Consider the following 948,759-nt stretch of genomic DNA (forward strand, 5'->3'; position numbering starts at 1 on the left):
AGTTTTTGGTTAACATTAGTTTTAGTTCCCATGGAGCTGAATTACCTAGTATACAATGTAAGATTGTAATTCAGAATAAAGAACCAAACATATTCCAAATCTAAACACTAAAACCCAATTGTTAATGTTGAAGGCATTAAATTGTATTCATCTCCTTCAGCCCAGCTAACTAAACACCCTATGTTATAAAGGTTGAGGCCCTGGGATATTTTCCTAATGACTTGAAGGATTAATTGAACATTTTACATTCCATTGAATGCCCAAAGAACTGAAGACTTGATTCCTTCCTATGGCAGTGCTTTGCTTGTGCTGCCTTGTGCAACATGGCCTACCTGTCACGTAGGCATTGCTGTTGGTAGCAGTGAGCGTAGTTCTGGCCAACCTGCCACTAATACACACAGAGCCTGAGGTAAGCGTATTAATGAGGCATCCATCCTACATCTCTAATTATTGACACATTAGACACCAGATTGAAACGGTTAAGTGAAAGATATTCAATCCTCCTACCTTACCAAAATACACTTTCATGAGAATGGGGCCCAGGTCCTTGAGTTTTCTACCTCCTTAGAGCTCTCCACCAAACCCTCGAGCTCACTTGGGGAGACCATGCAACCGGTCCATGATACTGGTTTCAAGTTTTTGTCCTTTACTGTGATGGCCTGGAGCTTACCCATGTAGACCGTCCCCAATGTCTATGTCCCACCCATGCCCAACAGAAGGCCACCCTGGGCCTTGGGGTACACACAGTAGTGTGTTCCCTGACCTCATGAGGACAGACATAGGGTGAGGCTGGTGCAGGCCTGGGACCATTGTGGCAGGACTCCAATTCCTGGGTACCTGGAAAATGGTTGGGGATGGAGCTTGGGCTCTCAGAGAACACATCCCCATGGCACAGTTAGGGGTGCAGTAAAAGGAGGCCAGCGTGGGTCCTGGAGCATGGGCCCCTCTTAACTAGGTCTAAGGATGGTTATGCTCTCAGACTAAAGGCACGTGCCAATCCAGCATCAGAAACTCTGAATCTGGGATCCCTGGGTGGCGCAGCAGCTTAGCACCTGCCTTTGGCCCAGGGTGCGATCCTGGAGACCCGGGATCGAATCCCATGTCTGGCTCCCAGTGCATGGAGCCTGCTTCTCTCTCTGCCTATGTCTCTGCCTCTCTCTCCCTCTCTCTCTCTCTCTGTGACTATCATAAATAAATAAAAATTAAAAAAAAAAAAAAAAAAAAAGAAACTCTGAATCTGGGCAGCCCCGGTGGCTCAGTGGTTTAGCACCGCCTGCAGCTCAGGGCGTGATCCTGGAGACCCTGGATCGAGTCCCACGTCAGGCTCCCTGCATGGAGCCTGCTCCTCCCTCTGCCTGTGTCTCTGCCTCTCTCTCTAGCTGTGTCTCTATGAATAAATAAATAAAATCTTAAAAAAAAAAAAAAAGAAAGAAAGAAACTCTGAATCTTCAGTATATCCACATCAAGACAACTTATTCCCAGTGCTCAGCCAGTCATGTGGCTCTGCCATTCGTCTTCAGCAAGCAAAAATTTCAGGAGTCCTCTAAGCCTTTATAAGTTGCCCAACACATTTCCAATACAAGGGTAATCCGACTTGGATGGCTTTGGGCAGAGAGAGAAAAACTATTGCCTTCTCCACAAAGGTCTGACCTATCCCTCAGGTATCTGATTCTCCATAGACTCCAGTAAATGATGAGGGTACTTGTCCTGGCTGTTCCCATCCACCCCCCGAATTTCCAAATTCCCAGCCACAAACAGGTATGTGTGGTCTGCACACTTCAACCCAGGGACAGAGAGTACTACTATCGGTAGTAAACAGAACAATCCTCTTTCTCCTTAAAATATCCACCTCCTAATTCCCAGAATCTGTGAATGTTACCCTATGCGGCAAAAGAGACCTTAGGCATGTGATAAAATGGTTTCAGCAAGACATCCAGACTCTGGAGAAAAAGAGGTGGCTGAGGGATCCCTGGGTGGCTCAGCGGTTTAGCGCCTGCCTTTGGCCCAGGGCGCGATCCTGGAGTCCTGGGATCGGGTCCTGCATCGGGCTCCCTGCTTGGAGCCTGCTTCTCCCTCTGCCTGTGTCTTTGCCTCTCTCTCTCCTTCTCTCTCTCTCTGTGTCTCTCATGAATAAATAAATAAAAAATCTTTAAAAAAAAAAAAAAGAGGTGGCTGATTTGTGTGATGATTTAATGAGGGAGGTTAGCCTGGATTATCTAGGTGGTCCCTAACTGTAATCACAAGGGTTCTTATAAGAGGGAGGCAAGAAGGTCAAAGAGAGAAAAGTAGTATGATGACAGCAGCAAAGATCAAGGGGAAGCAGCCACTGCCAAGGACACACTCAGCCTCTGGGAGGAACCAGTCCTGTGATACCTTGACCTCAGCCCAGGGAAATGGATTTTGGCTTTTGGCCTCCAGAACTCTAAGAAAAAACTTGTATAAACCACCAAGCTTATGGTCATTTGTTACAGCAGCAATGGAAAACTCACACTCCTGTAAGCAGTCTTTGATGTCTGATAACAATTTCTTTAAAATATTGATGTCGGGATCCCTGGGTGGCGCAGCGGTTTGGCGCCTGCCTTTGGCCCAGGGCGTGATCCTGGAGACCCGGGATCGAATCCCACGTCGGGCTCCTGGTGCATGGAGCCTGCTTCTCCCTCTGCCTGTGTCTCTGCCTCTCTCTCTCTCTCACTGTGTGCCTATCATAAATAAAAAATAAAAAAAAATTTAAAAAAAAATAAAATAAAATAAAATATTGATGTCACACTAACTTGACAAATGAGTAGATACATAGATCTAAACTCCAAACTGTGGCTTCCAGGTTGAACTCAGACACCCAATTTCCGAGCATTATAGAAATAACTTGCAGGGTTGCAGCTAGGGTTCATGGTTGGAGAAAGGAAGGGACCTAGCCCTGGAAGGGATTGCTCTGGTCCTGGTGTGAACAAGTCCTTGACTCCCCTGTGCCACCATGATCACTAAGATCCCTTCTGATTCTAAGATTCGAATCTGGAGCCAAGCAGGTCTTACCTTTAAACTTCACATTCATATGGTCCTATTACAATCTCTCTCCAGTCTTCGCATCCACCAGATGTTCTTCACGCCAACTGCCCACAAGTCCGAGCTTGCACACACGTTACTACTTCTGCTCAGAATTCTCTTCCTGCCTTCATCCTCTGAGCACTCAGGCTCATCCCTCAACACGCAGATGGAGAATCATCACCTTTGAGCAGATCTCCCACCTTCCCAAAGCAGAATGGTCATCTCTGACCTTGGTGCTTTCAGAGAACTATTCAAGCAGTTATTATAGTGTGACTCTTTGTTTCCATTTCTGTCTCCCTAACCAGAATGTGGGCTCCTCACATACAAATACTCTGATCTGTATTTATACCTCTGGCCCCTATTTCTGGGGTTGGCACACAGCCCACACTCCTATTATAACTGTCGACTAGATAAAACAGATGAAAGATTATTCCCTGAATTCTGAAGAGCCTCGTTGGGGCTGGCTCAGGGTGGAAAGTGGGGAGAGATGGAGGTGAAGTATGAGAGGACAGGAAACTCATGTTTCAGCAAGACATCCAGAGCCCTGGGGAAAAAGAGGCGGCTGATTTGTGTGATGATTTAATTCAAGACTATCCTCAGATGCTCATTGCACATGCAATTTGGCATCTCTCTTGACCTTGCTTCAAAGTCAGTTTCTAAGTGGAGTTAACAGTATGAGCTACCTCGCACAGCAATCTGCTGATTAGAAGCTCTTAACTGGGGCGGATGGCAGGCAGCCATACACGATTTGTCAGCTCTGCATCCTTGCATGCCTCTAGGCAGAGGCTACAACTTAAGAATTTTATGGAAGCTAGCTAACAAACTCTGTCCTCATAGACCATTCTGGACAACTCAAAACACTCAGCTTTCCTTCTTAGCCCTTAAAAATGCTCTCACCCCAACTCCTTGAGGGCTGCAGACAGATCTTGCATTTTCTTGACACAAAGTACAAAGGCCGGGGGAACCTGGGTGGCTCAGTGGTTGAGCATATACCTTTGGCTCAGGTCGTGACCCCAGGGTCCTGGGACCATGTCTCACATCAGGGTCCCCGCAGGGAGCCTGCTTCTCCCTCTCTGCCTGTGTCTCTCATGAATAAAATCTTTTAAAAAAATAATAAAAATCATTTCATTTTTATTATTTGTTTTATTTTTAAAAAAGTACAAAGGCCAAACCCACTCAGAAAACCTCCTTGAAGTAGAAATGAGGCTGTCATTTCCATGCACCTAGAAAAACCATGAAATCACACTTTTCACAATATATAGATGTTAATTTATAATGTGTCCTTGATCATGCAGCACTCTTCATTCGTTATGATGGAGTCCTCTCTGTGTATTCCTTTGCCATTTAGACCTATGTTGGTTTAGAGTTTTACATTTCCAGTTTGGCTTTTTCAAGGTCCACTTTTGTACATTTTCCATGTCCCAGACACTATGCTAAGTACTTTACAATTCTCAATCTTCATAATAAACTCAGACACTAGGCATCATTACACTCTCCTTTTAGAGGAGAAAATGGAGATTTAGAGAGACTAATTAGCTTTCCCGAGGGCACAAATCTAGTAAGATGTGGAAGCAAGATTCAGGCCTATTTCTCTTGGAGGGAGGGATCCAATAATTAGACTAATGTGACATTATATTGCTTAATAAATACTACTCAGCAGTTAACAATAGCCTGGGGCGGAATGGGGAGGGGAAATGAAAAAATGTAATCCTTGTTTCCAAAATTCAAGATTTCTACAATTTCCATTGTGGGAAAGCAAAGGCACCGCCATCATGTAGCATATCATTTAGTACTATCATCTAGGTGGGTAGAGCCGCGTACTCCCCGTGCTCAGGGTCTCCCAGCATTAAGGGCTAATGGTTTACCCTCTTAGAAAACAAACTGCTCTGTTTAATTCTTAAAGTTACAGAGAGCAGAGTTAGAGCCCCAAGGATTTTCTACATAGATCTAGGCCAAAAATGAAATACAGGTTTATCATGTAATATAAATGTACATTGAGGGGAACATTAGTGGAAATTATAACACAGTAGAAATTCACAGTAACCTCCAATTTCGGTCAGATTCTGTGCCATCATTAAGACAAAATCCAGGGATCCCTGGGTGGTGCAGCGGTTTGGCGCCTGCCTTTGGCCCAGGGCGTGATTCTGGAGACCCGGGATCGAATCCCACATCGGGCTCCCGGTGCATAGAGCCTGCTTCTCCCTCTGCCTATGTCTCTGCCTCTCTCTCTCTCTCTCTTTCTCTGTGTGACTATCATAAATAAATAAAAATTTTTAAAAAGACGAAATCCACTGTGAATTAGGATTTATTTTTTAAGATTTTATTTGAGAGAGAGGAAAAAAAATACAAATGGAAGGGGGTGGTGAGGAGCAGAGGGAGAGGGAGAAGCAGACTCCCCACTGAGCCAAGAGCCTGACAGAGGACTCGATCCCAGGACCTAAGCCAAAGGCAGACACTCAACCAACTGAACCATCCAGGTGCCCCTGGGATTGACTATTTAGTAAACACAATCTGTATAGTATCCTGCAACCTAGATCTTCCATGGAGGGATAAGGACCGTGAAAGAATTTCTAACACAAGCACAGTGAATTTAGGGTTTGCAGATTATTCCAGATTTGCAAGGACAGCCTAAGATTTACTCTTGGCTTGGTCTTGGCTCCTACAAGAAGCTATTCAATTCCCCAAGAATAAGAATAATAGACCTTAGTGATTTCCCAGAGGTCTAGGAGCAAGCCCAGATGATTGCCTAAAAATCACTCGGAATGTGTGTTTAAAATACAGACAGAGAGGCCTCACCAGCATTAGTCTTGGTAATAGCAAGAAGCAGGACTTTATACAGTAGTGTTTACTATGTTCCAGGCACTCTTCAAAAGAATTCATAAACATCAGCTCACTTAACCTGCTCAACAATCCTTTGAGGGCAATATTGTTATCACCACCTATCGATGAGGAAACTGAGGCACAGGGAGATTAAAGAAGTTGCCTGAGGCCACCCAGCTAGTCAGGGCCTGAGCCAGATTTGCACATAAGTTGCCTGGCTCCAGACTGTGCACTTTCAACCTCTATGCTCTGTTCTCCAGACCCCATACGTGAGCAAGTTTCCCAGGTGATTCCCATGTGTAATAAGGCTCAGAAAGCCCGACAATCCTCCATGGAGTATGAATCTCCTTCTCTAACCACCCTGTACCTGGCAGCCTCTGAGCTAGGATTGGGAGCCAACTACCTCAGGACAACCTGGTTTTTGAATTTCTAGTCATTAGCTATTGCATCCTCTGCTCTGTGAAGACCAGCTCTGATCCTGGAATGAAGCATATAGAAAAGAGTGTAGATGGGGAGTAAATAAAGATATAATGTGGAAGAGCTGTTTGTGTGCATATCTTCCCAACCTTATTTTTTTTTTTTTTTTTTTTTTTAGGATTTTATGTATTTGAGATAGAGAGTGAGCACTAGAGGGAGAGGCACAGAGGGAGAAGGAAAACCAGGCTCCTCACTGAGCAGGGAGCCTGATGTGGGGCCCGATCCCAAGACTCTGAGATCATGACCTGAGCCAAAGGTAGACACTTAACTGACTGAGCCACCAGGCGCCCCCACCAACCCTATGTTTAATAGCATTATGTTGATGGCTTGAACTCCCCCCCCCCCCCATGGGAGTAGTTACACCAGAGAAATCAGCCAACACTACAAACCAGGGTTTCTGTTTTCCCGGAGAGCCAGCAGTTAAACCTCACCAACACACCACTGGATTGGGAGCATAAATCCTAGCTCCACCATCTGTTGGCTACATCACTTTAGGCGCATTTTAAAACACCCCAAGCCTCGGTTTTCTGGTTTGTGAAAATGGAAGGAAAGACTGTGGAAATCAAATGCAGAAGCATTGGACAAAGCTTTGAAGAGATGGATCAAGCGTGGGCACCTTCCCAATATTCTCTGCTTTGCATTTCCCAGTTGCTCCCAAACAATGGAAGGCATCTATTGTATTCCCCCATGCCTGCTTTCCCAGGCTCAATTTCTTTCAACTATTACTCATTTGTCAGCATTTCCAGACTTTTTCATATTTTGAGATCCATCACAGAGATCACAGCTCTAGCTCCCGTGAGAAGCATTTTGGTTATTTCCCCGAGTTCCCAAGTCTCACTTTTGCTCCCAGTCTGGACAGCTGCCCTTCCTGCTCCAGCTCACTCTGCTGGCACCATCTCCACCTGCAGCCCTGCTGCCGGTGCCAGACTCCTCCGTCACTTCTGGGTATCGTTACTGGTGCACCAGAGTCCAGGGAAGTTCATGGTCTTGTGGCAAAGCAGGAAGACTGCCCCCCACACCCAGATGGTTGACTCTCTTCCACAAGCACAGAGAACATGTTGCTTAGCCCCCAAATCTGGAAGTGTTTTGGTCAAATTGCTGTTAACAGTTTTGCTCCTGTGTCCTCTCAATAGGAATCAAGTATGAATTTGAGGAAGAGGGATTGCCTGAATCAGGAGATAAATTTAAGTGATAAACAAAATTTAAGATGATGTAATGCATAGCACGGGGAATAGAGTCCATAATACTTTAACACTGGGTGGCAACAGATGGTAACCAGACTTACCCGACTAACCATTTGGTAACATGTATAAACATCAAATCACTGTCGTACACTTGAAACTGGTACATTGTTGGTCAACTCTTCAATTAGAAAAACCCGTTGGGCCACCTGGGTGGCTCAGTGGTTGAGCATCTGCCTTTGGCTCAGGGTGTGATCCCAGGGTCCTGGGTTCGAGTCCCACATCAGGCCTCCCTGCAGGGAGCCTGCCTCTCCCTCTGCCTTCATCTCTGCCTCTTTCTGTGTCTCTCATGAATAAATAAATAAAATCTTTAAAAAAATAACTTTGAAGGAAGAGGGAGAGGGACATAAACACACTGAGATAGAGAAGAAAAACCATGCTAGAAGGAGCGGGAAGGAAAAGGATGCCCTTGGCACACTCTTACGTTAGGTCTCTATGCAAAGACAAAAGGCATTAGCAAGCTTTTGGACAGTAATTCTAATTATTACCCATGAACACTATTGTCAGAATGACTTTTGAAGACTCTGTTAGTCATACATAGGACACTCTAGCTCTGCTAAAGCTGGGAGTGCAAACATATCCCTTGTTTTCTCAGAGACTTGCATCCTTTTGACCCCTCACTATCATGACACTCATGCTATATATCTGGAGGCCAGGAAGTCCAAGATCAAGGTGCCAGCACCATCACATTCTGGAAAATCATCTTTGGGATCTTATGAGGAACATCTTATGGCGTGTGAAGTCTGGAAGTAAGATCTGCAGTGGTTTTCCTTAAGCACCATGCAAAGACCTGGGGATACTACAGTGTAGAAGTAGACACAATCTCTGGAATGTTTACTTAAGTAAAAAAGAATGACTTACATTAGAAACAAACAGCAACAACAACAAAAAACTCTTAGGATAAAAAAAAAAGAAAAACACCGAAAATCCTCCTGCCAGACCACTCATCCCTTGACACTTAAGGCTTCATGAGTGAGTCGGGGTTAGTTGCCTGACTCTTCCTTTTGCTTCCATTCTCTCCTGAGAGGCTCATTTGTCAACCACCCAGACTCACCGGTGTGGATCTGCATTTCAGCACTAAGTTCTGATAGGTTCACCCCGGGGGGGGGGGGCGGGGCTCCTGTAAAATTTCTCAAGTATATACCCAGAGTGGAACACCTAACATCCTTTTATGGGCAAAAATATGACTAAAGTGATGGGTTTTTACTGAAAGATACAGGAAAAAGGCCTCAAGGCAGACTGGACAAACGTTTAACATTTAGGGTACAGCAGTAGCTCTTGGGCCCAAAACCTCTGGCAACCCAAGGCAATTCAAATGTTAGTGACACCAGTATTTCTGAAGCCCTGCATCTGTCTTTGTTTCCTTGTCTTTCTATGATCATTGCTCTCTTTGATCTACTCCACTTTGTATAAGGATCCATCAGGTAACAACTGATGTTAATTCTCAGGGTTTCCACCGAATTAGTGAAATGGCCCCACGAGAATGTTGAAGCTACTACCAGGTCCTGTCACTCTAAGAGTATTCATGTTTTTTGTTTTGTCTTTAAAGATTTGAGGGATCCCTGGGTGGCTCAGCGGTTGAGCACCTCCCTTCGGCCCAGGGAATGATCCTGGGGTCCTGGGATCAAGTCCCTCGTCGGGCTCCCTGCATGGGGCCTGCTTCTCCCTCTGCCTGTGTCTCTCATGAATAAATGGATAAAATCTTAAAAAAAAAAAAAAAAAGATTTGAGAGAGTGGGAAGGAGAGAGAGAGTGTGCACGCATGCACGCAAAAGTTGGAAGAGAGGGGAGGGAGGAGCAGACTCCCCGTTGAGCAGGGAGCCTGCCGTGGGGCTTGATCCCAGGATCCTGGGATCATGACCTGAACCAAAGGCAGATGCTTAACCAATTGAGACACCCAGGTGCCTCTCCTGTTTTCTTACAGTAATGACCATTTCCTGTTATTTCGATATGGAACTGTATTATTGGATACTACCAGCTTGATGCTTGAGCACACTTCTCCACCATTTGGGGGCACCTGAGTAGCTCAGGCAGTTGCGCATCCAACTCTTGGTTTCTGGCTCAGGTGCTGGTCTCCTGGGCCATGGGAATGAAGCCCACCTTGGGCTCTGCGCTCAGCGGGGAGTCTGCTTGAGCATTCGCTCCCTCTGCTCCTCCCTCCACTCACATTCTCACTCTCTAAAGTAAATCAATTTTTTAAAAAATCACCATTTTAACATGAATCATAGGTTGCTTATATTGATGTTTCCCCAAAGAACAAAGAAATTGGAGCCAATGGTGCTCATTCACATACAGTAAAGAGTGTTGTTCGTGGAGTAGAAAGATTGTCAGCTTGGACTTAGGCAGACTTCAACTTGCCTCTTCTTAACTCTATGAACTTGGGCTATTATGTGTCCTCATTTATATTAAGCCTCCTTATTTATAAATTAGAAATAATTTTTTAAAAAAGAAATAATTGGTACATTTGGGTGGCTCAGCAGTTGAGCATCTGCCTTCGGCTCAGGTCATGATTCCAGGATCCTGGTATCAAGCCCCACATCTGGCTCCCCATTCAGCAGGGAGGCTGCTTCTCCCTTTCCCTCTGTCTGCTACTCTCCCTGCTTGTGCTCTGTCGAATAAATAAAATCTTTTAAAAAATGTTTTAAAAAAGACACAAGTACACCTACCTTGCAGAAGTGTTTTGAGGTCAATGATAATGGCTGCAAAGTCCTAGAGCAGTGTCTGACACATAGTAGGTGCTCAGCACATAGTTTATTATTCAGGTTCTATCTGTCCCCAACTATCTAATCCCTCCTCTGACTCAAGCCTGATGCCACCTCACACCCCCTCCAGGCCCTGCTTCCCACCAAATTGCTAAACTCTGGATTGGTGTTTAGGCCAATCTGAACCTCATAATCAACCCTTTCCAGCTGCTAGTTTTCCTCCCGTGCCCCCCACCCCCCCACACACTGTGCTTTGAGATGTGGACCGCTGCCCTGCTCCTGTAGGCCTGAGCCTTGGTGCTCCATCCAGTATCAGGTCTGTCTCTTTGGAAATCCTCCTGTCACACCTTCCAGACCCACAGTGCTTCCTCCACAGGGAGGATCAAGGCCAAGGCCAGGAGGCCAATCCCATGATGTGGCCCAAACACCTTGTTAGGCCCACCAGCTAACAAGCATCCGAGATCCACTGCCGGGATTTCCAAGTATCACCTGTTCTGGACTACAAGGCCTCATCCCTCACCATCTGGTATATTCCCATTGGTTGGGGCTAGACCCCCTCACTTGGCTTGGATAGCATATCCTTCCAGATCCACCTTTCACCCAGGACATGTTCCCCCAACACATATCCCAACCCAGTTATCAGGCCTAACTCCTGAATGTGGTTCATTCCCCCTGCCTGTTCATATTGTAGATGTCAGAATAGTGAAACTACTCTACCAAAGTCTTTGGGGGTGTGGGGGACGGAGGGTCACATGGGGGTAAGATCTAATTAGCCTCTGACCTTTTGACCTTGTGAATGATAATGAAGCCTGCCAATATTAGGATCCAGGCAAGTCACCACTTGTGGGGAGCTCTAAGTTAATCTCAAAAGTTCATGTAACAAAGAGCTAGAGTTTGGTTTCTCTTCACATTAATGGTTCACTAAAGACAGCTTCAGTTTAGATGGTAGATTAGTGTTGTTCTAGTAGCACAAAATCTTGAAAAAAAAACAACACAGCTGTCGATTGTTGACTATATTTAGGAGCTAAAAAGTAATGTGCAGGCGGGGCTGGTACTGTTTTGCCAACACTGCCTCAGAGTATGCCCAACTCACACCCAGCAAGTCGCTGGACTTGGTCACCCTCTCTTCCTGATGAAGCGTCTGGGCAAATTTCAAGCACTGTATGTTGTTAAAAGACATGTTTTTCTAACTTTTCTATCTGCCGATTGACCCGTAATCTAAGTAACAAAAAAGACAAAGAACATTTAATGATAAAAATAAAGCATGTTTACTTTAGAACCTCAGTACAGTGAAGCACTAAGAAGCACTAAAATCCTCATCATCTCAGCACGAAGAGGTAAGCGCTGCTGACATTTTAAGCTACAGGAATGAAAGCAAACAAGATAACTTCACATGTGTTTATTAGGAAACAGTATTTGGAGGGGAAAAAAGCAATAAACGTGCCAGCCTCTCTACTAAGTGCTTTCATATTTATCATCTTATTTAATTATCCCAAGAGCCCTGTGGGGTAAACAAAAGCAGTTTCAAGCCAGGCAGCCTGCCTGGAGCAGGTGTTCTAACCCAACAGAACATACGAAGACAAAAACAGCGACTACTCCTATTCCTAGGACTCCGAGGACCAATTTCGAATGTTACATTTTAAGAAACTGATTTTGAAATTCATCAGAAGAGACACCTCTGGTGATTTAGGGAACCGCAGCGATGTCAAGTACAAAGCATCAGCGTGGGTAACGGGTAATGGTTCTTGGACACGGTCTCTCGCAGGCAGGATGCTGGCCTAACTCACCTGGTCGGCTCCCTCGCTTCTTCCTGCAGCACCTGTGGGCCCAAGCAGCGACCGGAGGAAGTGTGGAGGAAGGACAGGAACGTAGAGGAGCGCGCCTGACCTGGGGCGCAGGTGAACTCCCCGCCCTAAGGCCACCTCCTCGCCCAGCGCAGCCTTCCCTGCAGGGCCGCAGGGGGCGCAGGGGGCCGCAGAGGGAGCAGGGCCACAGGGGGTGCAGGGGCCGCGGGGGTGCGCAGGGGGCGCAGGGGGCCGCAGAGGGTGCAGGGCCCGCAGGGGGTGCAGGGGGCCGCAGAGGGTGCAGGGCCACAGGGGATGCAGGGGCCGCGGGGAGCACAGGGGACGCAGGGGCCGCAGGGGGCCTCAGGGGCCCCAGAGGGTGCAGGGCCACAGGGGGTGCAGGGGCCGCAGGGGGCCGCAGGGGGTGCAGGGGGCCGCAGAGGGTGCAGGGCCACAGGGGATGCAGGGGCCGCGGGGGGTGCAGGGGCCGCGGGGGGCCGCAGAGGGTGCAGGGCCACAGGGGGTGCAGGGGCCGCGGGGGGCTGCAGAGGGTGCAGGGGGCGCAGGGGCCGCAGGGAGCCGCAGAGGGTGCAGGGCCACAGGGGGTGCAGGGGCCGCAGGGGGTGCAGGGGGCCGCAGAGGGTGCAGGGCCACAGGGGATGCAGGGGCCGCGGGGAGCACAGGGGCCGCAGGGGGCCGCAGGGGGTGCAGGGGCCGCAGATGGTGCAGGGCCACAGGGGGTGCAGGGGCGCAGGGGGCGCAGGGGGCGGCTTGCGGCTCTAGCAGTGCCCACTCAGGCCTCTCTGCAGAACAGACACAGCGGCCTCGTTACACATCCAGCTGGGGTGCCTCTTGGGGTGCCAAGCCCCTTATCTGCCCCCCTGACCCTGTGGGCCTCCTCCCGACTGCACACGCTGGGTCCCCGTGACCCCCCCACCCCGTCCCTCCGGCAGCCGCTCTCGAGCCCTCCGCCTGGTCACGGCCACAAGCTGCTTCTCCTGCCTGCGCTCGGAGGCCCCCCCGGAGGAGGTGGCTTTCCAGACCCGCCGCAGAGACCAGCTCCCTCGGGTGGGTTAGGGCACCGTCCCCCCTCTTTCCCAGCGCAGCCCACAGTTCCAGTTTGACACTGGATATCAGTCTCCTTGTCTAGAGCATGAACCCCGAGAGAACAGGCTCCATGTCAGCAAGAGCTCCCAGGGCTGGCGGAGGCCCCAGTAGGCTCCCCCCAACAGTAGGCTCCCCCAAAAATGAGTGAAGGGGGCCCGCCTGGCTCAATCAGGAGGGCTTACGACTCCTGATTCCCCAGGTTGTAACCTTGACCTCCACACTGGGTATAGAGATTATTTGGAAAAAAAAAATTTTTTTTTACTGGAAAGTTTACTAGCTGTTAGTTTTAAAGTAAGTTGCTTATGTGAATTACTGCGTCATTAACGTGGTAGGAAACTGAGCATTAAGCTGATTTTTAATGTCCAGCAAAGGCTAGAAAGCCAATTCCACAGAGAGGGCTTCAGCTCTATGGGATGGAGCCTTAAGGAACCAGGTGTTCCAGGCTTTAAAGCCACCTCCACAAACAGTCCACAGGCTGAGGGGTCCTAACCGGTGGGACGCAGTGGCAGAGCTAAGTCACAGACTGCTGCTGACATTTCACCGTCAGGGCGCTTCGCTTACTTACAAGTACTTACTTACTTACAAGTATTCCAAGAAAAAAGTATTCTATTTCTTTCTTCTGGAGTCCTGACTGCTACCTTGATGTTTCTCGTGCCTTCCACAGCTCAGACTTCTGCAGATCCTTTTTTTTTTTTTTTTTTTTTACTTCTGCAGATCCTTGCAGGGAGAAGTCCTCAAGGAAGACGGGGACTTCTTTTATCTGGTAGGACATTGGGCTGCGTTCACCTGTAAAACGAGGCCAAGGTTCTCTTCCTCAAAAGTTTCTTCTGCAAGATGAAGAGGACTCAAGGGAGATAGTGGATCATATTCTTAGTAGAGACCACTTAGATTTTATTGAGAATGCTGTCCGTGATTTAAATGATAAAACTGGGGGGATCCCTGGGTGGCTCAGCGGTTTGGCACCTGCCTTCAGCCCAGGGCGTGATCCTGGAGACCCGGGATAGAGTCCCACGTCGGGCTCCCTGCATGGAGCCTGCTTCTCTTTCTCTCCCCCTCTCTCTCTCTGTCTCTGTGTCTCTCATGAATAAATAAATAAAATCTTTAAAAAATAATAAATAAATGATAAAATTAGGGGCAGCCTGGGTGACTCAGCAGTTTAGCGCCGCTTTCAGCCCAGGGCCTGATCCTGGAGACCCGGGATCGAGTCCCATGTCGGGCTCCCTGCATGGAGCCTGCTTCTCACTCTGCCTGTGTCTCTGTCTCTCTGTCTCTCTCATGAGTAAATAAATAAAATCTTTAAAAAATAATTTAAAAAAATGATAAAATTGGTTTTACTTGAAGACTAGCATACCAAGCCCCTCTAAGTGGTGCTATGCTCCTAAAGACTATTCCCATTTCTTTATTGATATTCTAAATTAGGTCTTTTATGGAAAAGCTCCATAAACAAGTTTTTCTTTATTATTTTTAAATGATTTAAATTTTTAAATGAAATGATGCCTTCAGTACCATAAAATTCAAAGCTAAGGTTGTTTGGAGAGATTCCTTAGACATCTCATGAAAGTGAAGACTTAGGGATGGCAGGGGCGTCCATAAAGCAGAGAATTTGGTCAGAGCTCTGGGTTCTTTTCAGCATCACACCATGATTTCTTAGAAGCTAGGTGATCTCAGAGCCTCCTCTGTAAACTGGCTGTGATAGTATCAGCTGCTCACCACCTTATTGCAAAGACCAGCATTTTATGGGAAATGGTCAACTCCCATACATACTGAGTAACTCTTACTTGTTCTATAAAAATAGCACTTTTATAAAAATAGCTAGGCCTAGTTCTCCACAGAAACCCACATTGCCTCCACCATTGTCAGCAAGTAGATCCTGTGGGCCTTATAAAGCTCAATGTACCTAACTGTTAGGGGACCCGAAACACCAATGTAAAAGATGACCACATGACTGTAGGAGGCTGAAAACCATAATACTGGCATATTTTTCCAAGAAGATGTCCAATCTCTAGTCACCCAGGAAGGAGTACATCAGTATTATACATGAATACAGCGTCCCCATCTGATTAAAATTGAAGGCATCATATTGTTGCTAGCCTAAATGAAAACTGTGAGAATATGTATGTAAGATTTGGTGGGAAATAAGCACAAGTTAAGAGTCTAAAAACAGACTTATTAAATTTAATCCCATATGAATACTGGCTTTAAAAGAAAGTCAACATAGACTTGATGAAGCATCTGCATTCTCTGTCTCTGTAGGTACATATGAACATATATGTGCATACAGTCTATATACACATACATACAGATGGACTGTTCTCCCCAAAGCATTTTTCATTTATTTGCACAAATGAATCGTTTTGTCATTCCCTTCATCCATTTTTAGAGTGGGGAAAGGACTTCATGAATCATTCAAAGTATTTTTTTTATGCCTGAGAAAGTTCTAGCTCTCTTAGAAGCAGGCTGATTTGAGACAAAATGACAGGCCTACTTTTTGTGGGTCTCTTAAAATGCTGGGTAGCTGACATCTACCAGTAAAATCTGTGTGTGAAGACTTTGCAGCCTGATCCTCCCTGAAGGAAAATCCTAATCACCAATTTCAAAAGCCTGAGCTTCGCTAACGAGCAACAATGCAATCTGCAGCCATTATGTTTTACTTGAAACCAGATATCCATCCAACTCCAAGTATAAAGAATCAATCTCAATGCCCTGAAGACTCTTCAGGCTATTGCTCAGTGATTAATCATGGGAAAAAACCCTATTTTCGGCTTAATTGGTTGGAGGGCAATCCATAGATATAAAAAATGCAATTCACAGCCCACTAATGAACAGCTATTCAAGAAATTCACATATTGAAAACACTATATACGTTATAGGGAACACATAAAGCCGAATACTGCTTCATTCACTCAATCTTGTTGGTCTTATTTGCTTGTTCTATTTTTTTTTTTTTTTTTTTTTTAGTTCCTATCTGCTGCTTCAGTAAGTGAAAAGAACCTCTAGGCAGGAGCCATTGAAACACTCTTTATGTGCATATTTTTATTAAACACTCCAGGCTGAATCACAAGTGCTGATGCTGGCCAAGTAGTCACAGGAGAACAAGGGGGACTTTGTGTCTGTGTGTACGCGTGTGTGCGCGCATGCGCTTGGTCTTTTCAACACTTCTTTATTATTATGAAGCTTTGGGGGATCAGTGAGGGTTTGACCACCTGTGTAGCCAGCTCATTTTGTTGGATTTCAAAAGCAGCCAGAAAATCCTCCATCAAGACTTACAGTGGTTGAGTCTCAGGGTCGGAAGGGACCCTTTATCAGTGAGGGTTTTGGCAGAAAGGCAGCATTGCAGGCAGAGGGTGTACCTGAAGGTTACTTCACGGCCAGGTGAGATGTAGGGATGTGGGCAGCATTGAGGGATCCAAAAAGTGTTGAGGAAGCACCCAGGGCTCACCGTGGGGCTGTTACCACCCGGGCCTTGAAGGGAGAATGCAGAAGATGGTTCTGAGAACCAGGAGAGCTGGAGCCATGGAGGGATCTGTAGTCCCACCCAGAGGAAGACACCATCGCTGTTGGAACCTTAGCTGCTGAGGCCGGGAAGCAGCAGGAAAGGCCTCCCGCCTTCCCTCTCTCCCAGTCTCCATCCCTTGGCGGTGCCTCGCAGTGGATGAGCCGAGGGAAAGCAGACGCAGGCATGCTGAGAAGGCCCAGCTCCTGCCTGGGGGAACAGACCAGGGTGGAGAAGGCCAGAGGATGGACTAACCCAAGAGACCCCTAAAGATCGGTGAGCCTAGTGGTTCTCAGACGTGTGCAGGTGGCCAAGCACACGGTCGGCTTATTTCCTGTACGATACATTTAGTGCCATCAACTTTAACTGCCTGCCCACCGTGTGCTCAACCCCGCTAAAAGCAGGTAAATTCAGAGCTGCTTAAAGCATCATTCCCGGTCCCAGAGGGACCTCCAGCCTAGGCCAGGACAGACTAGTGAGGAAATCATTCAGGTTTCACAGACATGTGCAAACCGATGCCTCTTTGCATTCATCTACTACAGTGGGGTTTGTAACAGCCAGAATTAGAAATAAATTTCTGCCAGTTGGGGATTGGTTAAATAAATGGGACCTCAATTCGGTGGAATCCTCTGTAGTTGTGTGTTTATTTATTTATTTATTTATTTAAAGATTTTATTTATTTATTCATGAGAGACACAGAGAGAGAGAGAGGCAGAGACACAGGCAGAGGGAGAAGCAGGCTCCACGCAGGGAGCCCGATGGGGGACTCGATCCCAGGTTCCTAGCATATGTGCTACCGAAGTGAGCACAGATCCCAGGTCCCTACGATCATGCCCTGGGCCGAAGGTGGCGATAAACCGCTGAGCCACCTGGGCTGCCCTGTAGTTGTGTATTTAAAACAAAGATCTTAAAAAAATAAAAAATAAAAATAAATAAAACAAAACAAAGATCTTTATATAGTGCTATAGAGAGATCATGGAGTTCTATGGTTTAAAAATCAGGAGCTGAAGGGGCACCGGGCTGTCTTAGTTGGTAAAAGCAGAAGACTCTTGATCTCAGGGTTGTAAGGTCAAGCCTTCCATTGGGTGTAGGGATTACTTAAAAAAATAAAAGCTCAGGGACGCCTGGGTGGCTCAGTGTTTGAACGTCTGCCTTCGGCCCGGAGCATGATCCCGAGAGGTCCTGGGATCGAGTCCTGCATAAGGCTCCCCATAGAGCCAGCCTCTCCCTCCACCTATGCCTCTGCTTCTTGGTCTCTCATGAATAAATAAAATCTTTGAAAAAAAATGAAAGTTCAAATGAAAAAATAAACACAGGAGCTGGAAGTTGTTAATGATATGCCGCCGTTTGTCTAAAAGGAAGGGAGGGGGAAAAAAGAACAGTATGTATGTTGCTTTTGTACACTGGTCAAGGCCTCAAAGGAGTAATGAGAAAGGGGGACATAGGTGGTCTCTGTGGAAGGGAGACGTGGCCAGGACACAGGGTAAAGTGGAGGCACAGTATTTACTTCCTTTTGAATTTTGATCCATGTGCAAGTATTAAAACAATAAATGAATGAAAATTAAAAACTTTAAGTCCGGGCAGCCCAGGTGGCTCAGCGGTTTAGCGTCGCCTTCAGCCCGGGGCTGATCCTGGAGACCCAGGATTGAGTCCCACATCAGGCTCCCTGCATGGAGCCTGCTTCTCCCTCTGCCTGGGTCTCTGCTTCTGTCTCTCATGAATAAATAAATAAATCTTTAAAAAAAAAAACAAACCTGTCATCTTTGCTTGCTGTTGGTTCACGCATTTTGACAGGTTTAAGAAGAGAGTTCCTAGAAATAACTGAAATGGAGAACATTCTACCAAATAGCTTACCAGGATGGGAGAAGACGCTCACGTTGATGCAGGGGCAGAGCACCTGGTCAACACAGCACTACTTTTCTGAGGGACACAGGGCAAGAAGCACAGCTCTCCTCCAACCCACAGCCCAGTGCCACCAAACCTGACCAACTCAGAGGAGCTGCTGGGGGAGGGACCATCGGACCCCAGAACATACCTCCAACCCTCCACCCAGTCCACAGAGGAGTAAAGGATCCCAGCATTTAAAGTTACAGCTTGGGATGCCTGGGTCGCCCAGCGGTTGAGCACCTCCCTTAGGCCCAGGGTGTGATCCTGGGGTGCCAGGATTGAGTCCCACATCGGGCTCCCTGCATGGGGCCTGCTTCTCCCTCTGCCTGTGTCTCTGCCTCTCTCTCTCTCTCATGAATAAATAAATAAAATCTAAAAAAAAAAAGTTACAGCTTTAGTTTCTGGTCACAGATTGCTTCCTCATTTATTATAGGAGTTGGGCAAGCACTTAGAGCTCTGGTTTCCACATCTATAAAACAGGGGTATTTATACCTGCCTTGCCGATTTCACTGATATTGCCAGAAGAAACTAAAAAACGGTTTGTGAATGTGCTCCAAGAAAAATAAATGAGGAGTTAATAAAAATCCACTGATGACCGTCCCAGACACAAAGCAGACTTGTCAAGCTCATCAGCCTGGACTTATTGAGCATTCAATTACAACCAGAAATAAGGAAACAAAATCTACCATTAATTTCCCCGTTAGTCACGGGGAGACCCATGCTCCACACATTATAGACGTTCAGTAAAATAACAGATCGACTAACGGTAGTTCACAGGACTAACCGGATCCCAGGACTTCTATCTAGTTTTGACATTAACTCAAGCAAAGGAGTCTCCTTAAGCCTTTTACTTAGATGTACTTCAAGGTCATTTAATCAGTAGCTTGAAAGGAAATGAGGTAGGAAAGAAAGACAGGTGTGTTAGAGGCCAAAAGCCCTGGAATCCATTGACAAAGCAGACTGTCCCTTGTTCTGTGTCCTGAGCGAGTGGCCTCGTGCCCCCAAACATCAGTTTTCTCAACACTCCCAGAGGAAGAAACAAACACTACCACTTGACTATACTATTTTCTCCTTTTCTTCCTCCTCCTCCTCCCTCTTCACATGAGGCAAGAATCCAAGTTAATGAAGACTGGTTTTCTAAGTGCTTCCACTTATAAACACGTAACTTGCCAGTCATGGTCCAAGACACAACGTGAGCCTTACATCCACTGCCGGTCATGCTCATCTTGAGAGAAAAACCCCAAAGTCACCCCCTCATTCATCCATTCGACTTATTATCTCCCCCAGGATACAGGGGCCAGGTGCCACTGCCGGGGATACAGAGGTGAACGAAACAGGCGGGTCCCCCCACCGGCCACTCATGGGGCTCACGGCTAAAAGGGACACAAAATGAATAAACCCACAAACAAATATAAAGTTACTATTCTTATATAGGGCGATGACGGCAAAGAGGGTCTATGTAGGTGGTCGTGGAGAAGGCCATTTCCATTGGGGGCCTCTTAGAGCAGGTTCTCTAGAAGCAGAGTCAGGGGGTGGGGATGCTTGTGCAAGTCATTCATTGAGGGAGTGCTCTCAGGAGAAGCCTGAGAGTGCAAGGGGGAGAATCAGGGTAATTGGGGGTTTCAGGAGAACTCCAGCCTCAGTCTGGTGTCACTGAGAGCTCTGGGCGATTAACGGCAGGACCAACCCTGTCCCACTCACAGGCAAGGGGGCTGAAGGATTTTACCCCCTATCAATTGATAGTTGGCCCAGGTTGCCCTCTGGGGCCAGAATACCCTCCCAGGCATCTCCCAGGAGGCGGTGCCCTCAGGCCAAGGCTCTGCTCTGGGGCAGGGGCAGGTGTGCCGCGGCTGAGGCCTGGGAGCACCGTGAGGTGCAGGTGAGTTGGGCAGGGCACGGGAGCATCCGCAACAGAGCGTCTGGGGAGGCTCCTCCAAAGTCATTTCTGAGCCAAGACTCGGAAGAGGGGTCGGAGTTAGCCAGCAAGAGACTCCAGGCTGCAGAGACCGCAGGAGCATGAAGGGAAACAGAAGATCTCCAGGGCGGGAGAGTTGTGAGGGGAGAAAAAGTGGATTGTGGTTACTTGAGGGAGAGCCTACATCATTTTGGATTTTCTCCTATTTTATCCTAAGGACCACAGGAAACTACCAAAGGGTTTTAAGAAGTGAAGGGATGGGGCACCTGGGTGGCTCAGTCGGTTGAGCATCCAACTTGGGATTTCGTCTCAGGTCATGATCTCAGGATTGGGAGAAGGAGCCCTGCCTTGAGCTCTGGGCTGGGTGTGGAACCTGTTTAAGATTCTCTCTCTCCCTCTGTCCCGCCCCCACCCTTGCATGTTCTCTCAAAAAACAAGAGACACAATCCTCCCATTTTTTAAGATTTTATTTATTCATGAGAGACACACACAGAGAGAGAGGCAGAGACACAGGCAGAGGGAGAAACAGGCTCCATGAAGGGAGCCCGACGTGGGACTTGATCCCAGGACTCCAGGATCATGACCTGAGCCGAAGGCGGCGCTAAACCACTGAGCCACCAGGTGCCCCCTCCCCCGTATTTTATTATCATTTCAGATTGGCAGACAACATGGTGTGAGAGCAAAGGGAAGATGCTGGGGGCCGTGCAAGAGGCTGGTTTGTGGTTGTCTGGGCTGTGGCTTGGGGGGATGGAAAGGAAAAGAGGGCTCAGGATGATTTCAGAGGTAGAATCAACAGGACTTGGTAGTGAATGGCCTGTGGTGAGGGAAGTTCTATATCTTGATGGGAGATAGAGGTAGAAATTTTTGTTTATAAAATTTTTCCTCTTTTTATCTCTTATATGCAAAACACAGGCCTCTGTTTTGTTTCTGTCTGTTAGCTGGTAAGGCATCCTGAAAAAAACGGACAATGGAAGTAAGGCCACAAAGCAGCCAAGCTCTGGAGATTAAAAGCCACATTTGCTTAATACTGCTGCAGCACACACGCACACGCGCACACACACACACTCAGCAGCTTACTTCACGCATGTGGCCTCCCAGCTTCCTGGGCGCGGAGCTGAGCCAGGCTTAGCTGGGTTTTCCTCTCCAGGGTCTCACAAGGCTGTCACACAGCGTCAGGCAGGGCTGGGGTCTCACGGCAGACTTGGGGGGTTTCTTCCAAGTTCACACGGTTGTCGAAAGACTTCATGTCTTTTGTGGCTTGCTACTCCAGGGCCAGCAGGAGAATCTCTTCTAGACCCTTTGAAAGGGCTCACCTGACTACGTAACCCCAGCCCCCGCCCCCCCAGGACTGTTTGATTAACTTAAACTCAGCTGATTAGGTATTTTTACTCCACATGAAAGATCCCTTTACCGTGGCCCTATGATGAGACCTAATCACAGGAATGAGATTCCATGGGAAGGCATTATATGGGGGTACGGGTCACTGAGGGTTATCTTAGAATTCCAGCTACCACATGCGGAAAATCAAAAGAGATCAATTATAGAAGAACGTTTCATGCGAGCTTAGGGATTTGTAGGAATTTTTTTTTTAAAGATTTTATTTATTTATTCAAGAGAGAGAGAGAGACAGAGGCAGAGACACAGACACAGGCAGAGGGAAAAGCAGGCCCCATGCAGGGAGCCCGATGCAGGACTCGATCCCGGGACTCCAGGATCACGCCCTGGGCTGAAGGCAGGCGCTAAATCGCTGAGCCACCCAGGGATCCCAATTTGTAGGAATTAAAAAAAAAAAAAAAACCTTTATCATTAAATTTCTACTTTAAGATCTCTACCCATATTTGGTGAAATCAGCCAAGGGTAAGAAGCAGGGGTACACACAGGAGATTCGGGTAGGTAGGTAATCAAGCTGACTTGACTATCTTGTGTCCCTGGAAATCTAAGGGTTTTTGTTTTGTTTTAAAGATTTTTATTTATTTATCCATGAGAGACACAGAGACATAGGAAGAGGGAGAAGCAGGGTCCCTGTGGGGAGCCCGGTGTGGGACTCGATCCCAGGGCCCCGGGATCACGACCGGAGTCAAAGGCAGATGGTCAACGGCTGAGCCACCTGGCTGCCCCTGGAGGTCTAGGTCAACTGGTAAGTCATCATCTCTACAGCTTCTGACTCTCGTCTTTTCTCAGATACCAGGAAACCGAGAAGATATAAATAGGTTTGACCTACTTTTGCATGAATCGTATACCCAGATCTGAAGCAGCACATCTTGGGGCCCACGTGCTTTAGATATTTGATATTCTTGCAAATTTGTTTTGAGATCGTCATTGAAGCTCTTCCCACATTAAATTATTATTATTTTAAAAATTTTTTTATTTATTTATGATAGTCATACAGAGAGAAAGAGAGAGAGCCAGAGACACAGGGAGAAGCAGGCTCCATGCACCAGGAGCCCGACGTGGGATTCGATCCCGGGTCTCCAGGATCACGCCCTGGGCCAAAGGCAGGCGCCAAACCGCTGCGCCACCCAGGGATCCCCCCACATTAAATTAGAACCTAGACTGTGTCTTCCTCTTTCCCTCTTTGTCAACCCCCTTGGACTCTTCTCTTGAAGATTTAGTGAGTTTAAGTCTATCCTATGGGTGCCACTGGAGACATCTGGAGCAAAACCTGTGTCCAGAAGGCACTGTCGGTCTCCACTACAGGAAACACAGAGCCCCTAGAAGGTTGTGGAGTGCTTAGAAACCAGGGGCAGAAACATTCAATATACATCAATCTGCTGTGAATCAAGGAGCGCAAAATGAATGAACAAAGAGAAGAACAAAACATGCAGGCAATTCCTGATTTGAATTGATCCCAGGAAGACCCCTGGGTGTGGAAAACCCCTCATAATTTGAGGTCATCTAGGCCAAGAGGAAATGCAAGTGAGAAAGATAGAAAATCAGAGTTTGCTGGCGACCTAACTGCTGGACTCCGTTCATGGGAAGAGAGAAGGTGGCCTGGGTAGGGGTAGGTGGGAGTTCAGATTTTGCAGAAATAACTTTTCTTTTCCTACACTCCAGTAGAATTGATTCCTAGCTAAGAAGCAGTAACCGGTCATTTGAAGGATGTGAAGCTGCTTGTCTAAGGCGCCCTGCGTTACCTCCTGCCTCGTCCTCAAGGACCCACCAGCTGCCCTTGTGCCTTGGTGCACAGGCCCACAAACCCACACTCCATTCAGGAACATTCGGTTCGCAGGGAAGTGCAGGAGCCGAGCCCCACGCTGACAATAGACACGCAGGGGCTGCACTGCGGCCTCAGTTCCCATGGTGATGATGCCTCTCGGGCCTACTGCCCCTCGGCACAGCCTCCTTAGAGACTAGGAACAAGAAGAAACAAAGCCCAAACACCTCCCTGCGTCCAGATGCAGGGGGCTCCCCAAACTGTGCCCCCCCCCCCCCCCCCCCGCAGCTCGCTAATTGCTCGCTCAGCACCAGGGGGCCCCTGCTAGACAGGCCACATCGGGAACCAGCAAAGATGTTTTTGCTCCAATTCATTTGCGGTTCCTTTTATTACTTTGTTAGTTATGGCCGGATGAACAATGTGGAATCTCCCTGCCTATTTCAGTCTGTACAGGAAACCGTGTGACCGTGCGTGTGTGCGTGTGTGCACCTGTGCAAGCCATGACCCTGGCTGCTGCTCAGTCAAAGGCCGCACTCTTCCCACACCGGTCCTCTCTCCTAACAAAAGCATTTCTTTAGAATTGTAACTTCAGGTTTTCTTTTGACCCGACTTTTTTTTTTTTTTTAAGATTTTATTTATTTATTCATGACAGACACACAGAGAGAGGCAGAGACACAGGCAGAGGGAGAAGCAGGCTCTCTAAAGGGAGCCTGAGGTGGGACTCGATCCTGGGACCCCGGGGTCACCACCTGAGCCGAAGGCAGATGTTCAACCACTGAGCCACCCAGGTGCCCCTGATTCAACTTATTTTGAGATCATTGTAGGTTCACATGTGGTTGTTAGAAATAATCCAGACATCTCATGTACCCTCCATCTATTTTGACCCAATGGTACCACCTTGCCTGACTACACCCCAACCAGGAGACTGACATGGACATAACTCCCGTAACTCGCCCTCTCATTTTGCCAGTTTACATGCATTCATTAGTGTGTATCCTGTGAAATTGTATCACGTGTGGAGATTCGTGCCACCATCACCATATTCAAGATAGAGAATAGTTTCAGCACCTCCAAGGTGGCTCACACTACCCTTTAATGGCCATGCTTACCTCACTCTTGTCTCCGCCCTCCTCCCCTCCCTACCTCACACCCTGGCAATCACTAATCTCTTCTCCATCTCTATAATTTTGTCTGTTCAAGAATGTTACATAAATGGAATCAAATAGTATATAACTTTTAAGATTGGCGTAATCCTTTTGAGGTCAGTGCATGTTGTTGCGTTTATCAAGAATTTATTTCTTGGGGCACCTGGGTGGCTCTCAGTCGGTTAAGCCTCTGCCTTCAGCTCAGGGAGCCCCACATTGGGCTCCTTGCTCAGGCGGGGCGGTGGGGGGGGAGTCTGTTTCTCCCCATTCATGTTCTCTCTCAAATAAATAAAATATATTTTTTTAAAAAGTTCATTTCGGGGATCCCTGGGTGGCGCAGCGGTTTGGTGCCTGCCTTTGGCCCAGGGCGCGATCCTGGAGTCCCGGGATCGAATCCCACGTCGGGCTCCTGGTGCATGGAGCCTGCTTCTCTCTCTGCCTGTGTCTCTGCCTCTCTCTCTCTCTCTCTCTGTGTGTGTGTGTCACTATCATAAATAAATAAAAAATTTTTTAAAAAAGTTCATTTCCTTTTAGTGCTGGGTAATATTTCATAGTATGGGTGCACTTTTGTTTAACCATTTAATGATTTAACCATTTACCTGTTGAAGGACATCTGGGTTCTTTCCAGTTTTTGGCTATCGCAATTCAAGCTATTAATAACCACATAGATGTTTTCATCTCTCTGGGATAAATGCCCAAGAGTGCAATTGCTGGGTTGTTGGGTAAACATATATTTAATTTTATTAAAAAAAAAAACCTGCTGAAAAAAAAAAAACCTGCTGAGCTATTTTTCATAATGACTGTACCACTCTGGAATTTTACATTTCCACCAGGATTGTAGGAGAAATCTCGTTTCTCTGCATCCTCACCAACAATATGGTATTAAGGCTATTTTTTACTTGAGCCTTTTGACTGTATGTGTAGTGATCTATTATGATTTTAATTCAGATTTCTCTAATGGCTAATGATATCGATCATTTCATGTGCTTATTTGCCATCTGTATTTCTTTGCCAGTGAATTATCTCTTCATGTCTCTTGCCCATTCTTAATTGGATTGGTTTATTTGTTTAAAAAAAATTTTTTTTTACTATTTTGAGGGTTATTTATATATCATAGACATGAGTCATTTGTTGCATGTATGGCTTGCAATTATTTTCTCTGTCTATAGTTTGTCTTTTCGTCCTCTAGCAGTGTCTTTTGCAGAGCAAAAGTTCTTACTTTTTTTTTTTTAAGATTTTATTTATTTATTCGTGAGAGACACAGAGAGAGAGACAGGGTCAGAGACCCAGGCAGAGGAGATCCCAGGTCTCCAGGATCATGCCCTGGGCCGAAGGCGGTGCTAAACCGCTGAGCCACCCGGGCTGCCCCAAGTTCTTACTTTTGATGAAATTCCGTTTATCAGTTTTTCCTTTTATGGATTATGCTTTTGGTGCCAAGCCTAAAATCTCTTTCTTTAGCCTTCCATCCCAAAGATTTTATCCTATGCATTTTTCTAAAAATTTTATAGTTTTTTTTTTAAATTTTTATTTATTTATGATAGTCACAGAGAGAGAGAGAGAGAGAGGCAGAGACACAGGCAGAGGGAGAAGCAGGCTCCATGCACCGGGAGCCCGACATGGGATTCGATCCCGGGTCTCCATGATAACGCCCTGGGCCAAAGGCAGGCGCCAAACCACTGTACCACCCAGGGATCCCATTTTATAGTTTTATATTTAAGTCTCTGACTCATTTTGAATTAATTTTTATAGAGAGTGTGAAGCTTAGGTTGAGGTTCGTTTTGGAAAGAAGAGGGCCGAGGAATATTCAATTGCTTCAGCACTGTTTGTGGATAGGCTATCCTATAGCCATTGCATTACTTGTGTGTCTTTGCAAAAAATTAGTTGGGCAGATAAATTATTTTTCAGGTATAAAAAAGTTGCATGCTCCACTGACTGGGTGAGCTAGGTGCCCTCATATTTCAATTTAAACAATAGCTTCTGGGATGCCTGGGTGGCTCAATGGTTGAGCATCTGCCTTTGGCTCAGGTCGTGATCCCAGGGTCTGGGATCGAGTCCCACACCTGGCTCCCCACAGGGAGTCTGCTTCTTCCTCTGCCTATGTCTCTGCCTCTCCTCTGTGTCTCTCATGAATAAATGAGTAAAATATTTAAAAAAATAAACAATAGCTCCTGACCTCTAAAGAGGTAGCTTTTGGGGAATAATGTCTCTTGTGGTGAAGAAATCTTTGATGTTCAATGATTCCTTCAATTTCATTTTAGTTTTTGTTTTCTTCTATTAAATTAAAATTAAATACTGACAAATTATAGTGCTATGAAATCAATTGGCATCCTATTACTGCTCATTCACACTAATATTGATTAACACAAATTTAAAACTTTCAACCAGTCTCATTTCCAGCTTATCCAAGTGGGTTTAATTTGAAGAAAGTTTAACAAGGGGGCTTTTTACAAGGTAGGGATGGTGTTTAGAGAAACCAAAAAGGGGAAGTGCAGTATTCCAGAACTAGCCTTAGAAGAGACCTGTCCCCATTTAGCCTCCAAGGTAGAAGAAGAAGAGAAGACTACTAGAGTGCAGAGGATGGCTAGAGAAGAGGCTGTTCCCTTGGCAGACAGATGCGAGTCCCAGGGAGGAACCTGAGGGATGAACCTCACTTCTCCAGGCTTTTGTATCCTGCTGTGACTTTCATTGGCTAACCCCACCTGAAAAACCCACCTGAAAACCCGATGATTCAAGCAGTCTGTAGGCTGGCTCCCTAAAGAATAGAGTTGGAAAGGATGGGGAGTGAGGATGAAAGGAAGATACCCAGATACTAGTAATAAACATAGCATTAACAAATATCTTTTATCCCATTCTTTTAAAGACTATTGATTGAGAATTCCATCACCACAGCTATGTACTCATCCATCCACCCATCCATGCATCCATCAATCTGTCTAACCCTCCTACCTTTCTAGTTACACATACACATAAAAAGTTATCTAGAATGTTATACCCTAATGTTATTGGTGATACTTTTTGAATGGCAGGATTTGGGGTATTTTTTTAAATTGAGATATAATTTATGTACTATAGAATTTACCCTTTGAAAATGAAATAGTCAATGGATTTTAGTATATTCATAAAGTCTCTACAACCATCACCATTAAATATTTCCAGAAAATTTTCATCATCCCTCATGAAACCCATAACCATTAGCAGTCATTCCTCATTCCTCCTTGCCCCTGACCCCTAGTGAACACTAATCTACTTTCTGTTTCTTTGGATTTCCTATTCTGGACATTTCATACAAATGAAACATATAATATGTGGCCTTTTATGGTTAGCTTCCCTCATAGCATGATGTTTTCAAACATCCATATTGTAACATGTGTCAGTACTTCACTCTCTCTTTTTTTTAAAGTAAGCTCTATGCCCAATGTGGGGATTGAACTGATGTCCTTTCTACTGATTGAGCCAGCCAGATGTCCCAATACTTCGTTCCTTTTTGTCACTGCATAATATTCCATTTGTAGAGATATACCACATTGTGTTTATCCGTTCATCAGTTAATGGACATTTGACTTGCTTTCACTTTTAGGCTATTCTGAATAATGCTATATGGACATTTCTGTATGATTTTTTGTGTGGACCCATGTTTTCATTTCTGGGGCATATACCTAGGAGTGGAATTAACTCTATGCTTAACTTTTTGAAGAATGGCCCAACTGTTTTCCATAGTGGTTGTACCATTTCACATTCCATTTCACATTCCTCAACCAGCAATGTTGAGGGCTGCAGTTTCTCCATATCCTCATCAACACTTGTTACTGTCTTTTTCATTATAACCATCTTGGTGTGTATGAAACAGCAGCTTATTAGAGCTTTGATATACATTTTTTGATGGCATCTTCATGCGCTTATTGTCTGTTTGTATATCTTTTTTGGAAAAATATCTGTTCAAATCCTTTGTCCAATATTTGGTAATAGTTTTACTGAGATATAATTTCACACATCATATAATTCACCCACTTAAAGTTTACAGTTCAATGGCTCTCAGTATACTCATAGAGTTGTGCCACTAATTGTAAAGATGTATTTATTTTGAGAGAGAGAGAGCATGAGCATGAGGGACAGGGGTGGGTAGGAAGACCCAGGCAGACTCTGTGCTGAACCCAGAACCAGCATGGGGCTTGATCTCAGGACCCTGAGATCATGACCTGAATTCAAGCCAAGAATCTGACACTTAACTGACTGTGCCATGCAGGTGTCCCTAATTCCATGATATTTTAATCACCTCAAGAAAGAAACCCTATACCCATTAGCTGCCAACCTCCAGTCTTCCCATTAATCCCAACCCTCAACAAACACTAATGTACTTTATTTCTCTATAGATTTGCCTATTCTAGGCATTTCATAGACAATGTGGCCTTTCATATAATCATTGAATATACTGCTTCTTTCACTTAACATAATGTTTTTGAGGTTCATCCATGTGATAGTGTGTATGAGTCCTTGGAGTAGAATTTCTGGGTTAGATGGTAACTCTGTTTAATTTTTTGAGCAACCACCAGATTGTTTTCCAAAGTGGCTGTACCATTTTTCATCCCCAATAACAGTGCTTAGAGATTCCAGATTCCAGATTCCACATCCTCACCAGCACTTTTTATTGTCTTTTTAATTTTAGCCATCCTGGTAGAGGTAAAAGGGTATCTCCTTGGTGTTTTGATGTTGACTTTGATTTTCGAGGGAGAGCAGGGGTAGTGAAGAAAAGAGGTACAGCAAAAGTAACCCTAAGACCCTAAGAATATTGGAAGCACCATGCTCCCAACGATGGCAGTGCCTTTGACATCCTGGCCTTTTTTGGTTCCTGCTCATTTTCCAAGCTTGCTTCTCCAGTTCCTCCATTGATTCTGTGAAGCACAAAAGTTTTTAATTTGTTGAAGTCCAATTTATGATTTTTTTCTTGGCTGCTTGGGTGTTAGATGTCATGTCTAAAAAACTTTCACTGTCCTCTCCTTCTGGGGCTCCTGGTATGTGTATGTTGGTAGGCTTGAGGGTCCTACAGCATTCTGAGACTTTGTTCACTTTGCTCAATTCTTTTTTAATTCTTCAGACTGATAATCTCCGTTGACCTGTCTTTAATTCTCTGATTCTTTCTTCCATCAGTTCACACCTCCTGTTGAATCCCTCTGGTAAATTTTTCATTTCAGTTACTGTATTTTTTAATTCCAGAACTGTGATGTTTTTTGAAGATTTTATTTATTTATTCATGAGAGACAGAGAGAGAGAGAGAGAGAGAGAAGCAGAGACACAGGCAGAGGGAGAAGCAGGCCCCGTGCAGGGAGCCCGATGCAGGACTTGATCCCGGGACTCCAGGATCACGCTCTGGGTGGAAGGCAGGTGCTAAACCTCTGAGTCATCCAGGGATCCCAAGAACTGTGATTAAAAAAAACAAACAATTTCTTTATTAATATTTTATATTTGGTAAGCCGTCATCCTCCTACTTTCCTTTAGTTGTTTTTTTCATTATTTCCTTTAGTTCTGTGAACATTTTTATTTTTATTTATTTATTTTTAAAGATTTTATTATTTATTAATTTATTCATGAGAGACACACAGAGACAGAGGCAGAGACAAAGGCAGAGGGAGAAGCAGGCTCCTTGCAGGGAGCCTGACGTGGGACTCGATCCTGGGACTCCAGGATCACGCCATAGGCCTAAGGCAGGCGCTAAACCACTGAGCCACCCAGGGATCCCCTGAACATTTTTATTTTTATTTTTATTTTTATTTTTTTAATTTTTATTTTTTTTAAAGGAGCAGCATTAGCATTGATTAGTGCTCTAATTGGCACTTTATTTATTATTATTATTATTATTTTTATTATAGTCACACAGAGAGAGGCAGAGGGAGAAGCAGGCTCCATGCACTGGGAACCCGATGTGGGATTCGATCCCAGGTCTCCAGGATCGTGCCCTGGGCCAAAGGCAGGCACTAAACCGCTGTGCCACCCAGGGATCCCCCCCTGAACATTTTTAAATAGCTTTCTTTCTTTCTTTCTTTCTTTCTTTCTTTCTTTCTTTCTTTCTTTCTTTCTTTCTTTTTTCTTTCTTCTTTTCTTCTTTCTTCATCAGAGACACACAGAGAGAGAGAGGTAGAGACATAGGCAGCTAGAGAAGTAGGCTCCCTGCAGGGAGCCTGATGCACAACTTGATCCCAGGACCCTGGGATCATGACCTGAGCTGCAGGCAAACACTCAACCACTGAGCCACCCAGATGTCCCCAAATAGCTTATTTTAAAAGTCTTTGTTGGGGGATCCCTGGGTGGCGCAGTGGTTTAGCGCCTGCCTTTGGCCCAGGGCGCGATCCTGGAGACCCGGGATCGAATCCCACGTCGGGCTCCCGGTGCATGGAGCCTGCTTCTCCCTCTGCCTGTGTCTCTGCCTCTCTCTCTCTCTGTGACTATCATAAATAAATAAAAAAAAAAAAAAAAAAAAAAAAAAAATAAAAGTCTTTGTTAAGTCCAATGTCTAGCCTTCCTTGGGGACACTTTTTTTTAATTTTTTAAAAATTTTTAAAGATTTATTTATTTATTTATCATAGACAGATAGAGAGAGAGAGAGAGAGGCAGAGACACAGGCAGAGGGAGAAGCAGACTCCATGCCGGGAGCCCGACGTGGGACTCAATCCCGAGACTCCAGGACCGGGCACCGCGCCCTGGGCCAAAGGCAGGCGCCAAACCGCTGAGTCACCCAGGGATCCCCCCCTTGTTCATTTCTTGGGGACACTTTATTTTTTTAAAGATTTATTTATTTATTCATGAGAGACACAGAGAGAGAGAGAGAGAGAGAGAGAAAGAGAGAGGCAGAGACACAGGCAGAGGGAGAAGCAGGCTCCATGCAGGGAGCCCAACACGGGACTCGATCCCAGGTCTCCAGGATCACATCCTGGGCTGACAGCGGCACTAAACCGCTGAGCCACCCGGGCTGCCCTTGGGGACACTTTATATTGATTTTCTCCCCCCTGAATATGACCATAGTTTCTTAGTTCTTTGCATATCTTATAATTTTTGGTTAATAACTAGCATAAAATACAGTGTGGCAATCCTAATATCCAACTCCACCCCATCCCAAGCTTTGTCATTGCTGTTTGCTTTTGTATGTTTGCTTAGTGGCTTTTCTGATGAATTCCTTAAAGTCCTGTATGACTGCTGGGGTCTGGTTAGCTTACTGGTAAGGTAATGATTGGACAGATTCCTCCTAAATGCCTGGAAACAATGACTTTCTCAGTCATGGTGTTTGTTTGTTTATGTATATAAGTAATCTCTAAACTCAGTGTGGAACTCAACCTTTTGAGCCCAAGATCAAGAGTTGCATGCTCTACTGACTGAGCCAGCCAGGTGCCCCCCCACCCAGTCTTTGTTGAGGAGCTCTGCCTGCCACATACCATACCATCAATACTTAGCTAGGTAGTTGACAACTATGCCTTAACCTTGACTTCCTGTTTACAGAACCTCAACTTCAGCCAGCGAGGAGAGTGTAGGGCCTTCTCAGGTCTTACCTGGGCAGGCGCACAGCCCTGGCGATGCATATACAGTTATACACATGTGTATGGTCGTGAAGAGTTTCCAGTATGTGTCTGAGTTTTTCAAAGCCTCTATAGGCCCCTCAGGCCTTACCTTTCCGTTTTAGGCTTTTTCTTTTAGGTATTGTTCGCCTCTGCTGTTTTTTTGTTTTGTTTTGTTTTTACCACCTCCAGGTAGCCACAAAGTGAAATACAAATAACTACCTCTACATATTTTCACCCACACCCCCAGAAAAAGACTTTTTGCTTTGAGTCAGGTCAAACAAAGGCAAACTTGCAGTGAGGTCTTCAAAAGAACCACAGGATAGATCAAATAATTTCAGTTCTCTGGGCTTGGGGCTTTGAAGGAGCTTCCACCCAATTCTGCTTTCTCTGGTGGCTGCTGGGTGTAGGACGTGGGTTTTTTCTTTCCTTTTTTTTTTTAAGACAGAGAATGTGAGCACACAATTGTGCGCATGCGCACAAGGGAAGGGGACTGATGGGAAGAGGAGGGGGGAGGGACAGAGGAAGGGCAAGAATCTTAAGCAGGCTCCACGCCCAAGAGTTGGGGGCTTGATGTCTCTGCCTGAGGTCAAGACTTGAGCCAAAATCTGGAGAGTGGCAGGGATGCTAAACTGGCTGAGCCCCTGAGGAGCTCTGAGATGTGGCTTTTTAATAATACCGTGAAATTAGAGGAAGGGGGTTCCAGATAAAATAAAGCACTATGAAGCTACTCTTCTTGAGGTTTAGCTGTTTTTAGTAAATGGAAGCTCCCTAGATTACCAAAAGCTTTTGTTTAATTTCCAGAGTTCTGAAAATGTTGCTTCTGGCCATTTTTTAATTAAAATTTTTATTTAATTTTTTAAAAAATTTTTATTTATTTATGATAGTCACATAGAGAGAGAGAGAGGCCGAGACATAGGCAGAGGGAGAAGCAGGCTCCATACACCGGGAGCCCGACGTGGGATTCGATCCCGGGTCTCCAGGATCGCGCCCTGGGCCAAAGGCAGGCACCAAACCGCTGCGCCACCCAGGGATCCCTAAAATTTTTATTTAAATTCAATTCAAGTAATCTATACTGCATTATTAGTTTCAGAGGTAGAATTTAGTGATTCATCAGTTGTATATAACACCCAGTGCTCATTACATCGAGTTCCCTCCTAAATGCCCATCACCCAGTTACCCCATCCCCCACTCCTTTCTCCTCCAGCAATCCTCAGTTTGTTTCCAGAGTAAAATTTCTGGCCATTTTATTATTATTTTTTTTTAATTTTTTAAAAATTTATTTATGATAGTCACAGAGAGAGAGAGAGAGAGAGAGAGAGGAAGAGACACAGGCAGAGGGAGAAGCAGGCTCCATGCACCGGGAGCCCGACGTGGGATTCGATCCTGGGTCTCCAGGATCGCGCCCTGGACCAAAGGCAGGCGCCAAACCGCTGCGCCACCCAGGGATCCCTCTGGCCATTTTAAAAACCAGTTTTCTCATTTCCTCTATGAGAAAAAGAGGTCATTCTGTCATTTTCCTTGACATTCCAAATTAATTTTAAGTGAAAATGGGCTTAAATTTCCCAGGTGCTTCCTGTGATTATACCTAAATATTTGTGTATATATATTTGTATGTTTGCATTTCTTTTTTTTTTTTTTTTTTTTTTTTAATTTTTATTTATTTATGATAGTCACCAAGAGAGAGGGAGAGAGGCAGAGACACAGGCAGAGGGAGAAGCAGGCTCCATGCACCGGGAGCCCGATGTGGGATTCGATCCCGGGTCTCCAGGATCGCGCCCTGGGCCAAAGGCAGGCACCAAACCGCTGCGCCACCCAGGGATCCCTAAAATTTTTATTTAAATTCAATTCAAGTAATCTATACTGCATTATTAGTTTCAGAGGTAGAATTTAGTGATTCATCAGTTGTATATAACACCCAGTGCTCATTACATCGAGTTCCCTCCTAAATGCCCATCACCCAGTTACCCCATCCCCCACTCCTTTCTCCTCCAGCAATCCTCAGTTTGTTTCCAGAGTAAAATTTCTGGCCATTTTATTATTATTATTTTTTTAATTTTTTAAAAATTTATTTATGATAGTCACAGAGAGAGAGAGAGAGAGAGAGAGAGAGAGGAAGAGACACAGGCAGAGGGAGAAGCAGGCTCCATGCACCGGGAGCCCGACGTGGGATTCGATCCTGGGTCTCCAGGATCGCGCCCTGGACCAAAGGCAGGCGCCAAACCGCTGCGCCACCCAGGGATCCCTCTGGCCATTTTAAAAACCAGTTTTCTCATTTCCTCTATGAGAAAAAGAGGTCATTCTGTCATTTTCCTTGACATTCCAAATTAATTTTAAGTGAAAATGGGCTTAAATTTCCCAGGTGCTTCCTGTGATTATACCTAAATATTTGTGTATATATATTTGTATGTTTGCATTTCTTTATTAACAGTTAACACACATTTGTTTTGGAAACATGAAGGAATAACCTTGGCTGTCCTTATTATGTAATAGAGCCTGTGGGCTGAATCTGTGAATCACAGCACCAAGGGGAGGTGGAGAGAGAGGAGTCCAGAAACATAAGTGGGAATCAGATCATTAAGGGCCCTCTCTGCCCTATACTAAGGAGCCTCCACTTTATCCTGACCACGGAGTTACTGGAGGAATTCTCATAATAGGACTGTCGTGCTAAAAGTTGCATTCTAAAAAGATCCTTTGGACAACAATCTGAAAAACTGTGACCACTGGGCTGGAACAGATTCAAGAGGCAGGAGAGGGTTGTGTCAGTTGGATGCAGAGAGGAGAAAAGAGAGGTGGTAAGGCTCGGATCCAGGTTTTTGGTGTGGATGTCTTCATGATCGCAAGTCTCCTTGGCTGTTTTGCATTGGACATAGAGGAACTGAAGTTTGGACAAATTGATCTTGAGCTGCCAGTAGGGGAGTCAGGTGCAGTTTTCTAGTCATTGAATGCTGAGTCCTGGGCCTGGTGCTCAGGAGAAAGGCCTCCAGATAGACCGGGAAGTCCTGTGGGAATAGAAACTGTTGGGGAGAGTGTGCAGAAGAGGCCCAGGTCCGTCAGGCTGCAGAACACCAACTTTCAGGGCAAAGGGTTCAGAATTTAATAGCACAGGCTTTGCAGCCAGACCGCCTCTTGTTGGCATGGTGACCTCAGGCCATTTACTTTACCTTAATTTCCACATCTGTAAATGCGCATAAGAATAGCAGTTAGGAGAGTGCTTACTTTATTTTTTTAAAGCATTAATTAATTAATTAATTCATTCATTCATAAGAGACACAGAGAGAGGCAGAGACTCAGGCAGAGGGAGAAGGAGGCCCCATGCAGGGAGCCCGACGCGAGACTCGATCCCAGGATCCGGGATCATGACCTGGGCCAAAGGCAGAAGCCACCCAGGTGCCCCAGCGCTTATTACTTTAGTTTCATTAAGTGATCTGTGAGTAAAGAACTGCCTGAGAAAGTAAAGAAGGAACTATGAAAAGGAGGAGGAAAATTTCCGATCTACGACGTTCCGCCTTTAGGGCCGTGAGACACGGTCCGTGAAGCCTCCACGGCGAAGCAAGCAGTGGCCTCAGCAAGAGCAATCTCTGTGGCACGAAGTGAACCAGACTAAAAGGCTGAAGAGGGAGTAGGTCGACGACCCACCCTCCCGCCGCGACCACCGTGTCTCTTCCTTAGGGACAGTCTGGGGTCGCTTGCCCTGGGCTTAACCAAGTCCACGGCCGATGGGACAATGGGTCGCAGCGGCGACCTTGAGCTGCTCCACCCCGGAGCCTCCCGCGCCACAGGGGCTCCCGCATTCCCGCTAACCCGACGGCTCGTGCCGGGAGCCCAGCCGCAGGCCCCGCTCCGCGTCTTCCCGGGCGCTCCAGGGAGCGTCATTTCCGCCGCGGCCGGAAGGCGGGGCGCGGCCTCTGCCACGGGCCTCGGGTCACGACCCCGGAAGCACATCCCCCTCGCGGTCCCGAGCGGAGATGGCGGCGGTGACGGCGGTGACGGCGGTGTCGGCGGCGGCCCGGGGGTGGCTGTTCTCCGCAGCGCGGCGGCGGCCCTGGGCCTTCGCGGAGAGGCGCGCGGTCGGAGGCGCCGCCGGGAGGGCGAGCCGCCCTCCGCGTGTGTGGGTGCCGCCCGCGCGCGGCCTGCCGGTGAGGGGCCCGGTCGGGCGGGAGTCGGCCCTGAAGGCCGGGTGGTGGCACGGAGCCGCCTTTCAGAGCCGGAGCGGGGTTCTGAGCCCGAGGCTGAGCTCCCGCCGCCGCGGGGCCTCCGCTCACTCCCCCAGGGCCGCGGGCGGCCGCCTCGCTTCCCCTCGTGCGTGTCCAGGGCGCCCCGCTTGCCCGGAACCGCGCCCGCGCCGCGCGTAGCGACTCCTCCTCCCCTCCTCCCCTCCCCGCAGCGGCCCCGAAGCCCCGCAGCCCCGCAGCGCCTCCTTGGCTTCCTCTCCGAATAGGAAAGGTTTCTGGGGGAGGCGCTGAAATAAAAAGCGGTTTCTTCCGCGTGAGGGTCCTTTCTGGTTTTCCCCTAAGGGTTGGGCAGGAGGGGCGCCAGGTGCGGGCTGCAGGAGTGCGGAGCGAGGCCCCGAGGCGGCGGGGGTGGAGGAGAGACGAGGGCCCCCGGGGCGGACTTGGCGCTCTGAGCGGCGCGCGGGGTCGGGCCAGTGACGGCCTCGCCTCCTCCCCCCCGACCAGTCGCTGTGTTTAGGAGGGAGTCGCTGGAGAAGTACACAGGCTGCTCCCCAGGTGGTTCTGAATGTTCCTGAGACGCGAGTAACGCGTCTGGACAATGGACTCCGAGTGGCCTCCGAGGACTCTGGGCTCTCGACGTGCACGGTACGTGATGACGGCGACCCCTTCTCTGGGGACAGCAGGTCGATTCCTTTTGTAAGATTTTATTTATTGCTTCATGAGAGACGCAGAGAGAGAGAGGCAGAGATACAGGCAGAGGGGAAAGAGGGCTCCTGCAGGGAGCCCGACGCAGGACTCGATCCCGGGTCTCCAGGATCAGGCCCTGGGCTGAAGGCAGGTGCTCAACCACTGAGCCAGCCAGGCGTCCCAAGAAACACATTATTTTATTATTATTATTTTTTTAAGATTTTATTTATTCATGAAAGAGACAGAGGCAGAGACAAAGGCAGAGGGAGAAGGAGGCTCCTGCAGGGAGCCCGACGCGGGACTCGATCCCGGACCCCGGGATCACGCCCTGGGCTGAAAACGGCAGGGTCCACCCGGGCTGCCCAAGAAGCAGGTTCTTTAGGCTGCTCTGTGCCAGCTGTTCTTACATAGATTGTCCTGTTTGATCTTCAGTCCTTTGTAGTAGGCATAATCACACCCAATTGAGGGGCAAGTTGAGCAAAGTTAAATGTTTTTTTCCAAGGTCACAGAGCTAAGACATGACAGAGCCAGGATTTGAACCTAGATTTCCTGACAGTCTCTGATGTTCTTTATAACTGTAGTTGTCCGTTGGCTGTACTAACAAGTTGGGCTACAAATCTGGGTCCTCAGTAAAATTGGCAAGTGGATAACTTTAGCTTCCAGGAAAAGCCCAAAGACCAACATTTTTAAATCTCATCGTCCACTGGAATGTGTTGTCAATCCACTGAAGTAAAAAAATCTTTAGTGTTAGGACTGGAAAGCATTTGCCAATAAAAGGAAGGAGCCTGCCCTCTCTCTCCACTTCCATTCCCCCCCCCCCCCCCCCATAAAGAAAATGATGTTTTATTTAATTTTTCCTTGACTGCATTAAGGTTGGGCTCTGGATTGACGCCGGAAGTCGATATGAAAATGAGAAGAATAATGGCACTGCTCACTTTTTGGAGCATATGGCTTTCAAGGCAAGTTGTAAGATTTTATGAATTTTCTTTAAGAGGCATCAAGCACAAAATCTCATTCTGAGGCAAAGAGAACTACTTCAGTAGCCTGGTTTGTGTACATATGTATTTTTTTTTAGATTTATTTGAGAGGGAGAATGCATGTGTGCGCCTGGGGTCAGGAGGGGCAAAGGGAGAGAATCTCCAGCAGACTCCTGGCTGAGCGCAGAGCCCCACACAGGGCTTGATCTCATGACCCTGAAATCGTGACCTGAACTGAAATGAAGTCGGATGCTCAATGGACTGAGCCACCCAAGCACCCCTAATAGTATAGTATGTTTTATGTATTTAATCTTTTTTTTTCCAGGATAATTACCTGAAATAATTACTGAAATTTGCTTTGTAGAGTTGAAACAAGGATTTTCTCTTGGCATGTAAGGGTTATCTGAAAGTATACCATTGTTTTTGAGACCCGATGCATTTTAGGAATCAGAGTCGGTCCTTGCATGAAACTGATGATGCTTATGTCCTCAAATTCGTTGTCTGAAGTGCTTAGAATAGGTGAGAAAGAAAGGAAGGTATCATAATTTTCGTCTTCTTCTTTGTTTCAGGGCACTAAAAAGAGATCCCAATTAGATCTGGAACTTGAGATTGAAAACATGGGTGCTCATCTCAATGCCTATACTTCCAGAGAGCAGACTGTGTATTATGCCAAAGCATTCTCTAAGGATTTGCCAAGAGGTATTGTCACTATGTATACTGCAGTTAGGTAATTTCCACAGGTTCAAAAATACTCTAGTACTGTTTTTACTATGTCTGTTGTGAAAGAGTAACCCTTAGAAATGTGAAAAAAAAAAATCAAATTCTGGGTGAGGGGGCACCTATTTTTTATTTTTATTCTCTAAGTATGACAAATGATATCAAATAGTTGTAAGTTGCAAGACTCGTACAAACCAGGCTCTAGCACTTGTTTCAAAAATACTTTTTCCAGATCCTTATGTGTGTAGTGAAACAGTTTTAATGCTTTTGCAGTTTGTTGATGATTTCCTTTGCAGTGCAGAAGTTTTTTAGTGTGATGTAGTCTCACTTGTTTTTTATTTTGTTGTCAGTTTCAAAAATAAAAAATAAAAATAAAAAAAATTGCTAAGACCTCTGTCAAGGTACTTTACTGCCTATGTTTTCTTCTAGCAGTTGTATAGTTTCAGATCTTAATGTTCAAGCCTTTAACCCATTTTTAGTTAGTTTTTGTGTAGTGTGTTAGATAATGATAGTTTCATTCTTTTGGATGTGGCTCTCCAGTTTCCCAACAGCATTTATTGAAGAAACTGTCCTTTTCCTGTGCATATTCTTGATTCCATTGTTGTAAATTAATTGACCATACATGTGTGGGTGTATTTCTGGGTTCTCTGTTCTATTCTTCTGTGTATCTATTTCTATGCCAATATATACTGTTTTGATTACTGTAGCTCTGTAATAGAGTTTGAAGGGAAGGGAGTATGATGTCTCCAGCTTTGTTCTTTCTCAAGATTGCTTTGGCTCTTTGGGACGTTTTGTGGTTTGATACAAATTTTAAGATTCTTTGTTTTAATCCTGTGAAAAGTGCCACTGGAATTTTGGTAGAGATTGCATTGAATCTGTAGATTGCTTGGGTTAGTGATGGGCATTTGAATATTCTCCCAACCCAAGATTGCTTGGGTTAGTGATGGGCATTTGAATATTCTCCCAATCCCAATGGAAGAGCTTTCCATTTACTTGTGTCATCTTCAGTTTCTTTCCTTAATGTCTTGTAATATTCAGAGTTTAGGTCTCTTACCTCCTTCATAAGTTTAATCCTGGATATTTCTTTTGGATGCAGTTGTAAATGAGATTGTTTTCTTAGTTTTTCTTTCTGCTAGTTTGTTATTATTGTATAGAAATGCAACAGGTTTTTATATTTTGATTTTGCATCCTGCAACTTTACTGGATTTATTCATTCTAAAGTTTTTTTTTTTTTTTTTTTTTTTTGATGGAATCTTTAGGGTTTTCAATGTATGTTATGACAGCTTTGCTTGTTTCTAATTTGGATACCTTCTATTTCATTTTCTTGCCTAATTGCTCTGGTTATTAGGAGCATTTTTTTTTTTTTTAATTTCCCTGTTCTATACAAAAACAAACTACCACCTGCAAGTAAATAAAATAAAAATTTTATAACATGGTAGTTTAACTTGCATTATAACCAATTAAAATGACAATAGTGGGGAGCATGTTTTGGTTTGACTTGTAAAAAATTGGTAAGATTCTTAATGATTTCCTCAGAAATGTTTTACTCTAGGACTAGTTAGGGATTAACAACAGAGGGTAGACCAGGCTGCTCTAAAGGGTTGTTTATTCTAGCTCATCCCTCTCTTTTTACACAGGAAACAGCAGGGAAAGCAAAAAAAGAGGGCTAGAGAGAGGACAAGACAAGGGAGAAACCACTTTTTTCCTCCTGGCTTCCGGTTGGGAAGGACAGAGCCCCTGCCAGTGCAGTGGAAAAGCCAGGAACCTTCTTGATCGGAAGTGCTCTCTGAAGTAGCTCTTTCAGGGAGTTTGCTTACGGTTTTTATCCCCTCTGTTGGGTGAAGCCTGGTGTATGAGGTCATAACAAGATATTCAGACTAAGGCTTTCCCAAATGTCCATGATCACCCATCCTTGTCGGTAAGAGATTTGGTTATACATCAGGATAGGTATATTTACAAATTAAATACATGTACTAAACACATAGAATATCAAACATATGTTAAAAAGATTCTGATTAAAACAAATTCCAGGGAATTTGAACTCCCACTTGAACAAATACCAGTCCAGACTACCAATTCTACATAAAATAGAGTCTTCACACAGGATTCCTTGTCCTCCCATGTCTTTGGGCTCTTGGGCACCCACATGGCCTCTGGTTCTCGTCTGGACAGATGGTTTTTATTTGATTTTTGCAGATAATTTTTTCCCTTCCTTTGGTCATGATTTCTGCCCCAACATACTTTGGTGTGGCAGTCTTTTTTCCTCATGGGCAAAATGAGGGCAGTCTAGAGGTAACTAATGATAGTTGGAATGTAACCTAATTGCTTCTGAGACAAGGCCCCTTAAAGTGAACTTAAAAGGAACAAAAGTTTGCAGTAAAGAAATTAAAAAAAAATTTTTTTAAGATTTTATTTAATTATTAATGAGAGACACAGAGAGGGAGAAAGTGAGAGAGGTCGAGACACAGGCAGAGGGAGAAGCAGGCTCCATGCAGGGAGCCCGATGTGGGACTCGATCTCGGGACTCCAGGATCACACCCTGGGCCGAAGGCGGCGCTAAACCGCTGAGCCACCCGGTCTGCCCTATGTTTTATATTTTTAATTTTAATAGTGTCCTTGTAGGTATATTGAATGTATAGAAAAATTTGTTTCTTTGTGGTTTAATTATTTAGTCAGAATCGAAGGATGATCAGTGTCGTGGTTTCTGATGCTAGTTTAATCTTAATATTGAAAATTAAGATTCTTGGTGTTTCTTGCTTTATTTTCAATTAGCTGTAGAAATTCTTGCTGATATAATACAAAACAGCACATTGGGAGAAGCAGAGATTGAACGTGAACGTGGAGTAATCCTTAGAGAGATGCAGGAAGTTGAAACCAATTTACAGGAAGTTGTTTTTGATTATCTTCATGCCACAGCTTATCAAAATACTGCACTTGGACGGACAATTTTGGGACCAACTGAAAATATCAAGTAGGTAAAATTCTCAGGATTTTTTTTTTTTTTTTTTTTGGAGAAAAATTTGAGTTTTGAAAATGAACATTCAGAAACATTCAAAAAGTGTGTTTCAAAATGTACTTTTTTCTTCCCTGATATTCCAGATGAAACTAGTTAGCTATATTTTAGCCCCACCTAACTCTCAGGTATCAGGGGCTCATGGTTACTACTGAAATAACAAGTGATGGTATTGGATTTTTTTTTTTTTTTTGATATAAAAAAGTTGAACTTGTTCTGATACTTGTTACCTTTATCTCATTTCTGACTGCCATTTAACTTAGAGGCTTTAAGGGCCAATTTAATGTGAGGTGTGTATTATGTGAAGATCAGTGCCTTTTAGTTTTCTTTTATATTGCTATTCTTACTCCATTTACAGATCTATAAATCGTAAGGACTTGGTGGATTATATAACCACACATTATAAGGGGCCAAGAATAGTACTTGCTGCTGCTGGAGGTTAGTTGATTTAAATTTCTTTATGTTTTATTTTATTTCTTATTGTTTTAAAGATTTATTTATTTATTCATGAGAGGGGGCGGGGGCAGAGACACAGGCAGAGGGAGAAGCAGGCTCCTTGCAGGGAGCCAACATGGCACTCGATCCCGCAGCCTGGGATCATGACTTGAGCCAAAGGCAGGCACCCAACCGCTGAGCCACCCAGGCGTCCCTCTGTCTGTTTGAAACACATAGAGTGATGTGCTTATTACTTGGATCCTGTTGGGATATGTCTTGGGATTTTTTATTTACCAAGCAAATTATTTGATATGCTGTTTAAAGGAAATGTGGAGCACTGGAAATCAACTTTTCCTGTCTTCTCTTCAGTAGAAGTTTTTTAATAGAAAAATTTACGTAGGTGTACACACATAATGGAATTTACTTGCAAGGAAAGGGGCAAATGAACAAACTGGGAGTTAATGGCATTTGCAAGAAGGTGTGTTAGAGTTTGGGAATCTCTTGAGATTTTAAATTATTGAGAACCAACTTCATCCTTGGTCAGGCATGAAATGGGTATGTTGTTCATCCTTTGATTTGTTCATTCACTCAGTAGATGTAGTTACTGAGAAAGGGAAGTTTATAGGGAACCATGAGAGTGTTTAATGGGAACCCAAACATGCAGACGGCATTAGGACAAGGCTTCCTTGGGGATGGGTTTTGAAGCCAGTGGATGGAAGAAAATTCCTGTTAGATTCTGCTGGATTTCCTGGCAGTCTGAATTTAGGCAAACAGTATATTTTATTGGTTTCCAGTTTATTTACTCTTGGTCTTTTTAGGGCAAGACAAAGATAGACGGTGTTCTTTTGTGTAAATTTAATTTCTCTTTTTAGAAATGATAGTAAATTAAAAATCTAGTTGCCTTGGATAGATTTCTGTGCTAATTACTTGGGAATAATAGAGAAAATGAAAATGATGGTTAAGTATATCTCTAACATGTTATTCATTGGCCTCTGAAACTAAATCATGTGACCTTTGTAATAGTAGGCAGTTCCCTCTATCTCAAGAGAATTTAAGAGAATCTCAGGAGAATTCTAAAATGGCTGGTGCTGAGTGGGGGCGTGGGGGTGGAGCCCACAGTTGAAACTGCCTGAGAAACAGGAAGACAGAGGAAGCCTCAACCACTGTGCTCTTTGGAATGTCTCTGTTATTGTTGGTGGCATATGGACACAGCGGGTTTTATCATAGTTCATGGGTTCATTTTGACATTGCTAGAGTTGGGATATCTTACAGTTAATGGCCTGTCCTATGTGAATTATCGGCAATCTATCTTGGTACATAAATGATGAACCTTATAAACAACTGCGTCTTAAATTCAGTGAAAAAGACCAGAACTAGCTTTGTTAAAAAAAATTACTGGCTCCCTGCGTTATGGATAAGGAAACGCAGAGGTTTTGGAGCAGGAACTGAGCACCTGAAATGTCCAATCAGGAGGACTGTAGGTGAACTTAGTAATAAAACAGTGGAAGTTTGTGTCGTCAGGTGCTGAGAACTGTGTGCACGTCCATGATTTTTCACTCTCTGCTTGTCATTCTTGGGACACCAGGGTCTTCCTGGTGTTTCATCACCCTCTGGATTGATAGCCAGGGTGGCTCTCCTACACAGTGCTTCTGAAAACATGCAATCAATCATACATGGTCTTGTTTTGTACCAGATTTGTTTGGGAAATATGGGTGTAAGTTGTACTTTTACATTCTAAAGGAATGTTTCCTATGAAGAACCCTTGGAGGAATTTTTTTTTTTTTTTAATTTTTATTTACTTATGATAGAGAGAGAGGCAGAGACACAGGCAGAGGGAGAAGCAGGCTCCATGCACTGGGATCCCGATGTGGGATTCGATCCCGGGTCTCCAGGATCGCGCCCTGGGCCAAAGGCAGGCGCCAAACCGCTGTGCCACCCAGGGATCCCCGGAGGAATATTTTTTAAAGCACTTGCTGCATACCTAAATTTGTTTTCTAAATTTGTCTTTGTGTTTAAGAATCCTTCACTGACTGTGTTTGGGTCATGAGTTTGAATAGTCATGTATATAGAACCTATTCTTCTCAAGTTTTGGATGGCCAGCAGTGAATATTTGGATAGCTCTGGATTTATTCAGAAATTTAGATGCAATTATTTTATTCCTGAATTCTGATAGCAGAGCTCAGAGAACACTCATATTTATATTCTTTTCCACTTTAAAAAAATGTACTGAGGGATCCCTGGGTGGCTCGGCAGTTTAGCGCCTACCTTTGGCCCAGGGCGTGATCCTGGAGCCCCGGGATCGAGTCCCGCGTCAGGCTCCCAGCACGGAGCCTGCTTCTCCCTCTGCCTGTGTCTCTGCCTCTCTCTCTCTGTGTGTGTGTGTGTATCTATCATGAATGAATGAATGAATGAATGAATAAGTAAATCTTAAAAAGTACTGAAAAGTGTTTTTGCTAATTTGCATTTTGGGACTTTAAGTAACTTAACATGATTTTGTATGGAATGTCGTATTTACCATCTTCAGCTGTGAATTTATGTTGATGAAAACTGTTAATTATTCTACAGACTAAGAAAGCTGTGCAACCCCTAACCTTATAATAGCAAGGAAAGTGTGCTGTGAGCTTACTCTTTAATGGCTTTAAGCACATTATACCACCTTGAGCTTACTAACAAAGCTTGGCAGTTAGTTGTCTGCTTTAGGTTGTGTTGCTACTAGATATATGAAATATTTTCCTTCAATTTAGGAGTTTCCCATGATGAACTGCTTGAGTTAGCAAAATTTCATTTTGGTGATTCTTTGTCCACACACAAAGGAGAAATACCAGCTCTGCCTCCCTGCAAATTCACAGGAAGTGAGGTAGGGCGAGCCTCCTTAGCTAGTATTTATATTTAGCCCTTTGGGTTTCTTGTGTTGTATTTATGAATGAGTATACAAAATGTGCTTGTTTCTAACAGGAGTAAAATGGAAGAAACCAGAGGCTTAAATTAAAAAGGGAAGAGGTGGGATCCCTGGGTGGCTCAGCGGTTTGGTGCCTGCCTTTGGCCCGGGGTGTGATCCTGGAGTCCCAGGATCGAATCCCATGTCGGGCTCCCTGCATGGAGCCTGTTTCACCTTCTGCCTGTGTCTCTGCCTCTCTCTCCCTCTCTGTGTCTCTCATGAATAAATGAATAAAAAATTTTAAAACATTATAAAAAAAAAAAAAGGGAAGAGGTTGTATTCACGTGCTTATATTCCATATTATTAACCACCTCTCTTTCCTAAGGAAGCACGGTTTTGAGAGAAATGTTGTAATTTGCTTTTTGTGCTTTTTCTTTGACGCTATGCCCATTTATATATTGTGAGGTATAAAAATGTTATTCTTAAAATGCCCCAAATTTTGACTTTCATCTTGGGTTTACTCCTGGTTAAGTTCTGCCCACAGTATATTTCTGTGAGAATTGGCTACTTGTCAGCTGTAGCCTGAAGCTCATCAGAGGCCTCCTTTGCCACATTAGGGATGATACTGAAAGTACATGGAGAGAGGTGTCTGATGTTGGTAGAGGCACAGGGCTGTGTAGCATCAGTGGCACAAAAATAAGCCTGTTATGTCAGTATTAGAATAGTACTGATTTCTACCAGTGAAATAACCTAATACTTTTTGACCACGTCATCAGTCCTCTGGTGGCTGTCTGTAGTATTTCATTTGGAGACCTTTTGGTGAGGTGTTCTTTCCAGAACCCAAGAAATTTTTCCAGATTAGATTGTTCAATGTAACATGGTGGTGGCATGATTAAATCCTCTTTCTTATTAAGCCTATTAAACAGTGGCAGGCTTAACTGGAGTTTTGTTTTGTTTCCTAACTAGATTCGAGTGAGGGACGACAAGATGCCTTTGGCACATCTTGCAGTAGCTGTTGAGGCCGTTGGTTGGGCACATCCAGATACAATCTGTCTCATGGTTGCAAACACACTCATTGGCAACTGGGATCGCTCTTTTGGGGGAGGAATGGTAAGTTATTTTAAAAATGATTTTCCATAATAAATGACAAGGTGGAACTTTACTGTGACTAGACTTGTAAAATATAAACTGATCCTGAATATCAGAAAGGGAGACAGAACATAAAGACTCCTAACTCTGGGAAATGAACTAGGGGTGGTGGAAGGGGAGGGCAGGAAGTGGGGGTGACTGGGTGGCGGGCACTGAGGGGGGCACTTGACGGGATGAGCACTGGGTGTTATTCTGTATGTTGGCAAATTGAACACCAATAAAAAATAAATTTATTATTAAAAAAATAAATAAACTGATCCTGGATTGTGTCCTGGGCCAGAAAAAATTTTTTGTGTGTATATAATAAAGTTTGTAAGTTGGATAAGTAGTAAAATTTGAATAAGGATAGAATGCACTAATAGTATCATATCAATGTTAATATTCTGTATGGAGGCTAATTTCCTTGTTTTTCAGACGTGTACACAAAACATTTAAGGGTAAAAAATCAGATCTCTGTACTCAAACAGCTGAGAAAATTTGTTAATGATAAACATGGTGAAGTAACAGTTCTTAGGGAATTTGGATAAAGGGAATTTCTTGTACTATTTTTGTAACTCTTCTAAAATTCAAAATACAAAGTATGTTTGTACTCAAGATTTCAGCAGAAAATAGTTCATATAAATATCTTAGGATTCACATGTAATAGATTTTCAAATCTTTAAGCATACACAGCCAAGAGCCCTGCAAATTGGGTTGATAACAGCAGTGAATTACGTTAGAGGTGGTGGGGCTACTATGTTAATTAAAAGATTTCACTGCTTTTACATCGTGACTTTCTGAGGACTTAAGTCTCCTTGAATTTTAAGTTCTTGTTGAGATGTTGCTAGATGAAACAAACAGTCTCTGGGGGGCATTCACTATTTGCCATAGGACTCATTTTTCTTTCTGGTAATTTGGGCACATATACCTATAGATGTCTTGGACAAATTTTTTCCTTACAGAATCTGTCTAGCAAGCTGGCCCAACTCACCTGTCATGGCAACCTCTGTCATAGCTTCCAGTCCTTCAACACTTCCTACACAGATACAGGATTATGGGGAATCTATATGGTTTGTGAACCAGCCACCATTGCGGACATGCTACATGTTGTTCAAAAAGAATGGTGAGAACATGAATCTTGCTTAGAATTCACACTTTTAAACTAGTTTCCGCCTCACATGGTTGGTGATTGGTTTTGATGATGTCAGCATTTAATCAAGAGAATAAGACTGAAGAATAGCAGTGTTTGCCATGTTTTTAAAGATCTAAGTCTCATGTGTAGCAGACTTAACTAGAGGAAATTCTTAATCCTTAAACAGATTACTTAAGAAAGGAGATCCTAAAAGTTTGTTTGGAAAGTATGTCTATAAGTTATCTGTCTTGGAAAGGTGGTGTTATGCAAATGAATCCAAAGTTGTCATTGCTAAAAGAAAAATGTATTGTTTTACTCCGAACTAGTGCCTTGAGACAGAGACAGAAAGTCTGATGCTGCTTGGAAAATTTTTTCTTAGCTCTGGTTCCTCTCCTCCACCATTCTGAAATGGCTTACAGGTCTATAAATCTCATCAACTGGGTAATTATTAGATTCAGCTGGATTCTTTTGAGAAACTAGTGGCCTCCAGACCCATCCTCTAGCATGTCAGATCCTAGCATGGGGATTGGGAAGTCTCAAAACGATTGTAACATTTCTCAAAATGTGGTCAGCCTATTTTCATGTTATATTGAAATGCTATCTGTAATCATACTACTTTTGAGAGATTAATGATCCTGGGAAAAGAATCCATGATATTTTAGCTTGTGTGTAGCTACCGAGTTGAAGTCCTAATCACTTCTATGTCTTGGTATAGGATGTGGACTACAGCATCATATCTTTAAGACATTAATTCAAAAAGCACATAACATTTTCAAACTACTTGACATTCTGATTTTTCCAAATGGTTTTAGGATGCGACTCTGTACAAGTATAACTGAAAGTGAAGTTGCACGAGCCAAAAATCTTCTGAAAACAAACATGTTGTTGCAGCTTGACGGTAAGAATAAAGACCTAATTCTGTTCTCATATGGTTGATCTGTATTCCAATATTTAGTTTTTCCTTCTGTTTTTAAACAGGTTCCACTCCAATCTGTGAAGATATTGGTAGGCAAATGTTATGCTATAACAGAAGAATTCCCATCCCTGAGCTTGAAGCAAGAATTGATGTGAGTAGTCTCTAGATACTATAGGGGCTTGTAGAAAAGTTCCTTGTTACAAAAGCTGAAAAGTATGTATCTTAAATCCCTGCTTTAGTTCTAAAAAGTTCCAGGTATAGACTTTGTCTTTACCATAAAAAACTCTGAATGCCGGTATCTTCTCTATTTCAGGCTGTAAATGCTGAGACAATTCAAGAAGTGTGCACCAAATATATTTATGATAAGAGTCCAGCTCTTGCTGCTGTTGGTAAGCCCGGCTCCTGTTCTCTCCGCACAGAGTGCCTAAGTACTGGTCTTTTATTCACTTTCTGTCTTCTTTTAATCCTTAGGTCCCATTGAACAACTGCCAGACTTTAACCAGATTCGCAGGAACATGTGCTGGCTTCGTGATTAAAATGCTCCTATTCTAAATATTTTGGACATGTATATTTATAAAGCTAACTGATCTGCAAGTTTTAAGCTACCAGTCCCTAAAGAAAAAAATAAAAACATGTACTTGGAAATTTGAGTGAACAACTACTGCATCAGACTTTGGAAGGATAAGACCACCACAGTGAATGGTACATCACACTTTCAAATCATCACTATAATCTTAAGAATGAAAATTTGTACAATATTTTCAGTTTTATTATAAAAATGCACACACAACAAAGATTGTCATAAGTCATTTCTTGGCTCTACTTGCATTCAGCACTTGCTCTTGAGCAGCTTTCTTTGCTTTTACCATCTCGACAAGTTCCTAAGAGGGGAGAAAGGTGTTAGTTTAAGATGTTGTCAGAATTTGCATACTTTCCTAATATTTGCTTTGGTACAATTATGTAAAACATTCTCATTGGGTAAATCTATAATTAAGACACCAATGGAAAGGCTTATTTTTACTAACTGCCAGGCTAGAAAGCTTCAAGGTTTGTCATTTCTTTGGAATATAATTTAAATGGTAATGGAATCAAATCCATAAGCTCTGAAAAGTCGATCACCTTATATCGCTTCATGCAGTCCTTCTTTGTCCTGCCAGGCACTGCTTCTGCTATTTTTTCCCATCTTTCAGGTGTATTTACTGGGTATGTTTTTAAAGCCTGTTCCAAAAGCTTCTGTTCTTCCGTTGTCCAAGGGGTGAAATCTGTGCATGGGCCTGTTCAAGAAAAATTTCTATTTGAAACCTCTTATTTTATTTATTTTTTAAAGAAAGTGGTACAGAGAAGCCAGTCCACTTATTTCAAAAAAAAATTTTTTTTAAGATTTATTTATTTATTTATGATAGAGAGAGAGAGAGGCAGAGACACAGGAGGAGGGAGAAGCAGGCTCCATGCCGGGAGCCAGACGCGGGACTCAATCCCGGGACTCTAGGATCGTGCCCTGTGCCAAAGGCAGGCACTGAGCCACTCAGGGATCTCCTGAAACCTCTTATTTTGATAGAAAATTCTGAAAAAAAAAAAAAAAGAAAATTCTGTTGCAGCACCTTCCCGGGGGAGTCTTCTGGTGCACAGGTATCTATTCAAATCTGTGGTAATTTTGAAGAAACTTTTAGGATAGCTCACATTCCCTAAAATATCTCAAATATCTGCCTTATGTTCCTGGTCTCTTACAACCTAATAAATATCCTACCACACTGGTTCAAAAAAGCACAAGTCATATAAGAGCTGCCTCAAACTTTAGGTGGGTGAGACCCTGAAAAACATTCTCTTTGTATACTGGAGGAAAGAACCTAGCAAAATTAAACGCCCAAGGCTTCAGTGCTCCAGGGGCATTAGATTCTGTGTTCCAGTGTGGCATTTTCACATCCATCCATCAAGTTCTTTTGTAGCTACTACTCTACTAAACTAACCTCTTTGTGCTTGACAAGACCTACAGGTATCAGAAAATGTAGGTCTTCCTAAGGATGTAAGTATTACATATCACATTTCTGTAGGAAAATGAAAATGCTAAATTGTTAAAAAGCTGAAGTCAGCTTTTAATTCCAGGAAGCCCTTTGTGGAATTTCTTTTCATTGGTCTCAGGCCCACATTTAACACCACAGATTGAACTCATTTCCTCTCTGGGAACAAAGACACAGGGAGAGGACACAGGGAGAGGAAAACTCCCTTTAGAGTGCCCTCTGCGTGTTCTGGAACTTCCCTTTGTGACTTACCTTAAAACCGCCTAAATAATGCCCAGCCTACACAAAAAAAACCCCAGAAACACTGATTTTTGCAATCACAGTGTGATTTTTTTTTAATACAAAATAAGCCTCTTTAATACTGAAATTTTGGGATAGTACCAGATTAAGAATACAGGAAAAGTGGGACTTAGAGGACAGGGATAGGTTATCACATAGAGTTAGTTAATGCCGAAACATATTTGGAACTGACCTGGAAAGCATATCCCAAGATTAGTTTAGGGGGGAGAAGAGATTGGTGGCTCACAAATGTAGCAAGTGAAATAGAACTTTCTACATTTTTGTTACTACTCACAGAAAAGAGTCACACACCCTAAATGCACATGTAAAACATGGACAAAAGTTTTACAAATAATGCCCACTTTTTAAAATAAGGTATAATGAATGCACTCTGATATTTGCTATTTGTGACCCATCTATGGGCCATAATTTACAGTTTGAAGCACATTAGTCCAAGGTAATCAAATTAGCTATAACACCGAGACGTCAGCACCCTAACAGGTTTTAACTAAGTTTAATTTTGAAATAACCCCTGTACATGTTACTCAGATTCCCCAAATCTGAACATAATCTTTACCATGCTTGCTTTTTTTCTATATTAACAGAGGTAATTTATTCTGAACCATGTTAAGTTGTAGACATGATGCTCTTTACTCCCTCATTTTTCCTTAAGAACATTTCCTTAATTATAGGGTATTTTTCAAAGTCTGGAAATTAAGCTTGATAAAATACTATTATCTAGTCTGTAGACCTCATTCAAATTTCAGCTGGCCCCCTAAATATCCTTTAATACTGATTAGCAAAATTTGTTAAACGAACCCAGCCCCTCCGCTAACGCATCTGAAACGGAAGAACTGCAGTTCACAGTGGTGTTGGGTGAAGTCAATCTGTGAATGTCCTAGATATGCTTGCTTTCCATTATCACAGTGTGAGCACATGGCTAGCATTTTCTTTCTATCTATCTATCTATCTATCTATCTATCTATCTATCTATCTATCATCTATCTATCATCTATCTATTTATTTATTTATTACAGTCACACAGAGAGAGAGAGAGAGGCAGAGACACAGGCAGAGGGAGAAGCAGGCTCCATGCACCGGGAGCCCGATGTGGGATTCGATCCCGGGTCTCCAGGATTGCGCCCTGGGCCAAAGGCAGGCGCCAAACCGCTGCGCCACCCAGGGATCCCCCATGGCTAGCATTTTCTAAAGAAAAACCATTACCTTCAAATCGTTCTGAAGGTGTTGCATTGTCGGCTTGAGGCACCACTCCATGCTCTTTTTTAAATTTATCAAAAGCCTTTTTGTTTATGTCATCTTTTTGATGAGGGTCTGAAACATGAAAATTACAGTTCTCATTTAGTCTTTCATTAAATTGCATAGATTTTAAAAATATTTATTATAGTTAGCAAAGAAATTGATTCGCTCACCAAGTTTTTGAAGACTCTTTGCTTTGCCAATAACATCTTTGGCAGTTCTCTTGACTCCAGAAGAAGAGTGTATGTTCATATAATTAGCGATAACTTCCCATCTAGAGACATCAATATAGTAAGTTAAAGGGTAAAAATGCCCAAATAAAATTTAGAATGACCCAGATATCTAATACAGAATTAGCTTTAAACTGGTGGTCTCATTATTACCATCTGGACTATAATACCTCTTGCTTTTCATATGTTTAAACCAATTGTATATAATCTTGGTTTCAAGTCTATAAAAAAACCTTACTGATACCTGTGTACAAACCAAGAGAAACGAAATCCTACATTTGTGTGTACTGCCATTTGGACACAAATTCTGTGAACAGTCTGTTTCCTCATCTACAGAAAGAGGGAGGCTGGATCTCAAAGGCTTCTTTTGAGGATTCTTTTTTTTAATAAATATTTTATTTATTCATGAGAGAGAGGCAGAGACACAGGCAGAGGGAGAAGCAGGCTCCATGCAGGGAGCTGGATGCAGGACTCGATCCCAGGACCCCAGGATCACACCCTGGGCTGAAGGTAGATGCTCAACTGCTGAGCCACCCAGGCGTCCCTTCTTTTGAGTTCTAAACTCAGACTTTGCAGTAAGTTCCAGTTTGAGGTGGGAAGCAAGAAAGAAGGATTAAGACTGACTAACTTTGGAACACAACCTAGTCCCCAGTACTAGCCATGGTGGAGTAAGCCAGTGTGAGAGTCAAGGTTTATGTCTCATAATCTTTAATTTCCTGAGAAATTGGTGATGTAAACTGCAAAAACCTGCAGGTTCAAAATGTACTCTGCTTTTCACACTTTTTACTGTGGCACTGAACTCAGCGGACCACAGTCTGTCTAGACTCAAGCATAGCCCTGGAAGTTTCTGCTGTAACCAATGTTATTTGGGTGTTGTCTGCATTTCCCCCAGGCTCCAGTTTGTGCTCAAGAGAAGTGTCAACAGGGGCACCTGGGTGGCTCAGCCGGTTAAATATCTGCTTTCGGCTCAGGTCATGTTCCCAGGGTCCCAGGATTGAGCCCTGTGTGGGCTCCCCTGCTGAGGAGGCCGGTGGGAGTCTGCTTCTCCCTCTGCCCCTCCTGTTTGCGCACTCTCTCTCATGAATAAATAAAATCACTTAAGAAAAAGAAGTTTCATTAAGACCAGTACCTTGAATTTGTTCCAGCAGGGAAGAGGTTCACAGCTTTAATTAGTAATTGCAAATCATCTTCTGACCAGTTTTTACTGCCATTTCCACTTCCACCAGTTGATTTCTCTGCATTCTTGGATGCTTGTCGCATTCGAGCCTCAGCTTCCTCTTTCTCTTTTCTAATCTGCTCATTTATTTCTTCTATCTACACAAATACCACAGGTAAGTCAGGGACTTAAAACATCTTGCTACGCTCTGGTTCTCACTTCTCAGTACCCTCCTAACAACGTCCTACAGGCCTCCCAAGCCAACCCCAGGACGGGCCATCAGCTTCTCTCTCGAGCTTTGCCTCACTCGGGCTTCCAGGCTGCATAGCTCTGCTTGAGGAACCAAGGACCACCCTCAACTTGACCTGTCTTGTGTTCGTGTTGTGTGACTTCTACTTGCGTTGGACACTACTTATCAAGTATACAGTCACTGGGTTATTCACCCATAAGGGTCATTTCAAAGCTCTCTTTAAGCTCATATCCATTGTTTCAGAAGATAACCTCATTTATTCTCTACGAAAAGGTAATGACCTAGAAAGTGGCCTGTTTTATCTTGACCTTTCACCTGTTACATTGTTACGTCCAGGCAACCTTTAAACATGTGCACAAGTAATAAAACCTTTAATGGGCCTTGTTGCCTCTGTCCACAGCTCTCTTGGGGTCATCTGTGACTCATTTCCCCCGTCCATTCCTCAGAACTAGTCACCCAGTGCCAGTGGCTCCAGACTCTCCTCACCTCTCACAGCCCAAGTCCTAGTGAGAATCTTTTAACTAGTCCCACTTGTCCAGCACATCTTGCCAGCAAATGCCAGATTCATAGCACATTAACCCTTTGCTACTCAATTTATCTCCAGTAATGGAAAACAGTTATGGTATTAAAAACCTTAACTGGGCGCTACTTTTCCTCACCATTTTTATCTCTCACTTCTTCCTGCTCCGCCCTCTATGGTACGGTTCATGCTTCCCTCTGACCTTCATCTTAGCACTGTCTATCCTTCAAGATGGGATCAATGGGACGCCTGGGTAGCTCAGAGGTTGAGTGTCTGCCTTCAGCTCATGGCATGGTCCCAAGGTCCTGGGATCGAGCCCCACATTGGGCTCCATGTGGGGAGCCTGCTTCTCCCTCTGCCTGTGTCTCTACCTCTCTCTCTGTCTCTCATGAATGAATAAATAAAATCTTAAAAAAAAAAAAAAAAAAAAAAAAAGCCAGGCTCCAGCCCTTCACTGAGCCTTGCCTGACCACTGTGCCCTGCACTGGGCACTTCCTGTCTAGCCTACAGCATTTACTGCAGACCCTCCATCTTCTGGTCCTCAGGCCTTTTCTCTTCAGTGTAACTTCCTAAACTCCTCTGGAGCAGCAACAGCACTAGGCTTTCCTCCAAACAACCTACACATAGTGCTGTATATTGTAGGTACTAATACTTGTTACACTGAATTGAATTTCTGAGCCTGTTTCCTCACCTGTAAAATAAAAGGTGAACACCAGACAGAACAAAGATTTCTTTTGGTCCTAAATGTTACTGTCCTACAAAGATGTTCAAGGAGAAATCAAAACATTAATTTTTCTAACAATGACTGAAAAAACTATAATGTGCTAGATACCACAAATCCAACACCATCCATGGTAACAACAACTAGCTAAATCCAGTTAAAGTAACGAGCACTTACTGGAAGCAAAACATACTGGGGGACACAAAAGATTCTTTGCTGTTACTCGTAATTTATATGTTAGGTGGGGAAATACTAAGTGAAAGCAACACTATGAACAGAATCAAATGCTAAATAAAGGTAGAAGTGATGTGTTCTATTACCTGTTTTTCCAGAGCAGCCTTTCCTACTTCCTTTGTAGATGATGTGAGTGTTTCATTCAAGCACTGTAAGCTAAAGGAAAAAAGGGGATGAAACTGTATCCTAAGCCCACAGCAAGACTTCAGCAGCACTTAGTTATACCTTGCTAGTTCAAGCCGATCACAAAGTTTTTCCACTTCTTCCATCATTTTAACCCGCTCTGCCTCATTATCAGAGAAGTGATTCCAGGCCTAGAGGCACAAACACAAACATTTTCATCTTTTATCTACCAGCACTGAAGCACATGTCCATAAACACAAATGCAGAGCATGACGTTCTCAAAAGATTCCTAGGTGGATGGAATGCGTGGCCTTCTGACCATTACCAACCACACTCCGGGGCTCTCCCGGTCTGCCCGCAACACAGAGCCGTTACCAAGACGGGGGAGGGCAAAACAAAAAAGGTGATGGCGTGGAAGATCTCTGGATGGTATAAGTCAGGATGATTCCTCAGAGAACCACTTAAATTTTGTATGACGACTCAAAATTCTGTTAGGCTGCCTCTTCTATCTTTGTGCTGAACTGTAAAATTTTATTTTATTATTTTATTTTATTTTAATTAATTAATTATAGACACACAGAGAGAGAGAGGCAGAGGGTGAAGCAGGCTCCATGCCGGGAGCCCGATGTGGGACTCGATCCCCGGACTCCAGGATCACGCCCTGGGCCAAAGGCAGGCGCCAAACCGCTGAGCCACCCAGGGATCCTCTGAACTGTAAAATTTTAAATGTGAAATTAAAAAAAATTCTAATCCCTCCTATTCCTTAACACATTACATTATCTTTTTTATCTATTTATTTTTATTTATTTATTCATGAGAGACACAGAGAGAAAGAGAGAGAGGCAGAGACACAGGCAGAGGGAGAAGCAGGCTCCATGCAGGGAGCCCGATGTGGGACTCGATCCTGGATCTCCAGGATCACGCCCTGGGCCGAAGGCAGCACTAAACCACCCGGGGATCCCATATTAGAAAAATTTTAAGATTGTGCTCAATGTCTCCCATTCCTCACTTTTCCATGTTTCCTTAATCCACACAGTCTGGCTCTTATGAGGGTCCCAATGCTGCTTTTACTGTTGACCCGTCTCTAGTGTCCAGAAGCACTACTGATTTTCTTCCTACCTGCCTGGTCACTGCTTCCCTGGCTCCTCTTCGTTTATCAGTATTTTATTATTTTTTAAATATTTTATTTATTTATTCATGAGAGACAGAGAGAAAGAGAGAGGCGGAGACACTGGCAGAGGGAGAAGCAGGCTCCCTGCAGGGAGCCCAATGTGGGACTCGATCCGGGACCCTGGAATCACACCCCAGGCGGAAGGCGGTGCTAAACCACTGGGCCACCAGGGCTGCCTGTTTATCAGTATTTTAAGTAGGGTGTTTGCATCCTCCATCCTCCTCCCTCTTAATCCTTTTCCTTGGTGATCTCACATGGTTCCTAGTGGCATTGAGATAAAGACTGTTCGAGATCCCACTCAAACTCCAGGCTTGTACGCCCAACCACCTACTCATAATTACTACCTGAGCATCTCAATGCGCTCAACATGTTCTAAACTAAAGTCAACTGGTACAGGTGGAAATGGCAGGAGACTGAACTCATTTCCTTTCAGCTTTTTCCTTTGTTTCCTATTTCATTCAATTACACCATCATCCACCTAGTGCTCCACGCAGGAAACCAGGACTATGTAAATCCTCCTTTACTAACCACCTCCAAAATATGATCAATGGCACACAGGCAGCAGCCACGTCTATCTCCTAAATACTCATTCATTTCCTCCTATTCTATTCCGACCCTCTCAGCTGAAGGCACCATACTCGGGATGCCTGGGTTACCTGTTAAATCCTTCAGGACCCGGCTCCTTACCTCTTCAGCTGCCTCTTGTCTGGGTGCTTCCTGAATCTCTGCCTTCTTTCTGTGTTCCCTGACATCCCTTATCTCTGATCTCATACATATACTGCTTTGGTTAAATCCTACCAGATCCAAAAGCCTGCCTTGACTACCATTCTTGTGGTACTTTCTCATCCTAGTGCTCATCATAATGTGTTTGGTTTTAATTCTCATTAACCAGATTTCTAGAAGGCAAAGACCATATCATTATATGTACATAAATTTTAAGTGCTTGGCACATAATAAGTGCTCACCAGCTATCTGATGAATCCATGAACTCCTGCTAGAAAAGAGCAATAAAAGAGTTACCTAATGCCAGAACACTTAACCCTCATTTATGCATCATGTCTAGGTACTATTCACACTTTCTATTTTCTAATTAGCCTTTTTAAGTTTTTACAGATTTCTCATATGCCAAATGTGCTAAATACTGCATGTGAATAATCTCATATAAACTTCACAACTCAGGGGATCCCTGGATGGCGCAGCGGTTTAGCGCCTGCCTTTGGCCCAGGACGCAATCCTGGAGACCCGGGATCGAGTCCCACGTCGGGCTCCCGGTGCATGGAGCCTGCTTCTCCCTTTGCCTGTGTCTCTGCCTCTCTCTCTATCATGAATAAGTAAAAATATTAAAAAAAAATAAACTTCACAACTCTACTACTAGGTACCGTTGAGCTACTGTATAGATGAGGAAATTGAGGCACAAAAGTAACCTCCCGAGGGCCCACAGACAGTTAAGTGTCTGGTGGAGAATGACTTCAAACCCAGGTAGTTTGCTCTCACACATACTTTATCACTATGATCCAATGCATCCTTCTCAAAATAATTTCCTGGGTGAAATCCAAGGAAAATACTTCATTTTTTTTTCTATTTTATTTCCTCTTGCTGACCAAAAGCCTGAAGAGGCCACTTGTGCTTTTATTTTGACTGAACCGTTTTCAAAGCTTACTGATGGGGCAGGTTAATTTCAATTACATTATTAAGTGAAGATTCAGGATGGTATAAATTAAAATATATATCCAATATCTAGGGCCTCTGGACGGTGACATGGAAGAGAATGTTTCCACACACAGTAAGCACTTACACACTCGCTGAAGTTAACTCCGTGGAATAGTACATAATACTGTATGGCAACCTCTCCCTATACCTTGGCGTTCATTAATTTATTCATTTAGTGCTATTTGATAAAAAACAATACCGGTCTCTACCAGTTTAAATTGTAAGAACAGCTCTTGGGCATAACTACATTTGAAAACTTCTGGGATTTTTTGGTCAGTATTTTTTAGTGAAAACTATCTGAATGCAAAATACTAGTATTCTCCCAAACAATATTTTGATAAAAGTGAAATCTTTAAGCTCCTTAAAAAGAACCCAAGATTAACTTCTAAAAGAACTTTTTCTAAGATAAAAATAGACTTAACTCCAATAAGGAAGCAACCAGCCAAAACCAAAGTCTGGGACATTAGCAGAACAAATGATCTGGTTTTTCGACAAATGAACGGCAATGAGAAACAGGAAGAGAGGTGGTGATGGTGGGGGGACCTGTCACAGACACAACTGAAGCCTCTGTAATGATCCTCTTTAGATCCTAATTTGAATAAATCAACCACACAAAGACATTACTGGAATAATCAAAGACATAAATACAGACTATTAGAATAATTGAACAAGATTATTTTTAGGTTTGAAAATAAACACAATGTTTATGTCAAAAAAACCCAATTACCACAGTTGCCTACTGAAATATGCACATGTAAAGTTTTTAAAAAGTGAATTTAAATTATTTAAGAAGTTTAAATAAGATAAAATGTGTCAAACAGCATATGTTTGCACAGTGGAAGAAAAGAAAAATTCTTAAGTCTACTCAGCAATTAGATTTGTTACCTAGTGTTGGTTCAGTCACAATCTGACGTACCTTGCAGGAGTTTCGAAGTTTTTGCCTTTCCTTCTTAATGGCTTTTTTCTGGATATCTTTTTCCTTCTTCGCCAATAATGCCTGTTGTCTAACTTCCTCCTCTTCTTTCTCTTTAGCTAACCGAGCGGCTTCTAACTCAGCTTGTCTTTGCTTTAATAATGGAAAATAAAATCATTTTAATACGAAACTTAGAATTTCTAAATATCTATAATCGTATTTAAAAAAATCAACCTTAAAATAAATTAGGAAAAAAGGGGACATGTCACCTTATGGAAGACTGAAGGTTGAACTGAGAAAAGCAGCTGGTACAGTTCTACATTTATTAGAAATGTAAAATAGGCCCATTAGAAATAAGCATAGTATTTTTAAAAAAATTTAATTTATTTATTCATGAGAGATCCATGTAGGAGCCTGATGCGGGACTCGATCCCGGAACTCCAGGATCATGTCCTGAGCCAAAGGCAGATGCCCAACCGCTGAGCCACCTAGGTGTCCCTAGAAATAAGCATAGTATCAAAGGATATATACGACACCCTTCTGCTTAGTAAGAATTTGCTGGTAAGGAATATCCCTGTAATTATCAATGGTATCAACTTATTAAGATTTATTCACACAACACCTAATTCTCTACTTCAAGATTATAGTAGTTGTTTTTAAAGTAGGCTCCACACCCAGCATGGAGCCCAACACAGGGCTTAACTCATGACTCTGAGATCAAGAGTTGGACACTTAACCGACTGAGCGACCCAGGCACCCCTCAAAATTAAAATTTTTTTTTTTTTAATTTATTTATGAGAGTCACAGAGAGAGAGAGAGAGAGGCAGAGACATAGGCAGAGGGAGAAGCAGGCTCCATGCACCGGGAGCCTGATGTGGGATTCGATCCCGGGTCTCCAGGATCGCGCCCTGGGCCAAAGGCAGGCGCCAAACCGCTGCGCCACCCAGGGATCCCAACACCCCTCAAAATTATAGCTTTTTACATAGATCTGAAGATTGAAGATTTTATGAATGCTTAAAGCCCAACTTCATCATCTTAGTTTCATAAGATGTCCTCTTACTTTTTCTTTAGCTTCTTGCTCCTTCCGTTTTGCTTCTGCTTTTGCTTTCTTTTCTGCTTCTTTCTTGGCTTTTTCTTCTTCCTTAAATTTTTTAATTCTTGGATCACAGCTATATGCATTGTCTACCAGAGAAAAAGGTTAACTTTTTCAATTTCTAGTATCTGATTAAAGAACCTTTTAAAAAATATTAATTATACTTACCAACTAATGTTCTTATTCTGTTCATCTCTTCTTTTTTTCTTTGTGCCCTTGTTGCTCTGTTCTGCTTTTCAATCCATCTCCTCTCATCACGACTAAAAAACAGAAAATATTGCAAACAAATTACTGAGGTTAAAATGCCATGTCACTATTAACATTAGTTAAAGGGTGTTCTACTTAATGTTAATTTTGGTTGATTTTTGGGGGAATATTCATGTTAAAAGTATTTAACTTGTGAGATGGGGTCTCAAAATACTACTAAAAAACTCAAAAACAGATACACAGAGAAAATTATTTAAGAAAATATATGTAGTATATTTATTCATCATCACAACAAAGAACCAAATATCTTCCTTTATTAGTACCTTACATACATACCATTCTGCTTTTTCTTTTTCTTCTTCATCTAAATAAGAAAATTCTCTCCAAGAATCAAAATTATACCTAATATAAAAACAAAATAAAGTTAAGCCAAAACAAACGAAAAAAAAATTCCTTTTAAAATTAAATTAGATGCATGTAATTCTAAGAAACTTTAATAGCGAATGGATGAGTTCGTGTTAGTAGATCCCACCCATCCTTGGCGGAACTAACACTATGCTCAAGTCATCTTCTGTTTCATCTTTCTGAAATGACTCTGTTATTTGGTATCAAAACCTAAAAGTAGGGATCCCTGGGTGGCGCAGCAGTTTGGCGCCTGCCTTTGGCCCAGGGCGCGATCCTGGAGACCCGGGATCGAATCCCACGTCGGGCTCCCGGTGCATGGAGCCTGCTTCTCCCTCTGCCTGTGTCTCTGCCTCTCTCTCTCTCTCTCTCTGTGACTATCATAAATAAATAAAAATTAAACAAAACAAAACAAAACAAAACAAAACAAAAAAAACCTAAAAGTACACTCATCACCCATAAATTAAAATCACAACTCCTTGCCATCTCCATTAGCTTTCTCTCTTGCCTGGGACTTGTTACAGTTCTCCCTATCTCACCTATCCTAATCTGTCAAGTTGTAGGGTAACCCTCAAAGTGGTTACTGTATCTCTGATTTGTAATCCTCTGAAGGGAAAAGCAACTATAACTGTTAGAGCTAAATTTGGTCACTTTTGTTTCACAATAATTTTATGTTTTCATTTTCTGTATGCTTAATGAGAAAATATAGCACATGTATTCTAAATTGGCCATGAATACTATTTATTAAACATTAGTGAATCAGTTACAGAGACAAAGCACTGCCTTCCACATGTATTCAAGTATTTTTTAAAATAAGACAAATGAAAATGTATTTATTTTTATTGAAATCCAGTGGCTCCTTATTTTTCATTTTTTACCACTATAGTATGCTTGATATTAAGGGATCTGATTATTAGAAAACAGATTAAAAAATCATAAAAGCTTAAACGTCACATACGAGATAATATAGCATTTTGTGAAAACCTTTTATGATTATTTCTGCATAAAGTGCTTTTGTTCAGGAAAGGTTCTGTGATCCTCTTATCCTTCAATTAGTTTATGAACCAAATATTTACTGAATACTTAGCCATTTAAATATGACAGCATCATAGAAATAGTGTATTCATTTACCAGAAAGAATAAAACGCATCTACATCTTCAAATGATGAATTCATATCACCAAGTTTAGGGACACTTTTTTTATTTGACCACCTGAAACAATAAAAGAGAAAAATTCAGTTTAAAATTTTGTACAAAGGTCAAGAAACTAATTTATTAAAAAAGCACTTTTGGGACGCCTAGGTGGTTCAGTGGTTGGGCATGTGCCTTCAGCCCAGGGTGTGATCCTGGCGTCCCAGGCTCGAGTCCCACATCGGGCTCCTTGCATGGAGCCTGCTTCTCCTGTCTCTGCCTCTCATGAATAAGTAAATAAAAATATTAAAAAATAAAAGTTTTTACTAATCCCCTATAATCTCCCTCCCCTGTGACTAAGAGATGGAGCTGGAAGATGAGCAGTGGGGTGTTGAACAATGCAGGTGTAATGAGGACAAGGGTACACAGGGTTGGAGAGGAAACAATGAAACCATGTTCTCATCATCAAGTTGTCTTCAGCTCTACAAATTAGCAGCTGTCACACTGCCTACGTAAAACAGGTTTGGAAAAACCCCTTTCCCAAGCATACTTACTCCTGCCTCTAAACAGGCAGTACAAAAGCAAGGTGAAGGCCCAAATTAAAAAAATAATGTTAATAGAGAGATGATTCCCACCTCATCATCACCATGACCATTCCCCTAAGAGTCAGACTTCTCAGTTCAGCACCTCACTCATCATCTCTGAAAGGATCCTGAAGCTGTCACTGACCTATGTTTTCTACTCTATGAAACCATTCCACAACAAAATATATTACACTATTTTGTTTTTACCACCTTCAACACGATTACAAAACAAAAATGAGAAGAGTGGAGAAAATATTAAGCTGCACTAAACCAATAAGGTGGGTCTCAAACCTGACTGCACATTAGAATCACCTGGGAGTATTCAGATACCCAACAGGCATTCCAAACTCATTAAGTCGAAATCACAATTAAATCACAAGCTCTCCAGGCGGAACACAGCCATCAGGAGTTTTTCAAGCTCTTCAGGTGATTCCAATGTGCAGCCACGCTGTGATCTAAGGAAATCTTGCAGCGTAGATGGAATAATAAAAAAAGTAGAATAGTGATATACATCACTAAAAAACTGACTTTAGGGGCACCTGGGTGAATCAGTCGGTCAAGCGCCTGCCTTCGGCTCAGGTCATGATCCTAGGGTCCTGGAATCGAGTCCTGCATCAGCAGGGAACCTGCTCCCTCCACCCCCGCTTATGTGCGCTCTCTCTAATAAGTAAATAAAGTCTTAAACAAACCTGACTTTAATGAAATAAATTATATATACACTAACATTAAAGATCTATCATCCTTTGTTAGAGACCCTTATGATAATGAAATGCTCCAAGAAATAGCTCAGAAAGAACAAAAACTTTATCAAATGATAAGGGGCTAAACTGAGTACATGCACATCAGTAAAGGGCGAGCAAAAGAATGGGAAGTTACTGTCACCTAAGTAATAATATTGCATTACATAAAGTCAGCTATTGCTCTTTCCCACAAAGGAAATCAGAAAGAAAAACATCCCCTGAGGTGTAAGGGAATTTCGCCATGGAGACGCAGAACTTCTGTTTGGAGAGCAAAATAAGAGCAGTCTGGGGATCCCTGGGTGGCGCAGCGGTTTAGCGCCTGCCTTTGGCCCAGGGCGTGATCCTAGTAGACCCGGGATCGAATCCCACGTCGGGCTTCCGGTGCTTGGAGCCTGCTTCTCCCTCTGCCTATGTCTCTGCCTCTCTCTCTCTCTCTCTCTGTGACTATCATAAAAAAATTAAAAAATTTAAAAAAAAAAAAAAAGAGCAGTCTGTTCACCAGCGGGGCTCAATTCTGTTAAGAGGAGGAGGAGGAGGAAGAGAGCAAAACTCTTACCAGAGGAAACAAGCCAATACAGCATTATGGTCACAAGGAGATCCCTTAACTCACCTAGAATTCCTTTCAAACACTGGGGAGAACACTTCGAAGAAATTGTCCTTGGCTTCACTTTTAGAAGGAACTGAGTTATCAAAAGTAGGATCTACACTGTTGAATGCCCGTCTTTTCACTGGATCAGATAACATTTCATAAGCTGAGGAGAAAATGATAAGGTCACATCACCACGACTCTACATTTTTTTTCCTTTGAAACCACTCATAAGTGAGAAAAAAAATTCCCTTCCTTAATAAAAAGTTATTTTTCATATTTAAAAATTTTGTGTGCTTGTGGGAAGGAAAAGATGGACTCTAACTACTGACACCTCCAGCACTTATGGGATCTAATCTCACTTCACAACTTCTTTCAGTACCTCTTCTGGAAGGCACGTAACAAAAACAATGGTTAAATACTCATCCCTTAAGAATGCATGACTCTAAGGAAAAACAAATAGAAAATTAGCTGCTAGATTCCAAGGATGTAAAAAAAAATCAAAGAATCTTTAGCATCTTGAGCACTGTGTAAGAATGGGCCAAAAAGTTAAGTTTGAAACATATGTACACAATTTAAAAAATTTAGCATCTAAATGTACAATCAGGGGCTCCTGGGTGGCTCAGTCAGTTAAGCATCCAATTCTTGATCTCAGCTCAGATCTTGACCTCGGGGTCGTGCGTTCAAGCCCCATATTGGGAGTAAAATCACATTTAAGGACACATTTAGAAATGGCAACAACCTATACTAATTTGCTGAATGAAGATATGGTTATATAAACAGCAATAAACAGTTGTAGGGTCCAAAGGAGGATATAATCAATTTTTGGATTTAAATTAGCAAAACATCCGAGGAATAATTTAGTCCTACTAAGTAGCTGAAATGGAGAAACTAGTATTCTTGTTAGACCTAACACTTAGGATGAATTAACTCTAAGATGAGCTTCTTTAAGAATCACCTGATGATCTTGTTAAAATGCAGTCTGTGTCAGTAGATCTGGGGTGGGGCCCAAGCTTCTGCATTCCTGATAAGCTGTCAGGTACTGCTGATGCTGCTGGTTGGGAGAACCTCACTTTGTTATAGTGAGGCTCTGGGGCAGATTATCAGAAACAACCAGATATAAATGAAAATGTTTTGAAATGTCATGGTGTAGTTAAATTAACTACAGAATATATACTAGGAATCCAATCCCAGCACTTAATAAACATCACCACTATTAGAAATTCCGGACTCTAAAAGTATTTTCTTACCTTTAGTTATGCAAGTGAAGTAGTCATTATCTCCTTCTTTTATTGGTTCACCAGCTGCTTTCCGTTTGTCTGGGTGATGTTTTAAAACCATTGCTTTATCTGCAAAACAGGCCAGATTTAGACAATTTGTCACTTCATGCATCAAAACTAAAAATAAAGATGAAGAGCTTGGGAAGATGGCGGCGTAGGAGGATCCTGAGCTCATCTCCTCCCACGAACCCATCAAGACTGCAACTCACTCTGAAAAGGACCTGAAGACCCAACAGAACAGCTTTTTCATAGCTAAAGATGTAAAGAAAAAGCCACATTGACAGGGGAAGAGATGCTATCCAGAACCAAATCCCCAGTGTGGCAGGAAGGATATTTCAGGTACAGAGGTCCTCCCTGAGGAATGAGGGGATCAAGTGCCCACTGGGCTCCCTTGCCCTGGAGTTTCATACAGAGAAGAGGAGGCCCCATAACATCTAGCTTTAAAATCAGTGGGGCTTAATTCCAGGAGCTAGAAGGCTATACTAAGACTCTGCTTTTACAGGGCCAGTGCACTACATCACTCACCCTGAAACCCAGCACAGAGGCAGCAATCTTTTTTTTTTTTTTTTTTAACAGAGGCAGCAATCTTAATAGTACATGGGTTGTATGTGACAGAGGTTTACTAACTACAGGGCAAATGCCAGACAGACAGGGACCTGGAGGCACTTTCTGCAGAAGGAAAAGTGCTAGCAGTTGCCATTTTCCTTGCCCTTTTCCAGCCTTGCTGTTCTGATGTTGGTGGGAGCTGGTTGTGACATTCTCCATTTACCTTGCTAACACTAGTTGCCCCACTCCATGCTCCCCTCAGAACCACTCCTCCCAAAGGCGCTCATCCTAAATGACTCCTGACCCACCACCACACCTGGTAGGTAGGTAGCCTGGGTCATCCCCATCCACCTTAAACAATTGTAATCTGACCTCCAAACCAGCTGTGCTAGGAGCAAGCCTGGCCTCCACTGCATCCACAGCAGTCTTGGACCAGTCACAGGAGGGGGCATGCAGTCCCCACACTAAACATTTCTGGAGGGCCTAGTTCTGGTGACGAGGGTGGGGAATGCACTACTGGGCACCACAGGACACTTCTAACATAAGGCAACTACTTTCAAGAACAAGAGAGGGAGAGGACTGACCAAACACACAGACACACAGAGTAACAAACCAAGGAGATAGGAATATGATCCAAATGGAAGAGCAAAACAAGAGCCAAGAAAAAAGAGCTATTAAGCAAAATGGAAATAAGCAATCAACCTGATTAAAGGCTCAAAGTAATGGTCATAAAGATATTCATTGGGTTGGAGGGAAGAGTGGATGATTCAGTGAGTACTTTAACAAAGAGACAGAAATACGAAAAACAAACTAGAAAGGATCAATGCCAGATTAGAGAATGCAGAAGAATGATCAGCGATTAGAAGGACAGGGTAATGGAAAACAATGAACAGCAAAAAGAAAAAAAAGAATTTAAAAAATGAGGTTATGTTTAAGGGACCTCTGCAACAACATCAAGTATGATAACATCTGGATAAAGAGGTCACAGAAGGACAGAGATAGGGACAGAAGATTTATTTGAAGAAATAATGGTTGAAAATTTCCCTAACCTGTAAAAGGAAACAGATATCCAGTTTCAGAACACAAAGGAAGCCCATAAAGGAGATGGAAACCCAGAAGGTCTACCCCAACACATAATTAATTGGCAAAAATTAAAGATAAACACAGAATCTTAAAGCAGTAAGAGAAAAGGAAACAGTTAGGAACCCGATAAGGTTGATTTTTCAGCAGAAACTTTGCAGGCCAGAAGAGAGTGCCATGATATATTCAAAGTGCTGGGGGAAAAAAAATCTAAAACCAAGAATATTATACCCAGCAAGGTTACCATTCAGAATTAAAGGAGAAAGAGTTTGCAAGATAAAAGTTGAAGGAGTCCATTACTCTAAACCAGCCTTACAAGAAATGTTAAAGGGAATTCTTTAAGTGAAAAGAATAGGCCATAAACAGAAGAAAATAGTGAAAGGAAAACTTCATTGGTAAAAGCAAACATACAGTGAAGATAGATCACCTATAAAGCTAGGATGAAGGTAAAAAGACAAAAGTCATAAAATCAATTGTATCAACAAAAATCAGTCAAAAAATACACAAAATAAAGAGATGTAAAATATGACAACATATACATAAAAAGCATGTGGGGGAGTAAAAAAGTAGTGTTTTTAATTTTAAAATTTATTTATTCATGAGAGACAGAGAGAGAGAGAGAGAGGCAGAGACACAGGCAGAGGGAAAAGCAGGCTCCATGCAGGGAGCCTGACATGGGACTTGATCCGGGGTCCCCAGGATCACGCCCTGGGCTGAAGGTGGCGCTAAACCACTGCGCCACCAGGGCTGCCCCAAATAAGAATTTTAGTACAAATGGAACACACTGTCCAGTGTCCTAGAACCACTAGCACTTGTTACAATACTAAGTGAAAGAAAAACCAGCACTAAACTGCTGAGCCACCCAGGGATCCCTCCTTCAAAAAATTTTAATCATTATTTAGTAAAGTACTTCAAGTAGATTTATCATAATTTGACTATTCATTTTTGGATAGATTGCTTCCAATTTTCCACTACTATAAATAAATGCCAATTTTAATAATTTTGTAGAGACGTATTTGCACATATTCTGGATTCTTTGTCCTTAGGATATATTTACAGAGGTGAAATTAGTGAGTGAAAATATAGAACAAGTTCCTTTCTAAATAATGGACCACTTCATACTTCTATGTGAACATGTATTTTACACTGCAGCCTCACAAGCACAAGGTATTAATCATTTAAACCTCTATTATTGAGGAGCAACAATTTTTCTTGTTTCTAACTTTCATCCTTCATCTATGGAGGAAGGAAAAGTTCTTTTAGTTTCTCAGTCTATATGACTGGCTAGCTACAATAACATATAGCTAGCTGTCAATATCTATTGAGCATTTAATATGTGCTAGGCACCATTTATTAATCTTCTCAATAACCCTATGAAGAAAGTGTTATTATTTTCTTCATTTTACAGAACAGGAAATTGAGGCAAAATAGTTAAGTAACCATGACCACTGCAACCCATCATCCATAGTCCCTGGCAAATCAAGCTTCAACCCAGGCAGCCTGATTCTTCAGGTTGTGCTTGTATACTGCCTCTCTCAATCCATAATGCTTGACACTAATGCTTTTTCCATCTGCTGTGATTACCTTCTGTATTTTTTCAACATTTAAAATTTTTGCTTATTTATTTATTAGAAAGATCACAAGCGGGCCGGAGAGTGGTGGTGGGGGAGAGAGAGAACCTTAAGCAGGCTCCACCCCCCAGTATGATGCTCAACCTGGGGCTTGATCTCACAGACGCTGAGATCATGACTTGAGTTGAAATCAAGAGTTGGGGCGCCTGGGTGGCTTAGTCGGTTAAGCATCTGTGTTCTGCTCAGGTTATGGTCCCAGGGTCCTGGGATGGAGCCCCATGTGGTGCTCCTTGCTCAGTGGTGAGCCTGATTCTCCTCCCTCTGCCTGTGGCTCTGCCTATTTGCTCCATCAAATAAATAAACAGAAATCTTAAAAAAAAAAAAAAAAAATCAAGAATCAGACACTTAACTGGCTGAGCCACCCAGGTGCCCCTGATGACACTTATGTTTTAAAAAAGCATTTTTTTTCCCTTTGGTTAAGTTTCCTCTCTATATATCCCCCATGAGAATCACAAGCTATTTATGTATTTTATAAAGATTTTATTTATTTACTCATGAGAGAGAGAGAGAGAGAGAGAGACATAGGCAGAGGGAGAAGCAGGCTCCATGCAGGGAGCCCGATGCAGGGTTCAATCACAGGACTCCAGGATTCGCCCTGGGCCAAAGGCAGGTGCTAAACCACTGAGCTACCCAGGGATCCCTTACAAGCTATTTATTACTTACTGTTGTATCAGATAAAGGTTTTAAGTAATACGTGATTTAACATGTATTTTATTTTATTTTTTAAGATTTACTTATTTATTTATGATAGACATAGAGAGGCAGAGACACAGGAGGGAGAAGCAGCTCCATGCCGGGAGCCCGAAGTGGGACTCGATCCCAGGACTCCAGGATGGCGCCCTGGGCCAAAGGCAGGTGCTAAACCGCTGAGCCACCCAGGGATCCCCTAAAACAAAAGTTATTTTAAAACAAGTGATCAAAAAAAGTAAATAAATAAAAAATAAAACAAGTGATCACTTCCTTTAAACTCCTAAGTTCTATTAATAAACTTTTTGGCAAATGTAAAGTGCTCAGTTACTAATTCAGAGAAATATGCTTTAAGAGTAATCAACAGATTCTTTAAAAATATTCCTTGCCTGAACTGTTCACTGTACAAGGACCTTAGCTCAATTATTTTGTCACTGTGCCCTGTTAACTCTTACTCATTTGCTTGGAATTACCTCCTGTCTTCATTCACCTAGACCAAATTCATCCATCTCTCAAAGTCATTTTTTACTTATGTCTTCCATGAACATTTTCCTGAATATGGAAATGACTTCTAGATTTTCTACAGTAATTTGGGCTGTAAAATGGCTTATGAGGAACTAATGTAGAATTTTAGAACTAGAAGGGATGCTTTATCTAGTCACACTTTAAATTTTACAGTGAAAAGGGCAGCCCTGGTAGCCCAGCGGTTTAGCGCCGCCTTCAGTCCAGGGTGTGATCCTGGGGACCTGGGATCAAGTCCCACGCAGGGAACCCGCTTCTCCCTATGCCTGTGTCTTGCCTCTCCGCCCCCCTCTCTGTGTCTGTCATGAATAAATAATGTTTAAAAAAATAAATTTTACAGTGAAAAAACTGAGACCCGCAAACTCCTTACTGTTCTATTCCTGCTCAGTAAAGCTCAATTTTCTTACTACCTCAGCTTTAATTTAAAAAGGGATTATCGGGATCCCTGGGTGGCGCAGCGGTTTAGCGCCTGTCTTTGGCCCAGGGCGCGATCCTGGAGACCCGGGATCGAATCCCACATCGGGCTCCCGGTGCATGGAGCCTGCTTCTCCCTCTGCCTGTGTCTCTGCCTCTCTCTCTCTCTGTGACTATCATAAATAAATAAAACATTAAAAAAAAATAAAAAAAATAAAAAGGGATTATCTACTGTATGTTTCTAAAATGTTTTTTTTTTTTTTAAGATTTTAAAAATTTATTCACTCATGATAGATAGAGAAAGAAAGGCAGAGACACAGGCAGAGGGAGAAGCAGGCTCCTCCCCGGGAGCCCGACGTGGGACTCGATCCTGGGACCCCAGGATCATGCCCTGGGCCAAAGGCAGACGCTGAATCGCTGAGCCACCCAGGGATCCCTAAAATGCTTTTTCTATGAATATTGTAATTTTGTGATATACATCATACATTCTACATATATCATAACATATATACGTTATTTATACGTATGCAAAACTTTGACTTTTTGAGATGGGGGACTTTCACAGCTAAGTAACCTAATGGGAACTCTAAATAATGGCGCAAAATCCTCAAAATAGAAGTTTTACATGTATAATAACATATATGCATATGTCATATGTATGTAAAGTCACACACATTTGTATACCATATATATCATTTTCATTTATGATTACTGATCATTTCCTTTATAATTTTTTTCAGTACTGATAAACTTATAAAGTACTTTATTCTCAACAATTTTAATATTTTGTAGTTTCATTATTTTTTAGGGTTAGAACTGAAAAAATTTTTAAATTTTAGAATTTTAACATATTCAAGTAAATATCTAAAGCTTTCTAAGTTCTAATAACATCTAATAATCCTTCCCTTCTCCAATGACGTATGTCTCCTTTATTATAGTAAATTTAATCATGGTTTGTTTCTAATTCTTGCCCTGGGATCATCTTTAAAATGATTATGCCCTCCTAACAAATTTTTTTTAAATTTTTATTTATTTATGATAGTCACACACAGAAAGAGAGAGAGAGAGGCAGAGACACAGGCAGAGGGAGAAGCAGGCTCCATGCACCGGGAGCCCGACGTGGGATTCGATCCCGGTGCTCCAGGATCGCGCCCCGAGCCAAAGTCAGGCGCTAAACCGCTGCGCCACCCAGGGATCCCCCTCCTAACAAATTTGATGGAAACTTCCAAAAATTATTATTTCTGCGTATTTCTCCTGCATTTAGCTATTTGACTCAACCCCTTTTGGTTTTCTAGATAGATCCCGTATTACCTACAAATAATGTTTTTTCTCTCCTTTCTGATCGTTCTTTTAATATCTTAATTCACTAAACCACACTCCTAAAATAGCATAAACAATAATAGGCAGGTTAGCTTCTCCCATGCATTTATTTTTAAAGATTTATTTGAAAGAGAGCATATGCGCAGAGGGAAGAGGTGGGGTGGGGTAGGGGGAGAAGCAGGCTCCTTGCTCAGCAGGGAACCTAATGTGGGGGCTCAATTACAAAGGCAGATGCCTAATGGACTGAGCGACCCAGGCACCCCCCTCCCATGGATTTTAAAGGTAATTATCATTAACACCACATGATTAAGTTTGTTGGTTGTGGGGCAGCCCAGGTGGCTCAGCGGTTTAGCGCCACCTTCCTCCCAGGGCCTGATCTTGGAGATCTAGGATGGAGTCCCACGTCGGGCTCCCTGCATGGAGCCTGCTTCTCCCTCTGCCTCTCTCTCTCTCTCATGAATAAATAAAATCTTAAAAAAAAAAAAAAAAAGTTTGTTGGTTGGGTGTGACTTACCAAAGTAGGAAATTAACTGTATTTGTTTGCAAAGTTCTATTTATCAAAAAGGAATGTGTATTAAATTACATTCTATATTTTCACTAATTAGGAAATCATGTATTACTAACGTATAAATAAACTTAGGTATATTAATATATTTCCTAAATTAGATTCCTGAGAGAAATCCTACCTGTTCGTGGGTATCATTCCTTTAATGTGCTGTTGAATTGTATTTGCTATTATTTTTAAAAGCTTATTTTAGTAATCTCTACACTTACTGTGAGGCTTGAACTCACAACCTCAAGATCAAGGATTGCATGCTCTGCTGAGCCAGCCAGGCTCCCCTAAAAACTTTTTTTTTTCAGGAGGTTAACACTTTGATGACTTTTCAGATTTCTTCCTACTTACTGATGCCTGAGTGGCTCAGTTGGTTAAACATCTGACTCTTGGTTTGGGCTCAGCTCATGATCTTGGGGTTGTGAGATCAAGCTCCATGTCAGGCTCCAAGCTCAGTGCAGAGTCTGCTGGAGATTCTTTCTCTCCCTATGCACTCCCCATTCATGTATATGCTCTAAAATAAATAAAATCTTTAGAACATCTGCCTTTAAAATTTCTTCCCGATTGTTTTTTTAAAGATTTATTTATTCATGAGAGACACAGAGAGAGAGAGGCAGAGACATAGGCAGAGGGAGAAGCAGGCTCCCTGCAGAGAGCCCGATGTGGGACTCAATCCCGGGACTCCAGGATCAAGCCCCAAGCCGAAGGCAGATGCTCAAACACTGAGCCACCGAGGTGTCCCCCTTCCCCAATTTCAAGAAAGTTAATAAAAAATTTTGAATCTATATTACATTTAATAGTGGTCTCAATCAAAAATATCTTCTGTCATGGTTTTCTTTTTGTATTTCACTATTTTTTTTTCTTCTTGTAAATCCATTTTGGGATATTGTTGTTTTATCTCTTCTATTTTTCTCTCCATGTTCCATAGTGCTATTCTTTTAAACGTATGAATTGGATACCCATTTTATTTTTCCCTCTTTTTAAAAAGTAACCGTAGTTTATTTTTTTTTACTTTTTATTTTTTTTAGTAACAGTAGTTTAAATCAATGAACTTACTTATGGTACAGCTTTAATCACCATTCCTTAAGTTTTGACAGGCAATGACTTTACTCCTACACAAAAGGAATCCCTTAACACAATTTTTGTATATTTCTAGGCTGCAAAGAGTGTAAACGATTTCCCGAGTAATTGTTATTTTGCTTTGTTTAATTACATCTGCTAAATTAAAATTTACATTGAGTTTTGACAATTGTATACACCCCTGTAACTACCACCAAAGAAAATACAGACCATTTCTTTTTTTATTTTTAAAAACATTTTATTTGTTTATTCATGAGATACACACAGAGAGAGAGGCAGAGACACAGGCAGAGGGAGAAGCAGGCTCCATGCAGAGAGCCAGAAGTGGGACTCGATCCCAGGACTCCAGGATCACACCCTGAACCAAAGGCGGACGCTTAACCACTGAGCCACCCATGTATCCCAATACAGACCATTCTATTACCGAGTTTCCCTTTACCCTTTCTAGTCAACTCCCATACGCTACCCACCTGATTTCCTTTACCACAGACAACTTTTTGCATGCTCTTGAACTTCATGTAAATGGAATTAGAGTTTTTTGTATTTGATTTCCGCTCAAGCTAATGTTTTGTTATTCATCACCATTCTTGCATGTCTTAGTTATCTGTTTTTTTTTTTCAAGATTTTATTTATTTATTTATTCATGAGAGACAGAGAGAGAGAGAGGCAGAGACACAGGCAGAGGGAGAAGCAGGCTCCATGCAGGGAGCCCGACGTGGAACTCGATCCCAGGTCTCCAGGATCACGCCCCGGGCCAAAGGCAGAGCTAAACCACTGAGCCACCTGGCGGGGCTGCCCCTGTTTTTCTAACTGTAGGTTCTGCTCTTCTGTTTTCAGTGTCCATGCAATTCTTTTTAATTTCCCCTAGTCTTTTTCTGCAATGTCTACACCACCCCCCAAAGCAGTGTCTTCGTATTTTATTGACAACATGGGAAGATAGTTAAATCTTCTTTTGAACCTTATGATAGAAGTCTGAGCCATGATGTCTCAATTTTTTGTTGGATAGTCTCCTCTTACGCTGCACAGGATTTTTCTTCATTGAATTCTCTGCCTAATCTTTACTCATGCATGTATGCTAGAGTCTGAGACGGTTCTATACCGTCTCTTGGGGAGGGGACAAAAGATATTTCTCAATATTGAAAATAAAGGAGCCAAAGAACAACTGAAAAAGAAACAAGGGTACTTTGGGAACAGCAGTTGATTACTGAAATCTCAAAGATGCCCCCCGCTCCTCCCACTGAATACAGTTTCTAGGATGTTCTGAGAGAACCGTAGCAAAAAGGCTTATTGTACATTCATATTGCTACTATTATAAGATGTCTCTGAACAGGACTTTTAATTTTTAAGAAGCATAATGAACAGCTTCAGTTTAAAATGCCAGAAATATTTTAAACTAAATTATTAAATTTAGAAAATCCAAGTCACCAAAGACTTTATTTCCATGCAAAGAATATCAGACCTACATGCATCATTTGCCAGTGTAGCTATTTTACTTCAAAACAAAATTATGTAAGCAACTGAAATACCACTTTTAGTATTCAAGTACTTTCTCTTAACCCGTCATTCAACTTTTCTAATGACTTATTCTTTTTAGAGAAGGAAAAAAATGACCACTTACTTTATTCACCCTTAACTGGCTAATTTTCATTACAGCAATTCAAATTACATTAAAAAAAAAACTCTTTTATGTGCACAATAGGATGTAAGAATTTGAAAGATTGCAAACGCAGTTAAGACTTTTTAACTGAGCCTACTTCTTTGTGCTAACAGTAACGATTTATAAACACTAACTTTGCATTTTTACTTTTGGACTAAATTTCAGAAAGCAGTAAAGCAGCAACAGCCTATTTTATAACGATAGAGGTAAGAGAATGACTGTTGCCTTTTGAATAAATACTGAAAATACACAGTGGCAGAAAGTGAATTATAATTCTACTTAATGTCAATAATCTGTGTACCAAGGTTGCAAAGCTTCTGGCTATAGAGTATTCAATTAATTTCTATTATGCCAATTTAAGTGATTGGAATTAGAAACAAATGAATGTTTCTTTTAGAGCTTATTGTACGTTTTTTATCTTTAGAGAAAAAAACAATTCCTTCACCTTAAAACATCAACTATTTTCACAGTTCTAAATCACTTCTAATTCTTTCACAAATTTATTTATTTATTTATTTTTATTAATTTAAATTTTTATTTATTTATGATAGTCACACAGAGAGAGAGAGAGAGGCAGAGACACAGGCAGAGGGAGAAGCAGGCTCCATGCACCGGGAGCCCGACGTGGGATTCGATCCCGGGTCTCTAGGATCGCGCCCTGGGCCAAAGGCAGGCGCCAAACCGCTGCGCCACCCAGGGTTCCCTCACAAATTTATATGTTCCAAGACTCATTTGGTATTTGTATGCTGTTCTTTCACATAGCAAGACTTTGCAAGTATTTTCCCATGGCAAATGAATTTCCCTGGCATTCATGTATTTTTCAATGACTCTTCATATACATTAACATATGCTTAGTCTAAAACTATGCCAGCTTTTTAAGAAACCAAATAATAGATCTAAAATAATCTCATAAATTCCATTTCCTTGATAAAAATATTTCCCGTGTTTTTCCTAAATATAGGCATTAATGGAGAAAACTTTGAGTTTATCTACTACACTGAATATCAACTAGTATTTTTCAACATGAGACGGGTGTCATTCAGCCATCTTCACCCAAGTACTCTACTTTCTCCTCTTGACTGGCCTTAACTCCCTAACTCCTTTTTCATATGGTCACAATCTTACCTCCTCTGACCTCAATATCTATTCTCTAGAGTGGAGGGTAGAACATTCTCTTAAAACACAGAAAACTAATCACCTTCATCTTGTTCATCAAACTTTACTAACCAGGTGAACCGAGTGGTGTGAAGGGCACTAAGGGGCTGGTGTTTTATAAGGCATGTGAAGACCAGGTTTCCAACAACTCCCCCCCAATTTTTAATCTTGTTAGTGAAGAGGATAGTAAAACATCATATAATTCTTCCTTGGGCAGAACAGACAGGGTGGTATCAATAAAAATGTAACCTAAACTACAAAATAACATCAAAAAACCTAAGTAACAAGTCAGCTCCCACTAAATACAGCTGGCCATACTTCTAAAGAGAAATGAAACATTTTTTAAAAGCCTGCGTTGGAAAAATGTTTTTTATCTTGGTCACAAACACACCCACCCATGCACCCTCTGATTTCTTATCTCAGTGAGAAAGTCCATGCATGAGATTGTTTTTTTTTTCTGTTCTGAAGGTAAAAAGAGTGTGGTTATGCATCATTATGACAACATAACAAATGCTGTTGAATCTAGATTTATCACTATAGACTATGATTGCGCATACCTTTTCAAAAGGATAACAGTTCCTATACCAGATACTGCATTATTTCAAAACAACTAAGTACTTACGAGCTGCTTTGATCTGTCTCTGTGTAGCCTTGTATCTTACATGTCCAAGTCCAAGTACTGCATAATGATCTTGGTTCTGATAAAGACACGAAAGATAGTCAAATGTGAAATGGAGCAACATATCTTATCCCTTGTGCTGGTATCCTAAAATAGTGCTTCCCATACTAGGAGTCCAATGAGACGGTGCATATAAATGGATTCTGTTCTAAGTCTAGGAAATGTGGACAGTGATACAGCCTTCATGATTTTAATGTACATAAACCTAATAAAGACTCTGAGAAGTCCTGCAATTAAAAAAAAAAAAAAAAAAAACACCAAGCAAACAGAAACCTATAAAACCCAGCATTTTCTAAACTTACTTGAGAAAATCCCTGGGTGGCTCAGCGGTTTAGCACCTGCCTTCGGCCCAGGGCATGATCCTGGAGTTCCGGGGTTGAGTCCCAGTCAGGCTCCCTGCATGGAGCCTGCTTCTCCCTCTGCCTGTGTCTCTGGCCCTCTCTCTGTGTCTTTCATGAATAAATAAATAAAATCTTAAAAAAAAACAAAAAAAACTTACTTGACCACTGAGCCCTTTTTTCTGTTAACACCTACTAATATCTTCTGGTCACCCTAAATCAAAGTATAGCCAGAAAGGGGATCCCTGGGTGGCGCAGCGGTTTAGCGCCTGCCTTTGGCCCAGGGCGCGATCCTGGAGACCCGGGATCGAATCCCACATCGGGCTCTCGGTGCATGGAGCCTGCTTCTCCCTCTGCCTATGTCTCTGCCTCTCTCTCTCTGTGACTATCGTAAATAAATAAAAAATTAAAAAAAAACAAAAAAACAAAAAAACAAAGTATAGCCAGAAAGATTTCAAAACAAAGGGAAGCATTATTACAGCCCCACAGGTTTGGGCCAGGGCAATGACAGGACTAGGAGTCACGTAGAGCAAAGAAGGTAGGTTGGATGGAAATTTTGAGAAAGTGAGGGATGAGGATTCTCTGGAGAGGAAATACCTACTTTCATTTCTGCTTTGGTTAATGACCTTGTGAATTTTCAAATTGAAGGAGTAACTGCAGTCTCCCTACAAAACTCAAAGGGTGTATCTAGTATTGGAGAAGTGAATGGGGAGGAAAGGAAGTCAAGGGCATGAAACATGGGACAAAAAAGTCAGTTGGGCTGACTGGTTTCCCCTAAATTCAGGACTGCAAAATTCATATGGATGGCCTTCTTCATTATGCCTGGCAATCGTACTTGGTTCTAGTTGGTTTACCTTTCCACTCCCTAAGGTTCCTATTTCTCTAGTCTCCTCAAACCTCACAGATCCTTCTCTACCTTATCAACAGCCCTGCCTCCTGCTTAACTAAAAATGTAAATTATCCCACTCAAATTCCTACTCAATCTTTCTACCACCTGACTTGCATCCATGTATCTTTTCCCTTTCCCTCCACTAAAAATTGAAAAAACCTGTTCTACCAAGACAAGCTACTCCATCCTTCCCGTTGGTTCTGAACACTGTCTTCTCTAAGTCTCCTCAAAACACTAGCATCTTCTATTTTCTAAATTTCAACTGGATTATCTTCATCTGTATAAAAGATGATGTTAGCTTTTTTTTTTTTTTTAAAGAAAGATTTGATCAATTTGAGAGAGAGAGAGAGAGAGAGAGAACACCCATGAGCAGGGGGGAGGGACAGAGGAAGGAGAAGCAGGCTCTCTGCTGAGCAGAGAGCCCAATGGTTCTATCCCAGGACCCCGGGATCATTACCTGAGCCAAAGACATCAGCCAGGCGCCCCCATTAGCCCTCATCCTTAAAAACACTTCCATGATTTCCCTTTCCAGCTGCTGCTCTGCTCTCTATTTCTCTGCTGTCAATGAAAAACTTCTTGAAAAACCCATCCCCATGTTTTACCCCCCAAACCACTGCACTTTGGTTCTGCTCCATCCGCTCCCACCGCGGATGTGGTAAGGCTGCTCTCTTCAGTATGAATTTCCGGAGACCAAATCCAAGCTCACTCATCTGCCCTCACTTGACTTCAGCTCTAAGTGGCAGCACAGCAGACTCCTTCCTTGAAATATTACCCTCCTCTAGTGTTTCTGTGATTCACTGTTTTCCTCCCACATTCCAGTACCTTCTTTCAGCTGCTCTGGCTTCTCCAGGACCTACAAGGCTCAGTTCTGGGGTTTCTCTTGTCTATAATTTAGTCCTTGGTGACATGAGCCAGTGCCAGGCCTAGAATACAGTCCTGTGTATGCTTATGACTCCTCAGTTGACTTGAGCACAGACCTTTCCTCTGAGCCCCAAATGCACAGAGCACCTCTAACTCTCGCTATTGCGGGCCTCTTACTCTCTAGTGTTGCAGTTCACCACAGATGTCAAGCTCTTTCTCCTCACGTACCGTTCTCCCCACCTAGCACATCCCCCTCTCTCCATGTGGCTGCCATCTTCTCATCCTTCAGTCTCAGCTTGAATGTTATCACCTTATTTAGAATAAACAACCGTCTCTCCCCATCTCTGTTCCTTCGTGTTCCCTCTAGGGTACTTAAAAATTGTCATTGCTTCAAACTCTCCAATGCCTTTCCAGTGACTATTGTTCCTTACCTCCTCACCACGCCCTTATACACTATTCCACCCATTTGCCTTCTTTAGTTCCTGGCACACTTCAAACTTCTTTCTGCCCCTGCACAAGCTCTCTGCCTGGAATCCACTCACCGATTTTTGTGTGTCATTCAGGTTTGATCTTAAATGTACTCCACCAGCCTTCTCCACCCACTCAGTCTAAGCAGTCACCTGGACACTCTACCCAGCACCCTATTCTACTTCTTTGCCTAGCACCTGGTGACCATGTCCTTGATGGTTTGCTTATCATCTATCTCCTATATAAGCCACGTGGAAGCAGTGACACTGTCTTGTTCATCAGACTCCTCAGCTCCCAGAACAGTGTCTGACACGAACCAGATGCTTGATCCCTGTTTGTTGAAAGAAACAATTAACTGAACCATTGTATGGACCTTACTACCTTGTTCTGACGTCATCTACTCTTTTCTGTATCAAAGATTTTCTCCATCATTCTTTTTCCCTTGTAGACCTCAATGGTCCCTGCCTTTCTCTCAAGTTAGTATTTTCTCTACATCCCATTTTTAAAAGCATATTTCGCACTGTCTCCACTTCATCACCTTCTAATCACTCAACCCAATGTATGGCAACCCAACCGCTTGCCATCTCAACCATTTTACTGGAACTGCTTTCAATGTGGCCACCTGATGTTCATTTGCCAAACCCGTTGACTTTTATTATTATTCATGTTACGTGATGACTGACCTCTCCAAAGCAGTGACACTGGTGACTGTTTTGTCCTTCTTGAGACTTACCCCTCTCTTAGTTTCTGCAATAGTCTAGTGCCTGATGTTTAATATACCTTTGTTGAACTAACAAATGTCTTTTTGTTTTCTTTCTACCTCTTTCACCCTTCTTAGTATCTTTTGCTGCTTTTCCTCCTCTGCCCACCCCTTAAATATGCAGGCTCCTCAATGTTCAGTCCTTTTCTTTTAAAATTGATACGGACAGTATGTGAATCAGCTAATGTTTTGAGTGCTTATCTACTTTTCTAAGCACTTTACACATACACCTCATTTAATCCTAACAAGCTAGGAGATAAGAACTCACTATCCACTATCTGTTCAGTATTTATCATGTGTCAAGTACTACATTAAGTGCTTTATATGCATCACTGCATTAATCTTTGCTATATTCCTTTGAACTGTTAGCAATCTCTCTTTTTTAAAAGATTTTATTTATTCATGAGAGACAGAGAAAGAGAGGCAGAGACACTGGCAAAGGGAGAAGCAGACTCCATGCAGGGAGCCCGATGCGGAACTCGATCCCGGAACTCCGGGATCACACCTTGAGCCAAAGGCAGATGCTCAACTGCTGAACCACCCAGGCGTCCCAAGCTGTTAGCAATCTCATTGCACGAAACAGATTTGTCAACTCTCCCAAGGTCCCAGTGCACTAATGGGCAGAACCAGATTTGAATTTTGACACTCTTAGTTCTACAGTATATATACTGCATATTGTATACTTAAACTGTATGCTACCTACCTGCCTATATCCTTCTCCTCAGCTGATGTCACTCAATTCGCCCAGTTTCAACTACCACCTACGACTTACCAAAGACTTGCAAATGTTTTTGGCTTTATCCTCCTTTCGGAATCACAGACTGATTTTTTTTTTTTGTTAAGATTTTATTTATTTATTCATGAGAGAGACACAGAGAGAGAGAGAGGCAGAGACACAGGCAGAGGGAGAAGCAGGCTCCATGCAAGGAGCCTGATGTGGGACTCGATCCAGGGTCTCCAGGATCACGCCCTGGGCTGCAGGCAGTGCTAAACCTCTGCGCCACCGGGCTGCCCCACAGACCGATTTTTAACCACCTACTAGAAGATTTCACCAGTATTTTTACTAGAACATCAATTTTGACAGAGCCAAACTTGAACACAAACACCATATTCCCCACAAACTCCCTTTTTCCTACATCCCAATTTGGTGGCTGGCATCACATTCCAGCAGGTCATTCAAACTGGAATGCTCAGAGGTCTTCTGAGTACGTCTTCTCTAGTGCCACACAGCCAAGGTCACCAAGCTCTATCAAGTCTACCTCCAAAAAAAGCACATGTTCCCTCTTCCTCAAAACCCGGGCATAAATTTAGCTCAAGTATGCATTCGCAGGCTTGGATTATCGCACTAGCCCTGGAACAGCAAACGATTCACTTCCCCTCCAGCCCTGCTCTCCCTTTTCAAGCAATTTTCTGTACTGCTAGGAGAATTACTTTGCTAAAATTAGCTTAGAAACTTTTGATGACTTCCTACTGCCCTGAAAAATCAAATCTGAGTTTCTTCCTTAGCATGGCATAAAAAGGCCACTACAACTACAATCTGGTCTAGAATCTTGTTTTAGGACTAATTTCTCACGACCACCATTCAAGCACCCTACCCACTCTACTCTTCACTAGTCCCCAAAGAGGCAGTATACATTCTTTTCTCCTGTGTCCTTGCAGATCTATTCCTTCTACCCAGAACACCCTTTCTCCCTTCTCTGCTTAACAAACTGCCCTTCATCCTTTTAAGGCCAGCTCAAACATTACGCTTCTGTGAAAATGTCCAGAATTTTTCCAGCAGAGACAGTATCCTATGATGAGTGCTATCCTACTCCAAGCTTAACAATAAATGGGTGCTCAATTATGGTGCTCTTGTTGAGCATCTTAACTTAGTGTCAGAAAACTTATGGGAAAACCTCCTACACTTAACAAAGCATCTGACTGAACAAAAGATTCAGATATTAAATACCTTCCAGTCTTTGGGATCAAGTGTTTTCAACATGGGAAACTCTTCTAATTGCAATTCTTCATCTTCTGATTCCTCTGATAACTCTTTCTTATCCTCCAGTTCCTGAAAAGAGGCAGAAGCATTTCTGTTTCTCCTCTTAACAAAAGCTTCAAACCATCTTCCCACAGGTTCAACTTGACAGAGTGTTGAGGCTGTGATTGAAAGCGTTAAGAGAGGCTTCAATGTATTGCATGGAATAAATCTATTTCAAGGCAATATAAGATTAAAACAGAGACAGCATCAGAATATAATTTAAAGACCATCAACTAAGGAAATAATTACACTACAGGGATACCTGGGATAGTGCAGGTTTGGTTCTAGACCACCACAAAAATGCAAATACTGCAAAAAAAAAGGTGAATCTAATATATTTTTTGGTTTCCCAGTGCATACAAAAAATTATGTTTTACACTAGATTGTGGTCTATTAAGAATCCAATAGTATTACGTGTAAAGAAAACAACGTATATACCTTAATTTTAAAATACTTCATTGCTAAATAACGGTAACCACCATCTGAGCTGTCAGGGAGTCATAATCACTGATCTCAGATCACCACAACAGTGTTGAAAAATTTAAAAGCCTCTATTACCAAAATGTGACAGAGACACAGAGTAAACAAACACTGCTGGAAAAGTTGTGCAGATAGACTTGCTCCACACAGGACTGCCACAAACCTTCAATTTGTTTAAAAAAAAAAAAAAAAAAAAAAAGGCAGTATCACCCAAGCACAATAAAGTGCCATAAAACAAGGAATGCCTGCAATCCAGTAAACATGAGGGCTAGCAATAATCATTTCCTAGTATTTACAGAATATTCAATCAACCTCTTCCAGTTATCAGACAAATATTCAGCAATATCAACAATGAATCAAAACTTTCCTGAGAATGTAAGAGGAAGGTGAGGAACAGGGAAGAAATGCTGCCAACTGCTTTACTTTCAAATCAATAATTGTTAAAAAAAAAAAAAAAACAAACAAACAAATGATAAACTGTCCTAAAAAACTATCATCAAAAAAAAAAAAAAAAAAAAGGTTTTCTGAAAACAAGTCAAAATACCTTAATTAAAACCTCGAATTCAGGTAGCTTTTAAAAATGTTAAGAATTTGCTAGCAATGGTTTGTCCTGGAAGACAGCTCTCCAAGCAGCTCATGAGGATCTACTAAGACAGCGACGCTACAGTGAAACTCGCTCTAGATGTGAAGTGAGCAGCTCTGGATTTCGTCTAGGTCTGACACTCGGGGGCTGTGGAGAATGAGCCAGAGATGTACTGCAAAACCAGAACGGTATCTATCTTGCATGGTTCCGTGTTAGACTGAGTGACAAACCACACTTTGAAAACCACAAAGTGTCCTATCAGAGCAAGGCGTCCTCGTCATTCCTGAGAAGCAGGGATAAATCACTGTACGTGCGTGTATGAGCAGTTCAAAAAAAGGGTAATCTGAGTCAGGAAAGGAAAACAACCCCCCAACACCACTTTGATTTCATGGGTCCGTATGACTGCAAAAAGCTTCCCTGTGTCCAGCAGTCAGCAACTCCGATCCAAGTCTCCCCTTGTACCCGATGCCCACAGCTTTCTAAAAATAAAAATAACTGATTTTTTCGTGCTTTAGTTGCTTGGGAAATTAAGCGTTCCTGTCCCCTACGGAGGAGAGGATTCAACACAGAGTTCGAGGAGCGCTGGCTGCGCAGCACGCGCCGGGGCTCTAAGAGCCTCCTCTCCGGAGCTTTCCCTTCGGGCGCACGCGGACTCCGGCTTCGGCGGGCGGACGCCGCGCACACCCCGCCCCGGGGCCGGCTGTCTGCGCGGCGCGGGTCACTACGGGGCCGCGGGAGGCCGACACGCACCGACCCAACGGCTCCCGCAGCAGCGCGGCCGCGACCTGTCCACGCCGAGGGGCTGCGGGGAGCGGCGTCCGAGTCCTGACACTTGGGGAAACAAAGCCGCCGCGAGCGCGGGGCCGGAGCACGGTGCGCAGCGGCCGAGCAGCGGGGGCCCGCGCAGCCTGCCGCCCCGGCGCCGACACGCTCAGGGGCCTCCTTGGGGGCCGCGGGCTCCGCTGCCGACCCGGGAGTCAGCAGCCGCCACGCGGGGACGACGCCCCCTCCCTCCCTCCGTTCAGCCGGGGCAGGATTTCTCCACCGCCCGCTGCGAAGAGGCCCCGGCGTCCCGGCCCCACGCGCCGGCCGCTCGTCGCCGGGGCCGCGCAGGCGGAGGACGGCGGCAAGGGCGGCCGCGGCGGGACGGAGCGGGGCTGGGCGGGCACGTACCCGAGGTCAGAGCGTGGCTGATGGCGGTGCCCTGGCCGTCCGCGGCGCTCGGCAGGAGCAGCATGATGGCGCCGCGGCCCGGGCGCAGGGCGCTTGGCGTCCTCTCCGGCTCTACCTCTCCGTCCGAGCCTCGCGCCCTGGCTCCGCGACGCCCGGGAGCCGGCGCATGGAGACGACCGACAACTACTTCCGGGATGGACCTTTCGCGGTGCGGCGGCCGAAGCCACCCCCGCACGCCGCGCCAACGTGGGCGGCAGCCCGGTCCGGCCGCTGTCTCGGTCCGGCTGGGGACCAACGCTCACAAAACAAAGGTTCCTAGACGCCTCCGTTCCGCGGCGAAAAGGAGTCTTCTCCACCACCAGGGGCTATACCCGTGAAGCAGGATTTTCCCAAGCGGCTCTTAAAATATTATTTTTAAATCACTCAGTTAGCCCGAACCTAACCGATGATTTTTCCAGTAGCTCTACTCCTAAGAATAGAAAATGAAAGGATATGTACAAATTAGTGTTGAGAATTATTGTACTCTACATCTGTGGAGAATTTTGTACCTACATCTGTAATGTCTTTGCATCTACCTAAGTAATGTCAACTAAGGACGCCTGGGTGGCCCAGTGGTTGAGCATATGCCTTCGTGATGCCCAGGGCGTGACCCCAATGTCCTGGGATCGAGTCCCACGTCGGGTTCCCCACAGGGAGCTTGCTTCTCTGCCTGTGTCTCTGCCTCTGTCTCGTGAGTAAATAAAATCTTAAAAAAAAAAGTCAATTAATGTTTGTTGCGATATTACTAAGTTATTTACCTGTGTTGTCTCATCTAAACCTCATAACATTTAGTGAAAATCACCTCCTCACTGTTAAGATTCTATTCTAAAGCCGGCAATCTTTTTTTACTCTGCTTTAAAAGCAGGAAGTTTTTTGTTTTTCCCAAGATATTACCAATTATAGGGCCCTGGAACTTAGTTGTTTAATGTAAAAATCAGTTGTACTCCTACTATAATTCCTTCTGGGTGGGGATCCCTGGGTGGCGCAGCGGTTTGGCGCCTGCCTTTGGCCCAGGGCGCGATCCTGGAGACCCGGGATCGAATCCCACGTCGGGCTCCCTGCATGGAGCCTGCTTCTCCCTCTGCCTGTGTCTCTGCCTCTCTCTCTCTCTCTATCATAAATAAAAAAACAAAAAAAAATTAATTCCTTCTGGGATTGAGGTCAAACACAAGAACTAGCAAAAGGGAACCAGTAGATGAAGAGTCACCCCTCTCTCCACCGCCACCAGCCACGTAGCAATACCTGGAATAGGTTGAGCAAAATCAGAGAATCCGTGTGTTACAGAATACCAGATGTTAAGAGCTTTATTCTCTAGGAATGATATTTTCACTGTTAAATAAGTCGAATTGGCCTGCTGTCTACCACATGATGAAAATGTCACTTCAAATTCGACATTTCTAAAAAAGATTGAGAGACAGAGAGAGAGAGAGGCAGAGACGCAGGCAGAGGGAGAAGCAGGCTCCATGCAGGGAGCCCAACGTGGGGCTTGATCCCGAGTCTCCAGGATCACACCCTGGGCGGAAGGCAGACACTAAACTGCTGAGCCACCCGGGCTGCCCCAAAATCAACATTTCAAAAAGTAAGTTAATTATCTCCCCCTAAACCACCTCCTGACCCTTTTCTTTATTAATATAACCGCTTATGAAAAAAAAATCTTTAAGGGGCACCTGGGTGGCTCAGTTGGTTAAGCATCTGCCTATCGCTCAGGTCATTATCTGAGGGTCCTGGGACCCGGCCCCAGGTTGGGCTCAATGCTCAGTGGTGAGTCTACTTCTCCCTCCCGCCTCTCCTTCCCTTGCTCATGCTCTGTCAAATAAAATCTTAAAAAAAGAAAAAAGAAAAAAAAAATAAAACAGGAAATAGCCTGACTCCACTTTAATTTTTTCTCACTCCTACCCCATCCTTTTTTTTTTTTCACACCTACACATCTGTTCTTACAGTTTCTCTAAGGTCATATGGGATTTTTCAAAATTGTGGTAAAATACACATAGCATGAAATTCACATCCTAACCATTTTTTAGTGTACAGTTTAGCGTTAAATACATTCATTTTGTTGTGCAACCAATTGTCAGAATTCTTTTCAACTTGCAAAACTGAAACTCTAGACTCATTAAATAACAACTTCCCATTTTGGCCTCCCTGCAGGCTCTGGCAACCACCATTTTAACTTGTCTCTAAGAATTGTTTTCTTTTTAAATATTTTATTTATTGAGAGAGCATAGTATGCGCACACAAGCAGGGCGAGGGGCAGAAGTGGCAGCAGCAGACTCCCCGCTGGCTGAGCCGGGAGCAGGGCGAGGGGCTCCATCCCGGGACCTTGAGATCATGACCTGAGCCAAAGGCAGCAACCCAGGTGCCCTGCTCTAAGAATCTGACTACTCTAGGTACCTCATAGAAGTGGAATCACTTGCAAGACGCTGTCTTTTCGTGACTGGCTAATTACCTGGCATAATATCTTTACAATTGTACTATATGTCCGAATTTCTTTCCTTTTTTTTTAAGATTTTTTTTACTCATTTATGATAGACATAGAGAGAGAGAGAGAGAGACAGAGACAGAGAGACAAGAGGAGGGAGAAGCAGACTCCATGCAGGGAGCCCGACGCAGGACTCGATCCCAAGATTCCAGGATCGCGCTCCGGGCCAAAGGCAGGCGCCAAACCGCTGAGCCACCCAGGGATCCCAATTACTTTTTTTTTTAATTTTTAAAATTTTTATTTATTTATGATAGTCAGAGAGAGAGAGAGAGAGAGGCAGAGACATAGGCAGAGGGAGAAGCAGGCTCCATGCACCAGGAGCCCAACGTGGGACTCGATCCCGAGTCTGCAGGATCGCGCCCTGGGCCAAAGGCAGGAGCTAAACCGCTGCGCCACCCGGGGATCCCTACTTTTCTTTTTAAGGCCAAATACTATCTCACGGTATGTACACTTTCCTTACCCGTTCATCTGCCTATTGGGTTGCTTTCACCTTTTGGCTATTGTAATGCTGCTACGAAAATGGAGATATAAAATTTTTTTTGAGACCTGGCTTTTGGTTCTTTGGAGTATATCCAGAGCTGAAATTGCTAGATCATAGGGTAATTTATATTTTTAATTTTTTTTTTTTTGAGGAACTGCCATACTACTTTCCAGTTATATCTCTTTTTATTCTCACCAACAGTAGGGAGGGGTTTCTTTTCTTCACATCCTCCCCAACACTTATTTCCTTTCTCCTCCCCCCCTCCCCCCTCCCCCCCTTTTTTCGTAGTAGCCATTCTATTGGGTGTAAGGCGGTATTTCCCGGTTTGGATTTGCATTTCCCAGTGGCTGGTGCTGTTGAGTATCTTTTTCACGTGCTTGCTGGCTATTGTATTTTTTTTTAAGATTTTATTTATTTATTCATGACAGAGGGAGAGAGAGGCAGAGACAGGCAGAGGGAGAAGCAGGCTCCCTGCAGGGAGCCCGACACAGAACTTGATCCTAGGTCTCCAGGATCACACCCCGGGCTGAAGGCGGCGCTAAACCGCTGCGCCACCCAGGCTGCCCTGTATTTTTTTTTTTTTTTTTTTAAGATTTATTTATTCATGAGAGAGACACAGAGAGGCAGAGACACAGGCAGAGGGAGAAGCAGGCTCCCTACTGGGAGTCCGACGTGCAGTCGGATCCCGGGACCCTAGGGTCACGCCCTGGGCCAAAGGCAGGCGCCAAACCGCTGAGCCACTCAGGGATCCCCTATTGTATATCTTCTTTGGAGAGATGTTTGAGTCCATTGCCCATTTCTAGTTATTTTTTCTAGATTTTATTTACGTATTTGAGAGTGAGCAGGGGAGGAGCAGCGGGAGACAAGGCGATTTCATGCTGAGTGCCTAGCTCATGCGAGACCCCACCCTGGGGCCCTGAGAGCATAACCTAAGCCAAAATCCAGAGTCCAAGGCTCAACCCGCGGGGCCACCCTGGCGCCCCCAACGCCCCTTTTTAAAAATGGGGCTGTCTGGGGATCCCCGGGTGGCGCAGCGGTTTAGCGCTGCCTTCAGCCCAGGGCGTGATCCTGGAGACTCAGGATCGAGTCCCATGTCGGGCTCCCTGCATGGAGCCTGCTTCTCCCTCTGCCTGGGTCTCTGCCTCTCTCTCTCTGTGTATCATAAATAAATAAAATCCTTTTAAAAAACGAGGCTGTCTCTTGTTGAATTGGTTTTTCATATATCCAAGATATTAATCCCTTATGGGATTTATGACGTGCGGATACTTCCTCTCACCTGCAGGTCACAGTTTCACTCTATTCGCTGTCAGGCTTTTCATTTCCAAACTTACAGTTGTTTCCTAACTACTCACTTCTGTTCATCACCTGATTTTTTTAAAAGAAAATTATATCATTTATTATTTGTCATTCATTCATTCATTCATTCATTCATTCCTGAGAGACACAGGGAGAGGCAGAGACCCAGGCAGGGGGAGAAGCAGGCCCCCGCGGGGAGCCCGACGTGGGGCCCGATCCCGAGACCCCGGGGCCCCGACCCGAGCCGCGGGCAGGCGCTCGACCGCCGAGGCCCCCGGCGTCCCTAACTTCCTTCCAACGCTGCGCTCTGCCGCAGCTGCCCTGTACCTGAGCACGGGCCTCCCCGCTCCTGACAGGACGTCCAAAATTCCAGACTGTTCACCGCCTGCCCACGCGGACAGCGAACTAACGAGAGCTTCCGCTCCCCTCGCGGCTCCGCCACTCGCTGCGCAGCCCGCGCGCCACAGGCTGAGTTACGGTAACGTCCGGGTGAGGTAAGGGCGGCCCGGGGCGCGGAGCGGTCACCCCAGGCGCCCCGCAAGGCAACGGCTAGACGCGGCGTTGAACGCGGGGACGCGGCCGGGCGGGTCTCGGAAGCTGGAGCCCGGGCCCGCGCCGCTCGAGGCCGGGGCCCACCCGCGTGCCCCACACCGAGCAGTCGCCCCACGGCGCCCACACGCGCAGGACGCGGGCGCCTGGCGTCCGGCCACCCGCTTCCGGTTGTCGTGCGCAGACCAAAACGGTCCCCCGAGCCCGGCTTACTTCCGGCCCGGAAGGGAAGGAGCGGCGCCACCGGAAGCGGCCGAGGTGCTGTGTAATCCCCGCGGAGCCCAGGCCCTCGGAGCTCCGAAAATGCCGGATTACCTCGGTGCGGATCAGCGCAAAACCAAAGAGGACGAGAAGGACGACAAGCCCATCCGAGGTCAGTGGACACAGGCCGGCGCCCGCGGGCCCGGGAGGGGGGCGCGGGCGGGGCGGGCGCTGCGTCCCTGCGGCCGCCGCCCCAGCCCGCCTGCCTCCCGCGCGCCCCCCGTGCGGCCCCGCGTTGCGCTCCGCCCCGCCGCCGTGGCCGCCGGGGCCTTGGGGGCCTTGGGGGCCTTGGGGGCCTTGGGGCCTCGCGGGCCTCGCCGGTCCTCGCTTCCCCGCTGGCGGCGCTCGGTCCCCGCGTCCCCGCCCCCCGCCCCCCGCCCCAGGGCACCGCGCGCCGCCCCGGCGCAGCCCGGACCCTGACACGTTGTTTTCTTTAAAACCAAAACAGAACCGTCCTTTGACCGGCTCGTATTCGAACAGGTCAAAACACTTAGGGCGTGAAACGCAGAACACTGAGAAGTGCCTCGTCCTCGGCCCCGGCCAACCATTACAACCGGTGCTGCCATTTTGCGTAGATCTCTCTAGACCTTGTCTGTGCGTCTACAAGCGCTTGTTTTATTTATTTTTACATACATGTAGCATACTGTACGTCTTGCTCCCCCCTCCCCTCAATCTTAGGGCGTCTTAGGGATAAGCTCATACCGTTATAAAGTCAGTGATGTCTGCCTGCCTGCATCTGCATACTTTCCCACTTCATTGGATGAGCAGTAGAATAGATCTGATTAGTCCTCTCGGGGCGCCAGGGTGGCTCAGTCTGTTAAGTATCTGCCTTCGCCCCGGGTCCTGATCTCACACTCCCTGCTCCGTGGGGAGCCGGCCTCTCCCTCTGCGCCTCCCTCTGCTTGCGAGCGCGCTCTCCTTCTGTCAAATAAATAAAATCCTTAAAAAAAAAACAAAAACAAAAAAAACAACCGCTTGTTGATGCACATGTATATTTCTTCCACAATGATGGCCATTCCAGAGCAATGAGTAACTTTGTTCCTATTACTTTTTTTTTAAAAAAGATTTTATTTATGAGAGAGAGGCAGAGACACAGGCAGAGGGAGGAGCAGACTCCATGCAGGGAGCTCGACGTGGGACTCGATCCGGGTCTCCAGGGTCTCGCCCTGGGCTGAAGGCGGGCTAAACCGCTGAGCCACCCAGGCTGCCCTGTTCCTATAACTTTTACCGCAGGCACAAACACAAGCTTTGGAGTAGATTTTATTTATTTATTTATTTTTTAAAATTTTTATTTATTTATGATAGTCACACAGGGAGAGAGAGAGAGGCAGAGACACAGGCAGAGGGCTCCATGCACCGGGAGCCTGACGTGGGATTCGATCCCGGGTCTCCAGGATCGCGCCCTGGGCCAAAGGCAGGCGCCAAACCGCTGCGCCACCCAGGGATCCCTGGAGTAGATTTTAGAGGTGGAGTTGTCATTTTGATATTGGGAAATTACTCTCTGGCACTTCTGCCAACAGTGCAGGAGATCATGCACACCAAGCCCCCCCCCCCCCCATTTCTTCCCCTTTTAGTCTCTGATTGATTGATTTTATTCATTCATGAGAGACAGAGAGAGGCAGTCACAGGTAGAGGGAGAAGCAGGCTCCCTATGGGGAGCCCAATTCAGGATTCCATCCCACTGAGCCACTCTAGCATCCCTATGTTACACACTTTGTAAAAATCTGCCTTGACCAAATTAGGTAAAAGTTCCTTGAGTCCAGAAACTTTTTGTTGGTTTTATTTAAATTGTTACAACTTTGCATACTTTTTGTCACTCAATAAATGCAATTTAAATTGAACAGAAAATAACTGTCATCTTTAATTTCCTCTTTTTGAAACTAATATATTCATTCTCTTATTTTAGCTCTGGATGAGGGAGATATTGCCTTGCTGAAAACTTATGTAAGTCCTTTCATTGTCTACCAAATATAGATGTTTTATGTTGAAATAAGAACTGTTGTTGATATTATCCTTCCAAAATAATTCAAGGACAGTGTCTAGCAGATTATAATAATCCTTCCTGAAAGAAGTTAGGTATCACACTTTCTCTCTAGATTAGATCAGAGAGTAAATATTCCTGCATGTTAAAGCTTGTACATGTGGTAATATATTGAAGAATATTTGAAATAGTTTTCACAAGTGTTTACTACATTTAAAATGTATATAACTGAACTAGATCTGAAATGGAAAGTTTTAATGCATAGAAATGAGCTTGTAGTTGTGGTTAATTTCAGGCATGATTTTCATTTGTTAGTTTGCATAATAATGGAGTGTTGTCTGGGGGGAAAATACTGGTTTAGAAATACCTATGAAAGATAAGCTCAAAAAAATAGAAAGATAAGCTCTCTCTACTTCCATTTCACAAGGGTTAGGTCAATAATAGCTATTAAAATTGTAACTTAAAAGTTTCTGTCTGCAGTGTAACAAATTGTTGTCTTAATGTTCTAATTAAAGTGATCTTTATTTCCTAGGGTCAAAGCACTTACTCTAGGCAGATAAAGCAAGTTGAAGATGACATTCAACAGCTTCTCAAGAAAATTAATGAGCTCACTGGTATGTATTTCTTTATTTTTATCTCCTGTCTTTAAATGTCATGTGTTAATTATATCAAAATAGTTTAAATACAAATGTTACTCTTTCATGAATTGCAGATTTAAAAAATTATTATCCTTCCTCTCTGTTAAGAAAGTAGATCTCCTTTAATAATTTTTCACTACCTCTTAAAACCAAATTCAGTGTTTAAGTAGTTAAGCAACATCATCCTTTATTTATTTATGTATGTATGTATTTATTTATTTATTTATCTATTTATTTTCCAACATCATCCTTTAAACAAGTAATGTTTATGTTGGTCAGAACCATGTTCGGTAAACTAATAAACAAGTAAAAATTTCTTAGTGAATAAAAATGTGGTCTCACATGGTATTGCTTGAAGTATGTGGGCTGTTGCTTAGCCGTTGGAAACTTTTCTACTTAGTAATTTGAGTGGTGAAGTTTTATAGTTGACCTGCACAAATTTTTCAGATACGGTGTTGAATTTTGGCTTGTGGCTACTTTAGGGTGGTGGTTTTCAAATGGGGTGATTTTGTCGAGTGCCAAGCTTCCTTCAGGACATTTGGCAATGCTAGAGATACTCTTGATTCTCATGACTTGAGGGGGAGGTGGTGCTGGTGGTATCTGGTGGCTAGCGGCCCGTGATGTTCCTATATGAAAATGCACAGGACAACTCCCACAACAAATTATTCAGTTCAAAATGTCAGTAGTGCTGAGGTTAAGAAAGCTTGCTTGCAGGTGATGCATTATGTTCTGGTGAATTTTGTTACCTTTTTTTTATGTTTTATGTAGGTATTAAAGAATCTGATACTGGCCTGGCCCCACCAGCACTCTGGGATTTGGCTGCAGATAAGCAAACACTGCAGAGTGAACAGCCTTTGCAGGTTGCGAGGTATGGATAGCATGCTGGACATTTATTTTTATCTATACTTCCAAGCACTTTTTAGATCTAGGATATAATGCAATAGTTCATAAAAACGTTTTATTCCAAATTCTTTTTATTTATTTTTATTTTTATTTTTATTTTTATTTTTATTTTTATTTTTATTTTTAATTAATTAATTAATTAATTTATTTTTATTCCAAATTCTAACTACATAAAGATTTCTACAGAATTATCAGGGATTAAATTTTATGCCTTCGACAATTATTCAAGAAGTAGGTGAAGACATAATCATATGAAAGATTCAGATGGTACAAAAAGATGAGATGAAAATAGCTAAACCTCCCTTCGCATTTTCACTGTCCTATTGCCCTTTCCTCAGCTGTAACTGGAAATAGTTTGGTCCTCTTAGTCCTTCCTTGTATCTTCATATGTATATTTATGTGCAAAGGAGCATATCCTGATATTTTTTTAAGGACTTCTTTTTCTTGTTTCTCTTGTTTTTAAAAAATTACTCATCTGTAGATTTTGATTTTCAGTTTGTTACTTTACATGGTGCTACCTGAATGTTTATGTTAAATGTTTCTCTGTGTGTGCATATACTTCTGTAGTGTAGCTTATTAGCAGTGGAATTGTGAGATCAAAGGCATTTATGGTTTTGAAAATCTGGAAAGAGGTGGTTTGACCAGTTTACACTCCTTAATATGAGGTTTTGAGGCAAATGCCTGTTTGCCTGATTAGTATAAGATACATGATTTTCTGTTTTTATGCTTTTACCATTTGGGGGTAAAGAAATCTCATTTTAATTTGCATCTTCTGATTGCTAGTATGACAGCTTCTTATACTTACTAAACATTTGTATTTCTGTGTCCGTTCACGTTTTGTTCTATTGGGTTGTTTCTTGTGAATTTTTAGGAGCACTTTTATATATTGTATATATTAATCTTTTTTCAATATGTTACAAATATCTTTTCCCATTCTATCATTTGACTTTTCACTTCTCAGTACCTTTTGTTGTATTAATGTTTAAAATATTTAGGAGGTTAATAAAATACATGAATATTTTCATTATTAATTTTGGTTTTGATTGTTGCTCAAGAAGGCTTAATTGGCCCGATCCAAGATTATAATCTCCTGTGTTTTATTCTAATCATTGAAAATTTTGTTTCAGTTTTACGTCTTTACTATAGCTAAAAATTAGTTTTCCTTTCCTCTTTTCCTTCTATCCTCACTCCCTTTTTTCTGTCTCTCCTTTGCACTTACTGGTTTATTTTTAAGTTTCATCGTGGTTTTATTTATTTTTTTATTTTATTTTATTTTATTTTTTTCATCGTGGTTTTAAAGAATTAAATAATTCTAGGGCAGTAGCTGTCTTTCCCAATTCCTCTTCCCGGAAGACACCTATTTTCAAAATTTTTAACTGGTTATTTGGTTTCTAACTTCATGATTCTTACACAATTCTTGTATATTGTAGGTTACATCTTTTTTTCTTTTTAATTTTAGGTATTTTCTGTTGGCTTGAGGATTTTGTTTTGTTTCCTCTGCCTTCCTCCCAAAGACATACCTTTCCCATCCCTACATCCTCCTAATATAATTACATTAAAATTTTGGTTAGAGCAGTAGTCATTGTTTTTGTTGTAACTGTGGCTAAGTAATGCTGTTCACAAAGAGGCAAGTAGTAAAACTGTGATTACTTTTTCTTTCTTGTACCACTTTCTGTTTTCCTTGTCATAATTGTCTTATTTTCTCGTTTGCCTATGTATGTAAAAACTATTGGGTTGTTTTCTATGTATGTAAAAACTCAATCCTCCAGTTTTTCCTGATTGTCTAAATTGCTCTTCAGATGCGTTAGGTCCATCAGGTTTTTTCTCATGTATGCTTCAGGTGCATCAGCTGTGCCACAGGTTCTCTCAGGTCCATCTTCCTGAAGAAGTCTTTCCCAGCACCTGCCGACCCACTTCGGTTTGCACTGTGGCCTATTGCACCTGCTACATCACAACCATCCTGGAGCTTTCTTTGCCTCTCTCCTGTTGCTTGCATAGGAGTTTCTCTTTTTGGTTTACTTACACTCGCATTAGGTGAGCTCTATTCTTTGGAGCTCCCTGAAAGAGGTGAGTTGGGAGGCAGTATTTTGAGACCACATATGTCTGAAAATATCTCAGCTGGTATAAAGTTCCTTCTTCTTCAGAACTTTGAAGACATCATTGAATTGTCTTCCACCTCCCGGTGTTTTTGGTCTGAAGCTGTTCTGATTCCCATTTCTCTATATGTGACTTGTGCTTCATCTGAATGTTGTAATGTCTCCTTGCTCTCATTCTGAAACTTCATGATGACATGCCTCAGTATTGGTCTATTTTCATCCAGGGTACTGGGCTTCAGTGTCCTTCACTGTGGCAGGTTTTTTGGAAATTATTTAATTATTTCTTTCCATTTTCTTGTTTCTCTATCCCAGACTTACAAGCTTTTGGGCCCTTTTGATATCTCTGCTAGTATGCTAGTCTTTTCCTCTGTGTGTGTGTGTGTGTGTGTGTGTGTTTCTCTTTTTGTCTTACTGTTTGTGAGATTTTCTTCACTTTAAGTCCTCTTTTTTTTCCTTCCTGTATTTCTTCCCAAGTTTTTAATTTCTAAGAGCTCTTTATTCTTTCAATACATGTGTTTTGTTGTTTTTCTGAATGTCCTCTATTTTTGAATCATGGTTGTAATATGTTCTCATCTCTAAGGAAATTAATGATAACTGCAAAGTTTCTACTTCATCCAAGATGCTTTTTTCCCCTTTGCTTGTTTGATGTCCATCTTTTGTGCTAGATCTGGTAATCGTACATTGGGATTTGGTTTTAGTGGGAGACTTAAAAGCTGAGAGAAACTAGATTCCTTAGTGAGGCATGTCAGTCGTAAGCTTCACTATAGCTTATGTGATTGGATATTTACTTGGGGAGCCTTCAGTGTCAGTATCTTTAGATCTTTTCATTTGGATGGTCATTTTTCCCAGAGAAGGTTTCAGTCTCCTATAGTATCTAATGTCTAATGTTTGGGAAGAACAGTGAACTAGAGGGCTAGTGAATTTTGGCAACGGGTTCACTTATACTCACCCTTGCCCTCTCCTCTCCCCACTCTCCTCATTTTCAGTAGTTACACCACCACCATCCCACCCGACCCCAGCATTGTTTGATACTTTTGTTTTATTCTCTTCAGATCATTTTCATCACCCCCAAAAGAAACCCCATACCCATTAGCCATCCCTATTCCCCTCTCCCTTCACCCCTAGTAACTATGAATCTCCTGTCTATGGGTTTGCCTATCTTGAACATTTCATGTAAATGGAGTCATACAGTATATGACCTTTTGTTTCTGGATTCTTCCACATAGCATAATGTTTTAGGATTCATGCTATAGCATGTATCAGGACGTAATTTCTTTTTAAAGCCATAAATATATGAGCCAAACTTTCCTGTTTCAATGTCTCATAATTTTTTGATGGAAACTAGACATTTTAAATAATGTAATATGTCAGCTCTGGAAATTAGATTTCTGTTTTCCCCAGGGTGTGTTATTGTTGCTGTTTTTCCTTTGAATTTTTTGTCAGCCTCTTAATAGCCACAACTGGTAATGCCACCTCACAGTTTGGATATTAAACAATTGCCACTGATAGTCACTAACAAATGCCCTGTTGGTAGGGGTGTTCACACAGGGTGAGCTCTGAGTCAGGCAATAAACAGAAGTCCTGAGAATGGAGCTCTTTGGTTAGCTGCCAGACAGGTCAAATAGTGACATGTCCCTTATGCTTGGGCTTTTGGGGAACCCCAAACCCATTCAGGTATCCCCATCCCCACCCTATCAGTAGCTGCTAGGTTACTGTTTTTCACGATTACCATGGTTGCAAGGCTGTTGGCTTTCAAGTCTATTGCAGAGCTGAGGAAAGAAGACGAGATACAGGCAAGCTGGAACACAGCTAGGCTCACTGTTCCTAAAGGGATGCAGCCATTTTTCTTGAATGCACATTCTTTGGATTGTTACCAGACTGTAATTAATTTCCAGAGTTCTGAAAATGATGACCTTGACTGTTTTACAAGATGACTATCTTCTTGGAAAATAAAATGCGGAGTAACTTAAGATACAGAGGAGTACTATCCTAGGAGAGGAATACAGTTATGAAAATCAAGAAATTAGAGAACTGTCTTAATGATGAAATATGTGGTTTAACTTAATTTTTTATAGAAAAGGATTTTTAACAGTGACCTAATTTCTGCAGTTCTGGTTTGTACCTGCTTGTTAGTATCCTGCTTGCCCAGGAGAGAATCTAGTTACTTGAATTCATTATTAGTGGTTTAGTTTCCTGACACTAATCAAGCCTTCTGTTGTGTTAGGTGTACAAAGATAATCAATGCTGATTCGGAGGACCCAAAGTACATTATAAACGTGAAGCAGTTTGCCAAGTTTGTGGTGGACCTCAGTGATCAAGTAGCACCTACGGACATTGAAGAAGGGATGAGAGTGGGGTGAGATTCTATTTGCAGTAAATACTTTCCTTTCATTGAAGATATGACGTCACAACACATCCTTGGCTTTCTTTTGAATGAATGAACTGGTTGCTGCAGAGTACCAAGAAGTACTCCCATAGAGCACTACTATTGAACATCCTTTCTTCTGCATCTGCTGCTTTGCCCTAACCCCACTAGGGCTTTTTGTGAATGGCTTTAATTTTTTTTAAGATTTTATTTTTTTAATTTTCAATTTGTGAATGGCTTTAAATGTCATATTCAAGTGTAGGACTTTAGAGTTGAGTTTGGCAGTCTATTTAAGGTAATGTGGTGTAAGCAGATGAAACACTTGCTCTGGGATAGTTAGGATTAAATAAGTTAATGTATATACAATACATGATAATTAGCCTAGTAAAGTTTTTGAGTACTTTGAGTGAGGATCTTTTTTATTACCTCCTTAGTGTGGACAGAAATAAGTATCAGATTCATATTCCGCTGCCTCCTAAGATTGACCCAACAGTTACCATGATGCAGGTAAGAAAAGAAAATATGGGAGGGAAAAGGAATGGCATGACTATGAATACAGTTGCATCCATCTCAAAGAGTTTTAAAACTTTGACTAGTAAACTGTCAATATGTGGGCCTATACTGAAGAGTTACAAAAATGTTTTGAACAATATTTCAATGAGAAAGTTTTTAAATCAATCCTTTTTTTTAACTGGTTTTTCTTTCACTTAGTGTTGTAACAAGTGATATTGCAAGTGGTTCTAGGACACTGGACAGTGTGTTCCATTTTTACTAAAATTCTTATTTGCCATGAGTCTGATTTTTCTTTTAGCGTATTGGGTCTGCTTTACTGCATAGAACATTTGAACTAGTATTCAAAAGCCTGTGGCTGTGTATTACACATTTTCATCTTTATCTTAGGTGGAGGAAAAACCTGATGTCACATACAGTGATGTGGGTGGCTGTAAGGAACAGATTGAGAAACTTCGAGAAGTAGTTGAAACCCCATTACTTCATGTAAGTAGCTAAGTCCGTGCATTAAATTGCCTGTTATTTGATAGCTTTAAAAATTTTATGTTTAGTGAAAATTTTTGAGGGGGTACAGGATAGAGAGGTGGTGAGCTGGTACATTCCAGAAGAGAGAAAGCAGAAGGATTGAGTGATCTGACCTATTCAGAAACAGAAAGATCTGCTATTTTGAGGGACAGAGGAGGTTGAGGTGGAACCTTTAGCAATATGCTAACTCTGTTATAAGTTATTATAGAAGAAACCATGTGTTTTAATGATACCAAGAGCAAATAGGCTTAAATGGAGTCAAATTCAGCTTGGGAGGATAATGAAAAACTAGGATATTAAACACCAGATAATACTTTTGTTTATTAAAACACTGTAATTTGTTTAAACTGGGGGGAAAATGTTTGTTAAGCCTGGATTGGAGAAATACCTTTAAAAGCTGTTCAGCATTGTGTATTGATAGGAGTCTAGTTTAGATCTCATGTCTTAGAATAAGTAAAATTCTTACTTAGATCAAGTATATAGGTTGTGGACTTAATTTTTATTTAAATATAATATTTATAGATATGATACAGAAGTAATTCTGTGTTTATTATACAGAAGTGATGACTGTAAAAATAATGTTTCCCATCACAGCCAGAGAGGTTTGTTAACCTCGGCATTGAGCCTCCCAAGGGTGTGCTGCTTTTTGGTCCGCCGGGTACAGGCAAGACACTCTGTGCTCGAGCAGTTGCTAACAGGACTGACGCTTGCTTCATTCGAGTTATTGGATCTGAACTTGTACAGAAGTACGTCGGTGAGGTAAAGTAAATTGACCAGAATCTAAGAATATGTAACCCTGTGAAAGATTTATCATGTGGAATAGCAGTTCCTCATTGAAGGATGGAGACAGGATTGGTGGATTGTGAGGAGTAGTTCAGAAGCCACCAGCCTTCCCTTGGTCATTGGAAACTACTGCCTGAAACTTTTAACCAGTATGCTCCTTCTTCAGAAAGATGACCTTTTCTACAGATTTGGTTTCTAAGACCCCAGAAATGTGGTGAATACATTCAAAAGTATACTTCCATTTCAGGGGCAGCATTTCATATTCTACTGAGAGAGAACATAATCGTCTTTGTATGTGCGAGGGTATATACACATCCATACATGTATACATACGTATTTTTTTGTTAAGTCTAGGACTATATCGCATCTGAAACATTAACGATTAATATACTTAGAATAAGAATTAGTAAAAGAGCTGCATTCTTCTATTCCTTGATCAAAACATACAAAGCAAATAGGTGATTAGAAATGCCAAGTGGTAAAATCAGATGCTTTCATTCATTTCAAGTTTAACTGAAGTGCCTTTATTCGACAGTATTCATTTGACCTCTTCAGGTCTTGATGTATTGGCTATTTAATAGGTACAGAATCATGAAATTAATCCTGTTTTTGAAGGTAGTGAGATTCTTCTGATGGAATAGGTAACTTGTTTCTTTTGAAAAAGTTTAGGTAATAATTGAGAATATTGTTAGGAACATTGAAAAGCTTCTTACCATATTTAAAAAATGTTTTAAACCAACTCTGAATTATTTTTCTCATTAGGGGGCTCGAATGGTTCGTGAGCTCTTTGAAATGGCCAGGACCAAAAAAGCCTGTCTTATCTTCTTTGATGAAATTGATGCTATTGGAGGTATGAGTGGTATTTTAGAGAACTGCTTTAGGATTGGTTTTTGTGAACATTCTAACGTAACATATGTAGAGTTCTCTTGGTAATCTTGTATAAAATTTTAATTCCAACTCTTCTATGGGCTCTGGCATGTCTGAGCTACAGATCTAATAAACAAGAGATACACTGTAAAGGAAAAAAATATAGAGCATTGCTATTTCTCAAGTCTTTATACTTTCCTAATTTCATTCACATGACAACATTTTTAACAACTCCTAACTTGGGATATAGCTCACATTTTAACAACTCCTAACTTGGGATATAGCTTCATTTACTATGTCATAAGAAAGCACTGGGGCGGGCATAACTTAGTTGATGGATTTTCATAAAGTATACATAAAATAAATGTCATTGTTGGCTTCATAGATTTGATGAAATACAGTATTAGCAGTGAGATCTAGACAGGTTATTCTAACTATGAGCCACTGTTCACTTGTCTTATAAAGAGAACAGTTCCTGCCTTGTTTATTTCATGGGTTTTTTAGGGGTTTAAAGTAATAGGGGCACCTGGGTGGCTCAGTTGGTTAATAAGCATCCAACTCTTGATCTCAGCTCAGGTCTTGATCTCAGGGTTATGAGTTCAAGCCTTGCATTGGGTTCCATGCTGGGTATGGAGCTTACTAAAAAAAAAAAAAAATTGAGAGACTTTGAAAATTAAAGTGTTCTGTAGGCCTAGTAATAGTTTGAGAGTGATCTTTTTTTTTTTTTTTTTAGGAGGGGAGGGGCAGAGGGAGAAGGAAGAGAATCTCAAGCAGGCTCCATGCCCAGCACTGAGTGTAATGCAGGGCTCAATCTCATGACCCTAAGATCATGATTTAAGCCAAAATCAAGAGTTGGACACTTAACTGTGACTGAGCTACCCAGGTCCTGAGAGTAATAATTCTTAATAACTCGAGAGATATCATATGTTCAGTTATTTAACAAACAAAAATGACTTGAAAACATGGTGCACCCTGTAAGGCTCTTTGAGGACTGCAGTTAGGTTACCTAGGGTCTTGTCTTTACACTGAATGGGTATTGTTGGGTTTGGAAATCTGTGATTAATGTCTCAGAGGGGCATAACGTGACCACAGTGTATCAGTTGTATGTTGTGACTCTGAAGTTATTTATATAGTATTTTTGGAATAAGCCTTCTGATGTCAGGATGCTCTGAAGCGGTGGTTTCCAAAGTAGATTGTGTATAAAGTAGTATTAGGGGCAGCCCGGGTGGCTCAGCGGTTTAGCGCCGCCTTCAGCCCAGGGCGTGATCCCTGCATGGAGCCTGCTTCTCCCTCTGCCTGTGTCTCTGCCTCTCTCTCTCTCTCTGTGTCTCTCACAAATAAATAAAATCTTTTAAAAAAAAAAAAAAGTAGTATTAGGGTACAGGAGGGAAACCTAGAATTTTTCTTTATACTTTTAATCTCATTTAAAAATTGTTTTTGTTTTATAATGTATGCAATACATTAATTACAATCATATGTAGTTATACAACCTAAAAATGAAATATGTATTTGGAGGCCTTTTGTTTGTTTTTTGCTGTTTTGGTTGAAATGAGAGATTGACATTAATGCTAAGGTCTGCATGTATTTATTCTGTTGCCTTATCCAGGTGTATATATCATGCTGAAAATGGAAGTGTTCTTGAGTGATTTAAAAAAATTCCTAAAAGAGGTTTAAAAAAAAAAACTTTAAAGGAGCCTCTGTTAAATAAATCTATGATGAGTCCTTTTGGAAGATGGACTTTCTAATTAGTTTTGTGTATAGTAGGCTGTTCTTCCAGGATGTGCTTCAGAGTGAGCTGTTCCTGATGTGAGCTGAGGCGTACAGTACTTTGGAGTCCCACATAGTGCTCCTCCTGAGTGGACATGAAGAGCTTCTTTCCGTCTTCTCAGGGGCTCGTTTTGATGATGGTGCTGGAGGAGACAATGAAGTACAGAGGACGATGCTGGAACTGATCAATCAGCTGGATGGTTTTGATCCTCGAGGTAACATTAAAGTGCTGATGGCCACTAACAGACCTGATACTTTGGATCCTGCACTGATGAGGCCAGGGAGATTGGACAGGAAGATTGAATTTAGCTTACCTGATCTAGAGGTAAGAAAAGCATTTCATTTTAGAGAATTCAAGAATCCCTACTCTTGAAAATTTTTTTCCAATGATATTTTTCCTCTTTAATATTTATCAATTTCACTTTTAGGGTCGGACTCACATTTTTAAGATTCATGCTCGTTCAATGAGTGTTGAAAGAGATATCAGATTTGAATTGTTAGCACGACTGTGTCCAAATAGCACTGGTAGGTGAAAAGGTCTTGCTTGTTATATTTGCTGGTATGTCTATTCAGGCTGCTTTAATAAGCCTGTTGTTTTCTTTTTGTTTGAAAGGTGCTGAGATTAGAAGCGTCTGCACAGAAGCTGGTATGTTTGCCATCAGAGCACGGCGAAAAATTGCTACTGAGAAGGATTTCTTGGAGGCTGTAAATAAGGTCATTAAGTCTTATGCCAAATTCAGCGCTACTCCCCGCTATATGACATACAACTGAGCCCTGAAGGCTTTCATGAAAACACTTTTCATTGGAATCCTAACTTAATTAAATAGACTTGTTAATAACCATTACACACACAAAAATAAAGTGTTTCAAAACTGGATGCTTTTTTCAGATGTCTTTTCTTTGTAGTACAATAGAAGGTGTTACCTGGTGTCGCTAGGGAGAAAAGCTTATTACAATGTATGCGGTGTTTTGATCCACTACCATTTAAGGGTCCCATATCATGAAGTGCTTGTTCAGACCACGTACATTCTAGGCATCTGCTGGCTGAGTGCTGATTGTATCTTCCCATGTGCCCAGTGAGGTGGACCTAATGCATCTTGGTAGAAGGCACACAAAAACTTTCCTACTTCTCACACTTGTAGCAGAGCTGGGATTCAAGTCCCAGTCTGTCAGCTCCACTCCTGTGTTCCTCACCTTCATGCTCTTCCGCCCCCATCAAAACAGCTCATCTAGGCACAGGACCATGTGTGTCGATGCTTTTTAAAATTTTTTTCTTACCACATTTAAAGTGGAAGAAGCATCTGATATATTAGGTTTTACTATGTCATTTGAGTTGATTTCAAATTAATCAAGAAGAATTAGTGACTTTTTAATGACCAAAGTAGTAAAGCATAAAGAAAAATACATACACATAATCTAATTTAGAAAATACAGAATTGGTTTCGTATAGAAAAGTACTTATTTTCATTTTATAAATTAATGGTTTAAAATTTTGGTAAAGCTTCTGTTAGACTTCTGGTGAAGCGAAGTATTTGTAAAACTAAAGTTGTATTGGATCCTCAGCAGATCTAAAATGCAGCCATCACCAAATCCCCTCCCATCTTTCATCACAGTTAGCCTCCCTGCCCAAATACTGAGACCCAAGCACAATAAGGAATGTTTTTATTGCAGTTCAGTATTCATAAATAAGTAGCAAGAGCTGGATACATTTTAATTGACAGGAAAAAGTTGAAAACATAGAAAATGCTTTAAATGTTGTATTGAAATATTTAAAACATGAACATTTTCAAAGAGAAAAACAAAAGCTTTTCATTCATAAAATCCAATCAGCATTCTTTTCTCTTTTTTTTTTTTTTGTGAAATGGATCAGAAAGATTTTTCTAAGCCTGCCCTGGTGTTCCATGAGGTACGAAACAGAGCAAGCCACTTCTAGGTGTTATAGAAGGCTTATAATAGAATATACTCCAGTAAATGACTGATGTATGTTTTTGTAATGTTTTAATAAACATAAGCATTTACATCACACTCAGAAGTCTTACCAATTTTTCAGGTATCAGATGCACCAATGTGGGATAACTCAAACTGGCTATGTTGAGCTCACTCAGGCCTAACATGTTACAGGCTCTGAAAAATCTTCATCTGTTACATGATGAAAATCTAACTGGCTACACATCAAACTGACAATTACTTGAAATATTTGAGTGTTTCTGCCCAATACCATTAACCCTATCTAGATTAGCATCTTTGTACTCCACTTTACAAGATAAAATGAACACGCATTTCACCAGTAACCCCCTCCACCTAATCTATATGTGTGTACATATACATGTGTATATGGATGTGTATGGACACATGTATGTTTGACATTCATCAGGGGGCTGATAAAATACAAAGAGTTGATGACTAGAAAAATACTGATGACTACAAATTACTTTCTAATAAGCATTTTAAAAATGTGATTGGATTTATAAAACTTTAATTTCCACAAAGCTCAGGTTTATGTTACATAAGGTGAAATGAAAAGCCTCGTAATGCTTTTTTTTTCAAAGGCAAGATAGGTTTTTGAGATGCTCAAACTTGATTAAATTCAAGTCAGAAAGCCGGGAGGTTACCTGCTACAATGCTGAGCTTTTGAACATTCTATTGTTGGGATCTGAGGGGTTTCAAAGCCATTGCATGCACTTTGGTTGGCTATATGGAGAATTAAGGTAGTACTTTGATCAGTTTTCATACAACTTTTATCAGCACTCAAACCACAATATCAAGAATCTAAACATACTGAATCCTAAAAGCATTCCTGAAAGCTACACTAAAAAGAACCAACAGCATTTTTGCACTCAAACCACACAGTCTCACACCAAGGACATTTTTGAATTTAAAATTTAAATTGATTTACAATCTTTAAAGGGGCAGATATAATAGATAAAACCTTCCCTTCCACGTGCCCTATATTCCCTCTCCCTGACCTCACTCAAGGGCATACAGGACCCCCACCCCCCCAAAAAAAACAAAAACACACCTACCCACTCCATGGCAGATTCTTTGGGTTTGTTACCTTCGCCTTTATCCACACATGAGGGCAAACTCATTTCCTCAAAATGTACCTTTGGAGGCAGGCACCTCCTTTATCTGTTGAACAGGTAAGAATACAGGATCAAACCACATGGAATTGATATTTTAGATGTCACCTGAAAATTAAAATGAGCTACTCACAGGGCTTGCAGAGGATTCATATCCTTTCTTTTTTCTCTGAGTCCCACTGCAGATGATACTGACCATTTCGATCCTACTCTAAGCTGTCCTAAGTTGTCTTTGTCACAAAGAGTTGTTTCCCCGGTCCTTGTTCGCAATTATTTTCAAACATATTCCGTCTATCCACGAGGCAGAAATCAACCACTATCATATTGTGTAGTATTTGAGAAAAACAAAGGACTTCTCTATGTGGGACCCTACCTGAACACAGGGCTTTTCCCTATTGCCATAAAAGACTTGCCAAGTCCCAATATCTATCATTGTGGATTATGCCCATTTTGGCAGTGCAGTAAGACGGAGTTTGAACCAGCGCTGAGAAACAGGAAGCATATGCTAGCAGCTAGTAAGGTCCAGAAAGAAGAACATAGAGGCATAGTTAAGGTAAAAAAAAAGTCAGGAAAATTTCCCCTATATTAAATAATTTTACGTAAAGCATTCCAACATATTTACATACAGATAAAACATTTTGAAATGTACTCTTAAATTCTTAGAGGCATGCTGAAAATAAAACAGACTTCCCTTCAGTAAAACTAAGGTGCTTTTTATGTACATGGTAATATTCCACTCACAACAGGTTGAACATTAAAGAACAAAAGTTAAATACAAATCTGTTAGATACTGGTAAATACGGTTTTTGTACACTACGTTCAATCTACCAACTACTAGGACGTGAATATCTACTGTGTGTGAAGCATTTGCTGAAGACAGGTGTTAAAGTATATGGGGTGAAGTATTGTAGACTTGTTTAAAATCTGAAGTTCTGCTTTAATGGCTGAAATGGTGCCGGCCCTTTGACAAAAGCTTCCACTAAAGCAGAGGTTCTACAAATAAGTGCTCTTTCAGAAGGCAGTCTGTACCAGAATGCAGATGTATCTGCTCTTGTGTGTGGTGAATCCAAGGGAGTAACTGGATGGGAACCTAGTTTCACTCAAGATCTACATGAAGTACTGATTAGAAAGGAGGGGGTCTACTTTAAGTTAAATTAGTAAAGTCACTGAGCAACCCCATAGTTAAAGCAAACCAACCACAGGGTTTGGTTGGAGTAGACCCATGCTAACCATTCTTTCTTGGGATCTGACCACACCACTTTTCCCCTGGCAGTGTTTTCTTCAGGAAAACTAAAACAAGAATAAATAAGAAAACATATTTTAAAAACTGTTAGGGGAAAAAACAAACAAAAACAAACAAATAAAAACTGTTAGGGGCATCTGGGTGGCTCAGTTGGTTAAGTGTCTGCCTTCGGCGCAGGTCATGATGCTGGGGTCCTGGGATCAGGTTCCCTACTCAGCAGGGGAGCGCCTGCTTCTCCCTCTCCCTCTGCTTCTTCTGCTCCTGCTCTCACGTTCTCTCTCAAATAAATAAATACATAAGTAAAATCTTAAAAAAGAACCACAAACTATTAGCAGGAAATCTCAGCAGAGGAGGCTTTAGGCAGGTTAGCTAAAACTTGTGCTTTGATCTGGAATAAGGAGGTAGTTGGAACTACAAGAACAAGACCTTTTGATGACAAATTGGCTTGAAGTTCTCCCCAACTCCTTTTGGACAACTATAAAGAGTGCCTCAAATAGGCATTTAACTTAATCATAGGCTTAACTCTGGGTTTGATGAAGAATTAACTGATAACTCTTATGGACTTCCAAGAAGATACTAAATTATACATAAGAGTCAGCTTTCTTAAGGTTACCTTACTATCAGCAACAACAAAACTTGTGGTCACAGTTGTGACAATTTGAACAGCAAAAAAGAACAATTATAATGGACTGAAGAACACTCAAACTATAAAAATTCATGAGCCTATAATATGCCAAAAAAAAAAAAAGAGAGATGTAAAAGAACCTAATTTGTCATGTTAAACTGACTCCTTACTTTGAAGTTGATAATTAAACAGAAAAAACATCTAACCTGCCTTTTCCAGTAAGAGATGTATTTAAGGATGACCAGACAACTGAAGTGGAGGAGGAATAGTTGTAGTTTACAAAGAAACACCAACTGATAAATGCTGAAGAAATGAGAGAATTAGAAAAAAATCACAAACAATAAAATTATTGATTTGGGCAAGGATTATCACCAGATGTTAAAACCCCTGGGTGAATGGCTAATGGGAAACCGGGTATTCGTTCAATGCCAAAGGAACACCATAAAGTAACTCACTAGTCACAAAGGGAAAACCTAAATGGGGTATCAGGCCGTCCTGTCAATCCAGGGATCTACCTCCGCATCATTAATTGTAGGTCAACTAGATGTTATGTGTTTTCTGATGTGATGAGATTTGAAGCATATGTCTCATCTATGATATATTCTAGCAAAAAAAAGTTTTATTTAAATCCATGAAACTTTTAGATAGAACTTTTAGATTACAGGTAGTTCCGGAAATAAAGGGACAAAAGAAATAACACTTTGAAAAAACCAGATGGGATTCTAAGGACAACTGCCCCAATCTAACTCACGGTCATAAAAGGGATGATGCTGGATTCAGATAGACTTAAGGGACTTGAAAGGACATGACCAGCTGTAGTGTTAGGTCACAGAATGAATACTAGTTTGGACAGACCAACTACAAATTTGAGGATGATGGGAAATTTGAATATAGTCTGAGGTGAAAGTATTCTGGAATGAGAAAGCAAGGATTACTGATGTGGAAAAAATGGGTTACAGAACACTATGTTGAATATGACCTTACTTTGGTTAAAAGATAAAAATATATATGCACGGAAAAAGATGTGGAAAGAGACGCATTCAAGTGTTACTGATAATCTTTGGGTGGTAGTAATATAATGTTTTTCTTCTATTTTTTCTAATCTTTTGATTGTTCTTTGATAATAAAAGGTAATTTTAAAAGAACTTCTAAAAAATTGTGGGTTCGCTCCTTCTGTTAGATAACTCTGATTACAAAAATCCTGTAAATCAACAATTTCAAGAGCAAGGAGCCACTAACCATCTGAGGACAGCATATCTGATCTGTAGGTGAAGTTACTTAAAGGAAATAACTTCTTAAATGCTCAGTTTATGAAGTTAATACTAAAGAGTAACAGAAATGTCACTGCACAATAGATGCAGCCGAGAGGACAATTTATCTTTGAAATATTCCATTAAAAATAAAAACACAAGTAAGATACATCTTGCTACGCGTCATTCACCCTCCAAATCAAGCCTTGACTGCTAGGAGAGAAATCTAATGATACCCTTAGAAAACCAATCTAATGTCTAGTACTTAAAATTTGTAACAATGAGCAATTTCATGAGAGGCCCATAGCCCATCCCAGCTGAGTTCCTCATCTACGCTTCGGGAGTGGTGGGAGTGGCGTTGGGCTCGGAGTCCTCCTGGGGAGGAAGAGCCGAGGCTTCTTGTTCAGCCAGTGCTTCCCGAAGTTGGCTGCCTAAGACTGCATCGTGGATGCTGTGGAACAGCAGCTCCTTTAACGCAGGGTTTTCAAAAAATCGATTTTGAGTGAGGTCGTTTACAACTTGTGCTATAAAAGAAGGAAGGAAAATCAGTCCACATTCTGGGTACCAGTCTTGAACATTAAAAAAATTCACACTCATATAGTTTCAATACCACAGTGATATACTAAAAAACTGTCACTCCAATCCTGTCCTCATGATATCACACACCAGTAGCAGGAAACTACTTTCTTTTTTTTTAAATTTCAATTTCTTAAAGTTTTGTTTAAATTTATGGTTAAAATTTATGGCAAAATTGGTTTCTAGAGTAGAATTTAGTGATTCATCATTTACATGTAACACCCATGCTCATCCCAACAAGTGCCCTCTGTAATGTTCATCACCCACTTACCCTATCCCCCTACTCCCCTCCCCTCCAGCAACAGTTTGTTGTCTATAGTTCAGGGTGTCTTATGGTCCACCTCCCTCTCCGTTTTTATCTTATTTTATTTTTCCCTTCCTTTCCCCTATGTTCATCTATATTGTTCTTAAAGTCCACGAGTGAAATCCTATGGTATTTGTCTTTCTCTGACTTATTTCACTGAGCATAATACCCTCTAGTGTCATCCACATCGTTGCAAATGGCAAGATTTCATTCTTTTGATGGCTGAGTAATATTCCATTGTGTGTGTATACACATATCTGTATACATATCACATTTTTTTATTCTAGAAATTATTCTTTTTGTATTTATACAAATAATACAAATCTATATTATTTTTCCTTTTTTCTTACCCAAAAGTATCTCTTTAGCATTATATAAAATATTATACATATATAAGACATGATAATACATAGTATAGGTATAAGATAAATTATATATTATATATATTTTTTCTGGATTTTTTTTACTTTTTTTTTTTTTTTTTTACCACTGCATGATATTCTATTGTGTAGATGTACCCTAGTTGAAGGCTGTTCCATTTTGCACTCCTGCCAGCAGTGTCTAGGAGTACCTGTTGCCCCACGGTACACCTACAGAGCGTGTTGTCAGACACTTTTCCTTTCTGCCATTCTGGCAGGTGAAAAGTGATGCCTTTATGTAGGTTTCATTTTCAGGCACTGTTTCAACCCAAAGTTTATTATAAAGCAAAAATAGCAGGTGTTGTATGGAAGAACCTAAATAATTTTACAGAACTATGTTTAAAGCAACCCTTAAATAATTACTAAAAAATGGACCAGCCCAGAACAATGGTTTATAAGCTCCTTCTATCCAGTACAGGCCAGGAAGCCCTGCCATAATTGCCTGGCGCGGGGGGTTGCCCATGAGTGACTAATTTCAAAGCTAGCTTTAGAGTGATTTTCAGAAGAACATTTCTCATCTTTTTCCCTCCCCGCCTCTGAATAATTTTCATTTTGGCCAAAAACTGAAATTAAGGGAAAAATATTTCCAAACTTTTAAAAAGTTATTTAAAAAAAGAGAAATGAAACTAAAATGTTAAAACTTCTCCCCATTCTGGAAGTGTACTCACCGCTGCATCCTGCTAAATACACATAAATACCGACATCTCCATATTCTTTTACAATCTGTAATAATGTTGAAATAAAGTTTAGTTTCTCTTGACTATGTGCCAGATTTAAGTCTCTTTCTACCAGTATGTAGTCAGTGATACAAGACACTAATTCATTCACCTGAGCTACTTATGCATTTTTGAGCTAACCATTTAAAACTAATTTTGTATTTAATTTTTATATGGACAGTGATAATGAGGGCTAGCAAAGAATTCTTGTTAAATTTTATGTAGGTGTAATAAAGGTATAATGGTACTGATTGGTAAAAGAATCTTCTCCTTGTAGAGCTATATCCTGAAATAGTCACGAAGAGGCGGTGACTGGGATGTGCTTTAGAGTCAGAGAAGTGCAAAGTGGGTTGGGGGGGGTGAACCGAACAAGACTGCCCACAAACTGATGAGCTGTAGCAGCAGAGTGGGAGTCCTGTGGGGCTTCATGACACTGTGCTCTTTATTCTCATACAGTTTGGAAATTTTCCACAACCAAGAGTTGAAAACAACAACAAAGAATTTTAAGAGTTGAAAAAGGACACCTAGATCAACTCTCTGATCTTACTGATGGCACAGAGATATGAAACGACTCATTTAAGAGGATGCTTACCCCAGCCAGGGTTTTGACACCAACGGAATCGATAAAATTGACTTGGGTAAAATCCAGAATGACGGTGTGGATGGTATCCCCAGGGGGCATAAATCTTTGCAGTTCTTCAGGGAAAGTGCTCTTGATGACTATTGGGGGATATTTTACTTCATCATCCTCTTGTTCGGGTTTCGTGGCATCTTCTCCATCCACTTCTGCATCCTGTCAACATATAAACCAAACCAGAAGTCTATGAACACCTCGCATGTTGGTTCAGAGAAAGATTCATAAGGGAAAATTAGTTGCCATACTGTCAGGCTCCTGACTCCACCAGACCTCTTCTAAGATATTTGCTGAATCCCATACTTACAATGTGACGGAAAAAGGATGTGTACATAATATGCAGTTTTAGCTCAGTTTCTTTTCTTCTCTTCTCCTTTTGTTGTTGTCCAATGAAATCCACTCTCCTTAGTCATCATATCCAATCTCTCCTCACCTCTAAAATGGTTCCATTAACTTCAGCACAACCACAAGTTACCATAAGCTTGAACAACAAAATCTAGCCTTTGAGGTTTTTTTGTTTTTGTTACTATCAGCTGACTGAATCTATGACAAAGTAGCTATGGTAAAATTTATTAAGATACTACTGTGTGATCTTTTTTTTTTTAAACAGTATTTTCCGGGGTTCATATCCCTACTTTTTTCATAATTGGCCTTATCATATGTCTTTAATAGATAAAGGATACTGAAATGGTTTTGAAGCTTTCCTATCTTAGGGGCTTCCTGCTGTGTTAAGACCTCAATCATGAATGAAGGTGGGGCATGGTGCAGATTAAGAGAGAAGGAAAAGTTACAGGGAAGAGACCACTCACCACTTTGACAACAGTTGCATTGGCCACATTTGCATTTCCAACTTCCTTGGCATACTTCTTCATGGCCTTTCTTCTTGCTCCCATTATGACTGCTGGGTTCACTCCAGTCTTTGCAGAAGAGCGATACATGCAAAATCATTTGTTGGCACCCAGGAACCCACGCAAATGCAATAAATCTTCAAGTCCCCCCCCCCCCATCTATTTTCTATGCCAAGTTATCACTCCACCTCTTGCTCTACCATTCCCTCAGGCACCCTGAACTGAGTTATTCCCTTAATAAAGGAACATGAGTAACTCTCCTTATTCTTATGTGCATTTAGCAGGATATGGCAGTGAGTACACTAAAGTATCAAGGGGAATTTTTAAAGCAGTGTTTTTCAAATTCACTCTCAGATTCTCATATTTAAGAGACTCTGGGGGTTGACTGAGAGATTTTCTTATATACTGGGCAGTGTGGGGTCAAGTTCTAAACACCACCAAAGGAACCCACGTTATCTAAAGAGTGAAAAACCTAAATTTATTTTTTCACCTTTTTTTTTTAAGATTTTATTTATTCAGGAGAGACACACAGAGGAGAGGCAGAGACACAGGCAGAGGGAGAAGCAGGCTCCCTGTAGGGGAGCCTGATGCAGAACTCGATCCCAGGACCCTGGGATCATGCCCTGGGCCAAAGGCAGACAGATGCTCAACTACTGAACCACCTAGGCGTCCCTCACTTTTTTTCTTAAAATTTTTTTGAAAAGGTAATATGTGCACAAGAGAAGAGAATGACTAGTGGTTTTGGCTGCATAACAGTGTGAATATAAATTCCATCTGCTGAATGATAAATTTACTGAAGATGGTAAAGTTTATGTATATTTTACTGAGAGCGAGTGAGAGAGAGGGAGGAAGGGAGAGAATGGAACAGTATAAAAGGTATATCAAGGCATTTAAATGTCCCTTACATTCCTGTCAATCCACAGGTCCCCTCAAAAATAATCAATTTCTTGGGGCACCTGGGTGGCTCAGTAGGGTAAGCGTCTGCCTTCAGCTCAGGTCATGATCTTAGGGTCCCAGGATCAAGTGAGCCCCTATTGGGCTCCCTCTCAGCCTCTCCCTCACCCTCTTTCTCTCTGTGCCTTTTCTCTCTTTCACACTCTCTCAAGTAAATAAATAAAAATCATTAAAAAAATCAATTTCTTGTGACTCACCTTTCTTTTCAAAGCATTGCTATACAAGTCGCTATTTGCATAATAAATTGGAGCATTTATTTGGAATATTTTTATTCCAGGAATTTCTTTCACCTGAAATAAAATGTCAGTGAATTTAACACAGGGAAATATTTCAGAGTCAAAACTGCACCTGCTTCCCTCCTCCAACCTGAAAATCTACACAGAAGTTGCTCAAGGCCCTCTCTTATAGGGTTTAGATAAAATGGTCACTGTGTCCTACTTACTCGTGTCCTGGACAAAGGAGTTCTTTTTTTTTTTTTTTTTTTGACAAAGGAGTTCTGAGAAGAGAGCCTTTAATACACACATCTTCACATTTCTCCTAAGTCTTTGTTTCATATTCACCATAAAACACAAAGAAGGAACCAAAAACTATTAAAAACAAAGAAAAGGAAACAGATAAGAGAAGGGAGGCTGGCACTCAGACCCTGAGGAATAAGCAGAAGGAGAGGTTATGTTGGTGACTCCAGGAATGCAGACGGGCTGAAACAGACCCAAGAGCAACAGAGAAGCCAGAAGCCTCTAGAATGCAGTTTAGAAATGAGAAATCCAGCACATAATTCTCTAGAAGGAGGGAAAATGAGCAATCCTCAAAGCAGTCTCATCTCCCAGTATCTTATAGTGGGTCTGAGAATGTCTTCCCAAACATAAAACAAATCAAAGAGAACTAATTTTAAGAGGTTCTGTAAAAGTCTTTGAGACCCTCTGTAAGGATACTAAAAATCAAGGGAATTTTAAGGCATAATTTTAACATACAAAGCATCCTCTCAGTATTTTGTAAATATATACTTTAATTCCAAGAATATATACTTATCATTACAGAAAAGGGAAAAATAAATATTAGGAGGTTGACTAATTATAGTATAAACTCTAAAACTGAATCCAGATAGTAAATCTCAGTTCATACTTTTCATTCTGACCACTACACCTCCCTACTTTTCAGCTCCACTTTTTGTCCTGTGTAAAAATACTATTTAGTCTGCCCATCACATGACATGCTTACAACCATCTAAAATGACAGGAAAAAGGTCCTACCTCCTCATAGGCATCTATATCAATGTACACATCCGTGTCGGGAAGCTGTCCAAGGACTTTGTAGCTGGGACTAAAGATACAGGGACAGTGTGTTACAATACTATTGTGTTGAGGCCCAGTATGTGATTTAAACATGAGGTTTTCCATGTTCACATGTCATGTATGGACTTGCTAATGAACTCAGGAATACATGATCCTTATATGGTTACTTTTGCAAAGGGCTTCACATGGATCACATTCTCAGGGCCATTCCCAGCATGCCCCCACACCCTGCCCCCAAGGTACAGGACACACTCACCCTACACACACACTCACACACACATCCCTCACATATCACACAATCTGGTTAGGACAAAAGACTCAGGCATTTAAAGATGGAGGCTAAAGTGAACTGTGCAGAGTTCAAGTCATGCCAGGGAATGTGTAACTCAAATTCTCATCTACTCAATAGAATTGTCTTTCTACTCTCAGTCTAAAGCAGGAGAGGAGTTTTTCTTTTTGTTGCTAATAAAAGGCTCTGACTCATGGGAGTGATTGTCAACTGAGGGTATGGGAAGAAAAGAAAAAACAACCCTCAAAGTAGCATGGAAGTTTTTTTAAGTTTGGCTCGAATAGATTTTAAACATTGTTTCTGGAGAGCCCTCCTCTTTTTATAGGACAATCTGGCTCAAACTGGATACTGTAATGATGACAGATACTACTGCTTGAGCACCTCATATTACCTTATCATATCCTACATACTAGACTTATTTCTGCTGTTGTATGGCTGAGACGTTGAGGCCTACTGGAGTGTGTTGGTCATTGTCAGAGGGATTGGCAAAGATAAAATATGGCTCAAGGTCTTGATATGACGTTCCATGGACTTGCTACAATGCCCTGGTGCTTCTTAGCAGTATGCACAAGTGCTTTCTGTATTAGAATATATAATATGAATGTGAGCTGTTTTTTCTGGGTGGAGTCTCTCAGTAAGCTTTCAGAAAATATACACTATATGCCCGGGACTGGACTCTGGGAATATCGCCTCCACAATCAAGATGCTCACACTCTAGTGGGGTCTGTTGATAATTATAATAAAATTAAAGTCAATACTGCAATTTCAGGCAGGACAATCACGTCCATCCCAATTTGTACACTTACCTCTGTGTTCTGTAAATCACAGTTAGCAGAGCAATGATCACAGCTGTAATCAGACCATAGTCCAGCCCCAGAAACAAGGAGGAAACAAAAGTGGTAAGCCAGATGGTCTGCACAAAAGACAGAAAACTTTATGTGAGATCACGCTAAAAATTTTCTAAGAGTCTGTCATGCAAACACACACACACACACACACACACAGTACCTAATGTTGCCTAACTAGATGCTACACATAACAAATGACTGCATTAGCTTATTTTTCTCACATTTTAAAAAGATTTTATTTATTCATGAGAGAGAGAAAGAGTGAGAGAGAGAGACATGAGAGCACACAACCAGGGGGAGGGCCAGAGGGAGAAGCAGACTCCTCCTTACAGGGAGCCTGACGTGGGGCTCCATCCCAAGACCCCAGGATCATTACCTGAGCCAAAGGCAGATGCCTTACTGACTGAGCGACCCAGCCCCACCTTTCTTACATTTTTAGCAGCACATCCATGTGTTGCAATGACATATTAACCTAACACTCATCTTTGTTACTTACCAGTTCTATTTTGCTTGTTCTCCAGAAAAAGGGGAGATCTGAGAATTGCATAAACATTCCTTTCAGGTTGACAATCACAATGGCCGACAGCACAGCCTGAAACAGAGCACATCCCGCATGCCTCTCCTTTTGTGTCCACAGAGCCTCCTTTGCTGGCTCCTCACTGTCCTCCTGCTGCCCTCCCCATGTCTTCTCCCCACTCACTTCCCATGTAGCAGCGATGGTACGTTTGGAGCCTGGACACCTGGATTTTCAGGACTTGGTTAGCTAAAATGGGTCTTGGAAAACCCATTGGACAGGCTTATATCATAGTAGCAAACCTGCATGGCGGTCAAGAGGTTCAGAGTTTAACTTGGTACTCCAGGAATGATTTGACCCATGGTTTTCCTACATTGTGATTTTCTCCACTCTATATTGTCCCTCATCTCTACTAGATTAAACAGATCAGCAAACAAACGTCTTAGAAGTGGAGGCCATCTCAGAGTTTTAATGGAAGTGCAAGGTCACAGAAGATCAATGAGAGAAGGAACCTTGGAGATTAATCAGTCCAAACTCTCACTTGCAGATAAGGAAACGGAGGCCCAAAGATGTTGAGATGGTTTTCCCAGGGGCAGGACTGTAGATTGTGGAGCGGGATCTTGATCCCAGCCTTGCTCATTCTTATACCACTCTGCTAGAGTTACAGTAAAAAGGCACGAGATGGCCACAAAAATATAAACAAATAAAACAGCAAAATCTCTACACATGGTAACACCTCACACCAAGTTCAAGCTACGCACCTGGGGTAATGATTCGAAGAGGAATCCGGTGGCTAATATGACCAGCAGAATCATTAGTGAGGCCAAACAACCTGCAAGCTGAATGAGAAAGGATCCATGGAAGGGGCTTTTAGGAGATATGAGTAAGAGGCAAGGCAGAGGGTGATCTCAGTCTTTTTAAAAAAAATTTTATTTATTTATGAGAGACAGAGAGAGAGAGAGAGAGAGAGGCAGAGACACAGGCAGAGGGAGAAGCAGGCTCCATGCAGGGAGCCCGATGTGGGACTCGATCCCGGGTCTCCGGGATCACGCCCTGGGCTGAAGGCGGTGCTAAACCGCTGACCCACCCAGGCTGCCCTGATCTTAGTCTTTTGATAATCACTGAAGGAAGATCAAGAAAATATGGATTCAAACAAGTCATCAAAACCAGTGCATAAACCTGTAACTCCTTCACACTCCCTTTCTGAAGTTTTAGTTTCTCTTATAGCTTTTATTTTATTTTATTTTATTTATTTATTTTTATTTTTTACATTTTATTTATTTATTCATGAGAGACACAGAGAGAGAGAGGCAGAGACCTAGGCAGAGAGAGAAGCAGGCTCCATGCAGGAAGCCCGATGTGGGACTCGATCCTGGGACTCCGGGATCATATCCTGAACCAAAGGCAGGCACTCAACCCCCGAGCCACCCAGGCATCCCCTCTTATAGCTTTTAAATAGAGGCTGAGGGGCGCCTGGGTGGCTCAGTCAGTGAAGCACCTGCCTTTGTCTCAGTTCAGGATCCTGGGGTCCTGGGATCGAGCCCCAAGTCGGGCTTCCTGTTCAGCAGGGAGTCTGCTTCTCCCCCTCCTTCTGTGCTCTCTTTCTCAAATAAATAAAATCTTTAAAAATAAATAAATAGAGGCTGACATGATTAAAAACCCTGACTGAAATGCCCTTGCCAGGGGTGAGGAAAAGGAGATAATGACCCAAGCAAGATCCACAAGGGCCAGAAGAATAAAATGGGACCCTGCTGTCCAATGACCACTAGCCACATTCAGTTATTATATTTTTAAAGTTAAAATTAAATACAACTAAAAATTCTGGTCTTGGTTGCATTTCTCACATTTCAACTGCTCAAGGACCCCATGTGGCTAAAAGCTGTCATACTGGACAGTGAAAATAGTGAACTTTCCATCATTGCAGGAAGTTCTACTGGACGTGCTGGCATCTTGACCATACTAGGTCTCAGACTTTCATAGCAACATCCTATGTCTGGACTGTGAGGTTTACTGGCAGCAGAGACTGTTGTATAATTTTCAATTTAACTGGAGAATATACCTCTTTCCTATATATTCAGTTCCTGTGTTTCGCTCTGACCATTCATGCCCTTCTCTGATTCACTGCATAGCTCAATGGAGCGTCAATCTTGAGATGGAGCAGCTTTGTTTGGGTTCAGAATAGAATCAAGGGATTAAAGTTTACCACCCCAAATCACCGTCCTGAGAGGCCGGTTGTATACACACCTGTGTCTTGCCTCCGGTTCCCTCCTGAACAAGGCTTCGAGACAAGGAGCACGAAATGGAGAAAGTCTGGAAGAGTGAGCCAATGGAATTGCACAGTCCCAGGGCAATGAGCTCCTTTTTCCATGTGGAAACAAAGCACACCAGAGGTCAGTCATTCTTCAGAAAAAAAGGCAAGATGGCCCATTTTAGACACATTTTCGGCAGTGTAGGGTGTCTCTTTATTCTCTTTACAAATATAAAAGTTTGCTTAGCATGAGTTTAAAATAGACATTCTTAAGATGAGAGAAAAACCACTTAGGGCTTTTGTTCTGCAAGATAAAAGCTGCACTCACTACTTAGTCCCCTCTTTCCCAGACACACTTTCTTACACAAATAATGTTTTGTCTTTTTTTTTTTTTTTTAAAGAAAACTGCAGCAAAAAGGAACAGAATATTTTTGTTGTAAGTTTTTGGTATAGAATTGTTGGCATCTTCTAAATGCCTCGACTCTTGCCCTTCAATGAGTACATGACATTGTCCTCTTGGGACCAGTGAGTGAGACCTGCTTTCAGGGCTACTTCTGGTCTTTCTAGTTGGATCGTGTCCTTGGGATTGTGGAGCATTTAACATTCTCCTAGAAACACACAGTGTGTTAAAGTAGACACTGTCATGCCAAAATTATGCCTAATGGTATTCAGCTTATCTATTGATAGGTTATAAAAGGAGGTGGCGGGGCACCTGGGAGGCCCAGCCATTTAGCGACTCTTGATTTTGGCTCAGGTCGTCTTGATCTTATGGTCATGAGTTCGAGCCCCACATTGGGCTCCATGCTGGGTGTGGAGTCTGCTTGAAGATTCTCTCTTCCTCTCCCTTTGTCCCTCCCCCCATCCTCTCTAAAAAACAAAAAAATTTAAAAAGGAGGTGGCAGTTTTCCAGAGTGGCTGCACCAGTTTACATTCCCATCAACTGTGTGGAGGTTCCTCAAAGAGTTAAAAATAGATCTGCCCTACGACCCAGCAATTGCACTGTTGGGGATTTACCCCAGATACAGATGCATTGACACGCTGGGACACCTGCACCCCGATGTTTATAGCAGCAATGTCCACAATAGCCAAACTGTGGGAGGAACCTCGGTGTCCATCGAAAGATGAATGGATAAAGATGTGGTTTATGTATACAATGGAATATTACTCAGCCATTAGAAACGACAAATACCCACCATTTGCTTTGATGTGGATGGAACTGGAGGGTATCATGCTGAGTGAAGTAAGTCAATCAGAGAAGGACAAACATTATATGGTCTCATTCATTTGGGGAATATAAAAAATAGTGAAAGGGAATAAAGGGGAAAGGAGAAAAAATGAGTGGGAAATATCAGAAGGGAAGACAGAACATGAGAGACTCATAACTCTGGGAAATGAACTAGGGGTGGTGGAAGGGGAGGTGGGCAGGGGGTGGGGGTGACTGCGTGACAGGCACTGAGGTGGGCACTTGATGGATGAGCACTGGGTATCATTCTACATATTGGCAAATTGAACACCAATAAAAAATAAATTTATAAAAAAAAAAGGAGGTGGCAAAGAATATAATGTGGAGTTTGAGTGATGAATCATATATTCCAAGTTCAATGAACAAGGAAATGTCTTCCCAGAAATGGTTCTAGATAAACATTTACTTCTCAGGCTGTGAGCTTTGAAAAATAGGGATAACATCTGTTGGAGTATGGCAAACTGAAAGCCTCATATCCAAAGGTTACATCTTCCTAGCAGGACCCCTACCTGTGACATGAGGTAGGACTGTATCTCAGTGCTCTGATGATCTAATGCACATAATGAAAAAAAAATTGTAGTGTTGAATAAATACATGTTTCCAATACCTCCATCATCAAACTAGAAGTTTTTCTATTGAGACAGAGAAATTCCAATCATTTGCCTTCCACAGCACAGCAGGATGATTATACCATAATGAAACATCTGGAGGGAATTAATGATTTCCTACCTGATTGCCATCAACCTGGTAGCCATGTTTATTTGCCAGGGTCTTGGCCATTGATATGGTCACTGAAAATCCAACAATGGCTATGGCGATGGCATCCACGTACACAAGGTGGAAGAGGCTGGTGTCCGGGTTGGCTGGAGGTAGTAGCCTGAAAGGTCAAGCTGACTTTAACTCAAGCATTGTGGCCATGGGGGAAAAAACATGCAACTAGAGGGGAGCATTTCAGGACAGCATCATCTGCAAATGAGGTGATCAATGCTTGGATACCTGTGTGCTCTGGTTTGTCAAAAAGAAACACCCTCTTTGACACACAAAGGTTCTTTTTAGGCTCCAACCCTATTATTACTAGCTTTCTACCTGAATGGGTTATCAGCAGACATCAGATGCGGTTTTATTTAGAAAAGGAGTAACCTCATACCTCATGACACCCTGTATGGCAGGTGTAAGTAAGACACCGAACAGGAAGAAGAGAGGGTCAGCGAAGTGCTCAGATGGCACAAGACATTTGAACCAAAGTCTGAGGGCAGGAAGTCTATCTTAGAGGAGAACTACTGTCAAGACTGTTTCCTTTTGTTATTTCAAGTAAAGACTCTGTTTTCCAGGATCCCTTTAAGTGAATTTCCAACACAGGAAAGGAGCCACAGGTTATCCACTTTGGGTCTCACCTGGTAGTCCTGGGAATCTAGAGGGACCAATGGGGAATCCAGTTTTTGTGGTCCATGCTTATAGTTTGAAACCCTTGTCCTAAAGGAACAGAATAGGGATTTCCTGGAATGGTATGGGGTAAGGGGCAATAGAGGTTTTTCAAAAGCATCTGATTCAATACAAGACATTGGGCTAGATAATAATACTAACCAGTTTAGGTACCATATAATTCTTTTTTACATTAACAACCATTTATTAGGTGCTTCCCCTGTGCCAGGTTCTGTGCTTATTTATCTCAGACAGCCCAGTGAGCTAGGCACCAGTATATTCCTCAGTTTACAGATGATGAGGCATAGTGAGACTAAGCAACTTGTCTAAGGTCAAATGGCTCATGTACACATCGCCACCAGTACAACAAAAACCATGAAGAACTGGCCTCCTTGTGCCTATTTCTCTTACTGTGTCGTATCACGGTGATAAAGGGGGTGTCTCAGGTACTGGGGTAAGGGAAAGGGAAGGGGAGAAGGAAAAAAAATTGAACATATAGTGAGCCTACATTTTGTGCTGTATGCCTGAAATACATCATCTCATCTGTCCTCATAGCAATCCTATTAGATGGGTGCCATTAATATCCTAATTTATAGGTAAAAAAATGGATACCTGCAGATGTTATTTGTCCAAGATGGAGCAAGGAGTTAAACCCAGGAGGTCCCACTGCAAAACTTATTGTCTTTCCCTTGCATTTTGCTATAGAAGCACTTGCCATGAGGAAAGCCCTAGCAGCAGACTTGGGACTGCAGAATAAAAGAATGTATTTTTGAATGAGTTAAGGAAAGTAGACCAAGAAACAGGATATATTGCCAAGATTGGGATCTTTAAGAGTCAACAGTCACTTTCTGGACACGTGCTGTGTGTGTATTTGTGGGTGTGTATAGATGCATAGTTTGCTTTCAAATATGGCTGCCAACAGTTCCTCCCATACTTGTATGTGCTGCTTTTCCCCTGAGGCTGGGAGGATCTGTTTCTCCTCTGGTGAGTCTGGGCTGGTCTTGTGATTTGATTGAGCCAACTGAATGTGGTGCAAGTGATGCTGTATGAGTGCTTTTAGCAGCCTGGCACCTCCTATTTTTCTGTCTTGTTTCCTTGAGTCACCATATAAGAGTCTGGCTATCCAGCCAGAGTCACCATGTGGGGAGAAGATGCCAGCCAGTCATCACCCATTCCAGGCCTCCACCTGAGGTGTCAGACACGTGAGTGAAGTCCTCCTGGATCCTCCAGCACCAGGCACCCCTTCAGACATCTGTGGCTGCATGAGAGACCCTAAGTGACACCAGGAGATCACCCAGCTCCCTACCTAGGTTGTGAATTGTGAGCAAATAAATGGCTGTTGTTTTGAGATGTTTTGGAGCTGTTACTGAGCAGTAAGACTCATAGATAACTGAAACAGTATGATTACATGTAGATATGTAAATAGGTAAGCATTACTTATTTCCTGCTTAGTTTTGGGCAAAGTTTCAGAAAGTGTAGCCAAGTTATAGAAGGGTAAAAAAATTTTTTTTAAAGTATGGCTCTCACATATGGAGGAAAAGCAACATATTTCGGTACAAAGCAACAGGAAAAGGAAGGTATTGGGTAGAAACGGTAGTGAATTGCATGTAAATTTTTAAAAGGAGAAATCTAACCGTAAGAATTCACATTTAACCAAATTATTTGTGATCAGTTGTTGAATAGAATTGTCTACTGGATCTAGTCAAAGACTAATGTGTAGCACTCGATTAATTATGTTAGGGACCCAGGTGTGAGGTAATGGAAACAGCAAACAACTGAGCATCGGAAGACTGTATTCTGGGTCCAGGCTGGGACTCACCTGTGAGCCACTAAACCTCATCCACATCTCTCAAATGTCACCCTCTCTGGTAGCCTACTTAACAAAGCAGCCCAGCCCCTTCTATCCCTTAGCAGGCCTCCCTTTTCTGCATAGCACTTCTCACTACTTTTTCTCCACCCACCCATCCCTCCACCACCGGAGAATATAAACTTCAAGGTAGCAGACACTTTTTTGCTTGCATGGCTGCTTTTGTTTTTAACTGCTGTGTCTCTGGTACATAGTAGGCACTCAATAAACATATGCCAAATAAATGAACTTTTTTACCTTATAAAATGTATGTATGTCAATAGTGTTATTGTGAGCACCCACTGAGATGGCAGGTATAAAAGTATTTTATAAATCTTAAGTCCAAACAGAAAAAATAGGTGTTATTACTGTGTTTTAGGCCTACACTGAATCATAAGTAACATGTTCATAACAGCAACCCATTATTTTGAAGGGGAGTGCATGCTTCCTCCTTCAACACTTGCTCTGGGGTAGGGGTGGGAGTTAGGGGTGAACTCTGGCTTCCTGAGCAACTCCTGCCCTTGCGCCTCCCAGGAAATTCTCAGATGGAACCAGAGGCAAGGCTTGATGCAGTATGCCAGGTTCATCAGTGGCCAACATCTGGGCAAACATCTGATTCTGCTCATCTGGGAAGAGAGAAGAAGGCAAGAGAAAGAGACAGTACAAGAGACAGAAAGAGACAGAGAGAGCAATACAGAGATAGCCAGAGCGTGTTGGAGAGGAACAGAATGAGATGAGAAGAGAGGCTCATAGTTATGCTAGCTCCTTCAAATATAAAAAGAAGAGTAAAAACATTTGAAAGGTAGAGTTAAAGAAGATTGACAAAGCATATATGACTTGAAACTAGAAAATCTGTTGAAAAAATGAGCCACAGAACTTCAATTAGCATGTCTTCAAGGCTTCGAGGTACACGCTAGGTGGTGCTTTATGTGCACTATCTCCGGTGGCCTCACCATTACCCTTGACACAGGACTTGATTACCATGCTACCCTGGCAGGGGAGGAGGCTGGGGCTTTAAGAGGGTCAGTGACCTGCCCAAAGTCACACAGCTAGTAAGCGTCAGGCTAGATTTAGGTATTTTTGCTCTTAATTCTGATGCCCTTCTCTTGAAGAGAGATTTTAAAAACCAGTAAGTGCTAAACAATATGAAACAAAACACTACGTACCACTGTTGGTGGGACTTTAAAATGGTGTGATCACTACAGAAGATAGTATGCAAGTTCCTCAAAAAGTTGAAAATTGAACTATCACTTGATCCAGCAATCCCACTTCTGGGACTATATCCAGAAGACCTGCAAGTAGGGGTCTGAGGACATATTTGCACATCCATGTTCACAGCAGTAACATTCACAATCGCTAAGAGGTGGAAGCAACCCAAATGTCCATTGTTGGGTGAACAGATAAATGTGATTGACATATATATATATTGTATACATACACACACACACACAGTGAAATTTTATTCAGCTTTAAAAAGGAAGGACACTGTCACTTGCTACAACATAGATGAATTCTGGGGATTTTATGCTGAATGAAATAAGCTAGTCGCAAAAAGGTAAATAGAATTCCACTTATATAAGTTATCAAGAGTAGTTAATTTGTACAGAGAAAAAGAATGGTGGTTTCCAGGGGCTGGGAGGAAGGGAGAATAGGGAATTATTGTTTAATTATTGTTGGGTATAGTTTCAGATTTGCAAGATGAGAAAGTTCTGCAGATCTGTTTCACGACAATGTGAATATACTTAACATACTGAAGTGTATGCATCCAAAGGATTAAGATGGTAAATTTTCTGTTATATGTTTTTTTTTTAACCACAATTAAAAAAAAAAAGGCTAAAACTCAAAAAACCCAAAGCCTCAGCTATTTGATACATAGGAAAAAAAAAAAAGATTTTGGATTGTAAGCATACTAAAGCAGGAGTTAGAAACAATAATAGATCTATTGATTATTCAAGTCGCACTGTCACTTAAAATAAAACTTTTCCTACCCCAGTGGAAGTGTCCCGACGACATCCACGTTGTATGACTCTTTCAAGTTAAACCCAGCTGAAATGCCAGTTCCCATCACCACCTAAAACAGACACAAATCCAAATGCGCCTTCATAGATGAAAATTCAACTGCCACAAAAGTAAGGTTCAAACAGTTTGTCAGCCAGGCTAAAACCTACTTTCACTTTTAACTCAAAACCTTTTAGGAGTTGCCTTTGCCTTTGGCAGTCGAAAGAGTCTCTGGCTAAGATGGCATCAACAAAGGACGTTGAGAAGTATATTGTGAGGGTGGTACACTGACAGGGAGTCTGTACAGAACCTATGTTTGGACCTATGTTTGTGTCCATGGCACAGCACCAACTGTGGTTACAGGCCTCTGCTGTTACAAGCACCCACCTCAGCTACAGTCAGGGTCACGGAGTTCCATTGTGTGTAAGCCCTCCTGGACAGTCAGGGCAATGTAGAACGAGCTGGTGTGTCAAGGGCAACCCTTACTGAAGTAAGTGCAATGGAAAAATAACAGAAGGAGAAGTAATACTTTTCATCTTGAAGAACTATTGCTCTAGAACTTTCTGAGTGGGTCATCCAGGAGAGTTAGGGCTGGTCAGGGTAGGGAGCCAGGGCCTCACAGTAGTGGCCGCTGCGGGAAACCAGTAATAAGGTAATGTTATAATGAAACAGTTGTGGTCATTTAAGAAGATAATAGAGTATATAGCAGGTTCATTGCATGTGCATTGTTTTTACAATGGTTCCTAAGTTGTTAGATGTAAGTATGTTTTACGTTGTAAATATGTATTAAGTACTAATACATGGAACTGTTGGGTATTTCTTTTGGCCTAGGAGTGCCGGGAACCAAGAAAAATCTGATCTCTTGCTCTTTTAAAAAATGGAAACAGCTTAATTTTTTCAGGTTATTAAAGTTGTAGGTGTTCATTATAACACAATCAGATGATAAAAATTTGAGGAAGAAAAATATTCCATAATCTCATCACTCAGAGATGATTCATATTAAAATTTTTATGGATGACCTCCACCTATATTTTAAAAATCATCCCTGTCTCTAATAGATTTCCTTTTCTTTCAGCATATTTGTGGAAGTTCCCCTTGACAAATTCTAACCTTCCCTTTGGCAGATCTGGGAGAAAAAAGGTAGAACTTCCTGTTCCTCCTCTGTCCAGATCCTTCTCCAGAATAGCTAGGTGTGTGTGGCCAAAGTTGACTTACCGCAAAGAACTCTAAAGGAATGGGTGCCGGCAATTTCTCTTTAAATCTCTCATTAAACTCCTTGCCACCCAACAGCAAACCAAAAACCATCAGCCCGACGCCTAGAGAACACACGTTGAGGTTTTTAACATTCTGCAACACAGCAACTGTACTCTGTAACACAGTGAACACTGGATGTTTATATCAAGCAACAGCCCCTGAACAGAGACACTAGTGCACTAATTCATACCAGCCATCCCATCACCATGCATTTCTAGTTAAAAGAAAGCTCTCAGACTGAGAGTTCTCTGTCCTACCAAGTAGGAGGCATTTTTACCCAGTCATATAACTTTATAGTTTCTTTTTCTTTTTCTTTCTGAGAGAGAGCACAGGTGAGCAGGGGAGAGGGAGGGAGAGAATCCCAAGCAGTCTCCGCACTGGGCTCAATCTCACATAGGGATCTCATGACCCTGAGACCATGATAGGGCCAAAATCAAGTTGGATGCTTAATTTACTGAGCCACGCAGATGCCCCCATAGTTATAGTTCTTAACCAACAATCTTATACTATAAGTGTTCTTTGATTTGGTAATGGCTCAATGTAGTATATTCAGAAAAGTACCCCTTAAATTAAGTCCTGAGCATTAGAAAAAATTAAAGGTTGATATCAGCAAAATAATGCAAAGATAAATATACAGAAAAATTTTAAAGAAGATTTTATTTATTTTTTTGAGAGAGCGCCAGAGCCCGAGCTGGGTGACGGGCAGAGGGAGACTCCACGCTGAACAGGGAGCCCAATGTGGGGCTCTGGGGCTCAATCCCAGGATGCTGGGATCATGACCTGAGCTGAAGACAGACACCCAAGCGACTGAGCCACTCAGGTGCCCCCACAGAAAAGTTTTAGGAAGGTCAAAGGGGGAAAAAGAAGTCACGGGTAGCAGATGAGAGAGGGATCAGGTGCATTTCAAAGGCGAGAGAGTGCTGAAGTTTGGAAGAAGCCTAGTAGAGTTAGAAAGGAAAGTCTCCTATTTGTATCCTAGGGTTGCAGCCTCAGCACCCCAAATATGGTCAGTACTCATCCTGGACCCCGGAAGAGTGGGTCACAGTGAGCCCAGGCTACACACCACGCCTGCCAATATCTAGAGTGCACTCAGGTGCTGATCTGCTTCCTCTGCAGCAAAGTACTGAGAGAACTCCCAGAGTAGGAAGCATGGCCTCAGCAACTATGAGAAATGAAGGATTTAGTTATTTAAGGGATGTTCCCACAGTTTGATACCATTCTAATCAATCGAGGACTCAATTTAAAATGTCACTGCTGGGGGAATCCCTGGATGGATGGCTCAGCGGTTTAGTGCCTGCCTTTGGCCTAGGATGCGATCCTGGAGTCCCAGGATCAAGTCCCAAGTCGGGCTCCCGGCATGGAGCCTGCTTCTCCCTCCTTCTGTGTCTCCACTTCTCTATTAAATAAAAAAATAAAAAAATAAAATAAAATAAAATAAAAATAAAAAATAAATAAAATAAATCTTAAAAAAAAAAAAAAGTCACTTCCTGGGGATCCCTGGGTGGCTCAGCGGTTGAGCGCCTGCCTTTGGCCCAAGGTGTGATCCTGGAGACCCGGGATTGAGTCCCGCGTCGGGCTCCCTGCATGGAGCCTGCTTCTCCCTCTACCTGTGTCTCTGCTTCTCTCTCTCTCATGAATAAATAAAATCTTAAATAAAATAAAATAAAATAAAATAAATAAAATAAAATAAAATAAAATAAAATAAAATGTCACTTCCTTAGAGTGATTTTCTTAGACCTCGAATCAAAAGGTGTCCCTATTCAACTTTTGGAGCAGTCTGTACCTTTCCTCCATAGCATGTAACACGGTTTGTAATTCATTACCTATTTTTGCAATTCGTGGTTTACCATCTGTCTTCCCATTGGACTGTGGGCTCCAAGAGGCAAGGGCCATATTTGCCCACTCACTGCTATGTCTGGCATTGTGAATGGCACCTAAACACCTGCAAAGGCCATTGGTCCTTCTGTCCAAGATTAGCTTTAGCAGCATTTGACCGTCATTTGGTTTTAATTATTTCATAATTTCCTCTTTATGCAGGGACTAACCAGAAGAAGGTTTATTGTTTTCCAAATGTATGGGGGTTTTAAAGGTATATTTAGTTATCGGTTGCTGCACTGTGTGAGAAAATACTGAATTTTTAGAACTTGTGATCAGTTTCAACATGATCAGTTCTTGCCATTGTTCCCTCTGTACCTGCAAATAATTTATATTTTCTCGGACCTAGAGGCAAGGGTCTACATATATTTTATTATATTCAATGGGTAATTGTGTTAGTTAAATCTTTTATAGATTTACTTAAAATTTTTTTTGCCTGTTCGAGTAAGCAGTTTCTGAGAGAGATGTGTTCTTCTTCCACGATGCATTTAAATTATGTTAGTTCCCAAAGTGAACACAATTTGGTTTTATTTTTATTATTTTTTTAAAGATTTATTTATTTATTTATTTATTTATTTATTTATTTATTTATTTATTTATGAATGATAGAGAGAGAGAGAGAGAGAGGCAGAGACACAGGAGGAGGGAGAAGCAGGCCCCATGCCGAAAGCCCAATGCGGGACTCGATCCTGGGACTCCAGGATCACGCCCTGGGCCAAAGGCAGGTGCTAAACCGCTGAGCCACCCAGGGATTCACCCACAATTTGGTTTTAAGAAAAAGTGGTCTCTTCTGCTAATTAGGGTGAAGATGCAGTCACCAAATAAAGGCCTAGTAAAAAAATTCCTTGTGAGGCATCACATGTTAATAAAATGGGACTGTAAAGTTTAATTCCCCTTGTAGGGTTCTCAGAAAAGTCTTAGAATAATGAAATCTTTTCCATTTTTATTTTATTTTTTAAAAATATTTTTATATATTTGAGAGAGAGCAGACTAGAAAGAGCCTGCTTCTCCCTCTGCCTCTATCATAAGTAAATAAATCTTTAAAAAAAAAAAAGAAGAGAAGAGGAGAAAATAAAGGAGGAAAAACAAGTACCAATAAGTCAGCAAGTAGCTTACTTACATACACCACTGAAAAGATCCCACTGTACCGCTTTGTTTTCACTCCAAACAAGTATTTTAACATGGAGGTGAAGACATGCACAGCTGCCGCGGTGGTAAACCCACGGACCAGGGGCTCTGTGAGATATATGGCCACAAATCCAAACCTACAGACACCTAGGCAAAACTATTTTTTTTAATGACAAAGAAACAAATAAGTCATATGATAGATCAGGAAGTAAAAACGAATAGAAAACAAAACAAAAGTTCCTTCTGGACTACTTTCTAACACTACACTCCTGCATCTGCAGTGGCCAGAAAACAGTGGAAGGTTTGGAGAGGCTTGGAGCCCCATGGAGCACTGGGCACACTCACCCTTTCCCTGTCCTTCAGAACTGGGGGCACATTTAGTCAATGTCACTTCCTGCTCCTTCCAAGCAGACAAGAGATGTCTTCTTTCCATTACTAATTGTTCCTGCTTTAAACTTTTCTTGCTTTTAGAATCTCTGAAGTACCCAACTGAAGCTTGCTCGTTCCTAATAAATACCAACTTAGGGAAAGCATGCAGTGGGACTGGTGATCCCGAGTGCTCTGAATTTTGCTAGCTGGACCCTACCCACCACGTAGACCAGCCACGAAGACTCAATAGATATTTATGAAGTGAACAAATAAGAGCCAATTTTTCCATCTATGAATATTACCTGGATGATTCCTGAAAGTAAGGTCACAGACATGGCGACTTTCACTCTCAAGGCATCTCTTGCTTCTGTGCCATTGGTCGCATTTACTCCTCCTGGAATGACTATATCATCAGGGACTAATCTAACAGCCACACCGCCAATCATCAGGCTAATCACAGCAAATGGACCTGAAATAGTGAGGCATTAAATTAAGGAAACCATTTTCAGCGCATCTCATGTGGTTGCTGGGTCTCCAGGAGACATGGGTGAGGTCAATTAAAAAGCATCACTGATGTGAAATTGCACTGCCCTCCTTCAGACTTCCTCCCCTGGGTTATGAGTAAGCTGTGTTTGTATAGATCATATTCTCAAAAAATGAACATGATGATATCTTCCCTCCCATGGACTCTTCTGGAACCTGGACATCTGCCCATTAGGAGGTAGTCAAATTCCTCTCTCCTTGAATCTGGGTGCACTTGCGACATGTTAATCACCACAAGAATGCAGGAAAAGTGATACTGTGTGGCTTTGGAGGCTAGGTAACAAGGTGATGCTGCTTCTAACTGACAGCTATACTACTTGTTTATGCTTGGGCCCTGAGTGTGAGCAAGCTCAGTTAGGATCATGGGGAGAGAAGGATAGAGGGCGGAGAGGGTGGGAAGAGTGAGTAGCTGCTCCAGCTCCTCCTCTGATTCTCAGCTGCATGACAGACTCAGAGCCAGAACTGCCCAAGAAGAGTGCTTCCTAAATCCTGACCCATAGCAACTGTGCAAGATAATCGAATAAGTATTTTAATCTGCTATATTTGGGGGTATTTGTTACCCAGCACCAGTTATCGGAAACATCATGTGTGGACTTGCTGGTGGCAGTCTCATGCAGCACCAACACTGTTATGAAGTCCATGTAAATCTTATCCTAAATACACTGGGAAAAATCATGTATAATTCAGAGCCTAAAAGAGGATGAAAAGCAATACATGCATAAGTAATCAGGAACATGCAATAACACCAATAAAATAAAATAAGAAAAACCAGGTATAAGCAAATTGTATTATGAACGAAGGTACTTACTTCCCAGATTTCAACAATTGCTCTTTTTACACAAGAAAATGGTCTTTTATTTTCTTGTCATGCCAAGGTTATAAGAAAGCTATTAGTTCTAGAAATCTGGGGGAGGGGGTGTATTTTTATAAAGCACCTACTGGGTATGCTGTAACAAACGTTACCATTTAACAGATGTTCTGATAACAAACATGCTCTTTCTTTGGCACACTGCAAATCTTGGAAATCCAAACTAAAATACCAACTCTAAGCTTTTACCTATGGATATGTGTCTGGAAGTTCCAAGGAAACAATACATGATAACAGGGTAAAATGAAGAGTACAGGCCAAACACGGGAGGCACAGCAGCCAGCATTGCAAAGGCTAACCCTGTGGGATCGAAACCAAACAGAAACGGACAGATCATTAGAAAGCAGAGGGTAATGTGTATTTGTCGCCTGGCTCTCTATGATGAAGAGGTGAAAGCCACATTAATTTCAGCAGCTGTATCTTCACCTGCCCACCCCCTTACATCCCAATCCTACACCTAGGCTGAGACCATTTTCCTGGTCATCTCCTCTTTGCCAAGGGGTGGGTTTTTCTGTTTTATTCTTTCCCAACCTAAGTAAGGGTAGAAAGTCTTACTTGATTGGTGGAGCTATGATCTGCATTGATGGCCAAATGCTGGCTGTTTCTCTAATGGGGTGTTTTTGTGGATTTTTTGCTGATCCCTTTTCAATAAGGAATTCCCAGGTGCCAGTTCTTACACCTCCTCCAGGTCCTCTCTGCTGGCATATGCTCCTCTGTAGGCAGTCTTCTTGGGCAGGTACCTTTCAAATGAGCCAAGCCTTGTTACCTTCCAGAGCACCCACTTATCCAATGGGAAAGCTTGGCAACTTTACGCCAAGCAACTTCAGAAGTGCAAGCCATGCCCACTGGAGGGCTCTCCATTCCGCTTACATGGGTGGTTTACACCTTTTTTTTACCTGTAGATTTTTTTTCTTGCAAGAATTAGGCAACAATCCCCCAAAACTCCAGGGGACACATGTCCAGCGCTCTGAGTGGTTCTCTTGCAGTCCCTCGTACCTAGACTTTATATGGAGGAGAAACGTATAGTGCTTTTACCTAGAAAGCACTAGAAAATTCTAGAAATCCTAGAAAATTCTCATTCCAAATCTATTATCATATACCTGGTCCCCAAATATATCCTGTTGAAGTGATGCACTAAAGAGTCTGGTGTCATTCACTCATAGTTTTTGCATCAGTGGTCTGGTATCTTTTCTTGTTCTCAGCTTAGGGGGCTTAGCCAAATATCTGGGACAACCAGAAAATTCACTTAATACACTGTCATGTTGTGAAGAGAAAAAAATTTTTAGCAAAGAAGAATAGGGGAAGCATCCCTAACCCACATATAATATTATCATTTTAATGTTGCCCTTTTTAAAAACAAATTCTACTTTTAATTAAAAAAATTAAAATTTAAAATTTTTATTTCAAAGATATGCATGCTCATAGTTTAAAAAGCCAGTACTAAAAGGCCCTGAAGAAAAGCCTCATCTCCAGGTTCTGCTCGCCAGAGGCACTCACTTCCAATTTGTTTAGCTCTTTTTCTATCATTTATCTCATTTCTCTGAATCAGTCATTCTCAACTGAGAGGATTTTGCCCCCTAGGGGACATTTGACAATGTCAGGAGACATATTTTATTATTGTCACTGAGAGGGTGGGGCTGTTCCTGGCATGGTGTGGGTGGAGAAACTTTGCTCTAATGTTACTACTGTTATTCTTAGTTTTTTAGATTCAGATGTTAACCACTATTTTTTTTCAGCTTCAACTTAGTTATATCCTAATTACATGACTTTCCCCCTCCCCAAGAAGCTTTGAAATCTTCTATTTATCCCTGATATTCTGAGTTTACTATGCTCTACCTCGTTTGTTTGTTGTTTATTTATTCCCTCCCTCATTCTGCTGGGTACTTGGTGGTTTCTTGCAGTCTGAAAACTCATGTATTTCAATTCTGAAAATATTCCTTAATAGTCTCTTCCCCTCTGTTTATCCTCTTCTTTCTGGAATTGCCAGTGGATGACGGAACACCAGGATTGATCCTCTGGTATTTTTATCTTGTCTTTCTTATTGTGCTTGTATTCATCTTTTTCTTTGACTTCCAGATTTCCTCTATCTTCGAACCCTTTGATTGAATATTTTATTTCACCTATCATATCTTTTTAAAAAGATTTTATTTATTTATTCATGAGAGACACACAGAGAGAGGCAGACACACAGGCAGAGGGAGAAGCAGGCTCCCTCTGGGGAGCCTGACACGGGACTCGATCCCAGGACCCCAGGATCATGCCCTGAGCCGAAGGCAGACGCTCAACCACTGAGCCACTCAAGTGCCCCTTCCAGCTATCATATTTTTAATTTCTATGAGCACGTTCTTGTTCTCTGAAGGCTCTTTTTAAAAATCACATCCTAGGGTGCCTGGGCGGCTCAGCTGGTTAAGTATTCAACTCTTGTTTTCAGCTCAGGTCATGGTCTCAGGGTCCTGAGATGAAGCCATGTGTAGGCTCTGTGCTTAGCATGGAATCTGCTTGATATTCTCTCTCTCCTCTGCATCTGCCCCTTCCCCTGATCATGCTCTCTCTCAAAATAAATAAAATTAAAAAAATCACATTGTGTTCTTATGTCATGGATTCAATATGTTTTCAGATCTTGCTGAGGATATTACAGAGCAAATGTTTTATTTTGCCCTCTCCATTAGTTATGTGCCCAATGAGCTTTCTGTTTGGTTTGTTTTCTTCTTTGAAGCTTTGTGCACATTGGCTCCCTTTGTCTACTGATCAGCTTTACTGTATGGCAACTGGGGGCACCCGCCAGCATCTTGGCCAGAGAACCTCCAGTTGGCACTATAGCTTTTTCTTTCTGGGGGTGGTTCATTGTTTGCCTTGGGCTGTAGGTTCTGACAGGCTCTTTGGAGCTGCCAAGGACAAGGAAGAGCCTTTGTCAGCGCCCAGGTCAATGTGTAGACTTCATTCTTTCAACATCTTTCAGTGTTTTCACCCTCCTATCCACTGCACAGTACTGGGGTGGGGACCTGGGTGTCCATGTGCTCACAACTTAGGATAAAGACTTCAAACAATCCTCTTGCTTCTAGCCATCTGCCTGACTCTCACCTTTGACAATCCTTGGAGCTGCCAATTTCCCAATGTTCTCCAAGGCAGACCCCAGGATCTTTCTCAGCTCTGATTAATTCAGCTTCCTCAGCTCTGATAATTCAGTTCTCACTTGTCTATAACTTGCCTTTTTTTTTTTTTTTCCTGCTCCATGGTGTTGGCTTTCCCTTTGTGGGAAAAGTGGTGTCCCATTCCCTTTGTCCTTGCTAGTTTACACCATTTCCCTGTCCCTTACCATCATTTTTTTAAAATTTTTTTAAATTTTTATTTATTTATTTATGATAGTCACACAGAGAGAGAGAGGCAGAGACACAGGCAGAGGGAGAAGCAGGCTCCATGCACTGGGAGCCCGACGTGGGATTCGATCCCGGGTCTCCAGGATCGCGCCCTGGGCCAAAGGCAGGCGCTAAACCGTTGCGCCACCCAGGGATCCCCTTTACCATCATTTTAAATGAATTAGAGCAGGGATCCCTGGGTGGCGCAACGGTTTAGCGCCTGCCTTTGGCCCAGGGCGTGATCCTGGAGACCCGGGATCGAGTCCCATGTCGGGCTCCCGGTGCATGGAGCCTGTTTCTCCCTCTGCCTGTGTCTCTCTCTCTCTCACTGTGTGCCTATCATAAATAAATAAAATATAAAAAATAAATGAATTAGAGGGATTTTTAAAAAATTTTTATTTATTTATGATAGTCACACAGAGAGAGAGAGAGAGAGAGAGAGAGGCAGAGACACAGGCAGAGGGAGAAGCAGGCTCCATGTACTGGGAGCCCGACATGGGATTCGATCCCGGGTCTCCAGGATTGCGCCCTGGGCCAAAGGCAGGCGCTAAACCGCTGCGCCACCCAGGGATGCCGAATTAGAGGGATTTTAAATGAATTAGAGAAGCACGTATTGTTTCAATTTGATTCCATTAATGAATCAATTCAACACTTAACAAAGTCTTTACTGACAACCAACCAGGAGAAATTAACTTACTATATCTTGCATCTCTGTGTTTGCTACATTTTGTTCTTCCTATTTACCTATCTTCACTGACTAGTGATGGGCAGAAAAACACCTTTTCCATACAAATTTGATTGTGGGATGATTTACAACTCTTAGTGTTCAGCCTACTGGGTCATTCCTTCTTCCTTTCTGTAATACCAAAGGCTCATGGTTCTCCTTCCCCTTTCCAGATGCTTCTTTCTTTTTCAGTTTCTTCTGCTGATTCTTCCTATTTTGTTTGGCCTTTAATGTTGGATAAAGTTTGATCCTGCCTCTCTTGTCTTTCACTCCACTTTCTCTTCTTAGGTGACCTTGTCTATTGCTATGGTTTAAATGTCCTGTGTATGTCAAAGATCCCCAAACTGACATCTATAATCCATAGCTCTCTTTTTAGCTCATCATATTTTTTCCAAATTTTAAATATAAGCATATAAACGTTTGTCTATCTCACAAGCATTTCAAATTTAACATGTTCAAACTTACCCTTCAAATCCATTCCTCCTGCAGTCTTTACTATATCTGCAATTAGCCCCTCCAACCCTCAGATGTTAGATCCAGAAACCTGAGAGTCACTCTTGACCATCCTTCTTCTTCTATGTACCCACATGCAACTCATCAACCCAGGCACCTTAAAGTAATTCTTGACATGCTTTGCTTCCCCATTCTCCTACCAATCAATCCAACAGCTAGTCTGGCTGGCTTTACCATAAAATATAGCCTGTATCTTGAAAATTCTTCTCATTTTATAGCCACCACCCTAGTTTAAGATGGAAGACAGCTAACCAGTCAAAAACAAATTTGTGGAATGCCATTTTAGTGAAAACTCAAATAGGCACAATCCTGAAGATTTCTTTTAAGTATTAATTGACATGGGGCAGTCACTTCCTGTAGCTTTATCTGTCCCACGTTACTGAATGTTAGTTTGACTTGTTTCCCATTTCAGATACTGAGCCTTTGTGCGCTCTGCTCCCCGCCCCTATCTCTGCCTTTGATCTTGTCCCCTTCTCTGCCCTTGGGGTGTTGGTACCAAATGCATGTGAAAAACCATCCTAAACCTGCTGTAAGGATTTCGTTTAAAAGATTTGGTAAATCAGTCACTTGGAAAATTAAAAATGCAGCTAACAGGGGGAAGGGGAAGGGTGTTTGTATGTTTGTGTTTTGTGTGTGTGTGTGTGTGTGTGTGTTTTTAATAAATTGATCATTTGGTAATTAATTTTGGGGAAACTGGAGAAGGGAATAGATTCTTGGCCAACTGACCTAGAGGCTATTCAAGCCATTATCACCTTTTGCCTACACTAAGTCACTGTAACCCCTAATTGGTCTCCTCATTTTCATTCTGGTACCTCTCCCACCAACCAAAGCCATTCCTTCCCTGCGAACAGCAGTCTGACCTCTTAGAAAGAAACCCCAAGTGAAAGCATGGTGATAGCTTTCAGTGCACTCACTCAGAGTGGAATCCAAGAAGTGGCTAACAAGGCTCTGCAGACCTGCCACTGCCTCCACATCTCTTCTTCACACCCTACACTCCTAGCAAACTGCTTTTCTGTTAGTTCTTCAAACTGAGTCTTCACTCAGTTCTTTTCCTGTTATGTGTCTTCACACATGCTATTCCTTCTGCCACAAATGCACTTCCTCTCATTCTTTACCTGCCTCCTGCTCACCCTTCAGGGCTCAGCTCAAATCTCTCTTAAAGGGTGCCTGGGTGGCTCAGTGGTTGAGTGTCTGCTTTTAGCTTGGGTCATGGTCCTGGGGTCCCAGGATCGAGTCCCACACTGGGCTCCCTACAAGGAGCCTGCTTCTGCCTCTGTCTCTGCCTCTCATGAATAAATACATTTTTAAAAATCTTAAAAAAAATCTCTCTTAAAGAAGTTTCTGTGACTTACCTAGTTAAGTTCCCCTGTTTTTTTTTTTTTAATTTTTATTTATTTATGATTGTCACAGAGAGAGAGAGAGAAAGAGAGAGAGAGAGGCAGAGACATAGGCAGAGGGAGAAGCAGGCTCCATGCACCGGGAGCCTGATGTGGGATTCGATCCCGGGTCTCCAGGATCGTGCCCTGGGCCAAAGGCAGGCGCCAAACCGCTGCACCACCCAGGGATCCCCTTAAGTTCCCCTGTTATTATCTTCTGGTACTCTGTATATTCCTTCATTGTGCTAACATCATTTGTAATCAAACATTGTAATTAAACATTTATATGTGCTTTTATTTACTTCCTGCCTTTCTGCCTAATTGGACATTAGAATGTGGACTTACAAGCCAAGAACCTTAACAATGACAACTCCATCAGCACATTCATTGGTTGACTGATGAACTTAGCAAGAAGTAAGGCCATGTCCAGCCAGTTCCTATAAATATACTGATCTGCAAAACTAGTATCACCATATGCTATTACCACTGTCTTTGGCCATTTATGGGTTAAATGTTTCTGAAGAATTCCTTTAGACAGGAAAAGGTTACTAGAATGATACAATTAAAAACCATGAATTTCCAATCATGATGAAATTAAACAGAAGAGAAGGTCAACAATTGTTGGAAGAGATGGTAGCAAGGGAAACAACAAAAAAGAAATAAACATAGCTACTAACCTTGAGGAAGCTGAAGTACCCCTGTGCTTATGCCTGAGACCAAGTCACCCAACACATACTCTTTGAACTTGTATGCTGGCAACCACTTAGTTATGGGCAGGAACATATAAATGATATTTCGTATCTTCTTAGGAGTACACCTGGGAGGGCAAAAACAAAAAACCAAAAAACGAGATAAAATGAGGAACATTTCTGTGAAATTCACACCAAGGTATTGTCCCTTCCTTATATTCTGGAGGAATAAGGAAAAATTTACATTTAATGTAAAGAATGACCTTTCCACTCTGCAGAGATCAGAAACCAGATGACCTTCATGCAACTTTTTTTTTTTAATAGGAACATCTGAATTGGCTCTATAATAATGCTCTACAACTTACCATGAAAAATAAGAAAAATTTAGTTTCAAAATAATTGAGATACCCTGGAAACTATGATTTTAATAGATGAAATCCTAAATGTACCTTCTGTGTTGGTGTAAAAACAAAGTAAGGGGAAAAAAAGTAGGGGAATTATTTACTGATTGAGTAAATTTTTGAATGTGGAACCACTGATCAGCAGGCCCATTTAGTTTCCCCTGTCCTTACACAATGAAGGAAATTTACTCAAGTACTATGAACTTCATGAATATATTTTCAATGCTTTAGGGCCTTTGATCAGATAAACTCAAAAAAACACCATTTGTCACTGGAGTGTGTATTAACAGATTCTATGTATGGCTGTCTTGATTAAGTGGAACATCATGCTGATAAAATCAAGGCCTTGTATTTAATCCCTATATAGTTCAATTGATTTTGAAACATAGACTATGTTCTGGGGCATGGCCAGTCCTTTTGCCAGTCTATGCCAATAACCAAAGACATCACCAAATAAAAGCATGGACAAACAAGTTCCATCACCACTATGACAGCCCCAAGTCCTCCTGGTGACAAGGAAGCAATTTATTCCATTCAAAAGACAGTGCATTCTTGCAGCATGCATGGTACTTTATATAATGTCTTCAGTGGCCAAAAGTATCTGATCATCAGGTGAAGGAAGATATTAGAAGCAAATGTGGCAAGAGCCATGAATTTGAGTGAAACTAGATTAGATGCCAGTCATCTTGTTTAATAGCTACATTTATGTTTAATAATAGCTACATTTATGTAGTGCTTGCCATGTGCTTTGTACTTTGCATATATGCACATGGAAGCACTACATAAGTGCTAGTAACTCTATGAGTATTATTATTATTATAGTAACCCCTAATAACTATGAGCTTAAGTATTATTATTATCTCCATTTTACAGAGCTGGAAACTCAAGCACACAGTGGGTACATGGTTGGGTCTAGAATTAAAACTCAGACAGTCTGACTCCAGTGATTACATTTTAAACCTCTCCTGATGATCATACCTAGAGCTGAGGGTCCCTGTGAAGTTTACATGAACATAGAGCACAGATCTGTGGTCCCAAGGGCCCAGAACGCAGCAATCAAACCTAAACCTGGGAGCGATCAGGAGACACACGTCTCAAGCACACATGTACTAGCATTCCCAGGTCTGCAACATAGCTGTGTAAGCGTCTCCAAAGTGAAGAGTCCTAGGACACTGAGTGTCCTTGACAGCCGGGGTTGGCACTTAGATTCAGGATGTTGCCAAGTAGAAGTCAGGGTGGACAAAATGACAGAGTGATTGGAACATTCCTGAGAGACAAGGGGAAGAGGTGGATATTTTGAAGGTGGTGAAGTACGGGAAAGCAAGGTGTTTCGAGGAGCTGTTAAACAGATGCAAGTGTAATCAGAATTTAATATATAAGATGAATTATATGTTGAAGCTGGGGTTCAATCAAATACTTATCTCTGAGCGAACCATGTGGACAGTTCTGCAAATCCTAAGTGCTCACCATTTTTTTTTCCCGCCACACCAGATTTTCTTGATACATTTGACCTTGCTTCTGTCATAACTGGATGCCAGGATAAAGGAAATAGGTTAAAACACAACCTACGTGAATGCCTGTTTCAGCTTATCCCCGATGGAATCGGAAATCTTGTCTTTCTTGTGCAGTCTTTCCTGGAGGACCGGGTGACTAAAGATAGGTCTTTCCACATAGTACCTCTGGCTTGCTGTGAGGATTTCATTTTCTTCAGCATGATCCATAGTCCTCTGAGATTATGCATCAACAGCAGGAGACAAGCATTGCCTGAGCGTCACTAAGGGAGAAAATAAAGAGCCTATTTCAGATGCCAAAATCCGACCAATGACTGTCCTAAGCATCTCTTCCTTGTGGGATTGTGAGTTCTTCAGAGGACTTCTTCATCTTGGACCTCAGAGCACCTACCACAGGACTCAGTACCTAGCAGCCACTAATAAACCAAATGAAGTAAAAAATCAATTAAGAAAAAATCCCACACGTGACGTATTTCCTCCCAGGGCAATACATGGTAATGTGTATACTTTCAATAAAAGCTTGTATTAAATTCAGTGACTAAATACTGCAGTCAGCTGGTTCTAGGTTCCTATGGGAGAAATAGTGACTCAGGCTGACTCTGACCATTTACATGTCAAGGAAACAGGATAAGGGGCAAGATCAGTCCTTAAATTGATCCCAAATTTGTTTGTTTGTTTGTTTCTTTCTTTTTTTTCTTTTTTAAACATTTTATTTATTTACTCATGAAAGACCCAGAGAGAGAGTCAGAGACATAGGCAGAGGGAGAAGCAGGCTCCATGCAGGGAGCCCAATGGGACTTGATCCCGGGACGCCAGGATCACACCCTGGGCCTAAGGCAGATGCTCAACTACTGAGCCACCCAGGCATCCCTGATCCCAAGTTTCTTGAAGGTATATCACCCTCCTCTTCAATTCTGTACTCACATTTGATTACTCCTTAAATTCTCCCATGGTTCAGAATTGACGTTCATACATCTCCATGAGGGAAATTCCTGGTGACTAGTGAGAAGTTACAAGTTGAAAATATCAGTGCAATATTATGATATTGTTTTAAAGGTGATGATATTGTCATGTTTGAGACAAATAGGATGATTTATACATAAATATACATATTATGTGTTATATATATTTAGCATACAGCGCATATATATATATGCTATAAAATGAATGCTACTAATATGAGTAAAAGAAATGATTAAGGAATAAAAACCCAATATATTTGTGCAAATGAAAATGTGTGCAAGGATGTTAACTACAGCTTTATTATATTGAAAAATTGGGGGAAAAAACCCTCAAATGTCCTAACTGTACAAAATAAAAAGTAAATCTTGGTATAGTGATATGTTGCAGCTATAAAGTAGTTCTAAAAACTGAACTAAATCTATTTGTGTCATCAATAAATCTCAAAAACTTAATTTTCAATAAAAATGCAAGGCACAGATAGATACTTCAAGGATGCAGTAATCTAAACAAAGTTTAAAAATGTATAAAGCAATATTATATGTTGTTTATGGACACATATATGTAATAAATGTATAAAACCATGAATGATAATGAAAAACACTAGGATCAGGATGGTGGTTCCTTCAGAGAGAAGGGGAATCAGACTCAGGGGAGACAGAGTTTTAACTTACTGTATCTACAATGCTTTAGTTTATAAAAACAATTGGTGCAAACAGAGCAAAATGTTCAGATTTGATTAAGCCTTGCAGTCAGTAAATGGGTGTTACATGATTCTTAGTATTTGTCTGTATATTTGAACTATAAACCTTATAATAAAAATTGAATGCACAACAACTAAAGCCAGTGTTCCCAACTGAAGGAAGTTGACAGCAGAGGTGATGGGGGTTAGCATGAGTTAATGGTTAGTGTCTATGCAGTGACCATAGGAGTGTGGGGGATTACTGATGTGGCTTAAGACCATTCCTGCCTGATGAAAAGTCAACTTTTCACCAACCTGAAATTACATTCACACTGAACTCAGGCTTGTGTGATCAACCACAAAACATCACACAAAAATAAATGCCTATGTCCAAGGAGGTTAAAAATTCCAGAGTCTAGATTAAAAAGGAAGTCTAACAGCAAATGCAGGCAAGTACCGAATAAGGATGGAGAACGAGGATTTTGCAGCAGATCTGACAAATATCATGTGTCTTTTGTTTCAGGCTAGCAAGGCTGGTTGGCCATCTCTCAGCTAACTTTTTATGGCCACTCTAGGAATGCATCATAATAGCCAAAGAACGACAGCACTGATGTATGTGAGTGGAGTCTGACATGGGGCAACGCAACCACTCTGCCTTCCACCTGCCCCAACTCCTCCAGAACCTTAGATGAAAGCATTGTAGAACCATCTGTAATTCAGGCAACATATACCATGCTGGTTTACGCCACTGTGCCCACACATACAGTTCCATCCACTCTGAAAAGAAATGCGATTTCCCCCCTCACTCTCCTTCCATTGTCCCTACACCCTAATCATTGTATCTTTCAAAAGCCTGGTTTTGTCTTCTGTTTCTCTTTAGTCTTCCCTTACCACTAATCCCCTGTGGACTGGGTCTATACTTACTAATATAATTTTCCAGTTTTCTTCCACTGATTATAATTAACGGTCTCTCTAGATTGTAATGCCTGAGGCCATATCATACCCTGAGTTCCGAGGGCCTAGCTCAGTCCCAGTCTCTTAGCAGGTGCTCAGTATTTGACGAATGCACGGTATCTTTGGATTGGTGCTCATGACTGCTGATTATGTAGGTCATGCTTCCTCTCTGTTATAGAAGATTAAACCTGCTTTAAAATGTATTATTATTGGGATGCCTGGGTGGCTCAGTGGTTGAGCGTCTGCCTTTGGCCCAGGGCGTGATCCTGGAGTCCCAGGATCGAGTCCCACATCAGGCTCCCTGCATGCAGCCTGCTTCTCCCTCTGCCTGTGTCTCTGCCTCTCTCTGTCTCTCATGAAAAATAAAATATTTAAAAAAAAATGTATTATTATTAATTTTTCTATACACCTCCATGGTCATCTTCTGTTCCATTTGAGATATATCTTCCTTCATAAAGCCACTCCAAGAGAAAAAGACAAGGTTGATCTGAGGGAGGTCTAAAAATTAGAGTCAGACTTTTTTTCCCCCTGTTGCAAAGACCCTGTTTTACCATTGATTTTACTGTTCCCCAACATAAATTCACCCGATGTCAATGGGATGGGTTGTGAGAAACATTGTCTAAGGATGTTGTAACATCTATACTCAGTGGAACCAAACCTGGCCCCTTGCCACAGTGGTCTGGGGAAGATTTTAAGTACTGATGCCAGGGCTTCACTTTGAACCTCCTGAAATAGGATTTCCAGGGTTAGAACCTGGACAGTGGATATTCACTCTGCGTGGGAACGGGCATGCATTGCTGTATGTACCCATATGTGACAGACTTCTCCAAAGATTTCAGAGCAGCAGAATAGGTTTACACTGAAACATAGTAGAGGAAATAAAATATTTTTTTATTTATTTTATTTTTTAAAGATTTATTTATTTATTTATGATAGACAGAGAGAGAGAGAGAGAGAGGCAGAGACACAGGAGGAGGGAGAAGCAGGCTCCATGCCGGGAGCCCGACTTGGGACTCGATCCCAGGACTCTAGGATAGCGCCCTGGGCCAAAGGCAGGCGCCAAACTGCTGAGCCACCCAGGGATCCCCAATATTTCTTTTTTTAAGATATTTTATTTATTTGAGAGAGAGAGCAGGATCAGGGGAGGAGCAGAGGAGAAAGAGAGAGAAGCAGACTCCCTACAGAGCATGGAGCCCAACGTGGGGCTTGATCCCAGGACTCTGACACCATGACCTGAGCCAAAGTCAGATGCTTAACCTACTGAGCCACCAGGTGTCCCGAAAATATAATATTTCTGAAGTATTAGACATTCTTATCCTTATTCTCAAAAGTCTTTTGGCTATTCTTGACAGGATTCCTCATTTACATCCATTACTCTGAAGGTCATTTGCCAATACCTCATTTCTCCTCCTCTTTGAACCTCAAAATTCCTTCTACTTTATTAGGCAGGGCAATTACATGTATTTTATTTGTTTTTATTTTTTTAATTTTTAAAAAATATTTTATTTATTTATTCATGAGAGACACACACAGAGAGGCAGAGACACAGGCAGAGGGAGAAGCAAGCCCCACAGGGAGCCAGATGTGGGACTCAATCCCAGGACCCCAGAATCATGCCCTGAGCCGAAGGCAGATGCTCTACTGCTGAGCCACCTAGGCGTCCCTCCATGTGTGTTTTAAAAGTTACCTAGATGCTGGCTCTTGTGTATAAGCAGGACCTGCCTTCGGGAGGACAAGGACAGCACACCCCCGTCCACTGCAGGAAGACAGAGCATCTGGATACAAATGCGCTTAGGCTGGTAGATCTGGTGCTAGAAAGGTGCGTTGTTTCTCTTCTATGAACTGTATTGAAAGGGAGAAGGACGGCACCTGAGTGGCTCAGTCGGTTGGGTGTCAGACACTTGATTTTAGCTCAGGTCATGGTCTCAGGGGTGCTTAGTGGGGAGTCTGCTTGAGATTGTCTCCCTCTCCCTCAGCCCTCCCCACTGATCTTAGAAATAAATAAATCTTAAAAAAAATAAGAAAGAAGGAAAGAGAGGCTGTTGGAGTTCTGAGGAAAGAGAAATTAGACCAGAGATGGACAAGGTATTGCCAGGTAGGAATGGGTCTACTTCTTCTAACTAGAAGAAGTTAGAAGAAACTAATAAACACACAAATTTGTTTTCTTCCACTAAAAAAATAATAAAAATAAAAAATATATTTTTAAAAGATTTTTTTATTTATTCATGAGAGACAGAGAGAGAGAGAGAGAGAGAGAGACAGGCAAAGGGAGAAACAGGCTCCATGCAGGGAGCCCGACGCAGGGACTCAATCTCAGGATCCCGGGATTACAACCTGAGCCAAAGGAAATGCTCAACTGCTGAGCCACCCAGGTGCCCCTCCCCCAAAAAAAATTTTTTTTAAAAAGTTCCCCAGGAGATTCAGATGATCAGCTAAATAAGTATTTGACATATTAAAAAAAAAAAAAAAACCACTGGCTTTTAACTCTGCCTAAACTCAATCTCCTCAGGTGCTTTTAAAAACAAGAAATTCAGGTGACTGGGTGATGGGCACCGAGGGGAGCACTTGATGGGATGAGCACTAGGTATTATACTATATGTTGGCAAATTGAACTCCAATAAAAAAAAATATACAAAAAAGCAAAACAAAACAAGAAATCCTAGGCCCTATACCAGACCAATTAGGGCACAACCTCCAGGAGGGGAGCTCAGGCATTTTCTTTAAAAGCATCCTAAGAGGATTTTAATGAGTAAAGAACCACTGATTTAAAACCTAAGAGAGACAGAGGAATACATATTAAAAAGATATAAGAAAACCACAAGTAACTTGAAACGATTTTGAAGATGAATTTGAAATATAAGGACATGATTTAGCAGTAAAAATATTTCTTTGAATTTGCCATTTTCATTTAGGGAAGAGGTTCTCAGCCCCAGCTACTCACTGGAATCACCCGGGCAGCTACTGATGTCTGACTCTACTGCCAGGGATTCTGATTTAATTGGTCTGGGAGGCAGGCAGGGGCTGAGAATTTAAAAAGCTGTCCAGGGGATGATAACTCACAGCTAAAGTTCAAAATCACTGACTTAGTGACTTAGGGAATGGCAATATAAACACCCCACATCCAAACAAAAAAGGAAAACTGGATAGGGTGTAAATAAATTGTGTGCAATGCATTATATCACCATCTTTGATTCTGTGTGTCTTTGAAATATTTAATAAAAAATTACAAAAAATATGTAGCTAAAGTTTTTCAAGCAAAGTTTTCTTTCTATTCTTATATTCTCAAAACAAGAGGGGGCTGTGTGTAGGTGGGCAGTGCAATACCCGCTAAAGTTTATGCAAATATAGTCTCAGTCGTTACAAACATTTCATCTCGGGTTGAAATTAGGAGTAAGTCTCAAAGTTAGACCTCAAAACATTAGATGGATTTAGGAAAGCATTAGGGTATGTACACTCTGTAGGGTTGCCAAATAAAACATAGGATGTCCAATTAATTTTCAATGCCAGACAAGCACCAAATAATTTTTTAGGGTAGGTATGTTCCAAATATTGCATAGAGCATACTTATATTAAAATTTTATCCTTTGGGACACCTGGGTGGCTCAGCGGTTGAGCATCTGCCTTTGGCTCAGGGCGTGATCCCAGAGTACTTGGATTGAGTCCCACATCGGGCTCCCTACTCTTCCCTCTGTCTCTCTCTCTCTGTCTCTCATGAATAAATAAATAAAATCTTCAAAAAACTTTTTATCCTTTATCTCAACTTAAAAAGAAAAGGCTTTATTTATTTGTGTGAGAGAGAGAAACAGCGATACTGACAGGAAGAGCAGGGAGGAGAGGGCAAAGTAGGCTCTCCACAGAGCAGGGAGCCGGACTCAGAGCTTGAGCTTGATCCTAGGACCCCGGGGATCAGGACCAGAGCTGAAGACAGATACTTAACTAAGTGAGCCACCCAGGTGCCTCCCCGTATCTCAACTGTAACTGGTATCTTATATCTTTGCTAAATGTGGCAACTGTAACACTTTATAGGTTAGGAAGAGACAGAGAAAAGAGGGGATTCTCAAATATTTTTGAGGTGTTAGGACCCTGGCTATAGTCTATGTCTCCTTGAGATATCTGTTTGGCAGTTTCTTCTTACCTGGGAAAGGAAAGGAATGCTGGAAAGGGTAAGAATAGGACAGAAAAGAGGGTGTTATAAAGAAAGGCTGTCCTTTGGGGGAACTCTTAATGCTCATCAATAATGGTTAAATAATTAAAGCCATGAAGGCTATCAATAACCACCTTATCAGAAGAAGAATGGCAAAGAAACCAAGGGACCAACATGAGCAGATCAAATGACCAGGCTCTTATCTGACAGATACTGAGGTTCCAGTGTGCTGATTGAAATATAAATCACCAATTGTAAAACTACACAAACTCTCACATGAGAAAAGTCACTTTCAAGTTGGTCTAAAGGGACAAATCTTCTGACAGGTCTTCCAACAAAAATACTAGTGACAGAAAAAAGAGATGACCTACAGGTTCAAATCCTGTTTTCCATAGCTATGACAGAAGGAATTTAAAAACTATTTAGAATATCTTTCATCATAGATTTCTAGATCTGAAAGTAATCTTGAAGATGATCCAATTCAACCCCCTCCCTTGGCAAGTGAGAAAACAGATCCATCTACTCTCATGTGGGGGCTAAGTGACTTCTCCAAAAATATTCACAAAAAACAAACCTTATTTCCTATTTCCTATTCCTTATTTCCTATTTCCTAATCATCAAGTTGAAAAGGCACAAATGTTTATAAATAAAAACTACAACAAAATGGTGGGAATTTTTAACTTCAAACTCAAAGCAAGAATTAGTTGCTTGCCGATAATGGAGATTCACCATGGTTTTGTGGGAGATGCTCCAAAGTGGAGGTCACAGTCAAGGTCCATCCAGGCCTACTTCTGCATCTCAAGTGTCTGAGCCATTCAATACTATTATGGCGGGGCCAACTAGACCAGGGCTTTCCATACTTGAAAGCATGTCTAAATCACCTAGGGAGCTTGAAACGACAGATTTCCAGGTCCTTTAGAGATTCTGATATAGTAATTCTGGAATCTGCATTGTTTAAAACTCATGGAGGGAGACTGATGAACAACCTGTTGGGAAACTCGACTGTGAGCAGAAACCCAATGCCGTGGATTTCTGTTCAGTGATGGTTATTTAGAACTCCAAAATGCTTGTTGAATGAATATAGGAAAACAACTTTCCTCTTTTGAGTCTTAGTATTGTCTTCATCTCTAAATGATATTTCCAGTGAGAACATTCTGAGAACTGTGTTTGGCAAGTTTGTTCAAAATGCCAATTAAGGGGCAGCCCTGGTGGCGCAGCGGTTTGGCGCCACCTGCAGCCCGGGGTGTGATCCTGGAGACCTGGGATGGAGTCCCACATCGGGTTCCCTGCATGGAGCCTGCTTCTCCCTCTGCCTGCGTCTTTGCCTCTCTCTCTCTCTGTGTCTCTATGAATAAATAAATAAAAATATAAAAAAACAAAACAAAACAAAATGCCAATTAAATCTCTGTGAATTTAGCCAGAATGGATTCAGTTGTCTGAAACTAAGACACCCCACCCCATCATCATATACACATCAGTTCAATAAATCCTTTTAAGTTGGAAAGTAAACATTTTTCACTGTGGACTGGAGGTATCCGAAGACACACTCAGGGCATCCATCCACCTATTCAAAGTAATCAACTTACCTATCTATAGCTCTAATTATAACTATATAATTAATTAATCAATTAATTAGTCTTAATGCCTGTGTTGACCTTTTCATTCCAAGCATGCAAGCACTTGCCCAAACTTACTATAATCTTTCAAATAATTTCTCTACGGGCAATTTCTCTATGAACAACTAACAAAAATAAATGTTATTTAATGGGGCACCTGGATGGTTCAGTCAGGCATCTAGGTTACGATCTCAGGGTCCTGGGATCAAGCTCTGCATCGGGGTCCCTGCTTAGTGGGGAGCCTGCTTCTCCCTCTCCCCCTGCCCCTCCTTTCTTCTCTCTCTTTCTCCCTCTCCTCCCTCTGTGGATCTCTCCCTCAAATAAACAGAGTGCAAAAAAATGTTATATATTATGAAAATTTTCTACACTGCCCAGGGCATAAACTTTACTATAATGGACATAGCATATAGAAAAGGCTCATGACTTAGAATCCAGAAAAAAAATTTTTCACTTATGACTTTATCAGCCTTTTCCTGAAAGCAATTTGAAAAAAAAAAAAAAACCTGCTTCCTTTTCTCTATTCTTTTGGGACTCTTCATATATTATCTGCTTTTTCATATTAACAATCATTGCTTAACTGCAGTGGCCAATATGTACAAAGAGCCAAAGGCCCTAAAATCTATGCGAGCTGCTCCTGAATGTGGGCAGTAGGCTCTGTGAGGCCAGGCCCACTGTCTCTATGACACAGCACACACTCCAGCATGCAGCAGGCTCCCAGACATTTGGTATTTGCATGGTAGGGGCTAAAGGTGCCAGAGTACCTAGCTTGGGTTCTACCCAACGTTTCCTTCTTCTATTTATCATCCTTTTCTCAAATTCCTCTGCTTTGGGACACCTGGGTGGCTCAACAGTTGAGTGTCAGCCTTTGGCTTGTTCGTGATCCCAGAGTCTGTGGATCAAGTTCTGCATCAGGCTCCCTGCTTCTTCCTCTGCCTGTGTCTCTGCCTCTCTGTGTGTCTCATGAATAAATAAATAAAATCTAAAAAAGAAAAAAAAAAGATTTCTATCCAGAGATGCAGCATCATAATGTAGGCGTTGGGTTCAGAAGGACTATGTTTAGATGATGGAACTGGAGCTTAATAGATATATGTTTTTTGCGAAGTACGTAAGTTTTCTGTCCCTTCATTTGCTTATCTGTAAATGGCAGTTGGGCACATAGGCTGTGGAGTCACACAGACCACAGTTCTGATTCTGCCATTAGGACAGGACATCTGGCACATTATTTGACTTCTCTAAGTAGAGTGACTGTAAGCCCTGGCCTATGCTTGCTGTCCCAAAGTAATTATTACTTTCCAAAGTGTCCTAGATGGGAAAATAAATTCTGTTTCCTTTAGATTCTTCAGCTGTAACACTGAAAAAAAATCTCAATATAGATCCATGAGGAATTAGAGAATGTTTCTAAAGTACTTATCAAGGGGCCTGTCACACAGTAGATGCTCAATAAGTGACTATTATTATTACTACTGTAGGCAGGGTACCTAATTTCCTTCAATCTCAGGTTGCTTATACATAAATGGGAATAATGATTTTCTTCTGTTTTTATTTAATTATCTTTCTGAATTACTACTTTATTCACATACCTCAAAAATTCACATATAAAAAGAATTAAAGTGCAATCTCACTTCCATATCACAATAAGAGTCCTCATTTTTTACAGGTTTATTTATTCACTTGAGAGAGGGGGGAGAGTGCAAGACTGCATGTGGTGGAGGGGAAGAGGGAGAGAGAATCTCAAGCAGACTCCTCGCTAAGCATGGAGCTGGATCTCATGACCCTGAAATCATGACCCAAACTGAAACCAAGAGTCAATACCCAACTGACTGAACTACCCAGGCACCTCCCTCATTGTTCTGTTTTTTAAACAGCTGCATAGCATGCCATTATGTGGATGCTCATAATTTGTCTAGCCAGTCCCAACAGTGCTGCACTGGGGATTAACATAAGAATTATAAAGCACTTAGAATAAAAGGACTCAAGAGACACCTATGATTACCTTTTAAATCAATCTCACCTTTATTTCCTTTCACCTGCTCCATTTCTCAATGCCTTGGGTCTCTATTCATTCATTCAATATGATTCTCCACCTCCAGTTTGGCTGTCACATTCAAGTTTGTGTAGAGATCAATAGGCCATAGTTTACATGCCCTCAGGAACCTTGTCATCTAATGTTTTTGCAGCATTCTACATCCTCTTAAGGATTTTTTTCGAAGATTTTATTTATTCATGAGAGAGAGAGAGAGAGTGAGAGAGAGAGAGGCAGAGGGAGAAGCAGGTTCCATGCAGGGAGCCCGATGTGAGACTCGATCCCAGGACCCCGGGATCAGACCCTGAGCTGAAGGCAGACGCTCAACCGCTGAGCCACCCAGGCATCCCCTTTTAAGGATTTTTTTTTCTTTTAAGGATTTCTTACAGGTGGGTAGAAGCATATGAAATGATAGAGCATATAGGGGAATAAAGAAAGTTCTGGGGATGGGAGTAAGGGATTGTCAGCAAGAAAATATCATTTAGGAAATGAGACAGGGCATCTGATATATAAATTATGGGTTTTTTTCCTCATTATAAAATAAATGAGCACTGTGGAAATTTGGAAATTTTCCATTTTTTCTCATGCATAAATAATACATATTGAATCTGAATACATATATTTGTACATATATATTTACATGGCTGGATATTATCTTAATAGTTTTGCAGTAAAAAAATTTTTTTTAAAGATTTTCTTTATTTATTTGAGAAAGACGGAGAGGGGGTCAATCTGAAATAGATTCCATGCTAAGCATGGAGCCAGACACAAGGCTCTATATCATGATCCTGATACCATGACCTGAGTTGAAATCAAGAGTCAACGCCCAACTGACTGAACCACCCAAGTGCCCCTGCATTAAATATTTTTCACTTAATGTGATATCATAAACATTTTGCCATGTTAATAAGCAGCTTCAGAAGCATAATTTTTAATGGTTGCATAATATTTTCTAATATACACATTTATGCCTTAGTTAACCACCGTCCTTATTATTGGACACTTTGGCTACTTTAAGTAAGCTCTACACCCAACGTGGGGCTTGAAACCACAACCCTGAGATCAAGAATCACATGATCTACACACTGAGACAGCCAGGCAACCCCCAATTTTTCGTATTACAAGTAGAATTCTGGCTATGGTCTGTGTGAGTTCACATGCGATAGTAAAAAAAATAAAAATAAAAATAAAAAAAAATAAAAAATAAATAAAAAATATTCACCTGTAAACAATGTTAATACTCATTTCAAGTATTGGGTAATTACAAAGGGAGTACATAAAAACTTACAAGTGGACTTAAAATAATATGAATGGTAGACATTTATGTGAGCTGCTTCTTTATGCACAATAGTTAAACATAATTATAGCAGCTAACATTTACTGAGACTGTGATTACAGAATCACAGTATCCATGAGAGGAAAGAATTATCCACATTTTTCAGATGATGTATTTGTGGCTCTGGTGGAACAGGGATGGGATTCAGGTGTTTTGATTTCAGAAACCCTATATGTATGTAAGGCTGCCTCATTAACCGTGTGTCAGACTGGTCATGCCAGAATGTCTATCTAATTTTATCTAAATTATACTAATTAGAGGCATGTATTCTCACTTGTTATTTGAGGTAATGAGGTATGGTGGTTTTAAGCACATTACAAGTGAGAGCAGAGGTCAAGGAAGGCTTCAGAGAGGATACTGGATTTGAATTTTGGGTAGAAGGCAGAAGACAGGGCATGTGATTCTGCATAGAGAAGTGAGAGGTAAAAATTAATACAAAATGTTCGTAGAATACCAAAAGCACCGTAGAGAAATTATGTTTTAAGTGGTTACAGAAAATGAAACTGGAGAGGTTGATCAGAGCCAGGTGTTATAGGATGGTAAGGGGCCGGCTCTAAGCTTCAAATGAATCCATATGCTCTAGTTATTTGATTCTATTCACGTTCTGCTTTGTTCTAAGTAGAACTACTGATCAGGACGCCCGGGTGGCTCAGCAGTTGAGCGTCTGCCTTTGGCTCAGGGCATGATCCCGGTTCTGAGATCGAGTCCCACATCGGGCTCCTTATAAGGAGCTGCTTATTAGGAGCTGCTTCTGTCTCTGCCTCTGTGTATCTCTCATGAATAAATAAAGTCTTAAAAAAAATGGAACTACTGATCAAAACCACTCTGCCATGGAAAAATTATTTAATTTTATTAAAAAAATGAAGCCCCCCTCCAGCATTAATTTGCTATGACTCCATAAGTTGATAAATTCTAAAATTTATTTTTCAACTGGAACACCTGAAAGATCATTAATACTCACAAGATATGCTTCCAGAATCATCTTTGGGGTAAAAAGCTCAGCAACTGAAATTGATGCTCAGGTTTGAGTGACAGATATTTTAATAAGAAAAAGTTCTGAACTTTATGTAAAAATGGAAGAAGAATCTAGTGGTTTACCAGTCATTTCTTTTTCTGAAATGGTAACTTTAGTCAAAACACTACAGACATGATAAAGCTGCAAGTATTATGGGAGGGCTAGTCATGAAAAACAACAGTTTTCCACCCCTCTTCTCCCCAAGTCTAGCCCAACTTCTTGGAACTATTTTCTTAAAATTATTGTTTTTAGTTCCTCTGGCGGGTTTATTTTGAACTCTATGTCAGTATTTCTCAAAAAGAGTGCTGTTAGTATTCTGGGGGGACTTGTGTGGAACTGCCCTGTGTATTTAGCGCTTTTGTCCCTGACACTCAATGCTAGGAGCACCTTCAGTCACTTTGACACATTTCCAAATCTAAGTTTGGGAACTACTTCCTCAAAAAGTTAGAGCTATCCTATGACCCAGCACTTGCACTATGGGTATTTATCCAAAGGATACAAACATAGTGATCCAAAGGGGCACCTGCTCCCTAATGTTCACAGCAGCAATGTCCACAATAGCCAAACTATGGAAAGAGCCCAGATGTCCACTGACAGATGAATGGATAAAGATGTGGTGTGTGTATGTAATATATGTATATATATGTGTGTGTGTGTAATATGTGTGTATATATGTAATATATGTATATATATATTACATATATTACACACACACACAATGGAATATTAGCCATCAGAAAGGATGAAATCTTGCCATTTGTAATGATGTGGATGGAACCAGAGGGTATTATGCTAAGCAAAATACGTCTGTCAGAGAAAGACAAATAACCATATGATTTCACTTATATGTGGAATTTAAGAAACAATATGGATGAACATAGGGGAAGGGAAGTAAAAACAGAAAGGGAGGCAAACTCTAAGAGACTCTTAACTCTAGGAAACAGAGTTATTGGAGGGGAAGAGAAGGAGGAGACGGGCATTAAGGAGGGCACTTGATGTAATGAGCACTGGGTGCAATATGCAACTGATGAATCACTAAATTCTACCCCTGAAACTATAATACACTATATGTTAACTAAATTGAGTTTAAATTAAAAAATTCAAAAATACTAAAAAAAAAATAAAGATTGAGAATTACTATTCTGAGTAATAGAATGATATGGCTATTTTTTAAATCATGGAATTTAGGCATTATCTACGAATGCTTATCATTATAAATGAATATTTAAGTCTCCTTACTTCCCATTATTTTTGCTAGGTTTTTTTTTTTTTTTTTTTAAGATTTTATTTATTTATGAGAGACACACACACAGAGAGAGAGAGAGAGAGAGAGAGAGAGAGGCAGAGACACAGGCAGAGAGAGAAGCAGGCTCCATGCAGGGAGCCTGATGTGGGACTCGATCCCGGGACTCCAGGATCACGCCCTGGGCCGAAGGCAGGCACTAAACCGCTGAGCCACCCAGGGATCCCCTTTGCTAGGTTTTATTACTATTTCATTTTGTTTACTTATGGAACAAATACAGGCGAATTCAGTCTCTTACCCCCTTCTAGAATTTCTATTAGACATTGATTGGAACTTCTTGTATCATTGTGTTTTTTAAACCTCTGACATTTCTCATCTTTTTACTTCAATGAGCTGATTCCAGATAACTTTTCTCAGATTTGGCTTCCAATTCACTAATCTACCTTTGGCTCCAATATGTTATTTAGCTAGAATATTAATTTTTAAAAAATCAATGTTTGTATTTTTATTTCTATATCTTCTTTTTGAAATATGCTGGTCTTTTTTTCATAGTGTACTATTTTCCCTTTAGTCTTATATTCATCTCTTTAAAGTTTTTAACACACTTAATATTTTGTCCATTTATTTCCATTATCTTCTATTCTTGAGAATCTAACTCTTCTATTTGTTTTTTTGTTGATACTCCCTTATGGTTGTTGGCAGGTTTTTAAAATAATGAGCTCATATTAAATGGGAGGAGGGGTGGTTCCTTATCTCTTTAGGCCTGAGGCCATGTCTTCTTTCCAGGTCTGAATGTGTGACCCCATCCCTACACCCTAGGATCCAGATCCCACAGAGAGATGCCTATGGGTTGTGCTGAGCATGAGATTGCACATACTGCTCTTTAAAAACATTTTTCTGCATTCTTCTGGTACTCTTTATTTAAAATTCACTATATATTTAAACATTTAATTGTGTTTTAGCCTTTGTTTTTGTGAGTCTGTACCGAGGGGAGGTCCATAAAACTCAGCTTAATCAATCCTTCATGTTGCCAGAAGTTCCATTATTATAATTGTGTGCAAACTCCCCATCACTGGTTCTATCTAGTGAATGGAAGTCAAGTCATTCTTCTTGGAGCTCACTGACTATTTGACCTAATTTGTATTAATTTCTTTCTAAGTCTGGTTAGCATCTTTCAGTCCAGGATTTATTTTAATTGCACTTGAGGAGTTACACTTTTAACTCTCATTTTGCTGGAGCACATCCTTAGGTAATTGATTCAGGAAGTATACATCTAAGTAAAGGGTTAGAACCTTTGAATGTCTGAAATGTCTTCATTTCATGGATAATTTCATGGGCAATAGAATTTTAAGTTCAAAATACTTTTTCCTCATATTTTTTTATTTTTGAGAGACAGAGAGAGAGTGTGCGACCAAGGGTAGGAGCAGAGTGAGAGAGAATCTTAAGCTGGCTTCATGCTCAGCACAGAGCCCAATGTGGGGCTTGATCTCACGACCCTGAGATCATGACCTGAGCTGAGATCAAGAGTCTGATGCTTAATGCAGTTAGCCACCCAGGTGCCCCTTCCATCATAATTTCAAAGGCATGGCTTTATTACATTTTAGTATCCAGTTCATTGATGAGAAATTTTATGTCAATCTTAAGTGACTTTATATTCCCTTTTAGATACTAATTTTAGGAGCCTCTCTATATTCTTGGGACTCTGAAATTTTATAACAATTGTATGTTTGTATGGATGTTATTTTCCCAATCACTTGATAGATCCTTTTTGTCATACTTCTTAAGTACACAGATTTTTTTCCCTAGTATTTCTTTGTCAATCTCTTTCTCTCCATCTTTAAAAATTTTTTTCTTTCTAGAGCTCCAATAGGTTGATATTGGACTTACTGGTCTGCTCCTCATATGTTTTTTTTTATCTTTTCTAGCATATATATTCTCTGTCTCTATGACATTTAGTTGTATCTTTCAGGAGATTTCTTAAACTTTTTTTTTTTTAATTCTGGTATAGTTAATATTACTATGTTATATACTAGATTCCTTAAACTTTATCTTTTAGTCCTTCTAATTATTTTTATCATAGCAATCTTTTTTTTAAAAAAAGATTTTTTTTGGTCTGTTATTTTTCTTCTAAAAGAATTCTGTCTAAAAATAAAATAAAATAAAAGAATTCTGTCTTTGTGCATGGAAGTATCTCCTTAATCACTCTGAGGTTACTCAGATTTTTAAAAAACTATTTTGAATGACTGCCCTGAATGATCTCCCCTCTGGCATTAGTAACTATCATTTTTAATACTCCTTCATATGTCAGGTTATTCGTAGTTATATATTTATATTTACAAATCAAAGACTTCATTGACTTTTCTGGTTTTCCTCCATTATCATGTATCAAGTGTTTCCAGCATAGGACCCTTCCCTGAATGAAATGGTGATCAGGAGGCTATTGCACCAGAGTTGGCTCTGCTGAGTGCTTGTTTGACTTTAGGGTTTTTCGGGCAAGAACTGGTCTGTAGGCTAGGGCTCACCCTCTTTCCAAGAGCTAGGAAGAAAAAGGATTTATCTATAATACCAAACTCATATTAGAAGCACTGGTTCATTTTATTTAATGCACAAGAATTTCCATTAATCTCTCTGCTTTAATGCCTCTGCTCATCCCTGCTCTGTCCTTGCTGACTTCATGCCCAGAGCTTCTTTCTAGAAGATCACGCTCATTCCCACCGTGGTCCTTCTTGTGCTAATCTTTAGTTCTGTTTCACGGTTACTTTCCTCCAACCGTTTGTCTATCTCATTCTCTTCAGAGTTCTATTCTTTGCATAATTTTATAGCCTTTTAAAAAGAGTTACAGGATAAAGAGGCAAATGCTTGTGCTTAATCCTTCACTTACTTTTTTTTTTCATTTTGAAAATTGAGGTGTGTGCTAAGTTTATCAATCAAATGTATTTTTAATATAAAATGTATAGGGGGATCCCTGAGTGGCTCAGCGGTTTAGCACCTGCTTTTGGCCCAGGGCGCAATCCTGGAGTCCCGGGATCGAGTCCCGCATCGGGCTCCTGGCATGAGGCCTGCTTCTCCCTCCTCCTGTGTCTCTGCCTCTCTCTCTATGTCTATCATAAATAAATAAATCTTTAAAAAAAATAAAATGCATAGAAGTATGAGAAGGATTTGAGAGCATTTACTACCAAATTGTAAACAGAGGTTACATTTGGGTGGTGGAATAGTGGGTAACTTTATTTTTATTTTACTTTCTAGGATTCCCATAGTACACACTATTATTTTTGTGACAAATGTAATAAAAGCAAGTTGTAAGTGCTGATAGGAGTAAAAGGGACTTTTCTGTATCCTCTCAGGGGAGGTGTCTGCAAACACAGGAGACCCTTGGTGGAAGGGTGAGAGTCATGTCCAGAGGCCTCTCAGAACCCTAAGTTTGAGAATAGCACTGAGAGATGGATGTGGATATATATGCTGGTTGACCAATCTAAGCTATCAGGTCTGTTTTCATACTTCACTTATAACCCTGGAGGCAGGTACTATTTTTTCTGCTGCCAATTACACATATCAGGCCCCCTACAGATTCGCTCACCACTGATAGCTGAAACCAAAACCACTGAGAGTCTGCTGTGGGAATCATACAGGAGGGTCCAGGTAGGTAACGACAATGACTGAGGTGAACCAAGTGAGTCTGTGCCAATCTAGAGAGTGCATGCCAACCCAGCCCCTGCTGCATACTGGCTTCCATTTAAACATTTTCTTTATATTTAGGTTCAGTTTACATAGAGCAAACTGCACAAGTCAGTGTATTGTTTAATGAGTGCCACCATGCATTTCAGACTATTATGAATAGAACCTTTCTGTCACCCAGAAATTTTCCTCATGCTCCTAGTCAATCCCTAGTACATCCCTAAAATCATCAAAGATTAGTTTTGCCTATTCTATAACTTTATATAAAGATTCATTTATTTGAGAGCAAGCGAGCGAGCATGCACGCATGCAAACTGGGTGAGGGGGAGTGGGAGAGAGAGAAACTTAAGCAGGCTCTGTGCTGACTGTGAAGTCCAAAGTGGGGCTCGATCTCAGGACCCTGAGATCATGACCTGAGTGGAAACCAGGAGTCAGATGCTTACCTAGCTGCGCCACCCAAGTGCCCCATTCCAACACTTTATTTAATAGAACACCCAATTTTTAAAGAGAACTTGAAACTACGCTTTAATAAAACTTTATCAACTTTTAAATGTCAGAGGCCAACAGAGGAATTTATAAAACAATGTGCAGACCCAACAAAACACACAGGCTAAATTCAGCCTACCAGCAATGTGGCCCCTTTCTGCCTGGCCTACCATATAAAGCAAGATATATATTGCACAAACTTCTTAATTTTGCTCATGATTGTTGGCTTTGATAATCTACCCTACACTTTTTATTCTTTAGCAACTAATAGTGCGTTCTTTACGAAGGAAGGGAAACAGGGCATCTGGGTGGCTCAGTCGGGCATCTGCCTTCGGCTCAGGTTATGATCCCAGGATCTAGGGATCAAGACTGGTCTGGAGCTGCCTGTTCAGCAGGGGCACCTGTTTTTTCCTCTCCCTCTGCTCCTCCTCCTGCTTGTACTCCCACCCCTATCCAATCAATAAATCAATCTTAAAGAAAAAAAAAGGGAGAGCCTCATCTGCAGGGTAGCAAGCAAGCAAGGGGAAGGAATGGGAGACTCAATCCTACTCCATAGCCACCTTGGGAAGAAAGGAATCCCAAGGGAAGGAATGGGTAGAGGCTGATTGGTGAGGAAAAGAAAGCTGAAGACCACCCTGAGGGCAGGCGTAAGAAAGAAGAAACATTACAAAGCTGCCAGGATGTTGACAAAACAGTAAGCAGCCTCATCTTCCCATCACTTCATAAGCATCCCACCTGAAAAGGCCCCAAAAGACCCTTAAAGATGACTTTAGCCTCTCCCAAGCTCCTGCCCCACACCCCCCACTCTCCCAGATGGCCTGTCCTTCCCCTTCCCACCTTGCTTTAGCCACCTACCTCCCTGCCATGCTGTGTGCCAGGCACATGCCTGCCTCAGGCTCCTGTCCTAGAGCTGCTCAGAACCTTCTCCTTCACCACCTTCAGGCCTGGGCACACCATCATTTTCTCCAATGGAGCTTTCCCTAACTACCTGAAATTTTTTTTTTATTATTTTTTTTTATTCATGATAGTCACACAGAGAGAGAGAGAGAGAGAGAGAGGCAGAGACACAGGCAGAGGGAGAAGCAGGCTCCATGCACCGGGAGCCTGATGTGGGACTCGATCCCAGGTCTCCAGGATCGCGGCCTGGGCCAAAGGCAGGCGCTAAACCGCTGCGCCACCCAGGGATCCCAGCTAACTACCTGATTTTAAAAACTGCCCAGCTAGCTCCTTCACTGCCTTCTCCCGGCTTTATTTTCATCCAGAGCATGCATCGCCCTCTCACCCACACTGTATGTCACTTCATTGTCTGTCTTTGAGAATGAAAGCTATGTAAGGACAGGTACATAATAGGAATTTACAGGACATTTATTGAATGAATGGGTGAAATCAAGGAGGGAGGGAAGAAAGAAATGAAAACCCCTGCTAGCTTTGGAGACTGTTGTTAAGTGTTCAATCAGACAGGGACCAGTTAAGAAAATTTTATCTTTTCTAATTGTCTTGCAACATTTCCACTGGATATTCTTTTCTAATTATCTTGCAACATTTAATTGTTTTGAGGGAGTAAAGATTTAAAAAGCAAACTAATAAGAATCCTAGGGACCAGAGCAACCCTAAAAATACTTATTAACTTCAAAAACTAAGTTTGTGGGAGGAAAAAATGCTTAAGCACACAACTGAGCATTTGAGTTTAGTAATAATTTTTTTACTTAAAGTTTTAAGTTAAAGTTTTAAGTTAAAGTTATAAGGACAAAACCCATCTTTTCATAGTACATTTACTCCTGCCTCTTTTAAAAAAGATTTTTAGGGCAGCCCAGGTGGCTCAGTGGTTTGGTGCTGCCTTCAGCCCAGGGCCTAATCCTGGAGACCTGGGATCAAGTTCCACGTCCGGCTCCCTGCTGGAGCATGCTTCTCCCTCTGCCTGTGTCTCTGCTGCTCTCTCTGTGTGTCTCTCATTAATAAATAGATAAAATATTTTTAAAAAATAAAAAATAAGATTTTTAGATTTTTAGTAATCTCTACACCTAACATGGGGCTCAAACTCATAACCTTCAGATCAAGAGTCACATGCTCCACTGTCTGAGCCAACCAGGTGCCCCACATTTACTCTACCTTAATTTAAGAAGAAGGTAAAGAATAAATTATGAAATAACAAAATAGCATGTGCCTAATATTACTAAATATTTGAGAATAATGATCAGCAATAAGCATATGAAAATGAAGACAAGACTTTTTTTAATGGCAGGGATCCGGCTCAAGATAGATGGAGAGGTGGGAGCTAGCTGGTTCTGTTGGTCTGCATTAGGTCTTGGATACCAGGTAAGGGCAGTTCCTCTAAAACACAAAGGTAAAGAACTCTGGTGTCAGTAGCTTTCCTAGGTTAAGAAAAAAAAATATTCCTCAACCCAAGACACCATTTAGAATTAACTCAGGCCCTGGGATCGGTCAGTGCTGGATTAGACCAAGTGTGTTCAGGCTGCCAATTCACCTATAGAGACACCCCTCCATCCACCATGATTGGAAGATGGCAGGGAACATGCTGGAATCATGGGCCACAAGTCCATATTTTCCAACACATAGCAGGTGAAATACAATGATTTGCCTACGTTTTAGAAAGCCTGAAAATGAATCTGGAGCAGCTATAAGGCCAGCAGCAGAAAGAAGAGAAAGAAATCAAGGGCAGCTCCCTTGCAATCCATGGGCCCTCTTACCCTTGGTTCTATGTCTCCTCCTTAATGCCTTTCCATCTTTTGTCAACTCATGTCCGTTTCTCTTTTACTGATCTGACAGTCACACATACATACTGTTTTTTTCGTCTTCTAGGTGTTTTGGGATGTGAAGGGCAATAGGAGAAAAAAAGAGTAGGATAAACAGAAATGAATTTCATGGATTACAATTTAATAAGTTATATCTTTAAATCTGAGAATAATTTTCAAAGTGTTAACATCTACAGAATTAACAACATAATGGCAACAAGACCGGGTCCCAACGAATGACTAAGGTAAACAATATGCTCTTTTTTTTCCTATCCCAGTTCTGGTAACTGGATAGTCTACAACTACCTGAGAAGGTGCGAGGATCACCTTTTTTATCTTAGTTTGGACACAGAAGCTCACATTTCAGCAACGATCAAGGTCATCATCTTTATCCCTTGCTGACACTTTTCTCCCATACCCCTACCAGTCACAGATCACCTCTAGGAAAAAATTTCAACAGGCTATTGAACACTGGCATGGATACCCAGAGGAGAGAGACAATCGTCTCTGGGGACACTGAGGAACAGCTAGTCATCCTGGATGGGCAAAGTTACACCGAGTTCAGTCCATCACACGCACTGGGCACTAAGGACTCGCAAAGCACTGTGGGAATACTGAAGCAGTGAGAAGGCACAGCACCTTCCCTGAATGAACTGAAATGGCCCGGTGCAGACTGCTTCTTAGGAAGGCATATTTAGGCTTGGTTACCACTGAGTGTATGGAATCCTGGGCCAGGCTATGGAGACCAGGGATTTTGTGGGCCTGCTTTCTATCTTCAGGTGACATGATCTTAGAATCAGTTCTTGGTGAGTACTTAACCCAATGATTCTCAATCTTGGCAAGACATTAGTGTTTCCTGGTTGCGGGCGGGGGGTGGGGGGGCTGCTTTTAAAAAACAGAGATGTCTGGGCCTGCCCTAGTCCAATTTAAATCAGAATCTCTGATCCAGTTGCTTTCTTTTTTTTTTTTAATAAACTTTTCCTGTGATTCAAATGCATAGAATTATACAACTACTGATCCCATATGACACAGAAAAAAAAATTAATAAAAAAAATTAATCTCTAAAGAACTGACTTGTTACTTGTCCAAGATCAGACACCTAGTTACAGATACACCTTGGATTAAAACCATGGTCTCCACCAATTTACTCATCCAATTAACATCTATCAATGGCATTGTAAGGTTGGGACCAACCACCTAGCTGTCACTCAAGAATAAGGTAAGTCAAAGCTGCTTCATATCTAAGGATCAGTTAGGCTGGTCCTGATCTAAGTTAAAAGGAGAGGGTAAGCTGTGCTGCTTCTGGCAATCTCTCTCTTACCCTTTCCTTCCAAATAGTGGTGTACGATTCAGGACTCTGGAAATGTTAAGAAATCCTGTGCTCTGCATAAAATCTATCACTACCCATGACCTGCTTTCCCATTTTATTAGTTCTAGGGGGCCCTCTACCTACCCAAATCCAATGTGCAGCACAAAGGGCCGGGGACAGGTCCCCAGATGAGAGATCTGGTATAGTTCAGTGAAACCTTGATTAGTAGGGCTGAGAGCTGGAGAATGGAGAGCTCGCTCCTCGGCCCTAGGACAGAAGAAAGGGAAGGTAAGCCAGTGGTTGCTGGTTTGTTCTTTGAAGGAAGTGATGCCCAAAATGTTTCTTAATGTGGTCCATTCATTCCTAATGCCAACCAACTCTCTCCCAAGACACTACTGCTATCGCAGTGGTTTATATGGAATATGGTAGTTATGTAATACAAAATACACACACAAACACACATATACATGTCCTTCCCAAAGGTGAACACTGGTGTGTGTGTGTGTGTGTGTGTGTGAGAAGGCAAGTTCAAATTCTGAATTCAACCATTCCCATCCTGAGCAATTCATGGTTACAAAAGTCAGTATGTGAGAAACTGCTCTGAGTAGGGCATTGGTACCAGGAGAAGAATCTCAGAAGCACTTTTCTTGAGAAGAACAAGAAAAAAAAAATGAGATTCATGATGTTCAAGATAGAGGCTGATACTGATCAACTAAAAAATTAACAGGGCAACTCTTTCATCTTTTACAAATAATACAATTATTACTTTCTATTTACAGAGCACTTACTCAAAAGGCCAAGTATTTATTCCATTCCAAAGTAAATGAAGTTGTATCCACTCTGTGGATTTACCCATATCTTTGCTTCATTTCCATTTCCCTCTGACTGAATCACTGCCCCCGTCAAGGGAGGTCTTATTCCCCTGAAAGATATACAGCATTTTGTGTGTGTTTTTAAATATTTTATTTATTTATTTGAGAGACAGAGTGAGCATGGGAGAGAGCACATGAGCAGGGGCAGAGGGAAAAGCAGACCCCTGCTGAACAGGAAGCCCAACACTGGGCTCAATCCCAGGACCCCAGGGATCAGGACCTGAGCCGAAGGCAGATGCTTCACTGAGTCACCCAAGCACTCCAGATATGCAACATTTTGAATAGTGTATGTATTTTCTAGGAAAAAAGTCCTTAGCTTTGACAATATTAAAAAAAATCTGTCTCCTCCCCCAACCCCATTCCCTAATACAACTGTTTATGAGGGTGAAGCTAAAGAGAAGATGATGTAGTTGATGATTGCTGGTATCTACAATGAGTTTCTGAAATTGGAGATTTTCTGGAAGTGTCTTCCAAAAGAACTGAAGGATGTCATGAAATTGGATCTATCCTCCAAAAGGATGAACTTAGATAAAATATAATTTGGGAAGCACCAGAGGATTACATTTATCCATGCTGACTTTGTCTTCTTTTGTGCACAGCTGTACTAGTTTGAAACCAAAGGAAAATCATCTCCTAACTTTGTTGATTTTGACTTTATTAACTTGATGATAATGCAAACACTAGGGAAGATGGACATATCTTCTTATTTAGTTCTATCTCCTAGAAAATCTCTTATTTGGAATAAAATGCTAGAAAAACTACAAAATGATTAGGATATTAGGGGGACACACATGGCATTTAGGGTGAGATAAAAACTCAACTTGTTTTTCCCATATTTCAAGCTACATAACAAAGCTGCAGACATCAGAACAATATGGTATTGGCTGAAAAACAGACACACAGATCAACAAAACAGAGTAGAGAGCCTGGAAATAAACCCGCACATACGTGATCAGTTAATCTACAACAAAGGAGGCAAGAATATATAATGGGGGAAAAGACAGTCTCTTCAATAAATGATGCTGGGAAAACTGAGCAGCTACATGCAGAAGAATGAAACTGGACCACTGTCTCACACCACACACAATAAACTCAAAATTAAGGACCTAGATGTGTGGCCTGAAACCACAAGATTCCCAGGAGAAAACACATTAGGCCTGGAAAACTCAATTTTTAAAAATGATTTTATTTATTTATTCATGAGAGACACACAGAGAGGCAGAGACAGAGAGAGAAGCAGGTTCCCTGCAGGGAGCCCGATGTGGGACAGGGACTCTAGGGTCACGCCCTGGGCCGAAGGCAGACGCTCAAGCGCTGGGCCACCCAGGTGTCCCTCAACTGGTTTTGATTTAAATTGAAGACGCAGCACAAACCTGCGTCTACACCTGACAGGTGAGTCCACTGTTGTTGCTGTGGTTTTAATTGGAAAATTCTTCTATCTTCCATTCTTCTGCAGCGTTTAGCAAAGTGTCCCATACAGGGAAGGTGCTCGAATACTTGCTGGATTGAGGCAATTCTTCGGTATCGCTCATAAATTAATGAGCAACTTGTAACTCTGTATAGTTTCAGAGTAGTTAAAGAGAAAAAAAAAGAGATGCTACATCACAGGATTGGGCCTTGAGGTGTTCCCTAACAGACCAGAAGGCTTTCCAGCAGTGCACTTAAGATAGCAGGCAGAGCAACCTTACCTAGGCGGTCTTCCCTCGGAGCTTTTTTCTAATGCAAATTAGTCTGACTTTCTCTCCCGGGCCTCTGGCCTCCCACCTGAGTCTTCTGAACAAAGAAATACTACAGTCATTAGACGGACTGCCCGGCAAAAAGCGATTCCAAGTTTCATTTCAAATAGGCCTCTGCTTCCTGGGGCATACTTCAGCTTGCCCTCTATTTCCAAGCTTAACTTAAATTCTGGATATTATGTGCATTTTTAAAAATTTTATTTACTTATTCGAAAGAGAGAGAGGCCGAGACACAGGCAGAGGGAGGAGCAGGCTCCATGCACCGGCAGCCCGACGTGGGACTCGATCCCGGGTCTCCAGGATCACGCCCTGGGTCGAAGGCAGGCGCTTAACCGCTGGGCCACCAGGGCTGCCTTATTATGTGCATTTTTTAAAAAAAGATTTTATTTATTTATTCATGAGAGACACAGGGAGACAGAGGCAGAGGGAGGAGCAGGCTCTGTGCAGGGAGCCCGACGCGGGGCTCGATCCCAGCCACCCCCCCATCCCGCCCTGGGCCGACGGCGGCGCTGAGCCGCGGAGCCCCCGGGGTCCCTACACACTCGGTGCGCTTCTGGCTAAGGCACGGGCCTCCCGGTTCTCAGGGGGGAAACAGCTGAACCTCGGTGCTCTGCAGCCCCAACTACCATTTCTGCTACGAGCGCTCCCATCCACGGGGGACCAGCGCCAGACCCCGAAGCCACAACCCGCCCCCGCCCCGGCCCCCGCCCCCGCCCCGGCGGCCCTCCCTCCGCCCGCTCCCCCCGCTGCGCGCCCGCGACTCCCGAGCGCCGCTCTTTCCCGGCGTGTAAGGGGGCGCGGGCGGCGGTCGGGGGCGTCTACGAGGAAAGCCCGCGGACTGTAGGCGGCGGCCACTCGGTCGCCTCTTCAGCTTCAGGGAGACTGAGCGCCGCGGACAGACGGCGCGCCCCGCGGCCCGGCCCCCGCCGCCCCTCCTCCCGGCCCGCGCCCGCGCCCCCGCCCCCGGACGCCGCGCCCCTCGCGCGCACTCACCGGCCGGCGCTGCCCGGGGGAGCCCAGGGCCCAGCCGCCTCGACCCGCGCCTCAGCCTCCGCGCGCGGCTCTCGGAGGAGGCGCCGACCTGCTGTGCGGCCAGAACGCCTCGCGCGCCGCCCGCAGCCCGAGCCCGCCCCCGCCCCGCCCCCGCCCCGCCCCCTCCGCCCGGGCCCCGCCCCCTCCGCCCGGGCCCCGCCCCCTCCCGGGCCCCGCCCCCTCCCGGGCCCCGCCCCCTCCGCCCGGGGACCCCGCGAGCCCGACGGCTCCTGGCCGACGGCTGGAACTTCGGGGCGGGGCGTGCCTGGCGCTAGAAGCCGGGCTGTGGGCTCCCGCTGCTCCGGAGCGGCCGCCCCGCCTCCGCCTCCGCCTCCGCCGCCGCCGCCGCCTCCGCCTCCCGCTGGCCGCGCCCCCGCGGGGCCTCGTGCGGCACAGGGCGGCCCGGGGACGGCCGAGACGCCGCTTAGTCGTACCGCCGGGGAGCGTGGTCCCCGCGCGGCCACCCCGGCGACCCTGGGACTCACGGCCGGGGGCCGCGGAGACGCAGCGGGGCCGGCTCCCTCCCTAAGGCGCCGTGGCCGCCTGCCCTGAACACTTCCTCTCGCAGGAAGGCACAGATCCGTTCTTGAGCCATTCGAGTCAGAATGTACAAAACATCTTTAAAAAAGAAAAAGTAAAAAAGAAGCAAAGCAGGCGCGCCTTCCACTCGGGAGAAAGGCAGACACCGGGGGGCGGCGGCGGCGGCGAACCGGCCTCGTGTCTCGGGCCGGAGCCGGCGGCGGAGCGCTGCGTCCTGGACGGCGCGGCCCGGGCGCCCCCGCCCCGCCCCCGCCCCGCCCCCGGGAGCGTGCTCCTGCCGCTAGGTGGGGACGAGGCCCGGCTGCTCCCGCGGCGTCCCCCCGCCGAAGCCTCGGGCGCCTCTGCGCAGGCGGTCGGCTCGCTGCCCCGGACGCAGGGGCGCCGCAGCCCCCGCCCCAGCGGAGCCCCCCCCCCCCCGCAGGGGCCGACCCTCGTCTGCGCCCCGCTCCGCGCGGGGGCCCCATCTTCACGGAGACCCGGATCCCGGGCCGAGGACCGACCGCGGGCCCCTGTCCTCACAGAAGGGCGTCCGCAGGGGGCACTGGGTTCCTGCGACAGGGCTGCTGGTGTTCCTTACACATTGGACACTTGGCCTTGCCCATCGTAGCAGGTCCTCTTGTCACCTGCGTGTCTGGGAGCCCAGGACAAGCTATGAGGCAGATTCCAGTCACCTGGGGGTCTTGTTAAAAAGCAGATTCTGGGATCCCTGGGTGGCTCAGCGGTTGAGCGCCTGCCTTGGGTCCAGGGCGTGATCCTGGAGCCCCGGGGTCGAGTCCCGCACCGGGCTCCCTGCATGGAGCCTGCTTTTCCCTCTGCCTGTGTCTCTGCCTCTCTCTCTCTCTCTCTCTCTCTCATGAATAAATAAATAAAAAATAAATAAAATCTTAAAACAAAAAACAACCTGGATTCTAATTCAGTGGGCCTGGAACGGGGGCTGACATAAGCCCTAGGTCGAGCTGATTATTTATTTATCTATCTATCTATCTATCTATCTATCTATCTATTTATTTATTTATTTATTTATTTATTTATTTTTATTAGGTGCTGATGTATTTAAAATTTTTTGAATTTAAAAAGAGCACAAGCGTGGGGAGGGGCAGGGGCAGAGGGAGATGGAGAGGCAGAAGCTCAAGCGGACTCCCAGATGAGCACCCAGCCCTGGCAGGGGCTCCATCTCACCATCCTGAGACAATGACCCGAGCCAGAATGAAGGGTAGGACATTCACCCCCTGAGCCCCCCAGTGCCCCCGTTGTGCTTTGGGAAATAGCACCGGGTTGCCTGCTGTCACAACGCTTGTCTTAGACACTATGTGGCCGACCCTGGGAGCAAGGAGCACTTTGCTCTCTCCTAGAGTTTACAGCCTAGCAGGAGAGGAGACACTTTACTCAATCACATTAAGAAAAGTGTAACTGCGAATTTGGAAACTCTCAAGGCGAGCAGAGCAAAGCCAGACGCGTGACCACAGGTCAATACAGAATCCAATCCAGATCCGGATGGTGTGGATTGTCCCCCGAAACAGGCAGAGGTGACACGGGGAGGAGCTGGCAGGTGCCGGGGCCCTGTAGGTGTGAGCAGCGCAGCTCCAGGGGGGAGGAGCAGGGGTGGGGGCACAGAGGGCCGTGGAGCTGGCCACTGTGGATGGAGCTCGCAGAGTGGGGGAGCACGAGGTAAAGCTGGAGAGGAAGGCGCGGCCAGACTTGTGAGCCCTGGTGGGTCAGATGCTGAGTTTAGGTTTGGGGAACCCTTTGAAGAGTTGGAGCAGGAGGGGTCATGATCATAGGTGCACGCTGAAAAAGGATCAATCCAGTCACTGCTTGAAGAATGGGTTGCAAGGGACCAAAACGGACGTAGAGGACGGTCAGGTGCTGGTTACTGTAATAATCCAAGTGGAAGAGGCCTAGTCTGTCAAGGAGACCAGGATAACACAGAACAGTAAGAGGAAACCTAGAAGGAGAGGCCAAGACCACGGCCAGATCCTAGAAGAACTGGAGAGATTACGGCCTCCCTGGGGGTCTTGTGTCTTCTCTCAGCATCCGTGCAACAGTGGGAAGCTGACCCGGGCGGGGGCTTGCAAACAGGGTAAAGTCTCAGGCTCTTCCCGGTTCCTGCCAGTAAGTTTTCTGAGAAGGCAGGATGGGATTGAACTCAGAGCAGTAGGGGAGAATTTGTCTTAGATTGGGAACGGGAGAGGGGCGCCTGGGGGGCTTGGCGGTTGAGCATCTGCCTTTGGCTCAGTATGTGATCCTGGGGTCCTGAGATCGAGTCCTGCATCGGGCTCCCTGCAGGGAGCCTGCTTCTCCCTCTGCCTGTGTCTCTGCCTCTCTCTGTGTGTCTCTCATGAAGGAAAAAAAAATTGGGACTGGGACAATGATTAAGGTTTTTCTCTTTATCAGCGGTTTTTTTAATAAGGATTTTTTTGATTTTTCATGAGAGACACAGAGAGAAGGAGAGGCAGAGACACAGGCAGAGGGAGAAGCAGGCTTCATGCAGGGAGCCCAATGTGGGACTCGATCCCAGATCTCCAGGGTCACGCCCTGGACTGAAGGCAGCACTAAACTGCTGAGCCACCCAGGCTGTCCTTTATCAGCAGTTTAAAAAAAACTTTTTTTTAGGGATTTTATTTATTTGGTAGAGAGAGCACAAGCAAGGAGAGCGGCAGAGGGAGATGGAGAAGCAGGACTCCGCTGATGGAGTCCCATGCAGGACTCGATCCCAGGACCACAGGATCATGACGTGAGCCCAAGGCAGATGCTTGAGCAGCTGAGCCTCAGAGGTGCCCCATACTAGCAGTTTTTATCCACTTAATTATGTATGATATGCAGCAGAGCGCTTTTCTTTGCGCTTACCCTGTTTAAAGTTTGCTGTGCCTTTTGGATCTATAGATTGATAGATTTTGTCAAATTTAGAAGCATTTTAGTTATTAGCTCTTCATATCAATAGTTCATTTCTGTGTGAAGGTGCCTGGTTTCTGTATCTTACTGTATTGGATACAGATTGGTGTTTCTGACCCGTCTTACTGAAAAGTCTGGCAGTTCCAGATAATGTCTATGATGTTTCTCAGCTTTCAAAACTGTGTACATTTGGAATGTGTTGTGATTCATTTTCCTTTTCTAAATAAATATATAAATATAATGGTACCTAATTTTGCATTTATAACTTTGAGTTCTTTCTTTAGGATTATTTATTTATTTGAGAACAAGAGAGAGAACACAGAGGGAGAGGCTAAGGGAGAAGCAGACTCCTTGCTGAGTGGGGAGCCCGATGTGGAGCTTGATCCCAGGACCCTGAGATCATAACCTGAGCAGAAGGCAGATGCTGACCCCACTGAGCCACCCAGGTGCCCCTTGAGTTCCTTCTCTTAAACAGAGGTACATCAAATTGTATAAGCTTCAAGCCCATAAAACCTAGCCCTGCCCGGGTCACTAGCAGCATGGAGGTAATAAGGATTTGAGAAGAAAGTGACCTCCAAGGATTAGAGATAATGTATTGATATAATTGTCTATTTCCTTCTCTTTTTTTAATTTTAATTTTAATTTCAAAAAAATTTTTTAATTGTCTATTTCTGGCTTACACGGTGCTTGAACATCTCTTTATTTGAAGATCAGGTTCATTTTCTTGATCATAAAGGCTCTTGATTATAAGAGGCAAGGGAGGGAAGCTACTCCACTGGAGGTACTTAAAGTATCAAAAAGCAAGTGTTTGTATGAACTAAGGGTTTGGAACGGGTGCAGCGGACTGGCCTGTAGGTCCGGGCTTACAGGCTCTCCACTCCATCAGAGTGGAAGACTTTAACGGCATTTTTGCCAAAACATCGCCTCGGTCACCTGAACAAATAACCTGAAATTTCACCACTGAAGCACTCCTTCTTTTGGCTCTTGAAGCTTTTCTTTTCTTTCTGAACAGAATTTGTTGTGTGACTTACCACGATACGTCTGCCTTCCCTGATGGTAACATCTATCCTGTGCTAACTTCCACCTAAGTTAGTTTACTGGCCCTATTACGAGGCAGTATTTCCTGCACACAGTTCTGTGCCTTTTTATTATTCACACATATATCCATATATTATTCTTCCAGTACTCTTTCCATAAAAAAGTCATGTTTTCAGACGCAGCTTCCTCTTTCTGTGCTGCACCGACATGATTTCTAGACAGTGGATGCAGACCCCGAGATCGCGTAATGAGGCCCCCAGGCAGTGGCCGACTTCCCCACGACTGCGTGCTCTCTGTGTCTATAGAGAGAGCATCAATCTCCATCAGGTTGTATTAAAAAAAACTGTAAAAATTCATTCCTAATAAGTACCCAAAGGACTAAATGGAAGATGCAGTAAGATGACAAAGCCCTCACACCTCTGAACTGGAAGTCTTTTCTGAATTTTCCGAATTTTAATAATTCTTTCCCTGCACGATAAATAAACTCATGGTTGCTTTTGCATTCACTACTGTATTTTGTAGGTGAGGCAGTTTGTAGTTACTCTGGAGAAGCGTGAATCCTTAGTACAGTTCTTTTCAGATGATTTAAAATTAGACCTCAGCTGTTGTCCCAGATCTACCCATGAATTCCAGTGTCCCAGCTTCCTTCGTCAACTGACTCCGACCGCTCTCCATCCCCTGGTCAGGATGGATTTATCCAAAGGTCATGTGCCCAAAGCCCCCCAGCAGCTTCCTGGTGCCTCTGAATTAAAGCTGAAGTTCCTTGGTGTGAGAAATTGCTTCCTCTCCCTGGCTCCCGGCTCCCCCCACCCCACCAAGTACTAGTCTCCCGCACTCTCTCTGGGTTGCTCCCCAGATGCCCCCTCCACAAATTCAAGAGAGCTGAGACCCCCCCCCCCCGCCCCCGAAGGATCCAGGCTCGTTTCTACCTTTGTATTTCCTGCACACATTGCTCATTCTTAGAATAGGTCTCCCCAGTGAATCTGCCTGACAAATCCTATTGATTCTTTACTATTCTTGCTGTAACACTCAGGTCTTCCCATGAAAATGGAGAATAAGACAAAAAATACTTTTGTATGCACACAACTCTTTCACAGCTGAATATTTTGCTGTATCTTATTCTGACTTTTAAAAAAAGAAAGAAAACATTTTAGATAGAGTTGACGTCTTCTACATGCCCCTCTCTGATCTTACTCCCCTGCCTGGGGAAACCACTGTCATGAATTTGTATTTACTATTCCCACACATGCTCTTGCATTTTTGCTGCATATGCATGTATTTCGTAAGCAGCAAGTAGTACAGTTGACCCTTGAACAACATGGGGGTGGGGGTATCAACCCCAGTGGAGCTGAAAATCTGAGTATAACTTTTGGGTCCCCCCAAAACTTTACTACTAGCCTATTGTTACTGCCTTACCCATAACATAACCAATCGATTAACACGTTTTGTATGTTTTAGATCTTATATATTGTATTTTTATAATAAAGTAAGCCAGAGAAAAGAACATGTTATTAAGATCATCAGTACAGTACAGTACAGTAACGTACTGTATTTACCCAAAAAAACTACATGTAAGTGGACCCACACAGTTCAAACCCATGTTGTTCACGGGTCAACAATATTTGTTTGCAAAGTTGAAAAATCAGATAAATGGCATCGTGCTATATAATTCTGCAGCTTGTTTTGTTGTTATTGTTAATGGGCATGTTCACTTTAACACCATAAAGTATTATATAAATAAATCACAATTTATCCATTTTCTTGTTGATGGACACTTGGCTTTTGATTATTTGCAATTACAATCAATGCTGCTGCGAACATTCTTGCACACATCTCTCTGTGTATACATGTGAGAGTTTTCCTGTGATAAATATCTAGAAGTAGCTGCATTATGCTGCATGTACGTTCAACCTCACTGATATCGTAACATATTCAGTGTTACTGATATCACACTGCTCTCTACAGAGATTTGTATTAGCTACATTTTCTTCTTCTCTTTTTTAATATATATGTATATATATATATATATATTTTTTTTTTTAAGTAATCCCAACACCCAATGTAGGGCTCGAACTTACAACTGGAGATCAAGAGTCACATGCTCTACTGACTGAGCCCGCCTAGTGCCCCCTTATTTTCTATATTCTTGATGCCCTCACATCTGCAGCCTTACTGAGATTGCCCCTCCAAGGGCTAGCAAACAACTCTCCAAGGATTACGCCTTTCACATGCCAATGAACCAATGGACTGCCCTTCCTTGAAATGCTTCCTTCTGCTAGCTCTTAAGTTTCAGGAGGCAATATTCCTCTGCCCTAATCATCCCAGGGCCTTAGAAACAGTCCCTAATCCCCAGAGCCTGCAGAAGTGATTCTAAGTAGCCAATTGTGAGTGTGCTTACCTTGCCTTGCCTTCCTCTCCCAGGGAGACACAATAGAGGCTCAAGCCCATGCTTTTCCCTCATCCTTTCTGCCTCTTTGCCGACCCTAGTGATGCCCCGTGACCACTGTGTGGTCGCGCATGCCCCCTCCTCTTGGGAACTGTGTGAAACAAACTATCTTTTCAATGGCAATTGTATCCTGACCTGCTGGTCTCACCAGGCATGGAAAATAATAAAACCTACATTTTAAAAACAAGGTTGTACCAATGTAAACCAGCAAGGTATGAGAGTTCCTTCCAGCACCACTATGTTTGGGTTGATTTTGCCTCCTTGGTTAGGTATGGCATCATTGTTGTTTTAAATGATGTTTCCACGGTTGTTAGTGAGATTGAACACCTTAATCTTTTGCCATTTCAGTTTTTTCCTTCAGTGAATTTTCATCCCTATTCTTTGTGATTTAAAGAAAATTACATTATTACCTTTTAAAAAAAAGATTTTATCATTTTTTAAAAGTAATCTCTACGCCCAGCGTGGGGCTTGAACTCACAACCTTGAGATCAGGGGTGCATGCTCCACCAACTGAGCCAGATGGGTGCCCCCCAAATTATGTCATTACCTTCCATTATCTATTTGTGTGAGTTCTTTATATTTTCTAGAGTCCAGTCCTTTATTGATTGCATATTGTGGCTTTATCATCTCCTATTCAGTGGCTGGTTTTTAAACTTTGTGGTCTCTTCTGTTATGCAGAAGCTCGAGAAATGAATCCAAACTACAGACCAATTACCCTATAATCTTTTCTTATGGTTTGTCTGTTTTATGCCATGTTTAAGAAAATCCATTCTTCTCATGATCCCACATGATATTCTCTTCTAAAAGTTGTAAAGTTTCACTTCTGCCATTTATGTCTTTAATCTAACTGGGGTTTATTTTTTTTAAAAGATCTTATTTATTTATTCATGAGAGACACACAGAGAGAGGCAGAGACACAGGCAGAGGGAGAAGCAGGCTCCCTGCGGGGAGCCCGACGTGGGACTAGATCCCAGGACCCCAGGATCATGACCTGAGCCAAAGGCAGATGCTCAACCACTGCGCTACCCAGGTGCCTTAAGGGGGTTTATTTTTGTGTAATGATATGTCTAGGGATTTAGTTTTGTTTTTTCACTTGAAAAACAAATTGTCTTAGTACCACTTGTTGACTAGGCCATCCTTTCTCCGCTTCTGACAATGAAAGCTACTACGAGTAAGAAAGGCTGATGGGAGCTAATTGTGTGAGCAAGCTGATCTGGCTGGTTCATTACAGAATTCCTCAAAATTCAGTCCATATGTCTTTTTTCAAGAGAAGAATCCTTCAGTGTTCTGTCTGGATGATAGAGGCCCGATTCCAGGATTCGGGGAGTTGAAAGATTCGGGGAGTTGAAAGGGTGGTGTGGTGAGGGAGAGAAGGTCTTGCCCTTCAACTGCTAGGCTTTTGCTTAATACCTTAAAAAAAAATACTACACTTATCCTGCTTCCTGAAATCTCTACATCTTTTTCAACCTCTCCGATTCAAGATATCCAAAAAATAAACCTGTCCCTTGCCAGGATGGGAAAGATAGTTTCCTGTTGATGTTGGGATGAATGAAATCGTTCCTTATTCAGAATTTTAACCACTACCCTTATTTTTATCCTCTTGCCTATTCCTTGCTTCCAGAGGCAGTTTTCTCTCCAGTTTCTACATCGTCTGTGTTCTGTGATGTAACTCCCTTCCCTGTAGACAGTTGAGTGTTAGCTTCTTACAGTATGATTATTTACCGCAGGTCCATTCACACTTTTCATTTTCCAAAAGTTTGTTGGCATCAATTATGTTTGTCTCCATCCTATAGTTTGTCCTTTTATGGTTTTATATCATTTAAAATTTTCTAATCATTGTTTAATTTGGATATTGGGACTTAGTCTATTTCCTTTTTTTTTCTTTACTCCATTGGTGGTTTATTATTTTTTTTCTATTTGGTTATACATTATGTTTAGAAATGCTGTTCATTTTTATATATTGATCTTGTTTCTAGCAACTTCAACTTATTAATTTCCATGCTTTTATCTTCAGAGTTCCTTGGGCTTCTGATGAAGATAAGTTTATCAACTGCAACTAAGGAGAGTTTTATCTCCTCTTTTTAAAGTCTTGTATCTCTTATTTCTTCTTCTTGTTTTATTGCCATTGCTATAGCTTCCAATATTAGTTAAGCATGCTTCAAGTCCTACTCTAACTGCCTACATTTTCAAATTAAATAAGCCAATTACATGTAAGTCCCCACTTACACTATTAAAATTTTGAGGAGATGGACTGGTAGGGAGTTCAACCCTGTTCTGATGGTAGGAAGACAGGTGGAGGGGAGCACTATAAAATATCTTAGCCCTAGTCGCCTGGTAGCTCTATGGCACACACCCAAGACTTGGAAAGACAGGCTTTGAGAAAAATTCAACCCCTTCTACCAACTAGAAAATGAACCAAATATGCCATCAAATGGTAAACCAGCAGCAGACAATTTGTGAACCAAGAAAAGAGAATCAACAATTAAGATACAATGGTTACAAACATTCGTGAGCCAAGTACTGCAATTAATTATAAAATATATAATATGTTAAATTAGGCAGAGAAAAGAAGGCCTTGTAGCTCAAAAGCAATGATTCACAATGGATTTGATACTGACTCAAAATACATTTTAGCTCAACTTCTCAGAGGGATCATCCTTTATCCTTTTCCTGTTCAATGAGAATTACTACTGCCTTCTATTATTCTATTATGCAGATATTTTTTTATCCTCTGGGAAATCACACATTCAACAGTATTGATATACTTTTTATTTTGTAGACATTAGAAGCAGGGAAAATGCCTCAATGGCCATTTTTATTGTCAACATGTAACACAGTGCCTGTCACATAGCAAGCAATCAACAAATACTTGCTGAATGAATGCATGCGTTCTTACTATAAACCAGGCATTATGTTAGCAGCTAATGAAATTCTCAGGAATTCAATAATTTTCAGAATTCTTTATTGACTTTTCTTGGTGTAATTACAGAGTGATTAATAGAAAAAGCTGAATGAGAGAAACATAGCTACACTGAGAGTGTGGCTTCATAATTGTTATTAACAATGACGAAACAACACAGTGAATATATTTGACACCTTCCTTTCCCAAACTGATCGGGCTTACAAATCCTACACAAGATTTAATTAAAAATGAATAAAGACAAATGAGTCTCAAATGGCTTATGGACATAATTTTTATTTAAGCATGGGCTTTTAGCTTGGTTCACCCTAGAGTACAACCTTTCAGTTAGGTTAAAGAAGAGTTCAGGGCTACAGGGCCATTATACTGTTGCTGGTGTTAGCACAACTTCTTCAGAAGGAATGAGTATGACCCACAGGAAAAACAGTCCACGAAGAGAACACAATGAGAACATCCACTGTTTTACAAATCACTCTGTTACCACAGACACGAAATGGCAGTTACTGTTAGTAAATCAGCCACAGAACACTTTAAAAAACCCTTAGACAAGGAGATGGGAACTTTGTGGGAGATAGGGTTTTCATCCACAATTTTTAAGTAGAAAATATTTCAAGGTCAAGCATTTTTCTTATCCACAAAACAACGCTAAACCAACATACATTTTAAGGAGTATATTAAAGGAGATACAATATCTTTACAACTATCTTCTTGAGTAGGTATCTCGATGAATTTTCTGCAGAATAGAAGTAGCCCGAAATTCAGCAGCAAAATATTGCAACAAAACAAGTAAATACAGTGTCAATGTATTATACTGTAGAAGAGAATACATAAAAGAACAAACAATGATAATTTAATCATATAAAACATGATACAGAGCTGAAATACAGTCCACTTAAATAGCTTTGTGACCAAGAAGGTGAAATTCTGTACTAAATGCCATTTTAAACATAAAATCTCTTAAATTTTTGTGCTTAAACTTTTTTTTCTGTTAAACTATTTCTTATTTTCCATACTGCCACTGTAACTGATATTACAACAGATCACAATTTTCACGGACACAGCAACATGAAGACATTTACTTATGAGAAAATAAGTCACTTGTCATTAGTTCACAGTGTGGGAAAGTGGTATACACTCGGTCTTGAGAAGGGCTTCCAGTTAGTCACCAAGTCCTTCATAGAATTTTCCTGATACCAGATGCAGTGCGTGATTTAAAAGAACGGGAAGCAACACATCACATGTTGGAAGGAAAAATAAAATTTTTGATTCTTCAGGGGTATCGTCTAAGTGACCTTCGTCTTCTGTTGTAGAAGTGCCTGAGCCCATGTTGTCGTGAAAAATTCATCATGTAATTTTGTTTGCGAGTGCTGTTGGGATCAGAAAGGATAGAGGTGGGGAGGCAAAGGAGAAAGAGCATGTAAGTCCCATCATTGAAAGTGCAATCTCATCTACATTCTAAGTTACCCTGATAGTTACTGGAAAATTTTCATGGTTAATAGGTCATGCTAACATTGCTACCCCAGGACAGAATAACTCAAGGTTGACACCTGTCTTCACTGCCTTTGGCCTTGAGGAAATCCCCTTCTTTTCAGTAGTGATCTCCAACCAGAAAAAAAAAAAAAAAAAAGGTAAGTTCTCTTGATCCACAGTGGAAGTAGATGGGAATTATTTTGGCTCTTTGAATTATATTCTTGAACTTTTACATTTACTTGGGTGGATTTCATTTGAGAGGAAGTGTGTGCTATACCCATTACCTTATTTAGACACGTCTCTAACAAGTAGGAAACATCATTTGATTCCTTTAGCAAACATTCTCATTTAAAGCTTAAAAGGCAAAAACAAAGTTGTTAGCTGAACCAGGCTGCCCTTCCTGTTTCATTAGACTTGGGCAAAATAAAGTAAGTTTTTCTCATGGCCTTCTACAAACAGTAAGCATCTGGGGCCTATAAACACGGTCTCATGGAAAAGAGACTCCACTGGAGAAATTATCACAAAATACTAAGAAGATGTAATTAATTGTATAATTGTGTGCATGTCATATATATTTCCTCCACATATGTACATACATATGCATACATACATATGTGAAGCTGATAAAAGTACTGAAAATAGATTTTCAGAGTCTGTAGGAAGTTGCATAATATTGATAGAGATAGCTGTTAAAGGTTTTGGTATGGAAAACATACTTTAAAAAGGATCATTAGCTATAACATCACTGAAAAGAATCATACTGCTTTCACACACTGACGCCCAAGTGACAACATATCTATATATGGCATCAAAATGTGGTTTATAAGTATAAGCCTATCAATATTTTTCAAATTCACTGAGTCTCATAAATGCTGTCTAGACACAAAATATTTTCCTCCTTAATTTCATGGAAACATAAAATGTATCTGGAGTGAGATGATGTCATGTGATGTGATTTCATCATGAAGGTCAATAGGACATGAACTTGAGTCAGGGTAAAGAGGAGGGAATGGGTAATTTTGCACTGAGCAGCATATTCTGAGTTATGATCAATATACTAGGCAAGGTGTAAAATGGTACTGTTTTACCTAGTATATTAGGTATTATATTTAAGCACGTTATACTAACATTTATAACACACAAAAACCTTTAAAATGAGGGTCTTATAGTTGTCTGACCATTTGAAAACAAAATTTATAATAAAATGTCTCAAAGGCAAATACATAAAGTGAATGTCATCAAATATGCTTTGTCAAAAAGCAACAGCATCTATACTGAAACCTGATTAAAAGACTCACATTGAAATATATTTTATAAAATAAAATGAAGTGCTAATAACTTTCTACTCTAGGTGGTTTCTATTTTATGAAAAGACTAGAAACTATAGAATGGAAGGTAGAGTACACTCTGAAGACACTGTAGAGAAAAACACCAAACAATTAGGTTTATCTTCAGTAGCTTCACTAGCCCTCCTTCTTCCCCTGATGTGACAGTGCTACATACAGCATCGAAGTTCTCAGTTCCAATTTCATAGTTGAAGGATGAAATGAATTTATCCATGACTTATTATTTGATGTAAATACTAATTGCTGCCTATGTAAAGTCCAATTACAAAAAAAGGGCAATGACCTTTTAGTCTGGATCTAATTACTCATGAACTAATCAAGTGTCAGGAGAAAGAATCTACCTCTTTGGTCACAAAATACAGGGCCTGGCACTAGCCATCTTCCTCGCAGCATGGCAGATCACCTTGTAGCCTTTTCCTTGGGTTATTACAGTGGCCCTCTAAACTAGCCTCCTCATTCTCTCTCCTTATGAAAAAAACACCCCTAAAGAGAAACCATGAGATCCCATACATGGCATGTACGTGTGTGCCTATCTTCCCACATACATACAGTGTATCTGGCACTCCAGTACCAGTAAACTTTCCCTCAAATGCTGGCTTTACCTTTTATTTTTTTTTATTTTTTATTTATTTTTTATTTATGATAGTCACAGAGAGAGAGAGAGAGAGGCAGAGTGTACACAGGCAGAGGGAGAAGCAGGCTCCATGCACCGGGAGCCCGACGTGGGATTCGATCCCGGGTCTCCAGGATCGCGCCCTGCACCAAAGGCAGGCGCCAAACCGTTGCGCCACCCAGGGATCCCCTGGCTTTACCTTTTAATAAGCCACTTACAATCAAACCTCTTGTCCATGAAGCCATATCTAAGCCAATTTAACCATATACTTGGAGTCCTCTCTGCATTTAATCTTATTCTGTCAAGGACTTTCTTCCACTACATTCCCATGTAGACCACTCTATTCAAACTCACCCTGAACCTCTTCCACCTATCTCACTTGACCAATATCATTTCTTCAATGTCTACCTTTTTTCCCCAAGTATCACATTTTATTTATTGCTCGCTGAAGGGATTTCCCGGGTACTTTGAATCCTCATTGTGCTCATTTTCTGCTTTGAATGGAGATGAATTGCGTTCTGTTGGTGGAGTGGTCTTTCCCCATCCCCCCACCCCCATACCACAGCACTGAGCCTCCTGCCTCACCCGTGGGTGGTCAAGGCAAGTTTGTTGACCTTTTGGTGACTTACTGATTGGATTCCTGTTGTAAATCATTACTCTTTAACTATAAAGAATAATTGCAAGGTTAAAGCAACGAAAATTATTCTGTTGAAAACATCTTTAAAGATATAAGGTACTCAAAGAGAATTGAAAATAGTTAAAAGATTTGACAAAAAAAAACCACCTCAGAACACCCAAGATATTTAGTTATCCCAGTGCAACCTAGATTGACATAAAAGTGATCTCAATATATGGGAACAAAGGAACATTCAATTTTTAACAAAAATTGATATGCATGTTTAATGGCTTTAAAGCAACTTCTCTATAGAACTATTTACTCATTATTCTCCATCTTTATATACAAGAAAATAAATATTAACAGATTGCAGATCTTTAATACCATGACAGTCAGTCCAGCATGGAAGCTTACATGTCATTTAGAAGGCATTTTGATTCATTGGATACCCTTTAATTTTGAATACATTTATAAATCAGCGGCATATCTTTGGATCCCTGAGAATGTTGATCCAAAAATCATGTTTGCTATAGATGCCTCATGTTTATCTAGTCACATTAAAAATGGCCACCTTTTCAAAGCATCCTTGAAACTAACTAGTAATTTCATACGTAAAATATAAATATTTCTGGAGCCTGTTAGGTCAGAATCTAACAAAGCAGGGTTTTCCAGTTCATAAGCTTTTTAAAATCAAGCACTATGGGAAGCTATACTAAAATGGTGCCTGCCTCTTGGACAATTTAATAAACTGATGTGGTCATTGAACAGTTATTTGTGGCTTCTAAAATGTCTAACTTACAGGATTGGGCAATCTTAAGTTGAAAGATCTCATGTTTACTTATTTTTTTGAGTCTGTTCTTATTTCTGATACATGTAGATATATAGCCATAGATGAACTTATGACTAAAATAATAATAGATGGAATTAAGATGTGTTTCTCCACTGTAATTACAGGGAAAGTAATTTTTTAAAATTATAAGTCCAATGAAGGCAGGTAATGCTCATCCCAGGACATATCAACTACACCATCTGACCTTTCGATTTGCTCTGGCTGTGTACAGAACTTGGTCCATTTTAAAATTCTCCTCTTGTAAGTCATTAAAAGAAGGCAGAATGAACATCAGTGGTTCTTGGAAATGCTGACTTAAATGTCCACTAACGCTGAGTGAGTTTAGGGACTTAGATGATATGGAGATATAAGATATTTCTCTGTATCTGTATAGGAAATGTGGATATTGCAAGAATTTTCAAGACCGACTGTGCTTTTTTGAATTGTCACTCCTCACTGGAGCCACTGTCTTAGCTCATTAATTATTACAGAAAAAATTCAGTTGATTTTTTAGTGGATTCTAATGGAAATTCTTCTAATGGAAGATAGAGACTTAGTAGAAGTAATTTGAGCTCATAGAAATGTAGGTATTTTTACTGATCCATAATTTATATATTACCAAAACATATGATACAATAAATAACACCTCATATGAAGAAATAAGAATTCAGCGGACTGACGCATCTTCCAGAGAAATATTGGTGAGTGTACGATGAAAAGCTGCTGTTCAAACTAATCAATGAAACTCCCCTGCATAGAGGATGCTAGATATTTTACTTTTAAGACCATGCATTTTCAGGAAGTCTACACAGAAATAAGTGTAGGCTCATATATTTCACAAATATTGAAGATTTGATATTTATTTTCTCTGCTAAGTGGGAAGGAGAATAATATTTGGTAACGTGTACCTCAGGGGGTTTTGTGGATTAAATGCAAACTTCCAGCATAATATGCAAGTGATTAATAAATGATAATAATTTTAACTTCTTTCCTAAGTCTTAAAGTATCTCCATTAGAGGACAGATGCAACTATATATTAAAGAAGGCAAATCTTACGTAAGGATACGATCTAGAACTCACAAATATTATGAATAAGTCCACCAAGCTCTGCCAATTCACTTATTAACTTAGAATAGAATTAAAAAGGCAAGTTACCCTCACGCATCTCCAGCACAAGAGATCTTTTGAAAGATATTACATTTAGTCAGAGCCCCTAGGTCTTTTGCACACATTTCTAGTTTTAACTTCCCCTTACAACAAGCTTTTGAACTATGAACACTTCAAAAGCACCTAATACAGTCCCAGGCACAGAGCCAAATTTGCTACCTAATGAAGCAATGCTGATTAGCATTCTCTCTATGTTGTTGTACCCAATATTGCATATACATTAGAGAATCACCACAGTGTTGCTGAACTCTGACTTTACATGACATAGGTTTCAAATGTCCTGGTATATCTCATTATCATATATAACTTTGTTTTTACAGATTTCTTTTTTAATTGCAAATGTCTTTGACAACATTTCTGTTAACGTAGGTAACACTGATGAGACTATTAGTCAACAGTTACCCAGAATTAGTAAGAGGACTTACCTTACTCTAGTGGAAAACCAATGACAGCAAATAATGAAATATAACACAAGTTAAAAAATGCCTTTCAATGCATGCAGCACTGTGATTAGTCATAAAAGTCTGATCAGGTTTAGATGCAATATAGGATTTTTCATCTCTTTTGAAAATAAAAATTAAAGAAGTTATTTCTTATTCTTCTATACCTAATATATACATATATTTAACTTTTTAATGTAATGCAACATGCAATATTTGCTCATAACCATATGTCAAGGTACATGTAGCTTAGTACTACATTTGGCATAAATGTTGCATGTAAAGTATAAATACGAAAGTAGTCATTAATAACTAACATTAATTTTACTATCTGTTTTTTAAATTGTTTATGTTTTAGAAAATACTTATTTCTGAGTATATTAAAGAATGGGCTTTAAAAAATACAGAAGTCCTCTACATCAGGTAATACAGTCAAATTAATAAAGGATAAATATGCTTTGCAACAAATGTACTATGCTCATTTCCATAAATCATTTGTGCCAAAAATGACAGTATTTTGATAATGAATAGCATGAGGGGATGGTCATGATGGTACTCATATTATTAAAATCTGATAAATGCATTTAAGACCATAGTTGGCAACATATTGGTTTTCGTTCTCTCATTAAATGTGGTAATAATTCACTTTTAAGTAAATCAATTCACAAAGGCTCTTTACTGAGCAATTTGCTTTCAAGGTACACATGCAAAAATTGGCCCACTTCATTATACACATGACAGGTTGTGACTTAGACACGTACACAAAAAAATGTGATGTGTGAATGAAATGCATAGTTGGGTGAGGGAGATTCTTAGGATAGAAGGGTGAGTGCCCACCAAAAAAGATTAAGACCAATAATTTTCTTTTATCCTAAGAAGAACCCCACCAGCATGGATCTTGTGAGGGGTCTGCCCAAGTGTGTTCATAAACATTTACTGAAAAACGTTCTATATTAGTAAGTGAATTCAGAAAGTTAGGTTTCTGACATGACTGTCAGTGACCGTGTTATGCTACATCACTCAGACTTTATAGAATAAGGCCTTTTGGTAAGCTAGTGAGGCTGGATAAAAGTCATCTGTCAATTCAGTCCATCTATTTTATGCCAGAATAGCAGGAGCCAATCATCATGAAGTGCTTTTCATGGGCAGGTTTTATTGAAAAACATCACCAGAATGAAAAGATTTCACTCTCAAACAAGCATAAAGTGTAAGCAACTTTGCTTGTTCAATGCTAAATGGTGCTTTTTATCTTTATGGTGTGGGGTCTGTCATTCTGTACATCCATATTTATGAAACGCAAATCCTTCCACATGGGGTTTATTTGAGAATTAAACCATTAAATTACACATTTATTATGTATGTTGTCAATTTAGGATGCAGTCCTAAACCCTGAAATATTTTCAAAAGTGCTGAATTTGTTCTCATCAAACTCATTTCTCTTCTTAGTTAATATGGGCAGTAGTGAGGTTAAACTCAAGATACCATGCGTGACCACACTTTTTCTTTCTAGGGATTTTTAGCATGTGTCCTTAGTGCACATGCACAGAAGCAAAACTATGGTAATAAAGCTAGATTAAGGCCAGTCTGCACTAGAAAAGAAAATACATTTTTAAAAATGTAATGGTTTTCCAACCATTAGTTGCAAAAACATATTAGCAGCCCTCTTTGCAGTAATCAGTTAGGTAGGGCTTGAATCTCTTTAGATTTGCACCCCAGTCTTCTCTCCCATCCACACTTGAGAAGTTAGCCAGACTAGTTTACCTAGCTAAATGCTATCATATAAAAGTATAGTGAATTCGAGCATAGTTTAAATTATTAGGGATATATGGGAGTATTCTATCTCTATTTCTAAATATATATCCGCTCTAGCAAAATTATAACTAGTAATATTTGTGAATCATGAAATTAACTGGCTAGTTTCTTTGTGCCTCATTTGGTTGAAAGGCCCTCTGGAAAATTGTTTTATTTTTCTGAATTCTCTGGAACTTTTTCATTTTAAGTTTATCAAATGAATAACCTAAAGTAATTATTCTGTAGAGCTATCAAGGGCATATTAATCAGTGAGTGCCTTAAAACTTTTCACTCTTCTGAAAAGAAGTACTTTAAAAGGGTACAGCGGTATAGAAATGTTAAATCCTAAGACAAGAGTAAAATATCAAAAAGATAGTTCTGAAAATATAATTTCTCTGTGTTGGTATTTTTCTCAAAAAAAAAAAAAGAAAAAAGAAAGAGAGAAAAGGAAAGAAAACCAAATAACTCCTTTAATTTGAACAAAATTTTAATGTCATTAAAGAGATAGCATTTGCTTTATTTATTTTTTTAGCATTTGCTTTAAAAATTATCTGTGTAATATATAAAAATAAAATTATATGGTGATAAGTGTGAAGCTAAAATTTTTAAATTATTCACTGAAATTATTCACGTGTGGCGATGCTCTTTTCTCACTCAAAACGTTTTAGTGCCCTGAAAGTCTGAGAGTATAATGCAGACTAAGAGCAGACAGGTGCCCGGTAAGTGATAAATTCTTCAAAGTACTAAAATTCTGGAGATGGAATAAAAGTGAAGTCTTTAAAAATACAGATTGTTTCTCCAGAAAAACACCGGAAACAATAGGTATGATTGATATGATAGGCTTCAGATAATCTGAACTTAATTCTTATAGTAAAATCATGATGCTGGTGGCTGCTTATAAACACTAATACCAACATCAGGTATTCCAGAAAGTCCCTTGGGAGCTACATGGTAAGGCTTCCTGCTGATGCTCTGAGAGTCTCTGAGGCAGCAAGTCAACAGGGAACAAAGAGCAGAGTATTATGGTGATGATGTGCCTCTGAAATCCAAAATTGTTAACTGAAATTGCTTGGCTGGGTGGCAGGAGAAGAAATATCTACTTGCACACATGATACGTAAGAATTATCATGTCTACCCCAGGGCAGTATTAGCTGCCTTCTTTTGAGGACTGTCAAGCTTTGAAGTTTCCATAGGAGTTGGTAATGCTTTGTCAGGCACAGGAAGCCCCATTAATGTAAACTGACTCGGCAAGACACTTGAAAGATAAAAAGTGTTTATCGACTCTAAATCTGAGTCTCAACCAGTTTATTAGAATCACCTGAGGTGCCTTTAAAAAAGACTGACACTCAGGTCCCACTGCAGATCAGTTTAAATCAAATCATCTGTAGGGATGCTCCTTCCAAAACCTTCTAAGTGATTCTGATGTTCAATCAGACTGGGAAGCGCTGCTCTGAAGGGGAAGTAGTTAGGGCAGAAAGGTTCTAGGGGTGGTTTTTGGTCTATTTCGACATCTCTCTCTGGCCTTACTATGTATATATGTATATGTATTCGTTTTAGAGCCCAGGTGATTCTATTCACCTGGAATAGTGTATTCTAAGGAAATGAATATCTAAGTAAACCATCAGCCTCATATATAGATCCAAATAGTTTGGACTGTTATTTTAAACCTTGACTTCGTCTTGTGGGGGCAGAGCCCAGCAAGTTGTCCAAAGCAGCAGAGCGCACAGTGGGGGCTTGTGTAGGGACCAGGTTGCTCTTGGATTTGGAGGTTGATATGGATGCCATGCAAGCAGGTGCCTCAGTGAAAACTAAGACGAGGGCTAACTCAAGACTGAAAAATTCAGCTCATGGCTATGATTGAAAGAAAACAAATCTGGTAGTTTTCCTACCAATTAATCATTTAAGTTTGCTTTCAAAATGCCTGAAATCAGCCAAAGGGCTGATTTCATTTTTGATTTGGTAAACAGAATGAACGTTTGAACCTATCTACCGAGAAGATTCGCCTCTCCTTGCCAACCACTTGGAGCCATCAGTCCGAACCCGTCGAGACATAAGCATTCCAGTTCTACAGGGACTAGATCGTTAGAGAAAAAGCAAGTCATCTCTCTGCGGAACAGTCAACCCGGCGAGGTGAGAGTGGTGCCAACTTTATTACATGGGAGAAACCATGGGGGAACACCCTCAACCTGCTAGGTGCTGGGACTGGTTGGGGGGAATCTGAAACCACAAACTCCATGCTCTAGTTGCAATCGAGTCATTAAACCAAAGAATGCCTCAGGCACCTGGGGCTCAGACAGGTGTTTGTAACGGGGCGTACTAAAGCTAGAAATACTCTGTACCCCGGCCAGTAGGGATCCGTTCTCTTTTAAGGACGTCATGCCATTTTATAAGGCAACCTGGATGTGGCAAAGACACAGTTTCCCATTTACCTTGAGACTTCCGTTTCATCCAATTTAACTAACATGGTCAAATCCACAGGTAAATCTTTTGCTTATTGAAGTTTTCTAAGGCATATTAAATGGCTTTTGGGACTTTGCTATCTCAGGTTGGCTTGAGCTACAGATTGCAGCTGCCAAAGAGTGTAGGGCAAAGTCTCATGGGAGCTTCTCATCAAGAACAGTTGTTACTGAATTAAGGAGCATGCCATATCAAAAGAATTTCAAACCTTCCTGAAATGGACAGGGGATGCTACTATGTATCAGATACTCACAGGACGACCTCCACATGGTCCAAAGCCCATTGATCATGACCTGTTCCATTGTGGCGTGGTTGCCACCAGCGCAATAAAACTCCTTTCATCCGTGCCTCCCTGGGTCACAGAAGGACAAAGAGGTTATGTGCTAGAAAACAAAACTTTCTGGCATGCTATTTCCAGACTTCAAAGAGCATAGGACAATTCCAATCAACAAAACTTAAGGTATGGAATTCAGATTTGCCTAGGCGACAGTGCTCTCTAAGGAGCATTACATTTTATTGGCTACTCAAGGACTTGTCATACCTTTCCATCTCCCTCCCTGCTTTCCCTCGCTCCAGCAGGACCTGGAGAGCACAGCATTCGGTCAACATACACACCGTGCCCTCCGTGTGACAGGCGCTGTGCTAGAAGCTGGGAGTAGGATACTAAACACAAGTGACATAGTTGCCTATCCTCGGAAAACTTTCAAATGAGTGCATCTAGAAAATCAGACATGTTCTTTTCTTAAGGACTAGACATATCGGTTAGAGAAAGGGAGAGATGCCCAAAGTGCTTCTGCATGGAGTTGTTCCGGTCTGTTCCCTCCTGCACCCACTCCTGGCCCAACAGAACACTGCCACACAACTTGGGAGAGCTGGCTTAGTCGTGCTCCTGCCCGCCCCTACTTTTGCGTTATTGCTCCAGTAACCTCACACTTCCAGCTCCATCTCTATGATTCTAAGGGAGCACGGGTGACACCCTGCCTTTCCGTTCAGGCCACTTACAGGGGGACGTTGTAAGACACCCTCTGAGCCTGCGTGAAGTCCTTGGGCTGGTGCTGCGCGATGACGTGCCAGGTGATCCCGTTGTTGACGCTGTACTGCAGCAGCACTGCCTTGTCTACAGCGTGCGGGCCACTCATGTCACTGTTGCAACTGTCCGTCTGTGACGTGCTTCCAATTTGCAAAACAAACATGATTTTGCTGAAAATACAGGGAAATGAGTGTTAGGTAGTTATTAAAAGAATTGTATCTTCTAAGTTTTTTCCTTACCTTTCCTGATCCTAAGGTCCATAATTTTTGATGTCAGAGACTAGAAACAGAAGTCTTATAACCAAATCATGTTAACAAAAAAATGTATTTGGGATATCTGGGTGGCTCACTGGTTGAGCCTCTGCCCAAATTTAGCTCAGGTCGTGATCCTGGGGTTCTGAGATCGAGTCCTGCATCAGGCTCCCTGCAGGGAGCCGTGGCTCTGCCTTTCTCATTTATAAATAAATAAAATCCTTAAAAAATGTGTTTATATTAACCTTCACCTTATACATATGAGAAATAATCTCAGAAAACTGAGTTTCTACACAAAGAAAACAATTTTGACTTTCAAGGACCCGTGTTCTTGTCTTGTTAGAGTTTCACCTGATATACCTTCTGTTCTCTGGAAGGTAATACGGGCCAAACAGGCATGAGGACATAGGACAAAGTATAAAGCCACAGTATTTTTTATTACATACTTTTTTTTTTTTTAACAAATACCTTCAAGTTGAACAGCATGTGCACAAGGATAAATCATCATGGCTATTTTAGGAGAGGATGTCTGGAGATCAGAGCAGAGGGAAAACCGAGTTGGATATGCAGGCTCTGGACCATGTCTGCTATTCTGTTTGAAGTGTCTTTTTGCTCTTCACAGGCATCCTTGCCCTTAGAAGATACAGCTTTTAAACATATGAAATCTATCCTAATGGGAGTCCTAGTGCTTAATAGAGCAGTCCCATTTATGGAAGCTGGTGAAATAAAGCAGTAGACTTAGAACTTGTAAATGCCTAAATTAACTTAAAACAAACTTGCTTGCACAACATGGTGAGCAATTGTTAATTGACAGCTGGTTGTAGCTGTCTATGGGGTCAAGGAAAACATCAAGCTGTTCCCAGATTAAGTCCATCCTTTTGGTAGGAAAAAACAGGACGGGTGAGCACAGCTTTTGGCACCTCCATAGTTACCATATAGGACTTAATTGTATTTTCATTGTTTATTATACTAAAAGGCTGTAAACTTGCCTTTCTGCCTCTGAAAATACATCACTAATAGTTTCCAAAGTCAAACGCCTTAAGTAAATGTCTACATTTATGTTAACCAAGCATCTAATTGTCAAGTATACTTGAAGTTACTGAACATTGGCACTCATCAGTGAATACTTTAGTCCAGGACTTTGCAATCTTTATAAAGTCTTGGAATATATATATATATATATATATATATATATATATATATATATACACACACATATATATGTGTATATGTATATATATATATTATAGTTACACAGGCAAAAAAGTCATGTTTGCATTGGATGAGATGGGAGAGCTGTGAAGAGCAGGTGCAGAAGGAAATCCACCCTTCCTGGGGTCCCTTTTTCTCTTTCACTTCCCTGGTCTATTTGCACAGTCTCTGTCCACTCTATTCTGCATTAATAAGCATCTCCTAGAGCATATGAATTTTATTTATTTATTTTTGAGCATATGAATTTTAAAAGTTCTTATCCATCCATCCATCTATTGATCTTCCATTCTGTTTACTGTAACTACATATGCTAAATATAGGTATATGTTTGCCTGACTACAAACCTACTTCACATGTACATTTATATTCACATACTTGCAAAGAGTCAACATTAAATTATCTATATTTATCTACAGCCAATTTAATTTTTTTTGTTATTTTTTCAACTTTATTGAGACACAATTGACACAAAAAATTGTGTAGGTTTAAGGTATACATCATGTTGATTTGATCTGCTGCTGATTTTTTCCATTTGGCCATTTCTCTTGGTTTATGCCTGTATCACCACCACTCAGCCAGCGTACGTGAAGAAAAACAAGGTAATTCTACAATAAATTTAGGCACAGTATAATTCTGAGTCATGAAAACAAACAATGTTTCTTCATACCAAATTCAAGCAGCATTTAGGTCTCCCCTGTTTCATGACACACAGGCCATGAAGTTCATGGTTATATTTAACAGACCGCAGAAAGTGACCGGTCTCATGACCAATGCCAGGTCTGAACTACAACACAGGAGTTTTGTTACCTTGCTCGAGTGAGATCCAGAGGCTTGGTGGCCGCCTGCCTTATCTGACAGCCATTAAAATAGAGGGAGTCTCCATGGGCATAGGGTGCCAGCTGCCCACAGCCACTTCCTATTACCCCGCCTTGAATGGTCTCCCAGTTTGCTTCTGTGACTCTTGCTGACTCAAAATTATCTTTAATATAACTGGGAAGATCATGACTGAAAACAGAGCAATCATCACCTAGAGGGAAGGGAATAATTGCAAAAGTTAGCTAGGAGAAGCAGAATCATTAAAGATGCAAGTATTTGATTTTAGGTTTAATCTATCCTTGTTACTATAACAATGACAACGTACTAAGCAGATGCAGACTCCCAGAAATAAATGTTTCTCTGGTATTTTAGCAATTATTGGCTTACGTTCTTGAAAAAAAAATCCCATAATCTTTGAATCAATGTGTACTATGTGTGTAGGTGCTAATGTGCTTAGTGCTCACGTAAATCTATTGCTTAAATACCATAGCATCTGGCTGGGCCCGCATATTTAGCAATGATGGGACTTCATGGAGAGCTCTCACCCTGGCATGGGAGGCCCACAGAATTTCTTTCTCTCTAGCATGATCTGTAGCAGAATATAGGATAAATCATGTTCTTGTTCTTCTCCCAGCTGTATACTTGATTCTTGAGAGCAGAGTCTGCATTTTTTCATTGTTGGATTCTACAGCACCTAACACAACACTTAGCGCATATAAGATATGCAATAACAAGGGGAGATAAATAAATGAACAGTGAACAGGCTGGCAAGATGAGACCACTGAGCTGAAATACTGGCATTTTAGACAGAGCATCAGCAAATGTGTATGTGTTTGCATTTGCCCTTGATTTGAACAGCACAACTTCTCTAAACATCTATAATAGTTCTAGATCAAAGGGTTATAGTTCTGTTGTATTAGGGGAGAGGGCAGATTCCAGACACCTGGAACACCTCGTGAGACGTCTAATGTGTTCATTTGCCTAAAGTTCAAATGCTTCAGCTAACACATGGACAGATCCAGCTGGTCTCAGAGATAATGAGATCAGAGGAAGGGATGATGGTTAAGTCATTTCTGGCATGAGAGATGTTCAGCCGTCTATATTAATTGCACTCGTTTCATTTGGAGGCCAGGAAATAGCATCAACTGAGAAATCTAAATATATTCTACTCCAAAAGTTAAATCTGTGGACTTTTACGTTGTAAAAACTTCTCCCTGGGGGACGTTGTAGAATTCTGCTCCTCTTCGGATAAATCTCTCAGTTATGAGAGACAGCAAAGTTGACTGCAAAGAACAACCGAGTAAAGGTCTTCTTTCTGATATTGACTAGCTGTGTCATCTTAGGCAAGTCACTTAAGTTCTCTGAGTCTCAGTTTCTTTACCTGTGAAGTGGGAATAATTATATTAACCATAGCTAACTTATGGGGACATCATAAGTACTGAATGACTGTGCTGAATAAATTGTGGACACTGTGGAAATAGTAAAGTATGAGGCAATGTAAGAATTCATTCAAAAAAGATTTACTGAGCGCTGCAACATGCCAAGTGTTAGGCTCTGGGGATATAATGGTAATTATGTGGACTTTGTTACAACAGAAACCCCTTAGAAACATTGTGCCAAAGGAAAACAGGCTGCAGGCCTTCTATCAGGCCAATGGAGCAATCTCCTATGATGTCAGGAGTTGAGAAGATACTCCATCCCAAATCATATACTCAGCTTCTACAAGCATAAACAGAAATATATATATATATTTCTTTTTTGAGTCATGGGTGTGTGTGTGTGTGTGTGTGTGTGTGTGTGTGAGTGACAAAATGACCTGGAAAACAATATCTTGAATCGTCAGCTATGTCTTCGGAGGTCAGTGGCACTGCTATTGGAGAGACCGAGAAAGAAGGAATATTGGCAGAGTATCCAGGGATGGACAGCTAGGCCAGGAAGGAGAGAGGCCCAGAAATGAAAATGAAGTGTTGGGGATTGGGGCAGGGAGTTATGTGGAGGATGGGGAATGCGAAGTGATATAGAATTCTGCATTTTATTTTATTTTAAAAAAGATTTTATTGATTGATAGAGAAAGTGCATGAGCAGGGGGAGGGCAGAAAGAGAGGGAGAGAGAGAATCTTAAGCTGCATGTGGAGCCTGATGTGGGGCTTGTTTTCATGATCCTGAAATCATGACCTGAGCCAAAATCAAGAGTCAGCTGTCTAACTGACTGAGCCACCCAGGTGCCCTAGAATGCTGCTTTTTAAAAAATACTTCAAGGAACATGGCAGAGGGGCAGCCTGGGTGGCTCAGTGGTTTAGCACCGCCTTCAGCCCAGGGCCTGACCCTGGAGACCCAGGATCGAGTCCTGCATCGGGCTCCCTGCATGGAGCCTGCTTCTCCCTCTGCCTGTGCCTCTCTCTCTCTCTCTCTCTCTCTGTCTCTCATGAATAAATAAATAAAATTAAAAAAAAAAAGAGGAACATGGCAGAAAATTATCCTTGCTGCTTCATTCCAGAGATAAATAACTGTGTAATCAGAGTGTGTCATCCATCTCAAATCACTCAGGTCTGGAGTTTTTCTTTCTTTCCTAGTGGCCTTTGTATACATGTTGAAATGAGGAGAACCTTGTGGTCTTCTATATTAAAAATGACAGTCTGGGCTTCAGACCTTGGAAACTCTCATCACAGATGCAGACGGCGCCAGTGGTGCAGTATCCGTGCCCACTGCAGAGCTTGGGGCAAGCCTCTCCGATGTACACATGGTCAATCGCCCAGCTCTGCTTCTCAGTTTCTTCTCCCTTCTGGATCCAGCGGAACTGTGTTGCACTGAAAGTCCCAGAGAGAGCAGAAGGGATTCAATAGGCTGTTATTTCCCATGGCTGTGTCCAGCCCTAGGAATGGGGACTGTTTCTGAAAAAAGGACTTCCCCAGGCTTCTCCTTAAAGTGCCTAAGTAGAGATGAATGAACTTGTACCACTCAGACTCTGGAAATATATCCCAAAGTGCCACTCTGGAAGCTTCTATCTTCCCTGAGTTTTATTGAATTTCCTATTCTATTCCATAATAAATTTGTGTCCATGTTTCTTATAGAGGTATATCATTTTCTGAATCTTTGAGTAAAGTGAATGCTGCTCTAGGAGGATTGTACTCTACTATGTTTATCCGGTGGCTCTGTGTAACCAAACCAACCCTGCACACTCCAGAGGTTATCTGTATAGGGGATGAGCATACAGCTTTTGGGAATCACAGAGCACTGGAGCAGATAGGGTGCCAACTCCAGGTCTTTGAATGTCTGGGATTTGGGGCCTGTGATTTGAGTTTGGCATGTGCTGTGGTATTTCATCAAAGGCAAATCTGAGATGTGCAGCATTTCCACAAAAGATCCTATATCACTTATTTTTTTTTTCTTGGGACATGCAATTGGCATTTGGGGCATGGGTTGGTAAAAGGAGGGGGGGTACTACAGCTGTAATGAATTCTCTGGCCTTAGTTGTTTCAGCTCACTGCATGAGCTCTGTAGAGTCTGCCAGATAATTCCACAAAGTTTACCTTAGTATGCAATTTACCTGGAGGAGACATGGTCAGGCAGCTGAATGGTGATTCTCTTCCAGCTTGAGCTGTTGACAGCATTGTAGATGGTGGCTTCATGGAACTGGAAGGGGGAGCAGCCAATGCTGTTTGAAGAGGAAGGAAGGCACTGGGTCTGAACGAGCTGCCAGGAATCAGACCTGCAGAAACCACAGAGGCTGTGTTAGACAACTCTTAGGAGAAATAGATGACCTGACTAATGTCAACATAACATTTTGGGGGTGAGTTACACTGATGTATTTTTATGTAAATTTTCTATTTCCTATATATATTTACACAGACAATGAAAATAAAAATTGAAAATAATTTCACACAAGATATACTCTAACTCTTTATAAGCATAAGAATATATTTACAGATAACAGAATAAAATAGTAGCATGCATGGTGCTGCATTCTAGTGGCTTCCTCTTGCTGATATGTTACCAGAAGTATACTTGGAGTCGATTGACAAAATTCTCTGTTTACCCAAACTTAACTCCCCATAGTCCATTTTCAAATGTGGTGGTGGGAGACAGGCTATCAATATCCCAATAAAACAACGGCACTGTGTCAGACTTTTATTATGCTTTAGGACGTGTCTCTGACTGAAGCATATTTAGATCTTTTATTGATTTAAATTCTCATTAAGGTTGGTTGAAAATGAGCAACATGAATAACAAAGAATTCTACTTTGAAGACTAACATAGTTTCTTATTTTAAAAGAAAAAAGATTTTTGGCTTGCAGCCAGCCTAGTATGAAAAGTAATTTCTCTTGGTTTGAAGGAAACATTTGAAAATAAGATATACATGTAAATTTTATATAAATGAAGTTAATACATGTGAAATAAACATAAACTGTACTTTTAATATAAAAGGTTGCTCCTCTGTAGTTGCTTTGAAAATAGACAACTGTTTGAAGTTATATTCAAGTTTGGAAGAATGTAAAAAATTATTTACAAACCTTGCATCCTTAGTGTACTCCAACATTACAGAGTGTAGGTCACCACAAGAAGTGGCTTCGCAACCCACAACAATCTAAAACAAACATAAACAACAAATATATGTAGGGAAGATTAAATACCTATCATTAATTAGAAATTCCCTCTCTAAATTATCACTCTAAGAAGTAATCAACAAATATTCAGAGAAGCTTTTACAGAGGAGCCTGACAGAGTACCAACAATATATTTTTTTGAATTCTGTTAAAAACCTGCAACTTTGTGTGAGGATGAGAATTGAAATTTAAAAAAGTACTAAGATTTATTTATTTATTCGAGGGAGAGAGAGAAAGAGAGAGAGCACATGTGAGTAGCGGGAGGGGCAGAGGGAGAGAATATTCAAGAAGACTCTGCTGAGCGTGGAACCCAATGTGGGGCTCAATCCCACCACCCATGAGACCACAACCTGAGCCAAACCAAGATTTGGACACTTAACTGACTGAGCCACCCAGGTGCCCCAGTCAATACTTTTTTTTTTTTTTTCAAAGGTTATTTATTTATTTATTTATTCATGATAGACACAGAGAGAAAGAGAGAGAGAGAGAGAGAGAGGGAGAGAGGCAGAGATACAGGCAGAGGGAGAAGCAGGCTCCATGCCAGGAGCCCGACACGAGACTCGATCCTGGGACTCCAGGATCGCACCTTGGGCCAAAGGCAGGCGTCAAACCACTGAGCCACCCAGGGATCCCCAATACTCTTTAAAAAAAAAAAGGTTTTATTTTTAAATAATTTCTACAACCACCATGGGGCTTGAACTCACAACCCTGAGATCAAGAGTTGCATGTTCCACTGACTGAGCCAACAAGGATGAACATAGCTGCAGAAATCCTCAACAAAATATTAGCAAAGGAATTCAACAATACACTAAAAAAATCATTCACCATAATCAAGTGAGATTTATTCCAGAAATGCAAGGATGGTTCAAAATTTGCAAATCAAATGATACATAACATTAACAAGAGAAATGATAAAAACTTTATGATTATCATAATAAATGCAGAAAAATATTTGACAAAATTCAACATCTGCTCATGATAAAGACTCTCAACAAAGTGGATTTAGAGGAAACATATCTCAACATATTAAAGGCCATATATGAAAAACCCACAGCTAACATCATACTCGATGGTGAAAAACAGAGCTTTCTGTCTAAAATCAGGAACAAGACAAGCATGTCCTCTCTCACCACTTTTACTTAACACAGTATTGGAAGTTCTAGCTGCAACAATCAGACAAGAAAAGGAAATGAAAGGTGTCCAAATTGGAAAGAAAAAGTAAAGCTGCAGCTCTTTGTAGATGACACACTATATATAAGAAAACTCTAAAGACTCCACCAAAAAACTAGTAGTTCTGATAAATGAATTCAGTGAAGATATAGGATACAAAATTAATATATTGCATTTCTCTATGTTAATAACAAAGTAGCAGAAACAGAAATGAAGAAAATAATCCCATTCACAATCATCTCCCCAAAATATCTAGGAGTAAATTTAACCAAGGAGGTAAAAAACCTATACTCTGAAAACTGTAAGACATTGATGCATGAAACTGAAGACAGCATAAACAAATGGAAAGATACCATGTTCATGGATTAGAAGAATTAATATTGTTAAAATGTCCATACTACCCAAAACAATCTACAGATTCAATACAATACCAATCAAAATACCAATAGCACTTTTCACAGAACTAGAACAAATAATCCCTAAATATGTATGGAACTATGAAGCACCCCAAATAGCCAAAGCATTCTTGAGAAAAAAAGCACAAAGCTGGAGGTATCACAATTTCAGATTTCAAGATATACTACAAAGCTGCAGTAATCAATACAGTATGATACTGGCACAAAAATAAACATATAAATTGGTGGAACAGGTCAAAGAGCCAAGAAATAAGACCACATTTATATGGTCAACTAACCTATGACAAAGGAGGCAAGAATACACAATGGGGAAAAGATAGTGTCTTCAACAAATGATGTGAAAATTGGACAGCTATGCAAAAGAGTGAAACTGGACTACTTTCATACACCATATACAAAAATAAATTCAAAATGGATTAAAGACCTATATGTAAGACTGAATTCTTAAAAAAAAAAACCCCAAAACATGGGAAGTAATATCTTGGACATCAACCTTAAAAACATATTTATGGATATGTCTCCTCAGGCAAGGGAAAAGACAAAAATAAATTATTGAGACTACACCAAAATAAAAAGCTTTTGCACAATGAAGGAAACCATCAGCAAAGCAAAAAGGCAACCTACTGAATGAGAGAAAATATTTGCAAATGATGTATCTTATAAGGGGTTAATACTCAAGATATATAAAGAACTTATGCAATCAAAACCAAAAAAATATAATAAAATAAAAACGAAACCAAACTCTGATTAAAGAATGGGCAGAGAACTTGAACAGACATGTTTCCAAAGAAGACATACAGATGGCCAGTAGACACATAAAAAGATGCTCAATATTACTAATCACCAGGGAAATGCAAATCAAAACCACAGTGAGGTATTACCTCACACAAGTTAGAATGGCTAGTATCAAGAAGATAAGAAATAACAAGTGTTGGAAAGAATGTGGAGAAAAGGGAACTCTTGTGCACAGCTGGGAATGTAAATTGGTGCAGCCACTGTGGAAAACAGTATGGAGGTTCCTCAAAAAATTAAAAATAGAAATACCAAATTATTTAGTAATTCCACTGCTAAGTCTTTATCAAAGAAAAGGAAAACACTAACTCAAAAAGATATATGCACCTCTATGTTTATTGCAGCATTATTTACGACAGCCAAGATATGGAAGTAGCCCAAGTGTCCATGAATAGATGAATGGATAAAGATAAGGGGTATATATACAATGGAATATCACTTAGGCATAAAAAAAGAATAAGATTTTGCCATTTGTGACAACATGGATGGACCTACTGGTATTATCCTAAGTGAAATAAGTCAGAGGAAGATAAATACCATTTGATTTCACTTACTTGTGTATCTAAAAAATAAAACAAATGAACAAACAGAAATAGACTGATAAATACAGAGAATGAACTGTTGATTGCCAGAGGGGAGGAAGAAGGGGAGAATGGAGGAAATAGGTGAAAATTCTGTAATAACATTGTTAAGGTGACAGATAGTGACTACTCTTATCATGGTGAGCATCGAGCGATGTATCTAAGTGTTGAATTGCTACGTCATACACCCGAAACTAATATAACATTTCAATAATAAAAACAAAAAAAGTTAAAAAATCAAGCTTTTAACCTTTGAGAAGTTTTTTCTTAAAGAATAAAAGTTTTTTTTTTACAGAAATGACCAGGCCCAAATTTTATGTCTCTCTACCTACCTATCTAATTTTAGTATTTCTGGATTTAGCTATTGTTCTCCAGTTTTACTACCTGCCAAATTGACCATTTTGGTAAGACAGTCAGATGCTTCTCCAAACCAAAACACGTTTCATACCAATCAGAGCTCGCTGCAAACAGAATGATACCCATGGCTAAGTAGTAAAACAAACAAAAAAAGTACTATTTCTGTTTACTTAATTAATATAAGAACATATTAATCATGAATTTGGGGAAGATAATTTGGCCAAAAGGAAAGTAACATTTGGAAAATTAATACAAAGAAACTCAAAGTGTCATTGGTTCAAAACATTTTCATTGATATCCTAACTTCATGATGCTACTATTGAATTTCTATTTATAACTAAAAATAGCAATTTTTAATTATTTAATACTCATTCTCAGAGTTTTTTCATTTCCATATGAATAAAAGCTTTCCATGTTATATGCAGTTAAATGTTTGAGTCATTAATAATGCACAAGTGCTGTAAACCTTTGGTGATTTAAATTTAAGTCCTAATCATCTACTTAGTTAACATGTACTATTTTAGTGCTGATACTGGGAAAGGTTATTGCTAAAAGTTTCAGGCCATACACTCATGAATAAAACAACCCTGGCTTCACAGAGAATAAGAAGCATATTCCAATAATGGAAATGGAAATTTAAAAGATATAACTAAAATGCTGTGGTGCTTCATAAGAAGGAGAGATTGTATTTGATTAAATGGATTAGAAAATAACTCCTCAGAAGCGGAAGATGTTATATTCCAACCCCAAGAAAGAAATGATAATTATGTGACATGATAGAGGTGCTATCACTATAATGGCAATCATATTACAAAATACATATGTACCAAATCAACACACTGTACAATTTAAATCTGCACAAAGGGGCAGCCCCGGTGGCGCGGTGGTTTAGCGCCGCCTGCAGCCTGGGGTGTGATCCTGGAAACCTGGGATCGAGTCCCACATCAGGCTTCCTGTGGGGGGCGTGCTTCTCCCTCTGCCTGTGTCTCTGCCTCTCTCTCTCTCTGTCTCTATGAATAAATAAACAACAACAAAAAAATCTGCACAAAGTTATATGTCAAATATACTCCAATTAAAAAAAAGAACAGAATAGAATTCATCAAGTAGGGTGCATGTGAGCTGCCTCTAGAGAATGGGAAGAGTCTGAGAGGTGGAGATAGGAGAAACATGCTTAGTTAGAAATAGTGTGAGCAAAGACACATATGTGGGAAGGCACTGTGGCATGTCTACAGCAGAGCATGTGGTATGTTTTGGTCCAGGTGTAGAATGTGTAGACTATTGGGAGAGGAGGTGAGAGAGATTAGTTGAGTTTGGTAGACCATGAACTGTAGTCTGTGGCTTTTGACTTTAATTTGATAGGCAACAGGGAGCCATTAAAGGTTTATGAGCAATGGAATGATGTGCTCAGAGCTGTGCTCTATAAAGATCAGTCTGACTGCATTGTTGAAGACAAGTGGGAGCAGAAAGAAAGACTAGTAACTGGACTACTGATTTAATGAGGGCCAGATTGCAAGGTGGTATTAGTGCAAACAGAGAAGATGGGATGGGTGAGAGGCACACTGGAAATTAGAATCAAAAGGCTGTAGTCACTGATTAGATGTGAAAAGTGAAAAATCGAAGACTACTTCAACCTTTAAAGCTGATGAACAGGTCAAAGGTAGTGTCATCGATAGAAACAGGAGCATCAGAAAGAGGAGCTTGTAAGGAGAGGGAAGATATGAAGTTCACCGTTTGATGTGGTGAATTGAGATGCTGGTACGATGAAGGCAGACAAATGTACACAGAAAGATAAATGTATTGAATTAATTGTTGGTGAGCCAGTCAAGATTGGAAAGGCAGATCTGGGAGCTGGTCTTAAAGACAGACCAGAAGCCAAAGGATGGATGGAATTCCCAATGGTGAGAGTATCTAAGAGAGAAGAGAGCAGAGAAGTACTGCAAAATGCTGACATTTAGGGCGTTGCAGGGAGAAGAAGGGCCTTTAAAAAGGAGGCAGAAGAAGATTCCAAGGAGGTAAGAGGAGAACTGGCAGAGAACCCAGAGCCAAGGGGCAAGAGCATAGCACCAGCTGGAGAGGGCGAAGACAAGGGTTCAGTGGTACAGATCAGAAAGGAAAGGTAAGAAATGGGTGAAATTTAGAAAGTCTGTGGTGACTTGCAACATGCAGTTTTGGTGATACTTTAAGTATTACATTTTTGGGGAAAAACTTTGTTCTTTTTTTTTTTTTTTTTTTTAATGACTTGGCTAGAGAAGAAAATGTCCATCTCTTCAGTTCTGGGTTGACAGAGGCAGCTAGACAGGAGGCTCCAATCAACTCAATCAAATATGATGACTTTGATAGTGGCCCAGTGTGGGCCTGCCAGAGGGAAAAATCTTAAAGGAGGTGACTTGGAATTAGGGGTGGTGTAACACCGGATATGATCTTAAGCATCCTTCATGCAACTAAGTTAAGGACAGTCCTAGGGAGTGGTAGCATTTGGGGAGATTGCCTCACCCTGTAGTCTCTGAAGGAAGGTTTAACATAAAGCTGAGCAAACAGTAAATACCCCTAACACCTCCCTTTTTTTGGAAAAGATCTGAACTTTTAAATCTTGCAAAACTGAAGCTCTATACCCATTAGACAGCAGCTCCCCATTTTTCTCCCCTACTAGCTGTGAATACATTTTTATCTCTCCTAGAAAGGATTCTTACTATTAACCATCATTGCAGGACATCTTTTTAAAACCTTTAAATAAATATTTAAAAATAAACAACCAACGTTTGTCTTTAAAATGATCTAATAACAAAGTATATTATTTCTGTAATGCCCTTTTTTTAAAAGAAAGTGTTTTATCATGAGAAAGACATCAAGTGATATTGCTTTATCTTTCTCCTGATTATCTGACTATTAATGATCTCCTATGGCTTCCCTTTTACCCTCCTGTATGAATAAAATATGCATGTGAAAGATCTGAGAGTTCTTTTAAATGTGAGGATTTGGAGGAATTCCAACTGGGCTACTGTACATGTTTGTGTTTGGAAGTCAGAGGCAAAAAAGAAAATTGAAAGACATGATGGAAAAGGATAGGTAAAGAAGCAAAGTGGCTTGATATATGAAATCAGTGTAGAGTAAGAGAAAGAGGTACGGAAACTGTGGGGAGAGAGAGAAAGAGGGAAAGAAAGAGAAATAGGCAGAGTAGACAGGGGTACCTAGATTAGCTTTTCATTTCCATGGTTTGGGAAACTGAGCTCAAGATTATATATATGAAATACAATAGAGTTACATTTCTTGCTATGTCCCAAAATACGAATTGATTTTATCTATGCCCAAATAATCCTGTCTGATACAGGCCTTTCCTAAAGATGACTTCTTTTATTCATAAGGTAAAGTGTCATTAATGAATGAAATCAATCATACCCTTACAGTTGTTCAAATAAGCATTCTCTCCACCCTCTAACCCCAAATGTAATACCATATTCTGTTTTGAAGAGCTACTTCCCCTTACTTTAAACTGCATCATATATCCTGGCTGTATAATGAGTTCTCTGGAGGAGAGAGCATTGTGGGTCTTGTCCTTCTTTTTATTCGGCCAGTATAGGTGGAAGGATGGATTGCCACAGAATCCTGCTGTCCTCACTGCATTAGGGTAAAAACTCCAATTTTCTTCATGGGAAGTACCTTCTGTTGAGGTAAATTGGAAGCAATATGGCATGTCATTCTTTTGAACTGATTGGTTTACTGTTGAATTACTTAGATGTCTACACTCTGCCTTTTTGCTTACCCTTTAAAATTGATTTTTATTTAACTGGTATAATAAATAATTCCAAGATGATCAATCAAATTTAGGAAATATTATTTAAAGCTAGCATAATGAATACCCAACTTTTAAAAAAGTGTAATTACCAGTCTGCTTGACTTGCACCATTACAAAACTTTTGACACACTTTTATTTTATTTTATTTTTTTATAATAAATTTATTTTTTATTGGTGTTCAATTTGCCAACATACAGAATGACACCCAGTGCTCATCCCGTCAAGTGCCCCCCTCAGTGCCCGTCACCCATTCACCCCCACCCCCCGCCCTCCTCCCCTTCCACCACCCCTAGTTCGTTTCCCAGAGTTAGGAGTCTCTCATGTTCTGTCTCCCTTTCTGATTATTTCCCACACACTTCTTCTTCCTTCCCTTATATTCCCTTTCACTATTATTTATATTCCCCAAATGAATGAGAACATATAATGTTTGTCCTTCTCCGATTGACTTATTTCACTCAGCATAATACCCTCCAGTTCCATCCACGTTGAAGCAAATGGTGGGTATTTTTGACACACTTTTAAAACAATGCAATGTGTATCTCTGCAGTGCAGAAATTCCTAAAGACACTAAAATTGTTTTGGATGTTGAAATTTCAAATTATACTTAGAGATAGACATCTTATCTTTAACATAATTTATTAAATTCTCAGCTGACATTTCAACAGTTAATTTTGAAGACTTATAAACCCCTGGGTAGAGTAATAGCTAATGCTCATTGAGCAGTGAATATGTGCCAGGTACTCTTCTGAATGCTTTTCACGTAGTAACTCATCTAAAGACATAAGCAGACAAAAGGCTCACAAAAAAGACAGTTGAATGTCTTGTTTCTTACCATCATCAAAAGTATCGACCAGTTGACTAGGATTGATTTCTGCTCCTCCAATCAGTATGTTGTCTAGAGCCCACTGGGCACGCTCTACCCCAGAGACCACAAGTCCATTGCTGATCACAAAAGGCTGCCACCAGCGAAGTCGAGTTGTGTTGGTGAGGGCGTCCTCAGGAAGAAGTATGTAGTCATGTCTAACAGAAATATATTTCTGGTAGTCCATCTCATGAAGCAAAGTCCATGTAATTCCTATAGTAACAAATACACCAACGTAGTAACATATCTGGAAAAAATGCCATAAAGCAACAGTATACTGCAGCTACCTAAGCTTCCCAAAGAAATCTTCAACAAGGAAATGAGAATTGATTTCATTGACTTTAATATAAGTGTTCACCACTGTTTCAAAACCAGGCTAATAGTAATGAGGGGATGGGTAGTTAGAAATATTTGGCCAAGAATAAAGACACTGCAGCAAAAATTATATATTTTCTGCTCTTAAAATTTTGTTCTAGATTGGTATGTGCATTATTTTCGTAAATAATAAGATATATCCATGTTTTGCATGTTTCTGGACAGGAACTCCTAGTAATTCAAAATTTTAGTTTAGCTATTTTAATTCTACGCAATTTTTATTTGATAGAAGTTTCCCTCTTATCAGTTGACAAGACTGTAGGTAGGATATTTAATTACTTAAGGAAATACTTTTGAATACCCTAAAATACTTTAAGTTCATCTATTTTTCTGCTAGTTATTAAAATGATACCTGCTAAACTGTTTTCTAAGAACTTCATGGTATTTTTGGTCTGGTTTTAGCTACTTCAAAATAATGTAACAGAATTTTATTGAAATCTTCTCTGAAAGGGTCATGAATTCAGACTATCTTCTTTCACAGTAAAGTTTTCTTAGAGAGTTATTACATACTTGTTCACATAAAAGCTTTTAAAAATACTTTAAAATGTTTTAAAAATGATCTTACTTGGAAAACCACATAAAATTTATTTCTTAATTGTATCATTTATTGTCAAGTTTCAGTTAAACACACAGATTTTTTTCTTCATTCATTCATTCTTTCTTTCAAGTTTGGAGCTTATATATATATATATTTTTTTTGAGCTTATTTTGTAATGTGATTTTTCTTTTATCCCCTTGTGGGTAGATTCTGTGTAACACACAAGTTGCCTGTATGGAAGTTTAATGTGTTTAAGATCTATAGCTTTTTCTTTGTGACTTTCCCTATTTTCACTGCAAAGTCAGCAAAGCTTTGCAAACATTTTTCTGAGGAGCATTGGATATAAATCGGGAAATCTGCTCTAAGGTGTGGCTTTCACCCCTGAAACGTGCCTCCATCGGTAGAGTAGTCCAACAGCACGCCTTCCTTCCGGCAGATGGGCCGATGGCAGGAGGTCATATTGTTTTCACTCCCGATGCGCCCCCAGTATTGTAGGAATCTGAACACAAGCACATATTATCCATCAGAATTGTTAATTAGAACAAATAGTCTACTCAAGTCCTGGATAACAACTTCTTCCATAAATGTGTTCCTTACTTTGGTGCCAATTTGCTGTGCTGTGATAAAAATAACAAAAAAAGACTTACTTTGCCCCTCTGAGATCCAAATCTTGAGTAATAGCTTGTCTCACAGTGGATCCCCCAAAATAGAGTGCAGTGTCCTCAGCAAGAATCCCACACTCAGTACAAGTACTTCCACCTTCTAAGGACATCCATAAATCAGGCTTGATTTCTTCACTATCAAAGCGTTCCTTCAGGAAAGTCTGGGAAAAAATAAGTGGGACGTGGTTAAAAATAACAATTTCAGATAATGATTACGGAATAGTTTAGACAACACAGGTCATCTTGGTCTTTAAAAAATACAACTTATTTCAAATGTTGTATCTCTACAAAACATCTCTACAACATTCTTTTCCATCATATATTAAGATCATCTAAAGTGATTAAAGAATGTTTAATCATTGGAATTTGAAGTTTAGAAAAAATTTTAAAATAAAACAATTGCAACCCCCCCCCCCCCAAAATAAAACAATTGCAAGTTGGCTATTGTAACACTCCTATTTGTGAAGCTACTTAAGCATATATTCTGCTCTAAATATGTATATTTATTTATATTGTGTATAAAAGTACAATTATGATATGAAACATACACAAAAAATGAAAATTTAAATGAATAAGATAGAATAAAACAGATGTTCTAGCACTTTTTTCCCTAATATTTTTCAGTGGATTGTTTTGTTTTTCCCCAGGAGTGTGTGCCCCTCACTCTGGAGACTACTTTAAGCAACCAGGACCCTTTAGCTTCTAGGACAGTGTGAACTTGGAATGTCTGTATGGTCAGGCAGGGACATTTGAAAGCAAAGCTTTTTGTATGAATTCAGAGGAAAATCAACCTTGGAAGTCAGTTTTTACATGTTTATCAGGGTGAAGATTCCGGACACTAAGTATTCAAAATATAGAACATTTTCCCTGGGTCTCTAGTTTATCCTTCTAACTAAGAATGACCAACAAACAGGAATAGTCTATTTTCCAAAGAGGGAGATAAATAAAATTCTAGGCTTCATTATGGCTACATTTTATGCAAAATTATTTCATCCCCTCGCATTATAGTAAACATTTTGATTTTTCTATTAATTTTGTCCATAATACATTATTTTGTCCATAATAGTTTTACACTGTGTTGAGGCATGATTCTTTTGTTTTTTGTTTTTTAAATGGTAGAAATCATATATCATGAAAACAATTTGTTACAGTTGCAAATTGCAGTAACCATATACAGAAAACCTGTACTTTTTCATTTTTTTAGATGAAGTGTCTAGTTGGTATCTTACTGTGTAGTTAAAATGGTTTAAATGGACCCTCTTCAAACACAGAACATAATCATCTCTATAGTCAAGCACATGTAGTCACGTGTCAATCTTACCTTACCTCACTGATTTTAGCAAATAAATGCAATATTTTTTTAGAGTAGGCTCCATGCTCAGCCTGGAGCCCAACACGGCTTGAACTCATGCCCCTGAGATCAAGACCTAAACTGTGATCAAGAGTCTGATGCTTAACCAACTGAGCCACCCAGGCACCTCAGCAAATAAATGCAATTTTAAAAATGGAGATTTACACGTAAGAAACATAAGAGTCAGAAGACATGCACTATTAACCATGTAAAATCTCATTGGAAAGGCGTAATCAGAGTTCATAATATACCTTTATATAATTTCTTATCCAACTGAGGAATACTAATGAAATTTGAATGCTAATGAAAGAAACTAGAGGTGTGCGTGTGTTTTTTTAAAAAGATTTTATTTAAATATTCATGATAGACATAGAGAGAGAGAGAGAGAGGCACAGGCAGAGGGAGAAGCAGGCTCCATGCCGGGAACCCAACATGGACTCGATCTCGGGACTCCAGGATCACACCCTGGGCCAAAGGCAGGCGCCAAACTGCTGAGCCACCCAGGAATCCCCTAGAGGTTTTTTTTTAAAGTTAATTCATTATCTATGGCTCAGTTTCTCATGTTATAATCTCATTTGATAACAAATAGACCAACAGCTTCAGACACAAGTGTTATTGTTCCAATGTTATTTTTTAAAATTTATTAACTCCAAAGTTGTCAGTGTACTATATAAAAAAATGACAGAACAGATTTTGTTTATAGTTTGCCACTTAAATGTTTGATTTCAGCCATTTGTGCTTTTTGTAGCTTAGTCATTTTTCTGTTATTACAGTGATGAATGCACTATATTTGTTCACAGAAATAGAATGCATATATGGCAAATGTGTTGGGCAAGTGTATTTACTTTGCACATTAAATAATGATGTAACAGCTAAAGTTTCCAAGAATGAGCTCTATATTCTTAACACACAACCACAATGTAGCAGTCAGCACCTCAGAACACTGAATTTTCTGAGCAGAAATTCTGGTAATGATAATATGGTGATAATGTTATATGGTGACATAATGGAAACTACACTTATCGTGGTGAGCACTGAGTAATGTATAGAAGTGTCCAATCACTATGTTGCATACCTGAACTAAAATAACACTGTATGCCAATTATAATTCAATAAAAAGTTCAGGAACTGTTTAGTCATTTTTGAAAGCTTGTTTCTTTGTGATAATGAATCTAGGTTATTTGCTTCATAACATCAGCATCTTCCTTCAAAAGTACATCTACTGAAAAAGTGAAGTAAAAAGGACTTAATATTGATTTCAAATTCAGAGTCTGTTTTTAAAAAGCAGAGTATATATGTTCTTTAATCAATACAGTCTGGCTTATTTTATTATTTATTATTATTATTTTTAACAAAGATTTTCTTTATTTATTTGAGAGAGAGTATGAGCCTAGGGGAGGGGCAGAGGGAGAGGGAGAAGGAGAAACAGACTCCTCACTGAGTAATGAGCCAGACGCAGGGCTTGATCCCAGGACCCTGAGATCATGACCTAAGCCAAAGTCAGATGCTTAACTTACTGAGCCACACAGGTGCCCCTGGTTTATTTTTAAACTGAGTAAATTATACCAGACTTGATCCAAATATTTTTGTATCTACGAAACCTAAGACATATTCTTTTGCCAATCCAAAGGATTTATTTACTGGGGCCCCCAAAGAGTGCTGTGATAAAGTAGTAGTGTGAGTAAATGCTTCCTTCGGGGCTTTAACATTACCTTCAGAGTGTGAGTCAAGTAGCAGTTAGGCCCAGAGTATCCCGGATCACAGATGCACTGTTCCTTTAAGCAATCTCCATGGCCCCTACAGTTGTCCACGCATCCAGGGCCCAGGTAGAAATTATCGATTGCCCACTGCACATCTGAGTACTTCTGATAGAACCTTAATCTTACTGGACTGTTGACAACAAAAAAGCAAAGGAGTGAGAACAAAAGTTAACTTTATTCAGGTCCATTTTCCTATGTGTACATTCAGTACTCAAGGGAAAAAAAAAAACATTTAAGACACTCTGGCAGGATGCAATGGATAAATAAAAAATATCTTCTGACCATAATTATCTATTCCTAGTAATGGAAGTTTAAAGCCAGTTTCATTTAAATTTTATGATATGTGAACAAATTTGTAAAACAAAATGAAAATTCAGTGGAATCTCTATTTCAAGCAATAGGAACATTTTCTTTTCTTTTTTAGATTTTATTTATTTATTCATGAGAGACAAAGAGAGAGAGAGGCAGAGACACGGGCAGAGGGAGAATGAGGCTCCCTATGGGGAGCCGGATGCGGGGACTCGATTACAGGACCCCAGGATTACAACCTGAGCCGAAGGCAGACGCTCAACCACTGAGCCACCCAGGTGTCCCAAAAGGAACATTTCAAAACACAAATCTGTAATTATCATAAATGGAGCTGCTTATGAACTGAAGTCCAATGGCTGTGTCACATTTAGACCCATTAACTGCATTTCTGAAATTGCACAGAAGGTGAGCAAATCCTTTGACAGAGACTTGTCAGCACAGCTCTCAGGTGACTGGGAAACAGCAACTCTGAATCCCCAGAGATAATCAATATTCTCAGAACTCTGCTAATTAGAAAACAATTTTGAAAGAGTTTTTTAAAGGGCAATTTCACCGAGATTTTGATTTCATCATTGCTCTTCTCTGTCTTCAGGGGAAAATACAAACCTCATAATTAGCCTTATATAAAAATATGCTGTGCTGTTTTGGTATAAAGAGTTCAAAGTTCATGAAGAAACTTTCTGGGGTGATGTAAATGTTCTGTATCTTGTTTCACGTGGTGCTTAAATGGGTTACACAATGATAAGAACTCACACTTAATTAAGATGTGTGCATCTTCCTGAATGTAAGTTATATCTCATTATTAAAAAAAAAGAGAGAGAGCATGGAAAGGGTAAAATGAAGCAATGACATTGTGGTGGCTACCCAGCATCCATTTCACCCCAGGTGAGTCATATGAATAATATAACTCGCCTAGCTATTGGTTGAGTCAGGGATGGGCATTCTTTTGAAATTTTTTTTTAAAAAAGATTTTATATATCCATTTGAGACAGGGAGAGAGAGAGAGACAGAGAGAGAGAGAGAGAGAGCATGAGCAGGGGGAGAGGAAGAGGAAGGAGAAGTAGACTCTCCAGTGAGCTAGGAACCTGACGTGGGGCTTGATTCCCAGGTCCCCTAGATCATGACCTGAACCAAAGGCAGACACTTAACAATCTGAGCCACCCAGGTGTCCCAGGGATGGGCATTCTTGAGCTAATTTATACCGATGGGATGCAAGGAGGTAGTTGCTCTGACTCTGAAAGAAAAGCAGCTCTCTTTCTCTTCCAAGAGAAAGATGCATTCTGCTCCAGTCTTCTGGAAGCCATCTACGTTCATGAGGGCTGAATGTGACACTGATGTGTGGACAATGCAGTAAGAATCAGACTAAAAGAGAAAGAAGTAACAATGTCTTGGAAGACATTTTTGAGCTTGTGAAATCAACCAATCCTAGAGTCCACTAATCTTTGGATTTTTTTTCTTATAGATATAATACATTTCATTTTTAATTGAGTCCATTTGAAATTGGGTTTTCTGTTACCTACAGCGTATCCTGATCTTATTTCCTAGCACGTTAATTGACTAAGCCCTTTAGATTCATTCCAGGAAATAGTGAGTGATCACGTAGTAAATGCTATTTACGGCACACTGGAAAAGCCGAGTGTGAGCACCTTATTTAAAGCCTCTATATGTTCTAGTCATGTACCATAATTCTGTTTCATAAGAAGGTTTGCATTTAGGCAGTCTCTATGGTGGAGGTATGCCTGTCATTTTCTTCAGTGTGTCTTTTCTCCTAATTTTACAGTTAAAGGGAAATCTTTTGAAATTGCTTTAAATTAACTTATCTACAGACTTCTCAGGGAGCAGTTTAATCATCTTGGCTCACCACTGCTCCAGGCTAATTACTTTTCACTGCAGGTGCGGAATGTAACGCTTTGGTAAGAGAAAAATGAAATTTACAAACCACACTTACACAGAAAACATGAAGAATTAGGATTTGTACAAAGAGCATGACCAGTTAGTATTTGCTCCTGGCACCATCTACGGATTGACAAGGCAGTAATATGGAAAGCATGTGATGCATGGTGGACCACAGTCTACAAGGTCCATATGGTAACAACTTTTCGTGTGGCTCTAAGACCATCTCTATTGCTCTGTCCCCACGTTCAGAGACTAAAGCATGGGAAATGGAAGGGCCTGCTAAGGCCCAAGTCTAAGGATTAAAACTTGAGGGCTTCTCATGTTAGCTCATCTTGGAAGTCATCAATCAGAGAACCTTTAGAGGTGGGGGGTGGGGTGGGGAAGAGAGCATTTTACCCATAATCACACATAACTTCAGGCTCGACAAATGTCCCTGGTGAACTTCTGGATGCTTGAAACCAGGATTTATTTTAACTTTTTACTTACTTCCCCACTAAGCTTTCAGGGAGTGGGTAGGTGATCCTTTTCCACCCTTTGGTTGGAAAGAATACAGATGGCTGAGAAACACTTCCAGAACATTTTGGGTCTGCAGGTAAGCACTGGGGGACCAGATAATTCCAGCTCACACCAAAGTCAGTAGAATACTGCACATGAATTTGATTCTGGGCAACTTTTTCAGATACTTTACATCCAACAGAGATCTAAATAAACAGAAAAGAAAGATTGTTAAAGCACTAAAACCATATTACACGTTTCTGCTGCAAGGACTTGGCAACAAGAAAGTTGCTGATCAGCTGATAGATGCTGTACCACATCCATCCCGTATTTTCAGGTTCATTATTTGTCCTGCTGATGGACAGGGGAGTTGACGTGGTTGCCCAAGGTGACAAATTACAGAAAGTGCCAAATATATTGTGCAGGGAGTTTGGAGAGAAGAAGAAACCTGTACTGCTGCCATGGCTGGCCGACTGCCTTGGAAGGCCTGGGCCCACTCTTACAAATTGTTGTTTGTTGTGCTAATGGCCTGGCACTCTATTTGGCAGAATGCTCGACCAAGAAGGATTGCTAATAGCTTTTCCAAGTTTACTATTTTGTTGTACAATTTATGACTCTCCATAAATCACTTTCAAATACAAGTAAGATGCAATGAAGTGATAAAAGAAGGTATTTTTAATAAGGCAAAGCACCCTTTGTTGATGTAGATAGGCATAGTGCAACATTTATTGTTAATATGGTGGGAGTGAGGCAGACGATAAAATAGTTGACATAAAATTGGTTGACATAAAATCTTGGTCAAAATTGATGTTGGCATTAAGGCTAATCATGCCTTCGTTTTCTAGAATTTTCTTTCTCCAGAAACATTAAAATGCTCTTGTAAAAAAAAAAAAAGTAGTTATAACCATAATAGCTTTAATTTTCTCTAAAATGAAGAAATTGGCTAAATCATATAACGATTTAGATTTATATGATGATTAGTATCTTACATTTTGCTATTTAATCCTGAGCAGAAACAAATTTACTCTTATGAAAGTTTTACCTTGGCATCGTTCAGAAGTAAAATCATTTTAATCACTTCTAATCATTAAGATGTCCGTTACCTAAACATTTCATTTTTCAAAGTATATATTAAGTCAATGGAATGTTGTATGATCTTTGTCTTTACAATTTTTAAAATTTTTATATTTCTAATGTATAGTTATTTATGTAATCAAGATCATAACATTTCACCTTGAATTGCATGATCCAGCCTTCAGTGGGAGTCAGGTCATGGGTCACTGCATATACTTCTCTTCCATCATGGCTACCACAAATCATGACACCATCAGGGGAGTCACAGAATCTTTCTACTGTGCAATCATCATGGAATAGCCAATGCTCATTCACTTAAGCAAACAAAAATTATGGCAAAGTTACTTGAAGCAAATTTTCACTTTAAGCAAGATCTCTTATTATTTTCAGTTAAAATCTCTCTTACATTACACATAATCCACAGGCAAAACACATTATTTTAGGAATATGGATACTAGGACGTTGAGATATACCTACTATTCAATATTGGGAAGTTTACATTTAGAAAAAAGTGTATTGTATGTGTTATAAATGAAAAACAAAGAAACATGTAGATCAATTTTTTAAAAAATTATTTGTTTAGTTTTAGTAATCTCTGTACCTAACATGGGACTCAAACTTATGACTCCAAGATCAAGATTCACATACTTTTCCAACTGAGCCAGAGAAGTGCCCCTATACCAATTCTTTTTTTTTTTAATTTTTATTTATTTATGATAGTCACACACACAGAGAGAGAGAGAGAGAGAGAGAGAGAGAGGCAGAGACACAGGCAGAGGGAGAAGCAGGCTCCATGCACCGGGGGCCCGACGTGGGATTCGATCCCGGGTCTCCAGGATCATGCCCTGGGCCAAAGGCAGGCGCCAAACCGCTACACCACCCAGGGATGCCCCCCCCATACCAATTCTTTTCTGATAGATATTTAAGGTTTTAGGCAGGATTTAAAGAGGATAGGGATTTTTAGTAATACAATAGGAAAGTGACTTAGCTACTTTTACTCAAATTCTGGTGGTGTCATCTGGGTAATTAAAAAAAAATTGTAATAGTGAAACTCATAGAACCAAAGAGTAGAATAGCAGTTACTAGGGGCTGGAGAAAGGGAGACATGAAGAGATGTCAGTCAAAGGGCATGAAGTTTCAGGAATACAAGGCAAATAATTACAGAGGTCTACTGTGTGACAGAGGACCTATAGTTACCAATACTGTACTGTATTAAAAATTTGCTAAGAAGGTTAAAAAAAAAGGTGGTGGTGGTGGTGGTGGTGGTGGTGGTGGTGGTGGCCGTGCAAGGAAACTTTAGGAGGAGAATGATAAATTAATGACCTTGATCGTGGTGATGGTTTCACGGGTGTATACTCCTCTCCAAACTTATCAAGTTGTATACATTACAGTCAATAGCTTTTTGTATGTCAATTTTACCTCAATGAAGTGACTAAAAACAAGCTTGTGAGAGTCTAAGGAAAACTTAGGCAGCAAGACTGTGACTTGATCAGCAAAGAGTAGTTCCTATTGTCTCTCCTATTTCTTAATCACGCACATTTGAGTGCATGCATGTACATACGCACATGTTGCCCACGATGTCCTTTCTTTTCTGAAAGAGGTGTTTTTAACATTATGATTTTATTCCAGAAAGTTTAGGAATGGAACATATCTGTAAGTTGCATCTAATTCATGATATATTTTGATTTTATAGGCCCAACTTTTCTATGGAAGTTTCCTGGTTAGCTCCAGCATTTAATTGGCAATGAATGGGTAAAGAGAGGCTTGGGGCCACTGTGAGAATCACAGGGGTGGATGGCCTCAGGGGAGTCAGAGGAGAAACCAAACAATGCAATTGAAACTCAGCCTTCACTTGTGTTGTGTCCTTTGGCACATCATCATCATTAACACATATAACAGAACAAGCAGTTTACGTCTGGATTCAGATGGCAACCACAATACCATTACATGTTAATTTTAATTCCAATCCCTTCCTGATTCATGGGCTTTGGAGCTACATTTAATCCTGCATCTAGTACCCAAGAGTCAAAGTATATAGAAATTTGAATTCCATTAAGAATACTCCACGCCAGTTTATTCTGGGGCACATATTTTATGCTAGAACTCTGCAATGCTGATGAAAGCAGGTTTATGCTAATCAACTACCTCATCATTCTCTTCTGAAATATCAGAATATCAGAAATATCTATTTCTGTAAGTAGTTATTATGGTTTCTAGAAAACCAGTTTTATAATTCTTCAACTGTACATCACCAATCAAGCCTAAAGTAAAAATTGGTATTTTAGGTACTTGAAAAAAAATAATCTGTATTTGCTTTTATTCATCCAGAAGCAGTGCTTCCATTATTCTCTGACCATAAACTCACTTAGATAAATCGTTACACACAGGGAAAAATAAATTAATAATTTAGCAAAGTCATGAACCAGATCTGTGTAAGTAAATCTTCTTAATAACCTTCAGAAAATGATTTTCAGATAATTATTTCAGATAACACTGAAACAGCTGGTATGAGGTATATAATTAAACATGACTACTTTGCCTGGGAATACTGTTTTATGTAGTATAACCAGGGATGTGGCATGACAAAGCCACAAACTTGACATAAGACACTGCTTTTAAAAAAGGTGATCAGAATAGTTGCATGAAAAATTAAAATAAAAATTAAAAATGAGGATAGCATGGAGAGATCTTTTCTGGTTCACCAGGGTCACTGCTCTACTTTTAGAAAGAATGAAGAGTAACAAGCAGGACCTTTGGATACTCTCTAAAACATGAAATGCCATCACAAAGGCATGTGACATGTAGCAAAACAAGACACTTGTATTTGGATATTAAAACAAATGACCAGGAAATGCTGGCTTTCTACCCAAAGGAGAAAATAGGAAACATAGAAATGAATAATTTCTTTTTCTTTTTTTTTTTAGAAATGAATAGTTTCTAACAACAACAAAAAGGTATTATTATAGAATGCTATTTATTAAAACATTCTTGCTGCTTGAATGAAAGAAAAGATTTAGTTACAATGTTAACCAGAAGTTTGAGAGAAACGAAAGGGTGAAAGCCATTTTCAAAGTCTCTATGCCATTTGAGAATCTGTAAGAGGCTCCAGCTCCACATTCTCCTCTTTAGAAAAGACCTACAACTTTTTTCTTAAAGATTTTTGTTTATTCATGAAAGACACACAGAGAGAGGAGGAGCCCGATGGGGGACTCGATCCCAGGACCCCAGGATCATGACCTGAGCCAAAAGCAGATGCTCAACCAATGAGCCACCAGGGGCCCCTGAAAAGACTGAAATCTAAACTACATTTCTGCTGGGTTTTTATTTCACATTAGTGAAAAATGTACCTGACGTCTTATCCTCCATAAACATGTCAAAGGCAATTCTCCCGACAGGCCCAGCGTCTGCGGGGGAGCGCTCATGCTGGGGCACAGGGGCGCTGCTGAAGGTGTCCAGCATGACGGTCCTCTGGTCGGCAGAGCCCGAGATGAGGACATTGTCGATGGCCCAATCGTTCTGATCCAGGCCGTCATGCCTTGGCTGCCACCAGCGGAAGCGAGTAGCAATCTCTTTTGCATCAGGAGGGAGAAGGATATTTACGAATCTATAAGAAAATGATGGTGGGGGGAGAGGAGGAAATCGTGTCAAATGTCTCATGTGAGTAAAAGATTTACAACAAGAAGTAAGATGTTACAAGTCACATGATGGGTGGGGGAGGACAGGAGAGACAGCTAAAAATTTTTAAAATTTAATTAAAAATTGGTTTAAAATTTAATTTTTAAAAACCATAATAAACTGGCTAGAGTTTATGAAGGCCCAGGAGCCCCTAAATTGGGGGAAGGGAATATGAACAAATTCAAGAATTCTGGAACTACTTACTTATACTAACTGGCCCTGGGCAGGCCTTAAAGGGACTTTACAATTTTCTGTTTGCCCAGGTGCATCTCTGGATCTGTAGGCCTAGAGATACGCGCTGTGGCAGACATAAAAGCCGAGACTGACTTTTCTTTCTGTCTCCTACAGAGACAAGGTTGGTTTCATCTCTTCCCTTCCCCTGGTACCTCAATTTCATTCTATTCCCATGAGTATCAGCAAATCGCTTAGAATTTGGACACTGGATTGTAGCAGGACATTTGGGCTCTTAGCTACCCGGTTTTTTGTAATTACTTTATCAGTTGTCTGTGGTTTGACATTGACTTTGTCTTTATCTACCAATCAAGATCGATTCAAATGGATGGATGATAGGGTGCTTTTGGTTGGATTTTCAGTACTTGAATTTTAGATACTTTTTTTAGTCTATGTCCATCATTTTGTGTACCCTAAGACCAAGATGCAATCTGTGTACCAAAGGGTATACAAGGAAAGTTATACTGTGAATCCTAGAACCTTACCTCGATAGGTACTAGCACTTTGGAAACCAACAATGCTTTGGCAAATCATGTTTTCCAAGGTTTATTTCCTCATGCATTTCAATTTCAAAGCTCATCTACATCTCTCCTTGCCCTCTTTTTGTAAGATCTTTCTATAACTTATCTGTATTGATTTGGCATGTTTAACATTTTAAAGTGTATTGAGTAATATCAGAAATCTCTCTGCTCCTAGAGGGACATCCAATCATACTTCTTTACCCAGAGCAAGGATCTTTATTTTTTTTTCTTTCCTAAGTTAGTTTCCCTTCTCTGATAAATCCTTGACCACATTTTACAAACCTTTGGAGTGGAAATTTATCTAAGGCTGTTGGAAGTTTAAATAAATTATGACTGCTGTTCCTACTTTGGTCAATTTGTTTCTCCTTCAGAGAACTGAAGTAGATCAGACTTCTATCCTAGCTTCCTTCTCTCTGTATAGTATGCTAAGTGTTCAGGAACTCATACCGGAGAGTCTTTATAACTTCCCCCATAAAGACTGAGGAAATGGTTTACTTGGTATATCTTTGATTTCCTATTAAGAGATGAGCACTTTTTTTGCACTATTGTAACACTGTGTTCTTCTTAGCTTCTCTGTGGATTCCTTTATTGATGTACAACTTTAATACAAGCATAGGATTTAAAATGTTTGTTTGTGGCTAGCATTTCCCCAACTGCTATTTTCCTCTTCTTCCTTCATAATAGGAGCCCATCTTTTTGGCGAGGGGAACAGTCACCCAGAGTAAAGACGGGATGTCCAGACTCCCTTGCATCTGGGTGTGTGTGTTTCTGTGATGAAGTTCTGGTTACTGGAATGTGAATGGAAGTATGGGCAACGTTAGGAGAGAGAGAAGAGAGAGAGCGCACACCTTCTTTGCCCATCCTCTCTCCTGCTGGCAGGAATGTGGGAGACCTAGAGTCGCCCTTTTAGTCAGGCGCTGAACGTGACAAAAGTATTAGGTAGGTAGAAGGAACCTGGGTCTCTAATGCTTGTGGAGCCACTGTAGCAGCCCTGGGCTATTTTCTTCTGGATCTAATTTATAATAAGAGAGAGAGAGAGAGAGAGAGAGAGAGAGAGAACCTTTTGTTTGAATTGCTTGGGGTTATCTTTATTTTTTTAAATTTTTATTTATTTTATGATAGTCACACAGAGAGAGAGAGAGAGAGAGAGAGAGAGAGGCAGAGACATAGGCAGAGGGAGAAGCAGGCTCCACGCACCGCGAGCCCAACGTGGGATTTGATCCGGGGTCTCCAGGATCGTGCCCTGGGCCAAAGGCAGGTGCCAAACTGCTGCGCCACCCAGGGATCCCTGCTTGGGGTTTTCTATCATTCACAACTGAACGTCTTCTTAACTGATATACTTAATTTAAATGACCATTTACAAGATTTTTAAATCGTTTTTATTTTTAAAGGTTTTATTTATTTATTTGAGAAAGAGAGAGCGAGAGAGAGAGAGAGAGAGCGAGCGAGCAATTAGGTGGAGAGGCAGAGGGAGAAGCATACTCCTCACTGAATATGGAGCCTGATGCGGGACTCAAACTCAGGACCCTGAGAACACGATCCGAGCCAAAGATGCTTAACTGACTGAGCCACCCAGGCATCCCAATTGTTTTAATTTTACCTAATTTTTAGCCTGTGCCTGGTTTGCCATGCACCAAGGGATTATCTATGCTTCATCTTCCTTTTTGGGTGCTTTTAATTATTCTATGTTTCTTGGTTGGGCTGTTTTCATTACTCCTTTCCCCTCTCCTCCCGTCCCCTCTGCTCTGCTCTCTCCTCTCCTCCAACTTTTTCTTTCTCTCTCTCTCTCACTCTCCTCTTCTCTCTTCTCCTCCTTCCACTTTAACAAATATGCTCTTTTACTTTTAGAAACATTTTAAACTTTTCTCATTGGTCACATTGATTGCTTTTTGCCCTTTGAGAATATATAAATTTTAAATGACTCATACATTATGTTTATTAAATCCACTGTGAGGGTTTTCAGAGAAGCAATTAAAAAATAGACTCTAGGCTTCTTAAGGATATTTACATTTTCTTGTGTTTATTTCTAAGTCCTCAATTCCCTAAAATGGCATGAACACTATATAAAAATGAATGAATAAATAAATAAACACATTGCCTTCCTGTTTCTATTTTCCCAAAATGTTGTTTAAATTAATTACCATTTATTCATTAATTCACGTGGGGTTTTGCACTGGGTTTATTCATGCCTGGCATTGTGATAGCATATTTTTATCTTATTCTGGCGTTCAAAAACTAGTTGTTCTTAAAATAAAAACTCAAACCAGCTGTTTACCCAGCTCACAAACCTTATCTTTACGTCAGTCTCAGAAGCATCTCTACCAGTGGGTACGTCCAGGTGCCCCGCAGTCCCCGTGACTGAAGCTGTCAGACCTCACCAAGCATCTTTGCTCAACATACTCATTATTAAAGATAAAGATATTATTAAAGATAAGATAGGATACAAACCCAGGTTTACTGTACTGATCATAGAAAATTTCCATTAGCAGGTTCCAGGTAATGCCTCCGTTGACAGAATATTCCAGGAGAACACCTTGGTTGCGGTTGTTGGGTGTAATCAGGCATCCGTACATGAAGTAAAATTGGATAAACTCAGCATTAGTGAGGTTCAGATCCACCGTGACCAACAGTCGGCTGCAGCCCTAAGGGAGCAAAGCAGAATCCAACACAACAGTGATAAGCATAATTGCTGGTTCAAGGTTTTCTCTGCCTTCCATCCTTTTCACGTTTCTTTTATAATACAAGTCACATGGTCTTGCAATGCTGGTGTCCTTATCATCTCTCCTGTCATCCTCATTCCCAGCACGGCCTCTGGCACATAGTAGGTATTCAGCAAATATTTGCTAAACCTTGAAATTTCATCATTAGAAACAACTTAATGAAGGATGGTGTATTCTAAGGAGATTCACTTCTGTTTTGGCAACATAAGAGCCAAAATTAAAGTAGCGTTCTTTGTCCTTATTATAATATTTCCAGTTATTCACAGGCATTTTTAGATTTTTTAAAAGATAGTAGCTATTTAAAAAGTAGCATGTTGAGATGACTATTTTAATATGCAATTTAAAAATGACTACATCTAAAGATTTCATACACTTTAATTATTTAGAGGCAATAGTTGTCATGATTTTTATTTAAACTTTTATAGCTGATTTTAGTGTCATCTATATGAATTTATTAGTGTAGATACGCAGATATTTCTTAGTTGAATACATGCAGAAAACCAGGCCTCTTGGAGTTCTAGCTAAGCTAGGAAGAGTATTGTAAACACTTCATTCTTAGCGTTGAGGGTTATAGAAATCCTATATTGTTACTGTCGGCTAAAATACTGATTATAAATAATATACTTTATTGGCACAAATGCAAATTCTAAGGTAGGGAATGGTAGAGAAATAAAGACCTGACAGTGAATTTGTAATTTTTTAAAAATTAAATTACTTATGAAGGGTATTTAATTATGGTATTGAAGAAATTCTATTTTTATTTTTTTTAAAGATTTTATTTATTTATTCACGAGAGACACAGAGAGAGAGAGAGGCAGAGACACAGGCAGAGGGAGAAGCAGGCTCCATGCAAGGAGCCCAACGTGGGACTCGACCCCGGGTCTCCAGGATCACACCCTGGGCTGAAGGCGGTGCTAAACTGCTGAGTCACCCGGACTGCCCAAAATTCTATTTTTAAACACTTATCTTTGGCAGCAATTAGAATGACCATAACATTTCTCAAAGAAATTAAAAAAATATATTTTATTTATTTACTTGAGAGACAGAGAGAGAGAGAGAGCATGCACAGAGGGAGAGGGAAAAGCAGACTTCCCGCTGAGCAGAGAGCGCTATGTGTGACTCGATTCCAGGATCCTGAGATTATGACCTGAGCTGAAGCCACTTAACTGACTGAGCCACCCAGGTGCCCCCATCAAAGACATTTTCTAACAGTGCTGTTGTCATATACAAAATAATTTGCTATAAATAAAAATGTCTAGTCATTATTGACAATTATTCTTTCTTTGAAAATTTACAGAAGGAATTAAGTTCAGGAAACACCAAAGCTCACTTTCCTGATTTTTGGTTCCTTAAATCCCAAATCTGTTGCAAGTTCACGAGTTTTCCATTAGAATATCATCCATACGGAAGACCCTCACACCCTGGCAAGTCCTCTCTCTCAGGATGGAAATTCATTTAAGTCTCTTTCAAATCTATATGACGTGTGCTGACACTACTTTGCACAATGAAATGGTCTCAACTGATTTGTGATGGGAAAATGTTGGAAATAATTATTTTCTGATTTGTATAAAGTTGCAAGCTCACATCAGAATTGTGCATTTAGAGCGTCTAATTCTGCATTTGGATTTGCCAATTAAACTCTGAAAGAGACTCTTTTGGGGGAAACTCAGAGGAGACAGAAAATAACCAACTGCCACAGACTCACCCCGCTGAAATGCAGAGCCATTCCTGAAGCCACAGCGCCACACACGGTACTGAGTTTCCCTCCGTTCACGGTCAACCAGTTCTGGTTGGATGGCGCTCTATTGAAGTTGTCTTTGAGTTGGGTTGGAAGGGAGATCTCGGGCTCATCACAGTAGAGGCCACCCCACTGCTCATCACAGCTAGGAAAAAGAAAGGAAAAGCCAACATTAAACAAAACCTCCACAATTGTGTTCTCAAATTAGTGAAGCCAGCTACTCTTCCTTGTCCAGAATGAGGAAAGCTTCCTTATCTTCACAGAGCTCTGCAGCATTCGCCTGCTTCCCTTAACAGTGCTTTAGGTTAGAAGCAATCTGTGAAGTAACTGCCTCTAGGCATCCCTAATGTATGACTTGGGCTTATAGGGAAAGAAGTAACTTCAAAGAATTTACTAGAGCCTTGTCTCCACATGACGCAGCTCTAAAAAGCTGAGAAGTAAAAGCTGCCCAACTGAACTGGTAGGTCCTAATAACCTATGAAACTAAGTCTTTTTAAAGAGGCTTTGGGCCAATTAGGAGTCCAAGATGCCATGTTCCAGACAGCAGTGGGTACTTTGGATAACATCTCCCACCCCTGACTGAATGACTGACCTCTCTGTTCAACATAGGAAGAGATATGAATATAGGACTGGAGGCTTTGGGGTCTCAGAGGTCATTCTGGATATGAGCTAGAATCAATAACCAAAGGAGAGACCTCCTGGGCATGCAGAGATTAGTGGAGAAGGGGGTAGGAATTCTCTATCAGCATCTTCATTCATACTACCTCATCAAACAGCAAAATCTTTTAAAATAAAGCACATAGGCCTGTAGTACATAAGACACACACACACACACACACACACACACACACACACACACATTTTATTTAAATCCTTCCAAAGATGCTAAGGTTCTCTAAGTAAAATACTAGGCCTTTCCATGGATGGTAAATAAAGCAGGGATTTAAAAACTTTCTTATGCAACCCACACGGGATACCAATCCAACCACAAGTAATACGTATCTATTACATATATTCAGACCTAAGTGAGAGAAATGCTTGTGACATATTATTTTTGGTGAGAATATACTGAACTCCCGAACCTCTTCTACTGTCCTTCTCTGGGCTCAGGTGTATCACCAGAACACAGAAGGAAATAAACACAGTCAATGACAGTTCACCTTTCTTTTGACAAGGCAGCTATTGTTTAGTTCCCAATCTCCGTGCAAGAAGGAAGATATGCTATCCATAAACTCCACAGTTAGCTTAATGTCAGATTTCAAGAAAAATGTATAACTGAAGGCAGCTTTGGAGTGACTACAAATCCGGTTTCTGAAAAATCTCCTGGCTGGAATGGGAGTCAGAAACTTCCTGTGGAGGGAAGAAAAAACAATGTACTTACACACAACTTCCTTGGATGCACCGTCCATGGCCACTGCACATATCTATACAGCCGTCCCCGATGTAGACGTTATCTATCGCCCACGTCTGCTGCTTGTCAAAAGGAGCTGGTTGATGCCAACGGAAACGAGTTGCTTGGGACCTTTGGAGAAAAAGAGAATTATAATGAAGGATGTGGTGGAAAAGAAAATGTGTTCCGGTATATTTGAACAAGTGCATGGAAGGCTGTAACAAAAATGCAGGCACAACCCCAACTCGTGTTCTGCGAAGCATTCATTTTTGTGATTGCCTATATAAAACTTTGAGTAACATCACCAGACCAAACTACACTGCAATAGCTTGAGAATATATTTTTGGGCTGATGATCGTTCTGAGCCTTGTAAAAACAGACTAACACAGAAACTCAAAATAATCTTAGCCAGTAGCCTAGCCTCAGGGGAAAAGCGAGCCCTGAATTTTGTGTGGAAATGTTGTGGAGTGACATCAGGGCTGATGCTAAGCTCTATTTGCAAATTAGGGAAAGATGCCTGTCTTTGAGCTGCCCCAACCCATCTGCATTTGACTTGGAAAGCAGGATATGGGCTCAATTTCAACTCCTCTGCGCTCCTGAAGACTAGACACTTTTGTGCAGTGGGCATACTGGTCCACCTCATATAGCGTTCATGAGGAATTCTCACAATGAAAGTCTTAAGAAGACAGTAAGAGTGTAAATCAGAGGGATCAATGAAACCACAGATAGTTGGATGGAGAGAAGAGAGAGGGTAATGGGACCAGACTTATTTTATATTAACTTAAATGCAATACAGATAAAATCAAAACAGAGATTCTCCCTTCCAGAAGCAGAAATATATTTGCTAATTTGTACAGTTTTGGGAAGTGTCTTGTTCAGAAACACAAACTAACTTACATTTTCAGAGACACTAGATGGCAGTAAATCCAAACAGTGCCCAAGGCTCAAGTGAATGTGAACATTCAGACACCGGTAGACAAAATAATTAGCCAAAGCAACTTTTGTTTTATGGATTCATATACTTCGGTCATTAAGAGACTATTAGTCACTTGACTGAGAGATACTTGTTTTGAGCAGGACAAAAGTCCAAACAACAGCAAGGGTTGTATGCTTTCTAATTGAACACATATGTTACGTTTAGAAAACAGAAAAGAAATAGACAGAACTAAAATCTCTGTTCTGAAAACGCATAGTTCAGTTTGCTATTTGCTTACTGAGCATCTATGCATTGGTTTTTCCATAACACTTCTTCCTCCTCAACTCCCAGCAGACTACTTAACATCCACCTATCACTTCCTGAGGCATTTAACTTCAACCCCAAACTCCTCCTGGACTCCATCCCCCAGCCCAGCGTCCTGGCTATCCAGGAGCACTGCTCCTCCTCCCAGTTCCCAGAGCTCATAACACTCTTTCACATTTTCTGCCTGCATATCCTTCCTCTCTCAGCCTGGTTACCCCTTAGGTGTCCTTCAGGTCTCAGAGGCAGCGTCAGGTCCTCATAGAGAAATCTTCTTTTGGGTCCCTCTAAAAATCGCGTTTATTCCGAGCAAACTGTTCTTTTCCTTTTATAGTATTTATCACAATTGTAGTCATATTTATTTGCATATGTATTTCTTAAATGTCTGCCTCCTCTTCTGAAGAATAAGTTATGAAGGAACAGCATTAATCTCTTTTTCTCAACATTATACCCTCATTGTCCAGTGCCTAGCACTTAGTAGGTGCTCTATAGATGCAGGCAGTTAGGGATGCCTAGGTGGCTCAGTCAGTTGGGTGTCTGACTCTAGCTTTTGGCTCAGGTCATGATCTTGGGGTCATGAGTTCGAGCTCCGTGTCCAGCTCTGCACTTAGTGCAGAGTCTGCTTGAGATTCTTTCCTCCTCCCTCCTCCTCTGCTCCTACCCCTGCTTGCCTGCTCTCTCTCTCTAACAAATAAAATCTTAAAAAAAAAAAAAAAGGTGCAGGGAGTTGGTATCCAGAGGCCACCATTCTCACAGTCAGCAGTGGGAAAATGCTCCCCTGGGGTTGTGCAAGTCAGTGGCTGTGCTATTAATTTTAAGGTTGATTTATTTATTTTAGAGAGACAGTGCACAAGTGTGAGCAGGGGAGGGAAGGGGAAGGGTAGAGGGGAAGGGAGAGGGACAAGCAGACTCTGCTCCCTGAGCTCAGAGCCAACCTGGGGCTCCATCTCATGCCCTTGAGATCATGACCTGAGCTGAAATCAAGAGTCAGATGCTTAACTGACTGAGCCACCCAGGTGCCCCTGTTCAGTTAATTCTTAATGATGAAATTTATTAATTGTTATGCCTGTTTACATGCAGCTACATCTTATAAATAATATATTGGAATATCCTATTTCCATAGCACATGATTACTTGAATTCTAATAACAAGTCAACACATATTATTCTTTCTTTGAGTCTATGAACTTCTGAAGGGCAGGAAATATTTTTATTCCTTCAGGGGATATTGTTTTGTATCTCCAGTGCTTAAAGAGGGTAGGTCAGTTATCTTTGTTCCTCTAATGTTTTATAATGCTCCATCAAAATATCATTTTTTTATTCAGAGGGCTTATTTATGTACAGTTTCCTCTGTTGGATTAGTCTCCTTACTTATTTGATTGTGGTGACACCTATACATTGGACTTCATACACATTTACTGAAAGAACAGTAAGTTGACGGCAATAAAGATGGCCAGGAAGCATCAAATAAGAGATGTCTTGTAGGGTGGGTGGGCAGGGACTGGGGGTCAGCGCTGGAGGGGGCAGTGATGTGATGGTTGTCAAAGGAGAAGAACAACTTCCAGCAATTGAGAGGTGGCATGAGCTGCCCAGCAGGTGGTGGCTTTCTGAATGTTGGTTGTGTTTAATCAGTCTGGGCAGCCACTTAACAGAGTTTGTAGAGAAGATTTAAGAGCCAGATGCATTGTTGGGGTTGATAGCTTTTATGGGGACTTCCAACCATGACATGTTCAGTTTGTACAACTGTGGCATTCCACAGAAAAGGAAACAGTGGGAGACCATGTGTAGAATGTACTCAAATCTCAAACCAGAGTTGGCCACTAAGAGTAAAGATATCTAAGGGCGCTAATCTGTACTCTGGCACTAGTAAGTGCTATGTCCGTGGTGAATAACTTAACATAAATAATGAGGGGGTTAATTTAGGGGACTTCTAGGGCCTCGTCTCAAATGTGAGGATTTTATAGTCCTGGGAATAACTACATTTATTATAATTACGTACCCATAAAACAGGGGTAAATACACTATCCAATATTATTTTAGAGAAAAAAAGAGATGCTTCCACTAAGGGGATGAATTGGAATAGAAGTTAAAAATGAAGGTCTGGAAGTTGAATTTCCAGGACTTCTTATTCCCAGCCTTGTCACAACTTTACTATGTATAGGGGCCAAATCATTTATGTTTATGTGCTGACACTTCCCCATCTGTAAAACTAGGAGTGTGCTACTTCCCACCTCACAAGGGTGTTGTGAAAATTAATTAGCTCATGTTTACCAAGACCTATGAGTGTCTTGGTGAAGTCCCTTGGCAGGTATCATCATTTATCCTGAAGTTTCCTTATAATGACGGCCACTACCAGCTGCTGATTCTTGGAGTTGGGGGAAAGATGGCCCCAGAGCATATTTCTCCTCTTCCATATCCTTGAAGTGTCTCCCCTTGCTTTTTTTCTGAATTTATATCATTTCCTGTCCATCAACTACACATAGTAAGTGCTCCATAAGTGTTGTTTAATAATTGAAGATCCACTGCTATGAAGTTAAAAAATGTTACTGTCACTAGTATGGTTTCCATCACTGCTCTCTCCAGGAACCTTTCCCCACACTGTCTCCAAACCTTTTAATGGGTTTATAGATGCATTTCAGAGTCTTTGTATCTACACCTTTTTTCAGGACTACTCTGTCTACCTACGAACTCCTCATTGTCATTACCATCATCAGGAGAAAAAGACCTTTGATAAGAACCAGGCAGAATTTTTAAAGAACCCCTACACTCTTCCTTGATGTTTTCTTTACTCTCAGAAACACATAAAATATTCAGGACTAGTAAATATAGCCAACTCTCTTACTCCCTATGAAGACGTTGAAGCCCAGTGTCCTAAGTCACCTTGATTCACTCACACAACTGAGAGAAGGCAAAAATCTCTTGGTTTGTTACTACAATATATTCTCAATGAGTAAACCCTTCAAAACTATCTCAACCTTTACAAAATCATCCTATCCCTACTGTAACTCCTAAGTATGAGCAGTTACTTAGCTATGGGAGACTGTATGCATCACTGCTGTGTGTACACACGAGTCTATCTATCTTGACTTCCACAAGTGAATGTCACAGCTGAAGCCCTTGGCCCTCTGTATTTAGTTAGAGGCTCTGCAATGCACCTAGCTTCAAAGTGTGTCCTATATTTCCCCTGGTAGCAAAGGCCCTGCCTTTATATTAGAAAAAAATTTCCTCCATAAGCCTATTTTTCTGTTAGACAAAAATAGAGAATATTCCAAGGGAGAGGCATAAATGGCTGATAAGTGGATGAAAAGATGTTCATTATCATTAGTTATTAGAAAAATGGAAATCAAAACCAAAATGAGATGCAACTTCATACCCACTAGGTGGCTATAATAATAACAAAAAGAGATAGCAATAACAGTGTTGGCAAGGATGTGGAGAAATCTGAACCTTCATATACTGCTGGTGGGAATGTAAACTGGTATGGCTGCTGTGAACAGGTTGTTTGTTTTTCAAAATGTTGAACACAGAGTCACCATAGAACCCAGCAATCCCACTCCTATGTGTGTACCTGGGAGGAAGCATAGATCAGCTCACCTGAACAGAGTGGACCCATGGGTCACAGCTCATGACATACAGATAAGAGCTAGAGAAAAAGTGGGCTCTAGAGAGGAGGCCTGAGCATTGGTACCAGGTGTGTGAATGATTTACTTAAGGTGAGAGGCTTTACAGGGATGAGCCATCTGCCAGCGGACACAAAGGCCCTCTCCCAGGGGAGATCCTCATGAAGAAGACACTGAACTATGAACAAAAGAAGGAAGTTGAATTTTGGGGTGAAATGAGAGGATGGCTCTTAGAAACTGCTTTGTACAATTGACTCATTTCATAGGAGTAAGGATTGCCATTCAAGGAGAGGGGTCTCTATAGCTTCTTAGTTTAGAACTGGTTTTCAAACAATTATCTCCTGCTGGAGCTGATGTGTTACTGAGAATTTTGGTCATCTTGAATGGCAGGTAAAGGCTGAAAGACTATTGATTTGGCAGCTAGTTGGGGGTACTTAATTTAGGCATCCCAAATCTTTTGGTAGAAAATTCCCTTAGTGATTATAAATAACACTAGGGATTTGTAGAACACTAAACGACTGTAACATTTTGGGATTTTTAGGTAACATTAATCTGTCCATGAAAGAATATATATACTATCATTCAATTATCCTTTCTTCTAAATTTCTTACAAAACACTGGGGTTTGAATACTGGAATGAGAGAAGAAAGCATTTGGACCACAGGTTATGACCCCAAACAAATGTGATAAAGGTAAGGTATCCTTAGAAGGTGACCTAGATCCTTCATGATACCTCTCTGGAACTAGAGTGGAAAGCAGAGTACAGAGTTAGCAATAGAAGAGTTTAAATAAGGCACCCACATGACCTTTATTCCTTCCTTGATAGAGAACAAATGGAGAACTTTTGTACAATCCTGCTTCAGCCACCAACTGTGTGCCTGTGGGGAAAATCATAAAACTTCTCTGTGTCTAAGTCCTCATCTGAAAAGGTAAACAGGGAGACCTCATGGTTACAGAAGACTTAAGAAAGATGTCAACCAATTATATTGCTTTGTATCCTAATATGAAAAGAATGGTAAAATGTTTTATGAAACAAACAGGGATATTTGAATACTGATGCTAAGTAAATACTGAATAAGAAAATATTAAATAAGAAATTTCCATTACTTTTTAGACGGGATCACAATTATGTTTTTTAAAGTCCTCTTTTAGGGACGCCTGGGTGGCTCAGGGGTTGAGCATCTGCCTTTGGCTCAGAGCATGATCCTGGAGACCTGGGATCAAGTCCCATGTCGGGCTCCCTGCATGGAGCCTGCTTCTCCCTCTGCCTGTGTCTCTGCCTCTCTCTCTCTGTGTGTCTCTCATGAATGAATAAATAAAATCTTAAAAAAAAATAAAGTCCTCTTTTAGAGATACATACTAAAGTATTTATAGTTGAAATGCCTGGGAATTGCTTCAAAATAGGGGATCCAGAGTGAGTGGTGCTATTGAAAAAACAGAGTTGGTCATAAACCAACAATAGTTGAAGCTGGGTGATGATCATATTGAAATACAGTTTGCTATTTTCTTAAATTTTGTACATTTGGATTTTAAATAGATAAATGTAAGCCAAAAATAATCTGTGGTCCCTTCAAACTCAGAGTAAAATTTTGATTTGAGGATTACAAAGAAAAAAAATGGTTATCCTTGTTTTGGTAAAATAAGGATTTATTATTTTTGCTGATAATTACAATTAGTAATGATAAAAAAACCTACAGTGTTCCAAGTAGGCCTACTGAGAGCATCAAATACATTGAACCATCCTTCAAATAAAAGGAATTTCCTATAATTTTAAAAATGCCTTCTCAATGGAGAATGACCTATATTTAATTGCTAAAGCAATCTTAAGAATCCATACATAGCAATGTGTACAAAGGACAGCCAAATCTCAAGTTCTCTAATAAAACTTTGGCAACAAGGTTGACATCTGAGAAGCTTATTTGGAATGCAGAATTGTGAGTAGTTTTATTTTCCAGTGTAGTGGAAATGGAAATAGATTTTATGTGTCTTAATATAATGCGAAAGTATTAATATATTCAGTACGTGAAAATCCATAGTACCATGGTTTACACCAGACAAAATTATTTTATGTTCTGTTGTCCTGAAAGACCAACATGAATTTAGTAAAGTAATAGCAATGATGTTCAAAGTATCAAAATGACGCATGAGGAAATGGTAATGTAAGAGAAGTCCAAGGCTTCCTTGACCTGATTAAAAATTTTTAATAAGATATTCAGTAATATAAATGCTTGCAAAAAGTCTTTTAAAAGATACTGGAAAACTGGAAGTAACAGTGGAGATAAATAGTACCAAAGCAAGTTTTCAGGATTTCTCCTTTAAAAAATGAACTAGCAATTCCCTTGAATATCCTTCCATGACAAACCCAATAAATACTGCATCTATTCAGTTTCCTTAGCATCGGATCTTTCGTTTGCAGTTATAGTGGGGATCATTATGGAAGCATAGCCTCTCCCCCTAAATCTGTTTACCTGCAAAAAGGTAAACCCAATCCCATTCCAATGTCCCAATCCTTCCACAATCTTTTTGCGCTTTCTTGTGCTTATCACTTTTCCTGTAAACTTCCTGTAAACGTGAAGTAGCGTCCATGCTGTGGCTAAAACCACCTGGCTTCCAGAATGTAGTTAATCTTTAAAGATGTGGTATCAGCCAAGTCATTAGGGCTGGTAGGAGGGAATGGATCATCTTCAAACTGTGACTTAAAATAGCCAAGTCACACCTGAGCTTTCTAGGGGCAGCACCTTTCTCCCCCTTTCTCAGTGGATTTGAGTTACCTGCCCTTCCATTGACTCACCCTGGTTCTCAGGTGACATTTCAAGAACCCAGGCTACTTGAGCCACCTGTTATTTTTAGATCTGGGGTTAGTGAGTAGGAGGAGGCAGATTCAGATTAGGGGCAATGAAATTGATTTTGGCATCTTTGTATTTTTTTCAGCCTTTCTTAAGATCTCTTGCATTCCCCCTTCCTCTTTCTTCCAGGACCATATCTCTTCGGCAAGCGATAAAAATGTAGGACTAATATAGTGGTTAAGCCCATGGGTTCTGGGGCTGGACAAGCTGTATTTATTTCCAGTATCTTACTGAAACTGTTCTTTTGAAGGTCACTATCTCCTTACTGAAAAATCTAGTGAATTTGTTGCAAAACTTTTTTCTTCATCCATCTCAGCCTATGTCACTGATGGCCACCTCTTCCTGCCTGACACTCTAGTCTCACTTGGTTTTGGATACCATGTTCTTCTGATTTTCCTTCTTCCTCCCTGATTGCATCCTCACTGTTTCTTCAATAATTATCTCCACTCATTCTTTTATTAGATTTAAGGATCCGGTCTTTTCTTTGTAAGTGCCCTCCACAGGAGAGTTTTACAGTGCTGACAGTTTTACAGCATTGCCTCTCACCTCTATGCTCATGCCTCCAAAGTCAATCATCTCTCCCAGGGCTCTGACCTTCACATCTCTGTCATATGGATGCCCTCATTTGTATTTCCAGTCATCACATTGAATTCAGCATCATCTGGTTGAGTTTGCCACATTGTCCCTCCTGGAGTCAACGGTTGCTTTCCTTCCCACTCTCTTGGGCTTCAAACTTTAGAGTCATCTCTTGATGTGTGCAGTGGAGAAGAAACTAGTGAGTTTAACCAATTCTCTCATGGAAATGTCCTGTAATATCTGTCTTATCCCCTCCTTGTTAGCTGTAGTCCAGACCCTTGCCACTTCACCTAAGGTCATTAGCACAACGCCTTTGCCAGTTTCTCTTACTTGAGCCTCTCTGTTCTCTCAATTGTTTTTCCTGGAAGAATATTCTCAGTTCAAAATCCACCACGGTTCATCTTTCCAACAAGCCTAAACTCTCTGCCTTGCTCCAGTGCTACGAAAAGCTGAGCCAACTCCACCAACAAACAACTTCCCCTAGCTTCCAGCTAGGAGCCCTCTGTCTTCATCAGCAACTCCTGGGCTCTTCCCAGGTTCATGGGTCCTGTTCACACCATCTCCCTAATTTATTTATTTATATTTTTATAAAAAAGATTTTGTTTATTTATTTATGAGAGAAAGAGAGAGAGAGAGAGAGAGAGAGAGGCAGAGACATAGGTAGAGGGAGACACAGGCTCCCCATGGGGAGCCTGATGCCAGACTCGATCCCAGGGCCCCAGAATCATGACCTGAGCCAAAGGCAGATGCTGAACTGCTAAACCACCCAGATGCCCCCTGTCTCCCTAATTTAGAATGTTTATCTCCTTATCTACCTAATTCCTAGCTATCCTATGAGTCAACCAGGGCCCATCTTTTCCATGAAATTCTCTCTAACTCTGGCATTCAACACTGTCTCCCAGTACCTGTGGCAATTTCTAACCCATTCCTCATTGAAGATCTCAATTACATACAGGATATTTTATTTTTATGTTGTTTATTCTTCCCCAACCAGATGGTAACCTCCTCTAGGGCAGGAGCTTAAGACAGTGTCCTACCATTACCATGGGCTTGCTCTTGTTAAGCGAGCTTAGGAAGACTTCTTAGCTTGCCTCAAGATGAAGTGTGATAATCACAAGTGGGATGATGCTGTTAACTCATAAATGTAAAAATGATTTACATGTTATAAAAGTTCACAGGGTCCCAATATCTTCCATGCACAGTTATTAGATTTTTTTTATATGGCAAAAAGTCTTGTTTTTCACATGAGGACTCTGCAGCTTTGAGACACAGAATGACTTGCTTCAGAGTTCACAGGATTTAAAAGCTGGAACTCTCCACGAAACCACAATGATTTCCATTCATTAAAAAAAATTTCCAGTAAGATTGAACTGAATCAGCTAATTAGGTTCTAATGTAGAAATGTCTGGAGCACAGTGTGATGTCTTTTGTGTTCAGCTTCAGTGTGTCCCTGCCCAGTGAAATGCACGAGCATCCATTCAGTTCTTCAATTCCTCAGAAACCAGTCATCTTCAGCATTGCCCCTTCCTTCACCTTCCTTTGTCCATTTCGCCATTAAACCCAATTTTATTGCTGCCATTTCTCTTGAATTTCTCTACTTCTCTTCATGTCTCCTGCAGCTTAGTCCAAGCTACCAGCTCTCACTGCCTCTTTGAGTCTCCTTCCAGCTACTCTTATCCTCCCCAATTTGTTTTCCAGTTAGAATAAGCTTTTCTGATGCAAATATGAGCATGTCCCCCAATTCCTGAGCACTTTAGCAGGTGCCAAAGTACTTATATGAAAAAAAAACAACAACAAAGTACTTATATGATGTATCCCCAAATATTAAACATTTTTTAAAAATATTTTATTTATTTGAGAGAGAGAGAGAGAGAGAGAGAGAGAGAGAGAGAGATTGAATACACACAGAGGGAGAGGAACAGAGCACAAAGGGAGAAGGAGAAGAGGACTCCCAAGGATGCAGGGCTCTCAAGGGGCTGGAGGGCTCACATGGGGCTCAATCCCAGGACCTCAGGATCATAACTTGAGCCAAAGCAGAAGCTTAACTGACTGAGCCACCCAGACACCTCAACATATACCCAAATTTTCAGTACAACCTACAATATTCTTCATGGTCTGACTCCAACTCACTCCACTTTCTAAGTCAGATCTATTCTTTCAGTATCTCAGATTTACCTGCTACCTCATACAATAGGCTGATTTCCTTGCCTGGAATACCATTCCCCCTACTTTTACCCTACTTAACGCCTAACCATCCTTTATTTCTTACTTCAATTGTGCTTTCCTCCAGAAAGTGTTCCTTGATTTCCTTGATCAAGACAGATTTTCCCAGGACATGTAATGTGTTGACATCATGCAACGTCCTCCATCACTTACCACAGTCAAATTTTTTATTTACTTATGCGATTACTGGTGATTTCTAGTTAATAGCTCTCTCCCCCACTGCACTAAAAGTCTGTTGAGGCAAGGATAAGTTCAGCCCTTCACACAGACCTAGCATATAATTAAAGATTTAAAAAATGTTTGTTTAATGGATGACCAAATGAAGGAATAATCTCTACGATAATTACTGGCCATTTTAGTTTGGGTAATGGTTTGATATGAGTTTGAAGATAATCGACCTCAGCTGACTGTTACTAGCACTGTGCCAACAATACTGAGATCCTAGCCTTGTGGTCCTATGATAAGTGAATGAGTGGACAAATCTACCATCGGCACATCATCACAGTCACTACTCACCTCTACTTAGCACATGGCTTTAAGTCATCAACATCATGTTTGTTTATAGTGAAGAACTACAAACAAATTCTCAATCTTAGTGGACAGAATATCTCAATACTTTGCAGATGTTGAGGCTGAGAGTTCAACTCAAAGAAGGAAATGCCATATTTAAAAATTAATTGGACGTAAGAGCAGATACTGTATAGATATGTTAACTTGTGTTTTAGACAGAATGCTCTGAGTCTGGCACATTGTTCTAATGATCTCTGTCATATGGCAGAGCACAATAAGAGGTAGGTCTGGCTTGCACTCCATTGTGTGCATTTCTTTCTGAATTATCCAGAGGGCCTTATTATAGGGCAGTGTCACCTTTAAGACCATTGTATAACATGGGCTTTGAGGGTAGTACAATGAACAAACTCCATATTTTCAATATGATAACGAGAAGAAATGGATGCTCATCAGATTTTTCAAATGTCATTTGAAAGGGTCAAAATTCTTATGGGTATGCACCAAAGACAAAAGATAGATTAAAAGATGAAGAATAATTACCTTTCTTGAATAGAAGACTCAAGGGTATAATGACTAGCTGGAATAAATCTTAGGTGTCGTTTATTTGCAAAATGCTACCAAGTAGCTGGATAATAATTCACAGAATTCATAAAGTCTTAAAAGACTACTGCCTTAATGGAGTTTTTTTTCTATTTTACTTATTAAGATAGCCTTAATAATTCATGCATGGCAATACCTTTAACGAGCAACAAAATCTCACGTATCTCATTTAAACTTGGCAACTCTACTGACAGTTAATATAGTCTTGTACCTCTGAGACAGCAATTGTAGAGGAGCCCTAAGCTGTTAGTAACTGAAACCATCCCATTTATGATAATCCCAAGAAAAGTTATATCCTAGATGAATAGTTGAATTTTATGATCATTTGCTAGGAAGATTTATTCATTCTTCATTTGTGGGGAGGCAAGTGAACGATAATGAGCCCAAACTATAACTTCTGTTCCACGTGGTTGCACTGGTTGCTTTGCTTCTCTCCTAACGGCAACAACTGATTACCATTTCTTTCTTTCTTTTTCTTTTTTTTTTTTTTTTTAGGGAACAGGAATTCCCATCAAGATTTTAAAGCTTTCCTATGATTACCATCTACTTAGTGAAAAGAGAGAGGGTCATTAACCCCACCCATCAGGCAAGGTGAATTCTCTGTTTTACTCAAATAAAGCATTTACCAGACAATGTTATTAAGCCACCATGATTTCCTATAGGCACAATGAATGATTCATTCATAATTGTTTTTCATATAAAAGAATGCTCCAGGTGATAATTCTCAAGATACTATTTGAAATAAAATTTCAAAAGCACACAATAGTTTTAATACATATTTATCTGCTATATCTATTGATATGACACCACTCAGTGCTATAACTATAGTAGTCTGACTGAATATAAAGTAGATTCTGCTTAAATCTATTCTTCATCCAATGTGCCTGTTTTAAATTTAAGTGAATTAAGTTGGAGAATCTCACTGATTCAGCCACTGTTTTCTTGCATACACCATTCTTTCAAAATATTAGCTCTAAATCAAAGTCAGGATAGGCTTGGCTTTTGGGAAAACACAGAAAAAGGTCACCACAAAAACTGGTTTCTACTTTGCCTTTTTCTAAAAATAATTTTTAAAATTATTTATTTATTTAAGTAATCTCTACATCCAACATGGGACTCAAAACTCCTGACCCCAAGATCAAGAGTTGCATGCTCTCCAACCAAGCCAGCCAGAGGCCTTGTATTTTGTTTTGTTTTTTGTTTGTTTGTTTTTTTAAAGAAAGCTCTATGCCTAGTGTGGGGCTAGGACTCATGACCCTGAGATTAAAAGGTGCATACTCCACTGACTGAGCCAGCCAGGTACCTCCTATCTTGCTTATTTTTTTAAAAAGTAAACTCTATGCCTAAAGTAGGGCTCAAACTCACAACCCCGAGATCAAGATCACATGCTTTACTGACTAAGCCAGCCAGGTGCCCTGTTTTGCTTATTAAGAGCACCTTAGTAACTCATGCCTGGCAATATAATCAACAGGTAACAAAATGGCATGGATCTCATTTAAACTTGTCCTAAAATCCAAATTATAATGCCAAATTATATCAATATAATATATTGATATATATTGAATTGAATTGGTGTTGAATATAAAATGCCAAAGTATATCAAATTCGGGTTCACTACATGCAGAAGCATCCATACCTGGTATAATGAGGGAGAGGCAGGGTGATTCTCGTCCATTTGTTGAAGGTGTCTGACACCAGGATCCGCTGCAGGTGATATCGACTGCATTCAACATTGGTAGGTAGACAGTCCCTTACCAATGGGTGCCATGATAATCCAAGATCTACTGAGTATTCCAATTCAATAGCTGGAACAGGAAACATTCTGATTAGCAATACATTTCTGCAGACCCAGGAACCATAATTACTTATGTTTTTTTATGTTTCAATTCAAACGTCAGTTTGATTTTTCCTTCCTATTTATGTTTCCTATTTTGAAATGTTTCTTGATTTTTCCTTCTGCACAATACTAGTTATTATTTTTCACTTTCCAGATTAAAATAATTTTTCTTTTGAGGGGCTATGATCAAGTGAAACATAAAGTAAATTCTCCTGAGTCACTCTGTATACTGAGAAACAATATATGATTTTGGAACAATCATAACAAAACCATTGTTCATATGGGGTTAAAGCAATAGTAATAATAGTTATAATATATATTTATTGTTTAATAGTTACAGTATATTATAAAATTATGCAAATTATATATATGTCCTATATATGTACTATAATAAATATACTATTTATTTATTTTAAATATACTATTTATTTCATGGTTAACATGCAAACACAAACATCATGACCATATATTTTAATGATTACTTTTTTAGTTTTAAAAAATTGAGCAACTTTCTAAAAATTTGACCATTCGACAGGGATCCTGACCAACAATGCCAATTTTACTCCTGCTATAGACAAATCTTTTTAAAAATGGCAAAATCTCTTTTTTCACATATCCTGCTCTACTGTGTTGTGGAATATACTGGGGAGTCAGAGAGGTATGAGGAGGTAGCTGAAGTCCATGCAATTTGTGCCAAAGCGTGCATCAGGCTGTGGGTCTGCAAAAAGATATTTCTTTCTTTTGCTTCTTCTGAAAAATCCAACTTACAACCTAGGTTTCATATTCCTCTTTATTTCCTGCTTAAGTCTTTATAAACTGCTTGAGCCCCAAGAAATTGAAATTGCTTTCTCTACTGACATCACTTGGGTACCTTTGGAAACCACTCATGCCAGGGGCCCACCCCCAGGGATTATGATTTCACTCTTCTGGGGCACAGCCAAGGCGTTTTGAGCTTTACTGCTCCCCAGGTGATTCTCATGCGCAGCCAGCGTGGGACCACTCACTGCAGTATGGTTCCCAGCAACCCTTTCTAGTTAAATACTGCGGTCCATCTCCGTCTTCATTGTTCTTGTCCTTCCTACAGCACTGGACATTATTGATTATTCTCTGATTCTTGAAACTTTCTTTTCTTTTGGAGGACATTATTCTGAATCTTCTGTCTTACTTTTCTTCTGACTCCTGTGCTAACTAACCCAGCTATGGGCATTCGTCCAAACTCCCTTTCTGGCCTTCTATTCTATGTGTATACTCCTTGGGCTTCAACTATTATCTCTGTGCCCAGATCTGCCAATTTTATGTCTCCAATTAATTTCCTTAATTCAATAAATGTTTACTCAGCCTGGCATGGCACCGGATGTTGGCATATTGTGACGCACAGTTTAGACAAAGTTCCTGCTTTTTATATTGTAAATCCTCCTCGCTCAAGGGTATCTCCACTTAAAGCTGCTTCCACCCAAACTAAAGAACAACTCACCATTTTCCCTCATAAATAAACATCTCTTCTTAACTACCAAACTCTATCAATGGCAATACTTTTGCACTGGTTTTCTGGGTTCAAAATTCAGAAAATATTTTAGAAATTTTGCTCTTCTCTCTTCTTTACTCTCAATGTTCAAACTGTCACCTGGTTTTGAGATTTGCTGCTTCTTTTTGCTTGCACTGTCTCATATCAATTTTATTGTTCCTGTTTCTCTTCACACCACATAGGTGACTTTATCACCTTCTACAGAGATTACCACCGAGGCTTCTTTTTTTTTAATCTTTTTAATTTATTTATGATAGTCACAGAGAGAGAGAGAGAGAGAGGCAGAGACACAGGCAGAGAGAGAAGCAGGCTCCATGCACTGGGAGCCCAACGTGGGATTCGATCCCGGGTCTCCAGGATCGCGCCCTGGGCCAAAGGCAGGCGCCAAACCGCTGCGCCACCCAGGGATCCCCACCGAGGCTACTTTATTTGGATTCTTCCCTATGCATCTTCATGCTCCTGGCCAAATCTCCCTAAAACATACCATGTCACTCCCCTGCAATTGTACCCTTTTATTCATGTCCTTGTCAAGCACAGATTCTTGTGTGTGCCTTGTAAGGCTCTCCTTCCTTAGTTGCCAACTCTGCTTATCCACTTTCTTCTCTGATCTTTCAGTTCAATCTTTCTCAAGAGGTTATACCAGGCTGCAGTAGAAAGTACACAGGACTGGGCTTATGAGGGCAGAGTGGCAGTACTGGTGCTACTGTAGGCCTACCGTGTCATAACTTATATCCTTGGGTTCTCATCACTTTCCTATGCTACTGGGGAAATAGGTACCTAGGACCCAAACTATTTTCAAAATCAGCACTCAAAAAAAAAAAAAAATCAGCACTCTTCTCTTCTCTACCAGATGCAAATATTCCCTGTTGAGGCTGGTCTGCTCATGGTTTGCCTTATGGACTAGGAGGTCCCCATCTCTGCTTCTTTGCTTATGCTGTGAGCCTAGCTTGGGATGTCCTTTCTTTTCCATTCACTCTTCAAATGCATTTCAATCATCATTTAAGACTAAGCTTCTTTGTGAAATCTTCCCCAAATCCTTGGATTGGCCATCCATTGGTCATCTCACTCTCCCTGGAGCTTTCATTACATTTCACATCAGTACCAATCCATAGAGCACTTGATTTAGTCATTTATTGGACTCTAACTTTTTGAAGTATCCCCTTAACTAGACCCATTGAAGACAGATATATACCTTATATTTTTCCAAGTTTCACCCCTATGACTAGTTTAGTGTTGACTGATTGAATCTGAGGTAGATTCTGGGATTCCCCCAAAGATATGTCCATTGAATTCAAACTCAGGGAAATATGAAAAGTCTGGATTTTTCCAAGACCTTTGAAGTAACTACATTCATCAAACGTTGGCCCCCTGTGGCACTTGACGGAATGAGCACTGGGTGTTATACTATATGTTGGCAAATTGAACTTCAATAAAAAATATACAAAAAAAATGTTGGCCCCCTACAATCTAAGACAGAACAAGGTCCTTGTGAACATTCTAGTTTGGATCTCTTGGATGAGAATGATATGGGGTGGTAAAGGACCAGAAGATCCTCAGAATCCTGACAGGCTTGCAAGTTAGAGTGAAGGATCCAAGTATGCAGTGATGTCAGTTTTCTTTTTTTTTAATCTCCCCAGATAGGTGTGTCTATGTTCGTGTGTGTATGTGTGTGTGTACATGTGTGCCTGCAAGGTATATGTGAGTATGTGTGTCCAAAACCTAGAGGATGCAAATTGGTCACAATAAGAGTAGCCTAGAATATGCTATAACTAGAATGGCAAAAAGTATAAGGCAACATGGGAACCATAAAATTTCATGATTCCTAGGGGACTGGAAAGAAGACAGTAACTGGACTAATCTAAAGCCCTATGAATTAAAACCCATGTCTATGCAAATTTAAGTATAAATTTGCCTATTGCCTATGCCTAATGCTTATTCTGGCATTCTCTATGTGATGAGAGCCCCTAATTCTGCAAATCTGATAGTAAACAAAAATCTGGACTTTTCAAAAAGAGATAAATTAGGGGTTATTATTCATATGTAAAAAAGTCTTCATTGTACATATACTTAAAAATAAGCTCACATTCTGATGCTTTAAAAAAATGACTTCTATAATTTAATGTATCCAACAACATTTTCAAGAATGTGATTATGGTTTGACTCACGCGCACTTTTGTTTCACTTACAGACTTGTCAGAGGTGCCATAGATGCCCATTTACACATCTGTCCCTCTACCTGAACATAGAATATTTACCATAACAGGAGTCGGTGACCGAGCAGGAGGCAGCAAAATCTATCTGTAGAAATGAATCCTCATTCACAGCAATGTCTGTGGTGACCACATAGCGGGTACTGGCCTTTTCAATGAAGACCAGGGCATCACCAGTAGAGCCACACACAGGCATCTTGGTGCCTCCTGGGTGAAGTAGCCATTTCCTACTGTCCAGGGTTGTGAAATCATCCTCCAAGACTGTATTGCCAGAAATGTTTCCTCCAATAAGAATCTGAAATGTATTTTTAAGAAAACAAATTTTCGATATGGTTTCAAAATCTGAGAGAGTTCAGTCTTTCTGTTTGTTTTTGGCTGTCAGATTGCTCAAAACTGGCGTCACATGGCAAGCATACTGTTTGGGGCCTTTCAGAATGTTTTTGTTTATGTGGTCTGCTTGCCCATCTGGCAAGAAGCTACAGAAAACAAATCGAAGTATTGACAAAACCATTCACAGCCTTCATGGGCCAAATTGTGCCTTTGGGAACTACATGCGCCCAAGCTGGGAAAGCAAAATTTGGCTTACATGTGATTATTTTCCATGTGAAATTTCTATTTAAGGACAGTTGTATCCTAAGGCATTTCAGTTCCAGTTCTTTGCATGGATTCTACCGTTTGTTAACAGGTTCTTTGAGTTCTATTTGATACGCATTTTATTATGTATGAAGATCCTTTAGAACTGTCCATAAGGATATTAGGAAGATTTATTTATTTCTTCTTCAAAGGCTAGGAAAGAGGATTTGGAAGCTACTGCATGTGGTACCAATGCTAATTTGCACATTTTCCTTTTCAGAGAATTATAACCTCGCATCACGCTTGAAAAAGTCCCTCTACCCATATGGCCGATTTCTCTATGAGCAGGACCTGGGCCTTCTGTTGTGTCGTTTGTTTTTATAGGCTCAGGCAATTGAAGGAAAAGAGAAGGAAAGGAAGCTAAATGCCATATCTAATCTAGCTGTGTGCCTTTGGGCAAGTCATTCAATCGTGGGTACTGGGCTTCCTCTCCTGAGAGAGAGGGCCGGACTGAACGCTAGCTAGGCCGCACGCAGCGCCAGTGCCAAAAATTGTAATAGTTAATCCCGAATGGACTGACCTGGTCGATTACCCAGGGACTGTAGAAGTGCCCATTTTCAGATGGTTGCCACCAGCGGAGGCGAGTAGAAGCCGAACGCGCTTTCAAGGGTATCTCCAGGGCAATGTACCTGCCCACGTTGCTCGAGTTGCTGAAAAGGAACTCTTGAAGGAGACTCCATGAGAGGCCGCCATTGAGTGAATACTGTAGAAGCACAGGCTGGCTCCTGGGGTCAGGAACACCCTTACCACATCCTAGTCTCATGAAGAACTGCACAAATCTGCCATGAGTAAGATTTATTGTAGACTTTTTTTTTTTTTTTTTACTTCAGTGAGAAATTCATGCTATTCTCAAAAGGGTCAGGTGGGGAATGCATGGCTTTTAGGAATATGATGACTTAATGAATATCCAAAGCAATCGTTTCAAAGCCCAATTTTCCTTTTTTAATGTAAGGGAGTTAATAAAATGTGAAGTCTGAAAAAAGGCAATTCTGTACCCATTTTCACATTTTGTACCCCTCCACACGGGAGAGTCTGAGGGAATTGAGTGTCCACTGTACTCCTTGGCTATTCTAGAAGATGACAAGGGTCCAAAGACTCTCCAAGTTTGGGAGTGTGTATTGTCATCTATCTATTTAAGATGAATTTGCCCTTTAGTATCTGCAACTGGGAAAATGTTATGAATACAGCTTATGCCATTAATTGGCAAAATCGTCCATTCCCAGGTTTTACCAGTAGTTTTTCAGATCTCGTATTACTGGTTTTGGGAGACACATTGAGATTCTGCAGTTGTAGCACCTCTTTGTGAAAGGCCAGGAATCTTTTGGAAGAGGTGTGTCAAGCCTGGGCCTCTTTTCTGGTTTTCGTGCCAGGGGCAGGGAAGCATGAGTGTGGAGTGGTGGTGATGGTAGGCTGTGCCAGCCTCTGACTATTGCTGGGTCTGGGATGGATGATACGGACCATCGAGAACTGTGGCGGTCAGCCAGTGGCAGCCTTCCCAGCTGGCAGCGAGGTGGACAGAGTGGCAGCAACCAGCTGGGGTGCCAATGAAAACTAGCTCACATGTTATCTTTGGCAGGCAAGCTGCTGGTGCCTGGTCTGGCCATTGTGCTAGCTGGTAATGCGGAATAAATTTCATGTGTAACCCAGCACATACACCCAATTATGTATGTGTGTCAAACATAGGGAGCATATTGGGACTTATAATAAAAGTTATCACTTCCGTATATAAAACCATGCATTCTTCATGGGTTCCTCCCCTCCCCCATCTCCATTAACTAGGCATTCATTTATCTTATAACCCCGAGAAAATTGGGATTTTACATGGAGCATTTTGAGGTCAATATATGCAAATCCTACACAGCATGGTACTGAGATGAGATAAATAATGGAGCTTTTAACATTGGATTAATGAAAAAAAATACATAGTGCCTAGTGATGTTGATATGTATACAAACAATAACCATTTATGGAAAAAACCTTTTAGCCTATTGTCTACTTATATTGGGAAATGTTTATATAACTTAGTTATGGATAAATCCACATCAGAAATCCACATCTATTTATAAATCCACATCTATTTATATTTAGAAAAACCCACTAATTTCTAAATTAGAGAACTCAGCTGCCAATGATAAATCTGAAATAAAGAGCACCAAATTAAACCATGTGCATTAAAATAGGATGAGGAAAAATAAAATTTTGCTTTCTATAACTATAAAATTATTATCTCACAGAATTTTATTTTTACGAAGCATGGTCAAATTTATAATTCAATAAATGAAAGATTTAGGTGAAAGAGGAGAATAAATATGTTAAGATATATCTTGAGATACTCTGAAATGTTTCAAAAAAACAGAAACACCCCTTCTTTGTTCTTCACTTGCAAAAATAGGTCAAGGTTCCATTTTACACATGTTATGTTGTCTTCTTTATTTTCCTGGATAAGTTTTTGGCTCGTCAAATGATCAAGAGATACACATCTTGACAGGACATAATCCTCTGAGCCAGTTTAAAATGTTTGTTTCTCAGAGGCTGTGCTCAAATCAGAAAATGAGTGCCTAGAAAGCATGAGCAAATCATTGGAAAGAAATGTTTATGAAGAATAAGGCTACATTTCAAATATTTTTAACTTAAGTTGCTAATGGATATAAAATTAATGGTGGGTAGTTTGAGGACGTATTGTATTTCAATTAAACTTTCTACTAAGCATGGTCATTTTCTACATAGTCCAAGTGCTCATGAAAAATATTCTCTAGAAGGTGTATAAAAAAATGTAACATTATTTTCTTGAAGTGAAAGGAAGTTAAACGTTGTCATTTTCTAGTCACCATCTTGTAAGTATCACTGATCTTGATATTAATTTTTGTCTCTTTAGCTATGTTTCATTTCTGATCTAGTTTATTTCATAAAGCTCTTTTGGTTTTAGAATGAAATTAGAATGGAAATTGTGTCTTAAGGGAGTCTTAGATAAGGGAAGCTCAGCCCTTCCAACAGAAGGCCTTGTCCTTGAGATGTCTGCTTCCTTCTGATTTGATTATGTTCTGTTACTGCACATCATGACGTGGTTTCTCAACAGCATCTAAAAATGTTTACCTAGCATGTGATAAATCTAGATCGCGTGTCATCAACATGCGTAAGCCATCTTCATTGAAAAAGAGGTTGTTTCCACTGGAAAGGATTCCACACTTCCGAGATGGCTTTCCACCACTCATTAATAAGAATCTATCGGATTCTAGCTGACCTGAAAAAAAAGTGGTAAATGTCATTTATCTAGGACCCCAAATAAAGTCATGTTCTTTTAAAAAGGAATATGGTAAGTGCTTCATGCAGTTTTAAAATACAAAGTTACGAATACTGGAGTCATGGGTTTTGGAATAAGAGGTCTCTTCAACAGTTTAGCTTGTTTGAATGGTTTAACCTTGGCTGTAGAAATTTTTTTTTAAAAGATTTTATTTATTTATTCATGACAGACACACACAGAGAGAGAGGCAGAGACACAGGCAGAGGGAGAGAAGCAGGCTCCATGCAGGGAGCCTGACGTGGGACTCGATCCCGGGTCTCCAGGATCATACCCCGGGTCGAATGTGGTGCCAAACCGCTGGGCCACCAGGGCTGCCCTTGGCTGTAGAATTTAATGGTTCATATGACAGAAGGGAGGTGGGGCTTTTCCCAAGTAGCTATGGTCCAGCTAGATGGATCCTTCCTTTCTGCTCCTACACTGCAGAAAATGACACCTGCTAGTCAGAGAGTGATTCCAGCCAAAAGCAAGAGAGGGTAATGTAGCTCTTCTACTGGCCTCTGAATTGTGTCTTTGCTACTCTCAGGACCAAGTCAGGCAAGTATTTATAAAATATTTTTTTAAAGACTTTATTTATTTATTCATGAGTATACAAAGAGAGGAGAGAGAGAGAGGCAGAGACACAGGCAGAGGGAGAAGCAGGCTCCATGCAGGGAGCCCGATGTGGGACTCGATCCAGGGTATCCAGGATCACACCCCGGGCTGCAGGCGGCGCTAAACCGCTGAGCCACCAGGGCTGCCCATAAAATATTTTTTAAAACACAGTTTTAATGGAAGAAGTTACAGCATAATTTAATATTTTCCATTAAATATGTCTTTCAAGGGCAGCCTGGGTGGCTCCGTGGTTTAGTGCCGCCTTCAGCCCAGGGTGTGATACTGGAGACCCAGGATCGAGTCCCACATCGGGCTCCCTGCATGGAGCCTGCTTCTCTCTCTGCCTGTGTGTCTGCCTCTGTTTCTCATGAATAGATAAATAAAATTAAAAAAAATATCTTTCAAAACCAGCTCACAAATCTCTCCAGATACTTATCTTAGATCTAGGGTTTTTTTGGATTGTGGTAAAATGCACACAACATAAAATTGATCACTTTCAACATTTTAAAGTGAACAACTCAGTGGCATTTAGTACATTCACATTCTTGTTGTGCAACCATCACCACTACCTACTTCCAGAACTTTCTCGTCACCCTTGAGGGAAACCTTATACCCATTAAGCAGTCACTCCCCCTCCCCCAGCCCCTGGCAACCACAAATCTGCCTTCTGTCTCTGTGGCTTTGCCTATTTTGGATGTTTCACAGAATCATATGATACATATAGCCTTCTGTGTCTGACTCCTTTAACTTGGCATTAAGTTTTCTAGCTTCATCACATGTTGTAGTATGAATCAGCATTTCATTCCTTTTTATGGCTGCATCATACTCCGTTGTATTGATATACCTAAACTTAATATTAAATTGTACCTTAAAATCATAAATACATTATTATTACAATTTTATAGACAACTTGGGAAAAAGAAAGCAATCTTTTGATCTCACTATCTTAACACATATAGCTATTACATTTAAGACTTTCTCTTAGGAGAATATTTTTCCATTGTTTTATCAGACTACATATCCAGGTACATTTTTCTATAACATTATTGTCATATACGATGATGTTAGATTCTAGGTACACAACTGAGATACAGAAAGTGATGAGAGGCTGCTTAATGAGTTGATGATAAACAATGACAGGAATTTATATTTTTGGAAACTTGTTCTCTCTACCTAACATTAACCCTCTAGAGACAGTTTCTAAAATTTTTATTAATCAGAAATTACATGTGTTAGAAAAGCAGTGAAAATAGCTTTAGTTTTCTCAAACATGGCCTTGCTCATTCTCAATGACCCTTGTTTCAAAAATGGAATCCTATACAATTCAGAACTACACGAAGAAATGGGTGGTCCTAACTGTAAGGATAAATAATGAAATGTTAGAATAGAACTTCACGATTACTTTTTTTTTTACGATTACTTTTATATTACAAATTACAGTAAGTATGTAAGTTCCTTCACGAAGCTACATAGGATTTATTTTAAAAGATTACCTTCAAAATCATCCTTGAGAAAGTCAGGATTTTTGGTGCTTATTTTACAGGTTGGGCCTGAGTAGCCAGGGTCACATATACACTTGGTTCCATTGATACAACTCCCATGTCCGTTACACATCTCTTCACATTGGGGACCGATATAGACATTATCAATGGCCCATGTCACTGGCTGAGAGCCAGCAGGGTAAAATCCTTGGTACCATCTGAAACGCACAGATCTGGAAAAGCGGTACATCACTTTAAAAATCCAATCAACAACAACAACAACAAAAAATCCAATCAACAGAACAACACAGCTTCAACGTAAGCATATCTGATCAATGAGCAGTGGGCAGTTACTACCTCTGCACCACGCTCAAGAAGTAGAAAATACGATTTGACATTCCATGAACACACACTACATTCCTCAGTCTCCAGGATTTTGCCAATTATGTTCTGCTTCCTGTAAGCCCTTCCCAATCCCATCACCAGGTCAAATTCTACCTGACCCTCCACTTTTTTCAAGATCGACTCCTTTGGTGACACTTTCTCTATTCTGACTATCTACACTCTACTCTGTATAGCTACTCCTTTTCTTCATAAATTGAAGTAAAATTCATGTAACATAAAAGTAATCAGTAGCCATTTAAAGAGTACAACTGGGTGGCATCACATTCACAGTGTTAGCTAACCACCGCCTCTATCAAGTTCTAAGACATTTTCATCATCCCAAAAGAAAACCTTGTGTCTATTAAGCAGTTACTCCCCATAGCATCCTACTTCCAGCCCCTGACAACCATTCATCAGCTGTTTGCCACAAGGGTTTTTCTATATTAGATATCTCACATAAATGAAATACAATATGTGACATCTAGTGTCTGGCTTTGTTCTTGTAACATAATGCTACCAAGGTTCACCCCGGGGGTTGCAAGTATCAGGATTTCATTCCTTTTTATGACTGAATAATAGTCCATTATATGGGTATACCAACTTTATTTGTCCAGTCATCAGTTGATGGACACTTTTTGTTTCTACCTTTTGACTTTTGTGAACTATGCTTCTCTAAACATGCATGTACAAATATTTGCTTGAATACATGTTTTCAATTCTTTGGGGGTAGAATGGTAGTGGAATTGCTGGGTCATATGGGAAATAACTAGTTCCTTCCTTTCTTTCTCTCTCTCTTCCATATTTTTGATAGGATTTCTATTATTATAATTATCACAGGTGGAGATATTTAAAAGTGTACCTATTTCCCCTATTGGTTATGAGCTCCTAGAGGCCAATGTCTATGTCTCTTTCTTCTTTGACCCTTTCAAGGTGCCTGGCATAGTGTAACATATACAGTAGATGCTCAATAAATGTTGTATGTCATTTGTTGTGAAGAGCTTTAAGACCAGATTAAGGTTTTGTTTTGTTTTGATTTTGTCCTATTGGCAACAGAGAGCCCCACAAGAGTATTTTATTTTTTTTTTTATTTTTTATTTTTTTTATTTATGATAGTCACAGAGAGAGAGAGAGAGAGGCAGAGACACAGGCCGAGGGAGAAGCAGGCTCCATGCACCGGGAGCCTGACGTGGGATTCGATCCCGGGTCTCCAGGATCGCGCCCTGGGCCAAAGGCAGGCGCCAAACCGCTGCGCCACCCAGGGATCCCAACCACAAGAGTATTTTAAAGAGAGGACGGACAAAATCACATTTGTTTCAGTTAGATGTCTCTTATTTATTAATCTCTTTTTAATCAAAGACAGTTTTCCCTTTTATTTATAATTAAATTGTCCTATCATATTGTTGATGATAGCTTCTTGGAAATAATCTACTTATTTAGGTAGTAGTCCAAAATAGTTTCGTATTATTTTATTATATTCCAAACTCAATTCAAATTTATTTGAATTTGAATTGGATTTATTTTTGAGGGGATGAATATAGAGATGGCATGTGTACTTGTTTTTGTACCCTATGAATTTGTCCCATTTTCAGTTATCATAGGAATCAAATTCAGAATAATTTATTAATTTGAGAAACAGAAATTAGAAGTCAATTTTAGAAGTATTTATTAGGCTCCTAAAGTTTAGTAGATAGTAAAAGCAGATGGAGTCAAGTTCCCACATATAATTTTAACCCTAACTTCACTGTTTATATCAAGACTCCAACCATACTGAGCTGCTCCCAAAATGCCAGTTCATAATTACATTTTATTTTCAAATACTTGTCAAAGTTTAGTCTTGGCAAGAAGCACTTTCTACCCTTTGAACTTTCAGACTGCTGAGCTGAGGGAAATAGCTAGAGTTTTCCTTTGAACAAAAGCCTACATGGATTTTTTTGAACTTCTTATTTATTCAAATGTTCTGCATACAAATGAACCACCTTGGTTGGATATTTATTATTGTTCACCTGCCTTGACTCAGAAACTGCAAGAACTATGATAAATGGGCTGAAGGGTCTGGTTTCACTGTGGTTCCCTTCTGCTGAAATCTTATTTTGAAAATTTCTCACTGCCACCCTCCCTGGTGAATGTCTGTTCTCCCAAACCAGTGGTATTCAAAAGGGTCTGTTTTTTTAAACATAAACTTAAAATTTCAGGCACATAACAGTGCTTTCATTAAACAGGGGTTTTGGTTGACTCATTATGAAACTGTATAAAGCAAAAGCAATTAGGAAGTTTTAAAGACAAAAAGACTCCAGACGAAAAGGACACAAAGGTAATGTGAGTAAAACTCTATGGAAACTCAATAGTTCATGCTTCAAATGTGAATGGACTATAGGTCGGGGCAAAAATGGTCATTTCTGCAGCTGAAGACATTTCATATGCTTTTTTGGTACCTGGTGTCCAGTAATTACACAGAAAAGGGTAATTTAAATTTGGGTCATATATATTTTTTTAGCATCTAGCTTGTAGTGTCACTGTGGACCATGTTGAATACAAACCAAGCAATGGTTCACTGAGTTGGAGAAAATTTAACTTTTGCCTTCCAGCAATTCATGCCTGTGTGGGTTTTAAGAAGGGTGCTAATTCTTTTCCTGAAACAAGGACCAGACAACACTATTAAGGCAAATTCTTCTCTTCGCAGAAATGGTTGAAGGCAATCTGAAAGGTAGGTTTACACTGTTCCGAGAGTGGGCAGGCCTCTTCAACAGATTTCTTTTCTTTTTATAGAAATAAAAAGGATACAGAATACAAATAACATGATGTTCTAGGTTCTGTACTTTCATCATTGGAGGAGGTATATTTTAAACTGACACCCAATAGCAGTAGGTGAAAATATATAAATTCCTAATGTTCAAATTATATTGCTTTATAATTTCTCTTGTTCAGATTTCCAAATTGTATTTCTTTATGTGTAAGCACAGCCCTGTGGACATCACCAATTCTTTCTAAGTGAGGTGGTTTCCATGACACCTCATGGTGCTCATGACACCAGAGCAACTGTCCTGCAACCTTATTTCCTATTTCTTTAAATAGGATTGTTTCCATGTGGGAACTTGCTGAAGCAAGTCTCGGTTGTTAAAGTGATGTAAACTTGTGGCCTACAACCTATCTTTGGGGTTGTTTCCTAGTTAATCCAATTCTTAGTTGAGCAACAGGAGGATGAGAAGTCCATTAAAGACAAAACCTGGATGCTTTTCAACAATACCATTAATGGTCACGATCTTGGTCATAAACGCCTATGTGATTGGCCAGTAGGCCTTCTCCCTGTCTACACTGCCCATAACCATGGATTTTTGGCATCTAGACTTTTGTTGCGTAGCTCAGCTTTCTGGCTATAGCTGACTGATTCAGATCTTTTCTAGAAATGTGGAATTAAGAGTTCCTGGCACATGAGAGCCATAGTTTGCTGAGTGATGTGAAAGTCATGATAAAAATGAGGGTCACACTTCTGTTGCTGGGGTCCTCACACTTTCTGAGTGGGGTCCATGAAATTCCCCAGTATGCTTCCAGTATGTTCTTCCACTTTTTGGTAAGCCCCTTTTATTTCCTGCAAGATATGATTTTAAATACTACAATTGATCTTGGCTAAAAAATTTTTCCTGAGCTCTTTCTCCCTGCCCTATTCTTCTATAGATAATCCTCCTCACCCACAGGAATAACAGCTTTCTAGTTATGCCGACTGAATTGTCAGCTCTATCTTCTAGAGAATCGGGAGGACATCCTGCTTAGTAGTGCTTTTTTTTTTAATAGTTGGATTTTCCATTGGGATAATATCATGGTTAATAGCAAGAACTAATTAATAAATGACATACTTGACAGATCAAAATATTCAAGTCCTTAGCAATCAAATTATAAAAATTATGCTGATGATATGATGAGAAGCAAATGGACTTATGTTCAAAGAGAATGCAGACTTGTGAAAATTCACTTTCACCCTTTTGGAAAAATACTAGGTATTCATAGTTTTGCTTGAAGACCCAAGACTTCTAATTATGCTGAGTTTCATGTTGGGAATGTAAATCTATTTCCATCTTGAAAGTATATTAGTACTTTCTTCTTTTCTTGACATACCCTGAAAGAATAAGTTCTTTCTTCTCAGAGAAAAGACAAATTTTGAGGCAGGCCGCTTTGTTGATTTCCTCTTTTTGTTCACTTATATTATTAGTTTTAGTTTTTGAACTATTCATTTCGTTTCTATTGGAATTGAAGTTACTTTATCTCCAGATAGCTTTTCAATAGAAGAGTCAAATATATGTAGCAAGAATGCTGAGAGAGGTTGAAAAAAATGCCTGGGTGGCAGGGAGTGTGGAACAATTTTTTTATGAGGCACCTAGAATATTCTTCCTACCTCCGGCTGTGCCCTCTCCATACACAAGAGACTCAGTAGGTGTCTACAAGTCATAAAATTCTTTTTTGCTTTTTTAGATTTTTATTTATTTATGAGAGACACAGAGAGAGAAGCAGAGACACAGGCAGAGGGAGAAGCATTCCCTGCGGGGAGCCCGATGCAGAACTTGATCCCGGATCCTGAGATCATGACCTGAGCCACAGGCATACGCTCAACTGTTGAGCCACCCAGGCATCCCCAAGTTGTAAAATTCTAACTGCATTTATATTGGGAGGTGGGAGCAGGTGAGAGGGGAGTGGATTACAACATTAGGAGAAAACCATATTTCTGTTGCTTCCTAATTGATCTAATAAAGACCCCTGGGGCATATGAGCCCACTACAGGGTACAGTCCATGGTGTACTCTCTTAAATCTATTTTCAAACTAGGGATGCCTGGGTGGCTCAGTGGTTGGGCATTTGCTTTGGCTCAGGTTCTGATCCCGGGGTCCTGGGATCAAGTCCCTCATCAAGCTCCCTGTGGGGAGCCTGTTTTTCCCTCTGCCTATGTCTCTGTTTCATGAATAAATAAATTAAATCCTTTTTAAGAAAAGAAATCTATCTTCAAACTAAAAGTGAGTCATGTGTCATCTATGTCCTATGCCTTGGAATATTCACTGATCTGCTGAAGCCAAGAACTGAGAAAGAAACAGGGTAGAAGTTGCCCCCAAGAAAGTGTCACATCCATGATGACATCATGGAAAAAATGGTCAAATGAGAAAAATGCTGGCAGTTCCTCTCACCCGCAAAGGTGCAACTTCCCAAAGTGCACGACTTCCCTTCTCCAGCCCTGGGTGGTCCCTGGGTAGTAGGCGCTGCTTGGGTGGTGCTCAGTGGAGCACAGGGAGCTGATGTGGCTGCTGCTGTGGTAGCAGAGGGGGAGCAGCAGGTGCCAAGTGGCCCCGAAGTCCCTTGAAAACTCAAGTCTGACCGGATCAGTAGATGAGCTATCAGTGGAGCATCCAACATTGATCTTGGGGAAGAAGGAAAAAAAAAAACAAAAAAAAACAAAAAAAAAAAACCGATACAAATTACTGCAGAGCAACAAGCCTTGAAATGATTCACCACTTCATTATTTTCTCAAGAGTCCATTTTCCTGGGAACTGTCTTGCTGAAATATTTAACACGATAAAATTCTGTTTTGCCTAACTGAGTAATATCATATATTACCTTCAAAGAATAATTTTTTCATAAAGAACCTCAAAGGGCCTCATAAAAAATTTATTTCCCCTCATTTTACAAAAAGCTAGGAAGTGGATAAGGCAGGGGCTGGCATGGATTCCAAATTTTACCTCTGGCCTACTTTCATAGCCAAATCAAGCAAATCGTAACAAAGACTATTTCCTTACTTCTAACCATTAGTTTTTTTTTTTTTTTTTTTTTCCAGTCCTTCTGTTAGGAATAAAGACTTCTGTTTTCCTTCTTGTGAGACCTTCCAAATAATCCCCAAAGTTTTGCACGTGAAAAAACTTCAGTATGTATTCAATATGAAGACAAAAACAAATACACTTATTGTCAAAAACAAATACAATTATTGTTACTATTTCCATGGCACAGGGAGAGCATTCTCAGACTTTCTTAACCAGGTCATCAGGGAAATAACTACTTCATTCCTTTTCCCATACTTTCAGGTAAATAAACTAAAACTTAAATACATGCAAGTAATTCTTTCCAAGCAATTTTCCCCTCTTGCAGTTGAGATTAATATTTTCTTGCTGTTGTAGTAACCAGACATATTTATATTTATAATTTTTGTGGTTGAACTTACACCTTGTACCTTTTGATGAGTAATCTATCAGCATTAGATAAACTTTTCAACTACAGGCATTTGTTTCTACCTAGATCCTTCTGATAACAGAATAAACCACAGGTATTATTTTTTTAAATTAACATTTAAAGCATACATTTAGAAAATATAATAGAAAGTTATTTAAGTAACTTAAAATAAAATTAGAAAACATAACAGAAATTTTAGAAAATAGATACAGAATAATTTCTCTATGAAAGCATTATTTGGTCTCTTTTTTTAAAAGATTTTATTTATTTATTTGAGAGAGAGAGAGGGAGTGAGCAAGAGAGCTCGAGCGAGGGGCAGGGGCAGAGGGAGTGGGAGGAGCAGATTCCCTACTGAGCAGGGAGCCCAACATAGGGCTCAACCCCAGGACCCTGAGATCATGACCTGAGCAGAAGGCAGACACTTCATCAACGCACCCCTGGTCTCTGACTTTTGAGGTGGAAGAGACAACTCTAGTTTAGAGACTACAGGAGAGTTAATCTAAAACAAATATTCTGAATTTTGTTGATGCAGTTAGGCACTATTGTAAGCTTTCTCAAAAGTAGATACAGACCACAGCTATGAAACAAGTGTTTTTGAAAATTAATACTACTGAATGATGGCTCAATGCACCCTTGGTTCTGATCGATTTTATCTAAGTTTTCAAAATACATAAAAAGGTTTTCTTTTATACATTATTAATTAGCTCTCTTCAAAATTATAAGAAGTCATGAATATTAATGAAATACACAAAAATAATAGAAAGTAGTGTCGTGTTATTTTATCTGTAAACTTCATAGCACCATAATAAATATCATATAAATGTGCTGGCGTGGTATAACAGTAGTTACATTGACTGGGTCTTATGTAACACATAAAAATTGTGACAACAATAATACTAGAATAGTATGGTCCTTTTTGTTTTTATAATGTTTAAAATAATTTATGTCAAAAACTTCCCATTATAGTAGGTAGGGAGATTATGTCATAAATAAAGGGCAAAGATTCAGAAATAAACCTTAGTAGGCCAATTGGTTCTGCTAATAAAAATGAATTATGATATAAAACCTCTTTTGTCCTTGGACAAAAATGGAAAGTCATAATGCATGAAATTATCTGTTATTTTCCTTTTCTTTCCTGGCTTTTGTTCAAGATAAAATTTAAAGCATTTCTGATAGAATAAAGTCAAGTACCTCAAATTGTATGATGGTGTTCTCATTCACATCCAGGTCACGAGTGGTAATGGAATGCTCACCAACTTCATTTGAAACAAATACCATAGCTGAATCTTCCTCGCTGTTATGTAAGAAAACAACAAGAAATCCATTGGGCAAAAGTTGATTGTGATTTGTATAGAGCAATGGTTTCACTTTAGTGCCTCAATTAAATACTTACGGTGCTCCTTTTGAAGAATATGGGCAATAAAGACCAATGTTACCACCAGGATAGAAAAACCAATTGTCTTCTCTGGGTCCAAAGTCAAATGTATCCAGTAGCATCAGAGGGTTGTTTAGATTATTCCCATCAATAATGAAGTCATCAATAATCCAGATTTCTTCTTTCTTACCTAAGGCATTTGGGGATTAAAAAAAGTTTTTCCACTGGTGAAAATTGGAGAGACATTTCTGCTTGTTACAAGAAGGTAAAGGACAGAAGGGAATCAGTAACACAGGTTACATATATGCCTTCTAGACAAAGAAACATAGACTATACAATAGTGTATTTGTAGCAATTAAAGTATGAAAAAATTAAGCTGTCAATCGTATTAAATTGACAGAGCAGGGAGCAGCCTCACTGATTTCAGAAAGCTGAAATGGTTTATAAAAGTGACTGCCCTTCCAGGAACAGTGGTGCGGTGCTAGAGACTTCCACTGCCAAGAATGGGATTTGAGTTATGTTGTCATGGTTTAGGGGAATCTGTAAGATATTTGAATCTGGAGCATAAGCGGACAAGCCTGTGGATTTAAAACTCAGGTACACTTGTTGATTTGAGGAGCAACTAACGACATTTAAAAAATTTTATTTATTTGTCTTATTTTATTTTATTTTTTCATGAGAGACACACAGAGAGAGGTAGAGATATAGGCAGAGGGAGAAGCAGGCCCCCTGCGGGGAACATGATACAGGACTTCATCCCAGGACCCTGGGATTAGTATCTGAACCAAAGGCTCAACCAGCCACCCAGGTGCCCCAACTCATGACCTTTTAGAGTCAACTCATCATTTGGTCTCATGCTATGGTCAGGCTGAAGGACTGTTGTAATTCAAACACTGGCTTGATGCATAATTTTATTCATTTATTCATATTTATGATTTTATTTATTTATTTATTCATGAAAGAGAGAGAGACAGAGACAGAGAAAGAGACAGAGACAGAGACAGAAGCAGGCTCCATGCAGGGAGCCCGATGCAGGACTTGATCCCAGGACCCCAGGATCATGCCCTGGGCTGAAGGCAGGAGCTAAACCACCCAGGGATGCCCACATAATTTTATTTAATTGTTAAAACTACACAGAAGAAAATACTGTTATATACTTTTTTAAATGCTTTTCAAATTTTTTATGTTTATTTGGAGATATAAAGGACTTTCTAGAAAGCTAGTAAAAATCACTCCTTAGGCTGTCATAGAATTTGATTCAGCAACACAGGCTGGGTGTTTAAGGAAGATATCTACTGAGTAGGTAAGAAGAGCAAATGCAGGCTGCCTTTGCAAAGCGCTGTTTGGACTCAAGGAAACAAGGAGATAAGACCATCCCAGGCAGAAACATCAAAATTCTCCAAGGTTGCTTCTTTACTGACTATAATTCTTACCAAAAAAAAAAAAAAAAAGAATCTGTAAACAGGAGCCTGTAGAAATAACCTGATGATTTAAATGAAGTCATATATGTATGTGTCTCTCTCTCTAATCCTATCACTATTCTAATTCTAGTAGCTGTATTCTCTTTTCTTGTTTTGGAAGCAGTTGGTGAAAACAGTAAAGAAAAATCAGGTAAGCATTCCAATCATAACATGAAGACAATGATCCTCTGGATTGTGAAACTTGGTCGCATTTATTTATTTATTTATTTACTTTTATTTGGTGGTTATAAGAGGTTATTTCTGTCTGTTAATAATAAGTTTAAAAAGTTTTGGTTTATTAGTTATAAAATAAATATTCAGGTTAAATTTTTGAGAGAGCAGTACATTTTTCTTATTCATTTCCGTGCTACCTCTGCAAAGAATCTGCTTAATAGAATATCTCCATGCTTACTCAGGCCATTAAATGCATGATTTGGTAGAGTCTGGTCCTTTATAATCAGCAGTTAATAGAAATATTGGAAGCAATAAAACATTACAAATTTGTAAAATCATTTTCTGTAACCATCTGAAAATGCTATTAAATTATACATTCACTTTAACTTATGACTGAAGCGAGTGTATGTGATAAGAATATTTTATCTAAGGCACTACCTGGTTGGTGTAAGTCGCTGTCACTTTGTCATGGTATTTTGCTGCAATGTTGTTCTGTCTCACTAATGAAACGCCATACTCAGGAGAACTATTTATTCTTAAATGAATTCAGCAAGAATGTAGCTACAATTGATGAATGACTGATGATTATGCTGAATTATTTTTTACAAACCTTAGCTCTGTAAGAGGCTTTAGCTATATTTACATCATCAAGAGAACTTAGGAGTCAAGTACAAAGAGACGATAAAGATACATAAAGTTAAATATTCACTGAGACTCCTCGAAAGTGAAGCATGTAAAATACGTTATGGATAGCTAAACCACTCTGCTGACAAACATTTCCACCACATCTTAGAAAAACATGGTACAATAGCACAGTCAGTTTTGAACACAGGAGAATGTGTGCACTCTTACCGTTATTATAAGGTTGCCAGAGTCTGAACCTTGTAGCGTTGGTCTGGGCAGTATATGGCAAGGGAACATTAATGAAAAGTATGTTGGTTGTTTGAGGGAAGTAAAATTCATCCATCAGGTGCCAAGTGATTCCCCCATTGATGGAGAATTGTAATAGAATAGAGTGAGACCTCTCTGGGGTACCTAGAAGGAAGACACCACAGGCATAAAACATATTGTGAAAAGAGTGGGGAAGTGGTAATATTCTAAGACTATTCTTTTGGCATCGATGCATAAGCTGACTTAGCTTCACAGAGAGGCCTGTGAGGCCTGTGAGGCCTGTGAGAGAGGCCTCAGAGGCAGCTTAAAGCAATGTCAGGTAGGGCTTACTGTATGATTGTATCTCTAAATGCACACCAGATCTCAGATTTCACAAAGCAGTATCTCCCCCTCTTCCTCAGATATGAACACATATCTTTCTGTATTTCATTTAGGAAATACTACATCAGAAAAATTTGCTTCTATGAGCAACACAATTTTATAAATGGTCAAACATTTAAATTTCAGGATACAAGCAAAAATCTGTTTGAAAGTTTATTATATCCAAAGGGCATTATTTGTCAAGGAAATTATTTAGTTAACCTTAAAGGTCATAATAGCAAAGAGCTGTCGTTTGGGGGTTCACATCTGTAAAAGGAAATACAAAATGTCCATAAGTTAAATTTTTAAAATGCAAAATTCCTACACCTAGGAAGTAGCAGTGGAAAAAAAGACTCAGGGGCATGAGGATAAATTTAACTACCACAGAACAAGTATGATTATTACAGGTATATGAAATTATTGCAAAGTCAGTAGTTATCTTACTCTTATATTAAGATAAATATTAGTATTATAGATTATAGTATTACAGAAACACATATGTGAACATTTATCTACTCAAATTTATGTTAGCTCTTCCATGTAGCAGAATTTATGGGCCTCAAATCCATTATTTCTTTGTGGGGGAGGAACTGTGTAAGGCAAGGGGGAGTTCTCTTGAAGGGAAATAATGAATTCTACTCATAGAAGGAAAGACTTACCTTTTGCTATAAATCTAAGTGAAAACTGGACATACATAGTATTGGTACAGTCTAGATCTCTTGAAATAAGCATCCTCAGTCCTTCCTGAAAACAAAAAAATGTAAGTTAAGCAATCTTATTTCGGTTGTAAAATTATTATTTTATACACCTAACTTGCATTAGCTAGGTAACAGATACATACAAGTAATGATCCAGAAGCAATGTTTGGTCCAGTTTAAAAGGAAAAATTAATCACTTCCCTTTTCTTAAGGCTTTCATTTCTCATGACTACACAATTTCATTGTCTCAAGTCTAAATCACACTTTGCTGTGACTTTTATAAAAAGCAGTGCATAAAGGACGTTACATATCTGCAGGCCTTTTTAAAAAGTAGCCTCCTTTGACCACAGCACGCCATGAGAGGGGTAATGAGGAAACAGATGGAAATTCTCTGCCAAGCGCTCCTGCTGGAATCTGGGATCTAATAGGTAACTTTTTCAGTGCTCCAAGGAGTCGCAGGGACTTACTACTCCTTTGTGCACTCCGACAGCCTGGGAGGCTCTCATTCAGGCTGACACAACACCCTCCAGTTGGTCAAGTTAAATAAGGCATAACTAAGCAAGTCCCCATGCCTCGGCTGTAACTGTTCACGCAGAGAAGCCAAAGAAGGAAGAAAGCGATCACATTAGCTTTGGTAATTTTTTCTGCTAATTAAGTATTTCTGGTTGCCTGGGATTGACAGCTCCATAGCTTGTTTTCTCCGTGTGTACACAGGACAGCAGTGACAGCCAGTAAAATAGAATTTCACTATGCAAATGTCCTAAGGTACAAATAGGCCTTTTAAGCTTCTTAGCTATGATTTCTGAATAAAGTGACTCTTTAGTGGTATAGGACTGTGTGATACTGGGTGAACACTGGATTTCTTTCTTTCTTTCTTTCTTTCTTTCTTTCTTTCTTTCTTTCTTTTTCTTTCTTTTCTTTCTTTCTTTTTTCCTTCCTTCCTTCCTTCCTTCCTTCCTTTTTTTAAAGATTTATTTATTTATTTGAAAAAGAGAGAGAGAGAGGGAGAGAATGAGCAGAAGGGGCAGATGGAGAGAGAATCTGAAGCAGATACCCTGCTGAGTGTGGAACCAGACATGAACAAAAGTTTGACTAAGCTATACTAAAGGGGCTCGATCCCAGGACCCTAAGATCATGACCTAAGCTGAAACTAAGAGTTGCATGCTTAACCAACTGGGCCACTCAGGTGCTCCTAGATTTCTTAAGTGTCAACTAATGAACACTGGACATCATTTTAACTAGAAAGCAAATTCTTCCTGTTTTTCTTATTACATGGCACAAAATCCTCAATAGCTAAAAAATTGAAAAGAGAACTAATTTTGTAATAGCAACCATGTTATTGAGTGTATTATATGCTAGGTTCTAAAATAGATGCTTTTCCCCTTTAAAGGACATAGCACTTGTAAGGGCAAGATATTATTATCTTTATGATGCAGAGGGGGAAACTCGAGACAGCAATACAGTAACTTGCTCAAGATCGCAAAGCTAAAAAGTGTTGATGGTATAATTCGAATCCAGATATGTCAGAATGCGAAACTTATCTTCCATCCTTCATAGGATGCTAGTGTTTTGTTTATTAAATCATCTTTTGGTTTTGGGAGAAGAAATCTAGATAATATGAAATTTAGAGTTTGGGAATTATTTAATACTGTCATGAAAAAGTAATGGCATGTATAACTGACCCTGAACTTCACAAAGCATCGACTCAAACTTCCAGGATTGCAGGTTGTCCTGTAAAAGCCTTATATTTCCAGTCTTTGCTTTTCTTTTACTGTCATAACTCACTGCCCTGCTCAGTCTGTGACACCTAGTCAATGCCTGTTCTTCATGTCTCGCTGTTGAGAGACACTCTCTGCCCCGTACCCTGACAGGCACAAAGCCCTGATGGCTTTACGGCTTGGTGCCACGTGGAGGTTGAGGTGTTGAGGAAAAGTGGCTTCTTTAACTTGGTAATGGAAAAGCTTTGAGGTGGGTAGTTGATAGATCTGGCTAATAAATAGCCCTTGCTAACATCAAGTTAAAGGAATACGATGATTTCTTCCCCTTTGATTATGGAACTTAAGTATAAAGTTGTTCCCACAGGAAAATATAAATCAGCCCTAAAAGAACCATTTCACATTGCATCTTGTAGGAACAATTATGTTGAAAGTGGGCACGATGTGTATGAAAGTATCTTTCATGTTGTAGTATTTGCTTGTAGTTCAGCGCTTGATATTAATTACATGATGGAACTGTCAAGTCCTGCTTCTGTGTACATTCTAGTTCACACGGATAGGTTTCTTTTCTCATCCTTTTTGCAGATTCATTAATCCATTTGTGCTAAATGTGGGAGTTCTTTGGCATCCAACAAGCTATTCTAATAGCTGATAGTACTCCGAAATCTATAGCACTATCATTTCCTTTTTTCTGAAAGAATGCCTTTCTAGGTCAACCTGCACCCTACTGAATGGCCACGCTGAGCCTTCTCTACAGCTTGCAGAGCTGATGGATAATATGTCTAATACATATAATGCTTGGCTGCTCTTGCATTTGGATGGCTAAAGGGAAAATAGAAAACACTGTGTATCTTCCTCCTTTATAGGATCTAGGGACCAAGTTAATCCCACTGCTTAAAAATTTATCAGTAAAGACATTTAAATCATGAAAAGTCACAGGGCCCCTGCTTTTTGGTCTTGTCAATGCTGCAAGCAGATCGGAAGTGAGCTAGTGGTAATCAGAGCTAATGCCTCCAACAAGACTGAAAAACCACACATGCAAAAACCAGTAGTTCCCATCCTCAAACATCCTATCTCCATTTCTTTGGCCTCTCATAGCTCTTAGGGACTTATAAATCTCTCAGACCCTTAAGTGTTTTTTTCTCTCTCAGCCAAACTTGAGAAGAATTCGAGATTTGAACAAGGATGACAGCATCTATCGGCTATAATTGAAAAAGTTCCAGGCTGTCTAATTTTCTAAGTGTTAGGTGTTTTAATCATTAAGGTTGTTTGTACAGAAACCCATGCAGATTTTTGTTAAAGATTTCATCTGCACACCTATATCAGCTGATTTCCCCATGCTGGGAGAGATGGGACATAACAAGTATTCACATAGGAAGATGTGCCAACCAGCATAGTGTTTTACACAACAGCTTAACATCTCTTTAACCAGACATCTAGGTTGAAATACAAAGTATACTAACAGTGTCTGAGAATGCTATTTCACTTGACTCAAGTGTTTGGTTTTCTTAAAGTCACCAAAGGGTTCTATTGGCAGGAGGAAAAGGAAAAAAAAAAAGAAAGGAAAAAACAAAGACCATTGTTTATAATTCCACAAGTCATATATTTCAAAAACAAATAAAATGCTACATTCTAGAAGATTCTAGAAATTGCATATGCACAATTTGTGTGTGTGTGCATATATATTTCTGCTGCAATTTTTAATTGCAGCAGAAAGTAACACAGATCTGATCACCAAAGCAGAGGAAAGATTTTATGCCTAAGTGATCTCAAAGAATGATTATGCTGAATGGAGAAGGAAACATGGTTCGGGTAGGAAGACAACTGCTATGTATAAAATAATGCACCATCTGAGCAGGTTCAGAAACACAATTGTGTGAAGCAGTGAGGGAAGGAGGGAATCCCAGTAGCAGTGTAGAGAAGCAGAATCTCATCTGACCCCTTTAAAAATAAGCGATGTTCCAGATTTGATGGTTTCACCATTCAGATTCCCCCTCTCAGCACCATACACTTCAGGCCAAAGATCGGGATGTAGGTTCCCATTGAAATCATCCTTAAGAATGGAGGGCAGAGGAACAACTGGCACACAGTAGGCTCCACCAAAGCCCCGGTCACACCTAAGGAAAAAAGGAGTGGAAGAAAGGCATTATTTGTCGTGAGTCTGAAAGCCGCTTACGTTTTTGTATTGTCAAGAAAGCAGCTGCTGGTTTTGTTGACTTACACACAGCGTCCGTCATCGCAAATCCCTCGTCCTGAGCACAGCCAGGGGCACCCCGAGGCCAGCAGAACGTTATCAATAGCCCAGGAGTCGGCCCCCATGGTGTAGTTGGACTGAATCCATCGGAAGCGGGTCCTGGGAGATCTAGCCAAAAACAAACAACAAACAAACAAAACCCCCACACTTGGTTAGACAAGCACCCTCAAAAGTAGTACATTTCATTTTAATTCCCCTTTCGCTCTCAAGAGCCCACCTCTATTCCAGTTCCCACTTACTTGAGACAGTTCTCACACCGAGCGTTGGATGCTCTTTCCCGCTGAACCCCAAAACAAGAGAGTAGAAAACATGCTTTTTAAATATTTCACCTTTTATTCTTTCTTTTCTTTTCTTTTTTAAAGATTTTATTTTATTCATGAGAGACACAGAGAGAGGTAGAGACATAGGCAGAGGGAGAAGCAGGCTCACTGCGGGGAGCCTGATGCAGGACTCGATCCCAGGACCGTGGGATCATGACCTGAGCCAAAGGCAGATGCTCAACCACTGAACCACCCAGGTGCTCCTCACCCTTTCTTTCATACAAGTGTCTTCTAGCACATGTGGGATGGGAAAGTTATCTCCAAGGATCAACTTATTCTGTGGTTGAACCACGTGCAAATTTCTGTGTTTTGTTTTCAGGCTTTTCCTGCTGTTGAGGACAAGGAAAGAGAGGGAAGGCATGATAAACATGAGGAAAAGCTGGAATCTCAGGACTTTCTCATCATGATGTTCCTGTTCTGCTGTCCCTAAATGGTTTCTGAGGCAGTAAATGGAAGCCCCATGGAAGTTCTGTCTCCCTGCTGGGCCTGAGGTTCTGGATCCCTAAAGGTGAGGGCCAGAACGATGTGATGCACTCCTGCATTTTCTATTCGATTTGCAATCTGCTTTTGGAACGTGCTGTCAGAAGATGACCTTGTCAAGGAATGTACCAGCCTTAGCCCAACAGTGAAGCGGTCCCTCACTTGGGAGCAGCCTGCACCGCAGAAGTCTGTGACTCACTTATTTGGAATGTGGAACACAGCCTACTTGAAGTAGAATTTCAATAGTAACATTTCGAGTGCTATTGTTTCCCTATACAGATTCTCCCTCAGTGCTACACAGCTGCCAGTGTGGGGGCTTAAAAATGGAGATCTGATCACATCACCACTCCACTTAACACCCTTCTGATGGCTCCCCAAGGAATGGAATGTCAAGGCCAAGCTGTATAACACCCTCCCCAACCCCCAACAAGGCCTCTCCACCTAGACAAGCTCTACCTCCTTACTCAGTTTAGAGATTGGCCCCTCCAGGAAGCTCGCTCAGATGCCCCTACCCTCAGGTAGTACGCCTGTGTTTCAATAACATCCCCGAGTATTAGCAATATCATCATTTTATATCATAAATAACTGCTGAGATGTCCACTATAATACATATGAGTCCTGGTATCCGCTTATTCCTTTTGCATTAGAGTTCTACAATTAGAGTTCTATAGCAGATATTCAATGAATGTTTGTTGAATAAAAGTACAGTGAATAACTGAGCTACTGGGGGTCCACAGGAAACCATTTTTGGCTAAATGCTGAAATGCTTTGGTTTCCTGCATTTGTTTTCTTTCTGCCACTTGGTTGTCCATCTCTGAATCAGAATAAAATCAGCAAAATGGAAATCACTGAGTATTTAATATAGAGAGCATTTAATACAGGGAACTGGAGGTACAGTTGGTGCCAGACAGAGCTGAGAAGCCAACAGGGGCAAGTGAGGAAACCAGAGTTGAGCAAAGTGGGGAAGACACCACAAGTCCAAAGCTGGGGGGCTACTGGGAGGAGACACTGTTGCTGGTGCCCAGGTGCCAGGGTCATAGGAGGGCCTTCTCCCGGGAGCTGAGTCACCGAGGTTGGCCAATATGCACTTGAGACACAAAGGGAAAGGAAGGGATACCCTGTATTATCTCTGTTTCCACTCTGATTATTTTGCCAGGCTCTGCCCCTAAATCTCTAAGGAAGCCAGCAGATGCAGGAGGCTGGTATGCAGGCTGCAGAGGCTGCCTTGCCTGTAAATCAGCACAGAGTAGTGTCAGGAAGGGGCAGGGATTTGAGGGGGTGACATCCCAGGACGGCACAATCTCTAACCAGCCACCACAGGACACAGCAGTTCCTCAACAGATCCCCAAATTATCCCAATGCCTAAACCACAAACCTGGGAGCCTGCTGTAATTACGCCCAATGCAACTCTTGAATGTGATCTGAAATCCCAGGGAGGGGAGGAATGATGTAAAAACAATATGAGCATTCTGAAGGAACCAAATTTTTACTCTCAGTGTGGTACTGAGAATAAAAAGAAGGAAAGAAAGGAGGGAGGGAGGGAGGGAGGGGGGGAAGGAAGGAAGGAAGGAAGGAAGGAAGGAAGGAAGGAAGGAAGGGGGAAAGGAAAATGAAGGCTACTATTCTTCCGTGTGTGATGATTCCACATACCGCTCAGCGTGAACAAATATCACTCTGGTTATTGGGTAGATACTAATTTTTACAACAGAACAGAACTTATTTTTAAAACTGGATCCGGTGGGCAGGCTTCATGTTGCCAAAGAACAGGGAGGTTCAGGTCTGTGAAACTTCTGGTACTCACTAAACCCGTTAAAAAATCGCAACCCAAAGCACCTGGTACTTTCCGCAACCGCCCACCCCGCCAGCACTCCATGCATAATGATCATGAGGGAGTAATAGCATTGCCAAGTGGAGTCACAATTATTTTCCAATTAGGTGACAGAAACCCAAAGCTCTGACATGAAGCCAAACGACAATTCTCACATGGTGGAGAGTGGAAGGTAGACGGTGATCCGCTTCCAATTCTGGAATCGTTCGGAGGTGTAAGTTGAACTTTCCGTGTAGTGCAGGCAGCCAATGGTTGGAGGCACACACTCTTCAGTGACCAGGTGCCAGTCCCTGCCGTTGTTTAGAGAATACTGGAGCTGTACACTGTGGGAGTTGCTGAAGGGCTTGCTGCAGCCCATGCTCATTTCAAACTGCAAGAAGGTTGATGCTGACACATGAAAATCCCAGGTCTCTGCATAACGAGGTTTTCCTACAAAAAAGGAAAAGTTTAATGGTAGCCTATAACTGTTCTCTCCTTGCTTATTTTGCATTTGTGCTTTGTAACGAACACTTTCGGTGGCAAACAAAAAATTATGTCTTATCTGAAGTGACTTCGTCTCGCAATAATAGCTTTTATTTGGTTAGAATAGACTTGGACACATGGAAGGCAGCTAGTTTGAAAAGCGTTACCATCTTGAGGCATCTTATATCTGCAATTCTGCAAATTATGAAACACGGGGAGGTGTTCAAAGAGAGATTTTATGGCTCTGCTTTGAAGACACCTGAGTTAGACCACACGAAGGACAGTCCTAATGTAAGCTGCCACTGGACCTAACAGGTTATCTTGGAGGTCAACCCAATTCTTTTTTTTTTTTCCAGAGTCTCCCTCAGCACAGGCAGTTATGTATACATTTTTGTATTAGAGTCTCCTCTTGGGTTTTAGTTCATTTAGTCCTCTAGTTAATTAAATATTCTCCCTTTATCTGGTGAAAATATATATACCTATGTTTTCAGTGAATATGAGAGCGGTGTCCATAGAGAGACAGTCAATACCAACTTGACCTCCCTGGATCCGGTACCAGCTGGCTTGCAAATCAATGGAGCCATCAAATTTGTCTTGAAACCCAGTTTGAGAGCTGTCATTCATTCCTATAAGGACATCATCCAAGGCCCACTGGGCTGAATGTTTCCCTGAAATCAGATGAATAAAGGTGGTTAGAGAGAGTTCGTTATAGAGCCTATCAGCATCTTTATGACTGTGATTTTAAATCAAATTATCCAGGAAACTGAAAGCAAATTAAGATGCATATGGTACAATGTGGCTTTAACTGCATGTTCTCAAGGCCACCAGGAAGGGTGGCGTGAGCAGTAACTTGCCATGTTGGGGCTGCCACCATCGAAAAGCTGTAGCGGGGGTTTTCGCCTCCCGTGGTAGGTCAATGGAAATGATCTGTGGCTCCAGAAATGACATGAAGTCCAACTCTCGAAGCAAATGCCAGAGTATCCCGTTGTCATTTGAATACTGAACAACAAGCCCTGAGTTAAAAGACATAAATCCAGTTACTTGGACAGCTTTCCTAGAGGCAAGAAAGGCAAGGAACAGTATTTTTAAAATGGCAAGACTGCAGCAGAAACTTCAAATTGCATCTCATAGAACGAGGGCACATTCATCTAACGTCCAAGGAATGAATTAGCAGACCTGAAGTCTCATCAATTCCTTGACAGTTTCTAGGGCACCAACTCCCAGGAAAGGGAAGATGAAAAAAAAAAAAAAAAAAAACCCGTAAGTTCTTTTAAAGACTACTCAGCTTTGTATGAATGATGAGTAGTTTGGTAAAGGGGACATAAAAAATCCACTCCAGATCATGTATTTGAATTTTATATTGTGTCCTGAACATTCCCAAGTCTCATATATCATTATTAGACACTCAGAAGAAATGTCTCAATCTCCTCAGCACAAAAATCAAGTGGTGCTCTTTTTTTGCTGAAGCGCCAGACAGGAAGCATGGCCCAATCTGAAATTCTATTACACAGAAGAAAATCCTTTCACTGGCACTTCATACTGTATCAGACTTTGGCTACTGAAGACAGAATGAAGTCAAATTACTAAATAGCAAAGCAGAAAATTCACTCCCCTTCAATATTAGTTCTACTTTCCTTTCCGTGTCGCCCTTTCCCTCTTTACCCACCCCCCTTACCCAATGTCCCTCCACCTATTACCAGAGTGACATGATTTAGGGACCTGCCCATTAAAGTTATAGGACCATATATGCTGCCCTTGCTACGTCTCCTGGAAACTTTTTAATTTATTTATTAATTTTTTTAAGTAGGCTCCATGCCCAGGGTGGCTGCAGTGCCGGGCTTGAACTCACAACTCCCAAGATCACGACTTGAGCTGAGATTAAGAGTCAGATGCTTAGCTGACTGAGTGACCCAGGTGCCCAGACACTTTTTTATGCTAAAAGAGGACAGGGAAAGGGTAAGCATGAATGCAAAAAAAACCCAAAAAAACAAAAAAACAAAAAAAATTTTGAGAATCAACAGGATATCTATTATGTATCTATGTGTCTGTCTATATATCTATGCATCATCTATTCATCTATGTATGTATGTATGAATGTATGTATGTATGTATCTATCCATCCATCTATCTATCTGTTGCTATTGATGGGAGGGGCAGAAGGCTTTCTTGGCATCTAATTACCTATTCCATAACTGTTCCCAAGACTGGTACTGCATACTCATAATTATGTCTGGTGATACTGACGTACTTTCTGAGTATTCACAGAAATTATGTTCAGTAAAGGTGTATTTGTTATACTAATTTTGTTATATCTTAACCTTTTTGGAGAATTTTAAATCATTCATGGTACATACAGTAACTTTTTGATTTTCCCCATCATTGGCTGATGGGAATATTTCAATCCTTTTATCATGCTGGGTAACTAAGAGTTTACTAAAATTAAGTTTCAGGAACTATTAGGATAAAATATAGAAGCAAAAGAATGCCTTTTAAGGCTAGTTGTTAGCACATGGAATTATTGTTACCACATCTGACAAGGGAGGATGCCAGGAACAATAATGACTAATACGCAAAAAATCAGAACTCTCAGGAAAATTAATCTTACCAGATTTAAAATAGAAGAAATCATCATTTATAATGAGAAGATAAAGATAGCTCAAAGAATAGGAACTCTTTAGGGAGAGAGCATGATGCATAGAGGTGTAGAGATTGGCAGTTAAAGCTTCAGTGGGTGGCTGCAGATCCATGTGTTGGAGGAAGAGAGTTACAGTAAAGTTCATGAAGAAAATGGAAGGTAGTCTGTTTCTCGTCTTTATTTAGTTAAGTTGAGGAATTTCTGGCAAAAATCCAGTCCCCAACCTTTAATGTTTGTTCAAAATATGTCCTATTTGCTTTTAATGTGATTTTGGGTGGCTGAGAGAGCAGACACTTCAAAATTTAGTTTTTCTTGTGACTATTTTTGTTGATATGGTTTACATTTAATAAGATGAGAGAGAGAATAGTTTAGGTAGTTATCTATCTGGGGTGTGTGTGTGTGACCTATTCAGAAGGTAGATTACAGAACCAGAAAGGAAGCATCATGAGAAAAAAAAAAAGTCTCACTGGCTAGTCCTTTCTAGTACCTTCTACTCAAAGTATGGTCCAAGAACCGGCACCGCATCACCTGGGAACAGGACCTACCTGTGGTGGTTTTAAAACCTGTCCACAAATTCTTTGACACTCTTCCCTTCAAAAAGTGGAGCTTGGGGCACCGAGGTGGCTCAGTGGTTGAATGTTTGCCTTTGGCTTGGGTCGTGATCCTGGGGTCCTGGGATCGAGTCCCTCATCGGGCTCCCAGGAGGGAGCCTGCTTCTCCCTCTGCCTATGTCTCTGCCTCTATCTGTCATGAGTAAATAAATAAAAGTTTTTTTTTTTTAAAGTGGAGCTTAATCCATCTTTCTTTTTTTGAGTGTCACTGGACTTAGTAGCTTGCATGCAATATATAGAATAGGATAAGAATGACAGTGTGTGATTTTTGAGACCAGGCCATGAAAGGCTTTGCACTTTCTTCCTGTTTTCTCTCATGGTCCTCTTGCTTGAGCAAAGCTGGGTGACAGGTGGTAAGGATGCTCAAGCAGCCTACAGATAGATTCACCAGGAAGAAACGGAGGCCTCTTGCCAACAGCCATGAAAGAGAGCGTATTAGAAATAGATCCTCCAGCCCTGCTTGGGTCTTTAGATGCCTGCCCACCTCCTGGCTTTTATCTTGCACGCAACCTTATGAAAGATTCTGAGCCAGAACCACCCAGCTAAGTTGCTTCTGAATCCCAACTCACAGAAACAAGAAGATAACTAACATTTGTTGTGTTAAGCCACCCAGTTTTGGAGTAATTTGTTCTACAGCAAAGCACCCCAGTCTGGCTGAATCAGAATCTGCCTTTTAAAGCTTCCTAAGGGTTTCTGCCTGCAGGCCTCATTAGCCTTTTTAAGAGTATCACAACAAGGTCTGCTGAGATTAGGGCCCAATCCCAAACAACAATAAAGGAGGGCCTCCCAACAATGAAACAAGGGAGGAATGCAAGAAAGGGAAACAGCAGTCTCCATATTTTATATAAATTGCTGAGCCCCATTAGCTGTGTCATCTGGCACACTGCACATCTGAGAAAAAAACCAAGCCATTTTAGCTCATCTACTGAGAGTTTTGGGCATGTACATTTCTCTCTCTAAATTACAACTCCATCTGCATGCTGCCCCGTCTTATTGAAAATAGCCTAATTTTGATTTTAATTCCAAATATGTAAATTAATGCTTCAGCTTGAGCAAGTAAAAAATCTTTACTGGAAGAGATTGGTTTAAGGATTTAGGCAGATTTACATTTTAACAACCAGTTTTCAATAAAAGGCTGAGAAATGCCTGTGGGATGTGAATTACGTGGCTAGCAAGGAGTTCAATAGCTCAAGAGTAGTTGAGAAAAAGTTACTTGTTCCTAAGGGAATTTGGCCGGTAGGGCCAACTTCATTTTTCTTTCCTTCTTTCTTTCCTTCTTTCTTTCCTTCTTTCTTCCCTCCTTTCTTTCTTTAGATTTTATTTATTCATGAGAGAGAGAGAGAGAGAAAGACAGAGAGACAGAGACACAGGCAGAGGGAGAAGCAGGCCCCATGCAGGGAGCCTGACATGGGACTTGATCCCGGGACTCCAGGATGACGCCCTGGGCCGAAGGCAGGCGCTAAACCACTGAGCCATACAGGGATTTCCCCCAACTTCACTTCTATATCAAGTAGATGCTTCCCAGTATACTCTGGTCAGTTTTTTTTTAAAGGTTATATCCACAGAACTGTAATTTTCAGAAGAGTCATGTACACACAATTGCTATATTGTTCCAACCACCAAGTATTTTATAGTAATTTTATGACAAAGGTTAAAGAAATGTTAAAATGTTCTACCTCTCCAATCAGAAAATAAGGTCTTGATGCCAAGGACCCTGTCTTCTGTATATACCTCAAAGCTCCTGCCTCTGCATGGGCAGAGTACATGTTCTATAAATATTTATATGTTTTGAACTACTTATTATTTCTGTAGGGTGATCTTGTAAAAATTTAAATCAGATTATGTCATCGCCTGGGCTAAAAAGCCTTCTGTTGGTGTTCATGACACACAGACTGAGACCCCATCTCCCTACCATGGCTAGCAACGCCCTGAATGCCTGGGCTCCTGTCCCCATTTCAACGATTCCCTAGCCACACTAGCCTTATTTCTGTTCTCCGACATCACAATTCTTTTCTACTTCGTGGCCTCTGCTGTTTCTTCTGACTAGAAAACTTTCCCTGAGCTCATTATGTTGCTGGCTCCTTTTCATCCTTTAGATTCCAATTTAAATGTTTCTTTCACAGTAAGCCCCCTCCCAGACCACTTTATCTAAATCAAATCACCCAATCAGCAGCTGTCATCTCATCAGCTTATGTATTTCCATCTAGCCCGTCAATCTAACCTCTCAGTTATCTGTTTTCTGACTCCCTTCCCCAGAATGGAGGTGCCCTTCCGGGAAAGGGGTTTTGTCTGCTATGGTCATGAGTGTCACTCTGGTTCCCCCCCTTCTGGCACATGGTGGTTTGGACTTCTTGTCCCCTTCACCATCTTCTCTCTTTCCCCCTGCCACATGGCTGGCAACATCCAGAATCTACCCAGCAGCTGCTTCACTATTCTGGGTGCTGGAATAAGAACCTCAGATGAGCCTCGATTAAAGTGTAGCACAAAGGACAAATCTTTTCTGTTTTAACCCACTGAGATTTATTTATTTTTTAAATTTAAATTTAATTAATTAACATATAATACGTTATTGGTTTCAGACGTAGAGATCAGTGATTCATCAGTCTTATATAACACCCAGTGCTCATTATATCACGTGCTCTCCTTAATGTCCATCACCCAGTTACCTCATCCCCCCACCTGCCTCCCCTCCAGCAACCCTCAGTTTGTTTTGTATGATTAAGAGTCTCTTATGCCTTGTGTCCTCTTGTTTTGTCTTATTTTATTTTTCCCTCCCGTCGCTTAGGATCCCGTTTTGTTTCTTAAATTCCACATATGAATGAGATCATATAATAATGGTCTTTCTCTGATTGACTTATTTCGCTTAACACAATACCCTCTAGTTCCAACCACGTCACTGCAAATGGCAAGATCTCATTTTTTAAAAATTTAATCCACTGAGATTTAGAGATTGTTCATTGTAGCAGCATAACCCAGCTCATCATGACTGATGTGTCAGACATTTTGTGACACTATCTGTAGCCTAGAACATGTTTGGCTTAGAGCAGATTATTATTATTTTTTTTTAAAGATTTTATTTATTTATTCATGAGAGAAGCAGAGAGAGAGGCAGAGACACAGGCAGAGGGAGAAGCAGGCTCTATGCAGGGAGCCTGACTTGGGATTCAATCCTGGTCTCCAAGGTCACGCCCTGGGCTGAAGGCGGCGCTAAACTGCTGAGGCACCCTGGCTGCCTTAGAGTAGATTCTTAAATAAACATTTGTTGAAGAGATTAGGGAATGCAAAATGGTTTGTAAAAGTCTTTAGACCACTGCTTCAGTAAATCGATGATCTGGGTAATTACTAGACTAAAAGTACTGAGATACTCAGAAAAAGTCATGAAAGCTTTAGTTAGTGACGATATGGCCGAGCATATTTAGGACGGATCATTACAGCTATTAGTAGCTCCACTAACAGATATGGTTTAAGCCAACATGTTATACACAGTTATGCCTGAAATAATAACAAACTCAGAAGCTACAAGACTTGTCACACACCATCCATGAGATCAAGGTTTGGAGGAAGATCCATCTGAGAGGTCCATGGATTCTGTGCTGGGAAAAGTTGCATTCAGGGTTCCTTAGGGCATCCCATCCTATCTGCAGAGCTCCTGGAGACCATTTATATATGCCACAAGTATTTTGTATTTCTTTCAGAACTGAATCCCTGGGACGCCTGGGTGGCTCAGTGGTTGAGGGTTTGCCTTTGGCTTGGGTCATGATCCCGGGGTCCTAGGATTGAGCCTCACATCAGGCTCCCTAAAGGGAGCCTGCTTCTCCCTCTGCCTATGTCTCAGCCCTTCTCTCTGTGCCTCTCTCTGTGTCTCTCATGAATAAATAAATAAATCTTAAAAAAAAACTGAATTTCTGAGACACAAAATGGTCAGGATGCCTAGACAAAGCAGAGTTCTGGGCAAGGAGGGAAGCAGTATGCAGGTGGTCAAGACATCCATTCTGGAACAAGCATCAGTGGTTCAGTCTCTGCTCATCCACTTACTGACTGCATGATCTTGGGTAAGTTACTTGACCTACTGTGCCTCAGTTTCTATAGCTGTGAAATAGGACTAATAATGCCTATGGCAAAGAGGTATGAATGAAAATGAAATGAACAGATAAAACACTTGGAATAGTGCCTTGAATATAATATGTGCTTAGTAAAAGTTAAGGTTTATCACCACCAAGAACTGTTTCTTCTACCAAAGGATGCTAATATCACCAGAACATTTATGGGCAGGAAGCAGAGTCTATTTGCCCAATGCAAACAGGCTTCTAGCCCCACACTAAATGTAAAAGGCTCTGCTATTTTTTTCTATTGAAACTTATAAAGAAACAGCATTCCTTAAAAAACACACACTTTGATCATAAACAAATATACCTTGATCAAAACAAATATACTGTGACATGATCCATAAGCTTTTCATTTCAGGCTTAAGGATCTAGATGAGGAACCTAAAAGATCATGGCTCTACACAGCTAGCCATTTAATGATGAAGAAGAGAGAGAAGAAATGATGCAATGTAGTGTCTCAGTTTGCAAAATCCTGGCCAAATTTTGGGAAGAAAGAGGACTAATTTGCCCAAAGTAACTATAATTTCTATGGAAATACAGCAGCTTACCTTCATTTCTAGCTCTTGGTTTGATGCAGGTAATTCCTGAAGTTTTACTTCCAATCTGTATATAAAACTGAACAAGTCTGGGGAAACAAACAAACAAACCAAACTTCAGTTTACCTACAAGTGGGTAAGTTCAGAAGATATTTAACCTTTTGCATTTTGACACATTAAAAAAAAGGTTCTGTAATTCTGAAATATGACTTTTAAACACAAAGGGCATATGAGCAGAAACTGCATAGATTATATAGTCAGCTAATTCTGCAACCATTTTAAAAGGTTAATTAGTAATTATTAATTTTATTCTGTAATAATGGTTTAAGCAAAAGGGAACAGTTGAACTCTGCCTCAATGCCACAGTCTGATGTAATTTAATGAAATCACTGAAATGCTCATTCCTTAAATTGGGATAATACTATTCTTGGAAATTCAGGATGAGGAAAAATCCAACATCAAGAAGCTAAATGCTACATCAGTGTTGGGCCACATAATGACCTATATTACTGATTTAGACTCGGATGGTTTAATTTTTCACAGCTGACACTCAGTGTGATGTAAATTAGGCCTCAGTCCACAGTAAACCAACTGAGAGGGCTATGTGACAGGTGCACCTCTGTGAGAACTCAGAAGGGGAAAGAAAGTGAAGGCAGAAAAACCATGACACAGAACCCGAGTTTACTGAGGACAAGGTCTAGAAATTCCAAATATTTCTTCAGTTTCCTTTCTTCCAATTCTTAAATAATTTAATTGAGAACAATACAAAAAGCACAATTTTATTTTAGGCGTGCTACTACTTCATTTGACCTTAAAACCAAACAGTTATTTATTTTACCAGTAGGTGTCAGTGTAGGTATTTAAAATTTCTGGAGCAGTTTTTAGTAAGTGAATACAAATAAACTTTGATAAACGGAATGCATCATTTTTGGACACAGAATTTAGAGTTGAAGAAAAGTCTTTGTTTCATCTGGTATATATAAAAGTAATACCAAATAGTCCTCATAGTAACACAGAACTTTAGAAAACCAAGCTGACATACATTAGGCACACAGACAGTGATGTCTGTAGGCTGATTAATGAATTGGGGTAGAAGTTTTGCAGAAACTACATTATTATGGAGTTCAAGTTATGCTTCATTTTTACATAACAAAATCTATATAGAAAAATCTTACTATGTAAGTCCTCAATAAAAGAACAGTTTTAAAAAATTTTTTACTTTTTAAAAAAGATTTTATTTATTTATCCACGAGAGACACACACAGAGAGAGGCAGAGACACAGGCAGAAGGAGAAGCAGGCTCCATGCAGCCTGACGTGGGACTCCATCCAGGATGGAGTATCCAGGATCACGCCCTGGGCTGAAGGCGGCGCTAAACCACTGAGCCACTCGGGCTGCCCAGAACAGAGAGTTTTAGATCAGATCACAAAGCATGGTAAATATAATGCTCACAGAGAAGTGTACCAATAAACTATTTACCGGATATTCCTGGTGTCCAGGGGGACAGTCCTCGCTTCCCTTTTGCCAGGGCCATTGAAGTAGAGAGATTTGCCATCATTAAGTGTTCCGCAGCCGGTTCCAACCTGGCCTCCAGTTATCTTGTACCATAGAGGGCTGAGCTTCCCCTCAAACCTATCGAACATCTCACTGTGATTAGGGACATTAGACACACAGGTCCCTTGTGCAGCTTCCGAGAAAGGAAACACATAGGAGAGAGGCTTTGTTGAAATTGTTACACATTAGAAGGTACATTCAGAGCATGGGCTAAGGAAGCCTTTCCACAAGTGTTAGGGGAAGGAAACTATGTGGAAATCTGTATCCCACAACTGTCTGCCCAAAATACGGTCATAGCTACCCATCATCAAAAACATTATTCCACCTCTATAATTTTTTATTAATAGAGAGACATTAGGAACCACAGATTTCTGTGGTTCTTGTTCCTAAGAGTACGTGTGCAAACTGAGAAATAGATTTTGTCCACCACAAAATTTGCTCCTTTGTTGTCCTTTTATCAGAGGATCAATAAGGAGAGTTAATCCTAGATTTTCAAAAAACACCCCTGAAACCATGAGTGGCAGTGCTCTCCACAGAAGGCCTGCAACAACATATGTTTGTCTTTGGTCATGCGCCAGATAAAGGGCAGAGCACTGAAACTCTGGGAAGCATCAATTTGAAGTTGCCTCTAGGAAAAACTCTGAAAGAAGATTTTGAAGCTTATAACATTTTCTTTAATTTTACTCTTTAATATCAACTCCCTTTTTATTTTTGCTTGTAACAATAGCTAAGGATGACTTAATCAGAAAATATTTCTCTTTTTGGCAGTCTTGAATTTATCATTTCTTACACTGATTTTTACTTTGCACATATAAAATTACATTTCTTATAAAAAGCAATGTAAAGTACAGAGAGCCCCTTGTATAGCCAAGTGGTCAAGTAAGAGCTTAGGTTTGAGTTTTAGAGAATGCCTCACCAGACTTTGAAGCCTAGCTTCAGCAACTCTTCTCTATGTGCCCTTGAAGAGTTACTAAGCTTCTCTATGTCTCAGTTTCCTTAAATATAGACAAGACAATAACAGCATGTACTGTGGCACAGGGTTTTGTTAGAATTTGGGATGACGTAAAAAGCACTTACTATAGTGCCTGGCATAAAGTAGACAGAAGGCAATGTTAACTACTATCACTATTACTAATAAATAAATCTCCCTTAGGGTGTGAAATTGGTGTTACCATATTTTTTTTTTCTGTTGGGAAGCTCAAAACTACAAATTATCTTTTAGCACCTCAAATGCCTGGGTGGCAAATTCCTACAAGTAGGACTTAAAGAAGAATCATCTAAGAATCTATTTCCCTAGAAGAAGTAACATGGAAGACAAACAAATATAGAAGGATATTTTGTAAACAAATCATCAGACACATGCCTGCGGCCTTACCAGTATATCCCAGGTCACAGAAACACACCCCTGAGACACAGTCCCCGTGGCCACTGCAGTAACTGGGACAAGGCTCAGATATGTACACTCCATCCAGACCAAAGGGAGGCACATTCTTCTGTGAGCTGCTCTCTTGAATCCACCGGAATCTGGTTTTACTATTGGGAAAAACAACACACGTGTCTCTTACATCAATACTGTGGCCAAAAGCACTGAAATATAGAATGGCTCAGAAAAATTAAAGAAAGGTTTCATGCTTATTTGAAAGTCATGTCTGCTTGGTTGAACACTTAATAATGTTCATGATAAGGTGTCTCTACCAGGGCTTTCTCAAAACCTGTTGATTTCCTCTTCAGCCTAAATGTTTAAACACCAAGAGGATATCAGGTACAGAAGACTTTTGATGCTCAGAAACATATTATGGGTAATTACTTGTATATTTTCCATCTCATAGGCTTTTAGTAATAAAAACCAGAAAGGTATTCCTTTCACATAATTAACATTTCATCCTTCCATTGCACTAATTTTATGGGCATTTTCAGAAGAGGCTGTTTAGGAATTTTTGAGACCATCAAATAGAATATTCTTTGTTAGGATACATAAGGGGACTCTGGCTATTTGCCACTGACATGATTCTGGCAGGAAAGAGTTAAGTTTGTACTGACAGAGCTCCTCCCACCTGTTGCCTTCCTCTTCACCTCTCAACTTCAAATCCCTAAGACACTCATTCTATGAGCTCTTAGCAACCATTTGGACTGCCAATGAATACTGGCTACTGCCAATGAACAAAAGACGGACCTGGTCCCAGTACTTTAAAACCCTGGAACATCAGTTGTCTGGGCTGCTGCCCGGTACTTCTTCTCCCACAACAACAGTCTCAAAGCTGCCAAACTGACACTGGTTCCAGTCGCTTTCCAGTCTTTGCAATCCTCTCAGCACATCTCTTTCTTTTCAAATATATGGAAACCTGCACACATCTATAATATCCCACCAGAAAAACACCTCTTCCTTCTCAGTTCTACTGACATCAAGGAAGGAAGACGGATTAGGTTATCTGGAGTCCAATTAATTCTGCTGCCAATATTTATAGACTTTTGAATGAATTCAGTTTCTTCATAAAAGAGGGCAAAGAATCTTAAAGATTAATGAAGACTGTCAAGGATAACTAGAGACAATGTTGGTTCCTTCTCCTCTCTATTATTGTTGAAATAATACAGCAGTGTCAGAATGCATTTCTTTATAGCTTTTCAAATAGCTTTGATTATTTGGCAACACAGAACCATAAACCTGGATTTCTTTCTTCATTATTTTAAGTTACCTACTCCTGGCAAATTTGTGAAATGTAACCAACAATGTTGTTTATGAGATTGAAGTGTTCAGAGACTAATCACTCATTCATGCAAGTCTTAGCACACATTCTTCAATGTGTTAAGAGGAAAGTGAACACATCCTTTATTTCCTGTAAAGTGAATTCGAAATATATTGGTTTTATTTTTTAAGGCAAAAGACAACTGAAATCAGATTAGAAACACAGAACAAAAGCAAAAAGAAAGAAAAAAAAGAATACACAGTGGTTGTGCCATGAACCTTGGGAAAATTCCCCCCATTAGGGTTGTTTGGTTATTTAGGTTGTGCAGATGCTTTTCCTCTCAAAGGAAGGAAATGGAATTGATGACAGTAGCTTTTGCCAACTGCTGCTTTTAAGGAAAAAGGTAAGGCCTCTGGGCCCCTCCCAAAAGATGGTGTATATTTGATAAAAAAGGAAAACAAGCCAATTCTCTGATATGAGTCTCCTTGGATTGGAAGTCATTCTTGCCTCTTCTTTTTGTGTTTCTATAATATAGAGAAACATGGGTTTGCACCTCTTGCTCCATGGAAAGTAAAGAAAGAGGTAGGAACAACTACCCTTTACCCTAGGTTCTCCCATATGGGCCAGATGAGGGCACCTATCAACTGCTCTATTTCATGGAAGAGACAGACTCAGGTGGAGGCCCAGCAGCATTCAGAAGGTTGAAGAATCCCACCTTTAGGTAGAATTCTAGATGCTTGGTAATGTGATTGTGGAAGAAAGGAAAGTAAAACCCTTTGACCCCTCTGTTTCTTGGGGTCCCTATAATTTTCATAACAATAAAAGAATCCAGGTCTGGTCAGGCCAGAGAGAAGTACTCCCATGTCTAAGTCTCCTATAGACCCAAGAAGCAGAGGGTACTGTTAGATATTTGAGAATGTGAAAGACGTTGGGGGCTTAGCATTAAGGAATCCATATTTAAATAAAGTAAAACAAAATAGAACAAAACAAAATGATGAATTATTTGGTTAATAGGGTGAGTCCAGGACATGACAAATCCTAGTTAAGAGTCCTAGCTGAGAGTCCATATTTCAAAGCAAAAGGGCAAGAGATTGTATTTCTTTTCCCTTTTTAAATCTCTGCTACATGGTTTTTAATTTAGTAGGTGCAAATTGAAGCAAGAAAGTTTTCACTGAGCACAACACAAACAAGTCTTGGATTCATTTTAATTTTCCCAGTTGTGTCTGGTTCCTGATGACTACTGCTTGCTGTCTGGTCTTACTCTCCCACCCCGGTCTTAGAATTGAGCACAAATAAATCAGAAACTCAGGGTTGCTGGAATAAGAGAAAGAACTAGTAAAAAATTCACTAAAAAACTGTAGTCATGGAGAGACCACCAGAAGACGTATGGCCAAAGTGAAGTGGGCGCTTCATTTCTTTCTTGAAGAAATAGCTGGTTTCTGATGGTTTAAAGTTTTTCTGCCTGTTTCTTGAAATGTCTTCTAATTCCTTGCCTAAGAGCTATTTTTTTTTATAATAGGATACCTGTTCATCAAACTGTTCATCACTTCTGATCTTTGCTTGAAAGCCTCTTTTTATGCCAGCAAAAATCCACTGTGCCTGGAATCCCACATGCTCCTAATTTAAACACCAGGTTACAAGAGACCTGGCATGCAGAGAATTTCTTGATTCAGCACCGTGAATTCATCATTCTTTCTACATTAGGATATTCGCTGCTCACTACAGGAATAGCTTTGTCAACTGAAGACTGGATAACTCTTATCCTTGGACTAGCTCTTCTCTGGGTACTGATACTCAACATGTGAATATGATGGTAGAGCAATAGAGAAGGTTAGTTGAAGACAAGCAAAGTATTATGCTGTCCACCTAGACAACCCTGATTACTACTGCTATTGAGAAGTACATAATCCTAGAAGAGCATCTTTGACCTGATAGTCAGCAAGATCTGGGAAGGATTGGAGGAGATAATGACTGGAGGAAAGACAGAGTTTAATTTTACATAATTTTACTAGAAATAAGCCATAACGTGGCTTGACCATTCAAATCATTGAACAATACTTCCCCTTTGTCTTGCTTTCCCAGATGAGGGAAAAAGTAGAAGGTAAGACTCTATCTCTGACTCCTTTCCCAATTACTTTTGTTCACAGGATGCCTGAGCAACTAGGAGAATAGGCTTCTATAACTTCCTCTTCCAACAGCACATTTGAGAGTGGTGTTACACTGGCCTCTCCAACCAAGAAGATTCCTGTGCACCTACTTGTTCTGTGCAGAGGTGGCACAGGTGACAGTGGCAGTGGAAGAGATATTCTGCAGATACTAAGCAACTATATTTCTAGCATATTCATTCCCTAAGTCCCCCCTACCCCTGCCCCCAGAGATATCAACATTTTGCATTCTGCATAGGGAACCTAGAGTAGGCTACATGACATGATACATTGTATGGTCAGGGATGCTGTTGAGTGTCAGGGGTATACCAACATCTATCTACCGCCACCAATGTCTCTCCTTTGCAGGCAAGAGCCAAGAGAATGACTATGAGGACAAAATGCTCCTTTGAGAAAATCAGCTTAGAATTATTTGTGAAAGAGCAATGTTCTAGTAACTATTATAAGCATGTTGCCTCGTGGCAAAATAGCTCCCAATTTTAACAATTTTCACACTTAGAATTCTCAGCTTTCCAACACTGCATTTGGAGATAGTGGAGTTGAACATATTGCAACAGAAACAACAGAACAGTTCAACAGTTCTTAAAGGGGAAACATATTTACTATTCTTTAGTAGAGAGCTCTTTGTCCTGAATGCCATCAGCCAGAAAGCTGGATGGTATTCAAATTAGCCAGAAGCTGGACTCTAATGAAGACACTTTCTTCTTCCAAGAGCTGAGGTCCAAGACAATATTGATACACTGGGAGCTTCAAAATACTTCTCACTTTGTGATATTAAAGAAAACCTTTATTTCTCACATGTGGCTTTACCATGACTTTCATAGTGATGTTTTGTAGCGCCTCGATATTCTAGTCATTGCAGGAAATACACACCACCTGCTGCTCCTCAGCTTCATGGCAAGCCGTACTATCTATTTGGGAGAGCTGTGGTTGGGTCAAAGTTTCGGAAAAGCATCAGGGTGGAAGGCAGTGGTGGTGGTGAGGACTACAAGGCTGTACTGCTATGTGGCCAGCTTGTGATGGGCGGAAAGTAGGATGAGATGGCTATTAGGATAGAAACACAGATAAAGTCTTATGGCAAACGAGAGATGCCTCAGAAGGTGAACCCTACAGAGCAGAACTAACAGCTGAGAAGAACAATAGATTAGAGAACCACTCCTAAAGAGCAGAATTTAATCAAGGCAACTTTCTTGTCCTGGACATTGCTCACGGAGGAGGGAGTCCTAATAAGAAGTTATCTTGTTCGCTTTTAGAATTCCTATTGGCCATTGGCTGCTATGTGCTTACCATTTCTCTCCCCACAACCCACCCGTTTTTTTGAGTGGAAGTAGCTATTGTTATTATCCTGTCAGTGTCTCACCACTGTATGTTAGATATGGATAATTGTCTTTTTAGTTCATAGGCCTCTAGATCAAGAGAAGCCATATCTGGGGAGCCATGGCCATACCCTGCCCTGACAAAGATCATGAGATCAGCGACTTAGTGCTTGATGCTGTGATGGGATGACACTTGGGAGGTCTTGGAGGAAGAGTGAATGCATCTGGCTATGGGAGAAATGTGAATCATTAGGGCTAGGACAAACTATCATAGATTGTTACAATAATGTCCCCCAATGAATCACACCTCCTTGTGTACATGTTCGTCTGCAATCTGACTTCTCTGCATTTCCTATCAAAAAAGGGAGTCTGTTTTCCCACATTGTGAATCTAGACTGGCCTTGTGCCTTGCCTTGACCTATAGGATGTCACAAATAAAATAGTCTTGCATCTTTTACTACTATTCTCTTGGAACTCTAGAATCATCAACTGTGAAAAATACTGGGCTGAAGATGATAAAGAGAGAAATGTCCTGCGGAGCCCACACACTAACCAACCCACTGATTTTTTTTTTTTTTTTATGATAGTCACATAGAGAGAGAGAGAGAGAGGCAGAGACACAGGCAGAGGGAGAAGCAGGCTCCATGCACCGGGAGCCTGACGTGGGATTCGATACGGGGTCTCCAGGATCGCGCCCTGGGCCAAAGGCAGGCGCCAAACCGCTGTGCCACCCAGGGATCCCACCAACCCACTGATTATATGGAGTTACATGATGGATCCTAGATAGAGCAGCAGCAGAACTACCCAGATAATCCACAAACCATGAGAAAGTCCATCGTTGTTGCTTTTGTTTGGAGACACAAGTTTTGGAGAGACAGATTGCATAGCAATAGAAAACTGTACAAATATTATCCTAGGCTGTACTCAGTAATAGAAACAAAGGGTAAGGATGATTTTTTTTAAAAAAAGTAATGTATCTGGGCGCCTGGGTTGGCCAGTTGGTTAAGCATCTGACTCTTGGTTTCAGCTCAGGGGCTCAGGTTCTGATCTCAGGGTCTTGAGATCTAGCTCTGAGATCTAGGCTCAGCACTCAGCAGGGAGTCTGTGTAGGATTCTCTCTCCCTCTGTTCCTCCCCGATTTGAGCTCTCTCTCTCTCTCTCAAATAAATAAGTAAAATCTTAAATAAAATCAAATAAAAAGTAATGCATCTATGCATCCCTGACTCCTTTTTCCTTCTAGTGCTTAAGAGATGACAAGATCTGGAACAGCTGCCTTAGATCAAGAGATGAAAATGTTGTGCTCAGAATGGCTGAACCATAATGTCAGCTCCAAACTGCTCACCTCTGGACTGTGATATGAGAAAGAATTTCTATCTTGTTTAAGCCTCGTTAAACATTTATATTTGTTTCCCTGTTATAGTAGCTGGGCCTGTGTCCTACCTAAGACACGGTGCAAGTCAAATTCTTAAATTTCATCAAAGAAGGCCAACACATCAACATTGCCACCTACACATCAAGTCATCTGAGTCTCTCTTTAATATACTACAAAGAACACCGACTGGCTGATAAAGACAAAGAATTACTTACAAGTAGACTTAGATCCACTGACTGACAAACTCTTTCCTGGAATAATTGGTATTTATAGATTATGCTTCAAAAGTTAACAGAGAACCCAGAAACTTGAACATCCTTGACTAAGCAAGTTCTCTCCCTACCTGGGAAGTTTGTCTACCAAAGTCTATGGTGTAATTTTTGAGAGATGCACACCTAAGTAATGAGGGAAGCCGAGAATATAACCAGCTTATCTAGCTAGATGGTGCACAGTAAGTTTGGTGATCAATTAGGGGACAGAATGGTCTCCAAGGGGATGCCTGGGTTGCTCAGTGGTTTGGCACCTGCCTTTGGCCCAGGACGTGATCCTGGGGTCCCAGGATCGAGTCCCACGTCAGGCTCCCTGCATGGAGAATGCTTCTCCCTCTGCCTCTGTCTCTGCCTCTCTCTCTCTCTCTCTCTCTCTCTCTGTCCCTCATGAATAAATAAATAAAATCTTAAAAAAAATAATAGTCTCCAAGGACTTCATGAATAAACCACTCCTGTAGATTGCTAAGCTTTTACCACTGTATCAGTCAGGATGATATCAGTTATTCCGTGGTGACAAACTATCCCTGATCTCAGTGGCTTAACTCAACAAAAGTTTATTTCTTGCTTATGCAAGGATGTCCGGTATAGATTGGCGAGGAAGACTGCTTGTTGTAGACAGAGACCCCGACTGATGTAAACTATATCTCAAAACATGCTTTCATAAAGCAGAGAACATGGCAAAATGCACACAGGCTCTTAAAAATCAAACATTTCATTTCCATACACATTTTATTAGGCCATGTCAAACTTTAAAAGGTATGAGGAAAATATAATCCTACTATATTCTAGGAAGGAAGTAAGTTGGAAATATTGCTGAGTGGCACTAATGAATATTCCAAGTGTATATTAAGTCACAACCAGAAAGCTGTACAAGTAGATTTATATCATCTAGGCTCTGCAGAAATGCGTTGAGTTGGTCACAATTTAATATTACATTCTGGGATTCAATTAAGAAGTGTTCGCTTGAAGAATGTTTCTTTATCTTCCATGAAACCATAGAGTTAAAGATACTGATCTCTGTGTTAGCTACTTTATCTGGCATAAGGAGACCTATATATGCTATAAATTTATTCTAGAATACTGAACATGGGAAAAAACTGTATCTTTTTCTTAAAAATCAGAATGCATTTTTTTTCCTTTTTACCCAAACATGAGAATTAAATGACCCGGCATCTTCTCCCTTTATCCTAGCTGCTAGAAAACCAAGGGTTAAATTTATTGCCCTATGAATGAATGAGTTCACTTTCAGATTTTTGTTTTCCATTTATCTATTTCTCTGCCAGTTGATTTGTAATCTTTCTATTATTGTAATAGTCGCTTAAAGGGATCTTTCATATTACAGGAGATCTCAAATTGTCCACACAGGGGGGCATTAAATTATCCCAAATCTCTATAAAGTGAAAATCAGACACAATAACGTCTTATGACTCTCTTAGCCTTTAACCTCTTTTGTTCACTGCTGTACTCCCACTGCTCAGAAAGGTGCTCAATACATATTCACTGTATGAATGAATAAATGAGCGAATCTGTTTCCCAAGCATGCATGGCCATATGTGCATGTGCGCCCATGCACGACCCCCACCCCCACTTTAGGAATTTTGCCCCAGGGCTTTTTCCCTCAGGAGTCATTTTGTGAATAGATGTAGCCAGACTATATGCATTCTCGTAGGTTACTGAAATGATGACACTGAGATAAATATATGCTCCCAAGAAATAACGCCCATGGTGTGTAGTAAGAATGGTCACTTTACCTGGACGCAAGAGACCTTGGGATAATGATGGTGATTCTTGTCCATTCTTCAAAGTCCCCCGTGTGATACATGGTGGGCTCACTTAGTTCCCTGGAGTTTCCTTCACATCCTTTGCCTGCAGAAGCTGGGTAACAGCCTTCTTTCACCAGAAACCAGGACATACCAGCATCGTGAGAGTACTGAAGAAGAACCGGGGCAGCACTGCTGAACTGATTGGCACACCCTATGTTTAGCTGTCAAAAGGAAGACAGAGTTATACAAGGTCTTGGTTCCAAGTTATCATTTTAACACATTAGGTGCTACAGCAGCCAGGGCTCTTTCTACTGATTGCCTTATATTCACAATGATAAGACTCGCAGCTCACTTCCAACCAAGACTCTTCCACGGGTTATAGAAATCTTTAGGTGAGCCACAGGTGGTTTTAAAGAAAATCTGAACCAGTTGCCATTTAGTGGATCTCTTGGAATTACAGAAGGGAAAAGAGAAGCATGGGATCTGTGGTGTTGGAGCGAGGGACAAAATCCAAGAAGCCAAGAGATGATTTTCTTCTCTTATGCCAGGCATACAAACAGAGGGAAGCAGAAGATGAAGAGTATCCTCCTCTGAATACAAAGGTTACCTGAAGAGAGGGCTATCCTCCCTGCTTTTTTTTTCCCCTCCGTGCTTTTAGCGGAACAAACATCTTTATTTTCTTGCCAAAGCTCAGTAAGAAATTATTGCCAACTTAGATGAAAAAGCTAAATTTTTGCCACTGTATCAAATAAGCAAAATAATCTGGAAATAAAACTATTGTTCTGTGTACTCATGTAGGGGAATGTCATCATAGGATTAATAACATAAAAAAACTTGAAAAAAAAGCAACTTAAATCCCAATACCCTAGCATAAATGTTTTTATTTTTTCTATTTTCTCTTCTAAAATTTATAAAGAAGTATTTTTTTGGTCATATAGTTGAAGCTACCACACTCCTAGAACTTTCTATTTTGTATTTAATCTATTATATGCAGCCTTGCAAAGAATGTTAATTTTTTTCTTTAGTTGAACTATTATCACCAGATAAATTTCTACCAGTAGTATTATGGAGTCAAAATGTAGAAACACTTAACATTTTTTATTTATATGTGTTCATTTTTAATCAATTGGGTTCAATTAATCACTTTTACCACAGCTTTGAATATTATTCAAGTTTAAAACAGCTTCTTTCTAAATTGGTAAATGTATAAATGATTTTATTACTGTTACAGTTTATATTTTTTGGTATTATAAATGTCAAACTTTTTTCCTGATATTTATTTAATTATATGTCATCTTAAATGATCTATTCATATCTTATTTCATTTGTTGATGGGAGCCACCATAGAATTTTATTGTATAAGACTATAGATAAGATTTGTCCAATTTTGTAGAAAAACAAATTGAAGTAAGCACTCAAAGGAACATGATCATGACCAAAGAATAAAGGATGAAGGAAAGGTAGGGCTGGAGGCAAATAATATTGGCCCAACCAGTTCATTCTTGTGACTATACCTTGATCTGGTCTTTCAGAAGAAGATTCTATATTTTCCTTATTCCCATACTCACAGCTAGAAAGCATCTCTCAGAAGGATTTATAATTGAACTTGTAGAAATTTTATTGTGATACATTTATTCAAGTTTATATAGTTCAATGTCAACAATATAAGCAAAGACTTGACAATCTTGGATTCATGATTAAACTCTTCTAACAGAAATTCCTCTTATTACACATAAGCAAGCATAATTTTCAGTTGGTATGTGGTGACAGGAGTTACAAGAGGCACACACAGTTAGCTTTTTCATCATAGACCTATTGTGACCGTCGTCGTTTCTAAAGTAGGCAAGTTGATGGAACCTTCAGTTCTCTGACAAGTCTGTGCCTTTTTAAATTGACCATTTAGTCTGCCTCTTAACTGTCAGTGTTTTCTAGTATTCAATTCTTGGCTTTCTTATCTTTTTAGTCTATACCTGTTCCTAAATCTCATTCACAATCATCATTTCAAATCTCTTCTGAATACCTGTAACTCCTAGATTGAACTCCTCTCTAGCTCTCTGGAAATGTCCATAACTGATTCCTACACATTTCCCCTTCAGGGATCCACATGCATCCTTGGTTCCACAGTCCAAGTCTGTTCTCATCATCCACCACTCTTACACAAATCTTCCTCTGATTGTATCTCCAATTTCAATGACTGGAGCCAGAAATGTGGGAGTCTTTCTAAACTCCATTCTATCATCCAACAGGTCACCAGAACCTGTTAACTATGCCCCTTTAATATCTCTCAGATCCATCTCCTTATTTTTATAATCCCATGCAATGCCTTAATCTGGCTTCCTCATTTCTTACTGTGATGACTGCTCTAGCATGCTTTCTTTGCTCAGAATATATTCCACTATCTGAGCACTCTTCTCTGCCTTCTCTACCTGCACACAATCCTCATTATTTTTTACCTGGATCATTGCAATAGCTCTGCCCTTGCCTTTGCCACTGTATTCCCAACAGAGTCACCAGATTCTTTAAAAGCCTGAGTCAGAGTCTGTGACTCTTCTACTAGCCATTTTATTCAGAGTAGAAGTCCAAGTCTGATTTTCTTTCTTCTACCTGTCTCCCCATTTTTCTCTTTCTCTGTGCTCTAGACACAATGGCATCCTTGTGATTTTCTGAATTTTTCCAAGCACACTCCTGATTCAAGGCCTCTGTGCTTTCTGTTCCCTATGCCTGGAATGTCTTTCCCAGATAGCTGCATGACTCACACTTTTAGCTTTCATAGGTCTCAGCTTAAAAGTCATTTTATTGGTGAGGGAACTTGACAACCCTTTATAAAATAATAACTACCCTGCACCACCCTAGTCTACACTCTCTGTTCTTATTTATTTCCATAGCCTACAACAGATCCTGGCATATAGTATAGGCTTTATAAATATTTGTTGAATAAATGAATAAATGTACTTACTGATTACAGTTTCTTCTCCTGTTAAGTCAACAGCCATACTGCTGCCAGAATGATCTTTCTAAAACAGGTCCGATTCTTGCACTTAATGTATTAAAAATCTCCCATGACTCTTTGCTCTTGGGTTAATGTCCAAATGGTTTAGTGTTTCATATAAAACCAGTTAGGATCAACTTTCTTTCTTATCTCTGTGGCACATACTCCAAGCTCCAAAAAATTTCTATTTTTTTTCCAAAAAATTTCTAAATTGTCTATTCTCATTTGCCCTTTCATGTATTTTCATATATTTGCACATTAGGTTCCCTCTAACTGGAATTCTTCTCCCTCCATTGTTCATTGGGCAAAATTTGTATTTCCAGAGACTTTCCATTTCAACTTATCTATCCATCCACCCGTCCATCCATCCAACCATCCCATCCATTCAACTAACAGATGTTTTTGGAGTACCTGCTCCATGCCAGGCACTATGCCAGGTACTCTCATAGCATCCAGAGCCCATTTCTACTACAATACTCCTGTGATCATGACTGTTCTCTTTTCTGGCTCACTTGCTAGTTTCTGTGCTCCTTGAGGGCTATGGCCATATTTTTCATGTCTATATTCCTAGCAACTAGTGTTTAACAAATGGCATGCAATTATAAAAACTGTACCAGCACTGTGTACAAATGACACCAAGTTCTTGTCACAGATTCCAAATACACATTAATCATCAATCCCCAAATGACCCATAATACATATCAACTATCAACTAACGGCCACAATCAGAAGTTTTCTGCTGGTGTGATTTGAGAATTGATATTTTTATTAGGTGTTGTGCATTCCTGCTGGTTGTTTAAGTACTTAGAACATTTAATACTATTTTCTTAATTTAGATTTTTTAAACACCAGAATACCACCTTGCAGATTTTTAATACCTACACTGCCATGACTTTGCGACTCATTAAATCAAGAAGTTGTCAGGTGAGAAACAGCATATTATTCCAGCCAACACGTTTGCTATTGCTGTTATTTTGTTCCCATTTAAAGGCAGTACCAACAAATTATACCAAGTCATATACTGCTATTAATGTTCTTAATTGTAGTTTAGCACCAAACTCTAAACAGAGAAGGATAACATTTCACTAATCATTTTATTTATGACTAACTTCCTTGTTTACAGACCTGTGGAAATTATATTTGAAGAGCTGCCTATAAACATATGATCTCTTTAATAATTCCATTTGTAAATTATTTAGCATCTGCATCCCGCCGTTATGTAAGGACCATGTAGTTGTGCTAGCTCATTAAAACTGCATTACTTTCGACCCCAGAATTCACCAATGGGATTTTATTATAAACAAAATGAAATTTTGATTAGGCTTCTAAAAGAAGAGCTTGTCAAAGTAAATACTTGCTACACACATTGACATGTTATCACAGTGCTGAAAAACAGCAAGCTTTTAAGAGAACAATGATAATTAAGGTACAAATTTACTGAATCAAAGGAAGGGAAATTGTTTGAAAATCATACAGTAAAAACACAAAACAACTCCTAAGTCTAAAAAATACCTGTAAACTGAAAAAGAGAACTTCTTACTTGCCATTCAGAAGCACAGAATTCATGAAATCAGAATGAGATTGAAAATCTAAAAGTCAATTTTCAAACTGACCAGCTTTTCTCCTTGTGGGCACAGCTAAATAAAGAGCTTTGCCAGTCCAAGACTGTCAAAGATTTGCTCAAGTGAGTCCCTTCCTTAAAAGAGAGTGTGAAAAATTTGTGTCCTTTCAATTTCACATAGGAGTCTGGAGGGTGCTCTGCTCTTTGACCTGCCCTGGGAAGAGATCTGTGCAGAAGTACCTTGAACTGTAGTACGTATCCAGGTTTCAAAGTCAAATCTCGAGTTACTGCAAATCGATCCCCGTCTGATTTTCCAAATACCATGGCTGATGGCGTGGCAGAGCAGAAAGTCTCATTTTTAACCATTCCTTCATTAGCCAACATCAACCAAACACTCATTTGATTCATTGGGTAATCAAAAGCTGGCTTCTCATAAAAGTTCTAATAGAAACAATACAGACAACACAGGAAGGCAATTTGATAAGCTTTGAAAACAAGAAAGGAATTTTCAGTTCATAATATGCAGGGCCATGTACCATTTTATTTCTAGGATAATACAGCTGAATCTCTAAATTATTATTATTATTATTTTTACTGTCACAAACCTTTCTTTCCTGATGATTTGACAACCGAAAATATTTTGCCACTGTGCATGTAATTTTATAAACACAGTAATAATGTGTTTGATGTCTTGGCTAGCCTTCCTAGTCTTTAAAAAAATACATATATCTAAATATTCTTGGGAAATAGTAGCATAGAGAGATAACAGAACAATGAAGTGCAAACCAGAAAAGTAAGTACAAACACTGAAACTTGTGTCACTTATAAAACTTAATGTTCCCATTTAAAGGCAGTCAAGCACTAAATCTTTGGGGGAAGTGAGAAGTTCTTGAATCCCATCTACTTTACAATCCTGTCTTCTTAGAGTTCAGACATAAGAAAGATACCTGGGGTAAAGTTGGGTTCACAATTGGGATGACCTGCTTTTGCTTCTCTGACAGGATGATGATGTCATCCAATGCCCACTGGTCGTAGCCCTCCCCTGAGAACACAGGCTGCCACCAGCGGAACCTGGTACAAGGGGTCTTAGCAGCAGCTGGGAGCTCCAGGTAGACGAATCTGCATAAAAGCAAATCATTTATGTTGGTAAGGGAAAAGCTGTGTTCCTCTCAGCAGCTGTTAAAATAACAAGAGTAGTAACAAGAGAAAGTTTAGTTTCGTTTGAGCTCTTGATTTTTTGAAAAGTTTCTAAGTTTGTTTTGTTGAAAGATTTATTTATTTGAGAGAGAGAGAGAGAGAGAGAGAGAGGGAAAGAGAGTGAGTGAGCATGCACACAAGCAGGGGGAAGGGGCAGAGGGAGAAGGAGAAGCAGATTCCCTACTGAGCAGGAAGCCTGATGTGGGGCTTGATTCCAGGACCCTGAGATCATGACCTGAGCTGAAGGCAGACTCTTAACCAACTGAGCTACCCAGGTGTCCCCCAAAATTTCCAAGTTTAGATCAATCAACAGGTTTAAAGTTGTTAAGTGCATTTAGTCCTGGTCATGTTTATTCCATTTGTTTTATTTTATTTTCAAAAAGTTTTATTTATTTATTCATGAGAGACACACAGAGAGAGGCAGAGACACAGGCAGAGGGAGAAGCAGGCTGCTCGCAGGGAGCCCATGGAGGACTCGATCCCAGGACCCAGGATCATGCCCTGAGCTGAAGGCAGATGCTCAACCACTAAGCCACCCAGGCATCCCATGTTTATTCCATTTCGAATTGTATCTTTTTGCAGCAAATATTTCTACTAAATTTGATTTACTGAACAGTCTTTTGATGACCACGACAATGGCATCACGTTTTTAAGAAATACCTCAAAAAACTGTTCCTTTGAATGTTATTACATTAAAATAGCATTAAAATTTTTCCCAAAGCAATTCTAACTGTGCATTAATATGCATTAATAACGAAATAGGAAAATCACCCATAATCTTCTCCACAGGGTTGACCTCTGTCAACATTTTGATGTATATCACGGAAGCATGTAATCTTTTACAGAGGTGAGATATACGTATAATTCGGTATCTGACAGTTTAAAATTTCATATTATATCATAAGCACATTCTCATGTCAGTATAATTATTTCTTAAGATCATTTTATTGTCTATGTATTTTCATGATACAGACATTGTTTATTTGACTTTTGTCATAAATAATTCTATAACGAAAATCTCTATGCTTAAAGCATTACCTATACCTCAGTTTATTTCTTTAGGTAAGATTCCTAGAAATGGAATTATTAGGTTGAAAAAACTACTCATGTTTAAGGCTCTTGCATTTTCCAAAATTTCCTCCTGGAAGAGTCATACGGTTTGCAGAAAGACATGAGAGCACCTGTCTTGCTGCTCCCATATGGAGAGAACACTGGTGTTATCATTAAAAAATGACCGCTAGACTGTTGAAAAATGATATCTCTTTTATTGCAACAGAGGTTGGCTATTACTCATATTTTATTAAACCTCTAGATTTCCTCTTTTGTAACATCAAACTCATTTCTTTTACCCATTTTTAAAATTGGGATCTTAGTGGTGCTCTTGATAATCTGTATAAGCTCTTCAGAGGAACATCAATCCTCTGTTTCTCATATTGGCTGCAAATATTTTGTTTTGTTCTCTTTCACTGTTTTCTGTTTTCTTTGATAGAGATGTGTTACACATGTACGTAGTTTTATGTTGGCATGTAGTATATTTCTAGGTAAGTAGCCCTCTTCTCTGTTAATTCTTCCATTGAATTTGTGTTTAGGAAATTTAAATCTCACTTAATGTTTAAATCTTTAACCAGTCTTTAACAGTTTTTGATGGGGTAAGGTAATGACCTAAATGGATAATTTTCCCCCAGAGCCTGCCCATTTTTTTCTAACATTGCTTGATTGAATAACCATTTCTTTCTCATTGATAGTTCATGCATCTTTTTAAAAAAAAAATTTCATTTATTTATTTGAAAGAGTGTGCACATGGGCATGAGAGAAAGTGAGAGACAGAGAGAGAGAGAGGAGAGAGAGCACGAGCAGGGGGAGAAGCAGAGAAAGCAGCAGACTCCCTGCTGAGCCGGGCTCTATCCCAGGACCTTGGGATCATGACTTGAGCTGAAGGCAGAAGCTTAACTGACCCAGCCATACAGGCGCCCCAGCATTCGTCTTTTCTTAATATACAAGTATTTACATGTATTTGAGTCAATTTCTATGTCATCCATTTGGCCTCATTGTTTGTTCTGTTTATCCATACACCATTTAAATGTGTTTTAATATCATATAGGGGGCAGCCCCGGTGGTGCAGCGGTTTGGCGCCTCCTGCAGCCTGGGGTGTGATCCTGGAGTCCCACATCGGGCTTCCTGCATGGAGCCTGCTTCTCCCTCTGCCTGTGTCTCTGCCTTTCTCTCTCTCTCTGAATAAATAAATAAATCTTTAAAAAAATAATATCATATAGGACATTCGTCTATTTTTTCCCCCCAGAAGGTTAAGCGATTTTTGCCAATTTATATTTCCAGATATAAAGTTCTCCCAAGAATACCACTAAGATTTTGACTGGAATTGCATGAAACAAATGAAGAGAGATCTTCATATCACAATATTTACTTTTCCTATCCAGAGACACTGTATTACTTTCCATTTATTTGTTTTCTTTTATATCTCTGAGGGAAGTTTTGAAGTTTCGTAGTTCTTTACAGAGATGCTCAGTATTTGTTTGCTAAAGTTATGCCTTATATTTACGTATTTGCCACTCTGAATGGGATTTTTTTTTCCTGATATCTCCCCACTCAAAATTTCCCAACCATTTTAGTGTCATAGAACTCTTTGAGAATGTGGTGAAATATTCTGGCCCTAAAGAAAAATTCCTATAAATAAAAATGGAATATTTCTGAAATTTGAAGAAGCTATTGAATTTTTGTTTGTCTACATAGTAATCTAGTCACTTTACTGGTTGTTGAATAATTTTCAGATTGACCATGATCATGTTTGGACAAAATAATCTGAATTATTTTAAATTGTTGTTTAAACTAGTTTGGCATCATTATCAATTCTCTTTCTCCTGTCCTGGTGGAAATCTCACCAGTTTCTGTCTCCTACACACCATTTCTGACATTCTCCCTGGATGGTATGTCTCTTGTTTTACCCAGCTGCCTCTCCTCTGGTTTCTGCCTCTCTCTGTGTCCCTTAGAGGAAATATTTTTAGTTCTGTCTGCATGACTCCTTGTGTTCTATTGTGGAAAGTTATGTCACCTTTAAGTGACTCAATGTTTTAAACCAACAAACTTAGCAACCTTGAAGTTAGCAAACAACTATATGGTAGACAGTATGTTCAAATATATTTAATTTGTAAGAATTGGATCTATATAGTCTTCAATAATATTTTCCTTCAATAAAAAAGATCCAGCTGTAAAATGCAAAATAAGATGTTAAAACTTGAAATGGGTGATGGTCAACATAATTAAGAAAAAACTCTGTTGGGACGTCTGGGTGGCTCAGTGGTTGAGCATCTGCATTCAGCTCAGGGCATGATCCAGGGTTCCTGGGATTGAGTCCTGCATCAGGCTCCCTGTGGGGAGCCTGCTTCTCCCTCTGCCTGTGTCTCTGCCACTCTCTTTGTGTCTCTTATGAATAAATAATAAAATCTTAAAAAAAAGAAAAACTCTGTCTTTATGTGAAGGTGCAAATACTGAGATTATAAAATTGAATACTCTAAAAGTGATATCCCTGAATAGATTTTAATGGCACATATAAAACATAAAGTATAAATACAGAATTTCAAAATACTGCATAATCGTAAAATAACTAAATTTAAATATAGAAAAGTATGTGCATTGCCGGGTATAGGCATTAGTATTAAATATGAATCATTTCTCCAAATTCCTGAACCATCATTGTCTAAGACTTTTATTACATATACTCCTCATCCATGAAAATAAAGATAGGGATGGGCCAGGAAAAAATTTAGAAAAATCTGAGCTCTACAGATATTTTACCTAGAATTAGCTCTGGTGCTATCTGAAAACTTTTAATAAAATCTATTTTGCTGTTAAATCTAACCAATGAACATATATATTTATATGTTAATATATAAATGTGTATTTCTCTCTATACATAGAGTATGTGTGTGTATTCAAAAAACCTGCAAATGGGAAAAGTGAGCATGGGCTGTCCCTATATCATGGAGTTTCTGTGGGAACTCACAATTTTTCTTAAGTTCTTTAAGAATTCAGATATGAAAACAAATGCTTTTTGTTCTGAAACAAATGAAATTTTTATATGTGCAAGCGTTAATGACATTTTGGAAACAGTGCAATGAAAACATACTCTTTATCATTCCTGAAAACCACTGGAAGGCCATCAGAGGCGCTTACCTGGGTTTGCTGAAGTCTGAGAAGTACATTTCTGCCAGCAGGTGCCACTGGATGCCTCCATTGTTGCTGTACTGAAGGAGGACACCCTCCTCTCTGCTGTCTGGCTTGTTACACGCAGCACTCTCTCCACCAATCTGAATGTAGAACTGGACAAAGTCCACCCAAGAAGTGTCCAGATCCCAGCTCACCAGCTGTCTTTTCCCCGCCTTTCCAAAAGATAGAAGAATTACAAACTCAATCATCTGGGAGCTTGTTGGCATTTTGTTGTTTCAGTTTCAAGATCATACAAACATCCTAGCACCAGGTGGAAATGATTTTGTCCTCATTTAACGTTCAGAGGTGTGAGTTATGCCATTGAATTCTTTGCTCTGGAGGTGGCAACTGTTCCTGAATACATTTGATGAGTCTCTGCATCATTGATTCCCAGATCTAGTTATGAGACCCTTGGGAACTGCTAATTATAGAAAGAGTATTCAAGTCTTTAAAAATAAAGCAAAAATTAATTTTAATTAAAACACTCCCTATATTTGCTTTGTAAATTTCCTCCAGGCAGAGTAGTAGAGAAGAAAGACCATATATGTTGAAATCAGTTGGAGCTGGGTTGGAATTTCAGCCCATTATTCATGCTGTTCACTAGCTGCATGACCTTTCTGAGCTTTTATTTTCCTCAAAGGTATAATATGGGTAATAAAACCTCCCTTATAGGGTGCTGTGACAATTAGATGAAATACAAGTTGCATGTAATTTGCCTAGCACGTGGCAAGCCTCTCCCGAGATACCCCTCACCCCCTCCTCCCTGGGAATTAAAGTGAAACTGGCAAAATAGAAACTTCTAGTCAAAAAGAAAGAGTACTCATGTCTCTGAGGTTCCTAGTCTCTCTGTCTCTGCCTCCTTCTTGGAAACAGGTTTGGAGGGATCATTTCAATATGTTCTTGTGACTAGGAAATGGTCTCTGTGTTTTTAAAAAATATTTTATTATTTGAGAGAGAGAGAGAGTTAGAGAAAGCGAAAATGCACAGAGGGAGAGGGACAGGGAGAAGCAGACTCCCCACTGAGCAGAGAGCCCACAGCGGGGCTCGATCCCAGGACCCTGAGATCATGACCCGAGCTCAAGGTAGATGCTTAACCCACTGAGCCACCCAGGTGCCCCTCTTTAAAAATGTGAAGAATTTCTTCAAATCCAGCAACTTGCTTCCTTTGCTCAGTGCGTCCCCTACATGTCACAGTCCTGTTGTGAAGTACTAGATTCAAATTGACAAGTTTTATCATCAGTCCTGTTGTGAGTAAATGGGTTCATGCTAATGGGATGGAAAAAAGGTTTGCTCGTGTGATTTTCCCACCCAAACAGATACTGCCAAGGCTAATCTACAGACTGCACTGAATTGGTCTTGGAAACCTCCCAAGGAGTTCAATTAAAAGTCAGGAAGAAAAATTGAGATAGGATACATAGTATAGAGAAAAACACCCCTCACACTTATAATTTAAACACTTCTCTAATCCACTAAGTTAATTAAGAAGGGGTTTCAGTTATTAGAAGACACAGGGGAAATATTTGGGGATAATTAAAACAGTACACTGTTACTGATAAATCTAAAGCCAATTAAAGAGATTCCAAAATAAATGAGGGTGCCAGAGAAATGAGAACTGAAGTTAAATCCTGAGTCAGGAACTTACTCTTTGGAACTCTCAATTTTAAGTACATATTGAGAAAATCTTAAAAGTAATACACATTTTTAATGTGTTATGTGTGCTTTTGATTTTTCTTTTTGTTGATCTGAGATACTATAAGTGAGAAACACCTCAGAGGTTATTATAAGCTGGCCTAGAATTTTCATGCCTCAGGATCATTACAGGAAGACCACTTTTAAGAAGAAAACCTACAGAACCTAGCTAGTTAATTCCAATCCAGCAAACATCTATGAAGAATTTGGCACATGGAAATGAGCCAGAAGGATAAAAATCTAGGGTGAGGAGAATTATAAAAATCCAATTATCACAATTAGCTGGTTGGAATGATTGGTCTATTGTGAAATTCACAGAGCGGTGTTGTTTTTCCAGGAGACCACGGTGTTGGTTGACAAAGGTTTTGAAAGTGTTTTGTGGGATTTTTTAAGTGGTGGAAAATATCATACGAATGCTTAGTTTGGCATTGAAGATGTTTTTTTTTTTTTCCCCAGAGAATAGCACAAATCATTTTCTTTTGTTCAATGACCTGAAATGCTGAACATTGCTTGAAAGGGAGATAAAAAAGAAAAAAGGAAATGGCTCACAGCGAACTTTTTGTCAGAATTTAGAATTTGATGTAACACATGCTTTGCACTTTTTCTATTCTACTATGATGAATGTATTTATGTGTGTATGTGTAGACATATATACATGTGTAACGTGCGCACGCATGTGTGTTGGGAGTAATAGGTTACAGATCTCCTCGGTCTTGGAATGTGAAAAATACTCTCCTATTTCCCCCCAACATTCTAGGTCAAAATGGCTCAGTTCTTTAAGGGTTTAGATAAAATAAAACACGTTTAAGGGTAATGCCTTCAGAATCTGGAGACTTTTTATAATACTATCTCTAAAACTATTAAAATCTTTAATCAAAATGCCACTAGAAAAATAATTCTACTCTATTTGAAAATAACCATTTCTTTAGAACTTCTTGTTTTTCAATTTTCTTTCATTTGTTTATTCATTCCTTTCTTCAGTAATAATTTTTGGGTGCCAATTACACCAGGTACGATACCACAAACTCGAAAGGAGAATTCACCAGTATGTGTAGTGATCATAATGACAATTAGGGCTGCAGACCAAATTTTATTCTTCGTTGAGTCCCATTTGGTCATATAACCATCTATCAATTATCTAATCTATTCCATCTCAAAGGAACTAACCGACTTGTAAATGCCTACCGCATGGCATGCATATTTCTAAGTTCAACATCTTATCTAGAGTTCAGCTCAGTTAGTAGGACTCAGCATCTTGCTGGGTACTATGAGAATAAAAATCAAAATTTGACTTATTTATGTACAAAACACAAAAGAGTGAGAAATTCAAAGAAAGGGGAGATTCGTGTAGTTTGCCATTATCTCACAAAGCTCCATGGAGCAGCAGGATTTGAGCAAGGCGTTACAAGGTAGAAGGCATCATGGTCGGCAGTGGAGAGTAAGCAAAGATAGGGAAACTGGCAAAACTTGGGACCTGGAGGAGATATTTCTGTTTGGAGCAGGGGCGTGACATTTCAGAAAAGAAAATAAGTTGTATAGTTAGGGCAGCAGTACTCGAGAGCATCCTGAATGTCTGTGATAGAAGAGGGACAGGATAGAGCACATTTTGGGTTTAAAGTAGTTTGCAAAAGGTGGTGGATGTGCAGAGCTGTTCCTCTGGGTTACTGCCTCTGCGGGCAGGGGCTGCCAACCTGTGTGCGCCATCTCTCTGCTCAAGGAGTGAGTATATGACTCTGGGTAGGCCAGTCCGAGTACACCATTCCCCAGGACCCTGGGATAGGCCAATCAGAAACCTTTTTCTACAGAGTTGCTCAGAAAGCTCTGTGGCCCTGGCACCACTCTCATAATGACAGCTGGCCTGAAAACAGAGGAGAGAGGTCTGTGGGCATTTGAGTTTCTGGTTCCAGATAATCTCTGAGGCCAGTTTCATCTAAGCCCTCTTGTGTTTTGATGATACTAACCGAATTATCTCCTTTTTTGCTTAAGCTAGTTTTTTCTCACTTTGAATTCAAAACAGATCTCCTTGATATAAGAGAAAAAAGGGGAAAAATGCCCCTCGGATATTCTGACAAAAACTTAGGGAGAAAGCTGGATTGAGAGGGGAAGAGAATGGTTCTACTTTTGAAAGACTGATTTTAAGTTAGTGGCAGGGCATACACATGGAAATATCTAATGATACCAATTTTAAATATGTTCTTATAAAATGTAATTGTGATAGTTAACTTACTGAGCTATTTCTATGTGCCCAACACTATTCTTTATCCTTTACCTTCATTAACCCACCTATCCTCCCCAAATTCCACTTAACAATACAGAAAACTGAGATACAGAAAGATGTTTTATGTCTGCAAGATGAACCAGCTAATGAGTTTTGGAGCTTAGGCACAGATTCAGGTAGCTTTATGATTGAGATAATCTTGAATTAAAGTTATATACATATTAACATGTAACCTTCCTATGTGTAAAGTATTTGTGTGTACACATACATGTTTACTGGGGTGTCTGGTAAATATTGGTCAAGGATTCATAATCTTGTTTTAAAACTGATGCTTCTGGGAGACATAATTTCCCCATTTCTGAACAATTATACAGTGTATCCTGATCTATGCAATGTACACTGGTCACTTGTGGACAATTATCTCTAACCATAATGACCAGTGGATGTTCAATGTCAATGGATAGGAAATATCATCAGATGGAATTCATCCCTGATTTTCTATCATTCTCTATCTTGTTTGCTTGCTGATTCTTTGTTCTGCACCTGCATCAAAACAAAACCTGTACCTATTTTTGCATTTGCATAAATTAACTTATTTTGGATTTCAGCCCAGATTCCACAACATATGAACCCTACAGTATATCACCCACATCTGCGTGTTTGTTATGTGATGTAGACTGGGACATTTCCAGTTGTCCTAGAATTGATGGCTATCATCCTTGCTGGAAAGAAGTGGTTTTAAGGATCTTACATTCTAAAGAGAGCTATTAATAAGCAGGGTTAGACATATAGCTCATGGGGGAGAAGTGGACCTGCTCCCACTCTAGTCCTTTTGAGGACTAAATAAAGAGATGAATTGGGGGGTTGGGGAGAGAAAATAATGTCCTGCCTATATGGTAGCAAGGGAGGAGGGGAAGGTAGTTCGCCCTTCCCCGTTGCTAACCAAGCAGCAGGGGCTGGGCATGTTCAGTAGTAGACGAGAATCAGTCTTAGAGATTCCCAGTGGCACTCTAGGCCCTCAGTGGGGTCTATGGACCTTTCTGCCCAACCTAGTGCTGCCTCTAGTGAAGGTGAAGTGCAAGAAAAACTTCTCCACTGTCTCTGTATGGACTTCATGTTTGTGTGCTCCCAAATCCATATGTGGAAAGCCTAACCCTTAAAGGGATGGTATGATGAGGTGGGGTCTTTATCACGTTATGAAGGTGGAGCCCTCATGCTGGTATTTGGTGCCTGCTTCTTCTCCTTGTGCTCTCGACCATGCGAGGATACAATGAGAAGACGGTCATCTATAAACCAGCGAGCAGACCCTCATCAAACACTGAATCTGCTGGTGCCATAATCTTGGTCACCAGACTGAGCTGACATAAGACATGAGATGTCTGCCCAACATGGACAGGTAGTTCCAGGGAAGAGCTCTGCACATCCCCAAACCCCACCATCACCCCTCCTTCCTCCAGTCATATTCTTGAGATTAACGGATTGATAAATGCAACAAACACTTATAGAAGTGCTTTCTAGGTGTTTGGCACTGTTCTACGTGATTTAGAAGTACTAACTCATTTACTCTGCATCACGAGCCTAATGAAGTAGAATATTCTGGTCTCCACTGTACAGATGAAGAAGCCAATTCATACAGAGGTGAAGGGATTTGCTCAAAGTCACGCAGCTAGGGAGTGGCAGGGACTGCAGCAGGCAGTTGTTGCTCTTAACTTCTAGGCTTCCCCTTTGCCACCATTCCTCACTCTTCACCCACAGGTCACACGCTCATGCACCTCCAATGCTGGGGTCAGAAGACACCAAGTCCCTGTCCCACTCAAAGACGCTCAAGACATAAGCCCGGCAGGAAAGGAAGATGATGAAATTTAAATCAGGTACAAGAAGGGCAGGAATTTTCAACTGCCCTAACCTGGGTTTGTAGTAACCAAAAACAATCATCAAGCTATAAGTTTCCCAAATAGAGTTCAGCGACAGGAATCTGACAAAAGAATTTAACAGTCAGCAGTGTGTGTGTATGTGTGTGTGTGTGGGAAACTCTCATGTTTGTACCTTCTGAGCGCAGACTGCTCCATAAATCCGTCACATATTGAAATAGCCATTGCCCTGATCACGTATTCCCCTACGTGAGTTGCACCTTTGTCGTCACTTATCCCCAGCTCTTACCTTGCTGAAATACAGAGATGATCCAGATGAGATGACCCCACACCCTTGTTCTGGTTTTACAATTTCTCCCCCGATGACTTCTTGCCAGTCAGACTCCCAACCATTCTGGTTCTCAAAGTCTGACATAATCGTGGAAGGAAGAGCAGCTTCCGGGTGGCACTCGGTGCCTTGGTATCCCTGGTCGCACCTATGAGAGTGGAAGGGCCAAGTAGACAAGTCACAGTCCCTTCTGTGAAAGCCATGGCTGTGTCCCTGCAACATTTCCCATGTCTCCCTTCTGCTCAGACCTTAGCATTCACACTAGATTTGTCTCTACAGTGCCAATCTGTGTGTGTGCTCGGAATGATCTTCAGTGTTTGACACCGAAAAGAAGAAAGGACAGAATCCTTTTCTTAAAAGAAATCTGGCTGTAACAGCAGACCTGAGGCACCAAATAGTAATGAAGGAGGACATGGGGGTGTGTGTGTGTGTGCATGTGTTGGGGGCAAGGGGGGGGGAAGAGTGGGATCCTCTTGAAAGTCACATAGAAATGCTTGTCTGCTCATCCATCATGTAGCTCTGGCCCTGTTTTATAGCTCCTCCTTCTGATTAAATTACGTCTCTTTTAGAGTCTTTAAGCATTCGAGTGCATTCCTACCTCATCCTCATTAGCGATAACCGCTTCTCCCCCTGCCCACAACCTTGAGCTTCTGGCAGGGTGCGGGAAGCAGCTGTCTGACATGCGCTTTAGGACCATCAGGGGCAGAAGGGAAACAACAGTAAGGCTCTCTTTAACCACCGAAGAGGACTTTGGCATTAATTAATAAACTCTGAAGTTTATACCAGGGAGGCCTCATCTTGAGGTTAGATTTTGAAGCTTAGGATATACATCTTTACGACTTTACTGAAATGTAACAGCATCTTTTATATCTAAAATAAGAACAGAAAGGGGAATGGCTTCCTTTTGGCTCTTTCTTCATCAGTGTGTCCATGCCACTCTGATGACAGCTGCGGTGTCATCCCTCTGACCACAAGTCCTGAGAAGGAGACAGGTGGCGGGGTACGTACCTGCACACGCCGTGGTCACAGGAGCCGTGCCCGCTGCACATGTTTGGACACTGCTGCCCAATGTAAATGTTGTCCAAAGCCCACTCGTCCTGGGCTGTGTAGTAGCTTTGACTCCAGCGGAAGCGGGTGGCACTGGACCTACGGACAAGGAATGGTAGCAAAAACAATATTTTAAGTGACATGTGACAGCACAAAGAATGTCAGAGTTCAGACTCTTTCAGATAACTAACTTTCTGGAATTTGCATTTAGCTGCCATTTTCTTTGGTAGTTGAAAGCCTGTCTACTCAATTATAAGCTGATTCAACAATTTTACCATGATGAAAAGTCTAGAAAGAAATCTGTGCTTTGGATATATACCTCAATCTTAATTCAATTTGCGACACTTTAAAGAGAAACAAAAATATAAGATTTCTTTTGTTGTTACACAGAGGTTTCATGCCAGGAAGAATAAAAAGAAAGGAAAAAAGAAAGAATATTAAAAAAATAAAGATATATACAAAAGAGCCTCTCTTCCACAGAGGAAAATGTGAGGTGTTTCAGTTATGGTAATGTAATTTCTTCCAAAAAATAAACAGTAGTTATTGGAAAACTTCCAGTGAGCTATCAGTATAAAACAAAAGTTTTGTTTGGGGGTATTGTTTTGGGATTGAGGGGCATGTTACAATGTACTATAAGAAGAACATGTTCTATAAGTGAGAACATCTGAGTGCTAAATTATGCTTATTATTTCTGAAACATTAACTTGGGTAGGTTTCATGGACAAGCTGATGCTAAGTGGAAACAAAAAGTTAAACAGTTCATTACACACAGAAATATGTAGGACCTGGATTCATCTAAACCAGATAGAAAGTCTAAAGAAGAAGATATTTTGAGAGCAATGTTCAGAAAGTTTCCATCTTCTGACAGTCACAAAAAATTCTTTTCAAATCACATCATATTTTTTGCTTCTAGAAATGTTCAGGGCTTGTGATCAGTTCTTTTTGGTCAAAGTGCAAAACAAAAGAAAACAAAAAGGATTTGCAGACTTAATGTGCATGCTCAGTACCGTTGATTAAACCTTCCTCAAGCACACTGTCTACACATACACTTGACCTTAACTGCTCTGAAAAAAATCTCTTAATGTCTACTGTATCAATTATCCACATAGTAAATACTCCCCAAGTATGTACCAGATTGTTAAAATCCAGACTAAGCCTTTATTGTTTATTTTACCAATGATCTGTGGCTAATATGTTGCATTTTAATTCCTAGTAGGATCATTCCAGGATTCACTGAGATGTGTCCAGTAGACACGGGTTTGCTGCATATCAGTGCTCGTCATGATACGTGCGATGACACAGATACACTTCCGCTACGGTAATAGTCTATATGTGAAATCTAACAGTCACCACAATTGTCATAGCCTCATTAATAAGAAATGGTTATAGAAGATCCTACAAAGTAGGTACAGAGTTTTAGAGCATAGAGCCCTACAAAGAAGAAGCAAATTAAAGTTTCATATCTCAGTGTCATGCAAAGGAAAGATGACTATATTCTTTTAGGACTGATGATAATCTGAGTCAAGTCTGAGGTCACAGGCATCTAGATTGTGAGCTCTTTTGGCGACAAGGCCATCTTTTATTTCAATAGTTGGCACAGGAACAGAAAAAAGTAGGTGTACCAAAAGAGACTGCTAAAAAATGAGTCAATGAGCAGATGAACAAGCCAGGAAAGGGCAGCCTTTTTCTGACTTCTGCAGGTAATGGGAGTAATGAAATGTGCTGGGACTCTGGGGACTTGACCCCTTGGACCCTAGCTTTGCAATTTATCAGCTGTGTGACCTTTAGTGAGAAATTTAAGCCTTCAGGCTTTCTAGTTACTCACCTCTCAAATAAAAGGATTGGGCAAACCAATTTCTAAGATCCCTTCTAGCTCATAAATTTAGTGATTGTTCTGGGGTTGTTGACTGAGGGGGATAGTTTATTTTCTATATAGTCACATGCCTACATGAAACCCATGGCATACATTATTTTGAAGTTTTGATATTTCAAACATTAAAATGGGGTTGGAGGGTTTCAGAAATCTGTCCTAGATTTCCCAGTTTATTTATGTTTCTGAATAGTCACACATAAACACATTCTGAATTTTACTAAGCAAATTAGTCCTTACATACATCTTGCAAAAAAGAGAAAGATATTTCCTTAAGACAAAAAGATTAAAGTGTATTTTTCCAAGTAAAATTACAATCCATGGTTTAATGTGCTGATCTTAATTAACAGAAAAGGAAGCAAAAAGAGGTTGAATATTGGCTTCGTTTTTAGTGAGAAAAAAAACTAGTTGTGTGAGCAATCTCCAGGTGGTCACACATGAGAACACAAGGTGTGATCTCACTGATTTGCAGCTGCATCACTGCTAAATATTGCCCTCAATACAAATATTTAATTTGCCAGCCCTCCCAGGCCCCAAGATCTAAGCATTCTTAGAAGGAAAATCTTGTGCACTCTGCATTGGGTCTGAAAATGGGACCACTGGTGGGTGGATCATGAAATGAAGTTGACTTGCATTTAAAACCCAAACTCTATGGATTCCCCAAAGCAACAAAACTTGTCAGGTCTTGTCTTGATTTGATTTTTTTCCCATATAAACTTCTAGACTGAATTAAAATAGCACTGAGTTATCTCTTGATAGTTCGGTATCAAGGTATCAAGGCTGAGGAATCAAGGTAAATGAAGGATGACTAAATTGTATTTTCCACCTTCAAAGTTGCTGTAATTACATTTACCCAATTATTTTGAAACTCATTCAGTCATTAGGTGTAGATTTGTTTATGAAGTCAGCAACTGACAGCTGTTTGGGTCTCATTAGGCCCTGTTCTTATGTAAATGTCTCTCATAAAAACAAAATTAATTTTCATTGGGTAACAAATTTCAGTTCATATACGATATAATTTCTCCAAGCAGGTGTATATATAGTCAATATTTCCACTCTAAGTTGTCCTATCTGGCATATTTTCCAAAGCTAACAGATCTTTGATAATGTGGGAACCACATTTGCTTGTGTGTATTCAATTTAGAGTTGTATATGTGTGAGTCAAAGCAGCAGAACAAAGATTTGCCAAAAGGAAAACTGCTTCAAACTAAACTGCACTCCCTTTTCCCTAGTGCTCGAGATTAACATGGTATTTGCAAAAGTTTGAAATTAATATAATAAATAAAGTTATCAAGAATGCCAGGGACAAATAATGCACTTTATCCTTATAGCAGAGCTTTAAAAAAGCATTATAAATCCCAAAACAATGATAATAACCAGATGAACACTATTTTTTTTTTGACATGTAGCAATAATGTTTAGTTTAAGGATTGGCAGGAATGTGAAAAGAAAATATCTGATTGGGTTGTTTTGTTTTTAAAAAAATATTTTTACTTTCTTTACCCAGGGCTTTGAAGACAATTTGGAAAAGCAGAGTTCAATTATTCACTTACATGGGCTTAAAGGCAAATGGCTGCAGGAATAATCTAGTAGATATGGAGGCACATTGAATTAAAATTCTACTTAATTCCCCAACATTTAATGAGTATCCAACTTGCGGCAGGCAGTGATGGAACTGAGATGGTTAAGGGTCAAATAGATATCCTCTTAACTGTCTAATAAACACTGATGAGAATTGATCTTTTCTATACTAAAATGAAAGTATACTCTACTAAACTAAACTATAACTAAACTAAACTATACTAAAGTATATTAAAACTTTACTAAACTTTCAACCCAGTAGTACTATCTTTAAAGCTGGGAAAAAATAATGCAACATACAATTTGAATGTCAAAGTTTTTTTTTTTTTTAATGAAGGACAGTATTTTTTGGAAACTGCCTAAACTATATTAATTAAGGATAATAGTTTAGAGGTGCCTGGATGGCTCAGTTGGTTGTATCTGACTTCGGCTTAAGTCATGATCCCAAGGTCCTGGGATTGAGCGACACCTTGAGCTCCCTGCTCAGTGGGGAGTCTGCTTCTCCCTCTGCCCCTGCTTGTGTGTTCTCTCTCTCTCAAATAAACAAATAAATAAAATCTTTTAAAAAAAGAATAATAGTTTATAACATTTCTGGGGATGAAAAGATTTCTCTAAGATATACTATCTCTAAGATACACTTACCATCAGAGTTTTGAAATAGTGCCCCACATGTCAATAAATAAAAACCTGGGGCAGCCTGGGTGACTCGTGGTTTAGCGCCGCCTTCAGCCCAGAGCATGATCCTGGAGACCCAGGATCAAGTCCCACATCGGGTTCCCCGCAGGGAGCCTGCTTCTCCCTCTGCCTGTGTCTCTGCCTCTCTCTATCTCTCTCTGTGTGTATCTCATGAATAAAGAAATAAAATCTTAAAAAAAAAACCCAAACCTACATTTTTAAATAATGAGGGTGATACACTTAATGGTGAAATAATCAAAAGGAAAAACCTCAATAGCTTTACAGTAAGTATGATGACTATTTCAATTGTTTGATCTGTTGCTTTTTTATAATTGTGATAGATATGCTTGGAATATCATTGATATTAAATACAAATCTTGATTATATTCTCAGCAGTAGACAGAAAAAAAGTAGGATGTTGGAGAAAGTAGCAACAAAGCATTAACAGTATCCAGGAAATGGCTCACAGTTGGATATAAAAAAATCTGTGGAAATCAAATTTCAAGCATTTTATTCCAACTGACATAATGATGAATCCTTAAAAATAATCAAGGAGGCATTCTTCTATAATTCAGTAATTCAATCTTTCACTAAAGGACATAGAATAATAATTCTGGGTTGTTATCTAACCAATTGTTTTTGTGTACAGCCTAACTTTCATGTAAAATAATCTAAGAAAGGTTTATTTAGTAATTTTCTCTTTACAAAAGGGCTCTTAGAAGGCTGATGCCACAGAAAAATAGAATTGTCTCTTTCATGCTTTTTCTACTATATACATCACAGAATCTTAGAATTCCTGAACTGAGAGTAACTTTTAAGATCTAATTAAACTTCTTCATTCTACTCATAAGAAATCAGGCTTGAAGAGGTTGTGAATGGTTAAAAAAGTGTGATTAATTAATCACTGGTAAGGATATACTGAGAACTCAGGCCTCAGCATATTTCTAGTTCAAGGTTCTTTCTTGGGCAAGTTTATCCTATCCCAGGGCTTCAAACAGTACTCATGGTATTCAACTCTTCAACTTAAACTTCTTTTCTGAGCTCCAGATGCTTAGTCCAGTTGGCTTCTTGAGATTTCTGCTTGGATAGTTTATCTCAAACTCCAACTCACAAAAACAGAATGCTTCATTGCCTGCTCCAAATCCTTCCATCTCTGGGCTTTCCCACCTCGGCCAGTGGCACAACCATCCAAAAATTTCCGTAGGCCTGGGATTTACAAACTGTTTTTGATTCTTCCTTTCCTACCACAGCTCTCATCTAGTGCACCAGCAAACCCCATTTGATTAAGATATATTTCACAAATGATGGCTCTTGTCATGTGTTACAATCATACTCCAAACCAACTAAACATCGATTGCCTGGAAACCCCTAACTTGACTCCCTGTCTTCACTCTTTCTCCTACAATCTATTCCTCACAAGGTTCCCAGAGCGATCAATCTAATGCAAAATTATGTAATATTTAGGGAAAAATGTGTTTTCCTCTTAAACATTATCAAATATTTAACTTTCTCCCTAATTGCTGAGGCTTTAGCTTCTTGAGGATGATTTTTACTGTTACTGAAAAAATGTGAATAGAAAAAAGAAGTGTGTATTAAGCTTTTGAAATAAGAAGTAGGGCTTTGGAGCTAGAAAAGAGCCTTGAAATCCAAATTGTCTTGGCATAGGAGATTTTGGATTTCTGTATCCTTCCCTTCTACATATGTCAAACCTAAAGGAACTGGCTTATTGAGTTGGGCAAAAACAGAGATCAGAAAAAGCTAGGATACAGATGGTATTACACTAAGTGAAGTAAGTCAGGTTGAGAAAGGCAAATACCACAAGATTTCACGATTCACTCATGGAATCTGTAATATAAAACAAATGAATAAGCAAACAAAAAACAGAATCAGACCTGATGGTTGCCCCAGAGAGGGAGTTGACGGTGGAGGATGGTCAAAATGGGCAAAGGTGAATGGGAGCTACAGTTTTCCATTTAGGGAATGAGTAAGTCACGGGAATAAAAGGCACAGCATAGGAAATATGGTCAACGGCACTGCAATAGTGCTGTATGGTGACATACAATAGCTACACTTGTGGTGAGCATAGCACAAGGTATAGAGTTGTCAAATCACTAAGTCATGTACCTGAAACTCATGTAATATTATGTGTCAACCATACTAAAATGAAAAAAAGTAGGACACTTTGGATATCAAATTTTCAAATTGAACTTCAATAAAAAATATATTAAAGAAAGGAAAAAATTTTCATTAGCTCTATTTTTCAAATATCCTCCGTAAAAAAGAAAGATCTGGGTCTTTTGATGACAAAGAAAATTCATCTTTCCATTATGCCTAACTCTTCTTTGCATTCAAGGCACGCTAACAGAGAGAGTAAAAGTTAAAGTCATAATTTTATCTACAGATGTCATCTCTCACCAAGTTTTCTGGGGAAGAAGCACTATGACTCTTCGCCACTGCATGAACTCACTGGCGTGGTAAATACTTGCCGATGTGAATTCTTGACAACTTGGCATACTTGGAAGACATTCCTGAAAGAGAGGAAGGCAAAAATTAAACTCGGCTTCTGTTCCTCCTGGGACAACATATTGACTCACTCATCATAAGTGAAAAAGACCTTAGAGAAATCTAATGTCATAATCTTAACTATTTGCAACATGGATGTAATCCATGAGATTTCCTTCTGTGAAGCTGAAACACTTAGGAAATAATGGAAACAAGTGCCATCATAAAATTAAATGTTTTTTAATTCTCACATAAAAACGGAAATGGATTAGGATCCATTTTTTTGACCTGTTATCACAACACTGGCATTTGGTAAAATTATTCTATTCACTGTGCTATTTATGCATTTATTGCAGTGTTAGATCACTGTGTATACAGAATTACATTTTATCCTAAGAAGTACATTTTACCCATTGTCATGCAATGATGATCTGTGTCTGTCTCTTTTCTTTCTTTCTTTCTTTCTTTCTTTCTTTCTTTCTTTCTTTCTTTCTTTCTTTCTTTCTTTCTCTCTCTCTCTCTCTTTCTTTCTTTCTTTCTTTCTTTTCTTTTTTTTTTTTTTTTTAAACATTTTTATTTATTTATGACAGTCACAGAGAGAGAGAGAGGCAGGGACATAGGCAGAGGGAGAAACAGGCTCCATGCACCGAGAGCCCGACGTGGGATTCGATCCCGGGTCTCCAGGACCACGCCCTGGGCCAAAGGCAGGCGCCAAACCGCTGCGCCACCCAGGGATCCCTCTTTCTTTCTTTTCAAAGACGAGAGATGCCAGATTCTATGGTCTATTTGACAGGTAAAGAAAAAGAAAGGAACAGATGAATATATGCTATAGGGAGAGAAGAAAGAGAGGAAGGAGGAAGGCATTTAGAAAGGTATGGAGAGGGAGGGGAGGAGCAAGATGGCGGAAGAGCAGGGTCCCCAAATCACCTGTCTCCACCAAATTACCTAGAAAACCTTCCAATCATCCTGAAAATCTATGAATTCGGCCTGAGAATTAAAGAGAGACCAGCTGGAATGCAACAGTGAGAAGAGTTCGCGCTTCTATCAAGGTAGGAAGACGGGGAAAAAGAAATAAGGAAACAAAAGGCCTCCAAGGGGGAGGGGCCCGCGAGGAGCCGGGCTGAGGCCGGGGCGAGTGTCCCCAGGACAGGAGAGCCCCGTCCCGGAGGAGCAGGAGCTGCACCGACCTTCCCGGGCGGAAAGGGGCTCGCGGGGAGTTGGAGCAGGACCCGGGAGGGCGGGGATGCCCTCGGGCTCCCCGGGACAGTAACAGCAACTGCGCGCCCAGGAGAGTGCGCCGAGCTCCCCAAGGCCTGCAGCGCGCACTCGGAGGGGCTCGGGCGGCGGCTCCGCGGAGGGGGCTGCGCGGCCCGGGAGCGCGAATCCACCAGCGCAGGCTGCGGAGCACAGGGCGCCGGGACACAGCCCAGGATCCCGCCTCCCCCGGGACAGGCAGAGGCCGGGAGGGCCCAGGACAGCGAGGACGCTCCTGCCCCAGCTGAGCACATCAGCGGCCCCGCCCCGGAGCCTCCAGGCCCTGCAGACGGAGTTCCTGCCGGAGCTGAATCCAGGTTTCCAGAGCTGCCCCGCCACTGGGGCTGTTCCTCCTGCGGCCTCACGGGGTAAACAACCCCCACTGAGCCCTGCACCAGGCAGGGGCACAGCAGCTCCCCCAAGTGCTAACCCCCTAACCTCAGCACAACAGGCCCCTCCCCCAGAACACCAGCTAGACTGACAACTTCCAGGAGAAGCCAAGGGACTTAAAGTACACAGAATCAGAAGATACTCCCCGGTGGTTCTTTTTTTTTTTGTTTTGTTTTGTTTTGTTTTGCTTTTTGATTTGTTTCCTTCCCCCACCCCCTTTTTTTTTTCTCCTTTCTTTCTCTTTCTCTTTTTCTTCTCTCTTTTTTTTTTCGTTTTTTTTTCTTCCCTTTTTTTTCTCTTTCTCTTTTCTTTCCTTCTTTCTTTCCTCTCTTTTTCTCTTATTCCCAATACAACTTGCTTTTGGCCACTCTGCACTGAGCAAAATGACTAGAAGGAAAACCTCACCTCAAAAGAAAGAATCAGAAACAGTCCTCTCTCCCACAGAGTTACAAAATCTGGATTACAATTCAATGTCAGAAAGCCAATTCAGAAGCACTATTATACAGCTACTGGTGGCTCTAGAAAAAAGTATAAAGGACTCAAGAGACTTCATGACTGCAGAATTTAGAGCTAATCAGGCAGAAATTAAAAATCAATTGAATGAGATGCAATCCAAACTAGAAGTCCTAACGACGAGGGTTAACGAGGTGGAAGAACGAGTGAGTGACATAGAAGACAAGTTGATAGCAAAGAGGGAAACTGAGGAAAAAAGAGATAAACAATTAAAAGACCATGAGGATAGATTAAGGGAAATAAACGACAGCCTGAGAAAGAAAAACCTACGTTTAATTGGGGTGCCCGAGGACGCCGAAAGGGACAGAGGGCCAGAATATGTATTTGAACAAATTCTAGCTGAAAACTTTCCTAACCTGGGAAGGGAAACAGGCATTCAGATCCAGGAAATAGAGAGATCCCCCCCTAAAATCAATAAAAACCGTTCAACACCTCGACATTTAATAGTGAAGCTTGCAAATTCCAAAGATAAAGAGAAGATCCTTAAAGCAGCAAGAGACAAGAAATCCCTGACTTTTATGGGGAGGAGTATTAGGGTAACAGCAGACCTCTCCACAGAGACCTGGCAGGCCAGAAAGGGCTGGCAGGATATATTCAGGGTCCTAAATGAAAAGAACATGCAACCAAGAATACTTTATCCAGCAAGGCTCTCATTCAAATTGGAAGGAGAGATAAAGAGCTTCCAAGACAGGCAGCAACTAAAAGAATATGTGACCTCCAAACCAGCTCTGCAAGACATTTTAAGGGGGACTCTTAAAATTCCCCTTTAAGAAGAAGTTCAGTGGAACAGTCCACAAAAACAAGGACTGAATAGATATCATGATGACACTAAACTCATATCTCTCAATAGTAACTCTGAATGTGAACGGGCTTAATGACCCCATCAAAAGGCGCAGGGTTTCAGACCGGATAAAAAAGCAGGACCCATCAATTTGCTGTCTACAAGAGACTCATTTTAGACAGAAGGACACCTACAGCCTGAAAATAAAAGGTTGGAGAACCATTTACCATTCGAATGGTCCTCAAAAGAAAGCAGGGGTAGCCATCCTTATATCAGATAAACTAAAATTTACCCCAAAGACTGTAGTGAGAGATGAAGAGGGACACTATATCATACTTCAAGGATCTACTCAACAAGAGGACTTAACAATCCTCAATATATATGCCCCGAATGTGGGAGCTGCCAAATATATCAATCAATTATTAACCAAAGTGAAGAAATACTTAGATAATAATACACTTATACTTGGTGACTTCAATCTAGCTCTTTCTATACTCGATAGGTCTTCTAAGCACAACATCTCCAAAGAAACGAGAGCTTTAAATGATACACTGGACCAGATGGATTTCACAGATATCTACAGAACTTTATATCCAAACTCAACTGAATACACATTCTTCTCAAGCGCACATGGAACTTTCTCCAGAATAGACTACATATTGGGTCACAAATCGGGTCTGAACCGATACCAAAAGATTGGGATCATCCCCTGCATATTCTCAGACCATAATGCCTTGAAATTAGAACTAAATCACAACAAGAAGTTTGGAAGGACCTCAAACACGTGGAGGTTAAGGACCATCCTGCTAAAAGATGAAAGGGTCAACCAGGAAATTAAGGAAGAATTAAAAAGATTCATGGAAACTAATGAGAATGAAGATACAACCATCCAAAATCTTTGGGATGCAGCAAAAGCAGTCCTAAGGGGGAAATACATCGCAATACAAGCATCCATTCAAAAACTGGAAAGAACTCCAATACAAAAGCTAACCTTACACATAAAGGAGCTACAGAAAAAACAGCAAATAGATCCTACACCCAAGAGAAGAAGGGAGTTAATAAAGATTCGAGCAGAACTCAACGAAATCGAGACCAGAAGAACTGTGGAACAGATCAACAAAACCAGGAGTTGGTTCTTTGAAAGAATTAACAAGATAGATAAACCATTAGCCAGCCTTATTAAAAAGAAGAGAGAGAAGACTCAAATTAATAAAATCATTAATGAGAAAGGAGAGATCACTACCAACACCAAGGAAATACAAACGATTTTAAAAACATATTATGAACAGCTATACGCCAATAAATTAGGCAATCTAGAAGAAATGGACGCATTCCTGGAAAGCCACAAACTACCAAAACTGGAACAGGAAGAAATAGAAAACCTGAACAGGCCAATAACCAGGGAGGAAATTGAAGCAGTCATCAAAAACCTCCCAAGACACAAGAGTCCAGGGCCAGATGGCTTCCCAGGGGAATTTTATCAAACATTTAAAGAAGAAACCATACCTATTCTCCTAAAGCTGTTTGGAAAGATAGAAAGAGATGGAGTACTTCCAAATTCGTTCTATGAGGCCAGCATCACCTTAATTCCAAAACCAGACAAAGACCCCACCAAAAAGGAGAATTACAGACCAATATCCCTGATGAACATGGATGCAAAAATTCTCAACAAGATACTGGCCAATAGGATCCAACAGTACATTAAGAAAATTATTCACCATGACCAAGTAGGATTTATCCCTGGGACACAAGGCTGGTTCAACACCCATAAAACAATCAATGTGATTCATCATATCAGCAAGAGAAAAACCAAGAACCATATGATCCTCTCATTGGATGCAGAGAAAGCATTTGACAAAATACAGCATCCATTCCTGATCAAAACTCTTCAGAGTGTAGGGATAGAGGGAACATTCCTCGACATCTTAAAAGCCATCTATGAAAAGCCCACAGCAAATATCATTCTCAATGGGGAAGCACTGGGAGCCTTTCCCCTAAGATCAGGAACAAGACAGGGATGTCCACTCTCACCACTGCTGTTCAGCATAGTACTGGAAGTCCTAGCCTCAGCAATCAGACAACAAAAAGACATTAAAGGCATTCAAATTGGCAAAGAAGAAGTCAAACTCTCCCTCTTCGCCGATGACATGATACTCTACATAGAAAACCCAAAAGTCTCCACCCCAAGATTGTTAGAACTCATACAGCAATTCGGTAGCGTGGCAGGATACAAAATCAATGCCCAGAAGTCAGTGGCATTTCTATACACTAACAATGAGACTGAAGAAAGAGAAATTAAGGAGTCAATCCCATTTACAATTGCACCCAAAAGCATAAGATACCTAGGAATAAACCTAACCAAAGATGTAAAGGATCTATACCCTCAAAACTATAGAACACTTCTGAAAGAAATTGAGGAAGACACAAAGAGATGGAAAAATATTCCATGCTCATGGATTGGCAGAATTAATATTGTGAAAATGTCAATGTTACCCAGGGTAATATACACGTTTAATGCAATCCCTATCAAAATACCATGGACTTTCTTCAGAGAGTTAGAACAAATTATTTTAAGATTTGTGTGGAATCAGAAAAGACCCCGAATAGCCAGGGGAATTTTAAAAAAGAAAACCATATCTGGGGGCATCACCATGCCAGATTTCAGGTTGTACTACAAAGCTGTGGTCATCAAGACAGTGTGGTACTGGCACAAAAACAGACACATAGATCAGTGGAACAGAATAGAGAATCCAGAAGTGGACCCTGAACTTTATGGGCAACTAATATTCGACAAAGGAGGAAAGACTATCCATTGGAAGAAAGACAGTCTCTTCAATAAATGGTGCTGGGAAAATTGGACATCCACATGCAGAAGAATGAAACTAGACCACTCTCTTTCACCATACACAAAAATAAACTCAAAATGGATGAAAGATCTAAATGTGAAACAAGATTCCATCAAAATCCTAGAGAAGAACACAGGCAACACCCTTTTTGAACTCGGCCACAGTAACTTCTTGCAAGATACATCCACGAAGGCAAAAGAAACAAAAGCAAAAATGAACTATTGGGACTTCATCAAGATAAGAAGCTTTTGCACAGCAAAGGATACAGTCAACAAAACTCAAAGACAACCTACAGAATGGGAGAAGATATTTGCAAATGATGTATCAGATAAAGGGCTAGTTTCCAAGATCTATAAAGAACTTCTTAAACTCAACACCAAAGAAACAAACAATCGAATCATGAAATGGGCAAAAGACATGAACAGAAATCTCACACAAGAAGACATAGACATGGCCAACATGCACATGAGAAAATGCTCTGCATCACTTGCCATCAGGGAAATACAAATCAAAACCACAATGAGATACCACCTCACACCGGTGAGAATGGGGAAAATTAACAAGGCAGGAAACAACAAATGTTGGAGAGGGTGTGGAGAAAGGGGAACCCTCATACACTGTTGGTGGGAATGTGAACTGGTGCAGCCACTCTGGAAAACTGTGTGGAGGTTCCTCAAACAGTTAAAAATAGACCTGCCCTACGACCCAGCAATTGCACTGTTGGGGATTTACCCCAAAGATACAAATGCAATGAAACGCCGGGACACCTGCACCCCGATGTTTATAGCAGCAATGGCCACGATAGCCAAACTGTGGAAGGAGCCTCGGTGTCCATCGAAAGATGAATGGATAAAGAAGATGTGGTTTATGTATACAATGGAATATTACTCAGCTATTAGAAATGACAAATACCCACCATTTGCTTCAACGTGGATGGAACTGGAGGGTGTTATGCTGAGTGAAGTAAGCCAGTCGGAGAAGGACAAACATTATATGTTCTCATTCATTTGGGGAATATAAATAATAGTGAAAGGGAATATAAGGGAAGGGGGAAGAAATGTGTGGGAAATATCAGAAAGATGAGACAGAACGTAAAGACTGCTAACTCTGGGAAACGAACTAGGAGTGGTGGAAGGGGAGGAGGGCGGGGGGTGGGAATGAATGGGTGACGGGCACTGGGGGTTATTCTGTATGTTAGTAAATTGAACACCAATAAAAAATAAATTAAAAAAAAAAAGGAAACTAATGAAAAAAAAAAAATAGAAAGGTATGGAGAGTCAGAGAAAATTTATGGAGGAAGAGGGTTAGAGGAAATAATATTCAAAACACCATCCCAGAGTATCCAGTCCTGAAGTTATTTCCATTTCTTTTTTTAATTTTCAATTACTCTTTAGCATCTCAAAGTGCAGAATGTGGAATCCTTGTTGCTGACTTTACGTCAATGCTAAGTTACAAATAACATGGTTCCTTTTCAACCAAACCTAAACTTTTGGAATTGTAATTCTCTGCCTCCTATGTAAAAAGAAGGAGCCTACTTATCACAAGGTAAATTCAAGATGGACTTACCTCTTGGACCAGGTGCCAGGTGAGGCCGTGGTTGGTGGAGTACTCCAGTTTCACCTGGTTGTCCATGTGCGGAGTGTATTTCTGGCCACAGCCCATCACCAAACTGAACTGAATCATATAGGATGCTCCTATCTGCATTGATTGTGTTTCCACATAGCGCATACTTGAGGCAAGTTTAGAATCTCCTGTGAAACTGAAAGACAGAGGGGGGAATCAGATTAAAAACAGTGATGTATTTAAGGAAAAATTAAGCTCTTCATTTCATATCATACACCAAAATAATTTCACTTACTTATATCTTGCCAAGCTCGAGAATGGATTGTAGTCAATCTAACAAATGTAATTTAAAACAATCTGCCTATTAAAGAAGCATTTTTTAAGTTAATACCTAGAGTTGTCAAATATATTTGAAAATGTGTACTCACTCATATTTTGTTCATGAGTGTAAATCCTTTGGCTCATTTTTTTTTTCATTTGGCTCATTAATTTCACTTCTTAGAATCTATCCAAAGGAAATAATCCTAAATTCAAGTAAAGTTTTATAAAGTATGATATTGCAAGTCTACTTATAATAGTAATTGGTAACCATTTCAATGTCAAACCACAGGGAAAATGGAATACTTAAGTAAACTGGTAATGCCACAAGACAGATCATCTATATTTCCAATATTTATGAAGGTAATGTGATCAAGTTAACATGCTTATGAGACAATAAATTTTTAAAAATCCACAAAATGATGCATAAAGGAAATTCACCAGAATGCTTGCAGTGGCTATGTTTCGTGGTGGGAAACTAGATAGTGTACAACTTTTCTTTTGTTTTTCTGATTTTTCAAATAGTGTTCAATGCTTAGGCATTAACTACTGAAAACATCATAATGTAGTTTTAATGACTGTGCCTCAAGTCAGTAAAATTTTACTGGGTCCCAGTTGACTACTATGTAATTATAAACTGTTTGAAGACAGGCACAATTACTTTTTTTAGAGCAACCTGCTCAAGGAATTTATAATCCATCAGAGGAGGTTAAAATATGGGCACATTTTCACTGTGGTTAATATGGATCAATGTAAACATTCCCAGAGTTAACTACACTGGGGCTTGTCTGCCACAATACTTGGTACTACTCTTGTGAAGCAGGGCCAGTACCAGGAACAGCAGTATTTCCTATTAGTCTGGAGGCTGAGCTGACATAGATCAAGGGAATGATGCAAAAATTTGTGAAATCTTTGAGGCATTTAATACTTGTTCTTAATTGTCGCTTGCTGAATCAGCAAAATAAGGAGTAGTCTGCCTTGCTTCTTGAAGTCATTAAAATGTCATTTAAAGATGGAACACTGTCCATATAGAGAGGATCATCTTGGGCTTGGGGTCAAGGTTATAAAATGCAAGAAGCTTTTTCCTAACTATGACTAATTACTCTTTAACAATTTTTAATTAAGTTTTTACACTTGAACAAATAAAGGAATAAAATGTTTGAGAGCCTCAAATTCTGCTTTAGCTGAATGATCAATAAAAGGAAGTGTCATATTTATAATTGTTGGTGTTACACATCCAATGCTTACAACTTGTTTATCGTTAATAATAAAGATGTCCAACCGTTGTTGAGTCTAGGCCATATCCTCAGACTGTGCGAAGCACAATACCCACATCATCATCCCTAGTTCCATCCTTACAATAACTGAAATAGGAATAATACCACTCGTCAACAAGTTGGGAAATGGGCATAGTAAATGGTAGAGACTCAGTGTGTGAACTCAGCTCTCCATGACTCTAAAACCCCTCAACAATACACAATCTCTCCTTCTCTTGCTATAAGATAGAGAGGAAAACACTGCAGTTTTGAATAACTTTTATATACAGTCATTTAAAAATAATTACTTTCAGTTACCATGTGATGATACTTTGGTATTAGAGATATAAACCCATGATTGCTGCTGTGTGACATAGTGCATAGGATGCATTTTAGCAAACACAAAGCTGCAGAATGCAATTTTTACCAATATTGCAAAATAAAAGAATCAACATAGAAGAAAAACTCTAGTAAACTCTACAGGCACAAACTTGTCCATATAAATTCCAGAGTCTTTTAAGTAAGCAAAAAAAGTCCTGACTGCTTTCTCCATGAGAAATAAATGTTGCTTTTAACTTTAAGGGTTAAATGCTTTTTCTAGTGCCCTTTATGAGAAATATAGTTAGGGGGAGCCAACTAATTAGTTATTTAAATTGTTTACTTTAAAGGGATACTATCCATCCTGGGCATCTGGGAAAAAAATCACCCAACAGTGCCAAGCAGCACAGTTTGTAATTCACGGAGAGACACTAGAACTTTCTCACTCATGTCTGCACAGTATTTCCCCACCCCAGCATTTCTGAAATAATTTAAGATTATTTTCACAATCAGCTCCTTGTAAATTCCTCCCTTCAGAGATGGTTTTAATTCAAAGAGAAAACATTTAATTCAAAGAGAAAGAGAAAGAAATGCTGTGTTTTGTAAATACTGCCCAAGCCTAACTTTTGCATGGTTACAATCAACCATGAATCTAGTTTAAGACAGTGAGTATTCAAACCTGAGAAGGATGTGCTCTGTGAGCTACCCTCACCATAACAGCTTTGGTGCCAAGACACCAAGAAGAAAACAACATAAAAATGATATAAAAGGACAAGAGTCTCAGACACCTGACTGGCTCAGTCAGGGTGTGATCTTGATCTTGGGGTTGTGATTTTGAGTCCCATACAGAGTGTAGAGATTACTTAAAAAAATAAAATGTAAAATGTAAAAAAAAAGAAAAAGGACAAGAGTCTATATGAAGTCTGTTAAACAGTGATAATAAATTTCTTACTTAACACAAATATCTATTCCATCAGTAGTTTTGTCTTTTCTTGTTTTTGTTGTAAGGTAGAGCTGAATGTACTTCTAACCAAAACATCTGCCATACTTCATGGTACCATATGATATATCTTGATACCTTTTTAAAATTTAAATTCAGTTAGCCAACATATAGTACATCATTAGTTTCAGATGTAGAGTTCAGTATAACATCCAGTGCTCATCACATCATGTGCCCTCTTTAATGCTCATTACCCAATTACCCCATCCTCCCACCCACCTCCCCTCCAGCAACCCTCAATTTGTTTCCTAGAGTTAAGAGTTTCTCATTGTTTGTTTCTCTCTCTGATACTTTCCATTCAGTTTTCCCTCCCTTCCCCGTGATCCTCTGTGCTGTTTCTTCTATTCCTCATATAAATGAAACTATATGATAATTGTCTTTCTCCGATTGACTTATTTTTCTCAGCAAAATACTCTCCATTTCCAACCACGTCGATATAAATAATAAGTTTTCATTATTTCTGATGGCTGAATAATATTCCATGTGGTATAGAGAGGAATCTTCTTTATCTATTCATGTGTCAATGGACATCTCAGCTCTTTCTATAATTTGGCTTTTGTGGATATTGCTGCTATAAACATCAGGGTGCAGGTGCTCCTTTGGATCATTATATGTGTATTTTTGGGGTAAATACCTAGTAGCACAATTGCTGGGTAGAGTAGGGTAGCTCTATTTTTAACTTCTTGAGGAACCTCTATATTGTTTTCCAGAGTGGCTGTATACCAGCTTGCATTCCCACCAAGAGTATAAGAGCATTCTTCTTTCTCTGCATCCTTGCCAACATCTATTTCCTGGCTTGTTAATTTTAGCCATTCTGACTGGTATGAGGTGCTAATTCATTGTGGTTTTGATTTGTATTTCCCTGATAGCAAATGGTGTTCAGCATTTTTTCATGTGTCTGTTGGCCATTTGTATGTCTTCTTCGGGTAAATGTCTGTTCCTATCATCTGCCTCATTTCCATAGTGTAGTAGTGGTTATGTTCACCTCACCTATTCTGATAACTTAATCAGAAGAAAAATAACAAGAAAAACACAGACATCTATACCTTAAAATCTTGACCATTCATAGTACAAGTTCACTCAGTTGTTTATGAGTTATCCAAGGCTGGCTGCAAGCCACTGATATTAGGTCACCTTTTCCCCTCCTAAGTACACTGATGTTCTTACTCAGCTGGGGTTTTAGAGGTGAGAATTTCACATTCTTTAATTGATAAAACTACTCCTCTTTGCTGCTTGTTTAAGTCAAGATAGGTTCATAAAGGCAAAACTGAAGCTGAACTTCTCTGTTAGAATCAGAGAAATGAAAAAGAATAGTCCACATCAGCCTTCTGGGGAGAAATTCTAGAGACAGAATGCATTGGGAATCAGGATGCTTAATTTCATTCATGTTGATTTGCAAGAATGCCTCACAAAGAAAGCAACAGTAAAAAAGCTCCTGCATGTAATTACAAGATTTAGTGAGAGAATGGGGATAATTCTTTCAACTAGGACAATCATCCCTGCATCTCCTTAAAGCACTCAGAACCTATGCACCTCACAGAAGCACATAGTATTGTTGCAGGACATTGTGGCTTTCCAACAGCTAGATTATCCTACTTGATCTTTGAGTCAAGGTTATTTGGGAGGCCATAAGAGATCCTTAACACGGGGTTATGGAGTTGAAAAACCTAAAGGCTGAGCTGCTGCTGGCCCCAGGATCACACAGTCACTAAAAAGCTAGAGACCAGGGACGCCTGGGTAGCTCAGTGATTGGCTCAGGGGATGATCCCAGGATCCGGGATCGGGTTCCACCTCAGACTCCCTGCATGGAGCCTGCTTCTCCCTCTGCCTATGTCTCCACTTCTTTCTCTCTCTCTGTGTCTCTCTTGAATAAAAAACAAACAAACAAAAAAACCCCAAAAACTAGAGACCAGGCCTTCTGATTTCTACTCTGATTGTCTTTTCCACTACGTCATGCCCATTAAAGGCACTTAGAGAATGTTGAATAAAATGAGTGTGTGAGTGAGGCTTCTCAATTGGGAAGAAGGCAAGGTTTACAAAACTATTGTTACTTCCATGCTGTAATGAACACAGATAAGGTTTTGGGTTGTTTTCACTTAAAGAAATCACTCTTCCTGCATTTCCCCAGTGGCTCTTTCCCATCTTCATAAAAAAAGGCTCTTTTATATGAAGTATAGATGCACATAACCAATATAAAAGGGAGATTACTCAGACCACAGAGTTCCTTCAAGGCAAATTCACCCAGTGACTGAGCCATTTTCAACAACGGATCTCATCTCTTTAAGAAAGGTTTGATAATGGTGTATCTGGGTGGCTCAGTCGGTGGAGCACCTGACCCTTGATTTCAGGGTCCTGAGATTGAGCCCTGTGTCTGAGTGTGGAACCTGCTTGGGATTCTCTGTCTCCCTCTCTCTCACCCTGTTCACACTTGCATACATGGGTGCGCGCTCTTTCTCTCTCTCTCTCAAAAAAAAAAAAAAAAGTTTAGTAAGTTAAACAATGTGTGTGAAGTTTCACAACCCATATGTCCCCAGAAAAGATAATGCACCAATATATGCACCAATATTTACATTTCTTAGAAACCTAAGCAATATTCCACTATTTTCAAGGACCCCACAGAAAAGAACAGTTCTGCAGAGCTCATTTCCACAACAATAGAAGAGCAACACAAAGCTGGTTTTGGTTTGATACCATTCAAAAGTTATATTCATCCGCAAAAGGACTTGTAAATGAATCTAAGCCTCTCTAATATCATCTTTTTGTTTTGTTTTTGCAATCATCAAAGAAAATTTGCTGGAGCTGACAATCTTGTTGATATTGTGGAATTGAAGGTGTCATTTTAACTCACTTGTTATTTCTATCATATTGTATCAAAACAGAAATAACCATACTATCTTAGTGGATTATATAAATTTTACATTTATTAGAAAAAAATCTGACAATATGGAAGTGTTTTTTTTTTTTTTTTTTTTAGAGTAAAAATTCACAGTTCTATTACCTAAAGATGATCACGACAACATTTTGGTATACTTTCAGACTTCATTATGTTTGCCCACACATGAACACTCACTTTTCTTTTTTAAAAGATTTATTTATTTATTCATTAGAGACACACAGAGAGAGGAGGAGACATAGGCAGAGGGAGAAGCAGGATCCTTGTGAGGAACCTGATGCGGGACTCAATCCTGGGACCTCAGGATCATACTCTGAGCCAAAGGCAGATGCTCAACCACTGAACTACCTAGATGTCCCTCACTTTTCTTTCTTTTAAAAAAACTATTACACAATCATAATAAACCTTTTTCTTTTTGTTCTGTTTTGATAGGAGCAGGAGTAGGGGAGGGGCATAGGGAGAAGGAGAGAGAATCTTAGGCAGCTCCACGTTCAGCTGGCAGTGGGAAGTGGGGCTTAATGGACAGAAGATCATTACCTGAGCCAAAATCAAGAGTCCACTGTTTGACTGAGTATCCCTCTTTTTTTTTTCTTTTTGCAACTCTTTCATTGACCTCTCTCCATATTGAAAAAAATGTTGAGAATAAAGCCAATCTCCAATTATGGAACTCTTGGGAGACTGCCCCATTTTTCACTGTTATAAGCAATGCTTGTATAATATGCATTCTTATCTATCTTTGTGTACTTGTCCAGTTATTTCCTTAGGATAAATTTCTAGAAGCAGAACTGCTTGCTCAAAGTGAATTTTTAAAATGAGCTTTTACTGCCAAGTTGCCCTCAAGAAAGGTTGTACTGAGATAGGGCAGTGGGAAGTACAGACTTCAGTTATGGAATGAATAGGTCACAGGAATAAAAGGCACATCATAGTGAATACAGTCAATGATATTGTAATAGTATTGAAGGGTGACAGTAAGGAAGACAATAGCCGAGCAAGACCATTTTAAGACTTTTAAAGGACCTTGATAATTTTAATTTTGGAAACTCCATTATACATCAGGGCAAACAAATTAAAATATACTCATATCCATTAAAAAAATATATATATATATGTTATTTTTTTCATTGCAAAATCCTTCAAGCATATTTTATAATTTTGCCTTTAAATTTTATTTGGCTACTAGTCATGCATGTAATTTACATTTGGTTGTAATTTTTAGCAAACTCAGGAATCGTACCAAAAAATTATTTCCAATATAATGAAATTTTATGAATATTCCAATTTAGCAATGAATGGAGTTAACATATATTATATTTTATAGATATTTAATTTGAATGTATTAATTCTATTTTTGCAATTCTCTTATCATATTTTTGAGACAGTATTCATTTTCCCAGCCCTTGGACTTTATCCAGGCCGCTGGAAAGCTTGCGAGCCCTGGCATGTGCCCAAAATGACTAATGAAAGAACTTCCCAGGAAAAGGCAGAGCTAATGCAAAGGTGCTGGAAGAGGAAAGAGCTTGACTTGTTGGAGTAGAGAGAAGGAAGAACAATGTGGTTGGGGTGGACTGAGTGAAAGACAGGGAGGCAGGAGAGGCCAACTGAGTCAGTTCACTCTATATACCCTGGATATTTCGTGAACCACTGTCCATAAAAAGTAATTGTCTCAGCCCTAATGAATTTCTATTTCAACAAGCCATATGTACCATGAATCTAAATCACCAAATGTAGAATTCTCTTGTTAATTTGTGTAGTTGTATATTCTCTTACTTCCAAAACCTCACTTAGCTACTGAGTCTAAATGGAGATTTTTAGGGAAATTCTAACTTTGGAGAAATAAATGACTTAAAAGTCAACTGTTTGGACACCAATAGGACATGAGTAATGGAACATAGCCATTTTATCCATTTCTTTAGCAGGCCCTAAGGTTTTGTCCTTCAATATGTACTTTTAATTGGTCCATTTGTTCACTGCATCATTCTGTTCCTAACATCATTATAAGCACATGCAAATAACACTGTTAGTCTCTGAGCTGAGCTCCTACTACTGCTTCTCCTATTACCCTCTATCATATGTTCTCCAAAAAGCAGCCATAATTATTTAAAAAATAGAAGTATGATCACATTACTCCTCTGCTACAAATTATCTACTGGATTCCCATAAAACTTAGAATAAATTCCAAAATCTTTATGTTGCTTTATAAGGTTCTAGGGGCACCCAGGTAGCTCAGTTGGTTAAGCATTTGATTTTGGTTCAGGGCATGATCTCAGGGTCATGAGATTGAGCCCTGGGTGTGGAGCCTGCTTAAGATTCTCTCTCTCCTCCTCCTCCTTCTGCCTTTCCCTCCTCTCTATAAATAAATAAACAAATAAGTAAATCGTCCTAATATAATTTAATTCCTTGCCTCAGGGCCTTTGCTCTTGCTATTCCCTCTACCTGTGATGCTTTCCTTGCACATTTTTACATTATTGTCTCTCATTATTCAACTCTCTGTAGTAATACTTCCAGGAGGGCCTTCCTATTTTACCAAAAATCATTTCACTCTCCACTTAGACTACCTAACACTCCATTCATTTATCCTCACAGTACTAACCACTTCCTGAAATATTGCTATGAATTTATTTGGTAAGTGGTGTTATTCCCCTCTAGAATGTAAGCTCTGCAAACAAAAGACTTTTTCTCTTTTAATCTCCAATACTAACTATGACACCTCCAGCACAAATGGTGCCAATAGTGCAATCAATAGTCGAATGTACATCTATCAATGAATGAAAAACTTCATGTAATTAAATCCTTATATTGAAAAAGCATAATAAGTAGGCTGTATTTTAGAAAGTCATTTATAAAATCTATTTGGTGGAATATTTAATTATATTACCAATTTTATAGAGGCACTATACTCCTGGGTACTGAAGTACTTTTGTTTTTAAAGATTTTATATATTTGAGAAAAAGAGAGGGAGAGAGATAGATATCACAAGTAGGGGGAGGGGCAGAGAGAGAGAGGGAGCCGACTCCCCACTGAGCAGGGAGCCCCATGCGGGGCTCCATCTCAGGACCCTGAGATCATAACCTGAGCTGAAGGCAGACACTTAACTAAGTCACCCAGACGCCCCTGAAAGTACTTTAAATAGTTGTTGAAAACTACAGAAAGTGACTTTTCAGTTTGTCACTCAATATATTTACCTCATCTCTCTGCTAAGCTTCCTAGATCACTTACTGTGAAATGGTGTTTGAAATGGTTCTTGGGAGCCACATCACCCCAACTGGTTTCTTTCAGCAGCATAACTTGAATTGATTTACTGCTTTTTAATAGTCTCTGTAAAAAATAATCCTAAGAAAACTCTGGGCTTACTAATAAACTATTTAAACTGACAAGATTTCTGCGTAAGATATGGGTTGATGAAAGAAAAATCCTAAAGAAATTTACTTGGCTGTGTCTTCTAATAGAAGCACCTGGCAGTATTGATAAAATTGAGGGTTTGCAAATTCCTGACAATACTCACATTGCTCTGACTGCTTTGAACATTATTGAGCACCATTTCTTTTTTTTTTTTTTAATTTTATTTATTCATGAGACACACACACACACACACAGAGAGAGAGAGAGAGAGAGAGAGAGAGAGAGAAATAGAGACAGAGGCAGAGGCAGAGGCAGAGGGAGAAGCAGGCTCCATGCAGGGAGCCTGACGTGGGACTTGATCCCGGGACTCCAGGATCATGCCCTGGGCTGAAAGCGCTAAACCACTGAGCCACCTGGGCTGCCCATTGAGCACCATTTCTGTGAGGGAGAAGAAAGTGACACAGTATTACCAGCCCTAGAGCAAAATCATGAATTCTTAAACCACTTAACAACAACAAGAAACACCAAGGCCCCCACAACTTCTGAACCAAGGCCCAAACTCTAAAGGCTTTTTAAAGATATGTCTTAACATATCACAGGTGTTAAGCTTTTTAAACTGAACATTAATAAAATTTTCAACACATCAAAAAAAAAATTAGGCTCATGAGGACTGCATTACATGGGACACTCACTCTGTAGCTGTTCTCCCTCTTTACGACCTCTATCTTTCTGCAACTCTAGGGCTGACCAGGCCACCTGGAGCTGGTATGAAAAACTAGCCTTCCTGAATCTTCCCATCACAACACTAACATTACCCTTTTTTTTTCTCATGCCTGTTGTCATTCACAGCTTACTTTACTTCTTGCGTGTTGCTCTTTTATTTTCTCTCCACTTCATGACAAACTTTAGGAAATTTCTCTTTCTAAAAACTGACCCTAACATGATGTATGCTGTTGATTTATTTGTATAAAGAAAAGAGAGTTTTCATTAAAAAAAAATTACACATAACAAGGAATGAGTACCTTTGATTTTAACATCCATGAAAGTCTAGGAAAACTTTCAACATTTCTACATCTCATTGATTTTGAAACCTTTTAATTAAATCTGCTTTTTCTCGGGGATCCCTGGGTGGCGCAGTGGTTTGGCGCCTGCCTTTGGCCCAGGGCGCGATCCTGGAGACCCGGGATCGAGTCCCACGTCGGGCTCCCGGTGCATGGAGCCTGCTTCTCCCTCTGCCTGTGTCTCTGCCTCTCTCTCTCTCTCTCTCTGTGACTATCATAAATAAATAAAAATTAAAAAAAAAAATTAAATCTGCTTTTTCTCAAGCATGACTAAAGAGAAAAACTATAGCTTTCTTTTTTCCATCTTTTTTAACTTTAATTTTTGCCAGTTTTACTGAGATATAATTGGCATATACAACTGTATTAGTTTTAGGTATACAACATAATGATTTGATATATGTATATATAGTAAAATGATCACCATGATAATTGTTCACAGTACTCTTACAATCCTTTGTATTTCTATAGTATCAGTTGTAATGTCTCCTCTTTCATTTCTGATTTTGAGGGTGTTTTTTTGTTTTTTGTTTTTTTTTGTGAGTCTACCTAAAGGTTTGCCCATTTTGTTTACCTGTTCAAAAAAAAAAATCACTCTTACAGGGCACCTGGGTGGCTCAGCTGGTTGAGGTTGATTCCAAGACTGTGGGATTAAGACCTAAATTGGACTCCCTGCTCAGTGGGGAGACTGCTTGTCCCTCCCCCTCTGCCTCACCCCTTGTTCACGCTCTCTCTAATAAATAAATAAAATCTTTAAAACCCCACTCTTACTTTCACTGATTGACTTTCCTACTTTTTAAAAAAAGATTTTATTTATTTTTTCGTGAGAGACCAGAGAGAGAGAGAGAAAGAGAGAGAGAGAGAGGCAGAGACACAGGCAGAGGAAGAAGCAGGCTCCATGCAGGGAGCCTGACCTGGGACTCGATCCCGGGTCTCCAGGATCAGGCCCTGGGCTGAAGGCAGCGCTAAACCGCTGAGCCAGCCAGGTTGCCCAACTTTCATACTTTTTAATCTCTATTTTATTTATTTCTGCTCTGATCTTTTTCTTTCCTTCATTCTGCTAACTTTGCACTTAGCTTTTCCTTTTTTACTTCTTCATTTTTTTTTATTTTTTAAAGATTTTATTTTTATTCATGAGAAACACACAGAGAGAGAAAGCAAGAGGTCAGAGAAGCAGGCTCCATGCAGGGAGCCCAACGTTGGGACTCGATCCCAGGTCCCCAGGATCAGGCCCTGGGCCGAAGGCGGCGCAAACCGATGAGCCACCTGGGCGCCCCTTTTTTACTTCTTTAAAGTGTAAGTTAAGTTGTTTACTTGAGATCCTTCTTGTTTCTTAATGTAGGCATTTATTGTTATGAACTTCTTTTTCTGCATTGCTTTTTGCAACATTCCATACATTTTTGGCATGCTCTAATTCGATTTTCATTTGTCCCAAGATTTTTTTGAATTTTTAAAAATTTTCTTGACCCATTGATTGTTTAATCTCTGCATTTATGAATTTTCTAATTTTCTCCTTGTAATTGATTTCTAATGTCATATGATTGTAATAGGAAAAGTTGCTTGATATGACTTCAGTCTTCTTAAAATTTTTAAGACCTGTTTTGTGGCCTAGCATATGATCTATCTTGGAGAATATTTTGTATGTGCTTGGGAATATTTTGTATGTGCTTGTATGTGCATTCTTTGCATGGGACGGAATGTCCTGTAAATATCTGTTAAGTCCATCTAGGCTAGTGTGACTTTTAAGTAATATTTTCGTATTGATATTCTGTTTGGATGCTCTATCCAGTGTTGAAAAAGTATTACTGAAGTCCTCTATTATTATTGCATTGTCTATTTCTTCCTTCAAGTCTGTTAATATTTATTTTATACATTTAGGCCCGCCTATGTTGGGTGCATACGTATTTGCCAATGTTATATCCACTTGTTGGATTAACCCCTTAATCATTACATAGTGACCTTCTTGATTTCTTGTTACCGTTTTTCCCCTAAAGTGTATTTTGTCTGATATAAGCAATAGCTAACTCTACTTTCTTTTGGCTTTCATCTGTCTGGAATATCTTTTCCATCCTTTAACTTTCAGGTTGTGTGTGGTCCTAAGTAGCTAAAATGAGTCTCTTGTAGGCAGCATGTAGTTGGGTTTTATTTCTTTTATACGTCCAGCCCCTAATGTCATTTGGTTGGAGTACTTGGTCTATTTACATTTAAGGTAATTATTGATAAGTATGAACTAACTATGGCCATTTGTTAATTGTTTTCTAGGTGTTTTTAATTCATTGGTTCATTTTTTCCCTTCTTTTCTTTTGTGATTTGGTAATTTTCTGTAGTGGTATGCTTAGATTCCTTTCTCTTTATCTTTTGTGTATTTACTATAGATTTTTGTTTTGTTAGTACCATAGGCTTACATAAAACATCATATATTTGTAAGAGTGTATTTGTACTTGAAGCTGATAACTTTGGTTTGAATGTATACTATAAAGCTCCACAGTTTTTACTCTCTCTACTCACATTTAATGTTCTTGATGTTACAATTTACATCTTTTTTTATCTTGTATATCCATTAACAAATTACATTAACAAATTATTGTAGTTATAGTTATTTTTTACTAATTTTGTCTTTTAATCTTCACACTAGGTTTTTTAAAAAAAAATATTTATTTGAGAGAGAGGGAGAGAAGTGACTCCTTCAGCTTTTCTTTTTTCGAGTCCAGTGCCTTAACGACTCAGCCATCACAGCCTGGCCAGCTTTTCTTTTTTAAGTAGTCTCCCAAGATCACCCAACATGGGGCTTGAAATCACGACCGTGAGATCAAGAGTCACATGCCATACCAACTGAGCCAGCTAGGCGCTCTGAACTCCCTCAGCTTTTGCTTGTCTGGAAAACTCCTTACCTCTGCTACTAAAACCAAATGCCAATTCTAATATGCTGTAACAACCATCCCTCACAGTTGTATACATTTTGAAACTAAAACCTCATCTGTATGACAGCAATGTCGTTACTACCTGTATACCTTGCTAGTCTATTTGATAATACAGAGGAATGTCATTGTCCCTCGGTATTGTCACTAATAGTATTAATTGGATAGTCTTTAACAAATCTTTTTTTTTTTAATTTTTATTTATTTATGATAGTCACAGAGAGGGAGAGAGAGAGAGAGGCAGAGACACAGGCAGAGGGAGAAGCCTCCATGCACCGGGAGCCCGATGTGGGATTCGATCCCGGGTCTCCAGGATCGTGCCCTGGGCCAAAGGCAGGCGCCAAACCGCTGCGCCACTCAGGGATTCCCGTCTTTAACAAATCTTAATTAAATTATTCCCTTAGTGATCTTAAAATATATGTATGATATTTTAAAGACTATTTCTAGAATATAAAGCAGATAGAGGTTCTGATATCAGATACTGAGCATGGAAGAAAGGAAAGTACTACAAATAATTAACAGCAATTCATTTCTCTATGGAAAAAAGTGCTCTATGGTGACACACTGTAAAATGATTTACAGCATATTGACTGTAATTCTTCTAATGAAAAAGCAATTGTCCAAGTTCTCCCTGGAGAACACTCAGCAACAACAATCCATGCACATGGAAAGTCATGACTTAGAAAATGAGAACCAAATGAACTCACAGCTGGGAAAACCCAATAATAATTAATTTAACACCAGCCATTTGTATGGAACATGTATACATATCAAAATTTCCCTTGAGAGAAGCAAGGTCACTGAAGGGCAGAGGCTACATACTTGAACATGCTCAAATAATGTTTACTTAATAAGATAATACACTCCAAAGGTTTTACATAGAAAACAAATAACTCATTTTGGACTAGGTGGTTAGGATAAATAGCTGGTCAATACCATCACTTGAATTTCAATATTGTAACAAGTATTTCTGAAAAACATTGCCAAAGTGAGTTCACATTGAACTTGAACAATATATTCTTCAACAGCAGCAGAGAGAAAACAATGTCATGAAAAGGAGTTTTATTCTGACTCATTGGCTAAGAAAATGAGAACAGTTTGAGATCTTCCATGTTGCTTCATTTTAATGAGCACCGGGAATTTTTCATGTCCTTATTAAAGTAGTTAATGTATTTCTCTAGTCTCATTATCACCGCCAGAGTATACGCTGTTGTTTCATAACCAAGACGACTCCTTTCCATTACAGAGAAGATCAGAAAGTCAAAACTGATTGCTCACATGTGGTTGTTAATAAAACTCCCACGGTGCTGCCGAAGGTACCCATGGGGATTGTACAATTATTTATATTTTCTTATGGTTTTCTATAATTACTGTCATTGTATTTTCACAAAGTAAATGTATCTCCACCAATTAAAGCAGTGGTGGGTTAAGAATATTCATCAGACTTGTGTGAAAGGATATTGTTCTTAGGGTTTTGATCAAAGCACAGAAATTAAACTGCTGTTATCATGTATTCAATCCAAGTGTTAAATGAAAATGCTCAGCAACTTTGGAGTTTATTTGAGCAGATGTTAACTATTTATGAAAATAAACATGATAACAGGACTTGCATTCGTGATATGACTCTTTGTTGTATTAAAATTGCTGGGGAAAAAAACCTACTACATGAATCTTGGGGGATATAGTTTATGATATACAGCCAACTTGAATTACTATTAGTTCAGGTCAATTTAAATTTTTAGAAGCATATAATTCTAAGAAATCTCATTGTGGTTTACATCTTTGCATCTTCTTATTTTGCCTCACTCCTTTGTCTTCTTTGAAGGCTCTAGGACTAAGAAAGAATTTCCATAAAAACAAGCATCTGAGGGAGGCTATCAAATAGAAAACACAGTATAACCTTTCATACTTTGCTATATAGAAATTTCATTCTATCTAGTTCAACAGTGCTTGCAGCAAAAGTGACCAGCTGTACTTCCATTCCATTAGCTGTCATTTTGATGCTAGAATTTAGCCTGCTGTGTGTGAGATGTGATGTCCATGCACAATTCCCATCAAAGGTAATTTTCTGTGCAATGGTGTGTAAAATTTACCTCTAATTATGATAAGGTCACTGATGGGTCATTTATGATATGCTCTCTGGAGACAACTGCAGTGAATAGCTTTTGGTGAGATTCGTCTGGAGAAATTAAATTGGTCTGACCATGACTCCATAGAAAGTAAAACTCTCTTAGAATATTATTCCTCAATTATGTTTAAAGCCCTAAAGGAACCCAGAGAGGGGCAATATGCACACTGGTGAGGGCTGTGAGTTTTGAATGATGCAGACCTGAGTTTTAATCTAGAGTTACTGGGCCTAAAAGCTCTACAGGATCTGGCCTCTGCACAACTCTTGGCTTCTCTTCCTGACATTCACTCCCTCCCTCCCTGGACTTAATCACAGTCTTAAACTATTTATTTACTGTTTATTGTATAATGAAGTTTGCATTTGACCACAAATCTAAGATCTTGGCTTGGATAGTCCACAATCTTGAAACCCCAACAACATTAACTATATGAGTCAGTGATCCAATATTGCTTAATAAGATGGGTTTAAAAGTAGATCTTAGTTATTAATAAATTAGTGATGAAAAAACTTCCTGGGCTTTATGTAAGACAGCACTAAAACAGAACTACTTATGACAAGTTTTATTAAAATAGTCATTAGAGTGATTTCACATTTTACCATAATCATGATGGGTCTCCATGAAAGGACAACGTATTAGTTACTCTAGTTATTAACACTTTTTGAAGAAGGTTTTTATATGTAACAGTGGGAAATAAAAATTTGAGATTAGTAACAATGGTGAAATTTTATATTTATTTAAATCTATCAGTATTTTGTCTCCAGTCCTTCTTCCCAAGATATCTTACTTGACTTTTGAGGTGGTTCATATTCAGTAAGTATTTGTCAGCAAATGACTAAGTGCTGGATGGACTAGAAGATCATTCTTGTGTTCCAAACCTTAATGCAAATCATAACAACAACAACAACAGAAACTAAATTCTTACCAAAGTGTCCAGTCATGGCTACAGTATGGCTGAACATTTCCAAGGTAGAATCCTAGAGATTGAGTGACCTCCACAAGATTGGTAAAGTCAAGGCTAATGCTGTTGAAAAGGACAGATGTCATGATAATCTCATCAATGGCCCATACATCTTCTCCCTGGGAAGAATGATATGGTTGCCACCATCTGAACTGAATTCCAAACTGTCTTGCATCATCTGGTAACTCTACAGAGATGATTCTAAAGAAAAAAAAAGTAAAAAGTAAAACTTCAGATTGATATTTAAAATACAAACATTCACCGCAGAATATTTTTTTCCCTAAGGTACAACACTCAAAAAAATAGTTCTCCACTATTATAAACATTGTTCTGAGATTTCCACTTTCTTGTCTGTCCCAAAGTCTTCTAAACACATCCCAAAATGTGACTGCTTTCATTCATCTGCTTTCAGAAAAGCTGACTCAATAAAACACAGTTGTCAAAGGGGCAGGATTTGTCTTAGTCTGAAAAAGGATCTTGGGCATTTGTTACACATATTACAGTTTGAGGCTGATTGGAACTGTGGCACTTCCTAATTCCCATGAGCTTAGCACAGTGTATGAGGTGACTTGCTGTGTCATGGTGGCTATGACAACAAACTTGTATGTGACAAATGGGGAAGAAAATTAAGAATAATATCTAATTTCCAGGAGCAATTACTGTACACAGCAGCAGGAACCATACATTAATTGCCACTGCAACGACATCTCCTTGAAAGCTCCATAAATCACAGTACCATGCTGCTCACATCCATACACAAGGTGAGATATGAAGCAAATGGCAAATGGAACATTTGTCTCCATCAATGTACAATTAAACGCCAGGAGAGGTGTTCCCAGTAAACACATACTAAAGGGACTGACTCTTTCCCAGTGAGCAAAGGAAAGCTCCCTAAGACAGGGGACTAGTTGGATAGCTTAGAAACAAATTATTTAAAAATTTAAATGTCTAAGGCTGGGTTTAATTAGAAATTAGACTGATTTTCATGTTTGTATTATGTTTATTCTTAGTTATTGTGTAAAAAATGTCAAATCACATCTTGGAAATATATATTTTTATATATGTAGACTTACTAAAAAATAATATCTCTTTTCTCTTTAAATAACTTGTATGTGAAGATATGGGGTAGGATGACATGATTTTCATCACTAATAATTACACAAACTACCAGTAAAAAAACTGGCAGAATTTTTTTGCAATGTAAGAAAACATACTTTTTAAATAATGGAAAATCATTATTCAATTACAGAAATATAAATTTTAAAACACTCCTTAAATTAAAAAGACACAGCAATAACATTTATGGTGTTTAAATACTTTGAAATACTTACGGTTTTAAACACTTTAAATCTCTGAATTTTTATACATTTATACAAATGTACATTATTTTATAATGTACATTTATTAGAAGAGTAAAATTTGGTTAAATTATTTTAGTAATTTTCACTTTAAGTTTTAAGTATTTACTAAAAAATCAAATAAAATATTTATGTTAACATATCAAATATTTAAAGAAATAAAACAAACTGTACTTAAACTGGCTCAATGATGAAAACATTATGCATTAATTTTAATAATTTAATTTGCTCATTGTGTTACTAGAATATTATAATTTTCCTTTATTTTAATAATTTTAAAAGCAGTTACTATTCTCTCTGATGAAAATAAATATAATTTAAAAATAACAACTGAAAAAAAAAAAAATAACAACTGAAAAGCAGAATTTCTTAGGCAACTTCAAAGGTCATTTTCCTTTATTTTAGTGCATGTATATGTATGTGTGAAAACAGTAATTGAAATGACGAATATTTTCCTTCACAGAGGCGTTAAACTATGGGTCTGTAATCAGACTCTTGGGTTAAAGTCTCCACTCTGACACCTAATAGTTAATAACCTCACAGCTGCAGGGAAGGTACTCAATTTCTATGCTCCTTAGCATCTTCATCTGTGAAGTTGGGATAATACCCTTATGGCAAAGTCAGAAACACTATTGTGTCTTAGCACCTAGAACAGTATCTGGCACATGCAAAAACACAACTTCTTACTGCATAAATGAGGTACATATTGTCAGTGTACCCCAACAGAAATCTGAATACTGAGGCACAAAAAGGTGAAATATTCTCCCTAACGTTAAGTGGCTTTTAGGTAACAATGCCCGGAGCTGGATCTAGGCAGCATAGCTGTAGAGTCTGTGCTCTTCACATTTACTTCGTATGTGCAGTGGGGTGGGAATCTCTGCTTCCATTACTCTGTACACGCTGCAGTGGTCGGTTAGAATAGCTATGGAACCATTTGATCCCAATATTCCTGGATGAGACCCCAGGGACTTGGGTCAACTTTCTGTTATCAATCTTCCTTTTGGGGTAGATACTAAGCTCAGACATTTCTCATCATCAAAACAAAAATAAAATAAAAATAGGCCTTATGATAATTTTAAAATAGGAAACAAGCCCTATAATTAAGACAAATCTAGAATAATTTTATTTTCAGCAGTGATATAAGGTTTTACATTAAAAATACCAATTAGCACTCGACATTCTAGTTAGTTTGAATTAAAAGATTAGCTTAGATAAATGTACAGGCTTTACATCTTATAAATAGCGAACAGAGAGAGTTCTTTTATTTACTGAGTGACTCACAGGCAAACAAATTATTAGGAATCAGCCAGGAGTAATAGCGGTTAGCTAACTTGCATATCTAATTTATGGATCATACTTCATTTTTGAACAGCGAAGGCCAAAAGGGACAATATGGAATTGACAGCAATTACAGGCAGCAATTTATACTCAAGAAAATACAGCAAATGGCTAAAGGCATCAAGATATAAACTTTCCTATGAAGAACTTATATGGTTTGTATTATTTATCATATAAAACATAATTTATCAAATTCTACTTCTGCTGTGTCACCTTTTATTAATATTTGTAAGAAAGAGGAGGATGGAGGAAGGGTCTCATGGAAAGAGGTGCATGCACGGAAAATAAAGAAGTGTTCTTGATGCCTCCACCATGTTCTCTTTAAAAAAAAAGTCTCCACTTGATCTTAATCTTTCAAGCTATGTACACACCTAGAGCTGAATAGCCATGTGGATTCTGCTTAGAAGAAAAATGTTGCTGTCAAATGGCAGGCAAGATTAAATGCACCTTTGCAATAGCACATTAAATGTGTAATTATTTTTCATATCAACAAAGATTAATTAAATTTCATGATAAAGATTGATTATTGAATTTTGGAGCTGTCCATCCTGGTTAGAAAAAAATGTGTTTTAGGCCAAGTTAACTTAGGACAGTGATAGTTTCTTCCTGCTTTCACCATTATTATGATCAGCTTGATTTTCATTTAATTTTCTTCTAATATTTACTATGGAGATTCTATGAAATGTTTCTTTGGTATTCACAGGTGTCTACTGAGTCAGAAAGTTGAGCTTAGTCTTTCATTTACCTTTACAGGGAAAATATTTGACACATCTGATGTCTTCTTAAAATTTTATAAGGTAGGTAATTTTAACTCATAACCATTGTTAACTATTATTTCTGTTACATCCTACTTTATTTTCTATGAAAATAGAAGTTCTCATTTCCTTATAAACACGTAAATGTAGGGACTGCTGTAGGCAACATTTTTAAATATATGAAGTCTATCATCAGTGCCCCTGTCTTTTTTCCTTGGTGCCAGTGCAAACCGAGAGCCTAAAGCCCTCACTTTTTTTCATATTTCCCCATGATCAAATGTTCTTCCAGAAAGGCAAATGATATTAGTTCTTTACCGACTGTGAATGTGGCCACAGTGTTACCTTTTTTAAAGGTATTTTAATTTTCCTATTCTGCAATTTTTAAATGAATTTCAGTGAGCAGGTCAAGAGTGTTCTAGAAGAGGAGAGGACCCTCTGGACATTTCTGAAATTGTACCACTAAGGGTGATTACTATTCTGTGAACATTGAAGGATGGCTCTGCTTCAAGAAAAACTTCAAACTCACAATCACAACTATAGATTGTGAATGTATAAGGTAAAGAAAAACAGAAGTGGCCTGAAGAAAGGACTTTAAGTGAATCTTCACACTCCATCTTTGCCAGGGATGCTATACATGCTAGAAAAATTTATCTGTACTCATTACTTAATCACATTACATGCAAATTTTAAATACATACCAGTCATCAGAGTTTATTAATTATTATCTCATATAATTTGTTATAACATTACAATATATTGATAACAAATACTTGTTAACAGCACTTATAATTTAGTGCCATATAAAAATCGCATCTAACAGGCTGCAGTTGAGTTACATAAGGATAATAGTATTAACTATTCTTCTATTTCCTGGGCATCAAGATATTTCTCTTAGATGTACATCTCAAAATATGAGAATGAATTTCTTCAAATATCAGAAATCAGTATGACAAATGAAATAGAAGAATGTGACTTGCTAGTTTTTTTTTATTGCAACTCGCATCAATCTCTGTCATCATCTCTCAATAGAAAAATATCTTGAATCTTATACCAGTTGAATGATTATTTCCCCAGGAAGGAGATATCACTCTAATCATTTTTCCAAATGTTTTCCAACATACCTGGGCTCATGATAGTTGAGATATGAATAGTGCTCCAAGAGTTTCCAAGTTATCCCATTATCATAAGAATAATGCAATAAAACTCCTTCACCAGGCTGGTCAGGGGCTCTGCATGTGCTCAGAACAGACTTGCTCCCCAGCCTCAATGTGAACTGCAGAAACCTAGACATGAATTATCTGTAATTAGCGTGTGCACAAAAATTTTTAATCATAATGTTCATTCTGGCTTTAAAGATTTCTAAACAAATTTAAATGAACTACTCAAAAGCTGGATGTTTCCATTCATCTCTCTTTTATAAAATGTAAGTAATTTCACTATGAGATGTATGAATATGTGTAGAAGATGAGGTCAATGCATGTTTATATGAAGATATGTCCATAAAAATATAAGTGTATATTTATACATACTTGTATACTATGTAGTTGTGTATATACACTTAAAATGCCAATCATTCCCTTCCTGCATTATTTATTAGGCACTGGGGGAAGGGAAGATGTAGACTAAATCTAATCAGCCTCTGCAAGCTGTCAAATAAATAAAACTACATAAATAATTAACTAGCCCTTGGCCTAAGAACACAGTTTTGATGCTAACATTTCATGTGTTTAAAAACCTAGTCAGTCATTAGTATCTTAAAGTCATCAGTATGTCTTTTAATTTATTAAAAACTAGGGCAAATTAACCCTGTATAAACTAACTGTAATCTCCCTCTCATCTTGAAAGGTGCATATATCAACAAAAAAGGGAAGAAATGGGAAATAAAGAGATCTCAATTCAATCATTAGCATCTGGTTTCTATATGTATTCCACCCTGCCTTAACTCACCTGGACTGTGAGCTGTCAAGGAAAGATGTAATTAGCTGACGCCTCCCATCCTTGTTGAAAACCAGGGCCTTACCACTGGCCAAGACACCACAACCAAAGCTGACTTCAGCACCACGGATAGAGTAAAAGTTATGGTAGGAGGAGAGCCTGGAACTGCCAAAGCTTTCAGAAATAAACATTGGGAATGTCTGGGATGCCATCTCACAGGCTGGGCCAGAAAATCCAGGGTCACACCTGAAAGAGATACCATAAAATAAAATTTTAAGCTGTTGGTCTTTTCAGAGAGTCTTGAATCTAATTCAGGGAGGAGGAAGTCTAGAGGCCAGGATTTGACTGAATGGTAAGCAAGGCTCATTAGTCTTTGGAAAACAATGAATCTGAAGACTTGATAAGGGCGTTGACTGCAAATATTCCAGAAAAATGCAGTCTGCACAGACCTGCTATATAAAGCTGTGGTTAAAACAATAATTCAGCACTCATCTTTATCCAATGCCAGCAATATATCTGCATCTATATTTCCCACATTTCCAATTTATTTATTTTTATTTTTTTCCAATTTAAAATCTTTGTTAAAGGCATATTATGTATCCAATTTTATTCATAATTATGTTCATTAAATTTGTAAGAAAAACATAAGTAAAATACTTCCTAAGATATCTAGAATAAATTTCCTCTAAGAACAAATGTAAAAATACACATTATGTTGGTGATAGAAATTATTTGAAATATCTGGAAAAGACTGGAAAAGAAATCTATCTTTATTTCAAACTTAGATTAAAGGGAATGTGAACACCTTGACCTGGATAGATGTTCTTAGTAGAACTGTGCTGCTCACCTTGGAATCCCAAATAATAGTGCTTCAAGAAAAAGAAAAACAAAACAGAACACACCCCACACAACTTGCCTCCTACTGTATTTATATTAGAAAATTCACCACAGATAATTCAATAGTTGAACATCAGAAACTTCCTATATTTTAAGGCACTTACTCATTAGGAATCAGTTTTAAATTCTTTATTTTTACTGCACTATTTCTTAGTATATTATATATACTATGTCACCCATTATAAAGTTAAATTGGTGTCTTTTTTGAAGTAGGGTGAGGGGTTCTCATATAAGTATTCAAAACCTCCTAAAATCTGAAACAAGCATTTTATAAAGCAATGAAATACCAATGAGGTGATATTATGGTGATATTATGGCATAACTCTGAAAACTACTTCTCTAGCACTAGTGCTGAAATGGGCACCTATGCTGGCCTCACAGAGGGTCATTGGAGTGTATGAACCAATGCAAAATTGTTTGTGTACTGGATATTATGGGGGAGAAGGTTTATAGTCATCATCATACTGCCAAGAAGGTGGACCCTAAAATGCCAAGAACTACTGCAGTGTGAAGTTTGAAAGTTGTTTGGCATTAGGGATGGGAGTGGGAAAGAAAACCAATATTTATGGAGCATGTAAATAAGCCTCAAACAGTTAACTTCTTTCACATATTATCTCACCAACTTACACTGTGAGTAGCCAAGTAGTTTCCAAAAATGATAAAAACTTAGCTAAAGAGGACACATTTTGATATTAGAAAACGGAATGTGGTTTACCATGGCCACAGATTGGAATTAGTCCCCCAACAAGACTACTGCCAGAACTCATTTCAGGGCAAATGCATTTCTGTGTATCTTAAATGTGTCTTCTTAGGACCAGTGATTGGGAGAAACTGGTGATCATTTAGAGATGACTCACATTGGAGTCAGTTTCCATTTAATGCTTTTGGCAGTATACTTTTAATCAAAAGTTATGTAATTGGGATAAAATGCTTATTTTATATTTAAAAATACATTTGCGGGACGCCTGCGTGGCTCAGTGATTGAACGCCTGCCTTTGGCCCAGGGTGTGATCCCTGAGTCCTGGGATCGAGTCCCACATCGGGCTCCCTGCATGGAGCCTGCTTCTCCCTCTGCCTGTCTCCACCTCTTTCTCTCTCTGTCTCTGTCTTTCATGAATAAATAAAATATTTAAAGAATAAAAAAGTAAAAAAAAATACATTTTCAGCCTTTGTTTTGCAGAACAGTAGGGGAGCACAGTCGGAGATTTCAGGAATGGCATGAGGCTCTGCTGACTCCAGATGTATCCCCTATTGTACCATCCTCCCATCCTTAGACGTAGCATTGTGGTCACCTTGTATGCCAGTATAAAGAGCCTTAGCGTTAAGCTACGGGGATGACATCCATGGAGGAAGGTTTGTAATGCTCTCTGCCCTTCTCGCCAGTACCTCTAACAGAGGTGGGCTTATCAGGACAAAGGGTTGTCAGTTTACAAACCCTGGGTGGGAATTATATACAGGCAAGAAAGTGCCAGGCAGCCGGAGAGGTAGTATCCTGGTAGCAAATAACAGTAGTGATGAGGGAGCAGAGTGGGAAGAGAAACAAAGCCCCAAACACAAGGATCCATTTAAAAGAAACCAATGGTATTGAATATAAACTTCTTTTCTATGCAATTTTGCTTCTACTTGACAAGTCACATATTGCTGGAAAAGGATGTAGTAGCCAAACGTTTAGTGCAGCCACAAATGAACAAAACCAATGAATATTACATAAAACATTGTCAGAAATAGGGGAAAAACTCAAGGCCCAACTGGTGAAAATATTCTGAAAAACCTCAGAAGGAGGAAGAGGATAGGATTATTCAAGATAATGTACAGTGTCAAAAAAGAACAATGCCTGAAGGCATAAAACTGTCATTCAGATTTCTGTTTGCTTTCATGAGTGACACAGATGGTTCCCTTAATAAACCCACCGAGTGCTAACAGGGATACTGTACACAAAAAACGAAGTATAAAGTATAACTATTATAATTATAGATGAGTCTTTTAGAAATAGCACTTCTATTTTCATTAATAAAAGCAGCTGTCATTTTAGATAATTTGTTTTCAAAACTTTCCAGGACAACTTCAGGAATTACACAGATGTCTGGTGTTCTTGTGTTAATTTTATTTGAAATGCACTAAATGAGAGGATGGCCTGGTTACGGATGACAGATGAAGATAACAACTCGAGGAAACACCAGATAATGCTTCCCAGATCTAATGAGTCAGTGTTTCGGAGTGGGAGTTGGTAGTTTTATTAAAAAGCACAGATTTGCATATTTATTTTTTAAATATGAATAGGAACTTTTCAATTCTTTCATACTTTTTAAAACATTTCTATTGTGCAGTGTGATTTCTTTGTTAATTAAATTCATTGCAATATAGTTAAAAAGTTAACATGACACTCTAATGTCAGTGCTGACAAGTGCCTTGCCTCATGCATATAATTTCAGATAGGACTCTCTTTTAAGAGTTCTCCATTAATTAATTATTACTCTTTTTTGCTTGGAGGACAAAAAGGGACAGACTAGATGATCAGTTGTTGAAAACTTATCTGTATAACAAAGATTGTGGTTTCAGGAATTTTCAGGATATTTTATAATTAAATATTAATATGGGAATGACAATACATATGAATATCCATTCTTGTTATAAACATAACATAATGCTTCAAGTGAGGACTAGACATTAACTATTTATATATAATTTCAGACTTCATATTCAACATCATTATGTAAAATACATTATATATCATTTTGAAGACCCAAATGATTTTCACAAGTAAGCAAGATGGCAAAATCATATTTAAAGATGAGTTTTCTTATCAAATCAGCTAAATTTGGCTCATTCTAGTTTCCTTTAGTCTTGGGTCAGTATTGATTTGCATAATTCATTTACAAAGTCCGATAGGAATTAAAACATGGCTCAAGAACACTAGAACAAGTAAGTTTATGGAGAAACAGCATACTGAAGAATGTAACCAAAGACAGAAAAGGCAGTCATCAAGCTATGAAGAATTCAAATTTGTTCACAAATTTACTCGAGGTATGCTAAATTTGCTCACAATTTAGCTTAATAGAAATGTTATTTATTCATCAACTTCCACTTACAACATACATTTAAAATTCTATTATGCTTAAATTCCATTTGGAGAATACTACTTTGGTCTTGAAAAGACCTCAAAAACTTAAAAAGGAAATTAAAACAAGTTAAAATGACTCATGGCTTCAATATACAAAGTACATTTCAAAAAAAGAAGTATAATTATTATTTTAAAATGCTTACTTGCAACCATGTCGAGTGCACTGTCCTCTGCCGGAACAGAACTTGAGACACGACGGACCAATATAAACTGCAGGCAGGGCAAAAGACAGCATTTAAGAAAATGGCAAAACAACTGGAAAAGCCAAGAACAACATTAGCATGTGAATCAATTTTGTGAAGCGACACCCATGAAATCTAGCCCATTACATGCATATTGTATGCAGCAATTCAGGGCGACATACAGAATGCTGTGTGATAACGTAAGTGCTTAGCAACAAATCTGCTGGAATTGTTTTAGCTGACTTCTTTTAAGACTTTGATGTTTCATAGCAAAAAAAGGTAGGAACATATGATTTGGGTTCCTTAATGGAGCCTCATTAGCTAAAATGATTTCAGGCGGAATAGTGTGCTGCTGATTTGAACTTTCTATAAAGTTTAGTTTTTTTTTTTTTAAGTTTAGTTTTTTTTTAGGTTGGAACAAAGAATTTACAAGGGATCAATTTGATATATCATGAAATGGAGATGTAATAATTTAATTTAAAAACTATAACATCCATTCTTACCTAGGAAAAATCGATAATGCATTGCAGGTGATTGTACGTATCTTTATAAATATTTATCTATCCTTCTTAAAATGGGGAGTTAAAACTTGTTGAGAATTAAGTCTTCTCTGAAATGCAGATCTTTTCCTAAATGGTGGGCCTGACTGATAATGATATTAAAAACCTCAATTTTAATCTTTGGAATGAGAAGAGGGTTCCTGATGGTTTGAATGGTAGATACTCAGACTCAAATACATTAAAGAGTAAGCCTCTTGATAACCAACCAGTACAATAAAAAAATAATAAACCAAAAAGTGTCAAAATGGAACAAAACCAATGAAGAATTAGAGATGCAATCAATGGTTGTTAAGACCTCACATATTCAGTTTTAGGCACAAATTTGGCTTCCATTATCACTTTTTTCTGTCTTGTAATCATGTCAAAAACAGTTAAATTTCATTTTAAAACAAACTTCCCTGTGCCCTATGCTCCTACAAACACTTCTCTGGAGCCAATTGATTTAAGTGTGATGCAGAGAAGCCAGAAACAACGCTTGTGGAGGGAAACTGATGGTTCAGGATGAGATCAGATAGCAGGCGGAGAGGTTGTAGGTGACAACGCTGGATTCAAATTCCCATTTCACCTAGGAAACTCTGCATAAGTGATTTATCCAGTCTAAGCCTCAGCATTCCTATTCTTTAAAGTGGGATAATGATCTTTGGAGGAAAGAGTAAATGAAATGTTCATGCTTAGGATGCTGCCTGGCACCGTCTGGTTATGATCATCATGATACTAGGGTCAAGAATCCTGCCCACCCCATCTGCCTTGTGGAGCTCTACTGAACAGCACAAGTACTGAGAAATCGGGAAAGGGCTTCATTCTTTAGCTTGGTAAAGCTCATGGATTGTTTTTCTAGCACCCTTGATTTTATGGCTGCAGTAGGATTTATTCTAAGTCCTGTAAGTGGTTCGTTGCATCTTGCGGGATCACTCTGGAGGGCTGTCCTATAATGTACCCATGTCATAGGTCAAAAAGCTTCCATTGTAAAAAATTTCAACAAAAAAACCAAGATTTTCCAAATCAATGAAAATATGTAATTAGGAATCTTGTCATCCCTTCCTGCTAAGGATGGGGTCACTGGGATTCAGAGCATGAGTAAGTTTACAGGCTTTTTTCCCTAAGGGTGTGGAAAGGATGGATTTGTCTTTATCGCTATTATTAATTTAATCAAGTTGAAAAATTTTAAAAGTGGTAACAAACATACTTTGCTCTAGGATTTTCCATTTTTCTAAGAATTTCAGGATAATTTCAAAAATAGTTTCTGCACACACTAGCAGGAAAAACATACCTAACAGAAGTAAGATATTTTTTTTTGCCTTATGAAGAAGCCAGAGAGCAGGTCTTGTTGTTGTGAAAACCTCACATATAGAATGGTAACAGAATTGAGGAGATTGTGCCCCAATTTTTGCATTTGTCCTGCACTGCTAAGCATGCTCATTCCATATATTCTTACCTTTTCTCATTCTACTCACAACACAATGGTGGGACACTTTTTGTATCCCTCTATTTTCCCTCTTGGCATCATGTAATAGCCTTCCTTAGGAAATTTAGATACGCTTTTCAAAGGCTTATATGTGCCTCATAGCATTCTTAATTTCTCATTTGCTTTATTATTGGCTTTTTGACTTCTTTTATTATTATCAAAGTAATATAAGTTCATTATAGAACCCCTAAAAAGTATGATGGCAGGGGAAGAGTCACCCATATCCTACTGTTCAGAGGCACATACTTATTCCTGAGAGCTAACTAACAGGTGTTGTGATTCAAATGCTATACAACATGTTCTACCAATGAAGGAAGTCCATTTTACCAAATTAATCTTTAGATGGTTTTGCAAATGTACTATGTTTATGTCCATATGACTCATGTGGTCTTTGAAGTCTGGGCCTCTTATTGGTCTTTCCCTGAATATAGACTGCTTAAAGAATTTACATTGTCTCATTAGTAAATTATCTTGCCTGGAGTTATTCCTGAGTTTCAAGAATGTATCCTATTAAATGTGTATCAATTTTTTTGATTATTCAAAAATAGCAAAAAGATTGGGACACCTGGGTGGCTGGCTCAGTTGGTTGGGTGTCTGACTTTTGGTTTCAGCTGGGGTCATGATCTGGGGGTTGTGGGATTGAGCCCCGTGTCAGGCTCTGCACTCAGCTTGGCATCTGCTTATCCCTCTCTCCCCTTCTCTGCCCCTCCCCACCCCCCACTCGTGCTCTGTCTCCAATAAATAAATAAAATCTTTTTTAAAAATAGCAAAAAATTTTTTTAAAAAGACTTTTTTATTTGAGAGACAGGGAGAAAAGATGAGCAGTGGGGAGGGACAGAGGGAGAAAGAAGCAGACTCCCTGCCAAGCAGGGAGCCTGATGCAGGGCTCAATCTTAGGACTTGGAGATCACGACCTGAGTCGAAGGGAGACACTTAACCAACTGAGCCACCCACGGTGCCTCCAAAAACATGATTAAAACATGGAAAATCAGCATGAAACAATGATGTAGGCTTTTCCTACTTTATAAAATTGACTAAAGTTTGCTTAAGGATTGACATTTTGTCCCTCCTTTTCACTCCATTTCCACTTCCTCACAGTGCACCTTCAGTCAAATTGATATACTCTGAAAATAGGAAACTTACGAATCTGCCTGTAATTAGAATTATTAAAAAACCAGAGTGGGCTATTAATAACAAACATAAGAAATTTATTGTCATGCACCCCAGTAACTTAAAATATCTTCTCTTCTGTATACTTGTTATAAGTGAAATTGGCTTTAAAGTTATGCAAAAACGATCAACAACGCACTTAAAAATTAAAGATAACATAGGATATATTATGTAGATCTAAATTTTCCTCTTATACTGTTTTCTGAGAGGGAGGTAGAAGTTTTGCTTCAGAAGTTTCATTTTAGAGATGATGTTCCCTTATGTGGTGTCTGCATCTAAAAGATAAGCATTCCAGATGTTGCAGTAGTTACTAAGAGAAGAATGGGTCTTATTTTAATACATGCAGTATGGTAAGTATTTATGTTAATTTTGTGTAAAACATTCAAAGAAAATGTTAGGATATCCCCTGTCATCAGCTGTGAATTTGAGTTTCAGGGCTTTACGCATTTTTACATTATGTATGTTGAAACGTTCTGGCATCTAATATTGCTGACTCTGCTGCCTTTTTTTTCTGATTGTGCATATCCCTGGGCTTCTAACGGAATGCAAAGGAGAAAGGGAAGAAAGGGCGTTTAATGAATCGCAAGACCATGACTTAGAAATGTGATTAAGTCTGTGCCAACGAACAAAAGCACAGGAAGATTCTACATCAATGGCATGTGATTATGACAGGCATAAACTAACCATTATCAATTGCCCACATGTTTCCAAGGATTGGTCCCGTTTGTCTCCAGCGAATTCTGGTGTCCCTGGTTAGTGCTGCATTAGGAAGGGGAATCGTTATTCGGTTCCACCTGCAAGAAATTTAGCACAAAACAGCTTCACAAAACTACATTTCACATCGTTTGAACCTATTTTACATGTCTTTAATGTTCTAGTTTCCGTATGCTTGGGACAGCACTAAAGTTTGGTAACAAATTCTTTAAATTCACCTGTGGAGTTTGTTTAGAGTTTTCAGACAGACACACAACTGCTAAAAACATTCATATCACACTAGAGTAATGGGTTTACTCTTAAAAGCAAGTGATAGTTTGTTTTTAGACATTCTTTTTAGACATTTTTACATCAATACTCAGACCTTAGATATTATTCTATGATGTGCATCTGTGCAGACACAGGAGCGGTATTAGCCTTGATAACTTTTTCTTTTTTTTCCTTCCTTCCTTCCTTCCTTCCTTCCTTCCTTCCTTCCTTCCTTCCTTCCTTCCTTCCTTCCTTCCTTCCTTCCTTCCTTCCTCTCTCTCTCTCTCTCTCTCTCTGTCTTTCTTTTCCTATCCCCAATCTTATGCACATTTAAAAAGAGGCTAAGAAAGAAAATAATTCTCAACTTAATTTTGCCATGCTTGGAGATATTTTTACTGGTTTATCCAGTACTTATTTTGTAAGGTGGAAAGTATCTGGCACAGTCATCTTTAATTCTCCAAACAGCCCTCAAAGGGGTATATCACTGTCCTTAATTTATGTGGAAAGAAGGTGAAAGTTGGAGAATAGATATACTACTCAAGTAGGTGGTAGAAGCAGAATTTGAACCCTCGTTCAACTCCATGGCTTAACTTTCTTCCACCTCTCTATGCTGCAACTTTCCATAAGTATTTGGGCAAGAAGCCTTTGGGCAATAACTGTGTAATCACTATACAGAATTTAAATTTATGTATCCAAAATAGAAAAGCCAAGTACACAAAGAATGAGTGACCCTACAAATTGTGGTCTTGCATCAGATTTACAGAAGTTATTGTTTTTTTTTTTTTTTTTAAATGAGGTCCTTCCTAAATGTCCCTGAAAATCAGCAGGAAACTTCCTGACCAATTATGAAAAAATATAATCTCAGCCTTCCTCACTGATTTTGAGTCACAACACAGATTCAAATCTCCTGATCTCTCGGAGAGAATTTACTCACCCGCTATAGTTTTCGGAGGAGTAGATAGTGCTGTGGGGGAGGTGGGGTCCAGCACAGATCTCAGGTAAACACTCAGTGTGCAGGAGCGACCAGGAACGCCCATGGTTGGTGGAAAACTCTAAGCTGATGCTGGTAACGCCAGAACAAGCACAACAAAAAAACACAAAGAAAAGAAAATGAAAAGACTCACCCCTCGTTAAGTACTTTAAACATTTGCAGAGCAAGGGCAACGAATTTTAAGATGCTGTTTCCAAAATGATTGTTTTCCCCTCCACTGAAGTCTGACCAGCCTTCAAAGGGCAAACAGTTAAATCACTGCTAGAGAAACAAACTATCTTTTAAAGCCAACAAATGGGAACTTGTGTTTGTGCTCTTCAATTTGAGAAATGGCAAGGCAATTACCACGTCTCACACCGCCACCTCATCCCGTGAATGTGAGACTCACAAAATTCGTAGAAAGGGCGAGCAACACTTCCTCGAGTGAAACTGAGAAGTCAGAGCTCTTGAAGTGCTAATTGATTTCCGTGCCTATTATTAGGGGGTCACTAACCAACATGAGGTCAGGCTTTTTTTTTTTTTTCCTTCCCCCAGTTATTTGTTTTTCTTCTCTCTCAGCAATCTGTCAGCATGGATGGCTGCCATGGAGTGTGCAAACACTTCTGATGCCTAAGACCAAGCTCTTAGAATGAAGTCATTTCTACTTAAACTCATCCAATCATACTCTGTATATTATTATTATTTTTTTTTAATTTTTATTTATTTTTTTTATGATAGTCACAGAGAGAGAGAGAGAGGCAGAGACACAGGCAGAGGGAGAAGCAGGCTCCATGCACCGGGAGCCTGATGTGGGATTCGATCCCGGGTCTCCAGGATCGCGCCCTGGGCCAAAGGCAGGCGCTAAACCGCTGCGCCACCCAGGTATCCCCATACTCTGTATATTAATTGAAGATCTCCCCTTTGGGGGAAAGTATGCATTTTTTTAAAAAGGATGTTGCATTAAAAATTCAGCTGAGAACCTACTGAGAAGTCGCTCTGATTCATTTTTTTTAAAGATTTTATTTTTTAAGGAATCTCTATGCTGGCATGGGGCTTGATCTCACAACCCTGAGATCAAGAGTTACACACTCCACCAACTGAGCCAGCCAAGCTCCTCAACGTGTTCATTTGTAATTAGTTCACACACAAAATAGAGCTTCCTACCTGTTACCAGGTTGATGTGTTCCACATCCCAGATTAATGGAAAACTGTATCATGTGAGACATCGTAGAAGGGAGAACAGGTAAGACGTGGAAAAAATCGACAGCCCAGACATTCCTGTTATGCCCTTGGTGGTTTTTTTGCCTGAGACAAAATCTGGTAGCAGGAGTCTGAAGTTCAGGATTGATGACGACGGAAACTAAAGATGGAACCTTGAAAACAAACAAAACCAGAATCACTCATAATCGCTCTGAGTCTGTGAATTCTCCTAGATTCAATCTTACAATTACTATGTATATAACTGCCATTTATTGAGCGCGCCAGGCAAGGTCCTTCATGTCCCACTTGTTATTTCATGTAGTAGAGGTGGTCTTCAGGGGTATTTTTTAAAAAAGACTTTTATTTATTTATTTGACACAGAGAGAGAGTGAGAGAGAGAGAGAGAGAGAGCGCGCACAGACAGGTGGGGGTGGGAGAGGGAGAAGCAGGCTCCCCACTGAGTGGGGACCCCAATGCAGGGCTCCATCCCAGGACCCCGGGATCATGACCTGAGCTGAAGTCAGATTCTTAACCTTATGATCCACTCAGGGACCCCTTCAGTGGGCATTTGTTTCAATCACTCAGGATTCCTCTTTTGCATATAACGTGGAACTCTCTGTGACTAATCAGGCCCTCTCTACCTGAAGATAAATTAGTCTAAGGTCTTTAAAAGTTGTCAGAGCATATATATCCCTTTTATATGCCTTGGCACAAGACAAAGGCAACTTCATATTTATACTTTATCATCAGTCCTCTTTTAAAGTGAATTTGTGTGGTATTAATAATGACTGCCAAACTAGGTATTCTGAAAATAGGATGCTAAGCAGTAACAGCCAGTGTCAATGTGTTGATCCAGGATAACTTACATAATTGATTTGGTCTGAGGCACGTAGATGACCAGAGCAGGTGTAACCCTAGCTAGTCACAGGTAGAAAACTAGTCCATTATGAAATCCCAAATGGTATAACTTGGGTGGCCGTAGACCCTCTGGTGTGCTAGATACTTTCTCTGGTTGTTCCCTATTCTAGCCTCAGTGTTTATCTCCTGTCTCCCTAACTGAAACCATGAAATGCTAGGTGCTGGTTGTGTTTGAGCTCTTTACAGTACTGAGATGGACATCAATGTGGAGAAAAGCCAAACTAATCATGAATGTGTGAGTGTAGTCTCGGCACAAAGAAATCTGCTACTAGAAAAAATAATTCTACACCTAATGACAAGCATCACACATAATTTTTTACAATGTTAGTGAATAATCAGAGCCAGTACATGTTCTAAATTCAAAGGGCAAAGGAAAATGGCTATAATTAGAAAAAAGAGGCAAAAGTAGCAATAATCTATACTTCTACAACCTTTTCTGCTTATCGAATCCTAGAATGCTGGATAAATACTCATTATGCTTGATAACAAGTCTATGAGGCTCCATAATTAGAGCCACATTTAGGGCTTTCTTGGGAACAAGAATAATTGTCAGAGTACTAGGCTCCATCTTATCATCTCCAATGGGCTGTAATTTCTTTTTCCTCATAAAATCTTTTTCATTTGTATCAGGAAAAAAATCTGAATATTAAAATGTCCATGTCATTTTTAGAGAAATCTGGCAACCTCCTGGGATTCTAAAAGAGAGTGTTCTCCTCTACACCTAGCATGGTCTTCATGGTTTTGACCTTGGCTTGTCAAGGGAGATCTGGGGTAGGGCCGTTTAGCACATGGATTGGCATAAATACCTTATATGAGGAATAGGAAAGTGTATCCAGTGTAATGTGCTCTTTTCTTCCTTCAATCTTTGCATACAGGGAGATATCATTTTCATGAGAATCTCCAGGGTCACACATTCCTCCTGTGCAAAACAAAAATTTTCAGTTGTTGCTACCAAACTGCATCTATAAACATGTATGGTATTAACTTGCAGAACTGAAAAATAATTACAGAACCCAGATGTTGTTTAAGAATGACCCTAAATAGAAGTAATCAGACCCAAGGAAACAAATTTTATAATTTATTTAATCTATCTTTATAGACAGTTCAGATAGAACTATCTCATGCTAAAGATCAAAGACTGGATATCTGAAAAGGCCAAAGTAACTATATGCATAGTGAGGTTGCTCAAGTGATAGTCTGCAATGAGCAATGGCTGCATGTCTGTACTTTAACCCACATCAAAAAAGATGTGCTCAAAAAAAAGATGTGCTCTGCTTAAGAAACTGTCACTGTCTTGTATTTGAAATATTAATGGCCAAAATTCAGAACCATTTGATTATGGTTTTTAAAAACTGTGGTGACTCACTGCATCGACTATTTCTGAAGTGGTATTATTTAAGGTGTTGCACATAGTAACCTTACTAATTTTAGCACATATTAGCTATTTGTATCTTAAATGCAGTTCATTTTACATTTTTACTTTTTTTTTTTTTTTACCTCATTTGGTTGTTGGAAAGTACACAGAGTAGTTTATTCCCTATCACTCTACTTTACAGCCAAATGATATGATGGAACATTACACAGGTAATTAAGATCATCCTGATGATGAAACTGAACAACAGGGCAGGGACCTGAAACTGAAGACCATTCAACAAACTGGTGGAAAAGCCTTGAGTCAATAGTATGTCTTTTAGCCCTTGACCCTTCTATGCTTTTTATTACTGCATTTAGCCAATAATCCTTACTATTGCTGGTTTCTATGAACTGTCTGCAAAAACTGGATTTTAAAGGATTGCATGTCTAACTAGAAGCCTCTCCCCACCCACTGCTATCATTCACAACAGCATAAGTCATAATAGCAGGAATGTAGGTATGTACATGGATTTCCTGGCAAATACTCTATCCAAAATTTATAATGCTCTCAATTTTATTACTATCTTTCAAAAAAAAAAAAAGCCCCTCTCCATTTCTTCAAGTAACCACCATTAATGTTAATTTTTATCTATAGGCAGTTTCTGTTGCTAATACTCTATGGTGATAGTAAGATAACCTCAAAAATCTAGAAACAAGGTTACCTTATGAGAATTAATCTAGTAAAATCAACAGATAATAGTTGAGATTCACCATCTGTAGGAAGAAAGAAATAAGGAAAGAAAGGAGGGAAGAAAGAAAGGGAGCAAGAGAAGGAATGTCTAGCACAATCTCAGCCGGGTAATTGAAAAAGTATCAGAAGAAATTACTGATACGCGATATTTTCAGTAAGAAAGCTAGAACTTAATCTGCATAAGAAAGATCATAATAATAGAAGTAACTTGGATGCTGGTATCCATGAGGCATGGAAATACAGCATGTTACATCTGTTAGACATCTATAAGTTGGCATATTATAAATATTTATTGAGTTAACTAATCGGAACTGAGAATAGAGAAGCCAGATGTGGTGATAATGTCACCCTCATCCTAACAGATGTTTATTGTTTAAGGGTAGCAACCAGTAGAGAGAATCTTTATAATTTTGATATCTGATATATATATTTTAAAGATTTTATTTAGGGACACCTGCGGGGCTCAGCAGTTGAGCTTCTGCCTTTGGTGCAGGGTGTGATCTCGGGGTCCCGGGGTCGAGTCCAACACTGGGCTCCCTGCATGGAGCCTGCTTCTCCCTCTGCCTGTGTCTCTGCCTCTCTCTCTGTGTGTGTCTCATGAATAAATCAATAAGATCTTAAAAAAATAAAGATTTTATTTATTTGAGGGAGACAGAGAGAGAAAACGAGAGAGAGAGAGAGGGAAAGAGAAAATGAGGGGGAGACAGGAAGAGGGAGAAGCAGACTCTCTGCTGAACAGGGAGCCCGATGCCAGGGCTCGACTCCAGGACCTCAGGATCATGACCTGAGCCTAAGGCAGATGCTTAACCGACTGAGCTATCCGGGAACACTTGTATTTTTTTTTCTAGGACTTCGTTAGACACTTCTATGTTATGGCAAATATAGCTCGTAAAGTCATTCTAAATGACTGTCTCTGGGGGGAGAAGATCTGCATGAACACTAAACCCCTATCTAAAAACTGTAACTTCCCACAAAACAAAAAACAAGAAACTGTAACTTCCCAAAAATAAAAAAATGAAAACTGTAACTTCCTTATTGAGGACGCATTACAGACTTCCAAAAAAAGAACAAAAGAAAGGTGAAAGGTCATAGGCACTATGGATTTAAGACATAGGAACTGAACTGTCAGTACTTTCTAATTTCATTGATCTCTTCCCTGTAACTCTCTGCTGTTTTTTTTTTTTTTTTTTTTTTTTTTTTTTTTTTTTAAACTCTCTGCTCTCTTATGAACAGCTCGTGAACTCCACCTACCTTTCCAAGGAAACGGAAACACACGTGAGAGCTCAACCAGCCCAGAATGACAGAAGAAGAAAGTCCAAAAGGAGCCAAGACTTTAAAATGATGACAGACTTTATCTAAAAGATCCCTCTGGGGGCAATTTATTAGCTCTGTGAAGTTTCAGTGACAGCAGCTCATATAGAAAGAGATGGATTCTTCTTCAGTTTCATTCCTTTTGATGTATTGGGGGAAGGTATGACTCCAGGGGCATTTTGTACAGCAATTAAAGTATAGAAGATTTCAATAAAAACTGGATGGACAGTTTTCAAATATTTTAAATCCTGCTTTAATAGCTCTTAAGATACTTATTTATATTAGGAAAGTGATTTTGTTTTTTACAGGGCATCAGGCTTGAAGGGAAAATAAGCCATGACCTCAAAAAATTTGTGATTTAGCAAGGAAAACAAGATTAATTTACATGAAAGAATGTTAATAGCAGGAAGCTGTGTTGCACAGCCATAATTGCAGTCGAAATTCAGAATGAGAGATACGAGTGTGGCTGAAAGAGCTGGGAAACTGGGAGACGTTCAATGAATACATTGAAGGAAGAATAAATGAATGAGTGATGTACATTACGTTATTTTTGTCTTGTTCACTGCATTCTGGCTCTAAGAACAATGTTGGATACCAGTCCTCAATAAATTTGTGTTGAATGAATATATGAATGAAGGAAACAGACCTGAACCAACTTTGAAATTTGAGCAAATTTTCCAGAAATAGTCCCAGGTGATGGATCTTAACCGAGCAACGAAACAAGGAAGAACATACAGGCAGGGCCAGAGAGGAAGGGAGTGCGGTCTTGTGTAGATGAACAACCAGACACCAATTTTCCAGAGATGCCAGCATGAGCTGTCTACCGTATCACGGATCTCTTCCCAAATTGCTTTCCCCTCCATCAGCCACGAAAGTTTTAAAGTCTTTCTATAGGTCCAGTCTTACCCTACCCTATCTTTCCCTACTGTCCTGTCCTATTTCATTCTCTCCTATCCTAAAAACCACCTTTGCTCTGCTTTCTCCTCAGGATCCAGATCCCATTTCTTTTCTTCTGTTACTGATGAACTTTTTTGAAGGCGAGGTCTCTTTTCAGCGATGCATCTCTTTACTTTCTGCTTTGGCTTCCCATGCACTACACCATGGGGAATACTTGCTCAGAAGTCCCTGGGGGGCTCTCGGCCCCTGTCCTAGTTGGCCTCTCTGTGGGCTTCTCTGTAATCCTGATCCTCACCCCTTCCCTTCCTTCTCCAGTGTAGAATACCTTCCTTCTACATGCCTTTATGTCCTTTCTCAGGATCCTCTGTCTACCTCTATGCCTTCCACCTTTACTGAGATGAGGGTTCCCTCTAAGAATTTTTCCTGTCCTTTGTTTACCTGGCCTTCTGCTTGGGAGAACATAACTCCAGTGGCTCCAATTGCCACCTGTGTGCTGATGACTTTCAAATCTGGTTCAGATCCTGAGAGAAAGGTCAACCTTCGTATGGCTTTCCAGAAGCCTCAACCTCAACATACATAATGCCAAAATCTTCTACTCCATATCTGCTCTTTATTTGCTTATTTTTGGACATTTCCTGTTTCAGGAAATAGGAAGAAATCAAAGAAATCTCTGTCCTTTCCAATTGGCCTCACAATCCCCATCGTCTTCTGAGTGTGAACCTCAGCTGGTTCCTTCTCTTCTGCTGTTTATTCCCTGTCCTTTCCTTCATATTATTACCATTGTCACTGCCTTATTCCTTTGTTGCTTGGACTGGTGCAATAGCTTTCTAACTTACAGTTGCCAGATGAAATACAATGTACAAACAATATTTATGTGAAAAAATTATTTATCTGAAATTCAGATTTAAATAGGTAAAGGAGATTAAGAGGCACAAATTTTCAGTTCTAAAATAAATAAGTTACAAGGATGAAAGGTACATAGGGAATGTAGTCAATAATACTGGAATAACTGTATGGTGACAGATGGTAACTAGATTCATCACAGAAGTCATATTATAATGTTTGAAACTACTGAATCACTATGAGGTACACCTGGAACTAACAGGATATTGTATGTCAATTATGCTTCAATTAAAAAGACTTCTTTAAAGATGATTTGTTTTAGAGAAAGACGGTGTGTATGTGCACGAGGGAGGGGGCAGCAGGAGAGGGAGAGAGAATCTCAAGCAGATTCCATGCCAAGTGGGGAGCTTGATGCGGGGCCTCGATTTCACTACCCTGCAGTCACAACCTGAGCCAAAACCAAGAATTGGATGGTTAACTGACTGTGCCACTCGGGCACCCAACTTTTTAAAAAAAATTTTAAAAGCTGTTTTGTTTTTTTTTCCTTGAAGTCTGGCAACCCTACCCTAACTGGTCTTCTGTCCTCTAATCTCTGAATGTTTCAATCTTTCCTTCAGATTCAAGCCAGAGTTATCTTTCTAAAACATAGATGAGAATATGTCACAGAACTGACAGGAATCATCTGGAGGCTCCATGCTGACTAGAGAAAGAACCCGAACTCCTTAGTTGATATTAAAGAGGATCACCATTCTGGTTCCAGTTCTCTTTTCTTGCTCCACCTTCTATCTTTCCATTCAGTTGTGTTGGGAAAATAACCCGCCTCAAATATATCATGCGAATTTATGCTTGTGCTTTTTCTCAAAATGCTGGCTTAGCTTCACATTCTCTTCTCCCTTCAAACCCTTACAAATTTGTTTTTAATATTCATAATTCTTCATGTTTTGAGATGGCACTCAAAATCAACTATCCCATTTGTATATTGGCAGAAATATAGGGATAGGTTTTTACATTACAGTCTCTGTTCTGACTTTTGTATAAAATAAGATGTCCCTTATTTCCCCATTCCTTGAGAGAACTACCATCTATTCATCTTTCTTAGTACCTTCCTTCCTCTATTCCTTAGAGGTTAGTTATTTTTTTGTTTTTAAAATTTTTTATTCAAGTATAATGAACACAGTGTTATATCAGTTTCAGTTTATAAATCCCTTCAGATTTAAATTATGGCCATCCTTCAAGGACCAGTTCAAATGCTGTCTCCCTCATGGAGTGTTGCCCTGATCCCAACACTGCAGTGACCCAGAGTCCTTGGCGCTTCCATAGGATCTTTGTTTCATTATAGCCCATTACATTCTCTCTTTAAAAATTTTTATTTCAGTTTCAGTACAGTTAACATATAGTGTTATATTAGTTTCAGGTGTACAATATAGTGAGTGATTCAACAACTCTGAGCATTACTCAGTGCTCATTAAGTGTACTCTTAATCCCCTTCACCTATTTTCACCTATCCCCCCACCCTCTTCTCCTCTGGTAACCATCACTTTGTTCTCTATCGTTAAGAGTCTGTCTCTTGGTTTGTCTTTCTCTTTTTCCTTTGCTTGTTTGTGTTCTAAATTCCATTTATAAGTAAAATTATATGGTATTTGTCTTTCTGTGACTGACTTTTTTTAGATGTCACTTGTGGGCAAGAATTCTAAGTAGTTTTTATATATATAGAAAAGATATATTGAGTCTTACCTATTTGCATTAGGCACTGTTTTAAAGGGTTTGCATGTATTCAATCATTGATCAGCAATTCTGAGATTTAGGTACCATTACTATCCCTGACTGTATTCTCCATGTAACCTAACTCAGTGCTCTACATTCAATCAGAATTAATTAATTTTTAAAATTAAATGGAGATGCTTTTATTTGGGATAATGTACTTTCAGCTCATTCAAATGAGTTTTCTCATAGTCAATTATTATTTTAACTGATTAAGAATCTGCTTTGTTTCAGAAAGAGTTAAAGATGACTAAATTTCTTCTACAAAGGTGCTTATATAAACATGACAATGTCTTACAAAGGCACTGAAAGGGTTGGTTTAGTATAATTCACTATGAAAAAAATCAAGAATTCAAATATATTATGTGAAAAATGGTAAAAAGGGAAAACGCTTAAAATTAGAAATACTGACAAGCTGAATGTCTATTACAACTTTTTTGAGGGGAGGGTGAAGGTTTCCCAGGAATCTTTCTTAATAAAATGAGGACCAGTTTGAATTTTAATTATGTAAAGGAAATGAACTCTGGGTCTCTAAGTGTACAAATCATTTCAGAGTCAAGGTGGGGATATCCTTAATGTCGGAGGACCACATAATTATGTTTTATATACACAGCTTCCCTGTTATCAAACAGATCATCATTTAAAATAAGGTAGCATCAAGCAGACAATGTTTTGGAGTTTGATAGAATACTAAGTCTATGGTGCCACTCTGACCTTAGGAAGTAAGGAATGTGAGGGAAATAAACAGCCAGTGCTAAAGCCCAGACTCAGGGGGCCTGTGTGTCCTGATGAGCTGACATCTTTGCAAGTAGGTTCAAAGGTGGTTAATGTTTATTTCCCGTTTCGCTTCCAGGTGTTGCCTGTGCTTTTCCAGTCACTCAACAAAAAAGGCATGTGACACCTACTCATATTTCTGAAAGGACATCCGCTGAAATAATACACAACTAAAATGATAAATTTTATCATTTTAATTTCAACCTCCTAATTCTTCCTTGGGTACTTTTCTAAATGTTTACCTACTTATTTGCTCTCCAATAATATGGAGAAAAATTCATTCTATGAACACTTTCTTTGTGTGTTTGCTACATACTAAAAAGTAGAAAGTATTATTAAAGTTATTTATAAACCGTTTTTTTAATCTTTGCACAAAGAAACAGTTATGCAATGCTGATATATCCATGAAAACAAATGACTTACCTTGATGATTGTTTTTGAGGGAAGCCAGGGAGTTTGGACAAAAGAATTACTTTGTTCTCAGCCTGTCTTCCACTGTCTTTTCAGCTATGACCACTGAGGGAAAGATGGGATGAAGGTATATGGCATTTATCAAGGCATGTCAGTACTAGCTCTCTTAAAGGACGGTTCCAGTAGGGCTGGTCTGAAGCAGGTGTGAGCGCTCTGACTCATCCAATAGAACTCATATTTGATGAATTTCATTTTATGTGGATAGACAACAAAGAATCTTACTTCTACAGGGGTAGAGGCTGGCCTAGGTTCTGCCTTAGGTCAACAAAATTCATTCAAAATGTACCTACCCATGACAAAGTAAAATCTCAAGTTCCCATAACCGGTGGTATCCATATAAGGGGTGCATAATTTCCTCTCTCCATCTTTGAGGAAGACTGCTGATAAACCTGATTCTACTGTTCCACATTCTGTACCAATTACAGCTCCCAAGATGTCCCACCTTAAAAAAATGAGAATCATGAACAGTTGGAATATTAAGTCAAAGCTTTATAGAGTATAACTTTTATTTTTTTAACTTTTATTTTTAATAAGGAACATTTACTTAGTAATCAGTAATTCTGCAATAAAGATGTGGCACAACAGATTCTAGTAATGAAGAAACTTTTAAACACATTCTATTTGCAATTATGATTTTTCTGTAGAAGGATAAATTTAATCAATACTATTATAGTATGCCTATTACATGATAGCCTTTATTCTCAAAGTACTTACAGTCAAGATGGGGGGTCAAATTTGAACTAAAGAAACAGGGAACTATAAAAGACAGTATCATAAGATCATAAACACTTGTATGGTATATTGCACATTAAAAAATAGTTATAGGATGTAAAGTCATAAGAGTGGCAAGAGCCTAGCAAGTCTTCAAAAAAAGATGAGATTTAAACTGGATCATGTAAAAATATATACATTTAGATATACAGAGGAGAACAAAAATATCTAATATTTTAAAACTCTTATTTCTCCCTAGTATTTACTTCTGGTTGTGTCTAATCTGGCCATTGCTATTCACACAACTCGCTTGCCCACAAATGGAGAAACTGGGACACACAGAGGTTAAGTGTCTTGCCTAAAGTCAACTGTCTGTTTAGTTCTAAAATTGAGATCTTCTGCTTCTCAGTTTGCTGTTATTTTAGTAGTTTCAGTTCTAAAGAGTGTATCACGTTAGGGAGATTATGTTGAACCATTTCAGTTTATAATAGATTTGGGACCACGATATTTAGAAAATGCCTATTTTTTTTTTGTATTTTAACAGATTATATTAATCACTCAAGAAACTCAAAAATAATTTTTTGAAGCAGCTCTTAATAGTGTTGGACCACTATAAATTAACAAGGAACCTCTCTTGACTCATACAAGAAAATTCTGCACTGGTTCATTGGTCTTTTACTTGCTCCATTTATCCCAATTAAACCACTCAGCCTACTGATCCACAAAGCAAGTTAAGGTTATAAATGATGCATATGATGACTCCTTTTAGGCTTTAGAGTATTTTTAAAGTGAAAAATTGAATTGAAAAAGATGGAGTTGTCAGGGACTAAAAGAACCTTCTATTCAAGTGAAAAATGAAATTAGTCGTCTTTTTCTCATAATTAGTTGTGAATGAATAACTCTTCTAGATGAATCTAAATGAATTATTTTCAAGACATCTACCACAGACAGAACTGTGTGAGATATGGTCAGACTGTGGTTCTTTCTTTCTTTTTTTTAAAAATTTTTTTTAAGATTTATTTATTTATTTTTGAGAGAGAGTGAGCACAAGTGGGAGGGGGAGAAGAAAACGGTGAGAGAATCTTAAGGAGACTCTGTACTGAGTGTGGAGCCTGATGTGGGGCTTGATCACATGACCCTGAGATCACAACCTGAGCTGAAACCAAGAGTCAGATGCTTAACTGACTGTGCCACCCAGGTGCCTCTGTATGTTCCAATGTTTAAAGTCCAACATGTTCAATTTTACTCAACTTTACCCTTTATTTCTTCCACTTTTAAGTGTTGTAAGATAACAAAAGTGAAGTTATTTTCTTTAGAAACTCAAATATTTATAATGAAATTGATAGTGAAATGGAAAGTTTAGTCTGCTTTGAAGAGAAAGAAGCAGAAAGAAATCTAAAAAATCAATTTGTAAAAGTGTCAGTGATTCAAATAAATTATCTTGCATTTATTAAAAATTCGGGAGAAGTCTGTTGTAGCACAAGCTCATTCTTTGATGAATTTGTATAGAAACTGGCTCAGGCCTAGCTGGAGACAAAGTATCCTTGAGAGAGAGCAGAGAGAGCCTTTCACTCCTTGGACTTCAGCATCCAGATCTGTAAGGGCATAATATTGTGGGTCTTTTCTAGTTATAAAAATGACATGGTCCCTGATCCTCTCCTAATAATCAATTACATGAAGTGAAATTATAACATAACCAAATATTTGAGGCCAGGAGTGGTATCTGAGGAACTCTTTAGTTTTAGTAGTATCTTTGATGGCATGGCAATTTTCCTGTAAAGGAGTGTGGCTTCTCTATGGTCTAAATTATGTTTTCCTCAGGTAAATGTGGTTGTATGTGAACTGCATTCGAAGGAATGTCTGCCTACAAAGGAAACACCTCTACAGCACAGCAATTTATATTTATGCTTTGATGACTAACTCTAAAAAAAAGAGTCCCTTTATTATTTATTATAAATATAGTGGTATCTATTATTTATAATAGAGTGGGTTGAATTGGGAACACAGAAAAACAAGTTTAATAATCAATAAAATGCCTTAAGGCAACTTTATTCCTTAGACGTAGCAAGGTCACAATTTTTAAAATTTAGATCTTTAAAAGAGAACTTTCTATTTTTATATCAAAAAAGAGGAATATTTTTGTAAGTCAAGATAATTTAAAGCAGTTTTCTTAGCTGGAAAGCTGATGGTCCTCTCTATCAACTATTTTGGAATGCTTTGAGAATAAAATTAATTATGTTGTAATCAGCTCATACTTTGACACTTTTAAGAAAGATACAAGAGAGTAGAAATTAAATCTTCACACAAAAAAGGCGATGGATGTGTTAATTAACTAGATGGAGTTCTTTCACAATGTATATATATATATCGTACCACCAGGATGCACTTTAACTTTCTCAGAATTTTATGTGTCAATGAGACCTCAGGAAAGCTGAAATTAAAAAAGAGTTCTTTCATAAGCTTAAAAATAGAATGAGATCTATTCTTTGAAGGGTAATTTGGTGGTAGCTATCAAAGTGAAAATTACATACCTATATGTATGTATATGCATGCATATATGTCTGATTCTCTAATTTTCCTTTTCTCTTTCAGAAATTTACCTTTCAAAAATACTTTAACAAGTTCACAAATATTTTTATTACAATATTCTTTGTCTATCAATAGGGGTTCAATTAGATAAACTGGTACATCACTTTTTTGAAATAATGATCTATATTTACTGACTAGGAGATACATTCATTATATGTTGTTAGCTTAAAAAAATTAAGTTGTGATACAGTATACAAAATGTGACTGGTGTGTGCGTGTATGTGTTTGTGTGTATGTGTGTCTGTAGAAAAATTTCTTAATGAATATATGTTTACAATTTAACTCTGAGAAATGGGATTAGCATGGGATGACTTTTGATTTTTCCTTTATATATCTGCTTTGCAGTAAGAATGTAATTTTCAGCAAAAAAGAAGGGCATTCAATTTATAGGTATTATAATTCAGAATGAAAACTTAACTGATCTCATTATAGGCTGATGAAAATACCAAGAATATGAACACAGGCAATAGAAGTCATATTTTAATCAGATATTCTTTGCCTACAAATATTGGCATAAAATGCTCTAAAGGTAATGAAGCATTTCACATTATCCATGAAAATTTGTTTTATTATATTTTCCAGAATATATTAAATCACCTAAAGTTGGCTACTTGAGGTTTGAGCTAAGATATAGAATAAAGCCTGGGTATGAGCTCCCACATTTACCAAATTCATAAGGTTTTTTAATCTCTATGAATTCTCTGAGGTTAAATAAGTTCATTCTATCCATAAGGTCTCTATTTGGGATAAATTCTCTGTTATTTAATAAGGGATGTGCTATAGGTAAAGACCCTTCTACATTCATTTATATTCATGAGGTTTATCTTGAGTATGAGCCCTGAGAGGTCTAGCAAGGTGTGCATTTCAACTGAAGGCTTCTCTACCTTCATTTAGAGGTTTTTCCTCTAGCATGACAGCTTAGGTGAAGGTAAAGGATGAGCTCTATTTGAAAGCTTCCCTGCATGCATTGCATTTCAAAAATTCTTTTTTTTCAATTGGTTCCCCTGTATTTCACTCAAATTCAATTTTTGTTTTAGGTTTTTATTGCATGCATTATGTTGATTTACACTCTTGTCAGAATAACATTAATAAAGAATATTGTCTTCAGAATGGGAGAAAGCGCTCAGCTTTCTCACCAATAAGACAGAAATATGACCTAGGCTGGAGGATGGTTAGAGAAAATAATGTATTGCCTGGGACATGACAGCACCCCCTACACCCCCTGTCAAACGTAGTGCTATCTTTGCTTTAAAGCAAGTTAAAGAGGTGATTCAAATGGGCTTCTAAATTATAATGAGGATTTTTATTATTTTCATGCCAGAATTAGCAAAGCAACAATACTGGACAAAGTTGCAGTACCATGTGCAAGTGCTACTACTTAATCTTTAGGCAAGGGGATAGTGAGCTGAAAGAAAAATTGCACTTTACCTACTGTGGGTTTTTAGTACTATTTATGATTTTTGCTTATGACCTTCTAGGCCCCTCATTTATTATTTATGTTACCTAAATGATCCAAGTGGGTTTTGCTTTAATAAAAATGAACATGTTTAGGGGATCCCTGGGTGGCGCAGCGGTTTGGCGCCTGCCTTTGGCCCAGGGCGTGATCCTGGAGACCCGGGATCAAATCCCACATCGGGCTCTCGGTGCATGGAGCCTGCTTCTCCCTCTGCCTGTGTCTCTGCCTCTCTCTCTCTCTCTCTCTGTGTGACTATCATAAATAAATAAAAATTAAAAAAAAATTAAAAAAAAAAAAAAAAAAAAAAAAAAAATGAACATGTTTATAAAAGAAAAAAGATGCACTTAATACAATATTAACTCAGTTAGACTGCCAACCTGTCTTCAGACCCCTTACCTTGCAATATAAGCTTAAATAAAATCCTTCTTTAGCTTTATAAGCATTTTTGTGGAATGTATTCTAAGGCAGAAGAACATAATTTTTGGTAGGACAGAGGGAAAAATTTGTAGAAAATACAAGAAGATGCTCAAACTGTTTTGCAGAATTCTAAATAATTTTAAAGTCCATTTTTAATAAAAGCACCAATTTGTTTTGAAGAGGCTATCATGAAGATTATTCTTGTTGGTTTATAAGCAGTTTCGATTTTCAATGGTTATGTGTAAGATTCTTTGCTACTATTTCCCTGGAACAAGGAAGCCAATATAAAATTGTTTTATTGAGTTTATATTGCCTTTTACTTGTTCCTCTCCCCTCCTCTGGATAACATTCAATTTTAAGAAAGACACATGGAGTCAGTTGTAGGTGTGATCCAGTTAGCAAGCAATGCCATTAAAACGTATAACTAATGCTTATGAATTTTGGCTTCTCTACAGTAAACCATCTACCAGAGATGAAGCCATGGCTGAGCTTGAAAAACCATGTCTCACTCAATTTTTTTTTATAATCTTAAATGAGCTGTTTTTTTAATATATATTTATTGAAAGAGCTTCTTCAGAGCAAATTCATATAGCAGTTATCTTAGTAGGATATGAGTGGTAGCAGAAGAGGATTGTTAGCAATGGAAGTTGGAGGGAATTAGAAATAGATTAGTAGTTCAGAGACTAGGATCTCTCTATGATCACTGAAAAAGTCAGCAAAGGCAATTAATTATAGGAAAGCAAATTTGACCTCAGGATGAGTCCTGTTTGCCCTCTAAGCATTTTTATATCTTGCTGGTGTACTGAAATTCTGGGTATCCAACATATGCAGTATTTGCCACTACTTGCTTTTAATTTTTAATTAGAGGAAGACTCTTCACAAAAATGACATCTGTGGCCTGGAAGAGGATATCCACATAGAGATGTACAGTCGGAAATATTTTTTGAAACTTAAAAACATTTTTTATTTGTTTTCTATTATGATACCAGTGTTCTCATAATTGAAAAAAGTAGAAAATAAAAAAGTTGGAAAAAAGTACTCATAACCACACTATCCCACAGACAAGCACAATTAGTATTTTAGAATACTTATTTCTAATATTTTTGTATGTGTATTTCCAAATAGTTGTGGTAATATTGTAGGTGGTTTATACTCTGCCTTTTTTCACTTCCATTAGTAATGTACATATTTTCCAGGCTATTATTACCTCTTTATAAATCAGCTACACAATATTTGGTTATGTATATACCAAACTGTATTTAGTCATTTTCTTATTTTTGAGTTTCAAAATACAATAATAAATAGTTATACTATTTAGCATATTTTATGGGCCTGAGGAATTAAATTGTCAATTCCCTAATGCCCCTGGATGTGTTCTAGAGTACAGGTAACTCCAAGCTACGCTTTTCGAAGTGTCAGAGTTCTGCTATTACTTCACAGAAATTCCTAGATAATCAGGACAGACTTGTGGCCAATATTAATTAAGTGAACCACTGAGGAAGAGTTACTGCAACCTCCTCTGATACCTTCCACAGAGAAATCCTATCACCAGCTAATGTGCCAAGCTGTCAGAAATTAAATTACTTTGGAAGGATTCAGATTTCATTCTCTTTTTTCTCTGTGACCTCAGTGAAGATCCTATCTTGGAAGGGAAGCCAGTTGCTGTTTTCTGGATGCTCGCATGGACAGCTGGTTTAGAGGGGCACTAGTAACCAACTCAAGAATGGCAGAACCAAAGCAAAGATGCTGTGTAAATGTGCTGTACATCAAGTGTTTAAAATTTAATTTCTATGAAAGAGTCCAGAACAACATAGCGCTTACTTTTTTGTTACTTAAAATTTTACTGTTTATATTTTAAAGTAGAAAAACAACTTGCTTAAAGAGAAAACCCAGGCCCAAAACAAACCAGAATGAGAAAGATGTAAAATACGTTTTTTAACAGCTTGCAACAAGATTACTCAGATCCATTTTAGCACTTCCATGGTTTTAAAATATATCCAATTATCACTTTAACTAATATGGTCTTTTTTCTTAATGACACTTCATTGGTTTATTTTGAGAATCCAATTTAGGTTTCATTGGCCGATTCAACTTTGTGTTTTCTTCTATACCTCATTAATTAATTTGAGTAGAATTTTCCTTTGAGCACCACTTTCTTCATATCTCAATACCAATAGTAATTATAGTTGGAATAACAACTAATTCTTACTTTTTTTGATTGCTTATTATGTGCGATGCATTGTGGCCAGTACTCCACATATACTGTTGCATAAAATATCTCCCTTTTAGCCCTTTTAGTGCTTAAATCTGAATTTTATTTGATTTGATTCAAACTATATGATATTAATAGGCCTCCTTCTTTTGTTGTGCTTGCCTGGTATATTTGTTTCTCTTCTTTGATTTTTTTTTCAATTTCTTGTGTTATTGTAAATATATAGCTTACTTTTAAAAACTTACTTTGAAAATCTCATTTAATAAATGAATATGATTCAGTAAAATTTATTGGGTTACTGATATATTTAGATGGATACCTGACAAACTGTTTTCTGTTTTCTATCTATACTGTTTTTTACTGCTTACTTTTGTTACTTTTCTGGCATATATGAGACTGAGTCATCTGGGTCCATGTTACCCTGATGCCTCAGAAGTTACATAGCCTAATCTGGCTAATCTGATTTTTCAACACACATATTTACACTTACAGTTTTCTATTAACATTATTATTATTATTATTAACATTAAGAGTTATCCCAAATCTATGTCCTCACACCAAGCAAGCTAGGAATTTTGGCAGTATTTTACTTCCTTACTCTTCTTTTCTTCTTGTCACTTTCCCTCTGTACCTCTCATGTTGAGGTCATTTAAGCTTTAATTTCAAATCTTTATTAAAACTTTTTAATAATCAACACCTATTTGGACTGAACTACAGGCTTTACTTTTTTTCTTAGATCACTACTCTTTCTTGAATCTATCATATTTCTCCTGGAATATGTTCTCCAGGAATATACCTTCTAGTAATTCTTTCAGAGAGGGTTTGGGATGTAATAAACTTTTTGAGTTTGAATCCTGTGTGTCTAAAAGGGTATTTTTCCTCCCAATTGAAGTATAATTGATATACAATATCCTATTAGTTTCAGGTGTAGATCATGTATACAATGGAATATTACTCAGCCATTAGAAATGACAAATACCCACCATTTGCTTCACAGTGATTTAATATTTTTATATATTATGAAAAGATCCTCATGATAAACATGTCTCCATAGTTATTATATTATTGACTATATTCTCTATGCTGTACATTACATCCAAAGGTAGAGAGAAAAGTAACAATGAAATACCATGTATGTAATATCCAATTTCAATAATTATCGAGTTGTTTGGGTTCTTTTGATATTGCATTGTGTAAGTTCTTTACATATTTTGGATATTAACCTCTTATTGGATAATGTAATTTGCAAGTATCTTCAACCATTCAATAGGTGGTCTTTTTGCTTTGTGGATGGCTTCTTTCATAGCACAAGAACTTTTAGTTACATGTAACTGTTTATTTTAGCTTTTATTGCCCTTGCTGGAGACAGGTCTAAAAAAAAAAAAAAAAAAAAAAACCACTGCTAAGAGCTAAGACCACTATCAGAGAGCTTAGTGCCTATGTTTTCTTTTAGGAATTTTATGATTGCAAACTTACATTCAAGCATTTAATCCATTTTGATTTTATTTTTATATATGGTATTAGAAAGTGGCCCAGGTTCATTCTTTAGCATGTAGCTATCCAGTTTTCTCAACATCATCTATTGAAGAGATAGTCCTCTCTGCATTGTATATAGATTCTTGCCTCCTTTGTCATAGATTAATTGACCATATAATTGTGGGTTTATTTCTAGGGTCTTTATTTTATTCCATTGATCTTTGAGTCTGTTTTTGTGCCAGGGCTATATTGTTCTTATCACTATCACTTATAGCATAGTTTGAAACTAGAGAATGAAAAACCTCCAGCTTTGTTCTTCTTTCTCAAGATTGCTTTAGCTATTTGGGGTCTTTTTTTAAATAACAATTTTAGGACTCTTTGTTCTAGTTCTGTGAAAAATGCCATAGATATTCTGATGGGCATTGCACTGAATGCATAGATTACTTTGGGTAGCATGGGCACTTCAGGAAGATTTTTCTTTCAATCAATGGTATATCTTTTCATTTATTTGTGTCTTCTTCAATTTCTTTCATAAACGCCAGAGCAAGTCTTATACCTCCTTGGTTATATTTATTCCCAGGTATTTTATCCTTTTTGATGCATTTGTACATGGGCTTGTTTTCTTAATTTCTTTTTATGATAGCTTGTTATTAGTGTATAGAAATGCAACAGATTTCTGTATGTCGATTTCATATCCTGCAACTTAATTAATTAGTTCCAACAGCTTTTTTTTGTGGAGGCTTTAGGTTCTCTCTTTATAAATTATCATGTCCTCTACAAACAATGACAATTTTACATCTTCTTTTCTAATCTGGATTATTTTATTTCTTCTTCTTGCCTAATTACTGTAGCTAGGAGATCTAATACTATGTTTCATGAAAGAGGTGAGAGCTGACATACTTGTCTTGTTTCTGATCTTAGAGGAAGCTTTCAGCCTTTCAACCTTCAGTATGATTGTTAGCTATGGATTTGCCATATGCAGCCTTTATAACATTGAAGTATGTTTCCTCAATATCCACTTTGTTAAAAGTTTTTACTATAAATAGATTTTGAATTTTGTCAAATGCTTTTCTGCATCTATTAAGATGAATATATGATTTTTATTCTTGGTTTTGTTAATGTATCATGTTGATTGATTTGTGGATGTTGAACCATCTTTGCACCCCTGTTATTAATTTAACTTGGTCATGGTGTACGATCCTGTTGTCAAATTCAGTTTGCTGATTTTTTGAGGATTTTTGCATCTATGCTCCTTAGGGATACTGGCCTGTTGGTTTGTTTGTTTGTTTGTTTTTTGGTGGTGGCTTTATCTGGTTTTGGTATCAGGGCAATGCTGGCCTCAAAAAATGAGCTTGGATCAATATTTTGGAATAATTTGAGAATGATAGGTACTATTCTTCAAATGTTTGGTAGAATTCAAACTGTGAAGCTGTCTGGTTCTGGCCTTTTATTTGTTGAAAGTTTTATTTAAATTCCATTTCATTACTTGTAATTGGTCTATTTAGATTTTCTATTTGTTTGTGATTCAGTTTTGGAAGACTGTGTTTCTAGGAATTTATCCATTTCTTCTAGATTTTCCAATTTCTTGGCATGTGACTATTCATAGTAGTTGCTTATTATCCTTTGTATTTCTGTAATGTCAGTTGTAATTTTTCCTCTTTCATTTCTGATTTTATTTATTTGGATCCTCTCTTGATAAAAGATCTTGAGTCTGGCTAGAGTTTTATTGATTTTGTTTATCTTTTAAAAGAACCAGCTTTTAGTTTCATTCATCTTTTCTATGTTTTTTTTTAATCTCTATTTCATTTATTTCTACTCTGATCTTTATTATTTTCTTCCTTCTATTAACGTGGGGTTTGTTCTTCTTTTTCTAGTTAAGTATAAAGTTAGATTACTTATTTGGAATTCTTCTTGTTTCTTGAGGTAAGCTGCATCACCATGAACTTCCTTCTTAGTGCAGCTTTTGCTGTGTCACAAAGATTTTGAAAAGTTGTATTTTAATTTTCATTTGTTTCAAAGTATTTTTTTAATTTTTTCTTTGATTCCTTCATTGAACTATTGGTTGTTTAGTAAATGTGTAGTCTCCATGTGTTTGTGTTTTTTTGTTTTTTTGTTTTTTTTTAGTTTTGTTCTTGTAGTTGATTTCAAGTTTTATGCTGTTATGGTTAGAATAGATGCTTGATATGATTTCAGTCTTCCTGAATTTACTGAGACTTGTTTTGTGACCTAACATATGAGCCGTCCTGGTAAATGTCCCATGTACATCTGAAAAGAGTGTCTGTTCTGCAGTTTTTGGATAAAATGTTCTCCCCATATATATTCAGTCCACCTGGCCTAATGAGTTGTTTCAGGTAAATGTTTCCTTATTGATTTTCTGTCTAAATGACCTATCTACCGAGGTAAGTGGGGTATTAAAGTCTCATACTATTATTCTATTGCTGTCAATCACTCCTTTTATGTCTGTTAATATTTGCTTTATATATTTAGGTGCTGCCATGTTGGGTACAAAAATATTTATGAATGTTATATCCTCTCCTGGATCGACCCTATTGTCATATAAAGTCCTTCTTTGACTTTTGTTACAGTCTGTTTTAAAGTCTATTCTATCTGAAATGAGTACTGCTACTTCCACTTTCTTTTCATTTCCATTTGCATGGAATATCTTTTTCCATCCCTTCACATTCAGTCTGGGTGTGTCTCTATATCTGAAATGACTCTCTTATAGATAGAATATAAAAAAGGATTAAAAAAAATCCACTTAGCTAGGGGATCTCTGGATGGCTCTGTAGTTTAGTGGCTGCCTTTGGCCCAGGATGTGGTCCTGGAGTCCCGGGATCGAGTCCCACATCAGGCTCCCTGCATGCAGCCTGCCTCTCTCTCTGCCTATGTCTCTGCCTCTCTCTCTCTCTGTGTCTCTCATGAATAAATAAATAAAATCTTTAAAAAAATCCACTTAGTCAATGTATGTCTTTTGATCGGAGTATTTAGTCCGTTTACATTTAAAGTAATTATTTATAAGTATGTACTTATTGTCATTTTGTTGTTATTTTTCTGGTTGTTGTTGTTTTTCTTTGTTCCTTTCTTTTCCTGTTGGTCTCTTCCTTTGTAGTTTCATGGTTTTCTTTAGAGTTATGTTGGGGTTCCACTCTCCTTATTTTTTGTGTTTCTATTGTAGGTTTTTGGTTATGTACAAAAAACACGGTTACCATGAGGTTCATATATATATGTATAGGAGTAAAAAAGTTAGCTTTTTCCTAATATTTGTATGATAATTGACTGGAGAAGAATTTTACGTTCCAAATAATTTTTTTCAGAACTAGATAACTTTTTTCTTTCTTTCTTTTTTTTAAACAAACTTATGCTTAGTGCTACCAAGAAAAGTACTATGAATCTCACCTAGAAGTTTTTAGGATTTCTTCTTTTATCAATGTTCTGAAGTTTCTTTCTGATGCTCTAGGACTGGATATGTTCCCATTCACCTTGCTAAACATTTCATTCACAGGAACTATGTCTTTTCTTTCTTCTTTTTTTCAATCTTGGGACCTTTTCTTCAGTAATAACTTTGAATATTTCAATCAAAATATATTCTCTCTGATCTCTCTTTCTGGAATTCCCATTTTTCTAACATCAGAAAAGCCAATTTCCCCCCTATACTTTACATCGTTTTTTCTTATATCCAAGGACCTTAAGTTTTGGATAGACTTCAACACCCAAATTTCTAGCTCATTAATTTGTTCTTCAGTTATGCCTATGCTGGTAATCAGTGGAGAAAAAATCCATTATATTTGTTTCAACAATCTTCTAATTTATTTTTCACATCTCTATTGTTTCCTCACAAAATCTGTTTTAAATTCTCAAATGCAGTATGCACTCTTATCCCTTTGAGGATATTAATTATGCTTCTTATAAAATCTCCATTTGTTTATATTGTTACTTCTGTTTTCTCAGACCTTCATTCTTTGGTTTGATGATGTTTAAATGGAGTTGACTTTTCCTCAGATTTGTTGATTCTAGATCATTTGCTTAAATTTGTATCTATTATTTTTTGTTGTTGTTTTGGTATAAAAATGGCTACTGATGGAGGCAGACGGGCCTTTAGGTGGGACTACCATGAGGGGCATCTCTATTCCTTTTGAGGTTTCCAGTCACCTACATTACCCTACTTCTCTGTTCCAAGTGTCCACATTGATTGCTTGTTCCTGGGAAGAGAAGCCTCTACTTGGAAGGAGGTGTATTAAGGGACACACCTGCTTGGCAATCCTGATAGCAGTACTTCAGAGCCCCATCCTGATTCCCATGCCCAGCATCTGTGTCCTGGAGCAGTGCTGAGACGTCTTTTTTAGTGTCTTATTCAACATGTGTTTGGGGCTATAATTCCCTCCTTCCATCAGATCTCTTTCTCTCTCTCTCTTTTTGTGTACCATCCTTTTAATTCCTAACCCAACTAGGGCAACTTTTTTTTACTTGTTTGTTTCATGGTGGGTGTCGTTATAGATATGTTTGCTCATTTTCTGTAATTTCCAAGGATTTGGAGCAAGTGGAGAAGACTGAAGCACACTGACTTGATTCAATATTCTAATATTCATTACATTTGTGGAGTTTTTCTTGAACATGAATATTCTAGTGACGTAAGTAAAGAAAGGTATTTGAATAGCAAAAACATACAATGCTTGCATTTGGAATGAAAGAGCAGTATACGAAATCTATATTATAGCAGGGTGTTTTTCTACAAAGCTCTCTCCCACCTAAAGGCAGTTTCAGCGAGGTGAGATATGGTGGTTGCCAATTAAATGATGTGTTTGTAAGGTTAAGCCAAAGCTTAGAAAGACTCATAAATTATCAGTGTATCCATTAAAGTTTCTCTCTTGCTGAAGTAACAGATGTGTCTTCTTTAGGAAAAAGAGGAAAAAAACCTTTACGATCCCACTTAAAAAATAAACCTATCAACATTGGATTTAGGACAGCTTTGTGATATGAGAGGCAAACAGCTCTCATCATCCTAGTGATGTGAGATCAAATAGTTTGACTCAAATGTGAGAAAACAGGAATATTTGGGAAACTGGATTCCAAAAATTGTGGCTTTCTTTTCTTTCTTTAACATTCATATGAAGTGTTTTGAAATTATTAGAGAGGACTGTATATTCATGTTTTCTCTTTCATAATTCTAATGGAAGAAAAATGCAGTTAACAGAAGTGAAAATATATATATTATATTTTAACATATATATATGTTAACAATTTATTTACATTTTTTTATTTTTTAAAAAGTGACCTCAAAACTAAGAGCTCAATCAATTCAATTGGTTGCTCTTGAGTACAGTGGGGATTTACTATCTACATTTTTTGTCTGTTTCAGCAGGTGAGCCAATAATGATAAATTATCAGTGTGGGTGGTGAAGACTGAGTTGAAGAATGAGACAAATATTTGGTAAATCTGGTTGGTTAAACAAAACACAAAGAATTTCACTACCAAATTCTTAATATGTTTTTCTTTGTTAGATCTTACTGTAGTTTTGTAAAAATATTTCATATTAATTTAGTTTTGTGACAGTCTTTTTTCCCTGAAGCTAGGATTTAAAGTTATCATGACAACATTCTTCCTAAACCAATAAAGCAACACTTGGGAGTGACTAGATGGGATGTGGAGAGGGGAGACAGACACACAGACAGACACACACACACATTCATGGACTAAACTAGGATTTTTATCATAACTGCAAACACAGAAAACACTAGATCCTCTCCTTATCCTTTTATACCTTTATAATATAATGCCAAGAAGGATCACTGGGCAACCAGATGAGGGCAACAATGAGGTAAATCTGGGGGTGTGTGGCCTGATATCCTTTTCCTAGGGGAAAAACTACAAATAAACCTAAGATGTAGTTGCTAGAGTAATTTACTGCTTTTAGAACTTAGATGAATTAATTGTATATCAATTAGAGTGGCACAGGTGCTTTCGTCAAGCACATTATTCTGCGTTATTGGAACAGAGACCTGCTGACAATAGTGTGGCCTGAAAGTATTAGCCTCTTAACTGTGGCCAAAACCCTGATACATCCTCAGTACTGAGAAGTGGCCAAAGAGCATAATTGAAACCATCTGAGTCACTGAGTGAATGGCATTTGTTTTGATGTTCCTCTGTGTCTGTACTGACTTTAGTTCTTTTTTCAAGCATAACTGCTTTTAGTTCCCTCTTTGTTTTGGGAGACAAATGATTTGGTTTAGCCACAAATTCTCTTATATCATTAGTGCTCTGTGAAAAGGAATGTCTGCTCTGTTAATTGGAATAATTTTTTGCAAGCTATGTCTCTGAACTAATTTTCTAAGATATGTTGGATTTCTTCTAATATAAAATCAATTCCTTTTAAAGCTTAATTCATGGTTTTCTATTTGCTTGTACTAAATTTTCACTAATGTTCTTAGCAGATTGCTGGATGGACCATTAATCCATCTAAAAAAGGCTTTTCTTTTGTTCTTTTATAGACAAGCTTTGATGATACAACAAGCTGGAAAAAAAAAAAGGAAAAGAAAGCATTATGGGACAGGGACCTAGGTGGATATGAAGGCTATAATTAAAAATAAATTTTATCTCCCCCAGAAGAATAAGAGTAGTAACATTAAAGACTTCAGGAGAGAGGTAGATAGGGTTTTATGTGAGTATGATAGTTGTCCTTCTGGAGATTGTGTTTCTATCTCTGCTTTAGAGGGATAGGGGCTGGATATCACTTGTGTTTCTATCTCTGCTTTAGGGGGATAGGGGCTGGATATCACTTGTGTTTCTATCTCTGCTTTAGGGGGATAGGGGCTGGATATCACTGGGAAGCATCTGTGCCCCCAGGGGATATGGGTCTCACTGAAGAGGATGACTTCACTTCCACATGGATGGTATGAGCTTGGAGAGATGAAGAAGTGGAGGTCAATGAATCTCTTGTGCTTCAAGATTTGGGACTCTCTCATAGGCAGTCAAGCTCCATAACCAGGAAAGGGGTTTGAATTGATTATATATATATATATATATATATATATATATATATATATATATATATAGAATTGATATTTTGTATCAGGAATCAGAAAGGGAGAACTGATATACTGGTAATGGTTCCTTATCTCCAAAATGTAGGTAAAGAAGCCTTGTTTGCATTGTCAAAATTTTGGAGACTATCAAAGCGCATTGATTTGTAAGGGGAATGGAACACTCCCTGTGTAGTATAACAAGGAAAGAAGCCCGACTCTTGGGGAAATCCTAGAGATGGAACAGAGGAACAGGAGTTGCTGGTTCCTCAAGGAGACACTCGAGCCACACTGGGCATGGAACTTCAAGTATGCCAGGACCTTCCAAGGAGAAGAGGTTTAGGGACTGAAGAGTTTTGAGCAGCACTGCTAGGCTCTGAAGGAATGAGTTCCCTCAGAGTGTCAGCCTCCTTCAGAGGTATACTTGGCCTGCCACAGGCTGGACATCCTTAAGGCAGGGCTGGGTCAGCCACAGCAGAAATCTAGCTTTCAACAGTGAAAGACTCCATTGGAGTAGCTGAAGGTCACAGCAGCAGTGGTAGATCAGGCTGCTGGCCAGATTCTGTCCCATTGGGTCTGAATACAGTTCCTGGACAATGCAAAAGAAGCAGGGAGCCCAAGAGAGCCATGGCCTTCTTGTCTCTTGGGCACTGACAAGTCCCATCCAATTTTGATTTAATTTGTTGAGATCAGAGAGACATGACTCCCTCAAATGCTGTTTTTGGAAAGTTTCTCACCATTAATACTTAAATTATTGCTATCTTATATTCATTATAAAATTACATTTTATGTTAATTTCATTCATCTTCAACAGAGTCTTAGAAAACACATACTAAACAATAAAGACCTGGTATTCTGATCACATGTGTTTACTGAAAACATTTCTAGAGTTTGCTTTCCACTAACACTACCTTATGAATTTAGATTCTCTGAACCTGCAAATTTTTTTCAACTCTAACTTCCAGGAAAATGCTGCTCATTGGTAGGAAATATCTTAAGGGCCACAGGACCTAGAAGAAGGCACCTCGCTCAGAATGGCCAGAAAATACCACCACCAAACTATGCTCATTGCTTTAGCTCTCTTCTTCGTCAACATCAGCTCATATTTCTCCTTCAGAAATCTCTCAAAGAGGGGCACCTGGGTGCCTCAGTTGGTTAAGCGCCTGCTTTCAGCTCAGGTCATGATCCTAGCATCCTGGGATCAAGCCCTGCATCAGGCTCTGCACTCAGTGGGGAGTCTGCTTCTCCCTCTCCCTCTGCCACTCCCCCTGCTTGTGCTCTCACTCTCAAATAAATAAAATCTTAAAAAAAACTCTCAAAAATAAATTTTACTCCCTAAACAATTTTTATAGATCAAAACCACATTCCACTAAAAATCAAGTAGCAGCATCTATAAATCTCTAGGAAGAAGACTGAAAGTCTCAATATAATAGTAGTAGAAAGATTTTGTCTTCTATACACATTGAAGAAAACGTTTTCCCAGTAAAAGCTGAATAAACAAAGATGAACTATAAGTGCTTCAACTGCAGTTAAAAGGTATTTGTAATTACAAATTTTTACTACATAGAAAAATAGTTGATTCTTTAATGAAGAATGTTTAGGGCAAGTGTAACTATTTGTCCTGTCTGTAAGAACAATCAGCTTTGGGGCACCTGAGTGGCTCAGTCGGTTAAATACCCGACTCTTGATTTTGGCTCAGGTCACAATCTCTGGGTCATGAGATTGAGCCCCACATTGGGCTGGGTGCTCAGCACAGTGGTAGCTTAAGATTCTCTCTCTCTCTCTCCTTCCGCCCTTCCTCCCTCTCTCTCTCTCAAATAAATAAATCCTTTAAAAAAGAATAATCAATATTGATTTAACTATGCTTTTGCTATTTAATAATAGGCACTTAAAATATGTTCAGTGGAATAAATATAAGTGCTATACACAGCATGGAATAGCAATTACTCACCCTGTAGGCTGGCTTTCAAATTCTTCTGACCACTGCTCTTGAATATCCTCTGTAGAAAGATCTACATCCCGGGTGGTGGCAAAATTGAACTCACTTCCTTCATTTCCGTGGAAATAAATAGAGTTGCCTTCTGACTGACAGCTATGCTGTAGGTGAAAAGAGAGCAGGGGGTGACTGTTGAATTGGTTTTGTAGCTGGATCTGTCTTACCCATGCATAATTAGAATTTTTAGAAAAGTCACTATATTATTCCCTCTATGATGGACTCTCAAAATCAGAAGAGCTTGTTACTTCTTTTTTTTTTTTGTCCTGTTTAATTCAATTACAATTTCTTTCTAACTTATGAAGTTATCACAAAAAAAGGAGTCCAGGGGCCATTTGAGCTTTGCCATGTCAGCCTTCAGTATGAAACAAGAATATTTTAATTGGAATAATTTCCCATCTTTACCTAGTCCTTGTCATGGGAATTAAGAGTGATAATGACTTGCCATATATTTTCAATACTGTGCTTATGGGCTAAATCACACTGACCTTTTCAATATTCTCTATATTTCTGGCTTGCCATTCAAGCCTTTTGCGATTTGTCTGTAAATGGGATAGGAATAGAATAGCCAGCTAATCAAAACATGGAATATAGAAAAGGTCAAAGTAATCCCTGATATGATCGTATATTCTCAGCTACCTCTTGAATAAAAGTTTCTGGTGAGACCTAAGTAGTACATGATGGCTCCCATGAAGAGCTGGGAAATCACAATCTTTGTTATTCTCCCCCAAAGCACAAGATTTGCAATGAATAAAGAAAAAGAGTTTCTTGTGATACATTTTTTAACCTATATTTTTTCAGCTTAAAGTGAATAGTCAAAGGTCAGATCAAACTCTGGAGCTGAGTAAACTGAATATTTACTTTTTTTATGTATAAATCTAAGTTTTTATTAACTAATTTTTGGTAGTAAGTCACATACATAGAAATACTAGTAAAAGAAAGATCAAACAACTTTTTAAGTTTTATATACCCTTAAAATGAAATACAAATGAAGAAAAATAATTGGACAGAATATATCTGGTCCAGTGACTGTGAGTTCTGTAGAGCTGGGATCATGTCCATTTTGTTCAGTGCTGTATATACAATGTTTGGCTTATATAGTAGAAATTTAAAAAATTGTTGAATAATTCAATGATGAATGAATGAATGATACGGCTGTGCCTTTTCAAGTAATCAGTTATTCTTTTACAGAGAATTTACTATGTAGAAGGCATTAAGGAAGGTTAGGGGGGAGGGGTTTATAATGAAGTATAATAATACATAATCTTTGCTCTCAAAAAAATCCCAGTCTCACTGAGAGATATCAAAGATAGGTCTCAATGTTAGGCAGCAGATGCCAAGTGCTAATGAGTGAGAAAAGGTAAGAATTGCAGTCCAGGGCTGGTCTAGATGCATAAGTTCCATGGATGAACAGGTTTTTAACCTGCTTTAAAGGATGGATAAAAATCCAAATTGAATGACAAGTATGAATGAGTGACAAAGGTGATCAGAAGGCATGATTTTGAGAATTTGACCGGAGCCTGACAGTAAAACCACCTTAGAGAGCTCTACAATATTCTGTTGGCATGGTGTCCTAAAATAAGGGAGTGATTTATGCAAAGAAACATTTTATGACAAGCTGGTTATGGCTGGTAAAATCAATTGAGGAAGAGTCAGAGTACTATTTTGAAAGAGTTAAGTAGATACTCCCCTGTGGTTCTTTTGTTTTGTTTTGTTTTGCTTTTTTTGTTTTTTGTTTTTTTTTGTTTTGTTTTGCTTTTTGATTTGTTTCCTTCCCCCACCCCCCTTTTTTTTCTCCTTTCTTTTTCTTTCTCTTTTTCTTCTTTTTTTTCCTTTCGTTTTTTTTTCTCTTCCCTTTTTTTTCTCTTTCTCTTTTCTTTCCTTCTTTCTCTCCTCTCTTTTTCTCTTTTTCCCAATACAACTTGCTTTTGGCCACTCTGCACTGAGCAAAATGACTAGAAGGAAAACCTCACCTCAAAAGAAAGAATCAGAAACAGTCCTCTCTCCCACAGAGTTACAAAATCTGGATTACAATTCAATGTCAGAAAGCCAATTCAGAAGCACTATTATACAGCTACTGGTGGCTCTAGAAAAAAGTATAAAGGACTCAAGAGACTTCATGACTGCAGAATTTAGAGCTAATCAGGCAGAAATTAAAAATCAATTGAATGAGATGCAATCCAAACTAGAAGTCCTAACGACGAGGGTTAACGAGGTGGAAGAACGAGTGAGTGACATAGAAGACAAGTTGATAGCAAAGAGGGAAACTGAGGAAAAAAGAGACAAACAATTAAAAGACCATGAAGATAGATTAAGGGAAATAAACGACAGCCTGAGGAAGAAAAACCCACGTTTAATTGGGGTTCCCGAGGGCGCCGAAAGGGACAGAGGGCCAGAATATGTATTTGAACAAATTCTAGCTGAAAACTTTCCTAATCTGGGAAGGGAAACAGGCATTCAGATCCAGGAAATAGAGAGATCCCCCCCTAAAATCAATAAAAACCGTTCAACACCTCGACATTTAATTGTGAAGCTTGCAAATTCCAAAGATAAGGAGAAGATCCTTAAAGCAGCAAGAGACAAGAAATCCCTGACTTTTATGGGGAGGAGTATTAGGGTAACAGCAGACCTCTCCACAGAGACCTGGCAGGCCAGAAAGGGCTGGCAGGATATATTCAGGGTCCTAAATGAGAAGAACATGCAACCAAGAATACTTTATCCAGCAAGGCTCTCATTCAAAATGGAAGGAGAGATAAAGAGCTTCCAAGACAGGCAGCAACTAAAAGAATATGTGACCTCCAATCCAGCTCTGCAAGAAATTTTAAGGGGGACTCTTAAAATTCCCCTTTAAGAAGAAGTTCAGTGGAACAGTCCACAAAAACAAAGACTGAATAGATATCATGATGACACTAAACTCATATCTCTCAATAGTAACTCTGAATGTGAACGGGCTTAATGACCCCATCAAAAGGCGCAGGGTTTCAGACTGGATAAAAAAGCAGGACCCATCTATTTGCTGTCTACAAGAGACTCATTTTAGACAGAAGGACACCTACAGCCTGAAAATAAAAGGTTGGAGAACCATTTACCATTCGAAGGTCCTCAAAAGAAAGCAGGGGTAGCCATCCTTATATCAGATAAACTAAAATTTACCCCAAAGACTGTAGTGAGAGATGAAGAGGGACACTATATCATAGTTAAAGGATCTATTCAACAAGAGGACTTAACAATCCTCAATATATATGCTCCGAATGTGGGAGCTGCCAAATATATCAATCAATTATTAACCAAAGTGAAGAAATACTTAGATAATAATACACTTATACTTGGTGACTTCAATCTAGCTCTTTCTATACTCGATAGGTCTTCTAAGCACAACATCTCCAAAGAAACGAGAGCTTTAAATGATACACTGGACCAGATGGATTTCACAGATATCTACAGAACTTTACATCCAAACTCAACTGAATACACATTCTTCTCAAGCGCACATGGAACTTTCTCCAGAATAGACCACATATTGGGACACAAATCGGGTCTGAACCGATACCAAAGGATTGGGATTGTCTCCTGCATATTCTCGGACCATAATGCCTTGAAATTAGAACTAAATCACAACAAGAAGTTTGGAAGGACCTCAAACACGTGGAGGTTAAGGACCATCCTGCTAAAAGATAAAAGGGTCAACCAGGAAATTAAGGAAGAATTAAAAAGATTCATGGAAACTAATGAGAATGAAGATACAACCGTTCAAAATCTTTGGGATGCAGCAAAAGCAGTCCTAAGGGGGAAATACATCGCAATACAAGCATCCATTCAAAAACTGGAAAGAACTCAAATACAAAAGCTAACCTTACACATAAAGGAGCTAGAGAAAAAACAGCAAATAGATCCTACACCCAAGAGAAGAAGGGAGTTAATAAAGATTCGAGCAGAACTCAACGAAATCGAGACCAGAAGAACTGTGGAACAGATCCACAGAACCAGGAGTTGGTTCTTTGAAAGAATTAATAAGATAGATAAACCATTAGCCAGCCTTATTTAAAAGAAGAGAGAGAAGACTCAAATTAATAAAATCATGAATGAGAAAGGAGAGATCACTACCAACACCAAGGAAATACAAACGATTTTAAAAACATATTATGAACAGCTATACGCCAATAAATTAGGCAATCTAGAAGAAATGGACGCATTCCTGGAAAGCCACAAACTACCAAAACTGGAACAGGAAGAAATAGAAAACCTGAACAGGCCAATAACCAGGGAGGAAATTGAAGCAGTCATCAAAAACCTCCCAAGACACAAGAGTCCAGGGCCAGATGGCTTCCCAGGGGAATTTTATCAAACGTTTAAAGAAGAAATCATACCTATTCTCCTAAAGCTGTTTGGAAAGATAGAAAGAGATGGAGTACTTCCAAATTCGTTCTATGAAGCCAGCATCACCTTAATTCCAAAGCCAGACAAAGACCCCACCAAAAAGGAGAATTACAGACCAATATCCCTGATGAACATGGATGCAAAAATTCTCAACAAGATACTGGCCAATAGGATCCAACAGTACATTAAGAAAATTATTCACCATGACCAAGTAGGATTTATCCCCGGGACACAAGGCTGGTTCAACACCCGTAAAACAATCAATGTGATTCATCATATCAGCAAGAGAAAAACCAAGAACCATATGATCCTCTCATTGGATGCAGAGAAAGCATTTGACAAAATACAGCATCCATTCCTGATCAAAACTCTTCAGAGTGTAGGGATAGAGGGAACATTCCTCGACATCTTAAAAGCCATCTATGAAAAGCCCACAGCAAATATCATTCTCAATGGGGAAGCACTAGGAGCCTTTCCCCTAAGATCAGGAACAAGACAGGGATGTCCACTCTCACCACTGCTGTTCAACATAGTACTGGAAGTCCTAGCCTCAGCAACCAGACAACAAAAAGATATTAAAGGCATTCAAATTGGCAAAGAAGAAGTCAAACTCTCCCTCTTCGCCGATGACATGATACTCTACATAGAAAACCCAAAAGTCTCCACCCCAAGATTGCTAGAACTCATACAGCAATTCGGTAGCGTGGCAGGATACAAAATCAATGCCCAGAAGTCAGTGGCATTTCTATACACTAACAATGAGACTGAAGAAAGAGAAATTAAGGAGTCAATCCCATTTACAATTGCACCCAAAAGCATAAGATACCTAGGAATAAACCTAACCAAAGATGTAAAGGATCTATACCCTCAAAACTATAGAACACTTCTGAAAGAAATTGAGGAGGACACAAAGAGATGGAAAAATATTCCATGCTCATGGATTGGCAGAATTAATATTGTGAAAATGTCAATGTTACCCAGGGCAATATACACGTTTAATGCAATCCCTATCAAAATACCATGGACTTTCTTCAGAGAGTTAGAACAAATTATTTTAAGATTTGTGTGGAATCAGAAAAGACCCCGAATAGCCAGGGGAATTTTAAAAAAGAAAACCATATCTGGGGGCATTACAATGCCAGATTTCAGGTTGTACTACAAAGCTGTGGTCATCAAGACAGTGTGGTACTGGCACAAAAACAGACACATAGATCAGTGGAACAGAATAGAGAATCCAGAAGTGGACCCTGAACTTTATGGGCAACTAATATTCGATAAAGGAGGAAAGACTATCCATTGGAAGAAAGACAGTCTCTTCAATAAATGGTGCTGGGAAAATTGGACATCCACATGCAGAAGAATGAAACTAGACCACTCTCTTTCACCATACACAAAGATAAACTCAAAATGGATGAAAGATCTAAGTGTGAGACAAGATTCCATCAAAATCCTAGAGAAGAACACAGGCAACACCCTTTTTGAACTCGGCCATAGTAACTTCTTGCAAGATATATCCATGAAGGCAAAAGAAACAAAAGCAAAAATGAACTATTGGGACTTCATCAAGATAAGAAGCTTTTGCACAGCAAAGGATACAGTCAACAAAACTAAAAGACAACCTACAGAATGGGAGAAGATATTTGCAAATGACATATCAGATAAAGGGCTAGTTTCCAAGATCTATAAAGAACTTACTAAACTCAGCACCAAAGAAACAAACAATCCAATCATGAAATGGGCAAAAGACATGAACAGAAATCTCACAGAGGAAGACATAGACATGGCCAACATGCATATGAGAAAATGTTCTGCATCACTTGCCATCAGGGAAATACAAATCAAAACTACAATGAGATACCACCTCACACCAGTGACAATGGGGAAAATTAACAAGGCAGGAAACAACAAATGTTGGAGAGGATGCGGAGAAAAGGGAATCCTCTTACACTGTTGGTGGGAATGTGAACTGGTGCAGCCACTCTGGAAAACTGTGTGGAGGTTCCTCAAACAGTTAAAAATAGACCTGCCCTACGACCCAGCAATTGCACTGTTGGGGATTTACCCCAAAGATACAGATGCAATGAAACGCCGGGACACCTGCACCCCGATGTTTCTAGCAGCAATGGCCACGATAGCCAAACTGTGGAAGGAGCCTCGGTGTCCATCGAAAGATGAATGGATAAAGAAGATGTGGTTTATGTATACAATGGAATACTACTCAGCCATTAGAAATGACAAATACCCACCATTTGCTTCAACGTGGATGGAACTGGAGGGTATTATGCTGAGTGAAGTAAGTCAGTCGGAGAAGGACAAACATTATATGTTCTCATTCATTTGGGGAATATAAATAATAGTGAAAGGGAATATAAGGGAAGGGAGAAGAAATGTGTGGGAAATATCAGAAAGGGAGACAGAACGTAAAGACTGCTAACTCTGGGAAACGAACTAGGGGTGGTAGAAGGGGAGGAGGGGGGGGTGGGAGTGAATGGGTGACGGGCACTGGGTGTTATTCTGTATGTTAGTAAATTGAACACCAATAAAAAATAAATTAAAAAAAAAAAGAGTTAAGTAAAGCTTCCAGAAGTTCAAGAGAGTCGGGGCATATGATCTTGGGGGGCGTGGTCATTTCACAGTGGTAACACATAAGATACACCCACAGAACCTGTCATCATCTTAGGTAATACTGTAGCGTGTGGCAAGCATCACCTGCTTGAGAATCTTCTTCATACCACAATGAATACAGTTTATTCACAGATGCTAAACTGAGCTCATTATATGTGATCCTAACTCACACAAACTGATGAAAACTAGGGTTCAGTTTATTTAATAGTAGGTAGAAATTGTTAAAAGGTGACAAAACCAAGAGTCCACTACTTTTATCCTGTAAAGACTACAAATGCTAACTAAAATAACAAAGATTACTTTCCTAATAAATCCACCAAACTCTAAGTAACGTTTTTTACAATTATCTTCACATTTAGTCATTGTCTAAGGAAAAGCCATACATAAAACATCTATATGTATGAAATTTAATTACAATTTAAAAGGACATATTTAGGTAATAAAAAGAGTGACCTACTTAACATGAAACCTTAGTCATTTCCAGCTAAATATCAATTTAATTATTTCAGTTTTGGTTTCATTTGCCTCAGAGTTGTTTGTTAACATTTTAATTCCATGTTATAAATTAAATGTTTTGTTACTCTTCCAAAATTTGTATTATTAAGATTTTGATATATATTTTAATTCATCTGAGATGGAAAATTTATGCAAAAAAAGTCATTAGAAAACAAGATATTAACTGCATCTTGTTAAACTGATTTCAGAAAATTAAAATCAGTTGGCGTTTTAGAAAACTAGAAATAATTTTAAAGCACCTTTAGTTAGTTATTTTGTGGTTACCAAATAGATTTGGTAGTTGAATAGATCGTTTGTAATTGTATACTTATTGAAAATTATCTACCAAATATGCATTTTGACACTATGACTACAGAGTGCCCGCATATTTACTGTATCAAGGATCAATAAAGCAATCTGAAAAAATATTAATACTCACCTTAATTAAATGTTACCCAGTTTTCATGCTAATCTAATAGGATCCAAAAACTAGTAGGGTCTCTGTCTTTGGTGAGTTTCCATGAAAGAGACAATGGGATAGTTTTTGGCATAGTTTTATTATTTCTATAGGGAAGGAGTTGTTCTTTAACAGCTTGTAGTGAAAGAATAATGATGCCAAATCTAAATTCAAACAGACAGGGCAGTGGTTTAAAACAATCAGTGCTGGTCTTTCCACTGCAAATATCCCAATCCTGTCTGTCAGGTTTATAGGAAGATTCACAGTTAGTTCTCTTCTCCCTTCCTAAATAGGCCCAAAGTCCACTGGGTGTGGAGGGAAAAGTACTGCTCTGTGAATATTCTCTTCTTCATAGCCTCAATGCTGCAACACATTACCCCCAAAAAAGCAATATGCAAAGTAAACAGCCACAGCTCAGTGGGTGGTGGCTCAACCTCTCTGCTCTCCTAGCAAGATGGGGTTGTCATTTTCTGGGCAGCAGGGCCTGGGAATACACACACACAGCAACACATGGCTGCTTGACTCCCCACCATGCTAAGGAGATCAAGATACAGCTTCTGCCTCTGCCATTCTGAGTTGAACCCAGTGTTTTCAAGGTTTAGAGTCAGGGTAATACGAACAACAGGGTCATATTGGGACTATAAAATAGGGGCTAGTTGGTGTGAGATTGGTGTATTCCTGAGTCATGTGAGCAGGAATGAGAGCAGGAACAAGCCTACTTAGTGGTTGACTGTATATAGGCCCTATATTTAAGAATCCTTAAATTCTTAAAAGGGGACAGTTTAGGGTTCTCATTCTGAGGATTCCTACATCAATTACAAGGCAAGTCAGAGCTCCACGTGAATTCTGTTTTAGAATTTGTCATGGAGGCTCAAAAATCTTAGAATGGGCCTGGTTTTCCAGTAACTCTCCAAACTAAGAATTTATGCACGAATGCATTTGGACTGGGATAGAATTCCCTGGACCTCAGCTTGTTTGATACTGCATCTCTGCCTCTGGATGGGAATGCATGGCCTGCTGGGTTACAGGGTTGCCTGAACTCTCCCCTAAAATCTACCTCAATTAATTCAGCACTTACATGAATTGAGGAGATGAAGGTTGGAAAAGAACAAAATCCTAGAAACCAAAACCAATCAAGATGACAAGAAGTGAAGACTCATTTGCTATCCATCCTCAAGAAGTCTGAGGATTGGAACCAGAAGACCTGTTCCAATATGTTTGCTCTACTTAACAGCTACATGGTTTTGCATAAGTCAGTTAACCTCTGCAGGCCTGAATTTCTCAGGGTACAGAATGATGTCTGTAATATCTATTCCCTAGAGGTGTTGTTAGAAGCACAAGTGATATTACTTGAGGAAATGTGTTTCTGAAACTTCCGAGTGCTATGCAATAATCTTATTTTATTTCTGGATATATATATTTTCCAAAAATAAGCTGTTGTATTCCATACTCTTAGCAGTAGGTGATACAGAAATAGAAATATATTTAAATCCATTTTTAAGTATGTTTCTCATTAGAACAGTCTTTAAAATTTTTCAAATCAACTTAAAACCTTTAGTAAAATGTAAAAGAGTATGTCCCAAAATACCATATGGTAAAAATACCAGTAGCACTCATTCACTTTTAGGACAAACAGAAGCATCAATTAGAAGTTTAAAAGTCCTCCAAATTTTGGCAGATTACCAAAAATTCTCTGAAGACCAGACAATTTAATAATGCAAGATGTCCATTACCACTTTTTTCTACTGATGAACTTGCACTGGGTAATATCAGTATACTATGTTAATAATCCAAGCAAAATGTGCATTGAAAATATGAAAAGAATTTCAGGAAACTGCTCTCAGTGATTTTAATACCCAGCCGCTTTTGTTCAACATTTATTCAAACTCATGTCATTTTTATGTAATAACAATTAAAATCTAAACAATTTCAAAAGATAGTTAAAGGTCTAACTTTGTGAGATACACAAACTCTTGATATGATACAAACAAGAGTATTTTGGAATTCAGGAGTATTTTGAGTATACTAAAAATCTGTCAGGTTTTTTTTTTTTTTTTTTAGCAAATGATCATAAAATTTGATTTCCTGAGTTCTAGCTTTTGACTGACTTATGGTGAATATATATCAAGTAACTAAGCATATATTTGGGACAAAATAAAGGTATAAATTCTGAAGATGGCTTTAAATATTTCTATTTCTAGCCCTCCTAATATGCATTAATTATGATATTATAATTATTTTTCCTTTGTGTCACTACTTTAGCACTGATCAATGACATATACTTTATAGTTCTAAGTTCTGGAGATCTCCAAATTTTAAAAATCCCTTAAATATAGTCCATATTTGTTTCTACTTGTCAATCGAAAATATTTTCCTACTTTACAGTTAAATGAGTTTCCTTTACTTGAAAAGCAGAACACAGTGTAGCCAAGTGACAAGAATTTGCCATTCAGAAAAGCATCAACAGGAAACATCAGTGCAAATTCCTCAATATAACAAGTCCTTGGCCACAATTCAGGATAACATTTTTCTAAGGTTGCTCCCTATCCTCTGCTGCAAATGTTAATGACTTCACCTCTGTACTTGTAAAAGTACTTGCAATCGCCCCCACCATAGTTTAATTAGGTTTTCATAAAAGATGAACACTGAGGCACCTCTTAATATTATCTCCCTGGGGTCTAATGGCCCCGATGCTTCTTTCAGGCATCTGTAGCTTTACAATTTATTTTTTTGACGATATCCTTTTTGTTGGAATGAGTATATTGGGCATTTGGGCAATGCCAGCTTGCAGAGAGCTGGTGGCAGATGGAATGAAATCTGCCTGGTATGCCTTCCCCTCCACATGAGCAGAGAGCCATCCATTTCCTCCATTAAGGAGTTGTCACTCAGCCCACCCAGCTGGAAGACCATTTTTGATAGCCAAGCTGGCTGGTGGCAGACAATTCAGATACAAAGTGCACTTTAAAAGGAAGCTAAAACATCATTTGTAGGAAAATTGAAAATGCATGGCTTCCACCACAGCCAATTTTTTAATGACTGTAATATTTTAAGTGATTATTTTTGCCACTTCAGATTGCTCCTTAGAGAGGAGAGGTTTTTTAATTAAAATCTAGGCAATGCAAATAGATGAGATATGAGGAGCAGAGGAAAGAGAAATAAGATGAATAAAATTAATTAAAATGGCATTGTTGGCAGAGTCATAAATTAGCCAATGTCTGGCTGGAAATAAAATATATTGGTATAGGAGTTTCTGGACTACACTGAGATGTGTGATTGAGTGATTGGAAATCGACTGACTTATAGCCTACACATCATTGTGTTTCCTAAGCCTTTCTCTATGCTATAGCTATTATCATATAGAAATACATATTTCCTACATCCTGGGTCAATGGTCTTTAAAGGTACAGGTTTTTGTACTATTTTGGAAAAAAAACAAAATAGGAATAGAATGATTTCTTTCATGAGGCAAAATGAATTTCTGTCATTTTCCACACATTCAATTTCTAGGTAATTTAATGCCAGTTAAAAAACTGAAAACTTGGCTATGAACATAGTCCAGGTGCAGGAGGGCTGAAGTGCATTTTCTCTAGTCAACACAATAGATTCAACCATAGTGAGTGGATTTAAGGGAGCTTAAAGAGTATTTTTTCTCATTGTTTTCTGGATTCGCTAAGCATTCACATTTGAACCACTTTTCACCAAGATTCATAAAGATTCGATTTATGGTATATTTTGTGACAAGTGTATAATTACTTGGCAATAGTTATGACAACTCTAAAATGGCAACAATGACAGATTTGAATTGGAGTAATGAGAGTAAGAATAACAATGTAAAATTCCATAGGGTGTCGTTAACCTTGTCTACGGAGATCAACTTGACTTTCACAGGGTCTGAGGTTTTCGGACTTGCCTTCTCAAATTAAGGCCAAGGATGCCAGGCACAATATGGGAGGCTATGAGAGATTGAGGAATGAAAGGGCTGGCTTTATAGTCAAATATACCGGGCTACAAAAAATCAATACTGTTTGATCCTGGGAAAGCCATTTGGCCTCTGCGAGCCTCTGTGTTTTCATCTGTGAAATGGGAGTAATTGTGAGGATTAGATGAGAAACTGTAGACAAGAGACCTACTAAAGATTGGGGAATCTCAGGAAATCAGTAAATGTTCATTGCCCCATCTTCATTCATTTGCTTAACAAACCTTACTTCAGTGAGTGCCACCGTGCCGGTTACTGTGCCATGTCCTGTACTAGGTACAAAAATGATGACAAATGTTATGTTCTTGACATTCATATAGAGTAAAATAAATCTCACAGAACATTGTGTTAATTACTGATTAAATGTGGCAGGTTCAGATCCAAAACAAACAAACAAAAAGATGCATCCATCAGGGAGGTTCTGGGGTTTGTTTGAATAGTTACTTCCAGTAGAATTTATAAAAATTATTTATGCCGTGTTATCGCCACCCTTGTCATGGTGATTTGGCTCAATGCCATGTTTCACTAATGCTATTCCACATTAATTACTATACAAATAGGCAGCATTGGAGGGAAATTGTGAAAAGCACACTACTTATGTTTAACCCTTCATCCCCAAAGTACTCTTATTAGCTTGACAAATTATATTCTGGCTCATTCTACAATATCATGTACCCACCTCTTGGGGGAAACATGACAATAAGAGCAATGCAATCCAAAGTGAAGAACATCCCAAGCAAAGGGAATTTACGTAGACAGCAGGCAATTAACCAAGCTGGAATCTGGCCAGAAATCATAGTTAACGTTCTGATTCTTAATGGAAAAAGACATGGGAACACGGACTAGCCACAAGTCTTACTGAGCTCAGGTTTATTCTCATTAGAAAGCTGGGACTCAAATCCCTGAAGTTCTACACCAGATAGTTTCCAGTACAGTGATTTGCAAAGCACTTTTCTGGAAAGCTTATCTGATTTCCTCCTGTTTGTCTTTATACTCTAAAAAGACAAAATGAAATAATTGAGTGGATCACTTAAACCTTTTTCTGGGATGCTTAATTTCTGGAAGACAAGTTGGGCATGATAGCAGGAAGCTATTGATCTACCTGGGGATTATACCCTCCAAAATACATGTTTAAAAGTGAACTCTGCTTTGAGTGTGATCATCCCTTTCACCATTTGTCTTAGGGTTTTTTTCATTAGCCTTCAACTTGCATTAAGACTTTAAATTTTCAGACAAATTAATTTACATTTTTTCATAATTTGGACATAATGACCTTTATTCTGCATTAACAATTCCACAATTTATGACAAAAGTATTAGACAAGTGACAGCAGAATCCCAGAGTGAAAGTTCCAATTCTTATTCAGAACTGGAGACTTGCCTAGCGTCCACTGGGACAATGAATTTGGCAAATGCTTAATGTACAAGAGCTATAAGAAAATTAATAGACTCTCCTGTTCTGACTTAATGCTTCCCTTTAATGGGTTGTTGATTTACCTAATGGCTGTTGTCTTCATTAGGGCCTTTGGTGTTTGTTAAACAGGAAAATTGTCATTATTACTGCATATTTATCAACAGTAAATGTAGTAAAGAGGAGGCAGTGTGTCTAAATGGAAGTGGTAATAGATAAAAGATTAACATATGACCTTTCTAAATTCTGTATGCCTAGTAAATCCAAATCCCTGGCCTAAATTAAAAAAATTTAATAAATTACTTTTTAAGGAAACTTCTTTTAAATACATGTGACCAAATCACAGCCTATTCTAAAGGACAAACCTTCCTAACAGAATCTGTGACCTTTAGTGTGGATTTACTTCTCAACACGAGTTGACATAAATGTGTAGAAGGAGTAATCTGGAATTCTTTGCTAGGCACCCAATGAACTCGGGTAATAAATAGAGAAAGATTAGCAGGTGCAGGCACAGCCATCAGAGTGGGAAGAGTTCTTAAAAAAGAAGCGTAACAGCACCTATCTCGCAGTGATCTGCATTTAATCTGTGGGTCAATTCCAGAGCTGGCAAAAGCCAGTGATTTATGCCTTTGCAAGCCCAGAGTAACCAGGCAAGCTGAGCAGATATAAACATTTATTAATGGGGAGTGAGCAAAACACTCTCTCCCTCTCTCTCTCTTTCACACACACACACACACACACACACACACACACACACACAGATACCAAAGAATCACAAATGATTCATGCTTTCAAAATACAAATTTTGGCTGCCACTGAAGATGAGAATCACTTCCATAGCATATTATCCATTTAGAAACTCTGCTTCATGGGGTACTATTAAAGGATGAGAAAAAAAGAAAAACAACACCAAAACCAAAAAACTTGCTCGTCATTCATCCCTGGGCTTGCCTCTGAGTGCTTCACTGATCTTTTTGGCTCTTCTCTGTGATGGAGAGTTATGGAAAGCAGGCTGCTAGCTGAAGGAGCTCCAGGTTGGCCCTCCAAAAACTTATATTTATTGTTTTTCTTTGAGCTGGAAATTAAGGATGTTCTCAGATTGCAGGATGTATGTTTGAGGAGCTCAAAAGAGATGACTTTGTTGAATGTGTCCAGATGATTCAAGAGTAACTAAGGAAAATGGAGCAATAAACCTCCATTTACTGACACCCATGGTCTATCTACTTACAGATATAAAACTTGGACAATAAGGCCTTCCTCATAGTGCTGGCACCTACAAAGCACTCATGAAATGCCATCATGACTACTATTCCTACTATTGTTGCTACTATTATTTATCATCATAGAGTGTCTATTATTATTATTATTATTATCATTATTTAGCATCATGCTAGTCCAAGTATTCCCAGATATGAGATTCCTATCTAAGGTGAAATGCTGATCCTTGATACTGTGTCTTATCTGGAAAGAGCTAAAAAAAACCTTAAACCTTGATGGCAAAACCAAGACCATTGTCACAGAGCTGAAGCACCAGAAGTTACCCTAAGATTAACCGTTCTCCTGCTTCAGACAGGAAGAATGTGCCTCCCACTTTTGAAAGTGGTACAAACACCCACAGCCACCTGACAGGGAGAGGCACCACCATGGGATGGGCGCTGGCAGCGGGGTAGCACTTAACTCCTCTAGCAACTGCAGAGGAACTGGCAGCTATACTCTGTGCCTTTTGAATAGGAACAAATGACACAAATAATTCTTGATTATTCTAGAAATCATGCACAGAAGTTACAAAGGGATGCACTATTCTGTAAACGAAGGCAAAGTCATCTTAACCAATAATTACCACACGTGATTCAATACTGAGTGGGCTTCAGTCCGCTTGCCTTGTGAGTCCACGACCTGCTTACTCTGGGATATTGCTAATGAGAGTGGTGCTCTGGGGAGCTTTGTAACTTGCAGCACTGTATTTATTGGCATTTAGAGCCCCACCTACTTGGTCATGAACAAAGGGCTGCTTAGGGATTTGTGGGAAATAAAACATCATGATGGTAATTAGAAGCATAAGAATGTGGTGTGCGTCTTCTTCCAATAGGCAAGTTTTCTGGAAAAACATTGGAAGATGAGTCACGCAAGGCCATGAACTTGCAGAGGATGGAGGAGAAACACAGAGGCTGTAGAGGAAGAACATATTAGTTCCATAACCTCTTACAGCTTACCAACCCCAAATCAAAAAGCACAACCAATATAAATCCAGATTCTATATTAAAAGCCAATACTGTTATACATCTATTTCATGGTAATTACCAAAGAGCCAACAGATGGTTATGGCCTTCTACCAACCCAGGGCAGATTTAAACTGGTGACTTATAATTGCAATTCTCCAGATCACATAAACTCCTTAAGTTAATTACTCTATTTGGTCTTATATCATTCTGCCCTACTTGAGAAAAACAAGAACAGGCTCAGATGAAATGAATTAAATATTCCCAAAGAAACTGAAAAAAATAATCTAAAGAAGACAAGGAGAAAAATGCACTGTGAATGTGAATCGTTTTCATCTTTCTTATTTGACCTGACACCCTCAAGCATTATTTTCGAGGACATCAGCTAGATAGTTTACATACTCACTACTTTCTATACCTTTGTTTTATGAACAGCAGAACTTAAAAAATCATTTGATGTTGATAATAAAAACTATTAATAATGCTGATTACATGAGTGGCACTGAAACTTAATTCCAATGGAAACCATTTATCTTGATTGCCAAAGGTCACATATATGGGCACCACTTGTGTCCAACCTAATCACTTTGATGCATTTGATTCTGATATTACTTCAATGATATATACGAATGACATAATTTGTGGAGTCTATATTTTTTGCTATCCTATTTTCCCACGCGTCATAATCAGAGATTTTGGCTCAATCCTTTGCCTTCTACACATTTTCCTCTATGTTCGCTTCCTTGTGGAGCTTATTCTCAAAGTTTCAGTAAAGAGGACACATATCTATTGAACCCTTTCTATGTGCCAGGGACTGTTCCAAGGGTTTTATATGTATTTTCTTATTTGATTATCACAGCTTGAGGTGGATACTATTATTATCCTGTTACAGATGAGGACACTGAGCAGCTAAGACGTTAAAAGAAGTTGCCCCAAGCCAGATGGCTAATGAAGATTTGAACCCACATAGTTAAGCCCATTTTTTAAATTTATTTTTATTTTTTAATTTTTTAAAGCCCATTTTCTTAACAGTTGGACTGTCTCTGGTTCCATTCACAATATTTTCAACTTCCTTCAAGTCATCAGTGAAAATGAAATTCATTCTTTCCTCATAAACTAGATCTTGTTTTTTCCAGCTTTTCATTCATTCAGCTAACACCTAACAACAATCCATCATGTGTCAAACACAGGAGATTAAAAAATGGCTGAAATACTCCCCAAGCTTAAAAAACTGACATTCTAACCAGGGAGACAGAAACATAAAAGGAAAGCGATGTTGTAAATGCTCTCATAGAGGTATAGGTCCTGTGTAAGAGAATACTGAAATGGAACTAGTTTTGTATCAGTTTTGGTTGATGGTCTAATAAAATAGGTGGCAACTACTCCACATTCTAGGGTAAGGGTTGGATGGACCAGCTGTAAGGACCTAGTGAAAGAGGTGACAATAGGGTTTAGTTACTCAAATTGCAGGGAGACAAAGTTGATGTGTGTAGGAAGCTGGATAGCAGAGAAATGATTTCCTTAGAGAGGACTGGTGGTAAACTGTGAGTCCCACCCATGATTGTATCAGAGGAGGAAGGTACCTTCTTCTTTCCTCAAGCCTGGTGCATTGGATGGTATGCTGGATGGCCTTGGACTAGTGCCTGGAGTTGCCTGGAAGATGGCTAGGTAAGAAGAGGGCTGTGCTTAGAAGTAACGACTCTCCTCTCAATCATGAATCCAAGGTGAATGTTTACTGGAGAGTAGGCTTGGGCCCATGGACACAAGAAACAGCCTACTTTGTCTGAAATCCTGCCCCAGATGGCTCCCTGACAAGAAGGCCGCAATGGAAAGAAGTTGTAGTCATTAACTAGAGGCCCAGGGACTGAAAGTGAAAGCCAACATGAGAGATACATAAAAGAATGGCAGGTGAGAGATTCCCAGCAGTAATGTGAATGGGGAGATTTCCAAAGAGCCCAAAGGTAGATCGAAGAGAGAACCAGCTCTCCAAGGGATCAATAATTCCAGCTTGTAACAATATCTGCCTCCTGCCTCTTCTGCTTCCTCCACACCCAACCCTGGAGGGTTCAGAGGCTGAAATCTGGGGTAGGGGGTGGTGAGGAAGAAGGAGCAGGAACTGACCACCACCTTCTCCATTCCCACTGCAGGAGACCTAAGCTGGAAGAGGGTGGAGAAGCTACAGATGAAGCTTGGAGCTTAGGTTATTATGCTGAACTGATCATATGTATTATTGAACTGAGACTGTTTGAGAGACTAAAGTGATTGGATGATTTATTTGGTCTCTTGGCAGTCTTGGGACCTAGAAAGAGGACAGAGACAAAGAAGATTTCAGATCGAATCTGAATGGTCACTGGGGGAAACAAAGAGATGTTTCCCACAGCCAGTCTCCAACCCCAATTCCTGCTGGATCAACCTAATACTTATAGCAGCCCAAAGAGGAGAGAGACATTAACGATGTAAAAGGTCACATGGACAATGACACTGGAACAAGGGTTTTCAGGATGCTGGGGAATTACCAGACAGAGAAAAAAGAAGGTGAAAAGCATGTCTTAAGTGTAGGAGTGTGAAATTCTGTACTCTGTTTGTGAGGCTGGAACACAGCGGAGCCGGGGATGTGGATGAAGGTCTAGGCCCCCATGGGAAACCATCGGAAGTCCTGAGTATGGAGGGAGCATGATGTGATTTCTGTGAAGGAATGATGCTGGAGTTTATGTCAGTGGCATCCTTATACATGGTCTTTGCCTCCTAACTCCCTTGTCACAGGCAGTCCGCTGCCATGAGACTGTCGGTTTCTCTTTCTTTAGCATCACATGATTCTTACACTATACCACCTCCCACACTGGTTACCTATTGCAAATGCCTCCAGCTTCCATAAAGAAAACATGTCAATACTCCCATCCCCTTAAGTTTACTTGAGGTCAGCAGTCAATACCTGTGTTGGTCTAGTAACCAGGACCATGAAAACAAAATCAGCTGGAAGGGCGTGGAAGAGAAGAAAGAGACCAGTGCTTGGGCTGACCTTATATATTCTAATGTATATATATATTCTAACGTATAAAAATCAGCCATCTGGAGGAAGGAATGTGCAGTACAAATGGAATACAGCTGGAGCAAGATCAAGAAACAGGAGAAAAACAAGAATCTTTTAACCTATACTCAGAGAGTGATGGGGAAGAAAATGGGCAGATAATTTAAACGGATGTTGGGAAGAAACATGGGACAAACAGAATCACACTGGCTTCTGTTTGTGACATGTAAGAGCAAAGCCACGTGGTGAATGAAGTCAAGATCAAGTCAGATTCCTCTATGTGAGTCCTGGCTCTCCCATGGGTGAGAGGGATATATTGGACAAGTTACTCAACACTTCCATGTCCACTTTCCACATCTGTAAAATGGGGCTAATATAGCACCTGCTTTATAGGTTTATAAAGAGAAAATTACATGAGAATAATATATATGTATATCCCTGTGTATATGTGTGTATATGTCTGTGAGTGTATATTGTGTGTGTGTGTGTGTGTGTGTGTGTATGCGTGCATGCATCTGGAATATTAAGTGCTCAATAAAAAGTAGCCCTTATTACTTAGACGAAGAGTAGTATGTCTGTGCCTGGACATTTTTTCCTCAACTGAGCTCTGTTTTGTAATTAAGCACACTTTCTCAATTGCTGTTAAACTCACTCTTTGATCTAGTTAAGATGTAAACATCTTGGAAACTTTTACTGAACACGAAAGGTAATAGGTAGAACAAGCAAACAGACGTAATCCTCAAAACCAAATAAAGCAATGTTTAAAACATGCCTTGTGACCAATGGGAACATGGAGATATGCTCTTGTTTTTTAACTGGTTGTATTTAGTTTTTGTTTCAGATGCCACCAAGTGAAGGAGAAATATTTAATGAAGAAGTTGCATACAGTTTAAATAAACAATTTTATTTCTAGAACTCCAAATCACTGGGCAAAAGCCACTTTATCATGCTCTGATGTTTGAGCCAGAAAGCAAGAGGGTGGTCATGCAAATGAGGTAAAATGACAGTTCTTAGATTACATTATTGCAAAGATTTAAAAGGAATTTTCAAAAAGAAACATCAGAGAAAAATTTCTACCTGACAGTCACAGTGGTTTTTTTCGTAGGTCACCAGGCAAGTCTCAAATGTGTGACTGGTAAGTTTGGGAGTAAGATGACGGACCACAAAGCAAAACTATAACCCACACAAGTTGTAATTTAATAGAACATCACCGCTGAAGCAAAACCACATTTCATGCGTTTTTATCATGGGTAGTACTAAAGTACAATCCATTAAGGAACTGAATGGCTAATTAGATTAGTATAACAGCTTGTAAAACAAGGCATAAAAATTGCATTTATATAGTTAAGGGACTCTGAGTCCAAATGATAAATGATCATCATGGGGAAAAGGATGTAAATCCCAGGCCCTGAGGTCCCCGTGTGTTTCCTGGGCTTTCGTGTCTTCTCACCAATGTTGAACAATGTCAACAGAAATCCTTCTAAACAAGTGGCGGTGGATATGACATGAGATATCTTTACAAAGGTTCTTTTCTACACCCATATGAAAGGAATCCATGGACTGTCTTGAAAGGGGCCAGAGTTTTAGAGTTTTTGTCAGAATGAATTTCCATAAGGTTTTCTGGGTGTTTTCTCACATTGAGCTAGCATGAGGCCCATTCCTAACACCAGTCCATTAGTGTGATTTCATCAACTTAAAGTAAGATATCTAGTGTTTGAGTTGTTAAGTAAGAAGTTATGGTGTCAGGGGAGTTCCTGTGTTGAAGGATTCTAAATAATTTGGAATCATTTTTCTAAAATTCGAAAAAATTATTAAAAGGAGGTGAACATCTAAGATGTTTACCTCCTCTGTGCAGCCCGTTGTATCAGTAAATCATATTTTAAAAAATTCTCTAAGCTGTATTTGCACTTTACTTTCATATTTTGGAAACTTGAGAGGGCCCAGTTGAGGGTCTAATGGCAGTCTTTATATTGCCTAGGCACAATTCCTTGCTCCACACACTCTCTGGGCAGGCAAGCCCATGATTTTAATTTCCATGCAAAAGGCTATAAATGCCACACTTCCTCTGAGTTCCTCATGGCTTTCTAACCTCCCATCAAATATTTCTTCTTGCCCATCCCCAGGATTATCAGGATCAAGATGCCCGCACTGTACAGCATGATGACTATAGTTAATAATACTGTACTGCATATTTGAAAGCCGTTAAGAGAGTAGTTCTCATCACAAGAAGAAAATTTTGTAAACGTGAGGTGATGGATATCAACAAAACTTATTGGGATGATCATTTTGCAAGACATACAAATATTAAATCATTACACGGCACACCTGAAGTTATTATAATATTATACATCAAATACACCTCAATTTAAAAAAGATCTATATGGAAAAAAAAAAGATTTATATGTCCAGAGTGAATTCATCAACTTCTATGAACTTGCTCCTCCTTGCTTCCATGAATGGCACTGCTGTCCACTCAGCTGCCCAAATCTTGTCCTCACCACCTGCTATTCCCTCATCATCTCAATTGGTCCTGAATCTTCTCCATTCCTTCATAAAAATCTCTATAATCCAACCACATTGTCCCCTCAGTCTGGACTTCCATTACCAGCCTACCTGCACTTTCTCCCTTGTATCCCATCCTCCACCTCAAAGGTGTACTTAAAAAATCTAATCTGATTGTTGGATTTATTTGGAGCAATTCAGTGACTTGCTACACCTTCAGGATAAAGTTCACACTCTATAGCAGCTTGAAAGATCTTCAAGGTTTTGTCACTGGCCACATCTCCAGACTTCACTATCACAAGTCTCAACTCAAAATCTGTTGAGAACTAATTTGAACATTGTCTAAGAGCTTTGTGCTCTCACTGTATGTATTCTTTATGTATGTGATTTCTGATCCTAGAAACACTATTCCTCCCACCCGGTCAACTTTAAATTATCTTTTGGTCTCTTCTTAGATCACTATCTGAAGAATCTTCCTAATTCCTTGAGACTGGATTTGGTATTGTATATTGTACTTCTGGAGCTCCAAACTTCCCCAGCAAATCACAGAAATTGTATTGCTTTGTATTTGCATGTTGACCCGTCTAACTACCCCCACTAAGCTGACAGCCACGTGAAAGGAAGAAACATATTTGCCTTTCTGTGGTTATATTCTCTACTGTTCAGCCCAGGACATGGCACAGTGATTCCTTAAGGATACTTATTAAATGGATGAATAAATGAATGTTTTTTGTATCAATGACTTCCCATCCTTACAAGAGAAGGTAACATAAATAAGCATATTACTTATTCCTTTACTAGTGGATTTGGTAAGAATAGTTATCTTTGTCTAATTTGGTTTATTAAGCTTTAGGTGTCGGAGGGAAGGAGAAGAAACAAAAAAGAACTCAAACCTTAACTGTAGCTCCTGGGAAAAAAAGCCAGTTGCCTGTGTCTACTGGATCAAGAGTGTCTTCTAAAATGACTTGTTTGTGAGCTGAGTTGATGATCAGGATGTTATCTAAGGCCCAGCAGGCTTCATACACTTCGCCTACATGGAGACTTTCTTGCTTCCACTGAAACTGGACGTTCTCCCCTTTGGCGTCTTCAGGAAGGTAGAGGATATGGATGGTTGTGCTGACATTGGAAGGGGCTCTGCAACATACAGTGAGATAGGAATTGGTGCCATATCTTAAAGTGCTATATAATAAATGAACAAAAAAGTTCAACAGTATCCATTTCTTCTTTTTTGTAGATCAATTTTGTTTTCTAATTAAAATTGTAGTTTCATTATCTTAATAGTATATGTATTGCAGATTAAATACTCATAATCCCTTAGCCCTCAAATCTTTTAGTATATGCTGATGATTAAGATGTTCATATTAAGTGATGACAGTTTAAACATTAAATGTCTTCAAGAGCTCTTCTTTTAATGTAAGGCAGACACTGAGTATATTCAAGCCAGTAAAGGAATAATTGAAGAGACAATGGCATACACTTTATGGGTCCTGTAAAAAATCAAAGTGTTTCCAGCATAGTTTTTTGCATGTGGCAGAAAATTGCAAAAACTCAAATAATCTCACAGTTAATTTTATTTGATACTAAAAAGAAAAAAAGTAGAAAGACTATAAACTTATCTTAATTTTGATTCTTTCCTTCAAATTTTGTATCTATGAGAGACTACTATATGCTATTACATAATCTGTGTTTAATAACTTATTTCTAGTAACCAGATTCATTTTTATTTGCTTTGTTTATATCGATGCGCGTTTTGCCATGAAAATTAAACACTCTATGTAATTCTTCACAACTTCATGCAAATAAATCTTTAAAAGCTTGATATGATTTAACATGATTTTTATAGTTAGAATCTAGGTCCTTCTGCTGCTATATGATAAAGTATTTTTATTAAATATTTTATTCTACCTAAGTAGAAACCTGCTGTAGCAAAAATGATTGCTTTAGCCAAGATTAAAAGTGGTTCTAAAATGCAAACTAGTAGCACCCTGGGCTTACTATTAATCAGTTTTGAAAGGACCATAGAAGAGACATATTTTTCACTCCCCAATGAAGCACACAGATTTCCAAAGAATTGTCAGTGTAGGTTATAGGTGCTGTACCTTACCTTTAGGGGTAACCAATTGCCTTTTAAAACAATATTTCATAATGACTATGTTTTTAGCTTCAGAAAGAATTTAAATAAATGAAAATGGTATATTTCAGTTTTAGGAAGTGATTGAAAGTATGTTCACTCTGACACTCTGATCACTTCTGGTAAGGAAAATTTGCATTCATGAGCATGATAGCTTGGAGCATGGTCTAAAATTGAAAGTCACATTTAGTGAAAAACCAAATGGAGTCAGCTGAATGTGATGTTCATATGTTGTAATTAAATGTATACAAAAAAAAAAAAAAGGCTTATGGTAAGAAGTTACCATTCTAGAGAAGAGGGTTTAATGAAGGACTAGAGTTTTGAGTTATAATGATGGATCAGATTTCAAGTTTGATATAAAGAAAAAGGCTAACAAGGAAAAAAATATGTATATATTCACTATTCATCATATCAAAAATATGTAGCTGTTTTCCAGCAAAAATGCCTACTACAATTTACCTAAACTATGATGTATTACTACTGGATAGAGAAAAAATGCAGGTATGGATAAAATCTTCAATATGCTGCCTTGTTTAAAGCCATTTATATAAATAAGTATTTAATATGAATCTATTTTCATAATAACTACTAGAAATTAGAAAGAATAGGAAGATGCTGTTATAAAATTGATACAGCATGTCAGAGCTTGGCTTGTACCAGGTCCTTATGAATTATATGGGTATCCTGCCTCAGAGAGACATGGTCTATTAAAACCCATGAGTTGGAGTCACTTTTCTCAGTTTCTGGGTGGGGTAGACCTTGAACATGTGGCAATTTTTAAAATTTGAAATATTGCTGGAAACTTTAGGCAGATTGGTTTAGTTTTAAAGACTAAGAACCTAATATATACTCTTCTTCCCTAAATAAACTTCAATTCTTTCAATATAGAAATATGGTAGGAAAACTAGTGTGTGAAGAAAGAAAACTGATGGAAAACGTTCTATGTGAATTATGCTAATATTAAGAACTAAACCAATCAGATTAACTACTTTATAAAAGTTCAAATCAGTCTTTTTTCCTTTAAATATCTTACCAGACCTGAAATTAAGCATCAATTTTGAATTGTTTTATGATTTAAACTTTTCGGAAGTTATAATTTGAGTTTTGCTAATTTAACCATATTTTTTCAACTTGAGTGAGCTTCTTCTTTAAGCATCCTACTTCATTTTCTTACAGAGGGATTTTTTTTTAAAATAAAGAAAATGTAATAAAATAGCTATAAATTGCATCACAATTATGATAATAGAATTTTAGAACCTGCCTATGAGAAGTTGGAGGGGGAATTGACAGAACTAAAGATTAGATGCAAAAGCCCCAGTGGCTATGAACTCATTACCATCCCAGACCGGGAGGAATTTATGTGGTAATCTCATATATTCCTAGGCCTCCAAGCCAACCCATAGCCAGGCCACCTAGAGAGCAGAATGATGATATTTTGTGGAGGATTCCATCATAAAGGTTATTCTCCCAAATGTGCTTTTACCAAAAATGGTTTGTTACAGCTACTATGAACCGTGGGAGGCTCTGAATGGAAAATGACTCTTTTAACAATACTTCTTCAAATAAGGCAGAGAGTCATATGTGCAGGCAGGTAATTCAGGGTAATTAAAAACCAGAATCCTTTTAACCATGAAGAGTAAAATCGGTGGTAGAATGAAGGCAAACAGGGAAGTAGAAACCCACCTATGTCAGGATTTATGAAACTACTTTAAATGATAACAAACCTAATTCTCTCAAGCTGAATCCAGTCTGCGGTATTATTCTTGGCATAGGACATGGTGATGCTGGGGTCCGAATAACTAAAGCGACACGAACCCGAGCCTGTAAAGAGCAATAACATTAAGTTTCAAAGTTAAAAACACTGTAATTGCATATTATCCTTCTTCATAAATGTGAGATAATTTTGTAACCATTTAAATATTTATTTATTTGCTTCATCATTCCTCCAACTATGCTGAAATTTCTTGTGATTAGTTCTGATAAATACTATTTGATAAATCACTTTAGAAATCGGGAAAAAGGCAAAAAAACCTCTGCAGATTTCTTGGGAGATACAAAACTAAACCAAACTAAATTATAAAATAAATAATTCTATGCCAAGAAATATCTAAATATTCTAGAATAATTAATAATGCCATTATAGTTCTTGCAAGTTAATATTAGTTAATAGTGATTGCATTAAATGGTATATAAGTCATTAAATTGAACGAGGACGAAAAGTACCATTCTTCTGTGTGTTATTTAAATGATTAGACAGCATGTGAGAAACTAAAATACTGTGAAGAAAATTCAAGTACTAAATGAATGAGAACTATTAGATATGATTGATACTATTTTACGAGAGCCCACCATGAAAGATTTAAGAGACATTATTATGTCCCATTGTGAACATTTGGTGATTATTTCTCACTATGATTTTCCACACTGGAAATATGACCAAGGAAAGTTTTAAAACTCTGACAAGGATGTGTTTCTACACATTCAATGAATTCATATAATAAAACATAGCATGACTATCATTTCAAAGATCTTCTCAGAATACCCAAAACAGCCATGAAACATATGCCAGAAGTTTATTGTAACCGAATAGCAGGATTTTTTTCATACTATATTAAAAACAAATGAACTAACAGAAAAAGAAATAGTGCAATTTATGTTTAACTTTCACCCATCTGCTAGAGGAGCCTCGGTTTCAGCAAATGGCATCTGTTGACGGTTTTTACATTTGTAGTTCTCAGGAGTTCCAAGCTTTAATAGACTCATTTATTTTATTTCAGTGGTGTTTAGTACAACACCAGTTAGTTTGCAATCGCCAAAGCTGGCAATGTGCTAAAAGGCCAAAAGGCAGTTTTCCCAGATTTATTCTCACAGCCAAAACGTGGGTAGAAAAAGTATGAAAGAAAGGATATTCAAAGGACAGCTCCCCAGCAACCGTAAGCTCAAACACAAACCTACCTTATGCCATTTTGATCATTGCTAAATTTTACTTTTCATAAGCAGCTGCTTAAAATAAATATCAAGCTGCGAGGCTGCAATTGGAAGGGGCCAGGATTATATGGGACAAACTTTAAAACAAACAAGAATGAGGACTGGCTGACAATCTGTTTATTTCAAAACAAAGTTCAAATCAGCCTAAAGAATTGTAATGGCACTTCTGTGCCTCCCTCGTGTTGTGTTTACCATAAGCTCCTAAAAGCAAATGGAGAAGGTGAATCCCTGAAAAAGGAACAGGTAAAGCGAATGATAGCCAAACATGTGCCTTACAGAAGGCAATTCCTTCAAACTGTTTACCAATTAAGACAGAAGGACAGCTGATAAGCATGAGAATACAAATGTGTTCTAGTGTGATGACAAATATGACTTCTCTCCTATTTCCTTAAGCCGGCATCTCTAGGTTGGGGAATTCAGTTCATTATGTACCTATAGAACATAGGCACCTGGCAGGTGACTCATTTTTCCTAGGCCATTTACTCATTACATTCTTGCATACCTAAAATCTTTATAAATCCATCTTCTCCTCAGCACTGTCAGTAAGACCCTCATTCGCTCCTGCCAGGACACCGCAGTGGTCATTTTGGCCTCCCTGTCTCCAGCCTCTCACCTCCTTCTCTAGCTACACGGCTGCCAGTGCTCTTCCTACAAGTAAACTCATAATCGTATTACCTCCCTGCCTGTAATCAAACCTTCAACAGTTCCTCAGTACCCTCAGGATAAAGCTGTGCTTCTCCCTGCCGTGAGACAAAGATGCAGAGCTCCTAGAGATCAGATGTGCACCCCGGAAAAGAGAACTGAAGAAGAAGGCCCTGAGCTGGAAGTAGAGCCCCCAACAGAACCAGTGGCTTTGGCTATCTGCATCGCCCTGAGCCCCAGCCCAAAATCCCATTCCAAATGGTACCAGTTCAATGGGTAAATGATCCCCCACTCCCACTCTGGATGTAGTTGTTCCACATACACTGGGTACCATTTTTCTTCACATATTCCCTTCTGAATTGCAACCCCACTGTCACACAGACTTCAGCCAGAAGATTGAGATTTTCCTTGCCCAGCTTGACAATGGTTACTGGAGTCTATTTGGGATGAGGGGAAGAGTTAATCAATGTCCATGTGCACAGGTGGCTAATGGCACCCCCAATTCCCTGCCGCCATTTGCTGGGATGCAGAGCTGTCACATGCCTCAAAGCACCTTTCACACAGTGAGGAGGGCAATAATGACCAGGGGCCATCTGCAACGGGTACTTCTTTCTTTCTCCTCTCCTTTCTTTCTCGTCTTAAGTCAAAGATCTTTAACTGCCAACACTGAAATTTAAAACTGTTGGTGGGAATGTGAACTGGTGCAGCCACTCTGGAAAACTGTGTGGAGGTTCCTCAAACAGTTAAAAATAGACCTGCCCTACGACCCAGCAATTGCACTGTTGGGGATTTACCCCAAAGATACAGATGCAATGAAACGCCGGGACACCTGCACCCCGATGTTTCTAGCAGCAATGGCCACGATAGCCAAACTGTGGAAGGAGCCTCGGTGTCCAACGAAAGATGAATGGATAAAGAAGATGTGGTCTATGTATACAATGGAATATTACTCAGCTATTAGAAATGACAAATACCCACCATTTGCTTCAACGTGGATGGAACTGGAGGGTATTATGCTGAGTGAAGTAAGTCAGTCGGAGAAGGACAAACATTATATGTTCTCATTCATTTGGGGAATATAAATAATAGTGAAAGGGAAAATAAGGGAAGGGAGAAGAAATGTGTGGGAAATATCAGAAAGGGAGACAGAACGTAAAGACTGCTAACTCTGGGAAACGAACTAGGGGTGGTAGAAGGGGAGGAGGGCGGGGGGTGGGAGTGAATGGGTGACGGGCACTGGGTGTTATTCTGTATGTTAGTAAATTGAACACCAATAAAAAAAAAAAAAAAACTGGAAAGGAAAGTAAACCCAAATGTCAAATTCAAAATACCCTCTTGTTGCAGATCCATTTTCTTCCCCTCAGATCTCTTCCAATGTAATCCTTCCCTCTAAAGTAGCAAATGTGTAAGTGTGCAAAGAAGTGCTAAAGGAGGGAAGATAATTCAGGATCATGGTTATACAAGTACATCTGATAGCCACTGATGGACTTTCACTGGTCTAAAAATCCAAACACTTTCTTTGGTTCCTGACAGGCAAATGAGGAAAGTCCATATGTTTTCATTTCTGTCCATGGCAAGGGTACAAGCAACCTATGAAGTGATTAAGGTTTGTATTCATAAATAAAATTAACAAAATTTTAGGATTTATTGAGGATCCCAATTCAACACTCTAAGAAAACTGACTCTCACATAGAGCTACACATACAAAGATTACTGAAATTACCTACAGTGTGGGGGAGGACAGGATATTTTGTGTTAAAGGCACTTCATTAATGTTATTTCCAGCTGTTCTTGGCTGTCAATTCTTGATTTTAAATTGACAAATAAATTGATAAATGACAAAGATAAACCTACAGTTATTTATAATACCTGTCATTTACATTATTATTGGTTATTTAGTGAACCCCACGGTATACAATGGTGGATACTTTTACTAAAAATATTTCTAGCCTATTATTGTCTTACAGGTGGTCCTATGGATTAAGAAACATATGCACTGCAACATAAACACAAGCCATTTTTACTCTTCTGCTAAAGCAGATATCTACATAATGCCCCGCAACTACCTTGCAATAAAACAGCCCTTCACTAATGATATCTTGAATTTGTACTATTGAATGCGTGCCCATGAGCTATTTTTAAAACTTGCTTTGTGTTATCAAGTTAATAAAACTACTGGATTATTTTTTTTTAATTTTCAGAATTTTAACATAAAATGGTAAGTCTGAGTTCATTCTTATTAGGTTAAGAATGCAATGCATACAGTTAAGAGAAACAGAAACACAGACAGTAATGTCCTCATCTTTTTGCCCACAGATCTACCTGTTATTCTCTACCTGATCTACCTATATTCTCTCTCCATTGTTCCAGTGTTTTCTGCTTCCTTCCTGTTGTAGCAGATGAAGTGTTTCTGTTCTAATCAGTGTGAACTTCCTTGTATGGTCTAGATCCCACCTCCTCTTCGCTCCTTAAAATTTCCCCTTTCTTTGTCCTGCATCATCCATCTCTCCCCATGAGTTTCTTGGATCATTCCTATCATCATATAAACATCATAGAAACATACAGAACATCTCCCATCTTACAAAAACAAAACATTTTCTTGATGTCACCTTTCCTTCTGCTCCTTTTCATTCTATTTTTGCTCCACTGTACAGCAAAACCCCTCAAAAGGGTGTCCAGTGATTGTCGGCACATCTTCACATCCTATTCTCTCTCCCCACAACTGCCACCCTCTTTCCAGGCTCCTGCTCTCAAGCACTAACCTGAAGCTCACTGCAGGGTCCATGTTGCCAAATCAACAGACCCCAAATTCAAGTTACTTGAGTTCTTTGCAGGATTTGTCAGTTGACCTCTGCCTTTTCCTTGGGTAGTTTCTTCCCTTGGCTTCCACCTCCTTCATTTCCTGTTTCCTTCTTGACCTCAAACTGGCCTTTCTCTTCTCTTACCTACACTGCCTCCTTTGATGATCTTTCTCACTTTCAAGGCTTTAAATAACATCTACCACAGACAATACCCTGGATTATACCTCCCATGAGGTTCACACTTGCAGATCCAAACTGCTATTTATCATCCCTAATGAACATCTCAAACTTACTATATCAAAATTGGAAGTACTGGTTTTCCACTTGCTGAATAGCTACTAGTCTTTTCATTTCAAATGAAACCACCCCACAGGCTCAAACAAATGGATGAAAAAAAAAACCCTGGTAGTCATCCTTGATTGCCTCACGCCCCACTTCAGCTCATCAGACTGTGCTGAGAGTTCTGCTTCCAAAATGTAGTTTTGCTTATGTCCCTCTCGACTGCTCCACCTCAGTCAAATCATGAACATGTCTTGGTTGTTTGCTTGCTCTCCTTTATCCTCCTGTGATCCATCATCCTCACAGCAGTGTGGGGGGGTGTCTTTTAAAAACAAAGGAGTCTTTTAAAATGTTTTAACAATTATACTGTTCCCTGCCTAAAACCATCTCAAGGCTTCTCACGTGCTAGGAACAAAAAGATGAGCTCCTCATCTTGATACACGAAATCCTTCACGATCTGCTGACTCGTACACGTTCAAACATCCCTGTACCACTCTGCCTCTCATTTACTATGTTCCAGCCATAAAGTACTCTGGACTTCTTTTCTCTTTCCTGACACTCCATCACCCCAGGGCTTCTGCGTTCCTTCTCACTGCCTGAAACTACATTTATTATGTCAATTTCCTCATACCCTATTGTCTCCTCACTCCATTCATATCTTCCCCCCCACCCAATTTTCCCCTGCCTGGATCCCTCTTCTCCCTCAGGTTATCTGTGCAAATAATCCCTCCTCAAAGAAGCCTTCTCTGAGCACTCAATCCAAAGAAGTCTTTCCCAATCACTAATCATCCTCCATCTTATCACTCAGCTTTGTATTGTTCATAGTAGGGATCAGTATTTAAATTTATTGTGTTTAATCATTTACTTGCTCAACATCCATATCCTGTTAGGATGCAAACTCTGTCAGAGTAGGAACTGTATCTGTCTTGCCCATTACTTATGTCCCTAGTATTCATAATGATGCTTGGTACACAGTAGGAGCTCAATAAACTCTGGCTGGATCATGAATAAATTTGCTATAATTTATTTACTTTAAATTCGCCATTTCTTCACTTTTATTGAGGTATGTTTCTACTAAAAAAGGGAACTGCAAGGGTGTCTGGGTTGCAGTCAGTCAAGTGTCTGCCTTCGGCTCAGGTTATGATCCTGGGGTCCTGAGATTGAGTCCTGTGTCAGGCTCTCTGCTCAGCAGGAAGCCTGTTTCTCCCTCTCCCTCTGCCTGCCACTCCCCCTGCTTGGGTTCTCTTGCTCCCTGTCAAATAAATAAACAAACAAACAAACAAACAAACAAACAAACAAACAAACAAATAATCTTTTTTTAAAAGGGAATTACAAGAGGAGTTGAGACTTAAGAACTTTTTTTTTTTTTTTTTTTTTGAGACTTAAGAACTTTTGACTTTACTTCAAGAGTCAAAGTGAAAAGACACTTGGGTGGCATGACAATCATGCTTTAGGATACCTGAACTGCTTATTTCCTCAACCACAGGTTAACTATGGTACTGTTGCACAGTCACCCAGGTAATAATTCCCCCAAATTAATTAGAATATGCCTTAAGAAGATTTAACTGGTTCTATAATCCAGTCCGCTTTTGGAATAAAAATATCAGAGACAAATTACACCAGTAATTATACTCCATTTTTGTCAGCCAGATAAAGTAATGTGAAGAATAATGATAGCCAGATGAGTTATTTTGCTTATTACTAAAGCCTTATTATAATGGCCCAGCATAATTGAAAATAAGCAATTTGCAAAGTCATACAAGGTAGTCATAAGCCATGTAGAGTATTACCCCCAAGGCACGAGTTCTGACCTCTCCACCAGGAATGTTTCTACTGCATGAAAAAGTTTCTTAAGTGCAATATCTTCTTGATTGTGACATTATCTTGTCTAAGTTGATTTGTTTTGTTTCTGTTGGAATATTTGAAAAGATTAACACAATGTTCTTTCTTTTTTTTTAAGAGAGAGAGAGAGCATGGTGGGAGATGAGACAGAGGGAGACAGAGAATCTTAAGCAGGCTCCATGCCCAGCGTGCAGCTCAATGTGGGGCTCGATTCCACAACCCTGAGATCATGACCTGAGTTGAAATCAAGAGTCAGACATTTAACTGACTGAGCCACCCAGGCACCTCAAACACACTGTTCTAAGGGAGAAAAAACATTTTACATTTAGGAACAAACTTAATACAATTGTAACCTTACAGAAAAATGTTACTTTAAAAAACAAAAAGCTTATTTATTTTTTCAAGTGATCTCTACCCCCAATGTGGGGCTTGAACTCACAACCCCAAGATCAAGAGTCACATGCTCTTCTGACTGAACCAGCTAAACACACTGAAAAATGTTATTTTTAATTGTAATGTTATGGATTAATGAGAAAATCTTTGATGGTAGGTGCATGTTAATGTGTCACATAGGGTTTTTGAAAAACATTTATTTATTTGAGAGAGAGAGAGAGAGAGAGAGAGAGAGAGAGTGGGAGGAAGGGCAGAGGGAGAGAAAATTCTAAAGTAGACTCCCTGCTGAGTGAGGAGCTAGATGTGGGGCACCATCTCACCACCCTAAGATCATGACCTGAGCTGAAACCAAGACTTGGCCACTCAGCTGACTGAGGCACCCAGGTATCCCTGTGTTATATAGGTTTAAACATACCTTATTTAATTAGTCTTATGAGGGAAGTCTACAAGATAATAAATTCAGTGTTTGTTAGCATTACTAATAATTCTATATAATTTTTTTGACTTTACTTTTTAGAGTGAAATCTCCTCTGACACAACATATCTTTCAGAGAGGAAAGTATGCACATGGGCTAGGAGAGGATGGGGTACTCAGGCTACCAGGGTTGCAATCTGGGCTTAGATACTTCTTAGCTTTGTGACCTTGGGCACGTCACAGATTCCATGTTTGTAGAATGTAAATAATAATAGCAATCTCTCCACAGAATTGACGCAAAGATTAAGGAGCTAACACATGAAACATGCCTAGAAGACAGTTCTTGGCCCATACTATTTAACAGATTCTAGCTATGATTCAATATTTTTTGTTTCACTTCAAAAATTCATTTATCTTAGAAAAAGGAGCACATTTCTGACCATACTTGTTCACAGGCTAAATATTAAGTTGAATTACTGCTTATCAAATAACTTACAGTGCATTTTTCCTATGGCTTCTTTTTTGGGGGGGTTATTTCCAGGCTCTTTAGTGGAAATGCTATACATTCAACACAGAAATAAAAACTGAGACCAAAATGAGTAAACTACTTGTGTGTTAGTATCACTGGTAAATGTATTAGTGGGGAAGAGAAGAATCCACCTGATAAGAAAAAGAAGGTGCTCTGGGAGAAGGGTAGTAAGACAAATTAGTATAAGGTCCATATAATTGCTGGAGTGGAGTTGAAATTTTGATTTTACAGTTCCTAGCATCCAAACAAAACAGAAAATCTGATCAGCGTTTCAGTAGCACTCATGAAGAAAAAAATTCTAATAACTTGAAAGAACAATAGTGGTTGCTACGAACAGGTTAGGTGCCACTATGCGCACGCCTCCTTTACAAATAAGGAGTGTTCTGGGGAGGGGTTAATGGGGTTCAGAATTAGATAAACCAGAATCACACTTTCACCACTTCACTGTACTGCTTCTGGTGAACAAAAACACACTTTAAAAAATAGTTCTTCATTTTCACATGGTCACAACAGGTTGGGAGAAGCTTCTGTACTGTTTCTTCTACTCAGGCTTCTGATCTGAGGCCATAATGGCCTTTTTTTGGTACAGAGAATAAAACTTAAAGGAATGAACCACCTTTAGCCTAAATATCATGCCTGTTACTAACTAGGCTCTCAGGTTCTATAATAAGAGATGATTAGTGAAACTGCACTAAATAAAAAGAAACAATCTGTTGGGGTGCCTGGGTGGCTCAGTCAGTTAAGTGTCCAATGCTTGATTTCTGCTCAGGTCACAATCTCAGGGTCTTGAGATCAAGCCCTGGCATTGGGCTCTGTATTCAGCGGGGAGTCTGCTTGAGATTCTCTCTCTCCCTCTCCCTTTCCCTCTGTCCCTACCCCCTCCTCACAAATAAATAAATAAATATTTTTTAAAAAGGAAGAAAGGTCATGTTTGCTTGGGTATCACTTTCTCTACAGGTGCCCTGAACATCCCTCTCCTTCCCTTGCAGCCACATAAACCTCTGGACCCTTCTCCCGTGTATATTTTAAATCGATACCTTTCCTTTACCTTCACCACTACCTCCTTAGGTCATCTTTCTCCCCCAGATCAATGGGATAACCTTGTGACTAGGTTTTCAGACCACACACAAAAGGTTAACCTTCTTCCAAAGAGTTTCTTTGTTGTTTGCTTTCAAATCTATAGGAAGGCATTTCAAAGAGATTTTTTTAAAAAATAGATTTATTTCAAAAAAGCAATATCCTAACATTTCTCAATTTAAAATATTTTAATTCTGTGAAAAGCATTAACTTGATATAATAGTGCAATTGGGATTAAATTTAAGATACCAGGCAATTCACATCTATATTCTAAATAACAAATTCCAAAATAACTTATAAATCTGTTTCTGAAATAAACATTTACCATAAAGAAATCATAAATACTTATAAGTGTCAAATAGTATCTATTACTTTTTAAAATTAAAAGAATTAAAATAATGGCAAAGCTTAGTTTTCTATGGTTGCCTCCTTTTACTGTTAGAGATCCTCATCACTGTAATTCAAACAAATACTTCACTGTAATCTTAGTCTGACCTATGAATCATTTACCTCAATTTAAAGTTACAACTGAAATTGGTATCAATTTCTACCCCTGGTTATATTTAAATAGTACTATCCCTAGTATCATTTAGAAAAAAAGAGACAAGTAACTTTCTACTTTGTTATACGGAGCCAGGCCAAGATTATTAATCTATCAATCAACCAATCAATGAGTCAACCAATTATCAGAAGTATTTCTCATGTCAGAGATACATGTGAACTTAAAAACCTAGCTAACTTTCTTGTGATAAAGTCCCATTTCTCTTGACTTCGGCTGTCATTCAGGAAAAAAGCAGAAAATGCATACCCTTTAAGCAACCTTTACCATTTAGGAAGTAAAATAACATTTAGTCCTCACATTTACATAAGGCTCTTGTGGTGACACAACGGCAGTCCACATGGCTCTTATGTTGGCTGTTCCTTTTGCCAGGCTAACTCTTTTACACAATTCAAGCCTCTGCTCAATGGTTACACTCTTAGAGACCTTTTCCCAGCCACCTCCAATAAAATGCTACTCCTCTCTTGCTGAAACCCTGATGTACTTTCTTCATCACATTTATTACTTGCTGACATATTCATTCGTTCAGTGGTTGCCTCCCCTCATCAGAATGCCAGCTCCATCTGGGCAAAGGTCTTGTCTCACAAATCCCATCGCCCCAATGTCTTGATTACTACTTCACATAGAAGAGGGCCTCAGTGAATAGTTGTTGAAAAAGTGAATGAAAGGGTGCCTGAGTGGCTCAGTCGATTAAGCATCTGACTCTTGATTTCAGCTCAGATCATGATCTCAGGGTTTTAACAGCAAGTTCCACATTGTGCTCTCCACTGAGTATGGAGTCTACTTGAGATTCTTTTTCTCTCTCTGCCCTCCTTCCCTCTAAAATAAATAAAAATCTATTAGAAAAAGAAAAAAGTGAATTAAATAAATCTAGAAGTCAGTTAAACTCAAGGAAGAAAGTCATTTGGAAATACAATGATACCATTATAAACTTAAAAAAAATTTATTTAAAAAATTTAATATTTTTCTTCATCTCTCTTCCATTATTATGTATTAAATATTTGTATTAAAGTATAATTTTTAAAAAAGATTTTATTTATTCATGAGAGACACACAGAGAGAGGCAGAGACCCTGTATTAAAGTATGATTAACATGTAGGTTATACTACTTTTAGGTATAAAATATAATAACAATTCTATATATTACTGTGTTCATCACAGTATATATAGTTTTATTATCTTTTTTGGTACACTTCTTAGCATATTAAAGAAATAGGGTTGACTTACAGTCTTGGTCCACCAACACAGAGACTGACATTCTTTTATAAAAAATTTATTTTAGAGGGGCACCTGGGTGGCTCAGTGGTTGAGTGTCTGCTTTTGGCTCAGGTTGTGTTTCCAGGGTCCTGGGATTGAGTTCTGTATTGGGGTCCCCACTGGAAGCCTGCTTCTCCCTCTGTCTATGTCTCTGCCTCTCTCTGTGTGTCTCTCATGAATAAATAAATAGAATCTTTAAAAAATAAATTTATTTTAGAGAGAGAGAAATAGAGAGATAGCATAAGTGGAGGGAGGGGCAGAGGGAGAGAGAGAATCTCAAGCAGACTCCCTGCTGACCATGGAGTTCAACAACTCTGGGCTCCATTCTATGACCCTCAGGTCATGAGCTAAGTTGAAATCAAGCATTGGACACTTAATCAACTGAGCCACACAGGTGCCCCGAGACTGACACTCTTATAGGAAGAGCCAGAAAGGCAGCTCATTTGATCTCTCATGTTGAGATTTGTTTGGGTGACATTACATAGTTCACTTGATGTCCCTCTATTTAATATCTTTTCCTGGTGACAGAGCAAACTACAAGTTTAAGTTAACCACAGTTGGTTGAATAAAGATACGGTAAATTGATATTTCTTTGGGGGCTGCCTTAACTAAGACATCATAACCATATGTTCAGACAAAATGTATTCCTAGTTAACTCATAGTCTCTTTGGTTACCTAGTCCTAGGATTTAGGACCACTGTGGGAAGGTACTTAGAGTCATGAAGATAAAACACTCTCACTTTACAAACTAGTTGCCAGAAGCCCAGACAGCCTTCAGTGCTTGCCCAAGGTTATGTGGCAAGAAGGTTATATGGTCAACTGGCAGAGAAGGACTGTATGGCCTGACTCCCAATCCAGTGCTCTTTTCCCTTCCCTGTTTATACCAACAGCAAAAATCATTTGTCAATAAAAATGAGCTGTAACGACATGGAAACATGCTGTACAGTATTATAAGGAATACATGGGCTTAAAATATCTACATTATAAAATCCCTGAGATCTTACAGTTCATGCCTGAAAGAAGTAAGATACAGATTTTCAATTTGATAATGATCCTACACATTTAAGTGACATTATCAATAAGGAGTTAGGAAGGTCAAATGTTAATAATTACCCAAAAAAACCCCTCTGATCCAGAACCAGAATTCTCTATTTCCTCTATAGAAAATATTATAAAATTGTATTTGAAGAGAATATGCAGGAGAATATGCAGCCAAAAATTTCAGGGTAAAAAGTATTACAGAGCATTTCAGTTAGTCAACAAAGATGCTATATTTCTGGATTTGTGATTTGGGGGTACTGTTGGCTTCTAAAACTTTGTAATTTGTTGTGACTCCTGTTCTCATTCTAAATAAATGCATTTGCACCTAATTTTGAATGTGTGATTTTGTATGTTTTTCCTTAAAGAGATCCTAGCCCTGACCCAAAATTATATAAGCTTCAGATGTGGACTCACAGAACCTGGACCCACCCTGTGCAAGAGCACATACTTCTTGTTCCTTTCTGCATTTCATCAGTGTCCTAAAGCACAGAAGGTAGGTAACATAGTTCATTTCCCACTTTGCTTTGCATGGCACATTCAAGCATTAACTGTACTTTTTTTATTTTTTATTTTATTTATTTATGATAGTCACACACACAGAGAGAGAGGCAGAGACACAGGCAGAGGGAGAAGCAGGCTCCATGCACCGGGAGCCAGACGTGGGATTCGATCCCAGGTCTCCAGGATCGCGCCCTGGGCCAAAGGCAGGCGCTAAACCGCTGCGCCACCAGGGATCCCTGTTAACTGTATTTTAATGCAGGACAACGTTTAAAAAAAAGAATGAAAAGTTAAAATTTCTTCTCTTTCTACTTAAGGCAGATTTGGCTCAATTAAAACATTCTTAAAAGGAAATGATCACATTATAATGCATTAGGATTGATAAATGGACTTTTATTTTTTATTTTTTTAAAGATTTTATTTATTTATTCCTGAGACACACACACACACACACACACACACACACACACACACACACACGGGGGGTGGGGGGAGAGAGAGAGAGAGAGAGAGAGAGAGACAGGCAGGAGAAGAAACAGGTTCCATGCAGGGAGCCTGATGTGGGACTCAAACCCTGGTCTCCAGGATCATGCCCTGGGCCAAAGGCAGGCTCTAAACCGCAGAGCCACCTAGAGATCCTGATAAATGGCCTTTTAAATGATTGTTTTTTATGTTAGATGGGAGCTACTCACTTTCAGCCTGTGTTGAAGATGAACCTGAATGAAACCTACATTGATCTTCATGAACCTCAGAGGCTCAACAAACGTCCCAGAGAACCTGTAACTTCTGGGCCCTGCTTAACTTGAGTGCTTCTGTGCAATGCTGGCTGAGAAAATCTTCAAGTGCTGTTAGAGTTTATAATGCCAAGAATACAGGAGCACACAAGCAGGTAGCTATTGTATGCTAGTGCATGAAGCCCCTAGGAAACACACAGAAAACCTGTTCATTGTGCAAGAGCCCAGTCAGCATAGCATACTTGTATGAAGATCACAAATACCTCCTAGAGGCAGGAAGTCTCCCCAATTCACAAATGAACTTTCCCCCTTCCTTCCCATCTCTCTTGGGTGGTGCTATAAAAACAAAGAACTTTAAAAGTAGGTTAATTTGGTATAAAATCAAGGCCACCGAAAACACAAAAATATTAGTAATTTCTTCTATTAGGAATTGAAGATTTATTTCCTTTCTCAGAATAATACCCACACAGGTCCATAATCCCTTGAGGTAAGACAAATTTCATGATCCAAATTATTTACTTACATAATTAACATACGGATTTCACAAAGGTGATGTGGTGCATATACCACATATTACGCAACGTTCCCACCAAGGTCTGGGGCAACATTCTGCCATCAAACACATTAGTATTTCTGTAGTGAAATGCACGAAGATCCCATAAATAGTATAAATAAAGATTATAAATAGCTTTAAATTATTTCAAGTCAGGATTTGCTGACAGATGAATCCAGGTCATGTTAGGCTTTGCCATCATGTAAATTTTTTTTTTAATAGGCTTGTGGTTTTTTGGAGTTTTTTGTAATATGGAATTACAGATTAGGGATTGTGAGCCTGTATTTCCAGTAACTCTATTTCCTTTTACTCTTATGGTGGAAGGATAAATCATATGGTTTTAGGCTCCCAACGTCTGGGTCATTTTATTTTTATTTGGTTATGCCCTTCTCCACAAAAGCCTGGGACTTTTCAAAGTAAATCAGAGCAGAAACAATAGAAAGAGCTACTGTCCTCTCGGGAGGCTGCCTCTTTCCTCAAAGCTTCTGCCTGCAAAACAAGCTGCCTTTTAAAATGTCGCACAGAGCCATGGAAGGAGGAGAGAAGTGATCTCACAGAATTTATGGATGGGGACAAGCACTGCCAGAAATCATGCCTCCAGAGAGCAGAGCGGGAGCCCATAAATACTGAGCGCTTGAGGACTGCTTGGACGGGGCTCTGCTGAGAATCCCTGCCACTGCCATTACTCACCCCTCAGACCTCAGAGAGGAGCAGGGCTCCGGGAGCTACATGTAAACCACAGCATTTGATAGAGAAAGATCATAAAGTCAGGAAATGGATGCAATCTGGCTACTTAGAACTCCCTGCTATGGCTGGTACAAATCAGGATCAACACACCTTTTCATCTTTTCAGGGTAGACAAATGGAAGACAGGACCATTAACTCCAGGTTGTGGTGATGGAGAGAGAGAAGAGATGAATGGGGGAACTTTTAGAGAAGGCTTTAAAAAGCCAGACGCTGTCACTCTCAGGGGATGTTACATGTTACTATGGGTGAGGGCACTCAAGAAAGGGCCTTGCCCGCCTCATTCTATAGTGTGAAAATGTGATGGAATACATGAAGATATTGGTAAAATAAGCAGTTCTGGCAGTTACCTACCCCTTTCTTGCTAAGAGTGATTTTTGAGGACAGGACTATTCACTGAGGAGAAAATAATTCCCCTATACCCAAAAGCATCAAGGAACACAGTAAAGGCTTATTTGCTACTTTGCAATCTTCTCCAAAATAATTCGGCCCTAAGCAGAATCATAGATTGTTATTATGCAGGTGATCAATATTTCTATGGTTTTACAAACTTCTTTTCAAATATTTTACTGGGGGCAGTTGTGTATGTTAATTTCTAGTAACAACAATACTGTAGAACAATCATTACATTACACTGAGATCTTTATTTCCTTTGTTACTGAGCCTGCCAGAAAAATCCTAAGGGTACTAGCCCATGGCATCAAAATAATCTACTATAAATAGAGCAACATTGTGATAATAAATATAAAAGTACTACCTGATGAACAGTATTTAAATGAAGACTCCCAATTTTAAGCATAAAATCCTACCATTTCCAGGATAACTGGTTTAATGTTTCTCAGTGTTCATGCTTGTTTTATTCCTCTCCTACTGCAAAAACCTCAGCTTTATTAGCATTTATGCATTATGCATAATATTTTGTTCTGTGGCATATCTATGTACATTTGTTCCATCAGTTTATAAATTTTGTAAAAAATGTAATCATGTTTATACTCTAGTGGTGAGCCAGCTTCTTGCCTTACACTCTTTATTGTTTTTGCTACTTATTATCTTCCTGTACATCACTTATCCACGTTGGAATGTAGAAGTCAAGGAAAAGGGAAAAAAATCTACCTGTGAAGGCGAAAATTTGGCCCCATGTGGACTATTTCACGAATTCTCAGACCATGGGTAGATCAAATACAGGCAGAATGGCTCACAGAGAGTGCTGCATTTGGCCAAGCCAATGGTCTCTCCCACTTCTCAGAGGCATCCTGTTAGCTGCTGTCCCATGTCTCACTGTGCCTACAGATCCTGCCATGCAGGGTTGCTTCAACCTCACTGCCATATAGGCTTGATGTGCCTGGCCTGGGTCTGTAGAGACAGCAGCTCATGTCTTGCTGGGGTTCGGGGGCTGTAGCCAAAGGGGCAGCAGTCTGATTTGTGGGTAAGAGGCAGGGAAGGAAAAAAAAATGGTTACTGTATCGGATAATGCTTTGTGGCAGTGCTGGGAAGCATCCTGGGGCTTCTCAGTCCCAAATGACAGGGATTGGAATTGTGACTGAAAGGAAGGGGCCCACAGATATGACTTTAATTAAGAACAGGTCCATTCCACACGAGAGGAAATCCTCAAATAACTCTTGGATCTGTCAAGAGCAAATGAATTCAATTTTGGTAAAATATGATGACCGGAGTTGAGATAAATCATTATTTTATTAGTGAAAATTGTCAGCTTAGAGAAATCAACATGTCCAAAATCTTTGATTGTCTCAAAAGGTCAAATAATCAATTTCAAATAAGTATGGAGTTTATGTCTATACCTCTGTTTTGCCCACAAAAAATGCCCTTGGGGGGTATGTAGCATATTTTTAACTGAAGAAGCATTTTTCAAGGACAGTACTGAGAGATGGACCACTATATGGAAGTGACATTTCCATTTAAAGGATTTACTAAAGACTGAAATTAAGGATTAAGAGAGGTAAAGTAGAATAGTAAAATTCTCAAAACACTAAAATCCTCAAACACTGAAAACAGGGTTCCTTTAAACTCGAAAAACTTTTCTGATGTAGAAAAAGAGCTGGGTTTTCAAAGTGACTTGTCCTCACCTTCTGTTTTGTATTTATTTTTAGAATGAGGCAACTGGCAAGAAATTCTGTTTTGACGGACTTTATTAGTAAACAGGCTACTGGATCTACAAACCTTTCTTGCTGAATAAATGTGACAGTACGTGATTTATTGTACTTAATATTTTGCCCCTTAGTCACTTCTTTGGCTGAAATCCCCGAACCTCATTAGGTGACTTCTTTCAGTTGATGGCAGATGGACAATGACCACAGGATATAAAATGAACAGCTGTCCTCCTCCCCTTTTGTACCTTTCTCCCTTTCAGCCCTATCCCCACGCCCTCACTTCCAAAATATTTATTTTTTCCTCTTTACTGCCACTCCTATCATAAGGAAGAAAGGAAGCAACTCTCTCCCAATTTAGGGAATACCATGCTATTTCCAGCTACTTCTGGATGTCTACCCCTTTTGCACATTTCCTCCCAAGCCCACAGCGTAGAGCTTCCATCAGATCCTATGCTGGGAGAAATAGAAGGAAGAGAAATGCAAAATGTGCCAGGCTTTGCCAGGTTCCCTGCCAAGTAGCCCTTCTTTTCCTAGGGCTAAGGCCATACAACCTAGCCCTAGTGGTCGGGTCCGACTCATTTTCTGGGAGGACTGGTCCCCATCTTAGGCAGCAGGTGTTAAGTACTGTCCCTCCCCACCCCCAGCAATCTGGAAACTCAGCATTACCACCCCTGCTGCAGTTCTGGCTTTGACCTTGATCTTCAGGTCATAGAATAGTCCTTGTCTTGTCCTCCTACAGGCTTCCATCTCTCTAAACTTCTTTGTGGCACTCTGCCTTGGGAGCAGTACTACACCTGCTCTTACCAGTCTCCCTCCCAAATGATAGAATCCTGCCTCTCGACCTCCCTGTGTCTGGATTTTCCAACAGGCTGTGCTCTCACTCTGCTCTGTAGTCTGCACCCTTCCTTGGCTTCTTCTCACATGTGGACTCTCCTTCCAACCATCTCTTTAATAAATAAAATCCTTGCCAGTTAGGCAGTGTCTTGGGTTTGGCTTTCTCCACAGTGGATGCAGACACATCACATAAATATGGTATACATCCTAAAGATCTCCCTGAAAGAATTCCTGATCAAGAGTCCTTGATTGATAAGAAGATGAAAATTGCTGGCTCAAGTTCTAATATTGCCCATGGATCTCATTCAGCTTGCTTCCTTGCCTCAGCAGTCAAGAGTGGGTATAGTACTGAGCACCGGTGTGGAGTATCACTGAGTCTCTTTCCAACCATGAATTTAATCCGATACAGTCCACAGTTATTTAGTTCTAGTTGTGAGCAAAATTCTGCCCTATAAACAAAGAGGATACTTGTTCACTGCTTAGTCCTCAAGGGCTTTAAACAGTTAAGCTTTAAAGGGTGAAAGTGGATGTACAGAAATGACTGGTGTATAAATCAAAGCAGAGTGAAGTAGGCATGATAATATACAGAGGAAGTGGGGGTCAGAGATACCAGGCTAGGAGCATGAGCTGAGTTTTCATAGAAGAGACCAGTTAGTCTATACCAACAATCCATTTCCTCTTGTCTTATAGTTTACTGCTTCTACTCCTCCTACTAGAACAGCCTTCAATAAATTTTAGTAGAACATATTTATGAATGAATTGCTGATATTTATTTTTTAAGCCTCATCAAGCTGAGTGACAAAGAATTAAATATTTCAAAGGGAAAAGGGTACAGTACCTTTCAGATTGTATTTTATTTCACATAATGATAATTATTTAGTTATCAATTGTAATTATTCAAGAACACATCTAATTCATCTCAATAATCTTTGCCAGAACCTTATGCTTAGTAGAATTTTACAATATTTGAGACTATTGCTCTTTTATAACTTAAAAGAGGACTTCAGAATTTGGGGTGAGGTGGATTTGAGATATACATAAAGTTTATTTAAACTGGTCTTTTAAAATATACAGTCCCCAAAAAGGAAAAGAAACTCCATAATGAAGAAGCAAAATAACCTGAATTATAATCACTTCCAAACCTTTATTTATTGAATCTGGATAACACAGAGGTGTTCTATATATAAAGATTTTGGTTTTTGTGTTAATATAGGTCTTTGAAGATCTAAAACTCAAGTCATAAACAAGTCTTATCTTAATATCTTTTATATCCAAGAATCTTACAATCAAATAAACATGTTATTTAACCTTAAATTCATATGTATTAAACTAATTTCACCATAAAATTCTTCTAAACTTCTGTACTTTATTAATATTTGTTTTGAGCTCAAGTCATCAGAGATTTTGTTTGTCTCATTCTTAGAGATTATGTTTTTAGAAGAGGTTTTCACTATTTCATAACAAATTCCCCAAGGTTTTACTCACTTACCAAGGAGAGTGACTCCTGAAAAAAATGAGAGTCTAATTTAGAAACATATCTCAGGAAGCTCACAGAGGAAATGAATAATTCCTACCAAGACATGGAGGGCTCAATTTTTCCTCCCTCTGAATTAGCTGTTCTGAGAGTAGAGAGAGACTTTCTCTATTGGATCAAGTTCTAAGTAATTAAGATGTTTATGAACTAGGCTTGAGGGAAAAGCTGCTTCCCTTATGATAAATGCAATATAATACCTCATACAAGTAGCATTTTATTCATTATATCTATTAAGAAAAAATAAAAATAAAATGTAAGATCTCTTTTCTTTTACAAAGCATATTCCAATGCACCAATAATAGTACCTCAAACTTCTCTTATTTTCTAGTATTTATTTTTCAAACTACACTCACACAAAGTGAGAAGCTCTCATTTATCTCAGAGACTCTGTAGCACACATAGTGCATAAGAGAACAAATCAGGCCTAAGGACACTGTCATATTTTAATCTGTAAATATAAAACATTTATGATTTAATGACTGCCTCCTGTCTTGAGATGGTTAAAAACAAACGAGAAAAAGACAGTAAAAAAAAATGCCCACAGAAAACCCTAAATCTCAGGATATTCATAAGTAAAGCCAAAGGAAAAAGGTACTAATTCTATAAATTATGAACAAGTAATAGATTCTAGCTGGTTCACTAATAACAAACTGATCAATACATGGATATATATTATTGTCCTCTGGCTTCACTAAAAGCGTAACTTATTGGTGATTTAATGTTTCCTTCTGGGTCAACATTTCCACTGACTGAGGTCCTCAGATCACCATGCCCAAATCCTCTCTTGACATGAAATATCGGCATCGAACCAATTCAGCACTTGGTTATGTACTATTACAGATGTCTCTGTAATAGTTACTTGCCACTCAGGCAAGAAACATTTACGAGCATCTACTTAGTTTGAGTCCCTGGGCTACGGGCTGAGAATAACATGACGGACAAGACAGATTTACTTCCCAAGCCAAACTCTGTTCTTTATGGCATATGTTTTTAAATGCTTTACCTTTAATCCCCATTTGGCCTACAAATTCTATTAATCTGAAGAAAGAGCTAGGCTAAACTGCACAAGCACAGTACTTGGCAAGATCTTATTGAGTGAATGAATCCATGCAGATTTATATCAAGGAAGAGACAAGTCTGACTCTTAACACAACTGTCCAAATGGTCTTTCTTAAGAATTAATTTCACTATATTTTTATTGCTCAAGAGAGAAAGAGGCCATTTCAGGCTTCTTCCTTTTTCTTTTCTTTCTTTCTTTCTTTCTTTTTTTTAAAGACCTTATTTATTTGAGAGAGACAGAGAGAACATGAATGGAAATGAGGAGAAGCAGACTCCCCACTGAGCAGGGCGTGACTCAATCCCAGGACACTGGGATTATGACCTGAGCTGAACGCAGGTGCTTAACTGACTGAGCCACCCACATGCCCCCATTTCTGACTTCTATTGACTTTTAAGTAAGTTTAAAATCCCCAACCAATGAAGAATAATTCTTCAAATGGACCTGATTTTATCTGACATTGACCACAGCCACCCCTGGCCAGACCTTCTGCTCCGGGAAGGTGCTCATGTTCCCACCCTAGGTATTGCTTGAGTCAGTCTTTCTCCTCACCTAGAAAATCTTTGTCCTTCCAGTGACTCATGTCGTCGGCTTTCAGGGATTCTCCTCTTTAAGAAGCCTTCCTGACCTGCTCTGCTCTGAGGACCTGCCCCCATAGGACCTGTACACATGTCCATCTCTGTTTATAGCATTCCTGCAGCTCTCTAGAGGTTTCCTGCTCTGTGTGCATCCAGAGCCTTCTACCAAACTACTAAGTACCATAAAACCCTCTGATTTCTCTCTCTGTCTTTCTATAGTTAGTTAATTCAGGAAAAGGCTGGGAACACAGCAAATACTCAGTGAAATCTTGTGAAGTGAATGAAGGATACAAAGCACTCAGTGCTTCCCTTGACCCCAGGATCCTGTCTGAGAAAGCGGAGTTGGGAGGCATCTGTAAGATAATGGTGTGCAAGGACATCATCTCAAATTTTCCTTCCCTATCCCAGAGGAAATCTAAAGGAAATGGGTAAATATCTCTAAGGCTACAACCATAAATTCCACTAGGTGACTTGAATGAATTGAGTGAGGAGTGTAGCAGATCAATGCTTCAGCACAGACATGGATATGAGATCTTTCATTGGAATGGAAAAATGAAAAGTTCTTCTGTAAACATTTTAGGACACTTTTCAAGATGGTTTAGCTATTGATAACATGATAAATTTCAGGTTGTGGAGCTGTGCTTTCAGGATGCTTTAACTTCAAAACTCATTGGTGAAGACAGCCTGTATACTTACGCATATATTTACACATGCGTGTGCGCAAATGTCTGTATGTGTATATGTTTATGTACTTAGAAAGGGTTGGAGGGCACTGCTGTTACACTGTAGCATAGAAGAGTTTATTTGACATGTTTGGTAATTTAAGATATTTCTGAACACGTAGCTCTGAGGTACTTGGGATTCTGTTGGATAACGCTTATGATAGAATGAAAATGTTTACAAGAGCAGTATAAAAGTATCAAGGCAACAACTTACTTAATTGTGGCTATATGCCCATAATCATGAATGCAATTCATCACTAAAGCTGTAGATAATGACAGAGTTCACTAGAAAATTGACCGTATTACATCCAAATCATCACCCTACACAATGAACATTTAACATCCTTAAGGACTTCCAAGGAGTGATAGGAAATCTGATCATATTAACCATTAGTATAGACTTGGATAATTCTCTCAACACACAAAGAAATATAAATGTTGGGTTGTCTACTTACATTGTTTTTTTTAATAACATGTGCAATATAATTTTTGAACTGAGTGTAAATGCAATGGCTGCTACTTGACCACATTTGCTACTTCGGTATTTGGTCATTTTGGGACTTGTAAAGCTCAGGATGTGTGCCCCTATCTAGCCCCACACCATCCATTAAAGAGAATAATGCGACCACCAAGCACTCATAATGATGTACAGGAAACCATTTCTGAAAAGTTGCGCCCACTCTACTGTACTGACCATTTACCAGCATATGCCATCCAGCTAACACTGTGCCACTCGTTGTTTCTCAGCCACCCTAATCCTTCTTACTGCCCAAGATTTTTATTCTCAAAATGCAGTAAGCAAATGCCCCAGGGAAGTCCTAAGCAATCAGTTATAATTTTTCACAAATATTTTGTTTCATTCCCAAACAATGTGTTAAAATTTCACTTTTGATTCTAAAACTGCCACTCAAAAAAGGTTTCTAAGTATACTTTTTGTTTATAAACGTGAGATATTTTTAATCTGTCTGTCATCTCTCCATCTATTGATCTCTTCTAGCTTCCTGGTTCTGTTACTCTTCCAGTTTTCTAACGTAGGCCTCAAATCCATGCCTTACATAATACAAGCTGCTTTCTGGCCTGGTCAACTACAGTTCCTTGTTTGCAGTGAAGTCAAGGGCTCTTGCTAAGGCATGTGTTTAGTTCTAGTCCCAACCCCTTGGTCATGGTGCTTGCTCTGGCTTTGGGATTTCAGGGACCGGACCCTGCACCCTCTGATTAGCTCCCCTTCCTACCCCTGTGTCATCAGCTCTGTTGCTCACGGTAGGGTGATAGTAATAGAAGAGGGAATTAATCTCCACCAGCTCCATAGTATATTCTTTACAATTTATAAAAATAGAATTTTTTTGTCCCCCTTTAAGGCAGGATAGTTTCATTGGAATTTCATAAAATTCCTACCTACCTTGAATAAAATTCAAATACTAGTAGAACTCTGAAGCATATAAAGAATATTCTCTTGTATTCTTTAATTGGTTGGAAATAATATCTGAATTTAATGTTCATTTCCCTAACAAAAAGTTTAGAATAAATACTTGGAATATAGATAAACAGGATAGCATTTTCAGCATATTTTTTTATATTAATAGCACAATAAATTTAAACACATTGATTCTGGTTAAGAACCTCTAAGTCATTTGCATGTCATGCTAGAGTTTTTTTAGAAAGTTGTTTTTGTAGCACCACAACTTTCATAAACATGAACTTCATTTGTTTCTTATTATAAAAGTCTTACACGCTCATCCCACAAAATTTAGGATACACTTGCTAATAGATCAAAGAAAACTCTCATAAAAGAAAAGACTCATTATTTTGTTTTTGCTAACGCTTTCCTTATGACCACATATGAACCTCTGAACAGTCTGTAAATTGTTGTAGTCATGCTATTGACGTGAGAAGAAAACAACCCAACTGTAATTTGGGTAGTTTCACATAATACCTACAGAAGCTTCAATGAGGCACGCAGATGAGACGGTGACAAGTGCAAGGCTTAAAGAAAACTGCTCTCAGGCACAATCACCCACAGTGAGCTCCTGGCTGTGAGAACACCACTTTGAGATCAGGAGGAGAAGCTACTGAGGGGAACAGTTATTTTGCTAATGGTGGTTTTCCAAAGACAAGAGGGTGAAGACTGTGGGGTGAGGGGTGGGAGGAGGGATGGGACACAGTGAATGAAGGAAACTATTCCCTTCGCTGGGGGCGCAGCTGCCAGCATCTTCACGTCACAGGCAGAGGCCAGTGTTACAGGACCAAGATCAATAAAACTAGCCCCCTTCTAGAAGGCAGTATCTTTCTTTACCTAGAACATTCCTATTGGAAATTTGTCTGTGTTATTAATTAATCTATGCCTTTAGAGATTAGAATGGAAGATAATATAGACAGCAAAGCTGAACACACTTGATTGGGAGGTTCTTTATTTTGGGGTAGCAATTTTTAGCTCTAATATAAAAGCACTTAAAAGAAATATTGCCAGATACAGTCATTTAAAAATTATCCATGTCTGAATTAAACAGAATATTTATGTCAGACATGAAGCCCTAATTGGTTTCTCTCAGGCAACAATAATTGTCTCTTTCACTACCAGCCAATAAAATTGCAGGAAATTTAACATATTTCAATCCTAATCCGAGCAAAACACAACCAGTAAGGTAATTCTGCCCTAAGAGTCTCATCCCAAGCATTCAAAATCCATACATAAGTCACTTTAAAACATTTTGGATTATCTATATCATTCTTAAATACCGCTCCCTGCTGGAGAGAAGTGAGAACAGAATGCAGCATTTACAATTTTTAATTTCATTGAAAAAATGTTTTATGTTATTTACAGCAACGCTAAGACAGAGTCTTCTCCAAATCTAAAAGCATTTGGCACTAGATGGGACACTATGATTAAAACATACACTTCCAAGCTAAATTGCTATAATTGCTAAAAATACTTACCAATGGAAAATTGGAGGACAGAGGCAGTTGTTGTATTAAGGCTTGTGGTAATCTAGAAAAAGGAATATACCAAAATAAGACAAGACAGAAAGACAGGAGGAGAAAGGAAAGAAAGGAGCCATAAACAGAGGTTGTATTTATCTGGTGGTTAGCTTATTTTCATCGGTATGTCTGAACCTAGATGCATTTCATGGTGCCCTGCGGGAAATAAGGCTGAAAGATCCTGATGTAGGCACTCCAGGCACATGTCTCAGGGTCCTGTCAAAAACCATTTTTAGTGTGATCTGCCCGGTAATCTTGTGAGGGCACTTAACACAGGCCCCTCCACTTCCCTTCAACCTCCCCTCCATCCTACACCAGCGGGTCTAGAGCCCAAAGCAAACACCATCAAAAGACTCCCAAACAAAAACTGGGAGGTAAATTAAAAGCAAATGATGAGAACAAGATTATCCTGAAAACTAAATAGAAATAAACAGCTAAAGGGTATAGCACTTTGATAGGGGACGACGAGATGTTCTAAAGTTGATTGTGGTAAATGAGTGCCTCATTCTGTGAATAAATTCAAAGCCTTGAATTCTATATTTTACATTAATGAATTGTGGAATATGTGGATTATTTCTCAATAAAACTGTTACCTCTCCAAAAGAAGTAATCATAATTAAGGGTCTAGAAATACCCTTCCAACACATTTCTACCACTTTCCTTTAAATCTCATGAAGAAGCATCCTTCAACAATTTTCCCCCTTTTGAAAGAGGAATGGTACCTTATTTAATTTGAAAAAAATTTAATAAAGTATTTCTTTATTTTGTGGAGCAGTGACTTTGACCTATACCTGCTCAAATGGGATGAGAATTAGAGTTCTCATTTTCAATGACTCTCTTGTTGGGTTCCTGGCCCTGTAAGCTAATGTATGGGATGCCTCCCATGCAGTGTCTGTAAATTATAAAGGGTACAACTGGGTTTTTACCATGGCAAAACCAGTAGGCAGTCTTACTTCTGCTTCTTATATGTCATAATATTATCCTTAGATTTATCCCTGCATGTTATTTGGCTCCCATGTGCTGGAGTCCACAACTGTGGAAGGGTCAGGAAATAGCCAGTTGATGAACTGCTGTGGAAACTACTGGGAAAACGAGTGAGCAAGCATCTTGTTTTGCCAGGATTCAGCCGAGCTGTGAGTATCCAAAGATCAGAGGTATGCTTCCCATTTCTACAATGCAATTTGGAAAGATGACTGAATGTATGCTTTAAATATGTGACTTTAAAATTCATGAGGAAGCAGGTAAAAGAGGGGAGGTCAAGAGAAATAGTTTACAAATTGTTAAATACCAGCTCCTAATTGATTTTAAATATAGCAAAAATCACTGATGTCAGGGTGTCAGAGGAAATTCTGTTTAATTTCAATCCCTCATTATCACAGATTATCTGCTAAAAGAAAACTGGCCCACCATGCCCAAAGCCCTGTTTCCTGCTCTCTTCCCCTCAACCAGAGTCATTAGAGAAAAATGCACTGAGATAATTTTCTTTAAATAACTAGGATACTAGCTCCTTTTTAAGATTCTTTTAAAAGGCATCTGGGTTTTTTTTCCCATAATTTTTACAGTAACTTCAATTATTTGTCCTCATAAGTTTTCCATTTGGATAAGTTGATCTTACAGTCCAAAGAGGTACATGAAAATTTTTGAAGTTTTCACATAAATTGAATGAATGTTCTTTCCACCTCTGATTTTATATAATTGAGTAGATTCCCAGGTGAATCATGAAACGCTCCTGAATATAAGTTCTTTGAAACAATGGTTTCCTATAAACTAAAAGCACCATGCTTATGGCTAAGGTAGTGCATGAAACAGACTAGAGAGTCTGAGATACTTATCCTGCTGGTGGAATAAATGATGCTATGTCACCTGCATGATGAAATTCCACAGACATGACCACCACTAGCAAACAGCAAGTTGCTTGGAATTTGGCCAAATTTCAAATTACATGTGCTTACTGAGAGTGAGTGATCCTGGACCTAGATTAGTCATTGATTCTACAATTTTTTTTCTCCACCAGGGACGCTAAGGACTGATACAATGGTTAACTGTCATTTCTTTGGCTTTACTCATTTAGCTCATTAGTAAAAGTGTTGGCTACAAGAAGGAATAGGAAAGACGAAGAGAAAAAAGTAATAGGAAGCATTGCCTATAAAGTCTGTTGACCTATGTTTACATTTGGGTCCTATAAATTAGTTGTTAGCCTTGAGTTCACATATGTAATTTTAGTTTGCAAAGTTATTAAGTCTTTACATCTAACATTCTGAAAACGAAAGACCTTTTACATGGCTTTTGATAAATAATACAGCGATTATGAATGTCTGACAGAACTTTTCTCCTATCAAATTTCAGTGGTCTTAAATTATCAAATAGACTCCAAATCACAGAAAATTAGTACAATCACAAAATGAATATGAACTCACTATAGGTGAGGCTATTGATTCTGCACATCTTCCCTGCAAAATTTTTGGGGACTTGATCCTGTTTTAGCCCAAACTTCTCCTTGCAACTAAAATACATTTCAAAATATATGAGAATAATTCAACAAGTAATTTCTTAAAAACAACAATAACAACAAGAGGGGGTCACATAACCAACTTGTTTCATGCTCTGAGGGAGCACATTTTCTCTTAAAGGAGTAGATAAATGGATTCCTCATCACCTTCACTTTAGATCAGCAAAATGAATAAAGTTAGGGTACCATCCCTCAAAATATGGAGATCTTACTGAGTTAAATAAAACGTGTGAGGGCTGCAGCACAGCAGCAGCTGAAACATAAATGCATGGTGTGCCCAAGTGACAGCAGATGCTGCCTCTCACGGACTCTGGCTTTTATTGAAATAAAATGCCATGTGATTGAATTCACAAAATGGAAATGCTCTTGCTGGCATTATGGAAGATATTGCATTAGGCTTACGGAAATTCTTTGCCTGTGATCCTCTGTTTCACAACTTCAGCAAAAATTGAATTTATGAAATATAAGAAGGCAGATTTGTTAAAAAGTGATGTTTGGGGGGCTGCTACCTTTCATCAGTCTCAGGGACAACAGTTTTGACTGTATCCAGTCTTGAGCGCCAAGCAAATATTTGAATTTTCATAAGAATTGTGAACTGACAACTAAATACCTTCCTTTTCATTTAGTTGATCTGTCTTCTGTAAACACAACCTGGGTACAATATATATTTTTGCTCCTGAAACACCAACGCAGCATAAAAATGATTGAAAATTAGAAGTTGGTAGTGTGTAAAATGTGGATGTTATTCCTATATCTTCATTTTATTTCCTTGGAGTCCACAACACAATCCTTCATACTTATGATGGGAATGGAAATCTACATATGTCTTTTTTTTTTCTTTCTTGGATGAAGAAAATTACTTTGAGTATTTTGGTTTTAGTTGAAAGGCTAATTTCACATTAATTATAGAAAAAAAAATCAAAACTAGTCCATTTGGGTACAAAAACTCTAATGCTAAATAAACTGAGGAACAGTGAAAATAGGATTAAAATATACATGGGTACAATAAACTAGATACTTAAGATTTTATGCTACAGAAATATGAACTTCGGCATTATATTTTTAGATATGTTTATTTCTTATTTACCAGTAGAAACAAAAAAAAAACTTGCCAAGCATTTCCAGAAATATTACTGAATGGGAGAACATTCTAAAAAAGGCATTTATTCTAAGCTTAATTAACTAAAGTTTTATTTTATTTTAAGGTTTATAGATCATTAATTCGCTCATGGTACATTATGTAAAATGCACTAGCAAATTTATTTTTTCAAGAAGAACTTCACTACCAGAGTCACATTTGTCTGCAGGAATATTATAACACCTTGTGAGACTTGAATTATGAGCACCTATTATTTTAATTTGCATCCAATTAATTCTGTTTGTGTTCTAATTTCAGCTAAAAACTCTTCAATTTATCAATGTTCTGCAGCTCGTATCTTTAATAAATTAAATGTATCCATTGCCATGAAAGGGGTATTCAAGCAGCATAAAATAAGAACCATGTTATAAAAATTAATTGACTTTCACTTTGATAACTAAATCTTCTTTTAATTGCCTAGCTAGTCTTTCTCCCTTTTGTAATGTGGAAGCCAGTCTTTTGGCCACTTTTAAAGTTAATGAATTTGAAACACAATGTGTGATGTAGGGCTGAAAAATACAACCTGTTACCTAAAAGTCCCATGATAAGGAAGATGTGGGAGAAAAAAAGCAGCACTGAAGCTCAAACTGAAAATCAGAAAAGCAGAGCATAGAAGATGCTGTGATGCTGTAAGTAGAACATCTCTCACAAAGAAATTGAGCCAAGAGTAGAACAATTGCTTTTATATCCTTTTTCAAGAATGTGAAATGTAGTCTTTCTGCCAGAACCAAATAACAACAAAAGGCTCATTAGCTGCAATACTGATGGCTGGTGGTTTCATCACTTTTAATTTAGAATGTTCATGTTTCATTTTCCGTGCAATGCAAGAACTTATCTTTGGCAAGCAAAGTCTAATCAGTCTAAATTAAGGGAAAGTAACCTGCTCCTAAACAATTTGGCATAACCCAAAATTTGTTCAAAACTATTTTGTTCAGTGCACTTTAGCTTTTTAAAAAAAATTCAGTGAAGTTCCTTTGTGTTTAGAACACAAAGTTTTGAAATAATGTGATAGAGTTACTCATCTAACATTTTTGGCTTGCAAAGAGAATACAAGATGGTTAAAAGTGGAGTTTTATACAAGAACTTATAAAGCCATAAATTATTTAAATATGATATATATATATATCTGTGTGTCATATATGTCACATGTATGTCATACCCTTATTTTTTAAAAGCCATCTGATCACAATGATGCACCATGTGTATCCATTGATGCTGCCCATTTTATTACTGAATTCTTTATTCTTCCATTTGAAAATAAAGTATAAAACCACTGCTCCCAATTTTGAGATACTTATAATAGGATTCATAATAAAAATAATACTGAAAAATTTCATATGGCTTTTAAGAGCATAAAAGAACCTTTTGTTGGCAAAAAGCTCCATAAAGACAGTGTATTTGGAATAATGTACATAAATAGCATGTACTTACCAATTCTCTCGGACCATATGGCTCACAGAAGGTGACAGCATTGCCATGCATAATTGCACCACACTGTTCTCCGGTCTCACAGTTCTTACATTCAACCCTGTGGGAACAGAGAACACACCCCCAGTCTGAAAATTATGTAGCACAAAGTGGTCTATTGCTCAGGTAAGGAAAGATATAAATCACTGTTTTTCAGTTTAAATCAACATTTTTAGGAAGGTTATGGTTTTTTGTATTGTGACATGTTTATGAAACACGAAACCAGAAAGACTTGAACTTCAATCCCAATTCTTTCAGTCACTCGCTATGGTGGGTAAGTTATTTAATTGCCCAAAGTTTTGGTTTTCTCGCCTGTAAAATGAGGGTAATAATATTGACCTAAATCTCTCATAGTTGTCATGAAGATTAAATGAGAGAATGCATGAAACACAAGAGTACAGAACCAATCTCCTAGTAGGCACTTAATGGCAGATGGTATTATTACTAGTAATTACATATAATACATACATACCATATCCAATACAAGGATGTTTACAAATATTAATGATAAGCAAAGTAATATACACTTAATTAACACTTGTACCTCTGAAAACAAAAGATGCTTTACAAATTTTAATTTTCTCTTGAGTTGTTTAAGTTTAAAATTACTGTCCTCAAATAAATCTGAATGTCTATAAAATATAACATGCTAAAAATAATGGAATCAGCTTATATTTAGTGTACATATTAATATGAAATATATACAAATTCTAAATCAAGCAAATGTTGGATACTGAATTGATACATTAACCTTGAAAATAATTTAATTAGCTGCTTTTTTTTATTATGGCAAAATGAAGTGGTCAATACAATTTTAGGACAGAATGTCAAAAATAAATTTATTCATGCTTTTAGTAGAAACTAAGGTATAGAAATTCTGGATTTGACTCTGCATATTTACAGCAACACAATGCTCTGCATCATGACATCTCAACCTACAATCATTACATACCTAACACGTAGAAAGGATAATCTATGTTTCCTCTATCTGAACCGCAAACCACATGAGAGCTATATTTCATGCAGAAAGGACATTTTCAGACTTTCACATTCTAGGTGCCAAACATTGAGGAAAGAGCAGTATGCCCTTTGTTTTCGTGATCACTGTATTTCACCCTTTCAACTGTTTGCTAATTTCAGAGAAAGAGGGAGTCAGAATTCCCATTCAGGGAGGAAGAAAACAAAAGTGGGAAAAGATACCAGATATCAAAACAAAGCCAAGAAGCAGAAGCACAGTAAGTAAGTAAAAACTTGGCAAATAAAGATTAAGTATTTCCTACATGTGAATTGCATGGATTAAGTGATTGGTATTATTCTTTTGAGCTGTGTTCCCATATAAGCCAATCAGTAATGTCAAGAACCTTTGATTTTTTTTTTTTTAGAATAAACAGAGAATAATTTCTGATACGGAATTTAAAATGCTAGTATCTCATAGCATCACAAATCTTAGTTAGGAAATTGAAATCTTCTCTTGATTACCATGAAGCAAATTTCTAAAAAAAAACCTTTGACATTAGAAGAGACATAATAGTAGCTTCATAAAGGTGACAAACAGCTCTCTTCACTGTTTTATGCCTGGAATGTTGTATTCCACAAATATCTGTTGAATGAATGAAGGGATATAAGACAGCCTCATAAACAGTACTATTATTAAGGCTTGAGGTCTTAGAATAGTACCTACACATAGCTAACATGATGTGTTAGTGTGTTAGCTATTATTATTATTTTCTTTTTTATTATTACAGATTTCCACCATTTTCATCCAGAACTGGTATCCCAGTTGTTTTTTTCCCCCAGAAAGAAACTATTACACGAACTTCTTATTACTGTTTCTCTATCTTTAAATTATAAATTAATTTTTTTCAGGGGATGTGATTGTTATAAAAGCTCAGAGAAGTAGCACAAAATTATAGTGGGGTTTTTACTTAGTGATAGATGAGGATTATTTAGCCTCCAAGTCATTGTGAAATGACTTCAGAGAAACATCAACTTTGACAGAGAAAAATTTTAAACATGTTCAACCCTCACAATGGCTATCTGCCATTTTCATCCAGTGACTGTAAACTAAAATCTTCATTATTGTGAAAAGCTGGAAGATTTTTCTCCAAGATCAAAAACAAGACAAGAGTGCCCACTCTTGCCACTTTTATTCAACATAATACTAAGAAGCCTACTCATAGTAATCAGACAAAGGAAAAAGAAGACTTCTGAATTGGTAAGGAAGAAGTAAAACTGTCATTCTTTGCAGATAACATGACACTATACATAGAAAACCCCAAAGACTCTACCAAAAACTATCAGAACCAACAAATTAACTCCGTAAAATTGTAGGATACAAAATGAATATACAGAAGTCCGATGCATTTCTAAAAACTAATATGAAACTAGCAGAGAGAGAATTAAGAAAATAATTCCACTTACAATTGCATCAAAAAGAACAAAACACTTAGGAATAAGTTTAACCAAAGAGGCGAAAGACCTGTACTCTGAAGACAATAAAACATTTATGAAAAAAATTGAAGATGACACAAATAAATGGGAAGATATACTGTGCTCATGGATCAGAAAGATAAATATTGTTAAAATGTATGTACTCATCAAAGCAATCTATAGATTCAATGCAATCCCTAGCAAAATACCAATAGTATTTCTTATAGAACTAGAACAAATGATCCTAAAATTGATATGGAATCACAAAAAGACTCCAAATAGCCAAAGCAATGTTGAGGAAGAAGTACAAAGCTGGAGGTATCACAATTCCAAATTTCAAGGAATACAACAAAATTATACTAATAGAAACAATATGATATTAGAACAGAAATAGATATACAGATCAACGGAACACAACAGAAAGCCCAGAAATATATCCTTACTTATGGTCAATTAATCTGTGACAATGGAGGCAAGATTACATAATGCAGAAAAGAGTCTTTTCAAAACAGGGAAGCTACATGCAAAAGAATGAAACAGGGACGCTTTCTTATATCTTATACAAAAATAAACTTAAACCTGATTAAAGACCTAAATGTGAGATCTGAAATTATGAAACTCCTAAAAGAATACATAGGCAGCAAACTCTTGGACATGGGTCTTAGCAATATTTTTTGGATTGGTCTCCTTAGGCAAGGGCAACTAAAGCAAAAATAAACTACTGGCACTACCATTAAACTTAAAAGCTTTTTGAGCAAAGGAAACCATCAACAAAACAAAAAGGCAACCTACCTAATGGAAGAAGATATTTGCAAATGATATCTGATAAGAGATCCCCAAAATATATAAAGAATTTATACAACTCAACACCAAAAATCTAAATAATCCAATTAAAAATGGGCAAAAGATATGAATAGACATTTTTCCAAAGAAGACATATAGAGGGCCAACAGATGTATGAAAAGATGCTCAATATTGCTAATCATCAGAGAGATGCGAAGCAAAACCACAAAGAGCTATCATCTTCACATATGACAGAATAGCTAATCAAAAAGACAAGAAATAACAATTGTGAGGATGTGGAAAAAAGAACCACTGTGCTCTGTTGGTGGGGATGTAAATTGGTTCAATCTTTATGGAAAACAGTATAGAGGTTCCTCAAAAAATTAAAAAAAGAAATACCACATGAACCAGTAAGTCTACTTCTGGATATTTGCCCAAAGAAAGCAAAAATATTAACTCAAAAAGATAAATATACCACTATGTTTATTGCAGCATTATTTATGATAGCAAAGATGAGGAGGAACCTAAATGTTCATCAATAAATAAATGGATAAGGAGGATGTGATACACACACACACACACACACACACACACACACACACATAGACAGACAGGAATATTATGGAGCCATAAAAAAGAATGAAAGCTCACCATTTGTGACTACACAGATGGACCATAGGGTATTATGGTAAGGGAAATAAGTCAGACAGAAAATGATAAATACCATATAATTTCACTTACATGTGGATTCTTAAAAAAATAGAAACAAACAGAAAGAGATTAATAAATAGAAAACTGGCAGCTGCCATGGGGTGGGGGAGGAATGATATAAGCAAAGGGAATTGAAGGGTACAAACCGCTAGTTTATAAAATAAATAAGTCACAGGGATATAAGATACAGCATAGGAAATAACAGTCAATACTACTGCAATAACTGTGTGATGACAGTAACTATACTTATCATAGTGATACATTTTGTAATGTCTATAAATGTCGAGTAACTATGTTGTATACCTGAAACTAGTATTACATGTCAACTCTACTTCAATTTTAAAAATACAAGGCAAACAACCAGATTAAATAACTAATAATAAATGCATCATTGTTGATATGAAGTCTGAGGCTTGATGTTGGATTCCCATAGCAATCACCATTCTATCTATAAGTATTGATCAGCAGTCTCCAAATCAACTGTGTATCAGAAAAACAATACATTCTCCTTCCCACAGCTTTTATTTTAAAATTTATTTTATTTTTAAAAAGATTTTATTTATTTGACAGAAAGAGAGCACAAATAGGCAGAGTGACAGGCAGAGGGAGAGGAAGAGGGATAAACAGGCTCATTGTGAGGGTCAATCCCAGGACCCTAGGATCATGACCTGGTAACAGGAGTTAAAAAGCCAGTAAGTTCAAGAAAAAAAAGCAAATAGGTAAGAGCCCTTCTCCCCATTTGGCTCAACAACCCTTTCAGACCTTGTTTTTCTTCGTTGTGCTATAGATCCAGAAACAAAATAAAATTCATAAAAGCACTGGTATCCTGTTGAATGTAAAGATTTAGAATGACCATGTATTTAGAATTACTCACTGGGTTGCTGTATTTGGAAGAACAATGGCTTCAACAATGATTGATGGAGCAAATCCATCAACTTTCAGCCAATGTCTTTTAAATATCCTTTGCTTGAATGTCTCACAGTCTGAGAAATTATTAGAATTTATCCTGAATGCCCATTGTTCTGGGTGGTCAAATGCAACATACATGTAGCTGCCGATGTGTTATTTATTCATTCATCATTCATTAATTCATTCTTGTAAATAACAAACTTGTGTTAAGGACCTACAGGCACTGAGGTCAAAGACCAATAAAACAGTGACATTTTCTTCAGGAGTGTACACTACAGAAGAAGCAGAGAAATAAGTACGCAATTGCAACGCAGGGTGCCAATGCCATGAGAGCTATTCACTGCCTTCTTTTATGAGTCAGATATTCTAAAGCCTATTTGAATCTCTCAGACTTCTCTATAAGATAGTTGTCAGCATCCTCATTTTACTAACCAGAAAACTGAGCTTCAGATAAGTTTAACATTTATTTGTTCAAGCCACATAGTTGCGAGGGTGACAGGGCTGCAGTCTGGCCCTGGGCTTGCTAATTCCAAAACCCATCACATTTTCCATAGCTGCTCACTCTTTATAACAGGAGTCTGCACTGGTTATTATGGTACCTAATTCAGACTGAGGATGAAGGCAAAGTTCCCAAAGGAGGTGGTCCCAGAACTGGTCCTGAAGGAGGACTGGGAGTTATTCAAGCAAGGAAGAAAAGTAAGGGTGTAATAGGGCACAAAGGACACAGATTATGACACATGAGAAGAGCTGCCATTTCAGTGAGTTAGTGTGACGAGAACCATACTGGTACCTAGAGAAGGATGGTGTATAATGGGCTCGAAAGTGGGAACCAGTTCATGGAAGGCCTCATGCACCATTTACAAAGTGATAGGTGCTATGCTACTAGCTCTACAAACAATGCCTCAATAAATTCATATAAACCTTCCTCCCTCCATTTTTAATCCCCATTTAGAGGATGTTTAAACTGAGATTTAGAAATATTAAATAACTGTCCAAGGTTATACACTTTAGAAATGATAGAACTGGGATTCAAACTCTCATTATTCTATTTCCAAAGTCATGATACAAATCCAACTCTTAGTAAAATGACTCTAGCAAATGATGGACTGGAGGTAGAAAAATCAGGACTACTGATGTAACACAAGTAAGACATGATAGTGCCCCCAAATAGCGTAGAGATGGGGAAGAGTGGGCATATTCTAGAATATTCCTATTCTATAGAAATGTAAGCCATATATGTAATTTTCAACTTTCTAACGGCAACATTTAAAAGTAAAAAGGGAGGTACCTGGGTGGCACACTTGGTTAAGCATCTGACTCTTGATTTCAACTCAGGTCATGATCTCAGGATTGTGAGATCAAGCCCTGCACCTAGCCCCCTGCTCAGCTTTCCCTTTCCCTTTGCCCCTTCTCTCTGCTCACACAAGTGTGCTCTTTCTCTCTCAAATAAATAAAATCTTTAAACAAATAAAAGTAAAAAAAAAAACCAAGTTAGTTTTAATTATGTTTTATATAATCCATTAGATGCATTATATTTTAACATATAATTAATTAATGGAAAATTATTAGTGACATAGCTTACATTCTTTTTTCATACTAAGTCTTCAAATTGTAGGGTATAGTTTATACTTACAGCACATCATCTCAATTCAGTCTAGTCACATTTTAAGTGCTCAACAGCTGTATGTGACTAGTGGCTGCCATATTAGACAGCATATCCCTAGAGAATTACAGACTGCTCTCTGGTTCTGCCCATAACTGGAGGTGACCAGCTGACAATGCTTATATGTACCTGAACGTCAGAGAAAGAAGATCATCACTGACATGATAGTTTAAGATATGGTTGAAATCATAGGAGTGCATGGGAATCAGGAGAGAGGGAAGTGAGAAGAGGTCCAAGAATGGATCCTGAGGGAGCAATCAATCATATTGCCTTTAGTCTGGTTTCTGGAGAGCTCTAACCATCATCATGACCTTTCAATGTGCAGCAATCTGGAGGTAGAAAAATCTCTCTCCTATCTCCTTTTCTCCATGATTATAGGCAGTGGGTTCACTTCTGTTCCTAAAAATCTGTGTTGCTCATAAGGTGACTCTCCTAATAGTGACTCTATAATATGACCTTCCTTGCATTTTTTTTCTATAAAGTTGAGCATTGTAATACTGTGCATATAAAAAAAGAAAGGGAAAGACAAATTATAATTTCATCATGAAACAATGAGTATCAGAAAGGAAAAGACAGAAAGGAAAAGCAAATCATAATTTCATCATGAAACAATGATCCTGATGGAGACGAGACAGTACAAAGGCAACCAGTGCTCATGGCTTCCCAGAAGAAAAAATGATCTATGTCAGAATCTGAGAAGGTGAGTTTTGAAAATCTACAGATGTAAACAAATATCCAAATGCCAAGAAAGTAATTGCTCAATCACCACAGGATATAAAACAATACCTAATTGCTCTTAAAGTCCTATCTTCCTCTCTTCCCCAGAATGCCTCTGCATCTAACAACTTGATTTGGTTGAGTAGAACTAGGTACTTAACCCCAATGGATGCACTCTCTGAAGAATATTATTATCTTATTCTTCCCTTATGGAAAAGTTCTACAAGTTCTTAATAACTCAGTAAGGTTTCAATTTGCAGGATGATAAGCAGTGCAATTTTTTTTTCAGGCTTTCAGAGGAAAAAGAGGCAGTTATAAAATAGGTCATGGGATGAAAAGTAAGCATAGGAAATATAGTCAATATTATTGTTATAATGTTGTATGGTGACAGGTGGTAACTACACTTATCGCAGTGAACCTCAGTAATATATAGAATTGTTGAGTCCCTGTGTTGTACATCTGAAACTAATATAATATTGTATGTCAATTATATACTTCAATAAATTTTTTAAAAAGGTGCTGTTTGTTCCTAACATTTAAACTGTGGCCTAACGATTGAATTTTCTCAGGAAAATGATGGGCTTTGTCAAGTTAGGTAGCATATTCTTCAGAGACTGGTTGGAAGAAGAAAGTTTTAACTAACCCAGTTAAACAGATTTTTGTTTTTCAATTTAAAAAGGAATATTACCTTCCAGGCTAAGGATTAGAAATGAATTACTTCTCTGCCTAATAGTTAAAGTAATACTGAAGATTTCTCTAATCTAAGAAAACTTCCTCCTTCTTTTCCTTTTTTTCTTTTTAAAGATTTATTTATTTATTTCTGATAGAGAGAGAGAGAAAGAGAGAGAGAGAGAGAGAGAGAGGCAGAGACACAGGAGGAGGGAGAAGCAAGCTACATGCCAGGAGCCCGACGTGGGACTCGATCCCGGGACCCCAAGTTTGCGCCCTGGGCCAAAGGCAGGCACTAAACCGCTAAGCCACCCAGGGATCCCCCCTTCTTTTCCTTTTCCCCACTATGAAAAACAACATAAGAATCTGACAAATACCATGGCACATCATATGAACTGCATACCTCTAAATATATTCCATTATGAACAGTATGATTAAAAGACGTTTTAAGGAAAAGGCTTGCTATCCCCAAAGATCATGCAAAGCCTGAATCTATTAAGCCCTCTCTGAACCCATTTATCACATGCTTAGGTTCCACATGAAGCTTATCTATTACTAGAGTTACAGATCATTGCACGTTCAGGTTAGAGTGCATCTGAAATATCACCGAGTCTCGTCACCCCTCATTTTACAAATGATAGAACAGAACTAGAATTCAGATTCCCTGACTCCTTGTCCAACACTCTTCCCATGCCACTTGAACGTAGTCAGTAAAATAAGAGGAAAGAACTCCAATTCTATAAAAACAATTTGCATTTAAAAAAATGTTTGTCATTCTTTTTGGTTCAGTCTATTTTAAAAGCTACCATGACTCCTCTTAAAAGTTCTTTTTTTTTTAATTTGATAAAAGGATTTTGTTTTGTTAATGAAAATGTACAAAAATAAGAAAAATGTCATAGACTTCATAGGACATTTTAAGAATGAACTCGACTCCAAGGAATACATACATATGGTCAACAAGCACATGAGAAAATGCCCCGCATCACTGGCCATCAGGGAAATACAAATCAAAACCACAGTGAGATACCACCTCACACCAGTGAGAATAGTGAAAATTAACAAGACAGGAAATAACAAATGTTGGAGAGGATGTGGAGAAAGGGGAACCCTCTTGCACTGTTGGTGGGAATGTGAACTGGTGCAGCCACTCTGGAAAACTGGGTGGAGGTTCCTCAAAGAATTAAAGAGAGAGCTACCCTATGACCCAGCAATTGCACTGCTGGGTATTTACCTCAAAGATACAGATGCAGTGAAATGTTGGGACACCTGCACCCCAATGTTTATAGCAGCAATGTCCACAAGAGCCAAACTGTGGAAGGAGCCTCGGTGTCCGACAAAAGATGAATGGATAAAGAAGGTGTGGTCTATATAAATACAATATTCCTCAGCCATTAGAAATGACAAATACCCACCATTTGCTTTGACATGGATGGAACTGGAGGGTATTATGCTGAGTCAACCGGAGAAGGACAATCATTATATAGTTTCACTTATGCAGGGAATACAAAAAATAGTGAAAGGCATTATAGGAGAAAAGAGAGAAAATGAGTGGGAAAAATCAGAGAGGGTGACAACACATGAGAGACTCCTAACTCTGGGAAACAAACAAAAGGTAGTGGAAGGGGAGGTGGGTGGGGGGATGGGGTGACTGGGTGATGGGCACCGAGGGGGCACCTGACAGGATAAGCACTAGGTGTTATACTATATGTTGACAAATTGAACGCCAATAAAAACAATACACATATTAAAAAAAGAAAATATTAAAATAAAAAATAAAAAAAATCTTTAAAAAAAAGAATGAATTCAACTAAAGTACATCATCAAATTCAATATTCTTTTGCTTATGTACAACCTTAGATAGAATTCAACACTATTTTATACATAGAAACTATCACTTGTTTTTTTTCACTAAAAAACATAAAAGAATCAGTAAACATAAAGTCAGGTAGTTGTTGACCACTATATGTAGGGTCAAACCACAAACAAAAGAAAAAGGGAAAAGAAAAAGAAATGCTTTGAACCAAGGTTTTGTTCTTCACCGTAACAAGCTCTTTGGCAATTTGACACTTGTTATTTGATGTCAGTTCTCTACCTTTGTTTTTTATTATTTAGGTGGCTGTGTTTGGGATAAAGAATTCTATGTGATGTGCATTTATGCTGTAGAAAGTATATTCCAGAAGGTGTAATTATGTTTTCAATCCTGATTGAAAAATTATTAGGCTGGAAAACATGCCAACCACCCATTCGGTAGGCACAGGGGAAGCTGAAGTGAAACGTCCCTGGAGTATGTGGTCCCCATGTAATGCAGTGACACACATTGGACTTTCAGGATACAGAAAAGAGGAGGAGGAGTAATGAGAAAATTGGCTCCTTCACACAACAGGAGATTTATGAATGGTTGGTGGTGATATCATCCTCATAACAATAAATAAATAATTGAAATATTATTTTCTCAAGAGCAATCTAATTACATGGCTCATTCTTCTTTTTAGATCAGAGTGAAATCACTCTGCCTTTAGTCAGGCATTCTGCTGAGACAAGTTAATCACCTGGAAACTACTGACAATCAGTTATCATCAAATTCTCATTTGAGATACATGCCGTTTGTCCCCAAGATTGAGGACATCGGACTATCTCTCCAGAATTTATTGCCTCTGAAAAAGTCAGTGTCTGGGACTCAGCTGCAAAGCAGCAATCTAGCATTCTATGAATCGGAATTGTGTATTTACCAGCATTTCTGAATGGAGATATTAAAATAATTTTAATATTCATATCGACTAGAAAAAGAATTTTAAATTAGAAAAAGAAAAAGAAAAGAAAAATCTCTTGATCCCAAGGATAACATGGCTCTTCTCTCAGAAACTGCTCATACTGCATGTCTGACAAAATCTGATGTGTGAGTTTGTAAGGCAAGGCCAAATATGAGACTCATGAATCCACCAAAGCAAATAGAACCCTGAGGGGCATTTGGTAGCTGGGCAGTCAGTTGACTGCTTCTGGAGACACCAGAGCTCCTTGTGCATTCTATTCAAACTCAACAGCCAGAACATTCAACCTTTGACTGTATTTTATAATAGACCATGTTTCATAATGAAGAGGGCATAACTATTTTCTCGTGAAAGATTAAGCTTAAGAAAAACTCTATTCTCTTTGTAAACGTGGAATATTTTTAGAAAAACAGTAAGGAAAGTTCACTCTATAAGACTGAGAATAATATCACCTTCAATGATGTCATGCCTTTTTTTCTACGAAGCTAACACATGCCCTAAATGTGAAAATGAGAAACCCCATTTATGGCTCATCCTCATTACTTCTCACTGAGGTAGGTAAGAGAACTCTTTTTATTTCACTAGGGAGTTTTAAATTTTGATCTCTCCTTTGTTAACAGGTACAATGACAAATATTATTTGGGTTGAAAATAACCCTTCTAATACCCTACTACTGCATGCAATATTCTGACCTCCTACTATGGTGAATTCCACTACATGCTGCTTGAAGAAATATTTTCTTCCTTGTTTCAAATGTACTTGACATTTAATTCCATTGAGTGAGCTCTTACTTCTGTCATCTAAAACAGAGATTAAAGAAGGAAATAATAAGCCTCAAGATTCACACTTTACTTTATTGGTAGGACACCTCCTGGTTAACCTTTCTATTGTAGACGAAGCTTTTCCCCAGAGCAATGACATCATGGTAGGAAAAGAAGAGGAAGGAGGGGGAAGGAAGCAGGAGAGGAAGGCGAGAGGAGAGTTTTGTCATAAGATAAAAAAGTTATTAACAAAAGAGAAGAAAGAGTGAAAAAGAGTGGGAAGAGGTGAAGAAATCAAGAGGGAGGAAATGAGAAAAAAAGTAAAAGATGCACCTAAGATCAGAATATCGGACCTATTACATAACTCACAAATACATGGTTTTATTAGAGGTTCTGGCAAAGGCATGTCATCAGAAAAAAGATTTATTTAGCCTGACTATTCTTATCCATTCCATGATCTCTCTTGGTTACCTGCTCTTGAAAAAAAAATGTAAGGTTTTGCTCTGTGTTACACTGGGTAAGTCTATGAAGTCATCTGTCTTCTAAATGATCACCATTACGAACCCCACCCCCAGAAATCCTCCAGCAGTACCACACAGTGCTGGGTGTCCCTGGTTGGTCCTCCCCTACTCCCAGAGCTGTCTTCCAGGCTTACTGCCCAAGGGTCTGCTGGACAGTGAGCAAAGTAGATGGACTTTTATCCAGTTTCCTTCCCAGTGACACTGTTCATCAGTCTAATTTTTTTCTGATTCTTGGAAATCACTTACATTGCTGTTCTCACACTTGGCTACTAAATGGAGTCCTCTCTGTTTTTGTTTTTTCTTGGGGGAGGATGGTGGCTCCAACATACCAACATTACCATGAAGCAATTTTACTGCTTGCTGACTTCTTTTCTCTTATGGACTAAGCTTTTAATCACTGAAAATCCCTAGCTAGAATAACTTATCTCCCTCATCCTAAAACCTCAAGCTCTTTGTTCAGATAATTCTTTTTCTCAAAGAAAATAAACTGTGATTAGCCAAATCACCCATGTTTTTGCTGTATTTCAGAATAATTGCTCCAAGAAATTAGTATTTTCAAGAGAATAGCAGATGCAGCAGTCTGTGATCTCCATTTCGCTAGTTCTGTACTATGATCTTTTACAGATAAAAATGGAACTGTTCTAGGCTCTTCTTGATTTAAGCAATCTTACACAATGCCACCCATGGCTTTAGCTTCCTTAGCTATAAACTGAGGGGCTTTCTGTATGATAAACCAATTGACAGAGGTCTTCATGTACCAGAGGATCCAAGACAACTTCATTTGCATCTTTCTTCCTGATGTCTCATATCCCTGTTAGCATCACAACTTACTCATCTAAGACGCTTCTTCTGAGGACTGACTCCTGTTCTTCCCTGGTCTCTGCTGAAAAGGACATCTCTGTTATAATTATTGTGCTGGAGGGGAAACATCTGCTGTCGTTGAGTTGCCATTTATCATCATGTTTTCTAACAGTCCCACGTTTCCCACTAGAACATCAGAGCCTAGTGATATTACAGCTCCAAATGCCTTCTGTGATCTTCAGAAAACAAGCATTAAAGGGATAATCTGTTAAGCAAAACAAGGATTCTTGCTTGACTTTGTAATTGTTTGGAGGATAAAGACACTTAAGAAAACTTAAGTCATTTTTCACAAATCATTCACTTTCTAGTTCCTTTAACTCTCTTTCTGAACTCTTCATAACTGTGAGTTGTGAATCAATGTCTCCTTTTTATTTTTCTCATTGTTTTTGTTATTGCTGAATTTTTTAATTGAGGTAAATTTGCAGTGAAATATACAGAAATATACAAGCTTTGACAAGTGCACACATCTATGTGACCCACACCCCTCAAGATATATATATAAAACATTTGTCACTCCCAGAAATCTCCTCCTGTCTTTCCCAGTCATCCCCTATCCTGGAAATGATCACTGATCTAATTTCCAGCACTTTACATAATTTTTACCTATCCTAGATTTCATTAAAGTGGAACCATATAGTAAGAACTATTTTGGGTCTAGCTTCTTTCATTCAACATAATGTTTTTGAGATTAAACCATGCTGTTTCAATTAACAAAAATCCATTCCTTTTTTATTGCTGAGTAGTATTCCATTGTATGGATATATCACTGTTTATCCATTCACCTGCTGATGGGTACCTGGGATCCCCCCAGTTTGGGGACTGGCTATGTTTCCCTTTAATAAAACAAAAACAAAATTGTGCTCCATTCATATGAAATACTGGCAGTGTTTAGGTCATACTAAAATAGTTTAATTTATAAAAAGGAACTATGAAAGTATAGTTGACGTACAAGTAGTAAATGCTTAAGTGAAATGTTAATGAGATAAAACATACTTGTAGGTCCTCAACTTCTTCTAACTTTAGTTATATGAGCATTTTCTTCTCATCTCCCTTTTTTTGGAGTTTGGAAGATTGTCTCTATATGAATAGACACTCCTGGTCCCTTCTGCCATGGTAATGCAATCGTATTGAATACACTTGATAGGATAATGGAGAGTTGTCAGTAGTGCTGATAAGTTGGTACTGCTCTCATTCCCTTGCATTCAGTGGCACATTCGAATTGATGAAGTTACCACTGTGGTGTAGAGGGAGACTTTTGTGTGTTCCATTATCAGGGCAAAGTTGAAGAGGAGAACCTCACTCTCAACAAGCTTGAGCCTTCACTATATTCCCATGAAGGGACTCTGTTCTCTTCATTTGTAACTTTACTTGTCATCTCTCATTTAAACAAGGCAATCAGAAGTGTCTGGGGCGGGGGGTGGGGGTGGAATACAGGGCCGATTCACTAGCAGAGCCCCAGAGCTATTTGGGGAACAAAGAGCAGAAGGACTCTATGCTCTGCATTTCAGAGCAGTAGAAGAACCCTAGCTGCGTGATAGTAAACCAGAGCACAGCATCGCAAAGATGCTCATGGCCCAGGTCCAGGAGCCACAGAACAGTTTCCTTGCCCTCAAGCCAGGATCAAAACAGATCCATGCCCTGAAGGGATGGTTAGGACAAGGACAAAGGCTGTCTGTGTGGACCAGTCACCAAAGACTAGATGAGACAGGGAGACGCCATGGGTATCTGCAGCAACAGATGATTAAGAGACCAGAGGTACATCCTCATACCACCCCTGCCTTTGCACCAATGAGTCCTCTGAAACTTTGTTACAACATCAGAAAAAATGGGAGAGGGTTAGCCAAGGGTGACTGAAATGAAGTTTTCACCACTGGTAGAAAGGGGACAATAAAAAGAAATTAAAAATGAAAATGAAAAATGAAATTAAATTAAAAATGAAAATGAAATTAAATTAAAAATGAAAATGAAAAGTGAAATGAAAAAATAAAGAAAGCTTGATTTCTCTGATACCCAAGTTTGTGGAGAGAATTTATAACTGACACACTTGTGTAAGCATAAACAATTTCTGAAAGGATTGGCAGAAATGTTAACAGTTGTTGCCCCCGGAGGAAGGGAATATAGGTGTAGTGTGGGAGGAAGGCTTGTTTTTATTCTTTAGTTTTTAATATTATTGGACTTTTTGCCAAGTACATTTACTGATTTTTCAATGAAATCTAATATTTAAACTAAATAGATAGACTGGACATTCAATATTGAATTGACAGGAAAAAAAGTTTCTTGGTTCTATTCCAACTGCAGCCAAACACTTGGAATAGAAACTGGGCTGTTATGTTCACTCATAATAATAGTCATATTGTTTTCTGTTCATTGTTTTTTATGTACAGTAATTTGGTCATGAGATAACAAACTTGGATATCAAAAATTACATGTAATGGAATGAAAAAAATAGATTTTATTAGATGAAGTTAATGGAAGCAAATAAGTTATGAGTGATTAATTTTTAAACTGCTGTACCACTCCCTCACTACATGGACATGACTTTTGTTTCTTAGTTTCTCCTTCAGCTTGTCCTTAAAAATTACAAATTAAATAATGCATATGATGATTTTCAAACCAACGGCAGAAACAGGCTTATAAAAGCAGGACATTTTTCTCTTGTGGCAAATTATATGGTGGAGTATTTAGTGATGGGAATTTGGCCCAAAGCAGCACACCAGACACTCTGCTGTATGTGATGGTTTCTAATTCTGTGGGGCTGAAGAGAATCAAAGACAAGATCATAAAGAACAAAACTCATATGCCAATACGTGTTCCGAGAAAGCGGGTTTCAGGAGAGTGAAAACTGCCTCTAGAGTTCCAGAAAAAAGTAGGGCTTCGTTACTTTACTGGAAATATTTCACTGGGATGTCTGATTTTATTGGGTGCTGGTTTCTGACTTTAGGGAGCTTATGCCTATTTTTAAGGATTTTGAGACAGTGCATATCCTCTCTCTTCCCCTTCTCTATAGTTCTACTTTATTTTCACTAACATATGTTTCATATATTATATAATACAGATATATTTACTCTGATGTCTGTTTTTCATCCAAATGCCAAGAGGGAAGACTTGAGGACTCATTTAAATTAACTGGTTGAAGATTTTTTCAAGATTTATTTATTTATTTTTGGAGAAATAGAGAGAGACACAGAGAGAGAGAGCATGAGCAGGGTTGCGGCATAGAGGGAAAGGGAGAAGCAGTCTCCCTGTTGATCAGGGTGCATGACATGGGGCTCAATCCCAGGACCCCAAAATCATGACCGGAGCCAAAGTCAGACGCTTAACTGACTGAGCCCCCCCAGGCGCCCCTTGGTTGAAGATTTTTAAACTAATAATGATTTGGGGTCATACCTAGGCTTAGAGGAAGCAAAGAGAACAATGTACAAATCAGCACAGGAGGAAGAAAGGAAGGCACAAAGGGAAGGAGAGAGAAGAGGGAGAGAGAGAGGAAGGAAAACAGGGGAAGACTGCAGGGAAACCGCAGGGGAGGTGAGGAGGAGACAGAAAGAAGAGGATGGAAAGAGAGAAAAGTATGGAAAGAGAAAGAAGAAGAGAAGGGGGAGGGCATTATCTCGTGCTGAGCACCTACACCTTCATGCATGGTGCCAGACCTTTGCAGGCTCATCAGACTAAAACGGGGTTGTAAAAACAACATTCATCTCACTTTTACTGACAAGGAAATGGGCTCAGAGCGGTAAAGGAAGCTTCTTGCTTTTCTCCAGGAACTCAGCTGGCCTGCGGTGAGCTCAAGAGTCAATCAGAACCTCTGACACCTTTTTGCTCAACAAAGTCACCTGTGAAATGATGAGAGGTTCATAACTGGGGCTTTTAAAAAAAAATCTTAAAGGGGCTCTGTGAAGGAGATGTCAGGCACTAAGAGTTAAAGTAAAATTACTCTGAAGTATATTTGATAGAAAACAGAAGTATGTGGCTTTTTAAAGTTAACAAAAGTTTTGTTTTTTGTTTTTTTTTTAAGTGGGAAAAAGTGTGGCTTAAGTGAAAGGGACACAAAATCCATAACTTTGGTCAAGAAAGCATATATCAGATCAGTCATGAAAATGGGTGAAGCAAAATCAATCATGTTTTATTGATTTCAAAAACAACAGATTTTGAACCACATAAAAGTCACATTTTGTAACTGTCAAGAAAACTCACTGAAGACCATGAATTAGCTCGACAGAAATGAACTTGCCTTGAAAGAAACAAATTATCTGCTAACATCTATATTAATGGAATATAAAAAACCCAAATGTCAGGAGGAGTACAGAACTTTTCCTGGGTACAAGCAGTGCTTAGAAAGTTTCTTTGGCCTTTTTTTAATAAAGATTTTCGATTTATTTTAAGAAATTTATACTTAGGATATGTTCACAGGGAAGTGAAATTTTATTGATAAATTATTTCTGAAATGGCATATAAATTTTGAGACTTTATGACTCTGACCAATCTGTTTTCCCTGTATACTATATAGATTGATGTTTCTAGAAAAGACAGGATTTTCCCCATCTAGTATTGAAGCACCAGCACTCTCTATATGTCATCTTCAACATTCAGATCAAAGGCCACTTTCTCCACGAAAATCCCACCAACGTCATCTTTCTTTTGTGGAACTATGGTACCCATGTTATTTGTACCCCTCTATTACACAAGAATAATACAAGAATTTCTATACTGGATTATAAGGCTTTTAAAATATGTTCTTAGTATATCCTCTATTAAACTATAAGCTACTGGAGAGAAGGAACTATATCCCTTTTTAATTTACTGTATAAATATAATGATTATTGCTTAACATTTGTTGAACAGTGGAAATAAAAATAGAAATGAGTATCATATGCTGATATTTGAGGATAGAATTCTAGTCTTTTTTTAATTTTTAAATTTGAGTATAGAAAACACATAATGTTACATTAATTTCAAGCATACAACATAGTGATTCAACGTCTGTGTACGTACTATTCTGCTCACCACACTATCATCTGTTACCAGACGATGCTATTACATCATTGACTATATTCCCTATGCTGAGTTTATTTCCATTCAATAACTGGAAGCTTGTATCTCCCACTCCCCTCCACCCATTTTGCCCATCCTGCCCTTCCCTCTGGCAACCATCAGTTTGTTCTATGTATTTATAGGACTGATTCTGATTTTTATTTATGATTTGTTTATTCATTTGTTTTGTTTTTTAGATTCCACATATGTGTGAAATCTCATGGTATTTATTGTTCTCAAACTGACTTATTTCCTATAGCATAATACCCTCTAGGTCTATCCAGGTAGTTGCAAATGGTCAGATCTCATCCTTTGTTATGGTTGTGCAATATTGCATCACACACACACACACACACACACACACACACCCCTTCCTTAACCATTCACCTATTGATAGACATTTAGGTTACTTGCATATGTCGTTGCAGCAAAGAATGCTGCAATAGACAGAGCAGTGCATAAATCATTTGAATCAGTATTTTTCATTTTCTTTCTAGTCTTGAGCATTGTTTGGATTTTGGTTACAACTTGAAAGTTTAAATTAGAGAGTCAAATTTATCTTGAACTCTTGATTGTATATACAAAAACAAAAACAAAAACAAAAACAAAACAAAACAAAACAAAAAAAACAAAAACATTTAGTATCATACAAAATCCACATTTAGATATTCCCTGAAATTACACAGATTGATTATATCTCTAGGTTGACAGACCTATTTTTCCAGTCAGCAAAAATATGACAAATTGCCAACAAATTCATGCATCCTTTTATGTATTCAAAAAATTTTTAGTAAATGAGTTTGATTCATTGTTTCTTTGCCCTCAAATATCCCATGGAGTTGCACCTAAGCTGCCTTCAAAGGAGAGACTGCTGTATAAATAATGAGATGGCCCAATAACTTAGAAGTTAGTTGGAAGTAAGACTCAAGTCATCTGTCATTTCTTTTTTTTTTTTTTTTAAGATTTTATTTATTTATTCATGAGAGAGGCAGAGAGACACAGGCAGAGGGAGAAGCAGGCTCCTCGCAGGGAGCCCAATGTGGGACTCGATCCCGGGTCTCCAGGATCAGGCCCTGGGCTGAAGGCGGCACTAAACCGCTGAGCCACCCAGGCTACCCTCATCTGTCATTTCAGATAAACCATTTCTCTTCTTTTGCTCAGCATAAATGCAATTATAAGACACATTAAAGCATAGTTTTTTCCTACATAAAGAACTTGTACAACTGAAAAAAAATCTAACCATACACATGGCTTTGAGCTGGCATCTAGATTCAGCTCTTAAAGAAGTCATGAAACAGACATTATGCAGTCTACATTAAGCCCAGTTTCCTAGTTGAACAACTCACAACTCTCACCAATCTTTTAGTGCTAATGAGCAATTTAATGTTATGTAACTGCTCCAAGGGAGCAGTCAGCATCATTTTTTTTTTTTTTGCATTAAACAAACACACTGAAATGAGGCATATTCCTGTAACTTACCATATATTTGGATTCAACTCTAGTTGGTGGTAGGAGTCAAAGTCATCTCGTAGGATAATGCTTTCGCTATGTACTTCAGCTAAAAGAAAAATAAAGTACTTAGAAAAAAATAAAACAGATTTAGTTACACAGAAGGGTCAACATGTTGCCTTTATGAGGATAACTATAAATTAAAACTGAATTTTAAATGAGTGGTTGATTATATTTGCTTTGCCCCTAAACTACTAAGGGACAGAGGTAAAGGTGCTGCTGTTTAGACATACAGAAGTCTGGAAACCAGAATCCCCAAAGAGAAATCCTACAAAGTTGTCGCCAGGCAAGAGAGGCATGTAGGCCAAGGTCAATACAGACCTACAAAGAGCAGTCATGCAAGACTTGCCTCTCATAGCTCAATAGGCCCAGAAAAGATTCGGTGTTAACTCACTATGTATTTATCTATCTACCTACTTACTTATTTATTTAAGATTTTTATTTATTTATTTGACAGAGACAGAGCTCACCTAAGTAGGGGAGGACCAGGAAGAGGGAGAGGGAGAAGCAGGCTCCCACTGAGCAGAGAGCTCAACGCAGGGCTTGATCCCAGAATCCCAGGACCCCAGGATCAAGACCTGAGCCCATGGCAGAGGCTTAACCAAGTGAGCCGCCCAGGTGCCCCAGTGTAAACTCACTTTACAGCATAGAAGGAGATAGAACATTCTGGATGTTTACTATCGGCTAATATGGCTGGTATTTAACCTGTTTCCTCTTCTCTTTCCTACTATCTCCCTCTCGCCCTGGCCTGTTTTCTCTCATTCTAACCTCACTCATTTTTTAATTTAATGTATTGCAAATCATTAACATTTTCCCCCCTCAAAGCTGCATTGGAGAAATGATCTACATGAGTAAGTAAAAATGAAATTATGTTGAAAGTCAAGAAGAAATCCAAGGAGCCATCATAGTTTAATATTCCTTATCATTACAGTTGAGATTATATTACATAAGCTATTTTTAAACTTTAGAACAACTTTGGGCATTCCAAGAGCAAAGACTGTTTTCATAAACTGCAGAACACATAGTATTTCCACTGCATAGAAGGTGGACAAGTTAAAAAACTTCATGGCCCATTCTTAAGTTGGTGTGAGAAATGATAATTATTTCTACTCAAGTTGTAAAAAATGAATTTTTTAGTGCTTAAAAACCCTCTCATCCAATTCCTGTGGTTTGCTTGGGGAAGTTTGTTTTGGCTAATGTAAATTCTCTGGGCCTATATAATTTTGTTCACATGTAAAATAGTTTATATATGCTTTTTTGGAAAAATTAGAATCGTAGGACCTGATTAACAAAAAATAACCAACATTTTTTATTTTTTTCAAAGGTGATTTTTTTTTTTTGGCTCACTTGAAAATAATTCATCACCTCACTGGGTAACTAAAATCACCTCCAAATATCGGGAAGCATACTTCCATATTCTCTTTGGTGACACTGCCACCCACAGCCACCTTGGCTCTCTTTATGCCAGGTATGCCAGCAGGTAAGCACATAACGAAGTCTGGGAAACCAGTGAATCAGCATGTATTAAGAGCAATGGCCACTCAAGCTCAGAAGCCTTAGGCAGGACAACAGGAGAATATGGATTTCCGCTGGAGAAAACGCTGTGATGTAGTCTGTGCGTGGGAGTGATTTAATGATTCCTCTGAGCGACTGGATGCGGTGCCTGAAATGCCTACAGGGTACAGCTCTCCCAAATACCTAACCTGGCCGAGACTGGGCTGGGCCACTGCGGGTCACCGGTCTGCCTGGGCTGCCAGAAGGCATGCTTCTAAGCACTTGCGTTCGTCTGCCAAAGAAGAAGAGCCCCAAGCTGTAGCATTACATAAAAGTAGAGCTTCTTAAGGCAGATTTTCCAAAGAGAAAAATAAATTAATTGGGTTTGTAGGTTGAAAGGAAAAGCCCAAGAGACAAATCACTGACCCATCAGCAAGTCCTACCGTGAGAGACATCTGAAAAGGCTGCAGCCAGCCAGGATGATTTATTTTTCATTCTTATTAAATAGCGTAATGTAGGAAATTGCTGTTAAAATAAATCTTCACTAACACAAATGAAAAATTGAACTCTTAAAGATCATTTGTTTTCTAGAGAATGTTTTACAAAAGCGTGGGTAAGTCTCAGTGGTCATTGCCCATATATTTACTTCTTTCCAAATACTGTTATGTCATTGACTATATGATTTACAAAAAGGAATTCATTTCATCCTCATAACAACCCTAGGAGGTAGGTACTATTATTACTTCCATTTTACGGATGAGGAAACTGAAGCACAGAGAGGCTAAGTAACTTACTCAATGTACATGGCTAGTGAGTGGAAAAGGTGAGAAAAGCCTAGATAGTGGCTCCAGAAGCTGTCCTCTTAGCTACTACACAACCCTGCCTTTCACGGCACTATGGAAAGAGCACAAGAAAAATGAGAGGTGGTAACTTTACATAGTGCCATTAAACAAAGCTTATGATTATTTCAACGGCCTCATTTCAATTTTTAAAGAAATGACCAAATTCCTTCTCTTTTTGCAACCAGTACTAGTCTGAACAGGTAATCTGAAATGACTTCCATTCTTCTATACATCTAGCTCCCTACCACTATCCCTGTGATCTACTATTTATGGTGAGTAGGAGCTCTGGGGAAAATTTAGCATTACAATACAGGATGCAAAGATCACACTCACTAGGATCCCAAAGCTGAATGTATTAACAGGTTCAAAAGTCCCTTAATTAGCTCCAGCTGGGCAGCATGATCACCTCCTTGGTGAGGTCCCATGTTCAAGCATAATCTGAACCTGAGACCAATTTCAGTAAATGATCAGTGAGAATGAGAATGAGAAAGGGTAGGAAGTTTCCTCACCTCTATATCATCTGCCTGCATGGCCAAAGGAGTGACAAGAACATCTAGTACTAAGATTAGTGACATCAGGGTCTTCAGCACTTACCTAGATGTGGGTGCATCGTGGCTTCTGTTGGAGCTGGACCAAGAGAAAAAAAGAGAAAAATGACTGATTAGCAATGAAAGCAAACTCCAGTAACAATCAAATACAATGACAAAACTTTGGTCATAGTAAATTAAAGGGTTAGAACCTTTTAAGAGGAGTAAGGAATTGTTAATAAACGCCTTAAAGTAAGACATTCACCTCTCTTTTTAGTTATTACACTTAAAAGTAATGCATTACTCTTGAAGTGAAGAGTAGAACCCCTTACACTCAGAATACTTGTTTATGATATACAAGCTTAGTCAGGTGTCCCTTGAAACACATAATATCAATATGACATGATAGTTAATGGATATGCCAAAACCCAGTACCTGTCAGGGGCTGTTCTGGGTGTTAGGGAAATAGATAAAAGCATCACCTTTGCTCTCAAAAGAGCTTACCATCTAGTAACTAGAGTTCAGTGTAATAAGTGCTATGGCAGAGTGTTGGGAAGAGGCTGGGGGGAGACAGAGGACAGGTAATGGATACCAATTCCAGACTGAACAGTAAGAGAGTTGCCAGGAGAGGTTTTCCAGAGAAGATGATTTCTCTGCTGAGTTGGTTTTTTTTTTTTTTTAAGGTTTTATTTATTTATTTGAGAGAGAGAGAGAGAGAAGCAGACTTCCTGCTGAGTGGGGAGCCAGATGTGGGGCTTGATCCCAGGACCCTGGGATCACTACCTAGGTTGAAGGCAGATGTTTCACCCCCTGAGCCACCCAGGCACCCCAGTTGTAATTTATTTTATGATATTTCGGAAAATGAATAATTAAAGATCCAAACTTCTGAAAAGAAAGCCAATATATTCATAACCTTGTGAAAAAACCCTTTAGTATAATAGTCTGGGTGGTTTAAACACCTTGAAAAATATTCACACATGTATGGTGTAAATACAGTCCAAAAGCTAGTAAAGTATTAGTCCTGGGAAGCTTATTTTAATCATCTCTCAGTAAGTGATCATATCAATCTAGTTTTATGTAGTATAACAAAATTTCTTTCTTAAATTTTTTTTATTTAAATTCAATTAGCCAATATATAGTGTATCATTAGTATAACAAAATTCCTGAGCCTGTAGGAAGTTTAACCTTCTTTCCACATTTATTGGGGTAAATGTACCACAGAAAAATTAGAATAAGTAGCCTGAAGAAGTATAATGTAGTTTAACATTATTTATTACGCTCCCATTTGGATAGTACCTGCTTTGCTTCACACTACTAACATGGATGACTTATGTGAATCTGGCATTAAGGGCTTTACTCTTTCCTTTATTAAATATAACATGCATACTTTATAGTCTGTCCACCTTCCAAGTGTTTGTCCAGTACCACATTTCAACTACATATATTATATATACTTTCCTACTCCTTTTGCCACTGAACTGTTTTTTTTTTTTTTAAAGATTTTATTTATTTATTCATGAGAGACACACAGAGAGAGGCAGAGACACAGGCAGAGGGAGAAGCAGGCTCCATGCAGGGAGCCCAACATGGGACTCGATCCTGGGTCTTCAGGATCATGCCCTCGGCTGAAGGCGGCACTAAACCACTGAGCTGAGCCACCCGGGCTGCCCCACGGAACTAGTTTTGACTCATCTTTCTTGATTGCTTGAATGTTTTTATATCAGCATTTTGTTGGTCTATTACTGATTCTCTGCCTCTCCAAGGACCTTAGACTGCCCTCACCTGACCACCCCCACCTTGGTCCAATTTCCCGGCTCCTTTGACTCAAAATTTCAGGACCAACCCTAGCTACCACATAAAGTTGCCAAATGGCTTAGACTGGAAGTTTTGTTCTGAGAGAGAATAAAGATGTTCCTAAAGAAGTAGGCTTTGGCTTTGGAGAAAGCAGGATAGAAAATATCTTTAACAGGAGTGTAAAAGACATTCCAGTTCTTTCCAGGTATCTCTCCATCAGGAAAAGAATACCAGATTAGACAGCTGACCAAGTACATAGAGGGGAGGATGCACTGAGGATGGGGGTTTTCAGAGGAAATTCTAGCAGAGGTTCTCTGCTGGTTTTCAAAGGGGAATGAATTAGACACAGAGGAAGATGGCTGGAATGGTTTTGTACCCAAAGAGATCACTGAGGGGGACACTTCACGATATGGTCCTGACTTAGCTTCAGTGGTGAACCGCATGAGACTATATACATCAAGGCTGGACAGAACTTTAAGCTGTGAGAACTCACTACTGTAACCCAAAATTGTTAACAAATTTGGATATTCCTAGATTCACAAAAATGATTAGTTGTACATCCTATACTACAGAAAAAAATCACTTCTGAGAAAAATACGAAAAGTTCACTTTAGTTTATACAAACATGTGATTACTTATTAAATCATTTATCTTCCAATAAATATTGGGGCAATTCAGCTTAATATGAAGTTTCTACCAACAATCTGCAAACTGTTATAAACAGTGCAATGGTTAGAGGCCAAACTTTCAATGGTGTTTTAGAATCAAAGTACAATGATCATGGGATACCATATCCTGCAGTTGGAGGTCATGGATCACTCCAAGGAGATCCATGAGCATTGGCAATGGATAAATAAACCCAACTTATAATTCTGAATATCAACTAATTTGTTACTAATCCTAGGCAAAATGACAACACTATCTGGTTTTAACCAGACGGTAAATGTGTAAAGGAATGTGTTTCAGTGAACTTGATGTCATTCAAAATAATCACACATCTCTTAGACTGGAAGTTTTGCACATAGGGGTGCACGTATCTTTTTAAATTGGTGGTTTCATATTCTTTGGGCAAATACCCAGTAGTGGAATTACTGGATCCTATGGTAGTTCTATTTTTAATTTTGTGAGGAACCTCCATACTGGATTTTTTTCATTGATAAGTTCATATAGTTGAAAATATAAGAAACCTGAGTCACTGTTTTTAGAAGGTACTTTAAAATTTGCTTGAAAAAAATATTCCTTGTAGAGTTTTCTTTTTAGTCAGCTGTGCTATTCTTGAAATGGTTTACTAATCTCCATGAGCTATTGTAAGAACAAGACTGGAACTGCCTTGAATGAATACAAGAACTCGGTAGTAATGCAGACTTCATAAAAACAATTATGCCAGGGATAGTGAAGGTGAGTGATTATTAAGTGACACATTGTAAAGGGACCCAATTGACAACAAAATGAGCAATTCATAACTCAAAGACTGAACAGGCATAACATGAAAACAAGTAAATTCTATAGCAAAATATTCAAAGAAAAACATGCTTCTTGGTCTCTTTAAACAATTTACTCTTGATTTGTTTAAAACAAAGTAGAAGAAAATATATACTAATATTTTGTTGAGTAAATTAAAAAAATCACTTGTCTATATATGTTCACACATCTGTGTGTTAGTGTTGGTTCTAGAGTGACAGGTTCTCTCCTAAGAAGTATCTTCATTGGGAAGGGGGAAAAGATTTTTAATAGCTCATTATTTTCTACTCATAGTGAATTAGTCCGACCTTCACCATATTATGAAAATAACTACTTATCAATCCCTTTCCAAACATTTAAACACAACTGATGTTACATATCTGTCCATTGCTTGGCATAGGTAATGTGAATATTACCTTCCATTTGCTAAATACATTCTCTCTGTTACCTCCAATTAATTAGAGCAGCCCACAGACTGTAATAATTTGTCTTATGACACTAGTAAAAGAGACACAGCTGAGTTTTGCTGATGGAAATGGAAGATCAGAATGCTTCGATAAACTTAAAAGGCAGCAAACACCTCTATTTTCATATTAGCATCTATGATTTCATTTGGATCTTGGACCACACAGTCATGTTTTTCTTAATCACATTCCCTTTGTTTAAATCTTGTTTTTTTTTTTTTAAGATTATTTATTTATTCATGAGAGACACAGGCAGAGGGAGAAGCAGGCTCCCTCTGGGGAGCCTGATGTGGGACTCGATCCCAGGACTCCGGATCACAACCTGAGCCAAAGGCAGATGCTCAACCACTGAGCCACCCAGGTGTCCCAAATCCTTGGGTGTTTTCAAGTAAATATCATAAACAATGGATCAAGATATGGTTTCTCAATATCAAAAGGGGGCAGAAATTCTTCCTATCATCAATTCAATTTGTCCAAGAGACAAATTACATGCTGAAGGTAAAGAAGCTTCGTTTCTTAAGAAAGTATTTCTGTGTTTACGCTTTTTCAAAAGCTGAACCCACCAGCATCTCATGAGATCACATCAGCCTAGAAGAGGCACATTAGAAAGAATGAGGTCATGTTTAACTTCCCCAAAGGTTGTTCTTTGGACAAAAGTCTTCATCCTTCAACTCATCTATTTTGGAAGGAAACTTTTAAGTAATCATGTTACTCCAAAATGTATTTCTGCCCATTTTTTTTCAACAAATAATACAAAGGATGGAGATTTCAATATGCTGAGGGTTGTCTAAAAACAAATTGAGGGAGTGGTTGATGAGCTTTGTGTGAATATTACTGATTACTTAAGAAAAAGCCTTTGAGTCTGGCAAGCAATATATATATGATGACAGGCACTTCTTGCAAATAAAGGTATTATGTTATGGGGACTATATCTCCTGGATCATTTTAGAATTCAAAGGCCCTAGGTAGTTTTGCCTCAGGTATCTCTTCACCTAATTTGAAATTCAAATGTATGAAATTTCCAAAGCTAAATATGACAAATTAGACACGGTCTGTGAAGTTACCATTTAATGAGCTATGAACCTAGACTTTCATCTCCCCAGGAATAATTTCTTTATTACTTTTGTATTTTATTGCAATAAAGAACCATTTGACCTTCAAGTATGATAATTAAGCTTCCAAAAATGTTATAAATTCAGAGTGAAAATAGTTCTCTCTGTGTTCTGGAATATACTTATGATCAGTATAAAAGATTCCTTAATATTTAAAGACAGCTAAATTATACACAGAACCAGCAATATTAGGAGGTGTTTTTCTCCTCCCTTCCCCCCATTCCCATCTCAATTTGATTTGTGTCTCATAACAACTTATCATCTGTCATATTCTAAAATAAATGGAATAGGAGCAAAACTAAAATATATCTTTATAATCTGCAGATGGGGGAACAGAGAAATCTGCCGGTTAAGATTAATTCTACTAGGAACTGTCAATAATGGGATCTTAAGTAGTAACACTTGTGACTCCTTGTCTTGCTCTGCTCATGCCCTGAACTTTTCTGGTATTTTCTGGGGGAGATAACCATACATTTTTCAAGACCTTGCCGAAGATATGAATTAAAGTTTTAAGTGAAAAAAAATCAGAAAACAAAACAATCTACTATCTGAATTGTTGGTTTTTTTGTTTGTTTGTTTTCCCAAATCATTGTGTAATGATCTTTTAAAACATCTTAGACCTCTGAGAACTTGAGGAGATGAGGTTCATAGTTGGGGCAGAGGAGAAGTATAGCTGAAAATTGACCTGTGGCCTGAGCACATATGATTTTTAGATAACAATCAGAGGTAGAAAGAAAAATCATTAGGATCATCACCATCATTATATAATTGATAACAACTACTACAATACCAATACCACACTACTACTCAGAGGAAGCAGCCTTGTTGCTAATGTGAACAAAACTTGGCTAGACATCTGCCAATATCTGTTCTCCTTTCCTTTATTTTAACTGAGTGGCCACCCAGTTAGAGGCATAGTTCACACTGTCCCCTGCAGCTTCTTGTGAAGAAGAAATTAATCTCTGCTTAGAGGGAGTGAGCAGAAGTGACCTGGGACACATTTAGGGCTGGATCATGCCCTTTAAAGGAATGGCCATGCTTCTCTGGTCCTTTACCCTTCCTGCTGCTAGAACCTGCAGCAGCCAGCTTGGCCCCTCGGTATGGAAACTATGTGCTGGACACCACAGCACAAAGCCACCTCCAGACTGATTTATGATGAAGAAATGTACTTCTAACCATTTAAGTCATAGTTTGATAAATCTTGCCATAGAAGCTTCATACTCTAATTAGAGTTAACTTCCTATGGGCTGGGGAAGGGGTCCATTTGGGGAAAAGATAATCAATCCCTCTCTATCTCAGCCACAATCCTAAAAGCTGGAGTGGAAATGAGGGCTGCTCAGACTGTGAGTTCCCATGGCTAGAGACTCTAACTCGTGTATCTCTGCATCCCCTGCCTAGTAACAACAATTGGCACATAGTTGCTTCAAAAATGTTAGTTTATTGGGCAACGATAACACAAGACATCAATTATTGGACACTAATAATACCAGCAAGACATTGCTGTTAGGAAATTCTAATGTTCTCTGTTCCCTCCCGTGTTGGTCACTGGAACCTCTGTTATAATCTTCATGTTATCTTACTTCTGACTCACCTTTATAAGCCTAAGGATACACTGTACAATTCACCTTGTTCTAAAATAAAGGCAGCTTATCAAAAAGGAAAAAAAAAACAACACCCCAAAACGGAAACTACAAAAAAGCCAAACCAAAAAGGGCAGACAATCAAACAAGTTAATAAAGCGGAAAACACAGAGATGATGATAAATGAGGGTCAGAATAAAACTACATCCAGTTGACATGAGTAAGATGCATGCTCTGACGTCTTGAGTTGGGTCCTACTATAAAGTGACAGAAGCCATAAAGTTACGGAAATTGAAGAGTTTGTAACATGAAAAGAAAACACATTGCTCAGGACAAGGGAGGCATTTTGGGTACAGAGACTTGAGAGCCGTCTCTCCTGTGTTTTCTTAGAATGAAGACACTGAGTAACATGAAGAACATCATTTGAAAAAACATCCATCCAACTGTGAGTTTTATAGAGCTGCTCCTAACAAAGTCCATCAATGTGGAAGGAGTGTCCAATGCCTAAGTATGATTATAAAAATGATTCTAGGGCGCAGGAAGTGCAGACTGACTGGCCAGTGAAGAAATAATAGTGGTTAGACAATTTTGGAAAGGTATATCTGCTCTGTGTGGTTCATTCATTCCCTCAGCCAATAACTGAGTGCCCGGATGCTGTGCCAGCTTCTGAGGATATAAAAATGATCCGGTCTCTCCTGGATCAAGGGGTTTACAGTACAGTAGAAAATACGTGTAGAAGTTAACACCTAACAATGCAATACAGTGAACTAAATTTGGTTAGTAAGTAGCAGGTGGAATAATGATAAAAATAAAGATGATGGAGGAGAAGAGGCTTGAGCTGGATCTTTCGGATGAGGGCAATTTCATCAGTGAGGTGGAGGAGGTGATGAGAAGGGTGAAGAGTCGGCAGGAAAAGGAAGCAGCATGTTTAAGCCACAGAGACAGGCGACAGGACGGCATGTCTGATGAAGTAAGTCAGTGCTCACTGCAGTTGAGCCAGAGAGTGACGTGTTAGGCGAGGCGGGGGGGCAGTGGGAGAGAGCCAGAATGCAGAGATGAGGCTGGAGGGATGGGTAGAGTCAGGGGGCCTTTGAAAGCTGGGGTAAGTGGCACAAATGGAGGCATTTTCAGAGTTTGAGGCTGGGAGTAAAAAAAAAAAAAAAACAACAAATGATGTTTGTGTTGAAGAACATTTTGATACATGTGTGGAAGACCTGAACTAAAGAAATGGATATGTAAAAAAAGAAAAGGATTAGGAGATACTAAGAATATACAATAAATTAGTCTTAGACACATTGGATACAGACCTGGATGAAAGAAAGGAATGAGGAAAGGAATGTTACCCGGGTCTCTGATTGGGTTGATTAAATCACTACCCAGAACTGCAAGAAAGGGATCCCGATGTGGGGAAAAGTCAAGTTCAGTCTAGAATATGTGGAGTTCAAGGTACCTAAATGACATCAAAATGTAAATGCCTAGTAATGATAATGATAGTTAACATTCAGAGAGTATTTATGTGCTAGCTACCATCCTATGCACATCGTTGTTGCATTTAATCCTCACGACTTGACCATGTTTCTTCGGGCACAGAGTATTGTGCCAGGCTCTTGGGAATGGCACGGGATGCAGCATAATATGTGTTAATTAATAATAATGAATTCCAACTCTTGAAAACATGATTATGAAAATCTGTATTATTTATTACATTAAACAACTGAATCTCTGAATTTAAAAATACAGTTGGATTAATAGGTCGCATGAAATAATATTTTGCAATCCAAAATAAAATTATAATTTAAGGTGTGTTCCATACACTTTGCTCCCCTCCCCTGAGTGATTCATTATAAAGATCCCAAACCTAGGCTTTTTGTCCTTCAAAATATAGGAGAATCTAGCAGATTATATAGCAACTTGAGTAGAAAGTGTACTTCTCTGGATCCAAAAGAACTCAATGTCAAATTCTTCTCAGGCATAAATCTTAGTGTTTTGACTTTGGACTAGATAAAGCTGTCAAGTGGGAATGTATATAACCCTGAGAACGGAAAAGAAGGCTGTTTAAATCTAGGTTCAATCACCTTGGGATAAATAGCCCCAGTTCAAAACACCATTCTTTAGGAAATTAAAAAAGTAGTCAGACCCACCTTGAGCCAGTAGCAAGAAATTTTACTATGGCCCCATGAGTCAGCTCTTCGTCCTTGTTTCTTTAACTCTCATCTGTCCTCAGGATCACTTAGGAACATTTTTTGCCTGCCACAGCTGTAGGAAGGCTATAGCAGGTGGTGAGACCTTGAAGCAAGATTAAGGGTTCCTAGATGGTTTTACCAAAGTCTCCTAATTCAACTCTCTTCGTTTGTAAATTACAAGGATAGGGATGTTAGGAACACAGAGCTGGAACCGCTAAACTGAAATGTAAGCTCCAGAATAGCCATGGGGAAAACAGATGTATTTGAAAAGCAAAAATTTTAACACTGGGCAAATTCAAATGGAACGCATCATTATTTTTCACTTTAACCATTAAAGTAAATATGGTAAAACCCAATTCTATTAGTTGATTCTGACTTGTGCCGTGTGAATTAATCTAAAAAATTTGAATTTCAGGGTACTGGAAAAACATTTAGCCATCTAAGTTACTGAGTAAAAAAAAGAATAGGCAAGGGAAGATTTTGGAAGGTCTTTTTTTTTTAAGATTTTATTTATTTATACATGAGAGACACAGAAAGAGAGAGGCAGAGACACAGGCAGAGGGAGAAGCAGGCTCCTCGCAGGAAGCCCCATGGGGGACTCTATCCCGGGACCCTGGGATCACACCCTGGGCTGAAGGTAGGTGCTAAACCGCTGAGCCACCCACAGATCCCCAATTTTGGAAGGTCTGATGTAAAATTATACGGTGTTTGGGTATAGAAGATATTCTTTTTCAGCTTTATTCAGGTATAATTGACAAATAAAAATTGTATGTATTTAAGGGATATAACTCGATGTTTTGATGTATGTATACATTGTGAAATAATCACCACTATCAAGCTAATTACCATATCCATCACCTTAAAAAGTATTCTTAACGTGCTGAAAAATATCTAGGTAGGTTAAAGCCCTTCTTCCCTTGCTTACTGAACTTTTTATCTCCCTCCATCTCACAGTTTAAACAAACGTTCACCAGTCCTTATTACAAAGAATTTAAAAATTCCAGAGTTTGGGATCTGAATGCAGTAAATACACTGCCTAGCCCGTGGTCCAGCAGCCCCTAGAGGGTACAGCCACACTGTCTACCGCTCTCCGCTCTCAGAGTGATGAACAGCAGAACAACTGCTGAGCATGGCAGAAAGCAGCCAAGGTTTTTGGCTCCTAACTATGAGCCTGATCCCTCTCCCCTGACATAAAACATTTGCCTTTGGTTATATCCACTTCCATCAGCCCAACAACAGAGAATTCCAGCATGGTTTATAAATGGCATGCACCCTTTGGGGCCACTACAGGGCATGACTGCTGTCGGCCGTTCAGCCTGCCATCTGGCCTTGCTAAATAATCAATGTATGTGTGTGAAGGGGGCATGCCAAGAAGCTCACAGGCCACTGAATAAACACACGCGCCATTATTCCCCCTGCCCTGCCCCCACCAGGACGTGGGCGCGCTGCTGGACCAGCAGCAGCCATGCTGGTAACACTCACATCAGCTTCACATTTGCCACTTCTGTCTTACAGGGGCTTCAGAAGTGTGTATTCTCTCCTAGGTGTTCAGGGCATTGCAGTGGCGATGATTCTTTTTTAGTGAAGTTGGGGGTTCCTTTTTAATGTCTACTTTTTAAAATTTAAGAATCTACTTTGTATAATGGAACCAACATTGATTTGGCAGTGAGCCCTGAGATTTGGATTCTAGTCCCGCCATTTATGAGTAGTGTATATTTTGACAAGTTAACTCTCTTGGCTTTGTTGCTAATCTACAGATGAGGAACTTACAGTCCCAGGATCAGGCATAAATTCAAATATGTCCTCATTCCCAGTCTATACATTCGCTAACCACACTTACCTCAACATTTTCAACAGGCTTCTTATAGGTGATTCTGAGGGATCTGACTTTGGTCTGCAGACCTTTCTATATTGTTCGATAGTAACTCCTGTAAAAGCCTGACTTATCCTAGTTCTTTTCAGGTTTTCAGTCTCTTCTGAAATTGCCTGCTACTCTGATCACCTGTAACAGTGGTTCACAAAACATTACCACATTTGTCTTTAAAATCACTTAGTGGCAGGGTACATGGATGGCTCAGTTAGTTAAATGGCCAACTCTTGGTTTCAGCTCAGGTCATGATCCCAGGTTGTGGGATCGAGCTCTGCATCAGGCTCTACACTCAGTGGGGAGTCGGCTTGAGGATTCTTTCTCTGCCCTTCCCACCACCCCCACAAACAAATAAATCAATCTTGAAAAAATAAGATAAAATCACTTAGTGACATTTTGGACAATCCCCCAGATGGTCGCATGGCTAACTGCCTTACCTCCTTCTTGGTCTTTGCTCTGATGTCACCTCCTCAGTGAGAATCACCTGACTTAGTTGCCATCTATTTAAAATTGCCGTCTGCCTCTTCTCCTTCCACCCAACTGTGTAATCTTACCCTGCTCAATTTTTAGTTTTTGGTTTTTCCGATAGCATTTGCCACCTCCTAACATGTATCACATTTAATCACTTATTATATCTCATATCTGTCATTTCTTTCCTCTCCACTGTAATATAGGCTCCAGGGGAGCAGGGATCGCTGTTCTGTTCACTGATATATCCTGAGATCTAGCCTGGAACAGTGCAGGGCCCATGGTAGGCACTCAAAAATCTTTGCTGAGTACTGAATATGAATATTGAATGAATTCACTTCTTTATCGTCTACTGCTGGGAATCAATCTAAACAGCTTCCACTTTCAAAACAACTGGGAGTATACAACCTAGCACTTCTCCACCCCTAACCCAGACTGGAAATGAGAAACCTCTGGTTCCTCAAAAGTACTATGACATGTCAGCAAGAGATGTGTTTACAATTACTTAGGGCCTCAGGATTCAAGTTCAAAACCTGAAATCCCTGAACTTGGTGTGTGTTCCAACAGCACTGAGGGGACCCATCAGTGTGTAGATGAAAATCTGTGAATAATTTTCTGATTTCTTAAAATGGTTATTCATACATTTTTTAAACTGAGGTCAGTGTAAAGGACATTCCTTTGTGATATAGCATTCTTTTACAGCCATGCTGACCTATGGTGTTCCATAGCATGAGGTCAGGGTTAAAGAAGATCTCTCAGGAGGCACCTGGGTAGCTCAGTGGTTAAGCATGTGCCTTCAGCTCAGGGCATGATGCTGGGGTCCTAGGATCGAGTCCCGCATCAGGGCCCCCACAGAGCCTGCTTCTCCCTCTGCCTATGTCCCTGCCTCTCTCTTTGTGCCTCTCATGAATAAGTAAATAGAATCTTGAAAAATTAAAAAAAAAAAAAGATCTTTCAGGAAGGGCAGTGATTTTTCAATTGCAAAGTGTTTAAGGTGATCAATCAGCAAACATTTATAGAGCATCTGCTTTTATGCCAAGTATTGTTAGGTATTCAGAGAAACAAAAAATTAAGTCATGGTTCCTGCCTTCATGAAGCTTTCAGTTGGAGGACATGAGCAGTTAAAGAATTAAAACGCAGACCAATCATGTTAAGAAAGTCAGGCAAGGGATCCCTGGGTGGCTTGGAGGTTTCGCGCCTGCCTTTGGCCCAGGGCGTGATCCTGGAGTCCCGGGATCGAGTCCTGCGTCGGGCTCCTGGCATGGAGCCTGCTTCTCCCTCTGCCTGTCTCTCTCTCTCTCTATGTCTATCATAAATAAATAAAAATAAATCTTTTTTTAAAAAAAAGAAAGTCAGGCAAGTCATCCCAAAGAAAGAGGCGTGGGAGTTATCATTTAGAATCTTACTGCAATTCTTGAAGTCCATTTACCTCAACAGAGTTGTCCCTTCTGCTTCGTAAGTATAATCCTATATTTGTTATTGTGTGTGTGTGGGGGGGGGAACTTTTTTTATTCCTTTACAACCTAAATGACAGAAATTTACTGTAAAAATTTTTAAAAATACAGATAAGTTTTAAAAAAATTAAACATCCACAATCTCACCACATTGATCTACTTACTCAGGCTTTTTATTTTGCATTAGCTGACTATGAATAAAACTCTTCTCCAACAAGATCCTTCCCCTTTATCATTAACTGAGCCTGTACTTTGTATCCAGACTCTGAAAGTAAGGTTACACAGAGCTTAGATCCAGAGACCTACTTCTCTATGATTCCAAAGCCTTCATAAAGCCTAAATCCAAAAGTAAATGACTGTCGACCACCACTCTCTCCTTAGCCTCAAGAAAGGAAAAGTAACCCCTGGCATCTGGAAGCTGGCCTGGCACTCATAGATGGGCTTTGCTGTTCTTCCAATGAACGGAAATGATTTCACAGAACATCATCTGCAGACAAAGGTGCTCTGTCTGGGATTGTGATGGGTCAAGACTGACACAGGACCATTTCATAATCATGCCTAAACACAGACACAACCAGAATACTGTCCCACACACAGTACACCAAGCATTCCCTTCTCCTCGCTAATAGTCGTGGCTATGTTGTCTTTTTACAGTCATAGCTTAACCTTCACTCCAGTCTTCCTCCCCTATAGATAGGATTTTTTGAGATCTCTAACCAGAATTACTGGTTACAGCATCCAATACAGAGCAAAGCCCTACTTCTACAAACCTTAGCCAAAATCAGGAAATACAGGCCCAAATATCATAATCCTTTGTAACATCCTCTCATTGAGATGTCCCATGGTTCCATGGCGTGCCTTCTCCATACTGAAACAAACATTACACCCAACCCATCAACTATGAGGGTGCTCCCAGTGGTCTTTGGCTGCAAGACACTGGATGCTTATAAATATGCTCTGTGTCTATCAGGGGGTGTAGGAGGGAAAGAGAGAGTCCCCACCCTTCCCTTGAGTCTGTTTTCCCCTCTGGTCATCCTCTCTCTCTCTCTCTCTCCTTCCCTTAAATCTTTGATTTTTTTCAAACCCTCAACTTTAAACATTGCCTCACATTTACTTCTCAACTCACAGTAATCTTCCTTCCCTTGACTGTCTGTCTCCAAAGTCTGGGCAAGAGCTTTCCAAACTACAAGGCAGCTTCAGGTGGTCTGGCCTCTCCTGAAACCAACCTCATTTATAATAAAATCACCAATGACCTTCTAACTGCAAAATCTTAAAGCTTTTTCTCATACTTCATCCTCTCTTCTCTCAGAAGTTTTTGTCCCTGCTGAACACCACCCCCATGATGAAATGTCTTCTTTGAGTCTCCCAGTCTCCCAAGCTGGCCCTTTCTCCAGAATCCCTTTTTCTTCCTGCTTCTGAGCCATCACTAGCCTTCCACACTGGGGCCCTTCCTCCCCTCTCCCGAGGATCTCCTGGATGAGCACATTCTCTCCTCAGCACCAATATCCTGAGGATTCTCAGATCTGCCCTCCTTCCCAGCAGGCTGGTGGAAGGCCCTGCAGGGATGGAAGCAACTTCCTCAGGGACAATGTGTTGAAGTCCAATTTGTTCTGTTCTCTTCCAAACACCTCTAATGTTTCTTCATTTCTTCTCTTGGTCCCAGGCATCACTGGCCATCAAGTCCCCCAGGCCAGAAAACACAGAATCACCCTGGACCCTCTTCCTGCCCTCACTTCCTATATGATCACATCTTCTCTGAAGTATCTCTACCATGTCCCCTTCTTCTTCTAGTCGCCAAGACCCAATTTTCATTCAGCTTAAAATTTAGCTCTCACCTCGGCGATACAGCATCCTACTACTGTGTTTAGCTTCCTCCAACTCCTAGCCCCTGCAACCCACTCCACCCCCAATCCCAGAACAATGTTGGAACTCCCGAGCAAATGGAGGGCCCTTACAACCTGCTCCACTTATCTTCCCAGCTTAGCTATAAGGACCTGCTGGGTAGCTTCCTCTTTCCCACATCTATCAGGCTAGTTTCATTCATTCAATACACATTTACTGGCTGCATGCAGACATTGTGTGAGGCCTTAGTGATTCGGTAATAAAAAGCACAGTCCCTGTCCTCAAGGAGCCTGTATCTAATGGCAGACAAGGCACCTGTGATAATTTTTTTATTAAAATATGCAATATATGGTTGTCAAGTAAAATGAACACATGCTGAAGGAAGTGCTTCATTTGAAAGGTGGTGTAATGTGATGGTTAATGCCATGGGCTACTGGCCAAAGTGCCTGAGCTCCCGGCCCAGCTCTGCCAATTTCTAGCTGTGTGACCTTAAGCAAGTTGTTCTCACTGTGTCTTCGTTTCATCATCTTTAAAGTGGAGGTAATAATCGTTCCTTCTTCAGAGAGTTGCTGTAAAGATGAAATGAAGTCACGTTTGCAGAATGGGTAGAGTGGAGTCTGGCATATAACAGCACTGACAGTGTTTCCATTTGTATTATTATTGTGCCTTGAGAGGTATGCCTAGGGAGTATGTTACCACGTAGGAGAGTCGCCAAGACCAGCTTGATGAGGAGCTTGAGGAAGATCAGAGAGTTTTTTCCTCAGGAGGAGGCAATACTTAAGCAGGGTCTGAAAGCCTGAGTGAGCCACACAAGACATATAAAGGTAGTCCAGCCCAAGAAAATGGGGGAGTGTGTAAATAATACAAGGTGATGGAGTAAGGTGCTTTCTGGGAATTTTAAGGTATAAATGAGAGGATGACAAGAAATGAGGTGGGGAGGGGTTCCTGGGTGGCTCAGTCAGTTAAGTGTCCAATTCTTGGTTTGGGCTCAGGTCATGAGTTCACAGTGGTTGGATCAAGCCCCAAGTTGGGCTCTGTGCTCAGCATGGAGTCTGCTTCAGATTCTCTCTCCCTTTCCCTCCCTCTCTCTCTCTCTCAAATGTATACATAAAATCTTTTTTTTTTTTTTAAGATTTTATTTATTTATTCATGAGAGACACACAGTGAGAGGCAGAGGCATAAGCAGAAGGAGAAGCAGGCTCCTCTGGGATCTCAGAATCACGCCCTGAGCCAAACGCAGACACTCAATCACTGAGCCACCTAGCTGTCCCAATGCATAAAATCTAAAAAAAACTAAAACAAAACAAAACAAAAGCAAAGAAAAGAAGTAAGATGGGGGAAGCAAATTGAAGCCACGTTGTAAGGGATTTTCTTTGTATGCTGTGAAAAGCAGTAGAGATTTTTACCTGGAAGATGAACTATTACCTCCAAGTGAGATATTGAAGGGTTTTAAGCAGGGACATGATAGATCATGTTTTCATAGAATCATGTTTCAATTTTAGAAAGCTCATTATAGCAGTCCTGCTTAGGGTGCTGGGAAAGCGGGAGCAAGGAATCCCAAGAGGAGGCTATTAAGCAAAGCCCAAGGGAGATGATAGGGTCTGATCGAAGGTGGGTCAGTAGAAATGGGAAGGAGACAGATGGAAATTCCTCTCCTTTTTTCTTAAGCTGCTGCTAACCCCTCAGGACTTGCTCCCTGGGGAGCCTTTCCTAAAGCCCCCAGGCAAAGGTAGCTGGTCTGCCATTTACGCCCCAGCCCTGGAGAACAGGACAAGGGTCTTTCTTTACATGTATAGCCATATTTAGCACTTGAGCTAAGAGAGGATTTTGTAGGTGTTAGATACATGTTTGCAAAATAAAATCCTTCAATGGATGTCTTTTAAGGAAAAGGACTGAGATGACAGACTAGGACTAGTATGTTTTCTAACCCTTTTACTTTTTCAATATGCTTAGCCACCAATACAGTCTTATAAAAATAGCTGTCCTCAAGCCCACAAAGCAAAATTTGCTTTGTTTAAATTGTTTAATAAAAATCAACAAACCTACTGACTATGTTGTAATTGAGAGACACTATGCTTTGGCATATAGTGACTGTCATTTTCTTCTCTTATAAATACATTAAATATTCACTATCCAATGTATAAGAAATTATAACATATTAAATTTATGTTATTTTATTTAAGGGGATAATTAATGTTTTAATTAAAAGTGGATAGGTCCAAAATAGATATATGGTTTATAGCACCAATTATTTCCCTTATTATTCCTGACAGCAGGAAGCCATCACTCTTTAGTATTTTTTCCACCCTATCTTGGATGGATTGATATGATTTCAATTGATTAGGAGCTGTTGAAAGCTCAATGTTTTCCTTTGGTCCTGGGCTGAATAGCATTTTTAATAACATCCACATCTACCATTGTGTAAATCATATTTGTGTGCAATCTGACTATATAAGGCTTCTTTTTTTTTAACCCATTGGTTGGGAATTTTTTTCCCACTGGTTTTCTTGGCTTTTTCTTTTCATTTTAAATGAAGCCAATTCCAACAATTCATTTACAATAGAAAAGACTAAAAAATCCAATCCTTAAAAGAGATCAGCTTTTAGAACAATGTTAAATGTTAATAAAATTGGACATATCTTTTTCTGACACCATGTATTTTTCAGGATATTAATGTTCACTATGTTCCATAGTGTTCTATATTTTCAGTATTGTGGAACACTCTCGGTCTGAAAAAAGACTTACATTGTGATAGATTTCTTGAGCTTACTAGACATTTTTGCATCTACAAAAGTCACTGTAAAATTCTGCTCAACCCAAGAACACTGAAAATATATTTGAAGCTATAATCAGAATGGACTTTTCTGAATCAAGATATATATATATATATATATATATATATATGCACAGAAGTTTGCCAGTAATAATCATCAAGTATCACATTAGTTAGATAAAGCCATATTGAGGATTTATATATTACTACAAATAATAAATAGTATTTTCTTAGGCCTTTCAAAAACTCATATAACTTCTCCTCATTTCTTTCCTAAGCCCATTAGGAAAAATATAACTAGTGGAAATTTCCTTTAAGTTCAAAAATGTAATTCTTAAGTTAACAAATTTCCCCAAAATATCATTGTGTAAACAAAAATTGATATGCCTATGTTGATGGTGAAAATGGCAAAAACTCATATAACTCATATAACTTCTCCTCATTTCTTTCCTAAGCCCATTAGCAAAAATATAACTAGTGGAAATTTCCTTTAAGTTCAAAAATGTAATTCTTAAGTTAACAAATTTCCCCAAAATATCATTGTGTAAACAAAAATTGATATGCCTATGTTGATGGTGAAAATGGCATGACATTAACAAAGACTATCTTCAAATGTATTCACTGTCAAATGCTTAAATCAGTGAATAGATGTATGGCTGAGAAAACCTTGTAGTCAATCTATGGCCATTTTTTTTATTGTCATGTTTTTTAATGGTAATATGCCAAGTTCTAGGGAACCAAAGAGTTCTAACAGTATAGTTCTATGCTTGAGAAGCTCAGTCTCTGATGGGTAGTATTCATTTCTTTTCATAGGAAAATTCTACAGTAAGTGGTAGGTGCTACAATGAAGTCAGGTGGAAAGTCAAGAAATAGAGTGAACAAATTTGTGTGGGGGCATTGATACTGTTTTCCACCCTTTCATTGTGTGTGCATATGTGTGTACATGTGCATATATGCATCTGGTACAAGTAAAAGTCAGGGTGTTAATAAGGCACTCACAAAATGTAAGTCATTTAATGTGACTCCTTAATGTCCAGTTAATGTATCTAAAATGATACAGTATCTACATACGAATCTGAAATTAATGGCCCACACAGTTGAAACAAGAATATAAATACTGTACAGAAGATCATGTTTAAAAAAAATAGAAACATTTTCAATGAAGTTGGTAAGAAATTTAAGTGGTAAATTAAGCAGATATGTTTTTTGTAGAAGTCTAAAACTACTGAGATTTATATTTCTAGGCCAACTAAATGTAATTAGAGAAAAAATGGGAAAAGTAGATAAATTTTTTCTTGGTTTGTTTTACTCACACTTAGTATTTTCAGAAGTCTACAGATCTTTAGCAATAATTATTAAGTATGTAATTTTTAGGGATATAAAGGGATCAATAATTCCATTTTTAAAGCATCGTGATAAAGTAACAGTGATGAAATAGTTACTCAGTACATGGAACATCAGGCCACCATGAATAATTTTGATACAACTAACATAGAGGAGTCAGAGTTGTTTCTTACCTCCTTGTTCACACAACTGCTGGGCTAACGCATCTTTGAAAATAATCTGGCCCCTGTGTGTCGCCGTAGCCCTGAAAATGAATAGGAAAGGTTAACCTAAATCTTGTAATAAGTATGGTGATAATTTCAAGTATTTTTAAAAATTTTTGAAAAAAACTTATTTTAAAATGTTATTTGTATAGATACAATCTTTAAAAAAAAAATGAGGGCATTTGAACAGTGATACAAATGAACAAGAGTCAAGGCTTAAACCAAGGGCTCTGAGTTGAGAATTATCTTCTGGTTTTCCTTTGTAAAGATATTGTAACATTTGTGGGCTTATTCCAAAAACAGCAGATGTGAGCAAATCCTGGATAGAAAAAAAGGATAGAAAGGGTGCCTATTAAAATTTCTTCCTCAAGAAACTGATATAAAATGTTTTGTGAAGCAATAACGATATTAGCACTGGAGAAAGATGCTCCAAATGTACTTTTTTCTAAAATCAACATTTCACCATAACACATAGAACGTTTAGACAGAGAATTACATTTTTCCTAAAGTATTTTTTTAAATAGGGCTATTCAGAGCTTTCATAATTACAAAATCTGCCATAATAAAATACACCTTTTCTCCCTACAGGGTCTAACTCACATTTGAAGAAGATGTGCATCTTTTACTTCTTCTAATCAGAGCTGTGCACATTTATTGGTAAAAAAAAAAATAGCACCCTTGCAGCAGATGTGTTATTCAATGGCTATAATGGGAATTGTCTTATTAAAGGGAGACTTATTTATGACTTATATTTGAAATATTTTTCCTTAAAAAGAGCTTTTCTGGCACAAAATACATTGTTTGAGCAAATTTAAAACAGAAAATCATGCCTCAAGAAAATTGATTTTAGGAAAGAAGCCATACAAAAATCTTTGAAAATAACTAAAAAACATTAACATTAAATCTCAACTTTAGGTCTACAAAAACCACCTCAGGACAAAAAATAATTTGATTCAGCCATCATTTACTGAAGATGGGTTACATATAAGACACTGTGCTAGGTCACCAGAAGGCAAAGTTTGGCCTCTGCATTTCCCCTCCATTTGTGCACCTCTCCGACCTCTCCGACAATATCCTGTACTTTGTGGGGCCCGCAGGACCTCATGGCTCCCAACATTCTCCATCCCAGTCTCTACATGGCTGTGCCTTCCTCCTCCATGCTGTGGACCTTTCCGATTTCTATTCCCCGCTGAGGTGTTGCTATCGTAAGTATCAGCCCCCAGGACCCAACTCTTCAAAAGTAATGTGACAAACTAAGCCATACTGAAATGTTAATGGGTGATATCGCTCCAAGCTAACATATTTCAGCAGTGAAACAGAAAATATTACACACACACACACACACACACACACACACAGACACACACACACAATGGCACAACGGTTAGAGCTCTGAATGGTAGAAGGGATACAGAATTGGAGAGAAAAGTCACTGGACAGCCTTCGTCTCATCCTACATGTGAGGTTTATAAAGGAATCTGCCCTTGTTGCATATTAATCATTATCAAAATTACTTATAAACAGACTTCACGACATTATATATTCACATATATTTATAGGTTTTTCTTTGCTTTTAGCAAGCTGAAAATGAGGAGAACTAAACATAGGGCCAATCCAAGCCATAACCGTGGTGTACAGATTCACTAAGCAGTTACAGGTGTTATGCCTAGAGGGGACATGGAAACTTGATTTACCTAAATACGTTTCATTGTCAAATCTCAATCAAGTCCAGAGCTTCTGAGTTTGCACACACCTCTAATGGCAACACAACAATCATAAATGAAAAAATTTAATTGGACATTTGCTTTGGAAGGAATATATTTCCTGAACTCACAAACCACCAAGAAAAGTCCCACAACATACGGTGTTTAATTGTTCACTTTAGTTGTCTTCTGATTGTGAGTATATAATGTCCCTATTGTAATATTCCTCATTAGTTATCATTGTGCCAGTCTACATTCCCATGAAAACAATGGGGCCAATATTCCTAGATAAAACTCAGGTAACAGAGGTTTTGTCTTTTCCCTGCATGTCAAAGATATTGAAATAGCCTGGTCGCTGCCTAGCACCTTGTGAATAGTCTTACACCGCTTTCCCCATTACTCCATTTCCTCAGATTTAGTATTTGTTGCTTTTATTCATATTCTTATTTCTGCTACTCTGGTGCCTATGAATAAATTTCTGAGGGACTAGGGAACAACTGAAACTGAAGGCACTTTCATCATCTAGTCAAAATTTCTTTAGCAGTGGTACTCATTCTTCAAACAAATATATGAAATTTCAATATATTTCTCTATTCCTAGCTTTTGATGTCATCGGGTTCCTTCTCCTCATACAACTTGCTCCTTTTGATCTATTCCCCAAAACTTCCCAGGAACTTTCAGGGTTTTAAAGGGGCAGAGTTTGAAAACTCTTGCACTAAGACCATTTTTTTTTTTTTTAAGATTTTATCAGCAGAGGGAGAGGCACTCTCCACTGAGCAGGGAGCCCAATACAGAGCTCAATCCCAGGACACTGGTATCATGGCCTGAACTGAAGGCAGGCGCTTAACTGAGCCACCCAGGTTCCCCTAATCTAGCTCTTTATAATGCATGGATCAGGGAACTGAGGCCATCGAAAACATGCTGAGGGTGAGGGGTACACAGCCTGTTAATGGCAGATAGGACCTGGTTCAAGGTCTTGATTCCAGGCCGTGGATTCTTTCCAAGTTTTCAAAAAGTGCTCCACAGTGGTACCTAGGGGTCTCCCTGGGGAGTCCAGGAGGAGCAGCAGGGGGTGCTCCAGGCACCACCACTTCAATCAGAGCACTTGGACTTTATGTGTTCTAAAGTATTTAAATTTTTTTTTAATTTTTATTTATTTATGATAGTCACAGAGAGAGAGAGAGAGAGGCAGAGACACAGGCAGAGGGAGAAGCAGGCTCCATGCACCGGGAGCCTGATGTGGGATTCGATCCTGGGTCTCCAGGATCGCGCCCTGGGCCAAAGGCAGGCGCCAAACCGCTGCACCACCCAGGGATCCCTGTTCTAAAGTATTTAATGTCATTTGAAGGATGGGCTCTGCAATTAGAAACTGTCTTGAGAAGCACACCATGTGCCCAATGTTATTATCTGAAGTCCTCTGCTTGGGAAAAGTCAAAGTAGTAATAATAATATGAGTCGTTATATGTATATATACATATAAACCACTTGTATATATTTATTATGTGTATATACAAACATACATACATGTTTATATATACATTTAAATATACATACATATATCGATAAATGCACACAGAATATGTATATATAAACATATATATAGTTACTACTACTACTACTACTATTATTATTACAACTACCCTTTGCTAGGTACTATTGTAAGGGCTCTAAATAAATGAACTCAACTAATTTTGACAACAGCTCTACAAGGTAGATACAATTACTCCCATTTTTTTTCTGGGACACAGAATTATTTTATGATTCACCTAATATTACACGGCAGATGGTAAAGCCATGATTTTAATTCAAGCAGTCTGACTGTAGGGTCCTTGCTTTTAATCATTACCTTAAATTTTCATTGATCTGGTTCAAAGGTTTAAAGGTAGCTTTCACTCTCTCAGGTAGCTTTCAGGGCCTGATCTTTAAATTCATGTGGCCTATGGCTGACACTCTCTACTCTAACCATTTAGTTTATAGCTGAGCCCTTTTATTTAATCTCCTTTTGGACAAAGGAGATTTTCTGTTTCCAACTGGAAATTTAGCCACTTGGACAGCAACTCCATGGGATTTGCCTTTAAAGATAGCATTTTTTTTCTCTCCTTTAATTTTAATTCCAGTATAGTTAATATACAATGCTATACTGGTTTCAGGTGTAAAAATCAACATTTCTTGATTGCCTCTCCCACAGTATTCTGTGACTCCCTTGGCTTCTAATCAACTCATCAGAGTCCCCTTTCAACTTTGAGTCACATTTCCTCCAACAGCCCCACCACCTCTCATGTCTGTCCTGTTCTCTAATCAAAGACAAGAGCACCAGATGCCAACCTCATCCACACCGCTGCCCGAACCCTGGAGGGATACACAAGACACAAACACATGTTGAACATAATTATCATGTGCATCTCTTTCTTTACAAACCCTTAAACCACTTAGATAACATTTTAATATAAAGATGCCCAACTCTCTGGTAGGTGTATAGTTAATCATTTTAAGGGCTTCCACATTCACATATTATTTTGGGGAAAAGAAAGAACAGAACTCGGGTGACCAGCAAGAACACAACGTCCATCGCTTTATACGAGATGTTAGCTCCACATTCTCAGGGTGTGGCTAATGTCAATAATGGCAAGCCTACTGTGAACTATAAAATACTTCATGATGGTCTACCTACAGAATTATGTCACTTATTCCAAAAATCTTCTATGAATATATATATATTTACATGACAGATTAATGTAAATATATCTAAATATCATAAACATAAATTTATATATTTAAACATAAAAATATATTTGTGTTATATATAGTCAAAAATTGCTAAAAGCACAGTAGCTCAGATTCCAAAGATTCAAAAGTGTCCTCCAATTTTTAATCTAACCTATATTTTTCTTTTCTCATAAACAGCTATGGTAGATGTGACAGGTCTCGTTCATTCTTAGAATTATTTTAGTGTAATTTACAGTTTTCCTTTGGGGGAACATCTATCGAATTTGTGGTGCTAATAACCTTGTTGGCACTACTTTCACTTAATTTTCCCTAAGGAGCAGTAATTTTTCAGAAGAGGTCAGAAAAATCCTTATTGTTCCCCATTCTGAGCAAATTTCTTAAACAAGTTTCTAGGAAGTACTTATCTTCTTGGGAGATACAGATACTTCTAGAGCAAGTTTGCCAACAAGAATCCCTATCAAATAAGTAATTTTAAAATTCCTTTGGGCTATTATGATCTATAATTTAAAAACTCTATAGGTTCTGCCAAATGAAGAAAGCTCATTATAATGACCATATTCAGAGCGTGAAATAGTCATTGTTATGAATTTAAAAGAACATGCCAGATTCTAATTTTAAGTTAAGTAAGTAGTCTGCCCCAGCCATTTAAGAATTAGTATATATCCAGGGGAGGTTCTATGTTGAAGCTCAGTGTCTGGAATCAGAAAGACCAGCATTTAAATGCAGTGAGCTGTCACCTACAAGCTGAGTTTGCCCAACTTCCTTGATCACTCTAGTATTCAGATTCTATATATAAAGATAGGGCTTATAATAATTATTATTTAAAGATATAGGGATCCCTGGGTGGCGCAGCAGTTTGGCACCTGCCTTTGGCCCAGGGTGCGATCCTGGAGACCTGGGATCGAATCCCACGTCGGGCTCCCAGTGCATGGAGCCTGCTTCTCCCTCTGCCTATGTCTCTGCCTCTCTTTCTGTGTGTGACTATCATAAATAAATTTAAAAAATTAAAAAAAATAAAGATATTAATATTCACTATTCAGATACTTGTAGTCTAAATAGATTTCTTTTTTTTTAAGATTTTATTTATGAGAGACACAGACAGACAGGTAGAGACATAGGCAGAGGGAGAAGCAGGCTCCCCACAGAGAACCTGATGTGGGACACAATCCCAAGACCCCAGGATCATGAGCCAGAGGCAGACGCTCAACCACTGTGCTACCCAGGCATCCCTCTATATAGATTTCAAACTTCTGGAATAGTAGGAATAGTTATTTAAAAATAAAATATCCCCTATAAGGCACATATCATAAGGACTTCAACATTTGAGAGAATCAAAACTCTACTTTCCAGTTTACAACTCACTTCAAATGTGCTATATTGCAACCTAGTTTCCAAAAATGGAATAAAATAGGGCTTTAACATAGGTGTTACAATGCCTACTCAAGCATATTGTTTCTTTATTTCATGACTCGATTTGCTCACAAATTACTTACAGAATCATTCTTAAACCCAGGGCAATGTGCTTGACTTCCAGTAGTAGGTTACTTTCCTACCATTCTCTCCTGCTTTACCAATGAGGTCTGGTATGTTACTGTGTCTCGTCCATTCATAGTTGGAAGTTCATTCATTAATTAGCAATCTGACATGAACTACCTAACAGGAAATGTTATTAATATGTGGAACATGGGATAGGAGAGTAGTGGTCTGAATATGGCAAATTTGATATTCAAAGGAATCAGTTCACTTGCAAAGATTCTTGCTCCCTTTTCATCAGCAAACTACTGTACTTGCTAATTAGGTTGTGAACACAGCTTGACCCTTATTAAAACAAGAAAATTCTTTAAAATACATAAAAAGGGGTAATGAATAACTTCAGGGAGAAATTTTATATTAAACTCTCAAACTATGCCAAAGCCATGATAAAAGTTTGTGTGTGTTTTCATTATGCTTTTGCTTTTCAAGGTTCTACTGCTCTTTTAAAATTTATTTTAAGTTTTTATTATTTTTTACAGATTTATTTATTTTATTTTATTTTTTTAAAACATTTTTTATTATTATTTATTTATGATAGTCATACAGAGAGAGAGAGAGAGGCAGAGACACAGGCAGAGGGAGAAGCAGGCTCCATGCACTGGGAGCCTGATGTGGGATTCGATCCCGGGTCTCCAGGATCGCACCCTGGGCCAAAGGCAGGCGCCAAACCGCTGCGCCACCCAGGGATCCCCAGATTTATTTATTTTAGAGAGAGAGAGAGAGAGCATGCATGTGTGCATGAGTTGGGGGAGAGGCAGAGGGAGAGAATCTTCAAGCAGACTCTCTACTGAGTGCAGAGCCTGAATCAGGGCTCAATCCCACAATCCATGAGATCACGACTTGAGCTAAAGCCAAGAGTCAGATGCTCAACTGACTGAACACCAGGCACCCCTGCTCTCTTTTTATAGTTACATCTTTTATTCCTAAGCCATACCACTGTTTTCCTCTGTCAAATGTATAAATATTTCCTTTCCCTTAAAACAAATTTCAGCATTAGTGTTCACTATCCAGTAATCACAAAGTCTATATGTTCTTAAAGACCACACCAAACTCTTAACTATCAAATTTATTAACTATTAACGCTCAAGTTTACCCTTCTTCTCCATATCCACAGCCACTGTTTTTTTCATTTTTTTAAAGACTTTATCTATTTATGAGAGACAGAGAGAGAGAGAGAGAGAGAGAGAGAGAGAGAGAGAGGCAGAGACACAGGCAGAGGGAGAAACAGGCTCCATGCTGGAAGCCGGACACGGGACTCAATCCCAGGTCTCCAGGATCACGGCCCAGGCCAAAGGTGGCGCTAAACCGCTGAGCACAGCCACTGCCCCACAACCACTGTTTTAATTCAAGATTTAATTATTTTTCATCTGATAAATTGCAATATTCTTGATTAGAACTCCAGTTTAACTCCCATGCCAATCCAACTTCCACATTGTCCCAATTTTCTTGCTAAAATTGCTTGAAATCCTTCTGTGTCTATCACTTAAAGGATTCTGTCAAATTTCTGAGAATAGTATAAAAGGTTTGTCAGGATCTGGTCCCTGCCCATGTGTCTAGCCTCATCTCTCATCTCACCCTGCAACTGAGTGGTAAAGTAGTTCTCGAAGGTTCCAGAATGCATGACTTCGCTCATGTCTCCAGGATTCTCCACCTTTAGTCCACTTCTGCACAGAAGTCTCTTGCCAAAACTTTTATTCTTCCTCTAAAATTTATCCAAAATCAGTCAGCCTGCTATCTTTCCCCAGATGAAATTGACTCCAGAGGAAAAGGAGCTGATGCCAGCACAGCCTATAACTTGCAGAGCTAGGAGCTCTGCATGAGCTGTCCTTCCAAGCTCTCTCTAGCTTGAAGCTTATGCTGGTCCTTTCAGAGCCTAGGGAACCCTCTTGTACCTTCATGGCCTTCAGAATGCCTCCTCAGCTACCTGGTATGTGAGACAATGCAGCATGGGAAATAAGAACAACTGCCTAAGGCAAGGATGGAATGTGCTCCTTGTCCCTGTCTGAACCTGTGCCATCCAGCCTCTTCACCTAGTGTCCTCATTCCATATATGTCTAGAAGGTGTTGCCATGACAGACATCTTTAATCAAGCACAGCATTCTTTGCAATGGATCCTAGACACAGCCTATCTCACTACCTGCAACCCTAGTCTCTAAGCAGCCCCTATGTTTATTCGGAGTGAACATAACATGTAGCCTGCTTAGCATTTCTGGCCTAAGGACATTTCAGGGTGACAGGACCTAGGCAGAGCTCCAGCGCAGACAGTATAGTCAAAGGAGGACTTAGGTTCTGATGTGGAAGAGCCACGATCTCTTTGAGGACCTACATGTACCTACCTGATGAAGATCAAACTGCATATATTATTGGGAAGAAGTTTCTATTGACTTAGTGAAATAGTAAGAAAGTCAAAAGAGGAAAACCCAGTGTTACATTTGGGGATGTCACATGTGAACATAATTAAGCAAAAAATATTTATTAAATAGAAGTCTGAGTGTCTTTTAAAAAAGGGGGGGTGCTTTTATCTCTTTAAGGAGAGAAGTCATTGGCTTATAGTTAGATTTCTGGGATGAATTACAAGCACTGATATAGAAGCATGAAATACTCTTTCAAAAAATTTAGCAGAAAGCATTGAAAAGAAAGTTTATTGTTTATAACAGGAGTTTAATCTCCATTAAAAAGTGAGCAAGGCATCACTGAAAAAGATGCCATGGGGTGATCTTCCTTCCCAATTCAAAAACTTTCAGAGGCCTCTGGCATAGTGAATCAGTAACAGGAATTTTCCAAAGGATAACTTCAACTTGGAATATAATTTGAAGATCTGGGGGGGGGGGGGGTGGAGAAGAAAAGAAAAAAAAAGCAAGAAAAGGAAAAAGGACAATGAAAAAAAGTCTGTGCTTACAAAAAAAAGCCACTTTCTGTACAACTATCACTAGATCCAGAAAAATTTCTCCCAATAGGGTATTTATAATATAGATCTTACACTCTTTGTGTTCATACATAGTAGTTTTAAAAGTATGCATTTGTGTTCTATTGCTATAATTAATTTTGATATTTTCATGTGTGAAAGAGATTTCAGGAATGGAAATCCAACTAATAACTTATGAATTTGAATGGAGACAGTTTAACTTGAGATCAGGGCCAAACCATAACTCCATTTTCCTCTATTCTGAAGTGGATCATTTTTCCACAACAATTTATGTTTGTGATTTCTGAGAGTGTCTTACTATATATGTCAAAAGAAATTCACCAGCTTCCCAGAAGAGATGTGGGTCATGATGTGTGACCACTAGTGCCTGCATGTGGAAATCTGGCAACACAGTGTGTGACCACTAGTGCCTGCATGTGGAAATCTGGCAACACAGAGATAATCTACATTCATCTGGCCATCAAGCTGAAGGTGAAGCAGGGGTCAGAAAACATGATCCAGACATACAGTAATGGTAGCACCAAGGACCAGAAGCTGCTGCCAAAGGCCCAGCAGATACTGCAGGATAGTGAGACCAAGACTGGCATCATCTGCATGCAGCTCCACCAGGCAGTGTAGGTGGGCCAGCTGGAAGCCAGACAGCCCCAGACGAGGCCAAGGGAATCCAGACCTGGGGGCCGTGGAGTCGTGAATTCAGGAGCTGCAGCTCCACTTCCAAGTGGAGCATATAGTGACCAACGGTACCAAGAATCACCAGTGATACTGTGTATAGTCAATCAAGTGTAGCTGGGACTCTGATTCTCACATAGTTTTTTCAATAATTGCTATGTGATACTACATTGCAATAAATAATAATCATTTTGGTGAAAAAGCACTGATAGTTGTAGGGTGTGTAACACAAAAGAGAGGCAAACATTTATCATTGGCAGAATTCTAACGTTTCTTTGCTTTATAAATCAAGAACAAAGTGGATCTAGGGAGGAAAGACACCTCCAAGCAGATAAAACCATGTTGTGCTTTGTCAGTGTGCAAAAGGATTGCTCATTAACTATTAAAAGAAGAAATGCCAAATTTCTCGGGAGTGATCAGAGAATTTTAGAATAAGGGAAGGACGGATTCATGTATCAAGAAGGATTATACCCAGGTGCCAAACATCTGTCAAAAGCTCCCAAATGACATTCTAGGTTTCTAAAACTGAAAGGAGGAGTGCTATATACCAAGATAAAGGACTTTTTATTGTCTAATTTCTAAATAGCTTCATATGAGCTTTATCAGCAATTTGCCTGGTTCGGAAAACCACAAGTAATAGATCTTTGATTATAAACAACAAAAAACACGTACAATTTTTGTTATTAAAAAGATCATGTTATCTCTCCTTCTCCACTAAATAATTCAATAAGCCCTTAAGGATTATGAATGTGATGAAGTGCTAAGATATTAGGTGCTCTAGGTGCTCACATTTCTTAGTCTGGAGTATTGCTATTGACAGAGGATAGGTTGACAGAGGATAGGTGCTCAGCACATAGTTTTTTAGTTAATTTGAACTATGTCTTCTAAACTAGGCTATATGTACCCTAGACACAGGGATTTTTATCTTTTTTTTTTCTATGTTGGCACACAGTGCTGACATATGGTAGTCTTCCTAAATGTTTGTGGAATACATGAATGGTTGGTCGTGTTATGCTTTAATGTTGTTAAATGTTAAATACTTTAATAGCTAATCAGTAAATTATCACATAAACACTTTGAAAAAGATGACTAGGTGATAATAAGTGGGCAAGATAAACATTATTATAGATAAGATTTATCTCAGAAATACAATCAATTAACAGTAGAAACAATAAAAATAAATAAGCTAATGCATTTGCTTGACCACTGCAAAATATTTTCACCATTTAACTAACATCTTCCAGACTTTTCTTGAACCACCTGTATCTCAGAAATGCCTTCCAAAACTTCACAGTAAAAATAGTTTTATTATCACCTTTTAAAATCACTAAAATTCATCAAAGAAATTACTGGAGTGGCTCTGTTGTTTAAAACACCTTTTAACTAAGTAAGCCTTGTGTTAATTTGCTTCAAGGGCATCCTTAGGCAAGACAAGGACAAAACTGGTAAAACAGTTTATCAATTCCAAAGAACACCTTAGTAAAAATTATGTTATCCTACTGGATAGAGAATTAAAGAGTCTGCATATTTGTGAAAAGTAATACTAATGCAAAGTATTTAGGGGCCACTTCTGAATGAACTAATAGAGTACAAGTTTCAGATACAAAAGAATAAAGGTTGCAAAAAATAAAAAAGAAGAAGAAGAAAGGAGGTTGCATTCTAGGTCTGGCACTTATTCTCTCCATGACTTAGGCCATATCACTTAACTTCTGTATCTCTCATTTTCTTAATCAATAAAATAACTTGATTCCATTGGGTAACTTCTAACAGTAAATCTGGAATCAGAACAAACATTTTGGGTTTGCACCACAGCTCAATGGTTTAGATTGATAAGTACTTATTTTTCAAAAGAGGACTTTAAAATTTTTACTACCTATTTTTCAGGGCTATGGCAAAAATCGAGAGTTCAATTCCATAAAAAGATTGGATAAAATGTGAAGAATTATTATGGTGATGTTCTAACTGGTCATTTCAGAAAATACTGGCACAGATGTAAAAATCTCTTCTCTCACCACTTTGATTCAATACAGTACTAGAAGTCCTAGCCACAGCACTCAGACAAGAAAAAGAAATAAGAGAATTGGTATTGAAGAAGTGCAATACTAATTCATTGGTATTGAAGAATTGGTAAAGAAGTTAAACTGTCACTGTTTGTGGACAACATGATGCTATTCATAGAAAATCCTAAAGACACTACCAAAAAACTACTAGAAGCAATAAACAGATTTAGTAAAGTGGCCAAGTACAAAATTAATACCCAGATATTGGTAGTGTTTCTATATACTAACAATGAAATCATAGAAAAAGAAATCAAACACACACACGCGCGCACACACACACACACACACCATTTACAACTGCACCAAAAGTAATAAAATACCTAGGAATATACTTAATCAAAGAGGTGAAAGACCTATACTTTGAAAACTATAAAACACTCATGAAAGTAACTGATGATGACACAAATAAATGGAAAGATATTCCATACTCATGGATTGGAAAAATCAATATTGTCAAATGTCCATATTTGATATGGATAGATATCCAAAGCAATCTACAGATTCAATGTAATCTCTATGAAAATACCAACAGCATTTTTCACAAAAGTAGATCAAATAATAATACAATTTGTGTGGAACCACAAAAGACCCCAAATAGCCAAAGCCATCTTGAAAAAGAAGAACAAAACTGAAGGTATTAAAACCCCAGATTTCAAGATATACTACAAAGTTGTAGCAGTCAAAACAGTATGGTACTAGCACAAAAACAGACACACAGATCAATGGAACAGAATAGAGACCCCAAAATAAACTTACATTTACATGGTCAATTAACCTATGGCAAAGGAGTGCTCACTTTGGCAGTACATATACTAATCTATGGCAAAGAAGGCAAGAATATACAATGAAAAAAAGACAGTGTTTTAATAAATGCTTCTGGTAAAACTGGTCAGCTCCATACAAAAGAATGAAACTGGACTACTTTCTAACACCATATACAAAAAAAGCTCAAAATGGAATAAAAATTTAAATATGAGCCTTGAAACCATAAAAATCCTAGAAGAGAATATAGACAGTAGTCTCTGACTTCAGCCATAGAAATATTTTTCTAGATATGTCTCCTTTAAAAAAAATTTTATTTATTTATTCATGAGAGACACAGAGAGAGAGGCAAAGACACAGGCAGAGGGAGTAGCAGGGGAGCCTGATGTGAGACTTGATCCCCAGACCCTGAGATCACGCCCTGAGCTGAAGGCAGACACTCAACTACTGAGCCACCCAGCATCCCTCTAGATATGTCTCCTAAGGCAAGGGAAACAAAATCAAAAATAAACTATTGGGACATTGCAAAATAAAAAGCTTTTGCACAAAGGAAACCATCAAGAAAACAAAAAGACAACCTACTGAATGGGAGAATATTTATAAATGATATATTCCATAAGGGGTTCTATTCAAAATATATAAAGAACTGATATAACTGAATACCAAACAAAAAAATAAACAATCTGATTAAAAAATGGGCAGAGGATCTAAATAGATACTTTTCCAGGGACAGACAGATGGTCAATGGATGCATGAAAAGATGCTCAACATCAATCAGCATCAGGGAAATGCAAATCAAAACCACAATGATGTTTCACTTCACACCTGTTAGAATGGCTAAAATCACGACAAGAAACAAGTACTGGTGAGGATGTGGAGATAAAGGAACTCTTGTGAACTGCTGGTAGGAATGTAAATTGGTATAGCCACGATGGCAAACAGTTTGGAGGTTCCTCAAAAAATTAAAAATAGAAACACCATATTATCCAGTAATTCCACTATTGGTTATTTATCCAGGGAAAATGGAAACACTAACTCAAAAAGATATATGCACCATTGTGTTTATGGCAGCATTACTTATAATAGCTCAAATATGGAAGCAACCTAAGTGTATATCTATAGATAAATGGAAAAGGAAAATGTGGGGTATGTATACAATAGAATATTACACATCTATAAAGAATGAGATTGTGCCATTTGCAACAACATGGATGGACCTAAAAGGGTATTATGTTAAGTAAAATAATAAGTCAGACTGAGAAAGACAAATACCATATGATTACATTTGTAGACAGAATCTAAAAAATGAATAAACAAACAAAAAGCCAAATCAGAACTATAAATACAGAGAACAAAGTGATGGTGAGGGGAAAAAGGGATATATAGGCCTCCAGTTATGTAATGAGTAAGTCACATGAATAAAAGCAGAGCATGAGGAATAGAGCTAATGATATTATAATAGCAATGTAATGGGACAGATGGTTGCTATACTTACAGTGAAGACAGCATAATGTATAAACTTGTCAAATGACTAAGTTTTACACCTGAAACAAATGTAACACTGGATGCCAAATATACTAAAAAAAAATCTCCAAGTATTTAGGATGAAAAGTCACCCCCTTACCCTCAAAAACCAAGACTATAAATTCTAAAATGTTTTAGAGTGACAAAGCTGATGAAAGCTCTAATAAAGGATAGGATATCTAACCTAGTTAATCAATCATAACAAATTAGGACAATATTTGGTATATTCTTTTTTTTAATAATAAATTTATTTTTTATTGGTGTTCAATTTGCCAACATACAGAATAACACCCAGTGCTCATCCCGTCAAGTACCCCCCTCAGTGCCCGTCACCCAGTCACCCCCACCCCCCGCCCTCCTCCCCTTCCACCACCCCTAGTTCGTTTCCCAGAGTTAGGAGTCTTCCATGTTCTGTCTCCCTTTCTGATATTTCCTACCCATTTCTTCTCCCTTCTCCTCTATTCCCTTTCACTATTATTTATATTTCCCAAATGAATGAGACCATATAATGTTTGTCCTTCTCCAACTGACTTATTTCACTCAGCATAATACCCTCCAGTTCCATCCATGTCGAAGCAAATGGTGGGTATTTGTCATTTCTAATGGCTGAGTAATATTCCATTTGGTATATTCTTGTAAAAAAAATTCTGCAGAAGTATATACAAGGGTTACTTTGGGAAAAAACTTTTTATTTTTTCTATTACAGAAATAATATGTATATTTGAGAATTTAAAAATATACAGAAGTATTAATCTGAAAATAAAATTACTCATATTCATACATAGGAGAGATAATCACTATTAACATTTTAGTAAACTATATTCCAGCTTTTTAAATTAATTCATGAATACAAAGTTTTGTAGAAAATTTTTTGCCTAGGGGTGCTCAGGTGGCTTAGTCGGTTAAGTGTTAGGTCATGATCTCAGGGTTCTGGGATTGAACCCCATGTTAGGTGCCCCTCTCATTGGGGCATGTGCTTGTCCCTCTCCCCTTGTTCTTTTCCCTCACTCATACTCTCTCAAATAAATGAATAAAATCTTAAAAAAAAAAGAACAGAAAATTGCTTACCTAAAAAGGTTTCTATTCCCTTATATTTAATATTTATTATAAATAGTTCCTATATCATTAAATATTTTTCAAACAAAATTGTTAAAAGCTAAATAATGTTTCATTGTAAGGCTATAGCATGGTTTCTTTAACTATTGTACTCTTATTGGAATTGTATTTGTTTCTATTTTTTAATATTTTAAATAATAAAGTATAAAAATACCTGACTATATCTTTAATTTTTCCCCAGCTTTACTGAGATATAACTGACACATAACACTGCATAAATTTAAGGTGTACAACATGTTGATCTGAAACATTTATACATTGCAAAATGATTACCATGCTAGCATGAGCTAACACCTCCATTCTGTCATATAATTACCATTTCTTTTTTATGATGAGAACATTTAAGATCTACTCCCTTGCAACATCAAGTATATGATAAGTATTGTTAGCTGTAATTATTATGCTGTACATTAGATCCTCAGAACTTGTTGATTTTACAACTGGAAGTTTGTTCCCTTTGACCAACATTTCCTCATTTCTTCTTCCCATCAACCCCTGGTAATTACCATGCTGCTCTCTGTTTCTCTGAGGTAGACATTCATGCATATCTTGTATTTTAAGATGTATTTCCAGGACTGGGATAATGAAATTCAGGCCATAAACATGAAGGCCATAATTCCAAATGGCATATAAGTTATTTCCCAAATTATCTATACATTTCTATTGATTTGAAAGGCTTCAATAAACTTCTACACTAAAAACTTCCCACACTAAACTCAATTATATAAATAGGGTAGTCAGGGAATTAGGAATAATGGTTTTTTTGTGTGTGATTTCTGACTTTAGCAGAAATAAAGTGCTTATATTAGCCATAATTAAATTATACTCAAGTGGAAATGCACAGTGAAACTTTAAAAATCTGTAGATTATGCTTATTTCTAGTTGTTAAACATCCATTGATTTGGATAATTTTAGGAAATAATTCCCATGGCGTTTGAGAATACGTATTTGTCAGCCAAGCATTTATGTGGGTAAAATGTAATGTGGGTAAAATTCACCATTTTTAGAGAATCAGGGCCTAGGTAGCACAGTCGGTTAAACATCAGACTCTTGGTTTCCACTCAGGTCGTGATCTTGGGATCATGGGATTGAGCCCCATGATGGGCTCTCTGCTCAGTGTGGAGTCTGCTTAGGATTCTCTCTCTTCTTCTGCCCCCCACTCCCATGCTCTAGCTCTCTCTCTCTCTTAAATAAATAAATCTTTTTAAAAAATAATAAATAAATAAGTACAAAATTGAATCAGAGAGGGTCTAGAATTAAGATATGAGGTACAATATGGGAAACTAAAGACTGGAAGATAGAGAGAACACCTCTGGTATGAAGGTCTAGACTCCCACCTTTTTGTGCATTATTCCCATCATCAAGAAACTGAAAACTAACAAGTATGAAGAGAAGATCCTAAAAGCTTCCAGGCAAGGAAAATACAATGACTTTCAAAATAAGAAAAATATTGTGCCACGTTCACGTTCTCAATTACAGCACTGAAAGTCTCCAAAATTTTCAGAGTATTTCTTTTTAATCTGGAATCCTTTTTCTAGCCAATCTGTCATCAAATGTAAGGAATCAAACATTATACTTCCCAGGTATAATCTCTCAGGAAGCAACTGAGAAAGTACTCTAGGAAAAGTCACAGAGTAAATTAAGAAAGAGAAGAAATAAAACTGAAAAGTTGTTCAAGAAGGAAAAAATCATAGCATGCCATTTGGTTTTACAGTGAATAATATTTATATAATCATTGATTAAAACACTGATGACTGATTTTATTTAAAAATGTGATATATTTATATTGGGAAGATATGGGGATGAAGTTGTATATTGGGGGAGGGTAATGGTATTAAAGAAGTATATCTTCTACCACAATATCAAGTGGTCACTTGGTTTAAGTATATTATTTAAAAATATGGGCATCAATACCAGAAGCAGCAGCTAAAATGATGACAATAGCTTACTCTGGGGGAGTTTCTGGAAGGAGTAGGGAAATAAAGTCTTCCTTTTTATTATATAAGCCTTTTCTTATTATATGATATTTAAAACATTTTTGTCAAAAATAAAACAATTTTAAAAATACAAGCCATCCATATTGAAAAGAAAGAAGTAAAAAATATCTCTATTTGACATAATCATGACACAATCTTGTGTATAGAAAATATTAAAGAACCTAAGAGAAAATTATTGCAACTAATAAATACATCCAGAAAGGTTACAGAATAAAATATTAATATATAAAAGTCAATTGTTTTTCTATAAACTATCAATGAATAAACTGGAAATAAAATTAAGAAAATAATTTCATTCACAATAGCATCAAAAAGAATAAGATATTTACTCATAAAGTTAGCAAAAAAAAAGCGCAAGAACTGCACATGACAAAATATAAAACATTGTTAAAGAAACTAAAAGAGGTCCAATATATGGAAAGAAATCTCATGTTCATAAATCAAAACACTTAATATTGTTAAGATGGCAGTAATATCATAATGGATCTACAGATTCAACACAATACTTTATCAAAGTCCTGAGTATTTCCCAGAAATGCACAATCTGATCATAAAATTCAAACAGAAATGGAAGGAGTTAAGAGAGTCAAAATCATCTTGATAATAACAAAGTTGGAGGACTTGCATTTCTTGATACAAACTTATAGTAACTATAAACTTACAGTAATTAAGACAGTGTGATATTGACAGAAGAACAAACAGATCAGTGGAACAGAACTCAGAGTCCAAAAATAGACTTTAACATGATAGTCAATTACTTTTTGGCAAAGGACAGGACAAATTTAATGAGGAAAGAGGTCTATTCAACAGATGGTGTTCAGTCAACGGGAAATCCACATGTAAGGGAATGAAGATGGGAGAACTTTCCACAACACTCAGTGAAAAGAGGAGCAGCACCTGCCTGGCGCTCCTTCCTGCTCCCCTACACTGGCCTCGGATGCTCACCCACTCTAGAAAATGGTGAAAGAAACCACTTACTACTATGTTGTGGGGGTCAAACCAGGTGGCACCCAGGGAAAAGTGAAAAAGTATTATAGGAGACTAACCTTGAAGTACCATCCCGCTAAGAATCCAAATGAAGGAGAGAAGTTTAAACAGATTTCTCAACCTTATGAAGTACTCTGATGCAAAGAAAAGGGAATCATATGACAAAGGAGAACAGGCAATTAAAGAAGGTGGAGCTGGTGGTGGTTTGGGCTCCCTGATGGACATCTCTGGTGTGTGTTTTGGAGGAGAAGGAAGGATGTAGAGAGAAAGGAGAGGTTAAAATGTTGTCAGGAACCTTAGGTTTATATGATGGTACAATAAGAAAACTAGCTCTGCAAAAGAATGTGATTCATGATAAATGTGAAGGACAAGGGAGTAAGAAGGAGAGAGGGTATAGTCCCAATTGCCAAGGTACTGGAATGCAGATGAGAATTCATCAGAGAGGACCTGGAATGATTCAGCAAGTTCAGTCTGTGTGCATGGAGTACCAGGGCCACGAATGGATCAGTCCTAAAGACAGATGTAAAAGCTGCAAAGGAAGGAAGATAGTTGGAGAGAAGAAGATTCTAGAAGTTTATATTGACAAAAGTTGAAAGATGGCCAGAAGATAACATTCCATGGTGAAAGAGACCAAGAACCAGGATTGGCACCTGGAGATATTATCATTCTTTTAGATCAGAAGGACCATGCTGTTTTTACTCAACAAGGAGGCCTTTTCACATGTATGGACATAAAGCTGGTTGAAGCACTGTGTGGTGCCTGACAAAGCTACTCTTGACAACCAAACCATCCTCATCACCTCTTATTCAGGTCAGATTGTCAAGCATGGGGATATCAAGTGTGTGTTAATGAAGGCATGCCGATGTATCCACACGATGTGAAAAGAGTTGCCTAATCATCATATTTAAGGCAAACTTTCTTGAGAATAGTTTTGTCTCTCCTGATAAACTTTCTTTCTTTGCCAGAAAACTCCTACCTGAGAGGGAGGAAGTAGAAAAGACTGATGAAATGGACTACGTAGAACCGATGGACTTTGATCCAAATCAGGAAAAATGGCACCATCTCAATGAAGAAACACCTGAAGGTGATGAGCATCATCCTAGGGGGGTTGTTTGGTGTCAGGCCTCTTACTGGGGCCAGTGGACAACACTGCTGGCATTTTATATGCAGTAGTGAATGAGGGAAGGAAGATAATCATGGATTACTATTTGCTATTGCTATTGTTTTTGTTTTAATATTTAACTATATTAGTATTTTAAAAGTTAAATGAAAAATAAACTCAAATATAAAACCTCTGACTTTGCCCTGTATGTATGATGACTTCAGCATGCAAGATAAGTTTAACACTTTTAAAAACTACTTTAAAAAAATCTCCTCTAGGATTTGTTAGGCCATACCTTGTCATTGATTTCAGCTCTATGCAAATGAAATAGCTTAGACTGAAATTCTAGGTGTATGTATTGACTTCAGTGTAGGACCTTTAATTGTCTTGTTTGTTTTTTAAGTAAGTTCTACACCCAGCATGGGGCTTGAACTCATGACCCTGAGATCAAGAATTGCTTATTCTACTGACTGAGCCAGCCAGGTGCCCCTAAGACCCCTAATTGTTAAGCTATGAAATTAAAACTTGTACTTAATTGACAAATCAGATGAAGAACTTAATTTGTAGAGAAGTGTTGGTCTGCAGTTACATTAAGTGGGATTCATTGTGATGCTTCTGCACTCATTCTCTTGCCTCACCTGTTACTTGAAGATGGCATACTATGTAATCTGGCCTGTGCTAACAGTGATAGAAAATCACTTCTAAAATCACCTTTCTAAAGAAGGGATTTATTATGATATGCTGCTGCTTGAGGGCTTGCACTTGTAGAATTGCACTCCCTTCCGCTGTGCTATCTTTTCCTTTTTAATATTTATGTATCAGTCCTGGTTACACATTTTTCCCTTCTCTTAGGATCATAATAAGCTTCAGAGTAGTAACTTCAGGAGCAGTGTAACTTAGAGTGAAGAGACACGGAGAAGTAATTTGCATGTATGAGACAGGAAGGTTTTTTTTTTTTTTTTTTTTAGGTATGTTACAGGCTTACTTTAAACCATTTATGATCTGAACTAACTACAATTTAATGTTGGTAGGATAGCAAATTATGATGAACAGCTTTAACTGTGTGTTTATTTTTTTTAAAGATTTTATTTATTTATTCATGAGAGACAGAGAGAGAGAGAGAGAGAGGCAGAAACACAGGCAGAGGGAGAAGCAGGCTCCACGCAGGAAACCCGATGTGGGACTCGATCCCAGGACTCCAGGATCACGTCCTGGGCTGAAGGCAGGTGCCAAACCACTGAGCCACCCAGGGATCCCCTTTAACTGTGTTTAAAAGTCATGTTCATAGGATTAAATCTGGATATCATAATTAAGAAATTCTTGAAATGTATGCATGTCTCCTTAACATACTGATTACAAAGCAAAAAAATAAAAAAACCAAAACAACAACAACAATAAGAATGAATTTGGACCCCTACTTCACACCAAATACAAAAATTAATTCAACATGGAACATAGACCAAATTGTAGTAACTAAAATTATAAAACTCTTAAAGGATAAGATAGAGGTAAATTTTCATGACCTTGTATTTGTCAATGCTTTCTTAAATACAATATGAAAAGCACAAGCAAAAAAATAAAAACAAATAAACTGGACTTTAAAAATATTAAAAGTTGGGCAGCCCCGGTGGCGCAGCAGTTTAGCGCCACCTGCAGCCCAGGGTGTGATCCTGGAGATCTGGGATCGAGTCCCGCATCAGGCTTCCTGCATGGAGCCTGCTTCTCCCTCTGCCTGTGTCTCTGCCTCTCTCTCGCTCTCTCTGAATAAATAAACAAATAAATCTTTAAAAAAAATAAAAATATTAAGTTTTGTGAAACAAAGGACACGATTAAGAAAGTGGAAAACAACCCATAGAATGGGAGAAAATATTTGCAAATCCTATATCTGATAAGAAACTTGTATCCAGTATGTACATATGTTTGCATGTGTGTCTGTATAAATATATATATATATATATTTCTCACATATATAACTCAAAACAATAGAAGATAGCTCAATTTAAAAACGGACAAAGGATTTGAATAAACATTTATCCAAGGAAGACATACGTAGAGCCAATAAACACTTGGAAAGATATTCAACATCATCCTTCTCTGGGGAAATACAAATAAAAGCCACAATGAGATATCACTAGGCTTATATCAGGATGGCTAAAATAAAAAAGGTAGACAATAATGAGTGTTGGTGAAGATGTAGAGAAATTGAAATCTCAGATTTTCCTGGTCAGAATGTAAAATGCCTCTTTGGAAAAGTGTGGCAATTCCTCAAAATATTAAACATCAAGTTACTGAATGACCTAACAATCCCATTTCTAAATGTATAACCAAGAGATTTTAAAACAAAAGTTCATACACACAAAAATACATGTATACAAATGGTCCTAGGAATGTTATTCATAATAGGCCAAAGTGGAAACAACCCAAACATCTATCAACAGATGGATGCCTAAGTAAAATGTAGTACACCCATACTGAATGGAGTATCATTCAGCACAAATAGGGATAAAGTACTGTTCATGCTATTAACATGGACCTTTCAAGAATAAACCTTAAAACATGCTAACTTTAAAAATTTAGCCATAAAAGACTACATGTTGTATGATTCCATCTATATGACACATCCAGAATAGGTAAATTCATAGAAACAGGAAGTAGATCGCTATTGCCAGAGGATGGGGAAACGGAGAGTAACTGCTCAGGTGTGCAAGGTGTCTTTTGGGGGTGATGAAAATGTTCTAAAATTTTTGATGATGATTGTACAACCCTGAATTATACTACAAAACACCTAAATTGTATACTTTAAAGGGGTGGATTCTATGACATGTGAATTATATCTCAATGAAGCTGTTATTAAAAAATAAAAGTGAAACACATTCTAGAATGCCATAGATAAGTTAATAGTAGATAGATACACAATCATTATTAAGGACAGTCAGGAATGTTTGGGGTTATCTCTGTTTTCTTTCAAATGATGTTATAATGGACAGGAAAAGTGCTTTGTTGCTTGAAACATAAGAGAACTAGCTAATTTAGTATTTCTTTACTGCTGCCATCCTTCAATGCTTCATTAAAAAGAATGTAGTAGGTGGCCCAAGGAAACTATAAAGCCTCAAACTGCAACCAAATTTCAATTAAACCAAAGTTTAATTTCTGCATATTATATGCAACTCTGAGCCCAGGGAATGAATAATCTTTCTTTTCCAATGTATAAGTAGTGCTTCTCTTACCTGCCTCAGGACACATTTAGATGAAAGAAAACACATTAAATTATTGATGTAATGATTAATTGAAAGTTCCCTTAAATTACCTAGCATATTTATAGCAAAGTCCTTTGGCCCTGTGCAGGCAAAACTACAACTCTTACAAGTATGTTCAAAATCAGTCATGTGTACCTTTCTTCTTTTCTCTCTCTCTCGCTTTTGATGAATTACAGTATTGAAGGAAGCAGAACGAATGCTTAGGATGTCATTTGGATAATGGCTGACTTCTTCTGTACTTTCTCACATAGAAAAACATTCCTTTAGCTCAGTACAGAACCAAATTTGGACTGAATCTCCTTAGTGTTTCAAGTAAATTCCAGTGCTGCCCATGGTGCTAGATAAAGTGTCCAGGTGGGATTTCTGGTGATATCACCAGTTCTATCACTAGTGAGTCTGATCTTGGGATAGTAATACATGTAATAAGAACCATTCACTAGCCTATGAAAAATAGTGGCTCCTGTGAAGCATATACAATTCACTGCCAAGTGTAACACTCAGGCAGGTGTATTTTCAGGGAAATAAAAAGGGATGGGAAGCAAGAATGGAGTGATCATCACAGGTAGGTAGGACAAGCAAACATTTTGATAGACATATAATATTTTTATTTTAAGGGTATTTAAAAGGTATTTAAACCATCTTGGCTAGAAATTGGAAACTTAAAAATATACAGAATGCCAGGCCCCAACCCCAATCAATTTCTTCAGAATCCTGGTACAGGGCTTGGGCAGACATGATTCTACTTGTAGCAGACTTAAAAAAAAAAAAAAAAAAAAAAACCCTACTGGTCTGAACAGATACGCAGCCATACATTCTTCCCTGAGTCAGAAATGTTCCACCATCCTTCTTAGTAACATCTTCCACTCAAGTAACAACCACCGTCAGCAGCAAGTTATTTTACTCCTCCTTTGTCCAGCCAAAGACTCTTTAGAAAGGATTAAAATTTATCCCACAGACTCTGGCAAGGGATTGCCCCTCATTTCCCCTTGATTTTTCATTGTCTTCGGTAGATGAGAAACACATGTATATTTAACTCACAACAACAGTCAGTAATTTTTCAGTGAGGTAGGACTTCCCTATTAATATTAACCTAAAGGGATAATGCATGAAATGATGCATTTTCAGATTTATCTCTGGTACAGTCACTCACAAGCTGGTGTGGAGATAGGATTTCTCAACATCAGCACTACTGACATTTGAACTGGATAATTCTTTGCTATAGGGGGCTGTCCTGTGCACTGCAGAATATTTAGCAGCATCACTGGTCTCTAACCTCTAGATGCAAGGTATGACAACAAAAAATGTCTCCAGAAAAAAAAAAAAAAATGTCTCCAGACATTGTCAAATGTCCCCTGGGAGCAGAGGTAAAATTGCCCCTGGTTGAGGATCTTTGGTGTACAGTTTTGTAAGAACTTAGCCCATATCAAAATTACAATTATTTACACTAAGCTTTCTGTTTACCACATTGAATATCATTCGTCTTGACATTTATACTATGAAAAATATTTCAAATTTGGCTCATGTCTAGGAGTCTAATTATATATAATATCTCCTAATGCCAAGTAGCATTTTATATCGAAGTCAATTTCTACAGCACAGTCATAACCAGCTTCCTGCATTGCTCCAGGCAAAAGAGGAAAATAAGATCTGACACACACACGTTCTGCAATAGATGTCTGTGTAAATGGCCCTTGCTGGCCAGCTCGAGCTAAGACTCTGTTTTAGGAAAGTTGTTTAGTCTGATTCACATTTTCTGACTAGCATAGCCCTTAGGGCTGGGGAAGGTGAGGTGTCTAGTATTTTTGTTTAAAAGGCCTTTTCTGGAATTGAACACAATATTGTTAGAGAAAACGCAGTATTGGATAAATGGGAGTGAATGAAAATATAACGTATAAACATCAAAGCTCAAAGTCAAGAGCATTCCATAAAGACCAGGGATTCCCTAACAGAACAAAGAAGTTTGAGCCAATTAACCAGAAAATTAGGTATTTTAGAGTTGAATTACTTGCTTCATGATTTTTTTTTCCTTCTCTTTGCTGGGAAGACATGAACAAATCATCCAATTTCAGGAACTTAGCTAAAAGAAAGCCTTTATTTCAAACAAAGGCACAGACAGTGTAGCTAAAAGTAAAAAGTCATGGAAAATGAATATTTTAAAATTCCTTTGGAATTACAAGGCACAGCCCCCTGACTAACAGCACAGAAATGATGGCCCATCATTACATTTTTTGCCCTAGTAAATATACACTATTTGCATGACATTTGGGATAAAGTAGCAACAAGGAAGACCATTCTGACACAGCTTGGTGCTTATAATGTCATTCTTTGCCTTCTTGTGAATATTCCATTTTTGTACAATGCTAAAGAAATCACATTTTCATTTTTCTGTAGTTCATTATGGCTCATTGCTGTAGCAACTGCCAAACCAGTCAATTTGTATAAATAATAGAACAAGCTTCTATTGTCTCTCATCTGACACAGTGCCAACTAGTTGGTCTACCTTTTCCAAGAGGGAAATCATGTTTTTAAACTCTTTATCTAATTTTAATGTCCCTGGAGTTAAACACAGTACATTCTTTATGGAACCCTGAACTAAGAGTATGTATTCAAGCACTTACTCCTTTAAATTAGGTCATATAAAGACTACTGATGCCCATGTTGCCATGAGATAGAGAACAAAACCCTTTGGGGGTATTTGAAGCCCAAGTGAATTTGTGTTCCTTTTCATTTTTTAAAACAGTGGCAAATGTTAGTGACCTTGGCTTTTCTAAATTACTCATCTCCCAGCACATCAATTAATGTTTGCCTAATTCAGATTTCTGGCATCAATCACACTTTCCCAAAGAAATAAAAATGGCTGTGTACTTCTTGTTTTATGACTAAGTCTCAGCTGGTTTTTGTCTTTCAGCAAAACAGCAGTGAGTAGAATAGATACAATCTTCTTATCCTGCATATAATTCACAGTGTCCTGAATTTACAAGACAGAAATATTCTATGGTTAAATAAGCTGAAGGTCTGTAAAAGTGGATGGGTACATAGCTATAGGGTCATCCTTACACATCCTTACACTATAATGTATGACCTACGTGCCTAAAATTCATAATTAGAGATTTATGCCTTTGAATAGCAATTCATCTCTCAATAGGATCCCCTTTCCTACTTTAAAAGTGTTATTTGAAGATGACTTTAGATATACAGAAAAGTTGCCAAGACAGTACAAGAGTTTCCATATACCCTTCACTCAACTTCCTTTAATGGTAACTCCTCACATAACCACGGAACGTTTGCCAATACTAAGGAATTAACATTCAGATTCTACCGGTTTTTCTGATGATGTCCTCCCTCCACCCTACAACTATCCAATCCAGGGCACTACATTACATTTAGTAAGATTCCTTTTATAAATACAAAAATTTCCAGGCAGTGTAATTTATTAAATTACCAACCAACCCTATTATGAACTCATTTATTACATCAATTTTCTTCTGGAAGGAAAAGATAAGGGCAGCATAAAAATCCTGGGCATGTGAGGGAATATAAAGGAATTGTGAAAGGAAGGAAATGCTGCCAAGGTAGGAGGTAACAAATCAAAGCCAAAAGACATTCAATTTTGCCTGGGGCAGGCCCTGCGCAGCTATGTGTAATTAGCTTCCTCAATTACTACATCTGACAAACTAATTTTCATTTGAGAGAAAACAACAAATCATTAATTATGGTAATAAGTCATGGATTAAAATCTTTGTGTGTAGATTCTATGTGCCCTGTGATTTGCGCCCTTGGTTGGCCGCCATTTTATTTCCTCAGCTTCTCCAGCACCTCACTCCTGGGAATCCTGTGTGCAGACATCTCTGATGTCCAGCCCTGGACAGCACTACTCACTGACTGAACCACTTCTGCTACTGGATATACCTCCTTGGGATGCCCTTAGTGGCCACAGTCTTGTTCTGATAGCTACTTGAAAGCAAAGATGTGTTTTTAGAAGCAGCAAAGTATTATGATTAAGAGCATGAACTTTGTAGTCAAATTTATATTCAGTTCTTAACCACCACTTAACAGTCTTGATCTTGGTCAAATCAAATAACCTCCCCAAGCCTCAAGTTTACTCATCTGTAAAATAGGGACAATATAGGGACCTAGCTATTTTTGATACGGGGACTGAATGAGATGATTTCCATGACTATGTGCGTGACATGTTAGTCATCCCTGACACCCATAAGGTCAATCTTTTAATTTAATTTTATTTATTTCTTTATTCATGAAAGACACATACAGAGAGAGGCAGAGACATAGGCAGAGGGAGAAGCAGGCTTCCTGCGAGGAGCCTGATGTGGGACTTGATCCCAGACCCTGAGATCACAACCTGAGCCAAAGGCAGATGCTCAACCACTGAGCCACCCATGTGTCCCCATAAGTTCAATATTATCTTTGTTCTTAAACCAGTCCTAGAGTCAGGAAGGACAAAGGACATTGTTTCAGTCCTGTCATCCAGGGAGGTTTAGGATTTACCTGCTTCATCAGATGTAGGATCTCAGAGATCAGCCATGATTCTTGAGAACCTGTGTTGCTTTCTACATCTCCTTTACTGCCAGGAAGACCTGGGATCCCTTTCTCACATGAACCTCCCTAAGGCACCCCTTTTATCCCTTCCATATGGTCTCAGTGGACTTCAGACCTGTACCTAGGTACTTGCTAACAAGGCCTCCTGTTTATAATGCTAGGCACTATTCCAGGCACTCAGGATAAGGATAAAGCAGTGAACAAAAAATGTTTTGTGCCCTCAAAAAGTTTACACTGTAGTCAGCCACAGCTGGAGTTCTAGATACAAACCACCCTTTCTCTAGGTTGACTGCGTTGGCTGCCCAGATTTGTCACTGGGCTCCAATTAATGGAAATTCCAACATCAGTCTTCCTTGGCCTCTACTGTCTCCTGCCTGGGCCAGAGTCTCTAGTAATTCTTTGCTGTAGGGTCAAGTTTGTGAGCTTTGGTGTCAGACCTATCCCCTCCTTTGTACTTGCTTTTCCTATGTTGGTGTTGCCATGACCACCACGCCTAGTGACAGAGCTGCACTTTACAAGAGCAATAAGAACATCCGTGAGTTTATAACCTTACTAGTAATAATAAGCTGAAATAATGTCACAATTACCTACCTTAAGTAACTGGTTTAGAAATTCAAGTACTTTGTACTTCCAGGTCTTTTGAATCTTGAATGGGAAACTCATGGGGAATCACACAGCTAGTGATATTCCTAGTTTCAAATCCTGCATTGTCTGTCAATAATATGCATTTTTATATGAATAGATCTGGTTATGTTGAAAGCAATTATATTTAGATCAATGACAAAGTTATACTTTCCACAAGCTGTGCCTCTGTGGGGAGAGATCAGTGCTTCTGAAGTACATGCTGCTCTATTAATATTCCTTCATCACCTATCACATTTAAGGTCTGAGGCCTGCTTTCAGTCCCTCTGACCATCTAACTTTTTCCTACCACAGAACATTTGCATGTGCTGTGCAATTACCTTTAAGGGAATTTTTTTTTTCACAGTCCCAGACCAACTTACAGTCAACCCTGAGGTCTCATCTTAAATGTCTTCTCAGGGAGGCTCTCATTACCTTCCAGACTAAATCAAATTCCTTGTTATAGCTATTCATTATAGCTTTCACTCTTTCTTCATGGCATTTGTTACAATTATAATTATTTTACTTGTAGGCAGCATAGTAAAGCAATCAAGAGCACAGGCTCTAGGGTCCGAATGTCTGAGTTAAAATCTGGTTTAGTACTTATTGGGGGATAAATCACATGAATAAATGACCTAATTTCTTTGTGCCTCACCCATAATAGTACCTACCTTGTAGAGTTGTGATGAAGATTTAAAGAAATTATCCACATAAAACACAAAATCTGGTATAGAGTAAGCTCTCAGCAAATGTCAGCCATAATAATTATGATATAATACAATAATAACAATAATAAAACAAGTTCTATTGGAAAGACTGCTTTTATTTGTTTATTGATGCATATTTCTAAGGCTTGGGATAATCTATGGCACATAGTGAATAACCAATAAATATCTGAATTACTGAATAAATGAGAAACAAAATAAATACATATCAGGTTCCTCTTGATCAGAGTTTACTGTTTAGATAGAAGGAAAATTTGTTTGTTCATGAAATTAAGAAAACAAAGGTAAGAGCAACAGGAGAGATCAATAACTTTCACAAATTCAGAAGGAAAAATGTAAAAGAAACAATTTACTGTATTAAAAATTCATCATATTAGCAAGAGAAAAACCAAGAACCATATGATCCTCTCATTAGATGCAGAGAAAGCATTTGACAAAATACAGCATCCATTTCTGATCAAAACTCTTCAGAGTGTAGGGATAGAGGGAACATTCCTCAACATCTTAAAAGCCATCTACGGAAAGCCCACAGCAAATATCATTCTCAATGGGGAAGCACTGGGAGCCTTTCCCCTAAGATCAGGAACAAGACAGGGATGTCCACTCTCACCACTGCTGTTCAACATAGTACTGGAAGTCCTAGCCTCAGCAATCAGACAACAAAAAGACATTAAAGGCATTCAAATTGGCAAAGAAGAAGTCAAACTCTCCCTCTTCGCCGATGACATGATACTCTACATAGAAAACCCAAAAGTCTCCACCCCAAGATTGCTAGAACTCATACAGCAATTTGGTAGCGTGGCAGGATACAAAATCAATACCCAGAAATCAGTGGCAATTCTAGACACTGACAATGAGACTGAAGAAAGAGAAATTAAGGAGTCAATCCCATTTACAATTGCACCCAAAAGCATAAGATACCTAGGAATAAACCTAACCAAAGATGTAAAGGATCTATACCCTCAAAACTATAGAACACTTCTGAAAGAAATTGAGGAAGACACAAAGAGATGGAAAAATATTCCATGCTCATGGATTGGCAGAATTAATATTGTGAAAATGTCAATGTTACCCAGGGCAATATACACGTTTAATGCAATCCCTATCAAAATACCATGGACTTTCTTCAGAGAGTTAGAACAAATTATTTTAAGATTTGTGTGGAATCAGAAAAGACCCCGAATAGCCAGGGGAATTTTAAAAAAGAAAACCATATCTGGGGGCATCACAATGCCAGATTTCAGGTTGTACTACAAAGCTGTGGTCATCAAGACAGTGTGGTACTGGCACAAAAACAGACACATAGATCAGTGGAACAGAATAGAGAATCCAGAAGTGGACCCTGAACTTTATGGGCAACTAATATTCTATAAAGGAGGAAAGACTATCCAGTGGAAGAAAGACAGTCTCTTCAACAAATGGTGCTGGGAAAATTGGACATCCACATGCAGAAGAATGAAACTAGACCACTCTCTTTCACCATACACAAAGATAAACTCAAAATGGATGAAAGATCTAAATGTGAGACAAGATTCCATCAAAATCCTAGAGAAGAACACAGGCAACACCCTTTTTGAACTCGGCCACAGTAACTTCTTGCAAGATACATCCACGAAGGCAAAAGAAACAAAAGCAAAAATGAAGTATTGGGACTTCATCAAGATAAGAAGCTTTTGCACAGCAAAGGATACAGTCAACAAAACTCAAAGACAACCTACAGAGGGGAGAAGATATTTGCACATGACGCATCAGATAAAGGGCTAGTTTCCAAGATCTATAAAGAACTTATTAAACTCAACACCGAAGAAACAAACAATCCAATCATGAAATGGGCAAAAGACATGAAGAGAAATCTCACAGAGGAAGACATAGACATGGCCAACATGCACATGAGAAAATGCTCTGCATCACTTGCCATCAGGGAAATACAAATCAAAACCACAATGAGATACCACCTCACACCAGTGAGAATGGGGCAAATTAACAAGATAGGAAACCACAAGTGTTGGAGAGGATGCGGAGAAAAGGGAACCCTCTTACACTGTTGGTGGGAATGTGAACTGGTGCAGCCACTCTGGAAAACTGTGTGGAGGTTCCTCAAAGAGTTAAAAATAGACCTGTCCTATGACCCAGCAATTGCACTGTTGGGGATTTACCCCAAAGATACAGATGCAATGAAACGCCGGGACACCTGCACCCCAATGTTCCTAGCAGCAATGGCCACAATAGCCAAACTGTGGAAGGAGCCTCGGTGTCCATCGAAAGATGAATGGATAAAGAAGATGTGGTCTATGTATACAATGGGATATTACTCAGCCATTAGAAATGACAAATACCCACCATTTGCTTCAACGTGGATGGAACTGGAGGGTATTATGCTGAGTGAAGTAAGTCAGTCGGAGAAGGACAAACATTATATGGTCTCATTCATTTAGGGAATATAAACAATAGTGAAAGGGAATATAAGGGAAGGGAGAAGAAATGTGTGGGAAATATCAGAAAGGGAGACAGAACGTAAAGACTGCTAACTCTGGGAAACGAACTAGGGGTGGTAGAAGGGGAGGAGGGCGGGGGGTGGGAGTGAATGGGTGACGGGCACTGGGGGTTATTCTGTATGTTGGTAAATTGAACACCAATAAAAAAATTTTTTTAATAAAAAATAAAAAAATAAAAATTTAGCCACAGTTTCTGGAAAGACTTTTTAGAGGAGAAAAAGAAACAAAAATGATCAAGTGCCAAAAATTACCATTTTTAGTAACAAAATCTAAGTAAGATATGATCCAATAAATAAATATTGATATTTACTTTGCATGATGCTATGCATATGTTTCTGAAAGGTGTATAAAAGCTTTCAAATATGAAGTGTACAAAGGGAAATTGCTAGTTAAAAGATTACTAGTATGGGTGCCTGGCTGGCTCAGTCAGTAGAGCATGTGACTCTTGATCTCAGGGGTGTAAGTTTTGAGCCCCAAATTGGGTGTAGAGATTACTTACACAAAATAAACTCTCAAAAAAAAAAGTTTTACTATTGTAAAACAAACCCCAATCCTTTAATTGGTCTTTCTATAACCTTGAATATTCATACACTGAATTTAGTATTAGACCAAGGTTCACCAGAATTTAACTTAATTTAAATATAGGCATGCTACAAAAGTCACATAAATTCAAGATACCTAAATGTGAAATTTTGAAAAGCATCTTGTTTAGTAGCAAAGGATAATATTAGCACTGTACATTAAATCCCTAGGAAAATAAACTAGGCTTCTAAGTACCAATATAAGACTCCTATGAAATCAGAGTACCGGTTCCATTTAAAGGCTTGGATTGGCTTTAGGGATAGTTAAAAACTACAACTGAAATATCCAAACAGGGATTTTAAAAGTGTACCTTTCATATAAAGTATAGATACAAGAACTTCTCCAATGCTTGTTTTATTAAAACAAAAACAAAGCCTCTGAGGTAGCCATAGTCACAGTACAAAACTATTTTTAAAACCCTAGAATTTTTTTAAATGAAGTTAAAAACACTATTTTTAACTAGGTAATGTATAATAGTCCTATAATGCACTGTTTTCATATTTCCAATCAACATGTAGGATGAACATTCTCAGAACCTGTTTCCAAGTGCATTTAAATTTGGCCAAAATGGAATCATTCACACAGATATATAAAAACCAATTTCTCTCATGGGTCAAAAATAAGCTCCCTCTTCCTAAAACCTTTTCTAGTTTTATAATTGCAATGCTAAAACACTTCATATCTTTGTTCCTTCTCAAGCTCACACTTTATAAACACATTACCATTTGCTGCTTTTCACCTGCCATCTCACTAAAGGCATTTATCTTTTATTCATATTAATGTACTCACAATGATAATGATTAAAAAACCCTAATACATCTAGAGCTTTCAAACACATTGTCACTTTTTGCTTATTTAATTAATTGCCTTTACTTAATGTTTCTTCATGGGCTAGGTGTCTTTAATTTACATAGAATACTATATATACTAAGTTCTTAGGAGATTGGGAATCAGATGATTAACACAGTATTATCTAATAAAACACACCTGACTGGAGCAAGAATAATGGAAAACTTTGGAGACTAACACCATGACTACCTAGTGCTCCAATGGCTGATTCAAGAGATATTCTTTGGCACCTTCTAAGTATGAGGCTTTATGTTCTATGGGGACTAGATGCCCAAACCTTGTTATCAAATTGCTTAGAGATTTCAGTTCTATATCTAGCTTTTAAGGCTGGAAGGAACTCAGAGAAATATAGGATTTTCCAAGCACTTCTGCAAATTATAATGGGTGAAGATCATTATGAGACTTGGTGACAACCTTGGCTCTTACATTTCCAGAACAACAGGAACTGGCAAGGTTATAGATCTTAGGATGCTGTCATTTTTTTTTTTTTATTCTGCTCTTCTCCTAGCAACAGATGCAGTTACAGGAAATGCTTTAGAAATTGGGGTTCATTAGCTGTTTTAAAAGGTGGAAATTTTTATAAAGGGTAGAAATTGCACCCAAAAATATCTCAAGGCTATGAAAACCACTGAGGATCTTTGAGTTCTATGTTTAAGATCTTCAAATGATGTGTAATCGGAAAGGAGACCTCCATCATATAATTAGCTTCACCTTCACTCCCGCTGAGGGAGACAGAGCCTATCACACCCATTTATTTCCCCTACTTGTAGAGGAAAAAAATTCCTACTGTTGGAATATTTTTGAAGTGTTCATACCTTTAGGTTTGAGACTTATATTTCCTTATTGACAATTTCACAAAAGTTGATTCTGTTTGAAGAGAAAGGTTATTTCAAGGACATATAAGAATTCTAAGTTATATCTAACATAACCATCATGATTGATAACAAAGCCAAAATATTAATGAGGAGAAATAGCAAATTTCATCTGAAGTTGCTGGACATCTTTTCTATTTCAAATAGGATGACACTAAGTAGTAATCTGAAAAGAAACCTGTAATTTATGCTCTGAATCTCTGACAAATTAGGAGTAATGTCTGTTACACTATGCAGGTCACAGACTGTCAGGTAAGCATTTCTTACTGTGTGGCAGCGACAATGCATATATTAGCTATGTAAATGTGAGATCTACGCACAATTTCCAGGTTAGAATATGTTTAAAGAATATGGTCATAAATAATGCGTAGTAATACCAAGCCTGATTCTGCAATGTCTGGGCATCCACAAATTATTTATAAGGAATAAGAAGCAAATCTTTCAGACAGATCTAATGAACTAATACATGATATCACTAAGAAATGATGTAGAATATAGTAATAGCTTATTTCTCGCTAGCAAATGAAACTCCTAAATCTTAAATATTAGTTACAAAAATTAGTTAGGAAACAGTCTGCCCAACTTACTCAGTGCAGGATATATTTCATGATGTATGTTTTCCTCATTCTTTTATTAAACATCACATCCAGCCAAGATATTTTTAATTTGGAGGAGTGAACAAATGATCATGGCTAATCATGATGAGCAACCCCTGCTGGTCAAGAGATCTGGTAGGGACTTATCTTCTGTGAAAGAATTTAAAAGTGCTACCCAGGTATCTCACACCTATATTCCTTCAGGTTGAGTAAAATAATATCTCAGTATCAAGAAACAATTCAAAATCCAAGAAAAAGAAAACTAGATCCTACTTTCAGTTTTGCCACTAACAGTTTAGGTGAATGAACCCACGCAGGTAGCATAACCTGTCTAAGCACAAGATTCTTCATCTGTAAAATGGGAACAACAGCTGGCCTGGCTATCTCATAGGCTGGGTGAGTAACAATCAAGACAACAGACGTCAAAGTATTTCAAAGCACAGAGGCAGAAGGCTCAAAGCACAGAGAAAATTAAAAACGTAATTTCAAAAGTCCATGCGTTTTAAACCAACTCTAGATATCTGAATCTCATGGCATATGAGTACATATGTGTGGCACATACACAGATGAAAGCACACAAAAATCTTGTGCTGCCAGGTCTTGGATTCATAAAACTGTAAAAGTCCCAAATCCTTTCAAATACTCCAGCCAACTTCCAGCTATTCAGATTTTAGTCCAAGAGAAAATTTTAGTCTTCCCTTAGCCAATGGTCTGCTGATGGTTTGATCTTGGGCGGTGTAAAGATTGTTTACACTTTCCTGGGTCACAGGGTCTTTGAACTCATCAAGAGTTCCTTTAATTGGTCACATAACCACTTTTAAAAAGAAGAATAGGCCAAAATTATTGGATTATATTTACAGGACATGTAGCATATGGTCACAAAGAGAGCAAGGAGGCTGTAAAAGGGACAATGGAATGCTTTCCCAACAGCCTTTCTTATCAGATATTCCATGAGAGTGAACATTGACCTACTAGGGTTTTTTTTAAAAAAATTCTTTTAGCTAAGAAGAGAAAATATATGGAAGAGAAAATGCAGATTTTGAGTTGCTAAGTAAAGAGGAACCAGGGTTTTATATCTGCAGGGAGTTTTTACCAATCTTGAAAAAAAAGTCCTACTTATTAATAAGGGACACATAGTTAAGAAAAATTTAAGTAAAGTTAAGCTTAATTTTTCAGATGAGGTCATACTACTACAATACGTATTCAGAAATAGAGAAAAAACCCAAACATTTCCTTAAAATCTGAGGTAAGTGCCAGCTAACTGCTCTAAGTATTGGAGAGACAGAAGAGGCAACTTAGTTCAGTCACTGGTTAAAGCAATTACTAAATGACTGGTTAGCTTTGGCACTGAGGGGAAATGGAGCTCCCTGTAAGCATTTTCTTACAGACAATCATAAAATATAAGTTGCCTCTTTCACATTCTAAAAGAAGAGGAAAAACAGTGAACTGAGTAGCTGTCAGGAGAATCTGAAAAATGGATTCTCTATTTAAAAAAAATCAATTCATCTTTCTCTTGGCCTTAAAAAATTAAGTAGCACTGTAACGAAATCCTTAAGAGTCAGTATAATCTCTTTAGATGGAGTCAGCAAGAGTATTTCCACCTTAGTATCCTAACATCCAAGCTCATTCATTCATTTAACAAGTATTTCTCAACACCTGCCATGTTAGAGGCTCCATGAAAGTGCTGGAGACAAGAAGACAAATAATACACAGCTTTCAAGTGAATGACCGCACAGACTCCTGGCACATGAGACATGAAGTGGTCATTATAATGGAAGGACATACATTTAATGGCAGCACATACACACACACACAATAAAGGACTCCTCATTCAAATGGGGAGCCTGAGAGGTCATATCTGAGCTGAGTATTAATTGGTAACTGAGAAGTTATCAGGTTTTTTAAAAAAGATTTTATTTATTTATTTATGAGAGATACACAGAGAGAGGCAGAGACACAGGCAGAGGGAGAAGCAGGCTCCCTGCGGGGTGCCTGATGCAGGACTCAACCCCGGGACCCCAGGATCATGACCTGAGCCAAAGGCAGATGCTCAAACCACTGAGCCACCCAAGTGCCCCAAAGTCATCAGTTTTAAAGATGGCAGATTAAATGCAAATATCAACTTCCACTCCTTCCCAAAACCTCACTAAAACACAGTAAAGGCTCTTTTTATAAAGGTATAAACCTGAAGAACCAAGAGACAGGAAAAATGACAATGGCATCAAAATTTGGGAAACTGGAAAGCAGATGGGTGAGTTGCAACTAACCCAGCATACACTGAAACACTGAGTCCCGAGCCAGCAGCAGGGTAGGCTGAGGTAGATTCAGACACTTGGAGCACTGGATGCCTTTTGAAGTGAGGATGGAGATGAGACAGAAAACAGAGACTCTGCTGAAGTCTATTTAAGAAGCTTTCCTTAAGAGCTCTTCTCCCTAATTCTGTGCAGCTCAGTAAAGCCTTCAACAGAACAGCAAAAATTAGAGTTTTATTCTCCAGAGACATCAGGCACATTAGAGGGCAGCACACAAGGGACAAGTGAAAGTTTACATACTAGATGAGACTCCCTCCTCCCAACTTTCTTTCTCCTCTTGGCTCCTATATAGCTGGAAACTAGGTTTATAGTTTGGGAAGAGATTGGGAAATCCTTTTTGGAGACTGTATCCTGCCTAAGGGAAAAACCTAAAGTTCCTAAAATTTTTTACCTTAAGGGGAATCAGTCAAGTCAGATCAACCTACAGTGAAGACAATCACCAGCCTCCCTCATTACCATTTCACTTTCCCTACAGAACTTCCAGGTGGTTTTGCAGAGTACTACATCCAAAGATCATTGGGAAATGATCTTTGAGGAAATTCTCTGTTGAGAAAGAGAGACCAAAACAAATAGGCAAGAAAAAAAAAATAAAGAAATTAGAGATTATACGGAGACTCAAAGAAAAAAAATGGTGCTGTTAAAATATTTCTATTAAAAAAGGAATATCCAAAAGGAAAACAATGTATTAGAAATTTGAAATATTATCACAGAGCTGAAAGATGGCATACAATTTAAAAGACAAAAGCTGAGGAAATCATTTAGAAAGTAGAGAGAAAAAAAAAAACAGTGAATATAGGAGGAAAAAGAAAAGAAAACTAGAGGACCTGGTTCGGAATATCTAATGTCATTATAGAGGCATTTCAGAAAGACAGTAGAGAAAATGAAGATGGGAATGGGATAAATCCTCAGTGAAATAACTCAATACAATTTTCTCATCCTGAAGAACATGAGCCCAGTGAGTTTCTAGGATAACAGATAAAACAGAACCTAACAGTATGTATCACTACAAAATTCCACAGATCCTACAAATTTATACAGAACAAAGTTTTTCTAGGAAATGTCAAGAATCAGAATGACTTTGGTCCTACCAAGCTACTATGGAGACTAGAAGGCACTGAGCATGGCCTTCCAATTCCAACTTAGAATTTTATACACAATCAACCTATTAATCAAGACATTTTCAGGCCAAGAAGGTCTAAAAACTCTCTTTTTTTCCTACTCAGAAAGGCACCAGAAGACGTTCACTTTCAAACAACAGCATCAACAATGCCAAAAGCAGGGGTTTGGTTATAAAGAATACATCAAGCAAAAGGAATATGTTAAAAAAAAAAAAGGAAACTAGAGATCCAGAGCAGGATCAAGGGAGAGGGAAATCCCAGGGTACCAGCTGTGCAGCAGGCCTAGGAACAGCCAGTCCAGATTCCAATAGGCCAGAGGGCTCTAGGAACACTTCCTTCAAGAGGTTTAAACAAATGGAAAACTTAATGGGTTTGAATGTGTTGAGAGAAAGTTTATACAAGTAGGGGAGAAACAAATACTTAGAAATAAAGCAAATGAAAAAACAAGGAAATTATTAATTCCTGGGAAAACAAAAAGCCTAGAAAAGAAAAGAAGTAACAGTGCTGTGTATGACTCAGCTGTGAATGGAATTTATGCAGTCAACATTATAGAATGTTAAAATTGGTCCAAACAAAATCACAAAAACAACAGTCTAGGCTTCCATTCAGGAAACTCATAATAAGCATGTTATAGAGAGAGACTGTGGAACATTCTGAAAGACTCAGCTAAAAGAGGAGCCCCGTTGTGACCACGAGCAGCAGGAACACACACAGCAGGTGATGTGTGACGTTAATGTCTCCTTGGGTGAGCAGAAACAGGCATATATATATTTTTTAAGGCACCAGAAGTCAGGTTTTCTCTTTGTGTAGGTGGAACCTATTCCTAAATGATACAAATTCCAGGAAGCAGATCTTCCAGTTGATATTGTTTACAGAAATTCTCTTTTAGGGATCCCTGTGTGGCGCAGCGGTTTGGCGCCTGCCTTTGGCCCAGGGCGCGATCCTGGAGACCCAGGATCAAATCCCACGTCGGGCTCCCGGTGTATGGAGCCTGCTTCTCCCTCTGCCTGTGTCTCTGCCTCTCTCTCTCTCACTGTTTGCCTATCATAAATAAATAAAAAAAAAATTAAAAAAAAAAAAGAAATTCTCTTTTAGTAAATTCTTAATCTCACAATTTATATGAAAAGGAGCTACTTGGATTATCCTGCTGTAGTAATTTCCCCCTCCAAGGCACCCTATTCCTCAACACATTTGTGTGCTTTCTTTCCCCTCTGCTGACATGCCCCGGGCATCTTCTGCTCTCACGTGTGCATTTACTCTGCCCTTTGTCCCGAGCATTATGAAATCAATTACTTATTACACTACTAAGTAATGTCATTTCTTCTCATCCCTTTGTCACTAAGGACTTGAAAGCAATAGCTCATCTATCTTCTTTTCAAACAAGGCCCAACTAAGTAGGTCTTAAAATCATCAGGACCTCAAGCTAGGTCTAATCAGCTGGAACCAGAGGAAGGAGGAGAAGACATTTGTGTCAGTTTCTTGCATATGTTGGAATTATTTTCTTTGGCAGAAACATGTCACATTCTTTCTTTGTGACAGTCAGCAGAGCCGATCACAGGGCTACACAGCGGGCCAGTGACGAGGCTCGACAACCTGGCAATCTTGCCATTATCTCAGCGCCCTGGTCGCAGCTCTGCTGGAGCCAGATTACCCTTCTCACCAGGAGAAAAACTCACATCTTCTGCATGGATTGCAGTGCACTCACACTGGTTCAAAGAATAAATATCAGTCACTGTAGCAAGAGTAACAACAATACCAGTAAAATTCTCTAGGACAGTTAAAGTTTCCTTTTTAGGAAACGGATATATGACTTTCTTTGTTGTATGGTTGCAATATTTCCCCTTTCTTGGACTAGACTAATAAGCAAAGATAACCAGGCCCATTCTCCCAAAGTTAATTAAGCATTTTTTAAGTTTTACTGAAAGGAAATGTTAAGGCTTAAAATAAAAGCTCTTTTGACTCGGCATCAATGTACACTTTTTCCATTCTTAAAAACCCTATGCATAAAAAAGATCTAAAAAATAAATTGTAGATATTAACTCATATTTAACTACTAAAGAAGATACAAGAATTTCAAACTCGGAGTAACGGTTCTTTCATTATACCTCTCTCAGTGTTCCTTTCTAAAATATATCCTGCTTGTGGGGACAACAACAGAAACCAATCATACCTAAATAAAAATAAATTGCATTTATCTGAAAAATGGCATAGTGTAGAGCAACCTATTATTTTTACCTGGTATATAAAGTCATACGGAAGGGCCTGGGTTTAATCACAAGAGGTACTGTAAAACACATTTGTGACATCCTCTAACCTAACTCACGCCTACATGAGAGATTGGTACATCTTATGAATTAAACATAAGTTCTGATTTATGTTCAGTTATCCCTCATATCAAAAACTACAGTAGCAGAGCTGTGTCACTGTGAATTCATTTAATGATATTGATGAGACAGCCAGCACAGAGATTGCAAAGTAACCGCCAGTGCATAGCACGGCCCTATAAATCACTTCTGCAGAGTGTTTGAGCAATACATAACAAGTCATTAATTCACTGTAAGTTATGCTAAGAAGCTCAAACTACATATGTACCAGATTGTAAATAAATGCCTCTGGTACAATATTTGAAACAGGCAATGTTTAGCATTAAAACAATTTTATAAGAGCAAAAATTCATTGAGCAGATTTAATTCATTGTGGATTTCCCTTGGCAGACATAAACCAACACAGAATTAAAAAAAAATCAACCCCCCAACTTCTTTAATCCAGAGGGAAACACACTTCAGTTATTAAATCCAATGGAACTTTTTTTTAGTGCCTGAAATTATGAATCTATCCAGTGAGTGATAAAACGGTTCTGCCATAAAGCCCTTGAATAAGCTTACAGCATTTCTGTAAAGAATAAGCTAGTGAGAATGAGGCTATTTATTCAAATGGTTTGCCTTGTTGCAGCCACAGGACCAGCAGAAAATAGGAAGCTGTGGCCACAAAGCCACTTGCTCTCCGATGTGAATCAAAAACCATTTAAGTTCAAGTGACTTTCGCTAACCTACAGCTACCACTATCCCTTACCTCCTTGTGAGCGCTTCCTAATCACACTTTCTCCCCAGGCCTTTAGAAACAGTCCCTCGAGCTGTCCAGGGTATCACCTTCTGACCCTACCTCTCTTCTTAGCCTCCTGTAGATCCCATGCCACACATCTGTCCTCCCCTCTATTCGGAATCCTGCCTCTGCCACATGGCTGCCAAAAAGTCTTACAAACAATTTCATTTCCAGATTTATTCTTCCAGGAAATTGGGGCACCCGAGTGGCTCAGTGGTTGAGCATCTATCTGCCTTCGGCTCAGGTCGTGATCCCAGGGTCCTGGGATCGAGTCCTGCATCAGGCTTCCCTGCAGGACTATGCCTCTGCCTGTGTCTCTGTCTCTCTCTCTGTGTCTCTCATGAATAAATAAAGTCTTAAAAAAAATTCTTCCTAGGAAATCAATGGACAATTTAATGGGAACTTTTGGAACAGTAACCCAACTGAAAGTGGTTAACCCAAAGATGAGAACCTCCTGTACTTCTCCTGATAGGTAAGGGACATATTTTAAGGGAAAAGGGGCTTTTTATTGTAGCTTGTTGCTGGCTAGTACTGGATTTTCCTGGGCTATAGGGTATTTGCATACATATGGCAAAATCTAATTTTTTCTTTTTCTTACAGCTTTGTAATCTGTAATCAAGGAACTCTAAATGAGATCTCATCAGCCAACAGTGTTTATCTGATCCTTTATGCAGAATATGAATACAAGGGTGCTAAACACAGTAGCATTTTAACTATATTACATTTCGGGCTTCTGTCTAATTTTCTGCTTACTATCACCTGAAGGCCTCTTTAATCATTACTGCATTCTAATTGTAGCTTATCTAATATCAGTGTTTAAAATTGCTTCCTCTCTAGATACATTTGCTTGCATTTTTAAGCTTCAATTTTGTTGTTGTTGTTGCTATTTCCCGACTATCTCTAACATTCTTTAGGGACCTTTTGAATTCTGTCTTGTTCCTCACTGGTATTTAGCAACAAACACTTCTTCATTTAGCATCATCTGAGAATTTAACTAACTTGTTTTCTGTTGTTTCAGGTCAATAATGAGGATGTTAATGTAGATGTGATATTAGTCTCCCTGGAAGGTCATTGGAAGCCTGTACTCTTGCTACATACAGGGCAAATTATCCCCTATGATCCTCTGATCAGTTTTTTTGTTGTTGTTGTTGTTTCCAATTACAAGATAATGTTCATATCCTTGTCAATTTTAGGATTCTCAGTAAAACTACATGGGAATTGAGAAAAGATAACAGCCAACAGACAGTGCTTTGTGTTTTTACAGTTACTGACACCCAGGAGTATCCAGGAGGCATGCACTGAAACAGTTCTTTATGGTTTTCTCCTAATAAATTAAGAAAATGCTAAGTAAAAGTAACTTTGTCTTTTGAAGGGGAAACAGGCAGAGAAGCCAATGACCTCAGAACTTTAACAACTCAATCTGATTACTTTTGTCTTTACTTATTTTAAGGGAAGGTTGCATATTATTCATTAAAGCCAACACAAATATGTACATAGTAATGCTCCATTATTTGGACATAGCTGGAAAATTGGATTTTCCACATAAGCAAATTTTCCCAATGAGTCCAGAAAATGGAAGCTTATGCCATGAGCCAAGCAAGAAAATCTTAAACTTGGAGTACAAGAAATGTATCAAGAAGAAGGGTTTTGAGAAAAAGAGGAATGCTTGAAGATCTCCTTTCTCTGTATTTTTCTCATCTTCTTTCTCTCTTTCTATTGTAACATGCCAGCTCTGATTCCTTAAAAGACCATGCCCTTTTTCCTTTTATTTTAAATCTCCTTTCTTTTTCCCCCTATAATAGTGGTTTTCCTAAACCTTCGAAACAATACTTATTTAAGTCAATTTTTAATCATATAAGTAGTCTCCACACAATAGTATTTTTAAATGTCTATTTTATTTTATTTTATTTCTTGTTCTGCCTTTTTCATAGAACCAACAGTCAACTTTGTGTGGCCATTGGAAGTGCATTGATTAAGGGCTCGAATTGGCCCAAGCTAAACCTGAGCTGAAGTTCTGCCTCTTACCAGCTATAAAAACTATCTGCACAATGAGAGAACTATTTAAATACCAAGAGTTCTGACTGCTATCATGGGGATAATAATACCGCTGATTTCATAAGATTGTTGTGAGGATAAAACAAGGAGAAAGACTTTTAAGCATAGTGGATGACACACAGAGAAAATATTTGCAAATGACGTACCTGATAAAGGGTTAGTGTCCAAAATCTATCAAGAACTTACCAAACTCAATACCCAAGAAACAAATACTCCAGTTAAGAAATGAGCAGAAGACATGAATAAACATTTTTCCAAAGAAGACATCCAGATGGCTAACAGGCACATGAAAAGATGCTCAACATCACTCATCATCAAGGAAACACAAATCAAAACCTCAATGAGATACTACCTCATGCCTGTCAGAATGGCTAAAATTAACACAGGAAATAAGAGATGTTGGTGAGGATGCAGAGAAAAGAGAACTCTCTCTTTCACTCTTGGTGGGAATGTAAACCGGTGTAGTCACTCTGGAGAACAAGGTGGAGGTTCCTCAAAAAGTTAAAAATAAAGCCACCCTACGATCCAGCAATTGTACTACTAGGCATTAACCCAAAGGATACAAAAATACAGATTTGAAGGGGTACATGCACCCTGATGTTTAAAGGAGCTTTATCAACAATAGCTAAACTATGGAAAGAGCCCAAATGTCCACTGATGAATGAATGGATAAAGAAGATTGTGCGTGTGTGTGTGTGTGTGTGTAGGAATACTACTCAGCCATCAGAAAGTATGAATGCCTACTATTTACATCCACATGGATGGAACTGCAGTATACTATGCTAAGAAAAATAAGTTAGAGAAAGACAAATACCTTATGGTTTCACTCATACATGGAATTTAAGAAACAAAACAGATGAACATATAGGAGGGTGGAAAAAAAAGAAAGAGGGAAACACACCATAAGAAACTCTTAATGATAGAGAATAAACTGAGTGTTGATAAAGGGAGGTGGGTTGGGGGATGGGCTAAATGGGTGATGGGCATTAAGGAGGGCACTTGTTATGATGAGCAATGGGTGTTGTATGTAAGTGATGAATCACTAAATTCTACTCCTGAAACTGATATTACACTATATGTTAACTAACTAGAATTTAAGTAAAATTTGAAAATAAAAAAAAGTTAAAAAAAGAAGAACGATTTAATTTGTGAAAATACAGACAATTATAGAGCTATTATGGAATTATTTCTCAGTTGATTTTGCTATGGAATTTTTTTCCATTTTCAGGTTTTGATATTTGAGGAATTCAAATCGCTAGCCATATAATCATATTTTGATTAATATTTAACATTGTGAAGTTTTACACATTTCACAATGACATATAAACGTTTTACTCTTTCCCAGCAAACAAAATAACTGCTTCCCCATGTGTTGAAGTGTCTAAAATGAGCAGCTGAGGGGATGTCTGTGGGATATAATTTTCCTCAGATTTATTTTTTTAAAGATTTATTTCTTTATTTCAGAGAAAGAGTGAATGGGGGAGGGGCAGAGGGGCAGAGAGATAGAGAGAGAGAGAGAGAGAGAGAATCTCAAACAGATTCCCAGTTGAGCACAGATTCTGGTGCAGGGCTCCATCTCACAACCCTGAGATCATGACCTGAGCCGAAATCAAGAGTCTGATGCTTAACTGAGCACCCAGGCACTGCAAATTTAAAGTCATGAGTTCAACTGATGTATCAAGTGAAAAGTAAGTTATCTCTGAAATATTAAATATAAGCATATCATTACTATATTTACTACAATTTTATTGAACATCTGCTTTGCCAATGATTCACACTTCTCGTTCAAACACTGTTACTGCAACACTTTTACACTCAAAAATAAAAGTTTTACTCGTGAGTTAGCATTTTGGGTTGTGGGAAGTCATTCTTGTGAACTGGCAAATGTACAACTAAAGTGTGACAATAATAACATATTTTTAGTCCCTTTGTAAGTAAAATGTTTAAACCCAAAGACTTTTTTATTGGCACTCTCCAGTGTGTTACTTTGAAAATCTCCATGAGAAAACAGCATGTTTTTTTTTTTAGAAATGCTAATTATCTAAGGCCATGCTCATCTCCAGAACTGCTGTACTGAAAAACACTGTGTAAATGGATTTGAAAAAAAAATGTATTTCAAAGATGTTTGATATTTAAATCCCCTAGTCAAAGCTTCCATTAAAAACACGTATTTTTTTAAGTTTAATCATTATAATATCCTGTAAGTTGAACTGTTACATATCAAGTTCTCTAAAATAGAAAAAAAAAGGCACTTCTGTGTGCTCTAGATTTTCATCTTCATTTACTCAATGTAAAATTAGCAAAAAGGGGATATAGTTTTCAAGACAGGCGCCATTACATTAAAATTTTTGAAATGTAAATCACATTTTAATTTACATAAAAATATAAAAAGATTATATGCAGGAACATATCTTCCAAAAGACAAACTGATTTAGGGACCCCTAGGTGGCTCAGCAGTTGGGCAACTGCCTTCGGCTAAGGTTGTGATCCCGGGATCCAGGATCGAGTCCCACATCGGACTCCTGTGAAGAGCCTGCTTCTCCTTCTGCCTATGTCCCTGCCTCTCTCTCTCTCTCTCTTTTTTTTTTTAAAGAATAAAAAAATAAATCTTTAAAAAAAAAAAAAGAAAAACTGATTTATAGCAGTACTCCAGATCCTTCTTTCCCTGGCAATATACTCTCTCTCTCTCTCTTCTTCTCTCACCCTCTCTCTCCAAGGTTTCTCCTTCAGGATAGATATAATATAGACTCTACACAAAAATAATTTTATATAGGGATGCCTATATAACTTAACTAACTGTCTGACTCTTGGTTTTGTCTTAGGTCATGATCTCAGGGTCATGGGATTGAGCCCCGCATAAGACTCCACACAGAGTCTGCTGGATATTCTCTCCTTCTCCCTCTGTTCCTCCCTTCTCTGCTCCTTCCCCCACTTACACTCACTCTCTTTCAAATAAATAAATAAAATCTTTAAAAAATAATAAAATAATTTTATCTAACATTGCAACCACTATTCCAGAGACTGCTGCCTGTAAGACCACCATTTTTCTCTTTTTAATGGCCCTTGAGAGGCCTTCCAGAATTTGTAGGATCATGAAATCCATAGTAACACTGTCTGAAGTTAAAGACACAGTCCATAATTGGTCCTTGAATCTCCCTCTTGGAAGAGAACTGACAACTTATTATAACAGCTCAAATTATTGTTCCTTTCTCATATTTCTTTGATACATATTGATATACATCTCGCCACTCTTCTTCTCACTCATGTTTACAATGTCATTCTACAATTTATTCATATCACGTTAGCATTTCACTCCCTGGAAGAGTGTAGTGCGACCCATAAACACATTGAATATTTCAATGTGGGTTCTCACTTTGAGGTGATTTATATAAATCAATGAGTTGAGACAAAGAGCAAACAGATATCCAAAGCAGCAGGCCAAGGTTCTAAATATATGGCCAGGTCCTCTCTATGTGAGGTAACCCCCTGCTTTTAATAGCAGAGATGAAGGTGAAAAAGACTTTCACCCGGCTGAAAAGGACTTTAAAGAGTCTTCCACATAGTTAAAATGGTCAATATTAAACATGCTCATATTTGTTTGTATAATAAACCATAATTTGTGAGGCATTGGTCTGTAGGATTTCCTGTAGGAAAAGCTTAAGGATTACTTTTGTTAAGAATTTACTCTTTCATGAAAAGACTAAATTGAGTGTGGATGAAAGGACAATGACAATGCTATAATAAAACAGCATTAATAAACAGTAAAATGTAGGTGTTATCACTTATGACAGTTTTAAAGGCTTCTACTATGGGCCTACAATCATTAAATAATTAGGACTTTAGAGAGCAAATATTTATATAATAAAACCAACTCTTATTTACTAGTGGAATTTACATTCTCTATGACAATGCTACATTCAGATTATAGAGCTAAAACAACAAAGATTTTCTAAAAATATAAATATAAAAAAATTAACATAAATAAAAAATAAAAAATATAAATATAAATATCAGACTAAGAGGTTCCCTCATTGCTGACGAGTTAGTTGCAAGGCCATGTGTTCCGGGAACTTTGGAAAGCAGACACAATGTGCTGCTTTTCAACTGAATTAGTTTGCCTTATAAAACAGGCCCTCTAAAAGGCACTTACTGAAATTTAACAGTGGAACAGAAAATGTTGCAAAGTGAGAGACAGTTTTCTTTCTTTTTTTTTTTTGTTCAAGTTTCTATTTAAATTCCAGTTAGTTAACATACAGTATAATATTAGTTTCAGGTGTAGAATTTAGTGATTCATCACTTACATACAACACCCTGTGCTCATCACTAGTGCCCTCCTTAATCCCCATCACCTAGTTACCCCATCCCCCTGCCCACCTCCTCTCCAGCAAACCTCAGTTTGTTCTCTGTGGTTAAGAGTCTGTTTTCTGATCTGCTTCTCTCTCTTTTTTTATCCCCTATGTTCATCTGTTTTGTTTCTTAAATTCCACATATGAGTGAAATCACATGGTTATTTGTCTTTCTCTGACTTATTTTGCTTAGCATAACATGAGAGACAGTTCTTTTAATTAAAGTGATGACTAGGTATTAGAACAATGATAAGGAAATGGGCATTTATCTTAACCTATGAATGATTATCAACCATTATTATAAAGAACTATTACTGTTAAAAGTTGAAAAGTTAACCTTCATTAGTCTTTGTGATGCTGGCCTTAGCACAAAAATCACAATATGGTTTTATTTTAATCAGGCTGACTTCATAGCTTAGCTTTTCATTTTAATCAGGTTGACTTTGTAGTCATACCATGAAAATAATATGGTTTCATAATTAGCAGTGTGCAAAGAGTATTAGCTGCAAGATTGTTCATTATAAAGCTGCTAAAATAATGAGCACTGGAAACAAGCAAAATGTCCACAAATAAGGAATTGATTAAATACATTATAGTACAGTCATATAATAGAATACTATCCACATGATGATGTGGATGGATGTTTATTAGAAAAACATTTAAAATGTAATGTTAAGTTTTAAAACAAAGCTAGATTATAAAATAGAATATATGGTAGAACCTCAAGTAGTAAAAATAAAATTGAACACATACATATGTCTGAAATATACGCCAAGATACTTACTATTCTTATTTCTGGGAGAAGGAACATGTGCGTGTGCACATGTGTGTGTACACAGAAGCAAGTGTCAGTGTGAATGGACATGGATGGGTATATGCTTAGTTGTACTTTTAAATATTTTCTTCGATGAATATTACTTTCACAACCAGAAAACAAAATGAATTTAAACATTTAAAAGGAAATAGTTTTGACTGTCAACTTTTTTTTAAATTTTTTTATTTATTTATGATAGTCACAGAGAGAGAGAGAGAGGCAGAGACACAGGCAGAGGGAGAAGCAGACTCCATGCACCGGGAGCCTGATGTGGGATTCGATCCCGGGTCTCCAGGATCGCGCCCTGGGCCAAAGGCAGGCGCCAAACCGCTACGCCACCCAGGGATCCCTTGACTGTCAAGTTTAAATGTGAAGAACAAAGTCTGTTTGCAGCATACATTTGACTACTGTCAATCTTTTAAATTCTAAGTCCAAATAAAGGCATTCTGCATTCTGACCCAAACATGAAATACATAAAGCCAAAAGAATTTAACTTGACATTTTTACTAAAAAACTAACTCAGAAGACAGAATGTCTTAAAGAAACAGTTGGCAGGAAAAAAAAAGTGTGTGTATGTATATGTATGTGTGTGTGTGTGTGTGTATATATATATATATTCCAAACAACCTTGGGATAATAAAGTAAGATTTTAAAAGTCTGATTTGGATTTGGAGTTGCCAAAGTGCACTATATAGAACTGAAATTACAGAATAAATACTCCTTAAGAGAAAATTCTGATTCCCTTTGATCTTTAAAGAAGTCATCTCGTCATGCTCCAAATGAACCATTTAGAAATCTCTCCTTGCTGTTGATTTGTATGGGAATTCTGATTTCACAACATATCTGAGAGCCATTATATTAAATAAAGAAACTTATGTTTTAATAGCAAAATACAAGTTAAAAAATTAGGAATTATTTTCCTTGAACTGATGACAGTACAATTATTTATAGTCTTGGTTTCTAATACGCTTTTATTTTTCCTAATGTCCATAAATATTGCTTTAATTTATTATGCCGAAGATCTTTAAATGGAGACAAAAACTAAACACCCTTCTACTTATAAGTTCTGATTATATATATATATATATATATATATATATAGAGAGAGAGAGAGAGAGAGAGAAATAATATATATTCAGTTCTTTATCTACCAGATATACAAAACAGAAAAACCTCTGTAAAACTATCCAGTTGAACATACATTTAAAACTTTCTCCAATGTGGTATTTATTATAAATTAGAAGGTCTTAAAGATATCAAATATTTCCAAAAAATCAAACATTTCATCATAATATTTTAGATTTAAATGTTACCATTTAAAATGTCCAAAGATATATTACTTAGATTTATCAAAGTATAAAAATATTAAGAACATTTCATTTCAATACCAGAAAAAAATGAAAGTCATAGTTGATATAATACTTAAAAGACTTGATGTTTTCACCTAATATGATTGTAGGTACATTTTCCTGTTCCATCTTTCCCTCTCTCACAGGAAATGATTTCATGCCAAATCCCTTAAATTCCTCTTTTGAAGTTTAAAATTAATTCTCACAGTTGCTCTTCTATAATCCCCTATCTTTTAAAAAATGCAAAATATGCTTATACTTTTTGAGAAATCAGATGAAATCCCAAATATCTTATGTGTATGCTATGCTTTTAAAAAGAAAGCCCACGTGCTCATTCTCAAAAAAGCTATTCATCAAGGAGTCTAATTCTGTAATTAATACGAGCAAGGTAACAATTTGTGTTAAGTGTCCACTCATAATGTTAAATCAATGTTAAATTATAAAGAGCTTCCATGGAAATACGTAAGACACACACACCGGTTCTAAATGAAATTCATTATGAGCAGCTCTATCATACTGAATAGCAAATGAATTCTTAATAATGAGGCACTTGATGTGTTACCCAGAACCGGGGTTGACAAGAAAGCCACTTAGCTTCACTTTCTAATAATATTATAACAAGTAACTGATACAGCGCACATATTTTTCAATTTGGAAGGAAATCCTGAAAAAAAATTATGTTTTACCAAACCTTTTTAATACAGTCTGTTTCCTTCACAGACTTGTCGAAGGTTCTGCTCTCTTTTATAAGCTCATCTTGCCCTCACCATCAGAAGTCCATAACAACAGATGCTAGAATAATTAAAAACCTATCATTGTAGACTCTTCCATCACATCACAGACTAGGAAAATGAAGGCGGTTTATGGGTGTCCTTGTCTCACTTTATCCACCCCTTCGTGGTTGATGTGTAGGCTTTAATGTGCATCCTTGCACCTCTCCTCCGGCAGGAAGCCTGTCTCTGGGGATCACTTGCAGAAAATAGGACATTGAGTCCATAATTAAAGTAATCTCTTTCCAGGCAGATGCTGCAGTTGGCTCTGTTATCACATATTACAAAAGGCATCTTGAGGGTTATAAAATGTACAGCAAATAGCTTTGGAGATGAGAAATGGCAATTTTTCATCTAATTTTGATCCGTAGACATGTAAGCACTGTATTGCTACTTTTTGGTTTCGAGCCAAATAACTATTATGGTGCTAAGATGAGCCGGGCAGTAACCAAAATTAAAGAATACTTTAGCTTTTATCCTCAAAGTGAGAAAAGCTCTTTTGTAACCATCTTTGCACTTAGCAAATAAGGATGCCATCTCAAATCTGAGCATTAATGCCTGCAGGCGGATTTAGAAGAAAGGCTTATGTAGCTTAGCTTTACAGCCTTACTTTCAATATATTTGCTTAAGTTAAAACCAGAGGTTGATTAAGGGACCTACCATCTTGGATCCTTTGCATCTACAGCAAACATTTTTAATTAGAAGCATTTCTACTGTTTATCATTGGTGTAATATTTTTGGACATTGCTCTTTGAAATATATGTCAGCCCAGATAACTAATATGCTCATATTATTCCTAATCCCTTCTCTAAATACTCATAGTGGGAACAAATGGAGGACATTTGACTAACGCATTTTTGTTTCCAGCTTAGGACTTGTCAGGGTGAGTAACCAAATCTGACCTTGATATTGTGAAGCACTAAAATGGAGATGGAAATAATTTTAATATTTATTTCTTAGTGCGAAACAAGACAACTTTTAAATATCCAATGATGTAATGTTAAAAAGTTCATCTTAAAATTCCAGAAAATATGTAGTTTAAATTTATTTCCTCAAAGTGTGTTTTTTTAAAAAAAGTTTAACAGCAAAGTTTTACATGAACTTGGGCCTTTCAATTAAAAAAAATACTATGAATAATATTAACCCTTATACTTTATGTTAGTCTAAATAATATTCAAAAACAGGAGATGATGTTATTTAGCCTAAATAACAATAGAAATATTGTATTCCAGCAATATTTGAGATATCAGAATTATTTAGAAGAACATATGTATCACTTGAATCATTAGAGAAAAATCGATTGCAAATCAGAATTTTAAGTTATTGAGAAAGTTTTGTTAAATGACCAAATTGCTATTCCAAAATGCTGAAAATGTTGTAATAGAAAGCCAGCTGTCATCAGTGTAGTATCTGGATTTTAAATAGCATAATATAAATCCTAATTCTCTAACAGAGTCATTTGTGCATTCTTAAAATTTTTCATTTACGTATGCTTGCGTTCATTCATCCATTCAACAAATAATTTTTAAAGAATTTTTGTTCAAATAATTTTATAATACTATTGCATTTGAAATATTTGAAATATACTCAGTATCTTGTCACCTCTAAGGCAGCTTTCAATTTTGCATTTTTCTTTTCAGCTGTATCTATATGAATGTTATTTTGTCCTTGGGAAGTTATCCCTAATGTTTATCTCTAACATTATTATGGTTTATTTATTTTGTCTGGAATTAATATAGTGATGCCAACTTCTTTTTTGCTAGAATTTTCCTGGTATATCTTTTCCTATCTCTACTTTCAATATTTTTGTGCCATTATGTTTAGGTTTGTCTCTTGGAAGCTGTACATTGCTAGATTTTTAAAATTGCATTTTGGAAGTAAAAGTATATTAACTGGTGAATTTAATCTGTTTATATTTATTGTAAATATGTATGTGCAGTTGATCCTTGAACAGCATGGGTTTGAACTGTTGCAGGTCCACTTATAGGGGGACTTTTTGGGGGTAAATGCAATAAAGTACTGTAAATGTCTTTTCCTTATGATTTTCTTAATGACATTTTCCTTTCTCTGGCTTACTTTATTGTAAGAATACAGTATTTAATACACATAACATACAAAATGTGTGTTAATCAACTGTTTATGTTATCAGTAAGGCTTCTGATCAATAAATAGTAGGCTATCAGTAGTTAAGTTCTGGGGTAGTCAAAAGTTATATGCAGATTTTTGACCAAGAAGGGGATTGGTCCCCCTAATCCCTGTGTTGTTTGAGGGTCAACTATATACTTATTTATCTTACATTTTATACTTCTATGCTTTGAGGTTAATCTTTTTTCCTTTCTTTGGAGGGGTTAAGTTTTCTTTAATCTTTTCCCCAATCCCTCCCAGTTTTAGAAGTTACACTTATATTTCAGTTCAATACACTTATGTTTTTAATTGAGTCTACAACTTTCTTCCAGAATAATTTGAGGATCTTAGGAAACTTTAATATGGACTTATCTCCTTCCTCCAACTCACACCTTCACGTTGCTTGGTATTTGAGTTATCCTTTGCCTTTAAATTCTCTTTGAAAATAGTTATTGGTGAATATTTCATATATAAATTTATATACATATCCAAAGCTTATTCGGAATTTCTAGCATGCTTGCTAATTATTATTAACTTTTGCATCACAACATAGTTTTTTACATCTTACACCTTTCTTCTGAGTTTGTTTTCTTCTCTCTAAAGCATTTCCTTTAAAAACTTGCTTTAAAATTATCTGTTTCTGTGTGTGGTAAAAATATCAAACCTTTTTTAATGTCCTTATTTTGTTTCTCATGCCTGACTCATAATTTATCTAGGTACAGAATTCTAGGATGACAATTCATTTCCTTCCTACTTTGAAGATACTGTTCCATTGTCTCCTGGCATCTCTTGTTGCTGATATGAAAGCCACTACCATACTAAGATGGCAGGAAATCTACCTTTTCTCTTTGGCTGCCTTTGAGATTTTCTCTTTGATACTCTGAAGGTTTACCTGATTTGTATCAATGTTAACTTTATTTATGTTGCTTAGATAGAAAATACTCACATCTTCTTTAGTTCTAGAAAATTCTCCTCTATTATCTCTTCAAATAGATCTGTCCTCATTCTTTTTATTCTCTCCTTCTAAAACTTCCATTAGATGTTACTTTCTTAACTTGATGTTCCATGCCAGGTTAACAGGGAAAGTCAAGTCAGACTCCTGACACACTGAAAATTTTTGTTTCTCCTAAGTGACTTACTTTACCAAAAGTCTCAGATGACAAGCTGTGCAGTTTTCCCAGGCAGAGTTGGATGATACTTTGAGGCTCCAGGCTTCATGCAATGGGCCCAGAGCCAGTTCCTTCTCCTTCTCTTTCTGCTGCAGTCTTTGAAGAGGCTCTCAGCAACAATTCCAGATCCCACTGAGGTTAAAACTCCAGGCCTAGGACTTAAATCCGGGTTTAAAATACCAGTAGACCGCCACAATGTCTGCTCCCACTTCCTCATTCAGTTTTGATACCTCTCCTTTCTTTTGGCACCTCGTGTCTTCATTTTCTTTCAAACTGTTTTTAGATTTATTTTAAATGTTTACTCATTTATTTAAAGTTTCTATGTGATTTTAATAGAAAGACTGTCATGCCTGCTCAATCTTCCACAATGCCAGAAGTCCTCTACAAACAGAATTTTAATGTGTTTGAAATAGTAGAAATGCATTTTTAAAATGTTTTTGTCACTTAATATTCCAAACATCTCTCAAGTTGCTAAACTATCTTCATAATTACTATTTTAACAGCGACACAGAGTGGTAATAAAGGATAGCAGCTAAAAGGACATATTTTGAATGAAAACAGACCTATTTCTATGAGCTCTTCAAGCTCTTTCTCCAGTAACGGTGGTTCTAACAAAGTACAGGAACTGTATAGGTTGTCTGGTATACAGGTGCTCAGTAAATAGAAATTGCTATTTTGTCACACACCCAGTGAGCCATCCAAAACCAAGGACTGCAGCCTAAATTCCAAATACCAGAGACTGAAATCTTCAGCCTTGCCTAGGGGAACACCTCGATCTTTGAACCTTTATTGTGTTGTTTTGTACAGGGCACTAGTACTATCATCATCATTGTCATCACCATCAAATGGTATTCCAAATTTCATTATCACTTATTTTCATATTAATGATTAGCACTCTAGACAAGCTAATTTTAAATATTAGGTACATGGTGATAAATTGTCACAGGGTAAAGGACATATTTGAGAAGGCCCAGAACTTAAAATACTATGGCAGGGGGTGACAGGGACTAGCAGGGTGGGGGCAGGGATGGAGACCCAGGGGTGAGGGCAGAGAGAAGAACAGCGCCCAGGGTACCCAAAGATTAGTACTAAGCCCTGAGCACTAAATGAGAAAGTAACCAGAGGGGATCCCTACCTGTTACACTTGGCCTACCCTTCCCCCTAAATTAAGGTCTATAGAAATTTCTGCCTTAGCAAACAAAATGAACAATTAGGTAACCACCTTTCTACCAAAAATTGCCCTGCTTGGCCAGGTTAGCAGTTAGGATGTTTTAATTTCATAGGACCATTGCAAAATCTTAGCTTTATCTACTTCTTCGATATGTCCTTTCAAATACATGGTTACATTCTGCAAGTGTTAAGGCAACATTAGGGGAAAAGAGAATTCATTAGAATTTCTCAGGGCTACACATTAGAACTTTCTGTGATGATGGAAATGTTCTAGATCTGTGCTGTCCAATATAGTAGTCACTAGACATATGTGGCTCCTGAGAACTTAAAATGTGGCCAGCACAACAGAGGAACTGAGTGTTTTATTTTATTTGACTTTAACTTAAATTTAAATAGCCACATGCACCTTGTAGCTACCATATTAGAAAGTATGGTTCTAAACAAAATTTAGAATATATGTGTGCATTTGTGCATTTAAGCATACATATGTATACATATATGTCTGTACATAAATATATACACAAATATAAACATATACAGACATATGGCAGAGGTATTATGGGTTTGGTTCCAGACCACAGCAGTAAAACAAATATCAAAATAAAGTGAGTCAATGATTTTTTTTGGTTTTCTAGTGTATGTAAAAGATATGTTAATACCACAATGCAGTTAAGTGTGCAATAGCATTATGCCTTTAAAAAAATTCATACCTTAATTTAAAAATACCTTATTGCTAAAAAAAAATGCTTACCATCCTCTGAGCTCTCAGTGAATCATAATCACTGATCATAGATCACCATAACAAATATAATTTAAAAAGTTTGAAATATTACAAGAATTACCAAAACATGAGACAGAGACATGAAGTGAGCAAATGCTGTTGGAAAAATGGCACCAACAGACTTACTTGATGCAGAGTTGCCACAAACCTCCAACTTGTAAAAATCACAGTATCCACTAAGGGCACTGATGTGAAGCACAATAGCGTGAGGTATGTCTGTAAGTATATCCACGTAAGTCACAGCAGACAAGATCTGGTCTTTAAAAAATTCTTACCCAGAAGAAGCAATCAAATTCTATCTCCTATTTGTAAGAATGCCTTAATATTCAGAGATTTTACTTTAAAAGGCAGAGCTAAATAAAATCTTGCTACTGGTAGATAGTATCCACATCCCTGTATTGGCAAACCACAGAGTTGTTGCTGCCATGAGAAAAATTTATCACCTGGTTCCCAGACATCTTTGTCATCACTATTTTTGACTGAGTAGGGAATTTGGAAAAAAAAATAATGTCACACAGAAGGCCTCTAAAACAGGTTTTATCAATTCTACTAATGAAGAAATAACCCAAGTCTCTGTCCATATCTCATTTAGGAAATTTCTATTAGATAAAAAGAACTGCTAATAATTGTAATACATAAAGCTTTCAGATTTACAGACTTTGCTCTTCTTTGCTTTCAAAAATGTTCCATGTGATTTCAAGTAATAAGTGCCAAATGGAGTGGTAATCCCATCTAAACCACAAGGCCTTGTAATAAAGAGCATCCTGTGGATTCCAAACCTCAGTCCATTTACTTAAGTTATGATTCCATTACATGAAGGGAAGGGAAAAATGAAAGGATGGGTTTGCCATCAGCCTGGTTTTTTTTTTTTTTTTTCTGTTTGTTTTTGCTTCTAGACTTAACATTAGGAAAAACTGGTATTTCTACCTAAAATTCACAAACACAACTATAAGCTGTGGGATAGAATTCCACATATGCAGGTCCATCTTTGGCCCCTCGTTTAACATATTTCATTAGTGAAATAGAAACAGTTTCTCACTATAAAGCATGTCTAGTTCTCTGGTCTTAACAGTTCTGATGCAAAGAAAAGTGTCATACAAAACTCCAGTAAATTGCCCTACTACAACCAGGGCTGTTTACACTGTGGCTTGTTGGAAGAAGGAGGTGACAGGAAGGGATAAGGAGATAGGTAAAACAGAGAGATTAATTTTTCCTTTTGAATATCTGTTAAAATTTTTTTAGTGTGTTGTATAATTAATATAAAAAACAATCTCTTCAGACCTTCCTGGAGATTAATGGACATATTTTATCTCAACACTATCACACTCCCTAAAATTAAAAATTAAATTCCCAGGAAGCATCTTGACCTCATTTGCCAACAAGTTGATAAATAAGAGTACACATCCATCCCTGAACTTAGACTGTCTCCTTGTCCAAGCCTAATTGGCTATTTAACTTTGATGAAAAACAGGGGCCTACAGGGAGTAAGAACCATCAGGGTCCTAGCCATTCACTTTTAAGAGTAGACAATATTTTTTTGTATCCTGTCATTCAAAGGTACATTTTTGAGCAGCACTGAAATAATTGTCTTGGGTTGGGAAACGTCTGGTTAAAAAAGAAAACTAGACCATCAGGAAAAAATAAGAGATTTGTGACTTAAGAGACAGATAAAATTCCTCCTATGGAAAATAGCATATCTGGTTTTACCAAACAGTGCGGATACAATCATTTTAGCTTTACATGAGAAGTGATTTATTTTTGCAGTCAGCTATGTAAACCCAGAAAGTAAAATAACATTTGTATGTATCAACTGTTGGCATCCTTATCTGTAGGTATGAATGCAGTCCCAATAAATGCACCCATGGGACAGTCCTTGATCTTATTTCAAATGTTTAAATAACAAGGCAAATACATCTGTGAGGCTTCCTTCTGATGGATGGAAATAAATGGGCAACCATACTATCTTTCCTGAGGAATCCTCCAGACACAGTGGAATGGCTCTCATCAAAAATTAAAGGCTTCTGAGATACACTCAAGGCAGCACTTCAAATCTGTGCATCTGTATTATTTCCAGCCTGTCTGGTATTCAGAAACTGCTGTTGTCTTCAATTTTTTAAATGATTTTTTTGTCTTCTTGTTTAGAACACTTTTAAAAATTAGTCTTCTAGGAGAATCTTCCTTTAAAATGTCAAATGTTCAAATACTGTCCACTTGTGTATCCCTTTGCTGACCTGAGTTCATTCTTTGTTGTTGCTTTGGTATCTTAAATAGAACATCACTTGTTTCAATTCGCTTCTTAGTTTTGAGGGATTTGAAACTTATGGTTAAATTGTCACTGATTCAGGCACAAATCTGATCTTCTTTTATGCTCCATTTTAATTCTAATATTATGTTAGCATCTCTGTCCAAGCAATTAAACCTAAATCTAATACTGGTAAAGTTTTGTCTTTAATGCACACATTCCCCCTCAAATGGAATCCCTTTCTGATAATGGGGGGGATATAATCAGCATCCAAAAATGAACCTGCATCATACTATAACCAGATCAAACCCATGTCTGACATATAAATGTAAAATTTTCTCCATATTTCAGAAATTTAAATAAGTGCCTCTTATATTTGTAAAAGAGCCTAATATCGTGCTTTCTTTTTTATTATTATTTTTAAGTTTTATTTATGTAATCTCTACACCCATCATGGGACTCAAACTCATGACCCCAGGATCAAGAGTCACATACTCTTCCAACTGAGCCAGCCAGGTGCCCCTAAAGTGTTTTGATCATAGTAAATGCTCATAGATATTCCTTTTATCCCCTTCATGCCATCACAGACCTACCGAGATATTAGTTTTCAATATCTGATTTGTCATTAGTTTTCCTGTGTTTGCTCATTTTATATAACGTTTTTGAAAGATCTGAAAACTTTCAATAAATATTTTGGCACTGAAAATTTTTAAATAAATAAATAGGTACCTCTTGATATTGGAATGAGTTAGATAATATTACTACATCTCATCCAGAGATAGATCTCAAAATGAGGATAGGAAACCCATATTGGTCACTCAAAAAAATCTGAGAGATGCTGATACCAACTACCAACTCCAAATAATTTTCATTATATCAATACCATGGCTGTTTAGATTATTTATCTATCTAATTAGATTATTTATCTAATAAATAGATAAAAGATCATTTTAGAGGTGTTTGCAAGCGCCTGGGTGCCTGTCGGTTAAGTGTCTGCCTTCGGCTCAAGTCATGATCCCAGGGTCCTGGGATGGAGTCCCACATTCATCTCCCTCTCCCTCTGCTGCTCCTCCTGCCTGTGTTCTCTCTCCGTCTCTCAAGTAAATAAATAAAAATATTTAAAAGAAACAAACAAACAAAACAAAACACCTGCTTGAAACTGGACTGCCTTCTGAATCCAGGCTGTGTTGACCATTAGGTGAGTGATATTAGGCAATTAATTAACATCTCTGTACTTCAATTTCCTCATCTACAAGCTGAGATAAGAACAGCACCTGCTTCATGGAATTACTGTGAGAAGAACATGGATTAATGGGTGTAAACTACTCACAACAGTGGCTGGCATATTTTCAAAAATATTAATGGTATAGTTGCTATTCTCCAACCTCTTTTCCCTGGTAGTTTCTCACTAACTTTTCTTGTTCGATGACTGAAAGATCTCTTTCCTTCCTTTCTTCCTTTTTCCCTTACCCTATCCCTTTTTGTCTCTTCCCTCTTCTTCTCCTTTCCTTCCTCTCTTCTCTCTGTACCCCTCCTTGCCCTTGGGATTTTTTTGGGGGGGGGGGCGGATTTACATCCAAGAAGTTTGGATAATTAAATGTCTCTTTACACTTGAGGCTTACTAGTCACTCAAAGACTAATCAAATATAAAGACAAACCATACTGATGTAAGATCTGACTACTAAGCAGTTCTCTGAGTGAAATGAACACTTAAAATGTAAATGATATCTGGGGTCTCTGGGTAGCTCAGTTGGTTAAGCGTCTGACTTTTGATTTTGGCTAAGATCATGATCTCAGGGTCTCTTGGGATCAAGCCCCATGTCAGGCTCCATGCTGATTGTGGAGTCTGCTTGTCTCCCTATCCCTCTATTCATTCGCTCTGTCTCTCTCTCTCAAAAAAGTAAAATTTTTTAAAAAATGTAAATGATATCAACAGGTGTCATAATAAAACTGATAAATAATTTTAGTTACTGATCTATTTAATAGATCTGTACCACTGCAGCCAGCAACTTTATCCTCAGGCCACCTCTCCTCAATGTCTCTTACTTCATTATTTTTTAAAGAGAAAGGCTGTAAACAGATGGCCCAAATGACTATGTAGCTAAGTGGTTTATCAATAAAACCTGATTTAGTTCAATAGTGTGCCACTTACTCTTCTCTAAGAAAAGCATGCACGGCACATTATATAATTGTCTTGGATTTTAGTTCAAATGATCCATAATTCTTACTATGGGTTTTTTTTTTAAGAATTTTAAATAGAAAACTGGGTTTTAAAATCACAGAGTGTGCATCATACATTTGATGTACTAATATCAGATTATAAAATTAAGTGCAGTGTCAATTTAATTGCCAGCTTTAGAGAGACCAGGTATATGGTAAATGATAAATATTAATTGCTTGGTTTCCTTCAAATCGAAGATGCCATCAATTGTAAGATGGAAAAAATAAAATTAGGATGGGCAATTATAGTTGTAAGATGCCATCATCAAAGGTAAGATGCAACTCTACTTCAGAATTTCCAAAATGTAAAAAAATCTGTATCTTAGAGTTAATGAAATGATCAATGAAATATGATATTATTATTAGTTATTAAGAAATATATTGAGGGCCTTTTATTGTCCACAGTTTCAGCATTGAGAGCTATTAAATACATAAAAATAGTATACATAGTCCTTGACCTTGGGAGACTTAAAGTCCAGTTGAGGGATGCCAGGGTGGCTCAGTCAGTTAAGTATCTGACTCTTGATTTTGGCATAAATCATGATCTTGGGGTAATGAGATGGAGCCCAGTGTTGGGCTCCACACTGGAGTCTGCTTAGGATTCTCTCCCTCCCTCTGCCTCTCTCCTGCCATTCTAAATAAATAAATAATTTAAAATTATTTGTTTATCCAGTTAAAAAAGAAAACACATGTGGAAAATTGATAGGAATTAACTTACAACATGAAAAAGTTACATAAAATATATTATGAAAGTACATAAACATGGTTAAAGTTTAATTTCTAAAATGTAATTCTTGCTCCCTTAAAAAATGACAGTTTTGGCGTGCATGGGTGGCCCAGTTGGTTGGGTGACCAATGCTTGATTTCAGCTCAGGTCACGATCTCAGGGTTATGAAATCAGACCCCACGTTGGGCTCTGTGCTGGGTGTGGAGCCTGCTTGGGATTCTTTGTCTTCCTCCTCCTCTGCCCCTCCCCTCCTGCCACCCCTCTCCCTCTCTGAAAAAAAAAAAAAAGAAAAAAAACGACAGTTTTAATTTTGGGGATTGAAAAAAAAATTTGGGAGATTAGTCAAAAAAGAGAGAAACATGGTATATTTACATTCAAATGCCACAGGTTTTGCATTATTTTATTTTTGTTTAATATTCAAAGTTAATGTTGAACATTAACAATCTCCTTCAAGTATTGCTGAGCACATACTAATTACAGATACTAACTTATGTAGAGTTCTACCAAGCACATCATAAATACTGGAGAAAGAAACAAAGGCAAGCAAGTGCAAGACTTAGTTTAGAAAATTTCAAATAAATTGCTTCAGTGATCCAAGTCCAATCTTCAGTGTTCCTGGACTCTCTCACAAACTAATTAGGAAAAGAAATCAATAAAAGCATGGTGCCCACACAGGAAACAGCTACTCTATGTAACATTCAATACAATCATGGCTTACAATAAACAGAGTTAACCATTTATTGAGAATGCTAAGGGGCACCTGGGTGGCTTAGTGAGTTAAGCTTCTGCCTTCAGCTCAGGTCAGGATCCTGGGGTCCTGGGATGGAGCTCTGGATCCAGCTCCCTGCTCAGCAGGCAGTCAGCTTCTCCTTTTCCCTCTGCCCTTCCCCCCAACGGTCTGCTCTTGCTCTCTCTCTCTCTAATAGATAAATAAAATCTTTAAAAAGAAAGAATGCTGAAATATGCAAGCTGCATCATCAAAATTTTATTGGGAAATATGGGTGAGAGTATACAAATTTCTTTGTAGTAGGTAAATGTTACTTCTTACCAAACTGTATTTTTCTAAGAAAACATTGTTTGGGTTAAGACTTACAATACCTAAGTTATGGGGTGCCTGGGTGGATCAGTTGGCTAAGCGTCTGACTCTTGATTTTGGCTCAGATCATGATTTCCGTGTCCTGAGATTGAGAATCAAGTTGTTGGGCTCCTTGCTTTGTGGGGGGCCTGCTTCTTTCCCTATCCCTCTGCCTCTGCCCCCATCCCTGCTCAGGCGGCACAGGCATTCTCTCTCTAAAATAAATTAAATAAATAAATGAATGAATGAATGAATGAATGAATGAATGAATAAATAAATAAATAAATAAATAAATACATTTTAAAAATACCTAAGTTATTTCTCAGAAGAAAATAGTTTCAGAGTCTGGGAACAGTGAGGCCAGAAGCCATCAAATATCGCCTTTAAACAGACTCAATTCAAAATTATATCTACTTGGAAATAGACAGTTGTATACTGCTGACAATAGATTTCCTTTATGTTCTAGCTTTCAAAAAAGTAATTCTTGCTCTAAATGAAGAAGTTATGCATGGCAAGAATTTAAATTACCTTTCCTAGTGCCAACACGAATAAGATAGAGCATATCAAAAGAGAGAGTCTGAGATCATTATTATAGTAAAGGAGAACACAACACTGTACATCATTTAATTCAAGGGTCATCTTCTGTGGTTTCTACATATGAGATGTTGTACCAACTGTGGGGAGAATCACAAAGAAATTAAAATGTATCCCTGTTTCATCTAATATAATAGGAAAGGCAAGAAATGAACTCAAAAGGAGTATACAGGAAAATATAATCAGCATTATAATAGAGATACAAACAAAATGCAATCGTACACATCACTTCTGTTACTGATATCTTGGAAAGCTTTATAGAAGAGCTGCATTTTAAACAGGTCTTAAAGAACGGGTAGGACTTTAATAATTGGAATTGAGAGGAAATCATGTTTGGGGCTAAGGAAAAAAAGTATGGAGAAAGAGAAAGTCATGTAGTGTTTAGGGAGTTGTGGGGAGTCCTGTAATTTGTGGCCACAGTGAGAAATCAAAGAAAAGATGATACACAGCCAGACAGAGAAGATTCTTCAAACCCAAGCCAAAGGGCTGATCTTCAGGAAGGAGGTTTAAGTCCATCCAAGTTCTGAGTGATCAAGGGTTGTGTCTTAGGAAGATGAACTAGACAACAATGTGCGGGATGGACTGGAGGAAGAATAGGGTGGAGGAGAACAGATTACTTAGGAAGCTACTATTATCATCTTAGCAAAAGGTACTGGATAGAAAAGGTTCAGGTATGAAAAACTTTTTGAAATATAAATGATAGGATGATATATCAATCATTTGGGTAGGTTTAATCTGATATGTGCAGCTTGGGTCACCCAGAGGATAGGCAGAAAGTATATAATCAGTGATGTGGAAGCCACGGGAACACCTGACACTGAACTGAACGTTATCAAAGGGGAAGGAAAGGTAGTGGCAAATTTTACAGTATGCAGGTTTTATCAATTTTGTTGTCTGAGCAAAAGGTTCAGAATAGAAAACCATTCAAGAAAGCTTCCAGCTCTCTTTTGCCCGATTGCCCAAAGAACAGCTGTTCTGAACTGCCGTTGGCCTTATTCCATTGGCCTACTCATCCATTAAACAAATATTTAGTGAGTGTTTACTGAGTGCCAGGGACTGTTCTAGACAGTTGGGGCAAGTCAGCGAACAAAACAGGAAAAAAAATGCTTGCCTTCAAGGAACTTGCATTTCAGCAGGAAGAGACAGACAATAAATAATACACATAATTAAATAAATTAAGTATATTATGTGTTAGAAGTAAAAAACGGTATTAAAAAAAGAGAAGACTAAGAGGTATGAGGCATGGTGATTCTGGAGCAGGGGTAAGGGCATAGTTTACATTGAGAGATGTAGCAAGCCTTTCAACCACAGTGCACTCTTAATATCTAAGGATGCTGTTGGGGCATTCCTCTTAATGAAAACACATGAGAGACTCATTAGGTGTCTGTATAGACTCCTTGACTTCTCACTAGCATAAATCACCTAAATGATCACATTTCTCTCTTTGCACTAATGGCCAGAAAGCTGAACACTAAATCTGTGATCTTCCTACAAAACACATATGGAGCCTCATGGCATTTTTTGGTATGTTCTGAGCTTTCATTTCCCTACTGCCTTGATTTCTTCATATCCCTTTATCTCATTGTGTATTTTGTCAGTGAAAATCCAACTTAGAACTCTTAAAATATAAAAAAATATGCAAAAAAAAACTGCTAAAGTTATCTTTATGATTTTGACCTTTTTTTGACACCAAAATTAGTGGCTTTAAGATCAAACTGGTTCAAATCATACATTTAAATAGTTACCCTCTATGTGATCCCACAAGATGTACATTTGCCTTCCCTACTGGTCACAAGACACTTTGGGTACTTACATGAAATTCACGCAGCCGGTGCCTGCAGGTGGAGCAATCCAGACGAAGCTGAGGTTGGTTGTGGGTAGATGACTCACATGAGAGGCCACCACACTGCACATAAACTGGTTACCAAACTGGTGGTCAGACATGATCCCTGAGAGACAGGAAAGAAGAGAGAAGTTGTTATAACAACAACAAAGTGTTTCTTATCATGGCATTCACAATATATTCTGGACATTTTTCTCACATGTTAAGATTCATCATGTTGTTTGGCTGCCCTTGTAAGTTATGCAATTTTCCATGTTCTGTTGTCAGAAGGATATAAATCATTTAAAACATTTTTGTTAAGGGGTAATCTACTAATTTCATATTGCTATAATCTTTGCTTTGCTTTGCTTCTGTTGATTCATCTTTATCCATCACCTCAAAGACCACCAGGACCACACCTACAGTACAACAAGGCTGGATTTATTGGAAATGTTTACAGCAAATGAGACCAAATATTATTGGGGACTGGGAAGTATCTCAGTATGAGGATTTTAGCAGAGGCTTGTTAAACTATTTGGGCTTGTGTTAGGTTATTTTAGAGAGTAGGATGATTGAGCTGTCCTGGGAATTTCCTGATTTTAGTACTGAAAGTCCTGCATCCTGGGACCCCCGAATTCTGCTGGGGAGGTTACAGGGATAGTTGGTTTTTCTTCCAGATTTGGTGCTATCAGAAAGTGGGGGCAATTTTATCACTGAGTACCTTAATAATTTTTATCTGGGAGACATGAGGAATGGCATAGGCTGAAGTTGTGATCGATAAAAGTCGTTAGCATGGGGGGGGTGGCCATTTTTGTGATTTGTACCATGTTCTCACTTCTGCTGTGTTCCGGTATGATTACAAAATGGTCATGGTTTGGGCTTAAGCCATCAGTTTCAAGGTGGCTTTGTCTAACGTTGATGTTCTGTAAAACTGCTTATATTCCACATGAGAATACCACGGCCTAGCTGTGAGTGCCAGGTCATCTCCCAGCTGAGCTATCAGGAAATGCTTTTTTTTTAAAATAGGATTTTCTTAGGTTTACCTCAGATATAAAATATTAATAAATAACTCAACAAGAAGAGACAACTCAATTTTTAAAAAACAAATAGACAAAAGACCTGAAGAGACACCGCACCAAAAAAATACACAAATAGCAAGTAAATACATGAAAAGATGTTCAACATCATATGTTATTAGAGTATTGCAAATTAAAACAACACTGAAATGCCACTTCACAACTATTATGGGCACAGTGACAACACCAAATGCTGATGTGGAAACAAGAACTCTTATTCACTGCTGGTGGAAATACAAAATGGTATAGCCACTTTGGAAGACGGTTTAGCATTTTCTTACAAAAATAAACATACTCTTACAGTATGATCCAGCAATCATGCTCCATAGCATTTACTCAAATAAGCTAAAGATTTCTGTCCACACAAAAACCTGCACATGGATGTATATAGAAGTCTTATTCACAACTGTCAGAGCTTAGAACCAACCAATATATCCTTCAATAAGTGAATGGAAAAATAAACTGTGGTACATCAAAACAATGGAGTATATGTCTATTTAGGGCCCAAAGGACATGAGCTACCATGCCATGACAAGACATGAATAAATAAATGCATTTTATTAAATGAAAAAAGCCAATCTGGAAAGGCTACATATTGTATGATTCCAACTATACCAGATTCTGAAATAGTCAAAACTATAGTCAAAACTATAGAGACAGTGAAAACATCACCAGTTGCCAGGGGTTTGGAGGGAGGCAAGGATCAATAGACAGAACAAAGGTTTTTTTTAGGGCAGTGGAACTATTCCGTTTAATACTACAATAGTAGATACATATCATTATATATTTGTTAAAACACATAGAATGTACAACATTAAGAGTGAATCCTAGTGTAAACTAGGGACTTTGAGTGGAAATGAGTCAGTAGTAACAGATGGAAATATCATGTCCCCTCCATCCCAAAGTTACTGTGAGAATTAAATGATCCAATACATATGGAGTACAGTATCCCCCCATGTTTGGATAGATGCCCTTCCTATATGTCATCATAATAGTCCATACATGCTTCATCATAGCACTTGACCTGTGAGGGACTAGGTCTTTAATTTTTATATTCCAAGCAACTATCACAATGCCTGACACATCACAGATACTCAAGAAATATTTTTCTGAATCAATACAAGAATGATTTAACTAAAGAAATTAAAAGCATGAGAAAAGATATCACACAGGTTACATTACCTAGTGAAACAGAATCTTCTGGAATAAAAGAATAGGTCATACTGGACAAAGAAATAGAAAAATAGGTGTATGTTTTGACATATCCTAACGATGCCCTTTTCCTCTTTGAAGTTTTTATTTTTTTAAGCTATGCCTTGAGACAAAATTCATCAAGCCAGAGAAACCACAAGGTTAGGGAGGATAAGAAACTCCCAGGGAAATCACAGAGTGCTGCAGGAGACTCAAAAGCAATGACTCAGGAATTGCTACTCCATTCCGGTTGGGCATAAAGCAGAAATCCTGTGTGTGTGGAAAATGACACATCTGTAGGAGTCGGCCTGACCAAAAAGGAAAGCAAAAGTTCCAGCCACAATCGAGTGGGAAAAGAAATGAATCAAACAAAATAAGGTTTCAGGGTTTCACAGCCTTGGTAAGAGGATTCACATTCAAATATCTCCCTATTCTTCAAAACCCCTCCTAGAAAGTGAGTCAATGTCTAGGCTGCATATTACTTCACAACGGTTTATAAAATAGCTATATTGTTGTTAATTACATCATGCCCTACTCTGGGTAAATATACCACAGAACAACATTCTTACAATCCAACAGTCTGGCACAGTAGTTCCCCAACAAATAAAGGCTGGTTCCTAGAGATTCTGAGTTCACTGGTTTGGGATAAAGCTTGGGTACTGAGAGTTTTAGAAGCTCACCAAGCAAATCTCATGTGTGTAGCCAAGAACATGCATGAAAAATGTGTCTTAGTAAAATGTTATCCAGGCTTCAGGGCTTAAAATAATATGGATATGGAACCAATATAGCAGCTTGAAAGTATCTAGCAGTGTCTTACACAATGACACTGATAGTAATACAAAATTTTCTTTTAAAAAAAAAATATTATTTATTTATTTATTTATGGGAGACACAGAGAGAGAGAGAGACAGAGACACAGAGAGAGGGAGAAGCAGGCTCCACGCAGGGAACCCGATGTGGGACTCAATCCTGGGACTCCAGGACCACGCCCTGGGCCAAAGGCAGACACTAAACCGCTGAGCCATCCAGGGATCCCCGTAATACAAAATTTTCAATCCTTTACCCACTACTCCTAGATCCACTCCAACATGTATTCTGAGAGCCTTATTATATACCTTCAAATATTATGAGTGTGCAGTGGTCTTTGCTTTTTTTTTTAATTTATTTTTTATTGGTGTTCAATATACTAACATACAGAATAACCCCCAGTGCCCGTCACCCATTCACTCCCACCCCCCCGCCCTTCTCCCCTTCCACCACCCCTAGTTCGTTTCCCAGAGTTAGCAGTCTTTACGTTCTGTCTCCCTTTCTGATATTTCCCACACATTTCTTCTCCCTTCCCATTTTTAAATTTTTAATTCAAGTATTATTAACATACAGTGTTATATTAGTTTCAGGGGTACAATATAATGATTCTATACATTGCTCCATGCTCATTACAATGTTTTTATTTCCCTTTATCTATTTAATTCATTTCCCTGCCCACCTCCCCTCTGGCAATCACTAGTTTGTTCTCTGTATTTAAGAATCTGTTTTTCCATTTTTTTTATTTGTTCATTTGTTTTGTTTCTTAAATTCCGTATATGAATACGGTAATTACCTTTGTCTGACTTATTTCACTTGGTTTTATAACCTCTAAGTCCATCAATGTTGTTGCAAATTGCAAGATACCATTCCTTTTTTATGCCCAACATTCCATAAACACACACACACACACACACACAAACACACACACACACACACACACACACGATATATCTTCTTTACCCACTCATCTATGGATGGACATTTGGGTTGCTTCCATATCTTAGTTACCACATTTTAATTGGCATTTTCTTTGAAAATATCTAAAAGTTGGCCAGAGTTGCAGCGATTAGAAATCTATTCATCTTAATATCAACCAGCAGAAAAACAAAAAACAACAGTATTTACAGAATATTTGTTTTGGATCAATCTATTAGGCCCTGGGGAAATACACAGAAGAAATGTATGACACGGTCCCTATCTCAAAATGACTTGACCTGGAAAGAGAAAACTAGAGCAAACTGACATTCTAAATAAAACATCTGGAAAACAAGTAGGTGCTAAATGAACTTGTATTTTAGAAAAATTATGAAATAGGAGAAGAGTGACTAAAATAAACAATTATAATAATGATTATAATAATATTTATTGAGCACTTACTCTGGCCTGGTGCTATGTAAGCGTTTCATGAATATCAACTTATTTGAGGCTCTTACCAACACTGTTAAGTAGTAGGGTTCATTTTACCTATAAAGACCCTGAGATGATGGAGATGAAAGAACATGCTCCTCGTCACAGAGAAAGTGAAGAGTGTAGTCTGGATTTAAACCAGTGCCCTTGCCATCCAGTCAGAAATAGAGCTATTGAAGAGGAGCTGGAGCTGTCTTGAGAGAAAAGCCAAGGTTCCCATATTTGTTTTTATTTACATGAGGCAGCAGAGTATAGTCAAGGGACTACCCCGTCACACTGCCACACACCTTTGTATGACCTTGTCAGGGTGTACTCTCTGAGTACTAAATGAATAGAAGACGGGCACTGGGGGTTATTCTGAATGTTAGTAAATTGAACACCAATAAAAAATAAATTAAAAAAAATAAAATAAAATAAATAAATAAATGAATAGAAGAAAGATGGGGGTACGTCTCACAAAGGCAGACATAATGAGCAGAGGTGCAAATATAAAATGAGAATGGGGATAAGGAGAGCAGTCCGACTCAGCTTCCAGCGTACTATGAAACACGATTTACTGCACCTGCCACAATGATCTTCTTAATGGCTTGTGTCACGAAAGACATATACCATCTAATTAACATATGTGATTTGGGAACCTATTCTTGGGATAACTGAAATTTGAATTTGATAATGAACTTAAATTTACGATGGTGCCTTCCCTGCTGCATGTTGGATAATAGGGTACTTATTGAGTTTTTAATATTACTTGAAAAAGGGAAAACTGGATCTATAATAAAATTTAATTTCATGTATCTCAGAGAGATACATGCTTATTATATGTGTATGTGTGTACCATAGTAAGAACAAAGATTTTATTTTCATTGTTATGGTTATATGTAAACTCTCATACAAAAAATTTTCATGTGGAACTTCTTAGAGAAAAAAAGCTGTACTTTCCCAAGTATATTATGGACTATGAGAGAAAATAAGCACTTCCAGAAGTATAGCTCTCCTGATCTAACTTTGGGCAAAGAAAGTAAAGTATAATTTCAAACTCTGAAGTTCCACAAGATTGATAACTTGTCTAGCAAGATTTCAAAGTATCCATGTTACAAACACATTTTCCTTTTGAATATTGTGTATATATATTTGAAAAATAGAATATTCACAATCTAGCTATCATTTCTATATTAGAAAAAGTCAATATAACTTTTTGACATAGTATGGGTGTTTTAAATTCAGTAAGTCATTCAAACCACTGGATATCTAGTTTAAAAATACCTGCCTTCTTAATGATCATTGCAGTTAAATGATAGAAATCTGTACCAGAGTTTCCCTTATCCACATTATACTTCTGCAAGATTAGGCTCATGGTGTCTGTAATTGTTCTAAAGTTGCTTCCATGATTCCTTTTAAGACAGTGATACACATTTCTTTGCCTTCTGGGATGTCATTTTCCTTGACAAGTCTTCAGTTATTTTAAGTTTGTGACTAAACCTTGTCTGAACTCTATTTTCCCACAGGAATACTATTCTATGCTTTTAATGTGCACACCTTGGATCTTCCGAACTGTAACTAAAACTTCTATAATTTCCTCCATCTCTAAAACAAAATGTACATATTCTCATAAAAATGTAGGCCATTCACTTCCAAGAAACACACTGAATACTTTATTACCCAAAATAACCAATATGGTGGAGAAATTACACATTTATGTTGGTTTTATTCAATATTTTGTAGACTAAAGATGTGGTTTACTTAAATCTGTTTAGTTTGCAATTTGCCATGGTTAGTGTTAAAGTGGGTAAAACATGTCCTGGTTTATTTTTCATGAATTTCAAGCACTAAGATATCCGTGGATGAGATATTGCCAAAGAAAGGGCAAGTACATTAATGTTACAGATTTTTGTTTGTGGAAAAATATAACCTTCATATATAAAAATGATAAAAACTTAAAAGAAATATTATTTTATCATTTTAAACACTTTCAGAAAGTACAGTAGAATGTACTGTTGGGAAGTTTTAGTAATTAGATAACTTATGTCTACATAAAAAGCAGGAGAGAAGACAAATGTTTAACATGAGTTCTATTTCCTTTTATTATCATTTTATCTTTCCTTAAAAGGGATATCTAAAGGCTTCCACCGATTAATAAAAAATAGACCCTTCTGCAAATCTAGTTTGGAAAGTTAGTGTTCTATTGTAAGTGAATAAGGGAAAATGAATTACAGAGTCCCTCTTAGTCATTTGTAAAATCTTTTCACTTGATTTAAATATGAATAACTGTTTACTTACAGTATTTGACTTGTCTATTATTTGCCTTCTTTGCTAGGTCAATGTACTCAAACATTTCAACAAAGCTAAACATGATTTTATACTCCGAAAAGTAATCACAGAACTTTCTGAAAATAACCTTATTGCAGCTTATCTGTGAAGCACCAGGCTGATCAAAATGGATATGAAAAGAACAGCTCTCAAGTAGTGCTACTAGATAATGAATAGCTCGTGCATATATGCTCACATGTATACACTGGGTATGTGTAATTTTTAGAACATTGATTTAAAGGCATTTGGTTTCAGGTGTTAAGTCAAGAAGCAAAAAAGCACTAAAACCTTTTAAAATCATGTTGAAATTGTATGTCTATGGGCATAAGTTAGAAAATGTATGAGGATTCCGTGCTATTTCCACATTTCTTGTCAGTTACACAAAAAGATCTTTTAAGTCCATCTGATTCTTTCCTCACTTGCTGCAGTTACCCTCTCTGGCCCTCTCTCAGCACTGCCATTTACCAAATGCCTTCTCCATGCCTGGTGGTTTCACCCTATCATTGCCTTACTACTGAGGGGGCAGTAGTCAGGAAAGATTGAGGGCAGAGACCCCAGAGGCAGTCTGCCTGGGTTCAGATCCTTGCTCCACTACCGAGGAGCTATGGAATCTTGGGCAGGTTTACTCAAAAACTCTGTTCCTCAGTTTCCTCTCAAGGAAAGTGGAGATGATAGCAATGGGGTGGTGGCAAAGATCAATGAGTATACAGCACAAAGCATTATATGTGTTAAACATTACTATTTCCATTCTGGAGATCAAGAATTATCAAGAACCAGTGATTTTAAGTGACTTGCAAGGATAACAGAGCTACTGAATGACACCTGAACACCTCTATCTTACACTATGCACTGGCTTCTTCCCTACCTGTATCCTTATGTGGAAGTACCTCAATTCTAGGAGAGACCCCTGTCCTGATCCAAAGGAATTCCTGTCCAAACCCAATGATGGAGGGAAAACCATCTGAGAGTAAGCAGGAGGAAGACTTCTTCTCTGGGCAAAAGCTTAGGTGCTCCTCCTTCACTACCCCCCATCCAAACACCTTAATTTCTCATCAGGTAATTATTAGATATTCTTTGTCCTCTTGGTAGGCACGTATCTGAATGAAATATGGATGTGGGGGGGGGGATCCCTGGATGGCTCAGCAGTTTAGTGCCTGCCTTTGGCCCAGGGCGTGGTCCTGGAGTCCCCGGATCGAGTCCCACATCGGGCTCCCTGCATGGAGCCTGCTTCTCCCTCTGTCTGTGTTTCTGCCTCTCTCTCTCTCTCTCTCTCTCTCTGTCTCTCTCTGTGTGTGTGTCTCTACATCTGTGTGTGTGTGTCTCATTAATAAATAAATAAAATCTTAAAAAAAAAAGAAATATGGATGTGAGTGAGATATCTTTAAGCCAAAAGTGTGCCCCTAAAGGGCAAAGCCATTCAGTTTCACTTAGATCCATGTGGCCACTGAGTTTGACAGAGCAGCAACTTTTCCAAAGAGCAGCAACTTTTCCAAAGTGAAAGTTTCTACTAACTGAAGCTCTCTGATCCTCTGGTTCAAAGTATACCTCTGCTGCCTTTCCTCCTAATGCTACATACCACCTCCCCTCCCCCATTAACAGCTGTTTGGTGGCAGGTAATCACTACATCATACTGTCTGCCACCAGCCTTTCCAAACTAAGTGCACCACACTGGCTTCCTGTCCAGAACTATATATTGCCTCACTACCTTGCTTGCTGGTGCTGGTGCTTGCTCCCTTGACTTGCCCTATGTATGTTGGATTCACAGTACAATTTCCAGGCAAGAAGTCAGATTTTACACATCTGCAGTCAAGAAAACTATAAAGAGGAAGAGGCTTTGGAAACCCAAGCCAATATAGAAGGGTGAAAAGAGCCTCAGCAAGGCTTTCTTTACAAAACAAAACATCCTGCATAACTGAAACTTTATACCCATTGAATAGCAACTTGCCATTTCCCCTCTGCCTCAGCCCCTGGCAATCACCCTTCTTCTAAGAGTTTGACTATTTTCGATACCACATATAAATAGAATTATGTGGGATTTGTCCTTCTGTAACTGGTTTATTTCACTTGGCATAATATGGTATAGGTTCACTCATGTTGTCACATATGGCAAGATTTCTTTCTTTCTTTTTAAATATTTCTTTTTTTTCATTATTTATTTGAGAGAGAGAGAGAGAGAGAGAGAGAGAGAATGAATAAGAGGAGCAGAAGGAGAAAGAGAAGCAAACTCCCCACTGAGCAGGGAGCCTGATGTGGGACTCCATCCCAGGACCTTAAGATCATGACCTGAGCCTAAGGCAGACACTAACCAACTGAGCCACCCAGGCACCCCAGATTTCCTCCTTTTATAAGGCTAATATTCCATCGTAAGTATATACCAGATTCTCTTTATCCATTCATCCATTGATGGACATTTAGGTGGTTTCTGTACCTTGGCTATTGTGAACAGTGCTGCAGTGAACATGAAAGTACAGATACCTCTTCAGGATTCTGATTTTAATTCTTCTGGGTATCTACTCTTAAGTGGAATTACTGGACCATATGTTACTTCTATTTTAAATTTTTTAAGGAACCCTCATTTTCCACAGTGCCTGTGCATTTTTGCATTCCTACCAATAGTGCATAAGAATTGCCATTTCTCCAAATCCTTGCCAACAACTTACCTTTTATTTTATAATAGCTCAACAAATGTGAGATATTTATCTGATAATTAGTGATGTTGACCATCTTTTTTTTTAATTTTTATTTATTTATGATAGTCATCACACACAGAGAGAGAGAGGCAGAGACATAGGCAGAGGGAGAAACAGGCTCCATGCACCGGGAGCCCGACGTGGGATTCGATCCCGGGTCTCCAGGATTGTGCCCTGGGCCAAAGGCAGGCACTAAACCACTGTGCCACCCAGGGATCCCTTGACCATCTTTTCATCTACCGACCAGGTATTTATTTGTCTTTGAAGAAATGTCAATTTAAGTTCTTTGACCACTTTTTAATCAGGTATTTGTTTTTATACTATTGAGTTGGAGGAGCTACTGTTTGACAGACATAAAGTTTCAGTTATGCAAGACAAGTAAGTTCTAGAGGTCTGCGGTACAACAGTGTTCTAGTTAGCAATATTGTGCACTTAAAAATTCGTTGAGAGTAGATCTTTTTTTTAAGATTTATTTATTTATTCATTATAGACAGAGACAGAGAGAGAGAGAGAGAGAGGCAAAGACACAGGAGGAGGGAGAAGAAGGCTCCATGCCGGGAGCCCGACGCGGGACTCGATCCCAGGACTCCAGGATCTCACCATGGGCCAAAGGCAGGTGCTAAACCGCTGAGCCACCCAGAGATCCCCGAGAGTAGATCTTAATGCTGAGTGTCCTTACCACAATAAATAAATAAGCAAATAAACACGAAAAAAATTAAGAAAAAAACAAAACTATATACTGTTGCCTTGCTGGAATAACTCTATAACCTATAAGCCACCCCTAGCATATGCAAACCTACCTCTCCTCTTCTTTCCTTCTTGGCAAAGAATTGCTCAGCTGATGTATTTAGGGATTTTAATGTAATTACAGAATTACCTCTAGAATACTGGTTCAGAACTCTCCTTATCCTCGTTTTTAAAAGGAGGGAGAGGACAAGGTGGAGGAGAAGATGACCCTGGAAAAAAAAATAACACCTAACATTTTCTGAGTATTTAATGATACATATCAGTTCTGAGTATTTACCAATTAACCCATTTATTCATTAAAATCCTAAGAAGTATTATTATCCCGATTTTATAGATGAAGAAACTGAAGATTGAAGACATTAAATAAGGGGTCCAAGTCACTAGTCTCTAGACAGACCACTAGTTACTTGAGATCCAGCCCTGTCACTTTTTGGTGGTGTGATCTTGAGCCAGGTTACTTAAATTCTCTAAGTCTTATGATCATTATTATTTATTATGTAGATAATAATAAGACCTACTTAATAGAACTATGGAAATGATTAGGTAATAATTCATTTTGTGAGAATTAAATGCTCAAATGTGTGTAAACTGACTACAAGAGTGCCCATTAAATGTTGACATTTTATTTGCAGATTTAAGAATATACCCTAGCCCTCTGTTTCTACCACATTCAGATAAAATTCCCCTTTAAAGAGGTAAGTGAAAAAAAAAAAAATAAAAATAAAAATAAAGAGGTAAGTGAGCTGCAGATCCCCCAGACTGCATGAAGCTCAGAACAAAGCTATAGACAAGGGGCATGGTAACCCCTGGCTAATCCCTGAAAGTTTCTGTATGAAAAAACAGGATCTGATTATCTTAACTGTATCTCCACAATGGCTGATCTAAAAGAATTATCTCTAGAGTAAGCCAAATTTCTAAATAACCAGAGACTGCTGACATGTAGATACAGCTCCAGGTCAGAATGCCGTATCAATATTTTATCAATGTTTCAATGAACAATCCCAGTCTTCTGTCTTTAAGTGCTCAACATCTTAAAGGAATAGAGAATCTTCCTTCCTTCTCTCCTATCTTGACCATCATAGCCCATACTGTCACTGTACTATCTGTGAATTGACCCTGTTGCCAATTTAGTCTATGACAGTGTTTCTCAAACTTTTTGTTTTGTTCTGTTTTTATTATCATTCGTCTCACTAGTCTTTTTAGGCATTTTCCCCTAATTTTCCTATCCCCTGAAATTTTATATAAAATACAGTATCACTGAAGCCCTGGGTATACTACTGATACTCTCAGTTACAAACCACAGAATAAAATCTAGATTAAAGGAATTTTGAGTGATATGAGGCAGCTTCTCTGGGAGATACACAGAAATAAAGCTGGTGTTGCACAGCAAGGAGTGAAGTCCACCCACAGGAACGGTCCAACAAAATCAATAGCTGCCACCACTCACTCCTTGATATCAACCATATTTGGACTAAAATAACAGAGCACCCACTACAGATATTCCAAAAAAAAATAAGAACTTTCCATGACTGCACTTGATTGAATGGATTTCCCCAATGCTTATTCCTCAGCTCAAACTGCACTCTTCTGTATCCAAGTCTCATGAGGTCTAGGTAGTAGAAAGAAATTAACTTAGAAGCCCTCACCCCTAGAAAGGAAATATGGGAATTCTATTTTGGAACAGTGGTACTCACAATGTGGGAAACTTTATAAAAATGTTGGAAAATCACAGATGATATATGTCTACTACAGAAAGCAAGTTCAAGCTCTATGAAGTTCTGATTTTTTCAATCCAAAAATGGCTAAAACAACTGATAGCTTTAAACAACCATGAATTTTATGTTCATGAACCTACATATTGAGTTCGTTATCCCTTACCTTGAGCGTTCTGGCACAGGAAAGATACTTCTTATAGCATGTGATCTATTTGATAGAAAGGAGCAAAGGCTTCCCATACCTTTCCTGGAAGCCTAACAGATTTCCTGAGGAGTTATACAAGAATAGACAATACACCTCTGCCTGCTGACTCTAGATGGTAAATATCTGCAATAAATGGCAGAGATCCTTTTGCTAGCTCGAGCTCTTGCTAAAGTAGCAACATCAGTGAGTTAGTATAGTATTTATTATCTCAGTTAAGGAACACTCTCTATCCAGTCATGGATATGTTACTGACCTCTCCCCCCAGCCCCACTCAATCAATCAGGAAGTCCTGATATTACCCCAAATATTTTTTCAACTCGGCCTCCTCTTGCCTATCCTTTCTACCATGGCTTTATTTCAGGCTTTCATTGTCTCTTTTTTTTTTTTTACCAATACCAACATCTCCCTAACTGGCTTTTTGAGTTCAGTTTTGCTTCCTCAGGCTAACTCTTAATACATATCTTTCTGAAATGCAAATCTGATTTTATCATTCCACTGATTTAAATCCTTCAATGGCAATCCATACTTATAGAAGTAGGCCTAACTTCCTCAACATGACATTCTGCTCCCCTGTCCATTTCTCTGGGCTCATTAATCATGCCTCGGATTCAAACTTCACACTCCATCAAGATCAAATTGCACATGGCTATATGCACATACCTCTAGTTTTGCTCTTGTTCCCTCTGCTAGACCAGAGGTTAGCAAATTATGGCCCAGGGGTCACATCTGGGCCATGTGTTGTGTTTGTATTACCACTGAGCTAAGAAGGAGCTTTTACATTTTGAAAAATTGTAAAACAAAAAGAAAAATATGCCTTCCTCTGTTCATGTCTTTTGCCCATTTCATGATTGGATTGTTTGTTTCTTTGCTGTTGAGTTTAATAAGCTATTTACAGATCTTGGGTACTAGCCCTTTATGATACGTCATTTGCAATTGAGACCTACCATTATGACCTAAAATGCCTAAAATGTTTACTATCTAGCCACTTACAGAAAAGGTTCACTGACCCCTGGCCTAAGTACCCTTTCTTCCTCAAATTTGGCTAAACCCTTACTCATCACTTAACACCTATATGAGATCAAAAATCATCTCCTTCATGAGGTTTTCCTATACAACTTCCTCTTCTATCCAGGTTAACATTAGGCTCTCATAATACCCAGAGAATAGTTCTTTTATTGAACCTACTCATTGCATTACAGATAATTATCTGTCTTCCTCATGAAACTGTTAATTATGTGTTAGGAATTTTTTATTCACAAAGTCTATGACAGACAGATAATAGATGTTTATGGAATGAAATGTTGCTGAATAAAGGCGTTACTACTGACATCATGGGGTAGCACAGTAATTTAAATGACAGGAGCTCTCCGTGGTGCTGAAGAGATCTTCCTTCAGCTCCTTCCCAAAACCTTGTTTTGTGTTTGTCAATTACTTTCACCAGCCTCTATAATGACTTCATGACTTTTTCTGCCATTTGCCAATCAACTTCCTGTAAAATACAAACTCTTGTCCATCTCTCTTCATCTCCAATTAACTCTACATACCTTTTGGTCAAGGTATTTATTGTTTACCAAATAGTCATATGCTCCCCTACACTTTCTAGCCTCTGCAGTTCAAAAAGGCCATGCGAATAATTTTGACCAATGGATATATGCAGAAATGAAGTATTCTATTCTCTGGTTGAAGTACAGAATAGAGTGAGTCCTCTACATTCCTTCATTCCCTTGCCATGATGGCAAAAGAAGCCACACACTGATATAGCATAGTCATAATCACAATATGGAAATACCTTAGATTGCTGAGTCCCTGTATGGGGGACAATTATCCTAAAGAGTCTTTCTGACTTAAATAGAACTGTTCAATTAAGCTATGATTTGGGGTTAATTTCTTACCACCACAACAAAACTGAATTTCTCTGGTTAATACATCCTTTTAATATAACCCTTAAGACAGTTCATTGATTTCTATTTCCTTTACTGCATTATACATTTCTTAAGAGAAGTGATTTGATCCTATTGATTTTCACAGCATCACTCAAAAATTGTTTGCTAAATAGATGGATGGACTTCTGCCTTTCTCTTCATGATATTTTCTACTTTCAAGAACAACAAACTGTTTAATTTACAGCAGTTAAAGGAAAACTGTGATGAGTGCAATTTCCTCATATGTGAAATATGGAAGACAACAGTACCCAACCCACTGGGTTACATATTTAACATATGTAAAGCACATAATAAATGTATTATATAAATGTTGACTATTAGTACACCATTAAAACTTCTTTTTAGGACTCCTAAATTTCTATCCATGTCCCCAGTAACTTACAAAATCAATGACTTTTTTTTCTGGTAAAGGCACTGCATTCAATAACTCTAGTCTTTGTTTTATTATAAAATTAATGAATTTAAAAATATTAAACCACATATAACAAAAAATACAGATTAAACATGTATAATATTATAATTATCGCAAGCACTTTATCTATTTAGATCATGGTAGCAGCTTATGTACCATAAGAAAACACTGACAATGAATGAATTCTGACAATGAAACATATTTTGTTTTTCAGCTCAAGTGATTCTAAATCAGATACAAGAAATACCAATACATATTAAAAGACAAAACACAGGAAAATATGATGTATACTACTTTTATTTATTTGTTTATTTATTTAGAGAGTGTGAGCACATGAAGGGGGAAGGGGCTGAGGAAGAAGGAGAGTGAATCTTTAAGCACTCCCTCCCAGCAGAATGCCATGCACAGAGTCCCATGAAGGGCTCCATCTCAAGACCCTGAGATCATGACCTAAGCTGAAATCAAGAGTCAGATGCTCAACCGAATCACCCAGGCACCCTGAAACAAATTTATTTAGATTTGAAATTATTTTACCTACAGCTTCTAATTGAAAAGACAACCCAAACATTTTTTAAAAGAATTCATTTACACATTTCTATAGTTGGGAAGAAAAATATTAGAACTTTTATATTGTACTGTCAAATTTATATGTCTTATGATATAAAAAGTATGTGGGTGCCTGGGTGGCTCAGTGAGTTAAGTATCTACCTTGCACTCAGGTCATGATTCCCGGGGTCCTGGTATTGCGTCCTGCTTGGGCTTCCTGCTCAGGAGGGAGTCTGCTCCTCCCTTTCCCCCTGCCTCTCACCCGGCTTGTGCTCTCTCTCACTCACTCTTTCTCAAATAAACAAATAAAATATTTCAAAAATATATATACAAAGTATGTAAGCACAGGAGTGTATGTACTGAACTTATAAATTAAAAGTAAATAAATAGACAAGTATTTAATTATACATATGTGTTCAAAAATTTTACTAATAGAGGAATTCTACATTTGGTTTAGAGACTTCACCAGGTCAGGGAGGGAACTAAGAGATTAAGAGATTTGGTGTGAAAAAAAAATCATCTCCCTTGTGACTTTCTGAGACAAGAGAACTGTCAACTTTTTTTTTTTCTTATCCTCCTGTGGTCAGTCAGGAGATAACAATAGTGATGAGAATAAGAACAGAAAAGGCTTTGATTTGAGTCCTTTGTTGTATTCTTCAAGGGAATGAAGGGGAACATGACAGTAGGAACACAGCAGAAGCCCACAATCAGCAGTGTGTTTCTGGGTGTGCTATGGAATTATGATCTAGCATGAGGATGCCAGACTTATGTGTTAAGTGTTAAAGATGCTATGAGGGCCTAATACAATGGAATACTGCAAAGATATTGATAATCCAAAGCAAATTACTCTATCATAAAAGAAGCCTACATTATTTTGTGAGCTCAAAGAGATAGCAAATGCATCTACTTAGGACAGAGAATCAATAAACCACTACAGCAATATTTGAGACTGGTTTTGGAAGGGAAATAAAATTTCCTTTTTATTGTTTTGTTTTTTGTTTTGTTTTGTTGCAAAAGGAACAGCATGCTCAAAGTGGAAGAGTGCTGGTCATACTGAGACAACTAAGGAGAGATGAGAGCAGCTGGGATATAGTGGTATGTACAGCAGGCCCAGGGAGGAAAGTGCAGGAAATTGAGAGAGGCCAAAATAGAAAGATTTTTGATGCCTCAGTCAAGAATTGGTACTGCTATAGGCACAATGGGGAGTGACCCTCAGAACTGTGTATACATAGAAAGAAAATAATAATGTGGTAGTGGTGTGTAAAATGTACAATCAAATCAAAGAACATCAAGGACAGTACCTAGAAAATTAACACAAGAGACTAGGCAAGGCATGAAGAGGGTTGAAATTCCAGTGTTAGGAGGAAAGTTTTTGATTTGAATCTCTTGTCTTATGCCTTGTATTATGGTGCTAGGGCTGCTATAACAAAATATCACAAACTGATATAATGGAATATTACTCAGCCATTAGAAAAGATGAATACCCACCATTTGGTTCAACATGGATGGAACTGGAGGGTATTATGCTGAGTGAAGTAAGTCAATTGGAGAAGGACAATCATCATATGGTTTCACTTATATGGGGAATATAAAAAACAGTGAAAGGGATTATAGGGGAAAGGAGAGAAGATGAGTGGGAAAAATCACAGAGGGTGACAACACATGAGAGACTCCTAACTCTGGGAAATGAGCCAAGGGTAGTGGAAGGGGAGGGGGGAGGGGGGAGAGGGTAACTGGGTGATGGGCACTGAGGGTGTACTTGATGGGATGAGCAGTGGGTGTTATACTATATGCTGGCAAATCGAACTTCAATAAAAAAAAGGAAAAAAATTATCACAAACTAGATGGTTGAAAACAACAGGAATTTATTATCTCACACTTCTGGAGGTTAGAAGTCCAAAATCAAGGTGTCAGCATGCTAGTACTTTCTGAAGACTGTGAGGGAGAATCTATCTCATGTTTTTTTCTCAGGCATAGGAATAATAACATCATTCCAATCTTCCTTCCTCACATGGCATTCTCCTTGTGTCTCTGTGCCCTCCTATGGTTGTCTTATAAGAACACCAGTCATAATAGATTAGGAGCCACCCTAATCCAGCACGGTGGATCCTAATCCAGTACAACTTTATCTTCACTTATTTCATTGTATGTACAGGAACCCTATTTTCATATAAAGTCATCTTCTGTGGTACTGAAGGTTTAGGACTTCAACATATCTTTTAAGTTACATTAGACTCAATGTAACCAATAATGTGCCTCAGGGAAATGAAGAGAATCATGAGGAGCTGTGGCATTCTCACTTAGAAAAATACATCTGTGATGATGAAAATATGGCTGGTGTTCTGTGACTCAGTGTTAGGTAGAAAGGTCATGATTTATTAAGATGCTATCAAAAAAGAGGAACTCATTTTCTAAATATTGATTTATAATTCAAACTTGCCTAACATACAAAGTATATAGTAAATAATACCACATAAAATCATGGTGGAGGGCTCATTAGAAGAATGGGCAGCAGGAGGGGGAGAATTTACGAGAGAGAGAATTTACAGAAAAACAAACCAAATAAGTTGACAAAAGTCCTAGAAAAAATTCTAGCTTTGAATTTAGAAACTGCATGAAGGGGTACACAAGACTTCTGAGAGTAATATGTACCTTTAAAGAGAGGTAATCCATTGTCAGCAATATATATATATATATATTTTTATAATGAAAATCACTAGCTAACATAAACTCAAAAAGAACAAATAGTTAAGTAAAATGATCATTAAATTTATCATCAAAGACCTTCAACAGGATAAAGCCATTGTACCTAGCAAAGTTATCAGTAAAAACTATCCTAGTTTATTTGCCAACTCAATTAACTACACTACCACGCCCCAACATATGTTATTGATAAGAGCCAGGTGAAGGGTAGGATTACATTATAATAATACAGCTCCTTATAAAGATGTCACAAGAAGTGACATCAAGATCTCTTTCTAAAGACTGTGCAGCTGGGAAATGCCACTATCATTGAGTAGATTTTACAAAAAAAAATTTGGGGGGGGGGAATAAGGAGTACCCCATGATGAATGACTGTGATTGCATTTCATAAAAGAGTGACTACACAAAGCCCACCCATATTGTCCAGTTTTGAGAGGAAGTTAATTTGGCTTCTTTTAAGCAGATTGTCTTTTCCTTTCCATTCAATGTAGAAGGGTTAATACAGTCTCACCTGGGTGTATAGGGATTTCCAAACACAATTCCAATTACAAGGAACAGGATTTGCACACGTAAGGGCCTGCCCAGAGTGCTACGAGTTCACCTTCTAATTTGCAGCTTGGCCTCCAGAGGCTGAGTGTGATTCTGCCCACATATGGCAAGTATGTGGATGCCTGTGCCCAGTGCACCAGGTGGGAGGTACGGAGTTCTCAGTCAGGGAGGCTGAGCAGATGATTTACAGCTGACGTTTAAGAGCTCCGTAGAGAACCTCAGAGCACTGTACTAAACGCCACCAATCAGGCAAATCCAGTCGTGGAAACAAGCTTGGCATTAACAACAGAAATAAAATATGCTAATCAGTTGTTCTACTCCAGGAAAACAAGTCACCAGGGAAGGAGGCTGGGAGGAAAAGCCACATCTTCAAGGCTTTGCAGAGGTTTCTGGTTAAATTTCCACATTTATGTCTAGTTAGGACTTCACTGATATTTCTACCTCACTTACAACATAGTAAATGTTTTACACAACCACCATGCTTAGCAGCCTCTTTGGAAATCTCTAAATCCCCCTCCATGTGACCAGGAGTTAACTATGGCATTTAAAATACCTATATCATGTCTACTTTACACTTAAATACTCTCTGTAGGATGCAGTATAGTGTCATAGTTAAGTACAACAAGACTGGCACGAGGCCAACTAAGTTCAAATCCTGCCTCTGCCATTAAATAGCTGTGTGACCTTGGCCGACTTAAACTCTCTCAGCCTCCACTTCCTCATCTATAAGTGGAATTAAATAATATGTGATATTTAGAATTGCTGGAAGGATTAAATGAGGTTATATAAGCAACATTCTTAGAACAGTACCTGGCACATGGTATTCAATAAATGTTAGCGACTATCATTCAATAGCTGTTCACCTTTAACATAATTGCATTCCTAATAAATATAATATACAATATGAGTAATCAAATCAAATACTTTGATGGCTTATAATAGCTGGGAGTACAGATATTTAGAAATAAGATCTTTTATAGGGGAGGCAATGGAGGGGCTTATTTTTAAGTATAATACTAAGCATCATGAGAAAATACAGTATTTTATTATACTTAACTTATCCACAAGAGCCTTTCCTTTCCACCTTGTGCCAGCACTGGTTTTAGCATATGCCTTCCTACACATTCTTATTGCATCATCTTGACTACCCATTGCTTTAACTAATAAAATGCAAAGACACTCCAACAATGTAGCAATGATGCTCCAAAAGCTTTTCTTCTTTATTATAGCAAATGTTGATGATGTGATACAAATTTTATTTACTAATTAACTGATCCTATTATGTCCAACTTCCCTTAGAAATGAATACTAGCCCTACAGAAAGAACCTCGGTACCCTTCATTACATATAATGAAAATCAAGCCTAGGCTTGCCTACACGACTCAAATAGAAGACCAAACCTCAATTCTGTATTTCAAGTCTTCATGACTGTGGGCCAGTAACAATATTTGATCTTTTAGCTTTAAAACTGGAAGTGGGGCAGCCTGGGTGGCTTAGTGGTTTGGCACTGCCTTCAGCCCAGGGCCTGATCCTGAAGACCCAGGATCGAGTCCCACATCAGGCTCCCTGCATAGAGCCTGCTTCTCCCTCTGCCTCTCTCTTTCTCTCTCTCTCTCTCTCATGAATAAATAAAATCTTAAAAATAAATAAAATAAAACTGGAAGTGTAAAAAACAAACAACAACAAAAATGGTTAACTGAATGGGTAGACAGAAAAAGGGAAGACTACAGAAATTATCAGATTATCTTTAGTGGGAAAACAGTGTATGTTTGGTGACCTGCCTTCAGTTCACTGGGAAAAGATTACACATGGAAGAGAGATATCCCAGGGAAGACACTGAGACCACTTCAATGCTGTTTTTTTTTTTTAATGTGCACAATGACAGCAATTAACATTCCTCAAATCCTCATGAACAAAATGTCAAAGTAATGTAAGTAAACCATTAAGCCACATCTATAAAGGCATTAGTAAATTACTTGTTTTATTAGCTTTAAACATGCAAGCCAAGCCACAATAAATGGAATTGGGCATATGTTGTTCATTACATCATAACTATAAATGGAAATTTTTAATATTCCCGAGCTGTTTCTATCAATAGCAGAAGGTAATTAATGATGACAAGACCAAAAAAAAAGAAAAGAAAAGAAACCTCAAATAACTTTATACTCAACCCTCAAAACACTTAATATTCATCAAATTATGAAATCTGTGAGGCAAATACATTAACACTTCTTTACTATATTCCCTAAGGGATCAAGGTATTTAAGTTTTTATTTTAATTATAATGAGCAGCAAGCCAATTATTATATGGAGTAAGTCAGTGAATGGGATCACACTGCTTTATGGGTCCTTTGATAGTACTGAGAACTGAATGTTTAGATGCAGGAAAAGATGTAATGAGGAAGAACTTGTTGAAGGACTCTCTCAAGTGAGAAGGGGGTCTCATTAGACTAGAAATAATAATAACTGGGAAACCTATCATTTACTGATGCTTACTATTTGACCTGCACTTTTCCCCCCAATAAATCCTACTACCCTATGAAATAGCACTGGTATAGTAGAGCTAGCTTACACTAGCTACAGAACACTGGTCATACACTTCTCTTCCTACCTCTTCCCAACTCAGTGATATCACACTGATAGCTTGAAATCAGCCACAGTGTGAGCATTTACATCATACAAATTGGCCAATGCTACAAATCAGGGCTTATATTCCCAGAGGGCTGGTTACATCATGTATCAGCACGCCACTGAAAATAGGTTATGATTATTCCCACATTACAGAGGAGGCAATGGACATTTAGTAAGATTAAGTGATTTGATCAAGGTCATAAAACTTAAGCCTGAGATCCACCTCAAAACAATTTAGTAGAGGGGCACCTGGGTGAATCAGTTGGTTAAGCAAATTTGCCTTTGGCTCGGGTTGTGATCCTAAGGTTCTGGGATCAAGGTCCTTCCTCTTCACTGTCAGATTCCCTGCTCAGTGGGGAGTCTGCTTCTTCCTTTCCCTCTGCCCCTCCCTACCACTCAAGTGCTCTCTCTCAAATGAATAAATAAAATCTTTTAAAAATTAAACAATCTAGTAGAGAAAGAGAAAATGGGTGAAGGTATAGACAAAACAAAATTGCCTCTGAGTTGATGATCATTAAAAATGAGTAACAGATGTATGGGGGTTCAATGAGCTATCACATCTAGTTTTACATGCTATTAAAAATTTTCATAACAAATAGTTTAAACACACACACATATACACATACACAAACTATTGACACTTGGATAAACAAATCAATCCAATATGATAAAAATCCACTGAATCAAAAATTGAAGAAGCAGGGCTCAGCAATGTCTTTTGATGTTAAGAGTTGACACCCGGGCAGCCCGGGTGGCTCAGTGGTTTAGCGCTGCCTTCAGCCCAGAGCCTGATCCTGGAGACCCAGGATCAAGTCCCACATCAGGCTCCCTTCATGGAGTCTGCTTCTCCCTCTGCCTGTGTCTCAGCCTCTCTCTCTCTCTCTCTCTCTCTCTCTCTCTCATGAATAAATAAAATATTTTAAAAAAGAGTTGACAACCACTGCCTTATACTACTACTTTTCCTTTTTTACTACTACTTTTCTACAGCAAAATATGTAACACAACCCGAATGACCACTAATTGATGATGAATAAACAAATTATACACAAGAAAGTATTATACAGCTGTAAAAAAGGAATAAAGAAATGCTCATATACTACTGTTGATTGATTTCCTAGAAATACCTCTAAATTATTTTAAAACACCATAGATATAGGAACTGCAAAAGTTTCTATTTATCTAAGAGAGGGAAGAAGATATACAGATATAGATATATACAAAAAAGAGACATTTGTAAATATTATAAAACAATGAAAAGATAAACCATAACTTATAAAATAGCTATGTAGACAGGGGAAAATGAAATAGAGTAGAGAAACTAGACTTCTTTGAATAAATCCTGTTTTGTGGATTTTATACATACTTTGCAACCATGTAAATTATTTACCTAATTCTTAAAATTAAATAAACAGCAATCCCTGATAACTGAAAGTAAAATTAAGCAAGTTAACTTAATTATTAAGTTACTTAATTATTACTTGGTGGCACAATTACAGAAAACAACTCTCCTAAATTATCTAAAATACAGTAATTTGATTCTATGTCCCTACTGATTTAAACTTTTAAACTTAAATCAGCAATGATGGGGTTATTTACACCACAAAAACTGGCAAAAACTACAAATCAGGCTACATACCCATCCGCACTTCAGAGAACAGGTTGTTCAGTATTTACTACTAAAGTTGAATAAAGCTCAGCACTAACAGTAAGTAAAAATCTTGCAAGCCTAAATTTGAAATAGAAGCATAATGAAAACTCATGATATATTTTATCCTGGACATGCAAAGACATAAAGGATGCATTCTCTCCCTCTCTCTCTCTCTCTCTCTCTCTCTCCCCCTCTCTTCTAAGTTTTGTTTACTGGAAGGGCCTAAAAACAATAACCAACCCCAGAACAACACCCCAGTAATATCATCAAAATAGCATTTCCAATGAAAAGTAAACAGTAAACCTTTTGAAGAAAAGTTCTAGTAAATGAAACATCCGCGATGAGCCTAAAACATCTTGTCATATCAGAAAGCAAGCAAACTACCAAGGATTCAGGGCTCAACTTAGGTAAGTTTCTTTTTTTTTTTTTTTTCAACTTAGAGAAGTTTCTAATGGCCAACAATGAGATAATTTGAGCACCAGTTAGGATTATAACCTCAATGGATTGAAACACATCAAGTATATTTAAATCTTAAATTTAAAATGATACTTTAAAAATTCATAAAAACAAATTGTGCATTATTGGAAACTAATTCATTATTATTGGAAACAGGAAATAATACTGCTTTTTGTATATAAATTCTACCTCAGAGTAACCAAAATGTTGATGAGGGGTCATTATTTTGAGGAAATTATACTAATGAATAAATTAAGAAGAAAAAAAGAAGTATTACCATTTTGTAACCCATAATGAACTAATGGATCTAAGCAATGATCATGATTATAACATGATGGCTTGTAACATCACAAAAAAGATAACCAAACACTATATATTTCCTGATGGAAACTCCCAATACCACGTATGAAGAGATTTTGTCAAACAATGTCAATGCCATTCAAGCTTCCAGATCTAACCAAAAAGGGTTGGAGGAACACAACACTTGAAACAATATCACAAGGATACAATTTAGCGAAGACAAAAATTAGGATACAATTAGTCTAGGACAAAAAAATATGATTTCTTCAACAATAACAACAACAAAGCAAGAGGAAAAAAGAATGGAGAATCTATAGTTTTTTAAAAGAGATTTAAGAGACAATGATGCATACCAATGTATATATTTTAATTGGATCCTGGTTCAGAAATGTCATACACGTGAAAACACACAAAGCTGTTTAAAAATGTAAGTACTACCTGGATGTATGATGATATTAAGGTAATACTGTTTTATATAGGCATAATATTAGTCTGGTTATTTTTTTAAGATTCTCTTTTAGATACATATTGCAATATTTACAAATGAGTTTCTATGTCTGGAATTTGATTCAAAATAATCAAGGGCAAGGGGGAGAGACAGGTATGTGGATACAAGAGTAGTCAAGAACTGATCATTAATTACACCTGAGAGATGGGCACACTGGTAGTTTATTAGAGCATTCTCGATATGTATATTTTGGATATTTTTTATATTAAAATATTTTTTAAAGAGAAGAATCTGTATTTCAGCAAGGTACTAATGAAGATGTATCAAAAAAGACCAAAACCACTATGACTTACTAAAGAACAAGTACTGAATTAGTTTAACAGCTCTTGAGGTAGCAGGTACAGTGACTGGAAGAGAAAACTAAGAGGCAGTATATTGGAGGCGTAGATACAAACTCAAAATTTCCTTCATATTTCTTTTTTTTTCTCTTTTTTTAATAGCTTTAAAATATAATTTACATGCCATCAAGTTCACTCATTTTAAGCACACGATTCAATCATTCTTAATAATTTTAGAATGGTGTAACCATCACCAAAATCCAATTTTAGCATATATTCATCACTCCTGCCGAACTTTCCTTTGATTTATAACCAGTTCCACTCAAAGGTGAAAATGTAGAAAGTATCAACATTGGGTATTGGCTCTTACATTGGTATCTATATTTTTCTAGTCAAAGCAGCCCCTAGACACATATGTAGGTCACAGTTATGGTCCATTTGGGATAATTCTGGGATGTAACTCCCAACATTTCACATGGTAATTAAAATTCCTAACAAAGATTTTTAATTTATATAGAAGACCGTATGTGGGGATTTGAGATAGCTAGATATTTCCTGGAAAATACACCAATTGTAATTCTAAAACAAACAAAAACTTAAGGAATGCTATTATAAAAATGCAGTGGTTATTTTAATTATTACTGAGGATCATAATGATAAATGGTTTACTGACTCCTTACCAACTCCCTTTAAGTAATCAACAGCATGATATGAATGTGAAAATTTCCTAACATCCTAAGGATAACTCTGCCATGTATTTAGCATTGCAAAAAGTGAGATCAAAGGGGCATTTGGCTGGCTCAATCCATAGAGCACGTGACTCTTGATCTCGAGGTCATAAGTTCAAGACCCATGCTAGGTGTAGAGCTTACTTAAAAAAAAAGTAGCAACAAGAATACAGACCATGCAAAGCTCCTGCTAACAAAGAGTTTATAACCCCAAGGAGACTAATAAACATTAAAGCACAAGACAGAAGATAAGTTCTAAATTATAAATGCAGAAGTGATGTCAGAGTAGGAGGTATTCTCTTTTGCTTGGGGGGGGGGGACTACTTAAAATAATAGTTGTTGTTTCTGATGTACACAGTTTCGATTGAAGGTTCTACAAGGTTCTAGGACCTGGTGTTAGAACATACTTTCAGTTCTCTGAGGAATCCACCTCAAGCAACTACAAATACTATCCAAGTTAAAAAAAAAAAGAAAAAAGAAAAGAAAAAAGGTCCCAAATCTCCAGTATGCCAACAGGTTCCTACAAGGTTCACTTTTAGGAAAGAATGTAGCATATTACAGATTACTGTGTTGTGGTCAGCCCAGGAAGAGAGAGAGAGAAGAGGCTGGAGGTTGGCAGAAGCCAGGCCATGAATCACACTATTTGCAATGGAATAGTGAAAATATTTTTTAATGAGTGGCACTCTGCCTCACTACATTTTGGGTAACACAACATAGAGCTGCTATAGGAAGACTGGTCATAAACGGTTACAAAGACTTGCGTTCACCAGTAGGAAAACCTGATTTTTGTTTCACAGCAAAAAAGGAAGTTCCAGACATAGAGCAGGGTGGCCACCAGTGTCCAATTCTACCAGGAGACCAGGGAAGGTGTGATTAAAAATAGGCCACTTGACTTGGCTAAGAGAATGTCATCGTTGACTTTTATGGAAGTAAGATCAATAGTACCCTGGGCAAAAAGAAAGCTTTACGATATTGTATTGAGCAGTGAGTAGGAGGTGAGAAAATGATATTAGTAGATACAGTGTTTTTACAGGATAATTGGCAATGAAGAAAAGCTGGGTGTGATGATAGTCTAAGAAGGAAGACCAAGTACAGAGGTTATTTTGGGGTTTTAGTCTTTTGAGCATGTTTGTAAGCTGAAAACAAAAAGAGAAGAGGGAGATTGGAAATAAAAAAAAAAAATGGAAGTATGCTAAATAGGTTCTGGTACCAATTCCATCATTGTCAGTGGGGAAGTTCCTCACACCTCCACATATTTCTCCGGATAGCAGCTAGGGGTCCTACAGTTGACTCAGTTCTGACCCTAGGTACCATCACATCCCACATAATAAATGTTCAGTCCTACAACACTGCTCTACCTCACTCCACATGGTTAAGTTGTACTTCTGACCAACCAGCTATAATTCAGAGGTTCCTTTGTTCCTCCTCCTTGGGTTTGATTAATTTGGTAGAGAGGCTCACAGAACTCAGAGAAACACATTACTTACTAGATTCCAGACTTATGGTAAAAGGATATAGCTCAGGAACAGCCAGATGGAAGAGATGCATTGAGCAAGATATGGAAGGGGTGTGGATCTCCCATGCCCCTCCAGGCCACTCTTCCAGCATCTTCACATATTCACTGACCCAGAAGCTCTAACAAACACTGTTCTTTTAGATCTTTATGGAACCTTCATTACATTGCCAAAATTGATTAAATCATTGGCTATTGGTAACTGAGTTAATCTCCAGAGATTGGGAGGTAGAAGTCATTGAAAATTCCAACCCTTTAATCACAGGGTTGGTTCCCCTGGCAACCAGACTCCATTTTTAGGTTACCTGAGGCTTTTCCAAAATTGATCTCATTAACGTAACAAAAGATACCTTTATGGCTCTTATCTAGGAAATCTCAAGGGTTTTAGTAGCTCCAGAACAGAAACTGGGTCCAAGACAAATATATATTTCATATGATAAAACATATGCAAAATAAAGTTAGACTAAAAAAACTAACTAAATAAATAAATAAAGTTTGACTTTGCCAGTAAGAAACTCATAAATTAATTCAGTGGCTGCCCATCAGGTCATAACACTAAGTTCTCTTGGATAAGGCCAAGATGTAGGTAAATCCATGAAGTAGAGTGGAATACAAGTACAAATTTTACTGAAGAAGGAAAGCTAAGACTTTTCGGGTAGTACAGAATGGCGGATATTTTACGGATCTGTCATCAGTGTATTTGAAGTATTGCAGTATTGTCTGTGTATCTGTACAGGATTGCAGTTGATACATGTTCACAATGTGAGGAGGATAAAAAGCAAACGTTAACTGGAAATTAATCTGTAAGTACAGTATTGACCATCAATTGTGGTCCTGGTGTCTGCTTTTGCCTTTATTTATTTGTCCATCCATTCATCCATCTATCCATCCATCTATCTCTGCCTCATCTCTCAACTTCTTTCTCTTCATGGCCATACCTACACGTGCCCCTCACTCTGTCTCTTTCACTCCTATCCTCTTTCTCTTATTTTTTCCTATTCCTCTTTCAGTGTTTCCACCTTTTGGATTCTCTGATTTATGGCTCCCCTTTTCAGAGCATGGTTCATGATAGATCCTTACCATCTTCTACTGAAATAAAGAATTAAAATTTTACTCTAGGGGCACCTGGGTAGCTCAGTCAGTTAACCATCTGACTCTTGGTTTCAGCTCAGGTCATGATTTCACTGTTGTGAGATCAAACCCTGCACTGGCCTCCATGCTGGGTGTGGAACATGCTAAAGATTTTCTCTCTCTCCCTCTGACCTCCTCCTGGTGACCCTCTAAAAAAAAAACATTAAAAAATTTTAAAAGAATTAAAATTAAAATTTTACTCTATGAATTCCTCATCTAAAGGCAAACGTGATGATTCCTACCTAGCTAAGGGTCCAAGGAGAATGAATACAACTGAATGGCAGAAAGGTCAGGAGTACCAAAACATAAAGTTGAGAAGAAACAGAAATCTAAGCCTCAGGCAGCCATAGGCATCCAAAATGCTGCCTTCCAACAGAAAGGAGGTAAGGTCTATAAAGGATGGTCAAAACAAAACAAAACAAAAAAACCCACCTTAATTTTATTCAAAACAGTTAGGAAACCAGAGACCAGACATTGTTCTTTCTCCCAATCAAGAAATGCAAGGATTGACTTTGGGAGAGCCACATACTCAATGGTGAATATCTATTCAAGTTCATATCCACACTCACAGGGGATGAGAATGTTCAACAGGCTAGGCAGTGAGAGAACTGAAACAGGCCAGAGTGAGCAAAAGGAAGAAAAGCTTTAAAAACTCGGTCATCCACCATTCAAATTATAAAGCCCAACAAAAAAAAAACTTGAAAGAATAAGCAACGGGGGCTCACCAATATGGAGCAACTTGGCAACTATGGAAAAAGCAGTGGGAGGGCAGCCCAGGTGGCTCAGCGGTTTAGCGCTGCCTTCAGCCCAGGGCCTAACCCTGGAGACCTGGGATTGAGTCCCACATCGGGCTCCCTGCATGGAGCCTGCTTCTCCCTCTGCCTGTGTCTCTGCCTCTCTCTCTCTCTCTTTTTCTCTGTGTCTCATGAATAAATAAATAAAATCTTTTAAAAAAGAAAAAGCAGTGGGTCATTTTGAACGAAAGTGTTAAAAGATATAATGCTTAAAAGCAAAAGGAATAATTATCATCCTTAAAGCCCCCACCCGAAAGACAATTGTGACGCCATGTGCCATGTGATCAATTAATATTTGAGGTAGAAGGGGCCCAGCTCAGATCAAAAACATCTGACTTAATCTCCTTTTGCAGACGAGGAAGTAGACCTCAAGAAGATACAAGGATTTGTCCAAGGACATAAAGCTCATCAATGAGCTTTCATCTGGGATCTCAGAAGCCCAGGCTGTTGTGCTAAATATCCCCCATCCTGGGATGGGAGCAGTCCTTGTAATGGCCTCCCATTAGTGTTCTCCTCAACCACATCTGCATAGAACACTAACTCTTGGGAGTTTTGAGGAAGATATTTATGAAAAAGCCAGGGAATGGGCTTAAAGTGGGGCATCCAGAGGACTTCACTTGCACTGTGGAATGCAGACTGTGCCCAGTGGGATTAGACTACACAAAACACTCAATACTTATATAACCTTTATCTGTATAGTGATATTTTTCCAAGGTGCTTTTCTGTACATTTTTTAAACTTGAATCTCCCTCAGAGATTGGTAAAGTGGATATTATTAGCCCCATTCTACAGATGAGGAAGTTTTACTCCAAGTTTTACTCCAAGACAGTATGGTAGAGTCACATCTTCTATTTCCCATAAGAAAAAAATCACTTGTAATCAATATTTTCCTGTCCAAAATCTTCCTGCTCAGCATTGGAAGAAATCACTGTTTTGTTAGCTGAGCGCCAAATGAGGTAGTTGGCTTACACAAATGTCACATATGTTACATAAAGCATACACATCCTTAAACAATAGTTACACTGAGCTCAGGGGATGTTCCCACTATTGGAGGCATGAAAGAATTCAGACAAACACAAGCAACAACAGACTCACATCCCCCATTTCACCTTCACTCAGAGGTTAAGTGCTCTTTGGATGTGAAAATAGCTAGAATCACTCACACACACTTATTTTTATTCCTCTGTCTCTTTCACCTATACAGTTGACCCTTGAATAGCACAGTTTTGAACTGCACTCTACTTACATGCAGATTTTTTTGATACTGTACAATACTGTAAATGTATTTTCTCTTCCTTAGAATTTTCTTGATAACATTTCCTTTTCTCTAGCTTACTATAGTGTAAAAATACAGTATATAATACATATACAAAATACATGTCATTCATCTTTGATCTTTTTGGTAAGGGTTCTTGTCAACCAAAAGGCTATCAGTAATTAAGTTTTGGGGGAGTCAAAAGCTGGATGTGGATTTTCAACTCTACAGAGCTTGGGGGGGTACCCCAATCCTCATCTTGTTCAAAGGTCAACTATAGTTGAATTCCCATAACCTGAACACATATATGATACAACTCCACCCCAAGTGACTAGCTCAGGGTCACGAGATTAGTTAGTGTCATTTCAGGTCCTTAGGGATACAGTATCATGAAAAAGTTGATGGAAAGTGTTTATTTGGAAAGACAGAGAGTGAAAAATCCCTGAACTTAGAGTCCAGACACACAATTAATTTAGAGCACCCACGCTGAAAACCATGGAATCTTGGTCAATTTACTTAACCTTTCAATTTCAGTTTCTTTACCTGAAAAATGAGGTTAATATTACCAATCTTTCATTTATAGTATGTTATGTAGACCAATGGAATAATTCCAGTTAGAATATTTTAGAAACTGGAAAGCCATAACAAATGCAAGAATTATTCTTATTTAAAAATATCAGTTGCTACCTTGGAATTGGTCCTGGAAATGCAGTCAATGCTTCAGTCTATCACTAGAAGCAAGCAATAAGTACTATTTTACCATATACCAAAGAGCACTAGCTTTTTAAAAAACAACAATCCTGATTAAAAGTGGGAAAAACATATCAGAACAGATTTGTTTTGCCATGATGGCTCTCCCAAATCGAGTCAAGGTGCATTTTAAAGACCCCTCTAGGGTATGACAGTAGATATGGGTTTGCTTCTTTTTAGGGATGGATGTAGCTTTGGTAACCTAGTTTATTAAATGCACAACTGATTATATTTTTTAAAATATAGATATTTGTGATTGTACCTCTGAAATCATTTAGACTCCAGTAAATCATTTAAGTAACCAAAACAGACAATTTACAAAGTAGTTATCTTTCTCTCTTTTTCATATTTTAAGTCAAAAAGAAAGGTGTTATAACTGGATCCAAAATGAAGCATCTCTACCAGCAAAGTATTTTTGGAACACTTACCACAGTATATGTGCCTTTATTTTATAAAATATACACACTTATTTCTATAATATTATATTATGTATAATATAAAACAGGCCTGAAATTAGAAATTGTAAAAGGACAGGACAATTATTAAATAAAACAACATAGAGTTTCTGATATTTTCTTTACATCCAAAAGATCATCCTTTCTGCCCTCTATGACATATGAATAGCCTCCCACCATCCTTCGACATACACACACTTTAGAGACAGAACTAGATGCTTCTTCACTCATTAATTAGAGAAGAAATTAACTATCTCTAATCACTGCCTTAATAAGTCAACATATTTCACCTATTAAAGAAAACCAGCTGATATGTAAAATACAGATGTATAGCTTAAATTAAGCAATCTAACCCAAAATGAGAACTGGTAACACTGAAATTAGACTGCTTGAAACACAACCATAACTGAAAAGATGTTACCTAAGTTCTGCAACAGCTGAAGAAGTGACAGTTAATATTTACTTAAAGCAATTCAACTAAACATTTCTGTAAGGATTCTTGTTACAAGATAAATATTATTTATGTACTCTTACTATTGCACACAGTACATTCAGACCATGAGGCAGTACCTTCATTTAAAAGAGAAACTCAATAAACCAGACTATTTATATTTCCCAGTTTGATAATAGCACCCCCAAATGCCAACCATTCAGAGAAAGATTAGTTCATTATATAGTCTTATTGAAAAAAATTATTCACACACAGGTTTGTTATGTATCCTTTGGGCATGAAAATATGAAGTCTGGAAGATTCTTGCTACTTTTTATTTGGGAATATATATCACAAACCATTTAAAATATGCTGGATCAAAGCTGCTGAGCTTTCTATGCAACTATTATACTTAAGTAAGAAAAGAATAAAAATTTAACTGGGAATATGAAAGCATATTTCCTAGAAGAAAAATTAGTATTTCTTCAACTGAAATAGCTAAGTTAATCTTTGGCTCAGAATTCTTACCTTTGAATATGCTATCTAAAAAACAAAATCTTTGTTGTTGCTTCTGATTTGGCATATTTTTCTCTGTGTCATCCTGAAATGTAATCTCCTCTTGACCACAGGAAGCTATAACGTTTAGTAACTATACAAGTAGATATACTCCTGATTTCATTTTACAGAAGAGCAACGGGGGAAAATATCTACCAATTTTCTTTGGGTGATAAAACAATGTGTACCAATCACAAACGGCCTAATTCATATTCTAAACCAGAGTAGACCCCAGGCAACACTGTGAAGTGAGCCAAATTCGTCCACTGTGTCCTCCCACCTCCCTTTTCAATGCCTTTTTGCCTCCTGGCGCCAAGTGCCCTCCTGCTCTGTCCAAGTGCTCCACAAAATTCAAAGCACTGTTTAAAAAAAAAATTTGGCCCTACCCAAAGGCACCCCTAAGGCCACCTCCATGCATAAGTGGAATGGTGCTCCATACGGACACAAATACAAAAACAGCGCCTGAATTTTCATAATGAAATACCACCTGCCTCTCTGTGAACTAAAACACATAGATCTCATTTTAATCCATAATATAGGCTATCAGGAATCAATCTGAAAATTCACCGTCAGACTGACCAAGTCAAATGCTTGGTTGAACCATGTGATATCCTAAGAAAGCTTCTCAAGACTATGTTAATATTTTTAGCCTTTCTAAATTCTATCTCTGTACTGAAGTAAACAAATTTAAATGGCAAAAAAAGAGTTTTCTTTACCTATCTCCACACAGAAATCAATTAAATGTATTTTATTAAAATTTATTTTATAGAAAATGTAAAACAAGAACATCAATTTAAAAACTGTTTCTACATCATTTGAGAACATTAATCCACTATGAAAATGTCCTTAGCTAAGTATCAATGCCATAAATCCCTCCCAGAATTTACTGCTAGTCTGTTCATCTAGATCACCCTCCACTAACTAGACAGGACAAGCTAAAAATTATGTTTCCCTTTTTGCCTGGTATGCTTTGGAACTCAGACTTAAATTTAAAATCTCCCACTATGATTTTGAATTTGTCTATTTCTCCCTTAGTTCTTTCAATTTTGCTTCACAAATTTTGAGATTATATTAAATGGTACATATATAGTACATCTATTTAAGATCATTAGACTTCTTACCGAATTGCATTTTCTGTTCTCATTAAATGTTCCTCTTTATCTTTTGCAACAATCTTTGTCTTGATATTTTGTCTCACATTACTATAGCCACACTTGCTTTTTATATATACTGTTTATGTGGCATATCTTTTTCTATCCTTTTACTTGCAATCTGTTTATATTTTTCTATTTAAACTACACTTCTCATGACAGAATATATGTGGATCTTGATTTTCATGTCAAGTCTGATGATCTCTGCCTTTTAATAGGAACATTTAATCTACTTATATTTAATGTAATTATTGATATGGTTAGGTTTAAGCCTATCACTTTTTCATTTGCCCCTCTGTGCCAAAAAGTTCAGGGGCAAGTAATAACCTTACAAATTTTGTGAAAGTGTGGAATGTAAAGTATAAAGGTGTGAAGAAGTTGGAAATGTGACAAAAGATGTATAAAAGGTCAGGTGTGACATGATACAATAAATAGGCATTTTAAAATCTCATATCTTAATATTATTGTTTTTTTTTCTCTCTTTTATTTCAGGAAATTACAAGGAGAAAAAAAATCTACTATATTCTATGTTCACCCACTTTCATACCATTTCCAGTTTATTTTATATAGACCCAGGTTTCCACTGTTATTTCCCTCTCACTAGAACAATGTCTTTTAGAATCTTCTACAGTGCAAATCTGATGACAATGAATTATTTCAGTTGACATTTATGCAAAAACACCTTTTTAAATTTTATTCTGAGGATATTTATGCTGGATATAGAATTCTGGGTTGACAGTTTTGTTATTTCTTTCTTTCCTCATCTTAATGATGGCATTCAACCTTCCTGACTTCCACTGTTTTTGACAAGAAGCAAGCAGTCACTCTTACTTACATTTAAGGTATCTTTTTTCACTGACTGCTTTTAGGGTTTCCTTTTTATCTTTGGTTTTTAGGTGTTCAACCAGTGGCTCTAGGTATGAATTTCCTTGTATTTAACATTGCTCAGGATTTTTTGAGCATTTTAAATCTTTCAATCAATGTTTTTCAATGAATTTGGAGAATTTTTGCCCATGATTTCTTTAAATATTTTTATGCTCACCTGTCACTCTCTTCTGGAAATCCTGTTATTCATATTTTAGAACACTGGCCCACAGTTGTCTTAAGTTTTTCTTTAAACTTTGTCCTATTTGAACTGCAGATTGAATGATTTCTATTAATTTGTTTTCAAGTTCACTGAGTCCACTGCCTAAATAATATGGTGTTAAGCTCAACCAATGAACTTTTCAGTTGTACTTTTCAGTTCTAGAATTTCCATTAGCCCTTTTATTATTGTTTCTATTGCCCTATTAAGAGTCTCTCCATATTAAACTAAGACCATGTTTTCATTGAATGCCTTGAACATATTTTCCTTTAATTCTTTGTACATTTTTACAATGGCTGCTTTAAAGTTTTTGTTAAAGCCAATATCTGGGCAATCTCAGGACTAGTTTCTATTGACTGCATTTTTTTAAACCATGAGTCCTATTTTCCTATTTATTTCCATATATAAATTGTCGGTGATACCATGTAAAGACTCTGAATTCTGTATTTCTCTCTGAAGAATTTTGATTTTTGTCTAGCAGGCAGTTCAATTACTGACTATCTTAAGTTGTGTAAGCTTTGTTTTATAAAATCTTTGTTAAGACCTATCTATATCATGCCCAATGGATTTCCTAAGTCCATCTAACTTGGCAGGATTCAGCATCTAAACTCTATCATCCTTGAGGATCCTCGTCAAGGATTCATGATTCTAGAGAAAGTCTTGTTCTAGATTATGTCCTTGACCCTAAGGAATGGCCTTTCTGGTCTTCCTGGTATCTCAGCTGGATGCCCACAGTGTATCAACAGGATCCCCTCACTCTGGCTAGGCCAGAACTTCAATGTCCTCCAGCACTACACACCCTCTACTATCCATATTCTGTTTCCATTCCTGTATGAGCCTCAGTTTGGTCTCATTCTGCACTCATGCAGCCCATCTGCCAACCAAGAAATCATCAGAAATTTCCACAAAACTGGTGGGGTTCTTCCTCTGAAAAATTCCCTCCCGATGCCCTATTCCACAGATACCTCCCAATTCACCTGCCCCAAACTCTGATCTCTGCCTCCTCATTTCAGCAGGACTAGTGCTTGTACTCTAGCTACTGCTCCGTACATAGAGACAGAAAGCTGAGGTAATCATGAGGCTCGCCTTCTGTCTTACATTTTCTGGTGTCCGTAAGCAAAAACAGTTTCCACATATATTTTGTCTGGTTTTAGGATTGATTATAGTGGGCTACTGAGTCCAATACCAGTACTCCATTATGGCTGAAATGGAAATGCTTCAGAGTTAAACTGAGTACTCAACTAAATAACTCAAAGTGGCTTCTTGTTCTTCTTTACTTTTGAACTCCTTTTATAACTCCTTTTATGTTGTAAGTAATCCTCATCTATGGTTTTGCTTTCTGAGGTTTCAATTACCCACAGTCAACTGTGATCTGGAAGCAGATGATCATCAGAAGGTCAATAGTGGCCTAATGCTATATCACAATGCCCATGTCATTCACCTCACTTCGTCTCATCACATAGGCATTTTATCATCTCACATCATCACAAGAAGAAAGGGTTAGTATATATAATAAGATATTTTGAGAGAGAAAGAGACCACATTCACATATATTTTTATAGTATATTGTTATAATAATTCTGTTATTTTTAGTTATTCTTAATCTCTTACTGTGCCTAATTTATAAATTAAACTTTATTATAGGTAAATATGTATAGAAAAAACATAGTACTATAGGGTTTAGTACTCTCCACAGTTTCAGGTATCCACTGGGGGTCTCAAAATGTATCTTCTATGGATAAGGGAGGAGTACTGCATCTCAATAGATTTTTAACTGGGGAAATTTAAATTACAAATAAACAACAACCAAATATATTTTTATTTCCTATCATACCAACTGTTTTCAACAATATACAGAACACATGCACCATACAATGCCTAACCACCAGAAACTTATTTTCAAATTAGGCTATAATTACCATATTAGTATAAGACAGTCACAGATTTTTAGGTCTATGGCTTCAAAACAAGAATAACGACCTTGTCTCAGTGACTTCCTCAATTTATTGACATACTACCATCTGTGGAGTGAAAGAGTAGAGTGGCAGCAGTGAGTGAGCTGACCTATCAAGCTGACAACAGCCAAGGATCACAGAGAAATCCTATGGGAAATACTTTTATTTTAGGTATCAGTCATAAAGTACGGCTAGATTAAAACTGAGAGAAGGAGGATAAATAAGCAAAACAACATTTTAGCAACCACTCTATCATTCTAATAATATCAACTCATCTTGGAAGGGTGCATAATTCTGGTGTTATAGTCTGGCTTACTCATTTGTATATTACAACATTTCTGTGTTGCAAACTAGGGGATTGATAAGAGGCTTTCAATACTAGAGTCCATCTTAGAAACGATGCATCCATTTTTACTATTAAAAAATCAATGAGATATAATGCTAATTCAATCATTTATTATTTATATTCTAATACTATATGAATAACATATAAACATAACTTTGAAGAGAAATTTCTAATGTTTTAGGAGACCACATTTTGAAATACTATCTAAATATTAAATACAGGTTAGTACTATATTTAATACAAACTTATTTTATTTATGTTACTTATGTTAAATGTTACATTGTTAATGTTACATATTAATTGCAATCTAAGCAAACTTAGAATGCCTTGTTAAAATTACCAGGTGGATATAAACCTGTGACTTCTCAAATGACCACAGCAAAAGAAAATATATACTAGACTTAGGAATTTTTTCCAAGCATAGTCTGGAAATGTCAAAGATTGCAACAATTAAAACTCAAAACCCTGAATCTCTCCTTCATAATTGATGAATGCAAATCATCTTGGGAGCTTCTAAATGAAATTTCCTTGGAGTACGGTGATTCTGAAGAGATTCAAGAGACTTAGGGCATAATTCATATTTTAAGTACAATGTGAGAGGCAACCCCCAAAAGTCAATGCAACATCACATAAAAGCCACTTTCTAGCAAGCATTTTTGCAGAAGCATTCTAAAGACAACATAACTACACGAATTCCCACAGTAACCAAGATGTTCTTGTTGCAGGAGACCTATTTGTTTGTTTGATTATGTACTCCTCAGGGACTATTGATTCTAGTTTCTGTCTCACTTTCTTTAACAATTGGCCATTACTGATACTTTCTTAGGATTAACTTGTATAGAATGACTGAAAGAAAGGCATTTCATTAGGGATTTAATTAAGATGAAATGTCAGAATATATCTTTTTTATCCCCCCAAATATGTTTGTTTCATCCTCTAAATACATATATCTGTGGAAGGTTATATGCAAGGGCAACCTCTCGAAGGACAAAGATGTGGAGCACTAATGTTTGGATTTACTCTATTCTGAACACAAAGAATGTAAATGACTATTTTCCTTAATCACAGTGACTTTCTGTTCCTGCAAAAGTATTTATTTGATTATAAGCTTTTATTCATGCTTAAGTAGATATTGAAGTGCAAAATATTATCAAATATAAGTTATTACTATTATTTTTTATGGCTTTTGTACCGTCTACTGATGTTAGTAATGTTTTATATTATAATTATACCGAGCATTAACAGGATAAACCCTGATGCATGGTTGATTTTATTTTCACTGTGGGAACTAATCTCTATCTAAGAAGTTTAACAATGTTTGAAGAAACATACCATGTGATCACTACTGTTACCAGAAAATGTTTTTATTCAAAAGATGAAAAAATAATCAAATCATTTTAAAACTGAAAATTTTAATTATTAAAAAATGTCCTTGGTTAAAAAAATATTTCAGGCTTTAAAATAGAAATAAAAAATTAGTTACTTTTACTTATTGTTAAATACTTGAAAAATTCCTAGACATAGAAAGTCTAACTCAAGATCACCAGCACCTCTATACTGCTATAATATACAGACATTCTTCAGGCTTTTTTGTACTTGATTTCACCCCTTTGACCTGCTGACTTCCTCATCCCTTCTGGAAATGCTCTCCTCCTTGGCCTCTGGGATACCCACTCACTTGGGTGTCTCCCACTCCGTAACTATCTTTTCTCAGGGTCTTTTCAAATTCCTGCCCCTCCCTTAAATATTAGTATACTTCAGAGTTTAATCCATTCCTCTCTTCTCTTTCCCTTCGTAGGGTGATCTTATCCAATCTATCTATGGCTTCATTTGCCATCTATGGAAAAAAGCTCATTCCCAATTTATATCTCAAACCAAAGACCTTCCCCTGAGTTTCTTATTGTTTCTTATTGAGCAGTTCCATTTGAATGCTCAACATGTCTGACTCAACTCATCATCCTTGATGTATTCCCTGTCAGAACAAAGACCACCACCTTTCTCTCAGGTCAGAAACCTGAGGGTTAACTCTGACCTGTAACCCTCCTTCAACTCCAACTTCCAAACCTCTAGATTCTATTTCCTTAATATCTCTTAAATAAATGTACTTATCTCCATGTTTTCCATCATCGTATTTGCTTACACTCATCCCTTCTTCTCTGGATTTCTATTAAAAGTATCCCTCTTCCATTCCTGCCCTTAAATAACTGATTCTCCATATTCTGTGATCCTTCTGAAATACAAATTGGTCATATGACTTCCCTGATGAAATATCCTTAAGTCTAGACTCCCTAGTCTGGTCCATAAGCTCTCTCTGGCTCCAGCATCTTCTCGGGATCCCATTTTCCATCTCCTTTCAAGCTATGCTAAATTTCTTCTAGTTATTCAAAAGTGCCACATTCTCTCCTGCCGTAAGCCTTGTCCAAGCTGGTCCTGCTTTCTGGAATGTCCCTCTCCTTCCCGATGCTTCAATTTCACACACACAAGTAAGCATCTTTTATGTTTTAGCTAAGAAGAAACTTTGTCCCTCTTATGTTCCCTTAGCATTTGTCCTTACACTGAGCTTTCAACAATGGCACAACCAGTTCCTCAGACTAGGACTTTGACTTCTTCAGCATTGTATCTCTGGTGTCTACTTTGATAAATACTTATCAAATTATTGAATACTTATCAACTATAGGTGTTTTTTTCTCTTCTTGTTCCAACTTTTTTTTTAATTTTTATTTATTATTTGTGATAGTCACACACACAGAGAGAGAGAGAGAGAGGCAGAGACACAGGCAGAGGGAGAAACAAGCTCCATGCACCAGGAGCCCGACGTGGGATTCGATCCCGGGTCTCCAGGATCGCGCCCTGGGCTAAAGGCAGGCACCAAACCGCTGCGCCACACAGGGATCCCTTGTTCCAACTTTCAAGTACACATATCTCAAAGATCCTGAGAAATGACCCATCCAGTAATGTAACAGGAGTTTCTGCTTATGCTGAAAACAAGAGAAGGTGGAGATCACTAGAAACTCCCACCTAGAGTCTGCTAGAGGCTACTAGAGGTGGATGAATAGGGCTCCTCCAACTGCAAAGTCTGACACATTAATGGAGATGCATGATGGAATTTCTTACTTTAAACATTTTAGCTCTAGTGTATGCGTCTAAATTACACAATCATTTGTGCCTAGGATGGAGACAGAATATTACAACACTAGAGCTCAGTAAAGAAATAATACTGAATTTATTTCCCTGTCTTCAGGTAAGGTGCAATTACAAAGCCCTTCAAAAAATATCCAAACGCTTGTCTCCAACAGAATATATGCTTCCAACAGATCAACACCAGGTTGATTTCTATTCTTAACTATTTCCCTACAGATGGGCAGATGATGAGGGTTTGACTCTCCTCTTGCTCAATTTCAAACACTAAACTTGAGGCCAAGTCCTAACTCTGGCTTTTATTGCAACGTGAACCTCAGGCTGAGACCCAAATGCTCAGTAAAGCAAAGGATAATGAACATGTCTAAACTATCTTGAATTTCAAGCCATCTAGAAAATATCATCAACCACATTCTCTTCAGACATGGAAAAGAGTATAACCTTAAGGCTGAGCTCTGGAGTTAGACCCAGATTCTATTCTCAGCTCATTTCCTATACAATTTTGGGCAAATTAATCAAACTCTCTTAGCTTTCATTTCCACACAGATTATATCTTTTCTAAAGCATTTGAAATACAGTAACTGAGCTAATACATGCAAAAGACTTAACAATATCTGATACAAATAGGTATTAGCTGCCTTTAATAATATCCTTACCATTTCTTCCTCTTCTGTTTTACAAATCAGGCAGAGATAACTGCAATTAGCAAGGAGGAGGGAGGGGAAACTATGTCTTGGTTTTTCATGTTCTGATGTTTGTATTAAGTGCCATAGGATTGCCCACCATAGTGAGGGACTGAAACCATACTTCCATATTCCATCAGAAGGATTATGTACCACATGCAAGACTCTTGCCAAAACATTTGTCTCATTTTGACTCAAAGGGCAAAGAATGACCTGCCAAAACACCAAATCAATGCTTCCTGCAACATGTGAATTTCTCTGACAGGTGTCTGCATTCCAAACACTGACCAGGCCAACAGTAGCTAGAACAGATGGCCCAGTTGGCAACATACGCATTTTTATTATTTTGCAGTTTCCCACAGGTGCTAGGAATAGGTAGGATAATGCAGTGTTTTCTAATGTTTTGATGACCTTGACTTCTGTCTTTCCCACGGGCCAATTTTGTTTTGGGCATATATCTAATTTCTAACATTTGACAAGTGAAGACACTGATAGACACTTTTCTAAAAACTGATCTTCCACACATATAATCATACAGCTGGCTCCTTCCCAGATATCAAAATCTCCTTTCCCTTGAGCCATTTTTCCTATCTATATATCATGGCAATGTTTATCAAAATATCACAAAAAACTGCTTATAACCATTTTCCAAAAGCTGGGGTTTGATACTATAGTGTATTTAAACAACACATTCATCCTTTAACTGAAATGAAAAACTACATTCCTTCCCAATAGCAGCCAGGGCTGAGCTTACTTGTTCTTCATCTATGTTACTTCTACTGTTCATCCAACAGATGGCTGATTTAAGAAGCAGGAAATTTTAACATCCACCATCACAAGCAGAGAGGTGGCATAGCACATCTAAGTAGAAAAGCTTACACATCCTAGGTGTAATTCATAAGTAATTTTATTTAGAACCTGAAAAAAATATTTAAAACACAGGTTAGAACTTTATACATGCAAATACTTCACATCTTTTTAAAGCTCTTTTTAGCTATTCTTTTATTTTTAGCTCACTTGTGATGTAGATCATGAATCATTATCATTATAAAGCTACTCTTTCAAATGGAAAAAAATTAAGGCACCAATAATTATAGGCTGCATATATACAATGTCCACTTCATTAGTCAAAATTCAGTGGAATTCATCTCTTACCATCATCATTATTATCATCATCTTTGTTATCAGCAGCATTGCATATAGTAGCTAGGAGCACAATGGTTAAGAGCATGAGCTCTAGAAAGTGAGATGTAGGTTCAAGTTCTTGCTCTTTCTCTTCTTAGCTGTAGGACCTGGAACTATTGGCTTAATTTTCTGAGCTTCCATGTCTTCATGCAGGGACATAATAAACAGTAAATATATTTCGCCTGTTATTTACCAGTTAGTTCTCACTAACTTACCAAGGCCTCTCTCATCTTAAACAAATGAATCAATTCTCCCCCATCTTCCTCTAGCTACTGTTCTCCTACTCTCTTTCATTTTTTAACTTCCTGCTAAGTGTTCAATTCATCGTAATTTGGCTTCTGTTCCTACTAAAACTGGTCTTAGTAAGGCTACCAACCAGCATTTCTCATTGCTAAATCTAACTGAAACTTCTCATCCCTCATCTTCCTTGACTTCTGATCCTGTTGATCACATTGTCCTTAATACCCTCTCCTCCTTCGATTTCTGTGGTAACCCTTTCTCTTTGCTTTGTTTCCTACTTCCACCTGCTCCTTCTGATTTCCCGTAAACTCCTTCTCCTCAACAGAGCCTTAACTGTTGGCATCATCAACACCTGCTTTAGACTCTTTCTGGTTCAACAAACATGACCCTTTTTCATCTATCCCTGCTTAATTCTTCAGCCTGAAAAAAAAAAAAAATCTTCAGCCTGAGCCTTATCCACATACTCCTTTTTCTGCCTTTCTCTGGACCCTTCACACACTGACCGACCTGAAGTACCCCGAATACATGATATTGTATACTGTTTCACAGTCTTACACACATCATTTCTTCTTTTTCTTTCATTTCTCTTCTTTGTAATGTTCAAAATTTTGTTCTTCAATTTTGTCCTCAAAACTCAGTTCAAGCAATACCTCCTTCTCCAGCCATCCTAAATAAGGCAGCCTATTTCTGAGTGAAAAAGTCATCTTTGATATTCCATCCTCAAGAGATAACTTCATAGAATAGAGACAAATTTCACCATGAAGCTCTACCCAAATCGCAGAATCATGAACAAATAAACGATTGTTGTTTCAAGCAACTAAGTTTTGGGTGGCTTGTTAGACAGCAATAGATATACAAAACACCCCCATCTTACTAGATTATAAACTTCTCAGAGGCAAAATCATGTTGAATATTGTATTCAAACCAAAGCTCCCATGAATGAATCAATCAATCAATTAACTAACCAACTAACCAATCAACTAATCAATCAGCATTCCCTGGTTCATGAAGCTCCCAAGAATGAATGAATGAATCAATCTACCAGTTAATCAATCAATCACCCAACCAACTAACCAATCAGCCTCAATCAATCAAAATTCCCCAAATTTAGTATTTTCCCACTTGTTTTAATTGTTTCTTTGAACCAAAGAACAAGGGAGGCAACAAACTGAGGGAAATGGAGAGATAAATGAAAAAACTAATGCTACTCAAATTCATGTCCACAGAGAGACCTTCCAATCTAAAGTGCTAGCTCTGATCTGCTTCTATGGCCACAGTCTCACTTCCTCTAGTCACTGCTATATATTTTCACTCAGATGTATCCACTTCCAAGACCTCAAACTGAACTTTTACAAATCCTCCAAACTAAGGCCCCATTTGATCATTCTAGTTATATTACAACCATTATTCATTTTCTAAGTCCCATAGTTATCTTTGACGTCTCTCTTCATTTCTTCATCAATATATCCAGTCTCTATTTACTACCAATTTAGTTTGGCTACTTTTTTTTTTTTAATTCATCACTTCCTTTATTATTTTTTAAAGGTTTTATTTATTTATTCATGAGAGACACACACAGAGAGGCAGAGACAGAGGCAGAAGCAGGCTCCCTATGGAGAGCCCAATGCAGAACTCGATCCCAGGACCCCAGGATCATGACCTGAGCTGAAGGCAGACACTCAACTACTGAGCCACCCAGGGTCCCTTCATCACTTCCCTTAAAATCCTTCTATCTAGTTTATTTCAAATTCTCATCATCCTCACTCCTGGATTACCCTAATAAATTTCTAAATATTTTATGTAAATTTTAAATGCCCTACCTTTAAATGTATCGAGAGCTTTATAGCTGCATTTCCAAGTCACAGGTGTGTCCAAGCTGAAGCTCTTTTTTTTTTTTTAAGCTCTTTTTATAAACTAAATAATGTTCAAGTAATTAGGTCATTGTTAAAAAATGGTGATTATTTTAATAGCCATTATGCTCTTCCAAAAAGAAGTTATATTTGTAAGGGTGAAAGTAAATAAATATTAAAAATAATTTCTGTTAATTGAATACATATTAGAGCCTATTATTTAATGAGTTTTTACCATGGCAGTGCCATGAGAATAGGTGATAAATGATGTCTGCAATGAAGAAGCAATTTAAACTTGTTTTTGTTAGTCTTAAAACCAAAATGAAATAAATAGGCAAAAGGAAATGAAAAAAAAAAAAAAACCCAAGTTGGAATGCCATCTCTTTGGTATTCATGAGTCCAACCTCTGTTAATAGGATAGGGAATTCATTATCCATATCAAGAGGAAATGGACAAACATTTTATGCCTGATAAGATTTTTTTTTCTTTATGCATCAAAGTCTTTAAAAGATATCCAACTAAAAGATATTTTTCATCATGGGAAGTTTGGAGAAGGGATTTATCCATATGCTAAAATCTACCAAAGCTATTTCCTGAGTCTGTACTAACAGAAGCTAACCCCAATTAGCCTTTTTCAATCAAGGGATTATCTTTCATGTACAAAGCAATGCACATCTTGATTTTAAGCTATGGTGAGTTATTTGTTTTGTAGGAATATAAAAGTCATTTTGATATTCACAACAAAACCTAATTCTAATTAAGTAAATCCTATAATGTTATAATCTTATCTAGGAAACAGCTATGAGATAAGAATAGCTGTTTATGAACTAACAATTGTGATAACAATTAAGGTCACCTAAACTTATCACTCCCTAATGTAATGTCATTATTTTTACATCATTGTAAGGACATATCACCAATGACAAGACTATACCTACAATGTAGCTATCTTCAAAATAGATGCTACAGAGTTCATACTACTCAGCTGCCACTTTGAACTCATTTGCTAGCAATCTAGTGGAGATACAAAGTGGACAAGGAGAAATTAAGAGCAGAAAGAAATAAATATACTAGCAAGATAATACAAATAAAAATAATACAAAGAACAGTACAAGATGATTTTTCTGCTTCATGCAAGTGTTTCTATCCAGATTACTATCAAGGGTCTTTACTAACTAATCAGCAGAATAGTTATTCTAAAACCTCTGCTTGTTCTCATCTCTGGGTCCTGGCAAATGATTTAATTACCAAAGACAAAGCATGTCAGTTGTGACACAAGGTAGTTAAAGAGCTGAAACAGAGGTTGGGGGAATTCAGAATTCACTTCCAACTTCACTGGATTTGGAACTTCAATATTTGGCACCCCAGACAACTTCACCATATTGGCACTGGGGGATTAACTCCTGTGAAGAAGAATGGGTTAGTTGAATCCCCTATGATGGGTGGGTCTAGGTGAACAGAAGAAAGCTGCCTCACCATTGTACCTGAAACAATGCAGAAGGGAAGAGTCTGCTCCTGATATAGTTATAAAAAAAAAAAAAAAAAACCCAAAGGTGAGTTGCAGAAGAAAAGTTATAAGAAAAAAAAACAAAGATATGTTGCATTAATGGGAGGACACTAACTCAAACACTGGCAACGAAAGTGAAATTATGTAGAGCAGAGCCAAAGTGCTAATTGACTGAGGCAGTTGAGATGGGAGGCAGGGAAGTAGGACTAAGCATTGGATATTGTATGAGTAAGAAGTTCCTGTGGTCAGACATGAGATCAACATAGTCTAGACAAGAAGGACATTCACAGGTCACACAGAGGAGGTACTCTGCCTTTGCTGTAATTAAAGTGTTTCAGGGTATACCTGGGAATCACTGGTGGAAAAAGAGATGGATGCTTGGATTTAATCAAACGGCACCAGGGCTGGGAAATATCTTCTGTTTCCTTACCTTTGCCTTTGACATTCTCAGAAGAATTCTGAGAAGAACATGTTCAGTTTTCATCTTACGCACAGACACAGAATAGCAAAATTACTAGGGTTGAACTAGTCAGAGGGTTCTGGAGAAAACTCTCAGTGGCACGGATTAACTTAGTGTCTTTTGTTCCAGAAGCTAGTGGAAAAACACAGACTAGCTTCAGACCTCCAGTGTGTTCACTGCCTTAGCCTGCCCTGTAAAGGTTCTCTGCAGCTTCCAATATCCTAAACATAACAAGAGTTCTAACATCACCTTCTGGACTGTCCCAAAATCTCATACAAATCTTCTTTCCCCTAATAAAATTCCCAGGCCTCCCAAACTGACATGATCTGAACTCTCCTGTACCAGCTCATCTAAGAAAAAGATATAACCTGGGAACCTGGAATCAAATGTGTTTATGGAGTGAAGATACAGTGATACCTAGGGAAGAATCACAGGGAACTCCTGCAGGTCTCTCAACTCACCTCGGAACTCCAATGCCTCCTCCCACAGATGTGGCTTGGGCCAGGACCTCTGATATTTGGCTGTTGAAAGCCACAGAGGATCCCAAAAGCTGAAGCAGAAACTCCTTTCCTATTTATATTTCCCTGATGTTAGTATATTGGTAATATTTGTCAGGGCCTAATCTCAACTAATAATTTACAACTTTTCTAACAACCGCTTATTTAACATCATGCCAAAGAGATGCCCTCTAAATCCATTCATCCATTGATGGAAATTTAGGTTGTTTCCATAACTCTTATTGTGAATAATGCTATAATGAACATGGGTGTGCAGATAACCCCTTGAGATTCAAACTTCGATTCCATTGGATATCTACCCAAAAATGGAATTGTTAGATAAAATAGTAAATCTATTTTTAATTTTTTGAAGGCCTTCCACACTGTTTTCCATGGTGGTTGCTCCAATTTACCCTCTACCAACAGTGCATGACTCCATATCCTCACCAACATTTGTCCTTTATTTTTTTTTATAATAGCCACCCTAACAGGTGGGATATCTCATCATGGTTCTGATTTGCCTTTCTCTATGAGTAATGATGAGCACTTTTTAATGCCATTAACATTATTCATTCTTAAAAAAAAGAAAATCCTGTCATTTGTGACAACATGGATGGACTTGGAGAGTGTTACATGAAATGAAATAAGCCAGACACAGAAAGACAAATACTACATGATCTCATCTAACTATGGATTCTAAAACAGTCAAACACAAAGCAGAGAGTAGGATGGTAGTTACCATGTCTGGAGGAGGGGGAAATGGTGAGGTGCTTGTCATAGGCCATGAAGTTTCAGTTATGCTAAGTAAGTTCTAGAGATCTAATGTAGTAAAGAAGATACTCTGGCAGAGCCATTGCTAGCCTGTTTTTGGCCTCTGTAGAAAACAGAAAGACACTCCTTCTGGATGGATGAAGCCCCATGGCCCCACAGCTTGGTAATCTATGGGTGTTTTCTCTTGGGAAACAGCTCCGCACCAAAGCATGAGACTTAGCAAGCACATCAGATTTCAGCCCCAGTTGTCAGGAGGCTTTGTGTAAAGCACAAATGTACAGTCATTCACAGCAGCTCTGTTCCCCAGTTTCCAGCCACTTGTCCTGTCTCTGGATGACTGTTACTGACCTACCCTTATCACCCTAGCTTTCTGGTTCCCAGATCCTGGAGTGCCTTGACATTCTCACTTGGCCTGCTGGCCATGACCTGCAAGCCATGACCTCAACATACCAAAAACTCATGAGTTGCAGCTTCTTGTTCTGATCTCCTGTTACCCTGCAATGATTTATGATAAGAGAGAAAATGCAGAGGCCAAAACATAATTATACAGGCTTATATTTATCCAGAGTGATAATGTCAGGAGTGAAGAGGCAGTTTAAGCCATCTTTTAACCAATCTATGTACTAAGATCCCAGACTTCTTTCAAAGGTGAAAAGTCTATACTTCACGTCATGTAAGTAAAATGCTCTTGCTTTTCTGATTACACACCTTCAGGAGGCTATTAGCTTTGCTGGAAGCCCTGGAGCTACATGAAAATGTTGGTAGCAGGAAGGCAGCTGATTTCACCCATTAACAGTGGAGGATTGAGGGGCATCACCTTTATTTCTCTTCTGAGAATGCTTCTAAGAATTTAACGCCTAACTTAAGAGCTAAAGTGTACAACTCATGGGATGTGTGAAAAGCCACATAAAATTGTATTCTTCTGAGAGTCAAGAGGGTTTAGAGAGGAAAGGCCTGGTGTAAGGCTATGGAAGGAGACTTCTTGCTTTTCCCACTCTGTAGGCACTACTGACAGGGCCAGGTTTATAGGGAGTCAGACACTCCTCCAGAAGATAATACATCCTTCTAGGGGTTATATTAATGTTTCCACATGACAGGGACAGACTAAGAAAGAAAGAAAAAAAGGCAGACAGACAGAGGAAAGCAGGCAGGCAGAGACATGGAAACTATAAATGGGAACAGCACTGTGAAGACTGGTAAAGACTCAGTCAAATGGTAAGATTTCTGTTATCTACAAAGACTCAAATACTTCCCTGTTAAAGAAGACACTCTTAAGACACACACTCTGAAGTCTTTGTCTAATGATCTGAAACAAGACACATTTTCCCAGCTTCCTCCAAGTAGGTGGCACAACACAATAATTTGTGTCAGCTAAAAACGTAACCTCTCCAACACTGATTTACCTGGCACACTTCGTGTAGACTTCTCTGTAGACTTCTCTGAGATATGGCCAACTAGTTATCACCAATTCAATATTTTTTCAATTTCATGACCTTTTTTACTAATGCACTCTTCAATTCACTCATATTCCTTTGACCTCACTCCAGTCCCTCCCATGGCACATTTGGCAATAGTTTTCCCACACTGCTTGTCACCATGCCTTTGGTTTGCTCTCTCCATGTCTTTGATGTCCTGCAGTTGTACCTCTGTCTTAGGCCTTCTTAAGAACACACACACAGATATTTTTAAAAGGTTTTTCTTACCAGTTAAGCAAGAGTCTCATCTCATTTCACCTCATTGCAGCTCTAGTACAATGTATCTACAAAACTGTAGAAGATTTTCTTTTGATTCACCCTATGAGACCCTATGATAAGGGAGACACCAAGGCCCTTTTGGTATCTGAGCCACCAAGCACCCTGGATATTTAAATGCTACAGAAAATGGTGTGGTCCTTGAGTTCCATTCTCTCTGAATCAAAAGGTAGGGAGTAGTAACTGAAAGTGGAATTCCATCAAAGTCTTTATTTGCCTGAGGAGAATTAACTACTGATCTAACTGGGTCATCCTCCATTTGTATTTAAAAGGTCTTCCTTGGCCTCCCTGCCTAAGCAAGAAAAAAAATGCTCTTACATCTTGAAAACAACAGTGTTCAGTTTAGACAGTTTAAGGCTTATGTTAGTGGGATTACATGCCTGACACTGGTTTATAAATTGTAGCATATCATACAAATGTGCTGATTAGGATGGTGAGTCTCACCTCATTGTGCTACAGGTTGGTAATAAACATCACTGTGAAGCACACAGCTTATCTCAATGGCCACTGACTTTGCATCAGACTGGTGGTCTTCCCTTCAACCCTTGCCATAATTGTGAATGTGGTCAATGCCAACATGGATGGCCATTCTTAATAGTCTTTCCTCCTAGCTCTCTGAGAAACTCAACACCAATGACCTTCTTCTCCACTTCACTTCAGCAATACTTCAAATGGCACACTAGATATTTTCCTGGAATTGTTGCACTTTTAAAGTACCAGCTCCCATATCCCATCTCTGACCAAATACCCCTATTCTTCCGGTCCTTACTACTTTACCCCCACCTCACTGTTTATTCACTATTCATTTATTCAACAAATATCTACTGCCTTTACAACATCACAGAGCCCTCTGATTCCTTTACTTCTCTCATCAATCCCCGTTTCTAGGGCCCTATAGGCCTTCATTCCTTTTCCAATCAGTTCAGACCCGTTGTGCAGGGCATCATCTGCACCCAGGACACTCTCTTGCTAACACCCAAGAGTCCCTTTGCTTCAGCCCAGAGGAACAGACTAACAAGAGAAGGGAAGAATCTAGTGTGCTGGAGCAGAGGTGGGAGAAAGAATGTATCAGAGGTAAGTCTCTGTCCACAGAAAGTCACGCTCCCCTTGGCACAGAACACAATTATTGCTGGTAGGCAGCTGCCTCATCTAGAACTATATTTTCCAGTGTGCCCTTGCCTCACCGCAATGTATCCAGACTAAGCTGTATGATTAGTTTTCATTCACCAAATGTGAGTGGAAAGAATATATCATTTCTAGGCCAAGATAGTTAAAAAAGTAGTTGTGCCTTTTACTCTGTTTTCTCTCTTCAATCAGTAGGAAACTGATGCTCAGGTTCACCTAAGAAGCTTTGTGAAGACAGCAGAGTCTCTGTGCCAACCAGAAATACCCACAGTAAGCTGATACACAAGTGAGGAAACAAATTCCATAGTTTCAAGCCACTGAAATTTTGTAGGCATATATGACAGCACCTAGCAATTCACCAGCAAATTTAAAGAGTGAAAGCAGAGACAAGAAAACAATCATTGAGAGTCTATGTTTTATACTAGGTGGTTTTTCCTCTATGGTTACCACCATTTCCCACCACAGCCACATAAAGATATATCCTTTGTAGATGTGTATTAGGGAATGTGGATAACTTTTGATAAGGTCACAACCAATTCTGATCAGGTTTGTTTTGGAATCCTTAAGAATGATGGAGGACTAATAAATTTATGATGCTTTGTACCTTGGAATTCATTTCATATTTCAAATACTTTAAAGAAAAATTATGAGCAGGGAGCCCAAAAGCTTATTCAGTAATTTTAAATATATTTTAAAATGTGCTCTTAGGGGATCCCTGGGTGGTGCAGCGGTTTGGCGCCTGCCTTTGGCCCAGGGCGCGATCCTGGAGACCCGGGATCGAATCCCACATCAGGCTCCCGGTGCATGGAGCCTGCTTCTCCCTCTGCCTATGTCTCTGCATCTCTCTCTCTCTCTCTCTCTCTCTGTGACTATCATAAATAAATAAAAAAATAAAATAAAATAAAATAAAATAAAATAAAATAAAATAAAATGTGCTCTTATAGCAAGCAGACTTGTTACTTCAAAATTTAATTTTAAAATGTGTTTTTTTCCACATAATAATCAATCACCTGACAACAGCTCACAGTTTCAGGCATTCACCCAGGACTGCCATATCTCTGCATACCTCATGATGCATCTTGATAAGCCTGCTCTGCTCCTGACATGCTGTGAACATGGGCCATACTCTCTCTGATTATGTAAACTATGCCAGGAACCTAAATACTATCACTGTGGATAATCCAAGTAGCAAATGCTGCTTACATGATGTGTGAAGGAATGAGGGGAAAAGGGATCCCTGGGTGGCGCAGCGGTTTGGCCTGCCTTTGGCCCAGGGCGCGATCCTGGAGACCCGGGATCGAATCCCATGTCGGGCTCCCAGTGCATGGAGCCTGCTTCTCCCTCTGCCTGTGTCTCTGCCTCTCTCTCTCTCTCCATGTGACTATCATGAATAAATAAATTTAAAAAAAAAAAAGGAATGAGGGGACAAGAGTAGAGAGTACACTGAGGCCAACAGAAAAGGCACAGAGCAGAGAGCTGAGAAAACGTGGGGGAAGGGACAATGGGGAAGAAAAAATATAGGATTAAAAGAAGGATGAAAAGGAATTATGGAATTGAAAGAAACGAGCAACCACCTAGATATAGGAGAGAAAATAAGTAAAAGCACTAATGGGGAACTAAAAGGAAACCATCAACAAAATGGAAAGGCAATCTCCTGAATGGAAGAAAATATTGGCAAATCATATATCCGTTAAGGGATAAATATCCAAAATATATAAACAGTTCATACAACTCAATAACAACAACTCTGATTTAAAAATGTGCAGGGGATTTGAGTAGACATTTTTCCAAGAAAGACACTTAGATGGTCAACAAGTACATGACAAGATGCTCAACATCAATAATCATCTGGGAAATGTAAATCAAAAGTGCAAAGAGGTATCACCTCAAACCTGTCAGAATGGTTGGTATCAAAAAGACAAGAACTAATAAGTGTTGGCAAGGATTCAGAGAAAAAGGGAATCCTTATACACTGTTCGTAAGAATGTAAATTGGTGCAGCTACCATGGAAAACAGTATAAAGGTTTTTCAAGGAATTAAAAATAGAATGACCATATGATCCAGCAATTCCACTTCTACGTATTTATCTGAAGAAAACAAAAATACTAATTTGAAAAGATATATGCACCCACATTTCATTGAAGCATTATTTACAATAACCAACACCTATAAATAGCCTACGTGTCCATCAATTAATGAAGGGATAAAAAAAATGTCACACACACAGAGAGAAATATTATTCATCCATAAAAAAGAAAAAAATTGTTATTTGCAACAATATAGATGTACCCTGAGGACATTATGCTAAGTGAAATAAGTTATACAGAGAAAGAAAAATACTGTATGAGGCACCTGGGTGGTTCAGTGATTGAGCATCTGCCTTTGGTTCAGGGCATGATCCCAGGGTCCTGTGATTAAGTCCCACATCCAGCTCCCAACAGGGAGCCTGATTCTCCCTCTGCCTGTATCTCTGCTTCTCTCTCTGTGCCTCTCAAGAATAAATAAATAAAATATTTTTTAAAAAGAAAAATATTAGGGATCCCTGGGTGGCGCAGCGGTTTGGCGCCTGCCTTTGGCCCAGGGCACGATCCTGGAGACCCGGGATCGAATCCCACGTCGGGCTCCCTGCATGGAGCCTGCTTCTCCCTCTGCCCGTGTCTCTGCCTCTCTCTCTCTCTGTGTCTCTCATGAATAAATAAATAAAATCTTTAAAGAAAAAAAAAAAAAGAAAAATATTATATGATATACATGGAACCTAAGAAGCAAGCAAAGTAATAAAAATTAAAATAAAGCTTATACAGTTTGGCTATCGTGGCCATTGCTGCTATAAACATCGGGGTGCAGGTGTCCCGGCGTTTCATTGCATTTGTATATTTGGGGTAAATCCCCAACAGTGCAGTTGCTGGGTCGTAGGTCAGGTCTATTTTTAACTCTTTGAGGAACCTCCACACAGTTTTCCAGAGTGGCTGCACCAGTTCACATTCCCACCAACAGTGTAAGAGGGTTCCCTTTTCTCCGCATCCTCTCCAACATTTGTTGTTTCCTGCCTTGTTAATTTGCCCCATTCTCACTGGTGTGAGGTGGTATCTCATTGTGGTTTTGATTTGTATTTCCCTGATGGCGGGAAATATCAGAAAGGGAGACAGAACGTAAAGACTGCTAACTCTGGGAAACGAACTAGGGGTGGTAGAAGGGGAGGAGGGCGGGGAGTGGGAGTGAATGGGTGACGGGCACTGGGGGTTATTCTGTATGTTAGTAAATTGAACACCAATAAAAAATAAATTAAAAAAAAGATTAAAAAAAAGCAATTCATAAATTTTTAAAAAAGAAAAAAAAAATAAAATAAAATAAAAAATAAAATAAAATAAAATAAAATAAATAAATAAAGCTTATAAATACATAGAACAGATTGGTGGTTGTCAGAGAAGAGGAGGTTGGGGAAGTGGGCAAAATGAGTGAAGGGAGTCCTAAGATACAAACTTCTAGTTATAAAATAGTCATGGGGATATAAGGTACCTGCAATAATACCATGTTGCACATTTCAAAGTTGCTAAGAGACTAAATCTTAAAAGTCCTCATCACAAGAAAAAAAGAAAAAAAATGTTGTAGCTATTTATGATGATGAATACTGACTAGACTTTTCATGGGGATTATTTTACAGTATATACAAATATTAAACCATGATATGCTGTACACCTGAAACTAATATGTTATGTCAACTATACCTCAATTTAAAATATTTAAAAAGAAAAGAGTGAGCAATCACTAGAGACAGAGAGAGAAAAAAGAAGTAAAAGCACCAGAGGACTAAAAAGAGGAATTTAAGAAAGAAGAGATAAAAGTAAAAAGAAGTGAGACAGGGCAGAAATGAGAGAAAAGAGAAGAAAATACAAAGAAAAGTAAGGAGCACCCATAAAAGTCATAATGCCTCTCACAAGCCTCGTGTGATCCATCTACCAGCTGCTGAACATCCTCTTCTCCCTCTCCTGTCTTCCCTCCATAGGCCCAGCATCCTGTCTCTTTCCCCAGGGATGGGTCTCTTGAGGCTACTCCAGGGGAATAACAACATATCCACTCATGAAATAGTCCTTCTTCCTAAATAAAAAAGTATTAGTAAGTACTTCCATTATACATAAGGTAACTTAATATTTGAAATTTTTTTTTAATTTCTGGAACCAAATCATTTAAAAAATTTTTAGGTTCAAGCATGTATTCTGTTTTTAAAAAATGATTTTGCCTCAACAAATCTGTGCAACCCTTTGAGATTATAATTCACTTTTTTTTACCCTAGTATATAAATTAGTATCTCATTTAAAACTAAAGGCAAAAATAAAATAAAATAAAAATAAAATAAAATAAAATAAAACAAAACAAAACTAAAGGCATTAGGTCTTGCCAGCATAAGACTGCCTTTTCTAATCCACTCTGAAACTACGATTGTTTTAGGAATGTCCTATTATGTCCATAGGAACTCCTATAGTTCAGAATGTACCTGCAATCAATTTGTATATTAGCAGTATAATAAAAACTGATGGCAGAGCTAAAGGGATCTTTAATTCTGAGCCCAAAATAGGAGTTTCCATAGACAAGAGAAAGACTCTGGGACAGGTTTCTGTGACTGCTATGTCAAAAGGGCTTTGAAGGGAGGCCAGAAGGATCTCTCTGTATCCTTCCAAAGGGCATCCTCCCCAAGTGCATGGGCAGAGGACAGAAAGAGACTGCACAGGGAGAAAAGAAAGAAATTAAAGTTCCCCCTTTCTGGTCCCAAAAGCTGTATTCACAGCTGACTCTCTGTGAGGATGGAGTCCAAGGATGTCAATACCCAGCTAGAGATGAGCCAGGCCCCCAGACACTCCTATAGGATGCAGAGCCCTCATGTGGGGCTCATAACGTTGGAGAACCCTAGGGATGTGAGCACCCAGGCTAAGACTCTTCACTTTCCCTCATGTTCATCTGTAGCTCTCATAGATAACCTCTTTGAGGGCTATCTTCACAAAGAAATAAAAGTTCTTACCACTTTCACACTCCATGAGAACAGTTAGAGAAAAACAAAATGCGCTGATATATGGGTAGTGAGTGGTTACTCACCAAAACTTGAAATGTGTCCTATTCAAATCTGTGCTGTAGCTGAATAACAAGTTATTACATGGTCTTGCTCTCTGCAGGGCTTACTGATCACTCGAAACTACAAATAGTTAAATCCTACACACCAAAGATCTAATGAATGTAAATATCTGCACATAAGTGCCCACACACTTAAGCAACCACAACATTGGAGGGACGGTCTCCTAAACCAGTTTGCTTTTCAAACTTCTGTAATAAGCACAACCTAGCAGAGAATATACTTTTTATTATGCGACAAAGAACACATAAAAATACACTGAACCAAAGCAAAAATCATGAAACAGTATGTATCTGTGTCATGATGTGCTGAAACATTAAAGAATAAATATTGTATATCCCAAGGCTGAGGGTCATTAAGATTAGAAATGTGTATAACTGATAAGTGAATTGGTTAAGTGATTCCTCATCATCAAACTAATTAGCAGTCTAGTAAAATGGAGTAAAACAATTAACACCACACTGATTCTCCTTCTTTCATTCTTTGAAGACAGTCTTTGAAGACTAAGATACGGCTGAGGTCTGAATATAAGGGAATACATGACAAAATTAAAATTTCTATTACAATAGCCACTTCCAGAACTTTCAGTGTATTAAGTGTGTGTGTACAAGGATTAAAATGTTCCTGCTACAAAGCTATCGTTACTTTCATTCATTTCAAAAGAAAGTAGAAAACATATTCTTCATTTCCACCACTATCTAAGAAACCATAGATTCCTACCAAGTGTTCTATTATCTTCCTATCTTTTGAACAATTCAATGTTTTATTATTCACAGAACTTCTAAGTTCTACAAGATTTTTTCACCTACAGTATACTCTTCACTGCAATGAAGATTTTGCAAAAAATAAGTTTTTTTAAAAGTGTGCATTCATAAAGAAATAACTGAATTTTAATTTTTGCTCAATGATTAAAAGACTCCCCAAACAAATGGAATTTTAAAACACTTAAATTATCAGGCAGTGTGTATTAAATGCTTGGCACTACCCACTCACTCATTAGTATAAATGAAAAAATTAAAAATAGGTTTAAAAGCATGCTATTCTTTAACAAAAAACTGTTAACTTTAAAAAATGATTTAATGGATATGTTTTCAAATACTCATGAAGAATAGCATAATGGTAACTCCTGCTTAACAAAAACAAAGAAAACTGGCAGTCAAGCTTTTATTTTCTTTTTGTGAATCTCCAGCTATCCATTTCACACACTCAAGTCTTAACTCTCATAAGCTGAAAAACACAGAGGAGGCTGTGGTCCAATTTCATAAGGACATTTTAAGCTTGAGAAAGCCCATGCAATTATTAAGATCAAGAGAAAAGCAAATTAATGAAGCCTCAAATCCTAGGTGTTAACAGCAGAGTAGAACCCAGCAGTGGGTGTTTTTAATATTTAGCACCAAAGAGACACTAATTCTTGAATGTAAGGACTGCCCACCTGAAGCACTATAACACTAGGTCAGGGTCACACAGTCTTTACTCCCTCCATGCCCGGTTCTGGCTCAAGGATGTCATCTTTCCATGGTGTATCTATTTATTTAACAAGAGAACTTTATCTGTAAACTTTCTTGACCAACACTGACTTGGCATCAACTCATCAGTTAATTAACTGTTAACAGATTCTTCTAGATATGACTGCTACACAGATATTTTATCTTCCTGTTAATTAGTAATTATGCACTGGCAAGAAAAACAGTGTTTCTTTCCAATTATCCCAGAACTCAGTGATTATTTAAACTTGGCTAATTAGCATTAGAGGGTTGTACATCTTCTGGGCAAATTGTGTTTGATAATCCCTATTAAAATATACATGGTGGTTGTTGACTTGTAACAAGAAAAAAAAAAAGGCAGTTCAAAGGGTATTAGATACAGCACGAGGCAAACGGGGGCCCATTAAAATTTCCCCGACTGCTCTAATGAGAATGCCGAGGGTCATTTCTGCCTAGTTTACCATCTGTTTGGTTTCTGGCATGTGTCTCTGGTGTGAAGGGAGTGTCCTGAAGCCCATTTGGCTTATCACAGTGTAATCCGGGAGTCTGAAGCAATTTCAGTCGCTTGTAATGTGGTGCATTAACATCAGGAGCTTACACATGTGGGATGACAAAGTTTTAAGTGTAAAAATAATGCCACATTAATGAAAAAGTTCCTGACTTTTTTAAAACAAGCAATGGTTAATGAGAAAATTTTAGAAATATTGTATATGAACTCTGTATCTACTTTGTACTCACCTGAAGATTACAAAGATTGAAAATAGCTACTTTAAAAAAAAATCAAGCAGAATAGTTACTTTTTTAGTCTCCATCTCCTGGAGCACATTAAAAAGTAAGATTTGCATTAGGACAGGCAATGGCTTCCTTAGTCTGGACACAGAAAGCAAAGACCATAAAAGAAAAAACTGATAAATTAGAGTTCATCAAAATCTAAAACTTCTACACATCATAAGAATCCATTGAGGAAATGAATAGGCAAGTCATAGGTGGGACAATATATTCACAAAACATATACCTACTAACAGACTAGTACCCAGGGTATGTTAAAACTCCTATAACTCAATAATAAGACAATTCAAATTTTTAAAATGAAAAGATACTTGACAAAAGTTGCCAATAGCACATGAAAAAGTGTTCAGCAGGGGGTGGATCAGTCGGTTGAGCATCCAGCTCCTGGTTTCAGCTCAGGTTGTGATCTCATGGGTCATGGGATGCAGTCGTGCTTCGGACTCTGCACTCAGCAGGGAGTCTGCTTAAAGATTCTCTCCCTCTGCCTCTCCCCCACTTGCACATACACACTCTCTCTCTCAAATAAACACATCTTTTTTAAAAAGTGCTTAACATCATTAGTCAGCTGGGAATGCAAATTAAAACCACAGTGAGATACCACCATATACCTACCAAAATGGCTAAAATTAAAAACACTGACAACACCAAGTGTAGATGAAGATGCAGAACAATTGCAACTCTTTTATAATTTTCTAATGTTCTGCAACATTATATCCCTGTACTTTTATTAATTTATATTTAAATTTTTATATTATAAAAGTATCCATGCACTTTTTATATTCAGAGTATGAAAAGTACAACCTTTTGGGAAAAGGTCTGGCAGCTGCTTATAAAACAATACACAGCAGTTTCACTGTCAAGTATTTGCCCAATAAAAATGAAAACAAGGGGGCACCTGGGTGGCTCAGTCAGTTAAGCATCCAACTTAGATCTCAGCTCAGGTCTTGATTTCAGGGTCATGAGTTCAAGCCACAAAAGAAAAAAAAAACAAAAACAAAGCAAAAACATATATTCACAAAGAGACTTACATGACTATGTACATATAGCAGCTATATACATAATAACCAAACCAAGAAACAATCCAAGTGTCCAAAAGAATATTACTCAGCAATAAAAGGGCACAAAGTATTGATACAACATGGAAAAATCTAAAAAAATATTCTGCTAAATGAAAGAAGCTTATACAAAAGGGTATGTATTCCATGACTGCATTTATACAAAGTCCCAGAACAGGCAAAACTAATTTATGGTGGAATAAAATCAAAATTGCTTTTGGGAAGTGAGAGTTGATGGAGGAGAGGCATGAGAGAACTTTCTGGGGAATGGTAATATTCTATATTTTGATAAGGGTCTGAATTACACAGGTTTACACACTGATCAAATCTAACCTTATGTATCCCTAAGAATGTGCATTTCAGTGCATACAAATTTTACCTAGCTAGTGGGTGCTCACTGTAAAATTCTTTAACTGTGATGTACACTTGAAATTCTTCATAATGAAATGTTTTTAAAAAAAGACTGAGATACTTCAATCAAATCCCTATTACATCATCTTTAAAAATAACAACAGTTCATTAGATGAGTACCTAAACATAATATAAAACCATATAAGTATAACTGTGATGGCATTTCTTTCACCGGCTCATTTGGTCACATGAGTCTTGCACAAGCCAGAGTAGGTACCATTGCTTAGTTGGTTAAGCATCTGCCTTTGGCTCAGGTCAGGATCCCTGTGTCAGGCTCCCTACTCAGCAGGAGAGTCTGCTTCTCCCTCTCCCTCTGCCCCTCCCTTCACATGTGCTCCCTCTCTTTCTCTCTCTGTCAAATAAATAAAATCTTTAAAAAAATGAAGAAATATATTCTTCAATATGTTTAGAAATGGATGAGCTTTGAAAACATGTCAAGTACAAGAAGTCAGTCATAAAGGCCACGTTGCTACATGATTTTATTTATATCAAATGTCCGGAACAGGTAAATACATAGAGGCAGAACGTAGATTAGTGGTCAACAGGGGCTGGGAGGAGAAGGATGTAGGACTGACCATATTTAATTGGCACAGGGTTCTTCCTGGGGTGATGGAAATGTTTTCAGATTAGTTAGTGGCAATGGTTGCAGAACACTAAACATACTAAGAATCACTGGGTTGTCCACTCTAAAATGGTTTTATGTTATGTGTGTTATGTTATCTCAAAATAAAGGTATATTAAAGATTCTAAGAAGTGTTATTTAATTTTGTTTAACCAGCATATTGCAAGCTTTTTTATATCTCCATACCATGTGTCTTGCTATTAATGTATCATAAGACAATAATGACTGCAAGAGGCAATGTGGGAAAAAAGGTGCTGTTAGCACAATATTTTAAAATTCATTCCAAGACATGTCTGGTATCTCTTTGTTAGAAATGGGACAAGAAATAGGGAAAAGGGAGAGGAAAGGCTATGGACTTGAAGGATAAACTTCGTCAACCTTGTAATTGTTCTAGATCCGCTCATTTGTCCCATTCTCTAGAAACAGAAAGCCAAACGTCAACTAAATTCTTCCTTTATTAGGAACAGATTTCACTCCATTTCTGTTCTTAGTGTTAGAAATGGTGTTGGATTGCAGAGACAAAAAGCTGGTTGAAAAAGAATCTTCTCAATGCAAATAGCTAATTATTTTAAGAAGAAAACCATTAGGGATAAACAAATGTCTTCCCAGGGCATGATCTCTGATAGCGCCATTTGTTTCACTTTTAACTTGCTGTTTACTCAAGTTCATGTGGAGAGGTACTGTTCTGAAGAAGAACCAGAAATAACATAATTAACTAGATAATGGCAACAACATGGTTCCAATGTCTGAAAACATGTGGAAGGAAAAAGCAGGAGGGAAGCTCTGTCTGAACTTTTACCAAAATACTAACAATTTCGCTATTCTCTTTTCCAAAATGGCAACTCCCACATGAGCAAGCATCTTTCCATTCAGACATTCAGAGTCCCCCAAAACAGTAATTTAGTTGTGTGCTTGCCTCAGAGAGCAGCCTACACATCTATTAGGCGGCATGCACAGCTCAGCATCAGAGGGCTGAATGCAGACTACACAATGGAAGGCAAGAGTGGAAACAGAACCAGCACTTGGTGAAGTGCCATTACTGGACTCCCACATCTGCTGTCAAATTCGTATGCTGCATCCAGAACTATTTTTTAGGTGGTGCCAAGGATTTACTTTCACGACTTTTTTTTTCTAATACTCCAAAGATTATTATCAGAATTGTTTCTAGGAAGTAATAACGTGATACAATTATTTTAAGTTGTTCTGAGATTCAACTGCCAAGAAAGAGGCAGCCAACGTTAACCAAGAGTATTTATAAATCAATTCCTGTGAACATGGAACATAAACTCATTTATCATTACCTACATAACCAAAAGAAGGATCGGCAAACTTCAAGAGTAAATCACATTACAAGCAAAATGACTGCTAGATCAGAGTCAGAATTCAAAGTCTATTCCCTTAAGCGTATACTTTGATCTTTTTTTTCCTGTTAAAATGGACAGTCTGGCATACTACGAAAAGTGTCACTCTTCTAGAAAATAGTGTCTCTCATCAGCAAAGAGCCATGATTCCTAAGTGGTTTTTAAAAGTATTATTTAAGGAAGAAAGTAAAATATTCCTGACTTGGTCTTTATCTATAAGACCTCATTTATAGAAACTTATTTTCCAGAATTACTCTTAAAAGCTTTCACATCAGAAAGTACCCCACATAAAAACCTATTGCTCTGTCCTAGTTTTTTCAAAGCCTCTTCACAATATGTTAGCACTGACAGACAAAATCATAACAAAATAATCTCAAAAAATCATAACTTATATAGCCCAGTGGCAACTTCCATTAGAATTCGCTCTAAACATGTGACCTTCCTGACATTTATTTATGAACAACCAACCAGCTTTCTGTGATTCTGAGCACATGGATTTGACCAGAAATAAGCAGGAGAAAGGAATCGGAGGTTCTCTCCTTCCTTAGGGATACATTTTTAAAGTATCTACAAGGGTTCCAGGGCATATATTAAGGCTAAATTCCAGACTCTGCTAAGTGTCCAGAAAAAAACTGACAAGATAAAGTATGAAGGAGCTATGAAATAGATGAGTGTGGTATTTTTTTTCCTAAAGGAAAGAAACAAGTTACTTACTGATTTTTTAACAAACATTTACCTTTTTCAATTGCATAAGAAATTATATGAGAAAAGCACTGAAGTTGAAACAGGCAGTTACATGTATATACCAAGAAACCTTCCTTAATCATCCCACTTGATGTAATCTTAAAATATGTTCCAAAGAAATTACAGAGGCATCATTTTTGAAAGGTCTAAGAGATAAAATAGTAACTTAATGATATGTATCATTAGGACACTGACGTGCCCTAAGATAGGAGGCTGGAGTGGAAAATCTTGAATTTCTTTCTGTCCCTTGATTCTAAAGAAGTCACTTTATCAATCTTTCTCCTATCTAAGGGCATTGGTGCCTGCCACCACTGGGAACAAAAGGGACAAAGTGGTAGGCAGGGTACTAAATTTTCCCACAATCTCTGATGATAAAACTTACATATTTTTGTATGGTGTTAAATATATGGACATATGTATAGACTTATATGTACATATATAGATTCAGAAATATCCTCAAAGTTAAAGACATTAAATATTCACTCTCTTGTCCATACCAGGACACCGGTGCACATGTTTACTGATGTCAGCTCTAGTAGTAAAATACCCTACAAATCCTGAAAGATATGTATTAGTTTATTTATTCAATAAATATTTATTGAGTACTTGTTATATGCCGTAAGAGTGAAGAGGACTAGATCATCTCTTGTCCTCAAAGAGGGATAAAGGTTTTAGACAAGCAAATTCAATAGATTGCTAGGGATAGCTGGTGGAGGTCAGGGAAGAAACTGAAATATGGAGGAGGGAATAGAGAGTTCTAGGTGGGCGGGTGCCAGGGAGGAGCAGGGAGTGGGGTCATAAAGGGTCAATAGAGGAGGTGAGTCAGGACAGAGGTCCTAAAAGATGGCAGGATGTCTGCCCAGCAGAGACAACCAGAAGGAACTCCAAACCCTATAAACAAAGGCATGTAGTTTAAAGTAGCTGTGATTTTGGAACTGTATGCAGGTTATGATTGGTGCACAGGTGTCTGTGTGTGTATGTGTGTATGTGCGTGTGTGTGTGTGTATAATGAGAATGGACTGGAAATGTGGGTTACTGTGATTGGTGTATGTTTGCGTGTGATGAGAATGTACTGGAGATGTGAGTTATTGAGAGTGGGGTGTGTGTGTGTATGTGTGTAGTAGGAATGTATGTGACTGTAAAGGATGGAAGGAAGAGTCGGGAGCCCTAAGACAGGGCTAGAGCAGAAAGGGCCTTATTTGAATCAAGACTCTTTGGGTTGTAATATAAACCAACTCAAGTGGGTTTGGAGGCTTGGGCTGTGAGGAGAGCTTAAGGAGAAGCTATAGAGTCGAGTTTTAATTATGACTTCGCAACTCCCTTTACGTGCCCTTCAGCAAGTTACTTACCCTCTCTGTGCCTCAGGTTCTTATTCTCTATAAAATGAGGATAATTAGTAGGATTTTTGTTAGGATCAAAAGAAGTAATACCTGCAACACGTCTGCTATATAGCAAGTGCTTGATAAATGTGAGCTATTTTTATTATTGTTTCTTAAAACCCAAGAAAATCAGAACCTGATGGGAAGAAAGCCAAAAATAAGAGCCTGGAAAGCTCTGGCACATCAGGCAGCATTCTGTCTCCACTTCTCTTCTCCCCACACAATATTCCTCTGAGCCCTTGTTGATGATGGCTTCCCAGACCTCCCAAAGGTTTACACATGCCTTGATCTAGCTCATGAAGAGTTGGACTGGGAATGAGACTTGATTCCAAATTCCTATACTAGTAAATTTAATTGACTCGGCTTGGCTTGTAGATCTCATTCATGGTTTACATGGGGCCAAAGGGTTAGGGTAAAATCATGCCACAGTGGCCTATCTCTCTTGAATGGCATGAAGGGGGGCAGAGAAAAAATTCATCTTGATTTTTAGATTTAATCATTTTCGGGTCTTAAGCCACAGAAGAGACTAAACAATTTGATCTTCAGAGGTTTTAGAGCTGCTGATAAGTATCAAAGAATGTTGGTTTTTCCAATTGCTTTACATCTTCCTTAAACTTTTTCTTTCCCAATTTGTACAACCCTATGTACAACCCTAGCTCCTTTTAAGAATCTGGGAACTGTCAAACTTCCATCTACTAAACAAAATGTGGTCTAGCCATACAAGGGAATACTATGTATAACTATAAAAAGGAACAAACTCCCGATGTCTGCTACAACATGGATGAACCTTGAAAACATGATGCTAAGTAAAAGAAGCCAGACACAAAAGGCCACATATTATAGGATTCTATTTACACAAAATGTCCAAAATAGGCAAATGCGTAGAGATATAAAGTAGATCAGTTGTTGTCAGGGACAGTGTGGGGAAAGGAATGGGGAATGATTGCTAGATGGGGATGGAGTTTCTCTTGGAGGTGATGAAATATTCTGAAACTAGATAGTGATGTTGGCTGTAGACCCTTGGGAATATACTGGAAATCACTGAAATGTCTATTTCAAATGGTAAATTTTATGGTATGTGAATTACATTTCAAAAAAAAAAAAAGTATTTGAGAACTGGATATGATGTCGGAACACCTGGTTTTACTCATCACACTTACACCATTTCTTGTAATACCATGACTTGCCCTTCTTAAGCCTGGCTTCCTTACCTATACATTGGGACAGGGACTGGGCCAGGGTCTACCAAAGGTCTATTTCAGCTCTAAATTCAACAGGAAAGAAACTGGGTGCATTACTTGCATCCAAATAAAGTCAACCTTCCTCTTTCAAACATTCTGCCACTGGAACTATTTGCTCATTCTGTTAGCTCTTTCAAAGAAAGAATTCTCACTTCTTTCTGAGTTTTTAAATAATACCGATTTTAGGGGCTCAGTCGGTTAAGTGTCCCGCTCTTGGTTTCAGCTCAGGTCACGGTCTCAAGAGTCGTGATACTGAGCCCCAGCCGGACTCCACACTCGGGAGGAAGTCTGCTTGAGATTCTCTGCCCCTCCCCCTGCTTTCTCCTGTGCATATGTGCACACGTGCTCTCTCTCAAATAAGTAAAATAAATAAAACCTTTAAAAATAAATAATACCTATCTTAAGTACATATACTAGGCACTTGAATAGATAACTCATTTAATCTACCCAATAATTTTGTGAATAAGGCGCCTTTGTTATCATCCTCATTTTACAAATGCAGACATGGAGGCTTAGGAAAAGAATGAATGTGGCCTAAGTTAGGAAGAAGCAGTGGCAGGTGGGCGTGGAACCTGAACTGTCTAGCTCTGGAGGTCATGTGATACCTGAGGTGCCTTTCTCCTCTAATTCCTCCCCATGGCTCAAATCTCATGCCCCTCAACTTTTGCTTTAGCAATTTGTTAACTAATTTGTTAACAGCTTTACATTTATCATGTCCACTATTCTAGTAAATGATTCTTTATAGTTATTTAAGAATTGGGAAATAATCCCCGAATTCTTTGTCATATGTCAAATACAAACTACATTATACTATTTCTTAATGAAAGTAATGCTGGCATATGCAAATGGAATTGAGACCAAATTAATGAGTTAAGACCAAACTTAGGTTAATACCCAGTAAATAGGAAAAATTAATGGCAATTTCAACTCTTGTCAGCTATGCTCCTGGTACCATTGACAACAGCAATTTGTTTAATTAACTTAAAGTCTTCTTGTTAATTATAGATCATTTACCATATCCAATAAAAGGTCATGCCTTCAAAATCCCTGAATATGTTTAAAATTCCTCAAGCGTGTTACAAAGCATTTCTTTTTTTTTTTTAAGATTTTATTTATTAGAGAGAGAGAGAGAGAGAGAGAGAGATGCAGAGACACAGGCAGAGGGAGAAGCAAGCTCCATGCAGAGAGCCCGACGTGGGACTTGATCCCTGGTCTCCAGGATCACACCCTGGGCTGAAGGCGGCGCTAAACTGCTAAGCCACCGGGGCTGCCCCAAAGCATTTCTTTGTAAAGAGACAGACAAAATAAATTTAACAAGATCATTCTGAGTAATTTAGCTTAATTCAGGCTAGCCAATAAATAGCATTACTATACAGGATTCATTTAATGAAGTTGCTAGTGGCTATCCCCTCTTTGTAAATATTAAAACCTAAACATACGTATATAGCATTCATAACATAGGTGGGTCTCAAAGGCACAAGGATAGGACACCTAAGATTGAACTGTAGCTAATGCCCAGTGATGTAGAGGTCCTAGTGACAATTAGTAAAGTCATAAGGTTTTACTTAGTTTCAAAGTGAAGGAATACCAAAACTTAGCTTAAATGAAGCCTATATTTCTATTTTTAATGACAACAAAACAAAGTAGTGACAAAAATTTGCATCATGGCAATGAAACATTAATATACAATCTAAATCTACTGGTAAGGTACACATTTTTTAACTAGTAACCAACATAAGATTTACTACAATTTTAAATCTTAAAACATGTAAATAATTTGTTTTATAAGTATATCCTTATTCATCTAAAGTTAGAGTGTCAAATTATAGTAAAAAAAAAATCAGATCATTAATTTAAAAAGTTCTACCACCATGTTTTTAAAATGGTACTGAAGATATTAAATTTGTATGTTAGTTGCCTAATCTCTATTAAAAACATAACGTGGAGGGCGCCTGGATGGCTCAGTCGGTTAAGCATCTGCCTTCAGCTCAGGTCATGATGTCAGGGTCCTGGGATCCAGCTGGATGGGCATCAAATTCCCTGCTCAACAGCTAACCTGTTTCTCCCTCTCCCTCTGCTACTCCCCTTGCTTGTGCTGTCTCAAATAAATAAAATATTTTTTTAAAAAATGCCATGATTGACTGAATGTTTAAGAGAAAAAAATTAAAAAGAAAAAATCTTGGATCTATTCACCCTATTTTCTCCCCAAACTTGGATTTTATCAAATCTTGCCATTTTAAGAATTTTGTTATTTATCAAATGACTGGCTCTAGAATGCCTCATTATTATAGAAAAAGGAAATACATAGAAAATTACAAAAGTTTACATGAAAAACTGTTAAAATGGCTCATGTACTAGCTGAGCACAATGATTTAGCAATGGCAAAGCACAAACGTTTAATTTATGCAAGGTCTAACAATTTGAAGTGTGGCTGCTACTCATCAGACCTGCAAACCCAGTTCTCCGGTTTTAGAGCCAGAATACCAAAAATTGAGTAAAATGCTTTTAGAGCCAGAATACTAAATATTGAGTAAAATGCATTTCAGCCTCTGGAAAAAGAATAATTTTGTATGAAAGGATATTCAAATAGCCCTTCATTGAGCGACCACAAAGAGCCTTGAAGATTTACATGATTGAGCTGGAATTCAATGCCAAAGACAAGAGGAAGCATTTTTTTTTTTCTTCTGGGATGCACAAAGAGATATCCATAATTAAACATCACTCTTCCCTAGAGCTGCATGTTTTCTTATATTGACAAGCAAAATGAGGTATTTCAAATCATGCATTGCTGGCATACAGTCATCTTTTGCAAAGCTATTGTTTTAATGTATTTCTGGTTATTAGGCATTTGTCTATTTTTGGTCAGTGAGGCATGCATTTTAAAGAATTCTGGTTTTGCATAAAAGGCTGTAGTTATGTTAGTGGAATTACATTTATACAACAGTATCTTAAGAATAATTATAGCCTTATTTTGGCTAGTCACACACACATTTTATATTTAAAGGAGAGCGGCTGTAACTTTCATGTAATTAGTACAATTAAAATTAACTATAAAAGGAAAAAACTTTCAGAAGTACTTTTTTAGACTCAACTTTATGTTTTACTTTGTCTTATTTAACACAGCTAGTTAAATATATCACACACTAATCCTATGGTATGTTGGGAAAATGCCAAACAAACCAAGTTTGCTTAACATTCCATCAATCAAGTCAGAGCCTAATGACAGATTACATATTCAATAACTCTTTTGTTCTAGATCAAAGAATGCTACATTTTTTTCAGCCTGATCCTAATAATATAACTACTAAACTACCAAAAAGCAGCAATTTTTTTTCCAATTTACCTTCTGTAAGAGTTTCTTCTCCTTTCTTAAGTGCACCCCACTCAAATCTTCATTTTCTTAAGTTGGAAAGAATACGTCAAACTTAAATCAAACACCAAAAAATTATTGTGCTTTAGTTTTCTAAAGTGACCATTTATCTAAAGACATTTTATCTGCTCTCTATTCAAAAACATCACTTACAAAAATTAAGTCTGTTTAATAATATTGAGGTGTATAACAATTTTCTTTTTAAGGTAATGTACCGCTATCATCTAAGTCCACATAAAATTATTTGGATATCACTGGAACTTACAAAAGATCTCACTTATCTACCCACCCATATAAAAATTATGTCCTATACTGGTAGGAGACCTGAGCTGTGGTTACAGAAATCAAACCACCATGAATGGACTTCATGTTTTTGAAGCCTCTTCAGACCAACAACCTAATGATACAGGGTTAATAGTGATGGGAAGACTAGGTACAATTTAAGATAATCAAAAAACATTCTCATTCAAGTGAAACTGCCTTTTTTACAGCTTTCAAAGTCACTACAGAGAATGTCTCAAAGCCCAAATGTCTCAAATAACTCCTAACAATCGGGGCACCTTGGTGGCTCAGTGGCTTGAGCCCCCCAAGTCAGGGCTCTGCATTCAGTGGGGAGTCTGCTAGAGAGTCTCTCTTTCCTCTCCCTCTGCCCCTCCCCTTGCCCGCTCGCTCTCAAAAAAAATCTTTAAAAAAAATAATAACTTCCAACAATTGCATTTTTATTTTTTTTAAGATTTTATTTATTTATTCCTAAGGGGGAGGGGGCAGAGACACAGGCAGAGGGAGAAGCAGGCTCCCTGCAGGGAGCCTGACATGGGACTTGATCCCGGGACTCCAGGACCATGCCCTGGGCCAAAGGCAGGCGCTAAACCACTGAGCCACCCAGGGATCCCCAACAATTGCATTTTTAGTTTTTGTTTGGCTTACTAGCTAAAAACAGAAGCAATATGACACTTGCATTTTATGTGTCCTTTCAAAATGTGTTTACAATGTACTTAGGATTTTTCATGATTTTTTTTTTCATTTAAAGCCTCTATATTGGCAAGTGATAATTATTTCATTCAGCCGAGTCCCCTCAAATCATCTGATCTACAAATCCCAGATTAATTCTCCCAAGAACTGCTTTTTGCCCCTCAAAGGAAGTACATACAAGTCCTGGACCAGGGTGAGCAACTGCGTTAGTTATCAGGATAATTCTGGAATACCAAGTTTTACAGAGTGTTTCTCCTGTGCTTATTAGGGCTTCACATAAATAACCTCCTTTAATTCTCATGAATCTTATGAAGGAGGTGCCTTACCAATGCCCTTCACAGATGAGGAAATTAAGTTGACATCTCAGCTCAACCCTACTTCCTGAGGAAAGCTTCTCTTAACTCGATCCCATTCACTCCAGACTAGATGGAGTTTCCCTGGCATACTGTTTCCCTGTACTCAGTACTTCTGCAAGCTTGCTTCTAGCAAGGTTTGCAATTATGTATTTATATGGTCATTTAAATCATGTCGGTCTCTCCTATTTAATTAACGAAGAGTAGTTCTCTAACTTGAGTGTGTATCTAAATCACCTGGAGTGCTTCTTAGAAAGTGGTCACTGGGTCTCACCCCCAGAGTATCTCACTCACTGAGTCTAGAGACAAGCCTGGGATGCTGTAATCAGATTCCAGATGCTGCTGCCGCTGCCAAACCTGTACTAACCCAGTACAGCAATTCTCAGCCCTGGATGATCAGTTCTTTCAACCCAGCAACCCAAATGACATTAAGAACAATGGATGCCCACACCCCACTCCCAGAGGTTTTGATTTAACTGGGCTGAGGTAAAACCCAGAATGCCTTATCCCAAATATTGTATTCTTTGACTCAAAGATGGTTTATCTAAAAGTCGAATTTAACCAGATGTCCTGTAAATTTTTACTTGTGAAATCCGGCAACCCTGCTTATGAGTCCTGTTGTAACATAACAGGCAGCATATCATATATATTGTGTAAAGATACAGGACTGTAAATTGACCTTTCACCTCTGCAGCGCACAAAAAGGATGGGGCTAAATAAGCCAAATTTGGGGACCTAAGATTTTTTTTCTTGAGGATTAGAACTTAGAAGTAGTTATCAACACATTGTACAAGCTTACCTGAGATCTTTTAAAAATAGGGCAAATTCTCAGGGTCAAATAATTTAACGTGATGATTAAATGACTTCCAGGTTCTGTTAAGCCCTGAGGCGGTGAGTGTCCTATTGGGCCAGCAGAGTGACAATGGGACATCACCAGTACTGCTCTGACATCAATCAGTGAGTCACCTGGGCAGAGCTACTGCTAGGACTTGGCGCAGAGGAGATGCCTTTCATATATCAAAAGTAGATACAAATTATCTATTTAATAAATACCCCAGAAAAGATAAAATGCTGAACACATGGCTGCCTCTGATAACGCAATTCTATCTTTTTCATATCAGTGTAGGGAGTCTTGTGCAGTTTTCCAATTTCAGAGTAAGATCAGTGATTTCATGTCTTACATAAACGGATATATTAAATTTGCATTTTTGATGCTGAAAAGGGACTATTTAATTCCAGCTTGGCATGTTTACCGCATAATGGGTAAACTAGGGATTTCCAAATTGAGAATTCTCTGGGCTCGGTGATGATCCTGCAGCCTTCTGTCTCCCCATATAAGTAACCTGCCAGGTCTCTGATGCAAGGACAAGGACTCCATAGAAGTGTTCTAAATATTAAAACACATTCTTTTCATGAATACTTACGGATTTCAATCATTTCAACAATCATTACTATCTTCCACTTTGTACAATGCTTACTTGCCAAACTTAACATGATACTTTGCACTTAACCCAGGATCCTAAGAACTGTTTATTAAAAAAACAGTTTATTGAGGGGCACCTGCTGGCTCAGTCAGCAGAACGTGCGACTCTATCTCAGGGTCATGAGCTCAAGCCCCATGTTGGGGGTACATTTATTTTAAAAAATAATAATAAAACTTAAAAAAAAGGTTATGAACTAATTGCATGGGCATCAAACAGAATGCCAATTCCAGCAACCTAAATGTCAGAACACAGAGATTTACTTGAACCCACAAGACCCACAAGTATAATAGTAGCAGTAGATGGGGAGGGATGGAAAGACTGCCACACCAGGCTTGTGGTTGGCTGTACATTCACATGACGTTTCAATTCACCTAACCTAACTTCAAACAAACAACACAAAAATCACTTCAGGTTAGTTTCTCTGAAGTCATCAATGTCTGATACTTTTAAAACGGATGTTTAAAAAAAATAAGGCCTATAACTGTTTAAACACTGACTATTATTGATTTTTTATGTCAGGAAAGCTTACCAAATCCAAACGCATTGGAACCTCCAATGCTCTGTGAAGCCTGAACGCTTGTAGATGTGTATAGTCCTGTCACCAGCAAGCCATCAAAGAAGGTACTCGTTGAAATTGTCACTGAAATACAGGGAGGGAAAAAGAAAAGAAACCCCAATTAATACAGAGTACAGAGATACATTCCTAAAGAGTTCAACATTGTCAAAACAATTTTTACTCATTATTAAAAAATTATTTTTATACTATTAGTAGTTACTGTTTTCTTTATATTTGGAATTACTGAGGAGCAAAAAGAAGCTCAGAACTCCAAAATCTGTAATTGTTAGTCCTAAATTTAGTACATCAGATTTCTCTGCATTCATTTACACGTTCCCCAGCTATATGCAAAATCATCGGAAAATAATGTAGTATTGAATAGTTAGCTTCCCCACCTCCACCACCACCCCTGAAGGCAGTCAAAGGCATTGCTGGAGTTTTGGCATTGTGATTAAACACTTTTTTTTTTTTTTTTTTTAAGTATTCCATACTGTGGGAAACAATCTTACAATCTTACATCGGCTGGAAGAAGAACAATAAGATGCACTGTATTTCTTATTGCATCTACATTTCATAGATGAATCCCCTGAAGTTTTTCAACAAAAGCAGACTAATTTGCATGAAGACGGTTAGCCTTTTTCCTTTTGAGAACAAAAAAGGAAGACCACTGCATGCTTTAAGTTTCAGAACAAAGTCTGCAAGAGGAGTCCAAATGGTTTCATAACCAGAAAATCAGGATGTTCCTGGGGAAAAAAAGGGTCAAATACAATGTATCTGTATGCCACTCAGGTTTGGCTTCTTAAAATTTTATCTTGCTCACCACCCTAAAATAATGATTATAATTTCCTCCTTGACATAACCTTTTCTCCTGCATCGGTTTTACAATATTAAGATGATGCCATTTGTAGGAAGCCGCCAGGAAAAGGTAATATTACTCTGGTAGTGCACAGTGCAAGACTATTATCATGCTTGGTGGCAGTAAGGGGAATGGCCAGAGTCACATTAACTTTGATGAGAATGTTTAAATTAAACTCCAGGAAATCCAGTGAATAGAGCTGAATGGTTTGAAATACTCATATTATAAAGCGTAAAACAAGATTCATAGATCAATAGAATGGCCTGACATCTTGCTACCCTCACAGTGGCATTGGATATTGGAGTAAATCACCTTCACATCCTTTAATGATAGCTAATATTTTGACTGCCAGCATGTAAAACACTCTGCTGGGCACTGAGCTAAGTAGTTACTATGTATTATTTCATTATCAAAACATTTCTATAAAAGGGGTACTGTTACTGTTCCTGAGATACAAATGAGGAATTTGTGGCACAGAGCAATTCAGAACCTTGCTCAGGACCATATGACATCATCTAAACATGTTTGATGCTGATTACCTGGCCATCTCTCATGTTCTCTCCACCTGCACACTGCCCCCTCCCCCATGCCCCACATCTTACAGAAGCCAAGTGACATGGGCAAACCCTTGTTTAATTACCTATTTCCCAGGTTATTCACATGCACGAGGAGTATTTGAAGAAAAGGAAAGTAAAAGCTGCAGGACTCAGTGTCACTGGTATTAGAGAGGAAGGGGACTAAGGTTGGCCAGGACACGGTGGATGCAGCACCAGGCTGGGGAAGGGACAAGATCTGGGAATCAGGTACTCATCTGCTACTATCCGTTCTTGAGCAAAACCATTTCATCTCTTAGAGTCTCAGTTTCCCCATTTATGGAATTACACCCTACTCATCAGCCCCCTGTCTTGTCTACCCCAGATTCCCCCAGTTGATTTTACCACTGCCTCCACCCATCGGTTCGATGAGTCATCTTGGCCGAGGTAAAAAGTGGCTAAACAGCTTCTACGTCCCCATCCAGTGGGGTTTAGAATTAAGTTGTTTTCTGTTAAATTCGCTATACTAGCCACTGGACTGTAATGCAGTGTCTCAGGCTGCCCTTCCAGCAAACCAGACCCAGTCCGCAGTGTTTCACTGTGAAGCTCTGCCTTGCTTTCCTTCTGGAGAACTGGAGTCCTGTACAGAACTCCTGACGTTGGCTGAAGACATAGCCGATCACTGGGCTGCCCACATCTGAGTCCTGCTGCCTGCCTGATTGTCCATCTAGCTTCCTCATCCACTACACTTCACTTCCAACCACAGTCTACATCAGGTCTCCACTGTGACCTCAGCAGGCTAAGGATAAGTGGCATCTGAGCTTGTTATTAATTTGCCCTCTCTTCCAAAAGATATTCTGCTGAGTGTTAATTTAAAACAGAGGCTAAACACTCTTGGAGAAAGGGCTAAAAAAGAGGAGGACCATATGTGACAGCTCTTGGCCATTCCTCCACTGCTGTCAGCTAGTCAGCTCTGGTCTCAAACAGCTCTGCATCTCCCAGCAAAACAAAAGCTCTGCTGGGTCTACCATGACAACTGATAAATTCCACTTGATAGCTTATACATATCTAGTGATATTTCAATATCTGGGACATGCACACTTAGAAAGCTGCCTGCGTGGCCTGGGAATCACTGGGTATTGAGCACAACTAACATCTGCTGTACCTTTCAGATGTCCACTGAGGCTATTAATCCCTTGCTAGGCCTGCCCTCATCTGCCACAAGTGCCTCTCCAGACCCAGAGGATGACGCAAATTTTGATCTTAATGCCTCCACATACCACAATGCCTGCTTCAGAGCAATTCTTTTCTTTACATAGATTCTTGGGTGCTGAAACAGCGAGGTCTAGTGAAAACATCCAAAAAAATAAGAGGATTGGAACTTATTACCAACAATAATGTGCAGTGTCAGATTGAGCAAGCGTTTTCCCTGCTTGGTTCTATTCCTAGTAGTAGTGAGATGAATACTGATTATTTGGTAACCTTGTGGCTAGGTGGACAAATCACTTCTAAATACTGAGTATCTTAGAAAACAAAATTGAATTACTGAGAAAAAAATTTATTCTTAGAGTCTCTTGGCTTTAAAATGCTATACATAAACTGACTACTCCCAAATTTCAGTTTCCTGTCCAGATCTCTATACGTCTTTATATATTCCCCAGATATATATCAAGATGCTGCTCAACATCCCATCCCCACTTGGATGTTCAAGAGACATCTCAGCCTTAATATAACCAAAACTGAATGCCCACCTCATCCTTCAAACCTGATTCTCCTACAGCCTTCACCAAATCAGTTGTTGGCAGCTCCATCTTTCCTGCTGAGTCAACTTTGGAGTCCCCTTCTCCCATACTTGGCATTGAGCCCATCAGTAAATCCTGTCGGCTCTGCCTTCAGAACATATCCAGAATCTGACCACTTACTACCCTATTCTAAGCTGCCATCATCTCTTACATGGTTTACTGCATTAGACCTCAGTCTGGTCTTCCTGGTTGTACCTCCTCTCTCTAGAGTCTATTCTCAGTGTAAGAGTCAGAGGAATTCTTTAGAATATGCATTGGATCATGTCATTCCTCTGCTTACAACTTCCCTGCTAGGTTAATGTCAAAGTCTTCCCAGTGGCCTACAAAGTCCTATGTGACCTGCTTCCATTTCCTCTCTGTCCTCATCTCCTTCAGCTCTCCCCCTGGCTCACCCCACTCCAGGCACACTAGCCTCCTTGTTGCCCAGTCTTTGCACCAACACATTCTTCTGCCTTGGACTCTCCTCCTTCAGATTATCAGGTAATTACGACCTTCCAGCATATTATACTCATACATTCACTCACAATGGTTTTTTATTATGTTTATTGTCAATTCTCATTCTGTAGAATGTGAACTCCATCAAGGCAAATATCTTAAGTGTTTTGTTCAGTAGTACATGTCAAGCATTTGGAATAACTCCTGACATTTACTGGGTGTTTAATAAATATTTATTGGAATATTTATTAATTAATAACTCATTCATACAAAAATAGCACAAGGTTGTCTTATCTTCAACTTGTTTCCAGAGGAAAAGTATGTCGTGAATCCTTGACTTTATATGTCAAATGAATCCCACTTGGAAAAGCCACATGGAAAAAAAAAGACAGAAAAGTCGGCTATTCATATATTTAAAATGTTTTCAGAGTGTAAAATGATAAGTGCAGAGGCCAAGAGATCAATCGAAGACATTTGTAAAAACAAAAAAAGGCAGATCACCTTACATTCATCATACATCCTTACAGGCTATATGTTTACACAAATTACCTAAAGGAAGAGTTCCCTATTAGAAACTAATTGAATATAATCTATTTGCTAGAGTTGGGAGTTTAAAATTATTTTCCAGGGGGAAAAGAAATGATATTTAGCATTTGAAAAACTGCTGTCTTGACAAGCATTCCTTCTCCTTCTTTAAACAGATGTAATGCATAATCCATATGTGAACTGGTAATCAGTTCTTTTTTCTTAAGAAAGAGGAAATGTTGCCCAGACTCTTATTGGCTATGAGACATAGCTTTCCAATCACCATGTTCCCTTTTACTCCAGAAGACGACGGGTCCAATTTCTGCATTTGAAAAAACATCTGACACAGTTTGGATGCCCTGATAGCTTGCAGGAAACTTCAGAATGACTGCATCCTGCATGTTTCTACTGACGAGAGCACCAGCAGTGAACACATGAACAATCTGAGCAAGAGGCCGATTGTTCTACACCAAGGCACTCCAACTTTGAAACTATGTCAGGAATACACATCTCTTTGTCCTTCATTTTCCCTTTCATCAAATGCTTCCACTTGTCTCTACCTGCAGCCTCTGAGGAGTCTGTTTAGGGTTTCCTAGACCAACAAACAAAAACCCTACAGAAACAAGTAATTGAGGCACGGAGGCTGCTCTGGCTCGCTGTCCCTTACTGGGTGATTCTGCATCATCAGTCACTGCCAGTTCGATTTTTCACACCTAATAATTACATTATCCTCTGATATTTTTCCTGGTTGCTTTCTATCAAGTTTCATCTGACCCCCAGTGTGCACTAGCCTGTATCCTTCCTATGTGTCCTGACTTGACTTTCGTTCCTCTAATTCCCGTGGGACTCACCCTTCAAGCACTATCTGACCTTCTCCAATCCTAGCTCATCAGTTACATCCACAAACTGCTGCCATCCAGGCAACTGAAATAATCTTCTTGAAAGCAGAAGAGTGATCTATGATGAATTTTTTTTTAAGTTTACCATATACACAGTACAAACGAGGCTCATGAGAGAAAAAAAATTGAAGCTCGTATTGCTGAATGTAAAATTATGCTAATATATACATGAACTAGAAGGAAAATTTACAACTTTCATATTTTTTAAGTTGCTGGTTCAAAATGTTATAGCCCCACAACGTAATTTAAAGTTTTTGTAAAGCTAATGTCATTTGCAAATGTTTTCCTCTAAAAATATTTTATGAAACTACCTTTGCCTAAGTAGAAGTTTCAGTTAAGATATAAATTTGGACAGGGGAAAATTTTTTAGATCTGAACTACCTTTAAGATGAACAACTATTAGGTCTACCTGTATCTAATTGATACCAAACTAGCCCAGTTAATAGGCAAACCCTTCTTTCTCTTTCCAAGATTATGAGCCATGTGCTGTAATTAATAGTAACAAGATGGAAAACAAATAATATTTAGCAAGTATCAATTCACTTTAAAAGAAATTTATTATATAATATGAATAATTGCTGAATCTAGGTGCTAGTCTTTAAAATTTTGTTGTGCTCGTCTTTCAAATTTTGTTTCAGGGCAAACTAGGAGTGACGGAAGGGGAGGTGGGGGGGGGTGAGTGTGACTGGGTGACAGGCACTGAGGGGGGCACTTGATGGGATGAGCACTGGGTGTTGTTCTATATGTTGGCAAATTGAACACCAATAAAAAATAAATTTATATAAAAAAATTTGTTTCAGGGATGCCTGGGTGGCTCAGTCAGTTAAGCATCTGCCTTCAGCTCAAGTCATGACTGCAGGGTCCTGGGACTGAGCTCCACATTGGACTCCCTGTCCAGTGGGGAGTTTGCTTCTCCCTCTCTCTGCTCGTGCTTTCTCTGTTTCTCTCAAAATAAATAAATATCTTTAAAAATTTTTGTTTCAGAAAAAAATCCTATTTTAAAAGGAAAAGGAAGTTTATTATATTTACACATACTACAAATGCACTTAAGATGGGCAAATGTAACCCAAACAGTAAAATGCAGGAGAAAGTACATAATATATTCAGACTTTAAGAACTAAGCAATATATATGGAAATATATGTATATTGCTATATATATGTGTACAGATATAGATATACATTAAACCTTCTATGAGCCAGGAACTATATTAGAACTATAAATTGGATTTCATTAGCTAGAAAAGCAAAAAAAAAAAAAAAAAGATATTTAGAACTAGTTCCCCTATTAGCAAATGCTCATAAATTCTATCTGATATCCTATCAATTCCAGTTATTTTATAAAAATTGGAATATATCACCATCATAAGATAGCACCCACCAGTGATCCATTTTGGATACCAAAGGTTTATATCAAATCATCAAATGTTTTAATGATTTTAAATAGGTAAGCAGGGATCCCTGGGTGGCGCAGCGGTTTAGCGCCTGCCTTTGGCCCAGGGCGCGATCCTGGAGACCCGGGATCGAATCCCACGTCGGGCTCCCGGTGCATGGAGCCTGCTTCTCCCTCTGCCTGTGTCTCTGCCTCTCTCTCTCTCTCTCTCTCTCTCTCTGTGACTACCATAAATAAAAAAAAAATTTAAAAAAAAATTAAATAGGTAAGCACCTACTTAGACACAGCAATCTGCCCTATTACCTACTTCTTTTATGGTTTCACAAATGTTTATCATAAATTTATAAAACCCTTCCCCAAAAGACTATTTTCTTAGAGTCAATTTTTATATATTTTATATTTTTGCGTTAAAATGCTGTACAAAGAACTAGCTACTTTAATCATAAAGGAATAAAAGCAATATCAACATTATGGATTGCAAGTAGAATTTTGGACTTACCAGTAGATTTTAGAGGAAAAATAAAGCATATATATGATTACCAATAAACAGAAAGCAAATGTGTCTTTTTCAGATCACATCATTTCTTTGTTCAACAAATATCTTTAGCTTCCTATCGCCTATAGATTAGAATCCTGTCTTCAGTGTGGTTTCAAAGACCTACAGGTTTGATCATAACCATTCTCCAGTCAAATTTCCCTCTTTCAGCAAAAAATACCCTTTGACCCAGTTAAACTAGAACCTATTCATTACTTCCCTGTCTCCTTGTCTTTCTATACAGGGAGTCCTCACCTAGAATGACTCCCTGTTTCCTCTGGTTAAAATCCTCCCCATTCTTCAGGCACAGACCCAAATGCCATCTCTCTCACAAAGTCTCTTCTGATCTCCTGGGAAGGCCACCTCTCCCCGCTCAGTGACCCCACTGCTCTCATAAACTGTGGAACACTTGATGGTTCTCCACCTTCCACAGAACTTGGCTTGGAGGAGGAGCTTAATCAACATTTATTGAATTCAACTCTACAGAAACACTGGTTACAACATAAAATAACATTAAAATAAAATGAAATATAACTGAGAATGTAGTATAGCTGATGAAACTAAAATTGTGATATCTAGCATATCATATTACAGAGAAAAAAGAACCAGCATTACTCATAGAGGTCTATGAAAATGAAGGTTTCTCCTGAAAGGACACAAAACCTGAAAATCTGTACAGTATTTTAACATGGTACTCAAAAACCAGAAATGTCTGAGAACATTTTGATGGAATTTTACATTTAACCATAATAGTGTTTCTTTTGCACATGTGTACTTTATGTGTGAATATATACACACAACACATATTTTATGTACATACCAAATTAATCTTCCAATGATTTTGTCACTAAGACACCTTATGCCTTATCCTCACTCTGAAGTTAGTCGGCCATTTCCTCAAATAAGAAATAAGAAGGGATCAAAAGGCTGAGGAGGTTGTGCATATCGCTCTCACATCTGTGTTAAATTGGCAATGAGCTCAGCTCCAGGAGTCTATGAATATGGATTGCTGGGCTGTGACAGCAGAATGAAAACATGATGTAGCGACACAATTCAATTCTTATCAGTGGCTCAGAGAGTACCTCTGTCTTGAAATGACTAATTACAGAGTCAGTTATTATCTATTAGAGCTTCTATTAACTGTTCCCAACAAGACCCTAATACCATCCTTGCAGAAAATCACTGTAAGATGAAAGTCTGGAAGAAAATAAATTTCAACATTTAATGCTGTTGCATTTCATCCTAAAGCCTCTAGCCTACAAACGCTCTATGGGCCATTAAATTTTGATCATTTCAAGCATATTCCATTACTATTTTATATAAAAGGCCTTTAATATCTGCAGAAAAGAAACATATTATATAATATACGAAATGATGTTACCATCTTTTTCAAGAGGACAAACATCAAAAGAGAGCAAATAGCAAAAATGTTGAGATTAAGTATTAGTGATAGTGCAATGATTGCAGAGTTTCTTATTTTTATATATTTTGAAAAATACCAGCAGAACTAATATTGTCAATATTAAAAAATGGTGCCACATTTTTGCCTTATGAACAGAAACTTGTTTGCCTTTTGAATGCAGAACAGATTAAATGGCCTGAGGAACAAACATATTACTCTAAAAATGAAATAAACTGAGTTTATTTGCTGCAGAATTTCATCAACATAGAGTGTTCAACTACTGGTTCTTCTTTAGTTAAAGTGCCCCTAGCTCTGGGTACCAAATAGAGACCATCTAAAAATACATTATAATTTAATTCAAAACCTCTATAAGCATGATCCCTGAACTACTTCTCATTACATACATTAAGTCCATTACAACATGATTTTACATAGCTTTCAAATATTAAGCCAGGCATTTCAATAATAACATCCCCAAACCAACAATAGCTGAGAAAAAAAATTATCCCAGTAAATACTTAAAAGAAATGACTGGAGGCCAAGATCTCCAAGGGAGGACATGAATGCACAGCAGTAAACTGAATACGAAGATCTTAAAAAATCAGACCAGAAACAAATGGACTCTAGTCAGCCTTTTGTGAAGGGTAAGAAGAGGTCACACGTGTCCTACCTATTTATTCCAACAACTACCCAAAGCACAGTGCCTTGTGGCATGTGAAAGGTGGCTCTAAGAAATGGAAGCTGTGCTCCTCAAGCTAGATGGGCTGGATTAAATACACCACGCTCCATCTCCTGGAGATCTTGAGAGAATGGCAAGGGCTTGACCTCCTCTTGGAAGGCAGTGGCATTACTGTACCCTCAAGCCCCAGGTACATGGGCCCAGTTTCCCAGGAGCATGTCCAGCAGCCTGCTCTGTAGAATGCATTTAACCTGACGTTTGCTGCACTAGTCATTATTACTGCCCTTTACTATTGGTATTATTACTCCTCTTTTTCATTTTATATGGATTTGTACTGTTCCTTGGGAGACAAAGGAAGCAGAAAGAATGGCCTCCAGGGAGGACTAAATGTGGTGTAATGGAGGACAAGGCTGATGATCAAAATAATAAGGTCAACGAGCCCTGGATCAGCCCACCTCGGAAAGCAGGGAGAGAATGCCCTAGCACTCACTCCCACCTCCCATCTACACCTGAAGGGAGAGGAAAATTGTGACCAGTACAGGAGACTGATTGTATGCAAAATTTAATGATGGACTAAAGCATTCTCTAGAGTTTGTAAAAATGCTCTTTGCTGGCTGGAAGAGGGATCCAGCAGCTCCGTGGAAGCCTATTCCAACATGTTTATTATGGATTTAGAGATTCAGATGAACCACGCATAGTCTCCAAGTCTTCTCTTCTAGCAGCACCAGTAATAAAAGGAGAGCCACTGGGATTTTTTCCCTCCTTTTAAAATCATCTTGGGAGATGAAATGGGTGCAGTCAAATGTGTTTGTGAATTTATCATTTTAAAATTAAGCCCTCTGGAAGTAAGTTTAAATGACAGCCTTTGGTGAATGTAAAGTAAATCTGTTTCTCCAACCCTCCACATTGCCCTTCTGTTTACTCTCAGGGCTATCTGTCTGTCTCTCTCTTGCACATGCACACATGCACTCACACACTCACACATGCACACACTCAGCATTTCTGAATGCCCTAACCTTTGGGATAAAATCTCACATACCTTATTCAGGTGAAATTCTGACCTGAGAGTTGGAGATGTATGTCAGAATAAGCAACTCATATGAGACTTGGAACGTTTATGAAACCTTAAGATTGTCCAATCTATGCCTAAACACAGATTCTTTAACTAGTTATCTTAAAATAAAGAAGAAAAACATAACTCTACAATGCTCCACTCTACTAATACCAATTGCAGTTACAGTAATGATGTTTTTATCATCCACTTTTGACTTTCATAAGGTAACTCTGAATTTTAAAAAAATTCCTACAAATAATGATAAAATTATTTAGTTCCTAGAACCAAAAATATTTATTCTCCTCTATAATTTACACTTTATTGTAATTTAGAGAACTGCAGTCAAGAATTACTGGTATTTGTGACTTATCTCTGGCCTTATTTTTCATATGTTACTTTCATATGAGGCTGGATGATACTCAAACATGAAAATTTCATATTGTTGGCTTTGCACTTGATAAATTATTAAAGTGATGTGAATGAATGTGGTGTTCAGGTTTTCAGCAATTTTTATCCTTTTGTTCTTTCCTTTTTAAAGAAAAGACTACCTTGTCTATAACTTCACAACTTTTTACAATTTAAGCCAAGACTAGCCTTAAAATAAAGCATTTTAGGAATTTAATACCCCTAGCCTTCTCAAAGGAGTCCTAAGAATTTTTTTCTTTGACACAAGGATTTTTTTTTGACACAAGGATGTTAATTAAGCTTTTCTAGAATGAGAAAAATACACCTAGTTCTCATAACCATATATGTAAATACGTTACATATAAATATATAAATACATTACAATAAAATGCACAGCTACCTAAAGAAAAAAACACTTGTGTAATTTTTTCAATATAATTGGATGTTCAAAGATTTTACACAATCAAAAGGGCCTGTAATAGTTTTGTTTTCATTATACTTTCTTGAATTTTTTTTTCTTTTTAATATGAATTGCCTCCCAATTCCTACAAAATGTGGTTTGACTGGGGGTAACTAAAGAAAATGTGAACTCATGTTAGCAAACCTCAAGATGACTCCTAGTAGTGTCCCAAGCTGTTCAACCATAAATATATGCTTTGTAGTTCTGTTTGATTTAAAAATATATTACTATTTTCAAAATACTTTCATATTTGCAACAACTGTATACTTGTTCAAGAACATGCCCAAGGATGACACTCATGTGCATGTCATATATTTCTACATGTTATGTGACAGAGACATATAGTATACATATTACATATATTATATATCTGTTATGTTTGTAAACTAAGTCAACATTATTAATAATTGTTAGAAATCCTGATAGACACAGTTATACTGAATATAACTATAGAAATAATATTTTTTCAAAAAAGGGTTTTTCCATAGTATTCTCATTTGGCATCTCTGTATGTTCATTTAAATATACTTAACTAATTATAAGCAACTGTGCTAAAATCAAAGAATTCATTTAAATACATACTGAATAAATTATACATATGGCATACATATGATTAAACTATAAAATTCTATAATTAACTTATATAGGACAAATAGAAAATTCTCATTTACTTTATGGTCAGAACTAATGTGTGTGGGTGTGTATCTTGCTCGACTCATTCACTGAGCAAATAGTAAGTTCTACTACTACTTGATACTGGTGACATAATGTGAACCATCTACATGTTTACAAAAATAACATTTGAATAATTGTTCCTGTTCCTTTTCAGAAGAATCTGTGTTCCATATTTCAAAATTCAATTCATAAAATCCAAAATTGCTAACACTAAAATTCACAAAATAATGTTTAATGAATGATGTGATGGAAATTTTCAGGGACAGACACAGCTAATTGCTCCTTTAATAAGCTACAACTAAATGCTCTTCCAAAATCTTTAGATAAGAATAATCACTAAATAAGAATAGAACTTAAATGACATTTACATTGATAGATGGCATCTGATAGTTGATAAATTACTAAAAAGGAATAAATGCACTGCTAATTTTTATAACATCAAATTGTAATTACACATTTCTCCTATTTGTAAAATGGAAAATTTACACTTTATATTTTACAACATGGCATTTAGTATGATGAGTCTTAAAATCCTTCTTAAAATATCTTGCAGTTTAATATAAATTTGCATTTTCAATATAACTATAAGACAATTTTTCCAAGGACACAGATAAAGAAAAACTGCAGGTAAGAATATTTATCAGGAAATGTCTTAAGACTTGGAATTATAGGAAAAAAACTGATTAGGTAAAAAAAAAATTTTAAATGAAAGTAGTTTGCAAAGGACTAAACATGTTTTGTACCTGTGCTATTCCTTATTTTCTTGTACAGGATTTCTAAGTAAATTTTAATCTAGCCTTAGTATATTGTCGGTTTTGATTTGTTCGTTTTTTAGAAAATTAATCTAAATTCTTAAGTTGAAGACTTTCCATAGACAACGAGAGTTGGATGAAAGGTAAACTTGCATACAGATACATTTTTATAAACATACATTTTGTTTGCAAGTATTTGTATATGCCTATTTAAGAATTTCAAATAGAATTTAAAAATATCAGTTATGATATCTATTCAACACATATGGACTCATAATCTACAAGTGCTAGCCCTGACAAATAAAATTATTACTTAAAATCAAATAATGAGTATTTGGTAGGACTATTAGCCAAACTAATTTCTCCCACAGATTATTTTACTTTTTCAACTAGAATTTTCAATCACCTAAAAAGATTATTAAAATTCAGATCCCTGGGTCTCCCCCTCTCCCTTTCACTCCCTTGGGGATTCTGATCCTGTAGATCAGATTGGGATAAAGATCAGGAACAGCATGTTTAACAGCATTCATCTTGGATAAATTTTGTGTAGGTGGTCCTGGGATAGACCAATTACAGTCACATGAAATGCTCCGATACCTCATGGAAAATAGAATTTCCAGTGAAGGCTATTCATGGGACTAAAAATTATAATTGAATTGAGTTGAAACTACATTAGGAATTCCACTACACTAAAAAGCTACTTTGCCTTTTATTATACTGCAGTTTCCTCCTAGTGCAAATGATGTTTAACAAGATGAGGATATAATGGGACACCTGTTCTTAGGAGACCTCATGCGTGCCAGCAAATTTTCTGTCACTGATGAGGACAGAAACAAATCCAGAATGAGGATGAGCAGCCAAGGTTGCAATGGATTTGGGGAGCACACTGAAAGACCAATGTCAGAGCCTGTATTGACGTTTTTGGCAAAGACCACTATAGGTCCTGACTGTGAATTAATGATAAAGAAAAGAAGCTAACTAGTTCCTTAACTTACAGATATGTCTTTACACAAGATGTACCCAAAGTTACACAGGTTATGAACTCAATACCAAAAAACAAAACAAAACAAAAAAAGAAGTGGAGGTAAGGAGCTAAGATAAATTAGCATAGCATACCTTGCAGAGAGCCCTTTCTGGATGCTCTAGAACACCTCTTTTCTGATTGCTAGTAGAGGTCATTAGAATTTCTAGAATTTACTAACAAAGCAATGTAAAGCTAAATGGGCTGTGGTTGCTGGAATTTTTATCATCAGAAGTACTTGTATCACTTCTGCTATCTCTGAAACAGAAAAGGTGGCTCAGTAACAATGTGGTACATTTTTTCATCTCAGGGCTGGAGTGTCTAGGATCTCACTACTTTTCATCTACTTAGAGCTTCACCTCTCCTCTCATGTACTTGTGTTCTACATTTTTCATTTGGAATAAGCTTCTTGGTTGAGAAGGTGAAAACGAGATTTGGATGGTGAGACTTTTCTACCTTCTTCCGACAACATACACCTGTTTTCCATTATACATGATATTTATGTTCTATAAAGCCACCAGGGGGATGCCTGGGTGGTTCAGTAATTAAGCATCTGCCTTCAGCTCAGGGCATGATCCTGGAATCCCAGGATCAAGTCCCACATGAGGCTCCCTGCATGGGGCCTGCTTCTCCCTCTGCCTGCATCTCTGCCTCTCTTTCTCTCTGTATCTCTCATGAATAAATAAACAAAATCTCAACAAAACAAAACAAAAAAAAAGCCACCAGGAACACTAAGTCAGTAAATACTGAACCACTGCTCTTGGGGGACATACAGGACTAGGTTCCTTTCAGCCTCTGGTCACATTTTCATCAACTCATCATTACCTCACCTTGTTTCTGTTTAAAGACAACCTTATTTGATGTATATTATTGATTTGTTAACATTTAGATTAAGGCCAGCAGCATGCCTTAATACCTCATGCCTGAACAAAGTTTATCTAACACATGTATTTTCTCTAAAATGCACATCACAGCTTTCAACACCCCAGCACTACCACTTGGGGACCACTGTAAACAGCAAAATCATCAAACACAGCATAATTTATAAACTTGTCCAATCACTGTGTTGTATACTTGAAACTAATATAGCGTTGTGTGTCAATTATACTCAAAAAAATAAAGTGCATAGCAAAATTATCAATAAAAAGCTCAAAAATGGAATGCAAAAGGTGCGCCACTAAATAGATGGTGACAAGGACACTTGTTTACAGCCTGAGTGCTGAAACAAGATGACAGAGCATTCAATCTTAGCCAGGAAAACGCACACATGACCACTCAAATGTTTCGCCTCTCTCTGAATGTCTGCAAGTGATTGCAAAAGCACCACAGTTATTGATTTGAGGGGTTACAAATAAATTTCAGTAAGTGGTGGGGCACAAATACGGAACCTGTGAAAAATGAGGATAGCATCATCTGTGCCAAACCAAAGGCCCCGCTCATTGCTTACTTCATGCCAAAGGTATTCATTTTCTAGGGCTGCCATAATAAGTACCACTGGGTGGGTTAAGCAACAGAAATTTATGTCCTCATAGTTCTGGAGGCTGGAAGTCCAAGATCAAGTTGTTGGCAGGTTTGGTTTCTTCTGAACTCTGCTAGTTGGCTGGTAGATGGGCTCCTTCTCACTATGTCCCCTCTGTGTACAGACATGTATGTCTGTGTCCAAATTTCCTCTTTGTATAATGACATCGGGCATGCTGTATTAGGGCCCACACAAAAGATCTCATTTTAAGTTACTTAACTCTTTAAAGGCCTTATGTCCAAATTCAGTCTCATTCTGATGTCCTGGGAGTCAGGTCTTCAACATATTGACTGTGAGGGGTACACAATTCAGCCCCATAGCACCAGTGATGCCTTCTAGCACACATAACTTCTCTCCGACTTCAGTGCATTGCTGGCTTGGACTTTCCAAAAACATTCTTTGTGTTATGCTTCTTCATTGTGTGTGTCTCTCTTTTTTGCCTTTTTTCAATGGTCTTTGAAATCCAAGCTGATAATGGCTGTCTTTGCTTTATTCCTCATTATAATGAGTTACAATTTATAATTAGAATTGACGGCTCTGAGGCCGCTGTCCCTCTTAGGTCTTATAAAATTCCCTTTGGAGCCTCTGCCCAGAGGATCAGACATGTTATACAGTTTCTCTGTGTCTTGAGTACTTATTATATTAGGAGGCATACCAAGAATTTCCTACAGTTCTCTCCAGGCCTTCACAACCCACGTGTCTGGGCTTACATAGGGTTCCATGCTCCCGTAATTCCAAGAATGTGAATACACAGAAACAGCTTCAGGCCTTTGTTCTCATTATTCTCTTCACCAGAATTCCTTTCCTCTCTATTTTTCCCTGTTGAAATCCCTCCAATTCTTCTAAGTCTCCCCTAAATGTTACCTCCTTCAGGCTGCTCTCTATAATTCTGATCACCAATTCCACAGTTTGGGGCATTTTCCCATGCCACCAAGCAATTCTCTGACACCACACCAACCAGGTGTCCTGCAATTCAACTCAACTGTGACATTATCCATCCAGAGATAGGATCAGATCCCTACATGTTAAAGGCTCAGTCCCACAAGACTGCTCCCCACTTCAGATGCCTATCCCAAATCCAAGTTGTTGCCTGTGCTTCTGGCCAAAGTACATATCCAAGCCCTACATATCCAACGTTCTCACAAATCTCTTCTTTGACTTCAATTTATTTGCTGAAAGTGGCTCACAGAGCTCATTTTACTTACTAGGTTATAGGTTTATTACAAAGGATACTAAAGGATACAAATCAAGAGTCAGATGGAAGAAATGCACAGGGTTATTTGGGAAGGCGTGTGGAACGCCCATGCTTTCTAGGCATACCACTCTCCCTGAATCTCCATGTGTTAACCAAATGGACACTCTTAGAACCCCACCCTTCTGAGTTTTTAAAGAGGCTTCGTTATATAGGCACGATAGATGAAATCACAGGCCGTGGGTAAATGAACTCTATCTCCAGCCCCATAGTTCTCCCCAGAAGTTAGGGGGATGGAACTAAAAGTTTCAACCTTCTAATCTTATGGTTGCCCCACTGGCAACTAGCCTCCATCCTTACGTGTCTTCCAAAAGTCACCTCATTAAATTAACAAAACACATCTTCATCACTCTCGTAACCTAGGAAGTTCCAAAGGTTTCAGGAGCTCTGTGCCAGAGAGAGGGATGAAGACCAAGCATATATTTCTGATTATAACGCACACCATATCATACTCCCTTCCCATTCGAGCCTTCATTCTTCCTCCTAAGAGCTACAATCACTCAACTATATGAAACTTAACATCTCCTAACCTTAAAGTATTTGTGTGTGTACATGTGACATTCCTTGGTAGGTTATAATCTTCTTGGAACTACTAGCAATGCCTTATTCATCATATCCCCACACCACTGAGCATAGTACCTAATAAATTAATACCAAGTATTCTTTGGTGGGTTTTTTTTATTACCAAGTGTTTTTTAAATGAATGTGCTCTGCTTTCAGTAGAATTTGAATTTGAATTAGGTGAACACAGTTACAGTCCCTCATGACTACTCTATCTTGTTTTTCTGCCTGCTATGAGAAAATCATCTTCCATGTGCACCATCTGGCTAGCTGGTTTGTTGTTGATTCTCACAGGATATCATACTTCTGCCTCTTTCCTGATCCAAAAGTTCACCTCCTAGTCAGCACTACTCTCCTCCTTTTCACACACTCTCTCAGAAGTGGACCTTGAGGAAGGTAGAGGGAACATCAGCACAGAAGTGAAAGAAGTCATAGAGCCAAGAGAAAGTACAATACAAAGCAGGCTACCATCAATCCTGTGGGAAAACTTTAGGAAATAGTGTAAAATACTTGCCTCAAAATTACCTCCCTTCAGGATGAAGGGAGCTGGGGTATTTATACGCTGATTCCCATCATGCTGTGGTGGGAGATGCTAGTGCGAGAGTTTATTCCTGCCTGGAGGGAACACGGACAGGAGCAGAGTAACCCAACAGAAAAGGTCCTCTGGCTCAGGGATGCAGATATTGCGTTAGAAGTGTGCCGGAACACAATGAAATAGCACGCTCAAGGTGATGGGCACTGGTGTGCAGTTAAATGTGTAACAACTGCCTCTCTGGAGCAATGTGTAACACTACAAATTCCCACTATGGCTGATTCAAGGCACCAGCTGCTAGCTCACTGAACACTGAGTTGGGAAGAGAACCACAGCATACATTATTATTTCACCATAGGATATTTCCCCCATAGAGATACAAGAAACATAAATAATAGTAAGATGTAGCATAACAATTAGGAAGTGATGAGTTCATCACTTTTGTCTTAATATAATTTACTTATTGGTAACTTTACATAATTTAATTCTTAATAATCACTGTGTTTAACAACTGGCTCACGGAATTCCTGAAAATTTAACAGATGGCATTTGTGAGCTGATTGGATATGGGGGCAGGAAGCACTAAGGTATCAGTTGCACTGTCTGTTCTTTTTGAACAAAACATATCCATCCTTTCTATGCTATATTCTAACCATGTATTTTATTCTACCTGCAGGGCAATGAGCAGAATTGTTTAAAACCCCAAGTGCCTGTGGCCTGGAAACTAGCTGGAAGTGGGTCCTCCAGCTAGGAGGAGGATGTACCCAAACTTAGCTTCCCATAGAATTGGGGGGAGCTTTCTTCCCCACTGTGGGCCACAATACTCCATGGGCCCCAAGGTTTCCAGAGGCTGGGCAGGTGACTTTCCAGACAACTCTTGATTTCAGACTGCCTGGCCGGAAGCAGACTGATTATTCTTCCACTTACAAGACTTTTTTTTTCACTTGCTCTATAAAAAGGGAGAACCAGTAGGGGAAAGGAGGGACCCTCCGCTGAAACACAAACCTACACCAAGGGTTCCACACCCCCCTAGTCCCTGCCCACCTCTCCTTGGCATGATGAGACACAGCATTAAGCTCCTATTTGTAGATGCTTGTTTTTTACGTTTTCCCAACAATCCTTACTTATTAATCCACACCACAACATGGTGGAATTTGTCCCAAACTCTTTCAAAACTAATGGCGACCCACCTTGCAAGATACCTCCAAATCCCAATAATACCTAGGAAATAAGTTATTATCTTGTATTAAAATTTCATATTCACTCTGTGTATTTTTTCCTCTGTGATTCTTTCTACTTCACACCTGGTATCCTATAGAATATCTTATGGGGAGTTTTTTGTTTGTTTGTTTTTCAGATTTATGTAGGCATTTGTTTCCCACTTTCTCATATTCAGTGAGAATCACATGCCTGTTAGGCACATTATTTCTTGTCTTCATGAGATATAGTTTATCCTTTGCCAGGAGTCCATTATTCTTGCAGCTTAAGCCATAGGCAGAAACCCAAATCCTGTTTTTCAATACTTATCTATGTAGCCAGATGATTATATGCTATATTACCCTTTCACTTCTAAATACAGCTTCAAAAGACAGTCCAGCTTCCCAGCCTTAGAACCACAACTTCTGGAGGTGACATGGAAGGCCCATGTAATCACTGTGTCCGTCAAGACCCTGGAACTAGAATATATTGCACTGACGGACATCAGCACCTCCTCTGTTGCTAGGCAACTACGCTGACCAGCAGCACATGTGTGCTCCTGTTATTCCACCTGGTGGTGGTGGTAGCACTTATATCCTGGCTCTGAGATCAGAATGGCTGGCAACAGCAGGAGAGGATATGTCAGTAACTTGGGACTCCCATTAATAGATAGACATAAAGGGATCTCAGGATGGCAGTGATAAGAATGTTCACCTCCTCTGCTCCTGCACAGAATCACCACCTTTGAGGAAGCAACTATACTGGGAGAGGACCCAAACAGAACAGCATTTTGACCTATAGACTTACCTAACCCTTTAAACATATAACAACCATTGGCTGAAATCCAGGGCTACATACATCTCTAATCACAGTGTCTACACAAGAAGGAAAAAGCCATCACCATGACTTGCTTATTTCTCCAGCACAAGAGTGATTGGTAAATGTTTGGTTATAAGTAAATGAAATTTCTCTGCATCCTAAGTATTTATGCTAAACATCATTCCAGTTTTCCTAATTCCTGGGTTTTTAGTTATTGTTCTTAGCCTCAAATCTGTTTTTGGAAGCAGATGGCAGGTATATAACAAATTAAATAAATATATGAAAATGTCTAAAGAAGTGGGCACTGTATAGCTACCTAATTAACCAATTAACTAGAAATCAGAAAACCTGGCTTCTAAACCCTGTTCATACTAACTTTACTAGGAAGATGAATATTTGTTCTTAAAATGTGATTAGAGAGATTGCAAATTGGGGCACCTGCAAGCCAACTATGGCTATGGATATGTTTCATTAGGATAGCATGGGATTTGAATAAACTTGAACTCGATGCTTTTATGTGGGGCCAAACTCTCTAGTTTCCATAGTCACCATCACTTCCTACTGTCTTTTCTGGGATAATTTCACAGAACATAGGTTCTGTTGGCCCTGGAAGGTATTTGGGTTTGAGAATTTAAAAGACTATATATAATCTCTAAGGTCCCTTCCTTTTTTTTTTTTAATTTATTTTTTATTGGTGTTCAATTTACTAACATACAGAATAACCCCCAGTGCCCATCACCCATTCACTCCCACCCCCTGCCCTCCTCCCCTTCTACCACCCCTAGTTCGTTTCCCAGAGTTAGCAGTCTTTACGTTCTGTCTCCCTTTCTGATATTTCCCACACATTTCTTCTCCCTTCTCTTATATTCCCTTTGACTATTATTTATATTCCCCAAATGAATGAGAACATATAATGTTTGTCCTTCTCCGATTGACTTACTTCACTCAGCATAATACCCTCCAGTTCCATCCACGTTGAAGCAAATGGTGGGTATTTGTCATTTCTAATAGCTGAGTAATATTCCATTGTATACATAAACCATATCTTCTTTATCCACTCATCTTTCGTTGGACACCGAGGCTCCTTCTACAGTTTGGCTATCGTGGCCATTGCTGCTAGAAACATCGGGGTGCAGGTGTCCCGGCGTTTCATTGCATTTGTATCTTTGGGGTAAATCCCCAACAGTGCAATTGCTGGGTCGTAGGGCAGGTCTATTTTTAACTGTTTGAGGAACCTCCACACAGTTTTCCAGAGTGGCTGCACCAGTTCACATTCCCACCAACAGTGTATGAGGGTTCCCTTTTCTCCGCATCCTCTCCATTTGTTGTTTCCTGCCTTGTTAATTTTCCCCATTCTCACTGGTGTGAGGTGGTATCTCATTGTGGTTTTGATTTGTATTTCCCTGATGGCAAGTGATGCAGAGCATTTTCTCATATGCATGTTGGCCATGTCTATGTCTTCCTCTGTGAGATTTCTGTTCATGTCTTTTGCCATTTCATGATTGGCCAGGGGAATTTTAAAAAAGAAAACCATATCTGGGGGCATCACAATGCCAGATTTCAGGTTGTACTACAAAGCTGTGGTCATCAAGACAGTGTGGTACTGGCACAAAAACAGACGCATAGATCAGTGGAACAGAATAGAGAATCCAGAAATGGACCCTGAACTTTATGGGCAACTAATATTCGATAAAGGAGGAAAGACTATCCATTGGAAGAAAGACAGTCTCTTCAATAAATGGTGCTGGGAAAATTGGACATCCACATGCAGAAGAATGAAACTAGACCACTCTCTTGCACCATACACAAAGATAAACTCAAAATGGATGAAAGATCTAAATGTGAGACAAGATTCCATCAAAATCCTAGAGGAGAACACAGGCAACACCCTTTTTGAACTCGGCCATAGTAACTTCTTGCAAGATACATCCACGAAGGCAAAAGAAACAAAAGCAAAAATGAAGTATTGGGACTTCATCAAGATAAGAAGCTTTTGCACAGCAAAGGATACAGTCAACAAAACTCAAAGACAACCTACAGAATGGGAGAAGATATTTGCAAATGACGTATCAGATAAAGGGCTAGTTTCCAAGATCTATAAAGAACTTATTAAACTCAACACCAAAGAAACAATCTAAGGTCCCTTCCAACTGTAAAAGTCATCTGTGCCTGTACTGTTATGTATATGAAGTGGATACTTATGAAATAATAGAGGGGAACTAGATTTGGTTGATATCAAAATGTAGAGCAAAGAATAAACAACAGGGAGGGGGCACCTGGGTGGCTCAGTTGACTGAGTGTTCAGCTCTTGATTTAGGCTCAAGTCATGATTTCAGGGTTCTGGGATCAAGCCCCCAGTCAGGCTCCACACTTGGCATGGAGTCTGATTGGGATTCTCTCTCTCCCTTTGCCCATACCCCTGCTTGAGCTCTCTTTCTCTCTCTCAAAATGAATAAAAAAAGTATTTTTTGGAAAAAAAAGAAAAAAACAACAGGTTAAGTTCAAAGTTAACATCCAGATATTCAAAGCTGCAGAGAATATTCTGGCAAATTTATTTCCAAAAAAGACAAAAATAGCTTAATGCTTATAACATCTGGAGATAAGAATTTTAACCAGGGATTAAAACATACTTGTTAAAATGGCCCCATCCTAATAGGCTCAGACCTGCAGGTTATTTGTCCATATTACATAAAACACTGCAATCTGCCAGTTCTGGTAGACTCAGCTCAGTAACCAGGTTCAGGATAGAACCAGAGGCAAATGAAGATGCATTTGGCAACGAAAAACAGACCTCTCACATCACTGATATTGATCCTTACTTTTCTGAATGAATTGCTTTTTCTTTTCTTAAAATTCCACCACCTCCATGCAAAAGCTACTTTAAAAAATACCAGTTCCTGAAATTTTTAAAGATTCCTATATTTTATGTCTCCCCAATATAACAAAAAATCCAATATATCTTTAAAACCTGAAAAACAACCTATCATAACTTCTCCATATACCGAGCAGCTAACTATAAAGTCTTTGATATGTATCATTTTAATTCCAATTTTATTTAAAATCCTTCTTAAATTTCAGGGGAAAAAACACAAATTTTTCTCTAAAACAGTTGTTTTCCCTAAAACAGATTTTTCTCTAAAGCAGCATGCTTTGAAAAAGTTATTGTAAAGGGAAAACTTATTTTGTCACTTTCTTAACTTTTAATGAGCTTAAAAAAATTCTCTTTAAGTTTTATTGGCTTTTATATCCCAAAGAAAGTGTTTTAAATTGAATAAGGTAAAGCTTTATATTTTAATTTCTACATACAATTTCTACATACAAGAAACAGAAAAATAAACTAACTTGCCCAATAACATACAAAAGCATAATAATAATATCACTAATAATCAAGAAAAATTCAAACAGTTGTCAGATATTAATTTGTAACTATCAAAAAGGCAAAGTTACACACACATATGCTTGCGCGCACACACACACACACAGAAAACCCAGTACTGGAATATGGCCACTCATAAAGTCTGGTGAATTTTGGTATAGTCATTTTTTAGAGTAATTTGTTAATATGTATCAAGAGCTATAAGATATTCACACACACTTTGATCTGGTAATTACACTTCGAAAAATGTGTCCTTAAAAAAATAATCAAAAATGCAGCCAGAGATTTATGTTCAATACTACAGTCTACTACAATACTATAATAATGAAAAACTGAAACAGCCCAAATGTCTGATTCAAAGAACAGTTACATAAATTGTTGCATACCCACTTAAAGATTTATCACACACAGCCATTAAAAAGCTTGCTTCTTGAGGAATCTGTAGTAACATGGGAAATATCTGGCTACAACATGGTAAAGTGGAAAAAAGCAGGATGGGCAACTCTAGGTAACAGTAGGATCCAGTTCTGTGTAAAAGTATTTATAATGGTGCTGCTTGTTGATCTGGGTAAAGGTTTACAAGTGTGTTCAGTTTGTGAAAAGCCAATAAGCTGTACACATGCATTATTCATACTTTTCTGTATGTATGATATACATCAATAAAACATTTGTTAAAGGTTGATTTCTCAGGTTTTATACAAATACCTGGTCAAAAAAATGGAAGGAAATACCATAAAAAATTAATATCTAGTATTTGCTTTGGTAATTTGTTAGAGTTGGAGGAAGGCCCACCTAAAAAGCAAAAACAGTATCTAGAAAGCAAAGGGGAGCTATAGGAATTAAATGAGGTAATTTACATAAAGTTTTCAGAATACTGCCTTGTACACGTGTTGTATGTTCAAAACTGTTAGATTCATTATAAATCCCTTAAAACTACCATTGAATAGGACTTAAATTCCTATTGTGATTGAGGTTATAAATTGAAAGCAATTACTAAAAACACAGATTTGGAGAGGATATTATGTTAGTGATTCAACCTCCGGCCCCATGATTATCACGGCTTACCAGCAGTGGCTCTCACATTCCCACACTCACGTCCTGTTAGGGAACCTCTCATTCCTCAGTGCAGCTCACCACGTTCTAGAGCTAGCCTGGGAACACCCTGAGACATCATCTCTCATCTGATCCCTGAAAGGTCAGTCAAATCTTAAACCTGAAGTATAATCAAACTGTTCTAATTTGTCTCCACATGCAATGAAATCACTTACTTTGGTGGTGACTGGATGATAATGAATTTAGAGAAGAGATCTCTAAAACCAAAAATTTCCATAGCTGACTTTGTTAATGAAGTAATCTTACAGGATATCAGCTGTGGGTAACATTTCCTTCCTTTGTTGAGGTGGGGTTTTTTTGTTGTTTTGTTTTTTTTTTACATTATGTAACCTTTGATGGACACTTTGGATTCATTCCTCGCCTAGAAACTACATTGCTAAATTAGTAATAACCTCTTTTTCCAAGGGTCAAGTATGGTGGAGGTTGGTTTTACTCAATAGACATTTGAAGCCCAAATCTTCCTCTCTGGATGATATCACTCCCTTGGTCACCTCTCCCTTCCTTTCTACCCCATACCGTTGGGTCAAACTATCTCCTCGGAAGAGATCAGACTTCCATAACTGTCACCATGGGAGAATTTTCATACAGCTGTGAAAGAGAAAGACATGCTGAAATTTCTACTACATTTACTTGAACCATAAATCTCAGACCTCCTGTGTTTCCCCTAAATGGTGGCTCAAACATTTGGAACTTATTAAGACAAATACACATTGTCAAGATTGTCCAAAGGGCATAGAAGAATTCAAGCTGTTTCTTCCCTTTTAAAGGAGACTGGCTTTTTCCTCCTTTAGTCAAACTCATAAGTAAAATCTAGAGCTGATTTCTTCTCTCGTCAGGATTGCCTTTCTATTTTGTTTTTATTTTATCCTATTGGTTATTTTTAGTCTATCTCCAGCCATACCTAACCAGAAGAAAATTATTTTTCGCTTACTAAAAGTAAATTTTTCTAATTATGAATGGAATGCCTACTCATTCCAAAATTTTGAAAAAAAATTTAATGTTTAAAAAAATAATAAAATCACTTGAAATACCATCATCCAGAAATCACTACTATCAATATTTTGTTCCAGGCAAATGCTTAGAATTATAACATTTAACAAAGGACATTTGTCCGTTACTTCTCTGATAATCAAAGAGCTCATAACTTTTAAAGCTAAAAAGATTCAAGTGAAGTTATGAGTCCACTGGTAATGCTACCAGGTCATGTCAAAAATCCACAGGACACTAGGTCACTGGGACACAGAGAGCGAGCTTGTCAGACAGTAATATCTAAGTAAAGTTGACATGTACACTTCACAATTTAAATAATATATAAATATAAGTATATATATCAAATATATAAACATAAATATATACAGTATTTGGCTTAGATATAGCTAAGGCTTAAAATATAATCTGAATTACTATATTTCATTTACACATTCTAAGTATACATCTATTCTAAAAAAACTAAATATATTTTTAACCATAATACTTGTTAAGGGACGTACTTCCTAACCCAGTGATTCTCAAAATGCGGCCTACAGAATACAACTTATATAGGAGTCATCTAGGGGACTTGGTGGTAATGCAAAAGTCCAACTCCTACCAAAGATCTAAGAAAACAGAATTTCTAAGGGCTAAGTAGGAGTGGCAGGGAGGAAGACCTGAGGGAATCTGCATGTTGATAGGTATTCCAGGTAATTCTTAAGGGCCTAAAATTAGAGAACCACTTCTTTGTTTCTTAATTAATAGAAATGACAACTGCAATTGTTTTTAGAATCAAAACTCCAGGGGCACCTGGGTGGCTCAGTGGCTGAGCATCTGTCTTGGCTCAGGGCATGATCCCAGGGTCCGGGGATTGAGTCCTGCATTGTGCTCCCCTGGGGAGCCTGCTTCTCCCTTGGCCTATGTCTCTGCCCCTCTGTGTGTTTCTCATGAGTAAATAAATAAAATTGAGAAAAAAAAAAAAGAAAGAATAAAAACTCCAAAAATCAGACTTACACTTTTTGGTGTCACTGTACGGATTTGGCCAGTAATAACTTCACACTTAATACACTTTATTTATGAGTGACTTTCTCCCAAATTGAATAAAATCAACAATATGTAAAAAAGATAAAAAGAATCATACCATTGCAATCCTAACTTTCACCTTTCAATAGAGAAAGGTTTTCTTTCTTGCAAGAGAGAAGGAAGGAAGGCTTTAACCTTGGTCATGATGCAAGTTAAAGTGGGGGGGAGGGGTAAGTACCAAGTTGCAGATAAATGGGTCATGCAGCACAATTTGGGTTAAAATTGTGCTAAGAACCTTAATCCAGAGACACATTTTAATCCTGACCACCAGCCTGTTAGAATAACCATGCAAAGCTTTGTGCATGAGATTAAATGAAGTTGGGAAGCCATGATGTTAATAGCGTACCAATGGAAATTTAATGAGACCTTCCTGAGGTTACACTCAAGGTGTGCAAATTTGGGGAGAATACACTCCTGAAGATTAACTATGCCAGCCAGAGAACTAAATGCTACGTGAGTTCACAAAATGTAAAGTCTTTAAAAATTCCTTTCAGAAGAGATAAATTAGTAATCACTAGTTTTCCTGCCATTTCTTTTTTTTTTTTTTTAATTTTTATTTATTTATGGTAGTCACAGAGAGAGAGAGAGAGAGAGAGAGAGGCAGAGACACAGGCAGAGGGAGAAGCAGGCTCCATGCACCGGGAGCCCAACGTGGGATTCGATCCCGGGTCTCCAGGATCGCGCCCTGGGCCAAAGGCAGGCGCCAAACCGCTGCGCCACCCAGGGATCCCCTGCCATTTCTATAGACAACGGTTTCCTTCAAATTTAGAATCCTTCCTGGCACAATAATGTTAGACCTGGTCAGACTGGCTTAAGGTCTCAGTCCCACACCCTAGCTGAGACCAGACCCCTGGGGATTTGATGACTGCCGTGCAGCTTGTGATCAAGCAGGTACTAGAACTCTTGGAATGGGCCAACTGCCTCCAGAAACATGAGAAATGCTTACTGAAGGAGACTGGAGACAAAACCATGAGAAGTTAAACCACAGACCATGTAGTTTTGGTACTGATAGTAGAAAGTCTTATTAGTAAATTAACAATCCTTAATAATAACTCTAATCTTTCTGCTGAGAGTTATAGGAGCATGGTGGACAGTAGGTAGACGGTGACTAGGATTCTTGGACCAGATTTATCACTTCATGGAGAGGAGAAGTACTGGGAAGAGAGAGCTCTGACACCATATTCTCTCCCAGGGATAAATACTGTATGGGGCACCGGGGTGGCTCAGTCAGTTAAGCAACTAACTGTATTTCAGCTCAGGTCATGATCTCAGGGTTGTAAGATCAAGCCCCCACAGTGTCAGAGGAGACATGAAGTCTGCTTAAGATTCCCTATAGCTACGGGACGCCTGGATGACTCAGTCAGTTAAGCAGGTTAAACATCTGCCTTAGGCTCAGGACATGATCCCAAGGTCCTGGGATTGAACCCTGCATCAGGCTCTCTGCTCAGTGGGGAGTCTGCTTCTCCCTCACCCTCTACCCTTGCTTGTACCTGCTTTCTCTCTCAAATAAATAAAATAAAAATTTTTAAAAGATTCTCTCTGCCCATTCCACCTCCTGCCCCTTTGCCCGTGGATGTGCACACTCCCTCTCCCTCTAAAAAAAAAAAAAAAAAAAAGAGAGAGAATACTACAGTTGGTCATCTGCCAAGGGGTTACAGAATAAGACTGGGAAGTCTAGAAATATTCAAGTCCAGTTCAAGTAAGGATGATTTAAGTAAGGAACTGATACAGTATTTGAACCCAAATTCAATGAATCCATTGTGACCATCAAGGAGCCCTCTGAATCCTCACTGGTGGTGGCACTAATCAGGGCTGAGAAGAAAAAGGAGGGCACTTTAGGGCTATCTTGCAAGGGAGGACTTTAGGAAGCCAGATGTGATACAGCTATTCCCCTATCTCTTGAAGATGAATCCCTGGCAAAACTCTCTCAGGTGCAAATTTGCAGGTTCTCAGGTAACGTTCTGACTTGGCTCCCAATGTGGCAAGATGAGCCATGAGTAGCCTCACTCCTAAGGTTTGCAGGCTCCAATATGAATGACTAAACACTGAAGAATGAATAAACACTGTCTGAGCTTTGGGTGTGGGAAACCACCCTGTGTCTGTGTCAGTTTGGGATAATAGGACCCTATAACTTCACTAAAGCCACTGAATGGGGAGTCCTCCATGGCTGTTCCCTGAGAAGTCAAAATTCCCAGCCCCCAGGTATTTTTTTTTAAACTTACAGATTCCCTTGTGTGTCCACCTGGCAGTGCCCCAGTTCACCCCCAAAACAGAATTACAAGAACTATGATAACTCTTAAGCCCAGTCGCATAAAGAGAAGACAAGCTGCAAACAGCAAAAATCTCTGAACTACACTGTCAAATACTAAGAATTCCCACGGTGGTGGGGAAGCTCGCAAAAAACCGACCAGGGGAAAGTACTGCAAATTGACTGATGTGAGAAAGTTCTTCTCCACCTCCAACCCTGCCAAAGAAATCCTATAATGTTACTCTTTTACCCAGGGTCGGTCTTGATCATGAGTACTCCCCCTCCATTATTACAAACTGAGATTACACGATGATTCTGCAGCCTTCTCAGCCAGTTTGCAACAGCTAATCCTAACCTACAGAGGAAAGTCATTCTCAGCTATGATATTATTTTGGACTCCAAATTTGATTCAGTTTACTCCTCTCCCAGACTCTTGGCCCTCAAGCCTTTATGTGTGGTCTTCCCTTCCAGTTCTTTGCCTGACCAAGGGTTATAATGCCTGAAAGTCACATCATAATTGTTTTTCCTCAAAGAAGCTTCCCTAATCCACCCTGACCAGGCCAGGAGCTCCATTACATATTCCCACAAAATCGCACACTCCTCCTACTTGACGCTTACCATCCTGTAATTCAATAATTATTTGAGTAATTATTTGTTCGATCTCTAAATTCCTCATAGACCATAAGCTTCATGAAGCCATGACACTGTCTTAGGCATTCCTGACTGTAACCCCAGTGCTGAGTGTGTAATAGATGCTGAGCAATACCTACAGAAAGAATTTTTTTAAAATGCCTTAAAAAGTAAAATCTATGTAAAGGTATCACTAATGTACTTTTACTTTTTAAGACTATGCAAACTTAACCTCCACTATTACTTTTAAAGATAAATAGGTATAAAATATGTAACAGATATAATTAACCTTTAATTTTTCAATCAGCTTTAGCTTATAAACTGAACAAAAAAATCATGGCAAGTTCAAAATAATATGTACCTAAAACAGAATGAGACATTTTATAAACTGGGCCTGCAAATAAAAATGGTAACTGAATAGTCTTACAATGACCATGGTTCCAGTTAAATAATATCCAATCGAGGCAAGATATGCGTATTAAACATTCATGAGCTGCTCAGAATATTATGAATTAATCAGTGTTTCCTCATTTAAATGTTTAATATTTAATGCAAGTGCTTCTACAGTCTCTTGAAATTATTACACTTTACTATGTACCTTACAACCAAATAACAATAAAGTTGATATATAATATCTGAGAACTCTGGTTCCATAGTGATCTGTACATTAGAGGAAAACATGATTGTAGTATATTAAGATTTTGATGAAATTCTCAAAGCATTTATCTCAGATGCAAAGAGATAATACAACAACAACAAAAACAACTCATGATAAGGAAAAGTAAGGGCTTGTGGGACGTGACTGCCTTTCATTCATGATGAATTATTTGTAGAAGCTTACTAAAAATCTGGCTTTCATGAACTCCCCATGAAATGTAAGTGGTATGCTAAAGGCATTTTAGATAATACAAAGTATTCCAGCTTGCATGTCAGTCTAGTAAATCTTCTAAACACTAGCTGTGGAAATAGAATAACTCCCCAAATGAATTAATTTATTCCAAGTCCTCTCAGGCACCTGGCATTTAAAAATTCAATAACAGACACAAATGGTTCATTCTTACATATACTTTATCACTCAGAAATCTCAAGGAAATTAACTACGACTCATTATATCTTACAACATACTCAATTCCTTTAACCCTATTAGGGAAGCACTTTCTTGCATCGAATACAAAACAATGGCAACTGTTATGGGTTGAATTGTGTACCACTCCTAAAATTCATATGTTGAAGTCCTAACCCCTAGTACCTCAGAATGGGACCTTATTAGGACATAGGGTCTACCTAGAGGTAGTCAAGTTAATGTGACGTCATTAGTGCGGGCTCTAAACCAATAGGGCTGGTGTCCTTTTAAAAAGGGGAAATTTGCACACAAAGACAGACACACATGCAGGGAAGACAATGTGAAGAAACAACACAGAGGAGACAGCCATCCATAAGCCAAAGAAAGAGGCCTGGAACAGATCCTCATGGCTCTCAGAAGGAATCAACCCTGCCCTGGGGATTTCAGACTTCTAGCCTCCAGAACTTTGAGACAATACATTTCTGTTGCTTTAAGCTACCCCGGCTGTGGTACTTTGTTATAGTTGCCCTAAAAAACAAATACAGTGACATAAGTAAAATCCTGAGCTTTATAATGGAAATATTCTATTCATAAAATATGTAAAAATTAAATTTCCCAGTGAACTGTAATTTGCCTCTAGCAGATATATATTACCATGAGAAATTATTATATATTATATATTATTCAATAATAATTTAGTGTGACTTCTTACAATGTCAATGTTACTTAGGAAGAGTTATAATTGCTATGGCATTTGTTCCTCTGAAATTTCTTTTTCCACACTGATGTATTTTTTTTAGCATAACATTTCCTTTTTCTGTTTTCCAATTACATTATTTCTGTCTATATCTATTTATAGCAAAACTAACTACAGCAAAAAATGAAATATAAAATACGGTCATTTTCATCAGATGAATATCCTGAGTTTTCATTAAGTAAAGCAAATTTAGAACAGATACACAAACGCATAAACAAGTATGCCTACATGCATATTAATTGTTTTGCGGTGTTGATGCCATGACCATAATCATTTATGCATTAAGAATATTCAATAGGACCTGTGAAACATTTTTAAACAGTTAATACCTACATGCATTGTGTTTGGATGCTTTATGCTAGAACTAAATCTTTGTGAATGGAATTACATTCTAGGTGCTCTTGAGTCTTCTAAATAAAGAAATATTTGGTGAATACACACACACACACACACACTTCCTTCTTTGTATAATCAGTGTGTATATATAGGTGTGTGTGGGTGTGTGAATGTATTTTTCAACTTCCTTCATCTTACCTCAATTGATTTTTTTTATAACTTAGGCTTTCATCTCAAGTTTGCATAAACTAGAGCAATATTCCTCTAGCAATGTTCCTCTAGCAATATTCCTCTAACTAAAAAGGGGAATCCCCTTTTTAGTTAGTTCATAAGTTAGTTAATAAGTTCTAATTCTCAAAATGCCTATGTGAGAAAAATCCAGAATGGAGAACATTCTTTATAATCTGAAATTTCCACTAAGTTAAAAGTCATCTTCCCAACATCATAATTCAAAGGCCTAATGTGGGACTAGACTGTTCCCATGTGATGGGAGAGAGGCAACGAGATTCTAGATTACAACCATTCCTTTCATTTTTTTAGTGGACATTTTAACTAGTATGATATTTTAAGAATATAAATTTGAAAATAACATCTTCTTTCCTACTTTGCACCTCTCACATAATCTATATACAACATTTAGCTACAAGATGCATGGTTAATACCCAGAAGTTCAGTCTACATTTCTACTGCTATGTCAAAATGCTAAACAATGCAACTTGGCAAGATTTTAGCACACATGTTTTAAAGGAAACCAAGTTCTCAAGACATAGCCAAATGCAAAATAATTAAGAGTATAGTTTACTAAGATTCTACAAAATAAATCATATTCTAAAATAAAATTTCAGGGAATCCCTGGGTGGCTCAGCAGTTTAGCTCCTGCCTTCGGCCCAGGGTGTGATCCTGGATTCCTGGGATCGAGTCCCACATCTGGCTCCCTGCATGGAGCCTCCTTCTCTCTCTCTTTGTGTCTATCATGAATAAATAAAACCTTTAAAATAAATAAATTAAATAAAATAAAATTTCAAGAAATTTTAAAAGTAAAACTACTATTAATTCATGATAAACTAAGATATGAAAAAATTTAGTAGTATAAGTTTAGTTATCCATAACAAGGTATATAAAATGTTAAATCTAGGGGCACATGGGTGGCTTAGTTATGTCTGCCTTTGTTTAGGTCATAATCTCAGGGCTCCTGTTCAGTAGGTTGCTTTTTCATTTTGTTGATAGTTTCCTTTCCTATGCAAAAGCTTTTTAGCTTGATGTAGTCCCAATAATTTATTTTTGCCTTTGCTTCCCTTGCCCTAGGCAATAGATCCAGAGAAAGACTGCTAAAGCCAAACACTTAGGTTTTCTTCAAGGATTTTTGTGGTTTCAGGTCTCATATTTAGCTCTCTAATCCATTTTTGAAGTTTTTTTAAATATAGGGGTAAGTAAATGGCCCAGTTTCATTCTTTTGCATGTAGCTGTACAGTTTTCCCAGCACCATTTGTTAAAGAGATTATCTTTCCCCCATGGTATATTCTTGCCTCCTTTGTCATACATTAATTGGCTGTATAAGTTGGGTTTATTTCTGGGTTCTCCATTCTGCTCCAGTGATCTATGTGTCTATTTTAGTGCCAGTACCATACTGTTTTATTTATATATATCTTCATAGTATAGTTTGAAACCAGGGAGCATAATTTCTCCAGTTTTGTTCTTCTTTCTCAAAATTGTTTTCGCTATTCAGAGTCTTATGTGGATCCACACAAATTTTACAACTATTTGTTCTAGTTCTGTGAAAAAAACTATTGGTATTTTGATAGGGATTAGATTGACTCTGTAGATTGCTTGGGTAATATGGACTTGTTTTTTTAACCAGCAGGTTCCCCAGTCCTTTCCTAAGTCTACCAGCAATCAGATCTAACAGAAATCTGATACCACTTGTACCAACTAGTTTATCAATTTACCAGCTGTTAATAGTCAAGTATCTTTATAAACAAATAACATTATTTCAATACACTGTCTTTGGGTTACAGCTAAATGAAATAGGGAAGAATCATACTTTGGAGGGTAAACATCTATTTTTGAGGAAAAATAAAATACCATGTTCTTTTATTTAAATCTTGTAATTGCCTAATTATGATATAATTACTACTTTAAATACTTTACATATCACCAAATCATAGTCCTAATAAATCACACTGGAGAGGCTAGATGTTATTATGTTCATCTCAATTTTTTCAACAGCAGTCTGCTCTAAGGAGATAGTCCTTTCACTCCAACATTTAGCCTTAACTTTGCTTATCAAATCTTCCAACAATCCTTATCATGTAACCGTTTTCATTATGTCCTTTTATGTGCTTATGTGATTTAGCTCCCACAAGCATCTGTGTTCTAGGCCTCTTTGACTTTAGAGCCCCTATTTTTTTTATTTTTTTTTTTTTTTATGATAGTCACAGAGAGAGGGAGAGAAAGAAGACAGGCAGAGGGAGAAGCAGGCTCCATGCACCGGGAGCCCAACGTGGATTCGATCCTGGGTCTCCAGGATCGCGCCCTGGGCCAAAGGCAGGCGCCAAACCGCTGCGCCATCCAGGGATCCCTAGAGCCCCTATATTTAAAAGTCTAATGGACTTATATTCACACACTCGGACACTAGTTTGTATTTGGATAGTCAAACATCTCTTTGTAATAACAACTGTTAAGTTAATCCTAAAGAAAAAAATTTATAATTGGCACTATTGCTATTTATTGATTTCTATGGTTCATTTAAAATTAGTGGTTGTGTTTTTGTTCCAATTTATCTCAATTTGTTTATTAATTATCTGATGAAGTTTAAAGCAGCAAAGGGTTGAGTAGAAGAATCCATGAGGACCTTAAGTCTGATTTTTCATATCATCTCATCTATTTGGTAAGTCAGGAAATATAAGAAACTGATTTTCTTTATTTCTTTTTTTTTAAGATTTTATTTATTTATTCATGAGAGGCACAGAAAGAGAGGCAGAGACATAGGCAGAGGGAGAAGTAGGCTCCCTGCAGGGAGCTCGATACGGACTCGATCCCAGAACCCCAGGATCATGACCTGAGCCAAAGGCAGACACTGAGCCACTGAGACACCCAGCCATCCCAAGAAACTGATTTTCTAAAGTATGTTAGTTATGTACAACTCCCTATGATTCTTGACTTTGCTAACATACTGTAAAAAGTCATTTTAAAATAAATTTATTTCAAAGTTTACCCTTTGGTACTTAAGCAATTGTGAGTTAACAACTTGCTCTCAGCCTCTTCCAATTTCCAACTAAAATGAATACTTCTTCTGATAATATTTCTATAAACCTTTCTTTAAACAAACACCATGTCTCTTTCTCTTTCGATATAAACTGGACAATACAAGAAAGTCTCTGAGGTATTGAACTATGTCATCAGGAATGACCCAAAATGCATAAATCCATATGAAGCAGAGATACGAAAACCCAGTATCTCTCAATATAAAGCATTAGGGAGATGTACACAATAAAGCATACACAGCAGCTGTGTACATTCAAAAGCTCAGGGGAAAATTTTTTATATCATTATATTGTTTAAACAGTAAGGATGATGAGCAATGACATAGTGTCTCAGACACTTTCACAGAAGAATAAAAGAAATATTCTGATTTAAAAAAAAAAAAAAAAAAAACCTTTTTGTGGGGCACCTGGATGGCTCAGAGTTTGAGTGTCTGCCTTTGGCTCAGGTCATAATCTCAGGGTCCTGAGATTCAGTCCCGCATCAGGCTCCTCGCAGGGAGCCTGCTTCTCCCTCTGTCTGTGTCTCTGCCTCTGTGTTTCTCATGGATAAATAAATAAATAATCTTAAAAAAAAAAAAAAACCTCTTTGCTTTAAAAAAAATCATTCTTCAAATTCCATCTTCCTGAAGAAAATGTTATTTTAATCTAGAAATGGACTCTGGCCTCATTAAAAGGTGTTTTCCCTGCTAGTCCCTCAATAAGTGAACTCACACTCTGCAATGATGTCACAGCCATCACTAGGTCCAGCTCCCAGTGAGCCTTCTGGTGGGGACCAATCACCAAGGCCCCATTGCTCCCTTTCTCTTTCTCATCCTGTGTGTGGATCCAAGTCCCAAGATTCCTGCTGACTTCAAAGGGAGACATGCTCTAAGATCAGTACCGGTGGGGGGGGGGGGGGGGGTCAGGAAAGAAAAAGCTTCCAAAGGAAAACAAACTCTTGAAAGTACCCTAAATTCATATTTACTACAAATATAGTTTATTGAAAAAGTTAAAATATTGCCCTATCTAAAGCTTACAATAACTCAAAGACAACCTACAGAATGGGAGAAGATATTTGCAAATGACATATCAGATAAAGGGCTAGTTTCCAAGATCTATAAAGAACTTATCAAACTCAACACCAAAGAAACAAACAATCCAATCATGAAATGGGCAAAAGACATGAAGAGAAATCTCACAGAGGAAGACATAGACATGGCCAACATGCACATGAGAAAATGCTCTGCATCACTTGCCATCAGGGAAATACAAATCAAAACCACAATGAGATACCACCTCACACCAGTGAGAATGGGGAAAATTAACAAGGCAGGAAACAACAAATGTTGGAGTGGATGCGGAGAAAAGGGAACCCTCCTACACTGTTGGTGGGAATGTGAACTGGTGCAGCCACTCTGGAAAACTGTGTGGAGGTTCCTCAAACAGTTAAAAATATACCTGCCCTACGACCCAGCAATTGCACTGTTGGGGATTTACCCCAAAGAGACAAATGCAATGAAATGCCGGGACACCTGCACCCCGATGTTTATAGCAGCAATGGCCACGATAGCCAAACTGTGGAAGGAACCTCGGTGTCCAACGAAAGATGAATGGATAAAGAAGATGTGGTTTATGTATACAATGGAATATTACTCAGCCATTAGAAATGACAAATACCCACCATTTGCTTCAATGTGGATGGAACTGGAGGGTATTATGCTGAGTGAAGTAAGTCAGTCGGAGAAGGACAAACATTATATGTTCTCATTCATTTGGGGAATATAAATAATAGTGAAAGGGAATATAAGGGAAGGGGGAAGAAATGTGTGGGAAATATCAGAAAGGGAGACAGAACGTAAAGACTGCTAACTCTGGGAAACGAACTAGGGGTGGTAGAAGGGGAGGAGGGCGGGGGGTGGGAGTGAATGGGTGACGGGCACTGGGGGTTATTCTGTATGTTAGTAAATTGAACACCAATAAAAAATAAATTAAAAAAAAATAAAGCTTACAATAATGATTTGAAGGGTTATTGGTGTTTGGTTTTGAATCCACATGCATAGCTTATTGCATTCTTTGCCATAAGACATCAAGAGGATTCAGGGCAACTTAGTGTGATTCAATCACTAATAACATTCAATTTTCTCCACAGCTTCACTAAAAGCAGTCTGAATGTGCTCTTGATAAATTATGTTTTGGCAGTGCTCATATTTTTAAGGCACTAGTTGAGGAAACACACACACACACAATTTATATAAACAGTATTAAATATGCCAATCTCAATATCAAATGAGAATGTAATCTTAACTAGCAGCTAGACTGGATTTGTTTTGGTAAAAATAAATAATCAAAACCTACAAGTCTTATTTAATTCATATCCTACTTTTATCTCTTGCAGTTGTTAAGTGCAGTTGCTAAATATGCTATGGGGATAGGCACCTAACCAAACACTTTGGAAGACAACAAGCGTGTGTGTGGGGTGTGTGTGTGTGTGTGTGCACATGAGAGAGAGAGAGAGAGAGAGAGAGAGAGAGAGAGAGAGAGAGAGAAAGATTTACTCCTATTTTCCTTTATTAGGAAAAAAAGAGTATTCTTCATATATCCTTTCTGGCAATCCATTGAAAATCCTTTCCCAACTGTAGACAATCTGAATTAAGGTTTGAACTAGTACCAAACAAAATACACATGAAATACTAGAATTCTCAAACACCCTCGAAAACAAGGTCTGACTTGGAATATAAAAATGAATAATTCAACATAAAATTAATATACCACAAACAGACTTTATAACTAGAATATCAAAGCACTTAAATCTAGGTAGGCAAGAGTCAATTTTTGTGTTCTGGTAAACTAATACAGATATGATGAGGAGTTATAAATCTGGATACAAGCTAAATCTTCAATATTAATCTTCAATACTTCAAAAGCACACAGACAGGAGGAGGTGTTTCTATGTATATTTTATACTGATTCTTTAAGATCAGTAATTTCAAGAACCTCAGAAAACAATCAGCAAGACTGAGAATAATTTTTTTAAAGCTTTTTTAGCTGAAGAAAAAGCCAACAGCTTTCCTTCATAAAAGAGGTTTTGGCTACTGGCAGGCCATTCTGCTCATCATACACAGGAAGGGTATAGCAGCCAGCAGCCGTGGTCTGGTGTTCAGCCCTTAAATGTATCCAGTACTTATATTTTTCAAATAGTATACTATTTAATATTCAATTTTAACCAGGTTCCGGTCTCATCTTTCCAAAGCCATGAGTAGTCCAAACAAGTTTTCTAGACCTCACTTGAATAACTGTATAAGTAGATTCAAAGACATACAAAATGTTTTCCAGCCCCAAATCTCTTATGACTCCATGCTGTTCTTATGAGATGTTTTAATATATTACCATGGACAGTTATTGAATTCCTTTCTCTGGAAATTCAAAATAAGTAAAAATAATAAAATGTCTGCTAGGACTTGAGGCCATTTTCTCCATCAACAGAGGAATGGATACACCTTAGTAATTCCTTGTACCCCTACAGCATCCAAACTATTATAACTCGGATTCAGTGTCTATTTTCAAACTAAGGACTCAAAACTTTCTCCAGTTCTAGGAAACTCTCTGCCATTGTCCCTTTGAATGTTTTACCTGCCCTGTGGGCTCACTGCTCGTCTCTTGAAGTCCTATCAGATGTAGGATCATTTGTTGCTATGTTCTTGCTTAGGCTTCTAACTAAATTCAGTGTAGAGTCAGGCCTCTACCTATGGGTCCAGCAGTCATTAGCTTCTGTTTCTTTCAAGCAACCCTTTTCTTCACCCCAGAACCAAAACAAGAAGTCTACTCCCATGTCACAGGTCAACTCTGATGGGCAGAGATCTGCAGGTACTCACACGGAAACAAGAAGTCTCCAACTTAGCTTTGGGTTTTTTGCTGCAAGCTCAGGTCCACCTTTCCATTATGTTCACAGCCCTGATTCCTTGATCCAGACTTAAAAATGTCATTTCCTAGGGCACAGATTAGGTCCAGATAGCCCTGTGGGTCTCTGTAGCTTCTATTCTTACTAACAACTATGTCTTTGGGTCCTGTTTGGCTGATGGCACCTGAAGATTTCTCCAATTTGCTTTTGAGTTCAGCTATGTACTTAAAAATCTTTTCTTTCATATCTTATCCAGCATTTAATATGTCTGGAATGGCATTAGGGTTTTCCCATGTTAATTCACCCTCTACCTATTACTCTATCTACATTCTACATAGACAGTAAAGTGCTACATCCCTCAGGCACATTTAATGGTTCCTTGGGCACATTAAAAAAATCAGATGTGGCAGCCCGGGTGCCTCAGCGGTTTAGCGCTGCCTTCAGACCAGGATCAAGTCCCACGTTGGGCTCCCTGCATAGAGCCTGCTTCTCCCTCTGCCTGTGTCTCTGCCTCTCTCTCTCTCTCTCTCTCTCTCTTTGTGTGTGTGTGTGTGTGTGTGTCTCATTAATAAATAAATAAATCCTTAAAAAAATCAGATGCAATGTCACTTCTACTTGTGCAGCTGTTATCCATCAGAGTCACCCATTTATCTGGAAGAGCAACTACCTGAAATGAACAGATTCCCTGAAAGACAAACGACCACAGTCAAACTGATTTTAATATCAGAACTAAGTGTTCAATAAGGAAAATAAGTAAGAATACCGCTGAATCAATCTACTACCAAGGAAAGAAAAGGCCAGGATACAGCCAAGCAGAATTTGAGAAACATGACCAAAAAATGTGAGTTTTGATCAGCACAACATAAAAGTATCTCCTTTCAGAATGATTTCTGGGTATAACAAAAAATAATCTTGTGAGAAAATCTCTCCTTTGGGCTAGTTTTGAAATTTTTTTAATTAGGAATCCTACTGATGTACTATAATCTTTGGATAGAAGTTTGGTTAACAAGGAAAAGATATGAAAGTGTGTTAGATTAATATCATGTTTATATCTTCTCCCAAAAGGGGTTATTAGCAAGGACTTAAGAAGGCTTAGAAGTGCTAAAATTTCAATGTAGACTTGAAAGGAAGGTAGACGCTAAGAATAAAGCTGTAGATGGCATGGACTGTTATCCTGGACCAAAGTAAAGAATGAAATCACTGGAGTATTAAAAGAGAACTGTCCTGGCAACTTTACAACTTGTTCTTAAAAATGAGTCAAGAAGGAACATGAAAAGAAAAACAGGGAGGAGGAGGATGAATGGGATGTTTTTGGTGTCTTGGGATTCTCTTAGACAGAAGGTTAATACTTCACACTGGAACAGGAAGCACCAACACAGGTAATAGGACACTATAAGATAACTGCCATAAATCAGGAAAGAAAACTGACCGTGTACAGAAAAGGATAAATGACTCATGTTGCAGAGGTATAATTGGAGGGGCACTGGTTGTTTGCCTTGGCTTCATCAAGCCATTCTCATTGGAAATATCTCTGGAATTCAGTTCCCTTGAGTCAAAGAAAAAAAAAGTACTTTACTCAAATCTGTCTCAAGTGAAAAAATATTTGTTCAAATTTTTCTCAGCACTCCAGAAGAAAATTAACATATGAAGGAAAACAAATTATTCTTTTTATATTTCGTTTGCTGAACAAAAATAAGTGGAGTTACGATAATTATCTCAGGGATTAAAACTAGGATAATTGAGTCTGCTGATTTTTAACTATAATAAAAAGTTACCTAATTCTAAAAGGGTTGATGCAACCACCATAGTAGACCTTTACGTGTGTAATGTCATAAAACACTGCCCCATCTCTAATTTAAATCTCGGATTAATCTTGTAATATAGAGAAATTGGAGATTGCCTGAGCTCTTTTGCCTTGTGAATCAAGGCCCAGAAAAGGTAAGTCTCTTACCTTGGTTGCAGGTGTGTGCACACGTGCACGCATGAGTGCGCATGTGAGCATACACACAGCCAACAGCAACAGCAGGGCCTTTGCGTGATGCCTACTCATCCCACCTTTATCTCAGGCCCCTGCACTCCCCTACAGTCCCTTCCATTCTCTTTTTTTTTTTTTTTTTTTTTTTTTTTTTTTATTGGTGTTCAATTTACTAACATACAGAATAACACCCAGTGCCCGTCACCCATTCACTCCCACCCCCCGCCCTCCTCCCCTTCCACCACCCCTAGTTCGTTTCCCAGAGTTAGCAGTCTTTACGTTCTGTCTCCCTTTCTGATATTTCCCACACATTTCTTCTCCCTTCCCTTGTTTTCCCTTTCACTATTATTTATATTCCCCAAATGAATGAGAACATATAATGTCTGTCCTTCTCCGACTGACTTACTTCACTCAGCATAATACCCTCCAGTTCCATCCACGTTGAAGCAAATGGTGGGTATTTGTCATTTCTAATAGCTGAGTAATATTCCATTGTATACATAAACCACATCTTCTTTATCCATTCATCTTTCGTTGGACACCGAGGCTCCTTCCACAGTTTGGCTATCGTGGCCATTGCTGCTAGAAACATCGGGGTGCAGGTGTCCCGGCGTTTCATTGCATTTGTATCTTTGGGGTAAATCCCCAACAGTGCAATTGCTGGGTCGTAGGGCAGGTATATTTTTAACTGTTTGAGGAACCTCCACACAGTTTTCCAGAGTGGCTGCACCAGTTCACATTCCCACCAACAGTGTAGATTTGTGTGGAATCAGAAAAGACCCCGAATAGCCAGGGGAATTTTAAAAAAGAAAACCATATCTGGGGGCATCACAATGCCAGATTTCAGGTTGTACTACAAAGCTGTGGTCATCAAGACAGTGTGGTACTGGCACAAAAACAGACACATAGATCAGTGGAACAGAATAGAGAATCCAGAAGTGGACCCTGAACTTTATGGGCAACTAATATTCGATAAAGGAGGAAAGACTATCCATTGGAAGAAAGACAGTCTCTTCAATAAATGGTGCTGGGAAAATTGGACATCCACATGCAGAAGAATGAAACTAGACCACTCCCTTTCACCATACACAAAGATAAACTCAAAATGGATGAAAGATCTAAATGTGAGACAAGATTCCATCAAAATCCTAGAGAAGAACACAGGCAACACCCTTTTTGAACTCGGCCATAGTAACTTCTTGCAAGATACATCCACAAAGGCAAAAGAAACAAAAGCAAAAATGAACTATTGGGACTTCATCAAGATAAGAAGCTTTTGCACAGCAAAGGATACAGTCAACAAAACTCAAAGACAACCTACAGAATGGGAGAAGATATTTGCAAATGACATATCAGATAAAGGGCTAGTTTCCAAGATCTATAAAGAACTTATTAAACTCAACACCAAAGAAACAAACAATCCAATCATGAAATGGGCAAAAGACATGAACAGAAATCTCACAGAGGAAGACATAGACATGGCCAACATGCATATGAGAAAATGCTCTGCATCACTTGCCATCAGGGAAATACAAATCAAAACTACAATGAGATACCACCTCACACCAGTGAGAATGGGGAAAATTAACAAGGCAGGAAACAACAAATGTTGGAGAGGATGCGGAGAAAAGGGAACCCCCTTCCATTCTCAAATGCATTTGTATTAGCTTTATAGTGTTGGAAGATTTTCAGATGGGACTTTTTAGATTTCACAGTGGTTCCTGGATTGCTGGCTAAGTAATGCTCACACATTTGCATGACAAAGGGGACATACATTAAATCTGCAGAAAATCTGCATGAGAGGCACCTGGGTGGCTCAGTTGGTTAAGCGGCTGTCTTTGGCTCAGGTCATGATCTCAGGTTCTACATTGGGCTCCCCGCTCAGTGGGGAATCTGCTTCTCCCTCTCCCTCTGCTTCTCTCCCTCACTTGTTCATGCTCTCCCTTTCTCTCAAATTAATAAATAAAATCTTAAAAAAGAAAAAATATCTGCAGGTATGTTTGTGTGGATTTGAAAAAGCATTAGTAATAGTCTGGAGGATAATAATGTACAGCCCAGTTGTTCCCTAAGCACTGGAAGCCACTTGAACAGCACACACTGGTAAAGTGCCAGCAAAGACTTAGACCATTTCAGATCCCCTGAGGCAGACCCCACTCTCCTAATTTGGCTCTCCTTACCTGTACACCCCACAAATTACAATGTGTCATGGGATAAACATGAACTTAGAGGCCCCAGAGCACAAATTCCTAAATTTACCAGCCCTGCTGGTATGACCCAAGGCAAGGAAACTAAGGTGTTCGTGCCTCAGGTTCTTATCTACACAACAGACAAAATAGCATCTACCTCACCATGTTCATGTAAGGATTGACGAAACCAAGACAATGCATGTGAAGCACCCAGTAGTGCCTATCTGAATTAAGTACTCAATGATTATTCCCCTCCCCTAAAAGTCAGTCACTCTTCACTAGCAGTTTAGGGAGTGCATTTGTCCTCTGTCATGAACTGGACCTGGTGCCCAGCCCTGTTCCTGAAACTTTAAAGATCTTGTGGAGGTTTGGCTTCCATTAATTCAAGGGAAGATAATAAGATCCATGGGCTGAGATTCCTGAAATATGAGATAAAGTCTGACTTGTGACTGATTTCTAACAAATGTAAAGAAAAGGTACATGTACACAGAATGCTTCTGTCGCATGTGAATGAAGCAGCCTCACAGGTAAATTCTCTACCATTCACTGGTCCTCAGGCTTTTAAGCATCTCCCCTCCCAGCAAAGAGCACAGAGCAGGAAAATCTCCACTGCTGTGAGCGTCTCAACATGTTTTTGCTTTCAGTGACTATCTGCATGTGAGTCTGTGTGTGTATGTATGTATTTTTGTGTGAGAGAGTGGGAAGGTGCAAAAATCAAACTGATAAAAAGGGATTATCAGAATGCCTGTGTACAGGAGCATGTGCACTTCTGGCCTGATTTTCTGTTTGGACAAAGACTAGCGTCAGAGACAGTACCTGTGAGCACCTATTCACAAATGACTCACTATACAACAGCTCTCAGAAATACTCTTACTGACCTCAGATTAAAGTATCTGAGCTCCACTGCCTGAAAATTGAAAAAAATCAGAACATTAAACTTTACATTTTAGAATGTAAAATGTAAATTTAGATCTCAAGGGCCCTTGAGATCATTTAGTCCACGAAAGGGATCATCTAAGACTATTTACTTCTATATTCTACAGACAGGAAAATGGAGTATGAAAATAGAGATTTGTTGAAAGTCACACAAACCTTGCAACACACAGACCATTAATTTTTTCCTAATCATTCACTGCTCCTTTCCTTTCTGCATTACCTAGTACATTCCATGGACTTCTGAACACACTCACTCCTGATACTGTTGATAATGATACAAATGATATCTGTACAATGTACAGATGTACAAATGATATCTTTTATAACATTTATATTCCCAGCCTAGACCTCTGCCTTGAACACCAGACTTTTACATCCAAGTATCTACCAGAAATCCCTGCACATGTCCCAACAGTTCCCTGAAATTTAACATCAAACTGAGCTCCTTATACTCTCCTCCTCTTCCTGCAGTCTTCCCCATCTCAATAAATGACAACTGTATCCCCCAAGTCATTCAAAACAGAACCCTTGAGCCCATCCTGCCCCCCACTCCAGGCCATCTTCAAAACATTAAAATCTGATACCCCCGTGATCTAACTTACTGTCTTTTGCCAACCATATTGTGTTGGTGGCCTCCTTTCTCACCCCTGCTGCCCTTCCTCCTCTGCTACAGTTCCTTCTCAATTCAGCATCCCAGAATGATCCTTTTTAAAGGAATAAACTCAGTGGAATTGTTCCTTGACTCAAAACCCTTCCCAAGGTTCCCTGTCACTCAAGTCCACACAAAGGCCCATGAAACTCTACATTAATGGCTCTACCTTTTCCCCATTCCCCTCACCTCCTTCTGCTGTCCCACCCGGATGCACCATCCACCCTTGCTGTGACTCAAAAGGGAGGCAGGCTCCCATGTGATCATTTTGTTTCTCTCTGGAGAGCTCTTCTTGCAGATCACTGCAGGGCTCACCCCTCATCTCCTTCAAGTCTTCACTCAAAAGTCATCTCCTCAAAGTGAAGCCTCCCTCCCCACCCCCCACCTTTCCTGTCTTGCCTTTTTCTCTCCTCTAGATTTAGTTTCTCATCTAACATTCTATACTTTTTATTTACTTATTATTTTATTTTTTAAAAAATATTTATTTATTTGAGAGAGAGTGTGTGTGTAAGAGAAAGGACAAGAATGGGGAAGGGGCAGAGGGAGAAGCAGACTCCATGCTGAGCGGAGACCCCGATGTGTGACTCCATCGCAATGGGCCAAAGGCAGACCCTTAACTGACTGAGCCACCCAGGTGCCTTGTTAAGGTGCTTTATTTATAAAAAGCAAATTTTACTCTTTGAAAATCACTAACAAGCTGGGTAAACTCTCAAGGATGGCTGGTGTTTTGGAGGTGAGTGTGCACAAGAGGGATATGCAAATTGTTAGGGGAGACAAATTTCTTTAAACACCAATGTGGACTATGTGTCTGATCAGCAAAATGCTAGTGAACAGGGGAATGTAAGATGTTGCTTATGCAAGAAATACAAGAATAGACCCCTGTGTTCTTGGCTAGCTAAGGTGAATGGATGACAATTTTGGGAGAAGCCAGAATTAAGATGACACTCTAAAAATGTCCCAGGTCCTGATGAAGAACTAATCCATTTTCCCCCAAACTGTAGGATTTTAGTACACTTCAGATTTTAAGAAATTCAAAACAATCATCTTTAAAATTTATGGCTGGCAATAGCCATCTGAGAAATATCTTGATCTATTTTTGCTTTACTCATGGAGTAACTAAACTGAGGCTCAGAAATCACAAACTAATGAATTTAGGTCCCTGCCCACTCTGTCTGCAATCATTTATATTCTAATGGCAGCTCAGAAACAATAAAATGGGCAAGATAAGCTTAAAAAAACACACAAAGAGAAGCTCGCTGATTGAGTAATGTACTCACCAGGTGCCAGGTAATTCCCTCATGCATAATGGAAAATGGTGTCATCTTATAAGCTCAAGAGCAAAGCAAATATAAGCATCATGTGCTGCTGAACTAGTTTCTGACTTGTTTTTTGTGGATGGGGGCTGTTTTTGGTTTTTTGTTGTTTTTGCTTTGAGACAAATGCATCAAAAGTAATTCAGGATTGGGAGTCCAAGGTCTAGGAATCGTTCCCCTGGACCTGAATTCTGCTCAGCCACTTATTAACTCTATGACCTTAGAAAGTCACTTAAGTCTCTTCATACCTCAGTCTCTCCACATGTAAAATTTACATAAATATCATTTCAAAGAGTTGTGGTGAAAATTAAATGAGAAAAGTGATATAAAGTATTTAACAAAGTATCTCTAGGAAGCATGAAGTAATCATTAGCTATTTTTTAGTAATAGTAGTATCTAAATTCTGAGTGCCCCAACCACCACTGGGATGGGTCTTTCTGTCCCTGTCCTCACCACCACAGAATAAAGGTTGGTTCTTACTTTGCAACGTTTAGGTGGGGAGACTTGCCCAAAGCTATCTTCTCTCTGAAAAATGATCTGCCTTCCTTCTTGTCTTTCTTTTTCTTTCCTTTTTCATCTCTGGATTATTTTATTTAATCCCTAATATATTCAGCTACCTACAGTTGGGTAGAGAAAGCAATATCCTTTAGCAAACAAACAAAACATCTACAATCAAGCATCCTTCTCCACTCCCTTGGCCATATCCTCAGCCTCCTCCCTGCTCACTGCCATCCTTCCCCTGAACTCAACTACACACTGGCTCCTCCTACTCCTCAGAGTTCACCTCATCCTCTGAGCCCCTCCCACACAGTCCTCATAACACAAACACACACACACACACACACACACACACACACACACGCCTTTACAACTTGCTGGACTCTTCCCTTTCTCTTGCTACATGGCCATCCCCACTTTCCTTGCAGCCTGCCCTTTGTTCCTCATGGTTCTTGCTTGCTCTGCCAACCACTGGCAAGCGTGATGTGCCTCCACGGAGCGCTCTGTGCCACAAACAGGTGGTCTGCCACAAAGTCACTGTGCTGAGGCACCTCACCAAGAGGAGATTTCAGCTCTGGATAGTACAGAATATTCACAAGCACAAAGGAGGGAAGAGGACGCTTCCCAAAAGGCATTTTAAAGCAGGTTTCTCTGGGTATTCCATTCAGAAGTATGTGTGTGTGTGTGCATGTAGGTGTTTGTGAACATAACATAAATAATATATATGATATATTAGATAGGTGGACTAATGAATTCATGGCTCTGTCTTTACCAAAACACAGCAGGACAACTAAGAATTTGTCGGAAAGCCAGAGAATTCCTTTTGAAATGATAGCCTAGCCAGAAAAGATAAAAATAATAAATGAGAGGGAAAATTTATGACTTCATTTTTATATTAAAGAAAACTATTATGATTACTTCAGCTGATATAAAAAAAAACTTTTGAATGTGCAAGTTAGGCAAACCTGGCAATAATAAAAAATTTCATTTTTCTTTGAAAAAGACCTTTGAAAGATATGGCACCTTTGAAAGATATGGCATCTTTGAAAGACCTTTGAAAGATATGGCACCCTAAACCAGTGAAGATAATGAAGGAAGCCTAAAAAAAAAAGTCCAGCTCTGTTAGGTGTGTTAGAGACAGAGACACTGACAGTGAGAGGGAAATAAGCCAGTAATGTTCCAGAACAGTAAGACAATTTTTCTCCCCCTGCAAGTTTCCTCTCTTTTTCCTTCCCATTCTCTTTTCTCTTATTGTCTCTCTCGGCTCCATCTATCCTCTGTCTTTGCTTTATGTTCTCTTCCCACCCCAGCTTTTTCTCCATAACCAATTACAATCAGAAGACCTTAAAACTACAGAACAATAACACTGCCTACATTCTGAATCACTTTATACATTACAAAACATTTTCACCTAATGTTCTGTCACCCTTTGAGATAAGCAAAGCCAATATTTTAAATTCTAGTGTATAAACAGGTGAACATAAGCTTAATGAAGTTCATGGGTTCTCTATGTTAGGAGTTTTCATATATATTACCCCTTTATAATTTTTTTTTTAATCAGAGTAACCTTATGGACACGAGCCCACTTCAGCACATTGCTATCCCCAGGCAGGACACATGAGTTGTGGTGGGAGTAACATTGGGTTGGGGATAAAAGGAGTTTTATATCTCTATTGTTTCATTTCCCTTAAAAATCTGAGCAAATGTGGTAAATACTTGTATCTGTCACATACATCTGGTGTTAAATCATTCTGCTTTCTCTCTGTTTGAAATATTTCACAATGAATACAAAGGAAAGAAAAAATAACACAAGTATGTGTTAATCTCTCTTCTTTCAGATGAGGAAACTGAAGTACAGATCTGTTAAATGATTTGCCATTTAAAGTTATACTAATATCTTAAGTTGTGGATAGGTACAGGATTCACATTCTTCAACTATTAATAACTAAGAAAGATCTAAATACTAAGTCCTTAGCCCTGGATATTGTGGTAGAAGCAAATAAGATTGAAGTACATCTTTATTTCTGTGATTACTATCAATCTAAAAAGTGATTAATCTCCCAAACAGTGGAGTGAAGATGACTTGACAACATGAATCACAGCCAACTGGGGGATCAAGCTAGGTCTCTCCCAGATCAGAGCTTGAAGAGGCTCTTGTGTGTGTGTGGGGGGGGGGGGGGCCTCCCAGCTAGCACCAACCACCACCACCACATGATGTCACCCAAAGCAATAATACCTCATCTACCCATATGACTTAGGACCAAATCTATGATTATCATAATAGTCACTCCTACGTCTACTAAATCAAGTCATTGGCACCTCAACTGGGGGCTGTGTAGAAGTTTAGAAACTTTCCATTTTCCCTCCTCTTTTATAATTCAAAACTTAACAGTTAAAGATAAAACCACAGACACAGATATTTACCTTCTGCCATTTCGTCCATCTTAATGTAAAGTTACTACTTTACAGTCCCCAAGGCATTCTCAAATAGTTTAGTTCATTTAGTTCTCTGTAGAATGGGACTAGAAGAGTAATGCTGAGCAAGGCCACTCTGATGGGGGACATAGCCAGGGACTTGTGGCCAGAGACCTGGGCATGCACACCAGCTCCACCAGCTATGGGTCATGAGACTTTGGACAAGTTATCCACTCTTTCTGCACTTTAGTTTTGTCATCCCTAAAATAAGGATAATAATGCTACCTCACAGATGTATTGTGATGAACAAATAATTTATTTGAAGCCATACCAAAAACTGCAAAGCACTATTAAAGAGTGAAGCATTCTTATTCATAGAAATGTTATTAAAAACACGTTTTTGTGTAATCACACCATACTTTTAAAAATCATGGCCAGAGAACGCTTATTTCTTTTATGGACTTTGGGGCCAAAATTTTCAAACTGTCTTATGACATCTATTTCTCCGTCAAAATTATAGGGATTTTAAAAAATGATATATTCATGGGCTACTGAACACAAAATGCATTAATGTAAAAACTTAATATATCACAAGAGATGAAGAGAACCCAGAATTTAAAATCAATGAATTGCCTTGGTCCACATGAATAAAAATGGTTGCCCTGAGCACTTTCATCTATAGTTGGTAGAAAATACATTATAGCTTTTTCAAATGATAAACAAATAAAACTGAGTATTATACTGTTATGCTCATAAAATCATATCTTTGAATAGAAACAGTATAATGAAACCATCATTTTTATGTAATTTAAGGACTCTGTCCCATGCTTACTTCTTGGTCTCTTGGTATCTTTGGGGGCCAGAGCTCCATTCTAAATAATCCATTTGGGCATAGAAATTTAATCTTGACATTAATGGCAATGATGACACATTTTATTCACATATTTCCCCACTCACCTGGCTGGATCAATCCAATTCCCAGACCTTTTCTCTTTCCTGCCAGCACAGCAGACAGTCCTTTGTTTCATAAAAAGCTACGGAATCTAGAGCACTTTTGTGAATAGTATTCAATATTTGGGGAAGAATTTATTTTACATCAAAAATATAAAAATTTAAATTATTAAAATAATTATTTAATCTCATAAACTTAAGCAAGAACTTGTTTGATCTAAATCAATATTCTTTGCTCTTTCCCTATTCCCAATATTTGAATTATTCCTACCCCTATCTATGTTTACCACATCAAAATAACAGGCTTAGAATTTATTACGAAAAATTATTTATTTTGCACATAGCATATGACAATATGGATTTAAAATTTTTTTAAAACCATGGTGATTCTTTTTACAATGTATAGATGATTGCCTCAGATTAGAGATAAATATACCAGAACCCAGGCTATAGAACTCCTTTATTTTCCTAATATAGATACTCACTGAACAATATGCTGCCCATTTTGGAAAATTTGGTTGTTCTAGAATAACTCACACATCTTTCGCCTGAAGGAAAATCATAGGCAAAATGAATCCACAACCTAAGAATCTGCACATCTTTCTGAAACTTCTCCTTTCAAATGCCACTGTTTCCACCATTTCTTCCTCAACTCCGATGTTGGGGGAGTTGCAGATTCTATCTCCCATTTTGTCCCTCTACCCAACAAATCAAGAATCTTTATCTTTCCTTTGAAATTTCCTGTAACCTTTTCCAACCACCTCATTGCCAACAGTCAAGGAACAACTGATAAATATTTAGTGCTTACTGTATGCCAGATAATGGGGCTAGGCCCTTTACCTGCAGTTACTGAAAAATAAGTGCTGTTATTTGCAGATGAAGCTACTGAACTTAGTAGTGGCAGCTGCAGGACAGTAACACCCCCAGACCAACAACTAAGTCATAGTCTCATCCACTCTGCCTCATGCCTCCCCCTTTTGTTATTACTGGTAGACTAGCATGTGGCCTCCCTTCTTTAGGCTTCCATCACCCCAGTCCACTTTACACAGCCCCACAAGAGACTAAAACCTTCCTGTGGATGTGAACAGCCTCTGTCACTTTCTTCCTCGCCAGTCACCAGCTTATGGAGGCAGTTGTTTGCACTTCCCCAGGCAACCCCAAAGCTGCACACCCACCAGCTGTTCTCAGATGAAACAGGCCTTTTCTTGACTCAAGGTCCAGGAGACTCCCAGAAAACCAAACAGGCTTTCAAGGTGCAACTACCCAGCTCATAAACGTTCTGTGGCTCCCTGCTGCCCAGAGACAAAAGGAGTGCCTTGAGTCTCACGTGCAAGGCTCATCAAGCCAAATTTGCCAAGATCAGCCCCACATCTTGCCTTTCATTTAAATAATGCCTCACCTTCAGCAGGACTTTCCCACAAGTCTCAATAGTACTACTTTGCTTGTACCCCTCCTCAAAGGGGGCTCAGCACCATTTAGCCTTCTTTCCCTTCTATCAGAACCCTAAGCTTCAAGATTCCTTCTGAACCATCTCTGATTGCTCTGGATCAGAAGGGCTTTTCTCATGTCTAAAGTTTGATAGCTCATGGCTTGTGCCACTTTCCTGTCATATCATTTATTGCTTGGTATTAATGCTTGCCATCTGATTTTATTTTCAAATATATATTTTATATATATATATGAAAAATATAAAAATATATTTTACGCATATATATATTTGAAGTAGTTTACAAACTACAAACTCCTTACAAACAGTTTTATTTCGTTGGCCATATAGAATACTTTTTTATAAAGCAGGCCCTCAATAAACATTTATTGATTTTAAAGTAAAATAATCTCACTTCTCAAATAAGAAAAAAAATTAGGATGTTAACTATTACTTTAGAATGCATTGAGTATAATCTTCAACCAAATAACTTGTTAGACATAGCTGAAGGCAAGGGGGAACATCCTAAAATTCTACTTACTGTAAATTCAGAAATGAAAGAACTAAAAAGAGTATATTGCATTACCTCAGGTATGGTGCCTGGAACACCGAGTGCCCTTTTACCATTTGGTTTGATATCTGGGTCCACAGGCACCAGCAGTCACTACTGAAGACTAGTTAGTGCCCCATGAGAAATAACTAGGAGGAACAAAGGAATCCACTGTGTGCTGGCACCACTCTCATATGTCCTAGCAGAAAGCTGATGTGGACAAAGCCACCAAAACCCCTTTCCCTCGCCGCAACACCTGCACGCCAATGTTTATAGCAGCAATGTCCACAATAGCCAAACTGTGGAAGGAGCCTTGGTGTCCAGCGACAGATGAATGGATAAAGAAGCTGTGGTCTATGTATACAGTGGAATATTCCTCAACCATTAGAAATGACAAATACCCACCATTTGCATTGACGTGGATGGAACTGGAGGGTATTATGCTGAGTGAAATAAGTCAATCGGCAAAGGGCAAACATTATATGGCCTCATTCATTTGGGGAATATAAAAAATAGTAAAAGGGAATAAAGGGGAAAGGAGAGAAAATGAGTGAAAATATCAGTGAGGGTGACAGCACATGAGAGACACCTAACTCTGGGAAATGAACAAGGGATGATGGAAAAGGAGGTGGGCAGGGGGTTGTGGTGAGATCAAGAGGTAGTGGAAAGGGAGGTGGGCAGGGGGTTGGGGTGACTGGGTGATGGGCACTGAGGGGGGCACTTGACGGGATGAGTACTGGGTGTTATGCTATGTGTTGGCAAATTGAACTCCAATAAAAATAAATTAATTAAAAGAAAAAAACCCTTTCCCTGCACACTCATCCAATTCCTCCAAGATCAGACAGGGATCATCACCCTAAGACTACTTGGATGAAATCTTTGCAGCTATCGTGCTTTCATTCCCAATGTGCTCAATTCCAAACTGCAGGTTACTAGAAGACAAAAAAAAAAAAAAAAAAAAAAAAAAAAAAAACAAGGAAAAATTGAGTAATTGTTTTAAAAATTAAATACTGGGGTGCCTGCGTGGCTCAGTCAAGTATCTGCCTTTGGCTCTGGTCATGATCTCAGGGTCCTGGGACTGAGCCCTACGTTGAGCTCCCTGCCCAGGGGAAAGTCTGCTTCTCCCTCTCCCTTTGCCCCTCCCCCTTGCTCTCTCTCTCTCTCTAATAAATAAATATTTTTAAACATTTAAAAATTAAATATATAATGAAAAGAAGAGAAGAAACAGAAAAAAGAGAAATTAAGATGTGCAATAAATTTACAAAGGTAAGTAAATATAAAGAAGATGAAATTAAATCTCTTCAGAGATCCAACAAAGCAAAGGATATTACTGCTGCCTCGTTCAAATCTAACCATCTAGTAATTCTTTTCACTAGACTGTTTCTGTAATTCATTTGCAAGTAGAGATAAGAGGCACTTGACTACTAAGAGCCAGTTAGAAAAGATGGGGAAAAAAAGATGAAAATGATCAACCAAAAATGCTAAATGATGTCAAAGTTTTACATTGTGCCTAAAATCAAAACTAAACAACCCACATTCTGCTGCAGCCAAGTAGCTGGGGCTGGAGCTGGGGCTTGAGCTGGGGCTGCCACAGTGTGGACAACAGGACCTGCTTGCTCCCAAGGGGTTAAGGGAAGAATGAAGTGTAAAATCTCACAACATTTAAAAGAATTTTATATGAATTGTCATGCTTTTATTGAAATATAAAAAGCCAGTCATACCAAATTCAATGAAAATTTCAGGATAATGGGAAAGAAAAGAACTGATTTTGACATTTTGTAGGTTTCAATACCCCTCTGTACCTCCATTATCCCAACTGTAAAGTGGGAATAATACTAGTATCTACCCCATGAAGTTCTCATAAGAATAAATAAGCTAATTCCACAAAGGGTTTAGAGAAGGGCCCTGCACACAGTAATGAGAGCTCATTTAATGCTGGCATTTTTGCTATCTCATCTGTTGTGAGTATTCCTACCATCCTGGTTTTTCCATCCACAAAATGAAGGCATTTGCATGCACAAAGGCCTGTAAGAATAATAAACTAAGGTTTTGAAACTTCTTCCATTCAAATGTTCTAAAATATCAATGTACTATTTTTGCCCTACTGACCTGTTGTAAATAAATATTAACCAGCAAGATGTAAAATTAACTTGTTTTGACTCCTTTCTGGTTTGTATACAATCTACCTTCTATCTTCTTCCTCCATTCTGCTCTATTCATTTTCTTTTTTTTTTCTATTCATTTTCAAATTCTTTAAAAATGCTTCCTAAAAATAGGGGAAAATCAATTCCCCAAAATATTTGTAAAAATATTTGGAGTTCAAGAAGATGCCTACCTATAAAATATACAAAAATCAGTATCATTTTCCTATGTGTTAAAAATGGCCAACACTTATACTAAAGAATAGTTAAGAATTAGCAGGAGAAAAACGTTCTATTCAATAAATAATACTGGCAGACATACAGGAAAAAATTAGATCAGTACCATTCTTCTTAGAATGAATTCCAAATGAATTTGAGAGTTTAACGCAAAAACTAAACATTTTTAAAGTACTAGGAGAAAGGATATAAGATGTTTTTGTAATCTGAGGGTTTGTGACATTTTTTTCTATACATAATACTAAAGGCAGAAACCATACAGCAATAGCGGCTAACATCGACCAGCTTACTATACACCAAACATACATTATTCTATTTATTGTCATATCATCTTAATATTTTTTAAGAGATTTTATTTATTTGGCAGAGAGAGTGAGAGAGCACAAGCAGGGGGAGCAGCAGAGGCAGAGGGAGAAGCAGGCTCCCCACTGAGCAGGGGTCCTGGGACTAGATCCCAGGACCCTGGGATCACAACCCAAGCCTAAGGCAGACTGCTAACTAACTGAACTACCCACATGCTCCTCTCATATCATTTTAATGTCAGTTTTTCTTTTACACAGAAAAAAAATGGGCCTTAGCAGTGAATACAGCCAATCCTCATTTTTCACGATCCCTTAATTCCCCTACTTGTTAAAATGTATGTGTAACCCCCAAATCCAAATCAAGACTCAAGATGCTTTCACAGTCATTCACGGACATGTACAGGATGGCCAAAACTTAGTCATCTGACACACACATCCCCAGCCGAGCTCAGACAAGGCAACACTCTGCCTTCCTATTTCTGTTCTTACATGGTAAACAAGTGTTCTTTTCAAGATCTATTTAGTGCTCCTTTTTTTCACGTGTTTCTGCTTTTTGTTGGTGATTTCACTATTTAAGGGACTCCTGGGTGGCTCAGTGGTTGAGTGTCTGGGCTTGATGCCGGTCCGAGGATGGAGTCCCTGCATGGAGCCTGCTTCTCCCTCTGCCTATGTCTCTACCTCTCTCTGTGTCTCCCATGAATAAATAAGTAAAATCTTTTAAAAATTAAAAATAGTCACCAACAATGGTACTAAAGTGCTGCCTACAGTCCTTAAGTATAAAAAAGCTATGAGGTGCCTTATGAAGAAAGTACATTCGTGCATGAATTCTAGTGTTGTGAGCCATGAGTTCAATGTTAATGAATCAACAATATATGTTAAATAAGGTACCTTTAAATAGAAACACACATAAAACAAGGTTGTGTATTAATCAATTGATGAAAATGTGACCAGAGGCTCATGGAAATCTAACTCTATATTTCCTCTAGGAACAATGGTTTAGTGTTTGTTCAGTGTTTGCAGAGACTTTATAGAGTGTAACTACCACAAATAACTAGAATAAACTACATTAAAAAAATTGCAGAGCCAGAATTAGAATCCAGGCATGTCTGATTCTGGACACCCTACTACCACTGTTATCATCCTTGCTCTGTATAAAGGAAACAACTAATGGGTTTGACTACATAAAAATCAAAAGATAAAGGACCAACTGGGGGAAAATATTTGTAAAATACATTACAAAGGATTTACTAATATTAACAGTGATTTTTTTAGTTCAATATGGAAAAGAGGAACTCTAAAACAGAAAAACGAGCAAAAGATTTGGCAGGTATAGTTTGAGTCCATTCCTTTATGCATGTATATATGTGGATAAAAACGTAGATTGCTTACAAGAGATCAGATTTAGAGATTAGCTGAAGGGTTCAGTCCAGAGGATTTCACTGGACCTCACAGCTAAAGTTCAAAAAATTTTCCCACTGAGTATTTCTTAGAATTACAGGGCAAAGAGGTACAGCACTGTCCCATTGAGAAGCAACGACAGACTGAGGTGAAGTATGGGCAGATTCCACGTCACAACGACTGACATTGGTCACCTGACTTCTATCTGGAACAGACAGTGCAGTCATCTATTTAGGATTCCTTAAGTTTGATATCACTAGATTTAGGAGAAGAGAAGGCCATGATGAGATACACCATCACCATCAGACAGAGGCTTACAAAACACAGTAGGGGTTGAGAGCAACAGGAGGAGTTTGAGAGCTAAACTGGAAAGAATGAGAAACCTGTACAGTTTGCATGTCTATTATGTTCACTTTCTGGCTTATTAATCTTTTCTCTGATAAAGGGGTAGATGCCTTATATACTATTAATGTATGTGGGTATAAAACAATATACATGTGCTATAAGATTAGATAGAAATGTCTTAAGATTGGCAACCCAAAACAGGTACCATCAGCAAAAGCATACATTCATGATGTCAGCAGCTTCTCTGATCCCTTGGTGTTTCACAATTGAGAATATTAGAATCCCCAAAAAAAATTCTGTGCAGGAGAGTGAAACAGACTCTGCTAAAAGCAGTAAAGATCCCCTGAAGGCTTTAGTAAAGGCACCAGGCATTTGCACTCAGCCACTGTAATCAGTAGCAGTAATTCAGCCCATGTGATGCATAGGACAGCTTTTCCAAGAGCATTTCTGACAGCAGCTAAGACAAAACAGGTAATGGCAGAAAGTTACTGTAATAACAAAGAGTGTCTCTGTGGATCTAGGGGAGCCACTTGCCCCACATGAAAAGAAGCATAAACAAATGAGATCAACACACTTAGCAATGCATGAAAGTTACTATAATCCACTACTTAAAATATAATTAAATTGGGAAAATATTTATATGATTGTTTGCTTAGTCTCTAAGTAGGAAAAGACCCTCCAAGCACAAAAGATAGATATATCTGTTTTTATAAATGTATTTATATAATCTACATATAAAATTTCATGAAATAATAAAAATAAGACCACAACCTGGGGGAAAGCATTTTGCCAAAATTTGAAAGAACTGCAAGGTATTCATCATAGTGTCTATATCATTGAAAACGATTCTGCCAAAAATGTCAAACAGACAAATTTATAAATTATGCTACAAGCAAACAGAATATTATGCAGTCATTAAAGTTATGTTTTTTGAAAAATGTCAATATAATGATCACATAAATATTAAGAGAATAAGAGAAAAAATTATAAATCCTATTATAAGGATAGATCTATTTATTCACAGGGATAAAAATTAGAAAGTATACTGCAATAACAATAATAATACCTAACATTATTTTCTGTGCCAGGCATTGTGTTGCTCTTTATATGTACCATCTCATTGACATTTCATAACAAACCTATGAGACAGGTAGTATCATCACTGCTATTTTTCAAAATATAAAACTGACACATAGAGAAGTGAGGTCACATGCTCAAGGCCACACAGTTTGCAAATGCAAAGTCCAAGAATGAAGCCAGCCAGTCTCCAGAGCTTATGTGCTCCATCACAGAACTCCCAAAGGTTTAAGTCTCCTCTGGTTTGAAAGGCTCATAGTGTATCCAAACATGTTAGAAATAGAGTGGGAAATTTCTTTTTTAACCTTATCTATAAGGACTTGAACAATTCTCACTATCAACACCTGAAAACATTCATGTTGACCTCTACAAGCTTGGAACCTCTGATCCTTTCAACATATAGGGTATCGGTAACTGAAATTTAATGAAGATCCAGAATCCTCAGCTGCTATTCCCTTCATATACTCATCACTATTACCCAAATAGATTTCTCTTAAAAGATTAAATCTTTTGAGAAATTTGAGGGTTTTGTGTGTGTGTTTTCTATAAGATTATTACATATCTGTTGAGTATGGGGCCAAGTTATTTTTGTCTCTGTTCTTCCCATTATTTGTTCCCATTCAGATGAAAATTTAAATACAAACTAGCTACCCATTCATCAAAATTGCTTCAAATTTATTTATGGTGCAGCACAGAGGAGCTTCTGGGAATAAGAGCTTAAAGTCTATTATAGTTTCTATTAATAATTGCAGTCACTAATTGCTATGAGAACTTTTTTTGGATATGCTAACATATAGTTAAAGCAAAGCCAATCCAACAGACTACTATAAATAGCATTGCATGGTCTCACAAAAGTCATGAGAATTTTGTAAGTTTGGAGGGTGGGAAAGTACAGACATGGTTTTCAGATTTCTTAAACATTGTTATCATGGATTCAAAAGGCCAAAATGTAGAATTATACTCACAAATTCTTTATAAATAATCTTCTTGATTGCCTTATTTACTTTTGAATTACCACTTTCCTAAGACAGTTTTAACTATAACTGAGATTAGACAGGGTTCCCAAGTGCTATTTTCACTCATTGATTCATTAAATTAAAATGTTTAAAGTGTCTGCTGTATGCCAGGCACGATTCTAGGCACTAGCAATAGAACAGCAAACAAAACAGACAAAAATCCTTATCTTGGGGGAGCTTAAAGGCATTATACTGATGGTATACAGAAAGCAAAGTAAAGAATAAAATGTTAGAGGATGATAGCAGCAATGAAGGAAAACAAAGCAGTTCAAGGGAGAAGGGAGGCCACAGTGGTAAAAGCATGGTCAGGAAGGCCTCACTGAGACGGTGACATTTAAATCTGGACCTGAGTCAGGAAGGGAGGAAGCATGGACCTATCCAGGGAACAGCATGCCAGACGGGAACAGCAAAGTCAAAAGTCTTGAGATGAGCTCGAGCCCATATGTGTTTGAAGAACAAAAGAGAGTCTTTAGTGGTTTCAGGGGAAGGTAAGACAGGAAGTCAGAAAAGTAACAGGGGAGCCACATGCTCTAGGGCCTTACAGGCCATACAGGCCAAGACTTTCTTTCTCAGAGAGACATAGGGAGCAACGAAAGGGATGGACAGAATTATGATAGAATTTCTCATTCAAATTTAGGCACCTTTGTTGGTAAAAATGAGAAGCTGATGGGTCACTGGGAAAACAGAAGCAGACCATAGCTGTTCAGGCAACTTGGCGGAATGGACCAGCCATCATAGGTATGGAGCAGAGGAAGGACATGATCTTGGCTTAAGCTCGATCACTCTGTCTGCCGTTTTAAGATTAGAATGAAGGTGAGCAAGCCCTGAAGCACGCAAGTGGTTAAGAGCCTGCAATAATCCAGGTGAGAGGTGGTGGCCATGGCAGCTTCTGAGTGAGTCTTAATAGAAAACCAGTAGGGCTCTGGGATGGATCAGAGGTGAGATGTAGAGAAAGAAGGTTTGGGGACTGAATAACTGTAAGGCCCCACGTGGCAATAATGAAACTGAGGAGACTCAAGGAGGAGCTACCTTGTGGGTGGCAGGATGAGGAGGAGCACATTAAGTGTGAGATGCCAACCGACATCCAAGTGGAGATGCTGAATGGGGAGTAAGACACAGGAGTTCAGAGTCATGTGGGAGTCACTAGCATGTAGATGGCCCTTAAAGCATCAGGATGGGTGGTATCCTTAGGGAGACGGGGCAGATGAAAAAGAGAAAAGGAAGAAAGAACAGAGTTGAGTGCCCCAGTACTACGGAGTCAGGGAGGAAAGGAAGGCACAGCAAAGGATGAGAAGGGGCAGCCAGGGAGGGAAGGAGAAACTAGGAAAGGGTGAAATCCCAAATGATAAAAGTGTATCAAGGAGAAGCGGGTGATGAACCATGACAATGGTGCTTTGGTCCTGGCTGCTGAGGACTGAGAGAAGCACTCTGACATCTTCCTAATGAATCCAGAGGTGGTTTGTCTATATTGATGCATGAAAGGAGAGGCATGTACTCATTCATTTACCTCTGATGTTGCCTTGCAGGTCATGGGGGTGATCCCTGGGGGTGTGACGTGAAGAGAAGCATACACACCCCAGAGAAGCTGGGTTTTTATTTTTATGAGAGACACAGAGAGAGGCAGAGACATAGGCAGAGGGAGAAGCAGGCTCCCTGGGGGGAGCCTGATGTGGGACTCGATCCCAGGACACTGGTATCACAACCTGAGCCAAAGGCAGATGCTCAACCACTGAGCCACCCAGGTGCCCAGATGCTGGGTTTCTTGTACAAGTATAGGTAGTCTGTATCACACTGTGCAGCTTTCAGAAAAGAATTAGACATGTTCACAAAGCTACAGAAACATGATAAATCACTATTAGGCTAAATCTACCCCCTCCACTCCCCCTCAAAATCACTAAACTCTCCACATTTATTTTTTTTAATTTTTTATTTATTTATGATAGTCACACGGGGGGGGGGGGGCAGAGACATAGGCAGAGGGAGAAGCAGGCTCCATGCACCAGGAGCCCGACGTGGGACTCGATCCCGGGTCTCCAGGATCGCGCCCTGGGCCAAAGGCAGGCACCAAACCACTGCGCCGCCCAGGGATCCCAACTCTCCACATTTGATGAAGGATGCCACAGCACCCCCGGAGAACATTGCTTCTCCGCATGGCCTGTGCTCTTAATAGCACATTTACTATTCCAGAGGTCATTCCACACCTTTTTTTCTTAAACAAATATACTGAGTGCTGTGGCAGTTATCTCGTGTTTTGCCTGTCCCACACCCACTCCCTTTTCTTTGGAAAGATACCTGCTCAACAGCCATCCAGGTGTGATGGCCACACCCCAGGTAAGCCAATGAGACGTGTGGTCCCAGGAATCAGAATTCAGTGACACAGAAAGGAGGGGAGTTGAAGAGGATCCATCCTAACCGCAGAGACAAAAAAGCCCCCAATTAAAAAAAAAAAAATCCAGAAATATCAGAAAAGTCAGAAAATCATGGTCCTTACTATCTCAATTCCTTTAGCAATTGACCACTCCCTCCTCCTGGATGTACTATCATCATTTCTGACATTTGGATTTTCCTTCCATTCTGCAAGTTAACCCACCTTCTATAAACAAATACCTTTAGCCCAAGCTAGCCAGAGCAGGTGTCTGTGGCTGGCAACTAGATTACTCTGGTATACTCACCACTCTCCAAACTCTCTGGTAGCTAATAAAACATCAATTTTCAAGTCGGGTCCATTTTCCAACATAAGTAAAAATGAAGGTTTAGGGGCTGCGATTATATTGCCAAAATAAAAGCTTAACAAATTATTTTATTTGGTAATATTCTAATGACCATTCTTAAATTCTGATTGTAAATGTTTGTATCACTGGCAAACATTTCTAATGAGAAACATTCTTTTTATTCATTGGAAACATTTGTTTGTCTTTAATCAAAGTAGTAGATTTTGTTTTTCTAATGGTTGTTTCATTAGGATGGCAACCAAGTATGTGCCTCACTCAAAGATTTCCTGTTCTTTCCCTATTCTGCAAGGCTCCCATGGTTTTCATGCTTGGGAACAACTGGTATAGTGTGGATAGGACCAACTTGTTTGAACAAGCAAAAATCATCCAGCAATTCAGGTCAAACCAGTGAGTATTATTTTAATTGTGAAGAGCTTGATCTCCAGAACATTTACACTTTACTTCAGTGACTATAGATAGGTATCCCTTGGGTACTCATTAGTGATACCAATTTTGAATTTTCATTGATTGTAGTTTTCTATATGTTTAAAATATTTCACAATGTATTTGGAATTGAAGTATCTGCCTCACAATTTCTGTTAAAAGGCTGACATCAACCATTTGTGTTTGGGAGAAATATTCTAAAAGGTTTAATGCCCGCATCAGGGCAGATCACCAGGTAAAGCAGCCTTATGCCTTCTTACCCATACTTGAGGTTCCCAGATTTGCCCAGTAGGGCTACAACTCCACACAACTCCCCAGGGAAAGCTAAAAGGAGAAACGATCTGGTTTGTCCCACCTGAGAAAAGGAAACATCTACATGTGGACCTTCTCTACATTCTTTGGTAATATCTTTATAAAAGCCACTGCCCTTTCATTAAAACCCAGTGAGGCAAATCTTTCCCTCTTAGTAAAAGCATGGGCCTCCCTTCATGTCTCTGAGAACCTCGGTGGGTCCCAAGCAGGAAACTCTTCTGCGAATCTGTCCTCCTCTCTCTGATTTAGTTTCCACCATGGGTCAATGGATCTCAGTTTAGATCTGAAGGCAAACTTTGACATAAACTATGATGGTGACAAATCAGAAAATATTTGCATTACTAACATAAGTACAAGGCAAGTGCAGCCCCTGCTTCTCAGGACTACACACTGATGGCTTTGCAATCCCTCATGTGTCACACTCACCTGGTTGCCACATAGCCTAAGGCTGACCTCTGCACTTTGTGGCAGGAGGTGAATTATTTGTGAGTAAGGCAGAAGAGGATCTTTGGCAGTTGCTCTTTTTTTCTTATTCAAATGACCTCAACAGAAAGTAGGCTTTTTAAAGATTGGATCTATGTACAAAAAATAACCCTACATAGCCAAGTGCAAAGTAAACATGATGTCACTGGTGTCAATATCTCCGTGTGAGCAGATCTTTGGGTACTGAGTGGCTCAGACTCTGCAGAGAGCTCGGGGTTGTCACCGGGACTCAGGGTGTGCTGCATCACTCAATCCACAGGCTGTACCTGCATACCTGCAGACTGGTAACACATCAGGAATTTCCTGAAGGAAGAGATATTATTACCAGTACATGAACTTTAGAGAAAAAAATTTTAAATGTCTCCCTGCCTAAGTTTAAAATTCTCCTCTTGTATTCCTCTTACATTCTGGTTCTACTTAATTCTATTAGTGAACAAACTTCTATTAGAGAACAAACTTCCTACCTACTTTAAAATCTTAATAGAAATCACGTTCATCAAAATGCTAAAAATAAATGTGAACAAAATCTGCAAATCACTTTTCTATATTTTTGTCATCATACTTTGAAGGCATGTTAACTCTTTCAGATCAACAGTATATACTAAGCGATATCTCTGCTACCTGCTTTCTCTGGAAGATAATAATAGTGTCTTAGTCAATGACTATTTAGGACTGAAATTCTGACTTTGCTTGGCATGGATATCACCCTTCTGGTTTAAGTTTGCAATATTCATATTAAATAACAAAATTGGCTTTTACTGTTGTTTTCTCCTTCTTGGCATGTCTTTTATTATTTCTTATTATCCCTTTCCTGAAATAAGTGTCATTTCTACAAATAAATGCATTCCAGCTAGAGCAAGACCAACAGAGTACTCCTGCCTAATAGCTCTGAAATCTTGGGCAAAAGACATACCTCTCTGGGACTCAGCTTCTATATCCATAAAAGGAGGATAATAGTCCCTTCCTCATAAAGTTGATGTGAAAATTACATGAATTAATATATGTAAAGATTTTAGATCAGTGTCTAGCACACACTAAGTACTACTTTAGGATTTGCTGCTAATATGTTGCTCTTAACTTATTTCTAAGTCCTTCAGTAGCCTTTTTAAATTTTTGATAGTATCAGTGCTTGGAATGGGAATGTGAACCCACTTTTTCTAAAAGAGACTAACACCAACTAATTTCTGTATATTCCTCCATCACAAACACTAGACATAAGACTTTTTTTTTCAGCATAAGAATGCAGGAAGTGTTTCTGTGAGAAAAGGAAGTAAGAAAAGAACTGGAGCTATGATCATAGGATATTTCAACATTCATAACAAAGGTGGCCTACATGAAAAGATGACATGTTCCTAAAGGTGAGACTGAAATGCCTGTTTCCTCTGTCAACACACAGCAAGCAAGAGAAATAACAATGTTGGATTTGGTCCTAGAAGCTGAGCCAGACATAACAAACAAGGTTAAGGTTGGGGCAGAGCTCACATTTACAACCATGTCATACATCTAGGTATTTTAAATGTCAACAGGATTTATATATGGTGATAGTACATTTTAGAGAGAAAGGATTGTCAGGAAACAAAGTTTGGGGAAGGAAACTAAATAGCATAAGCTGTCAGTTATAAGAAACTTTAGAAATTGGAGGTCAGGGACAGGTTAACTTCTCAAAGCATTACTAAAAAGTTAACATAAAATGTACTATTTTTGCTACCTGCAGAAGTAGCATACCTTGAGGAACATTTTTTATATCAAAAGTGTCTTAGTTAACATCCTAGCTCCATCAAAGAGGCCAAAAGTAATTCTATGCAAGGACCAGAGAAATTTAGAACTTGATACAAGAATTGTGACTGGGGTGCCTGGGTGGCTCAGTCGGTTAAGCACTGCCTTCAACTCAAGTCATGATCCCAGGGTCCTGGGATGGGGCCCAGCATTAGCTCGCTGCTCAGTGGGAAGCCTGCTTCTCCCTGTCCATCTGCTGCTCCCCCTCTTTGTTCTAATAAATAAATAAAATCTTAAAAAAAAAAAAGAATTGTGACCAGCCTAAAAAAGAACGTAAATTGGGTCATCTGGGCATTTAGAATAAATAATTATTTACTGCACATAATAGGAACCTAATTTTACTTAATATACAAGAAATCCAGAAGAGGGCTGGGATAGTTGGTCAAAGGTACAAATAAAGACAAAGGCTCCTTCTTGAGGCACCTGCATGGCTTGGTCAGTTAAGCATCCAATTCTTGATTTTGGCTCAAATCTTATCTCAGGGTTGTGAGATAGAGCCCCATGTTGGTCTCTGCACCGGGCATGGAGTCTGCTTAAGATTTTCTCCCTCTCCCTCCGCCCCTTCCCTACCATGTGTACATGCTCTTGCTCTCTCTCTCTCTCTCTCTCTCAACATAAAAAATAAAGATCAAGGCTCCCCTAAATTCCTCGTACACTCTTACCATGTGACCATCACCCTCAAGGTCACACACCATGGCTAGAAGAACGTGGTAAGAGTAAAGCAAAAACCAAGTATTTGCTAAATCTTTCTAAAAATCACCTTTATTGATTTTATCAATCATCTTTCTAAAGACCCCATTTGGTAGACTTCCAGTTCATCTTACTAAATTATATGGCAAGGGAGCCTTGGAGGTATTTTTAACTGGATGCATAGTTGTTCTCAACAAAATCAGTAAAGAAAGAGAGTTTCAGTAATGACTAGATAGACAACAATCAATGTATGTGACATCATGGGCACTATGGAGTCTAGGAACAATAATCCTCCTCTGCTACTGTCTGGGGAAGAAGAGGACAACCAGCTCAGTTGACATGAGTTGGCCAGAGAAGTTTTCCTAGATGCTGGAATCTGCCATTGTGATCATCTAACTTCATGCTCCCAAACAACCTGCTAATAGTCACTTGTCTAAAGTGGACTGTCCACTTTGCTTCAGTGGACAGCCAAAGCCTTTATCCTGACAATATTTTTTTTAATTGTAAATGAAGTGACCTTCTACTTCACCACTTAACCACTTGTGGATCTAAGTTTCCTCTACCAGTCCCTGAGGACCTATTGAGCTCTGGGTTCACTATCAAAACCAATTTCTCTCAGTTCTAGTTTGGCTTAAAATAGTTTTGTATTTTAAAAATATTTTACATTGGTTGTAGACATATATATTATAGGATTTGACAAAATACATTAAACTGATGTCAATATTTACTTATCTTGGCATATCTCCCAGACTACACTTAAATACACAAAGTTTGGTCAATATTATGACCACCAAATAAAGAAAAATACTCAATTTAGGAACAGGAAGGTTTAAGTTAGAAATGGGCCAAATTGATAAAAGTTTGGATTGTACTAGAACCAGTCTCTTAATTCTAGGCAAGTCATATATTATTTTGACTGGGAAGCACTTTCTGATCATACATATTGATGAGTTGATTTTTTTTTTTTACTTTTATGACTCTCCTCAATAACCAAACTTCAAATTTCTCTTGAAATCTGCCACATATTGACAAGGCACAAAATCCAAGGGTAAATGGCTCCTAGTTGATATACAGCACTTTAAATACCCTTATCTAATGTTGGGTGATTGTACCAGATGTTAACCTACCATCTAAAATGCACCTATTGTGTGCCAGGTGCCTTATATGCATAATCTCACTTGATGATTGCAATCTTGAAATATGAATATAATTATTTCTGCATTACAATCAGAAAACTAAGACTTGATAGGTAACCTGCTGAAGGCATACAACTAATAAGCGGCAGAGAAAGGACACAAATGCAGGCCTCTCTGCTGCCAAAGCTTGCACTCTTGCCACTGTATACACACATGCCTATACCTCCCTGGATTATTCTTTTTTAGTGTAATAACTCCGAACTCTCAGCCAACGTATCGTTGAATGGCACAAAACAATAAAATAGATCTTGCTCGGAATCCCTGGGTGGCACAGCGGTTTAGCGCCTGCCTTTGGCCCAGGGCGCGATCCTGGAGACCCGGGATCGAATCCCACGTCGGGCTCCCGGTGCATGGAGCCTGCTTCTCCCTCTGCCTGTGTCTCTGCCTCTCTCTCTCTCTCTCTCTCTGTGACTATCATAAATAAATAAAAATTTTAAAAAAATAGATCTTGCTCAAGAAAGACCATGGTACTTACCCCGGAGCAACACATCTCCAACCTAGTGTTTGTTTTATACCAAGGCCCCCACCCCACTTTTTGACCTATGTGCCAGCAACCAGATGAGATGGCATCTTTATTTCATACCTACACAACTGCAGTTATGAGCCTTGGCAGTGAGACCAGCAAGTAAAAGAGACGACTTGAGGTGGTTGAGGTGATGATAGAGAAAGTCCTTCATCGGTTTACTACAAGAGATTCTTTGGATTCAAGCATTCAGATGTATCCAGATAGAGCTGTCTTTTAGATTCAAGCCAATTGTGCATGCAGTTTTCTAATTAATGTAAATTCCCCTCCCAATGTGTACAAATGCTTCTGTGCATAAACTTCAGAATCTGCAGTCTGACCAAATAAGGGGCAGTGGAGAAAGTGGCCAACTCAGGATCAAACTGCTACAGACCAGAAAGTTTTTCTGAAACACTTTACAGTGGAGGAGGAAGGGCCTGCTTTTCTTTTAGGAGTAATTAACCCAGATTTTTTTTTTGAAAGGCAAATGCATGTCACAGAAACATAATATTAAGTTTTTAAGAGAATAATATAAAAGTCTACCCATCCGCTTCTATGATTTCAGATACCCAATGAGTACAATAATTGATATAAATCTACTGATATTTTTCATGTTACAGACAATGGAGTGAAAAATTGAGATGGTGACAGAAAATCTGAAGGGAAGAAGGAAAAGAGAAAAAAGAGAAAGAACAGAACGCACAAGAGAAGAGAGTTGTAAAGCGGGAAAGCAAAGACCTGCAACACGGTAGAAGGAGGAGGAAAGAGGATGAGAAAATTTAGCGGGAAGAAGAAAGGGACCAAGGGGGACAGAGCAGGTGAGATACAGATGGAAGGAGAGCAGGCTTAGCAGGAAAGGCAGAAAAAGTCAATTTCTGTGGTGAATGTAGCAGTGACTGGTCAACTATGCTCATGGCCCCATGTTACTTGGTGTGTGGGGACCAGCATACATCAATGGCAAACACTAATGAGTTCTTCTCTAGTTGCAAAGAATCTTTTAATCAATAAAATTTAATTTATTCTGCTTTCCAAATAAAGTTTTTTCCTCCTAAGGATAATTTTATTATTCTAAGATAATTTAGTATCAAAAGATAAGCTGGGTTTCAGTGTTTACTCTGGAACATCAGAGTTCCTATAACTACTTCTTTGCAGCATTCAAAAGCTACCTAATTACCTTCACTTTGCTTTTTGAGTGATTAGAGCTGCCTTAAGCCACAAATCGACATCTGTACATTTGTACTGATCCTTCCACACATCCCCCCATCTGCTGCTATATTGGTTCCTACATGGGATTGAATAAAGAAGGAAAAAATATGTATAGTTTTAGCAAAGCACATCTTAGAAATAATTGCTAAACCCATAGGCACAGCATTCAATCCTTTAGAAGCTTTCTTCCCTTCATTGAGATGGGCATGAGTATCATTGAGATACCGTGGTGAAAATCACTCTCTGAGCTATACATCTGAAACCAAAGTAAAATCACCTCATGGGGAATTACTGGACAGCCAAGAATCATTTTTTTAAAAAATACACCATTCCTGAATTTGGGCAGTCATTAAGAAATCTTCAAATTTGAAAACTCAATTTCTGAAAATATGTTTTTAATACCTTTTGCTTAAGACTGAAATTATGCAGTTTGGTTATTTAATAAACGACTCTAATAATCAGTGGGATGGATTAATCAAACGTTTCTTGGAACCAAAATATTTAGATAAATGAGTTTCTCTTTTTGTATGTGTTTATGTCATTCCTCAGACGAAGCCCAAACCATTTCTCTTTGTTGATAATGAACCTACCATTTTAACAGAGTGCATTCCACCTTCCTTCTCTTCCTGACAGAGTATAGGGCCATCCATTTTTGCTATTTTTATATTACACAAAGAACTTAAAATTTTTTGAACTTTATATTTTGTGTGAGTATACAATTTTTAAAATGCCAATGTTCAAAAAGTACTGATTACTCTATGCTTTTCAAATGTAAAGGCTATTTGAAATACTAAGGAACCATCTGTTAACATTAAAGACATAGTGAGTGCCATTTGAAATAATCAAAAGAACAATTATGGCTTAATATGCAACACATTCTAAATAATTGATAATGTAAGGTTCCCAGGTCATTCTATAAAGTTGATCAATTCCAGGGAGGAAAAAAATAAATCAAAAAGGCTTTCAGATCTATTCTTTTGAATGAACTAATTTATTAACAATTTTCTTTTTTTTTTTAAGACCTGAGATCATGAGCCATATACTCTACTGGCTGAGCACCCAGGCACCCCTAATTTGGAAAAAATTTCAAAGTCAATTGTATGGGCTTTAAAATCTTGTTACAATACTTATAACCTACTTTTTAAAGGTGAAAAGAAAAATCTATGGGAGTAAGTTCTGTCAAAAATGTATGATTACAATTATGCAACTTTATTTCATTCTTTAACATTTTTAATGAAAACAAAAATAAGTTTAAAATAAAGATTCATAAAAATTGGAGGGTAATACTCTAATCAAATAAATTCTAGAAATGTACTGTGAATAAAGTAAGAATATGTGCCTAAATGAGGTGTTTTCAATTATGAGTCTAAGACCCGATTTAAGTTTACAGTTGGAATCGAATCTCACAAGGGGAATATATATTAAGGCAAGATTTATATGATTTAAGAAACAATTTGAACCACATCGGTAAAACATGTGTGAAATAAATTGTAGAGAGTGAGATGAAATATATAACAAGTAGAGCAAAATGCTTTAAACTGGTCAATTTTCACAGTCACATACAAGTAGGACACAGCTGCAGTTCACTTATAAATTGCATCTGACAAATTATCCTAAGAGTTTAAATGTGCTGATTCTGGAATCAGGAGACAGGTAAAGGGCAAATATCTACACACCTGATCAAACAATAGTTACCTTAGCAACATCAGATTACTTTAATTCAGATGGTAAAATCATTTCTTTGAAAGGAATTTTATCTGGAGTATATTACCAAAAATTATGCCTGACATATATATCATTCCTATATTTGAAAGGTCACTACATTGCACTGCCTTCAAACAGTGATTTTTAAGTAGCAACCGTTGATTCCAGAACACATGTATTAATAATAGTAGTATCGGTGACTGTTATAACAAAGTGCTCTTTGTCCAATTATGTCTTTTTTTTTGTAAATGCTGTTTTAGCAGTAGAAATTGATTTTCCCAATCACCCCACAACACAATTAAATAAATAATGGAATGGAAACATAGCATGCAAGACGTACCAACAGTGCTACTGCATTTACAAAATACAATACAATCCCCCTATTAAGCAATACACCATATCACTAATTCAGTTCTGCTAAAGATAATTTTTCCCTCAATATTTTAGAATATTTTTTCACTATAAGGGAACACTTCCTTTCACCTCACACCCCCTTAATAATAGGGACTCTAGCCTATTTTGGGACTCAGATAAATTGTGTTACCCGAGCTCAGACACTTTCCAGACTCATTTACCTATGCTTGGCTTTCATAGATGCTTTTTCTAATGTCTGACCTCTCCTCTCTGATGGTGACTGAGTAAAGCCAATCTTGTGAGCAGGTAGGTTCTTAATACATGATTTCAGGGATTTCTAAAAGTCTTTCCATCCCAAAATATATTATCTGCCTGCTTGGTGATGCTTAAAATTCTTCCAAACAAAAAGAAAAAGGAAAAATATTTTTCTACCAGTGTAATTAAGACTGTGGGAAAATTTAGTATTGATGAGTCACAGTCTCCACAAATCAGCTGGGGGAGGAAGTTGTAAACAAACAAACAAAAAGGATAGGTAGAAACCTGAGGTTGAGGGGGAGGAAAAGGGATTATCAAGGGAAGGGAAAGGTGCAGACATCAACTCGACCTTTGCATGTTTCACAATACTGCCCTGGTCCCTAGGAGAAGGAGCAGAGAATTGCCAGGCTTGGTTAGCAAGGAGAAATGGCCACCCGGCTAGACCAACTAGGTTTCTATTTCCTATCTGCCCATTATTCACAAACTTCTAAAAAAAAAAAAAAATTAGGTTTGGTCCTGGAAATCATATTGTGGAAACTGACCATATTTTGGGACTTGTGCAAAAACAGTAAATCCTGGAAGGAAGGAAGGAAGGAAGGAAGGAAGGAAGGAAGGAAGGAAGGAAGGAAGGAAGGAAGGAAGGAAGGAAGGAAGGAAGGAAGGATCGTTTTGATCCTGAGACCTTTCCAATTCAACATGATATACGCAAGATCTCTTTCTGCTGAGCTTCTACAATGTGGTATACACATGCAAGGACACCACAGTTCACTGTGACTAATGATGCCATCTGAAGAAAGTCAGATAACAGAATTTAAAAGATGTAAGAAGATGAGGGTGCTCAGTCAGGTAAACATCTAACTCTTGATTTCAGCTCAAGTCATGAATTCAGGGTTGTGAGATTGAGCCCTGTGCCGGTCTCTGTGCTGGGCATGTAGCCTGCTTAAGATTCTCCCCCCACCCCACTCTCTCATGAATGAATGAATGAATGATATAAGCAGATGAAAACAGAGATAACGAGTGACATACTTTAATTAAGAGATGAAAACTAGTAGAAGTAATCATGCACTGTTTACAGAGTTGCCCAAACTGCAAATACATAGGTACACTACTTAATGTTGGAAATATGACAACTCTGTTAGACATGCAAGCTTCAAATTCTTTAGTATTATATTTTTGTTTTTTGAAAGATTTTTTTAAATTTTTATTTATTTATTTGAAAGAAAAAGAGAGCATGGGGGGAGGGGCAGAAAGAAAGGGAGAAGCAGACTCTTCACCAAGCAGAGAGCCCAATGCTGCAGGGCTCCAAACCCAGGACCCCAGGATCATGACCTGAGCTGAAGGGAGACACTTAACCGACTGAACCACCAAGGCATCCCAAAAAATGTTCAATAAGATCTTTGCATAAAGATTACACATACAGAGACCTGTAATTTTGAACCACGCTTATACAAGAGTGATTTCTGCCTCTGCATTTCACATCCTGAGCTCAGTCACACAGCACAAGTCTCCGAGGGCAGCTGACATAGTCTGACCCACAGTAACGTTCTGTGTTAGGGGCCCTTGTACACACCTCTTCCATCTTGATGCATTCTCTTAGGTAAAAAGTGACACCCATCACCTCTACCCAAACATGATTGCTCCAGATGATGAGTTCGATGTAAATCATCAATAAGACCGATTTTTCCTGACATAATAGCTACCTTTAAAGATTGAGAAGGTTAGAAACAAAACCTGAAGCTAGTATTTTACAGATTTGTGAGCTTTAAAAAATTTTGAATGATCTGCTATTTTGGTCTCATATATGTTGAGCCAACCAGAAATGTATATTAAGTTTTCCCCTCATCAATTCAATTCCTAAAGATGCTATATAATTTTAACCTTAATTTTTAAAAGTCTAAAAAAGAAGACACACAAGGAAGCATCATTTCATTTTTAAACAATTCTTCTACCTGTAGAACATTTTACAGGGAAAAACTCTTACTGAAGGCCTGAAGCTACAGGCAGTTTCAAATCTAAGTGTTTGGGACACCTGGGTGGCTCAGTGGTCGAGCATCTGCCTTTGGCTCCTGTCGTGATCCCGAGTCCAGGGATCCAGTCTTGCATCGAGCTCCCCACAGGGAGCCTGCTTCTCCCTCTGCCTGTGTCTCTGCCTCTCTCTCTGGGTGTCTCATGAATAAATAAATAAAATCTTTTTAAAAATCTAAGCGTTTGATGTAACGGTTTAGCGCCTCCTTCAGCCTCAGGACGTGATCCTGGAGCCCCTGCGTGGAGCCTGCTTCTCCCTCTTGTCTCTGCCTCTGTGTGTGTGTCTCATGAATAAAATAAAATCTTTTTTAAAAAAATATGACATTAATGATTCTCAAAGTTTATAATAATCCGAACTTCTTGAAGCTGCATAATAAAATTCCTCTACCTTTTCTGATGGCAGAAACGAGGTAGAAATTGAAGCTTTCCCCACAATGTCCAACTTGAAGTATTACACTTTTTTCTTACTCTCTAGCACTCATTCTTTTTCAGACTTAGGGATGTGATTATGGTCAGTCTCTGGATGACTTCTATTTGCTAGCTTTAGAGCAAAAGCAAAGGCTATGTCATATTTTAGTATTAAGTTTTCTATGCCAGCACCTTACAAAGGATGCGGAAAACAGAGGGGGGGGGACCCCCAATAACAAAGCTTTGTATTATCACCATGGTCTTCCATCACTACCTGACAATCATACCTTTTAGCCCAGCTTTGGCTCACTTACCTACCACTCTCACTTAGAACTAATGACAGGCGAGCACCTCTGCTAAGGGTCACACCAAGTGACAGGCTCAATCAATCAGTCTTTGGGTTAGGTCTGGGTTGCCATCATATTGGCTGGTCTTTCCACTTAAAGATTCTTGAGATATCAGAGAAAAATGCCAGAACATTCTTGGGAAGGGAATGAGAGAAACACTTTATTAAGGAAGGGACTCGTTACAGAAAATTAATTTTTCAAAGTCTAAAATTCCCCCTGAATTTGACTCCTACTTTACAGACAAGTCTGCCATCGCACAAGAAAGTTGTAAGAGCACGATTTTAGACCTCTAGAAAGCATTTATTGACGTAAAACATTTTAAAGCAGACGTGAAGGTGTGTGTGTGTGTGTGTGTGTGTGTGTGTGTGTGTGTGTGTGTTTTTAAGAAAACAGAAAACTTAAGGACTCTTATCATTCGTACATGCATGTTTATCTGAAATGCCAGCTGCTCAGTGGATTATCTCCCGCTATGTCAGTAATTGTTACGAGCCTACAAGACATCGAAACTACAACATGAGATCACTAGGCAATAGTCTCTATTTGGTTGGGTGCAGGTATTTTTTTGCCTTGAAATTCTAATCAAAGAGTGCCTGTCACACCGTTAGAAGCACCACGGAGGCGCGATCTTCAGGAGTGCCAGGGGAAATTACAGAAAATGGACAATATCGCATTTCCCCCACATCCTCGATGTACTGGCTTAAAACAGTCAAAATACAGGCATCATATAAAATCGTATTTCTCGGAGCTACAGTAGACTTCCTCAGCGTCTGATTTTGATGAAGGACTCCGCAATGATCCTTTTAAAAAAAAGGAAAGAAAGAAAGAAAAAGGTACCTTTACACCATAAGGGGCTTGCAGCCCTTACCTGGAAATCAAAGCTGTGCAGATAAAAGACAGAGTCATCAATAAACAACACAGGGATCACTTTTGACAACAAGCAGCACGTTCAAAGTAAGAGCAATCTTTTCTCTCTCTCTCTCTCTCTCTCTCTCTCTCTCTCTCTCTCCCCTTAAACCCGTGTACTCGGGACGCGGCGGGGACCCGTCCCTGTGGGCTCGGGCGGCGGGAACTTCGCGGCGGGGACGGGCGCGCCCCTCGGTCACCGGCCGGGGCCGGGCGCCAGGACAAAGGTCCGGCCGGCGGGCGGGGGCGGGGGCGGGGGGCGCTGCCCGGGTCGCCGCTCGGTCCGGCAACTTTGCGGCGCGGCGGCCGCGGAGCGCGGGGCCCGGGGCGCGGCGGGGAGGCGGCGGGGAGGCGGCGGGGAGGCGCGGAGGCGGCGCGGGCGCGGGCGCTACCTACCGTGGTACTCCTGCCCCGGCACGTAGTAGGTGGGGTTGCCCGCGAGGTGCAGGGAGATGAGCACCTCGCCCTGCTCGCCGTCCCCGGCCAGCTCCCCGTGGTGCGTGCACAGGAAGAAGAAGGGCGAGAAGCGCGGCGAGGAGCGCGGCCAGGGGCCCGGCGAGGAGCCCGGCGAGGAGCCCGGCGAGGGGCCCGCCGCGCGCGCCCCCAGCGTCGCCCCGAGCAGCAGCGCCACGAGCCACGTCCGCGGGGCCCAGCTGCGCTCCATGCCGCCGGCGGCCCCGCGGGGAGGGGCGGGCTCGGGGCGGCCCCGCCGGGAAGTTCCGCGCGAGGCCGCGGCCCGCAAACTTTCTGGCGGCCGCGGGGGAGCCGGCGCGGGCTGCGGGCGCCGGGAGCGCGTCGTCCGCCTCCGCCGTGCGCCTCCCTCCGCCGCCGCCGCCGCCGCGCGACGCCCCTCGGCCGGGCCTGGGAAAGCGCCCGCCCCGCTCCGCACCTTCTTAAAGCCCCGGGCGCCCCGGCCCCCGCCCCGCCCGCCGCCGCCGCCGCCGCCACACGTGTCCCGGCCGCGCCCCCGCCCCGCGCCCGCCCCTCGCGCGCCCGCCCGGCCCCCGCCGGCCCCCGCCCGCTCCGCCCCGCTCGCCGCGCGCACCTCGGGCCCCGCCGGCCCCCGCCCCCCGCCCCCCGCCGCCGGTCCCGGGAGGGGCGCTGTCGGGGCCCCCGCGGCGAGGGGCGAGGGGCGAGAGGCGGGGGGCGGGGGCCGAGCGGCGGCGGCCGGGCCCAGCCCGCCTCTTTGTCTGCGCCGCCCGCGCCCCACGCCCCGCGCCCCTCGGGGCCCCGCGGCCTCGCTGCTGGCGGGGATGCGCCCCCGCCCGGCCGCCCCCGCCCGGTCCTCCGCAGCCGCAGCCGCAGCCGGGCGGCCGGCGAGACCGAGCGGCAGCGGCCCTGGCAGCCCCGACAGGCGCTCGTCGCCGCCCGCGCGCGGGGGACCTGCTGATTCTGAAAGTCAGTGTTTATTTCCTTTAAATGTCAGCCGCGACCAACGTCCCCGAAACGGGGAAGGGGAGCGCGTTCCGGGGGACGCCGGCAGCGGCGACCGGGGCGGGGGCTGCTGCGCGGCCGCCGGGCCCGCGGGGAAGCGATGGGAAGCGCGTTCCCGGGCGGGGACGGCCGCAGCCCCGGGGCGCCCCGAGCGAGCCCGCGGACAGCGGCGCGGCGGCAGGTGTCAGGCCAGGTGTCAGCGCTTGTCCCCGCCCACGCCTGCTAACCGCCCAGCCCAGAGACACCCGCACGGACGGAGATGACTAGATCATAAAACTGGAAAGGATGGCGTCTGTGCCTATGGGGGGGGGGGTGAATGGCAGGGTCCAAGGGGGGGACCTCCGCAGTCATTCCGTTGCACAAATAAGACCTTGCTTCTTCTTCGTCTTACCCAGACCGAGCTCAGACCGGCCGGAAGGGCCCCCCCCAGCTGCCTTCTGTGCTCCCCGCTACGAGCCCCGAGGGCCCAGCTGCTCTACATATATTTGATGTAATCATGGTCACCCCTCAGCTCCGTGCTGGGTGCAGGCTACATGGGCTGTAGGTAAATTACCACATGTTACAGGCACACCACCCCAGAGGCAAAAAAATAAAAATAAAATTACCCATTTCACAAGGGAAGAAACAGTCAGAAATGTTCATTTGCCCAACATCAGTCACAAAGGCTGGATGCGAGACCGGCTGGCTGCCGGCCCTGCAAGGCTCTCACCCAGAAAGCCCTGCAACCATCGACAACCTTAGCTGGAAGGCCAACTACCACCACCACCTGTTCACAGCAGGCAGCGTTGCCCCAAACAGAATTACAAGAAACTTACCCCACAGCTGGCATAACTGTTACCATAGCTTCCCACCCCGTTATGTGCACATAACCTAAGACAAAATGAATCACTGCTAGAAAGAATCCAAACCGTTGCACATTTTTAGCTGACACTTTCACATGTTTACTGTGTGCCAAAGTGCTATCCTAAACACTTCATACATTAACCTCTTCTAATCCTCATAACAACTTTATGGGGAAAGTACTCTCAAGATCATCATTTTACGTGTTATGAACGTGAAGCACAGAGAGGTCAAGTAACTTGTCCAAGGTCACACAGCTGGTAAGTGAGAGAGCCATGACTTAAATCTGATTCCAGAGTCCCGGCACTTAACCAGCTCAAACCACTTCTAAGGAACGCATATTGGTATTGTTCGAGGGATGGGAAGACAACAATTCTTTACTAACATCAGATTACCTCATTTAATCCTTACATTACCCTGTGAAGTAGATATAATTATCCTCACTTTTCAGAAAAGAAAGGTAAGAGTCATGGAAGTTAAGTGATTTGACAAGGGCCCTCACTAAGAAGAGGAGTCTGGGATCAAATCTGGCCATGCTTGTTGCCAAGGTTGCTGCTTTAAATAGTCTTTAGGGGCACCTGGGTGGCTCCGTCCATTGAGCTTCTGACTCTTGGTTTTGGTTCATGTCATGATCTCATGGGTTGTGAGATCAAGCCCTGCATCAGGCTCTGGGTTCAGCAAGGAGTCTGCTTGAGATTCTCTCCCTCTGCCCCTCACCCCACTCGCATGATCTCTCTCCTTCTCTCTAAAATAAATAAATACAATTTTCTAAAAAAGAAAAAATTGTCTTGAGGAAAAGCACCGATAATTGGTCCAGGACATAACTGGCACTTAATTCCCAGAAGGTTGCCAATTCCCAGAGGTCCCCCTCTTTCTATTCTGTAGGAGATATTCTCTTGTACATCTCTCCATGGCTTTCTTGGCATTCAATTGATGTAACCAAGTTCATTTTCCAACCTTCCCCTTTTATTTTTTTTTAAGATTTTATTTATTTATTCATGAGAGACACACAGAGAGAGAGAAAGGCAGGGACACAGGCAGAGGGAGAAGCAGGCTCCATGCAGGGAGCCCGACATGGGACTCGATCCCGGGGCTCCAGGATCAGGCCCTGGGCCGAAGGCGATGCTAAACCGCTGAGCCACCTGGGCTGCCCTCCAACCTTCCCCTTTTACTGTGCTTTCTTCACTTTTTACAACATTACTTCGCTATTGTATTTTGGTGACTTTTATACTCTTAACTACTCAGGCTCAAACCTCTGACTTCAGCCCCGTGGTTGTTCATTAACAGACACAGAGACTGTTTAAATAATGCCCTGAGTGGTGTGGAGTTGCTTAAGAAAGGGGTAGATGCTGGTACACCCCCCTTAGCAGTCCTTTGGACAAACATGAATACTTGTGTTCTTACAGTACTAGAGGTCCAAGTTTACACATCTCTGATACTTTCACAGTCAGACCCAGTTCAACTCGCTATTATTAATACTTTTTAATAATCTTAAAAATAATACACAAGATCTATATAGAATCACCTTGAACATCAGGAATTAGCATCTTCCTCATAGAGCAGTGTACTTTAAGTCCCACAAGAGAAGGCAAAGTAGGTTACAGGTCAAAACTTCCAGTTTCCCAGCTCCTGTGCTAAGCCTTAGATCTTATTTCTATTTCATAAGTCATAATAAACATCTTCAAGAATATCTGTCTGGTCCAGAAAATCTACAAGCCTTCAAACTAAGTAGGAAAGTAGAGAAATGCTTTTCAAGAAAAATTGGCCGTCATCAAAAAAAAAAAAAATCTGCAAAAAATAAAAAGTGGTGTCAGGGGTGAAAAATGAGTAAATCTGTGGGAAAGGGAGCTTAAATGGGGTAAGATTCTTTTTTAATTAAAACTGCTCTGAAGTGGTAATTAGTCTACCAAAAAAATTACACATAGGCATTTTTAGACTATAAATCCTTTCTTTCTGGGAATTAGAAATCATTGCCCAGTATTGAATTCGAATAATTATAACACAATGGGAAACACATATATTGTGTATGTATATGCATATAAAATCAGATCCACAACTTTCAAATCATTGGGAGATGATCAATCCAGATAAAAATACAAAACAGAAAAAAAATTTAAAAAATACAAAACAGACATTGAATCACTTTTAAAAGTTGTAAGAATGCACTCACTGTCTGCCTTTTATTTATTTTTTGACCCCCAAGTAGCAAATGTTTTGATATGTGTGAGAAAGTAAACTTCTACTCTTATTTACTCTGGAAAAGTCAAGCAGAAAGTATATAAAATTATATAATATATATATCACATAATATAATATCAATATGTATAATATAAATATGTATATTATGTAAATATATAATAATATAAATATATATGTGTGTATATATACATATATATGGAGAGAGTGAACAAACTGGAATCAATCAACTCTTTAAACTTTAAAGTAGTAATAAAGGGCCAAATAACAGGAAACCCTTCCTTACACAAAAGTAAACTTCCCAAACCTATTACTTGTAAAATACGGTACAATCTGAAAAGGTTGAGACTCTTAAGCAAAAGAAGGGTTAGTGAAGTCTCCAGGGACTGAAACTTCACTGGGAAAGGACTGGTTCTGATATGCATGTCCTGCCAGCACATGTCACTTAATGCACCCCAAATTTAAATACAAAAATGAGATAAACCACAGGTCAATAAAATGTCATCGTGTCATAAAATTTCTGAAAAAGATCCCAATTCCTCAACACTAAAAATCTCTCTCTCTCTCTCTCTCTCTCTCTCTTTTTAAGCTTCTCTACTTCCAAGGATTCTGTCTTTTCTCTCTAGCATGTCCTTTCCAATCCTTATACCCTAAGTACACACTCTCAGCCTTCCTTCCTCCACTTCACCCCCCACTTGGATGCTGTTAACTCAGCCTCCACATCTCCATTTGCATGCTTTTTTCCTCTCAGACCTTTCCCTGACCTTGCCTACCCCCCATCCTAAATCAGGTTCTCTAGAGCTGCAGTGTCCATTATGGTAGGCCCTAGCCTACAGGTTCTATTCAAATTGAAATTAAACAAAATTTAAAATTGAGTTTTTCAGGCGCATGAGGCACATATCGAGCATTCAATAACTACATGTGTTTAATATTTACTATATTGGACAGAGCAGACTTATAGACTATGATAGTTCATTTTGTATGTCAGCGTGACGGGCCAAGGGATGCCTGGTAAAACATTATTTCTGAGTGTTTCTATTAGAGTGTTATGGGAAGAGATTAGCATTTCAGTTGGCAAACTGAGCAAAGCAGATGGCCTTCCCCAATGTTGGTGGGCATCACCCAATTCATTGAGGGCCCTAAAAGAACAAAAAAGTTCTATTAGGAATGGAGAACCCTCTCTTCCTGCTTGAGCTGACACATCTATCTTCTCCTGCCCCTAGACATCTGTGCCCCTAGTTCTCAAGTTCTGGGACTCAAATCAGGACTTAACACTATTAGGCCTTCAGACTTAGACTAGATTATGCCATGGACTTTCTTAGCTCTCCAGTTTACAGATGGCGGACTGTGGGACTTTTCTGCTTTTATAACTACATGAGCCAATTACTATAGGAAACACCCTCTTATATATATCTAGATAGGGAGAGAGAGATCCTAATCATTCTGTTTCTCTGGAAAACATTGACTAATCCATAGTCTATCCATATTTCCATCATCATAGAGTGGCCTATTGTATAGCACTGCCCTACATTCAAAGGATGAATGAATGCTCCTACACTTTCACATTCATTAAGTCATTTGATCAATATATATCAAGCATCTCATATGTGCCAAACTGCTAGATACAGTAGACACAGCACTGAATAAAGCTAGTACAGTGCCTGCCCTCATGGAGTTTACAGTCTAGTGTTGGGAACTGAACAGTAAATGAGCACAAAAAAACAACATAATTCCTGACACTGGTAAATACTGCGAAGAAATAAAACAGGATGATATGGTGGAGAGCATCGAAGGCAAACTGGTCCCTTTAGATTGAAGCGGCAGGGGAAACTTCTCTGGAGAGTGAAATTGGAAACTTCATGAATATGGATGAGTCCACCATGTGAACATGTAGGCGGAAAACAATCCAACAAGACCATAGAACTAGTATGAAAGCCCTAAAGCAGGACAATGCTTGGGATGTTCAAGGCTCAGGAAGAGCAGCATGACAAGGGAAGAGTAGTAAGGGATGAGGCCAGAGAAGCAGGAAGGGGCCAGATCACATCAATACGATGGGGAAGATTTAGGTCAAGAAGTGACATGATCTGAAGGAATTAATTAATTTTTAAATGCCAAAAACTTTCTGAGGAAAAAATATTCTGCTAAATTTCTCCAAGGGTTTAAATAAATGTCCGGTGAATATTTTAGCAAATTGTCTCTAGCGCACTTTCTGTTACAGTATAGCAAAGTACATTATTAATTCATTCATTTACTCGGCAAATATTAATTGAACGACTATGACAAGCAGAGCACTGTGTTAGGTTCTGGGAAAAGTGGTGAACAAGACCGATACAATTCCTGCTCCATAAAGCTTACATTTCAGTGGGAGAGACAGATATCAACATCAATTACTACAATCAATGAGGGACTTATAAAAGTGATGCATGCTTTAAAGGGGAATACAGCATGAGAAGGGAAAAAGAACAGTGGAGATTTACCTGAGCAAGAGGGTGAGGTTAGGATTTATGAGCAATTAGTTTGGTAAAAAGGGCTGAGGAAGAAGGAGAAAAAACATATTTCAGCCCAGAGCACCTCTGTGTGAAGAAGATGACGACGGGGAAAGCAAAGTGGTGGATTCCAGACCTGAAAGCATGTCAGAGCTGATGGAGTAAAGAGCATCAAGGGAGACTGGCCCTGATGAGCTGTGAGCACAGCAGTAGATAGGCTGGGCAGGGCCTTTTCAACCACAGCAGGGTCTTCTTGCTGAAAGCAGTGGGGTGGCACTGAAGGGATTGTAAACAGGGACATACCCCGAGGTCATATACATTTGAGGGACACCTTGGGTCATCTTGGTTACATTGGATTGGGGAGCATGAAGGTAAATACGGAGAGAAGACTCAGATGTGGTACAAGTAGCTCAGCTGAGATGATGGTCTGGGAGGAGAAGGAGGGGGGAGGGCGGAATGGGGAATATTTAAAAGACCCACAGCCCCGTGTGATAGACTGAATCACTAGACACAGGGCTAAGGGGAGGGAAAAGATCGTGCCCAATTTTCAGGCTTTTGCAGATTAGTGACTGTTGCTGGATAAACTATTTTTTAAATATATTTAAGTAAACCTTTTAATAAAGCATAAATATGCACCAAAAGGTAAGCAAATCAGAAGTACAGAGCTCAATGGATTTTCACAAATGGAAGACTCCATATGAGCAGCATCAGGAGAACATTAGGCAGAAGTGCCTATGACCTGTTGGAGCCACCACTCTTCCCCCAAGACACGGAAGGGATTTTAAGCAGAGACATAACATGTCTTCAAGATGGTTCATTTCACCTGTTTTTAAACTTTATGTAAACAGAGTTATGCAATATATGTGATTTTATGCCTGGCATCTTTAACTCAACGTCATGTTTTTAAGAATCATCCAGTTGCTGCGTGTAGCAATAGTTTGTTCATTCTTATTACCATACAGTATATGGTGAGGATCACAATTTATTTGTCTACCGTTAATGGAAATTTTGGCTATTTTCAGTTTGGGCCAACTAAAAAAATGTGGTTAAAAATTACTTTTGTGCATGTCTTTTGGTGAACTTATGCATATATTTCAGTGAGGAGAGGGAACACTGGATCATGGTGAAACCGCTTTTAATGCACTGCCAAAGTAGTGACATATAAAGACAAATCTACAAGATGTAAAAAATGAAGCAAAAGCAAGAATCAAGAGATAAGCGAGTAGGTGCCCAATCCACCCAGGACTCTGACATCTCCCATTTCAATAGACTTTGAACTTCCATTTTGAAGGCTATGGGGGGTGTGGGAATAGGAGATAAAGCTTAGGGTCGGCCCAAGGTGGGAAGAATGATAGGATTGTACTACCCAAAGTGGGGCTTGCAGAGCGGTCTGTAAATTATCTGTTGCCAGTCCATGTTGAAATATGTACATAAATTAAGAGATTTAGAAACTTTTAGAATAATTTTACAGTGTAGTAACATCTGAGCAGCAATCCATTTTTCTAGTAACTAATTTTAATTGTATTTTATAAAAATTTCTTTTGGTGACATACCACAGATAGTTCCTAAAGCACTGCAATAGAAAACCCATGCCTAAAGGTATGATTGATCTTCAAACAGCTAGACTTTCAACAAAAAGGTGAACTAGAAAAATTTTCTCATTTGTCTCAATTTTGGCATAAAGTAATGATGGCAGGGGAATGCTCTCACCAAAATTTGAAACCCAAGTCTGGCTCTCAAGAACATGTGGCTCAGGAGGTGCCTGGGTGGCTTAGTTGGTTAAGCATCTGCCTTTGGCTCAGGTCATGATCCTAAAGTCCCAGGATTGAGCCCAGGGATCAAGCCCCAAGTCAGGCTCCCTATTCAGCAGGAAGTCTGCTTCTCCCTCTCCCTCTATTCCCCCCGCCCTCCGATTGTGCTCTCTCTCTTTCTCTCTAAAAAAAAAGAAAAAAAAAAGAACATGTGGCCCAAATTCATACTTCTGTTTTATTTGAAAACCCTCAAGCCAAGAATTAATTTTAAAGTGGTCCTGGGTTAAAAGTGCTCCCAGGCATCTAGAAGGAACAAATTCAAATGGTCTCTATGAAGGAAAAATAAACCTCCTTTAAGCCAGCCTTCAAAGAACTACAACAGATAAAGATGCATTGAACGCATGTTTGCAATCACGAGTCACTAATACTGTGAGAAGGGAGAAACCAGTGAGTCCACGGGAATAGTAGATAATCAGAATCGGACCCACAAAGACTTCAGACGCTGAAATTATCAGCTATAGAACACCAGATGTGTTTATTGATAAAATGCAGAAAAACAAAATGTTTCAAAAATATAAGAATAAGGGACTATCAAGAATGACCAGGCAATCTCAAGACCTGATACCTAAAATTTAGAACCCTCATGGCAGACATAGCTGCTTCTGGCAGCCTGGAATATTAGACATTCTGGGAGGCCTGGTTCCTGTAAAACAGCTAGATCCAGCATAAAACATAATTTTCTTGTGTTATTGGGCTCATAGGAAATAAAGGAAATCACTAAGAGACCAGAAAAAAATTTTTTAAAGATTTTATTTATTTACTCATGAAAGACACACACAGAGAGAGAAAGAGACACAGGCAGAGGCAGAAGCAGGCTCCCTGCAAGGAGCCAGATGCGGGACTTGATCCTGGATTCCAGAATCATGCCCTGGGCCAAAGGCAGACACCCAATCGCTGAGCCACCCAGGCTTCCCGAGACCAGAAAATTTTTAAAAAGGAACTAATCATGAGGGGAAACAGGAACCATGTGCAGTGAGCATATATGAATGGGTTCCCAACTATATAGAAGCTCAATGTATAGCAGTTGGCACTGCAGATTAAAAGTGGAGGGAAAAGTGGACTTTTCAATAAACATCCAGAGGCAATTCTTTATCTGTATGGAAAATAATAAAATTGAAACTCCACTTCCCACCTAGGGCCACAGCCTTAGGTATAGAGCCTTCCACTTGTATGAGTCTCTTCCAAGGCCCTGTGGGGAGACTAGAAATGGGTTCACATAGTCATATGTTTTTGTAAAATTTGAAAATATATGTTGAACCCATGGTTAAGATCTCCCTTCCTTTCTATTCTAACTACTCCAAATTTCTCCTTGTGTAAGATTGTCATGGCAGTGGCTGTGAGCATTTTTTTTTTTTTTGAGTGGTTAAAGGGAAGTCGACTTAGAGATTTGAGTTTTGTTGGTTATTTTTATGTAGTTTGCAGTTACTGTGTATACACTTAAGTTACTGCTAGCTGCTGTCCCAGTAAAGAATGACTTTCAGAAAATTTACTGTCTGCTCTGTGGACCTCACTGGAGTCATGATATGTAAGTACAGTTTAGACATTATATTATAAACTGTCCTTTGGGCCCTGGCACCAGAGATATGTGAAGAGTGGAAGGATAACATGGTGTGAAATGTATAGAGCCAAAAGTTAGTGTGTGGAAAATTCTTCCAATTACAAGATATTTCAAAAGTTCAGAAGTGCATGAACTAATTCAGTATCTATAATTATAACAATTTTTTGATGGGATCACTTGAAATGTAGTTTAACTTAACCAGAATACCTATATATTTTCTAAAGAGTTTATTTATTTATTCATGAACAACACAGAGAGGCAGACACAGGCAGAGGGAAAAGCAGGCTTCATGTGGGGAGCCTGATGTGGAACTCGATCCCAGGACCCTGGGATCATGACCTGAGCCAAAAGCAGATGCTCAGCCACTGAGCCACCCAGGTCCCCCTCATATCAGAGATTTAAAAGTTAAGTTGTGGGGGATCCCTGGGTGGCGCAGCGGTTTGGCGCCTGCCTTTGGCCCAGGGCGCAATCCTGGAGACCCGGGATCGAATCCCACGTCGGGCTCCCGGTGCATGGAGCCTGCTTCTCCCTCTGCCTGTGTCTCTGCCTCTCTCTCTCTCTCTCTCTCTCTCTCTCTCGCTGTGTGCCTATCATAAAAAAAAAAAGTTAAGTTGTGGAATCCATATATAAAATGTAATTTGAGACTTCAGAGTGTTCAGGAAGAGCACACTAACTTCAATCTTTATTAATAAGAGTCTAAACATCAGGACGCGTGGGTGGCTCAGTCGCTTAAGCATTTGCCTTTGACTCGGGTTATGATTTTGGGGTCCTGGGATCGAGTCCCACATTGAGGTCCCTGCTCAGCGGGGAGTCTGCTTCTCCCTCTCACTCCCCTCCCCACTGCTTGTGCTCTCTCTCTCTCTCAAATAAATAAATAAAAACCTTTTTAAAAATTAGAGTTTAAAGATCATGTTCAATACATCTGAGTGTGTGGGGCTTAAGTGCAGAATGACGGCCACTGAGGAGGCAGGAGTGGCAGACGGAATCAGCTTGGGTACCATCTACCAAGCCCAAACAAGACAGTAGGAGAATGGAAAGTTATGGACCAAACGTGATCACTTATGCACAAATTCTAAGCAAATTACTAGTAAAGAGAATTCAGCAAAATATAAAAAAGATAATATAGGATGACAAAGTTGGGTTCACGCTATGCCAGAAAGAATAATTTAACGCTAGCAAAGCTCTTCATTATATTCACAATTAAAGAAGAAAGATTAAAGAATAATTTCAAAAGATATAGGAATTTTGGCATCTATTTGTAAGGATCAAAATGAAATATTGAAAGGAACTGCCTTAATCTGATGAAGGATAGTTAACAAAAAAATTCTACAGAAGCATTTTGCAAATTGGCGAAATGTTATAAGCATTACATTTAAGATCAAGAATGAGACAGGTGCCCTCCCCCACCATTTTTATTTCACACCAAATTAAAGGTCCTCGTCAGTGAAATAGGACCAGAATAAAAGGAAATACATATATAAAGACTGCAAAGGAACAAACTGAATTCTTAGTTGGCAGTTAATTCCTTTCAGTTATTGAAGATAGTACATTGTTTCTTGGCTTTCATTGTTACCACTGAAGAGTGAATTATCACCTTCACTGCTACTTACTGGAAAGGTAATCTGTATTTTTTTCTTACTCTTTTAAAACTTTTGCTGTATCTTTGAGGTTCTTCAGTTTACCTATGATACTTTTTTTCTTCATAAAAATCTAACTTTTGTAACTCACCTATTCATTCAATATAGTTTGTATATTTTAGGAGTGATTTGACTCCCTACAGGGAGAACAGGGAAAAATATAAAATAATTCTACTCAGAGAAGCACAACGACACAAGAACAAAACAGGTTCTGCAGGAATAAGTTAAAATATGAAGTTATATATAGCTAAAATTATAAAATAATTTTCCCAAGTTACAATCTCTAGGAAGTGGTAGAAACATCATTCAAACCTACGCACAATGTCCCTTAGCATCTAACCACTACACTGTCTTGCCCTTGGCCACAGAAGGCAAAACGGTGTCTCCTACCAGATGAGAATGTTGCAACGAAAATTAAAACAAGATACCATTTCATACTTACTAGACTGCAAAAGTTAGAAGTCTGACAATAGCAAGTATTGGTGAGGCTATAAATTACAAGAATTCTTATACATTGTTGCTAGAATACAAATTGTGGCAACCATCTGGAAAGCAATATTTCAATATCTGGCAAAGTTGAAGTAATATAGTAATTTTGCCTCTAGCTATACAGCACAGAGATATGCCCAGGGGGTGCAGAAGGAGATATGTACAAGAATGCTCAAAGCAATATTGCTATATTAATAGCAAATACAAAAATGAAAACCACCTTTAATAGAAAAATAAATAAATGATCTGGTCGTACAGTGGAGCAAAGTTTCTTGCTGTTTAAACAGCTTCACTGAGGTTTAATTTAAATACCATAAATTTCATCCGTTTTATTTATCATTTTATCATATATTAATGATTTTTAGTAAATCGTTTAGAGTTGTGCAACATCATCACAATCCAATTTTAGAACATTTCCATTACCCTAAGAAAGATCCCTCCAGCCCATTTGCAGTTAATCTCATCTGCCTTGGTTCCCCCAGACAACAACTAACTTACTGTGTATCTATATGTATCTATTTTTATACTTGTCTTTTCTGGACATTTAATACAAATGAAATTTTAAAATTTAGTCTTTTGTATCTGGCTTCTTTCACTTAGTATAATGGTTTTGAAATTCATCCATGTTGTAGCATGTATCAATAGTTCTTTTTATTTCTATTTTTATTTTTTTTAAGATTTTATTTATTCATGAGAGAGACAGAGAGACAGAGAGAGAGGCAGAGACACAGGCAGAGGGAGAAGCAGGCTCCATGCAGGGAGCCCAGTTAGTTCTTTTTAATTGCTAAAGTATTATTGTAATGTATAGATAGACCCATTCACTTTTTTTGGCTATTATTAATAGTGCTTTTTGAACATTCCCATGTAAGTCTTTGTCTGGATGTGCATTTTCATTTCTTTTAGGCAGATATCTAGGTGTGGAATTGCTTGAGAGCAAAGTTTCTAACTGTGTTTGTGCCTAGGACCTCTTTAGCAGTCTGATGAGACCTATGAGCCTCTTCTCAAATGTTTAAAATGTTTTAAATGCCTTGAAATATATAGGATTACAAAGAAACAAATTGTATTGAAATATGGTTATTATCAGCATACTAAAAAGTTATGATATGGTAATATATGTTTTATTAACTCATTAAATAGAGTAGCAAGATAACAACTAACAATGTCAAAGTAAATATCTGTATTTCAAACTCTCTCTCTGTATTAACCATAGTGTGATATGGAAATACCCATGATTCCTCTTGGTAATAAAGTCACACATAACTATGGTTGGCTTCCCACTTTATAATTAAAGGAAATGCTTAAATTTCAGCTAAAGTTAAGTAAAAATTCTGTTTCATAGATTTCCCCCACCCCCTGGCTGGGTTCTCAATTGATTAAGAGCTTGAAATATAATATTATATTGTAGTGAGAATGAATGAAAGAAAGCTACTCATTTCAGCATCAATGAATTTCATAAACATAAGGTTTAACTTAAAAAGTAAGTTGCAGGAGAAAACATACACTATTACACGACTTATGTAAAGCTTATTTATCTCCTAAATAATACTATTTATTGATCAGGCATTCATACATGTATGATAAAGTATGGAGCAATGCATGGTAATGGTAAACAACAAATTCAGAATGGTAATTATCTCTAGGAGGGAGGGAGAGGGGTTTGTCCAAGAAGAAGGTAAGAGAGCTTCAACTTTATTTGTAATGATACATTTCTTAGGCTAATAGGTATGTATGCAGATGTTGGTTATATTATATGTTATTTCTTATGTTTCTTTTTTCTTTTTTTTTCCTTAAATAGGCTCCATGATCAGCATGGAGCCCAATGCCGAGTTTGAACCCAGGACCCTGAGAGCAAGACCTGAGGTGAGATCAAAAGTCAGATGCTTAACTGACCAAGGCACTCCTCATATGTTTTTATATTTTATGTTTCTAGTGTATTTCCATATGTATGAGATATTTCATAAAATATTTTTTTCATAAAATATTTTTAAAAGAATGAATTAACCCTTTGAAAACATGTAATTAAAGAAACATTATAGCCTCTACTTAAAAATCAATGATAATATTAAAATATTCATGCCTAAAATATGACTAAAATACTTAAAATGCTTATACCCAAGTTTGTGAAAGTAAACAATGGGAAGTGAAAACATAATAGTATCTTTTCTCACCTATCATCACCAGCTGAGAATCTAATTTTTGAAAATAGCTGGAAAATTTTAGAGATATTCATTTTCTTCATATTTTCTTTAAATTTTCAATTATTTGAGCTCTCTGGACTTTCCCCAGACATCTTGTCCAGATAACTTTTAAATTTCATTACACTATTATTTGTAGATTTGAGTTGATAGACTCTTTTGGTTATAAGCAATGGAGACCCTAGTCACATCAGTTTAATCCAAAAAAACCTACCTGTTGGTTAAGATAACAGAAATGTTCGAGGGAAGTTATAGCTTCCGTCTAAATAATGCTGCTGGACCTCCACTCACTCTTCATCTCTCAGTTCTGTTTTCTCCTGCAGGTCTGTCACTCTCAGGAAAACCTTCTCAACACGGGTAGCCGTTGGCAAGTCTAGGCATCCTTCGTCATTACAGGACCAAGCCTCCTTGCATCGGCTTAGAGTTGTGTGCCAATCCCTAAACAGTCACTGTGATGGAAGTGCTGACTGGCCCGGTCCTAGGCATATTTCCTAGAGCCTAGGGTGACTGGGTGTAGGCCCACCAAAACCACAGGGATTATGAGGGAGGAGGGGGTGGGTCCCCAAAAGAAAATGTATTAAGAGACAGGAAAGGACGTGCTAAACAGAACAAACAACAAATGTCCAGTACATCATCTGAGGATTGAAATGTCCTCCCATTGTCTAGCAGTGGAGGCTCACTCCGGTGTCATGTAGCTCTCTAGTAACTGCAGGATGTCTGACACATCTGCATGGATTCTTCCATTTAATGATGAGTGCTGATCAGGGCTGGCTTTCAGAATTAGCATTCATGGCAAGAGAAATTTTGACCTGAGCAAGAAAATTCTGGACCTTTGTAAAACAGAGGCCAGGACTCCCATGTTCTGTAAAATTTAATAATATCAATGGCGTTTCCTATTCGGATCCTCAGTTTGCTACTTCCATGATAAAAGCCTACATGAATATTATATGATTCTGTAAATCTTTCCAATAAAGTTATATAAAAAAGAAGGATTTGTTTAATACTATTCGATTCAATGCTGTGTACTGACATAATGGGAAAATTATTCAGGAACATTTCATTCTTGAGAAAATACTGCCTACATTATCAATGCCTCAACATACCTGGGCTTATAAAAAACTATAATCCATACTTTCTGAGCATATGAACTTGTTGGCAACTTTTCACCACAAAAAATAATTTATCTTGGAATTCAACAGCTATTAGCAGTGCTCAAAAAGTGAAGTTTTCTGTAACAGAAAAGGATACAGTTGCAGATGATATTTACCGACTTCATTCACTCAACAGTCAAGGAAATTTCCTGAGGAGGCTCTCTATTAATGAATATTCTTCCAACTGAAATAGGTAGCCCAATTTTTTAAAAAGATATATATATATATTTTTAGATAAAGAGTGGGGGCGGTGAGGGAGAGAATCTTTCAAGCAGACTCCCCATTGACCACGGAGCCCAACATAGGGCTCGATCTCATGACCCACGAGATCATGACTTGAGCCAAAACCAAGAGTCAGATGCTCAACCAACTGAGCCACTCAGCTGCCCCAGTAGTGAAAATTTTGCTTATAAGGGGCCAAACTGAGGAAGATTAATAAATAGTGATTCATTAAGTATTATTTACCTATTGTATGCCAAACACTCATGCCAAACCCTGGGGATATAAGAGTAAAGAGAAGAGCTTATAGTTTAATAGAGGAAACCTACAGACAAGTAATTATAATAATGATGACCAAGACTTTGATGAAATCAATAATATGCATTGTGATACTTAGAATAAGGGTCAGCAAGAAAAAGAATGAAATGGGATGGTAGAGGTACAGAGAAGGCTTCCGTGGGTAATAATAAATGCCTTAGGGGAGACTTGGGCTAAGTCTTTTTTTTTTTTTTATTCATGAGAGACAGAGAGACAGAGACATAGGCAGAGGGAGAAGCAGGCTCCCTGTGGGAGCCCGATGTGGGACTCGATCTGGGGACCCCGGGATCACAACCTGAGGCAAAGGCAGATGCTCAACCACTGAGCCACCCAGGCATCCCTTGGGCTAAGTCTTAAGGACAAGTAGGAACTATCTCTGTACAAAAGGGTGGGGAATGGAAGAGCAACTCAAGCAGAGTCAACAGAAAAATAGCAAATATAGTGGGTTTGGCAAACTAAAAGTAGGTTTCAGTAAAGGAAGTATGTAACTGAAGACAGAGGTACTTTCTGGTAAGCCTTGAGAAGGATACTTACTAAAATACATCTATCAAGTACCCATTGAGATTTTATTCACATAATTGCAATTAATTTTGTCTTAAATGCATCTTATTTTATTTTTTTAAAAAGAATTTATTTATTTATTCATGAGAGACACACAAAGAGGCAGAGGGAGAAGCAGGCTCCCCACGGAGAGCCCGATGTGGGAGCTCCATCCCAGGACCCCGGGATCACGACCTGAGCCAAAGGCAGATGCTCAATCACTGAGCCACCCAGGCATCCCTGCACTTTAATAGGTTAACATTCTAGGGGGTGGTTTGGGGAGAAGTAGTCATCCACAATGTAGTGTCGATTAATTTAATCAGTTTGCTGCTCTAACATCTGGCCTAGATCAGGGGTCGGCAAACTTTTCTTATAAAGCACCACATGGTAACTATTTTTGGCTTTTTGAACCAGACCATTTCTGTTGCAACTACTCGTCTGTACAGTTTTTTTTTTTTTCTTTCTTTAGAGAGAGGGAGAGTGAGAGAGCACACATGTCGGGGGTGGGGGTGGGGGAGGAGAGTGGTGGGAGAGGGAGAGAGAGAATCCCAAGCAGGGTCCACGTTCAGCATGGAGCCCAACACAGGGGGCTGGATCTCACAACGCTAAGATCATGACCTGAGCTGAAACCAACAGTCGCCCACTTAACCGACTGAGTGGTCCACCCAGGTGTCCCTACTCACGCCTCCTGTCGTATCACGAGAGCAGCCATAGGCAATACATGAGCACAGGGATGTGACTGTGTCCCAGGAGAACCGGATTCACACACAGTGGCAACTTCTCCAAGGTTTCTACTAAGTGAAAGATCTGTGAGTTAAACCAAGGACTTTCGATCCCTCCAAACATTGATTCTTCCTAGCCTCACTGACCCCAATTAAAAAGCCCTTAAACTTTTAATATCTGCCTGGACAGACAGCCCTTGCCTCGCATTGTCCTCTTACATGGCCACCTGCCAGAGGCCATATAAGATCTTGGTCTGTTTGGAAAATGATGCTCAAGAGAGAGGAGAAACCCTGCCCCTCTCTTCTCAATTCATCTCCTGCCCTGGAGAGGCAGGAGGCACAAATTCTATACAGATAAGTGGCTCCTCTTGTCCTGGGGTAAGCCTCCCTTGCAAGTGTTCAGACCACTTCCCGCCCTCATCGGCCTGGTCTGTGCATGGCACTTCAGTGCACATGGAAGTGATGCTGGCTATGTGCAGGTTCCAGGGAACACTGCATTCTGACTCTGAATTTATTTTCCTCCCCTGCAAACCTCCCCCAAAGATAGTAAATCATAGTTAGGGTTTAAGCCTAAACATGAAAGCCTATTAAACACATTACATAGCTGAAATATAGCACTATTCTACTGCTAGAAGCTCTGTCATGTTTAGTAAAAGTGTGGGTCTTGGACCATGAAACTCACTCTGAAAGGCATAAAAATATTTAAGAACTAAGAATCCCAAGCCTTTTGGGAAGGGAGAAAAAGAATGAAACCGGCTACCTTTCATAATTTATTTCTCTCATTCTTTATCCTCTTTTGAATTTGAGAAAATCCTGAAGGCTTAGAGGGGACTTGTTCATACCAAACAATTTATCTCTATGAATTCCTTTTTTGTGCCCTTCACATGTCACAGACACACAATAATGCCACCATTACTTGCCAGTTGCATGAACTTTGATCTCAAATGGGTCATGGGGCAGTTTCAAACAAAGCACTAAATGTGAAATGATAAGCAACTTCCATGCCTATGATATTACGAGATTTGATTTTTCACATGGTGGGCACAATGGCATATTTCTGTCTTTATTTTTCAGTTAATGACTATAATGTGGATATCGCTAGAAGCCAGGGACAGGTCTAACAATTTCATTGAAAACAGAAACTTCTCAGCATTACACAATCCAGCACAATATATCTGATTTCTAATAGCTTAATGGACATTTCATTGCTCATTAATATTAGAGGATTTAATGAAAGAAAAGCCATTGACAGAATTGGCCTTATAATTGAAAATCTCACATTTTAAGAGTTATGAAGCTGGTGACTGGGTGCTTTAAAGTTTTTATTTAAGTTCCAGTTAGTTAACATACAGTATGATATTAGTCTCAGGTGTACAATATAGTGATTCAACACTTCCATACATCATCCAGGGCTCATCATGACAAGTGCACTCCTTAATTGCCATGACCTATTTCACCCCCCGCCCCCCATGTTCCTCCTCTCCGGTGACCATTAGTTTGTTCTCTATAGTTAAGAATCTGTGTTTTGGGGGGCACCTGGATGGCTCAGTCAGTTAAGTGGCTGCTTTCGGCTCCAGTCAGGATTTCAGGGTCCTGGGATCAAGCCCCCCATCAGGCTCCATGCTCAGAGGCAAATCTGCTTTTCCCTACCCCTTCACCCCTTCCCCTGCTTGTGCTGTCTCTCTCAAACAAATAAATAAAATCTTAAAAACAAAACAACAACAACAAAAAAGAGTCTGTTTGTTGGTTTGCCTCTCTCTATCTCTTTAAAACTGGTCACTGTTAAGACCTGGTTTTCGAAGTTGTTACTGAAGCTGCGAGTATTCATGCACAGAGTCGTAATAATTTTAAAACCTTAACTTAGCCAAATACCCTATCATTTATATAATTCATACAGGAAGCGTTAAATATCACGCATTTTATATTAAAATGTGAGGCAGGGTATTTATAACAAGACCAGTGCTGTAGCTTCAATATTAAGATACGTAAATGAATTTGGGACCTACGTCCAAAAGTGCTCAAGGCCAGGTGGTCATGCTAAGTAACTGAGTGTTACAAATGGTGACTATAGTGTTAAAGTTTCAGATTACAACCAACTATCTCTAACCAAACCCCTAGTCCTTTTGCTAGCCCTCTATGGTCCTGATTATTCTAGAAGGTTCATGAGTTTTGTCTTATGAGAACCCACAAACCTAAGAATCCAAAAATACAGTTCTGACTCAATTTAAGTTATATGCTCACTTTTCAGAAATGGTAGCTATGATTATTTCTAAAATATTATTGTACTTATGAATATAGTACTTTTTGAATGATACAGATGATAGTTTGGCCAAATGGAAGCCTTTAAAATTATCACCATTATTATTATTTTGCACTAGTAGGTAAAACGTGAGTAGCCAATGTGTGCAAGTGATGAGTTTCATAAGTCTTAAAGTTAGATTTCTCAGTTACTAGATTTTGTTAATTGCCTTTCTCTTATTAAATTCTTTTTAATAAGACTCACAAAATGATTTATGACATTGTTCTTCGTTTATGGTAAAACTCCTACTTCAGCTCACCAAAATACTGCCTGCAAAATAGGTTTGCAACTTTTAAAATTCTTGTAATCACTCTAGATAGATTTTATCTGGAGTGTTTCTGAAATATTGGTGATCACAAAAACCTTCCGTTTTATAACAGTTCCTAGCTTATTTTAAGGTACACACAATGTGAACCAGTAGCAGCTTGCCTTTTCAGTAAAGGTAGAAGTCACGTCAAAGGAATTAAACAATTTGTAACATTCCCTCAGTTCAGTAGGATTACTTTTAAATCTTAAGGGCATTATAGGCTGAGAAAGCTTGCAAAAAGGACCAGATTTTATGCTTTTATAATGCATGGTCCTCAGGTATTTCACTGAAATACCTTCAGAGTTAAAAATATCCATATGCTTGAGGTTGGCCATCAGCTGTGTTACTTGCAGTATAAGGATTGAGTATAAGGATTTTCTAACTGATGAAAATGAAGTCTAGCCACCCTGCTTTATTTTGCAGCAGCCTCTCTAGTGGATAAACCATGGTTCTTCCAAGAGTCATCTAAAGTGCTTAAGAGTAGATTTTCTCCAAAGATGGGCAGTTCAGGTTCCACATGAGGAGAGCTCAGAAATCCTTCCCCATCAGAAGGCCCAGGAGCCAGGCACCCCCCTGGGAGGATGACACAGCCTCTGTGTACGGGATCCAGGCTCTCTGAGCTCAGTGGAAAAGCGGATCCCTATCCAGGGGGACAGAGGCGGAGGAGTTATTGAGAGCAAGCAGCTTTGCTTGCTGATTCAAAAGCCTAACTTTGTCTGTCAACAAGCACTTTCTGGGCCCTCAGGAATGGGTGTCGACCACAGCCCTTCTGGCTGCCTCTGTTAATCATTGAACTCTCTTTTTTTCTCAATTTGGGAATGAGTCATGGCTTTAACTCTAGGGCAGCCTGATAAAGGTCCCGCATCAATGGCCTGCCCTAGGATTTCCAGGTCAAAGGAAAAGGAAAAAAGAGGAAAATGATAACTGCCAACTTAAGAGAGGCCCATGACAAGTGTTTGTGTTGAAAAATAATGTTGACCTCAACATGACCTTCAGTACAACAGTGCTCCCTGCTCAAAGATAAGTAAGCCTAGACTAAGATACCACATCTGAAAGTAGCACGCAGCTTCTTTTGCCCACCACATTTTGAGTTTGGGTAATACTTGTTATAAATGGCTAATCTTGATTGGGACGTCTATTGTCCTGATCTACATATAAAGCAACTGGTTCGAAGTGAACATGTATGACTGATTCTCCAAGAGAGAAAATCATACCTAAACATGTAAATAGTATATGGTATAGTGACTGCATCACTCAACACTTACTATTGATAGAATTGGATACGATTTTGTTGTCTTGCCGATTTTTATTTTACGACTGTCATTTTAGGTATCCAATTGCCTGTGTTCTTTAGAGAGCCTGAAGCCAAAATGAGGGAGTGGGTTTTTTTCCCCTTTGGCCAAATTAAATATAAACAAGGAAATCTGAACTTAGAGAAGAAGAAAATCACATTTCAAAAATTCAATAACCAGAGTAATTTTCCTAATTATCCTGCCAGATGAAATTTTTAAGACTTCCAATGACAGCAGAATATGTAAATTAGGTCAATGTGTGGTTTTATGGTCAAATAATATTGTTTGACCTAATTATGGAATTAAAAAAATATATAGAAGATATCTGAAATTAATGATGTACTGCATGTTCGCTAACTGAATTTAAATGTGCATGTATATGTATTATATATATTATATATATAAATATGCAAATATTTACATATATATATAAAATGAAGTCCAGGAATCGAGGAGGTCCTGAGATCACATCTTACTATGTACCAGGCACACCCTATCTGCTGCCTCAAATTCCAGTGAGCAGTCCATTGCTAATGAAATTTATTTTCGAAATTGCTTATTATCGAATGATAAACTATTAAATAGGGTCAGGGAAATAAACACAGTAATCGTTTAGTAGATGACTCAGCAGTCTAGCCGCCCAATTTTAGTAGGTCCAAGCCACAGATTTCACATTCTCCTAACATTCTATAATTGAGAAAACGCTTGCCCGCACAAGTCATCATTCTATTTTATCCTCAGAAAAAACCCAGAAGGTTGGTATCATCACTCCATTCTATAGATGCAAATAGCGAAGCTCAGTGAGTTTCAGAGCCTTCAGTGGGGCCTTCATTCCAGCAGTTGTTGGGAGGATGCCTACGACTTGCCGGGCACAGCCAGTGAACACAGCCAGACGGGAATCCAGGAAGTACATCTCTTGTCAGAAACGTGTTTGCGGCATTTTCCTCAACACGGAGAAGCAGGGCAGCTTCCAGGCTATTCAAGCTGCCACGTGAGTTGCCGTCTCTTTGCCCTCCCAGCACTGTGCCAAGCAGCCTCCGACAGTCTGAGGGCTAGAAAGGAGAGGCGTTCTCCAGCCTCGGAAGCGCTGATCATAGGCTGAATTAGGAGGTGGAGCAGTGTCCCCTACACCACAGGGCCCTTCTCTGGACTTGGTCTCCTCTCTGCCTATGTCCCACCCTTTCTATTTCAATGAACTCTTCCTGGAAAAGCAATCTTTTAAAAAGTAGGCTGCAGGCCTTTCCTGGGGTGAGCCGGGGGCAGCGGCGGCGGGGGGCGTGTGCGGGGGCGCTGGGCCCTTCCAGCAGCTGCCGCCGTCCCTGAAGCCGCGGCGGGGGAGGCCGCTTTGGGGCAGGGAGGCCGCGGATGCAAGGAGGTGGCGCCGCGGCCCGGCCTCCGGTCGCTGCTCAGCCGCTGCCCTGGGCCCCCGGTGCGGCCCTGAAGGGGACGAGCGTCGGCCCCCCTCGGGGAGCTTTCGGTCCGTCGGGGCGTCACCTCGTAATCAAAGCTGATCGCTTCGCTCCACCCGTTTGTAAGCCGGTAGCTGCGGCCGTGGTTTTCGGCGGAAGAGCAACCTTCTAGACAGAGCTCCGGGCCAGAAGGTCACACCCGTTTTTGCTCTCTCCGCCGTATCTCACGCTTGGCCTGGAATGAATGAAGTATCTGATAAATGCTTGTTGGGTGAAGAAAGCACAGACGAATGCAAATACATCCTCTCAAACTTGGAGACGTGGTCTACAGGACGGCCAACACCGGAGCACAAGAGTACGAGCAGGGGGAGGAGCAGCGGGGAAGGGACAAGTGGACTCCACCAAGCAGGGAACCCAATGTGAAACCGGACACCACGACACCTAGATCATGACCTGAGCTGAAGTCAGGAGTGAGATGCTTAGCCGGCTGAGCCCCCCAGCCCCTGCCCTTCGCTGAGAGGGAGACCAGGTGATGTCAGCCATGCCCCTGAACGCCTGGCACCAGGAGTTGGTGACCTTTAAGGACGTGGCTGTCTACTTCACCCAGACAGAATGGGCTGGACTTTCTCCTGCACAGAAGGCCCTGTACAGAAGTGTGATGCTGGAGAATTATGGGAACTTGACATCCCTGGGATACCCAGTTCCCAGACCTGCTCTGGTCTCCCTTCTGGAGGGAGGGAATTTGCCTTGGGGCTTGGAGGCACAGAATAACCCATCTGCAGAGAGGTCCAAAGGCATCTGTAAAGGTACTGAGACCAACGTTGACAATGAACCCACATCAACACAGGGAATTTCTGAAGAAAGAGATGTGATGTTGTCACATGGTTTGCAGAAGAATGTTGTTCAGGGAACCAACTTTCTAGAAACCTGTGAACTACAAAAGCACCAGGAAATTCCCACAGTGAAAAATATTAAAGGAAAGGTTCCAAGAATCCACTGTGCAAGGAAAACGTTCAGATTGTTTGGGTATGGCAGTTCCTCCCACTTTATTCTTTTTTTTCCCCAAAATTGTTTGAAATTGGACTTAAAGATTAAATCAAGATGAATGTCCTTTCTTTGAAAAATTACCTGTGCCTTTCTATATACAACTTCTTACTGATGGTGGCAGAGGTGATGGTGTAGTCCCCGAGTATTTAAGTTTTTCTTCATATATGTCTTATACATTTATTAATAAATGTATTAACTTTTAAAAAAATAAAATAAATAAAAATAAAAATAAAAAGTAGGTTCCAGGGCGCCTGTGTGCCTCAGTTGGTTAAGTGTCTACCTTTGGCTCAGGTCATGGATCCCAGGGTTCTGGGATTGAGCTCCATTTGAGCTCGGTGCTCAGCAGGGAGCCTGCTTCTCCCTCTGCCTCTGCCCCTCCTTGCTGATCCTTCTGCTTGGACTCTCTCACTCTGTCAAATAAATAAATAAAATTGAAAAAAAAAAAAGTAGGTTCTTTAAGGGGGGGGAAGGCTGATCAAGAAAAAAAAAGCAAAATACATATATTTTTTTAAAGAAAAGTTTAACCACAGATATGGAAGACACTATAGAAATTGTGGGGGAAATCTCTGCAACCCAAGGCAATAAAATTGAACATTAATTTCACTGAGAGTAATTTTTCAGCAATATATAAATTATCAAAATTAACCTAAGAAAAGAATGAAAATCTTTACAGGCCAGTAATCATAAAAGATAACTAAAGATGTACCTTTAACAAAATCTACAGACTGAGATGGTTACAGACATAGTCTTAAAAAGTGATGATTCATGTCATTTAACACACTTGAGCTCATAGAAAAATGCAGTAATCTCCATTTTATCCAGCTAGCCAACACCTTATTAACAAAACCCAAAAGATAGTACAAACAAGAAACTTATAAATCAGTTTTGTTTATGAACATAGATATGAAATTCTTTTTTTTTAGATATGAAATTCTAAGTCAAATATTATCAATCTAATCTAGCAATAAATATAAAGAGAAACAATTTGAGTTTATTCTAGATAGGCAAGTATATTTCACTATAAATAATCTTTCCAGATCATTCATTATACCAACAAATTGAGTGTGAAAATGAATAGTTATAATTATAACGATAGTATACTAAGACAAGATTTATCAGAATTCACCATCCATTCCTAATTTTAAAATCCTCCAAATAAAATAGAAGGGAAAGGAAAATGTGATAGAGACTGTTTGTCACAATCCAAGAGCCAACATCAAGCTAAGCAGTGAAATTAAAGCCATTTTCCTATTAAAATCAGAAAATCAAAAACAATGCAGCATATCCACATTGGCATTATTATTCATTTCAGAGCTAATATATTAGATAAGAAAAAATTCATATAATAATGGAAAATAAAAGACAAAATTATTCTTTTTGTAGGATATGATTATACACACAGAAACTCAAAAAAACCCTATTTTAATAAATTAATAGCATAAAAATTAGCATTAATACACTGGGTGCTCTTCTACATGTTTATGTCTACTAACTCATTTACTCCTCATCCCATCCTATGAATTAGGTATAATCTCTTCTCTATATTTAAGATGATGAATCTATAGCCCCAAATCAAACAATCAATAAATAAGAAATTCAGAACTTGAGCTCAGAGTGTCTAGTTCCAGAAACCGAGCACAACTTAAACTGCTTCTTGCATCATTGACTAGGAAACACATTTGCAATGTGTACTATCAACAATTATACCAGCAATATACAATGAATTCTAAAAATTAATAATAACAACTCAATGGAAACACTGCCAAAGGATATGAATGGTTAATTCACAAAACAGTAAATTCAACTGGCCAATAATCATAAAAAATGTTCAACCTACAAGACAATACCAGACAAATAAGTAAAAGCAGTTGGCAAATTACAAAGAATGATAAAAACCAAGTGCCGTCTCTCCCTCTGCCTGTGTCTCTGCCTTTCTCTCTCTCTGTCTCTGTGTCTCTCATGAATAAATAAATAAAATCTTAAAAAAAAACAAAAACCAAGTGCTGTCAAGGATGTTGGAAAACAGTTATACTCATATGTTCCTGTTGGGAGTTTGAGGACAAATTGTCATACTTTTAAAATCTAGTCAAAATGCTGAAACTGTAATATACACATATTCTCTTATCCACAAATTTCACTTTTAGGAATCTCTCTTATCAAAATAAACACATGAGAATGTAGAACTACTGCATAGGATAGTTATTACAACATTGCTGTAGTTTGCAATTAGTTATGATATATCCATTGTAAGCAATATCGTGTAGGTTTTAGAAAGAAAAAATAAGATTTAAAATATTGAAAAGACTGTTACCTTTCAAATATGTGAATTGTCCCACTTGAAAAAAAATGAATCTAAAACTGAATACCTAAACGGGGTTCCTGGCTGGCTCAGTCAGTGGAGCATGCAACTCTTGATCTCCGGGTGGTGAGTTCAAGCCCCGTGTTGGGGGTAGAAATTACTTTAAAACAAAACAAAAAAATAGCTACCTGAAAATGCAGAGAAAATTTCTAGGAGATCCAAAAGTGGAGAATTTGAACATGGTAAAGGCAGAAACGTTTTCTCTTTACACTCTTTTGAACAGTTTGAATTTGTTTTTTGAGCAATGAACATGTAATTATTTTTAAAAATCTGATAAACTAGGGGCACCTGGGTGACTCAGTCAGTTGAGCATTCAATTCTTGATTTCGGCTCAGGTCGTGATCTCAGGGTCTTGAGATCGAGCCCAAAACCAACTCCCTACTCAGCAGGCAGTCTGCTTCTCTCCCTCTCGATCTGCCCCTACCCCTGCTCACACATGCTCCCTCTCGCGCTCTCAAATAAATAAATAATTTTTTAAAAATTTTTTTCAATTTTTGAAAAATCTGATAAACTAATTCCAATGCTTGACAATAGCTTAATGTTACTCTTCAAGGGATATTTAAGTTTTAATGGGCAACCCTGGACTTTTTATATGGGAAAAATAAGTCCATTTCAAATATACCATCAGTGCCAGTAAGAGAGACTCCCTACATCATACCATATGGTATGATTGACTTGGTGAAACTACTCAGACCTTTTTAAAAATATTTCCTGTCTCACGTGTGGAACTTCAGTTCTTGAATTTAAAAGCTTCGAACTTGTCAGGGTTTCAAGGAAGCTCGGGGGTGCATTTAGCGTTGGGGTAATAATCCACGAAATGTGGAGGGGAGAGGTTGGCGAACACAGCATACACACCTATTAACGCTCTTCATACCACCCACCCACCGCAAGCCATTTTGGTATCAGGCTGATTCACACATCAGAAAGAACCAGAAACCTCTGCGTGTCAAAATTATTTTTTGTTTACATGTCTCAAGGAAACCTGAAGTTGGTGATTGCATTTCACAAGGACACTGGGAAAAGCCATTTGTAGCTATCTAACTTTATGCTATCAGCAGAAGGTAGACATTGATCACACAAAGAACAGATGGCAGTACTGAGAAAATAAGCATTCTGCTATTATTCCTGGGTAAATCCAGTGGGCAGAGATTACAATAATCAATAAAAAAAGAAATCAACTACTTACATAAGTCATGTTGTAATAACTGAACTGGTTGGATACGGAAAAGCACAAAGAAACACTTAAAAGTTCTTATTTGGAAGTCTTCAACTTCAATTTTTCTCTGTATTGTCTTAATAAATCACACATCAAATAAATACTGTTGAAGGGGAAAAATTAAATGAAATGGGTATTGAATGTCAGGCTGAGTAGGAAATTTTAATTGCAGAATAATGGAGATGGATGGATATAGATGACACTTTTAAATAAAGTTATCACTTCCTTTCTCCTGTCTCAGCTCCTAACACAAAGTGATAATTGCTTTAAAAGCAAAATAGTTCTGGATACACACTGATAGGTATTTTTTTTCCCAAGGACTATAAGTAGCAAATTTCAACACCCAATGAATCATGTTATTTCTCATCTCACTTAACAAATTCTAATAGGCAGCTAAAAGTCTCTTACAGGGTATTCATTTATCTCCGTACAAAATGTTTGAGGTTGAGATCTGGCCCAGAAAATGGAGCAGAAAGATTAGGAAAGGGAAATTATATAACCGTCATCACAAGTAAGATTCTGTTCTGCTGGATCTGAATCATACCATTTTCACCACCAATGCCTATATTTCCTTCTCAAGAAAAAATAAAGAAATAATTTAAAAAATTAGAAATCTCAATAAAATATAGATAAACACTGAGTCTCCTAAATGAACTCATTGTGAGAGAGTTAAAAGAAAATGGGGAAAATATACTACATAAGGGTTTCTTTTTTATTTTTTTTTACAGAAATGGAACAAACACTTGCAACATTCACAGAAGAGACAGAAGATAATTGTGGTCAATTATATTATACTCCTACTCCTGAGAAAATATCTCACGGTCCAGGAAATGAGTTCTGAGATCCTTCCTGGATGTGGTAATATGTCCCAGTGAGCCTTATTGTCTATTAAATGCCCTGCTCTCACACGGTCTAAGAGTAGATATGCATTTTTATTGATTTTTATGTACCACACCTTTTGTTCCAAAACAGATTTTAAGATAGCTTAAAAGGACACATAATGGGCAACAAGACCTCATAAATTAAAAGTACAAGCAAAGGAGAAAGGAAAATGTGGATAGGAGCATAAATGGATAAAAAAATACGGCCAAAGAAGACATATTATGATAACCTCACTCCTGCTGTTCATGGGCCACAGAGTTGGTGCTAAGCTCTCTAGTAGTGGCTGCGAAGAAGGAGACATCAAATTCGAGCATATCCTTGCAAATGGAAAATAATCCTGGGACGCCTGGATGGCTTAGTGGTTGAGCATCTGCCTTTGGCTCAGGTCGTGATCCCGGGATCCTGGGATCGAGTCCTACATCAGGTTCCCCACAGGGAGCCTGCTTCCCCCTCTGCCTGTGTCTCTGCCTCTCTCTCTGTGTCTCTCATCAATAATAAATAAAACCTTTAAAAACAAACAACAAAAATACAAAGGGAAAACAACCTGATGAAGCTTCAGCATTGGCTTCAATTATTCTATTTGTAGTAAGAATAAAAATATAGCAATAGAATAGATCTAACTCATAGAGTGTTTACTATAATTTCGGGTAATCTTCTGAACACATTAACATTTAAATCATTTAATTCTCACAAAAATGAATGAAGTAGAAGTAGATGGTACTATTATTCCTTTTTTATAGATCAGGAAACCAAGGAACAAAGGAACCAAGGAACAAAGAGGTTAGGCATACTGCCCAGGATGGTGCACCTAGTAAGGGAAAAAGTAAGATACTACTAATTGTGTACTTTGATTTAAGTACAAGTATAATCTTCCTGTGCCGATGGCTTTTATATATTCACCTATAAGAAACAAGTTGCCTAAATATAAACAAAGCTATAAAAACAAACCAGCTAATAAATGATCCTGTTTGAAACTAAATGCTGCTTGCAACATTAACGTGGAAGCATGTGTAATGATGAAAGTTCATTTAAGTTTGGAGTGCTATACTTTGATGACTCAATTTTCTTTCTATTTTTCTCTAATTAGACTACTGAGAAACCTAGTTCGTATGGCCTGTTGTGATACCGTTTGGCCTTCCTTTGGTGAGAAGACATTCTCAATATATCAAGCACACCAGGTTTTTTTTTCTCATCAGCTGGCAGCAGTTCAAGAAATAACACTTGACATCAACTCTATTGGAAGCACAAACAGAGACTTAGGCAGTGAAACTATGGAGCAGTTTTCAATTATAAGATAAAAAATGATCCAAACTATGCTTATACTAATTTGTTTGCTAGAATGTCATTTGAATAAAAACACAAAATTTAAGCATTCTTGTGAATAACTCTCAAGTCCTCTCTCTTGGGAAATACTTTTTTGAAGAAACATACTTGACAATGTTCTTAATTTAAAAAATTAATTGCTCCAAGTATTATTAATCTCCATGCTAAAAGACAGTTATTTCTCATGGAGGACAATATAGAGTATAGTGTGGAATTAAATTAATAATGGTTTGGGCATCTCCATCAGAAAAGACAAGATCTCGAAAATATAGTGATGACATTGCATAAATGTCTAACTCAGTAAATGATGATCTGGTTGGATTTGGGGGCATATTTTTAAGAGGAGGGAAGTCAAGCTTTGGGGAAAGAAGTCTGTAGCAATGAACTTAGAGGTGTCTAATACTTCGTCGACCATGTGTTGCTGATTGAATATGGATCTGTGGACTTCAACATCAAGAAGCTCTGGTATAGAAAGCAAAAAAAACCAGTAAGAAACAACCTGAATGGACACATTGCATTTCTATTCACAGACAGACCAAGAGAATATTCCTTAGAAGTATGCAATCCAAGAATACATATTTATATGATGTCCTTAAACTCAGAAATCAGCAAGATCTTAAAGATGCATTATTATTTCATTTGTTTCCACTTTTCATACTCTTAATAGGATGCTTTCAAAGCATGGTTGTCAGTAGTAATAAGGGTGGAGGATTCTTCATTTACATCATCAGAGAGCAAATACGTTTCTCCCGCAATTATGGAATCAGATTCCTTCCTTTCAGTCAGACCCAAGAGAATGCCATGAGCTGATTGTTTATGTAAGGTGACATAACCAATCACCACGATTGCTTTCAACTAGTTAAAGCTTACCCAGAAGTCGGTGTGGGGATCATCTTTCCTTAAGTCACATGGGCTGCATTTTGTGGATGCCTCTATAAAACCAGGGTTCCACTGTGAAGGGGTAAATAGAGACAGGTTGCTGGGTAGACAATGAACAGATACCCTAGACACAAAATTTTTTCCTGAGAAGGCCAAGGGAAAATATTTTGTATTATCCCTGGTATATCTCGGATGGGCTATAGGGGGCAGTAGTGGCTCAGTACTCACTGAATTTCCACCACGTAGTGAGGGACACTTCTCTGGAAGAGGTATTTTCCTTTAAGGGTCAAATATCATTTGCTATCACTAAATCATACCAGAAATAACTGGCATTTTCATCAATTAAAATCACAGCTGCTTAGAGTCGAAAACACCGACATATTGACTGGTTCTTTTTTTATCGGTATCTCATTATAGGGCCTTTCTGTACCTTTCACTTAACACGCAGAATGATCTGAGTTAGCAAGAACAGTTTATGCATTCAATTGACATATTTTCCCCATCAACCACTTGCCTGCTCTATGCTACAGAGTGAGTGAACAAGCAAAAGATACTTCTCTGTATTTATTCAATACAAAGGAGCACGGTTAACATTAAACTCAAATGCTCCAGATGTTCAAAAAATAAGCTAATAAACATGCCAAGTTCTGATTTAATCAGAAAGACCTCTTTCACTTAGACTCTGAGCTGGAGATAAATAAAAAGGAAGACAGAGAGGAAAGGTATTCCAGGTAAACAGGCTCCGGTGGACAAAAAAAAGTCTAAGCAGGGTGGTAATAATCTGGAAAGACAGTTGTGGATGGGAGGACAGAAGAGAGGACCATGGGACTAGTTCACTGTTAACTCAGGGTGGAGCTACTGGGCAGTGAGAAACCTTGCAAAGGAGATAGGAAGGAAGCTAACATTTGCTGGTTGTCGCAAATGTGTCAGATGCTGAATGTATTTCATTTATTCAATCATCACAAGAACCTAGCACAGTGAGTTTTATCATTATCATCCACTTTTATGGATGAGAAATCTGAGAATCAAAGAAATTAATTGTCCAAATCACAGGTAGTAATTGGCAGAAGAATTTGAAGCCAAATCCTGAGCTTTCCTCCACGGTCTGATGTCTCCTGTTGGAGGAGAGAATGATATAACAAGAATCATAGCATTCACAATTAACCACAAGCTGTCGGAGGAAGATTTGAGCGAGGGCATTCCAGCAATCTAAAGAAGGTGATGACTGCATAACTCTGTGAACATAATAAAAACCATTTAATTGTAAAAAAAAAAAAAAAAAAGAAGAAGAAGAAGAAGGAGGTGGTGGCTAGCCGACAGAGCTTGTGAGAAATGCTTAATTATGGAGATCGAGATGAGATAAGGTCCCGGTTACTCCTACCAGTTAACTATGTGAGGCAAAGGATACTAAGGTAACCCCAAGTTCTGTGCTTGGCTCATTGGTCAAATCATTCTGCTCCAGCCAAAATATAGAGGACAAAATGTCAGGAGTTGATTGTCATTGCCGTCAAGGATAGTGACTGGGCCAAGTGACATTTGGGAGATATTTTTGTATGTAGCCGCATGGGTAATATTCCAGCGATTTCTCTCACTTGGAACAGAGCTAAATTTCAAATCTTCTTAAAATGTACTTAGTACTCAACCCAGTTGGAATTTGTTCTAATTTGGAAAAGGAATGAGTTAAATTTCTCTTTTTTCTTTTACAGATTAGTGACATAAAAAAGATATTTTAAGATCTAAATTCTCTTCCCCTAAACTTTAGAGTTAAAACAGAGTATTACTTAAGTTCAATTGACAAAGGAAACAAAATAATGTGAATATTCACATTAGAATAGAATTCATGGTAGTACTCCATGAAATAGAAGCTCCCCTCTGTCAATTTTTAATACATCTTCCACTCACCTTCTAAAAGTCCTATCTGCTTGAGAGTGCCTATGTTACAAGTGAGGGGGGTTCACAGGTTTGTTTTCCTCAACACGAAATTTCAGGGCAGAGAAGAAAACTTCTTTAGTGATTTAGGTTCATGGTAAATGCTTGTTGACTGATAGGATGTTCATTAAATGCAAATTGAACATTTTATATTAGTATTGTTGGAAAGGAAAGCGCTCCTGGTTCCTTGGCTTTCTGGCTGCACAACTTCAAGTTCTTCAGCATTCTAAACATTTTTTTTTCATCCTGAACATTATAAACGATGCCTACTGCATAGCATTCTGTGCAAACATAGCAATGTATGCAAAAGCACCATATAATTTATTTTACTGAATAAGTGAAGTTACAACTGGGCAAATATTTTAGACAGCATGTTGTGCATCACCTTAGCCATGCCAACAAGGCAAGCCTTGATAATTCACTCTGAGGATTTGATAGTAAGAGACCTTCTCTCTTAACATATTGTATACTCCAACTGTCTTATAAATTCAGACTAAAAACTCTCAAAAGATTCTTTCTTTCTACTGAAATGAAGTTTAATAATAATAAAAAATGGGGAAAAAAGACCTGAGAAACTAATACATGCTTCCAGAATATCAGAGTTGGTTTTTTTTCCCACTTCCCCTTATCTGTTGACATTCCCTGGAGCACAGAAGTGGACTATTTCTTTAGATTTTTGCAGTACATCTACTCTGTACATTTCAAGTCAATGATCATATAACTCCCAAATGACTGAAGTAAGTTTTGGACTAAAAACAAATGTCAGTGTTAAGAGTATGAGAAATAAAAAAGGACTCTACCGGGGAAAGACTGGAGGACACAAAGTAAGAGAATGACGGGAGAGGCTAAAATCTATGGTTTCAGTCTCCTCTTGGAGGTTGGGAGAGAACAGGAAAAATCAGAAAGGCCATAACTCTGGAGAATCCAGCAACAGTCCCTGTAATGAATTCTAAGAACTTGATTCCCCTCAGACACATGCACTTTGTCCAACCACCATTCCTTTCAGGTGCCATGCAAAAAAATAAAGCATTTTTTTAATTTTAATTTTTTAAAAGATTTTATTTATTTATTTATTCATGAGAGACAAAGAGAGAGAGAGAGAGAGAGAGAGAGGCAGAGACACAGGCAGAGAGAGAAGCAGGCTTCATCCAGGGAGCCCGACATGGGACTCCATCCCAAGACCCCAGGATCAGGACCTGAACCAAAGGTAGACGCTCAACCACTGAGCCACCCAGGTGTCCCCCCAAAAAGCATTTTTAGACATTGTCTGTGAGAGCTACTAGGGTGCTGGGAAACAGAGAATAAATATAGAATTAACTTAAAGGCCAATGCTGTTTGTGTGTAAGTCTAGGCCATGGCACAAAATCCTTACCTGCAACCTTACCCTGAATCCTTACCATGGGCCTGCCAAAAAAAAAAAAAAAAAAGAATATAAAAAGGAGGAAGCAGAGTTGGAAACCTCTGGCTGTCACGGTTCTGCCTGAAACTGGTCGCTTTTCTACCGTTTTCAAAGGAAACAGGCGACAAACCAGTCATTAAAACAATCAAGCTTAATGCAGGGGAGATTTTTAATAAATATTTTTAATAAAAAATGTCTTCGGGATTTTTATTAAAAACCTAGAGATTTATTAAATATTAGAATGGTTCTCTGCAGACTTATTATTGGACATGAAAGCCTTTTACCTAAAGGCTCCCTCCGCTCTCCATCCCTACCTGGAGGGTGGTTATTCCGCTCTCAGTTCTCTAGGTAAGGAAAAATCACAGCGTAGCTGTTCACAGCTCGAGGCCTGTGGTCACACAGTTGTAGGACTGAATCTGATGCAACTCCCTACTGGCTGGGAGGTGTTCAGGAAGTGACTCCATCACTCCGTGCCTCAGTTTCCTCAAGCGAAAGTAGATATAACGACAGTCTTGCCCTTATAGAATTGTCAAGAGTGTCATTAAGCTCTGTACCTGACATGTAGATCCAAAAAATGGGACCTATTAATATTAAACATGCTCCCTGTTGGGGCACCTGGGTGGCTCAGTGGTTGAGCATCTGCCTTTGGCTCAGGTTGTGATCCTGGGGTCCTGGGATCGAGTCCCACATCAGGCTCACCATAAGGAGCCTGCTTCTCCCTCTGCCTATGTCTCTGCCTCACTCTGTGTCTCTCATGAATAAATAAATAAATAAATAAACAAACAAACAAACAAATAAAATCTTTAAAAACAATGCTCCCTGTTAACAGAGTAGGATATCAAGGGGCTGCTAGCTCAGGAAAAACGGTTCGCCCTGAGAGGTGTACCAGGGTGTAGGTCACAAAGACGTCTCATGAGCGCCCCCCCTTCCCCAGGAGTTACTGGATGGCTTGGGTCTATTATTGGAAGGAAACCTGGGAAGGAACAGCCCCACGGGCTCCCAAGATGGGCAGAGAGGACGCAGTCTGCCCATAGCTGCACCTCCTTGCATGGATACTTGTGTGAGCAATAGATTGTTTCAAATTTTTCCCACTTCTAAAGTTCCTAAAGGACTGCTTGCAAGTGAGCTTACGACCTCAGGGCCAGCCCTTGCCTTCAGGGGTTTGAGAGAATGTAGTGTTGGACTTTGGGGTTTAGAACATTAAAGGGATTGTACATCTCTTTCCTTGTGCAGCCTCCAGGCTGAGGATTATCTTTCATTTTATAAAGTTTTCATTTTTCAGGGTCCCTTGATACTTCAGATTCATTTTACATCTGATTTTTATAGCTGTTATTTACATTTATATGTTTTTTGTCTACATTTATCTTTTCTCTGTTTTCCTTCTGTGCTCTCTTTTGGGGTATTGTTTTTAGGGGACATGCTTTGGGTTAGAACCCAGCTCATACACACCAATGACAAGAATGTCCACCATGAGTTTTTGAAATTGATGGATAATATATCAGTAGACTACTTTTTAAAAGTCTTTTAAAAGACTACTTTGACAATTATTTTTAAAAGTCAAGGATACGGGTTAGCAGCATGTTCTTTTGGGATCTATTTCAACACATATGATTTAAGAAACGACATGTGGGATGTTTTTAAAACCTTTTATCAGGGATCCCTGGGTGGCGCAGCGGTTTGGCGCCTGCCTTTGGCCCAGGGCGCGATCCTGGAGACCCGGGATCGAATCCCACATCGGGCTCCCAGTGCATGGAGCCTGCTTCTCCCTCTGCCTGTGTCTCTCCCTCTCTCTCTCTCTGTAACTATCATTAAAAAAAACAAAACAAAAAACCTTTTATCAGAGGCTTTCTGAATAAGATTTTATTGCAGTGAGCCCACAGATCCAACTTATGTTGAAAACAGAGGTTCCAAGAAGCTAACAGAATTACCCAAGATCACTTAATAAACTGTAGCCAATCCAAACATGGAGTCCAGGACCCTTCACCAGGGCAGGTTTCTTTACCCACATCAGAATGACTGAAAAGCTTTTCAGACATGGAGGTTTTCTCATTCCTATGCTGCAAGAATGCACTTCAGGAATATAGGAAATGGCTTAGGAATATTCATTTTTATATATATTTATGTGTGCTATTTGTAATAACCCTGAGGCTGGTGGTCCATGGGCCATACTTCAAAAGCTGTATCTTTAAATTCAGTTCAGAGCTCTAAGACAGAGTCTCAAATTTTTGGTTTCTAGAACCACATAAACCTTTAAAAAATATTGAAAATCCCCCAAAGCTTTAGTTTTTGTAGTCATATCTATTATATGTAGTGTATTAGAAGTATGAATGGAGGTATTTAGATATTTACTTACAGATTCATTTAAAAATAATAAATCATGTTGACATGTTAACATAAACATACTGATTGTGAAAAATGACTATATTTTCTAAAATAAAAAAGTTGGTGCGAAGGGTAGCATAGTTTCATATTTTTGCAAATATCTTTAATGACTGGCTTGATAGAAGACAGTTGGATTCTCACATCTGCTTCTGCATTCATTCTGTCGCAAAATGTTGCTTTGGGTTGAAGTACATAAGGAAAATTGGGCCAGATGCAGATACTTAAGTTGGAAAAAGAGGGACTATTTTAATAACCTTCTTATGTACTTGTGAACATTTTTTGATACTACAGCAAAACTCAACAGGTAGAAATTTCTGAAAGGTTATCTGCAATGTGGAATCTGAAACCATATTAACAAAGTTTTCGTGTTCTATCGCATTGAGACCCACTGGTCTCACTTATGTGTTAACTATCCTTTTTATCTGTTCCTGATTTAACATCATATGTTAGTCATTTGGAAAATATCATTTCACTGAATTATGCAGACCTTCCAAATTCTGGCATATTTCACTATACAATATTTTTTAAAAATCACACTTGTTAATATCACCACCGATGTTGTGAGAAAAAATCATTACATTTTGAGACACTGTTAAGCTCCTGGTGGCAGATACAATCTTTCCAAAGTCTTAATTTTCACCTGAAAGCTCATATTTATCACTGGCAACAAATATCTAAAGTTAGAACCAAGGCTTGCTTGGTTCGTTTTTGAAAAGTCTAAAAAGCCATATTGTATATGTCCGTTGTTCTTCAAATTAAAATAGTGTTTCATAAAATAAGTGGCTAGTTCAGCTCACAAGTCAATTGCACTATTGCTCTCCCTTACACTTTGGTCCCTATGAGCACTTACCATTTTGTCACACAGATTAAAAAAACATGTTCTTAAGAGATTGAGATTTCACAAAATTAATAATTTTCCCTGCTTTATCAGGGACATTCTTAACTGAATCTAGAACTTTTTTTTTTTTTTTTTTTTTTTTTTTTTAACTGCAAGAGCATAATGGTGAAGAACAACTAGTACAATGTGGTACCATTCCTTGATTTGGGGTAAGTCACCAACCCCCTGCTTTTGTACTCTCAAGGCAACATCAATGCTGCAAAAAAAAGTCAAATAATGTCTTCGTGTTTTTACAAACTAGTTTTGACCTCGCAGACCTTCTGTTAAGGTCTCTAGCACTCCCAGGGTCTATGGACCACACTTTGAGAACCACTGCTCTAAAAAAATAAAACACAGTTTGTCATTGTTCTGATATATTCCAGCCCGGAAAATAACACAAACTATTTCGCAGGTTGTCCTCATTTTTATTTCATCTCCACCAGAGGTAACACACGAGTACAATTAATTAAACCGTCGTTCCCATTAAACCAACTAAAACTATCATGTGTCCTTGTAAAGCTGGCAAGCTGAGAATTATGCAATTTGGGATAAAATCTCATTACCATTTAGAGAAAGGGGGATAACTAACCCAGGCATCACTGAATGGAGAATCCACTCACTCTAAGTTTCACTCTTGGCTCCACACACAGTAAAGGATTAAAAAGAGTTTAGGTGAAGTTTAGGTCACTGTGGCTCTTGAGGCTGTTTAATCACAAAGGAAAATATATTCCCTTGCTAGGCACCACTGTGTACCATAAGCAACACAGAGAAAAGTCTTCATCCATGGGCAGAAGTGTTCTGAATGGTAGAGGTTGAGGGAGTTGCTATTGAAAAGATAATAATGTGATGGGGGAGATAAAAATAAATTTCTTTTTGCCCCTTAGGCGTTCTTCTGCCAATGACTGGATGTTACCCTTGCATGGCTTCCTCCCTTCAGGCACAAAGATGGAAAGGTACTTCAAATTCAGAGTAAAATTTGAATAGGCTAGACATCTGCCTTCCAGCTACGGCTTTCTACACCGCTCAAACTGCTAAGAGCCCTAGAGCCCCTTCCAACTTATTGTAACCAGTCAACTTTATTATTTTTTTCATTTTTTTAAATAAATTTATTTTTTATGGGTGTTCAATTTGCCAACATATAGAATAACACCCAGTGCTCATCCCCTCAAGTGCCCCCCTCAATGCCCATCACCCAGTCACCCCCACCCCCCACCCACCTCCCCTTCCACCACCCCTAGTTCGTTTCCCAGAGTTAGGAGTCTCTCATGTTCTGTCTCCCTTTCTGATATTTCCCTCTCATTTTTTCTCCTTTCCCCTTTATTCCCTTTCACTATTTTTTATATTCCCCAAATGAATGAGACCATATAATGTTTGTCCTTCTCTGATTGACTTACTTCACTCAGCATAATACCCTCCAGTTCCATCCACGTTGAAGCAAATGGTGGGTATTTGTCATTTCTAATGGCGGAGGAATATTCCATTGTATACATAAACCACATCTTCCTTATCCATTCATCTGTCGCTGGACACCGAGGCTCCTTCCACAGTTTGGCTATTGTGGCCATTGCTGCTATAAACATCGGGGTGCAGGTGTCCGGCGTTTCACTGCATCTGTATCTTTGGGGTAAATCCCCAGCAGTGCAATTGTTGGGTCATAGGGCAGGTCTATTTTTAACTCTTTGAGGAACCTCCACACAGTTTTCCAGAGTGGCTGCACCAAGATACAGTCAACAAAACTAAAAGACAACCTACAGAATGGGAGAAGATTTTTTTTTTCATTTTTTAAGGATTTTATTTTTAAGGAATCTCTACACTCAACATGAGGCTCAAACTCACAAGATCAAGAGTCGCATTCTCTACTGACTGAGCCAGCTGGGTGCCCTGGAACTGGGACACTTTAATTTTTTTTTAATTTTTATTTATTTATGATAGTCACAGAGAGAGAGAGAGAGGCAGAGACACAGACAGAGGGAGAAGCAAGCTCCATGCACCGGGAGCCCGACGTGGGATTTGATCTCGGGTCTCCAGGATCGCGCCCTGGGCCAAAGGCAGGCGCCAAACAGCTGCGCCACCCAGGGATCCCCTGAGACACTTTAATATGTAGTTTATTTTATTTTATTAACGTGTATTTTAGAAATTGAGAGATTGTTTAATGACTTTGCAATTAGTTTTTGGTTATTGCCTTCAGTCCATGGGCCACTGGTTTGTAGAGAAGGTAAGAGCCCTGAATGCTAGTGCTTTCTCATTGCCTCATTAACCAGCTGTATGGCCTTGAGCAGGCCTCGAATGTTCCATCTCATCGGTATAATTACGGCCTAGACTCTAGAACGCACAAAAGACTGGAGTTGTTAAGTCTCTGGAGAGTATTATATACTTCAATCCACTTTTTGTTCATGCAAAAATAGCCATTGCTAATTTACCATTACTACAGCCAGGTGTCTCCTAAGGGTTGTGCGCGTGTGAGCTGATCATTCTCCTTATGACAGAGACGGTCCCCTAGGCCGCCACACGGGGTCCGCGGTCCTAAAATTCACCACTCGAGGCAAAATCGTGCAATAGCGCGTGGAAAAGTGGGACTGGGGTACAACAGGCAAAGACTTTGCAGTCTCACATTTTCAAAAAGATAGCAACCCGATACGAGTGCTGGCACGGTGTGGCAGGTGGGAGAGCGAGGGGCTGCAGCGTCAGGGCAAGAGAGGATGGGCACCGCCCGGGGGCAGGCTGCGGGCGGCGAGGGCGCTGCCACCTGCCCGGCTCCCGCCCTGCGGCCACCGCCCGAGGTACAGAGCGCGAGAGAAAAGAGAAGAAAATGAGAAAAAAAGAGAGATGGAGGGATCCCTGGGTGGCGCAGAGGTTTAGCGCCTGCCTTTGGCCCAGGGCGCAATCCTGGAGACCCGGGATCGAGTCCCACGTCAGGCTCCTGGTGCATGGAGCCTGCTTCTCCCTCTGCCTGTGTCTCTGCCTCTCTCTCTCTCTCTCTGTGACTATCATAAATAAATAAAAATTAAAAAAAAAAGAGATGGAGAGGGAAAGTAGGAAATAGGTGGAGGGGGAAGAAGGAAAATGAACAACAGGGGAGCAGTGTCTGCAAGGGAGTGGGGAGGCCGGGGTCCTGGTTCCCCCCCCAGGGCAGGGCCTTGCCCCCCACCCCCGTGTGAGTGTGAGTGTGTGTTCCACTGGGCCTCTGTTCAGCTGGTGCCCTTTCCTGCATTCTTCCAGCATCTCTTGCTCCCAAACAGGGCCTTGTGCTCCACTTCTTTGAATAAATTCACTTTTTTTTAACAGGCAAGGAGAGTAGAGCCAACTCTATCTCTAGTCCAGATGCGGGGAAACAAAGCAGCAGAAAGGTGGGACTTCTTGAAGATTAGTTCAAAAGAGGCACAACCAGTACTTGCACGAGGGCTGTTGGCACCAAGAGCCACGCGCTCAGTCCCTGCGCCAGTACCCTCCCGGCCTCGGGGGAGGTGACTGCACCTGCAGCCTACACATTTCAGTCCCCATGTCTAGAGATCTCAAAGCAGGAAAGGAAGCAAAAACGGACAGGGAAAGAAGATGGCAGCTGACACAGGGGTGGGTGGGGGGTGGGGGGTTTAGAGCAAGCAAGTGATCACGTAAGTTTGGCCACGACCAATCCACCCTACAGCGAGTGTATTCATTCCCAATACTCGGAGCTTAAGGCTGCAACGTGAATTCTCCATGTTTCACAGTCCCGAAAGCATTTTCTAACATAGTCTTGTTCTCCTTTAGCCCACGGCTAAAAGAAATGTGTGTGTTGTGCCCCTGAAAATTCTGGAAGAACATAAGAAGGACAAGCATTTTCTTTATCAGTACAGAATATTAGCATGGCAGGGAAAGGGGAGGCATTACTCAATTCACCAGGGCAGTGATATACTGAGAAGGGGTGAGGAGAGCCCATATTTGTAACATCTACCAATTTTGTGGAGTAAACACTCCCAGCATGGCCAATTTCAAGCTGCTAAGATTTACAACCAACTTCCAGGAGTCCTGATATTTAGCATTCAGTTCTTCCAAGCCAGTAGGAGATGTCTCTGGCACAAGCCTGGAGGCTCCCAGACTCCCAGGGTTAATGGGAACCGGGAGGAGGCTGGACTCCCAAACAATAAGCAAACAGCTACAGTTACAGCCAAGCCATAAAAACAAAAGGATGAATCCCAACTCCACAATTTACAGATTGGTACGCTGAGGCCCAGAGAGGTTACTGAATTCCCCATGACCACCCAGTATCATTAAACCTCCTGTTTGCACTCCTGTTTCATTTAATAGTCTAAAGCAGTTCTCAAGTGTTCACTTGCATTAGAATCACCTGGAGGACTTGTTAAACCACAAGTTTGCTGATTCCTACTTCCAGAGTTCCAGATTCAATAGATCTGGGGTGGAGTTCCCGAAGATTCCTCACTCCCTACGTGCATACCCTGAATAATCTCCTTTTCGGTTATGTTCAGTGAGACTAAGTATATGATAGGATTGTGCCCCTGTGATTAAGCTGTGTTACAGAGCAAAGTGAAGGAATTTTTGTGGATGTAATTAAAGTCCCTAATCACTGGCTTTGAATTAATGAAAAAGGATATTATTTTGGGTGGGCCCGATCTGATCAGTGAACCCATGAAAAGAGGGAGGAATGGAAAAGAAAGAAATACCTTCCTTCAGGGAGAACTGAGAAAGGGTCCTGGAGGAGAGAGATTTGGTTTGAGTCTCCAAAGTGAGGAAAGCCCGTCACAAGGGGCTCTAAGGACAGAGAGTTGCCTGAACGAAGGCCAGAAAGTATGAAGGTCCAGAGGTCCAGAGGAATTTGGAATAGCAGGCAAGAGCAATAGGTATAGAGGGAATTGTATTTTGACATCCTAAGTTTGAGGCTTCCTGCAGTGCTTGTTTCCTGAGAGAGGTGGCGTGAAAGTGAGGAGGGGAGTCAGAGACAGCTATGCAGAAGCCGTGGTGCAGGGAACATTGGTGAGATTACCAGGTGAGAGACGAAGGGTGTTGGAGAAGAACCACAGTAAAAGCCCAAGCACTGGGGGCACCTGGGTGGCTCAGTGGTTTAGTGTCTGCCTTCGGCTCAGGTCATGACCCCGGGTACTGGGATTAAGTCCCGCATCAGGCTCCCTGCAGGGAGCCTGTTTCTCCCTCTGCCTGTGTCTCTTTCTCTCTCTGTGTTTCTCATGAATAAATAAATAAATAAATAAATAAATAAATAAATAAAATTAAAAAAAAAAAAAGCCCAAGCAGTGTTTTCTTAGACGTAGGTTAAAAACAATGAATCACTACACTTAAATTCTATATTGAGTGTAAATTCTATACTAAGACCTCAAATCAGAAAATATTTCTGACCTATGGTGGGCTTTACTCGCTTCTAAATATCCAATGTATTAAAAATTAAACTAGAGTGTTTTGAAGGTTGTGTTATAACAGTGGTCCCTGGACAAAGAACCTGAGTACCCGCCTGGAAAACTCTTAGAAATGCAGGTTCTTGGAGCCCGTTCTAGACTTCAAGTTTGCCAGCAATCTGGCTTGGTTTTTTTTTTTTTTAAGCTTTTATTTATTTATTTGAGATAGAAAGAGAGCATGAGCAGGGAGGAGGGGTCAGTCTCCCCCCTGATTAGGGAGCCTGATGCGGGGCTCAATCCCAGGACCTCGGGATCATGACCTGAGCTGAAGGCAGACGCTTAACTGACTGAGCCACCCAGTTGCCCCTGCCAGCAATCTGTTTTAATAAGCCCTCCAGGGGATTTTTGTACCATCCTGAAGTTTGAGAAGCAACAATGAAGTTAGGAAAAGAATGGTCATAATAGTTAGCAGAGACTCTCAGTACTGGTTGAAAAGAGTAAGAGATGGATCGTCTGATTTAAGGGATGTTTGCTATCGGGTTATCAGAAAAAAATCAATCTAAATGTAAAATCAAATACAGAATCATGTTGATAAAATATCCTCAGAACAGGCATTACTTTCCCGAAAATATGTTGGTTATTTGATAATCTATCATCAAAGCCAATGTTTATATTAGGAAGCAGTCATAATAAAAAAGACCAAGGAGGTGATTGGAAACCGTTAGTTGATCATTACCCTGTAGAGTTCTATAACTAACCAACCCCCTATTTTTCATAATAAGATGGGAGAGGAGACAAAATCACACCCCACGGAGCATGATATTTTCTCACCTCATCCTCCAGCACATCCAGCCGAAAAATAAAGCCCAAGAAATTCTGAAAGCCAATTTGCCACACATAAACTGAGAACATGGCACCTTTTAATGGGTTATAAGAACTGGATTGTTCCTTTGTGAATACTTGGATTAAATAATCTACTTGGAGAAACTCTTGGAAAGTTTGTTATACAGAACTTTCTATGTATCTCAAATAAATAAATAAAATCTAAAAAAAAAAAAAAAAACCCAAAAAACAAAAGACAAAAAAAACAACCAAACAGATTGCTGGCAAACTTGAAGTCTGGAGGAGGACCCAAAAACTTGCATTTCTAAGATTTTTCAGGTTTTTTGTCAGGGGACCACTGTTATAACACAACTTGTAGAACCTCTTGGAAAGTTTGTTATAGAGAATCATCCTCAGTCTTTCTCAAATGTTGCTGCTGCTGATTATTATTATTATTATCAACATTTTGTATCAGAGAGTGCTTTTGGCTGCAAGTGAGAGAAAAGAAATCCCTAGCCCAGAACAACCCAGGCAGTAAAAAATGTAACTAGGAACACAGAGGTAGGGCAGCTCCAAGCCCAGCACCTCAAGGTTCCAGGTCCCCCGCCCTCCTTCGCGTATTGGCTTCGTCCACAGGCTGGCAGCAGGATGGCTCCAGCTGTTCCCATTATCACCCCAGGCATGACAATATCCAAAGAAAGAAGAGGGACCGGTTCTTTCTTGTAGCTCTTTCTTGGCAGCAAGAAAATCTTTCCCAGAAACCTGCCAGCAGACTTCTGCTCTTATTGTCTAGAATTGGGTGACATGCCAGTCTTATTGACACAATTCCCGCTACATGGCCACAGCAAATCTCTGGGGATTTACATGTCAGACTCATGGACCCCCTAGCTTTCTAGGTTCCCCAAGGATATTTATCAAGTGGAGTTGGCATTGAGGCATTTTTATAAAATTATTGAATATTTTTTCCTTTTGCTGTCAGTAAAGATACAGCCAGGCACAACAAGGGTAAGTGTGCAACCATGACTAGCTCAGATGAACCCTTGGGGTGGAATAGATATTGGAGAGATAATCACTATTATCACTACAAATAACAACCTCCACTAACAGTTACTATGCGTATTTCCATTGTGCTGGGAATTATGTAAATCCTCTATAAGTGTTATATCTTTTGAAAATAAATCCAGAAGATATGTAATTTTAAGAATGTCATGTTACACGTGAGGAAACGTGGGTTGAGGTTGGTGAATCACTTCAAATTACACACCCAGTAAATGCTGAGCCAGGACCCAAGCCTAGAAACCACTCTGCTGTATGGAGAGAGCACACTTAAAATTACCTGGTAAATCTGAATGTACAGTTCAAATATCAGGACTAAGCATGGCATGGACCTCAGCAAAAGGAGAATAGAAAGATAGGAGGAAAGAGGAGATACCAAGAAAGCATGCCCTTTGTTGCTTTAAATGTGTCCAACCTTTCAAGCTCTACAAACTGTATCCCAAAACATGGAAAGAGGTCGTGTCTATGACTTTGGGGATGTCACAAAGGTAAAAAAAAAAAAACAACACAAGAAAACTGGAGAGAAGCAAGTGCCTGAATTTTCAAGGAGCAAAAAAGAGAAGATTGTGAACCGAATAATAACAGCTAGCATTTATTGAGTGCTTCCTCGATGCCTGGAATTGGTCCAACGATTTTGTGATGTAGAATTATTATTCTCCGCGTGTTATAGATGAAATACTGAACTCATGGGGCTTCTGAAAGGATTAAATAAGTGGTTAGATAAGTAAAGTGTTTGGAATAATTCCTGGCACATAGCAAAACCTTCCATAAATGTAAGCTGTTATTGTTACGGAGAAACCAAAGAAGTTCTCTTCTTTGTGCCTGCAGTGTGCTGTCTTTATTTAATTTATTTAATTCGTATTTATTCCATCTAGAGCCGTCATCTGCTTTCCTAACTATTTTTCATCAGCAATCGTTTGTAGCCAGAGTGTATATCAGAAGAAAGTGCAAGGTTAGTAGATTTATTTTGCAGATAAAGAAAGAGGCAAACGGATTGGCTTGAGATTCTGTGATTTGCTTAGTTGAAGCGGCGGTAGCCCCACTAACAGTAGGACATGAGAGCTCTTAAAGTCCCCCTCTCCCTCGCTGGTATTAAGGACCCCTGAACCCAGCCGCTTGGGCAGTCTCAGGCTGGGCAGCTCAGCTCCTCAGCCGAGCTGAAACTGCTGACCTGTTATTTACTAAACTATTCTCTTTTTCTTCCCTTTGTGTCTTTGGTCTTTATCTGCAAGCAGTCATAAAAGTTTCATATAATGACAGGTAAGGGACTAGGAAAAGATGCAGGCATCTGAAATCTGACACTTGAAAGATGTACTTGTCTTGCAATATGTGTCAAACAAAGCATTTTTCTGGGCATTAAAACAATACCAGTGAAAGAACCCCAGCCCCTGCCAAGGCTAAGTTATTTGGGCACAAGAGTCATCTTGCTTCACCTCATAAAAATAGGTGTGTTTGGTTCCTGGACACACTCGAATCTTTGGGATGTCAGAATAGTTCAAGAATGAAAAATGTTGCAAGTTCTGAGGTGTGAGGACGGTGGTTTTGTTTGATTGCTCAAAAGGAACTTAGACCTTTTCTGTCGCAGGTTTTATTAGCACATATTTCCCACTAGATGGCTACAACAGCTATCTGGAGATTCATCTTATGAGGACGAGTGGACCACGCCAAATTCACGGGCCCCTAGCTTTGTCAGGTTTTCCTGGGATGTTTACCCTGTAGCATTGGCATTTAGACATTTTTGTAAAATTGTTGACTGTTTTTCCTTTTCCTATCAGTTAAGATATTAATTCTGAGTTCAATTCCTTTCTTGTCTCCTAAGTTGAAATCACTCTCATTGTCATCCCAAATGTGTTTGTCTACTAATGTAATCAAGGGTCACCTCATAAAGCAACCTGTACAGCTGATCCTCCAACATATGAAAACTGTATGTAACCATGGTCTGGATAATACAAAACCAAAAAGAAAAATTCAGCTTTCAAAATCTTTAAAAAAAAAAAAAAAAAGGGCAGCCCAGGTGGCTCAGCGGTTTAGCGCCGCCTTCAGCCCAGGTTGTGACCCTGGACTCGAGATTGAGTCCCACGTTGGGCTCCCTGCGTGGAGCCTGCTTCTCCCTCTGCCTGTGTCTCTGCCTCTCTCTCTGTGTCTCTCATGAATTAATAAATAAAATCTTTAAAAAAGAAAATAGAAAATTTCAGCTTTCATGCCTAACATGAATTTATATTATTGAAACTAAGAAACTAGGCCCTGTATCAGGGAAGAGAATGTTCATTGGTCCCACTCATGGCTCTTTTCACCTCCCCACCCTCAGACTGGAAGAACCAAAGAGTTTTGCTGCTGGTAATCTGGGAGTGATGGTAAGGGTGACCTATCCATGTCTATAGCTAATCAAAAACAGGTACAAAATCCCATCAAATGTTACCTACCGTTTTTAGAAGAGATTTTATTAATTTTTTTAATTGACAGAGAGAGACAGAAGGAGCACAAGCAGGAGGAGTAGCTGGCAGAGGGAGAGGGAGAAGCAGGCTTCTTGGGAAGCCGGGAGTGAAGTAGTAAAAGAAACTAAGAACAAATATTTTTTGCAAAGTTCAAGAAAAAGGTGGCAGAACAGATGTAAAGAGATAGGGCAATGGATAGAGAACTACATATTTGGATTCCCTTCAGTTTTTTAAATTTTTTGGTTGTTTGTTTTGTAAGAGGGAATCATAAGGAATGGAATTCCCTATTGACTATTTTTGGCTATTAACTAACTGTGTGTCTTTATTCACATTTTTAAAAATAGCTTTTTTTGAAATATCAGTCACAGATCATGCATTTTGCCACTTTAAAGCATACAATTCATTGGGTTTTAGCATATTCACAGAGTTCTGCAACATCGCCATTATTTAATTTCAGAATATTTTCATCGCCCAAAAAGAAATGGCATAGCCACTATCAGTAACTCCCCATCACCTCTTCCCCACCCTTGCAACCACAATATACTTTCTGTTTCTGTGTATTTGTCTATTCTGGACACTTTCTGTAATGGAATATTATAATATTTGACCCTTTGTAACATAATAATCTCCCTTAGCATAAGGACTTCAAGGTTCGGTGCACCTGATGCCCACTGTTAAGTGTCCAACTCTTGATTTACTGCGGCTGCTTTGAACATTCATGTACAGGACAGGTGGTATCAATTCTCTAGAAGTAGAAATGCTGGGTCTTGTATTAGCTCTATATTTAACATTTAGAGAAACTGCCAAACTCCTGCACTATTTTACATCATCATCAGCAACATGTGAGAGCTCCAATTTTACCACATCTTCCCCAAAACTTGTTATATCGCTATTCTATATGCATCCTAATCATTTTGAAGTGGTATCTTGTGGTTTTGATGTGCATTTCCCTAAAATCTAATGCTGTTGAGCATTATTTCATGTGTCTGTTATCCATTCGTATATATTTTAGGAAAAATGTCCTTTAATATCTTTTGCCCATATTTATTTATTTATTAAAATATTTTATTTATTTATTCATGAGAGACACAGAGAGATTAGCAGAGACACAGGCAGAGGGAGAAGCAGGCTCCACACAGAGAGCAGGAAGTGGGACTTGATCCCAGGACTCCGGGATCACGCCCTGAGCCAAAGGCAGACACTCAACTGCTGAGCCACCCAGGTGTCCCCTTTGCCCATATTTAAATGGATTATTTGTATCCTTTGTCAGGCATATGGTTTGCAAACATTTTTTCCCATTCTGTGAATTGGGGAAATGTCTTTCATGAGAAAATTCCCTTCTGTTGTGTGTGTGTGTGTATGTGTATGTGTGTATCATGAAAGAGTATTGAAATCTGCCAAATGTTTTTTCTGGATTTGTTAAGATGATCATGTTTTTGTCCTCTATTTTATAATATGGCATATTATATTAATTGATTTTTTGTATATTGAACCAGTTTGCATTTCTGGGATAAATACCACTTGGTCATGTTATATAATCTTTTTATATGGGTTCAGTTTGATAGTATTTTGTTAAGGATTTTTACATATATATTCATAAGAGATATAGTCTGTAGTTTTCTGGTGACTCTTGTCTGGTTTAGCCATCAGAATAATCATGGCCTCTTAGAATAAGTTATGAAGTGTGCCCCTCCTTAATTATTGGAAGTTTGTGAAAGATTGGTGTTAACTCTTCTTTAAACAATTAGTAGAACTGACTACTGAAGTCACCTGCTCCTGAGATTTTCCTGGTAGGAAGTTTTAAACTTACAAATTCAATCTTTTACTTGTTCTGTGTCTTTTCAGATTCTCTATTCCTTTGTGAGTAAATTTCAAGTTTCTGTCTTTCTAGGAATTTGTCCATTTCATTTAAGTTACCTAATTTGTTAGCATGTCCTCTATATTCCATGCACAGTTTCAGACTCTAGGGATAAGGGGTGTGTGAGAGACAATACCTTGCCCTTATGGAGTATACACTCTCTCATAAGAGAGGTGGACAAGAAATATAAAAAAAATAAATCATATAATACATAATAAGATGTCAAAAAGAGTTTTGATTATTAAGTACAATTTAATAGATGATAGTTATCAACTGTTTGGATGTTATATTCCAATCATAATAAATTAATAAATGAGTATAACATGCTGATAGGATGCCTAGCAGGTTAAACACATTCTCATAATGAATTTCCTTTCATACATCAAACTCATATAATGAATGAATTTGCATATGTATTTTATTTTAAAAATTAAAGTGTGTCCACAAAGATATTCATTGGTCAGTTTAAACAATTCATTGAGAAGAGGGACAAATCAAGTCAAAACAGCTGTCTTCTCAAGTTGGCTAGGTGTTTTGGTGGCACTTAATCTCATTATACAGCTTCTGTGAGCATTTTATCAGTAGTCCCGTTTCAATTTAGTCAAAATGAAAGAGATCTAGCCTGACTGAATGGAAGGCCATCAACCTGATTGACTCCACATACTGTACCCCTCTGGGCAAGCCATTTGTGTTGTGTCATAATGGTCTATGATTCAGAGCTCACCTCAGCACCTTGGACAGCAGCACCTGGTTAAGTTCTCATGTTAGCACATGAATTGCTAAATTCTTTATTAAAACAATCTCATTATCCATAATAACACTATAAGGTAGGTAATATCATTTTTTCTGTATTTACAGATGAAACTGAGGCTTTGAGACATAGGTACAGAGTTAATAGGTGGCAGAGATGGAATTGAAACCCAGGAAATTTGATTCTAAGCCGAAGATTTTTACACTGTATTTTTCTGCCTCCCTTATAAGTAACATATTATATACGTAAAAAGTTCTTACTTTGTCAGAGGACATCACAGAGGACATGTTTTTCCCCAAATATTAGAAAACAACACAGTACAAATCTGCTTCACACATTACTAGTAAGTAAATGAATACAACCTCAAGTATGAGGACAATCTGTTGTCAGGCAACTTCTTGGCTCACTTCTATCTTAAAGCAAATCAAACACTATGTTTTGGTCAAGTGCATTGTGCTTCCATTGCCTGTGTAATTCACAATTACCATAATAAGGGCACTTGGTTCTCTCTGCACTATGACGAGGACATCGGAGGAGCTAGTTGGAGAAGTTCAGAAGCACGATCAGTCATTGTCTGGAGATTTATGATCCACATATAAGATAAACAGTCTGGTACACTCTGATTCTTTTACTGCTGAGCTGCACCATCTGTCTCCACCCAGGAATCTTAAAGATTTCTTAGATAACGTTGCAGGATCATCTTTTAAGAGGCATTGTCGGTGGCCCTCCAACCCATTGTGACTAAAGCAAACTTGATAGGAGGGTGCTAACCAATGAGTCTCGGAAATTAAAGGACTTAGTACAAATAAATATCCTATCCGTGAAAATAAGCTTTTATTAACAGGTGTAGCAAAGGGAAAAAGAAAGTGTATCTCACAATTTCTGAAGATTTAATTAGACATGCCAATACCTACTCTGGCTATAGATTTAAGATATAAAATGTAGGTTTTGACACAGTAAGACTGCCTTGCTAAAATAAACCATCACTGATTTAAATGATAGCATGAGAGCTGTGCTTAGCTACAGTGACAGAGATCGTGCTTACCAAATACTCAGTGGTCTTTCTATCGTAGTGCCTTTGAAAATTATTTGGCATAGCATTCTTAGGGTATGTTTTTCTAAAGATCAACCTACACCTTCATTATGTATTTTCCCATCCCCCTTGCAGTTAGATTAGGAATATATGAGTAAGTTGACCAATGGGCTCTGACTATATCCCTTCCAGGCTGAGGCATGTAGGAGCCTTCTCCATGTCTCCCTTCCCCAGCAGAGACAACCTTGGAGAGCATACACAGATCACAGATGTCCTAGAATATGGAGGCCAGCCTGGGCAACGCTGGGTTGTGATGAAAGTGAGAAAGAAACTTTTAATGTGTTAAGCCCCTGAGATTCAAAGTTATCTGTTGCAACTAATTACTCTGAATAATACAGCCATAAATATCAGATGGCATTGAGATATATCACCACTAGGGAAAGTCTTATTTTCACTACCAACCTGGGAATAAATCAGGAAAGAAGAGTTTCTCTTATTGGAGGAGTTAAAGTTTTGTAGCTAATCCACGTATTGTCTTTAAAAAGTTTGCTGATTGCAGGGGTCTTTGAGTGCTTTTTTTTCTAAAGATCAGCTTGTACCTTAATTATGTTGAGAGATATGCAAAATAAAGATCTCTGCCCCTGGATCTTGTTGTTTTTAGTATTATCTTAGTCTTATTAGCAGGTTGAAAGAACAATATCTAATTCCAGTATCCTGAGCTACCAATACCAGCAGTCTCCAGACCAGAGTAAGCTACCTCCCTGGCAAGAGCTTTAATGTCACATACTTCCTTGATCCATCTTTTGGGGCTAGGTATATCATATTAATTGCGTGGATTCGAATGCAGTATGGACAGGGTAGCCAGGAGAGAAGGGCAGAAGAACCAAGCTTTTAACAAGCTGCCATCATTAGCTATCTGTCTATGAAGAATTAATTTTATGGGGAAAATCTCATTGTTATTTCAGGAGGCATCTGTCATATTATTTTAGCTACAATAGATGAAACATAATGAAGCAATTGTTTGCAAGAAGGCCTTGGCCATAAGCTACTTTTGGTGACTCAGAACTGATTACATTATTCTAAGGGTTGTAAAAGACTATGGTGTATGTAGGAATACTGACTATAGGGATCCCTGGGTGGCGCAGTGGTTTGGCGCCTGCCTTTGGCCCAGGGCGCGATCCTGGAGACCCGGGATCGAATCCCACGTCGGGCTCCCGGTGCATGGAGCCTGCTTCTCCCTCTGCCTGTGTCTCTGCCTCTCTCTCTCTCTCTGTGACTATCATAAATAAAAAAAAAAAGGAATACTGACTATAACTCATCAAAGGAAATCATCTTTCATGAGATGTGATTAAGAAGTCTTGATCAAGAATATATGTCAACTTCCCATACCCACTCTAGATGGAGAAATCTCTATTTTTAAAGATGTCTCAAAATGGTTTCCCATTATTTACTGAAATTTTGTGTGTCTCCTTTTTTTTCCACAATGGCAGCCTTACTGCGCATTAGGGTATACAAAAAAAGGGACCCTGCCTCAGTATGACAACAATGAACAGGGAATCAGCAATTTTCCCAGGCTCAAGGGGAACTATGTGGAACTAAGTATTTCCCCATCCACAGGTTTCTGTCCTTGTAGAGGAACCATTGCATTACATTCTTGGACTCTCTCACCCCTTCTTCATCCCCAGGAAAGAACAAATTTCTTATGTGCTGTGAGACTTTAGGAACAGGAACTATGACTCTGTACGTTAGTCCCTCCTTTCTCTCTTTTCTTTCTAGGATTTTTCTGATTGCAGAGAAGATATGCCACAATGTAAACTTAGGGGTAAAGACTCTGCCCCTGCAGGGGGAGGTCATAGTTTTTCTATGCTACCTGTTAGGGGTGGAGAAATTGGTCAAGTTCTGAGATTTAGCATCAGGGAATCCTCTCTTGTCACATACCTAGGTTATATCCTTCAATTCAATGTTAGTCGGCAATAAACCTTATACTTTTATCTTCATTTGCCTGACTCCTTTATCTTCTGGTTCAGAACTTGGTATGAGAGGAAGAGGTATGCCAACTCAGGCCAGAAATCTACCTCCAAACTAGAGGAATGTGTGCGGAAGACAGTTTGTAAAGTCCCCAAAAAGGGCCTAAATGATTCTGATTAGCCAACTGAACCCAACTCAGTTGGGGCAAGGGATGATATGTAATTTCACATGAAGATAAAGTCCTATTTTATTGAACTCAGGGCGAAAAATCTTTTGGTCCTCAGGAAGGAACTAGAACCAGGAAATGCAAGCCCAAATGGAATCTTTTCCACCCCTTGTCTTGGCGTCTCTGTATACTTGCTTCATTCTTTCTCTGCTTCTCCAGACCATACAGTGGTGTGAGTGTGTGTGTGTGTGTGTGTGTGTGTATGTGTGTGATGGGGGTGTCCGCAATGATCCAATCAATTGTAACCACAAGGAGAAAAATCATATAGAACAATGTGTATATTGTATCAAGAAAGCAATAATGTAGGTTATCAAGTGTTAGGAATGGGAAACAGCTGTATGAGGTTTGAGGACAATAGTGTAAAACAGGTGGATGGGAGAGTGAGACTGGAAATTCAGTATTATAGCCTTGATAGTCTGTTCTGGGGGTACCTGTGGGATTTGTGGTCCTGTATTAGAGACCAGTCACCCCAGTCACAGTTGCCTCCCTAGTCATGGACAGCCCCTGACGTGCAGACATATAGCAGAGGCAGAGAGCTGAGCTTAACCTGCTATGCTTTGTCAGGTGAGTAAATCAGAGGAAGAGAAGATATTGATGGGATTTTGCAGAAATAGGTAAAACTACCTTTGCTCTCTTTTGGTTTTCACTTAAATCCACTCTTATAGAAGACCGTGATTTGCTCTTCCAATTTGGACCAAGAGCATGGCTTTCCAGGCTTGCTGTAGAATTCTCCCCCTGGAATTTCTTTTTTTTAGTGGGCACTGAATTAGTGGCATCATTTCTTACATCTGACAACCTCTCTCACATTACTTTTTATCTTATTTTCTCAGGATATTCTTTAGATGGAAAATTTTACATGTGAATTTCCCGAGACTCTGTATATCTAACATTGTCTTTATGTTACCACCATTGTTGATTGATAATTTGGATGTAGGATCCTAGCTTGAAAACTATTGTCCTCAGAATTTTGAAAACTTTGCTTTCATGCCAGTCTGACTCTTACTCCTCTATATGGTGACTTCTTTTTATTCCATGCAAGTATTTAGGATCTTTCCTCTACCCCTGAAGTCCTGAAATTTCACAATGGTATGTCTATTTGTGGGTCTTTATTCATGCATCCTTCTTGAAATTTGGTGAGTAAATTCACCCTTAATTTAAAATAATCCAACTCAGGGATGTCTGGGTGTCTCATCAGTTTAGCGTTTGCCTTTGGCCCAGGCGATTATTTTTTTTTTTTAATTCAACTCAGATGAATACTAATTTAATTTTAACATTATATAGGAACTTTACCCCAATACAATATCCCTTTCTTCCTTCCTGCTTGGGCTATTATTGCCACACAAAGTACATCTTTACATATTATAAGTCCAACAGTATAGTTTAATTAGTTATAAATGATTATTATTAATTATAGTTTTATGTGGTTACCCTTTAAAGCAGAAAGAGAAGAATTATGAGAAAGGCAATTTCAAATCTAAAGATTCATGTCTCTTTGGCTCTGACAAATTTTCTTCTATTATTTCTTTAATAGTATCTCCTTTTTTTCCTTGTTTTCTTTTCATAAAGTTCATATTAGTGAGATTTGTTGTCTCTTTGTAGCTTTGCTCTGCTATCTGAACTCTTCTGTTATTCAACCAACGTTTACTTCCTTTTTTTTTTGTTATTTCATATTTTATTGGACTGATGTACATTTCACCATTTCTGAAACATAAAGCTAACATAGAACTAAGAATGTAGGATAGTAAAGGTGGTGAAGCCATCCACAACTGTATTGAGTAAACTAGAAAGATAGCTGGAATCAAGGGAAAAATGTTTTTAAGTCTGAGGGGAGGTCCTTAGTTCCTAACAAAACCCTCCAAACTCTAATAATACAAAGGTCAGTTTATGGAAAAACTCCAAATTGCCCATTAGGCAGGAGAAATGGGCAGGATAGAAGAACGTGGGTTGTGGGGTCCACAGCAGGGATGGCTGGGCTGGAGGCTGCGGCTTCAGGCCTGGACTTGTAGGTAGGATCAGGCTGGAAGAAGTCTAGAGGGCAGGTTACTGCATTCATCCACAGCCCTGGCTTCCCTGTCAGTCTCTAGGATGTGGCTGCTTTCCTCAGATCAGGCAAAGTGTACTTTCTAAAACCTTTTGTTGTCTGTTCCCTTTCTTTCTTTCTTTCTTTCTTTCTTTCTTTCTTTCTTTCTTTCTTTCTTTCTTTCTCTTTCTTTCTTTCTTTCTTCTTTCTTTCTTTCTTTCTTTCTTCCTTTCTTTCTTTCTCTCTCTTTCTTTCTTTCTTTCTTTCTTTCTTTCTTTTTCTTTCTTTCTTTTCTTTCTTCTTTCTTTCTTTCTTTCTTTCTTCTTTCTTTCTTTCTTCTTTCTCTTTTTTAAAAAATATTTATTTATTTATTCATGAGAGACACACAGAGAGAGGCAGAGACATAGGCAGAAAGAAGCAGGCTCTGGTGGGGAGCCTGAAACAGCACTCCATCCCAGGACCCCAGGATCACGACCTGAGCCGAAGGTAGACGCTCAACCACTGAGCCGCCCAGGAGCCCCATGTCTGTTCCTTTTCTATAGTACTTTGTTCTTAATTTATGGATATATTTTATAAATTTAGTAAGTTAACTAGTAATACACGCTCCTGGGGCAAAACTCAATAGTTCAAAAAAAAAAAAAATGGATAGTGACAACTAAGCTCTCTCTCTCATTCAGTTCCCGGCCCTAGAGATGACTTTGTGAATAATTTGTTGTGAATCCCTCAGAGATATTTCAAGAGTTTTAAAAACATACCTACCCTTCAAGATACAGTCTCGAATCTCTCTGAAAATGTAATTTCAGTTTTGCTTTCCTTTTTTTATTCTTTCCTAAATTATCTCGTTTTTTTTTTTTTTTTTTAAGATTTCATTTATTTACTTGAGAGAGAGAGAGAGGGCTCACAACCAAGGGGAGGGGCAGAGGGAGAAGTAGACCCCTCGCTGAGCAGGGAGTCCCAGGAGGGGCTCTATCCCAGGACCCAGAGATCATGACCTGAGCCGAAGGCAGATGTTTAACTGACTGAGCTACCCAGGCACCCAATTATCTCGTATTTAGTGGATTTTCTCCTGTTGCAAGTGTTAGTATATTTTCTTGATATTCTAGTAGTAGAAAAGCTGCCCAGGAGCTGTGTTCACATGTGGTAACAGTGGTAGAGTCAACACGAAGGACTTGTTTGAGCGGTTGAGAGTTGGTCTCTGTGCTCATCAAATGACTAAATGGAGGGGCTACAAGCTGCCTGGCAGCCCTTGTCAGGCGGTCTCTGTTCTATGTGTTTACACAGACTTCAAATTAATGTCTGTTGCCCATCTCACTCCTCACTCCCACCTTCAACCCCTGCCAATTCCTTGACCCAGAGTTTCTCGGGGTTTCGCTCTGCAGTTCAGAGCTCTCCATGCTACTGTCCTTCTTTGCATTCACCCCTGGCCTCCACCAGTTTGTAGTCATCATGAGGCTCCTCCACCAGATGGAATCTCCCACCTGCTGGTGGTGCCCTCCAGTACCCGGGGCTTGGAAAAAGTTCTGGCCATTGGAAAATACTGCAGTGTAAGTGCCCCAGAGTAGCCTGTCAGGACATTTGTGTAGTAACGTAAAAGGATAGCCTATAGTGGGGGTGGGGGCTTCTCTATAGAAGGATATTTTTTTTCATGTGAAGAGATGAAAGTCTGTTCTTGTGGACTTGGAGACATATTTTGGGGGGAGCCCCAGAACACAGGCGGGAGAGGAATGCTATTTTTATTCATATGTTCCTACATCTTCTTCTACTCCCCATCTGGAAGTTTGGTATTTTCCTGAGAGACATCTGGCAGCCCTGTCTGTTCCAGGGCTCCTCATTAGTTTAAATTTTTTTTTGTTTTGTTTTTTATTCATGATAGTCACACACACACACACACAGAGGCAGAGACACAGAGGGAGAAGCAGGCTCCATGCACCGGGAGCCTGACGTGGGATTCGATCCCGGGTCTCCAGGATCGTGCCCTGGGCCAAAGGCAGGCGCCAAACCGCTGCGCCACCCAGGGATCCCTCCTCATTAGTTTAAACAACACAACAATTCACAGAACTTATTATTTCTTCCTTATAAATACAGCACCGTGCGATGCTTGCCACACTCTGGAGATGACCACGGCTCCATCTCCCTGGAACTAGCTCCCATTTCCTAGTTTTAGGCACGTTGTTCTCTTCTTCTGACAGGAGGGCCCGCACTCATCTAGGCTTCTAGCAACACTATAAAATTAGAAGGAAAAAAAACCTTCAGAAGTTGCAAAACAGATGATTAACAGTAATGCTGTGGCCTTCCTAAGTTAAGGATATCACGCTGTTTGCCCATTCACACATGCTTATTGATTTAATGTTTTGTAAATTTAGCTCTCTTGAGTCTGGGCTGATGTGTGGGTGCGTACACCAACCAGATTGATATTTGTGCCACAAGTGAGAAATAACTTGATAATTTATGAGCGGTGAAACCCAAAGTCGGACAGGTTTTCCCTCGGGGAAGGAAAAAACATATGCAGCTCATCGTAGACAACTCTCTTCTTAGGTTCTTTGGTTTTAAGGAAGTAGGAACTTTCTGGTGCAGTGGTCGAAGGGGAGTTATGTAGTCAGTCGGCCCACATTTTCTTTTTTGAAGTGGATCTGAGAGGAATGTGCCTGAGTGGCGGGGTTTCCTTCTTGCTTTCTCTCTGTATCGGTGTGGAGGCTGGTGTTTGCTAACCAGGACATCCTGGGAGTTCAGTGGCCACATCGAGGATGTCTGGGCATGGCTACCGAGTGATTGGCCAACGGAGATGCCACGCTGGGGGAGTAATTAGTAGGTTGGGTTCTATGCAATGTCTGATATGAGCCCCTGTCTTTCTTATATGCCTTGTGTTCAACAAAAGAGCTCTCTGGGTTCTTCTTTTAAAGTAAGGGAAATGGATTTGGTTATAAAGGGGCAAAGGAGGTTGCTTCATTGGAGAGAAGGGTATATATCAGTTGGGGGAGGAGAGATTGCTTGGAGATCCTCTTGGAAAATGCACTTCCCCCTTCCCCCAAATACGTATATTTGCATACACACTGCTTGCACAAGTATTCATGCTCACTTGATGGGAGGGATGGGGAATACTGAAGGCAAAAAAGGAGGAGCCAGCCAGTCCATCCCCTTCCCCAACAACCTTGCTCTCTTTTCACTTGGAGAGGTCCTTGGCAGCTCAAGGGCACCTGAGCCAGAACACTGATTTAAAATACAAAAGCTCGTGTCAAAAGTTCTTGACCTTCAGAGCAACATAGATCCCTCAGGGGCCATGCGCTTCGGTGCAAGACACAAGTGACTTTGGCCATCATGGAGGAGAGAGAGGGTTGGAAGTCAGGAAGGTGATTCAAAGGTTGAAGCTGAAAGGGGAAGGAGGCACAAGGGTAGGCAGGCAGTGGTCTGTGGTAGGTCTGGGAAATGGTCAGGCGCGTACTGTTGATTTGTTCATGAAAGCCCAATGCTGCTGCTTGGTTCTTACTCTCAGTTCAAGCTGGCAGTGCTCCCACCAACCAAATTCTCTTGTGTTCTGGGGCTTCTCTGCACATCATGTTGTAAGTGTCATGCGCTCACCCACGTGTACTTGCTGATGCGAAGTATGGGCCAAGACAGCCACAACCTCAGATCTCCTTAAGATGAGCTCTCTTCTACCTGCAGTCCTTACGAAGTTGCTGCTTGACAATCCCTCCAGAGTCTAAGAAGCCCCCCTGTTCAACAGAGAGTCTGGGAAGCACATCCCAGACTCTCTGTTAGGATCTAAAGACCCTAACATCTTTAGAAGTTTTGTCTATTTAAAAGAGGCTAGGAGGTGGCATCTTAAATTATTCTGAGGTTTTAAAAAGGATGACTCTTACAGGTCCATCCTAGATTTGATCTTTGCGTGGAAGCCATTTCTTAATGTGAGAATAGTTTGCTATCTTAAGAGACTGAGAAAATACATACTTTTATCTTCAAGTCTAAAGAGTCCTGGCTCCCTTACATTTCTTCAAATTTTGCTTGAAATCAAACAGTTGCTGTATTCATTTTTTATTTCTGCGTAACAAATTATTACAAACTTCGTAGCTCAAAGCAACACAAATTTATTATCTCACAGTTTCTGTGGATCAGGGGACCAGCATATTTCAACCATGTGTTCTGCTCATGGTCTTATAAGGTCAAGGTGCCAGCCAGCCATTCTTCTCTGGAGGCTCCACTGGATAAAGACCTGCTTCCACACTCCCTTGGTTGATAGCAGAATTGATATCATTGGGTTGTGTAATGGAAGTCCCACTTCTGGCTGCTTTCAGCTCTCAGGTCCTTGCCATGTGGCTCTTCCATGACCTCTCACACTTCAAGTCTCTTCTCGGAAAGGGACTCGCCTGATTAAGGGCTCATCTGTTTAGATCAAGCCCATCTACGATAATCTCTTGATTACCTGGAAGTTAACTGATTGGGGATTTTAACTACATCTGTGAAATGCCTTCTGCTATATCTCTTTCTGCTTTCCTAACCTAACCATGCATGCAACAGCAGGAGGTAGAGATCATGGGAACCATCTTAGGGTTCTGGGATCACAGCTCCTTTCTTGGGTTATTTTCCTTTTCCTGTTCTATTATAGGTAGCTAAAAAACCCCAAGCAGAACCATCAGTGCTCTTCATGAAAACTTCCTTAGCTAGATCATCAAGTTTATTACTAGATTATATTTTCTATTTTTCATGTTCTGATCCTACATAACAAGTGTCCTGTTTTTCTAGCTTCTAATAATAGTTCCTCTCTTTCCTTTAGGCTCTTACTGACAGCTTCCTTGAGACTTTTTAGACTTTTCCTAACACTCTCCTTGAGGCCCTTTAGTTTTCACTAACATTCTTGTGACCCTTGAGACCCTTCCAGCTTCCATGTGGTACCAAAGCCAAAGACATGTTTGGGGTTTCGCTAATAGCAGTCCCCAAATCAGACACAAGTACCAAAATCTGCATCAGCTGGCCACAGTGATATAGCAAGTCACTCTAAAACCTAATGACTTAACACAGCAACAATTGTGGGGGGAGGAGTTTGTTTTTTTTGTTTTTAGCTCTTGAATCTGCCAGGATAATTCCAGACATAAGTCTGTGTTTACTGAACCAATTAACACATAAGATGAGATGAGATTACTCTGTTAGCATAAAGTTCTCTGGTCTAGGAGTTCTACTTTTTTTGCCATTGAAAATCAGTTGTTTGGGCCAAACTCCCCACAGAGAACTAAAAAGCTGGAACACACACACGCACACACACATACACAGACACCAAGACAGTTAAGATGTATAGGGAAAATGTCTTAGGTAGAGGAAGGAAGCCCAAAGAGGTGATTCTAGCATTTGGTGCCACTATCCTTTCAAGAGAAAGAGCACTGTTATTACAAGCAGTAAATCAGAAGCTAAGCAGAACTTTTAGCAGACACAGGCCTATGGGGCAAAAGCTGAAGCTCAAGGGATGTCAGAGAAAAGGAATCTATTTCTAAAAGGATTCCATAGGACTATATATAAGAACTAAGAGTAGACCGGAAATAGATCGGTCATCCCAGATACTGACGTCCAACTTCATTCAAATCACTGTAATTTCTGGTCATAAGGTGATCTGGAGGCACTAGCTCAAGGTCCACTTCCAGAAGTAAAAGATCATATTCTTTGAAGGAAGATAACATTATGCAGAGCTTCGATTTCCTCTCCATTTTTATATATAGTGCCTGGTACCAAATCAAAAACATTTTGGGGGCAGCCTCAGTGGTTTAGTGGTTTAGCGCCGCCTTTAGTCCAGGACATGATCCTGGAGACCCAGGATCGAGTCCCACGTCAGGCTCCCTGCATGGAGCCTGCTTCTCCCTCTGCCTCTCTCTCTCTCTGTGTGTCTCTCATGAATAATAAATAAAATCTTAAAAAAAAAAAAAACTGGACACATGCTAGTTCACCAGCTTCTCCAATAAATTTCGTAAGATTAAAATCAGAGGGTATATTCCTTGACCACTGTGGAAATAAGTCAAATATCAATAACACCACCATGAAAAAAAAACTACAAAATTTCTGTACGTTTGGAACTTAATTCACTTCTAAATAACACATGTGATCCAAAGGAAGTTATAATGGAAATTAGAAAATACTTAATTGAATAATAATGAAAATCAGACATAGAAAGTTTGAATAATGAAACCAAAGCAGTGCTTGGAGGGAAGTAAATGGATGTCAATATATATATTAGAAAAGCAAAGGAGCTTCAGATCAGTGATTTAAGTATCTATCTGAAGTTATAAAATCAAAGGAAACCCAAAGTAAATAGAAGCAGGGAAATTATAACTCTGAGAGCAGAAATTGTTTAAGAAGAAAAATAAAGATTAACAAAGCCACAAAAAGCATTCCTTGGAAAGCCTAGGAAAACTAGTAATACTTTGACATGACTGATCAATGAAAAAGAGAAGGCACAAAAAATCAATAATAAAAATGAGAAAGAAATATTACCACTGGACCTTCTGACAATAAAAGAGATAATATAAAGATATTAGGATTATGATGAGAGATTAGAAAGTTTAGGTAAAATAGAGAAATTCCCAGAACACAGTTGCTACCACTGACAGCAAAAGGTAGAAACTGATCAACATTCTAAAATGTATATGGAAAGAATAATAACTGAGATAATCTCGATGAAAAAAGAACAGGGTTGGAGGAGCCAGATTACTGAACATCAAGATTTTTTTAAAAGATTTCATTTATTTATTCATGAGAGATACAGAGAGAGAGAGAGACAGAGATGGAGGTTCCCTGCGGGGAGGGAGAAGTGGGTTCCCTGTGGGGAGCTCGATGCAGAACTCGATTCCAGGACTCCAGGATCACAACTTGAGCCAAAGGCAGATGCTCAACCACTGAGCTACCCAGGTGCCCCTGAACATCAAGATTTGTTATAAAGCTACTACAGCGGAGACTGTGAGGTTGGCACAGGGATAGATTAGCAGACATGGAATGAAATAGAATCCAGCAAAAGGCCCATCAATAAGTGACACCTGATTTATGTGAAAGATGGCACAGCAGAGAAGGGAGAAGAGAGTTTTGTTGAGTCAGTTGGATATCCACACGAGAGAACACTGAAAATAAGATTCAGCTACTTTTAGACTGTAGGAAAATTTTCTAGGGATGCCTGGGTGGCTCAGTGGTTGAGCATCTGCCTTGGGCTCAGGGTGTGATCCTGAGGTCCTGGAATCGTGTCCCTCATCAGGTTCTCTGCGGGGAGCCTGTTTCTCCCTCTGCCTGTGTCTGCCTCTCTCTCTGTGTCTCTCATCAATCAATAAATAAAATCTTTAAGGGAAAAGAATTCTAGAAAAAAAAAAAGGAGAAAATCTTCATGGAGTCAAGTTGATAAAATTTCTTAAATGGAACACATAAATCACTAACCATTAAGGGAACAATGAATAAATTAGAATAAATTAGATGTAGGAACTCCCATTCCAAAAGGAAAAGACACCAAAAAGAGAGTGAAAGGCAAGCCACAGAGATTTTATATTTAGAATCTGAAAAACATATACAAAGGGCTTGTATCAACATTATATGTTCTCATTCATTTGGGGAATATAAATAATAGTGAAAGGGAAAATAAGGGAAGGGAGAAGAAATGTGTGGGAAATATCAGAAAGGGAGACAGAACGTAAAGACTGCTAACTCTGGGAAACGAACTAGGGGTGGTAGAAGGGGAGGAGGGCGGGGGGTGGGAGTGAATGGGTGACGGGCACTGGGTATTATTCTGTATGTTAGTAAATTGAACACCAATAAAAAAAAAAAAATAAAATAAAATAAAATAAAATAAAATAAAATAAAATAAAATAAAATAAAATACATCTTTTACTACAAAAAAAAAAAAACAAAGGGCTTGTATCCAGAATATGTAAAAATGTCTATAAATCCATAAGAAAAATACAGAAATCCTATAGAAACATATCCAAATGGCCAATAAATATCTGAAAAGATGCTCAATATTATGATGAATCAGGGAAATATGCAAACTAAAATCACAATGAGATACTACTACCCCACCACCAGAATGGCTAAAATTAAAAGACTGGAAATATCATTTGTTGGTGGGAATATGGGACAGCGAGTGGTGGTGGGAGTGAAACTGGTGCAACCATTCTGGGAAAGTGTGCATTACATGTACATCTATCTTATGACCCAACGAGTACTCTCCTATATTTATATTGAAGAGAAATATGTATGTATATGAGCCAAAAGACACAGCACCATTATCTGTAATAGCTAAAAATAAATAAATAAATAAATAGATAGATAGATAAATAAATAAATAAAAACCAAAGTTCCACTAACTGCCAAATGATAAATACCATGTGGTTGAATCATAGAATAAACGAGCACACAGCAATGACCATGCAAATGCTACTGCCACACAACACGGATCCACCTCACAAACATAATGTCAAGCAGAACCGTCAACTACCCCCACCTCGGCAACATACAGTATGTGATCCCATTTTCAGAAAGTTTGAAAACAGGAAAAAATCACCTTGAATGGTTATCTCTGGGGAGGACCGAGCCTCTACTAGCTCGGGGGAGGTCTATCGGAGGGTGGGTCTGTCCCCAGGCTCATGGAGCTTCCACAAGCACAAGTCAGCATTCAGCCAGACTCAGCAAACACTTTGCTAATCTCCAGAGTTTTCTCTGTGCAACTTCCTCCTCTTTGATATGCTGCTTCCCAAATTCTAGCCCCCCTAGCCTCCCAGAACTCCTCAGCAAGACCCTCAGACTCTGGGTTCCCTCTTGCTGAGCTAAGGACTGGAAACAGCCTCCAGGCAGGATGCTGAAGCAATTGAAGGGCTCACTTCATTTGTTTGCCTTCGTGGATCACAGTCTTGCAAGGCCTGTTACCCAATGTCTAAAAACCATACTTTCATCTTCGCTCCCTCGTTTTCTAGTTGTTTATGGCAGTACTGTCATTAAAGGAACAAGTGTTTGGATCCCATTCCTGGAAATTCTGATTCAGTAAGTCCAGAGTAAGGCCCAGGGATTTGCCTTTTGAAAAAAATATGCATCAGTGATTCTACAATGCAGTTCCCCAGTTGTCTATGATTAAGAAAAATAATAAGGCCATTGTCATTCATGACAGGCCTATGGTTCCCTATTTGAAATACTGCTGGTCACATTTATGTTGAAACATGTGCACACGGTGTGCATATTCAGTTAGCATACAATCATTTCAATGATTTTGCATTTATGTTTATGTTATTTTTTATATACATGTTATTTTCACTACACCGGACATTGTGAATCTACGAATTTGAACTATAAAGTGAAAATATGTTCACCACTTTAAAGTACAAAGTCAACTTGGCTTGATGTGCATGCCTAATTTTACAAATCATGTTGGATAGCCCTATATAGATGACATCTCTGTTCAAGGGTATTTGAGACTTATTGATCTTTAAAGAAAATTGCTGAGCCCACTTAAATTCAGAATCTGTAATCTATAGTAGTTCTTAGATTATGCAAACACACACTCTAATTTGCATACATATAAATTTTGAAATAATAGAATAGCATCGATAGCTAATATTTACTGAGCACTTATGTGCCAGGCACTGAACTAAATTCTTTATAATGATTTTATCTTTTGAAGCTCAAAACCACCATAAAATGTAGGTCTTATCATTATGTCCTTTTACAGAGCCTGTTATGTGGCCCAATGAGAAGGTGTAGAACCACAAACCAAACCAGAAAAATTCCCTCCAGTGTTTTGAAATAAGTAGATGAAACAGTGAAAGAATTTTAACCAAACTCTTTTCTCAGATTAATAGGATTTTAAAATAAACCTCTTTTATGGAAAGAAGTAGGGTAAAAAATAAAATTTGCAAATGGTAAGTTCCTTTCCCCCCTGAGTAAACAATGACCCCTCAAGTCAATATTTACTATTATTGATTGAAATCTAAACATACGGGGAGTTCAACTGAAAAAGGAAGTTTTGCCATATCAAAGAACTTTGAAGCAGATAAAGAAGAAAATGATTAATCCTGGAGGAATCAGAACTTTGATCCCATGTTTACCCTCAGGTGAATGGCAGCAGACGCTTTACCAAAGAAGAGTCATTAAAATGAAATCAGGGACTTCAGGAATCCCTGGGATCAATACATAGCTTTCTCCATTTTTGGAAAAGCCTGTCATCTGTCCCTGTGCAGTGTGGATGGGGTCTGTTCAGACATCTCTCCATACCTTACATTTTCTGCTCATTAAAGCCACAAAACTCAAGGTGGTTACCTGAACTAAAGCCACTGAACTCAAGATAGTTCAGCCATTAGGTCAGGAATTGTCCTATCTCCAAAATAAATATTATTAATTTTCACTAAAAACCTCAAGGCAGTCTATGTAGATGTGCTTCAGAGCCTACCATAAAAGGGAAGAGAAAGGGATATTTTTCCATTGCTTCTGTTTTTTTTTTCTTTGTCTAAGATATACAAACTTCCTCTCCTTTGTCCTTCCACACCCAGAAACATTTGCCTGTTTTCTAAAACTCAGTCTAAAGAAACTGAGGTTAATGAACTCCACATAAATGGAAATGATGTCCAGGTTTCCAGAGTGAACATTTAGGTTTGTTCATCTCCTCCACCTCTTACAGCAATTGCCAAGTGAGAGCTACACCAGCCCGGAGGCCTAATGAGCACCTGTTTCATTTACTAGGGATATAACTTGAGCTGCTGCAAAAATTGCTTTTGCAGAAAAGATGAGAAATGATAAACAAGCTCCTCTTCCCAGAAGCATAGTATCTTATCCATAACTACCACTTCATAAACAGATTCAATCCAATTCTTATCTTTTGGTGTCTCCAAGGAAAGCAGTTACCTGCCTTGGAAATAGTGTAGGAAAACATTCGATCTGGCTCAAACTGCTTGGATTTGAAATCCAAGACAACCACCTGCTAGCCGTGTAATCTGGGAAGTCACTTAGCCATCATGTGCCTCACTTCCTTATCTGGAAGGTGGAATAGTAATAGTGCCTATCTCACAGGGTTTTATGAGGATGAGTAGGCATTTTTTTAAAAAATAAAATTCAGCTTTATTTGATTGCTCCCATGGATATTGCAGGAATAAACTCTTCCAAGTATGTATCCATCTTATTTGAAATAAGATAGGTGATATCTGATAGGTTAAGAAATATCTAAATCAATCACATTTGCAATATATCCTAGCTAATTTCATTGAGCCTCAAGACCCCTTATAAATCCCTCCTATACACAGAATCTACCATGACTAGCCTTGACCGAAAGGACATCATGCCTTTTCCTTCAAATTCCCAAATTACTGTATCTGCTGCCTGGCTCAACCCTGTGGTTTATCACATACTGTCTTGTATTCTCAATTATACTTCTTTCATTTCTGCATCATCTTCCTAACAAGACTGTGAGCCATCAAAGGTGAGGGCTATGTTTAATAGTTCTTTGATTCCTCCCTTACACTTAGCATTATCCCCATTGTCATCACCATCGTATCTCTTATTTCTTCAGCTAAGACAATCTCCCAAAAGGGCTGGTGCTGAAGATTGCTGGCAGCACTCCCAATGGCTGGGGTAATAAGTTCTTCATTCCTGAAGGGGACCTGGATGATATATCAGAACATCCACTTTACTATCCAAGATAGTGGTTGGTATAATATCCACAGAAGGTAGAGCCAGACCTTCCCTCACTTGGGCAAATATTTCCTATCTGTCTCTTTGTGATATAGTTTGGTGCAGATTTTCCAAGGGGGATAGACTCGATGACTTCTGAAGGTTGGCCTTGTCTATTATCAGCATGTGAGTCAATGGCAGTTGAGAGGTTTCCTTGGGCAAACAGTTATTGCCCTTGTGAATCAGATTGTCAATGCTAAGAAAACATAGGTATCTGTTTGAGCAACCGCATTCAATTTACAGATCCAGGCAATTCCACGGATGATTCCTGTCCTCAAACTGAATCCAAGAGAAGCCGAAGAGCTCAGAGATGGCTTTGCAACTTTAAAAAACAAAACAAAACAAAAATAATGGGAAACTGAGAAATAGGAGGTGGTTGTGTCTGGGGTGGGTAGATGATAATGCGTGCTCTAAAGCTCCAAATTGGGATAGGCCGGTGAGAATTTTTTAGTTTAACTCTTTTTTCTCCCCAGCATTGCCCTGAACAGGTCACTGACTTTTCTGCCACAACCATGGGACCAATAAGAGAATATTCTGGAAGTTCTGAAGCTCAGGAGGTAAAGAACAGACAGCATAAGTGCAGATGAGTTGGCAAATCCCTGAGAAACCTGCTCCTCCTCAGTTTGAGCAATTGTAACATCTTTGGATAAAAGCAGTTCCTGGGAAGAGTGAACTTCCAAGATGGAAAGAATGATGGAGGAGTGGCTTAATCCTGAATGTCAAAACAAGGCCCTCTCCACTATGGGGCACTCCTCCTAAGTCACTTGGTATAATGCTCCCTATCTAATGCACTTGGAGAAACCCTAGGCAGGGCCTAATTGGCTTTTGTCTCTCTCTCTCCAGGTAAATAATCCTAGTTGAATATACTAGTCAGGGCCCCAGCAGGAAATGGTGGCATACTCAAAACGATGATTTGAGAAGACTTCAGTAATAAGACTATTTATAGTTATGTGGCCAACATACAGCAGTACTCAAGTGCTAGAAAAAGGCCAGGGAGTGGGAGAGGAGGTAGGAGGTCTCAGATTCATAGGGAGAAAGCCTTTTGAAGGGGTCTGTCTTGACAGGAGTTCTGACCTTCGGTCAAGGACACAGCCAACATCATAGAGAGAGAAGTGAGAGAATAAGTATCCTTGACTGCACATTCTTCCCTTCCACCATTCTCCTGTTGGGTCTCCCCAGTGGCTGAACCCAACAGGAAGCCAGAGGACGAGGGATCCTGTAGATGTCATCTGCACAGGTCAGGCTCAGGAACACTGAGCAGGGTGGGGATGGTGGAAAGTGGATCTAGAAGGGCAAACAGAAAACCTCCGAAACACCAAGGTAGCTGATAATCTCAAGGGACAAATAATGAGATATTTTGTAAGCATTTTAAACACTATAAAACGGGAGCAAATAATAAAAATCTTGCCCTCAAAAGAAAAAAAGGAGAATTTATGTAACTAAAAGATTTTTAAACAAATAAGTAAATAATATTTAGAGATATAAAGAGGAATATGGGAAATATGATACAGAAGAAAATAATTATGAAAAATAGGCAATAGAATATATTGTGATGGAGAATAATACAACAGATGGGCTTAATAGCAGAATGATTATAGTCAAAGAGCAAATTAGTGAGCTGGAAGATCAGGTCAAGGGACTCGTCTTGAAGTTATTTGGATGGGGTAAAAAGTTTAGGAGAATGAAAGAGAAGTTAAAAGACATGAAAAACATGTTAGTTTCCATCTGCTGGCAGTCCCAGATGAAGATAAGGGTTAAGTGAAAACAAGAATGTTTTTAGGAAATAATGCCCAAAAGTCTCCCCGAACTAAAGAAACCCCTAAAGGGGGCATGGGTGGTGCAGTGGGTGTGACTGCATCTGACTCTTGATTTCTACTCTGGTTGTGATCTCAAGATTGTGAGATCAAGCCCTGTGTCAAGCTCACATGGGGGCAAGAAGCCTGCTCAAGATTCTCTCTCTTCCTCTGCCCCCTATACATCCCCTTAAAAAAAAAAAATCTAAGACTCCAGAATGACAACATTGTTAATGCTGATTTAGAGCCCAGAAGAAAAAAGCCTATTCTAAACACATTATAGTGAAATTTTAGAACATCGAAGAACAAGAAAACCAGATTTCTCAACAGCAAAATTGTATAGAAGATAGATATATAATCTCATTATATACTAAAGTACTAAAAGAAAGCAATTTTTAATCTTGAGCTTTATATTAATTAATCTATCATTTAAATGTAATTGGAATAAACATATTCTCAAGTATGTCTCAGAAAGTTTACCATGCCAACATTTTGAAAGACCTCTTGGACTCTGCACTCCAACAAGAAGAGAAATTAATACAGGAAGAAGCAACAAGGTATGAAATGAAAGGATGAATAAAGAATATATTAGGATTTACTCTTGTTTAGTTAAGCCTTGCCCAAGACAAATTACAAAAAGTATATCCATAATAATCTGGAACTAAAATCTTAGCTGATACCCATAGGGTAGGGAAGGGGAAGGGGACAGGGAGGAGGAAATGATAGTATGCCAAAGTTCCTATCTTCTTCACAGGAACACATATTTTCTGATGACCTTTAGATACTGTTGGAGAAAAACAAGCATAGGCAAGATCTAATAATTGAGATCCTACCAACAGATAGATTCATGAATATAAGAACTTAATACATGATCTAGATAATATCACAACCAGTAGGAAAAGAATGAGTCATTTAGCAAATGGGAATGGAAGAACAGGCTCACTATATGGAGAAAAATAAGATTGGCTCTCTATACTATGTTAGTTAACATTAGGGCTGTAGATTTAGCTGTCTATATATTACTCTCCGCCACCAAAAAAAAGTGACAGTGTTAAATAAGGCATAAACTATTTCTCTCTCCTATAAGAGAAATCCAGAAGTAGGATGCAGGGCTGGTACTGGAACTCTGTAATTTCACCAAAGCCTTTCTAATTTACTGATCTGCCATCCTCAGCATGTGGCATCCAACCTCAAGATCCTTCTATGGCTCAATACAGCTACTGATACTCCAGTGTCATTTTAGCAGTCCAGGGTGGAGACAGAAAGATTCAAAGGGAGAAAAGAAGGGACATGTCTCCTCCATTTTAAAGAGTCTTCCCAGGAGTCTTTCACATACTTTTGATTATATCTAATTGCTGAGGACTAAGTCATGTGGCCTCACTTAACTGTAAAGAAATCTGGAAAATGTCTTTATTGTGGGTAGCAATATGCCCAACTAAAATTGAGGCTCCTAAAGAACAGAGGAGAATGAGTATTGAGAAGTAACTATTCAATACTGACTACAAAATAATAAGCTCCAATGTGATTAAAGATACAGAGTCAATTAAATAATAGGATAAGATGAGGGCACTTGAGTGGCTCAGTTGGTTAAGTGTCTGCCTTCAGTTCAGGTCATGGTCCCAGTGTTCTGGGATCAAGTCCAGAGTCACTCCCTGCTCAGCAGGAAGTCTGCTTCTCCCTCTCCCTCTGCCCCCTTGTGCATTCTTTCTCACATATATAAATAAAATCTTTAAAAATAATAATAATAAAATAATAAGATAAAATATAGAAGAATATCTTTGCGATATTGGAGCAGTGGGAAGAAGGTGAGTATCAGAAACCAAACATAAAAAACCCAAATCGTAAGAGGAAAATGGATGGATTAAAGTACAGTAAAATAAAGATTCTTCCTAAATGAAAGGCACTGTCGGTCAAATTTTCCATGGAGGGGAAATAAGATATTTGCAAGAAACCAACAAGTATTAATGTCTAGAAAATACAAAAACTTTTCAAATTATCAAGAAAAAAAAAGATAATTTAGCCAATGGAGAAACCAGATGGTTATTAAATACATGGAAAGATCCTCAACTTTAGTCGTGGGCAGCAATATGCTAAACATAACAACAATGAGATAATTTTTTGTACATTAGAATGGAAAATATTAAAAAAGTGTCATTAAGTGCTGCTGCTGATGTTGGGAAAGAGGATTCCTTGCCCACAATTGGTCCAATGATTCTGGAAAGCAACCTGGAGGTACTTATTGATACTTAACATTTATGGTCTGGGTCAGGGATGAGGTATTCACCAGAAAGACACTCTGGGAGCACTGATTTCTTCATTCACAAACATGGTGGGACATTGGAAAATGTCAGTGAGCCAGGGATCAGTTCCTAAGACTGGTAATAAACTGTAATGTTAGGTTAGGACACTGGCCGATGACAGACAAAGAAGGGTGAAAAAAAAGCAGCTGGACTGGAACAATTATACTTGACACCAAGGACTAAGGTTGTGACCATCTTCCCTGTGCTTCCTTCTGTCCCCTTACCCCAAAACACCACACGACCCACTCTCTCAGCCCTCACCAACTCTATCTCAAGTACAGAAGGCCAAATTCATTCCCAAAACCCTACAAAGGGAGGTCCTTGAATGACAGTACAGCCTAACAGAACCAGAACTCAGAGATAACACATAGAGGCTAAAAAAAACCCTGTTGTGTGGAACGAAACAAACCAGATGAACTTATTAGCCACAGTAAATTTAAAGTCAGAAACTTAGCTTTAATCACTGAAAAGGGTAGACTGTCAGAGCTCAAAGAACCTTATATATTACCTGATTTATAAATCCACTCAGTCATCCATTCATTCAATTTTCTGAACACATACAATATTCCAGGTACAGTGTTAGGCTCTGGCGATTCACTGATGAATCAAAGCTCATTGCTCCCTGGCCTTTACCAAGTTTCAGTCTAGTGGCAGATACAGTAAAACTCCTTCCTGTCTTTGAGCCTTCATCCTGCCTGCAAGAAACTTCAAATGAAAGTATCCTCTGAAATGTTCTCTAGGATGTAGCTGAAATGTTAGAAGCCGGTCCTAGCAACCCTTTCTAAATTGGACCCTGCCCCCAATACATACACGGGTATCCTCCCATCATAGCACCCCGTTCATATCCTTCATAGTAATACACTTATCACTTGTATTTAAATTATATATTCATTGACTTGCTTTGCTCAATATGTACAGTTTATAGATGGTAAACAGGTCCAGGACACACAGGAAGCTATTATCAGAATCAGGATTAAAACCCAAGCCACCTAAGTATACAGAAAAATTAAGAAGCTAGTAACTTCCCTGAATCTCAGTTTTCCAATCTACAGAATATGGTTGATGATCTAACTTACCATGGAAATCAGGCAAGAAAAAAGATCTAAGTAAAGAGAAAGTCATCCTATATTCATGGATTGTGACACTTAATAGTGTCACGATGGCAATTCTCCTCCAGATTCAACGTAACTCTTATTAAAATCTTATCTGACTTCTAAAGCAATTTTGAAAAAAAAAAGAGTAAGGTTAGAATATGCACACTTCCCATTTTAAACAGTATTGCAAAACTACAGTAGTCAAGTATAGACATAAGACATAGACATAGAGACCAATGGAATAGAACTGAGAATAGAGAATAAACCCATATTTTTACAGTCAATTGATTTTGACAAGGATGCCAAAATAGTTCAACACAGGAAAGAATAGTTTTTTCAACACACAGTGCTGAGACATTAGGTATTCACATACAAAGAATGAAGTTCGATTCCCACCTCATACCATATACAAAAATTGACTCACATTTTTACTTAGTAAAAGTTCAATGTTGAAACTATGAAACTCTTAAAAAAAACACGTAAGGGTAAATCTTTGTGACCTTGGACTGACCACTGCTTCTTAGATATGACACCAAAAGAAAGAAAATGATTGGATGTCCTCAAAATTAAAAACTTATACTTCAAAGGGCACTATCATGAAAGTGAAAAACAGCCCACAGAATGGGAGAAAATATTTGTAAATCGTGTATCTAATAAAAGCCTCGTATCCAGAGCATATTAAAAAAAAAAAACTCTTACAAGTCAGCAATAAAAAGATTGGCTTGGATCCAATAAAAAATTGGATTTTTTAAATCCAATTTTTAAAATGAGCACAGGATTTAAATAGAAAGTCCTCCAAAAAATAATATACAAACGGACAATAAGCACGTGAAAAGATGGTCAACATTATTACCGCAGGTTAGGATGGCTATAATAAAAAAGATGGACAGTCACAAGTGTTGAAGATGTGGAGAAACTAGAACCCCATATATTGCTTGTGAGAATGTAAAAACTGGCTCAGTTGCTTTGGAAAACAGTTTGGCAGTTCTTCAAGATATTAAACATAGAATTCCCATATGTCCCAGTAATTAAACTCCTAGGTATAGAATGAAGAGGATGAAAACACATATCCACACAAAAACTTGTACTTAAATGCTCATAGCAACAGTATTTATAATAGTCTGAAAGTGGAATGAACCCAAATGCTCATCAACTGACAGATGGACAAACAAAATGTTGTATACCCTTTCAGTGGACTAGTATTAGGCTACCACAAAGAATAAAGTATTGATCCATGCTGCAACATGGATGAGTCTTAAAAACATTAAGAACATTAATCTTAATCTTAAGATTAAGAACATTATTAAACATTATTGTAGGATACCATTTATATGAAATGTCCAGACCAGGTAAATCCATAGAGATAGAAAATGGCTTCGTGGTTGCTGGGGCCAGGAGAGGGGGGAATGAGGAGAAACCACTTGTGGGTGAGGGGGTTCTTTGGGAGGTGAGAAAAATGTTCTGGAATTAGACAGCAGTGATGGTTACACAACTTTGTGAATATACTAAGCCTCACCAAATTGTACATCTTAAAAGGGTGAATTTATAATATGTATAATATGTATATTTATAATATGTATATGTTTATTTATAATATGTATATATATACATATATAAACATATATGTATATATATTTATAATATGTAGATTGTAACAACGATAACATTTTAAGAATCTTTCTGAGTAGGAGTGCCTGGGTGGCTCAGTCAGTTCAACGTCGGGCTCTTGATTTCGGCTCAGGTCGTGATCTGAGGGGTCCTCAGGGTACTGGGATTGAACCCCGTGTCAGGCTCCATGCCCACTTTGAGTTTGCTTGAGAAATTCTCTACCTCTCCCTCTGCCCTCCCTCCTCAAATAAATAAATAAATCTTAAAAAAAAATTCTTTCTGGGTATAGTGCATATCAACTTCTCACTTTCCCCAACTCTGATGTTCTTGAACTTGCCTCACTCACCACCTCCCATCCCCCCCACCCCATCATCATGGGAATATCTAATAGGACACTCACGTTTGTATAAACCCTACTTCCTGGACTCCATCTGTTGGTCCCCATGAATCTCTAGGAATCAGGATACTTCTCCACGATTTTGAACCTGGGAACAGATAAAGAAACAGTCATTTCTTCATCAGTGTTAGAGGCTGTTAGAGCTAAGCCTGACTGGAAATTGGAAGCTGTTACATTGCATGGAAGGAAAGTCAGTCTGCAGTGAGAGGCAAATTAAGCTTATCTCAGAGAAGGGGCAGGAATGAAAAACAAAACATGTCCTGAGGGGCCTTCAGGTCCTGATTCCAGAGGTCCTAAGCGTGAGATACACCTGGAATCTTCCCAAAGTTCAGGGTGTCCAGTCTCCTTGGGTTCCATAAATCAGTAAGCTGTCTCTCTTCCTAAACTAGTTGTCTCTCTGGCCACACCATTATACTTTAATGCGGCTTATTGTGAATGACAAATGGATGTAGGGTATGAAAAAGAAAACAGTATTAAGAGCTAAGGGTTACGAAGGCCTTACTGTACGTCAGACCCCACTGCAAGTGTTGTACTGTCCAACGAGCTCAGCCCAACACAACAACCTTAGGAGGTAGGCTCTACTCCTATTCCCATTTTAACTATGAAGAAAGCAAGGCACAGAGAGGCTAAGAAGCTTAGCCAAGGCCACACAGGTAGTAATTAGCGACGTCAGTATCCTTAATCGTTGCACTCTGCGGCCTTATTCGGAGTAGAACACGGACTACGGGTAAGGCGTTATCATTACTTGGAAGAAATTAGCACGGAAAGTGTCCCAGTTGTGATTTAACAACTATTCTAAGACGTGGGTTTCTTTTAAAAAGCAGTATCTTCGGACACCGAAGCTTGCAGGAACTCCTCATGACCGTTGGTACCTCTAACCAATGATTTCAATTTTCTGACTTTAAATACTTCTATGACCTGGATCCAAATGAACTTTTATCGTGGTCCCAGTTATTCTGGATGATTGATGACAGTATTTTGGCGTTTACAGCAGCGTATGGGGTCTGTCTCTGTTAGCGCCTGAAAAAAGAAATGTTCATATTCTGATGTCCTTAGTATCAGGAGAGTCAGTCAATGATCCACACGGAGACCACACTGGAGCCGCGGGGTTTGCTAGGATATGGTCACGTCTACAGTACGTTCAGGGTCTGCTCTTCCAGCTGTAAATCAGCAAGACTAACACTCGTGCTACCTGGTTCTCCTTGCAAGAGCCTTTCTAAGTTCATGTTAAATTTATAAGGTGCTTTCTCGAGATGATTAAAAAACCAGATTCTGGTGAATCCCAATGCTTACCCAATCTATCCCCTGCGCCGGCAGGAAAGTTGCACATTAAGTTTTTCCTCTCCCCTTCCTCTCCGCCTTCCCTGCCTAAGAATGTGTCAACTTTTTGTTAAAAGAAGAGCTCAAGGGATAGAGGCTTTTTCCTCCAGACTATTCGGTCCCCTGTGTCTGATTTCCCACGGAGTGCTAATTATTGGTGGAAACCTGTTAGATGAAGTTTGTGCATTGGGCATCTTTGAACAAGGAACGGGAAATGAAATTACCACTTCATTTCAGAGAAATATCAAGTTGTCACCAAGAAGGCAACACCTAATGCCAACTGCAGATAGGGACCAGTGGCCCCCAGGGCCCACGCTGGCTTTAGATGTAAGTAAGAAGTGTGCTGAGATGGGCAAGGAAACTAAGCTGGCCAGAAAAGACTTCCTCCTCTTGCAGGATCGTATCACTGTAGATTCCATGGTTTGAGTTTCACTCTTTAGTCTAAGACTTTGCTCGGTTGAGTTGCTACTGATCTAAGGAAAGGAGACATTTAAAGTCTTATCAATTCTTTGTATCTTACTTGAATGAATTTCAGTTCTCGTCTCAGGACTGTATTTTTAGGAATGGAAAGAAAGAATAAGAACACACCCCAGGAAGGAGACATGAGAGACAGGGGCTTACAAGGAACCCAATGTTGCCCAAGTGCTGCCTTGCAGTGCCATCTCTGACCCATCACTGTCTCACTGGGTTGCTCAGCCACTGAACCAAAGGGAAATCTGAGAGGCCCGGCCAACCAGCAGGAGGAATTGGAGAGGCTTCTTTCAGAAAGAGGAAACCGGGCACCTGCTCAGGTCGTGATCCCAGGGTCCTGGGATTGAGTCCCACATGGGGCTCCTCACGGGAAGCCTGCTTCTCCCTCTGCCTATGTCTCTGCCTCTCTCTCTCTCTCTGTGTCTCTCATGAATAAATAAATACAATCTTTTAAAAAATTTTTTTTAAAAAGAAAAGAAAAAAAAGAAAAAGAAAGAAAGAGAAAATCACAGCTGGCCTCTAGTCAAGAGAAGGAAATATTTCAGGAGTCCCAGGATGTGAGTGTCCAGCTGAGTCGAACATTTCTGTTTCTACTCTTGGAAGACCGCCCTGATGAATATTTTTCCACCAGCAACTTGGAAAATAAAGTTAGCCATCAAAATAATTAGGGCTAACTATTCATCATCTGACCCTAAGCGGCCCTGAGATTTTCTAGAATTTGAATAGAAAAGTAAAGTATGTCATAAGCTTGTGAAAGAAAAGAATGAGGGTAGAAAATTGACTTAGCATAAAATGATGTCACAATTCATTCGTGATGGCCACTCCAATCTCTCAAAATGCAGAGTTTTTAAATAAAACCATTGAAATCTTTATAGCCTTTTGCAAATTACCTCTTGATTCTCATTATCAACCCACCAAGGACTATTTATGATGTGACAAATGATGAAACTTTGGGGGACTTACCTTTTGTTCTTTTTTTCCTCAGTTTTACTTTATGAAACTTTCAAATAAAGTAAAGAGTACGGGGACACTCAGATGCCCACCACGTAGATTGTACCATTGTTAATATTTTGTTGACTTTGGTTTATTCATACCTGTATAAAGATATTTCTCTTTTGCCAAGCCATTTGAAAATAAGTTGCAAACATCATAAACTTTATCCCTAAATATTACAGAATTCATCAATGAAAAATAATGACATTTTCTTTTATAGACGTATCATTCTTACCCTACAAAAATTAGCAATTATTCCCTAATACTGTCTCATATTTAGATCATGTCTAAATTCCCTCAATTGTCCCCTTAAAGGTCTTTTTTTGTTTTTGTTTTTTATTGAGATATAATTCACATTCCATAAAATTAATCTTTTTGTAGTGCACAATTTAGTGGGATCTGTATATCCCATCATGATGATCTAATTCCGGAATACTTTCACCCCTTCAGGAAATCCCTGACTCATTAGCAGTCACTCTTCATTCCCTCCCACCCCCCTCCCACCAACTACTAATCTACTCTCTGTGGACTTGCCTATTCTGAGCATTTCATATAAATAGAGTCACATAGAAGGCGGCCTTTATATTTGGCTTGTCTCAGTACAATGGTTTCAAGGTTGATCCATGTAGTAGGATGTATGAGCAAGCGCTCCTTTTCTTTTCATAGCTGAATATGACTCCGTCGTATGGATATATGTTGTGTTTATCCAGGGACATTGAGGTTGGTTCTAGTTTCTGGCTTTTATGAATAATGTCACTATTGAATATTAATGTACAAAAAAAGAATATTAATGTACAAATTTTTCTGTGGATGTATGTTTTCAACTTCTCTGAGTCTGGACTTAGGAGTGTAATTACTGGGACATATGATAACTCTGTGTATATTTGGGGGAACTTCCAAACTGTTTTCCAAAGCAGCCAAACCATTTTACATACCCACCAGCGTTATGTGGGCATTCCAGTTCCTCCACGTCTTCACCAACACTTATGATTGTCCATCCTTCAGATCATAGTTATCTTAACATATGTAAAGTGGTTTTGATGTGTATTTACCTAATAATGATGATGCTGAAAATCTTTTCCTGTACTTATTGACCATTTATGTATCTTCTCTGGAGAATGCTCTATTCAAAGTCTTTGTTCATTGTACGATTAGGTTATTTTCTTATTGTTGAGTTGTGAGTGTTCTTTACATATTCTGGATATCAGACCCTTATCAGCTATATGATCTGCAAATATTTTCTCCCATTTTGTGAGGTGTAGTTACACTTTCTTGACTCTATCCTCTGAAGCTCAAAATTTTCAATTTTGATGACACTCAATAAACTTAGTTTTTCTTTTGTTATTTGTCCTTTTGCTGTGACACTTACAAAATGACTGCCTAATTCAAAGTCACAAAGATTTGCCTCTATGTTTTTCTTTTAAAGATTTCATAGTTTTTGTTCTTCTGTTTAGGTCTAGGATTAATTTTGGACCAATTTTTGTATACAGTGTGAAGTAGGGGTCAGACTTCATTCTTCTGCACGTGGATATCCAGTTGTCCCAGCATTATTTGCTGAAAAGACTATTCTTTCCCTACTGAATTCTCTTGGCACCCTTGTCAAAAGCAGTTGACCATAAATGTGTGGGTTTGTTTCTGGACTCTAAGTACTATTCATTGATCTCTATGTCTAAACAGATGCTAATTTTATGCTAGTCTTGATTATTGTAGCTTTGCAGTAAGTTTTGAAATTGTTAAGTGTGTGTCCTGTGTTCTCCAACCATGCTCTTCTTTTTCAAGATTGTTTTGGCTATTCTGGGCTCCCTGTATTTCCAAATGAATTTTAATATCAGATTGTCAATTTCTCAAAAAAGGACAGCGAGGGTTTTGATAGAGACTATGTTTAATATTTTTAAAACTTCCAAAGAGTGACTTTTAGATGATAGCCAATAAGCTTTTTCTAAGAAAAGAGGTTTTTCAAGGACAATCACTTTTAACTATCTTAATTGTTTCAAAGGACTAAATGTGGGGTATTTATTCTCATTTTTAAATAACTTCATTCATTTTGAAGAAAAAATACATTAAATACATGCAAAACTGAATTTCAAAGGGTGTTCATGAATAAAGATGTGGGCTGCCAAGTAATCTACAGCACTCTTACCGAGAACTAGTGCTCTTTAATCAGCAACTTTTTTATTTAAAAAAAAAAAAGATAATTTTGCCAGGGATTTTTTTTTCCTTTTGAAGAAATCTGATTGCTAATTATTAAAGAGAGTACTACATAGCTCCGGCAACTAAGTGAGAAACAGACTAAAGATGAGTTTTCAGCGAATGAAAATTCAAAATGCACCAACCTCACTTCCATCTGTTGGTGGAAGCTCTTAAAATGCTACTTTACAGAAGCCTGATTGCCTGGGACTTCAGTTAGCAATAGTGTCAAAGAAAAAGATTTAAAAATGCTTCCTTATGAGTTTGGTGCCAAACCCTTGCAACTGATTTTGTTTTCGCTGCTCTTTCTCCTCCTCTGTGCCTCCTCATCACTCACTTCTATCTCATCCTCACTGACTGCTGCCTCTTTTTTTTTTCACCCTCCAGGGAATTTCAAGTATAGATTTATTATTTTTTATTTTTTAATCTTTTTTAAGTATAGATTTTTTAAAAGTGTCTTAAAATAAAGTTAAAATACATCATTACTGAAATAATTTATTTTTTTTACATCTAGATCTGTGTTGACTCATTCTACACCAAGCTCTTGGGTCATGTCCTGGGAAAGTGGCAGGGGTCCAGGGCATGGAGGAGGGGGAGTCGGGCACAGGGGTGGGAGGCGGGGGGTGGGAGGGAGCATACAGATCAACTTGGGTGAGCGTGTGTGTGAATACTGAGATACGATGCTGTCTACCCTCGTCACTCCACAGCAAGACAGTCTTAGGCGTAAAATTTCCTAATAATAAAAATCTTTTGGAACTTCCAAGACAAATCCATCTTCAACAGGACTCACCCTTGCTTAGACAAATTCAATTTTTCCCTACGGCAAATGCTATGCAATAGAAGACATAATATCCAAACGTCTATGTCCTAAACGTGAATTGTGCCAGCTGCAAAATCTCTTAGGACACAGCTACTCTCTGGACCACAGGAGGTGAAATGTAACCTGAGTGGCAACTTGCAGCACTCGGTTTGTTTCTGAGTCACCTACTTCTGTCCACTGTCGGAGTCTGGGTGCAGAGGAGGAAACTCACTTTATCACAACTCTGTAGGAAAGGGAGGAAGGGAAGTAAGTCTTGTAAGAAAATTCAAGTAGCATATTCCAAAACAAATGAGAGTGATATTTTTCTTATCTAATATTTTGTGTTCTCTGGTCCTCCGGCCTCCCCGGTATTATCCTAAATCACTACAAGTTGAACGTATGTAGATCTAATGGGGTTGGGCTTCCAAGGGGAACAGGTGTTAAGTCAAATAACCACTCACACAGATACGTTCACCCTCACCTTTTGTACTGAAAGGCTGCACTGGCTGGTCTTGTGCAGTTTCTCTCTCTCTCTCTCTCTCTCTCTCTCTCTCTCTATTTTGGTGCAAAATGGTAGGTTTATTAAAGCACAGGGACAGGACCCGTGGGCAGAAAGAGCTGCTGTCTACTGCTCCCTGCTGCCTACGTGCAGTTTCTGAGAACATTCTTGGGGCCCCTGGGTAGCTCAGTCGGTTAAGCATCTGCCTTCGGCTCCGGTCATGATCCCAGGGTCCTGGGATCGAGTCCTGCATCCAGCTTCCTGCTTAGTGGGGAGCCTGCTTCTCCCTCTCCATCCTGCTCGTTATCTCTCTCTCTCTCAAATAAATAAATATAATCTTTTAAAAAAGAGAGAGAGAAAAAAAGTTATTTAGCCTACTTTGAAACAATTCATGCCTTAACTCTCCTTGCTACAGAATCCTTATGGAAAATTATTATAATAAAATACACTTGCCCAAAGACTTGGGATGTTAATGCTCCCAAACATTTATTTATGTATTTATTATTTATTTATTTATTTATTTATTATTTATTTTTAATTATATATTTATTTTGCTTCCAAACCTTTAAACCTGTGATTCCAAACCTTTAAACCTGTGATTATTTTGCTTCCAAACCTTTAAACCTGTATTATTAAAAACTGTACTCTATGACAGTAGCTTTGAACCTTTTTTTTTTCACTCTGACCCACATAAAATATACATTTTATATTGTGCACACGCGTGTGCATGAAATGACAATTTTTTAAATGAAACCGTTACTACATGCAATGCATTCGGGTAGTTTCTATTCTATTTCTTTGATTTTGTAAAAATGCTGAGCAATCCACCCAGCTGATTTCACAAATCAGTCGTAGCTCCCAGCCTGCAACACTGTCCAGAGAAAGACAGTCCTATCACCACAGAGTAATCCAAGGCTCGCACTTCAGTTTGTTGCCTGATAACCTCCGCTATGACCCAGAGGCCACCCCACTCTGAGTGACAGAGAAGCTTACATTCTTCCCCGTTTTCTTTCTTCTGTAGGAGTCTCCCATCCACACACTGCAGGGACATACAAACACGCAAGGAGATAAAACTGAGCAATCCTGTAGCATCAGTCACAGGCTTAAAAAAAATCCCTCGTCTCCCACATAACAATCTATAAAATTGATGATTGTGTAATCAGCAATCAGGAGAAGGGCAAATATTGAAGCCAAAATAGAGCCACAAAAGCAAAATATGCATAGTGTTAAAATTCTACAATCTGCCTAGATTCATTTCTTACCCTCTCTCCTCTGTAATGTCTAATTTTTTGCTCCGTGGGTAGAATACAGTTGCCTTCTTTGCCCTAATGTCTGCTTTTTTCCCAGAAAGTTGCTTTTCTCTTGGACTCATGGCAGCCTTCCATGCAGTCCCTCCCCGTCCTTCCCCAGTGCTCACTGAATAATGGAAACTCTTTTATTCAATCCAGGGCACTAGCTCTCACTTGACTCCTCACCCACTAATCAATCACTCATTGCCCAAGGATTCCCAGTAAACTCTGGCTCCCCTTCCTCCCCTGCCACCACATCTCTCTAGCTCTCATCACACAAAGGCACATGACCGCATAGCCAACCTAGATAAGAATAACGTGAAACAAAAGACGGATTAAAAATTTTTTAATTGCATTACAGACCACATCATAGTCTATTGGGTCCATATTAGTCACTGTATCTACCCAGCATAAGATAAAGGTTTTATTTTATTTGCCCAAGGATTAGGTGAAACTAATTGAGCCACAGGGAATTCCCTGCCCTGGCTCTGGCTGGAGGAAAATTGCCTTCAGTGAATCTCTCTTTCTGTTTAATCACACACATCACCTTGCTAGCGAGGCTATGTCACTGATAATCTTCCATCTCATCACTTGGTCGTTTTTTGTTAATTACTTTTACTCTTTCTACAGTGAGTCTTCCTTTTCTTGTTACCTGCGTGACTAAACTCAATACAAAGTAGACTTTGTATCTACTCCCCAAATGGAGTAGAACTAGGCCGTCACCTTTTGCTCAAAAATATTGTTTCGGCATCTGCTATGTCACCTTTCTAGAAGTCATATTTGTTCACATCATCACATCTGAAAAAGATGGACTGCATGACATTTCCTACCAGGTGACAAATCCCAACAGAGAAATAACCGGCTTCACCTGTTTTATTACTTTATTATTTTTTCCTTGATCTTAATGAAAAGATGGCCACATGTAATTTTTCCCAATATTATATAAAGGTAGAGAGATAAAAGTGAAAATCAACAATTGTTCCACCACCTAGAAATAACCACTGACAATTTACATATCCACAGAGACATATTCCTTGTGTACACATCACACACACACACACACACACACACACACACACACACTTGAATACAATATTTCAGAAAATCTCAAAAGCAGTTGGCTTTGGGTGGTTGCACTAGGGATAATTTTTAAATACTTCTTTAGATCTTTCTCTGCTTTCCACAGTTTTTTTTTTTTAATTCATGAGAGACACAGACAGAGAGAGGGAGAGAGGCAGAGACACAGACATGGGACTTGATCTCCAGTCTCCAGGATCACGCCCTGGGCCGAAGGCAGGTGCTAAACTGCTGAGCCCCCCAGGGATCCCCTTTCCACAACTTTTTAACTGTCCTTGCATGGTTACAAGTCATAGTAAAAGAAAGCCAGAAACTAACAAGTCTAACCAACCGAGGAGCTGTGGTGTCAGTGCCAGGAGAGGTCATGTGGCAGGGTCGGCAGGGGCAGCTGCGTGGTGGGCTGCAGGCAGGGAAGGGGATGTGCGTGGGGGTGGAGAAGGGGCTGCCCAGGAAGGAAGTTCCCAAAAATTATTCCTAATTCTCTGCTCCTGCTGTTGTCCTCTCAGAACTTTGACACTTATGCACCTTCACAGTGACTTCCGCATGCATTTATATTTTCCAGGACTTAGTTTGGGACCTTTCGATAAAGAGAAAATTATCTAGATCTTTCGCCAATGTCAAGAAGTGAGGAATAATTTATACATATTTCCTTAACTTCTGCTATTTGGATCATTATGAAAAAATCCCACTCCCAGGTAGGATGTAGCGGGCAGGAAAGATGTGATGATTATCTGCATTGCCTCCACCAGGCTCAGGGGGGAGGAAGCGCACACATCTCTGCAGGGCTAGGGCTGACTCCCCACAGGCCACTGTTTCCATCCAGCTCTGCTAAATTACACTCCTGCGCCAAATCCAGGAAACTCCCCTTCTTCCCTAATGAAGCATTTATCACCCCTTCCACACCGAATCTACAGCTTGTTCCCTCTCCTGCAACTTCATATCTCAGTACCATCCATCTCTTCCCTTTGTTTTCCTTTAGGAGGGAGGCTTGTTATATATTGCCTGTATAATGCTTTAATCATGGATTATGGGTTGCTTTACAGCTCCCCGAATACCTTGGCAAGGTCTCTATATAAATAAAATTATTATTATTAAAATCAATTAATCAGAGGCACAATTCACTTTTCAGTGTCTGACATCCTGAAAGCTTAGCGATGCAGAGAAGTCTTTTTTGTTCACCTCCAGTGGAACAACATTTTGGGGAATCAACAATATAAAACATGGGACTATAGAGGTCCTTAGTTAGATTATAATTTGTACGTACATATGGATGCATTTCTTTTTGTTGACTCATTAAGGATCAATGATTGATCGGCACTGCAATAAGATAGGCTACTGAGTAATTATGTTTGGGAAGTGCTAGTGAGGCTGGTCATATAATTTGCAAGCCATTTTAATTCATACTCAGCAAAAGAAAGGAGAAACAGCTCATTGTAGAATTTGAATCGCTCATCCACATCAATTGCTTTTGATAGGGTCTCTCTGGAGCAGCTAATTATTTGATTTTTCCTTTTTTTCTTTTAGTGAACTTTTGATTGAAGCATGCATAACAGATAAATGGAAAACTGCACAGATCACAAGTGTATAGCTCAATAATTTTCACAAAGGAAGCACAAAACAACTACCACCCAGATCAAGGCATAGAACATTCCCCCTCTCCAGAGGCCCTTTCTACCCCTTCCCATTTATCACACTTACTCAAAGGCAATCCTGACTCCCATCCTCAGATTAGTTGTGTCTGTTTTGGAACTCTTCTTTCTTTTTTTTAAAGACTTATTTATTTATGGGGAGGGGACCGGGGAGGGCAGGAGTGAGAGAAACTCAAGCAGACTCTGAGCTGAGTGTGCAGAGCCGCAGACAGGGCTTGATCTCAGGACAGGGGCTTCACCTGAGCGGAAACAGAGAGTCGGGTGCTCAACCAACTGCGCCACCCAGGTGCCCCTGGAACTTTCTTTATTTGGTATAACACAGGATGTATTCTGTGTCTGCCCAATGATTTGGCTTTTATGGGACTTCGGTTTTTCATTTATTATTTATTAAGTACCTGCCATGAGGCGGGAATCACATTAAGGGCAGGGACTATAAAGACCTATTAGAGACCACCCCGGGCTTGACAGCCTTTCAGTCCTTGCGGGGGGAGGGGGTGGGGAGACATATACCTGCACACAGATGGTGGCAGGTGCCTGTTAGCGGTTCTCTGAAGGAAGGCAGTGGGGCTCCAAGTAAACGGGGTTCCGTCCCACTGGGGTTCAGTGTGTAGATTAAAGAGGCTCTCCAGACACGTCTTCATACGTCTTATGAAATTCTCTCTTGACGAAAGAGTAGGAGGACATAACAGCATTGTTCGGAAAATGCTGGAGGGCCTTCCCTTCCCTTTCAGCTAATTCCATCCTCATCTCCCTTCTAGTTTTTCCACCGCCCACTCCCGACCCTGTTCTCCTCTACTTTCCCTTTCTCTCAACTCTCCCATCTTCCTTGGTCTCCTCTCATGAGGATCTGCAGGTTCTCCACCACCCCCTACCCCACATGTTCTGGATCCTTCCCTTCTGACTGACCCCAGGTTCCGGGGTGAGAGGAGACAAAGGCCTGAAGCCTCTGTGTTCTCTGCTCATGTGTTGTGTGCATCCACCCCCGGGTGGGCTTCCTTGGGGGTCGTGGGTTGCAGCACCACTGGTGGCTGAGGGCTGAGCAGGTGAAAAGGAAAGATAAAAGGAAGGATAGACGTGAGTGCAGGCTAAACACAAGGGATGAAATGGCTAAACCATTTCAACTAATTCTTTAATGGCTTCCCTCAAATCCTGTGGCCAATCCAACTGAGTGTGGGTGATTTAATATCTACCGTGCTCCTTTACCACCGCCAAGTGCCATTCAATTTCGGGGGCCGAGGTGGAGTGGATAGAGTTCTTTGTTTTGTTTTGGCTCCAGCCAATACAGCCTTCTCTCCAAAAACCCGAAAGGTGGTTTGTGGTGATGGCTCGTCCACCGAGGGGATGCTGCTCTTGTGTCTCCTGCCGGAGGGATCCTCCCTGTTCAGTGTCAATAGGAGACCATTTGAAACACCAGCAAGGGACCTGGGCCTCCTGCTTCATCATTATGCCAAGAATTCCCAGCCTGTATTTCTTTTTCATCTGATTCCAACGGGGTGGTTTTTGTATTTTACCCACTGGCTGCTTAAATTGGAGACTTGGCTGAAAATGAACTGGCTGAAGTTCAATCCAGACAAGATGAATGCCCAGCATTGGTAAACTATAGAAATTGGAAGAGATAGTCCTGGTCCCTCCTACGTGGGATTTTCCACGGGGGGATGTTGGTGTTCCAGAGGACAGAATGGGACCGCCATTTGGCAAGTGTTAGGTTGTGTTAAGAGGCAGAGGAGTGAGATGGTGAACATCAAAGGGCTCTGGATGAAACCATCTGAGTTTAAACCCTGGCTGCATCAACAAGCTGGGTGGCAGTAGGCAAGTTGCTTAAACCAAAGCCTCTTCACCGGTCTGTCACTTGGGTAGTAATGCAGGCCTCTTAGGCTGCACTCCGTGGAATGCGTATGGGAAGGGCTTGGTGCAAGATCTAGCACAGCAACTTGGGTGACGTGTGTCTTTACCTCTTCTGGATGGGATTCTGTTTTTAATTTTTTACACTAAAATTTTTTTAATTGATGTATTAGTGACTTATATTAGTTTCAAGCATACAACATAATGACTTGATATTTATACGTGTGGTGAAATGATCACCACAATAAGTCTAGTTGACATCCATCACCATACATAGTTACAGAACCTTTTTTTGGGGGGGGATGAGAGATTTTAAGATCTTACTAAGATCTTTTGAGAGCTTTTAAGATCTTACTAAGATCTACTCTTAGTAACTTTCAAATATGCAATACAGCATTATTAACTATAATTGCCATGTTGTACATACCACTAGCCTGTTCTCTGTATCTATGAGATTTTATTTTTTAGATTCTACATATAAGTGAGATGATATGGTATTCGTCTTTCTCAGCCTGACTTATGTCACTTAGCATAATGTCCTCAAAGTCCACTCATGTTGTTGTTAATAGCAAGATTTCATTCTTTTTTCATAGTCAATAATACTCCATTATGTATATGTGTGTATTATATATAAAGGATATTATATATATGTATATTATACATATACATATTTATACATATATTGGATAAAGTAATAAAAATATATAAATATATAAAAATATATATAAAGGATAAAGCATATGTATTGGATATGTATCACATTTGTTTATCTATTCATCATTAATGGACACTTAGGTTGTTTCCATATCTTGGCTATTGTGAATAATGCTGCAATGAATGTGAAGTGAATACATCTTTTTGAGTTAGTGTTTTTTTTTTTTTTTTTTTTCAGATAAATACCTGGAAGTGGAATTGCTGGATCATATGGCAGCTTTACTTTAATTTTTAGAGGAAACTCCATACTGTTTTTCATAATGGCTGTACCAATTAACATTCCCACCAGTACACAAGGGTTCTCTTTTCTCTATATCCCCTCACCAGTATTCTTTTATCTCTTGTCTTTTTGATAATAGCCATTCTAATAGGTGTGAGGTGATATCTAATTTAATTTGCATTTCTCTGATAAATGATGATATTGAGCATCTTTTCATGTACCTGTTGGCCATCTCTCTCTTCTTCAGAAAAACATCTATTCAGGTCCTCTCCTATTTTAATCAGACTGTTTGGTTTTTTGTTATTTAGCTATATAGGTTCTCTATATATTTTGGATGTTAATCCCTTATCAGATATAATTTGCAAATATTTTCTCTCATTCAGTAGGTTGCCTTTTCTTTTTTTTTTTTTTTAAGATTTTATTTATTTATTCATGACAGACACCAAGAGAGAGGCAGAGACTTAGGCAGAGGAAGAAGCATGCTTCCTGTCAGGAGCCTGCTGTGGAACTTGATCCCAGGACCCTGGGATCATGACCAGCAGGTTGCCTTTTCATCTTGTTGATGGTTTCCTTTGCTCCGTAGAAGCTTTTTAGTTTGACGTAGTCCCACTTGTGTATTTTTGCCTTTGGCGTCAAATCCAAAAAAGCATTCCCAACACCAATGTCAGAGAGCTTACCACCTATGTCTTCTAGGATCTTCATGGTTTCAGGTCCTACATTTAAGACTTAATCCATTTTGAGTTGATTTTTGTGTATGGTGTAAGACAGTGATCCAGTTTCTTTCTTTTGCATGTGGCTGTGCAAAAGAAGTTTCCCCAGCACAATTTATTGAAGAGACTGTCCTTTTCTCATTGTCTGAGGTTGTTTTAAAACCACATGCTGCTCTGGTGCTAAATGCAGAAGCTTGCTGATTTCAGGGCCCTATGATCAAAGGCAGATTTTTGAAGGGGTCAGATTTTAAGTCCAATTGAAGTTTAAATTTCAGAAGGAGTATGGTTGAAACTCAAAAAATGTAGCTCTCTGGTTGCATGTCTGATGAACAGACCTTTCAGAATGCTAAAGGCCCCAACACCTCTCCAATAGACAGTACGTGTGTAAGGGTCTTCTGGGCTCATCCTGAGCCATCACCAGGATCTAGGCACTGATGACAGAAGATTGATCCTACAAAAGAATCTCCTTTTTCTTCTTCTAGCTGAGACTTCCAATAAAAATCAGAAATCATAGCTTAACTAATATGGCTCTGAGGTTATAATGGCAGAAAAAAAAGGACTTGAGGCCAAAAATTTCTCTGTTTCTCTTACATGCTATGTCTTCATAAGTCAGGAAATCCTGTCAGTTCTACCCTAAAAATAGAACTAGAATCTACCTACCTCTCGTCACCTCTCTCACTACCACCATAGACCAAACCATCATCCTCTCTCACATGGAATAGCCTCCAAACTGGTCTCCCATCGTACTCTACCTAAACACAGCAGCCTGGGTGGTCATTTAAAGTACTCAAGGCCCTCTATGATGGGCTTTCTGTTTCACTCAGAGTAAAAGCCAAAGTCCTCACAGTGGCCCTAGGAGGTCTGGGTTCCCATTCCCTCTCTGACATCATCTCCTACTTGCTCCCCTTGACCACCCGGGTTCCCTGCTCCTCCCTGACCTGTCCTCCCAGCTATCACAATCCAGCTCTTTGCACTAGCTCTTCCCTCAGCCTGCACCATTCTTCCCCCTAAAGCCACATGACGTACAAACTTCTATTCAAATATCACTTCTCATTGAGGCTTACCCTTAACCACAGTATTTTAAATTATCCTCATTACACACACACACACACACACACACACACACATGCACATACACACCACCTCGGGCACGCTGGTACTCCTACCTAGTGCCTTTCTATCACTGATTTACTGCTCTACATTTGTGTACTTTTCTTGCTCATTCTGCTTATTGTTTACTATTCATCTCCTTCCACTAGAATGTCACCTCCATTTTTTTTGCTGTTTTATTCACTCTATGTATTCATTCATGTATTCTAAGCATCTAGAATATTTAACAATACATATTTGTTAAATGAATGAACTAATCACATAACCAAGGTAGTTAGCTAACTTCGAAATAATCTGACCTCCCAACTGATAACTCAGACTTTCCAGGATGCATTTAATACACAACCCAAGAACAACCTGTACTTCCAAGTGCTCTAAATTCAGTTCCGCTAAGAGTGCGCTCCTTGGCAACAGAGTTGTTTACATTCAAGATTGATTTTGACCAGTGCTTCTAAAATTATCTACAGTGAGGATTTTGTTTTACAGATTCAGTCATTTATTTGAGAGAGAGAGAGAGAGAACCAGTGGGAGGGGCAGAGGGAGAGAATCTCAAGCAGACTCCACACTGAGCAAAGAACCCCACATGGGGCTCCATCTCACAATGCTGAGTTCACAACCTGAGCGGAAACCAAGAGTCAGATGCTCCACTGACTGTGCCACCCAGGTGCCTGTGCAGTGAAGGATTTTTAATTACAACCTGCAGTGGACTAATATTTTTAAACGTTACAATAAAAATTAATTACTAGAAAAATAAAATTTAAAAACACACACATAATAGTTGAGTTAATAAATAAAATATATTATTATTGGGTTCAATGTTAATATGGTTACTTTGTCCAACTGTGATAAAAATTCCGAACACTTAATTCCTACCCTATGTCATGGTGGACACGTGGCGACAGTGCAAGGAGCACTAGTCTTGTCTATGCTTCAGGGTCCCACTCCTCTCCTGCCTTCCAGGCTCTCACGCTGCCCTTGCGCCCTCAGGTTAACGAGGGGTGGCCTATGTGTTTTGCTAACCCTGTCCACAGTTTCTTTCTGGAGGAAGCTTCCAGAGAGCTTCTGTGGAATTTTTGCCAATGGTAGTTTAACAGAAGCCCAGTGAGTTGACCTTTGGAATGTGGAGATAAAGCCTTATCTTTCCAAAGTCTTTTATTCTTCTGCTGGGGAACAGCAAGGCCATGGTTTTTGCACTTTATTTTATATTTCATTATGCTGCTGTTACCAAAGCCATATTTCTTAAAATGCAGCATGCCTGACAAGGTGTGTATGTATATCAGGGAACCTCCAAAATATATCTCAAGTTTTTTCCCTATGCATGAAAGTCACGGACAGTATATTTTTCTGATGTCACAGCAGTTGATAGTCTATCACTGGGGTACAGGAATCCGGAGGATCATATCCACGAAGTGGTGTGACCATCTTTAAATTGCCACAGATGTTTTTTGGGGAAGGAAGTGAAAATATGATTTAGAAAATAAAGAATGTGATCCACTCATATTTCTCTAGACATTTACAAAATATATCCAGGCGTCAGAGTTCACATTCAGTAGGCTGCAATTTCTCCTCTTAACAATACCCCAATTGAGCTTTTGTGAAATTACCAGGCATTTGTTTTCACTTTATGTACAGGGATTTCTCCATGGAGATATGGCCATAACATGAAGGCATCCAATATAGAAAATGACATGCAATGCCTTTATTCTTGCAGTTTAATTAATGCCGTGACAACCAGTTGGCACAGCGCACGGAGGAACGGAGGCCTCTGTAGGGAACCGCCCGATCCGCGCAGCGAGGAGATTGTCAAACTCTTCCTGGGGCCGACGGGGCAAAACCCGAAGCTCCCTGTGCAGCATCCCTATCATCCGTGAGCTAAATCCCAAAGAGAACAAGCAACTTGCAAAATGGGGTTGTCTAATCTAACAAAGAAGAAAGCTGACAGCAGCCGAAGTCCTAAGTCTTTCTGCATTTCACATTTCTAGAAAATGGTTTTCCCACCTTCAAAAAAATAATCCTTACCTATCAGTGCCTCGAGTTCTCCAAGGGACTTAGGTTTCTTTCCTTCCTTCGGGGGGTGACTGCCTGAGCAGTCGGGTTTAGGGGTGTCGGCTGTAGGGGTGAAGGAGACAAAGTCCCTGCTGCCAGGTGAGGCGGTGGGGATGGACAGGCAGCATCAGACCTGGGCAGGGGGTGACGGTGACGTGGGAGGCCACCGCAGATGGGGGTGCAGGGGACGGCTGCTGGGATGTCTGAGCTGACACCTAAGGGAAGAGAGTGAAGAAGCACCGGGAAGGAGTGTTCCAGGCCTGGCGGGGAGAGAGGGCAAAGCAGGAGCCTGTTTGCTGGGCTGGAGGGGGGCCGGAGGTGGTGTGTGTGTGTGTGGGGTGCACAGGGAGCAAGGGAACAGGTGCAAGGTGGGTGGGGGAGTGTTAGGGGCCCATCCCTGACGCTGCTTCTCCATGCTATCAAACCGAAGCCCCTTCTACATAAATGTTTTCAAATGGCCCTTTGACTCTCTTGTAATAAAATCTGTTGCTAATACAACCTTTACTCATAACTTTTAAAAATGAATACAATATCCTAACTCCAGGAAGAAGTAGAAGCCCTTCAGTCAAGTATTCCCCAGCCATACCAGAAATTATGATGATTTAGTAAGATCATTGCACCCGCATGTAAAATCCCTGTGAATCTGAAGCGAACTGATGCCAGCGTGCTGGCGACGCAATAGCATAATGTTGCCGTCAGTATAGAGATTTTCTGAAATAGCGACTAGATTTCGAAGACTAGCTTTTTGTGTTCCTGGATAACTAGGTGCACGGTAAGAAGCAGTTTGTGCTTACGTGTTAAATGGACTCGGGATCTAAGCTTAGGTCGTAATCAATAGATTTCAGGACGTTCAAAAGTCTGCCTGCAAACGGGACAATTTTGGGTTGCATCCCGTCTGGCGTCCCCGGTCCCCACCAAGTGCCAGCAGCGCCTCCACTGCTTCCCATAAACCTCCCAGCAGAAGCACTCCCGCCTCGGAACCCACTGGGTGGACCAGGACGGGGCTTTGGGTTCTAGGGGACGGCGTTAGGGGTCTGCGGCATCGCTAGAGGCCCGTGCAGTCCGCGGAACTCCATGCAGGGACACAAATGCCCCATGCGGGCCGCGTCCAGGAACAGCCGCTGCGCGGGAGCCACTGCGCCTGAGCCGGGCTAGGGCGGCCGAGGGAGGGAAGGCGCAGGTTTATTTAATTCTAATTTATTTAAATTTAAATAGGCACAGGTGCTCGTGGCCGCCGTGTTGGACGGGACAGCTACAAACACTGATTCCCCACGAACCGTTTTTTCCTTTTGCACTGGTCCCTCCCTTGCCTCATTTTCACGCTCCTTTGGAGTCTCCTGGTGCACCCACCTGCCCTCAAACACCGGGGCGGGGCCGGACGGCAGGACCGGCCGTGGCCGCCCCTTCCTGCAGGGCTCCCCGGGGCTCCCCGCCCCCGCCCCCGCCCCGCGGCCCCCCATGGAAGCGCCCCTCCCTGCGCAGGCCCCGAGGGACCGCGGGGGGTGGGGGTGGGGGTGGGGGGGTGGCATCCCCATCACCAAAATCCCCAGGGACACCGGCCCGGGCGCCAAAGCATCTTTGCAGGCGGCTCGGGGCTGGGGGGGGGGGGGCACCCTGGGGTGTCCGGGCGGGCCCAGCGTGGGGACCCACGAGGGCTCACGAGGGCTCCGAGGCGGGGGAGGGCGGCAGGCGGCGCCCAGGAAGCCGGGCCTGGACCTCTCACCTGCGGAACTGGGAGGCACGGGTCGCGTGGTCCTGCGTCCAGCGGCGGGGGGAGCCTCGAACCTTCCACGGTCTCGGCGGGTCTCGGCGGGTCTCGGCGTCAGGGCCTCCCGTGCGGGCGGGCGAGCCCCTCGGCCTGACACCGCCGAGACCTCGCTCGCTGCTCCTTCAGGGCCCTGGCCGGTCCCACGGGGTCAGAGGTCACGCCACCACCTCCCCGGAGCGCAGGGCTCGCCCTGTTTAAGGAGCATCTGTGCCTGAGGACGGAGGGTTTTATTCAAGACATCGATACACCTGAGTCTGGCCAGAGGCCGTGGGGGCCTCCGCGCTGCCTGCAGGCCGCGGAGCATCTCGCAGACGGGCGGCGGCCCAGGCTCCCTGACCGCCCTTCCTCAGTTTACCGTGTTGCCCGTGCAGTGGCCCCCGTCCTGCCGAGTGTGGGCTTTGTCCCAGCCGGGTCCGGCCTCCCTGCCGCCGGCTCGCGGGCCCAGCACACGCTCCCCCGTGACCCACGTGCTCTGCCCACCTCTGCGGAGTCCGTGAAGCCGCCGCCGGCACTGCCCAGAAGGGACGAGCTCTCCGAAGCAGCGTTCCTGGGTGTCTGACGCGGCACCTCCGAGGGCCCGTGGCTGGGAGCACCCTCCCGGGCACTGCGGCCCCTCGACCTTTGTGATTTGACAGCCCTCTACTCCTCCCAGGTGACATTCTCACTGGCATCCGGGACCCAAATTGCCCTGGCGCCTACCTCGGCCTTCCCTTCTTTCCACCACTGCTCCCTGCAGGATTTCCTTCCTGGTCAGAGCTTCAGCTCCCGTCCACAAACTGATGAAAAATCTACCCCAAATCGACTCCAGCTCCGAATTTCTTCAGAGATACTCGGCATCTCAGAGGTAGCTAACCACTGTAGGGCAAGCCTGACACAGGAAGAATCATCTCGAACAACACAAAGTAATACATGACGAGCCCTAAATCATCTGTTAAAATCAAATGGTTTCCTGACCTTGCCACCTGACAAAGCCGGACACACCACCTTGATCTGTCAAACCAGTCCTCAGTGAAGGTGGTTGCGTTACTTCGGTGTCTCGCTCAGGCTTCTGTGGACACGAACACCAGCTGTAAGTCAGCGTCCTCGTTTCAAAAATCCTTCAACAAACAATGAGCCGGAAACAGTCTCCTCTTCACCTGACATGAGAATAGGTGGAGGAAAACTCTGAAGGAATAGAATCAACTGGACTAATTAGATGTCCTCCATACACAGCCCCACCTCTGCCCCAAGCATAATCTTTTTGGACAGCCACCGTGCCAGCCCGTGGGAAGCTGGGAAGGTCAACCACCCGGTCCCCATCATCCAGCACGCACGGTGGCATTACAGTTTCCTGGGACTCCTTGCACCCAGCAGTAAATATTCAGTAGACGTGGTTATAAATATACCGTCTATAAGCGACATCCTGAATTTATTGAGGACATGGCGGGATGATCCTTCAAGTAAGTGATTCTGTGTCAGATGAGGAAACCCTCTGTGATGGGGGCACCTGTCTTTGTTTTTTTCTAAATGCTCATGTTTGCTGTTATTTGTCTAGATGGGTTATTTTCCACTGTATCTACTCTTCTTTCCTGCCCACTGATAATTTAATTTTACGGCTTGCGACACTGATTTGCAACCAAGATAATTGTAAAGTATCCTGAATCCTCCATTCGTCCCACGCAGCACATTTATAGACCCAGTTCTCACATGAGTCCTAACCTAAGTCCCAGTCTCCCCTGAGCACTCCTCACCCTTGAGGATGCTGCTACTGAATTGTCCTTTTATGGGCTTAATATTTTATTTTATTTTATTTTATTTTATTTTATTTTATTTTATTTTATTTATTTTATTTATTTTATTATTTTATTTTATTTTATTTTATTTATTTATTTATTTATTTATTTATTTATTTATTTATTTATTTTATTTTATTTTAGAGAGAGCATGAGTGGAGAGGAGGGCAGAGGGTGAGGGACAAGCAGACTCCTTATGGAGCAGGGAGCCCGATTCGGGGCTTGATCCCAGGATCCTGAGATCATGACCTGAGCCAAAGGCAGATGCTTAACCAACCGAGCCACCAGGGGCCTCTGGGCTTAATATTTTCATCAGCGCACTTTTAGATGTATTGGTTTATAAAAACTAGTTTGGGAAAGGCTTTTTTTTTTCCCCAGAAGACTTAATTTTGATATAGACATGCCTTGACTCTTCTCATTCAATTAGTTTGTGAATTTACAGATACAAGGCCGGGATGTTCAGGACATAATTTTCAAACCCTTGCTGTGTTCTTAATAATGTCACAAGTCATAGATTTTAAAAGTAGCGTGTTATGAGCCGTGCCTTTTCTTCCTCTGTCAGCATTTAAAACAGATTCCCGTGACAACTGAACCCCGCTTGCTGCTCATGACTTACAAGACTGAAAACCCAGCTAAGCTTGATTTGCAGGGGCACCAGCTCCACGGCAGCCCCACCCCATGACCCAAGAGCATTTCCGGCGGGAAGGAGACATGCCTTCCCCACACAGGAGCTTCTTGATTGAATTCCCTCCCGAGCTACTCAAGGGCAAGCCCTCAAATGAGGAACAGTCTGAAGCCCACGAACACGCTGGGCTCTCTGGAGTTCAACACCATGCAGATATGCGGACTCTGCACTTGGCAAAGGTAAACTAAGAGCCCCCCACCGCCCAACTGACATCTGACGTGCCTACATTCCCTTTAACTAGGGTTCCCAGGTTTATCTCAAGGACTCAACCTGTGACATATGCAGTTTCTAGAGAACACAGTATTGAAAATATATTGATCAACCCAGATTCATCAAAACGATAGCCAGAATAATAATAATGTAGGGCTTGGGTTTGAAACCTGGCTCTGCATCTTACCAGCTATGTTTGGAATAACATTTTTTCTTTTTTTCAGAGGTGGGGGTGCCCCTGTTGCAGGTTTGTCCCTACCATTTTTTAATTGAAGTATAATTAAAATACAATTTTATACTAGTTTCAGATGTGCCATATATTGACTCTGCAATTTTGTACATTACTCAGTGCTCATCATGGTAAGTTCAGTCACCAACTTGTCACCGTCCCACGTTATTATGATATTAACTGACTATATTCCCTACGCTGTACTTTTCATCTCCATGACTTATTTATTCTACAACTGAGGTTTGTACCTCTTGATCTCAGTTTAGAGGAAATAACCTCGTAACCACTCCAAAGCCTTGGTTTCTTCCTTGATTAGAAGAAGAGTATCTTCCTTTCAAGGTTGTTGATATTGTAGCAGAATTTTTTTTAAATGGGAAATAAAAACCTAGCATTTTCTTTTCCCCTCTTGATTTTTGCCTTTTATTTTGCTATTATGAATAAAACCATTATAAACTTTTGGTTTCTTTTGTTTCATTTTTGTTGGGTGAAGATTTTCATCTCTCTTGAATAGAATCTTAGGAGAACTGCTGGATTGTATGGTGAGTGTTTAACTTTTTACAAAACTGGCGAAGTGTTTTCCTAAGTAGCTGTACCATTTGGCATTCCCACCAACATCAACAACACGAGAATCCCTTCTGGTCGCTCTGAAGCCTTGCTAGCACTTATTATTTTCAGTTTGTTGTTGTCTGTTTGCTATCTTTAGCTAATCTCATCTGTGTGTAGAGGTATCTCACCATGGTTTTAACATGCATTTTTCCACAAATTTATGATGCTGAGTATCTTTCCTGTGTTTTCTACCCTCTTAATATACTTTTTGATAAAGCATTTGTTGAAATCTTTCATTAAACTGTTAATAGATTGTTTGTTTTATTTTTATTATTGAGTTGCATGAGTTCTTTATATATTCTGGTTACCAGCCTGGTTCCTTTTGCCAGTATGATCTCCCAGTCTGCTAGTTTTCTTTTCATTTTCTTAACAGTATCCTTGAAGAAAAATTTTAATTTTGATGAAGAATGACTTATCATTTATTCCTTATGTGTTCTATCATTTATTCCTTATGTGTTCTGTGATTTTTGTATCCCAATAAATCTTTGTCTAACTCAAGATTGCCAAGATTTTCTCACGTTTCCTTTGAGAGTTTTATAGTTTAGGTTTTAAATTTAGATCTACAATACATTTTGAATTAATTTTTATATACGATTCAAGTTATGTGTCAAGGTTCTTTTTGCATCTTTGTGTGTGTATGGATGTCCAATTGTTCCAGCATCATTGAAAAGACTATCCTTTCTCCATCGGATTATCCTGGCATCTCTGTCAAACATCAACTGGTATTATCTATAATCAATTTATAATGTATTTATAATATATACAATGTGTATTTCTGGAGTCTCTATTATGTTCCATTGACTAAGTATATATACTTTAAATCTGTTCATGTAAATTCTCCAATTTTTTCTTTTTAAAAAATTGTTTTGTTTATTTAACTTCCTTCACATTTCCTTGTAGGTTTTATAATCCACTTTGTCAATTTTTACAACAGCAAAAAAAAATCCCACTGAACGTTATTGCGTTGATTTTACATATAAATTTGGGGAGGAGTGACATCTTAACAATGTTGAGTCTTTCGATTTATGAGCACAGTATACAGTTAGCCCTTGAACAGCACAAGTCTGAACTCCATGGGTCCACTTATATGTGGATTTGTTTTCAATAAATACAGTACAGTTCTGTATATGTATTTTCTCTTTTTTATGATTTTCTTAACAACATTTTCTTTTTCCCTAGCTTATTTAAGGTAAGAGTATAGCACATAATATATATATATATATATAACATACAAATTAGGTGTTATTCAACTGTGTACGTGATTGGTAAATCTTCAAGTCAACGGTAGGCTATTTAGTAAAGTTTTTAGGGAGTCAAAAGTTATACATGAATTTTTGACTTCTAAGTGCATTTATGAGTCCTAGAAGGTTTTTTGTAGATGCTTTTGAATTTCTTACATAAAATTTCTCTGCAAATACTAACAATTTTATTTTCTTCTTTTTCTATCTGCATGATTTTTATTTCCATTTCCTCTGTTATTATATGGGCTGGAACCTCTCGTATGTTTATTTATCAGGATTATATTTAATAGGAATGGTAAGAGTATACTTTATAGGAGTACTGAAAGTACACATCTTTGCCTTATTTGTGATGCTGACGGGAAGCATTAGATCCTTCAATATTAAGTATGATGCTAGCTGTAGGTTCTTCACAAGTACCCTTTTTCAAGTACAAAAAAAATCTCTCTCATTTACATGGAGTTGTGTTTTTTTTAAGTCATCAATGGATGTTGAATTTTGTCAAATGATTTTCTGCAACTATTAAAATAGTCATGTGGTTTTCTTTAATCCATTGACATGATGAATTATATTGATTGATTTTTGAGTGTTAAATCAGCCTTGCATTTCTCGAAAAACTCCACTTGGTCATGATGTATAATTATTTTTATATGTTTACTGGCTGTGATCCATTAATATTTTGCTAAGAATTTTTTGTCTTTTAAGGCATAGTGGTCTGCAGATTTCTTGTTATGCCTTTGGTTTTAGTGTCAGTTATGCTGGCCTTCTAAAATGAGTTGAAAGTATTCTCATGTTTTCTCTTTTCTGAAAGAGTTTGTATAGGCTAGAAATTGTGTATTAATTCTCCATTAAATAATCATTAGAATCATTAGTGAAGGATATGGCTATTCTATTTCTTCTTGTTTCAGTAGTCTATGTTTTAGGAATTGGTCCATTTCATTTAAATAATCAAATTTATAGGCAAAGAATTGTTTATAGTATTCTCTTTTATCCTTTTAAAGGCTGTACAATCCGTGGTTATGTCCTTTCTCACAGTAATTTATGTCTTCTCTTTTTCTTGGTTAGCTTGACAACAGATTTGGCTAATTTTTCCCAATGGTAGACAGATTTTTTTCTGTTTCTTTCCCTTAGCTGCAGTGTGTCCCTAAAGATTATTGGACTTGGTGCCTTCCTCCAGTGGCCAGTGGTGTATGCCTTTTTTTCATGAAGAGGTAGGAGAGCAACACATGAGAGAGGCTTCATGCCTTTCCACAGCACCTGCTTCTCCTGCCCCAGGTCTGCACAGTAAAGGATTTCTTCAGTCTCTCGTCCTCCAATCTTTCTTGCGAACACTTGGTAAAGAGCCTGTGAATGCATGCAAATTGTCTTTGTATCTGCCATCTCCCAGGAATTCTATATTCTCATACCAGCCCACATTCAGTCTTTAGTAATTTGTTAAAAATCTCAGCTGAATTCTTTTTTTTTTATTTTTATTTTTTATTTTTTTTATTTTATTTTTTTACTCAGCTGAATTCTTATCAGCTTATATGACACCCAGCATCTGACCCAGGTAAACAAATGTTCATGTCCCATTTTTCTTTGATTTCAAGTCCATCTGTCTTTCTTTAGATTTCAAGCTAGTTTATTGCTCTGCTACCTCAGCTATTTGATGGGCTCAAGAGATGTCATGATTTTTCACACTTTTTCCAGATACAAGGTTAGGAATGTTCTGATTTTCTACATTCTAAACAGAAGCTAAAAGTGCAGCTTTTGGTATAGCAAATAATTTTTTTCAATATTTATCAGGAAGAAGCATCACATGCACTTTGCATTCACATATGAGGGACAATTATATATATTCATGGTCTTACTCTAGAATTATGCTAATTCTCCTGCTCTCTGTTGCAATATAGCCAAAGGGCCCTGAGCCATCTGGATATCATGTAAAACATAATGTTGGTTTACTGTGTGGATGATATGGTATTAATTGGGCCAACTGAGAAAGAACTTCAAGGAAGCTGGATGCCTTGGTATGACCACACATGTCCTCCATGTGCTGGATGGGAAATCCTCATGAAGATTCAGAATCCTTCCACATCAGTGAAGTTTCAGGCAGCTGGTGGTCTGGGATAAAATGTGACATCCTATCCAAAGTAAATGTAAGTGAGGCACCTGGGTGGCTCAGTCGGTTAAGTGTCTGACTCTTGATTTCAGCTGTCATGATCTTGGGGTCATGAGATAAAGCCCCATGTCAGGGTCTGTGCTGGGCGTGAAGTCTGCTTAATAGTCTCTTTCCCTCTGCGCTTCCTCTCCCATTCTCCCTTAAAAAAAAAAAAAGTAAATTTGAATCTATCACCCTTGTATCTCCAATTGCTAACAAAGAAACACAATACTTCTTCAGGTTCTGGGGGCAACATACACTATCTCTACCCATTTACCAGTGATATGGAGGGCTGCTATTTTTGAATGGGGAGCAGAGCAAGAAAGAGAATTGGAGAAGATCAAGGCTGTGTAAAAGCAACCCTGTCTCTTGGGCCATACAACCCAGTATCACATAATAGAGATCTGTGTGGATGCAGCATGGAGCCTCTGGATTAGAGAGTAGGATGCTGTGTGGAGCCTCTGGCAAGCTCCAATAGCAGAGCCTCTTTCAGGGCTCAAGCAAGCAACTCTTGGGGTGCTATAGTGCTTTGGTAGAAGGTGAGCTTCTCACCAAGAAACATCAAGTGTCACATGGCCAAGATTACCCACTGCGATGAGCTTCGGACTCACAGACCCACCAATTCACCCGTGGCTATCCATTTTAAAATGGAAGGGATACAATGGGGATCAATCTCAAACAGGTCCAGAGAACATAAGAAAGCTGCAGGAACATGTGGCCCAGAACCACTGTGGCACCAACGCCTCTCCTGCAGCTCATACCTATGGTTTCATGGGGGGTTCCCCCAGGATCAACTGATGAGGGAAAAAGGCTGGTTTTGCTGCATGGATGGGTAAGCTCTGTATGTTGGTGCCAAGTTGAAAATCGACTGTTGTTGAACTAGAGCCCTACTCAGTGGAATTGAAAGACACTAGTGAGTTGACATCCTCCCAGTGGATAGTTTTGAGTGGTAACCCATTCCATGAGGAGTGAGTAAAGGAGTCCCAGATAAGGTTACAGACAGACTCAGGGGCACTGGTGTACAGCTTGGCTGGTTGATCAGAAACTCACAAGGAACAAGGCTGAAAAATCAGGGACAAGGGGGTCTGTGGAAAAGGCAGGTAGAGGGACAGAGGACAGTGGGCACAGACCGTGAGGATCTTCTACATCCAAATGCAGAGGATGCGCTGAATCACCAAGTGGAAAAAAGCCAGTTTTTGTCCTCAGCTATTCCGATACCTGCACAATAGGTTCAGGAATAGCACAGATTCAGGCTATGCGTGGGCCTAACAAATACGGGTGGAGGGGGTGGAAAAGAATCCAAGGAGCTGAGTTTAAACTAGAAGAGGCTGAGTTAATCTTGAATTGACCAGTTAGTTTTTACTAGCAACAGAAGTGAGGGCTCAAAAGCTAAGTGAATTTCAAAATAGATTGGGGCGCCAGGGTGGCTCAGTCAGCTAAGCATCTGCCTTCAGCTCAGGTCATGATCTCAGGGTCCTGGGATCTGGTCCTGTATGAGGCTCCCTGCTCAGCGGGGAGTCGGCTTCTCCCTCTGCCCCTCTCCCCATTCATGCTCTCTCTCTCTCTCTCAAATAAAATCTTTAAAAGATGATAGATAGATGATGATAGATAGATACATAGATACATAGACACACAGATAAAGTGAGCAAACAAGCATGTGATGCTTTTTGCTTGGGTTTGTCATGACCAAGATGTATTTGAATTCCTTGTCGGGAAGGAAGGGGTTTGAACCTTAAATTCTCATGCTCACTTCTAACCAATTTCTAACGTCAGCTAACTTTGTGATCTCTGCTTGGTATCCTTTAAAAGGAATTTACTCTAGTGTCACTCCATTAGTAGGAAACCGCCTCTTTTTGACAATCTCCCCCAAAACATGGCTGTGGCATGCAGCTGTCACAGGAAATTTAAGGGTTCCACAAAATAGTCACTTTTTGAATTGTAAAGCATGAACTTAAAACTTCTCTTTGACGTATCACCCATACAGTGGCCCAGCTTAAAGACTCCTTTTGTGTTTTTGCCCTGATCCTCAGGAGCAAAACTAAATTCTTATGGCTTAATGCAGAAGGGTTTAGCCATGTTTCTGCTGCCTTACTTCCTCCCAGGGTCTCATCCTCTGCCCTTTCTGCTGCTTCTTTTCCATTGGGGGTCCTAGTTGCTCATATGTATTTTCTTCCCTAAAAGGCATTCTAGGCTCAGTTCTTTATTGATTTCATTTTTTTTTTCATCCAAACCAATGATGTATGTGAATTATCTATTCCAGTGCCAGGCACATAAACATCCAGTTGGTTGTTATTCTTACACTCACACAGTTTTAACAGTGAAAATCAAAAGAGGAAAAGAAAAATCAATTTCCATCTCAAAGGAGAGTACGTGTCCAGTAGTCCCCATAACTTTCATCTTCCTCACTCAGGTGGCCCTGAGTTCTGGTGTGACAATGATGGAACCATATTTACAGTTGTAACGACTGCACAGGTCCAACAGTTTCACTTATTCTGCTTCATATGACTGTCTTCTTAATGAGCACCAATCGGTCACGATTGCAATGAAGAGAAAACCAAGGCAAACCAACCCAATATCTTTTTTTTTTTTTTTAAGATTTTATTTATTTGAGAGAGAGAGCACCCATGAGAGAGCACGAGCGAGGAGATGCTGCAGAGGGAGAAGGAGAAGCAGGATCCCTGCTGAACAGGGGGCCCGATACAGGGCTTGATCCCTGGACTCTGGGATCATGACCTGAGCCACAGGCAGATGCTTAATGGACTGAGCCACTCAAGTGCCCTAAACCAGCCCAACATCTTGAGCCACAACTCCAAGCATGTCCCCGTTCGAGTGGGATTCAGAAGTGGATTTATCATGATATGAATAAAAAAATATATAACCAAAGGTGGAAGGATGGATATTTCCAGGAAAAAAAAGCTACTAATAACCAAATATTCCACACTCAGATCCATTTAGAAGGAATTTTTATATATATAGGAGAAATTCTTCATACAATCCTATTTCTGAAATGGAAAGAAAGTAAATGTGTAGTAACAGGAATGGCTTTAAAACAATGGGCATTTGGGCAGCCCAGGTGGCTCAGGGGTTTGGCACCTGCCTTCAGCCCAGGCTGTGATCCTGGAGAGCCGGGATCGAGTCCCACGTCGAGCTCCCTGCATGGAGCCTGCTTCTCCCTCTGCCTGTGTCTCTGCCTCTGTGTGTGTGTCTCTCATGAATAAATAAATAAAATCTTTAAAAACAAAAACAATGGGCATTTGACATTTAATTACATATTTATTAATCTGCGAACTCAGTATTTAGAAGCCATTTCTTCCAGACTGGGCATGATATACATTGTTATATTGAAATCTATGACCCACTCATTCCTTTCCTGTCATTTTTCTTTTGAATATTGCAATGACTATTTGAAATTTTAGATTAAAATTTAGTATGCGAGATTTCAGTATTTAAGAAATTCTAACTATAATACGCATCCTAGCTTCCCATACCGAAGACTGACCGAAGGCTCCTTACAGTTTAGTAGCAACTCCCAGGGAATGGGGTCACTTTCCTGAGGGGTTTGAATGCTCCTGCAAAGGAACTCAGCCGGTGAACAGGAAGTTTTCTAACCCAGAAGAGGCGACCATATTGCCTTCTATACACATTTCCCCAATATGCTTTCATCTGGACACTGACAACACTCATGTTTATGTCTCCACCTGGGCTTCTCTCCTGAACTCCAGACTTATCTACCTAACTGCCTCCATGACATCTCCTCTTAGATACTTAACAGAAATTACCAATTTACCATGTGCACACCTGAACCCCTGATCTTTTCTCCCCTCCACACATCCAGACGTTCAGGCCAAAAACCCTGGCATTATCCTTGACTCTGTTTCACAACTGATACCCAATTAATTAGCAAGTCCTTTATACATTTCTTTTAAATTATGTTCTGAATCTGACAACTTCTTACCACCTCCACTGTTAACACTCTTAATTGAGCCACCGTTATGTCTCACCTGGATTACTTTGATAGCCTTCTACCTGCTCCTTCTGCCTCCAGTCTCATCTCTTCTATGGCCTAGAGTTACGTAGCATCCAGTGATCCTTTTCAAAATCTAAACCAGATCATGTTGCCTTTGCTCCCTATGCTCAACTGCACTGGCCTCCTTGCAGCCAGGGCTCCTGTGCTTTGGAAGAACCTGCTGCACTGATTCAGATTCTAAGATGACATAAAATATACTTCATCTGCATTCCATAAAAATATTATTTTCAGTTTGTTATGTTTTGTGTAGTGACTTAACGCATATTTTGCAAATCCTTTGCCACCCTATCAAGAAAGGTGGGTCTATTGGGCACTCAGGTGGCTCAGTTAAGTGTCTGTGTTCTGCTCAAGTCTTGATCTCAGGGTCCTGGGATCGAGCTCCACATCGGGCTCTGCTCAGCGGGGAATCTGCTTCTCCCACTCCCTCTGCTCCTCCCTCTACTCATGCGCACTCTCTCTAATGAATAAATAAAATCTTAAAAAAAAAAAGAAAAAGAGAAAGAAAAACATGTTCTAAAGCATTTTTTCTTCGGGAGGTCTCTTCACATTCTTTCCTTCTTAATTTCTTTCCAGTTTAACCCAGACCTTTGATCATAAAAGAAATTCAGGCAACCAGCCCATGCTGCAGGGAGCTGTGGACAAGTGTCCTCTTCCTTTCAACAGTTCCAAAGCTTCATTCCTACCTCAGTTGGGGGCTTCTGTTATGGCTTTCCTACCCTAGTAGTCTAAGAAAATGTCTTTTTCATTGATTCATGTTTCATTTCTCCCTTACAACTTTTAGTTATATCACAATTAAAAAAAATAATGCAATTACTTAGATCCACTTAATTCCTTTCTCTGTAGGTCACTTCAGCTTAATTATACATTCAGAGGCATTCATAGCAGCTGCCTGTTTTATCCCTGGGGACATGTGGCTCTTTCTCACGTCTTTCCATCCACTCGGCAAGACTTCAGTTAGTCGACGTTGTTCAATTTAAAAAAGACTGATGTAGTAAGGTACTAGGGGTTTCTATTTTAGCTCCCTTCTTCCTGGATGTTTATGGGGTTGGTATATTGGGGTTCCTCTGAGGCTCCCCTCATTTCTGGCTGGATGAGTCCCAGGAACTAGGATGGCTAAACCTTCCATCCCAGAGGAAGTGAACGTAAAGAGGCTTCAGAAACTCCAGGGCACACCTGAGCAACAGCAACACCTCTATTATTTTAACAGTTGGCCAAAAGTAATGAAATCATGTGTTTGGAACTAATGGTTCTCCACAGAAGACTCTTAAGTGGGTCTGATTTTTCATTTTGGGATCAGATACTAAATGGGACTTAGCCCATGTCTGTTCTGCTGCCGCTTCATATACTGGAGAGAACAGGGTGTATATGAACAGTGGAGATCTGTTATTTGAAAAAAAATAAACTTGCAGTTCTGTGGTGAGCTGAACAGCAATAGCTGTGGCCACCTTCTATGTATTATTTTCTTTAACTCATTTCCAGATGGTTTCTTCCTCACCAGGTCAAGGATCCGACTTTAAGAGACCTCGGCCTCACTAAATAGCCCCCTCTATTCTGATGACCTCTACATTTATACTTGGCTGTCACTCGGATCTCTTAGATGCAACTATTTCACACTTCCACTTGACTAAGCATCTCAACGGCAACATGTTCACAACTGAACTCATGATCTTCCTCATCCCACAGATCTAGTCCTTCCTCCAACATTTCCCATCTCATAGAATGGTTCTACCGATGCTGAGAGCCCTTGTTGTCCAGGCCAGATATCTGATTCCTTTGACTACTGCTCTATCTCCTCCCTCCCCAACACAATGCCTGGCACACAGCTGGGACTTAGTATTTTTTGGATGAATATTCAACATTTGTAAGGAAAATGCCATTAGACTCTCAAGTCCCTCAAAGACCAATGAAATGGATTGTGGTTCATCTAAAACCCAAGCAAATCTTCACTGTGTCTAAAATCCAGACTCTTTCCCCTATGCCAAAGCTACCACTATTTACTCAAACAGCTGAATGCCTTCTAAAATTCCCATCATTACTGTGCAGCAACATGCAGTTAAATGAATGAATTGATTATAATTTTCTCTGCTCTACCAAATTTCTGCTTCTCATACTGTGCTTCATGAATGTGTCACTGCTGGAAAATGAACACTAACTGTGTATTCAGGGCATTTAATAGCAAATTTGAGTGGAATGTTGGTATCTTGATAGGAAAGATTTTTTTGAGCTCTACTAAGCGTTTTTGAAAGCAAAATGTGTCAGCAGACTGAAATTACATGCAAAATTATTTAAAATATCTACATATGATAGACAGTCCCACTTTGTAGCAGATGAAGCTTTCAAAATGTAGGGGATGAAGCTGAATAATATCAACCTCTGGTCTAATTACTTCCAAGTCTTTGCTCATGGCTAAAGGCATAACATGCAATCATGATACATAATAGTGTGAGTATTCAGGTAGCAGAGGACACTATGACAAAGCTCTAATTGCACATGTGGGGGCAGCTGCTGCATTCTACCTACTATTTTAGAGACAGCACTTAGTGCAATAAGGGATGCACTATCCCTGGACTCGGTGCATTACTTTTCTCTGCATAGTACAAGCAGTAGTACACACCTTGAAGGGACTACGGAAGCTGCTTCTTAAGCCCAAGCTTTCCATGCTCCAGACCATCTTAATTAAACAGCTGTCAGTTAACTAAATCCATTGGAGGTATACCATTAATTGCTCAACCATCACACCTTGAGGGAAAACAGTGTGTCACTTTTTCTCTGATTTGATCACCCTCAGCACATGCTTTTCACTATTGGACAAAATTCTGAAAAATAAGTAATGAAATCTGCGTGTGAACTAGAACCCAGTAGATAATCCTTCAGTTTTAAAAATAAAATTCCAAGGTACTGTGTCCATTTGAATAATCCCAAAATCTCAAACAAGAGATGTTTTCCTTAGGTATGGTTAGGTAAGAGGACCTCTTTCCTTTTTAGTTGGAACGTTGCTACATTCCCTCACTTACCTGCTTTCTGGGCCACAAATATTTCATATCCTCAATAGTTAACATTTACTGAGCACTTACTATGCTGGGTACCTTGCTTAGATCAGGGTTTCTCAGCCTCAGCACCACTGACATTTTGAACCAGATAATTCTGATGTGGGGAGGCATGTAAGATGGTAGCAGTACAGCACCCATCCCTTTACACATCCCACAGTTGTGACAACCAAAGATATTTCCAGAAATTGCTAAATATCCCCTGGTGGAAAAAACTGCCCCCAGTTGAGAATTACACTGCCTCAGATATATCAACTTATTTAATCTTCTGAACTATTCCAGGAGGTAAGTTCTACTCTCCTCTGTACAGGTGCAAAAACAGATGCACAGATTCAACCTGCCCAAGGTCGCACAGCTTGTAGAGATACAGCTGGTCTTCCATCCAGGGCAGTCTGACTCCAGAGCCCCAACTCTTGACTGCCGCCCTAGAGCCCTGAGCCCCTTCTGACTTCAGGGCTTCATGAACAGAGGCTTGTTAGGTCAGAATCGCTTCCAGAGTTCTTGAAAAGGAATTGCTTCAGCAATGAAGACCAATTCAGGAATTGAAACTAACTTGAAAGTAAGAGGGAAGAGGGCACAGGATCTTCACCTAACTAGGTATATACCTGAGTCACAGTAACTAAAAGAAAATATTTTTTGAATGGCTAGTCAAATATATATATATATATATAATATCTAAAACCCCACAGTGTGGTTAACTTTCTTCTCCTACCGCCTAAATCATTTTTAGATCTAAGCAGAACACTTGTGGAGCATAATTTAAGTGCTCCTCTCTTTTTACAAATGATGCACCATAACATTGTTCTAATTATATAGAAGACAAAATGATTTCCTGATATATCCCAACATAGTATATTTCATATATTTTGCCATGTTTGGTGTTAGAAATTAAAATGTTTAGAGATTTTATTTATTTTGAGAGAGATAAAGAGCACAAGCATATGAGCTGGGGAGGGTTGGAGGAGGAGGCAGAAGGAGAGGGAGACAGAAATGGAAAGAATCTCAAGCAAACTCCCCTTGCTGAGTGGGACGGTCAAGGCAGGGCTCGATCCCAGGACCCTGAGATCATGACATGACTAAAATCATGATCTGAGCCACCCAGGCCACCCCTAAGATGTTTATAAAGTGTATATTAAAACTAGGGTTGAAGAAAGTTAAATTCTTTTCTTGTGATGAGAACTTTTAAGATTTACTCTCTTTGCAACTTTTAAATACTCAACACAATATTTACCATGCTACATAATACATTTCCATGACTTATTTTACAACTGGAAGTTTGTACCTCTTGACTCTCTCTTCATCCATTTCACCTCCTACCCCACGCCCCCACCACCTCAATGCCCTTCCTTCCCTTGTGGCAGCCATCAGTCTGCTCTCTGTATCTAGGCATTTGGTTTCTTCTTTTTTTAATTTCACATGTAAGTGAAATCAGAGTATTTGTCTTGCGCTGACTTATTTCACTTAGTGTAAAACCCTCAAAGTCCATCCACACAGCTGCAAATAACAAGATTTCATCCCTTTTTATGACTAAGTAGTATTTCATTGCATCTATGTACCACATCTTCTTTATATACTGATCTATTGATGGACCCTTAGGTTGCTTCCATATCCTGACTTCTGTAAATAATGCTGCAGTGAACATAGTGACACATATATATCTTTTCAAATTAGTTTTTCATTTTCTTCAGATAAATACCCAGAAATAGAATTGCTGGATTATATGGTGGTTCCATTTTTAATTGAGGACACTCTGCACTGTTTTCCATAGTGGCTGCACCAATTTCCATTCCCAAGGCACCTCCTCTCTTAATGCAAATATCTGGCCCATCAGCCAGCATAATTCTCATCATTAGATTCCTTCTTATAATTGGAGATTCGTATCTTCCCATTACAGAATTTGCAGATGACCCTTCTTAAAATGCTAATATCCATATTAAGCTCTGTTAGCCTTCATTTAAATAAATTAATCAAATTAGTGAGTCATTTAGCAATCCATTAGAAAGTAAATAACAAACAGAAGTTCCTATGGTCCAGTCAGGAGCAAGGAAATTCTGGTTACAAGGTCTTTGTAGGGAAGCCACATATAGGGCTGGACAGGACAGGCGAGGTGCTGGACAGGGGACAGGTAGCGAGCAGTGAGGAGTCACTCACATTCCTGGAAGTGTACTTTGCCTCCTTTTTATCCTTCACCTCAGTGCCCTATTTGGCAATCCCTTTCCCCTGTGACATCCCACAGTTCTCTCAAAATGCAGATTGGTCCCAGCCTATCCAAGAAGGCTGCACAGCAGACCTGCCACTCTACAGCTAACTATGAGGTGCTGAAGACTCCCCCAGGTGGCATTGCTCCTCCTTGAATCAGCTACCCATGTTGTTTTCTACTTTAATGATACCTGTATTTTTTTTTTATTAAAGATTTTATTCATTTATTCATGAGAGACAGAGAGAGAGAGAGGCAGAGACACAGGCAGAGGGAGAAGCAGGCTTCATGCAGGGAGCCTGATGTGGGACTCGATCCCGGGACTCCAGGATCACACCCTGGGCCAAAGGCAGACGCTCAACCACTGAGCCACCCAGGCGTCCCGACACCTGGATTTCTATGTGCATGAAACCAAAGCCTGAATTGGCAATGTAAATGCCTTTTTAAACTAGGCTCTATAATTAAGCACTTTAAATCTGTTCAGAACAATTTTCAAGTATTCAACTGCTAATGGAAGGCTTCTTCAAAAATATGAACAAACAAGAAAACCAGACCCAAGGTCCATAACTGATATAAGAAAACATTTTATTGTGGAACTCTTAAAGACCAATGATTTAAAAAAGAAAAGAAAACCATCATGCAGATTAAAAAGCTAGGTTGGGTGGTTAATTCCAAGAGTGACCAGAAAAACCACACACAGGCATACTGCAGATACTAAGCAGGCTTAGAGATGGAAAGCTGGCCTATATCTGATCAAACTACCTTGTGCTTTTTTGCTTTTTGAGAAAATCAGGGTGAAGGATAAGCATATACAAGCGTGGATTTAAAAAAAACTTCTATTTATTATATTTTGCAACTATGATCTTTTAAAACGGTGGCCTTAGGAAAATCTGCTTTGGCAAGCAACTGCAGAGGCTCCTGTGGAGAGGAAGTGAAAAGACTGGGCTTATATACAAGGGCTGCTGGCACGTTCAAAGCGCAGGGGATAGTTCACAGAGCAAAATGTAGTCCTAAGTAAATGGGTTTCAGGCAATTTCAGTGTTAAGATAACATCATTAAGAGTAGAACAGATTGTGCTCAAACCCTGCTGTTTATAATTAACACGTTGCTTCCAAATACTCCAGGGTCCCTGGTAAATAGTCTTCTGCTCACATCCACCCAGACCAATCAGAGTGTTTTCATCAGATTCCATGCTGGGCCAGCACCTGTCTGGACAAATCCAATAGAGCCAAAGAACTCCTCTCCCTGGCCAGCTAAGTAGTTGGATGAACACAGCTTGGCTTAGTCATTGTCACAGTGTCCATATGGCTTTGAAGCTTGTTTTCACAAGAAATCATACAAGTATTTTATTATGTCAAAGTTCACCGTCCTATAAACAAAAATAGATAATATGTTAGCATCCTCACCCCCTAGACTGCTCAGCTTTGTATGTGTGATTCTGAGAAGCACATGTGAAACAGTTGACAACTAATGCTAACCAATCCTATAGTGCTATCAAAAGCACCATGATAGGAACAGAATTAATTTTATAAAATGTCACTAGGCATAAAGTTTCTTTAAGAAGTTTCCTTTTTTCTCCTATGCATAGTTTGCTTCTCTGAAAGAAAAAAGGAAACAAAGTTAGAATTAGAACTATTCAATATTCTGTATTTCAATTGCACTACAGAAAGTTTAGATTTCATTTCAAAGCTATTTGTTTTTTGTCTAATAACCAGAATAAAGTAATTAGAGATGCAAAAGTATTTAAATCTTCTCTGTTTCTGAACATTGTTTATCTTCCCAAACACCTGTTTTATCATTACATAATGCATAGCTCATCTGTCCTCATTTGTAGCTCTCATTCTTTTCAGTCTTTTAACACTGGTGACCTGTATGTGTATTGTAACTAAATCTGTACGATCCAAGAATATGATACAACAAACAGACGATGCGAATGTATATTTTTGTACTCTGATGGCAGGCAGAATAAAATAGCAGAGAGACAGAGCCATATAATTATTTTCCTTCCCCCAAACTCATTCTTCACTATAAATATTCAGACTTGGAGGTTTTTTATTTGAATAAGTGGTCAAAATAATTAGTTATAATGATCTAGTGATAAGTATAAAATTAAAGCCTTAACATATTCAATTCTACAAAAATAATCATCCATGGGAGAACAGTCTTTTAAAGATTCACTAATTGCACACTTATTTATTAAACCATCATCGATTAATGTTTTTGTCTATCATTTTGTAATACATTTTCTAAAAAAGTTTCTAAGCAAATGACTGACATATTAAATATTGTTTAAAACTTGGAACAGGGAACTATGGATACTGCTTATGAAAACACATTTAAAAATAGCTCAAATGAGATGCTCCAGCTATTGTTACCTAATGTAGGACCAAAGAATACCTTACTTGTTTCATTACAATAGTGCTTCTGAAGAATACTAAGCCTTTCCAAATGGTATAAAAACACTGCCAAGACAATCCTGTTATCATTAACAGTAATAAAACAACTAAAAACAATTACTCAAAAAAAAAATCTCAGGCATAACGACATAAAATATATGGTTATCATCTCAATCTATTTTAATGTTTTTCTTTTGTTCAATTCTAGGACCTTCCAAATATACTGGCAACAAAGTACCACTAAACATTTTTTTAAATAAAGTCATAATTAGTACAAACTTCCAGTTGGACTAAATTGCCAAAAAAAACATAAATCACACTGGTTGAAACAATGTCTTTTTAGAGGATCTTTGAAGGAAACAGACATAAAGGCTATTTCTAACCACAGGCAAAAAGGGAAGGGGTATTTGTATATTTCTTCAGGCACATATACCCACCACCATAACTTTGGGTCTTAAGGTTATAAACCTAAAGTAATGAGTTAAGGTGGACTTAATGTTAACTTTTATTGTTTTGAGGTTTTTTTGTTTGTTGTTTGTTTTTGTTTTGTTTTGCGGTTTTTTTGACATAGTGTGGAAAAAATTTAGACGCAGGTAAGATTAAAACATATACATTTCAAAACTACATGATTAGAAACTATTGTAAGAGACAATCACACAAAATGACTAATACAAAGACACACCTACAATACTAAGAGGGAAAAGGAGAACAGAATTACAAGTCGGTAGTGACAGCACAGGAGAAGCATCTGTGTGACCTGGACTAGAAGAGAACATGAACAAATGAAATGCTGTGATTTGTTAGTGGCAGGACTCCTTTACTTTACTCAATCTAGCTGTGTAACTTTGAGTTTCTGCAATAAAGTGTTTTTTGATAGAATGAATGGACTGACTTAAAAACACTACACTATTTAGGTATATTCATTTATAAAAGTTCACTACATTTCATTTCTCTGCTTTGCCACTAGAAGGTACTCAAGCAAACTGAATGATACCATTAAGATTTTTGGATTTTTTTCAAGACAGTAAATTATTCAGGAATTGAATATGTAAGATCATTCCTTTAAGAAACATTTACTGCCCAAGATGTACGAATGTCTTTATCATCCTTCCATCCCCCCGCCCAGTGTAAACAAACAGGTGACTTGCTATCTGGTCCCCATATTTATTATTCTAAGATATGGCAGATTTTGAAAGAATAACTACAAGGAAAACATCAAAAATTATGTCACACATTCCAAAGATAACTTTGAGCTTTACAGGACTCAGAGACAAACAATTCACTGTAAAGAACACTTTAAATTTCTACAAAGACAATTATGTACTTTCTATGTGCTTTCTCTTCAGATGCATATTAAATTTATATAAATATGATTTTAAGATTCTGGATAGTTTTCATTTAATACAGAAGATTCATAGCACTGAAATGAATTATTTTCTAAAGTAAGCATATAAAAAAAAATAGGATAAGACCAAATAATATTAGTGACAATTTGCCTAGGGATAATTAATTCTTAAATCAGAATCTGGAATACTTTAATACAAGTTAGTTAAATGGCATATCTAAGGATTTAATTTTGCCTTTATCCTCTATTTCACTTTATTGATTCTTTTACTACACTGAAATACTGTTTTTCAGAGAAACCATGAGAGACTCCTAACTCTGGGAAACAAACAAAGGGCTGCAGAAGGGGAGGTGGGTAGGCACAGGGTAACTGGGTGATGGGCAGTCAGGGGGCACGTGATGTGATGAGCACTGGATGTTGTATGTTGGCAAATTGAATTTAAAAAAATATATTTTTTTAAAAAAAGAAATGCTGTTTTTCTCATGGGATACTATTTTATTCCATTCTACTTTTGTGGGCAGTTTGGGTTCTTTTTTGGTTTGGGTCCACTTACAACTTGCAATGGGACAACTTCAAGCAACCTTGTTATTTTATGTTGTCTTCCCCAATGACTGTGTAAGAAAGAAACTTAAAACTACCATTCACATTAAGAACAACCCAAGGACAGTATTTAATAAGCTTCTCATCATCTGTCTTCTCCCATATTCTACCTCCTTATTTTGTGCTTCTTTTAAGGACTCCTACTGCTTCTCTGTCCAAACTTTTCCACCATTCCTTGGTCAATAAAGTTCTCTATGTCCTCCACCTCTTCTATGAATGTTTTTTTCTCTTCTGGGCTTAACGGAAATCTGGCTCCCTAAAGGACCTTGCCTCTCTTCAACTCTTTCCAATAAGGTTAGACTCCAGGCAGTCCTGTTGGGTGGGGGTCGGTATCCTGATGCAAAAAGCTCTGCTCTCCTCCGAGACTCAGATTATTCCATTCACCACCCTGTGTCCTCTTGCCACTCTGTCTTAGTCACTGAATCATGCAGCATTCAGTTCAGTGTTCCTCTCCATCCCAAGATCAGCATCAGCCTTTAGTGACCTCACTGCACATCTGTCTTTCCTAACTCCAAATGACCTTCTTTTCTACTCTCATGATCATATTCAGAAATATTCTACCTCTAAAAACATAAATTCAGGCATTCTATTCTCTGATCACCAAGCTCTTTCTCTAAGCTTTCTGGAACACTTGACACAACCAGTTCACAAACCCCCTCACTTTCTCCTGATCTACAAACACTTACTGAGTATTCCGTGCTAGGCTCTGAACTACTGAACACTATCCCTTTGCTGTCCCAGCATTTAGCCCATGGAATGCTATTAGAGAAGATTCTAAGTTTCACAGATTGGTGTCACTGTAAATTCAAGATCAGGAACCTTAAATGGGCCTTTAGTACTCCCAGCTAGTTCCTTCCCCTGATAGCACCTTCCTCCATTCCCCACAGCAGCTATTTCAAATATCCACGTTCCTCTCAAACTGCTACTACCTTATCCTTGGTCTCAGTTTTGTCTACTCCTTTAAAGGCAAAATAGAATACATCACAATTCCCTCAACTTCTTGCCACCAAACTTCTAAACTTGGCTCCATCTGAATCCACTTCTTCCTCATGTTATAATGCACAGAGTCCCCTCTTTCATCCAGGGCTATTTCTTTCAACTCTGTTGAAAGATCCCATCTTAATATACCATTTCAGGCTTTAATCTCTCTCTGTCCTCTGTACCATTAACTCTCCTCTATCATCCCTTTCCCATTCAGCACTTAAATATGTTCAAACCTTTAAATAACAACCCTCTCACAACTCCACTATCCCTTCAGTAGGTAACAATCCTCTCTTCTCTTCACAGCAACAACAAAATCCTAGGTTCATGAGGATAGGATACAGATCTGTTCTATCTGTCACTATATCCTCAAAGCCCAGCGCAGTGATTATAATGGGCAACAGAACAAATGTTAAGTAAACAAATGAATTAAAAGTATTCTATTTGCTGCATCAATTTTCTTATAAATACTATATAAGTATGCTATAATCTGACTTCTAACTCACTGTATTCCTTAAGTGTTCCTGATAAAGTTACAAATGACCATTTTATCATTAAATCAGATGGACTCTGCTTGATTTCTCGGCATCAGTTGCCTGTTTTGATCATTACTCGCTTCCCTTAGATATTCCTACTTTTTTTTTGATATATAATTCCCTATATATAACTGCTTTACCAACTTAAGCTTGTATTTTTCACTAGTATTTTTCTGTGTTTTTATGCTTCAAAAGTATGATTTTTAGTAACTGCATAGTGGTTTTTAAAAAAATAAGAATGTACAATAAATTACTGATTCATTCCCTTGTTTTGGACATTTAGGCTGTGTCCTCTGATCTAATCATTCATTCTCTACCACAGGAGTCTGGAACTCGGCATATCTACCTCTTCTATGGTAACCATCCTTGAGATCTCTCATCTCTACCACACCTTGATTTGGAATGAAACTCTGTCTCCTTAGTGCCCTTCTTGTTGCTGCCCAAAAAACAAGCCTACAAAGCTTCCTTTCACCTGAAGCTTTAATGTTAATCATTATAGGAAAACATGAACTATTTATGTATTTAGCACATACTAAGTTTAAAGCATTGTTTAAGTTTGAGGTAAGGCAGTGTTTGACAATCTCTGTTTTGAGCTTCATGGACTTATACTGTAGAAAGAAAGATGAACTCTAATTATTAAGTAATTAATTATAATTATGTTAAGTATCAAAAGAAAACAATGAGACCTGTATACCTACATAGTGTGACTGGAGTGGGGGGATGATGGCGGTCATGGTATGTTTAAGAAGGCTTCTTTTCATTTAAATAGAAATCTAAAGGTTATGCAGCAGTTAGCTAAATAAAGGAGAGGAGGAGATGGAAAGTGCTGCGTTTGCAAAGATAGGAAGCAAAATGGTGAATATGAAGAACTAAAAAAACAGCCAGCCAAGTTAAAGAACAGACACCTGGGGGAGCAGTTTCGTACCAGAAGTGGCTGGGCAACACAATAATGCAGCAGGGGCCAAATCATAGGGGCTTTCATAGGCTACATTAAAGATTCTTGTTTTTTTTATCCCAAGAGTCATAGGAAACTATTGAGGACTCTGTTTTTTTTTTTTTTTTTAAAGTAAAATTGATGTATAATGTTATATTAGTTTCAGGAGTACAACATATTTATTCCACAATGCTATACATTACTCAGGGTTCACACACTAAGTGTAGTCACCACACAACATTATCACAATCTTATTAACTATTTCTTAAGCTGTATTTTTCATCTCCATGAATTATCTATTTTGTAACTGGAAGTTTGTACCTCTTAATCCTTTTAATCTATTTCATCTGTCTCCCCCACCATTTCTCTGGAAATAACCAATTTGTTGTTTGTTTTTAAAGAGTTTGTTTTTTAGATTCCAGATATAAATGAAATCATATAATTTCATTTTCATCATTTCATTCAAATAATGAGAAATCATTATTTCTCAGCCTGATTTATTTCACTTAGCATAATACCTTCTAGATCCATCGATGTTGTTGGAAATGGCAAGATTTTTTATATGAATGAGTAATAGTCCATTGCATATATGTACATCTTTAACCATTCATCTATCAAAGGACACTTGAGTTGCTTCCATATCTTAGCTATTGAAAATAATGCTGCAATAAACATAGGGGTGCATATATCTTTTCAAATTAGTGGGCTATTTTTTGTAAGGAGTTAATGTCCAAAATATATAAAGAACTTACACCACTCAACACAAAAAAATCCAATCCAACTAAAAAATAGAGGATTAAAAGATGATTTTTTTAAAAAGAAGATTAAAAGAGATTAAAATATAAACAGAGGACCTAAACAGATACTTTTGCAAAGAAGGTATATAGATGGCCAACATCCACATGAAAAGATGCTCAATGAATCCATTAGGAAAATGCAAATCAAAACCACAATGAGATAATACCTCACACCAGTCAGAATGGCTAGTATCAAAAAATACAAGAAATAACAAGTACTTGAGAGGATATGAAGAAAAGGGAATGCTCATGCACTATTGCTAGGAATAGAAGTTGGTGCAGCCCCTATAAAAAACAGTACAGAGGTTCCTCAAAAAATTAAAAATAGAAATACCATATGAGATATAATAATGCCAAATGCCACTTTTTTTTAAATTTTTTTTTTAATTTTTTATTTATTTATTTATGATAGTCACACAGAGAGAGAGAGAGAGGCAGAGACACAGGCAGAGGGAGAAGCAGGCTCCATGCACCGGGAGCCCGACGTGGGATTCGATCCCGGGTCTCCAGGATCGCGCCCTGGGCCAAAGGCAGGCGCCAAACCGCTGCGCCACCCAGGGATCCCCCAAATGCCACTATTCAGTATTTATCCAAAAAAATAAAAACACCAATTCAAAAAGATACATTGAAGACTTTTAAGTAGGAGGGTGCCATTAAATTTGTATAAGATCATTCTGGCTATAGTGTGGACAACAAATTATAAAGGATAAGAGTAGACAAAAGACCAATTAGGAGACTACTAGAGAAAAGATGGTGGCGGCTGGTTTAGAGGAGTAACATTACAAATGGTAAAAGTGAACGAATTTGAGATCTATAGGAGGGACTTAGTAGTCAAAAGGACTAATGCTTGGATACTGTTTGAGTGTGGGAGAGAAATGTCAAGAATGACTCTAGGTTTCAGGCCTGTATGATGTGGCTGACTGTAATGTTAACCACTGAAACAGGCAACACTGGAGGAAAGCTGGGTCATTCTTTTTTTTTTTTTTTTTTTTTGGTGGCAGGCAGAAGTAAAGGTTAGGATTCCTGAGTTCAGTTTTGGAAATGTATTGATGTAGCTGAAACATCCAATAAAGGTCAAAAATATTAGAATAAAGGTCTGGCCTTTAAAAACTGAGGAGTTATTAATACAGAGATGGTAGTTTAAGTCATAGGTATAGCTAAAATTGCCTAAGGAAGAAGTACGGTATGAAGAGAGGAATGAGCCAAGTCTCAAGGACCCGCTACATTTAAAGGTCGGGTAAAAGGGATAAGCTGGCAAAAGAGTCTTAAAAAAAAAAACAAAAATTAAAGAGGAAAACCAGAAGACTGGAATCATGGGCTCTTAGAAAAGAGAGTTTTAAGAAGGGGAGTGGTCACCAGTGTTAGATGCCACTGAGAAGATAAACAGCCTGAGAACATTTCAAAAAAGGTTTTGGAGAAAAGGTAGGAGATAAAATTCAGATCACAAGGGGAAGAGAGACCCCACCCTACTGAAAAAGGAAAGAGAGAAGATGAGCACCAGGTAGGTAGCTAAAGCAGTTCTCAACTGATGGTTTCAATTTTGTTCTGTAAAAGAGTGAATGCTGAACAGAGTTCATTTGAATAGTCAAGAATCTTCAAAAAGAAGCCTGTGAATCATGTGTTCTATTCTTCAACAGAATAGGGTGGAATGGGTGGGAGGCCGCTAGAAGTTAATCAAACAAAAGGAAAATGGGGAAACAGCCAGATTGTACAAGTCTCAAAGAAGTCCACGTTTCCACAAGCGGGGGGCTGACACAATCTGGAAGTGGCAACAAGAAGGAAGGCTGGCACTTCAGGAGCATCCAACCTTGAGGGATTAGCGTTTGAGATAATAAGTAGCTACCATTACAGGTAACTTCAGGGGAAGGAGTGTCCCCAGTTAAGAGTCAGGTTTTCATTAAGGCAATGAGGAAGGATATTAGAAGACAGCAGGATATGGGAGGGAGAGAAAGAAAAAATAGGTTAAATGAGCAGAAAAGGAACACAAAACATGGGATAAGGGAGTGGAAGAGGGAAGATGTAGGAAGAAGGAAGTGGTTATTCTTTGGACACTGCCCATGGAAAGCAAGGAAGAGAAAACGAGTAACAAAGCAAGTTGTAGAGTTCCCAAGTTCTAGGACAGAATCCGAGGTCTACAAGTCCTGTTCCCTTCTCAGGTGGTAAATGGAAGTGCACTTCTCTGGATGTGTTTAATATCACTGATGCTATGAATTAAGTTTCTGTTTGGTTTACTATATATTATCATATTGGGCATTCATAAGCCTCTGTCCTGTATATGTTTATGTTGGGGCACAACCCAACACATTCAGAGTAATGATGAAATCCCTGGAAGAAATAGGTTTCATTCAAAAATTATGTCTTTGATGGAGGCTCTTAGATACAGAAGTTTTTAAAATCATTGCTTAGAAAAAGAAAGGTACTGCTTTACAGCCACACTGAATACACTCAAAGTTTCTGTTCAATTTCTTTTGGGTAAGAGTTTGCCTAGTTTTGCCAAAACAACACATTTCAAAACCCCCATTTTATGTTTCAGAGTCCACATGCCACCAAAATATCTCAAATACCTGCATCATAATATCACAGAACTTTTTCTCTACACAGAAGAGACTTCAGGGCAGAGGATGCCAACCTACAGACTTTACAACTTTAGGAAGCTCTTAACTTCATTTGAGGAGACCTGCAAATCCATACCCATGTCAGGCACTATTTTAAGCCTGAATACATAATGTTTCATGCCTATATATAATTTTGAAATATATGTAAATATTTTCAAGATTAATTTTGAAAGATACTAAAATTAAATCTTCATATTCAGATGAGTTGGAAAAGCACTGTCTTACAGACTGTCTTGTTCCACCTACCAGTCTCCACACATGTTACTGCTACTACAAGGCCTGACAGACTGCTAGCCAGCTGCAACCATGAGATGAGGTGATTTAGTATAAATGGCTGGAACATTTTTCATGACAGTAAGTAGACTTCTTTGTGAGGAAACTTGTTACATTTTTAGACAGCTCTTATTTTGACAGACATACTTTCTTCCTTAGAACTTCTAATGGTCTACAACTACTCAGTAGTCTCATCCATACTGTACAAGAAAGTCCCTGATATACTCGATAGACAGTGACTACATCCTTCCTAGGGTTTTTCTCTCCTACCCTGTCTGTCAGTCAGGGAAGTGACTTGACTCCTCATTCTACCATTCTACCACTCTCCTCCTGTCCCTCCTTGGCATGTGCCCATTTATCAATGCCCCTGTTAAAGCACCAAGCACAGGACAGCACACCAGATTTGTTATGCCTATAGGAAAACAGAGCACACCTATTACATCCCCGGAATGAGACACCAGGATTGTTGAAACCTTGCAGCCAGCTAAAATACTCAGGTCTTAAGCCAGGCCTCTCCCACCTTATTTTAGGACATCTGTGTTTTTTGTAGTCAACTGTCTGTTAAATCCTACCTTGCTTCTATGGGACTATTTTCCAGTCTTTTAAGGTCCTTCAGAATCTTCCTTTTTGTTTCTAACAGATTAGCTACTTCTCCCAATTTTATGTCATTTGTAAAGTGATGAGAGGATTCATTCTACAGTGAAACTGATTCACTCTTGGCACTTAAATGATCTTCTCTTATTAAATGATGACATTACATTAGGAAGAACATTTAATTTTTATATTTAGTATATCATTTACATAATTCAAGACATTTTACATTAACGATTATTCTATGCTTACCTAGCAATAGCTCTGATGAAATCTAGAGATACTGTGCATTTGTATTTTGGTCCATCAAGCTGATCATCATGGCCAACTAGGGTTAAGAGCTGGAGGGTCACTAAAGAGGTAATCTAAAAATAAAAAAATAAAATAAAAACATTTTTATGAGCTGTTTTGATGAGATTACGTGAAGCTCTCAAATCTAAAACGTTTTGTAGTCCCTTTAGTAAAGACATATAACTGAATTCATATGAATAACTGCAGAAAATATAACTTCGAAATTGGTATACAGAAATCTGTATATATGCTTGAAGTACTAGTTAAATTATCAGTCTTTAAGGATTCCACCAAAAACAGGTTTGTTTCATTAATGATTCACATGATTGCTAATCTTTAAAGCATATTCCTCTGTACTCAGAATCTTAGGGAATTTCTGTTGTAACACTTCAGAATATCAAATCTGCACTCCCTTGAGAACTGAGCAGTTAAAACGTAGATGTGGGCCTTTTCCAGAGTTGGGTAGCTGGTTAGATGAGAGAGAAATACATCCTTCAGACCTGGGCTTAGTCTTGCATTAAAACTGATCACCAACTAGGTAATCAGGAAAACACCAAAGGATTGATACTGTCAAAACCTGGGACACCTGGTGGCTTAGCAGTTGAACACCTGCCTTTGGCTTGGGGAGTGATCCTAGGGTCCCAGGATCCAGTCCCACATCAGGCTCCCTGCACAGGCCTGTCTCCCTCTGCCTATGTCTCTGCTTCTCTCTGTGTATCTCTCATGAATAAATGAATAAAATCTTAAAAAAAAAATACTGGCAAAACCAAAAGTGCATTTTGATAGGTCAAACCAAAATATAAGGTAACTTTACATTCATAAGCCCAACAAAAGCATTATGTATGCTAATATCCAAAAAGCAAGCTGATCCAAGAGCTGGAATTCCTTGAGCAGCGCAATCTCTTCTCCCTACCCCCCAATTTCTTATTCTCATCTCTTGGACAACAGAAGAAGAGGTCAACAATGGCAACAAGAAAAGATATGGAGACTTTGCTTTGTGTCAGCATAAGGGATGAGTTTTTAAATCTATAATACCTAATCGCAAGTCTTAGCAATTAAAAATACTCACTTAATTTGATACCAATATTTTGCAGATGCTTGGTAAACATTCTATGAGTGATTAAAAATAATAGCAGTAATGATTTGCTTGGTACCAAGGATTTGATACACAGTATCTCATTTATTCCTCAAAATCTTAGAAGGTGGACATTATTACACTCACTTTATAGATGAGCCTTAAAGGTGTTAAGTAATTTTCTCCAGATCCTAGAGTTAGCAGGTGGCTTAGCAAGATTTCAAACCTAGAGTCCCTGCTCATCCTACTATACTACACAGACACCATTCTGTCTCCTGTTAAAATTCTAAAGAGAAAAGTGTTATGCAGTGTTCAGTCAGCTGTCATTACTTTATTAACAAATTAAAAAATGAACAGATGGTAGATACCACAGTATTTTATATACAGAGAATTCTATACTTAGCAAATATGAAGCATTTTTGCTAATTAGAAAAAACATTTTGTGTTAATATATCAAAATATGAAGCTCTCACTCAAAACCCTAAGACTTTAATTTTTAATTCAATATCACAAATTAGGTTATGCCTTGAAATGTTTTTTATAGATGTTGTGTGAAAAGAGTTATGCATTCTGCAGCTGTTGTACGCTGTTTTACATGTCTATTAGATCAAGCTTATTTGCAGGGTTGAAATCTTACATACTCCATTTTTTTATCTATCAAAATTGGCAAAGGCATTAACATTTTCCCATTATGAGAAGTTTGTCCTTTTCTTTTTGTAACTTAATTTTTGCTTTATATTTTTGATCCTGTTATTAAGTGCATTCACTTAAAATCACTGTTTTGCTAGCAAATTAAACCTTTTCATTATTATCTAATGGTTGCTTTCTAGAGTAATGCCTTTGCCTTACAATGTATTTTTTCTAATATTAATATACTTGTATCAATATTCTCTTAGGTGATAATTTTTCTTCCTTTTTTAACATTTTACTTTTGAATATTACATTTTCTTTTTTTTTTTTTTTAAATGTATTTATGATAGTCATACAGAGAGAGAGAGAGAGAGAGGCAGAGACACAGGCAGAGGGAGAAGCAGGCTCCATGCACCGGGAGCCTGACGTGGGATTCGATCCCGGGTCTCCAGGATCACGCCCTGGGCCAAAGGCAGGCGCCAAACCGCTGCGTCACCCAGGGATCCCTGAATATTACATTTTCTTAACTTTAGACAGTTATGTAAACAATATGTAGTGGGATTATCTTTTTATAGGCAGTCTGAGAGTCTTTATCTTTTAGTTAGACTATATGCTCCATTTGCTTGTACTGTAATGACATTCTAAAATTTTATCCCTACCATTGTTAATCTTTCTACTTGTTTTTCTTGTCTTTCTTGCCTTTTAAAAAAAGATAGATTTATTTGTTTATTTATTTAAGACAGCATGAGTGTGCACATGAGTGGAGTGAGGGGCAGAGAGAGAGAGAGAATCTTCAAGCAGACTCCCTGCTGAGTGTGGGACCTGAAGCTGGGCTCAATCCAAGGACCCTGAGATCATGACCTGAGCTAAAATCAAGAGCCAGATTGCTCAAACAAATGAGCCACCTAGGCACCCTTTTTTCTTGCCTTTTACTGAACTGAATTATAATACTTCTCCATTTTGTCATTTGCTCTACTATCTTGGAAGTAGTTATACACTCCAGTTCTAATTTCTTTTTTGATTTCTTCTTTGGCCCCCAAGGCATTTTAGAATTCTTTAACTTCCAACTCATGAAGTTTTTCTAGTATTTTTAAATTTGAAGATTGTAGGGAGTGGGGATGGGAGGGAGTTGCTGCAAATCACAGGATGTGGTCTGTATACTAGCAATCCTTTGAAATTTGTTGAGACACCTGGGTTGTCCAGGAGCAAAGAATGTACAGGGACCCGAATGTCACTGCAACAGAGTGAAAATGACCACAGTAGTCACCCTGTCTGTCCTGCCTGCCAGGCCCCTTCCCTCTTTGTCTCCAGCATGTGTCCAGCTGATAGTAACTGAGCACAAAACATGCCCACAAATGTGATGACCTCACACCAGGCAAACAGACTGGAATGAGATAACAGTCTTCTCTCTTACTTACAGAAGTACCTATATAGCATATCCTCCATTTTGTCTCTGCCTACAAAACCTAAAATACTTAGTGTGGCTCTTTACTAAAAAGTTTGCAAACCCTCATTAGAAAATGGCTAGATTCAGGTAATTAATTTAACCAATGTGGAAATCCAGATGCTCACTGACTTGCCCGAAGTGATTATGACTGGACAGTGCCAGAAACTCAATTGGCTAGGATTTAGGTTTCCTAACTGTAATTCCAAAACTTTTGAAAATCGTAACTAAACTGTGATCACAGCTTAGAGAGCTAACATCTAATGAGTTGTATTAGACTTCTGTCTGAAAAAAAGAATGTGTTGATTGAATGGGGATGATCTGTAAAAAAAGGAAGCATTCCCGAGAACAGAACTGGCGGTGTGCCTCCAGCAACAGGACGAAAAGACTCTTTGCCCTTTCTGAGTAAGTCTCATTGTGGAGGTGGAGTTGTTTAGCTGTCACGCAAGGTATTAAGATCATCCAATAATCTCCTTTCCACTCCCACTCCTGAACCTATCTGATTCCAAGCTTAATCTTCTAATTTCAGATGAGAAAGAAAGAACAAAGTTAGGAAGACCTATCTTCTTTGACTTAGTACAATTCAGATTAGTCACTTCAACAATATGAGCCTCAATTTTCAAAACTAAAAATCAGAATAACAACAAACCAACAATGTAGTATGTTCTAAGTATTTATGAGATGACAAAAAATGAGCAGAAAGTCAAGGTACTATTTCAATGCCAAGCACAGAGGAACTGCCTAATAAATCATACCTATTAAATAATCAGTATTTTAATTCTGAGTTTATTGAACTGATTCATTATTATTATTATTTATTTAGTTTATTGAGTTTATTGAACTGATCAGTAAACTTAAATGTCTCATCTGCTTAATTTTTTCAATATTTCAAATATAACAATATTTATCAATAAACTGGCATTCTGGCTTACATATCTGTCTCCTTATAATTAATTCTAATCATATTCCTGAGATACTGATCACCTATAGGAAAATCTACAAAACCCTACAAAAAACTTAAAAGCTAACAGCCAGTTCCTGAATGGCCGCCCAAAAAACTGCTCTGGAGTCCTGACTCTATAGGCTACACGAACCAGATCTTACCACTGCTGCCCCTAGTCTCACACTGAGCTTTCAACTTCCATTTAATTTTCCAAACTGTGACATGAAAATTTTAAACTTGTTTTTAGTACTTATAAACATCAAGTGTTCTAGATGAGACACTGGTGTGTTTGAAGTTCATAAACTGTATCTGAAGGGAAATCAATTCCTTTATTCAAATAATTATATAAATAAGTGATAGGAAAAGTTTAAAAAATAGCCAAAATTAATGAACTGGTAACACTTGCTACCTATCTAGAAACTTAGTCATCAGACATAGATTTTCTAAGGGGATAAAAATCATTAGGAGGCAATCCTATTGTTTGTCAACAAATTTACATTTATATCTTAGAGAGCCTTTGTTAAAGGGTAGACAGAGGAAAAGAGCCAAACCTTAATGTATCTCCTATGATCACCATAAGAATGGAGCATCAGACAATGAATGACATGAAATGAATAAATGAAAGTTCCTTTCAATATGAAGCACAAAAGTAAGTGCTTCCTTATATCATTTTAAAAACTTTTCCTAGATTCACTGACCTCACCTCTAGAACCACTTCTGTTTATTACCTGCCCAGCTTCTAAGCCACACTTCAGAAGAGATTCACCACAGGGAATACAAAACTCCACTATTATTTATATGAAGAAAGTAACATCTAGACTTTTACTAGAAACTAATCATATTTCTCTTTTCAACTTAAGCCAAAAATGAGTAATATTTGTTTTATAATGACCTATTACATACATTTTAAAATTCATTAGACAAATATTTATTGCATACTTACTATGCATTAACCATTTTGGCATATGTGCTATCTTCCAGTTCATAAAATTACAAATGGTATATCCCTTCTATCCTAGTGTTTGCCCCCAAATAATATAATGGTGTTCACAAATATCAAAATTGGTACATATTACAATAGAAATATAAAAAGAGTATTTTTAAATCATTACCTTTAACTTTTATTTTTGAGAATTTAATACGTATTAGGTGAAAAGTCAAAGAACTTGTTGTCTTGACAAATTTTGAATAAGACAGGGACTCAAATGAAAAGAGTCAAATAGGTAATCATTTCAATCCCATTAGATTCCTTCACATTTTCACTGGAAATGCTAAGAGGAAAATGAAATGATAGGAATGGGAATCCAGGTGATACAAAAATCAAAGAGAATCTGAAGTAAACTACAGGTGGCAGATTACTATTATTTTTCTAAGTGAAGTTATTTCTATTGTTAGCATCCTTACCTTATCCCATGAAGATATAAGGAAAAGTAAAACTGATTCAAGGCAAAAATGATTTCATAAGCCAGTAAATGCTTTTCTTAGTAACATTTTATATGCACATATGAGTAAAGTTAATGAATGGTTAAAAAATTAAGTTATTTAGCATTTTTATGAAAGATAAAAGCTTCCATTTACCTAGTGTAGGAGTTAAAGTTCAATGAAACAAAAATGGTTAAAATTAAGTTGGTTGTTAAGAAAGTGTGAAATAGTGATGTACCTATCAAATGAGGTCATCTGTAAAGTACTCAGCACAGTGCCTGGGACACAGTATTCAGTATTATGAAGTATTATTTACATTATTACTACCTATTAGCATTTATTTTTCTATTTCAAATTTAATGAGTTTTTCTAACAGCCCATTAATTTATTTAAAACTATATTATTTTATTTGAAAACACTGAATTTCCTATAGCGCTCTGAATAATATACCATGCTTGACTTGTTTAGAAACAAAGTAAAACTTTTTTTTTTTTTTTTTTTTTTTTTTTTTTTTTTTTTAAAGATTTATTTATTTATTCATGATAGACATAGAGAGAGAGAAAGAGGCAGAGACACAGGAGGAGGGAGAAGCAGGCTCCATGCACCGGGAGCCTGACGTGGGATTCGATCCCGGGTCTCCAGGATCGCGCTCTGGGCCAAAGGCAGGCGCCAAACCGCTGCGCCACCCAGGGATCCCCGAAACAAAGTAAAACTTAAAACTATCTGCAGGCTAAAAATATTAGTATTAAAAATGTAAAATTAAAAATTATATGGCAGCTTGGACCCACATGTAGAAAAAATTAAGGAATGTGAGAATAGTTCTGAGGAAACAACCCAAAATGCAGAAACATGGAAAATGTGAAAGAGATGATTGAACATATTTCTAATCAAAGATCTAGAAGGAAAACAGAGATGGACAAAAGGGGGCACAAGCAATATTTGAAGAGATAACAGATGGGAATTCATTTGAGGAGACAAAAAACAATAAACCACAGAATTAAAGAGGTAAATAAATCCAGAGAAGGAGAAATAAAAAGAAATCCATACCCAGACATGTCATAGTGAAAGTGTAGCCCACAAAAGATAAAAACAATTCTTGAAAGTAGCTAGAGAAGAAAACACATTACCTTCCAACAAGTGGCAGTTGGACCTACAGATTTCTTAAGAATAACGAAAGCCATAAAATAGTGAAAAGATAGCTTCAATGTACTGAAGAAAATCACTGTTAACTCAGAACTGTACACAAAGAAAAACAATCTTTTAATACTGAGGATGAATTAAATGCATTTCTAAACTAAGAACAACCAAAAGTTTGCTACCAGGAGATCCTAAAATCAAGGAAATTCCTAAAATGTGCCTCCAGGTGAAGGCAAGGCAAAAAGTTAAAAGGTGAAATGCAAGATGGAATGAAGAATGAAGAGTGGAAAATATGATGGTAAACCTAAATGAATGTGCCCACAGAGTTAACAATATTGTATTATGGGTTTAAAAAGATTAAAAGTGCACAATACCAAAAATATATAAATTGGAAGTACAGAAAATGAAGTTGAAATGTTCCAAGATCCCATGGTATCTGAGAAAATAACAGTATTATTAAATTTTACTTTGATAAGTATGAATGTTATAATTTTTAGAATAACAACCAAGAGAACAGAAATAAGAGGATGTACTCCTAAATTAGAGAGGAAAAAACTGAATTATAAAAATAATCAAAAATAAAGTAAGAAACAAAAATAGAAAATAATAAAATTCTATTAGTCATTATTTTAAAAGTAAACTACTGAAAATTAAAAACAAAGATTATTAAAAAAAAAAAAAGAACAATTATACACTGTTTAGAAGAGATACCTCAAGGGCAGTTTGGGTGGCTCAGTCAGTTAGTTAAACATCTGCCTTTGGCTCAGGTCATGATCCCAGAGTCCTGTGATCAAGCGGAGCTGAGCCAAGGAGTCTGCTTCTTGGGTTCTCTGCTCAGCAGGGAGTCTGTTTAGTCCTCTCTCTCTGCCCCTCCTCCCACTCATGCTCACTCTCTCAAATAAATAAATAAAATCTTTAAAAAATAAAATAAAATGGCTTTAAAAAATAGAAGAGATATTTCTAAAACAGAAGAATACAGGAAAGTTAAAAGTCAAAGGACAGAATGAGATACATCAAATACTAACTAAAAAAGAAAAATCAAAGTATATCAACACAGATAAATCTAATTTTACAAGAGATTTAAAGAAAGGTTCGCTTAATAATGACAACATGCAGGCCCCATGTTTGTCTCTCTTGAGATCTTTACTACAAAGGGATGAGACAGAACAAGATCAGCAGCCAAGGAATAATGGGGGTCTTTGGGGAAAGAGTACAAATCACTAAGAATCAAGACAAACTCATTATCCTTCCTATTTTGGAAAAAGGTAGGAATCACAGTAAGAAAGTAGGCCTGAAATTTCAAGAAGGATATACAGAAAAGAGTAAACACAGTTTCCTATAGCAAAATAAATTCATTAACTTCAATCTTCTCTATTTTTCTGTAAGGGATTCATTTGCTAAAGTAGGTTAGTAATAGTCATTTGAAACTCACATTAATCTTATTGTTAAATGTAGTTTTCTTAAGTAGTTTTCTTTTAAAATATAAGAAAACATTAATTACCGTTACTCTGCCAGTGGCATTTCCTTATATTTCTTATAACTTCTACTTTCCTGTGATTCAAATACTCTCACATATTTAATCTTTTAACTCAAATTGTATGCTATATTACTTTTACGTATTTTTTCATAAAAAAAACGCAAAAATCTGTGTTTAATTTAGTTAAATCAGAATTTCAAGAATATTTTTGGATAGCTTACACTTTTATTACTTTTATCATATTAGTTACAATAAAATTCCAAAGACAGTAAGTAGAACCAGATAGTTCCTTAAAGTCACTACCAGAATTGCATGAATAATCATGTAAATTGTGCAAAGGATACAATATTGCTTTAAGATGTAGCAGTCAAAAGTCATTTCCAAACTATTAGTAAGATTACTGTAAGATTACTGCTCAACTGGGGGTTGGGGGGATGATTTAGGAAAGGTTAATACACAAAAATATCTAAAACCAAAATGAAGCAATTAAATTTGGATGTGATTTTTCAAATTAAAAATTATTAACTTCTAAGATTTTTTTATTCCTTGACTTTACCACATGAAAACATAGAAACAGAGTTTAAGAGAGTATCACATAAAGCAGTGTACAAATGTACCAACAATTTACAAGTACTCTCCAGTTTATTATATCACTAGAGTAAAACTGAAAAAAAAAAAAACCCATGTACAAAGATTAACCTGTGGTATCAACATTTTGAATCTCAAACATATTAACTTATACGTAAATGAAAACTTGCAGAGGTTTTCATATATGAAGCTTTCGTAAAATTATTTCTATATATGCATAAGCTCAAGGATAGCTACCTTCTTCTCTTCATTAGCCAATTCTTAAAAATTATCTAATTTTTATTTCCAATTGCATATTCAGTTAACTTTTAAGTACTGTGCATCTATTGATTTACTTCTTTGCCCAACTTTAAATGTTCATGACAGAATAATGAAATCCTATCTCCAGGTTGGCATTAATACCTAAATAGTTTGATATGGTCAGTGGGAATATGGCAGAGGGGTGAAGGTACTCAGGACCAGATTCATTATAGTGTCTCAGTTCTGTGTGTGTACCTATGCATACAGAAGGTACAGGTGAGATGGGTACAGTCTCTCCCATCTGTCGCAGCAACCAATCTTGTCGCTAGTTACTACCATTGTTAAAACCCCAAATTCAAGAAATGATTCTGAGTAAGGCTCTGTTTCTAGCAAAAAATAAATTGCAATATACTGCAGTCAATAAAATTAATGTCTTAAAAGGATTTAATCTTGATTGGGTATAAATTCCCTAAATAACAATGGTAAAATATACTTGAATATTCTGAAAATAATTTTAGCACTAATTTTCAGAAGGTTTCTCATGCAATTGAACTTTGAATTACCCTTGAATATATTTTATAAACAAATACTAACAAAGAGCCTAGAAAGTAAAGTTAGAAAGAAAATATTAAAAAAATAAAATTAAAATACAGGAGAACTTTTGGTCCAGACAAAATGGCATAGATTCATATTTACTGTTCTTCCCTGGACAACCACACACTCTGGAAATAACCTAGGAAGCAATCAAAGGAGGACTGTGAAAGGTAGAAAGAGGAGGATGAACCACTTACGGACCCATAACTAGAGGAACAATATAAAAGCAAGGAGTCCTGGGATTCCCCACCCAACAAGCACAAAATGACCCCTAATTCTCAATTCAGAACAGAAACCTAACCACGTAGGCCTAATTTCTCCCTGAACTGAACACAAACCCTTCCTCCACAAAACTGGCAATTATGAGTTCTATGTCTCAAAACACTGTCTTTCATGAATAAAGTGGACATAAAGATATTCTCAAAATGAGGGAAAACTAAAGAATCTGTCCCTAGCAGATCTACCTTTAGAGCATGGTTAATGGATTTTCTTCAAACAAAAAGGAAATGATCAAAGGAGGAAACCTGAGTGCTGAGAAACAAGACAAAACAGTGGAAAGAGCATGAATATATAGATAAATCAAAAAGACTATCTCTTTGTGAGTTTTTAAAATCCTATGATTGGGGCATGTATGATTGGTGGCTCAGTGGCTGAGTGTCTACCTTTGGCTCAGGTTGTGATCCTGGGGTCCTGCATTGGGCTCCCAGTAGGGAGCCTGCTTCTCTCTCTGCCTATGTCTCTGTTTCTCTCATGAATAAATAAAATCTTTAAAAAAATCATATCTGATTAAAAATTATACCACCATTTGATATTCAAGACAATATTAAAACCACAATGAGATACCACCTCACACCAATGAGACTGGCTAAAATTAACAACTCAGGAAATAACATATGTTAGCAAGGATGCAGAGAAAGGGGAACTTTCGTACACTGTTGATGGGAATGCAAAATAGTACAGCCACTCTATGACCCAGCAATTACACTACTAGGTATTCATGAAAAGGATACAAATATAGTGATTCAAAGGGGCACATGCACCCCAATGTTTATAGCAGCAATGTCCACAATAGCCAGGAAAGAGGCCATACGTCCATCGACAGGGATAAAGAAGGTATGGTATACATGGGCACACACATGTGCACAAAGGAATAGTACTCAGCCATCAAAAAGAACAAAATCTTGCCATTTTCCAAGGACATGGATGGAACTAGAGGGTATTATGCTAAGTGAATTAATTCAAAGAAAGACAAATACCATATGATTTCACTCATATGTGGATTTAGGAAACAGATGAACATAGGGAAAGGAAAGGAAAAATAAGATGAAAATTGAAAGAGAAGCAAACCATAAGAGACACAGAACTCTAGGCAACAAACTGAGGTTGCTGAAGGAGAGGTGTATGGGGGAAGAGATAATTATAATTGGGTTATGGCCCTTAAGGAAGGCACTTGATGTGATGAACACTGGGTGTTATATGCAACTGATGAATCACTAAATCCTACCTCTGAAACTAAAAAAAAAAAAAAAAAAAAAAAGACAATGCCAAAAAAAGGTGGATGAATCTTTAAAAAAAAAAAAACAGTGGGTAAGCAAAGGGTTTTAAATGGAAGATTACCATACTTCACAGAAAGTGGTAAAACACGGACACCACTTATAAAACAAATATACAGTTATTACCTAGCAACTGTACTGGGCATTTATCCCAGAGAGCTGCATGTTAACAAAAAAAACCTACACACGAATGCTAATAGCAGGTTTAATTTGTAATAGCCAAAAATGAAACTACACAAAACAAAACAAAGAGTAGGAAAGCTGAGATGTCCTTCAAGGAGTGAACAGTTGAACCAACTGTGGTACTTCCATATCATGAAATACTATCTAGCAATAAGAAAAATAATGAACTATGACACATGCAACAATTTGGATGAATCTCAAAGGAGTTAATTATGCTCAGTGGAAAAAAAGCCAATCTCAAAATATTACATACTATATAATTCTGTTTATAAAAATTCTTGAACTGATAAAACTTCAGAGATGGAGACTGGTGGTTGCCAGATACTGGCAGAGGGAGCAGGAAGGAGGTGAGTGCGGTTATAAAAACAGAGGTCCTTGTGGTGATGTCAACGTCTGTGTCTTAACTATAGTGGTGGATATACAAACCTACACATGGGATAAGATTTCACATAACCCAAATATACATGGATAGATATACACAAAAATAAATATATAGGAAAGTGGGAAATTTGAATAAAATCAGTGGATTGCATGAATGCCAATCTCCTGGTTGTGACACTATAGTTTTGTAAGATATAACCTTTTGGAGAAACTGAATACAGGGCATACAGAAAGAGCCAATGTTATTTCTTACAATTGCATGTGAATCTACAATTGCCTCCCCCCAAAAGTTTAATTAAATAATTAAATAATGTTTATTAATTAAAATAAACATACAAGATCCAATAAAATAAATACACAAGAAAAAATCTGTAAGGAAGTATGGTGAAAAATGTTATCTAGACCTTACTGTGGTGATCATTTCACAGTGTATGCAAATCTCAATTCATTGTGTTATATATCTGAGACTAGAATAACATTGTATGTCAATTATACCCCAATAAAAATGTACATACATACATAAATATACTGATAAAATACACAAAATAGAGAGGGCTTTGAGAAAAACCTTAAAACCTGCCAGAATAAATTTTTTCTCAAAATGTTTAAGTACCTATGAAGTTAGAAATATCTACTTGTAGAAATAAAAACATTTTTTGACTCATATTTACAGGGACTTAAAGAAATTACTTGATCTTAAAATGGGCAAATTAGAGACGTTATTGTGGTGAGGCTACGTGGATTTTAAAAAGCATATAGATTACAGGTTTTCTTACTGAAAGCCAGATAATTAGTTACAACTTGTGGCTCAGCAGCAAAGGATTTGTAGCTGCCGGTTTCATGCTCTGAGCCCATAAAGGTCTCACAAAGTTTCTCGAAACCCATGACTTGTACAACTTATTTCCTCTAGACCATACGATTATAGCAAAATTATTACTATGTAAATCCCAACCTGAATGTTCCACATTTTCCAAAAATTTACTTTTTATTTCTATTTCTTAAAACTGTGAAAGTTTTTGTGTTGGGTCTATAAAAACCAAACGCTTCAAATTTATTAAAAAACAAAATGTTTCAATATAAAAATGACTACAAAATAAAAACCTAAGCTAGTCCATCAGGACAGAGAACCTTGGAGATCAATGCCTCGTTTTACGGATGAGAAAACAGACATCATAAAAGGATGAATAGCATTATCAGTCCCTGGTCAGTCACCCCAAACAAATATGTTGAGGCACTCTAGCAGATGTTTCAAAATTATTTAATCCAAAAATCCCAGTGAAAAATACATATAACATGTATATCATACTAGAGATTTACAAGTAACAAAAACATCTTAGAGTTGTAATAATAAATTTTAAATTAAGCAATTAATCTTAAGAATCTTCAACATATTAAAAATGTTTAGTCAAAATAATGCCTCACTTTGGGTGTTGGTGAATATTAGAAGATGGTCTGCCAAGGCTACTAGCTACTGTACTAAAGACCCCAGTCAGTGCTTTTTAAATCTATTCTTCTAGTGTCCTTCAAAATTCCTGAGAATGACATATATGTAACCTAGCATTCCTTCTTTCCTTCAGGACCTAGTAGAGGATATGGACAAACCTGAGAGGAGGGAAAAAGAGCTACAGGACTGGTTAATATCAGAGACCATGGGTAACACTAGCATGGGGACTGCAACTTATTATTGAATCCAAGCTCTATAGATCAAATACAGACATTGACAGATCTGGATCTCTAGATTATAGATACAGACACTGTGGTAGGCACTTTAATTTCTTCAGACCTCACAAGAACCCCACGAGTCAGGTATGTACCTCTTTTTCTAGATAAGGAAACAACTTCAAAGAGGTTAGTAAATGTTTAAGGTCACTGAGTTAATAGTTGTAAGAGCAGCACTGAATGTGAACACCATCTGAATCCAAAGCCCACAGTCCTTATACTACCCCAAAAGGGAGCTACAGAATACAGGAAAAAGGTAACTTTGTTGGGACAGACTAAGGAAAGCTTTATGGAAGGAGTAAAATACAACTCTGGAAACATTACACACTGAAAGTAGGTTCTGTAAGTATGCTTGCTGGAGATTAGAAACCCAGCAGCAAAGATACTGCAGTCAAAACAAAGACCTTGATGAAACTGTAGCAAAAAGGATAAAGAAATATTTCAACACAGGCAAATGTCCAGCCCCATGGATACATGTAAAAGCCTTGAGAATTAATAATCAACAACCTCATGAACAAAACTGTCAGATGTGAGGGTGTGATGTCACCAAAGTAAAATATTGAGTGGAATTTAATAGCCTAATGAATTTCATTATGTTAACTTTTCATAAATCAGACTAGACATTAGACATAAAATTACTGCTTCTAAGACTTAATTTTTAAAAGATAATTAAGGGTGGGGAAAAACATGATTTCTTAAAATCTGAAATTACATAACACTCAAAATGGTATCCCAGTGCAAAATTTCCCATTTGTGGATTAAAGATCATTTATAAAAAAATCATAATATGTAAGTAACAGTTTAAAACATTAAGTTAGGATAAACATTAAAATTTTAAAAAGCAAAGTTAATGAAACATTTTAATTATTTAAGTAGGTTTAAATATTTGTGTGGAAATTATTACGCCCTTTTTTGGTTTCTTTTACCTATATAAGGCACATTCTTTTGCCAATAATTTTCAGATTTTAGGAGGGTATATACTGTTTTCTACAGCTGTCTCTCTTGTCTAGTGAGTCAAGCTGAAATTCAAATGAGTGAAATTCAAATCAACATCAAAGTAGCCTACAGAGTGGATTTTCTTTTTTCAAGTCAGGATTTAGATTTTGTGCCAAGAAATACAGAATAAAGTTTTTAAAAAAATAAAAGCTGTACTGGAAGAAGTCAGGATCTAGCAGAGGATATGGACTAAATTTGAGAAAAGGGGGAAAAAGAGCTATGGGAACAGTTAATGTTAGTGTTAAGTTTTAGTCGTATGTTGCCACTGATGCTTTTCCTCAAAATTTCTGGGTTTTAGTACTTGATTTAAAAATAAACAAAACTCCTAAAAGTCTGAAGCATCTTGCTATCAAAGAGAATGGTATTGCCCTAGCTTTTATGTACTAGCAGCATATTGATCATAATTAAATACTTTCATTTCACTTTAGCTTTAAATAATCAATCTGCCTAACTCAAATGCCAAAGTATATTTTTCCCCTCTGCCTAGCTCCTAGGTCACGAGGGAGGTATTCAAAGAAAAATTACAAGTGAAAACCTTATGCTTGGAAATTTTTAAATTTACATGTTAAATGGGGTCGTGCAATATTTACTTAGTTATTAATCTTTGCTCTGTGTACTATTATGTTCTTTGTTCTCATCCATGTAGGGGATGAGCTGATTATTTATGTCTTAACAAGAGGGGTTCATGTAACCACAGTGAGGATTTTTTTCTTAATCTGAGAGGCAGTCACTAACAAGCTTCAGCTGGAAGTGCTTGATGTTAAAACAGTGTGAACCTGCTCCTGGGCTAATAAACTATGTTCTTTCTGCCAACAAAAGGAAATCAATTTACAACTGTAATTAATTTTTAACATGCTCATTATTTTTATACTTTCATAGGTTGAGATCTATGTCAATTGATTTGTGAAATATCCTGTCCTGTTTGTCCTGGAGGAGTTTTACAACCTGAAACATATTAAATTATTTAAATAAAAGCACTTAACATGTGACATGTTAATACATGAGATTCATACAAACCAACCAGCACCACATTTGATCTGATTTCAGGTGACGTGACAGTTCATGAGCATGTGGCGGACATCAAGAGTTCAACTGACAGTTTTACACACACAAGGTAGGGCTGATGAGTGGGGCAGTGGAAGGGACAGGCAAATACTGTCAAAGTTGCTCAACTTAAAACCATCACCTTTGGAATTTTATTTCCCAAAGAAAAGGCGAGGAGTAGCTAGTCTTCCCTTACGCTCAGATAAACAAAAACTGGCATGTATGTTTTCACACAGAGGAACCAGAGAGTGCCTATAATCCCTGGAACTTATTAGCACATAAATGACTGCAAATTGTCCATATCTAGAAGGCGATAACTGCAAGGTTAGGAGAATGGGAAATCACTCATTCAATAAGTGAATCTCATGTTGAAGGCACTGTGCAAGACACAAAAATGAAAAGACAAGAATCTTTGTGACCTCAAAGGATTCAATATATCACATAAATCAAACGGTAATGACACAATATGAGAGATGCTACTGATGTGTGTAAACTCGGCTATCTGATTACAGAGGAGAGAGTGAGTAATGGAGGGGGGAGGCAAAATGTGGACTCACTGAGAAAAGACATTTGGAGTGTGGATCACGAAGCATAAAAGAGAGCTCAACAGTGGTAAGGTGACAGCACATGTTACAATACAAAAGACAAACTGGTGTGTTTTCAGACAGGAAACAGCTTATTGTGAATGGTGTAGATGGTGAATAAAGGAAGTGGCAGAAAATGGGGCCGGTCTGTGAAGAACCTTAGAGGAAATGCTATGGAATGGTGAATTGATTTTACAGATGAAGTAACTCATTTTTTTGTGTTTTGGGGTTTTTATTTTTAAGATTTTATTTATTTATTCATGAGAGAGAGAGGCAGAGACTCAGGCACAGGAAGAAGCAGGCTCCATGCAGAGAGCCCGATGTGGGACTCGATCCCAGGACCCCAGGATCACGACCTGAGCCACAGGCAGACGCTCAACCACTGAGCCACCTAGGTGCCCCATGTAACTGGTTTTAAAAAGTGTAAGTAGAACAAGATCAAGTTTCTTTTTAAGATAAATTTAAAAGTACATGGTGACAGGGAGACCAGTCAGGACACTGGTACACTAGTCTAAGAGCTAATGAATCTATGTATTTGAGGCAAAGGCCATGTGAGTGGGAAGGAATAAGTCCAAGAGACATCCGTATTTAGGAAGAAAAAAGATTGAACTTGGTGACCAACTATGGGGAAACAGAAGTGTTCAGAGATGATTTCTCCAGTGAACTAAAAAAAAACCAGTATTATCTTTGCTTTCCTAGCACCTAACATCCTGTACGCCACAAAGTTTGAGCTTGGTAAAAGGCTGAATAAATAATTTTGAAATCTAGGTGAGGCTGAAAAACAGAAAAAAGGTTTAGGGAATAATTTCTTGTTTGGATATATACATGTGTGTGATGGAACCAGTACCCCTACGTATGATTATTCAGTTGACAATCTGAGTCCAGACCTAGAGAGGATAATGGCTAGAAATACAGGATTCAAAAGATATCAGTAGACACACAGCATTTGAAGGGAATAGATAAGATAGTTCTGGGTACACTTATTTCACTTTCTGATTCCTAACAAGAGCATGGTTATTTTTGATCCTAAGAATTCAACTCTATCACATTTAGGATGTCCACGGTGAGGGAGCTATTAGGTTCTACAGATGACTTGGCACTGAGAACTCCAATTTCTTACTGAAAAACTGAAATATGTCTTTGTATAGGCAGGTGAGGCCAATGTCCTCCAAAGGACTTCAATTAGTTGTGAGCCAACAAGGAATCAAGACAATTTCTCATTGGAAATCCCCTTAAGGGGCAGCCCGGGTGGTTTGGCGGTTTAGTGCCGCCTTCAGCCCAGGGCGTGATCCTGGAGACCCAGGATCGAGTCCCACATCGGGCTCCCTGCATGGAGCCTGCTTCTCCCTCTGCCTGTGTCTCTGCCTCTCTCTCTCTCATGAATAAATGAATAAAATCTTTAAAAAAAAAAAAAAAAGGAAATCCCCTTAAGCATGAACATTTGTCATTATCATTTTTTGAAGAAGTATTTTAAATACAGTACACATTCCTGTAACATAGATTTTTTCCAAATCACTTATCTCCTAATCTGTTATTAAAACTTCTTTCCAAAAAAAAAAAAAAAAAAAAAAACTTCTTTCCTCTTTAAAACAAACTAGTCATAAAGCTCTAAGTACACATTTGCCCATATAGTCACTATAATAGTACAGGTTTTACTGTACATGCATGTACAGGCACATACTCCCATATATTCTTTCGTGCTTTCAGCAAAACAAAATCTGCCAAGTCAAATAAAATTTATTAGTGTTGAATATATCTCCCCCTAAAATGTGAACAAAAGGCATACATTTGGGATATTTATTAGAAGTCTTATGAAGCTTTGAGAAAGGTGACTATAAAATACTGCCTATGAAAATAAGGTACCAATGTATTATTTTACTTAGAAGTTGAAAGCATAATTTATGCAATTTTTTTTTTATCCCTTAGGCAGTATTTTACATGTTGCCCTTAAGCAATGGTCCCATTTTTCCAGAGTCAGGTAAAAACACCTATTGCTGGGCTGATATATTCACAAAGGTAAAATGGCTACGCCAAAGAAATTTAGTATTAGATTTAGGGAAGACAAGAGAGGAGCGGAGTAGAGGTAAACACTGTTCTTTTACAAATGACAACAAGAAATTTAACCTTTACCCCTGGGCAATAGAGTATAATATACTGTGCTTTTTTTTCATACTTAGTAATAATTAATATTAGTATTCCTTACCACCAAAGTAACTTTGCTCTTTTCAAATATGAAATATCCCAGAATAGTTTTTTAAAAATCTCCGGAAAACAGAGTGGTCTCATAGTAGAAGAGTAATACACCCACATCAGGGGTAGGAGTGGATTTGAGAATCTAATTTACTGCACCAGTGGAGACAGAGCTCCATGGCAGGCAAGCCCTTCACTGCGAGGTAAGGGTCTGCCTCTGTCAAACAGCACCCCTGCCGATCTATTCATCAGTGAAGTAGGCATTAAATAAGCCTCCTTTACCATGTTTGCAACGAAATGTTCCACAGTCTCAGCTGCAGTTAAAAAAATAGTAAGTTATTAGAAAATGTTAGCATTCAAGGTATTTTCTGTGATTTATATAATTTACCTTCATAGCATCAAGTATTTAAGTTGGATATTACAGAAAGACTGGAATGCTTGTACAAGCCACATGAAGCACAGAGAAATCACAAAAGAATACCTTTTCACATTTTCTAATACTCTAGTATGCAGGGAATTTGTTCTCAAGAAAACTGTTTTGTTTGCCAACCTAAATATAAAGAAAATTATCATACTTAATGTCACTTTATATGAATATATTACAGCTAGATTTTAGGATGTTACCCTTTATGTTTACAAAGTTCAAATTCTTACCTAATATATGCATGGGACAATATTTCATTAACTATAATTTCTGGTGTTATGTATCATTTGACAAATGTAATTACTTTTTCTCTAAAAATATGAATCAAACAACTGTAATACTATACAATAAACTGATTTTTTTTAAGGTAAAGAGGTTTATAAGCAAAGTCTATAAAATCATCTTATTTGGTTAAAGTAGTTTTGGTTAAAAATTTACATAAAGTTTGAAATACTGTATATAAAAGAGTGACATAATAGCATAATTTTTAATCATAAAGTATTTGAAATACGCCCATGTAACTTTTTAAGACCCACTTAGTATACAACAAGCCAAATATAATACACTACTTATCTGTCCATAACTTAACAAGTTTCAAGTCTTAACTGAGATTGTTTCAATAGCAATAGACACAACTAACCAAATCTAATTTAGTTACAGCTAAATTTAATTGGGTATTAGCAAAATTTGGTTATGACACAGGCATGTCAGAAAGATTCAACAAACAGGTTTGTTAATTTTACTTGAAAGAAGACACTCAAATACATATATTATCAAATAAAAGGAACTACTGAAGGGAAAAATCCTATTTTCAACTATTCACCTTTAATATTTAAGCATTAATTTTCACTTTAAGTATTTTAAGTTATTAGTTCCTTCATTCAGCACGTTTGTCCTCCCAATAAATACACACATGGGCCATTAACCCTAGTACAAGCTAGAAGCTGGCAGCTGCGCCAAGACCAAATGAAGGGCAGTGGAAGCCACAGACTGTCTAGAAAGTCCTGAGGGCAGGAACAGCATTCTCTTCACATTTGTATTCTCTTGATCTAACACAGAGCCTGCAACATAGCAGGCCTCAATAAGGATCTGTTAAATAAAATTTTAAGCAAAGAAAGAGAAATTTAATTCCAAACAGGGAAAAAAGATTAATACTAACTTTGAATCTGAAGTATGAATTTAAGTATATTAAATAGATTAAAATTTTAATTTTTAAATGTTTTCAAGTTAAATATTAACAAAATCCCTTCTATACTTTAAAAAAACAGGAAATTATAAACATTTACTGTGCATCTACCTATATTTGAAGAAAAATGCCAAAAGTCTGTTACTGGTTGAATGAAAGGTTAGTGGCCCTGACAAGTATAGCAAAAACATCTTCCAGCTATGGTAAATTAGAGATGAAGCATCTGCTTCAAAAAGTTCTCAACAGATAACCAAATTATCATTCTGTGTTCTGACTGATGATGATTTGGAAAATATCACAATTATTAGCTCAAACATTTCTTGTATAATATGCTTATAAACCAACAATGAAATGAGCAGAAAGCTTAAGGTTATCTAAATGCTACTACAATTAATGCAACCTTTATGGGGAAAGATCAAGTTGATTCATGACCAAAAAATTAAACTGATGTAACAGATACAGTACAAATATATCTCATGATGTATATGGTATCATATGTGAATTCAAGAGCAAAGAGAAAATGAAATGTATATATTTTTTAAAATGTATCTGTATATTACACTTTGCTCAAAAAAATTTTTATACTCTTAAGAATGAAAATTAATTAATAAGGAGGTTTTGATTTAATTTTTCCTTATGAGATTATATACACCTAATTAGGAAGCCATTCAGAAATTAGATATAAATTACTGAAAAAATTCAACTTATCAATATGGTACATAGAACTATCTTTTAAAGGAATAATGCACGCTCCTTTTCTTTCAGCTATTTCAAGATACTAATTTAGAGTGCATTGCTATAATACAGCAATATAACAATTATAAACTTCTAAACTGGGGCACCAGGGTGGCTCAGTGGTTGAGCACTTCAGCTCAAGTCACGATCCCGGGGTCCTATAATGGAGTCCCACATCAGGTTCCTCACAAAGAGCCTGCTTCTCTCTCTGTGTCTCTCATGAATAAATAAAATCTTTTAAAAAATAAAATAATAAAAACAACAAACTTCTAAACTGTACAATTATAATGAACTATCTTCAAAAATAATTCTCCAAAATGGTAACTAATAAGATCAATGATAATATGTAATATTTTGTAATTGAATGTCCTTAATTTTTTAAAGACAATTTTCCTCTTAAAAGTCACTTTAGAAACCTATGCCAATAATTTTAGAAATAAACTCTTCAGCAAGTTTATCCACTGGGAAAAGATAAGGCAATATAGCTTAACATTTTTGTTTTTAAGATTTTATTTATTTATTCATGAAAGACACATAGAGAGAGAGTCAGAGACACAGGCAGAGGGAGAAGCAGGCTCCATGCAGGGAGCCCGATGTGGGACTCGATCCTGGGACTCCAGGATCACGCCCTGGGCCAAAGGCAGGCGCTAAACCGCTGAGCCACCCAGGGATTCCCATCTTAACATTTTAAAATAAGTAATATACTCTAAGATCTTAAAGAACTGTATTCCTACTATCTTCACCTAACTACAAGACTATAGAGGAGGTAGGCAAGGGTAAGACACAGCATATCAAAAGGATGAAACAGATCATGTAAAGATTTCCAAGCAAATTATCATTTTTTTCTAGGAAAAAAGTTAAAATAAAAAAGCATAACGTGGCTTTGACATACTTCTGAAAAAAAAAGACAATTCAGTAGTATTTCTTTTAAAGATGGTAAATGGTCTTCAGTAACATCTAGTCAAATTAAAATTTGAAAGTAATATCTCTAAACTTTACTACTTCCTGTATCTAAATGGCATATAGTTCATCCATTCTAACCACAGTGACAGGAGAAAAGAACGAAAACACCAGAATTAATGCATTGCCATTCACAAAGTTCAGATACATATATAAGAGCTACGTTGTTTTATGTGAGTGACAATTTTAAAATGATCCATGATCTTGACTACAAGATTATACTAAACTGGATAAGGCTATGACTATCTTAAAAGTCTCAGAAAAACTGCAAAAACCTATTTCAATTCAATAACTCTGACCATTAATCTGTTAATCTTTACAATCTATATAAAATGTTAAATATGCTAATATTCTTTTACTGATTTATGAGACTAAAAAATTAATGAATAAAATTTTATTTAAAATTAAATAAAAATAAATTAAGAATACCAACTATAATACAATACTACTGTTACTAATACTATTATGAATTTGATTATTATTCTCAATTGAAATTTTAACTTTAAAAATTCCTTAAGCTACTATTTTTGTAACTTTTTTACAGAGTAGATTTAAATAGATTTGAATATAATGCAATGGAAATAAAATTTCACTTCAAGAAAATTGTGAACATATATACATTTGATCAATTTATTATATGTAAAAATAATTATAAACTGATAATTCAAACTATAAGAACAGCACACTATTATGAAATAAATCTTAAAACAGGTGTATATAGAATGATTAGAAAAATAATATATTATCATCTCACATAGACACATTACAGCCAATAGAAAGCAATTTACTTCTAGGTGGAAAATACTCATGCAACATAATTCTTTACCAACCTTATTTACATTTTCATGAATGTGTAAATATGTGTGCACATTACACATACACACATATATCATTAAACGTCTTCAGGCAATTGTATTTTTGTTCAAATAAGTCAATGTGTTCAATTAACAGCTTTCTCTAAACATGAAAGACTATGAAGTTGAGTACAGCTGCTTTCCTAGTTCATCTTAAAGCTAGAGTGCAGCAATATCGCCATCTAGTGTTCGTATCAAATAAGCACTGCCAATACAGACGTGGGCATACTTGACTTAAAAAATTAAGTGAACACCAGTAAATTGTCATTCCTGCAGGCAAGAGTAGAGTTTGACAGTTGAATGATATGATAAAAATAGAAAAGATCACTGGGACTCAATGGGAGGGGAAAAAAATAAAACTGTGGGAGAAATACCCTTTTTCTGAATGTGACTTTAGTCACATTTTGTTCTCAAATACTGTATGTATGTTTCTTGATTTTCTTGGATACTTTATTGACCAAGCAAAAGTAGAGGTTAACTTCTTAGGGTTAGTTGCATCTAATCCCACTGTACTCCCTCACCCTTTGTATCCCAAAAGGGAATCACTGAAATCAAATCCTTTTAAATTCATTTAAAGTCATGTTTTAACACACAAAACTATCATTTTGATTACTACTAAAGAAATAAAGAATAAAACCTTCGTATAGGTTAAGGTTGAAGAGAATTTAACTTCATTTAAAAAGTAAAAATACATTTAGGCCAAGCTGTTGCTTAATTACATTACAGACACTGTTGAAAGCCTAAAGACTGGTGATACTGTTCTTCTCTAATAAAAGCCTCAGAGTAACTAGTAAATCTCCAAATCAGTAACCTCTTATTGGTTTTGATTGTCTATCCCTATAAGCCCAGGCCTGCTGCTGGGAAAATCAGCATCCAGGTCCAGATCCTGACGATGATTTGCTGTGTGGCCTTGGGTAGATCTTGTAGGCAATCTGAGCTTCAGTTCCTTCTCCTTTTTGAAGATTAACTTAGTACATGGCAAGACTATAAAATGCAAAGTGTTCTACACATGTAAGGAACGATATGTAAGGCATCAACAGCAAGGCATGATGTGCGGTGGTAGCAGTACTTCTACTACTGGACCACAGTGACAAGCACTGCTACCACTAGTAACAATACATCCCATCCACTCTCAACAAAATCAGTGCATTAGTTCACAAATGTACCTTGCTTTTTCCTACTCCCAACCCATTGCTCATATCATCTCCTCTTCTTTTAAAAAATATTTTATTTTTTCATGAGAGACAGAGACAGAGAGAGAGAGAGAGAGAGAGGCAGAGACACAGGCAGAGGGAGAAGCAGGCTCCATGTAGGGAGCCAGATGTGGGACTCGATCCCAGGACTCCAGGACCACGCCCTAGGCCAAAGGCAGGTGCTAAACCACTGAGCCACCCAGGGATCCCCTCATCTCCCCTTCTTAAATCTCTAGGCTAACTGAACTCTATCCATGGAAAGGAAGGTGTCAACTTTATTACTTTTTCATTTACCCTTTTGTGCTTTTTTTTTTGGTACAATAAAAAATGTACCAAATAAAATAAATAAAAATAAAAATGACGGGTATCACGTCAACTAGAAATACTTAAAAAAACAAAAATCCTGCTCATCCTCCACAGCCCAGCTCCATTTTTCACCTTTTCTGTGAATCTGTTTCACTCTGCCCAGTCCAGAAGCGATCTCTGTCTACTCTAAAATTCTCAGCAGCACTATCCAGCATCCATTTACAGCCCTACATCATTATTTTAATGTACATGTTTTATCCCTTCAGAATAAATCACTATCTTATCCTTCTGTCTCCCACAAAGGTAATTTTTGGGCACTTGAGAAGTACAATCAAATGTGATATAAACGTCTTCCTTTCCTGTTTATTTTTTTTTAGGATTTTATTTATTTATTCATGAGAGCCACACAGAAACAGAGAGAGAGAGAGAGAGAGAGAGAGAGAGAGAGAGAGGCAGAGACACAGGCAGAGGGAGAAGCAGGCTCCATGCCCTCAATCCCGGTACCCCCAGGATCACGATTTGAGCCAAAGGCAGATGCTCAACCGCTGAGCCACCCAGGTGTCCCTCCTTTCCTGTTAAAAAGAACTGCCTACTTCATTTCTCTAGGCTTTGGTTCTCAAAGATATACTCATTGCATCATATTGGGAATATGATTTAATCTCTAAAGCTCAATTCCTTTAATAAAGATTAATAATACCTGCTTTCTGTTTCATAGTTACTGCAGCAGCAAAAACAAGACAAAAAAAATCATCTACAATATGTAGAAAGTTATTAACAGTGTAAATTTTTATTAAAACCTAATTTCAGACAAAGCTTTTTAAAAAATGGGGAAAAAATCACTATAATACAGATTAAAACTCAATTACATTTTTAAAGTTACCAGCATTAGGGGCTGCCAATCTACCTACCTAAGCTAGTTATGTACATAACCTAATCAACCAACCAGACTACCTTTCTTCAAGAATACAATACGTGAAGACACAATTTTCTAGAAATGTTGATTTACATAAAAAAATTATCTAACTTCAATGTTGAGAACACATCTATGTTTGGTTCTCAAAGTCTTCTTTACATGAAAAATTAAGTCACCACCATACACTGGATTACAAGTCAAACATCCATTCAGGTACTAAATTTATTTGCAGTGAATTAAAATGCAAATGTTATTATTTAATATTTCTCAACCTAGAAACATATATATATAGAACAAAATACTCATTGCAAAATCTAAGATGCTTTTCAAGAATATTACTCACATCATTTGTTTTATCTTCCAGTCATTCATATCATATGCTAAGAACTGTTTTTCTGGACCATTGAAGATCTCTATTGTGACTATATTTTTAATAAATAGTTTTTCTTAAAATGTCAACTGAAAAAAAAACACTGAACAACTTTATTTTTTTAAAGTCATATTTCATATTTATATGCTACTGCTGCCATCTAGTGAAAATTTTGAGAACTTAATCATTCTGGAAAATCTTTTGTATCACACTGTCAAGGAATAAGGATGTTACAGATTACTTTCTTACAAATAAATTTTTTAAAATGTTGTGTTCATTATATATTTCCACATTATAATTCATCAATTTAATCACAAAGCCACTTATTTAATCAGCAAGAAAATTCTAACAATTTAAAAATTCCTTTACTGAAAAAAGAAAACATCAGAAACATCAAGTTGGTTTTGTCATCAAGTTATACCTGTAAATAGAAGCAAATTCAGGAATACCCTCAAAGATTCTATATATTTAGAACTTTCAAGTACTTACCAAGAACACTGTTCATTACTTAGCTCAAGCAGTAACATTTGCTGACTGAATATCTAAATGCCTGGAACTATACCAACTATGCTACCTTAAGAATTCCATAAAGACAGAGGGGACAAGTGATAACCTATCATTAAGCTTACCTGGGAAAAGATATTTGCTGTTGGAGCAACTCTGCTGTCCACGATACTATATAATATTGCTAATAATCTGTCTAGTGGAAATGGTTTTGGTCCAAGAAGATGATTGCTTGTCTGTAACAAAAAGAACATGGTTTTCTTCTTATATCAGGGCACTTGCTTTCTGTACCACAAATTCCCAGTAACAATATATGTATAGTGCTCCTCAAAGATCCTACCAATTCTAACTTCCATTCCCTACGTTAAAACCTTAGCTGGTATGATCATGACTTATCTTTCAACATTTTCTTCAAGATTTTCTGACTTAGCATAAACAGATATTAAAGAGAACAACTCACAGTGATCCATTCCTAATCCTGAATATCACACCTATTTTGTTTTTGCAACCAGATGGTGAGTTAAGGCAAGTCATTTGTCAAAATGGTGCATAACCAAAACCAGGGTCCAGGTACTAACTCAACGAGAACTTACTGCTTACATCTATTCATTCTTTTTTGTACCATCACCAGGAAAATATATTTGTTCAACATTAATAGTTCTAAAAAGATCAGTTATAGTAAATACCAGCTCAGAAAACTAATAAAAGATTTGATAGTTTGTGAATATCAGCCTGAAACAATGTAAAATTTAAACACTTGTGTATAAAACCATATGGTACAATTTCTTGTCATCAGAAAACTGAAGTGCTCAAGATCCACTCTATAATTTTAGTAGTACTGTTAGAATGTAAGTACTCTCTATTAGCGATGGCAAATAAATGGAAATCTATATTTACATGCATGAGAAAAATTATTTAAGAATGACTATAAAGAAAAATACACATAATTACAAAATGAAGTATGTATTTACTTTAGCTATTTATATCTAAAAAATAGTTTAGAAATCATTTTCCAATCTTAAATTTTAGATCCTTTCTCATTAAATACTTCAAACATTTAGAGAAGTAGAGGCTTCTCTACTTCTCTATTTATTATATCAACAGAAGCTGATACAATAAATAACAGTGGGCCCAGCACCCAATTTTATCAATCCCTAACATTATGCAATATGTGCAAAGAAAACATTAGATCACATTACAGATTTGAAGCTCCCTTACACTCCTCTCACATCCCATTTTCTCCCTAGAAGGAACCACTATCTGGAATTTGATGTTTTTACCACTTTCATGACAGTTTTTATATTACTACTACATATGTATTCATAGACAATATATAGCACAGTTTGCAAGATCTAATCTCATATAAATGATATTATTTTGGACATACCACTCAATCATGTTGCTTTTTATCCTTCAATAGGTTTTTGAGGTTTATCCATATTGATACATGCACTTCTAAGTCCCACTTTTAAACCCTATGGAATTCCATTTTATGACAAATCACTATCTACTCCTAAAAATTCATCACTATAACTCATCAAAAATAATCCTGTGACAGACAATCCTGTACACTTCCCCTTCAGCACATGGGTGAGTTTCTCTAAGTGGGACTGAGAAATTAAAGTAGAAGGCAGAGATAATGCTGTGTGTTAAGCAACACTTTCGTCTAGGGCGCAGAAAAGACTAGTATCTCCTGCCCATAGATGACTGTGGGTGAATGTGATGTCACCTACTTCTAAGCTTGGCCTTTCAAACCTTTAATCTCCTTTTAATCCATTAATCTTCTTGCCCTTTGGAGGCCACTTTGGAAATCACCATGTTTCACTTGGCATCACTATAAAAGGCTACCCAACCCACACTCCATTGTGTCATGAGCAACATATAAATCTTTGTTATGTTAAGCCACTGAGGGTTTGGGGGTTTGTTGTTTGCTACTGCATAGTCTGGCCTATCGTGACCAATACAAAATACATTCACATATTAACTTCATTACTACCAACCTACAGAATATGCAGGCTCTTACTCTTCTACATTATCACTAATATTTTAAATCCTCAGATTTTTTTTTTTACTTTTGCCAATCCAAGAACATAAAATAACAGCTGTTGTATAAAGTTTCATTTCTCAAAAAAATAAAAATAAAGATTCATTTCTCTCACTAGTGAATGAGGCTGATAATCATGTCAGGTTTTTTAGACATTCAGGTTCTTTTCTGTATCATTTACCCACTTATTGATTGTATTTTTACCTTCTTACTGGTTTAAAGAAGTCTTTAAAAAAAATTCTAGATACTCAACATTTGTTACCAAACATTTGTCAGTTGCATGAGTTTAAGAACAGTGGTTAACATCACAGCACCTGGCTGGCATAGTCAGCTGAGCATCTGACTTTTGGTTTCAGCTCAAGTCAGGATCATGAGATCAAGTCCCTCGCTGGGCTCCGCACTCAGCACAGAGTGTGCTTGAGATTCTCTCTCCCCCCTCTCTCTACACTATGAATTCTGCCCCCCACATCAGTGTTAAGCCCTAGCTTCTGGTTGAAATTCTCAGTGAAGATTTTTTTTTCCTCTCTTCATACAGGGTCTGAGTTTAGCAGGGAAATTTCCTCACCAAATCCATTTGCTTGAAATGGAAAATTTTTCACTTTTTACATTTTTCTGATTAGAAAATACATATCCAATTTAAAATTAAAGTGTTCTAGTGGCATATAAGGTATATGATATTTATTTTCCTATTTACCATAGGTTTTGATGCTATACATGCAAATTGGATTCCCTCCTAGAGGAGATGGAAAAGTCTGAGAAATACCTACTAAATCCACTATAGAGCTTATTAAAGAGAATGAAGGCTTGTCAAAAGAGAACAATCAGGGGATCCCTGGGTGGCTCAGCAGTTCAGCGTCTGCCTTCGGCCCAGGGTATGATCCTGGAGTCCCAGGATCAAGTCCCACGTCGGGCAACTTGCATGGAGCCTGCTTCTCCCTCTGTCTGTGTCTCTGCCTCTCTCTCTCCCTCTCTCTCTCTTTCTCTCTGTGTCTCTCATGAATAAATGAATAAAATCTTAAAAAAAAAATCAAAAATGGAAATCAAATTCTTGAGTTAAATGACATCAAATTTGGTGTCAAGTTACACCAAGAAAAATAGAGACAGAAACTTTAGAGTTATAGATATTTACACTAGAAAAACTAAAACTAGAAACAATTCAAAGAAGAGGGGAATGAGACTATGGTGAGGAGAGGGGAAAAACTGTTGCTTTTCTCCATAAACTGATTGGTAAGTAATCTGGTATCACGCATACATTAGCCAAATTAAAAAGCAAACTCTTAAAAAATAAGTGTCAGCTAAGGATACTCAGAGAAAAAGAATTATACAATTGAAGATATATAGGGGTGCCTGGATGACTCAGTTGGTTAAGTATCTGCCTTTGGCTCAGGTCATGATCCCAAGGTCCTGGGATGGAGCCCCACATCAGGCTCCCTACTCAGCAGGGAGTCTGCTTCTCCCTCTCCTTCTGTTGCTCCCCCTGCTTGTGTTCTATCTCTCTGTCAAATACATAAATAAAATCTTAAAAACAAATTGAAGATATATAGTATTTTTAAAACAACTGTTACTATAATTATTCATGTGGTTTCCTTTTAATATTTAAAGTCTTTTTTTTTTAATTTTTTATTTATTTATTTATGATAGTCACAGAGAGAGAGAGAGAGGCAGAGACACAGGCAGAGGGAGAAGCAGGCTCCATGCACCGGGAGCCTGATGTGGGATTCGATCCCAGGTCTCCAGGATCGCGCCCTGGGCCAAAGGCAGGCGCCAAACCGCTGCGCCACCCAGGGATCCCTAATATTTAAAGTCTTGATTAGATTGAGAGCCTCATGAAGGCAGAGACAATGGCTATTCTGTTCTCCACTCTATCCATAGCATCCAGCAGAGTCCCTGGCATAAAATAAGCATTCAATCAAGATTTCAGGAAGATAGGAACAAAAATACAAACTAGTAGGTATACACAGGGAGCTTTCAGTTAAGCTCAGATTTTAAAACGACATGAACCAAAGACAAGAGGTAAAAGTCAAATCTGTAAGTCAAATCAGTAAGAATCACATCAAAAGAACTACAGTCCCTTTACAACTAAAGACATTTTCATGAAGTCTTTGTTCACATGGTTCCCTCTGTCAAGACTGTCCTTCTTGGGGACTTGTACAAATCCACTCTTTCCAAAGGGATGGTCCAAATTCCCCTTCAGCCAATTTCGTTGTGGCCCCATACCTGGCCTACAAACACTCTAAGGGCCCCTAATTTCTAAGCTGCTCCAGATTCCTCAGGTCAAATCTGCTTGCTTTTGGGCTTAGGTGCCGCTTGGTCATCTATGCATCTACCTACAATGCAGTTTCACGTTGTGTATATTTCTTAGTCCCTCCATGTTCGTCTTTCTTATTTCTTCAGTGTCATTTTTGTGGGGGTTTCAAAGGGTAAAAGAGGAAAACCAGCTGTGTTTAGTTAAAAATTCTAGGGTAGTCTTTTTCATCTATGAATTCACTAAAAGAACTTGTCAACTCACTTTCATATCTACTACCAGCTCGTTTAATGTGCTTTCATCACTGTACCAAATACTAATAGAACATTATAATGGCACCTTACCAATAAAGAACTTCTTACATCCAAATGACTAATAAAAGCATGCATTCATCCACTTCCTACAGTATCCTGAATTCATGACTTTTTCTCATCAGAAAAATTAAAATGTAAATACCTTTTCATGTTTCTTTAGAAAGTTCGTTTTCTTAATTTTCCCATGATGCTGCAATTAAGGAAAATAACTGTTAAGATGGGGGAAAAAAGGTAAGAGTCCACAAAAACAGAAAATATAATTTAAAACAGTTAAAAAAAACTGTTAATTTAAAACATAATCTAAAACAATTAAAAAAATATAATACTAATTTATGTATCTTAGGCTTCTTATTTTATTTACTAACACTTAAAATATCAACATATTTTAGGCTGCTTTGACTTAAGATTTTGATTGTATACAAGATTACTTCTTTACATACGTAAAGAAGAAGGTGTTAAAATAAAATATTGGTATTTCCTAAAAGATTAACTTATATTGACAACATATTTGTTTCTATAAAAACAAAACTTCCAAAGATAAATGGGTTTTTATTCATCTTTAAGGTAGACTGTCAATTCACATAGAAACACAGATTGAGAATATTCAGTTAAGCACGTGGTACTTATTTGTAGAGAAACAAACAGATGTGGTCCTTCATGATACTAAAGACTAGTGCAAGACATAAGCAAAACAACAAATAAATTTATTACAAATACATTTAATAATAAATCAAATTGCATATTTTTTTTCAAAAAGAAAACAATTCCAAAGTGGGATTTCTCCAACTAATGTACATGCAGAAGCAGCTTCTGAATGCTCTGGATAATGCTGTATGCAGTGCATGGCACTATTACTATAGAAGCTCTAGAACAATAAAGGAGTTACCATCCTTAAAATTATTCCCATCTCTCATACTTTACACAAAACCTTATTTATTTATTTTTTAAATCTAGAATTATTACCTAACGTATATCTGAACTCATCTGTGAAACTACCTACTTCCCCCATTTAGGCTGTGACCATAATTTAAAGTCTTTGAAGAATAAGTGCTAAATATAATAAGTATATATTAGCAATCTAATCTCTGCCCCTGAAAAACTTAGAGGTGTTTAGAAACTTCAAAACACTCCTGGACTCTTTGAAAACAAAGTAAAAAGAATTAATAACTACCTTAAGGAAGAACCTCTTGTCAGTTCTTGCTGGATTGTATGAAGCGAGGTATGCAGCAATTAGAATAAACTTAGAGTAATATGGAAGTTCCACATGAGTATATGCCGAGAGACCTATGTAACAAAAATCTTTTATGAAGCCTTTTTTTTTTTAAAGATTTTATTTATTTACTCAAGAAGAGACACAGAGAGAGAGGCAGAGACAAAGGCAGAAGGAGAAGCAGGCTCCCTGCAGGGAGCCCAATGCGGCAATCAATCCCAGAATTCTGGGATCATACTCTGAGCTGAAGGTAGATGCTTAACCACTGATCCACCCAGGCGTCCTTATGAAGGCATTTAATAAACTACTATTAGATTTTAAGTATCTCTTATCTTTTCTCACTGATCTTTTGACTTCTGTATGGTGTTCCCTGGTAAAAATCACCTCCTCTCCGAGTTTAAAGTGCCATTAAAATGCACCGGCAGTGGTGATAAACATTACTATCAATCATATGCTTGTTCATTCTATTATTTTTGCTTAGCTTCTCCTATTCAGAAGCCTAAATCCTACCCATTCTTCCCTTCAAAGCCACACTTTCCATTAAACTTTCCCTGCTGCTTTTCTATCATACCAAAATAGAAAAATCTATCCCTATGAATTCCTACTTTGTGAATTTCTCTTATGACTCATGTAACTTTATACCTTGTATTAAGTTAATTGTACGTAAATTTTATTTCTTACCAAGCTATACTATTTACTGAAGAAATCACATCTAATACGGTTTTGTATGTGTGTGTGTCCCTACGGTACTCCATACAAAGGAAATAACTGAATGCATAAGAAAAACAAAGGTCAAATAGCACTGATGTTTACAGAAAAGTTAGGAATCTGATGTTTACTGAATATCTAGTATGTGTTAGACACTGTGAGGTGCCACCTTATTACCGAGGCATCTCTAAATCTTCACAGTAACTTAGATATTCTTCTCATTTTATTTTTTAAAAGATCTATTTATTTTAGAGAGGGAGAGAAATAGCACAAGTGTGAGAGGTAGAGGGAAAGGGAGAGAGACAATCTCAAGCTCCATGCTGAGCATGGAGTCTGATATGGGAGGCTCAATTCTAGTATCCTGAGATCATAACCTGAGCTGAAACTAAGAGTCAAACACTTAAGCGACTGTGCCACCTAGGCACCTTTCTGTTCATTTTAGATGCAGACACTGAGTTGGGCTCAAGGTCATACAGTTAGGGACCAATTACTGAGATTTTCTAATGCCCAGCATCTATTTCTTTCTACTAGAACACACAATTGAAAATTACTTATATAGCATCTAGGGCACTTAGAAACCAAAATAGGTAAAAAGAACTGCAACACCACTTAATTTCACACTATTTCTTTCAATCACTAGCCAGTGATCTACTTTTTAAAATAAGAGTATTTTAGATACTCGCTCATTTTTTTAAGTAAAGTTGTTCTATTGGGATAAATCCAAAGTAATAGCTTCTTTAAAGAAAACAAAAGCACAAAGCAGTTTTAAATATAACCAATAGAAATGCAACCCCTAAACTGAGTTAACATAAAACTCAAGAAATACATATATGATAAAACTGTGTCACCCAACTGAACAAAAGCACTTAAAGAAATTAAACTGCTTAATTTCTACATGATATAATCCAACATTTAGAAAATGTAAAATTGGTATTCAAATTATTTCCTCTCATAAACTGGAGCTTCATTTAAGAGAAAATCATTAATTAAAGTATCATCGTAGTTTGTAAATTCTTTTCTGTAACACTATTTATTGACTGATGCTATCTTTAGTATTAACTTCAGTATCTTGATTATTAGTAATTAAAGAAATGTCTCTGTTCACTGTCTCAATACTTCCTTTGATACCTTTCAGTTGTGCTGGATCTGTGTCATCTTTCTGTAGCTTTTCCCACTGTGAACTGAAAGAAAATAGAAGAGCAGTAATGGTTTGAAAATATATATAAAAATCAATATACTGTACTTAAAAGAATTCTAGAAAAACTAAATTTTTTGATTGAAGGAAACAGTCTATCTCCTTATAAATAAGACAATATATACATGTAACTGTACATGTTGATACCTCAATGAAATCATTTAGTGAGTATTAGAACAATATAAACTTACATAGCAATATCCAGATGCTGATTTTTATGATTTTATTTATTTATTCATGAGAGACACACAGAGAGAGGCAGAGACACAGGCAGAGGGAGAAGCAGGCTCCCTGCAGGGAGCTCGATGTGGGACTCAATTCCAGGACCCCAGGATCACAACCTGAGGCAAAGGCAGACAGACGCTCAACCACTGAGCCACCCAGGTCCCCCAAATGATAATTTTTTAATCTCTTTTCCTGATCATAATTCTGAAGCTACCAAAAAGTACCAATAAATAAATATCACCTATCCTTCAGTAAAACTCCCAATGCTCCAGTGAGCGTATCAGATGCAACCATCTTCTATGGGTACAGTTTGTGTACCCAAAACAATTAAAATGGTAAGATCACAGATTACAGATCACCATAAGAGACAATAAAAATGAAAAAATTTGAAATAGGGGGCACTAGGGTGGCTCAGTCAGTTAAAGTTCTTGCCCTCGGCCCAGGTCATATCTCAGGGTGCTGGGATCGAGTCCCACATTGCGCTTCCTGTGGAACAGGGAGCCTGCTCCTCCCTCTCCCTTTGCTCCTCCCTTTGCTCCTTTTCTCTCTCTGAAATAAGTAAAATCTTATAAACTATTAAAAAAAAATAGAAAGTTGAAGACCATAGGTTAAGTTGCCCCAGGCCCCAGAACACCCAGCCAGTCAGTAATGAAGCTAAGAACTGAATCCTTGTAGAATGCCTATAAAGTTCATGCCATTTCCACTATCTCCCTCTGATCTTACCATTAAAACTATTAAACGGCCTCAAATATTATTAAGAATATGAAGTAATGATATGACAAATCAAATTCATTAGGAAATATACTACAGTGCAAGGAAAAAACCTGCCCTGAAAGACAAGTTGTAGCTGTATGACCTTGAATAAATCAATAACCTTCTCACCAAAAAATAAGGCAGTTAGATGCAATGATCTCTAAGGACCTTCTCAACTCTGTAACTCTGCCCTTAAAATACTAATTTAAAAATAAATGTCAGACCAGGACTAAATATCCCAAATCAAACTGAATGTATTTTTTCAAACCTGCAAGCATAGCTGAAAATTATGGAAATACAGGGATACTTCATTTTACCATGCTTCACTTCACTGTGCTTTGCAGATAGTGCATTTTTTACAAATGGAAGGTCTGTGGCAACCCTGCATCAATAAGTCTATCAGTGCCATTTTTCCCAAAATTGCTCACTTCATGTCTCTTTGTCATATTTTGGTAATTCTCATACTATTTCAGTTTTTTTTAAAGATTTATTTGAGAGAGATTGAGAGCATGAGTGAGGGAAATGGCAGAAGGAGAGGGAGAAGCAGGCTCCTTGCTCAGCAGGCTCGATTATGACTTTAGCCAAAGGCAGACACTTAACCAGCTAAGCCACCCAAGCACCCCCTATTTCAAATGTTTTCATTTTTATCATTTTTTTTATTTTTTTTTAAATATTTTATTTATTATTTATTTATTTAAGTCACAGACAGAGAGAGAGAGAGGCAGAGTCACAGGCAGAGAGAGAAGCAGGCTCCATGCACCAGGAGCCCGATGTGGGATTCGATCCCGGGTCTCCAGGATCGCGCCCTGGGCCAAAGGCAGGCGCCAAACCGCTGCGCCACCCAGGGATCCCTATTTCTTTATTTTAAAAAAATTTTTTTATTGGAGTTTGATTTACCAACATACAGCATATCACCTAGTGCTCATCCTGTCAAGTGCCCCCCTTAGTGGCCGTCACCCAGTCACCCCAACCCCCCACCCGCCTGCCTCCACTTCCACCACCCCTTGATCATTTCCCAGAGTTAGGAGTCTCTCATGTTCCATCACCCTCACTGATATTTCCCTCTCATTTTCTCTCTTTCCCCCTTTATTCCCTTTCACTATTTTTTATATTCCCCAAATGAATGAGACCATATAATGTTTGTCCTTCTCCAATTGACTTATTTCACTCAGCATAATACCCTCCAGTTCCCTCCACATCAAAGCAAATGGTGGGTATTTGTCGTTTCTAATGTCCACAATAGCCAAACTGTGAAGGAGCCTCAGTGTCCATCGAAAGATGAATGGATAAAAGAACATTTTTATTATTTCTTATGGTGATCTGTGATCAGTGATCTTTGATATTACTATTCTAATTGTTTTGGGGGTCACCAACCACACCCACAGAAGGTGGCAAACTTTAATGCTCATGGACTGGCCATTCCCCCATCTCCTCCTCTCCTTGGGCCTTCCTATTCCCGGAGACACAACAATATTGAAATTAGGCCAATTAATAACCCTACAATGGTCTCTGAGTGTTCAAGTGAAAGGAAAAGTCCCGGTCTCTCATTTTAAATCACCAGTTAGAAATGATTAAGCTTAGTGAGGAAGCAAAAGCTAGGCCACTTGCACCAACAGTTAGCCAAAGTGTAAATGCAAAAAAAAAGTTCTTAAAGGAAACTGAAAGTGCTACTCCAGTGCACACACAAATGATAAGAAACCAAAACAGTTTTACTGCTGATATGGAGAATATTTTAATGGTTTGGACAGAAGATCAAACCAGCCACAACACTCCCTGAAGCCATAGCATAATCCAGAGCAAGGCCCTAACTCTCTATGAAGGCTGAGAGAGGAGAGAAAGCCAAAGAAAAACAAGTTGGTTCATGAGATTTAAGGAAAGAAGCCGTCTCCATAAGAGTGCAAGGTGAAGCAGAAGGTGCTGACATAAAAGCTGCAGCGTTATTCCAGATCCGGCTAAGATTGTGAATGATGGCTGCACTAAGCAACAGATTTTCATTTTAGGTGGAACAGCCTTCTATCAGAAGATGCCATCTAGGACTTTTGGAGTTAGAGAGCTGACTCTCTTATAAGGGGCCAATGAGGCTGGTGACTTTACATTGAAGCCAAAACTCACTGACCGGTCCAAAAATCCTAAAGTGATTTCATCTGTCTTTCACCACTACTAGTGACCCCATCTCCTACTTCCTCTGTCCTCTCCTTGCAGTCACTGCCTAATGTTTTACATCAGCATGAGCTCCAGAGCTGGCTCCCCTGCCTTCCTTTCACTAATTACATATAAATTGAAGTTTGTAGTTAACTCCATAGTCTCCTAGTTATAAGGCAGGCAAGAGTTATGAGTGATTTTATCTGCTCTCCTTATTGATTTTTTTTTTTAAAGATTTTATTTATTTATTCATGGGAAACACACACAGAGAGAGGCAGAGACATAGGCAGACGCAGGGAGCCTGATGCAGGACTCGATCCCAGGATCCCGGGATCACAACCTGAGCCAAAGGCAGACACACAACCACTGAGACACCCAGGAGTACCTCTGCTCTTATTGACCTTGTGAAGAAAACTGGATATGTGGCCATCACTACCCTACAGGAAACTCTAAGTACTTTCATTATCATGTAAAATCATTTTAACAAGCATCCAAAGTTTCCTACCTTTAAAAGAACAGATCATAAGCTTTTCTACTCTGTGACTTCCAAAAATCATCAAATGACTTTTTATTATTGAAGAGAACAACAGTACCTTTGTAATGTTTCTATTTATTTAAAAACGTAAATTTCTCCCTGAATTATAGTCTAATCAGCTAATTGTTTTTTAAGATTTTATTTGAGAGAGAGTGAGAAAGCACAGCAGGGCTCGAGGCACAGAGGGAGAGTGAGAAGCAGGCGCCCTGCTGAGCAGGGCCCCAGATCCAGGGCTCAGTTCCAGGGGCAGAGGGACCCAAGAATCATGACCTGAACTAAAGGCAGACACCTAGCCAACTGAGCCACCCAGTCAGCCACCCAGCCACCCTAATCAGTTAATTAAATGAAAAGCAAAGTTAGTATGAAAAGTAATTACAGATTAAGGTATTTATGAAAGAAAAATCATAACACTACTGTACTGACCAGTGAGAAAAGTAGATTGTGTTGTTGATGTTTTTAAATTTCCTATATTGTTTTGTAACTGAGGCTTACTCACCTGTAAGACACTGTATCATTCACAAAACATTTTCACACACATCCTTTAAATTTTGGAAGAACTGTGAGAGGAGGAAGCTGAGGCCTAGAGGTTTCTAGGTGACTTGCTAAGATCACACAAGGCAGAAAATGGCTGAAATAGAAATCAAAACCCCGTTCTTCCCACTGCACTAAATGCTACCATATCTCCTGAGTAGTTTCACTACCTATGAAGTTCTAATAAGACAAGTGTAGACCTACAACTTGATTTACACATTGCTCTAATAATCAAGTTTTCATTAAACCTATTCAAATATCTAACACAAATATAAAAAACAAAGCTAAAGCTGATTTTTCTGTAGCTTTCCAGACTTAAAAAAAACAAAAACAAAAACAAAAAAAACAGCAATTGTGAGATATATGCCTTGCTCCAAACTGTGTGATATACTGGTTAAAAACTGTCCTTCCAAAAGTAAGAAGAAACGATTCAAAACTCATGTTTTCCTAATGTGAAGAAGGTGAAGGAAAACATATACAGTTTAGTAGAAAAAACATCCAAACTAAAGATAAAAATATTATACACACTAAACAGAAAATTACCTTGATATTTCCCTGAGATAAACAGTCTGCATAGCTCTCTTCAAATGAGGTTCAATATTCCTCCAGAGTTTGCGAGTATCACGTTCATTTGCTACCCCAAAAGACAGAAAAATTTCAAAAATTCAGATCTTACAGAAATTGCTTCAAAACAAATATTAAGAAGTAAAATTACATAGTTACCTTCTCCTTTAACCACAGGTTCACAATATTTAGGAAAATTAAGCACTGCCTGTAAATAAAAGGAAAAAAAGAGAAAAAGCACTTATCTACCACAACTGGGAATTATTTTCAAGTAAAATGTTTATTAGAATGTAGGCAATTTTATTTCAATATAATTAAAGTAAAATATTATTATAGCTTATTACAACAATAAAACAAATATCGAAAATGACAGTAAAACATGTAAAATACTCCTGAATTGACTAAATCCTAATGTATTTGCTTCTAGATATAAAGTAATATAGTAAAGCGTAATTTGTCATTTTAGTTTATAATTCTGTTGCAAAGGACCATAAAACACACAATACCACTAGCCCAAATAATTAACCTGTTACTTTCTAAGGTCTGAACATTCTCACAAAACAAACATCATCTCATTCAGTACAATTCAAAATTATGAGATTGGCAATACCACCTGAAACGACGATAAATTCAAGTTTTTGGCACCATGCCAGGCATACTAGATCAGAATCTCTAAGAATGAGATCCAGGATCCATGTTTTAACAATCTCTCCAAAAATCTATGTATTCCAAAGTCTGAGAAGTACTAACTCTTATTTCCAAATAGAGAGAGAGCATACACAAACATGAGCAGGGGGGAGGGGCAGAAGGAGAAGCAGACTCCCCACTGAGCAGGAAGCCCAACACTGGGCTCCATCCCAGGACCCTGGGTACATGAGCTGAAGGCTGGGCTGAAGGCAGATGCTTAACCTACTGAGCCACCCAGGCACCCCCAAGAAGCACTAACTAATCATAATTACTTAATAATTTTTCATGAATCAACACTGGAATTCTACTGAGAGGTAGTTTGAGGAAACGGATAAAAACACACTGCTGTCACTTATTACTATGAACTTGATTGCAAGTATTTCTTACTTAAATGATTCCATAATAAAGCCTGGTGAAAGAGAGATGTAAATGTATTAACTATCCAACCTCAAATCTAGAAGGTAAGAGGGAGCTGAGAACTAATCCTTTAAACAGTTTTTCCTATTTTACTCCATAAAAAGCAACTGTTTAGGGTAGAAAAATCTTCCAAACTCTGTTAATATTAAGTGTAGAGAGGCCAACTTTCTTAACTTAGTTTCAGGTTTTCAGATCAGAACACTGCTTCATAATTCAGTAACATGTCACAATATCAGGAGTAACTGGTAAACAAATTGAGTAACTGCTTTTTTTTTTTCTTGGCCCAAACATTAAAATATATACTTAATCATTTACAAATAGCAGTAAAGAGGTAATGAAGATAATTTTAGGAGACTATTTTCCTGTTTTACTTTAGTAAGTTAGTATTTTCCCCCATGTCATTCCATAAGAACTTGCTGAGTATATTAAAACTATAATTGTGAGTACCCTTAACTATCCAAATACAAGCTCTGTATCTAAGGAAATCTATAAATCCTAGACCTCATTAAAAAAGGCAATTGACAAAATAATCTGTCCAAATACAAAATAATTTTCATGGGGTGCCTAGGTGGCTCAGTTAGTTAAGTGTCTGCCTTTGGCTCAGGTCATGATCCTGGGGTCCTGGGATGGAGTCCCACATCGGGCTCCCTGCTCAGCAGGGAGTCTGCTTCTCCCTCTGCCTTGCTTGTGCTCTCTATCCCAAATAAATAAATAAAATCTTTAAAAAATAATTATTTTCACACCTTTGACTATTAACATTCAAATGTGCTCTCCAATATTATGCCCAATATAAATCCTCAAATATAAGCGAATCTTACTGCCTTGTATTAGGATTACTTACAGCAAATCTAACTTCAGGTCCACTGGTATTTTAAACTGTCTTCCCAACTACCCAGAGAATGGAAATAAAAAGGCTGCTAATAAAATAAAAAAAATAATAATTCCAAAGCCCAGGCAGATATAATTTTTAGATAATTTTTTTATATAATAAATTTTCACTCCCACGGAACATTCCTCCCATTTATCTCTCCATTAAACCTTAAGTATATATTATACTCTTACCTGGTCACATTCATGAAAAGGGGTTGCACGGTAGGCAAGACAGAGGCATAACTTTAAGAAATGACCATGTGCTCAGCAAATGATCATGCTCATAATATTAACAGGAGAAGTATAGTATGATAATTATTAGTTATGGCCACCTATTATCTCACTTATTCCTGACATTTGCACTCTTCTGATACTCATTTATCAGCCGAGTAATTTGCCTACAGACAGATTCCAGTCCCTGAATTCATGATCATGGATTTATGAGATGTTCTGGGAATTTATTTCTAAATCAATAAGGGTGCAATTTTTTTAAAGGTTGTATTTATTTATTCACGAGAGACACACAGAGAGAGGCAGAGACATAGGCAGAGGAAAATGCAGGCTCCATGCAGGGAGCCTGATGTGGGACTTGATTCCAGGACCCAGGATCACTCCCTGAGCCAAAGTTGCACACTTAACCACTGAGCCACCCAGGCGTCCCAACTGAGGGTGCAATATTATTGAACCCTGATCCAGGTGAAAAAACTACTTCCCATATTGCCAAGGAAAACTTACATTGCTTTAAGATCCATTGTGAATAGTGACTAAGCTGCCACAAGACAGAGATAGGCAATTTAGGAAACTTCCAACTCTTCCTCAGGGAGATTTTCACTAAAACGTCATTATTCTATTTGAAATTATTTATTAGAAAATCATCTGATGGGGCACCTGGCTGGCTCAGTCGGAAGAGTGTGTCACTCCTGATCTCAGAATCGTGAGTTTGAGCCCCATGTTGGATGCAGAGATTACTCAAATAAAAACTTAAAAAAAGAAAAAAAACCTCATCTAATACATGTATATTATAGTAAGCAGAACTCTAAGATAGTTCCCCAAGACTGTCAGCCCCTGACAGACAGGCACACCTTCTCCCAGTTATTCAAACACTAATTTAGGTACTGCTATAAAAGAATTTTGTAGATGTAATCAAAGTCTCAAAGACTGTACTATTTATGGGAGAAAGACAATCAGATGAGTCTGACCTAACCACACAAGCCCTTCAAAAGCAGAGAGTGTTCTCTGGCCAGTCACAGAAATCAGAGATTAGGAGTACAGGATTCAATAAACCCTTGCTGGCTGATAAATGGGTAGGTCCATGCCAAGAATACAGGCGCTCTCTAAGAGGCCTGAGACTTGGGTTGACAGCCAGCAGGACAGCTTCAGACCTCATTCTTACAGCCAAAAAACCCCCAAATTCTGTCGTCTGAATGAACCTGGAAGCTATTTTTCCCAGAACCTCAATATGAGAATACAGTTTAGCCAAAACTTTAATTTCATCAGTGACATCCAGAGCAGAAACCAGCAACAGTGCCTGCATTTCTGACCTACAGAACTGTCAGCTAATAAACGTGTATTGCTTCAAGCCACTAAATTCATGGCATTTCGTTATACAGCCACAGAAAGCTAATAATACACATGTTCAAGTACAAATGTAAAGACATATTCCAATATTCCAAGGTCACAGAGAAATAATCTCTGAACTCTTCTGCCTTTTTAAGACTACATTTCATCTCTGAAACATTAGAGAAATAAAAATCAGAACTGAGAACATTTGTATTAACATTAATCAAGCAATGGATGCCTTACTACATGCATTAATTCATTTAATCCTCTAAATGAGGGGCACCGGAGTGGCTCAATGGTTGAGTGTCTGCTCAGGGTGTGAACCTGGGGTCCTGGGATCACCAAAGGGAGCCTGCTTCTCCCTCTACCTGTGTCTCTCATGGATAAATAAATAAAATCTTTAAAAAATAAAATCCTCTAAATGAACCAATGAGGTAGACATTATTATCATCCCCACCTTACAGAGAAGTTAAAGTATGTTTCCAATCTCTGACTTCCCCTTCTTTGGTCAGCCACAGAAAATTCTGCTTTTAAAATGCTCATGTGATTAGGTGTCACCCACCTGGTAACTACCCTAATCTTAAATAAGGATATCTTGAAGCCAGATAGATATGATGAAGAGTAAGGTATTTATAAGGTTTAAAGGTACTTCCCCACAAAAAGGAGAAAAAAATACCATCTTCACCAAATGATCAAAGTGAACATTATCAGTTACAAAACAAAATGAAATCCTGTAACATCTGATAAGCTGCAATGAGAACAAAGCATCATTTCTGTGATATTCCTGTCAGATGCATAACCTGAATCTGACCACAAGCACACATTAGACAAATCCAAATTGAAGTTGATTCCACAAAACAACTGGCCTGTAATCTTCAAAGGTCTCACTCAAGACCATGAAAGTCGAAGACTGAACAACTCTTCCAGATGAAAGTTCAAGAAACACAGCAACTAAATGCAGTTTGTGATCCTGAACTGGACTCTTGCTCCCAGGTACATTACTGTGACAACTGGCAAATACTGAATAGGGTTTGAATTAGGTTGAAGCAATAAGGCCACTTTCTCATTTTGATGGTTGTACTGTAGTTATGTGGAAGAATGCCTTCCACATATACGCACTAAAGTATTTGGGGTCAAAGGGGGGCATCACATCACAAACTTAGCTCAGGTTATCTGGGGAAAAAAAAGAAGGAAAAGTTCTTTTTATTGTACCTGCAGTTTTTTTTTGTAAATTAGAAATTGCTTCTGAAATCTTTAAATTTAAAACTATCCAATACTTTCTTTATCTTATAAATACTGTATCTAATAGACTAATGAGAGCAAACTATTAACATGCCAATACCACTGAACATGGTTGTAATACAAAAAGAATTCTTAATTATTCAAGGCCAAAAATAAAGGTATCCAGTAAAAGCCCAACTGGAAAAGCTAGCTAAATACAGCTTCTTGCTCACCCCAAGTCTAAAGATGGCTACGAGACCACTTAAAATATGCCACAGCTTCATTTAACATGGATGAATATCTCAAAATGTTGAGCAAAAGTAGATAGATAAAAAAGAATGCATATTATATGTTTCCATTTAGATAAAGTCCAAAACAGGCAAAACCAACCTTTAATGTTCAAAGCAAAGATACTGATTACTTCTGGGGAGGGAAGAAGAGGTAGAGATTGGGAGGAAGCATGAAGTGGGTTCCTTGGATTTTCTACTTTTTGATCTGGATTATGTTTACATATGTTTCCATTTTGTGATAATTCACTGTGATATATATGTATTGTTTCTGTGCTGTGCTTTACTTTTTTTTTTTCCTTAAACTCTGCTCCACAGCCAGTATGAAGCCCAAAGTAGCACTTGAACTATGACCTGAGATCAAGACCTGAGCTGAGATCGAAAGTTGGACACTTAACCCACTGAGCCATGCAGGCACCCTTTGTGCTCTTCTCTATATATCCTATACTTTAATCAAAAAACAAGAAAAAATAAAAGGAAAACAAACCAAACTAAGTTATTTCTCCTAATTGAAGACTCTGTGCTTCCCCCTTAAGTACCTTTCACCAAAAAATAGCTCTTCTCTATGTGGAAAAGACAACCTCATTCATAAATCAATCAGTATGAAGATATAAAAGAATGATGAAGGACACCCACTCACCCAGCCATCTCTCAAACCAAACCTGGCAATCAACAGAATGATAGCTGTTCTGACAGGTCATCCTTCAAACTTCATATTTCTTTAATAACATGACTTTAATATGATGCAAAATCCTACAGCAGTTTTGGTGAGCAGTCTCCATAGCCAAGCCATGGTTGATGTCATTGAAGACAGTAAGATTACAATAGATTTTAGGTCTATGAACCTCTGCTCAACAGAGGGAGGAAAAGAACTAAAATTAACTGATCTCCTTCAGCTATCAGGCATTTTACATGTGTTTGCTTCTGTGTGTGTGTGATTTTTTTAACCTCACAAAATTCTGAGGCAGGTATTAAACCTACTTAATAGAAAACTCAAGTTCAAAAAGGTTAACTTGCCAAGAACATACGGCTGGTAAATGACTCATCTTGTGTTTCTTCATCTATAAAATGAAAATTCGTGATAATGCCTTCCTTCAGAGGGTTGTTACAAGAATTGAGTCAATATTGGTAAAAGGCTTAAAACAGTGGCCAGTGCACAATAAGTACTCAATAAAACTGGCTATTATTAAGAGGTAGTTGTATTATAATACTTATGAAACTATGTTGTGAAGCCAGACCCCATGATTCTTTATTCGCAAAATTTTATAATCTAATTCATTTTAGTTCTCAGGGACCATTTTTGCCTAGCATACAATCATATCATAAATAAGTAAAAATAACTAATATGTATAGAAACACATTGGTGTATACTGTCCTCTTGAGTCAACAGAGACCAAGGGGACAAATCTGCAACCATTTCAGAATTGTGACAATTCTTGCTCATAAAAAATAATAATAATAGTTTGAAAAATACATGAAAGAATTTCAGATTTGAGAGTCATGACCATTAGAAGTAGAATTATGCTGGGTTGGTCAGCGGCATGTGAGACAGGTGAGTTATGTGCAAGGCAGAAAACTCGGTGCCAGCTGCCTTCACCATCCTGCAGCCCGGAACCCACATCTTCCCACACTCCAAACGTCCATGGGACAATCTTCCAGGACAGATTCCTACAGGATTCAAGGACATCAGTGCTAAGTTGTGTTAACTGCGAGTTACATCCCAGGTGATGGAGGAGTATTTTCCTGTGACTCCACCTTATACAAGGACTGTGTACCGACCCTCCCTCCTCTCTGTAAGCCCTTTTGGGCACCAGGGATCCAAGACGTTCAACTGCTGGACAGATGTTAGTGATGAGCTTGAACTAGAACAGCTTGTCTCTTGTTTCTTCCCTACTGAAAAGACACTTAATAGCTACATTTAAATCAGAAGAAGCCTAAAATCTAAAACTTAGAAAACATACTAAATGTGAACACAATTTTAAACGGGCACCTTCTTCTACATTCTGTCTCAAACACACATTCAAACACATACTGAATCCCTCTAAGTGACTCTTCAGTGCAAAAAGTAAAAGAAAATGTGCTAAGATCTATAGAATCCGTTTATTTTAAAATAAAGGTTTTCCAGCCTAAGATATATTACTACTTTCTCTTACATGTAGATAAAAGCTTAGTATTAATGGAACATTTCTAAAAAGGAAACAAGATATTCTTGCCCCCTCCCCTTCACATCCAATTAAAAAGTAGAAAGATCAAAGAAAAATTAAATGATTACTTTCCAAATTACCTATGCAATATAAATAGCTTTCTGCTCTTTTAAATAACTTTTTAAGTAAACTTATATAAATATTAAAAGTAACCCCTTATGTAAAGTACTAATTCAAGGTCAGTAGCTCATGAAAGACCTGTAATTAAGGCTTCTGACTATCCTCAAGTTCATCTAGACGCCAGACCACGACTGTTACATACACAAAACCTGAAAGAAATGTTACAAAAAAATTAAAAGACAATTACTTATTAAGCTTTTACATCTTCTATTTCTCTTCATTTTGATTTTAATGAAGTCTTACATTTTCTGCAATTAGAAAAAGAGAAAAAAGGAAACAAAAACACTCTTAAGGAAGAGTGAAAAGATAGAACTAAAAATGAATGAAGGCTTTCTGATCAGATTGAAGTTTGAATTAAGGCACAGACACCCACCTACTTAATGTTAGCTTCAAAAAGCCTATCCATATTTCCAGAATAAATTTTCAGCGGCTAGCCTACCTCACACCATTTTTATGTGGAAAAATATTAAAAGATGTGCTTTTTTAAAAAGTAAAATGCTCACTCACCAGGTATCTGAGCTCTTTCAAATCTCGGCAGACAGTGTAGAAAACTCCAAGAAGAATATTAATGTAGGCAGCATAGAAATCAGCTGAATACTCTGGAGGATGATCGTGTGACAAGATCTTTTGAAGGTTCCCTGTTCAGAGGACAAAAATGAACTTAAGGATTAACCCAGAACCCCAGTTATCTTCTAGCATTTTACAACAGAGGTATAAAATAATAAATATACAAGCCCAGCAAATATTAAAGAATAAGAAAACTGCTACAAGATTAGAAATATAACACAACTTTTGAAACTAAGGTTAAAGAATTATGAATCTAATGTTCCAAAAAGAGGTACTAAAAATTGCTTAAAACAAATATTAAACAATGACATCTAAAGAAAATCTCAAGAATCCCTGTAGGCAAATCAATATCAAGAGTGAAAATAATATATATTCTACTTATTTTCCTGCCTACAAGTAAATCAACTAAAAAAAACAAGAGTACTACACAAACTACCACCAAACTGGAAAGTGCTCTTCACTTTTTGAAAAATAAAAAGAATTCATAAGTTTTTATGAAAATCATCATCGTTACTTTATCATTCCCCCTTTTATAAATCACGTTTTCGGGGCAGCCCAGGTGGCGCAGCGGTTTAGGGGGCTGCCTGCAGCCCGGGATGTGATCCTGGAGACCCGGGATCGAGTCCTACGTCGGGCTCCCTGCATGGAGCCTGCTTCTCTCTCTGCCTCTCTCTCTCTCTCTCTCTCTGTCTCTATGATTGAATGAATAAATAAATTTAAAAAAAATTTTTTTAAATCAATCATTCATGTTTTCTGCCTAAAGCTTTGGTATCTTTATTTCTCTTCTATCTTAAACTCTTTATATAATATCATTGGTTTAGAACCCTAAACTTTCTTTTATCCTGCTGGAAATATATTGTAGAAGCACAGTTAAAATTAAAAGAGAAACAACCACCCATTATTCAAAATTTCCCAGGTATAGTATATGAAATCAGTCATTCATTCCTTATTATAATTCCCTCTGAGTCCTTGGTGCAATGAATGGTGTCTTTAGACTCCTTGGTTAGGAGTTCTTTGACTATGACTAATACTTTAAACCTTTTTTTTTTAATTTTTATTTATTTATGATAGTCACAGAGAGAGAGAGAGAGAGAGAGAGAGAGGCAGAGACACAGGCAGAGGGAGAAGCAGGCTCCATGCACTGGGAGCCCGACGTGGGATTCGATCCCGGGTCTCCAGGATCCCATCCTGGGCCAAAGGCAGGCGCCAAACCGCTGCGCCACCCAGGGATTCCCTATGACTAATACTTTAAACCTCTTTCCACAGGTTCAGGATTTTTGTAATACTTAACAAGTAAAAAGTCTTAGAAGATTTCTGATCAAGTCAATTTCCTTTTAACTAGGGTTCCCTTTAGGTGAGTATTTTTACCATAGACACTATGCTATTTACCATCAGCCCTTGACTCTATCACTCTCTTGTTCCTTACATCAATTAGATATAGGTGCAAGATCAAACAATATATATGGCCTATCACTGGATACATATAAACTTATAGCTATATTAAGGGGCTCTTTTAGATAGGGCTGCTGCTGAAGGGAAAACAACAAAAAAAAAAAACAAAAAAAAACATAGAACAACATTTCAAAGCCTAGCCACATCCTTGGAATATTACCCTGCAGGGATTCTAGATGGGAGACTCTTATTAGATCTGCATTTTTAAAATAATGACCACTGAAAAAAAAAATACACAAAGTCCAAAACTTAACTTTGAAGTCTATGTATTTTTTACATTCTAATAAGACATTTTAAATTTATTGTTACTAAGCTTTTTAAAACTATGCATGGGAAAATACTGGATACCTGAAAGTTTCTAAAAGGTGCCTTAAAACTTGGAGATAGAAGGGATGAATGGTTGGTCAGATGAACATACGTAGGCGAAAAAAGTGCTCTACAAATGCATGGGTGCAGAAATCTGGAAAACAGTCTCCAGCTGAGACTGCACTCCTAACATCCTCCTGTACATCTCTATCTAGATAACCCTTATTGGTGACTCTAAGTGCTTCACGTGAAAGTTGATTAGGTGCTACCACTGGCCCAATCCTGATGAAAGTGTTGTAAGAGTTAGCTCATTGTGTGGCTATAAAAATAAACCAGCTGCTTAGTTAGACTACAGGCAAAATTGCAGAGTACAACCGTACATTATAGAAACTCTAATTATCTGGGACTGTTCAAACTTACGGAAAAATGCTATCTCTAATAGGAAGCCAAAAATAGTGCACTAGCAGGTAGTAAAAGGGAAGGAGAAACCATCTGATTGGTCTCCTGTTGTCTTAAAATTACACTATCAAAGAACAGCTTTACACACAAAGAACAATCATTTCTAACTTGAAGAGGAACTTCAGCTTCTAGTCATGAAAAAGTAAGAAGCTCCAGAAATACTCTCCTGTAATAAACTAAAAACTGGACAAAATACAGAAAAACACTATTTTCAGACTTCAAACAACAGGCAATAAAGGACTGTGATATCTGAGAAAAAGGAAACAAATGAGCCATCAGCCAGGCTTTCTAATAAGAGGTAACTGTAATTTTAGAACTACGGTACAGGAAAGTTCCAAGGAATCATTAATCCCAATAAGTTGAGAAGATACAGATCAGAGTAGAGGGAGCTATTTAAGGCAGTTAGAATGTGCAGGGTAGAGTATAAGAGAGAAAGAGCTATGGAAAGAAAGAGCTCCAGAAATCTACATAGGGATCCCCCGAGTCTTGTCTGAATACCAATCTGTATATGCACAGAGTAAAACCCCACAGGCCAAGTAAGAACAATTTCTGGGGTTAAACAATTAGTGGAAAGGTGTCAATCAAACAATTATCAGAGCTCATGCAGAACTATAAATCATTCATACTGCCACCAGTCAGAATGAATGCACAAAATATTGTAGAACCAAGTAGAGATCTCAAAAGGGCTATGTCTTAGAAGGAAGGCTTAAATTACCCCTGGAATAAAGATTACTCCAGCACATCCCTTCAAAAAAGCTTAAGAACTGCCCTAAAAGAATCAGATATATCTTTAAGAAATTTAAGTGCTACCTAGAAAAATGTCCTGCATATAACAACAAAAACCACAGTATCTATTATTCAATAAAAAATTATAAAAGAGTTGCAGAAGGAGAGGTGGGGTTGGGGGATAGGGTAACTGAGTGATAGGCATTAAGGAGGGCATGTCATGAGATGAGCACTGGGTGTTACACTATAAGTTGACCAATTGAATTTAAATTAAAAAAAAGAAAAAATAAAAAGAAATTACTAAATACACAAAGTAACATAATGAATACCAATAACAGATAAAAATTACTCAACAGAAACAAACCCAAAATGAAAGAGGTCATGGAATCAATAGATAAGGATATTAAAACAACTTATTATAAACATGCTCAAAATCTCAAAAATACAAAGGAAAACAAAAGTACAAGATCTATAATGAAAAATTCCACTGGATGGGATTAAGTACAGAATAGACACTTGTAGAAAAAAAAGTAACTTAAAGACAGAAAAAAACTATCCTTGATAAAACAGAGAGAAGAAAGATTTAATAAAATTTAAGTAAGTAAACAGATTCAGTGAAACAATATCAAGTGGTCTAACACACATGTAATGCAGTCCCAGGAACAGGAAAGGAAAGGGGGCACAGGTAACAAAGATAAGGTATTTGAAGAAATAAGGGCTGAAAATTTTCCAAAGTCGATGAAACTATACAATTCATATTTCCAAGAAGTTCAAGCAAGATAAACAATAAAAGATTTTTTATTTCTTTCAAGTCCAAATAATTTAATATGGCGTTTATAATAGGGCACCTGGGTGGCTCAGACAGTTAAGTGTTCAACTCTTGATTTTGGCTCAGGTCATGATCTCAGGGTGGTGAGATCAAGTCAAGCTCTATGCTCAGCGCATAGTCTGCTTGAGAGTCTCTCCCTCCCTTTCCCTTTGCTCTCCTCCTGCTCATGCTCTCCTTCTCTCTCTCTCAAATAAATAAAATCTTTTGAAAAAATACAGGGTTTATAATAAATGTAGAAGTAAAACACAGGACAATAGACAAAGGTTGTGAGATAGGAAGCTACGTCACTGATATTTTCAGAGTGCTTACTGGAGTATAATATATCCTGAATGATACAATACTAAACCAAACCAAAAAGCTGATGAAGTACATTATAATTCACCAGAAGGAAAAAAAAAAAAAAAAAAAAAAAAAGCCTTACCAAAAGATGAGTAGTCTGTATGTGGTAGAGGTCAGAAACAAGAATTCCAAACTGGGCCCCTAGTATTCACTGCTGAGAGAGGGCATTCTGAACATCAAATATCATATTCTTACAGATGGTATGTGATTCAAGTTATGATTGGATGACATAGCCACTAAGATTATCCCTTTGCTCTGGTTCCATGCTTACTCTAACTACAATTTGGTTTATCAATTAATGTTTCCTTTTTGAATGCCTTTCTGTGTGATTACAGTGTTTTGCTTTAAAAAAAAAAAATCTTGGCATACAGAAGGACCTAAATTAAATCATCAGATTATCAGATTAAATGTGACTCCATTATTATACTTCAAAATCTAGTAAGCTATACTCTCTGAAATTGGCAAGATCACTTTATTTAACTATGTCCCCAAATTCTCTCCATCTATGATGCTTTGTATCTTTACTTTCTAAAATTTTCAATCATATTCTACAATTATGCCATGCTTTAATACTTCACTAAGATGTAGAAAATCAGCTTTTAAAAAATAATTTTCTTAAATTCGAAATAGTTTTCCAGTACTTACACCCTGAAAGGGTCATGAAAAAAGTTAACTTTGAACAGTAATGACACAGATACAAAGGAATATTTTAAACGAATTCCTTTGATTTATTCCTTTTCTTCTTACCCCTTTCTTTTACAATTTTTATGGAAGAGAAACTATTGAAAATAAGGGCTCCCTTCATCTATTTTGGGTTCCTTTCTTCTATTTCAGTTAATTAGCTAAAGGAATGTGTCATTTGATTGCTGTTTGGGTGTAAATAGGCAAAAATGTGTTTATCTTAACAATGAATGTTCACAGCTGATTAGTTCAGAGGGCTAGTGTTAATGAGGCCAAGGTCAAGAAATGCTATTTTTTAATAGCCTTGTAACCACTTTAAGCTTCGCATTTATAAACTCTGAATCAGAAGTGTCCTATTTGTATAGGGACAACACAATACTAATCTACAAAACTATTCAGCAACACAAAAAGCTACAGTGTTCTTCCAAAGACAAAAATAATCAAGATCTATGAAATTTAAGATTAAATACTAACGAAAAAGAAATAAGAAACACAACTGGCAGCTGGTATTATAAGAGGAACACTAACGAAAAATAAAATGAGATTTACAAAGTTAAAAGACACATTTCACATAGTACTTAACCCAAATACATGGTAAATAAAGATTTCTATACAATTTAAATGTGCTCTGCCAACCTAGTCTAACTTTTACTTACACAGATGTTACCATCATAATATATGCATCTTACCAGTATGGTAATCAGTATGATTAAAAAATGTGATAATACACCATTATTAGCACAAATATGTGAGGAATACACTCAAAAAATTTTAGTAACTGTATGAGAATAACCCCTCACAGTTCCAAAATAAAACCTCTCTAAGTGCAGATCTATAACATTTTGAGTTTGGCACCACACCTGAACAGATTAAGATATCAAAGAATTGCATTTGAATATGCTAGCTTAATCTTTCAAACAACAAAAACTCTTCTGGTGAATATCATCTATCAAAATGAAGTTTTAAAATTTACCTATGCTATAATCAGGGAAATACAAGACAAATGGCTCAAAGCACCCAGTATTTGGACGAAACTTCTCCCAAACAATTTCACTGAGAAACAGAACAGTCACATTTCTGTCAGTCTGTAAAAGAAAGAGAAATAAAAGTAACTTTGCATTTGAAAATCTTAATCAGAATAGCAATTCCATTTGAATTTTTCTTTCAAATAAATCCAGCAAAGTTACAAGGTGTAACAAATTATTTGCATATTAATAAGCCTTATTTATAAAACCTAATCAAGGAGCTCATCCACTTGCAAATTTTCATACCTAATTACTTAGAATTTCCATAGAACTTTTAGGTTAATTGACATTTCAGTTACCCATGAAAGCTAGGACAGTCACACAAGGGTTTGCTTTATAGGAATGACAAGGTCTTTTTATGGGAATTTTCAAAGAAATCATTAGCTTTCAATTAATAAAAAGGTGTGGAATATATCTATCTCATCATTAAGATACCTACAGAAACCCAAAGAGGAAATAAGAGTTAAAGGAAAATAGATATGCCATACTTAAAACCATATATTGAGAAATTTTAAGGGTTTTTTTAAAAGGCTATTTTCATACAAACTACTGAGCAAAACATGTTGAATATACATTAAAAACATTAAACATACACACAAAACACCACTGTTAAGTGAACAGTCATCTTCTGAAGTATATTTAGAAAGTATTATCAGTATACCAAAAGGAAGGGTAAGAAAACAAGCTCAATATGTATACTATCCTACAGAGTGGCCACAAATGGCCTATGCATGCCAGTTAAGAATTTATCTATGGACATGCCTCTGTATTTTCAACACAAGTTTTTATTTTCCTCCATATTCTTTTTGACATCTCCTAAGGTGACAGAGCAGACATGATTAACTGTTTTGTTCTATAACTATTCTTAGGATCCAAACACTCAAATTATACCATACTTTGACGGTGATCTGCTGTTTATTGATTCCTAACTTATATGTAATCTTATGCTCCAATTTTCATTACTTAGAAAATCAGTTTTTTGGCTAACAAAGATAGTTGAGTTCAATAAATTAATAATTCCACAAAAATCTAGCTTCTTTATGAAAAAAAGGAAAAGATTTTTACTTTCAAATGCTTTTTATCTTCTTGAATTAATTTCTATAGGGGTAAAAAAGTATGCTCCAAATACAATCTTGATTACAAAGCATGGAGTTATTTTGCTTTAAAAAATGATTATCTAAAAAAAAAAAAAAGATTATCTAAAAGCATTTGAGGGATGCCTGGGTGGCTCAGTGGTTGAGCATCTGCCTTCAGTTGGGGCATGATTCCAGGGTCACAGGACTGAGTCCCCCATCAGGTTCCCCAAGGGAGCCTGCTTCTCCCTCTGCCTGTGTCTCCTGTGAATAAATAAAATCTTAAAAAAAGAAAAAAGCATTTGATAAAATCAGTTCAAAAATAGGTCTAAAAAAATAGAAGATATTTATCTAAGGATTTTAAGTTGGTAATATTCACATCTGTTAAAGTACATTCAATATACAATGATATCTATCATAACTCAAACTTCATTTTATTCAAATAAATATTTAATATAAAAAACATAAAATGCTGGGGCACCTGGGTGGCTCAGCCAGTTAAGCATCTGACTTTGGCTCAGGTCATGATCTCAGGGTCCTGCGATTGAGTCCCACCTTGGGAGCCTCTCATTGGGCTCCACACTCAGTGGGAAGTCTGCTTCTCTCTTCTCCTCTGCCCTTCCCTCCGCTCGTGTGCACACATGTGCTTTCTCTAACTAAATAAAATCTTAAAAGAAAAAAAAAATCATGATATGTCTTTACTTGACTTCTCCTAAATGAAATACACTTTTTAAAATCAAGCATGTAAAAAAATAAATAAATAAAATAAAATAAAATCAAGCATGTTTCTTTTTTCTGGTAGAGTTTAGGTTACTATAAATCTTCATTTTCTTCAGTTTCCATAATTACAACTAAAAAAATATGAAAGGCCTAACTACTATGAAGGGACACATGAGGACCACCACTAGGCATGAGGGGGGAGAAACAAGGAAAGCTATAGTGGAAGAGCAAGAGGACAGCAAGAATGTGTTCTAGACACCAGACAAGGAATCCTAGAGCAATGGGGGACAATGAATGAAGGTATGCAAAAACAAAAACACAAACACAGCACAACAAAACAATATAAAGAGGAATGCCTGGGTCGCTCAGTAGGTGAAGTGTCTGACTGTTGGTTCTGGCTCAGGTCATGATCTTATGACTCCATGCTCAGCAGGGAGTCTGTTTCAAAAGGTTCCCTCCCTTTACCCCTACCTTCACTCAAGTGCACACCTGCTCGCGCTCGCTCTCTCGCTCTCTCTCTTCCCCTAAAATAAATGAATAAATCTAGAAAAAAGGAAATGAAGGAGGAGGCATCTACTCAAAGACAACGAGTTCCTGGTCTCAGTAGTAAAATGCCAAGAGTTGATCTAACTAGCAAAGGCTAGACTGTATGAGGAAATTTCCAGGATGGCTACGGATGGCTACCAAGAGCTACACCTGTCCCTCCTCCTTTCTTCCCATTGGGCACCCCCACCCAATACTATTACTAAAAGTGGATTTCAGGAATCAACCTTAGGCACATAATGATTTCAACAGCACTTGCAAAGCCTCTCTCAACTTCTAACGGTTTTTCAAATTTCAGTAATTATATTCAGTAACTGTTTAACTTTTCAAAAGTGGAAATGTCATAAGCTCTGTCTCTCCAAATATTAATTTTCATTATAATGTTACTTAATACTTAAACGCAGACATAAAACTAGGTAGGTATAAACTATTTATGCTCCAAGCACTTAAAGGATTATAAAACAAAAATAAACCTGTAAGTTACATACAAAACTATAAAATCAATAAAACTTAAATTAACAGTAACTAAATATGATTAACAATACTGTTTTGATCAAACTAAATATTTGCTCACTTGTGATTATGGTACAAACAGAAAACTCAAAACTTTTGAGTTTAGCATTGCCATACCATGCAACAGGTATTGGTAGACCATGAAATCTCTCCCCAGTTGTCTTTACTCAAACTTCTGCAAAACCCTTTTCTGCCATAATATTATTATTTGGTTTTGACCTGGCACATATGCACACTAAGTCCATCCCTATTCTTTTCTCATTACTCCATGACAATTAACAGTGGTATTAATACTATTTAGTGCCAGCACAATTATAAATTGTAATTCAAAGCTGGTTCTGACACTGACTGGCCATGAGATAGTAGAACTTGAGATTCTTTTCCTAGATTACTGAAAATTTAAAAATTCTTACAGAAAGTCTAAAGTCTAGGCCCCTACCATTGACTCTAGCAAACACCTACAACTTTTAAAAGAAAGCATAGTCACTTCACAATTAGAAATAGAAAGCTAAAATAATTAAAGAATAAACGTTATCAAATTGTAAGCTGTTTTTATTTTGGAAAAAATGCTCAATAAAATTCATAATAGAGAAATGAAAATATAAATTACATAAGCTTCATTTCTCACCTGTCAAATTGGCAAAACAAAAAGCTCTGACAAGACCATCTGTTGATTAGGTCACAGGGCAAAAAGACTTATACATTACTTACCAATTCTTGTAACCTAAGAAACCCAGGCAAAAGGTTTGCTTCCATATCTCTTAGATATTCTGCTTTATCTAGAACCTTATAAAAAAAAAAATGCAGTGTCAAAATCAATTTACAAAACTCTCTATAAAACATTTACATTATATACTACATAATTCAAGACTTGAATTTTCCATGTTAAAAAAACTGTAACCTATGAATTAATTTTTAACTGGTATTTACATTTGTAGAAGATATTTCAAACAAGTCAAATTAGTAAATTAAAAAACAGACTACTTACAATGTATTGGAACCCAAACTTCTGAACAGAAAATGAATCATAGCTACATTAAAAAGGTTTCTTTTATAGCTATATTATCAAACTCTAAGGCTACCTTACAAGGCATACAAGAAAAATAACTGGATGTATTTTTCTTTGGTGGATGCATTTTTGATTCCATCTAATAAAAGTTAAATTTTTGTTCAATTATAAAACCATTGGTATTATGTTATTTTAAAAGATACTTCTCTTCCACAGATATATAGTACGTATAGATATAGCACATATATTCATGGATAACACATATACAATGCATACAGATATGTAGAAAGAATGCATATATGTTTTTATGGATAATATAATAGGTGGCAAGGAACAACGTACGGGGTAAAGATGACACAAGTCTACCACATGTTAATAATAACTGAAGCTGAATGATGGGTTCATTGGAGTACATTACACTATTTATATATTTGAAATCGTGATGATAAAAAAATGTTATAAAAAAAAAAAACTTGCTTCAAGAGGTCATCCATTAGTCCATAAAACTGAAATCAAGGTCTTCATAGCACTAAAATAATCTAATCCTGTTTTTACTTTTTGTTATGGAAATTTTAAAGTATATACAAAAACAGGGAGATCAGTAACTCCCACATATATTTCATCCAACCCCAACTAACATCAACATATGGTCAATCTTGTTTCTTCTATACATCTCCACTCTTCTCCTCCACCATCTCTCTGGATTATATTAAAACAAATCCCAGACATACCACTCCATCTGTAAGTTTGTCAGTATGTAGCTCTAAGAGATGAAAACCTTCTATTTTTTTAAAACATAACCACAGTATCATTATCATTCCTTAAAAATGTATTGTTTCTTAATGTCATGTAATAACCACTAATCAAATTTTCCCACTTGTCCCACAAAAGTCTCCTTAGAGTTCACTTGCTTGATTCAAGATCCAAAAAGATTGGTATTTTACATCTTATCATATTTGATTTGTCATCTAGTCAATTTTAAATTATAACATTTCCTCTGACCCTTCCTGTTTTACTTGTTATGTACTTATTGAAGAAAATAGGTCATCTGGCATGTAGAATTTTCCATATCCTAAATTGGCTGACTACATCTCTTTAGTACCACTTAACATGTTATTATGCCTTACTTTATGTATTACATCTTCTATCTTTCCTGTAAAATGGTCAATAAATCTAAAGGTTTGATCAGGTTCAGGTTCAAGTTTTGGGCAAAAATACTTCCAAAGAGCAAATTTCTTACTGAATCACATCAGCAGGAATAGAATACCTGGCTGTCTCTGAGATGTTAAGAATGATGCAGAGGTTCAAGTATCAGTCTCATCCATTCATTATAAGGTTCCCCAGCAGCCTTTCACCAAATGATTTCTGCATCAATTGATGATCATTGCCTTACCCAGAATTTTGTTAGGTATTGCAAAACTATAATTTTCTATGATTCTTTCTGCATTATTGAAGGACATTCTTCTACAAAGAACTTGCCCTTATCTGCTATTTAGTTACTCAGAAATAAAGCTCACACAGGACAGAAGGGATAAATGCTTGGTTCTTTTATCTATCAATTTTCAGAGTAAGTTTATGCCTCTATTAGTTTTCTGTGGTGGTTGTAACACATTACCACACACACTCGGTAGCTTAAAATAGACTAAAAGTTTATTCCCTCACAGTTCTGCAAGTCTTAAGTCTGAAATCAGCTTCACAGAGCCAAAACCAAAGTGTCTGCAGGGCCACACTTCCTCCAGCATCTCTAAGGTAGAATCCATTCTTTGTCTCTTCTAGATCTGGTGGCTGCCAGTATGCTTTGGCTTGTGGCTGCACCACTGCATAACCAAGGCAAGCATTTCACATTTCTCTTACTCTGCTTCCATTATCTGGCCTCCCCCTGGGTGTGTGTGGTTTAGTGAAGGCCTCCCTTGACCTCTCTCCTACAGAAACATTTGTGATTGCATTTTGGGATCACCCCGATAAACCTGGTAAATCTCCCCATCTCTAGAACCTTAACTTCATCATATTTGCAAAGACCCTCTTTCCAAATGAATTATTTACAGGTTCCAGGGATTAGGACCGGATATTCTCGGAGGCCATTATTCAGCCTACTGCGCTGCTCTAGTAAATCAAACTCCTGTGTTAACCAATGAGTAGCTTTTTATATATCTGTTAAGTATCGTTATAAATTCATGGATTTTAACACATCTAATGTGCTTCTATCTACTAAGTTGATTTTTCTTTTTGATGGCCAAATTGTAGTATGTTTGGCCAGTAGAAGCCCCTTCAAACTGCTTTTAGGTCCTTTTTGTACTCTCAGCTTTGAGATGTAACTAACACATAATACTGCATAAGTTTAAGGCACACAACTGTTGATTTGATACACTTAGATACTACAAAATGACTTCCATGATAGCTTTGGCTAACACCTCCATCACCTCATTTCTTTTTTGTGGTGAGACCATTCAAGGTCTGTCCTACTCTCTAAGCAACATATATGTATATACAATATAGCATAGTATATGTAACACGGTATAGCATAACTATGACCACTACATGAATAGACTTATTCATCTTATAACTAGAAGCTTGTACTCTTTGACCAACATCTTGCCATTTCCTTATCCCATAACCCCTAGTAACCAATCATTTTACTTTGTTTCTATGAGTTTGGCTTTTTATATTCCATATATAATTGTCTCTGCTTGATTTATTCCACTTAGCATAATGCCCTCAAGATACACCCATGTTGTCACAAATGGCAGGATTTCCTTCTCATGGCTGAATAAAATTCCATTGTATATATACACATATCTTCTTTATTCTGTTCTATTGGTCTATGTATCTATTTTTATGCCAGTACCATACTATTTTACCATAGCTTTGTGGTATAGTTTGAAAACAGGAAGTACAATGCTTCAAGCTTTTTTCTTCTTTCTCAGCAATGCCTTGGCTATTCTGTCTTTTGTGATTCCATATAAATTTTAGTATTGTTTTCTCTATTTCTGTGAAAAATGTCATTGGACTTTGATAGAGATTGCCCTTAATCTATAGATGGCTTTGGGTACTACGGATATTTTAACAATATTAATTTTTCTAAAACATGAGCTTCTGTGTCTTTTTGAAATGACCCTCATTAGAGTTGATAGTTTCCTAGCTTTCTATTATAGCAAAATTCTCTGGGTTCATCTTGTACATTTTCTTCTCAGAACTGAAATAAAGAAAGCTGGGTTGTTGTTTTGTTAAACATTTACACTTTTTTTTAAATTTTTTATTTATTTATGATAGTCACACACACAAAGAGAGAGAGGCAGAGACACAGGCAGAGGGAGAAGCAGGCTCCATGCACCGGGAGCCCGACGTGGGATTCGATCCCGGGTCTCCAGGATCGCGCCCTGGGCCAAAGGCAGGTGCTAAACCGCTGCGCCACCCAGGGATCCCTCACATTTACACTTTGTTAATAAATCTTATTGGAAATTATAATCATTTAAATTAAGAATAAAATTAAAATGCAAAGAATATATTGTTTCCCTAAGTATTCCAAATTGTTATAGGTTTTATTAATTGACAGCTTGAAACAATCTATGAGAGTAATCAACTTAAGACATCTCATTCCTAATTAGACAAAATAAAGCTAAAATTATTTACTGCTAAAAAGATATAAATTATTTTCTCCAGTATGCAATTATACAATTTCCCCATCAATCTCCATTTGAATAACTCTCTAATCCAGGACACAGATTAATTCAAATAATTGGTCCATTTTTATGCCCATTCTAATGCGAATCACAAAGCTGAAGCAATAAATTAATAGTTCATTCTTCTAATTTAGTTAACCCACTATAATTAATGATTTCATGATATTCTAATAAATGATCCTTCTTCAAAAGCAATTATCAGATAATATTCAGAGAAGTAAAAATTTTAATTCAGATCCAAACATTTATCTTAATAATTTACACAAAGGCATTCTAACAGACTTGATTTGCAAGCTGGTTTACTGACTAGAAAAACATTCTCAGCCACCTTTCTTTTTCTGTATTTCCTAAATATTGAAGCTTACCAATTCATATATTAGATAGCCGAACCATCTACAGATGTACTCTAAAATATGTTCCAAACACCTGCATACTTTCTCACACTTAGTGTTTAGTAATCTAACAAATACTTACTGAATACCTACTTTTACCCAATAGATCTGAAAAACAGAACAGCCCTACTTACTCGTCAAGGCTGTTTCCAAAATATTGATTTTCCCTCCTACCTAAAGACATTTAGCTTTGAAATTCTCCTTGTTGTCATATATACAGAGATCATTCCTCTTCATTCTTTAAATGTAACAGTTTCTTACTAACACTTCCCTATGATAGCTCCTATATTTTTTTTGGATATTTCAAAACCCACATTAATGCCCCCCTTCTGATAGGGACTCTTAATTCCTTAAATTCCTCTCCACTAGTGATCTTGTCTCCTACCTTACTTCACTGGAAGACCAACTGTATTTCTTAGATCACTGATTTTTGAGCTTTGGTCTGCGGCCCCCTGGGGTAGGAAGGGTGGTCCCTGATATCCTTTCAAAAGGATAGCAAGGTCAAAACTATTATCATAATAATACTGAAACATTATTTGCCTTTTTTCACCATGTTGATATTTGCACTGATGGTGCAAGTAATGGTGGGTTAAACTGGAGTTGCCTTAGCATAAATCAAGGTAATAATGGTGCGGTGCTGTACTAATAGTAGCTGTATTCATCACCATGCACTGCATTTTAAAAGAAATTAGACTTCTATCTTGAAGAATATGAGGGTAGATATATTTTTTCCCATTCCTTCTGCTAAGTAAAACTAAGAATCTTGAATATTATATACAAAACTGGGGCACCTGGGTGGCTCAGTGGTTGAGTGTCTGCCTTTGGCTCAGGTCATGATCCCAGGGTCCTGGGATCAAGTCCTGCATTAGGCGCCCTGGAGGGAGCCTGCTTCTCCCTCTGCCTATGTCTCTGCCTCTCTCTGTGCATCTCTCATAAATAAATAAAATAAAATCTTTAAAAACAAACCAAACAAAACAGAGCTCTGAAAGGTAGAAAGGAGACAAACCATCTAGGGACCTCAAAAGCAGAGGAATGCTCACTTCAGAGGGTATATTGTCTGAGTTGTCTTTTTGCCTCACACAACCCATATGTGGAGCTGTCAAAGACAGCAACACAGAAAGGCTGATGAGCATAAACCAAAAATGCCCCCCAAAAAACCCTTTCATAGTCAAGAGTAGGAATGGGGCAGCATAGTGAGACTTCTTTTTTTTTTTTTTCCCTAAGACACTGTACTTACCCAAATTTTCTTTATACATCATTGATTTCTTCTCCGTCCCCATTTGTTTTCTCATCTCCTTATCCCATAACCAATAGATCGCCACAAGACTCAGGCACTTGGACTCACCTCTTTTCACTCACTCTCCCAGTAACCTAATAGTCTCACAGTTTTAAGAACTACTATATACTCACAACTCCCAAATCCTATCTCCACAATGGGCCTCTCTTGACGTAGGACTCCAGTCTCCAAGTGCCAACTGAACATCTGTACTTTGATTTAACATGCCAAACCAAACTCCTGATCACTCTTTTCCTGCCCAACAAGACCCTAACTGCTATAGTTTTCTCCACTATCATGACAACTATATACTTTAAGTGCACAGAAACTTCTGAGCCACCCTTAACTTTGTTCTTTCCTCCTCTGTAGTCCTTCTATCAGAAAACTCTGTCAAAATATATTGAGACCACTTCTTAGCACATCTACTGCTACCACCCTGGCCTAAGCCAATGTGATGTTTTGCCCAGATTGTTATAAATTCCTCAGAACTAGTTGTATTAGTTTCCTACAGCTGCCATAACAAAGTACCACAAACAGGGTGACTTAAACAACAGAAATTTATTATCTCACAGTTCCAGAAGCTAGAAGTCCAAGATCAAGGTGTTGGTAGGGCCATGCTTCCTCCAAACATGCTAGAGAAGGGTCTGTTCCAAGTCTCCCTCCTGGTTTCTAGTAGTCCCTTGGCTTGCAGCAGCTTAACTCCAACCTTTACATGGCATCCTCCCTGTGTGCATGTGAATCTCCAAATTTCCTCTTTTTAGAAGGACATCAGTCATATTAAATTAGGGGTCCAAACTACTCGAAGTATAACTTCATCTTAATAATTAGAACTGCAATGATTCCATTTCCAAATAAGGTCATTCTGAGGTTTTAGGGGTTAGAGCTTCAACATATGCATTCTTGGACGAAACAATTCAACCTGTAACACTAGTCTGCATACTTCTATTCTTCTACCCTTCATTTCATTCTCAACATTACTTCTCCCCCACACTTAACTAATCCAGCCACAATGGCTTCCTTGGTATTCTCTGAATTCACAAAGCAGAGTCCAGTCTCCTTTGCAGTCTTATGTAAGTCTCTTTACCTGGAATACTCTTTTCCACATATTTTCATGGCTTGCTCCTAACTTCCTTCCTTGTTCCTCAGGTTTTAGTACAGTTATCATCTCGGTGAGTTCTCTGTCTTCCCTTTTTAGAAAAATTACTATTCTCCCCTACCCAATTAATTTACTCTGTTAACATATTGTGTCTGACATGCTACATATTAACTTGCTATTTATCTACCTTCCTTAACTACACTATAAACTGCAGGAAGGCAGAGACTAATTTTGTTCCCTGTTCTATCTCCAGTATCTAAAATAGTACCTGGCATCTATAAGGTGCTCAATAGTTATTTGCTGGATAAATAAATGAAACTAAAATGTGGAAGGAACAGTTTTATACATTTCAGGAGATGCAAGAATGCCTAAGATTTGGTCCTTTTAGTGTTACAACTTAGCTGCTATAATAAGGCATTATATTAAAATTTAATTCCAATTCTAAAGATAATCATTTTTTTAAAAGGACTACAGTATTATTTAAAAATCCACTAAAGGGCAGCCCCAGTGGCGCAGCGGTTTAGTGCCGCCTGCAGCCCAGGGTGTGATCCTGGAGATCCAGGATCAAGTCCCACGTCAGGCTTCCTGCATGGAGCCTGCTTCTGCCTCTGCCTGTGTCTCTGCCTCTCTCTGAATGAATAAATAAATAAATTAAAAAAAAAAAATCCACTAAAATAAAACACCTTACACATTCTCAGTTGTCTGTTAATCATTTTCATATTGATGTAACAACTACGATTCAGACTGTAGCCACCCCAAAATCAAATGATTCATTTTTCCCCATAAACCTATTCCACACACAATTAAATATTTTGACATTCAAGGTCTCTTCCATTTACTCCTTTCTGCATCTTCCACCCAGGTCTAGTCCAGGTCCACCATTCTTTCAGACTGTCTGTCACAGCCACCCCTCAATCCATCTACTTAACATGCTTTGCAAAGTAATCTTCCCAAAACACATGTTGCTCTAAAATGTTCACTACCTCCTCACTGCCTAAATAAAATATAGCACTTTAGTAGAGTTTTCAAGATACTCCATGACCTGCCTCACCTACGTTCCTAGCTTTATTCTCGCTTCATACACTGTTACCAACTAAAACTGTACTATCTGCATTTCCTACCCTCCACTGATCTGCATACCTTTCCTTACATAATTACTACCATACGAAATTCCCCTTCTTCAGTTTCTTTCTATAATCCTTTAATCATCCTCTTAAGTCTTCAAAAGTTATCACTTCATGAAGCTGTGCCACATATGCCCGAGTCCGTACTTTGCATCTCATGGCTATCACTTATCACACTCCGCAGTCACATGTAGTATGTGACACAACTCTTCCATTAAACTGAAGTTCCCTTTGGATAAGAAATATATCTAAAACATTTTTGTATCCCAAAAGCACCTTGCACAGTGTAATATAATAAGACTTGAAACAAATATACAGAAATTGACCTAATAGGCAGTTTTCGAATAGGTGGTAATGAAATTATATTACTCACAATATATACAGTCTGATCCTTAAGACTTTCAGCTTTGGTTACTTGTTTAAACAAGCGAACAAAATCATTAAATGTTTCACAGGTTACTTGAGTAGAACATCCATCCTCTGAAGAACAAAGATGATTCAATTTGTTTAAAATTTGTTCCAAAAGTAGCCTCGAGGTAAAGCATTCAACACAATTCACAAAGACATGTGGGAGCTGAAAACAAAAATTTAAAAAACGTGTAAACAGGAAAGAAAATCCACATATACAATAATGGCTCTGCTGGATATTGCCCACTGGTCCTTCTACTTTATACCCCACCCCGACCCCCCAACTGACTCTGTGCACCCCAGGAGGCTGACCACTACAGACTGCATCACCTAGACTCTTATTTTCTAGCTCTGCTTGGATTCAGCCAAAGAGAAGAACCTGAAGCCTGAAGGAAAGCAATAAGAAGAAACAAGATGGATATTCCCTTAACCTACCCTTTGGCCCTCAGTTCTATCATGGCTACATGATTGTACCAAAGGCCACAGCTCCAGCTGGGCAGCCCCTCATCTAAGGCTCCAGCTCTTACACTGATCTGGGAACAGCTACTTCCCATGGTCTGTTCAGATCTGGGGGAGGTAAAAGTTCTCAGTGCTTTACCATCCCTCACCGGTTCCCTTAACATTTCTTCAACCTTTGTACAACAGTATCTTCATTAAACTCACTTCAATTATTTGAGTTTGCCATTTGTTTCCTACAGAGATTCAGAGCAAACTTATACTTTAAAGAATTCTTAGAAAGAAATCCTAGTACATGTTAAAATTCTTAGCAGGAATTTCCTACTAATTATTTTAAGATAATATTCTAATAATTAACCTAGATCAAAAAGAATTTTAAGAAATTGAAACCATAGTAATCCTTCTATGAGGATTAAGCTAGCTCTTCCTTTAGAGATCAAAATGTAGTTCCAGAAGTAACAAGGAAACAAAGACTTCCTTACAAATATAGTCTGTTCTGGAAATGAAATCACAAAATCACAATCTGAGGAAGATAACTTTTGGCATGGAACACAAGTAATGGAACCTGTAACTAATTTTAGTGACATTCCATAAATCTCACCCAAGAAGGAAGCTTTTCCTTCTCTTTTCAGAGCAACAATGTAACTAAGGCTACCTTATATTCTCAGTCACAGTTTCACTAACACTTGCTGGGCTTTTTTATCCCTATTCCCTGATGAACTAGAGTCACAAGATCTCGAACGAAAACAAAAGTTAGTCAGAAATGTTTCATGTAGAAGATATTCCTTCAAAGAAAGCTAAACTGTTCTAAATAATCTCCCATATTCCTTCCATTTCTAGGAGTCTATGAGTAAAACAAAACAAAACAAAACAAAACACAATTAATGGTTACTCTTACCTCTAAAGTTTTCAACAAAGTTTGTGTTACATAGGTCTTTCCACTGGCAGTATGTCCATAAATAAAAATTGATGGAAAGCTGAAATGATGCCTCTAAGAGAGAAAGATAAGTATTAGTCTGCACATACAAAACAGAAAATTAATCATTATCAACTCTTGAGAAAGTTTTACGTGGCAAAGTAAAACATTCAATCCGAATTATTTCAACAGTGACCATACTGGATCCATGATTACACTTTGAACTTACCTGAATTGAACTCTAAGCACTTTCTCTGTTAGGAAATTAAAATTTCTGAAAAACTATTCTTTGGCATATTTAGTATACACTACATGTATGATACGATACGTATAACATATATATTTATACTTGTTACTATTGTGTAGGTTTATATGTACGAATTCCTGTATTTTCAAATATATAGATTTCAGAGATTTTTCAAGGATAACTTTGATCATACTCCATTTTTAAGAATCTAATCTCACTTTAAAGAATCTAATCTCACAGGCTGCAACTTCACTATACATTTTAAAGCTCCGAAACGGTTGCCTGGGTGGCTTAGTCGGTGAAGCATCTGCCTTTAGGTCAGGTCATGATCCCAAGGTCCTGGGATCGAGCCTCGCATCGGCTTCCCTGCTCAGCTAGGAGCCTGCTTCTCCCTCTTCCGCTTGTGCTTATTGTCTTGTGCTCTCTCCACGCTCTCAATAAAAATCTTTAAAATAAATAAATCTCTGAAACAAAGAATATGTAATCACAAAGTTGGAAAGAATTTTAAGAGTCCTTTATACTTAACAGAGTATTTTTAAATTATGCATACTATATTTACCCTGGCCTGAATGTACACATTTCGTCAAATAAAACAATGATAAAATCTATGTATATTTCAAAACACTGATTCCCAAGAAACTCTTGCTATGTGTTAAGAGTCAGTTGCCTACTGAAAAGTAAAGATTGTCAAATGGACTCATTAATACTCCAAATATGTTTCATACATTTATTAGACACTCATCAATGCTGAAAACCATGATGGATTGAAGAGTACAAATATCTGTTAAAGACAAAATCTGCTCTGAAAGAGTTTATAGCCTAGTGGGATGCACTCACTTTAAAAAATAATTACAAAAAAAATGGGATGATGCAATTCCCACAAGAAAGCAGAGTAGTATCATCATGATCTACCACTGCAACAATAATCATTTACTTATTTTTATTTACATATTTACTCTATATTTACTATTATTTTTTATTAAACATTTATTACATTCTAGCCACTAAGTTACACATTTCCTCTTGCAAGACAAATTAGGGCCTAAGATTTATACAGGAGAAAATTTTCTTTTTTTTTTTTTTTAAAGATTTATTTATTTATTTATGATAGACATAGAGAGAGAGAGAGAGGCAAAGACACAGGAGAAGGAGAAGCAGGCTCCATGCTGGGAGCCCGACGCAGGACTCGATCCCGGGACTCCAGGATCGTGCCCTGGCCAAAGGCAGGTGCCAAACCGCTGAGCCACCCAGGGATCCCCTACAGGAGAAAATTTTCTAATAGCATGTGCCAAAGCAGTCCCAAAAGAGACTTAAGATGGATCTTTAAGTATATGAATCCTTTATGTTAATACCTAACAATGCTGTAAATCAATTGGCTCAAAAATGCTATCCCAAGAATTAAATGTATGCTTGTTGAGCATCTGTTATCCAAATACTATAGTTCACCTTTAAAGAGAAGGTCAAGACATACTGCAGGAAGTTTTTCCAAGCTACACTAAACACTCCTTTTCTGAAATCCTGAAATTAGTCTGCATCCACTGTTTGTTGCTTAGTGATATTCCATCTTACAACATTACCTAGAATCGTATTGAACTCTTGCCTGTTACTCAATCTTTCACCCTCCTAGATCTCCTTAACAAACTGTAATTAGCCAGTATCTGGAAGGTGCCTAACACAGAGAAGATGCTCAGTAAATATCTGTTGAGCAAATAAATGAATCTGCTTAGAAATAAGAACTGGGTTTTTTTTTTTGTTTGTTTGTTTTTTTAAAGTTTTTGCATCTCCAACATGCACCACACCTTGATGAAAAGCGATGATAATGACTGTTAAACGTGAACTGCTGTAAAAGCAAAGGTCGGGACCCTTTATGTTATCAACACTAAACCAATACTAGTCATCTCTATTTGACAATATGCTTTTCCTGGAGGACGGCTCTCAGAGTTACCTAGTTTTATCATCTCCAAGGAAGGAATGCATAGACTGTAACCAAGAAAATATTTCTGCGATGGTATGGATGGCTCTATCTGGAAGCATTAAAACTAGAACACTAGAGATGCAGTCCTTATCCTCTTATTTCCCTAAGCATTGTGCGCTTTTGGAAGAAGGGTGGTACTTTTTCTTTCACTACTTCACAGACTCAGACTCCCATCCAACATTTTTTTGCTGGATTCAAGTGCTTTAAGTAGTTAAGAAAGCAAACCAAAAGATGGGTGGGGAGGAGGGCGGAGTATGAGCCTAAACCATCAGTTATTCCCCTCACACATAAAACCCAAGTCTGACGAACTTAATAACTCCATGTCTAAGGAATGAGGCTGAAGCAAAAGACTCCTCAAAGGCCACCAGAATATAATCAAAAAGAGATGTTCTGAATTGGTGAATGCTACCTCCTAAGGAAAGGACTCCCTAAGCTGTGCTCATTCAAACACACTTCATCTCTTCTCCCGGGCTCCCCCTGAACTGCTGGTCAAGGATTCGAGTCGGCGGGGGGAGGAGGGCGCCCGGGAGGCTCACTGGCTGAGCATCCACCCTCAGCCCTCAGCTCGGGTCGTGATCTGGGTCCTGGGATGGAGCCCGCTTCTCCCTCTGCCCGTGTCTCTGCCTCTCTCTGTGTCTCCTATGAAGAGATACATAAAATCTTGGGAAAAAAAAAAAAAAAAGAGAGAGAGAGTTCTAGACAAGATCTCTGCAAGGCTTCTGCCATTCTGGAAAAGCCGTTTTAGTCGTTAACCTGAAGCCTGCTCTGCCCCGCCCCCCGAGGCCTCAAAACCACCACCTCATCACCTAGTCCCTCAACGAAACGTGCGAGCGGACGCGTGAAGAGAACGACGACCCTGCGAACACGCCTGTTCGGAGCATCTGGCAGCGGCGACGCCGCGCTAACATCACCTCAGCAGCGTGGCGTGTGGGAACGCAGCCGGCCCGGGCCACCTTCCTGAGGGGCCGGCCGCCCCTGCTGCGCCGGGTCGTTTTGTTTTTTTTTTTTCCCCCAAATGGGCTTCATCAGAAGTTACTTTGGGTGCGGGAGTGTGGCCGACCTACAACAACCCCTTTCTCGAGGCAAAACCACCAACCGACCGACGGAGGACCGCCCCCTCATGACACCAACACGGAGACGGAAAATTCAGAGGAGCGCGTCGCAGGATTTGGAAGAGAAAAGCCAGCCCGGCCACAGTACCTCTCCAAACAGGGCCTGCAGGGTGGACACTTGAGGCTCGCGACAAAGCACCATGTTTTCCAAGTGAGGCATCCCGGCGGGTACGGGACGGCGCCACCGCGGGGCCGCAGGACCGCGTCTCCCTCGGTCCGCGCTCCCGCCGGAAACCAGACTTACGAGGCGGTGGGCGGGGCCGGCGTGCCCGTGCGTCGGCGTGACGGCAGCGCGCACGCGCGGCGTCGCCCCGCCCTCTCCCTCCCGAGGCGGAGGAGGCGGGCTGTCGGTGACCGGGCGCCTCGGGTCGCGCTTTTCGCCGCCCGAAGGCCGGGAGACCAGGCGGGGGTGCCGTCGCCGACCGAAGAACGGCTGGCCGGAGCCCCTGGGTTCGATTTTCTTGCCTGCGGAAACTTGAGGTCCCAGGAGCTTTCATCGTGGAGCACCACCGAGGAAGACGAGGCCGGCGAGCGGCTGAGGCCCTCTCCTTACGGGGCCTGCAAGGCCGGCTGAGAAAACCCGTCGTCTGGATGGCCGCCACGAGGGTGTGGCAGTCAGGGCTCCCCGGTGCCGAGGAGGAGCTGAATACCTGGTCTCCGCGCAAGCCTACGTGCACGTCCGGGAATGCCTCTCCCTCCAAAGCGATGAAGTTCTAAGGGGAAGGTGTTGGCCGGGCGCCGGGGATGACAGTAATGCTGCCCTTAGCGTAAGGCCTTCTGTGGATTTATTCGAGGAACACCTGCTAGGAAGAAACCAGGCCCTGGAAGATTCTGTGAAACAGATACAGAAGTAGGGGATGCCTGGGTGGCTCCGCCGTTGAGCGCCGCCTGCAGCCCGGGGCGTGATCCTGGGGACCCGGGATCGAGTCCCGCGTGGGGCTCCCTGCATGGAGCCTGCTTCTCCCTCTGCCTGTGTCTCTGCCTCTCTCTCTCTCTCTCTCTCTCATGAATAAATAAATAAAATCTTTAAAAAAAAAAAAAAACAGACCCTGGAAGATTCTGTAAAAAAGATACAGAAGTAAAGAGAAATGTGTGTGAAAAGAGAAAGAACTTGGGGTCCTAAAACAAGAGCAGAGAGACCTCCGTAAAGACGTTGAACCATTCATTTTGAACCTCAACTTCCTTATCGTAAAATAAGGATGATAATAGCTGGGATATTGCTAGGAGTAAAAGGTCATATACTTAGTGTCTGGTACATAGAGTTAATTGTGCATATGATGGTCCGAATCGTGGTCTAAAGGATCTTCAGTTACTTATTCTTTGGTTTTTAACTAAATGTTTTGTTTATCAAACAAAGATGTTTTAGTCCTGAGATACGGAGTTTCAATACCATTGTGAAAGTCTAATGTACATGGTGATGTACTGGCATCCCAGGATTAGTTTAGGGACGCCTGGGTGGCTCAGTGGTTGAGCGTGTGCCTTCAGCCCAGGGCGTGACCCCGGGTCCCGGGATCCAGTCCCACGTCGGGCCCCCTGCAGGGATCCTGCTTCTCCCTCTGCCTGTGTCTCTGCCTCTCTCTGCGTGTCTCTCATGAATAAATAAATAAAATCTTATAAAAAATAAAAATAAATTGTTGAAAAAGTAATCTGGAAGTAAGAAAATCTCAAGTAATGATTGTGGAACTTAGCCATGCCATCAAATAGAGATAAACCCAAATGTAGATGGAAAACAATATTTTGGTATAGCAATAATCTAGTCTTATGTAAATTGTCATCCCGCTGCTCTGATCCTTCTCATTTCCCATTCCACCAGATTCCTCAACAAGTACACGACCCTGTAGAACATGCTCCGCTCCCCACCTCACCTCTTCGCTCACCTCATCTGCTCACTCTCCTTCACCCATATTGGCATCTTTGCTTTCTCTGGAACAGGCTAGGCATGTTCCAGCTTCTTGTGATTCTGAGCTTGCTGTTCCTCCGAGACCATTTGCTCAACCTTATTCATGTGGCTCACTTCTCAACTCACTGTCTATGCTCAAATGTCACCTTACTAAAGGGGCCTGCTTTGACCCCTTAAGTCTCTAATGTCTCTAAAACTAATGTCCCACACTCCCCCTTTTTTTTCTTTATTTTTATTCACTGTACTTCTTAAGTATGTATTTTACTTTTTAATTGTCTCTTACACTAAAATTAAAATGTAAAGTCTCTGAGGAGCTTAAATAACCTAAAAAAGTTCCTAGTGCAGAGTAGATACTCAATTGTTGAGAGGCTCCTGGGTGGCTCCGTTGGTTAAGCGTCTGCCTTCGGCTCAGGTCATGATCTTGGGTTCTTGGGATGGAGCCCTGTGCTGGCTGGGCTCCCCACTCAACCAGGAGTCTGCTTGTCCCTCTCCCTCTGCTCCTCCCCATGCTCATACTCTGTCTCTAAAATAAAATAATAAAATAATATAAAATAAAATTCTCCCCCTTCATCTCATATGTGCTGTCTCTCAAAAAAATACATAATTATTGAATTAATTAGTGACTTATTCCAAATAACCAGCATGAGTTCTAGTACACAGTAATGTTTAATCACATTTGCTTTATGAAATGAACTATTAAGGAAAAAATCTAAAACACCAAAAAAAGCCCCAAATGTCCTAGTTTTAGTTGCAAAAATGCTTTCTGTGCCTTGAAATTTAGCATCCCATTTTTACTCAATAGTCTGATTATGGTAGTTGTAGCCACTTTGGAGACTACCCTGAGCTCAAAAGAAAGTAGAAATGGTTGTCCATAAAATAAGCATATAAATAAATAAAATTGGGTTAATATCCAGGCAGTTTATTCTGAAATGAAACTACCCTTAGGTCCTTGGGCCATTGACTGTTGAAGTTTGAATGTAAAGGACCAACATGGTCATTAGAAATTGGATAATAAAAGGGGCACCTGGGTGGCTCAGTGGTTGAGCATCTGCCTTTGGCTCAGGTCATGATCCCGGAGTCCTGAGATCAAGTCCCGCACAAGCTCCCCACATGAATAAATAAATAATAAAATTAAATTTTTATTTAATAATAAATAATTATTTATTTAATAAATTTATTTATTTATTTAATTTATTTATTTAATTAATTTATTTATTTAAATAAATTAAATAAATAATTTATTTAATAATAAATAAATAATAAAATTAAATTATTTTTTTTTTTAAAAGGGCTGCCTGGCTGGCTCAGTTGAAAGAGCATGCAACTCTTGATCTCAGGGGGTCGTTAGTTTGAGCACCTGGTTGATTATACAGATTACTAAAGAGAAAGAAATGGGGTAATATATCCTCAGTACCACATAATGCTCTTGTGAAAGTCCCTCCAGGTACATGAGGACATTGCTAACAGTATTATTTGAAAATACACCAAATATTGACTTTTTTTCCAAAATAAATATATTTTAATAACATGTAAATAAATACTAATTAAATAATAGATAACTATATTGAAAACAGTGCCATACTTCGCAGATTGCTGTATTTTATGTACCTTCTCTAACCTTAACTTATTCTATGTCTCATTAGTTCAATCTAAGTATGATGTCCATTTTTTCAGCTCCTTCCAGTTACCGCTCATGATAGGTAGAATAATGGCCTCCCAAAGATAGCCATAACCTAATTCCAGGATCTATGAATATGTTAGATTACACAGCAAAGGGGAATTAAGGTTGCAGGTGGAGGGAAGGTTATCAGCTAGCCTTGACATGGGGCGATTAAACTGTATTATCCACATGGGCCAATGACAAGAGTCATTATTACTGGAAGAGGTAAGCAGAAGGAGAGCCAGAGAGGTGGCAGTGTGAGAGAGACTGGGGTTGATGTTGCTGGCTTGGAAATGGGGGCTGGAGGGTTGGGTCATGACCCCAAAGAATGCATACAGCCTCTAGAAGCTGCAAAGGGGAAGAAAATGGATTCTCACCCAGAGCTTCCAGAAAGAAACGCAGCCCTGCTGAAGCCTTGATGATAGCCTAGTGAGACTCATTTCAGATCCCTCATCTCCAGAATTATAAAAAAAAAATTGTGTTGTTTTAAGCCTCTAAGTGTGTGGTAATTTGTTACAGTGACAAAAGAAAACTAATGGACCACTCGTTACGTTAGAGTTCATCCTGACCTTTCTGCTGGTTTAAAATATATAGACACGCCACTCTTAGTACTCATATTGGTTAGTCTTCCTAGTGATCATGTTTGAAAGTAATTTAGGGATATTAAAATGGTTAAAAAGGATACTTGTCTCTACTCATGGATTTCAAGGGTGAAGATCATAACACAAGGGACCTTGAAGTATTATAAATTTTTCATTGCATCAAATTATAAAACAACCCTATTAAAATTACATCAAAACTTAAAATTCCAAAACTGGTGGAAATTCAAGAAAAAGATGTCAAACCCACTACTATTGCAGGAGATTTCAACCAAATGTCTCTAAACACTGTTAGATCAACCAGACAAAAATAGTAAGGATATAGGAGGTTTTACAAACACAATTAACAACCTGGATTTGCCAGACATACATAAAACCATTGCTTTTTACGATATTCTTTTTTTTTTTTTTTAAGATTTTATTTATTCACGGGAGACAGAGAGAGAGGCAGAGACATAGGCAGAGGGAGAAGCAGGTTCCCTACTGGGAACCGGATGTGGGACTCGATCCCAGGACCCTGGGATGATGACCTGAGCCAGAGGCAGACACTCAGCCACTGAGCCAGCCACTCAGGTATCCCTTTTTTCAAAATTCTTATTCCACCCTCAACCCTTGAGCCTTCCTGTGGACTTGCAGTTCAGAGGTGGTCTCTCTCCACATTCTAGACTCTTGCCCCAGAGACAGAATGCTACTTTTTTTACTCACTACTTGCCTGTCTGATCAGAGGGTTAGGGAGTTTTCTCTTCTGTCCTGTCCTGCTGCGGTCTTGGGCTGGCCCTGGAATTTAGGGGTGGGTTTTTTCTCAGTAAACCTGTCCTTCTCTCCATAGCAGCTAAACTCTGCAGTGTTGGGGGGAATCTTATTTGTTAGAGTATTCCCTGCTCTGACCCTAGGAACAGAGGGTGTTTTCCATTAACCCTTCTCCCCGCTGTGGTTTTAGCTTTTCATGTGTACTCTGTAGGTAAGAGGGTTAGTTGCTTTTCTTCTGAAGGCTTAAGACTTTTATTTTATACAGAACAAGAGTCAGGGCAGTATTTTGTTCATGTACCAATTTCCACATTTCTAATTCTCTCATTTCTCATGTCCTCTATCTTATACCTCTGGGGGACGTTCTCTTCTGCTGTCCCCTCCTTGATCTTTCTTGTGAGCATCCAGTGGAGGTCGATGGAGATGAGCCTGTGAATGTAAGCTCCCTCTGTGTCTGTGGCTTTATTTTAGCCACCAAATCATTAAAAATTTTAGCTGAATATTTTTACCTGCTTATATGGCACCTACCTTCTTTCCTACCTCCTATTTTGCTACAGGTGAGCCCATCTTTCCTTAGATTTCATGCTACTTGGTTTCCCTGTGACCTTAGCTCTTCTTTAACTCCTATGGGTTAAAGAAAAATTGTTAGTTTGTCTACTTTTTCTTGTTAGAGTGGGAGTAATGCTCTTTCCAGATTTTTACAATCTGGATTATAGTGGAACTCAACTAGTTATTTCTTATTTTTCTTTATTTATTTTAAAGATTTTATTTGACAGAGAGCACAAGCAAGGGGAGCAGCAGGCAGAGGGAGAGGGAGAAGCAGGCTCCCCACTGAGCAAGGAGCCCAATACAGGGCTTGATCCCAGGGGATTGTGACCTGAGCTGAAGGCAGACGTTTAACCGACTGAGCCACCCAGGGACACCTCAACCAGTTATTTTTTAAATCCAAGCTCACACATGTTCTCATTTCCTTTTTTCCTTGTTGTGCCTTTGGTTCGAACCTTTCATCTGAAAGCATTTTCATCATTGACTTAAGCTGTATCTTATAGGAAACCAAACCGAAGACATCTGCATCTTTTAAGTCCAAGCTCCAGTGCCATGAAACTCTCCAATTTTCTCAGCAAAAACTTTCCAATCTCTCAAGTCTCATAGGATTCATTACTTTACACTCTACAACACCTGAAATTCTCAGCCTTGTATTATGGATATTTGTGCTCGACAGTTTTTGGGGCACCAGTGGGATTAAAATACTCCAATTCATTTATTTATTCCTTCATTCATTAATCTAGCATTTAAGTGGACTGCCATGCTGGAGTGCCAGGGATGCAGTATGACCAAGAGAGACATTGTACTCTGTCCTTGTGAAACTTACAATCCAGAGGGGAAGACAAGGAAGACATAATTAGAAGCTTATTAGAAGCCCTACAAATCCCAAACCTCAGTAAAAAAATAATAAACTACTACAATGCCTATAGAATAAATGAGTGAATATAGAATAAATATATGAATAATAACCTTCTTCACAATTTTCTCCTCTTTTCTTTGTATTACATTTAGCCTAAAATGTAATGTTTCCTATGGCCCCTCGCACATTATTTGAGAATTTCACTGAATATAGCCTCAGGAAATATTTTTCACAGAGTTTCTTCTTTGATAAGTGATCAAAAAGTAGCTCTTCCCAATGTTGGGTTCTCATAACAGGACCACAGTTTTCAGTGCACCTTACCCTCTGAGAGCAACTAATATGTATTAGAAATCTTTTTAAATATTCCATTGAATGGGACAAGTATTTTGAAATTCAGCTCAGTTCAAATTTATTTCAATGAGATAATTTTTAAAATTATATCACAAAAGAAAAATTAATAAAAATATGTAATGAAACTATATTTAAAGTAATTTATGTAGTGAAATATAAGAAAATCCAATATCAGAGTGCGATTAAATCAATATTAAGTAGAAAAAGCAAGTCAGTTAACTTTTCCACTGCAATAGCCAGATCCATTATTTTTACATTACATCTTTTTAAATTTTCAGTACTGCATTTCTAAGGACAGTTTATTGGATGGCTAATTGAACACTTCTTAAATGACATTATCTTCCCTTTAGTGAATTTTCATGACTACACTCTTACTCAAAAGATAAATAATGAAGCATAGGCTCCAGTGTTACACAGATGAGTTAGTGTCTTCGCTCCTACACTTCTTTTTTTTTTTAAGATTTTATTTATTTATTCATGATAGACATAGAGAGAGAGGCAGAGGGAGAAGCAGGCTCCATGCCAGGAGCCCGACACGGGACTCCCGGATCGCACCCCCAGCCGAAGGCAGGCACTAAACCACTGAACCACCCAGGGATCCCCGGCTCCTACACTTCTTAAATGTGACCTTAGGCATATTACTTTTCTAAGCCTTGATTCCTCATCTATAATGTGGGGGGAAATAAAAAATACTACTTCAGGAGGCTGACATCTCTATCTCCAGGAAGAGATGATGCCCACTCACATTGAACCTCCTCAGCAGGCTGACTGTCCTTTGTGAGAATGCAAGCACTATAATAGAAGGCAGGGATTTTGCTGGTTTTATCCAATTCTGTAACTCCAGATCCTGGGATAGTGACCAGCCTGTATAAGGTGATCAGTCACCTTATAAGTTAATGTCAAGTAAATGTTTATCAGAGTACCCAGCACATGACAAATACCCAATAAATATCATTATGGTTGTAATTATTTTGTTGAATAATTAACCTGACCAAAACCAAACTTTTAATTCTTACCATGTTGCTCCAATAGTCATTCCATCTCTGTAAATTGGCACTACATTTTTCCACTGGCTTAGGCCAAAAAGTTGGAAGCCATATTTATTTCCTTTTTTTAAAAAATAAAATCCATCATAAACCCTGGCTCTGTCTTCAAATTACTGTTGTGAAATACTTTTTCATGCGTCTCTCACATTTCTGCATATCTTGTGAACAAGTCACTGACTGCCCTTTTCTCAAGACTATCTCTTCTAAGAAGTTTGTCTAGCTTTGGAAAATAGAGATAGCATCTTTCTCTGGAGCAAGAGGACAGGCAAACTTTCTGCCCAGTATAGTAAAGATAACACATCTCTCAGGGGCCAAAAAAATAAAAAATAAAAAATAAAAAATAGGCATGTTACTGCTTGTTTTTTTTTTTATAATATTTTTTTTTATTTATTTATGACAGTCACACAGAGAGAGAGAGAGAGAGGCAGAGACACAGGCAGAGGGAGAAGCAGGCTCCATGCACCAGGAACCTGACGTGGGATTCGATCCCGGGTCTCCAGGATCGCGCCCTGGGCCAAAGGCAGGCGCCAAACCGCTGCGCCACCCAGGGATCCCTGTTACTGCTTGTTATAAAAGATTCAGTTTCCCCAAACTCAGGGTTCCCTCTCATGTAACAAAACTCACCATGTGTGCGGATGTTGTCTGGTCTTTGTTGTGTTGTTTTTCAGGAACTAATGTTTGGGCAATTCACACAGAAATGCTAATATGGGGCATAGAATTAAAAGTGTGTGTCATAGAAGTCTTTCTAGAGAAAATAGTATCTGATGTGAATACTGAAATATAAGTAGAAGTTAGGTAAATAAGAAGAATGTGTAAAGGTTCAATGTGCAAAAGAGCATGAAAACAAAGTTTCAGATGTCTTGGCAGAACCAGAGTAGAGGGAAAGAAATGGAAGAAGAAGACTAAGAGACAAAGTCAAAAAATTTGGAGAGGTAAGAGTATCCTGGGCACTAAGGGTCTTAAATGCCATAACATGGAGCTTAGACATGATCTTGAAGATTTTGGAGAGCCACTGAAGGATTTTAAGCATGGATATTTGCACCTTGGAAAGATCACAGTGGCAGCAGTATTGAGAACATTGAAATAAGCAGGAATGAAAACACAGAGATCTTTTAAATATCTGATTTAGTAAACTGGTTTAGAATATTTAAGGAATTTAAGCAGGAAAGAGCAGAAGCAGAGCCAGATTAAGGACTCAAATCTTGCAAACATTATGACATTTTCAAGTCTCCCCCATGCATATTTCAAATAAAAACTATATTAATCCATAAAAATATTTGTAAAGAAATTCAATTATGTCCTGAATTATGTTGAATATGTTTTTCATATAGAAAATATTAAAATTCCTTCCAAATTTTGTCTTGATTTTTTGTTTGTTTTTGATTCCTGAGGTTTTAGAGAAATTATTTAATAAATATCAGGTAAGGGCAGCCCCAGTGGCCCAGCGGTTTAGCACTGCCTTCAGCCCGGGGTGTGATCCTAGAGACCCAGGATCGAGTCCCACATTGGCTCCCTGCACGGAACCTCTCTCTCTCTCTCTCTCTCTCTCTTTCTCTCTCTGTCATGAATAAATAAATAAAATCTTTTAAATAAATAAATAAATAAATAAATAAATAAATAAATATCAGGTAAGACTTCCTCCTGCTTGTCACGGTGTCAATTAAGACTCAGAACATTAAATGATAAAAATCAGTCAAAAGGTTTTTTTAAAGTAATTTTCATTTCTTTAATATTTTTATTAATAATATCAACTCTTATCTATGTGCTGGTTCTCAGTTCTCTATTGGTGAGGTTTCTTTTTTGGAACTGTCCCATAATTCTAATGAATGCCTCTCCTATCACTGGGGTGGCTGATAAAATGATATCTATTTACAGGTAAACATTGCAGACATGATCTTATCAATGCTTCCCAGGGGAGTTGGGGGTGGGATGCAAATTGAGTGCCTCTCTTTTTTATATCTGAGATGTTTGACAGTTACGATGTCTAAATACAACTTTTCCTTTCTTATTTGGGACACTCAGAAGTGGGCTTCCTCTATTGTCTGTTAAAAATATTACTAAGGAACAAATATATAAAAATTCTCGTGACTGAGCAAGATAAGAAGATTCTGAAAAACATCTAATGTTTTAGTGTCTTTCTCTTGTATAACACATCAATTATTTCTTGGGAACAAGATAGGGAAGGTACTGGTCTTCCAGTGCCCATTTATCAAGTTCATTTTTTTCTTAGGTGAGTGTAGAATTCTTACATGACAAATAGTCAAGAGTCTTGGCCCACAAGGTAGGTGTTTGAGGATTTCCTGGGACCCCATATTCTGCTAGTGCCCTAGTCATGCAGTGAAGCCATCTGTTAGATAATCTGACAGCAGGAAGGGAAATGAAGATAAACAGGTTTGAGAGCTATTCAGACGGTAGAATTGACAGACTTATTTGATTAAGGAGAGAAAGTAGAGAAGAGTGGCTGCTAGGATCCTGAATAGAGGTGGTGACCATCCCTAAAATGAGAAATACTGGGCAGAGCAGTTTTGGAAGGACAGGGAAAATGAGTTCTGTTTGGGGCAAGCAGAGTTTGAGGATCCTGGAAGATATCCAAATAGTGATGCCCAATTGGCTGAATGGTTCTGGAACTTAGGAAAGCCACTGGAGCTAAACAGATTTGAGATTCCCTAACACTTAAATGGTTGTTAAATTCATGTAAAAATTTATGTCCCTCAGGGTCCCTGGGTGAGCACAGCCTGTTAGGCATTTGACTTAGTTTCAGCTGGGGTCAGGATCTCAGGACATGAGGTCGAGCCCACCTCTGGCTCTGAGCTCAGCGCAGAGTCTGATGAAGACTCTCTCCCTCTCCCTCTGCCCCTTGCCCCTGAGTATGGGTGCGAGCACACACTCTTTCGCACTCAAATGTATAAATAAATCTTTAAAAAACAAAAAGTGGGGCACCTGGGTGGCTCAGTGGTTCAGCATCTGCCTTTGGCTCAGGTCATGATCCCAGGCTCCTGGGATCCAGTCCTGCATCAGGCTTCCTGCAGAGAGCCTGCTTCTCCCTCTGCCTATGTCTCTGCCTTTCTCTGTGTGTCTCTCATGAATAAATAAATTTTTTAAAAATGAAGTCACTCAAGGAGAGTGGATAGAATGAGAAAGATAAAAGAAAGTGAATATGGAAATCTGAAAAATATCAACATTCAGAAGTGGCAAAAGAATAGATTAAGAGATTGAGAAGACAGCCAGAGAGAGAACAGGAAAATTAGGAGTGAGGAAAGATGTGTCATAAAACTAAGAAAGTTCCAAGAAAAGGGATGATCAGCAATGTCAAATGCTGCAGAGGACAAATGAAATGTATATCGGGATCATATAAAAAAAATGGTGTTCTATAAATGGTCTTTTTCTTTAAACGATATTGCAAACATTTTTTTCATTTCAGTGACTATAGATCTGCATTATAATTTTAAATAGCTACAACGTAGCTGCTACATAGAATTCAATTGTATGGGTGCATCATAATTTATTTAACCAATCATCAACTGAAACTCAAAATTATTTATTTTTGCTTTTATAAAAATTTCTGTGAATATCTTTGTATATAGACGGTGACATGTGTTCAAATATGTCCTTCAGTTAAAATCCTAGAATTGGAATCATTAGGTCAAAATGTCTGTAGATTTTGAAGATTTTTGATATATACTTACCAAATTGCCTTCTGGTAATTTGCTCCATTTAGCTAAACCTGAGACTTCTGAATTAAGCCAGGGAGTGACTGGGAGAGAGAAGGGGTGGTCACAAGCCAGTAATGCCACCTGATTCTGGGCAAAAGGAAATGGACATGCTTTCTAGAGAAAAGCATCTATTATCAGGGTCTCCATGGATTGAAACCTGCCAACCCCAGCCCCTACTATAAAATTGCTGGACTGACCAAAGAGGAGGAGGCAGGCATGCTCCCCACATTCTCGAACAGTACGGGCAGAAGCAGAGGAACATTCTCCCAGCCTGAGGCTGTACCATCTGGAGAGATCATGCCAAATGAGGAAAATCCCTCAGTTGAGCAGGATTGTCAAGTAGAGTGATGTGCTTCTGGCTCTGGGCCGAAGTCTTTGGGTTTTGCAGGCAGCTGCAGCTGTAGGGTAGAGAAAGAGAAGCCAGAGGACTGGGGGAAAAACCTTGGTCCGATCCACAACACTTTCCAGGCTGGGAAAATGGGAAAGGGAAAAGTTAATGCAGTTTTTAGAGAAAGAAAACCTCTTGGAGGGTCAATGAGGAGGGAAGAAAGATAATGCATGAGGAGGCCCTGGGGATGGGGAAATTAGATTCCTTTTAGAGATCCAAGCCCTTGTCCTTGCTTTCCAAACCCGCACCCTTGCTGTCTCTGAAGACGAGGGGGACTCACTAGGCTGTTCCCCATCCCTCCAGGTCTGGTGCAGGTTCTACTAACCTGGTCCTTCCAGAACCAGACAGTCACTACTCTGGTTGCTTCTGTTGGGACTAGACGTGGAGCTTGGTCATCCACGCCCTCCCACCCCCACCCTGGGTTGCTGATGCTCACAGAGGGAGGACCCCACGTACCAGGTTTAGTCGTGGGGCTTTTGGCTAAACCAGGAGAGCTCATCACGTCTCCTTGTTAGGGTTAGGGTTAGGGTTAGCTTTCAGAATGGAGGCCCAGCCCAACCGGAATGAGTTTGAAATGGGCGGGAGGGGGTCAGATATTAAGGGAGCAGTCTCTACCCTTGGCAGGAGCCCTTGGTGGGGGAAAGAGGACCTCAGCACACGGCGGATGATTCAGACACAGGTGGCTCCCCGCATCCCTGTAACTACTCTTCTCTGCCTCTAGATGTCGCCCTTAGAGTCCGAATAACAAATCGTGGCTCCCTGAGAGCACAACCCTCCTAGATTTCTAAATCTACCTTTACTATCCCTCAGGCAGGATGACAAACCCTAATTAGAACTTACACACATCCCACCCCAAAACTGTGGGCTGAGGGAGGTGGAAGTGGGGGCACATAAATGCCATCTCTTTCCCTATGTCAGAAATGTGAGGAGAAGGGAGTTTAGGGGCTGGAATTATGGTACAACAATTGAATTACCTGAAAAAGAATCCATCTCTCTGTGGCCTGGACAAGGAACTAGCTTGGGCTGGTAGCTACCTCATACCCCCCAAGAAGAGGGGCTGTATTGTCTTATTGGCCCCAAGATCTTCAAGGTGCTGGGCAGTGAGGTTCTCAGAAAGCCCCTTGTAAACACCTAATATCTGATTCAGGATTACCTAGAAACCAAGTAGCTTGCAGTTGCCCCATTGAGAAATGTATTCTCCTGCTGCCCACTAAAAAGGGAGCAGAGAGGAGGCGGGTGTCTCTTTGCTGCAGCTTGGTTGTGTGGCCCACAGTAGCACAGATTTCAATGGGGTGCAGGAGGAATTAGGGCACTGAGGTCTTTGCTTGATGCCTTTGGCTTTTGAGTTTTCCCCAATAAAGCATATTCCCTACCACATCATGTGATATTGCAGAATTTACCTTTATCCACCTCACCACACTGCAGAAAAGTGAAAACAAACAGAAGATCATAAAGATAGCCCAAGAGAAAAGTCAGATACCCAGCAGGAAACCACGAATAGACTGATCGGAGATTCCTAGTTAACAACAAAGACCAGGGAAGGAAGACCATAGACAAAGAGCTGAGAGAAAATACCTGTCTCAAGTTGTGTCCCCAGAAAACCTCCTGTCAAGAATGGGAACCAAAGGAGCACCTAGGTGGCTCAGGTTGTGATCCCGGGATCCTGGGATCGAATTCCATACCAGGCTCCCAGTAGGAAGCCTGCTTCTCCCTCTGCCTATGTCTCTGCCCCTCTCTCTGTGTCTCACATGAATGAATGAATAAATAAAATCTTAAAAAAAAAAAAAGAATGGGAGCCAGATAAATGAATGAATCTGTTTTGGTAAATAGACACTTAGAGAATTTGTCATCAACAGATATATACTTAAGTTCATGTAATTCAGTATATATATGTGTGTGTGTGTGTGTGTATACACATACACTATATCCCATTCTGTTTAATTCTGCATAATATTTTACTGTCTGAAGGTACCATAATTTTTTTTAATTCCATTCGTTTATAATTTGGTGGTTTTGTTGTTACCACTGTTATTTTAGTGTCCCAATAGATAGTCCCATATATATCTCTGACAATTTGTGTGATCATTTCTATAGGGTAGATTATGAGAAACAGATCAAAGATTACATGTAACTTTAATTTTGATAAAGTCAAATTCATCTCCAATTCACAGCCCAATAAATGAGAATGTCTGTTCCCCTGCAACTTCCTCAACACCAGGAATTAAAATCTTTTGGATTTTTCCAGTTTGATTTATAAAATGAGTTTGAAATGTATTGTTTTAAATTTCATTACCTTGACTTAATAAAAGTATCTTCTTATTTTATTGGCTGTTTACTTTTGCAAATTGGCTATATATCTCCTCTTCTTGTTTTTATTAGCTTTTAGTCTGGTTTAAGTTGATTTTTTAAGTTTTAATGGGGGGGGATATGATCAATATACAATAAATTGTACATATTTAAAGTGATTTAAATGTGCAACTTGAGAAATGTTGGTATGGCATGTACTTGTGAACATATCACCACAATGATTAATATCTCTGTCACTGCAAAAAGTTTCCTCATATTTCTTTATAATTCCATCCTCCTGCCCTTCCACCCCACTTCAGCCCCGGGCAAACATAATCCACTTTCTGTCCCTGTACATTAGTTTATAATTTCTAGAATTTTATATAAAGGAGATAATGCAGTATGTAGTCTCTTTTTTGTTTGGCTTTTTTCATTCAGCATAATTACTTTGAGACTCATTCATGTTGGTGCCCAAAGCTCATTCTGTATTTTAAATATGAATCCTTTGTTATATATAATGAAGATATTATAATTTCTCTAAGATGTTCTTAAAGTTCTGCTTATATTTAATTGTGGATTATTGTACTTTATAATCTGACTCTTATGTTTTTTTTATTTTTATTTATGTATGATAGTCACAGAGAGAGAGAGAGAGAGAGGCAGAGACACAGGCAGAGGGAGAAGCAGGCTCCATGCACCGGGAGGCTGAAGTGGGATTCGATCCCGGGTCTCCAGGATTGCGCCCTGGGCCAAAGGCAGGCGCTAAACCGCTGCGACACCCAGGGATCCCTGACTCTTATGTTTGGATTCACAATTAAAAGGTCTCCCCCATCCCACAATTATAAAAACACTGAAGAATCTTCTAGCACCTGTTTTCTGGAATTAAATTAAATTTATAGATTAACTCGAGAAAGAATTGAAACCTTTATAATATTGACTCTTATTATCCAGGAACATGTGTTTCTCCATTTCTCCATATCTTCCTTTATGTCTCTCAGTAGGGTGTTATAGGGTTTTGTTTTTTTTTAAAGTTTTATTTATTTAAGTAATCTCCACATCCAACAGAGGGCTTAAACTCACAACCCCGAGGTCAATACTCACATGCTCTTCTGACTAAGCCAGCCAGGTGTCCCTATAGTTTTAAAATATAAACATGTCCTTTTCTTTTGACCTTACCCATAACAATTACTATTTGGGGTTATTGTGAATATTTTCCCTTGTATTTCTCTTACCAGTTTTCTAACCAGATTAAAATGTACATTCTGATTGTTGCTCTGAGTCTTATAGGTTTATATAATTTCATGTCATCAATATAGTCCCCACTTTGCACAGTTTCAATGCAATATCCAATTTCAGGTACCATGATTTAGTTATATAACACCAGTTCCCCAACAACGTGATTCAAATCTCAGTTACCAGGGTTTATTGGCTCTGAGTAATGGCATATAGAACTCAGTCTGCAAATCAGTGCAGACATAACAGATGAACATCATGATCAGTGACCAATCACATCACTTCCTTCAAAATCTGTCCCTGATTGGTCACCTTGCACTTGTTCTTAAGTTCAAACACGGAATGGTAAGCATGTAGTTTTGCTGCCTCCTTTTGCTGTCTCCTGGTGATAGATTCATATGACATTTTACAAAAATGAATATTAAAAAGAGGGAAATTGTCACCAAAGGTAAAAGTGCAGCAAAGAAAAAGTGATAGTGTTGGAAGAGAAATTTGAGTCATTGCACAAATGGATTTATAGAAGTTACAGGTGACTGTGGGTAACTTGCCAGTGTTGCCATTCAAGAAATTCTAGGCACATAGCCAGAGGAACTTTGTGAAGGTGAACTTATTGACATAAATAAGGTTAGTAGTTGTAATGAAAAGAATGAAAAAGAAATTACACCAACAAAAATCTTCTCCTTAAAGGAATGCTCAGAAATATTTCACAACATTGAAAGCACAAGGGACAAAAGTAAAAAATGTTTAAGCCAGTAATAAACAGTATAAGAATGTAATTTAGAAATTATTTGCCAAACAACAGTAGCAATAAAATAAGGTTTTAACAGTAAATCTAAGAAAATAATCAAGACTTTTAAGAAACCATGAGCTTAAAAAAAAAAAAAAAAGAAAAGAAACCATGAGCTTACAGCCATCAGAAAGGACAAATCCCCACCATGTTCTTCAGTGTGTCTGGAACTAGAGGATGTTATGCTGAGTGAAGTAAGTCAATGGGAGAAGGACCATCATCATATGGTTTCACTCATATGTGGAATATAAGAAGTAGTGAATGGGACTATAAGGGAAAGGAGGGAAACTGAGTGGGGAAAATTAGAGAGGGAGACAAACCATATGAGACTCCTAACTCTGGGAAACAAACAAAGGAATGCAGAAGGGGAGGAGGATGGGGGGGACGTGGTGACTGCATGGGAGGCACTAAGGAGAGCACTTGATGGGATGAGCACTGGGTGTTGTACTATATGTTGGCAAATTGAATTTAAATAATTTTTTTTAAAAAAGAAACCATGAGCTTAGCCCTCTAAAAATATATACCTGTATGAAAACTTTGAGCTACTTGGTCCTGCCTGCACTTGCTCAGGAGAGACATGGGAAAATCCTCAGGGTCACTTGCAGGAAGACCCTGTAGGGAGGCAGGATGCCAAGAAGACCTTAAATGAAGCTGGGTGTTTGTCCAATCAGGAAGCCCTCTGTATGTATTGCTCCTCCTTTGCAGTACCTCCCAGCCAGACACCTATGGCCCATTCAAGATGTGCAATGATAGCCAAAGCATCTACTGGTGGCTTCTTCCTGAGGGACATCCCATGGTCTCTTGGGAAAACCTTTCTAGTGCCTAGGATGCCCTTCCTAGACCTTGATACACAATTACTGAGGTTCATACTTCAATTTTTTTTTGTTCTCAAAGATATAACACTACTTGAGTGGTGTCAGTTGTAAAGTATTGATGTACTTATGGAAGATGTGTTTAGGACACTTGACACCTTCTTATACTGCTATTTGCTGTCAGCACAGAAGCAAGGAGCACAGATCTAAGTTCTTAGAGCCTTTCCATTCTCACATTTAGTCTCTGTTCCCACATCCTAGCCCAAGCCAGAGCCTTACCTAGGAGACGTCACAGATGGATCCTTATCAAGAAAAGAGAATAAAATAGAGGGCTAAGAAAGAAATGCAAAGACATGAAAAAGCATAAAATATAAAAAATAAAAAGTACAAATCAAACTGTAGGTATCAGGAGTGAGATGGGAATACATCCAGAGAAGCAGCCCAGGGACACCTGGCTGGCTCAGTCAGTGGAGTTGTATGACTCTTGATCTTGGGGTTATGGGTTTGAGCCCTACAGTGGGTGTAGAGATTATTTTTAAAAGCAACCAAGAGATAAGAAATGTGTGTGTGTGTGTGTGTGTGTGTGTGTATGAGAGAGAGAGAGATGTTGGAAAATCAATGATGGTAAATATGAATCTATATACTCAGGTGTGCAAAATCATTACCTCATGTTATTTCTTTAAAATTCAATTTAATATGACTTTGGTCTCAATTTCTATGACCAGGTTGGCAGAAAGTTTAATCTCAATCATGTTGGAAACTTCTGCTCTCACCCAATCCTATGAATTATGCCAGGAGATTTACAAAATATTGGGGGTGGCACCTCCCATCTTCCATCCCCCCTGATTACCAGTAATATCCCCATTGTCCTTGTTAGACCTTGGCAGGGCTCTTCTACTTCTTTGGGCATGTGAAATTTTGTCAATGCTAGGCTACTGCCTAAGCTCAGGCTGCTATATAACAAAATATCATAGACTGGGTAGCTTTAAGGACAAAAAATTGTTTTCTCACAGTTCTTGAGGTTGGAAAGTCCAAGATCAAGCTTGGAAGATTTGGATCTGATGAGGAACCTCCTCCTCGCTTGCAGAGGGCTACCTTCTTGCTGTGTCCTCACACTGCAGAGAAAGAGAGAGCAAGTGCTCTGGTTTCTTTTAAGTACACTAATCACATAGAGGTCTTCACCCTTATGACCTCATCTAAACCAAAGTTTCTTCCAAAGTCTCTACCTCCAGATAACATCAAAATGGGGGGTTAGGGTTTCAACATATGAGTTTGGAGGTGGGGACACAAGTGTTCTGTCCATGACAGTGCCTGTGCCGCCAACCTCCCACTGAAGTCATGCCACCTTTCCCAGTGCAGCCTCAGATCCTCACTCCCTCTGGAAACTGCTGACCGCCAGACTCATCCAAGTACTAGAAAAATCTGCTTTCTCTTCTTCTGTCACTCCTCAAAATCATTTACTTCTAGTTCTTCCTAATATAATTCCTTCAAGAATTTCAGTCTTTTGAGAAACAAATACCAAAAACAAATGCTTCTTGTCTACCCAGAAGCAAAGGAACACAGAGGAGCTGCCTACCTTCTTGAAACTGGAGGATTGGAGAAAAATCTGAGAAAAAAAGCAAAAATCAATATCTCCACAAATTATCCTTTCACATTAAAGTTGAAGAAATCTTGTATAATCTCCGCCAGGCTCAGCACCCTTGATTAGTCAGTAAATGGATCACACAGGAATGTCAGCTTGCACTTCTCAGACTCAAAAGGGACAGTGTCTGATCAAAGCCCCCGATTGACAATACTAGCAATGCAACCAACCCAGCAGGTGATTGGCCAGTGCTGGATAAATAACCAAGCAGTGGCACCCAATCCATTATTAGCTATTATCTATAATACATGTCTGAAATCCAGAAAGCTCTGAAAAATAAAAGCTTTTCGGTACTCATTTGGAAGCAAACTCTGGCCTGGTCCATCTTGAAACAGTTTATAGTCTTTATTTGCCTTGTTTCTGTAAGTAGTCACATATTTTGCTGGGGAGGTATTAATGTGTTTGATGAAAGGATGTGGTCTCAGATTTGCTGGGAGTGTTAAATAATAGATGGCCCATGCACTGTATTTTCTTCATAAAATTGAAAAAAATCTGAATTTGGAAAGATTAAACCATAAGGATTTCAGAAAAATGACTGTGGAACTAACTCGTGTACTTGGAACTTACTGGCTCATGCACAAAATTGTTCCAAGGTGGACTCCTAAAGTCACTCATTTCCAACCACAAGGAAATATAACATCAGAACAGAAGTTCTGAGTAATCACTCTCAAGATTGATGAACCTGAGAGCCTGGTCTCTCCTAAGGGCAGACAGAGGATAATGAATAAAGAGAGGTAGCTTGTGGCCAGGTCTGACTCTCCGTGCGGTAAGTAAGTCTACTGGCCAAAGAAGCAATAGGCTCAGGACTCAGTAATTCCCTCCCTGCTGGTTGGGCTTTATTCAACCATTAGGAATGACAGAGGAAGGGTGGGGGGTTCTATGGCCTTGAGATGGAGGTGAAGGGTAGAAGGAGGAGGGAGTGGGCAGTCACTGTTGCCCAGCAGGAAGCTTTCTAGCACAAAGAGATCTTTTGGAGAATACAAATCAAGGTCTTACAACTTACTAAGGGGCTTTGCCCAGTAGAGACCACAAGCTTATTAGATCTCAGCTTTATATGAAAAAGATGTAATTGAGCAAAAGAAAGCAGTAAAGGAAATGAAATGGCAGGCATTTCAATAGGAAATGGGTTGTTTCTTTACATGAGCAGATGAGAGTTAATACACAAAGAGGAAATTCTCCAAGAGGTGAAAATGCAGACAAGAATCCAAGAAAATCAAAAGGAAAGGCACCAGCACGCGGATTACCTCACAGCTTTGTCACGGTGTGAAAAGACATCTGAGGGTTATTTTCACAGTAGGAGGAAGCATCCATAATGTGAAGACTTTATTGCATCAGAAAGTATAAACATGAGCTGGTTCAAATGATTTGATAAACAAAAGAGGTGTAAATAAGTAAATAAATATGTATCATTTAAAGTCATAGACCACAACATATATGGAACATACTTATCTTGGAGATATTTAGTGTGTTTCTTATACCATGCCATTGCTGTGAGCTTTAGGAAACTCACCAGGGGATTTGATGGGCTTAGGATCTTTCATCGGCATTGGAGACTTATCAACCTATCTTTCCCGTAGGATCCTTATAAACCATACACACTAGAGGAATGATGCACATGATGCACATTCTCATCAAGAGGTGGAGACAGGGTGCAATATTCGCAGGCTGATTTCCTCAACAGCTCAGGAACAATTGAAGTAAGGGTCACATTCTCTTGTCTAGGTTGTGATGTGGCAGGGGGTCTTCCACCCGTCTGTGTCACAGGGGGCCCCCCTGACACAAGACATATAAAGGGCTACTGACCTACTTTCAGGAGCTGCTGGTTCTCATCTGAGATTACCTCCAGCATTCTTGCTAATTGTCTTTACTCTCAGCTTCTGTTTTCTCACTTTTGGGGGGCTACCTCCTGAGATTACCTTCTGTTCACCCTTAGTTTTGTTACTTCCTGGCTTTGCAGTGTCATCCATCTTGCTTGCTTGCTTGGCTCCCATCCATCATCGTCTCTAGCTAGATCCAGTTTACCCCCATTCACTCAGTCCTCTTCCTAAAAGAGGCTGTATTTCTCTCTGATTAGCCTCCTCCTTCTATGTCACACTCTTAACCAGTCTCTCCTTGATTATTTACACATTCAGAGACTGGAGACTGCCTTATATGTCTTTTTTTAATATTTATTTATTTATTCATGATCCACATTGAGGGGGGTGGTGCAGAGACACAGGCAGAGGGAGAAGCAGGCTCCATCCCAGGAGCCCGATGCAGGACTTGATCCTGGGACTCCAGGATCACGCCCTGGACCAAAGGCAGGTGCCAAACCGCTGAGCCACTCTAGGATCCCCTACATGTCTTTTAAATTCTGCATAATAGCTATCTACATCGCTGGACACTATTAACTGCTCATTGAATATTTGTTGAATATCAATCAAACTCGTTTTCAAACCACTCACAATCAGTTGTGGTCATGAAAACACTTTGGTGAGTTAGGACTAGGGTTTGGCTTGTTTTGTTTTAATGAAGTAGAATATGCTAGAATGAAAAATATCCGGTACCTTGCAAAACAGAGTATTATTTTCTAAAATTTGTGTTTCACAAAGGGTAGGAATCTTAGGATCAGTTCTTTTTCATCCCTGTAGGTCAAGGTTAAAAAATGCAGAGTGGATTTGATGAACTAGACATTTGTTGTTTTTGTTTGTGTAACATCTCCAGCCGTATTTCTGGCAACAGAACCACTTCCATTCCCTGCTTTCATTCCCGGTTAGTGTTTTATTTACTTATTTGACAAAGAGAGAGAACCAGAGAGCACAAGTGGAGGGAGCAGCAGAAGGAGCAGGAGAAGCAGGCTCTCCACTGAATAGGGAGCCCAAAGACGTTGGGCTTGCTTGATCCCAGGACGCCTGGGATCATGACCTGAGCTGAAGGCAGACACTTAAGGACTGAGCCACCCAGGTACCTCCCCTCCCCACCCTCTGCCAATGACTGAGCCACTCAGGCACCCTACCCCCACCCAGTCAGTGTTTTCCCCACCCATCCAGCCATGTTGCTAGAGAAACCCATCCCCTTGTCACCATAACTGGCTGAGGAAGAAGCAAGTGGCACAAACCAGTCCAATCAGAGTGTTCCTTGAGATTTTCTAGCTCCCCGAGAGCTATCAGAAAAACTCTTTCTTTCCACTGGAATTGCCAAACTGGTATACTGTGATTTTAAGACTAATTGTGGGCATATTGGAGAGACTTGGAGAGAGAGAGAGAGAGAGAGAGAGAGAGAGAGACACTGCCTCTGGTCCCAGTGTTATCCTGGACTTTCCCATTACATAAGTCAGTGTACTTCCTTAGTCTAAATTGGAGTTTTGCCTTTTGCAACCAGAATCCCAACTAATATGAAAGAGCAGGGGACAAGGAGTGGGGAAAGCTGGATTTAGGCCTAATAGTGTCACGTACTGGTTATAGGACTCTTGGAGAGGATCAAAAGCTGTAAAGATCTCAGTTTTCTCTCCCTCTGAAAAAAGATAAGTGGCTTCAGACAGTAACTCACAATCCTTACTGGTCATCCGAGTTCCCTGTGGAGCTTTAGAAAATGTAGATGCCTGAGCTCCATGCCAGGCTTAGGTTTCCTGAATCAAAACTTATAGGAGTGTAGCTGAGGCAGGCATTTGTCACTGTAAAAGGACCACACATGATTCTGATGCACAGCTGATGTAAGTTACATTGTCTCTAAGTTTCTACCCTAATACTCAGTACTCTGTGACTCTTCTGACATAACAGAACCTGATCAGATTTTCAGCGGTTGACGTAGTGACGAACACAGACTCTGGATTCACGCTATTTTTATTGACTAGCCTGAAATCAGTGATGTCATACGAATGCTAATAACGACGAATAAAGATATGCTATCACTCTTCCTAATTAGCCTTATAGAGAAGTAACACCCACCAACGCATCAGTCATATTTTCTCAGCACAGACACCCACGGTATGGCCTGCTATCATAATTCTCTCTCTCTCTCTCTCCCCCTGAGAGGCTTAAGGGGAGGAGTATGGAAATAAAAAAAAAAAAATAAGTGCAAGAAAAGTCAGATGATTAAATTTGTCTTGTATCGTTACAAATATTTCTGGTGCCAGAAAGCGACACATTTCACTTCCTCCCTGTGTCAGAGCACACATATAAATCAGAGTTGTTAGCCAAATGATAATACATTGACCTCAGTGATCTTTCCTGAGTAATTGTTTCTTGCCTGAAGAGTTCATTCTGTATAGAAAAGGCATATTTCTCTCATTAATAATAATAAAAAAAAAACCCACAGAGATAAGTCTCATTACCTCAACAGATTTGTGTCTATTTTCCTCTTTGGTATGCTTCGAGATAATTCATTAGTCTGTTCATTGTTTTTCATAGGGACACTAACAAGACTAGCAGATGTGAGATTCTTTGTCTGGGAGACTGATGTCTTGGTAAATTTTCATTACGTTCCTCTCACTCCCACTCTTTGGTGGAAAATGCAGTGGGTTGTAGGCTGGCTGCAGAGATGTGCACAGGCCCTCAAATGCACGTGTTCAACTCAGTATTCTGGGGGCTCTGGGGTAGTGGCCACGGAGAGGAGAAATAGTGTAGCCACTCTTTGCATAGAGACCTTCTGGGGTGGAGGAGATGAGGACGACCAAGCAGGCAGGATGGGGAAGGCGAGATAGGAGACAATTTTGCACCTAAGGAAATAACTATTTTTGAAATGTTAGAGTAGCCTGTCAGCCTTGACAATTTTTTTTTTCAGATTCAGAGGAAACCAGGGTGAGTAATTATAGGCAGTGACTGTCATTGTCAAGATAGTTCTGTAATTAGAGAAACACAAAATATGTCTCATTTAGAGGCACCTCAAATAGAGCTGTGGCGACAGCCATCAGTTAGAAAAGGTTAATAAAGTCAGAACAGTCAGACGATGGGGCGAAAGCTGAGGACTACGACAATGTCTGTGACAGGAGAGGACGTGCTGCCACCCTTAAAGCAGGGAGTTTGCCTTTTTTTTTTTTTTAACTTTTCAAATTTTTTTATTTCTTTAAAGATTTTATTTATTTATTTATTTATTTATTTATTTATTTATTTATTTGACAGAGAGAGAGAGGAAGAACACAAGCAGGGGGAGCAGCAGAGGGAGAGGAGGATGCAGGCTCCCCACTGAGCAGGGAGCAAGATACCGGATACCGATACCAGGGCTCGATCTCAGGAATCGAACCCAGGACTCTGGGATCAGGATCTGAGCTGACAGCTTTAACAGACTGAAATACCCAGGTGCCCCAGAAGTTTGCTTTAAAGCAATCTGGATGGAGCAGTCTGGAAGAAGAAATGGCTCCTGGAATTTGCAGTAAAAATGAAGGAAGGGCACAGAGACAAAGCCTACTAAATGTCTATTAACTACACAGATTTTTAGGATTCTCTTTCCTTTTTTAAGTTAATGGAATAAAAAACACTTTGGGAGGAGGAGCAAAATTCTTTCCTTAGACTCATGATACTGTTGCAATCCATTTCTGCTCATGTGTAAATCTAACAAAATGGTTTAAGGGAGGTAGCTCACTGTCTAAGCAGTCGGTGTTTTAACAAATATTAAGTCAAAATCTTAACTATCTCACAATTTCGAAAAACAAGGTACTTTCACCATGAAAGCATGTAAGAAGAAATATGTATGAATTGAAGAGAATTGTATAAAGGAGTTGAAGAGAAATCATTTTCATCATTTACTTCATAAACAGGAGAAGCAGTTGGGTGCAGTACCTTTGGGCATCTGCTCCAGGTTTACAAGTGCCCAGATAGACAACCTCACTTCTAATAGAGGCACATGGTTGGAATATCTGATTTACACATAGTTTTCTTACATGCGATTTTTGCTTGTTTTTTTTAAATTTGGAATGTCTTATTTTTACCACACCAGTATAAGGAACTTAAGAAAAAAGCTTTCAACTTTCTATGTAATATCTTTAATTTTTTATGTAACCATGTGCTTAAAATGATTTCAAAATGTAAGTAAAGTTCAAGAAGTTTGTTTCCTATATAGCCAGGTGATATAGTATCCTTTCCTCCTTCACCTCTTCCTTTTCTCCTCTATCTCTCCTTTGAAATTTATATTTAGGATCTGACATTTCTCTAAGAAAAATGTGAGAACTATGTGAAAATTAGGCTAAAATGAAAAGCTTTATTTATTTTGTTCAGGAACACCTTATTCATCAGTCACAAATAGATGTGATCTTTAAATACTAACACTGTGTCTCAGTCTGGATGTAAGAATAATTTTACAAATTGAGTTTATTTTTTAAAGATTTATTTTAGAGAGAGAGAGAGCATGAGCAGGGGAAGGGGCAGAGGGAGAGAGAGAATCTCAAGCAAACTCCATGATGAATGCAGGGGCCCAATGAAGGACTTGATCTCAAGATCCTGAAATCCTGACCTGAGCTGAAACCAAGAGTGGGACGCTCAACAACTGTGCCACCCAGGTGCCCCTAAAAGTTGTGTTTTAAAAGGAAATCTAAAGTATTAAGATTTGAAATGATTCTACTAGAGTGAAGATATCTGCCCACATATGGAACTTTTTTCCTTCCCATTTAATATTCAGTATAACAAAGTCCAGTTTTCATTCTGCACTTGAACCAATCACATCATAACCAGTAATCAGTTCTACATGGGAATAGTGTTACCTGTCAGTAGGTTTGGAGGAAACAGTTAAACATCATTGATGGCCAAACAATAGTTATGGCTGTGGTTTCTAAAAAGAAGCTCCTAGAGTTTAAATTGTTATGGTCTAATGAGTTGATTAAAAATTTAACATTTCTGGCTAAAATTCAAATGTTAATTACTTGTAAAACACATAAATGAAAAATGGTGTTTTTGTAATTCCAAGTTTATATTTGAGAGGCTCATGGCAAAAAGTACCATTGAGTAGTTCCATTTCTGTTGAAATGGCATCCAGAAGCTGGGTGTTATCTTTTTTTAAGTTTATTTATTTATTTATTTTAGTAATCTCTATACCCAGCGTGTAGACCCTGAGATCAAGAGTGGCATGCTCTTCAGACTGAGCCAGCCAGGAGCCCCTGGGCATTATCTTTAAAGATAATGCAATATAACTGCAAGATTCCTCCACCTCCAAACATGTTGGACCTACTCTTTCATTCTTCAAATATTCATTAAGATACCAGGGTAGAGATACCGAGGACATGAAGATGAAAGAGATGTGATTTTGACCATCAAGAAGCCCAAAATTGGGGCAGTTCAGTGGCTCAGCTGGTTAAGTATCTGCCTTCAGCTCAGGTCATGATCCCAGGATCCTGGGATCAATCCCTGCATCAGGCTCCCTGCTCACCATGGAGCCTGCTTCTGCCACTGTCCCTGTCTGTATTCTCTTGTGCTCTCTCAATTTTGCTCTCTCTCTCTCTCTCTCTCTCAAATACAGTCTTTTTTAAAAAAATAGTCCTAGTCTTAAAAACAAGAAGAAGTTCAAAGTTGGGGTGCTTGGGTAGCTCAGTCAGTTGAGCCTCTGACTCTTGATTTTGGTTTAGGTCATTATCTCAGGGTCATGAGATTGATCCTTGCATCAGGCTCTGTGCTGAGCATGGAGCCTGCTTGGGATTCTCTCTCACCCACTGTCCCTCTCCTCCAAAATATGTTGCCCAAAGTTTAGCCAAGAAGAAAGACATTTGTATACATATAGGTTCAGACATGGAAACATGTCTAAATGCTTAGGAGAGTCTAACTCTGCCAGGGAGAGTCAAGAGAAAGTTTCAGAGGGTATTTGATGTTTTAGTTGAGTCATGAGGAATAATTAGAAGTCTCACAGACAAAAAAGAAAGTTCCAGAAAGGTGAAGCACCTATGCAAAAGCATGGAATGATGCATGAATGTTGGAGAAGAGCAATTAATTTAATTTGGCTAGAACAGAGATCGAAAACTTGGAGGTTAACTAAAGTTAAGGAGACAAGAAAGATAAATGGAGGTCAGATGGAGTTTGCATTTTATCCAACTGGTCAGTGATTCTTAGCTTGAGGAAGTGCACATATAGCTCACTGCAAAAAAAAACTCCAGCATGATTCATAGATTTCCTTTCCCCATTTCCCACCCCCTTCATTAAAGTCTTCAGGTTAAGAACCCTGCTGAAGGCAGTAGGGACCACTGCAGTGACATAATAAAATTTGTGGTTTAGAAAAACTACTCTTACAGCAGAGTAGAGAATGTCACTTGATCACCTCTCATGTGCCAGGTTTGAAGGACAGGCTGGAGGCAAAGAGATCCATTAACACCTCACTCCACTTAGTTTCTTTAAAATCTGGCTCTTGCTCCCATAGGTAATTAAAACACACTTGAGAAGAATGTCAGGATGCAAGTGATATATGTGTATCTCTAGTTTCCAGCCTAGCTCCTCTCGACTGCCACACAAATTGACTTTCCTCCTGGCCCATGCCCTTTTGAACCACTGCCTAAATTCTGATTAAGATCTCTCACTTTGTAGGAAATCTCACAGAGTAATAATTGGCTACAAACCCCTTTGGCATAGACTTAAGACCTCTCACATCAACGTATGTTTCTTAGAGGCTGCTCAAACCAGATTTTCTCTAGTTCCATGAGCTGGCCCCAGACAGTAAGAAGGCCAATGTCATTTCTAGGTGAGAGGTGATAAAAGACTAAACAAATAGGGGGCTGAGGGGTGGGAATACAAATAGGTCATAGGAAGAATTAAAGGGCCTTAGCCACCTGGGGGCACCTGAGTTCAAGCCCCATGATCCATGTGGAGCCTACTTAAAAAAGGGGGGGGAGGGCCTTTGCTCCCAGTTGGATGTAGAAGATGAGAATGAGGGTGTGACATGAATGACATCCAGGTTTCCAACTCAGAGAATGGGATGCTTAACAAAAGGATAAAAGAGAAAGAGGAAGTGTGCCTAGTTGGCTCAGTTGATGGAGTATGCAACTCTTGATCTCCGGGTTGTGAGTTCGGGCCCTATGTTGGGTGTAGAGGTTACTTAAAAATAAAATCTTAAAAGAAAAAAGGAAGAGGAAAAAAACATACAGGGGGAATTTTGGATCTGCTGATTTTAACCCTTCTTCAATTCATCCAGGTTCTATAGAGCATGTTCTGTCTGTTAAATGTTAATGAATCCTAAGGTTTGATTCTTACTTGCCTTGTCTTACCCTTGCACACAGACTACTCGATCTCATTCATTCTCATGGCTTCAACCACCACCTGCCCGAAGCTGTTCTCTCTGCTTCCAATCTCTCCCTTTGTAACTGGATAATAGGAACTCAATGAATATTCATCAAGTAAATGAATGTATGGTTGACTGAACTCATCTTCCATAATGTCCCAACAGTTCTCTTCCTAAAATGTAAATATGAGTCTGGAGTTAAGAATCATGGTCACCCTGAAGCTGAGACCCATTAGCATGGAATCGATTAGTGAAGCCTTGGCAATGGATAAGTTCACCCAAGGGTAATATGTGATTAGTCAAAAAAAGATGATAGAGGACAGAACTTTAGGTGTCAACAATATATGAGAGTTAAGCAGAGGAAAATGAATCAGAAAGCTACTGAGAAGAAGAAACTTGGTGATGGATGAAAAACCAGAGGATTCTTACATCTTCACAGTTAAGCAAGAAAATGGTTTGGAGAGGAAGGCCCATGAGTGAAATTGCCATGGTGGCAGGAATGGAGGATAAGAATGGGTCCAGCAGCATGGACTACCACTTACCAAAACTGTTCTAGTTACTGGTATCAGTAGAAACCAATGCTAATATCTATCCAACCTATCAGCACAATTTTCAAATTGTTATCAGTAGAAACCAATGCTAAGATCCTGTTATGTTATGATCTCTTGAAGAATCCACCTACCAGTTGGTGGCAAGTTGACTATGCTGGACTTCTTCCACTCAGGAAGAGCCAGCAATTCATGTTGACAGAAAGGGAGACATATTCAGGTATAAATTTGCCTTTTCTTTCTGCAAGGTCTCAGCCAGCACCACTATTCAAGGGCTTAAAGAATGTTTGACCCACAAATGTAGGATCCCACATAATATCCTTTCAGACCAGGGGACTCACTTTATAGAAGAAGAGGAGGAGAATGGCTTTTAACCAGAGGGATCTACTGTTCCTGTCACCCTGCACTTCCCGGAAGTTAATAGCCTGAGAGAGCATTAGAACATCCTATTAAAGGCATAGCTAACATGTAGCTAACATGGAAGCTTGGAGATAATACTTTACAAGAATGAAAGTGTGCAATATATATACTCCAAGTCAAAGAACTTAATGAAGTGTTCTTCAGTGGGAAAAATAGATGGGTCCAAGAACAAAGAGGTGAAAGCAAGCGTGGCTCTGCTTGCCATCACTCCCAAGTAACTCCCATGGCTTTCCATGTGAGGCATTGGTCTTTCCTATCCATGCAACTCTGACTTTGGCAGGTTTGGAAGTTCTAATTCCAAAATGGGAAATAGTTCTACCAGGGGACAAAGTAAAAGTCCCATTGAGTTATAAACTATGACTGCCAAGGGACCATCAGGTAAGAAGGGGAGTCACCATCCTGGCAATGGTAATTGACCGTAAGCAGAGCTTACGGAGGCAGAGCTACACAATGGGAGCAGGGAGGAATATGTGTGACACTTGGGTGACCCACTGGGCCATCACTTGGTACTTCCATGCCCAATTTTTATGGTGGATGGGGAAGTACAGCAATCTCATCCTGAGAAAATCATGGTGATCGGGGTCTGACCTTGTGATGTGATGTTGAAACCAGCAGAGGTACTAGGTGAGGGTGAAGAGAATCTAGAATCGACAGTTCGGAGGGAGGGGATGAGTATCAGTTGTAGCCTTGAGCCCAGTTGGAGGGGCAGGGGTATAACTTACCCCACTAACCTTCTCTGCAAAGTTCCTCCAGGAAGATCCACTTCCAGAATAAATATAAAGAAGTGGATCTGAGCGACACTGTGGTAGATGCTGCGATGAACTGCCCAGATCCCTCTTCAATGAAGGGTTGGTTGCACCAGTTGCTGGAAGTGCTAGCTGCAGATGGTCTTCAGCTGTCAGCCCTTCCAGGGCTTGCCTCAGCTGCAGACAGCGGCTTTGCCCAAAGTCATGCCCCTTCCCAAGGAAGCCCACATGTGATAATCAGTGAGTGTGGAAGTAAAAAAGCCTGGCTATCCTGGGGCAACTTGAACTAACCTTGAAGGTCCATTGAAGCCTGAGTCCTCCTTGCAGTCAGCCAAGACTGTCCGTCATTGGGCTACATTGAAGCTCCACTTCTCCCCCTTCCAGTCTACCTTCCTTCCTCTACCTTCTACAGGTATTGATCTTAAAGACTTTCTCTCTCTCTCTTTTTTTTAAGATTTTATTTAATTACTTGAGAGAGAGAGAGAGAGAATGAGAGAGACAGATCACAAGCAGGGGGAAGGGGTAGAGGGAGAAGCAGACTCTCCCCTGTGCAGGGAGCTTGATGTAAGACTCAATCCCAGGACACTGGGATCGTGACCTGAGCCAAAGGCAGATGCTTAACTGACTGTGCCACCCAGGTGCCCTCAAGGACTCTTTTCAGCAGACATCTGCATGCCTCTGCTCTGATTTGGAACTTAAGGTTCTACTCCCTAGGGAACGGAACCTGTGACTCTTCCCTAATGACAAATCACATCATTAGTCCTGGATGAGGGTTATCTTCACACACTGTTCATCATTTCCTTAGACCTGGCATCAATCCTCTTGAAGGTCAAAGTCCTTGCTTTCAGCTCATAGGGTCCTCTTACAGGTGAAGTCGATCTGGCCTGCCATCTTTCAGCCCATTTCAAGCCTTCACATTTTCCCCAGCATGGCTGCTGTATTCAGATGTGGAGCCTTGGAATACCCTACAAGTCTGGTTAGGGGTTGAATCCCATTCAGAAGATTACACAGAAAAGGAAATCCAATTCAACTAATGTTTATTGAACAGCTACTGCAGCACAGATACCCAGCTACCATCTGGGAGTTTACAGAGATGAATTAAGTCTTTTCCCAAAGAGCTTACAAAAATGTGCTGGACTAGTAATTTTCTCTTTTGAAGACTAACCCAGGAGCAGCAAAACGTTTTAGGTTTTTACACATTACATGCTTCCTTTCCTTTGGAGTGCAACTATTGCTGTGAGCTTCAAAAGCAACATTCAGAAAGAGTGACTGAACTCATCCCAGCCTGTCTGCCCTTCTGTCTTCCCAACCACAGGATCAGATATCCAGCTGTTCCCTTCACAGAGGTGCTTCAAGCCTGAGTTCAGTAATGGACTAAATACCACAATTGGGGGTCTCCTGCCTTATCTTCACTGGGTGGTAGATGAGGATGATGATTTCATCCAGGGTGCTCACCAAGTACCAATCACTGAACCCTATTCCGTAGGCCAAGTAATTCCTAAGGCTGGGTGGCCCTAAGAGTCTATTTCCATCGGCCTACATTTAAGCACAGCAACTGAAGAGGTCAGGGCCCAGAATCCTGGTTACAGACAAGCAAAGTCATGTTCAGCATTGCACACTCTTACACACATGCTCTTCTCCCTCAGAGACCAGTTGCTCTCCTGATAAACACCTTGTATTGTTTTATCAGAATAATAGGTCTAGCTTCACCCAGGCAGATGGAAGGGGGCTTAACATCGGTTTCCTTGTTTGTAAAAGAAGCACAACAATGCCTATCCAGGCTGCCTCACAGTTTATTATGCTGCTCAAATGAAAACATAGGAGTTCATTTCATAAAAACTAAAGCACTGAGCCAATGATCTCAATCACATAGCTCAGAGACATGTTGGGTTGTGACAGAACAGTATCGTAATGTTTTAAAATTTGGGCACTTTCAGATGAATGACAGTCCCCAATGGATTTAACACCTGGTAGGCTTCATTAATTTCTATAAACTGCCTGGCCCTGAAGGCTTTTGCTTGTAATTCTGCTTATGCAAATGTAAGATCTTATTATCAATGCTTTAAAAGAAACTCCCACTATTATAATGGTGCATGCGTCCCTAACAATGTCTAATAAGTTACAGATAAGTCTTTCTTTTTTTTTTTTAGGATTTTATTTATTTATTTGAGAGATCATGAGAGGGGGCAGGAGAGGAGGGGAAGGAGGAGGGGGAAAAGGAGAGGTGGAAAGAGATAGAGGGGTGGAGGTAAAGCGATGGGGAGAAGCAGGCTCCCTGCTGAGCAGGGAATCCAAGGTGGGGCTTGATCCCAGGACCCCAGGATTATGACCTGAGCTGAAGGCAGATGCTTAATGGACTGAGCCACTCAGGCGTCCCCCAACAAATCTCTCTGTATATCAATTGTAAATGCATCTCATTTGACTATGAACTCACTGAGGAGAAATAGAGTATCTTCCAAAAGCTAAGACGGTGTCTGGGCATTGGGAACGCTCAATAAATACTTCTTGGGCCTAATTGAACCAGATGGTGGGGAAAGTGGGTCATTATAACAGGGTAGATGTTAAGGAGAAGCAACACATGGAAATGAAAAAAAAAGAAAAGTCATGAAGTATGAAAAATGTGGAAATACCTATAGAGAAGAGAAAATACAAGACAACAAATTCTGAGCACCAAGTGGACGTGGAGACACAGGGAGGACAGTTTCAACCCCAGGGGTAAGGTTCAGGGAAAGGGAGTTGGAGTAGGTCTCTGAAAGACAAAATACTGAGAAGCGTGTCAGTCCTATATGAGGCAAGCACAGCTTCTGAGTGCTGCTAATTGGAAGGCAGTATCTGGGTGCACTGGATGCCCCGTGTTGGGCAGCGGGAGGTGGGGTGCTGCATACGTGCAGGCACCCGATTCAGGATTATGACATCACCTGCCTCTGCTGCTTACATAAGATGCCAGTGTAAAGATTAGGGTGTTCAGCTCACTTCTGCAGGGTGCCCTCATGGAGATCATGTCACCCAGTCCCCTAAGTACAGATGATCAGCTCATGGATTATTAGCCTTAGATCTTTCTCTTTCCTTCAACTTCACACCCACAGCTCCCCAAGGTCCTGGCAATCCCTCAGCAGTAAGCCACGGACTGGACTGGAGAGTAAGCTTCAAGCATCCCATGCCACAGCCTGGACTTTGGGTCTAGACACCTCTTGGCTTCCAGACTCCGACGTCTTCTTTCTGCCTCCACTCTTATTACATTGGGTTTCTCTCTCCACCTGAGGGCCCTCACTTGTTTTTAAAATCAAAGTAAAATTCCATCCTTATCTTCCCATGGAAACCTCCTGCTGCATTCATTCATGCCCAGGCACACCCTTTGCCCCATCAAGTCACTACCCTTGCCCTCATAGTCTCCCTCTCCTGAGGCTGGGTCTCGTCTACTTCCCATTTGCAATGGGCTCCCCACTTTTCTTCACTAACCATTTGTAATTGTAATTTTAATTTAATATTTCTTTTTTTAAGGAAAATTATTCCTTTTATTACAAAACGTAGTAATTTAATGACTTCTGTACTTTTCCTTATAAGAATAAGATATAAAAAAAATCACTAATGATGTTCAAAATCAGAAACTAGATAATCAGACCAAAAAAATCACATTTATTTCAATAGTTCAAAGTGCAAATACAGCAAGTTGGTTCACAATGTTTCAAGATACAGTTTTAAGTATAATGAAAACTTGATAAACAAAAAAGAAAGGGTAAATAGCAGAAATAAAGCTCAATGTAAAAAAAAAATTCAAGTAGCCCGAAAATCTTTAGATTAAAATATTCCATTTACGACAATTCAGAAATGCCTTAATTTATAGATAGCAGTAGCACACTGCCATCCAAAAGAGCTTCTCCAAGAAGGAGGATCACCCCAAACCAGTCAGCTCAGGACCAGAGTAGAAGCTCTTGGGGCGGGCTATTCCTGATTTGGCAGCCTCACTCTCTCTGTCGATCGATATGGTTTGACCCATGATACTTGGATGTTTAGGCAAATTCTAGAAAATGTTTAAAGTTCAATATGAGGCCAACACCCTGATAAGAGATACTGAAATGGCCACTATATATTTACAAGATTTTAAAGACCAATCTTAGCTTCAGGCCTCTGGTGTAACCGGGGGAAAGACACTGACGGATGCTTCTTCCATTACTTAAAACATCTCTGTAAGGTTAGCAACATGGCCTTTACAACCTCCTCCTGAAAATCATACTTTGTTATATACTTACTTATTTCTTTTTTTATATTTATTTATTTCTACACATACAGAACTTTTATGTAAAGTAGAAAAAGTTCCCACTAGGAAGATAATTAAAGGTTGTTAATCTTGAAACATGGCCCTATAAGTGCTTTTCAGATATTTTGGCATAGGAATGCATGGACTCAGAAAGTAGCGGTCCTAGGCATGGCTCGCCTCTCTAGGTGGATGGCCTTGTCTCTTTGGAAAGGACACACAGGGATCCCTGGGTGGCGCAGCGGTTTGGCGCCTGCCTTTGGCCCAGGGCGCGATCCTGGAGACCCGGGATCGAATCCCACGTCGGGCTCCCGGTGCATGGAGCCTGCTTCTCCCTCTGCCTATGTCTCTGCGCCTCTCTCTCTCTCTGTGACTATCATAAATAAATAAAAAAAAAAAAAAAAGGAAAGGACACACATCCTATGGTAAGAAAGGAAGGGAGTCCCTGCACCACCCACAGGAGGGTGGATAGAGCAAAATTACCTTCACCTGGAGCAGGCGGTCAGCAAACTGGGGCCTGCTGGTCTAATTCAGCCTGCCACCTGTTCTTGTAAATGTGACTTTATTTGAGCACAGCCACACGCACTCATTTACATACTGTTTATGCTTGCTTTCATGCTACAATGGCTGAGCTGAGCAGTTGCAATAGAGACCATATGGCCTGCAAAACCGAAAATTGAAATTCAGCCTCTACCCTTTGCAGAATGTTTGCCAACACCTGACCTAAAGTTTCCTTATTTTAGCCTGTCTGGTCTCCCCCATCGCACTGCAGCCTGCTTAAGAACAGGCCAGTATCTCCCGCTTTGTGACTTTGAATACGCCCCATACAATGGAAAAGTGGAATTTCTGATTGAATGACAGGCATCCATCCAAGGAACATTTTCAAGTGCATCAGATGAGTGGGAAAATCTAGAAGTGATTTCTATTTTATGTGATGGAAAGGCTATTTCCATGCCTTTTTTTCTCAATACGTTGAATTTTTAAAGTTTTACTTCACAGGGGCACCATTTCAAAAAACCACATCTCAGGATCCCTGGGTGGCGCAGCGGTTTGGCGCCTGCCTTTGGCCCAGGGCGCGATCCTGGAGACCCAGGATCGAATCCCACGTCGGGCTTCCGGTGCATGGAGCCTGCTTCTCCCTCTGCCTGTGTCTCTGCCTCTCTCTCTCTCTGTGTGTGACTATCATAAATAAATTTAAAAAAAAATAATTGCAAAAAACCACATCTCAAACTTTGTTGAAGAGGTTTTCAGAAGACAAGGTCTCTTTGAGGAAAGAGACTCTCTGGTTTACTGCTGCGGTCTCCTCCTACTGCAGTGCTGGGCACAGAGGAAATGCTCTACAGATATTAGTTAAATGAATGAAGAATAAATGAGCTTCCTCTTCTGGCTGCAAATAATTTTATTTAAAATATGGTGTTTGAAAACATATGTAAACTTGAATTTCACAATGTTCATAACTCCACGGTTAATTAAATAACACCCAGGCATATGTTTGTTTGGAAAATACCAGCATATTTGCAGGGAGATCATCGGAAAAGCAAGTGCTGATATAAGAAGCCCATCGGGCCAATTCTGTATATTATGAAGAATCCCCTTTCCACCCCAGGGCAGATAACAGCATTATGCTCAGAATGAACGTAGACAGCCTCCATTTAAAACACAGGTTGCATTTCAGAATTTATTTACAAGCCAAGACTTTGACAGGCGTTTCTGCATAGAAATACTCTCATGGGGAATAGCTAGGTTCTAGTCCAAAAACTCCACTGTGGCAAGGAGGACTTTATTTAGAGGAAAACAAATCTGGGTTCAATCAGTCCCAGCTATGTCACTAGTCAGCTGACTTGGGCGAGTTATTCTCTCTTGCCAAGCTTCTGGGACTTGTTTTTGTTTGGGGATTTTGTTTTGTTTTTAATCTATAAAGTGGAGGAAAATGATACAAATTTTGTTGGGAGAATTAAGTGTGATCATATACGTAAATTGACTTTCACAATTCCTGGCACATGTTAGAGATTTAAAAAATCGAGTTTCCCCTTGCCTGGGCAGTGGTGGAATTGACATTTGAAGCTGCCGCCTCCTTTCTGCACGCCTTATTCACTTCTAGCACCTTCACTCCGTAGAGATCTGTGATATAGAACCTTGTCGAGGTCGATCTTATTGCCCAGAGTACTCCAAGCTCCAGACCAACTAAAAATCTTGTTCTCTCATTCAGCTGATCTTGCTTGCCCAGGTGTTTTCTAACACCCAAGCAATGTGATTGAATTAATTTACACTACAGTGTTAATGGCTCACCAAATACTATTGCTATTTTCAAAAAGAACTACGAGATCACCCAAATGAATCTCTAACAGTTCAGCTAAAATGCAGGCAGAGAAAATGCCATTCCATTTCCTCTCTTAAAATGATCTTCCCTTGGGGTGCCTGGGTGGCTCAGTCACTGTCCAACTCTTGATTTCAGCTTAGGTCATGATCTCAGGATCCTGAGATGGAGCCCTGCCTTGGGCTTTGAGCTCAGTGTGGAGTCTGCTTGAGATTCTCTCTCTCTCCCTCCCCCTGTTCATACTCAATCAATCAATAAAATCTTGGGGGAAAAAATAATCTTCCCTCTTTTCACCCTGGGGTGACGTGGTCCTTGCTGGGAGGTTCTTGCTGGGGTCAATATTTCCAAGCCTGGGTTTCTCTGGATAAAGTCTGCAAACACCCTGAAGATGCATGAGTTAACATATACATTTTTTCTGGAGGGAGGATTCTCAGCTTTCATTAGATTCTAAAAGTGATACCCCATGATTCCAGAATGGTTAAGAACTTCTACTCTAAGCTTTACCTGATTTCACAATTTCTTCCCCCTCCGTCCTTCTAAAAACTAAAACTACCTAAACTGAATCAAGTTCTGATCGTTTTCCTACAGGCATCTGAGGGACAGTCTAGTCGCTGAGATGAAGGGGAAGGCAGACAGGGTATGAACATCCCTGGCTATTTTCCCCATAGAAATTTTTTAAAGATTTTATTTATTTATTCATGAGAGATACAGAGAGAGAGGCAGAGACATAGGCAGAGGGAGAAACAGGCTCCCTGTCAGGAGCCTGATGTGGGATTTGATCCAAGACCCCAAGATCACGACCTGAGCCAAAGGCAGATGCTCAACCCCTGAGCTACCCAGGTGCCCCCACATAGAAATTTTTGAAACATAATTTTTCCTTACTGAAGTGAATTCTCAGGGTTCTGGGTGGCTCAATAGGCTAAGCATCCAACTCCTGATTTTGGTATAGGTCATGATCTCAGGGTTGTGGGATTGAGCCCCGCATTGGGCTCCACACTGGTCACAGAACCTGTTTAAGATTCTTTTCTCTCCCTCTGCTCCCCTCTCTCAAAAAGCAAAAAACAGAAAACAAAACAAAACAAAAAGAAGAGTTCTGAAAATAGTTTTACTTGCAGAGATCCCCAAAACCTCTATTGTTAGGCAAGTAACCCAAAATGTAAAGTTCTAGATGACTGTAGGGGGTCCACAGCAAAGCATACTGCTGGCCCTTCCAATAGGTGGTCACATTCAAAATTCTAGATTGGTTGCTTTCTCTTTCAGGTAAAAAATGAGAGAATAGAACCTCCCTATCTTACTTGCAACATTTAAGCATATTTTACACCGGAAAGCAAAAGAACCTACACATTTAGAGAAAGACAAACTGAAATTAGGGGTTTTCTTAGACTCTCAGTCTTAAACATGTCCAGAATCCTGCCTCTTGCAAAGGTCTCAAAAATATTCTGAGAACCTAAGCTGACTGGAGAGTCTTGAGACCTCTGGGACCTACCATTTCTCCCCACAGCCCCCAATCCAATGAACTTTGGAAAGTCTGGGCTCAGAAAGCCAGGAAGAGGGGCACCTGGATGGCTCAGTTGATGAAGCATCTGCCTTTGACTCAGGCCATGATCCCAGGTCCTGGGATCGAGTCCTGCATTGGGCTCCCAAGGGGAGCCCACTTGGGGAGACTGCTTCTCCCTCTGCCTATGTCTCTGCCTCTGTGTGTGTCTCATGAATAAATAAATAAAATATTTTTAAAAAGAAAAGAAAAAAAAAAAAGCCAAGAAGACTAGGAGCATGAAGTAATCCATCTTCCAACCCCAAGGCACATTTCTCATGAGCCTGTGTCACCTGTGAAGCTGTGCCCAATAGCAAAGGGCCCTGATGGATTTCTACCCTGTCAAAATACCCTTCAGTTTCGCCCTTCTAAAGTACTGGCCTGTGCATCAGACCTGAGATAAAAGAGAAGGGCTTGCCATGGCTTTACAAGGGACAAAGAAGTAGTCACTCTCCATTGGGGGAAAAAGCAGAGTGTGAAAAGGGAAATGTCCGTAGGAAAAACCACTTCAAGTGGAACAACCAAAAGCTAGAAGGAAGACCACATGGAACTGTGTCTGTTCCCTGTTGTCTCACCGATACAGGAGATTCAGTGAAAAGAACGTATTTGCTAATTGGAATGCTCAAGCAAGTTTCTTTGTTCATTTGTTTGCTCATTCATTCATTCATTCATTCATCCAACAGGTGTGACTTGAACTTCAATGATTTTCCTGGCCTGTGGCATGGGAGATCAGAGGAAAGGATCTAAAATTTTCTCTTTACGTAGTAAATTCTAACTGGAAGATTGACGTTTACCACAGTGTATGGTTGTTTTATAAGGCGTATCTCCAGGTGTGGTAGGAATTAGAATAGCAGCATCTTAATCTTGCTGGGAAATGATGGAAATTTTTGACAGAGGGTGATGTTCTGTGCTAATCCTTGAAGAAAGAAGAGGTTGCCATCACTGACCTCCCAAGGGCTTTGCTTATTGAAACTGTGTGCCAGTTATTAGCAAAGAAAGACTATTTCCTCTCCTAAAAGCCAAATAATCGGCATTTTAATGAATTTCTTTTTGCTTATGTATTATTTTCTTCTGATGGCTTTATTTTAAATCAGAATGTGTCTCAGGACACCTGGGTGGCTCAGTCAGTTAAACATCTGTCTTCAGTTCAGGTCATGATCCCAGTATCCTGGTACCGAACCCCCACGTCAGGCTCCCTGCTCCGTGGAAAGCCTGCTTCTCTGCCTCCCTCTGCCACTCCCCTGCTTGTTCTCTCTCTCTCTCTCTCTCTCTCTCACACACATAAATAAATAAATAAATAAATAAATAAATAAATAAATAAATAAATAAAATCGTTTAAAAAATAAAAAAATAATAAATCAGAATGTGTCTCATTTAGAGTTCCCTTTAGGGAACTATCATATCTCATATCAACCAAATCAGCAACGTATCACATTTTTAAATTTTTAAAAATCTACAAAAGTGGCTTAAACAAGATAGGAGTATATGTCTTTGTACTTTCTTCTCTTGTAAAGGAACTCTGGAGGTCAGAACTCTAGAGCTGGGAGGGTAGCTTCATGATTGTGGAGGATCTTGGCTTTTCCTGTTCGGCTGCTGTACTGCGCTTGGCCTAGTATGCCGCTTCACAGTTAGGATAGCTGTCAAAGTTCCGGCTATCACACATGCACTGTACCCAGCAAGAAGAAACAAGGGAGACAGAAAGATCTCCCGATCTTTTAAGGGTACTTGGTAAAGTTCCATAGATGATTCAGCTTATGTGTCATTGGCCAGAACTTAGTCTCAAGGTTAGAACTCATGGTGAGGGAGGCTGGGAAAAGTAGTCTTTTAGCCAGCCAATAATGTGTCAAACTAAAAAAACTGAGCTTATTACCAAGGAAGAAAGAGTGAGTGGATATTTGGAGGCAAGGAGCAGTATCTGTCACAGACTGTCAACTCACCAGGACTTGAACACACAGTGCCTGAAGACCACCACATCACGGTCTCCTAGAGCCCCAGAGTGCAGCCTAGTGGAGCAAGGCCAATGGAGTAAAAGTTTTATGAAAAGTGGATACTGTATAAAACAAGTTTGGGGAAAATCGTGGTACAAAGTTAGACAGGTTTCCTTGTTGTAAGATTTCCCAGAATCCTTTATTTGTTAATGTCTATTAGGAATCTCTCAAAGGTCCCAGGGAGCTCTATGACAAATTTCCCATTATCATTTAACAAGGAAGTCATTTATTTGAAAGTCGTTTTTTTCTCCAACAGATTTTAATAGGCTCAGTGTTCCAGTGCACATATATTGAGAAATGCTGATCTAGTGAAAAGACGGTGGGCTTTGCAACCAAACTAAGACATATTAAATCCCTGCTTTTACTTAGTAGTACTGCATCTCTTGCCATTAATTTTGAGGATAAGATGAAGTAATATTAGAATTAATTCAGGTACAGTCTCTAGTAAATAACAGGCATCTATTTTCTTTTTAATGAATAGAATTTACTTTTTAAAACTGTCTTGGATTTAGAGAAAAATTGAGCAGCTAGTACTAAGAGCCCCTATGTATCCCCTCTACTATTAACTACAGTTTCCTCTACTATTTCCTCTATTATTGACAATTTCCTCTACTATTAACTATATCAGTGTGGTGCATTTGTTAACAGTTAGTGAACCAATATCGATATATTATTATCAACTAAAGTCCATTGTTTATCCAGACTTCCTTGGTTTCTTCTTAATGTCCTTTTTCTATTCCAGGGTTTTCCACCCAGAATACTAAATTACATTTAGTCATAATGTCTCCTTAGGCTTTTCCTAGCTATGACAGTTTCTAAGATGTTCTTCCTTAAAACAAGGAGTTTGGGGGCACCTGGGTGGCTCAGTCAGTCCAGTTTCCGGCTCTTGATTTTGGCTCAGGTTGTGATCTCAGGGTTGTGAGATCGAGTCCCATGTTGAGCTCCACGCTGAGCATAGAGCCTGCTTGGTTTTGTCTCCCCCTCTCCCTCCCTGCTCCTCCCCCCCCCCCCAACTCACTCACTCACACTCTCTCTCTCTCTCTAAGAAAAATTTTTTTTAAAGTTTTGAGGAGTTCAGGTCAGGTAGATTATAGGATGTTCTGCTATTGAAATTGATGTTTTTCTCATGGTTAAACCGGAGTTTGGGGTTTTCAGAGGACGATCACAGAGGAAAAGTTCCACTTTGATCATATCATATGAAGGCTACATTCTATCACCATGATTTATAACTATTGACGCTGACCCTGATCATCTGACTGAAGTGGTGTTTGTCAGGTTTCTCCATTGTGAAGTTGCCCTTTCCTTCCACTTTCCATACTGTACCTTCGGGCGGGAATGTCACTGTGTGATCCCACACTTAGAGACAGAGGAATTACATACCCCCTCCCTTAAGGTGAAGTATCTACATAACTTACTTGGACTTCTTCCCCATGGGAGATCTGTCTCTTCTCACCGCTTTGTTGATTTGTTCAATCGTTTGTCTATATCAGTATGGACTCATGGAGACTTATTTAAACTTTGAGTTATAATCCAATACTATTTTATTTTATGGCTTAGATTGGTGCTGCCTTGGTCAGGGGAAGCTCTCTTAGTCGACCCTGTGCCCCTTTGACATGTCTATTAATGTAGGTTGCTTTGTTTTGAGAGTTTCCTTCCTTTCTGGTGCTACAAGATGCTCCGGGCACCTCTTACATATTTCCTTTCCCAGTCCCAGAATCAATCATTTCTTCTAAGACCTCTCTTCCTTTTATTGGAAAATGGTTTTAGAAACGCATACTAGGTGTTAGGTGTGCTCATTGCTATTGGAGTATCATTTTTAAAGGCTCTATCAGCTGACAGAGAAAAGAAATACATAAGCGTATACTAACCTATGCATATGCACATAACCTATAAATATTTCTACATGGAACCATCTTATCGATATGAATTTAAACATGAGCTCTTGGGATCCCTGGGTGGCGCAGCGGTTTGGCGCCTGCCTTTGGCCCAGGGCGTGATCCTGGAGACCCGGGATAGAATCCCACATCGGGCTCCCGATGCATGGAGCCTGCTTCTCCCTCTGCCTGTGTCTCTGCGCCTCTCTCTCTCTCTCTCTCTGTGACTATCATAAATAAAAAAAAATTAAAAAAAATAAATAAACATGAGCTCTTACGGATATCCCCAACTCTCACGCATTACCACAAAGATCATTCCAGCTTTCTCCCCTTGCTGATCTGTCAATTTCCCCTCTAGCAGGAAGGTATCTGGCTCCCACCAGCAGCCATCCATTTACTTAATCGTCTAATTCCAGTAAACACGTATAGATATCTCTGAATTGTTAACCCATATTCCTGGGGGAAACAACTCTATAGACCAGAGTGCATTATTTATGTACAGTTCCTTTTACCTTTCATGTTACATTCATTTCATTCATTTCCAAAGTTACTTAGCCCAGTACCTTCTCCCCACCACATTCAGTGAGGCCATTTCATGCATTTGCAATACAATTAGATTCTCTTTCCACAGACTACTTTTTTTCTGGGATCTTCAAACCTCCTAAATGATATATTTTTAAAATATGCCTACACCAAGTCAGTCTTTGTGTTGTAGAACTCAATGGGTTTTGACTCACGAATAATGTCATGTATCTGCCATTCTCTATCGCACGGAAGAGTTCCACCACCATAAAAATTGCCCATGCTTCACCTATTCTTAGATTTTTAAATTTATTTTATTATTATTTTTTATTTATTCATGAGAGGCACAGAGAGGGGGGAGGGGGGCAGGCTCCATGCAGGGAGCCTGATGTGGGACTCGATCCTGGGACTCCAGGAGCACGCCCTGGGCCGAAGACAGGCGCCTAACTGCTGAGCCACCCAGGGATCCCCCTGCTTCACCTATTCTATTCCTTCTGCTCTATCCTGAACCATTGATCTTTTTTCTTGTCTCTATACTTTTACTTTTTCCGGAATATCATAAAACTGGATCCTACAGTCTTTCCAGACTGACTGCTTTCACTTGGCAAAATGCATTTAAGGCTCCTCCACACCTTTCTGAGACTTGACAGCTCTTTCATTTTTATTGCTAAATAATATTATGTTGTATGGATATACCACAGTTTGTTTATTGATTACTTACTGAAAGACATCTAATTGCTTCCAGGCTTTGGCAATCATGAATAAAGCTGCAATAAACATTTCTGTGCGGGTTTCTGCATCGACATATTTTCAACTTAATTGGGTAAATACCTATGAGCACAATTGCTGAGTCATATGCTAAGTCTGTTTAGCTTTGTAAGAAGCTGCCAAACTGTCTTCCAGAGCTGTTATACCATTTTGCCATCCTACCAACAATGAAAGAATAATCCTGTTGCTTCACATGATTGCCAGGTTAGTGTCATGATTCTCAGCTGTTTGGTTTTTTGGTTTTTGTTTTTTGGCTATTCTAATAGAGGTGTAGTGGTATCTCATTGTTTTAATTTGCAATTCCCTAAAACATGATGTTGAGCATTTTTCATATGCTTATATGTCATCTGTATATATCCTTAGGTGAAGTGCCTGTTCACATCTTTTGCCCAATTTTTTTTCTTGGGTTGTTGGCTTTCTTATTATTGAGTTTTAAGAGTCCATTTAAAAATGTTCTTGGGATCCCTGGGTGGTGCAGCGGTTTGGCGCCTGCCTTTGGCCCAGGGCACGATCCTGGAGACCCGGGATCGAATCCCATGTCGGGCTCCCGGTGCATGGAGCCTGCTTCTCCCTCTGCCTGTGTCTCTGCCTCTCTCTCTCTCTCTCTCTCTCTGTGACTATCATAAATAAATAAAAATTAAAAAAAAAAGCTTAAAAATGTTCTTAATATTTTATTTATTTGTTTGAGAGAAAGAGCATGAGCAGGGGTCTGGGGGAAAGGTGGTAGAAGGAAAGGGAGAAGCAGATTCCCTGCTGAGCAGGGAGACCAATTTGGGGCTCTATCCCAGGACCCTGGGATCATGATGTGAGCTGAAAGCAGAAGCTTAACAACTGAGCTACCCAGGGGCCCCCAATTATTTTTAACAAAAATTTATTTTAAGTTTTTATTTAAATTTCAGTTAATATACAATGTAATAATTAGTTTCAGGTGTACAATTGTCAGTAATATCAGTTTCAGGTGTACCATTTAGTATTCAACACTTAACATACAACACCTGGGACTTATCAGAACAAGCGAACTCCTTAATCCCCATCACCTATTTCACCTATCTCCCCACCCCCCTCTTCTGGTAACCATCAGATTGTTCTATATAGTTAAGAGTCTGTTTCTTGGTTTGGCTCTCTCTTTTTTGCCTATGCTCATTTGTTTTGTATATTAAATTCCACATATGAGTGCCATCATATAGTATTTTGACAAAATTTTGTGACAAAAAGATTATAGTTATAGTTGGGATGTATTGTTTTTATGTATAGTAATACTGTAAAGAACTTAAATATTATTGACTTACTGATTTTAAACATAATTATTTTATTCTGAAACTTACGTGGTTTTCCAGAATTTTATACTTCATTTCTTTTATGTGTTAACTCTTCTTTCCATTCAAGTTTTTTCTTAAAAATGTTCTTTCTTTAGAAAAACTAAAAACTAATCTATTTTATGTGTATGGATAAAGACTGGCTGATATTGTAGAAGGGTAAAATCAGGCTTCCAACTCCAAAATAATCTACTCCTACAATATTCATTCATTAAAAATTGGAAGATGGAATTAGAGTAATCCAAAAGATTTTTTAAAAGGCATTTTTAAAAATTGCTTTGCACAGATAATAATAAGTAGATTTCATTATAGAGCCTTCATTGTAAAGCCAAAGGAATGGAAAATAAATGGTGGCAGTCCAGGAACAGTTGATAGTGGCAATTAATATTCATAACAGCCATCATATAGCTATAAAATATTACTGATTGTTATAGCTAGTATATAAAATCCAATTGACTTCCTCAGGATTAGCACAGTAATGTCATTATAGTCTGAAATCATGTTATAAAACTGTAATCATGCTGGCCTAAATAAAATGAGAGTTTGTACCCGAAAAAAAATTAATCCATTTACTTACATTTTGCATTTGACTTAACTCAAATGCCTCATATCTAAATTGTACATCACATAGCCCTATTAGAATTGTACAAACTTGGTAGAAAATGAAGGTACTAACCAAGGTGCCATCTACAGGGTATCAGAGAAAATGCAAAGGTTATCTATTGCCGGGATATCTAGTTAACAGGAGGCAAACCTATAGGGTATGTCTAGGATGGAGAACATGTAGAAGCAAAGTCTCAAAAGGCAAAGCAAAATACAGAATCAAAGGAGCTAGGTAATTACAACTTTTGAGTTCCGTGAATGGAGTAAACTGCATAGTTCAAGAAGTGAGTTCCCACCCTCATTTGTACAAGGTTTTATGATTTTTCTATGCACCAAATCAATGAAAAGAAGCTTGTAAGAAGTTCTTTTTGTATCTCTGAGTCATCTAGGGGGCATTTTAATGAAATCGAGACTCTCACAAAAAGAGTTAAGAGATCTGGGTTCAAGTCCTCTTGCCACTTATTAGTTGTGTAATCCTGGATTGTAATGTTGAAAGTATGACCACCGGAGGCTGGTTCCTGGATGTGGTTTTTGACCTCCTCTTCCAGTCCTTCTCCCTTCCTCAAGGTCTCCTAGCTTCTTTCCCCAACATGTCTTAAATCCATTCCTCTCCCTTCTGCTTCTGTCTCTTCCATCTCTGCCCTCTGTGCTTTCTCCTTCTCTTTCCCCTAGTCACTGTTCCCCTATGGCTTTCTCCTTCTATTTCTGAAAGATATTCACAAAACTTTTCTTTGTTAACCATTAACCAAATGTTCATAATAAAGGTATACACAGTTTGTCTTTTTTTTCATTATTGCGATGGGCATGTGTCATGTGCTCTGACTGTCCAACATATTTTTTCCCCAACATACTTTTTAACACCCTTGCTATCTTTGAGGAAGTCACAGCTTATGAATTCAGTGTGCCCCCCCACCCCCACCCCATCCCAGGCTTCTTTGCAGTTAAATCATAGGCAAAGGACTTAGTTAGCTTCCATCTATGGACTTACCCACACAGAGACTTGCAATTTGGAAGAAGATAACATGGAGCCAGAGACTCTGCATGAAGGCAAAGCAAGGGGACAGAAGTGTGGCAACCATGAGAATGCACGCCAGACCTCCAGCTACGGGGAGCATAATTGATCATGGACCCCAGCTACTGCCCCCTGAGAACCATTGCTTCGTTATACTGCTGCCATGCTTTCTACATGTCAGTGAGTGACACAGAAACACTCAGGAAGGCCCATTCCTGTCCTCTGATGACCAACTTCAGTTGCAGGACTCCCCGAAGGACCCTCCAGAAACTTCTTTAGACTGTAGCAGTCTAGCACACTTTACTCAGCTTTCCTCTCTTCTCCCTTCACTCAGGATCAGACTTGATTAGAGATCTGATAGCTCTCTCCTCCTATTCCAGCACCTTCCCATTTTCTCTCACAGAGGTATTCCCCCTAATAAAATGTGTCTGTTTCTAGTAGGACCCAGAGTAAAACAAGAGGCATTTAGCTTTGAGGGAAGGCAGTGGCTACAAGGTCAAGTCCCTGGTGCTGAAGTAGCAATGTTTGCAGAGCAGTCAAAGTCTTGATGTCAGTGCTTGGTGAGAGCTATGTGTCCTTATCAGAGTAGTTCTAAAGTATGCTTTGAGGCAATTTTCCCCTAGAAAATTAGCCTCAAACCTCATTCTCTAGCTATCTCTACAATTCCATGAGCTTCTTAATTCCTAAATTTATGCTTAGTCAGCACAAGTAACTTTCTCTTCTTTACAATTAAGAGCTCATGATACAGAAATCAATTAAGAAGTCGCTACTGGCAACAGAACCTCAGAGAAAGGGAGAAAATCTGAAATGGGTTATTTGGCCTAGTTGGGGCTAGTAGCTCCTAAAATCCAGCTAATGTTAAGGGACTGTGGCATTACATGACAAGCACCATGACAAAAGAGCTAATTAAGTTAGGTAGTACAACGAACACCCGTAGATGTGTGGAATAAAGTGCCCATTGAAGGCAAGACTCTGAGTGACCGAGTGGCTGCTACCACAGCACAGAAAAAAACAGGAATGTTGTGAGGAATTTAAGGGCCATGGGATAAATGGTTGCTACCACTTGAAGTAGATAGCTTAAAGTAAGAGAAGAAAAGTCTCAATCTATTCTCAACCTCACAGAACACCGTGCCCGGTCCATGATTAAGATATAAGAACCTCTCACCAAACGTAGTTGCAGGAAAACATAACAAAATCAAACTCAATCAAATCAAACATCTGATTCTCTGAATTGTTTCATCATATGAGTGGAATTCACAGCCAAGTCTGTTTTCTTGTAAGAAAGTTCAGGGTAAAAAACTAGACCCCAAGAACTGGAATGGGAACTTCTGGGAAGATGTGAGTGACTCAGAATACTCCAACTCATAAACTCAGCTGAGCTTCTCTTTAGGAGAAGCACCATCTGCTCCTCTGTCTGAGACTCCTGCCTTGTGAAAAGACCTGTGATTATCACAGTTTCCTTACAAAGGGAAGGCAATTCTCCTGCCACTTATACCATCTCCCTCCATCTCCAGACCTGGAGAATCAGTTACCTGGAATCAGTTCCCAACAAACCCAAATTAGGCAAATGTAATGTCAAACCCAACAATCAAAGACACACACCAAAAGTCTTGCAAGATTTTCTAACTGTGTTGATGAATGAAAGAAAAGAGAATACGCATTGAAATATATTCTAAAAGAGAGAGAATAAAGAGAAGAGAGGGGCACCTGGATGGCTTAGGTCATGATCCCAGGGTCCTGGGATTGATCCCCAGGCTCCCTGCTCAGTAGGGACCCTGCTTCTCCCTCTCCCTCTCCCTGCTGCTCTGCCTGCTTGTGCTCTCTCTCTCTCTCTGTCAAATAAATAATAGATATATAAAAAATAAAGAGAGGAGAGTAAATAATTTTATTGGACAAAATTTATCTATGTGAGTACACTTACCAGAGTTTCTGGATTAATATTTGAATTACATAAGTACTGTTGTTTAGTTGGTTGACTGAAACCAGACTTAGCAGCACCTACCAGCCCTCTGATGATCCCCTGGATCCACATGTAGAGGCTGTCAGGTAACCTCTTTCCTCTGCCAGTCCAAGGCTTTCTCAAGGGGCTCGTGGAAAATGTAACTAACTCAGCCAGGATCAGATATGGCTACTTGAAACCGAAAATTCTAAGACAATATGTATTTTTAATCTTAAAAATTAAGTAAGTTGTATTATTCGAGTTTCCCCAGAAAAAAAGAGAACCATTAGGATAGGCATATACATAGAAAGATATTTATTTTAAGGAACTGGCTCATGCTATTATGGAGAACGCAAGTCCCAAATCTGCATGGTGGGCTGAGAGGCTGGAGACCCAGAAAAAGCCAGTGCTACAGTCCAAATCCACAAGCTATCTGCTGCAGAATTGCCTCTTGCTTTGGGAAAGTCAGTCTTTTGTTTTACTCTAGTTTTCAACTGATGGGATGAGTCCCATCCAATGGAGGCCACTGTGCTCTCCTCAAAGTCCACCTATTTAAATGTTTGTCTTATCAAAAACCTTCTCACAGAAACATCCAGAATAAGGTTTAACCATATATCTGGGCACCTTGGCCCAGCCAACTGACAGATCAAATTAACTCTCACACCAGATTTTAAAAAGCTTTTTATCAGAAGAATACTGAACATCTGCATTATAAATCAGAATTATTTCTAGAGATGACTGTATTCAGTCTTTTTGTAAGTCACTCAAAAAGTGAATGACTAAGACAATGTAATTTTCAGTCTAGTTTAAAATGTTGAATTTAAAAACTACAAAATTCTGTACTATCCATTTTTTAAAATTGCTTTTTCTGATGATTAATGGCTAGAATAGGAGGGCACCAGTCTACCATGCTTAGTCTCAATTCTTTTCTCAGTCGATATGGTTTATTCAGAGATTCCAAGCAGGTAAACTTGCTATTCATGGCACATCTCTAAATAGAAATCTGTGAAAGATAATGGGTAAACATTAAAACTCTAAAGTTCTGATCCATGGGGTCATCAAGCTATTGATCTTTCTTGTTTATATTTGTCTTGCCAATGGAAATCCTAAGATATGTCTTCTTGATGTGTATTATAGACAATAACTACAAAATCACGGGATAGATCATACACTCTAGTGAGGGAGAGGCAAAGAGATAAAAATGAGATTTAGAGAACATTTTTGTCCCCAGACAAATGCAGACTTAACAATGAAAGTACACTCTTTTTATTTAATTCAGCCAGGGTTACTTTTTCGTGATATTAGGGTGATAGAGGCCCTACAGATAATATTCTCATAAAAATTTCTCTACCAAATACATATACTCAAATGAGATATAAAAAGAATTGGTGAATTATTCTGTTGAAAGCAACTTTTTTTATAATAAAATCCACAGCAAAAGATGAATTAACTTTATACATTAGGATATAATTATTTGACCTCCCTTGAACCGAGACTCTTAAGGACTTCAGAGAGCCAGACAAAAAGCTATTTAGTCTCACCAAAGGCTGTATGAATGTCTCCTTTAAACCAAGCTTGGATTTAACATTCAAAGTGATTATTACTTAGTGACTCGCAGCAGGAGGTTCTTGCCCACTAACAGAAGTGGTATCCTAAACACACTAGTTTCACATCAGGCTTCCCTTTGTCAGAACCTACAGGTGCTCCTCAACACTGCCTTTGAAGAAGCCTGACCACTAAAAAAAAAAAAAAAAAAAAAAAAAAAAAAAAAAAAAAGAAGCCTGACCACTCTCGAAAGTGTCATGGCAGTGCATAAATAAATGAACCTTTCATGGTAGAGCACTTAAGAAGAACAATAACAATTATTATTTCAAATCATCTTCAATAGTTTAATGATAAAACTGGGTATGGCATGGTAAAATATTTTCTCTTGTATCTCAGTTCATAAAATCCCTGTGCAATTTGTGGCTACCGCAGTAGATGGCAGTATTTTAAAACTTCCTCTTCGCAATCAGGACAATTGAATGATTATCTTTAATCAGACTATTTATATTTTATATAGATGAGTCCATACAAAACAGTCATGGTTTAATTCTCACATTTCTTACTTCCTGGACAAATGCTAAACTGCAATAAAACTTGAATTAACAAACATTATTGGTATACTTGAGAGGTGCTGGGTGTTAACTTGGGGACTACAAGGATTTCTCTGAGCCATGAAAACAGGAAAAGTCAGGGTTAAATTGTGCTGAAGATGGTCATCAGCGGAGACTAAAAGAGCCCAGACAACATTAAATGTGTTTTTACAAAAACCATTACTGAAATAGGGGTTTATGTTTTATATAATGGGGAGTTAGTAACCCGGGATAGGTGAAATCATTCTCCCCATTGAAAAATATTCTGACACGTGGATTTGCATCGGAAATCTTTAGAAAATGCTTTTGGCTGAGTATTGTGCAGCATCAGTAATATGTTATTCATTTTCACTGACTATTATAGACCTATGTGTCTGGCTTTTACCAACCTCACTGAGAAGCAGTTATTTGATCTTTGCTTTGGGAGGGGTGGGGGTCATCACTGTGGTTTTTCACCATATAGCTACAATGAAAATATTTTTTGTCATTATCCCTAGAAATAGGTGGATGTTCCTATAATTGGAGGAAAATAATTTCTGGAAACTTAGTAGTCAACCACCATAGCTCCTGATTAATTAAGCGTTTTGTGGAATCCACTCTTCTCCACCCTGACACTTTATTTTCTTCTAACACTTCGTGAATGCAGAATATTAAACACTTCAACAACCAATTATGAGTAACAATTTTGAAAACTCTGCTTCATATACACATAATATGTATTCTTTCTATTTTTTTTTAATTTTTATTTATTTATGATAGTCACACAGAGAAAGAGAGAGAGGCAGAGACACAGGCAGAGGGAGAAGCAGGCTCCATGCACCGGGAGCCAGATGTGGGATTCGATCCCGGGTGTCCAGGATCGCGCCCTGGGCCAAAGGCAGGCGCCAAACCGCTGCGCCACCCAGGGATCCCTATTCTTTCTATTTTTTAGATTAATCCCGAAGTCATGTTTTTTGTCCTACTCCCTACTACTTCCTTTGTAGTTTTGCTCCACTAATTATCCATCCTGTCTACTGTCTCCTCAATTTTTCCTTTCCATTGACTTCTTCTTTTTAGCCTAGAAGTGTGCATAATCTTGTCCATCCTAAAAAATTAAGTTAAAAACCTTTCCCCGGATGCCTGGGTGGCTCAGTGGTTGCCTTCAGCTCAGGGAGTGATACCCGCATCAGGCATCCTGGAGGGAGCCTGCTTCTCCCTCTGCCTGTGTCTCCATCTCTCTCTGTGTGTCTCATGAATAAATAAATAAAATATTTTTAAAAAATAAAATTAATTAATTAAAAGCCATTCCCTTGATATAGACCTTATTTTGATTATTGTCTGGGTTTTGTGGGTTTTTTTTTTTTTTTTTTACATTTTATTTATTTATTTGAGAAAGATGGAGAGCGGGAGCTAGAGCAGGAGCACCAGCAGAGTGCAGGGCGGAGGGAGAGGCTGACTCCTTCCTGAGCAGGGAGCCTGATGTGGGACTCAATCCCAGAGCTCCAGGATCATGACCTCAGCCAAAGGCAGATGCTTATTCTACTGGCCATCCAGGCGCCCTGATTATTATCTGTTTTAGTTCCCTCAGGCTGCCATAACAAAATACCATAGCCTGAGAGGCTTAAACAACAGAAATTGATCTTCTCACAGTTATGGAGGCTGGAAATCTAAGATCAGGGTGCCGGGATGATCATGTTCTGGTGACAGCTCTTTTCCTGGTTTGTAGATACGTTCTCAAATGGCAGAGGGATTTCTCTCTCTTCCTCTCCTTATGAGGTCACTAATCCCATCATGAGAGCCCCCCTCTAATGATCTTATGTAACCCCAATTACCTCCATCTGCCCATCTCCAAATATCCTCACATTTTTGGTTAGGGCTTCAACATATGGATCTGGTGGAAAGGAACGTCAACCTACAATCCCTAATTTTCACCTCATTTTCCTTCCTCTGGAGCTGTTCAGATGACATCTGGGAAAGGATAGTTCTCCTTCCTGCTCCTCTACCTCACTTCTCATTTTCCTTCACCTCTCCACACATTGGCTTCTATCCTTATAATGTAAGTGACATCTAAGATATGTTTGTGAAGTTCAAAGATTCCTTTTCAGTTCTTGACTTACTTGGCCAATGCTATTGACCATTTTGTTTATTTGTTGCTTCTCCCTCAGGCTTCCAAGAAATGATACTGTTTTCTGCCTTCACCTAGCTCTGGAGTTTCTCCTTAATATCCTTTGCATTGTCTTCCTCGGGGACAGTGTCAGGGTTCCATCCTTAGTGCCCTTCTCCGTTCAATCTATATTCTCCTCTTCTACTTACCCCCATGTCTTCATTATTGCCTCTATACTGTGGTAGATTTCCCATGGACCTCTCTGTCCATGATGTAAAGGGAGCTCCTTGTCTACCAGGCAATCTGTACCACTGTCCATGTTATTTAAATAAACATTTCTTCAGATAGAATTGGAATCTGCCACCTTGGTGATTATGGTTTCTTCCTTTTGTGGCAATATAAAACGAATGCTTCTCATGTCTGTAGCAAAACTCTTGAAGTTTGTGTTTTAAAATATTTAATATTGACTTTCTTGATTTTCTATTATCAATACTAGTAGCATATTATCTTCTATTGCTCTTCAGTAGCTATGGACTCTAGGCTGCTCCAATCACCTCTGGATACTTCAGTATTTGTCAATGTCTTTCTTAGAATGTGCTACTAAGAAAATCAACTACAATATTCTAAGACTGAATGAATTATTAGTTTCATGCCTGAACTCTATTCTTTGAAAGATAGAATGATGTTCTATTTCCAAACCACACTTCCAAAGCACATGTTTGGGGTATTTTTAAAACTGAAAAACAGGGACGCCTGGGTGGCTCAGTGGTTTAGCACCTGGCTTCTGCCCAGGACATTATCCTGGAGTCTTGGGATCGAGTCCCACGTCGGGCTGCCTGCATGGAGCCTGCTTCTCCCTCTGCCTGTGTCTCTGCCTCTCTTTCTCTCTCTGCGTCTCTAATGAATAAATAAATAAAATCTTTTAAAAAAATAAAAATAAAACTGAAAAACACATGAAGTATTATTTATCGCTATTAAAGTTCATTCTGCAGACTTTTAATCCAGTATTCTGGCTCATAGAAATAATAAATTGCACTTAGGTAATCTCTTGTGTAGTTTCTTTCTACTGAATAAATCATTATTCTTAATTTTACCTTCTGAAATTTGGATAATCTTGCTTTCTGGGACTTTATCCAAGTCACTGATATTATTGAATAGGGTGAAATCAAGGAAGAGCCTCTAATACTCTTTTGAAGATGCTGCTTCACTGGCTGTGTTGTGTGCTTTACTCAGGATTTGCTCTGGAAGCGGCTGACCCACACAGTATCATTCATTAGCATCAACCGTGGATGTGTAAGCTGCTATAACTCACCAATGCTGCTGTCATGCCAACAACCTATCCATAAGACTGTCATGGAAATCTTCATCAAATAGTTATTAAACATCAAAATATGTCTAGGACACTTTGCTGACACAGTTCTGCAGCATGGTTTGTTACAGTGATGAGAACCTCTCTATAACCTGAATAATATAGATTCCTCCTCTCCCGTAAGTCTTATGTGGCACACAAGAGTTCCCCAAATATAAACCATGTTTTCATTGTCCCTTACAAATCAGAGTCTCCTCAGTATGTTAGGAGATTCAAAGTGTGATTTTTCTTTGGTATTTTAAACCCAGGCACATGAACATAAGTATAATTCAGGAAACTGATTGTTCATATCATGGGTTCATTTCACACTCCGTTGCAAACATTCCAAACACTTTGATTGGAGTACAAATGCTTAGCCTCAAGATTCTTGCACATTCCAAAATATTGCCTCAAAAATGATCGTTTAGGATCCTTCCCAATTTTCACAGCTTTCCAGAAACATCTTAGCCAAGCACATACACAAGTATAAATGCCACTACCTTTCTGTTTTTGATTCTTCTAGACTTCCCCTGATCTATTTGTCATTAGAGAGTTGCCCAAGAGGACAGAACAGCTGTAGGGGCTCTCTTAGTCTTCCAGCCACCCGCTATCAGGCTATATTTCTGCTGGAACTCCTCCTTTCCTGTCTCTTGCCCATCACCGACAGCATCCCAACCTCACAATTATTGGTCTATCTTTTATGTTTTCAAGCCTAACAGTCAACCCTCATAAGCAACATTTGCAGTTAGATCCAATCTCATCCACACCGAAGCTTAATTCTTCCAGGTGTTTGCCCCTGATTTCTAGCTGTGAAATGAGACACTTTGATTCCTGTGAAAAGAATTTCAGGCCACAGTCAGCAGGTAGAAGGTTCTGTTTTTGGTAGGGGAGTTATTTTCTTCTTGCTCTTGAGCCAGATATACATAAAGTTTGGCTCTGAAGTGGGGAGGTTGGCCAGAAAGAGCAGTGGAAAGTCTGAACCAGTCCCTTAAGACAACTATTTCAAGAAAACTATAGATCAGGGGATCCCTGGGTGGCGCAGTGGTTTGGCACCTGCCTTTGGCCCAGGGCGCGATCCTGGAGACCCGGGATCGAATCCTACGTTGGGCTCCCAGTGCATGGAGCCTGCTTCTCCCTCTGCCTATGTCTCTCTCTCTCTCTCTCTCTCTCTCTCTCTCTAATTTAAAAAAAAATTTTTTTAAAGAAAAATAAATAAATAAATAAATTAATTAATTAATTAAATTAAAAAAAGAAAACTATAGATTAAAAATTGGGGGAACAAAAAGAAACAACCCTACCCCCCAAATCTGGTCATATGTGGCCATTTTTTAACTAATTATGTAATTCTTAGATTGATAGTTACCCTAAGGTACAGAGACATCCAAGACAGGGAATCATAAAAAATCTCTAGGGTACAGTGAAAACTGAAATTGCCATTCAACTCTAGAATAGCCAAAAGGAAGTCAAACAATTGATACCTCCTTTGTAATTTTCAGGCCTGTAATTAAGTCTTTTAAGAACTTAAGAACTGTATTGAATTGTATTTTTTTCTCCCAAACCTCATGGGTTATAATGAACTATTGAAGAGCATAGTGAGAAGCATTTGACTTAAGTTGATTCTGTGTGCCCCTCGGAAGAAGTCTCACATGAGTTCAACTGTAATTTCTGATAAAAATGATGAAGTCATGGCTCTTAGTGAGAGCCTCTGACAAGTGGCTATGTTGGAGATCAGAAGATGACTCTTCCAACCAAAAATTTTGTTAGCAGTCTACGTAATGATAAATTATTGGTGATTCCCTATAAATGACCAGTCTTTTTTTTTAATATTTATTTATTAGAGAGAGAACATGAGTCAGAGGGGAGGGACAGAGGGAGAGGAGAAGCAGACTCCCTGCTGAGCAGGGAGGCTGTGGGGCTAGATCCCAGGACCTTGAGATCATGACCTGAGCCAAAAGCAGACACTTTACGTACTGAACCACCCAGGTGCCCCCATAAATAACCATCTTCAGGAAAGAGAAAGCCCAGGAGATATGAAAGTAATCTTTCTTTTATAAAAAAAAAAATTAGTCTACCCCTCAAGTTGACCCAAGTCATGAAAAATGCAATATTTCATCTGGAAAAACCAAATATGAACTTTCAATATTCAACATTTTGAAGTGGTGGTATATCAGTAAGGCTGACATTAGTGCTAGCAGAATTAGTTGGTTGCTTAGATATAAATACTTTATGTTAAATCTATACTAACAAAATATAAAGTATTAGTATAGATTTTCCCAGGCACAGTGAGGATCCATGGTTATTACATATAATGTATGAGGAAGGCTAGTAACTTGAAATACACTACACTCTTATGATACAGAAATAACTTGGAACTTTATATTTGTTTGGTTGATTCATTTTTGGAAAATGAAATAAAACCTAGATTGCTGAAATTTCTGTGAATCTCACAAAATTTTTCTGCTTAGACATTCTGAGCAAATATTTTTAGAAAAAGCCTTCCCTAGAATGGTACAGAGGAACTGCATATACAGATATATATATCTTCATTCATTTATATTGGCATATTTTCAAGGAAACTGCAACCAGAAAAAGGTATGAAATCCATTAAGTAAATACGTAAGTCCAGTTTCAGTGAAATTGGTATTCTATCAGAAGGTAGGACATCGTCCTCTGACCAAATGTTAATGCATGAATGACTTGATGACATATCTAATTCCACTTACACAAAGCAGATGGCCTTCTCAGATCCCTCATTATCCCTCAGTTGTTTTCCTCCACCCTGACTACGATTAACATCCATAGGTTTAAAGAGATGGTGGCCTTACACTGTTTCTGTTGCTCTACTGTGAGCTTTTGCATTTCTCTCTCTCTCTCTCTCTTTTAATATGCCTCATAGAAACCAGTCAGAAATCACTCTTCAGAAATGGATTATCTATTCTTATAAGGGGAAATAGTCTTAGCCAAATGGGTAGTCCCAAGCGTCCTATGCAACATTAAAGAACTCTCTAACAATGAAAGCAAGTGGTCCAGAAGTTGGAATCTGGAGGTTCTTTAGTCCTAAACTTCATGAGAATATCTGGGTAAGTAGCTCCATGTTTGACATCCCCAATGTAGCACTAAGATCAGATACCATTGACCTTAACATAAGAATTGGCATTGTCTTCACACCAAAGGTGTGGTTTTACTGGGGAACAGCAGCAGCAGAGACCACAAATTGAGTGGCAATTAGAGGATTACTGAAAGTGTTTAATAAGGACAGATCATGAGGCCAGGAGCTCATATTTTATATAACTCAAGATCTGCAAATAGCACTCTTTCCTAATATACCTCTGTCTTCTGGGGAAAGAAGAGCTGATCACAGGGGTGCCTGTGGCTGTCTCAGTTGGTAGAGCATGTGACTCTTGATCTCGGGGTTGTAAGTGAAGTCCCATATTGGGTATAGAGATTACTTAACATGAAATCTTAAAAGAAAGAAAAGAGAAAGTCTGATCACAAATGGACATTTCAGCCTCCAATGGGCTCATGGACTCTGGAAGTAGCAACAGCAGAAGCAGAAGGAGCAGCAGTAGTAGGAACAGTGTGGATTTGTATGCTGGTAGTATGTTACTTACATTTACTGAAGAGATGCATCTCCATTTGTGTGTGAAGTTTGTTCATTTCAGAAAGTGGCATTACCAGTTCTCCTCTGACTTAAAAATAATCTAGTATTCACAGTAAAGACCTGTATTTGCATAAGAAAAAGCCAAATTTACATTGGGAGAGTGTTAAAAGGTGGGATGGCATGGAAGGTGATGAACAGAAGAATAGATGAGTTGATCCATAATTCCCAAAGGCATGGGAATCAACATTTTCACCTCTTGAAAGGATAAAAGGAAAAGGAAAAAAAATATATTCAGCAATGTCTTGGCATTTGCCATTAATTGTAACATAACCCAGTTGCATAATGAAGAGCAGTTACAGTCCTTCAAGATTTATGTAACACTTATAACAGTATGATTTATTTACAAAGAGCTCCTTTGATGTGCTCTTTGAAACAGCCCAGCAAAGTCATATCTCTTCCATCCAAATAATGTTTGATTTGAATTCCAAATTCAGTCCTGGAAAGGAATGCAGGCAGTCAAGTGCATTTGCTTTGGACATGAGCCATGTGAGGATCCCAGGCCTCTCGGAATCCACGCCTGCTGCTCTGTCCCCTCTGGGCCCAGTAAGGTCTCCTGGGATTGCCTTTTTATTATCAGCATGTTATGCTGAATACAGGAGGTGCTGGCACAGTGATTTGTCCCCTAATCAGCATCTGATCCCTACTATGTCAGTGTGCCTGCCCCAGGTTTGCGTGGGAGAATTAGCCCTCCTTCGTTCACCGGATACAGACTTGATATAGATATATGTATATCTCCAGCAAGGTGGTATAACTATCAAAATGTCCTGCCATCCCACATTAGGTCCTTGGAGGATTACTTCTGGCAATCTGACTCTTGAACTAAGACTGATACAAGGGACCTGGCCTATTCCAGTGATGGCACTTTGAAGAGACTGTCCATTGGTTTTTGTTATTGGTGTCCCAGACCGCTCTGGACCCTGTCCTTACAGCATTACCAGCTGGTTTGAATTTGTAAGTCACCTCAATGACATTCTTTCTTTCTGCCTTCCTTTTTTTTTTTTTTTTTTGGCTTAAATTAGCTTTTTTTTTTTTCCTCTCTTGCTTGCAAAGAAGCTTAACCACTGAGTTACGCCTCTCGGTCTGTAAAATCTCTCTGTCTGGAAGACCTGTCCCCAAGGCCAATCTTCTGCATTCACTCCACTCTCCTTGAAATCTCTAATTGACTCTTGGTGAGTAGCCTGAAGACTGATGGGTCGAGATTCTTTAAGAGAATATAGTTAAGGATAGGAAAAGAGATGAATAAGGATTTTAGTAACAGATATTTAGTGTGTTGGATATCCGATCCCTTTTTTCCCTAAGATTGGAGGTACTTCCTTACACATCTGAACCTTGATATACCAAAATTGCCTCCTGCTTCATCAGCAATTCAAATAAAAATGCTCATCATCAACCATCAGCAATTCAAATAAGTTCCTGGCATGCTGCCTGAGAACTCTGCACACCCTACTATTGTCAGGAATGGTTCTTGCTTACTCCTCTCTAGTAAATTGTATACTGGGCAGGCTTAGGTGGGAGATTTCCCTTCAGGGGTTTCCTGGAAACCACCTTGGTGAGAACCAACTGTGCCCCCTCAAAGCTTTCTCTTTTCCCACCTTTTCTCCCATAATTTCTTGTCTTTCAAAGCCTTCCAGCTGCAATTCCACATTTACTTTTCTTAACATCAAGACTTCTGGTATGAAGTACAGAAAGCTGGTATAAGGTTCTTTATATAGAAATATTGTTTTTCTTATTAATTTCTAAGTACGCAAGCTAATCAAACTCTATTATATAAATAAGATTAATAATCTTTCTTTCCCAAACATTTTTGCTTCCCTGAAATGATTAGTAGCAGCACCATTTACATATACCCATTAATTAAAAATCTCAAGTCACTTTACTTTATAGAAGTCAAAAAGGTCAATGGCATTTCATTTACTGAGTAATTTTCCTATCTCTATTTTCACTATATATATATATCTCACCTATATAGGTGTCCTTACTGACCTCTTTGTCACCCTTATATCCAACTTCCCCACTGACACCAGTTATGTTGAGACAGAAATTTGATCATGGTGTTCTTCTGCTTGCAAATGGCTAATGGCTCCCAACTTCCTACAGGATAAAATACTAACTCCTTGCAGAACACCCAACCCCTTTCAGAACCTGGGCAAACTTTGTCTCCAACCAAGATATCCCACTCTTCCTCTATTGGAGCCAAACCAAATTTCTGTCTCTCACATTAACCAACTTTTGTACATGTTACATCTCTCTGCCTGAGAAAGGAAAGGGTGATGGGTCATCACTGACTGTCTGCCATGGATGAGGCCATTGTTCTACCCATTTGTCCTCCAGCACTCCTAGAAATTAGTTTTTTTTCACCTTTTGAAAATAAGGGAAAAAATCACGCTTCAAAAAAATTAAAAACCTTCCTCAAATTCATAGAATGATTAAGGGCTGGAACTAGGATTCAAACTTCAATCTTCTTGATTCTAAAGTGCAAGCACTTTTCACAAGATCAGACTGTGCTCTCAGTCTCATACTCTCTTTGTCCTTTAAGACCCAGTTTGAAATGCCACCTTCTTCAGAAAAATTTTTCTGACCCCCAAGGCAGACTTAGTCATTTCCTCCTTCCAGTTCTGGTGTCACAGTACATACTTCTCTGTGGCAGTTCTTGTCACACTGTTGTGTAGTTAGGTAGGCATCTACATTCCCCTCAGCCTGTGGGACAAAGCCGCATCTAACTGATCAGTGGGAAGACCGGCTGGGGAGGTGGAAACAGCTTGCCAAGAGTTGAATCCACCTTCTAGTATCTGTTAACAATGCAACCTTGCCAATTTATAGAAAATGTCCTCACCTGCCCAATACTGATGATGCCATAGGCAAGCTTTCTAGTACATAGAAGGCTCTCAGCAAATGTAGAAAGAAAAACTTGCAAGACTATTCAATAGTTTTGTGGTCCTTTCAAGACATAAATTTTCATTGCTATGGATCTTCCACAGAACTTTAATAGTGGGATTTTTTATATTTGTGAGAGAATGGAAGGAGAGGTGGTTTGGGGCAAGCTGAGGATCCAATACCCTTCCTACCCACCGTATTTTGGTATCCACCAATGTTTGCCTTAGCAAGATAGGCTGGACCTCTAGAAGAAAAAACTTATTCTTCTATCTCTTCAGCACCTTTTTACAAGAGTCAGAGCCTAGGCCTGTGCTAGGCAGGTGTAGAGAACATAGTCACTGATTCACTGATTTGCTACCCCAAAACTCTTAGCTTCATAAAGAAAAATAATACGCATTTTATTGTACATTTATGGAAAACACACAATAATAGACTTTGTTTCACAAAATATCTTTTAAGAAAAATGTATCCCCAAAATATCTTTTATAAAGCTAATTATTGTGTTTTCATATTTATGTGAATCTTTCTATTTAAAGAGACTCAAAAGCCTTTTGCAAACAGATTTATTACCTATGTAGTGTGTTCAAGTCAATTAAAGTCAAATTCAATTAAAATGCAACCACCTCCGAAGTGGGGCACAGCAGATGTTCAACAGCCCACAGTGACACCTCACAGCAGCGACACTTAAGCAGCAGTTGACGAACAAAAATGAAGAATTCCATTTTCTATTTAAGCCACAGGAGCAACAGAGAGAAGCAGAATGTAATTATCCAAATTAGAAATTTTCTGTGACACTGAGGTCACCATCTTTGCTATTCACAGAGGGGCCAAGGGATATTTATTGATCACATGCAGCCAAGAGCACTGCTTTATGTCTAGGCGGATGGCTGGCCCCTCGGGCACGTGGCTTCCAAGTACTCCCAGCAATGAAGATTTATGACAGAGTCAGGAATGCTGTTCAGGACTTTAGAGAGGCGGTCCCTTCTTATTCTTCTATCCCTGGACTCCAAACAGGGTTGACCACCAGACTGTCTACCCAGGGACACAAGGAGAATACAATGTGAGACAGCCAGAGTGTTTCTTTTTGTCCAGTGCAGTAGGGTTGTTACTGGGATTCAACTCGGTCCTGGGTCTGGTTAGAGTGGAAAACACCCTGACAGCTTCCTTCTGGGATTTCCACATTCATTGTGGCTGAAGAGTAAGGGCTACCGAGGTGGGAGGTGGGTCAGGGTTTCTTCTACAGGTGGATACATGATCTGGAGAGAGTCACTACCCACTATCAAAGCAACCTGACGAAGAGTTGAAAAAATCAACCACTATATGAAAAATGCCTGGATGGAGAGCTGGATACGTCTCCCCTTCTAGATGTGAGCTGCTCTAAATTCGCTTGATCATCCTGCATGTACCAACCATATGCCTATTATATTACATTTAACTTAAATATTGGCTAGAATAAGTTTCCACATAGAAGAAGAGCAACCTCTTATCTTCAGTTTATGTCAAACTGAATGATAATTTGACTGACTCAGTTTTGCCTTAATCTGATAGAATTCTAAAATTGGAAGCAAGCAGCAACACGTTAATGGATTTGCCTCTGGGTCAAATTTCTACCTCAACTCACTCTCGTCATGCTATTATTTAATTAACTCATTTTGGTAATGGCCACTTGCAAACAACTTACTGATACATATAGAATTAGCAAGTATTCTGTCCCTGCACGCTGAGGAAAGGACATCTCCAGAGTCTGAAGGAGAGAGGAGCTAGCAGTTTCTGGGAGAGGCTCTGTTTACTACTAAATCACAGTCTATTTAGATGCTGTTACAATTTTACCTAATAAGAAATACAACAAAGGCTGCTTAGATAATATGGTATGACCTCACATCTAGCTTACGAATTGCAGGAATTAAATTCTGGGGTATATATTTTCCTCCCAAGTAAAAAACATGGAAGTCTTCCTTAAGAGGGTCGCAGGGACTTGATCCTCAGGATCAAAGCACATGCAAATCGACACGATTACACCCCCACTGTGTGCATAAAATTGTGCTGAGCACGAGGCAGACATAGAAAGATGAACACAATGATCCTTCAAATCCTTATAATATTTCAGGGATCTAGGGAGATAAGGAGCAAAGACTAAGAAACAGTGATCACACAGAATGTTTGTGGTCGAGCCAGAAATCGTATTAGAACTTCTTTTTTTGTAATCTGGGGCTGCCCTGCAGAAGTAGAATTTTGAATTAGGCCTCAGAGATTTCAGTCCTCAAGGGCACGCATAGTCATGGAACCAAGTAGGTCACCTTCAAGACAGCAGAGGAACAGTCACTCCTGGCCACACAGGGAGGAGACTCTGTTTGAACACCAAGGTGGAGTCTGACATTTCTGTCCAGATTGAGATTTCTACTGTCACCTGAAAAGTGTTATTCCCTCTGTAGTTCCCCTCTCCCAGATCTGCCACACATCTCTCTGACCTCCCTGACCACTGGCACAGAAGGTGATAAACACCCTTATGTCCAGACTAATCCTATAAACAAGCAAAGTCTTAGCTAAACGCTGAGCACCTGGGACGGAGCTCTTAATCCTCCTTCCATCCACAGCCAGGCTCAAGGAAGGAGGAGTTGTCTGCACATATGGCCCTTGCTCATTTGTCGAAGTTTCACCTCAGGCACCAGCAACTGGGCAGCACACTATCGAGATTGTTCTCCTAAGATCACTAGCAACCACTTTTCTATGGTTCATCTCAGAGCAATGATCATGCTGGCCATCCTTCCATCTTGAATCTCTCTCCCTTCCCACTGCCTTTATGATAGCACTCCTTCTAACTGCCCCCCTCTCTCAGACCACCCTCATTAGGACCCTTCTTGCTCCATTCACCTCTTCAATTCTTGATCCTCTCACTTCCCAGAAACATTGGTTGGAATGTTGATTCTTGCACTTATTGACCATATGATTTTGAGCAAAGTACTGACCTCTCAGAACCTGTCTCCTTGTCCTCAGTAAGATGGGACTAATCATGCATAAGTCATCAAGTCCCTGTAAGAAATAAATGTGAAACTATGAATTTCACAAAGACATGAAAGACATGGGTCTGCCACAAGGTATGTGCCCATGAAATGTTCATTCTCCACCTACCACCGCTGTGTTAACAATGCCTCCATTGATTTCTCTAGCTTAGACCTTACCCGCTCTCAGTGAAAGTATAACATCAAGCTACCAAGTCACCTACAAGTCACCTTAGATTTTTTCTTCTGCCTCATTTATGTAGAATTCCATTGCCTTTAAAACTCTAGAATCAGTTATCCTCTCATTTTCTCACCTTGACTCCTCTCACTTTGGGGTACCTTCATCCTTTACCTGAACTATTGCTAGTCTTCTAGTTAGTCTCCTTCCAGTCATTCCCACGACCAACCCCACCCTTCTCCCTTCATAGCTCCCATCTAATGCATCTGTCTTCTCTACTGGAAAGTCTTCACTGGCTCCCCATTCCCTAGAGAACAAAGCTACATCATTTGCATGGCATGCAAAGCCTCTCAGAGTGTTCCTCTTATTATAACTTTCCACCTTTATCTGCAGCTCAGATATCTTTTTCCTTTGCACAGACCTCCTGTCCTCCATTCTTATCAACCTACTAGTAAGTTTCCTAAGTCCCATGTCCTTACTTTCTCTCTGCCTTTTACATTCTGATTCCTCCGTTAAAAGGGAAATATGAAGTGTCCTAACACGATATGGTGTGATGTGTGTGTTTTTGTAAGTGTAAACTCCTAACACTTTGTTCCCTATGGTGGGATAAAATAACCCGAGATGGAGAGTGAGAGAGAGAACACCAAAAGCCAAGAAGGAAAGGGAAAAAATAGATTGTTGAGATCTTGAATAATGTTTTACCAAAGTAATTAATAAAATAAGAAGTATTTCCAATGTAGACCACTTAGATAAATTTCCCCAAGCTGAACCCACATGTTAGGAATTTAAACTATTGAGTATTTAGGAGCATTGCTGCTAGGTTAAGAAACTGGTGGCTTTTTAAATTGATATCTTAGTACATTAATGGCTCCCAATTTTCAGGGACCATTTCTCTTCTGAAAAATCGTAAAGATGCGAAGTTTATTCACTTTAACCACCAGGCTGCCTAGAAACTACAGGTTTTCTGAAACGGTCATTAACAGTAATTTTAGAGAAGAACTGTGACACTTCTGGCCACCAAAACTGGTATATCAAAGTGACTTCCTCTTTGTCGTGCATTTAATTTACTTAAGGCAAGCCACTTTCAATTCAGTTGAAAATTAGGAATAATTACTCCTAGTTAAAAAAAAAAAAAAAGAGTACCTCTATTTATAAAGGACATGACCAAAGGCTCAGATTGCTTCTTACACTTTTCTTTCTCTAATTTTATTACTCAAAAAGAGGAAGGATTTGGGAAACAGATTTAATAAAAGCTAGAAACCTTTGTTATTTATGACAAAACAAAGTTGATCTCTGAGCACAGCCGTTGAAGGAAATCAGCTTGGTTATTTTCCTGCTTTCCTATTGGGTTCATTCCAACTTTGGGTACAGATTACAGGTTGTCACTCCTAGTCATGAAGGAAAATCTCTTCTCCTTTCACCTGGGAAACACTTCCTGTAGGACACGAAATTTCTGAATAATGGGAAGGAAAGTAGTCAGTGTATTTCCCTCCGAAGGTGTAAAGCCTGGGCACTGAAACCTGACTACCTGGCAGCAAATCCACATTTACCACTTACTGTTTACCTTCACTATGTCTCAGTTTCCTTCTCTGTAAAGTGGGAGCAATAACAGAACATGGGTCATAGGGTCCTGATGAGTTTTAAAACTCATTGATTAATACAAAGTACCCAGAATAAGTCCTGATCTGCAGTAGGCTTGTAATAAATGTTAGCCCTTATGAAATCTGTGGCTGTTCTGAATGACCTAGTGATGACTTACAGAATGTCTGTGTGATTTATTTCATCAAATCATGGAATGTTTGTGGTGGAAAGGAAAAACTTAAATATCACCTGATTATACATTAAACAAAGACTGCCTCTCTCCTTCGAGCACCAACTCCCCCCACCCCCACCCAGCACGGTCTATTTTTTTCCTTAAGTAGTCAGAGCGATCCTTCTAAAATGCAGATGCAATCAATGACTCACCATCCTCAAGGGAAAGACCAAACCATTTCCCCCAGTGATAATACTCTAGTTGGTCCTCCCCACCCACCCACCCATCACATATCAAATATTTGAATCTGTTTTGCTAAGATCCCCTCTACATTTTCAGGAGCTGTTGCTTCTGCCTCACACACCCTACTACTCATCTTACTATCCCATTCCTACTTATCTTAATGTAGGGCCCTTCCCGTGTGCTTGGGAATGCCCGTGCTTTCTCCCTTAGCTCCCATCATGCTGAACCATAGTGGCCTCTTTGTCTGTGTCCAGCTACTTACCCCCAGTTCTATGAGGAGAAAGAGCATCTCTGTCTCCTCCATAGGTTTAATCTTCAAGAGTAAGTTGATCTTTAAAAAAAGAAAGAAAAGAAAAGAAAAGAAAAGAAAAGAAAAGAAAAGAAAAGAAAAGAAAAGAAAAGAAAAAAAGAAAGGGCTCCTGGGTGACTCAGTTGGTTAAACATCTGCCTTGGGCCCAGGTCATGACTCCAGGATCCTGGGTCTGAGCCCCATATCAGGCTCCCTGCTCAGCGGGGAGTCTGCTTCTCCCTCTTCTGTTACCCTCCCCTCTGCTCATGCTCTCTCTCTCTCTCTCTCTCCCAAATAAATAAATAAAATCTTAAAAAAAATAAAATAAAAAACTAAGTTCAGTGCCTGGTACATAGTAGGTACAAGACAAATAATTTGCTTTATGAATGAATCGACACATGATTTTCTCCCAAGTTAGTCAGGGCAAAGATGACCTTAGAATTAAGACCTTTCCTCCATAGGTATTTGATCAGCTCTTTGAACAAAAAGGAAAGGCTTTGTTCTGACCGAAGTTGTCAGAAGAAATGTTTTTCCAAATAACAAATGTAAACACTATTATAGAAAAAAGCACCAGGATTATATTTTGAAATTTACTCCTTATTTTTGCCCGTGTCTATTCCTCATCTCAGCTTCTTATAAATATGAAAATATTTTCATTTCTTGTTGGTTTTATTCTTTCCACTTGGCAGATAACCGTTTTTTCCTTTGTGTGTGTATGTTTAATGGAGCTGAGATTAACATGGATATTTTTGCTTGACAACTTCAATTTCTGAAGCTTCTTATTATAACCAAACATCTTTAATTTGATGCTATATCAGCAATTAGAAAGGGAAAGTTTTTGTGATGAGGAGTAAATGTCTCAGTTACTGATTGTTGTGTTTGTGAGAAAGAATAAAATCATTCACCTGATCTCATAAATGTGCGGCGAGCTTTAAATTAGGCAAACACTGCTTCTCCCCTGTGCAGAATCGAAGAAAGGGCTGCAGAGTGTCTGATGCTCAATATAAGTCACTCTCTCCAAGCCTTCACATCAACTCTGGTGGAAGGCAATGAGACCCCAACGCGCTGCAACCCTGCCAAGGCTCTCACCTGTCTCTCCCCCACACACCCCCCACCCCACCCCCACCCCTGCTGCTCCCCACAGGCACAGCCTCTGGGGCTGCCCTGCTCTGACAATCTTAGCGCTGATTTCATCCGGTTCTTTATCCCTGCTTACTTGAGTTACAGGAGTCCAGGATGCCAAGTGGTCTTTTCTGCCACCTACTCTCCAAGCAATTTGGCATATCCTCCTTTTAGATTTTCTCTCACTCCCTCTCTTCCTGCCAGCTCTCTGAAACTCATGCGCCACCATCAGGAACTCTCATCAATCTTCTCTGAACATTTCCTTTCCCAATAGGTGGCATTCCCCTCAGGACTCTGCTCCTCTCTGGCGGTTTCAAATGAAGGCTGCTCTCTTGCCCACACTCCGAGCAACTGGGCTTGCAGGTGGTTGTTGCCTCTCCTTGCCACTTGTAGACCATTCTTGGTCTTTCCTCCAGCCCACAAATACCAGCTCAGAAATTTGAGTCATTGGAATCTGCCATCATCCTCTACCTCTCTGGTTGATATCACCTGCCGACTCTCATTATTTGAAGATTTTACCTTAGTCATTATCTTACATTCGGGTTCCCCATGAAACAGACTCTGGAATATTTGCATGCAGGAGAGTGCGTTGTGGCACAACACTTGTGAGGCAGGGAAGGAAGTAGGGTTAGACTGAGGAGAAATTGTTCAGTGAAGAAGCCCTGGGAGAGGCCTCAGCTCACTCCACAGGTAGCAGTGGAGTTGAGATGTTCCTTCAGAGTCATCCCTAGTTGAAGGAAGGAGGTCAAGACTTTACGTTTTATCATCGAACTCTTACTGTCTGCAGTGTGTGTCTTACCAAAGTCTCCAACATACTTATCATTTCTTGCTCAACTCAGTCTGATTAACGTGATCCCACTGCTATAATGGGCCAGTGGGATGTTCTGCAGAATGTCTCGATGTTCTATGCCCTTCAGACTGTGGCAGAGAATAAGAGAATTAATACAGGCCTGGATCAAGACACAAATGTATACTGTTGTCTATGCCACATTAGTGTAAATGACTCCTGATTCTTCTTCCTGAGAGTGATTTAAAAAGTGCACTTACCGGATCAATGACTGCATATTGTATCACTAGGCTGCATTAATCTGCTGTAGGAGAGACACCACATCTGGCTTGCTGCTCTTCCTCGGTTGAGTTTGCAGTAGAACTGCTGAAAGACATGAGCACATGGTGGGAAGCACCAGGCTGGTAGCATTTCCATGGGTTTAGAGAGGTATAGACATGAAAGAGCCAACTTGTGGGGGACTTGAAGGCAGCATAGGGGAGTTTGGAATTGATCCAACTCACAGTAGGGAATTTCTTTAGTAGAACAATGAGTTGGTGAAAGTAGGGCTAAATGACTTAAATATCCTGGCCAAAGAATAGATGGAGCATGGCAGTCAACTGGGCCAAGTATGATAGAAGACACTGCAGTATCACGGGCCTGTGGTGACAGCTCAAGTGGTAGCTGTAGAAATTGGAAAAATGGGGGTAGGAATAAGGAACATCTGTAAAAACAATGGATCTTGATAATGTAATAGAATCAGCAGATGAAGGATTGATAGTTGTCAAAAGTGATTCCACCCTTTCACCCCTGAGCGGTGGAGGAATGCTGTCCTCTTTAGGATAATTTGGAAATGAAGGAAGAGGTGGAGAAGAAAAGGGGAGTGTTTAAATGGAGGATGATGAATTTGCTTTGGATTTGGAAACGTTGAGCATGAGGTTATTGGCAGAATGTGCTGTTGGAATGGTCCCTTAACAATTGTAAAAGTGAAATTATAGACTTGGGTAAGCATTTGGTAAAACTATAAAAACTTAAAACTATAAAAAATGCTTTTATATATAATTTTTTTAGATTTTATTTTCAGCAATCTCTACATCCAACATAGGGCTCAAACCCACAACACTGAGACCAAGAGTCACACACACCACCGGCTGAGCCAGCCAGGTGCCCTAAAGGAACCCTTTTAAAGAGATCAATTAGAACTCATTCAGGTGCTTCAGTGGAGGATAACAGTGATGATTTTTAGGGAATTGTAGAATAGGGGTCTGAACCTGGGGGCTCAGTCGGTTAAGCGTCTGCCTTCAACTCGGATCATGATCTCAGGGTTCTGGGATTGAGCCCCACATTGGGCTCCTGCTCAGCAGGGAATCTGCTCCTTCTCCCCTTGCTCATGCTCTTTCTCAAATAAATAAAATATTTTTAAAAAGAGAGAAACTGTACAATGTTTATGAAGTATATGCTTGGGTAATATTTGGAGACGTTAATTCATATTCTGCACACCTCCCCAGCGTTTTCCTATTCATTTTCTTCCATTAATTCAGTAGTAGACTCTATGCTTGGTTGACTATGGGAGAGTAAGGGAAAGGCAAAAATTCCAAAAATAGTCTATAAGACCTAGTATCTCTAAAAGCAGAAGTCCATTAGAAGAGGTTTAAGCATGAAACAGTGGACTGAGAGAAGTAGAAGGGAGAGAAAGGCTCCCTCAGATTAAAAGAAGACTCTCTTGGGATAAAGAAGAGCCAAGTGGTCTAGAGGATCCTGAGACAGTTCAACCATAATTGCACATCAGGTAATCCAGAGGGAATTTTTGGTTATTTATTTTTTAAAATTTATTTTTGTTTTGGTTTGTTTTGCACTTTGTTTTTTGTTTTTTTAAATAGCAATATCCAAGTTTACCTCCAAAGATTCAGATATATACATTCTGGTTTGGGCCCAGGAATAGAGTAGTTTTTTTTTTTTTCTTTCAAGAATAGGTATTTCTTAAAAAATTCTCCAGGTAATTTAATGAGTAGTCAGATTCACTGGTCTAGGGTGGAATTTCTCAGGCTCATTACTATTAACATGTTGGATGGATAATTCTTTGGTGGCAGGGGAGGTTGTACTATCCTTGCATTGTAGGATGTTTGGCAGCATTCCTGGCCTTTAGTCACTAAATTCCAGTAACACCTAACCACTCCAAGTTGTGACAACTAAAAATACTTCCAGATATTGCCAAATGCTCCTGGGGACAAAATTGCCCCTGTTGAAAACCACTGGTCTAGAAAAAACATAAGATTTGAGGTTATTGGCCTCACCCATGAGTGACATGACACACTACTGGGAGCTTGTGGATCTGGAGGAAACATTGGACAACTCAGAGGAGCTACCTGAAGACTATGACCAATGTAAACCAATGGCTGATGATCGGAGTATCCTCCTCCCCATTGCTCACATCTAGTGTGGTTCACTAGTGAAAGTGAGGTCTTGGCATAACTCAAGGATGAGCGTGAAAGATGGGGAACTGAGAGAACTCCAAAGTAACTATAGTGGAATTTCCTGCTACCCTGGTGGAATGAGGGCTTAAAGCTAAAAATGAAATATTAAAGAGAGAGAAATGGAAAAGTGATATTTCTTGAAAACCTGAGTTTGTGACCCAATTTTCATGCATTATACAAGTTCACGTCCTATTGCCCTGTTAACTATTAGAAATACATCACACCAAGCTCTGCTATGCATACATATCCATGACAATCCTGCAATAGACTGGAAGGCAAAAAAAGTTGACTAAAAGGGATCACTAGGTGGCTCAGTAGTTTAGCGCCTGCCTTCCGCACAGGGTGTGATCCCTGGAGTCCCAGGATTGAGTCCCACATCGGGCTCCCTGCTTGGAGCCTGTGTCTCTGCCTCTCTCTCTCTCTCTCTCAAAGTCTCTCATGAATTGAAAAAAAAAAAGTTGTTTAAAATGGAAGCAGAGCTCCTACAGTGCCTGGCTAAAAAGTCTATAAGTGATGTCTAAGCTTATCCAGGTGATAAATGAAATGGCATTGCAAAATAAGTGCTATAAACCAAAGACATATGGGAGTCTCTTCAGCAGCTAATGTAACCTATGATGTCTTATCCTCCAAACTTTCCTGATACCTGGGAGCTCAATAATCTCTGGTGGACAGCTGGGAACTCAGGTAGACAGTAGGGATGACATCTGTGCTCTAGGGGGCTCATAGCTCCAAACTAAAATGCCCACCTCTAAATGGCAACTGTCTATCCACTCACCTCTTGAATTTATAAGAAAGTTTGTCATCCCAATTGCCTTCAGAATCAAGACATTCTTAATATTATCTAGTTGAATCTCATCATCTAAGAAATAAGAATCCTGAAGTCCAGAGATATGAAATGCCACTCACTTAATGTTGTACACCTAGTGAGTAACAGCACTAGAGCTTGCTTGGGTCTGATGACAACCAGACTGGTAACTTTTTCACTCATAGAATGTCTCAAAATATAGATTTTCAAAAACATTTGTCTATTTACACTAGAGATTAACAGAAAAGGAAAGGCAATATGATGTCAGTGTATAGAGATTCTTAATTGTGGGGTTATTTCAGGCAGTGGCCCAGATTCCATCAAGTCCTGAGCAATAGAGACAAGGAAATAGCTTGTATATTTCAGCAAGATGGCAAATCCCAGAAGTTTTGGGATGGGCAGCTTTGGCTTATGATAGATTGTGAAAAAGGAGATTTTGTCTTTGCTCTCAGGATAGCTGTGGTCTATGTGCAAAAGAGTTGGTTCTCAGATTTATGTATATTCCCCACAAAAAATGTTACTTTTATCATCGTATATTCCTCTTTGCCTCTCTATTACCACTTTCTTTTAAGGTTCATGGGAAGGGCCTCCAGAAAGGGTTTGAGACTAATGGTCAGATTCCTCACTTTCAGAGTAAAATACATTAAAAAAAAGTGATGACAGGGCTATAAGGAAATGTTTAAGGGAGGTGGAAGCCTCAATAATGCAGGAAATTAATCTGACCCAGATAGCCTGGGCCCTCTTTCAAAATACAGAGTGGTTGCCAGGGTTGTCTACTCTACCCATGGAACCAGGTGATGACTCTTTAAGTTGGGTCACCTGAATCCCTTCACTTTTGAAGTGAATTCTCTTAGGTTCAAAGGCTGGGTGCCCTCATGGTTTCCAGAGACTAATGAGCTGTGATGCATTAGAGATTGAAGGTGTGGTAGAGATGGAAACAGAGCCGGTTGGCAGTGCTGGGACCAGAGAAAGTGTGGGACCAGAAGTGGGGTCAGCACGTGGCATCAGAGACTAAAGTTACTTTGTAGTCAAAACTGAAATGATGGGGTGCCTGGGCAGCTCAGTCACTTAAGGTTAAGCATCTGCCTTCTGCTCAGGTCATGATCCCAGGGTCCTGGGATTGAGCCCTGCATCAGGCTCCCTGCTCAGCGGGTTGACTGCTTCTCCCTCTCCCTCTGTAGCTCCCTCTGCTTGTTCTCTCACTCTCTCTGTCTCAAATAAATAAATAAAATATATATATATATTTTTAAAGCAAACTGAAACAATGATGCAAATAGGCTGTGGGAGAGCAACAATACCTACTGCTTCTTCCAGTAAAAGTTGAAGCTGGTGTAGCATAGAACTAAGGGTCACTTCCACGGTCAGTCTTATTTACTAGGGCTACCGCCTTGCATCCTTCTTTACCTTGGTCGATCAGTCCCCAGTCCCTACCCAGCTTAGTTCTGGAATGTAGCAGGAGCACAATGAACTCAAGTGACTTGATCAGGTATTCAAAGAGTTTACCTTCCCAGTCTATTTGCATTTAAGGAGGACTCTTTCTGGAATTAAACATTTATTCCAATACACCTTCCTAAGACTTGAAAATAAATAAAAATGCAGACTTGAAAACAAATAAAACACAAATTAAGAATATTAAAAATTCAACTTTAAACACTGAAGAACTGACACAATAGTGGAGAAGTGCCAGACAAATTTCTGCAAGAAAACCTAATCCCAAAGAGGCAAGGAGAGTCACTAGGCACTAATGCTGACTGAGGGGCATTTGCCAGCAATAGAAAACATACCGGGAAACCCAAACTTGGATTCTTCAGCCTCAGGGGTTGAGGGGACAGAAATCAAGTCTGTTACCAGCAAATTCTACCTAATATTCAACAACGAAATCTTTCAGTGATGAAATCAATCTGATACAAACTCTTACAGAGAATAGGAGGAGAGAACATTTCCCAACTCCTTTTGGTGAGGTTAGCATATCCTTGATTCCAAAGCTCCATGAGGATGGTATGCACAAGAAAAAGTAAGGCTAATTTCAATAAATGAAAACAGAAACCCCAGGAATGTGAGATGGGGTTAACATTAGAATCAATTAATTTAGCACACAAAAGACTGAACTAGAAAGATCATAGGATCAATTCAAAAGATGAAGAATACATAGCCCATGTTTGTCACCAATAGGGTACAATGGAATACCGTATGTACCCTCCACTATAGAGCCATGATGACACAGAGCAGGGACCTAATTCAGATCCTCTCAACCCTGACCACCAAATCCAGCATTCCTCAATAGCTAAAGCTCTGCCCTTGGATAACACATCTTGCAGGAATGGAGGCAGGAGGCTTGCTGAAAGGAGGAACTGGACTACAAAGACTGGCCAGCACTGGATCAAACCAGTCAGCACCAAGATGGACCCCAGAGCCAAATTTTCACCCAATTTTCCCTCTCATTCTAATGATAACAATCATTTCTAGAAATACAAATTGTGCATGTTCATTAGACACACAGTGCATGAAGAAGCATGACTTTTAAATGCACGGGTGCTGAAAATCCCTGCCTCTCCATGCTTAATATCATCCTTTTCCCACCTCAGTTTCTTTAAGAAAATCTCCCTGACCTCTCCTTGGAAACTTAGCCTGAGAATAATTTCTTTTGTGCTGTCTCTCTTGTTCTCGAGCATAAGCCCCCCCCCCCGCCCCAAGGCTCTGCCTGAAACTCCTGTTTGGGCTCTGGCCAATTTCTGTTGCTTAGAGAGCCCAAAGGCTCAGGGAACATGGGTAGTGAGTTAACTGTAGCTAAATGCCACAACTCAAATAAGTGTTACATATAATCTTAGCAAAAGAAGCAAGACCATCAAGAATACCTATAGCAGAATTCCACTTATATAGCTTTTAAAAATGGACAAAATGTAATTGTGTTCTTTAGGAATGCATACAAAGCAGGTAAAAGTATGAAGAAAAGAAATTTATTACTGTAAATAGAAGAACACTATTACCTCTGGAAAAGAGGGAAGGGGCTGTGAATTGATGATGATGTAGGAAAAGACGTTAGGGTTCAAAGTCAATGGCCAGAAAGAATTCTTGAGGCGTCTTTGGTGCAAAAAGGTGTTTTTTTTAAAGCACAGGAACAGGACCCGTGGGCAGAAAGAGCTGCACTGGGGTCATGAGGAGTGGCCCATGATGTACTTTCAAGTTGGGAGGGGGTTAGGGAAAGCATAAGTAAGGAATTCTGGAAGCAGGGTTTCTAGGACCTAGAGGGGGCTAGCTGCTATTGGGAAAGGGTCATTTATTTCTGTCTAATAAAACCTAAGTCATGAGAGCCTTCAGATATGTATGGTGGGTGTGGGCCATATGCTTGGGGGATGATTGCCAACACTATTTTGGAAGGATTAGAGATAAAGGAAATTTCCAAAGGAATTTTTACATGCTAAAGTAGACTTACAGGATCCTGGGGAGGAGGGGGTGGGGTCAGGCTATGATTGCCTTTTGCCCTTAGCAGGGTATTTATATTCAGACAGTTGAGTCCCTAGAGGAATGTCTCTGCCTGTTTCAAGGACTTGTCAATGGGCTGTAGGTAGTAAGAAAATTTAATATTTTTTTCCCTTTGTTTCCCACATCAATGGGATACAGGGAGGCTTTTGGAAAGTGCTGTCAGTGTTTTATATCTTGGTTTAAGTGGTCGTTACTTAGATGTTCACTTAATAATTACTGTAATCACTAAACTTCATTTATGGTTTATGCACTTCTAAACATGTATCTTATATATCACACCAAAAAAAAATCTTTTTAAAGGAAATCTTTTGAGATTTACAGAAATAAAGCTCCAATTGTGTCATTTCAGCCACCATGTCTGACATGTAACAGGAAAGATGTTTTGGGGTAGGGTGGGCAGATCCATACTCCCTTCAGGAACATTACATATCCAACTGTTTACTCTGCTTCTCACATAGGCAACCTCCCTCTCTGCAGTCCAGCTCACTAGACTGAAAAGCCTGGTCCTGGTCATTTATACAGTGGTCTACTGATTTTGCCATAATCTTTCAGAACCAGCCAAACCAACATTATGACTACTTCAACCATAACATATCTTAAATTTAAAATGAAAGCACAATAATTATTTTATGTTTTTTTTTTTTAGAATTTTTGAATTATGCAAACTGATAAGCATGATCCCAAAGCAACTAAGAGGATTATTTATGCATTGTAGTTTGGTCAGGGGTCATAAGAAATAAGAAATAAAACATACTGAAAGTCAATGATAGAAAATAAAAATGCAAAACTTAGTATTTTTTTTTTTGAGTGATAACAGCAGCTCATCAGAGAAGAGCCTAGGAGTTGTCATGGCAACGGTAATATGGGGAAAGTAAGCCTCCAGTCTCTGAGTCTCCTTTTTCTCTTTCCTAGTACTGGCACTAAATAGTAAAGAATGGTCCCAGATGATGTGTAAAACCCATAATGTTTATAAATTAGTCTCAGTTAACTCATACAACAACCTTGAGTTTCTAAACAAATAACATGCTGATGAATGTTAAGAGAGTAGAGACATCTTTGATGAATGTACAATGCATCTAGGTCTCATAAAATAAAATAATACAGCATATGGCTGGGTTTAATGATGGTCTGTGCATATCAAACCTGACTAGCATCATGTGTAGTTTCAAGCATTGGATTTTGCTCCATCTTTATGACACTTTACTGTAATACACTCATTTCAACCCTCACGTATAGGCTCTCACCCTGATCTCCACTGAGCATACACCTTATCTATTACACAATAAGTATGTAGTAGGATATACTGGTTAAGATAGTGAGGTTTTGGGCCAGAGATCCAAGCTCAAATTCAAACACTACCACTTGTTTGCTGGGCAATCTGGGGTGACTTACTTAATATTTCCAAATTTCAAATTCTGAATCTGTAAAATGGAGAGGACTATAATTATGATAGCTCTTTCAGGATGGTTGTGAAGGCTAAATGTGATCATGTGTATAAAAGCATTTAGCGGGGCACCTGGGTGGCTCACTTGGTTAAAGCATTTGCCTTAGGCTCAGGTCATGATCCCAGGGTCTCAGTTTGGATCCAGCCCCATATCAGGCTCCCTGTTCAGTGGGGTGTCTATCTCTCCCTCTCCCTGTACCCCTCCCCACTGCTGGTGCACGCACAGGCTCTCTCTCTCTAATAAAATTTTTTTTGAAAAGGACTAGCACAGCTCCTGACACATACTAAATACTCCAAATATTAATTTATTATTATTATACATAAAATACTGTTATAACCTGTAGTTATGGCTATTTCAAGCAACAGTTGAAAGTCACAGAAAAATTGGAGTTCTTAGAATTGTAATTCTCAGCTACTTTATTCAACTGTTTCTATTTCTGATTTGGTGTTTCATTTCTCAGTTAATGCTTGGAAGCACTATTCAAAAACCACTCTGCCAGCCTTCCTCTATAGCTCTCACTGCTTATTATGCTTGTTTGGGTCCCAATCTCAATCACAATTAAGAGTGGCAAACTCTGGGGGCGCCTGGCTGGCTCCGTTGACAGAACACCTGACTCTTCATCTCCAGGTCATGAGTTCAAGCCCCACACTGGGTGTGGAGCTTACTTAAAAGTAAATAAATAAGTTTGATGTGGGGATATTAAAAAAAAAAAAAAAAAGAGTAGCAAGTTTTCTAAGAGACAAAGCTCAGTTTAATTCCTATTCTGACCACAGTCTGGTGAGTGAGATATAATGTAAGCATGTCATGTCTATGAATATTAAAAAATGGGATATTGGACAACTTGCAAATCTATATGATGTACCATCAGCTGACAGCTATGAATTAGGAGTATAAACTTGAGTCGGGCTGCTTGCTCTCGCTCTTTTTTTAAACTGAGGTATAACATATATACAGAAGCACAAATATTTTGTGAACTGCTTGATGAATGTTTACAAAGTGAACATACTCACGTGCCCATTGCCCAGATAAAGAAATAGAATATTATCAGCACAACAGAACCCTTCTTTAGACCCCTTCCGAGTTACTACCACCTTCTGTCCTACCCCTTTTCTGTCATTGTCAATTAGTTCTGCCTTTTTAAATTCTGCAAATAGAATCATCTGATTACTTCTGTGTTTGGTTTCCATTTATCAACAATATCCTGTGAGAATGCAATACTGTGATTTATAATAAGAAATATATGTTGGGGGCACCTGGGTGGCTTATTCCATTAAGCGTCTCCCTTTGGCTCAGGTCATGATCCCAGGGTCCTGGGATGGAGCCCCACATCAGACTCCCTGCTCAGTGGGGAGCTTGCTTCTCCCCCTGCCCTTCCTCTGCTCATGCTTTCTCTCTGTCTCTCTCTCAAATAAGTAAAATCTTTTTTTAAAATTTAGAAAAAAAATAAATATATACTTGATTTCCTACTCTATTCTCTGCATAGTGCTCCTAAAAACCTTTGGATTTCCTAAGGTCAGAGCGGTAAATGTGTCTTTTGTTAAGTTAATGAGGTGACTTACAGAAAGCCTTTAGGTTAGCTGAGGATGGAGGTTGGTTGTTGGGGAAACAACCACGGGAGTACAGGGGAACTAACCTGGGCAGGAGGGTCCTGGAAGTTAAATCAGTTACCAGTGGCCAATGGTTTAATCAATCATGACTGTAATGAAGCTTCCAAAAAAAACCCCCCCAAAGGACGGGATTTCGAGATCTTCCTGTTGGTGGATGTATAAAGATGGGCAGAAAGTGGTACACCTGGAAGAGAGCGGGGAACTTCTTGGCCTATATATTTCTTCCATCTGGCTTTTCCTGAGCTATATCTGATGAGAACAAAGGCAAAAGAAACGTAGACAAAATTAACTTTCCTTACAATTTGCAGCCCATCGATAAATACCTGAGACAGGCAGAGTGTGACTTTCCTCAAGATGTGCACCACGGCCTTAATGTTAATGCTTTGCTAGAGGGGGGAAAAGCAACCTTAGCTTGACAATAGCCAGACCCGTTTGCACATTTTTCTTTTTCTCTTTCTTTCTTTCTTTCTTTCTTTCTTTCTTTCTTTCTTTCTTTCTTTCTTTCTTTCTTCTTTCTTTCTTTCTTTCTTTCTTTCTTTCTTTCTTTCTTTCTTTCTTTCTTTCTTTCTTTCTTTCTTTCTTTCTTTCTTTCTTTCTTTCTTCTTTCTTTTGTTGTTTCACGTATTTATTTAAATTACACTTAGTTGGGCGCCTGGGTGGCTCAGTCAGTTAAGCACCCAACTCTTGGTTTCTGCTCAGGTCTTGATTTCAGCTCAGGTCATGATCTCAGGGTCATAGGATTGAGCCCCATGTCAGGCTCCAAGCTCGTTGAGGAGTCTGCTTGAGGATTCTCTCTCTTTATCTCCTTCTGCCCCCCCCCATTCACACGCTCTCTTTCTAAAACAAATAAATGAATTAAAAAAAAAAAAAAGACTCTGAAGTTGGAGAGATGTATGTTAAAATCCTACTTCTGTTAGTTGTTTTACTTCTCTAAACTTGAGTTTTCTCATCTATAAAATGGAATCAGTAATCTCATCTCCCACATGGTAGTGCTATTGATGCAGGAGGGCTCCGTTCTTGTCTCGCAGTCGAAGAATGAATCTCTCAGACAGAGGAGAAACGAAAGAAGGTTACTAAGCAAAGATACAGAGAAAGCTCTCAGAAGTGAGAGGGTCCTGACAGGGTTGCCATTGAAGATTTTTTTTGGCTGGCCTTTTATACAGAACCTGACCAGGGAGTTTACGGCCTTGACATTTCTTATGCTTCTTGAGTGAATGACATATGGCTTTTTGGGGGGATCTGGTGAGTCTCTGTGATTACTTTGTAGCCGTCAAAGGAAGATACTCCCTAACATTTGGGGCCAAGTGGCTGGATCTACTTCTTTATCTCCCTTTTCTGGCATTATCTCTGTTTTTGTTGCATCTTGGTGTCCTTGGGATTTATGGGAGTTTGACTCTGGGGCCTTCCCCTTATCTTTTCCTGCCTAGCCCTATCTGTCCCTAACTCTCTATGAAGATTTAAGGGGACCATTTGTGTGAAGCATCTAGAATAATACTAGGTATGCAAACTGTTTATTATAGTCCACTCATTGTCAATGTAATAATCATTATTTTATTCCCATGTTAAAATATATACGTAGTAAAACCACAATTTTAATAGTTTCGCATCGTGAGTAAACACAATTAATTTGTTCATATAAATTTAATATATAAACAAATTTTCTGACACTGATATTGTATTGCAGGCCTGGGTCATGCAGTGGAGTTGAAGAGAATTTCCTCCTTGTCTAGAATCTATTTGATTTTCCAGCATAGTTGATTTTGAGTCTTCAGTTGTCTTTTCTTTTTTTTTTTTTTTTAAGATTTAATTATTTAGAGAGAGGGAGAGATGGGGTGGGGGCAGGGGCAGAAAGATGGGGAGGTAGGGAACCTCAAGCAGATTCTCTGTTCAGCTCGGAGTCTGACATGGGGCTTAATCCTATGACCCTGAGATCATGACCTGAGCTGAAATCAAGACCTGAGCAGAAACCAAGAGTTGGGTGCTTAACTGACTGAGCCACCCAGGCCCATGACCTGAGTGAAATCAAGAGCAGGACACAACCAATAGATCAACCCAGGTGTCCCAAGTCTTCAGTTGTCTTAATCCATTTTTATATTTTATCGTATCAGTTATGCATTAATGGAAGTGAAATTCCACTGCATTATGTAGATAAAACCTTAGAAAAAGGAAACGTACTGCGTTATTCTTCCTTTAATCTCACTGGGAAAACATTCTTATGATCACATTTAAACAGTTGTTCATCTAGATTTACTTAAACTTTATTAAATGGTTCCCTGAAAGTAAGGTAGGCATTTCTGAGAACTGGGATCACAACCTGAACCAAAGGGAGACACTTCACTGACTGAGCCACCCAGGTGCCCCAAAGATCTGACATTCTTTATTCACAATTGCTCTATACTCTATTTGCACCCTGTAAGTCGACACTTAACCTTTTGGGGGAGACTGGAGCAATTTTTCTCAAGGTATATTTTGGAGAGAGATTAGTTATATATCTCCAACCACAACCATAACCTTACCAGCTTAATTAGCAGCAATCTTGCAATGGATTCACAAGGTCCAATTTATACATATCCTGCAAGACACATGTCACAAAACTTTCAAAAGTAAAATCAAGAACCTAAAGCATTCCAGACACTTTCATCCAGAAGAGATGTCACTGAAAATTCCTTTGATAAGCTATTTCCATTATTCTTGTAATAACTCTTTTAAGCTGCTTCTTTATCGGTCCCAAAATTATCATTGGCTTGAACCCTGTATCACAAAGATGAATATACAGCAATTTAGATTTAAATAGTACGAGAATGGGAGATGAAGACAGGAAGTGATAGACTAAAGAAAAATAATGGAGTAGACAGAAACAAAGCATACAGTAGGGGTCTGGACTGAGTGAAAAGCATAAATCCTCTACATTAATATGATTTCTTTTATGACTCTTTGCTATGCTGTTTCGATGGTTGCTTCTGTTCTATTCAAGTTTTAACATGGTTGATTGAAAAGCATTAAGTGAATGATCAGATACTAAAGATTCAGCGATCTTGACAACCTAATCTGGCTATTTTGTCGGTTAGATATGGATCTCTTTTACTATGTATTCCGGTTATCTCTTGCTGTGTAACAAACCATCCCAACTTCAAGGCTTCAAATAGCAGCAATCATATATTGGTGGACAGGGCTTTGCAGAGGTGGTTTATCACTGCTCGACACTGTGCTAGTGGGGTGGCTCAACGGGGGGCTGGAGGACCCATTTACAAGATGGGTCACAAACATCACTACGAGATGACACTGGCCGTCAGCTGGGAGTTCAGCCAGGACTGTGGGATGAAGGGCTCAGTTCTTCATCTTCCGGGCTTCTCCATAGGCTGTTTGGACTTCCTCATGGCTTGGTGGCTGAGTTCCAAGAACAAAAATCTCAAAAGAACCAGGCACAAGCTGTTGCCTTTTATGGCCTAGCATTGCTTCTGCTTCTGCATCACGCGACATCACTTCTGCTATAATCATAGCCTGCCCAGATTCAAGAGGAGGGAACATGGTTCCCACCTCTCAACAGGAGGCGCCTTGAAGCCACACTTTAAGAAAGCTTGTGGGATGGGAGATTCTGTGGCCATTTTTGGAAAGTGCAACCTGCCACACCATATGTGTTCATTCATTCATTCATACAATAAATATTTATTGAGCACTGAATTAGGAGTTGTTTTCAGTAGTGAGGAAAAATATACACTTACTGTGTGGTGGGGGAAATAGGCTTTATTCGAACAGTCCCAGAAATAGATCTGAGATTATAACAGTGATAAATGGTGCAAATGAGAGACCAGGAGAGAATGTGAGGAGATCTAAGACGTCAGTCAAGGCTTCTTTCCAGAAAAAGAAATGTGAGTTATGCTGAGATCTTAAGGCTGAGGAAGGGTAAATTTCTCAAATGGCATTCCAGGCACAGGGAACAGCATGTGAAAGGCCATTCGGAGAAGGGAGGGACATGGTGAGACCAAGGACACGAAGAAGGCCTGTGTGGCTGGAGAAACGAATGAGAGAGAAAGTAGGAGTTGAGGCTGGAGAGGCCGGTAGAAGAGCTGTAGAAGACCAAGCAGGGACGCACAAGAGCGTTTTGCCTTAAGTCTCAAAACAGCAAGAAGCCATTGAAATGTTTTGAGCAGAGGACAGAGTCAGACTTGCATTTCAGAAAGTACCCTGTCCTGGCGTGGAGGGTAAACAGCAGTGGGGGAAGGCGAGAGAACAGGATGTGGCTGTTGTCGTCACAGTTTGGGCAAGAGGTGACAGACAACACACACTAGCCTGGTTGGTAGAGATGGAGAGAACCGAACAGATTTGAGAAATGGGTCAGAGGTTCTGCATTTACTTAGGGCTCCCCTCAGACACTGGATTCTGGTTCTCTAGAGCAATTGGGGTCAAATCTTAATAGCGTTTGAATCTACACTATTTAGCCCGGCCTCTGGAATGTGAGAGGTAATTAAGGAGGGTTTACTGGAGGGTGGTTGGATGGATGGATGGATGGATGGATGGAGAATGAGTATGAAAACAGACACACCTCCCTTTCAGTTCCAATCTCCCTAGTTCCCGCCTGCCTTACTGCCTTTTCTTATACTGCTCTCTTCTTGCAACATCTGCCTTCATGGTCTCACATCTCTCCACCCCACCCCCTGGTCAACCCATCCTTCACCAAGGAAGCATTCTTGGATCTCGAGCTGGTTGGATGTTTCCCCTTTCAGAAGGCTTCTCTGTCATCTGTCACAACTTACCACACCACGTTACAATACTCCATTTGTCTCTTTTACCTGATTGCGTGAGCTCCCTCCTACAGAGATCGTGTCTTGTTCATATGTGTTGCCCCAGCAGCAAGTACAGTCAACAGCCTATAGGAGGCCCTCGTTAGTATTTGTTTACATCAATGAACAGAGGGAATGACGTCTCTGTGTGTAAGACCCCCACATAAGAGGGTGTCACGGCTGACATTCTGTGAGGGGAAATTCAGAGGACAACTTTCATAAATACTTGCTGCTGCGTCTGCGCAGAGTAGGCCAGAAGGTTGCTGGTGAACTGTTTCCCTCCCCAGTGTGCAACCACACCTCACCCCCAGCCAAGAATCTGCTTCAGCACTTGAAGGAATACTTCAAATCTCAGCTGAGATTTCAGAATTTGCCATCATAAAATACAGTAGCAAGGAGTTGGGCCTGAAAAATATTTAAAAGCAGGTGTTTTCAATAAAAACCTTAATATGTAGACTAACCTTCCCAACAGAATACTTCGCTGAAGCACTATTTCATGCTTTTGGTGGGGACCCTAACGAAATAGCCTCATAAAACTTAGAAATACCACCAGGTGAAATGCATAATGATCTAGGCCAGTGTCTCTTAAACTGAGATCCGCATGACATGTTCTTAGCATTTATGAGTTCTCTAGAAGGATTTTTAATTTTAGTTTTTAATTAGGTGCTAATTTAAAAATTAATATAGCGTAACTCAAATTATCGGATACATTTACTGTCTGGTGGGGAAACAGGCTGAAAAGCAGTACTGACAGTTTTAGAACAAAGGAAGACTTCGTCTATATGATCTCTTTGATGCTCAGTGATCCACCCAAGAGTTTAGTTTTAAATGTACTGGTAAGCATGTCCAGCTCCACGACACATCCTAACGTCTAGATGATGACACTCATCCCACAACTACCATTATATAACTCTTACTAAATATAAACATAGAACAAAACAAAACACACCTCTTCATTTTTGCTGTGATAACTTGCAATTGAAAATCATTTTCATAGAATAAGATGTTAATTTCTTATTTCCTAACTATGATACTATCATTTGAAAGTGATAGTTTCAGAGTCATGTGGTGAAGTAATAACACATAATAGAAGGAGTCTTTTTTTTTTTTTTTAAGTTTTATTCATTTAAGTAATCTCTACACCTCACATGGGGCTCAAACTCATGTCCCTGAGATTAAGAGTCAGGCACCTTTCCAACTGAGCCAGCCAGGCTCTCCAGAAATGGTCTTTATGTGCAAATTCTTTCTTTCTCTTTCTTTCTCTTTCTTTCTTTCTTTCTTTCTTTCTTTCTTTCTTTCTTTCTTTCTTCCTTCCTTCCTTCCTTCCTTCCTTCCTTCCTTCCTTTCTTCTTTTTTCTTCTTTCTTTCTTCTTTCTTTCTTTCTTTCTTTCTTTCTTTCTTTCTTTCTTTCTTTCTTTCTTTCTTTCTTTCTTCCTTCCTTCCTTCCTTCCTTCCTTCCTTCCTTCCTTCCTTCCTTCCTTTCTTTCCTTTCCTTTCCTTTCCTTTCCTTTCCTTTCCTTTCCTTTCCTTTCCTTTCCTTCTTCTTTCTTTCTCTTCCTTCCTTCCTTCCTTCCTTCCTTCCTTCCTTCCTTCCTTCCTTCCTTCCTTCCTTTCTTTCAATATCTGCAATATGCCATGCACTGTTCTCTGCTTTGGGGACACAGAGTGAATCAGAAAAAGTCTCTGTCCTTATGGAGCTTACATTCAAGTGAGTGACATCTAGGCACCAAATAAAGCCAAATCAATCACGTTATGATCCAACTGTGTCAAGAAAAATTTTGCAGTAGTTTGGAGGGAAAAAAGTGGTCAAAGAATTGAGTGTCACAGGGCACATTTTACTACAGACGTTGTCACCTCAAAAAACCAGTGCCAAATCAATCATGACTACATTTACAGTGAGAGAGGATTTAAAAAAATTTTTTTTATTTTATGTTATTTATTTATTTATTTATTTTATGTTATTTATTTATTTTTTATTTTTTTTTATTATTTTATGTTATTTAAATTCAATTTGCCAACATATAGTATAACACCCAGTGCTCATCATATCACGTGCCCTCCTTAGTGCATGTCACCCAGATACCCCTATCCCCCCACCTGCCTCCCCTTCTGCAGCCCTTTATTTCCCGGAATTAAGAGTGTCTCATGGGAGAGAGGACGTTTTTGAGTTGATCTTATCTTTATGCATATCAACTTGTGGCATTAGTATAAATGACTAATATTAAAAAATATTTTTAAGGGATCCCTGGGTGGCGCAGTGGTTTGGCGCCTGCCTTTGGCCCAGGGCGCGATCCTGGAGACCCGGGATCGAATCCCACGTCGGGCTCCCGGTGCATGGAGCCTGCTTCCCCTCTGCCTATATCTCTGCCTCTCTCTCTCTCTCTCTGTGTGACTATCATAAATAAATAAAAATTTAAAAAAAATTTTATTAGATAATATCTTTAAATTTCTCAGTTATATTCTGGAAATGTTAATTTGAATTTTATTAGTTTGGTAGTTTGACCTATGCTTAATTTGTAAATAACTTTTGTGTTGATAATTTCATTGAGTAGGTTTTCAAAATGTAAAGATTGGGAGTTTAAATTTAATTTTGTAAACAGTTTTATTGAAGTATAATTTATATGCCATAAAAGTCAACCAATGTAACTGCAGTTCAATGACTTTTTACTAAATTTCTACAGTTGTGCGACCATCACCATAACCCAGTTTTAGAACATTTTAATTTCCCCAAAAAGTTCTTTTCTGCCCATGTGAAGTCAATCGCAGCTCCCAGCTCCAGCTCCAGGCAATTACTTATCTACTGTTTCTAGATAGCTCCCTTTTCTGGAAACTTCTTGCACATGGAATCTTTTGCACCTGGTTTCTTTCATTTAGCACAATGCTTTCAAGGTTCATACATCTCATAGTATGTCTCAGTTTTTTCATGTCTATGGTGGAATAAGTTCTGTTGTTTAGGTAAAATACATTTTGTCTATGAATTATCAGATATTTGTATTGTTTACTAGCCAGTCTGACAGTTTCTGTCTTTTGATTGGAGTGTTTGATCCATTACTTTTTTTAAAGATTTATTTATTTATTTGAGAGAGAGAGCATGGGAGTGGAGGGAGGGGCAGAAGGAGAGGGAGAGAATCTCAAGCAGACTCCCTACTGAGCATACAGCCAACTTGGGGCTTGATCTCACAACCCCGAGATCATGACCTGAACTGAAATCAAGAGTCCAGCACTCATCCAACTGAGCCATGCTGGTGCCCCATTAAGTTTAAAATATGTATATATTTAGGGGTGCCTGGATAGCTCAGTCCTAGAGCATGTGACTCTTGATCTCAGAGTCGTGAGTTCAAGCCCCACCTTGGGTATAGGGATTACTTAAAAATAAAATCTTTTTTAAAAAAAGATTTTATTGATTTATTTGAGTTAGAGGAGGCGGGGGAGGGGGCAGGCAGAGGGAGAAGGAGAAACAGACTCCTCACTGAGCAGGGAACCCAACACGGGGCTGGATCCCAGGACCTCAAGATCATGAACTGAGCTCAAGGCAGACACTTAACTGACTGAGTGACCCAGGCGCCCTAAAAATAAATTTTTTTAAAAGATATTATGTTTATTTTTACACATAATTTTTAAAATTAAACTTTTATTTTTATTTTTTTAAGATTTTATTTATTTATTCATAAGACACACACAGAGAGAGAGAGAGAGAGAGAGAGGGAGAGAGAGGCAGAGACATAGGCAGAGGGAGAAGCAGGCTCCATGCACTGGGAGCCCGATGTGGGATTCGATTCTGGGTCTCCAGGATCGCGCCCTGGGCCAAAGGCAGGCGCCGAACCGCTGCGCCACCCAGGGATCCCTAAACTTTTATTTTGACATAATTGTAGATTCACATGCAGTTATAAGCAATAATACAGAGAGATTCTTACCCTTTATCTACTTTCTCCCAATTGGTTACATTTGCAAAACTCTAGTACTATAGTTCAACTAGGATCTTGACATCCATATGGTCGAGATACAAAACATTTCCTTAAATGCAAGGATTCCCCCAACCAGTTGCCTTTTTACAGTCATACCCGTTTACCTCCCATAACTATTCCCTTCTTGATGCTTAGCAGCTGTTAATCTGGTCTCCATTTCTTTTTCTTTCTTTTCTTTCCTTCCTTCCTTCCTTCCTTCCTTCCTTCCTTCCTTCCTTCCTTCCTTCCTTCCTTCCTTCCTTCTTTCTTTCTTTCTTTCTTTCTTCTTTTTTCTTTCTTTCTTTCTTTTTCCCTCCCTTCTTCCCTCTCTCTCTCTCTCTCTCTCTTTCCTTCTAATATTTTAAAGTAACATCTACACTCTACATGGGGCTTGAATTCACAACCCCAAGAGTAAGCGTCGTACGCTCCACCGACTAAGCCAGCCAGACAGCCCTGGTCTCCATTTTTATTATTTTGTTATTTTAACAATGTCATATGAATAAAATCATGCAGTATGTAATGTTCTGGAATTGGTTTTTTTTTTCTACTCAGTTTAATTAACTGGATATTCACTTACATTATTGCATGTAACAATATTTCCTTTGTAAACATTTCTAAGTGATATTCAGTTTTTTAAAAATATTTATTTATTTATTGATGAGAGACACACAGAGAGAGAGGCAGAGACACAGGCAGAGAGAGAAGCAGGCCCCGTGCAGGGAGCCCCATGCGAGACTTGATCCGAGGACTCCAGGATCAGGCCCTGAACCAAAGGCAGACGCTCAACCACTGAGCCACCGGGACGTCCCTGATATTCAGTTTTGAAGGACAGTTTTCCTGTCTTGGCTTATAGTTAATTTCCTTTCAGCATGTTGAATATATCCTCCAAATGCCACTGGCCTCCAGTGTTTCTGATGTGAAGTTATCCATAAATTGCATTGTTGTTCCAGTGTTCCTATGAATTGTTTTTCTCTTGCTGTTTTCAAAAATTTCCCCTTGTCTTTAGCTTCAGCAGTTTAACTATGACATGCCTAGATACAGGTCTCTTTGTGTTTATCCTACTTGAGATTTGTTGCCCTTGGATCTGAAATGTTTTTCATCAAATGTGGGACGTTTTCGGCCATAAACTTCCTGCCTCTTAATGGGGCTCTCATTACACATTCTTGGGTACATTTGATATTGTCCTACAGATGTCTGAAGTTCTTCCTTTTTTTAAATCTTTTTTCCTCTGTGCTCTTCAGATTAGATCATTTCTCTTGATTTATCTTCATGCTCACTGATGCTTTCTTGTATGATATCAAATCTGCTGATATTACTGAATCCATCTAGCCAAAGGCAGATGCTCAACCACTGAGCCACCCAGGTGCCCCAAATTATTATTCTTATATTTATATTTGTTTAATCTGATTTCCTAGAGGTTTCCCCTAATTTTTTTTAACGTATGCTTCATGCTCAGTGTGAGGGTTGAACTCACAACCCTGAGATTGAGAGTCTCCTGCTTTACTGACTGAGTTGTCCAGGAGCACCCCAAGTCTTCCTCAGCTTTCACTTTCCACCAAATCCTTTTTTGCCTCCCCTGAATGTGCACACTATTCCTCACTTGTCCAGGAATATGTTGGAGAGCTTATCTAGCTTGTGTATGGCTCTCTCGTTTCCAGACCATCCCCATCAAATTTGTATCTCATCTGCTGCTTGTCCCAAGTGGGACCTCAGGCTAATAGAGCCCTGGATTTTCCACACTCATTTCCTACTGAGCTTGCTAATTTTGGTAATAAAGTTGTTTGGCATGGACTTATGTACTCCACTCCAATGAAGTCTTCTCCTTCAGGCAGAAGCTGGTGGTGTTCACTGTCATCCCTGCTTTGCTAAAACGATATGCTGATTGAGCCAGCGTTGGGGGGTGGGGGAGGGTAAGTAGGAAGAAAGTTACCCCAGGCAAAAAGACCACAGACTTCCAAAGATCTAACCAAATTCCAGAAGTTCTTTCAGTTTGTTGCCTTCGGTCAAACTTCAGAGCCTTAAAATAAATGGCTGTTTTGACAGTTTCATTCGGTTTTATATTTGCTTTCGGGGGAGAGGATGCACTGCCTTCTTCATGCTGCCCTGAGTGAACGTTAATTGTTATTCCTTTATTATTTACTCTGTACATTTAAGTAACATTGCAATAATAATTACAAGTCATTACTGTCAGTGTACTACATTTTTTTGTTGTTGCTTTTATTTTTTTTTAATTTTTAAAAAAGGTTTAATTTATTTTTTCATGAGAGACACAGAGTGGCAGGGGGAGAAGCAGGCGTCCCTGTGAGGAGCCTGATGTAGGACAAGACCCTAGGATCCCGGGACCTGAGCCAAAGGCAGTCACTCAGCTACTGAACCACCCAGGTGCCCTGTTGTTTTTACTTTTTAAAAAGATGTAAACAGTTTGTGAAACACTGTAGACGTGTGAGAATTCACAAGGCAACATGTATTTACTTCACTTTGAAACTGAATGCCGTTTCTGATCAAACACCCCTCAATGGGAAGAATCACCTATCGTGTCTGAATACTGTAGAGTGAGGAAATTCATTATGAATTTAGCTTCTCATAAGACCTTTTTTGCAGTGTATTAATTTTCCATGAAATAAAAAGTGGCAGATACTTAAAAAAAAAAAGAATAAATGGGATGAAGTGTTTATATAAAGTGAAATAGTCTGTACCATTCAGGTGAAAATCAAATATGCATATAGTCTTTCCAGGAAACATTTGAAAAGTAAGTTGGTGTTAAAGTTTTATCAGAGGCTGGATGTGGTAGGTTTTATTAAAGTTCTTGATTTTTCACTCACGTGTTTTCTGTAAGAGTGTTT

General features: G+C 38.9%; 6 protein-coding genes and 6 long non-coding RNA genes across 24 annotated transcripts; 6 read left to right on the top strand and 6 right to left on the bottom strand.

Annotated features, from left to right (window-relative positions):
• Nucleotides 1–2,173: 2,173 nt before the first annotated feature.
• LOC140613041 (uncharacterized) lies at nucleotides 2,174–3,361 on the bottom strand. The gene is made up of 2 exons (XR_012014156.1): nucleotides 3,031–3,361; nucleotides 2,174–2,699 (listed from the first exon to the last, which is right to left on the bottom strand). It is a non-coding gene; the product is annotated as an uncharacterized lncRNA (long non-coding RNA).
• A 31,348-nt stretch (nucleotides 3,362–34,709) lies between these two features.
• Nucleotides 34,710–36,245, bottom strand: LOC140613048 (uncharacterized). Its single transcript, XR_012014159.1, has 2 exons — nucleotides 36,112–36,245; nucleotides 34,710–35,309 (listed from the first exon to the last, which is right to left on the bottom strand). It is a non-coding gene; the product is annotated as an uncharacterized lncRNA (long non-coding RNA).
• A 15-nt stretch (nucleotides 36,246–36,260) lies between these two features.
• On the top strand, nucleotides 36,261–49,159 carry PMPCB (peptidase, mitochondrial processing subunit beta). The gene is made up of 13 exons (XM_072791482.1): nucleotides 36,261–36,446; nucleotides 36,987–37,127; nucleotides 38,042–38,128; nucleotides 38,716–38,845; nucleotides 41,636–41,834; nucleotides 42,235–42,314; nucleotides 45,056–45,168; nucleotides 46,156–46,299; nucleotides 47,280–47,440; nucleotides 48,262–48,347; nucleotides 48,428–48,516; nucleotides 48,679–48,754; nucleotides 48,837–49,159. The coding sequence occupies exons 1-13, from the start codon at nucleotides 36,276–36,278 to the stop codon at nucleotides 48,899–48,901; spliced, it is 1,542 nt and encodes a 513-aa protein (XP_072647583.1). The 5' UTR covers nucleotides 36,261–36,275; the 3' UTR covers nucleotides 48,902–49,159.
• Nucleotides 49,113–88,641, bottom strand: DNAJC2 (DnaJ heat shock protein family (Hsp40) member C2). 4 transcript variants are annotated; one of them, XM_072791477.1, is made up of 18 exons: nucleotides 88,486–88,641; nucleotides 83,867–84,335; nucleotides 81,559–81,749; nucleotides 76,238–76,313; nucleotides 64,941–65,039; nucleotides 63,715–63,856; nucleotides 61,781–61,861; nucleotides 60,584–60,649; nucleotides 60,209–60,300; nucleotides 60,008–60,129; nucleotides 58,951–59,100; nucleotides 55,256–55,344; nucleotides 55,117–55,186; nucleotides 53,279–53,463; nucleotides 52,093–52,193; nucleotides 51,887–51,994; nucleotides 49,485–49,639; nucleotides 49,113–49,246 (listed from the first exon to the last, which is right to left on the bottom strand). In XM_072791477.1, the coding sequence occupies exons 2-18, from the start codon at nucleotides 83,928–83,930 to the stop codon at nucleotides 49,172–49,174; spliced, it is 1,866 nt and encodes a 621-aa protein (XP_072647578.1). In that variant the 5' UTR covers nucleotides 83,931–84,335; nucleotides 88,486–88,641; the 3' UTR covers nucleotides 49,113–49,171. The 4 variants fall into 4 exon arrangements, with proteins under 4 accessions (XP_072647578.1, XP_072647579.1, XP_072647581.1 ...); XM_072791478.1 differs by lacking the exon at nucleotides 88,486–88,641 and having other exon boundaries at nucleotides 83,867–84,620; XM_072791480.1 differs by lacking the exon at nucleotides 88,486–88,641 and having other exon boundaries at nucleotides 81,559–81,660; nucleotides 83,867–84,138.
• A 246-nt stretch (nucleotides 88,642–88,887) lies between these two features.
• PSMC2 (proteasome 26S subunit, ATPase 2) lies at nucleotides 88,888–102,280 on the top strand. The gene is made up of 12 exons (XM_072791483.1): nucleotides 88,888–89,080; nucleotides 90,875–90,912; nucleotides 91,482–91,563; nucleotides 92,356–92,455; nucleotides 96,811–96,942; nucleotides 97,386–97,458; nucleotides 97,852–97,947; nucleotides 98,581–98,745; nucleotides 99,532–99,619; nucleotides 101,526–101,728; nucleotides 101,832–101,928; nucleotides 102,017–102,280. The coding sequence occupies exons 1-12, from the start codon at nucleotides 89,011–89,013 to the stop codon at nucleotides 102,172–102,174; spliced, it is 1,302 nt and encodes a 433-aa protein (XP_072647584.1). The 5' UTR covers nucleotides 88,888–89,010; the 3' UTR covers nucleotides 102,175–102,280.
• A 768-nt stretch (nucleotides 102,281–103,048) lies between these two features.
• On the bottom strand, nucleotides 103,049–164,275 carry SLC26A5 (solute carrier family 26 member 5). 6 transcript variants are annotated; one of them, XM_072791472.1, is made up of 21 exons: nucleotides 164,157–164,269; nucleotides 163,116–163,200; nucleotides 160,700–160,822; nucleotides 138,418–138,622; nucleotides 136,436–136,575; nucleotides 129,979–130,089; nucleotides 128,681–128,847; nucleotides 128,002–128,166; nucleotides 124,968–125,120; nucleotides 123,743–123,825; nucleotides 119,216–119,363; nucleotides 117,240–117,353; nucleotides 115,757–115,834; nucleotides 114,978–115,073; nucleotides 114,440–114,546; nucleotides 113,303–113,372; nucleotides 112,250–112,342; nucleotides 111,060–111,167; nucleotides 110,209–110,409; nucleotides 109,569–109,623; nucleotides 103,049–108,125 (listed from the first exon to the last, which is right to left on the bottom strand). In XM_072791472.1, exons 4-21 carry the CDS (start codon nucleotides 138,567–138,569, stop codon nucleotides 107,932–107,934), a joined length of 2,235 nt encoding a protein of 744 aa, XP_072647573.1. In that variant the 5' UTR covers nucleotides 138,570–138,622; nucleotides 160,700–160,822; nucleotides 163,116–163,200; nucleotides 164,157–164,269; the 3' UTR covers nucleotides 103,049–107,931. The 6 variants fall into 6 exon arrangements, with proteins under 6 accessions (XP_072647573.1, XP_072647572.1, XP_072647574.1 ...); XM_072791471.1 differs by lacking the exon at nucleotides 163,116–163,200 and having other exon boundaries at nucleotides 164,157–164,275; XM_072791473.1 differs by lacking the exons at nucleotides 160,700–160,822; nucleotides 163,116–163,200; nucleotides 164,157–164,269 and adding exons at nucleotides 139,284–139,358; nucleotides 159,202–159,304.
• A 10,012-nt stretch (nucleotides 164,276–174,287) lies between these two features.
• On the bottom strand, nucleotides 174,288–672,840 carry RELN (reelin). 2 transcript variants are annotated; one of them, XR_012014160.1, is made up of 65 exons: nucleotides 672,573–672,840; nucleotides 599,400–599,510; nucleotides 529,002–529,137; nucleotides 465,531–465,601; nucleotides 447,083–447,115; nucleotides 444,123–444,201; nucleotides 424,787–424,883; nucleotides 419,667–419,718; nucleotides 395,272–395,368; nucleotides 392,310–392,550; nucleotides 370,286–370,431; nucleotides 352,747–352,898; nucleotides 345,102–345,214; nucleotides 343,342–343,550; nucleotides 342,142–342,270; nucleotides 340,929–341,038; nucleotides 337,011–337,077; nucleotides 332,862–333,095; nucleotides 332,036–332,197; nucleotides 327,428–327,664; nucleotides 311,280–311,472; nucleotides 303,843–303,955; nucleotides 297,263–297,400; nucleotides 296,216–296,402; nucleotides 290,116–290,321; nucleotides 285,678–285,849; nucleotides 284,971–285,171; nucleotides 280,169–280,401; nucleotides 271,987–272,144; nucleotides 270,537–270,744; nucleotides 269,070–269,146; nucleotides 262,024–262,182; nucleotides 261,649–261,837; nucleotides 260,863–261,136; nucleotides 258,047–258,187; nucleotides 257,765–257,942; nucleotides 254,072–254,156; nucleotides 253,014–253,196; nucleotides 250,546–250,717; nucleotides 250,344–250,446; nucleotides 248,120–248,349; nucleotides 242,581–242,801; nucleotides 240,289–240,436; nucleotides 237,716–237,974; nucleotides 236,608–236,857; nucleotides 232,627–232,795; nucleotides 219,371–219,511; nucleotides 217,957–218,134; nucleotides 215,980–216,173; nucleotides 212,452–212,708; nucleotides 209,264–209,418; nucleotides 208,022–208,236; nucleotides 205,283–205,460; nucleotides 202,205–202,380; nucleotides 201,950–202,056; nucleotides 200,615–200,857; nucleotides 199,474–199,649; nucleotides 192,581–192,654; nucleotides 191,617–191,778; nucleotides 190,719–190,876; nucleotides 188,061–188,280; nucleotides 185,763–185,960; nucleotides 185,014–185,112; nucleotides 180,498–184,377; nucleotides 174,288–175,398 (listed from the first exon to the last, which is right to left on the bottom strand). XR_012014160.1 is itself a non-coding variant. In XM_072791484.1 (64 exons), the coding sequence occupies exons 1-64, from the start codon at nucleotides 672,838–672,840 to the stop codon at nucleotides 175,302–175,304; spliced, it is 10,419 nt and encodes a 3,472-aa protein (XP_072647585.1). In that variant the 3' UTR covers nucleotides 174,288–175,301. The 2 variants fall into 2 exon arrangements, 1 of the variants encoding a protein (XP_072647585.1); XM_072791484.1 differs by lacking the exon at nucleotides 180,498–184,377.
• LOC140613517 (uncharacterized) lies at nucleotides 503,075–508,372 on the top strand. Its single transcript, XR_012014514.1, has 3 exons — nucleotides 503,075–503,367; nucleotides 506,129–506,224; nucleotides 507,684–508,372. It is a non-coding gene; the product is annotated as an uncharacterized lncRNA (long non-coding RNA).
• Nucleotides 671,683–687,752, top strand: LOC140613050 (uncharacterized). The gene is made up of 3 exons (XR_012014161.1): nucleotides 671,683–672,224; nucleotides 686,423–686,487; nucleotides 687,146–687,752. It is a non-coding gene; the product is annotated as an uncharacterized lncRNA (long non-coding RNA).
• A 33,860-nt stretch (nucleotides 687,753–721,612) lies between these two features.
• On the top strand, nucleotides 721,613–739,368 carry LOC140613054 (uncharacterized). The gene is made up of 2 exons (XR_012014164.1): nucleotides 721,613–721,712; nucleotides 739,024–739,368. It is a non-coding gene; the product is annotated as an uncharacterized lncRNA (long non-coding RNA).
• On the bottom strand, nucleotides 728,725–860,604 carry ORC5 (origin recognition complex subunit 5). 4 transcript variants are annotated; one of them, XR_012014162.1, is made up of 16 exons: nucleotides 860,436–860,604; nucleotides 856,996–857,088; nucleotides 855,607–855,807; nucleotides 847,368–847,442; nucleotides 843,756–843,867; nucleotides 837,931–838,061; nucleotides 830,217–830,265; nucleotides 830,037–830,127; nucleotides 825,241–825,293; nucleotides 823,366–823,478; nucleotides 822,337–822,384; nucleotides 817,717–817,827; nucleotides 791,908–792,020; nucleotides 764,392–765,572; nucleotides 745,746–745,830; nucleotides 728,725–729,105 (listed from the first exon to the last, which is right to left on the bottom strand). XR_012014162.1 is itself a non-coding variant. In XM_072791485.1 (14 exons), the coding sequence occupies exons 1-14, from the start codon at nucleotides 860,505–860,507 to the stop codon at nucleotides 771,407–771,409; spliced, it is 1,332 nt and encodes a 443-aa protein (XP_072647586.1). In that variant the 5' UTR covers nucleotides 860,508–860,604; the 3' UTR covers nucleotides 770,744–771,406. The 4 variants fall into 4 exon arrangements, 3 of the variants coding, with proteins under 3 accessions (XP_072647586.1, XP_072647587.1, XP_072647588.1); XM_072791485.1 differs by lacking the exons at nucleotides 728,725–729,105; nucleotides 745,746–745,830; nucleotides 764,392–765,572 and adding an exon at nucleotides 770,744–771,476; XM_072791486.1 differs by lacking the exons at nucleotides 728,725–729,105; nucleotides 745,746–745,830; nucleotides 764,392–765,572 and adding an exon at nucleotides 781,156–781,956 and having other exon boundaries at nucleotides 860,436–860,602.
• Nucleotides 789,791–792,014, top strand: LOC140613053 (uncharacterized). Its single transcript, XR_012014163.1, has 2 exons — nucleotides 789,791–790,027; nucleotides 790,710–792,014. It is a non-coding gene; the product is annotated as an uncharacterized lncRNA (long non-coding RNA).
• Nucleotides 860,605–948,759: the final 88,155 nt, after the last annotated feature.

Source organism: Canis lupus, chromosome 21 (genome assembly GCF_048164855.1).
Source record: "Canis lupus baileyi chromosome 21, mCanLup2.hap1, whole genome shotgun sequence".
Taxonomy (NCBI): Eukaryota; Metazoa; Chordata; class Mammalia; order Carnivora; family Canidae; genus Canis; species Canis lupus.

What these genes read in the sequence shown, in the direction of transcription:
- RELN (XM_072791484.1), bottom strand. Translation starts at nt 672,840, where the DNA reads ATGGAGCGCAGCTGGGCCCCGCGGACGTGGCTCGTGGCGCTGCTGCTC. An exon ending in TGCACTCGACATGGTTGCAA is followed by an intron (nt 333,096 to 337,010) that starts GTAAGCATTTTA and finishes TATCTCTTTCAG; the next exon opens with GTGTGACCCTGGATTTTCTG. An exon ending in TGGCTCTGCATTTCAGCGGG is followed by an intron (nt 216,174 to 217,956) that starts GTGAGTCTGTGG and finishes TTGCTCCCTTAG; the next exon opens with GGCTGCAGCCGACTGTTGGT.
- DNAJC2 (XM_072791477.1), bottom strand. Translation starts at nt 83,930, where the DNA reads ATGCTGCTCCTGCCGAGCGCCGCGGACGGCCAGGGCACCGCCATCAGC. An exon ending in GATCGGCTTGAACTAGCAAG is followed by an intron (nt 55,187 to 55,255) that starts GTATAACTAAGT and finishes TTTTTCCTTTAG; the next exon opens with CTTACAGTGCTTGAATGAAA. An exon ending in CCTGCTGGAACAAATTCAAG is followed by an intron (nt 52,194 to 53,278) that starts GTACTGGTCTTA and finishes TGATGTCTCTAG; the next exon opens with ATGGGAAGTTATCGCTAATT.
- PMPCB (XM_072791482.1), top strand. Translation starts at nt 36,276, where the DNA reads ATGGCGGCGGTGACGGCGGTGACGGCGGTGTCGGCGGCGGCCCGGGGG. An exon ending in TGGAGCATATGGCTTTCAAG is followed by an intron (nt 38,129 to 38,715) that starts GCAAGTTGTAAG and finishes TCTTTGTTTCAG; the next exon opens with GGCACTAAAAAGAGATCCCA. An exon ending in CATGTTGTTCAAAAAGAATG is followed by an intron (nt 47,441 to 48,261) that starts GTGAGAACATGA and finishes AAATGGTTTTAG; the next exon opens with GATGCGACTCTGTACAAGTA.
- SLC26A5 (XM_072791471.1), bottom strand. Translation starts at nt 138,569, where the DNA reads ATGGATCATGCTGAAGAAAATGAAATCCTCACAGCAAGCCAGAGGTAC. An exon ending in GGATCTTTTCAGTGGTGTAT is followed by an intron (nt 125,121 to 128,001) that starts GTAAGTAAGCTA and finishes ACTGTGTTACAG; the next exon opens with AGTACAGTTGCTGTGTTGCA. An exon ending in ATATAGATGCCTATGAGGAG is followed by an intron (nt 112,343 to 113,302) that starts GTAGGACCTTTT and finishes ATTTTATTTCAG; the next exon opens with GTGAAAGAAATTCCTGGAAT.
- ORC5 (XM_072791485.1), bottom strand. Translation starts at nt 860,507, where the DNA reads ATGCCTCACTTGGAAAACATGGTGCTTTGTCGCGAGCCTCAAGTGTCC. An exon ending in TTTCCCTGATTATAGCATAG is followed by an intron (nt 838,062 to 843,755) that starts GTAAATTTTAAA and finishes TCCTCTGAACAG; the next exon opens with GGAACCTTCAAAAGATCTTG. An exon ending in TGAAAGAGCTCAGATACCTG is followed by an intron (nt 830,266 to 837,930) that starts GTGAGTGAGCAT and finishes TTTTATTTACAG; the next exon opens with GCAGTGCTTAATTTTCCTAA.
- PSMC2 (XM_072791483.1), top strand. Translation starts at nt 89,011, where the DNA reads ATGCCGGATTACCTCGGTGCGGATCAGCGCAAAACCAAAGAGGACGAG. An exon ending in CAGCCTTTGCAGGTTGCGAG is followed by an intron (nt 92,456 to 96,810) that starts GTATGGATAGCA and finishes CTGTTGTGTTAG; the next exon opens with GTGTACAAAGATAATCAATG. An exon ending in TTGAAACCCCATTACTTCAT is followed by an intron (nt 97,948 to 98,580) that starts GTAAGTAGCTAA and finishes TTCCCATCACAG; the next exon opens with CCAGAGAGGTTTGTTAACCT.